The sequence below is a fragment of the Pseudophryne corroboree genome, chromosome 6 (genome assembly GCF_028390025.1).
Source record: "Pseudophryne corroboree isolate aPseCor3 chromosome 6, aPseCor3.hap2, whole genome shotgun sequence".
NCBI lineage: Eukaryota > Metazoa > Chordata > Amphibia > Anura > Myobatrachidae > Pseudophryne > Pseudophryne corroboree.
The window spans coordinates 335,367,440-336,218,967 of NC_086449.1; the positions used below are offsets into that span (position 1 = coordinate 335,367,440).

Genomic DNA, 851,528 nt, shown 5'->3' on the forward strand with positions numbered 1-851,528 from the left:
CACACACACACACACACGTGTGTATAATGTGGGAGGGGCATCATAGCACAGGCTTATCTCTAGGATCAATCCTCTCATGCCCTTCCCCATGAGGCATGCACCTTATATCCCTATTGGAAAAATGAGGGGAGGGGGGCGGCAATTTTCTCTCTGGCACAGGGCACCGAAAGGTCTAATTACAACTCTGCGCTTCCTCATTCATGTCACTTTTGTGATCACTCTAGTAAGTAGCTAGTACTTTTTTTTGGTTTTGCAAAGATCTAGGAGCCAACCTGGTCCATAGAGGGGGATGCAGTTAACCTACCGGATGTCGGGATCCCGGCATTCAGGATACTGATGCCGGAATGCCAACAGCCGGTGAAATGCCTGCGGTCGGAATCCTGACCGAAGACCGGAATTCCCACTCGGGTGGTGGTCCACTCCACCACCCAAGGGGGAATATAATCACCGGCCAGATGCGTGGTGAGTGCAGTGAGACCGCGAGGGGTCTCACTGCATTATCTGCCATCATTTTCACTGTGGAATTCCGACTGTCGGGAATCTGGTGTCGGTCACCTGACTGCTGAGATCCCGACCACCGGTAAATCATACCAAACTCCCATAGAGGACCTGATCGAAGGCTTTTGGGCCTGCTTCAGATATGTATGTAAATTCGATATGTATGTCAATTTCTGATGTTTACTGATCAGCGTATCCGCAGAAACCACTCTGCATGAGCAGATCTGATCCTACAATGTCAGTGGCAGTGCAACTAGAGATGTGAGCTGGACCATTTTTGCTGGTTTTGGTTCTAATTCGTTGTCTGGTTTTAGTAAACGTCGTGACTGGTTTTGGTGCTGTATTTTATTCAGAAAAATGAAAAAAAAATCACATAATTTGGGCCCTTTTTTGTTTCTACGGTACTACTAACCTCGATAACATTAATTTCCAGTCATTTCCATTCAGTTTTGACAACCTCACAGCTCACATTATTGTTTTCATCCAGTTTAGGCCAAAGGCTGCAGTGAGCTGGCTGGTTACTAATACCCATTTAACACCGCTATGTTGGGTCGCACCTAGGATTTTGTACATGGGTCCTTCCCAGGTGTGATCCGACTAAGAAAAGAGAAATTAAAGGGTCTGTTGGCGGCTGTGCAGAAAGATAGGTTAATAAGCCTGTTGGTTAGCAGCCACCTGGTGAAGAGGTAGCCAGCCTCTTCTAATCAACAAACCAGAGAAAAGAGTAAAACAGGCATGCGCTTGACCATAAACAGTGAATATGTTACAATTTTAATATACATATAACAATACATTGACACAAATTAACACATAATAGACACAATTAAATTAAGTGGGGCCAACCACAAGAGTGACCCCACTTAACCTCGCGGTCTACCACAGACCGCAAAGTTCCCACCATTGGATATAATGTAGAGCCACTACTCTACATTGTATCCACAGTACTCCGCCTGACTGACAGTGCAGGAGCACACAGCCATGAGCCATGACGTGGCGCTCCCTGATTGGCTGAAGGTACCCTCTTTGACAGGAGTCACGGGGGGTCCCGACATTCGGGGAAAGGGGATCCATGTGTAAACATGGATCCCCTTTCAGTTTGTGGGTCAGGTGAGCGATTTGTTTTTTTGCCAAGTACGTGGATTATAACTTTTAAGAAGAGGACCGATCTACACCGGATTCTTTGTAAGTATAATTTTATTTACAGGTACCCCTGGATTCTACTGGACAAGGGGACCGAGTGCTTCGGGTCAACATAGGTTAGTATGTATGTATGTATGTGTGCATGTATGTGCATTAAACTTTTATTTTCACGGTGTCTGTGTTTTGTTTTTATTTGGGTATTTTTTGTAGTAGAACTACAGGTACCAGTCCGACTAAGACCCCATTCAGACTGACGGCCTGTCTTGGCTTAGTTATTGCCAGGTTGTGACTTCACCGCCGACACATCCTGAGGCGGCGCTTGGAGATGAGATAATCTCAAAACGCCGCCTATTCCTATGCAGTGAACGGGTGCTGTTTCCGATCAACCTGGTTACCTGTTCACACTGCATGGTGAGCTGGGTTGAACCCGTGTTCAACCCTGCTCGCTACCCAGGTTGAAATGCCAGGTCTCTCGACCTGGCTTATTTCAACCTGGTGCTTTCCCACTGCACAATATCCCAGGTTGCTGCGTGTTCACATGCAATATCCCAGGGTTTTTATGGCAGTGTGAAAGGGGTATAAGCGACAGAGCAGCGACACAAGCACATGGTAGTTTATAGCAAATCTATGAAACGTTGCCACACAGCACTGGCAGAAATGAAAAGTGTTGCAAGATGGAATTGTCCTTGAGGAAGTAGCCTCCTATGCTGATCAGGTTCCCGGCTGTGCTGAAAACCCTTTCTGAGTACACACTAGAGGGTGGGCAGCTTAAATAATGCGAAGCCAGTTTGTACAAAGGCCTCCAAATTGCCTTTTTTTTTCCTTCCAGTAGACAAAGGGACTATGACATGCCTATTTGTACAGTGTCATAAAAATGATCACCACCAGTTTTTGGATGGTGATCGTATCAGATGGAGTTACAGTAGAGGTGTCACTAATTTTAGGCAATTCTTTCAGACCCAACCAGATGTCAAAATTATACAACAATATATATTTTTTATTTTTTTACGGGGCAAATTTGAAATGAACAAAGGGCACTGGGGTACAGAGCACTGGGGTGTAGTGCACTGAACAGTACAAACAAATTATACCATTTTAAATTTTTATTAACTTTTTTCTTTTTAAAGTTTTTTTGCAACTAACAAACAATATGGAGTCACACTGCTTATGTGAACGCAGTGGGTGGAGCCTGCAGAATCAGTGCAGCACCACTCTGTGATGGAATTAGACTAAAGGGACTGGACACAGCTTGTGGATGGACACTGCACAGCTACTAGTAGATGGATACAGCACAGCCACTTGTGGATGAACACCTCACAGCCACTTAGATGGACACCGCTCAGCCCTTAGATGGATTGCACACCGCAGAGTCCTTAGATGGATGGACACAGCAGAGCAGAGTGCAGCAAGCAGCAGTCTGACTGGAGTGAAAAGCCACAAATTCATCACCGCCAGGTTCTTATAGAGAATCCCAGACTCGCAAATTTCCAACTCTGGGAGGATGACATTTTGACTCAATTTGGAATCCGAGTCTGACAGAAAAAAAACCTTAGGCAGACAAGGCACCACCCTGATTTTTTATTGATATCTTCATTCAGAATTGCTGGGGTTTTCACACAGAGGGATCACGATTCTTTAGTCACCATGGCACACATGGGTTAGATCCAGGTGAACCCGGAGGATATCGACACATTGATGTCGCCACCTGTGAGATATGATCTTTTTCTGATGCAGACGCAGAAAATATCAGATTTAAGGAAGATCTGGCCACATCAGGAGGTGTTGAGAGTAACGAAATACTGTTCCAGAGGTTGTTGCGATTACATAAGAAACAAGTTGATTTTTTCATGCATGGCGTGACACTTTCAGATTACCACAGAAACCGCCAAATTCCCCGGGGGTTTAGGGTTCGGAACATAATTTCCGACCATTGGCAAATATAATGCTGAGTTTTGTCGCAAGTGGGTCGGCATTTTAAACAAGTGGAGCCTAGATCTCATTCTTCTAGTGATAGAAGAATCAGCTAGAGAAATGAAACTCATTAAGGAGATGATTGCTACCTTTGAAGAAAAACATCTGACTACACTTAAAGCGAACATAGAGCCCAAATGGATAGAGAAACTCACTGAACAAGTGGAGTCGTACAGACAGGAATTGGTACAATTTAAAAGACGTAAACTGCTAACTGTACAGAAGGACTATCAGGAAGGTGCAGTCTACAGTTGGGTCAATAATCCCGATGGGAGGAGACAGCCGAGACGACATTATCGACAAAGATCACGTAACATCCATGCAACGGATACCTCCAGTGGGGAGCAGTCTACTTTTAGTGAGAATGAGACCTCTGGAACATCTAAAGGGAAAAAGCCCCCTTTAGGGGTAAATACCCGTGCCATGATAGGAGCCAAACTAGACACGGGACCAGGTGCAGTAAGCAAAATCAAAGAATCAACAAAAAAATCAACAAAGTCCAAGAAAGCAACGTGATCTTTAACTTATCGGAGCGTCATTTATCTACAGATGAACTTTCAGTACTTAATCGTGGTCTATCCTTTATACCTACTGCTGAATTTGATGACTTTCAGTGGAAAGTAGATTGTTATAACGTAAACAGGAGACTACGCCTGAAAGAACATTTTGGGGGACTCCCACAATCAGAGACTGTATAAGACGTTCCCATTAAATTAAGGACTCATTCTAAGTTCGACCCAGTAACTTCTAATTCCTCTCTAAAATGTTTTTCGAGAGTCTTAGACTCAAAGGTGGGGGAGATTGTAAAAACACAAAAAACGAGTAAGGTAAATCTGTCCAAAGGTGAAAGGGATGCTTTGTATGCTCTCAGTAAAGATCAAAGTATTGTCATCCGCACCGCGGATAAGGGGGGGGGGGCGTATTGTCATACAAAGTTTGTGTCAATATAAAGCAGAGGCGTACAACCAGTTGTTGGATAGCTCAGTATATAGACAATTACTGTCAGACCCTACTGAGAAATACAATTGTGAACTCAGGCAGGTGTTAGAAACAGCGGTATTTGACAATCTAATATCCACAGATGTGCGTGACGCTTTGTTGCAGGAGTTCCCGGTGGCCCCGGTTTTCTACACCATACCAAAAATCCATAAGGATTTGAGTAAGCCACCGGGGCGTCCTATCATAGCTGCCCGCAACTCTGTGTTTTACAAAGTCTCGCAATACTTGGACCACTATTTCCAACCAGTGATCCAGGCGCAGTTCACCTATTTGAAAGACACGACTTCCTTAATCATTAAGTTACAACAACTTACTAATCTTCCACCTAATTGTATATTGTGTATATTAGACGTGGTCAGCCTCTACACCAACATCCCACACGATAGAGGTGTAGAGGCGGCCAGACGTCTATTATCAAGTAGTCCACTGTATGAGGGTCCTGATTTGCAATTATTTTTGGATTTGTTGAGACTTACGTTAAAAAGGAATTATTTCCTATTTGATAACAAGTGGTTTGAACAACTGCAGAACCGAGTAAAACCGAGTAAAACCGAATCCGCTCATCACTAATGCGCAATGGGTAGTTGCGTTTCGCCAGCGTTTGCAAACTGCTTTATGTATGAAATTGAGAAAGATCTCTTTTTTGCTGATCCTGTTTGTGCTGAGAAAATAATATTTTTTGTCAGGTACATAGACGACCTGTTCCTGATTTGGACAGGCACAGAGGCCTCTTTAAAACAGCTAATCACAGATATTAATTTACGTGATGTCAACATCAAATTTACTGCTACAATGAGTGGAGAAAGGGTTAATTATCTTGATGTTGTTATATCCCTTGAGGGAGGATAAATACATACAAATGTTTTTAAAAAACCAACAGATAAAAATAACATACTCCATGCGGCTAGTTTCCACCCGGCCCCTACCAAATATAGTGTACCCTACTCGCAATTCTTGAGGGCACATAGAATATCAGATGATCTGCTGAATACAGAGATTGAAATTAATAAAATGGCCCTTAAGTTTAATGCCAGAGGGTATGACTGGGGGGAGCTCATGAAGACGAGGGACAAAGTCCTGAGTCTGGATCGGGCGACACTCCTGGCTGACACAAGGTCAAAAACTAAGACCTTACAATCCAAAATCCCCTTTGTTCAAACATTTTCTCCTGTCAGCAATGAGATATCTAAACAGGCCAGGGATAACTGGTCTATTATAACTTCAGATAAGGATTTGGGGATGTTTAAAGGAGTAACTCTCTTACCCAGTTACACCAGGAATAAGAATCTAAAGGACCACCTAGTACATAATGATATATCATCTTTCAAGTCAGTAAGTAAACAGACATTTCTCAGCAAAAAGCCTGGGTGCTATAGGTGTGTGGGCTGCACCACTTGCAGTTATATGGAGACAGGAGCGGGGTTTTCACACCCACACACTGGCAAATATGTCAAGATAAATAAGATCTTGACGTGCACCAGCACCAATGTAGTATATTTCATCAGATGCCCTTGTGGGCTTTTTTATGTGGGTAAAACCACACGCCAATTCAAAGAAAGAATGGCGATGCATAGGTCCGCCATACGGGCTGCACTGGAAGGTGACAGCCAAGCACAGCCAGTGGCACGGCATTTCACACAACAGAGACATGGTCTGGCGACACTAAAGTATAAAATTATTGACCAAGAACCAAAAAAAATCAGAGGGGGTAATAGAAACCAACTTTTGTTACAGAGAGAGGCGAGGTGGATACACCGCCTCAATACTATGACCCCGGGTGGCCTGAATGAGCACTTTAGTTTAAATTGCTTCATTGATTAGTTATGGACTTATAGTAATCTAGTGTTCTTGGTCTACAGTTAATTGTGTGCAATGTTGAAATTGTTAGATATTGACAAATAGACATGCATCAGAGCTGTATATTGAACTAGATGTGTCTGTCCTCCTTGCTTCCTAGGATATTGTAATTGTAACATAGCGGGTGTGTTTATTTCAGTCCCTATGGTAACCGGAGCGACGACGGGAAGGAGCGTGCTGCATGAGGTACAGTTTGATGACGTTATCCGTCCCTCGCGGCGTGACCGAGCCACGGACAGCGTTCACAAGAATGGTGAGGGTATAAAGGTATGTCATGTTTACTGTATTTGGTGCTCTGACGAAAGTTATAAACTGAAACGTTAACATAAGGACTTGAGTTTAGTCTCTTCCTTTCTTCTTACGCTGAGTAAGTCCCGCTGAGTGCCGCTGCTGTGAGATGGATTGTTTATACCTTTGGGTACAGGAAGGCACCGGGGCAATAGAAGTCATGAGGTATTGAGTGCCGGTCAGCACGCTGTTATATATATATATATATATATATATATATATATATATATATTAGTGATGTGCACCGGACATTTTTCGGGTTTTGTGTTTTGGTTTTGGATTCGGTTCCGCGGCCGTGTTTTGGATTCGGACGCGTTTTGACAAAACCTCCCTGAAAATTTTTTGTCGGATTCGGGTGTGTTTTGGATTTGGGTGTTTTTTTTACAAAAAACCCTCAAAAACAGCTTACATCATAGAATTTGGGGGTCATTTTGATCCCATAGTATTATTAACCTCAATAACCATAATTTACACTCATTTTCAGTCTATTCTGAACACCTCACACCTCACAATATTATTTTTAGTCCTAAAATTTGCCCCGTGGTCGCTGGATGGCTAAGCTAAGCGACACAAGTGGCCGACATAAACACCTGGCCCATCTAGGAGTGGCACTGCAGTGTCAGGCAGGATGGCACTTCAAAAAAATAGTCCCCAAACAGCACATGATGCAAAGAAAAAAAGAGGCGCACCAAGGTCGCTGTGTGACTAAGCTAAGCGACACAAGTGGCCGACACAAACACCTGGCCCATCTAGGAGTGGCACTGCAGTGTCAGGCAGGATGGCACTTCAATAAAATTGTCCCCAAACACCACATGATGCAAAGAAAAAAAAAGGCGCACCAAGGTCGCTGTGTGACTAAGCCAAGCGACACAGTGTCGTAAATGGCATATTGGCAAGTTTACGCTTCTCAACAGACGCATTCAATTTTGATTTTTGGGTCATTTTACTAGTGATGTCACGTGCACCGGACATTTTTCGGGTTTTGTGTTTTGGTTTTGGATTCGGTTCCGCGGCCGTGTTTTGGATTCAGACGCGTTTTGGCAAAACCTCACCGAAAATTTTTTGTCGGATTCGGGTGTGTTTTGGATTCGGGTGTTTTTTTCAAAAAACCCTAAAAAACAGCTTAAATCATAAAATTTGGGGGTCATTTTGATCCCATAGTATTATTAACCTCAAATACCATAATTTCCACTCATTTCCAGTCTATTCTGAACACTTCACACCTCACAATATTATTTTTAGTCCTAAAATTTGCACCGAGGTCGCTGGATGACTAAGCTAAGCGACACAAGTGGCCGACACAAACACCTGGCCCATCTAGGAGTGGCACTGCAGTGTCAGACAGGATGGCACTTCAAAAAAATAGTCCCCAAACAGCACATGATGCAAAGAAAAAAAGAGGCGCACCAAGGTCGCTGTGTGACTAAGCTAAGCGACACAAGTGGCCGACACAAACACCTGGCCCATCTAGGAGTGGCACTGCAGTGTCAGACAGGATGGCACTTCAAAAAAATAGTCCCCAAACAGCACATGATGCAAAGAAAAAAAGAGGCGCACCAAGGTCGCTGTGTGACTAAGCTAAGCGACACAAGTGGCCGACACAAACACCTGGCCCATCTAGGAGTGGCACTGCAGTGTCAGACAGGATGGCACTTCAAAAAAATTGTCCCCAAACAGCACATGATGCAAAGAAAAATGAAAGAAAAAAGAGGTGCAAGATGGAATTGTCCTTGGGCCCTCCCAACCACCCTTATGTTGTATAAACAGGACATGCACACTTTAACGAACCCATCATTTCAGCGACAGGGTCTGCCACACGACTGTGACTGAAATGACTGGTTGGTTTGGGCCCCCACCAAAAAAGAAGCAATCAATCTCTCTTTGCACAAACTGGCTCTACAGAGGCAAGATGTCCACCTCATCATCATCCTCCGATTCCTCACCCCTTTCACTGTGTACATCCCCCTCCTCACAGATTTTTAATTCGTCCTCACGGGAATCCACCATCTCAGATCCCTGTGTACTTTCTGGAGGCAATTGCTGGTGAATGTCTCCACGGAGGAATTGATTATAATTCATTTTGATGAACATCATCTTCTCCACATTTTCTGGAAGTAACCTCGTACACCGATTGCTGACAAGGTGAGCGGCTGCACTAAACACTCTTTCGGAGTACACACTGGAGGGAGGGCAACTTAGGTAGAATAAAGCCAGTTTGTGCAAGGGCCTCCAAATTGCCTCTTTTTCCTGCCAGTATACGTACGGACTGTCTGACGTGCCTACTTGGATGCGGTCACTCATATAATCCTCCACCATTCTTTCAATGGTGATAGAATCATATGCAGTGACAGTAGACGACATGTCAGTAATCGTTGGCAGGTCCTTCAGTCCGGACCAGATGTCAGCACTCGCTCCAGATTGCCCTGCATCACCACCAGCGGGTGGGCTCGGAATTCTTAGCCTTTTCCTCGCACCCCCAGTTGCGGGAGAATGTGAAGGAGGAGATGTTGACGGGTCACGTTCCGCTTGACTTGACAATTTTATCACCAGCAGGTCTTTGAACCTCTGCAGACTTGTGTCTGCCGGAAAGAGAGATACAACGTAGGTTTTAAATCTAGGATCGAGCACGGTGGCCAAAATGTAGTGCTCTGATTTCAACAGATTGACCACCCGTGAATCCTGGTTAAGCGAATTAAGGGCTCCATCCACAAGTCCCACATGCCTAGCGGAATCGCTCTGTTTTAGCTCCTCCTTCAATGTCTCCAGCTTCTTCTGCAAAAGCCTGATGAGGGGAATGACCTGACTCAGGCTGGCAGTGTCTGAACTGACTTCACGTGTGGCAAGTTCAAAGGGTTGCAGAAACTTGCACAACGTTGAAATCATTCTCCACTGCGCTTGAGTCAGGTGCATTCCCCCTCCTTTGCCTATATCGTGGGCAGATGTATAGGCTTGAATGGCCTTTTGCTGCGCCTCCATCCTCTGAAGCATATAGAGGGTTGAATTCCACATCGTTACCACCTCTTGCTTCAGATGATGGCAGGGCAGGTTCAGGATTGTTTGGTCGTGCTCCAGTCTTCTATACGCGGTGGCTGAATGCCGAAAGTGGCGCGCAATTCTTCTGGCCACCGACAGCATCTCTTACACGCCCCTGTCGTTTTTTAAATAATTCTGCACCACCAAATTCAATGTATGTGCAAAACATGGGACGTGCTGGAATTTGCCCAGATGTAATGCACGCACAATATTGCTGGCATTGTCCAATGTCACAAATCCCCAGGAGAGTCCAATTGGGGTAAGCCATTCTGCGGTGATCTTCCTCAGTTTCCGTAAGAGGTTGTCAGCTGTGTGCCTCTTCTGGAAAGCGGTGATACAAAGCGTAGCCTGCCTAGGAACGAGTTGGCGTTTGCGAGATGCTGCTACTGGTGCCGCCGCTGCTGTTCTTGCTGCGGGAGGCAATACATCTACCCAGTGGGCTGTCACAGTCATATAGTCCTGACTCTGCCCTGCTCCACTTGTGCACATGTCCGTGGTTAAGTGGACATTGGGTACAACTGCATTTTTTAGGACACTTGTGAGTCTTTTTCTGAGGTCTGTGTACATTTTCGGTATCGCCTGCCTAGAGAAATGGAACCTAGATGGTATTTGGTACCGGGGACATAGTACCTCAATCAAGTCTCTAGTTGCCTCTGAATTAACGGTGGATACCGGAACCACGTTTCTCACCGCCCAGGCCGCCAAGGCCTGAGTTATCTGCTTTGCAGCAGGATGACTGCTGTGATATTTCATCTTCCTCGCAAAGGACTGTTGGACAGTCAATTGCTTACTGGAAGTACTACAAGTGGTCTTCCGACTTCCCCTCTGGGATGACGATCGACCTCCAGCAGCTACAACAGCAGCGCCAGCAGCAGTAGGCGTTACACTCAAGGATGCATCGGAGGAATCCCAGGCAGGAGAGGACTCGTCAGACTTGCCAGTGACTGTTAGGGTCTCCTGCTCTGTGCTGCCACGTCGTCATGGCAACCGGGAGACAAGTGCTAGCGGAGTAACCTGAGCGTAGCTGATACTCCGGTTCGGGTCTTTTGCTGTGCAGTGGTTACAGGCTCTGTGCACGGCAGGGGATCCGGTGCTGGTTTTTGTGCTCACAGTCTGTGAGGTCTGAGTGGGGCGTGGACAGCACCTGCTATATAAACCCTCTTCTCAGGTTAGGCAGATGCTGCTGAATCTTTGTTGGTTAGTCAATTCCTGAAAGCTAGCTAGTACTGTGTAAACTTTGTATTTGTTTGCTGCTTACTGCAAATAGGCCTTGGGATTTGGTATTACACTCTGCCAATCCAGACCTAGCAGTAAGACTGGAGTCAGTCGTTTAACCTGCTGGGGTTCTTTTGCTACTCTGTGAACCTAGCAAGTTTGCGGCTGTATTCTCAGACTTGCCTGCCAAAATCCTTTCTCACTGTGCAAGGTGTTCAGGTGTCAGTTTAGTGGCAGTAAGCTGAACCAGTGCACTGCAAGTGAGGACTAGGATTGTGGAGACTCTCCTTGTGTCTATTATTCCATCTCTGACCAAGGAGTTTACTGCCACACCCGTTGGTAACCCTTTAGGGTTTTTGCTGTTGCCCTTAGCAACAGCATTTCGGGTTCTCTACGTATTAAATCACTACATCTCGCTTCTTTCCATCTGAGCATTCCTAATACTAGGGAGACACCCAGTTTCTTAGCCTTTGGGCTTCTCTGTTCACTTTGTGTTTATTTTGTTACCCTATCACCTTCTGTGTATGTAATGTCATATTCCCCGGTCTGTCTGTGAGTTCATTTGTTTTGCATCCCTCACCGTTCAGACACCAGTACATTCCTGCTGGCACTGGTGTGCATCACAGTGACATGGCCTGCAGGACTACTGGCTTTCCTGGGTAAGGAGGAAATTCACACTGAGGGAGTTGGTGGTGTGGTTTGCAGGAGCTTGGTTACAAGAGGAAGGGATTTAGTGGTCAGTGGACTGCTTCCGCTGTCATCCAAAGTTTTTGAACTTGTCACTGACTTATGATGAATGCGCTGCAGGTGACGTATGAGGGAGGGTGTTCCGAGGTGGTTAACGTCCTTACCCCTACTTATTACAGCTTGACAAAGGCAACACACGGCTTGACACCTGTTGTCCGCATTTGTGTTTAAATAATTCCATACCGAAGAGCTGATTTTTTTTGTATTTTGACCAGGCATGTCAATGGCCATATTCGTCCCACGGACAACAGGTGTCTCCCCGGGTGCCTGACTTAAACAAACCACCTCACCATCAGAATCCTCCTTGTCAATTTCCTCCCCAGCGCCAGCAACACCCATATTCTCATCCTGGTGTACTTCAACAGTGACATCTTCAATTTGACTATCAGGAACTGGACTGCGGGTGCTCCTTCCAGCACTTGCAGGGGCCGTGCAAATGGTGGAAGGTGCAAGCTCTTCCCGTCCAGTGTTGGGAAGGTCAGGCATCGCAACCGACACAATTGGACTCTCCTTGGGGATTTGTGATTTAGAAGAACGCACAGTTCTTTGCTGTGCTTTTGCCAGCTTAAGTCTTTTCATTTTTCTAGCGAGAGGATGAGTGCTTCCATCCTCATGTGAATCTGAACCACTAGCCATGAACATAGGCCAGGGCCTCAGCCGTTCCTTGCCACTCCGTGTCGTAAATGGCATATTGGCAAGTTTACGCTTCTCATCAGACACTTTCAATTTTGATTTTTGGGTCATTTTACTGAACTTTTGTTTTTTGGATTTTACATGCTCTCTACTATGACATTGGGCATCTGCCTTGGCAGACGACGTTGATGGCATTTCATCGTCTCGGCCATGACTAGTGGCAGCAGCTTCAGCACGAGGTGGAAGTGAATCTTGATCTTTCCCTATTTTAACCTCCACATTTTTGTTCTCCATTTTTTAATGTGTGGAATTATATGCCAGTATCAATAGCAATGGCCTACTACTATATATACTGCACACAACTAAAATGCACCACAGGTATAGAATGTAGATGGATAATATACTTGACGACACAAAGGTAGGTACAGCAGTGGCCTTCCGTACCGTACTGCTATATATACTGGTGGTCACTGTGTCAGCAAACTGCAAAACTAAAATGAACCACAGGTATAGAATGTAGATGGATAGTATACTTAATGACGACACAGAGGTAGGTACAGCAGTGGCCTACCGTACCGTACTGCTATATATACTGGTGGTCACTGTGTCAGCAAACTGCAAAACTAAAATGCACCACAGGTATAGAATGTAGATGGATAGTATACTTAATGACGAGACAGAGGTAGGTACAGCAGTGGCCTTCCATACCGTACTGCTATATATACTGGTGGTCACTGTGTCAGCAAACTGCAAAACTAAAATGAACCACAGGTATAGAATGTAGATGGATAGTATACTTAATGACGACACAGAGGTAGGTACAGCAGTGGCCTTCTGTACCGTACTGCTATATATACTGGTGGTCACTGTGTCAGCAAACTGCAAAACTAAAATGCACCACAGGTATAGAATGTAGATGGATAGTATACTTAATGACGACACAGAGGTAGGTACAGCAGTGGCCTTCTGTACCGTACTGCTATATATACTGGTGGTCACTGTGTCAGCAAACTGCAAAACTAAAATGCACCACAGGTATAGAATGTAGATGGATAGTATACTTAATGACGACACAGAGGTAGGTACAGCAGTGGCTATATATACCGGTGGTCACTGTGTCAGCAAACTGCACAACTGAAATGCACCACAGGTATAGAATGTAGATGGATAGTATACTTAATGATGACACAGAGGTAGGTACAGCAGTGGCCTTCCGTACCGTACTGCTATATATACTGGTGGTCACTGTGTCAGCAAACTGCAAAACTAAAATGCACCACAGGTATAGAATTAGAATGTAGATGGATAGTATACTTAATGACGACACAGAGGTAGGTACAGCAGTGGCCTTCCGTACCGTACTGCTATATATACTGGTGGTCACTGGTCAGCAAAACTCTGCACTGTACTCCTGCTATATAATACAGCTGCTCCCCAGTCCCCACAATTAAGCAGTGTGAGCACAGATATATGCAGCACACTGAGCACAGATATGGAGTGTTTTTTTCAGGCAGAGAACGGATAAAACTGGTGGTCACTGATCAGCAAAACTCTGCACTGTACTCCTCCTATATTAATATAAAGCTGCTCCCCAGTCCCCACAATGATATAAGCAAGCACAAATATTTGCATCAACTCAACAATGAATAAACGGAGAGGACACCAGCTACGTCCTCTCCCTAACATTTCCAATGCACGAGTGAAAATGGCGGCGACGCGCGGCTGCTTATATAGAATCCGAATCTCGCGAGATTCCGACAGCGGGATGATGACGTTCGGGCGCGCTCGGGTTAACCGAGCCATACGGGAGAATCCGAGTATGGCTCGGACCCGTGTAAAAAGGGTGAAGTTCGGGGGGGTTCGGTTTCCAAGAAACCGAACCCGCTCATCACTACATTTTACTGAACTTTTGTTTTTTGGATTTTACATGCTCTCTACTATGACATTGGGCATCGGCCTTGGCAGACGACGTTGATGGCATTTCATCGTCTCGGCCATGACTAGTGACAGCAGCTTCAGCACGAGGTGGAAGTGGATCTTGATCTTTCCCTATTTTAACCTCCACATTTTTGTTCTCCATTTTTTAATGGCCTACTACTATATATACTGCGCACAACTGAAATGCACCACAGGTATGGATGGATAGTATACTTGACGACACAGAGGTAGGTACAGCAGTGGCCTACTATACCGTACTGCTATATATTATATACTGGTGGTCAGCAAACTGTGCAAAACTGAAATGCACCACAGGTATGGATGGATAGTATACTTGACGACACAGAGGTAGGTACAGCAGTGGCCTACTGTACCGTACTGCTATATATTATATACTGGTGGTCAGCAAACTGTGCAAAACTGAAATGCACCACAGGTATGGATGTATAGTATACTTGATGACACAGAGGTGGGTACAGCAGTGGCCTACTGTACCGTACTGCTATATATTATATACTGGTGGTCAGCAAAATTATGCACTGTACTCCTACTATAGACTGTCTACAATGCAGCACAGATATGGAGTGTTTTTCAGGCAGACAACGTATACTGGTGGTCACTGGTCAGCAAAACTCTGCACTGTACTCCTCCTATATAATATTATACTGGTGGTCCCCAGTCCCCACAATAAAGCAGCACACTGAGCACAGATATGGAGTGTTTTTCAGGCAGACAACGTATACTGGTGGTCACTGTCAGCAAAACTCTGCACTGTACTCCTGCTATATAATACAGCTGCTCCCCAGTCCCCACAATTAAGCAGTGTGAGCACAGATATATGCAGCACACTGAGCACAGATGAGGAGCGTTTTTTTCAGGCAGAGAATGGATAAAACTGGTGGTCACTGATCAGCAAAACTCTGCACTGTACTCCTCCTATATTAATATACAGCTGCTCCCCAGTCCCCACAATTAAGATATAACTAAGCAAGCACAAATATTTGCATCAACAATGAATAAACGGAGAGGACGCCAGCCATGTCCTCTCCCTAACATTTCCAATGCACGAGTGAAAATGGCGGCGACGCGCGGCTGCTTATATAGAATCCGAATCTCGCGAGAATCCGACAGCGGGATGATGACGTTCGGGCGCGCTCGGGTTAACCGAGCCATACGGGAGAATCCGAGTATGCCTCGGACCCGTGTAAAAAGGGTGAAGTTCGGGGGGGTTCGGTTTCCGAGAAACCGAACCCGCTCATCACTAATATATATATATATATATGTGTATATATAAAGCAAGCCAACGACTCCGGCACTCCAGAAGTCCCCAAGGGACTAGCTTGCTCAGGTGCCTTCCTCCAGGGGGTGACCCCAATGCATAAACTGGAACAAACGAGGTGGCACTCAAAGACTTTGAAATGCAAAAAAGGTGTATTGGTGCTATCTACGTTTCGGGGACCACCTCCTTTCAGCATGAGGAACAGTGGAGTACACTTAATGGGCTGATATTATCCTCTAACTTCAGCCATGATTATTATTATTATTTTTGTGACACTGTACCCATGAATGGATTTGTTAAAACAGGAATGCATATGTGATTTATACAGTTAGGATTTTCTGTGTACATTACAGTCCATTAATCCTGCAGATTGTATCTATTTATTGTCTTCTGCTTATCACGTCGATATCATCATTTCCTTCTTTAGCAGGGTACATCCATTAGGCTGATGTTATCCTTTACCCAACAGTAATGATTTTTTGACAATGTATTCATGAACGGGTTTTTGCACAAATAGGAATTAATACAATATTCACAAACTTACCTGACGCTTCTTATTTTGCGTATTGGTCTCCCCTCTGAGACACTACTTAATAGCTGACTTGTATTTAGCTCTCAATCCTTCTCTTATTTTCCTTCTCTCTCACTATCATTCCGTGGACTCTCATCCTCGATCCAGGGTTAACGGTGCCACTGCGTGGTAATTCTTTCTACCCTGCCTAACGTGGAAAACAGATCCACACACTGTATGATCTTATCTTTTCTATAATACTTTCCTCTTACTATTCCTATATCGGTGCACTCTCATTGGTAGATAGCCTCTCTACTATCATACCACGCTGCTAATGCCCGATCTCGTCCGATCTTGGAAGCGAAACAGCGTCGGGCCAGGTCAGTACCTTGAGAGGAGACTCCCTGGGAATACCCGGTTTTGTAGAGTACGGACTATTCCCCTTCTTGTGAAGGGTGGACACCAACAGCAGTATCGCCACTATGTACTATTTCCAACATTCCTTTTTTTTCTCCTATTAGTTTTCAGGTTATGTTGATCTAAACATTCCCAAATGCTTGAACAAAATCCAATAACGGGTTAATATCTAATTATTTGGTATTGACCCAATCCAAGCGGTCCTCCAATATATAGTACTGATCTCCTTGTTTGGTCTCATTAATACAGATTATCTGTACTGGTCAGGAGAAACGGGTGCTAGACTACTTTGTGTCTGCAGCCTTTCTAAAATCCTCTTTGTGTGATTCAACAGACCAGAACATTTGATTTTATTATTGTTATATATATCTACACTTATTATTTTTTCTCTCACATCTCTCTAATTCGTATACTTCCTTTTTGGATCACAGAGGGATTATCTCTCATTTTTAAATTGATTAATAAACATATGTTTTAATGTTTCTGTCATAATTTAATGTCAATTTAATAAATTTTTTCATAAGAGTGCGCCCACACAAGAGCTTTCTCTCTCTCTCCTTTTCAGTACTTGTACTTTCTGGCTCTGGGCGCACCACCAAAAGGGACCATAATTGAAAGGTTAATTGTCTAACTTTGGTTTTTCATAATTCTTTTGGAATTTATTGTATACCAGTGCCTGGTCGCTCTTTTGCTTGGTGGTACCACCTCCTCTTCGTCAGGATAACTGCACAAGTGAAAACAACAGGTTTAAATAACAATAGACTTACCCCCCTTGCATGATTCCCCCACACTCGTTCTCCTCTGGCCATGCCACCCGGGCATCCCGTTCGGCGTCACCGCTCACACCAGCGGAACCGGAAGTGACGTCGCAGCTCCCTTGTGTGGCCATGGAGACGCTATAAACAAAACAAACGTGTCATGTATTAACACCAGTGTCTATACGAACCTGCTAAATGTGATCCACTTTACAGGTATTAAGTGCACACTGCAATTGCATTAAGAGCGTATCAGCATAGCGATTACTACAAAAGTGCATAGTGCTTGTAAACAAGATTAATATACATTCAAAGTGCAATATTCATAGATCTATAAGTAATTTAAAAATGATGTGAACAATATATAAAAAAAACTCTATAGGCAGACAACAGCAAGCCAGGATATACGAATACAATATCTAAACAGAATATATATATATTAGAGATGAGCGGGTTCGGTTTTACTCGGTTTTACTCGGATTTACCCGGTTCTCAAAACGGCATCTTATTGGCTCACGGACGTCACGTGTTTTGGATAGCCAATAAGAAACATCCGGATAAAACCAAACTGGCGTTAATTACATCCGAACATGCTCATCTCTAATATATATATACAGGTTGAGTATCCCATATCCAAATATTCCGAAATACGGAATATTCCGAAATACGGACTTTTTTGAGCGAGAGTGAGATAGTGAAACCTTTGTTTTTTGATGGCTCAATGTACACAAACTTTGTTTAATACACAAAGTTATTAAACATATTGTATTAAATGACCTTCAGGCTGTGTGTATAAGGTGTATATGAAACATAAATGAATTGTGTGAATGTAGACACACTTTGTTTAATGCACAAAGTTATAAAAAATATTGGCTAAAATTACCTTCAGGCTGTGTGTATAAGGTGTATATGTAACATAAATGCATTCTGTGCTTAGATTTAGGTCGCATCACCATGATATCTCATTATGGTATGCAATTATTCCAAAATACGGAAAAATCCCATATCCAAAATACCTCTGGTCCCAAGCATTTTGGATAAGGGAGACTCAACCTGTGTATATATATATATATATATATATATATATATATTAGTGGTGAGAGGGGTTCATCTGGGATCAGCTCCCTCCAAGGGAGACCAAACACTGCACTGGTAATGGAGGTTTGAAATTCTGGGTTTTCCAAGTTGCACAGATCCAGCAGGAACTCCTCCTGGGAGGCAGGATGGTTTAAAAATCTCATACACCCAGTGTTCTGTGCACTGATGCTGAATAGCAACTATCACTGACCTGGTTTGAGGAGGTTGTGGACTCGGGGTTTCTTCCGATGACCGGGAAGTGGAACCGCAACTGGGCCGCAGCAGAGATGGACGGATGTAAGTCTTCCTCATGCAGGATCTGATCGGCGGACAGGAGGCACGTGCGGACGCTGAAGGTCTCCTGAAAGAGAGAACTTGACAGGTGCTGGTAAATCACGAAGGTGCTGGGAGGCACGGAGGTGCTTGGAGGCACGGAGGTGCTTGGAGGCACGGAGGTGCTGGAGGCACGGAGGTGCTTGGGGGCACGGAGGTGCTTGGAGGCACGGATGTGCTGGAGGCACGGAGGTGCTTGGAGGCACGGATGTGCTGGAGGCACGGAAGTGCTTGGAGGCACGGAGGTGCTTGGAGACACGGAGGTGCTTGGAGGCACGGAAGTGCTTGGAGGCACGGAGGTGCTTGGAGGCACGGAAGTGCTTGGAGGCACGGAGGTGCTTGGAGACACGGAGGTGCTGGAGGCACGGAAGTGCTTGGAGGCACGGAGGTGCTCGGAGGCACGGAGGTGCTCGGAGGTGCTTGGAGACACGGAGGTGCTGGAGGCACGGAAGTGCTTGGAGGCACGGAGGTGCTTGGAGGCACGGAGGTGCTTGGAGGCACGGAGGTGCTTGGAGGCACGGAAGTGCTTGAAGGCACGGATGTGCTGGAGGCACGGAGCACTGGAGATCACAGGTACAGTTTGAACAATGATACTCAGGCGCCTGAGCACTGCCCGGCGTCTGAATTTAAACTTCCCGCCAGGGCCTGATTGGAGGACGGGCCGATGACGTCACCCGCAGCTCCCGAGGACGTCGGACGTGGAGGCCTGCTAGACGGAGCGCCGGACGCCGGGGACCCGCCAGCGAGGACGGCCGCACGGAGACCCAGCGCGCCCGGAGAGGTAAGTATGAAGACTGCGGCGCCGTGACAGTACCCCCTCCTCTAGGAGTGGCCCCTGGACACTTTCCCGGCTTCGTAGGATGTCTAGCATGGAAGATCCGGACTAGTCGAGGAGCCGAGACCTCAGAAGCCTTTATCCAACTTCTCTCCTCAGGACCATATCCTTTCCATTCCACCAGATATTGCAGATTCTTGTGAAGGTAATGCGAGTCTAGAATATTTTTGATCTCAAAGTCTGTTCCTGTTTCAGTCTCCACTGAGGTGGGGCTAGAGGTCTTTGAATGGAAACGATTAAGGACGAGAGGACGAAGAAGAGAAACATGGAAGGCGTTCGGTATACGTAGGTGTGAAGGTAAACCCAGCTTGCAGACCACAGGATTCAGGACTTGTAGCACAGGGTAAGGACCGATGAATCTTGGAGCAAACTTCATGGTGGGCACCTTCAACCGGAGATTACGTGTGGACAGCCATACCCTGTCGCCAACCTTGTATTGTGGAGCGGCTCGCCGTTTCTTATCCGCAAAGAACTTGTACCGGACTGAAACCTTCTTAAGATTAGCATGAACCTTACTCCAAATTTGTCTGAAGTGTAGTAGAGTGGACGTTACGGCTGGAACCTCTTCCATCGGAAGGCTTAGTAATTCTGGAACACTTGGATGGAACCCATAGTTGATGAAAAATGGAGATTCACCAGTGGAAGAATGAAACGAATGATTATGGGCAAACTCTGCCCAAGGTAACAACTCCACCCAGTTGTCCTGTGAAGGGGAGAGATAAAGACGGAGGAAAGTCTCTAGATCTTGATTGACTCGTTCCGTTTGTCCATTCGTTTGGGGATGATAAGCGGAGGAAAACTTAAGTTTAATCTGTAGAGTCGAACAGAGGGCTTTCCAAAACCTTGCGGTGAACTGTACCCCACGATCAGAGACTATTTCCTGTGGCAACCCATGCAACCGAAAATGTTCTTGGATGAACAGTAGAGCTAGTTTCGGGGCTGTTGGTAGACCAGTCAAAGGAACGAAGTGTGCCATCTTCGAAAAACGGTCGACGATTACCCAAACGGTGTTGCAACCCTTGGAATGGGGCAAGTCAGTGATGAAGTCCATGGAAATTTGAGTCCAGGGTTTCATAGGAATGGACAGAGGACGAAGCAACCCAGCAGGAGGTAAACGGGGAGATTTATGCTGTGTACACTGGGGACAGGAATTAACGTAATCCTGTACATCCTTCCTCATGGAGTCCCACTAGTAAGATCTTTGCAGAAACTTGTACATCTTCTGGGCGCCGGGATGACTGGAGAATTTGGAGATATGGGCCCACTGAAGTATCCTCGACCGGAATTTGACCGGTACGGACATTCTTCCAGGAAGAGGACCTGGAGTAGTCGAGGCAGCAGAGACAGAAATTGGATTTAAAATTAAACTCCGTTCAAAGGAATCCTCATCATCTGTGGGAGTTTGTGAACGGGACAGTGCATCCGCTTTGGTATTGAAAGTTCCGGCTCGGTATTTGATAATGAAAGAAAATCGAGTGAAGAAGAGTGCCCATCTAGCTTGGCGAGGATTCAAACACTGTGCGGTTTTGATATACAACAAATTTTTGTGATCAGTGTAAATGGTAGTCACATGTTTGGCCCCCTCTAAGAGATATCTCCACTCTTCCAAGGCAGATTTAATCGCCAAGAGTTCCTGGTCTCCAATAGTGTAATTCCGTTCAGCTGGAGAGAATTTACGAGAGTGAAACCCGCACGGATGTAATTTCTTATCTGAGGCATACTGAGAGAGAACGGCCCCAACTCCGACCGAGGATGCGTCGACTTCTAGGAAGAAAGGTTCCTCGAAATTTGGTTGTTGGAGTACTGGAGCGGACATAAAAGCTGATTTCAAGTGGGAAAAGGCCTCTATGGCTTCGGGAGACCACAACCCCGGGTTGGAACCCTTTCTCGTTAGGGCGGTAATGGGTGCAACAATGGTGGAGAAACCTCTAATGAACTTTCTATAATAGTTCGCAAAACCCAGGAACCTTTGTATTGCTTTCAAGGAGAGTGGCTGTGCCCAGTCCCGAATGGCAGAGAGTTTCTCCGGATCCATGCGAAGCTCCTTCCCCGAGATAATATAACCGAGGAACGGTATTGATGTTACTTCAAAAGTACACTTGGACATCTGGCATAGAGATGATTCTCACGTAGACGGCGGAGTACCTCTTTGACTTGTAATCTGTGTTCAGCAAGGTCTTTTGAAAAAATCAGGATGTCATTCAAATACACCACGACACTTAGGTATAACATGTCTCGGAATATTTCGTTGACGAATCCCTGGAAGACAGCAGGAGCATTGCTAAGACCGAACGGCATCACCAGGTACTCATAATGCCCATCCCGGGTATTGAAGGCGGTCTTCCATTCATCTCCCTCTCTGATGCGTATAAGGTTATAGGCCCCCCTCAAATCGAGCTTGGAAAAAACATGGGCACCACGAACTCTATCAAATAACTCTGTGATTAGAGGCAAGGGGTATTTATTTTTGATGGTAATATCATTTAAGCCGCGGTAGTCGATACATTGTCTTAACCCTCCGTCCTTTTTTTTCACGAAGAAAAAGCCCGCTCCAGCCGGGGAAGTAGAGGGGCGGATGAATCCCTTGTGAAGATTGGTTTTGATATAGTCAGACATAGCCTGTGTCTCTGGGAGAGACAGAGGATAAATGCGACCCCGAGGCGGCATTTTTTCAGGGATAAGGTCAATGGGGCAGTCCCAAGCTCTATGGGGTGGTAACTGGTCGGCTGCTTGTTCCGAAAACACATCTCTAAATTCTTGGTATGCCTCTGGAATAGGTTCCTCCTCCGCCTTAGAAGAAACACGAAGCGGACAAACAGGGGTGAGACAGTTAACGTGACAAAAAGAACCCCAAGACCGAATCTGTGCGGTCTTCCAATCGATATGGGGATTGTAACTTTTGAGCCAAGGTATTCCGAGAACTAGATCGTGATGCATTTCCGGGATCACCAGGAACTCCAAGTATTCTTGATGTAGAGCCCCGACCTGTAGTTTAACTGGAACCGTGCGTTCTGTTATGATACCCTTGGATATCCTAGTACCATTGATGGCTGTCAAGGAAATAGGCCGTTCGATGGACCGTACTTCCAAATTCAGGCTTTGAACACAGAGGGAAGAAACGAAATTCCCCGCAGCTCCAGAGTCCAACAGGGCTTCAAAAGACTTGGAAGTGGCCTTGGTGATTAACGTTACAGGAAGCAAACAGTCCGAAGTGGGAGAAGATTTGGTCGTAACCCCCAACTTGACTTCTCCGGAACAAGCTAGGCCTTCTCGTTTCCCGGACGGGATTTGCAGGACTTGATGAAGTGACCCGCAGCTCCGCAGTACAGGCAGAGCTTACCCTCATGACGACGTTGCCGCTCCTCCGGGGACAATCGGGATCGGTTAATCTGCATGGGTTCGTCTGGACTTGGACCCACCGCTTGCCTTGCAGGAGGAAGCCGGAACCTAGAACGATCCGATCGACTACGTTCTCCTCCACGTTCCTGCATCCGGAGATCTACCTTGACACAGAGGGAGATCAATTCCTCTAAAGAACCCGGAAGCTCTCGAGTGACCAATTCGTCCTTCAGGCGATCAGAAAGACCGTTCCAGAAAGCAGCTCTCAGAGCCTCATTATTCCAACGAAGTTCAGAGGCAATGGTTTGGAAATGAACCACATACTGACCCACGGATCGGGAGCCTTGACGGATGCGGAGTAAGTCAGAAGAGGCCAAGGTCATCCTGCCGGGCTCGTCAAAAATTCGTCGAAAAGACGTGATGAATTCGGAGTAATTGGAAACCAGTGAATCAGAACGTTCCCATAATGGAGACACCCAGTCCAAGGCAGATCCTTCCAGCAGAGAAATAATATATGCTACCTTGGACCGGTCTGTAGGAAAGTTGTGAGCTAGTAGCTCGAAATGTACCTCGCATTGGTTTAAGAAACCACGACAAATCTTAGGATTCCCATTGTAACGGGATGGCGTAGGCAGCTGAAGGCGCGGAGTGGCACCGGCCGATGGTTGGACATTGCTGGAGGTGGCAAGTGGTGCAGCTACCGGAACTGGTGCCGGAATTACTGAGGCTAGAGACGCCTGAATCTGATCCAGACGTCCGGACAACTCCTGGAGGTACTGCATCACCTGACCTTGTGCCGCTTCCTGACTTTGTACACGGGAAGCCAGGTCCTGGATGGCACCTGAGTCCGTGTTCTGATTCCCCGGGTCCATGGGGCCTGAGTATACTATCACTGACCTGGTTTGAGGAGGTTGTGGACTCGGGGTTTCTTCCGATGACCGGGAAGTGGAACCGCAACTGGGCCGCAGCAGAGATGGACGGATGTAAGTCTTCCTCATGCAGGATCTGATCGGCGGACAGGAGGCACGTGCGGACGCTGAAGGTCTCCTGAAAGAGAGAACTTGACAGGTGCTGGTAAATCACGAAGGTGCTGGGAGGCACGGAGGTGCTTGGAGGCACGGAGGTGCTTGGAGGCACGGAGGTGCTTGGAGGCACGGAGGTGCTTGGAGGCACGGAAGTGCTTGGAGGCACGGAGGTGCTTGGAGGCACGGAGGTGCTGGAGGCACGGAGGTGCTTGGAGACACGGAGGTGCTGGAGGCACGGAAGTGCTTGGAGGCACGGAGGTGCTTGGAGGCACGGAGGTGCTCGGAGGCACGGAGGTGCTGGAGGCACGGAGGTGCTTGGAGACACGGAGGTGCTGGAGGCACGGAGGTGCTTGGAGGCACGGAGGTGCTTGGAGGCACGGAAGTGCTTGAAGGCACGGATGTGCTGGAGGCACGGAGCACTGGAGATCACAGGTACAGTTTGAACGATGATACTCAGGCGCCGGAGCACTGCCCGGCGTCTGAATTTAAACTTCCCGCCAGGGCCTGATTGGAGGACGGGCCGATGACGTCACCCGCAGCTCCCGAGGACGTCGGACGTGGAGGCCTGCTAGACGGAGCGCCGGACGCCGGGGACCCGCCAGCGAGGACGGCAGCACGGAGACCCAGCGCGCCCGGAGAGGTAAGTATGAAGTCCGCGGCGCCGTGACAGCAACCAGTTAGTTAACCATAGTATCAGAGCCGGCCTTAGGCATAGGCAAACTAGGCAAATGCCTAGGGCATTTGGTATGCTTAGGGGCACCAGCAGCTTCTTCTAATTAAAATGATATGCGGCATGCCTATATTCTGTGTGTGACTGCGGCTGTATCTGCATATGAAATGCTACGTTTCAGTGTATTCCTGGAAATCACTGTATGATATGCTGCATATCATTTTAATCAGCAGAAGCTGCTTGTGCATCCTATCCACATAGTAATGCAAATAAGATGCATTTTCATAAACAAAAGGCGCCCGACATTAGCAGAGCTGCGAGCTGACTCATGCCAGGCATTTCCTGCTGAGCTAGCAGCGGTGCTAGGGGGCACCAGCCAAAATCTTGCCTAGGGCATCAAATTGGTTAGGGCCGGCTCTGCATAGTATCCTTAGTGCCAGGGATTGATGATATTGGCTGTGCCAGAGGAGCATATCAGGTTGTGGCTGCAGGACATTTTATCAGACTGATTATTAAGCATCTTAGTTCTGGGTTATTTACTTTTACCTGTTTGTTAATATGATGTGTCTGTTTGCAGAGGCCTATATCTACGCATGTCAATGTGCAGTGTCTGCCACCATTAAAGAGACACTGCTTCACCGTGAACCTGCCTGCCATGAGTCTTTATTTCTGTAACCCTGTTAGAGAGAGAGAGAGAGAGAGTGTGTGTGTGTGTGTGTGTGTGTGTGTGTGTGTGTGTGTGTGTGTGTGTATTAAAAAAAATTTTAAAATGATTTACTGTGAAGCCTTACTACTATTTTTACTTTTTACCTAATGCACTGTTTTGTCATTGTTTAGTATAAGCTTAGCTTAGGTGGTTACAGTTAACACCCACCTGTTACAGCTGATTTGGATGTATGTTCACTAGGAAGGATTTTGTGGAAGCACTTGCATAAAGTTGCAGACGGGCGATCACCAAAACGTGCAGCTATATTTGCATCTACTTCTGAATCACATGCTATATCTGAATAATATAAAGGCTCCTTTACAGCTTGGTGTTTTCATCCGTTCTTATTACAAATCAAGCACATGGAAAATAAGGAAATAAGGAATACTTTGGTGCCCTTCCCTATCCTTGCAGTGAGGTATGGATGAGTTGCAGCATTCCTCTGTCCACTGAGGTTGTTTTTGTCCATTTAATATATTGTAGTTAGAAAAATGACATGAAAATGCAACTAATAGAGTGCGGTTTTAGTATATTCTTTTACAATGCCACCATTGGTAATCGTGTAAACTCGCTTTTTAATAGGGTGTCATTCAAGATCTTTCAAAGTAATTAAAAAGATATAATCATTTTGCTGAAAATTCCCGGAAAATGCAACAATGCTGAATTAATGTGTCATGTACACAGGTATATTATGTAAATTACCTTGTCTTTTGATGAGGTTTTGCAATTGTAAAATAATCTAAAGAAAGGAACAGGGAGGTCAATTTATAGAAAACAATGCATTCAGAGGGGTAAACAGCCACAGTTTGTGCATAGACAGAGATAATAATTTGAGCACTGGTGGTAAGTATGTTAATATCTACTCTCCATAAAGAAAGTAAGATGCTATTATTTCAACAAACAGAAAAGGAACTAAAGCAGCAGACAATGGGAATGTCATTTTATACAGCTTATAGCAAATTAATTCTGAATTCTTATGCCATTAAATACTTAGATTAATAATTGGATACACAGAAAAAAGTATTTTGATCAATCAGGTTTTTCCAAATAGGGTTTTTCCACACCACTTTTTATAAGATATTGTTCAATAGGATTTGTTATTTAATCACATATTATTATTAATATGTATTTAGATAACTACAAGAAAACTTGGATGAATGATATATAAACTGTGAAGCATAAAAGCTTAATGTACACCCATTAGTAAAGTATAAATTGCATGTTTTCACACTATTCATGCTCCAGCAAAAGTGCGTGTGTTACATATACTGTATTAGTATTTATGTCATCTACATGCATGTGTACTACAGTACGGGTTACGGTCATTAGGTCTACACAGCTTAGGTCGACAGTCATTAGGTTGACATGGTCAATAGGTCGACTTGTACTAGGTCGACACGGAAAAAGGTCGACATGAGTTTTTCACATTTTTTTTTTTTAACTTTTTCATACTTTACGATCCACGTGGACTACAATTGGGAACAGTAACCTTGCCCGAAGCATGGCGAGCGAAGCGAGCCATACGAGGGGACATGGGGCACTAATTGGTGTTCCCCGTCACTTTACGAAGAAAACAATACCAAAAACAGTCAAAAAACTCATGTCGACCTTTTTCCATGTCGACCTTCTGCATGTCAACCAATAGGGGTCGACCTAATGACCCATACCCCTACAGTACTTAGTAGTCTGTTTTATATATCATACCATACTATCCCTTTCAACCAGGACACTCATGGTTTACACAGGTTCTGTGACTGATTAAAACCAGGGGCCTAATTCAGACCTGATCGCAGCAGCAAAATCTTTGGGCAAAACCATGTGCACTGCAGGTGTGGCAGATGTAACGTGCAGAGAGAGTTAGATTTGGGTGGGTTATTTTGTTTCAGGGTAAATACTGGCTGCTTTATTTTTACACTGCAATTTAGATTTCAGTTTGAACACACCACACCCAAATCTAACTCTCTGCACATGTTATATCTGCCTCCCCTGCAGTGCACATGGTTTTGCCCATTAGAGAAAAATGTTGCTGCTGCAATCAGGTCTGAATTAGACCCCAGGTGAACTGCAGGTGTGAAGTCAGCCAGCCACAGAACCTGTGTAATCTATTAGTGTCCCGATTTAAAGGAATAGTATGGTAAGCCTATTTATAGATAATTTTCTATTATATGTGTGTATTCCTGTTTTACCAGCACAGTTTTTCACATAATACTCTGTTTTGTTGATGGAAGCAGTCACCCATTGTACAGATGTATTTCTATCCTTTTTGCAGTGGTGGTTTTATGCATGGGCGAGCAATGGCGGTTGCACAGGATACTGTAGTCTGAGGGAGCAGTTTCAGTCATCACGTCTGCACCGCTCGCCGCCATATTTATTTCATTCCGCACCTTTCCTGAATTCCGTAGCAGCCACGGCAATGTCACGCCATGCAACGTCATCTTGCAGGGCATGCTGAGAGTGGCCGTTGTCCGGGAGAGAAGAGGAGCAGTAGGGCCAGCCCATCCGCGAACACTCGTGAGCACTGAGCTCACTGGCAGCCTGAGCACCGTGGGGAACAAGACCTGACCGTCACACAGGCAGTCCTGGTTCCCGCCCCCTGCAGCAGCACAATACCCCATGCGGAAGCAGTGTGCAGACTGGGCAGCCTCTTTAGCCTGACTGCCTGCCTCTGAGAAGAAGGAGACCCATCACCCATCCCAGTTATCCTCTGATCCCAGCCCCAGAAGCTGAAAGTTATATGCAGTCTGTAAGCTTCAAGTGTGTCATCACTTACCACCAGCTCCGGGTCCCAGCCACTGCTGCAGCCGGTGGTACCCAGAGCTGGTGATGAGTGACCACACACACACACACACACACACACACACACACACACACACACACACACACACACACACACACATTCACACTCTCTCTTGGGCTATACCTGTTGTAATGTGTATAAAAGGGGATCCATCTAGTGTAACGTGTGTAAGGGGCTCTACCTGGCATAATGTGTATAAGGGAATCTACTTGGCATAACGTGTGTAAGGGGCTCTACTTGGTATAATATGTGTAAGGAGCTCTACCTGGTGTAATGTGTATAAGGGGCTCTATCTGGCATTTACAAAAAGGGCTCTACATGGCGTAATGTGTCTTAAAGGGCTCTACCTGACATAACATGCGTAAAGTGCTCTTCTCTGCTGTGGTATAATGTGTGGAAAAGGCTTTAACATGGCATAATTTGTATAAGGGGTACTATTGTGTGGTGTAATGTGACTGGCGGACAATACTGGGCGGTATAACATGAATTTGTACTATTCTGTGGCCGCCCCCTATATTTTTACTGCGCACTGTCGCATTTTTAATTGGGGGACGCCAAAGAAAACTGTTACCCTTGGCGCCACAAGATCTAGAACCAGCCCTGGCTACATGGCACAAGGAATTGGAATAAAATCACAGATTACACATCACAATGGAAGGAGTGAGCCTTTTTCCACAGATTTTGATGCAAAAGAATTGGTATAAAGTCGCAGATTAAGGGCCTAATTCAGATCTGATCGCAACAGCAACTTTGTTAGCTAATGGGCAAAACCATGTGCACTGCAGGAGTGTCAGATATAACGTGCAGAGAGAGTTAGATTAGGGTGGGGTGTGTCCAAACCGAAATCTAAATTGCAGTGTAAAAATAAAGCAGCCAGTATTTACCCTGCCCAGAAACAATATAACCCACCCAAATCTAACTCTCTCTGCAAATGTTTTATCTGCCCCCCCCCCCCCTGCAGTGCACATGGTTTTACCCATTAGCTAACAAATTTGTGGCTGCGATCAGATCTGAATTACCCCCATAGACACATATTTCAAGTAAAAGTTGCTTGGTGCGGCAAAGTGGTACAGCGAATGTGTGCCATACAGGGCTACTGTATTTGGCACGAATTGAGGATAGGTGAGTGGGATATTTCCAGGGGCGGATTGGCCCACCAGGACACCATGACAGATTCCGATGAGCCGGTTCCATATCCCCCTCAGCCAAGCTGATTCACACTCAGGCTGGGCTGGCTCACACTGCTTCCAGTACTTGCGGTTCATTGGAACGCAATTCGGAAGTTAGGCTAGCGGGCACTTACAGGTGCCGCTATCCGTGAAAAGTGGTGAAGCTGTTCTACCAACTGGGGGACCTGGAGAAAGTTAATTAGCCCAACAGCATCCGCTCTCTGGCCCCAGCCAAAGTTCTCTTCAACGAGCCCAGCCCGAGAGCAGCAGCATAGCGATGGTCAGAGCCAGGTTCATTACGCCCGCTGCCACCCTAACTCACGCACTCTTACTGGACTGGCCAGAGCGGCGACTGAGCACTGAAGGGGACCCGGCAGGTAGGTTATTTTTAATTACATTATTTGCATTATCATGATGGTGTAAGGGTTAGGGCGTTCCGGTCACAGTGTATGGTTTGGGGACTGGTCAGGAGCAGGATGTACCTTGTTCTCTGGATGCCAGCTGACCAGGCTGCACTCACAGCCAGCCCTGAGACAATCTCTAATGCAATGTCCTTCAGCCCTATAGCTGCCCAATATCTGTCCATGATGAAGGGTCTATTTATGTAATGCAGTGGCTATGTATGTAATGCAGTGGCTACCTATGTAATGCGGTGGCTACATATGTAATGTGCTATTTGTGTATTGACATGCTATACGTGTAATGTGGGTCTAGTTATATAATGTGGCGCTATACCTGTACTGTGGTGCTATTTGTGTTATGTGGTGCCATTTGTGTAAAGCAGTGCTATACGTGTAGTGCGGTGCTATATCTGTATTGCTGTGTTATATTGGTAATGTGGTGCTAGTCGTGGTATGTGGTGGTATTTGTGTAATGCAGTGCTATACGTGTAGTGCGGTGCTATATCTGTATTGCTGTGTTATATTGGTAATGTGGTGCTAGTCGTGGTATGTGGTGGTATTTGTGTAATGCAGTGCTATACGTGTAGTGCTGTGCTATATCTGTAATGTGGTGCTATTTGTGTAATGTGGTGATATTCATGTAATAATGTGGTGGCTATGTATGTAATCAGGGGCGGATTGGCCACTGGGACAGATTCCACTGGGCTGGTCCCCTGTGTCCGAGTTTCACTACTTGTGTGTGCTCCCTCCCTGTACTGTGCTGTGCTGTATGTAGTGTGTGCTCCCCCTCCCTGTACTGTGCTGTATGTAGTGTGTGCTCCCCCTCCCTGTACTGTGCTGTATGTAGTGTGTGCTCCCTCCCTGTACTGTGCTGTATGTAGTGTGTGCTCCCCCTCCCTGTACTGTGCTGTATGTAGTGTGTGCTCCTCCTCCCTGTACTGTGCTGTATGTAGTGTGTGCTCCCTCCCTGTACTGTGCTGTATGTAGTGTGTGCTCCCTCCCTGTACTGTGCTGTATGTAGTGTGTGCTCCTCTTCCCTGTACTGTGCTGTATGTAGTGTGTGCTCCCTCCCTGTACTGTGTTGTATGTAGTGTGTGCTCCCTCCCTGTACTGTGCTGTATGTAGTGTGTGCTCCCCCTCCCTGTACTGTGCTGTATGTAGTGTGTGCTCCCCCTCCCTGTACTGTGCTGTATGTAGTGTGTGCTCCCTCCCTGTACTGTGCTGTATGTAGTGTGTGCTCTCTCCCTGTACTGTGCTGTATGTAGTGTGTGCTCCTCCTCCCTGTATGGTGCTATATGTAGTGTGTGCTCCCTCCCTGTACTGTGCTGTATGTAGTGTGTGCTCTCTCCCTGTACTGTGCTATATGTAGTGTGTGCTCCCCCTCCCTGTACTGTGCTGTATGTAGTGTGTGCTCCCTCCCTGTACTGTGCTGTATGTAGTGTGTGCTCCCCCTCCCTGTACTGTGCTGTATGTAGTGTGTGCTCCCTCCCTGTACTGTGCTGTATGTAGTGTGTGCTCCTCCTCCCTGTACTGTGCTGTATGTAGTGTGTACTTCCTCCCTGTACTGTGCTGTATGTAGTGTGTGTGCTCCCCCTCCCTGTACTGTGCTGTATGTAGTGTGTGCTCCCTCCCTGTACTGTGCTGTATGTAGTGTGTGCTCCCCTCCCTGTACTGTGCTGTATGTAGTGTGTGCTCCTCCTCCCTGTATGGTGCTATATGTAGTGTGTGTGCTCCCCCTCCCTGTACTGTGCTGTATGTAGTGTGTGCTCCCTCCCTGTACTGTGCTGTATGTAGTGTGTGTGCTCCCTCTCCCTGTACTGTGCTGTATGTAGTGTGTGCTCTCCCTCCCTGTACTGTGCTGTATGTAGTGTGTGCTCAGGCCCGGCGCTACCCGCTCAGCGAAGGGATGCAGTGCAGGGAGGCGCTGGGACGGAGAGGCGCTCCCCCTGCTCTGCATTCCTTCCCTGCTGCGCCGTCCTGTCCCCCGTGCTGCTGCTGCTGTGCCTGTATGACAGGCACTGGCAGCGGCGCTTGTAGCATTAGAATCTTCCTCCCTCCGCTCCCCACCCCTCACCTGTGTGACAGGACAGCGCTGTGTATGGGACAAAAGGGGGCGGAGCTACACGGGAGGGGGTGGGGCTAAACGGGCCGAAGGGGGCGGAGCTACACGGACCAGGCTGCTATAGTGTACAGACTCAGAGGGAGACTGGCTTAGGTAAGTGAAGGGTGAGAGGGAAGTGTGTGTGTATTGTGTATGTTTGTGGTATGTCTGTGTGCGTTTATGTGTGCTTTAAGGACGCTACTACTACAGGGGGGGCATTACGTGTAATGTTGCTACTAATGGGGGGGCCATTACGTGTAACAACGCTACTAATGAGGGGGCCATTACGTGTAACAACGCTACTAATGAGGGGGCCATTACGTGTAACAACGCTACTAATGGGGGGGCCATTACGTGTAACAATGCTACTACTAGGGGGGTCATTACGTATAAGGACGATACTCCTACTTGGGGGGGGGGGGCATTATGTATAGGATGCTACTATTACTTGGGGGGCATTACATATAACAATAATACTACTACTTGGGGGGCCTTACGTATAAGGACGCTACTACTACTGGGGGTGCACTATGTATAAGGATGCTACTACTACTGGGGGGGCATTATGCATAGGGATGCTACTACTACTGGGGTGCATTACATATAAGGACGCTACTACTACTTGTGGGGCATTACGTATAAGAGGAATAAGATTGTGCTACATTGTGGCGTAATTTTGAATGGGGGTACTATTGTGTGGCTATGCCCCTTACTTGTGAGACCACACCCCTTTTCCCGGTGCGCGCCAAAGGAATATGGGAGGGCGCAAATTTATAGTTTGCAGGGGGGCGCCGAACACCCTAGCACCGGCCCTGTGTGTGCTCCCTCCCTGTACTGTGCTTTATGTAGTGTGTGTGTGTGTGTGTGTGTGTGTGTGTGTGTGTGTGTTCCTGTTCCCTGTACTGTACTGTATGTAGTGTGTGCATCCTCCCTGTACTGTGCTGTATGTAGTGTGTGCTCCCCCTCCATGTACTTTGAAACATATAAGATTAAAAAAAAGGGGTTTGTAGAATAAAAAATCAATAAAATCAGAAGTAGATTAAAGACATGATAGCAGTGTCAAGTAGACACTGAAAGTGGGCATATCAGTCCTTGTATATTCAGACGTCTGAATGTACATCATTGAAGGAGACTGTAGCAGCATATGTATAAAGTCGCATGTAAACATTAGCATAACATAAAGCAAAGGAGGCCCCAACTACTGTGTCTATCTCAGAATCAGGACCTCGGAGGAGTGACCCCGCCCTCTTGGCAGGCCCCTCCCCTCAACAGACTCCTCCCCCATTAGGGATGCTTCCATAAATTTCCCAGCTGGTGTTCGATCCCAATCCGCCCCTGGATATATCTATCTGTAATATAGTCACACAACTTATCCATTTGTGATTTTGTTCCTGTCAGTGTATAATCTTTTATTATCTTTTCTCACCATCTATTCTCAATAATCAGCTTTGCATAAGCGCACACATTTTATAACAACATCACAAGCATCCATTATACTATATAATAGAACCGTACTTAGAATTATAAGCAGTTATTTCAAATTAAATGACATCACCTCCACTACAATACAAGTATCCCATAATCAGCATTATATGCGCATAGTTATTTCAAATCAAGTCTCAATTACTGCATGTGAAAATTACATTTTGTCTCACATTCAGATCCAAGGAGCATGGGCAATTTCCAGGCTATACAAGGTTCAATATATTTAAAAGTCTTGGTTTTGATTAACTAGAGTTTGAACCGCTTATCTCTAGTTTAAAACTTTATTTCAAAGGCTGTAATTCCATAAAAGTTTGACACAATTAAATTGGACCTAGTGTGCAGCTGCCCTCTCTATTGCACAGGAACACATGGTACTACCTCAGGCCTGAACCCACTTCTCCTGCCACTGAAGGCCCAGCAGGATTGGGCGGACAGCCTCAGCGCACCAGCTGAGTTGTAGATTGTCTGCCAGCTTACTGGTTTATAGCAGATCTGTTACCTCTAATACACTAACTTCCCATGTGAATTCAGTGCAAAAGAGGAAACTAAACGCCATCAGCCTGCTCTATTATTGGAATGGTAGCATTGTATTTCCTGTCCTACACTTGGTTTTCAGCTATCAGAGTTCAACATAGAAGAGAAAATAGAATTCCTATTAGCAGGGCTATAACTGGGGTGGTGTGTCCTGTGCCTGCGATCTGTAAATGCTTTGACCTGTACTTGCCCCCACTGCCTAGCACCTGTCACGATCCTGACTGTAGTTCTCATATTTGGTGACTTACCTCTGCCATCTGTCCTGGATCCTGGGGCCCTCATTCCGAGTTGTTCGCTCGGTATTTTTCATCGCATCGCAGTGAGAATTCTCTTAGTGCGCATGCGTAATGTTCGCACTGCGCATGCGTCAAGTAACTTTACTAAGAAGAAAGTAATTTTACTCACGGCTTTTTCGTCGCTCCGGAGAACGCATTGTGATTGACAGGAAATGGGTGTTACTGGGCGGATGTACGGCGTTTTAGGGGCGTGTGGCAGGAAACGCTACCGTTTCCGGAAAAAACGCAGGCGTGTCTGGAGAAACGGTGGGAGTGCTTGGGCGAACGCTGGGTGTGTTTATGACGTCAGCCGGGACCGAAAAGCACTGAATTGATCGCACAGGCAGAGTAAGTCTGGAGTTACTCAGAAACTGCTAACTCGGTTTTGATCGCAATATTGCGAATACATCGGTCGCACATTTAAGATGTTTAGATTCACTCCCAGTAGGCGGCGGCTTAGCGTGTGTAACTCTGCTATAATCGCCTTGCGAGCGAACAACTCGGAATGAGGGCCTGTGTCTTTTCGCTCACTGGGATAAACAGCTTGTCAGTACCATGAGTTTCCTGAGTGCAGAGTTAACGAGCTCCACCTGTGGTGATTAATCTTCTGTGTGAAGCTGAATGCAGCAATCTGAAGTTTAGGCCTAAAGGCCAGCATCCTCTGTTCGTTTGCAGAAGTTCAGGCTTCAGTGTTCTTTCGGCCTGCTAGGCCTCACTCCACATCAGAGCCTAATCTAGAGTACTCACGTGACAGCGACTGTTCACCTGACCCAGAGCTGTCCAATCCTGTGCCAACCTGAGACTCTCTGAATCACCTGACACTGCTCACCAATCACAAAGGACCAGGAAGTATAAGTCAGGAGACTTGAGTTGGAGACTCTGCCAGTTCTTTGTGTCACACACAGCTCTATGTGAGCTTAGAAGCTGAGCTCCCTAAAGGTAACACTTGTACTTCGCTTCCTGTAAAACTCTGCTCTTTTGCTACCCAGTCTGGATTACAGTTGTGTTACCATTGATATCCAGTATTTCTACAGTTCCATCTTAAAGACACAGCTGCAGTATTCTACAGTCTCATCTTAAAGCCACAGCTGCAGTATTCTACAGTCTCATCTTAAAGCCACAGCTGCAGTATTCTACAGTCTCATGTTAAAGCCACATCTGCAGTATTCCACAGTCTCATCTTAAAGACACAGCTGCAGTATTCTACAGTCTCATCTTAAAGTCACAGTTGCAGTACTCCACAGTCTCGTCTTAAAGACACAGCTGCAGTATTCTACAGTCTCATCTTAAAGCCACAGCTGCAGTATTCTTCAGTCTCATCTTAAAGCCACAGCCACAGTGTTCTTCAGCCTTGCCTTAAAGTCACAGCCACAGTCATCGTTCTACTTTCAGTTGCATTTCCAGTTCTATCCGGTACCAGCCCAGATTACAGTTGCGTTCCAGTATACCGGTACACAGCCCAGTTCACAGTGCGGTTCCCAGTCTCACCGGTAACCAGCCCAGTTCCAGTCTCACCAGTAACCAGTCCGGTTCTCAATCTTGTCAGTAACCAGCCCAGTTCTGTGCAACTCCAGAGAACCTATTTCATAGTAACCTTGACTACGCAAGCACCTACTCCTGTGACAGTATATCCAATTCTATCTCAGCAATACATTCACCATCCTGCTATCAACACCAAGTCCCTGGTGATCCAGTGGTCAGGATTGGCTTCCTCTGCCGAGGCCCGGGTTCGATCCCCGGTCAGGGATTGTTCCTACTTCTCACTGATTCCTACAGACCAGCCTAATATACACATAGTCCTCCAGTTGCCCGCACAGACTTCACTAACACCGGGTTCACAAAAAGCACAGTCATGACAGCACCAGTTCCAATGTATATTAGTAGTGGTGCTCCCAGCTTTTTCTCTGCCGGGTGCACCGCTATAAATATACACTGCAGCCAGGGGAAAACAGTGACTGGTCTCCTGTGCTTCATCTCCTGCAATCTCACTCTGCAGGTAGAGATGAGAGAGCTCTAGAGTCCACCCACAATGCCATGCAGCAGAGAAGCCATTCTGGAGCCGTTGATGGTGGGTGCAGACTGTTCTTGAGAGACAGTCTGTGCCCACCCCTCAGCCACAGATTAATATTGACCATGGGGTGAGTGCTGCAGCAATCTGGACTGCATCTGTTATGAAATCTGGGGGGTGGGGAGGGGTGGCACTACTGCATAGCATAATGTGTAAGGGGCACTAATGCTGTGCTGGCATAATGTGTAAGGGGCACTAGAGTTGTGGGCATAATGTGTAAGGGGCACTGCTGCTGTGTGGCATAACATATACTACTGCTGTGTGGCATAATGTGTAATGGGCACAACTACTTGTCATAGTTCTGGAATTCTTTACATTCCAACTCGGACCCTGGGTATGAGCTGTGATGTACAGAAAATGGAGATGCTTGATGTTACTTTGACTCATAGGTTTTACAGGAGAATAGGCACATTAGTGTCACTGTCACATAGAGACTATGGACTGGTGATATGCAAGGATACTGAAATGGAACCAGTAGCCACCAGGTGACCTCACACCTAATAATCAATAAAGTCAGTCCAAAGACCCATTCCAGAAGGAAAGCAAACCCTGGAATCTAAAACAACATAGTACTGACAGAATGGAACCGGAATCCAAAACAGGAATTGGAGTCTTATTTAACCAGGGAAGGGCTTGAGGTGCTATGGGGGTAATTCCAAGTTGATCGCAGCAGGATTTTTTTTAGCAATTGGGCAAAACCATGTGCACTGCAGGGGAGGCAGATATAACATGTGCAGAAAGAGTTAGATTTGGGTGGGTTATTTTGTTTCTGTGCAGGGTAAATACTGGCTGCTTTATTTTTACACTGCAAATTAGATTGCAGATTGAACACACCACACCCAAATCTAACTCTCTCTGCACATGTTATATCTGCCTCCCCTGCAGTGCACATGGTTTTGCCCAATTGCTAACAAAAATCCTGCTGCGATCAACTTGGAATTACCCCCTATATTCCTGGCATTGTTATGACGCAAGCCCTGGTCCCAGAATCTGGATGAGGAACGCAGAACAGAGGAAATATCTAGCTAAACCAGTACTGGACACTTGAGTGCATAGTCTGTAACCCGATCATATACTCTAGCACTGGAACCTGCACTCTTAACTGCCAGACCAAGGCAACAGCACACAGTACTGAGAAACCAATAATAGCCAGCTAAAGAATGCCGTACCCTGAGTGAACCATAGAGTATAGTTACTATTTGCAAACACAGGGCCTAATTCAGATCTGATCGCTGCTGTGTGTTTTTATCACAGCGGGCGATCAGATCCGAATTGCGCATGCATCTGAGCCGCACTGCGCAGGTGCGACAGGAACGGCGCCCTATAACCGGATTGTGAGAAGAATCCATTCGCACGGGCGTTCACAAGGAGATTGACAGGCAGAGGCTATTTGAGGGTGGCAACTGACCGTTTTTAGGGAGTGTCCGGAAAAACGCAGATGGGACCAAGCGTTTGAAGGGAGAGTGTCGGACGTCAACTCCGGTCCATAACATCCTGATGTGATCGCATCTGAGTAAGTCCTGGGCTGCGCAGAGAGTGCACAATAATTAGTTTGTGCAGCTCTGCTACACATGCGTTCGCATACTTGCACAGCAAAAATACACTCCCCCTGTAGGCGGCGACTATCTGAACGCAGAACAGCAATAATTCCTACCTAGCTATCAGATCTAAATTAGGCCTACAGTCCATAAAGGTATCCAGGGATCTATGAGAGTGGTAAGCAGTGAGTATAGCAGCAGATGAGATGAACCACAGGTATACAGACTGGACTGGAGATAGTGTAGGAAGCAAGTCTATGTGCAGCATGGAAGCCACAGCCCTGATAGATGTTACACAGTGGTAAAGAGGTTCACTGAAGGCTGGCAGTGTAGAAGCCGCAGCACTGATAAATGTTACTACAGCAGCAGGTGGAATGCAGTTAACAGCATTAGTATGTGGAGGAGCAGAGTAATCACTGGGAGGATCACAGGATACACTGGAGCCTAGAATGATCATTTGGAAGGAACACAGTTGTTCAGGCAAGGAGCTGCTCCCTGAGGCTGGTTGATAAAGGGAGTAGTGTCAGCTCATTGATCTGGCTGACTAGGTGAGCAACCAGGTGAACAGGTAATCACAGAGTAAGTCTGGAAAGAGGTCTGGATGCAGAAATTAATGTTTAACTGTGTATTGGAGGCTAGGACCACGAATCATGACACTACTGTGGGCATAATGTGTAAGGTGCACTACTACTGTGTGGGGAAATGTATAAGGGGCACTACTACTCTGTAGTGTAACATGTAAGGGGCACTACTACTGTGTGGCATAACTTGTAAGGGGCACTACTACTGTGAGGTATAATGTGTAAAGGGCACTACTACTGTGTGGCGTAATATTTAAAGGCACTACTACTATGTGGTGTAATATGTAAGGGACACTACTATTGTGTGGCATAATGTGCAAGGGGCACTAATGCTGTGTGGCATAACGTGTAAGGGGCACTACTACTGTGTGGCTTTGAATTGAAAGTACTATTGTGTGACCATACCCCTTACCAATGAGATCACTCACCCTTTTTGGTGTGCTGTCCTATATTAAATATTGGGGGCACCAATGCTTTATCTGGCACGGAACACAAAACTTTGTAGTTGCAGCTCTGCTTCTTAGCCTATATAGTGGATGAAAGCTGAAAGACATGGCATTTAGTGCTCAGGCTGTCTGGAAATCTGCTATGTTTCCCACTTGGCCAACTTCTCCAACTGTACACTAATCCGCTAGGGAAAAACGCTACTATAGACTCAAAAGGGCACCATTGTACTGTACATTGATCAATTACAAAATATATGCCACTGTACACCAAAGAAATATCCTATATTGTAAACTGGGTACTGAGCTCTATTGTACCGTGTCACCAAGAAATCTGTTGCTTCTAGGTTGACCAGATATTGAACTCAATTGCACACTAGGCCAGAAACTATTGAATCTCTTGCATCCTGGACATGTGAGGAATCATGGTGTTGCCCTGGATAGTGGATTGACATTTAAAAGTCTCCGCCCCCAGATACCTGAGTATGACACAGCTTTGTAGTACAGTCCCTGTTGCTGCCCTCACTCTGTCCCCTAAACTCTGCAGTATGTCAATCATAAGGGTAGATGTGTGTAAACCATTAGGATTAAGCACTTCTATGAATCAGGTAAAACCATACTCTACTGCAGGTCAAGCAGAATTAAAATGTTAAAATAGATTAAATTCAGGCACAACCAATTTGGTGGCGGTGGTTACTTTAAATAATATATGCAGCTCCCAAGTAGTACTCTGGTGTACCAAATAGAAATACAAAGAAATAAACCTATCACTAGGTATTAGAGAGTACAGTTTATATATTTAAGAACATTTAGTAAAATACAAACATGTATAAAAATCAAACAATATATAATACATACATTCATGAAAAAAACTTTATATCCTGACACATGCCTCCCAACTGTCCCGATTTCAGCGGGACAGTCCCGGTAATTGGACACTGTCCCCCTGTCCCTCCCGCGGGTCGCAGTGTCCCGCGGGTGGAGGGGGGCAGTTGGGAGAGGGAGTGATCACCGCTGCTCTGCTTTGCAAAGCAGCCGATGATCACACTGAATAGATGCCGTATGCGCACGGCAGGGACGTGCAGTCAGGGAAGACAGGGGAGGCAATGATTAAAATAATACAAAGAAGATACTTATGACACATATTCTGTGTCATAAGTATCTTCTTTATATTATTCTAATCATTGTAATTAATTAAATTAGTTTGGGAGGCACTGATAGCAGTGCCTCCCATAGACATTGGGAACGAGGATACAGCGGGGGGCGGGGCTAAGCAGTGGGCTCTAAAAGCCCATTGAAAAAAACAAAAGAAAGCGGCACTAGTGTGAGTGCCTCATTGACAGGGACCGATGTGATTGGACAGCGGATCCAGTGCAGGATCCGCTGGTCCAATCACCTATTAGCAGCAGCGGGTCAAGTGACTCAGAGCTGCCAATGATTGCCATCCTCCCAGGGCCGTCTTTTCATATGGGCTCAATGGGCACTTTCCCAAGGGCCCCAGTAGTATAAGGGCCCTATGCTGATAGCTGAGGGTCCGCTCTTTCCAGGGGTACCAGATTTTTGAAAATCGTCCCTGGGGAACCAGAGATATCCAATTTCAAAGCAGTGGTCCCAACCCAAGCCTGTTAATTGCTCTTCCCCCCAGATATCTCGGGCTCTGTGTGACTAAGGGTGTGTACACACGGTGAGATATTTTCTTTCGATTTTGACTATATAGGCAAAATCGCAAGAAAAGTTAGTGCAGATCACAAGGTAAAAGTCACCATGCGATCCCGATGCGCGGTCCCGCCAGGTCGGCATCGCAAGAAAAGATAGACTGTGCAGGCAAGTCAATCCTTGCTAGATCGGTGTACTATCTAGTTCATCTCACATGTCAATGGAATCTCACATAAGCCAAAATCTCACATAAGCCAAAATCGTAAGCACACATAGGGGGTAATTCCAAGTTGATCGCAGCAGGAAATTTTTTAGCAGTTGGGCAAAACCATGTGCACTGCAGGGGGGGCAGATATAACATTTGCAGAGAGAGTTAGATTTGGGTGGGTTATTTTAGTTTCTGTGCAGGGTAAATACTGGCTGCTTTATTTTTACACTGCAATTTAGATTGCAGATTGAACACACACACCCAAATCTAACTCTCTCTGCACATGTTATATATGCCTCCCCTGCAGTGCACATAGTTTTGCCCAACTGCTAACAGAATTCCTGCTGCGCTCAACTTGGAATTACCCCCATAGTCCATATCTCAAGAAAAGTTAGTCAAAATCTGTGCTATCTGGGCTCCAGGGAGTTCAAGGGAAATCGCGAGTGAAAATCGGGCATAGCAAGGTTCTCGCCGTGTGTACACACCCTTAGAGTAGTACTGAGGGTAAACTCCAAAAGCTGGGACTCTCCCCTTTCACTGGACACTGGCAGCTTGTCTCTACTATGCCCAGAACCAGAGATATCAGCCTTCCAGCAGCTGGTCCCTGCTCCAGCTCCACATGCCTGGTATGCAGTTTTATAATTTCGTTGGTGGGTTGCTCAGGCTCCTGATCTCTGATCCCTAAGTCCTCAGTATCACTTGAAAGGTGGGATTCTGTAGTGTTTTTATCACATTCAATGCTAAGAAATCTATTTCCAGGAACTGGAGATATCTGCAAATCAAGCAAGCTGCCCTCTCACCAGAAAATTATGAATATTAAGCCCACTCCATTATCCAACCCTCCACTGTGTATTAAACACCCCCTACCATCCTGGAAGTCATGTACTGGGGCCCTTTCATTCAGTGCAATGCCCCCTTCTACAGTTTAGTGTTCTCCCTCTCACCGTATCTCCCACCATCTGTGCAATACAGGAGTAATTATCAGAAATTACTGCTCCAGGTCCTGCATGCTGAGCGGAAGATAGAACACCCCCTACCGCCTGCGGGACATCAAAGCTGCCGCTGATAGCACCCCCCAACCCTACTGCTGGAGGATGGGTAGGGGCCACAGTGCATTGCTGTGCCCAGGGGCCTACACTGCTGTTAAGACAAACCTGCATCCTCCCCTCTACTCATTCCCCTGAGTCCTCGCTGCCTCTGCTCGTGGTGGGAGCCTGACAGGAGGAGCCTCCATTACGTCTGTTCTCTTCTGTTACCCCGCAGCTAGCAGCAGCAGTAGCTAATCTGCGTGGCTGGCACACAGGTGGCTCGGGAAGCCCAGAGAATAGTGCAGCAGCAGCCAGCGCTCTCCTCCTCCTCTCCACAAGATTCTTCTGCTCCGCGGCAACCATGAACACTGTCCTGGTGCCCATACGCAGGTGAGTGATTTATTTATTTATATGCAGTTCCAAACGCCGGAGCTCAGCCGCGGTTGCAGCAGCTCCGTTTGAGTCACACTAAGAGGCTGGCTGCTGGCATGTAAGGAGAGCAGCTCCTCTCAGGCTGTCATCGCGTGGCCGGCTTGTGTGATAGTTGCGCTGTCCTCAACCTAAGGGGTGAGCCTGTGTGCACGTATGCAATCCCCATGCTCTAATAAATTATGCTCTCTGACCACCATGAGTGGGAAGCGGGAGCTAGGGGGTGGGGTGGGTTAGGGTGAGGCATGATTGCATTTGTGCTGCTGTCTATGGAGGGGCCATGGGTGCTCGGGTGGGAATGATGAAGAGGGAAGGAAGGGGGGGGGATTTCTGTGGTGGGAATGATCTCCACTTAGGTTTCTCTCTCTCTCATGTAGCTCTCTCATGTAGCTCTCTCTCGCTCATGTAGCTCTCTCATGTAGGTCTCTCTCTCTCTCGCTCATGTAGCTCTCTCATGTAGCTCTCTCTCTCGCTCATGTAGCTCTCTCTCTCTCTCTCTCTCTCTCTCTCATGTAGCTCTCACTCTCTTCTCGTGTAGCTCTCTCCCTATCTCTTCATGTAGCTCTCTCCATGTACTGTAGCTCATTCTCTCTCCATGTAGCACTCTCTCTCCATTTAGTGCTCTACCTCTATTTAGCACTCTATTTCTCTCTCCTTTCCATCTCTCTCTCTCTCTCGCCATGTCTATCTCGCCATCTGTCTCTTGCTCTCACCATGGTCCTCATTCCGAGATGATCGTAGCTGTGCTAAATTTAGCACAGCTACGATCATTCACACATGTGGGGGGACGTCCCCGCAGAAGTGCACAGGCATCGCACAGCGGAGATGCCTTTGCACTTCAAGAGTAGCTCCCGACCAGCGCAGCTTTAGCGTTTTAATTTTTAAGACTCTGTGATAGTGTAGGACCTGCATGAAGGTGGGGTACCTTGGCGAGCGGTTTGCAGGCTTCCGTGCATTGGCCAATTCACTAACTAAACCCCCATCATTTATTTATTGATGTTGTGAGGATAAGTAATCTTGCTATGGTGAGTGCTGAATTGTCTGTTTGTATATATTTAAGTAGGTGGCCATGGGCTACATGCACCCCACTTCTGGGGTGGCGAGTGCTGTGGTTTTAGATTTTGTGTGTGTGTGTGTGTGTGTGTGTGTGTGTATGTATATATATATATATATATATATATATATATCTCAAAAATCAATTTGCACAAGGCTCCGAGTGCCGCCTTTTTTTATTGGATGTATATGGGTTGCCATACAGGAGTGGAGGGCATCGGAGCAAGCTTGCCCGTGGTGGCTACCAGAGTGCCGCAGCAGTGGTGACTCTGAGGTGAGTGTGTGTGTGTGTGTGTGTGTGTGTGTGTGTGTGTGTGTATATGTATGTATATATATATATATATATATATATATATATATATATATATAACCCATTTAACTCACCCATTCTATGTCCAGGTTTTCCTCAACTCTCTCTGCCACCCCTTGTCTACTTAATCCTTTATTTTCCTTCCTTCCGCCTCTATCCTTTCCCCCTAGTCTCCTACTCTCTCCCCTCCTCTGTTTCCCCTCCTCCCTTCCTGTCATCCTACTTTCAGTCACTTCTGCCCACCATGTTCCTACTACCCCACCATTCAGCCCAGTTCCCTCCCATTATTCTCTGTCACTTCACCTCATCTCCATCTGGTTCACACTGCACTTCCTCCCTGGCCTTCTCCTGAAGTCCCCCCCCCCCCCCCCCCCTAGCTTAGAAGCCAGCACCGACACTACACCCGGTTTATCCCTTACATCTAAATTAATATCACCACAATGCTACAGAAGCCCTGATAATCTCATTTGCATCTCTCCCTCAAACTCACAGCCCCTATCCTGTGCCCTATGGAATGCCAGATCTGTTTATAACAAACTGGTCCCCACCCTTGACCTTTTCATCTCCAACTCCCTGCATCTCTTGCCAATTACAGAAACCTGGATTACTCCCTATGACACCACTTCTCCTGGTGCTTACTCTGCTGGGGTCTCACATTCTCAAACACACCTCGACCCGGGGGTCATCAAGGTGGTGGTGTTGGGATCCTCTTACCCTCTAGCCACTGCTACAACTCATACCCCCAGAACCATCCCTTACATTCTCTACATTTGAGGTCCATGCTATACACCTCTTTCAACCTGTACATCTTCGAGTAGCTGTCATTTACTGACCCCCTGGCATACCCTCCAAATTACATAGTAAAATAGTAATGTAGTTTTTGAGCTTGAAAAAAGACAATTTACCCATCGAGTTCAACCCATTTGTGGTCTCCTACACCGTATTATTTTTACGACTAATTTTATCTGTTGTGAATGTCGGTCATTATGTTTATTCCTCTTCTTCTTTTTTTTATCTATAGTGCGTGACCTGCCCATTATAACCCTGTTATTCCTTGACAACTTTGCTTCCTCGCTTCCTCCATTCTGACATTCCCTCCCTTATCTTAGGCGATTGATTCCAATTGATATCCCCACAAAATCCCCTGCCTCTAAACTCCTTAACCTTTCAACTTCACTTGGTCTCTCCCAGTGGAACTCCTCCCCCTCCCATGTGAATGGGAGCTCACTGGATCTCGTCTTCACCCACTGTGATGTTTCTGATTTCTCCAACTCTCCATTTTCTCTCTCAGACCACCACCTGCTTTCCTTTAACTTATATATCTCTGCTGCTTCATCCTTACCTCCAAAGGCTACCATCACTAAATGTAACATTGAGGCTCTCTAGACCACTTCCCTATCCTCCTTGCTCAACTCTCTTCTCTTTCCTATGCTGTCTCTCTCCTATGCTGTCTCTCTGAACAAGCCACATCCCTATACAATGCTTCCCTTACTTCTGCTCTTGACTCTGACGCTCCACCAACCACTATTCAACACCTAAACCCTGGCACACCAAATGCACCAGATATTTGCAAAAATGCTCATGTACTGTTGAGAAACAGTGGGGGAAGTCATGCTCTAAGGCAAACTTCCTCCATTTCAAACTTATGCTCTTATCATTCAGTGCTGCCCTTTCCTTCGCTAAACAGTCATATTTCAAAAGCCTCATCCCATCTGAGTCTTTGAACCCCCTGTGCCTCTTTGCCACTCTCAACTTCCTGCTCTGCACACCCCCACCTCGTCTGCCCTCCTCACTCTCTTCTCTTGACTTTGCCACTTACACATCCAAAATTGACTCCATACGTCAGGACATCACATCCCACCAAAACATCAGCAACCAGCCACGTCCTTTCTCTTACCACCCCTTCCCATCCCTCTTACCAACTCTGACATCTTTTTTCCATGTATCTGGTGAGGAAGTCATGGCCCTCATGTGTTTCTCAACCCCATCCACCTCCCTATTTGACCCTATCCCTTCCCACTTCCTCTGCTATTTCTCTCTCTTTCTCTCTGTCTGCTTCCATCTTGCCTACCTCCTCAATCTCTCCCTCTCATCAGGCACTGCCCCCTCTACCTTCAAGCATACACTCATCTCCCCTTTTCTTAAAAAACCTACCCTTGATCCACACACTCTCCAACTATCGACCCATCTCTCTCCTCTCTTTTGCCTCAAACTCCTTGAGCATAGTCTTTAACCACCTTTCTTTACTCCCCCTTATTGCTTGACCCATTCCTCTCTGGCTTACCCATTCCTTTCCACTCCACTAAAACTGCACTCACAAAAGTCTGCAATGACCTCCTTTCTGCTAAATCCAAGGGCCACTACTCTTTGCTTATTCTCCTTGACCTCTCTGCTGTTTTTGACATTGTTGACCACCCTCTTCATGATACTGCCCTCTCCTGTCTATCCTCCTACCTCTCTAACCATTCCTTCTGTGTCTCATCCCATGGCTCCACCCCCCCCCACCACCACCACCACTTCCACTAACTGTAGGTGTCCCCCAAGGTTCTGTTCTTGGTCCTCTCCTTTTCTCACTCTACAGTATATGTCCTATTTAGCTAAACTCATTAGCTATTTTGTCCTACAATATCATCTTTATGCTGATGATACTCAAATCTACCTTTTCTCCCCGGACCTCTCACCTGCTCTCCTCACTCATGTATCCAACTGTATCTCTGCTATCTTGGATGTCCAAGTGCTTTCTTATACGTAAGATGTCTAAGACTGAGCTGATCATCCCTCCGTACCGCACAACCTCCCCTCCCACAATTTCATTATCTATTGATGGCACTACTATCTCCTTTAGCCCAAAAGTGCACTATCTTGGTGTAATCCTTAACTCCTCCCTCACCTTCAAACCACACATTCAGCACCTCTCACAAACCTGTCATTCTCATCTCAAAAATATTTCCAGTATCAGACCCTTTCTCACCCAGAATGCCACCAAGACCCTTATCCACTCACTGGTCATCTCCCAACTGGACTACTGTAATCTTCTCCTATATGGCACCCCTGACAAATACCTTTCTCCACTCTAATCTATCCTCAGTGCAGCTGCTCAGCTCATCTTCGTCACCAAATGTACTACATCAATCTCCCCTCTCCTACAAACCCTTCACTGGCACCCTTTCCCTTCAGAATCCATTTCAAGCGTTTTACACTCACTTACAAAGCCCTCACCCACTCCTCTCTCAGTTACATCTCTGACCTTATCTCCCTTTACACTCCCACCCGTACTCTTCGCTCTGCTAATGCACGCCGACTCTTTTGCCTTCTGATTACCTCCTCCTACCTCCAAGATTTTGCACGTTCTGCTCCCTTTCTCTGGAATTCTCTAGCTCTCCCCCTCAGACTCTCCAACTCTCTACAAAACTTCAAACAGACCCACTTCTTCACCAAACCCAGAAATCTCTCATTCTAAGCCCTCTGTGGCCCATGCACCCTTTCTATCCTATCTATGTCACCCCTGCCTGTGTTCTCCTCCTCTTTAGAATGTAAGCTTTCACGACCAGGGCCCTCTTCCCTCATGTGCTCTTATGTCTCTTACATTACCTATCTTCTTTTCAATACTCCCTTTGACGGCACCAAATCCATCTGTTTTCTGCCACTGTGATACTTATTTCAGTGTTGTCTGCTTACACAGCCATGCTTATATACACTGTACTTGTCCTATCTTGTCTTGTACTGTAAGTCACTGTTTTCTTGTTTTTGCTTATTTGTTTATGCATATCTCCCAACATTGGGAGAAGTGGTAGAGGCACATTTCAGCGCGGCGTAGCCAAAAGGGGTGTGGTCTGTAGAAAAGAGGGCGTGGCTTCACAGGAGTACCACGATCGCGAGCCATGCCCCCGTTTTCCGTCACTATGGGGGCATGGGCATTTTTTTTTTTTTACTGTTTCAGTACAAACAGAAGCTTGCACGGTTCTCACTGATCTGTGCATGCTTCTGTCAGACTCGCACAATGTAATGAAACTCACATTACAATGTGCGAATTTACATTCTAGAAAACTCGCCCTGCATCACACAATGTAATAGTCTCAAACTTAAAAACTCGCAGGCTATTACATTGGGGGAGTTTTTGGAACAAACTTGCACCTTCTAATGTGCGAGAAAGTACTGGTTTGTCCTGCAAGAAAAAATTGCACTCCATTACATCCCGCCGAATATATGAATTTGCTACACTTGCATTGCAACATGGTTTGTCGAGGTATATAGAGTTACTTGCACTTTTTGCTTTATTCCCAACTCAGAATCAGGCCCCCTTGGTCTGTTTCTGGCGGTCTCACACAAATAGGGTTCATATAAGTATTTGAATCACGTCAGAATGGTTGCAAGATTAGGCAAATTTATGCAAACTACATGTCTACAAAATTGTGTGTCTCTGTCTAGGAGCACTAACACAACAGGCGATATACGCCTATTTTGGTTGTGTTAGATTATGAGAAATGATTCCCATTCCAAAGGTGATGGACGGTGAGTGCATTATTCAGTGAGGTATCTCTTGGTTAAGGTAGCTCTGATACACTCCAGTTTTTTACGGCATAAGAGTGCAAATCAATACAGTAGTATCAAAAAGTTTCATGTCTCGTAGATAAGGCCCTTGACTGCTGCAATCTAAAATGGAAAACATCATGACTCAATTAGCTTCTCATTCCGAGAGATTGGATGAGGCAGAGGACTGAATTACCATAGTGCATGATGATTCCAAATCTATTTCCAAAAGTCTACAATTTATAATGCAAATAAGCTGCTTTGGAAGAATATGTGGAGAACAAAATATCAAACCTAAAACTAAAATATTTGCTGACATTTTACAATATAGATTTATTTAATGTTATCACCTATTAAAGAGGAGCAAGCCAACTCTTTCATATCATTTTAGAAATGTAAGAGATTTTGATTTGCAGTACCCCTCTGTTTAGCATTAATTAGGTCATTTATGGTAGCAGATGTAATAGGATGTGGTATGTTACGTTGACATTCACAATGTTGACACACAAATGTTCGACATATAATTTTTTTCCTAAGTCTAACCCTAAACTAACCCTTATGACATGCACAATGTCGGCATAACATCCATGCCAACATTCTGACTAGACATTCAAAACATGTTGACATTCCGGTGTCAACATTATGACAATAACGTTGTAGCATCCCATATATAATTTTTTCAGGCTCTGCTTGTACTTCCTGTTTACTTACTCTTGACATTTCTGCACAGTCTTAATATGGATGATTCATTTGTTATGAAGGACTTTGCTAGATCTAATGGAAAATATGAAGGAGAAACAAATGTATTAAATAAAATGTTATATTTTGCTACTGACATGATTTGGATTGTGTGTGTTTTAAATGAAAAAGCATTCATTTAAAATGTTTACTTTCAGATGAAGTTTGTGGACATGTTTTTTACTTTGTACGTGGTATTTATAAACAGAGGTATATAAAGGTTATACGGGTGCAGTCTGTGGGGGTTAATTAATTAGCCGCGATAATCACAGCATTATTGTGGGTCCCCCGTTATCGCGGTCCTTGCGAGAAAACCACTAATTTCTCTTTCGGTTTATCGCAACTATCCTATTAGAAGTGAGGTTCCGGCTTCTCACAAAAACTGACCGACTGCATGGTTAGGGGTTGTGGTTTATCGCATTCCCACCGTTTTATCGCATACAGTATACAGTATAAAGGGCTATTCAGGAATTGGTCAGCCATTTTGATCAGTCTGCATTGTGAAGATATACAAATAAAATACTAATCATGGTATTATTAATAACAATACTATTAAAAATATTATTACTCAGCGCACAGAAAAGGTTGCTGTATATAAATGCCGTATAATAGGTCGCTAACCATGCAATGGAGCTGCTCCAATATGAGTACTCTGAGGTGCTCACTAATAAAATAAAATAGAAAAGGATAAATAAATATTATCACAAGGGAGCGCTATATGTTTTTCAATGGTTCAAATAACAATGTATTGTATAAAATATTTTTTTTTAAAGTGTCTAAAATAGATCAGTATAAGAAAAATGCAAATTACACCGATGAATAAAACCACAACAGCCTCAGGTCTGTGGATACTTGTAGGTAGTCAGGATCGTGTAGGTGCAGTGATGTATTCCCTTAACGCGTTTCTCCGTGCTTATTGGACATATGGTTTCATCAGAACCTTCTGATGAAACCGTATGTTGTTGTGGTTTTATTCATCGGCTCTCACCCGGAGCTGCGCTCCCCCTCCCTGTGGACACAGACGTGCCGCTGCATCTACCCAACACCACCTGATATATGCAATATAGCCGGCTGTGCTAAGGAAAACGAACGGCACTGGTGAGAGTTCGGTTTCAGCGGTGGGGAGGGCACACAAGAGTAGTATCTCTGTGGGGTGTTCTACATTGTGCGAGCCGCATCAAGTTACGTCGGTTTGTCTGCCTAAAAAGACGATACCTGGCTCACCTTTGTTTATCCATTCAACAGTCTCTCATTGGAGTTACAAATAGCACCTGCAGTGTGCTTAAACATTCTCTATTGGAGCACCTATATATACATTGTCTGTGGACTCTATACTAAAGAACTGCGGTGACAGAGATCCTTTTATGTGCAAGTGGTTATTATTGGTGTAATTTGCATTTTTATTATACATCTATTTTGGACACTTTTAAAAAAATATTTTATACAATAAATTGTTATTTGAACCATTGAAAAACATAGCGCTCCCTTGTGATAATATTTATTTATCCTTTTCTATTGCATTGTGAAGAGGTGATTGTTGCACTGTAGATCAATTTGGATTTCTGTTTGTGGCAATTACACAGCAGAGTGACAGCAGCAGCAGCATAAACCAGCATCAGAGGAGAAGAGAGGACCAATTTATTTTCCTTTAGATAAGTTCTATAGCCCCCTCTTTCCACCGATGTGACAACATGGTCACCCATGTACCACTATGGGCCCCTATAGCCCCCCTCCCCTGTACCATGCGACCACATGGCCATTCATCTAGTCCTATGGGACCCTAAAGTCACCCCTCATTCATATCATGAGACCACATCGCCACCCATGTACCCCAATGGGTCCCTATAGCCACCCCTCCCAACTACCATGTGACCACATGGCCACTCATTTACCCCATGAGCCCAAATAGCCACCCCTCCCTCCACCCATGTGGCTACATTACTAACCATGCAGCCATCCATTAATATGGGTCACAAATTTATTTGTGTGTGTGTGTGTGTGTGTGTGTGTGTGTGTGTATATATATATATATATATATATATATAACGGTAGCAATGAGCGCGGCACTGGGAGACGTGAACAGCAATGTGAAAAAAAAATCAAGTGCTTTTATTCAGTCAATCTACGTTTCGGGGACGCAGCCCCTTCGTCAGGATGAATTAGATAGCAATAAACAGTGTTTAAATACATGTGCAATTAGAGGTTACTCACCGCCTCCAGCCGTCGCGCCGCCCGGGTGCCGGATCTGACGTCACTCCCCTCACAGGAAGTGTCGCGTCACCGGTCCGTCAAGCCAGCGTTCTCGGGCTGTGGGATACATGCAACCATGTCAACGTAAACAACAAGTGTATCAACTCAAAACACACTAAATATGCAAAAAACTAAAGTGCAAATCAAACATTTCAAATGGTCATTATTGCATGTGTATAATCAATTAATAAAAATAATAAAAAATCTTAATGGTGGTGCTCATTAATCTGACAGTCCCTTACGCTATTAGGAACACAATACGTTGCTATAAGTGTTTTTATTTAAGAAAATATGCTGTACCAATTTTATATAGTTCATTAAATAATAAATAATGATAATAATACATATGTGTCACCATCAATGAAACATATTGAGGCAAAGAGACAGCTAGTGCTATCATAATACGCAAGAAAAGTATCTACATCCCAAAGGATGTCCACTGCTCAACTTCATAACCTATAGTGGCAACCAGGAATTGAACTCAGTACCTCCACACGTACCTACACGTGTGGAGCCACGTCTGTAGCTGCTTCTAAAATTGCTTATAAGAAACATTTTAAACTTAACATCTCATTTAGTCCCTTAGGATATACTGTATTAAGGGTTGAAATCCACTTGGCCTCAATCTGCAACAGTTTTTTTGATCGATCCCCTCCCCGTAACGACGGAGGGACCTGATCAATAATCTTATAACGCAGGGTGGCCATGCCATGTTTAGCTGTTACAAAATGGCGAGCCACTGGTTGGTCACTTGTCCCTGCTTTATAAGCCTCACGAATGGCATAGCGATGCTGCGCCATCTGTGTTTTGAAAGCACATTCGGTTTTACCGATATATGTTAACCCACAAGGGCATGTCAGCATATACACTACAAATTTTGAATCGCAAGATAATGGATGTTTAATGCTATATCTCTTACCCGTATGTGGGTGCAGAAAAAAATCTCCTGGAGACAAATAGCTGCACGTGGTGCATCCACTGCACTTAAAACAGCCATTTTTGCGTTTCAAAAATTTTTTGCTAGGTTGTTCTTTACCAAACTTGGATAAATCTGTTTTCACCACGTAATCCCTAATACTCCTACCCTTAGAGTAGCTATTAAGGAGCCTAGACTGGTATACTTCACCCAGCTCCTTATCAGTTGCCACTATAGGCCATATTGATTTGGTACTTTTGGCTATATGTTTGCTACTAGTACTAAATTGGGTGACCCAAGGTATCCTGCCTCTAAGATGTTTTTGTGGTTTGAGGGTCAGTAATTGTTGCCTCGTTTTCCCTAGGGCTTTATTTTTGGCCTGTTCTAGGAGTTCACTGGGATAGCCCCTTTCTCTAAATTTAGAGGTCATTAATTCCAACTGTAAATCACGGTCAGCCACTCCATTAGAAATGCGGCATACCCTTAGAAATTGGGAATAAGGTAGACCCCTTGTGGTTGCTTTTGGGTGAAAACTGTCAAATCTAAGCAAGTTGTTTCTATCAGTCACCTTAGTATACAACTTGGTACTAATCTTCCCTTCTGTGACCGTGATACATACATCCAGAAAGTTAATCTGTGTATCGTCTGTCTCTATTGTAAATTTAATGGGGCTTGCCGTGGAGTTATGTTGATCTATTAACTCGATCAAATTATTTTTAGGGCCTCCCCAAAAAATCAGGACGTCATCTATGTAACGTTGGTATAAACATAATTGTGACATGATGGTAGTGTCCTGTAAAAAGAGTTCTCTTTCTAGAACCCACATATATAAATTAGCAAATGCCGGGGCCACGGCCGACCCCATAGCACAGCCGGTGCATTGGATGTAAAATTTACTGTCATATATGAAATAGTTATGTACCAGTGTAAACTCCAAGAGTGACAGAAAGAATTCTATGTCTGGACCGGTGTAATGTGGATTATTAGTTATGAGATGTCTAACAGCCTGTACACCTGCCCCGTGCGGGATGCAGGTGTACAGGCTAGACACATCAATAGATGCAAATGTGGTGTCTTGAGGTAATGGCCCTATATTCTCAAGAAGACGCAACAGGGCTGAAGTGTCCTTGAGGTGCGTAGTTGTATTTTGGATACACGGTTGCAAATAACTGTCACAAAAGACAGAAATTACTTCACATAATGACCCTCTGGCCGAGATTATAGGCCTACCCGGTGGATTCACTGCGTCTTTATGGATTTTAGGGATCACATAAAAAACAGGAACCACCGGGCAGTCTACACAAAGTGCTTTACTCACACCTACTGAAATAATCCCATTATCCACAGCATGTTTTAACATACCCTCCAACTCCTTCTTGAAAACACTGGTTGGATCTCTAGATAACCTTGCATATGTGGATGTGTCAGATAATAAACGTTCACATTCATTTTTGTACATCACCGTGTCTAGTACCACTATACCCCCACCCTTATCCGCCTGCCGTATGATGATGTCCTCTCTTTTACTCAGACCCTTTAAGGCTTCAAATTCATCTTTACTAAGATTAGAAAATGTCTTAGTCTTAGGTCTTAAATCTACATCATCCAGCATTCTGCTGAAAGTTTTGATGGAGTTATTAGTGGTATTTGGTTCAAACCTAGACCTTGTCAAACGTCTCACCTGGGGTGGTAACGAATCCGTCACTGTGGATGTTCCAGATGCATCCTGTTTGAAAAAATGTTCTTTAAGTTTGAGAGTTCTCGTCAATTTATAGTTGTCAATTTTCTGTTGGAATGAATCTACTGTCCTGGTGGGGATAAAGGATAAACCTCTGCTCAACACTCTGGATTCCCTTTCAGAGATATGATTAGAGGATAGGTCAAAGATTAATTGCGTTTGCCCTTCGGTGGTTTTGTTCCGGTGTTGGCTCCTCGCTTGCCTTTTTGTCTGCCCACTGATACACTTGTTGTTTACGTTGTCATGGTTGCATGTATCCCACAGCCCGAGAACGCTGGCTTGACGGACCGGTGACGCGACACTTCCTGTGAGGGGAGTGACGTCAGATCCGGCACCCGGGCGGCGCGACGGCTGGAGGCGGTGAGTAACCTCTAATTGCACATGTATTTAAACACTGTTTATTGCTATCTAATTCATCCTGACGAAGGGGCTGCGTCCCCGAAACGTAGATTGACTGAATAAAAGCACTTGATTTTTTTTCACATTGCTGTTCACGTCTCCCAGTGCCGCGCTCATTGCTACCGTTATAGAAGGGATCCACAAAATCCAGGAGCTGAAGGCACGGGGGCAAGGATTCTTTAACGCTGGGGAGCGTATGGAGTGCCGGGTCATTCTGCATGCTATATGAAGCCAAGGACACTGATGCTACAGGACCCTGAGCTTGGACCAAGGCACCCAGGTATACCCATTAACCATACGCAGGAGGTTTTTAAAGCACCAGCACTTTAAATCCAGCACTGTTTTGCACTTCAACCAGCACTTTTGACTGCACCTTTATTATTGTGCTCATGATGACTAGCCCTAACGATGCAGCTGCGGAGGGAGCAACACGATTTTTATACTGTGACACTTATGAAACATTAAGTTTCTCTGAGGCAGAGGCGGAAAGTATATTAAGTAAAGAAACTGTGTTTGATACCGATATTGCCAAATCTGGTGAGGATACCTTCAAAGAACTGCTTAAGCTCCGGAAAAGGGAGATAGATTTTATGTATCATGCTATCACCCTGTCAGATTATTTCAGAGCGAAGCAAATACCACGTGGATTTAGGATCCACAACATGCCGACCATAGGCCGCTACGATTTAAACTTCTGCAAGAAATGGATAGCGGTACTCAACAAGTGTTCTATGGACTTGTTACTGCTTGTGATTGAAGAGTCCACCCGTGAGTTAACACTTACAAGAAATAAGATAGCTCAGTTTCAGAATGAGAACAAATTGGACACAGCACCTGTCCCTGATTGGCTGAGCAAACTCACTGATGAAGTGGAACGATACAAATTAAATTTGATCAAATTCAAAAAGCAGAAGAGGATTAAAGTCCAGCAAGACTATGATCAGCATAAAGTGTATGCGTGGCTAGCTAGCCAACCCCTTCCGCCCCGTGGTGGGCACCCAACAACATTCAGGAGGAGGACACAGCGCCCACATTTCTCCAGTACCTCAGCTAGTGAAGCTGATGAAGTAACCTACGATACCCCACAGAATAGAAGGGAGATCCCTTTAGGGGTACGTACCCGGGCGATAATTGCCGGAAGACAGGTGCCTTCACAAGGAGAGGGGGGCAGACAAAAAGGCAAGCGAGGAGCCAACACCGGAACAAAACCACCGAAGGGCAAACGCAATTAATCTTTGACCTATCCTCTAATCATATCTCTGAAAGGGAATCCAGAGTGTTGAGCAGAGGTTTATCCTTTATCCCCACCAGGACAGTAGATTCATTCCAACAGAAAATTGACAACTATAAATTGACGAGAACTCTCAAACTTAAAGAACATTTTTTCAAACAGGATGCATCTGGAACATCCACAGTGACGGATTCGTTACCACCCCAGGTGAGACGTTTGACAAGGTCTAGGTTTGAACCAAATACCACTAATAACTCCATCAAAACTTTCAGCAGAATGCTGGATGATGTAGATTTAAGACCTAAGACTAAGACATTTTCTAATCTTAGTAAAGATGAATTTGAAGCCTTAAAGGGTCTGAGTAAAAGAGAGGACATCATCATACGGCAGGCGGATAAGGGTGGGGGTATAGTGGTACTAGACACGGTGATGTACAAAAATGAATGTGAACGTTTATTATCTGACACATCCACATATGCAAGGTTATCTAGAGATCCAACCAGTGTTTTCAAGAAGGAGTTGGAGGGTATGTTAAAACATGCTGTGGATAATGGGATTATTTCAGTAGGTGTGAGTAAAGCACTTTGTGTAGACTGCCCGGTGGTTCCTGTTTTTTATGTGATCCCTAAAATCCATAAAGACGCAGTGAATCCACCGGGTAGGCCTATAATCTCGGCCAGAGGGTCATTATGTGAAGTAATTTCTGTCTTTTGTGACAGTTATTTGCAACCGTGTATCCAAAATACAACTACGCACCTCAAGGACACTTCAGCCCTGTTGCGTCTTCTTGAGAATATAGGGCCATTACCTCAAGACACCACATTTGCATCTATTGATGTGTCTAGCCTGTACACCTGCATCCCGCACGGGGCAGGTGTACAGGCTGTTAGACATCTCATAACTAATAATCCACATTACACCGGTCCAGACATAGAATTCTTTCTGTCACTCTTGGAGTTTACACTGGTACATAACTATTTCATATATGACAGTAAATTTTACATCCAATGCACCGGCTGTGCTATGGGGTCGGCCGTGGCCCCGGCATTTGCTAATGCATATATGTGGGTTCTAGAAAGAGAACTCTTTTTACAGGACACTACCATCATGTCACAATTATGTTTATACCAACGTTACATAGATGACGTCCTGATTTTTTGGGGAGGCCCTAAAAATAATTTGATCGAGTTAATAGATCAACATAACTCCACGGCAAGCCCCATTAAATTTACAATAGAGACAGACGATACACAGATTAACTTTCTGGATGTATGTATCACGGTCACAGAAGGGAAGATTAGTACCAAGTTGTATACTAAGGTGACTGATAGAAACAACTTGCTTAGATTTGACAGTTTTCACCCAAAAGCAACCACAAGGGGTCTACCTTATTCCCAATTTCTAAGGGTATGCCGCATTACTAATGGAGTGGCTGACCGTGATTTACAGTTGGAATTAATGACCTCTAAATTTAGAGAAAGGGGCTATCCCAGTGAACTCCTAGAACAGGCCAAAAATAAAGCCCTAGGGAAAACGAGGCAACAATTACTGACCCTCAAACCACAAAAACATCTTAGAGGCAGGATACCTTGGGTCACCCAATTTAGTACTAGTAGCAAACATATAGCCAAAAGTACCAAATCAATATGGCCTATAGTGGCAACTGATAAGGAGCTGGGTGAAGTATACCAGTCTAGGCTCCTTAATAGCTACTCTAAGGGTAGGAGTATTAGGGATTACGTGGTGAAAACAGATTTATCCAAGTTTGGTAAAGAACAACCTAGCAAAAAATTTTTGAAACGCAAAAATGGCTGTTTTAAGTGCAGTGGATGCACCACGTGCAGCTATTTGTCTCCAGGAGATTTTTTTCTGCACCCACATACAGGTAAGAGATATAGCATTAAACATCCATTATCTTGCGATTCAAAATTTGTAGTGTATATGCTGACATGCCCTTGTGGGTTAACATATATCGGTAAAACCGAATGTGCTTTCAAAACACGGATGGCGCAGCATCGCTATGCCATTCGTGAGGCTTATAAAGCAGGGACAAGTGACCAACCAGTGGCTCGCCATTTTGTAACAGCTAAACATGGCATGGCCACCCTGCGTTATAAGATTATTGATCAGGTCCCTCCGTCGTTACGGGGAGGGGATCGATCAAAAAAACTGTTGCAGATTGAGGCCAAGTGGATTTCAACCCTTAATACAGTATATCCTAAGGGACTAAATGAGATGTTAAGTTTAAAATGTTTCTTATAAGCAATTTTAGAAGCAGCTACAGACGTGGCTCCACACGTGTAGGTACGTGTGGAGGTACTGAGTTCAATTCCTGGTTGCCACTATAGGTTATGAAGTTGAGCAGTGGACATCCTTTGGGATGTAGATACTTTTCTTGCGTATTATGATAGCACTAGCTGTCTCTTTGCCTCAATATGTTTCATTGATGGTGACACATATGTATTATTATCATTATTTATTATTTAATGAACTATATAAAATTGGTACAGCATATTTTCTTAAATAAAAACACTTATAGCAACGTATTGTGTTCCTAATAGCGTAAGGGACTGTCAGATTAATGAGCACCACCATTAAGATGTTTTATTATTTTTATTAATTGATTATACACATGCAATAATGACCATTTGAAATGTTTGATTTGCACTTTAGTTTTTTGCATATTTAGTGTGTTTTGAGTTGATACACTTGTTGTTTACGTTGTCATGGTTGCATGTATCCCACAGCCCGAGAACGCTGGCTTGACGGACCGGTGACGCGACACTTCCTGTGAGGGGAGTGACGTCAGATCCGGCACCCGGGCGGCGCGACGGCTGGAGGCGGTGAGTAACCTCTAATTGCACATGTATTTAAACACTGTTTATTGCTATCTAATTCATCCTGACGAAGGGGCTGCGTCCCCGAAACGTAGATTGACTGAATAAAAGCACTTGATTTTTTTTCACATTGCTGTTCACGTCTCCCAGTGCCGCGCTCATTGCTACCGTTATAGAAGGGATCCACAAAATCCAGGAGCTGAAGGCACGGGGGCAAGGATTCTTTAACGCTGGGGAGCGTATGGAGTGCCGGGTCATTCTGCATGCTATATATATATATATATATATATATATATATATATATACACAGGTTGAATATCCCTTATCCAAAATGCTTGGGACCGGAGGTATTTTGGATATCGGATTTTTCCGTATTTTGGAATAATTGCATACCATAATCAGATATCATGGCGATGGGACCTAAATCTAAGCACAGAATGCATTTATGTTTCATATACACCTTATACACACAGCCTGAAGGTCATTTTAGCCAATATGTTTAATAACTTTGTGCATTAAACAAAGTGTGTGTACATTCACACAATTCATTTATGTTTCATATACACCTTATACACACAGCCTGAAGGTCATTTAATACAATATTTTTAATAACTTTGTGTATTAAACAAAGTTTGTGTACATTGAGCCATCAGAAAACAAAGGTTTCACTATCTCACTCTCACTCAAAAAATTCCGTATTTCGGAATATTCCGTATTTCGGAATATTTGGATATGGGATACTCAACCTGTATATATAGCCGTATTAAATAGCTGTCGGAAGCTGCCGTCTTGTTGGAAATACGGCAGCTTCCGACAGATTTCTGTCGGAAGGGGTTCTGACCTATTCAAAGAGGGCACTCTTTTTCTACCAAATCGGGTATTCCCGACTTGTGGGAAAACACGTGGATGGCGGAATAGGCGCCGATCCACGTGCTTTGGTCGGAAACGGGGCCAAATCCGACAGGTTTTGGCCCCCTTTCCAACAATCTCAATCCAACTTTAAAAAAAAGTCTGATTCAGCAGTTTTCCCCGGCCAGGCTCCTTACTCCCGGCAGCGCCTCCCTCCGCCGCCACTGACATGTCCCCCTGCTGCCAGCTGCCACAGTCAGCTCCCCCCGCCGCTGCAGTCAGCTCCTCCCCCCCCTCCTCGCTGCCCCCCGCTGCAGTCGGGCCCCCTCACCGCTGTCAGTTCTGCCCGCCGCCGCTGTCAACGCACGGGGGGATAGGTGTCATCTGGGGGGTCCCCCTGCTACCTGATGAAAGGCAGCTGCTCCGGGCCCGGGAAGGAAGAGCCATGCTGCTGCTGACCTGGGCGCACGGCGCCGGGTTCAGCAGCAGCACGGAAGATGTGGACGCCTGGCCGGTGGGGAGGGGAGCAGCAGCCACAGCTGCAGCAGCGGGGATAGGAGTGAGCAGCAGCAGCAGTGGCCAAATCCGACAGTCGGATTTGAGAGCATATTGAATAGGTCACTGTCGGATCTTTTCCGACAATGCTTGTCGGAAAGGATCCGACACTTACTGAATATACCCCATAATGTTAATGTTTCTACTAAATAATATATATATATATATATATTTCAGGAAAACAGGCCACATTCACCCCATTCCTCAGAAGATTCTCTGCACATGGTTGAGGAGTGGTGGTCACACTCACCTGGTCACCAGGATTAAGTCCGTGTAGGCCTTTAGCAAAGTAAACTGCATTCCAGAGATTAGACTTTGCAGGTGTAGTACAGACATGGCAGGAAATCCAGTGTGAGATGAGCTGTGGAGAGAATAAAGACAGGGAGAAAATGATTTTACAAGCATAACACAAAGGTAATAAGCATGGTATTTAAAAAGTGGATGCTCACCAGTTCACTCCCTCAGCCACAGTTTCCAGACCAAAAGGAAGCCCATTAGCCAGGATATACAGGTTCAAGAGAGGTAGCCCTTTAGCAGAAGTCATCAGCTATCCAGGGAGACAGGGCAGATAGGGCAGACAATCGCATCACAGGTCCATGTAATGCCTCAAAATGATGTAGGTAAACAATCCGCATGTGTCACTTTAGGGAGTTGTACAGACAGTAATAAAGAAACCTCTGAAAAAGTATAACTGTTATAAACAGAAAATTACAAAAAAGATACATTTATAAAATGACAATAATAAGAAAAGGATTATATTAATATAGTAGTATATTTTTGTTTCAATTAGCTTATAGAAAATAGGAAAACAAATCACCAAACACCAAACTGCAAACAACATCAACTGCGGCAAACAATGGGGGTCATTCCGAGTTGATCGCTCACTGCCAATTTTCACAACGCAGCGATCAGGTAAAAAAAAACAGCAAAACTGTACATGCAAAGAGGATCGATGCTGGGCGATGGATTAAGCGAAGATTCCATTCGCACAGCCGAACGCAAGGTGATTGACAGACAGAGGGCGTTTATGGGTGTCAACTGACCATTTTCTGGGAGTGTTTGGGAAAATGCAGGCATGTCCAGGCGTTTGCAGGGCGGGTGTCTGACGTCAATTCCGGCACCAAAAAAACTAAAATGATCGCAAGGGCTGAGTAAGCCCAGAGCTACGCTGAAACTGCACAAAATGTTTTTGCTGCGCTCGGCTGCAAAGGCATTCGCATACTTGCAAAACAAAAATACACTCCCCCGTGGGCGGCGACTATGCGTTTGTACGGCTGCTAAAAGTAGCTAGCGAGCGATCAACTCGGAATGAACCCCAATATGAACTACAAACAACATCAACATGACCTCAACTAAATGATTTATTTGTAGAAAACAAATGCAAAAACATATAAAAAATTTTATTAAAAGAAAGGAAAGACACAAATAATACATAACTCACCTGAAGAAAAGAACCATGCTCCCATTGCACACTTCCAAGGTGTATGCATATGAGCACACAATATACATATGTTTAATTTAAATGTATACAGTAGCACAATAAAATGGTGCACAGAGTGACAGAAGCTCAATCACAACATTTTTTACAAAGAACCATGCTCCCATTGGAACTTCCTTTCCTTTGTGACTGACATCTATAAACATAAATTATATTAAAGAGCGTGCAGCGAGAAACTGCTCCTCCATCCATGCCCTACAGTCCTGTAGAAAAAAGGTCTAAATCTCAGAAAAACCTAGGATCTATATCCTCCGGTAGGGGCGGATTGGGATGGCAAACCAGCCAAGGAAACTTATGGGAGCAGCCCTAATGGGTGGTGGTGGTCTGTTGAGGGGGTGTGGTCTATCCAGCTGCAGCCTTTGCATCTTTTGCTGCAGTTGCGTCTGCAACTTTATGCTAATGCGTCTACACTGGTCTTCCTGGTATACATCTATGTATCCGCATTTGCAAGGACTGAGATGCCCACTGTCAGTGGCTACAGACACTGCAGTCATGATTTCATTGGCATTTCTATAATGGGTGCAATGTGTGCGGTGCACATGGGCCCCTGGGTCCAGGGGGGGCCCACACTGCACACATTGGACCCATTTTACGATATACCTTTCCAGAGTCCAGCATCGGGCGCTGTGATCGTGGCAGAAATTGCTGCCAAATTGGTGTCCGGATCATGGCGGGTGCTATGTTTCCTGGAGACCTGCGCATGAGCAGTAGACTCCGGCACAATGCCGGAGTCTACAGCGCCATACAGAGGAGGGGGCCCACCCAGAGGTGAAATGGGCCCCCTCCTCTGTTGAAATGCCCCTGCATGCTTTGTACCTCTGTAGACACCATCGGTTGCACCACTGAAACTTTCACCAGTCCTATGCTAGGTGCAGATCATCTGTCTGAGTATAGCCTCCAATGTGAGTCTCTGCATCTCTATGTGCAACCACTAACAACAACACACCCATACTATGTTACATCTGCATCTGATTAGCCAACCCGCCTAGGAATGCCCAACAATTTCTAATAAAGTTCTTGGTGCATGCGTTTGACTCTGTACTGCTACTGTGTACAAACACCATTGAGTAGCATGCACAGTGCAACTTAGCCGCATTGCACAAAAATAAAATAAAAAACACTGGCCCCCACAGATAATAAACAAACACATTGGCCCCAACAGGAAAAATATAACACTTTAGCTTCCATGGGAAAAAAGACATTGGCCACTGGCAGAAAAAAAAACCACACACATTAGGCTGTGTGTATCATCAGTGGTGGGTCAGCTATGGCAGTGCTCTATAGCATTATATTATTGTATAATCAATAAAGGCTGTATTCTTTGCTGTATGCATTTTTATGCCACAACTTGTAAAGGAGGGGGAGGGAGGGGGTATGGAATCAGCCACTGCTTCAAAAGTGTATGCATGTGTTAGTGGGTATATTTTTATAGGCAGGTGTTATTTTGCATGTATGTGGTAGTACCAGGGCCGGTTCTTGCCCTTGCGGCGCCCCGGGCAAAAGTTAGGGGCGTGGCTTAACATGGGGGCGTGGTAAGTCACGCCCCCCATTTGTAGCGCCGCTGAAAAAAAAAGTATACTTACTGTACCCCGCTCCTGTTTTGCAGACCCTGCAGACCGGCGCCGCTCTTCTCCTCGGATCTATGGGAGAGACGTCAGTCATGACGTCTCTCCCATAGCACAGCATAAGCGCTAGAGGTCAATTATGACCCCTAGCGTCTATGCCACAATGCTGTGCGGTGCGCGATGACGTAATCGCGCACCGCACACCAAAGGTCCTCTCCATGAAGGGAAACTAGACGCTTAGCGTCCGATTCCCTTCAGAGCGGGGGAGGACCAGCGCCACGAACGCGCCACGAACGCATAGCGTCTGGTTCCCTTCTCACAGCGGGAGGGGGGGCACAGCGGGGGGACACTGCTGGGGCGCACACTGACAGTGGAGGATCTTGCCATGGTGCGGCGCCCTCCGGATGGCGCCGGCGCCCTCCGGAAGGCGGAGCCCTGGGCAAAAGTCCTGCTTGCCCGTGGCAAGATCCGCCACTGGGTAGTACATATATAGACATTTCGTCCCTGATGCTGGATAGGGGATGGGTAGCTAGTTTATGAACTGGGAGTGGTGGTGGAGAAGGGATTGCTATGGCAGGTAGTGTTATGATTCTAGTACTCAGGTCTGGGGTGATCTTATGTGAAGGGACCTGAATACCGGACGTAATGCTGGGAAAGGGGAAAGGAATGGGAATAGCCCCTGGCACCCTATCTCCGTTGTCTCGCCCGTGCTGTCAGTACACTCTTGCGAGACTATGGTTTCTTGAGCCCATGGCAGCCGCGTTTGAAGGGCGGATTACGTCTGCCCAACTCCGATGCCCCCTCAGGTCTTAATGAGAGACAAAGAGTGAACCGAGACAGGGAGATAACAAGGGGCCCTCTAACTAAACAACAAGGCCAGGGGCTACTAACAAACCTAAAACTAAAGTATGTGCGGATTACCGCCAGGGAAAAGGACAACCAAAATACTCCACTTGTCCACTCTCCTACACGGCACCGCCGAGTACCGGAGAGGACTGTGGAAGCGGATACCTCCGCAAATGCTCCAAAACCAGCAAACAATATTAAGCGGCCTAGGCCGCAGCACACGGCAGAGCCGTCACTCACGAATCCAAGCGAGATCCTCTATAGAGTGTCACAGGTAAATGAGGACCAGGAGAACTCCTTGGGATGAGATGACAAACACCAAGACTCAGAAGACTGGAACGACCGGACACAGCAGACCAGGAACAGATATAAACCAAACATGAGCAGCATGCTGGAAGCTATCACCGGCGTCTGTGTGAGGCACTGAGAAGGCATTTAACAGGGAATTCCCCAATCAGAGTCCAGAGCCTGATTACAATGAATGTCGTGCAGCTGCCCTGCTGCACGACCAGAAAACGTGTGCACAGTAATTAATCAACCCTGCAACAGGGAACGTGGTCCGCCCGTGGCGTCCCCGTTGCTAGGGTCCCAGCGGCTCGGCGCGCCCGGCGTCCTAGCGTTGCTAGGGAGCCGGCGGCTCAGCGTGCACGGCGTCCCAGCATTGCTAGGGACCCGGCGGCTAAGCGCGCTCGGCGTCCCTAGTTGCTAGGCGCCGGGCCGGGAGGAAGTCCCAGACCGCGGCGCCTAACAGTACCCCCCCCCCCTTGAGGAGGGGTCAACGAACCCCTAAAGCCAGGCTTCTGAGGAAATTCCTGAAAGAACAATCTCTTGAGTCTAGGGGCATGCAGATCCTTATCCAGGACCCAAGACCTTTCCTCCGGACCATAGCCTTTCCAGTGAACCAAAAAATAAAGCCGGCCTCGGGACACTTTAGAATCTAAAACCTTCTCTACCAAGAACTCCTGTTGTCCCTGTACATCCACTGGAGATCTACCCTGGAAGGTCCTCCGAGGAAATCTCCTGGAAGAAACACATTGTTTCAACAGGGAACAGTGGAAAGTATTTCCAATTCTGAGAGATCTTGGCAAGCGTAGCCGAAAAGCAACTGGGTTGACCTTCTTAATAATAAGAAATGGTCCAATAAATTTAGGTCCCAGTCTAGCCGAGGGTTGTCGGAGCTTGATGTTACGAGTTGACAACCATACCTTATCTCCCACCTTAAAAGTGCAAGGACGTCGGAGTCTATCAGAAAATGTCTTTTCTCGGAAGGCCGCTTTTCTGAGGGCAAGGTGCACTTTTCTCCAAATTGCTCTGAGATGGGAGGTTAAGGTCAACGGGGAAACTGGAGAATGATGGAAAAAAGAGTTGGCTCTAGGATGAAAACCAAAGACTGAAAAGAATGGGGACTCCTTGGTGGAGGAATGACAAGAGTTATTATAAGCAAATTCGGCCAAAGGAAGAAACTCGGACAAATCATTCTGGAGTTTGGCCGAATACAAGCGTAAGTACTGTTTTAATGACTGGTTGACTCGTTCGGTTTGCCCGTTAGACTGTGGATGGTAACCAGATGTTAAAGACAGTTTCATCTTCAATGAGGCACAAAAACGTTTCCAGAAACGTGCGATGAATTGCGGACCCCGATCAGAGACAACATCAGTGGGCAAACCATGGAGCCTGAACACATGACGGAGGAACAAAACTGCCAACCCTTGAGCAGAGGGTAATCGGGGAAGAGCAATGAAATGAGCCATTTTACTAAAACGGTCCACTACCACCCAAATGACTCGAAATCCGGCTGAAAGGGGAAGGTCCACCACGAAATCCATGGAAATCTGAGACCATGGCCTGAGAGGAACGGCTAAAGGCATGAGTTGCCCGATAGGCAACGAACGAGGAACCTTATGCTGTGCACAAACCTGACAGGAATGGACGAATTCCTTAACGTCTTTAGAAAGACTCGGCCACCACACTGAGCGAGAGACTAACTCCAAGGTCTTAGTGATACCTGGATGCCCCGAGACTTTGTTGTCATGAAACTCAGTTAAAACAGTGCCTCTCAAAAATTCAGGGACAAAAAGACGACCAGCAGGAGTAAGTCTAGGAGCTTGGTGTTGAAGCTGGTTTAACTGAGTAAATAAATCCTGTGTGAGGCCTGCCCGGATGACTGAAGATGGAACTATGGGGGTAGTAACAGGATTGCTATTGTGAACCGGAAGAAAGCAACATGACAGGGCATCAGCTTTCGTATTCTTGGACCCAGGCCTGAAGGTAATTATAAACCTGAAACAAGTAAAAAACAATGCCCAACGTGCCTGCCGAGCATTAAGTCGTTTAGCTGACTCAATATATTGCAGGTTCTTATGGTCAGTAAAAACAGTAATAGTATGCCTAGCTCCCTCCAACCAATGCCTCCATTCCTCGAAAGCCCATTTTACTGCCAGTAATTCCCGATTACCAACGTCATAGTTGGATTCAGCGGAGGAGAATTTCCTGGACATGAAAGCACAAGGATGTAACTCCTGAGACTCCAGATCTTCCTGAGAAAGGATAGCTCCCACTCCAACCTCTGAGGCATCAACCTCCACAATAAAGGGAAGCTCCGGATTAGGATGTCTGAGCACAGGAGCCGAGACAAAGGCCTGTTTCAAGGCCCGGAAGGCTAACTCAGCTTCATGCGACCAATTGGAGGGATCCACTCCTTTCTTAGTCAAAGCTACTATGGGAGCGACCAGGTCAGAAAAAGTATGAATGAACCGCCTATAATAATTAGCAAACCCTAAAAAGTGCTGAATTGCTTTTAAATTAGTGGGTTGTGCCCAATTAAGGATGGCCTGGAGTTTTTTCGGTTCCATGAAAAATCCCTGGGGAGAAATAATGTACCCCAAGAAAGACACCTCTGTGATGTGAAAATCACACTTCACAAGCTTAGCATATAAATGATTCTCTCGTAACTTTTGAAGAACCAGACGCACCTGGGTAACATGTTGTTCCATAGACTCAGAGTATATCAAAATGTCGTCTAGATAAACGACCATGAACTTCCCAAGGAAGTCACGGAGAACATCGTTAATGAGGTCTTGAAAATCCGCCGGAGCATTTGACAGGCCGAACGGCATCACCAGGTATTCATAGTGACCCGACTGAGTGCTGAAAGCCGTCTTCCACTCATCCCCAGATTTTATTCGGATGAGGTTGTAAGCTCCCCTAAGATCAATTTTCGAAAAGAACACGGCGGAGCGTAACTGATCAAAAAGCACTGAAATTAATGGCAAAGGATAGGTGTTTTTTACAGAGATCTTATTCAGGGCCCTAAAATCAATACATGGTCTAAGCGACCCATCTTTTTTCTCAACAAAGAAAAATCCTGCACTCAATGGAGATTTTGAAGGCCTAATAAAACCTTTCTTAAGACTTTCCTGAATGTAATTATTCATGGCCGTGGTTTCTGGCCCGGACAGGGCATATAATCTCCCCTTAGGCAAAGTTGCACCTGGAACTAACTCAATTGCACAGTCGTAGGACCAATGGGGAGGCAGAATGTCCGCATTGCCTTTGGAGAACACATTGGCAAAATCCTGATATTCCACAGGAATAAGCTCTGGGACGACTGCTGCAACCCGGACTGGATGAGAAATACATTCCTTAACACAAAAAGGACCCCATTGGGAAATCTCCCCGGACCGCCAATCAATGGTGGGATTATGAAAGGCAAGCCAAGCGGTGAGTAATTATCCCATTGGAAAGCGGACCTCCATCTAACCCGTGCATGGTGATACGTTTATTCAACGGTATCTGAGGAATGCCTAAGGCCTTAGCCCAAGTTAAATCCATAAAATTTCCTGCAGCTCCACTGTCGACAAAGGCCGACACCAATGAACTGAGGCTGCCAAAGGAAATCTTAACAGGAACTAAGAGAGAGTCATTTGAGGAGATAAGCTGCAGACCTAAGTGAACCCCCTCACAATTCACTTGGTCAGAGCGTTTCCCGACTTGTTCGGGCAGTTGCGAGCAATATGTCCCTTACCACCACAGTACAAACAGAGACCAGAACTTAATCTTCTGGTTCTTTCCTCTGGGGACATCCGGGAGAGACCCATTTGCATGGGCTCCTCGACGTCCTCTGGAAAGGTATAAACACAAGGACTAGGCCTAAAAGTTGTTCCTCTTTCAGTCCTCCGCTCTCGGAGACGACGATCTATTTTAATAGCAAGCTCCATGAGTTTATCGAGAGTCTCAGGAGCGGGGTACTGAAGGAGACTGTCTTTAATAAGTTCAGATAAACCGAGGCGAAACTGACTGCGCAGGGCCGGGTCATTCCAGCCACAGTCGTTCGACCAACGGCGAAATTCGGTACAATACACCTCTGCTGGATTTTTTTCCTTGTTTTAGAGCACGCAGGTGACTCTCAGCTGACGCCTCTCTATCTGGGTCATCATACAACAGACCTAATGATTTAAAAAAGGCGTCTACCGATAACAAAGCAGGATCTTCAGTTTTTAACCCAAACGCCCAGGTCTGTGGATCCCCCTGGAGCAACGACATAATAATCCCAACCAGCTGAGATTCAGTACCAGAGGAACGAGGTCTTAAACGAAAATATAGCTTACAAGCTTCTTTAAAATTAAAAAAATCTTTTCGGTTACCCGAAAAACGGTCGGGTAAATGCATCTTTGGTTCCGGGCCCACACTCGGGGAGGCTCGCAAAAGATCTTCCTGCGATCTCTCCCGAAGAGAAAGGTCCTGAACCATCTGAGTTAGTTCTTGAATTTGGTTAGCAAAAAGCTGACCGGGATTTGGTCCTAACCCTGCCGGATTCATGAAACCAGATTTTACTCTCACCAAAACAGAATGGGGAAAAATTCAAAACCCCCTTTTTTTTTTTTTTTTTTAAGTTTTTGGGCCGGTGATAATGTTATGATTCTAGTACTCAGGTCTGGGGTGATCTTATGTGAAGGGACCTGAATACCGGAACGTAATGCTGGGAAAGGGGAAAGGAATGGGAATAGCCCCTGGCACCCTATCTCCGTTGTCTCGCCCGTGCTGTCAGTACACTCTTGCGAGACTATGGTTTCTTGAGCCCATGGCAGCCGCGTTTGAAGGGCGGATTACGTCTGCCCAACTCCGATGCCCCCTCAGGTCTTAATGAGAGACAAAGAGTGAACCGAGACAGGGAGATAACAAGGGGCCCTCTAACTAAACAACAAGGCCAGGGGCTACTAACAAACCTAAAACTAAAGTATGTGCGGATTACCGCCAGGGAAAAGGACAACCAAAATACTCCACTTGTCCACTCTCCTACACGGCACCGCCGAGTACCGGAGAGGACTGTGGAAGCGGACACCTCCGCAAATGCTCCAAAACCAGCAAACAATATTAAGCGGCCTAGGCCGCAGCACACGGCAGAGCCGTCACTCACGAAACCAAGCGAGATCCTCTATAGAGTGTCACAGGTAAATGAGGACCAGGAGAACTCCTTGGGATGAGATGACAAACGCCAAGACTCAGGAACTCAGAAGACTGGAACGACCGGACACAGCAGACCAGGAACAGATATAAACCAAACATGAGCAGCATGCAGGAAGCTATCACCGGCGTCTGTGTGAGGCACTGAGAAGGCATTTAACAGGGAATTCCCCAATCAGAGTCCAGAGCCTGATTACAATGAATGTCGTGCAGCTGCCCTGCTGCATGACCAGAAAACATGTGTGCACAGTAATTAATCAACCCTGCAACGGGGAACGCGGTCCGCCCGTGGCGTCCCCGTTGCTAGGGTCCCAGCGGCTCGGCGCGCCCGGCGTCCTAGCGTTGCTAGGGAGCCGGCGGCTCAGCGCGTACGGCGTCCCAGCATTGCTAGGGACCCGGCGGCTAAGCGCGCTCGCCGTCCCTAGTTGCTAGGCGCCGGGCCGGCAGGAAGTCCCGGACCGTGGCGCCTAACAGGTAGTATATACCAGTGCTGGGGTTATGTCCCAGAGTCCGGGTGGGTACGGTGGCTTACTGCTGTGTTCCGATGGTTAACTACAGCCCCCCACCAGAAGCACTCTTTGGTGCTTATATATTGCAATGCCACTGGCTGCCCCCAGCTTCTTCAGGAGTTACCCGGAAGTAGATGACCGCTTACAGGTTTGCTTTCCAAACCCAGCAGTGGAACACAAATCCAGGTAGCATGGCGGTCAATGCCTGCATATCGTATCTGCTGGCCCTGCAGCCAGTTGCAGCCATCCTGCAGACATTTACATGGGGACCAGCCAAACGGGGATCTACCTGGTACCCCAGTGGCTGAAACCACCCCTGCCCTCCGGCAAATGGCTTGAGACACAAATATTATGCAATATGCAACATGCATTAATGTTGTTGCAAACTTTTCCCTAGCATATAAGAGCGTACCCACGCTCCTGTCTAAACAGTGATAGCAGGTTTTAAGTAGACAGAATGTTCTTTCAATAACACCCATCAATGGTATGTGTGATGCTTGGTACCTTCTCAGCTGGACTTTCAGGATCGGACAATGAGGTTAACAGTCAATACATGCTGTGGTAACCGGCATCACCTGTGTAAAATAAAAATAAAATAGCAAAAGGATTTTCTAAAAAAATAATATTTTTTTTTTAAAACATTTAAAAAAAAATTATAAAATGGTACTCATCCAACACCCAGCAGTCTTGCTTGGGATAAAGAAGTAGTGGGTGGACCCAGAAAAACCCACAAAAAGGTTAGTGATTTTCTTATTGGCATCACACACCATCTGCGCATTCAAGGAATGGAAGCATTTTCAATTTCAAAAACATTCTTCTGATTGCCTTGGTGGAGGGAGCGCCATATGGGTTCTTTTGAAAAAAGCCCAATTTGGTCTCGCTGCATTCGCTATCATTGTCTGGAAAATGGGTTAGCTTATGGAAATTCTTAAGGACCTCGGTTAAAATATGTGATAAAAAGGAAAACAAATTGCTCAAGAAAGGTGTGACAACATCCTGCCAGATGAAAGAAGTGCAACATGGGAGAGGGGAAACAAATTATTCTTGCCGGAAAAGCCAAGAAACCCATAAAAAAATGCATACAGATTCCAACAATGCACTGATATCCTACATTGTACAACATCGATTTCAAGTTTCACCATGTCAGAGTAGATGAAACAGAATTAGCGGTAAATCCAGCCCTAACTTCCAATAAATGATTGCTGGCTTCTATTAGGATACCATTAGCGAGATGAGTCAGTATTTTACTAAGGAGAACGGTATTTGTGGGAAAATGAAACTGGAGAAATGATATCGCACATTTTTTTCGTCCATAACCATGCAATAGGATACTGTGATAACAAATCGCATGAACAAGCACCACGTGACACCGTGTTATCGTGGAAAATCCTGTTTTTGCTGCTAATTGGATACCACCCATTTCTTTGACACAAACTTACGGGACAAAAATGAAAACCAAGGTGTATGCACATGAGCACACCATATGTATATGTTTAATTTAACAAAGTGTACAGCACAATAAAATGGTAATCTCTGATTGACAGAAGTTCAATAACAACATTTTTCACAGAGAACCATGCTCCCATTGCACACTTCCTTTGCTCATTTGTTTATCTCCTATGTGACTGACATCTATAAACATAAATTATATTAATTCCCTTTTAAAAAATATTTAGAGAGGATTTTGAAATCAATTGAAATCTTGAGATTTAAAGTCAAGTGGGAATTCCTTCTAAGTGAAGCAACATCCGCTAAACTGAATAATGGGTGGTCACATGTTTCTGTTCAGCTGCTTTAATTAAGAAGGCAGTAGTAGCTACTTTGATCAATAAATCCCTTCTGGCATTGGCGCTAGACTCTTAAAGTAGTATGGAGACTCCTGTAAATAAGAATTAAGATAATGGAGTATGAAGGAATTCTTTTGTTTATTTTTAAACTGCTAACTGTAAGAAATAATCCTTTTTATTAGTGGCAGAATTCAATTATATCTGCCTTGTCTATTCCAATCATTGGTGGAGGAGTAAGTAAGTAATACATAGTACTGTAGCTGATGATAGATTTTGTGGACTCCTTTACATGTGCAGTGTCTTTCATTTCTTTCTATGTTGAATGTGACATGAGAAAACCACCAATGAAACTGTGATGATGGAGATCTATTGGGGGATAGTTGAAGACAGACTGACTGACCCAGAGGTAGATGTTCAGTCACTCATCTACCAATGTTGGATCAATGTCATCAAAATAAACCATGGATAATTAATGAGATTTGCAGCATAAAGATAATAAAATACCGGACTCCACATGGGATCAAATCATGAAATATTTGCAGACAAATGATAGCTTTATGGACATGTTTAAAAGACAGTAGATTTTCAACAATAGGATAGGCGAAATTGGTAGCCATTTCTTTTCTTTTATGACTACTGTATCTCACATCCATAATTGTCGGTTACAGATTATAGTTATCATCTCAATGAACATTATTGTAGGATTATACCACCAGGACTAAATCTTCCTACAAAAGAGTATATAACTACAAAAATGGTACACTAGAGGACATATTTTATTGCATACTGAATTGTATAAAACCAGAAAACATATTCTAGCCACAAGTGTTTCCACTAGGAAAGGTGATATGCTACTCATATTCTGGGGAATAATAATAAATAAAAAATATACTAAATATGTGTGGCCATGACAACACTATGTGTCTGGATTCTTGGATGGATTAACAAGGCCATGACCGTAAAAGGAAATTGTAGGAATTTAGCCGTTCTACAACAAATACTTGTCAGTGACAAGTTCAAAAACATTGGATGACAGCGGAAGCAGTCCACTGACCACTAAATCCCTTCCTCTTGTAACCAAGCTCCTGCAAACCACACCACCAACTCTCTCAGTGTCAATTTCCTCTTTACACAGGAAAGCCAATAGTCCTGCAGGCCATGTCACTGGCAAGTCTGACGAGTCCTCTCCTGCCTGGGATTCCTCCGATGCATCCTTGAGTGTAACGCCTACTGCTGCTGGTGCTGCTGTTGATGCTGCTGGGAGTCGATCGTCATCCCAGAGGGGAAGTCGGAAGACCACTTGTACTACTTCCAGTAAGCAATTGACTGTCCAACAGTCCTTTGCGAGGAAGATGAAATATCACAGCAGTCATCCTGCTGCAAAGCGGATAATTCAGGCCTTGGCAGCCTGGATGGTGAGAAACGTGTTTCCGGTATCCACCGTTAATTCACAGGGAACTAGAGACTTGATTGAGGTACTGTGTCCCCGGTACCAAATACCATCTAGGTTCCATTTCTCTAGGCAGGCGATGCCGAAAATGTACACAGACGTCAGAAAAAGACTCACCAGTGTCCTAAAAAATGCAGTTGTACCCAATGTCCACTTAACCACGGACATGTGGACAAGTGGAGCAGGGCAGACTCAGGACTATATGACTGTGACAGCCCACTCGGTAGATGTATTGCCTCCAGCAGCAAGAACAGCAGCGGCGGCACCAGTAGCAGCATCTCGCAAACGCCAACTCGTTCCTAGGCAGGCTACGCTTTGTATCACCGCTTTCCATAAGAGGCACACAGCTGACAACCTCTTATGGAAACTGAGGAACATCATCGCAGAATGGCTTACCCCAATTGGACTCTCCTGGGGATTTGCAACATCGGTCAACGCCACCAATATTGTGCGTGCATTACATCTGGGCAAATTCCAGCACGTCCCATGTTTTGCACACACATTGAATTTGGTGGTGCAGAATTATTTAAAAAACGACAGGGGCGTGCAAGAGATGCTGTCGGTGGCCCGAAGAATTGCGGGCCACTTTCTGCATTCAGGCACCGCGTGCCGAAGACTGGAGCACCAGCAAACAGTCCTGAACCTGCCCTGCCATCATCTGAAGCAAGAGGTGGTAACGAGGTGGAATTCAACCCTCTATATGCTTCAGAGGATGGAGGAGCAGCAAAAGGCCATTCAAGCCTATACATCTGCCTACGATATAGGCAAAGGACGGGGAATGCACCTGACTCAAGCGCAGTGGAGAATGATTTCAACATTGTGCAAGGTTCTGCAACCCTTTGAACTTGCCACACGTGAAGTCAGTTCAGACACTGCCAGCCTGAGTCAGGTCATTCCCCTCATCAGGCTTTTGCAGAAGAAGCTGGAGACATTGAAGGAGGAGCTAAAACAGAGCGATTCCGCTAGGCATGTGGGACTTGTGGATGGAGCCCTTAATTCGCTTAACCAGGATTCATGGGTGGTCAATCTGTTGAAATCAGAGCACTACATTTTGGCCACCGTGCTCGATCCTAGATTTAAAACCTACGTTGTACCTCTCTTTCTGGCAGACACAAGTCTGCAGAGGTTCAAAGACCTGCTGGTGAGAAAATTGTCAAGTCAAGCGGAACGTGACCCGTCAACAGCTCCTCCTTCACATTCTCCCGCAACTGGGGGTGCGAGGAAAAGGCAAAGAATTCCGAGCCCACCCGCTGGCGGTGATGCAGGGCAGTCTGGAGCGAGTGCTGACATCTGGTCCGGCCTGAAGGACCTGCCAACGATTACTGACATGTCGTCTACTGTCACTGCATATGATTCTGTCACCATTGAAAGAATGGTGGAGGATTATATGAGTGACCGCATCCAAGTAGGCACGTCAGACAGTCCGTATGTATACTGGCAGGAAAAAGAGGCAATTTGGAGGCCCTTGCACAAACTGGCTTTATTTTACCTAAGTTGCCCCCCTCCAATGTGTACTCCAAAAGAGTGTTTAGTGCAGCCGCTCACCTTGTCAGCAATCGGCGTACGAGGCTACTTCCAGAAAATGTGGAGAAGATGATGTTCATCAAAATGAATTATAATCAATTCCTCTGTGGAGACATTCACCAGCAATTGCCTCCAGAAAGTACACCGGGACCTGAGATGGTGGATTCCAGTGGGGACGAATTAATAATCTGTGAGGAGGGGGGTGTACACAGTGAAAGGGGTGAGGAATCGGACGATGAGGAGGAGGTGGACATCTTGCCTCTGTAGAGCCAGTTTGTGCAAGGAGAGATTGATTGCTTCTTTTTTGGTGGGTGCCCAAACCAACCAGTCATTTCAGTCACAGTCGTGTGGCAGACCCTGTCGCTGAAATGATGGGTTTGTTAAAGTGTGCATGTCCTGTTTATACAACATAAGGACAATTCCATCTTGCACCTCTTTTTTCTTTCATTTTTCTTTGCATCATGTGCTGTTTGGGGACTATTTTTTTGAAGTGCCATCCTGCCTGACACTGCAGTGCCACTCCTAGATGGGCCAGGTGTTTGTGTCGGCCACTTGTGTCGCTTAGCTTAGCCATCCAGCGACCTTGGTGCACCTCTTTTTTTCTTTGCATCATGTGCTGTTTGGGGACTATTTTTTAAATCTGCCATCCTGTCTGACACTGCAGTGCCACTCCTAGATGGGCCAGGTGTTTGTGTCGGCCACTTGAGTCGCTTAGCTTAGCCATCCAGCGACCTTGGTGCACCTCTTTTTTTTCTTTGCATCATGTGCTGTTTGGGGACTATTTTTTAAATCTGCCATCCTGCTGACACTGCAGTGCCACTCCTAGATGGGCCAGGTGTTTGTGTCGGACACTTGGGTCGCTTAGCTAAGTCACACAGCGACCTTGGAGCACCTCTTTTTTTCTTTGCATCATGTGCTGTTTGGGGACTATTTTTTTAAATCTGCCATCCTGTGTGACACTGCAGTGCCACTCCTAGATGGGCCAGGTGTTTGTGTCGGCCACTTGGGTCGCTTAGCTTAGTCACACAGCTACCTCATTGCGCCTCTTTTTTTCTTTGCATCATGTGCTGTTTGGGGACTATTTTTTTGAAGTGCCATCCTGTCTGACACTGCAGTGCCACTCCTAGATGGGCCAGGTGTTTGTGACGGCCACTTGTGTCGCTTAGCTTAGCCATCCAGCGACCTCGGTGCAAATTTTAGGACTAAAAATAATATTGTGAGGTGTTCAGAATAGACTGAAAATGAGTGGACATTATGGTTATTGAGGTTAATAATACTATGGGATCAAAATGACCCCCAATTTCTATGATTTAAGCTGTTTTTGAGGTTTTTTTGTAAAAAAACACCCGAATCCAAAACACACCCGAATCCGACAAAAAATTTTCAGGGAGGTTTTGCCAAAACGCGTCCGAATCCAAAACACGGCCGCGGAACCGAATCCAAAACCAAAACACAAAACCCGAAAAATTTCCGGTGCACATCACTACTTTTCAGTTACCATAAATAGGGAATAACTTGCAAGTTATAGTGTTCAGCTATAATAATTACTGGATACATTTTTCCTCAGCTTTTAGGTAAAATCATTCAAATGTATACTTGAAAATAGTTAGCAGGGCCCCATCTGAAAATCGTCATAGGCAACATGTTGGTAATGGGGTGGATTCAGAGTTGGTTACAAAGCAAAGCAAGCACGTTTGCACCTGGACAAAACCGGGTTTTACTGCAAGTAGGGGAGATTGTTATACAAATGTTAATAAATCTGAGCTAATTCTTTTTGTATTTGTAGAATATGTGCTTACAGTAATTCCCCAAAAACTGCATCCCAGTTTAAAAATATCTTAAATAATGTAAAATATCTAGGTGCTTTTATTTAATCTAACCTGCAAAATCTTTATACTTTAGATTTCTCCACACAATTTAAGCCAATTTTTCAAAAACATAGCATAATGTTCCTGGTTTCCAGTCAGCTTCTGAAAGACCCTGTTACAGGAAGTTGTAGAGAGCACACACATATAGGGGCTAATTCAGACCTGATCGCTGATGTGCGTTTTTGCATAGCGGGCGATCAGGTCTGAACTGCGCATGCGCCGGTGCAGGAGTGACGGGGAGCGCCTGGCAGCGACGGGATGGTGCGAAGAAGATTGACAGGAAGAGGGCATTTGTGGGTGGCAACTGACCGTTTTCAGGGAGTGCCCGGAAAAACGCAGGAGGGACCCGGCGTTTGGAGGGAGGATTCGTGACGTCACTCTGGCCCCGATCATCGCAGCAGCTGAGTAAGTCCTGGGCTGTGCAGAGACTGCACAAACTTCTGTTTGTGCAGCTCTCCTGCACATGCGATCGCACACCTGCACAGCCAATTCCCCCTCCCCCTGTAGGCGGCGACTACTTGATCTCAGGGATGCAAAAAACGCACCCTAGCAATCAGGTCTCTGTAGCTGCCAGCTTTCAAGACTTCTGCTTTATCATTTTCTGACATTCTGGCATAAAATACTGACATTTCTATTGTTAAATTACACTGTTTGACAGTATGTCCAGATAATGCAACCATTACTGTACAGCAATAATAACATCACATTAACAATGGACACATACATTTACCTTGCACAAATGCAATCTAACAGAAGTACTTTAATAATTACTGTCATTCAATAGCTATCTCCCAGTAACTATTTTTATGCCGTAATAGGAGCATTTCATTGTTTAACAAAACAAAAACAGTTTTCATTTACTCATCTGCCATCCTATGATGTCTCATACTTAGTTATATAGCACACTTTTATTAGGAAAAACCTAGCTTATACCATACCCCAGTTATTGTTTATCAGCTAATAATGCAACCTAGGTAGGGTTATTTCATCTATTGTATAAATAATGCAACCTGTATTGTTTCTATAATGTATTGGTGCAGAGCCGGTGCTTCCATTAGGCAGCTGTGTATGCGCGTCGGCACATGAAGGGCAGCTCTGCATGCATCAAAAAAAGTGAATCACCCACAGGAGCTGTTCCCTCCTCCCCCTGCTGCGTCGCCTCCCCCCCCCCTCCCCCTTCACTCGACCCCATGCACGGGGGCGACATCTTTACTCAGGGCAGAAGGGGCTTCCCCCAACACTGGCTGACCTATCGCCAGCATGTCCTGACTGACGGCGGTGTCGATGTGGGCTGATTATCCTGTGGATCCGCACTCTGCTCTCTCCCTGCACGGTGCTTGTAGCAGAGGCGCTGCGGACATGTTGCCCGAACAAGAGCATCTCTACCTGCTCTACCAAGTACTGATGCCGGCACCAGGAAACAGACGGGAGAGCAGAGAGCAGAAGGGGAGGGAGGAGGAGGGAGAGATGAGGAGGCTGGCTGTTCCACTAGGAGGCTTCCCCTGTGTCCGGCTCCTACCTCTCGCTGTCCTGACAGAGGCCCACGTTTGAGAGATCCCCAGTCCGTTGTCACCGCTGGTACGCCTGACACCGGTTCCTAACCCTGTGTGTGTGTGTTAAAACTGTGGGGTGCGTATTGCACCCAGTAACTTTATGCTGCCCTGTGCAAGTTGTCCATAGACCTCCCCAGTCAGTGTGTGACTGTGTGTCCCATAATTATAGGTACTGCCAGCTTAACCCTCTCCTCCACTCCCACAGCCTTTCTCCAACCTCCCCTTATTGCCTAACCGTAACCTGCCCTCTCGCAGCCTAACCTCCCCTCCCTTGAGCCTAACCCTAACCTCCCCTTCCGCAGCCTAACCCTAACCTCCCCTCCCCGCAGCCTAACCCTTACCTCCCCTCCCATAGCCTAACCCTAACCTTCCCTCCCGGCAACCTAACCTCCTCCCAAGTGCCTAGCCCTAACCTCCCTTTCCACAGCCTAACCCTAATCTTCCCTCCCACAGCCTAACCCTAACCTCCCCTCCCCGTAGCCTAACCCTAACCTCCCCGCAGCCTAACCCTAATCTCCCCTAGTGCCTAACCTCCTCTCCCACAGCCTAACCCTAACCTCCCCCCAGTGCCCAACCCTAACCTCCCCTCCCACAGCCTAACCCTAACCTACCCTCCCACAGCCTAACCCTAACCTACCCTCCCCACTGCTTAACCCTAACCTCCCCCCAGGGCCCAACCCTAACCTCCCCTCTCCACAGCCTAACCCTAACCTACCCTCCCACAGCCTAATCCTAACCTCCCCTCCCCACTGCTTAACCCTAACCTACCCCCAGTGCCCAACCCTAACCTCCCCGCAGCCTAACCCTAACCTCCCCTCCCCGCAGCCTAACCCTAACCTACTCCCCCAGTGCCTAACCTCCCCTCCCAAAGCATATCCCTAACCTCCTCCCAGTGCCTATCCCTATCGAGCGGTGGCTGTGGAATTTATAATATGCCATGTCTGCACTTTTTCACCTAAGGGGCTCGATATTTTGGCGGGGAAGGGGGGTGGGGGCTGGGCTGACGATTTGCCTAAGGTGCTGAAAACCTTGCACCTGCCCTGTATTGGTGTCTTTTACAGACCTGTTATAGATAGGTTTAGAGAGCACCCATAGGCCCTGATTCAGCATCAGCCACTATTGTGCAGAAATTGCTATTTGGCGATTTCTGCGCACGTGCACATGTGTATACGGACCGTTTGTGGGGCGGGCCGCAGCCGTTGCAAGCCTAAACATGGCGGGTAGCCATCTGCCTTCACAGCTAGGCTGCATAGGCAGGGGGCTACCCTTATCATGTGAGCACTTCGCTGCTTAGCGAATCACTCGCATGTTAGCGTGGGGGGGGGGGGGGGGGCAGCCACCCGCATGTTAGTGTAATGAGTTGTAGTTGTGCGAATGGTTGCACAACTTCAACTCATGCTGAATCAGGCCATAGGCCGGTATCCATTTAGCCCTGAAAAACACAGTAGTTTATGGCTATTGTACTTATCATGCCTTTCGCATGAAAAATGCACCAAAAAACGGCTTATTGAGGGTTTGCGTGTTTTTTGCACCTTTCGTATTGCAAAATTGTTAAATCGGATTTACAGCGGTAATTCTAGCTGGCAAAACCATAAGTGTAAAAGAGAATGGGGAAATCTGCCTGTACCCCCCAAAAAAGCAAAACTAATATAAGAAAACCTTATAGAAGTCTATTAGTGGCCATAATAAAACTATTTTGTGTACTTAAATTGAGTCAAATGATTAAAAAAAAATGTTAAAGAATGAAAAAAATAAAAAAAATTTTTCCAGCAAAATAAGTGCTCTCATTAAATTAGGGGTACATAAAAATGGATATAAGTATATATGTTGCTCATTGATAAACACTTAAAAAAAAGAGTACTCTCACCTGCAAGCCTAAAAACACTTGTCCTACTCATAAAACACCCCAATACACCTGCCCTATACCTTGTACACCAATTCTGATCATTTAGCATTTTTTTTGTCCCCAAAAATGACGTCATTACTTGCTTAACAACTTCAAATAAGTCATTCAGGGGGTGTCCCAGGTGTTCTAAACCAAATCCCTACATTTTACTTTAAAATTAGGGATTTCCCTTAACTTTTCACCTGCTCATAGATGGTGAAAGCAAATTTGCGATAAAACCTATGTAGAATTATCGTGGGTCCGTATTTGTGGACAGTTGGATATCGGATTGTGATAAAATTCCAGTTTTTATCACAAAACCACATTTTCACGGCTAATTGGATACCCCCATAGAAAGATGTCAGTTTTCAAGACTTCTGATCTATGGCCAGTAGCAAGTATTTTCACTATCGATGACAAAGAACCAAATTATTTCCTGCCATCGATGGTAGCTGTCGGACCGATTGATTTTGAAAATTTATTTATGTTTATAGAGTGCTGCATGTCCAGATCTGTCAGTCAGTAGCCCAGCCCTGCCCCCAACTCTTACACACATGGTGGCACTGGGCTGCAGCTTGTGGAAGTGTGAGCACTGGCAGCCCACCAATCAGGGGCAAGCAGCTATGGTAGGCAGCCAATAACAGCAGGGCTGAAGTGTAGAAGAGAAGATACTGTAGCAATTCTTTCCTCCATCCACTCTAAGATGTGGCTACTGAGTCACAGTGTGCCCACCCCACATTGTTCAATGCCCACTATGCTGGGATTCCCGGCAGCCGTCTCGCTCTCTTGCTACTGAGATGACAGGCTCAGTCAACTGTCAGTCAGCTGCACAGCTCTTACACCGAAGCAGAAGCATCAGCGCATATCCTCGATGGTTTAAACCACTGGTCACAAACTCAGTCCTCAAGGAGCACTAAAGGTGCCCATACACTAGATGACCTGTAAATGATGATTTCTCGTTAACGATTTCCCTTGAGCTCTCCCGGCAGTCCCCTGGCAGTCCTGGGCAAACGCTATAGTACAATACACATAAGATATATATTTAGATATAGCTTAAGATCTGGGAGTGGCTACATCCAGGAACATGCTGTCGTTGACAATAGCTTCTGATCTTACCTGCAGCAGGGAAGATCAGAATCTCCTACCAATGAGACCGCACACTGAACGATTTGCACTATTATGAACAATTTGTAGTTCCGAACGGTCAGAAATGACCAAATCGCTCATAATATCGTCTAGTGTATGGACACCTTAACAGTTCATGTTTTCCAGGTCACCTGTGGTTTTTAAAATGTGACAGTTGGTGAAAGACAGTGCACCTGCCAAGTGAATTGTTAGTGCTCCTTGAGGGCCAAGTTTGGGAACCAGTGGTTTAAATCATCGATGCTAATACACCTTATAGTTTCCTACCGTCAGTGGTGCAAGTAGAAAAAATGTCTTATAGGTACTGACAAAAAATAGGTGTGGCCAAATGCCACATGGGACATGGCCAATGAAAATGGGAGCGTGATACACATGGGGGGGAGGGGCAGATACACATATGACCCCAATAGTGCCAGATACACGTTTCCCCACAGTGCCAGTTATACATTGTCCCACAGTGCCAGATATACATTGCCCCACAGTGCCAGATATACATTGCCTCACAGTGCCAGATATACATTGCCTCACAGTGCCAGATACACATTGCCCCACAGTGCCAGATACACATTGCCTTACAGTGCCAGATACACAAATTCCCCCACTGTGTCAGATATACATTGTCCCCCAGTGCCAGATACAGAAATGCCCCCACAGTGCCAGATATGCCCCCAGTGCCAGATACACATGTCCCCCCAGTGCCAGATATGCCCCCAGTGCCAGATACACATGTCTCCCCAGTGCCAGGTATACATGCCCCCTTCCCCTCCTGCTCATCGCTACTGCTGCTGCTGTCCTGTGAGTGTGTGTGAGGGGAGGAGAGCACAGCGTGCGCCTCACCTGCCCCTCAGTCTCCGGCGGCGGTGCGGGTGTCTTCCTTCAATTCAGCGCGGATCCGTGAGCCAATCAAAGCTCGCGGTCCGACAGCCTTGGCTGCCGGTCCGCGAGCTCTGGTTGGCTCACGGGCCGGCGCTGAATTGAAGGAAGACACTGAGGGGCAGGAGAGGCGAACGCTGCACTCTCCTCCCCTCGCAGCAGCGGCGGTGAGCAGCGGAGGGAGCAGCGAGGAGTGGTGGCCCATCGGCGGTGGGTACGGCGTACCCACAGCTAAATTCTTAAGGGTACGCCATACCCAACCGTACCCACCCACTTGCACCGCTGCCTACCGTTGATGACTAGCAACACCATCGCCACCGATGGCAACCAGCAATCGAGGCCTCACCGATGGCTGTCCCTAATTATGGGCCAGATATGTCTCTAGAACAGCGGTTCCCAACCAGTGGTAAGCACCAGAGTGCACAGGGGTACTCCTAGTCAAACTCAGTAATGGCGGCTGCATGACCCGGCTCATGTGCTGTCGCAGACACGCATGAAGGACACTAGACACTGGGTCACACTGCCATGGCTGGATGTAGGAGTCCCTGGCGCATGCTCTCTCGCGCTCTAAGGACGCCAGGAAAGCTCTGAGGATGCCGGAGACGCACTGAGGACGCTGAGGACATGTGATCCCTGGATACAGTACACAGCCAGTATCTGTCTTCATTTGAACCTGATTTAAAAAAAACTCAGCTCCATGAAACATGCTCGAGGATCGCATTGAAATTATTAGCCACATTTAAAGACATGTATATCAAGGTAAACTTGTAATATGGTTTTTGGTCTTAAGTTAGGATGCAAAAAAACGAAAAAATTTAAAAATATTGTAAAATGTAAATTCAAAACTAAAAGCCTATAAATGCCATTAAAGAGTCGTCTGATTATTTAGCTAACCTAAGAACATACTACCTAACAAAAACAAACTTCTTTGGCGAGGACAGGTGGGTGGGGGGATTTATGAGACGAGAGGGTACTCAAAAATTGAAAACCTTATCAAGGGGTACGGGAGAGAAAAAAGGTTGGGAACCGCTGCTCTAAAACATTCCTCTATTGCTGCTCTGCTACTCACTGCAGTGCCCTCTGATGAAACCTCCACAAATGAAATTACATTTTTAATACTCTTTAATTACCACATAACAAAAGCATAATACAGTATGGGGGTGGCCTTTTTCATTACCACTTTTTAATATGCTATTTGCAACCCACTACATTTGTATGTATCACCTCTTCCTTTTTGTTTTTTTAAAATATTGTTTTTATTAGAAATTTTGACAGAAATTACAGAAATGTAAAGAAAATTTCATTGAATAACAAAAAAAGATATTGACATAACAAGTAATCAGTAGCTGCTCTTGCCACGTGCAAGCATGATGTCACGATCCGGGTATCTGGACGCCATTACCTGCCTTTCAGATGTCTCCTGAGGCTCGCTCAGCGTTCCAAGGCCGGATCTCATCTGTGTCCACATACTGCACATCCCTCCTGTCACGCTGAGATGCTTTCACAGCGGCGCCATGTTTGAATCCTGCATGGCGTCTCCCGTTCTCCGCGGCCTCCGCCGCCGCTCCTGTGTTATAGGTGCAGGTTGTCAGTGTGGTGTTCCATGCCTGCCGCGGCCTCCGTTGTCATCCACGAGTATCAGCATACATTTCTCAGTCTGGCGTCTCCTGTCCTCTGCGGCCGGCGCCGCCATTGCAGTTATGTTTCCACATGGTTTCCTAAACCAGTTTTCCCTCCAAGTTCTAACATGGGCGCAGCCATGTTGGATTCAATCACATGCTTCAGTTCCTCCAATCCACTGCCTCTGGAAATCTGCATAATTGCCCAGCCAATACCTGCATTGCTGCAGGTATAAGTATCCTGTGCCTGGGCCAGGAAATGGTCAGTGCTTTGTTTGTCATACCTTGTTCCAGTCTCTCTCCTGTGGTTGTGTTTCCAGGTTCCAGCTCCTGTCTCCAGCATCCACCAAAGAGACCCGCACCTGCCTACCATCCTGCGGTGCAGCCTGACTCTGCAGTCCTCCGTGGCTGATCCAGTTTCCAGCTTCCAGCTATTTCATCTGCTTCCAGCAGTATCCACTACCACCGGTAATCATCCTTCAATTCCTCTGTTTCCACGCTCCCTAGCATCTTACTATATTCACTCCGTGTTTCATCACCTGGCTGGTTCCACCCAGCATTCATTCAGTGACTTTATCATCTGGCTGATTCCATTCCGCATCCACTCCGTGTGTTACCACCGGCTGGTTCCATCCAGCAATTACAACAGCTGATTCAAGTTACCAACTTCATCTGTTCCATCTACTGGCATGTTCCTTGGATATCTTCACTACTACAGCCAGGCCTGGTAAGGTTATTCCATCTAAGGACTGTAACAGCTGTTCTTACCTACCAGTGTCCTGTGTAACCATTTCATGGTCAGAGTGCTCCAGGAATCATATTATTTATCATTGCCATTATTTACCTTGAATGCTGTTTGTTTACACGGAGTCTGTTAATAAACTTTAATTTTGACTTTTACCTGGTTGTCATGGTCACACCTTCGGGTTTCCTTTTAACACTTACATGTCCAGGGGTCTGATTAAACCTCCCCGGTTTAAGTTCCTCTCAGCCCCTACAACTGAGGCTTTCTCCTGTCAGCCAAAACCCTCAGTTGTGACTGTAAGCACTGACCATATGAATCCAGCCGGAGACCAGGATCAAGCGGCTAGGCCGATGCAAGAACTGGCAGCCAGACTCGAACATCAGGAGGCTGCACAAGGCCACATCATCCGCTGTCTCCAGGATCCCTCTACGCGGCTGGATGGGATTCAAACGACCCTCCGTGGACCTGGCACGTCCGGTGCGTCCACTACAGTGACACCAGCTGTAACCCCACCCACCTTACCCATTTCCATTCCACGTCTTCATCTCCCAACGCCAGCAAAGTTTGACGGATCTCTAAGGTTCTGCAGGGGATTTCTTAACCAATGCGAAATCCACTTTGAGCTTCAGCCTGGCAATTTCCCCAGCGACCGTACTAAAATTGCCTATATAATTTCCCTTCTCAGCGGCTCAGCCCTTGACTGGGCATCACCTTTACGGGAGAAGTCTGATCCCCTGCTGTCCTCCTATACGGACTTTGTGGCAACATTCAGGCGCATCTTCGACGAGCCAGGCCGGGTAACCTCTGCTTCATCTGAGATTCTCCGTTTACGCCAGGGAACACGTACTGTGGGACAGTATCTCATACAGTTCAAAATCCTGGCATCCGAACTGGCATGGAACGATGAGGCCCTGTATGCTGCATTCTGGCATGGCTTATCAGAACGCATCAAGGATGAGTTAGCTACCAGAGACTTGCCCTCTAAGTTGGATGAGCTAATTTCTCTTTGCACGAAGGTTGATCTACGTTTCAGAGAGAGAGCAACCGAGCGAGGAAGATCGTCTGCTCCAAAATCTTCTGCTCCTCCTCTTCGTCAACCGTCTCCATCCAAGGATGAGCCCATGCAAATTGGCCGTTCCCGTCTATCTACCGCTGAGCACCGAAGATGTCTCTCTGAGTCTCTCTGTCTCTATTGTGCAGCTCTGTCTCACATTATCAATGCCTGTCCCAAACGTCCGGGAAACTCCAAATCCTAGCTCGCCAAGGAGAGGGCCGGCTAGGAGTAATGATCTCCTCTCCATCTCCTCATGATTGTAATCTCCCAGTCTCGCTCCAAATTGCTCAACGTTACAGGAACGTCATTGCCCTCCTTGATTCCGGAGCAGCTGGGAATTTCATAACCGAAGCTTATGTTAAACGGTGGTCCCTACCCACCGAGAGACTTCCTTCGTCCATCTCCTTAACTGCAGTAGATGGCAGCAAGATTTTTGACGCAGTTATTTCTCTAAGGACTCTACCAGTTCATCTGAGAGTGGGAGTTCTTCATGCAGAATTTATTTCCTTCCTAGTGATTCCAAGAGCCACACATCCAGTGGTTTTGGGCCTTCCATGGCTCCGTCTCCACAATCCGTCGATTGACTGGACGACTTCGCAAATACTAGCATGGGGTCCCTCCTGTGCTAAGACTTGTTTGTCCAAAGTGCTTCCTGTTTGTTCTTCTTTCCCCAGGTCGTCTGATGTTCCACCTCCTCCATATCAAGACTACACGGACGTGTTCAGTAAGGCTTCTGCTGATATCCTTCCTCCTCATAGAGAATGGGACTGCCCAATTGATCTCATTCCAGGGAAGGTTCCACCTCGAGGCCGAACTTACCCGTTGTCTCTGCCTGAGACGCACTCCATGGAGGAGTACATCAAAGAGAACCTGGCGAAAGGTTTTATCCGACCTTCTTCTTCTCCAGCTGGCGCAGGCTTCTTCTTCGTTAAGAAGAAGGACGGTGGTCTGCGACCGTGCATCGATTACAGAGGTCTGAACGACATTACCGTCAAGAACCGGTATCCTTTACCTTTGATTACAGAGCTCTTCGATAGAGTCAGCGGAGCAACCATCTTTACAAAGTTGGATTTGAGGGGTGCCTACAATCTCATCCGGATCCGTGAGGGTGACGAGTGGAAGACCGCTTTTAACACCCGTGATGGACATTATGAGTACCTCGTCATGCCCTTCGGATTGAGCAACGCTCCAGCTGTCTTCCAGCATTTCGTGAATGAGATCTTCAGAGACATCTTATACCGCCATGTCGTGGTTTATCTAGATGATATCCTCATCTTTGCCAATAATCTAGAGGAACATCGTTTCTGGGTAAAGGAGGTTCTGTCCCATCTCCGTGTCAATCATCTCTATTGCAAATTGGAGAAATGTGTCTTTGAAGTTAAATCCATTCCGTTCCTAGGTTACATTGTGTCCGGTTCCGGACTAGAGATGGATCCTGAGAAACTACAAGCAATCCAGAATTGGCCGATACCCTTAACCCTCAAAGAGGTCCAGAGGTTCTTAGGGTTCGCCAATTATTACAGAAAGTTCATACGAGACTTTTCCACCATTGTGGCGCCTATCACTGCATTAACCAAGAAGGGTGCTAACACGTCCAAGTGGTCTGAAGAAGCTACGCAAGCTTTTCATCTTCTAAAACAACGTTTCATCTCTGCACCAGTTCTGAAACAGCCCGACACCGACTCTCCTTTCATCTTAGAGGTGGATGCCTCCTCTGTTGGAGTAGGAGCGGTGTTATCCCAGAGGGCTAAAGATGGCCATCTACATCCCTGCAGTTTCTTCTCCCGGAAGTTCTCCCCAGCTGAGCGCAACTATGCCATTGGTGACCAGGAGTTGCTAGCCATCAAGCTCGCTCTTGAGGAGTGGAGATATCTGTTGGAGGGAGCTTCTCATTCAATCACGATACTTACCGACCACAAGAATCTTTTATACCTGAAAGGTGCACAATGTCTTAACCCCCGTCAGGCCAGATGGGCACTTTTCTTTTCCAGGTTCGACTTTAAACTCCAGTTCTGTCCGGGCTCCCAGAATCGCAAGGCAGATGTCCTTTCCCGCTCTTGGGAGCAAGAAAACGAGTCAGAGTCTTCAGACAAGCATCCTCCACGGTAGGGATGGACTCTACGCCCCCACCAGGGAAAAGTTTTGTGAAGCCGTGTTAAGGAAGAAGCTCATGCATTGGGCCCATGCTTCCCGTTTTGCCGGACATACATGCATTCAGAAAACCCTCGAGTTTATCTCTAGGTCCTACTGGTGGCCAACTCTGAAGAAGGACGTCAAGGAGTTTATTGCCTCTTGCCCAAAGTGTGCCCAACACAAAGTTCCCCGACAGTCTCCTGCGGGGCAACTGGTTCCATTATCTGTTCCCAGTCGACCGTGAACCCACTTGTCGATGGACTTTGTTACAGATCTGCCTATATGCAATAAGTTTAATACCATCTGGGTGGTAGTTGACCGGTTCACCAAGATGGCACATTTCATACCCCTCACCGGTCTCCCGTCAGCTTCCAAGTTGGCCCAAGTGTTTATCCAAGAGATCTTCCGACTTCACGGTCTTCCTGAAGAGATCATCTCCGATCGTGGAGTACAATTTGTAGCCAAATTTTGGCGAAGTTTGTGTCAAGCCCTCCAAGTCAAGTTAAAGTTTTCTACAGCTTACCATCCTCAGACCAATGGTCAAACCGAGAGGGTGAATCAGGACTTGGAGACCTTCCTCCGCATTTATGTGTCTTCCTCCCAAGATGACTGGGTTCAACTCCTTCCTTGGGCCGAGTTTAGCCACAACAATCAATACCATTCCTCATCCTCCTCAACACCATTCTTCATCAACTATGGATTTCACCCTAAGGTTCCAGAATTCCAACCGCTTCCAGCAACTTCTGTTCCAGCAGTGGATGTCACCTTGCGTCAGTTTTCAAACAACTGGAAGAATGTCCGCGCAGCCCTGCTTAAAGCCTCATTTAGGTACAAGAAGTTTGCCGATAGGAAGCGTAGAGCGGTTCCTGCTCTCAAGGTGGGTGATCGAGTATGGTTGTCCACGAAGAATTTGAGGTTGAGAATTCCCAGCATGAAATTTGCTCCTCGTTACATCGGTCCTTTTAAAATTGAACAAGTCATCAATCCTGTTGCTTACAGACTCCAGTTACCTCCCTTCTTGAAAATACCCAGGACTTTCCATGTTTCCCTGTTGAAACCGCTGATCCTGAATCGGTTTCATTCTGCACTTCCTCCAACTCCTAAAGTTCAGACTCAACGGGGAATCGAGTATGAGGTGGCCAAGATTCTGGACTCACGTTTCCGTTACGGTCAGTTGCAGTATCTTATTGACTGGAAGGGCTATGGTCCTGAAGAACGCTCTTGGACCAATGCGTCTGATGTCCATGCTCCTGCCTTGGTCCGGAATTTCCACTCGAAGTTTCCTCTAAAGCCTAAGAAGCGTCCTGGGGCCACTCCTAAAGGGGGGGTGCTGTCACGATCCGGGTATCTGGACGCCATTACCTGCCTTTCAGATGTCTCCTGAGGCTCGCTCAGCGTTCCAAGGCCGGATCTCATCTGTGTCCACATACTGCACATCCCTCCTGTCACGCTGAGCTGCTGTCACAGCGGCGCCATGTTTGAATCCTGCATGGCGTCTCCCGTTCTCCGCGGCCTCCGCCGCCGCTCCTGTGTTATAGGTGCAGGTTGTCAGTGTGGTGTTCCATGCCTGCCGCGGCCTCCATTGTCATCCACGAGTATCAGCATACATTTCTCAGTCTGGCGTCTCCTGTCCTCTGCGGCCGGCGCCGCCATTGCAGTTATGTTTCCACATGGTTTCCTAAACCAGTTTTCCCTCCAAGTTCTAACATGGGCGCAGCCATGTTGGATTCAATCACATGCTTCAGTTCCTCCAATCCACTGCCTCTGGAAATCTGCATAATTGCCCAGCCAATACCTGCATTGCTGCAGGTATAAGTATCCTGTGCCTGGGCCAGGAAATGGTCAGTGCTTTGTTTGTCATACCTTGTTCCAGTCTCTCTCCTGTGGTTGTGTTTCCAGGTTCCAGCTCCTGTCTCCAGCATCCACCAAAGAGACCCGCACCTGCCTACCATCCTGCGGTGCAGCCTGACTCTGCAGTCCTCCGTGGCTGATCCAGTTTCCAGCTTCCAGCTATTTCATCTGCTTCCAGCAGTATCCACTACCACCGGTAATCATCCTTCAATTCCTCTGTTTCCACGCTCCCTAGCATCTTACTATATTCACTCCGTGTTTCATCACCTGGCTGGTTCCACCCAGCATTCATTCAGTGACTTTATCATCTGGCTGATTCCATTCCGCATCCACTCCGTGTGTTACCACCGGCTGGTTCCATCCAGCAATTACAACAGCTGATTCAAGTTACCAACTTCATCTGTTCCATCTACTGGCATGTTCCTTGGATATCTTCACTACTACAGCCAGGCCTGGTAAGGTTATTCCATCTAAGGACTGTAACAGCTGTTCTTACCTACCAGTGTCCTGTGTAACCATTTCATGGTCAGAGTGCTCCAGGAATCATATTATTTATCATTACCATTATTTACCTTGAATGCTGTTTGTTTACACGGAGTCTGTTAATAAACTTTTATTTTGACTTTTACCTGGTTGTCATGGTCACACCTTCGGGTTTCCTTTTAACACTTACATGTCCAGGGGTCTGATTAAACCTCCCCGGTTTAAGTTCCTCTCAGCCTCTACAACTGAGGCTTTCTCCTGTCAGCCAAAACCCTCAGTTGTGACACAGGACTATTGCCAGGGGCAAGAGCCACTACTACGGCGGTGGTTAGGGAAAGGTCCCTTCGGGGAGAAGACCTTTCCCCGCTACTGGTGCCTGCCGTGCGGTGCGCCTGACGTCATCACACACTGCACGTCAGTTTAGAACAGCCATAGACGCTAGAGGTCATAATAATTGACCTCTAGAGTCTGTGCGCTCCTATGGGAGAGACGTCATGATGTCTCCCATAGATCCGAGGAGCGGCGTCGGCCAGAGACTGAGGGCAGCAGCGGTCGGGAAACAGGAATGGGGCTGGTGAGTATTCTTTATTTTTTTACTAGGGGCACAGCTACTGGTGGGCACAGTAATGGGGGCACAACTACTGAAGGCAAAACTAATGGAGGCACAACTACTGGGGGCAAAACTACTGTGGGTACAGCTGCAGGAGGCACAACAGCTACTGGGGGCACAACTCTACAGGGGGCAAAACTACAGAGAGCAAAACTGACCACACCCCTCCCCTTTGAAACCACGCCCCTCTTTTTGCAGCCCGACTGCTGCGCGCAGTAACCCTATCTCACCTGTCGGGGGGGGGGAGTTGCCAAAGGAAACTTTCGCCCTGGGCGCCACAAGGTCTAGAACCGGCCCTGCAAGTAATGTACCATAACCAAGAAACATTGTAACAGGCCAAACAGAAAAAGCTATACAGTCTGTATAGAACATGCCAGGACAATACTGCAAAAGCGCATGAAAAGAGAAAAAAAGGTGGGTCACCTACAAAACCCCTAAAAACACTAACAAACATGTTGAACATCAGAACTGAACAGGAGGGTCAGACAAAAATTATCTAGTCACATACCACAAAGTAGCATGGAAAGAACTATGGATTTGTTGTTTAGCCTGTGTGTGCAAGGTATCAATAAAAGATTCCCAAACAAAAAAAAACTTTTCAAGTCTCTGGTTATGTAAAGACATTTCCATCCAATCCATCTTGAACACATATATAATGATTTGTCTTTAAACATTTATAGGTAAGGGGGATAAGGGTACATCCATTGCTGGAGTATGCATTTTGTTGCCACGGCTAAGAGTATCAAAAGCAATTTACAACAATCTGGTGAAATTCTGTAATTAGTTGTCAGAATGCCGAAAATAACCCAATCAGGTGGAGAGGAGAAGGAAGTCCATCTCTGAGAGTAATTTTTCCATGGAATTCTTCCAAACGAGGATGTCATTCACAATTTTCTCATAAGGGTATCCCTCAAAGATGCTGCCTGCAACACTGGAATATTTCACTGCCAGTGCATATGCCGTAGGGCCATAGGCGTTTCTATAATGGGTGCAGTGTGTGCAGTGCACATGGGCTCCTGGGTCCAGGGGGGCCCACACCAGTGGCGTGCGGTGAGGTCAGTGGCTGGTGAGGCATTGCAGCGATAATGTCCACCGAATCCCGCCAATGACCCCTACCGCCACTGAGACAATGCCCGCTACTGCCCCTGAGCCAATGCCCGCTACCCCCGCCTACGCCAATGGCTTACAAACTCGCCCACCATCAACTGCCCCGGCCCTCCACCACTAATTCGCATCTCGGTCTGATGTCGCCTCCACCGCCAATTTCCGCAGTCTGCCTGCTCATCAACCTTGTGACGAGCAGGCGGCTAATATATTGTACATTTTTATAGAAAAAAAATAGTGTTTGGTACTGGGAAGGGAGTGGAAGGAGGACATGAATGCAAATTTGTTGTCCAGGGCTTCCATTAACTTAATAGCACTGTGGGTGTGGCACCATTAACTTAATGGAAGTTCTGGACAACAAAATAGCCAGTAGTGGGTGACAGGAAGAGGGTGACACCATAGACAGGGTGACAGCTGTGGGTGACAGGGAGAGTATGACAGGAAGAGCATGATACCAAGGAGAGGATGACAGGAAGAGCATGATGCCAGAGAGAGGGTGACAGCAGTGGATGATGCCGGGGAGGGAGAGGGTGATGGGGAGGGTGATACCATGGAGAGGGTGTCAGCAGTGGGTGACAGGGAGTGACGCCAGGGAGAGGGTACCAGGGAGAGGGTGACAGGAAGAGCATGACATCAGGGAGAGGGTGGCAGGAAGAGCATGGCAGGAAGAGTGTGACGACAGGGAGAGGGTGACAGCAGTGGGTTATGCCAGGGAAAGGGTGACAGGGAGAGGGTGACGCTAAGGAGAGGGCAACATTAGTGGGTGATTCCAGGGAAAGGTTAACAACAGTAGAAGTGGGTGAGCGTGTAAAAGAGTGAAGGAAAGGGTGATGGGAACAGTCAGTGAATGATAATTATATTGCTATTTACTTACATGGACCTGGGCCTAGAACTGCAGCCTGGCTCCTCCTTTGGTGTTAACTCTGGGGATCGCCAGTGACGAGCAGCTTGAAAAGGAATCCGTCAACGGAGAAAGAGTGAGAGAAGAGTGGACGAGCGGGTGATCGTGGCCCCTCTCTCCCCCACCCCGCCCCTCTGCCCAGAGTGCACTTAGTCACAGCAGCAGCTAGTGGTTGTAGTTACTAGTGGCGCGAGACTGGTGGGTGGAAGGAACGGGACTGGGGGCTCTCTGGCTGCACCGCGCGCTGGGAACTTTCTCTGTATACATTTTCCTGTCCGGCGCTGCTCCCTTCTACCTGCCACTGTGCCAGGCAGGTCCGGTGTAAAGTTTCTCAACATACTAGGCAAAACTTCTGCCTACTTCGCCTTCCCCCGTCACAATGCCCTCTTCCCACTCGGGAAAGGGGAGACGGGTGAGTCATGAGTCACAGTGTGTGAGGGTTGGATATACGGCATCAGAGGAAGCAGGAGAGAGAGTGACGGAGTGAGAGAGAGAGAGAGACAAAGAGGGTTTCACGGAGAGAGAGAAAGAGGGGAGAGAGAGAGAGGGGAGAATGAGTGAGAGACACACTCTATCAGGGAGAAAGAGAGAAGAGTGAGATAGTGAAAGAGGGTGTCAGGGAGGGAGAGAGAGAGAGGGGAGGGATGGAGAGTGAAAGAGAGAGAGGGGAGAGAAGGAAGATTGAGAGAGACGTAGAGACAGGGAGAGAGACAGGGAAAGGGAGATAGAGACGGAGAGGGGAAGAGAGACGAGGGAGAGAGAGAAATAGATGAGAGAGACAAAGGAGATAGACGAGGGAGAGACAGAAGGAGAGAGACAGGCGGAGAGAGACAGAGACAAGGGAGAAGGAGAGAGAGAGAAGAGGGAGAGGAAGACAGGGAGTGACAGATGGAGAGAGAGACAGACAGGGAGAGAGAAGCGAGGAAAGGGAGACAGGGACATGGAGAGAGATGTGGAAGAGAGAGAGAGACGAGTGAGAGACAGGTGGAGGGAGAGAGACGGAGAGAGATGCAGAGACAGGGACACAAACGGAAAGGGAGAGACAGAGAGAGAGACAAGGGAAAGAGAGAGACATGGAGAGAAACAGGGAGAGCGAGATGAGCGAGAGACAGACAGACAGAGAAAGACGGAGAGAGAGATGGGGAGAGAGAGAAGCGAAGGAGAGGGAGAGAGACAGGGACACAGACAGGGAAAGGGAGGGAGAGAGAGAGAGAGAGGGGGAGAGAGACAGGGAGACAGGGACACAGACAGGGAAAGGGAGAGAAAGAGAGAGAGAGAGAGAGAGGGGGAGAGACAGAGAGAAAGAAAGAAAGAAAGAGAGAGACAGATGGAGAGAGAGAGACATGGAGAGGGAGAGACAAATGAGAGAGAAGTGAGGGAGATACGGGAGAGAGACAGGGAGAGGGAGACAGGGAGAATGAAAGAGATGCAGAGAGAGGGAGACAAGGAGAGAGACAGGGAGAGAGAGAGACATGAGAGAGAAACAGGGAGAGACAGATGGAGAGAGAGACAAGTGAGGGAGATACGGGAGAGAGGCAGGGAGAGGGAGACGGAGTGTGAGAGAGACGCAGGGAGAGGGAGCCAGGGACACAGGGAGAGAGAGACAGGCAGAGAGACAGAGTGAGAGAGAGGGACAGAGGGAGAGAGATGGAGAGAGAGACGTTGGAAAGAAACAGGGAGAGACAGATGGGGTGAGGGAGACATGGGAGAGAGACAGGGAGAGGGACACAGGGAGAGTGTGAGAGACGCAGAGAGAGGGAGACAGAAACACGGGGAGAGGAGAGATGAGGGAGAGAGAGACATGGAGAAAGAGAGAGAAAGAGGAAACAGCACAGGGTGACGTACACTGAAACTTTTGCTGCTCTGGGACGCTGGGTGATGAAGATGGCACTGGGAGTGCCACACACTGGCGCTCCTCCTTGTGTGGCTGGGCTGCTGTGGTCTCACTCCTAGAGTTTCCCAGCAGAGAGGAGACTCCCGGTGCCCCCTGCACAATAGCCGCAAACTTTCTCCACACTTACCCTAATTGCCCGTGGTGCTCGCTGTGAGATGCGGTGCGGCACTTCTTCTTGCCTTGCTGTACCCCTCTCTCAGTCAGGGCGGCTGGCCGTGGGGGCGGCTCCTCCCTGTGTCCCCGGTCTCCGCTCTGCTCCTTCCGCTATTGTTCCCAGCGTATTCCGCAGTACTCTCCGCTCTCAGGCAGCCCCTGAATGGCAGTGAGAGTGAGTCCTTTTATGTGTCCCTGCTCGAGAGGGGGTCTTTTAGTGACCCCTTTTCCCTATTGAGTCTCTAGGTCACAGAGGGGGAGCGCCCCATTGATGCTGATTGGCGCTCCGCCTCTGCTCGTGGATCTTCTATTGAAGCAAGAAGGGCAGGGATGGGAGACTGTGGAGGAGCCAGGTGCCCCCTTCAGGGTTGGAGCCCGGCGGCAACAGACTCCGTTGCCTTCGGGAGTTCCGCCCCTGATGGGGAGAGATAGAGGAAGAGAGAGAGAGAGAGGGGTGAAATAGAGGGGAGCGAGAGAGAGAGGGGAGAGCGAGGGGAGAGATAGAGAGGGAGGAGGAATGGGGGAGAGATAGGAGAGGTGGAGAGAGAGAGATAGAGAGGGAGGAGGGAGGGGAGAGACACACTACCTGTCCCAGGCTTGCTAGGCTTCAGCTCAGGTCTCTCATTGGGGGCGGGCACTTCACGGCATTAGGCTCCGCCCCCTTCCCACCCGCGTATCGCGGCAATGCATTCCTCTGCTGCCAGGTGCCGGCCAGGTAGACTTGAGTGGTCCCACCGGCTCAGGGGCTCTTCACGCGCCTCCTGTTGGTGCCCCTGCTGCCCGGGATCCATCAGCGGGATCATCATGCAGGCGGTTCCCGGGGCGAGACAGTGGCTGTTCAGTCTGCCCTCAGAAGTGAACAGGAGCGAAGGAATGGCGGGTACTGGGGAGTGGGGACGGGGGGAGCAGGGACGGTCACAGCCACATATACTGTCATTAATGTTCACATAATAAACAAAAAACACCGCCCCGAATCCACCACTGCCCAATCACCTCCTCCACAGTGACAGGGGCGTGCTTTCATATGGGCTGAAAGCACGCCCCTGTCAAAGAGGCACTTATACTAGTGCCGCTTTCAGGGCTTTTTGTTAATGGGATTTCTCTAACGTCCTAAGTGGATGCTGGGGACTCCGTAAGGACCATGGGGAATAGCGGCTCCGCAGGAGACTGGGCACATCTAAAGAAAGCTTTAGGACTATCTGGTGTGCACTGGCTCCTCCCCCTATGACCCTCCTCCAAGCCTCAGTTAGATCTCTGTGCCCGAACGAGAAGGGTGCACACTAGGGGCTCTCCTGAGCTTCTTAGTGAAAGTTTTAGATTAGGTTTTTTATTTTCAGTGAGACCTGCTGGCAACAGGCTCACTGCATCGAGGGACTAAGGGGAGAAGAAGCGAACTCACCTGCGTGCAGAGTGGATTGGGCTTCTTAGGCTACTGGACATTAGCTCCAGAGGGACGATCACAGGCCCAGCTTGGATGGGTCCCAGAGCCGCGCCGCCGGCCCCCTTACAGAGCCAGAAGGCAGAAGAGGTCCGGAAAATCGGCGGCAGAAGACGTCCTGTCTTCAACAAGGTAGCGCACAGCACTGCAGCTGTGCGCCATTGCTCTCAGCACACTTCACACTTCGGTCACTGAGGGTGCAGGGCGCTGGGGGGGGGGCGCCCTGAGACGCAATAAAAACACCTTGGATGGCAAAAAAAATGCATCACATATAGCTCCTGGGCTATATGGATGCATTTAACCCCTGCCAGAATCCATAAAAAAGCAGGAGAAAAGTCCGCGAAAAGGGGCGGAGCCTATCTCCTCAGCACACTGGCACCATTTTCCCTCACAGCTCCGTTGGAGGGAAGCTCCCTGTCTCTCCCCTGCAGTCACTACACTACAGAAAGGGTTAAAAAAAAAGAGAGGGGGGCACTAATTAGGCGCAGTATTAACTATACAGCAGCTATAAGGGGAAAAACACTTATATAAGGTTATCCCTGTATATATATAGCGCTCTGGTGTGTGCTGGCAAACTCTCCCTCTGTCTCCCCAAAGGGCTAGTGGGGTCCTGTCCTCTATCAGAGCATTTCCTGTGTGTGTGCTGTATGTCGGTACTTTTGTGTCGACATGTATGAGGAGAAAAATGATGTGGAGACGGAGCAGATTGCCTGTAATAGTGATGTCACCCCCTAGGGGGTCGACACCTGAGTGGATGAACTGTTGGAAGGAATTACGTGACAGTGTCAGCTCTGTATAAAAGACAGTGGTTGACATGAGACAGCCGGCTACTCAGCTTGTGCCTGTCCAGACGTCTCATAGGCCGTCAGGGGCTCTAAAGCGCCCGTTACCTCAGATGGCAGATATAGACGCCGACACGGATACTGACTCCAGTGTCGACGGTGAAGAGACGAATGTGACTTCCAGTAGGGCCACACGTTACATGATTGAGGCAAGGAAAAATGTTTTACACATTTCTGATAATACGAGTACCACCAAAAAAGGGGTATTATGTTCGGTGAGGAAAAACTACCTGTAGTTTTCCTGAATCTGAGAAATTAAATGAGGTGTGTGATGATGCGTGGGTTTCCCCCGATAACAACGGATAATTTCTAAAATGTTATTGGCATTATATCCTTTCCCGCCAGAGGTTAGGGTGCGTTGGGAAACACCCCCTAGGGGGGATAAAGCGCTCACACGCTTGTAAGGGCTCTACCTTCGCCTGAGATGGCCGCCCTTAAGGATCCTGCTGATAGAAAGCAGGAGGGTATCCTAAAAGGTATTTACACACATACTGGTGTTATACTGCGACCAGCAATCGCCTCAGCCTGGATGTGCAGTGCTGGGTTGGCGTGGTCGGATTCCCTGACTGAAAATATTGATACCCTAGATAGGGACAGTATATTATTGCCTATAGAGCATTTAAAAGATGCATTTTTATATATGCGTGATGCACAGCGGAATATTTGCCGACTGGCATCAAGTCTAAGCGCGTTGTCCATTTCTACCAGTAGAGGGTTATGGACACGTCAGTGGTCAGGTGATGCGTATTCCAAACGGCATTTGGAAGTATTGCTTTATTAAGGGAGGAGTTATTTGGGGTCGGTCTTTCAGACCTGGTGGCCACGGCAACAGCTGGGAATTCCACGTTTGTACCCCAGGTCGCCTCTCAACATGAGAAGGCGCCGTATTATCAGGCGCAGTCTTTTCGTGGACAAGCGGGCAAAAGGTTCCTCATTTCTGCCCCGTGACAGAGGGAGAGGAAAAAGGCTGCAGAAATCAGCCAGTTCCCAGGAACAGAAACCCTCTCCCGCCTCTGCCAAGCCCTCAGTATACGCTGGGGCTTTACAAGCAGAATCAGGCACGGTGGGGGGCCCGTCTCAATGAATTTCAGCGCGCAGTGGGCTCACTCGCAAGTAGACCCCTGGATCCTTCAGGTGATATCTCAGGGGTACAAATTAGAATTCGAGACGTCTCCCCCTCGCCGTTTCCTAAAGTCGGCTTTACCGATGTCTCCTTCTGACAGGGAGACAGTTTTGGAAGCCATTCACAAGCTGTATTCCCAGCAGGTGATAATCAAGATACCCCTCCTGCAACAGGGAACGGGGTATTATTCCACACTGTTGTGGTACCGAAGCCGGACGGCTCGGTGAGACCGATTCTAAATCTAAAATCTTTGAACACTTACGTACAGAGGTTCAAATTCAAGATTGAGTCACTCAGAGCAGTGATTGCGAACCTGGAAGAAGGGGACTACATGATGTCTCGGGACATCAAGGATGCTTACCTTCATGTCAAAATTTACCCTTCTCACCAAGGGTACCTCAGGTTTATGGTACAGAACTGTCACTATCAGTTCAGACGCTGCCGTATGGATGGTACACGGCACCCCGGGTCTTTACCAAGGTAATGGCCGAAATGATGATATTCCTTCGAAGGAAGTGAATTTTAGTTATCCCTTCCTTGGACAATTCCCTGATAAGGGTAAGATCCAGGGAACAGTTGGAGGTCGGTGTAGCACTATCTCAGGTAGTGTTGCGGCAGCACGATTGGATTCTCAATATTCCAAAATCGCACCTGGTTCCGACGACGTGTCTTCTGTTCCTAGGGATGATCCTGGACACAGTCCAGAAAAAGGTGTTTCTCCCGGAGGAGAAAGCCAGGGAGTTATCCGAGCTAGTCAGGAACCTCCTAAAACCGAGCCAAGTCTCAGTGCATCAATGCACAAGGGTTCTGGGTAAAATGGTGGCTTCCTACGAAGCAATCCCATTCGGCAGATTCCACGCAAGAACTTTCCAGTGGGACCTGCTGGACAAATGGTCCGGATCGCATCTTCAGATGCATCAGCGGATTACCCTGTCACCAAGGACAAGGGTGTCCCTCCTGTGGTGGTTGCAGAGTGCTCATCTTCTAGAGGGCCGCAGATTAGGCATTCAGGACTGGGTCCTGGTGACCACGGATGCCAGCCTGCGAGGCTGGGGAGCAGTCACACAGGGAAGGAATATCCAGGGCTTATGGTCAAGCCTGGAGACATCACTTCACATAAATATCCTGAAGCTAAGGGACATTTACAATGCTCTAAGCTTAGCAAGACCTCTGCTTCAAGGTCAGCCGGTGTTGATCCAGTCGGACAACATCACGGCAGTCACCCACGTAAACAGACAGGGTGGCACAAGAAGCAGGAGGGCAATGGCAGAAGCTGCAAGGATTCTTCGCTGGGCGGAAAATCATGTGATAGCACTGTCAGCAGTATTCATTCCGGGAGTGGACAACTGGGAAGCAGACTTCCTCAGCACGACCTCCACCCGGGAGAGTGGGGACTTCACCCAGAAGTCTTCCACATGATTAAAAACTCGACAGGTATTGCGCCAGGTCCAGGGACCCTCAGGCAATAAGCTGTAGACGCTCTGGTAACACCGTGGGTGTACCAGTCAGGGTATGTGTTCCCTCCTCTGCCTCTCATACTCAAGGTACTGAGATTGATAAGATGGAGAGGAGTAAGCACTATATTCGTGGTTCCGGATTGGCCAAGAAGGACTTGGTAACCGGAACTTCAAGAGATGCTCACGGAGGATCCGTGGCCTCTACCTCTAAGAAGGGACCTGCTCCAGCAAGGACCCTGTCTGTTCCAAGACTTACCGCGGCTGCGTTTGACCGCATGGTGGTTGAACGCCGGATCCTGAAGGAAAAAAAGGCATTCCGGATGAAGTCATCCCTATCCTGATCAAAGCCAGGAAGGATGTAACCGCAAAAACATTATCACCGCAATTGGCGAAAATATGTTGCGTGGTGCGAGGCCAGTAAGGCCCGACGGAGGAAATTCAACTGGGTCGATTCCTACATTTCCTGCAAACAGGAGTGTCTATGGGCCTGAAATTGGGGTCCATTAAGGTTCAAATTTCGGCCCTGTCAATTTTCTTCCAAAAAGAACTAGCTTCAGTCCCTGAAGTTCAGACGTTTGTAAAAGGGGTACTGCATATACAGCCTCCTTTTGTGCCTCCAGTGGCACTTTGGGATCTCAATGTAGTTTTGGGTTCCAAAAGTCACATTGGTTTGAACCACTTAAATCTGTGGAGTTAAAATATCTCACATGGAAAGTGGTCATGCTGTTGGCCCTGGCCTGGGCCAGGCGCGTGTCAGAATTGGCGGCTTTATCCTGAAAAAGCCCTTATCTGATTTTCCATTCGGATAGGGCGGAATTGAGGACTCGTCCTCAGTTTCTCCCCAAGGTGGTTTCAGCGTCTCACCTGAACCAACCTATTGGTGGTGCCTGCGGCTACTAGGGACTTGGAGGCCTCCAAGTTGCTAGACGTTGTCAGTGCCCTGAAAATATATGTTTCCAGGACGGCTGGAGTCAGGAAATCTGACTCGCTGTTTATCCTGTGTGCACCCAACAAGCTGGGTGCTCCTGCTTCTAAGCAGACTATTGCTCGTTGGATTTGTAGTACAATTCAGCTTGCACATTCTGTGGCAGGCCTGCCACAGCCAAAAATCTGTAAATGCCCACTCCACAAGGAAGGTGGGCTCATCTTGGGCGGCTGCCCGAGGGGTCTCGGCTTTACAACTTTGCCGAGCAGCTACTTGGTCAGGAGCAAATACGTTTGTAAAATTCTACAAAATTGATATCCTGGCTGAGGAGGACCTGGAGTTCTCTCATTTGGTGCTGCAGAGTCATCCGCACTCTCCCGCCCGTTTGGGAGCTTTGGTATAATCCCCATGGTCCTTACGGAGTCCCCAGCATCCACTTAGGACGTTAGAGAAAATAAGAATTTACTTACCGATAATTCTATTTCTCATAGTCCGTAGTGGATGCTGGGCGCCCATCCCAAGTGCGGATTGTCTGCAATACTTGTACATAGTTATTGTTACAAAAATCGGGTTATTATTGTTGTGAGCCATCTTTCAGAGGCTCCTCTGTTATCATGCTGTTAACTGGGTTCAGATCACAGGTTATACGGTGTGATTGGTGTGGCTGGTATGAGTCTTACCCGGGATTCAAAATCCTTCCTTATTGTGTACGCTCGTCCGGGCACAGTATCCTAACTGAGGCTTGGAGGAGGGTCATAGGGGGAGGAGCCAGTGCACACCAGATAGTCCTAAAGCTTTCTTTAGATGTGCCCAGTCTCCTGCGGAGCCGCTATTCCCCATGGTCCTTACGGAGTCCCCAGCATCCACTACGGACTATGAGAAATAGAATTATCGGTAAGTAAATTCTTATTTTTACTCCCCGCTGCTTGGCCCCGCCCCCTGCTTCCGGCCCTTTTACATGGTCAGCGGGAGGCACCGAGAGCGGTGCCTCCGAAACACTTAACATGGATTTTTGCAAAGCTGAAAATTATTAAAATAATAAAAATATACTTATGACACAAAATCTGTGTCATAAGTTTCTTTTTTGTATTATTTTAATCATTAATGGCAGGGGAGGCACTGCCTCCCCTGACTGCACGTCCCTGGCCCACACCGCACACACTGCACCCATAGAATATACTTACCCCTCCGGAGTCCCGCAATGGAGGTCCTGCTGTGCGGGCACAGATCACTCGGAAAATGGCCACCGCGGCCATTTCTAAGTGATTTCCGCATGCACACCGGAGGTGTCCTGAGAAACAAGGCGCGGGCACCATGTTCCTGGAGACCTGCGCATGCGCAGTAGACTCTGGCATTATGCCAGAGTCTAATGCTGCTGGAGGGGGCCCGCGACGGAGGCTGCACGTGGGCAGAAGTGTAGCTAGGTGTCATGGTGCCCGGAGCAAGGGTACGTTTCAGTGCCCCCTTCCCTGTACTGAATTGGGGGCCTGCCCAACATGTGGTGGCATGTTATATTTGAAAATAAAAAATATAAAAAAATTCTAAATTGGTCACAGGTTCGGTTCTAGACCTCGTAGAGCTCAGGGTGAAAGTTTCCCCTGGACAAGTTTCCCCTAAGAATAAAACAGAGATGGTGCATCCCCAGACACGCAACAAATACATAGATAATGCAGCTGGGGCATAGGGCCTAATTCTGGGGGTAATTCCAAGTTGATCGCAGCAGCAAATTTGTTAGCAGTTGGGCAAAACCATGTGCACTACAGGGGGGACAGATATAACATGTGTAGAGAGAGTTAGATTTGTGTGGGGTGTATTCAAACTGAAATCTAAATTGCAGTGTAAAAATAAAGCAGCCAGTAGTTACCCTGCACTGAAACAAAATAACAGTAGCGGATCTTGCCACGGGCAAGCAGGACTTTTGCCCGGGGCGCCGCCTTCCGGAGGGCGCAGGGCGCCGCACCAGGGCAAGATCCGCTGCTGCTGTGTGCCCCCCTGCTGCCGCTGGCCGATGCCCCCCCGCTGCCGCTGGGAAGGGAAACTAGACGCGTACGCGTCTAGTTTCCCTTCGTGGAGAGGTCCTTTACTGTGCGGTGCGCGATGACGTCATCGCGCACCGCACATCATTTCAGTCTGTACAGGGGGCGTAAATGACCACGCCCCCTGTACGAAGCCATGCCCCCTAATGCCGCCCAGGGCGCCAGAAGCCCCGGAACCGGCCCTGCAAAATAACCCACCCAAATCTAACTCTCTCTACAAATGTTATATCTGCCAGTGCCTCCCCTGCAGTGCACATGGTTTTGCCCAATTGCTAACAAACTTGCTGCTGCGATCAACTCAGAATTACCCCCATAGGTGGTCATTCCGAGTTGTTCGCTTGTTGCCGATTTTTCGCTATGCTGCTATTTGTTGCAAATTGCGCATGCGCTTAGTTATTTAACACAAAACTTTGCAGTTTTGCTGTGGCTTCTGCGGCGCTTTTCAGTCGCACTGCTGTTTGGTAAATGATTGACAGGAAAGGGGCATTTCTGGGCGGCAACCCAGCGTTTTCCCGGCGTTTGCAAAAAAATGCAGGCATGTCAGGGAAAAACGCAGGAGTGTCTGGAGAAACAGGGGAGTGGCTGGCCGACGTTTGTGACGTCAAACCAGGAACTAAACGGACCGAGCTGATCGCAATCTGTGAGTAGGTCTGGAGCTACTCAGAAACTGCTAAGAATTATTTAGTAGCAGTTTTGCTAATTTTTCGTTCGCTATTCTGCTAAGCTAAGATACACTCCCAGAGGGCGGCGGCTTAGCGTGTGCAATGCTGCTAAAAGCAGCTAGCGAGCGAACAACTCGGAATGAGGGCCATAGTGAGGTGCTGCAGCATCAATGTAGAGAGAGATGCTGCAGCAGCCGGGCCAGAGAGGGGTGCTGCAACAGCTGGGGCAGGGAGAGGTGCTGCAGCAGCCGGGGCAGAAAGAGGTGCTGCAGCAGCCGGGGCAGAGAGAGGTGCTACAGCATCCGGGGCAGAGAGAGGTGCTGCAGCAGCCTGGGCAGAAAGAGGTGCTGCAGCAGTGAAGGCTGCAGGACAAAAGTAACCCGGCTGCACAGCTACAAGCAGACAGTGAGACATGGAAAAAGGGCGGGCAGAGCTCCGGCATGTGCTGGATGTCAGTGTCTCCTGCTGTCACCACTGGCCTGACCTGTTCCCCACCTAGTCTCTGAGTCCGAGTCAGTGTGTGCCCCATCTGCGTACTCTAACTTTTTTGGCGTCCGGAGCTCGTGCTTCACTGGAGCCACCCTCGCTACACCCCTGCACGTGGGTCCCCTCCTCTCTTAAAATGCCCCTGCATAGGGCATTTAGAGGGAAACATACCTGCCACAGGAGTCATGAACATGGTGAGCATGGATGATTCTTTGTCCATGTGATCTGCCAGAATCCACATTTGGCATCCAGAGTGGTAAATATCTTCAACATAGCAGCTATTACTTGCTCCGCAAGTCCTGAGGGGGTGATGCTGTCTCATCAGAGCTTTGTTCCAATGTACAGGGTCAATGTAGATGTGTACCAAACAATTTTTTAATTTTATTTATTTTTTACTGCAGCAACTATGAACGACACCTACAGAGTGGCTTCTACCACTGCAGCAATGATGCCCAATGTCATGCAATTTAACTTCGCTGTCACTTTGTGCTTCATGGCCAGAGGTACACATCTGGGAGCACATACTATGGAAGAAACAGTCTTGTCTATAATGCGTGTGATAGGTGATTGGGAATTTCCCAATGATATTACAATTGAACAGATCAGCAAAGTCTTTTAACTCTGGAACATTCTGTTGAATAACATGCACATCAGCACTTAAAGTTATTAACCCAAGATTTATTCTGCCTGGCAAACCTAGGAGCGGTTTTACAGTACTAGCCACTATATGAAAATGTATCGGAAATTTGTGGATTGCAGCATGGCCACGCTTATGGTCTCAATTACATGACCACTGTTAGGGACCTTATTCAGCTTCAGTTGCAGTTTTGCTATTTTAGCAAAACTGCAACTGCATACGATCGTGTGCTGGAGGCTGCTTAGCATGCTAAGTGCCGCCCAGCACTGCGGTCACCCTAGTTGCTGCGATCACGTTCTAATTGCGATGCGTTCGCAGCAGCTAGGGCCGACCCCTGCCTGTGCAGCCTGGGTGCAAAGGCAGGCACCAGCATAATGTTTTATTTCGCACCGGCCGTGTGTGACGTCATGCGCACCCCCCGAAAACAGCCTGGACCCGCCCGCATATTCATCACCACGCCCCAGCAACGCCGCATCGTCACCTCCAACTGTCCCACGAATGCCTTTGCCTGTCAATCAGGCGTTTACATCACTGTGATGCAATTGTATTTCCCGGGGCACGCATGCTTAGAACAGGCCCTGCACGTGACCACTGGCCCGAAAGTTAGAAAAATGTGATTGCATTAAATTAGCGATGCGTGCAGAATAAGGCCCTAGATTCACAGTGTGAGAACAGTTAATAGGTATTTTGGGGTTTGTACCCTGGAGGACATGACATTACTCTTGTAATTTTTTTTTTAAATCAAGTGTTTTTTTTATTAGTCTTTTGTAGTTTTTACAGGCAAAAAAACACACAAACAAACAATAAACATTAACAATGTGACAGCTTCAATATCAGACTACGGTACTTATTGAAATATCTTTAGCCAAATATACACAATCAAATACTGTGCGAAACAGCAAAGAAAGTAATATAAACAGAGCGGGACATGGATAAAGTATCATCTAGCAGGTGTTCTGTTAAGAGTGTCATACATTGGAGTAACATGGTAAAGGAGAGGAAGAAAAAGCTATAAGAAGAGAACACTGGATTACAAAAACTATAAAAAGTTACTGGTGGAGCAACAGTATTAGTGCAATCACTATATCTCATCAGACCCATACGAGTCTCTACTAGGAGGAGAGGTACAACACCTATCCCATTTATCATGGTATGTGGCCAGTGTGCCTCGACTTATAAAAAGTTGCCATTCATGGTTTGCAACATCATTTACTACAGATTGTAAGCTTGCGAGCAGGGCCTTCCTACCTCTGTCAGTCTGTCTGTCTTTGCCCAGCTTTGTTCTATAACTGTTGTTCTATTGTAAAGCGCAACGGAATATGCTGCGCTATATAAGAAACTGCTAATAAATAAATAAATAAAATAAAAAAATAATTACTAGAGCCCTCCACCAAATAGGATCAGGTTGTGCACAGCAACTCCTAGCTATCACAACTTTTGGCAGGGAAGTCAGACACAAGGTGTACCTGTAAATGACTATAGAATGTATCTAAATCCAGGCCAAATAAGCAAAGTTTAGGGCATAGCGTGAGAAGGGAAGGTTCCGTATGCATTATATCCTCCCAGGCAGAGGACCAAAAAGAAGAAACACATGGACACGACCATAACAAATGCCAGAAATCAGAAATTTCTGCCTTACATTTTGGACAGCACGTGTCAGATCTTAGGCCCGCCGTGTGCAAAGAAACTGAACATAAAAATAAACTTGCTGGTACCTTATATATGGTGTAGTAAATTTAATAGAGCCTAGTATTTGCATCCATTGCTCCTCAGAGATAGTTTCCTAATTTACCTCCCATTTAAATCTAAGAGAATCAGAAAGATGCAGGTTTAGATATGAGGTCAAAGTGGCGTATACCTTAAAGATATAACCTCTAGCGCCCAGATTATGGAGCAGTGTTTTGATCAGAGAGGCAGACATGGAGGGGGTGGATCTACCAATATGAGACTGTACTGCATGCCGTAATTGAAGATACCTAAAAAATACAGTGTTGGGAATGTCAACATCATGACTCATTTGCTGGAAAGACTTAAAGCATCCACCTCACACAACTTACCAAGGGAAGTAACCCCCTTCATTATCCGCAGGTTATCATGAGAAAGGCTAAGTAATTCTGGATATGAGCTATTAAACCATAGTGGGGAATCTGCATCCAAGTCTTCCCAGTTAAACAGTGAGTGGGCAAAATGCCATACTATCAGCACTTGATGTAGTAAAGGAGGCAAAAGAGATACTGAAGAACCAGACAAAAGAAACTGTATTGGAGAAAAAGAAAAATAGGGGACCCCCTGCTCAGCTACAAAGCCAAATAAAGTAAATGCAACACCAATAGGGCCTCAGCTGGAGAGATGAACCAATTTGGCCATGTAATAAATAAGGAGATTGGGAAGACTCAAATCCCCATCCGATTTAGGTTTGACTAAGGCTTTAAAGCAGTGCTCTTGAACCTTTATTGGGGTGTGAGCTACTTGAGAAAAATTAAACCTTCTGAAGAGCTACAAAAGTTTTTGAAAACAATGCTGTACTTGAATGGGCGCTGGGGCTCTCTCAGCGTTGAGACCGAACTCGTGGGCAATGGCGTAGCTATACATTTTGCTCCTGCTTGGCCAAAAAATTTTTTGCCACCCCAATCCATTGACATATAAAAAGTAAATAAGTAGCGCATGCTCCAAAATGGGGTGTGGCCTCACTGCAAGGGGCGTGGCACTGCAGGGAATTACTACCTTATACCCCAGTTTTGCAACCTGCACACCCAGACATTGGCCACCACAGGAAAAAAATCCTGATTCATGCCCCTTACATTACTTGTCATTTTTCCTCCTTATAGTAATGCCCTTACACATTATGCCCCATGCCGTAATGCCTGTGACACATTATACCCCACACTTTAATGCCTTTTACACATTATGCCACACACCGTAATGCCTCTTACACATTACGCCACACACCATAAGGCTAGTTACACATTATGCCACACACCGCAATGCCTCTGAGCATTATTCCACACACCATAATGCGCATGACACATTATGCCACACACTGCAATGCCACTGACACATTATTCCTCACACTGCAATGCCCCTGACACATTATTCCACACACCGTAATGCCTCTGACACATTTTTTCACACGCTATAATGCCTCTGATACATTATGCCACTCACCGTAATGCCCATTACACATTATGCCCCACGGTAAGGCTTCTAATTACTTTTAAATTACCTGCTCGTTGTTAGGGTTTCCATGCTCATTTCCAGGGTATTCATGCTCATTGATAGGGGTTCCATGCTCATTGTCAGGGGTTCCATGCTTGTTGCCAGGGGTTCCATGCTCATTGCCAGGGGTTCCATGCTTGTTGCTAGGGGTTCCATGCTCATTGCCAGGGGTTTCGTGCTCTGGGTGTCATGCTCATTTTCATGGGTATGATGCTCATTGCCAGGGGTGTCATGTTAGTTGTTAGGGGTGTTATGGATGAAGATGCAGCTTTGTAGAACCGGATACACAGTTCAAAAACATTGGCCATTTGTATGAATATCGCCATTACGCGTGACTCAGAATCAACCCTAAAGACTGTTGACAAGAAGACCCCATAGCTGGAGAATGAAAGAGTGAACAAGACAAAAGCCAGAATAAGAAGGAAGGAAGGAAGGAAGGAAGGAAGGAAGGAAGGAAGGAAGGAAGGAAGGAAGGAAGGATGGATGCTGAGAAGGAAAGAACTGCTGCAGAAAGAAAATAATAAAAACAGAAGAGAAAGTTGGGGAGCTAGGAAGGGGAGGTGGAAGAGGGGTAGCTAAAAGGGACCGTGCTTGTGCAGGCAACATATTATGTATAGGCAGGGATTGGGTATCAACTGCAGTAATAATACCAGAAGCACTTAAATTGGTTGCTGTAGGCTGAGGAGCGGGACTATTACGCAGCCCTGCAAGGTAATATATGGGGGATTGGGGGGGGGGGGGGGATATAAACTGGTGATTAAATTAAGGAGAACTAGTATGGGGGGAGTGGTGGCAAGTGCCATCTGGTGCATGTGCACACACAACCCTGTAGCCTGGGAAGAACTTGAACTGGGAAGAACTTGAACGGGTGCTGTGGAGGGGAAATCAAACATTTGGGATGGGCATTATAGAAGCAAAGAGAGAGCGGAACAGAAATTGATAGAAAAGGAAAGAAAAAGATGCGATAACAGTAATTAAAAAAACAAAGAAATCAATTGAGACACTATGATAAAAAATGTTACGTCTATATTTGCAATATGGAAATGTACATTTTATGTGACTTTAGCATCAAGCTCTTGTGGGAAGTTGGGCTCTGATAAGAGCCTGTTCTTGGATTGGCCTTCAGCTGTAAACAGCGGACCCTGGAGGTCTTGTCAAGAAGGTTTTGCTTTGAATTCTGGAACGTGGTAAATTTTGCAGTGGGAAACTTTTGTTTGATCCATGTTAAATCCGGGATATCCTTAATTTATATTTTTGTGGGATATCCTGCAAATAGTGGTTAATAAATATATCTCTATGAGAGAAGCAGAAAGAGATCACAGTATAAAAATTTAATAAATAAATAAAAAATAAAAAAATTTAAGAAATGCAGTCAAAGATTTTCAATAGCACATTGTACTTATCCACCAGGGATTCCAAAATGGGAAGAGACCAACTTCCTGTCAAAAGGAATATTCATGTGAAACTAAAAGCTGCCTCCTAATCAATTCGGATTGGCTCATACAAATCTAAAAAGAACAACAACAAAGCCTGTCAATGAAAAACATGAGTACTTTACAATTACCAGCCACAAACATTTATTACTAATAATGTATTGTAATAAAATAGTAATTACTTTAGCAGATATATAATGGCATGGGAATCCAGTGCAAATGATATAAACAGTCAATCCCATACCTTATGCAGTAAAAAAGGAACTGATAGCACATAAGCCAGCTAGCCAATATAGTTTTCCAATCTCATATTACAGCCCATTGATGGCTGTATAAAGATAATTGAGAATTTGGAGGTCCCTGCAATAAGTAAACGACACTGAGAATGGTCTGTGTACAAAAGACAATTCCCCGCAGGCCCTCTAAGCATAGGTTGTTTTTTTTAAACTACCTACTGTACTACATAATATACTGTTATGTGCAGGATCGGACTGGCCCACAGGGGAAACCACCGGTGGGCCCTGCTGCCTGTGGGCCCTCCTACTCCTCTAGGGATCAAGTTCCAGACTATCCTAGTGCACTGGATTTATGCATTATACATATGTGACATTATACTTCACAATAATTTGGTTTATTATATATTTACCAAGGGGCACAGAACATGTAATGGTTAGCCAAACCTCTGTGGTGCAGGCCACGCAGGGCCGGATTAACAATGGGGCGGATGGAGCTGCAGCTCCAGGCCCCCCCATCAAAATAGGCCCACAGGATCTCCTGCTGTTGGTAACAGGAAAAAATGTTTTTCCTATTACAGCACATCAGCAGCACTAGACAGCCTCAGAAGTCCTCCCTGCGCCGAAAGATTTCTCTGCTTCTCCCCTGCGCCATGATCTCACACAGGCGCCGCGCCTCCCTCCCCTCCACTGGGTACAACAGCAGCAGCCAGCGGTGTACTTGCCTGCCAGGTCGCAAGGTGACAGTGACTTAGCCGCTGGTCCAGTCCTGTGACCCCTCTGTCGTCCCGGCTAGTGGTGCTTGCTAAATGGTAGGGGTTCCCCCCCTCCATCCCCCAAGAGGGCGTGGTCACGGGTCCGTGATTAGGCCACGCCCCCAACCTTTCCTGGTTGGTCTGTCTGCTCCTGCTCTGTCGGCATTGCTCAGTGACTGGAGAAAACGGGGAAAGTGAGAGGGCTGTGGGGAACAGGCAGGGTATATGTGTTGGCCCTTCCAGGCAGGAGGTGTGTGTAGGGAATGGGGTGAACAGGGTGGCTGAGTATGTGTGTGTATGGTGACACTGGAGGGGAAATGCTGTGTGGAAGGGGGGGGGGGGGGGGGGGGGGAGAGAGCTTGGAGAAACAGTCTTTTTGTGTGTATGTATTGGTATGTGTAGGGTGGGTGTGTGTGTGTGTGTGTGTGTGTGTATGTGTGTGTGTGTGTGTAGGGACTGGGGAACAGGCTTTGTGTGTGTGTGTGTGTGTGTGTGTGTGTGTGTGTGTGTGTGTGTGTGTAGAGACTGGGGAACAGGCTTTGTGTGTGTGTGTGTGTGTGTGTGTGTGTGTGTGTGTGTGTGTGTGTGTGTGTGTAGGGACTGGGGAACAGGCTTTGTGTGTGTGTGTGTGTGTGTGTGTGTGTGTGTGTGTGTGTGTGTGTGTGTGTGTGTGTGTGTGTGTAGAGACTGGGGAACAGGCTGTGTGTGTGTGTGTGTAGGGACTGGGTAAACAGATTGTGTGTGTGTAGGGAGTGGGGGGGGGACAGACTGTGTGTGTGGTGATATGGACATGTTGGTGGGGTTGGTTGCATGCAGCGACTCTGGGTTGCTCACATTGACGTCCATAGACGTGATCTGCACGTCTATGGACGCTCAGTACATGTGCATTCGGCTGCACTATGTGCACTGGGAGGGGCAGCGTTGGAGTGTTGGGAGGGTCGCTGCTCGTCCAGCTCAGGGGATCCTGCCAGTGGCGGTTTTAGGTGCGGGCTAGCAGGACGGGCACCCGGGTCACTGTGGCCTGAGGCCCCCGCCAGTGCCATCAGCACCCGTCTGCTGCCTGCACCACAGTGCCCCCCACCGCTTCCTGCTCCGGCCGGCTGCCCCCCATCCTGGCCACTTCACGCTGCCTGCACCCCACCGCGGGAGTATGACAAGAACATAGAGCCGGGGGACCACAGGCGCCGAATGGTGAGTGACGGCTAGCTAGCGCAATTTGTATAATGGGCTACCTGTTGCTATGTGTATAAGGCGCTACCTGGTGCAGTTTGTATAACAGGCTCTACCTGGCGACACGTGTATAAAAGGGGCTCCACCTAGCATAACGTGAATAAAAGAAAGGGGTTGTACCTGGCATAACGTTAATAAAAGGGGCTCTACATGGCGTATTGTGTATAAGGGGCTCTACCCCTAGTCACAACCACACTGTTGCTGGTCAACCCTCTGCTACGGTACACAGTAGGCCCTTCAGAAATTTCAGCTCCAGGCCCATGTGGTCCTTAATCTGGCACTGAGGCCACGCCCCTACTGGAACCTGGCTACACCTTTAAGCATGGGCCCCTACAGCAGGATTCCCCCGGCGGGCCCTTCATGCCCCAGTCTAACACTGGTTATGTGAGCTGGCAATAGTGTGGCAATTGCAGGGCTAACAATTTACATGGTCTTTTTCTTATCCCTTATACTGTACACAATCTATTATTAGCGCAGTATATACTACTGTATGAAATACAACTATTGCCTCTTTTTTATCATAATTAAATCTATTGATATTATACTAACGGGATTGGTATGCGATCCTGGTGGACGGGATGCCGGCAGTCACAATACCTACGCCGACATCCCGATGGTAAAGATCCCGACAGGGGTGAGGTAAGTATTACTACCCCATAACCTTCCCTTACCGCAGCCTAACCCTAACCTCCCCACAGTGCCTAACCCTAACCTCCCCCATTAGTGCCTAAACCTAACCCCCTACCTTTCGGCACCCTAACCCTACCCTCCCCCCTTAGTGCCTGAACCTAAGACCCAACCCCCCCCCCCCACCACCTGGTGGTGCCTAACCAGAACTCCCCTTCCCATTCCCGCAGTCCAACCCTAACCCACCCGGCTCTACCTCACCTTCGGTATTCCGGACGTTGGGTCCCGACTTGTTCTGGAATCCGGCGTCGGTGTTCTGACGGGTGTCGGGATTCCGCTGTTGGTATTTCGGCTGCTGGGATACCAACAACTAGTATCTTGAATGGATCCCGTAGTAACTACTTATTCAGACTATAGTTGCAATTACATTCGCTAAAATAATTCCATACATTTTATGCTTGACCCACAGATAACTAATCATTCGGCCCATTACTCAATGTATTGGAAGGGAGGAAGGAAACACATATAAGAAAAAAGTGGTTTACCTAAAAGTAGCATGTAGCGATACAGCTACATCTATTTCACACACCATTTGATATGGAGAATGTGCTGCTGTCAGAAATGACAGTCTGCTCTTTAATCGTCAAGCAACCATTCCTACCCTATCCTCGTGTCCTCCAGGAAATCTCTTAATGTATACAGTACCACAGCTGTTTCCTATCCTAGGTGATCACCAAAAGCATACAGGCCCCAAACAATCTCCCAGTCTATTCATGTGCTCCTCTCTGACATTGCTGCTTCACTGACTCCCACTTACCGTCTACATTCCCTTGTATACGCCACAAGCAATGCCTTGTGCTGTGTGACCAGCAGCTCTGTCTGTCTATGGAGGTGAAAAGATTTGCGATTTAACATTTCATGACACAGTTTAGTGTACTAGCTACCATTGAAAGTGATGTGCTTTGTGGATTATTCGTACATACCGAGGGGTTCAATGTGTTACTAATATTGGCCTAATGTAAGACACCTGTCTATTGTTATATTTCAGAGCCCATATGACAGCGTTGCTGTGTGGTACTGTCAGAAACAGGCTTGCAGCACATGAAGGTCAGTGGTTTGCCTTCATAGATGTTAGTAAAATGTATATGTATATATGTATGGCAGGAGATGAAATGTCATGTTGATAAATCCTTTTATTTCTGAGAATATTTTTCCATGCGTGCTGTGTGTGAATGCATCACATGGAGTGGAGCTGTAGCCTGATTTGTGCAAGGTAACCCTTTCTGTTAAACAATGACATTTTATAACAATCATGTCATGTCATGTGGTGGAGAACTCACAGTTTACTTTTCTCTTTGGGTTAATGTGAATATTACTTAAAATGTATTTTTATTGTAAATTATTTTATTCTTGCAGTGGCTGAAAGTGTATTGAGTCACATGCCTCTACTCACTGGACCTATTTATTAGTAAGAGAATATACTTTATTATAGGAGAATTGGAGTAACCTTGGTAAATTAGCTGTGTAAAATGGTGTTGGTGTGTCCTAATGTGCGCTTTTTGTTAGCAGCCCGTCAATATTTGCTAATAGGGGAATTTCTCCAAAACCCCTAATACTAAAGTTGTGTGTAGGGTGAGCAATTTGTGTACAGGCGCTGACTCTAAAGAATGGAAGATGTAGACTTTCCTTAGTTCTTATATAGCGAGGCAATGTGCAGTCCTCCCAAGGCCCTCTCCTGGTCGGATGTTCTGCCGGATGGGTCTCCAATGTTCCGCAAATTTATATGGAAACGAATGAAAAGAAAACCATATAGTATAATACGTTTTGGTTAGATTTCATATGTATCTAGTTCAATAGACTCCACCCCCTTTTCCTTTTAGGGATCCTTAATATGCAATTTTATATACTTACCAAAAGGAAACAGATATTGAGTACGTAGTAGAGTGCCTCGTGCCTCCTCCCCGAAGTGACACCCAAACAATGGTGCAGAGGACAGAAAAAATGGCTCAATTGCCAGATTGTGGACTTGAGACAACGTGTGACTACTCTCCTTTTCAATTGTCCCAAGTGATCGCTCCACAAAGCCCACACCTAGTGGTTTTCAGTGCTTCATACCTCTTCCCAAAAGAATATTCATGTGAAAAAACACTCGTGCCAGGATTGGCTTAATTACCAGGCTCAAGTGTCGATCAGCATGTGTCTATATCCTTTATAGTAATAACGGGTTGAGGCTCTTCAGACAGATCGTCACAGATGTAGCATGGGTTTATGTAAATAAAATACAGGTTGAGTATCCGTTATCCAAAATTGTAAATCCCACATTTTTGGTTCCCCTACTGAGATAATGAAACATATATAGATATATTATATTATATATCTATATAATATATCTATATATACATATAATATATAATATATATTTCATTATCTCAGTAGGGGACCCAAAATTGTGGGATTTTTGAATTATGAATAAGGGATACTCAACCTGTATAAGAAAAACGCATAGCATAATACGTTTTTTATTTTTAAAAACCAAAGTTAAAAACCTATGGACTGATCCCTTGCTGGAATCCTAAATGTATAGTCTAAACAATTACCAAATAGCATGCATAAAAGACAACTTTAAAACTGAGTCCTTGTTCCCTCAGACAACACTCATTGGATAGCATCGGTGACAGTAGAATTAAATCAATTACCAGAGACCCAGAGTATATAGGCATCAATACTCTGGAGGGTGTGGAGAAAGATGTGTACCCAGTCTGCGTTCCGGATCGCTCCCTGGACCCCTCACCCGTCCTGGTAGTTGAGAAAGACCGTGTCACCGTAGCTGTCCCTCCACCAACGCGTTTACTTTCAACCCGCACCTGGGTCTTTTTCAAGGTGATGAGCATGTCTTCTCATAGTCCTGTATTTAAATCCCCTTTGTCCAATCAGGAGCCGTCCTTATTCCCGGTAAATATGCTCAGCTGTGCATAATGCTGGCCCTCCCTCCGTTGTCATGGATCCTGTCCTCAAACTTCCTGCCGTCTCGCTAATCCTGATAGCTTCCGGTTAGTGGTTACCGTGGTTACGGGTCCGTGTTATGTTATTCCATCCTCCGGACTTCCGCTGTCAACGTTGATCTCCTTCTTCTTACTTCCAGGTAGCGGTTCCCTAGGTAACGCGTCCGAATCTCTTCTTTCAGTCTCGCCTTCTCGCCATTACCTCCATCTCTGTCACTTCCGGTTTATAGGTTTCCATGGTAACCGCTACATGCATCGAAGTCTCTCCTCCTTGTTAGTCTTTGGGTTTCCATAGTGACCATATGCTCTCCTGTTGTTGTCCTCACGGTATTCTACTGTCGGCTTCCTTTATCTGGTCCTTTTCAGTATATTCTACATTCCTCATCTTTGGAGATGCCCCGAAAGACCCTTATGGAAAAAAGATAATTTTGCGGACATGTCCTGTTTTTTTCTTTCTTTACTTGGTTTTTAATTTCTTTCTTCTTTTAGGTGGGTATAATTTGTCCTCAAAAAAAGGGGAAAGGGCATATGTGTCAATAAGGCTGCAATGCCTTCCCTTTTGTGAATTGTGTTCCTAAGGTGAAGGCTTAAGTGTGGAAGTAATGATGGGTAAACTATGGGTGTATAGATTAGTCTCAGAAGTCACAGAAACCACTTAAGTTCAAAGTCTAAATTAAGACCATGTGGTTTGAGTGTGTTGAGTTCATAAATGAGTTTCATCTCTGCCTTTGCTAGTTGTGTGCCTATACCTTTTTGACGGGTATGTCCCGCAATGAGTTTGATCCCAGCAAACTGTTTAATATGACCAGTGGAACAGTTATGTGTGCTTTTAAAATGACTTGACAGGGAATGTGTCTCCAATCCTTTCCTAATATTGCAGAGGTGTTCCCCCAGGCGAATTTTCAATGGCCTGGTGGTCCTACCTACATAGAACAAATTGCATGAGCATTCTATTACGTAGACTATATTACAGCTATTGCACGTGATGAATTCGTCTACTTGATGTTGGATACCATTGATTTCAACTTCTTCTATTTTCCTCTGTTCACCTTTTATGTGTCTACATCCTAAACACATGCCGCATCGGTGAAATCCTTTGGTGCGAATACTTCTCTTGATTTGAGGACCAGGATGTAGACTTCTCACCAACTTGGTACCTAAATTGGCTGCTCTTTTATAGATGAAGACTGGTTTCTCCGGTATTACTCCTCCTATGACCGGGTCCTTTTTCAAGATACCCCAATGTTTCCGAAAGGCTTTCTCGACTACTTTATGTTGTGCTGTGTAGCCTGTAATAAACGCCCATTGGAATTTGGTCTGTTCTGGTTGTCCATTGCATGTTTGTTCTTCCAAAAGTGTGTTTCTATGGATTGTTTTCACTTGATCCAGTGCTTTTTCTATAACGGTGGGAGTGTATCCACTTTTGGTGAATTTCTGTGATAGTGCTTCAGCTTGTTGATGATAACATCTTCATCTGTGCAATTGCGTCTAATACGTTTCAATTGTCCTCCTGGTATGGAATTGAGCCAATTGCTATGGTGGCAGCTGGTAGAATGAATGTACGCTTGTGAATCTGTCGGTTTTGTGAATGTTTTAGTTTTTATGCCTCCATTTTCAACATAAATCGTGAGATCTAAGAAATTCACTGATGATAAACTACTGTCGAAAGTGAATTGTATGTTGAGCACATTGGTGTTTAGATAATCGAAGAATTCCTCTAAACGATCTTTGTCTCCCTTCCAAATGAAAAACACATCATCTATATAGCGAACCCAGGTCGCCAGGTTCGCCCCATACGGATTGTTATTCCATATATGGTCCAGTTCCCACTGGCCCATGAAGATATTGGCGTCAACAAGCTGAAGCACTATCACAGAAATTCACCAAAAGTGGATACACTCCCACCGTTATAGAAAAAGCATTGGATCAAGTGAAAACAATCCATAGAAACACACTTTTGGAAGAACAAACATGCAATGGACAACCAGAACAGACCAAATTCCAATGGGCGTTTATTACAGGCTACACAGCACAACATAAAGTAGTCGAGAAAGCCTTTCGGAAACATTGGGGTATCTTGAAAAAGGACCCGGTCATAGGAGGAGTAATACCGGAGAAACCAGTCTTCATCTATAAAAGAGCAGCCAATTTAGTTACCAAGTTGGTGAGAAGTCTACATCCTGGTCCTCAAATCAAGAGAAGTATTCGCACCAAAGGATTTCACCGATGCGGCATGTGTTTAGGATGTAGACACATAAAAGGTGAACAGAGGAAAATAGAAGAAGTTGAAATCAATGGTATCCGACATCAAGTAGACGAATTCATCACGTGCAATAGCTGTAATATAGTCTACGTAATAGAATGCTCATGCAATTTGTTCTACGTAGGTAGGACCACCAGGCCATTGAAAATTTGCCTGGGGGAACACCTCCGCAATATTAGGAAAGGATTGGAGACACATTCCCTGTCAAGTCATTTTAAAAGCACACATAACTGTTCCACTGGTCATATTAAACAGTTTGCTGGGATCAAACTCATTGCAGGACATACCCGTCAAAAAGGTATAGGCACACAACTAGCAAAGGCAGAGATGAAACTCATTTATGAACTCAACACACTCAAACCACATGGTCTTAATTTAGACTTTGAACTTAAGTGGTTTCTGTGACTTCTGAGACTAATCTATACACCCATAGTTTACCCATCATTACTTCCACACTTAAGCCTTCACCTTAGGAACACAATTCACAAAAGGGAAGGCATTGCGGCCTTATTGACACATATGCCCTTTCCCCTTTTTTTGAGGACAAATTATACCCACCTAAAAGAAGAAAGAAATTAAAAACCAAGTAAAGAAAGAAAAAAACAGGACATGTCCGCAAAATGATCTTTTTTCCATAAGGGTCTTTCGGGGCATCTCCAAAGATGAGGAATGTAGAATATACTGAAAAGGACCAGATAAAGGAAGCCGACAGTAGAATACCGTGAGGACAACAACAGGAGAGCATATGGTCACTATGGAAACCCAAAGACTAACAAGGAGGAGAGACTTCGATGCATGTAGCGGTTACCATGGAAACCTATAAACCGGAAGTGACAGAGACGGAGGTAACGGCGAGAAGGCGAGACTGAAAGAAGAGATTCGGACGCGTTACCTAGGGAACCGCTACCTGGAAGTAAGAAGAAGGAGATCAACGTTGACAGCGGAAGTCCGGAGGATGGACTAACATAACACGGACCCGTAACCACTAACCGAAAGCTATCAGGATTAGCGAGACGGCAGGAAGTTTGAGGACAGGATCCATGACAACGGAGGGAGGGCCAGCATTATGCACAGCTGAGCATATTTACCGGGAATAAGGACGGCTCCTGATTGGACAAAGGGGATTTAAATACAGGACTATGAGAAGACATGCTCATCACCTTGAAAAAGACCCAGGTGCGGGTTGAAACGCGTTGGTGGAGGGACAGCTACGGCGACACGGTCTTTCTCAACTACCAGGACAGGTGAGGGGTCCAGGGAGCGATCCGGAACGCACACTGGGTACACATCTTTCTCCACACCCTCCAGAGTATTGATGCCTATATACTCTGGGTCTCTGGTAATTGATTTAATTCTACTGTCACCGATGCTATCCAATGAGTGTTGTCAGGGCCGAAACTAGGATTTTTGTCACCCGGGGCAAGGTAGTCATTTGACACCAACCCCCCGCAAAAAAAATAAAATATTTTACAATAAATAAATAAAAATAATAAAAAAAAAATTTAAATAAATAAATGAATAAAAATATTATTTATATATATATATATATATATATATATATATATATCTTTCAGAACTTTTTTACCTGAAAAACTGCCTTTTCTAACATAAATTTCATATCCAGGAAAAAGTGTCCCCATTTTCTCTAACGTCCTAGTGGATGCTGGGGACTCCGAAAGGACCATGGGGAATAGCGGCTCCGCAGGAGACTGGGCACAAAGTAAAAGCTTTAGGACTAGCTGGTGTGCACTGGCTCCTCCCCCTATGACCCTCCTCCAAGCCTCAGTTAGTTCGTGCCCGAACGAGAAGGGTGCAATCTAGGTGGCTCTCCTGAGCTGCTTAGAGTAAAAGTTTAAATAGGTTTTTTATTTTCAGTGAGACCTGCTGGCAACAGGCTCACTGCATCGAGGGACTTAGGGGAGAGAAACGAACTCACCTGCGTGCAGAGTGGATTGGGTTTCTTAGGCTACTGGACATTAGCTCCAGAGGGACGATCACAGGCCCAGCCATGGATGGGTCCCGGAGCCGCGCCGCCGGCCCCCTTACAGATGCTGAAGCAAGAAGAGGTCCATAAATCGGCGGCAGAAGACTTTCCTGTCTTCATAAGGTAGCGCACAGCACTGCAGCTGTGCGCCATTGCTCTCAGCACACTTCACACTCCGGTCACTGAGGGTGCAGGACGCTGGGGGGGGGCGTCCTGGGAAGCAATGAATTTACCTTAGTTGGCGAAAAATACACCACATATAGCTCCTGGGCTATATGGATGTATTTAACCCCTGCCAGTTTTCCAGTAAAAAGCGGGAGAAGAGCCCGCCGTGAAGGGGGCGGGGCCTATCTCCTCAGCACACAGCGCCATTTTTCCCACACAGCTCCGCTGGTAGGAAGGCTCCCAGAATCTCCCCTGCATCCTGCAGAAACAGGGTAAAAAAGAGAGGGGGGCACTTATTTGGCAAAATAACAGATATAAGCAGCTATAAGGGATAGACACTTATTGTAAGGTTGTCCCTATACATATATAGCGCTCTGGTGTGTGCTGGCAAACTCTCCCTCTGTCTCCCCAAAGGGCTAAGTGGGTCCTGTCCTCTATCAGAGCATTCCCTGTGTGTGTGCTGGGTGTCGGTACGTGTGTGTCGACATGTATGAGGAGGAAAATGATGTGGAGGCGGAGCAGAGTGTCTGTAACAGTGATGTCACCCCCTAGGGGGTCGACACCTGAGTGGATGTACTGTTGAAAATTACGTGACAGTGTCAGCTCTATATAAAAAAACAGTGGTTGACATGAGACAGCCGGCTACTCAGCTTGTGCCTGTCCAGACGTCTCATAGGCCGTCAGGCAGATGGCAGATACAGACGCCGACACGGATACTGACTCCTGTGTCGACGGTGAAGAGACAACCGTGATTTCCAGTAGGGCCACACGTTACATGATTGAGACAATGGAAAATGTTTTATACATTTCTGATAATACGAGTACCACCAAAAAAGGGGTATTATGTTCGGTGAGGGAAAAACTACCTGTAGTTTTCCTGAATCTGAGAAATAAAATGTGTGATGATGCGTGGGTTTCCCCCCGATAACAATTAATAATTTCTTAAAAAGTATTGGCTGCATACCCTTTCCCGCCAGAGGTTAGGATGCATTGGGAAACACCCCCTAGGGGGGATAAGGCGCTCACACGCTTGTAAGAACAAGGGCTCTACCCTCTCATGAGATGGCCGCCCTTAAGGATCCTGCTGATAGAAAGCAGGAGGGTATCCAAAAAAAGGTATTTACACACATACTGGTGTTATACTGCGACCAGCTATCGCCTCAGCCTGGAGGTGCAGTGCTGGGTTGGCATGGTCGGATTCCCTGACTGGAAATATTGATATCCTAGATAAGGATAGTATATTATTGCCTATAGAGCATTTAAAAGATGCATTTCTATATATGCATGATGCACAGCGGAATAATTGCCGACTGGCATCAAGTATAAGTGCGTTGTCCAATTCTACCAGTAAAATGGTCAGGTGATGCGGATTCCAAACGTCATTTGGAAGTATTGCCTTTGAAAGGGGACATTTGGGGTCGGTCTTTTAGACCTGGTGGCCACGGCAACAGCTGGGAAATCCACGTTTGTACCCCAGGTCGCCTCTCAAAATAAGACGCCGTATTATCAGGCGCAGTCCTTTGTTGGCAAGCGGACAAAAGGTTCCTCTTTTCTGCTCGTGACAGAGGGAGAGGAAAAAGGCTGCAGAGATCAGCCAGTTCCCAGGAACAGAAACCCTTTCCAGCCTCTGCCAAGCCCTCAGTATGACGCTAGGGCTTTACAAGCTCAGGCACGGTGGGGGCCCGTTCTCAATGAATTTCAGTGCGCAGTGGGCTCACTCGCAAGTAGACCCCTGGATCCTTCAGGTAATATCTCAGGGGTACATATTGGAATTCGAAATGTCTCCCCCTCGCCGTTTCCAAAAGTCGACTTTACCGACGTCTTCCTCGGACAGGGAGGCAGTTTTGGAAGCCATTCACAAGCTGTATTCCCAGTAGGTGATAATCAAGGTACCCCTCCTGCAACAGGGAACGGGGTATTATTCCACACTATTGTGGTACCGAAGCCAGACGGCTCGGTGAGACCGATTCTAAAATCTAAAATCTTTGAACACTTACATACAGAGGTTCAAATTCAAGATTGAGTCACTCAGAGCAGTGATTGCGAACCTGGAAGAAGGGGACTACATGATGTCTCGGGACATCAAGGATGCTTACCTTCATGTCAAAATTTACCCTTCTCACCAAGGGTACCTCAGGTTTATGGTACAGAACTGTCACTATCAGTTCAGACGCTGCCGTAGGGATGGTCCACGGCACCCCGGGTCTTTACCAAGGTAATGGCCGAAATGATGAATTTCCTTCGAAGGAAGGGAATTTTAGTTATCCCTTACTTGGACGATTCCCTGATAAGGGTAAGATCCAGGGAACAGTTGGAGGTCGGTGTAGCACTATCTCAGATAGTGTTGCGGCAGCACGATTGGATTCTCAATATTCCAAAATCGCAGCTGGTTCCGTCGACGTGTCTTCTGTTCCTAGGGATGATCCTGGACACAGTCCAGAAAAAGGTGTTTCTCCCGGAGGAGAAAGCCAGGGAGTTATCCGAGCTAGTCAGGAACCTCCTCAAACCGAGCCAAGTCTCAGTGCATCAATGCACAAGGGTTCTGGGTAAAATGGGGGCTTCCTACGAAGCAATCCCATTTGGCAGATTCCACGCAAGAACTTTCCAGTGGGACCTGCTGGACAAATGGTCCGGGTCGCATCTTCAGATGCATCAGCGGATAACCCTGTCACCAAGGACAAGTGTGTCCCTCCTGTGGTGGTTGCAGAGTGCTCATCTTCTAGAGGGCCGCAGATTCGGCATTCAGGACTGGGTCCTGGTAACCACGGATGCCAGCCTGCGAGGCTGGGGAGCAGTCACACAGGGAAGGAATATCCAGGACTTATGGTCAAGCCTGGAGACATCACTTCACATAAATATCCTGAAGCTAAGGGACATTTACAATGCTCTAAGCTTAGCAAGACCTTTGCTTCAAGGACAGCCGGTGTTGATCCAGTCGGACAACATCACGGCAGTCACCCACGTAAACAGACAGGGTGGCACAAGAAGCAGAAGGGCAATGACAGAAGCTGCAAGGATTCTTCGCTGGGCGGAAAATCATGGGATAGCACTGTCAGCAGTATTCATTCCGGGAGTGGACAACTGGGAAGCAGACTTCCTCAGCACGACCTCCACCCGGGGAGAGTGGGGACTTCACCCAGAAGTCTTCCACAGGATTATAAACCGTTGGGAAAAACTCGACAGGTATTGCGCCAGGTCCAGGGACCCTCAGGCAATAGCTGTAGACGCTCTGGTAACACCGTGGGTGTACCAGTCAGGGTATGTGTTTCCTCCTCTGCCTCTCATACCCAAGGTACTGAGATTGATAAGATGGTGAGGAGTAAGCACTATATTCGTGGCTCCGGATTGGCCAAGAAGGACTTGGTAACCGGAACTTCAAGAGATGCTCACGGAGGATCCGTGGCCTCTACCTCTAAGAAGGGACCTGCTCCAGCAAGGACCCTGTCTGTTCCAAGACTTACCGCGGCTGCGTTTGACGGCATGGCGGTTGAACGCCGGATCCTGAAGGAAAAAGGGCATTCCGGATGAAGTCATCCCTATCCTGATCAAAGCCAGGAAGGATGTAACCGCAAAAACATTATCACCGCAATTGGCGAAAATATGTTGCGTGGTGCGAGGCCAGTAAGGCCCGACGGTGGAAATTCGACTGGGTCGATTCCTACATTTCCTGCAAACAGGAGTGTCTATGGGCCTGAAATTGGGGTCCATTAAGGTTCAAATTTCGGCCCTGTCAATTTTCTTCCAAAAAGAACTAGCTTCAGTCCCTGAAGTTCAGACGTTTGTAAAAGGGGTACTGCATATACAGCCTCCTTTTGTGCCTCCAGTGGCACTTGGGATCTCAATGTAGTTTTTTTTTTGGATTCCAAAAGTCACATTGGTTTGAACCACTTAAATCTGTGGAGTTAAAATATCTCACATGGAAAGTGGTCATGCTGTTGGCCCTGGCCTGGGCCAGGCGCGTGTCAGAATTGGCGGCTTTATCCTGTAAAAGCCCTTATCTGATTTTCCATTCGGACAGGGCGGAATTGAGGACTCGTCCTCAATTTCTCCCTAAGGTGTTTTCAGCATTTCACTTAAACCAACCTATTGTGGTGCCTGCGGCTACTAGGGACTTGGAGGATTCCAAGTTGCTGGACGTAGTCAGGGCCCTGAAAATATATGTTTCCAGGACGGCTGGAGTCAGAAAATCTGACTCGCTGTTTATCCTGTATGCACCCAACAAGCTGGGTGCTCCTGCTTCTAAGCAGACGATTGCTCGTTGGATTTGCAGTACAATTCAGCTTGCACATTCTGTGGCAGGCCTGCCACAGCCAAAATCTGTAAAAGCCCATTCCACACGGAAAGTGGGCTCATCTTGGGCGGCTGCCCGAGGGGTCTCGGCTTTACAACTTTGCCGAGCAGCTACTTGGTCAGGGGCAAACACGTTTGCTAAATTCTACAAATTTGATACCCTGGCTGAGGAGGACCTGGAGTTCTCTCATTCGGTGCTGCAGAGTCATCCGCACTCTCCCGCCCGTTTGGGAGCTTTGGTATAATCCCCATGGTCCTTTCGGAGTCCCCAGCATCCACTAGGACGTTAGAGAAAATAAGAATTTACTTACCGATAATTCTATTTCTCATAGTCCGTAGTGGATGCTGGGCGCCCATCCCAAGTGCGGATTGTCTGCATTACTTGTACATAGTTATTGTTACAAAAATCGGGTTATTGTTGTTGTGAGCCATCTTTTCAGAGGCTCCTTCTGTTATCATGCTGTTAACTGGGTTCAGATCACAAGTTGTACGGTGTGATTGGTGTGGCTGGTAATGAGTCTTACCCGGGATTCAAAATCCTTCCTTATTGTGTACGCTCGTCCGGGCACAGTATCCTAACTGAGGCTTGGAGGAGGGTCATAGGGGGAGGAGCCAGTGCACACCAGCTAGTCCTAAAGCTTTTACTTTGTGCCCAGTCTCCTGCGGAGCCGCTATTCCCCATGGTCCTTTCGGAGTCCCCAGCATCCACTACGGACTATGAGAAATAGAATTATCGGTAAGTAAATTCTTATTTTACACCGTACGACAGGCAAGTGTCCCCATTCCCCATTTTACACATTGCGGCAGACAGGTGACCCCATTTTACACATTGCGGCAGACAGGTGTCCCCATTTTACACATTGCGGCAGGAAAAAGTGTCCCCATTTAACACATTGCGGCAGACAGGTGACCCCATTTTACACATTGCGGCAGACAGGTGTCCCCATTTTACACATTGCGGCAGGAAAAAGTGTCCCCATTTTACACATTGCGGCAGGCACGTGTCCCCATTTTACACAGTACGCTGGCAGGTGTCCCCATTTTACACATTGCGGCAGGAAAAAGTGTCCCCATTTTACACATTGCGGCAGGCACGTGTCCCCATTTTACACAGTACGCTGGCAAGTGTCCCCATTTTACACATTGCGGCAGGAAAAAGTGTCCCCATTTTACACATTGCGGCAGGAAAAAGTGTCACCATTTTACACATTGCGGCTGGAAAAAGTGTGCCCATTTTACACATTGCTGCAGGCACAGGTCCCCATTTTACACAGTACGCTGGCAAGTGTCCCCATTTTACACATTGCGGCAGGCACAGGTCCCCATTTTACACAGTACGCTGGCAAGTGTCCCCATTTTACACATTGCGGCAGGCACAGGTCCCCATTTTACACAGTACGCTGGCAAGTGTCCCCATTTTACACATTGCGGCAGGCACAGGTCCCCATTTTACACAGTACGCTGGCAAGTGTCCCCATTTTACACATTGCGGCAGGCACAGGTCCCCATTTTACACAGTACGCTGGCAAGTGTCCCCATTTTACACATTGCGGCAGGCACAGGTCCCCATTTTACACAGTACGCTGGCAAGTGTCCCCATTTTACACATTGCGGCAGGCACAGGTCCCCATTTTACACAGTACGCTGGCAAGTGTCCCCATTTTACACATTGCGGCAGGCACAGGTCCCCATTTTACACATTGCGGCAGGTGGTGGAGGGAGAGAGAGAGAGAGAGGAAGGGAGAGGGGCTGACTTACATTTGAAGCGGTTCTCGCCGCTCTTCAGCCGCCTCTCCCTCCTCGTCTGCGCGGCTCCCCCTTCTCCCTCCTCCGGCGGGGTTTCGTGGAATGACGCGTTTTGCGCCGTGACGTCACAACGCAATCGCGTCATTCCGCGAAACCCCGCCCCCCGAGCTGGGCACTCGGGAGAAGGGGGTTTAAAAGTGCCGCGGCGGGTGTTAGGGGGTCTCGGCGCCCCCTCCAATCCGGCGCCCAGGTCGCCTGCCCCCCTAGCCCCCCCCTAGTTTCGGCCCTGGTGTTGTCTGAGGGAACAAGGACTCAGTTTTAAAGTTGTCTTTTATGCATGCTATTTGGTAATTGTTTAGACTATACATTTAGGATTCCAGCAAGGGATCAGTCCATAGGTTTTTAACTTTGGTTTTTAAAAAATAAAAAACGTATTATGCTATGCGTTTTTCTTATATTTTATTTACATAAACCCATGCTACATCTGTGACGATCTGTCTGAAGAGCCTCAACCCGTTATTACTATAAGGGATATAGACACATGCTGATCGACACTTGAGCCTGGTAATTAAGCCAATCCTGGCACGAGTGTTTTTTCACATGAATATTCTTTTGGGAAGAGGTATGAGGCACTGAAAACCACTAGGTGTGGGCTTTGTGGAGCGATCACTTGGGACAATTGAAAAGGAGAGTAGTCACACGTTGTCTCAAGTCCACAATCTGGCAATTGAGCCATTTTTTCTGTCCTCTGCACCATTGTTTGGGTGTCACTTCTGGGAGGAGGCACGAGGCACTCTACTACGTACTCAATATCTGTTTCCTTTTGGTAATTATATAAAATTGCATATTAAGGATCCCTAAAAGGAAAAGGGGGTGGAGTCTATTGAACTAGATACATATGAAATCTAACCAAAACGTATTATATTATATGGTTTTCTTTTCATTCGTTTCCATATAAATTTGCGGAACATTGGAGACCCATCCGGCAGAACATCCGACCAGGAGAGGGCCTTGGGAGGACTGCACATTGCCTCGCTATATAAGAACTAAGGAAAGTCTACATCTTCCATTCTTTAGAGTCAGCGCCTGTACACAAATTGGTAAATTAGCTCCCTGTGCAATTATAGCTGTTTGGAATGTTTTATCCATATATTTAGTAAGAAAAAAAAATTCTCAATTTGGATTTATTTAAATTTAGGGGAAAATACAACTACTGTACAGTAGAAGGTGGAGATTTGGTCAAATCCATTTTACGCTGCATGGGACAAAATGTTAAATGTGTGGAGAGATCTAGAGATGGGAAGGGGGCATGTCCTAGTTTAGCTCTTAGCCACTTAACTAATATTTTTTCCAAAAACTGATTAGAAATTGTCATTTTTTTCTTAAGATTAAATTATGCAAAGAACGTTTATGAAAGGTATGTCCAATCCAATTTTCTTAAAAAAAAAAAAACACTTTACAAAAAAAATTCAAAAAACATCAGTACAAACTTCGATGGTCAGAACATTGCAGCCATCGATGCTCAAACAACACACACCTTGCGACTTCAGTTTCCCAGCGGCCTCTGGTGCTCCTCAGCAAAGGTGAGGGGTGTGTTTTTTACATTTCCCCAGCGCCTGCTAGTGTCTGCAGCTGCTGGATGGGGGGTGCTGCCAGGCTGACTGATCAGCAGCATGGCATACACTAGGGGAGGTGAGGGAACAAAGAAGCAGAGGGACCGGAGGTTCCTCTGAGAGTGGCATTTGAGGGAAGCTTCTCTTCCTGCAGCTGCACAAGGAGCTTTCTGACAGGTGGCATCAGATGCGACCATGTCAGGGAAAGCCCAGCCTCGTGTGGTAACATCTGATGCGACCATGCCAGGCAAGTGGTTAAATTGTCTTGTAAAAAAAAAAAAACCTATACAATATTCATGTGTCACATGCACTGCGTGTGTCACTTGCATTATAAATTGCATTGTAGTTGTACACAGGGCTGACAGTACCCGCTCAGCAAAGGTATGCAAAGCAGGTAGGCGCCGGCCAGGAGAGTCGCTCTCCCTACTCTGCCACCATTGCTGCCAGCTGCCGCAGCCTGCGTCTGTCACACTGAATGATAGGCAGCTGCGCCAGCAGCAGGCTCAGGGCTCCACACAGGCAGCACAGCGACGGCAACACTATAGCCCTGGGAGCTGTCTGAGGACTGGAGAGCGCATCTGCATCCTGTATGCCCGGAAGCAACTCCCATGACACTGCCAATACGCATGTCAGGAAGTCGGGTCCTTACAAAAAAGAGTCATGGGAGCTAGCGGCTGCTGTTACTTGTCTGGAGGAGGCGCTGAGCTTCCCAGAGGAACAAGTGAGGGCAGCAGGTAACTACAGTGCAACCGGAAAGTTTTCACAGCACTTCACTTTTTCCATATTTTGTTATGTTACAGCCTTATTCCAAAATGGAATACATTAATTTTTTCCCTCAAAATTCTACACACATTAAAACAAAAAAACTAAGAATTTACATGTACATAAGTATTCGCAGCCTTTGCCATGAAGCTCAAAATTGAGCTCAGGTGCATCCTGTTTCCACTGATCATCCTTGAGATGATACTACAGCTTAATTGGAGTCCACCTGTGGTAAATTCAGTTGATTGGACAGATTTGCAAGGACACACACCTGTCTATATAAGGTCCCACACTTGACAGTGCATGTCTGAGCACAAACCAAGCATGAAGTCACAGGAATTGTCTGTAGACCTCCGAGACAGGATTGTCTCGAGGCACAAACCTGGGGAAGGGTACAGAAAAATATTTGCTGCTTTGAAGGTCCCAAAGAGCACAGTGGCCTCCATCATCCATAAATGGAAGAAGTTCAGAACCACCTGAACTCTTCCTAGTGCAGGCCGGCTGTCTAATATGAGCGATTGGGGGAGAAGGACCCTAGTCAGGGATGTGACCAAGAACCCGTTGGTCACTCTGTCAGAGCTACAGCATTCCTCTGTGGAGAGAGGAGAACCTTCCAGAAGGACAACCATCTCTGTAGCAATCCACCAATCAGGTCTCTATGGTAAAGTGGCCATACGGAAGCCACTCCTTAGTAAAAAGCACATGGCAGCCTGCCTGGAGTTTGCCAAAATGCACCTGAAGGACTCTCAGATCATGAGAAACAAAATTCACTGGTCTGATGAGACAAAGATTGAACTCTTTGGTCGTGAATGCCAGGCGTCATGTTTGTAGGAAACCAAGTACTACTCATCACCACGCCAATACCATCCCTACAGTGAAGCATGGTGGTGGCAGCACCATGCTGTTGGGTTTTTTTTCAGCGGCAGGAACTGGGAGACTAGTCAGGATAGAGGGAAAGATGAATGCAACAATGTACAGAGACATCCTGGATGAAAACCTGCTCCAAAGCGCTCTTGACCTCAGACTGGGTGCGACGGTTCATCTTTCAGCAGGACAATGACCCTATGCACACAGCCAAGATATCAAAGGAGTTGTTTCAGGACAACTCTGTGAATGTCCTTGAGTGATCTGAAAATGGCTGTGCACCGACGCTTCCCATCCAACCTGATGGAGCTTGAGAGGTGCAGCAAAGAGGAATGGGCGAAACTGCCCAAAGATAGGTGTGCCAAGCTTGTGGCATCATATTCAAAAAGACTTGAGGCTGTAATTGTTGCCAAAGGTGCATCAACAAAGTATTGAGCAAAGGCTGTGAATACTTATGTACATGTGATTTCTTAGTTTTTTTATTTTTAATAAATTTGCAAAAATCTCAAAACCTTTTTTTTCACTTTGTCATTATGGGGTATTGGCCCTCATTCCGAGTTGATCACTAGCTGCTTTCGTTCGCAGCGCAGCGATCAGGGTAAAAAATGGCAATTCTGCGCACGCGCATCGTACTTTCACAAAAGCCGATGCAATTTTACACAAGTTCTAGCGATGCTTTACAGTCGCACTGCTGGCCGCTGAGTGATTGACAGGAAGTGGGTGTTTCTGGGTGGCAACTGACCATTTTCGGGGAGTGTGTGAAAAAACGCAGGCGTGCCAAATAAGAACGCAGGAGTGGCTGGAAAAACGTAGGCGTGGCTGGGCGAACGCAGGGCGTGTTTGTGACGTTAAAACAGGAACTAAATAATCTGAAGTGATCGCAAGCTAGGAGTAGGTCTCGAGCTACTCTGAAACTGCACAATCTTATTTTGTAGCCGCTCTGCGATGTTTTCGTTCGCACTTCTGCTAAGCTAAGATACACTCCCAGAGGGCGGAGGCTTAGCGCTTGCACGGCTGCTAAAAGCAGATTGCGAGCGAACAACTCGGAATGAGGGCCATTGTGTGCAGAATTTTGGGGGGAAAAATTAATTTATTCCATTTTGGAATGAGGCTGTAACATAACAAAATGTGGAAAAAGTGAAGCACTGTGAATACTTTCTGGATGCACTGTAACTACTAGGGGAGGGGGAAAGCAGCACATTATAGTGAAGGGGGGAAAGGGAAAGTTTAGACACACTAACGCACATACAGACTAGGAGGGGGGGTACAATAATACATATACAGACTAGGAGGGGACACAATGATGCACATACAGACTAGCAAAGGAGAAGGGGCACAGTAATGCATGTACAGACTGGGAGAAGAGGAGGGCACACTAATACATATACAGACTATAAGGGGAGGGGTGGCACACTAACATACTGACTAGAAAAGGATGGTGGGGCACACTAATGCGAATACTGACGAGGAGGGGTCACTATGGTGCACATATAGACTGAGCACTGCAGAACTACGGGAGTCTTTGGAAATGGAGAGCGGGAGCTGCTGTAGCCGGGGCTAAGGCAAGAGAGAGCATGTGTTTGTGTGTAATGGGCCAGCGCAACAATCTCCTCCATCCAGCCTGTCACCTTCCCATCATTAGTACCGGTCACAGGCCAGCTCTGCCTGTTGTGCTGCCTCATTAACCTATCCCTCATTCACTGTCTCATCAGTGATGGGAGTGTAGGTGAAGTTCGTTATGTGTAAGGGTCACTACTGTGGATATTATGTGTAAGGGTCACTACTGTGGGCATTATGTGTAACCTGCACTACTCTGTTGGCATTATGTATAAGGGGCACTAATGTGGGCATTATGTGTATAAGGGTCACTACTGTGTGGTGTAATATGTATAAGGGGTACTACTGTCTGAAGTAATATGAATAAAGGGCCCTGTGTGTAGCAAAGTGAATAATGGACACAACTAATTAGTGTAATGTAAGACCACACCCCTTTTTTGTGGCATGTGCCTATGGCGTGCAGTGTTTTTTTGATAAGGTATGGGAGGGAGGGCACACATTTCTAGTTTGCAGGAGTGCACTGTACACCCTAGCACCGGCACTAGTTGTACAGGTGCAAATTTGTACCCTTTAGTTGGATTTGCTCCTAGTTGTAAATGAGGCTCCTTGTACAGATGGAGCCACGCTAATCATGGCTCCATCTGTGCCTAGTCATGCCCGGTGAAGCGGACCGCCAGGAGCTAACGGGGCGCGCGTGCGTCGTAGACACGCACACACCCCATTCAAAGTAAATGGGAGCGTCTGTGTACGCTCGGCAGCAGGCAGAGATGCAGGCATGCCTAGGCGTGCCACTTGCCACCGCCTGCGATGTAGCCACACTCAATGAGCGTGGCTACGTCTGTAGTTAACAATTATACTCTTTTTTTTTTTTAAAGTTTTGTACTACATTCTTATTATTACTTGAGGATATGTTTTGCTTTGTTGTGGTTTTTTACATTTTTTATGTACCTCATTTTTTTGAATACTCGAGAAGTTTTGAAATGCTGCATATTTTTATGAAATGTATGAATTTGAAATAGCAGTAACTCTGATTTGTAATGGACTGTTTGGCATTGGTTATTTGTGTTTTCCTGACTCAGGTGCTTTTTTTTTTTGTAAGTAATGTACAGTGTGTTACTTTCCTTTCTTTTGCTTTCTTTTAGCAATAAGCAGTGATAATAATTCAGCAATAAACCACCAGTTGACCAGAGTTTGTTTTAAATCATCAATGTGAGAGGTGTATAGTGAAAGACCTTTTAACCACTTACTTGGATAATAGTTTGTTGAAAACATGACTTAAATTAAGTATAAGATATGTTTTGAATTTTTAAAAAAAATATTTTAGTGGGAAAAAAATACCTAGGGACGGTCTAGCAGGTAGTGTCCATATGCCCTCATTATAACATTACACCCACCCCATCAGAGGCAATAGACAGTTAAGTGGCATTACCCAACCAACCCCCAGTGGTATTACATCAACCAGTGGTACACCCCACCTCTCCATTTCTCAAATCTAGCCATTATTTTTTTCTGTGGTCATGGGGTATCTTTCTGGTTAAATGAACAGTGTAGGCTCCACTGTCTCAAGACTCAAAGGTAAGTATTGCTGCCTGTATCACACTACCTCACTCACCACAGACCAATACAATGATCACCATAAAATACAGAGCATCACAATGTCCACCATATAATGCAGAAAACACAGCCTTGACCACAATGTAATGCAGAGAACCTCACAGCAGCCACCATATAATGCAGAGAACATTACACTGACCTGTATATAATGCAGATAACTTCACAGTGATCTTTACACAATGCAGAGAACAGCTCAGTGACTGCCAATTCATACAGGGAACATCATAGTGACTGCCACCTAATGCAGTGACCACCATATAATATAGAGAACATTCTATTTACTGCTATATAATTCAGAGAACATCACAGTGACCGTTATTTAATGCAGAGAATCATAGTGGCCACCATATAAGAGAACATCACAGTGGCCTCCATATAGTGCACAGAACATTCCAGTGACTGCCAGTAATGCAGAGAACCGCACAGTGATCTTAATATAATACAGAGAACATATTTGACCACCACATAATGCAAAGAACATCACAGTGACCACCATTTAATACAGATAATATCACAGTGACTGCAATATAGTGCAGAGGACATCACAGTAATTACCCTATAATTCAGAGAACATCATAGTGACCACCATAAAATGCACAGGACATCAAAGTGACCTTCACATAACACAGTGGTGGCTCCCATTGTTTCAGTTGAGGGTACTGCAAGTGCATGCATGTGCAACAAAATTTGTAACCAATAAACCTTTTCAATAAATCGGTAGTGTTTCACCTTAAGCACCTGTTTACACATTTCTATTATATACTAGCTTTAGAATTTTCTCCAGTAGGCTCTAAGTAGGTATACTTACATTTCAACAGGTGTGTGTGTGTGTGTGTGTGTGTGTGTGTGTGTGTGTGTGTGTGTGTGTGTGTGTGTGTGTGTGTAAGTATATAGAGGGCTATAAGTATATGAGTTAGTATATAAGAATGTAAGTATATAAGAGTAAGTATATAAGAATGTAAGTATATAAGACGACTCTGACGAAGTCATTACACGAAACGCGTAGGGGCATGACCTATCCAACGTGCTTGCCCGGAATATTGTCCTTCATGCAGGTGGTGAGCAGTGTCCAGACGGATCCTATTGTGAACAGTGGATATGGTGTATGGTCCTGACTCCTTTCCATAGTGAAGTGTTTCAATATTGCTGTGGCTTTCTGTTTTACATCTTTTGTTATCCAGCCCACAGCGATGAAATACTTGGTACGAGGCTGCAATTTGTACCGTGGTGTTTTACAAGAATTATTTTTAAGTGAATAAAATTGATTTGCACTATGGGTGCACTCTTTTCATCCAATTTACCAGTTTATATATACACACACACACACACACACACACACACACACACACACACACACACACACAGATCCGTAACTAGACATGTTGGTGCCCTGTGGCAGAGAGAGCACAAGGTTCCCCCCATATTCTGAATAGGGACAGTGCCCTGTATATATATCTATATGTGACTTTTTCAAAATTATTTTTATATCATCACACATGCAGAATGTAGTAACGTTTCTGGGCCGCTCAGGACTCTTTCTTCAGACTGCTGCTGATAGCACCACCGCCTTGTCATTGTACCTTTCTGGACGCCACCACTAGCACACCCATCCCCATCTCCTCCCATGTCTCGCCAGCCAAGGTCCCACACCTACCCTGGCTGTCTTCAGCGGTTCCACTTCCCATCAGCAGTGTAGCAGGACATTATGACGTCTTGCTGGCTGCACTGCTAAACATAAAAAAGTTTATTGCACCGACTGCTGGGTCTGGGCTCTCTCTTTGTGCCTGTGGCTGGGACCCTCTATGTCTTAGGGCCCTAATCAGGTGTCCCTCTAGTTAACCCCTGTCGCTGGGCCTGGCTGGCCATGCACCTTTTTGTACTTCTAAATCTACAATATTTATGTGACTTCACAAAGTGATACAGAAGATAGAAGCATACAGGGTATGTAGCAGATAATTAAACACAAGGATGTTAGTCCGGACAAAGGGGCACAGGTGGAGAGAACCCAATTCTGCTGGGAGAGGTGCTGCTGGTGGCGGAGCCTGAAGAGAATTAGAATTGTTTCCGACGCCTACATTTCTCTGTCTGTACCCACTTGTTTGCTCCACTCCTCCTCCAGCAGTGATGAGGAGACAGCGTTTCATTAAATTCTCTAGTTAGATAGTCAGGGACAGCTCCACTGCATCCCCATTGTAACAAACAAAAGTAAAAGTACAGCTGCCCCTTGATTGTAATAATCACTATTTTCAGGGGCAATCAAGTAGGGATGGCCATTGAATGGTTCACCATCGAACGTGCCATTGTTACTTTACATAGACGGCAGGAAACAATTGATGGAAAACCATCAAAGCTTTGAGCTACTGTATCAATGGATATCACTACTGTGGGTCACATGAATGCAGCAAGCCAGTGGGAAGTCACCGCCACTGCTAGGCCATCCCCTATGTAAAATCCATCACATAGTTATATTAGTGACGTGTGGGCAGGTGAGGCAGAGCCTTTCCTGTAATACTCCAGTATACACCAGAGTTTTGACTATATAAAGTATACTGTATAAAAAAAGGAGATTTATGGTAGATTTACCATTGTTAAATCTCTTTCTGCGAGGTACACTGGATTCCACAGGGAATAACATCGGGGTGTAGAGTTGGATCTTGATCAGAGGCACCAACAGGCTAAAGCTTTGACTGTTCCCAGGATGCACTGCACCGTCTCCTCTATAGCCCCGCCTCCAGGCACTGGAGCTCAGTTTTGTTAACCAGTCCAATGCAGTAGCAGGTAAGAGAGACAGTAGATGTTACGACAGGAGAAGAGACTAGCGACTAATGCCATACAAACCCAAAGAAGCTAAGTGCGTCAGGGTGGGTGCCCTGTGGAATCCAGTGTTACTTGCAGAAAGAGATTTAACAATGGTAAGTCTACCATAAATCTCCTTTTCTGTAGAGGGGTACACTGGTATTCCACAGGGAATAACATCGGGGATGTCCTAAAGCAGTTCCTCATGACAGGGGACGCACTGTAGTGGGCACAAGAACCCGGCGTCCAAAGGAAGCATCCTAGGAGGCGGAAGTATCAAAGACATAGAACTTAATGAACGTGTTCACTGAGGACCATGTAGCCACCTTGCACAATTGTTCTGTGGATGCGCCACGGCGGGCCGCCCAAGTAGGTCCAACAGAACGAGTAGAATGGGCCTTGATAGCAGCAGGAGCTGGGAGCCCAGCCTGCGCATAAGCTTGTGCAATCACCATTCTAATCCATCTGGCCAAGGTTTGCTTATTTGCAGACCAGCCACATTTGTGAAAACCAAAAAGTACAAAAAGGGAATCTGACCTCCTGATAGAGGCAGTCCTTTCCACATAAATATGGAGAACCTGTACCACATCCAAAGATCGCTCTTTGGAGGACAAACCAGAAGACATGAAGGCCAGAACCACAATCTCCTGGTTAAGGTGAAAAGATGATACCACCTTAGGCAAATAACCTGGGCGAGTTCGAAGAACTGCCCGGTCACGGTGAAAAAGCAGAAAGGGAGGATGACAGGACAAAGCGCCTAAGTCCGACACCCTCCTAGCAGAGGCAATAGCCAACAGAAAAACGACCTTAAGCATAAGGCATTTACCACAGACTCAAGAGGTTCAAATGGAGACTCTTGTAGGGCATTCAGAACAACAGACAGATCCCATAGAGCCACAGGAGGGACATAGGGAGGCTGAATCTGTAAAACACCCTGATTGGAAGTGTGAACGTCAGGAAGAGATGCAATTTTTCTCTGAAACCACCCCGACAGGGCAGATATATGGACCTTGAGGGAGGCCAGACGAAGGCCCAAGTCTAGGCCTTGTTGTAGAAAATCCAAAAGCCTGGAAGTTCTGAAAGTATATGCATCATAATTCTTAGCAGCACACCAGGTGAAGTAAGAATTCCAGACCCTGTAATAAATCCAAGCCGAAGCTGCTTTACGGGCTTTCAGCATAGTTTGAATGACTCCTTTTGCTCTCAGGAGTGATGCTTCAAGAGCCACGCTGTCAAAGCCTGTCTGGCCAGGTCCGGGTAGACACAAGGGACCTGAATGAGGAGGTCTGGGTGTTGAGGAAAAAGAAGAGGACGCTCTATCGAGAGACCCTGCAGGTCTGCGAACCAATGCCGTCTGGGCCATACTGGAGCGACTAGAAGTAGTATTCCTCTTTCTTGCTTGAACTTCTGTATTACCCTGGGCAGGAGTGACACTGGAGGGAATACGTATGGCAGCCGAAAGTTCCATGGAATTGCCAGTGCGTCCACGAATGCTGCTTGAGGATCCCTTGTCCTTGTTCCGAGGACCGCAACCTTGTGATTGTGACGAGACACCATCAGGTCTACATCTGGTAGGCCCCACTTGTCCACTAGGAGTTGAAAGACTTCTGGATGAAGACTCCACTATCTGGCATGTACGTCCTGATGACTGAGGAAGTCCGCTTCCCAGTTGAGAACTCCCGGAATGAACACTGCCGATATTGCCGGCAGAAGGCGTTTCGCCCATTGAAGGATTTTTGACACTTCCATCATTGCCATGCGGCTTCGAGTGCCACCTTGATGATTTATGTATGCCACAGTGGTGGTGTTGTCTGATTGTACTTGAACAGGCCTGTTCTGTATCAGAGGCAGGGCAAGTGTCAACGCATTGAACACTGCCCGCAATTCCAGAATGTTTATCTGGAGGAGAGATTCCTCCTTGGTTCATCGACCCTGGAGTGAGTGTTGCTCCAACACCACGCCCCAACCCCGCAGATTGTCGTCCGTTGTCAGTAGGACCCAGTTGGAGATACAGAAGGGACGGCCCCTGCTTAACTGTATGTCCTGTAGCCACCAGCTCAGTGACCGACGTACCTCCGATTTTAAGGAAATCATTTGATACCTGATCCGATGGGGCAATCCATCCCACCTGGCAAGGATTAACCTCTGCAGAGGGGGGAATGAAATTGAGCGTACTCTACCATGTCAAAAGCCGACACCAAGAGGCCTGGTACTTGCATCGCCGAGTGTATCAACACCCTCGCGTGAGATAGGAAGTATCTGATCTTGTCCAGAAGTTTCAGGACCTTCTCCGGAGACTTGAAACAGTTTTTGGCTGTGTGTGTCCAGCAATGCCCCCAGGTGCACCATGCTCCGAGCAGGGACCAGCGAGGACTTCTTCCAATTGATGAGCCACCCATGGGCTTGTAGGAATTGGACCGACATCTCCAGTTAACTGAGGAGGATATCTTGGGAGTTCGCCAGAATCAGCAAGTCATCCAGATACAGCAGGATCCTGATTCCCTGATGACGGATGAAACCATGACCTTGGTGAAAATCTGAGGTGCCGTGGCCAGTCCAAATGGCAGAGCGTAAAATTGAAAACGAAGGTTGCCAATAGCAAACTGCAGATATTGCTGATGTGAAATGGCAATAGGTATGTGCAGGTAAGCATCCTGTATGTCCAGGGATACTATATAGTCCTCAGGGTCCATGGCCAGCACAATAGAGCGCAGGGTTTCCATACGGAATTTGGACACTCTCACAAACTTGTTCAATGATTTGAGGTTGAGGAAAGGCCAGGAAGACTCATTTGGTTTTGGAACTAGAAACAGAGTCGAATAGTAGCCCCGTCTCTCTGGGACAGAGGCACCGGCACGACCACTGCTGCTTCCAGGAGGGATTGTATAACCAGGTGTAGCGCTTGCGTTTTCAATGGATCCGAGGGGATAACCGTTGAACAGAACTGTCAAGGGGGAAGTCTCTTGAAAGAGCTTGTGTACCCGTGAGAGACAACTTCCCGCACCCAGGCATCTGAAGTGGTCTTTAACCAGGCCTGGGTGAACTGCAGAAGTTGGCCTCCCACCCTGTGGTCCCCCAGGGGGAGGCCCGCCCCATCATACAGCAGGCTTGTCTTGTTTGGAAGCAGGCTGATGGGCGGCACAAGATTGTTTAGATTTGGGCTTAGTGGTTTTGGAAGTACGAGCCTGGCTTGGGTACGCCTGACCTTTTGCTTTACCTGGAGGTCGAAAGGAATGAAAAATTGTACTCTTAGCCTTCGGAGCAGAAGGATTAGTACTTGGGAGAAACGCAGTCTTGGCTGTCGCCAAATCAGTCACAATCTTGTTCAGATCCTCCCCAAATAGTATATCTCCCTTAAAAGGAAGCATCTCCAAGGTCTTTTTTGGAGTCCAGGTCCACCTTCCAGGACCTCAACCACAGAATCCAGTGAGCCAGGATAGACGTAGTAGACGCCTTGGCTGCCATGACCCCTGCATCAGAGGCCACCTCCTGAATATAGTGAGAGGCTGTGGTAATATACGACAGATATTGTCTGGCAGTGTCAGAAAAATCCTGAGGCAGCTCATCCTCAATTGCCTGTACCCATGCTTCAATTCCTTTTGCCGCCCAAGAGGCAGCCATAGTGGGTCTATGTACAGCACCGGTAAGAGTGTAAATAGACTTCAGGCATCCCTCCACATGCTTATCTGTCAGTTCTCTCAGTGAGGTGATGGTGGTGACAGGCAGAGTAGATGACACCACAAGATGGGCGACATGAGAGTCCACCGGTGGTGGAGTTTCCCACTAGTTACTCAACTCTAAAGGGATAGGATAACAAGCTAGCATCTTTTTAGACAGGAAAACTGGAGATGACCAGGATTCCTGACGTATGTCAATTAAAAGGTCAGAATGTGGTAAAACTACTTTAGCAACCTTCTGATGTTTGAACTTATCAGGTTTCTTAGACGTAGCAAGGGGCTCGATGTCATCATCAATTTGGAGAATCAGCTTGATAGCCTCCACTAGGTCAGGCACATCAACCTGGGTTGTAGATTCCTCAGCAGAAGCAACTCTATCAGTGTCTGACGGATCAGTATATTCCCCATCCTCGTCGGAAGAATTATCCAAAAAATTAGTGGATTGTGAGGAAGAAATGGCCCGCTTAGATGACCCCTTGGCTCCAGAAGGGCGTGGGGTAGACTTTTGTCTAACCAAAGATTGATTTAATTGTTGTAACTGGGTAGACAGAGTATCCGCCCATGGCAGATTAACTACAGGGACAATATGTGGCTGTAATGGCACAGAAGGTACCCCAGGGGGCATAAGATGTTTTAAAAGTGTAGTCAGCATATTTGAAAACGCTGCCCAAGGTAGGTCTTGATTGACCACAGGTGCTGCAGGCGGACTGGGAGATGTATGACACCCAGCGCCTGAAGCAGCAGCTCATACTTCCCCCACTGGTAAATCTGTGGCGACAGCACTGCATGATGCAGGAGTGTCCACGGATGTCCCGCCCTGTGTAGCAGACATTATATGGGATGTAGCCTTAGGGCATAACGGTACAATATAGCCAGACAAACACAATCCCAGCAAATAATCCCCTGTGTTATGTGACAGTAAACATAGAGCACAAACAGAGAATTTAAGTGGTGTGGGGTGACTGAAAAACACAATGAGAAATACAAAACAGTATACCCTGTGTAGCACTATATATTATATGAGACCCTGATGCACCTAGCCCCTCAGGGTACAGAATATAGTGATAGCAAAACATGTGATAAACAAGAATTGAATCCACACTGCAGCTACAGGCACACTCAGTCACAGGTACAATACAGAAATTATTACAGATAAACAATAAAACTGCACTGGACTAGTAAATTATTACATATAGATATGTATGTATACAGATTTAACAATGCACAGTAAACACTGGATGTATATCACAGAATACTTGTACTAAATATTCAGATAGCAGTACACTTGTTCTTAAATAACACTGTCTAAAATTACATGTAGAATACTTAAGTGTCTGTAAATGTAAATTTACAGAGGAGACAGTGCCCAGCAGTCCCGGAGATCAGCTCAGCTATGTAATGGCGCCAAAATCTCTGTCAGGGAGTGAGGGAGAGAGAACTGGTCAGCGCCTTATCCCCTCCGCTGGACTTCACCACTGGGTACTGTGGAGCCTTTTACAGATGGATTTTAGTAAATCCGACCTGTGCTCCTTGCCCTGGTGGATATAGTGGAGTCCCTGTGTGGCACAGTGTCAACGCCAGCAGCGCAGTCCATCTCATGGGACCGCGACTTGATCGCGATTTACCGGCGGGTCCCACTTGGGTGACCCTCTGACCTCCTCCCTTTAGTGCAGCCACGTGATCCTGGAGAGCGGCAGCGGTGTTGTGCCTGAAAACCGGTGCGTCTCCGCTCCAAGTACCCGGGAACCTGTCAGCGGAAGTATGCAGAGGTTATGGAGCCACAGCAAAGCATGTCATAAAGACACAGAAAGTGCTGCGGCCCTTGAAGTCTTCTAAAAAGCTCTTTTCATGGCTGTCTAGTGCAGCCCCACCTGTTAATCACCTACACTGCAGGCACCAACTTACAAACTGAGCTCCAGTGCCTGGAGGCGGGGCTATAGATGAGGCGGTGCAGTGCATCCTGGGAACAGTCAAAGCTTTAGCCTGTTGGTGCATCGGATCAAGATCCATCTCTACACCCCAATGTTATTCCCTCTGGAATACAAGTGTACCCCGCTGCAGAAATACAAAGAATACAGTATATTAGTAGAGATGTGCGGCGGGCACTTTTTGTGTTTTGGTTCTGGTTCCATGCTCGTGTTTTGGATCTGGATTGGTTTTGCCAAAACCACCCTTTTCGTGTTTTGGTTTGGGATCTGCATTATTTTTGAAATAACATAAAAACAGCTAAAATCACAGAATTTGGGGGTAATTTTGATCCTACAGTATTAATAACCTCAATAACATTCATTTCCACTCATTTCCAGTCTATTCTGAACACCTCACAATATTGTTTTTAGGCCAAAAGGTTGCACCAAGGTGGCTGTATAACAAAGCTAAGCAACACAAGTGTGCGGCACAAACACCTGGCCCATCTAGGAGTGGCACTGCACTGTCAGACAGGATGGCAGACTTAAAAAATAGGCCCCAAACAGCACATCATGCAAAGAAGAAAAAGAGGTGCAATGATGTAGCTGGATGGCTAAGCTAAGCAACACACGTGTGCGGCACAAACACCTGGCCCATCTAGGAGTGGCACTGCAGTGGCAGACAGGATGGCACTTAAAAAAAAATATTCCCCAAACAGCATATCATGCAAAGAAGAAAATGAGGTGCAATGAGGTAGCTATATGACTATGCTAAGCGACACAAGTGTGCGGAACAAACACCTGGCCCAACTAGGAGTGGCACTGCAGCGTCAGACAGGATGACTCTTTAAAAAAAATAGTCCCCAAACAGCACATCATGCAAAGAAGTAAAAGAGGTGCAATGAGGTAGCTGTATGATTAAGCTAAGTGACACAAGTGTGCAGCACAAACACCTGGCCCATCTAGGGTAAGCACTGCAGTCCCACTGCACTAATGGCGGATACCGGATGCACGTCCAACACAAATATAGCTGTCAAGGCCTCAGTTATCTTCTTTGCAACAGGATGACTTCTGTCATATTTCATTTTCCTCGCAAAGGACTGTTGGACAGTCATTTGCTTAGTTGAAGTAGTACAAGTGGTCTTCCAAACGTCCCCTCTGGGATGACGATCGACTCCCAGCAGCAGTGGCAGCAGCAGCAGTAGGAGGAAGTGGTTCTTGATCTTTCCCTATTTTATCCACCAAATTTTTGTTCTCCATTATTTTTCTGGAGTTATACAACAAAATGCAGCAAAGGAGAGCGTACCTCTACACCACACAGGGCAAACCCTGTAAAATTATTTGGATTAGATATTAATAAACCCTTTATTTGGAGTAAATAATATACAGCACAGGACAGCACCACTGAACTTATATGGCAGCACCACTGGACTGGATTTATACGGCAGTACCACTGGACATATACGGCAGTATCACTGGACTTATACGGAAGTACCACTGGACTGGATTTATACGCCAGTACCACTGGATTTATACGCCAGTACCACTGGATTTACACGGCAGCACCACTGGACTTATACGGCAGTACCACTGGACATATACGGCAGTATCACTGGAATTATATGGCAGTACCATTGGACATATATGGCAGTATCACTGGACTGGACTTATACGGCAGTACCACTGGACATATACGACAGTATCACTGGATTTATAAGGCAGTATCACTGGATTTATACAGCAATATCATTAGACTGGATTTATGCAACAGTACCACTGGACATATACGGCAGTATCACTGGACATATACGGCAGTATCACTGAACTGGATTTATACGCCAGTACCCCCGATTTATACGGAAGTACCACTGGACATATACGGCAGTATCACTGGACTGGATTTATATGAAAGTACCACTGGATTTATATGGCAGTATCACTGGACATATACGGCAGTATCACTGGACTGGATTTATACGCCAGTGCCACTGGATTTATATGGCAGTATCACTGGATTGGATTTATACGGCAGTACTACTGGACATATACGGCAGTACCACTGGACATATATGGCAGTATCACTGGATTTATACGGCAGTAACACTGGACTGGATTTATACGCCAGTACCACTGGATTTATATGGCAGTACTACTGGACATATACGGCAGTATCGCTGGATTTATACAGCAGTACCACTGGACATATACGGCAGTATCACTGGACTTACTGTATACGGCAGTATCACTGGACTGGATTTATACACCAGTACCACAGGATGTATTCGGCAGTATCACTGGACATATACGGCAGTATAAATGGACATACAGTATACGGCAGTATCACTGGACATATACGGCAGTACCACTGGACTTATACAGCAGCACAGGGACACCACCACTGGACTGTTGCAGGACAACACAGCACCACTGCAATGGACTGGACTTATACAGCAGCACTGGACATATGGCAGCAGAGGACACCACCACTGTGACTGGACTGATGCAACACAAGACACCACCACTGGACTGATGCAGCACAACACAACACCACTGGACTGGACTTATACAGCAGCACTGGACATATGGCAGCAGAGGACACCACCACTGTGACTGGACTGATGCAGCACAAGACACCACCACCACTAGACTGATGCAGCACAATACAGCACCACTGGACTGGATTTATACAGCTACACTGTACATATGGCAGCAGAGGACACCACCACTGTGTCTGAACTGATGCAGCACAATACACCACCACTGAACTGATGCAGCACAACACAGCACCCTATACAGCAGCACTGGACATATGGCAGCAGAGGATATCACTGTGACTGGACTGATGCAGCACAATACACCATCACTGAACTGATGCAGCACAACACAGCACCCTATACAGCAGCTCTGGACATATGGCAGGAAGAGGACACAACCACTGTGACTGGCCAGATGCAGCACAAGACACAGACACTGAGGACACTGAGAGAACGGAGACACGTCCTCTCCATATACTCTCCAATGCCGGAGTGAAAATGGCGGGGACGCGTGGCTCCTTATATGGAATCCAAATCCCGCGAGAATCCGACAGCGGGATTATGACGTTTTGCCTCTTTCTGGTTTCCGAGTCAGGCGGGAAAACCCGAGCCAGGTTCGGATCCGGGCTCGGGTAGTGAAGTCCAGTAGGGTTCGGTTCTCAGGGAACCGAACCCGCTCATCTCTATATATTATATCCTCTTTGTATTACTCTAATAATTTTTATTGTCAAAACTCTGGAGTAAAACGTCTGTAGACAGTGAGGCACTGCCTCCCCTACCTAACCTTTCCTCACATCTCAAACCTGACCACATTTCCAGCAGTATACAGTATACTGCTGCACCTGTGTATTACCACATTTACCCTTGGGCTCATATATTCTTTGTAAATGTGGCTCTGGTACTAGTCAGTGCCTCCTGAGCCATTTACCTCATCACACGACCCTGATTATTTTTTTATTATTATATATATACAGTACACACACACACACACACACACACACACACACACACACACACACACACACACACACACAGCAGATAGCGGCCAGGAAATAAAGCAGCCAGTATCACAAAGTACACCTACACTAACCCTTATTCTATTCCATCTATATATACTTTGGTTTCCCGCTTCCAAAATGACTTAGCATATCTCTGTTAAAATCCATTTGTAATTACATTGTTAAACACATTTGTTTCCAAGAAACAAATGTAAGAAGTAAATATACAAAGCAGGTCTATACCATGCATAGATTTACACACAGTACTATTATTGCTGTCTGTATTGGGGATGAAGTACTGTATGCTGTTTACAGCCTGTGTGCAGCTGGCCAATCACACTTCAGCTTTGGCTTTTCCATGCACTGCTGTAAGTGCCAAGACATCACTTTGATGTTAACTCAATCCAAATGCATTAGAGAAAAAGGGAATGTGGTGGAGGGCGAAGGTAACTTAAGTAGGGGGAGAGCGGGAGAGGATGAAAAGGTGAGAGCTACTGACATAGATACTGTAGTGTTATGGTGCTTTACAAGGTTGTCCGAGGGAGTAGCAAGCAGCAGGGTGGGGGCAATGTAGTTATTCTATTGTATTTCAATATATGTATTGTTGTTTGCCCGTCTCTAATACATTTGCTAATGGCTCCCCTCTCCGTGCTGGCTGAAAATAAATATGATTTTCTTTGTATTTCCGAATACTAAGCTCTCTGAGGGAGAGTTTGAGATATAAATTGTACCACATTCAGATATGTCTCCTGTCCTTCTGTAATGCAATGCATCTTAATGCACAAAGAGCATTGCATTCATGGCATTACTGATGGCAGTGCAAGGGGTGTTGCCACCCAGGGGCACAAGGCAAAGAAGGTATCACAATTGCTACCTTGGCATTATCTTTCTCTAGCTCATAATTACTAACTTTCCTGATCTCCTCTCAAGGAGATCAGTGAACGGAAAGCTCAAGGTAGGTGTGGCGGCGATGTGGATCAATTGCATTATTGCATGTCTGTACAGCACAAAGTTTTGCCATGATTCCTGACATCATGTATCAGGGAGCATATCCATGATAATGGAATTCATGACACCTGCCCACTTCACTGAGGAGTGTTGGGATGAGGGCAGGCTGCCTACTTTCCCAGGAGACAGGAAAATTCTCCTAACTTTTGTGAGTAGGGGTGTGTATGATATTGCAGTGATATTTTCTATACATATTGATCATGAAGGGTACTGCATCTGTAAATGTATCTGCAACCTTGTGATAGTTTAGGCCAGTGGTTCTCAAACTGTGTGCCTAGGCACCCTAGGGTGGCTCAGGGCACTTGCAGGGGTGCCTTGGATTGGTGGTCCAGCACCAATTCAAATAACTTATGGTCAATGTAATAGACAGATCTGTGCTGGTGTCTGCCAGATATAAAAGCAAATCCTGTACTTCACTACACAATTGAATATAAGGATGACATATAAACACAATTTATTTAATTTAATATTTCTTTCTAAATTTCTCAATAAGACGGTTTTGGCCTAGTGGTGCCGTGAAAACCATTCTGATACTCTACGGCACCGTGATTCAAAAAAGTTTGGGAACCAGTGGTTTAGGCCTTGTATTCACAGGTTTTAATTTTCCTTATCATTTGTTAGATCAAAAGTATTGCAAGGGAATAGACATGTATATATATTTTGACAAGAGTTTACTTTGCCTTGTTTTGTGGCAAAATCAAAGCTGCTAGTAGTGTTCATCTTGGGCAATAGGATAATGATAATATAGATCTACAGTATTTGGTCTATGGAAGCAATCATGAACTACATAATACTAGACATGAGCGGGTTCGGTTCCCTGAGAACCGAACCCTACCGGACTTCACGCACCGAGCCCGGATCCGAATTAGACTCGGGTTTTCCCGCCTGACTCGGAAACCAGAACGAGGCAAAACTTTATCATCCCGCTGTCGGATTCTCGCGGGGTTTGGATTCCATATAAGGAGCCGCTCGTCGCCATCATTTTCACTCCGGCATTGGAGAGTGTAGTGAGAAGACGTGTCTCCATCCTCAGTGTCCTGCATCAGTACAATGGTAGTGTCTTGTGCTGCATCAGTCCAGTCACAGTGGTGGTGTCCTCTGCTGCCATATGTCCAGTGCTGCTGTATAAGTACAGTCCATTGCAGTGGTGCTGTGTTGTCCTGCATCAGTCCAGTGCTGCTGTATAACTCCAGTCCAGTGGTGCTGTGTTGTGCTGCATCAGTTCAGTGCTGGTGTATTGTGCTGTATCAGTCCAGTCACAGTGGTGGTTTCCTCTGCTGCCATATGTCCAGTGCTGCTGTATAAGTCCAGTCCAGTGCAGTGGTGCTGTGTTGTCCTGCATCAGTCCAGTGGTGGTGTCCCTGTGCTGCTGTATATGTCCAGTAGTACTGCCGTATATGTCCAGTGATACTGCCGTATATGTCCAATGATACTGCCGTATATGTCCAGTGGTACTGCCGTATAAATCCAGAGATACTACCATATATGTCCAGTGGTATTGTCATATAATTCCAGTGATACTGCCATATATGTCCAGTGGTACTGCCATATAAATCCAGTGGTACTGCCGTAAAATTCAAGTCCAGTGACACTGCCGTATATGTCCAATGGTACTGCCGTATAAATACAGTGATACTACCGTATATGTTCAGTGGTACTGCCGTATAAATACAGTGGAACTGGCGTATAAATCCAGTCCCGTGATACTGCCTTATATGTCCAGTGGTACTGCCTTATATGTCCAGTGATACTGCCGTATAAGTCCAGTGATACTGCCGTATAATTCCAGTGGTTCTGGGGTATAATTCCAGTGATACTGCCATATAAATCCAGTCCAGTGGTACTGCCGTATAATTTCAGTGGTACTGCCGTATAATTCCAGTGATGCTGCCGTATAAATCCAGTCCAGTGGTACTGCCGTATAATTCCAGTGATACTGCCATAAAATTCCAGGGTTACTTGCGCATAAGTCCAGTGATACTGCCGTATAAATCCAGTCCAGTAGTACTGCAGTATAAGTCCAGTGGTACTGCCATGTACTTCCAGTGACACTGCCGTATAATTTCAGTGGTACTGAGGTATAATACCAGTGGTACTAGCATATAAATCCAGTCCAGTGATACTGACATATATGTCCAGTGGTACTGCCATATAAATCCAGTGATACTGCCGTATAAGTCCAGTGGTACTGGCGTATAAATCCAGTCCAGTTAAACTGCCATATAATTCCAGTGATACTTCCGTATATGTTCAGTGGTACTGCCGTATAAATCTAGCGGTACTGGCACATAAATCCAGTCCAGTGAAACTGCCATATATGTCCAGTGAAACTACAATATATGTCCAGTGGTACTGCCGTATAATTCCAGTGAGACTGCCGTATGTGTCCAGTGGTACTGCCGTATAAATCCAGTCCAGTGATACTGCCATATAAATCCAGTGATACTGCCGTATAATTCCAGTGGTACTGGGGTATAATTCCAGTGGTACTGCCGTATAAATACGGTCCAGTGGTACTGCCATTTAAATCCAGTGGTACTGCCGTATAATTCTAGTGATACTGACGTATAATTGCAGTCCAGTGGTACTGCCGTCTAGGTTCAGTGGTACTGCCTTATAATTCCAGTGACACTGCTGTATAATTCCAGTGATACTGCCGCATAATTCAAGTGATACTTCCACATAATTCAAGTGATACTGCCACATAAATCCAGTCCAGTGATACTGCCATACATGTCCAGTGGTACTGCCGTATAAATCAGTGATACTGCCATATAATTCCAGTGGTACTGCCGTATAGATCTAGTGGTACTGGCGTAGAAATCCAGTCCAGTGATACTGCCATTTATTTATGTCCAGTGATACTTCCGTATATGTCCAATGGTACTGTCATATAAATCCAGTGATACTGCCGCATATAATTCCAGTGGTACTGGAGTATAAATCCAGTGATATTGCCGTATAAATCCAGTGGTACTGGCGTATAAGTCCAGTGATACTGCCGTATAATTCCAGTTGTACTGGGTTATAATTCCAGTGATACTGCCATATAAATCCAGTCCAGTGGTACTGCCGTATAATTTCAGTGATACTGCCGCATAATTCCACTGGTACTGGCGTATAAATCAAGTGATACTGACGTATAATTCCAGTGGTACTGGGGTATAATTCCAGTGGTACTGCCGTGTAAATCCAGTCCAGTGATACTGACATATAATTCCAGTGATACTGCCATATAATTCCAGTGGTACTTGCGTATAAATCCAATGATACAGCCATAAAAATCCAGTCCAGTGGTACTTCCGTATAATTCCAGTGATTCTGCCATATAATTCTAGTGGTACTGGCATATAAATCCAATGATACTGATGTATAAATCCAGTCCAGTGGTACTGCCATATAAATCCAGTGATACTGCCATATAAATCCAGTGATACTGCCGTATAATTCCAGTAATACTGGCATATAAATCCAATGATAAAGCCGTATAAATCCAGTCCAGTGGTACTGACGTTAAAGTTCAGTGGTACTGCCGTATAATTCCAGTGATACTGCTGTATAATTCCTGTGGTACTGGTGTATAAATACAGTGATACTGCCATATAATTCCAGTGGTACTGGGGTATAATTCCAGTGATTCTGCCGTATAAATCGAGTCCGGTGATACTGGGGTATATGTCCATATAAATCCAGTGATCCTGCCTTATAATTCCAGTGGTACTGGCGTATAAATCCAATGATACAGCCATATTGATCCAGTCCAGTGGTACTGCCATATAAGTCCAGTGGTACTGCCATATAATTCCAGTGATTCTGCCATATAATTCTAGTGGTACTGGTGTATAAATCCAGTGACACTGCCGTATAAATACCAGGCCAGTGGTACTGCCATATAAGTCCAGTGGTACTGCCATATAAATCCAGTGATACTGCTGTATAATTCCAGTGGTACTGGCATATAAGTCCAATGATAAGCCGTATAAATCCAGTCCAGTGGTACTTCCATTAAAGTTCGGTGGTACTGCCGTATAATTCCCGTGATTCTGCTGTATAATTCCAGTGGTACTGGCGTATAAATACAGTGATACTGTCGTATGATTCCAGTGGTACTGGGGTATAATTCCAGTGATACTGCCATATAAATCCATTCCAGTGATACTGGGGTATATGTCCAGTGATACTGCCATATATGTCCAGTGCTACTGCCGTATAAGTTCAGCTATATAATATATAATAGAATAAGAAGCTTCTAATAGTGTATTACCTTATAATAGCATATATGTGAATTTCCACAGGCGTCCCCGGAAATGGATGGTGAGTTCCACATTAAGCAGTCCACTGGATCCCTGTTCCTCCTCACCAACGCGTTTCAAAACCAGTGTGGTTTCTTTTTCAAGGTACTTTGAAAAAGAAGCCACACTGGTTTTGAAATGCATTACCATCCATTTCCGGGGACGACTGTGGAAATTCACATATATGCTATTGTCTGCTTGCATGTAAACAATACCATTTGGTAAGAGTCCATTTGGATTCACTGTTTTTAATGTTTTATGGATATTTTAATTGATTAAATTTGGTAATACACTATTGGAAGCTTCTTATTCTATTGTGTATGTCTGGTGGAACATTGGTGGATAACGAGGCTGGCATCGACCACTCCATTATAAACGTGTTAAAGTCTACACTCACGGTAGACCATTCTTGAGGGTAAGAGGCTATACTTGTGTTTGGTGGATTACATAGAGGTGGAGATCACAAAGTTACACTATTACGACTGTTTTTCTCTCTCGTATGTCACACCTGAAACCTTGTGGAGGATTACATTTGAGTCAAAAACTGAAATCGGCAGTGTCCACTCCCACACACTTGAATATTCTACATCTGGTAGACTTATTTTGCGGTAAGAGTCCAAGAAGAGACATCCATTCTGATAAAAAGAGAATATGGATATGACTACACTATGATGTTTTTTATGTATTTGAATTATATAACATCTTTTTGGGCCTCTCAAAGTGTATAGCGCCAGAAGTATTCAGTATTTTTTTGTTGTATCATAGCATAATATCTGTTATAGCTTTTTCTTTTTCATCAGATATACGACATATTCTAAGAAATTGTGAAAATGACAGTCCTTTAATGCATGCTGGCGGGTGTTGACTATTTGCATGGCTGGTATGGTATGTATCCTTTGATAAGGAGGGACGGGCATGATTCAAGTTATTTAGCTGTCCACTATTATAGCCAGAGCCCAGCGCTTCTATGTAGTAACATGGGTCCTCATTCCGACCTGGTCACACGCAGGCCATTTTTTGCACTGCTGCGACCAGGTAATCGCCGCCTACAGGGGAGGGGGTTAGGACTGTGCAGGGGAGCGATCACTTGTGCAGAGAGAGCTGCACAAACAAAATGTTCTTCGTCAGTCCCAGAAAAGAGTGAGTTGACACCCCTGGCCGGCCTCTTCTTGTCAATCTTCTAGCGTTCGGTGCTGCAAACGCTTTCTTAGTTATTCTCATCGCTGCCCCGTGATGGTCGTCACCGGGCAACGACACAACTGCGCATTGCAGCCCGCACGCATCTCAGTTGACACCCGGTCGCACGGCTGCAAAAAACTGCAGCGTGCGATCTGGTCGGAATGATCCCCATAGTTGGCATATATCAATGCTTTATACTGCGAGATTATCTGATCGAGATGACGGGTTAGCAGTGTTCATTATATATGGTGGTGGATTGTATTTGTTCATGTCGGTATCCAGGTTACGGCTGATGGGGAAACAATGCAGACATAGCACTCGTTGCAAGAATTGTGACATCATCCCCCCTATCCCGGGACCTCGTGGTTACACTCTATAAATGTATGTGGTTTATGTTATATCTGTATCCTAACAATAGTTTTTCACAATAAAACTGAAACGTTGATGCTTATTTAGGCACTTGTTGCCTTTATTTACTTTGAAATGATCAGAGTATATCAATCACATTACCACAACTGAACTGTAATGGGGAATTCCCATTTTGGCAAAGTTCAGAAAGGGCATGTAAACGAATTGTGGTCTATGCAGAGTTTAACGGAGGCTTAAATATCATTTACAACATTATAGGCTGGTGCAAGCATGCGCGATGATGAATATCAAACCAAGTGTATGAATAGGAGGCAGGTGCACTGCAAAGATGCTTGCGGATAAATATATGAATAGAGAGGGATACTTATCAAATCTTGGAGAGTGATAAACTACTAACCAATCAGCTCCTAACTGTAATTTTTAAAATACAGCATGGTACATGGCAGTTAGGAGCTGATTGGTTGGGACGTTTTCTCTCTCCACTTTATCTCTCTCCCCCTTAAGCCAGGTACACACTAGGTGATGCTTAAATGCCAGCGATGAACGACTATATTGTTAAACGATATAACGTTGAACGATATAGCACGTACACACTGAATGTTATCGTTCAACGATAACGATCAGTGACGTAACTACCGGCATTCCCGGACATGCAGCTTAGCCCGACGGCTTGAGCTGTATGTCAGCCCAATATTGGTGATCGCTAAACGACGCGCGGGAGCGCACATTGTTCATCAATAATACGCACTGGACGATATAAGCCTAAAAATAAACAATGACAACATTTATTTCGTTATCAATTTTTTTTTCCGGCTGAAATCACCTAGTGTGTACCCGGCATTAGTTCTGTGCATGCAATGCTGGAGTAATTACAGCATCAGGTCCACAGACTTTAAAAAAAAATGATCTGTATAATGTTCTGAAAACAGCATGAAATTGGTGGTGGGGGTGAAGGGCACGGCCTTCTACAGCTACTTGGGTTCTGACTAGAGATGTGCGGCTGGCACTTTTCGTGTTTTGTGTTTTGGTTTTGGTTCTAATTCCATTTTCGTGTTTTAGTTTTGGCTTGGTTTTGCCAAAACCACCCTTTCGTGTTTTTGTTTTGGTTTTGGTTTTGGGTCTGGATGATTTTTGGGAAAAAACATAAAAACAGCTAAAATCACAGAATTTGGGGGTAATTTTGCTCCTACTGTATTATTAACCTCAATAACATTCATTTCCACTCATTTCCAGTCTATTCTGAACACCTCACACCTCACAATATTGTTTTTAGGCCTAAAAGTTGCACCGAGGTGTTTGTATGACTAAGCTAAGCGACACAAGTGTGCGGCACAAACACCTGGCCCATCTAGGAGTGGCACTGCAGTTGCAGACAAGATGGCACTATTCAAAAACTAGTCCCCAAACAGCACATGATGCAAAGAAGAAAAAGCGACGCAATGAGGTAGCTGTATGACTGTTCTAAGCGACACAAGTGTGCGGCACAAACACTTGGGCCATCTAGGAGTGGCACTGCAGTGGCAGACAGGATGGTAGATTTAAAAAATAGGCACCAAACAGCACATGATGCAAAGAAGAAAAAGAGGTGCAATGAGGTAGCTGGATGGCCAAGCTAAGCGACACAAGTGGCCGACACAAACACCTGGCCCATCTAGGAGTGGCACTGCAGTTACAGACAGAATGGCACTTAAAATAACTAGTCCCCAAACAGCACATGATGCAAAGAATAAAAAGAGGTGCAAGATAGACTTGTCCTTGGGCCCTCCCACCCGCCCTTATATTGTATAAACAGGACATACACACTTTAACAAACCCATAATTTCAGTTACATTGTCTGCCATACAACTGTGGCTGAAATGACTGGTTTGTTTGGGACCCCACCAAAAAAGAAGCAATCAATCTCTCCTTGCACAAACTGGCTCTACAGATGCAAGATGTCCACCTCATCATCATCCTCCGATTCCTCACCCCTTTCACAGTGTAAATCCTCCTCACTGAGTATTAATTTGTCCCCACTTGCAGGGGTTGTGCAAATGGTGGAAGGAGCCACCTCTTACCGTCCAGTGTTGGGAAGGTCAGGCATCACAACCTCTGACACACTTGGACGCTCCTTGGGGATTTGTGATACCATCTCAGAGCACACAGTTCTTTTCTGTGCTCTTTCCAGCTTAACTATTTTCATTTTTCTAGCGGGAGGATGAGGGCTTCCATAGTCATGTGAAGTTGAACCACTAGCCATGAACATAGGCCAGGGCCTCAGCCGTTCCTTGCCACTCCGTGTGGTAAATGGCATATTGGCAAGTTTACGCTTCTCCTCCGACGATTTTAATTTTGATTTTTGAGTAATTTTTTTACTGATCTTTTGTGTTTTGGATTTTACATGCTCTGTACTATGACATTGGGCATCGGCCTTGGCAGACGACGTTGATGGCATTTCATCGTCTCGGCCATGACTAGTGGCAGCAGATTCAGCACGAGGTGGAAGTGGATCTTGATCTTTCCCTATTTTTTGAACCTCAACATTTTTGTTCTCCATATTTTAATGCGCACAACTAAAAGGCACCTTAGGTATACAATGGAGATGGATGGATAGTATACTTATGGATGACGAGTGACTGACGACACAGAGGTAGCTACAGCCGTGGACTACCGTACTGCGTCTGCTAGTATAGAGATGATAATTAATGATATAAAAAAATATATATATAACTACTGTAGGTATATATAATATAATGACGGACCTGCTGGACACTGTCAGCAGACTCCTAAACTACTAGTATGAAGAAGATAGAAAAACAAACCCCACCACAGGTAGGTATACAATTATGGACGAGCACTGACGACACAGAGGTAGCTACAGCCGTGGACTACCGTACTGCGTCTGCTAGTATAGAGATGATATTGATATAAAAAAAATATATATATCACTACTGCAGGTATATATAATATAATGACGGACCTGCTGGACACTGTCAGCAGACTCCTAAACTACTAGTATGAAGAAGATAGAAAAAAAAAACCCACCACAGGTAGGTATACAATTATGGACGAGCACTGACGACACAGAGGTAGCCACAGACGTGGACTACTGTACTGCGTCTGCTAGTATAGAGATGATAATGATATAAAAAATATATATATATCACTACTGCAGGTATATATAATATAATGACGGACCTGCTGGACACTGTCAGCAGACTCCTAAACTACTAGTATGAACAAGATAGAAAAAAAAACCCACCACAGGTAGGTATACAATTATGGACGAGCACTGACGACACAGAGGAAGCCACAGCCGTGGACTACCGTACTGCGTCTGCTAATATAGAGATGATAGAGATGAACAAAAAAAATATAACACTACTGCAGGTAAATATTTATATAATATAATGAATGACGGACCTGCTGGACACTGTCAGCAGAATGCGTTTATAGAATAAAAATAAAAAAACACCACAGGAGTGTTTGTTTAACTTTTTCAGGCAGACAATATACTGGTGGTCACTGGTCAGTCACACTGGCAGCAAAAGTGTGCACTGTACTCCTGCTATTAACTGCACCCCAGTCTCCCCCACAATTCAGCTGTGTGAGCAGTGAGCACTCAGCACAGTCAGATATACATAGATGATATTATCATGCAGCACACTGAGGCTGAGCACAGATATGGTATGTGACTGTGTATCGTTTTTTTTCAGGCAGAGAACGGATTATAAATAAAACTGGTGGTCACTGGTCACTATCAGCAAAACTCTGCACTGTACTGAGTACTCCTAATGCTCCCCAAGTAGTAAATCAAGTGTCTAATCTATTCTACACAGAGAGGACGCCAGCCACGTCCTCTCCCTATCAATCTCAATGCACGTGTGAAAATGGCGGCGACGCGCGGCTCCTTATATAGAATCCGAGTCTCGCGATAGAATCCGAGCCTCGCGAGAATCCGACAGCGGGATGATGACGTTCGGGCGCGCTCGGGTTAACCGAGCAAGGCGGGAAGATCCGAGTCTGCCTCGGACCCGTGTAAAAAGGCTGAAGTTCGGGGGGGGTTCGGATTCCGAGGAACCGAACCCGCTCATCTCTAGTTCTGACACACTTAGGATCTCCCAATGGTTCCTGATTATGTGAATCTATAACAATGTTAGGTGTCAGGCTGCTGGGCGCTCTGTGTTTTTTTTGTTTTTTTTATCGAAAAATCCCTAATAATTTATTGAAAAAATACAGAACAGCCAGGAGCCTCACACCTAACATTGTTATAGATTCTCTGATAACAGCAGGCCTCATTTATGAATAACAAAAAGGGGGAGGGCACAGTGCAAACCCCTCTTTGGAAGTGTGGTGCACCTTGCTTTGTGCAAGGGCACGCAGATTTTTGTCACTTAGCTCTTAGAATTCCAGAGCAGTATTATGTCATTCACGCAGGAACAAAAGTTTGCACAGGCAGAGAGGCAGAGTGGGCTGAAGTGATGGCGTGCCGTGAAACATATGGAGGCACAGCATGGCACCTAGTTTTGCGGAGCACTACAAAAATTAGTTTTCAATTTCTAGAACAAGATCACTGAAATGTGGTGAAAAAGTGGAGAGGATGCACTTCCTGCCTATTACTAGCTGTGTGGGGGGCAAACCACTGAGGTGCACCTGTGCAAAACAAAAGGTTCTGTGCTGTGCCTTGAGTGCATGTTGTAAATGAAGTCCACCGTCTGCATATGCTCAGGTTGAAGTAGATGTATTTCTATTTCATAGCTCTATAATATTGTGTGCCTCAGAGCACTATACATTCTTATTACCTTGGATTTATGGATGCTTTTACGAGATAGATATATTTAGGCGCATAATTAGGAGCTAAATATTGAGAAGGAGGAGTGGACAGAGACAGTAGAAACAGTCTAGGAGGAGTAGTAAGGGACACGGGGAGAAGAAAGGGCGGAGGGTTGGGAGAAATGAATAATATGTTGTAATAACACTAATTGTTGAATAAACAGAGCGTAGACAGAAAATATATAACACATGGCGGGAGATAGCTGAGAGCGATGAGCATGGATTTATAGTAAAATGGATAATGAGAAAGAAATGAAAAGGAAACATCCATCACAAACAACAGATTAGGACAGAAATTTTAGTCAGCATAGAAGTTCATAAAGGGTTACTAGGGGGAACTGCGTGAGTTAACTGTTCTCTCTTTTTAAATAAAGGATTATCAGAATTGAGTGTCCTGTTCTATTTCTAAACGGAACTTCTGAGGATCATAGGGGATTTGGGGTGACAGAAAAGGACAGATGGTTTCTAGGTTAGTCAGTGTATCCAAATATATACTGTTGTTAATGATGTCCCTATTTTTGTTAAAAATGGACAGCATATCAGTTTAAAGGATGTGAAAATACAGATATTAAAAGATATCCAATTTGCTGACCTGTAAAATGGGACAAAGAATTGTTACAGAATAGTTCACTCTTGTACTGAGAAATAAATAAACATTTTGTTATGTTACAGGCTTATTCCAAAATGGAATAATTTCATTTTTTCCCCTCAAAACTCTTCACACAATACCCCATAATAACAAAGTGAAAAAAGTTTTTTTGAGATTTTTGCAAATTTATTAAAAATAAAAAACTAAGAAATCACATGTACATAAGTATTCACAGCCTTTGCCATTAAGCTCAAAACTGAGCTCAGGTGCATCCTGTTTCCACTGATCATCTTTGAGATGTTCCTTGGAGTCCACCTGTGGTAAATTCAATTGATTGGACATGATTTGGAAAGACACACACCTGTCTATATAAATTCCCACACTTGACAGTGCATGTCTGAGCACAAACCAAGCATGAAGTCAAAGGAATTGTCTGTAGACCTCCGAGACAGGCCTGTATGGTAGAGTGGCCAAACGGAAGCCACTCCTTAGTAAAAAAACACATGGCAGCCAGCCTCGAGTTTGCCAAACTGCACCTGAAGGACTCTCAGACCATGAGAAACAAAATTCTCAGATCTGATGAGACAAAGATTGAACTCTTTGGCGTGAATGCCAGGCGTCATGTTTGGAGGAAACCATGCACCATCCCTACAGTGAAGCATGGTGGTGGCAGCATCATGCTGTGGGGATGTTTTTCAGTGGCAGGAACTGGGAGACTAGTCAGAATAGAGGGAAAGATGAATGTTATGCAGCAATATACAGAGACATTCTGGATGAAAACCTGCTTTTGACCTCAGACTGGTGCGACAGTTCATATTTCAGCAGGACAACGACCCTAAACACACACCCAAGATATCAAAGGAGTGGCATCAGGACAACTCTGTGAATGTTCTTGACTGGCCCAGCCAGAGCCCAGACTTGAATCCGATTGAACATCTCTGGAGAGATCTGAAAATGGCTGTGCACTGACGCTTCCCATCCAACCTGATACATCTTGAGAGGTGCTGCAAAGAGTAATGGGCAAAACTGCCCAAAGATAGGTGTGCCAAGCTTGTGGCATCATATTCAAAAAGACTTGAGGCTATAATTGCTGCCAAAGGAGAATCAACAAAGTATTGAGCAAAAGCTGTGAATACTTATGTACATTTTATTTCTGAGGTTTTTTATTTTTAATAAATTTGCAAAAATCTCAAAAACTTTTTTCACATTGTCATGTGGTATTGTGTTTTGAAGGAAAAAATTAATTTATTCCATTTTAGAATAAGTCTGTAACAAAGCAAAATGTGGAAAAAGTGAAGCGCTGTGAATACTTTCCGGATGCACTGCATATATATATATATATATAGATGGAAGATGCTGGCGGCACTCATGGGACTTAGTAATAGTAGTAATAAGCAAGGCTTGCACGCCTATGTAGATCTACATAGGCGTGCAAGCCTTGCTTATTACTACTATTACTAAGTCCCATGAGTGCCGCCAGCATCTTCCATCTATACATTTCCACTTTGAGTGGTAAGGAAGGCACCTGGGCAATTATTGGACAAATATTACGGAGTGCCAGCCATCCTTGAATAATTATATATATATATATATATATATATATATATAGAGAGTGAAATGATGGCGGCACTCAAGCAGGCTTTATGAATGCAAAGAAAGTCCCTTTATTCGCCGGCATTCATAAAGCCTGCTTGAGTGCCGCCATCATTTCACTCTATGTTTGTCAGCTTCTGACCTGGAGGGCACCGCAGCAAAGAATACTGATTTACTTTTTGGAGTGCCTGTACATTTGTTGAAGTATATATATATATATATATATATATATATATATATATGAGAACTACCCCACGATTGGGCGATTTAATACTCAACAAGTGCAGTTTTGATCTACTTTTGTTGGTGGTTGAGGAATAAGCACGTGAATTGGCAGTGGCTTGTGAAAAGATTGTGACATTTGAGAATAAATACAAAAACCGTTTTGATGAGGATAGGACTATCAATTGGGAAGGAAAATTATCCTTACAAATTGCTACATATAAACGGGACTTGATTGCATTTAAGAAGCAAAAACTTGTTAGGGTTAATGATGATTATGAGCAAAATAGAGTGTACCAGTGGGCAAGTGGACAACGGAGAGATCGCCCACGAGTTTATAGACAGCAGAATTATAAACAACTATGGAATTCTGATTCTTCACAGGATGCCTTGACTAATAGTGACTCTGATGGCATGGCCGATGGACGTACTATGACATCAGGTTCCCCTTTAGGGGTGCGTGCCCGCAGAGGCCACAAGACGTGGGGGCCAGGACCAGAGGCAGAGGTCGTGGGAGAGTTGGTAGACCACCTCTCCCACGCAGGACATAATAATTAATTTATCTTCTCATCCCCTGACCAATTCTGAGATTAGTGTTTTGAACAAGGGGTTGTCGTTTTGATAGTTTGCAATGGGAGGTCGAAAAATATAAACTTAACCGACAACTTAAGTATCATGAATTTTTTAAAGGTGCAAGAGTACCTAATACCGTTTCTAATTAGTGATGAGCGGGTTCGGTTCCTCGGAATCCGAACCCCCCCGAACTTCACCCATTTTACAGGGGTCCGAGGCATACTCGGATACTCCAGTATTGCTCGGTTAACCGGAGCGCGCCTGAAACGTCATCATCCCGCTGTCGGATTCTCGCGAGATTCGGATTCTATATAAGGAGCCGCGCGTCGCCGCCATTTTTCACTCGTGCATTGGAAATGATAGTGAGAGGACGTGGCTGGCGTTCTCTCACTTTGTTTCAGAACTTTCAGGGGGCTGCAAATATCTTTATTCTGGGGACCAGCAGTATTATAGGAGGAGTACAGTGCAGAGTTTTGCTGACCAGTGACCACCAGTATTATACGTTCTCTGCCTGAAAAACGCTCCATATCTGTGCTTAGTGTGCTGCATATATCTGTGCTCACACTGCTTTATTGTGGGGACTGGGGACCAGCAGTATTATATAGGAGGAGTACAGTGCAGAGTTTTGCTGACCAGTGACCACCAGTATTATACGTTCTCTGCCTGAAAAACGCTCCATATCTGTGCTCAGTGTACTGCATATATCTGTGCTCACACTGCTTTATTGTGGGGACTGGGGACCAGCAGTATTATATAGGAGGAGTACAGTGCAGAGTTTTGCTGACCAGTGACCACCAGTATTATACGTTCTCTGCCTGAAAAACGCTCCATATCTGTGCTCAGTGTGCTGCATATATCTGTGCTCACACTGCTTTATTGTGGGGACTGGGGACCAGCAGTATTATATAGGAGTACAGTGCATAGTTTTGCTGACCAGTGACCACCAGTAGTATACGTTCTCTGCCTGAAAAACGCTCCATATCTGTGCTGCATTGTAGTATATAGTAGGAGTACAGTGCATAATTTTGCTGACCACCAGTATATAATATATAAGAGTACGGTACAGAAGGCCACTGCTCTATCTACCTCTGTGTCGTCAAGTATACTATCCATCCATACCTGTGGTGCATTTCAGTTTTGAACAGTTTGCTGACCACCATTATATAATATATAGCAGTACGGTACAGTAGGCCACTGCTCTACCTACCTCTGTGTCATCAAGTATACTATCCATCCATACCTGTGGTGCATTTCAGTTTTGCACAGTTTGCTGACCACCAGTATATAATATATAGCAGTATGGTACAGTAGGCCACTGCTCTACCTACCTCTGTGTCGTCAAGTATACTATCCATCCATACCTATGGTGCATTTCAGTTTTGCACAGTTTGCTGACCACCAGTATATAATATATAGCAGTACGGTACAGTAGGCCACTGCTCTACCTACCTCTGTGTCGTCAAGTATATTATCCATCCATACCTGTGGTGCATTTCAGTTTTGCACAGTTTGCTGACCACCAGTATATAATATATAGCAGTACGGTACAGTAGGCCACTGCTCTACCTACCTCTGTGTCGTCAAGTGTACTATCCATCCATACCTGTGGTGCATTTCAGTTTTGCACAGTTTGCTGACCACCAGTAAATAATATATAGCAGTACGGTACAGTAGGCCACTGCTCTACCTACCTCTGTGTCGTCAAGTATACTATCCATTCATACCTGTGGTGCATTTCAGTTGTGCGCAGTATATATAGTAGTAGGCCATTGCTATTGATACTGGCATATAATTCCACACATTAAAAAATGGAGAACAAAAATGTGGAGGGTAAAATAGGGAAAGATCAAGATCCACTTCCACCTCGTGCTGAAGCTGCTGCCACTAGTCATGGCCGAGACGATGAAATGCCATCAACGTCGTCTGCCAAGGCCGATGCCCAATGTCATAGTAGAGAGCATGTAAAATCCAAAACACAAAAGTTCAGTAAAATTACCCAAAAATCAAAATTAAAAGCGTCTGAGGAGAAGCGTAAACTTGCCAATATGCCATTTACGACACGGAGTGGCAAGGAACGGCTGAGGCCCTGGCCTATGTTCATGGCTAGTGGTTCAGCTTCACATGAGGACGGAAGCACTCATCCTCTCGCTAGAAAAATGAAAAGACAAGCTGGCAAAAGCACAGCAAAGAACTGTGCGTTCTTCTAAATCACAAATCCCCAAGGAGAGTCCAATTGTGTCGGCTGCGATGCCTGACCTTCCCAACACTGGATGGGAAGAGGTGGCGCCTTCCACCATTTGCACGCCCCCTGCAAGTGCTGGAAGGAGCACCTGCAGTCCAGTTCCTGATAGTCAAATTGAAGATGTCACTGTTGAAGTACACCAGGATGAGGATATGGGTGTTGCTGGCGCTGAGGAGGAAATTGACAAGGAGGATTCTGATGGTGAGGTGGTTTGTTTAAGTCAGGCACCCGGGGAGACACCTGTTGTCCGTGGGACGAATATGGCCATTGACATGCCTGGTCAAATTACAAAAAAAATCACCTCTTCGGTGTGGAATTATTTTAACACAAATGCGGACAACAGGTGTCAAGCCGTGTGTTGCCTTTGTCAAGCTGTAATAAGTAGGGGTAAGGACGTTAACCACCTAGGAACATCCTCCCTTATACGTCACCTGCAGTGCATTCATCATAAGTCAGTGACAAGTTCAAAAACTTTGGATGACAGCGGAAGCAGTCCACTGACCACTAAATCCCTTCCTCTTGTAACCAAGCTCCTGCAAACCACACCACCAACTCCCTCAGTGTCAATTTCCTCCTTACGCAGGAAAGCCAATAGTCCTGCAGGCCATGTCACTGTCAAGTCTGATGAGTCCTCTCCTGCCTGGGATTCCTCCGATGCATCCTTGAGTGTAACGCCTACTGCTGCTGGCGCTGCTGTTGTTGCTGCTGGGAGTCGATCGTCATCCCAGAGGGGAAGTCGGAAGACCACTTGTACTACTTCCAGTAAGCAATTGACTGTCCAACAGTCCTTTGCGAGGAAGATGAAATATCACAGCAGTCATCCTGCTGCAAAGTGGATAACAGGCCTTGGCAGCCTGGGCGGTGAGAAACGTGTTTCTGTTATTCACCGTTAATTCACAGACAACTACAGACTTGATTGAGGTACTGTGTCCCCGGTACCAAATACCATCTAGGTTCCATTTCTCTAGGCAGGCGATACTGAAAATGTACACAGACCTCAGAAAAAGAGTTACCAGTGTCCTAAAAAATGCAGTTGTACCCAATGTCCACTTAACCACGGACATGTGGACAAGTGGAGCAGGGCAGACTCAGGAGTATATGACTGTGACAGCCCACTGGGTAGATGTATTGCCTCCCGCAGCAAGAACAGCAGCGGCGGCACCAGTAGCAGCATCTCGCAAACGCCAACTCGTTCCTAGACAGGCTACGCTTTGTATCACCGCTTTCCAGAAGAGGCACACAGCTGACAACCTCTTACGGAAACTGAGGAACACCATCGCAGAATGGCTTACCCCAAATGGACTTTCCTGGGGATTTGTGACATCGGACAACGCCAGCAATATTGTGCGTGCATTACATCTGGGCAAATTCCAGCACGTCTTATGTTTTGCACATACATTGAATTTGGTGGTGCAGAATTATTTAAAAAACGACAGGGGCGTGCAAGAGATGCTGTCGGTGGCCCAAAGAATTGGGCCACTTTCGGCATTCAGCCACCGCGTGCCGAAGACTGGAGCACCAGCAAACAGTCCTGATCCTGCCCTGCCATCATCTGAAGCAAGAGGTGGTAACGAGGTGGAATTCAACCCTCTATATGCTTCAGAGGATGGAGGAGCAGCAAAAGGCCATTCAAGCCTATACATCTGCCTACGATATAGGCAAAGGAGGGAGAATGCACCTGACTCAAGCGCAGTGGAGAATGATTTCAACGTTGTGCAAGGTTCTGCAACCCTTTGAACTTGCCACACGTGAAGTCAGTTCAGACACTGCCAGCCTGAGTCAGCTCATTCCCCTCATCAGGCTTTTGCAGAAGAAGCTGGAGATATTGAAGGAGTAGCTAAAACAGAGCGATTCCGCTAGGCATCTGGGACTTGTGGATGGAGCCCTTAATTCACTTAACCAGGATTCACGGGTGGTCAATCTGTTGAAATCAGAGCACTACATTTTGGCCACCGTGCTCGATCCTAGATTTAAAACCTACCTTGTACTGTATCTCTCTTTCCGGCAGACACAAGTCTGCAGAAGTTCAAAAACCTGCTGGTGAGAAAATTGTCAAGTCAAGCGGAACGTGACCCATCAACAGCTCCTCCTTCACATTCTCCCGCAACTGGGGGTGCGAGGAAAAGGCTAAGAATTCCGAGCCCACCCGCTGGCAGTGATGCAGGGCAGTCTGGAGCGAGTGCTGACATCTGGTCCGGACTGAAGGACCTGCCAACGATTACTGACATGTCGTCTACTGTCACTACATATGATTCTCTCACCATTGAAAGAATGGTGGAGGATTATATGAGTGACCGCATCCAAGTAGGCACGTCAGACAGTCCGTACGTATACTGGCAAGAAAAAGAGGCAATTTGGAGGCCCTTGCACAAACTGGCTTTATTTTACCTAAGTTGCCCACCCTCCAGTGTGTACTCTGAAAGAGTGTTTAGTGCAGCCGCTCACCTTGTCAGCAATCGGCGTACGAGGTTACTTCCAGAAAATGTGGAGAAGATGATGTTCATCAAAATGAATTATAATCAATTCCTCCGTGGAGACATTCACCAGCAATTGCCTCCAGAAAGTACACAGGGACCTGAGATGGTGGATTCCAGTGGGGACGAATTAATAATCTGTGAGGAGGGGGATGTACACAGTGAAAGGGGTGAGGAATCGGACGATGAGGAGGAGGTGGACATCTTGCCTCTGTAGAGCCAGTTTGTGCAAGGAGAGATTGATTGATTCTTTTTTGGTGGGGGCCCAAACCAACCAGTCATTTCAGTCACAGTTGTGTGGCAGACCCTGTCGCTGAAATGATGGGTTTGTTAAAGTGTGCATGTCCTGTTTATACAACATAAGGGTGGGTGGGAGGGCCCAAGGACAATTCCATCTTGCACCTCTTTTTTCTTTCATTTTTCTTTGCATCATGTGCTGTTTGGGGACTATTTTTTTGAAGGGCCATCCTGCCTGACACTGCAGTGCCACTCCTAGATGGGCCAGGTGTTTGTGTCGGCCACTTGTGTCGCTTAGCTTAGCCATCCAGCGACCTTGGTGCACCTCTTTTTTTCTTTGCATCATGTGCTGTTTGGGGACTATTTTTTTAAAGTGCCATCCTGTCTGACACTGCAGTGCCACTCCTAGATGGGCCAGGTGTTTGTGTCGGCCACTTGGGTCGCTTAGCTTAATCACACAGCTACCTCATTGCGCCTCTTTTTTTCTTTGCATCATGTGCTGTTTGGGGACTATTTTTTTGAAGTGCCATCCTGTCTGAAACTGCAGTGCCACTCCTAGATTGGCCAGGTGTTTGTGTTGGCCACTTTGGTCGCTTAGCTTAGTCATCCAGCGACCTCGGTGCAAATTTTAGACTAAAAATAATATTGTGAGGTGTGAGGTGTTCAGAATAGACTGAAAATGAGTGGAAATTATGGTTATTGAGGTTAATAATACTATGGGATCAAAATGACCCCCAAATTCTATGATTTAAGCTGTTTTTGAGGGGGTTTTGTAAAAAAACAGACAAAAACCAAAACACACCCGAATCCGACAAAAAATTTTCAGGGAGGTTTTGCCAAAATGCGTCCGAATCCAAAACACGGCCGCGGAACCGAATCCAAAACCAAAACACAAAACCCGAATAATGTCCGGTGCACATCACTATTTCTAATGGATCTGAAGGTATTCCGACACAGTTGCGTAGATTACAACCTCGTTCTAAATTTGTTCCTACCTCCAACAGTGCAACTATCAAAACTTTTAATCGTATGCTTAATAATGATGTCATGTTGAATTTGAGATCTGATTCTGTTACTCCTGATGCCTTTAATAACTTGAGTAAAAAATGAATTTAATGCACTTGATTTGTCTACCTATACCGATATTGTCATTCGCCCTGCCGATAAGGGCGGGACAAACGTGATTAAGGATTTGTCGGCTTATATATTGGAGCTTGAGCGGCAACTCAGTGATACTCATGTTTATCGTCTATTGGACTGTGATACTCGGGTATTTTTGGAGAAAATTAGGCACAGATTACAAACAGCTGTTGAGATGGGTCTTATCTCTAGTGAGCTGATGCGTGCTTTAATTGTTGAACATCTTACGGTCCCTGAACTTTATTCATAACCGAAGGTACACAAGTCTATGCAATCCCCCCCTGGCTGGCCCATTATTGCCACATGTAATGGTCTACTTCAACATATTTCCACTTACCTTGTGTCACAACTGAGTGCTGAGGCTGACCTGGGGAGGCCTCAGTTATATGGACTGGAGTGTAAGTGAACCGGGATGGTTGGATAGGGTTCTTAGAAATGCAGAGGATTAGGCACTGAAGCCCAGAGGCGCGACGAAGACAACGTGGTAAAATAAAGTCTGTTTATTAAACACACAGTTCTGATACACCTAAGCAGTTCAGGTAATTCAACGGTAGATTGTGCATTGAAAACAACAATACAGTTCCTTTAGCACAGTGGTAGAAAGATACTGTGGCAATATAGAATGAGTTGGTAATAAAGTCACTGCAAGACCCGGATATGTAATGTCCGTTGGCCACAACTAACCACTGTAGAGGGAAACAAGCAGGTACTGACCAGCAGGTTATACTCTGAGAGCTGGAGTCGAGATAGATGCACAGAGGTTGAGAAGAACACAGGAGAACTGCCAGGGATGCCAGATGGAACCAGACCAGGCGAGAAGGTGTAGCAGAACTCACCGATGATGTTAGAGTCCGATGGTGAGTACCGATGGTGATGAGTATCGATGGCGGGACACCGATGGAGCGGGAGATTGATGGCGGAACACCAATGGAGCTAGGCAGAGCTGCAAACAACGGGAGTGGAGAGATACCAGAACACTGCTGGAAGCTGGAAGCGGAGCAGAGTCAAACGCTGGAAGCTGAAAGACGATGTAGGTATCACAGCAAATAACCAAGAAGCAGAGCTGGAACAATGCAGAAGTCAGGCTGCACCGCAAGCTGGTAACCGGTGCGGGTCTCTAAGTGGAGCTGAATCACAGGAGTTGAACACAGGAGCTGGAATACCTGGAGACTCGAACTGTAGATTCCACAGACAGGAGAGACATGTGTACAAGGTTTGACAACCAAAGCACTGACGATTAGGCAGCCTTGATGAAGGATATTTATACCAGCTGGGAAGCAGGTATTGGCAGGGTAATCAGGCAGAGTCCAGAGTGCAACTGCTGGGTAATTAGACAGAGTCCTGAGTGCAGCTGATAGGCTGTAAAGTAACATGTGGTGAATCCAAACATGACTGCGCCCATGTTTTGAATCTGGAGGGAAAGTCTGTTTGAACTTTAGCATGTGAGAAACTGAGGCCATGTTACACAGCATGCTGCACGCAGACAGCGCAGGTGGAATCCAGGCTTGGAGCGCTGGGCCAGTCTCAGGAGACACTTGGAAGGTAAGAAATGGTGATGAATTACCCGGATTGTGATACCTTGAATCGTTATTACAACCATGCATCATTGATCATCCTAGGTATTTGCTTGATACCACAGCTTTTCTAAAGAGACTGGATGCGATTGGTCCTATTCCTTCTGATTGCCTCCTATGCAGCATTGACATAACTAGCTTATATACAGTGATCCCTAACACTCTGGGTCTATATGCTGTAAGAAACCTTATTTCTAATCACCCTGCATATGTTGGTCCTGATGTAGACCTTGTTGTTGATCTTTTGGAATTGGTACTGACACTCAATTATTTTTTGTTTAACGGTTGTTTATATTTACAAACATCTGGGTGTGCGATGGGGTCCAATGTGGCCCATTGTACGCTAATACATATATGTTTTTGGCCGAACAGGAAATATTTTTGAAAATCCCGTTTTCTCTGGAAAAGTGGTATTATTTGTGAGATATATTGATGATCTCTTTATAATTTGGTCTGGTTCCAAACAGATGTTGGAAACTTTTTTTGAGACGCACAATAGTACTGGTCATCCCATTAAGTTAACATATGTTATCGACTCCACTACTGTTAAATATTTGGATGTCAAGGTATCATTACGGGATGGTGCCATTTCCATTGATCTATACTGTAAGCCCACGGACAGGGTGTCACTTTTGCATGCGCAGAGCTTCCATCTCAGTCTGTGAAATATAGTATACCATATTCAGTTTGTACAGGCAATTAGTGTCTGCTCTGATGTCAATCAGGCTGCTGCTAATATTGATATAATGGTTGATAAGTTCTTCAGCAGGGGTTATGACCATAAACTTTTGCTCAAGGCAAAACAGAAAGCCCTGAGCTGTTCAAGATCTAACCTTTTGGAAAAAAAAAAAAGATAAACAACGTCCTTATGAGGTATTACCTTGGGTTACTCATTTTAATGATAAAAGTAAGATTATTACACATACTGCTGGACGTCATTGGCCTATGGTCAGTAGTGACAAGGATTTGAACCTTTCTAATACTAGATTTATGCAGTGTTTTACTCAAGGACGTAATGTAAGAGATTGGGTCATGTGTACTGATGTTACGGGTTTACAAGCTTTACAAAGTGAATAGAATTTTTTATCCTTACGGAAAGGCTGTAACTGTTGTCTTACTTGCGTGACCTGTAGGTCTTTAACTACAGGCAAGATTTTTTGTCATCCTTACACTGAAAAAAATTATACTATTAAGCATCGAGTGACGTGTACCACTACATTTATCGTTTATTTGTTGTCATGCCCCTGTGGGTTGCATTATGTCGGGAAGACAGACAGGACCCTCAGGGAAAGGATTGCGAATCATAAACCAGCACTAAGGGCTGCTTATATTGCCAGACAGAGTGACCAACCTGTAGCCCGGCATTTCTTACATGCTGGACATACAGTAATATTGCAGCGATGCGTATATGATCATTGATCATGAACCTCCTCAATTAAGAAGCGGTGACAGATCGTTACATCTGTTACGCAAGGAGACCTGCTGGATCCATGAATTGGGAACCTGGTCACTCTCCGCGGGGTTTCAATGAGAGTCTTGGATTGCATTGTTCTTTTATAAATACATACATTTTTATTACTGCTGACTATACATGTTGGGTCCGGTAAAGGCCTCTGTGTTTTTGTTATATTTTGTTGTTTGTTTTTTCTCTTACGTCCTAGAAGATGCTGGGGACTCCGTAAGGACCATGGGGTATAGACGGGCTCCGCAGGAGATAGGGCACCTAAAAAGAACTTTGACCATGGGTGTGCACTGGCTCCTCCCTCTATGCCCCTCCTCCAGACCTCAGTTAGATTCTGTGCCCAGAGGAGAAAGGGTACACTGCAGAGAGCTCTCCAGAGTTTTCTGTTTTAAAAGAATTTTGTTAGGTTTTTTATTTTCAGGGAGTCCTGTTGGCAACAGGCTCCCTGCATCGTGGGACTGAGGAGAGAGAAACAGAGCTGGCTTTACAGTTGGGCTCTGTTTCTAGGCTACTGGACACCATTAGCTCCAGAGGGTGTCGGAACACAGGTCTCACCTGAGGTTCGTCCCGAAGCCGCGCCGCCGTCCTCCTCACAGATGCCGAAGATAGAAGCCGGGTGAGTATGAGAAGTCAGAAGACATCAGGCGGCAGAAGACATCAGATCTTCATGAGGTAAGCGCGCAGCGGTAAGCTGCACGCCATTGCTCCCACTATACACACACTGAGCAGCACTGAAGGGTGCAGGGCGCTGGGGGGGGGGGGCGCCCTGGGCAGCAATATTCCTCACTTCTGGGCATGTTAAGATGGATTTGGCTGCGGAGGCAGTAAATCCAAGAATCCCCCGCCATTTTAATAAAAAAAGCACTGGGACCGAAGCCCGCCGTCGGGAGGGCGGGGCTTGATCCTCAGCACTAACCAGCGCCATTTTCTCCACAGAAGCTGCATGCTGAACGCTGGCTCCCTGGTCTCTCCCCTGTTGAACTTCACAGGCTGGAAAAAAGAGGAGGGGGGCACATTGGTGACGCAGTGAGTGAGAATTGGAATATTATTATATAAAAAAGCGCTATCTGGTCATATTTTTCCACAGTGTTATTAAGCGCTGGGTGTGTGCTGGCATACTCTCTCTCTGTCTCTCCTAAGGGCCTGGTTGGGGGTTTGTCCCCTTGTAGGTTAATCCCTGTGTGTGTGTGGGGTGTCGGTACGTGGTGTCGATATGTCTGAAGCGGAAGGCTTCTCCAAGGAGGAGGTGGAGCAAATGAGTGGTGTGTCCCCGTCGGTTGTGCTGACTCCGGAATGGATGGACATGTGGCATATGTTGAATGCAAGTGTGGCATCTTTACATAAAAGGCTTGATAAGGCTGAATTAGGGGGGACATCAGGGAGTCAATCCTCGGATTGGACCGACTCACAGGGCCCGTCGGGGTCTCAAAAGCGTCCCTTTACACAAGACACTACTACCAACACGGATTCTGATTCCAGTGTCGACTATGATGAAGTAAAATTGCACCCTATGGTGACTAAAACCATTCAGTGTATGATTGTGGCAATAAGGGATGTGTTGCATATTAAGGATGAACCCTCGGTCCCCAACACAAGGGTACACATGTTTAAGGAAAAGAAACAGATTATTAATTTTCCCACATCTCATAAATTAAATGATTTCTTTGGAAAAGCTTGGGAGACTCCGGAAAAGAGACCGCAGATCCCCAAAAGAATTTATATGGCATACCCCTTCCCTAAGCAGGACAGGGAGATTTGGGAATCACCCCCCACTGTGGACAAGGCCCTGACGCGCTTGTCCAGGAAAGTGGTGCTACCGTCTCCTGACACAGCGGCCCTTAAGGACCCTGCAGATCGCAGGCAAGAAACTACCTTAAAGTGTATTTATTCTCATTGGGGTGCTGTGCTAAGACCGACAATTGCGTCGGCATGGGTGTGTAGCGCAATTGCAGCTTGGACAGATGAGCTGACAGATCAATTTGATAATATGGATAAGGATACTATAGTCTTAACTCTAGCCCATATTAAAGACGCAGTCTTATTTATGAGGGATGCTCAAAGGGACATTGGACTGCTAGCTTCTAGGGCCAATGCCATGTCTATCTCGGCGAGAAGATCCTTATGGACTCGCCAATGGACGGGTGATGCGGATTCCAAAAAACATATGGAAGTACTACCCTATAAGGGTGAGGTATTGTTTGGGGATGGGCTGACGGACCTGGTTTCCACAGCTACAGCAGGTAAATCAAATTTTTTACCATATATTCCCCAACAGCAAAAGAAAGTAACACCCTATCAGATGCAGTCCTTTCGGTCGCACAAGTCCAGAAGAGGTCGGGGATCATCTTTCCTCGCCAGAGGTAAGGGCAGAGGCAAAAGAGCACCTGCTTCGGCAGGTGCCCAGGACCAAAAGTCCTCCCCGGCTGCTCCAAAATCCACAGCATGACGCTGGGGCTCCCCTGAGGGAGTCCGCACCAGTGGGGGCACGTCTTCGACTTTTCAGTCAGGCCTGGGTCAGATCAGACCTGAATCCCTGGGTGTTGGAAATAGTTTCCATGGGGTACAAACTGGAATTCGAGGAGGTGCCCCCGCGCCGATTTTTCAAATCGGCCCTACCAGCTTACACATCGGAAAGGGATGTAGTGTTAGCTGCAATTCAAACGCTGTGTATACAGCAAGTGATAATCAAGGTTCCCCTGCACCAGCAGGGAAGAGGTTACTACTCAACCCTATTTGTGGTACCGAAACCGGACGGTTCGGTCAGACCTATTTTGAATCTGAAATCCCTAAACCTGTACATAACAAGATTCAAATTCAAAATGGAATCACTCAGAGCGATAATAGCCAACATGGAGGAGGGGGAGTTTATGGTGTCTCTGGACATAAAGGATGCGTACCTTCATGTCCCCATATATGCCCCCCATCAGGAATACCTGAGATTCGCTGTACAGGATTGTCATTACCAATTTCAGACGTTGCCATTTGGACTTTCCACGGCCCCGAGGATTTTCACCAAGATAATGGCGGAAATGATGGTGATCCTGCGCAAGCATGGAGTCACATTTATCCCATACATGGACGATCTCCTGATAAAAGCGAGATCAAGGGAGAAATTGCTGAGCAGTGTGGCGCTCTCTCTGAGAGTGCTCCAGCAACACGGTTGGATTCTAAATCTACCGAAGTCACAGTTGATTCCGACAACTCGACTACCGTTCCTAGGTATGATACTGGATACGGAACAAATGAAGGTCTTCCTCCCAATAGAGAAAGCCCAGGACATCCAGAACATGGTCAGAGACCTGCTAAAACCGAAAAGGGTGTCAGTTCACCAATGCACTCGAGTTCTAAGAAAAATGGTGGCGGCTTACGAGGCCATTCCCTTCGGAAGGTTCCATGCAAGGACTTTTCAATGGGACCTTCTGGACAAGTGGTCCGGGTCCCATCTGCACTTACATCGGAAAATAACTCTGTCCCCAGGGCCAGAGTGTCTCTCCTGTGGTGGTTGCAAAGTGCTCACCTGCTGGAGGGTCGCCGGTTCGGAATTCAGGACTGGATCCTGGTTACCACGGATGCGAGCCTCCGAGGATGGGGAGCGGTCACACAGGGAAAAAATTTTCAGGGACTTTGGTCAGACCAGGAGTCCTGTCTACACATCAATGTGTTGGAACTCAGGGCCATTTACAACGGCCTTCGACAAGCGGAGAGTCTTCTTCAAAACCTACCGGTTCTGATTCAATCAGACAATGTCACAGCAGGAGCGGCTCATGTGAACCGTCAAGGCGGGACAAGAAGCAGAGTCGCGATGGCGGAAGCCACCAGGATTCTTCGCTGGGCGGAAAATCATGTAAGCGCTCTGTCGGCTGTCTTCATTCCGGGAGTGGACAACTGGGAAGCAGACTTCCTCAGCAGACACGATCTCCATCCAGGAGAGTGGGGACTTCATCAAGAAGTCTTTGCAGACATAACACGTCTTTGGGGATCTCCTCAAATAGACATGATGGCGTCACGCCTCAACAAAAAGCTTCGGAGGTATTGTGCCAGGTCTCGGGACCCTCAGGCAGTGGCAGTAGACGCTCTGATAACACCGTGGGTGTTCAAATCGGTCTACGTGTTTCCTCCTCTTCCTCTCATCACAAAAGTGTTGACGATCATAAGGCAAAGAAGAGAACAGACGATACTCGTTGTCCCAGACTGGCCTCGAAGGGCCTGGTACTCAGATCTACAAGAGATGCTCACAGGAGATGCCTGGCCTCTTCCTCTGAGGGAAGACCTGTTGCAACAGGGGCCCTGTGTATTTCAGGACTTACCGCGGTTACGTTTGACGGCATGGCGGTTGAACGCCGAATCCTAGTGAAAAAGGGGATTCCGGAAGAGGTCATCCCTACTTTAATTAAAGGCTAGGAAGGAGGTGACGGTTAAGCATTATCACCGTATCTGGCGAAAGTATGTGTCGTGGTGTGAGACCAAGAATGCATCTACGGAAGATTTTCATCTGGGTCGTTTTCTCCACTTCCTACAGACAGGAGTGGATATGGGCCTGAAATTAGGCTCTGTTAAGGTTCAGATTTCGGGTCTCTTGATTTTCTTTCAGAAGGAATTGGTTTCTCTTCCAGAAGTCCAGACGTTTGTAAAGGGAGTGCTACACATCCAGCCTCCTTTTGTGCCTCCAGTGGCACCGTGGGACCTCAACGTGGTGTTACAGTTCCTAAAATCACACTGGTTTGAACTGCTTAACAAGGTTGAGTTTAAATTTCTTACTTGGAAGGTGGTCATGTTGTTGGCCTTGGCATCAGCAAGGCGAGTATCAGAATTGGCGGCTTTGTCACACAAAAGCCCCTACTTGATTTTTCATGTGGATCGAGCTGAATTGAGGACACGTCCGCAATTTTTGCCTAAGGTGGTTTCTTCATTCCATGTGAATCAACCCATTGTGGTGCCTGTGGCTACAAGTGACCTGGAGGATTCCAGATCCCTGGACGTAGTCAGGGCCTTAAAGATTTATGTAGCCAGGATGGCTAGAATTAGGAAAACAGAGGCTCTGTTTGTCCTGTATGCGGCCAATAAGATTGGCGCACCTGCTTCGAAGCAGACTATTGCTCGCTGGATCTGTAATACGATTCAGCAGGCTCACTCTACGGCTGGATTGCCGGTACCAAATTCGGTTAAGGCCCATTCCACTAGGAAGGTGGGCTCTTCTTGGGCGGCTGCCCGAGGCGTCTCGGCATTACAACTTTGCCGAGCGGCGACTTGGTCGGGGTCAAACACTTTTGCTAAATTCTACAAGTTTGATACCCTGGCTGATGAGGACCTAGCGTTTGCTCAGTCGGTGCTGCAGAGTCATACGCACTCTCCCGCCCGATTGGATGCTTTGGTATAAACCCCATGGTCCTTACGGAGTCCCCAGCATCCTCTAGGACGTAAGAGAAAATAAGATTTTAAACCTACCGGTAAATCTATTTCTCCTAGTCCGTAGAGAATGCTGGGCGCCCGTCCCAGTGCGGAAACTCTGCAAGACTTGTATATAGTTGTTGCTTACATAAGGGTTATGTTACAGTTGAAATTGGTTTTGGACCGTTACTGTTGTTGTTCATACGGTTAACTGGTTATGTATGATCCAGGTTACATGGTATGATTGGTGTGGGCTGGTATGAATCTTGCCCTTGGATTTCTAAATCCTGCCTTGTATTGTCCATCTCCTCTGGGCACAGTTCTCTAACTGAGGTCTGGAGGAGGGGCATAGAGGGAGGAGCCAGTGCACACCCATAGTCAAAGTTATTTTTAGGTGCCCTATCTCCTGCGGTGCCCGTCTATACCCCATGGTCCTTACGGAGTCCCCAGCATCCTCTACGGACTAGGAGAAATAGATTTACTGGTAGGTTTAAAATCTTATTTTTGCAATAGCTACTTTTTTCTGCTGATTATGTCATGACTGTGTTTTCCCTGTTTGTGTATGTGCATGTATCATTATACTGTAACATTTATGTATTTTGAGATGTGATAGGCTTGTCTAGGCTTTAGCTATTATAAATGTTTGGTGCATGTTACTATGGCAACCGACACGGTGTCATGACGCGGTTATCTTGCGCCGTTATACAGTGGATGCTAATACAAGGCAGTTTTTTTTGGCCTAGTATATATGCAGTGGTAAAGAAATATTGCCATAGGACTGGTGTAGGAATGTCCTGTCTCTCAGAGGACTGGCTCCAGACCACAGTTTAGAAATATTGTTATTGCAATGTCCAGTCTGTCAGAGGTCAGCCCCCAGGTCAGAGTTTAGGCCTCTTATGATACCCCTGCTGGTCATTTCAGTCCTATTCAAACGGATTGGGATGGATCGGGTTGGTCCGGATGAGAAGTCATCTCGAGGTCACTCATATATACTGGTGATATTAGACTATGGTACTAGGTATCCCGAAGCAATACCGCTGAGAAATATTAAATATAGTACAATTGCTCAGGAATGGTTAATAATTTACACCCACCTGGGCATACCTTAGGAGGTTTTAACTGACCAGGTAACCCACTTTATGTCTAAACTGATTTAAGACTTACTGTATGTCGGTTATTGGGGGTAAAAAGGATAATGATTTTGGTGTACCACCTGCAAACTGATGGTTTAATAGAGTGGTTCAACCGCACTCTTAACAAATTATTAGATGGATTGTAAGTCAAGACAGTTAGTATCTGTTGATGCCCTATCTGATGTTTGCAGTACAAAAGTGTCACAATCTTCTACAGGTTTTAGCCCAAACTCTTGTATGGGAGACTACCCCAGGGCGTTCTAGGCCCGTTAAAAGAGGGATGAGACGAACCAGGAACCTAACATTGTGCATTTTGTGTCCTAGTGTTATAACTGTTTAAGACAAATAAGTCCCTTAGTAAAACGGCATATGGACCAAGTCCAGCAGCAACAAAAAAAGCAACTATGACCCAACTGTGGTAGTGTGATCCTTTAAACTGGTAACTGGATGGTAGGTCGACAGTACTTAGGTTGGAAAGTCAACAGGTAAACATGGACAAGGTCAACATGGGAAAAAGGTTGACACAGTGAAATGGTCAACATGGGACAGGTCAACTCATGAAAAGGTCGACATATGTTTTTTCCAATTTTTTACAACTTTTTCATACATTACCATCCGCATGGACTATGATTGGGAATAGTAACCTGTGAGCGAAGCGAACCATGCAAGGGGATATGGTGCACTAATTAGGGTTCCTGGTCACGTTATAGAGAAAACGACACCAAAAACATTAAACTCATGTTGACCTTTTCATTTGCCTACCTGTCCCATGTCGACCTTTTTACTGTGTCAACCTTTTTCCCATGTTGACCTTGTCCATGTCAACCAACAGTGGTCGACACATTCACTGTCAACCTTATTGAGGTTGACCCATTGATCCATATCCCTTTAAACCTGGGAAGGTTATTAAAACAGTAGGACCAGTTAATTACAAAGTACGCTGAAGGTAAGAGAAATGTAGAACAGGTTTATCATAGCCATGGTTAAAACATGACAAGAGAGTCTCACCCGAACTTCAGGTTTCCCTATAAAAACTCAAGAATGTGTTGTGCCAATTTAAGAATAGTTACGTTCAAACCAAAAGTGGCAAGCCATAGATATGGTAAAATCTGAATCAAGATGTTTTCACCCTCATTCAGGACAGAGCCCACATTCTAAAACATGACATTGTCAATCCTCGGAGGGCTGTTGTGAATAAAAGATCCTATTGCATACCTGAAAGGAGCAGTAAAACAGGTGGTAGAAGACATGCTTTGACTGGGTGTTATAGAAGAGTAAAGCCCCAAATGAATAAAGTGGAGGCTGTATCCTCATGGCCTAAACCACATTGGAAAACACAACTTAGTACCTTTCTCAAGTTAGATAAAGATTTTGCGACCAAAGCAGCACCACTAACCCAATGTTTAAAGAAAAAAAAGGCTGCTTGGAAAAATGTAAAAGGAGCATTGGTTTCCACTCCTGTGTTGCAAGCTCCAGACTTTAAAAAGAAGTTTATTCTCTTGACGCCTCTGAAACAGGTTTAAGAGCAGTGTTGTCCCAATCCTCTGAAACAGTTTTAGGGGCAGTGTTGTCCCAAGAGGTAGAGGGAGAAGAAAAACCTATTCTACACCTCAGCCGTAAGTTGTTACCGTGTGAGAAAAGGTTAGTTACAATGGAACAGGCATGTCTGCCCATTAAGTGGGCTATAGAATCCTTACGATACTATTTTTTGGAAGGAGAGTTTCTGTTGGTAACGGACTATGTGCCTCTTCGATGGATGCATACCAACAAAAAGGTGAATGCCAGAGTAACGCGTTGGTTTCTGGCATAACAACCATTTCATTTTGTAGAAAACATAGGTTGGGGAGAATGCAAGGTAATGCAGACGCCTGTCCTGAAAGTGTACATCTCAGGTTCATACGGAGAGTTTCATGGTGAAGCTAGGCGAGAGGGAGGCAAAGGAAAGGTGAAGTGGATCACAGAGGCAGGGTAACATCCGGGTAGGTGAACGGGTAACTTCGCCTGGACCTCTGTCAGCTTCATCAAAGCAGTTAAAGCTCAGGGGAAAGTATGTGCCAGGAGGCTCATGGCTCCACAGCTGAGTAGGTTAGCCCAGAATGGGTTTCAGGTGCAACGTGAGTTGGCACATACAGCCAGGTTAATATAGTAGGGTACTGTAGGGTGTATGGAAGGTTTAGCCCAGATTTTGTAGCTTGCTGAGATAATCAGCCAAGCAATAATCAGCACATGAAAGCTTGGCTTAAAAATCCCCTGGGGACAAGGTTCAAGGCTCTTGATGCTGAAGAAGTTGGCCAAGCGAGAGGCTGGGTGGTAGTGGGTTTATCGTCGGGGTGCCAGGACCAGGAGGGTCCACTGTTCTTGTGTACACTGGCAGTGGCTGAAGGTGAAACCCCACTGCTGTGAAAAATATCTGTAACCTGCTGTTGTGGTGGACCTGATATTTGCTGTGCAGTGGCTGCTGAATTGCAGTGAATAAAAAATTACTGCTTTTACCACATCTATCTATCTATCTATCTATCTTTCTATCTATCTATCTACACATGCTGACATAATGGAGCACTTGCAATGAGGTCGACAGAGCAGGGAACCCCTCATTTCACTAATGAGTATTGTTGTAATGTTGTTGGTGAGTTTTAGACCATACTTACCTACTCTCACCAAACGGCCTGGAGGCTCCCAAAAGTCGGGTTGTGCGTTATATAGTGTGAAAGCCCCGGCACAACCAAGGAGTAGCAAATTCTGCGCTACATACTTTTTCCTTCATTTTGCATCAAAGTACTCATACTGTATATAGGCTCATTCGGGTGTGGTCACAGAGTAGCTATTGTATGTACATCGGTTGATATTTTCTTATCGTGCATGTGTCTGATATGTAGTGTGCACACGCAGTGAGTGAATCGCAATTGCGGTCCAACTGAGGAATTAGTCGAAAAGTGAGTGACAGGAAAACTGCGTTTGGGGTTGGTAACGGAGAGTGGTCGGATAAACACAGGCGTCATGGCTGTTCAGACTGCGTTTTCTGGGCGTGCATAAATTAGCAGTTGTGGTCTAACTTACTACTGAAGAGCCCTCTACGTCCTGGGAGAGCAGTTCAGCCTGCGCATCTACAGAAGCACTCAGACTCTGAGACATGACATGATTTGGGATGATGGTAACGATGTATCATCAATTATACACTGTTGGCTGGAAAATATGTGTTAGCGGTGGACATCCCTATGCTCAGGACAGCTTTTGCCCATATTAGCATATAATCGTAAATGTATATGGCAAAAGATAGCAATGGCAGCAGCAAAAACAATCACACCTGAATGAGCCTCATAGGGCCTAATTCATGTTCAGGAAGAATTGCACAGCCAAGAGGAAGCGGCTGTGCAATTCCATGTCATTAAAATACACATGCAACTGAAAGCATCTGTGAGACATGGAGGCCTGCTGTTTGCATTTGCGAGATCCAAGTGCTGCATCTGAGAACACAGCCTCGGCTCACCATCGCGACAATCAGTCATGTATTTGTGATGGATGCAGGCAGCTACCAGCCTGCATAAACTGAAGCTTACTAGGATCTGGACACCCAGGTTCCAGGAATTCTGCGTCTAACAACGCAGACTCTGAGACCATCACGCTTTCAAATTGGTGGTGACATGCCCCCATTTTGACTTTTTTTCAACTTTTTGTGGACTACAATTGAGAATAGTAAACTGTGCTGAGCGCAGCGGTAGCAAAGCAAGACACCTCGCCCATGGAGGGACGTGGTACACTAAGGGTGATTTTTGTTGGATAAAAAGTGAAGAAGATAAAAAGTTTCAGCATTTTTTGTGTCGAATTTTCAAACCTGCCGACCTTTTCCACTGTCTACCTTTTTCATGACGGCCTTTTGACCCTGTCGACCTTTTCACTTTGTCGACCACTTGGGGCTGACCTATTGACTGTAGACCTTTTTAACATAGATCTATTGAACCATACTAATTTAAAAAGGCCAATACATAAAGTAGGAATATATCTTTTATAAAACTGAGATAGAATTTATTCAAGACGCAGTTATTTATTAACAATAAAGGGTTTTGAAAATAAAATGCTTCAAGCATCATTTGTTCAGAAACTAATTATAGATATTTTATTTCAGACTTTTGGTGACTGAACTCATCAATTATTTATAAAGTCAAGACCCCTTAAAGCTTCTTGCTCTACATATTATACATATAGGAGATGGTCTATTATACAGTATCTGGTCTCATTTAGCTCTATATATCATCGGTGACATGCTGTAAGTTTTTAAAGGTGTTCACCACTGTACTTTAAAGCCATCATAGAGAAATATATTTAAAGAATTATTTGAAAATGATAAAACATTTGGGCGAGTCCTTTTATGTGGATAAATGCAAACGGGAGCTCTGGTAGTATGGTCTCTTCCATACAGAAGTACAATGTATGGTGCATTGAGAATGCTATCAGAACTAGAAAATAGAATAATGTAATTTCCAGGTACAAGGTCCTTTCAGATATCACTGCAGAAGATTTGCAGCAGATTTCTTGATCTCATGAGATGAGAGAGTAGAACGGTTGGGCAGGAATCCAACCTTGGAACGTCTCTGTGAGCTTGCAGAAGCTGCAGTAAACCACTAATTAGGTGATCTATGAGTGCTAGGAAAAACCTGTGTTGTGAATTTATCTTTTGGTGCGAGAACAGTGCCTTCCGCTTCTCCATCATCATAACAGGGATTGCATGGCCAAAAACTTCTAACAGCTACTTTGACTTCATTGTGGCCACACAGCTTGATAGCTTGCATTTTCAATGACTCATCATGCTGAGCCTTCACAAAGGGACAAGGGACTGTAGCAAAGACATGGACATAATCAGATTCAAACCATCTTAGGTTGTATAGTGGTAGCGCCTGTCCTGGTGTTCCCTGTTCTATTTGTCTTCAGACTACGTTGCTGCCAGACCCACACGTAACACGTGTCTGTTTGGCTTTTTATTCTTATTGTATTTTTTTTTGGAGGGGGTTAGCTTGCCTTAAACTGTACAAACATAAAGGTCTAATTTTCTAATATTTTGCACCTGAAGACTGACCAGAATTATCAGTTAACTGGAAATATTTGTTCTTGTTCTGATTTTTTTAATTGCTGAGATTACTCTTATTGAGTTTTTTCTTTTCTTTAGCCTTCTTCATCTTTAACACAGATATCCTAATATGCTTTTTAACTAGCGACCACTTGTTCAAAGTACAGTATAATAATACGTTTGTATGCTTTTATAAGTATTTTATATTTAACAATGTAGCTGCAGTTTTTTAGCTCTGAGCCTTTACTCAGCCCCAGTTCCCAGCCTATGTGGACGTAAGAACATGTGCAAGTTTATCCCTAATCCCAAAACCAACAGACAGGCATGTAATCCACTATTACCAAAAAGCACATTTCTGAAGAGGCTGAGGGAGGTTCCTCAGAGAAACACATTCAGTCACTTTATATGGAACACAGCACCTTTTGGATGTCCTAAATGGCACCTTCTTGAACCAGGATACCAGAACAAGAGTTACAGTATCTGACCTGCGTAGAGGCACCTGCAGCCACTGGAATTGTGAGGAATTCTCGATGGGGACTGTATGGACCTCTTATGAGAGAGGTAATATGTACTGTCTCTAATTAATGAACCCTGGATGAATATTAATCAATGCACTTACAGAATATTATTGCGGACCTGGGGGACAGGAACTTTCCAGTGCCTATCGATTTGGGGACTATCCTTATTTCCAGTAGTTGGTGTTACAAGTACATACTCCTCACTTTTATGCATCTGAAACCTATGTCATTATTATGTGTTTGACTGTTTTTTATGTCTTTTATGAATGAAATATAATTTTTTTTAATATCAAGCCGTACATCTCCAATCAATTTTTTTTATAATAATTTTATATTTTTTTTCTTGTTTCTACCTATAGGGGTGTATTCAATACCTGTCGGGTCCTTTCCAACCGAAACGACCCGACAGGTCAGTATTCAATGAGTGGCCAAATCCGACTGTCGGATTTGGCCACTCCTGAAAACTCTCACAAGTACCTGGGGAGGCTGGGGAGGCAGACGCCGCTCAAATCCCGTGCTGTCACGGCCGGCGGCCGGGTCCTCTATGCTGAGCGCCGGAGTCCGTCCGTGCTGCTGCTACTACTCACTCATCCCCGTCACATGCTCGCCGTGTACCCGCTCCCCCGTCTTATCTCCCTGGTTCCGACAATGTCAATCCTACTTTAAAAAAAGTCAGATTGACATTGTCGGAACTTGGGCCAAAACCTGTCGGATTTAGCCGCGGAACACGTGTGTCCACGGTGTCAAAGTCAAAAATATTACATAGAGAGACCATATAAACTGCACACATATAAGTCGCTATACTTGCAAATATACGCAGCGAGCACAGCAATATATGGAAACACACGCATTTGCTCGGACATGGCACTGAGATGGATTCGGCGCATGTTTCATACAGTACATGGTTATAATAATGTCAAGCACCAGACATCATGGAGATTTAGAATTGGCTGATGAATTGATGTCATGAATACGTATCATTTGAACAGAACCAGATGTGCCCATCATGTTTGGTATTGAAGCAAGCAGAATGATGTGTGGGTTAGTTTGATGCTGGTTGTGAAGTTGTGGGACATTGCAGCAGATAGATATGATTATATGTATAAAAGCTAAGATCATATTGTTAGAACAATGGATGCTCAAGACAACCTTTTACTAAGTTTTCAGGGCTGAACCTGATTAGCATATACAAAGAGAATAGTGACTCAATACAAAGGAGAAAGAAAGACCCCTCCCCCAGGTACTGGTCAAACAGGAAGGTAGTGGTGAGGTGTGGCCTCAGAGAACAGATGTAATGTAGCTACACTCACACACACACACACAGCTACCTGGCACCCAGCAGCATGGCGGCTAAATCCCCAGGACATCCTCCAAACTAAAGGCTAAGTATTGAACTTCACATGGCTAGATAAGGAAACAGACAGATTGCTTTCTGGTTTAAATAGGATATTGTAACTTGGTTGTGTGATTGTTGGGTGTTTGTGGATACTCTGTGAAGTCTGTGATGAATTGGAACAGTATACCATCTGTAGCATAGTATTTGTGGTATTTGTTTGCCTATGGAGATTTAAAATAGATTGTGCTGGTTAGTTATAATATATATATCCTGTTAATCATAAATACCACCATGCAGTTACGTTTGTGTTAATTACATTGTGATCTGGTCTTGTGATGAATATGCTCTGGTTATTGAGATACTGAAGTTGTTTGGGATGTGAAATTATGAGATGGTTCTAGGAAGTTGGATTACATTGTGAAAGGTGATTTAGATGGTTTGGAATTGTAAAATCAGAACATATGCATTGTTTTGAGGCTTGGACATTTTGGAATAACATGGAGTCTTGTGTCTCCTGCTATGTGATTGTGGTGTAGTAGAGAGTGCCATGTGTTTGGACCTGCAAATCTAAAATGGCTGCTGCTGGATGTCTTCCCCTCCCCCTTTCAGCCATGTGGTGTGGTCTTTGGAATCAAGTGGAGGTTTCCCAAAATGGAGTCTAGCTTCTGTCCCATGATATAGGGACAGCCAGTATGAGTAAGCCCAAGTATTTCATCAGCATTGACTAACTGCGCAGCGATTGTTCCTCACATGTGTAAGCTTCTCTGCAATCATGTTGTCTTACTGTGAGCCATTTCTCTCATCTCTCTCTCTCTCTCTCTCTCTCTCTCTCTCTCTCTCTCCCTTCTCTTTTCTCCCATATCTCCCCTTGACTAGTATTGTATTGTATTGTATTGTATTAGATTGGTATTGTATTGTATTTCTAGTGTAGCTATTTTGGTTAGGAAGTCTCTGTTATATTGTAGTGTATCATTTGTACTGTGATTCTCTTTTACAAGTATATTAGATATAATACAGATAATAGGCTTTGGACCCTAAACCAGTATCTGTGTATTTCCTATAGTGTTAAGTGTTCACTTGAGCGTCGGTGACGCACAAGCAGCTTTGTAGTTAGTCAGGTTACACAAGGTTGCACTTACACCCTGTATTCACATTAAGGTATTCTGTGTATTTCATTGTTAAAAGGTTTAGACATAAAGGTATAGCGTTGTGAGCGTCTGCGCCGCTGGTGATCTCCTCGTGGTCTCGAGCGTCCGCTACGCCATAGCGAATCATTACTCTAGTCATCACCAATAACGTGTTGTCCTGAGATCACTGGGCCGTGAGCGAACGTGACGCTTGAGCGTCTCGCCTTCGGCTGAGCGATCGTCACGCAACCAGCGTACCCTTACGGTACTTCTTAAGTAAACAGCGTACAGTGTTCTTAGACCTCATAAAGGGTTGTTTATACGACAAAGGAATTTAGCATTGTCAACGGCTAATCCAACAATCCACGTGGTTTCCTGACTTGTCGGAAAAAAAGGCCCGGCATTGAATAGGTCAGAACCCCTTCCAATCTAAATCTGTCGGAAACTGCCGTCTTTACGACAACACGGCAGTTTCCAACAGATATTGAATATACCCAATAGCACTGTTTTTCCCAATTTTCTATATACATTGTTTGAGCTACAGTATGTTAGCGCAGGAGGCTGACACCCTCCCAACACTATTTCGAAGGTTTAAATGGACAGCGCCAAGTGGGATCACACCTGTTGTATATTTGAAACAAAACTAGAAACCGGGGGCCCCAAGTCCTGCAGCTCACAACAAGGATCTGGGGCCTCCAAAAAATCTTTCGAATCCCAGTACTAGGGGCTGTGGCCAATTGTGTGAGGCCCTCATTACTTGCTGCCTTGCCACCCATGCCTGAGTATTTTGTACCAATTTCTCTGTTGAACCTTTGGAGAATCATAATTTCTTTTAGTACTTCCAACACTCCCACGGCAAAGGAAGCCGCAGAAGAAATATTATGCCTTTTAATTGACCCTTGTCAAAATAATATCCAGTGTTACCATGATAAGTACTTTTGAGCAACACTTTAAGTAAACTATTCTCGCATTGCAAAGTATGGTGTAATCTGAAACAAAATCCATCCAAATCCTAATTTATAAACTGGATGACTTTGAAATAACCTGCTCTTCATGAGGATGCTAGAATCAGTAACAGGCAATAACCTACAGAACTGCAATTCAACAAATAAGGCACTATGTATACAATTAATTCACAGAATCATAGGGTTGGGAACATAATCCCAGCAGTCAAACCTGAAGACTAACAGCAGAATCCTGACAGTGTCCGTGTAAGTATTTTACTCTACCCTAATCCTAACCCAATCCTCCAGCAGCCTAACCTCTTCCTAGGGCCTAACCCTTACCCCAACCCCAGTACTTATCTCCAGGATCCGTTGGGATTCTGAACATGGGGATCCAGCTGTCTCCTGACTGTTGGGATTTTGACCGCATGACTATTTTTAATATAATGTGAAGATATTTGTGCAGACACAACAAACTCTATGCCTTATTTAACTAGCTGTGCTCAACATAATGGGCATATGCTTAAGGGTACAGAACATTTTCAGAATCTCTCCCCCTTTTACTTTAGCTCTTAGGAAAGCTACAATCTTCTAAATATTGCTTTTCTCCTTAAAATGGTGTCAATGATATGGATCCAAACTTAATTTGTTGTTCATATACCCTTAAATTCTATATGAAGCACATAGCAGTTGTATATCGTTTATGTACAGTAAAGCCACTGGTGCCAATTTCCTATTTATCTGTTATAATATGTTTGCTATTGCTGACATGTTTAGTTGGGGAGATGTATCCAGCCTTGCAGAGGGACAAAATGGAGAGAGATAAGGTACCAACCAATCAGCTTCTAACTGTAATTTTACAGGCTTTGCTTAGAAAATGACAGAAACTGATTAGTTGGTACTTTATCTCCCTCCAAGGCTTTCCCCATATAGTAGATCTGTTATGGCAGAGATTGCACAGAGAATACATAGAACACGTGCTGGGAAGGGGTGCTCCTCAACTTTTGCCCATTCTTTTTTCATATGGATTATACAAAGATTGCAGTAAATTGACTACAAAATTCAATTCTGGAGGACATGGAGGACCTTAACATCCCAATTAAGAGAAAATATCCCTGACCTTAATCTGCAACCTGATGTTGTATTAATTCGAAAGACCAGTGAGGAGGATACCTCTCTATGAGATAACTGTGTAAATTAATATATTTCTGCTTTTGTTGGGTGAAATCTATATTTGATTCTTGGCACCAGGGCCATACATAGGGTTCCAGGTGCTTCTGCCAAAGTGAAGGATATGATGCAGCCCTACAATAATCCATATAAAAAATGTTGTAAGTAGTTTGGCCATCCATACTGTATAGGGCATGTTATTGAGGACCCTGCTTGTAAAAAATTCAAATGTAGATGGAGGGGTAAGATACAGTATGGGGTGGTGGGACAATGCACTTAGTGATCCTTAGGGGAAACTGGGGATGAGACTGTGCAGTAACAGTAGCAGGAGGGTAGGGGTGAAGGACAGGAAAGATGAGAAATAGGAGGGACATGAGAGGTGTAGTAGCATATGGGGAGATACTGGGGAAGGACTGAGGGGCAAGATGTGATGTCTTGCTGGGTATATACAAACATAGGCCAAAATATATAGACTGCAAGAAGGGCATGACCCAAGTTGGAGTGTAGAGAGATAGGCATGATCTTAAGTAGAATCGAAAAAGAGGGAGAATTACCTTGTGGCGTCTATTAGCCCCAAGCAACATGAAGGCAGTGCTGCACCAAACAGTCCTAAGCAGAGTACTCCTTTGGAGCAGGATGGAACCTTCTAAAACACTAGTCACATTCCTCCATGACCTGATCATGCTCCCTCGATCTAGGAAAACAGATGATATTATGCCACCCGAACAGTGTTCTGCAGGGTATAGTGACAATGAGCTGAGCTCTTTCTATACTAACACTACCAGTACAAAAAGGTCAGTAACGAAGCTCAGCCCCATTGTGGTGACAGGGCACAGCTCCTGGTGTCCACTGTACAGTTGTAGCAGTGACAAGGTCCCAGATAGCAAGGTGTGGGCTCCTCACTTATAAATCTTCAGTGCTGATGTCACTTCCATTATCATTGGCAGAGCCTGAACACAACAATGTTGTGTTGTCTAGGGTAGCTGATGGACCTGCCCACTAAGATACAGAAGCTGTAGCCCAGCACTAGACATGGCATGCTCATTCCCTCCTTCTTATTGTCAAGAATTTGGACACTGCTGACCAGAACAAATGAAGTTTAATGTAATGAACAATAATAAAGGTTTAGAATGGGTCATCTGGGTAAGAGACAGTGCCCAAGCGGTTGGCAGGATAAGCCAGGTGACACCCACCCTCATCTAGTGCACCTGATGAGTCCCCTCCTGGCCAACTCCAAGTTACAGTGCTTCCTGGCAATGCTTTGGACTCAGAGAAGGGTTTATTAGAAATGTTAATATGTATTACACAATATACCTTTCTGAACATTAAGGTTAAAAAGAGTATGCTTCAAATAAAAAAATAAAAAATATTAGCATCCTACTCATGGCCCATGGAGACATTCCATATGTATTAATAGGAGGGAAATGTAATAGTGTAGATAATCCTGTATTTCATAAAGCTTCACCCGCTCCAAAAATCTAATCCTCCTACTTTTTTTTAACACTTTGATCTATGGAGGCTTCTTTTTAGCACACTGGACAAGGGGCCACATAATCACAAAGTTGATTAACATATATAATGTCTAACGTTGTAACCATATATAGTGGGGAAAATTTACTAAGATGGGAGTTCTATTTTAGATGGGATGTTGCCATAGCAACCAATCAGATTCCAGGTATTATCTTCTAGAAGGTCCAAGATAAATGAGAAGTAGTATCTGATTGGTTGCTTTGGGCAACATCCCATCTTAAATAGAACTCCCATCTTAGTAAATTTACCCTAGTATGCAGATTTACTTATTTATAATTCTATTTGGACTAGGCAAGAAAGAATATTCCAATTGATGGATTTGGCAGTGTTTGTATTTCATTAAATTTTACATACAAAATTGAAATTGTGCATTTATTAATAACATTGGCCCTCATTTCGAGTTGATCGCTCGCTAGCTGCTTTTAGCAGCAGTGCAAATGCTAAGCCGCCGCCCTCTGGGAGTGTATCTTAGCTTAGCAGAAGTGCGAACAAAAGGTTAGCAGAACTGCTCGAAAAAAAATTCATGCCGTTTCTGAGTAGCTCCAAACCTACTCCTTCCTTTCGATCACTTCAGTTTGTTTAGTTCCTGCTTTGACATCACAAACACGCCCTGCGTTCGGCCAGCCACTCCCCCGTTTCCCCAGGCACGCCTGCGTTTTTACCTGACACGCCTGCGTTTTTTAGCACACTCCCGGAAAACGGTCAGTTACTACCCAGAAACACCCACTTCCTGTCAATCACTCACCGATCAGCAGAGCGACAGAAAAGCGTCGCTCGACCTTGTGTAAAACTGCATAGTTTTGTGTGAAAGTACTTGGTGCGTGCGTGCTGCGGCCCGTACAGATGCGCAGAAATGCCGATTTTTAGCCTGATCGCTGTGCTGCGAACAATGGCAGCCAGCGATCAACTCGGAATGACCCCCATTGTCAAGGCAGACAGAACACGTATGGGTACAAAGCACCAATATCTCCTACATCAGCTACTCACAGATCATCAGTTAGGCTTTGCTGAGCACCCCACTCTGTAATAGAGATTTGATCAGCTATTAGCTGTAATAACATTTATGCCACTTTCATATTCATTTCATTGTCCAGCATTCATCTATTTAAAAAAATCTTTGCTATTAGGGTACATAGGGGCTAATTCTGGTTGGATCGCAATTCGTGATCCAACCGTAATGTTTGCGTTCACCCCACGGGTACATGCGCAGGTCCCATTCTGCGCATGCGTCCACATTTACAGTGGGTGACCCGTAGTAATTAGGAAATGACTCTGCCTGACTGAGAGGCAGAGGCTTCGCGGGCGGGAGGGGGGGCAGCGATGGAGCGTTAAGGGGGCGGGGAAATGGAGGCATGTTGGCGTGACCGGGGGTGTGTCATCAGCTGCTCTGATCTTAAAAATGGTGGCGGGCCTCCTGCTGTCGCAGTCAGGTTGCACCAGCAGGAGGCCTCTATAATTTCTGCGCTCACGCTGCAATTTCAGCGTGATCACATTGGGTGGGCGACGGACAGCATGCTGGGTGTCCTTGCCCTGCAATGATCGGCCTCTAGCATGCGAGTAAAAGGATTGCAAATTCCGCTAAAAAGCAGATTTTGCCATTCTTACTGAATTAGGCCCATAGTCAATACTTTACTCACCGTAATATTTTTATTAGAAACCTCTTCATAGTCTTTGGAATAAATGTTTATAGAGTGGGTAAAGCTGGCATGACTAGAGGCACAAATCAGGTATGACCTATATAAACACTGCTATTTAACCTGTCTTTAGAACCTCTGCTCTGAGTCATTCTAAATTGGTCCACATTTAAAGGCATACAGACAGGCATATGACATGATAAATATTACAGTCTTTGTAGACAATCTGTTTCTGTATATTTCCAATGCAAAAATAAGAATTTACTTACCGATAATTCTATTTCTCGTAGTCCGTAGTGGATGCTGGGGACTCCGTCAGGACCAAGGGGGATAGCGGCTCCGCAGGAGACAGGGCACAAAAATAAAGCTTTAGGATTAGGTGGTGTGTACTGGCTCCTCCCCCTATGACCCTCCTCCAAGCCTCAGTTAGGATACTGTGCCCGGACGAGCGTACACAATAAGGAAGGATATTGAATCCCGGGTAAGACTCATACCAGCCACACCAATCACACCGTATAACTTGTGATCTGAAACCAGTTAACAGTATGACAAACGTAGGAGCCTCTGAACAGACGGCTCACAACAATAACAACCCGAATTTGTTTGTAACAATAACTATGTACGAGTATTGCAGACAATCCGCACTTGGGATGGGCGCCCAGCATCCACTACGGACTACGAGAAATAGAATTATCGGTAAGTAAATTCTTATTTTCTCTAACGTCCTAAGTGGATGCTGGGGACTCCGTCAGGACCATGGGGATTATACTAAAGCTCCCAAACGGGCGGGAGAGTGCGGATGACTCTGCAGCACCGAATGAGAGAACTCAAGGTCCTCCTCAGCCAGGGTATCAAATTTGTAGAATTTTGCAAATGTGTTTGCCCCTGACCAAGTAGCAGCTCGGCAGAGTTGTAATGCCGAGACCACCCGGGCAGCCGCCCAGGATGAGCCCACTTTCCTTGTGGAATGGGCCTTGACAGATTTAGGTTGTGGCAAGCCTGCCACAGAATGTGCAAGTTGAATTGTGCTACAAATCCAACGAGCAATCGTCTGCTTAGAAGCAGGAGCACCCATCTTGTTGGGTGCATACAATATAAACAGTGAGTCAGACTTTCTGACTCCCGCCGTTCTTGAAATATATATTTTCAATGCCCGGACCACGTCCAACAACTTGGAATCCTCCAAATCGTTAGTAGCCGCAGGCACCACAATAGGCTGGTTCAGGTGAAACGCTGACACCACCTTAGGCAGAAAATGAGGACGTGTCCGCAGTTCTGCCCTGTCCGTATGGAAAATCAGATATGGGCTCTTATATGATAAAGCCGCCAATTCTGATACTCTCCTGGCTGAAGCCAGGGCCAGTAGCATGGTTACTTTCCATGTAAGATACTTCAACTCCACCGATTTGAGCGGCTCAAACCAATGGGATTTGAGAAAATCCAAGACTACATTAAGATCCCACGGTGCCACTGGGGGCACAACCGGGGGCTGTATATGTAGTACTCCTTTTACAAAAGTCTGGACTTCAGGAACTGAAGCCAATTCTTTCTGGAAGAAAATCGACAGGGCCGAAATTTGAACCTTAATGGACCCCAATTTGAGGCCCATAGACAATCCTGTTTGCAGGAAATGTAGGAATCAACCCAGTTGAAATTCCTCCGTGGGGGCCTTCCTGGCCTCACACCACGCAACATATTTTCTCGAAATGCGGTGATAATGTTGTTCAGTCACCTCCTTCCTGGCTTTTACCAGTGTAGGAATGACCTCTTCCGGAATGCCTTTTTCCCTTAGAATTCGGCGTTCAACCGCCATGCCGTCAAACGCAGCCGCGGTAAGTCTTGGAATAGACACGGTCCCTGCTGAAGCAGGTCCGGTCTTAGAGGTAGAGGGCACGGATCCTCCGTGAGCATCTCTTGAAGTTCCGGGTACCAAGTTCTTCTTGGCCAATCCGGAGCCACTAGTATCGTTCTTACTCCCTTTTGCCGTATAATTCTCAGTACCTTTGGTATGAGAGGCAGAGGAGGGAACACATACACTGACTGGAACACCCACGGTGTTACCAGAGCGTCCACAGCTATTGCCTGAGGGTCTCTTGACCTGGCGCAATACCTGTCCAGTTTTTTGTTGAGGCGGGACGCCATCATATCCACCATTGGTTTTTCCCAACGGTTCACAATCATATGGAAGACTTCTGGATGAAGTCCCCACTCTCCCGGGTGTAGATCGTGTCTGCTGAGGAAGTCTGCTTCCCAGTTGTCCACTCCCGGAATGTATACTGCTGACAGTGCTATCACATGATCTTCCGCCCAGCGAAGAATCCTTGCAGCTTCTGCCATTGCTGTCCTGCTTCTTGTGCCGCCCTGTCTGTTTACGTGGGCGACTGCCGTGATGTTGTCCGACTGGATCAACACCGGCTGACCCTGAAGCAGGGGTTTTGCCAGACTTAGAGCATTGTAAATCGCTCTTAGCTCCAGTATATTTATGTGAAGAGACATCTCCAGGCTTGACCATACTCCCTGGAAGTTTCTTCCCTGTGTGACCGCTCCCCAGCCTCTCAGACTGGCATCCGTGGTCACCAGGACCCAGTCCTGTATGCCGAATCTGCGGCCCTCTAACAGATGAGCACTCTGCAACCACCACAGAAGAGACACCCTTGTCTGTGGCGATAAGGTTATCCGCTGATGCATCTGCAGATGCGATCCGGACCATTTGTCCAGCAGATCCCACTGAAAAGTTCGTGCGTGGAATCTGCCGAATGGAATCGCTTCGTAAGAAGCCACCATCTTTCCCAGGACTCTTGTGCATTGATGCACAGACACTTTCCCTGGTTTTAGGAGGTTCCTGACAAGTTCGGATAACTCCCTGGCTTTCTCCTCCGGAAGAAACACCTTTTTCTGAACCGTGTCCAGAATCATTCCCAGGAACAGCAGACGTGTCGTCGGGGTCAACTGAGATTTTGGAAAATTCAGAATCCACCCGTGTTGTTGCAGCACTAGTTGGGTTAGTGCTACTCCGTCCTCCAGCTGTTCTCTGGACCTTGCCCTTATCAGGAGATCGTCCAAGTAAGGGATAATTAATACGCCTCTTCTTCGCAGAAGAATCATCATTTCGGCCATTACCTTGGTAAAGACCCGAGGTGCCGTGGACAATCCAAACGGCAGCGTCTGAAACTGATAATGACAGTTTTGCACCACGAACCTGAGGTACCCTTGATGTGAAGGGCAAATTGGGACATGTAGGTAAGCATCCTTTATGTCCAGGGACACCATAAAGTCCCCTTCTTCCAGATTCGCTATCACTGCTCTGAGTGACTCCATCTTGAACTTGAATTTTTGTATGTACAGGTTCAAAGATTTCAGATTTAGAATAGGTCTTACCGAGCCGTCCGGCTTCGGTACCACAAATAGCGTGGAGTAATACCCCTTTCCCTGTTGTAGGAGGGGTACCTTGACTATCACCTGCTGAGAAAACAGCTTGTGAATGGCTTCCAATACCGTCGCCCTGTCTGAGGGAGACGTTGGCAAAGCAGACTTTAGGAACCGGCGAGGGGGAGACTTCTCGAATTCCAACCTGTAACCCTGAGATACTACCTGCAGAATCCAGGGGTCCACCTGTGAGCAAGCCCACTGTGCGCTGAATTTCTTGAGTCGACCCCCCACCGCTCCTGAGTCCGCTTGTAAGGCCCCAGCGTCATGCTGAGGGCTTTGCAGAACCCTGGGAGGGCTTCTGTTCCTGGGCAGGGGCTGCTTGCTGCCCTCTCTTACCCCTTCCTCTGCCCCGAGGCAGATATGACTGTCCTTTTGTCCGCTTGTTCTTATAGGACCGAAAGGACTGCGGCTGAAAAGACGGTGTCTTTTTCTGTTGGGAGGGGGTCTGAGGTAAAAAGGTGGATTTTCCGGCAGTTGCCGTGGCCACCAGATCCGATAGACCGACGCCAAACAATTCCTCCCCTTTATACGGCAATACTTCCATATGTCGTTTGGAATCCGCATCACCTGACCACTGTCGCGTCCATAAACTCCTTCTGGCAGATATGGACATCGCATTTACTCTCGATGCCAGAGTGCAAATATCTCTCTGAGCATCTCGCATATAAAGGAAAGCATCCTTTAATTGCTCTATAGTCAATAAAATACTGTCCCTATCCAGGGTATCAATATTTTCAGTCAGGGAATCCAACCAGACGACCCCAGCACTGCACATCCAGGCTGAGGCGATGGCTGGTCGCAGTATAACTCCAGTATGTGTGTATATACTCTTTAGGGTAGTTTCCATTCTCCTATCAGCTGGATCCCTGAGGGCGGCCGTATCAGGAGACGGTAACGCCACTTGTTTTGATAAGCGTGTGAGCGCCTTATCCATCCTAGGGGGTGTTTCCCAGCGCGCCCTAACCTCTGGCGGGAAAGGGTATAATGCTAATAACTTTTTTGAAATTAGCATTTTTCTATCTGGGTTAACCCACGCTTCATCACATACATCATTTAATTCCTCTGATTCAGGAAAAACTACAGGTAGTTTTTTCACCCCCCACATAATACCCCTTTTTGTGGTACTTGCAGTATCAGAGATATGCAAAGCCTCCTTCATTGCCGTGATCATATAACGTGTGGCCCTACTTGAAAATACGTTTGTTTCATCACCGTCGACACTAGATTCAGTGTCTGTGTCTGGGTCTGTGTCGACCGACTGAGGTAAAGGGCGCTTTACAGCCCCTGACGGTGTCTGAGACGCCTGGGCAGGTACTAACTGGTTTGCCGGCCGTCTCATGTCGTCAACTGATTTTTGTAATGTGCTGACATTATCACGTAATTCCATAAACAAAGCCATCCATTCCGGTGTCGACTCCCTGGGGGGTGACATCACCATTATCGGCAATTGCTCTGCCTCCACACCAACATCGTCCTCATACATGTCGACACACACGTACCGACACACAGCAGACACACAGGGAATGCTCTTATCGAAGACAGGACCCCACTAGCCCTTTGGGGAGACAGAGGGAGAGTTTGCCAGCACACACCCAAGCGCTATAATATATATGGGAACAACCTTATATAAGTGTTGTTCTTTATAGCAGCTTAAATATATCAAAATATCGCCAAAAAAATGCCCCCCCTCTCTGTTTTACCCTGTTTCTGTAGTGCAGTGCAGGGGAGAGTCCCGGGAGCCTTCCTCACAGCGGAGCTGAGCAGGAAAATGGCGCTGTGTGCTGAGGAGAATAAGCTCCGCCCCCTATTTCGGCGGGCTTTTCTCCCGTAGTTTTAGATAACTGGCATGGGTTAAATACATACATATAGCCTCAATGGCTATATGTGATGTATTCTTTTGCCATAAAGGTAATAAATATTGCTGCCCAGGGCGCCCCCAGCAGCGCCCTGCACCCTCCGTGACCGCTTGGTGTGAAGTGTGTGACAACAATGGCGCACAGCTGCAGTGCTGTGCGCTACCTTCATGAAGACTGAAGAGTCTTCTGCCGCCTGTTTCCGGACCTTCAATCTTCAGCATCTGTAAGGGGGGTCGGCGGCGCGGCTCCGGGACGAACCCCAGGGTGAGACCTGTGTTCCGACTCCCTCTGGAGCTAATGGTGTCCAGTAGCCTAAGAATCCAATCCATCCTGCACGCAAGTGAGTTGAAATTCTCTCCCCTAAGTCCCTCGATGCAGTGAGCCTGTTGCCAGCAGGACTCACTGAAAATAAAAAACCTAAAAACTTTTTCTAAGCAGCTCTTTAGGAGAGCCACCTAGATTGCACCCTGCTCGGACGGGCACAAAAACCTAACTGAGGCTTGGAGGAGGGTCATAGGGGGAGGAGCCAGTACACACCACCTAATCCTAAAGCTTTATTTTTGTGCCCTGTCTCCTGCGGAGCCGCTATCCCCCTTGGTCCTGACGGAGTCCCCAGCATCCACTTAGGACGTTAGAGAAATTATTGTTTCTCATTGATAGCCATGGTTGACGATTTTGAAAAAGTTCACGATTTTTCATTAATCTTGCCAAATCCAAGACTATTTGTTTACATATAACGTACTCTGGAGCCAAACACTCCACAGAAAAATACCAAAACAGTTTAATTGCTAGGACATTAAACCCCATCTAATTCTTAAGGGGGTACACACGGAGCGACGTTCACTTAATTTCTAAGCTGTTTGACACATCTCCCCATCTGTACGGCCCTTTACAATCTCCATATAACCTGGGAAATCTATAACACAAATTGGCCTTATCTCCAGATCTGCTATTTTGGCATAACTAAACCATTGTTTTCAAAGCTAAAATTTATTTATTTGCTATTGAATTTTGTCCAAATTCTGACATTGCTAATACAAGTAAAAATATCAATGTTATTGACTTTTCACAGCTATATCTATAGTCAGGGTCGGACTGGCCCACAGGGGAACAGGGGAAACCATCGGTGGGCCCCACTGCCTGTGGGCCCTCCTCATCCTCTAGGGCCTGGTTTTAAATGTATCCATGCTTGGTCACAGGTGACTAAATTAGCACCTTAGTCAAATTGATTTAACCATCTTTGCTGAGCCATGGATATACCTAAAACCTGGACTGTTGGGGTGCCTTGAGGACCGCGTTTGGGAACCTCTGCTCTAGGGTATCAGGTTCCTAGTGCACTTCAATTATGCATTGTACTTATGTTACATTATACTTTACAAGAATATGGTTTATTATATATTTACCAAGGGGCACAGAACATGTACTCTGTATTGGTTTGCCAAACCTCTGTTGTGGCTGGCATTCCCCCGGTAGGCCCTTCATGCCCCAGTCCGACACTGTCTATAGTGATAAGAGAGTAAAGGTGGATACACACCAGAAATAAATTGGTAGCGAATCAGCAGGTGTGGACACTTGATATGTCTGTGAACAACGTACCAAGCAGCTGATTGGTAAGTGATTGATAAGTGTGTATATCTTACCTAATATAGGGTTTATCTGGGTCTGTCATGGAATTGCTGCACTTTTACAGTTATGCTGTCATTGGTTGACAAGCCTACCTCTTGGGTCTCCTTGAACTGGGAGTAGTTCTGGCAAGTAAATAATTGTTTAATGATATTGTCTGACCTGCTTCCAGCGTCGGACTTGGGTATGAAGGGCTCACCAGAGGACTGCAATAACAGCGACCCATTAAGGGGCGTGATCAGTTGCTTGAAGGTGTTTGGCTATCCGACCAGAGAGGAGTTGCCAGCCATTAAAGGTGTGTCGTAGTATAGTATATAAATAATTGTATCTTTCAAATAAAGCTAGTTTCACATTCCTAACTGATCTCTATCAAAGTAGAAGGACATAGCATTGTCTTTATCACTGTACCCATAAACGCGGTCCCTATAAAGGTTAGAACGCCGTCCAGTGTGGCCCCTAAAGTGTATCAGGTTGACTATCACTGCCCTAGTGGATGGTCCTGCAGTAAACCAGGCAAATACTATATACTGTACTAGTGTTTTCTCCTGGATTCAACTTGGCACATACTGTATACTTATAGGAAGCAGAGCCAGATTAAGCCATGGGGGTGCCCGGGGCACTTTAGACAGGGGGACCCCGGTAGAAGAGAGGGGCTGTATATAAGATTGTGCATACATCCCAACATGACCCATTCCAGGAGGCAGTGGCGTAAGTCCATCCCCGTCGCCCGGAGGCAAGTAAGAGTTTGGTGCCCCCGCCCCTCGAAAAAAAAAGTACCAGGACAGAGGTAATATGGGCAGTACTGAGATGAAAGGGAAAGTCCAGTGTGGCCAGGACAGACTAAGACAAAAGGGACAGTCACAGGACAGAGGTGACAGGGCCAGAACACAGGAGCAGGAGAGATGGGTGACAGGACCAGGACAGAATAGAGGGGACAGGAGAGAAGGGTGTCAGGGACAGGACAGAGGGGGCAGGGCCAATACAGAGATGACAGGGACAGTGGGGAAGAATAGAAATAGGTGACAGCGCTAGGACAGAGGGGACAGGGACAGGACAGAGGTGACATGGGCAGAACCAAGACAAAGATACCAGGACAGAACTGAAGGTATAGAAGAGATGGTTAACAGGGCTAGGACAGAGTTTACAGGACCATGACAGGGACAGGACAGGGGTGACAGGGACTGCACAGAACGTAAGGGTCAGCAGAGAGAGATGACAGGGCCAGCAGCACAGAGGTGACTGGGACAGAACAGAGGTGACAGTGACAGGAGAGAGGGGAGACAGAGCAAGCACATAGGTGACAGGGTTGGGACAGGACAGGGGTGATAGGGACAGGAAAGAGGAGAGACAGGGCCAGCACAGATGTGACAGGTCAGGACAGGGGTGACAGAGACAGGAAAGGGATGGCAGGGACAGAACAGAAGGGTCAGCTGAGAGAGATGACAGGGACAGGAGTGACAGTGAGAGGAGAGAGAGAAGGCAGGGCCAGCACAGAGGTGACAGGGAAAGAAGAGAGGGGAGGCAGGCTCAGCACAGAGGTGACAGGGACAGGACAGGGGTGACAGAAGAGAGGGAAGACGGGGCCAGCACAGAGGTGACAGGGACAGGACAGGAGTGACAGAAGAGAGGGGAGACAGGGCCAGCACAGAGGTGACAGGGACAGGACAGGGGTGACAGAAGAGAGGGGAGACAGGGCCAGCACAGAGGTGACAGGGACAGGACAGGGGTGACAGGGACAGGACAGAGGGGACAGGGACAGAACAGAAGAGTCAGCAGAGAGATGACAAGGCCAGCACAGAGGTGACACGGACAGGGTAGGGGTGACAGGGTCAGGAGAGAGGAGACACAGAGCCAGGCTTAGTAAAAAGATCCTGTGACCGGTGGCAGCAGTGGGTGTTCTGGGCAGTTACTTGACACTCAGTTACAGTACCTACTGTACAGGACACTCATCCTCTTCCCAGCCATGCACCTCATGCCATATCTCCACTCACCGCGTTTCTATTCTTTTGTTTCCGGGATCACTGGGTCACAGAAGCAGTAGAGGCCGGGAGCCGGGAGGGGGCGGAGCATGCAAGTGGGCAGCTACAGCGCTGCCAGGATCGCTGTATGCTGCGGTGCGAGAAGGAGGCGGAGCCGATGTTCCCCACCGCTGGCAGTGCTGCAGCTAGCGGTGTGGGGGCATGAAAGCCATGCTGGGTCATGAAAGTCCGCACTGCCTCCGCTGATGCTGGGTCATGAAAGTCCGCACTGCCTCCGCTGACGCTGCCCTCCACTGTGTCTGTTACAGCTGGAAGGGCACGTAACTGCCGGGGAACAATGGAGTAAGTGCCCCCTTCAGGGTTGGAGCCCGGCGGCAAAAGACTCCAGTGTCTCCGGCAGTTCTGCCCCTGCCAGGAGGGACAAAATGCTCTTTACGTGGACTTCCCTCTTAATGTATGATTGTAGTCACCTATTTAACTGATAAGAAAGGTGTTTCAACAAAGGTGATTGTAATCATAAATTAGGAGGGAAGTCCGGGTAGAGAGCATTTTGTCCCTCTTGGAATGGGTTATGTTGGGAGGTATGGATTGCGTATATTAAATTTAGCCCAATGGTGTATATTAGATTTAAACTAATAGTTTAATAATGCCTGGGTAGTGTTTATGGCTCCACCTAATTGAGAGACAACTATTTTATAAAATGATCTTGTAGTGGAACAAAGACAAATTAAACAACCTTAAAATACACATAGAAAAATAAAGGGCCAAATGTAATAGAGTGAGAGTTTCAGAAAGTAAGAGTTTTGGTAAGGTTTTGCAGGTTTTTTTTTTAAAAGTGGCAATCATTTACACTGCAAAACCAGGTTAATCTTGCTGTGTAAATGATTGCCAAACTGCAAAACCTTACTAAATCTCTCGCTCCATCTATAGTTCATGAAATATGATACTCCTGTGTCTCTTCCTGCACTGCATACTGTCTTGCTTGCATTCTGGCTGTCTGGTTCTGCTGCTGCATAAGAGGGAAAGCTACTGATGCATACCTCCCAACTTTTAGCATGCTGATAGCGGGACTCTTGCGCGGCAGAGCTGCGCGCCGATCTGAAAAGGGGGCGTGGCCTCGACTGTGATGGGCGTGGTCACGCTCGAGTGGGCGTGGCCTCGCCAAATGGTCCAGTTTTTTCCTTTTGGGGGCGTGCCCAACGGTCTGCCAGCAGCTGGGCAGCCTCCGCTCCCCTCCTAGCTCTGAATACATGCCGTGCGCGTGCGCACAGCATGTATTCAGTGATCACCGGCTGCTTTGCAGAGCAGAGCAACGGGTGATCAAAGCCTCCCCTAACTGCCCCCCCACCCGCGGGACACTGCTGCCCGCGGGTGGGACAGCGGGACAGGGTCCAAATAGCGGGACTGACCCGCTGAAAGCGGGACAGTTGGGAGGTATGCTGATGTCAGTGTGCTCTAGCCAGGGGTCTCCTTGACAGAGGGGGGCCCAGGGTACAGTATGCCCTGCATCACCACCTCCCCCCCCCCCCCCCCCCCCCCCTTAATCTGGCTGTGATAGGAAGGGATGTAGCTACAGAGGTACATACAGTATAATTGAAAATATAGTAATGTGGATGTTCTTAAACCAACCATTAGAGATACAGTACATAGTATATAAATTAACAGTGTGACTTGTGTTGGTGGTGTTCCTCTGAGTCCAATGTTTACAGATTTGTGTTTGATTGATTTCTCTTACCTGGACAGTAGAGCAACCAAAAAAGAGTAAGACTCTTTTTGGGGGCACGCTTATTTGTAAATGTATGTATTAAAATTTAATGTTTACTAATTATCAAACTAATTAAAATATGAAACAATTCTAAATGCCCACTGACTCGTTATTACTAGCATACTAGAATAAAAAAGTGAGCCTTGTCGTGTGTACTAATAGACAAATGGATGGTTACAAAAACATGTTTCACAGTCATATATCAGCTGTGTGTCTAATAATGAAGATATCTTCTCTCTCTCAGAGATTATTATATTACTCTTCTTAAGGCCCATACACATTAGACGATGTCACTATGTGAGCGATGTCGTTTAGTGTTTCCCCCTCCCGGGCCGGCTGGTCAGCGGCCGCCTGTACACACTGTGCAATATGACTGTTCATATTGCTCAGTGACGTCACGCCTCCGCCGGCCGTGCATGCAGCTCGTGGATGACCGTCCAGATAGAGCATGCATGCACTGCTGACAGCGACGATCCTTGCCGACCCACGGGGCTGCGCATCAGTCGTCGCTGGCGACATACACACTTGCCGATAAAATGAGCAACGTTGCTTAGAGAGGGGGAAAATTAGCGACGTCGCTCATTTTATCGGCAAGTGTGTATGTCCTTAAGGTATAAGGTGTATTTCTCTGACGTCCTAGTGGATGCTGGGACTCCGTAAGGACCATGGGGAATAGCGGCTCCGCAGGAGACAGGGCACAAGAATAAAAGCTTTAGGATCAGGTGGTGTGCACTGGCTCCTCCCCCTATGACCCTCCTCCAAGCCTCAGTTAGATTTTTGTGCCCGAACGAGAAGGGTGCAGGCTAGGTGGCTCTCCTGAGCTGCTTAGAATAAAAGTGTATTTTAGGTTTTTTATTTTCAGTGAGTCCTGCTGGCAACAGGCTCACTGCATCGTGGGACTAAGGGGAGAAGAAACGGACTCACCTGCGTGCAGAGTGGATCGGGTTTCTTAGGCTACTGGACATTAGCTCCAGAGGGACGATCACAGGTTCAGCCTGGATGGGTCCCGGAGCCGCGCCGCCGGCCCCCTTACAGAGCCAGAAGAGCGAAGAGGTCCGGTGAAATCGGCGGCAGAAGACGATCCTGTCTTCAGACTAAGGTAGCGCACAGCACCGCAGCTGTGCGCCATTGCTCTCAGCACACTTCACACTCCGGTCACTGAGGGTGCAGGGCGCTGGGGGGGAGCGCCCTGAGACGCAATATAACAGATAATACCTTAGGTTGGCAAAAGAATACATCACATATAGCTCTTGGGCTATATGGATGTATTTTAACCCCTGCCATTTTTACAGAAAGAGCGGGAGATAAGGACGTCGTGAAGGGGCGGAGCCTATCTCCTCAGCACACAAGCGCCAATTTCCCTCACAGCTCCGCTGGAAGGACGGCTCCCTGACTCTCCCCTGCAGACTTGCTACTGAATCAGGGTAAAAAAGAGAAGGGGGGGCACTATTGGCAGCTAAAAATTATATAAACAGCAGCTATAAGGGAATAACACTTATATAAGGTTATCCCTGTATATATATATAGCGCTTGGTGTGTGCTGGCAGACTCTCCCTCTGTCTCTCCAAAGGGCTTGTGGGGTCCTGTCCTCTATCAGAGCATTCCCGGTGTGTGTGCTGTGTGTCGGTACGTGTGTGTCGACATGTACGAGGAGGAAAATGATCTGGAGGCGGAGCAATTGCCTGGGTTAGTGATGTCACCTCCTAGGGAGTCGACACCTGACTGGATGATCGTATTTAAAGAATTAAGTGATAATGTCAGCACTTTGCAAAGAACGGTTGATGACATGAGACAGCCGGCAAATCAATTAGTGCCTGTCCAGGCGTCTCAGACACCGTCAGGGGCCCTAAAACGCCCGTTACCTCAGTGGGTCGACACAGACCCAGACACAGATACTGAGTCTAGTGTCGACGGTGAGGAGACAAACGTAATGTCCAGTAGGGCCACACGTTACATGATCACGGCAATGAAGTAGGCATTGAACATTTCTGACACTACAAGTACCACAAAGAAGGGTATTATGTGGGGTGTGAAAAAACTACCAATAGTTTTCCCTGAGTCAGATGAGTTAAACGAGGTGTGTGATAAAGCGTGGGTTTCCCCCGACAAAAAACTGCTAATTTCTAAAAAATTATTGGCACTATATCCTTTCCCGTCAGAGGTTAGGACGCGTTGGGAAACACCCCCTAGGGTAGATAAGGCGCTCACACGTTTATCTAAACAAGTAGCGTTACCGTCTCCTGATACGGCCACCCTCAAAGAACCAGCAGATAGAAGGCTGGAAAATATTCTTAAAAGTATATACACACATACTGGTGTTATACTGCGACCAGCAATCGCTTCAGCCTGGATGTGCAGTGCTGGAGTCGCGTGGTCGGATTCCCTGACTGAAAATATTGATACCCTGGATAGGGACAATATACTGTTAACTATAGAGCATTTGAAGGATGCATTACTATATATGCGTGATGCACAGAGGGATATTTGCACCCTGGCATCAAGAGTAAGTGCTATGTCCATTTCTGCCAGAAGAGCGTTATGGACGCGACAGTGGTCAGGCGATGCGGATTCCAAACGACATATGGAAGTATTGCCGTATAAAGGGGAGGAGTTATTTGGGGCTGGTCTATCGGACCTGGTGGCCACGGCAACGGCTGGAAAATCCACCTTTTTACCCCAGGTCACTTCACATCAGCAGAAAAAGACACCGTCTTTTCAAACTCAGTCCTTTCGTTCCCATAAGTACAAGCGAGCTAAAGGCCATTCCTTCCTGCCCCGGGGCAGAGGAAGGGGAAAAAGACTGCACCATGCAGCCGCTTCCCAGGAGCAGAAGCCCTCCCCTGCTTCTGCCAAGTCTTCAGCATGACGCTGGGGCTTTACAAGCAGACTCAGACATGGTGGGGGCCCGTCTCAAGAATTTCAACGCGCAGTGGGCTCACTCGCAAGTGGACCCCTGGATTCTACAGGTAGTATCGCAGGGGTACAAACTGGAATTCGAGGCGTTTCCCCCTCGCCGGTTCCTGAAGTCTGCTCTACCAAAGTCTCCCTCCGACAGGGAGGCAGTTTTGGAAGCCATTCACAAGCTGTATTCCCAGCAGGTGATAATCAAGGTACCCCTCCTACAACAGGGAAAGGGGTATTATTCCACGCTGTTTGTGGTACCGAAGCCGGACGGCTCGGTGAGACCAATTTTAAATCTGAAATCCTTGAACACTTACATAAAGAGGTTCAAATACAAGATGGAATCACTCAGAGCGGTGATAGCAAACCTGGAAGAAGGGGACTATATGGTGTCTCTGGACATCAAGGATGCTTATCTCCACGTCCCAATCTACCCGTCTCACCAAGGGTACCTCAGGTTTGTAGTACAAAACTGTCATTATCAGTTTCAGACGCTGCCGTTTGGGTTGTCCACGGCACCTCGGGTCTTTACCAAGGTAATGGCCGAAATGATGATTCTTCTTCGAAGAAAAGGCATCTTAATTATCCCTTACTTGGACGATCTCCTGATAAGGGCAAGGTCCAGGGAACAGTTAGAAGTCGGAGTAGCACTATCTCAGGTAGTGTTACGTCAGCACGGGTGGATCCTAAATATTCCAAAATCGCAGCTGATTCCAACGACACGTCTACTGTTCCTAGGAATGATTCTGGACACAGTCCAGAAAAAGGTGTTTCTCCCGGAGGAGAAGGCCAGGGAGTTATCCGAGCTAGTCAGGAACCTCCTAAAACCAGGCCAGGTGTCAGTGCATCAGTGCACGAGGGTCCTGGGAAAAATGGTGGCTTCTTACGAAGCAATTCCATTCGGAAGATTCCATGCAAGAACGTTTCAGTGGGATCTACTGGACAAATGGTCCAGATCGCATCTTCAGATGCATCAGCGGATAACCCTGTCGCCAAGGACAAGGGTGTCTCTTCTGTGGTGGCTGCAGAGTGCTCATCTACTAGAGGGCCGCAGATTTGGCATTCAGGATTGGGTCCTGGTGACCACGGACGCCAGCCTGAGAGGCTGGGGAGCAGTCACACAGGGAAGAAATTTCCAGGGCTTGTGGTCAAGCATGGAAACATCTCTTCATATAAACATTCTGGAACTAAGGGCCATTTACAATGCCCTAAGTCAAGCGAAACCCCTGCTTCAGGGTCAGGCGGTATTGATCCAATCGGACAACATCACGTCAGTCGCCCACGTAAACAGACAGGGCGGCACGAGAAGCAGGAGGGCAATGGCAAAGCTGCAAGGATTCTTCGCTGGGCGGAAAATCATGTGATAGCACTGTCAGCAGTGTTCATTCCGGGAGTGGACAACTGGGAAGCAGACTTCCTCAGCAGACACGACCTTCACCCGGGAGAGTGGGGACTTCACCCAGAAGTCTTCCACCTGATTGTAAACCGTTGGGAAAAACCAAAGGTGGACATGATGGCGTCCCGTCTAAACAAAAAACTAGACAGATATTGCGCCAGGTCAAGGGACCCTCAGGCAATAGCGGTGGACGCTCTGGTAACACCGTGGGTGTACCAGTCAGTGTATGTGTTCCCTCCTCTGCCTCTCATACCAAAAGTACTGAGAATCATAAGAAGGAGAGGAGTAAGAACGATACTCGTGGTTCCGGATTGGCCAAGAAGGACTTGGTACCCGGAACTTCAAGAGATGCTCACGGAAGACCCGTGGCCTCTACCTCTAAGAAAGGACCTGCTCCAGCAGGGGCCTTGTCTGTTCCAAGACTTACCGCGGCTGCGTTTGACGGCATGGCGGTTGAACGCCGGATCCTGAAGGAAAAAGGCATTCCAGATGAAGTCATCCCTACCCTGGTCAAAGCCAGGAAGGATGTAACCGCAAAACATTATCACCGCATTTCGAGAAAATATGTTGCGTGGTGTGAGGCCAAGAAGGCCCCTACAGAGGAATTTCAACTGGGTCGTTTCCTCCATTTCCTGCAAACAGGACTGTCTATGGGCCTAAAATTAGGGCCCATTAAGGTTCAAATTTCGGCCCTGTCGATTTTCTTCCAGAAAGAACTGGCTTCAGTACCTGAAGTTCAGACATTTGTAAAAGGGGTACTGCATATACAACCTCCTTTTGTGCCTCCAGTGGCACCTTGGGATCTCAATGTTGTTTTGAGGTTCCTAAAGTCACATTGGTTTGAACCACTCACCACTGTGGACTTAAAATATCTCACATGGAAGGTGACGATGCTGTTAGCCCTGGCTTCAGCCAGGCGTGTGTCAGAATTGGCGGCTTTATCATATAAAAGCCCTTACTTAATTTTTCATTCTGACAGGGCAGAATTGAGGACTCGTCCTCAATTTCTCCCTAAGGTGGTTTCTGCTTTTCACATGAACCAACCTATTGTGGTACCTGCGGCTACTAGGGACTTGGAGGACTCCAAGTTACTTGACGTTGTCAGGGCCCTGAAAATATATGTTTCCAGGACGGCTGGAGTCAGAAAATCTGACTCGCTGTTTATCCTGTATGCACCCAACAAGCTGGGTGCTCCTGCTTCTAAGCAGACGATTGCTCGTTGGATTTGTAGTACAATTCAGCTTGCACATTCTGTGGCAGGCCTGCCACAGCCAAAATCTGTAAAAGCCCATTCCACAAGGAAAGTGGGTTCATCTTGGGCGGCTGCCCGAGGGGTCTCGGCTTTGCAACTTTGCCGAGCAGCTACTTGGTCAGGGGCAAACACGTTTGCTAAATTCTACAAATTTGATACCCTGGCTGAGGAGGACCTGGAGTTCTATCATTCGGTGCTGCAGAGTCATCCGCACTCTCCCGCCCGTTTGGGAGCTTTGGTATAATCCCCATGGTCCTTACGGAGTCCCAGCATCCACTAGGACGTCAGAGAAAATAAGATTTTACTTACCGATAAATCTATTTCTCGTAGTCCGTAGTGGATGCTAGGCGCCCATCCCAAGTGCGGATTGTCTGCAATACTTGTACATAGTTATTGTTAACTAAATCGGGTTATTGTTGTTGTTGTGAGCCATCTTTTCAGAGGCTCCTTCGTTGTTATCATAATGTTAACTGGGTTCAGATCACAAGTTGTACGGTGTGATTGGTGTGGCTGGTATGAGTCTTACCCGGGATTCAATATCCTTCCTTATTATGTACGCTCGTCCGGGCACAGTATCCTAACTGAGGCTTGGAGGAGGGTCATAGGGGGAGGAGCCAGTGCACACCACCTGATCCTAAAGCTTTTATTCTTGTGCCTGTCTCCTGCGGAGCCGCTATTCCCCATGGTCCTTACGGAGTCCCAGCATCCACTACGGACTACGAGAAATAGATTTATCGGTAAGTAAAATCTTATTTTCTTGGGAAACAATTTGATACACTTGTGCAAAAAGGAGAAATAATTGTTTCCACTGTGTATCATTTGTGCAACTACATCTGGACATATCCTGTGAATATAATTGGAGTATGGTTACAAAAGAGTGTCATCATTTTCTCCTTAGAGGAGCAATATAATAATCTCTGAGAGATCATTTTCTCCTTAGAAGAGCAATATAATAATCTCTGAGAGAGGGGGGATATTAAGGTGCACTTTTTTTTTATTCTAGTAATAGTAGTACGAGTCAGCGGACATTTAGACTTATTTTAATTTGTTTGTCAATTAATAAAAGTTACGTTAATACATACATTTGCAAATAAGCATGCCCCCCCCCCCCCCCCCCCAAAAGAGTCATACTCTTTTTTGGTTCCTCTACTGTCCAGGTAAGAGAAATCAATCACACACATACTGTATGCTACTGTTCTGTATACATACAACTGGTGTATATGCCGTTACAGAGACATACAATACGCACATACAGTACTGTACTGTAATGCTGATGTTCATGTAGTCGATTTTTTGCAACTGCGCATGCACAAAAAAATCTAAAAACTTGTATGGTGCATGCGTTGCACATAGTGCATGCACAACGGTGCTGGTGAGGTTGAGATGAACGGTATCAGAAATGTTGTGGATATGTGATGGACATTCCTGGGTTGTGACTGGGTGGTGGCTGAAAATGCATGCAAAACTGGTCCATTCAGTGGGCGTATTATGGGAGTGTTGCAAGAGTGTCAATGCAGGCGAGCGCAGATAGAGAAACTGTACCTGCCACAGAGCTGGTTCAAGTTTCGATGGTGCGACTGATGGTGGTTTCTGAGGACACATTAATTAGTATTACTGTATGCAGGGATACTGAAAGTGGGCGTCTCAGTCCTTGAACATTCAGCTGCATTTGTATAAAGTCACAGAGGAGGTCATGCAGACCTGATCACTCGCTAGCGTTTTTTGCAGCGCTGCGATCAGGTCAGAACTGAGCATGCGTATACACCGCAATGCGCAGGCGCGTCACACGGATACAAAGCGGATCGTTGTTGTTCAATGGGTTTTATGAAGAATCCATTCACACAGCCGATCGCAAGGAGATTGGCACGGTGAAGGCATTTGTGGGTGGCAACTGACCATTTTCAGGGAGTGATTTGAAAACCACAGGCGTGTCCAAGCGTTTGCAGGGCGGGTGTCTGACGTCAGTTCTGGCCCCGGACAGGCTGAAGTGATCGCAGCGGCTTCCCTTCCCTGACCCTGGCCCATGGCAACCAATTTGCTGCTACAGTACATATAATTTTATAGAATGTACTTGATAAATGTTACCAAAATGCTGATTGGCTGTCATTGGCAACGTCTCTACTGGTTCACTTCTCCACTTGTTTCACTGCTTCATATATCTCACCTGTAATTTTATACATCAGTGATTTTCAACTCAAGGTACACCAAACAAGATTTAAAAATTATCAAGGCACATCATCAGTTTCCCATGGGAAAAAAACACACACATTGTCCCCTACTGGAAAAAAATACATACATTGGACCCCACAGGACAAAAACACAAATATTGTCCACCACAGGAAAAAAAACAATGTCACCACCGATAAAAAAAAAAGCACCCACAGAATAAAAAAACAAGCACAATGGCCCCCACAGAGGGGGAAAAAACACTTTCCCCCTACACTAAAAAATTATAAATTATTGCCCCAGTCAGGGGCGCTTTAAGAGAGGAGGAGGCCCGGGTGCAGCCTCCTCCGTTCGAGCCCCCTACTCTCTGCCGGCAGTGCTGAGAGTCTGAGCAGTAGAGCGCTCAGACTTTAATGCGCATGCGCAGATCTCCGGGAAAATGGTGCTGCAGCCATTTTCTCAGTGATTTTTGTACTGCGCATGCACAGGACTCTGTGAATTAAAACGAAAGGGAACTACTTATACAGCGCCTCACGTAATATGGATTAATTGATAAATGAGTGAAAAAAATCAAAAATTAAACTCCTGAGACACTGCGCTTGCCATGACCACTATGTGAAGAAATGGATGAACAAACTAGAAACAACAACAGTGGCTGCGCTGTGTGTCAGCAGTCATATATAAATCGAGAGCACAACGTGTAAAATGTAAATATATGTTATTTAATATTACAATATAAAACAGTAACAATTAAAATAAACAGGAGGAGATGTGGATGATCCCGGTACTTGGCGCCCGCCGCAGCGGAGAAAATAGACAGCAGCCTCCTATGGCAGTAGAGGCAGACCAACGGCTGTCACCTGCCGCAATGGTAAGTGGAAGATGGCTTCTTGTAGCGGTGATAAAGTCACGTGATCGTGACGAAACGCGTCAGGACCCCGCCTTCAGGCACACCTGGTCCAGGTGATTTACCCCTGTGCTATCCATACCGATCTCACCATTACCATCATTGATCGGCTCACCGCTACAAGAAGCCGTCTTCCACTTACCATTGCGGCAGGTGACAGCCGTCGGTCTGCCTCTACTGCCATAGGAGGCTGCCGTCTATTTTCTCCGCTGCGGCGGGCGCCAATTACCGGGATCATCCGCATCTCCTCTCTGCTGCACAGCACATTGGGCAACGCAGGACTCTTTAGCCGGGGACGCTCGGCTAATCGTTACCAGCCCACTTGGAGAGGTATCTTATGCTTAAAACTATCTACCCAGGGACTGTTAGAGATAATTATCTGGAATTGCACTTACTGAATATTCTCATTCCCTCTTACATTGAGGAATATGAGTTATCCTTTATAGCCATTATTGATCATACGGCTGGACTTTGCTAATCACCTGAGACAGATATAGGTGTGCTGTTTATTTTAATTGTTACTGTTTTATATTGTAATATTAAATAACATATATTTACATTTTACACGTTGTGCTCTCTATATATGACTGCTGACACACAGCGCAGCCACTGTTGTTGTTTCTAACAGGACTCTGTGAAAATGGCCGCTGCACCATTTTCATGGACTTTTAACACTGCCGCGGATGTCGGCATGGGACTCCGGAGGGGTGAGTATTTAGAAATGTGTGCGGTGGGGGCCCCCTCTGGACTCAGGTGCCCATGTGCACAGCACACACTGTACCCATTATAGATACGCCAGTGGTCCCAGCTCCCCTTCCCCCCACCTCAACAAAAAAAAGGACTACACTGACTTGTCAACAGCAAAGAAGAAAGAGGAGCTTAGTCCATCTTTGGACTGAGATAGGGAATTGGGGACTGGGAGGGGGCATGGGAGGGACAGCAGACTGGGAACAGGGGTACTGGGACTCGAAGTGGGAGGAACACTAGGATAGGAGTAGGAGGACTGGGAGCAGGGGTGCTGGGACTAGGAAGGAAAAGAAAAGTATACTGGTAGATGGGGTACTGGGAATGGAAAGGGGAGGAACAGCAGACAGGAAGCAGGTGTGCTGGAATTGTGAGTGGTAGTGACAGCTAAATGGAAACAGGAGTCCTGGGACTGTGGGCGGGGTGATAGGAATGGTAGGGGAAGTGACAGCAGACTGGGAGCAGAGATGCTGGAACTGGGACCAGAGGTGCTGGGACTAGGAAGAAAGAGCACTGCTTGTGAGCATCACTGACTGCGAGATGGAGTGCTGAGACTGGAAAGGGGAGAAACAGCAGACCGGGAGCAGGAGTGCTGAGACTGGTAGGGAAAGTAACAGCAGGCTGGGAACAGGGCTGCTGGGACTAGAAGCAGGAGTTCTGGGACTGGGAGTGGAAATGACAGCAGACTGAGAGCAGGGGTGCTAGGACTGAAAGGAGAAGGGACCACAGACTGGGAGAATGTGTGCTGGGATTGAAAGAGAAAAGAAGAGCAGAGTGGGACTGCGGCGGAAGAAACAACAGACTGGGAGAATGTGTGCTGGGACTGGGAGAATGTGTGCTGGGACTGTGAGCAGGCCAGCGTGGTGGTACTTGAAGAGATAGGAACAGCAACTTGGAAAGGGGTGCTAGGCAAGATTGACACAGCAAACTGGGAGCAACACTGTACTGACAAGAAGCCTGTCAGCCAGGAGAGCAGGCACAGCTTCACAATGATTTACCCGAATGAGGCTGTGCTGCTGCTTCTCCACGGGTCAGAGGTGCATGTGATGGACTTCTCCAATCAGCACATACTCCTCTTATCCCCTTGCAGACTTTCATGTAGTAGTACATTTAACCAATCCTCAAATGTGCGCAGCTGCTGGATCTCATTGACCAACTCACCAACTGTACACAACACAAGTAAAATCAATACAGCACTAATGACTGACCCGAAAAGAAGCTGCACTGCAGCTTGTGCCATGTTTTGTGGAATGTCACCATCACTATAGATCCCACCCTCCTGCTCTAGAGGGCATAGCTACAATTTAGATGGCCCCCTAGGGATTGCCCTCACTCCTTGATGGCCCATTCAGAGCCTGCCTGCTCTGCACCGTATTATACACATTATCTTATTTATCAAGATTTATCAAGGGTCAATCATTTAGTACTGTGACTCTGTTACCTATGTGCAACACTGATTTTTATCTTTTGCATAAAGGACTCCCAACTGTTGTTTATTCCTGCATGTACCCAGGCCAAAAAACAGTGCTATGCTTTCACCAACCCATGTCTGTTGACATAAATCTTCACACATTCTCAACAGAATATTCTGGCTTTACTTAGAGCCTGGTGGAAGGTTCCCAGCTCCTGCAAGTATGCACAGATTTTCTCAGAATACTAAGAAAGCAGCTTTATCAGTTCCCAAGTCTTTTTCCTGAGGTGATTTGCAATTGGCAGATTTTCTAACCCAATTTATTATTTTCAAGACAATATTGTACATTACTCAACAGAGGGGTGAATAGTGTTTTGATGCTGTCCCAGCTGAAGGGTGGTGCTCTGGAATGTGCTACTAGACATACTGTTGATGACTGCTTAGTATTTAAAAATGGAGGAACTTTTGCAGGGGTTAATTCAGATATTAAGACTTTTTGCTGTTCGTTAGTCTATTCCCGTTCTAATGGAGTATACTGGAAAATGAAGAAAGTCCCTTCTCTCTTACCTATGACAGACTGCAATTAATATATTCTGTCCTAAGGTTCCAGTCAGTGAGTCTAGTCCAGAGGTTTCAGTCACTGCCTCCTGTCCAGGGAGCTTTGATTAAAGTACCCTATAAAAGGTCTATAAAAGGTCTTTGAGATAACTGATCTATCCAAGGTCTCAGCGGTGCCTACCTTGCCAGATGTTGTGGACAAACCTGTTTCCCTAGCCCTAAGGAAAAAACATCCCTCTTTGCTTTTGTGCTTGAGAACAAACTGCTCTACTTGCTCCTAGGCCTGTGGCAAACCTGCTACTCTGTCCCCCAACATGAGGACAAACCTGCTGTTCTGGTATCCAGTCTTAGGGAAGTTATACCTCCACCTCTTAAGCCTTCTCTTTTTTTGACCTTCCCCTTCCTACTTCCTCACTCATTTGGCTTTCTAACCATTCTACATTGGTCTCCCCCTATGTAACGTACTTCTTTGGCTTCCAGTTCCCTTCCAAATCCAGTTTAAACTTCAAACCCTCATTTACAAAGCACTTATGCTCTCTGCACTCTCGTACATTTCTGACTTAATTATTGCCACACTCCCTCTCATCCACTTCGCTCTTCTTCTGAATGCCACCTCAACTCTTCCCTGGTTACTTCTTCTCATGCCAATATCCAACACTTCTACCACTCAGCCTCATCTTCTGGGACTCAATCCTGTGAAGTCAGATGCTGCAGTGTCGCTAGGCACCCCCCCACCCCCAAGTGCGGTAATAGGGTGCTTCCCAAAAGTCAATGCCCCACAGTGACATCAGTGAGGGATTCTGCAAGGCCATGCCCCTTTCTGAAAGGCCATACCCCCTTTTCCTTTGCGCACAAATTCGGTGCGCGGCGGAGGTACTCTAGGCCATACCAGGTGTCACCAACCCTGGTGCAGCAACTGGTCGATGCTAGACTTGATTGGGTTGGAGCTATTGACTTAGTTAAATACCCATGGGGATCATCAAATTGTAGCATGGGCTACTTGCAGTTTCACAGAGGAGAATAAACGTTACTCCCAGCCAGAAAGGGAAAGTCTTGAAGTAGTGTGTCGTTGTACACAATTTCACCTCTCTTTTTATGGCATTGCCTTTACCATTCAGACTGATCATCAAGCACTGCTGATATCCAAAATCCAAACAGCCAGCTAGGATACAGCAATTTGGCTGATTGCCCACTGGTGGCCTCGCAGATCCCAGCAACTGCAAACAAATACGCAATGCTGGTTGCAGTTCCTTCCATAATAAATCATCTGAGTAACCCTATGGTCAGGCAGAATGGCTGCTGTAACTAAGAAGCTAGCGTCATGTTTTCTGCTTACGGGATAACAGATGTAGTCAGATACACACCCGAAAATGGTCACAACATTCCATTTCATGGTACCTTCTAAGAAATGGTCCAAGTCTGTCAATCACTTGCAAATGAATCCTCACTGCAAGCGTAGTCGCACATGATTTAAAGTCAATCAATGTCCACCGATAATCACTCAGCTGAGTAAATATCGAAGTATCGACCTTACGGTCCCTCTGAGAGCAGCAGCGGAGAGAAGTTTCTCTTCCCTGCCGCTGCTAACACTGTTTATCTGACTGGTCGTATCCTTTGCGACCACGTCAGATAAGATTCTTGCTGGTATGGTCGCATCTGATGCCACCATGCCAGGCAAGTGGTTAATTAGGCTCCATACACAGCGTTTCAGGTAAATAAATGAAATTGTGATTTACTGTCAGCATAAATGAAAAATAAAAGGCAGCCTAGCCCTATGTAGGGCACTGTCTCACTGCTTAGCCCCTCATTATACTTGGGTATATGCCTGCAAACAAAGTCTCTCTCACAAAGTCTTGCCTGATTCCTTCAGGTATATCACAGGCTCTGGTATGGCTTGGCTGGCTGCCACAGCTTTACAAATACAGTATCAGAGTTTTCTGGTTCTCCATGCCTCCTGCAGGTAAGAATGCAGTTTCCTAGACCTCTGGCAGCACACAGGGCTGTGACAGCAGTCCCCACCTGGATTGTCTGACTGCTAGAACCCCAACTGGGCTCTGCCTCCACAGGCAGCATCAAGGTGTGGTCACACACCCTTTTTGTTCCTTGTCTGGGTGGATACCTCCAGACCCACACTGAATCACCTGCTCAACAGCACAATATTTATTGTTAAATACTATATTATTTCCAATGATTGGTGGTTAGTACAGTTTATATTTTCAACACATGAGGAAAATGACTTTAGAACAATTCATAAACATTGTCAAGAACTAATGATGCATGATGATTCAATAATTCTCATAGTAGACAAAATTGTCATACCAGCTGCTTTGAGAAAGCGAATATTTGACATTGCCCATGCCAGTCATGTAGGAATTGCCAAGACCAAACACATTTTACGTGATAAGGTTTCTCACAGTGAAGCAACATGTTGAATTGGATATTCAAAACTTTATGACATGCACCCTTCTTTCTACATAAAATAACAGAAACCGGCTTACTTGACTTTGGGGTCTATTTACTAAGCCTTGGATGGAGATAAAGTCGCTGGAGGTAAAGTACCAGCCAATTGGCTACTAACTGTCATTTTTCAAACACAGCCTATGACAGTACGGATGGTGTAATGGTTAGCATTACTGCCTCACAGCACTGAGGTCATGGGTTCAATTCCCACCATGGCCCTAACTGTGGAGTTTGTATATTCTCCCCATACTTTCGTGGGTTTCCTCCGGGTACTCCGGTTTCCTCCCACAATCCAAAAATATACTGGTAGGTTAATTGGATCCCAACAAAATTAACCCTAGCGTGAATGTGTGTACATGTGGAAGGGAATAGATTGTAAGCTCCACTGGGGCAGGGACTCATGTGAATGGCTAAGTATTCTCTGTAAAGCGCTGCAGAATATGTGTGCGCTATATAAATAACTGGTAATAAATAAATAAATAAATGACAGGGCAGTTAGGAGCCAATTGGCTGATGCTTTATTTCCAGCGACTTTATCTCCATCCAAGGCTAACTAAATAGACCCCATAGTCTGGGAACATGTCGATGTTGACTTTAATTGCCCATTATACAATGGTAAATAAATACTAAAGGTTGTGGATGAGTAATCACGATATCCTGTTCTTCAAATAATACATTCTGCCATATCTGTCCTACCAGCGTTGGATATAATAGTCCCTGCTTATGGAATTCTAGGAACGATAAAGACAGATAATGGTCCGCCATTTCAAGATGGTGACTTCAGTAAATTTGTGAAACATTTTGGAATACGACATAAAAAAATTACTGTACTGTGGTCACAGGCTATAGTAATAGTCTTGTTGAATGTTTCATGAGTAATCTTGCAAAGCAGATACAGATGTGCAAAGTATCACAAACTCCACTTCAACAATCCTTAAATCAATTTCTCAGACAGTATCGATCAGTACCTCAATCTACAATTTATGTACCTCCTCATACTATACATTGATATAAAACAAAAAAGTAATCAGATCCACTTTTCCAGAATTTTATTTTACTCTTTTAGCTAAAGATCATCAGGTTTGAAAGACGGATTCTGAAAATATACAAAAGACTAAAAATATGCAGACCATAAAAGAAGTGCTATTGTTTCTGACTTACAAAAAGGAGATCATGTTCTATTTTAACAAAATGTAGTATGCAAGGACATTACTGCTTTCAATACAAGTCCAATGACTGCAGTAAAAAGGAAAGGAGCAATGATTGTTGCAGAAAATGAAAAACAAGGAATGTGTTATGTGTCACATTTCAAGAAGATATATCCATTTTATCTTCTGATGCAACAAAGCAAGTGGATGTCGTCACAGCGCCTTTACAATCCTCAGCACCCAGTAATCCTAATTTGGGAGGCAATTTAGTTGTTTTCCCCGCAGCCCCATTAACCATAAGGAGATATTTACTATCGCTGCCTCCAGAGGTGTGATATGAAATGTGTGAAAAGTCAGTGGTTTAGGCACCCAAATGGACGTTTGGGCGCAATAACTGGGACTTTAGATGGGATTAGTTGCTATTATCGCTTAAAAAGTAATGGGAGCTCTATGTGAATAAAAAGTGAACTGTTCTGATGCGCGGACATTACTTTAGCGCACAATAACACATTTTAATTGTCCCATGAAGTCTGTTTCCTTGAGTGAAGGATCACATATTCAGATTAAAAGAGGCAGATTTATGAAACCTTCTGCAAGCCTTATTGAGCAGATATAACTCCTAATTTATGACTCATAACTTGATGTTCTAGATAACAACTTGATGTTTTGTAGTGTTATGCGTATTGGGTTAATGTTTATTTGATGTTAGAAATGAACATGCTCAGACACAGTGCACGTCAGTGACGTGCGGTGAGGTCATTGGCTGGGGAGGTACTGGCAGCTAACATTCCCCCCCCCCCTTCATAGAGAGGAAAACAAAACCAAAACCAAGTGTAGTCCCCCTCACATCACTAAAACCAGCACCAGGGAGAACCAGCCATGGGGAGTAATGCCATAGCAGTGGAGACACTCAGTGTGGGGTCTCCCTGCCATAACATTAATCACCCCCCAAGCCAGTCAGCGCAGGGCTGGAATTCCTCGGAAAGTGGGGACCCCAAAAAATAAAAATGGGGTCCCCCCACCCGAGAAACAACCAGCACTTGTTCTTTACAGGTGGCCTACAGGTCCAGGCAAGCCTGCCCCAGCATGCTGGCACTTAGAGAACCACAAGTGCCAGCATGCCCAGACATAAAGGGCCCGCTGGCACCTGTAGTCCACCTGTAAAGAAAATATTAAAATAAAACACCACACTGTAAAAAAAAAAAAAGTTTTATTATTAGACTGGGTCTTCACCTGGGGGCTGCGGCATTTAAGCTCTTTTGCATGGCTGCCCCCCCAGGTGAAGACGCTGGAAGCCCTGGGGAGGTGCCACCGCCTTCCCCAGGGCTTCCGGAGTCTTCACCTGGTGGGCTGCGGCTGCTAAGCTCTTTTGCATAGCCGCCACCATCCAGGACTTCCGCCGTCTTCTTTCTTCAGGAGCTCTTCACTGCTCCTCCTTCGCCGTCGTACTGACGCACCGCTGCCTCGCGCTGACTTATATAAGTCAGCTGGAGGGAGCGGGGCGATGACGCAGCGAGCCGTGATTGGCTCACGGCGGCCATCTTGAATTTAAAAAATGACGCTGAGGCGCCATTTTTGAAACTGGTACCGCTCCGCTGCCAAACTCTGCAGAATACAGGTAAACTTCCGCCGCCTGCACCACTGCCGCAACCCGACGCCCGCACCACAGCCGCATACCGCCGCCCGCACCTCCTCCACCACTGTCGCCCACACAGTGACGGATCCGCTGGTCAATCACTGTGGCCTCACTGACAGGGGAGTGCTTTCACGGGTTGAAAGCACGTCCCTGTATGTAAGCAGCACCTCTAATGGTGCCACTTTCCCATATATTTTCAATGGGCTTTTACTGCCCATGGCTAGGCCCGCCCGTACCCGCCCCCTGCTCCCACACCTTTCCCCATTGACAAGGGGAGGCACCACGATCGGTGCCTACCAACCACATATAGAAGGAGTAATGAATAGAATAATATTAAGAGGATACATATGACACAGAATATGTGTCCTAAGTATCTTCTTTGTATTATTTTAATCATTAATGACAAGGGACGCACTGCCTCCCCTGACTGCACGTCCCTGGTGCACATATGGTCAGATGAATGATTTGATTAAAGAGGATGGGGGAGATGTACTAAGCAATGAAAAAAGTGGAGAAGTGAGCCAGTGGAGAAGTTGCCCGTGGCAACCAATCAGAAGGGGGGATACCATTAGGATTTTAAAGCCTGTTTTTTTGTGGGCTATAGACCTTGGTGATTGCTGACATACTATACTCCCACCACAGGGGCTGCTGTACCTGGCGCTTGGTGATTGTTGCTATACCATTCCTACCACAGGGCCTGCTGTACCTGGTGTTCCTGCTGTCCAGTAATGCAGCAGTTAATCAACTGTTCTGCATTATCCAGCCATTAACAATCTGCACCTGTGCTTGGATTGCTTCCCATCAATCATTTATATTGATCATTGCTTGTGTATTTGCAATCTGTGTTTCTGACCTGGCAATACTGTGCATATCTGCATCAGTGACTTGTTTATGATTGGGCAATCCATTGAATATAAAGCCTTGTTTCTGATCTGGCAAAAGTGAATCTACTGTACAATTCTTGTCTCTGAGCTGGCAATTTTGTGACTCTTCAGATCTTGTTTATGACCTGGAAATTTTGTGTATCTGCAAACAGTGGACCTTATTCTGTAAGGATTACAAATTCTGCTAAGTAGCAGAATTTGCAATCCTTTGGATCGCATGCTGGGAGCTGCCCATCACAGGCAAGGCTGCCCAGCATGCTAACAGCTGCCCCCCCCCCCCCCCTTCCCCCCTTGACCACACTGAAATTGCTGTTGCACTGCAATTTCAGCGTGATCGCTAAAAATGGGGTAGCCTCCTGCCAGCACAGCTTGGCAGCCCTGCCAGGAGGCCCACCAACATTTAAGTGTTCGCAGCAGCTGCACGAGACGTCACGCAGCCAACTCGATCATGCCCCCGTCACACCACCATTTGCCTGGCGCCGCCCCGTGTAAATATCGCAACCTAGGTTATCCGACCCGGATTATGCTGATCTGCTGTGTAAGCAGAGGTCCGTCAAAGACCACCTACATTCAGGGAAGGATAATGTGGCAAAAGAGATATAGCTTAACTATCTAGTGAGATGCCCTAAGAACCATATTTATACAAGGTACCCTTCCTCCTCCAAGACATTAGGAAGTCTTGAGAGATTGTGGAAAACTGACTTTAGCTCATGCCACTGTGCTGCCTGGAGAGGGAAACAGATGTGACATGTTTGAAACAGCCTTTTTTAGAGCAATTAACACTTGACAAAAGTGACATAAAAAATGTTTGCCTGTGTAATGCCTGACACTTGTGAGCACATAGATTAAAATGAGCCTTTGGCCATCAAGCACAAAATGTATGCACTCCAAAAATTGCATTGGAGTGTGTATGGAAAGAGTCCAAATCACCCCTCCCTGCTCTTAAAGATGAGCCAAGACATTTGTATGACCTCCTGGTTTGTCATGTATTCCAGGGCCAATCTTCTTCTGAATTACTGACTCCATGTGTTGCTGTTGCTCCTCCTTCCTGCTGACCCCTTCTTCCTCCTCCATATGTTCCATCTCACCAACCATTATCATCTTAAAACTCCTGTAGTAGTACTAGAAATGCTTATTGATCTTTATATAAACAAAGTGGGGGGGAACGAGGTGGAACTGAGTTCCACCAGCTGTAATGGTAGGGGGAACTAGTTCCTCCTCCTCCATTATCCTGCACAGTAATTCCAACAGAAAAGCCTGCTCCATCACTTACATCAATAGATGATGCAGGTGGCGCTAGTGTTACTGATAAGCTGCAGCCACCTCACCCTTCCTCTGGTCCTGGTGGCTCCATGGTCCTCCTCCATCCACAGCCCATCCCTCCTGGTACTCACACATGATGTGTCTGTTGGACAGCATTCATTCACTCCTCAGGTCCCAGTGGCTAAATGAGTTCCACCACCTCTCCAGGACAGGGCCGGATTAACAATGGGGCGGATGGAGCTGCAGGCTCCCTCTAGTGCAGCCAGTGTTGACAGGAGAAAAAAAAATCCTGTCATCACCAGCAGCGCACTCACCTCCACCCCTGATCGGCTGGCTAAAGTCCGACTTCTGACTACCCCAAGGCCTGTCCAGAACGGGCTGCTTCCCTTGCCATATATGCCTGAGGCTCCGCCCCCAGTCACGTCCGAGGCTCCGCCCCCAGACCGCCCGAAGCTCCGCCCCTGCACTCTATGTGGCTTGTGGCACTGGCAGCATACAGTAAGCCCCTTCAGTTTACCCTGTATGGTGTGGGGCTGCACATAATAAATACAACAGTTACAGCACAGCAGAAGAGCAAGGTAGGTGGTGGGGTGGTGTCATAACATCAGTACATATATTAGAGAACAGGGGGCATAAGTTAAATAATGATATTGCAAAAGGGGGACAGGAAGCTCAAGTTATACAAATATATAAAAGGAGGGTTAGTGGGCATAAGTTAAATATAAGGAGGAAATGGGCCACAATTTTAATATAAACAGGGTCACTCAGGAGGCGCAACTTAAATATAAAAGGGGGGATGTGGGTACAAACTAAATATATATCACGGGACAAGTGACAATATAATTAAATATGTATGGGGGCATGTGGCATAAATTAATAAAATCATACATTAATATATTATTTAAGATGAGATAGCTGCACAAGTTAAATATATAAGGGAAGGATGGGCACAAGTTAAATATAAATGTGGGGTGCAGGTGGCAGAACAATATCTAACGCTGGGACAGTGGCATAAGTTAACTATATAAGGGAGAACTGGAAGCACAAGATAAATATATAAGGGTGGGCAGGGGACAGAAATTGATTATTTAAGAGGAGATCGGGGGTACAACTTAAATATATATATGTGAGGGGAGAGCACGTGACTTAAATAAAGTACACATTAAAATTAAGCATAAAAGGGAACAGGTTGCACACATTAATGAGACGTTATGGTCCCGATTCAGTATCGTTAGCAGAAGTGCGAGCACTTCTGAGCATGCACACCGCTGCGGGCATGCGTGAAGTCTAAGATTGTGATTGCACGCAGTCTAAGTCCCGGTGTGGGCGGCGTTTTGGATTCGCTGATGCAGGGGTGCAGTCCGGGCAACGGAGGTGTTTCCGGACCGTTTGTGGGGCAGGCTGCGTAACATTCATTGCAGCCACTGCGATCCAAAGCATGTCGGCCCGGCAACTGACAAGGGGCTTCCCTTAAAATGCAATTAACGAAGGACCTGGCATGCGGGGCGGCTTTGCCCTCTGCTGGGCGGCCCCCCGCATGCTAGAGAAAGGAGTTTTAGTTTTACGATTTTTCGCAAGACTACAACACAAGCTGAATCCGTGCCTATATAAGGAGTGAAGGCAGGAGGCATATAAGAATTAAATACTGTATAAATATTTTTTTATAGGGAAATTGCACAAAAATGAAATTGGTTCATGTTATTTAACCCCAGGTATTGTCAGAATTTGGTATGGGTCTAAATGTAGGATGTGCTTGGTATTGTCATAGAATGGAACTTGTGTCGATAATCTGAAAGTGTATAATAGAGGGGCGGAGTTCTCTCATATTAAAGGTCATTTATGTATAATAAAGTTACAGATGACTCCATTTATTCACAGCACTGAGGTTGTGGGTTTAATTTCCACAATAGCTCTGTGTGGAGTTTGTATATTCTCCCCATACTTGTGTGGTTTTCCTCAAGGTGCTCTGGTTTCCTCCCACAGGTTAATTGGTTCTTGGCATAAATTAACTCTAGTGTGTAAGTGTGTGCGTGTACATGTGGTAGGGAACATAGGGCTTTGCAAATGCAATACTTAGCAATGCAAATGCAGGTGGAGGTGCATACCACCTCCTTCCTGCATTTGCGATCTCTAAACTGTGATGCAATCGCAGTTCTGGATGAACATAGGGGGTCATTCCGAGTTGTTCGCTCGGTAAATTTCTTCGCATCGCAGCGATTTTCCGCTTAGTGCGCATGCGCAATGTCCGCACTGCGACTGCGCCAAGTAAATTTGCTATGCAGTTAGGAATTTTACTCACGTTTTTTTCTTTGTTCTGGTGATCGTAATGTGATTGACAGGAAGTGGGTGTTTCTGGGCGGAAACTGGCCGTTTTATGGGTGTGTGCGAAAAAACGCTACCGTTTCTGGGAAAAACGCGGGAGTGGCTGGAGAAATGGAGGAGTGTCTGGGCGAACGCTGGGTGTGTTTGTGACGTCAAACCAGGAACGAAACTGACTGAACTGATCACAGATGCCGAATAAGTCTCGAGTTACTCAGAAACTGCACAGAGATGTCTTATCGCAATATTGCGAATCTTTCGTTCGCAATTTTGATAAGCTAAGATTCACTCCCAGTAGGCGGCGGCTTAGCGTGTGCAAAGCTGCTAAAGGCAGCTTGCGAGCGAACAACTCGGAATGACCCCCATAGCAACCATCGGTCACGATGTTCATCTGTGACTGCAGGCTAGTAAGCCTGAGTTTACTCAGACTAGCAGTCACTGTGCGGCTTGCGTGGCCAAGGAAACTGCTTCTGGGACACAGCCCTTAGCCTCGCCACTCCCGTTTCCATAAACATCGGCCTCCCCTGCCCCTCCCTCTGAATGCATCTGCCTGTCAATCAGGCAGAGACGTTAGCATCCCTACGATGCGATCGAAGGACCTGTTCTGCACATGCGCAGTTTACCGTCCATTGGAAACTGCGCATTGGATCGCCCATGCTTCCATGGATGTCAGAGCAGAGCTGGCATGCAAAACCCGGCGAGTTGCAGAACACACCAGGCTTGGGGGTCTCCTCTCCCATATTTAAGTGCTTTCTTTGTCAGTAAGTTTATCTGTATTTTTTGTGTCAGTAAGTGGTATCTGAGTCAGTATGTGTGTGTCAGTAAGCGGTATCGATCATTAAGTGGTCTCTGTCTCAGTAAATGATATATATGTGTCAGTAAGTGGTATCTGTCGTGTGTGTCAGTAAGGGGTATGTGTGTCAGTAAGTGGTATCTGCATTAATAAGTGTGTGCATCAGTGTGTCAGTAAGTTTGACTATCAGTATGTTTGTCAGTAGGTGGAATCTGTGTCAGTAAAGGGTGTCTGTGTTAGTAAGTGGTATCCGTAAAGGGTGTTTGTGACAGTAAATTTGGTTGTCAGTAAGTGTGTTTGTCAGTAAATGTCCATACACACGGAGCGATATAGCTAAGCGATTTTGACTATATAGTCAAATTCGCTCAGAAAGTGCATAACGCTCAGTCACAATCTCTCATAGTCAAAATCTCTCCGTGTGTATGCACCTTTAGTGTGTATGTGCCAGTAAGTGTGTCTGTATCAGTGTACCACGTCAGTAAGTGGAATCTGTTTTATTAAGGGGTGTCTGTGTAAGTAAGTGCCATCTGTTAGTAAGGTGTGTTTGTGTCAGTAAGTTGTATCTGTGTCAGTAAGGGGTGTCTGTCATTAAGTATGTGCCAATAAGTGATGTCTGTGTCCGTAATGGGTTTCTGTCAGTAAGTGGTGCCTGAATCAATAAATGTGTGTATCAGTAGGTGTTTGTCAGTAACGTGTGCCAGTATGTGTCAGTGGTGTGTGTCAATAAGTGGTGTGTGTGTGTGTGTGTGTGTGTGTGTGTGTGTGTGTGTCTATATAAGTGTGTTTGTGTCAGTAGGGGGTTTATGTCAGTAAGTGTTGTCTGTGTCGGTGTGTCCCAGGAGCCCTCAGTTCCCTGTCTGCTCTGTATTGCCCCTATCTTTTGTAATCTTTCCACATCTGCTCTGTTTTGCCCCATCATTGCCCTTCATCCTTCTTTGCATGTTGATACAGCTCTCTGTATTATATGGAGGTCACTGCGATGCTCCATGCTTGATATTGTGGTCACGGATGTTCTGTATTATATGGTGGTCACAAACTTTTTATTGTTATAGTTAACTATTAAGTGGTTAAAGGTAAACACTAGCTATGATCATCATGGAGATGGCCACACCCCCTATTTAGACCACACCACACTGGTCACATCACTAGTCACACCACCGCAGCGACTGTCATACCTCCATCAGAGGCACACAATAGGCCCTTCATATATTTCAGCTCCAGGCCCATGTGAACCTTAATCTGGCACTGCTCCAGGACCACTTTAAGCCCTGCTCTAATGGAATGCGGTTCGAGTCTATCATAACAATTTCTACACACACATATAACCTCCACAAATCATACGGTTAAATCTCCCCCTAAATTTCTAACTATCCAACATTTTCATGCACTCATTTTACTTAATTTCCTTTGTCAGACTCATGTTTTCAAAATGTCAAGTTTTTTTTGCTTTCTAGTCCTAAAAAATGCCTACAGTATCTATTTATCTATATCTATTTATGTTATAAAAATAAAAAACATAAATAACTCACGCAGAGCATAATGGTATTTAGCAATACACACGCTTGCTTATGCTATACTGTATGTCTGTTTGGTTATTTTGGTATTGTATTTAAAAAGTTAGACAATCCTATATGTAAGAGATCTCTATAAGCTTGGTATTCCTGGATCAACTTCTGATTTTAGTTCCGTTTAATAATATTTACCTATTAATCATTTTACTTTTTTTATTACTGTAACTGATGCTTCAATAAAAATGAAGTTACAAACAAAGATGTAAATAACACACATTTGAATGGGAATATATACCCAATAAAAGCCAATCTAGCTGTTATACTACAGTATGTGACTGTGATATGGAGTGACCAAGAGTCAACCAATAAGAAGAGTTTTACCACAATGACTGCATGAAATTGGTCAGCTGCTAAGCAGGGCCGGTTCTAGACCTTGTGGCGCCCAGGTCGAAAGTTTCCTGTGCCCCACCCCTCCCCCTCCAGGTAAAATACAGTTGGTGCACGCTGAGGGGTGTGGCTTCTTCATAGGGAAGTGCCCCCAGTAGCTGCTCCCCTTGTAGCTGTGCCCCCAGTTGATTTGCCCCCAGTAGCTGTTCCCTCTGTAGCAGTGCCCCCAGTATGTGCCCCCTGTAGATCTGCTCCCAGTAGCTGTGCCCCCTGTATGTGCCCCCTGTAGTAGTGCCCCCAGTAGTAGTGCTCCCAGTATGTGCCCCATGTAGTAGCGCCGCTTTGAAACCCCCCCCCCCCAAAAAAAAAACCCGCAATACTTACCAGCCTCGCTCCTGCTTCCGGACCGCTGCTGCTGTCTCCGGGCGCTGGCTCCTCTCTATAGGAGAGACGTCATGACATCTCTCCCACAGCAGCGCCTCACTGACCCCTAGCATCAGTCAGCGACGCCGGCCGCAGCGGGCGCACGCGGTGCTTGCTGCAGCCGGGGCCTGGGGAGCGGGGAGGGAGGGTGGATTAGTAGCTGCTCTTGCCACGGCGGCGGCGGCGCCCTCAGGGTAGCGGCGCCCCGGTCAAAAGGCCTGCTTGCCCGTGGCAAGAGCCGCTACTGCTGCTAAGAGAAGTTGACTCAGGTTTCAGCAAATGAGCAGCAGACTCTCATATGGGCATATTTATCAAAACTATTTTTACTAAAATAATGTGAAAAAGGGTGTTTCCACTCTTTTCACGTTATTTTAGTATCACCTGAATATACAAATGGTCAACTGGAGGAGAATTTGCAACATTTTCCTACAAGTCCTTTAATCCCCATATTTAAGTAACCAGATTGCATTTACCATACTTGTAATCAGTGAATTTGGGTGAATTTATCACATCCCATGCGCATTTTGTCCTCTGGCATGACATCTTCCATCGTACTGACATTGCTCTCCTCGCACTGGCTAATAAAAGTCAGAGAGAGTAGCTGGTGTTAAATTTAAAATGTGGCTCCTACCGGGATCTGATGCCTGGTCCCAGTGCTAGCCACAGCTGTGTCCCCAGTGGGAGACATCTCTACAATACATCTGTACGGAGCCCAGACATTCTGGTCGCCTATGCTCAGGGCCGTCCCTTTCATGCATAATCTATCTGTCAGATCAATTTTTCAAACACCCAGTCAAAAGTAGAGATGTGCACCGGAAATTTTTCGGGTTTTGCGTTTTGGTTTTGGACATGCACACTTTAACAAACCCATCATTTCAGCCACAGGGTCTGCCACACGACTGTGGCTGAAATGACTGGTTGGTTTGGGCCCCCACCAAAAAAGAAGCAATCTCTCCTTGCACAAACTGGCTCTACAGAGGCAAGATGTCCACCTCCTCCTCATCGTCCGATTCCTCACTCCTTTTACTGTGTACATCCTCCTCACAGAGTATGAATTCGTCCCCACTGGAAACCACCATCTCAGGTCCCTGTGTAGGAAATTGCTGGTGAATGTCTCCACAGAGGAATTGATTATAATTCATTTTGATGAACATCATCTTCTCCACATTTTCTGGAAGTAACCTCGTACGCCGATTGCTGACAAGGTGACCGGCTGCACTAAACACTCTTTTGGAGTACACACTGGAGGGGGGACAACTTAGGTAAAATAAAGCCAGTTTGTGCAAGGGCCTCCAAATTGCCTCTTTTTCCTGCCAGTATACGTACGGACTGTCTGATGTGCCTATAGTACAAAGGGTTTTGTTCTCTTGTACAGCGCCTACTGGATTAGCAGCTGGTCTTTCCCTCGTGGTGTACACCTGCACCAATTATCAACATATACCAACAAATGAGGTTAAGCTCTCAGCGCTGATCCCAGCAGTGAAAATGTATAAAAATCACAAACACCATTTTCAGGGGTTGTTTTCAGGGGTTTCCCATAAGTGTCTTTCTCCTCTCTTATAGACTGACACTTACTTTTTAACCCCTTGAAGCGTTCATCAAAAGGTTTCTTTTTAGATGTCCCTGATTCCTTCAATCCCGTTCCCACTGTCCAGACCCGACTCAGCGCATCAGCAGTGATACAGACACCATAGGGATATAAGATGGGAAAGTTCCCAGCAGGGATGTTTAATGTATAAACAATATAAAATGTATCAAAGTATTACGTCCTATTAAAACAATGTAACAGACGGAGAGGATCGTACCCGCTGACGGTTGAGGCTGTGCGCTACCGCTGAGAGGATCCGGAGTATCTCAGCGTGCTGTTCTGGCAACAGCCTCAGGCATGCAAACGAGCTGTATTCTCCTCACGTCCTTACGTCACAATCCAAGTCCTGCAGAATCAACGCGTTTCGGGGTACCGCCCCTTCCTCAAGATCTGTTGCAGGTGACTCGGTCCTCCATAGAAATACCCAGTCCTACATCCTGATTGGTTGGGTAATACATTACAGGTGTTTTCATCAATCACACCATCCTTTCATGCACACTTAAAGCTCCTTTTAATTTGTTTCAGATTTTTCGCATATCTGTTTATAATATATAATAAATCTATAAAAAGTATTCAAAAATAAACACAATTGTGACCCAAAATGTATTAAATTCTTTGCTGGTATTAAGAAGGTTGACCCCAATTGGAGAACTAACGATAGAACTGAAAGATTAGCCAAACTTGAAATGAAAACTATTTTTGAAGCCAAGACACTAGTACCCGATGGGTTAAACAAAGACTTTGAGACAAAATGGTTTTTATAAGGAGCTTTTATGTCATTACTGATATTTTCTTTTTCTCCTCTTCTCTCCATCCCCACATTATGATGAGTGTATGATGGTTAAATGCATACATTTGCAAAAATTGTATAATAACGAATGATTGTGAATATCATGTAGGTTAGGACTGTATCACAATGTAATGTAAAATATATGTGAATATTATTTTAAATTATTTTAAATCAACCCGTTACATGTGCAAATTATGGAATACTTTTTATAGATTTATTATATATTATAAACAGATATGCGAAAAATCTGAAACAAATTAAAAGGAGCTTTAAGTGTGCATGAAAGGATGGTGTGATTGATGAAAACACCTGTTATGTATTACCCAACCAATCAGGATGTAGGACTGGGTATTTCTATGGAGGACCGAGTCACCTGCAACAGATCTTGAGGAAGGGGCGGTACCCCGAAACGCGTTGATTCTGCAGGACTTGGATTGTGACGTAAGGACGTGAGGAGAATACAGCTCGTTTGCATGCCTGAGGCTGTTGCCAGAACAGCACGCTGAGATACTCCGGATCCTCTCAGCGGTAGCGCACAGCCTCAACCGTCAGCGGGTACGATCCTCTCCGTCTGTTACATTGTTTTAATAGGACGTGATACATTTTATATTGTTTATACATTAAACATCCCTGCTGGGAACTTTCCCATCTTATATCCCTATGGTGTCTGTATCACTGCTGATGCGCTGAGTCGGGTCTGGACAGTGGGAACGGGATTGAAGGAATCAGGGACATCTAAAAAGAAACCTTTTGATGAACGCTTCAAGGGGTTAAAAAGTAAGTGTCAGTCTATAAGAGAGGAGAAAGACACTTATGGGAAACCCCTGAAAACAACCCCTGAAAACGGTGTTTGTGATTTTTATACATTTTCACTGCTGGGATCAGCGCTGAGAGCTTAACCTCATTTGTTGGTATATGTCTGATGTGCCTACTTGGATGCTGTCACTCATATAATCCTCCACCATTCTTTCAATGGTGACAGAATCATATGCAGTGACAGTAGACGACATGTCAGTAATCGTTGGCAGGTCCTTCAGTCCGGATCAGATGTCAGCACTCGCTCCAGACTGCCCTGCATCACCAACAGCGGGTGGGCTTGGAATTCTTAGCCTTTTCCTCGCAGCCCCAGTTGCAGGAGAATGTGAAGGAGGAGCTGTTGACGGGTCATGTTCCGCTTGACTTGACAAGTGTCTCACCAGCAGGTGTTTGCACCTCTGCACACTTGTGTCTGCCGGAAAGAGAGATACAACGTAGGCTTTAAACCTAGGATCGAGCACGGTGGCCAAAATGTAGTGCTCTGATTTCAACAGATTGACCACCCGTGAATCCTGGTTAAGCGAATGAAGGGCTCCATCCACAAGTCCCACATGCCTAGCGGAATCGCTCCGTTTTAGCTCCTCCTTCAATCTCTCCAGCTGCTTCTGCAAAAGCCTGATGAGGGGAATGACCTGACTCAGGCTGGCAGTGTCTGAACTGACTTCACCTGTGGCAAGTTCAAAGGGTTGCAGAACCTTGCACAATGTTGAAATCATTCTCCACTGCGCTTGAGTCAGGTGCATTCCCCCTCTTTTGCCTATATCGTAGGCAGATGTATAGGCTTGAATGGTCTTTTGCTGCTCCTCCATCCTCTGAAGCATATAGAGGGTTGAATTCCACCTCATTACCACCTCTTGCTTCAGATGATGGCGGGGCAGGTTCAGGAGTGTTTGCTGGTGCTCCAGTCTTCGGCACACGGTGGCTGAATGCCGAAAGTGGCCCACAATTCTTCGGGCCACCGACAGCATCTCTTGCACGCCCCTGTCGTTTTTTTTAAAATTCTGCACCACCAAATTCAATGTATGTGCAAAACATGGGACGTGCTGGAATTTGCCCACATGTAATGCACGCACAATATTGGTGGCGTTGTCCGATGTCACAAATCCCCAGGAGAGTCCAATTGGGGTAAGCCATTCTGCGATGATGTTCCTCAGTTTCCGTAAGAGGTTGTCAGCTGTGTGCCTCTTATGGAAAGCGGTGATACAAAGCGTAGCCTGCCTAGGAACGAGTTGGCGTTTGCGAGATGCTGCTACTGGTGCCGCCGCTGCTGTTCTTGCTGCGGGAGGCAATACATCTACCCAGTGGGAGGTCACAGTCATATAGTCCTGAGTCTGCCCTGCTTTACTTGTCCACATGTCCGTGGTTAAGTGGACATTGGGTACAACTGCATTTTTTAGGACACTGGTGACTCTTTTTCTGACGTCTGTTTACATTCTTGGTATCACCTGCCTAGAGAAATGGAACCTAGATGGTATTTGGTACCGTGGACACAGTACCTTAATCAATTCTCTAATTCCCTGTGAATTAACGGTGGATACCGGACACACGTTTAACACCACCGCAGCTGCCAAAACCTCAGTTATCCGCTTTGCAGCAGGATGACTGCTGTGATATTTCATCTTCCTCGCAAAGGACTGTTGGACAGTCAATTGCTTACTGAAAGTAGTACAAGTGGTCTTCCGACTTCCCCTCTGGGATGACGAACGACTCCCAGCAGCAACAACAGCAGCGCCAGCAGCAGTAGGCGTTACATTCAATGATGCATCGGAGGAATCCCAGGCAGGAGAGGACTCGTCAGACTTGACAGTGACATGGCCTGCAGGACTATTGGCTTTCCTGTCTAAGGAGGAAATTGACACTGAGGAAGTTGGTGGTGTGGTTTGCAGGAGCTTGGTTACAAGAGGAAGGGATTTAGTTGTCAGTGGACTACTTCCGCTGTCACCCAAAGTTTTTGAACTTGTCAATGACTTCTGATGAATGCGCTCCAGGTGACGTATAAGGGAGGATGTTCCTAGGTGGTTAACGTCCTTACCCCTACTTATTACAGCTTGACAAAGGCAACACACGGCTTGACACCTGTTGTCCGCATTTCTGTTAAAATAATTCCACACCGAAGAGGTGATTCTTTTTTTGTAATTTGACCAGGCATGTCAATGGCCATATTCGTCCCATGGACAACAGGTGTCTCCACCTCACCATCAGAATCCTCCTCATCAATTTCCTCCTCAGCGCCAGCAACACCCATATCCTCATCCTGGTGTACTTCAACAGTGACATCTTCAATTTGACTATCAGGAACTGGACTGCGGGTGCTCCTTCCAGCACTTGCAGGGGGCGTGCAAATGGTGGAAGGCGCCACCTCTTCCCGTCCAGTGTTGGGAAGGTCAGGCATCGCAACCGACACAATTGGACTCTCCTTGGGGATTTGTGATTTAGAAGAACGTACAGTTCTTTGCTGTGCTTTTGCCAGCTTAAGTCTTTTCATTTTTCTAGTGGGAGGATGAGTGCTTCTATCCTCATGTGAAGCTGAACCACTAGCCATGAACATAGGCCAGGGCCTCAGGCGTTCCTTGCCACTCTGTGTCGTAAATGGCATATTGGCAAGTTTACGCTTCTCATCAGACGCTTTTAATTTTGATTTTTGGGTCATTTTACTGAACTTTTTATTTGGATTTTACATGCTCTCTACTATGACATTGGGCATCGGCCTTGGCAGACAACGTTGATGGCATTTCATTGTCTTGGCCATGACTAGTGGCAGCAGCTTATGCACGAGGTGGAAGTGGATCTTGATCTTTCCCTATTTTACCCTCCACATTTTTGTTCTCCATTTTTTAATGTGTGGAATTATATGCCAGTAATATATCAATAGCAATGACCTACTGTACCGTACTGCTATATATATAAATATATATATATATATATATATATATATATATATATATATATACTGGTGGTCAGCAAAATTCTGCACTGTCCTCCTACTATATACTGCGCACAACTACAATGCAGCACAGATATGGATAGTATACTTGACGACACAGAGGTAGAGCAATGGACTACTGTACCGTACTGATATATATATATATATATATATATATATATAAACTGGTGGTCAGCAAAATTCTGCACTGTCCTCCTACTATATACTGCGCACAACTACAATGCAGCACAGATATGGATAGTATACTTGATGACACAGAGGTAGAGCAATGGACTACTGTACCGTACTGCTATAAATATACTGGTGGTCAGCAAAATTCTGCACTGTCCTCCTACTATATACTGCGCACAACTACAATGCAGCACAGATATGGATAGTTGTTATGCACACCAGTGCCAGCAGGAAAGTACTGGTGTCAGAACTGTTATGCACTCCAGTGTCTGCAGGAATGTACTGGTGTTTGAACTGTTATGCAAAACAGATGGACTCACAGACAAACTGGGGGATATGACATAACGTACACAGAAGGTGATAGGGTAACAAAATACACACAAAGTGAACAGAGAAGCCCAGAGGCTAAGGAACTGGGTATCTCCCTTGTATTAGAACTGCTAAGATGGAAAAAGCAAGATGTTGTGTTTTAATACGTAGAGTACCCGAAATGCTGTTGCTAAGGGCAACAGCAAAACCCTAAAGGGTTACCAACGGGTGTGGCAGTAAACTCCTTGGTCAGAGATGGAATGATAGACACAAGGAGAATCTCCACAATCCAAATTCTCACTTGCAGTGCACAGGTTTTAGCTTACTGCCACTAAACTGTCCCCTGACACCTAGCACAGTGAGACAGGATTAGACAGGCAAGTCTTAGAATACAGCCGCAAACTTGCTAAGTTCACAGGGTAGTAACAGAACCCCAGCAAGCTAAACGACTGACTCCAGTCTTACTGCTAGGTCTGGATTGGCAGAGTGTAATACCAAATTCCCAGGCCTATTTGCAGTAAGCAACAAACAAATACAAAGCTACACAGTACTGGCTAACGTTCATGAACTGACTAACCAACAAAGATTCAGCAGCATCTGCTTACCCTGAAAAGAGGCCTTATAAAGCAGGTGCTGTCCACGCCCCACTCAGACCTCACAGACTGTGAGCACAAAAACCAGCACCGGATCCCCTGCCGTGCACAGAGCCTATAACCACTGCACAGCAAAAGACCCGAACCGGAGTATCAGCTGCGCTCAGGTTACTCCACTAGCACTTGTCTCCCGGTTGCCATGACGACGTGGCAGCACAGGGCAGGAGACCCTAACAGTACCCCCCCCTCTGACGAGGGGTCAAAGAACCCCTACCACCGGGTTTATCGGGGAACTGCGAGAAGAAAGAGCGTATCAGTCTGGGGGCATGAAGATCACAACTGCGCACCCACGACCGCTCCTCCGGGCCATACCCCTTCCAGTGCACCAAAAATGACAGCCGACCCCGAACCACCTTGGAGTCAAGAATCCTTTCAACAACAAACTCCCTCTGGCCACGTATCAGAAGAGGGGAAGGTCTTCCACTGGTAGAAGGATTACTAATCGCCCGTTTTAAAAGGGAACAATGAAATGTTTTATTGATACCCAAAGAACGGGGCAGATCTAACTGAAATGCCACCGGATTGATAACCCTGGTGATCTTATAAGGGCCGATGAACCGGGGCCCTAACTTATGAGATGGCTGTCTCAACTTCAAATTCTTGGTAGACAACCAGACGAAGTCTCCTAATTTGAAGCTGCAGGGTCTTTTCCGCTTATCAAAAACCCTTTTGGTCACTAATGACACAGACACAAGGGCTTTCTTCACTTTCCGCCAAATACCTCTAAGGACCGAAACCACAGAGGAACCACCAGGCGTGGAGTCCACGGGGTCAAAAGAATTGGCCTTAGGATGATGCCCATACACACAAAGGAAGGGAGAGATCCCTGTAGCAGAGTGAGCCGCGTTGTTATAGGCAAACTCCGCCATGGACAGATGAGCAACCCAGTCAGTCTGACACTTGGAGACATAACACCTGAGGAACTGCTCCAAGAACTGGTTCACCCTTTCAGTCTGCCCATTAGACTGCGGATGGTAGCCTGACGACAAGCTGACAGAAATCTGGAGATCGGAACAAAATGCCCTCCAGAATTTGGCCACAAACTGGGATCCGCGGTCAGAGACCACATCAAGTGGCAACCCATGGAGACGCACAACATGCAGCATAAATAATTCAGACAGGCGTCTGGCTGATGGCAGCCCAACCAGTGGAACGAAGTGCGCCATCTTCGAAAACCTGTCAACGACAACCCAGATGGCTGTCATCCCCGAGGATTTGGGCAAGTCCACCACAAAATCCATTGAAATGTGGGTCCATGGCTTAGATGGGATAGAGAGTGGATGTAATGGGCCAACAGGAACCCCTCTAGGAGTCTTATTTCGGGCACAGATGTCACATGCCCGAACCCACTGATCCACATCCTTAGCCACCGAGGGCCACCCTCCGAAACTCCGTACAGTAAACCTCAACTGGCCTGCGCCCTTGCTTAAGGATCGAAATCTGAGCCTCGGCTGAGGCCGTCTTGTCAGGGTCATCATACAACATGCCCAGTGCCGTAAAAAAAGCATCAACACTTTTAAGCGACGGACAGTCAGGCTGCAACCCATATGCCCAGACCTGTGGGTCTCCTTGTAGCAAGGAAATCACTATGCCCACCCGCTGAATCTCCGACCCAGAAGACTGAGGCCTAAGCCGGAAGTATAGCTTGCAGCTCTCCTTGAAACAAAAGAACTGCGAGCGATCTCCAGAAAAACGATCCGGGAGATTTACTTTCGGCTCCTTAACCCCTGCAGGTGCTGCTGCTGCGGGAGCTCCGCCAGCAGCCTGGGAGGTGTGCATTTTAATGGACAAATCATTAAATTGTCGAGTCAGGACCTGCACCTGATCGACCACCTGTTGCAACGTATTTTGAGGGGTATGCTCCATATTCCCACAAAATTTCAACAGGAGTATTAGGCTGCTGAATATGTTATGCACACCAGTGCCAGCAGGAAAGTACTGGTGTCAGAACTGTTATGCACTCCAGTGTCTGCAGGAATGTACTGGTGTTTGAACTGTTATGCAAAACAGATGGACTCACAGACAAACTGGGGGATATGACATAACGTACACAGAAGGTGATAGGGTAACAAAATACACACAAAGTGAACAGAGAAGCCCAGAGGTTAAGGAACTGGGTATCTCCCTTGTATTAGAACTGCTAAGATGGAAAAAGCAAGATGTTGTGTTTTAATTAGAGATGAGCGGGTTCGGTTTCTCTGAATCCGAACCCGCCAGAACTTCATGTTTTTTTTCACGGGTCCGAGCGACTCGGATCTTCCCGCCTTGCTCGGTTAACCCGAGCGCGCCCGAACGTCATCATGACGCTGTCGGATTCTCGCGAGGCTCGGATTCTATCGCGAGACTCGGATTCTATATAAGGAGCCGCGCGTCGCCGCCATTTTCACACGTGCATTGAGATTGATAGGGAGAGGACGTGGCTGGCGTCCTCTCCATTTAGATTATAAGAGACTGAGAGAGATTTACTGGAGCTGACTAGGAGGAGTACTGTTACTGTAGAAGTGTAGAGACTGAGTGGAGAGAGTTTACTAGTGAGGACAGTGCAGTTTACTTTATAATCCGTTCTCTGCCTGAAAAAAGCGATACACAGCACACAGTGACTCAGTCACATACCATATCTGTGTGCACTGCTCAGGCTCAGGCCAGTGTGCTGCATCATCTATTATCTATATATAATATTATATATATCTGTCTGACTGCTCAGCTCACACAGCTTATAATTGTGGGGGAGACTGGGGAGCACTACTGCAGTGCCAGTTATAGGTTATAGCAGGAGCCAGGAGTACATAATATATTATATAGTGAGTGACCACCAGACACACAGTGCAGTTTATTTAATATATCCGTTCTCTGCCTGAAAAAAGCGATACACACAGTGACTCAGTCAGTCACATACCATATCTGTGTGCACTGCTCAGGCTCAGGCCAGTGTGCTGCATCATCTATATATATTATATATCTGTCTGACTGCTCAGCTCACACAGCTTATAATTGTGGGGGAGACTGGGGAGCACTACTGCAGTGCCAGTTATAGGTTATAGCAGGAGCCAGGAGTACATAATATTATATTAAAATTAAACAGTGCACACTTTTGCTGCAGGAGTGCCACTGCCAGTGTGACTAGTGACCAGTGACCTGACCACCAGTATATATAATATTAGTAGTATACTATCTCTTTATCAACCAGTCTATATTAGCAGCAGACACAGTACAGTGCGGTAGTTCACGGCTGTGGCTACCTCTGTGTCGGCACTCGGCAGCCCGTCCATAATTGTATATACCACCTAACCGTGGTTTTTTTTTCTTTCTTTATACATACATACTAGTTACGAGTATACTATCTCTTTATCAACCAGTCTATATTAGCAGCAGACACAGTACAGTGCGGTAGTTCACGGCTGTGGCTACCTCTGTGTCGGCACTCGGCAGCCCGTCCATAATTGTATATACCACCTAACCGTGGTTTTTTTTTCTTTCTTTATACATACATACTAGTTACGAGTATACTATCTCTTTATCAACCAGTCTATATATTAGCAGCAGACACAGTACAGTGCGGTAGTTCACGGCTGTGGCTACCTCTGTGTCGGCACTCGGCAGCCCGTCCATAATTGTATATACCACCTAACCGTGGTTTTTTTTTCTTTCTTTATACATGCATACTAGTTACGAGTATACTATCTCTTTATCAACCAGTCTATATATTAGCAGCAGACACAGTACAGTGCGGTAGTTCACGGCTGTGGCTACCTCTGTGTCGGCACTCGGCAGCCCGTCCATAATTGTATATACCACCTAACCGTGGTTTTTTTTCTCTTTCTTTATACATACATACTAGTTACGAGTATACTATCTCTTTATCAACCAGTCTATATATTAGCAGCAGACACAGTACAGTGCGGTAGTTCACGGCTGTGGCTACCTCTGTGTCGGCACTCGGCAGCCCGTCCATAATTGTATATACCACCTAACCGTGGTTTTTTTTTCTTTCTTTATACATACATACTAGTTACGAGTATACTATCTCTTTATCAACCAGTCTATATTAGCAGCAGACACAGTACAGTGCGGTAGTTCACGGCTGTGGCTACCTCTGTGTCGGCACTCGGCAGCCCGTCCATAATTGTATATACCACCTAACCGTGGTTTTTTTTTCTTTCTTTATACATACATACTAGTTACGAGTATACTATCTCTTTATCAACCAGTCTATATATTAGCAGCAGACACAGTACAGTGCGGTAGTTCACGGCTGTGGCTACCTCTGTGTCGGCACTCGGCAGCCCGTCCATAATTGTATATACCACCTAACCGTGGTTTTTTTTTCTTTCTTTATACATACATACTAGTTACGAGTATACTATCTCTTTATCAACCAGTCTATATATTAGCAGCAGACACAGTACAGTGCGGTAGTTCACGGCTGTGGCTACCTCTGTGTCGGCACTCGGCAGCCCGTCCATAATTGTATATACCACCTAACCGTGGTTTTTTTTTCTTTCTTTATACATACATACTAGTTACGAGTATACTATCTCTTTATCAACCAGTCTATATATTAGCAGCAGACACAGTACAGTGCGGTAGTTCACGGCTGTGGCTACCTCTGTGTCGGCACTCGGCAGCCCGTCCATAATTGTATATACCACCTAACCGTGGTTTTTTTTTCTTTCTTTATACATACATACTAGTTACGAGTATACTATCTCTTTATCAACCAGTCTATATATTAGCAGCAGACACAGTACAGTGCGGTAGTTCACGGCTGTGGCTACCTCTGTGTCGGCACTCGGCAGCCCGTCCATAATTGTATACTAGTATCCAATCCATCCATCTCCATTGTTTACCTGAGGTGCCTTTTAGTTGTGCCTATTAAAATATGGAGAACAAAAATGTTGAGGTTCCAAAATTAGGGAAAGATCAAGATCCACTTCCACCTCGTGCTGAAGCTGCTGCCACTAGTCATGGCCGAGACGATGAAATGCCAGCAACGTCGTCTGCCAAGGCCGATGCCCAATGTCATAGTACAGAGCATGTCAAATCCAAAACACCAAATATCAGTAAAAAAAGGACTCCAAAACCTAAAATAAAATTGTCGGAGGAGAAGCGTAAACTTGCCAATATGCCATTTACCACACGGAGTGGCAAGGAACGGCTGAGGCCCTGGCCTATGTTCATGGCTAGTGGTTCAGCTTCACATGAGGATGGAAGCACTCAGCCTCTCGCTAGAAAAATGAAAAGACTCAAGCTGGCAAAAGCAGCACAGCAAAGAACTGTGCATTCTTCGAAATCCCAAATCCACAAGGAGAGTCCAATTGTGTCGGTTGCGATGCCTGACCTTCCCAACACTGGACGTGAAGAGCATGCGCCTTCCACCATTTGCACGCCCCCTGCAAGTGCTGGAAGGAGCACCCGCAGTCCAGTTCCTGATAGTCAGATTGAAGATGTCAGTGTTGAAGTACACCAGGATGAGGAGGATATGGGTGTTGCTGGCGCTGGGGAGGAAATTGACCAGGAGGATTCTGATGGTGAGGTGGTTTGTTTAAGTCAGGCACCCGGGGAGACACCTGTTGTCCGTGGGAGGAATATGGCCGTTGACATGCCAGGTGAAAATACCAAAAAAATCAGCTCTTCGGTGTGGAGGTATTTCACCAGAAATGCGGACAACAGGTGTCAAGCCGTGTGTTCCCTTTGTCAAGCTGTAATAAGTAGGGGTAAGGACGTTAACCACCTCGGAACATCCTCCCTTATACGTCACCTGCAGCGCATTCATAATAAGTCAGTGACAAGTTCAAAAACTTTGGGTGACAGCGGAAGCAGTCCACTGACCAGTAAATCCCTTCCTCTTGTAACCAAGCTCACGCAAACCACCCCACCAACTCCCTCAGTGTCAATTTCCTCCTTCCCCAGGAATGCCAATAGTCCTGCAGGCCATGTCACTGGCAATTCTGACAAGTCCTCTCCTGCCTGGGATTCCTCCGATGCATCCTTGCGTGTAACGCCTACTGCTGCTGGCGCTGCTGTTGTTGCCGCTGGGAGTCGATGGTCATCCCAGAGGGGAAGTCGTAAGCCCACTTGTACTACTTCCAGTAAGCAATTGACTGTTCAACAGTCCTTTGCGAGGAAGATGAAATATCACAGCAGTCATCCTACTGCAAAGCGGATAACTGAGTCCTTGACAACTATGTTGGTGTTAGACGTGCGTCCGGTATCCGCCGTTAGTTCACAGGGAACTAGACAATTTATTGAGGCAGTGTGCCCCCGTTACCAAATACCATCTAGGTTCCACTTCTCTAGGCAGGCGATACCGAGAATGTACACGGACGTCAGAAAAAGACTCACCAGTGTCTTAAAAATGCAGTTGTACCCAATGTCCACTTAACCACGGACATGTGGACAAGTGGAGCAGGGCAGGGTCAGGACTATATGACTGTGACAGCCCACTGGGTAGATGTATGGACTCCCGCCGCAAGAACAGCAGCGGCGGCACCAGTAGCAGCATCTCGCAAACGCCAACTCTTTCCGAGGCAGGCTACGCTTTGTATCACCGCTTTCCAGAATACGCACACAGCTGAAAACCTCTTACGGCAACTGAGGAAGATCATCGCGGAATGGCTTACCCCAATTGGACTCTCCTGTGGATTTGTGGCATCGGACAACGCCAGCAATATTGTGTGTGCATTAAATATGGGCAAATTCCAGCACGTCCCATGTTTTGCACATACCTTGAATTTGGTGGTGCAGAATTTTTTAAAAAACGACAGGGGCGTGCAAGAGATGCTGTCGGTGGCCAGAAAAATTGCGGGACACTTTCGGCGTACAGGCACCACGTACAGAAGACTGGAGCACCACCAAAAACTACTGAACCTGCCCTGCCATCATCTGAAGCAAGAAGTGGTAACGAGGTGGAATTCAACCCTCTATATGCTTCAGAGGTTGGAGGAGCAGCAAAAGGCCATTCAAGCCTATACAATTGAGCACGATATAGGAGGTGGAATGCACCTGTCTCAAGTGCAGTGGAGAATGATTTCAACGTTGTGCAAGGTTCTGATGCCCTTTGAACTTGCCACACGTGAAGTCAGTTCAGACACTGCCAGCCTGAGTCAGGTCATTCCCCTCATCAGGCTTTTGCAGAAGAAGCTGGAGGCATTGAAGAAGGAGCTAAAAGGGAGCGATTCCGCTAGGCATGTGGGACTTGTGGATGCAGCCCTTAATTCGCTTAACAAGGATTCACGGGTGGTCAATCTGTTGAAATCAGAGCACTACATTTTGGCCACCGTGCTCGATCCTAGATTTAAAGCCTACCTTGGATCTCTCTTTCCGGCAGACACAGGTCTGCTGGGGTTGAAAGACCTGCTGGTGACAAAATTGTCAAGTCAAGCGGAACGCGACCTGTCAACATCTCCTCCTTCACATTCTCCTGCAACTGGGGGTGCGAGGAAAAGGCTCAGAATTCCAAGCCCACCCGCTGGCGGTGATGCAGGGCAGTCTGGAGCGACTGCTGATGCTGACATCTGGTCCGGACTGAAGGACCTGACAACGATTACGGACATGTCGTCTACTGTCACTGCATATGATTCTCTCAACATTGATAGAATGGTGGAGGATTATATGAGTGACCGCATCCAAGTAGGCACGTCACACAGTCCGTACTTATACTGGCAGGAAAAAGAGGCAATTTGGAGGCCCTTGCACAAACTGGCTTTATTCTACCTAAGTTGCCCTCCCACAAGTGTGTACTCCGAAAGAGTGTTTAGTGCCGCCGCTCACCTTGTCAGCAATCGGCGTACGAGGTTACATCCAGAAAATGTGGAGAAGATGATGTTCATTAAAATGAATTATAATCAATTCCTCCGCGGAGACATTGACCAGCAGCAATTGCCTCCACAAAGTACACAGGGAGCTGAGATGGTGGATTCCAGTGGGGACGAATTGATAATCTGTGAGGAGGGGGATGTACACGGTGATATATCGGAGGGTGAAGATGAGGTGGACATCTTGCCTCTGTAGAGCCAGTTTGTGCAAGGAGAGATTAATTGCTTCTTTTTTGGGGGGGGTCCAAACCAACCCGTCATATCAGTCACAGTCGTGTGGCAGACCCTGTCACTGAAATGATGGGTTGGTTAAAGTGTGCATGTCCTGTTTTGTTTATACAACATAAGGGTGGGTGGGAGGGCCCAAGGACAATTCCATCTTGCACCTCTTTTTTCTTTTGTTTTTCTTTGCATCATGTGCTGATTGGGGAGGGTTTTTTGGAAGGGACATCCTGCGTGACACTGCAGTGCCACTCCTAGATGGGCCCGGTGTTTGTGTCGGCCACTAGGGTCGCTAATCTTACTCACACAGCTACCTCATTGCGCCTCTTTTTTTCTTTGCGTCATGTGCTGTTTGGGGAGGGTTTTTTGGAAGGGACATCCTGCGTGACACTGCAGTGCCACTCCTAGATGGGCCCGGTGTTTGTGTCGGCCACTAGGGTCGCTAATCTTACTCACACAGCTACCTCATTGCGCCTCTTTTTTTCTTTGCGTCATGTGCTGTTTGGGGAGGGATTTTTGGAAGGGCCATCCTGCGTGACACTGCAGTGCCACTCCTAGATGGGCCCGGTGTTTGTGTCGGCCACTAGGGTCGCTAATCTTACTCACACAGCTACCTCATTGCGCCTCTTTTTTTCTTTGCGTCATGTGCTGTTTGGGGAGGGTTTTTTGGAAGGGACATCCTGCGTGACACTGCAGTGCCACTCCTAGATGGGCCCGGTGTTTGTGTCGGCCACTAGGGTCGCTTATCTTACTCACACAGCGACCTCGGTGCAAATTTTAGGACTAAAAATAATATTGTGAGGTGTGAGGTATTCAGAATAGACTGAAAATGAGTGTAAATTATGGTTTTTGAGGTTAATAATACTTTGGGATCAAAATGACCCCCAAATTCTATGATTTAAGCTGTTTTTTAGTGTTTTTTTGAAAAAAACACCCGAATCCAAAACACACCCGAATCCGACAAAAAAAATTCGGTGAGGTTTTGCCAAAACGCGTTCGAACCCAAAACACGGCCGCGGAACCGAACCCAAAACCAAAACACAAAACCCGAAAAATTTCAGGCGCTCATCTCTAGTTTTAATACGTAGAGTACCCGAAATGCTGTTGCTAAGGGCAACAGCAAAACCCTAAAGGGTTACCAACGGGTGTGGCAGTAAACTCCTTGGTCAGAGATGGAATGATAGACACAAGGAGAATCTCCACAATCCAAATTCTCACTTGCAGTGCACAGGTTTTAGCTTACTGCCACTAAACTGACCCCTGACACCTAGCACAGTGAGACAGGATTAGACAGGCAAGTCTTAGAATACAGCCGCAAACTTGCTAAGTTCACAGGGTAGTAACAGAACCCCAGCAAGCTAAACGACTGACTCCAGTCTTACTGCTAGGTCTGGATTGGCAGAGTGTAATACCAAATTCCCAGGCCTATTTGCAGTAAGCAACAAACAAATACAAAGCTACACAGTACTGGCTAACGTTCATGAACTGACTAACCAACAAAGATTCAGCAGCATCTGCTTACCCTGAAAAGAGGCCTTATAAAGCAGGTGCTGTCCACGCCCCACTCAGACCTCACAGACTGTGAGCACAAAAACCAGCACCGGATCCCCTGCCGTGCACAGAGCCTATAACCACTGCACAGCAAAAGACCCGAACCGGAGTATCAGCTGCGCTCAGGTTACTCCACTAGCACTTGTCTCCCGGTTGCCATGACGACGTGGCAGCACAGGGCAGGAGACCCTAACAATAGTATACTTGACGACACAGAGGTAGAGCAATGGACTACTGTACCGTACTGCTATATATATACTGGTGGTCAGCAAAATTCTGCACTGTCCTCCTACTATATACTGCGCACAACTACAATGCAGCACAGATGTGGATAGTATACTTGATGACACAGAGGTAGAGCAATGGACTACTGTACCGTACTGCTATATATATACTGGTGGTCAGCAAAATTCTGCACTGTCCTCCTACTATATACTGCACACAACTACAATGCAGCACAGATATGGATAGTATACTTGACGACACAGAGGTAGAGCAATGGACTACTGTACCGTACTGCTATATATATACTGGTGGTCAGCAAAATTCTGCACTGTCCTACTATATACTGCGCACAACTACAATGCAGCACAGATATGGATAGTATACTTGATGACACAGAGGTAGAGCAATGGACTACTGTACCGTACTGCTATATATATACTGGTGGTCAGCAAAATTCTGCACTGTCCTCCTACTATATACTGCGCACAACTACAATGCAGCACAGATATGGATAGTATACTTGACGACACAGAGGTAGAGCAATGGACTACTGTACCATACTGCTATATATATACTGGTGGTCAGCAAAATTCTGCACTGTCCTCCTACTATATACTGTGCACAACTACAATGCAGCACAGATATGGATAGTATACTTGACGACACAGAGGTAGAGCAATGGACTACTGTACCGTACTGCTATATATATACTGGTGGTCAGCAAAATTCTGCACTGTCCTCCTACTATATACTGCGCACAACTACAATGCAGCACAGATATGGATAGTATACTTGACGACACAGAGGTAGAGCAATGGACTACTGTACCGTACTGCTATATATATACTGGTGGTCAGCAAAATTCTGCACTGTCCTCCTACTATATACTGCGCACAACTACAATGTAGCACAGATATGGATAGTATACTTGATGACACAGAGGTAGAGCAATGGACTACTGTACCATACTGCTATATATATCCTGGTGGTCAGCAAAATTCTGCACTGTCCTCCTACTACTGTATATACTGCGCACAACTACAATGCAGCACAGATATGGATAGTATACTTGACGACACAGAGGTAGAGCAATGGACTACTGTACCTTACTACTATATATATACTGGTGGTCAGCAAAATTCTGCACTGTCCTCCTACTATATACTGCGCACAACTACAATGGAGCACAGATATGGATAGTATACTTGATGACACAGAGGTAGAGCAATGGACTACTGTACCGTACTGCTATATATATACTGGTGGTCAGCAAAATTCTGCACTGTCCTCCTACTATATACTGTGCACAACTACAATGCAGCACAGATATGGATAGTATACTTGACGACACAGAGGTAGAGCAATGGACTACTGTACCGTACTGCTATATATATACTGGTGGTCAGCAAAATTCTGCACTGTCCTCCTACTATATACTGCGCACAACTACAATGCAGCACAGATATGGATAGTATACTTGACGACACAGAGGTAGAGCAATGGACTATTGTACCGTACTGCTATATATATATACTGGTGGTCAGCAAAATTCTGCACTGTCCTCCTACTATATACTGCGCACAACTACAATGCAGCACAGATATGGAGCGTTTTCAGGCAGAGAACGTAGATATTTGCAGCACACTGAGCACAGATATTTGCAGCACACTGAACACAGAAACTGAGAGAACGCAGCCACGTCCTCCTGCTATCATCTCCAATGCACGAGTGAAAATGGCGGCGACGCGCAGCTCTTTATATGCAATACGAATCTCGCGAGAATACGACAGCGGGATGATGACGTTCGGGCGCGTTCGTGTTAACCGAGCAAGGCGGGAAGATCCGAGGCTGCCTCGGAACCGTGTAAAATAGGTGAAGTTCGGGGGGGTTCAGATCTCGAGGAACCGAACCCGCTCATCTCTAGTCAAAAGTAGTGCAAGATGTATTCATGGTTCACCCAGAGTTTGGTAAAAGCTCAAAGAGGACCATACTGCCTAATAGTTAATAGATTAGAAAAGATTGTAGACTATCAAAATATGGATCTGGATACTGTGTTAGTCACAGTGACCTACAGATTAAGTGCCCTGTCTGCCTTATATTTATGCTTCTAATAAGCGGATTGGTCAAACTTCATCTGGAAATCTTGAGATGTTACAAGTCTATTTTTCACAAGTGATTGCTTTAATGCACGCCCACGCAAAGTGTTTTCTCTTGTTGAATGCCAAATGCAAAGAGAGCAAACCAGTGGGGAAATGCTGTGGCATTCATAAAGTTTCCCCTGACCTTTACAGCATGCCCCATATGAAGACAAAGGAGACAACACTCAGTTTACAACAAGAGAAAGCTGTCTGCACAAAAGTGGATGTAGTCATTGGCAAATATTCAACTTGTCAATAAAGTTACTATACAGAGTAGCAGTGTGTCAAGAAAGCGGGAAATTTGAAAATCCAGGATCATTGTTACTTTATGAAAGGTAGTTTCACTTCAGCTCATTGACTTGTTATAAATGGTGTAAAATATTTACAACACGTGTAGCTATCTAGTTACAGCTAAATATATATAATTGACTTCAATGAAAATAGCACTTTAAATGAACAAGTAGGTATGTTCACACATAGTCAGTTAAACACTACACAACAGGGCCGTACTACGTGTGTGCCAGGTGTGCCTGGCACACAGCGCAGTTGCCCTGAGGGAGCAACGGCCATCAGCTTGTAATGAGTTAAATCGACTCATTACAAGCCGCCTCTTCTGTGTGTGCGGCGCTGGTGAGGAGAGCAGCAGCACCGGAAGCAGCGGAGAAGGAGGAGGAGGGAGGGGGACTGGAGCCGCAGCAGCGCTATGTAATTGGTAGAGGTGCCACTGCAGCAGTCCCCTCTCCTTCAGTGTGTGCATGCTGGGATGCGGTTCCTTAATCCCAGCATTCACAGCGGCGGCAGGCAGCCAGTATCTCTCTCTCTCTCTCTCTCTCTCTCTCTATTTCTCTATCTATTCTGTCTGCTGCAATGTGTAAAAAGGGGCACTGGCTGCCGTAATGTGTAAAAAGGGGGACGCTGTCTGCCGTAATGTGTAAAAAGGGGACGCTGTTTTCCATAATGTGTAAAAAGGGGATGCTGTCTGCTGTAATGTGTAAAAAGGGGGACGATGTCTGCCGTAATGTGTAAAAAGGGGACGTTGTCTACCGTAATGTGTAAAAAGGGGACGCTGTCTTCCATAATGTGTAAAAAGGGGACGCTGTCTGCCGTAATGTGTAAAAAGGGGAACGCTGTCTGCCGTAATGTGTAAAAAAGGGGACCCTGTCTGCCGCAATGTGTAAAAAAGGGGGACTATCTGCCATAATGTGTAAAAAGGGGGACGATGTCTGCCGTAATGTGTAAAAAGGGGACGCTGTCTGCCATAATGTGTAAAAAGTAGTGATGAGCGGGTTCGGTTTCCGAGAAACCGAACCCCCCCGAACTTTACCCTTTTTACACGGATCCGAGCCATACTCGGATTCTCCCGTATGGCTCAGCTAACCCGAGCGCGCCCGAACGTCATCATCCCGCTGTCGGATTCTCGCGAGATTCGGATTCTATATAAGCAGCCGCTCGTCGCCGCCATTTTCACACGTGCATTGAGATTGATAGGGAGAGGACGTGGCTGGCGTCCTCTCCGTTTATATAGTTATAGTTAGTTGATCTGATTGCTACTGCTTAGCTTATTGTGGGGAGGATTGGGGAGCAGCTGTTAGGAGGAGTACAGTGCAGAGTTTTGCTAGTTTTTTTTAATCCGTTCTCTGCCTGAAAAAAAACGCTCCATACCATATCTGTGCTCAGCCTCAGTATGTTACATGATATATCTGACTGTGCTGAGTGCTCACACTGCTTAATTGTGGGGGAGACTGGGGAGCAGCTATAGCAGGAGTACAGTGCACAGTTTTGCTGACAGTGACCACCAGTATACGTTTGTCTGCCTGAAAAACACTCCTGTGGTGTCTTTTTTTCTTTATACTATAAGTATAAACGCAGTCTGCTGACAGTGTCCACCAGGTCCATTATACTGTATATAGCAGTACGGTAGGCCACTGCTGTAACTACCTCTGTGTCTTCAGTCACTCGTCGTCATACATAAAGTATACTATCCATCCATCTACATTGTATACCTGTGGTGTCTTTTTTTCTTTATACTATAAACGCAGTCTGCTGACAGTGTCCACCAGGTCCATTATACTGTATATAGCAGTACGGTAGGCCACTGCTGTAACTACCTCTGTGTCTTCAGTCACTCGTCGTCATACATAAAGTATACTATCCATCCATCTACATTGTATACCTGTGGTGTCTTTTTTTCTTTATACTATAAACGCAGTCTGCTGACAGTGTCCACCAGGTCCATTATACTGTATATAGCAGTATGGTAGGCCACTGCTGTACCTACCTCTGTGTCTTCAGTCACTCGTCGTCATACATAAAGTATACTATCCATCCATCTACATTGTATACCTGTGGTGTCTTTTTTTCTTTATACTATAAACGCAGTCTGCTGACAGTGTCCACCAGGTCCATTATACTGTATATAGCAGTACGGTAGGCCACTGCTGTACCTACCTCTGTGTCTTCAGTCACTCGTCGTCATACATAAAGTATACTATCCATCCATCTACACTGTATACCTGTGGTGTCTTTTTTTCTTTATACTATAAACGCAGTCTGCTGACAGTGTCCACCAGGTCCATTATACTGTATATAGCAGTACGGTAGGCCACTGCTGTACCTACCTCTGTGTCTTCAGTCACTCGTCGTCATACATAAAGTATACTATCCATCCATCTACATTGTATACCTGTGGTGTCTTTTTTTCTTTATACTATAAACGCAGTCTGCTGACAGTGTCCACCAGGTCCATTATACTGTATATAGCAGTACGGTAGGCCACTGCTGTACCTACCTCTGTGTCTTCAGTCACTCGTCGTCATACATAAAGTATACTATCCATCCATCTACATTGTATACCTGTGGTGTCTTTTTTTCTTTATACTATAAACGCAGTCTGCTGACAGTGTCCAGTGTCCACCAGGTCCATTATACTGTATATAGCAGTACGGTAGGCCACTGCTGTACCTACCTCTGTGTCTTCAGTCACTCGTCGTCATACATAAAGTATACTATCCATCCATCTACATTGTATACCTGTGGTGTCTTTTTTTCTTTATACTATAAACGCAGTCTGCTGACAGTGTCCAGTGTCCACCAGGTCCATTATACTGTATATAGCAGTACGGTAGGCCACTGCTGTACCTACCTCTGTGTCTTCAGTCACTCGTCGTCATACATAAAGTATACTATCCATCCATCTACATTGTATACCTGTGGTGCCTTTTAGTTGTGCGCATTAAAATATGGAGAACAAAAATGTGGAGGTTAAAAAAATAGGGAAAGATCAAGATCCACTTCCACCTCGTGCTGAAGCTGCTGCCACTAGTCATGGCCGAGACGATGACATGCCATCAACGTCGTCTGCCAAGGCCGATGCCCAATGTCATAGTACAGAGCATGTAAAATCCAAAACACAAAAGATCAGTAAAAAAATGACCCCAAAAAAATCAAAATTAAAAGCGTCTGAGGAGAAGCGTAAACTTGCCAATATGCCATTTACGACACGGTGTGGCAAGGAACGGCTGAGGCCCTGGCCTATGTTCATGGCTAGTGGTTCAGCTTCACATGAGGATGGAAGCACTCATCCTCTCGCTAGAAAAAAGAAAAGACTTAAGCTGGCAAAAGCACAGCAAAGAACTGTGCGTTCTTCGAAATCACAAATCCCCAAGGAGAGTCCAATTGTGTCGGTTGCGATGCCTGACCTTCCCAACACTGGACGGGAAGACCTTGCACCTTCAACCATTTGCACGCCCCCTGCAAGTGCTGGAAGGAGCACCCGCAGTCCAGTTCCTGATAGTCAAATTGAAGATGTCACTGTTGAAGTACACCAGGATGAGGATATGGGTGTTGCTGGCGCTGGGGAGGAAATTGGCAAGGAGGATTCTGATGGTGAGGTGGTTTGTTTAAGTCAGGCATCCGGGGAGACACCTGTTGTCCGTGGGACGAATATGGCCATTGACATGCCTGGTCAAAATACAAAAAAAATCAGCTCTTCGGTGTGGAATTATTTCAACAGAAATGCGGACAACAGGTGTCAAGCCGTGTGTTGCCTTTGTCAAGCTGTAATAAGTAGGGGTAAGGACGTTAACCACCTCTGAACATCCTCCCTTATACGTCACCTGCAGCGCATTCATCATAAGTCAGTGACAAGTTCAAAAACTTTGGGTGACAGCGGAAGCAGTCCACTGACCACTAAATCCCTTCCTCTTGTAACCAAGCTCCTGCAAACCACACCACCAACTCCCTCAGTGTCAATTTCCTCCTTACCCAGGAAAGCCAATAGTCCTGCAGGCCATGTCACTGGCAAGTCTGACGAGTCCTCTCCTGCCTGGGATTCCTCCGATGCATCCTTGAGTGTAACGCCTACTGCTGCTGGCGCTGCTGTTGTTGCTGCTGAGAGTCGATCGTCATCCCAGAGGGGAAGTCGGAAGACCACTTGTACTACTTCCAGTAAAGCAATTGACTGTCCAACAGTCCTTTGCGAGGAAGATGAAATATCACAGCAGTCATCCTGCTGCTGCAAAGCGGATAACTGAGGCCTTGGCAGCCTGGGCGGTGAGAAACGTGGTTCCGGTATCCATCGTTAATTCAGAGCCAACTAGAGACTTGATTGAGGTACTGTGTCCCCGATACCAAATACCATCTAGGTTCCATTTCTCTAGGCAGGCGATACCGAAAATGTACACAGACCTCAGAAAAAGAGTCACCAGTGTCCTAAAAAATGCAGTTGTACCCAATGTCCACTTAACCACGGACATGTGGACAAGTGGAGCAGGGCAGACTCAGGACTACATGACTGTGACAGCCCACTGGGTAGATGTATTGCCTCCCGCTGCAAGAACAGCAGCGCAGCACCAGTAGCAGCATCTCACAAACGCCAACTCGTTCCTAGGCAGGCTACGCTTTGTATCACCGCTTTCCAGAATACGCACACAGCTGAAAACCTCTTACGGCAACTGAGGAAGATTATCGCAGAATGGCTTACCCCAATTGGACTCTCCTGGGGATTTGTGGCATCGGACAACGCCAGCAATATTGTGCGTGCATTACATCTGGGCAAATTCCAGCACGTCCCATGTTTTGCACATACCTTGAATTTGGTGGTGCAGAATTATTTAAAAAACGACAGGGGCGTGCAAGAGATACTGTCGGTGGCCAAAAGAATTGCGGGCCACTTTCGGCGTACAGGCACTGCGTACAGAAGACTGGAGCACCACCAAAAACACCTGAACCTGCCCTGCCATCATCTGAAGCAAGAGGTGGTAACGAGGTGGAATTCAACCCTCTATATGCTTCAGAGGATGGAGGAGCAGCAAAAGGCCATTCAAGCCTATACATCTGGCCACGATATAGGCAAAGGAGGGGGAATGCACCTGACTCAAGCGCAGTGGAGAATGATTTTAACGTTGTGCAAGGTTCTGCAACCTTTTGAACTTGCCACACGTGAAGTCAGTTCAGACACTGCCAGCCTGAGTCAGGTCATTCCCCTCATCAGGCTTTTGCAGAAGAAGCTGGAGACATTGAAGGAGGAGCTAAAACAGAGCGATTCCGCTAGGCATGTGGGACTTGTGGATGGAGCCCTTCATTCGCTTAACCAGGATTCACGGGTGGTCAATCTGTTGAAATCAGAGCACTACATTTTGGCCACCGTGCTCGATCCTAGATTTAAAACCTACATTGTATCTCTCTTTCCGGCAGACACAAGTCTGCAGAGGTTCAAAGACCTGCTGGTGAGAAAATTGTCAAGTCAAGCGGAACGTGACCCGTCAACATCTCCTCCTTCACATTCTCCCACAACTGGGGGTGCGAGGAAAAGGCTACGAATTCCGAGCCCACCCGCTGGCGGTGATGCAGGGCAGTCTGAAGCGAGTGCTGACATCTGGTCCGGACTGAAGGACCTGCCAACGATTACTGACAAGTCGTCTACTGTCACTGCATATGATTCTCTCACCATTGAAAGAATGGTGGAGGATTATATGAGTGACCGCATCCAAGTAGGCACGTCAGACAGTCCGTACGTATACTGGCAGGAAAAAGAGGCAATTTGGAGGCCCTTGCACAAACTGGTTTTATTCTACCTAAGTTGCCCTCCCTCCAGTGTGTACTCCGAAAGAGTGTTTAGTGCCGACGCTCACCTTGTCAGCAATCGGCGTACGAGGTTACTTCCAGAAAATGTGGAGAAGATGATGTTCATTAAAATGAATTATAATCAATTCCTCCGTGGAGACATTCACCAGCAGCAATTGCCTCCAGAAAGTACACGGGGACCTGAGATGGTGGATTCCAGTGGGGACGAATTAATAATCTGTGAGGAGGGGGATGTACACAGTAAAAGGGGTGATGAATCGGACGATGATGATGAGGTAGACATCTTGCCTCTGTAGAGCCAGTTTGTGCAAGGAGAGATTGATTGCTTCTTTTTTGGTGGGGGCCCAAACCAACCAGTCATTTCAGTCACAGTCGTGTGGCAGACCCTGTCGCTGAAATGATGGGTTCGTTAAAGTGTGCATGTCCTGTTTATACAACATAAGGGTGGGTGGGAGGGCCCAAGGACAATTCCATCTTGCACCTCTTTTTTCTTTCATTTTTCTTTGCGTCATGTGCTGTTTGGGGAGTATTTTTTTGAAGGGCCATCCTGCGTGACACTGCAGTGCCACTCCTAGATGGGCCAGGTGTTTGTGTCGGCCACTTGGGTCGCTTATCTTAGTCACACAGCTACCTCATTGCGCCTCTTTTTTTCTTTGCGTCATGTGCTGTTTGGGGAGTATTTTTTTCAAGTGCCATCCTGTCTGACACTGCAGTGCCACTCCTAGATGGGCCAGGTGTTTGTGTCGGCCACTTGGGTCGCTTATCTTAGTCACACAGCTACCTCATTGCGCCTCTTTTTTTCTTTGCGTCATGTGCTGTTTGGGGAGTATTTTTTTGAAGGGCCATTCTGCGTGAAACTGCAGTGCCACTCTTAGATGGGCCAGGTGTTTGTGTCGGCCACTTGGGTCGCTTATCTTAGTCACACAGCTACCTCATTGCGCCTCTTTTTTTCTTTGCGTCATGTGCTGTTTGGGGAGTATTTTTTTGAAGGGCCATCCTGCGTGACACTACAGTGCCACTCCTAGATGGGCCAGGTGTTTGTGTCGGCCACTTGGGTCGCTTATCTTAGTCACACATATACCTCATTGCGCCTCTTTTTTTCTTTGCGTTATGTGCTGTTTGGGGAGTATTTTTTTCAAGTGCCATCCTGTCTGACACTGCAGTGCCACTCCTAGATGGGCCAGGTGTTTGTGTCGGCCACTTGGGTCGCTTATCTTAGTCACACAGCTACCTCATTGCGCCTCTTTTTTTCTTTGCGTCATGTGCTGTTTGGGGAGTTTTTTTGAAGTGCCATCCTGCGTGACACTGCAGTGCCACTCCTAGATGGGCCAGGTGTTTGTGTCGGCCACTTGGTTCGTTTATCTTAGTCACACAGCTACCTCATTGTGCCTCTTTTTTTCTTTGCGTCATGTGCTGTTTGGGGAGTATTTTTTTGAAGGGCCATCCTGCGTGACACTGCAGTGCCACTCCTAGATGGGCCAGGTGTTTGTGTCGGCCACTTGGTTCGTTTATCTTAGTCACACAGCTACCTCATTGCGCCTCTTTTTTTCTTTGCGTCATGTGCTGTTTGGGGAGTATTTTTTTGAAGGGCCATCCTGCGTGACACTGCAGTGACACTCCTAGATGGGCCAGGTGTTTGTGTCGGCCACTTGGGTCGCTTAGCTTAGTCACACAGCTACCTCGGTGCAAATTTTAGGACTAAAAATAATATTGTGAGGTGTGAGGGGTTCAGAATAGACTGAAAATGAATGGAAATTATGGTTATTGAGGTTAATAATACTATGGGATCAAAATGACCCCCAAATTCTATGATTTAAGCTGTTTTTTAGGGTTTTTAAAAAAAAAAACACCCGAATCCAAAACACACCCGAATCTGACAAAAAAATTTCGGTGAGGTTTTGCCAAAACGCGTTCGAACCCAAAACACGGCCGCGGAACCGAACCCAAAACCAAAACACAAAACCCGAAAAATTTCCGGTGCACATCACTAGTAAAAAGGGGATGCTGTCTGCTGTAATGTGTAAAAAGGGGGATGCTGTCTGCCGTAATGTGTAAAAAAGGGGACGTTTCTGCCGCAATGTGTAAAAAAGGGGGACTGTCTGCCATAATGTGTAAAAAGGTGGATGATGTCTGCCGTAATGTGTAAAAAGGGGACTTTGTCTGCCGTAATGTGTAAAAAGGGGGACACTGTCTGCCGTAATGTGTAAAAAGGGGGACGCTGTCTGCCGTAATGTGTAAAAAGGGGACGCTGTTGGCCATAATGTGCAAAAAGGGGACGCTGTCTGCTGTAATGTGTAAAAAGGGGACTCTGTCTGCCGTAATGGGTAAAAAAGGGGACGCTGTCTGCCGTAATGTGTAAAAAGGCGACGCTGTATGCCATAATGTGTAAAAAGGGGATGCTGTCTGCAGTAATGTGTAAAAAGGGGATGCTGTCTGCCGTAATGTGTAAAAAAGTGGACGCTGTCTGCCGTAATGTGTAAAAAAGGGGGACTATCGGCCGTAATGTGTAAAAAGGGGGCTGATGTCTGCCGTAATGTGTAAAAAGGGGACTCTGCCGTAATGTGTAAAAAGGGGGATGCTGTCTGCCATAATGTGTAAAAAGGGGGACGCTGTCTGCCGTAATGTGTAAAAAAGGGGACTCTGTCTGCCATAATGTGTAAAAAAGGGGACGCTGTCTGCCATAATGTGTAAAAAGGGAGACGCTGTCTGCCATAATGTGTAAAAAGGCGGACTGTCTGCTGTAATGTGTAAAAGGGGCTCTACATGGTGTAGTGGCGCTACTGTGCAGCGTAATTTGAATAATGGAGACTACTGTGCACCGTAGTATAAATTGGTATTATTTTGTGGCCACGCCCCTTCCCATTGAAGCCACGCCCCTGTACATCTTTCACGCGCCTGCAGCACGCACTGCCCCTATCTTGCATGTGGGGGGGGGCGCCAATGCCGTTTCTTGCACACAGCGCTAAAATGCCTAGTTACGGCACTGCTACACAATATACTGTAGTGTTAAGGGCAGCTTGGGTGTCCAGTATGGGGACAATGCAGAAAAACTCAGGGATTCACTAAATGAATCATGCTAAAATGGAAGTATCAGAACTATGCACAAGCTGAATTCGTTATTTCATCTCCTAGCATAAGGAGCTAGATTTTCTAATGGGTGGTTTGTCAAAGCTGACAGTCACTGCCGGCTTTTAACCAATGGTTATAGAAGAGCAACAGCTATCAATGCTAAACAAGATTGATTTGGCATTGATTGCGGTTGCCCCCAGCATGTGTGATGCTCAGCCACACCCCTATGATGTGAAGCCATGCCTCATGCCATGAGGTCTTGCACGGTGGCGCAGAGAGGGTGGGGGTGGGTACTAATTACCCGGGCTTGTCGGAGTGACCCAGCAGAGGCCCGGGTCTGTTCTCCCACCTCAACCCCCCTCTTACCAGCCTCTCTCTCTATCCCAACACACGCTGCTGTGTGCTGGGCTGTGATGGGTGCTGGTAGGCTGCTGCAATTGAGGGCACCAGTCTCCTCTGCCTGTAGAGGAGGTTAGCGATCATGACTCCTCCCTTCCCCTGATCTGCCCTTGGCTGAGGGGCTCATGGCGCCACCCCCTGTTCAGGTTGGCGCTGCTCAACAGTGTACAATAACTAGTAATTTGTAATAAGTTTTTTAAAAGACTGGGGCATGGCTAAATGTTCATGATTAGGCCACACCCATCTCCTCTACTGGGGCCCCGGCTATCTATCTACGGACTTGGTTATGCCCCTTTTCTCGTGCATATCTTTGGTGCTTGTGCACTGTCCTGATCACCACTACCTCAATGTTGGAAGTCATGGCGTGTAATGATGCAAGGGTGTCTGATCAGAAGTTTGACAGTAACCATGTAGACATTCATAATGCTGACATCACAATGTTGACACTAGATATGGTTCATCATGTCAGCATACACCATGTCGACAGAATGTCGATATGTTCACAATGTAGATGTCGCCAAACTGAAGTGTTGAAATTCTCAGATAGGCTATTAGGGCTTGGGTTAGGCTGCAGGGGGAGGTATCAACTTGTAACCTTAGGTGAGCTACTCAACTAAGGTTGCAAGTTGATTCAAGACTTCTAGAAACCTCCTCACTCTATCAGTGTGCACATATGTCCTGCAACTAACTCACTGATTTCTGTTTATGGAGCTAGTAGCAAGAATTAAAAATTAGACCTAAAGGCAGATGCTGTTACTACCTACCACTGAATACCACCACAAAAAAAGGAACTGGTTATGGTTAGAGTTTTATAATTAAAATAATAGTTAGGCAGTGATTTGAGGGTTTAGTATAATTCTAAATATTGCAGATGGAAATCAGTGAATCAGTTATAGTAGCAATAAATTACGGTGTGATACTTTAGACTTATGCAGAGTCAGGATAGATATAAACAGTGGCGGATTTTACCTAGGGGCTACAGGGTAACAGTCACCCAGTATAAATCCGCCACTGCCAGTGACCCCAAGTGAATGCAGTGGCTTCCCATTGGAAGCACAATCTGCTAATCCCATGCAGAACTGTGATCAGCAGATAGGACTTCTAATAGGAAGCCTTTCTGCCATGTGCTTCTAAGACTACAGCATACGCACTTCATAGAAGCTGCTGAGAACGGGGTGTGAGCACTCATGCGCTAGTTCTCCATGGCAGACGTTTGTGCTTCTATGGGCTACAGCTGATGCAGCCCATAGAAGTCAGTGCGCATGCGAGCACTGTGGTTTTCTAAATCCCCAACAGTGACTGTGGCTTTTTTTTTTTTCAATTCCACCTTCCCTCACGGAGCAGCGGCAGGTACGTGCTGTGGGCAGAGCAGCGGGAAGTGCAGCACTAGCAGCCCCCCTGAAGATGGCAGTTAGGAGCCGCTGCTGGATATAATTATTGATTGCAGGCTAGTAATCTATATATATAAATGCAAAATCCCTCACTCACTCATCACTAATTCTCTTACTTCCCGATATGTTAGGAAGGTGACATTTAACATAGGTATTCTTCAGGTGGGAAATAGGAAAACTACATAATTAGAATTTCAATAAACTTCCCCTAAGGGGATGAACAGGGGAACCCGCAGAAAATGCGAACGCCTCTGCCTGTCAATCAGGGGGGGGCGGCAACGCTCCATTTCCTAGGCGCAGACAGCGTTGCAGGCACGGAGGCGGGGAAACGGGGGCAGCGTCATCAAAATGGGGTGTGTGGAGTGGGTGTGATCTCGGCAGCTGCGCAACCACTGCAATTAGAAATATGGCAGCAGGTCTCCTGTGGGCACAGCCAAGCTGCGCCAGCAGGAGGTAACCCTAATTATTGCTATCAAGTGGAAATTGCGGTGCGATCACAATTTCTGCTTGATCAAGGAGAGGTGGGGGTCGGCGGCCAGCATGCTGGCAGGGCCGTCTTTCCGTATGGGCTCAATGGGCTCTTGCCCAAGGGCCCCAGGAGTATAAGGGTCTTAGGCTGATAGCTGAGGGTCCCCTCTTTCCAGGGGTACCAGATTTTTTAAAATCGGGCCAGGGGAACCAGAGATATCCGACTTCAAAGCAGTGGTCTCTATCCAAGCCTGTTAATTGCTCTACCCAGCCAGATATCTCAGATTCTGTTTGACTTACAGTCAAAAGCTGGGACTCTCCCCTTTTGGTGAACACTGGCAGCTTGTCTCTACTATGCCCAGAACCAGAGATATCAGCCTTCAAGCAGCTGGTCCCTGCTCCAGCTCCACACGCCTGGTATACAGTTTTATATTTTCGTTGGTGGATTGCTCTGGCTCCTGAACTCTGATCCCCAGGTCCCCAGTACCTCCTGCAAGGTGAGACTCTCTAGTGTTTTTATCCCATTGAAAGCTAAGAAATCTATTTCCAGGTACTGGAGATATCTGCAGTCAAGCAAGCTGTCCTCCCACCGGAAAATGATGAATATTAAGCCAACTCCACTATCTACCCCTCCCCTGCACATTAAAAACACCCTACCATCCTGGAAGTTATGTACCAGGGTCCCTTCATTCAGCCCAATGTCCCCTTCTACAGTTTAGTGTTCTCACTTCTGACCCATTTGTGCAGTAAAGGATTAATTAACAGAAATCACTGCTCCAGGTCCTACAGTACATGCTGAGCGACAGATAGAACACCCCCTGCCGCCCACGGGATATCAAAGCTGCCGCTGATAGCACCCCCAACCCCTACCGCTGGAGGATAGGTAGGGGCCCCAGTGCATTGTTGTGCCCAGGGGCCCACACTGCTGTTAAGACGGCCCTGCATGCTGGGCAGCCTTGCCCCGCGATGGGTGGCCCCCAGCATGTGATCACAAGGATTGTAGGGGGTCATTCCGAGTTGTTCGCTCGCAAGCTGCTTTTAGCAGCTTTGCACACGCTAAGCCGCCACCTACTGGGAGTGAATCTTAGCTTATCAAAATTGCGAACGAAAGATTCGCAATATTGCGAAAAGACTTCTCTGTGCAGTTTCTGAGTAGCTCGAGACTTACTCTGCCAGTGCGATCAGTTCAGTGCTTGTCATTCCTAGTTTGACGTCACAAACACACCCAGCGTTCGCCCAGACACTCCCGCGTTTTTCCCAGAAACGGTAGCGTTTTTTCACACACACCCATAAAACGGCCAGTTTCCGCCCAGAAACACCCACTTCCTGTCAATCACATTACGATCACCAGAACGAAGAAAAAACCTCGTAATGCCGTGAGTAAAAAACCTAACTGCATAGCAAATTTACTTGGCGCAGTCGCACTGCGGACATTGCACATGCGCATTAGCGACTAATCGCTCCGTTACGGGGAAAAAAATAACGAGCGAACAACTCGGAATGACCCCCGTAAATTCTACTTCTTAGCAGAATTTGCAATCCTTACTGAATTGGGCCCAAAGTGCCTACTACAGTCATTAAGGTAGAGTGACCAGATTATCCCTTTTACCTAGGACGCTCATGGATTACACAGGTTCTGTGGCTGGCTGACTTTAAACTGGTTTTAATCAGCCACAAAACCTGTGTAATCCATGAGCGTCCCAGGTAAAAGGGATAACCTGGTCACTCTAATTAAGGAGTTAAGGACCCATGCATTACAGTCAGTTTGTAATTGCATACACACTCCAATGCAATCCTGATGAAAATATGATTAGCTGTGATTGGATTTTGAATGGGCACAATTATTGTTTCTATCACCCCACAGAGCAATGCCTGGACAATTTGTAAAATAAATGGTTTGCTCTGTTTTGCTCTGTGTCCTGCATCCAAATTGTGTTCCCTTTTTACGTTTTGTTTAATTTTAATTTTTTTCCCTTTTCACAGTCTTCCGCTCCTTCAAAAACTGTAAATTGTCAGGAGCGTGAGTGTTGAACAGCAAGCAATATGTATATTTTACCAATAATTTTGGTAACCTGTTGTTAAAGAACATTTGCATAACAATGTTAAAAATTCTAAATGTAATTACCAAATTTTATTTTAAATGTAATGTAGTACTAAAGCCAGATTCATGAATACATTTATATCAACAGTACAACAATAAAAAATTAGCGGTTGATGCAGAGTTGGCAGCAAGCAAGCCTCAAATCATAATTGTAAAACACATTCACTAAAACATTTGGAATTTCCTGCATATGCCAATTTTCAAGTATTGCAAGATGGATGCATGTCTTCACTAGCTACATATACACCAGCTTTACATTAGGATTCCGCTCTGCTGATCGGTGAACTGATCGGCCAATGAGTGTACTCTGATTATCGCAATTTCTCAGGGATTGACAATATACTACATTTAAAAATTCCCCAATTCATCAATCCCAATAATTTTTGGGTCAAAATCGGTGAATTGAGATTGTCCAGCATGCTAGATTTTACTGATTACCCCCCCCAAACAAGGCAATGGCAGAAAGGAGAAATACCCCAATCAATTGCTGACTTATGGGCCCCATTATAAAATATATTCTTGAATATGGAAAAAAACAGGATTTTAATACCTACCGGTAAATCCTTTTCTCCTAGTCCGTAGAGGATGCTGGGGTCCATTTCATGACCATGGGGGGTATAGATGGTTCCACAGGAGCCATGGGCACTTTAAGACTTTTCAAGGGTGTGAACTGGCTCCTCCCTCTATGCCCCTCCTCCAGACCTCAGTTATAGGAACTGTGCCCAGGGAGACGGACATTTCGAGGAAAGGATTTACTTTTATACTAATGGTGAGATTCATACCAGCTCAACCATGCCGCACAACATGGCATTCAACATAACACACGCCAACAGTCATGAACCATTTACAGCAACATGCTGAAAACAAATGTAACACACTTGTGTAACTAACTGAACAAAACTACAGGTAAAGTACGCACTGGGTCGGGCGCCCAGCATCCTCTACGGACTAGGAGAAAAGGATTTACCGGTAGGTATTAAAATCCTGTTTTCTCATACATCCTAGAGGATGCTGGGGTCCATTTCATGACCATGGGGTTTATACCAAAGCTCCAGAACGGGCGGGAGAGTGCGAATGACCCTGTAGCACCGATTGACCAAACTTGAGGTCCTCATCGGCCAAAGTGTCAATCTTATAAAATTTAGCAAAAGTGTTTGACCCTGACCAAGTAGCTGCGTGGCAGAGTTGCAATGCCGAGACCCCCCATGCAGCCGCCCACGACGAGCCCACCTTCCTAGTAGAATGGGCCTTCACCGACGTAGGTAACGGCAATACAGCCGTAGAATGAGCGTGCTGAATCGTAACTCTGATCCAGCGCGCAATAGTCTGCTTAGAAGCAGGACATCCAATCTTGCTGGGAGCATACAGGACAAACAGAGCCTCTGTTTTCCGTAACCAAGCTGTTCTTGCGACATAAATCTTCAAAGCTCTAACCACATCTAGAGACTGTGACTCAGTGAAAGTGTCAGTAGCTACTGGCACCATAATAGGTTGGTTTATGTGGAAGTACGAGACCACCTTCGGAAGAAATTGTTGACGAGTTCTTAACTCTGCCCTACCTTCATGGAAAATCAGGTAAGGGCTCTTGTGAGACAAGGCCCCCAACTCAGACACCCGCCTTGCGGATGCCAAGGCCAAAAGCATCACCACTTTCGAAGTGAGAAAACTTCAATTCTATCTCCTGCAGAGGTTCAAACCAATCTGATTGAAGGATCTGCAACACCGCATTAAGGTCCCATGGTGCCACTGGAGGCACAAATGGAGGCTGGATGTGCAGAACCCCTTTTACAAACATCTGAACTTCTGGAAAGGAGGCCAATTGTTTTTGAAAGAAAACTGTTAAGGCTGAAATCTGGACCTTGATTGACCCCAATCTAAGGCCCGCATCCATACCAGCCTGCAGAAAATGGAGAAAATGTGCCAACTCAAACTCTTTCGTAGGAGCCTTCTTGGATTCACACCAAGACACATATTTTCTCCAAATACGGTGGTAATGTTTAGATGTTACTCCTTTCCTGGCCTGAATAAGAGTGGGGATGACTTCCTTGGGAATACCCTTTCGGGCTAGGATCCGGCGCTCAACAGCCATGCCGTCAAATGTAGCTGCGGCAAGTCTTGATATACACACGGCCCCTGCTGTAGTAGGTCCTCTCGAGGAGGAAGAGGCCGAGGATCTTCTATGAGCAACTCCTGAAGATCTGGATACCAAGCCCTCCTTGGCCAGTCTGGGGCAATGAAGATTGCTCTAACTCTTGTTCTTTTTATTATTTTGAGAACTTTTGGAATCAGTGGAAGTGGAGGGAAAACATATACCAACCGAAACACCCACTGGGTCACCAGTGCATCCACTGCAATTGCTTGAGGAACTCTCCACCTGGAACAATATCTCTGAAGCTTCTTGTTTAATCGAGATGCCATCATGTCTACTTGAGGAACTAACCAAAGACTTCTTACCTCTGCGAAGACTTCATGGTGGAGGCCCCACTCTCCTGTATGGAGATCGTGTCTGCTGAGGAAGTCTGCTTCCCAGTTGTCCACTCCCGGAATGAAAATTGCTGACAGAGCTCTTACATGTCTTTCTGCCCAGAGGAGAATCCTTGTCACCTCTGCCATTGCCGCTCTGCTTTTCGTTCCGCCTTGCCTATTTATGTACGCGACTGCTGTTACATTGTCCGACTGAATCTGCACGGGATGATCTTGAAGAAGATGTACCACTTGTAGAAGGCCGTTGTAAATGGCTCTCAATTCCAGAACATTTATGTGAAGGCAGGCTTCCTGACTTGACCATTTTCCTTGGAAGCTTTCCCCCTGTGTGACAGCTCCCCAGCCTCGGAGACTTGCATCCGTGGTTATTAGGACCCAGTCGTGAATCCCAAACCTACATCCCTCTAGTAGGTGAGAACTGTGTAGCCACCACAGGAGCGAAATCCTGGCTTTGGGGGACAGGATTATTCCGGTGCATGTTTAGGTGGGATCCGGACCACTTGTCCAACAGGTCTCACTGGAATACTCTGGCATGAAATCGGCCAAACTGTATGGCCTCGTAGGCCGCTACCATTTTCCCCAACAACCGAATGCATTGATGGATCGACACGCTTGTTGGTTTTAATGTTGTTTGACCATTTTCTGGATTTCCAGAGCCTTTTCCACTGGAAGAAATACTCTCCGTACTTCTGTGTCCAGAATCATCCCTAAAAAGGACAATCTTGTCGTCGGTTCCAACTGCGACTTTGGAAAATTCATGATCCAACTGTGTTGTTGGAGTATTGACAGGAAGAGTGCGATGTTCTGCACCAACTGTTCCCTGGATCTTGCTTTTATCAGGAGATCATCCAGATAAGGATTATATTGACTCCTCTTTGACAAAGGAGGACCATCATCTCCTCCATCACCTTGGTGAATACCCTCGGTGCCGTGGAGAGTCCGAACGGCAACGTCTGGAACTGGTAACGGCAATCCTGTACTGTGAATCTCAGATAAGCTTGGTGAGGAGGATAAATGGGAACATGCAAGTAAGCATCCTTTATGTCTACTGACACCATGAAGTCCCCCTCCTCCAGACTGGAAATCACTATCCCTCAGGGATTCCATCTTGAACTTGAACCTTTTCAGGTAGAGATTCAGATTTTTTAGGTTTAAAATCGGTCTGACCGAGCCGTCCGGCTTCGGAACTACGAAGAGGCTTGAATAAAAACCTTCTCCTTGCTGTGATAAGGGTACCAGGACAATGACCTGATCCTGACATAATTTTTGAATTGCCGTTGTTACTGCCTCTCTTTCTGGAAGAGAAGCTGGCAAGGTCGATTTGAAAAATCGGCATGGGGGACGTCTTGAAACTCTAGTTTGTACCCATGGGACCCTATTTGTAAGACCCATGGGTCCAGGCCAGATTGAATCCAGAATTGACTGAAAAGTTTCAGACGTGCTCCCACCTGAGCGGACTCCCGCATGGGAGCTCCAGCGTCATGCTGCAGATTTGGCAGAAGCAGGGGTGGACTTCTGCTCCTGCGATCCGGGAGACGCTGCAGACTTCTTTCCTTTCCCCATTCCCCTACCTGCAAAAAAGGGGAACCTTTGGCCTTTTTATATTTGTTGGCCGAAAGGACTGCATGTGAGAGTGATGTGTCTTTTTCGTTGGTGTAGAAGCATAAGGCAAGAATGTCGACTTACCTGCGGTAGCCGCCAAGACTAATGCATCCAGCCCATCACCAAACAAGGCCTCACCTTATACGGGAGAGCCTCCATATTTTTTTGGGAATCTGCATCAGCATTCCACTGGCGAATCCACAACGCCCTCCGAGCCGATACTGCCATGGTAGCGGTTCTTGATCCCAAGAGACCAATATATTTTATGGTTTCTAGTATGTGCGCAGCAGCATCTTTGATATGACCTAACGTTAGGAGTATCTCGTCTCCATCTATTGTGTCAATGTCTAATGACAAGTTTTCTGACCACTTCTCAATAGCACTAGTCACCAACGCACAGACATTGGTAGGCCTGAGTTGTGTCCCATTGGCCACATCAATAGAACACCTCACTCACTTGCGCCTGTCGGCTCCTTAAGTGAAGCCATTCCAGGCGCAGGGAGAAACACCTTTTCTCTTTTATGACAGGGCCCTGTCTAAAATGCGGGGTGACTCCCACCTTTTGGAAAAAGGTAAGCTGCCTGAATTCCTTTTGGGAATCTGAAATTTCTTTTCAGGTTAAATCATACTGCCTCCAAGAGACTGTTCCTGAGGTGGAGGGAAAATTACATTACTTCTTTACTAAAGTAAACACTCTCCTTGTGGTAAAAGAGGGGCTTCGTAACTTCTAACACCATTTTTATAGCTAAAACATGTTTTGAATGCTTTTTTGCTAATTTAGGACCTATTCCCCTGGAATCACTAGTGTCGACACAGGAAACAGAGTCCGTGTCGGTATCAGTTTGTACTACTTGCAAATTTGTATGTGACCCAGAGGGGTCCCTGTGGATGAAAGGCAGAACTATTAAAAATCACATCTTCAACAGATTATATTCAGTTTTCTGTATGAGATTCAGTAGTGATTCACACTATCATGTAACCTTTCACCCAGTCAGGCTCTTGGTGTCATATTACACTTCTGTGTCTCTAACATGTCTTCCACAGAGGAAGAGATTCCCTGCCACAGACATGTCACACACGTGCTCAACCACACCACAGACACTCCGGGACTTATAGGGGACAGACCCACAGTAAAATCTGTCAGAGGGATACAGATAGGATTTGCCAGTTCACAACCCAGCGCCAGTAACACGTCTGTGAACACAAAATGCCCACTGACATGCAGCGCTTTTATAATGCTAATCACACAATTATATAGCACCAAATTCACTGTGGCCCCCCCCTGTTTTGCACCCTGATACTTGTTCAGTAGTGGAGGAGGACCAGCGTTGTCTCTGCAGCCTGAGGAGAGAGAGAAAATGGCGCTGAGCAGTGTGCTGGCTGACTGAGGAGGAAGCTCCACTCTTCAATGGTGTGTTTCTCCTCAGCTTTTATGAGGTAATTTTTTATACTGGCGGGGGTAGGACTGTGCCTCAGCAACTTATGCCCCTTATTTATGCCAGTTTCCATAGGTTTCATGCTGCCCAGGGCATAATACCAATAAAGTTGAGCAAGACAAGAGACAAAGTATCATATGAACATAGTCAAATTAATCTAAACCTTGATAGGATACCAGAGGGGGCAAAGAAGGGAGGCTGATGATGCCACTTATTATATGTAACCAGCAGTGACTTCCTACTGGCAATGGCTTCCTACTGACAGCCTGGCAGTCTCAGAAGGAGAAAAAAACTCCCCCTGGGGCTGCCTGTAGTATCTGTGAGTGACAGGTAGAACTTCCAATGGAAAGCCACTACCAGTCACAGTGTAATCAGTGCAGTCACAGACTACAACTGGCTCACTGAGGTGGCGGATTTTACTGGATGCAGTCAATAGGTAAAATCCGCCACTGTATGTAACCACTTATTAATACATGTAACTTTGGGGTAGATGTATGAAAACTTCTAAAGACAGGTAGACAAGTTACCTATAGCACCCCTTCCCTCTGTCATTTTCTAAAATGTACATGATAAAAGATAGCGATCATGAACAAGTGAGCTATCTTGGAGAAATGCGCTATCTTGGAGAAATCCTTGACTATTCCCTCTCCTCCACACATTCAGCACCTCTCACAAACCTACCGTTTCATATCAAAATATTTCCAGGATCAGACCCTTTCTCATCCAGGATGCTATGAAGACCCTTATCCACTCACTAGTCATCTCCAGACTAGACTACTGTAATCTCCTCCTGACTGGCCTCCCTGACTACCGCCTCTCTCCACTCCAACCTATCCTCAATGCTGCAGCATGGCTCATCTTCCTCACCAAACACACTATGGGCCTAATTCAGACCTGATCGCTCGCTAGCTATTTTTTGCAGCGCTGCGATCAGATAGTCGCCGCCTATAGGGGAGTGTATTTTAGCTTTGCAAGTGTGCGATCGCATGTGCAGACGAGCACTACAAAAAATGTTTTGTGCAGTTTCTGAGTTGCCCAGAACTTACTCAGCCGCTGCAATCACTTCAGCCTGTCAGGTCCCGGAACTGACGTCAGACAGACGCCCTGCAAACGCTTGGAAACGCCTGCGTTTTTCCAAACACTCCCAGAAAACGGTCAGTTGACACCCACGAACGTCCTCTTCCTGTCAATCTCCTTGCGATCGGCTGTGCAAATGTATTCTTCGTAAAACCCATCACACAGCAATGATTCGCTTTGCACCCCTACGACATGCCTGCGCATTGTGGTGCATACGCAAGCGCAGTTCTGACCTGATCGCAGCGCAACAAAAAAATCGAGACTCTGAATGACCCCATATGTCCACCTTCCCTCTCCTACAAGCCCTTCACTGGCTTCCCTTCCCTTTCAGAATCCAATTCAAGCTTCTCACACTCACTTACAAAGCCACATGCTGCTCCCTATCTCTGGAATTCTCTCCCTCTCCCAATCAGACTCTCCACCTTTCTAAAAATCTTAAAAGGGGCTCTCAAGACCCACTTCTTCACCTACCACAGCCAACTCTCATCCTAACCCTCTGTTCCAAGCTCACTGTCTACCCCATCTGTATCACCCCTTTAGAATGTAAGTTCTCACGAACAGGGCCCCTTTCCTCATGTGCCTTTCCTTCTCTTATTTAAACCATATTTTACTCCATATTCCCTTTGATGGCACCAGATCCCTCGGTTTTCTGCCACCATAATACTTATTTCAGTCTCGCCTGCCGATGCAGCTATGTTTATATACCCTGTACTTGTCCGATATTGTCTTGAACTGTAAGTCATTTTTTGTCTTGTTTTGCTTATTTGTTTAAGTACTCTGTAACGTAGCGTATCCCTTGAAGTGCAATATAAATAAAGAATAATAATATATAATATAATAATAAAAGCTAAATGGTTGCTATAGGCAACTTCTCCACTTGTCTTCTTTGGAGATTTGATAGATTTCCCCCAAAGTTGCATGTATTACGAAACAGCAGCATCCTAGCATATGCCAAACTGAGACTGCAATCCCATATCTTAAGATACTTTGGCAGAGTTTCTGCAAGTATAAAGGTGTACTCAACTTTCTTTAGAATGCCCCTTCCCTTTCTTGACCCTCCACTCCAGGCGCAAGCTTGTGAAAGTGCCAAACTAAGGTACAGTGCATCCGAAAAGTATTCACAGTGCTTCACTTTTTCCTAATTTTGTTATGTTACAACCTTATTTCAAAATGAATAAATTCATTTTCTCCCTCAAAATTCTAGCCACAATACCCCATAATGACAAAGTAAAAAAAAGTTTTTTTTAGATTTTTGCTAATTTATTAAAAATAAAAAAACTATGAAAATAAAAGGCACATAAGTATTCACAGCCTTTGCTCAGTATTTTGTTGATGCACCTTTGGCAGCAATTACAGCCTCAAGTCTTTTTGAATATGATGCCACAAGCTTGGCACACCTATCTTTGGGCAGTTTCGCCCATTCCTCTTTGCAGCACCTCTCAAACTCCATCAGGTTGGATGGGAAGCGTCGGTGCACAGCCATTTCCAGATCTCTCCAGAGATGTTCAATCAGATTCAAGTCTGGGCTCTGGCTGGGCCACTCAAGGACATTCACAGAGTTGTCCTGAAGCCACTTCTTTGATATCTTGGCTGTGTGCTTAAGGTCGTTTTCCTGCTGAAAGACGAACCGTCGCATCAGTCTGAGGTCAACAGCGCTCTGGAGCAGGTTTTCATCCAGGATGTCTCTGTACATTGCTGCATTCATCTTTCCCTCTATCCTGACTAGTCTGGCAGTTCCTGCCACTGAAAACATCCCCACAGCATAATGCTGCCACCACCATGCTTCACTGTAGGGATGGTATTGGTCTGGTGATGAGCGGCAGTGGCAAACACAGCAGTGACGTGCAGTGGGGTGAGGCAGAGCCTTTCCTGTCATACTAATGTTTGCACCAGAGTTTTTACTGTATAAAGTATATGTAAAATACAAACAATATGTTTGAAATATCTTTTTTCTATTATTCTAATAATTTTTATAGCCAAAACTCTGCAGCAAAAAGTCTGTGGCAGGTGAGGCAGTGCCTCACCTTGCAATCTTTTCCACACCTCTCAGATCAAAACTCACAAAATTTCCGGGGGTTTATACTGCTGCACCTGTGTATAATGCCCAGATGTACCCTTTGGCTCATATATTGCGTTTAAATCTGTCTCTGGTGCGAGCTAGTGCCTCCTAAGCCATTTAGCTCACCGCATGTCCCTGAAACGCAGGATTTCTAGACGGGGGTTTCCAACTGCTTGATGTTAGAGAGTGCATGTGGCCAGTCCATGAAGAGGGCATAATAAGCATGAAGCAGCTATAACATGCAAAATTCAGTGTACTGTATGTCATAATTCTGACATATACAGGGCCAGCAATCACAGTAAGCCATTACATGTGGTAGTAGGGACATCCTGCCTGAGCTGAATGCTTTATATCAGATGTGAGCACCAATTCAGAGCATTGGAGCAAGTCTGGGGGAACGGCAGAAGAACCTAGAAACTGCCTTGGCCATATATGTACACATTACATTATTAATAATTAACACTATTGATGTTTTATATCAGAGCACCCCTAACAGTGCATGTTTTACAGATCTCCTAGTTGGTGCACACATGTGTATTAATTACTGGCTGACACATTTTAAAGGACCGGTGTTGCTAATTATTTGATTTGTAATACTGAGGAGATATTTAAAACGGGTTCACTACGATATGCCAGCGGTCGGGCTCCCGGCGACCAGCATACCGGCGCCGGGAGCCCGACCGCCGGCTTACCGACAGTGTGGTGAGCGCAAATGAGCCCCTTGCGGGCTCGCTGCGCTCGCCACGCTACGGGCACGGTGGCGCGCTACGCACGCCACACTATTTTATTCTCCCTCCAGGGGGGTCGTGGACCCCCACGAGGGAGAATAAGTGTCGGTATGCCGGCTGTCGGGATCCCGGCGCCGGTATACTGTGCGCCGGGATCCCGTCAGTCGGCATACTGAAGACCACCCATTTAAACAGGTAGTAAAATTGTTTTATATACAATTGCTATAGTGGTCATGGGGTGGTCTAGCGAGGGGGGTTTCCAGGCAACTGGACACCCCCCCCCCCCCTGCATTTGCCTATGAGCGGTGCCTGGTTTCCTCCAAACATGACGCCTGGCATTCACACCAAAGAGTTCAAGCTTTGTCTCATCAGACCAGTGCATTTTGTTTCTCATGGTCTGAGAGTCCTTCAGGTGCATTTTGGCAAACTCCAGGGGGCTGCCATGTGTTTTTTTACTAAGGAGTGGCTTCCATCTGGCCACTCTACCATACAGGCCTGATTGGTGGATTGCTGCAGAGATGGTTGTCCTTCTGGAAGGTTCTCCTCTCTCCACAGAGGATTGCTGTAGCTCTGACAGATGACCATCAGGTTCTTGGTCACCTCCCTGACTAGGGCCTCTAACGATCGCTCAGTTTGGATGGCCGGCCAGCTCTAGGAAGAGTCCTGGTGGTTCAAAACTTCATCTATTTCTGGATGATGGAGGCCACTGTGCTCATTGGGACCTTCAAAGCAGCAGATATTTTTCTGTACCCTCCCACAGATTTGTGTTCGAGGCAATCCTGTCTCGGAGGTCTACAGACAATTCCTTTGACTTCATGCTTGGTTTGTGCTCAGACATGCACTGTCAAGTGTGGGACCTTATATAGACAGGTGTGTGCCTTTCCAAATCATGTCCAATCAACTTAATTTACCACAGGTGGACTCCAATTAAGCTGTAGGAACATCTCAAGGATGATCAGTGGAAACAGGATGCACCTGAGCTCAATTTTGAGCTTCATGGCAAAGGTTGTGAATACTTTTGTACATGTGATTTCTTAGTTTTTTATTTTTAATAAATTTGCAAAAATCTCAAACTTTTTTTATTTATCCTGTTTTGGAATAGGGCTGTAACATAACAAAATGTGGAAAAAGTGAAGCGCTGTGAATTACTTTCCGGATGCACTGTATATTTGCACATGTATGTGGACAGAATTCTGGGCATGCACAGATTTATGCAATATAAGCTACACAAGCTGACATAGGACCTGATTCAGGTTTGCTAGCAAAGCAAACAAGCACACCACTGGGCAAAACCATTTTGCACTGCAGCTGGGGCAGATGTAACATGTGCAGAGAAATTTAGATTTGGGTGGGTTATATTGTTTCTTTGCATGGTAAAAACTGTCTGCTTTTGCATAGCCCATAAATGTTAGACAGCTTTATATTTACACTGCAATTTAGATTTCAGTTTAAACACACCCCACCCAAATCTAAATCTCTCTGCACATGTTACATCTGCCACACCTGCAGTGCACCATGGTTTTGCCCAGTTATGTGCTTTTTTTCAACCATTGATGGTTGTTCTGACATCCTCTGCTAGTGTCAGGTGAGGTGGAGGCGTTGGGTCACACTCCCATAGGAGGTAGTGTCTGTTGCGCTACTGTCAGATTGCACCAAATAGCTGTTGGACCTGTTGGAAGATCCCTGTAACAGTCCCAACTTTGTCAGACACGGCAGGAGTCTGTATGCAGAGGGTCAACAGAGGGACAACAGTCTTAAGCGATGAGATATTTTATTCTTTGACCTGGAGTTCTAAAGAGCATTGTTTTCAATGTGTGGCCTTAGGTTGAACTTTGTAACAGGATTGATGGTGCAGGTGTCAAGGCAGAAGGAGCTGAGCAGGATATTATCTCTCTGAGTATTTCTCAAATTCAGATGCGCCACAAACACATCAAAACTATCTCTAACATTGGGGCAGATGTATTAACCTGGAGAAGGCATAAGGAAGTGATAAACCAGTGATATGTGCAAGGTGATAAAGGCACCAGCCAATCAGCTCCAATATGTAAATTAACAGTTAGGATCTGATTGGCTGCTGCCTTTATCACCTTGCACATATCACTGGTTTATCACTTCCTTATGCCTTCTCCAGGTTAATATATCTGCCCCATTGTGCTTTGCAGAACATACAGCTCTTTCTGCTAGTCTGTTGGACTTGGATAGCAAGGACTGCTGGTGACATGTGAAGTGTCCCATTCACTAGTGAAAGTCTGGAACTCATCACTCATAAACTGCATAGCATTGTCAGTAAGTGTCTTGTGTGCAGGGGTGGGTCCCCTTCTCTCCACAGCGCTGTAGGCTCCAGCAGTGTACCTAAGTCTACTGCGCATGTACATGTCTCCGGAAACATGGCAGTTTCTTAGTGTGATGGGCCCATAAAGCATTGTAAGCCTGGTCCTGGGTAATATAACAACCCCCCCCCCCTTTCCCCCCCGCTTCCTCCCTCTTGATGCCACACCCATGGTAAATGAGTCTGTTGTTGTTTCAACACATCTCTGATTGAGGAGCAAGAATCCCAATGATTCAATGATTCCAGAAGATTTGCCATTTAATTTCAGTTGAGTCTAATTCCCGGTAAGAGTTGGTTTAGCATGGCATAAATAATGCACAGGGGCAGACATTTAATGTGGCTGGAGTTGACCTAAGTGGAGAATGTTTTTCTTATGGACTCTGGGGGTAATTCTGAGTTGATCACAGCAGCAAGTTTGTTAGCAATTGGGCAAAACCATGGTGGTCATTCCGAGTTGTTCACTCGCTAGCAGTTTTTAGCAGCCGAGCAAACGCTATGCCGCTATGCTTAGCAGAAGTGCGAACGAAAGGATTGCAGAGCTTTTTTGTGCAGTTTCAGAGTAGCTCAAAACCTACTCAGCGCTTGCGATCACTTCAGACTGTTCAGTTCCTGTCTTGATGTCATGAATATGCCCTGCGTTCGCCCAGCCACACCTGCGTTTTTCCGAACACTCCATGAAAATGGTCGGTTGACACCCAGAAACTCCCACTTCCTGTCAATCACTCTGTGGTCAGCAGTGCGACTGAAAAGCTTCGCTAGACCCTGTGTGAAACTACATAGTTCGTTGTAATAGTACGTCGCGCGTGCGCATTGCACCGCAAACGCATGCGCAGAAGTGCCGTTTTTGTGCCTCATCGCTGCACAGCGAACGAATGCAGCTAGCGATCAACTCGGAATGACCACCCATGTGCACTGCAGGGGGGGCAGATATAACATTTGCAGAGAGAGTTAGATTTGGGTGGGTTATTTTGTTTCTGTGCAGGGTAAATACTGTCTGCTTTATTTTTACGCTGCAATTTAGATTTCAGTTTGAACACACCACACCCAAATCTAACTCTCTCTGCACATGTTATATCTGCCCCCCCCTCCCCTTGCAGTGCACATGGTTTTGCCCAACTGCTAACAAATTTGCTGCTGCGATCAACTCAGAATTAGGCCCTTTATGTGGCGCTTTTGCGTGTCACGTCAAAACAAAATCTTTTCTGTTGACGTCAGGAGGAAAAAAACTATTAATGTGGCCTACAAGCAAATCTGGTAAGACCTCGGTTAAATAAGCCTATCGACGTAAATTCAAAATTGCTCACGTGTGAAGCCAGGGCGGGTCACTAGTGTTAATTAATTCAACCGATACTGCTGGGACTGGGATAGATTACAGCTACCGCTAGTTGTGGTGACCCACTGACTACCCTTGCCACCCTCTGCCTCCCAAGTCACCCACTCCCTCATCCTGTCACCCAATACCCCCCCGCCTCTCCCCATGGGATGGAGGAGGGGGTCGTAAAAGAATATTTTTGCACCTGGTTACACCACTAACAAGTTCCACTGCTGCCTGTTAAGGGGGGTACACACGGAGAGATCCGTGCTTCATTTCTAAGCAATCTGACTAGATTGCTTAGAAGTTAAGCACAGATCTCTCCGTGTGTAAGCCCCACAGCGATAGCGATGCACGGCCCCACGTGTCGCTATTGCCGCTACTAGATAGGCCTGCATGCACAATCTAGCACATCGCTCATTTCACCGCTGTGCTGAGCGAGGGGAGAGATGTGTGCTGAGCGGTGTGTGACAGATCACTCAGCACACATCTCTCCCCGTGTGTACTGCCCTTACACAATCATACTTAATTGGAGCTAATTACTGGCTGTTTAGTGTTGCTTGCCTGTTCCTGACATTAGGTTTGCTGGTTTGTACTCCTGCACAATGGCACAGTCAGTAACCAGACTAAGCTTCAGAGTATAAAACTATTATTTCAGGCATGCTATGTATTTGTATTGTAGTATGTTACTCTCAATTAAAAGTCATCATAGTAGTTGTAGAATAAGAAATAAGTGCACCGTTGTGAGTCTATGTTGAGTTGCTTCTGTGAAAGGTTTCTGTCAGCCATACATCAGATTTATTACATCTATCTAGGTCATAATCACAAGATAAATATAAGAAAATATGATGGTCATGTCTTCTAGATTTCATCACTGTTTGTCCATACTGCAGAATTGTTGTTATAGTTAAGCTTTTGATAAACATGAATGAGAAGGCTCCGGAAGCAAGTAATCAAGAACACCAAGGACTGTGGCTAAAGGGCCTAATTCATGTTTGCACGCAAATGCAATTGCAACTTTCTAGGCTACGGAACTGCTAATGTTAAAAATGAAGCTGCTGCCTTGAAATAAGAAGAGACGCTCACCGGAGCCATCGCAAACTCAGTCGCAATTGCATACACATTGGGGGTCATTCCCAGTTCGCTCGTTGCCGATTTTCGCAACGGAGCGATTAAGGCGAAAATGCTCATGCGCATGGTACGCAGTGCGCATGCGCTAAGTATTTTAGCACAAAACTTAGTAGATTTACTCACGTCCGAATGAAGAATTTCCATCGTTGAAGTGATCGGAGTGTGATTGACAGGAAGTGGGTGTTTCTCGGCGGAAACTGAGCGTTTTCTGGGAGTGTGCGGAAAAACGCAGGCGTGCCAGGATAAAACGCGGGAGTGTCTGGAGAAACGGGGGAGTGGCTGGCCGAACGCAGGGTGTGTTTGTGACGTCAAACCAGGAACGAAACGGGCTGAGCTGATCGCAGTGTAGGAGTAAGTCTCGAGGTACTCACAAACTGCTAAGAATTTTCTATTCGCAATTCTGCTAATCTTTCGTTCGCAATTCTGCTAAGCTAAGATACACTCCCAGAGGGCGGCGGCCTAGCGTGTGCAATGCTGCTAAAATCTGCTAGCGAGCGAACAACTCGGAATGACCCCCCTTAGCAGACTACACGCACAAATGAGTAACACTGGAGCTAAAGGTTGGTCAATGGCTATGCAGACTGGACACAGCAGTAGCAGCAAATTAACCATGTTTTTGTACATACAAGCTTGCAGCTTATGGCAGACACACTCCCCAAAAATTGGCTTTTTCCCAACCACTCCCCGTAAACTCCCTGTTAACCAGGTGTCACTGACCCTGGTGAACTCCCTACTAGTCCCCTACTAGCAGCAAAACACATACTGCCTTGTGGCCATTCCTGGTGAAGCCCTGAGAGTCCATTTAACTCCATGACACTGCTAGCAATAACTAATTACTAATTAACATGAGATATGTATTGCTGCGATACAGCAAGAATGGTTGTTATAACTCTCACATGATGTTTTTAACATTTTTCTTCTCATCCCTGATGCCACCAAGATATATTCCCCCACTCATTAAATCTCTCCTCAACCACTATCTTATTTTCCTCTCTCTACACATGGCTTCACCCAACCATGAGTTCGGGCGCTGGGCCCCCTGGGTTGGTGTGGCCAGGTTGCTTTGGGGTATCATAATGTAACACTTAATCGAGCACTGTTTTAGCACTTAATTGTTTTTTTTTACCAATGTAACATTTTTCAACACTCTAATTCACAGGTTCTCAAACTCGGTCCTCAGGACCCCACACGGTGCATGTTTTGCAGGTCTCCTCACACAATCACAAGTGAAATAAATAGCTCCACCTGTGGACCTTTTAAAATGTGTCAGTGAGTAATTAATACACCTGTGCACCTGCTGGGTTACCAGCAAAACATGCACTGTGTGGGGTCCTAAGGACCGAGTTTGAGAACCACTGCTCTAATTATTACCTCTCACCTATGTAACACTCTTATCACTATAGCTGCTGAATCTTACTAATGTAACACTTTTTAACACTTATATCTCTCACTAGTGTGATGCCTTGGTGTGACTGGCTGGTGTTGGCCTAGGGGGTCCTTTATCCTGAACTTATACCTTAGTGTTTAGGAACCACCAGATGAGGTCACCTGGCCGTGGTTGGTGTGCCCATATTTTGGGCCAAAATTATGCTAAGCACCTGAAATTTACTCTATGTTATATTGCACCTGGATTTTTTTTATCTGTATAGGGTGTGCAGGGAGGTAACGAGCTGTCTAGAGGACAGGTGGAGATGTTGTCCATAGCAACCAATAGGATACTATATAGCTGTCACTGTATAAAATGTACTTCATAAGTGATAGCTAGAAGCAAGTTGTTTGCTATGGACAACATCTCCACTTATCCTCTTTAGAAGGATTCATACACCTGACACCAAGTCTGTTCAGTGATATTGATATTGTATGTTCTCCCTTACCTTGTGAACAGGCTCACTGAGTGGCGAACTTCTTACCCTTCCTGTGACTTACTACCATTTGGCCTTTAAGATAGCGAATTGCCCCACAATTACCTGATGTCCTCATCCCACCTAGTCATGTTATTGCTGTATGTTGCCTCTAGATATGTCAATTTACATTGCATTGTACTTCTATGTCAAGTTACACTGTTACTACGTATTTTTCTTGTTTAGTGTGTAGTGCAAACTTTGTGGCATCTTAAAAATAAAAGACAATAATAAATATAATAATAATAATAATAATAATAATAGTGAATGACCCCATTTGCTATAAGGTTTCATGTACATATTTCCTCTATAATACAGTAGGTATAATCTTCCTTCTTATGTCTGTCTGAACCATAGTAACAAACTTTATATGTGACAAAATCATCTAACATGCAGTAGGTGCAAGCAATGGAAGTAGCTTCAGTGCTGGCAACTGTCATCGTTAATGTGCACCCACAAGCGATAGAACTACAGACAGAAGCATCTCCATCACTGTGCGGATCTGCTTAGTCACTATTATGTAGAAAGTGCTACCCCCCACCGTCCCTTCTCTCCAGTCCAATGTCTCTCCTACTTTAGCTTGTACATATAGTTCCTGATTGCAGGAATAAAAAGCAAACCTTCCTACTTTACTTATCTATTATGAGGACAGATGTTAGGCATGTAATAAACAAATAAACTGGTGATCAGATGGGTCAAATAATTCAGAAAAATGCACACTATATGTCGGCACTACTGTAAATTCACATGCATGTTGCGTATTTGCAGTTTCTGGGCATGGCATGAGACCAAATCTATGAAATTATACTTGACAACATTCTGGATGGGAGATATGGGTATATCTATAATGGGTGAAGGGTGTACAGTGCAGGATCCAGGAGTGCCCACACCGGACACCCTGCACCCATTGAAAATACTTACCACTCTGTCTGTGCCGCAGGTATCACTGGCAACAGGATGTAGGTGCATGTTTACAGAGGTTGGCACATGCGCAGTACACGCAAGAATCTTCGGCAGAAAAAGCCAGTGAGCGGGGGATGGGGGAGGGGCACAATGGGAGGTCCCACCATCCTCTGCTCCACAAACTGAGTTACCAAGCACTCAGATCGCATTCTTACTCAGAGATCCAGAATGCTGGTCTACTCCTGGGAGTTCAGGCAAGACTAGGAAAATATAATTTGACTTCACACTGCCACCACTTTCAGCTTTACTCTTAGCTGTTTACATAGGAAGCTTGAAAATAAGACATAGGCCTATTGAATTTCATTCTTAGGGGCATAGTCAATTATCTACAGAAATTTATGCAGGCTTTTAGCAGCCAGGGTAAGTGTCCGGACCTGTTCAATAATATCCCGCAGTAAGTCCCGAGGTAAATTGAATATGTAAATTTCTGCTGCGGGGTACACTGGGCTCCACAGGGAATGACATTGGGGTGTACAGTAGAATCTTGATCCGAGGCACCAACAGGCTAAAAGCTTGACCTTCTTCCCAGAATGCATAGCGCCACCTCCTCTATAACCCCACCTCCGTGCACAGGAGCTCAGTTTTGTAGTTGGTGCCATGCAATAAGCAGGCATACAACAGGGGGGCTGCTCCAGCAGCCCTGAGAAGAAGGGGACCCGCTGTAAATCGCAATCCTGTGCGGCCGGTGGGAGGCGGGCTGCGCGCGCTGGCGTGATCACTGTGGTAGTACAGGGACCCCACTAGACCACCAGGGCAAGAGCACAGGTCGGTTTTCTATCATACACCGTTTATATAAGCCCACAGTACCCGGTGGTGAAGTCCAGCAGGGGGATAAGGCTTTGACCTATAGCCCCTCTCCTAGCTCCAGGGCGCCATTTAGTGTAAATGTTCACGCCCTGGAGCTGCATATCTCTCTCTCCCTCACCCCCTGTCAGTGTTTGGGCTCCATTAGGATGAGGACCACTTCCGAAGCCTGTGTACGGGAAGTCGTCACTCGAGGTTACGCCGAATCCTTCAAGAATCGTCCCCCTCATCGATTTTGCCTGACAGACGTCCCTTCAGATCAGGTGAAGGCAAAAACTCTTAATTTGGTGGTACAGTCCCTCCTGGACACAGGAGTGGTAGTACAGGTGCCTCTGGCTCAGAGAGGCAAGGGGTACTATTCACTGCTGTTCCTAGTCCCAAAACCGAATGGGTCCTCCCGGCCCATTCTCAACCTCAAGTCCTTGAGCAAATTTGTGAGGGTCTCCAAGTTTCGTATGGAAACTCTTCGCTCTATTGTTCTGGCCTTGGAACCTGGGGATTATATGGTCTCCCTGGACATACAGGATGCTTACCTGCATATTCCCATTGCAGTGTCGCATCAGCAGTACCTGAGGTTTGCAGTTGGCAACCTCCATTACCAATTTCGGGCGTTACCTTTTGGTTTGATCACGGCTCCGCAAGTCTTCACCAAGGTCATGGCAGTAATGACGGCTGTACTCCGCCGTCAAGGGGTCAGGATCCTACCATCCCTGGACGACTTGTTGATCCTGGCAAATTCCCCAGAAATTCTCCTACGCCATCTGGATCTGACTATCCAGTTTCTGCAAGCCCACGGGTGGCTCATCAACTGGAAGAAATCTTCCCTGGTCCCTGCTCAGAGCATGGTGCACCTGAGGGCGTTGTTGGACACTCACAACCAGCGGTTGTTCTTGTCTCAGGAGAAAGTCCTGAAGCTTCAGGACAGGATTCGATGCTTCCTATCTCATCTGCAAGTGTCGATACATTCGGCAATGCAAGTGCTAAGTCTCATGGTGTCAGCTTTCGACATGGTAGAGTACGCTCAATTCCATTCCTGCCCTCTGCAGAAGCTGATTCTTGCCAAGTGGGACAGCCTGCCTCACCGGATCAGGTCTCAAATGATCTCCTTGTCTCCGAAGGTCCATCTGTCACTGAGCTGGTGGCTTCAGGACCAACGATTGAGCAGGTGTCGTCCCTTCTGGATCTCAAGCTGGGTCCTTATGACAACGGATGCCAGTCTGAGAGGTTGGGGCGCAGTGTTGGAGCAACACTCCCTTCAGGGTCGGTGGACCAAGGAGGAGTCTCTCCTCCCGATAAACATTCTGGAAATGCGGGCGGTATTCAATGCTCTAAACTTGGCCCAGCATTTAATACAGAACCTACCTGTTCAAGTACAGTTGGACAACGCCACCACAGTGGCATACATCAATAATCAAGGCGGCACTCGAAGCCGCATGGCAATGAGGGAAGTATCAAGGATTCTTCAGTGGGCGGAACGCCATCTGCCAGCCATATCAGCAGTATTCATTCCGGGGGTCCTCAACTGAAAAGCGGACTTTCACAGTCATCAGGACGTACACGCCGGAGAGTGGAGCCTCCATCCAGAAGTGTTTCAACTCCTCGTGGACAGGTGGAGCCTACCAGATGTAGACCTGATGGCGTCTCGACACAATCACAAGGTTCCGGTCTTCGGATCAAGGACAAGGGATCCTCTAGCAGTGTTTGTGGATGCACTGGCAATTCCATGGAACTTTCAGCAGCCATATGTGTTCCCTCCATTGTCACTCCTGCCAGAGTAATAAGGAAGTTCAAGAAAGAAGGAGGAATCCTACTTCTGATCGCTCCCACGTGGCCCAGACGACATTGGTTCTCAGATCTTCAGGGTCTCTCGATAGAGCGACCCCTTCTACTTCGGCAGCACCCAGATCTCCTCGTTCAGGGCCCCTGTGTATATCAGGATTCAGCCTGGTTGGCCTTGACGGCGTGGCTCTTGAAGCTTCCGTCTTGAGGGCAAAAGGTTTTTCAGAAGGCGGTCATTCAAACTATGTTGAAGGTCCGGAAACCGGCTTCTGCTCGGATTTACCATAGGGTCTGGAATTCTTACTTTGCTTCGTGCGCATCTAACAATCATGACGCTTACAAGTTTAGTACGGCCAAACTTTTGGCCTTTCTACAACAAGGCCTGGATTTGGGCATTCGTCTGGCCTCCATGAAGGTTCATACAGTATTTCTGCCTTGTTGGTTTGGTCCGAGAGAAAAATTGCAGCTTTACCTGATGTTCATACGTTCACTCAGGGTGTGTTGCAGATTCAACCTCCTTTTGTCCTGCCTGTGGCTCCTTGGGATATGTCGGTGGTTCTAGAGGCGTTGCAAGAGTCTCCGTTTGAACCCCTTGAATCGGCAGCCCTTAAGTGGCTTTCTCTTAAGGTTTTGTTTCTGCTGGCTATTGCGTCTGCTAGACGGGTGTCGGATTTGGGTGACTTATCTTGTAGGTCACCATATCTGATTTTTCACCGTGATCGGGCGGTTCTTAGAACACGTCCCGGGTATTTACCTAAGGTGGTGTCTTCTTTCCACCTTAATCAGGAGATTGTGGTTTCGGCCTTTGCCTTTCCTGAATTGTCTTCCAAAGAGCGGTCTTTGGATGTGGTACGGGCTCTCCGTATCTACGTGAAGAGAACTGCCTCCATTAGGAAGTCGGATTCTCTCTTTGTTCTGTTTGGTTTTCACAAACGTGGTTGGCCTGCTCACAAGCAGACCCTAGCCAGATGGATTAGAATGGTGATTGCACCTGCTTATCTACAGGCTGGCCTTCCAGCTCCTGCTACCATAAAGGCCCATTCTACTCGGTCGGTTGGACCTTCCTGGGCGGCCCACCGTGGTGCGACCCTTGAACAATTGTGCAAGGCAGCTACGTGGTCCTCCGTGGACACGTTCATAAGGTTCTATGCCTTTGATACTTCCGCCTTCCAGGATGCTTCCTTTGGACGCCGTGTTCTTGTGCCCGCTACAGTGCGTCCCCTAAAGGAACTGCTTTAGGACATCCCCAAAGTCATTCCCTGTGGAGCCCAGTGTACCCTGCAGCAGAAAACAAGATTTATGGTAAGAACTTACCATTGTTAAATCTCTTTCAGCGAGGTACACTGGGCTCCACAGCGCGCCCACCCTGACGCACTTAGCTTCTTTGGGTTGGTATAGCATTAACCGCTGACACTTTCTCCTGTAGTGAGAATGTGGTGTATGTGGCTACTAACAGTTGTCGTCTCTTTTGCCTGCTACTGCATTGGACTGGTAACCAAAAACTGAGCTCCTGCGCACGGAGGCGGGGTTATAGAGGAGGCGGTGCTATGCATTCTGGGAAGAAGGTCAACGCTTTTACCCTGTTGGTGCCTCGGATCAAGATCCTACTCTACACCCCAATGTCATTCCCTGTGGAGCCCAGTGTACCTCGCAGAAAGAGATTTAACAACGGTAAGTTCTTACCATAAATCTCATTTTTGCCTCACAGTGATGGAAATCAATTGCTTCTATACCCCAAAAATTGCAAATGGATTTTGCTGGATCATCATTCACATAATATTCCCAAGGAAACAATAGCATTTCCTATGAGAACAGTAGGGCAGTGTGGGGTAACATCGGCCAATTTTTTTCTTATGTTGTCCACAAGGCAAGGGGAAAAAATAAAATAGAATTAAAATAAAACATCTACCTTTATTTCAAGATGTCTACTGGCAATCAAAATAATAAGAATGAATCTATGACAGAGGAGTGTGAAACTTTGACTTCTCAAAAAAGTGGTCTTGTGACTCAACTTGCCCCACATTAAGGGTAAATCGATTTGAATCAATGGGAAAATTGGGACATCTGGGGGTAAAATTAGCAATTGACATTTTCAATTTTAATTATGAGAATAATTGTAAAAAATATATTTACTAATGCCCTCTCCTTTTCCAGATAAAGTGCTCCCCTGTATTCTTCTGAGAAATCTTGCACTGAGTTTGTCGCCCTCAATTTCAAACTGGCTCAATTTACCCCACAACCACCATTTTAGAAAAAAACTGCTTAGTATTTCAGGATAATCTTTAGCTAACTCATTGACGTGGATTTCTACATTGGTAATCATCAACAAGTATGATAGCCTATATAATTTTAGATCTGGATAATTTTGCATTGACATAACAGTCACTTATACCTGACAAGTATGAAAAACCTGACATTGTACCTGACAAGCAAAAAAACAGTTTCTTGTGAAAAAAATACATACTTACTAGCTAATTTGCCATGTGCTTCTTTCCATCACAGCCAAATAGAAATCACCATACTTCCTGAATTTATGGTCATATGACAACAAAAGTGTGCTATTGTCTCAGGGCCGGATTGGGCGCCTGCCGCAAACATTTGCCTCTCTGCACAATCCCAGGCCAGCTACCAGTAGCGCTGCAGATTAGGACGGGGGCCTGATGCTGTGAAGTGCCCACTCCCATTAAAGACTAGGGATGGCCATTGGTGCGTCTTCAATCGATGCTTGCCATTAATGGAAAACATAAAATGAACCATCAATGGTATGAAACCATGAGATGTTATGCCATCAATGGTTCCTGCCATCAGTGTTTCACGCATGCGCGCTTTATATACCTCAATCCCATGCATTTTTCTACTGGGAGATCGAGACCATGTCCTTGGAGGTGGGGCAAGATGTGAGTAGCTGTCTTGCAGGTCTATGAACAAAAGAGCGGGCGGGCTGCAGTGCTATCTGACAGTTGAGGCTGCCAAGTCAGCGCACACAGCAAGTAGTGGGATGCGGTGGACTCAGCACCACAGCTCAGGGATACTACTAGCGGACAGCCTAGTAACTCTGTGCTGCAGTGTTAGTGAAGAATCAAACCATTGGCTGGCGGACCAATGGATACCACTGATGATGTGAAACTAGTTAGATCACTGCCATTGATAGAAAAACCATTGACATCGGGCAATAACCATCAATGACTTCTTATCATTGATGTTAGAAGGCTATCCCTATTACAGACCATGGGGGTAATTCCAAGTTGATCGCAGCAGGATTTTTTTTAGCAGTTGGGCAAAACCATGTGCACTGCAGGGGAGGCAGATTTAACATGTGCAGAGAGAGTTAGATTTGGGTGTGGTGTGTTCAATCTTCAATCTAATTTGCAGGGTAAAAATAAAGCAGCCAGTATTTACCCTGCACAGAAATAAAATAACCCATCCAAATCTAACTCTATCTGCACATGTTATATCTGCCTCCCCTGCAGTGCACATGGTTTTGCCCAACTGCTAAAAAAAATCCTGCTGCGATCAACTTGGAATTACCCCCCATATGCTTACATGTGCTTTGCCATTATACCTGCATATCTACTTGCATTCTTCAATGGTGTTTGCTGTATGGCATTTTTACATACCTGTATATGTTTATTTCACATATGAGTTGTCACCATATCGGTGTTTTCATGATAACATTAAGATATATATTTATTTATTTTTACAGGTGGTCAATGCTATGTTATTTGATTTATTTGTGACCAGCACGTGTGTCTGCTCTACATATGCACATTGGTGCCAAGTTTACATGTGCCATTTACTGTACATGTGCATTATACAGCTGTTATTCATGTGGGTTTAATGTGACAGTCTACTTAGGATCATGTTACCTGCTAGTTTGTGTGTGGAAAACCTTTCATTCCATGCATGACTACATTATGATCTTGGCATACTTAATTGCGTTTTGCTGTCCAGTATAATTTATATTACATGGTATGCAGCGCTTACTGTTACTTGGTTTATTGTCTGTATATTTATCTTCTGCACTGCCGGGATCATGTATTTAATTGCGAGGGTTTTTTGTACGTATTAATGTTTTGTGCACTACATTTCCATATTAAAAATGCCTTCCGTGCTTATGACGCAGCATTCAAAATCCTGCGTTTGTGTAATGGGGGTCATTCCGAGTTGATAGCTCGCTGCCGATTTTCGCAGCGCAGTGATCAGGTGAAAAAATGGCATTTCTGCGCATGCATATGCCCTGCAATGCACACGCAAGACGTACGGGTACAAAGCTCTTTGTGGTTGTGCTCAGGTTCTAGCGAAGTTTTCCTTCGCACTGGAGGCCGCAAGAAGATTGACAGGAAGGGGGCGTTACTGGGTGTCAACTGACCGTTTTCAGGGAGTGTTTGCAAAAACACAGACGTGTATGAAAAAACGCAGGCGTGGCTGGGCGTTCACTGGGCGGGTATATGACGTCAAATCCAGACAGGAATAGACTGAAGTGATCGCGTAGGTTCAGATCTACTCTGAAACTGCACAAACTGTTTTTGCAGAGCTCGGCTGCACAAGCGTTCGCACTTTTGCTAAGCTAAAATGCACTCCCCAGTGTTTGCATAGCGTTTGCACGCTGCTAAAACTAGCTAGCGAGCGATCAACTCGGAATGACCCCCCAATACTTCATGCTGCCGGGAGTCAGTACTCTGCATTGTTGCTGGCAAGATGTAATATGTTGTGATGTTGATTGTCAGTGGTAGGTCCGGAGCTATTGTAAGGGGCATAGTAGTGGCCGCTTCACGATACTCTAAATTAGGGGGCGTGGCTTCATGGATAGGGGCATGGCCTCACAGGAAGTGCCACGACTGTGGGCCACTACCTGTTTATGCTGCTGTGGGGGGCATGCTGAGAGCTTTCTTAGCTGCTGGCATGCCTCGTGGGACAGTTGGGAGGTATGCTGCGGCGGCTGAACCCAAGACAGAGAGCTGGTGGATGGTGAGTGAAGAGACACACACACACACACACACACACACACACTCTCTCTCTCTCTCTATAGAGGAATTCGACCTGGCGCAACGTGTATAAGAGACTCTACCTAGCGCAATGTGTATAAGGGGCTCTATCTGGCATAACGTGTATAAGGGCCTTTACCTGGTATAACATGTATAACGAGCTCTACCTGGCGCAAAGTGTATATGAGGCTCTACCTGGCACAAAGTGTTTACAGGGCTCTACCTGGTGTAACGTGTGTAAGGGGCTCTACCTGGCGTAACGTATGTAAGGGACCCTACCTGGCGTAATGTGTATAAGGGGCTCTGCTCTACTGTGGTGTAATGTGTGTAAGGGGCTCTAACATGGCATAATATGTCTAAGGGGTTCTACTGTGTGGTGTAATGTGACTAATGGACACTACTGTGCAGTGTAATGTGACTGATGGACACTACTGTGCGGTGTAATCTGACTGATGGACACTACTGTGCGGTGTACGCCTTTGACGCGCACTGTCCCTGTTTTCAATGGTGGGAAGGGGACACCAAAGGAAACGTTCGCCCTGGACACCACAAGGTCTAGAGCCGGCCCTGCCTGTACTTGTCCTATATTGTGTTGACCTATAAGTCACTATTTCTTGTTTTGCTTATTTATATACTCTGTAACTGGACCCTGCGGATACCTTGTGGTGCCACATAAATAAAGGATGATGATAATAATAATAATAATAATAATAATAATAATAATAAGATTTATGGTAAGAACTTACCTCTGTTAAATCTCTTTCTGCGAGGTACACTGGGTTCCACAGGGATAACATCGGGGGTGTAGAGTTGGATCTTGATCTGAGGTACCAACAGGCTAAAAGCTTTGACTGTTCCCAAGATGCAGAGCGCCGCTTCCTCTATAACCCCGCCTCCGTGCACAGGAGCTCAGTTTTGTTAACCAGTCCAATGCAGTAGCAGGTAAAAGAGACGACAACCATTAGTAGCCACATATACCACATTCTCGCGACAGGAGAAGTTACCAGCGGCTAATGCCATACAAACCCAAAGAAGCTAAGTGCGTCAGGGTGGGCGCCCTGTGAAACCCAGTGTACCTCGCAGAAAGAGATTTAACAAAGGTAAGTTCTTACCATAAATCTCCTTTTCTGCAGCGGGGTACACTGGGGTTCCACAGGGATAACATCGGTGATATCGTAAAGCAGTTCCTCATGGGAGGGGACGCACTGAAGTGGGCACAAAAACCCGGCGTCCAAAGGAGGCAACCTGGGAGGCGGAAGTATCGAAGGCATAGAACTTTTTGAATGTGTTCACTGAGGACCACGTATCCGCTTTGGACAATTGTTCAAGGGTCGCACCACGGTCGGCCGCCCAAGAAGGTCCAGCAGACCGAGTAGAATGGGCTTTGATGGTAGTAGGAGCTGGAAGGCTAGCAAGTACATAAGCATGTGCAATCACCATTCTAATCCATCTGGCCAAGGTCTGCTTATTAGCAGGCCAGCCACGTTTGTGAAAACCAAAAAGGACAAAGAGGGAATCAGATCTCCTAAGAGAAGCTGTTCTCTTCACATAAATACGGAGAGCCCGTACCACATCCAAAGACCGCTCTTTGGAGGATAAACCTGGAGAGGTAAATGCCGGAACCACAATTTCCTGGTTAAGGTGGAAAGACGACACCACCTTGGGAAAATAACCCGGTCGAGTTCTAAGAACCGCCCGGTCATGGTGAAAAATCAGAAAGGGTGACCGACAGGACAATGCACCCAAGTCTGAAACCCGTCTAGCAGAGGCAATAGCCAACAAGAACAAGACCTTAAGAGTAAGCCACTTAAGGTCCACAGACTCAAGAGGTTCAAACGGAGACTCTTGTAAGGCATCCAGAACAACTGACAAATCCCAAGGAGCCACAGGCAGAACATAGGGAGGTTGAATCTGTAAAACACCCTGAGTGAATGTATGAACATCAGGTAGAGTCGCAATTTTTCTCTGAAACCATATCAACAATGCAGAAATATGAACCTTGAGGGAGGCCAGATGAAGGCCGTGTTGCAAGAAAGCCAAAAGATTGGCAAAACTGAACTTGAATGCATCATAATTCTTAGCAGCACACCATGTGAAGTAATAATTTCAGACCCTATAATAAATCCGAGCAGAAGCCGATTTACGGGCCTTCAACATAGTTTGAATGACCGCCTCAGAAAATCCTTTGGCCCTCAGTACGGAAGCTTCAAGAGCCATGCCGTCAAAGCCAGACAGGCCAAATCCTGATAGACACGAGGGCCCTGAACGAGGAGGTCTGGGCGTTGCGGAAGTAGAAGAGGAGGCTCTATCGAGAGACCCTTCAGGTCTGAGAACCAATGCCATCTGGGCCACGTTGGAGCGATTAGAAGTATTATTCCTCCTTCTTGCTTGAACTTCCTTATCACCGTGGGCAGAAGTGACACCGGAGGGAACACGTATGGCAGCCAAAAGTTCCATGGTATTGACAGTGCATCTACAAACGCTGCTTGAGGACCCCTTGTCCTTGCTCCAAAGACCGGAACCTTGTGATTGTGTCGAGATGCCATCTGGTCTACATCTGGTAGGCCCCACTTGTCCACTAGGAGTTGAAAGACTTCCGGATGAAGACTCCACTCTCCGGCGTGTATGTCCTGATGACTGAGGAAGTCCGCTTCCCAGTTGAGGACTCCCGGAATGAACACTGCAATATGGCTGGCAGATGGCATTCCGCCCAACAAAGGATTTTTGATACTTCATTGCCATGCGGCTTCGAGTGCCACCTTGATGATTTATGTACGCCACTGTGGTGGCATTGTCCAACTGTACTTGAACAGGCCTGTTCTGTACTAAAGGCAGGGCTAGTGTCAATGCATTGAACACTGCCCGCAATTCCAGAATGTTTATCGGGAAGAGAGATTCCTCCCTGGTCAACCGACCCTGAAGAGAGTGTTGCTCCAACACCACGCCCCAGCCCCACGGACTGGCATCCGTCGTCACAAGGACCCAGTTGGAGATCCAGAAGGGACGACACCTGCTCAGTTGCTGGTCCTGTAGCCACCAGCTCAATGACAAACGGACCTCCGGAGTCAAGGAGATCATGTGAGTCCTGATCCGGTGAGGCAGGCCATCCCACTTGGAGAGTATCAACCTCTGCAGGGGGCGGGAATGAAATTGAGCGTATTCTACCATGTCGAAACCCAACACCATGAGGTCTAGCAATTGCATCGCCAAGTGTATCGACACACGTGGGTGAGAGAGGAAGTATCTAATCTTGTCCTGAAATTTCAGGATCTTCTCCGGAGATAAAAACAGCCGCTGGTTGTGGGTGTCCAATAGTGCTCCCAGGTGCACCATGCTCTGAGCAGGGACCAGGGAATATTTCTTCCAGTTGATGAGCCACCTGTGGGCTTGCATGAATTGGACTGTCAGTTCCAGATGACAGAGAAGAACCTCTGGAGAGTTCGCCAGGATCAACAAGTCGTCAAGATACTGCAGGATCCTGATACCCTGACGGCGGAGTAGAGCCGTCATGACCGCCATGACCTTGGTGAAAATTCTTGGAGCCGTGGTCAGACTGAAAAGTAAGGCCTGGAATTGAAAATGTAGGTTGCCAATAGCAAACCGCAGATATTGCTGATGCGACACTGCAATAGGTATATGTATGTCCAGAGATACCATTTAGTCCTTGGGCTCCAAAGCCAGAACAACAGAGCAAAGCGTTTCCATATGGAATTTGGAAACTTTCAAATATTTGTTCAAAGACTTGAGGATGAGAATAGGCCAAGAGGACCCATTTGGTTTCGGGACTAGGAACAGTGTTGAATAGTACCCCCTGCCTCTCTGAGCCAGAGGCACCGGCACTATCATTCCTGTATCCAGGAGAGATTGTACCAACAAATGGAGAGTTTTCGCTTTTACCTGAACCAAAGGGCTGTTTGTTGAGCAAAACTGGTGAGGGGGACGTTTCTTGAAAGAGATGGCGTATCCGTGAGTGACGACTTCCCTTAGCCAGGCGTCCGAAGTGGTCTGTAACCATACCTGGTACAAACCGTAGAAGTCGGCCTCCCACCCTGGGATTCCCCAGGGGGAGGCCCGCCCCGTCATGCAGCAGGCTTATCTGTTTTGGAAGCAGACTGATGGGCAGCCCGGGCACGTTTAGGTTTGGGCTTAGTGGATTTGGAAGTGTGAGCCTGTTTCGGGTACGCCTGACCCTTTATTTTACCTGGAGGTCGAAAGGAACTAAAGGAAGTACTCTAAGCCTTCGGAGCTGAAGGAGTAGTACCAGGCAGACATGCAGTCTTAGCTGATGCCAAATCAGCAATAATCTTGTTGAGATCTTCCCCAAAAAGTATGTTTCCCTTATAAGGGATCACCTCCAAGGTCTTTTTAGAGTCCAGATCTACAGACCAGGACCGCAACCGGATAATCCGGAGAGCCAGAATGGACGTAGTAAACGCTTTGGCCACAGGACACCTGCATCAGATGCCGCCTCCTGAATATAATGAGAGGCTGTAATAATATATGAAAGACATTGTCTATCATTATCAGGAAAATCAGACGGTAGTTCCGCTTCAACTTCCTGAACCCAGACTTCAATAGCTTTTGCCGCCCAAGAAGCCGCAATAGTGGGCCTATGCACAGCTCCTGCAAGAGTGTAAATGTACTTCAAGCAACCCTCCACATGCTTATCCATTGGTTTCTTCAGCGAGGTGACGGTAGTGACAAGCAGAGCAGAGGACACCACCAGACGAGCGACTTGTGAATCCACCAGCGGAGGTGTTTCCCAATTTTTACTTAACTCTGTAGCGAGGGGATAACAAGCTAGCATCTTTTTAGACAGTGCAAATTTCTTTCCTGGATTTTCCCAGTATTCCAGACAAATGTCAACCAAGTGGTCAGAATGAGGTAAAACTAATTTAGTTACCTTCTGACGTTTAAACTTATCTGGTTTCTTAGAGGTAGCTGGAGGCTCTTCGTCATCATCGATTTGAAGAATCAGCCTGATAGAAACATAGAAACATAGGCCCTCATTCCGAGTGGTTCGCTCGCAAGCTGCTTTTAGCAGCTTTGCACACGCTAAGCCGCCGCCTACTGGGAGTGAATCTTAGCTTATCAAAATTGCGAACGAAAGATTAGCAAAATTGCGAATAGACACTTCTTAGCAGTTTCTGAGTAGCTCCACACTTACTTGGCAACTGCGATCAGTTCAGTCAGTTTCGTTCCTGGTTTGACGTCACAAACACACCCAGCGTTCGGCCAGACACTCCTCCGTTTCTCTAGCCACTCCCGCGTTTTTCCCAGAAACGATAGCGTTTTTTCGCACACACCCATAAAACGGCCAGTTTCCGCCCAGAAACACCCACTTCCTGTCAATCACATTACGATCACCAGAACAAAGAAAAAACCTTGTAATGCCGTGAGTAAAATACCTAACTGCATAGCAAATTTACTTGGCGCAGTCGCACTGCGGACATTGCGCATGCGCATTAGCGACTAATCGCTCCGTTGCGAGAAAAATATAACGAACGAACAACTCGGAATGACCCCCCATAGAATTTGACGGCAGATAAGAACCACTGCCCCTTTGTATCTTTTAGGTAATCTCAACCCTTTTTGAACCTTAATTCTTTGTAAGGATATTCATATGCCTATCCCAAGCATGTTTAAATTGCTCTACAGTCTTAGCCTTTACCACCTCTGATGGGAGGCTATTCCACTTGTCCACTACCCTTTCTGTGAAGTAAGTTTTCCTTAAATTTTCCCTGAACCTGCCTCCCTCCAGTTTCAGTGTATGTCCTCGAGTTCTAATACTCCTCTTCCTTTGAAGAATGTTTCCCTCCTGAACTTTGTTAAAACCCTTGGTATATTTGAAAGTTTCTATCATGTCCCCCCTTTCCCTTCTCTCCTCCAAACTATACATGTTAAGATCTTTTAGCCTTTCCGGGTAAGTTTTGTGATGTAGGCCATGCACCATTTTAGTTGCCCTTCTTTGTACACTCTCTAATGTATTTATATCCTTCTGGAGATATGGTCTCCAGAACTGGACACAGTATTCAAGATGCGGCCGTACCAATGACCTATACAGTGGCATTATCACTTCTTTTTTCCTGCTACTGATTCCTCTCTCTATGCAACCAAGCATCTGACTTGCCTTTCTCATTGCTTTGTTGCATTGCTTTCCTGCCTTTAAGTCACTTGAAATAGTGACTCCTAAATCCCTTTCCTCCTCAGCAGTTTCCATTATAGTACCCTTGATACTTTATTTAGCCTTTGGGTTTTTGAGACCCAAGTGCATGATTTTGCATTTTTTAGCATTAAACTGTAGTTGCCACGGTCTTGACCATTTCTCAAGCCTAGCTAGGTCATTAATCATTTGTTTTACCCCTCCCGGTGTGTCTACCCTGTTGCAAATCTTTATATCATCTGCAAAAAGGCATACTTTCCCTTTAATACCATTTGCAATGTCACCAACAAAGATATTAAAGGGAACTGGTACGAGTACAGATCCCTGGGGTACTCCACTGGTCACATTTCCATATAGCCTCCAAGAGGTCAGGAACATCCACTTGTGTCAGAGATTCCCCATCAAAAGCATCTGCATCAGTGTCTGAAGGGTCAGTGTAAGCGCCATCTTCATCAGATGACGTATCCGAACCATGTGTGGATTGTGAGGAGGTAATGGCCCGTTTAGATGACCCCTTGATCTTAGACGGGTGAGAGTCAGGATTTTGCTTAGCCAGAAACTGATTTAATTGCTGTAACTGAGAGGACAGAGTATCTGCCAATGGCGGATTAACTGCAGGGACAATATGTGGCTGTAATGGCACAGGAGGTCCCATAGGGGGGCGCAAGTCTAGTTACTAGCGTAGTCAGTAAATTAGAGAAAGCAGCCCAAGGTTGGTCTTGATTTTCCCCCGTTGCTGCAGACTGACCATGGGGTATAGAACCCCAAGTACCTGAACCCTCAGCTGCTATGTTTTCCTCCGGGTAATCCGTGGCATCAGCACTGCATGGGCAGGATCAGCCATAGATCGACCCAGGGTCGTGACTATGTGTGTGCCAGGGGTGCCTTGCACACAGCGCAGTCGCCCTGAAGGCGTAACTGCCTACATCCCCATTGTGACTACAATGGGGATGCGCTCAATCCCGCCGGCACCCGGAAGCCAGCAGTGTGATGGGAAGGTTGTGTCTGGTAACTAGACGCTACCGTAATGGGAAACACAGCGGCGCTCCCAGCCTGTGCTTTCCAACTAACTTCCTGGCTGTGCATTCCAAGCCTCTCACTGCGCACCCGTACCCAGGCGGTCACATGATCTTGCTTCCTGTTAGATTCCAGGCTGTCTGTCGCCGGCAACACCATGCACACCCACAGCAAAGCGGCTACAGCAGGTGTCCTGATATACCGAGCACTGCAAGGTACACTCAGCTGTATCCTGTCCTGCTACTCCAACCCTGTTCTGTACCTCTGAACGCTAAGAATCAAGACACTTGTGCTAACCAAATGGGTCGGGTGCAACTGGGACGCATGCGCTGTGCGACTGGAACATGCGTGCCCTGTGCGACTGGGACATGCGTGCCCTCTGCGACTCGGACATGCGGGACTCTGACCACCGTAATGTGTAAAAGGGGCTCTATCTGGTGTGGTGGCACTACTGTACAGCGTAATTTGAATAATGGAGACTACTGTGCAGTGTAATATGAACTGATATTATTTTGTGGCCACACCCCTTCCTAATGAAGCCATGCACCTATATTTTTGGCGCGCGCCTGTGGCGCGCACTGGCCCTATATTAAATAGGGTGGTGGGCGCCGATGCTGTTTCTTGCACACAGTGCTAAAATGTCTAGTTACGGCACTGGATCGACCACCATGTTTAGCAGACATTGTATGTGAGCGTAACCTTAGGGTGTAATAGTACAATATAAGCAGACAAATTACCTGACAAAAAACCCCTGTATAGTGTGACTGCAAAGCAGAGCACAAACAGAGGATTTAAGAGGTATGTGGTGACTGTAAAACACAGAGAAAAATACCAAAGTAGTATATCCTGTGAAACGTTATATTATATGAGGACCCTGACGCACTTCGCCCCCCTCAGGGTACAGAATATAGGGATAGCAATATGTGTGGGATACACGATATAGAGATTACACAGCAGCCATTGGCACACACCCAGTCACATATACAATGCAAAAATGATTACAAACAATAAAACTGCACTGGACTAGCAATACTAAGTACAAACTGTACCACTAAGTAAAGCTATATAGGTATATATATATAACAATGCACAGTAAAGACTGGATGTATAGCACAGGATACTTATACTAAATATACCTGTAGTAATGCACTTGTTCTTAACTAACACTTTCTAAATGACATGTAGAATACTTAAGTGTCCTGTAAATGCACAGCGCTGATGATGCAGGTGGCTTTACAGAGGAGACAGTGCCCAGCAGTCCCAGAATCAGCTCAGCATGTGTGTAATGGCGCCCAAACACTGACAGGGAGTGAGGGAGAGAGAGAGATGCAGCTCCAGGGCGGGAACATCTGCGGTAAATGGCGCCTGGGGCTAGGGAAGGGGCTACAGGTCAGAGCCTTATCCCCTTGCTGGACTTCACCACCAGGTACTGCGGGGCCTATTAAACTGGAATATGAGGTAATCCGACCTGTTCCACTTGCCCTGGTGATCTAGTGGGGTCCCTGTACGGCCACAGTGTCCACGCCAGCGCGCGCGGCCCGTCTCCTAGAGACCGCAGTGGATCGCGGTTTTCAGCGGGTCCCGCCTGGGGGACCCTCTTACCTCCTCTCTGTAACAGGGCCACGTGATCCTGGAGAGCAGCAGCAAGTGTGTGTGTGTGCTTGAAGAGAAACCGGAGCCCTCCGCTGTAAGTACCCGGCAACCAGGGCGCGGGAGTATACAGCGCCTTTGGGGGAAGTGAGGGAGCCACAGCACGATATGTCAAACTGACATATAGTACTTTTAAGTGCCTATGCTGCGGCCCTTGAAGTCTTCTTTCTTCTAAAAACGCTCTTTTGAGGGCTGCCTTGCGCAAACCTCCCTGTTAGCTGCCTGCAGTGCAGGCACCAACTTACAAACTGAACTCCTGTGTACGGAGGCGGGGTTATAGAGGAGGCGGCGCTGTGCATCTTGGGAATGGTCAAAGCTTTTAGCCTGTTGGTGCCTCGGATCAGTATCCAACTCTACACCCCCGATGTTATCCCTGTGGAACCCCAGTGTACCCCGCTGCAGAAAATAATAATAATAATAATAATAATAATAATTGCTTAGACAACTTTATAGAAAATTATTATGCTCATATAATTTGTTCTGGCATATATGACACCACTTCAGTGAATACATGAAATTAATTAATAATTCAGAGCATGACTAAATGTTGACAACATGCAAATCATATATTATTATTTTATGCCATACATTAATAAAAGCTGCTTCCCCACTGCTTTTCACTCCAGTCTCCAGTTGCACACATTGCATGACTAGCTTGGTAACTGATAGTGCGAAAGACGTAGGAACCGGAGAGTACTGGTACTGGGGTAGGGGGGTGAGTGCTACGCTTGACCATACGGTAAGCAATTTTGAATGTAGTGACATTTACTACAGAAAAGCCCATTAGGGGCACATCTAGAGTAAGACAAACACTGGCTGATTTTTTTTTTACTTAAAATATGCATTTCTATAAGCATACTTGTCTTTGTAGCAATTTAATAGATAGGAGAAGGCATGCATATGATAAGTAAAACATGTTCATCAGGGGTGACGAGAGAGGTGGAAAGTGACTGCAAAGTCTCTGGGCTCGGGGCTCTCTTGGGCCTAGACCTGCCATTTACTGTAAATTAAATGTTTAGCGAATTCGCTTTTTGTTATAAAAACAAATATGAAAAAACACTTTCATGGATCTGCTCAGTCACTCACAATGCTGATTATTTCTCTGACTATTATTTTGAAAGTGTCATATCCAGGATTAAAACCCACAACCTATTACACTGGTAGCATGCACCTTACTGATGGAGATATCTTACAGGTTTTGGATACCTGCGCTCACCCTCTATTTGGTGTTTGTATGTGAGAAATGATGTATCTCTATGATCTATAAATACCTTTATAAGTCACAATGCTTAGTATAACACATGGTACAATAATTCATATATAATTGATGATATTGTGATTACACATAAATGCCCTTATAGTAACATGCATATTGTGTGAACATCCGATGTATAGGGAAATTAAACACAAGATGAAATAAAATATGGTATTGCCGCTTGATGAATATCCTAAAAAAAAAAATGCATGGATCCATGCAGACACCTCAAGCTTGCCAGCACATCACCACAAACTACATCCACAAGACTCCTCGCCGGCCGGCGAGTGGAGCGGCCGTTGAGACCGCACAGGACATAGGAAGAAGCTGAGCGTTGCGGCAACGCAACTTCCGGTTGTTCAGTGCGGCTTCCGGCGGGACCCTGCAGCCTAGCAGCAGAGCCAGGAAGGCGTCCAGTCCTGTCTGCTGAGGAACACCACCGGGGGCGGAAACAGCGCAAGTGGCCACATCATCACTTACCACAGAGTGAACAAAGAGAACTAAACATCACATCGTGAGGGTAAGTTGCACCTGGCAGGCCGGGACGCCGGCCTCCCAGAACACGACCTCCACCTACGATCAATTATTGACAAAAGAACCGCCTCTGGGCACACTGTTTAGACTCACACTGAGGGGAAAGGAAATCCCTTCAGATAAAGACTGACTCCTATATATCTGGAACAAAGACACTCCTTTTCTCACAAGACTTTTTTTTTTTTTTTTAGGATATTCATCAAGCGGCAATACCATATTTTATTTCATCTTGTGTTTAATTTCCCTATACATCGGATGTTCACACAATATGCATGTTACTATAAGGGCATTTGTGTGTAATCACAATATCATCAATTATATATGAATTATTGTACCATCTGTTATACTAAGCATTGTGACTTATAAAGGTATTTACCGATCATAGAGATACATCATTTCTCACATACAAACACCAAATAGAGGGTGAGCGCAGGTATCCAAAACCTGTACGATAACACTAGCCCTAGAGTCTGGACAACTCTCCTGATACCAGCAGCCCCCTTGAACAAGATACACATACTGTGCGCTCCACGCAAACCCCTTGATTCCATGATGGAGATATCTGCTGTTGCACGGGAAGTATGAGAATTCTAACTATATGAAGTTACGTGTATTGTCAGAGAAATAACTTCATATAGTTAGAATTCTCATGTTTCCTTTATAGGAGCAAATAGCTTCATCAGTAAGGTGTCTGCTTCCAGTGTATCTATAATAAAGAGGGTGTGATTTGTAAGGTTCAGTGACTAGTGGGGAAGTCGGCTACGGAAGAGATACCGGCCGCTGTCAATTAACTTAATTGATTAATGTTGCTGAACACACGGAACAGGAGGAGAGGTGCCCCCCTTCAAAGCAGAAGCCCGGCGGCAGCTGACTCCGTTGCCTCCCAGAGTTCTGCCTCTGCTAGGGCATCATATTGGTTAGGGCCCGGCTCTGTGTATATGCATACAGGTCCACACATGAACTCCGGTGTTGGATTAGCAATATATCACTGCTGAAAAAGAAATTAGGAAAATTGAGAAGGATCTGGTATAATGTTGTACATCATTTTCATTATTAAAAATTTGAAAAAAAACCACATAAAACCTTTGATTGCTACCCATAATGCATCAAACTATTGAATTGTTCTGCAATAATTTAAAATATATTGACATCCAAGAACCAGGAAAAGATCAATACAAAATGGCCCAGATTGTTTACTTAAGAGAGATGCATCAGGACAGGAACATAAATCTAGAGTTGCAGCTAAGTTATGCCTAGGGTTAATGCATGTATATTTACTATTGATGAAGGACCTTTATTCCCATTGATCACATTACAAAACTGACAGTACAAACACAAATGAGTTCAGCATATAGCCTAGCTGATACTATGGTTAGCAATTGTGCAGGATGGAGAACCATGGATCTCTCATATTAATGCAATTGCAGAAACTGGGGGGGGAACAAAACTTAAACCGGTAATAATATTTGGCATAATGCACCCCTTACAATAAATTATAAATCACTAAGGGGTTCTGTTCATTTAATGCAAATTGTACACAATCAAGGGGACTTATAATATCCGTATCATTGTAGAAGAGGGTCCATTATTCCAAAATGGAAATGCATTTGTCACTAAACACTAATAATAAACTAATAAACACCAAAGTGATTACATACATATACTAGCATGGCAGCATAGGCAAGCACATTGGTGTCTAAAAGGTCAGGTTACATATCAAACTCTTAAGATGAAATACTTGTACTGCATTTTACAGAGTAGAGCCAGTTCTAGGCTTTCCTGACAAGGAATTACATGTATTTGCTGCATGGGTATATATATACAAATAAATAAATATCAATCATTTCATTAAATCGATTGTTGGATTCCCTTGGCACAATCCTGTGCTGGGCCATCATTTGTGTATTACATAAAGAAGTGCAAGAGCACAGTCCCAGAATGCAATGCACGTGGTGCTGAGGTCAAGGATACACTGCTGACCACAATGCAGTGCACTGCAAATCAGAAAGCTCAGGGTCTCTAGCTAAGGTCTGAGAGGAGTATTATAGATGTGAGCCACCAGGACTACAGAGCCCAGAATGCACATGGTGATGAAACACAACATCTCTGCAGTCAGCAGTTGCTGGGAGGGGCAGCTGGACCAGTCTGCTGCTACTAGATAGAGAATAAGATAAGGAGGCAGCAGCAGCAGGCACAGAGCAGGGAGGGAGAGGAGACACTGAATCAGCACAGCCTGGCTGCTGCTCCCACAAGGGCACTGACAGGGGCTCCCCAAAAGAGAGAATTAGGGTTATAGGAGGAGGGCAGCAGCAGGAGATATAAGGACTGTGTGGGGCTACTGCTGCTGCGGGATGCTGGGAAGATCCATGTGATTATAGATCCTGCTTACATTGCACTCACTCCTCCCCCGCCATCGCCTGCTTACACCTGAGAGCAGGAGGAAATAAGGAGGACTGTGGATGATCTGGGGAATGAGCGCGGAGAGGCGAGCTGCGTGTTCCCCTGTGGGGAGGTCAGAGATCTAGCGTGTACCGCCAGCTGGACCCCCATCCATCCTCCAACCTGCAGAGCATCACCGGGGACTACCGTTGCTGGTTCTTTGGCGGGCGAGATCTTTTCTTACATCTCGCACTTGTTTCTCCGAGGAGGCGGCTCGGAGTGGCTGCCATGGAGCGGGGGTGCCGCAGGCTCTACTACTACTGTGCTGCTGCTGCTGCGGAGGATGCTCGTGCTGAATAGCGTCTCGCTGGTACCCGGGCAGCTGCGCGCATCCCAGTGACACCCATCGTCCTCCACCACTGCACTCTGCACTCACTCTCCCAGCTGTGCCAGGATAAGGGCATTGTAGCGCTATCCCACCACCGTACAGTCCGTGCCAATGCCAGGTACACCCTGTCCATCTAAATGTTCCTAGGAGAGAGGCAGTGAGGAGTGTCATCGGATGCAGGCATGTTATAAGGTGAGCACGGCCTTGGTACATGTGTGTCATACCTGTGTGTGTGTGTGTACAGTACGTATGTGCTGGAGCATGGCAGCATAACTCTCCAGCCTGACATTCACAGTTCACACATCTGTCGTATTGTGATTCTTTTCTGCTCTTTGCACTTCTATAGTGGCCTGGGTGATATATACAGTATCATGTTCTTCCTCTTTATGTTGAATTTGTGTGAAATAGTCATGAGCAGAAATGAGAAATGATACAGTATGTGGATTTCATCAGTGTCCTTCAGTAAGAGCATGTCTAGGCTGACATACAGACCTTCGTACCAGGCTGTAAGCACTTGTACATATGTGTTCTGCCAGGACTGTCTCATATATCATTGTGCTGCTGTGCGCAAGAGCTTACTGCTAGACACAATTAATCTGGCATCTAAAATCCACAAAATACCTATTTCTTTTACACTTATACAGCTATGTCTATATTATCTAAGCTTCATAATGAAAATTTGCATTTGTGTTTATTTACTATTGCTTATACATTGCTCTTATCTAGTTTTCTACAAATCTAGAAACTTACTGCTGATAAATGCTGTATGATTGAATGGTTGTGTAATGTAGAGTAGCTTTTCTAACACATAACTTTCATGTTCTGTATTCAGGAGTAATTGTCACCCACCTTCTCCTCCTTTTAGATATAGGGTGCATCCAATATTATAATTAAATAAGTACAACAATAATGTTTTCAAAACTGCAGTGACAAGGTTTTACTGTTTCACCACAAAGATTATGGTGGAAGCCATCTTTGAGTGGCTGGTGAAAAATAATGCTTTAAATCTGTTTCCCACCAACCTTGCCTGGCGTTCATTCTCCCTCTCTGTCCTGTCCTCTCTACAGTATTCTGTTCCATGTAGCTTTCCCTTTCCTGTCACTGGTTTATCCATGCTAGCTTTACAATGTGCTATGTCATCATTTCTGATTTTCTCTCCTACCACTCACTGTTCTCTATTTATTTTTGTTCTTCTAAAACTTCATTTTTGACCTATTTCGTTTTCTTCTTGACTCAAACACATCTCTACAACTCGGTCCCTAAGCCCTTAATGACATTACAATTATGTGACAGTGTAAGCTGAAGATGCACTATTTTTACTACTAAATCACTGGTACAGGCCCTTCTATGTTGCAGATTGTCTATTCCAATAGCAGCAGTACCTATCCTGTCTATCAATCTTCTGTCTTCCTATAACTGGCCTTGCTTAGGATTTCTCCCCATGAATAATGTACTCAGTCTTCTGGTCTCAGCTCAGCTGACCTCACATTTGTAGTGTGCCTCTTCTGTCTTAAGGTTCACACATATGGAATGACCCAAGAACTGAGCTCAACTGTCATGGCTCATTTTGGCCACACATGTAAATAGCCAAATTGGAAAAGATCCAGTTGTTTTGTTCCCAAGCTGAGTAGCCAGGCCACTTATGATTTGATTGCAGCCTGTGATAACCACACACACAGCTCAGTGCTCTTCCACATTTCCTCCATGCCCAGTAATGATTCTTGTTGATAAGATAATTATCGAGCAAGCTGTTTGTTTTCGGGTGTTTGGAGTTCCCAGCATTGTCTGTATACCTGTTACTGTCATACAGTCTTAGTTTGTTTACTATTGTACTTCATATACTGTATGTTAATCTCCTTTTATTTTTATTTTTCTGCAAGTCAGTACACACAATGTGATCTGCATTGGCACCTATAGCTGATGGGCCCCATGTCGCCGTACTTTATTTTTCATCTCTCTGTCCTCCTGCTCATCTCTCTCCCCCACTTTCCTTCGTCTACCTCTCCTTCCGTATCCTTATTACATCTCCCTCTCTGTCCTCCTTCCACCCGATTCTCTGCCCCACCACCTTGTGTCTTGCCACTTTCCCTGTCTGTCTCTCCCTCTCTCTCCCCTCTCCCTGCCATCTCTCTCCCCTGTCTTTCGATCCCTCTTCCCATACTCCCCTTGCTCTTTCCCCTGTCTGTCTCTCCCCCTCTCTCTCTCCCCGCTCCCTGCCATCTCTCTCTCCTGTCTTTCTATCCCTCTTCCCATACTCCCCTTTCTCTTTCCCCTGTCTGTCTCTCCCCCTCTCTCTCTCCCCGCTCCCTGCCATCTCTCTCCCCTGTCTTTCTATCCCTCTTCCCATACTCCCCTTTCTCTTTCCCCTGTCTGTCTCTCTCCCTCTCTCTCTCCCCGCTCCCTGCCATCTCTCTCCCCTGTCTTTCTATCCCTCTTCCCATACTCCCCTTTCTCTTTCCCCTGTCTGTCTCTCCCCCCCTCTCTCTCCCCGCTCCCTGCCATCTCTCTCCCCTGTCTGTCTTTCTATCCATCTTCCCATACTCCCCTTTCTCTTTCCCCTGTCTGTCTCTCCCTCTCTCTCCCCTCTCCCTGACATCTCTCTCCCCTGTCTTTTGAAACCTCTTCCCATACTCCCCTTTCTCTTTCCCCTGTCTTTCTCTTCTCTCTCCCCCTCTCCCTGCCATCTCTCTCCCCTGTCTTTCGAACCCTCTTCCCATACTCCCCTTTCTCTTTCCCCTGTCTTTCTCTTCTCTCTCCCCCTCTCCCTGCCATCTCTCTCCCCTGTCTTTTGAACACTCTTCCCATACTCCCCTTTCTCTTTCCCCTGTCTTTCTCTTCTCTCTCCCCCTCTCCTTGCCATCTCTCTCCCCTGTCTTTTGAACCCTCTTCCCATACTCCCCTTTCTCTTTCCCCTGTCTTTCTCTTCTCTCTCCCCCTCTCCCTGCCATCTCTCTCCCCTGTCTTTCGAACCCTCTTCCCATACTCCCCTTTCTCTTTCCCCTGTCTTTCTCTTCTCTCTCCCCCTCTTCCTGCCATCTCTCTCCACTGTCTCTTCTTTATCTTCTTTGTCTTCCTGCCATCTCTCTCCCCCTCTTCTTTGTCAAACTGTTTCTCTTCCCCTTTTCTCTCATTTTTTTCCTCTCCCCCTCTTTCCTTTATGCTGTACCTGCCTTTCAATGCACATTCACTGCATTTTACTGCCCAGCAGCCCATTTGAAAAGGTCCAGGTTGCATGGGGAAATTAGGCTGGCCATGGGGTCCCCTATGCTCATTCTGCGCTAGGGACCTCCAGGGATTATAAATGGCAGTTTGTTGGTATTGCGATTAAGCCATGGTGGCCAACAGAAGAGTCCCGCATTGTCTGTGTGGGCATTATCGCATTCTTTTCACATTAGTGGCAGTGGATGCAATCTACTGGAGGCACTTGCCTCGGAGCATGATTGTGTCACTATCCGACTCTCATAGACCCACAGTTTAGTAGGATTATGTGGTAGGATAATATGGAGGCCCCCATGTTATCATTTGATATATTTTAAATATAAATATAAATAAGAACAAACAAATGGTTAAAATGGGTTACACAATGAATATGTATTATAAGTAATAATTATCAAGGTAATTATTAAACATACTTAATATTTTTATATTTGTTGCAATAATGATCTGTACTGCACGTTTTTGTAAACTGAATTTGTAGACAACAGTAAAATATTTAAAAGAAGTGCATTATTAATTAAAGACGGAACTAAAGGTCATATTATTGATTCATAGATATAATGGAGTTCTCATCCGAAACAAGTTAATAACTCTGGCTTTATTTTAGGTAGATGATTCACTGTTTGTAGCGGAAAAAGTTTTTGCTGCTGTTTTACAGAGTAATTGGATACCTTATTAACAGGCCCAGATTAAGGGCCACATGGGAAGCAGAGGAGGTGTGACCAGTGCAGTGTGGGTGTGGCCAGTGTCACATAGGTGTATACTCACCATACTATCAGCCCCAATGTCTCCCTAAATATGTCAAACAATAAAACTTGCTTCAGTTTGGGGTAATTAGAGATACACTTTTACTATCACGGATCATGGCTGATCGTGTGTACAGCTGATGGCTGCTTATTATCATGCTGTCATGCCAGATTTGCATAAGTGGAGCCTCTGAGGGGGCGAATACTAATTACAGGGCCCTGGCTTGTTGGAGGAGCCCAGGTCTGCTGCCCCCCCTTCCCCCCTTAAGTATATACTTACCATGTGATGCCATGCGGGTCCCTTCTCATTTGCGATGACAACCTCCTAATTACATCTTCAGGAAGATGGCGCCACACAGTGGAAGCAAAGACTTTGTGTTCTCTAATGCACATGCGCCATCTTCCAGAATATCACTAGGAAGATGGCGTCGCTGAGGAGGATGCTTCCGCTTACCGTCACAAGGCAAGGGTTAGGCACTGATTGCCCCCCCCCCCCCACCCCCACCCCAAGTATCTGCCCCTGGCTCAGGGGCAAACGGTATCACAATTAGTCTTTTATTAATAGATTTTCTCTTTAGTAGGAAGCATATTCTCACTGATCAGATCACCCCCCTCCCACAGTACCTGGGCCCGGTGCCGCTCTCTATGGCCCTGCCTGTAAACATATCATTTTGTAGACTTGCCAGTCATGTCACTGAACAGAATCTAATACCATTACCCATATGTTACATCCCTACCTCTGATGAATCTACGCATGTAGTCGATTTTCTCATTCTCTCGCATTATCCTTTGCTGGGGAAAAAAACTGTTTTACATAGATGCTAATCAAGGAATGTGCTGCCTCTCTAGTGCCCCTAGGCCAATGATAGGGAACATGAGAAGCTGTAACCTACTACAGTGCCACATGAGCTGCCCTCTAAATCCACACTACCCTTCATCAAAGTAACAGGATAAAAAATACATTTTGAAGAAATATAACATATGAGCAGGTATTTTAAAATGTTTAAACAAGTGTTGCAAGCTATAACAAACAAATGTGACAATAAAGCAGGAAGGAGCTAGGGGCCACAGGTGAAGGTTTGGTTGGACATCACTTGCACTTCATTGCCTAAAGCATGGGCCTACTGTGTTTTATGAAACCCAGCTCCTGGTTTTCAGTAAGTTGCAATCAAATAGTCATGGCTGGATGCTGTCCGTAAACTATGTGTGAAGGAATAGTAAAGGAAACCTAAGCTTATCGTTAGTTTCTAATTCATTTCTCCCATTTAATATGTTACCCAGATATCCAAATAGATGTTGAAGGCTTTTGATTTAGAACTCGACCCACCTACAACTAAAGTAACATTCTAAACCAGAGCATTAGCTACACACTGTTATGAGCATAAAATCCGTGCCTGTATTATTTATATTTCCGTTAGCAGAGTAAGCAATAGATAGAAGTAAAAGTGTTTTGTACTCATCCCCAGGAACAGTGGTTTGTTCTTTTCAGCCCCATTTCAGTTGACACAATATACTTTCTCTTAATGGTTCTCATGGTAATTCTAAAGGACACTTAGCGGTTCTGGAGTTAAGGAATATTCCACTTTGTTAAAGAGGGAAATAAAAGTCAATGAAGACTGTGGGTTGAATAACACTAGTTTACTCAAAATACTTATAGCCATATAATAGTCAATATTTCCTCCCCTTAGATTGTAAGCTCTCACGAGTAGGGACCTCTTCCCTCATGTGCTTATCCTTTTCTTACTTTAATAATCCTCAACTGCCCAAATCAAGCAGTTTTTTGGCCACCTGGAGCTTCTCTGTCATTTACTAGTGTAGTTATGCTTAGTTACCCTGTACTTGTCCTAAATTGTCATCAACTGTAAGTCACTGTTTTCCTGTTTTGATTATGTGCATATGTACTCTGTAATTGGGCGCTGCGGAACCCTTGTGGCGCCATATAAATAAAGGATGATAATAATAATAATAATAATAATAATAATATTTATGTTAATACTTTGACAGTTCTAGGGGTATATATTTACTACAGTGCAGGTTTTTAGAAGTAGAGATGTTGCCAATAGCAACCAATCAGTTTCTACTTATTTATGTAGCACCTCTAGAAGATGGTAGCTGGAATCTGATTGGTAGCTAAGGGCAACATCCCCACTTTTAAAAACCTGCAGTTTAGTTAATATACCCCTAGTTTGTTCTTAATGCCATAAGGAAAGGGTAAACAAAACGCATACTGCTAGTTCCTACAGAAATTAGGCATGGTGAGCCACCGGCTCATAATACATTTTGTGAATATTATTATTATTATTACTATTATTATTATCCTTTATTTATATGGCGCCACAAGAGTTCTGCAGCGCCCAATTACAGAGTACATATGCAAATAATCAAAAAAGGAAAACAGCAACTTACAGTTGACGACAATATAGGACAAGTACAGGGTAAATAAACAGCTACATCAGCAGATGACACTGAGATAAGTATCAGGTGGCAGAAGACGGCTGGATTTGGTGCAGTTGAAGATTATTAAAGTAAGAAAAAGGGCCCTACTCGTGAGAGCTTACATTCTAAAGGGGTGGGGTAGACAGCAGTGGCAAACGCAGGATTTCTAGAGGGGGGTTTCCAAATGCAATCTCCATATATTCCACTCTGCGGAACATTATAGATGATCTGTAGCAGTGGTTCTCAACCTCTGTCCTCAAGTACCCCCTACAGTTCATGTTTTCCAGGTCTCCTCACAGGACTGGAAGTGAAATAATTAGCTCCACCTGTGGGTCTTTTAAAATGTGTCAGTGAGTAATGAATACACCTGTTCAACTGCTAGGTGACCTGGAAAACATGACCTGTTGGGGGTACTTGAGGACTGAGGTTGAGAACCACTGATCTATAGTATAGGCTGTAAGAAACATATTTAAATTATATAAATAAAATAAGTGGTCTGGAAAAGGTTAAACATACTATAATAAAGGCACAAACATTATGGAACTAGTACCTCACTTTCTAAGCACACATTCTCCCACCTCATGGTAAGGCTCCTGTCTCTTCTTTCTGGTAGCTACTCTTTGGTCCAGTGCACTGAATGAGGGCTCAGAACCACACACACAGCAAACTTTGTAGAAAAAGCTGCTACTGGGTATGTGCAGCAGCTCTGCATGATGCGGCGGCAGCTCTAGTACTCGTATTCTATACCATTGCTATTGATGTCATAGTTTGCCACTTGCCAAAACTATGCGTGTGCCTATGGACAGACATGGGTGACACAGACGGGGTACATAGAGAGCGTTGAACAGAGAGCTAAGGGGGGTACTCAAGGAGCGTTCGCTGCTTAAAATCTAAGCAATCTGACTAGATTGCTTAGATTTTAAGCAGCGATCACTCCGTGTGTACCCCTCACAGCAATAGCGATGCGCAGCCCCACGCATCGCTATTGCTGGTGCTAGATTGAGCCTGCAGGCCAATCTAGCAGGTCGCTCACTTCACCCGCTGGGTGAAATGAGCGGCCCCCCGTCTCCCCCCGCACGCTCAGCACACATCGCACTTTGCTGAGCAGGGCCGCCATCAAGGGGGGACTGCCGGTACTGCAGTCCCGGGCCCGGACATTCAGACAGATAGGGGGGGGGGGGGGGGGGGGCCGGCCCGCTCATGCCTCGTTCCCCCGCTCCTACCACAAATTATAGGGGGCCCCTGTCGTACCGACCGCTGAAGCTTGTAAATGCCTTCTCTGCCTCTCTGCTTTGAAGCCAGAGCCGGCCATAGACATAGGCAAACTAGGCAGTTGCCTAGGGCATTTGATATGCCTAGGGGCATCAGCAGCTTTTGCTGATTAAAATGATATGTGGCATGCCTATATTCTGTGTGTAGCATTTCGTATGCAGATACAGCCGCAGTCACACACAGAAGATAGGCATGCTGCATATCAATTTAATCAACAGAAGCTGCTTGTGCATCCTAGCTACATTGCAATGCAAATAAGATGCATTTTCATTAAAAAAAAGGTGCCCGACATTAGCATTGAGGCAAGATTTATGAGGACACATCTGTATCCAAGCAGAGGCAGAGGTCACAGTGTTAGTGGCAGTGTGAGTGCTGTGTGCATGTGAGTGGGTTGGTTGTGCAGTAGTGTTCGGAATATGTGTAAGGAGCATTATGTGTGTCATATAAAAATGCATTAATAATGTGCAACATATGTGTTAAGGGGCACTATGTGTGTCATTATGTGTATAAGGGGATTAATAATGTGCGGCATATGTGTAAGGGACATTATGTGTAAAAGGGCATTAATAAAGGTTGTCATAATGTGTAAGGCGCATTATGTTTATAAGGACATTAATAATGTGTCTCATGTGTAAGGGGCATTACTGTGTGGAATTGTGTATAAATGCATTACTAATTTGTGGCATTATGTGTATAAGGTGCTCTACCATGTGGCGTTGCATATAGAAAGGGCACTACTATGTCGTCTAATGTGAATAAAGAGCAATAGGGTGTGGTGTAATGTGAATAAGGGGCTCTACTGTGAGGAGTAACGTTTATAAGGTAAAGTGATACTACTGTGGGATGTAATATGAATTATGGACACTATCGCATGATCAAATGTGAATAAAGTTGCAGTACTGTGTGGCGTAATTGGAATTGGGGTTACTATTGTGTGGCCATGCCCCTTGCCAGCAAAAACACCCCCCTTTTTGGGCTGTGCGCCAAATGTGCAAACTGTTCCTATTTAAAATATAGGGGGTACAAACACCAAAATAAGGACTGCTATGGGTGAGGGGTGATGGTTCTGGGAAAGAGGTGCAAGGTCAGAGGCGGTACCAGCGGTGGTGCTAGGGGGCACCAGCCAAAATCTTGCCTAGGGCATCATATTGGTTAGGGCCGGCTCTGTTTGTAGCCCCGCCCACTACCATCAGGCTGGGGACCCACGCACCATGCAGTGTCTGGCTGCTCTCCAGTCTGTCTGTCCTAACGCTGAGGAGTTTCCTGATCAGAGCAGGAACTCCTCAGCAGTGTGTCCTGTGCTCCGATTGGCTGAGTGACACATCACACACAATCACTCAGCCTATAGGAGCACAGACACTCCCCTCCCTACACAGACAGTACACTGCCGAGAAAGTTGTACTGGAATAAGTTGGAGGAGGAGTCAGGGAGGCTGCTGCTTCCGTAGACTGCAGGCAACAAAGATGAAGAGCCTGGTCAGTGTTCCTGTGTGTATGTGTAATGTGTGTGAGCATAGTCAGTGTCACTGTGTGTGTACCTGGTCAGTGTCTCTGTGTGTGTACCTCGACAGTGTCACTGTGTGTGAGAGTTTGGTCAGTGTCACTGTATGTGGGAGTTTGGTCAGTGTCACTGTGTGTGAGAGTTTGGTCAGTGTCAGTGTCACTATGTGTGAGAGTTTGGTCAGTGTCACTGTGTGTGAGAGTTTGGTCAGTGTCACTGTGTGAGAGTTTGGTCAATGTCACTGTGCTTGTGTGTACCTGGTCAGTGTCACTATGTGTGAGAGTTTGGTCAGTGTCACTGTGCGTGAATGTGCCTGGTCAGTGTCACTGTGTGTGAGAGTTTGGTCAGTGTCACTGTGCGTGAATGTGCCTGGTCAGTGTCACTGTGTGTGAGAGTTTGGTCAGTGTCACTGTGCGTGAATGTGCCTGGTCAGTGTCACTGTGTGTGAGAGTTTGGTCAGTGTCCCTGTGCACGTGTGTCAGGTGTGTGAGCTTGATCAGTGTCCGAGTCACTGTGTGCGTATGTCAGGCGTGTGAGCTTGGTGTATGTGTAGCTTCCAAACCTTCACTACATTAGCAATGGGTTGGCTATGGGATCTCGGCGGTCAGAATACTGATGCCGGGATCCCGATTGGCAGAATGCCGACGGGAGGGGGGGGGGGGGGGCAAGTGTAATGAAGCCCCTAGTGGGCTCGGTGGCTTGCTGCCGGCATTCTGGCAGTCGGGATTCTGGCGTCTGTATTCTGACCGCTGGGAACTCGACTACATCCCTTAGTACTGTGAGAATATTAAATATCTGGTGGTGCCTTAAGGATAGTGTCCACAAGCCCTCTGACTATAACATCTGCGTTATCTCAACATTGAAGCTCTCTCTCTCCCCTTCTCTTATCCTACCATATCCCTGCCCTTGGTCTCTCTCTCCCCCTCTCCAATCTCCCTCCCACCAGTCTGTTTTGCCTCATTTCCCCTGTCTCTTTCTCTCTCCCTCTTGGTCTCCCCCTCCCCCTAAAATACTTTTTCTCTCTCACCTCTTTTATTTCTCTCTCTTCCTTCTTTTGTCCTGGCTATGTTTTTTTTCCTCAATGTCCACACCTTTTCTTGCTTTTTGTCTATTTGAATGTGTCCTATGACAGCGGCCATCACAGACTTGGACACGTGTATCTCAAGTGCACTGCTGAAATGGGCAAACAGCCCATTGTTGGGAGAAAGTGCCCATAAATTAGTGCGATGGGCATGTGGGTGAGCATGTTTATCTAACTGTTGACAGTGGGAGCTGTGAGTGTAATGCACAAATGTGCCAATATCCGCACGCACTGCTTCGGCAAATGCTGTGATAAGTAGGGACGGAAGTTAGTGCTCTGGTAAAGCTGTGCCATGGTGGGTCCCTCCTCTAATGCTTCTCTAGTGATTGTCCATACTCCATCTGGCGGGTGGGGGGCCCTGCCTATTTTGTCAGTCACGGGCCCCACAATTTCTGATATGCAGCCCTGGTGCTGAGCGGGGGAGAGATGTGTGCTGAGCGGTTCGCTCAGCACACATCTCTCCCCACATCTGCAGATGAGTACTGGCCTTAAGGATGAGATTTGGCTGGGTTTGGTGAAGAAGTGGGTCTTGAGAGCCCGTTTGAAGTTTTGTAGAGAGGTGGAGAGTCTGCGGGGGAGAGATAAGGAATTCCAGAGAAATGGAGAAGCACATGAAAAATCTTGGAGATAGGAGTGGTAGGAAGTAACCAGTAGGCAGGAGAGGCGGTGTGCATTAGCAGAGCGAAGAGGATGGGTGGGAGCGTAAAGGAAGATAAAGTCAGAGATGTAGATGGGACAGGAGTGGGTGAGGGCTTTGTAAGTGAATGTGAGAAGTTTGAAATGGATTCTGAAAGGGAAGGGGAGCCAGTGAAGGTCTAGTAAGAGAGGAGAGGTGGACGTAGTGCGTTTGGTGAGGAAAATGAGCCTGGCAGCAGCATTGAGGATAGATTGGAGTGGAGAGAGGTATTTGTCAGGAATGCCAGTCAGGAGGAGATTACAGTAGTCCAGTCTGGAAATAACCAGTGAGTGGATAAGGGTCTTAGTAGCATCCTGGGTCAGAAAGGGTCTGATCCTGGAAATATTTTTTAGATGAAAACGGCAGGATTGTGAGAGGTGCTGAATGTGAGGTTTGAAGGAGAGGGAGGAGTCAAGGATTACTCCAAGACAGCGTACTTGGGGGCTAGAGGAGATAGTAGTGCCATCAATAAATAATGAGATTGTAGGAGGTGAGGTTATGCGGGAGGGAGGGAAGATGATCAGCTCGGTCTTAGACGTGTTAAGTTTAAGAAAGCACTGGGACATCCAAACAGAAATAGCAGAGAGACAGTTGGAGATACAAGTGAGGAGAGCCGGGGAGAGGTCTGGAGAGGAAAGATAGATTTGAGTGTCATCAGCATAGAGATGATATTGGAAACCAAAAGAACTAATGAGTTTATCTAGTGAGGATGTATAGAGAGAGAAAAGAAGAGGACCAAGGACAGAACCTTGGGGTACACCTACAGTTGGTGGAAGTGAGGGGGAGGTGGAGTCATGAGAGGACACAGAGAATGAACGGTCAGAGAGGTAGGAGGACAGCCAAGAGAGGGCAGTATCACGCAGACCAATGGAGTGAAGGATTTGCAGTAGGAGAGGGTGGTCCACAGTGTCAAAAGCAGCAGAGAGATCAAGAAGAATAAGTAGAGAGTAGTGTCCCTTAAGGCCCGTATTCACGGGCCGATGTGGGAGAGATGTGTGCTGAGCGAACCGCTCAGCACACATCTCTCCCCCCGCTCAGCACAGCGCGATGTGTGCTGAGCGTGCGGGGGGAGACGGGGGGGAATGCTCATTTCACCCAGCAGGCCAATCTAGCACCAGCGATAGCGATGCGCGGGGCTGTGCATCGCTATCGCTGTGGGGGGTACACATGGAGCGATCATGCTTAAAATCTAAGCAATCTAGTAAGATTGCTTGGATTATCGCTCTGTGAGTACCCCCATTTAGATTTAGCAGCATGGAGGTCATTGCATACTTTTGTAAGGGCAGTTTCAGTGGAGTGGAGAGGACGGAAGCCAGACTGGAATGGGTCAAGCAGTGAGTGTGAGGAAAGAAAGGAAGTAAGGCGGTTGTAGACAATATGCTCAAGGAGTTTGGAGGCAAAAGGGAGGAGAGAGATGGGTCGGTAGTTGGAGAGAGTGTTTGGATCAAGGGTAGGTTTTTAAAGAATAGGTGAGATGAATGCATGCTTGAAGGCAGAGGGGACAAGTGCCTGATGAGAGGGAGAGATTGAAAAGGTGGGAAAGATGAGAACAGGCAGAAGGAGAGAGGTAGTGTAGGAGGCGGGAGGGTATAGGGTCAAGTAGGGAGGTGGTGAGGGGACAAGAACGAATGAGGGCCATGACTTCCTCACCAGATGCATGGGAGAAAGATGTCACAGTTGGTGAGAGGGATGGGGAGGGGTGGTAAGGGATGGGAGGAGGCTGGTTGCTGATGGGCTGATGTGATGAGATGTCCTGACGTATGGAGTCACTTTTGGATGTGAAGTAAGTGGCAAAGTCAAGAGCAGAGAGTGAGGAAGGGAGACGAGGTGGAGGTGGGCAGAGGAGTGAGTTGAGAGTGGCAAAGAGGAGCCGGGGGTTGGAAGACTGGGAGGAGAAGAGGTTCTTGAATTATGACTGGTTAGCAAGAGAAAGGGCAGCAATGAAGGATGAGAGCATAAGTTTGAAATGGAGGAAGTCTGCCTTAGAGCGTGATTTCCTCCAGTGTCGCTCAGCAGTACGTGAGCATTTTTGAAGATATCTGGTGCATTTGGTGTGTCAAGGCTGAGGTGTTAATTTGCAAGGGTACATTTAGATGTACTAAGCCTTGGAGAGAGATAAAGTGATGAGAGATAAAGTACCAGCCATTAAGCTCCTAACTCACATATTACAGACTGTGGCCCAAATGTATTAAGCCTTAAAAAGTGATAAAGTGAAGCAATTAAAGAGTGATAAAGTACCGGCCAATCAGCTTCCTAACTGCCATGTTACATGATGGCAAATGTAAAATCTAAGGAAGCGCTTAGCTGGAATGTGTGTGTCAGGTGTTCCACCTTTTTAAAAATATTTACCCTTCAATATAGACTGCTGTTTTCAATTTATGAGGTGCTGACCCCCAGTAGAGATTAAACAGAAAAAGAAGTTGAAAGCGCTGTCCCAATATTATCAGGGTTTTGTTTATTCAAACATATTTAATATCAATACAAATAGCACAATATAAAATCACATATACTTCATAATACCAACTCCCTATAAAAACTCTCCTTTAGGAATTATATATGCAGCACATGGACGTAGTAACACAATAAATAGCTAAACTGGACAAATCTTCTTTTAGGCACAACTGCATGTAACAAGCACAGTCCCAGTTTGTAACATGAGGATACAATGTTGTTCATGTATACCATTTGTATATACTTGACACAATTCCAGATTGAACATGCAGACTGATAGTATAGATACTTCCACAGTTCTCCTTACTTATGTAGCAGTCTCTGCCTTATTACAGTTATTCACACAGCCTCCAGGGATGTATATAAAACTTCTCACCCACTTAATTACGATGACAACCCCAGACTTATCCAAAGGATTCTTTTGTCAGACCACCATTTTTCCTTGTTAATTACTTTGGCATTTAGGTCTAGTAAGACTAGCCGAATCCTCCTGCTGGAATTAGTGGTGATTATTGCATAAAGTCACAATTTTGATTCCCAGATGAGGTGCATCAATTATACTCAAGTAGTTTGAGCTTACGGAATGAGTTCCTCCTATTCTGGGATTCCCTTTTGTCTTGCTGTGTGCGGCAGCTCTGGCGGGCGTCCCCGTCACAGATTATTTGCTAGCGTGCGCCGTTCTCCCCAGGTCGGGCTGTGCTTTGGCGGCTATGCCCGGCGGTAGTATTGGATGTTCCCGTCCCGCGGTCCCTGGCTGGCGGGGCCTTGCGCTTAGGGAGCTGACTTGCCACCTCCCAGTGCTTCCGTCTACGTCACTCGGCTGGATAGGGGTATATTCTTGTTGCGTTTCTCAGCTAATCACCCATGGCTGTTTCCTCAGAAGGAACGGGAATGTCCAATACTGCCACCGGGCATAGCCGCCAAAGAACAGCCCGACCTGGGAGAATGGCGCATGCTAGCAAATAATCTGTGACGGGGACGCCCGCCAGAGCTGCCGCACACAGCCAGACAAAAGGGAATCCCAGAATAGGAGGAACTCATTCCGTAATCTTAAACTACTTGAGTATAATTGATGCACCTCATCTGGGAATCAAAATTGTGACTTTATGCAATACTCACCACTAATTCCAGCGGGAGGATTCGGCTAGTCTTACTAGACCTAAATGCCAAAGTAATTAACAAGGAATAATGGTGGTCTGACAAAAGGATCCTTTGGATAAGTCTGGGGTTATCATCGTAGTCAAGTCGGTGAGAAGTTTTATATACATCCCTGGTGCTGTGTGAATGATTGTAATAAGGCAGAGACTGCTACATAAGTAAGGAGAACTGTGGAAGTATCTATACTATCAGTCTGCATGTTCAATCTGGAATTGTGTCAAGTAGATACAAATGGTATGCATGAACAACATTGTATCCTCATGTTACAAACTGGGACTGTGCTTGTTACATGCAGTTGTGCCTAAAAGAAGATTTGTCCAGTTTAGCTATTTATTGTGTTACTACGTCCATGTGCTGCATATATAATTCCTAAAGGAGAGTTTTTATAGGGAGTTGGTATTATCGAGTATATGTGATTTTATATTGTGCTATTTGTATTGATATTAAATATGTTTGAATAAACAAAACCCTGATAATATTGGGACAGCGCTTTCAACTTCTTTTTCTGTTTCATGTTACAGGATGATTTGAAAAATGACAGTGAGGAGCTGATTTGTTGGTACTTTGGGGTCTATTCATAAAGAAGAGAAAAGCTTTTCTTTGCTACCTGCTATTCATGGAGCAGGTTACCGTGGAGAAGCCTTGACTTCTCCAGCGGCCCCCTGCTCCACGCCAGAATCGCATCACCATACTTTAGTATGATGAGTGCGATTCATGAAGGAGCAGAAAGCCCAGCTTTCCGCTTCTCCACGGAATTCAGGTGCGCCATCTCAGGATGGCGTAACCTGAACTGCAGTGCGGTAACTGCAGGAAAGCTCAATCGTTCCCTGCTCTCTGTCCGCACCCGATGCTAGCTCCGCCCCTGTGACCTCCCAACAGCCACTGCAGCCTTCCGGGAGGTCAGCTGGTGGCGCATGCGCAGAAGGACCTGCCGGCTGACTTCAAGACCGCAGAGGAGCCACGCTGGAGAAGAGAGCATCGCTGGAGCCCTGGACACCGCAGTGCATCGCCGAAGAGTTGAGTATACATGAATTGCTACTTATCACAGCCATACATCACTTCAGAATGATGCAATGTATAGTGATAAGTAACAGTTCGGTTTTCATTTACTTTATAAATAGACCCCTTTATCACTATTTGGGGGATATTCAGTTGTTTGAAAAGTCGGTTGGGTGTCTGTTTTTTCCTGACTATTACAAAAAACAGACACCCAACTGACTTTTCAAACAATTAAATACCCCCCTTTAAGTGCTCCACTTTATCACTTTTTAAAGCTTAATACATTTGGACCTCAGTGTTTGAAAAATGACAGTTAGGAGCTAACTGGTAGTTGATCTCTCCCCACTTTATCACTCTCCAGGGCTTAGTACATCTACCCTGTAGGGGAGAGGTATGAAGGTGTGTTACATATATGACGAGTAACTGCATGTTATGTGCTGCATTTAACGCCTCCCTATATGTACAGTAATAATGCAGGAAAGAGATCAGAATGACAGGGTTTTTGCACCGCTATACCTAGATAAGACACTAACCGTACCAATAACTACAGCTATCGATTTCAACAGCTGCAGCTGTCTTTGACGCACTGACACAGCACTGTCCCTGACAGCCAGGGTTGTGCATACAAAAAGATAATAAAGTGTCTTTTCCCAAACAACTACGGGTGCCACTGGAAATTTTTGACTGGCACATGTGCAGAAACCATGTAAAGGGCAATCAGTGCAGCCTCAAGAGTGAGATTGTAGTTTGCCAGACATGTAAGTTAGCACTCTTCCTCTTCGGTAACTTAACTTCTGATACCTTCACACTCCCGCCTCCCCTCTTTGTTTCACAAATGCATGCTGCCTCTCCTGTCCACTGATCACTTCCACTCCTGCCTCCAAGATTTTGCCCATGCTGCTCCCCACCTCTGGAATTCTTTCCCTCTCCCTATCAGACTCTCCACCTCTCCATAAAACTTCAAACAGGCTCTCAAGACCCACTTACCAAAGCTATCACGCTCTCATGCTAACCCGCTAGCCCATACTCGCTGTTGACCCTATCTATGTTACCCTTGTCTGTCTGCCCCTCCCCTTTAGAATGTAAGGTCTCACAAGCAGGACCCCTTCCCTCATTGCTTTTCCTTCCCTTACTTATATATCATCTACTCCATACTCCCAACAATGGCACTTAACCCTTGGTCTCTGCCACTCTACTGATGATTATATTATTATTATTATTATTATTATTATTATTATTATTATCATCATCATTATCCTTTATTTATATGGCGCCACAAGAGTTCTGCAGTGCCCAATTACAGAGTACATATGCAAACAATCAAAACAGGAAAACATTGATTTACAGTTGAAGACAATATAGGACAAGTACAGGGTAACTAAACATAACTTCATCAGCAGATGACACTGAGATAAGTATCAGGGTGGCCGAAAACTGCAGGATTTGGGGCAGTTGAGGATGACTAAAGTAAGAAAAGGATAAGCACATGAGGGAAGAGTGCCCTACTCATGTGAGCTTACATTCTAAATGGGAGGGGAAGACAGACAGGGGTGACACAGATGGGGTAGACCGAGCATGGAACAGAGGGTTAGGATGAGATTTGGCTGGGTTTGGTAAAGAAGTGGGTCTTAAGAGCCCGTTTGAAGTTCTGTAGAGAGGTGGAGAGTTTGAGGGGGAGAGGTAGAGAATTCCAGAGAATAGGAGCAGTATGTAAAAAATCTTGGAGATAGGAGTGGGAGGAAGTAATCAGAGGACAGGAGAGTCGGCGTGCATTAGCAGAGCGAAGAGGATGGGTGAGAGTGTAAAAGGAAATAAGGTCAGAGATGTAAATGGGAGAGGAGAGAGTGAGTGCTTTGTAAGTGAGTGTGAGAAGTTTTATTTGTATTCTGAAAGGGAAGGGAAGCCAGTGAAGGGCTTGTAGGAGAGGGAAGGTGGATGTAGTGCATTTAGTGAGGAAGATGAGCCGGGCTGCAGCATTGAGGATAGATTGGAGTGGAGAGAGGTAATTCTCAGGGATGCCAGTTAGGAGGAGATTGCAGTAGTCCAGTCTGGAAATGATCAGTGAGTGGATAATGGTCTTGGTGGCATTCTGGGTGAGAAAGGGTCTAAACCTGGAAATATTTTTGAGATGGAAATGACAAGTTTTTACAGGTGCTGAATGTGTGGTTTGAAGGAGAGGGAGGAGTCAAGGATTACGCTAAAACAGCGTACTTTGCGACTTGAGATATTCGTGCCATCAATAGACAATGAGATTGTGGGAGGTGAGGTTGTGCGGGAGGGTGGGAATATGATCAGATCAGCCTTGCACATGTTGAGTTTAAGCAAGTGCTGGGACATCCAGGAGGAGATAGCAGAGAGACAGTTGAAGGAGAGCAGGTGGAAGATAGGTAGATTTGAGTGTCATCAGCATTGATGTGATATTGGAAGTTAATAGAACCAATGAGTTCACCTAAAGACTAAAGAGGACTTATAGAGAGAGAAAAGGTGAGGACCAAGAACAGAACCTTGGGGGACACCTACAGTTAGTGGAAGTGTGGGGGGGGTAGTGTCATCAGAGGAGACAGAGAAGGAACAATTAGAGAGGTAGGAGGACAGCCAGGAGAGGGCAGTATACAGACTAAGAGAGTGAAGGATTTGCAGAAGGAGAGGTGGCTTATTTGAGTGTTTAGACCACTGATGCAGCAATGTTTATACACCATTGTACATGTCCTGCATTGCCGTGTACTGAAATCCATTGTTTTCTTGTTTTGCTCATTTCTTAGGCATTGCGGAACCCTTGTGGCACTATATAAATAAAGGATAATAATATTACATCCAGGTGCTATCTGGACCTGCTTGCAACAATAATGGGTGACATAGGTCCAGAGAACTAACGTTTTTTAGCAACATATTAATATATCTCTCTCACAGTCCATAAAATGACAGGTAAAAGCTGATACTGGTACTTTATCATGCTCCAATGTATCTCTTTCCAAGGTTTGATACATCTCCCCGTGGTATGATCCTGCCAAACTTCTTTCTGGCATTCTGTACCCTGGTGTGGTCCAAGAGCATATGCTGTCTAAGATGACCAATAAAAAGTGTACCCCCTCAGCACTTACACAAGGAACAATAGAAGGTTTCAATCAGCGAGATTGAAATTGTAAGGATCAAAAAAAGATTATACATGCCACACAGCCTAATTGTTATCTGTTAACAAATCATCCATATCTGACATTTAGAATTTCCCAAGCATCACTGCAGGGGAATTGATAAAGGTTTTCAATCTGTCAGGCAAGATTTGTATAGGACAGGTGAGTTCACCAAGCTAGCTTTAGTCAGGGAGGAGTGGGAACTAATACATCTGAATCTGCCTGACACAAATGCTGGAGGAAAACAAAGAGTACATTTTATTTAATTGGAAAGGGTAAGATCGAAAAGCGGCAATGATTGTCCTACGATAGTCCTATTGTCTTAGTAAGATGTGCTTTGAAATCCTCCAAATACTTTTCCCTTCTTCGTCTGATCACATGTACTAGGAAAAAAAGAAAGGAACAATAGTGTGTTACCTTACAGAACTATTTCACCCAATCATCAGAGAAATGGAAGGCTGAAAAATCCTTTAGGCAGTGGTTCACAAACTTCTTGTATCAACATTTTTTCACCTCTAGACCATAAGTTTCTTAATGGAAAATTCAACAAAAATGATTAGATTAAGCAAATTGTGCTTACGTGCATCCTAAGATGCAGTTTTGTGGTTGTGGACAGGGCTGTACTTCTATTTGCCCACATAGGTTATCATTTGCAGCCACCAGCACTGGTTTTGACTATCAGATTGACCATAAATGATTTGATTTTTTCCTGGACTACCAAACCCTGGCACCCCTGCAGGTGCTCCGAGGCAACCCAGGATGCCACAGCACCCAGTTTGGAAACAAATTCCTTAGGGTTATCCTCTTGAGCCAACAATCACAAGCCATATTATCAACATCAAACATAAAAAATAACCTCCGATCATACAAAAGTAATTTATTTCCAACATATAAGCTAAAAAGTTTTTATCTATATATATATAGGGGTCTATTCAATGCATGTCGGACCCTTTCCGACGAAAGGATCCGACAATGCAGTATTCAATTTGTGGCCAAATCCGACAGGTTTTGGGCGTTCTTAACAATGTCAATCCGACTTTTTTAAAGTCGGATTGACATTGTCAGAAATGGGACTAAAACCAGTCGTATTTGAGCGCGAATTCGACAAAACATGTGTATCCGCGGCTAATCCGCCAGTCCACGTGTTTTCCGATAAGTCGGAATTGCCAAACTGTCGGAAAAACGGCAGCCCCATTGAATAGGTCGATCACGATTTGACCTAAAAAAGTCGGAAACTGCCGTCTTTCTGACAAGACGGCAGTCCCAACTATAATTGAATTCACCCCTTAAATGCGAAAGCCCTCACTCACTGAGTGACTGACTCATCACTAATTCTGTTTCTTCCCGATATGTTAGTAAGCTGAAATTTAACATAGATATTATTCAGGTGGTAAACAGGAAAACAACTTATTTAAAATTTTATAAAACCTCCCCTATGGTGATGAAAAGGGGGTTGACATAATGATGTCATTACTCATCACTAATTCTCTTCCCAATATGTTAGGAAGCTGAAATTTAACATAGGGATACTGCAGGTGGGAAATAAGAAAACAATGTAATTAGAATTTTAATAAACCTCCCCTAAGGGGATAAAAAGGGGGTTGACATAGTGACATCATTACCGATGCATGGCTTGCATTGCATGAATGATAACGCCCAAACGGACAATCGGATGAAAATTTGGATTGCACCTCCAGTGTGTATAATTTAATAATCTACATATATGGTCCTGTCACTGTTACACAGACTACTCGGTATCTGGGTTATCAGATGGGACCAGGTGATGCTCGCGCAATTACCCCTTGCACAGCAGTCTTTTATCCTCCTATGATGCTAGCCTTCTTCTATAGCAGCTGCCTTTCCAGGGTGAATTAGGTCCACACCGTACTCAGATGCCCCCAGGTTTTATGTATGGACAAGGTGACTATTGAAGGCTGGGCAAGAGTAAATGCAGTACTGTGAGATGTCACAGGACAACCTTGATAACCCTGCCCAATACTCAGACAGGAATAATAAAAAATCGTACACAGGTGCAGCAATGCACAGAGTGATATTATAACAAACACTCAAAAATATGAAGTGCAACAATACACAGGGTGGTACAATAAATGAATGCTTATGATATGTAAATGCAACAACACACAGGATGATATAAGCAACTTAGCTAAATACAGTATAAATACAACAATGCACAAGATGGTATTAGCAACTAAACATAGACTGTATATGAATGCAACAATGCATAGGGTGGTATAAGCAACTAAGTACAAGCAATAAATAAATCTGCAGTTAGTTCCTTAAGGAACTTGGAAGAGCAAGGCAAGGTACAGATAAAAAGATTACTTAGCTGCAGGAGTCCCCTGGATACCAGGCAAGGCAGGACAAAGCAAGGTAAGGCTGGAGCTGTCTGAATGTACTTCCAGGCTACAGTTGGTCTCACATTCACAGTCAGGAACACAGGTGACAGGTAATGAACTCAAGATTCTGGCAGGACAGGGTACCCCGGATTCTAACTGGACTTGGTATCACAAGTACTGTAATCGCACCAACTACACAGGTTCAAGATTCCACAATAGGACAGGGACCAGACACAGGTACAAACAGGAAACAAGCTATAACCGGCCTCAGGTGAAGGGCAAGCTGGGTAATAAAGGGAGAAGCGCCAATTAGGATGGCTGAAAAGGACAAGCCTCCTAAACACAAATTAACTGCAGCTGGAAGACCAGACACAAAGGTCAGACAGGTGAAACTGCACAGACCACACATACAGGCTGCAGTTGCACAGAACATAATCAGGAATGAGCCACAGCGGTGGCTCCTGACAGTCACTTTTTACCGTATCTGCTACGGGTGCTCCTCTTGTAACGATAAGAACCATGGATTAATATTTACTCATGACGTCTCAAATTTACATCTCTATAGGCTTTCCAAATTATTAACAACCGTGAAAATCAGAAACTCCCTTGCGAAGAACGGTAGAACAGCTAGTTACATAGAAAAGGGTATATAACAGAGGCACATATACTATTAACGGGATTCTCCGTACCAGAACTTAGACGTAAACAATCAAATCTCAATATCGTTTCCACATTGCAGATGGTTTTTAGCGGGGCACCTGTCCTTGCACCAAGATGATTTCCTGTTGCAGAGAGCCTGTACTGAAAGCACAGCATTTCAACTCCATAGAGCAGTGCTTCCTAAATTAGGTGCCATGTCATTCTAGGGTTCCACGGGGCACTTGCAAGAGTGCCACAGGTTAGTTGTCCAGGACCAAATGAAATTATTTATAATCAATGTGGCTTGGGTATGGGATCCCATCATTTGCCATGCTGGTGGTCAGAAGACCGACAGCTGCATAAATATGGTTAGGTTTCTGACACCTGGTGGGTAAGTATATTAACCCTCTCCCCCTATATCCCTAACCCTCCCTACTTGCAGCCTAACCATAACCCCCCGTAGGCCAACCCTAACCGCCCCCCTTAGTGACTAACCCTAACCGTACTCTCTTAGTGCATAACCCTAACACTCCCTTTTTAGTGCCAAACCCTAACCCTTCCACCGATTCAGTATGCAGTGTGTGGGGGCCCCTTATGTGTGGGGGCCCCTGGATGGCCACCCCTGTCGCCCCTCCCTTAATCCGGTACTGGTGACGTGATTCAAATAAGTTTGGGAACCACCGCATAGAGGGCCTACTGTAATTCAGCATTGATCGCTGTTGCTACTAAAAGAGTGATATTTTCTTTGCAAACTTAATTGCAAAGAATTATACAGATAGTTGCCACCCAGAATTGGAAAAGACGCCCACTGCAGTTTTGTGATGCATCGCAATCCATATGCAAAATCTGGAACTTCAAAGGGGTAAATAAATGCAATCTGCGCCAAGCCAGAGCATCCACAAATCTACACATGCTGTTGCATGCAATTGACCGCAGATGACGTCAGAGACCTGCCCGCCAAATGGCCATGGCACGCTCACGTTTTTGCCACCACTCCCACAAAATCCCAGGGGTATATTTACGAAAATTTGATTTTGGAGTTTCAAAAGTTTTGACATTCGATTTCCGTTCAGTTTTCATTCAATTTGGATTGAAGAGATTTGCTAAAGACCAGATTGAATGTCGAATAGATTGTAAAGGCAAATTCAACTCACATCCCAATAGAAATTCTGAAAAAAATCAATGTTTTCCCATAGCCCAACATAGAATCTCGTCATTTACTAAAATTCGATTTGCAAATTGATTTGAAAGCAAACTCAAAATAGAACCCCTAATCCCAAAATGTTTAGAATGATGTTAGACATTCAATTTGGCTTTTAAACAACATTCTAATGGTAGGAAATTCATAGTTATGATTTTTACTCAAAAGCATGTAGCGCAGTGTGGAAGTAGTAATAATGGATGTCCAAGGTTATGGTATGTTGTGCACCTACCTGCACAATGCAAATCACCACCTGACTGAGATAACCCTGGACACTCAATTAGAGCACCATCAGCAGCTTCATGAGTTGAATAGTGCATACATTTATACTTACAGACATCATACTTATGTCATGAATGTGCAATATATAGCACCAGAGCACAATATTTGGCAATTTGGCTGGATGATATAATGAATTTTAAAATTATTATTATTATTATTTTAAAATTATGAGTGTTGTAACTGGCTATTCTGGTTTGTCCCATGATTCCTACATCCTCAGCAATTCATCCCTGTCTGCAAAAATTCTTGTGCATGAAGCTGCTGATGGTGCTCTGATAGCGATACGTGGCTCAGCGCGTTGCTATCGCTGACTCTAGATTGGCCTGCATGCATGCCAAATATAGTCAGATCGCTCACTTCACCGCTGAGCTGTTTTTTTGTTTTCCCCACGCTCAGCACACATTGCGCTGTGTGCTAAGCATCCTGAGATGTGTGCTGAGCGATCTGTACTAGATCGCTCAGTACACATCTCTGGGAGAAATCTGAACGTGTGTACCCCCCTTTAGCGTGCTGCACTCATGGTCCATCTTTATCAGTAGTATAGCATGTTTGAAGAAGGCTGGCAGAAAGTCTTGGTTGTTTCCAAACAATGTCAAACGTGGGTACACACTATACAATCAGGCTGATCAGGGGATAATTGTATGATCGGCCTGATAATTGTGTAGTGTATGCGTCAGCGTTATCTGATAAATGGCTTCAAGCACTCCAGCAATGGTCATATTTGGAGGTTGGGATCTGATGTGCTGCACGTGCTATCTTGTTCCCGACCTCCTGATTCCATTGAAGACAGTAGAAGAAAGTACACACTGAGCTAAAATTTGCTCAGTGTGAACTGATGCACACAGATCCGATAATTGTGCTGTTGGATCAGAGCATTTATCAGTTCTGCAGAATTCATCTGCTAGTATGCACCCAGCATTAGCCTCTATGATTAGCGCTGGTGGAATGGTTACCTAGCAACTAAAAATGTGGCCTGGTGTTGTTATGGAACTAATTTAGTTCAGACATATGTTCATTACAAGTAGGTCCAGGTAAGACACAGCAACTCCAAAAATGATGTCTTCTAATCTGCAGCAAGTTATTTAATATACCCAGCTACTGTACAGTATGATTATACCCATGAGATGTTATTCCCACTGGTGAAGTTCAAATGGTTGGAACATGTAATCAGTAGTGTTAGAACACTATTTCATACTGTAGGAATGTCTGTGTTAACTCATTATGTGACCAGTTATTATTTAAAATAACATAAATTTAAATTTATCTTAACAAAAATGACCTCATACAGTATCTCACATCCTGCCTTATTGTTATAATAGACACATAGGTGCTTAGCTTATCTGTATGTTCTACAGCATTAATAGGATCAGTAGTAATTTTTGCCCCAGGGGGCACTTGTGTTCATACAGACAGTGGTAGAATAAAGCTCTGCCCTCATCTGTTTGTTTTCCTTTGCTCTGTCTACCTGTCTCTCAGAAACACCTATGTTTTACCGTCCGTCGCCTTTATTATATATCTACTCACATTCTCACTTTTTTTCCCCTTTACTTCTTAACATCCAGTATAAGCCTATATATTTTTTTTCTCCTTTTTCTGTGATGCTTCTAAATCCATTCTGTCCCATTTATTACTGTTTTCTGTGTTTTGTCCACCTATTTGATTTCTTATGCTCTCATTTTGTTCTTGTCTTGTATTTTATTTCTTGATGCCTGCTGCCCTTGTTTAGAGCATCAAATTATTTCCCCTCTTCTTGCCTCTGCACCCTCCAAATTCCTCTTTCAGTATACCTCATAGTTTGCACCCGGCTCCCTCTTTTCTCTCTCTCTCCCTCTACACTGTCTCTCTACCTTTCCACTCTTTTCTCTATTTCTGCTCTCTCTCCATACTCTCTCTCCATGCTTTCTGTCTGCTCTCTCTCTCTGAACTCCTTCTCCCTCTCAATTTTCTATGTGCTTGCTCTCCATCTTCCTCTCCATTCTATCTTTACCTTCCTTCTCTCTACTTTTTCCACTCCTTCCCTCCCTCTCTGTCTGTCTCTCTCCACTCCATTCTCTCATTTGAATTTGTTCAACTCTTTACCTCATCCTTGTTATTCTTTCTCCCTCTTCCTCCTCCACTCTGTCCCCCTCGTCCTATACATTTTCTGTTTCTTCACACTCTAATTAATATCTCTTTCTTTACTGTCCCACTAGCTCTCTTTTTCGCATTAATGCTGTCAGTTGCCCTCTACTGCAATCTCTCACTGACTTGATTTCTCTGTTGCACTGTCTTTCTCTCTTTCCCTAACCCTCTTGCACTTTCTGTCTTGCACTCTTTCTCACCTTGTTTTGCGCTCTCTCCCTTGTCTTGTGATCTCTCCCCCGCCCTTTCCCTCGCTCTGTCTTGCGCTCTCTCCCTCACCTTGTTTTGCTCCCTTTCCCATGCCTTGTCTTGCTCTTTCCCTCATGCTGTCTTGTGCTCTCTCCTTCGCCATGTATTGGCACTGTCTCCCTTGCCCTGTCTTGTGCTCACTCCCATGACTTGCCTTGCTCTCTCTTTCTTGCTGTCTTGTGCTCTCTCCCTCACTTTGTCGTTCTCTCCCTTGCCTTGTTTTGCACTCTCTTCCTCACCTTGTCTTGTGCTCTCTCCTTCACTCTGTCTTGTGCTCTCTCCCTCGCTATGTTTTGCACTCTCTCCCTCATCCTGTCTTGTACTCATTCCCTCGCCTTCTCTTGCACTCTCTCCCATGCTGTCTTGCTCTCTCTTTATTGCTCTGTCTTGCACTTTCTCCCTGACTTTGTCATTCTCTCCCTTGACTTGTCTTGCACTCTCTCCATCACCTTGTCTTGCACTCTCTCTTTCGCCCTGTCTTGCGCTTTCTCCATCGCTATGTCTTGCGCTCTCTCCTTCACCCTGTCTTGTGCTCGCTTCCTCGCTATGTTCTGCGCTTTCTCCCTCACTAAGTCTTGTGTTTTCTCCCTCATCCTGTCTTGCGCTCTTTCCCTCACCTTGTCTTGCGCTCTCTCCCTCACCTTGTCTTGCGCTCTCTCCATCATCCTACCTTGCGTAATCTCCATTGCCCTGCATTGCTGTTGACTTCATACATACATTCCAGATTCTATGTGAATTTTCTTCCTTATCCTGACTATCTAGCATTCACATATTTTACACTTTGTTACATTGTGTTTGCCTCACTATTACAGTCCTGTTTAATTTAACCTTATAATTCCAAAAATATTTCTTTCATATTCCATTTTTTCCTGTATCCATCCTGTAATGTAAGTCACCTGAAATGGAAATAATAAGGTGTTAACCCTTCAGCTTTCATTATATTACCAGTCCCTCTAAAAGTAAAATGTTAAATGTCTCATAGCTCTCACTCCATCCCTTCTTTGCCTCACTTCTTTGTATGTCCAACCAAGAGAATTAGTGGTTACATGTCTATTTGCTACAGAAAATGGGAAGACATGAGGAAGAGAAACAGAATTAGTAGTGTGAAGGATTTACTGGTTGGAAATGGGGAATAGCAAAGGAGGAGATATAGAGGGAATATGTGAAGCTAGGTGAGCGAGAGCAGGTATGAGTGAAGAAATAAAAATAGAATTATTCCCATAGGAAATCTTTCTTCATGCATTAAGACTTAGATTTAACAGTTTATCTGCTGGGGTACAGTTCTTAAGCTTAATAGTGACTGATGATGTATAACTCTTTCATTACTATTTTATATCATCCTCAACCTCTTTACGCTTGATCCATCTATTCCTGTCTCCCTTATTGTGTTTCTCTTATGCATTGTTTTTGGTTTAAACACTGCCTCTGCCTCTCTTTTAACCCTTTCAGCCATTCAGTATGTGCAAGCTCACTCTATTGTCCTTGTCTCATGGTGATATCCCATATGATTGCATTCTGTTAGTTTGTGCATCTGCATCCCTACCCTCACTTTCCCTTCCCGTGTGTTCTCCCTTCATTCCCTTTTTCCTTTCCAGTTTCCAACTTCCTTCTTGTCCTTTTCTTTTTCTTATAGGCATGACTCATCTGCTCATTATTCCTTTTCCAGCCTCTCTCCTTCTCTCTAACATGCCCTACTTTCCACCATCCCCATTCATTTTCTTCTGACACCCCAGTTTTGTTCTGAATGTTTTTTCTTCTGGTCCCATATTCTCGTTTATCTCTTTTCTGCATTCTCAACCAACATCTATCAATTGTATTTATGTTAATTTTCAGGGTATGTCTAATTGTTTTTAATGCTCCATTTCTCCCATCCACTCACCACATTCCCTATTTTGTAGCAAAGTGTGTGTGTGTGTGTGTGTGTGTGTGTGTGTGTGTGTGTGTGTGTGTGTGTGTGTGTGTTTGAGTGTGTTTGTTTTTATTCCTACTGTAGATTGTAAACTGTTCAGAGCTGGAATCTTTTTTTTTCTCTTCTATTGTATTGTATGTGTAAACTTGCTATTGCAGCCAATACATTCGTGACCTGTGCTATAAAAAACATTATATGGCGCTACAATATATATAGTATGTATAATTAAGTCCTACCTTATTTTTACTAGACACATCTTTTTTGTGTGTTGGATTTCCCCAAATGTAATAGTCCTTTCTGTGCATACCAGGAGTGTTGGCATGACTTGTCTTCCACCCTCATGGATTTATATTTGGTAATAACGCTCACAAGTAAAACCGTTATCTTTTCCCAAGGGTAGCTAAAGGTCATGCATGAATTCTTAAGCTTTCCCATCCATAGGATAGCATATATGTGCTTGATGGTACAGGATTAAGGGTCAAGACTATCTGTTCAATCTCTCTGCTCCTGAACTACCTTCACATACAGTCATAATCTAGTCTCATTGTTCCTGTTTCCAGGGTTTTTATACATTTCTCTCACATTAGTAGATGTTATATGACCTGTGTCTTTGTCTTAAATTGAATGGGTCCCTCAGTCCTGGAGAGGTAATTGAGTGGATATTCTTGTTACCAAGAGGGTTTTTCTCTTTGGCTTTTTATTTTTTATCCGTTTCTCTGTCTTGAAAGAGACATATGTGATCATGTTTTTATTTGTGTTCTTTTCCTGTTATTATTTATAAAACACCATCATTGTCTATAATAATATTTATAACTGCACTGGAGAATGTAGGATAAGAGAACTGAAGTACTTTAGTATTCATATATCCTTAACCCCATAAAATGGTTACACAAATCTTTCATTAATGTGTTAGTAAAGCCATTTTTGTATTCCTTTCCCCTCCTTTCCCCTGTTGGAATTATTGTTTACCTGAGAATCTCAAATCAATAAACATTTGTACAAATATTTTTCTTACCTAATTTATGTTTGAGTCTGTTCTTTTTGTAATTATATATTCTGTACCAATAAGCACTTCCTGAGAGATATTTTGTCTTTATTATTTTGCATTAAATGATCACATTTTTTAACCTAGACTCCTTCCATTGTTTTGTTGATTGACAAATTAGTATTTTCGTATCATAAAATATAAATATAATCTCATCCTTACACACTCTAGAGCCCATTTAACAGCCAATCAGACACTTCCTTTCACTAGACTGATAAAAGATAATTGCTGTTTGGATGCTGTGGTTCAGTACAAATGCTGCAGTTAAATTCAGTGTTTGTAAACGAGCCCTTCTGAGACATAAGGATAGATCTGTCACACGAAAGACATAAAATAAGTAATTGACGAAAGTTCAATTCTGTTTTCTGACGTCACAGGCCATTTTCACAATTTTTACCCATTTTTTTTAGGTACATATTGTTATTGGAATCAGAATCTCAATGCTTTGGTCACATGAACCAGCTTAACATTTTAGTATTCAGAATAATGTTACACACATACATAGGTACTTGTTCAAGGACAATGGGGGTCATTCCGAGTTGATCGCTAGCTGCCGTTGTTCGCAGCGCAGCGTTCAGGCTAAAAAATGGCATTTCTGCACATGGCCCGCAATGCGCACGCGCGACGTATGGGTACAAAGCCCATTGTGGTTGCGCACAGGTTCTAGCGAAGTTTTCAGTCGCACTGATGGCCGCAAGAAGATTGATAGAAAGGGGGTGTTTCTGGGTGTCAACTGACTGTTTTCAGGGAGGGTTTGCAAAAACGCTGGCGTGTCTGGGCGTTCGCTGGGCAGGTGTATGACGTCAAATCCGGACACGAATAGGCTGAAGTGATCGCAAGCGCTGAGTAGGTTCAGAGCTACTCAGGAACTGCACAAACTGTTTTTGCAGAGCTCGGCTGCACATGCGTTCGCACTTCTGCTAAGCTAAAATGCACTCCCCAGTGGGCAGCGGCATAGCGTTTGCGCTGCTGCTAAAACTAGCTAGCGAGCGATCAACTCGGAATGACCCCCTATGTCTCAGAAATCGTGGACAGGTTATATGGCTGTGGGATGGTACATAGCGAACGTAAAAATGGACAAAATCATGAAACATGATATAATCAGGGCCATCTTAACATATAGCTGCCCAGGGCCACACAATTTTTGGGGCCTTCGAGCAGGGGCGGGTGGTGCTCACACAATCAGAGCGGTGAGGTAGCATTCTCTATCTGTCGCCCAGCTTGCAGCTGGACAGTGAATGACTTGCTGATTGGTAGATGGCTGGAGCTATCCACCAATCGGAGTGCTGACAGCCATTCACCTTATGGAAGCATGTGGTAACATGGCACAGGACCGCAAGAGGGGCATGTTACTTTACATTTAATTGTTTCTCGTGAATGGGTGTGTAGGGGCACCAAATGCACTGCTTTCCCCAGGACCTACAATGCTGTTAAGACATCACTGTTCATAATATGGTATAAACAATGCATGTATTGATACTTCTTATTGGCATACTACAGGAACCCATCAATTCTCAATTATGAGTATATAGACTTTTATGGCCTTTTGAGTATACTTTTGAACATGGGCCATTATTATTCAAGCTTTATATTGTTAATTTAAGTATAAGACTCTATAAAAAGCCTATGTCACTAATCTTAATTGGATTAATATGAACACACATGAAAAACATCTGCCTTATTAACGAAATGTCTTTTGATTGAAACAAGGATGTTTACAAATCGTTCATAAATGATTTCATCTGCAGGAAGCTTCATATAAGTCATGCAGTAGATAGGGGGAAACACATAGCCTATTTCATATGTCAATATTTTAGCTTCTTAAAGGAACAGCATTTAACACATCATTATTCAGCTTCAGGTACTTTAGGGCTGATTCACAGTTGGGAACAGAGCACAAAACAAACATACATACAAACAAAACTAACAGGATACATCTTGTACCTGGAACACACCATGTTGCAGTGCAAGGGATGTGAATACATTTGTGAAGACTTGGTAAACCCATCCTCTCTGCTATTCTCATAATGGTACAGGTGTAGTTCATTGGGTCTATAGTACATAGATAGTCAGTAGGTCCAGTGGCGTAAGTTCGTCCCAGTTGCCCGGAGGCAAGATAAATATTGGTGCCCCCCCTATTCACTATATTAAGATAAATATATGTATGTAGATGTGCGTATATATATATATATATATATATATATATATAATACATATATACACACGTATTTGTGTGTGTGTGTGTGTGTGTGTGTGTGTGTGTGTGTGTGTGTGTGTGTGTAGTGTTCTGAAAAATGTATATACTGTATTTATACATTTAATTTTATTTTATTTTAAATCACACATTTCTTAGCAGTCATACCCAGGATTAAAAACCATGACTTGTTACACTGCAAGCAAACACTTTACTGATGGAGTTATTTGCTCCTGTAGAGGAAGCATGAGAATTCTAACTATATGAAGTTACGTGTAATTGTCAGAGAAGTAACTTCATATAGTTAAAATTCTCATATTTCCTATACAGGAGCAAACAGCTTCATCAGTAAGGTGTTTGCTTCCAGTGTAATAGGTTGTGGTTACATTGTGTATATTCAGTATAATAAAGAGGGTGTGATTTGTAAGGTGCAGGCAGAGCCGGCCATAAGCATAGGCAAACTAGGCAATTGCCTAGGGCATTTGATATGCCTAGGGGCATCATCAGCTTCTGCTGATTAAAATGATATGCGGCATGCCTATATTCTGTATGTAGCATTTCTTATGCAGATACAGCCACAGTCTCACACAGTATATTGGCATGCTGCATATCATTTTAATCAGCAGAAGCTGTTTGTGCATCCTAGCCACATAGCAATGCAAATAAAATGCATTTTCATTAAAAAAATGTACCCGACGTTAGCATTGAGGCAAGATTTATGAGGACACATCTGTATCCAAGCAGAGGCAGAGGTCACAGTGTTAGTGGCAGTGTGAGTGCTGTGTGCATGTGAGTGGGTTGGTTGTGCAGTTGTGTTCAGAATATGTGTAAGAAGCATTATGTGTGTCGTAAAAATGCATTAATAATGTGCAACATATGTGTAAGGGGCACTATGTGTGTCATTATGTGTATAAGGGCATTAATAATGTGCGGCATATGTGTAACAGGGTACTACTATATGTGTGTCATTATGTGTATAGGGGCACTAATAATGTGCAGCAATTGTGTAGGGGGCACTATGTGTGTCATTATGTGTATAAGGGCATTGATAATGTGCAGCATATGTGCAAGGGACATTATGTGTAAAAGGGCATTAATAAAGGTTGTCATAATGTGTAAGGCACATTATGTTAATAAGGACATTAATAATGTGTCTCATATGTGTAAGGGGCATTACTGTGTGGCATTATGTGTATAAGGTGCTCTACTATGTGGCATTGCGTATAGAAAGGGCACTACTATGTCGTCTAATGTGAATAAAGAGCAATAGGGTGTGGTGTAATGTGAATAAGGAGCAATTCAGTGTGATGTAATGTGAATAAGGGGCTCTACTGTGAGGAGTAACGTTTATAAGGTAAAGTGATACTACTGTGGGATGTAATATGAATTATGGACACTATTGCATGATCAAATGTGAATAAAGTTGCAGTACTGTGTGGCGTAATTGGAATTGGGGTTACTATTGTGTGGCCATGCCCCTTGCCAGCAAAAACACACCCCTTTTTGGGCTGTGTGCCAAATGTGCGAACTGTTCCTATTTAAAATATAAGGGGTACAAACACCAAAATAAGGACTGTTATGGATGAAGGGTGGTGGTGCTGGGAAAGAGGTGCAAGGTCAGAGGCGGAACCAGCGGTGGTGCTAGGGGGCACCAGCCAAAATCTTGCCTAGGGCATTATATAGGTTAGGGCCGGCTCTGGGTGCAGGGACCAGTGAGGAAGTCGGCCATTGAAAAGACAGTGGCAGCTATTAATTAACTTAATTCAATGGTGTCACAGAATGGGAGCAGAGGTGCCCCCCTTCAGAGCAGGAGCCCGGCGGCAGATGACTCCGTTGCCTCCCAGAGTTCTGCCTCTGAGTAGGTCGGCCCCATATGGTCGATATGCAAAAGGTTGACTGGGTGAAAAGTTTGACAGTAAAAAGGTTGACTGTGTATTAGGGCGACAGATACAAAAGGTCGACATTTAAATGATTGACACAGAAGCAATGGCGCACCCAGGGGGGTTTCCGAGCACCTAGAAACCCCCCTCCACCAAAAAAAAAATAATATATATATTATTTTTATTTTTTATTTTTTTTGCTGCATGAGTATTATTAATGGCTGTCTAGCATCCTCTGCAGCCTGCTGTCTTCCTGGTGGCACTTGTAAGTGCTTAATAAAAGTTTACTTTATTTTAATTATAGTACATATATATCCATGTGCAATTTGTGCATACATATATACACATGTATATACATACATACATATAAACACACACACATATGATATATATACATGCATATATATATGTGTACTGTATGTGTACATATATATATATATATATATATGCATGTTTAATATGCTATGTGTATATGTGTATATGTAGATAAATATATACATAGGTGTATATACGGTATATATATGTGTAGATATGTAGATATGTAGATATATATATATATACACACAGACACACTAGTTTTAGGGACCCAGCATATACTGGGTCACCTCAGTCCCCACCCCCGTGCTTGGCTCCACCAAGTTCTTTTAACCCCCCCATGCAAATCCTGCGTTTGCCACTGAGAAGAGGTCAACAATTTTTATTTTAAGTTTTTTGGGGTGTCATTTTGTATGTTTCATCATATGTGACCCCAGTTAGTGTACCATGCACCATGCTTCGCCACAGGTTACTATTCCCAATCATAGTCCATGTGGATGGTAAATGAAGCAAAAGTTGGAAAAAAAACCCATTGAAAAAGTGTGTCGACCATCTGTGTTGACCTTTTAAACCTGCCGACCTTTTGTACCTGTTGTCACAGTCGAACTTTTGACCATGTAGATTATTTTACCATGTCGACCTATTGCACGTCAACCATATAGGGCCAACTTTATTGACTGTCTAACTAGACACTGGGGTATATGCAATTCACGGCGAATCGCGGCAATTTTTCGCCGTTTTTTAATTCGACTTAATTCGACAGGTGAATTCCGGAAGGTGGCTGCCGGAATTCACCATATTCAATAAAAAACGGATTCGCCAGAACCGCGGGCGAAAATCGGCCGATTTGGCGGATTTTGCCGCGATTTTAAAAAACGGGAAAAACCCGGAAAAAAAATGGCGTGGGGTCCCCCCTCCAAAGCATAACCAGCCTCGGGCTCTTCGAGCTGCTCCTGGTTCTAAAAATGTGGGGAAAAATTGGGCAGGGATCCCCCGTATTTTTAAAACCAGCACCGGGCTCTGCGCCTGGTGCTGGTGCCAAAAATACGGGGGACAAAAAGAGTAGGGGTCCCCCGTATTTTTAACACCAGCATCGGGCTCCACTAGCTGGACAGATAATGCCACAGCCGGGGGTCACTTTTATGCCGTGCCCTGCGGCCGTGGCATTAACTACCCAACTAGTCACCCCTGGCCGGGGTACCCTGGGGGAGTGGGGACCCCTTCAATCAAGGGGTCCCCCCCCCCAGCCACCCAAGGGCCAGGGGTGAAGCCCGAGGCTGTCCCCCCCCATCCAATGGGCTGCGGATGGGGGGGCTGATAGCCTTTTTTTATGATAATGAAAAGAATATTGTTTTTTCCAGCAGTACTACAAGTCCCAGCAAGCCTCCCCCGCAAGCTGGTACTTGGAGAACCACAAGTACCAGCATGCAGGAGAAAAACGGGCCCGCTGGTACCTGTAGTTCTACTGGGGAAAAAATACCCAAATAAAAACAGGACACAGACACCGTGACAAGTAAAAGTTTATTACACACTGCCGACACACACATACTTACCTATGTTGACACGCCGACTGCCACGGTCTCCGACGATCCGGGGTACCTGTGAAAAAATTATACTCACCTTCCAGCGTCCAGAGATACATCCACGTCCAGAGATAATCCTCGTACTTGTTAAAAAAACAAACCGCAAATACCCGTTCCATACCGGACTGAAAGGGGTCCCATGCTGACACATCAGACCCCTTTCTCCCGAATGCCGGGACATCACGTGACTCCTGTCACTGAAGTCCCTTCAGCCAATCAGGAAGCGCTACTTCCGTGGCGCTCACCTGATTGGCTGTGCGCTGTCTGTGCTGTGACAGCGCATCGCAAAGCCGCTCCATTAGTTTCAATGGTGGGAACTTAGCGGCTAGCCGGGGGGTTACCCGCGGTCAGCCGCTGACCGGCGGGTGACCTCACCGCTAGCCGCTAAGTTCCCACCATTGAATATAATGGACGGGGCTGTGCGATGCGCTGTCACAGCACAGACAGCGCACAGCCAATCAGGTGAGCGCAACGAAGTTGCGCTTCCTGATTGGCTTTAGAGACCTTTGTGTGACAGCTGTCACTGACAGGTCTCATTCGTGGAAAGGGGTCTCATGTGTCAGCATGGGACCCCTTTCAGTCCGTGTGGTCGGTTGTCCGGTTTGTTTTTTTCTCCAAGTACGTGGATTTATCTCTGGACCCTGGTTGAGGTGAGTATATTGATCTTTTATTTTCAGGTACCCCTGGATTCTACATGGAGAAGAGGACCGATGTCGGCGTGTGAACATAGGTAAGTATGTGTGTGTCGACGTATGAAATAAAGTTTTACTATCAAGGTGTGTGTGTCCTGTTTTTATTTGGGTATTTTTTTCCCAGTAGTACTACAGGTACCAGCGGGCCCGTTTTTCTCCCGCATGCTGGTACTTGTGGTTCTCCAAGTACCAGCTTGCGGGGGAGGCTTGCTGGGACTTGTAGTACTGCTGAAAAAAACAATATTCTTTTCATTATCACAAAAGGCTATCAGCCCCCCCATCCGCAGCCCATTGGATGGGGGGGGGACAGCCTCGGGCTTCACCCCTGGCCCTTGGGTGGCTGGGGGGTGGGTCCCCCTTGATTGAAGGGGTCCCCACTCCCCCAGGGTACCCCGGCCAGGGGTGACTAGTTGGGTAGTTAATGCCACGGCCGCAGGGCACGGCATAAAAGTGACCCCCGGCTGTGGCATTATCTGTCCAGCTAGTGGAGCCCGATGCTGGTGTTAAAAATACGGGGGACCCCTACTCTTTTTGTCCCCCGTATTTTTGGCACCAGCACCAGGCGCAGAGCCCGGTGCTGGTTTTAAAAATACGGGGGATCCCCTGTCAATTTTTTCCCCGCATTTTTAGAACCAGGACCAGCTCGAAGAGCCCGAGGCTGGTTATGCTTTGGAGGGGGGACCCCACGCCATTTTTTTTTAGGATTTTACCGTTCCAGCAATAAAAAAATAAACAAAAATAAAAAAATATTTTAAAAAATATATAAATAATATTTGTGCCTCCAAAAAAAAAAAAAAAAAAGTACCTAATCCCTTCTAATATAAATAGATATGCTATTCCTAAAAAAAAAAAACACCAAAAAAAACATGTTTAAAATTTTTTTTATTGTTTTCACCCTCCAAAGTGTGGCGGATTGAAAATGACGAATTTGCTGTCTAAAAGCACTGCTGTCGAATTTCCAAACTTGAATTGAATATGCTTTGGTCGAATTGCAGCACTTGTATCATTGCAGAAAAGTCGAATTTGCAAAAATTCGAATTTCAAAAAGTCGAATTTTGAAAGTCCGTTTTTTGGTCGGAAAGCACTGAATTGCATAGGCGAATTTTTTTTTTGGGCGAAAATGACCCGAAATTCGACAATTTTGGGAATTCGACCGCAATTGCATATACCCCACTGTCTCTCCAGTGTCTGGAACCCAATGGTACACATCTCTCATTTCCTTGTTGCTTTGGTGTAGGAAAGAACATTTCTAGGTGCTCTTAAGCTAGTGTAATAAAGTCATGAGAGAAACAAGGCTAAAGCAGCTTGTTAGAAATAACTGTATAAATGTGCTGATGGGGCTGTCCTACGTGTACTGTACATCGGTTAGACTTTGATGTAACAATGTTCTATTTCAGCCACCTTGCATGTTCTTAGACCCTCTTTCCATTAGGGACTTTTTCATTCACAGCACTGTTCCCTGCCACAGCATGGCTGGTATAGAGATGGGGCTGTGAGTCGATTTCAGGCAGGGGAAGGAATATATTACATGTGGTAGTTCAGAATTCAGGTGCATCAGTGATATTTTTATTCTGGCCTCCCAGCGTAATGGGTGTGGTTATGAATTCCTTTTTTTCATGCCCAAGAATGGCCATCTTTTTGTTTATTCTGAAGTCTGTAGTTACTGCTTCCTTGAACATATGACTCTATGCCTTCCCCGAAGATGGCTCTATGTCGTGTACTTCTAGCATATGATGATTATTAGGCCAGTCTGTGACAGTCATAACCAGTTGCCACAGCACCACTCCATTGCAAACAAAGAGGATCAGCGGCTTGCATTTTCACAGAAGCTGCCATTTTCTGCACCTCCATGTCAGTGGCAGGTCCTCAGTATGGAGGCATCACTGTCAGTGTTCTAGGCACCCCCTATATCCTGTTACCCTAGGTGCGCCTAGAGGTAGCGCCGGTCTTGGTTTCAGTAAATGTGCTGGTGTAGATTTACATTTCTGCTGCCTAATTTCATAGCTGGGATCAGAAGTCTGCATTTTCCTACCCATGAAACTTGCGTTATATACATTTGCGATATTCTTTTACATGCATATGGAAGGCAATAGGTAAAGCTGAAGACAACACACAAGTGCTTTTGTAGTGTAGAAATGCTGTATAACTATATCCCTGTATACATTCCTGTGGTGCACAAACTATTTCTGTATCTCTTCATATTAGCTGTGAAAGTGATTAGGCGGTCTATTCATGAAGCAGTGAAACGTGTGGAGAAGTTGCCCATGGCAACCAATCAGCATTGAAGTAACATTTATCATTTGTATACTATACAATTGTACAGAGCAGCTGATTGGTTGCCATGGGCAACTTCTCCACAGGCTCACTTCTCCACACGTTTCACTGCTTCAGCTTGCATCAAACAGTAGTATAGAACCGCTACTTTTTGATTTTTGTAAAAACATTATCACAATGTAGTATAGTAATAAGTAAGCAGAACTACTTAGTATGGCAATGTGCGATCATTGGGATTTATTTTCTTTAAGCTTTCACATCTGTCTACTTTAATACATTCAACATCAATTTTATCCTGTCCAAAGATAATCAGAAATACATGCATGTACTGAGAGGAAGATGAAATGATATGATGAGGAGCATGTGACGCAGGAAGAGGGAACTCATTACCTGTATGATAGAAATAAAAGCGATGGGGAGACAGGCGCAGCCAGGCACATGATTTACAGGTGTGTATCCTTATCTTTCAGTCCCACAAGCTTGACAGGCCCGTCTTCCATTACTGAGAAGTAGACATTTTAGTCTGAGATTTGCAAAATGTCATTATTTGTTATCAGGCATGTTTTCTGGAGTTGTTTTTAGTGCATGGCACTATATTATCCATCCTGTTCTAGATGTGTCAGGTTCCCTATTCTTATTTAAGATGTATAATAACATCATCATAACATAATAATAATGTGCTGCGTCTACCAGTTTTAGTATTTCTGTTGCCAACCCTGCCATTGCCTGTTACTGTGTGCCTGTCCTTTACCTCAGCACCTTCAGTGCAGACTCTGTTCCTTCCTATATTGTCTTTGAGGTTCCCAGCTGCACTGTTGAGTAAACACTAGGGTCTGTATTGTTGTATTGTTGTAAACATCGCTAATTAAAGCTAATGACAGAGCATTAACACTGTGCACTCCAGTCTGCCCAAAGCACCCATGGGAAGCGCTTTTCCATTCTGCAGGCACAGGATAACCCCAAGGGTCTTTACACTGTGCACACTAGTCAGCATTTACACAGTGAGGTATTCCACACAGCTAGCACTCTAACATTACTGTTCTATCTGTCCACTGGATCTTGTACTAGCTCATTATAAAGTGTGTACCTCCTATAGTAAATAGTGCTAGTATAATTTATACATAACATGCAGATATGAAATGTAGTAGGAAGGTTTAGCTTCCTGTTGATGCTACTTTAATGATGGGGTTAAGAGTTTCTATCATCTGAGCTGTTGAACACATCTGTTTTACTAGGATTGCTTTGGGGAAAGGAGGAAACTGGTCATCTACAGTAAATGGGACTGAAAGGTGTTTATGATGAGGCAAAGAGAATGAGACCTGCAAAGGGAGAGGAAATGCAGAGATTAGTGAAGTGTACCTGGAGATTGCAGTCACTTATTGGGCAATCTGAATTATTTTGTTGAAGAAGGTCCAAGTTTTTCTCTCTCGTTTCCTTGTTATTTTACCACGTTGAAGGGTCAAAGTTCATATACTAACACTGATTTTGGTTTAATATGGCATATGACTGCAATATGAGGTTCAGTCTTAGGGGTTCATTCCGACCCATGCGCACGCAGCGGTTCTTCGCTGCAGTGCGAACGGGTCGGAACTGCGCATGCGCGGCGCCCGCAATGCGCACGCGCGTCATTGTCCAGAAGAGAGAACAAAGTGATTGCTAGCGCGATCGCAAGAAGATTGACAGCGGGGAGGCGTTTCGGGGCGGATACTCACCATTTTCCAGGTGTGGAGATCCAAACGCAGGCATGTCCAGGCGTTTGGAGGGCGATTGTCTGACGTCAGTCCCGGGACCTTTGTCGCTGGATCCGTCGCACAGGGTAAGTAAGTCTAACCCTGGTCTTGTTTTGCAGGAAACTTTTTTAGCATAGCAGGGCTGCACAAGCGATCACAGCCCTGCTATGCTAAAATACATTCCCCCATAGGCGGCGTCAAGTTGATCGCACGAGCAGCAAAAAGTTGCTACGTGCGATCAACTCGGCATGAGGGCCTTAGTCAGGTGTCCTCATGTAGGGGAATGCGGACCTTGGGCCTAATTCAGCCATGATCGTAGCAGCAAATTTGTTAGCAGATGGGCAAAACCATGTGCACTGTAGGAGGGGCAGATTTTATAACGTACAGAGATTTAGATTCGGTGGATTGTATTGTTTTTGCGCAGGGTAAATACTGGCTGCTTTATTTTTACACTGCAATTTAGATTTCAGTTTTAACACACCCCACCCAAATCTAACTCTCTGCACATGTTATATCTGCCCCACCTGCAGTGCAGATGGTTTTGCCCATCTGCTAACAAATTTGCTGCTATGATCAGGTCTGAATTAGTCCCCTTGTTGGAAGACTATTAATGTGCTATTTTATGATACAAGTAAGGAACCATTTCTAAAGCCTTCAGCAATATAGGGGTGTATAGCTATGAATTCAACTTATGCAACTTTATAATCTTCACTTTTATTTTGCTTGAAGCTATATTATTGCCAGTGAACATACACATTTACCAAGACTGTACTCTCGCCTGAACTCCTGCAATTCTACTGTTCATTGTCTATTATACAGTCTCCACTCCTTTTCCCCATTTTCCACAACCCATTTACCTCATACTGTACATACTATGTCCAGATTCTCATCAAACTCCCTCCCCTCACAATCACTCTGTCTACCAAATCCTTTTTTTTTGCCCCCTCCTCCAACCTCTATCTGTCCCCACATCTCTCCTACATCTCCTCCTCTCTACCCTCCTCTTCCCCGTCCACCCTTCTGTTCCCTTCCTCTCGCCTTCTGTTACGCCACTTTCAGTCTCCACTGCTCCACCATGGGCCTACTACGCCACCACTCGGCCCTGCTCCTTCTCCCTTTCCCTGTCACTTCACCTCACCTCCATCCGCGTCACACTGTACTCCCTCCCTGCCATACTCCTGCAGTTTACTCTCCTAGTTTAGGAGTCCGCACATTCACTACACCCGCTCTATCCCTGCAATCCAAATTGATCTCACCTAAACTCTACAGCAACCCTGATAATCTCATTCACATCTCTCCCACAAACATTCTCCCTCTTTCCTGTGCCCTCTGGACCAGGCATTCCCACTAAATTACTCAACAACTTTGCTTCCTGGCTTCCCCACTTCATCTCTTCAAACATTCCCTCCATAACCTTAGGTGATTTCAACATCCCAATAAATATCCCCAAAAAACCCTCTGTTCCTAAACTCCTTAACCTCACATCATCGATTTGTCACTCCCACTGGACTTCCTCACCCATGTGAGTGGGCACTAACTTGATCTTGTCTTCACTCACCTTTGTGATATTTCTGTCAACTCCAACTCCCTATTCACCCTCTCTCACCATTACGTGCTTTCTTTTAACTTATTCCTCTCTGATTCTCCACCACTGCCATCACTAAGTGTAACATGAGGCTATCAACACCATTTCCTTATCCTCCTTGTTCGATTAACTTGTCTCTTCTATTCTCTCTATCCTGTCCTGAACAAGCCACTTCCTTATACAGTTGCTCCCTTACGTCTGCTCTTGACTTTGTTGCTCCAGCGACCACTTTTCATCTTCACAGATCAACACCTCAACCCTGGCATTCCAAACCCACCAAATACCTGCAAATATGTTCACGTACTGCCTTCTGCCTGTTCCCGTCTTGCACTGTCCCCTCTGCTTTCAAGCATGCCCTTGTCTCCTCTATTCTTAAAAACCTACCCTCGATCCTAACACTTTCCAACTACCAACCCATCTCTCTCCTCCGTTTTGTCTCCAAACTCCTCTAGCCTATTGTCTACAACTGCCTTACTGCCTTTCTCACCTCCCACTCCCTCCTTGACCCACTTCAGTCTGGCTTCCATCCTCTCCATTCCACTGACACTGCCCTCACAAGTCTGCAATGACCTCATTGCTGCCAAATCCAAGGGCCACTACTCTCTACTTATTCCCCTTGACCTCTCTGCTGCTTTTGACACTGTGGACCACCCTCTCCTCCTACAAATCCTTGACTCCCTTGGTCTGCATGATACTGCCCTGTTCATGACTGTCCTTCTGCCTCTCTAACCATTCCTTTCTCTGTCTTCTCCAATGACTTCACCCCCCCCAACCACTACCAGTAGGTGTCCACAAGATTCTGTTATTAGACCTCTACTGTTCTCTCTCTACATCCTCTTTAAGTAAGCTCATTAGCTCTTTTGACTTTGATTATCATCTCTATGCTGATGATACTCAAATCAACCTTTCCTTTCCTGACCTCTCCTCCTCTATCCTCACTTGTATCTCCAACTGTCTCTCTCATACCTCTTCTTGGATGTCACAGTGCTTTTTAAACTTAACATGTCAAAAACTGAGTTGATAATCTTCCCAACCCCCTGTATAACCTCACTTCCCAAAATGTTATTATCTATTAATGGCACAACTATCTTCTCTAGCTCCCATGTACGCCGTCTTGGAATTATCCTTGACTCCTCACTCTCCTTTAAACCACGCATTCAGTACCTCTCGCTGTCCTGTCGTTTCCATCTCAAAAATATTTCCAGGATCAGACCCTTTCTCACCATGGATGCTACGAAGAACCTTATACACTCAATGGTCATCTCCAGATTTGACGGTAATGTCCTCCTATATGCCCTTCCTTACAAATGCCTCTATCCACTCTAATCTTTCCTTATTGCAGCTGCCTGGCTCATCTTCCTCTGCAAACTTACTACTTTCGCCTCGCCACTCTTACAAGCCCTACTTCTCCTTCAGAATCAAGTTCAAGCTTCTCACACTCACTTATTAGGTCCTCTCCCATTTACAACTCTGCCCTTATCTCCCTTTACATTCCTGCCTGTCCTCTTCGCATGCCACATCTCCTCCCAACTGATTACTTCCTCCCATTTCAGCCTCCAAAGTTTTGCATGCGCTGCTCTCTATCTCTGGAATTCTCTACCTTGCCCCATCAGACTTTTCATCTCTCTACAAAACTTCAAATGGGCTCTCAAGACCTTCTTCTTTATCAAACCGAGCCGTCTCTCATCCTAAGCCTCTGTTCCATGATCACTATCTAGTATCTCTCACATCTGTGTCACCCCTGTCTGTCTGCCGCTACCCTTTAGAATGTAAGCTCTCACGAGCAGGGCCTTCTTCCATGATGTGCTTTTCTTCTCTTACTTAGACTATCTCCAATACCATATTCCTTAGAATGGCACCTAGCCCTCACTTTCGGCCACCCTGATGCTTATTTCAGTGACATGTCCGTCACAGCAATTTTTATATACCATGTACTTGTTCTACATTGTCTTATACTGTAATAAGTCCCTGTTTTTTTTGTTTTGTTCATTTGTTTATGAACTTTGTTAGGCGCTGTGGAACCCTTGTGGCGCCATATAAATTAAGGATAATAATATTAATAAATGGGCTCCAATTGCTGTTATCATGCATGAGTAACAGTTACTTGTATAATAACATGGCCACTGCTGACACAATCCTGTGCCACTTGCATGTTTGTGGTACACAGGACATTAGCAGAAAAGAGTATAACTGTAAACCTGCCTCAGACACCATTTGGTCTTAACCTGATTATATATCTCATGGTTATCATTAGATATCGTCACTTCACAAAAGTATCTTAAATGTTAACTAGTTAAATTATAATTCTATCATTGCTATAATGCAAGATTAGTCTCTAGGCAGGCAAACTTATTGGCTTCTATCATCTGGGGATGGCCATTGACTATAAATGGTTAGCAACTATACATGGTTTGCCACGATGGTTGATGGTTTTGCCATTGATTGTGGAAATCCAATAGCTTTTCCTTTATTTTCTCTTCCAGCCCAAATGGGGAATGGAACTTAGGGTCTAATTCAGATCTGATTGCAGCAGCAAATTTGCTAGCACATGGGCAAAACCATGGGCCTTATCCAGACCTGATCGCTAGTAAGCGATTTTTGCACTGCTGCGATCAGATAGTCGCCGCCTACAGGGGGAGTGTATTTTAGCTGTGCAAGTGTGCGAACGCATGTGTAGCAGAGCTGTACTAATAGATTTTGTGCAGTCTCTGCGCAGCCCAGTACTTACTCAGCCGCTGCGATCACATCAGCCTGTCAGGGACCGGAATTGACGTCAGGAACCCTCCCTGCAAATGTTTGGACACGCCTGCATTTTTCCAGACACTCCATGAAAATAGTCAGTTGACACCCACGAACGCCTTTTTCCTGTCAATCTCCTTGCGATTGCCATGCGAACGGATCCGTCGCACAAACCCATTGCTGAGCGGCGATCCGCTTTGTACTCATGCAACGCGCCTGCGCATTGCGGTGCATACGCATGCGCAGTTTGGACCTAATCGCACACCAGTGATCAGGTCTGAATTACCCCCCATGTGCACTGCAGGGGAGGGGAGGCAGATATAACATGTGCAGAGAGAGTTAGATTTGGGTGGGGTGTGTTCAAACTGAAATCTAAATTGCAGTGTAGAAATAAAGCAGCCAGTATTTACACTGCACAGAAACAATATAACCCCTGACCCCCCCCCCCCCTCCCCCCTGCAGTGCACTTGGGGCCTAATTCAGACCTGATTATAGATGTACTACATTTAGCACATCTATGCTCAGCCACACAGACATGCAGAAGGACGCCCAGCACAGGGCTAGTCCGCCCCGCATGTCAGGCCCGACCCCCCCCCCCCCGCACAAGTACAAAAGCATCGCACAGCGGCAATGCTTTTGTAATTAAGGAGTAGCTCTCTGCCAATGCAGCTCCTGCGTGCTGGCAGGAGCTACTCGTCGATGTGAGGGTTGCAGCGGCTGCGTGTGATGTCATGCAGCCGCCATGGCCCGCCCCCCAATGGTCTGGGCACGCCTGTGTTGCCCAGACCACGCCCCCTGAATGCCGGCCAAACGCTGCCGGCCCGCCCCCTCTCGCCCAGCGACCGCCTCTGCCAGTCAATCATGTAGAGGCGATCACAGGGCTGAGACAGCCATTGGCTATCTGGCATGCACAGTTAAGACCTGATTGGCTGCTGTGCGAAAATGCACAGCACCGATCAGGTCTGAATTAGGCCCATGGTTTTGCCCATTTGCTGTGAGCAGATCTGAATTAGGCCCTTAGTCTCTCCCCACGCTCTTGTTCAGTGCCTCTCTCTTGTCTCATAAACTCTCTGCTCCATTTACCCACCATCCACAGTGTCCCACTAGCAGGGATAACCATTGATGGTTCTCCATCGATTTTTCAGGTCATCGAGGTTAATTCTTTGATGGTCATCACTACTCTTAGCAAGTAATATTTGGTTTTGACTACAGTGGCCTGTAGAATGGGCAAAGGGAAGGGACATGCAAGTGCAAGCTGCGTGCAGTCTGTCTAGTAATTGCGATATAATCAGAGATTGACACAGGCACATATATCAATATGGGGGTAAAGAGAAAAGAAGTAATCTTTGTTGGGAGCACTCAATCTCGGAAACAAATTTAATTATAACATTTTTTGTATGGACAGTAATGTAATAATGTGTGAATTAAAACGTTAATATAAACACACAGACAAGATCAAAAAATAATAAATAAATAGCTAAGTTAGTCGTGAGCCACAGAAAAATTTGTGTCTGTGAATTTATTGATGAAGTCGTTATCCATTAATTGCATGTATGCTAAGCATATATCCAGGTTCATGCAGGGTCAGCCTTTTGCTTGTGTGGTGCAAGAAATAACCTACAACACCTGGTACTCCCTGGTGGTCTCCCAATCGAGTACTAACCAGGCCCAGCACTGTATTGCTTCCAAGATCAGATGAGATTGGGCATATACAGTGTACACCACACTAGTAGTAGTAGGTTGCATATAACTAGAAGTTCAAGGTGTCGCTGTTATAAAGGATATAAAAAATTGTTATAATCTGTGGTCCTCTCTCCACTGATCATTCAATGCCCTTATAAGGTTGCTAATATGACCGTCATTTCACCAGTTTGTAGCCCAATCTTAGGGGTATACAAGGGGAGATGTGCGGGTGGCACTTTTCGTGTTTTGGTTTTGGTTCTAATTCCACTTTCGTGTTTTGGTTTTGGCTTGGTTTTGCCAAAACCATCCTTTCGTGTTTTGGTTTTGGATCTGGATGATTTTTGAAAAAAACATAAAAATAGCTAAAATCACAGAATTTGGGGGTAATTTTGCTCCTACGGTATTATTAACCTCAATAACAATCATTTAGGCCAAAAGGTTGCACCAAGGTGGCTGGATGACTAAGCTAAGCGACACAAGTGGACAACAGAAACACCTAGCCCATCTAGGAGTGTCACTGCAGTGTCAGACAGGAGGGCAGATATAAAAAAAAAGGCTCCAAACAGCACATCATGCAAACAAGAAAAAGAATTGCAATGAGGTAGTTGTATGACTAAGCCAAGCGACACAAACAATTGGCCAATCTAGCCATGGCACTGCACTGGCAGACAGGAGGGCAGATATAAAAAAAGGCCCCATGCAAAGAAAAAAAGAATTGCAATGAGGTAGTTGTATGACTTAGCCAAGCAGCACAAACAATTGGCCCATCTAGGCGTGGCATTGCAGTGGCAGATAGGAGGGCAGATATAAAAAAAGGCCCCTAACAGCACATGATGCAAAGAAGAAAAAAAGGTGCACCGAGGTTGCTGTATGACTAAGCTAAGCGACACAACTACCTGACCCATCTAGTAGTGTCACGCAGTGGCTGAATGTCAAGAGTGGGCCGCAATTGTTCGGTCCACTGACAGCATCTCCAGCATGCTCCAGTCACTTTGGAAAAAAATCTGCAATTGGTGGACTTATACGGCAGTACCCCAGGACTAATACAGCAGTACCCCTGGACTCATACGGCAATGTCACACAGGATGGCACTTTTCAAAAACTAGGCCCCCAAACAGCACCTCATGCAAAGATGTCGAAGAGGTGCAATGAGGTAGCTGTATGACTAAGCCAAGTGACATAAACAATTCCAACTGGAATTATATGTCCAAATCACTGAAATTAATTGGCAAAATCACTGGAATTATACGTCCAAATCACTGGAATTAATTGGCAAGATCACTGTAATTATACGTCCAAATCACTGAAATTAATTGGCAAGATCACTGTAATTAATAATTATACGTTCAAATCACTGTAATTAATTGGCAAGATCACTGTAATTAATAATTATACGTTCAAATCACTGTAATTAATTGGCAAGATCACTGTAATTAATAATTATACGTCCAAATCACTGTAATTAATTGGCAAAATCACTGTAATTATACGTCCAAATCACTGTAATTAATTGGCAAGATCACTGTAATTAATAATAATACGTCCAAATCACTGGAATTAATTGGCAAAATCACTGTAATTATACATCCAAATCACTGGAATTAATTGGCAAGATCACTGTAATTAATAATTATACATCCAAATCACTGGAATTAATTGGCAAGATCACTGTAATTATACGTCCATATCACTGGAATTAATTGGCAAGATCACTGTAATTAATAATTATAAGTCCAAATCACTGGAATTAAATGGCAAAATCTCACTATCGCCTGCCTAGTCAAGTGGAATCTAGATGGGATTTGGTACTGGGGACACAATACCTCCATCAATTGTCTAAATCCCACTGCAGTAATGGCGGATACTGGACGCACGTCTAACACCAACATACGTGTCAAGGCCTCAGTTATGAGGGCTTCTATTGTCATGTGAAGCTGAACCACTAGTCATGAACATAGGCCAGCGCCGCAGCCGTTCCTTGCCACTCTGTGTCGTAAATGGCATATTGACAAGTTTACGTTTCTCCTCAGACCATTTAAATTTCTTTTTTTGGGTCTTTTTACTGAACTTTGGCTTTTTGGATTTTACATGCTCTCTACTATCACAATGGGAATCGGCCTTGGCAGACGACGTTGATGGCATTTCATTGTCTATGTCATGGCTAGTAGCAGCAGCTTCAGCACTAGGAGGAAGTGGTTCTTGATCTTTAACAAGAAAAAATAACCAAAATGTGCGCAAAAGGAAGAGCCAATCAAAAAATATTTGGATTAATTAATTTTTATTTTTTTATTTTTGTTTTTATTAAATATTATTTAATTGTAGTTATTACCAAATAAATTAATTATAAATATATTCCTTAGAGTGACCACAATAAGATATTGAAAATAATATTAAAATGAATAAAATAACACAATCATGAAATATATAACCATCTAGTTAATTTCTCATATATGGTTAGTATTCCAAAAGACCAATAATGGATACAAATGTATAAAATCCTGAAGAACACTGGCTGGCCAGCCTTAATTAATACTTAATAAATTGTGCACAAACAAAATGTATCAAAGATCAATAGAGTATACAAATGGAAGATGTATTGCCTGTAGGATATCATAAAATTGCATAAACAATAAGAACTCAAAATTCTTCCAATAACGATCTAAACTAGTAGTGGTTAATGATATGAATAAATAAAAATATTGAACGGCTTTGGAGTGATCCACGGATATATACCATCTCTCTGCTATTTGGAGACGAACGGATATCGCCGACAGCCCTAACCCGCCCTAAACCGCCACAGATATTTCCATCTCTTACATCCCAGCCTAAGGATTTCCCAGCTGCGCTGTCGGAGGAGCACCCAGGCAGCGCAGCACAGAACGGCTTGTGGATTGGAAACGGCGGAGGTCCGGTGAACATCCGGCCGGTCGGACGGCTACTGCATTCACTGGCACGGGTGAGATTGCTACGAGTGAGACGGGGTTTTATTTATTTATACATTATCCCGTCATTTTAGCCACCCACACCTATGGCCTCACTAGGCTAGGGGCTATTTGAGCCATTCGGGACTATGTTTTAGTATTTTTATTTATTCATATCAATCATCTTAGTACGGGACTGTAATTCTACGGCATTGGCTGCCCACACTAACGGCTGCTTAAGGCTAGGTGCCTTTATCGAGACTTTTCAATAGCATTGGTCAAAAGGACGGGACTGGCTTCTATTCATTTGCTCCAACATTTAGCATTCACATCAGCAGCCGTACAAGGTTAGGAGCTAATGAGCCGTACGAGACTTTTGGATACATGTATAACGGTTAACCACTACTAGTTTAGATCGTTATTGGAAGAATTTTGAGTTCTTATTGTTTATGCAATTTTATGATATCCTACAGGCAATACATCTTCCATTTGTATACTCTATTGATCTTTGATACATTTTGTTTGTGCACAATTTATTAAGTATTAATTAAGGCTGGCCAGCCAGTGTTCTTCAGGATTTTATACATTTGTATCCATTATTGGTCTTTTGGAATACTAACCATATATGAGAAATTAACTAGATGGTTATATATTTCATGATTGTGTTATTTTATTCATTTTAATATTATTTTCAATATCTTATTGTGGTCACTCTAAAGGTGGCCATCCACTACTCAGACTTGTCTGAACTGCAGATAGCATCAGATTTCTCTTGAACTCTCCCGGGAGCGTCCTGGGAATCGGATCAGACCCTGGCTTTAATTTTCATTACATTCACTTCAGATATATCTGATGCAATATATCATGTGCCAGATCGCATCAGATATATCTGATGCACACATGCTACATGTGATTGATCTGATGCTGCTGCTGCCGCTGTTCCCCCTCTTGGGTGGGAGTGGTCAGGGAGATGCCAGTCAAGTGACGCTTCAGATGAATCTGATGAGATACATCTGAAGTAAAAAAAACAATCCGATGTGCACCTGTTTTCTTCAGATTCAGATAAATAGTTGGGGCAGCCTCAGAGATCTGTAGTTCAGACATATCTGACACGGGAGTGAGCATTGGATCTGAAGAGCCATCCAATGTGACACTTTTCTTCAGATATGACGGTCAGATGCATCGAAATCTGAAGAAAACTGCCCAAATCTGACTAGTGGATGGGGGCCTTAAGGAATATATTTATAATTAATTTATTTGGTAATAACTACAATTAAATAATATTTAATAAAAACAAAAATAAAAAAAATAAAAAATTAATTAATCCAAATATTTTTTGATTGGCTCTTCCTTTTGCGCACATTTTGGTTCTTTTTTCTTGTTATTGCTATTTTTTGGGGGTTGACAGCTTCCCCATTTTTCCATATTGTGCGGCATCAGGAAGTTCACCTAGGTTGTAAGTCACGGGCGCCTCTCTTTCTGTTCTTGATCTTTCCCTATTTTATCCTCCAAATGTTTGTTCTCCGTTATGTTTCTGGAGTTATATAGCACAATATGCGGCACAGGAATGACTAATGGCTGATGCCCTGGACACTACCACTGGTCTGATGCAGCACAACACAGCAACACTGTGAGGGACTTGTTGTTGTTGTTGTTATTATTATTATTATTAGACGGCAACAGTGGACATATAGCAGCAGCGTATACCACTGTGACTGCCTGGTCACTGGAATGACTGATGGCCAGGACACTACCCCTGGTCTGATGCAGGACAACACAGCACCACTGAAAGGGACTTATACAGCTACATTGGATATATGGCCGCATAGGACACCACCACTGTGGCTGGTCACTGGACTGATGCTGCACAAGACACTACCCCTGGTCTGATGCAAGACAACACAGCAAAAATGCAAGGGACTTATACAGCAGCACTGGGGACATATAGCAGCAGAGGACACCAACACTGTGACTGGCTGGACTGATGCAGCACAATACACTGACTACACTGGACTGGACTGAGCAGCACAACACAGCACAAGACTCGCCACCCCCCTTTCCCACCCCCACACAGACACTGAGGACGGAGACACATCCTCTCACTACACTCCCCGAGACTGGAGTGAAAATGGCCGCGACGCGCGGCTCCTTATATGGAATCCAAATCCCACGAGAATCCGACAGCGGGATGATGACATTTTGCCTCGTTCGGGTTTTCGAGTCAGGCGGGAAAACCTGAGCCGAGCTCGGAACCGGGTTCAGAGCGTGAAGTTCGGTACGGTTCGGTTCTCTTAGACCCGAACCCGCTCATCTCTAGTTTAAATCATCTGGTCAGTGCTAGTTTGACTTAAAAGCACGTATATTTATGGGCTTGAAAACACCAGTTTGAGATGTAAGATAGTAGTGTCTCTGTTGTTAGTCAAATCTCCCTGTTAGGGGTGTAAACTAGAGATGAGCGCCTGAAATTTTTCGGGTTTTGTGTTTTGGTTTTGGGTTCGGTTCCGCGGCCGTGTTTTGGGTTCGAACGCGTTTTGGCAAAACCTCACCGAATTTTTTTTGTCGGATTCGGGTGTGTTTTGGATTCGGGTGTTTTTTTCAAAAAACACTAAAAAACAGCTTAAATCATAGAATTTGGGGGTCATTTTGATCCCAAAGTATTATTAACCTCAAAAACCATAATTTACACTCATTTTCAGTCTATTCTGAATACCTCACAATATTATTTTTAGTCCTAAAATTTGCACCGAGGTCGCTGTGTGAGTAAGATAAGCGACCCTAGTGGCCGACACAAACACCGGGCCCATCTAGGAGTGGCACTGCAGTGTCACGCAGGATGTCCCTTCCAAAAAACCCTCCCCAAACAGCACATGACGCAAAGAAAAAAAGAGGCGCAATGAGGTAGCTGTGTGAGTAAGATTAGCGACCCTAGTGGCCGACACAAACACCGGGCCCATCTAGGAGTGGCACCTCAGGTAAACAATGGAGATGGATGGATTGGATACTAGTATACAATTATGGACGGGCTGCCGAGTGCCGACACAGAGGTAGCCACAGCCGTGAACTACCGCACTGTACTGTGTCTGCTGCTAATATATAGACTGGTTGATAAAGAGATAGTATACTCGTAACTAGTATGTATGTATAAAGAAAGAAAAAAAAACCACGGTTAGGTGGTATATACAATTATGGACGGGCTGCCGAGTGCCGACACAGAGGTAGCCACAGCCGTGAACTACCGCACTGTACTGTGTCTGCTGCTAATATATAGACTGGTTGATAAAGAGATAGTATACTCGTAACTAGTATGTATGTATAAAGAAAGAAAAAAAAACCACGGTTAGGTGGTATATACAATTATGGACGGGCTGCCGAGTGCCGACACAGAGGTAGCCACAGCCGTGAACTACCGCACTGTACTGTGTCTGCTGCTAATATATAGACTGGTTGATAAAGAGATAGTATACTCGTAACTAGTATGTATGTATAAAGAAAGAAAAAAAAACCACGGTTAGGTGGTATATACAATTATGGACGGGCTGCCGAGTGCCGACACAGAGGTAGCCACAGCCGTGAACTACCGCACTGTACTGTGTCTGCTGCTAATATATAGACTGGTTGATAAAGAGATAGTATACTCGTAACTAGTATGTATGTATAAAGAAAGAAAAAAAAACCACGGTTAGGTGGTATATACAATTATGGACGGGCTGCCGAGTGCCGACACAGAGGTAGCCACAGCCGTGAACTACCGCACTGTACTGTGTCTGCTGCTAATATATAGACTGGTTGATAAAGAGATAGTATACTCGTAACTAGTATGTATGTATAAAGAAAGAAAAAAAAACCACGGTTAGGTGGTATATACAATTATGGACGGGCTGCCGAGTGCCGACACAGAGGTAGCCACAGCCGTGAACTACCGCACTGTACTGTGTCTGCTGCTAATATATAGACTGGTTGATAAAGAGATAGTATACTCGTAACTAGTATGTATGTATAAAGAAAGAAAAAAAAACCACGGTTAGGTGGTATATACAATTATGGACGGGCTGCCGAGTGCCGACACAGAGGTAGCCACAGCCGTGAACTACCGCACTGTACTGTGTCTGCTGCTAATATATAGACTGGTTGATAAAGAGATAGTATACTCGTAACTAGTATGTATGTATAAAGAAAGAAAAAAAAACCACGGTTAGGTCACTGGTATATACAATTATGGACGGGCTGCCGAGTGCCGACACAGAGGTAGCCACAGCCGTGAACTACCGCACTGTACTGTGTCTGCTGCTAATATAGACTGGTTGATAAAGAGATAGTATACTACTAATATTATATACTGGTGGTCAGGTCACTGGTCACTAGTCACACTGGCAGTGGCACTCCTGCAGCAAAAGTGTGCACTGTTTAATTTTAATATAATATTATGTACTCCTGGCTCCTGCTATAACCTATAACTGGCACTGCAGTAGTGCTCCCCAGTCTCCCCCACAATTATAAGCTGTGTGAGCTGAGCAGTCAGACAGATATATAATATATATAGATGATGCAGCACACTGGCCTGAGCCTGAGCAGTGCACACAGATATGATATGTGACTGAGTCACTGTGTGCTGTGTATCGCTTTTTTCAGGCAGAGAACGGATTATAAATAAAAGTGGTGGTCACTGGTCACTATCAGCAAAACTCTGCACTGTACACTACTGAGTACTCCTAATGCTCCCCAAAATTAGTAAATCAAGTGTCTAAACGGAGAGGACGCCAGCCACGTCCTCTCCCTATCAATCTCAATGCACGTGTGAAAATGGCGGCGACGCGCGGCTCCTTATATAGAATCCGAGTCTCGCGATAGAATCCGAGCCTCGCGAGAATCCGACAGCGTCATGATGACGTTCGGGCGCGCTCGGGTTAACCGAGCAAGGCGGGAAGATCCGAGTCGCTCGGACCCGTGAAAAAAAACATGAAGTTCTGGCGGGTTCGGATTCAGAGAAACCGAACCCGCTCATCTCTAGTGTAAACACACCATTTGAAAAACTCAGACTATCACAATTGCTAGCCAAAGAAATCCCAATGGGAATGTAACCATACAGTTTGAAGTAAGAAGCTGAAACTGTAACAACCTAACCCTTCTGCTTTTCTCCCGTCATGCCGACATAGTTGGTATAGGACGGGGAATGAGAGAGGGCAATTGTGCAGCCTCAAGAAAGAAAAGCAGACTTGTCAGCACTTATGGTAGCAGTGAGACACCCCTGATGTGAACAATAACACAGCGCAAGTGGTCCGTCTCAGTGCTTATCCCAAAAATGCGATTCAGTCATATATAAAGAATAGGGAAACAAAGATGGACAAATACATATACAGTATATTTGAAAAATCCTTAAGCAGCCACTATCAGGCTGGAATGGATTACACTATACACATATATGCCTGTGGGGAAGAGTCACCATCAGAAGGAGAATTATGACTGCTGTCTCTAGTACACAGCTGCATCATGATACATATATTGATGAAGATGCATTTAGCATGCCTACAATGTGTGCAACTCTGAATAAGGTCCATTATTGCAACATTTTTGTAACATGGTTTTTCAAGGAATATTATGGATGGAAATACGTAAAATTCTGCATCAGGCTCTCAATGTCTACAGTATAAAGACACACATTTATTTGACTCTTAGGGGGGTATTCAATTAGCGTTGTTTTCTCTTAAGTCCTAGAGGATGCTGGGGACTCCGTAAGGACCATTGGGGGTATAGACGGGCTCCGCAGGAGACATGGGCACTCCAAAGACTTTAGATGGGTGTGCACTGGCTCCTCCCTCTATGCCCGTCCTCCAGACCTCAGTTAGATCCTCAGTTAGATCCAGAGGAGACTGGGTGCACTGCAGGGGAGCTCTACTGAGTTTCTCTGAAAAAAGACTTTTTGTTTGCATCGTGGGACTGAGGGGAGAGAAGCAGACCTACTTAAATGATAGGCTCTGCTTCTTAGGCTACTGGACACCATTAGCTCCAGAGGGTCGTAATGCAGGTCTCACCCTCGCCGTTCGTCGGAGCCGCGCCGCCGTCCTCCTCACAGAGTCGGAAGATAGAAGCCGGGTGAGGATAGAAGACTTCAAAGGCGGCAGAAGACTTCTGATCTTCTATGAGGTAACGCGCAGCTCCATTACTCCCAACACACACACACACTGGAGGCACTGTATGGGTGCAGGGCGCAGGGGGGGGCACCCTGGGCAGCAATTATTAACCCTCTAGGGACACTGGCATGGATATATACTGCGGAGGCAGTATATTGCAAAAAACCCCACCAGTATAAAGATTTGAGCGGGATCGAAGCCCACCGGTAAGGGGGGTTGCTTGATCCCTCAGCACTAACCAGCGCCATTTTCTCCACAGCATGCTGCAGAGAAGCTGGCGCCCCGGACTCTCCCCTGCTGAACACAAGTACAGAGGGCAAAAAAGAGGGGGGGGGGGGGGCACATTTAATTGGCGCAGTGAGTATATTTATAAAAGCACTGTACTGACTGGGATTTTATTCCAGTTTCCGGTGGCGCTGGGTGTGGGCTGGCATACTCTCTCTCTGTCTCTCCAAAGGGCCTTATTGTGGGACTGTCTCCATATATATATATATATATATATATATCCCTGAGTGTGTGGGGGTGTCGGTACGTGTGTGTCGGCATGTCTGAAGCGGAAGGCTCATCTAAGGAGGAGGTGGAGCAGATGATTGTGGTGTCTCCATCGGCGACGCCGACACCTGATTGGCTGGATATGTGGAATGTTTCAAATGCAAATGTGTCTTTATTACATAAGAGAATGGACAAAGCAGAGTCCAGAGAAAAGACAGGGAGTCAATCCATGGCTTTGGCTGTATCACAGGACCCTCCAGGGTCTCAGAAACGTCCCCTGTCCCAAGTAGCAGACACTGATACCGACACGGATTCTGACTCCAGTGTCGACTACGATGATGCGAGGTTACACCCAAGGGTGGCCAAAAGTATTCAGTATATGATTATTGCAATAAAAGATGTTTTGCATATCACAGATGACCCCTCTGTTCCTGACACGAGGGCATGTATGTTTAAGGAAAAGAAACCTGAGGTAACCTTTCCCCCATCTCATGAGCTGAACGCGTTATTTGAAAAGCCTTGGGAAACTCCAGACAAGAAACTGCAGATTCCCAAGAGAATTCTTATGGCGTATCCTTTCCCTGCACAGGACAAAGTTACGGTGGGAATCCTCGCCCAGGGTGGACAAGGCTTTAACGCGCTTGTCCAAAAAGGTGGCGCTACCGTCTCCAGACACGGCAGCCCTCAAGGATCCTGCTGATCGCAGACAGGAAACTACCTTAAAATCAATTTATGCACATACGGGTGCCTTACTCAGACCGGCAATAGCGTCGGCTTGGGTTTGTAGCGCTGTAGCAGCTTGGGCAGATACCTTGTCATCTGACATTGATACCCTAGATAGGGATAGCATTTTATTGACCTTAGGTCACATTTAAGACGCAGTCTTATATATGAGAGACGCTTCGAGAGACAGTGGGCTGTTAGGTTTGAGAGCCAATGCCATGGCGATTTCTGCTAGGCGAACCCTGTGGACCCGCCAATGGACGGGTGATGCCGACTCAAAGAGACATATGGAAGTTTTGCCTTACAAGGGTGAGGTTTTGTTTGGGGAAGGTCTCGCGGACCTGGTTTCCACAGCTACCGCGGGTAAATCTACTTTTTTACCTTATGTTCCCCCACAGCAAAAGAAAACACCACAATATCAGATGCAGTCCTTTCGGTCGCATAAGTCCAGAAGAGGTCGGGGCTCTTCCTTCCTCACCAGAGGTAAGGGTAGAGGGAAAAGAATGCCTGCTACGACTAGTTCCCAGGAGCAGAAGTCCCCCCCGGCTTCTACTAAATCCACCGCATGGCGCTGGGGCTCCACTGAGGGAGTCCGTGCCGCTGGGGGCACGTCTTCGACTCTTCAGCCACGTCTGGGTTCAGTCAGACGTGGACCCTTGGGTGATGGACATTGTATCCCAAGGCTGCAAGCTGGAATTCGAAGACGTGCCTCCTCGACGATTTTTCAAATCGGCTTTACCAGCTTCTCCCCCAGAAAGGGAGATAATTTTAGCTGCAATTCAAAAACTGTGTCAACAACAAGTGATTGTCAAGGTTCCCCTAGTTCAACAGGGGAAGGGGTACTATTCAACCCTGTATGTGGTCCCGAAACCGGATGGCTCGGTCAGACCCATTCTAAATCTAAAATCCCTAAACCTGTACTTGAAAAAGTTCAAATTCAAGATGGAATCGCTCCGGGCAGTTATCTCCAGCCTTGAAGGGGGGGATTTTATGGTGTCACTAGACATAAAGGATGCACACCTTCATGTCCCCATATATCCCCCTCATCAGGCATACCTTAGATTCGCTGTACAGGACTATCATCACCAGTTTCAGACGTTGCCGTTTGGGCTTTCCACGGCCCCGAGGATTTTCACCAAGGTAATGGCGGAAATGATGGTGCTCCTGCGCAGGCAGGGAGTCACAATTATCCCGTACTTGGACGATCTCCTGATAAAAGCGAGATCGAGAGATCAATTGCAGAAAAGCGTGTCGCTCTCCCTGAGAGTGCAGCAGCAGCATGGCTGGATTCTAAATCTACCAAAGTCACAGTTGATTCCAACGACTCGGCTATCTGTCTTAGGCATGATTCTGGACACGGAGCAAAAGAGGGTTTTTCTCCCGATGGAAAAAGCCCAGGAACTCCAGCACATGGTCAGAGACCTGTTAAAACCGAAAAAAGTGTCAGTCCATCAATGCACTCGAGTACTGGGAAAAATGGTGGCGACCTACGAGGCCATCCCCTTCGGCAGGTTCCATGCGAGGACGTTTCAGTGGGACCTTCTGGACAAGTGGTCGGGGTCCCATCTACAAATACATCAGAAAATAAGCCTGTCCCCCAGGGCCAGGGTGTCTCTCCTGTGGTGGCTGCAGAGTGCTCACCTTCTAGAGGGTCGCATGTTCGGCATTCAATACTGGGTTCTGGTAACCATGGACGCGAGCCTCCGAGGATGGGGAGCGGTCACACAAGGAAGAAATTTTCAGGGACTGTGGTCAAGCCAGGAGGCTTGTCTACACATCAACGTACTGGAATTGAGGGCCATATACAATGTCCTACGCGACCTACCGGTTCTGATTCAATCAGACAACGTCACAGCTGTGGCTCATGTAAACCGCCAAGGCGGGACAAGGAGCAGAGTGGCAATGGTGGAAGCCACCAGGATTCTTCACTTGGCGGAAAATCACGCAAGCGCTCTGTCAGCAGTCTTCATTCCGGGAGTGGACAACTGGGAAGCAGACTTCCTCAGCAGACACGATCTCCATCCAGGAGAGTGGGGACTTCATCAAGAAGTTTTTGCAGAGATAACAAGTCGTTGGGGACTTCCACAAATAGACATGATGGCGTCACGCCTCAACAAGAAGCTTCGGAGGTATTGTGCCAGGTCAAGGGACCCTCAGCCAGTAGCGGTGGACGCCCTGGTGACACCATGGGTGTTTCAGTCGGTCTATGTGTTCCCTCCTCTTCCGCTCATCTCAAAAATACTGAGAATCATAAGACGAAAAAGAGTGCAGACAATACTCATTGTTCCGGATTGGTCTCGAAGGGCCTGGTATTCAGATTTTCAGGAAATGCTCACAGAAGATCCGTGGCCTCTTCCTCTCATGGAAGACCTATTGCAGCAGGGGCCCTGCGTGTTCCAAGACTTACCGCGGTTACGTTTGACGGCATGGCGGTTGAACACCAAATCCTAGCAGGGAAAGGTATTCCGGAGGAAGTCATCCCTACTCTGATTAAGGCTAGGAAGGAGGTGACGGTGAAACATTATCACTGCATCTGGAGGAAGTATGTATCTTGGTGTGAAGCCAAGAAGGCTCCTACTGAAGATTTCCATCTGGGCCGTTTTCTCCATTTTCTACAGACAGAAGTGGATATGGGCCTAAAGTTAGGCTCCAGTAAGGTACAGATTTTGGTCCTATCAATTTTCTTTCAGAAGGAATTGGCTTCTCTCCCAGAAGTCCAGACTTTTGTAAAGGGAGTGCTGCGCATCCAGCCTCCTTTTGTGGCCCCAGTGGCACCATGGGACCTTAACGTGGTGTTACAGTTCCTAAAATCTCACTGGTTTGAGCCTCTTCAAACGGTGGATTTTAAATTTCTCACTTGGAAGGTGGTCATGTTGTTGGCCTTGGCATCTGCACGGCGGGTGTCCGAATTGGCGACTTTGTCTCACAAGAGCCCCTAACTGATTTTCCATGTGGATAGAGCAGAATTAAGGACTCGTCCTCAATTTTTGCCTAAGGTGGTTTCATCTTTTCATATGAACCAACCTATCGTGGTGCCTGTGGCTATGGGTGACTTGGAGGATTCCAAGTCCCTTGATGTAGTCAGGGCCTTAAAAATTTATGTAGCCAGGACGGCTCGGGTTAGGAAAACAGAGGCACTGTTTGTCCTGTATGTAGCCAACAAGCTTGGCGCTCCTGCTTCTAAACAGACTATTGCTCACTGGATCTGTAACACGATTCAGCAGGCTCATTCTACGGCTGGATTGCCGTTACCAAATTCGGTAAAGGCCCATTCCACTAGGAAGGTGGGCTCTTCTTGGGCGGCTGCCGGAGGCGTCTCGTCATTACAGCTTTGCCGAGCGGCGACTTGGTCGGTTCAATCACTTTTGCTAAATTCTACAAGTTTGATACCTTGGCTGAGGAGGACCTCATGTTTGCTCAATCGGTGCTGCAGAGTCATCCGCACTCTCCCGCCCGGTCTGGAGCTTTGGTATAATCCCCATGATCCTTACGGAGTCCCCAGCATCCTCTAGGACGTAAGAGAAAATAAGATTTTAAACCTACCGGTAAATCTTTTTCTCCTAGTCCGCAGAGGATGCTGGGCGCCCGTCCCAGTGCGGACTACATTCTGCAAGACTTGTATATAGTTATTGCTTACATAAAGGTTATATTACAGTTTTGATCAGTCTCGGGCTGATGCTGTTTTGTTTCATACTGTTAACTGGTTCGTATGTTCCAAGTTGTACGGTGTGGATGGTGTGGGCTGGTATGTATCTTGCCCTTAGATTACCAAAAATCCTTTCCTCGTACTGTCCGTCTCCTCTGGGCACAGTTCTCTAACTGAGGTCTGGAGGAGGGGCATAGAGGGAGGAGCCAGTGCACACCCATCTAAAGTCTTTGGAGTGCCCATGTCTCCTGCGGAGCCCGTCTATACCCCCATGGTCCTTACGGAATCCCCAGCATCCTCTACGGACTAGGAGAAATAGATTTACCGGTAGGTTTAAAATCTTATTTTTTCGACCAGTCGAAAAAATAGCACTTTTCGATCGTTTTTAGGTCGCATTTACATTCGACCTATTCAATGACCATGCCGTTTTTTTCGACTGGTCGAAAAATCCAGCACTGTCAAAAAACCAGTGTATTGGCGAATTCGCTGCCGACATACTGTACGTGTTTTGGCGAATTCGCAGGCATTTTCTTTTAATACCTACCGGTAAATCCTTTTCTCCTAGTCCGTAGAGGATGCTGGGGTCCACTTCAGTACCATGGGGTATAGACGGTTCCGCAGGAGCCATGGGCACTTTAAGACTTTTCAAGGGTGTGAACTGGCTCCTCCCTCTACGCCCCTCCTCCAGACCTCAGTTATAGGAACTGTGCCCAGGGAGACAGATATTTCGAGGAAAGGATTTACATTTATGCTAATGGTGAGATTCATACCAGCTCACACCTCAACCATGCCGCACAACATGGCATTCAACATGACACACGCCAACAGGCATGAACAGTTTACAGCAACATGCTGAAAACAAATGAAACACAACTTGTGTAACTATAAAGAACAAACTGCAGGTAAAGTACGCACTGGGTCGGGTGCCCAGCATCCTCTATGGACTAGGAGAAAAGGATTTACCGGTAGGTATTAAAATCCTATTTTCTCATACGTCCTAGAGGATGCTGGGGTCCACTAGGAGCCACTGGCACTTTAAGAGTTTGAGAGTGTGGGCTGGCTCCTCCCTCTATGCCCCTCCTACCAGGCTCAGTTTAGAAAATGTGCCGGAGGAGCCGGTCACAGCTAGGGCAGCTCTCCAGAGTTTCTCTAGTAAAAGGTTTTTTTTAGAGTTTATTATTTTACAGGGAGGCTGCTGGCAATAGCCTCCCTGCTTCGAGGGACTAAGGGGGGGAGGAGTGTCCGCCCTGCAGGGTCTGAGCCACTATTTCCACTGACAGGACACTGAGCTCCTGAAGGGATCGAACGTTTCCCGCCACAGGGGATCGCTCAGCCCAGCAGCATGCTGCCACCCCCTTACAGAGACAGAAGATCAGTGGCGAGTGAGTCACCGGGCCCCCTGACAAGCAGGGAGCCGGTGTGAAGATGGCGGCAACAGGGTATGGAGTGCTTAACTAACTGCGCTCCGGGGCACAGCAGCACATAGTGCGGCGCTGTGAGGGGCGCCCTGAGCCAGCGCCTACACCCTACACTGACCTCCAAGTTTGTCAGGGTCCCGGGATCGCTGCCAGCACTTTTCCACAGGCCAATATAATCTTCAGCAGAGCGGGAAGCAGCTCCATGAAAGGAGGTGGAGCTTCTCCACAGAGCGGACCCAGCAGCGTTCAGTGCTATTTTCCTGCCTGCAGAAGCGCTGTCAGAGAGAGCTGTCCCTCCAAGTCAACTCCAGTTATCTTGTACGGTACCAGGGGGTTATAGAAGGGAGGGGGAGGCTGTGTAAAGTCTGTGTAGTCTATTAAGGTACACAGACAGCGCTGGTAGTTTCATTAGTTCTACCTTAAAAAGCGCTGTGTGTGGGTTGGTTCCAATCTCTGTGTCTATCTGTGCAGAGCCGGCCCTAACCAATATGATGCCCTAGGCAAGATTTTGGCTGGTGCCCCCTAGCACCACCGCTGGTTCCGCCTCTGACCTTGCACTTCTTTCCCAGCACCATCACCCCTCACCCATAGCAGTCCTTATTTTAGTGTTTGTACCCCCTATATTTTAAATAGGAACAGTTTGCACATTTGGCGCACATCCCAAAAAGGGGTGTGTTTTTGCTGGCAAGGGGCATGGCCACACAATAGTAACTCCAACTCCAATTACGCCACACAGTACTGCAACTTCATTCACATTTGATCATGCGATAGTGTTCATAATTCATATTACATCCCACAGTAGTATCACTTTACCTTATAAACGTTACTACTCACAGTAGAGCCCCTTATTCACATTACATCACACCCTATTGCTCTTTATTCAAATTAGACGACACAGTAGTGCCCTTTTTATACGCAACGCCACATATTAGAGCACCTAATACACATAATGCCACACATTAGTAATGCATTTATACACATAATTCCACACAGTAATGCCCCTTACACATATGAGACACATTATTAATGTCCTTATAAACATAATGTGCCCTACACATTATGACAACCTTTATTAATGCCCTTTTACACATAATGTCCCTTACACATAAGCCGCACATTATTAATGCCCTTATACACATAATGACACACATAGTGCCCCCTACACATTTGCTGCACATTATTAGTACCTCTATACACATAATGACACACATACAGTAGTACCCTTTTACACATATGCCGCACATTATTAATGCCCTTATACACATAATGACACACATAGTGCCCCTTACACATATGTTGCACATTATTAATGCATTTTTACCTGACACACATAATGCTCCTTACACATGTTCCGAACACTACTGCACAGCCAACCCACTCACATGCCCACAGCAATCACACTGCCACTAACACTGTGACCTCTGCCTCTGCTTGGATACAGATGTGTCCTCATAAATATTGCCTCAATGCTAACATCTGGCACCTTTTTTAATGAAAATGCATCTTATTTGCATTGCTATGTGGCTAGGATACACAAGCAGCTTCTGCTGATTAAAATGATATGCAGCATGCCTATATACTGTGTGAGACTGTGTCTGTATCTGCATATTAAATGCTACACACAGAATATAGGCATGCCGCATATCATTTTAATCAGCAGAAGCTGCTGATGCCCCTAGGCATATCAAATGCCCTAGGCAATTGCCTAGTTTGCCTATGCCTAAGGCCGGCTCTGTATCTGTGGCATACTTGGGGGGAAACTGTGCCTGACATTTCCGTGTGTGTGTGCGTGTGCGCGTGCGCGTGTGCGTGTGCGTGTGGGTGTTTACTATCTCGCATAGCCAGGTCTAGGGACTCTTTGTCATATGCTGCAGAAGATGTTTCCTGTCAGGAGGGATCCATTACATGTACACAGGATTGTAATGCTTTGTCTCAGATCTTTATTTTTGAAGCGAATACTGAGACTGAAACTCAGGTGTTGAAGTCGTCTATGGCAGTTTGGTCAGGCTCTGTCCCTATTCCTGCAAAATTCCCTAGCATGTTCCCACAGAAACGTGCACTTGCCCAAACTATGCAAGATGACACGGATACCGATTCTGATACTTCAGACGGTGATTGGGACGTGCTGAGGGGGGTGCCATCCCTTGCAAAGGGGGTGCAGATCATGATTGAGGCTATTAGAGATGTGTTATACATTAATGACACTACACCTGAGCAGGTTGAGGAGGCTTACTTCACTGATAATAAGAAAACCCCCGCTAACCTTTTCCACGTCTAAAGAATTAAACGCTATATTTGAAAAATCCTGGTAAAACCCGGAGAAAAAATTCCAGATCCCAAAAAGAGTTCTGGTTGCTTTTCCCTTCCCTGAGGAAGATATAAAAAAAATGGGAAAACCCACCAATTGTTGACGCTTCTGTCTCCAGACTATCTAAAAACGTGGTTTTACCTGTCCCTGATTCTACCGCGTTGAAAGAACCGGCTGATCGTAAGATTGACACTACGTTCAAATCCATATACACTGCTCAGGAGTGGCCTTAAGGCCCACTATTGCCTGTGCATGGATTTCTAAAGCCATAGTAAAGTGGTCAGGTACATTACTAGAGGATCTGGATACAATGGATAGAAGTGACATTGAATTGTTTTTACGTAACACACAGGTTTCTGCGGGGGTCATGATGGAATCCATGAAAGACCTGGGTACGCTGACTGCACGGATATCCTCCATGTCGGTATCAGCTCACAGGGGACTCTGGCTACGCCAATGGTCTGCAGACATGGAATCCAGTAGAAGTGTGGAGAACCTACCCTACACAGGATCTGATCAAAATGTTAGCCCAATCCTACTCTGCCACTAGTTACCTGCTATTTTTTTATTTTTTTTCCCCTCCATTGCTCGCTTCCACCCCACCATGTGTTTTTCCTGTAATGTTTACCTCCACTGATTGCACACCTTTCCATTGTGCCCTACATGCAGGGTACATCATACTACTACATAAGCATCAGTTTTACCATATATGACCTTGGCCCTTGTATGGCTCACCTCCCACAGTGTAACCTCCAAAGTGCGCCCAACATGGCTGCCCCATATGGTACACTTGTGGATGGGATGAAAAATACATAGGCCTGATGGTTTTGATGGAACCCTACTCTGAGCTGTAGGACTCTGAAATCACCCCCATTTTGTGTCATCACTTCTAGGGGTGGACTATCCCACCCTGGGTAATCCTACGCCGAGCGCCTAAGATGGCTGCTGCACCTGGTACCTTGTGAGGGTGGAATACACAACCCTTGGAAGTTATTACCCAAAATGCCTGCACCAATCCTGCGTTATGCTTTCTGTGGGCTTAAGGTTTTCTTTTATGTCTGTTGCTTATCAATTGTTGTATTACTCAAATCCTCTGTATCATGTGCATTGTTTTTGATGTCTGTAAAGCGCCTTGAGTCCTGTTGGAGAAAGAGCGCTATATAAATAAAATTATTATTATTATTATTATTATTATTATTATTATTATTTGGGGAAGCGTTGGATGCGTGGATTTACACGGCAACCGCGGGTAAGTCACCATTCCTTCCCTCTGCTACTCCTTATACAAAGAAAACGTTTCTTCAGCTGTGCAGCAGTCCTTTCGGACCGCTAAGACAAAAAAGTCCAAGCCTTCTACCACTTTCTTTTGAGGTGGTCGGGCAAAATCCAAAAAGCCTGCACCCTCAGGCTCCCAGGACCAGAGGCCTGCTTCTGGTTCCTTAAAATCCTCAGCATGACTGTGGACCTCAAAGCCTGGAGGACGGGCTGGTGGGTGCGAAACTCAGACGTTTCAGTCACGTCTGTGTGTCATCCGGCCTGGATACCTGGGTACAGGATATTGTGTCCCAGGGGTACAGACTGGAGTTTCAAGAACTCCCACCTCACAGATTCTTCAAATCAGACAGGGCTATCCTACAGGAAGCCATCCTAAAATTGGGAAAATCACAGGTCATTGTCCCAGTTCCACCACATATGCTAAACAAGGGTTATTATTTAAACCTTTTGTGGTACCGAAACCGGATGGTTCGGTCAGACCAATTTTGAAATTCAAAATGGAGTCTCTCAGAGCAGTGATTTCATGTTTGGAGCAGGGAGAGTTTCTGGTATCCCTGGATATCAAGGATGCTTATCTCCACGTTCCGACTACCATTTGGCCTCTCCACAGCACCGAGGGTGTTCACCAAGGTGATGGCAGAGATGATGGTTCTCCTCCGCATACAGCGGGTGAACATAATTGCATATCTGGACGATCTGCTGATAAAGGCAGCGTCCAGGGAGAGGTTGTTGCAGTCCATTGTTCTCACGACTCATATGCGATTGGATCCTGATTTTTCCAAAATCACATTTGAAGCCGACCAGGAGGTTGTGCTTTCTGGGAATGATCCTGGACACAGAAGTCTATAGGGTATGTCTTCCGGGGGAAAAGGCGTTGGTGATACAAACAATGGTCCGGGATGTCCTGAAGCCAGCCCGGGTTTTTGGTTCATCGGTGCATTCGCCTTCTGGGGAGGATAATAATAATAATAATAATTTTATTTATATAGCGCTCTTTCTCCAATAGGACTCAAGGCGCTTAACAGATACATAGCATAATAAAGTACAGAAAATAATGAAATAATTAAGTACATTTTCATAAAATACAGAAGTATGAAGATACTAAAAGGGACATTATGGAAATGTTTGAGTAAACAGGAAAGTCTTGAGTCTACTTTTGAAGGATTTTATAGTTGGGGCCTCTCGCATTGAGCGGGGAAGTGAGTTCCATAGAGTCGGAGCCGCATGACTAAAAGCTCGACCCCCAGATGAATTACAGGAGATTCTAGGTACTGCTAAAAGTCCTTCATCTACAGGTCGCAGTAATCGAGTGGGGCAGTATGGGGTCAGAAGCTGCTTCAGGTACCTTGGGTCATGGTCATGTAATGCTTTGAAACTCAGTAAGCCAATCTTGAAGATGATTCGCCATCTTACAGGCAGCCTCTGGATGGTGGCCTCTTACGAGGCTCTACAGTAGGGAAGGTTTCATGCTTGGCCCTTCCAACTGGATCTCCTGGACAAGTAGTCGGGATCTCATCTACGCATGCGCCAGAGAATACGTCTGTCGCCAAAAGCCAGGATTTCACCCCTCTGGTGGCTACAACTACCTCACCTTCTGGAGGACCGCAGGTTCGGGATTCAGGACTGGATCCTTCTAACCACGGATGCAAGTCTCCGGGGCTGGGGTGCAGTCACTCAGGGGGAAACCTTCCAAGGAAGGTGGTCAAGCCTGGAATCCAGCCTACCAATAAACATTCTGGAACTAAGCCGTCTACAACGGTCTTATCCAAGCGGCCCATCTTCTGCGAGGTCGAGCCATTCGAGTGCAGTCGGACAATGTATTGACAGTGGCTTACATAAACCGACAGGGCGGAACGAAGAGCAGAGCTGCAATGTCAGAGGTAACGAGAATCATCCTCTGGGCAGAAAAACACATGTTGGCGCTGTCAGCAATCTTCATTCCGGGAGTAGACAACTGGGAAGCGGACCTCCTCAGCAGACACGATCTCCATCCGGGAGAGTGGGGACTCCATCCGGAGGTTTTCAAGGAGGTAACAGATCTTTGGGGTGTACCTTAAATAGACATGATGGCCTCTCGTCTAAACAAGAAGTTTCGGCGGTATTGTTCCAGGTCGAGGGACCCGCAAGCCGTGGCGGTGGACGCCCTAGTGACTCTGTGGGTGTTCCGGTCGGTGAACGTGTTTCCTCCACTTCCACTCATTCCAAGACTACTAAAACTCATAAGGAGAACAAGAGTTCAGGCGATCCTCATTGCTCTGGACTGGCCAAGGAGGGCTTGGTACGCGGATCTTCTGGATCTACTGCTAGAAGAGCCGAGGCCTCTTACTCTTCGGGAGGACCTGCTGCAGCAGGGGCCATTTGCTTATCAAGACTTACCGCGGCTACGTTTGATGGCATGGAGGTTGAACGCCAGATATTAGCTCGGAAGGGCATTCCGAACAAGTTTATTCCTACCCTTATACAGGCTAGGAAAGGAGTAACGTCTAAACATTACCATCGTATTTGGAAAAAATATGTATCTTGGTGTGAGTCCAAGAAGTTTCCTATGGTGGAGTTTCAACTGGGATTGTTTCTCCTCTTCCTGTATGCAGGTGTGTTTATGGGCCTGAGGTTGGGATCAGTAAAGGTCCAGATTTCGTCCCTATCCATTTTCTTCCAGAAACAGTTGGCTTCCCTTCCCGAGGTTCAGACTTTTCTGAAAGGGGTTCTGCACATACAGCCTCCCTTTGTGCCGCCTACGGCGCCCTGGGATCTTAACATGGTGTTGCAGTTCCTCCAATCGGATTGGTTCGAGCCTCTACAGGAGGTTGCGGTCAAGTTTCTCACATGGAAGGCTGTCACTTTGTTGGCCTTAGCTTCTGCTAGACGTGTGTCGGAGCTGGGGGCTTTGTCTTGTAAGAGCCCATATTTGATCTTCCATGAAGATAGAGCTGAGCCCCGGACACGGCAGCAGTGCCTACCTAAGGTTGTGTTGGCATTTCATATCAACCAACCTATTGTGGTGCCAGTTGCTACTGACTCCTCAATTTCATCAAAGTCCTTGGATGTTGTAAGGGCTCTTAAAACCTATGTGAAGAGGACTACTCGTCACAGAAAATCGGACTCTCTGTTTGTCCTGGATGATCCCAAGACACTTGGGTGTCCTGCTTCTAAGCAGACGATCTTCCGCTGGATCAGGTTCACTATCCAGCATGCGTATTCTACGGCAGGACTGCCGTGTCCAAAATCTGTTAAGGCCCACTCTACTCGTAAGATGGGTTCTTCCTGTGCGGCTGCCCGGGATGTCTCGGCTTTACAGCTTTGCCAAGCGGCTACTTGGTCTGGGTCGAACACGTTACAAAGTTCTACAAGTTCGATACTTTGGCCGCTGAGGACCTGAAGTTGGGTCAATCAGTTCTGCAGGAGCCTCCCCGCCCTCCCTCCCGTTCTGGGAGTTTTGGTACATCCCCATGGTACTAATGTGGACCCCCGCATCCTCTAGGACGTAAATCCTTTTCTCGTAGTCCGTAGAGGATGCTGGGCGCCCACCCAGCGCTTCGTGATCCTGCAGTGGTTACTTTGTTCAGTACTGCTTAGTTCTTGGTTAAGTACTGTTTTGTTACTTAATATTGTTCAGCCGTTGCTGATGTTTCAAGCTGGTTAGCTTGCTTTGCCTTGTATGTGTGAGCTGGTGTAAATCTCACCACTATCTGTGTAAAATCCTTTTCTCGAAGTTGTCCGTCTCCTCGGGCACAGTTTCTAGACTGAGTCTGGTAGGAGGGGCATAGAGGGAGGAGCCAGCCCACACTCTGAAACTCTTAAAGTGCCAGTGGCTACTAGTGGACCCGTCTATACCCATGGTACTAATGTGGAACCCAGCATCCTCTACGGACTACAAGAAAAGGATTTACTGGTAGGTAATTAAAATCCTATTTTCGCATTTTTTGGCACAATTTTTGCCCATGCCAATTCGACAAAATAAAAAGTGAAACGGCATGGGCGAAAATGGATTAAAGAACGTGCGAAAACGCCTGCAATTGAATACCCTGTGTCGATTTAGTGCAGTTTTTTTGACCAGTCGAAAAAACGTCACTTAATTGAATACTCCCCCTAGTCACTTTGGTCCACAATTCCCTGAATATCAGACAAAGCTGTATGAGTCTAGGGAAAACTGTTTCAGTTTTGAAGAGATTTTGGACCCGCACATCCCATTGGCAGCCCAAATCCATACTGATGACCAAACACTTATCCTAGCAATGTAAATGGTGAGAGACTGTAGTAGTGATGGCTCCGCTTGATCCAGTGCTTTCATGTAATTGGTTAGTCCCTTGCAAAGAGCAGCTGCGACATGAGAACTGGAGCGATCAACTCGGAATGACCCCCATAGCCAGTATCGCAAGCACAGTCATCTAGGCTTGCGATACCGACCTAAGGGGTAATTCAGAATTGATCGCAGCAGCAAATTTGTTAGCAGTTGGGCAAAACCAAGTGCACTGCAGGTGGGGCAGATATAACATATGCAGAGAGAGTTAGATTTGGGTGGGTTATTTTGTTTCTGTGCAGGGTAAATACTGGTTGCTTTATTTTTACACTGCAATTTAGACTTCAGTTTGAACACACCCCACCCAAATCTAACTCTCTCTGCACATGTTATATCTGCCCCCCCTGCGGTACACATGGTTTTGCCCAACTGCTAACAAATTTGCTGCTGCGATCAACTTTGAATTAGACCCATAGTCCTGTTGCACAGTGAGAATCGGGGTTAGCCTGAATCGCACCGTGTGTATACACCTTTAGATTTGGGTGTGTTGTGTTCAAACTGAAATCTAAATTGCATCAGTGTAAAAATAAAGCAGCCAGTATTTACCCTGCACAGAAACGATATAGCCCACCCAAATCTAACTCTCTCTGCACATTTTATATCTGCCCCACCTGCACTACACATGGTTTTGCCCATTAGAGAACAAATTTGCTACTGCAATCAAGTCTGAATTATGCCCATAGGCGGCCGCTGCAGGAGTCTGGGCACTCTTTTGAGATCTCGTAATTATTGCTAGATCTCGTGCATGCTCAGTGCACTAAGCTGATGTTCTGTGGGGTCTTGCAGCGATTGCTGGAAGGGGGAGTTTTCACTCCCCCACTGGCAACTGAGATGTTAACACATCTCATTGGTACTGTTTCCTGCTTTGTCTCGGTAAAGAGGTTAAGCAGGTAGAGCTATGTGGTATCATCAGTGCTGCTATAGTACATTTATTCCTCACTCCAAGGTGGTCACAATTTGGAAAAGGGCTTGTACCCATCTCAATTAGGTTTTGATCCTGATCTCCCCCTATGGCGCAATGCTAGATTCCTTGAATTAAACAAATTTGATGGGCATACTTTCTGGAAGTGTTTATGTGTTTGCTGATTAGGCCAGATGTATTTGGGAGGTGGGATAAAACCTTTGACCTACTTCAAACGAAATATGTAATCCCTATCTGAGACATGCCCTGTGGCCTCAGTTTGTGGACTCTTCTCTGGTGTTGAGCGCTTCTACTGTTAAAATGTTACTCGCTAAAATTGGGTTTACTTGGGTGTACTCACCACCTGTTTCTGATGAGTGATTGGTCGCCTCACCATCACATTCCTCTTACTTTTTTACATGAACTGAGGACAGAAGAAAGGGAAACAAATCTAATGACAGAGGAGTACAGCTTATTCCCACCAAACAGGAGGGATAAAAACAGTGATGTATTGGCCTAACCATTGTGTTGTATTTGTTGTAAACAGTAGTGTGCATTTGGTCAGTCTTAAAGATGAGTAACATCTAAACCTAGAACTGAATATGGAAATTAGTGACAATTGGCTCTTTACTTAACACCTCTTTAAAATATTGTACTAGTTTGTATACTAATTATATAATCTATATAAAACATCTTAAGATGTTGCGTTGTTTAGCACTTATGGTATTTTATGGTGCTTTTATTTGTAATTGTGTTTGTATTGAACTGCATTAAGCTAAATTATACATGTAGTAATTAAGAAAAATTCCAGACAATGGTCAAAATCTAATGCAGGGCTACTAAAACAATTCTGTTTATGTTATAAAGGTTTATTTTTAAAATGACAATACATGCCTGCCTTTTATGGGTATTATTTGCCACTTTATACCTCACCGCAGTTGTTCTACAGCAGGGCTGGCCAAACCGGTCCTCGAGATCTACCAACAGTTCATGTTTTCCAGACCTCCTGGATATCTGTAGAATTGGCAGTTAGGAATGAATGCAGCACATCTGAATTAGTAATTACTACACCTGTGCACCAACTAGGAGGTCTGGAAAATGTGAACTGTTGGTAGATCTCGAGGACTGGTTTGGCCAGCTCTGTTCTACAGCAGTGGTTCCCAACCGCGGTCCTCAGGTACCCCCAACAGTTCATGTTTTCCAGGTCTCCTCACAGGATTGCAAGTTAAATTATTTGCTCCACCTGTGGGTCTTTTATAATGTGTCAGTGAGTAAGGAGTACACCTGTTCAACTGCTAGGTGACATGGAAAACATGCACTGTTCGGGGTACTTGAGGATCGAGGTTGGGAACCACTGTTCTACACCATTAGCATACCTCCCAACATGACCCATTCCAGGAGGGACACAATGCTCTGTTCTTGGACTTCCCTCATAATTTAGGATTGCTGTAACCTGTGTTGAACAGGTTAATTGATAACGAAGCTGTTTCCCCACAGGTGAGGGCAATCATAAATTAAGAGAGAAGTCCAGGAACATAGCAGTTTGTCCCTCCTGGAAAGGGTCATGTTGGGAGGTATGCATTAGCAAGTGGCCATTGCCCGAAGAGGGATCTGGAAGTTTCCCTGTCCTTGTAAATTCTGCGATCTGTAGCCTATATGCTACAATGGCTAACCCCAGCTACAGTTTTAAGCAGTATTCTGGAGCTTGGTAAATTTCCCAGTATAGCAGGTCCCATAGAAATCTATGAGGGCTGCTATTGTGATCACAGATGGGGGAACAGCATACTTGCCTACTCTCCCGGAATGGCCGGGTGCTCCCGAAAATCGGGTGGCGCTCCCGGTCCCCTGGAAGAGTGGACAAGTCTCCCGGCCGAGCGCCCACCACCCGCAACCCCCCGCACCCCCCCTGCATCCCCTAGCAAACCCCCGGTGGCGCAGCTCAAAGTGGACTGGGGGTCGGATGACGCAATTTGCATCATCCCGGCACCGCCCCCTGCCTTGCAATGCCAATATTATCGGCATTGCTAGACAGGGGGGCGGGGCCACAATGACATTATCCTGTGGCCATGCCCCCAATCCCGCCCCTAACCGTCATCCTCCATCATCACCACACCCCTGCTGCTCCGACCTGGCTGCCTCCTCCCAGAGGGGCAGCCAGATTGTCGGTAAGTATGGGGAACATTAGCAAATGTCTTTGTTTTCTGCTGTGATACCCCCTATATACATCCAGGGAATGCTTAAATATTGCAGGTTTCCCCTAAAATTTTTCTGTTTCGGGGAATACCCGCAAAATGTAAGCATCTCCTGGGTGTATGGGGGTAGAGGTACTGCAGCAGATATCAAAGATATCTACTACAGTTTCCCACTTACAATTGCAATAACAGGGCAGCACCCATAGCACCCATAGATTTCCTGTGAATTTGTTTAATAAATATGCTCCTTTATCTTATGGACAGTGATTAAACCTACCACTGAATGGGAGTTTTGTTTCCCAAATCAGTCAAGTCTTTGTTAAGGGTGTGCATTGCATTGCAACCAAAGATTTGGGGGTAGATTTACTAATGTTTCTAAAAATATAGGGCCTAATTGATCGTAAAAGCAAAATCTTTCTCTAATGGGCAAAACCATGGGGGTAATTCCAAGTTGATCGCAGCAGGAAATTTTTTAGCAGTTGGGCAAAACCATGTGCACTGCAGGGGAGGCAGATATAACATGTGCAGAGAGAGATAGATTTGGGTGCCTGTTCCTGGCCTTCCACTGGATGGATTTAGATGAATCTTTAATGAACTGTAATAACTGACAGAAATAACCATAATTCGATAGTTAGATTTGGGTGTGGTGAGTTCAATCTGCAATCTAAATTACAGTGTAAAAATAAAGCAGCCAGTATTTACCCTGCACAGAAACAAAATAACCCACCCAAATCTAACTCTCCCTGCAAATGTTATATCTGCCCCCCCTGCAGTGCACATGGTTTTGCTCAACTGCTAAAAATTTTCCTGCTGCGATCAACTTGGAATTACCCCCCCATGTGCACTGCAGGTGTGGCAGCTATAACATTTGCAGAGAGAGTTAGATTTGGGTGGGTTATTTTGTTTCTGTGCAGGGTAAATACTGCACAGAAACAAGGGTAAATAGTTGCTTTATTTTTACACTGCAATTTAGATTTCAGTTTGAACACACCCCACCCAAATCTAACTCTCTCTGCACGTTATATCTGCTCCCCTTGCAGTGCACATGGGCCCTCATTCCGAGTTGTTCGCTCGCTGCTATTTTTAGCAGAATTGCTAATAGGCTAAAAATCCGGCAGTTCTGCGCATGCGTATGCACTGCAGGGCGCACGCGCTAAGCAATTTTACACAAAACTATGCTATTTTACTCACTGGCTAAAGAAGCTTTTCAATCGCTCTGCTGATCGTAGTGTGATTGACAGGAAGTGGGTGTTTCTGGGCGGAAACTGGCCGTTTTCAGGGAGTGTGCTAAAAAAACGCAGGCATGCCAGGTAAAAACGCAGGAGTGGCTGGCCGGACGCTGGGCGTGTTTGTGACGTCAAACTAGGAACTAAACGGACTGAGGTGATCGCAATCTAGGAGTAGGTCTGGAGCTACTCAGAAACTGCAAGGAAATACTTAATAGCAGAATTGCTAATCTTTCGTTAGCAATTCTGCTATGCTAAAATACACTCCCAGAGGGCGGCGGCTTTGTGTTTGCATTTCTGCTAAAAGTAACTAGGGAGCGAACAACTCGGAATGAGGGCCATGGTTTTGCCCATTTGCTAATAAATTTGCTGCTGCCATCAGATCTGAATTAGGCCCTATATTGTATAGTGGTCATTAGAATATTCCATGTATCGCAGGGTTGGCCATACCCGTCCTCTAGATCGCAGGTTCTCAAACTCGGTCCTCAGGACCCCACACGGTGCATGTCTTGCAGGTCTCCTCACAGAATCACAAGTGAAATAATTAGCTCCACATGTGGACCTTTTAAAATGTGTCAGTGAGTAATTAATACACCTGTGCACTTGCTGGGTTCCCTGCAAAACATGCACTGTGTGGGGTCCTGAGGACTGAGTTTGAGAACCACTGCTCTAGATCTAACAACAGTTCATGTTTTCCAAACCACCTAGCTGGTGCACAGGTGTAGTAATTAATAACTGCCACATGTGGTGCATTCATTCCTAACTGACACATTCTACAGGTCCACAGGTGGTCTGGAAAATATGAACTGTTGGTAGATCTTGAGGACTGTTTTGGCCACCCCTAATGTACAGTATTGAATAGTGCACAGGTTCTCAAACTCGGTCCTCAGGACCCCACACAGTGCATGTTTTCCAGGTTTCCTCACAGAATCACAAGTGAAATAATTAGCACCACCTGTGGACCTTTTAAAATGTGTCTGTGAGTAATTAATACACCTGTGCACTTGCTGGGTTACCTGCAAAACATGCACTGTGTGGGGTCCTGAGGACCGAGTTTGAGAACCCCTGGATTAGTGGTTATTAGAAGGCTCCCTGTACCATAAAGAGTTCGCTACAGTGCTATGTTTATTCTGTAGAGGTCACTAAAATGCTCCCTGTAGTTTATACAGGTCACTAGAACATACTGACTAGGTCAGACTACATTGCATTTTATTAGAGCTCTTTGAAATATTGACTTTGTTTTTTTATTTACATTACTTATTATACAAACCATGCTAGCATGATTTATTTATTCCTCACATTTAGTTAAAGTTTCACCTGAAGGCCTAATTCAGACCTGATGGGTGCTGTGCGTTTTCAGTTTGCACACAGCAGCCGATCAGGTCTGAACTGCACATGCGCCGGCGCCACAGTGCACCGGCGCATGCCAGACTGTCGATGGCTGTCTCAGCCCTGCGATCGCCTCTGCCTGATTGACAGGCAGAGGCGGTCGCTGGGCGGGCGGGGACAGGCGGGCGGCGTTTGGCCGGCGTTTAGGATGTGCAGTCCGGGCAAGGAAGGCATCCCCGGACCATAGGGGGGGCGGGCTGCGGCGGCTGCTTGACGTCACACGCAGCCTTTGCGACGCTCACAGCGACGAGTAGCTCCTGCCAGCGCGCAGGAGCTGCGCTGGCAGGGAGCTACTCCTAAAATACAAAAGCATCGTCGCTGTGCGATGCTTTTGTACTTGTGCGGGGGGGTCGGACCTGACATGCGGGGCGGACTAGCCTTGTGCTGGGCGTCCCCCCGCATGTCTGTATGACTGATCGTAGATGTGCTAGATTTAGCACATCTACGATCAGGTCTGAATTAGGCCCATAGTCTTGTCTCTTATAGGGTGAGTTAGACTACAGAGCTGTGCTATAGAGAGTATCTGGATGATTGAAATTAATAAGTAAATAGGTTGATACTTGTGCCATACTTAACGATTTTGCTGCCCCCTCCTCCAACACATAGAGGCATGGCCGGCACACAGATGGGCTGTCCGGGGGCACTGTATAGCGGGGGTGGGGCTACGATGATGCAATTCAGCACAAGTCCTGTCATTGGGTCCCCTCAGCCTGCCCTCTTTTGCTTTATTGTGAGTGGCCAAAGGGGGTGCGGGGGTCTGGAGAAAGATGCGGGAGACTTGCATTGCCCTTCCGAGGGTAGTGGCGTCCTAGTCACTATCGGTAGCCAGCAGTTGTGACAAAGACACAACAAGACAGTGACATGGGCACCACTACTGGATACTGATATTATAATAATAATTAATTTTATTTATATAGCACTCTTTCTCCAGCAGGACTCAAGGCGCTTTACAGACATCAAAAGCAATGCACATAATACAGAAGATTTAAGTAATACAGCAATAGATAAGCCACACCGAAACCATGGGGTATATTTACTAAGGTCCCGATTTTGTCCGAGTTTTTTTTTTTTTTTATCTAAGTGTCATCTCGGGAATTTACTAAACACAAATCTCAGCAGTGTTAGGGCTATTCGTATTTTATTTCCCGGCTGAATACGAATGAATAGACCATTGGTCAAACATGGCTGTTATTTGATACAACTCGGTAATTCGTATTCACAATCACTGACGACAATAGCCAAACACTGCCGGGAAAGCATAGCAGTCGTTAAAAAAAAGCAGTTTTAAAATAGACCTGCTTTTTGGTGGTGTGTTCAGATAGTCATGCACGGATCAGTGAGATCCGTGCATGCTTATCTGTTGCAAGGGGTCTGAAAGAGTTAAAAAAAAAATTGTGTGGGGTCCCTCCTCCTAAGCATAACCAGCCTCGGGCTCTTTGAGCCGGTCCTGGTTGTTTAAATACCGGGGGGGGGGGGGGGGGGAATTACTGGGGTCCCCCCGTATTTAGACAACCAGCACCGGGCTCTTGGGCTGGCCCTGGTTCCAAAAATACAGGGGACAAAAGATGTAGGGGTCCCCCGTATTTTTAAAACCAGCACCGGGCTCCACTAGCCAGAGAGATAGTGCCACAGCTGGGGGACACTTTTATATAGGTCCCTGCAGCTGTGGCATTACCCCCCCAACTAGTCACCCCTGGCCGGGGTTCCCTGGAGGAGTGGGGACCCCTTAAATCAAGGGGTCCCCCCTCCAGGCACCCAAGAACAAGGGGTGAAGCCCGAGGCTGCCCCCCCCCCCCCCATCCCTGGGCGGTGAATGGGGGCCTGATAGCCTTTGTGTAAAAAAAGAATATTGTCTTTTATTGAGAACCACAAGTACCAACATGTAGGGAAATAACGGGCCCGCTGGTACCTGTAGTTCTACAACAAAATAAATACCCAAATAAAAACAATACACGCACTGTGACAGTATAACTTTAATTAACATACATGCACACTTACACACTCACACATACTTACCTAGTGTCCCACGGAGCCCCTCGGTCCCCTTGTCAAGTAGAATCAAATTGGAAACCTGGAAAAAAAAGCCCAAAATACTCACCTATTTTCCAGTGCTGATCAGTCCTCTTCGTTCCATGTAGAATCCACAGGGTTAAATAAAACAAACCGAAAAAAACCCGGTCCAACGGGTTTACACATGAAACCCTTATCCCGAATGCCGGGACCCCCCATGACTGCTGTCACTGGAGATCCTGCCAGTCAATCAGGGAGCGCCACGTCATGGCGCTCTCCTGATTGGCTGTGCGCTCCTGGCCTGTCAATCCGGCAGAGAGCAGCGGCTAGAATGGAGCTTAGCGCAGCTCCATTCTAGCCTATGATGGGAATTTTGCGGTCTGCGGTTAACTGCAAAGTTAATTGGGGTCACCCACAAGACTTTTCCTTTTGCCTTTAACTGTGTTGTTGCAGGTGTGACAAAATTGACAGTGGTAGGCAAATCAACAGGAAGCTGGATAACGGATGTGCTGCAAATATGGGTGCCCCCATGCAGCTGTTGTCAGCGGGTATGGATCACTGGGTTGACCCTAATTAGGTCGACAGTCATTAGGGCGACCACTAATGGCTCTGCTCCTTGCATGGCTCACTTTGTTCACCATGCTGTGGGCAGGGTTACTATTAGGGTTGTCAGATCATCCCTTTAATCCTGGAGACCTGTGATTTACACAGGTTTTGTGGCTGATTAAAAGTTAAAACCAGGTGAAATGCAGGCTTGAATTTAATCGGCCACAGAACCTGTATTATTCATAGGTTTCCAGGATTAAAGGGATGAGGTGGCAACCCTAGTTACTATGCCCAATCTTAGTCCACGTACATGGTAAAGTATGGAAATGGTTGAAAAAATTACACCCCCCCCCCCCCAAAAAAAAAAAAAAAACCAACAACTTTGTTGAGCATATATGTGTCGACCATTTGAATCTGTCTACCTTTTGTACCCATCGACCTTTTACATGTCGACCTAATGGACATGTTGACCTTTTGACCATGTCGACTTTTCCCATGTTGACCTAATTAAGGTCGCCCTAGAGCCCGGATACCGTTGTCAGCATGCAAGGGATGTAACTTAAGTGTTGTTTTACAAAGTTAGACCCTTCTCTGACTAAACACTTCCCTTTCTATTACACTTGCAAAGCTGCACAAACTGCAGTTCCCTATATGGGGCTCCTCATTCAAGTGTAGAGTAGCATAAAGCAGGGCCTGGTTGTCCCTGTACTATGAGACAGTCTACTATTGTTGCTACAATAGACACTCACTGACTAAATGTGTCACCTGTGCACCCAGTGTAGCTACCACCACCAGGCTCTGCCTTGATATGTGGAACTGTTTACTGCTATTTTGTATAGAGCTGCTGGAGCACCTATTAGTTATGATACTTTGGATAAGGACTGCAGGGTAGCAGGTTGAGCTCTAGGCTCACCACAGGACAGCTGGGGAATGAAAGGTGCTAACTGACCAGCAATGATAGCGACTAGAAACTTCCCCTTTGCATCATGTATGCTTTCATCACAGTGATTATTATATTGTAATGTGTAAGTACCATCAGGAGTTAGTTATAGCAACAGGAAGCACTACATCATGCCGTGTACATGTTCTGGCCTTATACCCTACCTTACATAGAGTCCTGCTGTCACATCCTGTCTGTCTTTTCCTTCACATAGCCCTGTATGTATCACTGCAACCTCATAGGTTTGTCTCACAATGGGACGGATTTCCAAGGTGCATGCAATTTCATGCGCAGCTGCGATTTCATTCGTAGGGGGCTTGTGAATATATTCTATTCTAATGACTCATCCACTGTCTTGTGCACAGAGACACCCACTGCTGACATCTCGCATTAGGGATGGCAATCGGTGGGTTATCCATTGTTGGTTAACCTCGATGGTACCACTGATGGATAACCTCGATGGTACCACTGATGGATAACCTCATGGTGGGAAACCATCTGTAAGGGAACCATCGATGGTTTTGCCCATCGATGGTCCCTCTTACGTTAATATTGAGTGAGTCGCGGGCCAATCAGGGCCTGGGGGCATGGCTTTGCGGGTGTCAGGGGTGGGTGTTGAGGGGCGGAGCTATGCTCTGTGTCCCTGACACCATGGTGAAAAATATATATGTATATTTGATAGCTCTTTATCATTGATGGCGGGAAACCACTTGGTTCACCCCCATTGATGGTAAAAGTAGTTATCATCGGTCATAGACCATCGATGATATCAAATCATTGATGGTCGATGGCCATCCCTATCTCACATCCGCTGCTCACGTGTATATATATAAGCATTAACATTGTGAATGCATTGCAGTCATTCTACTTGACCCACGTCAGTGACTCTACTGGACCACTGAGTAACCCTATGCTGTCTCAGACTGAGTCACTCTCCTAAGAGGCCGGGATCTCTCCAGCTGCGAATTAATTTGCAGTAATTGACTAGGGAATGCACATAAAACAGCCCTGACGTGCCTGTGCTTTTCTAGCCAACCCCTGTTACCGCACCCAAACTTTGCAAGTAATGCTCCGTGCCTCCACAATCGCTAATCATTCGCTGCACGTGCGCAGTGTGGCACAAAATCTCTCCATTACGTCCAACATCAACATTGCTTGCACCTCTGAATTAGGCCCAATGTTACTCTGCTGAAAGGACAATCACAAAGCTGCTTTGCTGTAATTTGTCAGTGTCTGTTGTGATAGAAACATTCTGCCTGACCTAGCCATATTCACTGTGACATACTGGTTATACAATGAGTCATAGCCATGCAGAACAGCAGAACTGGACCTTTACAAAAACACGCAATCTGTTCATGATTCTTTTTGTATCTTGTTATACCACTTTATTACAAGATAAATACATAATAAATGGTATGTACATTTTTATTTCATTGCAGATATCACATGCAGCTAATCTGACAGTTTTACAAGTTTATGATTAACCTTGAAAACGTTTTTACTATTTGTCTCCTTAAATCTGAAATAATACATTAAGTTATGGCTGATAAAGCTGAGCAAAATCTGGATTAGTCCATTTCTACTGTCCATGCTCCAAAATCTAGACAGCAAAGCTGTCATCTGTCAGATGAATAGATTGACCGGAAGGGGGCGCCACAAAAAGTTACTCTGTAGCCATACATGGACATTTAGCATCCAGGATCTGCCCAATTTAGAACTATGAATATACACAGATCTGGGAAGAGCACAATTGGAAGAGAACAAGTGTTATGACAAACATACCTCCTTATTTATGCAAGTTTATTAAAGCGCTCTGTGAGTATGATATAACTGTCAGATACTTTGACATGTTGAATTGTTATAGGTGAAGATTATGCTAAAATGCTGGATGTTCTTCATGTTCTTGGATGTTGTAAGGTGTTTTTTTGTATTGAGTTCTTGAATTAAAGAGGCTGTCTCAAATCTGAGACACAGCTAACATTGGGTTACCTTCTGCCAAAGAGTGTACATGTTGGATAATCACAACACATGAAGAAAAGGAAATCTACTGACAAAATAAAACACAATCTCTACATCTTGTAATGTGTGGAGTCTGTAAGCTACTTTTCAGAAAATTGCTTTATGCTTAAGGGGCTTATTTATTATTGCTCAATTTTTTTTTACATCTTTTCTTACATCTGTCATGACTTTACCTGATTGACAGCAACGATCGCTTATTACAGCGGCTAAGGCGTTGTTTGTACTCAATGGCAATTCATGCGCACTGCACAGCAGCCGTAGAGGGATCAGAATATGCATCTCCGGTGATACTGTAGCCAATACCATCTGAATAAGCGCTTTGGAGCTTGCTTAATTGGCTCAGACTGTAGTCCTCATTGAGAATAATGGGTACTGCAGTCTGCAGTTAATTTGCCTAACACAAGAGATATTAGATTTGTGTTAGGATTTTTCATGAGAAAAGTTTTCATATACTTTTAAGCTTGATAAGTAGGCCACTAAAATATAAGATAATGGTGAAGCAGAGACCATTATAAACAGAAATGATGCAAAACGTACTCTGTGAGGGTACAATCCTAAAGTGGTGGTGATATAAACCTTTGCCAATGTATAATTTCATGACAAAATGGAAAAAACAAAATTGTAGTACGATACCCTCCAACTGTACCTTTTTAGCAGGTACAGTACCTTTTTTATATGGTCTGTACCGATTTTTGGCTCTCCAAACTTTCATTGAAAGTATAGGAAAATGGGCGTGGCCATGCCCTCTTTACCCGTGGCCACGCCCCTTTTCCTTATTTGTACAGATTTTTATGTGTAAAATATTGGAGTGTATGTACTATTATGGCATAATACATTCAATACAGTGGTGGCTTTGCTCTAATCAAATAATTGAGGCCTCATTTATCTATATGTTGTATACATGAAATTATACGGGAAAGTATAAGTGAGGATGTTCCTAGGTGGTTAACATTAGAGATGAGCGGGTTCGGTTCCTCGGAATCCGAACCCGCCCGAACTTCATGTTTTTTTACACGGGTCCGAGCGACTCGGATCTTCCCGCCTTGCTCGGTTAACCCGAGCGCGCCCGAACGTCATCATCACGCTGTCGGATTCTCGCGAGGCTCGGATTCTATCGCGAGACTCGGATTCTATATAAGGAGCCGCGTGTCGCCGCCATTTTCACACGTGCATTGAGATTGATAGGGAGAGGACGTGGCTGGCGTCCTCTCCGTTTATAGAGAGTGAGACTAGAGTAGAGAGAGACACAGTAGTAATTTTGGGGAGCATTAGGAGGAGTACTTTAGGAGGAGTACTACTACTTGCTGAAGTGATAGATAGATAGTGTGACTGTATAATGTATATCTGACTTGTGGGGGAGACACTGACAGTGGGGAGCAGTTAGAGTCTGAGAGCAGGACTCAGGAGTACATATAACGTACAGTGCACACTTTTGCTGCCAGAGTGCCACACTGCCATTGTGACCACACTGACCACCAGTATAATATATATTGTGATTGTCTGCTTAGGAGTACTACTTGCAAGTTGCTGATAGTGTGACCAGTGACCTGACCACCAGTTTATAATAATCACCACCAGTTTAATATATATAATATATATATATAATTGTATATAATATATATATAATATTGTATACCACCTACCCGTGGTTTTTTTTTTTTTTCTTTCTTCTTGATACATACTACTATAGTAGCTTACTGTAGCAGTCTGCGGTGCTGCTGAGCTGACAGTGTCCAGCAGGTCCGTCATCAGTCATTACATAATAAATATATATTATATACCTGTCCGGCTGCAGTACTAGTGATATTATATATATATATATATATATTGATTTCATCTCATTATCATCCAGTCTATATTAGCAGCAGACACAGTACAGTAGTCCACGGCTGTAGCTACCTCTGTGTCGGCAGTCGCTGGTCCATCCATAATTGTATACCACCTACCCGTGTTTTTTTTTTTTTCTTTCTTCTTGATACATACTACTATAGTAGCTTACTGTAGCAGTCTGCGGTGCTGCTGAGCTGACAGTGTCCAGCAGGTCCGTCATCAGTCATTACATAATAAATATATATTACATACCTGTCCGGCTGCAGTACTAGTGATATTATATATATATATATATATATATATATTGATTTCATCTTATTATCATCCAGTCTATATTAGCAGCAGACACAGTACAGTAGTCCACGGCTGTAGCTACCTCTGTGTCGGCAGTCGCTGGTCCATCCATAATTGTATACCACCTACCCGTGGTTTTTTTTTTCTTTCTTCTTGATACATACTACTATAGTAGCTTACTGTAGCAGTCTGCGGTGCTGCTGAGCTGACAGTGTCCAGCAGGTCCGTCATCAGTCATTAGTACATAATAAATATATATTATATACCTGTCCGGCTGCAGTACTAGTGTGATATTATATATATATATATTGATTTCATCTCATTATCATCCAGTCTATATTAGCAGCAGACACAGTACGGTAGTCCACGGCTGTAGCTACCTCTGTGTCGGCAGTCGCTGGTCCATCCATAATTGTATACCACCTACCCGTGTTTTTTTTTTTTTCTTTCTTCTTGATACATACTACTATAGTAGCTTACTGTAGCAGTCTGCGGTGCTGCTGAGCTGACAGTGTCCAGCAGGTCCGTCATCAGTCATTAGTACATAATAAATATATATTATATACCTGTCCGGCTGCAGTACTAGTGTGATATTTTATATATATATATATATATATATTGATTTCATCTCATTATCATCCAGTCTATATTAGCAGCAGACACAGTACGGTAGTCCACGGCTGTAGCTACCTCTGTGTCGGCAGTCGCTGGTCCATCCATAATTGTATACCACCTACCCGTGGTTTTTTTTTTTTCTTTCTTCTTGATACATACTACTATAGTAGCTTACTGTAGCAGTCTGCGGTGCTGCTGAGCTGACAGTGTCCAGCAGGTCCGTCATCAGTCATTAGTACATAATAAATATATATTATATACCTGTCCGGCTGCAGTACTAGTGTGATATTATATATATATATATATTGATTTCATCTCATTATCATCCAGTCTATATTAGCAGCAGACACAGTACGGTAGTCCACGGCTGTAGCTACCTCTGTGTCGGCAGTCGCTGGTCCATCCATAATTGTGTACCACCTACCCGTGTTTTTTTTTTTCTTTCTTCTTGATACATACTACTATAGTAGCTTACTGTAGCAGTCTGCGGTGCTGCTGAGCTGACAGTGTCCAGCAGGTCCGTCATCAGTCATTAGTACATAATAAATATATATTATATACCTGTCCGGCTGCAGTACTAGTGTGATATTATATATATATATATATATATATATATTGATTTCATCTCATTATCATCCAGTCTATATTAGCAGCAGACACAGTACGGTAGTCCACGGCTGTAGCTACCTCTGTGTCTTTTAGTTGTGCCTATTAAAATATGGAGAACAAAAATGTTGAGGTTCCAAAATTAGGGAAAGATCAAGATCCACTTCCACCTCGTGCTGAAGCTGCTGCCACTAGTCATGGCCGAGACGATGAAATGCCAGCAACGTCGTCTGCCAAGGCCGATGCCCAATGTCATAGTACAGAGCATGTAAAATCCAAAACACCAAATATCAGTAAAAAAAGGACTCCAAAATCTAAAATAAAATTGTCGGAGGAGAAGCGTAAACTTGCCAATATGCCATTTACCACACGGAGTGGCAAGGAACGGCTGAGGCCCTGGCCTATGTTCATGGCTAGTGGTTCAGCTTCACATGAGGATGGAAGCACTCAGCCTCTCGCTAGAAAACTGAAAAGACTCAAGCTGGCAAAAGCACCGCAAAGAACTGTGCGTTCTTCCAAATCCCAAATCCACAAGGAGAGTCCAATTGTGTCGGTTGCGATGCCTGACCTTCCCAACACTGGACGTGAAGAGCATGCGCCTTCCACCATTTGCACGCCCCCTGCAAGTGCTGGAAGGAGCACCCGCAGTCCAGTTCCTGATAGTCAGATTGAAGATGTCAGTGTTGAAGTACACCAGGATGAGGAGGATATGGGTGTTGCAGGCGCTGGGGAGGAAATTGACAAGGAGGATTCTGATGGTGAGGTGGTTTGTTTAAGTCAGGCACCCGGGGAGACACCTGTTGTCCGTGGGAGGAATAGGGCCGTTGACATGCCTGGTGAAAATACCAAAAAAATCAGCTCTTCGGTGTGGAAGTATTTCACCAGAAATGCGGACAACATTTGTCAAGCCGTGTGTTGCCTTTGTCAAGCTGCAATAAGTAGGGGTAAGGACGTTAACCACCTCGGAACATCCTCCCTTATACGTCACCTGCAGCGCATTCATAATAAGTTAGTGACAAGTTCAAAAACTTTGGGCGACAGCGGAAGCAGTCCACTGACCAGTAAATCCCTTCCTCTTGTAACCAAGCTCACGCAAACCACCCCACCAACTCCCTCAGTGTCAATTTCCTCCTTCCCCAGGAATGCCAATAGTCCTGCAGGCCATGTCACTGGCAATTCTGACGAGTCCTCTCCTGCCTGGGATTCCTCCGATGCATCCTTGCGTGTAACGCCTACTGCTGCTGGCGCTGCTGTTGTTGCTGCTGGGAGTTGATGGTCATCCCAGAGGGGAAGTCGTACTCGTAAGACCACTTTTACTACTTCCAACAAGCAATTGACTGTCCAACAGTCCTTTGCGAGGAAGATGAAATATCACAGCAGTCATCCTGCTGCAAAGCGGATAACTGAGGCCTTGGCATCCTGGGTGGTGAGAAACGTGGTTCCGGTATCCATCATTACTGCAGAGCCAACTAGAGACTTGTTGGAGGTACTGTGTCCCCGGTACCAAATACCATCTAGGTTCCATTTCTCTAGGCAGGCGATACCGAAAATGTACACAGACCTCAGAAAAAGAGTCACCAGTGTCCTAAAAAATGCAGCTGTACCCAATGTCCACTTAACCACGGACATGTGGACAAGTGGAGCAGGGCAGGGTCAGGACTATATGACTGTGACAGCCCACTGGGTAGATGTATGGACTCCCGCCGCAAGAACAGCAGCGGCGGCACCAGTAGCAGCATCTCGCAAATGCCAACTCTTTCCTAGGCAGGCTACGCTTTGTATCACCGGTTTCCAGAATACGCACACAGCTGAAAACCTCTTACGGCAACTGAGGAAGATCATCGCGGAATGGCTTACCCCAATTGGACTCTCCTGTGGATTTGTGGCATCGGACAACGCCAGCAATATTGTGTGTGCATTAAATATGGGCAAATTCCAGCACGTCCCATGTTTTGCACATACCTTGAATTTGGTGGTGCAGAATTTTTAAAAAAACGAGAGGGGCGTGCAAGAGATGCTGTCGGTGGCCAGAAGAATTGCGGGACACTTTCGGCGTACAGGCACCACGTACAGAAAACTGGAGCACCACCAAAAACGCCTGAACCTGCCCTGCCATCATCTGAAGCAAGAAGTGGTAACGAGGTGGAATTAAACCCTCTATATGCTTCAGAGGTTGGAGGAGCAGCAAAAGGCCATTCAAGCCTATACAATTGAGCACGATATAGGAGGTGGAATGTACCTGTCTCAAGCGCAGTGGAGAATGATTTCAACGTTGTGCAAGGTTCTGCAACCTTTTGAACTTGCCACACGTGAAGTCAGTTCAGACACTGCCAGCCTGAGTCAGGTCATTCCCCTCATCAGGCTTTTGCAGAAGAAGCTGGAGGCATTGAAGGAGGAGCTAAAAGGGAGCGATTCCGCTAGGCATGTGGGACTTGTGGATGCAGCCCTTAATTCGCTTAACAAGGATTCACGGGTGGTCAATCTGTTGAAATCAGAGCACTACATTTTGGCCACCGTGCTCGATCCTAGATTTAAAACCTACCTTGGATCTCTCTTTCCGGCAGACACAAGTCTGCTGGGGTTCAAAGACCTGCTGGTGAGAAAATTGTCAAGTCAAGCGGAACGCGACCTGTCAACATCTCCTCCTTCACATTCTCCCGCAACTGGGGGTGCGAGGAAAAGGCTCAGAATTCCGAGCCCACCCGCTGGCGGTGATGCAGGGCAGTCTGGAGCGACTGCTGATGCTGACATCTGGTCCGGACTGAAGGACCTGACAACGATTACGGACATGTCGTCTACTGTCACTGCATATGATTCTGTCACCATTGAAAGAATGGTGGAGGATTATATGAGTGACCGCATCCAAGTAGGCACGTCAGACAGTCCGTACTTATACTGGCAGGAAAAAGAGGCAATTTGGAGGCCCTTGCACAAACTGGCTTTATTCTACCTAAGTTGCCCTCCCACAAGTGTGTACTCCGAAAGAGTGTTTAGTGCCGCCGCTCACCTTGTCGGCGTACGAGGTTACTTCCAGAAAATGTGGAGAAGATGATGTTCATTAAAATGAATTATAATCAATTCCTCCGTGGAGACATTGACCAGCAGCAATTGCCTCCACAAAGTACACAGGGAGCTGAGATGGTGGATTCCAGTGGGGACGAATTGATAATCTGTGAGGAGCGGGATGTACACGGTGATATATCGGAGGATGATGATGAGGTGGACATCTTGCCTCTGTAGAGCCAGTTTGTGCAAGGAGAGATTAATTGCTTCTTTTTCGGTGGGGGTCCAAACCAACCCGTCATTTCAGTCACAGTCGTGTGGCAGACCCTGTCACTGAAATGATGGGTTGGTTAAAGTGTGCATGTCCTGTTTATACAACATAAGGGTGGGTGGGAGGGCCCAAGGACAATTCCATCTTGCACCTCTTTTTTCTTTCATTTTTATTTGCGTCATGTGCTGTTTGGGGAGTGTTTTTTGGAAGGGCCATCCTGCGTGACACTGCAGTGCCACTCCTAGATGGGCCCGGTGTTTGTGTCGGCCACTAGGGTCGCTTATCTTACTCACACAGCTACCTCATTGCGCCTCTTTTTTTCTTCTTTGCGTCATGTGCTGTTTGGGGAGTGTTTTTTGGAAGGGCCATCCTGCGTGACACTGCAGTGCCACTCCTAGATGGGCCAGGTGTTTGTGTCGGCCACTAGGGTCGCTTAGCTTACTCACACAGCTAACTCATTGCGCCTCTTTTTTTCTTTGCGTCATGTGCTGTTTGGGGAGTGTTTTTTGGAAGGGCCATCCTGCGTGACACTGCAGTGCCACTCCTAGATGGGCCAGGTGTTTGTGTCGGCCACTAGGGTCGCTTAGCTTACTCACACAGCTACCTCATTGCGCCTCTTTTTTTCTTCTTTGCGTCATGTGCTGTTTGGGGAGTGTTTTTTGGAAGGGCCATCCTGCGTGACACTGCAGTGCCACTCCTAGATGGGCCAGGTGTTTGTGTCGGCCACTAGGGTCGCTTAGCTTACTCACACAGCTACCTCATTGCGCCTCTTTTTTTCTTCTTTGCGTCATGTGCTGTTTGGGGAGTGTTTTTTGGAAGGGCCATCCTGCGTGACACTGCAGTGCCACTCCTAGATGGGCCAGGTGTTTGTGTCGGCCACTAGGGTCGCTTAGCTTACTCACACAGCTACCTCATTGCGCCTCTTTTTTTCTTCTTTGCGTCATGTGCTGTTTGGGGAGTGTTTTTTGGAAGGGCCATCCTGCGTGACACTGCAGTGCCACTCCTAGATGGGCCAGGTGTTTGTGTCGGCCACTAGGGTCGCTTAGCTTACTCACACAGCTACCTCATTGCGCCTCTTTTTTTCTTTGCGTCATGTGCTGTTTGGGGAGTGTTTTTTGGAAGGGCCATCCTGCGTGACACTGCAGTGCCACTCCTAGATGGGCCCGGTGTTTGTGTCGGCCACTAGGGTCGCTTATCTTACTCACACAGCTACCTCATTGCGCCTCCTTTTTTTCTTTGCGTCATGTGCTGTTTGGGGAGTGTTTTTTGGAAGGGCCATCCTGCGTGACACTGCAGTGCCACTCCTAGATGGGCCAGGTGTTTGTGTCGGCCACTAGGGTCGCTTATCTTACTCACACAGCTACCTCATTGCGCCTCTTTTTTTCTTTGCGTCATGTGCTGTTTGGGGAGTGTTTTTTGGAAGGGCCATCCTGCGTGACACTGCAGTGCCACTCCTAGATGGGCCCGGTGTTTGTGTCGGCCACTAGGGTCGCTTAGCTTAGTCATCCAGCGACCTCGGTGCAAATTTTAGGACTAAAAATAATATTGTGAGGTGTGAGGTATTCAGAATAGACTGAAAATGAGTGGAAATTATGGATTTTGAGGTTAATAATACTTTGGGATCAAAATGACCCCCAAATTCTATGATTTAAGCTGTTTTTTAGTGTTTTTTGAAAAAAAACACCCAAATCCAAAACACACCCGAATCCGACAAAAAAAATTCGGTGAGGTTTTGCCAAAACGCGGTCGAACCCAAAACACGGCCGCGGAACCGAACCCAAAACCAAAACACAAAACCCGAAAAATTTCCAGTGCACATCATTAGTTAACATCCTTACCCCTACTTATTACGGATTGACAAAGGCAACACACGGCTTGACACCTGATGTCCGGATTTGTGGAGAAATAATTCCACACCGAAGTGGTGGCTTTTTTGGGTATTTTGCCCAGGCATGACAATGGGCTTATTCATCCCATGGACAACAATGGTCTCCCCCGGTGCCTGATTTAAATAAACCACATCACCATCAGCATCCTCATCGTCAACTTCCTCCTCACCGCCAGCAACACCCATATCCTCATCCTGGTGTACTTCAACAGTGACATCTTCAATTTGAATATCAGAAACTGGACTGTGGGTGCTCCTTCCAGCACTTGCAGAGGGCGTGCAAATGGTGGAAGGAGCCACCGCTTCCCGTCCAGTGTTGGGAAGGTCAGGCATCACAACCGCCATCACAGTTGGACTCTCCTTGGGGATATATGATACCATCTTAGAACGCACATAACACAATATGCGACACAGGAGAGCGTAGCCCTAGACTACACAGGGCAAACCCTATAAAAATTATTTGGATTGAATATTAATAATCCCTTTATTTAGAGTAAATAATATACAGCACAGGACAGTACCACTGGACTTATACGGCAGTACCACTGGACATATACGACAGTATCACTGGAATTATACGGCAGTACCACTGGACTTATACGGCAGTTTCACTGGAATTATATGGCAATACCACTGGACTTATATGGCAGTACCACCGGACTGGATTTATATGGCAGCATCACTGGACTTATACAGCAGTACCACTGGACTTATACGGCAGTATCACTAGAATTATATGGCAATGGCAATACCACTGGACTTATACGGCAGTATCACTGGAATTATACGGCAGTATCACTGGAATTATACGGCGGTACCACTGTACTTATACGGCAGTACCACTGGACTTATACGGCAGTATCACTGGACTTATATACGGCAGTATCACTGGACTTATATACGGCAGTATCACTGGACTTATACTGCAGTATCACTGGACTCATACGGCAGTACCACTGGAATTATACGACAGTATCAGTGGACTTATAGCAGCAGTATCACTGGAGTTATACAGCAGTGCCACTGGGCTTATACAGCAGTACCACTGGAATTATACGACAGTATCACTGGACTTATACGGCAGTATCACTGGAATTATACGGCAGTACCACAGGATTTATATGGCAATATCACTGGAATTATACGGCAGTACCACTAGACTGGATTTATACGACAGTATCACTGGACTTATACGGCAGTACCACTGGAATTATACGGCAGTATCACTGAAATTATACGCCAGTATCACTGGATTTATACGGCAGTGCCACTGGATTTATACAGCAGTATCACTGGAATTATACGGCAGTACCACTGGAATTATACGGCAGTACCACCGGGCTGGATTTATATGGCAGTATCACTGGACTTATATGGCAGTACCACTGGAATTATACAGCAGTATCACTGGACTGGATTTATACGCCAGTACCACTGGATTTATACTGCAGTACCACTGGACATATATGGCAGTATCACTGGAATTATATGTCAGTACCACTGGACATATACGGCAGTATTACTGGACTGGATTTATACAACAGTACCACTGGACACATACGGCAGTATCACTGTACTTTATATGGTAGTATCACTGGACTGGATTTATACGCCAGTACCAGTGGATTTATACGGCAGTACCACTGGACATATATGGCAGTATCACTGGAATTATATGGCAGTACCACTGGACATATATGGTAGTATCACTGGACTGGATTTATACAACAGTAACACTGGACATATACGGCAGTATCACTGGATTTATATGGAAGTATCACTGGACTGGATTTATACGCCAGTACCACTGGATTTATACGGCAGTACCACTGGACATATACGGCAGTATCACTGGAATTATATGGCAGTACCACTGGACATATACGGCAGTATCACTGTACTGGATTTATATGGCCGTACCACTGGACATATACGGCAGTATCACTGGACTTATATGGCAGTATCACTGGACTGGATTTCTACACCAATACCACTGGATTCATACGACAGTATCACTGGACTTATACGGCAGTATCACTGGACATATATGGCAGTATCACTGGACATATACGGCAATACCACAGGGACACCACCATTGGACTGATGCAGGACAACAGAGCACCACTGCAATGGACTGTACTTATACAGCAGCACTGGACATATGGCAGCAGAGGACACCACCACTGTGACTGGACTGATGCAGCACAACACACCACCACTGAACTGATGCAGCACAACACAGCACCACTGGACTGGACTTATATGGCAGCAGAGGACACCACCACTGTGACTGGACTGATGCAGCACAAGACACCACCACTGCATTGATACAGCACAACACAGCACCATTGGACTGGACTTATACAGCAGCACTGGACATATGGCAGCAGAGGACACCACCACTGTGACTGGACTGATGCAGCACAAGACACTACCACTGTACTGATGCAGGACAACACAGCACTACTGCACTGGACTTATACAGCTACACTGGACATATGGCAGCAGAGGACACCACCACTGTGACTAGACTGATGCAGCATAAGACACTACACCGGACTGAGCAGCACAAGACAGCACTAGAATCGCCACCCCACTTTCCCTCTCACACAGACACTGAGGACGGAGACACGTCCTCTCACTACACTCTCCAATTCCGAAGTGAAAATGGCGGCGACGCACGGCTCCTTATATGGAATCCAAAACCCGTGAGAATCCGACAGATGGATGATGACGTTTTGCCTCGTTCTGGTTTCCGAGTCAGGCGGGAAAACCCGAGCCATGCTCGGGTATTGAAGTCCGCTCGGGTTCGGTTCTTAAGGAACCGAACCCGCTCATCTCTAATTTTTCTACACTTTGTGGAACCATATTGTGGACTTTACCATTATTCTACGTAAAATTCACCAGGACCTACTGCCTTACACTTTAGCAACATCCATAATTCCTAGTGAACTAATGTAATATGAATCTTCATGACTGTCGGATGAACCCACAAAATGGTGTCCTCCAGTAAGTATTTGATGAGAACCCTTAAGGTGAGATAATCCTTTGAGTAGTACAGGAATTTTCTTTTGCTTTTTTTTGTATTAATTTTTGCTGGCGGTTTTATATCTCCTTGGAACATATACACGGTTGAGTCACATTATTATGACCACCTCCTACATTTGACGTTAGCAGCGCCTAGCCCATGAAGTACGTCACGTGTCGTGTGCTGGCTTGGTGGGTATATAAGGTGTGTGATTGGCCGTCTGCACACATATCTCTCGTTGCTTTTATGTGTAAAAGGAGCGATTTATCCGAGTTGCAAAAAGGAATGATTATCAAATTTCGGGCCAAGGGTATTTCTGAAGCAGCGCAGTTTGTGAACTGCTCGTGTGCTGCTGTGGTGAAGGTGTATCGTGACTGCACAAAGGGCACCATTGCGAATAACCGAGGTGGAAACTGCGGAGCACCACATGCCATTGATGTGAGAGGCGAACGTCAGCTACGAAAGTGCGTGAGGGCCGACTGACGCTACAGTGGAGCAGCTCACGGTAAAAATGTAACTGTGCCAACTTACTAGCACCTTATTGAGCCACTCCCAGCCTGTCTAGCTGCTGTACGTGTTGCACACGGTGGTTACTGTTAGCTGGTGGTCATAATAAGGTGACTTGTCTGTGTATTATTTAGCCATTGCTAATAAAAGTCATAACTATTATGTCCAGTCCTTTTATTTACCTCTCCTAGGGGGCTGATTTTGAGCTGCACACTGTTGCGACCAAGTCTTTTACCATAGTCTAATCTGCGTCTTTATGGTGCATAGTTGCCGACTTTTGGGCTGCTCTCTCCGGGAGAGAGCAGCCAGTCGGCTCAGCAGGGGGGCGGGCAGTGAGCTGATGTGAGGAGGGGGGCGGGCCGGAGGCGGCACGGGGGCGCGCCAGAGGAGGGATGGGGCGTGGCTGCTGGATCGCGTCATGCAAGCCACGCCCCCCACTCTGTAATGCCGCAATTACCGGCATTATACAGTGGGGGGCGTGGCTTGCATGACGCGATTCAACAAGAATCGCGTCATCGCCTGCCCGGACCTCCCACTTCACCTGTAATCGGGAGACTTGCCTGCTCTTCCGGGGGGGCCGGGAGGGTCACCCGATTTTCGGGAGCCTCCCGGCCATTACGGGAGGGTAGGCAAGTATGTTATGGTGTTAGCATAAGCTCTCCCCCTTGTGTACAAGCATGCATCTGAGTGCACAAGAGCTGGGATGCTCACTTTGTGTGTCTGCAGTTGCAACCATCAGAAGCACAATTGGGACTTGCACCAGCCCCCTGCTAGGTACAGAATCTCCATCAGAGTATGGGAGTATGGGCTCCAGTGTATGCCATTAAGGATCTGAGTACACAGGGGATTTAGAAACATGCCTATTTAATGCGAACATCAGCATTTAAATATCTCCCGTGATTATGGCTTACACCTAACAGGCTCCATATTATGATGCCTGCTCCTCCTTATATTGGAGGAATGCGGTGCGGGAGGGTTTTTTCTAGAGATGAGCGGGTTCGGTTTCTCTGAATCCGAACCCGCCAGAACTTCATGTTTTTTTTCACGGGTCCGAGCGACTCGGATCTTCCCGCCTTGCTCGGTTAACCCGAGCGCGCCCGAACGTCATCATGACGCTGTCGGATTCTCGCGAGGCTCGGATTCTATCGCGAGACTCGGATTCTATATAAGGAGCCGCGCGTCGCCGCCATTTTCACACGTGCATTGAGATTGATAGGGAGAGGACGTGGCTGGCGTCCTCTCCATTTAGATTATAAGAGACTGAGAGAGATTTACTGGAGCTGACTAGGAGGAGTACTGTTACTGTAGAAGTGTAGAGACTGAGTGGAGAGAGTTTACTAGTGAGGACAGTGCAGTTTACTTTATAATCCGTTCTCTGCCTGAAAAAAGCGATACACAGTGACTCAGTCACATACCATATCTGTGTGCACTGCTCAGGCTCAGGCCAGTGTGCTGCATCATCTATTATCTATATATAATATTATATATATCTGTCTGACTGCTCAGCTCACACAGCTTATAATTGTGGGGGAGACTGGGGAGCACTACTGCAGTGCCAGTTATAGGTTATAGCAGGAGCCAGGAGTACATAATATATTATATAGTGAGTGACCACCAGACACACAGTGCAGTTTATTTAATATATCCGTTCTCTGCCTGAAAAAAGCGATACACACAGTGACTCAGTCAGTCACATACCATATCTGTGTGCACTGCTCAGGCTCAGGCCAGTGTGCTGCATCATCTATATATATTATATATCTGTCTGACTGCTCAGCTCACACAGCTTATAATTGTGGGGGAGACTGGGGAGCACTACTGCAGTGCCAGTTATAGGTTATAGCAGGAGCCAGGAGTACATAATATTATATTAAAATTAAACAGTGCACACTTTTGCTGCAGGAGTGCCACTGCCAGTGTGACTAGTGACCAGTGACCTGACCACCAGTATATATAATATTAGTAGTATACTATCTCTTTATCAACCAGTCTATATTAGCAGCAGACACAGTACAGTGCGGTAGTTCACGGCTGTGGCTACCTCTGTGTCGGCACTCGGCAGCCCGTCCATAATTGTATATACCACCTAACCGTGGTTTTTTTTTCTTTCTTTATACATACATACTAGTTACGAGTATACTATCTCTTTATCAACCAGTCTATATATTAGCAGCAGACACAGTATAGTGCGGTAGTTCACGGCTGTGGCTACCTCTGTGTCGGCACTCGGCAGCCCGTCCATAATTGTATATACCACCTAACCGTGGTTTTTTTTTCTTTCTTTATACATACATACTAGTTACGAGTATACTATCTCTTTATCAACCAGTCTATATATTAGCAGCAGACACAGTACAGTGCGGTAGTTCACGGCTGTGGCTACCTCTGTGTCGGCACTCGGCAGCCCGTCCATAATTGTATATACCACCTAACCGTGGTTTTTTTTTCTTTCTTTATACATACATACTAGTTACGAGTATACTATCTCTTTATCAACCAGTCTATATATTAGCAGCAGACACAGTACAGTGCGGTAGTTCACGGCTGTGGCTACCTCTGTGTCGGCACTCGGCAGCCCGTCCATAATTGTATATACCACCTAACCGTGGTTTTTTTTTCTTTCTTTATACATACATACTAGTTACGAGTATACTATCTCTTTATCATCAACCAGTCTATATATTAGCAGCAGACACAGTACAGTGCAGTAGTTCACGGCTGTGGCTACCTCTGTGTCGGCACTCGGCAGCCCGTCCATAATTGTATATACCACCTAACCGTGGTTTTTTTTTCTTTCTTTATACATACATACTAGTTACGAGTATACTATCTCTTTATCAACCAGTCTATATATTAGCAGCAGACACAGTACAGTGCGGTAGTTCACGGCTGTGGCTACCTCTGTGTCGGCACTCGGCAGCCCGTCCATAATTGTATACTAGTATCCAATCCATCCATCTCCATTGTTTACCTGAGGTGCCTTTTAGTTGTGCCTATTAAAATATGGAGAACAAAAATGTTGAGGTTCCAAAATTAGGGAAAGATCAAGATCCACTTCCACCTCGTGCTGAAGCTGCTGCCACTAGTCATGGCCGAGACGATGAAATGCCAGCAACGTCGTCTGCCAAGGCCGATGCCCAATGTCATAGTACAGAGCATGTCAAATCCAAAACACCAAATATCAGTAAAAAGCCTCTTTTTTTCTTTGCGTCATGTGCTGTTTGGGGAGGGTTTTTTGGAAGGGACATCCTGCGTGACACTGCAGTGCCACTCCTAGATGGGCCCGGTGTTTGTGTCGGCCACTAGGGTCGCTAATCTTACTCACACAGCTACCTCATTGCGCCTCTTTTTTTCTTTGCGTCATGTGCTGTTTGGGGAGGGTTTTTTGGAAGGGCCATCCTGCGTGACACTGCAGTGCCACTCCTAGATGGGCCCGGTGTTTGTGTCGGCCACTAGGGTCGCTAATCTTACTCACACAGCTACCTCATTGCGCCTCTTTTTTTCTTTGCGTCATGTGCTGTTTGGGGAGGGTTTTTTGGAAGGGACATCCTGCGTGACACTGCAGTGCCACTCCTAGATGGGCCCGGTGTTTGTGTCGGCCACTAGGGTCGCTAATCTTACTCACACAGCTACCTCATTGCGCCTCTTTTTTTCTTTGCGTCATGTGCTGTTTGGGGAGGGTTTTTTGGAAGGGCCATCCTGCGTGACACTGCAGTGCCACTCCTAGATGGGCCCGGTGTTTGTGTCGGCCACTAGGGTCGCTAATCTTACTCACACAGCTACCTCATTGCGCCTCTTTTTTTCTTTGCGTCATGTGCTGTTTGGGGAGGGTTTTTTGGAAGGGACATCCTGCGTGACACTGCAGTGCCACTCCTAGATGGGCCCGGTGTTTGTGTCGGCCACTAGGGTCGCTTATCTTACTCACACAGCGACCTTGGTGCAAATTTTAGGACTAAAAATAATATTGTGAGGTGTGAGGTATTCAGAATAGACTGAAAATGAGTGTAAATTATGGTTTTTGAGGTTAATAATACTTTGGGATCAAAATGACCCCCAAATTCTATGATTTAAGCTGTTTTTTAGTGTTTTTTGAAAAAAACACCCGAATCCAAAACACACCCGAATCCGACAAAAAAAATTCGGTGAGGTTTTGCCAAAACGCGTTCGAACCCAAAACACGGCCGCGGAACCGAACCCAAAACCAAAACACAAAACCCGAAAAATTTCAGGCGCTCATCTCTAGTTTTTTCCCCACTTTCTTCTCAGGTTCGTGAGACATTTTATACTCTTATACTCTTAGACATTTTGTACATATAAATTCTCAGCTATGTGCCCGTGCAATGGTAGTGAAGGCACTCCATAGAAAAGTGCTGGAATGAATGGAGATTGCTTACTGTAATAAGTGACAGTGTGTGCAGCTGTACACTGTGGCTGCACAACTGAATTGTTCCCTTACTGAATTATCACATAGGGGCAGATGTACTAAGCCTTGTAGAGTGATAAAGTGGAGAGAAAAAGTACCAACCAATCAGCTCATAACCAATCAGCTTGTAACTAACATATTTCAAACACAATCTGTAACATGGCAGTTAGGAGCTGATTGCCTGGTGCTTTATCACTCTCCACTTTCTCACTGTCCAAGGCTTTAGTACATCTCCCTCTTAAAAGGTATATCAAGATTCTTTTCCGTAGTTTCCACTGTACTAATTGGCCAGTCAGTAGTACAGTACACGCAATTTTACATTCACCCCTTTCTATCACAATACAGCAGAGTATTTTAGTGCAAGGAGATAATGCACCAGCCAGTCAGCATCTAACTGTCATTTCTCAAATCCTTAATGATTGGCTGGTGCGTTATCACCTTGCCCTTATCACTGCCTTTTACTGGCACCAGCCAGTCAGCATCTAACTGTCATTTCTCAAATCCTTAATGATTGGCTGGTGCGTTATCACCTTGTCCTTATCACTGCCTTATCACTTCTTTATCCCTTCTGCAGGCTTAATACATCTGCCTCAAAGATCGTTGTCACTTGGTAAGTAGCTAAGCTCAGCCTATTTACTTATTATCTCTGAGGAATTTACTCATAATATAAAGTAATCGTATGACAAATATTATTCAATTTACACTGTACAGCTGGTTTCAGAATAATACAGTATGTGTTGTAAGTTGTTTTTTTTTGTTTCAGGTCTCTGGCTGATTTTTTTTTTTAATCAGGTCAATATTGCCTCACATTGCCCGGTGGGCCCACAGCCTCTCTTTCTCTAATATTAGTGTGAACATTTAGCAATACATTCTTGTGATTTAGGGCCTAATTCAGACCTGTGCAAACTGAAATCTAAACTGCAGTGTAAAAATAAAGCAGCCAGTATTTACCCTGCACAGAAAAAATATAACCCACCCAAACTAACTCTCTCTGCACATGTTATATCTGCCCCCCCCCCCCCCCCCTGCAGTACACATGGGCGGCCATTCTGACCCGATCGCACGCTGCAGTTTATTGCAGCGCAGTGATTGGGTCAGAGTGGCGCATTCCAGACGGCCTAAGGCCGTCGCTGAGCTACGATCGCCTCTGCCTGATTGACAGGCAGAGGCGGTCGCTGGGCGGAATGGCGGCGTTTGGCTGCCGTTTCTTGGGCTCGGCCCGGCCAACGCAGGCGTGGCTGCCATACAGCCCGCACGTCGGCCACAATCGCCAGCTAGCCAGCCTGCATGCATGCATGCCTGCCTGTCTACCGCTAACAGCTCTGCACTGTGAGCCGATAAGGTACCTGACCTTTTGCTATAGGTCACGGCTCAGGCGCTCCCGAAGAGCCCAGCGCTGCCCTCGTGTCCGCTGTCCGGGTCCACAGTTAGTGAAGGCGGCTCTGACTCTGCGGCACACTTGTCAACCAGCTGCGGCACATGGGTTGAAAAACGCTGCTCTAGATAGATACAGTAATCAATATGTGATAAATATGTGTACTCTTGCTAAGGTCTGCATTGCACGCTCTTGGATGGCATCTGCAGTTCCAGTGTTCAATTCCTGGGTTTCTTTGGTTAATGTAACTGTCACCCATGAAAGAGATCTTTGTCTTTCCCGAAAAGTCGAGTCTAATGGGCCCTAAACATTGGCCGATCCGCCCCCGAGCTGCCCGACGGCGGATACGGGCGACGGGCGACCCGGCAGCTGGGTGGGGGGGGGGGCAGTGACGGGGGGAGTGAAGTTACTTCACTCCCCCCGTCACATGGCTCCATAGAACTGCAGGCAAATATGGACGAGATCATCCATATTGGCCTGCATGCACAGCCGACGGAGCACCAGCGATGAACGAGCGCGGGACCGCGCATTGTTCATCGCTGGTGCCTCCACACTGCACGATATGAATGGTATCTCGTTCATTAATGAGCGAGATCGTTCATATCGTGCAGTGATGTCGCCCAGTGTGTAGGGCCTATAAGTATTACCGTCAGTGGTTGCAATCCAAATATTCCAAATACCCTTCTCAAGCCCCATGATTGTCTATTCTCCCTTTTCAGCATACTGGGCCGGATGTAATATAGTGTGAGACGGCAGGAGCTCCGAGATTCTGCCCGGAACTTGTACGTTTTTGAGCAATCATTTACATGGCAAAACGTACAAGTTCGGCCGGAATCTCTGAGCTCTGGCTGCCTCTCACTGCATTACTTCCTGTCCACTGTCTTCTCTGGGCAGAGGCGTCACTGTGTGGCATGCACGCTTAGAAGTTGTGGTGCTGCCCTGCTCCTATAGTTCTATTATTTGCTTCTTATTAAATCTCAGATTCTCAGATTTACTGGAATGTTTATATTGATGCAGTAATGTTCACCAAATTGCTTTTTTCATTTTGTTGTTTTGCTTGTTTATGTTTATTTTTGTTTTGAAATGTCAAAACAATTAAAGATTAAGACCCCCCCCTCCCTCATACAGCTACGATAAATTGGGGCAATTCTGCGTTCTGGAGATGATTGTCCTAATACTGTAAATAGGTGACGTATGGGTTCCCCATGTTGGCAATCCTGAACAAAAAGTGATCGGGATCGCAAAATCAGATTTTTAAACATGTTTAAAAATGTAGATTTATCGAGGCTTTGTTTTGGTGCTGCATGGCGAGGATTGGCCGATAGGCAGCAGTAGTGAGGTGAGGGGTGCGAGCGGGCGTCTGTACCTTATAGCAGCAGTGGTGCCATTGTTAGTGGGGGTGCGGGTGCCATAGCGTTCTTCTCCTAAATCTCGGAAGAGGAATGCTCATGATTGGTGCAGCTGCCCTTTTCAAAAATTGCTTTAAAGATGGTTGCGGTGAGTCAATCGTAGTGAGCAATGTCATCACCATAATATTAGCCAGCGCGAGACATGGAACAGGCAGTCCAACTGCGAAGGTAGAGCTGAGCAGAGTTCCTGAATAGTGAAGGCGCGAGAGGAAGCCCAGGGAGGCGGCGGCCATGTAAAAGAACCGGGGTGACCCCGTGAAGTGTGTCCACTGGCTGTATATTACCTTTGCTAGTGGAGCCCAGTGCTGGTTCTAAAAAATATGGGGGACCTCTACTCATTTTTTACCCCTGTATTTTTAGAACCAGGGTCGGCTCCAAGAGCCTGGTACTGGTTCACTAAATATGGGGGACCCCTACATATTTTATCCCCCATATTTTTTGTACCAGGGCCGTCTCCAATAGCTGGGGCTCGTTATGCTTTTTTTTTTTGGGGGGGGGGGGGGCATTATTTTTTTTTTAACTACTAACAGAAGGCTTCATTGTGGTGGTAGTTCAGGAGTAGAATGGGGACGGTGGGTAATAGTAGTAGTACCGTCCAATATTTAAGTTTTCTACATGTGACTAGGAAAAAGACAGTCGAGTAAGGTGGAGTATAGGCCCTTTCATGATTTGCAGATCCAGACTTGAATAGAAAAAATCTGAGAGAAAATAATATCACAGGGCCTGTGAAATAATATATTGTGATTGTTGATGTATGGGGACTTTTACTGAATGAAAAAAAAACTGATGTTGGTGCCAGCTCACTTTCTGTCTTAGGGGGTAATGCAGACCGGATCGTAGCAGCAAATTTGTTAGCAGTTCGGCAAAACCGTGTGCACTGCAGGTGTGGCAGATATAACATGTGCAGAGAGAGTTAGTGTTGGGTGGGTTATATTGTTTCTGTGCAGGGTAAATACTGGCTGCTTTATTTTTACACTGCAATTTAGATTTCAGTTTGAACACACCACACCCAAATTAGCAGCAGGACATTTTATAAAATGGAGGTCCCAGTTATCAGGAATGGACCTAGGAGAAAATGTGTTATAGTGCCATTTATCATTCTGCTATAACACTTCCTGCTTACCTCATTACCGAGGCGAAGCAGGAAGCCACTCCGACAAGATGTATTAACATCTTGTCTGCCGAAACAGGGGAGTGTAAACTCCCCCCTCCGGCGATCCCCACCTTGCTGATGCAATGTGTCTCCCAGTCCAGCTCCACTGCGCATGTGCGAGATCCCGCAAATCACATGAGATCTCCTGCGCAGCCTGGAGTCTGGTTACCTCCACAGCCAAGGACACCTCTGTCCCTGCTGTGAAGATAGAGCAACGCCACCTGCAGCTGTCAATATCGATAGCTGCGGGTGACGGAACGGTCAGCGCTGCTGAATGTTCATACATTGACCTGGATATCGGCATGCTATGTAGCGCCAATATGTCACTGAGCCCAGTGGCGCACGCAGGGGGGGTTTCCGAGTACCTAGAAACCCCCCTGATGAGCCAAATCTTCTATTTAGGAGACAGAGACACAGCTGTCTCTGTCTCAGCTAAAAGCCGTGACCGCGATCGCAAGCGCGACCGCAAAGCATCAGAGCCGGATTAAGGGGGGGGGGGGGGGGGATCAGGGGGTAAGTATCCCTGAGCCACTGGCGGATCCACAGTGGGGGGGGGGGGGGGCGAATAGGGTGATTGCCCCCCGTAACACAGCCCCAGCCCCGCCCACTTACTCTTCCTGCAGGCAGCAAAGGTCAAGGGAGCTGCTGGCACCGGCCGGGATCATAGTGTTCTCCTGTCAGCGCAGCACATTCTGGTCGGGCGGCCGCGGATGCAGCTCACACTGCGGCCCGCTCCCCATAGTTCAGTGCTCCTGTGCCTTTTCGGCAGCAACATGGTGCTCCTAGATCCCAGCAGTGCTGAGCACCTGATCCCGGTGAAGGCCGGCAGCCACAGCGACGATGTAGCAGCCCAGTGGAGGAGAGCCAATCCACGCTGCTGCCCGGCTGGAGATGCCTCTGCACCGCCTGGATGCACTAGCACCTGGCCAGACCTTTTTCTGGTCACCCTGCTGACCTAGCTAGTCTGCTCTGAGGTCCAGGTCTTCTTCTTCTGCCTGCCTTCCCGGGTGGCCTCCTTCTGGTTCAGTCCCAACGAGATGTACACAGCTTGCGCTGCTGGGGAACCAGGTAACTTGGGCCCGGAGGGGGAGAGATACAGGGATACAAGTGTTTTGTCTTAAGACAGGCACTTCATCATGTAATGTACCTCTACATATGATTATTATAATACAATTTTAATGCATTTTATAAAGCACCATTCAGAACCTACTGTATACAGTACATTTAACATTTTGAAGACCTGAGGATGGAAGCAACCACCTATGAAAATGCACTGGAATTTTAGTTTCTATCAAAATTCAAACAGCAATGGGTTGGGAATAAGTGTAAAAAATTTGAAACCACTGGTCAGCCATAGTGTTATTAGCATTATTATTTGTTACAGTATATTATAATATTCAGGATTTATTATAACTGTAAGCACCAATATTGTGCCACCATTTACGACCACTGTTCTGGGTTGAGCCACTCTAGCTCCTTATGGTGCCCATTTATCATGGTATATTTGCAGCTATATCCTCGAAAAAAAAAAAAATTTTTGGAGGTTAGCCGCAAATATTAAGTAACACCTGCATGTAAGATACCTACTGCAATTCCTCCATTGCCGCCTGCAGCTGCATCCCCCATAGATTTCTATGGGGAATGCAATGCTGCTAGATTTATCAATATCCAGAATGCAATGCATTCCCGATATTGATCCCCGCAGCTACCGCCATCTGAAGATGGCGGGGCTACAGATTGCACTTATGGCTGGCAGAGGGTTCCTCCGACACCCTCCATGGAAGTGGCCTCTGTGCAGCATGGTCAGAGCTGACCGGCATACACAGCACCCCTCCACCAGTACAAAAATCAGTAATTTCACACCAGAGCCAAAGAGTTGGGATTGCCCTTCCCTGGGCCCCCCTGACTCATGGGGCCCCCTGGCTAGAGATGTTTTGCCTCAGCTATTATGGTGTTGTCTCCCCTCTCAAGCCACCACTGGTAGCAGCAGAGGCTGGAGATTACAGTATAACTCAGCGCACTGCCCGAGAGGCGGTGGAGGGGAGGGAGATGCTGCACGCCTGATAACACTGCCGCAGCTCCTGCATGTGAGTCACTGCTCTTCCGCCACCCCTGGCAGCCTGAAACCCTCCCTGCCCGACAGCATGCCCCAAAGTCTTTGACCCACACCCACCCCGGAGCCTGAAACCCTCCCTCCCCGACAGCCTGCCCAGAAATCTCCCCCAACCACACACCCTGCAGCATCAAACCCTCCCTTCCCGACAGCATGCCCCAAAGTTCCCCTCCCCATCCTCCCTGTGCTGGCTGCCCGACATCATTCCATTCCACCCTAGCGTGGAGACTCACCAGCGGCTAGCCCCAGCAAATAAGTGATGAGCAAGAAATAGTGCAGCGCCAGGGTGAACATGTCTTTAAAGTACATTCAGTAATCAGCCTCATTGTGTTGAGGGGGGGGGGGGGGGGGGGCAGCAGGCATATCAAGGGTATAATTGCCAACAATAAGAGGAGGACCCCCTGCCTTACGTGCCCTGGGCCCCCTGAATGCTTAATCCGGCCCTGGCAACAGTAGCTCTCTTCTTATAGGCCCTACACACTGGGCGATAATTCTCAAAGATATGAACGATCTCGTTCATTAATGAACAAGATACCGTTCATATCTTTCAGTGTGGAGGCACCAGCGATGAAGGATGCGCGGCCCCGCACTCGTTCATCGCTGGTGCCCCGTTGGCTGTGCATGCAGGCCAATATGGATGATCTCGTCCATATTTGCCTGCACTTCAATGGAGCCGTGTGACGGGGGGACTGAAGAAACTTCACTGCCACCCCGCCGCCGGGTCGGCCGTATCCGCCGTCGGGCAGCTCGGCGGCGGATCGTTAAATGTGTAGGGCCCATTACAGATTGTTTTGGGGGGAACTGTTGGCTGCGCATGTTCAGCCATAGCAGCTCCCTCCGTCCTTGCACTGATGCCCCTCTGCTCCCAGCCCCTATGCATACAACTGTATTTGTCATTAAGTATGTATGTATGTATGTATGTATGTGTGTATTTGTGCACATATGTATAAATGTATATACATATACATGTATACACGTGTGTGTGTGTGTGTGTGTGTGTGTATATATATATATACACATATATATGTGTGTGTGTGTATGTATGTAACATATATATATATATATATATATATATATATATATATGCATACATACACACACACACACACACGCCCACGGAAACCCCCCTCACTAAATCCTGCGTTTGCCCCTGGAGCCCGCACCACCAGTGTCATACATGGGGGAGAAGCGGTATCAGTGCACATAACGTGCGCTTATGCCACTTCTCCCCCATAACAAAGGATAATACATTTACCCCCTAGTACAGAGGTTCCTAAAAGTGGTCCTCAAGGCACCCCAACAGTCCAGGTTTTAGGTATATCTATTGTTCAGCACAGATGGTTACATCAAATTGACTAAGGTGCTAATTAAGTTACCTGTGGCCAAGCATGGATACATTTAAAACCAGGACCGTTGGGGTGCCTTGAGGACCGTGTTTGGGAACCTCTGCCCTAGTACCATGGTTAGTCCTCTATAGGACATGGCTGGCTTTGATAAGACCAGTCATATCAGAGCACATGGTCTCCCTTTCCCAATGCCAGTATACTGTATCTGATACTACGTGGCACCATAAGTCATAAGACTTTCGCAAGGCTTCCTTGAATCATAGGTCCCTGTGCAGTGCATTCTATCAGACTTAGTTTTGAGGTACCCAGCAGTAAATATATTTATTTACCTCCCAACCTTGTAGACATGAGGGTTCTATCCTACTGTCTTAATCGTCACAGCTTTATCCTGATGGAGCCAGAAAGGTGGGCAGTAGCAATCTTTCTTTGCTGAATGAGTGCAGTGCACACCTGCCTAGCCCTTTTCAGCCCCCTCATTTGTGCCATGGCCAAGTGCCTCGTCCTGATTCATAGATTTGCAATGACCCAAAGTAAGTTTCAAATTAACGTATTTGTAGAGCACATGCTTTTTACCCCAAATTCACCACCGTCTACAAATATAATTAATTCATATAATTAATTCAGGAGTTTGTGACAAGCTGAAGAGTGACGTTTTCAAGTTATTTTGTATTAAACATGCTGAAGCCCACTAAAGGATCCTCTGGTACTTTTGGGACCAGTTTGAGTCTTGCTGATACCCATTATATAGTTACAGTGTTAGGTTACAAAAAAACATTGTATTGATCAATAGTTAGGCTGGATACACAAACAATTTCCCTTCACCCCTGACCATCGGAGATTACCGATACACACTAGGCGATTTAACGAATGACAGAATGATCACTCCTTCCGTTCTTCTTATACTGCACCGGGTCGCACACGATATCTTCTGGTTGGGCATGCTGTAAGATGTCATATGCAACCCACGGGAGCGCACAATCAGGGCATACACACTAGACGATATACACATTTTGTTAGGGCTAAAACACACTACCCGGCTTTTGCCGGCCGGGAAAAAGCCGGACGGCTTTTTCCCGAGCCGGCGTTGTAGTTAACAGTGTGAGGGCTAGGGTCCCTTCACACTGCACGGCCCCGGCCCGGCTGCCGGGTTACAGCCGGGTCTCACCACTGGAAGGTCCGGCGGCCGGGCGGCCGCCGGGCCGTCTTTGGAGCCAGTAAACCATGTGTGTGAAGGGGAGCTTTCACACACAACGTTTTTTTCTGAAGCCGTGTCTGATGCTGCGCATGCGCACAGCATCACACACTGCTCAAAGCCGTCCCGTGTGAGCGACTCTGCCGGTTTCTCCCGGATGGCAAAAAGCCGGACAAAGTTTGTCTGGCTTTTTGCCATCTGGGAAAAACCAGAGTGTGTGTTACAGCCCTATGTCCAACATGACAAATCATGTCAACATCGTTCTATTGTGTACCCGACCATAGGTAAAAAAAAAACCAGACACTTGCTGATGAACGGGCATATGTACTAAGCCTTGGATAAAGTTGAGAGAGATAAAGTATCGTCAATCAGCTAATTTCATTTTTTCAAACAAGGGAGGGACAAAATGCTCTGTTCATGGACATCCCTCTTAATGTAGGATTGCCCTCACCTGTGTTGAACTAGTTACTTGATAAGAAAGTAGTTCAGCACAGGTGATGACAATCATAAATTAACAGAAAGAATCCAGAAGCAGAGCATTCGCTCCCTCCTGGAGAGGGTCATGTTGGGAGGTATGGTCTATTAGTAAAGTCCTTTACTAATTACAGTTGTAGCAGATACACATTCTTGTAAGAAAGGTGTTCAGTAAATGTTTCAGTTATGTTGTTGAAATTGGCATTACCACCTCATGTGCTAAGGAACACCACAGGTTACCCACCTGTTTATTAAAGAATCCTTCCCACAGTATGCTCATGGTGAAACAGTCTTTCTTGCATTCCCAATGAATAACTCCTTGTCCTCTCTATGTAACTCTACTATCCTTCTATGTCAGTGTTTCACAACTCCAGTCCTCAGGGAACCCTAACAGTGGATGTTTTCCATACTCCATGCTTCAGCACTGGTGTATTCATTTCAGACCGAGACATTTTAATAGATCCACTGGTGATACTAATTATTTCACTTGTGATTTTGGGAGGAAACTGGAAAAACATTCACTATTAAGGTTCCCTGTGGACTGGGGTTGGGAAACATTGCTCTAAGTCACAGGTTCTCAAACTCGGTCCTCAGGACCCCACACAGTGCATGTTTTGCAGGTCTCACAGAATCGCAAGTGAAATAATTAGCTCCACCTGCGGACCTTTTAAAATGTGTCAGTGAGTAATTAATACACCTGTGCACCTGCTGGGTTACCTGCAAAACATGCACTGTGTGGGGTCCTGAGGACAGAGTTTGAGAACCTATGCTCTAAGTAGTTAGATTGCCTGTCACTGAACCCTCTCTACTTCTACTATGTCCTTCTTCTTACAGTGTGATGCATACAAATGTACCCATAATTCAAATGTGTTCTAGCTCTGTGTTTTTCCAGGGATCTTTGACAATGCATGTTTTCTAGATCCCTTGGCTGGTGCGCAGATGTATTCATTACTGGCTGACACATTTTAAAATATCCACAGGTTGTGCTAATTATTATTATGTTTGCATGATGAACATACAACAGCAATGCTGGCTGCCGACATCCTGCAAGCCAAAAGCAGAGGCCATGGTGCCGCCTGCGGGGCCTGTGCCGCTCACACACCTCTGGTTACAACCCTGTGCCTTCCAGTTTCCCATTTTGAGTAAAAAATCATTCCCAAAATGAATAATTTAATTGCACAATATTACAAGTTTTTTTCACTTGCTTTTTATGTACTCTGACAAGGTTTTGATACTAGACTTTGCACCAGTCTTTGCTAACCTGATTGAATTTGGAGATCTTATCTTGCTATGTACATTCCTTACAAATATTTTTTTTTACTCTTGTTCCTCAAATACTTTCTTACTAACCTGCACTGTTTCTTTTCTGTTGCTACAAATTATGTTTCCTTATGTTATGTTTTATGTTAAAAGTATTTCTTTCAAATATTTTTTGTTTTAAAAAATAATCTCATTTCTGTCTGTGCTTTTATTTAAGAGAACACTTTCCCAGTCTACAAGCTTCAGTGCATCTTTAAGATGATCAAACTTTGCCCTTCTAAAATTCATTGTTTTTATAGCTCTGTTACAAAACGTTTTATTGAAACTCAAGTCGAGTGTTACCATGTTTTGATTTCAATTCCCAAATGTCCACTCACCTGTATGGTAGATATGTTTGCTCTATTACACATTACCAACTCTAGCAGCCACCCCCTGTAGTTGGTTCTTCTACCAACTGCAAAAGTAGTTGTCTTTTTTTAATGTCTGTCTGTCTGTCTGTCTGCCTGCCAGCCATAAATCCCATGTCTAAAACTGATAGATTAGTCACTGTTAGATAAAAAATACAGTGTCTGCCAGTTGGATGCTAACACTCATTCTGTGCAACTGTGCATTCCATCCCTGTTCTAACGCCACCAACCACTCATTCCGATTTCTATTAACTTGCCCGACACGGCGGATCCATGCCGATCCAGGTAAGCATACAAACTTACCGCTCAACATGTCAGTCAGGACACCCAGCTGAGCGGGCATTTGAATTTGCCTGCCCAGCTGGCTGAACGCCCGTACGCACCAGCCAGATATGCAGAAATATTTAAAGATATTTCAGCCATCGCCGACGTGATATGTCTGTGAACAATGTCATTCCCCTGGTTGCTTTGAATGCAAAAACAGTAAACTCTCTAGACGTTTACAGTGAATTAGAAAATATAATGGACAAAGGTTGAGGCAAGTTGGGTGAAGTTTATAATGCTCAAATTACCATAATTCCACATGATTTATAGACCTGAACATAGTGCATGTTAATGACTAATTACTTGTATAATAGAACAGAATTCACTTTCAATCAACAGATTTGACAGAATAGAACAGTGGATCTTAAACTCTGTCCTCGGGACCCCAAACAGTCAATGTTTTCCAGGTAACCCAGTAGGTGCACAGGTGTACTCATTGCTCACTGACACATTTTAAAAGATCCACAGGTGGAGCTACTTATTTCACTTGTGATTCTGTGAGAAGACCTGTAAAATATGAACTATGTGGGGGTCCTGAGGACCAAGTTTGAGAACCTATGGAATAGAACATATTATCCATTAATTATTAGTTTCCTTTTTGGTCACTTTATGCATTATGGGGGTAATTCCAAGTTGATCGTAGCAGGATTTTTGATAGCAATTGGGCAAAACCATGTGCACTGCAGGGGAGGCAGATATAACATGTGCAGAAAGAGTTAGATTTGGGTGGGTTATTTTATTTCTGTGCAGGGTAAATACTGGCTGCTTTATTTTTACACTGCAAATTAGATTGCAGATTGAACACACCCCACCCAAATCTAACTCTCTCTGCACATGTTATATCTGCCTCCCCTGCAGTGCACATGGTTTTGCCTAATTGCTAACAAAAATCCTGCTGCGATCAACTTGGAATTACCCCCTATATCCACATCATTTATCTTTTACAATTAAAGCAATTGGAAGAGAGCAAGCTATAGATACCTTTTAACTAGTGATGAGCGGGTTCGGTTCCTCGGGATCCGAACCCCCCGAACTTCACCCATTTTACACGGTTCCGAGGCAGCCTCGGATCCTCCCGCCTTGCTCGCTTAACCTGAGCGCGCCCGAACGTCATCATCCCGCTGTTGGATTCTCGCGAGATTCGTATTCTATATAAGGAGCCGCACGTCGCAGCCATTTTCACTCGTGCATTGGAGATGATAGCGAGAGGACGTGCAGCGTTCTCTCAGTTTGTGTTCAGTGTGCTGCAAATGCATCCATACCTGTGCTGCATTTTAGTTGTGCGCAGTATATAGTAGGAGGGGACAGTGCAGAATGTTGCTGTGACCCCCAGTGTATATATATATATATATATATATATATATATATATATAGCAGTACGGTACAGTAGTTAACTGCTCTACCTACCTCTGTGTCATCAAGTATACTATGCATCCATACCTGTGCTGCATTTTAGTTGTGCACAGTATATAGTAGGAGGGGACAGTGCAGAATGTTGCTGTGTCCACCAGTATATATATAGCAGTACGGTACAGTAGTCCACTGCTCTACCTACCTCTGTGTCGTCATGTATACTATGCATCCATACCTGTGCTGCATTTTAGTTGTGCGCAGTATATAGTAGGAGGGGACAGTGCAGAATGTTGCTGTGGCCACCAGTATATATAGCAGTACGGTACAGTAGTCCACTGCTCTACCTACCTCTGTGTCGTCAAGTATACTATGCATCCATACCTGTGCTGCATTATAGTTGCGTGCAGTATATAGTAGGAGGGGACAGTGCAGAATGTTGCTGTGACCACCAGTATATATATAGCAGTACGGTACAGTAGTCCACTGCTCTACCTACCTCTGTGTCGTCAAGTATACTACAAAAGTTCAGTAAAATTACCCAAAAATCAAAATTAAAAGTGTCTGATGAGAAGTGTAAACTTGCCAATATGCCATTTACGACACGGAGTGGCAAGGAATGGCTGAGGCCCTGGCCTATGTTCATGGCTAGTGGTTCAGATTCACATGAGGATGGAAGCACTCATTCTCTCGCTAGAAAACTGCAGTGCCACTCCTAGATGGGCCAGGTGTTTGTGTCGGCCACTTGGGTCGCTTAGCTTACCACACAGCTACCTCATTGCACCTCTTTTTTTCTTTGCATCATGTGCTGTTTGGAGACTATTTTTTAAATCTGCCATCCTGTCTGACACTGCAGTGCCACTCCTAGATGGGCCAGGTGCAAATTTTAGGAGTAAAAATAATATTGTGAGGTGTTCAGAATAGACTGGAAATGAGTGGAAATTATGGTTATTGACCCCCAAATTCTATGATTTAAGCTGTTTTTGAGGGGTTTTTGTAAAAAAAACACCCGAATCCAAAACACACCCGAATCCGACAAAAAATTTTCAGGGAGGTTTTGCCAAAACGCGTCCGAATTCAAAACATGGCCGCGGAATCGAATCCAAAACCAAAACACAAAACCCGAAAAATTTCCGGCGCACATCATTACTTTTAACTAAGGTTCTCAAACTTTTTACAGTCACAGCGACCTAGGGTATCAGAATTTTTTTCACGGCACCCCAGGCCAAAAGTTTCTTACTGAGAAATGGAAAAAAATAAAATAATAATTCAATTAAATTAAGTGAATTGTGTTTATATGCCATGTTTATGTTCTGTTTATCCACATAGTTAATTATTGGAAGCCATTAGCACTAGTTTTGCCTTTTACATTGACTGTAAATAATTTTAATTAATTCCAGACTACCAACCCGAGGCACCCCTGCAAGTGTCCTGAGGAACCCAGTTTGGGAACCACTGTCTTTTAAAATCATTGTAGCTTAAATCGTTTGTAAGGAATTTATGATGGCTAGCACGTAAAAGTTGGAGCAGTAAATACGTTCATGTTTCTTCCAGAAAGTGCTGCAAGAACAACTATTTGAGCTAAAATGAATAGCAGCTGTATTAGCGCCAATATATATATATATATATATATATATATATATATATATATTTTCTATTTAGTATAAATAAAGAATTGAATATGTTAACCATGTTTTGCAATAAACCTTTATACTTACAGCACACCTGGCTGTAGAATACTTACTATTATTACTTGTCTTCACCAGAATTCTAAAACTGCTTACACTGCAAGTATACTGTAGGAGTCCAGGTTGAAAAAATATTAAATTGTTGTAGTTAATACGGTAGTTATTAGTTTTTTCAATTTCACGTTTGTTGTTGTTTACTGTATTTAATCTATTGTATGCCAGTAGGAAACCTTGCCTACATGTAGCTTCTATGTAGATATGTAACCTCTGTTGCAAGTCCTAAGTATCCTGTGTTTTTTCTTTTGTAGGTATAGAGAACTCTTTGGAATACTTTGAGTGACAGAAATATCCGACGTCTCCCTGACAGGTATGACTTTATCAGAGTTCACATTACATGCAGAACTCCATACGTGTCCTTATGAAGCAAGTAATTGATATTACTGCACGTGTATTGGTAACTATAGGAAGCACTTGGCAAGAGCCCAAAACATACTAAGAGCTTTTAGTCTTAATATGTATAGAAAGTGTATGGAGTAGTTAAGGCTGTGTGCTGTAAGCGATAATGTTTGGTTCGTCACTAGTGCTGCAAATACCCCTTTCAGACATCTGACCCGTGAAATTGCCGAGTCTAGCACGTTGGCAAATTCCCAGGTCCGAGCTTCATGACCCTGGTCAGGAGAAGGGTCGCGTACCCGGGACTTAGTTCCGGGTCCTTTGCATTCAGATACTGTATACCAGAATCCCAGGTTGATACGCGTTCGTGTGCATAAATCCAGGATTGTGATGCATGTCTGAAAGGGGTATAAGAGAATCAGCATTGTGAAAGCACCAGAAATTCAGCCTCATGCACAATTGGAAGTGTGTTGAAAGGTGCGGTTTTATCCATTTTTGTACGGCATATGTTTCAACAAACCCTAAAGCATGTAATTGAAATGATGTGTTATAAGGTTGTAAGAACAATATATAGGGCAACAGGCTGATAGTTATTATTAATTGCATATTGTACTATACTTACTCAGTACCTTTTTATTGATTCAGGTATGAGATATTGCCTTGCAGGAAGGACGATTGCAATTAAAGCAGAACTAGCTCTGGCCCTCATTCAGGGGTTCACTACGGTATGCCGGTGGTCGGGCTCCCGGCGACCAGCATAACTGCGCCGGGAGCCCGACCGCTGGCTTACCGACAGTGTGGCGAGCGCAAATGAGCCCCTTGCGGGCTCTCTGCGCCCGCCGCGCTATTTTATTCTCCCTCCAGGGGGGTCGTGGACCCCCACGAGGGAGAATAAGTGTCTGTATGCCAGCTGTCGGTATCCCGGCGCCGGTATACTGTGCGCCGGGATCCTGTCAGTCGGCATACTGAAGACCACCCCTCGTTCAGACGTGGTTAAAGTAGCTATTGCTGCTGCGTACAAAGAAACAGCAGCAATAGCACTAATATGGCAATGCAGCAGGAGGCGTCACGCATCCTGCTGCATAACTGATCCTGTCTTTCCAAGGAGGTGTCATGCCTCCTGCTTCATAACTGATCCTGTCTTTCCAAGGAGGTGTCATGCCTCCTGCTGCATAACTGATCCTGTCTTTCCAAGGAGGTATCACGCCTCCTGCTGCATAACTGATCCTGTCTTTCCAAGGAGGTGTCACGCCTCCTGCTGCATAACTGATCCTGTCTTTCCAAGGAGGTGTCATGCCTCCTGCTGCATAACTGATCCTGTCTTTCCAAGGAGGCATCACGCCTCTTGCTGCATAACTGATCCTGTCTTTCCAAGGAGGCATCACGCCTCTTGCTGCATAACTGATCCTGTCTTTCCAAGGAGGTGTCATGCCTCCTGCTGCATAACTGATCCTGTCTTTCCAAGGAGGCATCACGCCTCTTGCTGCATAACTGATCCTGTCTTTCCAAGGAGGCATCACGCCTCTTGCTGCATAACTGATCCTGTCTTTCCAAGGAGGTGTCATGCCTCCTGCTGCATAACTGATCCTGTCTTTCCAAGGAGGTGTCATGCCTCCTGCTGCATAACTGATCCTGTCTTTCCAAGGAGGTGTCATGCCTCCTGCTGCATAACTGATCCTGTCTTTCCAAGGAGGTGTCATGCCTCCTGCTGCATAACTGATCCTGTCTTTCCAAGGAGGTGTCATGCCTCCTGCTGCATTACTGATCCTGTCTTTCCAAGGAGGTGTCATGCCTCCTGCTGCATAACTGATCCTGTCTTTCCAAGGAGGTGTCATGCCTCCTGCTGCATAACTGATCCTGTCTTTCCAAGGAGGTGTCATGCCTCCTGCTGCATAACTGATCCTGTCTTTCCAAAGAGGTGTCACGTCTCCTGCTGCATAACTGATCCTGTCTTTCCAAAGAGGTGTCACGTCTCCTGCTGCATAACTGATCCTGTCTTTCCAAGGAGGTGTCACGTCTCCTGCTGCATAACTGATCCTGTCTTTCCAAGGAGGTGTCACGTCTCCTGCTGCATAACTGATCCTGTCTTTCCAAGGAGGTGTCATGCCTCCTGCTGCATTACTGATCCTGTCTTTCCAAGGAGGTGTCATGCCTCCTGCTGCATAACTGATCCTGTCTTTCCAAAGAGGTGTCACGTCTCCTGCTGCATAACTGATCCTGTCTTTCCAAAGAGGTGTCACGTCTCCTGCTGCATAACTGATCCTGTCTTTCCAAGGAGGTGTCACGTCTCCTGCTGCATAACTGATCCTGTCTTTCCAAGGAGGTGTCACGTCTCCTGCTGCATAACTGATCCTGTCTTTCCAAGGAGGTGTCATGCCTCCTGCTGCATAACTGATCCTGTCTTTCCAAGGAGGTGTCACGTCTCCTGCTGCATAACTGATGCTGTCTTTCCAAGGAGGTGTCATGCCTCTTGCTGCATTACTGATCCTGTCTTTCCAAGGAGGTGTCATGCCTCCTGCTGCATAACTGATGCTGTCTTTCCAAGGAGGTGTCATGCCTCCTGCTGCATTACTGATCCTGTCTTTCCAAGGAGGTGTCATGCCTCCTGCTGCATTACTGATCCTGTCTTTCCAAGGAGGTGTCATGCCTCCTGCTGCATTACTGATCCTGTCTTTCCAAGGAGGTGTCATGCCTCCTGCTGCATTACTGATCCTGTCTTTCCAAGGAGGCATCACGCCTCTTGCTGCATAACTGATCCTGTCTTTCCAAGGAGGTGTCATGCCTCCTGCTGCATTACTGATCCTGTCTTTCCAAGGAGGTGTCATGCCTCCTGCTGCATAACTGATCCTGTCTTTCCAAGGAGGTGTCATGCCTCCTGCTGCATTACTGATCCTGTCTTTCCAAGGAGGTGTCATGCCTCCTGCTGCATAACTGATCCTGTCTTTCCAAGGAGGTGTCATGCCTCCTGCTGCATAACTGATCCTGTCTTTCCAAGGAGGTGTCACGCCTCCTGCTGCATAACTGATCCTGTCTTTCCAAGGAGGTGTCATGCCTCCTGCTGCATAACTGATCCTGTCTTTCCAAGGAGGCATCACGCCTCTTGCTGCATAACTGATCCTGTCTTTCCAAGGAGGCATCACGCCTCTTGCTGCATAACTGATCCTGTCTTTCCAAGGAGGTGTCATGCCTCCTGCTGCATAACTGATCCTGTCTTTCCAAGGAGGCATCACGCCTCTTGCTGCATAACTGATCCTGTCTTTCCAAGGAGGCATCACGCCTCTTGCTGCATAACTGATCCTGTCTTTCCAAGGAGGTGTCATGCCTCCTGCTGCATAACTGATCCTGTCTTTCCAAGGAGGTGTCATGCCTCCTGCTGCATAACTGATCCTGTCTTTCCAAGGAGGTGTCACGTCTCCTGCTGCATAACTGATCCTGTCTTTCCAAGGAGGTGTCATGCCTCCTGCTGCATAACTGATCCTGTCTTTCCAAGGAGGTGTCATGCCTCCTGCTGCATTACTGATCCTGTCTTTCCAAGGAGGTGTCATGCCTCCTGCTGCATTACTGATCCTGTCTTTCCAAGGAGGCATCACGCCTCCTGCTGCATAACTGATCCTGTCTTTCCAAAGAGGTGTCACGTCTCCTGCTGCATAACTGATCCTGTCTTTCCAAGGAGGTGTCATGCCTCCTGCTGCATAACTGATCCTGTCTTTCCAAGGAGGCATCACGCCTCCTGCTGCATAACTGATCCTGTCTTTCCAAAGAGGTGTCACGTCTCCTGCTGCATAACTGATCCTGTCTTTCCAAGGAGGTGTCATGCCTCCTGCTGCATAACTGATCCTGTCTTTCCAAGGAGGTGTCATGCCTCCTGCTGCATAACTGATCCTGTCTTTCCAAGGAGGTGTCATGCCTCCTGCTGCATAACTGATCCTGTCTTTCCAAGGAGGTGTCACGTCTCCTGCTGCATAACTGATCCTGTCTTTCCAAGGAGGCATCACGCCTCCTGCTGCATTACTGATCCTGTCTTTCCAAGGAGGTGTCATGCCTCCTGCTGCATAACTGATCCTGTCTTTCCAAGGAGGCGTCACGCCTCCTGCTGCATTACTGATCCTGTCTTTCCAAGGAGGTGTCATGCCTCCTGCTGCATAACTGATCCTGTCTTTCCAAAGAGGTGTCACGTCTCCTGCTGCATAACTGATCCTGTCTTTCCAAGGAGGTGTCACGTCTCCTGCTGCATAACTGATCCTGTCTTTCCAAGGAGGTGTCATGCCTCCTGCTGCATAACTGATCCTGTCTTTCCAAGGAGGTGTCATGCCTCCTGCTGCATAACTGATCCTGTCTTTCCAAGGAGGTGTCATGCCTCCTGCTGCATTACTGATCCTGTCTTTCCAAGGAGGCATCACGCCTCCTGCTGCATAACTGATCCTGTCTTTCCAAAGAGGTGTCACGTCTCCTGCTGCATAACTGATCCTGTCTTTCCAAGGAGGTGTCATGCCTCCTGCTGCATAACTGATCCTGTCTTTCCAAGGAGGTGTCATGCCTCCTGCTGCATAACTGATCCTGTCTTTCCAAGGAGGTGTCATGCCTCCTGCTGCATAACTGATCCTGTCTTTCCAAGGAGGTGTCACGTCTCCTGCTGCATAACTGATCCTGTCTTTCCAAGGAGGCATCACGCCTCCTGCTGCATTACTGATCCTGTCTTTCCAAGGAGGTGTCATGCCTCCTGCTGCATAACTGATCCTGTCTTTCCAAGGAGGCGTCACGCCTCCTGCTGCATTACTGATCCTGTCTTTCCAAGGAGGTGTCATGCCTCCTGCTGCATAACTGATCCTGTCTTTCCAAAGAGGTGTCACGTCTCCTGCTGCATAACTGATCCTGTCTTTCCAAGGAGGTGTCACGTCTCCTGCTGCATAACTGATCCTGTCTTTCCAAGGAGGTGTCATGCCTCCTGCTGCATAACTGATCCTGTCTTTCCAAGGAGGTGTCATGCCTCCTGCTGCATAACTGATCCTGTCTTTCCAAGGAGGTGTCATGCCTCTTGCTGCATTACTGATCCTGTCTTTCCAAGGAGGTGTCATGCCTCCTGCTGCATAACTGATCCTGTCTTTCCAAGGAGGTGTCACGTCTCCTGCTGCATTACTGATCCTGTCTTTCCAAGGAGGTGTCATGCCTCCTGCTGCATAACTGATGCTGTCTTTCCAAGGAGGTGTCATGCCTCCTGCTGCATTACTGATCCTGTCTTTCCAAGGAGGTGTCATGCCTCCTGCTGCATTACTGATCCTGTCTTTCCAAGGAGGTGTCATGTCTCCTGCTGCATAACTGATCCTGTCTTTCCAAGGAGGCATCACGCCTCCTGCTGCATTACTGATCCTGTCTTTCCAAGGAGGTGTCATGCCTCCTGCTGCATAACTGATCCTGTCTTTCCAAAGAGGTGTCACGTCTCCTGCTGCATAACTGATCCTGTCTTTCCAAGGAGGTGTCATGCCTCCTGCTGCATAACTGATCCTGTCTTTCCAAGGAGGTGTCATGCCTCCTGCTGCATTACTGATCCTGTCTTTCCAAGGAGGTGTCATGCCTCCTGCTGCATTACTGATCCTGTCTTTCCAAGGAGGTGTCATGCCTCCTGCTGCATAACTGATCCTGTCTTTCCAAGGAGGTGTCATGCCTCCTGCTGCATAACTGATCCTGTCTTTCCAAGGAGGTGTCATGCCTCCTGCTGCATAACTGATCCTGTCTTTCCAAGGAGGTGTCATGCCTCTTGCTGCATTACTGATCCTGTCTTTCCAAGGAGGTGTCATGCCTCCTGCTGCATAACTGATCCTGTCTTTCCAAGGAGGTGTCATGCCTCCTGCTGCATAACTGATCCTGTCTTTCCAAGGAGGTGTCACGTCTCCTGCTGCATAACTGATCCTGTCTTTCCAAGGAGGTGTCATGCCTCCTGCTGCATAACTGATGCTGTCTTTCCAAGGAGGTGTCATGCCTCCTGCTGCATAACTGATCCTGTCTTTCCAAGGAGGTGTCATGCCTCCTGCTGCATAACTGATCCTGTCTTTCCAAGGAGGTGTCATGCCTCCTGCTGCATTACTGATCCGAACTGCGTCCAAAAATGCAGTATCAGATCTTTTCCAGCACCATCGGTCGGCTGCATGACCCCGCCGTAAGTCCTACCTAGAGGCCAGGATATCTCCGTCCTCTGACGGAGATCCTGGCCGCGTCCCTTCCCTGTATTGGCAGCTACTTGCCTCTGGAGGAACGGAGGCCATTGCCGCTCACTCACCAAAAGTGCATCGGACTGTCAATCACTGACAGTCTGATGCCAATCAGCATCCGTCTTTACTGCAGTCCGTATTGTTAATGGTTTGTTTGCTGCAGTCCACATTGTTAATGGTATATTGTGGTGGATTTTATAGTGCCTAGTAAAGTACTGTGATCAGAGAAAAGTATGGTCACATTTTCACAGATATTGAATGTACAGGCTGTTTCGCAGTGGTTCGGGTAATATAACAGGAACAATGATTCTTGCATGTTATTTTATTCTGTGTTGTGGTTAGTTTGGAGTATGATAAAGGAAAAGTCCAGGAAGAACAGAAAATAATAATGGGAATTTTGTTAAATCCAAAACAACTAGGGGAGAACGAGTCTGTCAAAGGAATGATTAGGAATAATTAGCCGTTCAAATCTCTCAAATTTTCAATGATTTCTAATCTTAAAATGTCAGTTTTTCAGCTATGTATAAATAAATACCGTTCTGGAATGAAATAAAATGACAATTTACTGTGTAAATCACAAACATCCTGAAGCTGAATATGAACACACTGTAAACACAGAATGTAAGAGCTAGATACATTGGTATCTGAAGCCAGTTAATTTATCCATGCATAAGTCCGAAAGGAAGTGCACCATGAAAATAAATAGGGACAATGGCATTTGTCTCCAGAAGATGTCAATAAAGAACACGTGGGTGTTACGAGCGTGCAGTATGTGCCATGGAAGTAGAGATTTCGATTTGTTGTCTCATTGCTTGTTTAGAAGATAGAACTGTAAAGTGTAAATGTGTTGTTATAGTTATGTGTGTGTGGGTACGTGTGTGTCAAATGGCTTAGTATAGATTTTTGCGGCTTTGTTATACTTTGTGGCAGAGCCGGCCATAGGTATAGGCAAACTAGGCAATTGCCTAGGGCATTTGATATGCCTAGGGGGCATCAGCAGCTTCTGCTGATTAAAATGATATGCGACATGCCTATATTCTGTGTGTAGCATTTCATATGCAGATACAGCCACAGTCTCACACAGTATATAGGCATGCTGCATATCATTTTAATCAGCAGTCGTTGCTTGTGCATCCTAGCCACATAGCAATGCAAATAAGATGCATTTTCATAAAAAAAAGGTGCCCGACGTTAGCATTGAGGCAAGATTTATGACGACACATCTGTATCCAAGCAGATGCAGAGGTCACAGTGTTAGTGGCAGTGAGTGCTGTGTGCATGTGAGTGGGTTGGTTGTGCAGTAGTGTTCGGAATATGTGTAAGGAGCATTATGTGTGTTATGTAAAAATGCATTAATAATGTGCAACATACTGTATGTGTAAGGGGCACTATGTGTGTCATTATGTGTATATGGGCATTAATAATGTGCGGCATATGTGTAACAGGGTAGTACTGCATGTGTGTCATTATGTGTATAGGGGTACTAATAATGTGCAGCAAATGTGTAGGGGGCACTATGTGTGTCATTATGTGTATAAGGGCATTAATAATGTGCGGCATATGTGTAAGGGACATTATGTGTAAAAGGGCATTAATAAAGGTTGTCATAATGTGAAAGGCGCATTATGTTTATAAGGACATTAATAATGTGTCTCATATGTGTAAGGGGCATTACTGTGTGGAATTATGTGTATAAATGCATTACTAATGTGTGCCATTATGTGTATAAGGTGCTCTACTATGTGGCGTTGCGTATAGAAAGGGCACTACTGTGTTGTCTAATGTGAATAAAGAGCAATAGGGTGTGATGTAATGTGAATAAGGAGCAATTCAGTGTGATGCAATGTGAATGTGTGATGTAATGTGAATTCAGTGTGATGTAATGTGAATAATGTGATGTAATGTGAATTCAGTGTGATGTAGTGTGATGTAATGTGAATTACGTGAGTAACGTTTAAGGTAAAGTGGTACTACTGTGGGATGTAATATGAATTATTGACACTATCGCATGATCAAATGTGAATAAAGTTGCAGTACTGTGTGGCGTAATTGGAATTGGGGTTACTATTGTGTGGCCATGCCCCTTGCCAGCAAAAACACACCCCTTTTTGGGCTGTGCGCCAAATGTGAGTACTGTTCCTATTTAAAATATAGGGGGTCGGAACACCAAAATAAGGACTGCTATGGGTGAGGGGTGATGGTGCTGGGAAAGAGGTTCAAGGTCAGAGGCGGAACCAGCTGTTGTGCTAGGGGGCACCAGCCAAAATCTTGCCTAGGGCATCATATTGGGTAGGGCCGGCTCTGCTTTGTGGTCATAAACACCTGTGCAATCTCTGTGTGTAGGGCTACCATCATTTTATGTGTGTTTTAATAATGTGTTAAAATAGATGTTATTAGTTGTCTTTGTTGCTATCTATTGTTCTGTAGGTGAGTGAGTGCTATATATGCACTGTTTCCAGACAATACAAGTTCCTTGAGTCAGGCTGGATAGATTAGCAGTGGGAGTTTTGTGGCTTCAGAGATGGTTTAAAAGAATGGTACACTGTGTATTTCTTAATTGATATGTACATTGTAGCGATGGGTTAATACAGTAGCTGTTCGCTATTAAATAAAGTCTTAGTCCTGGATTATGATATTGTAATGAGTCTGAGCTGGGTTATTAAAAAGTATTTTTGATGTACCAGTGCTGTGGTAGCAGAGTGTGTTATTTGATGTTATATTAGCCTTTTGTGAGAGGCTTTAGCGTGTGTTCTAGTGGTGGAGCAGCCAAGACTTTTAGAGTAAACAGACCATCGGTTAGCTATGGTACATTTATATTTAATTGTATAGTTTGTGCTATACTAGATTAAGTCAATCAAACTGGGACAAGTTACTGCAAAATTAGAAGCCATCAATTTAGTAGTGTCAAATTTGATATGCATTATACAAAAATGTCTGTGGAATGCTTTATTCTGTGTAGACAATAAAAGGTCGGTAGTGGTATAGCGCAGAAGTGGTATGGCGTAGTAGTGGTATAGCGCAGTCAATCTAAAATATCAGCCAGCAGAAAAAAACAAAGGAAGCTTCACTTTACTTTCAGATAAACAAATCAAAATAATTCAAATATCCTACCACATCATTTATGATCTTACATTGTGGAAGGATACCAGAATTGTTTTAATGTACTTTTATACAAGAAAAAATGCAGTAAGGTGTATTCTAAAGGGGAACAGCTTTCTTTATTCTGCTAGCTGAATACGCGTGCTTCACTACGGAATTGAAAGAATAATGGCAATCTTTGTCAGGCTGCACCTCTGGGCTTCCCCGGATTGATGCTGTCAAAACGCTGGTGCTGAGGAGAATACTCTGATGCTGCCCTGCTCAGTGCTGTAGGCCAAGCTCCGCCCGCTGTATGTTAAATATATAAGGTTTGCAGGCTGACTCTACAGTATTTCAAAGGGCACTAGGTCTCCTTGCTTAGCTTCAGGCTCTCCTTAGGGCTCCTCCTTTGGGGTATATTCAATACCTGGTCAGTATTCAGTGCAGGTTTGGCCCTTTCCCGACGGGTATGGGTAGTTGGGTCGACCCAACTTAGGTCAACAGTCATTAGGTTGACCACTGAACGTCGACATTGCCATTAGGTCGACATGGGCGTTAGGTCGATATAAGTTTTTTTACTGTTTTTGGTGTCGTTTTCTCCGTAAAGTGACGGGGAACCCAAATTGGTGCACAGTGTCCCCATGCATGGCAGGCGAATTTCGGGCAAGGTGCCTCGCGGTTACCATTCCAATCATAGTCCACGTGGATCGTTAAGTATGAAAGTATGAAAAAAAATCCCATTTTTAAAAAACAACAACCTCATGTCGACCTTTTGACCTGTCGACCTAGTATATGTCGACCTAACGGCCATGTCGACCTAATGCATATTGACCTAATGGCAATGTCGACCTTCGGTGGTCGACCTAATGAGTGTCGACCTAAGTAGGGTCGACCTAATGACCGTATCCCGTACCCGACACTGCCAATCCGACTTTATTTAACGTCGGATTGACATTGTCAGAAACGGGGCTAAAACAGTTTGGGTTTGGCCGCGCTTCCGACAATACACACGGCTCGGTGGCTGAAGCCGCCAATCCGCGTGCATTCTGACAGGCTTCTGGCAAGTTGGATTTCTCGACTTGCCGGGCCCAAATGAATAGGTCGAAAACCCTTCCAACCTAAATCTGTCGGAACTCCGACACTCATTGAATACACCCTGAGGTAAAAAGGTAAAGATTTTTGCACAACACTTAAGGTCACTGGGAGAGCTTTTGGTACCCTTTACACAGCAGATATACAGTTGCTGACTATCAAGCTTTCCAGGAACAGAGCATTGTGTCCTTCCCTCTCCTTGACTGTCCTCTGTGAGGGGGGAATTTCATCTCACCCCTTTTAACCCCTTTGTGGGTGGAATTTTTAAAAATCCCTTCTTAATGGATTCCTGTGTCACGAAGGCAAGCTACTGTCCAAATGTTCTTATGGTTCAGGAGAGCCTATTGTCATTGCGCCCATCTTCAAGTTTAAGTTCACTACCCCTTCTCACCCCCCATGCTGATGGGGGCTGAACTTTGACTGAAACGGGAGTGTCACTATTCATCTCCGCGATCCCGAAAACTATGGATTTTTACATGTCACCCCCTTCCCACCCCCACCCCTAGGGGTGCTAGGGATGTCTGACCTCCACAGTATTTTTTCCAGATTGTAAGTCATATGTGTACCAAGTTTGGTGTAAATTGCTCCAGTAATTCCAGAGTTATGATGGAACATACATACATACACACACACAATGAGCGGATTCGGTTTTACTCGGTTTTACTCGGTTCTCAAAACGACATCTTATTGGCTCACGGATGTCACGTGTTTTGGATAGCCAATAAGATTCGGTTTTGAGAACCGAGTAAAACCGAGTAAAACCGAATCCGCTCATCTCACACATACATACATACATACATCCATTTTAATATATAGATTAAAGGCTGAAGGGTCCTATCACATAATTTCTTCAGTTTGAATTCACACAAGGGTGTATTCAATCTAAATGGACTGCACTAGGATTTTCTCTGTTTCATTTTATGGTTTCTGAAATGGAAGTAAGTTTACATGTAGTCCAAAAAAGCGTATGTATTGAAGAATGCCCCCTTCTATGGCATGTCAAAATGCATATTATATGAGGCATAGTTCCCATCCCTGTGAACCTACAGTACATACACCGAGTGGCCAAATTATTATGACCACCAGGTTAGTTCTTTGTTTGGCCACCTTTTGCTCTTTATACTTGGACTTTGGACTACTACTATCTGTCAGTACTGTATGTTTTGTGGGGAATATTAGCAATGAATTGTATTTCCATAACATTGCCTCGCACAAAATCGGTAGTCCCCTTGCCGGCTCGCTGCACTCGCCGTGTTTCCAGCCCGGTTGACGCAGGCTATATTCCTACTCAGTTGGTGGCGTGTACCAACCAACCGAATAGGAATACCCAACTGAGGTCAGGATTCCATCAGGCAGTATATCACTGGCTGTTGGGATTCTGGTGTCGGCCTCCTGAATTTTAACTGCATCTCCCTCGCACGCCTGTACAGTCATGACAATGTAAGAAGGATCCATGCTTTTATGCTGTTGTCTCTATATCCTCACCTTCCCATCTGCATAGTGTAAATAAAAACATGATTCGTCAGACCACATGACTCATTTCAATTTATGGCCCAGATTTATCAAGCCTGCGAGAGTGATAAATAGTTTGGTGATAAAGTACCAAACAATCAGCTACTAACTGTCATTTTTTAAATTAAGCACAGCCTGTGACATGGCAGTTAGGAGCTGATTGGCTGTTCAATTCCTAAGCAATTTACAGGCAATTTACCTGTAGTATACAGGCAATCAGGGGTATATCTAGGGGTCTGGGCGCCCCTGGCAAAGTAAGGGACTGGTGCCCCCATATTTGAAATAGGGGAGGTGCATGTGCAAAAAAGGGACATGATCTTGTGGGAAAGGGGCATGACCATACAATAGATCCCCCAATTCAAATTATGCTACACAGTAGTAACCCTTATACACATTAAGGGGTATATTCAATTGAAGTCGAATGCTGCCGTCTGACCTATTCAATCTAACCCCAAATTATTCGACAAGTCGAGGAATTTGACTTGTCGAAAAGCACGTGGATCGGCGGAATAGCTGCCGATCCGCGTGCTTGTGTCGAAAACGGGGTCAAAATTGATAGGTTTTGGCCCCCTTTTCAACCATCTCAATTCGACTTTAAAAAAAGTCGAAGTGAGATGCAGAAGCAGAGACGGGGAGAGCCGCAGGCAGACGGGGAGAGCCGGAGGATGTATCACAGCCGCCGTTCACATCAGCATCCACCCGGCTCCAGCAAGCGAGACCTCGGGGACGGGGAGAGGCAGAGGCAGGGGGGGGGGGGGGGGGGGGGATGGGGAAGAGCCACAGCCAGAAGGGGGAGAGCAGCGCTACAGCAGCGGTGTAGCGCTGCTCTCCCCCGTCTGATTCAGATTATTTGTAATTTAATGCACTGTTGCCCATCTGTGGGACTGCCCATTCTCCGTCCCGCTCTAACATCCAGTAGCCATTTACGACCACTGGCATTGTGCTCAGACCCAGTGTTTTGTCTGCTGGTTCTCTTTGTATAGTCTTTAACAAATGCCGCACTCAATTCACCAGCGCAGATATTTTGCTAATGTTCGCACCGCTGCGAATGACAACAATCATTCCATGTTCAAAGACCACCAGATCGCGTTGTTTACCCATTATTCCATGAGGGATACACTTCATTAGTCTCTGCATACTTTTCACTTTACATTCTTATACAGATTCAGACATCCTATGTCAACATTATCTGCAGAATAACTGCTTTGCATAAAATCGCCTGGTGTCCATAATAATTTGGCCACTCTGTATAATCAGGGCCGTAACTAGGTGTGTGTGAGAGGGGCCTCGCATACAGCGCAGAGCCATGGGGAGCGCACAGCCACGGCCCTGTTTTACACTGTACGGAGCATCAGAGCTCCGTAGAGCTCTATTGCCCTGCCGCAGCCCACCCCAGCACAGCAAGCCGCCTCAGCTCCACTGTACGGACTCCGTACAGTGGAGCTGAGGCGGCTTGCAGATGGGGCATGTTGGCGGGTCCTCCCTGCTCCCATACTCCATACTACAGAGCATGGGAGCAGGGAGGACCCGCCAACATGCCCCAGCCGCAAGCTGCCTCAGCTCCACTGTACGGAGCTTCTGAGCGGGGAGGACCCGCCAACATGCCCCAGCCGCAGGCGCCGCTCAGCTCCATTGCCCAGCCGCAGCTTGCCCCAGCACAGCACAGCAGCACAAGCCAGTGTCACAGAGGACAGCGGGGAGAGATGGTAAGTGTCTGTCTGTCTCTGTCTCTCTCTCTCTCTCTCTCTCTCTCTCTCTATCGACGCTGTCTGCCGTAATGTGTAAAAAGGGGGGCTGGCTGCTGTAATGTGTAAAAAGGGGACGCTGTCTGCCGTAATGTGTTAAAAGGGGGACGCTGTCTGCCGTAATGTGTAAGAAGGGGACACTGTCTGCCGTAATGTGTAAGAAGGGGACGCTGTCTGCCGAATGTGTAAAAAGGGGGACGCTGTCTGCCGTAATGTGTAAAAAGCGGGACGCTGTCTGCCGTAATGTGTAAAATGGGGGACGCTGTCTGCCGTAATGTGTAAAAAGGGGATGCTGTCTTCCGTAATGTGTAAAAGGGGACGCTGTCTGTCGTTATGTGTAAAAAGGGGGATGCTGTCTGCCGTAATGTGTAAAAAAGGGGGACTGTCTGCCGTAATGTGTAAAAAGGGAGACTGTCTGCCGTAATGTGTAAAAGGGGCTCTACAGTACCTGGTGTAGTGGCACTACTGTGCAGTGTAATTTGAATAATGGAGACTACTGTGCACCATAGTATGAATTGGTATTACTTTGTGGCCACACCCTTTCCCCATGTAGCCATGCCCCTCATTTTTTGCGCGAGCCTACGGGGGGGGGGGGTATGGCGGGCGCCAATGCCGTTTCTTGCACAAAATGCCTAGTTACGGCACTATGTATAATGTACCAGTCGTGTGCTCACTCTATAGCACAGGTTCTTATACTCGGTCCTCAGCACCCTACACAATGGGGCAGATGTATGAAAAACGTTCTAACGAACGTTATATGCCTGCCGTGGTATCACCACATTATCGTGGAGATACGCCCTGTCCTTCCGCCACAATGTACTATACAGGGCCCCACCGGTGTGGGAGGGCGCTATGTCACCTTCCCGTGATATAGGTCTTCCCACATCGGCCAGACTGATATCGCCGCTAGCTGTACTAGCGCGCATGCGCCGTCACCTCAGCTCCCAATGAACCCCGTGGAGTTAGCCGGCGCATGCGCAAATAGGCTGTGAGGACGCCGTGTGGCGCCTGGCATTGAGGAGATGTGGGAAGAGGTGTGGGCGTGATATCAGACGCTGCTGTGGAGATGTCTGTGGTGGCGAGCAATAAAGTTAGTTTGAGGGACAAAAATACAAAACCTTGTAGCGAACTAGCAACAGAATGGCACCGCCAGCCCCGGCCAGCCGAAATTACAGAGTGGACTTACCGAACGGTAAGCCACTGCCCCAGCCGTAATACATCTGGAAGCCTTCACCTTCAGATAGGCACAGTGCACTTGACAAAGCAGCCCCATGCACATAGCGATTCCCTTAAACTCCCGCTGTGTCATACATAGCGGTGATTTGATAACAGCGGGAGATAGCGTACGCTAAGCATACCTCCCAACATGACCTTCTCCAGGAGGGACACGATGCTCTGCTTCTGGACTTTTCTCTTAATTTAAGAGTGCCGTCACCTGTGTTGAACTAGTTAATGGATAAGAAAGGTGTTTCAGCACAGGTGTTGGCAATCATAAATTAAGAGAAGTCCAGGAGCAGAGCATTCTGTCCCTCCTGGAGAGGGTCATGTTGGGAGGTATGGGCTATGTGCAAAAAGCACATAGTGCACGTTCTTACATCTGCCCCAGTGTATCTTGTGTAGGTAACCCAGCAGGTGCCTTGAGGACCGTGGTTGGGAATGCCTGCTCTATAGCAGTGGTTCTCAAACTCGGTCCTCAGGACCCCACACAGTGCATGTTTTGCAGGTAACCCAGCAAGTGCACAGGTGTATTAATTACTCACTGACACATTTTAAAAGGTCCACAGGTGGAGCTAATTATTTCACTTGCGATTCTGTGAGGAGACCTGCAAAACATGCACTGTGTGGGGTCCTGAGGACCGAGTTTGAGAACCTGTGCTCTATAGTATTCCTGTGGTTTCACTCCTATGCAGACCTGTAGGCTCAGAGAATATATGACAGCAACAATATTGCCCTACTCAACACTGAAATAGCCAAGGACCATTTTGAACCGTTTTCTGGCAGTTATATCACCTATGCAGAGCGTTCTGGAAAACTGCTGTTTAAAGTGATAGAAGCTGCTACTAAATAACAAGCCGCACTTCTCATGTGACCGGTGTCTTCTGCAACTCTGGCTGCATACTGCAGTGGTGGTAAAGCAGTTGTAAATGAGACCCGCTGATGCACTGGAGATCCAGTTGTCCTGGGCAACCTGCTTATGGAGTATCAGTATAGATGGATTGCAGAGTGCATAAAGGAAACATGTTTCACGGCACAGTTCTTAGGGGCCCATTTATCAAGCCTTGGAGAGTGATAAATTGCACGGTGATAAAGTACCAGCCAACCAGCTCCTAACTGCCATGTAACAGGCTGTGTTTGAAAAATGACAGTTACAAGCTAGTTGGTTGGCACTTTATCACCGTGCTATTTATCACTCTCCAAGGCTTGATATATCTGGGCATAAGTCCCTTTGACAGGCATTTGTACAGCCCTGGATGATGTTGTACAGCCCGCATGTGTTTTCCACGAGATTGGCACTTTAGTGAATAGTGAGGCTCATTCCAATTTCTACACATCTGCATTAAAGCCACATGAAAATATATGGTATCTGAGCATTCAGCTCCTTGTCAGTGGCATATGTGGCAGGCTTACATAAAGTGTACTTACACTAACAGGTCTTTTCATGAAGCAGTGAAAAGAGCGGAGAAGTGTGCCACTGGAGAAGTTGCACATGGCAACCAATCAGCTGCTTTGTATAATTTTATAAAATGCATTTGATGAATGTTGCTTCAAGGCTGATTGGTTGCTATGGGCAACTTCTCTACTTGCACACTTCACTCTTTTCACTGCTTCATGAATAGACCCCTAAGATACACTTACACGCAACCAGGTCATTAGTACAACTATACTTTTTTTTTATCTAGGGCTCGATTCAGATTAGTACAGAAACAATGGTTTATATACTGATCCACTGGTGGGTGATCTGCACACATACAGTACCAGTTCTGTGCGTGTGCAAATGAGTCCCAAGATCATGCTCACACTGACCAACAGCTGCCACCTGATTGACAGGCTGCAGACATTTGGGAGCGGGGAGGGGGTGGTGCCGGCCAGCATTCCTGAAAATAGGGGTTTGTTGTCCCTGTTTTCAGGGAGTGCCGAGGCCAGGATCTGTGCAGATTTCCTGACTTCGTTTACAGGGCTGCGGTGGACCTGAAAGCTACTCAGCTGGCCTATGATCTCACAGAGTGATCCAGTACTGGGTCCTGTAAATAGACACCTCCTGCATGCATTACACATGCATGCAGGAGGTGTCTATTTACAGCAGACGCCTCATGTTGTATTAGCATATGTTAGCATCGCTGCTGCGTGCAAGGTCGTAGCAATGCTAACAGCGTCCACATCGGAATCAGGCCCCTAATGTGCAAGTAAACACTGACGACGATGACTTGTAGTAAATCAGCATATGCTGTCAATACAGAGATGTTTGTAGCCCCAGATGTGTACAACTATTTCTCTTGCAGCAAGGCTGGGCGACATCGGACCATGGTATTGCAGGTTGGGCTGTAGTTTGGCACTTAAACTACTGTAGCTTTAAATTTTGAGCTCCTCCCCCTTGCAACCCCATAATGCCAGTCTTCTTTAGAAGCAGGGAGCAGAGCACATTTTGGCAGGGCTGCCATGCAGTTCTTACTGTAGAAAAATCATTTTATGCGTTTTCCAAACTATCCTTGGAGGCTCCTCCATTTTGTGGGGGTGTTTTTTTTTTACCAGAACTGAATGCTATTATTGCAAAGGCTATATTTCTCTCCTTTTGTACGGCGTCATCGCTAGAGATGAGCGCCGGAAATTTTTCGGGTTTTGTGTTTTGGTTTTGGGTTCGGTTCCGCGGCCGTGTTTTGGGTTCGACCGCGTTTTGGCAAAACCTCACCGAATTTTTTTTGTCGGATTCGGGTGTGTTTTGGATTCGGGTGTTTTTTTCAAAAAACCCTAAAAAACAGCTTAAATCATAGAATTTGGGGGTCATTTTGATCCCAGAGTATTATTAACCTCAAAAACCATAATTTCCACTCATTTTCAGTCTATTCTGAATACCTCACACCTCACAATATTATTTTTAGTCCTAAAATTTGCACCGAGGTCGCTGTGTGAGTAAGATAAGCGACCCTAGTGGCCGACACAAACACCGGGCCCATCTAGGAGTGGCACTGCAGTGTCACGCAGGATGTCCCTTCCAAAAAACCCTCCCCAAACAGCACATGACGCAAAGAAAAAAAGAGGCGCAATGAGGTAGCTGACTGTGTGAGTAAGATAAGCGACCCTAGTGGCCGACACAAACACCGGGCCCATCTAGGAGTGGCACTGCAGTGTCACGCAGGATGTCCCTTCCAAAAAACCCTCCCCAAACAGCACATGACGCAAAGAAAAAAAGAGGCGCAATGAGGTAGCTGACTGTGTGAGTAAGATAAGCGACCCTAGTGGCCGACACAAACACCGGGCCCATCTAGGAGTGGCACTGCAGTGTCACGCAGGATGGCCCTTCCAAAAAACCCTCCCCAAACAGCACATGACGCAAAGAAAAAGAAAAGAAAAAAGAGGTGCAAGATGGAATTGTCCTTGGGCCCTCCCACCTCCCACCCACCCTTATGTTGTATAAACAAAACAGGACATGCACACTTTAACCAACCCATCATTTCAGTGACAGGGTCTGCCACACGACTGTGACTGATATGACGGGTTGGTTTGGACCCCCCCCAAAAAAGAAGCAATTAATCTCTCCTTGCACAAACTGGCTCTACAGAGGCAAGATGTCCACCTCATCATCATCCTCCGATATATCACCGTGTACATCCCCCTCCTCACAGATTATCAATTCGTCCCCACTGGAATCCACCATCTCAGCTCCCTGTGTACTTTGTGGAGGCAATTGCTGCTGGTCAATGTCTCCGCGGAGGAATTGATTATAATTCATTTTAATGAACATCATCTTCTCCACATTTTCTGGATGTAACCTCGTACGCCGATTGCTGACAAGGTGAGCGGCGGCACTAAACACTCTTTCGGAGTACACACTTGTGGGAGGGCAACTTAGGTAGAATAAAGCCAGTTTGTGCAAGGGCCTCCAAATTGCCTCTTTTTCCTGCCAGTATAAGTACGGACTGTGTGACGTGCCTACTTGGATGCGGTCACTCATATAATCCTCCACCATTCTTTCAATGTTGAGAGAATCATATGCAGTGACAGTAGACGACATGTCCGTAATCGTTGTCAGGTCCTTCAGTCCGGACCAGATGTCAGCATCAGCAGTCGCTCCAGACTGCCCTGCATCACCGCCAGCGGGTGGGCTCGGAATTCTGAGCCTTTTCCTCGCACCCCCAGTTGCGGGAGAATGTGAAGGAGGAGATGTTGACAGGTCGCGTTCCGCTTGACTTGACAATTTTCTCACCAGCAGGTCTTTCAACCCCAGCAGACTTGTGTCTGCCGGAAAGAGAGATCCAAGGTAGGCTTTAAATCTAGGATCGAGCATGGTGGCCAAAATGTAGTGCTCTGATTTCAACAGATTGACCACCCGTGAATCCTTGTTAAGCGAATTAAGGGCTCCATCCACAAGTCCCACATGCCTAGCGGAATCGCTCCGTGTTAGCTCCTCCTTCAATGTCTCCAGCTTCTTCTGCAAAAGCCTGATGAGGGGAATGACCTGACTCAGGCTGGCAGTGTCTGAACTGACTTCACGTGTGGCAAGTTCAAAGGGCATCAGAACCTTGCACAACGTTGAAATCATTCTCCACTGCGCTTGAGACAGGTGCATTCCACCTCCTATATCGTGCTCAATTGTATAGGCTTGAATGGCCTTTTGCTGCTCCTCCAACCTCTGAAGCATATAGAGGGTTGAATTCCACCTCGTTACCACTTCTTGCTTCAGATGATGGCAGGGCAGGTTCAGTAGTTTTTGGTGGTGCTCCAGTCTTCTGTACGTGGTGCCTGTACGCCGAAAGTGTCCCGCAATTCTTCTGGCCACCGACAGCATCTCTTGCACGCCCCTGTCGTTTTTTAAAAAATTCTGCACCACCAAATTCAAGGTATGTGCAAAACATGGGACGTGCTGGAATTTGCCCATATTTAATGCACACACAATATTGCTGGCGTTGTCCGATGCCACAAATCCACAGGAGAGTCCAATTGGGGTAAGCCATTCCGCGATGATCTTCCTCAGTTGCCGTAAGAGGTTTTCAGCTGTGTGCGTATTCTGGAAACCGGTGATACAAAGCGTAGCCTGCCTAGGAAAGAGTTGGCGTTTGCGAGATGCTGCTACTGGTGCCGCCGCTGCTGTTCTTGCGGCGGGAGTCCATACATCTACCCAGTGGGCTGTCACAGTCATATAGTCCTGACCCTGCCCTGCTCCACTTGTCCACATGTCCGTGGTTAAGTGGACATTGGGTACAACTGCATTTTTTAGGACACTGGTGAGTCTTTTTCTGACGTCCGTGTACATTCTCGGTATCGCCTGCCTAGAGAAGTGGAACCTAGATGGTATTTGGTAACGGGGGGAACTAACGGCGGATACCGGACGCACGTCTAACACCAACATAGTTGTCAAGGCCTCAGTTATCCGCTTTGCAGCAGGATGACTGCTGTGATATTTCATCTTCCTCGCAAAGGACTGTTGAACAGTCAATTGCTTACTGGAAGTAGTACAAGTGGGCTTACGACTTCCCCTCTGGGATGACCATCGACTCCCAGCAGCAACAACAGCAGCGCCAGCAGCAGTAGGCGTTACACGCAAGGATGCATCGGAGGAATCCCAGGCAGGAGAGGAATCATCAGAATTGCCAGTGACATGGCCTGCAGGACTATTGGCATTCCTGGGGAAGGAGGAAATTGACACTGAGGGAGTTGGTGGGGTGGTTTGCGTGAGCTTGGTTACAAGAGGAAGGGATTTACTGGTCAGTGGACTGCTTCCGCTGTCGGACAAAGTTTTTGAACTTGTCACTGACTTATTATGAATGCGCTGCAGGTGACGTATAAGGGAGGATGTTCCGAGGTGGTTAACGTCCTTACCCCTACTTATTACAGCTTGACAAAGGGAACACACGGCTTGACAAATGTTGTCCGCATTTCTGGTGAAATACTTCCACACCGAAGAGCTGATTTTTTTGGTATTTTCACCAGGCATGTCAACGGCCATATTCCTCCCACGGACAACAGGTGTCTCCCCGGGTGCCTGACTTAAACAAACCACCTCACCATCAGAATCCTCCTGGTCAATTTCCTCCCCATCGCCAGCAACACCCATATCCTCCTCATCCTGGTGTACTTCAACACTGACATCTTCAATCTGACTATCAGGAACTGGACTGCGGGTGCTCCTTCCAGCACTTGCAGGGGGCGTGCAAATGGTGGAAGGCGCATGCTCTTCACGTCCAGTGTTGGGAAGGTCAGGCATCGCAACCGACACAATTGGACTCTCCTTGTGGATTTGGGATTTCGAAGAACGCACAGTTCTTTGCTGTGCTTTTTCCAGCTTGAGTCTTTTCATTTTTCTAGCGAGAGGCTGAGTGCTTCCATCCTCATGTTAAGCTGAACCACTAGCCATGAACATAGGCCAGGGCCTCAGCCGTTCCTTGCCACTCCGTGTGGTAAATGGCATATTGGCAAGTTTACGCTTCTCCTCCGACAATTTTATTTTAGGTTTTGGAGTCCTTTTTTTACTGATATTTGGTGTTTTGGATTTGACATGCTCTGTACTATGACATTGGGCATCGGCCTTGGCAGACGACGTTGCTGGCATTTCATCGTCTCGGCCATGACTAGTGGCAGCAGCTTCAGCACGAGGTGGAAGTGGATCTTGATCTTTCCCTAATTTTGGAACCTCAACATTTTTGTTCTCCATATTTTAATAGGCACAACTAAAAGGCACCTCAGGTAAACAATGGAGATGGATGGATACTAGTATACAATTATGGATGGACTGCCGAGTGCCGACACAGAGGTAGCTACAGCCGTGGACTACCGTACTGTACTGTGTCTGCTGCTAATATAGACTGGTTGATAAAGAGATGTAGTATGTATGTATAAAGAAGAAAGAAAAAAAAACCACGGGTAGGTGGTATACAATTATGGACGGACTGCCGAGTGCCGACACAGAGGTAGCTACAGCCGTGGACTACCGTACTGTGTCTGCTGCTAATATAGACTGGTTGATAAAGAGATGTAGTATGTATGTATAAAGAAGAAAGAAAAAAAAACCACGGGTAGGTGGTATACAATTATGGACGGACTGCCGAGTGCCGACACAGAGGTAGCTACAGCCGTGGACTACCGTACTGTGTCTGCTGCTAATATAGACTGGTTGATAAAGAGATGTAGTATGTATGTATAAAGAAGAAAGAAAAAAAAACCACGGGTAGGTGGTATACAATTATGGATGGACTGCCGAGTGCCGACACAGAGGTAGCTACAGCCGTGGACTACCGTACTGTACTGTGTCTGCTGCTAATATAGACTGGATGATAATGAGATGTAGTATGTATAAAGAAGAAAGAAAAAAAAAACCACGGGTAGGTGGTATACAATTATGGATGGACTGCCGAGTGCCGACACAGAGGTAGCTACAGCCGTGAACTACCGTACTGTGTCTGCTGCGACTGGATGATAAATAATGATATAAAAAATATATATATATCACTACTGCAGCCGGACAGGTATATATTATATAATGACGGACCTGCTGGACACTGTCTGTCAGCAGAATGAGTTTTTTATAGAATAAAAAAACACCACACAAGTCACACGACGAGTGTTTAACTTTTTCATGCAATCACAATATAGTATACTATACTGGTGGTCAGTGTGGTCAGGTCACTGGTCAGTCACACTGGCAGTGGCACTCCTGCAGCAAAAGTGTGCACTGTTTAATTTTAATAATATGTACTCCTGGCTCCTGCTATAACCTATAACTGCTCCCCTGTCTCCCCCACAATTAAGCTGTGTGAGCACAGTCAGATATTATACATAGATGATGCAGCACACTGGGCTGAGCACAGATATGGTATGTGACTGAGTCACTGTGTATCGTTTTTTTCAGGCAGAGAACGGATTATATTAAATAAAACTGCACTGGTGGTCACTGGTCAGTGGTCAGTCACTAGTAAACTCTGCACTCTCTAGTACTCCTAAGCTCCAGTAAATCAAGTGTCTCTGTCTCAATCTCACTCTCTCTCTTCTAATCTAAATGGAGAGGACGCCAGCCACGTCCTCTCCCTATCAATCTCAATGCACGTGTGAAAATGGCGGCGACGCGCGGCTCCTTATATAGAATCCGAGTCTCGCGATAGAATCCGAGCCTCGCGAGAATCCGACAGCGTCATGATGACGTTCGGGCGCGCTCGGGTTAACCGAGCAAGGCGGGAAGATCCGAGTCGCTCGGATCCGTGTAAAAAAAGCTGAAGTTCGGGCGGGTTCGGATTCCGAGGAACCGAACCCGCTCATCTCTAGTCATCGCTCCAGTAACTCCCCTGGAATGAAAACTGGAGTTTTACTCCAACCTGCTCCTTGTTCAGAAGCCGAATGGCTCATTCAGGTCTATCCTAAATTTGCACCTTGAACACACATTGTTGGTAGATCTTTTTACAAATGGAATCTATTTGATCAGTTATCCACAGCATGGAGGCCAACATATATTTGGCCTTGCTGGATGTCAGAGACGCGTATCTAAATGTTCCGACTTGGGCAGGTCATCATTCTCTCCTCCGTTTTGCATCGGTTCCGATTACTATCACATTCAGAATAGCAATGGCTTTGCGTGTTTTCACCAAGATCACGTAGGTGATGGCGAGCTCACTGCACAAAGAAGGTATCACGGCCACACCTTATTTGGCGATCTGCTTGTAACAGCTGATTCAGCTTCGCGGTTACAACAGCATTTAGATTGCTCCGTTGAGGTACTTCAGGATCATGAATGGATCCTAAATTTAAAAAAGTCCCACCTAAACACCTTTCGTTTCCACGGGTGCTCTTTGACACCTCTCTCCAGTGAGTTTTCTTGCCATTGCTTGGACTTTGCAGAACCAATGCCACAACGATAATGAGGGTACCTCATCCGATGATTTTGTTGTGTATGAAGCTGTTGGGGATGATGGTCTCGACCTTTAAAAACATGCAGTACACCAGGTTCCACTAGCGGGCATTCCATGCCATCTCAGTTTCTTGTTCTGTCCAAAAGCACTCGTCAATTTGTGGCTGGTTGCCAATCCTCTCCACCAAAGATAATCCTTCATCACTCCGAATTGGGTCATTGTCACCACGGATGCAAGTCTCATAAGATGGAGTGCCGTGACATTACCCCATCAACTCTAAGGTCCTTGGTCACTGCCAGAGGTGGCTCTGCCAATCATTGTACTCGAGCTCTGAGCCATCTTTCTGGCTCTCTTGGAAACTCAGTTCATCCTGGCCGACTGGCCAGTTCGTATTCAGTCAATGGCTTATGTAAATCATCAAGGAGGCACACAGATCGCCGCAGCGATGGCGGAGACAACTAATATGCTTTCCTGGGCAGAGACCTTTGTTCCAGTGTTCTCAGCAGTGTACATACCAGGAGTAATAAATTGTTAAGCAGACTTCCTAAGCAGAACAATGTTTCTCTTAGGGGAGTAGTCTCTAAATTCAGAGTTTTTCCAACTGTTAGTTCAGAAATGGTACCTTCCGCAAGTGGATCTCATGTCCTCTCGACACACCTACATGGTTCCACAGTTTTGTTTGAGATCCAGTGGGTGCCAGGACGGTTCTGTGAAACTTTCATCTCACGTATATGTTTCCCCTGAACTTACTGCTGATTTGGGTACTCAAGCATATCAAAGATGAAAGGGTGACGGTGATCCTTGTGGCTCCGGACTGGCCACGCGGGTCGTGGTAAGCCGACATTCTCACAATGTCGGAAGGTCCTGGGTAGCATCTTTTGCCTTGTCCAGACCTGCTACAACAAAGTCCATTTCTGTGTGTGAACCTTATTTTGTTGGCTTTAACAGCCTCGCTTTTGAGGCCAAGCTTTTGTGAGCTAATGGTTTCTCTTGATTGGTTGTCCGCGCAATGCTGCCTTCCTTCAGGGGGGTTTGGGCGCCGGTTTAAAGCTTTGTTCTTTGAAAATACAGATTACAGACCTGTCAATTTACTTACAACGGCATTTGGCCCTTCTTTTAAAGGTCTAAACATTTTTCATATGGGCTCTCAAACAGGCTCCGTTTGAGTTTTTACATTCAACTGAACTTCAATTTGTTACTTTAATATTGGTTTTCCTTATGGCTATTGCCTCAGCTTGGTGTGTTTCCGAGTTAGGGGCTTTGTCTTGCAAGCTGCTTTTTCTCATTTTATATGAAGATAGAGCGGTATTCCATGTGGCTCCTATATTGCAGCCGTTTCAGTTTTTCTTTTTCACCAGGCTATTTTTCCAGTTTTTCCTTTAGACACTTCCCGGGACCGGCATAGTTTGGCTCTACTAGATGTAATTCAAGCTCTGCCGATTTACTTTGACAAGACTTCTTCTGTCCACTGCACAGATTATTTGCTTGTTCTTTATGACACACATACTGTAAATGCGTCTGTCCAGCTACAAAGTAGACCATTGTGTGTTACAACCTTTCGATCATCACTCAAGCTTATTCTAGTGCAGGACAACCAGCAGAGGAACGGGTATCGGCACATTCCACTAGTGAAGTGGCGGACTAGGTCTGCCGTGTATGCTACCTGGTGCTCTGTCTACACGTTTTTCATGATTTTGCATCTGGGGATGCCACTTTGGGCATACAGTTCTCCATTCAGACAGCCTAGCATTCTCTCCCCTAGGGGCGGCTCTTCACTGTCCCATGGTCCAGTGTCGCCTGGCCTTGCTGCTAGAGAAATAGGATTTTTGATGACTTACCTTTGAATCCTTTTCTCTTAAGCAGGCTGGGCGACACTGCGTTCCCTTCCTCACGCTCAGTCGGCGAGGTTTGGTTTCTTAACCATATTTTCCCTATTGGTTTGTTTGATTGTACTAACAGTTTCACTAGGTTACTGCTACTATTTACTGGGCTCTTATAAAGAAGTACTGGTATTATGGGATGGCAGTTGGAAGGAGCTCAGAATTTAAAGCTACAGTAGTTTAAGTGCCAAACCCCAGCCCAACCTGTAGTCTCATGGTCCAGTGTCACTCAGTCTGCTTAAGACAAAAGGATTCAATGGTAAGTGACCAAAAATCTATTTTCTACCTATTTTTTGCAGACCTTTCTTTTCAGTATACTCATTTTACTTCTGACTTTTTATCAGCCTCTTAGTGTTTTTAGGGTTGTATTATGGTACAGTATTAGGCAAATTCAGTAAGCACCTAATTGTTTAAAAGCTATTGACTTCACTGTGCTTAACAGTGGCAAACAGAGATTGCTGTCTTTTTACTGCAGTTTGTACAGTGTCTAAGTAGTAGGCCTATTTGTACCAACTTTAGCATTTGATTCAGTATATATTAATTTCTCAAAATGAACAAATTATTTGTTATCATGGGTATCAAGGATATGACTTGACCACCATATTATAGTATTTTCTTGAGGTAAAGGCTTGCTGTTCCAACAGTGATTGTATACTGTACCTGACATTTCTGCATCAGAGCAGTACAATGAGCAGCATTTACAAAGAGCAGGATGCAGCACACGCAGTGCTCAAAGCGAGCTGGTATACCATTGTATCCAGACACATCCATTCTCTGAATTTATCTCACCACTTAGTGGTCAAATGTGATAATCCAATTAGTCTTCAAAGCAGAAGCCACAGTGGGTCAGCTATTAACATCGGCCTCAGTACATTTTGGTCTCCAGAAAAATGGCTGCGATTTGCATAACACAGCAAATAATAGAGACACTATAAGGAGATACATAAGGCAAAACTTTATTTTGAATCTTCTTTTTAGCAGAATGAACAAACCAGGAGTTCTAGTCACCATTTGTCCATGTCGACCATTAGTGGTCGACCTTAACACTGTCGACCATCTGAACGGCTACCTTGTCGGTTCCGGTATGAATGGTCGACAATGTTAAGGTCGACACTCATGGTCGACATGGACAAATGGTTGAAACATGAAAATGGTTGACACATGAAAATGGTCGACACATGAAAGGGTCGACATGGATTTTTGGACTGTTTTTGGTGTCATTTTTTCCGTAACATGACCAGGAACCCCAATTAGTGTACTGCATCGCCTTGCATGGCTCTCTTCGCTTGCCATGCTGCGGGCAGGTTACCATTCCCAATCGTAGTCCACGTGGATGGTAAAGTATGAAAAAGTTAAAAATCTTTTTTTTTTAAACCATTTCGACCTTTTCATGTGTAGACCTTTCATGTGTCGACCATTCCAATGTGTCGACCATTTGTCCATGTTGACCATGTCAACCATTAGTGGTCGACCTAATGAGTGTCGACCTTTACACTGTCGACCATCTGAATGGATACCTAGTCAGTTCATCATTATTTCACACCATTCTGAACATCTGTCTTAGAACACAGACAGGTACTGTACTTTAGCTATAGGGTTTTACACACTGTTATTCTCAGTCTCTGTTCTAGGGGGGTAATTCAGACCTGGTCGCACGCAGGCTGTTTTTTGCATTGCTGCGACCAGGTAATTGCCGCTTACAGGGGAGGGGTCAATCGCTGTGCAAGGGTGTGAACGGCTGTGCAGAGAGCTGCACAAACCAAAGTTTGTGCAGTTTCTGCACAGCCCAGAACTTACTCAGCCGCTGCGACGATCCGGGATGTTGCTGACGTCAGGAACCCTCCCTGGAAACGGCCAGGCACGCCTGTGGTTTCCTGGACACTCCCTGAAAATGGTGAGTTGACACCCCCGGACAGCCTCTTCCTGTCAATCTTCTTGCATTCGCTGGTGCAAACGCTTTCTTCATACATTCCATCGCTGCCCGTCGCCGGCGGCCGACGCGCCTGCGTATTGCGGCCCACACGCATGCGCTGTTCAGACCTGATCGCACGGCTGCGAAAAAATGCAGCGTGCGATCAGGTCTGAATGACCCCCTATGTATGTCTGCCCGTTTGTGTGTTTGTCTGTCCTGTGTGTGTTTCAACAAACAGAACAAAGGAAAAGAAGATTCTTGTGTGGGCGCACTATTAAATAATTAGTAAATACCATTCCATATTAGAAAAATGAATAAAATATAATTTTTATTATTAATTCAATAAAAAAGTTAGTATCCCGTCAACTAAAAAACGTTCGACCAACAACATTCATAACAAAGGTTAAAAACAATGGGGGTAATTCCAAGTTGATCGCAGCAGGATTTTTGATAGCAGTTGGGCAAAACCATGTGCACTGCAGGGGAGGCAGATATAACATGTGCAGAGAGAGTTAGATTTGGGTGGGTTATATGTTCCTGTGCAGGGTAAATACTGGCTGCTTTATTTTTACATTGCAAATTAGATTGCAGATTGAACACACCCCACCCAAATCTAACTCTCTCTGCACATGTTATATCTGCCTGAATATTTTTCTATGCATAGCAATGTGATATGTCAGGAGCACAAGTACACTTTTATGGGATCATAAAGGCACCCTTAGGATATTATGCACTCCTAATCATACCTTAATGAAGTCATTTTAGTATGGGATGCCATGTACTACTGTAATGGTGGGCTTTTTCTGGGCATGTGGTGCATGTAGTGCCCCAGCTAAACTCTGTCTGATAACAGATTATATATTCAGTGCCAGCCAAGCTTTTTTTTTGTCTCTACAGTTGTTTAATAGACTTTTGTTTGTGGGGAATCTACTGAACATTCTTTTATTACGCTATTGGCAAATAGCATAATGCATTTTTTTACTCCTGCATTAGTAGAGCACACAATGCTTTTATTTTATTACTGTTTTAGTAGAGATTGCATTACCTTATTCTATACTATTTATTTTAGTCTAAGTGCTGTACAGAATTTCAACACTGGACTAGGAGAGTTGATTGAGTACTGAGTGCTTTGTGTATTGAGATGTTCCATATAGAGTTGTTGCTTGTCTTTGATAGACTATTATTACATACCCATGTATTCCGCGTTAACTGAATATGGGGTAGCATTTAATTGTCCCAACCACTTTGTACTGAAATGTAATTCATATGAATATTTGTAGTGCCACAGATGATCACACGCGGTTTGGTCTCTTAAGCCCAGATTTATCAAGCCTTGGAGAGTGATAAATGGCACGGTGATAAAGTGCCAACCAACCAGCTGATTGGCTGGTACTTTATTACCGTGCAATGTATCTCTCTCCAGCGCTTGATAAATCTGGGCCTTAGAGCTGTATATACACTATAATGCCACAGGTTGTGAGCAAGCAGCTAATGCTCTGGGCCTCCAGTTGGCTTGTCCTGGAAGTAATTACACCACGTGCAGTAGCAGGAAGTATGGAACAGTATGGAGCTTAATGCAGTTCCGCTCTTCCTCCGTCTCCATTCTTCTCCACTCTAAACTAAAAACACTGTATCGCCATTTATAAACTAGTATTCCACAGTTATAGGGCTTCTCACTCTAATAAATACAGTAAACCCTCGTAATATTTTCCAGAACATAGCTTTTGCTTCATGTCCGGTGATCCAAGGCTAAAATAAAACAAATATTAATTTGGATAATAAGGGGGGTATTCAATTAGCTGCGGCAATTTGATTTGCCCTGGGCTATTCAATTATCTCCAATTCCTGGCACTTATCTTAGAATATGCCTCAGGTTCCTCAGGCATCTAAAGCATAATCCGCAATAAGCAGTCCTTACAGCCACAATAACCCATGGTATTAGGAGTTTATCCCAGATCCCATGTATTATCATCTAAAAATGGGACATGTTTCTCCCCCCAAAAAAGGGGCTATAATTGGACAGCCCAATAATGACCTTCGGGCTATCCAATCCTGTTTTTTTCGGGAGAAAAACATGCGCACCTTATTGAATATCATCCTAAGTATACAGACAAACAAAATACAATTAAGGCTTGCTCAATTTTTTTCTAACAATGGTCTATTTAAGAAAGAGCAAAAAGCTCCTTAAGGAGTTACCTGCTATCACTGGAGATAACACCCACCAGCGATAGCAGGTAACTATGCAAATCCTAAAACGAACGCATCCCACAATTATCAGCAAACGGCACATGCACTGAAGAAAGCAATTGCACTTGCATCACACCAAGCATAGAGTTGGCCTTCTGTGCCGTATTCAGATGTGCAGACAAAGATAGGTCACCTGTTTCAGACGGATCTTTTGCATCCTGTTTATTCAAATGCTGATGACAGCTGCGACCTGAAAAACAGTGGGCGGAGCAATGCATACTCGCAAAGCTGCAAGGATACCTGCATAGGCATACAGATACTCAAATTACCATAATGTAGCAAATCTGACAGCAGTGGACTTTCACAAATGTCGGCACTTTGTGTTCGACTCAGTATCAACCCCATTATATATAAGTTAACTGACTACAGGCAGAGGATCTGTGCAGGGGACGAGATAACCCTAGAGCAGGGATGGGGAACCTTTGGCCCTCCTCCAGCTGATGTTGAACTACACATACCAGCATGCCTTGCTACAGTTTTGCTATTTGTCCATGTGGAAACTGTTGCAGGGCATGCTGGAATGAGTAGTTCAACAACAACTGGAGGGCCGAAGGTTCCCCATCCCTGCCCTAGAGTGTACTATGTGCACTTAACATGTAGAATGTATCAACTAAATTGGTAGAGAGAATCACGTCATCATAGACAAACTCATTATTTATTGCTGTGATTTGTGCCTAGGGTGGAAGGTGTAACTATAATTAGGGAATTCGTATTGGATTCTGCCATCACTCCCATGTACCGCACACTTCATAGGTGTAGTGGACAGGATCTAGGATGGTTGACTACTCTGGAGAATGCCCGCCCAAAACTTCAAGTCCTTAATATCAGCCCAGTCAGCCACTCTTTTTTTTCTTTGCTGCTTAGAACTTTGACACCTGCTTCAAATTAAAAATCTACACCATCAACAACAAAAAACAACTCCTTTCCAGATCCAGCACTTCACACCCATCATCTCCTTCACTTCTCTATCCACTCTCAGTTCTTTCTCTCCTGCTGCTAAGGACAGGGGTTTTACAGTCCTTTCTTCCTCTTCCACCTCATTGTGCCAAGTTGGATTCCTCTCTGGACCTGTGCATTTGGGCTTCTGGTCTGTAGACTTCACCAGTTCCCACATTAACAAGACCATGGTTAAGATGAATGGTAGTTTTACCTTCCCAAGCCTCTCTCCTTTTCTTATTTGTGTATCCATCTGCCTCTCCTCTGTCTCCACTTGGAAGTCCCAGTGCTACCTAAAGCTAACATTTCCAAAACAGGGCACATCTTTCCTCATTCCTGTGTCATTATAAAACCAGGTGCTCTCATCTCTGTCTCATGCCTCCACCTTCTTAATCAATTTTATATGTTCTTGTTATCTTTTTATGTACTATTTATAGTACAGACTGACTGGCACAGACTGACTGACTGTGGCATGCGGGAGTTGGATATACAGTAATTGTATATTTTGCTGTATTGTTAGCAATAGGTGAGTGAGACTGTTATCTGATTGCAGTGTGTGTAGAAAGGTGCATGCCCAAAACCATTTTCCGTTCCCTGGATTTGATGAGTTTGTACACAGAAGAAGGAAAATTAGCTATCTGCACAGGAGACGTGACGCTAAATATTAATAGAAATTTGTCTCTCTTACTGAGTCTTAGATGGTGCTCCCAAGAATGACTATAATATACCCAGAAAGTATGAGTGTATAGTGGTTTTTGCCCATCCTCACCTGGGATATGCAAACATTCAGCATAAAAGTGGGCAGCAATCTAATTATTATATGGCCTCAAGGTAATTGCTAAGCGTGCACATGGGAGATCCCTGCTCGGAGCGTGTTGACTTTTGTAATCTCGTCAAAATTGCATAAAATTAGGAAAAATCTAATAAGAAAAAGAATAATGTGACTTTATATCACTTTCCATGCAGTTTCAAATTCTGTATATTTTTTTGTTATAGTGTTAATAATAATTTCTGCTGAATAGAAATTGATATACAAGCAGTTAATTTAGCAGTTGCATTTAAATCTAATTATTACAAAATGTTGGGAGACCTCAATAAGCTGACTCACATTTGATGGTTGACAAGCCTAAAATCCAATAAAAGCAATACATTTTGCTGTTCTGTTAAAATATATCAAATCAAGCTTAATAAGTGGACTTTTTATAGACTATAGTTCCTACTGATTTGATTTTTATTAATATAACATGTAGTTAAGCCCACAAAATGCCAAGGCACTCTAGATCTCATATAAAATGGTTTTGTTGTGAACCAATGTACCTGGATGGCCTAGCCCTGTGCCCATCATTGTACTGTCTCTACCCTCTGCTCCTGGGGATGCCTTTGTCAAGTAGCAGTGAGAAGTCTGCAGAGAAGCATCAAATTAAATGAATACCCTACTAATAGTTTGTAGAGCTAACCCTTTCTTTAAATAAACTTGTTTTTCTTCTAACAGGCTACTGGTCAAAATAATATGTCCCAGCTGTCCCTATTTAGGTGGGTCTATGGTTCTAGGGGAATGCCCTGCTTTTCCAGCATCAAAGACTTTAGTCCCAGACTGCTGGGAATGTTGGGTGCTATGTGTATGGGTATCATACACCTACCACTGGTATGTGTGGCATTGTACAGGTGTTTTCAGAGAAGGTGAAAGGAGCAGTGGGTGTCCTAACACTTAAGAAGTGGTAGGCACGCTCCCAGGAACCATGGGACACCTCTGTCTTATATATACATGCCAACAGTACAGTGAGGCTGTACACCCTTTGCACTGCGTGAATCGGTTCTTAAACATCGCATGTTGTGAGGTAAAAGTAATGAGAGTGAGAGGACATCAGGACGGTCTTTTCTTTGTGGCACTTTTCAGTTTGAAACTTGAATTTACATTGGTGAAAGTGCATATAAGGATCTGCTTTTACATGAAGTGAACTAGAAAACAGGCTCTTTTTTGGTGTTGTTCTTTTGTGGTGTGGAAATGTCTTTGTGCTTCACTGCAAAGTAAGGACTGTTCTTAAAAATGAGAACCTCCATCCCGTTATTTCATATCAGCAATCTCATTTCAGAAATCTTGTTTCTACACTGCTGAAAAGAACTAGGTGCTCCAACGTGTCTACTCCATACCTGGCATATAAAGCTCTAATATTGCTTGATACCTCCTTTAGACGACAGCACCTCAATAAATGCCATCATCTTGTTCCTTAATCTTCTCCAGGCACACCTCCACAGAGGATTTTTTCTGCACGTCGGATGATTGCGCTTTGTAAATGAGGTCCTCTTTGTGCAGGTGCATTTATTGTGGACACTGATGGCACAATGGGCCTAAGTCAGACCTGATCGCTCGCTAGGGTTTTTTTGCAGTCCAGTGTTCGCATATGTAGCCGCCCACCGGGGAGTGTATTTTAGCTGTGCAAGTGTGCGATCACATGAGTGGTACAAAAAGAGTTTGTGCAGCTTCTGAGTAGCCCAGGACTTACTCAGCCGCTGCGACCACTTCAGCCTGTCTTGGCCCGTAATTTACGTCAGACACCTGCCCTGCAAAATGAACTAGGTCGACAGGTCAAAAGGTCGACATGAGTTTTTTACTGTTTTTTTCATTTTTGGGACTTTTTCATACTTTATGATCCATGTGGACTACAATTGGGAACGGTAACCTGTGCTGAGCGCAGCAGTAGCGGAGCGAGGCAGCTTGCCCGAACCATGGCGAGCGAAGCGAGCCATGCGGTGTACTAATTGGGGTTCCCCGTGACTTTACGGAGAAAATGACAACAAAAGAAGTCCAAGAACTCATGTCGACCTCTTCACCTGTTGACCTAGTGCATGTCAACCTAGTGCATGTCGAGCTAATGCCCATGTCGACCTTCAGTGGTTGACCTAATGACTGTCGACCTAAGTTGTGTTGACCCAACGACCCATACCCAAATGCAATGCATGCAGATGCCTATGATGAGGACCGTGCGGCTTTTTCTCTGCCTGCCCCACAATGCATGTGTGCATGAAGAGTGTGGGGCTAATTCAGACCTCATCATAGCTGCACGGCTAAGATCAGCCACCCTGACATGGGGGGGGGGGGATGCCCAGCACAGGGTGGCGATGCTTTTGCACCTGAAGAGTAGTTCCCTACCAGCGCAGCTCCTGTGCGCGGCAGGGAGCTACCCATCGCTCTCCGGGTCGCAGCGGCTGCGTGTGATGTCACGCAGCCACCGTGGCCCGCCATCTGCCTGGACTGCGCCCCCAAAACGGCGGTCCATCACTGCCGGGCCGCCCAGCAAATGCCTCTGCCTGTCGATCAGGCAGAGGCGATCGCTGGGCAGAGATGCCGATCGCATCTCTGGCATGTGCTGGCACATTGCGGCACCTGCGCATGCGCAGTTCAGACCTGATCGCCCGCTGTGCGAAAATGCACAGCAGCAATCAAGTCTGGATTAGCCCCAGTGTGTATTTCTGTATACTTTGAGGGAGAAACGTGACAGTATCTCACCAGACACTACTGAAAAGCGTGTGTGTGTGTGTGTGGATGGATGGCTTTTTTTTAGTAGTGGAAGAGGGCAGGTGCTTTGGGCCTAATTCAGTAAGGATTATAAATTCTGCTAAGTAGCAGAATTTGCAATCCTTTTGTTAGCATGCTGGGGGCCGCCTCCACCCCCTTCAACAAGCAGAAATTGCGAACGCATCGCAGTTTCTACTTGTTAGCTGAAATTAAGGATGCATCCTGTCGGCGCAGCTTGGCTGCGCCCACAGGAGGCCTGCCGCCATGCTTCCAATTGCGGCGGCTGCTTGTGACATCATACAGCCGCCACGATCACGTCCCCACCATCCCCTGTTCGCGCCGCACCGCCCTCGTTTTCCGGCCTCCGCCCCCGCAACACTCCATCCCCGCGACCATCTCTGCCTGAAGAGCAATCGCATTTTCTGCGCCCCTCCCAGGAGAAAATGTGGGCACATGTGCAGGATGGGCGCTGCGCATGCGCCGGCATCATTTTCTAATTTTTTTGTGGTTGGATCGCACACGGCGATTCAACCTGAATTAGCCCCTTTATTCAGAGCTCCTCCACACCAGCCATGTGTGCCATGTCTTAGACAGGACAGCAACACTCACTGCTATGTAAATAACAATGGGTCTGCTGCTTCCCTCCTACTGCACTTTTAGGTCACATTGCCCGATTCAGAGGTAGATGCAAAGTGTTTGCAATGTCGATGTTTGTGTAGTTGAGCGATTTTTGTTGTATTGCACATGCGTCTCGATGGTCTTGCAGTAGCAGTTACAAAGCAAATTTAAACACAGAATGATTGACAGGAAGTCACCGTTTGCGAGAGATAACAGGAAGGAGGCAACTCAAACACAGGTGTGTTACGCCCCTTTTGGAGCTACTGTATGTCTCAGCCTGCGACTGTGTCGCTGTATGCATTTGTAAAGGCCCCGGTGGCATAGTTGCGATGGACATTCTGAGCAATCATAGAGTTGGTCAGAGATCCGATGTTACAACCAATGGTGCGTTTCAAAAACGCCGTCAGCGGGCATCTCTGTACAAACCCCTACTGCCTCATCATTAGCATATTTCCACAGATCCTCTGCATCTGAATACGCAGTTGTGAATACAACTGCACCCAAATCTGAATCAGGCCCACAGTGTGACCACCAACTGACAGCGACCAAGAGATGAAGGACCTCTTCATACCTCTTCAGTCAGCCTATGCCTGCATGAAGCAAAGGTGTTAAGGTGAGAAGGTGAACTTAGCACTGAGTGGTTTGATGGTAGTGATGATATGAGAATGTGGTTAGTGAATGTGGATGTGCACTGTACCTGTGTAATATAAATACAGATCATTGGCTGTGACATACCTCAGCACTGTGTAATAAATGTGTGGCCTTTTATTTCCTAATTGTAGATAACGTTGTTGTTATTATTATTGTTAGAGATATTGAGATCTTGATGTTGCTGTCACAATATTTTGGTAAAAAATATACCCCCTAATTATCTATTCTACTATGAAAAATAATAACCTGTAACATCAATGCTTCATCAGCGTGCAACAGGACCAATTATGTTTTGCTGTACCCTTCTGAGGCATTGTTTGGATCTGTGTCACATGGACATTTTTTTTAAAACTGTCAATATAATTATTATCTAAAATAGCAGATGAAACAAGTGCCTTTATTATACAGTACAGTATGTAAAGTTCCTATTCCCAAACAGAACAAGACCCCCAATGTCATGGCACTCTATATAGTAATGGTTTTCATTAGTGGAGAGAGGGAAAGCAATTGGCAATGGTGAACACTGGGGCAGTCACTGGGAAACGACTAAGGCGCAATTCTAATAAATGACTAAATAAAATATTCAACACTCTACTGTACTTCCAGTATGATTAGCTTACTCTAATTGCTATCTCCAAATGAAAAAATGTGCCCCCCGCAATGCTTGATTTCTGTTACTACCATCTCAGGATATCAAAAAATACTGTATCAGGTAGTCTATTATTTATGCCAAAGGGTCCAATGTTCTGTTACTGACAACAATGCAGCACAGATATGGATAGTATACTTGACGACACAGAGGTAGGGCAATAGACTACGGTACCGTACTGCTATATATATACTGGTGGTCAGCAAAATTCTGCACTGTCCTCCTACTATATACTGCGCACAACAACAATGCAGCACAGATATGGATAGTATACTTGACGACACAGAGGTAGAGCAATGGACTACTGTACCGTACTGCTATATATATATATATATATATATATATATATATACTGGTGGTCAGCAAAATTCTGCACTGTCCTCCTACTATATACTGCGCACAACTACAATGCAGCACAGATATGGATAGTATACTTGACGACACAGAGGTAGAGCAATGGACTACTGTACCGTACTGCAATATATATATATATATATATATATATAGATTCTCAGCAGTGTGCGGCACTCAGGTTTGCAGGAATGAATCAGCAGCCACGGTCTGTCAACGTTTCAATTTTAATGCAAAATTGTCATCAGGATCCTGATGACAATTTTGCATTAAAATTGAAACGTTGACAGACCGTGGCTGCTGATTCATTCCTGCAAACCTGAGTGCCGCACACTGCTGAGAATCTATTTATCCTTTGGAAAAGTGAGGGCACCAGGGCACAGTGCATTAGTTATTGGAGTGCCGGACCGTCTCTTACCTATATATATATATATATATATATATATATATATATACTGGTGGTCAGCAAAATTCTGCACTGTCCTCCTACTATATACTGCGCACAACTACAATGCAGCACAGATATGGAGCGTTTTCAGGCAGAGAACGTAGATATTTGCAGCACACTGAGCACAGATATTTGCAGCACACTGAGCACAGATATTTGCAGCACACTGAACACAGAAACTGAGAGAACGCAGCCACGTCCTTTCGCTATCATCTCCAATGCATGAGTGAAAATGGCGGCGACGCGCGGCTCTTTATATGCAATACAAATCTCGCGAGAATACGACAGCGAGATGATGACGTTCGGGCACGTTCGTGTTAACCGAGCAAGGCGGGAAGATCCGAGGCTGGCTTGGACCCGTGTAAACCACGTGAAGTTCGGGGGGGTTCGGATCTCGAGGTACCGAACCCGCTCATCTCTAATACTAACGTTCGGCCTTTCAAACTCCTGCCTCATCCGTTCCCAGTCTATACTCAACTCTGCTACCCGCCTCATTTTCCTCTCTTGGTGCTCACCTCTACTGCCCGCCCTGCCAGTCACTCCACTGCTGATTCAGTCATACTGGCTCTGCTTCAGTCTCTGTTGCTCTTTGGATTTAACAAGCTACGGACTGGGTTCATCAGATATCTTGGAGGACACTGTTCCCATCCAGTTATCTTAAGAATACTATATTTTGAGTGGTTAATATTTTGGAGACTTTGCATATTCATTATTGGGACTCTTTCATCATATATCGCTTATCCAGTTTTGTCCGTTTAAATACCAGAAGTTTTATTGCAATTGTGAGGTGTTCTTTACATCTATTTTTATCATAGATTTATTTTTTGTAAGGTGTGCTAAAAGAAATACATTATAAAACTAGATAGCTGACTCAGTCAGACCTCATATTCCTATAGTGGTATATTACACGAGGGCTATATCTCCTCTTCCTTCCCTTAGACTTACTGCCTATTGATGTATTATATGTATATAGCTCAGGCACCTGTGCCAGATTACTGCAAAATCATTTACTATGCAGCAGTGGTAAGTAGTGTTTAAATATAGTATAGGCCTGTATTTGGGCTTGACGTTAAGAGCTTGAAGGGCCAAAAGCTCGAATAACTATTTTTCCTAGCTTAGTCATTTTTTAATAATGACTTCTATCGTGGAAAATTCCTTACATTACTGCGGACCACAGAGAGTAGGGAGAGAATAACATCCCCCAATCACAACTGACCATAAGAATCCTATTTGTCATTACCCAGAATCCTTCCTATGTACTCTTTTTTGGCTGAGACAAAATGGAATAAGTACCCACAACAAGCCACATTAATCCTCCTAATTCAAATTTGATTTTAAGCCAGGCTGAAGCAATAAAACATGACCTTGATGCAAACATTGACCTCATTTGTGTAGCTTAGATATTAGTCTGTTCACTGACTATTCATTTGCACGGGAGAGGTTAATAAAGAGATAAGGATGATTTTTTTTATTGCTGCCTGTGTTAGTAGGTACAGTATTGACTAAATGTAAAAGGCATTTGCAGATGTCGCTGCTCATGAAATGGAGATGCAGCTATTTATTCTCAGAATATTCTCTGTCACATTTTATTAATTCCGTAGTTTATTTGTCCTAAGATTGCTTTCTCTTTTCCTTGAGACATGTTAAGTCTGCATATTATTATCATCAGACTGTGCTGGCGTTTTGTTGTGATGGTGTCAGAGTGTGCGTGGAGCTGTCATCTTGGAGGATGGCATTCTGTATATAGAAGTTGTGTAATAGAGCAAATACTGTGCTGTTAGTAGAGGGTGCTCTGCCGTGTAATAGTTGTCCAACTCTCCTGGGACTCACTAAATAAATATTCTTTCTCTGGATTCGCTCTGAAGATTTTACAACCATCATGTTAACCCCTGCAGCAGATCATTGGATTCTATCCATCTAATATCTTGCTTTTTTTGTTGTTGTTGTTTGTTTTATCTTTTATAACCAATTTTCTGATCCTATATCAATGATGATAAATGTGTTCTGACCAGGGGCGCTTCATGAAAAGAGGAGGCCCGTGTGAAGACTCTGTCTGTGCTCCTTGCTCTCTAGCTGGCTGTGCTGTAGAGTCTGGGCACTAGGGTGACAAGGGGACCCTAGCGCTGTCCCAGAGCTTAGTGTGCATGCGCAGGTCTCCAGCAAAATGGCACAGATTACTGCACATGCGCAAAATTCTGGGAAAATGGCTCCGCACCACTTACTGGTGATTTCTGCAGTACCGCTGCTGCCAACGAATAAATATTGGAAAAATGGATGCAGGGTATGGGGTCCCATGTGCACGCAACATGCTGCACCCATTCTAAATACACCAGTGGTTCTTACCACAAGTAGTAAATAGTGTGTAGAATTGTCTGTGTGTATACATGTGCCAGATCCCACTGCCTTAGTGCCGTGGGCATGACATGATGATGCAATCTGCTTCATTATAGCTCTCCGGTGCTGTATTTCATTGGTGTAAGTACTGTGCCATCCTGGTAATAACAAGTTTTGCAGGGGTGGAATTACCATCCTGGCAACAACAGAGCTAGTATTGCAGGGGTGGAATTACTATCCTGGCAACAACGGAACTAGTATTAATGTGGTACAAGTACCATCCTGGCAACAACAGAACTAGTATTACAGTGGTGCAAGTGCCATCCTGGTGATAACAGAGCTAGTATTACAGTGGTGGTGGCACCATCCTGGCAATAACAGAACTAGTATTACAGTGGTACAAGTACCATCCTGGCAATAACAGAACTAGTATTACAGTGGTGCAAGTGCCATCCTGGTGATAACAGAGCTAGTATTACAGTGGTGGTGGCACCATCCTGGCAATAACAGAACTAGTATTACAGTGGTACAAGTACCATCCTGGCAATAACAGAACTAGTATTACAGTGGTGCAAGTGCCATCCTAGTGATAACAGAGCTAGTATTACAGTGGTGGTGGCACCATACTGGCAATAACAGAACTAGTATTACAGTGGTACAAGTACCATCCTGGCAATAACAGAACTAGTATTACAGTGGTACAAGTACCATCCTGGCAATAACAGAACTAGTATTACAGTGGTGCAAGTGCCATCCTGGTGATAACAGAGCTAGTATTACAGTGGTGGTGGCACCATCCTGGCAATAACAGAACTAGTATTACAGTGGTACAAGTACCATCCTGGCAATAACAGAACTAGTATTACAGTGGTGCAAGTGCCATCCTGGTGATAACAGAGCTAGTATTACAGTGGTGGTGGCACCATCCTGGCAATAACAGAACTAGTATTACAGTGGTACAAGTACCATCCTGGCAATAACAGAACTAGTATTACAGTGGTGCAAGTGCCATCCTGGTGATAACAGAGCTAGTATTACAGTGGTGGAGGCACCATCCTGGCGATAAGAGAGACAAGCATTGCAGTGGTGGAGGTATTACCATGATTCTTGTTAAATGTAATGGCAGATCTTATTGTATGCATGGTTACTGCCAGCAATAGCAGTGCTATTATAACAGAATCCCCTTAACATATAGGGGGGAAGCGCTGCTCCCGGTAAAAAAGCTTGCAGCGGTGCAAATTTGTCTTTATATGCACCATTGAAACTTGCACCAGCCCTATGGCAGGTGCAGTTTCTGCGTCTGACAGTGGCATACTATGTGAGCAGATGTGCTTCTTTAGGCGCAGCCACTGTCAATGACATGCCCGCGTCTGCCTAGCCACCCAGTTACCTCACAGAACCACTAAAATCCACATTTCCTACATCTAAATTCCTTCTGCATGCATCGTCCTATAGCGTGCATATTGATTTTGCTTGCAGATAGCGTGCAACTCATGCTCACATAGCTCACATGCACACTGCATTGGCTTGGGCTTCCAGTAGCAGATTCACAAAAAAATAAATATAAAAAATGACTTAGAAAAATAATTCTAAATACACCAGTGGTTCTTACCACAAGTAGTAAATAGTGTGTAGAATTGTCTGTGTGTATACATGTGCCAGATCCCACTGCCTTAGTGCCGTGGGCATGACATGATGATGCAATCTGCTTCATTATAGCTCTCCGGTGCTGTATTTCATTGGTGTAAGTACTGTGCCATCCTGGTAATAACAAGTTTTGCAGGGGTGGAATTACCATCCTGGCAACAACAGAGCTAGTATTGCAGGGGTGGAATTACTATCCTGGCAACAACGGAACTAGTATTAATGTGGTACAAGTACCATCCTGGCAATAACAGAACTAGTATTACAGTGGTGCAAGTGCCATCCTGGTGATAACAGAGCTAGTATTACAGTGGTGGTGGCACCATCCTGGCAATAACAGAACTAGTATTACAGTGGTACAAGTACCATCCTGGCAATAACAGAACTAGTGTTACAGTGGTGCAAGTGCCATCCTGGTGATAACAGAGCTAGTATTACAGTGGTGGTGGCACCATCCTGGCAATAACAGAACTAGTATTACAGTGGTGCAAGTGCCATCCTAGTGATAACAGAGCTAGTATTACAGTGGTGGTGGCACCATACTGGCAATAACAGAACTAGTATTACAGTGGTACAAGTACCATCCTGGCAATAACAGAACTAGTATTACAGTGGTACAAGTACCATCCTGGCAATAACAGAACTAGTATTACAGTGGTGCAAGTGCCATCCTGGTGATAACAGAGCTAGTATTACAGTGGTGGTGGCACCATCCTGGCAATAACAGAACTAGTATTACAGTGGTACAAGTACCATCCTGGCAATAACAGAACTAGTATTACAGTGGTGCAAGTGCCATCCTGGTGATAACAGAGCTAGTATTACAGTGGTGGTGGCACCATCCTGGCAATAACAGAACTAGTATTACAGTGGTACAAGTACCATCCTGGCAATAACAGAACTAGTATTACAGTGGTGCAAGTGCCATCCTGGTGATAACAGAGCTTGTATTACAGTGGTGGAGGCACCATCCTGGCGATAAGAGAGACAAGCATTGCAGTGGTGGAGGTATTACCATGATTCTTGTTAAATGTAATGGCAGATCTTATTGTATGCATGGTTACTGCCAGCAATAGCAGTGCTATTATAACAGAATCCCCTTAACATATAGGGGGGAAGCGCTGCTCCCGGTAAAAAAGCTTGCAGCGGTGCAAATTTGTCTTTATATGCACCATTGAAACTTGCACCAGCCCTATGGCAGGTGCAGTTTCTGCGTCTGACAGTGGCATACTATGTGAGCAGATGTGCTTCTTTAGGCGCAGCCACTGTCAATGACATGCCCGCGTCTGCCTAGCCACCCAGTTACCTCACAGAACCACTAAAATCCACATTTCCTACATCTAAATTCCTTCTGCATGCATCGTCCTATAGCGTGCATATTAATTTTGCTTGCAGATAGCGTGCAACTCATGCTCACATAGCTCACATGCACACTGCATTGGCTTGGGCTTCCAGTAGCAGATTCACAAAAAAAAAAATATAAAAAATGACTTAGAAAAATAAAATAATTATTAATTTAATATTCTGTATTTAATGTTCATCCAGTAGTAAAGCATTTTTATTTTAGCTCCCATGCTATTGCCATCTTGAGATGATAGCTTTTGCCTGAGACCCCCAATGATGGCTACCGCGGTGATACTCAGCGATAGCTACAGCTGACGACAGACTTTGATAAAGAGGAAAAACTTACCTTCTGTGAAACAGAGATTTTCTGGAGCTTCATAATTAATCCCCGAATTCCTTTAGTCCCTTTTCCCACTGTTGCAATGAGTATTTTATTGTTAGAAGATGCAGAATGATCTAGGCTAGATGGTAGTTGTAGGAGAGCGGAGAGGACTCGTTATAGTGAAGATGAAAAGTGAATCTGGCGAGTGCATTTAGTTGTCACTGTGTGCAATGGGGTGTAGGAGAATGAGTTAAGATATTTCTTTTGAATGCAAATTATAAAGAAACACAGAAGCATAAAGTGTGCCCAGCTTTCCCAGCAGGAACTGATGTAACATTTATGCCTTCGTCCACCCACATTTCAGTAACTCATATATTCCTTAACTACATCCTTTCTGGGTAATTCACATATGAATTTACATAAGGAAAACAGCCAGACATTTATTTATTTTTTGTCATTATCAGCAGCGGCTCCGACCTCAATGGAGGAGGGGGCTGCCGTTGGCCGTGTTGATGGGTCCCTGCATCTATGTTCCTGCAGTCTGCTACCGCCGTCGGTCGGGTCACGGCAGGCACCCTTACAATGCAGCCAAAGGGTGCCGGGACTGACGTATGCGCAGTAGCAGATATGGTACTGCACATCCGTAAAACCCTGACTTCTATGGACTGCATCAGCTGCAGCCCATAGAAGCCATCTAGGGCTGACGAGGCAGGGTGTAGCTTCCTACAGGAAGCCAGCTCTCTGCTAATCGCAGCCTGGTCTGGCAGTCCTGGAGGGAGGAAACACCTCCCAATGAGACTGCCTGTCCCGTAGGTGACTGGCAGGTAGGACTTCCAATAGGAAGTCACTGCCAGTCACAGTATAACTCACAGACTGCATCTAGCTCACTGAGCTGAGGTGGCAAAATTTACCTGGGGGGTGGGTGCTGTAGTCCGCAGCCCATAGGTAAAATCCGCCACTGGTCATTATACATTTAGGGACTATTTATAAAAGGCTGTGCCAGATATTATCACTGCAGAAATCGGTGATAGTATTTCTAAAGATCTGTCCTCATACGTGTAACCTCAGTACACCACACAGATTCAGTGCAACTCTGCTAGTGACAAGAGTCTGAATTGCATTAATTCCGGAGCATGGTGGGTAACGCCATCTTTGGTGGCATTACCCAATTGAAGCATATGGGATTCTTTAGGTGACTCCTCCTGAGAGTGATCCAATTGGATCCCTCCCAGCACACCGCAACCCCCTTCCCACCCCCAACCCCCATAGTGTGCATGTCCCCGTGCACGTGCGCAGATGGACACCCGGGTCCTAAATAAAGAAGAAAGTGATCACTAGCGCAATCGCAAGAAGATTGACAGCGGGGAGGCGTTCCGGTGCGTCTACTCACCGTTTTCCGGGCGTGGAGATCCAAACGCAGGCATGTCCAGGCGTTTGGAGGGCAGATGTCCGACGTCAATCCCGGGACCTTCGTCGCTGGATCCGTCGCACAGGGTAATTCTGACCCCGGTCTTGTTTTGTAGGAAACTTTTTTAGCATAGCAGGGCTGCACAAGCGATCGCAGCCCTACTATGCTAAAATACACTCCCCATAGGCGGCGTCAAGTTGATCGCACGAGCAGCAAAAAGTTGCTACGTGCAATCAACTCGGAATGAGGGCCTTAGTCGCACACAGATATACGAATAACATGCAAAAAAGACATCGGACACTAGCAGAGTCTCACGTGATCTGGCACGCCGAGCAGGGCTGCTTAGCGGGACGGCAGCAATAATATGTAAGGACACATCTGTATGTTATCACTGTACAATGATAAAGGCAGATTCTCGGTGATGCATTGGGACAGCTACACAAATTCATACAACATACTTCTCCAAAATACCAAGATTTTAGTAGGTCTTAAGTTATAGGGTAAGGCATCGCTACTAAGCAATTAAGTTTTCATATAACAGCAATTTCTTAACAGACCAGTTTAAAAGGAAAAAAAAATTAAATGCCTGTGATGCACCGTACTTTATGTTCACTTTCTGGTGAATCACCCTAAATGGCAATGTCTTGTTACAATGTATAGTAACATAATAAAATAGTGTAGCTGTGTAGCTGTCTTTGAACGTAAAGCCTATTCTTATTTAATGATTTTTGTTATATTTTAGAAGAACATTAACGGAAAAAACCCAACAATTTACACCTGTTTTAAATCCAAATCATTTTGTACAAGAAATGCTTAATCTACATGAATGTGTTCCCTTAAGCCTCTAACTATAAAGCTCAGACACATATGTCCCCATTCCTAAATATGACAAAAAATGAGAGGATTATTGTTGATTAATATAATCATGCCATAGTAACTGCTAAATTGCATGTTAGTTGTAGTGTACATATATCACTGAGATTAAAGGGTTTACATATTATGTTCCTGAAACCAGATAAAACTGTTTTGTTATGTTTTTTTTTTATACAGAGAAATGGGATATATGTACAGTAGTTCCTGGCACTGCTGGGCATGACGGTATGGAGCTTAGCTTCTACGGATGAAATGTTTTTTCTGTGACATTTTAAGGCCATCTAACTATCAGTTAATAAAGCAATGAGTCAAAAAGCTAGCATTTCCAAAACACTTAACCAGTGTCCTAAAGAAATAGTTTTAAACTCTGACTGAGGGGGTCATTCCGAGTTGTTCGCTCGCTAGCTGCTTTTAGCAACATTGCACACGCTAGGCTGCCGCCCTCTGGGAGTGTATCTTAGCTTAGCAGAATAGCGAACGAAAGATTAGCAGAACTGCTAATAAATAATTCTTTGCAGTTTCTGAGTAGCTCCAGACCTACTCACAGATTGCGATCAGCTCAGTCCATTTAGTTCCTGGTTTGACGTCACAAACACGCCCTGCGTTCGGCCAGCCCCTCCTCCGTTTCTCCAGACACTCCCGCGTTTTTCCCTGACACGCCTGCGTTTTTTCGCACACTCCCGGAAAACGCTTAGTTACCACCCAGAAACGCCCCTTTCCTGTCAATCACTCACCGATTAGCAGAGCGACTGAAAAGCGCTGCAGAATCCACAGCAAATCTACTAAGTTTTTAGTTAAATAAATAAGCGCATGCGCCCTGCGTGCCTTGCGCATTTTGCCACAAATCGCAGCATAGCGAAAATCGGCAACGAGCGAACAACTCGGAATGACCCCCTGAATACATAGCAGGAGCTCCTAAATGTCGCCTCAGCCACAAAACAGAAGATGCAGTAGCTGGTGCCTAGGATAAAGCTTCACAGGCACTGTTGAAAGTGCTCTTGTGAACTTATGCCCTTGTTTATCAATGAGTGATACATTTCACCAGCCAATCCGCTCCTAACTGTCATTTTTTAAACACAGCCTGTGACATAGCAGTTAGGAGCTGATTGGCTGGTGCAATTAATCACTCACAGTGAAATTTATCACTCATTGATAAATAAGGGCATTATTACTGAGGCAGACTTCTAACAGATTTAGGCCCAGATTTATCAAGCTTTGGAGAGTGATAAATTGCACGGTGATAAAATACCAGCCAATCAACTCCTAGCTGTCATTTTTCAATCAGAGCCTGTAACATGACAGTTAGGAGCTGATTGGTTGGCACTTTATCACCGTGCAATTTATCACTCTCCAAGGCTTGATAAATCTGGGAAAAATATTTCTGTTATTGTTATTATTTGGCAATTTTAAAATAGTGCAAATATATTCTACAGTAAGGTTGCTATAAAACACTTTAATTGGGGACACATCATTTATAATTAGGTTCTGTGATTGACTGACTTAATGGGGAAATTTATAGGGTCCTAGTTTGCGGAGGTCTGGGATTTTGTCCGCGTTCGCCCATTTTTAAATCGGCAATCATTTACAAGGCAAAACCAAATTGGTTTTACCTTGAAAACAATTGCCACATTAAAAATACAGGCAATCTCATGTGAAATCCCGGACCTTCACAAACTCGGACCCTATTACATTTCCCTGCAAATCTGCATTTCACCTGATTTTTATTGAGATGTAATCATTAGGTCGACAATAACAATGTTGATATTCAAAATGTTGATACTACAATGTTGACAGCTATGATTCAACATTGTTGAAATGTCGATGTTCACATGTCAACATTAGGGGTTGGGGTTAGGGATAGGGGGACAGTACTTACCGGAAGCTGGTGTATCAGATTAAGAGCCACCGCCCTGGCCCACCAGCGATGATATGTTGGCATTTTATTATGTCAACATTACATGAGTATATACATAATGAATTTTGACGTACTGTAGACCATGTCAACTTTCTCATGTTGACATGAGTGTCAACATATACTTAATCCTTTTAATTAGCAACAGGATTTGTGTAGTTAATATGGGAGGCAGTCTATTTACCGCTTGTAAGGATCCCGGCGGTCAGGATACCGACGCCGGAATCCCGACACCAGCTGAATTACCGGCAGTCGGAGTCCCGACCACCAGCTGGTTACCCCTCTTGGGTGGTGGTCCACGCCACCACCCGGAGGGGGAATAGAGCCCTGTGGCAACCGTAAGTCACCACCGGGCCCGAAGCGTGGCGAGCCCATGAGGGGACACTCTGTGCTCGCCGCTGGGATCCCGGCTGTCGGGCTGCCAGGCTCCCAGCATCGGTCTTCTGACCGCCGGGATCCCGACCACCGGGATCTCGTACTGATCCCGTTAATATGTGTCCCCGATTGAAGGGATATTACAGCAACCCTCTTCTACCGTGATATTTCCTCTAAAACTTACTCTCCCTGCACGGAATGTAGTTTCCCTAAATGTTTTTGTTATGCATATGTATTCAGCATTCCACAGTGCATGAACATAGCCACTGAATTCTATAAAGCTGACAATTTCCAAACGTCATTTTATGATCTGTGCTGCGATTGTATGCATGTGGTTTTATGTCAGCTTCTACTCCATTGTCAATAGAATTGCCTAGCAAGATGGCATATAATGTAGGTATTTGAAGGTCCACGCTGGATAATGGGAGTATTGAGGTGTTCTGTATGTATAATAATCTTGTGCAATGGTGCGCTAGGCTAAGCATGAACATTGTGTAAAGGACATTTTGCTATGCACTCAAGTTAATTTTTATGGGTGTGGGTAAAATCCCAGTCCATACTATATTCACACAAAAAGCTGGTTCCACGTTAAATTTAACCAGATGGATCCACACTAAATTCACACAGCATCTGTATCTTGCTGGATCTATTCCTAACTCACCCAAATACAATCAGATCCTTCTAGGTGAATGCCTACCTAACACAAATACAGTATACTTACTCAGATCCTGCTGGATCCATACATAATTCCTATAGACACACCAGGATCTATTCCTTCTGTTTGTTGCTGTGCTAATCAGTGCCTAATATGTGAAAAACACAGATTCTGCTAGCCATAAATAAAATAGTTCACAAACAAAAATATATATAGCATGACCATTGTTATTTTGTGTGAACTTAATTTGGATTCAGATATATCCTTGTGAATTCTGCGTGGATCCAGCAAGATCACTAGGGGGTAAATTTACTAATATGGGAGTTCTGTTTAAGATGGGATGTTGACATAGCAAGCAATCAGATTCCAGGTATTATCTTCTAGAAGGTGCTAGATAAATGAGAAGTAGAAACTGATTGGTTACTATGGGCAACATCCCATCTTAAATAGAACTCCCATCTTAGTAAATTTACCCCTAGGTGTGTGTAAATTTGATATGGATCCAGATTTTGTGCATATTTAGTATAGGTCTTGCTTTAATCCTCTTCCTATTTTTATGAACTACAGAGGTGAAGATTGGGCAACTTTGCACAATCTACTTTGATTTTAATAGCAGGTACAGATAGAGGGCCTGATTCAGAAATGTACGCTAACTCGATGTTAAAGCACATCTCCACTGTACATGTCCATGTCTCATACTGCAACATCAGCGCAGCGCCATGGACACTGCAGCTTGATTGACAGGCTGAGGACGTTTGGGGGAGGGGCGTTTAACAAAACAGGGGTGTGTCAGCCATTTCTGTCTGCTTGCTGTGGCCATTGTATGTGTCTTGTTCTGACGCAGATTTATAAGCCTCTGCAGCGAGAGTTCTGGCAGACATTCTGAGTAACCGTAGGGGTACTCAGATGGGCGATGTTCACACAGAGGCAGCAGTGGATCAGACTAGCCTATAGTGGGTGTCTGTTTACTTAAGATGCCTCCTACGGCTTTAGCATAATTTAGGACAGCCGCTGTGACTTTGGGGTCTATTTACTAAGCCTTGAACAGAGATAAAGTGGATGGAGATAAAGTACAAGCCAACCAGCTCATATCTGTCATTTTACACAGTCTATGACATGACAGGAGTTGATTGGTTGGTACTTTATCTCCATCCAAGGTTTAGTAAATAGACCCCTTTGTACTGTGCTAGTGTCCTCCTCTGAATCAGCACCAGAGTTAAGCACTGTTTTTAGTGGTGGCCAATTTCACACCTTATAAGATAATCATCCTGGAGCACAGTTCATAGCAAACATCAGTTTTATGACACTTGAAAAAATAGCAGCCCCCACACTTTTTCACTTTAAATTATGCTTCTTTAGAAATGAGCAGTTAATTTGTAGAATTTAGGAACAGCTCATTTGAAGGGGAGTATAGTGATCTGACCTTACAGCTATATTTCTCACTTCCAGTGCACAGGGAAAGAGCAGCACACATGCCCCAGTTACAGCACAAAACATCTGCTTCGTCAGATGGACAGATCTTTTTTTGTACAATCGTTGGTTGTGAACCTATGTGTATTAAAGACAGCAAAAGTCAACGGTGTACAGTAAATTTGGGTTGTACTCAGTCAAGGTTGACCCCCAGAGGGCATCTGGTATATGAAGGAAAAATTATTTTGGGTACGGAAACAAACCTTAAAAGCTTCTGGCTAAGGTGCTAATTGAACAGGACATACGTTTTTTTATTTTGCTCACCAACAAAATAAGAAATACTTTGGGAGATATCCAATTAGCTGTGGTAAATTACCACAGTTAATTGTCTAGCCGGGGGCTATCCAATTAGCCTCAATAAGTTTATTGGGGATTTTATTTCACCCGCAGGCGAAATCAAGTCCCCGAAAGCAGCAAAAATGGGGCTGCTCCCGCCAAAAACACACAGGTTTCACTGAACCTGTCTTCTCGGGATAAAATTTATTATTTTTTACGGCCGATCTAATTGGATAGCCTGTAAAAAAAGTATCAGTGAAACATTGGGGAAAAAGTGAGAAAAACAGAAGTTTTTCGCAACCATTGTTTTAACGAGGCTAATTGGCTACCGCCCATTTTTTGTGCTCTTAAAAAGACATTTTACACAAAGTGTTTTCTTTTGCGTAGCAAAGCATATAAAGAAGATTATATCACCTAATTCTGATCTGAGGATGGGAAAGAAGACAAAATAATAAACTTAAAATGACATAGGTAAGACTCCATTGGTAGAGGTACAGTACAGTACATCACCATAACTCAGAAAGTTTCACTGTGACTAGTGGTTAAACAAACCTACAGCATGGACTTAGATTTAATATTATTATATAACATTTCAGGGGATTTTTTCTTTTTTTATCTTGGATCAAGTCGTTAGCTGCCTCTCCATCTGCTAGACGTCACATGGTCAGAAAGAAGGGAAACGTTCCCGTGCTGTGTAAGAGCCAATGGACAATTTTACCTAAACTTACGAAAGTGACCAGCTCATTACGGAAAAGGGACAAGCAGAGCTCCTTTGTACATACTGATCAAGTATTTCTTTAGTCCTTTGTTATTAAGCTCTGCCTCAGTCTTTTGGGTAACTGTGCTTACATCACGTTGGCTGTGTTTGTCAAATATCTTTTTCTCACTGTCAGTTGTCTTTGATCTCTCTTCCTAACGTAAGTTTCTTTTCATCTTTAACAAAATTGTGTCAAGTCTGTTGCTACTGTATAACTTATTTTCCCTCTATTAGGTGGAATGGCAGCATATAGAATCTGTGCCCCAACACTGAGGCAGGCATACAATAAAGTCATACTATCTGACTTGGATAGTTCATTGCCTTTTCCTTTTTTCTGAGAAATTGGATCCTAAAATGTAATATTTTTCTTTTCCTTCCTTATTAATTTCAACCATAATTTTACCCTAGACTGTCAAATTTCTCCTCCTCTAAATATTTATATTTGACTTTGTAGAACTTGTCTGGGTGTTTCTGAGGATTTCTGTTTCATCCATTGTGAAATTAAGGGATATCGCATTGTATCTAAGATGTGTCCTCACACATCTAGGGGGGTATCCCTGCGACTAAATAGCCTTTTTCCCGCACCGAAAAATCAGGATTCATGTGCGTAAACTCACTGGTTCCGCGTAAACTGCAGAATCAGTGTTTTTTCCCCACACGGAACCCGATTTTGAGGGGTTTTGTGCAGACTTTATCTCACAGCTCCAGGAGCTGCAAGGCTCAGTCCATCTGGTAATTAGCGCTAATTGAATACAATCCCCCCCTCCCCCAGCCTCAATACGCCACGCACCGTGAGTTGCCTGATGTGAGTGACCCGGCAGTTCTTGTGCAACTCTGCTATCGCCGGGCATATTTTTTTTATGAAAATGCATCTTACGCTAATCACTATACAAATAGGATGCACAAGCAGACTCTGTTGATTAAAATTATATGAGGCATGACTATATTCTGTGTGCGAATGCGGGTGTGTCTGCAAATGAAATGCTGTGTTGCAGTGTTTTCCAGGAAATCACTGTAGCGTAGCATTTCGTATGCAGATACAGCCGCAGTCACCCTCAGAATTTAGGCTTGCCGCATAAAATTGTAATGAGCAGAGACTGCTGTGTGTCAACCCCTCATGAAGGGGTTATATCCTCCAAAATGTTGAAATAATAAACACCTTTTTTCTTATACTGCACTAACAGTCTTGGAGTTCCACCTTTTCCCTAGTGCTGCATTTGGGGTGAGCTAACCCTAGGGAGGGTACCCAAGTCAGGTATTGTAGGGCATTAGCAGCCCATAGAGTGCTGGATTTTTTGTTTAAAATTATTGCCTGGGTCGGGCCATCTGCAAAATCCACCATATAAGGAATCCTTGACTTCCCAATTACAACTCAAGAATGATCAAAATAGGCAAGTCAGGGATTTTAAACATACTGGGCCTTATTCAGCTTCAGTTGCACAATTGCAAATTTGCAAATTGTCCAATTATCAGATGACTCCGCATGCGCTGCGACCGCATCATGCGCGCGCAAAGCCCAAAATGCATTCACAATACAATCACAGGCCCAGCAAAGTGCGATCGAATAGCAATTGCCAGGAAGTGATTGTTTGTGGGAGGTTACATGGGGTTTGTGGGGAGTGGTTGGAAAAACGCAGGCGTGTCATGGCCATTTTCGGACCATGTATCTGATGTCAGCTGCAATTTCTGCGATTAAAAACATGGGTCCACTGCGACTGCAGCTGTGTATATCCTACGTCCTGTGTATATCGTCCTGTGTATATCCTGTTGATGGTACTCGATTTTTGTGATGCATCGAGGGGTGCCTTTTACCTTTCTGGGCGGCTCTTCACATGCATTTTGTAGCAGAAGCAGTTCTGAGGAAATCGCAATTTCTGACCCAATAGCGATCCAAGCTGAATAAGGCCCACAGTGTTTTGCCACTTCCCTCACAGACTGCCGATCATTGATGTCTGCAGATCAGTGTTTTTGATTAGCGGATCGGATCAGTGTCGGGGAATCGGCCAGCTGATCTATGGCATGCATTAGTTAAATAAATATGTGGTTCTAAAATTATTTTAGAGCGAAAAGTTTTAAAACAAGAATAAAGAGAAGTGTGTGAAAATAGAAATCAATGTGGTTATATAAATCTGGGCACAGTCCTTTATAATATCTTTTTGTTAGTATGTGTGATTAGTGCGGTGTATAGTTACAGTGTTTCAGATGATTGATACTATTTCTTGTATCTCAGTAATTGTATTTGTAACAATTTGTATATAACATACTGTAGACCGAAGGCACATGTTGGGATCACAATGATATTATACACAATGATATTACATAAGTACTATCTGCTGGCTGCTCTGCCCAGCCCCGCTGTGTTCTCGCTGTGTCCCATTCCTCCTCACAGTCTGAACTGCCCCGGATCCCCATTCCTCAAACCTGGATGGTGCAGTCCCAAGTCACAGCCTCAGACAATGGTGAGAGCACTATTCTGATAAATATACCTTAAGTCCTGATTAGGTACAGAGGTGCAGTAGTTAATGGAGTTAAGAAGTCTCAGAGGGGAGTTGATAATAGCGCTGACAATTGATAGCAGCAACAGTTGACGTCTGGGTCCAGCAGCTGGACTAAAATGTTAGATGTGCAGTAGATGTTTTAAACAACCCTGTCCCAGGTGCAGTGACTCTCCTTGGCCCCTCCTTTATTCTGACTTCACAAATGTTTAATATTTTATATTTGTGGGAACAGGAATATATGGGAGGTTAAGCACAGAGCTAATTATATGTATGTTAGGCCCGGGTATACACTTGCCCATTTCAGTGACATCGGCAAGATCCCCTCGCAAACTGTATCGTTCATACACACTGAATGATATAATTTGCGTCTCGTCCGTGACGGCATGTACCCACATCCAGGTGCATGCCGTCTCGTACAATATCTTTACATTTCAAGTTGAAAACGAAAGATATTGTACCTCGTTTACGACCCGCGGGAGCGCGCATCGTTAAAGAGATAGGATATACACACTTGCCGTTGTATACAATATATATCGTCCAATCCGCCGGTTCGGACAATATGTATCGGGTGCACATTGGCAAGTGTGTACCCAGCCTTAGACTTATACCAAAGTTTAACACTGATCACTATTTTGTACAGGCCTAGTTCAGCCCTGAGCTAGATTTTATCCCCATATACGCCCCTCTCTGAGGTTCTTACAGTGTATGTGCTGGCTTGTCTAGATGTCTACATTTACAGCACTCTACAGCAGGTTTCATTAATTACAGCGATTGCCTTCCACCTGCTGTCAGCAGCGCTATGTGTAATGAACTGTATCATCCATAGTTGTAAAAGGAATCAAAGAAAAGGGATTTAGATTAAAGTGATGCTGAATATTGTGAAAAACAGTTTGAGTATAAATACACATTTAGAAGCACTTTTGAATGGACTTTATCTTATTGTGTGTATGGAACATGGATACAATGTCAAAGACTGGGCACAGATAAAAGTTGAATGATCTGCATCCTCAATAATTGTCAGACTGTAAGGTACCAGCATGAGGCAACAGATGAAAGTATTTCCCACAGTAACATAGCAAATAGTGTGGCATCACAGTTATCATTGAATATACATTGACTGTATTTGAACATTTATTTGCTTCCTGTACAGTTCAAGAGAATTATGCATGGAGGATGAACTATATGTCTCTGTTATGGCACTCAATGGAATATGTAAGGCCATTTACTCCGAAACTCAGATTAAGAATATCTTATAGAGATTGCATAGTCATGATTGCCTAGACATTCCAAAGGCTACAGTGTGAATTTATACACAGATAAATGCATCTATTAATAGCGTGGCTGCAAACTCTTCAAACTCATTACTGGCCAGTTCATCCTTTATCAGTACCAGGAAAGAACTTTGTCAAATGTAGAAGACTGTTCCATATGATATTCCATAGCTTGGCAGGTCGTGCGGCCTCATGTACAATTATGTACACGTGCACAGACCTTCGATTTTATCTTGTTAAATTGAAAATCATATAGAATTCAAAATACACATCACAATACCGGTAGAATACAGTTGAAAGAAATCACTAAAAATCTAAAATCAGAAAGGTGAACTAAGCTTGTGCCCACGGCAGCCCTGTTAAAGAGGCAGCATGGGAATGTTTTTCTAGAATAGTTATTTGCTTCTGGAGTGTATCAATATTTTACACAAAATTGTCTCACGGCACTAATATTAAATTTTATATTAATTTAAAAAACCTTAATAAAAAAATATAAATATAAACAAATATTATTCAGCTGCTGAGTGTTTTTATGCTTGTATAGGCATAAACTAGATGGGTCCCCTTTAAAAGTGGGGGAACCAACTAAATTGTCTGGGGTGTATCACCACTAATTTGGAGTGCTACAGTACTGTACCTCGGAATTCCTAGTGCTCTCTCTTTATACCAAACCCATATCTAACAACATGCTCACTTAGAGCCTAATACCCCTTTTCCACTAGCGTAGCACGGGTCGCACCCGTGTCGTCTGACACGGCTGCGACCCGTGCTACAGCCCTCTGCAGACAGCGCTCACCAACCCGGCAATTGCCGGGTTGGTGACGCGCTAGTGACGCGGCAGGGGCGGCGCTGGGAGATCACATGATCTCCCAGCGCCGCCCTCCCTATGCACTGTGAATGGGAGCCGTGTCGCCTCGACACGGCTCCAGTTCACACTAGACAGCTAGCCGGGTTGAACACGTGTTCAACCGGGCTAGCTACTAGGGTAGGATTCCCGGATCACTTGATCCGGGAATTTGCCGGGGGACCCGTTTCCACTAGGGAAAAACACGGGTAAATGCGCGCCCCCGCGCATTTACCCGTGTTTAAAAGAGCTAGTGGAAAAGGGGTATAATTCAGACCTGATCGCTGTGCTGCAAATTTTCAGTGGGCTGCGATCAGATAGCCGCCGCCCATAGAGAGTGAAAACCCGCCCCTTGTAAGTGTGCGAATGCATGCGTACGCCATGCGAAAACTTCGCCAGACAGCTGCAGATCCGTTTGCAACTAACTCACCATCAATGATTTTTTTCAATCTGTGCATAGCCCAGGACTTACTGCTACCAAGTGTATTCATACTTACGTGTCAACTCTCCCAGGAAAATCCTCAGGATTCCTGAATCTTGGGACGGTGTGTCCCTTCTTCCCTGGCCACCCTCCTGGATCCCACTTCTTTTACATGTAAAGTAGGCAGAGACTTGATGTCAGGCATAATCATGCTCCCTTTGCAATTCCAGTTACATATTATACTACTTCTGTCATTTTAAAATTGTTCTGGTTCTAAATGTCTTAAAACAAAACAGATTAGTTTCTATTAGATTGGAATAGCACCAGCACCGTCAGTGCTCTTTCTAAGTATGCTGAGGCAGGAAAAATAGTGCAGTCATGGCCTGATGCTGAGTTGGACAGGAATCGGTGTATGTGTTCCTGCATTACTTGCATATAATATAAAATGCACATATGCACCCCCTAACCACATGCTTCCTTTGCTTTTGGTCATTAACATCAGTGCACACATATGTTAGTCTACACTAGGGCAAAAGATGGGCACATTTACACCATATTTGCCTTCCTATGGGCTCTGGGAGCAGTGAACCAGCTTGGCACTGTGGAGGCATGTTGCTGGCAGGTGGGCAGCATGGTGGTGGTGTAGGACTTGGTGGCACAAGAACATCATCATGCCATGATTATCAACATTGTTAATCTTGTCACCGGCAGCCTGGATCACCTACTTTTTTTGAGTATAGGTCGGCCATAAACGGATGGTGGGTGGACTCTGGGAGACTTGCCTACTCTTCCCGGTGTCCGGGAACACCACTCGATTTTTGGGGGGCTCCTGGACAATCCAGTAGAGTACGCAGGCACTGTATGATTTACACTTCTGTCCAACTCTACATTAACATGCCCTCACTGGCCTTTGTCTAGGTGAGAAAGCCATGTTACAGCCCAGTTTTGCCTCGTCATCCATAATGTGTATGACTCGGCATCTCCCGTACTTGCGTGGGCTCAGTTCCCAAACATGATCTTTTCAAAAATATTTAAAGTATTCTCTGCAAAAAAGGCATACATTCATCTCAGCATCATGCCACGTGTATAGAGAGACAGGGAACATTGTGTCTCTGATTTGCATTAGAAAAAGCACATATTTTTGAAAGAAAAACACATATTACTTGTGAAAACTTGATTCTCTTTGAAGTAAATTCATTATTTAAGATATACAGTATATGAATATGTCTTAATTGTCACAGGAGCCTCTTTAGCTTGTAGCCCATGGATCCCAAACTTTCTTGAATCACAAAGCTCTAGAGCAGGCTTTTTCAACAAGTGTGCCGTGGCACACTAGTGTGACGCGACGAGTTGCAAGGTGTGCCGCGGAGCCAGAGCAGCTTCCTGCACCTTCAGAGTGAACTGTTGGCCCGGGCTCTTCTTAGAGGATCAGTCGTGCTCCGGCCATGACGTTTGCCTTGAAGCTTTCCTTGCCCACCCACATCCACATCCACACCTGCCTGACCGCCCACTGCTCAGTATTCGCAGCACTCCACTATGAACAATCCCCGCCACTGAGGGACAGGGAGGAGGACAGCTGACCGGTAGGGGCTAATATTTGCTATTTTTTTTCTCCTGTGGGGAACAATAGGATTTATGTGGGGAGAATAAAGATTTATGGATTTATGGGGGAACAATGTGAATAACTCATGTGGGGAGCAATAGGATTTATGTAGGGAGCAATATGATTTATGTGGGGTGCAATGTGATTGTTTTTTCTGTGTAGGCCAATGTATGTGTGGATTTATTTATTTTTACTATGAGGGCCAATGTGTGTGCTTTTTTTTTTTCTGTGGGGAACTGATGGGGTGCCTTGGCAATTTATAAAATATTGTTTGGTGTGCTGCGAGTAAAAAAAGGTTGAAAATCACTGCTCTAGAGTATCAGAATGTTTTTCCCGTCACTCCTAGGTCAGAAGTTCCTTATTGAGAAAGGCAGAAAAACCTATAACATTAAGTAAATTGTGCTTACCTGTCTTCTGTAGGCTCAGTTATGTGATGGTGGGCAGGGCTGTGCTTACCTGTCACCCTTAGGCTCAGTTATGTGGTGGTGGGCAGGGCTGTGCTTACCTGTTACCCTTAGGCTCAGTTATGTGGTGGTGGGTAGGGCTGTGCTTATCTGTCACTCAGGCTCAGTTATGTGGTGGTGGGCAGGGCTGTGCTTACCTGTTACCTTTAGGCTCAGTTATGTGGTGGTGGGCAGGGCTGTGCTTAGCTGTCACCTTTAGGCTCAGTTATGTGGTGGTGGGCAGGGCTGTGCTTATCTGTCACCCTTAGGCTCAGTTATGTGGTGGTGGGCAGGGCTGTGCTTAGCTGTCACCCTTAGGCTCAGTTATGTGGTGGTGGACAGGGCTGTGCTTACCTGTTACCCTTAGGCTCAGTTATGTGGTGGTGGGCAGGGCTGTGCTTACCTGTTACCCTTAGGCTCAGTTATGTGGTGGTGGACAGGGCTGTGCTTACCTGTTACCCTTAGGCTCAGTTATGTGGTGGTGGGCAGGGCTGTGCTTACCTGTCACCCTTAGGCTTAGTTATGTGGTGGTGGGCAGGGCTGTACTTACCTGTTACCCTTAGGCTCAGTTATGTGGTGGTGGTGGTGGGCACTGCTGTGCTTATCTGTCACCCTTAGGCTCAGTTATGTGGTGGTGGGCAGGGCTGTGCTTATCTGTCACCCTTAGGCTCAGTTATGTGGTGGTGGACAGGGCTGTGCTTACCTGTTACCCTTAGGCTCAGTTATGTATGTGGTGGTGGGCAGGGCTGTGCTTACCTGTCACCCTTAGGCTTAGTTATGTGGTGGTGGGCAGGGCTGTGCTTATCTGTCACCCTTAGGCTCAGTTATGTGGTAGTGGGCAGGGCTGTGCTTATCTGTCACCCTTAGGCTCAGTTATGTGGTAGTGGGCAGGGCTGTGCTTACCTGTTACCCTTAGGCTCAGTTATGTGGTGGTGGGCAGGGCTGTGCTTATCTGTCACCCTTAGGCTCAGTTATGTGGTGGTGGACAGGGCTGTGCTTATCTGTCACCCTTAGGCTCAGTTATGTGGTGGTGGGCAGGGCTGTGCTTATCTGTCACCCTTAGGCTCAGTTATGTGGTGGTGGACAGGGCTGTGCTTATCTGTCACCCTTAGGCTCAGTTATGTGGTGGTGGGCAGGGCTGTGCTTATCTGTCACCCTTAGGCTCAGTTATGTGGTGGTGGGCAGGGCTGTGCTTATCTGTCACCCTTAGGCTCAGTTATGTGGTGGTGGGCAGGGCTGTGCTTACCTGTCACCCTTAGGCTTAGTTATGTGGTGGTGGGCAGGGCTGTGCTTATCTGTCACCCTTAGGCTCAGTTATGTGGTGGTGGAAAGGGCTGTGCTTACCTGTTACCCTTAGGCTCAGTTATGTGGTGGTGGGCAGGGCTGTGCTTATCTGTCACCCTTAGGCTCAGTTATGTGGTGGTGGGCAGGGCTGTGCTTATCTGTCACCCTTAGGCTCAGTTATGTGGTGGTGGACAGGGCTGTGCTTACCTGTTACCCTTAGGCTCAGTTATGTGGTGGTGGGCAGGGCTGTGCTTATCTGTCACCCTTAGGCTCAGTTATGTGGTGGTGGGCAGGGCTGTGCTTATCTGTCACCCTTAGGCTCAGTTATGTGGTGGTGGGCAGGGCTGTGCTTACCTGTCACCCTTAGGCTTAGTTATGTGGTGGTGGGCAGGGCTGTGCTTATCTGTCACCCTTAGGCTCAGTTATGTGGTGGTGGACAGGGCTGTGCCTACCTGTTACCCTTAGGCTCAGTTATGTGGTGGTGGGCAGGGCTGTGCTTATCTGTCACCCTTAGGCTCAGTTATGTGGTGGTGGGCAGGGCTGTGCTTATCTGTCACCCTTAGGCTCAGTTATGTGGTGGTGGACAGGGCTGTGCTTACCTGTTACCCTTAGGCTCAGTTATGTGGTGGTGGACAGGGCTACACTTTTGGTTGTCCACATATATTATGACTGGCAGTCATCAGCTCTGATTTTGTCTATTACAAGGGCCCCATGGCAAGCTAGGGTGCCATGGCGCCTGGTTTGGGAACCACTGCTGTAGTCTATCTCCACACCTAATGGTGTCTGATTTTAGGCCATTTGAAAGCTGTCAGTAATATTTATATGCCTTGGGGTTGCATGCCATTACATCATTTAAGTTGTACAACAATAATAATAATAATAATATTATTATTATTATTATTATTATTAAGTATACATACCACATGTAAAGTCCGTATGGGCATAAAGCTAACATCCAAACTACACAATATTTTTCCTGTACAGCTTTATCTAGTAAACGTTTTCAGTTAGGCAGAATGTGCTTTGTGTGAGCAGAATGATCCATCATATACATCACCATCAATTACATTTTGGCACAGAGAATAATTAGCGGAATGTTCACAAGTGGTATTACATACAAGAAAAGAGAAACAAGAATGCTTAAATCTATATACTTGTGTGACAAACAGCACACCTGACATTATATTCCTTAGAATGTTTATTTTATTGATTTTCAAAAAATGATGAGGGCATTCTGTAGGTGCAGGAGAGGAAAAGGGGAGGGGGTGAGGGAACAGCTTTCATCTAAGACATGCTGTAAGGGGAATTATCAAGCAGTGGCTTAAACTGTGAGTGTGCAGCATCTCCAATTCACCAGATTTAATATCCAGCAGTTTGGAGGGGTCAGATGCAATTCAATGGCAATATGCGGCCATGATAATTCCCTGGTTTGAGTGCAGTTTAAGGGTAGTCCCTCGCACCTAGGGATATCAGGGCCAATGCCCACTGGGAAATCAATGTTTTGGACCCCACCTGACATATAGAGATGCAAAACAGCATTGGAGGCATCACCAGATAAAAATCTACATTTATATTATACCCCTTTCACGTCACAAAAGCTGTATCGCCCCCGGGATTTTGTTCACGGGTACATCCTAGGCGCGACCCGGCAGAGACCCTATTAGACTTGCTGCAGGACCTGGCTCATTGCCGGGTCAGTGACGTCAGCGCACACAGATGCATACTTACCTGACCCCTTTGGGATTTGGAGCATCAGGATTCTGGTGTCGGTCTTAGGACCACCGACATCCAAAATTGTGTCACATGTAAACATTGTAAAATTGTAAACATGGCAGTTTCTATCACATTAGAATTACACTTAAGAAATGCTTACTGGTTGAAAGCTCACCTGCACTCTGGCTTTAAGAGGTGAGACAGTCACCAAGTATATCTGCTGTAAAACACCTACAGCAGGAAAGCACCTGCTTCAAGTTAGATTAGAAGAGCTAACACTGGGGTGCATAGATAGATAGTTATCAGCGACGTGTGGTGAGGTAAATGGCTGGGAAGGCATTTGCTAGTGTCACAGCCAGATTTATGGTCCATGTGGGCATTATACATAGTGCAGCAGTATATACTGCTGGAAATTTGGTGAGATTTGATCAGAGATGTGCAGACAAGGTAGGCAGGGGAGGCTGAGCCTCAGTTGTCAAAGACCAGTATACTCCAGAGTTTTGACTATAAAAATTATTACAATAATTCAAAGAATATATTTATAATATTTTTTTTTTGTATTTTTCATATTCTTATAGTGAAAACTCTGGAGTATAGTGTTCATGCTAGGCTGTTTTAGCGGTGCCCTGCCCGATTTAAAAATGGCAAAATGCACCCTGCCCTTTTAGTTGCGCTCTGCTAAAAGAGCCTGTCCTTTGCCTTCCTCTTAGGCCCACGAGTGGGAAAAGTTGAGGTTGCCGATCACTGCTGGGTAATTAGATGACATGTGCTTGCGACATGGCATCTGTTCACAGTGAGAGGAAACCTTGGGAGCAGCCAAGCATATCTGTAAGTGCAGGGCCCACCACCAAGAGTGATGACAACAGGGCCGTGCCTGTCCCAAGCCGGCCACACACCGTTTTTGGCGCACTCAGAGAACCAATGCCCTGTCCTGCTCGCTTCCTAGCGGGAACACTAAGAGTATACTGGATGATGTCATCTACAAGCACATGCAGAGGGAAGCCCCGGAAATATCCCGGTTCCAGCTTGCGGTGTAAATTGGTTTCAATCTGCTGTGACAGAGCTTGAAACAATGTGTTCAGTGACCCGGACTGGACTCGGGACCTGTCTCACCCACTTTTAATATGCTGCTTTCAAAAACTATTACTTTAAATCTGATTCTGATAACAGCGGTTTTGTGCCTAAAAGAGCAGTTGGAGGCAGGCTTGGACTGGCCCACAGGGGTACAGGGGAAAACACCGGTGGGCCCCACTGCCTGGAGGCCCACCTCCTGCTCTAAGGATCAGGTTCTAGACTGTGCACTTGAATTATACATTATTACAGGTCGGCACTACCCGCTCAGCGAAGGGATGCAGTGCAGGGTGGCGCTGAGACGGATAGGCGCTTCCCCTGTTCTGCATCCCTTCCCTGCTGCGCCGTCCTGTCCCACCTCCTGCTGCTGCTGCCAGCTGCTGTGTCTGTCACTGTATGACAGGCACTGGCAGCTGCGCCTGCAGCATGAAAAGCCTCCTCCCTCCCCTCACCTGTGTGTGTGACAGCGCTGTGTATGGGACAGAAGGGGGCAGAGCTACATGGGACGGAAGGGGGCGGGGCTAAATGGGACAGAAGGAGGCGGAGCTACACGGACCAGGCTGCTGTACAGAGGGAGACTGGCTTAGGTAAGTGGAGTATGAGAGAGAAATGTGTGTGTGTGTGTGTGTGTGTGTGTGTGTGTGTGTGTGTGTGTATATGGTGGGTCTCTATGTGTGTGTATATATGTGTGAATTGTGTGTGTGTGTGTGTGTGTGTGTGTGTGAGGTATGTCTGTGTGCGCGCGCTTTATGGACGCTACTACAGGGGGGGCATTACGTATAACGACGCTACTACTGGGGGGGGCATTACGTATAAGGACGCTACTACTACAGGGGGGGCATTACGTATAACGACGCAACTACTGGGGGGGCATTACGTATAAGGACGCTACTACTACAGGTGGGGAATTACGTGTAACGACGCTACTACTGGGGTGGCCATTACGTGTAAGGACGCTACTACTACTGGGGGGGGGGGCATTACGTATAACAATGCTACTACTACTGGGGGGAGGGCATTACGTATAAGGATGCTACTACTGGGGGGGGCATTATGTTTAAGGACGATACTACTGGGGGCGCATTACGCATAAGAACGCTACTACTACTAGGGGGGAATTACGTATGAGGACGCTTCTACTACTGGGGGTGCACTACGTATAAGGACACTACTACTGGGGGGGCATTACGTATAAGGACGCTACTACTACTAGGTGGAAATTACGCATAAGGACGCTTCTACTACTGGGGGTGCACTACGTATAAGGACGCTTCTACTACTGGGGGTGCACTACGTATAAGGACGCTACTACTACTGTGGGTGCATTATGTATAAAGATGCTACTTCTACTGGGGGGGCATTATGTATAAGGATGCTATTACTACTGGGGTGCATTACATATAAGGACGCTGCTACTACGGGTATGGCATTACGTATAAGATGAATAAGATTGTGCTACATTGGGGCATAATTTTAAATGGGGGTACTATTGTGTGGCCATGCCCCTTACTTGTGAGACCACACCCCTTTTCCCGGCGCGCGCCAAAGGAATATGGGAGGGCGCAAATTTATAGTATGCAGGGGGGCGCCGAACACCCTAGCACCGGCCCTGCATTATACATCTGTTACCTTATACTGTATTTGCTACAGTGCATTGCTGTTATTAATCTGGTACATTATCATGCATGCAGCAGCTGAATTTACTGTGTATATTTATGAAGGGGCCCAGGCGTTGCACTCTCTAATGCAGGCTTTTTCAACCAGTGTGCCGTGGCACACTAGTGTGCGGCGACCAGTTGCAAGGTGTGCCGCGGAGCCAGAGCAGCTTCCTGTACCTTCAGAGTGAACTGTTGGCTTGGCCTCTTCTTAGAGGATCAGTCGTGCGTCTTACCACCCAGCCAGCCCACCCGCTTGCACACACATCTTCCAGTTCCTGCCTGCATACACAGCTTTCCTTGCCCACCTACATCCACACCTGCCCGACCGCCCGCTGCTCAGTATTCGCAGCACTCCACTATGAACAATCCCCGCTAGTGAGAGACAGGGAGGAGGACAGCTGACCGGTAGGGGCTAATATTTGTTGTTGTTTTTTTCTTGTGTGGGGAACAATAGGATTTATGTGGGGAGAATAAGGATTTATGGGGGGAACAATGTGAATAATTCATGTGGGGAGCAATAGGATTTATGTAGGGAGCAATGTGACTTATGTGGGGAGCAATATGATTGTTTTTTCTATGTCGGCCACAGTATGTGTGGATTTTTTTTTATTTATTTTTTTACTATGAGGGCCTATGTGTGTTTTTTTGTTTATGTTTTTTCCTGTGGGGAACTGATGGTGTGCCTTGGCAATTTTAAAATATTGTTCGGTGTGCCGCTAGTAAAAAATGGTTGAAAATCACTGCTCTAATGGTTAGTCAAATCAATGAGGTGGCAGGCCACACCCCCTCTGCAGACTGGCCACACCCCTAAACATGGGCCCCTACCACTGCATTACCCCGGTGGGCCCTACATGCCCCAGTCCGACACTGGTTGGAGGGGTAACATTTGGAGCGGGAGAGGGAGGAGAGCTGGCTGCACATTGACCAGTGTGAAGCAGATGCAGAGATACGCAGGTGAGAGGGGGAGACTGCAGCAAGCAGACTGGCTGAGTCTTGTGGTTCTGGTTCCACACAGTCCCGTTGGAGTAAGAGCTTTATTTATGTTTTGGATGGGAAGCAGCATCCTAAGTCAGTATACTACATTGGTAAAACAAACACCATTTATAAGTCCACAAGCATCCGTTGTGGAACAGACGTGTGATGAGCGCTGCAACGTTATCTAATTGCTAGTTGTGAATGCACTTTAAAGGCCCCAACGTTCACACGAAGGTTTAGACGTGATCTGGATTACCAGTATAGTCTTCATCAAATGTCATAATATTCCGGACATTGGCCCTCATTCCGAGTTGTTCGCTCGCTAGCTGCTTTTAGCAGCATTGCACACGCTAAGTCGCCGCCCTCTGGGAGTGTATCTTAGCTTAGCAGAAGTGCGAACGAAAGATTAGCAGAATTGCGAATAGAAATTTCTTAGCAGTTTCTGTGTAGCTCCAGACTTACTCCAACATTGCGATCAGTTCAGTCAGTTTCGTTCCTGGTTTGACGTCACAAATACACCCAGCGTTCGCCCAGACACTCCCCCGTTTCTTCAGACACTCCCACATTTTTCCCAGAAACGCCAGCGTTTTTTCGCACACTCCCAGAAAACGGCCAGTTTCCGCCCAGAAACACCCACTTCCTGTCAATCACACTACGATCAGCACAGCGATGAAAAATCCTCGTTATGCCATGAGTAAAATACCTAACTTTTGTGTAAAATAACTAAGCGCATGCACTCTGCGAACCTTGCGCATGCGCAGTAAGCGACTAATCGCAGTATAGCGAAAATCGGCAACGAGCGAACGACTCGGAATGACCCACATTGTGCCTAATTCAGATCTGATCGCAGCAGCAAATTTGTTAGCTAATGGGCAAAACCATGTGCACTGCGGGGAGGCAGCAGATCTAACATTTGCAGAGAGAGTTAGATTTGGGTGGATTGCAGTGTAAAAATAAAGCAGCCAGTATTTACCCTGCACAGAAACAAAATAACCCACCCAAATCTAGCTCTCTCTGCACATGTTATATCTGCCCCCCCCCCTCCCCTGCAGTGCACATGGTTTTGCCCATTAGCTAATAAATTTGCTGCTGTGATCAGATCTGAATTACCCCCATTGGTATTTGGGTTATTTGGGTTAAAGGACCCTCCATTACTTAGAGACATTTGAATAGTGCTACTAATAGGATGCATATTATATTATGTTGTGTTTATATGTATATCAAGTTTTTGTGTCTATAGAAATTGTGTTAAACTTTCTGTAGTTTAATAATAATAGTTAATTGGTAATAAAGTTATTACCATTTATTGTGACCTTAATATTCATGTAAAATAATAATGTAATTTATTACAACCATCATGCTGCCCCATTACAGTTCTCACATTGGGTCATTCAGATTAAATATTCCATTCTTGTGCAAGGTAGCCTGGTTGTGCATTTACTGTGTCTGGGGGAAGAACCCTTGCCTCTATACTGGGACGTGCCCTGAGTTGGCAGTTGCTGTCAAACATAAAAAAGGCCCTATTAGAGAGGTAAGTGCAACTTGCACCCACTCAACACAATCCGTATCATCACCTAGAGTGGGGTATCACATATATACACACACAGACATCACTCTTACAGGTGTGTCCCTTTACACTCTGGCGCATTGCAGCTCACAGGTCCCGGCATAGCTACTACTGTATGCATCGACTTCAATGGGAGCTGGATTGCGAAAGCACCTGCTTCTCATTGACTTCTGTGGGAGACGTCAGTGATGCATACGCATGCGACAGGCCACGCTACAGCACACTGCTATAAGCAGCATAGCTGTCGCTGGACACATCTGTATCTGTTGTTTGTCCTATTTTTTGCTTAACCTGCATACCCTTCTCACTACCTTATCCATCTCCAAAGTTGAGTGCACACTTGTCCGATCCTCAGGTGATTCGACATTGGACATGTACCCAACCCCTTCCCACGATGCTTAAAAACCTGGAGACCCGACTAGCCGACTGATATACAAGTGTGTAGGCTGCTGATACCGGGGCAGATGACCAATCTCCGGTACCGACAGCCCTGCACACCTTCAGCACGGCGGTGGTGCAGGATTTGGAGTGACCCTTGCACCATTTGCCGATGCTGAGGGATGCGATGGTGGCAGAAGAACGATGCAGGCATGGAGAAGGCACTGGATCCTGAGATCCAATCCTCGCCAGTCATTAGTACAGAGTGCGACACTGGGCGTGCTAAGGCAGCATTTCCCTTTTTAAAAATGGCACCACTTTCCGAGGCATTCCATCCCTGGGATGACCAGCTTTGGAGCTGGTTAATGTGATGACATGGGGACCCCACACTGAGTTCAGCTGGTGCTGGTTTTCAGAAAATAGGGTGATCCCCATATTGGTTTTGTCCCTTAATATACATTACCAAATTAGACTGAGGGGCACAGGGCTCGTTATTGAGTTTTAGGGGAGACTCCACTATTTTGTTTTGTTTATTAATATTGGAAACATCTTTCACATCAGTTAATATTGTCAACCTACCCCCTTCACTGGTATTTATAAATTCTTCCCATTTCCCCACCATGGTATCATTAATAAACCTTCCTTCCCCCACAGCTGCATTTATTTTTTCAGCAGATTGTTTCAGCAGACTCAGATTTGAGGTCTGCTGAAAAATGTGGACAAGTGTATAGCCATACACTGGATGTAGAATCTGGGAGCAGGTCTGCAGTAGGATTGTATAAACAGTCTGATCTGCTGACGATTGGACATGTGTGTACCCAGTTTAGCACTCATAAGCTGGCCATACACTAGGTCAATATTGTGTACGAATACAGGATATTGATGCATCATTCGACCCATCGCATGCATGTTTTGGGTGAGATTACGATGCGATGCATGTCTCCGCAGGTTGCACGTCATATCAACTGATCATATGTGCTGCACATATGATCAATCGATCCGGGTAGGGGTCAGTTGCGGATTTTACGATGGATTGTACGTATCGTTTGCCGGGAAGCTGGCGTGGGGGGAGGTCGTGAGACGACTTGCATCTAATGCGAGTCATCCTAATGTATGTCCAGCGATACAGTATCTCTGGACTCAGCATTGTATCCTGCCTTCCTTAATTGTTTGTGTTATATGTGCTCTTATATTGCTGCTCTGCCCTCTCCTCGTCTCTTGACAGTTATAGGGGGACATGTACTAAGCAGTGATAAAAGTGGAGAAGTGAGCCAGTGGACAAGCTGCCCATGGCAACCAATCAGCACTGACATAACATTTAGAATTTGCATACTATAAATGTATACAGAGCAGCTGATTGGTTGCCATGGGCAGCTTGTCCACTGGCTCACTTCTCCACTTTTATCACTGCTTAGTACATGTCCGCCTATATAGTCTCCACAAGCAGGGACGGATTAAGGGAGGGGTGATAGGGGCCCCCCACTTAGTGCTTTTTCACTCGAGTCTCCCCCTGGCGGCTCAGCTGTTCATTAACAGTAGCAGCCGAGAAGCTCCTCTGTGCATAGGCAGTCTCGCAGGATCGTGTAGGGAGATTCCGCCAGATAGTGTCTGTGTGTTCTGGTGCACTGCAGGTGCTCCACTCCAGACAAGTAGAGGGATATGTGTGCGTGTATGTCTGTGTGTGTGGTGCGGGGAGGGGGGCGCTTTGCCAGCAATAGTGGGGGCTCCCACAACCTCTGTTGCCCTGGGCCTTTACCTGCCTTAATCCAGCCCTGCCCACAAGGGACCTGTAACTTTAAGCAGCCAGAACCTGTGGCATCTCAGGTAACAAGCATATGCCCTCTGACCTCCTTTGCAGCCAGTCAGAAGCAGCCAGAGCCAGCTCATTGTTACTTTTGCAGATGGTGCAGATCTGCCTTGCATGAGGGAAAATGCTACACCACCCCATATATGATTCCTCTTCTTCTCTGTAAGTGGTTGTGGACTTACTTATGTCACAGTCCAACCACAGATTTCCTTGGTATCAGGTTTGGGCATCCCACACTGCCGGAAGAAATGTGCCCCTCTTAATAAAAAAAATAAAGTGATTTATGTGCTCCTTTCCTAAAGAAAATAATGGCTGTACCACTTAATTTACGTAATATTTGACAAAACCGTTATCAAAAGTAATCATTCAAACAAAATACTGTAAATTGATAAATATTTAGCAACAGCTATCTGTTTGAGAGAGATTTACTTGTGTACAATAGGCACTGCAGGGACTGTCTGTACATCGCAGAGGAATAGGCAACTATGCTCTTATGCTGGGTACAAATTAGACGATGTGTAAACGTCGCTATGCTTATCCCGATTTCCCTTCATCCCTTAAGCAAACTATAAACGATATACAGTATCTTGCAATGTTTGATCGTTAACGATATATCATTTGCTTTTAAAACAACCATATGACCATATGTCCGGTTGGCCGTGCACACTACACGATGTGCACAAAATCGTTAAAGATGTCTTCTCATCTGCCGTGCAGGACAGCGATGAGAAATTGCAAGGCACGACACGCTGAAGTGCACGTTAGACGATGTGGGCAATTTTGTTGTTCCAATTCCACTGAAAACAACGAATCGTCCATATACCGTCTACCAGGGATGTGCGGTGAGCTGAATAGCTCAGGAGGCACTGACTAGCACCAGAGCCAGATTTACATGCAATATATGAGCCAAAGCATACATCTGGGCATTATACACAGGTGCAGCAGTATAAACTCCTAAAATTTGGTGAGTTTTGATCAGAGATGTGCAGAAAAGATACACAGGTGAGGCACTGCCTCCCCTGCCATAGACTTTTTACTCCAGAGTTTTGGCTATAAAAATTATTAGAATAATGCAAAGAAGATATTTCAAACATATTTCTCTGACGTCCTAGTGGATGCTGGGAACTCCGTAAGGACCATGGGGAATAGCGGCTCCGCAGGAGACTGGGCACAAATAGAAAGCTTTAGTACTACCTGGTGTGCACTGGCTCCTCCCCCCATGACCCTCCTCCAAGCCTCAGTTAGATTTTTGTGCCCGAACGAGAAGGGTGCACACTAGGGGCTCTCCTGAGCTTCTTAGTGAAAGTTTTAGTTTAGGTTTTTTATTTTCAGTGAGACCTGCTGGCAACAGGCTCACTGCATCGAGGGACTAAGGGGAGAAGAAGCGAACTCACCTGCGTGCAGAGTGGATTGGGCTTCTTAGGCTACTGGACACCATTAGCTCCAGAGGGACCGATCACAGGCCCAGCCTTGGAGCTCGGTCCCAGAGCCGCGCCGCCGGCCCCCTTACAGAGCCAGAAGCAAGAAGAGGTCCGGCAAATCGGCGGCAGAAGACATCCTGTCTTCCACAAGGTAGCGCACAGCACTGCAGCTGTGCGCCATTGCTTCTCAGCACACTTCACACTCCGGTCACTGAGGGTGCAGGGCGCTAGGGGGGGGGGCGCCCTGAGCAGCAATAGAAACACCTTGGCTGGCTAAAAATACATCACATATAGCCCCTGGGCTATATGGATGAATTTTAACCCCTGCCAGATTTTCACAAAAAGCGGGAGAAAGGCCGCCGAGAAGGGGGCGGAGCCTATCTCCTCAGCACACAGGCGCCATTTTCCCTCACAGCTCCGCTGGAAGGACGTCTCCCTGACTCTCCCCTGCAGTCCTGCACTACAGAAACAGGGTAAAAAAGAGAGGGGGGCACTAATTGGCGGGTTATTAACAATACAGCAGCTATAAGGGAGAAACACTTATATAAGGTTGTCCCTATATCTATATATAGCGCTCTGGTGTGTGCTGGCATACTCTCCCTCTGTCTCCCCAAAGGGCTAGTGGGGTCCTGTCCTCTATCAGAGCATTCCCTGTGCGTGTGCTGTGTGTCGGTACGTTTGTGTCGACATGTATGAGGAGGAAAATGATGTGGAGGCGGAGCAATTGCCTATAATAGAGATGTCACCCCCTAGGGAGTCGACACCTGAGTGGATGGCTTTATGGAAGGATTTACGTGACAGCCGACTAATCAGCTAGTCCCTGTCCAGGCGTCTCAGAAACCATCAGGGGCTCTAAAAAGGCCGTTACCTCAGGTGGTGGATACTGACGTCGACACGGATACTGACTCCAGTGTCGACGGTGAGGAGACAAACGTGACTTCCAGTAGGGCCACACGTTACATGATCACGGCAATGAGAGAGGTGTTAAACATTTCTGATACTGCAAGTACCACTAAAAAGGGTATTATGTGGGGTGTGAAAAAACTACCTGTAGTTTTTCCTGAATCAGACGAATTAAATGAGGTGTGTGATGAAGCGTGGGTTTCCCCCGATAAAAAACTGATAATTTCTAAAAAGTTATTGGCATTATACCCTTTCCCGCCAGAGGTTAGGGCGCGTTGGGAAACACCCCCTAGAGTGGATAAAGCGCTCACACGCTTATCAAAACAAGTGGCGTTACCGTCTCCTGATACGGCCGCCCTCAAGGAACCAGGTGACAGAAAACTGGAAAATATCCTAAAAAGTATATACACACATACTGGTGTTATAATGCGACCAGCAATCGCCTCAGCCTGGATGTGCAGCGCTGGGGTAGCTTGGTCGGATTCCCTGACTGAAAATATTGATACCCTGGATAGGGACAGTATATTGTTGACTATAGAGCATTTAAAAGATGCATTTCTATATATGCGAGATGCACAGAGGGATATTTCCACTCTGGCATCAAGAGTGAGTGCGCTGTCCATTTCTGCCAGAAGAGGATTATGGACGCGACAGTGGTCAGGTGATGCGGACTCTAAACGGCATATGGAAATATTGCCTTATAAAGGGGACGAGTTATTTGGGGTCGGTCTATCGGACCTGGTGGCCACGGCAACTGCTGGGAAATCCACATTTTTACCCCAGGTCGCCTCTCAACATAAAAAGACGCCGTCTTATCCGGCTCAGTCCTTTCGTCCCCATAAGGGCAAGCGGGCAAAAGGTTCCTCTTTTTTGCCCCGGGGCAGAGGAAGGGGAAAAAGACTGCAACAGACAGCCAATTCCCAGGAACAAAAGCCCTCCCCCGCTTCTGCCAAGTCCTCAGCATGACGCTGGGGCCTTACAAGCGGACTCAGGCACGGTGGGGGCCCGTCTCAAGAATTTCAGCGCGCAGTGGGCTCACTCGCAAGTGGACCCCTGGATCCTTCAAGTAGTATCTCAGGGGTACAAATTGGAGTTCGAGACGTCTCCCCCTCGCCGGTTCCTGAAGTCTGCTTTACCAACGTCTCCCTCCGACAGGGAGGCAGTATTGGAGGCAGTTCACAAGCTGTATTCCCAGCAGGTGATAATCAAGGTACCCCTCCTGCAACAAGGGAAGGGGTATTATTCAACGCTGTTTGTGTTACCGAAGCCGGACGGCTCGGTAAGACCTATTTTAAATCTGAAATCCTTGAACACTTACATACAAAGGTTCAAGTTCAAGATGGAGTCACTCAGAGCAGTGATCGCGAACCTGGAAGAGGGGGACTTTATGGTGTCTCTGGACACCAAAGATGCCTACCTCCATGTCCCCATTTACCCTTCTCATCAAGGGTACCTCAGGTTTGTGGTACAAAACTGTCACTATCAGTTTCAGACGCTGCCGTTTGGATTATCCACGGCACCCCGGGTCTTTACCAAGGTAATGGCCGAAATGATGATTCTTCTTCGAAGAAAAGGCGTTTTAATTATCCCTTACTTGGACGATCTCCTGATAAGGGCAAGATCCAGAGAACAGTTAGTAGTCGGAGAAGCACTATCTCAGGTAGTGCTACGGCAGCACGGCTGGATTCTAAATATCCCAAAATCGCAGCTGATTCCGACGACACGTCTTCTGTTTCTAGGGATGATTCTGGACACAGTCCAGAAAAAGGTGTTCCTTCTGGAGGAAAAAGCCAGGGAGTTATCCGACCTAGTCAGAAACCTCCTGAAACCAGGGCAAGTCTCAGTGCATCAATGCACAAGAGTCCTGGGAAAGATGGTAGCTTCCTACGAAGCGATTCCATTCGGCAGATTCCACGCAAGAACGTTCCAGTGGGATCTGCTGGACAAATGGTCCGGATCGCATCTTCAGATGCATCAGCGGATAACCCTGTCCCCAAGGACAAGGGTGTCTCTTCTGTGGTGGTTGCAGAGTGCTCATCTTCTAGAGGGCCGCAGATTCGGCATTCAGGACTGGGTCCTGGTGACCACGGATGCCAGCCTGACAGGCTGGGGAGCAGTCACACAAGGAAGAAATTTCCAGGGCTTGTGGTCAAGCCTGGAGACATCACTTCACATAAATATCCTGGAGCTAAGGGCCATCTACAATGCTCTAAGCCTAGCACGACCTCTGCTTCAAGGTCAGCCGGTGCTGATTCAGTCAGACAACATCACGGCAGTCGCCCACGTAAACAGACAGGGCGGCACAAGAAGCAGGAGGGCAATGGCAGAAGTTGCAAGGATTCTTCGCTGGGCGGAAAATCATGTGATAGCACTGTCAGCAGTGTTCATTCCGGGAGTGGACAACTGGGAAGCAGACTTCCTCAGCAGGCACGACCTCCACCCGGGAGAGTGGGGACTTCACCCAGAAGTCTTCCACATGATTGTGAACCGTTGGGAAAAACCAAAGGTGGACATGATGGCGTCCCGCCTCAACAAAAAACTAGACAGGTATTGCGCCAGGTCACGGGACCCTCAGGCAATAGCTGTGGACGCTCTGGTAACACCATGGGTGTACCAGTCAGTGTATGTGTTCCCTCCTCTGCCTCTCATACCCAAGGTACTGAGAATCATAAGAAGGAGAGGAGTAAGGACTATACTCGTGGCTCCGGATTGGCCAAGAAGGACTTGGTACCCGGAACTTCAAGAGATGCTCACGGAGGACCCGTGGCCTCTACCTCTACGAAGGGACCTGCTCCAGCAGGGACCCTGTCTGTTTCAAGACTTACCGCGGCTGCGTTTGACGGCATGGCGGTTGAACGCCGGATCCTGAAGGAAAAAGGCATTCCGGATGAAGTCATCCCTACCCTGATCAAAGCCAGGAAGGATGTAACCGTGCAGCATTATCACCGTATTTGGCGTAAATATGTTGCGTGGTGCGAGGCCAGGAAGGCCCCTACAGAGGAATTTCAACTGGGTCGGTTCCTGCATTTCCTGCAAACAGGACTGTCTATGGGCCTAAAATTAGGGTCCATTAAGGTTCAAATTTCGGCCCTGTCGATCTTCTTCCAAAAAGAACTGGCTTCAGTTCCTGAAGTTCAGACGTTTGTCAAAGGGGTGCTGCATATACAGCCTCCTTTTGTGCCTCCAGTGGCACCTTGGGATCTTAATGTGGTTTTGGGGTTCCTAAAATCACATTGGTTTGAACCACTCACCACTGTGGACTTAAAATATCTCACATGGAAAGTGGTAATGCTGTTGGCCCTGGCGTCAGCCAGGCGCGTGTCAGAATTGGCGGCTTTATCCTATAAAAGCCCTTACCTAATTTTTCATACGGATAGGGCAGAATTGAGGACTCGTCCTCAATTTCTCCCTAAGGTGGTTTCAGCGTTTCACCTGAACCAGCCTATTGTGGTACCTGCGGCTACTAGGGACTTGGAGGACTCCAAGTTGCTGGACGTAGTCAGGGCCCTGAAAATATATGTTTCCAGGACGGCTGGAGTCAGAAAATCTGACTCGCTGTTTATCCTGTATGCACCCAACAAGCTGGGTGCTCCTGCTTCTAAGCAGACTATTGCTCGTTGGATTTGTAGTACAATTCAGCTTGCTCATTCTGTGGCAGGCCTGCCACAGCCTAAATCTGTAAAAGCCCATTCCACAAGGAAAGTGGGCTCATCTTGGGCGGCTGCCCGAGGGGTCTCGGCTTTACAACTTTGCCGAGCAGCTACTTGGTCAGGGGCAAACACGTTTGCTAAATTCTACAAATTTGATACCCTGGCTGAGGAGGACCTGGAGTTCTTTCATTCGGTGCTGCAGAGTCATCCGCACTCTCCCGCCCGTTTGGGAGCTTTGGTATAATCCCCATGGTCCTTACGGAGTTCCCAGCATCCACTAGGACGTCAGAGAAAATAACAATTTACTTACCGATAATTCTATTTCTCGTAGTCCGTAGTGGATGCTGGGCGCCCATCCCAAGTGCGGATTGTCTGCAATACTTGTACATAGTTATTGTTAACTAAATCGGGTTATTGTTGTAGTGAGCCATCTTTTCTAGAGGCTCCTCTGTTATCATACTGTTAACTGGGTTCAGATCACAGGTTGTACGGTGTGATTGGTGTGGCTGGTATGAGTCTTACCCGGGATTCAAAATCCTTCCTTATTGTGTACGCTCGTCCGGGCACAGTATCCTAACTGAGGCTTGGAGGAGGGTCATGGGGGGAGGAGCCAGTGCACACCAGGTAGTACTAAAGCTTTCTATTTGTGCCCAGTCTCCTGCGGAGCCGCTATTCCCCATGGTCCTTACGGAGTTCCCAGCATCCACTACGGACTACGAGAAATAGAATTATCGGTAAGTAAATTCTTATTTTTTTGTATTTTTCATATACTTTATGCAGTCAAGAATCTGGCACAAACGTTAGTATGAAAGGAAAGGCTCTGCCTCACCTGCCTCATCCCACCGCACGTTACTGACGTCTACTGTGTGTGTACCCGGTTTAAGAACATATTCCTAAAGATGTTTTTAGCATAATAGTTAATATTAATATAGAGCTATTGGATCAGCCATTGGATTTTCATACCGTCCTTCCTGAAGATAACGAAGTTTAGAACCTTGCACGCATGTGTAGATGTGTAGAAATCGCTTCTCAACGATTTTTGCACATCAGCGTCAGGGTCTGAATCGGCCCCATTGCGCGGTGTTCAGACTTAAGAGATTTGTGCTGAAACTGTGCAGACTTCTGCCTATCCTAAGTCTAAACTAACATATTAACATTTATGTTTACATTCAGCCACAACTCAATAACTCAGATTAAAATGCATCTGTAGCACAGTGGAATAATATTGTAAATTATATGTTTACACCAGGCTGCAGGTCAATTGCTTCTTTGCCAGTGTTCTATAAAATGAAGTCAGATCAATCCTATCTTTGTATTATCTCCAGACGTATTCACCATTACAGCAGTTAAGACTTCCTGTCTGGTCTGGCCTGGCCAGTTGTTACATATTGCCAAATCCAATTTCTGTCAGTCAACACTCTCTATAATTTCAGAGTGTTGGGAATGTAGGGAGCCTTGTTACTACAATGTATACTTCTAATCTAGTATAATGTATTATTATTTGTAATAGAATTTAGGATTTTTGCCTAGATTGCCAAGATCCTGTTTCAAACGTTGTCATCATTCTAATCATCTAGACAGGTGTCCTTGATAAAAAAAACTTACCTGTACAATTGAATCATTTATAGGAGGCTGTAATTAATTAGACCTTTTAAATTCTGTATGCTCTGTAAGTAAAGTGCTGCAAGGTAAACTTCTGTGGCAGGTGGCAGGATTGTAAACAATGGCTGGAAACCAAGTCTCTTTCTGCTGTTTACACTGGTTGCCGTGACATTGCCTAATTTCTCTGATAATCAGGTTCTTAGCATTACTATCAGTGCTGAGAGGGCGCATTGATTCACTGCCGGGATTGGTCAGTGCTGGTTTATAAGTCTCCCTGCACCATTAAGTCATTGCCTGTTATAGCGCCAGCCAGGTCACTTACGCATTGTGCTCTGCACCAGTTTGAAATATGATCATTTCCTGACCTCTGCTTGTTCTACTTGTCTGCCGTCTGTACAGGCCTGTTTGTTTGGCTATCGTTGTCTGCCGCCTACCGTGAACATTGTTTATGAACTCGACGACCCTTTTAGTTGCCTGCCCCTATTTTGGATTGTATGTGACTGCTTGCCATTTCTGTTACAAGTCCTCTGATTGTATGCCTGGTATTTTCCTTCTATCTGTACAGGTATCTCATCTCTTCTATTCTGTGTATGAAACTATCTTTATTGTAAACCTATACTACAGCATTTAAGATCTGGGGGAACTAAGTAAAGGTGTTCACATGTCGCTCTATGGTCCAGTAGGGACTGTTGAAAGTGAAGACCGGATGTGGTTGTATAGGTAATTCTGGGAAGCTAGTGGCATGCATTACAGCGGGTCAGATACAGGAGGACCTGGAATACTGAGCTATAAATAGTACTCCAATAATATTTCTGTTTTGTGCCTTGTGTTACCCTTTATCAGCAGCAGGTCTCATTGCTGATGTGGTGGTGGGGTCTGTGACAGTGAGGTCAGTCTGGCAGTGAATCCAAATTAATCAGCTCTAATTTGGGGTCAGAGAATAGCATTGCTATAAATGAGGAGACAATTTGTGTTACAGAGGTGAGAAGGCTAAATATACAGTGGAGGGGCAGATTATGCCCCCTGTATGATGTAAAACACTCTACTTCCTGTTATGACCATGACCACTCTGTTTGCCCACATAGTACTCTTCACAATATTGAAGGATATGACAGTATGACATTACTGCAAAGAAGTTCCTCTTTTTATGTAGTAAATTCTTCATATTTTGAAATGTTGTATTTTATGTAAGGTAACATTTTTCAAATAAATACAATCACTCAATGTGGGCCTAAAAGAAAAAGAAAAAAAAGATTGTGCTCTTCTATTGCATGCAGAAATTGATACTATTACCTCAACCATGTGGAGCTTACTGTACATACAGAAGAACATGTGCGAATAGGTTTGTGACAACCTGATAACACCTTTATTTATCTTGCGTCAAATGCCATTCTGATTTAGCCACTTTCCAAGCAGCCCTATTTTCTCAGGGAACCTGCATCACAGACATTCAGTCATACACATTTTGCTAAGCTTGTTGTTTGAAGCAAATATACCTTGTTGTCAAGTAATGGCATGTCTTGTGTGTCTACTGTAATTGCATTATTTCTCCAGCTATGTGCCTCTGTGCTGCATTTCTCCCAAAAGCAGGGTTCTCAATTTTTTTTTATTCTTTTTGTGATTGAAGCATAAAAATGTTCAGTTTATGGAGACTGAATACAGTAAACAACACAAGTTATTATACGCAGCAGTGTAATATAAGCAACAGCCGTGCATAGTTTCAGTAATCAAAGGAAGACAAGTTACCTTATATACAAGTATAATGACAATAGTTAGAAGAATCTGGGAGGGGGAGTAATGAACTGCGATTTGTCAAAATGAACAATTTCCTGTGATTTTTTTTTTTGCCTTTTTAAATATCGTTTTAAAATCTGCGTTAAAAATCACTAAAGCGCTGCAAATTTAACAAATCGCTGTTCATTATACTGTATTCCCTTCCTAGGTAACTTGGACAATTACATGGGTACTGAAAACATATGTTAGAACATCTGTTATTCAATCAGCAAAAATCTAATCTCACATCTCAGACCATTCAGGAATAGCAGCATGCTGAGCAATGGGGAGACCAATACAGGTAAAAAATATCCCACCTAAAAGGGTTTAAAATCTGGTAATGAATCTTGTAAGCCTACGCAAGCTTTATATTATATTATTCATTGTGGCACCATAGACTCCAGACTAGTTCCATTGTAGGAAAGTGGAAGGATGGGAACTTTCACTCATCTTACTCATGTAAACAAAAAAAAAATGGCCATTTTGAAAATGTAACAAAGCTTAATCCTAAACAAAGAAAAGTGGGGAGGATTACGGACCCACATCTGGAGGACGATTTTTCTTCCCGCCAGCAAAGCAGAATGTAACAATTTTTAGCTGCTTTTCAAACCTCTAATACCAGTTGGAAAGATGACCAGTATCGCCCATTATTGGGATAAGGAAAGATAGTTAACGAAGTGCTCATTGGCATAACACCCAACCTGAATTTAGAAACATTTGACTTTAGGACAGCTCCAGAAGAAATGGAAAAAGTCAGCCATGGGAACTTGCATTTTGGGCAAGTATAGTTGTCACAAAATGCTAAGGGGGGTATTCAATTAGCTCTGGCATTTTCAGAGCTATCAAATTTACCCCCCTGCGTATTCAATTGTGGGCCATTTTCACCCGTTTTTAATGCATTTTTTCCTATGCCTTTTCACTTCTTTTTTTCTAGTAAAAAGGCATTGGGGAAAAATGCCTCAAGATCGCCAAAAATGGCCAGCGTTTTCGCCGGCGCAAAAACAAGTGGTTTCCCCAATCCAAGTGTTTTTTCGCTCCTGCCGAATGTTTCAACTAGGCGAAAAACCTGCTATTGGATAGGGCAAATCCCCATTCACCCTAAAAAATAGTGAAAAGTGCAGTTTTTTCACCTAGGCGAAAAAATGCCATTAGTTGAATACCCCCCTAAATATTTAATGAAACAATGAAAAGACTGTGGTATATAGTAAGTAACATTTCTGCATTAGTGGGAGCAGAGAGAAATGTAAATTACTGTAATAGGCAGTAGCGATATCTCTGGGGCCAAACAGTGATCATTTCAGATCTAGTTATGGCATAGTTAAACCCGACACAAAAAAATATATAGTGTAGAGAGAGAGATTAGTTTGTATTTAGGAGAGGTGGGGTTTGCAGAGGAAGGCATCTAGGCAGTTATTCCAGTCACAGGCTAGATTGCCCTTGCCACCATGCTAGCATAACTTGGGTTTTAATGTAGGCCAGTTGGATAAATTGATCTGATAGCTTATTTTAGTAATTTTATACGGCTTGTGCATAAATTTATATTTTTTGGTTGCTCTAATAAACTAATGATAGTAACAGATTCCATATTATGTAGTAAAGGTATAGATTTCTAACCATTAAGTCATTATGCCATAACATATGCCACATTTTCCATGTGGCCGTTAGTAGAGGGTTGTTTCTTTGTTCTGATGGGGAGAAAAGTGTCTATTTTAGTGAGATGTGGAGTTGGTAGACAACATTTGTCATTCTCTGCCCATTTGGCTGGAATGTTTTTGACCCATGGGGTGTGTTCATCCCTTTTTCAGGAAACTTACAATAGACTTGTAAAATTTTATGGACAAACCAGAGATTTTACTGAATTCACAATACTCCCCATAAAAAGAAGTTTCGGCAAAGGCCAACATAAACGTTGGACTTTGCCAAAACTTCTTTTAATGGGGAGTATTGAGAAGACAGTAAACATTAACGAAATTAACATTAACTACTCCAGGAACAGTGTGGAGAGGTAATTCTGTTGGCAGAAGGGTGAATCTTTGAGAGCTGCAAAGACAGCTTGTACAAGTGTAACAATTAATGCAAAAACCTTGTTTTGCTTAATGGAGCGAAAGATAATGGATAATAAAGTTGCATTCATGCTGCATGTGATGCAGTACCAGTGAAGCTGGGATTGGTTGACATGCCGTCAAATAAGATTGGAGGTTACTTTAAAATAATGTCACCACCACTAGAGAAGGAGCCAATTTGGCAGCCCCGTGCCTCAAATCCCCAGTCCCCACTGATGCAAAGTTACGATTTTATTCCTCTCCAGAAATAAAAGCTGCTGTTACAATTTAAAATGTGAATTTGCCTAGTTGGGAATTTTAAAAATGATTCTCTCAGTCTTCTACCCAAATATGACCAAACCATTTTTGTTAAACCTGCAAAATGCATTCCCACTATTAGCTTTATGAAACACTGTCCATAAAAGATCTTGTGCAAGCTCAGGGGACAGAATGGACGAAAAGGTAATTAATGTAAAAAACTAACATTACTGGAACAAGTGGCTGCCATGATATGATACAGAGCATCTGTTGCCTAAGAGATTAGCAAAATTGCAGTGATATTTTTCTTGAACTGAAATTTGCGGAAGAACTGCTGTCTTGCAGAAGTAAGACATTTCTGGGATACCAGTTTACCTATTCTACTATTTCTTTGCCATCCTGCTGATTGCTATTCCGCACGGTAGACCTGATTTCCTGATTTCTATTTGCATGTTAATGTAGTTGCTCAACTTATACCACTTTCAGACAGAAAGTGGAAAAAAACCCGCATTTTACAGGGAATTTCAGTGCAAATAATTTTTTTTTTTTTTTACAGACGCAGCCGGATCCTCCTTACACACAGAAAACCAAAATGACTGGGTCAAACTTTTTGACCCTGTAATTTGCCAATCAACATGGGTATTCATTCTGTGTGAAAGAGTCATCCCGGGTTGCAATTCCCGGGATTTTCGACCCAGGTTGACCCTTTTGATTCGTGGTATTAGTGAACATTGGTGCATACTGAATATACACTATTTCTTTTACCGTTCCATGTAGATGTGTCCTCACTTAACTATCCCTCTTTCCGTACCTGCACATGGCTTTTTTGTGATATCACGAGATGTGTAGCACATCCATAGCCAGAAGGATATTTAAGTGAGGATTGGACACATCTGTGTCTTGCACTTGTGGCCTCTTGAGCTTACTGTAGAGAGGCAGATCAGGTGTGCAGCATAGGTTAAACACTCCCCTTTGAGTTGAGACTTATTATAAGTTGCATGGATCTTAAATTATGTTAGCTACAAGATGTTGATTGTGCACCTTTAAATTGGTGATGAGGGTTGTGTCTTTGCTCTGGATGCATCAATACACTAGAGCAGTGGTTCGCAAACTTTTTTAAATTTACAGCGCTGTAGAGTATCAACATTTTTTTTTACGGCACTCCTAGGCCAAAAGTTTCTTATTGAGAAATTCAGAAACCCCCCCAGAAATTAAGTAAATTGTGTTTATGGGGAGAATTCATTTGCCGGTGAAGGGTGCAAATTGCCATTGCTGCAGCTTTTAAATGTCAACAACGGCAGCCCGTCTCGCAACCTGGCCTGGATGATTTGCATCCTGATTAGCACAAATGTGCTCACTACCCTATTAGGTAGCAAACACTTTTGTGTAAGATTCCGCTGCTGTAAAGTGTGATGGGTGGTGGGAAAATTTGTCTGGGCGAGATCATTGCCAGTCCAGTAATTGAATCCCCTCCCCTCAGCCTTCTGTTTGTCCACATATTTTATGATTGGAGGCCACAAGCACTGTGTTTGTCTGTTACATTCACAATAAATAATTTGAATTGGTCCTGGACCACCAACCCAAGGCACCCTGCAAGTACCCTGAGGCACCCAGTTTGGGAACCACTGCACTAGATTTAAGATTGATTTCCTAAAATGCTTGTAACTCAAAATAATTACAGAGTAACGTAAGTGCTCATTTGCAAATGGAGCAACATTATGTTTAAACAGAATTAAGTGGTGAGTGTGGTGGGGCATGGCACCATTATTTTCATTACATACCCCTCCCAATTCCCCCTTGTGTAGTTTTCTCCTATGTGCAGATATACCATGTACTGAAAATGTTGTTAATCTATTCGAATGTAAATGAAAACCTGTATTTGTAAACTCTCATTTAATAATATTCTATTATCATCTTTTATTTATAAGGCGCCATCATATTATGTTGTTTGAATATTTATGGGATCATGTTATAAAAAAATATTTCCATATTTGTAAAATTATATTCATCTCATATCATGTTTTAGTAAATAAAGTTAAAAAATTTCATTTTAATTGAGAAAACAAAATATTTTTTTTCAGGCAATTAGAGCAGCCCTAGAAATGCACCTGTAAATGATAGGAAATGTGATTTATTTTAATGTAGAGTTGCAATTTCCCATAACTCCTGAAAGTAAGATGCCTTCGGCACTGTCTTCATTGGAAATGACACATAGTTGTAATTTCCAATTATTAACTATGCTGGTTTAAATGTTCACATTTGCATTATGTGCCCGTAGAAGGGTCTAGAGATTATAGAAAAAAATCGGACATGGTGTAAGTGATGACATTTGTCGTTTGTCCTGCTTACAGCTTTGTGCTGACCTACAAAAGCAGGATGCGCATGTTCTCCACTTCTTCATTATTTAAATGCCCTATTCTCTTAAAAAAGATACATGTATTAAGTGATTATGCGGATATTGTGACACATATTCTGCTTCTCATTTGTAGGGACACCTACCCAGGGCCCACACTTTTTCCCAAAGGACACCACTTAACTGTTCAAATTAATGCTCTTTCCTTAGCATTAAAAAATCTTATTATGCTTACAGTGAAAGAAAACTAGCCTTAGGGTCAATTCACAGAGCTCCCCTTCTCCTTATTCACAGGGATCATAGACTGTGAATATTTTTGGTCCAGTCCCTTCCTCCTCCTACATCAGGGATTTTTCAGGCAGCTCTCAAACATACTGACTTTACGTTTATGCAGCCAAGTCCATATAAAATTGCTGACGTCCTTTGGCGTCACTGTCAGACAAGAGAACATCACAAGTGTGCGGATAATAGCTATACTTTATGCTTCTGTGTTTTGTCCTATTTTTTCTGAGCATTGTGTTGCACTTTAGGGAATATTTAGCAATTTTCTTAATTTTGCCTAGTTAAATAACATCTCATTGCTGATATTTGTCATCACTTGATGTTACTTTAAGACAATTTATCAAGACTTTGCTGAGATAGAGGATCTGATAAGATGCTGTCAAGGTGAAGAGTTTCAGCATTGTGACTGTGGTTATTGGGGCAATGTGCTACAAAGGAACCAGGGGTGTTTATCTGTTAAGCCCAGGGAAATCATGCATTTGAAAGGATAAGAAATGTGTCTTACCTGCTTGCTTGATTTTCAGTGCATTCCTCCCCTGCAGTTTGGTGCAGCTGAAGGCATGTGAATAATCAAAGAGAGCAGCTGTTAGGAACTCCCTTAAGAAAGTAAGGTGGGAGTGTCATTTGCCTGTCTGGAAGGGTAGGAGGAGTCTAAGGTATAAAAACCATCCTGCAAGCATCCCGCCACTCATCGCAAGCATAACGGCGTTTACTACCGCTGTATGCTTTAATAAAATCACAAAGGGCAGCTCTTCCTATAAGAGCTGTCCTTTGTGATGATAGGACTTCCAGGTTTATAACCCGGGAATCCTATCTGCGCTGCAGGGAACACTGGGAGGGATACTATTGCATCCGTCTCAGGAAACTGCTATAAGAAGCCCATAGGCTTTACTAGGTATTGTCATCTACACAGATGATGCAACTTACCTGGTCTAGACTCCGGAATGTATAGCAAAATACAGCCAAACTTCAGAAAACTGCATTTTTTTTGGAGGGTTGGCCGCAAAATGACACCTGATTCATCCCACTCAGAATGATCTAACACCATCTGCTAAGAATTGTGGAGCTTATGAAATTGCCCTATATCGCTGTTCCCAGAGGACTGTGAGGACATTGGTTCTTTACTGAAAGCTTTGGTACTTTAGCAAACACATCTCTGGCATTTTTGGGAATAAGAAATATCAGAGAAACTTAAATTTGTCATAATTCTGTGAAAAAAAGATGATTTTAGCAGGATTTATGACATACTAAGTACGTATTTTTGTGCTAGTTTCTGATCATTTTGTCATTAGCAATTCCCTGATAAACTCTAAAAACACTAATAAACACTATACCTCTGGTTTGAATAAATGCATGCAAGCACTCACTTCATACAATAAAACACCTGATAAACACTTTAACTTGTGCAGAGCTAGATTAGTTTTAATACGCGTTGTAATACTCTTGTGCAAGTTTTAGTGTTTATCTAGTGCTTTCTGATATGAAGTGTGTGCTCGCATGTATTTGTTCAATCCAGAGGTATACTTAAATCTGCTTTTTTTTCCTCTTTGACGTTGACAATCAGGGCCGGATTAACAATGGGGCGGATGGAGCTGCAGCTCCAGGCCTCCCCATGAAAATAGGCCCACAGGAGACTGGCGGCATTAACAGGAAACATTTTTTCTTATCACAAGCTGCCAGCCGCCATCCTCACAGGCCCCTTTGCAAACCCTCATGAGCCGTCACCTACCCTACCTGTCCGGGAGAATGCCTCCATTCTCCTGAAGCCGGCGGGTCCCCAGCATTAAAAACAACGGTGTAGTGAGGAGCTCCACAGCCCTTCCTGCACCGCATGACATTACATACATTTCATTCCCCAGGGGGCGGAGCTATGGGGGGAGCCATGGTGAGTGTATGATCTATTGCATCTGCTGGCCGGGTACGTAGGGCGGCTGCAAAGCCAGTGCTACGCGCTCTCAGAGTGGTCAGCAATGCAGGGAGGCGCTGGTCTTGATAGGTGCTCTCCCTGCTCCGCCGCTTGCTGTGTTGTCAAACTAATATGACAGGCAGCGGCAAGCTAGGATCACTCCAGCGCCAATCCCCGCAGATATGACTGTGTGGATTGTGTGTCCCAGCACGCCCTGTTATAGTAAGGCGCACTGGCGCAGCCGTTGTGTGTCAGTGATGGACACAGAGGGGTGACAAGCAGCGCCCAGTAGCTTGAGGTCTGTCCCTCGTGTCCACCTCCCTCTATGCCCCGCTAAGAGGAGCGCAGATGCGGAAACCCCGCTTTGTTCTAACGCCCATTCGGTAGTGTGCTAGAAGCAGGTGTGAGAGCTGAGAGGAGCGGGTAACAGGAGACACTGACCCCCAGCGGACACCCAGAGCTTCCCCCAGAGCCTCAAACAGTCAAAGGACTTATTCAAAAGAAGCTTCTGCAAGAAACATTCCGCCACATCTGTGAGTCTCCATAAGGAGGGAGAAGGGTAACTGTGGTATGTACCAAGATGGGGGGGGGGGGGGGGTTTGTGTGTTACTGTGTACCTTGGAGGGAGGGGGGGGGCGGGGGTTACTTTACCATGTAGAGGTTAGTAAGTATGTAACATAGGGAGAGTGGTAATTGTATAACATGGGGGCTGCTGTGTAACATGAGGAGGGGGAAAACTGTGATATGGGGTGGGTGGGTCACAGACGCTTTCTGTATTATATGGCGTCACAGAAGCTCTATGTATTATATGGCGTCACTGAGGCTTTCTGCATTATATGGCGTCACTGAGTCTCTCTGTATTATATGACGTCACTGAAGCTCTCTATATTATATGGCATCAATGAAGCTTTCTGTATTATATAGTGTCACAGACGTTCTCTGTATTATATGGTAGTCACTGAGGCTCTCTGTATTATATGGCGTCACAGAGACTCTCTGTATTACATGGCGTCACTGAAGCTCTCTGTATTATATGGCGTCACTGAAGCTTTCTGTATTTTATAGTGTCTCAGACGTTCTCTATATTATATGGTAGTCACTGAGGCTCTCTGTATTATATGGCGTCACTGAGGCTCTCTGTATTATATGGCGTCAATGAAGCTTTCTGTATTATATAGTGTCACAGACGTTCTCTGTATTATATGGCGTCACTGAGACTCTCTGTATTACATGGCGTCACTGAAGCTCTCTGTATTATATGGCGTCACTGAAGCTTTCTGTATTATATAGTGTCACAGACGTTCTCTGTATTATATGGTAGTCACTGAGGCTCTCTGTATTATATGGCGTCACTGAGGCTCTCTGTATTATATGACGTCACTGAAGCTTTCTGTATTATATAGTGTCACAGACGTTCTCTGTATTATATGGTAGTCACTGAGGCTCTCTGTATTATATGGCGTCACTGAGGCTCTCTGTATTACATGGCGTCACAGACGCTCTCTGTATTATATGGCATCACTGAGGCTCTCTGTATTATGTAGTGGTTACCACAGAATAAGTGCGTCAGATGCTGGCACCTTAATTTAATGGGTCTTGCCCTCACTTAGAAACATTATAATGTAATTGTCTTTATTCAAGAAAGCCCCAGGTGACCACTATCTATGGGGAAATGGAGGCGTAGCCCAGACTCCACCAGTGGCCTAAGCACTGTGGACTGAGCTTTCCTCCTTCATGCAACCACCTCACCTCAAGCTACTGCTGCCGCCAGACACTTCCGTTATTTATTTGTAACAAGTAAGTGCGCACATAGTGCGGCAACTACATGGGACTGCTGAAATGCCCAGCCCTCATGCTCTCCAGTCCAGCTACACATGGCCGCCGCAACGCCAATACAGTAGTTCAGGAACAATGGCAATTAGAGAGTTTCTCCTACCTGCGAAGAATGGGACTTCATAGAGTAGATAGAACACTTGACTGCTTTGTTCACGCTGCTTTCTATTTTGTTACCCTGTATGAGCAGCACTTACAGCTGCCGATGAGTTAAAGCTGCTGTCCTGACTACTGCAGTTTACTTCAGGAAACTGCTGCAATCTATTTCGGGTGAATGGCTCAACCCTAGAATAGTCCATTTGAACACCTTGGGATACAAATTCTAAGTGCAGATTACTGTAGGTGCTTTTGTATGCCATTAAACATACCAGGACCCTCTATATTCATTGCTTAAGATGGCTGAAATTGTTTTAGGTTCAAAGATAAATTCATTCCCACTTTTATGACCAAATTTTATTTTATTTGTTCAATGCACTATGATGTCATATATTTGTTATTACTGTTAACATAATTGTAACATTTTATAAACATACATATCTTGAGTTCTACTCATATTATGTATCAGACATTTTTCTTTTTTTGTCACGTTAACATGCAGTATTTCCTTTTGTTCATTTGTAGACTTATGCTGCCCATACACTTGTGCAATGCCCCGCGACGCGACATTGTGGGGCGTGCAATGAAATCTTACCTGAACTGCCAAAGTGATTACCATGCGATCATGCGATAGATCGCATGGTAATCACGTGATGGGCACGTCACCGCCGAGTGCGAGCGGCCTCTGGCCGCTCCCTGCGGGTGCCCATCGCAGTGCGATATATCTCATGTGGGTTTAAAACAACATGCGATCGCACTGCAATGCGAGAAATATTAAGTGCAGCACATAATATCTTGAGACGCGATATTCGAGCGGCGTGCCCGTGCATCGCGTCTCAAGGTACCTAAAATGTGCATACAATCCTTTGATTTCTCTCACAGATGTGGTCGAAATCGAAGGATAGCACTGATTATCTCATAAGTGTATGGGCACCATTACACTGTTAATTTAAGCATAGTGGGGAAGGCAATTGAGGTGATTGTAGAAAGGTACTAGCCACAGTCCATAACTCAGACCACATCACTAGTCACACCCCCTGCGGCGACACACAATAGGCCCTTCAGAAATTTCAGCTCCAGGCCCATGTGGACCTTAATCTGGCACTGATGCTTGTAAGCTCTTTATACAGCTACATTATACCCAGGGGCTCTTCTTCCTACAGGGAAATTTTGGTGAGGATGCCACCCAGGACTTCTAAGATACAAAATGGTTTCTGGCTGATGTAATGGAAGCAGGACTATCATTAACAGCCCATTTCCAGCACAGGCAGTGCGTGTGGATTGGTGCTGCATAGCAACCGAGGTGTATATATAACCAGGACAAATATATACTGCTGCAGCTGCACGTCTGGTAATGTTACCTACAGTGTCATAAAATGAGCGACATTCAATTTTTAAAGCTGCATTAAAGTGAAGCTTAAGCTTAACATATTTTTGACGCGTTGTTTTTCAAGCGATATTCATGTTTTTTTCTTTCCTTTGCTGTCAGAACAGATCAGAAAGATCTCTTTGCTCATGAAATTACACCTTGATTTACGAAGTGTAAATAAAATGAAATATCTGCTATGGAACAATGACAGCAGTGTTTCAATTACGATTGAAAAAGTTACAATATTGCTTTAATAAACAATTAGATTCACTTACGAATTAATATGCTCGTCTGCACAAACGAACAATCAGCTGTGGCCAGAATAGTGTGAAGGATCACGAGTGTACACAGAGGGCCTGATTCAGAGACGTATGCTAAGCTGATGGGGATTATTCAGGTCGCATCGCTAAGCGATGCAACTGCAATAACCCCGTCAGCAGCATCAGTGCACACGTGTATGGAGCTCGTGTACGGCCGCCCTAGGCGTTTGGCTCGCAGTGGGTGTGAACGCCTCTGCCTGAGTGACAGGAAGAATCGTTCGCTAGGTGGCGGCGACGGAGCATTGCGGGGGCGGCGCATGGAAAATGGGCGGGTGGCTGCATGATGTCACACACAGCCGCTCCGATGAGAAAAATGGTGGCTGACGTCGTCCACAGTTGCTGTGACCGCAATTGAATTGCAGTCGCAACCATTGGGCAGACCATTTTGCATGTTGGGCGGCCTTGCCCTGCAACGAACGGCCCCCAGCACACGAAAGAACGGATCGCAGATTCTACTTTTAGCAGAATCTGCAATCCGTACTGAATAACCCTCCATCTTCCATGTAATGTAGAGATGTGCTATGAGGTAAATGGCTCAGGAGGCATTGGCTAGTACCAGATTTACACACAATATATGAGCCCAAGGGTTCATGTGGGCATTACACACAGGTGCAGCAGTATATACTACTGGAAATTTGGTGAGTTTTAATCAGACATGTGCAGGAAAGATAGACTGCCATAGACTTTTTGCTTCAGAGTTTTACCTATAAAAATTATTAGAATCGCAAAGAAGATAAATCTCTGGCTTATGCGTTCGTATGACAGGAAAGGCTCTGCCTCACCTCATCGCATGTTACTGAAATGGAGCGTTTATTTGAAGACTGCTTATGTGCTGTGTTTGCATTGCGCATGCATCAAGGTGCTGCTATGAACCCGCACGAATGAGGATTCCTTTGCACAGTGATTGACAGGTAGTGACCGTTTGGTTAACATGGTGCTAGTGGTGCTAGCCGTTTGGTTAACATGATGCTAATGTAGACGTGTCATGGTCGTTTTCGGTGTGTGCATCTGATGTCGGCTGTGTGCCTTAACGTACAAAAACATGGCATGTGTGACTACTTCCGGGTCCAGTCTGCGCAGTTTTAAGTCTACCCTTCAGCCCAATGTTCCTTTTTCTTGCGTATAGGATGCAAATGTGTACACAACTGTAAATGAGTTGTGGTAGCTCCAGTGGGAGTATAATTTCTGGGCGGGAGCTTCACTTGCTGATATCTGCAGTTGCGTTGCGGAGGAAATCACACTTGCAGCTGCATTAGCGTACTTCTCTGAATCAGGCACAGATTGAGCTGATATGGGTGGCGTTTTCAGGTGGGCTCTAGGCACAACTAGTTTTTAACTTTGTGCAAATGATCAAGTACAATATGGTGGATGTGTCCTTCTCACACTTAGTGAAAAAGGTTATTGATTGTAGATTGCATTGGCGTTTCTATAATGGGTGCAATGTGTGCGGTGCACACGGGCCCCTGGGTCCAGGGGGGGCCCACACCGCACCCATTTAAATACTTACCTAACTGGAGACCAGCGGCGGGCGCAATGTCCGCTGCAGAAATTGCCACCAAAATGGCCGCCGCGCATCCGCGGTAGCCAAATTGGTCTCTGGATCATGCGGGCGCCATGTTTCCGGAGACCTGCGCATGCGCAGTAGACTCCGGCACATTGCCAGACTCTACAGGGCCGTTCAGAGGAGGGGGCCCACCCGGAGGTGCACACGGGCCCCCTCTTCTGTAGAAACGCCCCTGGTAGATTGTTTGGATGTGTCAGTAATACCGCTTTCAGGTTGCGAATGCCGAGTCACACTGATCCTTCCTGGGTGCAACTCAGCGAGACCCCTTTCAGAGAGACGGCTGACCCGCCTAATGCCTGGTTGGTTGTGTCACCGCCGGCACATTCGGTGGTGGCGCTTGGAGATGAGATGATCTTCAAGTGCCGCCTCTTCCTATGGTGGTCCCGGGTTGCATTGATGCGGTTTACATGTTCACACAGCACTGTGAGCCGGGTTGATCTCATGTTCAATACTCCTCGCTACCTGAGTTTAATTATTTCAACTGGCCCCTTTCAGACTGTGCCGCAACCCGGGTAATTGCTGGCAGTCTGAAAGGGGTCTAAGTCAGGTTTCTACATATGTGAACAGTAACCCTTTATACTTGCCTTGTTGTAGATCACTGTCATGCACGAGGAGAAGTATAGGTCCGGGAGAACACAGTTCATGTATTATGAGTAATCACATTTTGTTAAAGCAGTAACAGATATAGATCACGTTTTAGTTTTACTATGTGTCAAATATAAATAATATTGCAGGTCAAATACCGTATTGAAATTGGTATTATCTAATTAGGAACCATGGAATTTGGGACTTTGGTATGATTTAACGATGGCCAAAATGTTGACAATCATACTGACAAAATGTCAACAGGTACTGTATGTTTACAGAGTACATGGTCATTATGTCGACACCTATTGTCAACACTCACCCTAATGCTAATCCTAAAATTTGTATTGTTGACATTATGACTATGGGGGTAATTCTGAGTTGATCGCAGCAGGAAATTTTTTAGCAGTTGGGCAAAACCATGTGCACTGCAGGGGAGGCAGATATAACATGTGCAGAGAGAGTTAGATTTGAGTGTGGTGTGTTCAATCTGAAATCTAAATTGCAGTGTAAAAATAAAGGAGCCAGTATTTACCCTGCACAGAAACAAAATAACCCACCCAAATCTAACTCTCTCTGCACGTTATATCTGCCCCCCCTGCAGTGCACATGGTTTTGCCCAACTGCTAACAAAGTTCCTGCTGCGATCAACTCAGAATTACCCCCTATATACTGTAGACATGTCGTACGTAAGACATTTTAAGCATGTTGGTAAAATCTGATGTAGTAAAGTCGACATAATGACGGTCTATGTAGTTATTGTTAACTTACTGACTACATAGTTGAATTTGGTGTACCCCATACACCCACAATGCTGTGTACAAGGCCCCAGGGGCCTGATTGCACAACTTGCCTGAACCAAAGTGAGTGAATATATTTATAAATATTTTCACTTGTGCTCCACTCCCCTTCACCTGCATTACAATTCCTTTTGGGTGTGGATTAAAAGATTGACAGTGTCTAGATAGACAGTCAATAGATTGACACCAGATGGTCAACAGGCTAGTGCCCTCTAGTGCCTAACCTTAATCCTCCTCCTGGTGATTAAGCCTAACCCTGCCTCTAGTGTTTAACCCTATCCATCCCCTTGGAAGAGGGAGGAAACACATGGCAGGACATACTGCTTATTACTATGTGCTCAGTACTTACCACCACACAAACAAATAGTGCTGTGAATTTGTTGTTGATTTATTTTCATAAACTTTAATATATTATATGACTGCTCATTAGGGTAATTCTCTATGTGACGCACCGGAATTATCTAACTTTCTGAGTACCACGCATCACGCATTATTATTTCCAGATGGAACGGTTTACTGGTGTATATTTTCTACCAACAGAGTTTAAGGGGTATATGCAATTCACGGCGAATCGCGGCAAATTATCGCCGTTTTTTAATTCGACACAATTCGACAGGTGAATTCCGGCAGGTGGCTGCCGGAATTCACCATATTCAATGAAAAACGGATTCGACAGTCCCGCGGGCGAAAAACGGCCGATTTGCCGGATTTTGCCGCGAATTAAAAAAACGTGAAAAAACGGGGAAAAAACGGAAAAAAATGGCGTGGGGTCCCCCCTCCAAAGCATAACCAGCCTCGGGCTCTTCGAGCTGGTCCTGGTTCTAAAAATGCGGGGTAAAAATTGACAGGGGATCCCCCGTATTTTTAAAACCAGCACCGGGCTCTGCACCTGATGCTGGTGCAAAAAATACGGGGGACAAAAAGAGTAGGGGTCCCCCGTATTTTATACACCAGCACCGGGCTCCACTAGCTGGACAGATAATGCCACAGCCGGGGGTCACTTTTATACAGCGCCCTGCGGCCGTGGCATTAAATATCCAACTAGTCACCCCTGGCCGGGGTACCCTGGGGGAGTGGGGACCCCTTCAATCAAGGGGTCCCCCCCCAGCCACCCAAGGGCCAGGGGTGAAGCCCGAGGCTGTCCCCCCCATCCAAGGGCTGCGGATGGGAGGCTGATAGCCTTGAGTAAAATGACAGAATATTGTTTTTTCCAGTAGTACTACAAGTCCCAGCAAGCCTCCCCCACAAGCTGGTACTTGGAGAACCACAAGTACCAGCATGCGGGAGAAAAACGGGCCCGCTGGTACCTGTAGTACTACTGGAAAAAAAATACCCAAATAAAAACAGGAGACACACACCTTGAGAAGTACAACGTTATTACACACTGCCGACACACACATACTTACCTATGTTGACACGCCGACTGTCACAGTCTCCGACGATCCGAGGTACCTGTGAAAAAAATTAGACTCACCTCAATCCAGTGTCCGGGAGATAATCCACGTACTTGTTAAAAAAAAAACACGAACACCCGTACCATGCCGGACTGAAAGGGGTCCCATGTTTACACATCAGACCCCTTTCCCCGAATGCCGGGACACCACGTGACTCCTGTCACTGAGGTCCCTTCAGCCAATCAGGAAGCGCTACTTCCGTGGCGCTCACCTGATTGGCTGTGCGCGTGTGACCTCAGACAGCGCATCGCAAAGCCTCTCCCATTACTTTCAATGGTGGGAACTTTGCCGTCAGTGGTGGGGTTACCCGCGGTCAGCCGCTGACCGGCGGGTGACCCCATCGCTAGCCGCAAAGTTCCCACCATTGAATATAATGGAGAGGCTTTGCGATGCGCTGTCAGCTCAGACGCGCACAGAGCCAATCAGCAGAGTGCAAGGACGTTGCGCTCACTGATTGGCTTACGAGACCTTTCAGTGACAGCTGTCCGGGGGGGGTCTCTCTGCATTCGTGGAAAGGGGTACCATGTGTCAACATGGGACCCCTTTCAGTCCGTGTGGTACGGGTGTCCGGTTTGTTTTTTTGACAAGTTCGTGGATTTACCTCTGGACCATGGATGAGGTGAGTGTATTTATCTTTTCTTTTCAGGTACCCCTGGATTCTACTTGGAGAAGAGGACCGATGTCGGCGTGTGAACATAGGTAAGTATGTGTGTGTCGACGTATGAAATAAAGTTTTACTTTCACGGTGTCGGTCTCCTGTTTTTATTTGGGTATTTTTTCCCCCAGTAGAACTACAGGTACCAGCGGGCCCGTTTTTCTCCCGCATGCTGGTACTTGTGGTTCTCCAAGTACCAGCTTGCGGGGGAGGCTTGCTGGGACTTGTAGTACTACTGGAAAAAAACAATATTCTGAAATTTTTCTCATGGCTATCAGCCTCCCATCCGCAGCCCTTGGATGGGGGGACAACCTCGGGCTTCACCCCTGGCCCTTGGGTGGCTGGGGGGGGACCCCTTGATTGAAGGGGTCCCCACTCCCCCAGGGTACCCCGGCCAGGGGTGACTAGTTGGATATTTAATGCCACGGCCGCAGGGCGCTGTATAAAAGTGACCCCCGGCTGTGGCATTATCTGTCCAGCTAGTGGAGCCCGATGCTGGTGTATAAAATACGGGGGACCCCTACTCTTTTTGTCCCCCATATTTTTTGCACCAGCATCAGGCGCAGAGCCCGGTGCTGGTTTTAAAAATACGGGGGAACCCCTGTCAATTTTTCCCCCGCATTTTTAGAACCAGGACCAGCTCGAAGAGCCCGAGGCTGGTTATGCTTTGGAGGGGGGACCCCACGCCATTTTTTTTCAGGGATTTTACCATTCCATCCAAAAAAAAATATATATATTATTTTTAAAAATATATAAATACTTGTGCCTCCAAAAAAAGACAAACCAAGTACCTAATCCCTTTTAATATAAATAGATATATTACCAAGAAAAAAAAACACAAAAAAAACATGTTTTAAATTTTTTTTATTAGTTTCACCCTCCAAAGTGTGGCGGATTGAAAATGACGAATTTACTGTCTAAAAGCACTGTTGTCGAATTTCCAAACTTCCATTGAATAGACTTTGGTCGAATTGCAGCATTTGTATCATTGCAAAAAAGTCGAATTTGTCAAAAGTCGAATTTCAAAAAGTCGAATTTTGAAAGTCCGTTTTTTTGTCGGAAAGTACTGAATTGCATTGTCGAATTTTTTTTTTTGGCGAAAAATTCCTGAAATTCGACAATTTCGGGAATTCGACCGCAATTGCATATACCCCTAATTCAATTCTGCACGGATTGAATAGTGCATGGAGTCATCTCCCGGAGCTATTCAATGTGATGCTAAGTAGGAGAATGCCCGTACTCCCAGACTAAACAGGGTGTTTAGTCGTGAGAACGGGCAGTCTCCGACTAAGCTGCCTCACCACGATGCTGTTATTGTGTGGCCCTAGGTCACAAAACAGCATCGCGGACATAGTTTTGATGGATTTCTGCTCGCACTCCCAGAGGGGTGCGAGAAGAAATCCTCTAGTCAGGGACAGCATTGCGCTGAACTGAATTGACCCAAAAGTAATTAAGACTTGGACACCAGAATACAAAAAATATTTGTGGTATAGAAATAGTTCACGAAGTATTCCTGGCAAAACTAGGGCCAGGCGCTGACATGCGGGGAGGGCTTCCATGCACACGCAATAGGTGCTCATGCTTCCGAAAAGGGGGGCTTGATATGCTGGGAAGGGGGGCATGGTCCAGTCGGCGGCACTCTTGGGGTCATGCCCAGCACTTACAGTACATAGGTATCTGGGCTTCTATTAAGCTCTCCCCTCAATGTAAATAGATGCCACAGGCAGCGACTAGAGACATCAACTTTTCCCACCCACAGGACAATGCGGCACCGTGGGTGTTGGGAGGCACCAGGCAGGCTATTGTAGCAGGGCGCCCCAATTATGACATGGCGCTTTTTCACTTTAAAATTGGGCAGGGCTCTGCAAAACAGCCTAGGACGAACACTATTCACGTACCTGAGTATATGTAACTGTTCCGAGCGTCACAAAGAGAGTTACCTACATGGAAAATACAGTTCTAAGTCAGAGAACAGTGGGGAAAGTTGTCGTCCTTGACATTATGACGTGTATAAATTAGACATGGCTACACTGTATTTTACAATGTTAAGTACTCAATTCTCAGCGTTCGTGTGAGGATAGTTACTTACTGGTGTGTTTTTGGTCCAAAAAGTAAGCACAAACTACGGGCCTCATCCAGAGATGTATGCTGTGTCGGTGTTGTACGCTACATTGGAATATTTTTACCACTGCACATGCATATAAGTCGCACTGCGCACGTGCCCTGATCATCTTATGATGATCACAGTGATTGACAGTAAGGGACTGTTGTGGGAGGTTACAGGGGAGTGGCGACTCAAGCGCATGGGTGTCACAGCCGTTTCTGGGGCGTGTCACAGTTTGTGACTGCTGTCCCATACATGGGTACAATTGCTCCAGAATCTTACTTCCAGCGGCCATGCTGCGCAACCATAGGGTTACTCAGATGGTTGATGTTCGCTCAACGTGCATCGAATAGTTTCATCCGTTGTATGCATCTGTGACATTAGCCTATTTTCGCACAGTCGCTGTGTACAAGTTTGTAACTGCGAATGCATTTGAGCATATCTCTGAATCAGGGCCTTCATGGGAAATCTTATATTAACACTATATATTTACGCTTGTTGTATTCCAGCAGTTGGTAAGTGCTGTATGCAAGTAGCACAGAGCTTCTTAGTTTACTTCAGTGTCTAGAAACCCCATTTAAGGAATGGTTTGTTGATGAATGGGAGAAGGTTAGCTGGTACATCAATAATTAAAAACAAATCAGACAATATACCACCCAAATAAAAATGTCCAACTATCCCAAACGTTAGACAGCCTAGGCTGGTCCTCACTGAAAAAGGGGTACAAAGAGCATGGCGTTTCCATGGTGGAATAAAACTAGCTGATGCTAGACTGGTTCCCACTATTAGCAGAGAAATTCGAGGTTGCCCTATTGTTGCAAAACAAAACAATACTGGTCAGATTTGGCGCTTCAATGGATGTAGATCGAAATAAGTGTTTACCCGCTGCTTTGTTCCTAAAGACTACCAGACCCGCACTTTATAGCTTGGCTGTGCTCAACACTCCATGTCTGGGTACCATGATAAAAATAAATATTTGGGACCTTCCCACCTTAGTGGTTCTTCTCTAATGTTACAGTAAGTTGTCAATAAGACCTCCGCCTTGTTCTGCAGGCCATAATACAAAGAAAATGTACACATTTTTTTATTCTAAATGGAAAGCTTATTATTTTTTAGTCCAAAGGGAAAAGCATGTGACCACAAATATGAATGCAAATTCTTATGGACACATGATTTTACTTGTACATTTGTATTGTTTGTCAAAATAAGCAGACGAGAAGATTGCTAAAATAAAAAAAATAAAAAATAAATTAAGCATTCCTAGCACCTAATCCATAGTATGCAGAAGTGAATAAAACATAAAAACTACATTTAAATTTAAAAAAAAAAACCTAAATAAAACTCCACATTACCCTCACCACATTAATATAAATATACATTCTTTATATATTTTACTGCTATAATACAATGAAAATGAGTGAATTTATTTTTTCACTCCCATGGGAAATCTTGTAGCTTTTTAATCTAAAGGAAACTTGTATTTTTTTAATCCAAAGAGACCCAACCACGTATGAACACAAATGGGTACGACATGTAGAATTGGTTTCATTTTTGCTTGCCTTGCACTTATATTTAAGACACAAGTCAAACGGAGCATTTGAACACCAGTGGGTAATGGCCCTTCCAGTAGGATATTACAGTATCAGCAAATACTAAACACACTTAAAATGCTGTAAATTAATTGAAAAAATATATAGCCTAATTTGAGTGATAGCGGGAATTTATAGCAAATGACCTAAATACTGTACAAACATTTGTTTTTTTGATTGACCCAACTGTGTTCCTTTATAGACAATCTATGAACAGTATATATTTCTTTAAAATATCTAATTCACATGAACAACTTTTACACAATCATACAGATAAAAACAATAGCAAATACAGTACCTATTCAGAGGAGTTATTGTGTGAGTACAGATTGAAGAAGCCATTGTAGGATGAAATGCCAGTATAGGATGAATTGCATATCTTGGTTTCTTGAACACTGTGGGCTCAATTAATGCTTATTTCCACTAGGAATGCAATAAATGCCCTCAAGCTAAAGCCCTGGAAGCTGGAGTTACATACATTGTTTATACCATTTTCCGAGTATCTTAGTGCTGATTCTTTAACTTGATATACTACCAGTAATATGGCAGGATGGATATCTATTGCAAAACAAAGAACATGCCTCTTGATAGAGGGTATGAACAGTAGAGCAATTAGCTTAGTAATCAGTATCACTAGTATTCAAATCAATGGCCTGGGCAAGACTCTTTCTCTTTATAGTTTACCTCCTATTTCTTCAGTATGATAGACCAACACGGAGTGCCAAGTGATATGTGCTAGGGTGTTGGGCCTGCTGAGAGATGCCCTGCTAAGTGGTTGGCATACTGGGACTGCTACTTAACAGACCCTTCCAGATAAAATGAAGCAGGGAACATTATTTTGACTTGAGGTTCCCACCAGTATGTATCTAATTAAAACCAAAGCTGTATTTAATACATGATGCAGTATTCCATTTGAGCTGTCACTTGGATGGCTGTTCTGCTCATAAGCTAAGAAAGAGTGTACTTACACAATTATTTTATTAGAAATTTTTTTTTTTTTGCAAGTAATTTTATTGAATTTAAGCATATAGAACTGAAAACCATTTGCAATCATAATATATAAAAGTATGTAAAACACAAATGTAATGCAACAAAAGGTACAAAGAAAGTTAAGCCGAATACAGGTGAGAGCGTGTCAAACAAGATGATGCTATCAAATAATATGGGAACAAGTGTTGACATTGAAGATTGTGTAAATAAAACCACATGCCATATTAAACAAAGGAAGAAAAGTAGGAGAAACTCGTAACAAAAAAGAAGTAGAGAAAAAGCTAAGAAAAAAGAGAGTAGGAGGAGAAGGAGGAACAGAAGGGAAGATAAGGGGAACAATTCATCATGGACCAAGTCGAGAGAGACAAGACAGCTAAGAAGAAAGTAAAAAGGAGGGAAGAAGGAGGAAAGAGCCTATAGAGTGCTACTAAGGGACTTGAATTTGGCAGTTTCCATAAACTTCATCCAACTAAACCAAATAGCAGAGTAATCCCAATACTTGTCTGTTGAGGAAAGGATGATATCATCCTTCGATCTATACACATAGCTCTAGTCTGTGGGGGTTGGATAGGAGGGCGATCGTCAAAGCATCGGGATTATGACCTTTGCATCGTTATTGAAACTGAGTAGATTTTTATTTTACCCTAATTATTATTTAGAAATACCTCCTACAGTTTATATTATACAGGTTGTATGTATTGTTTTTATTTTCTGTCTCCAAAAGACTTGACCAGCTAGTTCAGTCATTGGGCAGCTCACTAAAATACATCTGTGCATATAACATGTCCCATGGACATTTGCACTCAGGCACCAACATTTAGAATTTAAGTCACATGTAGTGCGATGATAAATCCCATGTAACTATACAGTAAGTGCATGTTATGATTACACCACCTTGAGCCCTCCAGCTGTAAGAGCATCCATCATTACTATCAATGTCACTTACACCTGCCCCATGCACACAATGATGCACCTGTGCATGTATTGTACATGACCTAGTAATGGTCGTAACTCTGGACTGAGGTGCCTTTTGCTCAACATCAAAATATTGAAAAAATAATAATTAACAGAATATTTCTAGAGATAAGTATATTCGCTAATGAAGGGTTTTACAGCAAGAGATACAATATCGCAGATATCTTACCTGTTAAAGCAAAATTGAAAAATAATGAATTTTCAATAAAATGAATGGCAATTATCACAATTTATCATGTTAAAAATCGTAATCATGGGGTGTGGCCTGCTGCCTGACTGTTAGGCTGTGTTCCAAGGGAGCTCGTACCAGAACACTCTCAATAACTCCCTTATTGTCCGCCCACCCAATATATTGTACCAGCCTGAGACCTCCACAACTGCCCTGTGCCCCAGCCCTTAGGGAGGGAAAGCTGCGGAGCCGGGGAGTGGGTTTAACCTGCTCCTGCAGGTTGCGGCCTACCTCTGGGACTGGAGCCGGGACCTGGATTTGACAGATCCCCGGCCGAACATCGGGACCTTCCGGGAGCCGGGCGAATGAGAACAGCCCCCCGCTATCGCTCTACACCCCTCCACGCCACTGCTGAGAAGCCGCGCTGCGGCAGTCAGACCTCGGAGAGAGACGAGGTGAGCCGCTGAAGCCTGTGAAGACAGCCGCGAGTGCCCGGAGCCGGCGGCCATCTTGGTTGGGGCAGAGCAGGGCGCACGGACGTAGCGCCCGTTAGAACGGCCACTCTGACCCCAGACCTGAATGAAGGCACCAACTGTAGGGGGGCTTGGGGGCACAGTGATTAGGCACAGCGGTGGGGGACCCCTATACTGCCACCACATTAGGCAGGGACCCAGAAGCGGCGGCCATATTGGAGGTGGAAGAGGAGTACTGGCTGCATAGAGCTGCTGCTGCGGCTGCTGTTGATGCTGCTGCTGCTGCAGCTGAATACCAGTGTTCTAAATCAGCTACCCTCCACCTGAATCACTACACAGAGTCTCCCTGGATAATTACGAGCCCCTGCACGGACGACCCTGACCGCTGGCTGGCCCAGGTTGGGAGCCCGGAATTACGGGACCAGGGAGGAAGCATACGACCCGTGGCCCTGCTTTGTTCCCCCGTGTATACCATTAGATTTTCCAGGATCACGCAGTCCTACACCCGTCGCTAACCACTACAATATATGGGGTGCGACTCCCCCTGTGAAGATATGCCCTTCTAACATCATGACTATCTCACCGTCGCCTCCTGCCTGAATAACCACTCACTACGGTCATCCTCTTTTTACCTGTATGATCTACTAACCCCTCTCGGGACATCTCGACATGCCTCCAAAGAAATCGAAGGGGTCTAAATCTGCTTCACAAGTGAATTTCTTTGGGTCCTCCTCCTCCGGTAATAAGACCCATGCACCACTTTCCTCGCCGACTCTGGCTCAATCATCTCAATCAACTTCATCAAAAATAAGCAACACGGCTCACGCCGCACAAGTTGATATGGACTCTCTAGATGGCCCGGTCACGCTACGCTCTATCCACTCCTTGTTAGCCTCTTTCAAGTCAGACATTACATCTGAGCTTAGATCCAATATACAAGCTCTCCGCTCTGATATCTCTGAAATAGGTGACAGGACGGACCACATTGAGCATAAGATGGCGGAGCTAGTAACATCACACAATGATTTGATTTCCGCACACGACGCTCTCCTGGAGGAGGTCACTAGCATCCGGGACAAAACTACAGATTTGGAGGACCGCTCACGTAGGAATAATATAAAAATAAGAGGCATTCCCGATGATGTTTCAAATGCTGACTTGTATGGATACGCCACCGATCTTTTCCATAAATTGATACCTGATGTTCCGCAACCTGACCTCCTGATTGACAGGATCCATAGACTCCCGAAGTCTAGACAAGCACCTGCTCAGGCCTCCCGGGACACACTTCTCAGGGTTCATTTTTTTCACATTAAGGAAAAGATCTTGCGTGCAGCACTGCCCTCTTCACCTACGGCGACTTGTCTGGATTCTCTTCAACTTTTCCAAGACCTGTCTCCAGCGACCATGGCCAAAAGGCGATCATTCTCTAACATCACATCAGCCCTACGGAAAGCTGCAGTCCAATATAAGTGGGGATTCCCTACTAAGCTGATTGTGCTACGCAATGGTATAACTACCGTCATCACCTCACCTGAGGATGGACCTAAAATTCTGAAAAAGTGGGACATCCTTCTCGATATGCAACCTGTTCCCCCCGCTACATCACCGAAACGGATAGCCCAAGACTGGACATTGGCTCCGGGCTGAGAATCACTTGTGAATAACCATATGATAATTACTATTCAGCTTTTGTTTTTTCCCCTACAGGTTCATCTGTAGCTATGTGTTCATTATACTGTAGACAATGCTTTGCGTCGGATGTTCCAATGTTTTCGTTTAAACTTAAGATAGAAGTAGAACTGTTCATGTTTCAATTAGATAGCAAACGTCCACTTCTCCTTATTTTAGGATGACCTCCTTTTTTTTATTTATCTTATCTATTATTGCGATTGATAATCATGTGTTAAGCATGTTCTGGTTTGGAGGCGACGGTGGGAAATGTTGGCTGGTATGCCACCCACCCACACCTGTCCGTCACGATACCCATGTGACGGGATCTCTGGCTCCTTTATGGATGCTATTTCTGTTTTTTTCCCATGTTTTATTTCTTGTTCTGTTTTCTATTCTCATACTCTTCTCTTTACTGATGTTGACTATACTTCTGTCTTAGAGGACTGTGCTGCTATGTATTATAATTGGATGCAAGTGTTACTGATGCTTTTCGCTGTGCTATGTATCACCTCCTCATACCCTCCCACATGGCCACCTTTTTAAGTCTTAATGTTAAAGGGCTCAACTCACCCAATAAGAGGCGCCTGGCTCTAAAATATTTTGCAGATCAAAAGGCGGACGTAGTAGCTATACAGGAATCCCACTTCCCACTACACTCCCCTCCTCAGTTCTCCAATACCAATTACCCGGTTCACTATGTCTCCTGTGGGCCGTTTAAGAGGAACGGTGTCGCTATCCTTTTCCATAAATCGTGCTCTTTCCAATTGGAGGGTAAGTGGGTAGATGGCAATGGCAGATATCTGATCCTAGTGGGGAAACTGCGAACTAAATATGTCACTTTGGTCTCCCTCTATGCCCCTAATTCTAATCAACCCCGGTTTCTGAAATCCTTTTTTCAAAAGCTGTATAGTGTCAAGAAAGGCGCGGTTTTCCTGATGGGTGACTTTAATTTAGCCCCTGATCCTAATCTAGACAAATCCTCGAAACTTGATAAACAGTCCGCTAACGCAGCCAAAGCCCTGGCCTCCTCTTTTTCACACCTACTAACCGAATTTGACTTATATGATGCTTGGAGAGTCAGGAATATAGGTGCTAGAGACTATACATTTTATTCGGCAGTGCATAGATCCTATTCTAGGATCGATTTGCTCCTGACGGATAAATGGACATTACAATCAATTCCTAACGTCAAAATATTGCCGATATCGTGGTCAGACCATGCGCCATTACTTTGGTCTTGGTCATACAAAACGCCTATCCCCACAACACGCTCTTGGAGGTTGCGGGATTACATTTTGAAAGATGAGGACGGAGTCTCTATATTACGAGAGGCCTTGTCTTCTTATTTGGACACCAATAGCCCCACTGATACCTCTATCTCCAATCATTGGTGTGCCCTTAAAGCAGTCCTGAGAGGTGCAGCTATCCATGCTTCAGCTCACATAGCGCGCCGAGACCGGGAAGTTCAGTTGGCTTATGAGTTGGAGGTTACGACGCTAGAAACCAAACATAAACAATCCCCTGCCGATGATCTCACCCTTGCGTCCCTGACTGAAGCAAAGAGGAAATTGAACAGTCTCTACCTTTTGCACGTACAAAGAGCAGTCTCTAACCTAAATCAAAAATATTACACATTAGGTAATAGGGCGGGTAAATTACTGGCGCGGAAACTTAGAGGGAAAAATCTTATCAATAGAATTAAATACTTAACAAACCCAGACGGATCGCTGTCCCTGAACCCTAAAGATATTGCAAACCAATTTGCCTCTTATTATAGGAAGCTATACAATCTCAAACATGATCCCCTCACCCCGCAACCTTCCTTGCAGCTTATACGGTCTTTTCTAGATTCCATTAATCTGCCTTCCATTTCCCCTGATGATGCTTCCACACTTTGCACACCCTGGACTGAGAGAGAAATTCAGACTTCCCTGAAAGCCCTCAAAAAAGACAAGGCCCCTGGGCCGGACGGGTTTATTAATCTCTTTTACACTACCTTTCAAGACTCACTCTCCCCACTTCTTCTTAATCTGTACAACGACGCTTCCTCTAACCCTTTTCCTAGAGAAATGTTGGAGGCACAGGTGATAACGATTCTCAAACCGGGCAAGAACCCATCTCTCTGCGCAAATTATAGACCCATAGCACTTTTGAACACAGATATTAAGTTGTATGCCAAACTGCTTGCAAATAGACTGAACCCGTTGATCCCCACATTGGTTCATCAAGATCAAGTGGGCTTCACTATCGGTCGCCAAGCCCCTGACAATACCAGGAGAGTCTTCTCCCTTCTGGAGGCTCGTTCCGCGTCGCGGGAGCCCTTATTACTGCTCTCCCTTGACGCGGAGAAAGCTTTCGACAGGATTCATTGGCTATACATGTCAGAAGTTCTTGCCAGGTTTGGGTTCACGGGACAATTTTTACAGAATGTCCTACGCCTATATACGCATCCCTCAGCGCACGTTTTTAGTAATGGGTTTTTATCTGATTCTTTCCCCATCACCAACGGCACTCGTCAGGGATGTCCACTGTCACCATTAATTTTCATTTTAGCAATAGAACCTCTGGCAGAGAAAATTAGAGCGTCTACCCTAGTTAGCGGAGTTTCCATAGGTCCCACGCAACATAAGATTTGCCTGTTTGCAGATGACGTCCTGCTGTTTGTAACTAAGCCTGAATCTTCTCTCCCAGCCATCCACGATATCCTGCAGGACTACTCTAAAATCTCCTACTATAAACTGAATACGGCTAAAACTGAGGCATTGGCATTTGACATTGAACCGATCCCACTCCAATCCCTACAATCTACATATCCCTACGCCTGGCAGGACTCTTCCCTCCAATACCTTGGGATTAAGATCCCTTCCAGCTCTCATTCCACGGTGGAGTGTAACTACCTTCCTCTCTTGGGCCACTTCCAAACCCTTACCAAACAGTGGACGAACTATGAAATCTCTTGGTTGGGGCGCCTTTCATCAATTAAAATGATGCTCCTCCCTAAAATTCTTTACCTGTTTAGAGCCATACCTTACTTAGTCCCGCTTGCTCTCCTTAACAAATTCTATTCTGTCATGTCTACTTTTATTTGGAAGGGTAAAAAACCCAGGATAGCTAGAAACCGTTTGTTTAGATCCAAAGGTAACGGGGGTCTTGCATTTCCTAACCTTGAACTCTATCAACATGCATGTCTCCTTGATCAGTTGAAGGACTGGCTCCGGACTGAGTCCGTAAAACCCTGGGTAGATATTGAAAGTCATATGTGCACAGGATTCCCTCTTCCAGATTTAATCTGGGTCAAACCCTTACATAGACCCCCCTCTACCAAACTTATGAGGAGTATAACTAACTCTCTTAAGGTCTGGGACAGATTGGTCAGTAATCTGGGCGACTGCCCACTGCCCTCTACACACCTATCCATTTTGGCGATTTCCAAACTACTCCCAGACCTCCCATTGCGGAACTGGCGGGAGCTCGGGGTTCGACTGGTCAAGGACTTGTATGATAAATCAGAGCTTAAAACCTTCCAACAACTACAAACCCAATATTTGATACCGTCAAAGGACTTTTATAAATATCTACGTATCAGACACTGGATTAGGGCGAATATGCCTGATTCTCTCTCCTCCCCTACTCCACCTCCATATATCTTAAGTAACTTTTCCTCCATTCATCATAAAGGTGGTATATCTCAGTGGTATATTACGCTCCTCTCTCCACTCAATGATATGAAACTACATATTCAAACACGGTGGGAATCAGAATTTAATATCCTTCTGACTGAGCAGGAATGGGAAAATATTTTTATGAATATTTTTAAAATGTCTCGGTGTATCAACCACACTGAAATGATGTTCAAATTGATTCATGGCCTTTACCACACACCTGATAAACTACATAGGATCTGGCCAGATTCCTCTAAATTTTGCTGGAGGCAATGTGGATTAGAAGGTACTTTAATTCACATATTTTGGACATGCCCAGTTATTAGGCCATTGTGGATAGAGGTTTTTGGACTAATTGAAAAGATCACAAAGGTGACCCTCCCCTACCGTCCTGAGATTGTTTTTTTACATTATTTTCCCCCTTATATACCCTCTGAATACTCTTATGTGATAGGCCATATCCTCATAGCTACCAGGGCCGCAATCGCTCAATATTGGAAAAGAACAGATCCCCCACGCTTATCCAAAATTATAACGTCAATACAGCGCAATTTCGAAATGGAAACTATGAGCATTAAGTATTCCTTAGCTCCCCAATCCCCTCTATTGAAATGGCTACCGTGGTTTGATTACTATCCCTCCGGCACTACCACCCGGAATACCTTGGCTTGTAATAGGTGATGTTTAACTCCTTTTTATATATGTCTATACACTGTTTAGTCAAAATGTACAGAAGTATGCGCAGGTTCTCTACAGTTTCCCTGAAAGACTGATGGTCAGCATCCCCCCTATTCTGCGCTCCACCCTTTCTCTATCTCTTCTCTTCCTTATCTCCCCCATTTTTTCTTTATTTCCAACTTTCAAGTCTTTTAGTATTAGTATTATTACTTTACGACTATGTATTATGGTTTTCAGACATGCTGCTACTGTGTTATTGGCTTTTTTTTGTTTACATAACGTTATGTATGTTCTGTATTGAAAAATCTTCTCTAATAAAATTTCTTCAGTTAAAAAAAAAAAAAAATCGTAATCATTTTCAAAGATTCTTTGTGTTAACTAACGCCATCAAGTTTTAGCTGTCTTTTTGTAAATAAATAAATACCAATATTATTATTATTATTATTGTTTCTTATATAGCACAGCATATGCCATTGCGTTTTACAATTGGAAACAACAGTGATAACAAAAAACTGGGTAATAACAGACAGACAGAGATAGGAAGGCCCTGCTCGCAAGCTTAAAGTACATTCTATAATGAAATAAACATTGATACACAAGTTGTGTGGGATGCGGTCAATATGCCGCCGGCCGGAATCCCGGCGGTCGAAATACCGACGCCGGAATCCCGACCGCCACAATCCCGACATATTCTCCCTCCGTGGGTGTCCACGACACCCATAGAGGGAGAATATAATAGTGTGCCGAGCGTAGCGAGGCACCGTGCCCGTAGCGTGGCGAGCGAAGCAAGCCCGCAAGGGGCTGCGTTCCGCTCGCCACCCCTGTCGGGATTGTGTGGTCGGGATTCCGGCGTCGGTATTTCGACCACCAGGATTCCGTCCGGCGGCATTTAGTACTGATCCCAGTTGTGTTACCTATTGCATAATGGTCCAGCCAGATTGCAAATTTTCTGGATGGCCTGTATGATGTAGTCACACAGCATTGTTGGCTAGGGGTCAGGAAGCTGTGTAATTGAGGAAAAAGAAAATATATGAGGATATGTGTGGACTGTACAGAGGGAATGTAATTAAACAGGAGTGTTTATGAAGGCTGTGTGGGCAGTTCTGGATTTTTATAAGCTTGCCTGAAGAAGTGAGTTTTCAGGGAATGCTTGAAGGTTAGGAAACTAGAGGAGAGTCTTTTCATTTGAATCAAATACCGAAATTACAGACTTTTATAATTGTCTCTGAGACGCTGAAATTACAAACTATCTCTGAAACAAGAGAGAATGACTTGTATAATTATTAGACAATCTAAGTCCTTAACATATAATAAGACATATATGTAGAAAAGTATATATCCTATTTGTAACGGGGAGGGCGGGGAGAGCACAGTGCGCTATGTATCCAAAAAGCACCCCAGCGGTTCTTTAAAAAATTATAGTCACTGCTCCCAGGGATATATATGCTGTGTCGGACACTGGTTCCCCAGAGTGTCCCGAGCTCCCCGTATTCAGTGAGGTCACGGCCGCCCTTTGGATACCTTTCAGTTGTTATATATAGGAATCCTGAAAACACTCTCTGATATTTTCACCTCTACTTTATCTTGAACCTTGTATGTTAAAAAGTCAATCACGTTTTTTTTTATCACAAATCATGTTGTTTATCATTATGATCAATATTTTATTTTAGGAACTAAATAAAGGTTAAGTTTTATACTAATATTCACATTTGACAAATACATTTTCTTTATTTACGAAAGAGTGTTTCCAAAAAAAGGGTATTTTGTTTTTTTCTCTTTTTTCCCTAACTGTAATCCAATCTACAAAGCCACTGGGAGCACCACCAATCAATTGCTGTTTTATATTTGATATCAACAGTTTTCATATTGGTTTTCATATTTATTGTTATACTAAATTTTCTCTTGGCAAGTGCAGACCCACAATTTTTCTTCAGAGAGTCTTATTGTGCATGGGAAGGCATTCCACAGAGTGGGAGCAGACCAAAGAGAGTCCTGCAATCATGAGTGGGAGCAAGTTATGCGTGTGGATGACAGGCGTAGATCTTGTGCAGAGTGGAGAAGAGTTTGGAGATATTTTCAGGCACTGTAAGCGAAGAGATGTATGTTGGTGTAGTTTGGTTAATAGCCTTATATGCAAATAAAAGTATTTTATATTGAATATGGTAGGATATAGGTAACCGATGGAGGGACTGACAGAGCGGATCAGCAGACAATGAATGTCTTGCATGGATGATTAGCCTCGCAGCAGCATTCAGAATGGATTGTAGTGGTGACAATCTGTTTTCGGTAGTGATGTGCACCGGAAATTTTTCGGGTTTTGTGTTTTGGTTTTGGGTTCGGTTCCGCGGCCGTGTTTTGGGTTCTAACGCATTTTGGCAAAACCTCACCGAATTTTTTTTGTCGGATTCGGGTGTGTTTTGGATTCGGGTGTTTTTTTAAAAAAAAACTAAAAAACAGCTTAAATCATAGAATTTGGGGGTCATTTTGATCCCATAGTATTATTAACCTCAATAACCATAATTTACACTCATTTCCAGTCTATTCTCAACACCTCACACCTCACAATATTATTTTTAGTCCTAAAATTTGCACCAAGGTCGCTGGATGACTAAGATAAGCGACCCAAGTGGCCGACACAAACACCTGGCCTATCTAGGAGTGGCACTGCAGTGTCACGCAGGATGGCCCTTCCAAAAATACTCCCCAAACAGCACATGACGCAAAGAAAAAAAGAGGCGCAATGAGGTAGCTGTGTGACTAAGATAAGCGACCCAAGTGGCCGACACAAACACCTGGCCTATCTAGGAGTGGCACTGCAGTGTCACGCAGGATGGCCCTTCCAAAAAATACTCCCCAAACAGCACATGACGCAAAGAAAAACAGAGGCGCAATGAGGTAGCTGTGTGACTAAGATAAGCGACCCAAGTGGCCGACACAAACACCTGGCCCATCTAGGAGTGTCACTGCAGTGTCACGCAGGATGGCCCTTCCAAAAAATACTCCCCAAACAGCACATGACGCAAAGAAAAAAAGAGGCGCAATGAGGTAGCTGTGTGACTAAGATAAGCGATCCAAGTGGCCGACACAAACACCTGGCCCATCTAGGAGTGTCACTGCAGTGTCACGCAGGATGGCCCTTCCAAAAAATACTCCCCAAACAGCACATGACGCAAAGAAAAAAAGAGGCGCAATGAGGTAGCTGTGTGACTAAGATAAGCGATCCAAGTGGCCGACACAAACACCTGGCCCATCTAGGAGTGGCACTGCAGTGTCACGCAGGATGGCCCTTCCAAAAAATACTCCCCAAACAGCACATGACGCAAAGAAAAATGAAAGAAAAAAGAGGTGCAAGATGGAATTGTCCTTGGGCCCTCCCACCCACCCTTATGTTGTATAAACAGGACATGCACACTTTAACGAACCCATCATTTCAGCGACAGGGTCTGCCACACGACTGTGACTGAAATGACTGGTTGGTTTGGGCCCCCACCAAAAAAGAAGCAATCAATCTCTCCTTGCACAAACTGGCTCTACAGAGGCAAGATGTCCACCTCATCATCATCGTCCGATTCATCACCCCTTTCACTGTGTAAAGCCCCCTCCTCACAGATTATTAATTCGTCCCCACTGGAATCCACCATCTCAGGTCCCTGTGCACTTTCTGGAGGCAATTGCTGCAGGTGAATGTCTCCATGGAGGAATTGAATCTTATATATTATATATATTGAATTAAGTCTTTTCATTTTTCTAGCGAGAGGATGAGTGCTTCCATCCTCATGTGAAGCTGAACCACTAGCCATGAACATAGGCCAGGGCCTCAGCCGTTCCTTGCCACTCTGTGTCGTAAATGGCATATTGGCTAGTTTACGCTTCTCCTCAGACGCTTTTAATTTTGATTTTTGGGTAATTTTACTGATCTTTTGTGTTTTGGATTTTACATGCTCTGTACTATGACATTGGGCATCGGCCTTGGCAGACGACATTGATGGCATTTCATCGTCTCGGCCATGACTAGTGGCAGCAGCTTCAGCACGAGGTGGAAGTGGATCTTGATCTTTCCCTATTTTTTTAACCTCCACATTTTTGTTCTCCATATTTTAATGCGCACAACTAAAAGCCACCACAGGTATACAATGTAGATGGATGGATAGTATAGTATTATATTACTTATGGAGGACGAGTGACGACACAGAGGTAGGTACAGCCGTGGCCTACCGTACTGCTATATATATATATATATATATATATACTGTATAATAATAACGGACCTGGTGGACACTGTCAGCAGACTGCTAAACTAGTATGAAGAGAAAAAAAAGCCACCACAGGTATACAATGTAGATGGATGGATAGTATAGTATTATTATATTACTTATGGACGACGAGTGCACTGACGACACAGAGGTAGGTACAGCCGTGACCTACCGTACTGCTATATATATATATATATATATATATATATATATATACTGTATAATAATAACGGACCTGGTGGACACTGTCAGCAGACTGCTAAACTAGTATGAATAAAAAAAAAGCCACCACAGGTATACAATGTAGATGGATGGATAGTATAGTATTATTATATTACTTATGGACGATGAGTGCACTGACGACACAGAGGTAGGTACAGCCGTGGCCTACCGTACTGCTATATATATATATATATATATATACTGTATAATAATAACGGACCTGGTGGACACTGTCAGCAGACTGCTAAACTAGTATGAAGAAAAAAAAAGCCACCACAGGTATAAAATGTAGATGGATAGATAGTATAGTATTATTATATTACTTATGGACGACGAGTGCACTGACGACACAGAGGTAGGTACAGCCGTGGCCTACCGTACTGCTATATATATATATATATATATATAAAATATACTGTATAATAATAACGGACCTGGTGGACACTGTCAGCAGACTGCTAAACTAGTATGAAGAAGAAAAAAGTGTTAGGGTCTCCTGCCCTGTGCTGCCACGTCGTCATGGCAACCGGGAGACAAGTGCTAGCGGAGTGACCTGAGCGCAGCTGATACTCCGGTTCGGGTCTTTTGCTGTGCAGTGGTTATAGGCTCTGTGCATGGCAGGGGATCCGGTGCTGGTTTTTGTGCTCACAGTCTGTGAGGTCTGAGTGGGGCGTGGACAGCACCTGCTTTATAAGGCCTCTTCTCAGGGTAAGCAGATGCTGCTGAATCTTTGTTGGTTAGTCAGTTTCTGAAAGTTAGCCAGTACTGTGTAGCTTTGTATTTGTTTGTTGCTTACTGCAAATAGGCCTGGGGATTTGGTATTACACTCTGCCAATCCAGACCTAGCAGTAAGACTGGAGTCAGTCGTTTAGCTTGCTGGGGTTCTGTTACTACTCTGTGAACTTAGCAAGTTTGCGGCTGTATTCTAAGACTTGCCTGTCTAATCCTGTCTCACTGTGCTAGGTGTCAGGGGTCAGTTTAGTGGCAGTAAGCTGAACCTGTGCACTGCAAGTGAGAATTAGGATTGTGGAGACTCTCCTTGTGTCTATCATTCCATCTCTGACCAAGGAGTTTACTGCCACACCCGTTGGTAACCCTTTAGGGTTTTGCTGTTGCCCTTAGCAACAGCATTTCGGGTTCTCTACGTATTAAAACACAACATCTTGCTTTTCCCATCTGAGCAGTTCTAATACAAGGGAGATACCCAGTTCCTTAGCCTCTGGGCTTCTCTGTTCACTTTGTGTGTATTTTGTTAACCTATCACCTTCTGTGTACGTTATGTCATATTCCCCAGTCTGTCTGTAAGTCCATTTGTTTTGCATAACAGTTCAAACACCAGTACATTCCTGCAGGCACTGGAGTGCATAACAGTCCTGACACCAGTACTTTCCTGCAGGCACTGGTGTGCATAACATATTCAGCAGCCTAATACTCCTGTTGAAATTTTGTGGGAATATGGAGCATACCCCTCAAAATACGTTGCAACAGGTGGTCGATCAGGTGCAGGTCCTGACTCGACAATTTAATGATTTGTCCATTAAAATGCACACCTCCCAGGCTGCTGGCGGAGCTCCCGCAGCAGCAGCACCTGCAGGGGTTAAGGAGCCGAAAGTAAATCTCCCGGATCGTTTTTCTGGAGATCGCTCGCAGTTCTTTTGTTTCAAGGAGAGCTGCAAGCTATACTTCCGGCTTAGGCCTCAGTCTTCTGGGTCGGAGATTCAGCGGGTGGGCATAGTGATTTCCTTGCTACAAGGAGACCCACAGGTCTGGGCATATGGGTTGCAGCCTGACTGTCCGTCGCTTAAAAGTGTTGATACTTTTTTTACGGCACTGGGCATGTTGTATGATGACCCTGACAAGACGGCCTCAGCCGAGGCTCAGATTTCGATCCTTAAGCAAGGGCGAAGGCCAGTTGAGGTTTACTGTACGGAGTTTCGGAGGTTGGCCCATGATACCCAGTGGAATGACCCAGCCCTGAGACACCAGTACCGAAGAGGTCTTTCTAACCAGATAAAGGACCAACTGGTACAATATCCCTTGCCTGATAGCTTGGATCAGCTCATGCAGTTATCCATCCGGGTGGATAGACGGCTGAGAGAGCGTAGGCTTGAAAGGGAGACTGAGATTTCCTTCCTTCCCAAGGGAACCTCAGACTCTGAGGAATTTTCAGAGGAGCCTATGCAGATTGGGGCTACCCGCCTCTCCTCGCGTGAGAAGACGCGGAGGAGACAGCAGGGGTTGTGTTTGTACTGTGGGAATAAAGGTCATGTGGTAGTATCATGCCCAGAAAAGCCGGAAAACTTTAGGGGCCTGAGGGTGATGGGAAATATCCTGTCAGGCCAGAAGTCAGAATTTCCCAAGAAGACTTTTATCATTCCGGTGACCTTGAAGATCCTCGGTCAAACTGTCAAGACTGAGGCCTTTGTGGACAGTGGGGCCGACGGGGTTTTTATGGACCGCCAATTCGCCCTGAAACACTCTGTTCCCTTAGTACCCTTGGCATCGGAAATTGAGATTTGTGGGTTAAACGGGGAACCATTATCCCAAGGTAAAATTACCTCTTGCACTAGCCAGATTTCTTTGTTTATTGGAGCCACACACTCTGAAAAATTGTCCTTTTATGTGACTGTCTGTACTTTTGCCCCATTGGTGTTGGGGTTACCCTGGTTAAGGGCCCACAATCCTCAATTTGACTGGGTCTCTGGGGAGATTCTTAGTTGGGGTACTGATTGTTTCAGGAGTTGCTTGAGCCTTCCAGTCAGGCTCTCGCAGCTAAGTTTGCCAGGATTGCCAGGGTGTTATGCAGATTTTGCGGACGTGTTCTCCAAAAAAGTTGCAGAGGTACTACCTCCCCATCGCCCCTATGACTGTGCCATTGATTTGTTGCCAAATGCTAAGCTTCCCAAGAGCAGGTTGTACTCCCTGTCACGTCCTGAGACTCAGGCTATGGCAGAGTACATTCAGGAGAACTTGGCTAAGGGATTTATCAGACCTTCACAGTCTCCAGTTGGGTCGGGGTTCTTCTTCGTGGGTAAAAAGGACGGTTCGTTGCGACCCTGCATCGACTTCAGGGAATTGAACCGTATCACGATTAAAAACTCATACCCACTGCCTCTCATTTCGGTCTTGTTTGACCAGCTTCGTACTGCCACCATTTTTTCTAAGATTGACCTACGCGGTGCGTACAATCTAATCCGAATAAGAGAGGGGGATGAATGGAAGACTGCCTTTAATACCCACTCAGGGCATTATGAATATTTGGTGATGCCTTTTGGGCTCTGTAATGCCCCGGCAGTCTTCCAGGATTTCATGAATGATGTGCTCAGGGAATATTTGGATAGATTCTTAGTTGTATACTTAGATGACATCCTAATCTTCTCCCATTCCCTGGAGGAACATCGGAAGCATGTACGCTTAGTCCTCCAGAAACTCAGAGACCACCGGCTTGGGGCGAAGCTGGAGAAGTGCGAATTTGAAGTTCAGCAAATCGCATTTCTAGGATATATTATCTCCCCAGAAGGTTTCCAAATGGAGGGTTCCAAGGTACAGGCAGTCCTGGATTGGGTGCAGCCCACTAGTTTGAAGGCGCTTCAGCGTTTCCTGGGCTTTGCGAATTTTTATAGACGATTTATCGCTGGATTTTCGTCTATAGTGGCGCCCTTGGTGGCACTCACTAAGAAAGGGGCGGATGTTGCTCACTGGTCTTGTGAGGCTAAAGCGGCTTTTGCCCGTCTCAAAAGGGCATTTGTTTCGGCCAAGGTGCTGCGACACCCAGATCCAGAGCGTCCTTTTGTGGTGGAGGTGGATGCCTCTGAGATGGGTATTGGGGCAGTGCTTTCTCAGATGGGAGTGTCTGATAATCGCCTTCATCCCTGTGCTTACTTTTCCCGTAAATTTTCGCCTGCCGAGATGAATTATGACGTGGGTAACCGGGAATTGTTGGCTATTAAGGATGCACTCGAGGAGTGGGGACACTGGCTTGAGGGGGCTAAGTTTGTGGTCTCAATTCTCACTGACCATAAGAATCTGGCATATTTAGAGTCAGCGAAGCGTCTCAATGCCAGGCAGGCACGATGGGCTTTGTTTTTTGCTCGCTTTAATTTTTTGATAACATATCGCCCTGGGTCAAAAAACATCAAGGCTGATGCGCTCTCGCTGAGTTTTGCTCCAATCCAGGAGACCACCGAGGAGCCGTTGCCCATTGTTTCCCCATCATGTATTAAAGTGGGCATTACCCAGGACCTCTTATCATTAGTCCTTAGAGCACAGGAGCAGGCTCCTCCAGACCTTCCGGTAGGTCTTTTGTTTGTGCCTCCTAGGTTAAGACAGCGAGTGTTCCTGGAATTCCATGCCAAGAAGTCTGCAGGTCACCCGGGTATTGCCAGAACTCGGGAGTTGCTATCTAGGGCGGTGTGGTGGCCCTCGGTAGCTAAGGATGTGGATCAGTGGGTTCGGGCATGTGACATCTGTGCCCGAAATAAGACTCCTAGAGGGGTTCCGGTTGGCCCATTACATCCACTCTCTATCCCATCTAAGCCATGGACCCACATTTCAATGGATTTTGTGGTGGACTTGCCCAAATCCTCGGGGATGACAGCCATCTGGGTTGTCGTTGACAGGTTTTCGAAGATGGCGCACTTCGTTCCACTGGTTGGGCTGCCATCGGCCAGACGCCTGTCTGAATTATTTATGCTGCATGTTGTGCGTCTCCACGGGTTGCCACTTGATGTGGTCTCTGACCGCGGATCCCAGTTTGTGGCCAAATTCTGGAGGGCATTTTGTTCCGATCTCCAGATTTCTGTCAGCTTGTCGTCGGGCTACCATCCGCAGTCTAATGGGCAGACTGAAAGGGTGAACCAGTCCTTGGAGCAGTTCCTCAGGTGTTATGTCTCCAAGTGTCAGACTGACTGGGTTGCTCATCTGTCCATGGCGGAGTTTGCCTATAACAACGCGGCTCACTCTGCTACAGGGATCTCTCCATTCCTTTGTGTGTATGGGCATCATCCTAAGGCCAATTCTTTTGACCCCCTGGACTCCACGCCTGGTGGTTCCTCTGTGGTTTCGGTCCTTAGAGGTATTTGGCGGAAAGTGAAGAAAGCCCTTGTGTCTGTGTCATTAGTGACCAAAAGGGTTTTTGATAAGCGGAAAAGACCCTGCAGCTTCAAATTAGGAGACTTCGTCTGGTTGTCTACCAAGAATTTGAAGTTGAGACAGCCATCTCATAAGTTAGGCCCCCGGTTCATCGGCCCTTATAAGATCACCAGGGTTATCAATCCGGTGGCATTTCAGTTAGATCTGCCCCGTTCTTTGGGTATCAATAAAACCTTTCATTGTTCCCTTTTAAAACGGGCGATTAGTAATCCTTCTTCCAGTGGAAGACCTTCCCCTCTTCTGATACGTGGCCAGAGGGAGTTTGTTGTTGAAAGGATTCTTGACTCCAAGGTGGTTCGGGGTCGGCTGTCATTTTTGGTGCACTGGAAGGGGTATGCCCCGGAGGAGCGGTCGTGGGTGCGCAGTTGTGATCTTCATGCCCCCAGACTGATACGCTCTTTCTTCTCGCAGTTCCCCGATAAACCCGGTGGTAGGGGTTCTTTGACCCCTCGTCAGAGGGGGGGTACTGTTAGGGTCTCCTGCCCTGTGCTGCCACGTCGTCATGGCAACCGGGAGACAAGTGCTAGCGGAGTGACCTGAGCGCAGCTGATACTCCGGTTCGGGTCTTTTGCTGTGCAGTGGTTATAGGCTCTGTGCATGGCAGGGGATCCGGTGCTGGTTTTTGTGCTCACAGTCTGTGAGGTCTGAGTGGGGCGTGGACAGCACCTGCTTTATAAGGCCTCTTCTTAGGGTAAGCAGATGCTGCTGAATCTTTGTTGGTTAGTCAGTTTCTGAAAGTTAGCCAGTACTGTGTAGCTTTGTATTTGTTTGTTGCTTACTGCAAATAGGCCTGGGGATTTGGTATTACACTCTGCCAATCCAGACCTAGCAGTAAGACTGGAGTCAGTCGTTTAGCTTGCTGGGGTTCTGTTACTACTCTGTGAACTTAACAAGTTTGCGGCTGTATTCTAAGACTTGCCTGTCTAATCCTGTCTCACTGTGCTAGGTGTCAGGGGTCAGTTTAGTGGCAGTAAGCTGAACCTGTGCACTGCAAGTGAGAATTAGGATTGTGGAGACTCTCCTTGTGTCTATCATTCCATCTCTGACCAAGGAGTTTACTGCCACACCCGTTGGTAACCCTTTAGGGTTTTGCTGTTGCCCTTAGCAACAGCATTTCGGGTTCTCTACGTATTAAAACACAACATCTTGCTTTTCCCATCTGAGCAGTTCTAATACAAGGGAAATACCCAGTTCCTTAGCCTCTGGGCTTCTCTGTTCACTTTGTGTGTATTTTGTTAACCTATCACCTTCTGTGTACGTTATGTCATATTCCCCAGTCTGTCTGTAAGTCCATTTGTTTTGCATAACAGTTCAAACACCAGTACATTCCTGCAGGCACTGGAGTGCATAACAGTCCTGACACCAGTACTTTCCTGCAGGCACTGGTGTGCATAACAAAAAGCCACCACAGGTATACAATGTAGATGGATGGATAGTATAGTATTATTATATTACTTATGGACGACGAGTGCACTGACGACACAGAGGTAGGTACAGCCGTGGCCTACCGTACTGCTATATATATAAATACTGTATAATAATAACGGACCTGGTGGACACTGTCAGCAGACTGCTAAACTAGTATGAAGAAAATAAAAGCAACCACAGGTATACAATGTAGATGGATGGATAGTATATTATTATTATATTACTTATGGACGACGAGTGCACTGTCGACACAGAGGTAGGTACAGCCGTGGCCTACCGCACTTCTATATATATATATACAGGTTGAGTATCCCTTATCCAAAATGCTTGGGACCAGAGGTATTTTGGATATGGGATTTTTCCGTATTTTGGAATAATTGCATACCATAATGAGATATCATGGTGATGGGACCTAAATCTAAGCACAGAATGCATTTATGTTACATATACACCTTATACACACAGCCTGAAGGTCATTTTACCCAATATTTTTTATAACTTTGTACATTAAACAAAGTGTGTCTACATTCACACAATTCATTTATGTTTCATATACACCTTATACACACAGCCTGAAGGTCATTTAATACAATATTTTTAATAACTTTGTGTATTAAACAAAGTTTGTGTACATTGAGTCATCAAAAAACAAAGGTTTCACAATCTCAGTCTCACTCAAAAATTTCCGTATTTCGGAATATTCCGTATTTCGGAATATTTGGATATGGGATACTCAACCTGTATATATATATACTGTATAATAATAACGGACCTGGTGGACACTGTCAGCAGACTGCTAAACTAGTATGAAGAAAAAAAAAGCCACCACAGGAGTGTTTTTCAGGCAGACAAACGTATACTGGACTGGTGGTCACTGTCAGCAAAACTGTGCACTGTACTCCTGCTATAACTGCTCCCCAGTCCCCACAATTAGGCAGTGTGAGCAGTGCACTCAGCACAGATATATCATGCAGCAGTGCAGCACACTGAGCACAGATATGGTGGAGCGTTTTTTTCAGGCAGAGAACCAACGGATTAAACTGGTGGTCACTACTATTATAATCAAAACCCTGCACTGTACTCCCTAACAGCTGCTCCCCGTCCCCAATCCTCCCCACAATTATAACACTAAGTCACTCTGTGTCTTTTCTACTAGAACGGAGAGGACGCCAGCCACGTCCTCTCCCTATCAATCTCAATGCACGTGTGAAAATGGCGGCGACGCGCGGCTGCTTATATAGAATCCGAGTCTCGCGAGAATCCGACAGCGGGATGATGACGTTCGGGCGCGCTCGGTTTACCTGAGCCACACGGGAGAATCCGAGCATGGCTCGGACCCGTGTAAAAAGGCTGAAGTTCGGGGGGGTTCGGTTTCCGAGAAACCGAACCCGCTCATCACTAGTTTTCGGTAAGTCCAGTAAGAAGACTATTACAATAATCAATGCGGGAGATAATGAGAGTATGGATTACAGTTTTTGCAGTGTCTTGTGTAAGGTATGATCATATTTTGGATACTTTTTAGATGCATTTAACATGATTTAGAGATAGATTGGGAAACAAAGAACAGGTCAGAGTCAAGGATGACACCTAGACAGCAAGCTTGTGAGGTACAGATGGGTCCATGTTTATCTTGACCTTTAATAGGATTAACTGAGACTGGGCAATTGGACTTAATCCCCTGCTGTAATGACTTAATCCCCTGCTGTATTGTTCTCTGTATTGTATTGCAGCTGAGAACAATAGATGAAGGGTTTTTGTTAATAAACCATGTTGTGCCTAGGCGCAGCAAACTAGCCAAGATAACCGTGGACCCATCTGTGGGGTAGATTGTCGACCTAGGCACGGTCACAGTGATGAAGCTGGGTGACCATGCCTAGGGAAACGGTACATTTGTCTTGTATATTAAATAAATGTATTATTACAGTTTTATCTATCCACGTTTATCATTGGAGAAACACAACCAGCGCCAGTTTTTTTCTCTTTTTCTTAAAGCACATGACCACTTCCTGGCAATGGTTGCCAAGCTGAACGCCGCATATACAGTCACTGTCTTCAGTATCTTACTTCCGTTCCAGCACATAACCAGACGTCACATCTGGCTTTGCTGGTAACTGTGCTGTCGTCACTATTGTAAAGCGGGAACATTTGGTTTCTTTATGTATGTTTCATTATCGTGTCAACTCCTTATCATCGGCAGAAAAGGAGAGTGAATGCTGCAGCATTGATGGCACAATCTCATTATTAAACGTATACTGAGAGTAACATGATCCCGACAAATTGTTGAACAGTGGGGGTTATTCATAGTTGTCAGCAAACCAAAAAAGTTAGTAATTGGGCAAAACCATGCTGCGCTGCAGGTGGGGCAGATGTAACGTGTAGAGAGAGTTAGATTTGAGTGGGGTGTGTTCAAACTAAAATATAAATTGAAGTGTAAAAATAAAGCAACCAGTATTTACCATGCACAGAAACAATATAACCCACCCAAATCTAAATCTCTCTGCATGTTACATCTGCTACACCTACACTACAAAATGGTTTTGCCCTATTGCTAACTTTTTTGGTTTGCTAAGAACTCTGAATGACCCCCAGTGTCCAATTCCTGCATTATTCATTATGGGGGTGATTCCTAGTTGTTCGCTCGCTAGCTGCTTTTAGCAGCATTGCACACGCTAAGCCGCCGCCCTCTGGGAGTGTATCTTAGCTGAGCAGAAGTGCGAACGAAAGATTAGCAGAATTGCGAATAGAAATTTCTTAGCAGTTTCTGAGTAGCTCCAGACTTACTCCTACATTGCGATCAGCTCAGTCCTTTTCGTTCCTGGTTTGACGTCACAAACACACCCAGCGTTTGCCCAACCACTCCCCCGTTTCTCCAGCCACTCCTGCGTTTTGCAACTCGAACGTCTGCGTTTTTCCGCACACTCCCATAAAACGCCCAGTTTCCGCCCAGAAACACCCACTTCCTGTCAATCACACTACGATCAGCACAGCGATGAAAAAGCTTTGTTATGCCGTGAGTAAAATACCTAACTTTTGTGTAAAATAACTAAACGCATGCGCTCTGCGAACCTTGCGCATGCGCAGTAAGCGACTAATCCCAGTATAGCGAAAATCGGCAACGAGCGAACAACTCGGAATGACCCCCATATCTGTAACTGGTATACCGCAACTTTAATAAAACATAAAAAAGGATTAAAACATTTGTCAAAATATATATTCATAAAAACCACTTTAATTCCAAATCTAGATTTAACCCTCCTGGTTTCAATGTACCAAAATTATATATGTATTTAATTTCAGTTTTAGCTAATTGGCTAAGTAAATCCCTCTGTCTCCAATTTCTTGCAACCTTTGCATAACCCACAGTGGAAAAAGCCTTTGGATGTTATGTGGCTAGCTGGTTTATTCATGGGGAGAGCACTTCTGATCAAACTGGCCTTTATATTCGGTGCTTTTTTATAAATACATATATAGATTTGTCAGGGATAATATTACCAATCTCGTGGTCTTTTTTAAATATTGGCGAAGTTTACGTCATTTTTTCTCTGTAAATTTATGCTGTACACTGAACCCTGTTAGGTTTTCGCATGTGATAATTTTCGAAAGGGTCCAATGATCAATACAAGCGATAATTATTATTAATTACATGCTATATGACTTATTAATTATTGCAAAACTTATCACATTTGACCAATAGGCCCCTGAGATGTGTACCAGTTAGAATCGCTCATAAGTGCTGAAAGATGTGTATATGCAGGATGCCACGCATGTGCAGCTGGCTACAAATTGCTAGATGTGGCGACATTCAGACTTGCATGCAGCTCAGAATCAGGCTCTTAGGGGAAGATTTACTAACCAATGGATTTAAAACGGTAATAGAAATAATTGATAAAACAGGCTTGTTTAGCATTTATAGCCATTGATCAAAGCAGCCGATAATCACGGCTTGGAAAACACACTGGGTAATAAATCTACCCCTTAGTGTGTACCATTTTATATTACATTGAATGTAACAAATATTAACATAAATGCTTTGCAGTTTGTATATAAAATGGTATATAGAATGATGCAAACTATAGAAAATGCAAAAACAAATAATATATGGCACAAATGTCTCTGCCTGTTAGTGGGAAATAGCCTGTATTTGGAAGATACATAGATCTGCCAATGTAAACAGGAAACTGCTTGGTAACTGAACTCTATGAGATAGTATACAATGGAGCAAGCTATTGTAATGTGGAACAATTTAGATAATTGGGAAGATGGGACATTCAGGCCCTTTTCAGTGGATTCTTGGATGCAATCCAGTGTACAGAGGGAGTAATATATTTTGTTATAATTTTTTTTCTTTCTGCACAAGGCTCAGCTAACTTGAGTTCTGAGTCTGAGTTCTGGGCACAAGCAAAATACAGCAGATCATTTGAATCCTTGTCTACGCCTTCTGGCTACTACTCGGGTGACTGGCGTGCAGGTTACCATGACAACAGTCAGAGGGGGAAGAGTATATATAGAGAGAGAGAGAGAGAGAGAGAGAGAGAGAGAGTTACCCGAAGCAACCAAACAGTTAAATCAAGTCCAGGTAAATCAGCAAAATGATATGCCTTGTATTTGTTGTACGTTTGCAGTTTATTGGTAAATAGACTCCACTACAGTATGGCAGGTACAGTACAGTTTCTCTGTCCAAGTATGGCCTCCTATGTGAGCAGCAGGGCTGTATTTTCCAGTGGGCTTAATGGGCAGTTGCCCAAGAGCCTCAAGAGTAAGGGTCTTAAGCTGATAGCTGAGGGTCTTCTTTTTTTCAGGGGTACCAGATGTTTTAAAATCGCCCCTGGGGAACTGGAGATATCTAACTTCAAATCTGTGGTCCCTGTCTAAACCTGTTAATTACTCTTCCTGGCCAGATATCTCCAGGTCTGTCTAACTTAAGGTGCATACACACGGAGAGCTTTTAACTACGAGAGATTTTGACTGAGCGTTTTCCCTTGAACTGGCAGTAGGAGATTTTGACTAACTTTACCAGCGATTTTGGCTATGGGCGATTTTGGCTAACTCATTTAAGCAAGGGGATGCTTTTTCTTTTCCAGCGACCTAGCCAAAATGAACTTGCCTGCACAGTCTATTTTTAGCAGCGATAGCGACCTGGCGGGGACGAGCATCGCTATTGCTGGCTGTGTACACACAGAGCAATATGCACTAACTTTCTGAGCAATTTTGACTATATAGTCAAAATCGCTCAGCTATATCGCTCCGTGTGTATGGACCTTAAGAATTGTTCTGAGTGTATATTCTAAAGGCTGGGACTTTACCCTTTCAGTTTACACTGACAGCTTGTCTCTACCATGGCGAGAATCAGAGATATCAGCCTTCCAGCAGCTGGTCCCTGCTCCAGCTCCACACACTTGGGATGTGGTTTTATATTTTTGTCAGTGGATTGCTCTGGCTCCTAAATCCCAATCGCCAAGACACTGGTACCTTGTTAAAGGTGTGACTTTCTAGTTTTTTATATAATTAAAAGCTAAGGAATCCACCCCCAGGATCCAGAGATATCTGCAGTCAAGCTAGTTGCCCTCCCACCAGCAAATGATGGATATTAAGTCCAACCTAGTATCCCCCCTTCCCCTGAGTATTAAACACCCCCTGCCTTCCTGGATGTAAGGTACAAGGACCCCTTCATTGAGCCCAATGCCCTCCTTCTACAGTTTAGTGTTGTCCCTCCTGTCCCATCTCACACCTGAATCCAGTTTTGCCCCTTTTGGGGTTGTTTAGGACAATATCCTGAATTACGTTTTACATATTTGTGTGCCAACACCAAGGACATTTCATTTTCTCTAACGTCCTAGTGGATGCTGGGGACTCCGTAAGGACCATGGGGAATAGACGGGCTCCGCAGGAGACAGGGCACTTTAAGAAAGAATTAGGAATACTGGTGTGCACTGGCTCCTCCCTCTATGTCCCTCCTCCAGACCTCAGTTAGAATCTGTGCCCGGACAGAGCTGGGTGCACTTTAGTGAGCTCTCCTGAGCTTGCTAATAAGAAAGTATTTTGTTAGGTTTTTTATTTTCAGAGAGATCTGCTGGCAACAGACTCTCTGCTATGTGGGACTGAGGGGAGAGAAGCAAACCTACTAACTGCGGATAGGTCGTGCTTCTTAGGCTACTGGACACCATTAGCTCCAGAGGGATCGAACACAAGAGCTCACCCTTGGTCGTCCGATCCCGGAGCCGCGCCGCCGTCCCCCTCGCAGAGCCAGAAGGCAGAAGCCGTCAAGAGAAGCAAGAAGACTTCAAAATCGGTGGCAGAAGACTCCTGTCTTCATATGAGGTAGCGCACAGCACTGCAGCTGTGCGCCATTGCTCCCACATTACACCCACACACTCTGGTCACTGTAGGGTGCAAGGCGCAGGGGGGGGGGGGCGCCCTGGGCAGCAATTAGAGACCTCTTGGCAAAGTGGGCATATATACAGTTGGGCACTGTATATATGCATGAGCCCCCGCCATTATTTTACACAAAATCGCGGGACAGAAGCCCGCCGCTGAGGGGGCGGGGCTTCTTCCTCAGCACTCACCAGTGCCATTTTCTCTCCACAGCTCCGCTGAGAGGAAGCTCCCCAGGCTCTCCCCTGCAGAAGCATGATAGAAGAGGGTGAAAAAGAGAGAGGGGGGGCACATAAATTTGGCGTAAAAACAATATACAGCAGCTCCTGGGTTAACACGACGTTACTGTGTGATTCCTGGGTCATATAGCGCTGGGGTGTGTGCTGGCATACTCTCTCTCTGTTTCTCCAAAGGAACCTTGTGGGGGAACTGTCTTCAAATAGAGCATCCCCTGTGTGTGTGGTATGTCGGTACATGTGTGTCGACATGTCTGAGGTAAAAGGCTCCCCTAAGGAGGAGATGGAGCTAATATGTGTGTGAGAGGGTGTCTCCGTGCACAACGCCGACACCTGTTTAGATATGTGTAAGTGCTAAGGTGAATTTATTGCACAAAAGATTAGAGAACAGACAGGAAATCTACCCAGGTCTGTCCCTATGGCGCAGAGACCTTCAGAGTCTCACAATGCTCACTATCCAAAATAATAGACACTGATATCGACACGGAGTTTGACTCCAGTGTCGACTACGATAATGCAAAGTTACAGCCAAAATGGCAGAAAAGTATTCAATATATGATTATTGTAATAAAGATGATTTGCATATCACTGATGACTCATCTGTCCCTTACACAAGGGTACACATTTTAAGGGGAAGAAAGCTGAGGTAAATTTCCCTCCTCTCATGAGGAAAAAGAGCGGGAATCTCCAGACAAGAGACTGCAGCTTCCCACAAAGAATTCTCAGGCAGTATCCTTTCCCCACTAGGGCCAGGATGTGATGGGAATCTTCCCCCAGGGTGTCACGTTTGCCCAAAAGGTAGCCCTGATTTAACAGCAATCCTCAGGGATCCTGCAGATAGCGTGCACATTTTGGTACACTACTCAGACCGGCGATTGTGTCGGCATGGGTTTATAGCGCTGTGGCAGCGTGGACATGTACCTTATCAGCAGAAATTGAGACCCTAGTATGTATATATATATATATATGTAGAGATATATTTATAGATATATTAAAGATGCTGTCTTAAGAGATATATATCATAAAACATGCCCAAAGAGACATGAGTATACTGGGTCCTAGAGGCAAAGCTATGTCGATTTCTGCTTGACGTATCCTGTAGAATATGCAATGGACAGATGATGCCAACTTAAGTGGCATATGGAAGGCTGAGGATTGTGTGGAGAAGGGTTCTCGGACCTGGTCTCCACAGCTATAGCTGGTAATTCTGATATTTTGCCTTATATTCCTGCACAGCCTAGGAAAGCACGTCATTATCAACTGCAGCCTTTCGAACAAAGAAATAAGAAAGTCCGAGGTGCGTCCTTTCTTGCCAGAGGCGGGGGCAGAGGAAACCAGCTGCACAACACAGCTAGTTCCCAGGAACAGAAGTCCTCCCCGGCCTCTACGAAAATCCAGGCAGAGCTAGGCCCGGTGGGGGCATGCCTTCGTAAGTTCAGCCACAAGTGGGTTCACTCCCTGTTAGATCCCTGGGCAATAGATATTGTGTCTCAGGGATACAAGCTGGACTTTGAGAAGATGCCTCCTCACTGAAGGCCCTGCCGGCTTCCCCCCCCCCGAGAGGGAAACAGGGTTAACTGCAATTCACAAATTGTATCTTCCACAGGTGGTGGTCAAGGTTCCACTCCTTTAACAAGGAGGGGGTTATTATTCGACCATGTTGTAGTCCCGAAACCAGATGGTTCGGTCAGCCCATATTGAATTTAAAATCCCTGAACATATACTTGAAAAGTTCAAGTTCAAGATGGACTCGCTCAGAGCGGTCATCGCAAGGGAGGGGGATTTTATGGTGTCTCTGGACATAAAGGATGCTTACCTTCATGTCCCCGTTTATCCACCTCATCAGGAGTACCTCAGATTTGTGGTACAGGATTGTCATTACCAATTCCAGACGTTGCCGTTTGGTCTGTCCACGGCACCGAGAATATTTACCAAGGTAATGGCAGTAATGATGGTGCTCCTGCGAAAGCAAGGAGTCACAATTATCCCATACTTGGACGATCTCCTCATAAAGGCGAGGTCCAGAGAGCAGTTGCTGATTAGTGTAGCACGCTCTCGGGAAGTGTTACAACAGCACGGCTGGATTCTGAATATTCCAAAGTCGCAGCTGATTCCTACGACGCGTCTGCCCTTCCTGGGCATGATTCTGGACACAGACCAGAAGAAGGTTTTTCTCCCGACGGAGAAGGCTCAGGAACTCATGACACTGGTCAGAGACCTCTTAAAACCAAAACAGGTGTCGGTGCATCACTGCACAAGAGTCCTGGAAAAGATGGTGGCGTCATACGAGGCCATTCCCTTCGGCAGGTTCCATGCGAGGACCTTTTCAATGGGATCTGTTGGACAAGTGGTCCGGATCGCATCTACAGATGCATCGGCTGATCACCCTATCCCCCAGGGCCAGGGTGTCTCTTCTGTGGTGGCTGCAGAGTACTCAACTTCTCGAGGGCCGCAGGTTCGGCATTCAGGACTGGGTCCTGGTGACCACGGATGCAAGCCTCCGAGGGTGGGGGGCAGTCACTCAGGGAAGAAGTTTCCAAGGGCTGTGGTCAAGTCAGGAGACTTGCCTTCACATCAATATCCTGGAACTAAGGGCCATATACAACGCCCTAAGTCAAGCGGAGACCCTGCTTCGCAACCAATCGGTGCTGATTCAATCAGACAATATCACCGCAGTGGCTCATGTAAACCGCCAAGGCGGCACAAGGAGCAGGGTGGCGATGGCGGAAGCCACCAGAAATCTTCGATGGGCGGAGAATCACGTATGAGCACTGTCAGCAGTGTTCATTCCGGGAGTGGACAACTGGGATGCAGACTTCCTCAGCAGGCACGACCTCCACCCGGGAGAGTGGGGACTTCATCAAGAAGTCTTCGCGCAGATTGTAGGTCGGTGGGAACTGCCACAGGTGGACATGATGGCATCCCGCCTCAACAAAAAGCTACAGAGGTATTGCGCCTGGTCAAGAGACCCTCAGGCGATAACTGTAGACGCACTGGTGACACCGTGGATGTTCCAGTCGGTTTATGTGTTTCCTCCTCTTCCTCTCATACCCAAGGTGCTGAGAATCGTAAGGAAAAGAGGAGTGAGAACAATACTCATTGTTCCGGATTAGCCTAGAGGGACTTGGTATCCAGAGCTGCAAGAAATGCTCGCTGAGGACCCAAGGCCTCTGCCTCTAAGGCAGGATCTGTTGCAGCAGGGACCTTGTCTGTTCCAAGACTTACCGCGGCTGCGTTTGACGGCAGAGCGGTTGAACGCCGGATCCTAGTAGAAAAAGGGATTCCGGATGAGGTTATTCCTACGCTAATAAAGGCTAGGAAGGACGTGACGGCCAAACATTATCACCGTATACGGCGAAAATATGTTGCTTGGTGTGAGGCCAGGAATGCCCCTACAGAGGAATTCCAGCTGAGCCGTTTCCTTCACTTCCTACAGTCGGGAGTGACTTTGGGCCTGAAATTGGGGTCCATTAGGGTCCGGATTTCGGCCCTATCCATTTTCTTTCAAAAAGAACTAGCTTCTCTACCTGAAGTTCAGACGTCTGTAAAGGGAGTGCTGCATATTCAGCCCCCGTTTGTGCCCCCAGTGGCACCTTGGGATCTTTACGTGGTGTTGAATTTCCTGAAATCACACTGGTTTGAGCCACTTAAAACCGTGGAGTTAAAATATCTCACGTGGAAGGTGGTCATGCTATTAGCCTTGGCTTCGGCTAGGCGTGTGTCAGAATTGGCGGCTTTGTCACATAAAAGCCCCTATTTGGTTTTCCATATGGACAGGGCCAAATTGCAGACTCGTCCGCAATTTCTGCCAAATGTGGTGTCATCTTTTCATATGAACCAACCTATTGTGGTGCCTGTGGCTACTCGTGACTTGGAGGATTCCGAGTTACTGGATGTAGTCAGGGCTTTGAAGGTTTATGTAGCCAGAACGGCTAGAGTCAGGAAAACTGAGTCGCTGTTTATCCTGTATGCATCCAACAAGCTGGGTGCTCCTGCTTCAAAGTAGTGATGAGCGGGTTCGGTTTCTCGGAAACCGAACCCCCCCGAACTTCAGCCTTTTTACACGGGTCCGAGCCATGCTCGGATTCTCCCGTATGGCTCGGTTAACCCGAGCGCGCCCGAACGTCATCATCCCGCTGTCGGATTCTCGCGAGATTCGGATTCTATATAAGCAGCCGCGCGTTGCCGCCATTTGCACTCGTGCATTGGAAATGTTAGGGAGAGGACGTGGCTGGCGTCCTCTCCGTTATTGTTGAACTTGATTGTGCACTATTGCTTAATTGTGGGGAGGGCTGGGGAGCAGCTGTATAATATAGGAGGAGTACATTGCAGAGTTTTGCTGATCAGTGACCACCAGTTATCCGTTCTCTGCCTGAAAAAAACGCTCCATATCTGTGCTCAGTGTGCTGCATATATCTGTGCTCACACTGCTTAATTGTGGGGACTGGGGAGCAGCTGTATTATATAGCAGGAGTACAGTGCAGAGTTTTGCTGACAGTGACCACCAGTATACGTTGTCTGCCTGAAAAACACTGCATATCTGTGCTCAGTGTGCTGCTTTATTGTGGGGACTGGGGACCACCAGTATAATATTATATAGGAGGAGTACAGTGCAGAGTTTTGCTGACCAGTGACCACCAGTATATAATATATAGCATTACGGTACAGTAGGCCACTGCTGTACCTACCTCTGTGTCGTCATTAAGTATACTATCCATCTAGATTCTATACCTGTGGTGCATTTTAGTTTTGCAGTTTGCTGACACAGTGACCACCAGTATATATAGCAGTACGGTACGGAAGGCCACTGCTGTACCTACCTCTGTGTCGTCATTAAGTATACTATCCATCTACATTCTATACCTGTGGTGCATTTTAGTTTTGCAGTTTGCTGACACAGTGACCACCAGTATACTATATATAGCAGTACGGTATGGAAGGCCACTGCTGTACCTACCTCTGTGTCGTCAAGTATACTATCCATCCATACCTGTGGTGCATTTCATTTGTGCGCAGTATATATAGTAGTAGGCCATTGCTATTGATAGTTACTGGCATATAATTCCACACATTAAAAAATGGAGAACAAAAATGTGGAGGTTAAAATAGGGAAAGATCAAGATCCACTTCCACCTCGTGCTGAAGCTGCTGCCACTAGTCATGGCCGAGACGATGAAATGCCATCAATGTCGTCTGCCAAGGCCGATGCCCAATGTCATAGTAGAGAGCATGTAAAATCCAAAAAACAAAAGTTCAGTAAAATGACCCAAAAATCAAAATTAAAAGCGTCTGAGGAGAAGCGTAAACTTGCCAATATGCCATTTACGACACGGAGTGGCAAGGAACGGCTGAGGCCCTGGCCTATGTTCATGGCTAGTGGTTCAGATTCACATGAGGATGGAAGCACTCATCCTCTCGCTAGAAAAATGAAAAGACTTAAGCTGGCAAAAGCACAGCAAAGAACTGTGCGTTCTTCTAAATCACAAATACCCAAGGAGAGTCCAATTGTGTCGGTTGCGATGCCTGACCTTCCCAACACTGGACGGGAAGAGCTTGCGCCTTCCACCATTTGCACGCCCCCTGCAAGTGCTGGAAGGAGCACCCGCAGTCCAGTTCCTGATAGTCAAATTGAAGATGTCACTGTTGAAGTACACCAGGATGAGGATATGGGTGTTGCTGGCGCTGGGGAGGAATTTGACAAGGAGGATTCTGATGGTGAGGTGGTTTGTTTAAGTCAGGCACCCGGGGAGACACCTGTTGTCCGTGGGTCGAATATGGCCATTAACATGACTGGTCAAAATACAAAAAAAAAATCAGCTCTTCGGTGTGGAATTATTTCAACACAAATGCGGACAACAGGTGTCAGGCCATGTGTTGCCTTTGTCAAGCTGTAATAAGTAGGGCTAAGGACGTTAACCACCTCAGAACATCCTCCCTTATATGTCACCTGCAGCGCATTCATCATAAGTCAGTGACAAGTTCAAAAACTTTGGGTGACAGCGGAAGCAGTCCACTGACCACTAAATCCCTTCCTCTTGTAACCAAGCTCCTACAAACCACACCACCAACTCCCTCAGTGTCAATTTCCTCCTTACCCAGGAAAGCCAATAGTCCTGCAGGCCATGTCACTGGCAAGTCTGACGAGTCCTCTCCTGCCTGGGATTCCTCCGATGCATCCTTGAGTGTAACGCCTACTGCTGCTGGCGCTGCTGTTGTAGCTGCTGGGAGTCAATCGTCATCCCAGAGGGGAAGTCGGAAGACCACTTGTACTACTTCCAGTAAGCAATTGACTGTCCAACAGTCCTTTGCGAGGAAGATGAAATATCACAGCAGTCATCCTGCTGCAAAGCAGATAACTCAGGCCTTGGCAGCCTGGGCGGTGAGAAACGTGGTTCCGGTATCCACCGTTAATTCAGAGGCAACTAGAGACTTGATTGAGGTACTGTGTCCCCGGTACCAAATACCATCTAGGTTCCATTTCTCTAGGCAGGCGATACCGAAAATGTACACAGACGTCAGAAAAAGAGTCACCAGTGTCCTAAAAAATGCAGTTGTACCCAATGTCCACTTAACCACGGACATGTGGACAAGTGGAGCAGGGCAGACTCAGGACTATATGACTGTGACAGCCCACTGGGTAGATGTATTGCCTCCCGCAGCAAGAACAGCAGCGGCGGCACCAGTAGCAGCATCTCGCAAACGCCAACTCGTTCCTAGGCAGGCTACGCTTTGTATCACCGCTTTCCAAAAGAGGCACACAGCTGACAACCTCTTACGGAAACTAATGAAGATCATCGCAGAATGGCTTACCCCAATTGGACTCTCCTGGGGATTTGTGACATCGGACAACGCCAGCACGTCCCATGTTTTGCACATACATTGAATTTGGTGGTGCAGAATTATTTAAAAAACGACAGGGGCGTGCAAGAGATGCTGTCGGTGGCCCGAAGAATTGCGGGCCACTTTCGGCATTCAGCCACCGCGTACAGAAGACTGGAGCACCACCAACCATTCCTGAACCTGCCCTGCCATCATCTGAAGCAAGAGGTGGTAACGAGGTGGAATTCAACTCTCTATATGCTTCAGAGGATGGAGGAGCAGCAAAAGGCCATTCAAGCCTATACATCTGCCCACGATATAGGCAAAGGAGGGGGAATGCACCTGACTCAAGCGCAGTGGAAAATGATTTCAACGTTGTGCAAGGTTCTGCAACCCTTTGAACTTGCCACACGTGAAGTCAGTTCAGACACTGCCAGCCTGAGTCAGGTCATTCCCCTCATCAGGCTTTTGCAGAAGAAGCTGGAGACATTGAAGGAGGAGCTAAAACAGAGCGATTCCGCTAGGCATGTGGGACTTGTGGATGGAGCCCTTAATTCGCTTAACCAGGATTCACGGGTGGTCAATCTGTTAAAATCAGAGCAGTACATTTTGGCCACCGTGCTCGATCCTAGATTTAAAACCTACGTTGGATCTCTCTTTCTGGCAGACACAAGTCTGCAGAGGTTCAAAGACCTGCTGGTGAGAAAATTGTCAAGTCAAGCGGAACGTGACCCGTCAACATCTCCTCCTTCACATTCTCCCGCAACTGGGGGTGCGAGGAAAAGGCTAAGAATTCCGAGCCCACCCGCTGGCGGTGATGCAGGGCAGTCTGGAGCGAGTGCTGACATCTGGTCCGGACTGAAGGACCTGCCAACGATTACTGACATGTCGTCTACTGTCACTTCATATGATTCTCTCACCACTGAAAGAATGGTGGAGGATTATATGAGTGACCGCATCCAAGTAGGCACGTCAGACAGTCCGTACGTATACTGGCAGGAAAAAGAGGCAATTTGGAGGCCCTTGCACAAACTGGCTTTATTCTACCTAAGTTGCCCTCCCTCCAGTGTGTACTCCGAAAGAGTGTTTAGTGCAGCCGCTCACCTTTTCAGCAATCGGCGTACGAGGTTACTTCCAGAAAATGTGGAGAAGATGATGTTCATCAAAATGAATTATAATCAATTCCTCCGTGGAGACATTCACCAGCAGCAATTGCCTCCACAAAGTACACAGGGACCTGAGATGGTGGATTCCAGTGGGGACGAATTAATAATCTGTGAGGAGGGGGATGTACACAGTGAAAGGGGTGAGGAATCGGAGGATGATGATGAGGTGGACATCTTGCCTCTGTAGAGCCAGTTTGTGCAAGGAGAGATTGATTGCTTCTTTTTTTGGTGGGGGCCCAAACCAACCAGTAATTTCAGTCACAGTCGTGTGGCAGACCCTGTCGCTGAAATGATGGGTTCGTTAAAGTGTGCATATCCTGTTTATACAACATAAGGGTGGGTGGGAGGGCCCAATGACAATTCCATCTTGCACCTCTTTTTTCTTTAATTTTTCTTTGCGTCATGTGCTGTTTGGTGACAATTTTTTTGAAGTGCCATCCTGCCTGACACTGCAGTGCCACTCCTAGATGGGCCAGGTGTTTGTGTCGGCCACTCGTGTCGCTTAGCTTAGTCACACAGCGACCTTGGTGCGCCTCTTTTTTTTCTTTGCATCATGTGCTGTTTGGGGACAATTTTTTTGAAGTGCCATCCTGCCTGACACTGCAGTGCCACTCCTAGATGGGCCAGGTGTTTGTGTCGGCCACTTGTGTCGCTTAGCTTAGCCTTCCAGCGACCTCGGTGAAAATTTTAGGACTAAAAATAATATTGTGAGGTGTGAGGTGCTCAGAATAGACTGGAAATGAGTGGAAATTATGGTTATTGAGGTTAATAAAACTATGGGATCAAAATGACCCCCAAATTCTATGATGTAAGCTGTTTTTTAGGGTTTTTTGTAAAAAACACCCGAATCCAAAACACACCCGAATCCGACAATAAATTTTCGGTGAGGTTTTGCCAAAACGCGTCCGAATCCAAAACACGGCCGCGGAACCGAATCCAAAACCAAAACACAAAACCCGAAAAATGTCCGATGCACATCAAGCAAACTATTGCTCGCTGGATCTGTAACACGATCCAGGAGGCTCATTCTGCGGCTGGATTGCCGTTTCCAAAATCAGTAAAAGCCCACTCCACAAGGAGGGTGGGCTCTTCTTGGGCGGCTGCCCGAGGGGTCTCGGCATTACAGCTTTGCCGAGCGGCTACTTGGTCAGGCTCAAACACCTTTGCTAAGGGCTACAAGTTTGATACCCTGGCTGAGGAGGACCTTGTGTTTGCTCATTCGGTGCTGCAGAGTCATCCGCACTCTCCCGCCCGTTTGGGAGCTTTGGTATAATCCCCATGGTCCTTACGGAGTCCCAGCATCCACTAGGACGTTAGAGAAAATAAGATTTTACTTACCGGTAAATCTATTTCTCGTAGTCCGTAGTGGATGCTGGGCGCCCGTCCCAAGTGCGGACTTCTTCTGCAATACTTGTATATAGTTATTGCTTACATAAGGGTTATGTTATGGTTGTATCAGGTATGTCTGATGCTCTGTTGTTGTTCATACTGTTAACTGGGTAAGTTTATCACGAGTTATACGGTGTGATTGGTGTGGCTGGTATGAGTCTTACCCTGGATTCCAAAATCCTTTCCTTGTACTGTCAGCTCTTCCGGGCACAGTTTCCTTAACTGAGGTCTGGAGGAGGGACATAGAGGGAGGAGCCAGTGCACACCAGTATTCCTAATTCTTTCTTAAAGTGCCCTGTCTCCTGCGGAGCCCGTCTATTCCCCATGGTCCTTGCGGAGTCCCTAGCATCCACTACGGACTACGAGAAATAGATTTACCGGTAAGTAAAATCTTATTTTGTATATTAAGATTTCTGATATCCAAAAGAAAAGAGTTAACATAGGCTAATAAAGTAATTCCTTATTGGGACACTCTTGTATTTGTAATTGTAGAAATGGTTATTGAGTTTAAAAATATTTATTTCATTTCTTTTAAAATATTGGGTTATACAGACTATTTAAGTGGTTACACCTAAATAGTCTGTATATATACCCCAATATTTTTCAAAAAGCTAAATATGACACCATTTGTATATGTTTGTAAAGCGATGCACCTTTTGAGGTACAATGCAGTACTGTGCAGGGTCATACCCTAGGGCCCTCATTCCGAGTCGTTCGCTCGGTATTTTTCATCGCATCGCAGTGAAATTCCGCTTAGTACGCATGCGCAATATTCGCACTGCGACTGCGCCAAGTAATTTTACAATGAAGATAGTATTTTTACTCACGGCTTTTTCTTCGCTCTGGCGAACGTAATGTGATTGACAGGAAATGGGTGTTACTGGGCGGAAACACGGCGTTTTCGGGGCGTGTGGATAAAAACGCTACCGCTTCCGGAAAAAACGCAGGAGTGGCCGGAGAAACGGGGGAGTGTCTGGGCGAACGCTGGGTGTGTTTATGACGTCAAACCAGGAACGACAAGCATTGAACTGAACGCAGATGCCGAGTAAGTCTGAAGCTACTCTGAAACTGCTAAGTAGTTTGTAATCGCAATATTGCGAATACATCGGTCGCAATTTTAAGAAGCTAAGATACACTCCCAGTAGGCGTAGGCTTAGCGTGAGCAACTCTGCTAAATTCGCCTTGCGAGCGATCAACTCGGAATGAGGGCCTATGTCTGAACATTTCTAATACCATCTGTCCCCATCGCAACACCAATTTTGTGCAAATAGTTGCTTAACTACATGAACATCGGCAATGCATACGGCTGTGAATCAGGCCATATGTGTGCTTTATAAATAGACGTTAGTAGCTAAGGTCTTGCCATTTAAAACCAGTTCATCCATGACCACCTGATTGAGCCACCGTGCAGCCGATGTTTTGGTTTGTGTTTTCTCCTAACAAGTCTATTAATCCCACAAAGAGGGAATGTAAGGGTTCACTACTTGAGTTTGTTGTAATGGAAACGAAAAGTTCCACATTTCCCACTAGTTCTGCGCTGTATCCTGTCCGCGTGGTCTGAGGCTCTTCTCTCAGACCATGGCGATCAAGTACGAGAGGTGCATGATGTCATAGGGGCTTCCTTTTGGAGGGTAAAATGAAGCCCCTCCACAGTATATCCTGGCAGTCGCATCATTTCACCAACTGCAGACAGAGCTGTAATTGCTCTGCTCTCCAAAGTGCGATCCAGCCTGTGGGCATGGATTTGGAGAGCAGAACAATTACAGCTCTAACCATAGCTACACTCAGCTCATTTCACATTAAGGCATGTATCCATGAATGTTTATCCATCATATTATCCTTGTGATTAGCCCTCTGTAATCCATCATTAACACCTCCCTCTCAATCAGTCATTAACCCTTCATCATTAACCCCTCACCATCATAATTCTTTAATCTCCCTTTCATCATTACATCAATAGAGATAAAAATTGGTCACGACATATACTTTTTGTTACTTACTGTATCCATAAATTTTTGAATTGAAAAACATATGAATAAGTTATTAAAATATAAGCCTGATTTTTAATAAAAAAAACACGTGTTTCCCCACATTAACGTGATCACGGTTAAGTAAAATGGTCAATTCTATGATCCTCTGTCTGTTGAGCTTTGTTCTCATAACTTTTTGCTCTGTACGGGGGAAGTGCATTAAACCTTCTAAAGAGGACAAGTGGTGAAGTTGCCCTATACGCTTGATCCCGCCCCAACTCGCACATTGTTGTTTGCAGCTCCTGACTCGCGCTAAATAGGATTGACCCCTTAAATTGTTAAATTGGGAATGTGTGAGAGAGAGAAGCTGAGCTGTGCAGCCTGGGCAGCTGGTCGCAATGGTCACCATCTTGTTACGTACATTGGGGCTGATTCTGAGTATCACAAAGCTCTGTCTATTGGCGTTCGCTCATCTGCGACGATGCAGCTACAAACTCCTTCCCTTGTGTACATCTGTTTAGCCGTATGTGCAAGGACTGAGACACCCACTTTTAGTTTCTGTAAACTATGTAATACTGATTGGTGCATCCTAAGATGCCACCATTGGTCGCACCATCAAAACTTGCACGAGTCCTATGCCAGGTGCAGTCTTTCCATCTGACTGCAGTCTCTCTGTCTGACTATGGCTCTGATGCCTGCAGCTGTGTATGGGACGCAACCACTTGCATTAACATGCTCACGACATTCCCATAACATGTCCAAAGCATGCACTAGTAGTCACGACCTCGCAGAAACACCCATCACTTTTCCGCTACATGTCTGGTACTGTCTTACCCGATTGCAACAGCACATTTATCTGTACATCTGTGTAGCGCATGCTTCTAAGGCTGGGTACACATCTGACTGTACCCAGCCTTTGGCGGATCCGCTGTCGCGCAGACTCAGCGGCCGATCCAGGCAAGTATACACACTTACCAATCGGCTGCTCTATGTGTCGGTCAGGAAACCCAGCTGGGTGGGCATTTTAATTTGCCCGTCCAGCTGTGATGTCAGCCCCCCGCAGCAAGTGTATGGGCGGTCGGTGGGCCGCCCGTACACACAGCCAGATGCGTCAATATATATGCAGCAATATCATCCATCGGCTGTGACGTAGGGCTGAAACGATATTTCTGTGACCGAAGTTGTTCACAGACATATCGGGGGTACACACTTGCCGATTCGATCCCAATATATCAGCCAGTGTGTATGTGTAGCCAGCTTTAGCGGTTTTCAGAAATTCTCATGCATGCACAGTTGCAAAAAATTCACTCAACTATGTGAATGTCCGCATTGCATATGGATTGCGTGAGACTCAAATCAGACCATTTGTTTCCATGTGTTTTTAAATGTCACTTATTCAAAGCGTGATGTGATAAGGACGCACCAAGAGACTGTGCTGATTTATTTGATATGTGACACTTGTATATCTGTGTGCGACGGAGGCTGTATTTAAAGCAAAACAGAACGTAACATGCATAAATGCCGCAACCACTGCATCATAGCAATTCATATGCAGATTCAGAGACACAGAGGCAGATGTATTAACCTGGGGAAGGCAAAAGGAAGTGGTAAACCAGTGATAAGTGCCAGGTGATAAACGCACCAGCCAATCAGCTCCTAACTGTTAATTTACATATTGGAGCTGATTGGCTGGTTCGTTTATCACCTTGCACATATCACTGGTTTATCACTTCCTTATGCCTTCTCCAGGTTAATACATCTACCCCACAGTCACTAACAGTGTCATATATCAAATTAATCAGCTCTGTCTCCTGGTGCATCCTAGTCACATAGCATTGCAAATACGATGCATTTTCATTAAAACAAATGCCTTATGCTAGCTGAGTCTCATGGGACCTGTCCCAAGAAGGGTTGTTTGGTGCGAGTGCAGCAAAGATGTATTATTAGAACACATCTGTATATTAAATGGATGATGTAACTGAAGGTGCATATATCCTCCTGTACCTAGGGGAGCATGTCTGCCCCTCCTCCCACACAACAGCAGGACATTGGACATTGACAGGGGAGACCAGCAGCATGACGATCACTCAGACAACAAACTGTTGCTTACCCAGACATCTGCCTGGGCCCCTCTCTGAGACTGAATACATTATATTAGTTCCGTCTGTACCTCCTTGATGGCGGCCCTGCTTGTGTTTTTAAAGCCATGTGATTTCCTAAAGCCAACTGCAAATTGAAACTCATCAATGAATCACACCTGATCTGAAACTGCAATCCCATTTTTTCTTTTCTTCAAATCAGATAAACCTGATCAGGAAATGTTTTAAATAGTATTAACTTTTGCAAACTGCTTTCTTTCTGAGCTATAATTTCTGTCAGAATGGAGAAAAAGGACAACTAGCCCTGTAAAAAGGGACACTAATAAATGACACGGATTTTGTGGCAGGCTGACTTCAAGTCTGCATTTCAACTGGTTGTAATCAGCCACAGAACCTGTGTAATCCGTGAGTGTCCTGGTTTAAAAGGATGGTACGTTAAACCTATCCAAGAGGAATCCCCTTCCTTCAGACCTGGTTGTCTAGTACAGGGGTTCTCAGCACCAGTCCCCAGGTACCACTAACAGATCATTCAGGTTCTCGGTTTGTGGAAACATATGGGATAATTACTAATCCAGCAAAATAGATTAATTCACTTAAGCATAAAATACTGAAAATATGATCTGTTTAATTCTCTTGAGGACTGGCCAGGTGGTGTAATTGGGGTGGGGGGTATGAGTGGGCCCCCCCATACCTATAGAGTATTGCCACAATGTTAACTCTGGTTCCATCCTGGTACCCTATGTCTGTTGGTGACAGAGGAACACTCTCTAAATATAGTGCACCCTCTTGTGACACCACAAGTGATAGCATTCACAAACAGTGCAAACTTGTAGTAGAGACTTGCACTTGTACATATATATATCGCTTTTACACTATAAGTTACTTAAAATCTGAAAATTTAACACATTTACTTTGGGCTACATGTTGCTTTGTATGTATGACAGATGTAACCTTCTCAATTTATATAGGTCTATTTATGGAGCAGTGAAAAGAATGAAGAAGTGAACCAGTGGAGAAGTTGCCCATGGCAACCAATCAGTGTTGAGGTAACATCTATAAAGTGCATTCTATAAAATTATGCGTAGCAGCTGATTGGTTACCATGAGTAACTTTTCCACTAGCTCACTTCTCCACTCTTTTCACTGCTTGATGAATAATCCCCATAGTGAGCTACCATTCTGCTATTGTATTTTCAGTAACTACAAATAAGTAAAGTTGAGTATATTGGTGAAAACACCTGAAATACATGCTGGTTAGTTTTACTCTCTTAAACATCCTAGTGATATTTGGTGGACCCCCTTCCTTCAAAGTAAAGCATTCATTACCTTCAACCCAGAAATAAAGACACGGAGACTTGGATTTTGGCAGAAAAATTGCTAGCTATTTATTTGACCCTAACCAATAGCAAACCTGTAATAGAAAATTTTATTAAGATGCCGATCCAGCCGGCATATGGTGGCAGCAAAAAGAACGGCTCTATTAACCTAAATTAACCGTAAAATACTAAAAATTCGAAACCATCCTAATTTTACTACAACTATCAAAAACCGGTAATAGGTGACAACTCAACCCCCACAGTGACTACCCACCCTGATGGGTGCCCTGCCGCTGCCTTCCCGGACGGGTGGTCAAGCGGCCACTAAGTCGATGGAGGTGAGTGCACCTAAACCACACCAAACTGTAAAACACTACAGCTTACCATACAAATACAAACTGCCGTTCTTTTCCGCCAATAAATAGCCAACGATAAAACCAGCCAACAATTTAACGCCAAGGCACCACGTGCCAGAATTTCTGACCACAGGGGCGGGAGGGTAGGAAGGCAAATCACCACCAGAGAGAGCTAAAATGGCCTCACCTTCCCTATATATATTAAACCCTCCCCTCCAAAAAGGGCTGTACTTTCCTCACAGCTAGGTCCACCCCTCACCAGATGTTTAACTCTTTCCTTTCCTATGCAGTCAATTCTCTCTCCTAAACATCCTAGTGATATTTGGTGGACCCCCTTCCTTCAAAGTAAAGCATTCATTACCTTCAACCCAGAAATAAAGACACGGAGACTTGGATATTGGCAGAAAAATTGCTAGCTATTTATTTGACCCTAACCAATAGCAAACCTGTAATAGAAAATTTTATTAAGATGCCGATCCAGCCGGCATATGGTGGCAGCAAAAAGAACGGCTCTATTAACCTAAATTAACCGTAAAATACTAAAAATTTGAAACCATCCTAATTTTACTACAACTATCAAAAACCGGTAATAGGTGACAACTCAACCCCCACAGTGACTACCCACCCTGATGGGTGCCTGCCGCTGCCTTCCCGGACGGGTGGTCAAGCGGCCACTAAGTCGATGGAGGTGAGTGCACCTAAACCACACCAAACTGTAAAACACTACAGCTTACCATACAAATACAAACTGCCGTTCTTTTCCGCCAACAGCGAAAGACTCATCCCCAAAGTCTTCGCACCGCCACCATAACCTACCCTAACTCCTGCAAAACGAAACCCAGATCCTCCAGGAAAAACATCATCCCCTCATTGGATAGATGTACCCCATCAGGCCGAAAAAGGTGACTGTCTCTAAACCGAATCCTAGGGTGGCGAACTACCTTGCCTCCGTGGGACAGTACCCACTTCGCCACCGCCCCATTCACCTTTTTCCGGGCCTCATCAATCTGGCGACCATCCGCCACACCCCTCCAACTCAACCTTGGCACCATCAAGGAGAAAACCAATACGCAATTGGTCCATGCTGCGGCCACACTTGCCAGATTCTGTATCATGGCCCACCGCAGATCCAAGGATGTCCTCTTCCCCAGGTCGTTGCCACCTAGATGGACAACCAAGACCCTAGGGACTCCATGCTTGCTGGCCTGACTAATTAGCCTACTCTTCAGCTCGCTCCACCTCATCCCTCGCCAGCCAAGCCATCTAACACCCTGCGCTCCAGGCACCGTCTGAGCCCCCTCCGAGGCCACAAACTTGGCTGCCCAGTATACATAAGAGTGGCCGACCACCCAAATAGCCAAATTGTCTTCAAACCAACCTGAAGAGGGGAAAAAAAAGGGGGGTAAAATTGATTACTAAAAGCTTCATTAATTGCTTTCACCTGAAGGATCTGCCAAAAAGAAAAACTTTAGTTCTCGCTATTGCAGCAGTCACGGCCTAGCCAATCTGCACCATGCTTCTTGCCAATTTGAAGCGAACATAGACACACAATGGGGAAGTTCAAAATAAAGTCAAACGAAATTAAAACGGGGGGGGGGGGGGGTATAAAATGGGAAACACATGTAATAACTCAGCTGGAGGTGAAAGCGTAAAGACCTGCTGAGGGACTCTGATTAGAACAGATTAGCCGAATTGTAGATTAGAATTCAGTCCGTCAAGTCAGGCAAAAAATCGCAAAATAACTCCAGACCCCCGCTGCCGGCTCATGCCAGCAACGGCGAGTAGCTAATCCCTGAGTAGGATAAAAAAGGGGGAAATCAACAAACGCACAATACCATAACGCACAGAACTGTAACAACATGATATAAAATGCAAATAACAAAACACCACGCGCAATCCGACCTCTCATGCAACGGGGCGAATATATCGTCTGTAACTTGACGACTTCCATCGCCCCACCGCCTGGATTTCAGTTCTGGACAAACCCGCCGCCGCAGCCGACGTCGCAGCGCCTATTCGAAAGGAATGGGTACCGAACGCAGCGGGTGGGAGGCCCAAGCTCGCCAAACAACGACTCAGCATCCAACTAAATTGGTATTTCGTCACCGGCAGCCCGTCATAATGCAATAGCCATGACCCCCTCCCAACGGGTCGCACCGCCACATATTGCACTGCCAGACCTACTGGGCAAACGCTCTCCTCATGCGCCGGAACCAAAGTGACCCAATGACCTCTCCCCACTTGGTCCGTCTTAGAGCGCCGCAATCTGCATAGCAAGGACCTCTCACCCACCACCACGTCTCCGACCAGCATGCGCGAATCTGTTCTCTTGGAAGGCGCTACCAACTCCGAAACCCTAAAGGCCCCGTGGTAAGCCATTGAGAACGCCAAACTGAACAAAAGCGTCTCAAACCTGGACGACGCGACTCGCCCAACCGCCGCAATGACGGCCGGCAACAAAGCCGCATCGATGGGCCGCCTCCTATCAGGTGGCGTCGGCGCGACTTGCGCCCATCCTTTCATCACCTTCCGCAGAACATCGCTTTTTGTCACATCGGGGACGCCCCGCAGTTTGCTGAAAAACGAGACCCCAGCCAAGTACCGGGATACCACCGCTCGGGACCTACCCGAAACATACAGCTGCCAAATAAAAGAAAGCATCAGCCGATGCCTGCTCTTACCTTGTTGCTGACGTCCTTGGACAAACTCCTCCCACTCGCTCCAAGCTTGTCCGTAAGCCTTGAGCGTGGCTGGCGCGACTGACCGCAACGCTAGACCCTCCAGTCCGGCCCGATCACCTGCCAAACATAACCGGGACAATGAAAACCTTGCTCGTCGGCCTCGGGTGCCAACAACCAAAACCTTTCCCACTATCCGCGCGACAAAGCGTCGGCAATTCCATTCTCCAAACCGGGCACATGCTGCGCGCGGAACCACAGGTTCCTACGCAAGCATGTCAAAAGCAATTGTCCCAGCACCCGCAGAACCACCAACGACTTTGCCCTCTGGTTATTAATCGCATGCACCACGCCCAGATTATCGCATCTAAACAAAATGCTGCGATTAGCCAGCCGATCGCCCCAGACCTCCAACGCCACCATAATGGGAAAAAGCTCCAGAAGCACCAGGTCCTTTGTTAGACCTTCGCCATGCCATTTCGCCGGCCAGGATGCCGCGCACCAAGATCCCTCCAGAAAGCAACCGAATCCAGAGGCACCCGCTGCGTCGGTGAACAGCTGCAGCCGCTCGCTGTCCACCGCTGGCGCCTGCCATATACACACCCCGTTGAAACCCTCCAGGAACGAGGCCCATATGGCCAAATCCCTTTTTATTTCGGAGGACAAACGCACAAAATGGTGTGGTCTGGCACACCCCGCCGTCGCCCTTTCTAGCTTCCGGCAGAAAACCCTGCCCATCGGTATTACCCGACAAGCAAAGTTCAACATGCCCAGCAAGGACTGCGCCTGCCGCAGCGTAACTTTACGCGACCCTTCGAACCGGCAAATGGCGTCGCGGAGCTTCGAAACCTTGTCCCGGGGCAGTCGATACTCTCCCGCCACCGTGTCAATTTCAATCCCCAAAAATGACAAGCAGGAGGCCGGACCCTCTGTTTTGTCCACGGCCACGGGAACACTGAAGTGGTAAAACAGAGCTCGGATGCTAAAAAGCAAGTCGCCGCAGCGTGGAGAATTAGCTGGACCCGCACACAGAAAGTCATCGAGGTAATGGGCAACCCCGTGACCCCCTGACGAAGACTCCACGCACCAATGAAGAAACGTGCTAAAACGCTCAAAAAATGAGCATGAAACGGAACATCCCATCGGCAAACATTTGTCGATGAAATACTCCGCCCCAATCCTGAAACCCATAAAACGGAATGAGTCCGGATGCAACGGTAATAACCTAAACGCTGACTCAACATCAATCTTAGCCATGAGGGCCCCAGTCCCGTAGCTGCGGACCATCTCTAACGCCTCGTCGAATGACTGATACACCACCGAGCAATGAGCCGGCGGTATTGCGTCATTGACCGACGCCCCCGACGGGTAAGAAAGATGCTGAATGAGCCGGAAAGTGCCTGGAGTCTTCTTAGGGACCACCCCGACCGGAGAGATGACCAAGTTATCCACTTTCTCCCGTAGCACTACCGGCAAGGCTCGGGCAGATTGGAGGTTCCTCTGTGCCCGCACGGACACCTCGCTCGCAACAGGCAAGCGAAAACCAAACTTAAAACCGGAAAACAAAAAATTTGCATCCTCCCTATTCGGATACAAGTCCAACCACCGGCCCATAGTCTCCAATTTAATTGGTGTTGGAGCTCTGCAGAGCGGTCCCGCTCGCGGCCTGTCTGGGGTAAGCTTGCTTGCCCCGCGCCCCCTGCCGACCGCCTTTGAAGCAGGAGGAGGCTGGGTGGGATCCGCCACACTGCAGGCAGGAGTGTCGAAAACGACACTGCTTGCCGAAGGAACATGTCCCGCTGTTAAACGCGAAACACTTTCCTCTTGTGGCGGCTCGCCCTCCTGCACGGACGGCCGATCCACCTGCCTTGGCCAATCCGCCGTCCGCGCCGGACCCCTGGGCTGACGACCCTGCGCGGCGCCCGTCCGCCCCCGGTTTCCGGGGTTCCTCCGCCTGCTGCGAGGCCCGGGTTACTTTGAGCCAGACCTCCACATCCTTGAGCCCGAAGTCCATGACCCTCAAACCGTCCTGCTTTTCCCGAAATTCCTGATCATACCGACGCCACTCAGAGCCCGAGGATGTGCGCTGCATGTCGTGTACGAGATGCAGATACCGGATTACATTCATGTGCTCCTCCGGCCTGTCCTCCAAGTAGCATGCCGCAAATACCCAGAAACCGGCCAGCCAATTATCGAAGGACCGGAATGCCTCAGCCCCGATGCCCTTCTTCGCGGCCGCCGCCTTATAATCCTTCTTCATGGCCTTTGTCAATACAAACACATCCACGAAGTCACCCCTACGAATCTTCTTGCGGCAGCTATCCCGCAGCCCTCGCATTACGGCGGTGTAGTCGCAGCGAACGACCCCGGGCAAATCGCGGCGCTTCTTGGCCCTACGAGCTTCCTCGCAAAGCCGCTTGCGCCGCTTCCGCCTCTTCTGCTGACTTGCTGCCCGCTTGGCAAATTTCGCCGCCCTCTTCTTCGCCCTAGTAGTACTACTTACTTCGGACGCCTGCGACGACAGAGAAGATGAAGAGGAGGAAGAAGAAGAGCTGCGAGAACTCGAGCTCATGGGGGAACCCGATACCGACTGCACCACCTCACCTGATGCCGTCGACCGCTCCGACATGGAATCCTCTGGCGCGTCCACCTCGACGTCCTCCTCCCTGGAGCCTGCCATCTCAACTTCCTCGTGGTCTCCTATAAAAGATAAAGAAGAGGGGGACCTGGCCCGCACACGCGGCGCATGCCGCACCCTACGTGGGGGGGGGGCGCTGCGGCCGCGCGTCCTAGCCCATCCTGTACCGGACCTAACTCCAATTCCGCGGCGGCCGCTCCAAGCTCCCGGCAGGCGTGAGCCACCCGTTGCGCCACTGAGGCCCTCCGCCTGCCGGATCCGCCTGCCTCCGCAGACGCGCCGGAACTTGCCGCCGCCCTCGGGGAGGCCACCGCAGCTAGCGGCCCCAACGCCTCCACCACCGTGGCCAGGGCCGACGCCATTGCCCCGGAAGTGTCCCGACCGCCGTGTAACCCGGCAATGGACCCCGAAGGACCTCTGGCCTGGGCGCGATCCCGCGCCCGTCGCCCGCCGGTCGCGACCCGGGCACCCGCCGCCCCAGCGGGAAAGCGGGGGCACCCCAGTCGGAGCCCCCACTCTCCCCTTCTGCATCCTCTTCCTCCCCTTGCGATTAAGAACTATTCCCCGATCCCGGGGAGGACTCGCCGCCATGCCGCGCAGCACGTGCCGCGGCCCTGCGGCCACTAACCCATTCCCTGTCCCCCCTCCCCCCCCGAAAGTCGCTGCGTCCCGGCTCCGGAGGAGTGTTTCGGGGAGACAGGGAAGACCGCGGTGCAGCTGCGCCCGGTCGCGTGCGCACTGCACCGCCCGCATCCCGTGCGCCCCATCACTACTCCCCGCCGTGTCCTCCATCTCCTGCCGTGCACTGCCCTGCCTCTGGCCTCCTCGAGCCCTACTAGGCTGCTCCCCCCTGCTCCTCACCCCCCCCTGGCTCCTGCCGTACTCCGGCAGCCGGGGAGTTATATCATGGGACAGAGACCCTGGCGGCGCCGCTGCGCGCACTCGTGCGCGGCTGGCGCCGCCTGTGGCGAGCGTGGGCGCGCGCGCACCTCGTGCGCGCGACCCACCGCTTCCCGCCACGGAGCTCCCGGCCGCCGCATCCGACACCGCCGCCGCGCGAGGCTCAGAGACAGGCCCCGCGCGGCGACTATCCGAACCCCTTCCAGCCCTCCTCCCCCGCCCGGCACTTCCACTCATCCGAGGCAATGAGGAGGAGGTAAAGGCCGGGCCCGACTGCACCGCCCGGTGCCCTCCGCGGCGCGCATGCGCGCGCCCGCGGGCGCTCAACGCTGCCTCTACATCTGCTGCTCCAGGAGGCGAGGGCCGCTGCCCGACGACCTCTGGGCGGCCTACACGTACCTCCGGCCCCCGCCCGCGCCCGGCCGGCAACGCCGGCCCGGCCCACAGCGGCGAGGCCGACCTGGTCCGCCGCGCATTGCTCCTGCCCGCGCTCGTGGAGGCCCCGGGGGACGGAGCCCCGTCCCCCAGGCCACCCAGCCCTTCCCCTGGCCCAGCTCCACCGCCAGAAACGCAGTACCGAGCTGGAGGCCCGGCGGAACGCTGAGGGCGGGCAGACATAATCCTATGCAAAGAGATGTAACAGGCAAAGGGGGGACACAGTGGCTGTGTAATAACTTGCACAATTTATGTGGGCAAAACAATTTCTGCACTGCAGCACTCACCCACAAGGCAAATCACCACCAGAGAGAGCTAAAATGGCCTCACCTTCCCTATATATATTAAACCCTCCCCTCCAAAAAGGGCTGTACTTTCCTCACAGCTAGGTCCACCCCTCACCAGATGTTTAACTCTTTCCTTTCCTATGCAGTCAATTCTCTCTCCTTAGACAAGCAGACAGTTGTTCATTTTATTATTAACAAATCTGACCAAATTTACTATTGTGCAGTTAGTCTTTGAATAAAGAGATATCACAGCCTGTAATGTGCATCCACTCATCACTGAAACATCAGTACATCAAGCTGTCACGTTAATTAAAGGTCTTGCAAGATTCAGTTAGCAGAACACCTTTCAAAGTCTCTAAGGTCTAATTTTTAAGTCACGCTAGCCATAATTATAGCCAAAATGTTCTGCCCAGACTTTTTGTGCATGACCATAAGTAATGTTTGGATGTTATTATTTGCACAAACCACGCCTATATAGTCACTTTACCTTTTCACTCAGAGCTTCTCAATTTATCTAAGTGCCATTTAATAGCATGTAAAGTTTGCATATCTTCCTAAAGCTGGCTCTGTGTTGTGTATTCAGATAGTGGTGTGTATGTGATTGTACTCTTCCTCTCCTTGTGAGACACTCAAGTGGTTGGGTTTCCCTGCTCTCATTCTCTGAGTACCTCTCACACCAGACACTGCTTGGCTCAAGAGGCATATAATCCCCAAGAGGCCTCTGGGAAATTGCTGCCTAATTGCTACTCACCACCCCTACTGAACAGGTACTTAACCCTTTCCATGCTAGAGGGTAACCTGTTGTATGCTGGTATGTACATAATTTACAAACATTTGCATATGATGTATTGTTTTGTCTTTGTTTTGTATTTTTTGTTGAAATTAAACTGATTTATGAAAGCAAAAAAAAAAAATGTTCTGCGCAAAAGCTTAAAAGTGTGCATGTCATGGTGGCTTCTGTATTATCTGCACTTGGTACGGAGAAAAATCAAGATGGCTGCTTTACAAATATACACAGAAAATTAAAAGTTTTGAAATGACAGTTCAGACACGAGTGATATACAGAGTAGTGATGAGCGGGTTCGGTTCCTCGGGATCCGAACCCCCCCGAACTTCACCTATTTTACACGGTTCCGAGGCAGCCTCGGATCCTCCCTCCTTGCTCGGTTAACCCGAGCGCGCCCGAACGTCATCATCCCGCTGTCGGATTCTCGCGAGATTCGTATTCTATATAAGGAGCCGCGCGTCGCCGCCATTTTCATTCGTGCATTGAAGATGATAGCGAGAGGACGTGCAGCGTTCTCTCAGTTTCTGTGCTCAGTGTGCTGCAAATATCTGTGCTCAGTGTGCTGCAAATATCTGTGCTCAGTGTGCTGCAAATATCTGTGCTCAGTGTGCTGCAAATATCTGTGCTCAGTGTGCTTGCAAATATCTGTGCTCAGTGTGCTGAAAATATCTACGTTCTCTGCCTGAAAAACGCTCCATATCTGTGCTGCATTGTAGTATATAGTAGGAGGACAGTGCAGAATGTTGCTGTGACCACCAGTGTATATATAGCAGTACGGTACAGTAGTCCACTGCTCTACCTCTGTGTCGTCAAGTATACTATGCATCCATACCTGTGCTGCATTTTAGTTGTGCGCAGTATATAGTAGGAGGGGACAGTGCAGAATGTTGCTGTGACCACCAGTATATATATAGCAGTACGGTACAGTAGTCCACTGCTCTACCTCTGTGTCGTCAAGTATACTATGCATCCATACCTGTGCTGCATTTTAGTTGTGCGCAGTGTATAGTAGGAGGGGACAGTGCAGAATGTTGCTGTGACCACCAGTATATATATAGCAGTACGGTACAGTAGTCCACTGCTCTACCTCTGTGTCGTCAAGTATACTATGCATCCATACCTGTGCTGCATTTTAGTTGTGCGCAGTGTATAGTAGGAGGGGACAGTGCAGAATGTTGCTGTGACCACCAGTATATATATAGCAGTACGGTACAGTAGTCCACTGCTCTACCTCTGTGTCGTCAAGTATACTATGCATCCATACCTGTGCTGCATTTTAGTTGTGCGCAGTGTATAGTAGGAGGGGACAGTGCAGAATGTTGCTGTGACCACCAGTATATATATAGCAGTACGGTACAGTAGTCCACTGCTCTACCTCTGTGTTGTCAAGTATACTATGCATCCATTATTGTGCTGCATTTTAGTTGTGCGCAGTATATAGTAGGAGGGGACAGTGCAGAATGTTGCTGTGACCACCAGTATATATATATAGCAGTACGGTACAGTAGTCCACTGCTCTACATCTGTGTCGTCAAGTATACTACAAAAGTTCAGTAAAATTACCCAAAAATCAAAATTAAAAACGTCTGATGAGAAGCATAAACTTGCCAATATGCCATTTACGACACGGAGTGGCAAGAAACGTCTGAGGCCCTGGCCTATGTTCATGGCTAGTGGTTCAGATTCACATGAGGATGGAAGCACTCATCCTCTCACTAGAAAACTGCAGTGCCACTCCTAGATGGGCCAGGTGTTTGTGTCGGCCACTTGGGTCGCTTAGCTTAGCCATCCAGCGACCTCGGTGCAAATTTTAGAACTAAAAATAATATTGTGAGGTGTGAGGTGTTCAGAATAGACTGGAAATGAGTGGAAATTATGGTTATTGAGGTTAATAATACTATGGGATCAAAATGACCCCCAAATTCTATGATTTAAGCTGTTTTTGAGTTTGTTTGTTTTTAAAACACCCGAATCCAAAACACACCCGAATCTGACAAAAAATGTTCAGGGAGGTTTTGCCAAAACGCGTCCGAATCCAAAACACGGCCGCGGAACCGAATCCAAAACCAAAACACAAAACCCGAAAAATGTCCGGTGCACATCACTAACAGAGTCTTTACTAGTTGGTTGTTTAGTCTTAGTATGAGTGTCAAAAGAAAAACCATTTGGAAAGATTCTTTAGTAAGACAAACTTGCCTACATTATCTCCTTCCGAAGGGTTGGGCCAAAGTTTGTGGGGTGATGATGATGCAAATGTAGTTATTATTGTCCTCCTGCAGCAGGTCTGTGGAAATGCATTATTGTGCAGTAGTGGGCTGGTTATTATTACATGATCTGCTGTCTATTTTATAATCAAGGCCTGGATGCTTCCAGGAGAATGTCGCTCCATCCAAAGAGGACTCCCCAAAATTTGCGTGTCTCCTGGACATATCAGAAGAGTAGGCAAGTACTGTATGATTAAACATGTCTGCCACAGGAAAAGGCAGGCGTTTGTTTAGTGATGATTTCCATGTTCAGATGTACTCAGACCTCATAGGCCTAGTTTGCTTAGGACAAGCAAAAGGACTCCACTTGAATATAATATATATTATATACCTTAAGTATATAATACTGTATATATCTTAAATCAATGCATGTTTACAGCAAGATGTATTAAATAAAACCTACCATCCCTTCCTTGTGCAGTGTTTTACACCTTGGGGTTAATTACGAAGCGTTGTGTTGTAAAACCCAGCGCCTCTTATTGCGTTTATGCCTGAAATATAAAAGGGCAATGATTTTACTAGCTATTTTTTGCTATTAAAATGATTACCCTTCTAAATTTCAGCCATATGGACAATCAGAAGTACAGTTCTTTACAACCCAACCCTTTGTAAATAAATTCCCTAGAGGGTATACGTTTAAGTTGGCTAAGGAGGCACTGGCTAGTACCAGAGCCAGATATACACACAATATATGAGCCCAAGCGTTCATGTGGGCATTATACACCGGTGCAGCAGTATATACTGCTGGAAATTTGGTGAGTTTTGATCAGAGATGTGCAGAAAAGATAGTCAGGGGAGGCACTGCCTCACCTGTCTTAAGGTGTGTACACACAGTGAGATTTTGACTTTTTCGATTCTCACTGCAATATGGACTGTGGTCGGTATCATGCCTAGATAGACTGTGCTTGCGATGCTGACTATGTGTGATTTTGACTAAGTGACAATTTTGACTATACTTTTATTCTAGATAGTCAAAATGAACTTGACTGCACAGTCTATCTAGGCTTGCGATACCAACCTCGCGGAACCGCACATCGGGATCGAATCGGGATCGCAAGGTGGCTTTCACCTTGCAATATGCACTAACTTTCCTTGCGATTTTGACTATAGTCAAAATTGCAAGTACATATTTCACCGTGTGTACACATATAGACTTTTTACTCCAGAGTTTTGACTATAAAAATTATTAGAATAATACAAAGAAGATATTGCTAACATATTATTTGTATTTTTCATATACTTTATACTGTCAAAACTCTGGCACAATCGTTAGTATGACAGGAAAGGCTCTGCCTCACCCCACCGCACGTCACTGTTGGTGCTATATAATACAGGACAGTGCAGCAGCATAAGGGATCTATATAGAATAGGGACACAGAACAAGATATAGGAGCCCTATACAGTATGGGGATAAACACAGAGCCTCATGGAAAGTGGGGGTGCAGCCTGCCATACCGCAGAAGTGAGATCTCTCAGGCATTCCCTTTACTTACTCACCACCAGTTGGCTCCACGGGTTGCTGTCTACCTCTGCACCACTGTCCCATTGCTGCAACTGCCAAGAATACTTGTAGAATTGATATTAGATACCTGTCCATTATACTAAACCAAAGTACACTGAAGACAGTAGCAGTTCTAGGGGGATAATTTGCCTTTATGTAATCTATATTTTAAGCTTTCGTTGGTTTATACATTAATTAAGACATTGAGCTCCTAACAGCCATATACTTCACCGTTTGCATTAATAGTACTGCTCATCACATTATTTATTTATTATTTTATTTATTACCCATTGTTTATATAGCGCACACATGCTCCACAGCACTTTACAGAGAATATTTGGCCTTTCACATCAGTCCCTGCCCCAGTGGAGCTCATAATCTTTATTCCCTACCACATGTACATACACATACATTCATGCTTACCAGTATATTTTTGGCTTGTGGGAGGAAACCGGAGCACCCAGAGGAGACCTACACAAGTCTGGGGAGAATATACAAACTCCACACAGTTAGGCCATAGTGGGAATCGAACCCATGTTCCCAGTGATATGAAGATGTAATGCTAACCATTAGACCATCCGTACTGCCCACAGGGTTAATTTTAAAAATAAAGCGTGGTATGCGCCTCTATGATTTCATTCTGATCCAAAAAACTTTATGATTTTCTCAGTGATGACACGGTCTTGAGTACATCTGATTTCTGGTGTACACACTAGTGATTTTTCATTCCACCCTGAACAATTATCTGTCCAATGACGGTTTTAAATGAACTATGGGGGTAATTCCAAGTTGATCGCAGCAGGAATTCTGTTAGCAATTGGGCAAAACCATGGGGTAATTCCAAGTTGATCGCAGCAGGATTTTTTTTAGCAGTTGGGCAAAACCATGTGCACTGCAGGGGAGGCAGATATAACATGTGCGGAGAGAGTTAGATGTTAGATGTTATATCTGCCTCCCCTGCAGTGCACATGGTTTTGCCCAACTGCTAAAAAAAATCCTGCTGCGATCAACTTGGAATTACCCCCCATGTGCACTGCAGGAAGGGCAGATATAACATGTGCAGAGAGAGTTAGATTTGGGTGTGGTGTGTTCAATCTGCAATCTAATTTGCAGTGTAAAAATAAAGCAGACAGTATTTACCCTGCACAGAAATAAAATAACCCACCCAAATCTAACTCTCTCTGCAAATGTTATATCTGCCACACCTGCAGTGCACATGGTTTTGCCCAACTGCTAAAAAATTTCCTGCTGCGATCAACTTGGAATTACCCCCTATGGGCATAAATGTGAGACAGGTGATTGGAAATGGATACACACTTCAACATTTGTAGAACATCAGCTCATTGTTTTGGAGAAATGTTGGGCAGTAGGTCAAATACAACCATCCTATCTGACTGCTTTTGGCAGCACCAAGGCCAATGATAACGCCTTGAGTGCTGTGTGTACCTTCTGAGATTTTCGGGAAGGACCTCGGTTACAGGGCAGTGTGAACTGGTCTGACACGGGTCCTATTCACAGCACAGGGAGAGCTGTATTCCCAGCGCTTGGGGATGTCATCTTCAGCTACCGGCAGAGAGAAGTCCCAGCAATCTCCCAGGTCCAGCCTGCAGTGTGAGCGGGTTTCGGCCTGAAAGGGGTATAAGAGGACACTATAACAACATAGGAACATCACCACCTTCCCCTGCAGTTTCTATGTATCCTCTCTTAAAAGCTGTAATGCAGTTACAGTTGCCGCTCTGGATTACAGGGAGTGATGATACATCCACTCATAATTCCAGCTCGGGGTTTAAAATGCTTTATCATCTAGTTAGAGATAACACAGCAGCCTACTGTTTTCCAGCTCAGTGCAAAGTGACAACCCATTGAAACTGAAAGAGAAGAGCTACAGAGATAAGAATTGCAGCTCAGCGTAGAGACATTTACTCAGAGAATAGAACTTTTGAAATTTGGACATATATTTTTATTCATACAAAACAGCAAATTATATAAAATTATGAAAGGAGCTTCCCTCGCTTTACACATACCAGCAGCTAGTCTTGCTGAACAATAACATCCTAGTATTTAGGGGTATCAGCAGCAGCTTCGACCAATAGTGTCAAAAGAGCAACAGTAATCAGTGCTACCAAAGCCTGGCTTATCACTACTTCCTGTTTATGTTTTAAAATTATTGATCATAGCCACCAATGATTGGCGGCTTTGACAAACCGCCCTTTAGTAAATATACCCCTTAAACTTCATTTGTAAATGAAGCCTTGTCAATCTGCGTCTGACGTCAAAGACCCGTACTGCACATGTGGAGTATGGGGCCGGCGCATGTGCAAGGTACTGAACACTGGCACTTTGCGGCATGCGCCACACTAGCGCTGAGACCTGAAGGAGGCCCACTATGCAGCAACACCAGACACTTGTCATTTAAACAGGCTATATGTCACTAACCCTCCCGCAGCGTGTGTTCTTCCTTATTCATTAACAAATAATTTCTTATCTATAGGGCCTGAAATCTTCCTATTACAAATATAAATCTGCATAAAAACTATCCTCAAGGGGTTTGCAATCCATCCCATAATCCCCAGGCACAGACATGAAAACTGTTCTAATTTTTTCTCCTCTCTGTAGATTGCTATTCACTATAGATATCTGCCATTCACTAAGGAAATGGCCGCCCACGCACGGTATCAGGCCCTCTTACCTCTTACACTCTGCTGGGGAATCCAGCTATTGTAGATCTATGTAAAATCTGATACACAGAGGAATAAAGTTTGTTGTGTTGCAGAGTTGTTTCAGTCTAGTTTTTGTGCAGTCAAAATAAAACCAAATGTGAAGTCTGTAGTCCCCAGGGGAGAAGGACTGGAGGGATCAGCCTCTACTTCATGCGGAGCCAGGTTACTTACTTTTCATTAACAAAGTGATGAGCAGAGGTGAGTTCTGTGGTTCCTGCTTTACCTGCAGCTTTCTGCCCACATTGTTGTTATGTTTTAGGGGTATATTCTATAAAAGTCGGGTCCATTCCGACATGCAGTTGTCGGAATGGACCCGACAACCCCTATTCAAAAGAGCGGCCAAATCCGACTGTCGGATTTGGCCGCTCCCGTGTCCTGCTGCTGCTGTCAGCGCTGCGGGTGCGTTGACAGCAGCGGCAGAGGGAGCTGTCAGCGGCGCCGGGGGTAGAGGGGAGCGGTCAGCGGCTCCGGGGGTGAGGGGGGAGAGGGCTCCGGCGCCGGAGCTGAGGGGGAAGTGGGATGCGGCGCCAGAGCTGACTTGTCGGAAAAAATAGGGCTGTAATGAATAGGTCGGAACCCCTTCCGACCTAAAACTGTCGGAAGCTGAAGTCTTTCCGACAAGACGGCAGCTTCCGGCAGTTATTGAATATACCCCTTAGTGTATGTCTGTGGGAAAGTTCCTTTTCTCTGTTGATACTGTATGAGTCTGTCCTCTGTATGTGCATCTGTGTCTGTTTTATTTGTGCCTGTTTTGTGTCTATCCTGTCATTGTTAAGGGGACTATTTATGAATATGATGTGAGAAAAAGGATGTTCAAGTTGATTTCTCAAAACAAAAACAAAAAATTGCAGAGCAGCTGAGTGGCTTTGCAGGCCACGCACCTGTTTTTGCTGCTGTGATGGGCATGCCGAGCGCTCTGTAAGCTGCTGGCATGCCCCCTGTCCTTCTCCAGGTGAATAGATGCTGTGCGGGACACTGCAACCCGCCATTGGGACAGTCACAGAAAAACGGACTATCCTGACAACATCGAGACAGTTGGAAGGTATGTTTGATGGCAGCTGTAAAAAGAAACGTACTGCTTGCCAGGCCAGTCCAGGTTCCGCCCTGGCCTGGTAAAGTCATTTGCAGTGTATATTGCACATGGGCTTTCATTTGTGTATTTGCAAAAAAAAAATACTGTTTTTGTGTATTTGCAAAAAAAAACAAAAAACGAAACAAAGACATTTGTTACAAAAAGAAAAAAGCCTTTGTTAGTAATGAAGCAGTTTTCCATTTACTATTCTAAATATTGCCAATTATAACTATTCCAATCACTATTGGCATCCTGAGATGGGAATAGTGATTAGAGGCTAGCAGTGGTACTGGCAATAGCTGTCCGTATTTTGATAAAAGGCAAAAGGTATCCGGATGATAGACAGTGTTTAGTTAGACCAGAGGTTCTCAAACTCGGTCCTCGGGGGCACACACAGTGCATGTTTTGCAGGTCTCCTCACAGAATCGCAAGTGAAATAATTAGCTCCACCTGTGGACCTTTTAAAATGTGTCAGTGAGTAATTAATACACCTGTGCACCTGCTGGGTTACCTGCAAAACATGCACTGTGTGTGCCCCCGAGGACCGAGTTTGAGAACCTCTGAGTTAGACAGTCAATAGATAGACAGCATATGTTAGCAGGGGCGTCAGAACGTTTTTCGGTTGGGGGGGCAAGATAAAATCGGAGTTTGGCGCCCCTAATTACTGGCCATTTTAGACGGGTCACTTGTACCTGTACGGAACTCTATGGAGCAACTGGGACTGAGTGGCCCCCTTATATACATGTCTGGTAGAACCCCCTTACACACAATATGCCTGACAGAGCCCATTATAAACATTGTACAGCGCCTCCTCCTCCTCATTCATCTCTCCTCTCCTCATCCCTGTGCTCCACTTCCCCACCCCTACCGCACGGTCAGTATATACACAGGTTGACAGAGGGACATATACACAGGGTGACAGCAGCACGTATAAACAGGGAGACAGAGGGACATACACAGGGTGACAAACACAGGGTGACAGTGGCATGTATACATAGGGTGACGGCAGCATGTATATACAGGGAGACAGAGGGATATAGACAGAGGGACATATACATAGGGTGACAAACTGATTGTCTGCTGGAAAGCACAAGGAAAGGCAGCCAATCACACTCCTCACAGCTGCAGCTGTCACTCAGCACCACATATACATCCCAAGAGAGGTATGCATACTTACGGTATGCTCAATTTCTAATTGAGTGGCAGCTCTGACAGGGCTTCCGGGGACCATCCATTAATCTGCCTGCCTGCTTCCCCAGTGCGGCTACGTGCGGCTCTGGAATGGCGCCGCTTCCAGTGTGTAACAGCGACGGCCGGCACTGCAGCAGCGCACGTCAGCAGCAAGGCAGTAGCACAGGGAGAGTGCCTCTAAAGGCCGGCGCCCAGAGCCAACCCTAACCAATTTGATGCCCTAGGCAAGATTTTGACTGGTGCCCTCTAGTCCTGCCTCAGGTTCCGCCTCTGACCCTGCACCCCTCTCCCAGCATAGGACCCATCACCCAGCAGCACAGATCACAGCAGCCCTGTTGCCCTGTGGCAACAAAATCATTGGGACCTCCACCCCTCATATTCTAAATAGGGACAGTACACGCTGAAGACGTGCATCCCTAAAAACGGTGTGTTCTTTCTGGGAAGGGGAGTGGTCACACAATAGTACCCCTAATTGAAATTTCGTCACACAGTAGTGCAACCTTATTCATATTACATAACACGATAGTGCCCCTGTTCACGTTACGCAATTCAGTAGTGTCCGTTATTCACATTACACTGCACTGTATCGCTCCTTATACTCATTACACCGTACAGTATCACTCCACGGCGTATCACTCCTTATACACATTACACCGTACAGTATCACTCCATATACACATTACAATGCACCGTATCGTTCCTTATACACATTACACTGTACAGTATCACTCCACGGCGCATCGCTCCTTATACACATTACACCATACAGTATCACTCCAAGGCGTATCGCTCCTTATACACATTAAACCGTACGGTATAACTCCATATACACATTACACCGCACCGTATCGCTCCTTATACACATTACACCGCACAGTATCACTTCATATACACATTACATCATACAGTATCACTCCTTATACACATTACACCGCACCTCTCCTTATACACATTAGACCTCACAGTATCTCTCTTTATACACATTACCCCGCACCGTATCGCTCCTTATACACATTACACCGCACCATATCACTACTTATATAAATTACACCGCCCCTCATACAGGAACTTTCTGTCCTCTCCTACCACAGCACACCTCAAACAGCAGAATAGATCACAGTAACACCCAGGAGCAATCACACCAATCGCCCCTCACCCGGCCAGCACACAGCACCCGTATATCCACCACAGCAGGCAGTCCAGCACCCTTAACTTCAAGCTGAGCTGACTTTAAGTTTAAACAATTTTTTTTTTTACAAAAGTAAAGCTTACTGGCTTTCTGTGCGTCCGCTCCTCAGGCTCTGCTCCCTGAGGGGAGGAGGGGGGGGGGGGAATAAGAGCGGCTCCGTGGTTGTAGGGACTGGGAGTCAGTGTTTGGTAGGAGGAGCTGCTGCTGCTGGGCAAGCGCAGCAGCCCTCCTCCAGTGGCCATTTTTATTGCTAACCGCTGCGATCACTGCTCTGCTTCCCGCTCCAGCAGCTGCTGTACAAGCACAACACATCCCGGTCACAGAGCAGGCGCCTCACTAAGCAATAATGCGGCCACTGCTGTATAACACATCCCTGTTGTATGAGCTGCCCAATTGGAGCCGAGCTCCGATCGCGGTAGCATTAAGCAGCCAATACAGAGGGGGGACGGAGGTTACCGAGTGTGCAACCTCCTGGATGCACCGTGTGCCGCATTGTCATGCTACTGATCCGTGAACGGTGCCACACACCAGTGGCCGCGTTATTGCTTAGTGAGGCACCAGGTGTGTAGCTGGAACATGTTGTGCTTATACAGCAGCTACTGTAAACAAACACGTCTAGAGTAGAAAGCAGCACAGCCACCATCAGTTATTTTTCTTGTCCGCAAACCTATGCCTAGGGCTGGCGCCTTCCTGCTTTGCATGCCTTTGCTCAGTGAGATGCGCCGGCACTGACCACTGCTATCACTTTACACAGCGGGTAGCGATGGCGCTAGTGGGGGCGGCTGCAGGCAGGCAATCGCAGGTCCAGGCAAATGGCGCCTTTCTCATGTTTGGGGGGAGCGAGCTGCCACCTTGCGGCCCCCCCAATTCCCCCATTCCAACACTCCTGTATGTTAGACAGACATTAGGTCGACAGGGTCAAAAGGTCGCTAAAGTCAAAAGATCAACATGAAAAGGATAGGCAGTACAAAATGATGACAGGGACAAAAGGTAGACAGGGACAAAATGTCGACATGAAGATGGTCGTCATAAAAAAGGTAGACACAGGTGGTTTTTCTTTTTAATTTTACATGTTTTTGGACTTTTTTATACCTCCTCTATCCATGTCGGTATAGAGTTGGTTACAAACTGTGTGGCGAGCGGCTGCCTTTCCACAATAGGGGGTCCCAGATGACAAAACTATCCACACAAACCCCCCAAAAAAATAAAAAATGGTGTCTACCTTTTTTATGTCGACTATTTTCATGTCTACCATTTGACCCTGTCTACCTTTTGACCCTGTCGACCTTTTGACTATCTAACATGTGGTGTCTATCTATTGACTGTCTAACTAAACCACACCCAGGCAAAAAGACCTACAGTAATTATGGTGAAAGCCATTTTCACTGGGGTTAGGACTTTTTGCGGCATTATAAATACACCCCCTAATGGGCCCTACACACTGTCCGATTATACTGAAAGATATGAACGATCTCGTTCATTAATGAACGAGATATTGTTCATATCTTTCATTGTGTAGATACCAATGATGAACGATGCGCGGCCCCACGCTCGTTCAACGTTGGTGCTGGCTCGTTTAAACATGCAAGCCAATATGGACAATCTCGTCCATATTAGCATGCAGTGCTATGGAGCCGAGTGACGGGGGAGTGAAGAAACTTCACTTCCCCTGTCAAACCCCCCCTTTTTCCCGCCGCCTGGTCGCCCGTCATCCGCTTCGGCTGTCTGGCACCTTGCTTGGCAATCGCGCAGTGTGTAGGGGCCATTAGTCTATTCTTTATGTAACACACTCATTTCTCTAGAAACGCAACCTCCCACTTGCTCTCATACCTTGTTTACAAACATTCTTCTTACATGCTTAGAAGCTTTCCTCTATATAACTACTACCACATTCCATATCTGGAGATAAAGGACCTGATTCAGAGCAAACAAAGAGTCATTTGCTCCCGGTTCAAACCATGTTGCAATGCAAGGGGTGCAAATTATTTTATTTCATTGCATGCAGGGAAAATACTGGCTGCTTTTGCATTTAGCAAACAACTACTGGGCAACTTATTTTTTTATACTGAAATTTTAAGAAAGTATCCAATTAGCAGCTGTAATTTACGGCGGATAATTGACTTACCCGAGGTTATCCAATTATCCCATAGATGCCGGCACTTATCAGGGATTTTGTTTCACCTGCCTCAGGCCGGAGAAACCAATTCCGTGATAATTATGCATTTTTTCAGTGAATACTGCTGCAAAAGTACATAGGTACATGGCCTTTTGCAGATCTTACTGTATGTGTTTTTATGCGAAAACTGGTACATTTTTTGCTTGTAAAAAAGGGGCTATAATAAAAGCTATTTTTTTCCATGTGAAAAATCACCGTGGCTAATAGGATACCCCTCTAAGAATTAAGCTGGGACACTCCCCTTCCCAACTTTGCATTTCTCTGCACAATTGAAATCTGCCTCTCCTGCAGTGCAACATGGCTTTACCAAGGTACAAACTGTTCTGTGTTGTTATTTGCTCCTAATTGAATCAGGGCTTTTATCACTTCCTTTACTCCCTCGTGATGCTCTGGGTGTTCCATAGTAGTTATGAAACTGATTTTCCAAGAGTGTATTTGGGACAAAATGTAAGCCAATAGCAGCCTGGTCTCACAGTAGCACATTGAAGATTCCAAAATCCCTAAGAACTCCTATGGGTTGGGTATGGAATCCCGGCTGTCGGGATCCCGGAGGTCAGAATACAGACCCCAGGATCCTGGCCGCCCGAATGCCGGCAGCGGGGTGAGCGCTAGAAAACTGCGCTCGCCACAGGTACTATTCCCACTCTATGGGTGTCATAGACACCAACAAGTGGGACTAGCCTTGGCGCAGCTGTCGGCATTCTCGGGGGTCAAGATCCCAGTGTCGGTATTTTGACCACTAGGATCCCGACCGCCGGGATAGTAACTACATCCCACTCCTATGGTGAATGCAATAAAAAGTGTGTATACTGGTGCTGTTGTGACTGAGACACACAGTATCAGAATTGTCTTGGAAAAGAGACACACGGAGAGGATCTGTCTTTTCTTCATGTCGCTGAAAAATTATGCTGAGGTGTTTGTGTGCACAGGGGCTCAATCATTCACAGCAGAGACCGTACTCAGCTGGAAAATCTGTACCGCTAGTTGTAAGTTTCTACGGTGCAACCGAGAGTGGTGTCTAAAGACACACCAGTCGGGATTACAGTGTCTGCGGATGCTCATAGTCTGCTTCTGAGTTATTGCACATTCATATGCTTAGATGTATGGTATTTGCATAAAGTTGCAGCCCGGCAACCACCACAGTACTCTGCTGCGTCCAGTGGCGGCTTCAGAGGAGGGGCTGCAGCACAATCCAAAATTCAAATAGGGGAGCCACACCAACTGCCAGTGAGTCAGTTTGGAATAGCAGTTGGTGGCAGTTGGTGTGGATCCTCTATTTGAATTTTGGACTGCATTGCAGCCCCACCTCTGAAGCCGCCACTGGATGCATCCATGTCCTTCTCTGAATCAGGCCCCATCTCTCTTAAACCACTAAAGATTATACTTTAATGCTTTGAGTATGATGAAATCGATTGCAATAGCGTGAACTCATAATAATGTCAGGGTTTTCTAATTATTCAGTACAGTCCAGGGTGTGCCAGTACCTGCATGGCATTACAACTTTAATGCAGTTGCTTATGTAATGCATCCATTTTGTAGGTTGTGCGGTTATACAGACTATTAATTTTCTGGGAATCAGTGACATCTCTAAAGTGCTGTCCAATTAATATTCATGAGACTCAACTTTTATTCATGAGTTACTGATTCCCAGTGAATTGATAGGCTGCATTCTCATTAATATTAGGTCAGTTCACAATTTATCAGCCTTCCATGTGTGTAGCTGACAGTGAGCCATAAGAGACACACCATGGATTCACAAGTCTGGCTGCTTAGTGTTGAGTTATGTGTTTTTTTTTGTGTTTTTTTTTTACTTGTGAGGCTCTTGCATTTCAATTCATTTTAAATACATTTTTGTACTTAACCATCCTCATATCATTTCTGTATTTTAGGAGGGGTTTATAAAGTAGGAATGGCTGCCACTGTAGAGCTAAGTGTAAGCTCCAGGACCCAGAGCTGGCATGGTGCACAGTATATAGCTCCTTCTCCACTTCCTGCTAGTGTAACATTAAATGAATATTTATAACCATTTAACATTGATTTGACAATCATTAAACAGTATTTAACTTGGACACGGGTTAATTCAGTTATCCCTGATATGTGGTGGCTGCACACATCAGAGATGATATGAGACCTAAGAGTGGGAATAGTCCCTGTTGGTTGGCATGCCGACCGTCGGGATTGTGAGAGAGCGGGCTGTAGGGGGAGGTTATGTGACCGTTGGTCTCCTGACCGCCGGTCACATGAATACAGTACATCCCGTTTCCACTCATTTCAAATACTGCAGCCCCTAAACCTATGAACTGGAGCCAGGATTCCCGGACCTCCAAGGCTACTTAACTCTGTTTTCATACAAACAAACAAACAAACAAACAAACAAATGATTTAATTAACATTAGTAAAATCATCTAAATGGGTATGGAACCCATGTTCACAGGTTCACTGGCATACATTGTATTTCTTATATTTACTATTCCTTATTTGCTTTTATGTCTCCCTCTTGTATTGTGCAACACACACCTTGTGGAGTTTAACTCATACAAATAATTTGCGGTTGAGTGCTTGCTGTGTTTTGTGGGACCATCTTTGTGTAACCAGCTAAAAGGAGGGGGCTAAATACACAATACAAATTGTGCAAATGCTATGTCTTGTGCACTGTTGATATGTAAAAAACAACGTTTGGATTTCTTCAGAAATTGGACTCTCGAATTAATTAATTTTCATTAACTTTTGCAGAAATATGCTCTCCGATTTCTTGCTAATTTGGGAACAACACCAAATTGAAAGTGAGCTAAATGATATGCTTACCTTGGTTCAAGACTGCACTCTGCTTAAAAATGGTTGGTGTATAATTGTATTAGAAAATGATCAAGCAATTCTATTACAATAATCCTATTATTATGCACTACAGAAACCTGTTCAGCAGAATAACACCAGACCACAGGGCATTGTGCGGGTGTGGATCATTAGATCTGCAAGCAAAAAATCTACAGTCACTAGGTTGACCACTAATGGTCGACATGAATTAGGTCGACAGGGCAATTAGGTTGACATGAAAAAGGTAAATCATAGGATAAGTCAACAGGGTCAGAATGTCGATACATGGAAAGGTCAACATGACAAAATGTTGATACAAAAAGGTTAACACCGCATTTTAATGGGTTTTTTGTGTGTAGTTTCCACCATGAAAGCACTTGGAACCCCAATTAGTGTACCGCGTTCCCTCGCATGGCTCACACTTCGGTCAAGGTGCCTCGCTCCGCTGCCACTGTGCTCGGCATAAGTTACTATTCCCAATCGTAGTCCACGTGGATGGTAAAGCATGAAAAAGTTGATAAAAATGCTAAAAGAACACAAAAAGCTGTGTTGACCACATTGTGTCCACTATTTGAACCTGTTGACCCGTCAACCATAATACTGTTGAACTTTTACATGTTGACCTATTGACCATGTTGACCTAATGCATGTTGACCATTAGTTGTCGACCTAATGACTGTTGACCTTTTCATGGTCGACCTATAGTCCGGATACTGTATTGTGCAATGCGATAAAAAAGGATATATGTGAAGTCCTGCTGGTATGATGACTAAATATAAAAAAAAAAAAGTCTACGGGATTTATTTATGACACTGACTGTGAGTGCCATTTTAAATTCCCACCTGCTGAAGCGTGTAAATAAATCCCAACATCTTCTAACCTAGGAGTCTATTTACTAAGCCTTGAATGGAGACAAAGTCGACGGAGATAAAGTACCAGCCAATCAGCTCCTAACTACCTTGTCACAGGCTAGGTTTGAAAAATGGCAGCTAGGATCTGGTTGGCCGGTACTTTATCTCCGTGCACTTTATCTCCATCTAAGGCTTAGTAAATAGACCCCTCAGTCATTTCCCCCTTACTCCTATCAATGGTATTTATAAAATGCTCTTAATACTTTTTGATGACCAAGTGGTAGAGGTGAATGGAGGAGGGTGTAATAGTTAGCATTACTGCCTCACAGCACTGAGGTCATGGGTTCAATTCCCACCATGGCCCTAACTGTGTGGAGTTTGTATATTCTCCCCGTACTTGCGTGGGTTTCCTCCGGGTACTCCGGTTTCCTCCCACAATCCAAAAATATACTGGTAGGTTAATTGGCTCCTGACAAAAAAAATTAACCCTAGCGTGAATGTGTGTGCATTTGGTAGGGAATATAGATTGTAAGCTCCACTGGGGCAGGAACTGAAGTGAATGGCCAAAATATTCTCTGTAAAGCGCTGCGGAATATATGTGCGCTAGATAAATAACTGGTAGTAAATAATAATAAATAAATAAATAAATAACCCCTGTCCCAGCCAGCATTTTAGAAAGAAAGGAGTGAAAGCTATTTTAGTCAATTTACAATTAAACTTTGCCTGAATAATGAGTACAAGGGTTGATTTAGTTTGCCTAACTTTCCAAGGGGACAGTTCAATTGTTTTTTCCTCCGCAGCTGACACTAGCGGACGCCAGACGGAGCAATTCAGTTGTTACTTATTTAGGGCGTGAGTGATGATACAATGATAATATGCTATATTAATGTCACTAGAATGTGGGGGATTCGTGCTGTCAGTTCTGGTTCAACACAGCTTTCTCAGAGTCTCCGAGTCTATGGGGCACTGGTCTTCAGGGCGAGCACCAGACATGCCTATGGAGGATGGAAGAGAGACACTAAGGAGGTATGAGGCTCAAAGGAGCGGCTGTGTGCAGGACTATTTAGGAAGCTATAGGTTACACTTGATGAGAGCTAGGAAATGGACTGCTATGTAAGATGAACAGTGAACCTCTGAAGTCTAAAACACGTAGAGAAACGCATGAAGAAGGTGTAGAAATGTAGACACACTGTAGTATAGAGAACTGTACACGGGAGTATATACGGACTCTGGTTTACTTGATTGGTGTACTAGAGACAACAAAGGAGCACAGTTGGAACACAGGAGACAGGCTTCTTAGAACACTAAAGTATAGCACATGGTAGTGATGTTTGGAACACTGGAGCAGAGCACACAGAAGAATGTTAAGGACACTGGAGCACAGCACACAGTGGTGATGTTTGGAACACTGGAACACAGCATAAGGGAGTATGATAAGGACACTTTAGCACTGGTGAGCATGGCACACGGAAGTACACAAACATCCAAAGCAGTCAGTTTAAAGAGCTCATTTGCTAGAGAGAGAGAAAATGTAATTGACTGGATAAGTCATCTGAATGGAGATTACAAAGGGGAGACCAATGCCCCACTTGCGGCTGTAGGAAAGATGGCAACCTGCAGTGCTCCTATCAAAATGCTCGGCCCTAATGGTATTACCTAGTAGGAAACAGGTACCCCGAACCTGGTAGGTATATCCCGTGGCATACTTGCCTACTTTTGAAAAAGCATTTCAGGGAGATTGTGAAAGTAACAACTAAAAGCGCAGACGCGTACTGCTACATCTGAGAGGCGTGTCATGAAAATTACTTACATCCAAATGTAAATGAGCCCCAAAGTTAGTAAGATCTACTTGTTGAAGAAAAGACTCTGATATTTTGCAGGATTTGTTTGTGTATTGTGTTTTACAAGTGGTTCCATATACTATAAATGGCCACAATAAACCTTATTTAAAATGCATGTAGCCATAGGGATCATTGTGCCTTATAACCAATGCAGGGAATTGGCACTGATGATTCCATTTGAATGTATTTATCTCTGATTTATTTTTCCCCCCAAGAATGTAATGGCTACATTATGAGGGTAAGGTGTAATCAGGGAGATTGCTGGTGTATTCAGTGAGTGAGGGAGATCACTGCTATTTCAGGGAGTCTCCTGCACAATGAGGGAGGGTAGGCAATAGAGATGAGCGCCTGAAATTTTTCGGGTTTTGTGTTTTGGTTTTGGGTTCGGTTCCGCGGCCGTGTTTTGGGTTCGAACGCGTTTTGGCAAAACCTCACCGAATTTTTTTTGTCGGATTCGGGTGTGTTTTGGATTCGGGTGTTTTTTTCAAAAAACACTAAAAAACAGCTTAAATCATAGAATTTGGGGGTCATTTTGATCCCAAAGTATTATTAACCTCAAAAACCATAATTTACACTCATTTTCAGTCTATTCTGAATACCTCACACCTCACAATATTATTTTTAGTCCTAAAATTTGCACCGAGGTCGCTGTGTGAGTAAGATAAGCGACCCTAGTGGCCGACACAAACACCGGGCCCATCTAGGAGTGGCACTGCAGTGTCACGCAGGATGTCCCTTCCAAAAAACCCTCCCCAAACAGCACATGACGCAAAGAAAAAAAGAGGCGCAATGAGGTAGCTGTGTGAGTAAGATTAGCGACCCTAGTGGCCGACACAAACACCGGGCCCATCTAGGAGTGGCACTGCAGTGTCACGCAGGATGGCCCTTCCAAAAAACCCTCCCCAAACAGCACATGACGCAAAGAAAAAAAGAGGCGCAATGAGGTAGCTGTGTGAGTAAGATTAGCGACCCTAGTGGCCGACACAAACACCGGGCCCATCTAGGAGTGGCACTGCAGTGTCACGCAGGATGTCCCTTCCAAAAAACCCTCCCCAAACAGCACATGACGCAAAGAAAAAAAGAGGCGCAATGAGGTAGCTGTGTGAGTAAGATTAGCGACCCTAGTGGCCGACACAAACACCGGGCCCATCTAGGAGTGGCACTGCAGTGTCACGCAGGATGTCCCTTCCAAAAAACCCTCCCCAATCAGCACATGATGCAAAGAAAAAGAAAAGAAAAAAGAGGTGCAAGATGGAATTGTCCTTGGGCCCTCCCACCCACCCTTATGTTGTATAAACAAAACAGGACATGCACACTTTAACCAACCCATCATTTCAGTGACAGGGTCTGCCACACGACTGTGACTGATATGACGGGTTGGTTTGGACCCCCCCCAAAAAAGAAGCAATTAATCTCTCCTTGCACAAACTGGCTCTACAGAGGCAAGATGTCCACCTCATCTTCACCCTCCGATATATCACCGTGTACATCCCCCTCCTCACAGATTATCAATTCGTCCCCACTGGAATCCACCATCTCAGCTCCCTGTGTACTTTGTGGAGGCAATTGCTGCTGGTCAATGTCTCCGCGGAGGAATTGATTATAATTCATTTTAATGAACATCATCTTCTCCACATTTTCTGGATGTAACCTCGTACGCCGATTGCTGACAAGGTGAGCGGCGGCACTAAACACTCTTTCGGAGTACACACTTGTGGGAGGGCAACTTAGGTAGAATAAAGCCAGTTTGTGCAAGGGCCTCCAAATTGCCTCTTTTTCCTGCCAGTATAAGTACGGACTGTGTGACGTGCCTACTTGGATGCGGTCACTCATATAATCCTCCACCATTCTATCAATGTTGAGAGAATCATATGCAGTGACAGTAGACGACATGTCCGTAATCGTTGTCAGGTCCTTCAGTCCGGACCAGATGTCAGCATCAGCAGTCGCTCCAGACTGCCCTGCATCACCGCCAGCGGGTGGGCTCGGAATTCTGAGCCTTTTCCTCGCACCCCCAGTTGCGGGAGAATGTGAAGGAGGAGATGTTGACAGGTCGCGTTCCGCTTGACTTGACAATTTTGTCACCAGCAGGTCTTTCAACCCCAGCAGACCTGTGTCTGCCGGAAAGAGAGATCCAAGGTAGGCTTTAAATCTAGGATCGAGCACGGTGGCCAAAATGTAGTGCTCTGATTTCAACAGATTGACCACCCGTGAATCCTTGTTAAGCGAATTAAGGGCTGCATCCACAAGTCCCACATGCCTAGCGGAATCGCTCCCTTTTAGCTCCTTCTTCAATGCCTCCAGCTTCTTCTGCAAAAGCCTGATGAGGGGAATGACCTGACTCAGGCTGGCAGTGTCTGAACTGACTTCACGTGTGGCAAGTTCAAAGGGCATCAGAACCTTGCACAACGTTGAAATCATTCTCCACTGCACTTGAGACAGGTGCATTCCACCTCCTATATCGTGCTCAATTGTATAGGCTTGAATGGCCTTTTGCTGCTCCTCCAACCTCTGAAGCATATAGAGGGTTGAATTCCACCTCGTTACCACTTCTTGCTTCAGATGATGGCAGGGCAGGTTCAGTAGTTTTTGGTGGTGCTCCAGTCTTCTGTACGTGGTGCCTGTACGCCGAAAGTGTCCCGCAATTTTTCTGGCCACCGACAGCATCTCTTGCACGCCCCTGTCGTTTTTTAAAAAATTCTGCACCACCAAATTCAAGGTATGTGCAAAACATGGGACGTGCTGGAATTTGCCCATATTTAATGCACACACAATATTGCTGGCGTTGTCCGATGCCACAAATCCACAGGAGAGTCCAATTGGGGTAAGCCATTCCGCGATGATCTTCCTCAGTTGCCGTAAGAGGTTTTCAGCTGTGTGCGTATTCTGGAAAGCGGTGATACAAAGCGTAGCCTGCCTAGGAAAGAGTTGGCGTTTGCGAGATGCTGCTACTGGTGCCGCCGCTGCTGTTCTTGCGGCGGGAGTCCATACATCTACCCAGTGGGCTGTCACAGTCATATAGTCCTGACCCTGCCCTGCTCCACTTGTCCACATGTCCGTGGTTAAGTGGACATTGGGTACAACTGCATTTTTTAGGACACTGGTGAGTCTTTTTCTGACGTCCGTGTACATTCTCGGTATCGCCTGCCTAGAGAAGTGGAACCTAGATGGTATTTGGTAACGGGGGCACACTGCCTCAATAAATTGTCTAGTTCCCTGTGAACTAACGGCGGATACCGGACGCACGTCTAACACCAACATAGTTGTCAAGGACTCAGTTATCCGCTTTGCAGTAGGATGACTGCTGTGATATTTCATCTTCCTCGCAAAGGACTGTTGAACAGTCAATTGCTTACTGGAAGTAGTACAAGTGGGCTTACGACTTCCCCTCTGGGATGACCATCGACTCCCAGCGGCAACAACAGCAGCGCCAGCAGCAGTAGGCGTTACACGCAAGGATGCATCGGAGGAATCCCAGGCAGGAGAGGACTCGTCAGAATTGCCAGTGACATGGCCTGCAGGACTATTGGCATTCCTGGGGAAGGAGGAAATTGACACTGAGGGAGTTGGTGGGGTGGTTTGCGTGAGCTTGGTTACAAGAGGAAGGGATTTACTGGTCAGTGGACTGCTTCCGCTGTCACCCAAAGTTTTTGAACTTGTCACTGACTTATTATGAATGCGCTGCAGGTGACGTATAAGGGAGGATGTTCCGAGGTGGTTAACGTCCTTACCCCTACTTATTACAGCTTGACAAAGGGAACACACGGCTTGACACCTGTTGTCCGCATTTCTGGTGAAATACCTCCACACCGAAGAGCTGATTTTTTTGGTATTTTCACCTGGCATGTCAACGGCCATATTCCTCCCACGGACAACAGGTGTCTCCCCGGGTGCCTGACTTAAACAAACCACCTCACCATCAGAATCCTCCTGGTCAATTTCCTCCCCAGCGCCAGCAACACCCATATCCTCCTCATCCTGGTGTACTTCAACACTGACATCTTCAATCTGACTATCAGGAACTGGACTGCGGGTGCTCCTTCCAGCACTTGCAGGGGGCGTGCAAATGGTGGAAGGCGCATGCTCTTCACGTCCAGTGTTGGGAAGGTCAGGCATCGCAACCGACACAATTGGACTCTCCTTGTGGATTTGGGATTTCGAAGAATGCACAGTTCTTTGCTGTGCTGCTTTTGCCAGCTTGAGTCTTTTCATTTTTCTAGCGAGAGGCTGAGTGCTTCCATCCTCATGTGAAGCTGAACCACTAGCCATGAACATAGGCCAGGGCCTCAGCCGTTCCTTGCCACTCCGTGTGGTAAATGGCATATTGGCAAGTTTACGCTTCTCCTCCGACAATTTTATTTTAGGTTTTGGAGTCCTTTTTTTACTGATATTTGGTGTTTTGGATTTGACATGCTCTGTACTATGACATTGGGCATCGGCCTTGGCAGACGACGTTGCTGGCATTTCATCGTCTCGGCCATGACTAGTGGCAGCAGCTTCAGCACGAGGTGGAAGTGGATCTTGATCTTTCCCTAATTTTGGAACCTCAACATTTTTGTTCTCCATATTTTAATAGGCACAACTAAAAGGCACCTCAGGTAAACAATGGAGATGGATGGATTGGATACTAGTATACAATTATGGACGGGCTGCCGAGTGCCGACACAGAGGTAGCCACAGCCGTGAACTACCGCACTGTACTGTGTCTGCTGCTAATATATAGACTGGTTGATAAAGAGATAGTATACTCGTAACTAGTATGTATGTATAAAGAAAGAAAAAAAAAACACGGTTAGGTGGTATATACAATTATGGACGGGCTGCCGAGTGCCGACACAGAGGTAGCCACAGCCGTGAACTACCGCACTGTACTGTGTCTGCTGCTAATATATAGACTGGTTGATAAAGAGATAGTATACTCGTAACTAGTATGTATGTATAAAGAAAGAAAAAAAAACCACGGTTAGGTGGTATATACAATTATGGACGGGCTGCCGAGTGCCGACACAGAGGTAGCCACAGCCGTGAACTACCGCACTGTACTGTGTCTGCTGCTAATATATAGACTGGTTGATAAAGAGATAGTATACTCGTAACTAGTATGTATGTATAAAGAAAGAAAAAAAAACCACGGTTAGGTGGTATATACAATTATGGACGGGCTGCCGAGTGCCGACACAGAGGTAGCCACAGCCGTGAACTACCGCACTGTACTGTGTCTGCTGCTAATATATAGACTGGTTGATAAAGAGATAGTATACTCGTAACTAGTATGTATGTATAAAGAAAGAAAAAAAAACCACGGTTAGGTGGTATATACAATTATGGACGGGCTGCCGAGAGCCGACACAGAGGTAGCCACAGCCGTGAACTACCGCACTGTACTGTGTCTGCTGCTAATATATAGACTGGTTGATAAAGAGATAGTATACTCGTAACTAGTATGTATGTATAAAGAAAGAAAAAAAAACCACGGTTAGGTGGTATATACAATTATGGACGGGCTGCCGAGTGCCGACACAGAGGTAGCCACAGCCGTGAACTACCGCACTGTACTGTGTCTGCTGCTAATATAGACTGGTTGATAAAGAGATAGTATACTCGTAACTAGTATGTATGTATAAAGAAAGAAAAAAAAAACACGGTTAGGTGGTATATACAATTATGGACGGGCTGCCGAGTGCCGACACAGAGGTAGCCACAGCCGTGAACTACCGCACTGTACTGTGTCTGCTGCTAATATATAGACTGGTTGATAAAGAGATAGTATACTCGTAACTAGTATGTATGTATAAAGAAAGAAAAAAAAACCACGGTTAGGTGGTATATACAATTATGGACGGGCTGCCGAGTGCCGACACAGAGGTAGCCACAGCCGTGAACTACCGCACTGTACTGTGTCTGCTGCTAATATAGACTGGTTGATAAAGAGATAGTATACTCGTAACTAGTATGTATGTATAAAGAAAGAAAAAAAAACCACGGTTAGGTGGTATATACAATTATGGACGGGCTGCCGAGTGCCGACACAGAGGTAGCCACAGCCGTGAACTACCGCACTGTACTGTGTCTGCTGCTAATATAGACTGGTTGATAAAGAGATAGTATACTACTAATATTATATATACTGGTGGTCAGGTCACTGGTCACTAGTCACACTGGCAGTGGCACTCCTGCAGCAAAAGTGTGCACTGTTTAATTTTAATATAATATTATGTACTCCTGGCTCCTGCTATAACCTATAACTGGCACTGCAGTAGTGCTCCCCAGTCTCCCCCACAATTATAAGCTGTGTGAGCTGAGCAGTCAGACAGATATATAATATATATAGATGATGCAGCACACTGGCCTGAGCCTGAGCAGTGCACACAGATATGGTATGTGACTGACTGAGTCACTGTGTGTATCGCTTTTTTCAGGCAGAGAACGGATATATTAAATAAACTGCACTGTGTGTCTGGTGGTCACTCACTATATAATATATTATGTACTCCTGGCTCCTGCTATAACCTATAACTGGCACTGCAGTAGTGCTCCCCAGTCTCCCCCACAATTATAAGCTGTGTGAGCTGAGCAGTCAGACAGATATATATAATATTATATATAGATAATAGATGATGCAGCACACTGGCCTGAGCCTGAGCAGTGCACACAGATATGGTATGTGACTGAGTCACTGTGTGCTGTGTATCGCTTTTTTCAGGCAGAGAACGGATTATAAAGTAAACTGCACTGTCCTCACTAGTAAACTCTCTCCACTCAGTCTCTACACTTCTACAGTAACAGTACTCCTCCTAGTCAGCTCCAGTAAATCTCTCTCAGTCTCTTATAATCTAAATGGAGAGGACGCCAGCCACGTCCTCTCCCTATCAATCTCAATGCACGTGTGAAAATGGCGGCGACGCGCGGCTCCTTATATAGAATCCGAGTCTCGCGATAGAATCCGAGCCTCGCGAGAATCCGACAGCGTCATGATGACGTTCGGGCGCGCTCGGGTTAACCGAGCAAGGCGGGAAGATCCGAGTCGCTCGGACCCGTGAAAAAAAAACATGAAGTTCTGGCGGGTTCGGATTCAGAGAAACCGAACCCGCTCATCTCTAGTAGGCAACTATGTCCCGTGGACTGATGTGTGACACAATCTCTATGCAAAGGAAAGTAAGAGGTTAGATGAAGGAAAGGAGGGAGGGGATAACAAAGAGTTAGAAAAGGGGTCAAAATAGTGTGAGGAAGATCAGAAAGGAAGTATATACTAAAGGGATTGTTGGCACTCGATATACTGGCTGTCGGGATCCCGGCGCTCAGCATACCGACACAACGGGATCCCGACCGCCAGTATACTGACAAATATTCTCCCTCTTGGGGTCTCCACGACACCCCTGGAGGGAGAATAAATAGCATGGCGCGTGTAGTGCGCCACCGTGCCCGCAGCGTGGCAAGTACAGCAAGTCCGTAAAGGGCTCTTTTGCGCTTACCCTGCTGCCGGCATTCCAGCCATTGGGATCCCGGCGCCGGTATGCTGGGCGCCGGAATTCCAACAGTCGGCCATTCATAGTACACCCTAAAGCAGAGGTTCTCAAACTCGGTCCTCGGGGGCACACACAGTGCATGTTTTGCAGGTAACCCAGCAGGTGCACAGGTGTATTAATTACTCACTGACACATTTTAAAAGGTCCACAGGTGGAGCTAATTATTTCACTTGCGATTCTGTGAGGAGACCTGCAAAGCATGCACTGTGTGTGCCCCCGAGGACCTAGTTTGAGAACCTCTGCCCTAAAGGGAGGTACAGTACTGTATCAATACCATTTACTAAATAGAATCCTTATTTCGTTAAACTCGTTAGTGTAGTATCAAAGTAATCAGATATGACCACCTGAGGTTTAGCTATTTGAGTTTCACTAGCTAGAGTGTAGAACAATCAAAGTATGCCAGGAAAAAACAAAGCAGTCATTATGATCAATGCTTCAGCTCATATGGAATTAACTTCATAATCTCTGGTCAAGTAGAGGAAAGTGTACTAAGGTGTGTGACTGGTATGTGAACAAGAGTTGGGACTTCTACTTCAATAACGTCAATACACCTTTCCCAGTCAAAAAAGGTGGGAGACCTTCTGCTATATGGTGATTCTTGTTCTTTAGGTAAAGAAGCATGGAGTCCAAGACAAAATAATAGCTCTTATTTGAAGCTTTTAACTGTCAGCATTTTTTCCTTTTGCGTGTGCCTTAGGTGTGAGGGTTTGATGAGCTTGGTTCATTACAAAATACAATGGGTGAGTCCAAAAGTATTTATTTAAAGAGTGCCTCCATATACTGTAAACTGGGAATATTGCTGCACTAGTCACTTCTCTGACGTGTTTAATTAATGTTATTGCAACATGCCCTTTCACCTTATTTATCCCCCAGTCCTTGTCCGAGCAATGTCATTCTGTTGATGGTTGTTACAATAGGGGCACACCGGATGTGAACGTCACTGTTAGGCCACACAGATGTCCTTAAACAGGATGCTGGTTTTATAATAAAGCAGCAGGTAACAGAGTATGCAGCAATACAGTGGTAATGCAGGGGTTACCAGCAGCTGTATCAAACACAGGGTAATAGCAGATATCAGTGTTTCTCACCTCAGTAGCTAAGTTTGTGACACTCAAGAAAAAATGGCTGCAGTCTGCACATGGACAGTAATATATTAGGTGAGAGGTTACACCTCCCTGCAGACTATGGGTTCTACAGAAGTAGCGCAGAGTGCCAGTCCTTCAACAGATTGAAACTGGCAGACTTTGTCCACTTTTTCTTATAGAGCATCAATGCAACTACCTATGGACAATGGTAGTGATTTGAAATCTTCAAAGACAAGTAGTGCTTCTGCCACAAAACTGACTGGTTTTCTCTGTCGCTGGGTTACTTACTACTCACCCTGCTCCAGATTCCGGTTCCATAATAGACTCATTGCATCTGATGTCTGTGCCATCCCCTGGGCACCCAAGTCGCTTTTCTTGTGTTGCTAGGCCGCAATCCACGCCAGCGACTGGGAGCAGCCATGACAATCCAGATCATCTGAATGAGAATCGGACATTCAGAGACCAATGTGAGCCAGCAGACACCAGCAACCAATCCCATCATGGCCAGGGGTGTAAAGCCATCACACAGACACTGCCAAATTGCCAGTGCAATGTGTAAACCAGTCCTCATTGGGCCAAGCAATCCTGAACTCCTGATCTGTTTATTTATACGGCATTATTTCCAGCAAGGTGCAGTTTTGCTAATAACTGCACAGCTAGTTCCAGTTCGATTTTGCCTTGCCGGGTTCCAATCTGGTTCAGCCATAGTATAAGAGAAACTCCGGGTCCTGACCTACAGTACCAATCCGGTTCAAGCCCAGTCACAGTCTACTGGTCTCGTTATGCATATAGTATTCAGTTCTCCCATTAACTACAAAAGCCTCTATGGTTCCTGAACATTTGCAGTACTAACCCGGTTCAAGCCCAGTCACAGTCTACTGTCAAGCTCCCTGTCAGTATCCATGTTGTATCTCCAGTGTGTCCTGTCTACCAGCAACCAGTCTGCCCCCAACACTCAGTCATTCTGCATACCCTGTTATTCTTGTTCCTGCTCATGCGCAGGTCATACATTACCCCATCCAGGTTTCACATATCTCATACAGACTCCAGTCCAGTCCCAATCCTCAATCTGGATTCACAGACAAATCAGATTGTGGCAGCTTCATTTAAAAAGAGGGTTTAATGTTCTGAAGCAGGTACGTAACCAGTAGCTCTACCTGGTGTGGTAAGTCTTATTCTGCACCAGCTTCAAGACACAGTGAGCTATTTGGACATTGGCTGAGCTGTAGAGTCTCCATGACTTGATATAGAATTTTTGTACCAGCTCTGTTTGTGCTAGGAGTGTTGGTTTCATAGGTAAAACAGCAAGTAACAATGTGGGCTTGGGAGGGTAAGGGAGCTGCAATAGGCAGTAAACTGAAGAGCGACTGAGATAAGTAATCTATTGATGTGGAGCAGAGGCAGAACAAGTGCCTTTGGCAGGGTGCAGTACATCTGAGAGGGAATAGCTATTCAGATAGTGTGAGTGGTTTAGAACACAGGGCAGTGCAGTCTAAGATCGGGTGGTCTTCAGGTTGCCGACTGTCGGGATCCCGGCGCACAGTATACCGGCGCCGGAATCCCGACAGCCGATATACCGACAGATTTTCCCTGGAGGGAGAATAAATAGCGTGAAGCTCATAGTGCGCCACCGTGCTCGCAGTGTGGCGAGCGCAGCGAGTCTGCAAGGGGCTCATTAGCGCTCTCCGTGGTGTCGGAATGCCGGCGGTCGGGCTCACGGCGCCGGTATGCTGGTCGTCGGGAGCCCGGCCGCCGGCATACCATACTACACCCCTAAGATCAGCAGTTGGAGTAGCAAAAGCTTATAGCATAAATGTGTAATTGCTTACAGTACTGCAACACAGACACCTTGCAAATCAGGATGAATGATATACATACAGCACTACCATAATAGTACATACAAAGCAGAGTACTGTGCATAATACCATAAACAGATTACACAGAGCAATGACAAATAGAGCCATACTGAAGCCACTGAATACACAGTTCAACGCAAGTTGGTCACAATAGCTTGTGCATTGTGTGCACAGAAATAATGCATGTGTTCTCCCTTATGCACAGTTGTAGGCATCTGTGTGGGCTCCCATCATCATCATCAGTTTGCACTTGTACCAACCTATGCTTGGTGAAAATGATACACATGGTTATGCTTACGTAAGGAGATATGCCAGCGCTTAGTGTTCCCTATATTCTCATAGTGCCAACTGCACGGCACTAATCTTATATAATCAGGGCCGGATTAACAATGGGGCGGATGGAGCTGCAGCTCCAAGCCCCCCATCAAAATAGGCCCACTGCATCTGCTGTGTTGCTGCTGTAGACAGGAAAATATTTTCTTCCAGCTACAGCAGACTGCCTCCGTCAGCACCGGTGGCATAAACTGTCGCCTCACATCGGCGCAATGAGAGGCTCGCTTCACCTGCGCTGGCTCTTTGCGCCGCATACACAGTGACATCAGGATGTGTGACGTCGCAGAGCGTCACACCGACATCACCGAGCGCTATATGAAGTAAGCAGCAGCTGCAGCCTCGCTCTTCTTAGTAGGCTGTTCCGTAAAGATCCTCGTGAAGTGAGGTGTCGTCTGACTCCTGCTGGCTGCTACACTGCTAATAAAATAAAGATAATTTAGGCACTGACTTTAATAAATATATTTGCTATATATAAGCTGAGAGTTTTCTATTTTTCAAACACACATGCATACATATATACAGTACATACACACGCGCACACATATAAAATATATATACATCACTGATCACACCTCCCATTATCAGTAGCCACGCACCCGTCGTGCTGGTCACACCCCCTGCAGCGGCACACAATAGGCCCTTCAGAGATTCAGCTCCAGGCCCATGCATATAATACAAAATAATTGTTTTTGGCACTTATCCCATTTGCAAACCTGTGTGTATATAGCAGAGTGAAAGCATGAGGAAATGGTTCATAACATTGAAACTTACAGGCAAGGGCACAGCTTTCTCATTTCTGCAAGTCCTACACTATCATATATATTTTAGATACCATTGATTTGCAGTTGAATACACTGAGCTCTCCGATTCAGAGGTCTCACATCCAGAGTTTGAGCTGGCTTGTAAGCGATATACATATAGGCCTTTTATATGCATCAATACAGTATTAATGCTTGCATCCAGCTTTGCATAGTCTGCAATTCCATAACATGCTATGTGAGAATGTCTTGTTCTAGCCCAATTACTCCTCTTTGCAAATGGAGATTGGCAGGAAATGGAGACAACTTACACGCTTGGTTAATAAGTATGTGAGTGCAAAAACATACACAATGCACTCCATAAACATGCTTACGTTCAGCTATACGTTCAGGCTCTCTATATCTAATTTATATACCAATGGTACCGCCATTAAGTCTCTGTTTAGTAAAGTAGCTGCAGTTCCTAGCTAGCCACCACAGACTGTAGGCGATTGAGAGTGTCATCTGCCATCTTTGAATGCAGGAGAGGATGCTGTCGTCATGTACTATGTTTGCTCTTAGTGGTGGCGCTTGGGGAAGCTTTGCTAAAGTTCTTTAGTGTTCCTAGAGTTGGGATCTCCCTGTTGATTTCTGATGATGATGTCTTAACGCTGGGGATAGTTCTCTGGTCAGTACCAAATGAGAGTAAATGCTGGAGAATGTATTGGCGTCGTTGTAGGTGGAATATCTGTGATGTGGCTCAGGTCCCAGTGCTTTATAGCCAGGGGAACCTTTTTCCCTGATAGTGTGCCTGTTACGTACTGTATGTTATTAACACATATCTGAGAAAATGAGCTATAAAACTGTTTCTGTCCCTCTCTGTCTAGTACTTCCTGCTAAGATTCTTATGCATGATTCAAACAAATGTTGGTGTGGGCTGAGAATCAAGTGTCACTAATGTATGATCTTTCGGAGTCCATTAACCTGAAAGCAGGAATACTAACTACAGTTTAATAATGTCACACTCTCATTAATACTTATGAATATTTATACCCGCTGAGATGATGACTAGCTTCATACTGTCATGTGAAAAGTTATAAAATATGCTTCTTTAGCACAGATTAAATGTAATATGTTTAAGTATATTTTGTCCTTCCAGATATGTGCTTATTGTGCGCTTGTGTGTAGGTGACAGGTACTCTCAGTCTGCTTTGATATATGGAGATAGTCGCATGTAGATGATTGACTACATTCTGTAAGATAATTGACTTGCTCATTGCTGTCAGCTTCATACTGTATCTGAAGCCATCCATGTCACCTGTGCCATCTTGTCTAGTCAAGTATTTCCGTCAAATACCTGGTTCCCTGCTGTAATTCTGTATCCTATGGTTATTTATGATCGTCTGACAATGATGTTTGGATCTCAGCTAGTGAAACTCAACTATTCCATTGGAAGATTTAACATAGAATTCCTTCAGGACCTGCCACCATTAGGCCAATATTAGATCCTGTAGTGTGAAACCTTTGTTGGCGGATAGATGCAGTTCTGTGAATACCTAGAAGTCAGAGTCCTTTAATGTATGCAGCAGTACCTAATTAGAATCACATTTTTCAGTGTTTGTAATCACGGGAATTGGGTGTTAATGCAACTGCAGTGGATGTGCACTGGTGACGAAAGTACAGTACGGACGTGTTCTATGCGTATAGTCTCAAGTTAAGACAAACATGGCCACCGAAAAGTCTCAAAAGCAGCCTTATGAAAGGGGGTCTCACTTACATAGTAACATAGTAACATAGTATTTGAGGTTGAATAGAGGCAAATTGCCCATCGTGTTCAACCTGTTTTAAGTTGTGATGATTCTACATACTTGCTGAATAATGTTTTATGACTAGTTAGCTACTATAACTCATGTTACCCCCGGATTAACCACGTTGATATTTTAAGTATTATAACCTTGGATAGCTTTTTCATTCAGAAATGTATCCATTCCTTTTTTAAATCCAATTACAGAGTCCGCCATTACCACCTTCCCTGGCAGGGAATTCCACATCCTGATTGCCCTAACAGTGAAGAACCCTTTCCTCTGTTGCGTCCGGAACTTTCTCTCCTCCAGTCGCAGCGAGTGCCACTGCCCACGTGTCCTAAACTGTGTTCTTTTAATAAATAATTCCTCTGATAACTCTTTGTGATGTCCCTTTACATATTTGAAGATATTAATAATATCTCCTCTTAGGCGCCTCTTTTCTAGAGTATACATATTCAACCTAGTAAGTATTTCCTTATAGTCCAGTCCTTCTAGGCCTTTAATCAATTTAGTAGCTCGCCTTTGAACACTTTCGAGTTCACTGATGTCTTTTTTATACAATGGTGCCCAAAACTGAACACAATATTCCAGGTGCCTTATACAGCGGCATGATTACATCCGAGTCCCTTGTCTCAATTCCCCTTTTAATGCACGCTAGCACCTTACTTGCCTTCTTTACTGCGTTTTGACATTGTGTATGAATACCCCCAAATCTTTTTCCAACTCTGTTTCCCCTAGGCGTTCCCCATTTAATATGTAGGATGCAAGTTTGTTTTTAGTCCCAAAATGCATAACCTTGCATTTGTCTTTATTAAACCTCATTTTCCATTTAGACGCCCAGAGTTCAAGTTTAGATCATTCTGCAAGGACTCCACATCCAATTCTGAATTAATTACCTTACACAGTTTAGTATCATCTGCAAAGATTGACACTGTGCTTTCCAGGCCTATTTCTAGGTCATTGATAAATTTGTTGAACAGTAGTGGTCCGAGTACGGACCCTTGTGGTATTCCGCTGACTACTGGGGACCAGGTTGAGGACTTCCCGTTGACCACTACTTGCTGTACCCTGCTATCCAACCAGTTGCTTATCCATGTGCAAATAGTTTTTCCTAGGCCAAGCTCCTTTAATTTGATCATCAGTCTCCTGTGAGGAACTGTATCGAAGGCTTTTGCAAAATCTAGGAAGACCACATCCACTGCTTTTCCTTGATCAATATTATTGCTCACTTCCTCGTAGAAGCTAATTAAGTTAGTCTGACATGACCTGTCCCTCACAAACCCATGCTGGTTCTTGCTAATAATATGTTCCCCACTATAGATGTTAAACTAACTGGTATGTAGTTTCCCGGAAGATTTTTGGATCCCTTTTTAAATAATGGCACTACCTCAGCTATACGCCAATCCTTCAGTACCATGCCTGATCTAATTGAACTATTGAAAATCAAGTATAGGGGTCGTGCTAGTTGTGAACTAAGATCCATAAAAACCCTCGGGTGAAGTCCATCAGGACCAGGTGATTAATAAATCTTAATTATTCGTAGTCTCTCCCGGACTACTTCTTCGCTTAAACAAGTATCTAACCATGAATCATTACTGTCACAATTGTTATGCTCTACTCCCACCATCAGTTCTTCACTGGTGAATACTGATGAAAAGAATTTGTTCAGTATTTCCGCTTTTATTTCGTCATCATTTATCAATTCTCCTAATTCATCTTTTAATGGACCTTTATTCTCCTTTTTTAACCTTTTACCGTTTATGTATTTAAAAAACTTTTTAGGATTGGTTTTACTCTCTTGTATCAGCTACGATTCTGCTGGGAGTGTAAACTTAATAGTGATGACTGCAGTGCTGCTAATGGTGACTGCATCTGATTGGTTGCAAATATGAAAAACACACCCATTTCTTCAAATACAGCAACTTGCAACACTACCGCTATGTATTTTCATGGCCTTTCCGGAGACATATCACAGGGAATTGAATCAACCCATTATTGTCAGTTTGGTTACTATCTTTACCATTAATATATTATTAAGTTAATGTCTAGCCTAACATAATATGCATTTTGTGAAGGAATGTACAGTTTGATATATAAGTATACATTAAGATTGGCTTAATAGTTATCTGTAGGTCGATTACTCTATACAGGCATTTATTTAAATACAGACGTGTCCTCCTACACCAGCTTCAATATGCCGTGTGGCTTAAGACCCCCATCGCGAGGGAACTGCACCAACTGTGTATCATTGTGACTTGGAAAAAAAAAATCTATCTTATTCGTGCCACAGATGCAGTGAAACACTACTCTGTACCAGATGATGCAGGGCTGGGACTTTAACAACACAGGAATTAGTTTTAGGGCTATTCTCTGTGATGTACGGGACAGCTACACAAATTCAAACAACATACTTCTCCAAAATACCAAGATTTTAGTAGGTCTTAAGTTATAGGGTAAGGCATTGCTACTAAGCAATCAAGTTTTCATATAAGAACAATTTCTTAACAGACCAGTTGAAAAGGAAAAAAAAAAAATTGAAAGCGCGTGATGAACGGAACTTTATGTTCATTTTCTGGAGAATCACCCTTAAAATATGTACAAAGTCACAGATGAAGCGTAACAGAACTTGGCATGAAAAAAAGCCACTGCCGATATAGACACTTGGTGCAAACTGAGTTGCACAGGACCTAGCACGCCTAGAAGGGCTGTTTGGTGTGAGTGTGGCAATAGTGTATAAGAACACATATGTATGCTATGTTTGTAGAGGTAAGCAGAGGCTACCAGCAGGTACAGACAGGGATCTCCATAATGGCCACCTTTCCCTCTCACACTCAGCTGTCTCAAAACAACATAGAAATCCATCTAACCTCATAAATATCACGTGTCTCCCATCCCCCTCCAAGTCACTAAAATGTGCCTTATTGAATGCACGCTCTGTTTGCAACAAATTAACATCCATCTATGACCTCTGCATATCTCACAACTTTAATCTGCTGGCTATAACATTAACATGGCTCACACAATCAGACACGGCCTCCCCTGCAGCACTGTCACACGGTGGTTTCCACTTCTCACACACATCTAGACCTAATAATAGTAAAGGTGGTGGGGTTGGAATCTTACTGTCATAGTTTTTCACATACACTGTTTTACCTCAGGTTCCATCACTCGCATTCACATCATTTGAAGTTCACTCTATCAGGATTTTCACCCCCTTCTCTCTGCGTGTTGCAGCTATCTATCGCCCTCCTGGGCAACCTAAACAACAATTTCTAGAAGATTTTTCTGCCTGGCTCCCACACTTCTTATCCTCTGACATCTCCACCATCATTATGGGCGATTTCAATATAGCTCTTGACAGTCCACAATCTGTTCATGCATCCAAACTCCTCTCTCTAACCTCCTCTCTTGGCCTAACCCAATGGTCTGACTCCACTACTCACCAGGAGGGCCACTGCCTTGATCTTGTGTTCACCAGGCTCTGCTCAGTTTCCCAACTCATTAACACTCCTTTCCCTCTCTATGATCACACCCTGATCACCTTCACAATCTCTTCTATTACTTTAAATTTTAGGACACTAAAACCAAGCAAGCCTCCTCTAACACGCAGAAATACTAACAATATAAATTTTCAACAACTTTCCACTTCTCTGCAACAACGTCTCTCACCAATCTCTACATTCACCACTCCTAACACTGCTGTATCCTACCTGCACCAGACCCTAGAGAGTGCCCTTGATGAAGTTGCTCCAGCTACCCATCACACTCCACGTAGGCTTAGATGCCAACCATGGCACTCTAAATCAACAAGACACCTACAAAAACTGTCACGTAAGGTAGAACATCAGTGACGGAAATCTCAGAATCCAAGTGACTTTCTCACATATAAGACTACCTACCACTCCTATCGTCAGGCCCTGGACACTGCCAAACAAACATATTTCCAATCTCTCATCTCTTATCATGCCACCAACCCCAAATTACTTTTTAATACATTTAAATCACTTCTTTACCCTCCCTCACCTCCCCCACTAGCTACTATCAGTGCACAAGAACTTGCTTCCTACTTCAAGGATAAGATTGATAAAATCCGAGATGAAATGGTATGCTCTAACTCAGCCAGTGACCTGCTCAAATCCCTATCTGAACCCTCTGGCACTTTCTCTTCATTTGATCCCACAAGTGAAGATGAAGTATCAACACTCTTTTCATCCTCCTACTCCACTACCTCTCCTCTTGATCCTATACCCTCACAGGTCAGCAAAAGTTTGCCTCCTGTGCTTATCCCAACCTTAACTAAAATCTGTTATCTCTCTCTCTCTACTTTCATCTTTCCATCTCTGTTTAAACATGCAGTGATTACTCTGAACAAACACAACTCTGACCCAAACACACTCTCTAACTACCGTCCCATTTCTCAGCTACCCAGTCCCTCCAAGCTACTTGAGAGACTTGCCTACACTCGCCTTACACACTTTCTTAACTCCCACAACTTACTGGACCCACTTCAGTCAGGCTTTCGTGCCCAACACTCCACGGAGACGGCACTGACCAAAGTAGTGAATGATCTGGTCACTGCTAGATCAAAAGGCCATTACACACTACTTATTCTTCTAGATATCTCTGCTGCTTTTGACACTGTTGACCAGTCTCTTCTCATACAAACACTAGAGTCCCTAGGTCTTCAGGACACAGCCCTTACTTGGTTCTCATCCTACCTATCTAATCGATCTTTCAGTGTTCACTTCTCTGATTCTACCTCCTCTTCTCTACCTCTATCAGTTGGAGTACCGCAAGGCTCAGTCTTAGGTCCTCTGCTTTTCTCAATCTATACCTCCTCTCTTGGTAAACTAATCAGCTCCTTCGGATTTCAGTATCATTTGTACGCTGATGATACTCAAATCTACCTATCCTCCCCAGATTTATCACCATCTGTATTGGCTCGTGTCACTGGATGCCTGTCTGCCATTTCATCTCGGATGTCATCTCGCCATCTCAAACTCAACATTTCCAAAACAGAATTCATTATTTACCCACCAGCTAAGGGTAGTTACCAACCTGATATTGCCATAACTGTTGACAATGCAACTATCCACCCTACCCCACAAGCTCGCTGCCTAGGTGTCATCCTTGACTCTGAACAGTCGTTTGTTCCACACATCCAATCTGTCTCTAAATCATGTTACATGCACCTTAAAAACATATCCAAAATACGCCCTTATCTTACACAAGACATTGCGAAAACTCTGATCCATGCACTCATCTCCCGCATTGATTATTGTAATAGTCTCCTTACTGGTCTTCCCAAACATAGGCTCTCACCACTTCAATCCATTTTAAATGCAGCTGCGAGGCTAATCTTCCTCACCAGACGTTCTTCGTCTGCTGATCCGCTCTGTCAGTCCCTCCATTGGTTACCGGTATTCTACCGTGTCAAATATAAAATACTTTTACTTACATACAAGGCTATTAACCAAACTGCACCATCATACATCTCCTCACTCATCTCAAAATATCTTCCTACCAGACCCCTCCGCTATGCACAACATCTGCGTCTCTCATCCAGATGTATTACCTGTTCCCACTCAAAATTACAGGACTTTACCCGGGCTTCACCCACTCTGTGGAATGCCCTCCCATGCACAATAAGACTCTCCACTAATCTCCAAACCTTTAAACGTCCCTGAAAACTCATCTCTTCAGACAAGCCTACCAAATTCCTGACCCACACACATAACCTTCAATGCTTCCCTATCCAGTTACATTCCCTCTGCACAGTCCCATAACCTCACATTTTGTCTTCCAACATTGCTGGGTGATTATATCATACAACCCACTAAGAACTGGGGAACCATTATGTAACAGGTTGCATCTATCCTTGTGTATCAATGCCTATTTCCCTATAGATTGTAAGCTTGCGAGCAGGGCCTTCCTACCTCTATGTCTGTCTTTGCCCTGTTTTGTTCTATAACTGTTGTTCTAATTGTAAAGCGCAACGGAATATGCTGTGCTATATAAGAAACTGCTAATAGATAAATAATGGCCAGCGGTACACATGACAACTATAGAATTTGAACGCTTGTAAAAAAAAAAATGGTATTAATATTCAATAGTGCATTTTACCAGGAAACTTGTGCATAAGCTGCCAATTACTTGACAGAGGTCACTGATTCCTTTCTATGTTTGCGGCCAGCAAACAGCTTCCCAGTCTACAGTATCGGAATATACATCAGGTGGATGAAACACCCACATCCTTATAAACTATACAATGTATGGATACATATGACAACATGCCTACAGTTGTGGATACTTTAATATGCAGTATTGCATATTTTTACATTTGTAGCTTTTATAGTGATGCTTTGGTATATTATATACTTCATATTTAACTAGTAATACGAATGCGTTTGCATTTTGGTACTTAGTCAGTGGGCAGTGAATCATTCTTAATAGCATATGCATTCTGGTCCACAAAAAGGAGACGTAATATATGTTATAGAGAAACTGTCAGATTTCAGCTGAAGGATGTTTTACATAGTGCCTTGGGAGCATTAAATATTACCATACGCTATATGCATATGCAGAATATACGCAGCTGAGTGGTTTCCTCAAAAGACAAGGGATCTATAATATAAATGGAACCCACCAGGGATCAAGCAAGAGTCATCCCTGCAGCCTATATTTGCCATTTACATACAGTGCTCAGATACTATATATATATATATATATATATATATATATATATAGATATAGATATAGATAGATATATATATATAAAATATCTTGTGACAGAACCAGATAGATGGAGTAAAGTCCAACTCACTTTATTTTCCACCACAGGCAGGTTATACAGTTCCATGCAGGATTCGCAGGTCCGGTTTAACAGGCAGTTTCAAACAGCAACAGAAGTCACAGCACAACAGGGTACAGTCTTCTCAATGACGTTGATACAAAGATCCAATGGTTCCTGACGCGCTGCGTAGGCAGGAGTCAACCTTTATTTGAGGGTTTTATTTATGCAGTTGAATTGCGATTGCGGCACGACCCACTTGCTGGACAGCCTTGCCATGTGCTGTGCGGCCCCCAGCATGCGAGTTTAGGGGTCACAGATTTTCCTAAAATGGCAAAATTTGCGACCAACTCTGAATAACCACCTATGTGTAATACATAACCAAGGTACAGGAGATCATAGCACTGTTCAAGGTTTGATGATCACATCCCTTAGGTGGTCACCAGTTCAAAGAGAACATTCTCATGCTCTCTCTGTCAGCCTCATCATGATGCGGTGCATCACATCAGCGGGATGGGGGCTTTTTCCCTTCCAGATGCTTTGTTTGAGTTCCAGAGTGGTGCAGGATTTCCTTTAGGTAACCCCACAGGAAGTAGTCTGTTGGGGTGAGATCCAGTGATCTGGACGGCAGACGGATATCACTGAATATGGAAATTACTGTAGGCACCCAGGGGATAGTTGCCGAAGTGTTGCCATTGCCGGTCGTGTCGTATGACCGGTGGCACCATCGTGTTGTATCCACATTTGTGCAGCTCAGGAATGAAGATAGTGATTAGAATGTGGTTGTAGTGCTCAGTAGTAACTGTGACGGCTGCACCATGTTCGTCCTCAAAACAGTAAGGACCAATCACACACACATGAGTCACTGCACACCACACAGTGACCTTGACACTGTGCAAGGGCATTTCATGGGTTTACTTTATCCCAAAACCTACAGTTTTGTTTATTGACATAACGTGATAAGTGATAATGAGCTTCATCTGCTGTGATCAGGTGCTGTACAAACTCATTTTCCTCCCTGCACTTGTTGACTGAACATCAGTCTGCCAGGAGCAATTGCTACACCAACTTTACTATATAAGGATACATTTTCAGGTAATTTTTCAAAATCCTGGGGCTGCTGGGAGGTCAGGGGGGCGGAGCCAGCACCGGTGCCAGGCTGAGAGCAGGAAAGAATAGAGCTTTCCTGCTAGCTCTGCACTGAAGTTCAGGTTACACCATCCTGAAATGACGTCCCTGAACTCCATGGAGAAGCAGAAAGAGGTGCTTTCTGTTCCTTCATGAACTGCACCACTCCCCATACAAAAGTATGGTGATGCGATTCAGCCTCGGAGCGGGGGTGCCACTGGAGAAGTCAGGAACTTCTCCGCAGTAACCTGCTCCCGTGAATAGCACAAAGCAGAGAAAAGTCCTGTTTTCCGCAAAACAGGGCTTTTCTCTGCTTTATGAATAGACCTCACAGTGCTAGTCAATCAGCTCCTAACTGCCATGTTACAGGCAAAAAATGACAGTTAAGACCTTGTTGTTTGGTACTTTTATCTCTCTCCACTTTAGCTCTCTCCAAGGTTTAGTAGAGTACATAGGGGTAGATGTAAGATTAGTCGTTATGGGGGAGAAACAGTATCAGCACCGTTACATGCCTTGTGCTGGGGTACCCCAGCATGTGATTGTAAGTAGTAGCAGGTTTGGGTTTTCTTATCAAACCTGCTACTGAATGAGGGCCATAGTACTGTAGCACAATAAATATAAAGTAGCTGTAAAAGTAGCAAAGTTGAGAAATGAGTCCGATACTAATGACCCCTTTCAAGCATAATTTTGCTTAATCTGTGACTTTTTACCAATTCTTTTGCAACAAAACACCTAGTATACTTTTTGTGACCTAAGACACACGGTTAAGGAATGAGTACACAAGGCATCATTATGCTTATACTGAGACTTATATTCTTTGCAACAAAACAACTAATTCTAAATGCCACAAGTACACTATTTGCGAAATATGATTCAAGACTAAAGAAAAAGCACAGTAGCACAATGAAGGAAAAAGTAGCAAAATCGAGTACGCAGTATGTGAATTGCTCCAGTTGTCTCATGCCGTACGGTGATAAAGAAATATGTGTATGAGAACACATCTGTATGTAGAAGCCCTGGCTTTCATGATGCATGTTATTTACCCAGGTGTTTGCATATACAGGTTGAGTATCCCATATCCATATATTCCGAAATACGGAATATTCCGAAATACGGACTTTTCTGAGTGAGAGTGAGATAGTGAAACATTTGTTTTTTGATGGCTCAATGTACACAAACTTTGTTTAATACACAAAGTTATAAAAAATATTGTATTAAATGACCCCCAGGCTGTGTGTATAAGGTGTATATGAAACATAAATGAATTGTGTGAATGCACAAACACTTTGTTTAATGCACAAAGTTATAAAAAATATTGTCTAAAATGACCTTCAGGCTGTGTGTATAAGGTGTATATGTAACATAAATGCATTCTGTGCTTATATTTAGGTCCCATCACCATGATATCTCCTTATGGTATGCAATTATTCCAAAATACGGAAAAATCCGATATCCAAAATACCTCTGGTCCCAAGCATTTTGGATAAGGGATACTCAACCTGTATTGTAAAATACCTCCCAACATTCCAGGAAAAAATTATAAAGAAAAACTGTGCACAGCTCTGATCCACTCAGCCCTGTTCCCAAACATCAAGCTCTTGCTCTGTTTGGCCTCTCGCAATGGTTAGTAATACAAATTTGTCACTCAATGTCTGAGGCATACATTTTCCATCCAGGTATGAAATGCTCCTCTGGCGACTTGCTGTTGAGTGGGTAGAAAATCAATACATCATGAAACACTTGGGTGCTGTGGCTCTAAGTGAACAGTTTGTATTAAAATTAAATTTGAGGTTTCACTGAATTTGTTTACTGCAGTGGACGCTAGTGGTCCAGCTATGTGGTACGTTTATAATATAGTAGACGTCCATGCAATTGGAGGCATATTTTCTGTATTTTAATTTGTATACGTTATTGTTAAAATACCACTATTAGTGGGATGTAATGGGTCTGAGTTTGCCGGAGGTGCAGACGCTGCCACTTTAAGAATGCGTCCAAGTTCAGCTGGCCTCCCAGCACCTCCGGCAAACTCGGACACCACTACATCCTGTCGCAAAACCCTCAGTTCTAAATTTATTGAAATAAATGCTGCATGCTTGTGTCAAAACAATTACTGTAATACGTGCAACAGACATCCGAGTGATGTCCAGTGCTGTTTGTACACTATTTTATGGGTGTCATATGATATGTCGACATGAGAATATTGATATGGCCATAATGTCGACATTGACCATGTTGATATTCATCATTTAAACAGTGATGACATGTTAGAATGTCAACACATATCGCCTTTGCTGGCCCAGTGGGGACATACCTGCTCTGGACGGCTGCAGCAGCGGCTCAAGCGCAGCTTCCAGGTCACACCTTGTCCTGTAACTTTAGTCTCAGTCCTCCGATCCTCTGGCATTCTGGCAGGCATCATTTCACTAATCATCCCTCTAGTGCCTAACCTTAACACCTACCCAACCCCCAGCCTAACCCTAACTTATCCCCACAGCCTATCCCTAACACTCCCACTGAAGCCTGAGAATGTTGACATGTTTTAATGATGTTGACATCATAAGTGTCAACATTGGTGTGTCTGCTTAATGCCATTTTGACTACATCCCCTATTTTATAAGTACAGTATATAGTTTACAAGTGGCTGAACTGGCATCTCTACAAGAAGTATTCCTACAGATGTCCATGTTCTGTTTATATAAATATGCATGGTTAAAAGCAGGAACCGTACAGAAAACATCTACAAGCTAATAACAGCTATACTTGTCCTAAGGTTGAGCCCCAGGGTTTCAGCAGCTGGCCAGCACACAGCGACAGCTGAAGCAGCTCAGTGGGTATACTTTAACAGGAGGGATAAGCAAAATACTGGCACAGTTATGAAGAGTAAGACATTAGAAAGCCAAAGGTCAAAAAGCCAGCAGCAGAAATTCAGAAGCACTTAAGATAAACCCATATACTTATATAATTAATTCTTGCATTTCTGATAAGCAAGAGAGGTTGGAATGATAGAATTCTACAACAATGGGGTTAAGTTTTGTAAAACAAAACCTTCCAAAAGGAGCAAACAACGTAAAACAGAGCTACTAATACCTTATTGCTAACACCTAGTAAATTAATCAGCTTGTTTCTTATTTTAATGAATAGTTCAACTCAAATAAATGTACAGTAGCACCACTTTGGCTAAGTGACACTTTTTTGTGTTTTTTTTTGTTTGTTTCTTTAACCTTTCTCTATATATTTACCCGAATACACGATAGCCGATGTGTTCGATTATTTCTTCCATCCTATTTGATAATATCAGAGTTCAGCGCCTTGATGAATGCAGAGTGGTGATAGCCACAGAAGTTAGAATGAAAGCTGGAAGTATATACTTTTCAGTTGAAATATTCAAACTAATAATAAGCTAGCCCTTAGCCTGAGGATGAGCAGTTGCCTAGCTTACAGGAACACCTGCTGTAGCTGAACAGGAGCTAAAACAAAGTCAGACAGACCTACGTCAGTTAGAAGAAAGCAAATATTCAGAAGCTGATAAACCAGCTAATACTGCTTTTCCACCACAATCCCAGGTCTAATCCAGATTTTTTACCCTGCATTTGCAGGTCTCACTCTCCAATGCCCCCTTTTCCAGTGCACAGTATTTCCGGGTTTTTCCTAGGTTGACACCGTTTCCACTGAATAAGAGAAAACCTGAAAAAGAACAATAAAACCTGTGTTGTCATAAAAAATGGCCTTTGTGGCATAATCTGTAGCCTGTTTGTGCCCAGCTCTGGGCCCAGCTCTTCCAACAGTGACCAGCATGTGAAACCAACCTCCAGTGCCCTCCTTGTGCTCTGTCACCTGTGCCCAGAACCAAATTGTAGCCTCTGTGCCCAGCTATCCCAACAGCGACCAGCATGAAAATAACCTCTCCCAGCGTCTCCTCTGGTCCCTTGGCGATGACAACAGCTGCCAGCGCCCAGGAGGGACCAATCAGTGGCTTTTTGGAAATTCCTAGGTCGAAAATCCTGGGTAAGAGCTGTTTCCACTGCAGCTCACCCGGGAAAGACCCGCCAAAAACTTTGCGTGGGACCATGGTAAAGATCCCAGGTCACTTTACCTGGGATTTTTGACTTGTAGCTGTATCCATTGACAAAAAACCCGGGTATAAGTTTAGCATTCAGAAACAATCCCACATGGCATTACTAAAGTAAGCTTAATACTAATACAGTAGCTGGGTCGTACTTGCTGGTTCTCATTCAACACCCTACGGGAGAGTTCAGTGGGCAATGGGTGTTGTGCTCCATTTTCGGCATTGTGGCCCTGCCCCCCCCACTGTTTAAAGCTGTATTTTATATAGGGGGCTGAGCTACACATCATCACGGACCTGCTTTTGACCTAATTCTTGTCATCTGGCCCCAACTGCCATTGCACAATGGTGCGTATTGCATCTTTACGGTCCCATCCACTTCACAAGAAAGTGATGTGATATCTGGAAGGGCGTCCTACTTTCCCAGGAGTCTGGCAGGATTTCCCAAATTTAGTGAGTCTGCTAGACCAGGCATTCCCAACCACGGTCCTCAAGGCACACTAACAGTGCAGGTTTTAGTGATATCCAGCCTTCAGCACAGGTGACTTAATTAGTAGCTCAGTTATTTTGATTTAACCATCTGTGCTGCAGCCTGGATATCACTAAAACCTGCACTGTTGGTGTGCCTTGAGGACCGTGGTTGGGAATGCTTGTGCTAGACAATACAGGAGAGCAGGCAAGTAGAGTGCATGTGAGTATAAGAATGCAATAGTTTGATGAAGATTTCCTGCTGATAATTATGGAATGATGAAATTTAGCATTGGATTAGCATAGTGTATGTAAGCAGTGAATTTTTATGTCAGTATTTCTGGCATGCTGTCTTATTCCTGTTTGCTCTCTGTGATAATACGCTAAACATTGTGAGCACCTCATATATTGCCACTCTGGATATACAGATGTGTCATCATGCAACTAGCCTCAATATGCTATGTGATGCAAGATGCCTGGTGTGAATGAGTCGCCAAGTCCTTTGCAACTCTGCTAGCGTCAGGCATATATTTCATGTCTTTTTACCTGAAATGCATCTTAGTTGTAATGCAATGTGACTAGGATGCACCAGGAGACACGCTGATTCATTTTATATGTGACACGTGCATATCTGTGTAACACTTTGTATACAGATTCAGACTCGGTTGCACACAGACATGTTGCATCCCATTGTGCCTAATTCAGGTAAAAAAGACGTGAAAAAGATCTCGGGATCCAGGATCCCGACTGCCTGAATGCGGGCAGCAGGGCGAGCGCAAAAGAGCCCCTGGCTGGCTCATTGCACTCACCATGCTGTGGGCACGGTCGTGCGTACGCTATTTATTCTCCCTCCAGGGGTGTCGTGGACACCCCAAGAGTGAAAAGAGTTGTCGGTATTCCGGCAGTAGGGATCCCGGCACCTGTATGCTGATCGCCGGGATCCCGACAGCCGGGATATAGAGTACCACTCGAGATGGACACTACGAGCTATTGAGAAAATCCAGGGTAATTTATGTGGACAATGTCATTATTTGTCTGGACAGAAATTAAAGACATATCAGCCTAATTTTTTTTTAAATAGATAAATTTCAGAATTGTGTTTTTAAAGTTTTTTTTCCCTGTTGATAGATTTATTTGGCTCCTTCTAAGTCCAGTAAATCATAGACTTAGAGATTTTTAGGTTTCACCAATTATAGACTGTTTATCAAGGGGATTCCAACTATTGTTGCGCCTATTTCTCTTTAACTAAAAAAGGTTCTGATCCAGCCCTCTAGTATCCAGAGGCCCTCACTCCTTTTGTCTGATTGAAGTCAGCCTTTGTCACAGCACTGATATACCCAGATGTTAACCTTCATTTTATTGTTGAGGTTGATGCGTCTGCGGTTAGAAATAGAGCAGTTTTGTCTCCGTACTGTGATAGCCATAAAAAGTTACATTCCCGTGACATCTTTTGCAGAAAGTTTTCAGAGGCCAATTCTGACTTTGCTAATAGAAGGTTATTAGCTATCAATTGCACCTCTGAGAAACTGAGACATTGGTTAGAGCATTGGTTCTCAGATGTTTTTCCTGCTGTCACACTGAAGACTGAAAGCCACATTCCTGATACAAAATGTTAAAGGTGTGAAAATAAATGGTAATTAATCGTTTTGTGTTACAGGTTGAGTATCCCTTATCCAAAATGCTTGGGACCAGAGGTATTTTGGATATCGGATTTTTCCGTATTTTGGAATAATTGCATACCATAAGGAGATATCATGGTGATGGGACCTAAATCTAAGCACAGAATGCTTTTATGTTTCATATACACCTTATACACACAGCCTGAAGGTCATTTTAGCCAATATTTTTTATAACTTTGTGCATTAAACAAAATGTGTCTACATTCACACAATTCATTTATGTTTCATATACACCTTATACACACAGCCTGAAGGTCATTTAATACAATATATTTAATAACTTTGTGTATTAAACAAAGTTTGTGTACATTGAGCCATCAAAAAACAAAGGTTTCACTATCTCACTCTCACTCAAAAAAGTCCGTATTTCGGAATATTCCGTATTTCGGAATATTTGGATATGGGATACTCAACCTGTATTAAAATCTGCTAGACATACATGAGAAAAGAACACACTCCCAGCAGTTCTTTACGTAACACGCCATACCCACCATTTTATACCATAACACCATGCTCCTGCCGCCCCATTTCACCATACCCACCCAAAGCACACACTCCCAGCAGTTCTTTACATACGGTAAGCCACCAATAACACCCCTACACCCCCATCACCACCTCTCCTTAACCATCCAAAGCACACACTCTCATTGGTATTTTACATATCAAATCCAATGCCCCCCAGTATCGTTAACCATTGTACTTTACACACTTAAGGCTTCACTTACTCTTAGTCCTGCTGACTCAGTGACAGGCATCATGATGTTGACACATCTGGACTGCTGTGGCTGCCAGCTCCTCTCTGACATTGCTGGAAGGCAGGGGGGTGGATAGTACTTTTTTTTTTAAGTCTAGAGTCAGGATGTGGCACTTGACAGCTGCGCAGTTTATAGATGCTGATGTAATGTCCAGTGGAGTAGGGGTAGACCAGGAAAGCACACTATCCTTTGACTAGCTGGAGCGCGTCCTTGTGCAGGACCTGGCTTGTTACCCTGCTGTCATTGTGTGTGTCACACCAGGTATGTCATTGTGCTAAACACACCAGGCACCAACTCGCGACAAACTAAGGTGTCATGTCTGACACAATTTGAGAAACGTTGGGTTAGAGGGAGCATTTCACATGATCACAGTCTACATCAAGGATATTCAACTTGTGACCCTAGAGCTAGAGTGGACCTATACATCCCAGCATGCCCTGCAAAAGTTTTGTTATTAGTGCATGTTAAAATTGTGGCACGGCATGCTGGGATGTGTAGTTCCACAGCATATGGAGGGCTGTATGTTGAATACCCCTGGTCTACAGTGATCAAACAAATTTGAAACTGTTAAGACGTTGATTCCTCAACACGCAAGTTGGTTTTTATTTTAATTCAATTACCTCTAATAGGCTAGAGTCTAAAATTCTGAAAGCTGTCTTCACAAACATCCTGATATCTGTGAGGTTCTTCCTATTTTTTACCCAACTCCCAGATCATTGTTGTCTTCCAAACTTTTCTGTTTAGATTTTGCAGTGTCAAGATCAGTTTCCAAAAGAAATTCTACCCTTTTTGTTTTTCATTCCAAAAATATTTGACTAGCTGTTTATCACAAATACACAACTATAAACTGTCAGGTTCTCGGGATGTAATCAGGATCCCGGCGTTCACCATCCCGACAGTCACAATACTGGCTCTGAAATATCAAAGGTCAGGATACCGACAGGTCCCGATGGTATTAGGGTTAGGTTTAGGATAAGGGTTAGGTTCTAGGGGGAGGGTTTGGGATAGGCTGCGAGGGACGGTTAGGCTGCGAGGGACGGTTAGGGTTAGATGTGGGAGAGGACCATTAGAGTTAGGCTGTGGGAGGGATGGGTTAGATTAGAATACTTACCAAAATTTGTCGGGATTTTGAATGTTGGGATTCCGATGCCAGTATTGTGACCATTGGGATGGTCACCGTCGGGATTTCTTATTCAACCTCAAGGAATATGTTGCTACCAGGGATTCGCTCATCCTTGTGCTCAGACAATTTCCAGTGCAAAGCTGGGTACACAGAAGGTGATATTTTAAACGTTATAGCTCATTTTCATCCTTTTGATCTATAGCGTTTGTAATATTGCCCAGTGTGTACACACAATATCGTTAACGATGTGTGCTCCCATGGGTTGTTAACGAGGGCTTCTGTAGTCTGTACATGCAGGTCAATTTTGATATGTCGTTGACAATGCGTGTACAGGATGGAGGCAGGATGACGTCACTGAACGATATCGTTAATTTTAGCATCAGTCTGTATGCACTACCTCATTTGCCCGGGATGTCAAAGGGAAACGCTGACGATATCGCTCATGGAGAGTATCACCTAGTGTGTACCCAACTTAGCGATTCTGCCATTCCAACCTCAGTGTCACTGATTTTTGTATGTGATACCCACACAAATTATATCTAGTTGCTTAATTAATTAATTTATTCAGAAGACTTTTACGTCCAGAAAAGGACACTAATCTTTTTACTCATTCTAACACGTCAAAAAAGTGTTATATATTGAAATTTCAAATAAGGGAACCAAAAGCAAACTTACCTTTTTTGTTGGGGAGTTATGGACTCCCATCTGAGGAATTTTTTTTATGTTTAGGTACTGTTTCATTTGTTTTCTAGTGATAACTAGACCATTAATTACTAAGAGGACAAATCATTTGAAAGAGGAGACGTCCCTCTTTTAGGACACGGTGACCCGTGTGTGTATGGGGGAGATAGGGCACAATGTACCTTTCTTCCATATATGGAAAACCATTTTTTCTATAGCACTGGGGGATATTGTCTGGTGATCATCAGACCAATAGATGCCAGTGGGGCCGTATAGCTTGAAAGAGGGAACTCCTCCTCTTTCATATGTGAATGACCTCACATTTACAGGTGTAAATATAGGCATTATACACAAAATATCTAGTCTGTAGCACAGGAGAATTTGACTGCTGATAACAGGTGATCACCAGACAATATCTAGTAGGGTGCCAAATTATTTTAAAATGTAGGTGCCACTGCCGCTGATATATTTTTTTATGCCAGGTTTTATGCAAGTCCTCATTGACAATTTTAGTGTACGTGCAGAATATGAGTTGGCTCGTCCTCCACATAGAGTTGGCTCGTCCTCCACAAAGTTAAACATTAAATAATGCACAAATTGTAGCTTTATCTCCTAAATCATTGGGTATTTTTACACAGCATGGAATATCATCAATACTGAGTCAGACGTAGGACTGCAAGTTGTTTTTCAAGTTCTGGAAAGCTATTTATCTAATGTAAGGGATTGAATTATCATTTGCTTCATTCCATCTGAAGAGTAATAGTCAAACTGAATGCACTAAACAGCCATTAGAGGAGTACCTACAGTGGTACAGTATGTATCCAATCTCCTATCTAACTTTTCAAGTTATTTTCCTTGGACAGAGATTGTGTCTACATTCATAAATTAGGACTTAACCACTTTTCTGTAGCAACTGTAGCCACCTATCCCCTTTTAATATTCAAATAGCTGCAGGGTTTAATTACTATGTGGCGCAGGGAAAGGCTATTCAATTGAATAGCCTTTTCCCATGTCTAAAATCGTGGATTACTGCACGGAAACTCGTTGACTCTGTGCAAACTGTGGAGTCAATGGGTTTTCATGGGGTGTGAACCCCCCAATTATGCCTTTTTCTCGTGGACGTTTACACGCAACTCCTGAAACTGCAAGGAAAAGTACACCCTAAGGTATTCACGTGTGGCTGAATCCCCAGTAATTGGATCAGCCTGGCACAGTAATTGAATACGCCTGTAAGTGTTACTAATGCAGACTTTATTGTTGTACATCTGGAACAAATTTGGGAAAGCATTCCTTTATCTTTACTACATGTCACACATATTTCACTGACCAACATTGCTACAGGAATCTAGACTTTAGAGACAAACTGTTGTCATGAACTAGGAATATTACATTCCGTCAACTTGCAGCCAAATTAGGCCTTTTAAGTATATTGGACCCTAAGAGATTAATAAAGCCATAAATCCAGTATCTTGTATGCCTATCATCATCTCTTAAAATGATTAATATGTTCCAGGCTCCATTTCTAAAATTGGTTGTTCCCTCCAGACCATCTTCTTTCCTTTCTCACACTCTTTCAGTAACTCCTGATTTCAAATTAGGAGCCAAAATCTGGTCATCATCTACAAACATTAAACTCTGCCAACCTTAGGCGAAATTAGGCTTTTAGGTACTTTGGCTGTTATGATATAAACTCATAAATTCAGTATCCTGTATACGTGTCATAATCTCTTAAAATCGCTAATGTGTTCCATGCTTCGTTACTAAAACCAGTTATTCTCTTTAGACTATATTTTTTTTCTTCATAGGGTTTAGTTATGGTGACATTTTAGATTGGGCTCCCAGTCAGTTGTACAGTTCGTTATTAGTAATGCCTCCTTTCTGCATCCAATGGCCATTATAGTTTACATTTTTTTATATATACTGGGTGTTCTGCTATTGATTTTCTGTGTGGCGACTTCTATCTGTCTTACTGTACCTTCCATGACCAAGTTTCGGTTTCTGACCATTATTGTCTGCAGCCTGCCCTGATCTTCTGCCTCTTTCTTAACAACTTTTTCTGCTGTCAGCCCTGACCTGGTGCTATTTAATTAATTTTGCATGATGCACCTTGGTCATTACATGAAAATGGTCTTTTTATGTAACGTTTGTTACCAGTTTTCATGACAAGCTTTGCATCAAAATGAAAGCATATCATGTACCACACAAACTACATTTACTTTGCACAAAATATGCAAAACACATGCTCAAAAAAATATATTTCACATGAAATATATTTCAAAATGTAACGTTTGTTACCATGGAATGGCCCACCTGTCTATAGTTCCTTGCAGTATTACTTGGACAGACGTTCTGTACCTGTCTGGTAATCTCCCAATTTGTCTTTACCTTCTTGCTTCTAATCCAATTAGAGTCAGTGTTGTAAACACTGAAAAGTGAAAACTCTGTTGTTATGTTCTACAAGAACAGAGTACTGGTGAACATAAATGATCAATGGGAAAGGAGCTGTTATAGATAAAGTGCACCGATAGTTTGGTTTTGTTGGCAGGTTTTGCAGTAATAACAGCAAATGGTAACGGGGGAAAAATTGTGAGAATCTGCAGCAGTTACATAGTAATTGTACTGATGTATGTGTGTAAAAGATACATAATATAAAATAAGATATACCTTAACATTACAAGAGTAAGCTGAATAATGAAAACTATTCCATATACAGAGGATGACGCCTGAGATTGTTAAAGTAATAACACTTTGCTTAAAAGGTTTCCGTTTCAAATTGGGTATTGTGTTCGTAATTGAAGGTGGTAATGGTAACTGCATGGGAAATATTCAGAAATGTGAAGTACATGGATGCCAGTAAAATGCATTTTATACAAACATTCTAAGAAAGCTATTTGGGAACAAGATTTCATATATTTTCGATCTACAAAAAAAACAAAATCTGGAAATGCGTACAAATGTGATGCAGAGTGTATGTTGTATTCATTCATAGTACACATTGTACAGATACATGATAAATATCATTATAAAATCCATCTATTAAAACTTAATCTAAAATTCTACTTCCTTTATATAAAATAACTACAAGAACATCAGTATGCATTTAAAAGTTTCAGGGGCTTATGAGACCTTAATAGAAAAAACTGAACATAGGGAAGGCAATTCTTCCTCTTAGTCTACTAGAGAACATTGTACCGAGTCTTTTTGTGACTGTTAAGCAAGCACAATAATATGAACTTGGATACACAGATTCATTGTGAAATATCTCAGACGGCTGAGTCACTAAGAGCAGGAATGCATGGGCTGTATGAAACTAGAATTGTAGAAGCATTCCTGGAAAATCAATCAATAAAGGTCATTTATGAACCACAGAAGTACATAACCACTGTGCAAATGCTCTTTTATAGCAATATGCGCCTTCTTTTCAGCAAAAGTGCCTAATTTGGAGAAGCGCATGCATTTATGAGTCTAGATGGCAGAACCTGTGGGGTACAAACATTTGCACTTGCTGATGCTATGGGTTGAGCATATTAAGTGCAAAGTGAAGATTTCAATTTGTCTAACTGAATTGTTTAAATAAAAAAGGGGGTGGAAAGGCTTCATTTTACTCTGCCAAAAGGCACATTTGTTTCCTCCATGCAAAAGGTTATAAATAATTTTCTCCACTACTAATATCCTAGAAATATGTTCTCACATCTATTCTTATAATGGGACACACTTTCATACCTCCTAGCTGTCCCAATTTTTGTGGTACAGTACCGAATCCAAAGAGAAGTAGCTTGTGTGAAATATTTATTTATTATCAGTGTCTTATAGAACAGCATATTCCGTTGCACTATACAATTGGAACAGTAATAGAACAGACTGGGTAATAGACAGACATAGAGGTAGGAAGGCCCTGCTCGCAAGTAACCATTCTTGTGAAAGCTTTACGCGCACATGTAATGAGACAGTCCTTATGTCCCCTCACTCTTGTGATTGATTTGACATTTAAATGAACATAAACTAGGAAAAGGGGAAATGTTTAACTGATTAAAGTGAGTGGTATTAATAAGGAAGTACAGTAGGTTGGACTTTGATTCCATGGTCACAGTTTCCATCTTCATAAACTACATCTAGACTGCTAGAAAAAGGAGTTTTCACAGAAGTAGGTGTTCATCTTGAAATGTGCAAGGCGGATAAATAGGTGGATAAAGGAGCATTGCAGGACCACACATTTTCCAGTTTGTAGCCTTTCCTTTTTGTATAATGCATGCCTTTGTGTTTATTCATGAGCATATAGTTGTTCTTGATGCTAGGCAGACCTGGAGAGATGCAGGTATTCCTCACAGAATACTGACGCTGTTGTCATTGATTATTCCCTTTGGGCAATGTTCTGCTAGGAAACCCTGGGCCCAGTCATTCTGGTTTTTGTTAATTTGGCATATCACCTATCTAAACTTAGTTGCGGGCCATGACCATCTTTTCATGGAAATGTTTATTTTCTGAAGAAAGTGGTCTCTTTCAGCAGAATAATACTCATTCACACCACATGGATTATTAGAGAATGGTTTGAGGAACATGATAAAGAGATAATAATCCCCAGGCAGGTGGAATAAATATATACACTTCTTCATAAACATAGTCAACATTACATTGTGTTAAAAATTGAGATGCTTGCTCACTGGCTAACCCAACAAAAATTGCAGATGAAATCCTATATCTCTCCAACGTACAAATCTATATTATAGGGAGTATTTCATATTATTGACCTCATTAAGACCTTTTGGAGACACCATGTTGAGTATTGCAATTTATCTTGCCTCCCTTTGTAGGAGGAAACATTCTTTGATCACCTCCTATAGAAGGTAAAGGTATATGATCAATGCCCTTATGTTTCAGTTGCTGAGATTGAAGTTGAAGTTGTAGAAAATGTAGCACCATGATCTTTTACGTTTTGTCCTGTAGCCAAGGCTGATCTTATTGACGACCTATAGTTTGCCATCCATTCACGGAAACTCCTTGATGTCTTTCCGATGTATAAGGAAAGTAGCAGGTCTCATCAATTATTCCTTCAAATTAGCGGCTAAATGTTATAGCCTCCAACTTCCGAAGGTGCTGGAATTTTCTGCGCGGCTGCCCGTTTTTTTAAAGGAGCAATCATTTACAAAGGAAAACCAAGCTAAAAAAATGGGTAGACCTGCAAAAAATTCCTGCACCTCTGAATCTCTGAGGCTGTTACCTTTTGCAGTAGGACCTTTTCGGTAGGAAAATAGTGTTTGTCCATATATTCATTTTAAGTCCAGATCTCTTTACACTATAGGACAATAACACCGAATAGTACTTATGAAAACTGGAATTTTTGTATCATAATTAGTGGTGATCATCATCCTGTCCCACATTTTTAGTGTATAGGTGTTTTGCCTTATGTAGGCAATCTGTCTATAAAGTGACCAGGTATCTCCTCAAGTTGCACCTCAACATTCTAGTGTATTGATTGATGCTAGTGTATAGCATGAAACAAAACAGTGGTTTGTACTACACCTTTTTTTAATAGACATACAGTAGCTGCATTATGGTAAACTGCTAATGGGAAACACAGCTGTGAAACTGCAGAAAGACTGTGAATTAGATTTACTAAATTATGAGCAGGCCTTCATTGCAGTATTATACTCCGATATAAACAGACAGGCAGGCTGTGCGTGTGCTGAAGTAATGGAAGAAATAGGATGCTTGTATTTATTAGTCAGCCGTTTAATCATGTACTATTTTCGTGCTTCAGGGTGGTAAATCAGAGGGGAATCATATTTCCAGAGTGTCCTGTTAACAAAATTGTGCAATCAGATGTTATTAAACATATTTAATAATTTATTAAAGTTAAATATTCATCAGATTAAAATAAAAAATAAATTTTCTTTATTTCAGATAAAACAAAAAACTCGGTTGTTTTTTTCTTGTCATATTTAAATAAGAGGAAGAAATAATAAACAAAATTCAAGGGTGGGTTTTGGTCAGGGGAGGCGGGAGCGGCCGTACTTCCCAGGCCCTTCAGAATGATAAAGCTGCACATTGACAGTGGAGAATAGCAGATACATGTTTGGACCATTATTTATATTATTTATATATATATATATATATATATATATATATATATATATAAAACAAATTCGGAGGGCGCACATTGAACAATTAAAATCGGTAATCTGCTGAAATAGAAACCAACCAGCAACCGAATGCATAAAATTTTATTAAAATGTATTAATTCATAATATCATAGCAAATTGGACAAGTATATAGACCCTACAAGATAAATTTTTCTGGGGATTATTGTCCTTTAGAAAGAGAATTGGTCTTTGTTCAGAATTGTGAATTGTGGCTCATTCCATGGGAATTTTGGCTCATTCAGTGTGGCATAATGTATAAGGGGCACCAGTACTAGATAGTATAAGCGGTCCTACTATTGTGGTACATAATGTGTGTAAGGGGTATATGATGTGGTACACTACACTGAAGGACACGCCTCCTTTTGAGTGACCATGCCCCCTTTTTCTGTAGCACGCATAATTACAACCTTCACTTTTCCATACCCCCACTTAAAAATTTCCACTACGAGCACTGTATACAGTTGTGCTCATAAGTTTACATACCCTAGCAGAATTTGTGATTTTCTGGCCATTTGTCAGAGAATATGAATGATAACTCACAAACTTTTCTTTCACTCATGGTTAGTGCTTGGGTGAAGCCATTTATTGTCAAACAACTGTGTTTACTCTTTTTAAATCATAATGACAACAGAAACTACCCAAATGACCCTGATCAAAAGTTTACATACCCCAGTTTTTAATACCGTGTATTGCCCCCTTTAACATCAATGACAGCTTGAAGTCTTTTGTGGTAGTTGTGGATGAGGCTCTTTATTTTCTCAGATGGTAAAGCTGCTTATTCTTCTTGGCTTCCAGTTCCTGTAAATTCTTGGGCTGTCTTATAATAATAATAATAATAATAATAATAATAATAATAATAATTTTATTTATATAGCGCTCTTTCTCCAATAGGACTCAAGGCGCTTAACAGATACATAGCATAATATAGTACAGAAAATAATGAAGTACATTTTCATAAAATACAGAAGCATGAAGATACTAAAAGGGACATTATGGAAATGCTTGAGTAAACAGAAAAGTCTTCAGTCTACTTTTGAAGGATTCTATGGTTGGGGCCTCTCGCACTGTGCGGGGAAGTGAGTTCCATAGAGTCGGAGCCGCATGACTAAAAGCTCGACCCCCAGATGAATTACGGTAGATTCTAGGTACTGCTAAAAGTCCTTCATCTACAGATCGCAGTAATCGAGTGGGGCAGTATGGGGTCAGAAGCTGTTTCAGGGACCTTGGGCGTTGGTCATGTAATGCTTTGAAACTCACTAAGCCAATCTTGAAGATGATTCGCCATCGTACAGGCAGCCAGTGAAGGGAGTAGAGGATGGGTGTTATGTGGCTAGAACGGGGCTAGTTGGTTAATAGCCTGGTAGCTGTGTTTTGCACCAGCTGTAAGCGCTGCAATTCTTTTGCTGGTAGACCAAGGTAGAGGGCATTACAGTAGTCTAAACAAGATGATACAAATGCATGTATGACTTTTGGCATATCATCTGAGGGAATTAAGTGCTTGATTCTGGCTATGTTCCTCAGGTGAAAGAATGAGGATTTGATTGTGGCTGATATCTGATGTTTAAGTGTCAAGCCACCATCCAGGACAATGCCAAGATTCCGCACATGATCACTGGTCTGTAATTCTGAATCCCCGAGTGTAAGTCCAGTTGGTTGGCTATGCTGCAGTCTTGTCCTTTGATGTTGCGGTCGTATCATAAGGACCTCTGTTTTATCCAGGTTCAGTCGCAGCCAACTGGCGCTCATCCACTCCTGTAGTTCAGCTAGACAGCCATTTAGGGTTGCTATTGGGTTATCAGTGCCCAGAGCAAAGGACAAGTACAGTTGTGTATCATCTGCATAGCAGTGGTAGACCAGGCCATAGTAGACCAGGGATAGTATAGAACCTTGTGGGACACCACATGGCAATGGCACTGGTGGTGATGAGTATAATCCAGATGATACTCTCTGTGACCTGCCTGTGAGAAATGATTTGAACCAGCTTAGGACTGTGCCATCCAGACCACAGAAATGTATCAGTCGCTCAATCAGAAGCCCATGGTCCACGGTATCGAATGCTGCCGAGAGATCCAGAAGGATTAATATTGAACAGTCACCTCTGTCTTTTGCCATCAGAAGATCATTTAACACACACACCAGGGCTGTTTCAGTGCTATGTCTTCTCCTGAATCCTGATTGAAATGGATCATAAATATCATGGGTTGTCAGGCGGGTTTCCAGTTGATTTGCAACGACTTTCTAAATAGCCTTTCCTAGGAAAGGAAGGTTTGATACCAGTCTGGGGTCTGGGACTGAGGGTTGACAGCACAAAGGTCGACACACCTTATGTCGACGCCAATTGGTCGACACACCTTAGGTCGACATGGACAAAATGTCGACAGGAACAAGGTCGACATGGAAAAAGGTCGACATGAGTTTTTTATGTTTTTTTGGTGTCGTTTTCTTCGTAGAGTGACCGGGAACCCCAATTAGTGCACCGCGTCCCCTCGCATGGCTCGCTTCGCTCGCCATGCTTCGGGCATGATGCCTTCGCTCCGCTACCGCTTCGCTCAGCACACTTTACCGTTCCAATCGTAGTCGACGTGGATCGTTAAGTATGAAAAGGTTCAAAAAAAGAAAAAAATCGTGAAAAACGCATGTCGACCTTTTTCCATGTCGACTTTTTGTCCATGTCGACCTTTTGTCCACGTCGACCTAAGGTGTGTCGACCTAAGGTGTGTCGACCTTTGTGCTGTCGACCTGGAGTCCGGATACCACCGGTCTGTAGTTGGTCATGCAGTCGGGATCTAAATTAGGTTTTTTAAGAAGCGGTCTAAGAATTGCTTCCTTTAGGGGTCCAGGAAAAATGCCTGTCTGCAAAGAGCATTGAACAATTTTTGTAAAGACAGGACCAATTATATCCATACAACCTATTAGAAGCTTGATTGAGGCTGGGTCCAGATCACAGGTGGTGGGACGCAAAATCCGAGCAATTTCAGCAGTGTCCTTTACATCCACTGGATCAAAGCTGGTGCATGAACTGCACGTTTGAGATCTCCCCAGAGTGGCTCAATGATATTGAGGTCAGGAGACTGAGATGGCCACTCCAGAACCTTCACTTAATTCTGCTGTAGCCAATGACAGGTCGACTTGGCCTTGTGTTTTGGATCATTGTCATGTTGGAACGTACAAGTACATCCCATGCGCAGCTTCCGGGCTGATGAGTGCAAATTTTCCTCCAGTATTTTCTGATAACATGCTGCATTCATCTTGCCATCAATTTTGACCAAGTTTCCAGTGCCTTTGTAGCTCACACATCCCCAAAACATCAGCGATCCACCTCCGTGTTGCACAGTAGGAATGCTGTACCTTTCATCATAGGCCTTATTGACTCCTCTCCAAATGTAACGTTTATGGTTGCAGCCAAAAACTTCAATTTTGGTCTCATCACTCCAAATGACTTTGTTCCAGAAGTTTTGAGGCTTGTCTCTGTGCTGTTTGGAGTATTATAAGCAGGATGCTTTGTGGCATTTGCATAGTAATGGCTTTCTTCTGGCGACTCGACCATGCAGCCCATTTTTCTTCAAATGCCTCCTTATTGTGCATCTTGAAACAACCACACCACTTTATTTCAGAGAGTCCTGTATTTCAGCTGAAGTTATTTGTGGATTTTTCTTTGCATCCCGAACAATTTTCCTGGCAGTTGTAGCTGAAAGTTTTGTTGGTCTACCTGACCGTGATTTGGTTTCCACAGAATCCCTCATTTTCCACTTCTTAATTAGAGTTTGAACACTGCTGATTGGCATTCTCAATTGCTTGGATATCTTTTTATATCCCTTTCCTGTTTTATACAGTTCAATTACCTTTTCCCGCAGATCCTTTGACAATTCTTTTGCTTTCCCCGTGACTCAGAATCCAGACACGTCAGTGCAGCACTGGATGAAAGATGCAAGGGTCTTTTAGGAGTCCAGAAACTCACTGACCTTTTATACACACACACTAATTACAACCAAACAGGTGGGGATGGTTACCTTTAGTAGCCATTCAAACCCGTTTGTGTCAACTTGTGTGCATGTTATCAGGACAAAATCTCCAGGGTATGTAAACTTTTGATCAGGGTCATTTGGGTAGTTTCTGTTGTCATTATGATTTAAAAAGAGTAAACACAGTTGTTTGACTATAAATGGCATCACCCAACCACTAACCATGAGTGAAAGAAAAGTTTGTGAGTTATCATTCATATTCTCTGACAAATGGCCAGAAAATCACAAATTTTGCTAGGGTATGTAAACTTATGAGCACAACTGTATATGTATACGGTGGTGCTTGGAATTTTTCCTTCAGCATTTTCTATATTTCTATATAATTTGCCCTAAAACAACCTCAGATTTTCACACAAGTCTTAAAAGTAAATAAAGAGAACCAAATCAAACAGAGCAGACAAAAAAATAGACGTGCTCATTTTTTTAATTGAGGAAAATGATACAATATCACATCTCTGTGAGTGTCAAACGTATGTGAACCTTTAGGCTTAGCAGATATTTTGAAGGTGAAATTAGAGTCAGGTATTTTTACTCTATGGGATGACAATCAGGTGTGAGTTGACAACCTGTCTTTTTAAAAGAACAAGGATCTATCAACGTCTGATGTTCATAACATATGTTTGTGGAAGTGTATCATGCCACGAACAAAGGGTATTTCTGAGGACCTCAGTAGAGCTGATGATGCTCATAGGATGGAAAAGGTTACAAAACCATCTATAAAGAGTTTGGACTCCATTAATCAAAAGTCAGACAGATTGTGTACAAATGGAGGAAATTCCAGACTCCCTTCCCAGGAGTGGTCGACCAACAAAGATCAAGCCAAGAGCAAGACGTCTAATAGTTTGCAAGATGGGGGGGCGTGGCTTGGTGGCAGACCCAGGCAGTCGTACAGTGCTGGAGCTCCTGCCTGAGGCACTTATATTTAGTTTATTTCCTGGCATTACCAGATCCTCACACTTGTTTTTGCACCCCCGTCCCACACCTATCTTGGGTACAGTGGTCTGCGAAGCCGGCGGGTGCCTCCTGCACCCGTGCAGGTTGCGGCCTACTTACCCACCTGAAGCCAGCGGCTCAATTTCTCCTCAGCCCGGACCGGAAGTGGATCGTCAGCACCCCGCGGACGCAGTATTACCTCCCTCCCTCTCTCTGCCGCCTTTACAACCTCACCTGACCGGCCCGGCCGGAGAGCTCCCTCTTAATTGCGCTGTCCGGAGCGGGGACCCGCTAACTGGCGCCGGGGTAACGGCGGAGCACCAGGGATCGTGATACCGCGCGCAGGTGAGCGCCGGACCCTGCCAGCCTCTTCAGCCTTCGGACTGCCACAGTGGCTGGAAGGCCCCTCTCCACTACCACCAACGCTTCAGCCCGCTCCATGAGAGCAGCAGATACCCCGGTCTCAGGGGCCTTGTGTGAAGGCCGGCGACGCCATTTTGTTTAAGGGCTGCATGCCCACTTTGCTCATTACTACACAGGGGGAGGTGAGACTTCAGACTTCACTTTTCATACGCTGCTGGCCATGGGGGCTACTGAGCGCCATCCTCCTCACTGTGCTCTCAACCTGGCTGCTTATGATACACTCTGCTGGGTACTGTTCAACTACAGGCAACTGGGGATTAGCTGTGTGCAGTGTCCCAGCTGTCCCCCCCCCCCCTCCTGGCCTCCATATTTCTGTAAATTTTCATTGCCCTACATTCCCTTCTACTGTGGGAGACACAGCCAGTCTCACTTACACGTACATTGTTTCCTTGATGGGAATGGAGCTCCCTCCTGTGGCGACTCCCTGAATTACACCCTTCTTTCAGACTTTCTTATACTATAACGGGGAGATAGCGGAGACCCCCCCCCCCTCCGCCCCGCTGCTGTGTCTGCTCTTCTGAAGAGGGGATTCATTGAGCTCCACGACATGTTGGCGGATATCCGGCCTTCTGCAACTACGATACTCTACCCTTCACATCATGGTGCCTGACCTTTAAATTACAATGACCTGACCGAACCACGCTGGGGGGAACACGTGATATGTCGCCTGTAAGTTGATACCCAGTTCGACGATAATTCCTTCTGACTACGCTTAGCACCGTGACTCATGCCGAGAAGACGTTCCACCAAGAAAGTGTCAACTACTCCAGCCGACTCATCCCAAGCCAAGGCTTTTCAGACGCTATTCCGGCCACCAGTGACTGATTCTACCTCATCCACCCCTTCCTCATCCTCCTGGCTCTCCAGAGCCATGGCAGGTAATACGGCTGAGTGTCTTCCTGCTCTCCTTCCACCATCTTCTCCTGTGGTGGAGTCCTCAGATTTATCTACCATTCTCTCCAAATTGCGGTCCCTTCCCACCCGCCAGGACCTGCAGCAAGACCTTCAGTCCATGGAACAACGGATACAGGATTCCATTCAGTCCCGTCTCTTTTCCATTCAGTCCGATGTCACTCAGGTCGCAGACAGAGTGGTAACGTTGGAAGATTGTTCTGAGAAGACGGATTCTAAAATATCTGATCTCCATGATCTCCTCTCTCGCCAGTCGCGTTCTCTGATAGCCATGGGCCGCAGACTCGATGACATGGACAACAGAGGGCACCGGAATAACCTGCGAATATGGGGATTGCCTGAAGACGTCGCACCCCAAAACGTTGAATCTGCTCTAACCAAAATATTCAATAAACTTTTGGGAGCGGACTCTGACTACCAGATGGTGTTTGACAGGGCACATCGGGCCTTGCGTCCTAGAGGGACACCGACGGAAAGACCCCGTGACGTTATCTGCAGACTTCACTACTTTCAGGAGAAAGAGGAGATTCTTAGAGCAGCCAGACGGGCACCGGACATTACTTTTGATGGCCATAGGATACAAATTTTCCCGGACCTCTCGTGGTCTACCTTACAACAGAGGCGTATACTCCGCCCTCTCACAGATGAACTTAAAAACCGTAACATCAAATTTCGGTGGGGATTCCCATTATCTATCCAAGTGACCTACAAAGGAACCCTTTTCGTCCTACAGGAATATGATGGCGTTAAGGACTTCTGCTCAGCCCTAGATATCCCTGCCCCGAGTCTCCCTAATTGGCTGGACCCGTTTGAACTTTCACTGTCTCCTCCGCCCCAAGTGAAACGGTGGCAGAGAATCCGTAATTCTAGGAGGCGACGACGGGTTGACACGTTCGAGGAATCTGCAACTGTTCCTGCTGCTACAGTTGCCACAGATGACACGGGATGACAAAGGCGGGCAAGACCTCCAGTTACAATTTCCAGGGACACGTGACTATTTGACATATTTATTGTGTTTTTGATATGTTGTTTTCTTTTTTGCGATGTCCTTCCACTGATGGTTGAATAGTTCTATGTCGGCAATTTTTTCAGTACTTGTTTGCCTCCCGCGGCTGCTTAGGTAATGCCACTTCCTTCCAAGTTATGTACTTTGTTTTTGTTTATTGGTTTCTAGGTTGTGTCGCTTTTATATTAGGTTAATGTTACCTGTTATGCCATTTTGCCTTCGGCACCCAGTGCTTTGCTTGATCTCGTAGTCTTCTGATTCAGTTTATTCTTTATTCGAACTGCTCTGTCTGCTGAATAATTTTGTTTGTATCTCAATGCTATTTGACGGCGATGTGTCCCAGTTCCCCTCAGACCCCCCCTTGCTCTGCTATACATTTGTAGATCATGGGCCGTTTCTGGTTTCCCATGACTAATGATGCAGAGTATTGCTGTTGTAATGACAGTTGTTCTCTTTGTCTTTTATTGTCTACGTTACCTCCCCCTGTCCTTCCTCTTGTGCTTTCCTTCCTCCCTCCCCCCACTTGGATGAGGTATTATGGGCGGTTACTCTTTCAACAGGGTTTTATGGGTGACACAGTGCTATGGCAGTGTTGGTATTCCCTAGTAACATATCATTATGGCTAATTTAAAGTTAGTATCATTTAACGTAAAAGGCCTCAACATCCCAGAGAAGAGATCCCGGCTTCTACACTCTCTACATACCAATAAAGCAGGCGTGGTGTTCCTTCAGGAGACGCACTTTAAAAGAGGTGCCTCTCCGAAGCTACACTCCCGTCATTTCCCGCAGGGATATTATAATGATTTCTCTGGGGCTAAGGCCAAGGGGGTTGCAATTTTATTTTCTAAACATATTAGATTGCATGACGTATCAGAAATTCCTATCGGAGATGGGAGGGGCCTGCTGGTGAAGGCTACTATTGCTGACCAAACTTTTACATTTGTTAACCTTTATCTCCCTAATCAGGGTCAGATCCGTTTTATGAGGGAGGCGTTGGAGCTGATAGAGCAATCTCTGGAAGGGGTATTAGTGGTAGAAGGCGACCTTAACTGGGCATTGGAGCCTCTTCTAGATACTTCAACTGGAGCACCCAGATCCTCTTTAAATGATGTTAGACGCTTTAAGTCAATTTTACATGATTTCCAGCTAATGGACACCTGGCGCCTGCTCCACCCCAAAGATAGGGACTACACGTTTTACTCTTACCCACACAATTGTTATACCCGTATCGACTATCTCTTTGTAGATCACAACTCCCTTGATTTTCTTGTAGATGCCACAATAGGACAAATAGTTGGCTCTGACCATGCCCCCACTACTCTTATCCTATCTTTATGCCACCCTCCCCCGCGCCAATGGCGTTGGCGCTTCAATGAGCGATTTCTCAGAGACCCAGACTGTCGGGCCCAATTAGAAAGTACTATTGAGGATTATATTGCTCTTAATGTGACTGACGAGGTCTCCCCAGTGACGGTATGGGAAGCCCATAAATGCGTGATTAGAGGCAAATGCATCCAACTGGGCTCCCTCCTCAAGAAACAAAAAAATGAATGTCGGGAAGCCCTACTTGCTAAAATTAAAAGACTGGAACTCACACATAAATCTACACTAACTTCCGATGTGTTAGCAGAGCTGCAAGAAGCTCGGTCTTCCCTTAATAATTTACTGAATGAAGGCACCCGCAGGGCGTTCCGCTGCTGCCGACATAAGTTCCATAGGTGGGGTAACAAACCTGGGAAGCTTCTTGCCCGTGCTCTTTGTGCCCAAAGATCCCTAACTTACCTTAAGGAGATTAGGGACTCCTCTGGTGTGCCTCATGCTTCTGACGGTAACATGGCTGAGATCTTTCATGCGTACTATACGAATCTCTATAATCTGACATCACTGCGCTCCCAATGTGAGCAGTCAATGCATGGGAAGGCAGTAGAGGATTTCCTAGAGGAGATTAAATTCCCGTCCCTCTCCCCAGCTATAAAGCCCTTGAGGACCCTTTCACAGACGACGAACTTGTGTCCGCCCTGAAGTCCTCCCCGTCTGGTAAAATTCCGGGCCCCGACGGCTTCCCCATATCTTATTACAAAACGTTTCAAGATAAACTTCTCCCTCTCTTGCTCCGCGCTTGCAATTCTGTCTCTCCGCAGGCCCCCTTTTCAAAACAGTCCTTAGGGGCACACGTCACGGTCATCCCTAAAGACGGGAAAGACCCATCATTGCCATCCAGTTACAGGCCAATCTCCCTCCTTAACGTTGATATTAAATTGTATGCTAAACTCTTAGCGAACCGCCTGTGTTTGTTGCTGCCGGCAGTGATAAACTCGGATCAGGTTGGCTTCGTTCGAGGTAGAGAAGCAAGGGACAACACCATAAGAGTGATTGACCTGATAGCCCACGCAGGCTCCGCTAAGGCTCCTATGATGCTTCTCTCCATAGACGCTGAGAAAGCCTTTGACCGCATAGACTGGGTCTTTATGGAAACGACACTGCAACGATTGGGCCTGGGGGAGGTGTTCTTGCAAAAAATCTTGGCGCTATATCGAGCTCCCTCGGCGCAGGTGCGTGTGAACGGAATACTTTCTGACCCGATAGCCATCTCTAATGGGACTAGACAGGGAGGCCCGTTGTCACCATTGATATTTGTTATCTGCATGGAGGCTCTGGCTAGGGCCATTCGGCAGAACCCTGATATCACTGGCTTGAAAGTGGGTGGAAATGAACATAGACTTGTATTGTTCGCAGATGACCTCCTGGCGGTCGTTACAAACCCTGCTGTGACCCTACCTAGTCTTATGAAAGAATTTACACGTTTTGGAGCATTATCCAATTTTAAGATTAATTATGTTAAATCGACGGCTCTTAATATCTCCCTCCCCGCTGACTTAGTCTCGTCCCTGAAGACTATGTTTCCCTTCACCTGGCACCCCACACACATTAAATATTTAGGCATTCTGATCCCCTCCTCCCTTTCGACTACAGTCACTCTAAATCACCTCCCTTTACTGCGTAAGCTGCGTAAGGAAATGTTGCAGTGGCTTCAACAGAAGTTCTCCTGGTTAGGCCGTATGAGCATTGTGAAAATGAATATCCTGCCAAGGCTGCTGTATCTTTTCCAGACTATCCCCTTGAAGCTCCCCCATCAGTTTTTGGTAGACACACACAAGGCAATTAGCCAATTTGTTTGGGGTGGCAGGAAGCCCAGGTTCAAGCATTGCTACTTATTTTATAGGAAGGCTCAGGGGGGCCAACAGCTGCCCATGGTTTCGACATATTATCAGGCCACGATTTTGAATAGGATCCTGGATTGGTCGCGACCTGGTGCCGGCTCTAAGCAGTGGGTTGACTTTGAGAGACGGTCCTCGGGTCTACAATTACAGGCAGTACCCTGGCTTAGGACCATTGGCCGCTCCCCACACCTGACGGTTGGACCCACTTTAGCTCTATGGAGAACACTGCGTTATATACTGGGTGTTTCTTCGTCAACTTCCCTGCTTCTCCCACTTCTTGACAACCCACTGTTTGGGCCGGGTATGGGTGGAGGTGCGGCCGCCAGATGGAAACAGGCAGGCTTGACTAGGGTAACAAATTTGCTCTCCGGGGGGAAGGTCAAATCTTTTGATGAACTCATCACATTTAACTGAGAGGCGTCCCCGCTCCCGCTGTCCGCGACCGCCGGAGGTCGCGAGCAGGCCGGGCAGCGCTTCCGCCCTCAGCATCTCCAACGCCAGGCGCGCACATGGAGCATGCGCAGGACTAGGGCGGTCACAATGCCGCCCGTCCTCGCGGCGCCCGTGTGCGCGCGCTGTAAAGAATGTGGTGTTCATTTGTCCCCGAACCATGGCACCATTTTATAGGAGCACAAGCACTTATCTTAAAATATTAATTTACTTAGTACAAAACCAAATGTGTTTTTCAATAGCCAGCACCGCGATGCGCCGCTGTGGGGACTTTTTAATATATATATATATATATATATATATGAAAACAGGATTCAATTCCTGCGCTGCAAGTCCATGTATCCAGAGTCTTTATTAAACGTTAATTCTGTGCTGCTCAATCCTACTCCCAGCCAGGGAGCAAAGGGTATTGGTGCTAGAAACAAGACAAGGAGAGCGCACCGGTAAACGTAAAATCATTTACTTTGTATAAAAAAGAGTAATATCCACATACATAGCGGTAAGAGTATCCAAACTCAGCGAGGTCCACACGATCTCTGGAACAGCGCTCACCGAGCTGAAACTGTCTCGTCGGCTCCGGACCCGGCGGGTGACGTCACAACGTCCTCAGCAGTTAGCCACGCCCAACGCGTTTCGACCTATCACAGTCTTCGTCAGGGGATCCCCTGACGAAGACGAAGACGAAGACTGTGATAGGTCGAAACGTCCGGAGCCGACGAGACAGTTTCAGCTCGGTGAGCGCTGTTCCAGAGATCGTGTGGACCTCGCTGAGTTTGGATACTCTTACCGCTATGTATGTGGATATTACTCTTTTTTATACAAAGTAAATGATTTTACGTTTACCGGTGCGCTCTCCTTGTCTTGTTTCTAGCACCAATATATATATATATATATATATATATAAAATGAAATATAAGTATTATGTTGACTGATATGTTTTCACTCGAGACCGGAAGTGATGTCACTTCCGGTAATCTCGTGAACAATTGAAGCAATCTTCCCCATTAAGAGGGGTATAAATAGAGGTCCTAGTGGACCATTTCTGTATACACTCCTGAGGAAGTCCTGCAGTAGGCGACGGACGAAACGCGTTGAGTGACAGATCGATGGACTGAGATACTTGATATCAGATAAGCTATTTTAATCTTTTTTATGGTACGGGCAACTATTTACTTTTATTGTGTAATATTAAATAAATGTTTTTTTACATTTTATTACACTATGGTCGTTTTGCTTCTCATCTTTTGCATTTGAGTGACTATGAGAACTAAGACTTTGGACAACTAAATGACCTTTACATCCGAGAAATAAATATCCCCAATTCTGATGATTCGGATCTCTAGACACTACATAAAGGTGGTTTAAGACCACTTATTACGGTACACCTCCAACTTTTAGGGTGTTTCTCATTGGTGGAGGTTCATTACACTATTAGTATTGCACTAGGAGGCGCCTTTTTCACTCTTGTTTTGCAGATAGATAGATATATATACACTTCAATGCTAAAATATATTTGGACAACAAAATAGCAAGTATTGTCAGACATTTACAGCCCAGGGTTTATAGATATCCGTGATCAATCATGCCACATCCATGGAGAATGAAAAACATTCCTAAAAACTGGCTTTTGTGTCAGCATATAATATATATCACAGCTATTGCTGCAGCCTCGATTTCCCTGAGCACTGTACACTCTTTTTTTTTCTGTACATCTTGCTTCTCTGAGGAACTCTTTACTATGAATGCTTAAATGATACATTTGTAAGTTTCACAATACAGGATAATGTATATCTCCCATGCTCATCATCTCTGATGTGGTCATCAATTCAGTATTTCCCGAGGTCCTGTCTCACTGGTGTATGTCAGACATGAGATATTCTCTCATCCATGTGCACTGTTTTGCAACACACCAGGTCACTCATCTATTTTATCCGTTTCGCCACCAGTTATGTTGTGTGTGCTAGTCAGAACTAGGGATACATTTACTAAGAATCGTGTTGCAATCTATAATCACACCTATTGGGAGAATGTTTGTGTCCCGCAAATCGCACTTTTACTAAAAACTGAGTTTGTGTGTGTATTGTCATACGATGGTGTAACTAGTCATGTTATGGCGTGTGCGAGACCAGTCATATCAGGTGTTTTTTGCAACTGAATTTGCAAATCTTGGTTATGATGAAAATCGCAAACATATTCCGATTGGTCTGAATCTGCACATGCTGCCATTTTGTTACCATGTTGTAAAAAAACTTTCCAAAACCGCCAATACACGTGGATTGGTGGTATTTGTTCAGTCTGCAGGACTGAGCAGCCTGCCTCAGCCATGCTTGTCAGCAGAAAGAGAGTGATGCAGCTGACTTGGTGCTTTTTATAAGCATCCTAATTAGGATTGTGCTCATGTAAATGGTTTTACATGTCAACACGATTTTTGAAACAAGTACACTGATTTTGTACATTGTGTTTTGCGATTTTGGTGCAAGTTTGGTCCATTTAGCAAACACGGACTAATTCAGGTTGGATCACAAATAGCGATCCAACTGGAATTTTTGCAATCACTCCGCGGGCGCATGCGCAGGGCCGTACTGCACATGTGCCCGCATTTTCTGCAGACGGCCAGCAGTAAATGTGAATGGACTGCCTGTCAATCAGGCAGAGGCGCTCACGGGGTGGGAGGGGGGCGGAAACGCTCCGTTTACTAGGCAGAGACTGAGCGTTGCGGGGGCGGTGTCATAGAAATGGGGACGGCTGCAGTAGAATGGAGGCGTGGTGTGGGCGTAATCAGGGCAGCTGTGTGACATCACGCGCAGACGCTACGATCACAACCAGGCTGCACCGGCAGGAGGCTACCCTATTTCTAGCAATCACGCTGAAATTGCAGTGCGACCGCAATTTCAGAGTGTTCTCAGGGTGGGATAGCATGGTGGGCGGCCTTGCCCTGCAATGGCCTGCCCCCAGCATGCCATCAAAAGGATTGCAAATTGTGCTTTTTAGCAGTCCTTGCTGAATCGGGTCCACAATTCCTTGTAAATTTGTGATTTGCCTTGGTACCACTGTTATTTTAATGATGTTTGGTTCAATGCTGAGTTTCCATGCTTTGGTCTGCAAAGTCTTGTTTGATATGCAATATCCATACAAACTGGCCATTAGTAAATTCCCGATTTGCAAAATCCCGGCTTTATCACTGAAAAATGCCAAATCAACCAAACACGATTCTTAGAAAATCTCCCCCCTATTCTCTCCATAGTTGGATTACAGTCAGGGGCGTCAGAACATTTATAGGTTGGGGGGGGCAAGTTAGAGCCTCATTTTTGCGCCCCCTGGGGCACCGGGAGGAGGCGGAACTACGGGGACAAAATGGAGACGGCACCCCAGTCGAGAGAGAGTGTCAAGGATAGAGAAAGAGAGACGTGTCAGGGAGAGAGAAAGGGAGACAGTGTCAGGAAGAGAGAGGGAAACAATGTCAGGAAGAGAACGAGAGGGAGAGTGTCAGGTAGAGAGAGAGAGAGTGTCAGGGAGAGAGAGGAGCAAGAGGACAGAGAGTGGGTCAGGGAGAGAGGGAGTGGAGTGAGCGGGACGCTCCAGTGGGAGGGATGTGTGTGAATGGATGTGCTGACTGCTTACCTCTGCTCACAACCGGCAAAGCTCTTGTCTGTGCACTGGTGCTGGATCCCATCTCTATGTGCCCGGCGGTCCCCCGCCAGATTGGCCCTGTGTCCCACTCTGTTTGACCACTGAACTCAAATGGCCGCTGAGCTTTCCCTTTGTTGGGGGACGTGGTGAAATACATACTGGAGCCAGGGGGGCATGGTGACACACACAGGGGCCTGAAAGGGATATAATGACACATACTGGGGCCTGGGGGGAATGGTGACGTACACACTGGAGCCTATGGGGGGAATGGGGACACACACTGGGGCCTGGGGGACATGGTGACATATACACTGGGACCTGTGGGGCGAATAGTGACACACACTGTGGCCTGTGGGGCATGGTGATGTACACAGTGGGGCCTGTAGGAGGCATGGTGACACACACACACACATACACACACTGGGGCCTAGGATGGTGCAATATCACACACACATACAAATACTATAGCTTGGAGCGGGGGGGGGGGGGCTGGGCCATAGTTACATATACACTGGGACCTGTAGGGTGCAAAATGATACACTGTAGTCGGGGAGGGCGGGGGGATAGGTAGACATGCTGACACAAATAAAGGAGCCTGGGGGGAGGTAAGATACAGCTACAGTGATGATAAGCTGGGGCAGAGCAGCGTTGCTCAGATTGAGCTCAGTAGGGGACCTCAGGACAGGGGTTGCACCATCTTACTCACATTTGCGGCTGGGTATTGATTATCGACGCAGCGTGTGAGGAGAGAGAGAAAAGGACTACAGCCAAATCAATGTAGTCCATTAGTGCCAGAAGCAGATGGGAGCACAGAACAGTCCCCGCTGGCCTCCATATCTCACAGGCAGCAGCGTCATAGACAGGAACAACCAAGGCTGGGTTAATAGTGTTGTGTGTGGCCGGTACGGGAACGGAGAATGTGGAGCGCAGGGGGGAGGAAGTCAGCGCAGAAGCCGATCTCCATGGTGATCAGTATGAAGGGATGTGGGGGCGTGGTTAGGGTGGAGCATAAGCTCATGAGGCTGACTTTGGCACCCTGGCTGTCTGTTAGGGGGATCTGCCACTGATCTCGGACCATCAATACAGAGGCTGTTGTGGGTCACCCACAACAGCCTCTGTATTGATGGTCCGAAGTCTGTGACAGATCCCCCTAACAGACAGCCACAATGCCAAAGTTAGCCTCATTGGCTCACACTCCGCCCAAACCACGCCCCCATCCCTTCATACTGATCACCATGGAGATCGGCTGCTGCTGCGCTGTCTTTCTCACCCCTGTTCCCCCGTGCTCCACATTCTCTTAACCTGTACCGGCCAAACACTACACTTTTCCTGCTGGCAGTGAGGGGTGTGGGTGTGTGTGTGTGGAAGGGGGACAGGTCTTAGGCAGGGCTATCCCCTAGCCATTAATGATTTGCCTAGAGTGCCTCTAGGTAAGGTCGCCTCTGGCCGGCACCTCTCATGTTTGGGGGGGGGGGGGGCGAGCTTACCCCGCCAATGCCCCCTTTTCGCGCCCCCCCCCCCCCCGTTCCGACACCTCAGATTACTGTACTGGGTTTTTGTGACACTATGGTTCTACCTTTCTAATTCATATAATAGCAATACTCAACAAATGTGAAATAATTCTCAGCATCTAGCATGTGAATATATGTTTTGCCTAATTAGGGATGCTGAATTCAGTGGAAAAATCAGATTTTCTCTATGAAGTCACATTTGTTGGCCACACACAAACCAAAGCGATAATAGCTACTGTATATCTAAAAGAGAGTAATGTAAGTGAAAATTTCAGTTAATCTCTATAGAACAGAAATATTCTCATTGTACCCATTTTTTTTAAAAACTAATTAAACTACTGAAATACTTAAGAACTGCAGAACCTAAACTGCAGAAACTCTGAACAATCCAAATTAGCCGTAATGTGGTTGTTAATAAAAGATAAAACATAAAGTCACTTTGCTTTAGGGAAATAGGATGATGATGATTTCCATTTGTACAGTGTCTCATTGGCCTCTCTCTATATAGGAACCAGTAGTAGTACCCCATCATTAAAGGGTCCCAAAGCCTTGGTAGCGGTGCTCCAGTGTCAGAATGTCTTGGTGAAACTGTTCCCATCTGTTCATCACTTACACTACCTAGGTTATCAGGAGGAAAAAATCTAGATGGGGATGTAAAAAGTACATTTTAATTGACATTCTACAACCTATATTCTTGTAGTTGTCCAATAGTTCAATCCCAATGGACATTTAGTTGACCTCTTTTCTGTTCCCTAAGAATCCACGCACAACAGCCCTGAGGGAGGACCAAGCAGCAGCCTAGAGTCTGTCAATGTAGCATTAAATATTTAATCCGTACGCAGTTTCTTTTTGGGGGGGGGGGGGAGGGGGGGGGCTTACAAATATGCCTCCTTTTAGCTTTGCTTTGTCTAACTTTGGAAACTTCTCCGTCTGGTAAATGAAAGCCTGGCCTTCTTTATCCAGAGCTGTCCTTGATATTTTTCTCTACAGCAACATAGGTCTCTCTCTCTCTGGCCACTTCTTTGTGAAATACAGAGATAAGAGCCAGCAAGCAACATGGCATTCAGCTCTAAGAGGAGGGTTCTGCCCCAGGATCAGCAAATGGAGGACAATGAGGAAGATGAGGTGGGGGAGTCTGATGACAGAGGATTTGGAATGTGGGCAGAATATGTGCCTTATTGCACAGGCAGGAAATTACATTTTTTCAAAATATCTCAAAGTCTTGTATACATTGTAGTGTTAAGTCCCACTCAGGTGCTCCGAAGGATTAATAAGTATATCTTTGTAAAAGTAGATGATATTCAGAATATCACACCGTCATATAGATATTAGGAGAATTCCTTCATCCTCCACTTTCTCCTTCACCTAGAAAAGTGCCACTCTACTAACCTCACTCATGAAAGGTGGGGGCAGAGCAAAGGTACAACAAAAAACAGACCAGCAGTGCAGAGATCCTTGGATAAAATGCAATGATATTCTGGATATAATTTACTTTTGAGATGTACATGTTAATCCTTGGGAGCACCTGAGTGGTTACATAAGACTACATTGTATACAAGACTTTCCTGTGGAAGAAAGGTGAAACTTCTTTTTGTGTTTCTACTGTCTGATCTCTGGAACTTATTGCACACCAATACACTACCTACCTTGTTTTTATATACTGTAAAATATCTCAAAAACCTTAGGTGATATCAGATTTTTTATGGTATTTTTGGATTCTATGCACAGAATTACATGGGAATTGATATATATCATGTAGTGTAGTTACTGAATGTTTCTTCTCATTCTTGTTGGTTTAATAACCTCTGTCTTTTGTATTGATTTGTATTTACTATGGGTCTAATGAAAAGTGGGGCTTAGCCAATATTTGTACTGTACATGCCCACAAAGAAGATATAAGCATATTTGTAAATACAGATACATTTGTATTGAGATTACTATGAAGAGTGGGGTCTCAACAGCATGACATATTTACATGGATATGCTGATTCTCATTGATCTTTACATCCACATGACTTCAAATATATTTGTTTATACACTTTCTTTTTTATTATTATTATGTCCAATTTGCGGACAACTCAATATTCACGGCCTATGTTGTTACAAGAGTCTTGCGCAGCAGCTATGTCACTCTATGACCTGTACTTCATTATGTTAATAGCGTAAATGATTAGAATAGTTCATTTTTACTTTTTTATACCAATATATTGTAAAGATGCAGAAGGTTATTTTCTTCTTGGCAAGTGGTTGTTAAAAGACTTCATGGAAGAAGTACTTACACAATTATTATTATTATTATTATTATTATTATTAACAGTTACTTATATAGGGCCAGCATGTTTCGTTACGCTTTACAGTTGGGAACAGTGCTTATATAAACTAGAAATATTACAAACATAGGCAGCTAACCAACAATGGGGTTATACAATTAGCCCCAATCAGTTTTCAGCCAATAAAAATGGCCTGATATCACGATTAATGTCCGATGGTTGTTATTGTGGTATCCTATTACAGGGCATTTTCATCGGTCAAAAGCGGACCATCGATCGCACAATAACACATGGAATCCGGGATAATTCCCCGATCCCATATGTTATCGAGGCTTCGGCAGCCTGCTTATCGCAGATTACGCTTCGGGTGACTGAGGCACCAGAAGCATAATTCCCAGTAAATGCTGGCATTGGGGGGAAGAGCGTGCCGCATCGGGGCTAATAAGTCATTGACCACAGGTAGTTGGATACTCCCAATGTATGCAAATAATGTATATTTAGTCAACCAAAATAAAGATAATCAGTGTGCCTGAGGGTGATATCTAATGTAGGAGATTTATACTGTATGTATCTATGCATTTTTTTTCTCCTTCCTTCTGTTTGAATTTAGAATTCACCCAGGTAAGAGGGCGTGTCTATTGAGTTGTAATTGGTTGGTATTAGTATTATAGTAAACGACAGACTTGCAATCAGGAAGTGAATACAAGAATTGCGGTACAGTATGTACTGTACCAAGTACGTGCGGTGAGGTAAATGGCTGAAGTTGAGCATACACTATACAATTATCTGTCACTTAATCTGCCAGATCTTGCTGGTTGGAATGAAAATTTGTTCTGGTTGAGAGCAAATGACAATTGACCATTTGCTATGAAATACTGGAAAATGTATTTAACAAATTTGTATGAACATCAATTTTGTCTGTTTTCCAGTGTTTGGGAGCAAATAGTCAATTGCGATTTGCTCTCATCCATTATCGTATTTTCATCGCAACCAGCCAGATTTGGCAGATTATCTGCCAGATAATTGTATGGTGTTTGCCCAGTTTGAGGAGGCATTGGCTAGTACCAAAGCCAGATTTACACACAATATATGAGCCAAAGGGTTCATGTGGGCATTATACACAGGTGCAGCAGTATATACTGCTGGAAATTTGGTGAGATTTTATCAGAGATGTGCGGAGAAGATAGGCACTGCCTCACCTGTTATACACTTTTTACCCTAGAGTCTTGACTATAAAAATGATTAGAATAATACAAAGAAGATATTTATAATGTATTCTATTTTTCTCATATACTTTATATAGTCAATAGTCTGGCGTATACTGTATGTTAGTAGGACAGAAAAGCCTCTGCCTCACCCCACCGCACATCACTGGATGTAGTTATGATCTCGGCGATCGGGATCTCGGCGGTCAGCATACCGATGCCGGGATCCTGGCCGCCAGAATGCCGGCAGGGGGCCCAGGACTATTCCCACTCGTGAGTGTCCACGACACCCACAGAGTGGGAATAGAACCTGTGGTGAGTGCAGCGAGCTACCGAGGCCATAAGGCCCCCCTGCTGGCATTCTGGCGGCCGGGATCTCGGCATCGGTATGCTGACTGCCAGGATCCCGAGTGCCGGTCACCCGATCCCAACCCATATGCACCAGTATTTTTTCAAGAAACCTGAGTGGATGTTCCGTACAGACAAAGCAATAAAACCAGGCAAACAAAGAAAAGTAGAAGACAAAACAGAACATAAATGGATGTAAACAAAATATATTGACCAATATTTATGAATCCATAATAAAAATACACATACCTAAACTGAATACAGACACCAATGCAGTCTCTTGTATAAAACAGAACACATTCCAGGTGGTATATTTACTAAGGTCCCGATTTTGTCCGAGTATGTTTTTTTTTTTCTAAGTGTCATCTTGGGAATTTACTAAACACAAATCTCGGCAGTATTGGGGCTATTCGTAATGGTTTTCACGGCAGAGGGCAGAAATATGAATGAATAGACCATCGGTCAAACGCGGCTCTTTGCTCATACAACACGGGAATTTACTATTCATTCATATTTTGGTGAAGTCACGGGGGGTCTCGGCATTCGGGGAAAGGGGTTCCATGTGTAAACATGGAACCCCTTTAAGTGCGTGAATCGGGTTTCCGGTTTGTTACTTTATTCAAGTCCCTGGATTACGACGTATAAGAAGAGGACAGATCTACACTGGATTGGTTGTAAGTATAATTTTTATTTGACAGGTACCCCATGGATTCTACTTGACAAGGGGACCGAGGGGCTCCGTGGGACAATAGGTAAGTATGTGAGTGTGTAAGTGTGCATGTATGTAAAATAAAGCTTACTTTCATGGTGTGTGTGTGTGTGTGTGTGTGTGTGTGTGTGTGTGTGTGTGTGTGTTGTGTTTTTTTGGGGGTATTTTTGTTGTTGTAGAACTACAGGTACCAGTGTGCCCATTATTTCCGCGCATGCTGGTACTTGTGGTTCTCCAAGTACCAGCTTGCGGGGAATGCTTGCTGTTACTTGTTCTACAACAAAAAACAATATTCTTATATTTACACAAAGGCTATCAGCCTCCCATCCACTAATTTAAGGGGTCCCCACTCCTCCAGGGAACCCCAGCCAGGGGCGACTAGTTGGGGGGTGGTAATGCCACGGCCGCAGGGACCTATATAAAAGTGTCCCCCGGCTGTGGCATTATCTCTATGGCTAGTGGAGCCCGGTGCTGGTTTAAAAAATACGGGGGTGCCCTACATCTTTTGTTCCCCGTATTTTTTGAACCAGGACCGGACGCAGAGCCCGGTGCTAATTGTATAAATATGGGGGGACCCTACGCATTTTTTACCCTGTATATTTACAACCAGGGCCGGCTCAAAGAGCCCGAGGCTGGTTATACATAGGAGGGGGGACCCCACGCAATTTTTGTTTTTCTACTTTTAAGTTTTAACGCTTTAAACACTATTCATAATGTACACAATGAAGCCCTGCGTGGATCTCAATGATCCGGCCGGGCTTCACTGTGTTATGTCCGGCAGTGTTTTGCTCATCACTCCCGTAAAACACTTCCCGACAATACGAATCACATCGACATCGGAAAATACGAAACAAGAAAACTCGGCAGCTTAGTAAATTACTGAAAATGGATTCAAAAAGTTGCAGTAAAATACGTCCGATAAAAATCGATAAGAATATTGCTGATACATTTACAGTAGCAATAACCTCTCACAGCTTATGCTGGGTCCACACTTGTAGATACTACATATCTGCAGATAAATTGACCAGAAGATATATCTACAGACGGGCCGGGAAGTGTACTGTGCATACACACTGCCCGATCCGTTGGGACTGACGACACGAACTGGGCCGGCATTTACATGCGCCCACCCAGTTGTGCTGTCAATCATCGCCACCGTCTGCAGCAAGTGTACAGGCGGTCGGCTGACCACCTGTACACACAGCACGATGCACCAATATATCGTTAGATATATTGGCCGTCGGCTGTGCTGCAGGGCCGACATGATATGTCTGTGAACGATGGTGTTCACAGACATATCGCTCGTATACACTGGCCGACAGACCATTATGATTATAAAAATTGATCAGAATTATAAAAAGAAGATATTTCTAACATATTCTTTGTATTTTTCATATACTTTATACAGTCAAAACTCTGGCTTATACGTTAGTATGACAGGAATGGCTCTGCCTCACCCCACCACACATCACTAGTACTTACTCTCCCCAAAACACCAGTGACGTGTGGTGAGGTCACTGGCTGGGGTGGCACTGGCAGCTAACACCCACCCCCATAGAGGGAAAAAGAAAAGTGTAGTCCCCCCACACCACTAAAACCAGCACCAGGCAGAACCAGCCATGGGAATAATGCCATAGCAGGGGAGACACTCAGTGTGGGGTCCCCCTGCCATAACATTAATCACCCCCCAAGCCAGTCAGCCCAAGGCTGGAATTCCTCGGAAAGTGGGGACCCCAAAAAATAAAAATGGGGTCCCATCTCCTGAGCAACAACCAGCACTGGGTCCGCACCCCTGGTGGCGGTGGGTGCGAGGTTCATTGCAGTGCCGTAACTAGATATTTTAGCGCTGTGTGCAAGAAATAGCATTGGCGCCCCCCCTCCCACATCATATTTAAAATAGAGCCAGTGCGCGCCGTAGGCGTGTGCCAAAAATATAGGGGTGTGGCTTCATGGGGAAGAAGCGGGGCCACAAAATAATACCAATTCATAATATGCCACACAGTAGTGCCACTTACACATATTACGGCAGGCAGAGTCCCCCTTTTACACATTCCGGCAGGTAGAGTACCCCTTTTACACATTACGGCAGGCAGAGTCCCCCTTCTAACATTACGGCAGGCTAGGTCCCCTTTTACACATTGTGGCAGGCATATTCCCCCTTTTACACATTACAGCAGGCAGATTCCCACTTTTACACATTACGGCAGGATAGGTCCCCCTTTCACACATTATGGCAGGCAGAGTCCCCCTTATATGCAGTACAGCAGGCAGAGTTCCCATTTTACACATTACGGCAGGCAGATTCCCCCTTACATCCCCCCCTGCTCTTAGAGTGTAGTATAGTGTAGTGTAGTGTACTGTAGTGAAGTGTACTGTAGTGAAGTGTAGTGTAATATAGTGTAGAGTGTAGTGTCTGTGTAGGCACTTACGTGAAGTTTACATTCTTCCTGCGCTGTTGCCGCCTCCTGTACAGAACTGACTCCTCTGCAGAGTCTGTACACTTCACAGACAGGAGCGAAGCAGCACGGGGGATATCCTGTCCAGCGCTGCTGTTGACTTTACACAGCGATCAGCGGCTCCAGCTGGTTGGAGCTTGGGGCTGCTGCGGGTGCCAGGCGCAGGGGAGCGGGAGGATGGCCGTCAGCGGGAGAGATATGTAGCCACTCAGGGTGTATGTAGAAGGTGCGCCTACAGGGCAAGTGCGCTGTGGGCAATGCACCTTCTGCACACACCTAGTTACGGCCCTGTCATTAATATTCAGTTACAATATACTGCCATACCTGGGATTCAGACCTATAACCTGTTGAACTGTAACCAAACACTTACTCATTGAGCTATTTGATCCTGCATCAGTACTATGAACACTATATGAAGCTACTGGTACTTTGTAAAAAAAAAAAAAAAAATCAGCATCGCAATTGAGCGAGATCTATGTAGTGTGTAGCCTCATATCCAATCTCTTACAGTCACACAATAAATAGATCTGCTCAGCTGCAATGCTGATCATTTTTTAACAAATTACAAGGTAAGCTTCAAATAGTTAGAATTCTCTATCTTAGAATTCTGTAAGGGCAGATAGCTCAATGAATAGAGTGTCTGTCTGCAATGCCTCAGGCAATGGGCTCAAATCCTGCGTATATCAGCATCTTCAAATTTAATAAAGGACAATGTGACTGAATAACAAAGAAATCTCAAGTTGAGTTCATGAATGTTGTATAGGTATTAGTGACAGAAGGGGTCAGGGCAGGAGACAGTGGTGGTCAGGAGATGCTGGGCTTCAAAAAGGGGGGAAGCTCAAAGTGAAAGTAATTAAACAAATAATTGACAAGTGCCACCCCCCTACCCTGCAGCGCTATGTGCAGTGCCCCCTCCGCACACACCTAGTTACGGCCCTGGTTCATTGTATGTTAATATTGTTCTTTATAGGTGGCCTACAGGTCCCAGCCAGCCTGCCCCAGCATGCTGGCACTTGGAGAACCACACGTGCCAGTATGCCCAGTCATAAAGGGCCCGCTGGAACCTGTAGTCCACCTGTAAAGAAAATATTAAAATAAAACACCACACTGTCTCAAAAAAAAAACGTTTTATTAGACAGGGTCTTCACCTGGGGGCGGCGGCCTTTAAGCTCTTTTGCATGGCTGCCGCCTTCCCAGGGCTTCCGGCGTCTTCACCTGGGGGGCGCCACCTCCCCAGGGCTTCCAGCATCTTCACCTGGGGGGGCTCCGCCTCCCCAGGGCTTCCGATGTCTTCCTCCGGCGTCTTCACCTTGGGGGCGGTTGCCTATAAGCTCTTTTGCATGGCCGCCGCCTTCCCCAGGGCTTCCGGCATCTTCACCTGGTGGGCGGTGGCTGTTAAGCTCTTTTGCATAGCCACCGTCCATCCAGGACTTTCGGCGTCTTCTGTCTTCAGGAGCTCTCCACTGCTCCTCCTCCGCGGTCGGACTGACGCCGCTGCCTCGTGCTGACTTATATAAGTCAGCTGGAGGGGGCGGGGCGATGATGCGGCGAGCCGTGATTGGCTCACAGCGGCCATCTTGAATTTCAGAAATGGCTCTGAGGCGCCATTTTTTAAACTGTTACCACTCCGCTGCCATACTCTGCAGGATACAGGTATAATCCCGCCGCCCGCACCACCGCTGCATCACGCCGCCCGCACCACCGCCGCATCCCGCCGCCTGCACATCCACCGCCACCGATGCCCATACAGTGATGACAGCGGACCCAGTGACGGATCCACTGGCCAATCACTGTAGCCTCACTGACAGGGGCGAGTTGAAAGCACGGCCTGTATGAAAGCGACACCTCTAATGGTGCCACTTTCCAATATATTTTCAATGGGCTTTTACTGCCCATGGCTAGGCCCCGCCCGTGCCCACCCCCCGCTCCCATACCTTTCCCCATTCACAACGGGAGGCACCATGATTGGTGCCTCCCAACCCCATTTTCAGAGGATTAAGGATTAGAATAATATAAAGAGGATACATAGGACACAGAATGTGTCATAAGTATCTTCTTTGTATTATTTTAATGATTAATAACAAGGGAGGCACTGTCTCCCCTGACTGCACATCCCTGCAAAACACAGCCCCCTCACTTCACTCACCTCATAAACAGTCGCCCTCTCTTCTCTCACACTCCCCAATACACGCCTGTGACTGCTATCCCCTCTTCTTGCAGCTGCAGACAGTGACAGGAATCCCTTGGTAATATACTATTAGGTGTCTTTTTTTTAAGGAAAGTGCACTGTGCACATTAACACCAACCTGCATGCATACTAAGATGTATTGACGTATTTTGCATCCCCCAAGGAAATAATGTAGTAGATAGCTACCTAGTCTCCCTGGGATTCAGAGAAAAGACTTGCTGGGGCAGTTGTTGCCAGATACTGTAGAAACAATTGGCCCATCCTTACCTGAATAGCTGAATGCACAAGTGCCTGAGCAGATTATAAAGACCACCACTCTTGGTTTATGTACCAGAATGTCAGCAGAAATCCTGATGACTACACTGCAGCATACTTCTGGAGAAGTGATATACATTCTACTCTTGCTGCTTGCCCATTCTGATATAAAACCTGATAACAAATGTAGGGGGCAGCTGTATTTACTGTGTGGTACAAGTACATTTAGTTTAGTTACTACAGTATGCCATACTGGCCCTTTTAAAGGAGAACTACAACCATACTTGCCTACTTTTGAAAAAGCATTTCAGGGAGATTGTGAAAGTAACGCCTATCAGCGCGGATGTGTACTGCTACATCAGAGAGGCGTGTCATAAAAATGACTAACATCTAAATGAGCCCCAGCGTTAGTAAGATCTACTTGTTGAAGAAAAGACACTGATATTTTGCAGGATTTGTTCATGTATTGTGTTTTACAAGAGGTTCAATATACTGTAAGTGGCCATGAGAACAATATTTATAATGCAAGTAGCCATGGGGATCATTGTGCCTTATAACCAATACAGGGGAATGGCACTGATGGTCCCATTTGAATGTATACAGTATATCTCTGATTTCTCCCCCCCCCCCCCCCCCCCCCCCCCTCAAGAATGTAAGAGCTACATAATGGGGATAAGGTGCAATGAGGGAGATTGTTGGACTATTCAGGGAGTCAGGGAGATTTCTACTCTTTCAGGGAGTCTCCTGCACAATGAGGGAGGGTTGGCAACTATGCCTACAACCCAATATTGAAATTCTCAGTGTTTAGTTGACATTTCATTCTAGCTATGTTAAAGAGCAAAATATTACTTCCCTATTCCAATACATGTGATCAAAGCTACTCATAGTGATCTCATGCATAGGGTAACTTTTGCAAATCCAGGCACTGTGCTATGGGCCTAATTCAGCATGGATCGAAAAAGAAAAATCTTTCTCTAATAGGCAAAACCATGTGCACAGCGGGGGGGGGGGGGGGGGGGGGGCAGATGTAACATGTGCAGAGAGAGATTTTAAGCAGTGAGCTCTCCGTGAGAACCCCCACAGCGATAGCAATGCGCAGCCCAGCGCATCGCTATAGCTGGTGCTAGATCTAGTAGGTCGCTCATTTCAACTGCTGGGTGAAATGAGCAGCCCCCCCCCCCCTGTCTCCCCCCGCATGCTCAGCACACATCACACTGTGCTGAGTGGGGGGAGAGATGTGTGCTCAGCGGTTCGCTCAGCACACATCTCTCCCCATATCGGGCCGTGAATACGGCCCTTACGATTTGGGTGGGGTGAAATCTAAATTGCAGTTCATAAATTAAGCAGCCAGTATTTACCCTGCACAGAAACAATATAACCCACCCAAATAACTCTCTCTGCACACGTTATATCTGCCCCACCTACACTGCACATGGTTTTGCCCATTAGAAAAAGATTTTGCTTTTGCGATCCATAATGAATTAGGCCCTATAGCCATTCACTCCACCAGTAACCCTTCCATCATTTATTATTACACCCTAATCTCCTATGGTTCTGATTCAGAGGTACACGCAATTCCAATATTAGCGTAGTTGAGTGATTATTTGCTGTCGCGCATATGAAATAAATTCAGGAAGCCCCGATGGCGCATGCGTTACTCAGTGTGATCGTACATAGGTGCTGTTGTGTGCAGATCACATGGGATCAGAAACAGAGTGGCAAAGCGATTAGTGTTCCTGGAAGGCGGCCTGAAGAGAAAGCTAAAAAGTCTATCTTGTGGGTGTGTTATGGGTGTGTCGTGGGTGTGCAGTAACAGTGGTTGCGTTCTCAGATGCATAGCTTTTATCACAAAGGCCATGTTCAGATGGAAAAACTGCACCTGCCATAGGGCAGGTGCAAGTGTTTTGGTGCACCAATTGTGGCATGTCCAGCTTCGCAGGCGGTGTTACAATGTGGTGTTTCAGTGCTTGCACATTCAGACGCACACTAATACATACCTGGGCGTCTCAGTGCTTGCGCATTCAGACACACGCTAATACATAATTGGGTGTCTCAGTGCTTGCACATTCAGACGCACACTAATACATACCTGGGCGTCTCAGTGCTTGCGCATTCAGACACACGCTAATACATAATTGGGTGTCTCAATGCTTGCACATTCAGACGCACGCTAATACATAATTGGGTGTTTCAGTGCTTGCACATTCAGACACACACTAATACATAATTGGGTGTTTCAGTGCTTGCACATTCAGACACACACTAATACATAATTGTGCATCTCAATGCTTGCACATTCAGACACACGCTAATACATGATTGGGTGTCTCAGTGCTTGCACATTCAGACGCACGCTAATACATGATTGGGTGTCTCAGTGCTTGCACATTCAGACGCACACTAATACATAATTGTGCATCTCAATGCTTGCACATTCAGACACACGCTAATACATGATTGGGTGTCTCAGTGCTTGCACATTCAGACACACGCTAATACATAATTGGGTGTTTCAGTGCTTGCACATTCAGACACACACTAATACATAATTGTGCATCTCAATGCTTGCACATTCAGACACACGCTAATACATAATTGGGCGTTTCAGTGCTTGCACATTCAGACGCACGGTAATACATAATTGGGCATTTCAGTGCTTGTGCATTCAGATGTACGCTAATACATAATTGGGCATCTTAGTGCTTGCGCATTCAGACGCACACTAATACATAATTGGGTGTCTCAGTGCTTGCATATTCAGATGCACGCTAATACATAATTGGGCGTCTCAGTTCTTGTGCATTCAGATGCACGCTAATACATAATTGGGCGTCTCAGTGCTTGTGCATTCAGATGTACGCTAATACAGATGTACGCTAATACATAATTGGGTGCCTCAGTGCTTGCACATTCACATGCACGCTAATACATAATTGGGCGTCTCAGTGCTTGCACATTCAGGCGCACGCTAATACATAATTGGGCGTCTCAGTGCTTGCGCATTGAGACGCACGTTAATACATAATTGGGCATCTCAGTGCTTGCGCATTCAGACGCACGCTAATACATAATTGGGTGTCTCAGTGCTTGCACATTCAGACGCACGCTAATACATAATTGGGTGTCTCAGTGCTTGCACATTCAGACGCACACTAATACATACCTGGGCGTCTCAGTGCTTGCGCATTCAGACACACGCTAATACATAATTGGGTGTCTCAGTGCTTGCACATTCAGACACACACTAATACATAATTGTGCATCTCAATGCTTGCACATTCAGACACACGCTAATACATGATTGGGTGTCTCAGTGCTTGCACATTCAGACGCACGCTAATACATAATTGGGTGTTTCAGTGCTTGCACATTCAGACGCACACTAATACATAATTGTGCATCTCAATGCTTGCACATTCAGACACACGCTAATACATAATTGGGCGTTTCAGTGCTTGCACATTCAGACGCACGCTAATACATAATTGGGCGTCTCAGTGCTTGTGCATTCAGATGTACGCTAATACAGATGTACGCTAATACATAATTGGGTGCCTCAGTGCTTGCACATTCACATGCACGCTAATACATAATTGGGCGTCTCAGTGCTTGCACATTCAGGCGCACGCTAATACATAATTGGGCGTCTCAGTGCTTGCGCATTGAGACGCACGTTAATACATAATTGGGCATCTCAGTGCTTGCGCATTCAGACGCACGCTAATACATAATTGGGTGTCTCAGTGCTTGCTCATTCAGACGCACGCTAATACATAATTGGGTGTCTTAGTGCTTGCACATTCCGACGCATGCTAATACATAATTAGGCATTTCAGTGCTTGCGCATTCAGATGCACACTAATACATAATTGGGTGCCTCAGTGCTTGCACATTCACATGCACGCTAATACATAATTGGGCGTCTCAGTGCTTGTGCATTCAGATGTACACTAATACAGATGTACGCTAATACATAATTGGGCGTCTCAGTGCTTGCGCATTCAGACACACACTAATGCATAATTGGGTGTCTCAGTGCTTGCACATTCAGATGCACGCTAAAACATAATTGGGCGTTTCAGTGCTTGCGAATTCAGACGCACGCTAATACATAATTGGGTGTCTCAGTGCTTGCGCATACAGACGCACACTAATACATAATTGGGTGTCTCAGTGCTTGCGCATTCAGATGCACGCTAATACATAATTGGGTGTTTCAGTGCTTGCACATTCAGATGCACACTAATACATAATTGGGTGTCTCAGTGCTTGCACATTCAGACGCACACTAATACCTAATTTTGGGTCTCAGTGCTTGCGCATTCAGGCGCACACTAATACATAATTGGGCGTTTCAGTGCTTGCACATTCAGGCGCACGCTAGTACATAATTGGGTTCTCAGTGCTTGCGCATTGAGACGCACGTTAATACATAATTGGGCATCTCAGTGCTTGCGCATTCAGACGCACGCTAATACATAATTAGGTGTCTCAGTGCTTGCTCATTCAGACGCACGCTAATACATAATTGGGTGTCTTAGTGCTTGCTCATTCCGACGCATGCTAATACATAATTAGGCATTTCAGTGCTTGCGCATTCAGATGCACACTAATACATAATTCGGTGCCTCAGTGCTTGCGCATTCAGACACACGCTAAAACATAATTGGGTGTCTCAGTGCTTGTGCATTCAGACGCACGCTAATACATATTTGAGCGTTTCAGTGCTTGCATATTAAGACGCACGCTAATACATAATTGGGTGTTTCAGTGCTTGCATATTAAGACACACACCAACACATAAGGTGAGGCTGAAACAAACATTTGCATTTTATTGCACCTGTGACTCTGGCAACAGATGCAAAAACTGACATGTCAGCATCCACCTTTTTATCAGGCCCATTATCATTCTCCATTAAACCTCTAATCCTTATAATACTATTCACTCTTCCAAGCTTCTACTTGGTCTGACATACTGCTTCTTTATCATGCATGTCAGCTTATATGAGAGAGTACTGAGTGGGCTGCCATATTGGATATGCTGTGGTTATCATGGTCCCAGCATTGCAGATCGATGTTAAGAATTGAATATGAACTAGGTGATTCATCGCGCCCTACGGGCGCTCTTCACACTGTCGAGGGGGGCTATGCCTCCTTAACCCTTGCACGCTCTTGTGGCGTGCAATAGTTGTATTATATGGAGTATTACTTCCATTCATAATTGTGTGAGTGGTTAAATATTGCACGGACAAAGAGTGTGCGATGGTTAAGGGGTCGTAGCCCCTTGCAACGGCGTGAACAGCGTATGCAGGGCCTGATGAATCACCTAGTAGGAGGTGTGGATGGATGAGTGGCGGGTGCGGGGGAGATGCGGATGGGGAGGGTGGTGGGGGGTGGCGCGGGTGGGGTGGTTGCGGGGGTGGTGCGGGAGGGGCTGGTGCTGTGGTGGGGGAGGGGCTGGTGCCACGGGTGGGGGTCCAGAGCCACCGCGGGTGCAGGGGTGCCGCGGGTGGGGTGGCGGGTGTAGGGGTGCTGCGGGTGGGGGAGGGGGTCCGGGACCACGGTGGGTGGGGGAGGGAAGGTGTGCGGGTGCAGTGGATGGGGCCCGGAGTTACTGCGAGTGGGGGAGGGACGGGTAATGCTTCTCCTGCTTCTCCTCCTGGAAGCAGCTAGGCTGCTGTCCTCCCTTTGGCAGTGGCTCTCCCGGAGACTCGCACAGCAGCCAATCACTATTGTTAGCGCCGGTGTCCCAACACACCGCATTACAGGGAAAAACATGCACTCATACTACAGCTCCCAGCAGCCCTTAGCGCCTGAATGCTTTGGCGCTAAGGGTTGCTGGGAGCTGTAGTTTATTTAGTGCATATACTTCCCTGTAATGCGGCGCGTTAGGACACCGGCGCTAACAATTGTGACTGGCTGGCAAAACTGAGTGACTCGCTGAATCAATGTAAAAGGTGAGAGTGCTGTGGAGTGTCAGTGACACTGCACACCTACTGCACTGCACAGCACTGTCCCCTTTTACATTGATTCAGTGTCCAGACATTACCCTCCACGATATCACCCACTCTATCCGTTACATTAGCCATCTCGGGGCTTCCAGGCCGGCCGGCCAGGTGCTGTGTTGCGGAATCAGGGCCTCTGGGGATCTGTGCGCGGCTGTGTCGGGGAGGCACTTCTGTGACCTCACGCGCAGAGGAGGCTCCGGGGCTCAGAGTATGCCGCACTGGGAGGGCTACGAAAGCCTTCCGCTGCGCCGCTTTCATACACATCTATGCCGGTGGCCACAGCAGCTTTTGTTCCACATGCACCGCGGCTAGGGAATGGGGATTGTGGATGCCGGAGGGGGCAGGCGGACTGGCAGCAGGACATAGGGGGGTAATTCCGACCTGATCGTAGCTATGCTAAATTTAGCACAGCTACGATCACTCACACTGACATGCAGGGGGACACCCAGGAAAGGGCTAGTCCGCCCCGCATGTCAGGCCGCCCCCTCACCCCGCACAAGTACAAAAGCATCGCACAGCGGCAATGCTTTTGTACTTGAAGAGTAACTCCCAGCAAGCGCAGCTCCTGAGGCTGGCTGGGAGTTACTCATCGCTGCCCGGGTCGCAGCAGCTGCGTGTGACGACACACAGGCGCTGCGGCCCGGCCACCTCACGGTACGGCCACGCCTGCGTTGGCCGGACCGCGGCCACAAATCGGCGGGCAAACGCTGACGTGCTGCCCCCTCCCGCCCACTGACTGCCTCTGCCGGTCAATCAGGCAGAGGTGATCGCTAGGCAGCGACAGCCATCAGCTGTCCGCCATGTGCCGGCGCACTGCGGCGCCGGGGCATGCGCAGTTCTGACCTGATTACTGCACTGCGCTGAACTGCAGCGAGCGATCAGGTCATAATGACCCCCATAGGATGCTGCAGTAAAAGGTTATTACCCCCCTATCTATAGCGCAGAGACTTGCTGCAGATGCAGTGGCATACCCTCCAGCTGGACCTTTTTGGCAGGTACAGTACCTTTTTTTTATGGTCTGTACCGATTTTTGGCTTCTAAACTTCCATTGAAAGTATAGGAAAGGGGGCGTGACCATGCCACTGTACCTGCGGCCACGTCCCCTTTTTAGATTTGTAGCGATTTTTATGTGTACATTGTTGGAGGGTATGTTTCTGCAGATGCAGTGGGCCACTGTTAATCCTGCTCTGGGAACACACAGCAGCCAAAGCACAGAGTCTCTCATTGGATATAACCTGTGTGGGAGGGCGTTTCTCACCCAATCAGCTGTTGACTGGGTGTGATAGACCTGCTGCTAACCCAGTGAGAGCTCCTAGCCACGCCCAGCATTAGCCACACAGTCACAGAGTGACAGATCTGGGCAATTATATAGGAGATTGCGTCATTAAACACCCAGGCTACCCACTTCACTTGGGTAGTGGGGGGGGGGGGGGGGGGGGGGGCCTCTTTTTCGGGAGTCCAGAAAAGTTCAGGGCTCTCCCAGACATTCTGAACTGATCATATATTTATTCCCCCCTTGAGTACTCCAGTGCCAGGGATACTTTAACAATGTTTCTGAAAAACATATTTAATAGTAAGTGTCATACCACAGTGCCCAGGATTCTAATGGTAAGGTGTCAGCAATATATATATTTAAATCATACTGACACACTTCTTCTAACTTTTCCCTTCCTGGAGATACCGTAGGGTAGGTAAGAGGGTAGGTAAGAAGGCAAACGTGTGGAGGGGTTGTTGATACTATTTGCATCATAAAAGCCCGACCTAGCTGGAAAATGCAATCATTTGCATCATCATGCTCTCACCCACTTAAGTAGAGTATTTGCTATTAAATAAAGAAAAATAGCTTCCATTTCTAAAGCTTTATTTTAGAAAAAGGAACACATTCATGAAGTTGAGTTTTATTAATTTTGGAGGTGAGGTCAAAGAGGTAAGGGCAAAGGGCATAGTGATGCAATTATCACCATTATAGCCCAATACCCAGATGTACAATGACGCTGTTTGAGTTGTTGCAAACAGTAGGGGCAGGGATGACGTGAGACAAGTCACTCCTGTTGTGTAATTGTTCAGATGGCATCCTTACACAGCAGAGGCAGGGCCTATTGGTGGTAACTGCATCATTATGGCCTCACAGTGACGTACTACCCAACATTCTGAAAATCCAAAGTGGGACACTGGAGTGTGACTGCATCATATTGGGCATGGGCATGGTGCCAGAGTGCCTGCTATACTTCTGTAATGCCATTTGCAGCGGAGGCACTTGCCTCTGCTTCATACCATACCAGCTCACTACAGACGTTCCTTCTCACTTACTGCGATTTATGATGAACATGCTAACTGAAGTATGCTGGGATAGTCCCCCCTATACTGGGGTGATTGGTATGTATGCAGTGATGAGTTCTCTGTGCACCATCATTAATTTGGTGACCCTGTGCAGTGTTATCGGTGGCAACTCCCAAACGCTGAACTTGGTAAAAGATAAACCGTAAAACTGAGAATGCCGTCATCTCAGCACCTGGACATCACTGTATGAATTCACCCACTACAGCAGCCCTATAAAGATGTCATTCAATCATCCTCCTCCTAACATAGCAACCAGCTTCCTTGTGATTTTATTGTGCATTAGTAATCATTCCAGGAGCTACAGTAAAATTACAGATTTGATTTTATCATTTAAGCCCCATCTGCTTCATTATAATTTATAAATATAAATAACAGCAAACTGTTTTGTAAAAGGATTGGGGATTTGAGAGAATACTAAAATATGGATTTGGCACATTTAGTTTAAGTGCACCTAATTACGCACTTGCTATATATAAAGCATTTCCAGTTCTCCACTGAGCAAAAGATGCCTAATTGAAAGTAGTAGATAAGCAATGGATACTGCCATCCTCCAAGTTTGTGTTAATATCTGAACCTTAGCTATACTGTACCTCCCAAATATCCTGATTTCTGCAGGACTTTCACGATTTGCAGACTCTGTGTCGCTGTCACTATAGGGATTACATTGTTCCAATCTGCCCAGCAGTTGGGAGGTAAGTACAGTACCATTGACTTCTGCTCAGCATAATGGCAATCAAAGGGTTATTTGAGGGAACCTGAGGGGGGAAAGGGCTAATGCACAGTGCTAGACATGCCCCCGGATGTGACCACTCCTCTTCCATGCTGTTTTACTTCACATTAATAATTGCAACAGCCAGTGATGTGCAGTGGGGTGAGGCAGAGCCTTTCCTGTCATACTAACATATACACCAGAGTTTTAACTCTATAAAAGTATATGAAAAAAACAAAGAATATATTAACAATTTCTCTAACGTCCTAGTGGATGCTGGGAACTCCGTAAGGACCATGGGGAATAGCGGGCTCCGAAGGAGGCTGGGCACTCTAGAAAGATCTTAGACTACCTGGTGTGCACTGGCTCCTCCCACTATGACCCTCCTCCAAGCCTCAGTTAGATTTCGTGCCCGGCCGAGGTTGGATGCACACTAGGGGCTCTCCTGAGCTCTTAGAAAGTTATAGTCTTAGAATTTGTTTTTTTCAGTGAGACCTGCTGGCAACAGGCTCACTGCAGCGAGGGACTAAGGGGAGAAGAAGCGAACTCGCCTGCTTGCAGCCGGATTGGGCTTCTTAGGCTACTGGACACCATTAGCTCCAGAGGGATCGACCGCAGGCCCAGCCTTGATGTTCGGTCCCGGAGCCGCGCCGCCGTCCCCCTTACAGAGCCAGAAGCAGGAAGATGGTCCGGAAAATCGGCGGCATGAAGACATCCTGTCTTCACCAAGGTAGCGCACAGCACTGCAGCTGTGCGCCATTGCTCCTCATACACACTTCACACTCCGGTCACTGAGGGTGCAGGGCGCTGGGGGGGGGCGCCCTGAGGCAGCAATAAAAACACCTTGGCTGGCTAAAATACCTCAATATATAGCCCCTGGGGCTATATATGAGGTAAATACCCCTGCCAGAATCCCAAAAAAAGCGGGAGAATAGGCCGCGAAAAAGGGGCGGAGCCTATCTCCTCAGCACACTGGCGCCATTTTTCCCTCACAGCTCGGCTGGAAGGAAGCTCCCTGGCTCTTCCCTGCATTTCTACAGTACAGTAAGAGGGAAAAGAGAGGGGGGGCACTAAATTGGCACTGTATACAGTATAAGCAGCTATTAGGGACATAACTCAGTTAGTCCCTGTATATATATAGCGCTCTGGTGTGTGCTGGCATACTCTTACTCTGTCCCCCCAAAGGGCTTTTGTGGGTCCTGTCCTCTATTTGAGCATTCCCTGTGTGTGTGGAGTGTGTCGGTACGGCTGTGTCGACATGTTTGAGGAGGATAATGATGTGGAGGGGGAGCAGATGCCTTTAGCAGAGATGTCACCCCCTGCGGGGCAGACACCTGAGTGGATGGTATTATGGCAAGAAATGAGTGCACGTATAGACTCCTTACATAAAAAATTTGACGACATGCCGACTGTGGGACAGCCGAGTCTTCAGCTCGTGCCTGTCCAAGGGTCTCAAAAGTCATCAGGGGCTCTAAAACGCCCGTTATCTCAGGTGGCACAAGTAGATGTCGACACGGATACTGACGCCAGTGTCGACGACGATGAGTCAAATTTAATGCCCGTTAAGGCCATTCGCTGCATGATTGAGGCAATGAAAGAGGTGTTAAATATTTCTGATTTACATCCAGGTACCACAAAAAAGGGTATTATGTTTGGGGAGAAAAAACTACCTGTAGTTTTTCCCCCGTCAGATGAATTAAATGAAGTGTGTGAAGAAGCGTGGGCTTCCCCTGATAAGAAATTGGTGATTCCTAAGTAATTACTAATGGCGTTCCCTTTCCCGCCAGAGGATAGGTTACGTTGGGAAACACCCCCGAGGGTGGATAAAGCGCTCACACGTTTGTCAAAAAAGGTGGCACTACCGTCCCAGGATACGGCCGCCCTTATGGAACCTGCTGATAGAAGGCAGGAGGCGATCCTGAAGTCTGTATATACACACTCAGGCATTATACTCAGACCAGCGATTGCGTCAGCTTGGATGTGCAGTGCTGCCGCTGCATGGTCAGATAACCTGTCAGAAAATATTGACACACTAGACAGAGACACGATCCTGTTAACAATTGACCATATCAAAGACTCAGTCTTATACATGAGAGATGCACAGAGGGAAATCTGCCGGCTGGCATCTAAAGTAAGTGCACTATCTATCTCTGCTAGGAGATGCTTATGGACTCGCCAGTGGACTGGAGATGCAGATTCCAAAAGGCACATGGAAGTTTTGCCTTATAAAGGGGAGGAATTATTTGGGGATGGTCTCTCCGACCTAGTTTCCACAGCAACGTCTGGGAAGTCAGCATTTTTACCCCATGTCCCCTCACAGCCTAAGAAGGCGCCATTTTATCAGGTTCAGTCCTTTCGATCCCAGAAAAACAAGCGGGGAAAAGGAGGGTCTTTTCTGTCAAGAGGCAGAGGCAGGGGAAAAAGGCTGCAGCAAACAGCAGGTTCCCAGGAACAAAAGTCCTCCCCCGCTTCCTCTTCCAAGTCCGCCGCATGACGGTGGGGCTTCACAGGCGGAGCCAGGTACGGTGGGGGCCCGCCTCAGGAATTTCAACGATCAGTGGGTTCGCTCACAGGTGGATCCCTGGATCCTTCAAATAGTATCTCAGGGATACAGGCTGGAATTCGAGGCGATTCCACCCCGCCGTTTCCTAAAATCCGCCTTGCCGATTGCTCCCTCAGACAGGGAGGCAGTGCTAGCGGCAATTCACAAGCTGTATTCCCAGCAGGTGATAATCAAGGTACCCCTACTTCAACAAGGCCGGGGTTACTATTCCACACTATTTGTGGTACCGAAACCGGACGGTTCGGTGAGACCCATTTTAAATTTGAAGTCCTTGAACACATACATAAAAAAATTCAAGTTCAAGATGGAATCGCTCAGGGCGGTTATTGCAAGCCTGGACGAGGGGGATTACATGGTATCCCTGGACATCAAGGATGCTTACCTGCATGTCCCCATTTACAATTCTCACCAGGAGTACCTCAGATTTGTGGTACAGGATTGCCATTACCAATTCCAGACGCTGCCGTTTGGACTCTCCACGGCACCGAGGGTATTTACCAAGGTTATGGCGGAAATGATGATACTCCTTCGAAAAAAGGGAGTTTTAATTATCCCGTACTTGGACGATCTCCTAATAAAGGCACGATCCAAGGAACAGTTGTTAGTGGGAGTAGCACTATCTCAGGAAGTGCTGAGCCAGCACGGTTGGATTCTGAATATCCCAAAGTCACAGCTGGTCCCCACGACACGTCTAATGTTCCTGGGAATGATTCTGGACACGGCCCAGAAAAAGTGTTTCTCCCGGAGGAGAAAGCCAGGGAGTTGTCTTCTCTAGTCAGAGACCTCCTAAAACCAAAACAGGTATCGGTGCATCACTGCACGCGGGTCCTGGGAAAGATGGTAGCTTCTTACGAAGCAATTCCATTCGGCAGGTTCCATGCCAGAATCTTTCAGTGGGACCTGTTGGACAAGTGGTCCGGATCGCATCTTCAGATGCATCGTTTAATAACCCTGTCTCCACGAACCAGGGTGTCTCTTCTGTGGTGGCTGCACAGTGCTCATCTTCTGGAGGGCCGCAGATTCGGCATACAGGACTGGGTCCTGGTGACCACGGATGCCAGCCTACGAGGCTGGGGGGCAGTCACAAAGGGAAGAAATTTCCAAGGACTATGGTCAAGTCAGGAGACTGCCCTTCACATAAATATTCTGGAACTAAGGGCCATTTACAATGCCCTAAGTCAAGCAAAATCCCTGCTCCTACACCAGCCGGTGCTGATCCAGTCAGACAACATCACGGCAGTCGCCCATGTGAATCGACAGGGCGGCACAAGAAGCAGGACGGCGATGGCAGAAGCCACAAAAATTCTCCGATGGGCGGAGAATCATGTACTAGCACTGTCAGCAGTGTTCATCCCGGGAGTGGACAACTGGGAAGCAGACTTTCTCAGCAGGCACGACCTCCACCCGGGAGAGTGGGGACTTCATCCAGAAGTCTTCCAAATGATTGTAAATCAATGGGGTCGTCCACAGGTGGACATGATGGCGTCCCGCATAAACAAAAAACTAGAGAAGTATTGCGCCAGGTCAAGAGACCCTCAGGCGATAGCGGTGGACGCCCTAGTGACACCGTGGGTGTACCGGTCAGTGTATGTGTTCCCTCCTCTACCTCTCATACCAAAGGTACTGAGAATAATAAGAAAGCGAGGAGTAAACACAATTCTCGTGGTTCCGGATTGGCCAAGAAGAGCGTGGTACCCGGAACTTCAAGAGATGATCTCAGAGGACCCTTGGTCCCTGCCGCTCAGACAGGACCTGCTACAGCAGGGCCCCTGTCTGTTCCAAGACTTACCGCGGCTGCGTTTGACGGCATGGCGGTTGAACGCCGGATCCTGAAGGAAAAGGGCATTCCGGAGGAAGTCATTCCTACGCTTATTAAAGCCAGGAAAGATGTTACGGCAAAACATTATCACCGCATATGGCGGAAATATGTTGCATGGTGCGAGGCCAAAAAGGCCCCAACAGAGGAATTTCAACTGGGTCGATTTCTGCATTTCCTGCAAGCAGGAGTGAATATGGGCCTAAAACTAGGCTCCATTAAAGTACAGATCTCGGCTCTGTCGATTTTCTTTCAAAAGGAACTAGCTTCAGTACCTGAAGTTCAGACATTTGTGAAAGGAGTGCTGCATATTCAGCCCCCATTTGTGCCTCCTGTGGCACCTTGGGATCTCAACGTGATGTTGAATTTCTTGAAATCACATTGGTTTGAGCCACTAAAAACCGTGGATCTGAAATATCTCACGTGGAAAGTGGTCATGTTATTGGCCCTGGCATCAGCCAGGCGAGTGTCAGAATTGGCGGCTTTATCATGTAAAAGCCCTTATCTGATTTTTCATATGGATAGGGCAGAATTGAGGACTCGTCCCCAGTTTCTCCCTAAGGTGGTGTCAGCGTTTCACCTGAACCAACCTATTGTGGTGCCTGCGGCTACTAACGATTTGGAGAACTCCAAGTTGCTAGACGTTGTCAGGGCCCTGAAAATATGTTTCCAGGACGGCTGGAGTCAGAAAATCTGACTCGCTGTTTATCCTATATGCACCCAACAAGCTAGGTGCTCCTGCTTCTAAGCAGACTATTGCTCGTTGGATTTGTAGTACAATTCAGCTTGCACATACTGTGGCAGGCCTGCCACAGCCAAAATCTGTCAATGCCCATTCCACAAGGAAGGTGGGCTCATCTTGGGCGGCTGCCCGAGGGGTCTCGGCTTTACAACTTTGCCGAGCAGCTACTTGGTCAGGGGCAAACACGTTTGCAAAATTCTATAAATTTGATACCCTGGCTGAGGAGGACCTGGAGTTCTCTCATTCGGTGCTGCAGAGTCATCCGCACTCTCCCGCCCGTTTGGGAGCTTTGGTATAATCCCCATGGTCCTTACGGAGTTCCCAGCATCCACTAGGACGTTAGAGAAAATAAGAATTTACTCACCGGTAATTCTGTTTCTCGTAGTCCGTAGTGGATGCTGGGCGCCCATCCCAAGTGCGGTCTATCTGCAATACTTGTACATAGTTATTGTTAACTAAATCGGGTTATTGTTGAGCCATCTGTTGAGAGGCTCTATCGTTTCATACTGTTAACTGTGTTTCATATCACGAGTTGTTCGGTGTGATTGGTGTGGCTGGTATGAGTCTTACCCGGGATTCAAAATCCTTCCTTATTGTGTACGCTCGTCCGGGCACAGTACCTAACTGAGGCTTGGAGGAGGGTCATAGTGGGAGGAGCCAGTGCACACCAGGTAGTCTAAGATCTTTCTAGAGTGCCCAGCCTCCTTCGGAGCCCGCTATTCCCCATGGTCCTTACGGAGTTCCCAGCATCCACTACGGACTACGAGAAACAGAATTACCGGTGAGTAAATTCTTATTATCTTCTTTGTATTATTCTAATCCTTTTTAAAACTCTGGAGTAAAAGGTCTATGACAGCACTCCAGATTTGTAACCCAGTAAGATGTCATATCTTCAGTCTATGTAGTGATACTGTTGCCGTGTCTCTTGATACCAAATACTGTTACCCGGCTACCACAAAGCTGGGACTTAAGCTCCAGACCCACTGAACATTAGATTGTACTCCAGAGGCCAGTTGTTGGCCAGTGGTCAAGCACTCACTAAGATCTATTGGAAGCATACATTTCTGATCAAGTGGGCAGTTGAGGCATGTACACACATTGGGGGTCATTCCGAGTTGTTCGCTCGTTGCCGATTTTCGCTATACTGCGATTAGTCGCTTACTGCGCATGCGCAAGGTTCGCAGAGCGCATGCTTAGTTATTTTACACAAAAGTTAGGTATTTTACTCATGGCATAACGAAACTTTTTCATCGCTGTGCTGATCGGAGTGTGATTGACAGGAAGTGGGTGTTTCTGAGCGGAAACTGGCCGTTTTATGGGAGTGTGCGGAAAAACGCAGGCGTTCGAGTTGCAAAACGCAGGAGTGGCTGGAGAAACGGGGGAGTGGTTGGGCAAACGCTGGGAGTGTTTGTGACGTTAAACCAGGAACGAAAAGGACTGAGCTGGTCGCAATAGCTGAGTAAGTCTGGAGCTACTCAGAAACTGCTAAGAAATTTCTATTCGCAATTCTGCTAATCTTTCGTTCACACTTCTGCTAAGCTAAGATTCACTCCCAGAGGGCGGCGGCTTAGCGTGTGCAATGCTGCTAAAAGCAGCTAGCGAGCGAACAACTCGGAATCACCCCCATTAAACATGCCTTTATCTCGTTGTTATTACTCATTAATTGGAAGCCAATTGAACACTTTCAAGTTTTTAATTGTATATTGGATAAAATGGAAAGTTTTAGAAACGAATCCTGTGGAACTAATTCATACATCCTTGATAAAAGGAGTATGCTCCATCTAAGGTTCTCACCTGTGCCCAAGAGAACTGTTCTATTCCATTTCCTGTTCTCAGGGGAATCAGAACCCTTGAATCACGTAGTGGCTGCAACTGTTACCATACAAGCCTAGTCTCTATTATTGAAGTGGCATGGCTAGCACACTCCAACAAAAACCTGTATGGTGCCAGCTCTTCAGTCTGTGCCTACTGACACGGTTACTTGTCTCCTGTTATTTGGCTCCAGTTTTCTTGCTATTTCTGCCTGATGATTCCTGCAACTTGTTTCAAATTTCCTTGTGCCTAGGGTTTTAGTTTCAGACCTTTTCTTCTGGTGTGCATTTACTCTCCTGGAGCTATCGCTTGTCTCCCACACGTTCACTTGTTAACCTTGGTCTTCTACATCTCCTGTTGCATTTTATCCTTGCGTCATTACCATGACCATATTCACATCACCCTGCTGCAGTCAGTTTATATTTACCATCCACATCTGGTGCACATATTGCGGCAGCAACTTGTGCTGTGTTAACAGCAAAGCTCATACCTCTTTTAGAGGTTCCTAGTGAACACATCTATCACATGACTCAGCACATCCATTGTGGCTAGCACCAAACGAGTCTGACTTTATATGATGCTTTCACTGTTGTGTGTATAACTCCAAAACATCATTATTTCAGCAAGTTAATCTTAACTTTAGGGGGCCATTCCGCGATCAGGACCTTTGCCCCGATTTTCTCAGGGGTAGATGTCGGGTTTTGAGAGAAGGGGATGGCATTTATTATTTTACTTTTTAACACTGCTCTGGCGTGTGGTTACAACCACCATGTTGGCACAACCACTATGATGCGATCATTCCCCCAGCAGGCCACAGCCTGACCCCTCCTCCTGATTCTGGACTCCCCAATGTTGGAAGGTATTCTTTGTGTTCCTGGCATAACACAGCTGAGGCACTGCCCAACTTCACAAGACCCAGCTTATAGTTGTGACTATTGTATTGTTACCCTAACCTGTAAAACAAAATGTCATTTTTGTACGTGGGTACATAACCTGGGCCGTCATGTGCATTCATAAAGGAATGCCCTGATCTACCTGTTATAACTCACGTGACCACATTCAAAAACTTTTCACCCCTGCAGAAACTGGAATTGTGAAAAATATATGAACCTAGTACATGATTCAGCTTCTGCAACTGGCTAGAATCATGCTGGGGTCCGCCCAGCACAGGGCAAGGCCGCCCAGCATGCTAATGGTGGCCAGCTATATTATTGCAAGTCAATTGTGATCGCATCGCTGAATAAGGTAAGCCGCCCCTGCAATGCCGTGTCACCGCTGTGGACTGCCCCGTGAATGCCTCTGCCTGTCAGTCAGGCAGAGGCGTTCGCATTGGTGAGATGTGATCGCATCTCACTGCATGCGCACGCGCAGTACAGCTCCTGCGTGTGTGCACTGGTCATATATTTGTCAGTATGCTGATCCATACTGAATAAGACCCTTAATTCATGTTTGTATACAATTCCGATGTTCACGCAACTGAGCAATTATTGGCAGAATGCTCAAGTGCTGTGATCGCACTGCGCACAGACCAAGGTACCTTTGCAATGCCGCTTGCAGTGAGATTTTTAACACAGAGTGATTGACAGGAAGGAACCGGTTGGAGGAGGTTATAGGGAGTGGTGGGAAAAATGCACATGTGTCACAGCCATTTTCGGGGTGAGTATCTGCCTCCAGCTGCCATCATGTACTGGTCTTAGAGAAACATGATTTTTTTTTTTTTTGTTAACAGCTTCATTGTATAATGTGCTTATTCAATCTATATAGTTTGTTTTTACGAACAAGCAAGTTATATCCAGTGAACAATAAATCATGAGTAATCCACTATAAAACTGGAAAAGAACTGGTCAAAAATCACCAGTGTGTTCCAGATGCCTCATGTAATAACATGTCTGCACATCAGGCACAGTGTCACAGCAGGGCAGCCCTTGGTGGAGCTTATACGACCAAAACACAGCACAGCGGTAATAGCTCCGGCCATTGTGTGTTTTCATAAGTGTTGCTAGCACATCTAGTTGTGAAATGATAGTAGCTTTAAATTCCAAGCATATACTGCAGAAGTTCTGGGTGCAGAAGTAAGCAAACATTTTGTTCATGCATATTTGCAGTTCCCATTGTTAATGAGAGGATTAAATGTTAGAGTAACATAAAAGCCAAAAGAAAAAATAATTAAAAAGGCCGAGTCACAGAGCAGATTTATTGTGTAATTGTGTCTTATTGTCCATTGCGTGCGTATACAGGTTCACGGCCATTTTGTTCTGTAAAGGACATCCGTACTACTGTACATGTCACATGTCACTTTGCAGAATTCCCACTATCACTTCCAGAACACCCCCTTACATAACTACATCTTTTTCTTTGTTCTCATAAAATACTGCTGCTTAAATAAGTTATAAGTGTAAGGGGATTTTGTGGCTGTCATTATTTCATATGTAACATTTCTACATTTGAAGGTTTTATTACATTTGTTTATGTGCTAATATAAATGCTTTGTCTTCGAAATAGTTCCAGAAAAGAATATAAGGCCAAGGCCTGGTTACTACCATATCAGAGGTCAACTAAAAATGTAATAGATTAGTAAATTGGAAAGGATTACTCTCCATCCTCTATAACTCAGTACTGTACTCTGAGCAACAATCTCTAGTGCCTCGTGCAGTTAGCAAGGAAGAGACCTAAACATCACTCTAGATGAAATAGACACAGAGTAGCCAATTCTTCAGTTAGTGTAGGTATAAAGTAAAACGCTTACATCATGCATTCTCAACCTCTGTCCTCAAGGTACACTAACTGTCCAGGTTTTAGTGATACCTGTGCTTGAGCACAGATGACTAAATTAGTACCTTAGTTATTTTGATTTAACCATCTGGGTTAAAGCCTGGATACAGTGGCGGAAGAAGTGAGCGGTGGGCCGAGGTGCAACTATCTTCTTAGCCCCCAACTCGTCACCGTGCCGCCCCATCACAGTGGATAGCAGTCACCCTTTACCTATGTGACCAACATGTAATAAAGACAGTATCAATGACCGCAATGAACTACAGACAGCAATAGTGACCACCATATACTACAGACAACATTAATGACCCCTGTATACTACAGACAGCAGTAGTGACCTACATTAACTACAGACAGCATTAGTGACCATTGTATAATACAGATAGCATTAGTGCTCCCCATATACTACAGACAGCATTAGTGACCTCCATATACTACAGACAGCATTAGTGACCACTGTATAATACAGATAGCATTAGTGCTCCCCATATACTACAGACAGCATTAGTGACCTCCATATACTACAGACAGCATTAGTTACCACTGTATAATACAGACAGCATTAGTGACCTCCATATACTACGGACAGCATTAGTGACTTCCATATACTACAGATAGCATTTGTTACTCTTTATAGTAGAGACAGCATTAGTGACTGCTGTATAGTAAAGATAGCATTAGTGACCCCCATTTACTACAGACAGCATTAGTGACTACTGTATAATACAGATAACATTAGTGATCCCCATATACTACATACAAAATTAGTGACCGCTGTATAGTACAGATAGCATTAGTAACCCCCATATACTACAGACAGCATTCGTGATCACACTATACTACAGACTGTAAATGTTACGGACAATGTTAAGTTCCCAACTACATCCCCCAGTCTCATAAAAAAAATCTCAAAACAGTAACGTACAGTGTCTATATATATATATATATATATATATATATATATATATATATAGATATATATATATAGATAGATACAGGTTGAGTATCCCATATCCAAATATTCCGAAATACGGAATATTCCGAAATACGGACTTTATTGAGTGAGAGTGAGACAATGAAGCCTTTGTTTTTTGATGGCTCAATGTACACAAACTTTGTTTAACACACAAAGTTATTAAAAATATTGTATTAAATGACCTTCAGGCTGTGTGTATAAGGTGTATATGTAACATAAATAAATTGTGTGAATGTAGACACAGTTTGTTTAATGCACAAAGTTATAAAAAATATTGGCTAAAATGACCTTCAGGCTGTGTGTACAAGGTGTATATGTAACATAAATGCATTCTGTGCTTAGATTTAGGTCCCATCACCATGATATCTCATTATGGTGTGCAATTATTCCAAAATACGGAAAAATCCAATATCCAAAATATCTCTGGTCCCAAGCATTTTGGATAAGGGATACTCAACCTGTATATATATACACACACATAACACACACACACATACACACACACACGATAGATAGATAGATAGATAGATAGATAGATAGATAGATAGATAGATAGATACAGCATATATATATATATATATATATATATATATACATGTATACAGCGACGTCCAGGCACATTGTGGCTTTGCCACAACAATATGTGCACGTCAGGTGTATCTAGTCACACCTGCGCCCGGCTGCGCCTAGCTGCAGCAATTGGTGCTCACTACGTTCTTAATTGGTACTGGCAAGACTAAGATAGGTTGCGGCAAATGAGCTGCATTCGAGCCTAGGTCTAGCCACGCTCATTTGTGTGTGTGTGTGTGTGTGTGTGTGTGTGTGTATATATATATATATATGTGTATATATATATATATATATATATATAGATATATCCTATATAGTAAAAGGCTAAGGATGCTCCTTGCCTCTAATTATGTGCGCTGGCAGCCACTAGAGGCCGCCCATAGGACCAAATGATAAAAATACTGTTCTGACTGTTTCACAATTGCTGCATATGGAGAGAGGGTGCTAATGGTGTATAGAGTGCACCTTCATTATAGCCTGCCCATTATAGATATACAGCATCTACAGTATATATATAAAAGGCTAACACACACACACACACACACACACACACACACACCTGCTCAGCATGACAGAGCCCCGGCTCCCAGCAGCAGGACTACCAGAAATCCGGCAGTTCCTGTGTGAGTAGCGACCGCCCCCTCCCCTCTATAATCCGACCCTGACGTCCGTCATTTTGTCGGGGTTTTAACTAGTATATATATAAAATAGCAAAACACACACATATAGTTATGTATGTACAGTATGTTTGTGTGCCCGGATTTACATTTTTTTTTTTATATTAGAGCATACAGTGCTTTGTTAAGGCTGGCTCCAGCGCATGGAAGGCTCCTCATTGCAGCACTGGAAATGTTTACACAGAGCCGGCGCTACCCGCTCAGCAGAGGGATGCAAAACAGGTAGGCGCCGGACTAGAGAGGCGCTCTCCCTGCTTTGCATCCCTTTACAGTCTGTTGGTGCGGCAGCCGGCAGCTATGTGAATATGGTGAAGCCGCAGCGTATGCTTTTTTTTTGCAGTCAAACTAAGTACTGCAGTGGTCTCAAGGAAGTTAAAGTAGAGTGGCCAACCCAACCAGCGTGATTGCATCAAGCTCCACCCCCTTACCCCCCCCCCCCCCAGCGCCTCCTAATATTGTTGGTGCTACGGCCAGCCACCGCCATGCTCCTCTGTGGCTACCATGAAGCCCCCAGAGTCCTTACAGCTGCAGTTAACAGCGCTCCTTGCCCCCAGTAAGTAAACCAGCATTGTGGGCAGAGACAGGCAGCGCTGAGTCAGAAATCCGGCATCCCTAGCCAGCAGTCGCGGCTCTGAGTGCTGCGCAGCAGTGCAGGTCTCGGAGCAGGTGGAGGGAACGGGGCTGCTAACGGCACTGAGACTTCGGGATCTCGTGGTTTTACAGAGTCGTACACCCGAAAGTCTTACTGTACCCCCCTCGCACTCCCCCCCCCCCCCCCCCAGTGTTCTGTCACTGTCTTCCTCCCCGGTGTTCTTTCACTGTCTTCCCCCCCAGTTTCTGTCACTGTCATCCCCCCAGTGTTCTGTCAAGCGTGTCACTACCCCTCAGTGTTCTTTCAAGTGTGTTACCCCCCCAGTGTTCTGTCAAGTGTGTCACCCCCCCCAGTGTTCTGTCATTATGTCACCCCAAAGTGTTCTGTCATTGTGCCACCCCCCAGTGTTCTGTCATTGTTCCACCCCCTAGTGTTCTGTCACTATGCCACCCCCCCAGTGTTCTGTCATTCTGCCCCCCCCCAGTGTTCTACACTAACACACTGCAGGGTGGACCCGAGTCTTGTCCCTCTTCCATCCTCCCAGTGTATGCCGTGACCAGCACTATGTGGAGACTGAGGAAGCTGCAGGGCAGTCACTGGTGCCGACTTGTAGTGTGAACTGCTGGCGTCCGGCACCCCATCCCCCGTAGATGCTCAAATGTGTGAGTCCTCTCCTCATTTTTACTGCTCACGGGCTGGCGCAGCAGCGGGTGGCTTATAATGAGTCTATCTGACTCATTATAAAGTCAGCGGCTGTGGGCTGCTACATAGCAGCTGGCCCTGGTGCATTATACCAGCTGCACCACTGCTAGTTCTGTCATTGTTCCACCCCCTAGTGTTCTGTCACTATGCCACCCCCCCAGTGTTCTGTCATTCTGCCCCCCCCCCCCCCCAGTGTTCTACACTAATACACTGCAGGGTGGACCCGAGTCTTGTCCCTCTTCCATCCTCCCAGTGTATGCCGTGACCAGCACTATGTGGAGACTGAGGAAGCTGCAGGGCAGTCACTGGTGCCGACTTGTAGTGTGAACTGCTGGCGTCCGGCACCCCCATCCCCCGTAGATGCTCAAATGTGTGAGTCCTCTCCTCATTTTTACTGCTCACGGGCTGGCGCAGCAGCGGGTGGCTTATAATGAGTCTATCTGACTCATTATAAAGTCAGCGGCTGTGGGCTGCTACATAGCGGCTGGCCCTGGTGCATTATACCAGCTGCACCACTGCTAGTTCCATCACTGCTTGGATATCACTGAATCCTGCACTATTAGTGTGCCTTGAGGACCGAGGTTGGGAACGCCTGGATTACATAATGTGGTGCCTTGTACCATCTAAGTTACAAACATGTAGCTTCTGCTCTCTGCTGGAGAAATTGTGGAAATACGGGGTCATTTGTATCGGTCGTGTCTGGTGCAATTGTTGGGGTGTGCTATCTGATGTTAACATTCAGAATGTCGACAGCATAATTTCTAACTCGTTCTGAATCTCTACATTGATTATGCCAGCATGATTAGAATGTTGACATTCACAATGTCAACACTTGTTTAATGTCAACCTTGCATTTCATAGCCAGAATGTTGACAATCGGTATTACAGTATGTTAACATTCAGAATATCAACAGGATAATGTTGACATGTTCTGAATATGAAATTCAAAATGTCAACATGCCTTAGAATGTCGACATTCACAATGACGAACAACATTGACATAATGTTGACATTGCCTTTCAATGCCAGAATGTCGACAATAGTTTTTTTCAATGTAAAGCTAACCCAGCGCATAACAAAGCATAATGGCCCTCATTCCGAGTTGATCGCTAGCTGCTTTCGTTCGCAGCGCAGCGATCAGGCTAAAAATCTGCACTTCTGCGCATGCGTTTGTGGCTCAATGCGCACGCGCGATGTACTTTCACAATAGCCGATGCAGTTTTACACAAGCTCTAGCGACGCTTTTCAGTCGCACTGCTGGCCGCAGAGTGAGTGACAGGAAGTTGGTGTTTCTGGGTGGTAACTGACCGTTTTCGGGGAGTGTGCCAGATAAAAATGCAGGAGTGGCTGGAAAAACGTAGGCGTGGCTGGGCGAACGCAGGGCGTGTTTGTGACGTCAAAACCGGAACTAAATAGTCTGAAGTGATCGCAAGGTAGGAGTAGGTCTCGAGCTACTCAGAAACTGCACAATCTTTTTTTGTAGCAGCGCTGTGATCCTTTCGTTCGCACTTCTGCTAAGATACACTCCCAGAGGGTGGCGGCTTAGTGTTTGCACGGCTGCTAAAAGTAGCTAACGAGCGAACAACTCTGAATGAGGGCCAATGTCAACAGTATTCAGAATGTCGATATGATGACAACATACAGCTCATTTTTGTTGATTGTTAATCAATAAATAGAATTCCAACAATCTCACTACTTCATGAGAAGCTGATTAAATCACCTGACAGAAATCTGGATTCACTTATCACTTATTTAAGTTTTGCTGCTATTTGTGAGAGATGGATGAAGCTGGCCCTCCAATCATATATGTTGTTTCCTCAATGGAATATCTATATAGTCTACTTAACCATACAGTTTCTGCCCGTCACCAAATTGGGCAGGCTTTGGTAACAATATATCAATTCCCTTTTTACTGCAGCTTCATTAAAATTTCAACAACCCTGGCCTCCTCTCTGCCCACCCCTATCTTCACCAATACCTGCACCCCTGTCCCCCTCTCCCACTTACCCATGCAGTATATTACACCCAGTGTACTCCCCTTACAAACCCAAAACCACAACAGCTGTACACTTACTTGTTTATGGAGAGAATGGACGTTATCACTACCCTTCAGCTATATTGAGCATACAGTAAACATTCATGGGGATATCCAATTGCGTTTTCGGCAGCTGGTCATTATAGCGGTATCCTATTACAGGCTGTTTTCATCAGCCAAAAACGTACCCACGATCATGTGAAAACACCTGGGATCGGAGATAAGTCCCCGATCCCATGAATTATCGCGGCTCCGGCAGCCGATTAACGTGGTTTATGCTTCGGGTGTCTGAGGAAAGCATAATCCGTGATAACAGCCAGCATCAGGGATAGGAGCCTGCTGCATCGGGGCTAATAGGATAGCCCTTGGTGATACAATTACCTGCAGTCATCGACCACGGGTAATTGGATACACCCCCATAGTCGTCAACCAGTTTGTAAGTTTTACATGTTTTAAATGTAAGATGTCAATTTGATTAAAAAAAAAAAAAAAACATTGTGTGTGTGTATAATTAACCATATGTTGGTATCTAGAAATAGAGAGATTAAAAAAAAACAATACTAATAATAGTTTTTTCTACCAAAGAGGCTGTCTAGAAACTGGTTGCCTAGCTGTGACATCTCCACCATTACAATTACAAAGTCTTGATTTTGTGTACGGCCGGAGATTCAGTGGCAGTAATGTGTCTTGTCAGCATTCAGCAAGACACAGTGAAAGTCCGGAGTATGCCACCAGAAGAAACAAAGCTTTGCTCTCCTGCGGTTCCCGTCATCTTGACATACTGTCCCATGCGCATACTCACAAAAGAGGAGAAATAGGCATATAACCGTACAAAAATAACATTTGTTCTGCACTTTTGCATTTATAAATATTCAGAAATGACCTTTAGCACTGCCATGGTAAACAATATCATATGCTGGTCTTTAGAACTGTCATTTTGTACAGTTTTTAGAAAGCATTGTGTTTCTACCATGTTTCATTTGATTCAGACGGATTTTAAATGGGTCTAACTCACAATAAACAGGTGTCTGAAGGAACAGTATATAACAATATTATGCTGTTTGTTATAAAACTGAATAGCAGTTGATTCCATATTAACCTTATTAAATAACACTTTGAAGGTGGTTTGAATAGGAGATAACATCTGTCATAATTATTTTTATTATTATTATTATTATTATTATTATTACTAAGATAAAATGTAACATGTTCCTTGGCTAGCTGTTAGCTAAGGGCTACAGGCTTTTTCCCAGGGCTACACTGCTTCTGTAATACCAACCAATTCCATTTGTCACTTTAAGTGATGGGGAGAGATCTGAGCAACAGGAGCAGTCAGATGCTGCAGTCTTTTTGATCACACCCTCCTAGCCAGCCCCTCCTATATTCCGCCATGGCAGTTTGTAGAGTGGAACATCCATTTTTCTGGATAGTAGGAGGAGCATGATAATGTCGCCGTAAGCGGTAGTACCGCCATATTAAATGGTGCTTTCCATACGTTTAAGGTGCAAATCTCTAGTTTTTACATTGGAGATACAGAAAATACATATGTGTTGTTACAGAGATGATAATATGATAACAGTTTCTGACTATGGAGATACAGGGCCTGGACCAGAGGTGCACGTAAAGCAGTCACAACTGTGGCTGCCTTATGTCCTCGGAATTAAATATCAGCCTGCATTCAGTTGGCCGCATCTATGCTACTGACCACCCCTTTCCCATTGAGCTGCTTGTGAAAGTTGTCGTCATCATTAAAAGCGCACATTTGCACCAGCCTTATTCTTGGTACAAGACATACAACTGTAATTGGATGGATCTTTGATTATCCTGTATGAAACTCTGATTAGCCCTTACTTCCCATGACACGCCCATGGCACACTTATCCTACGTGTGAACACCCATTTGCCACCCAGTTAAAACCACACAAGTGGAAGTATGACTGAGGGCCTGATGTAGAGATGGACGCATCTCCGATATTTATGGGACTACGCATGCGCAGAACCCATTCTGCATAAGTTCAGAATGAGTCCTGCGAGATTGCACATGTCAGTCATGCTTCTTTTGTTTCGGACAGGCAGCGGGCAGAGCTGGGCAGTACCTCCAGATAATTGGGGAGTGTCAGCCCCGATTTCTGGGAGTGGTGAGGCCAGTGTCTGCATCTTCTGACTGTTGCTGGCGATGGTGATCCAAAGCCGCGTCTTCGGACATTAGTTGCATCCAAAGACGCAGATTCTGTGTAACACCATCCATCTCTCAGCCAGGCCCACAGTTACACTTATGTGCAACTGATTTTAGTTTGTTGTTTCATCCTTTAGGGTATATTTATGATAACTGTGCACAAACTAACAACCACTCAGACAGTTTGACAGAACTTTAGGTAACGTCATCCCAAAATGGGGTTACCTAGTAAGTGGTTATCACTGCTTGATAAATAGACTCCTAAATGTTAAGTTGTCTGCACAGCACTGTGATATTTCAGAACCAAGCGGTCTTGGAATCAAGAAAGATACTGCACTTTGTAATTGATCATATTAGCTGATTGAGTTGTATAACTCTAAAGCATCTCATAGACAAGCTGCCCAATTATCTGAGAGATGTGGCAATTCCAATTGTTGGTAACTGTAGTGTTCTTCATTCTTTCTATAATCAACTTGTAGTTCTGAACAACATGAAGAGAAAATAAGAACAAAAGAAAATCAATATAGACATATAATCAACAGACATGCGTTGAATAGTGGAGTACAAGGAAAAGTGGTGGAAGTAGTCCAAAGCAAGAAGACAGAGAGGCAGATTCAGTTAGCTGTGGGGTCACGCAATGTACTGCTAGGCACATCTCCAGTTATTGTGGTAGAAAAACCTGGCTTGTGTGGGACACAAGGAAAAACAAATAAGGTTTTCCTGCCCTAATTTTCTGTGGCGTATTAGCATGCTTGGAACCTCACACTTAATTGAATATGCCCCATATATTCATAGGCACTATGACTAATATACATATATATATATATATATATATATATATATATATATAAAATATCACGGAAAAAATGGCGTCACTCCAGGTCTTGATGGGGGAAATACTTCAATTAGTGTAGTTTGGAAAACATCACATAAACCCGGGGTTTATGTGATGTTTTCCAAACTACACTAATTGAAGATTTTACCACCTCAAGACCTGGAGTGACGCCATTTTTTCCGTGATAGCTTACACATACTGCTGTGGAGGGCACCCAGGCATTTATGCATTTTAGGACCACGAGTGCTGGGCACTACTTCTGTTATATATATATATATATATATATATATATATATATATATATATATATATATTAGTATCAGCAAACATTCTCAGTGTTTGCTGATACTATGAACTGCTCCCAGGTACAAAAATGGACCTACAGTGCTTTCTTTAGTGGTCCCTCCAGACACCCAAACACGGAGTACGATTTTAGGGAGCACATTTGCAGGTACAGAGAGATGTCCTATAAGTGACATATTTTGCTCTCATTTTATGTAAGTCATTACATTTTTATGTCCATTTTGCTGTTATCCACTTTTAAATCGTTTATTTCCGTTTTGACACTATCTCCCACTGTGTAAATTCCTGCTGATTTATAATTGCTCCTGCGATTTGGAGAGGATGAGCTTTCTCCAAATAAAGTGCTGGGGAAAAAAAAGAATAGAAATTTACAGGCTCCTTAAAAGGGAATAGTCTCTGAAATGAGGGTTTATATATGTATTTAACTTCTGGGAAAATCAGGCATAATGTGGGAAGGATAGGAGGCATAACATACACTATAGATAAGGATAGCAAAATATGCTAATCTGGGAGACGAAATATGGCAGGGGGAGAGTAAAGTGTCAGCCCTAAGTGGTGCCCATGGATATATAAAATGGTAGGCATTTATTCTGTAAACACTGATTTTATATTGTTTGGAAATACTTATCTAGAAAGTTATATCATTGTTATTAATGGTGGTGGTGTGCGTGTGTGTGTGTGTGTGTGTGTGTGTGTGTTTGTTTGTGTGTGTGTGTGTGTGTGTGCGTGCGTGCGTGCGTGCGTGCGTGCGTGGGGGGGACGTCTTCAAACGTATACAGTCTCTCAAAAAAAGCCTTCAGCCCTTACAAATTCCTTAATTTTACTGACAAACACGTCTTACTCTGAAATGTTATCTGTGATGTTTTATATCAAAGCACTGTAACTCACAATTAGTTTTTTATGTGACATTTTCATGTTGCAAAAAGATCTTAAGAAAAAAAACAACTGAAATATGCCGTTTGTGTATTTATTGGCAGGGTTGTGGATGCTTGAAGTTGACGCTGGTGAAGAACAATTGCTATACATTTGGCCTCCACTAACATTAAAATAATGGCCACTTCTGGATATACACCATACAGTAAAGGAATCAATTGTGAATCTGAAGGATAGGTGTAATAATGATGACTAACAACCATCTAAAGAAACTAGTGAGATAAAGTACTGTATCACAAATCCAAACATTAGAAGTTTAGAAAAACAGTATCTGAGTGTCTGGATGTCCCAGTAGGCGCTTGGGTCGCTAAGAGTGCTTTTCATCAGCAGGTACTGGGCATCTTATTAAATTAGGAGGAAGAATGTAGGGTACAAGACTGGTACTGGGCATCTTATTAAATTAGGAGGGAGAATGTAAGGTACAAGACAGGTAATTATTGTAAGACAACCTGTTTCTATCTGGTAAAAGAAACCTGAAGCTTGGGCAGTAATATGTTTTTCCACAGAACATGGATCCCAAGATCCCAAGCACAGGGTTGTCAAGATGATGGGTCTGGGTACTGCAGCAAATGGTGTGTGTGTGTGTGTGTGTGTGTGTGTGTGTGTGTGTGTGTGTGTGTGTGCGCGCATGTGTGTGTGTGGCGGAGGGGGGGGGGGGTTGGATCATGGCACTGCCTCAGCATTGATCTGGGTCTGCATGTGGCCTTAAAGCAAGAGCCAGACTGCCCATCTGGTTTGATGGGCTGGTCTGGCTACACTAATTAACTAATTACACTGATTAACTGACAGAGTAGCAAACCTTCCAGCTGCAAAGCACATGAAGACAGGCTGGCAGAGCAGCACAGCCTCCCAGCGCTCTGCTCATCTGCCCAGTAGAGTGCCACAAGACGATGCCCTGTAAGTTGTGACCAGTCCTTCCCTGACATGAAGCGTTTTTGCGCACCTAAAAGGGGGATAATATCATATTTGGGAAATGATCAAGGACCCTGCCAGGCCCCTCCAATAAGCTGGGCCTTGGTGAAGAGTACCCCTCCTCTTGTTGCCCCTGCAAGGCCAAGTTAACATTGGTATGACATCAAGAGCAAAAGGTGAATGTCCTCCAATAGCCCAGTTATAGCCCTGATCTAATCCAGTTGAAAATCTATACTGCTTGTTGTAAATGTGTGTGTACACAATTGACACAGCAGATCTACAGTACCTGTAAAATCACCCCATTGCAATGTGCAGAGGCGGTACATACTTACCCAAACGTAGTAAAGCTTTTAGTGTCACAAAAGGTGGATTTGTAGAATTTGGAATTCTGGGAATTAACTAATCATGTAAACAGTTTATTTTAGTGCTCTTTTTATTAAATAATATTGTCACATAACACAGTTCCGCATCAGAAGGCTAATTTCGAGTTCAACTCTTTGAAATAAAAATGTTACAGAACAAAATTTCTCTGTAGGATTTGCTTTTCAATAAAATAAGAGAAAATTAGTAGGGGGTCTGAATCCTTTTGCAAGACGCTGTATAACCAAACTCAAAAGTGAGAACTTTAATGTGGAGGATCCATTATTAGCAAAATGCAAGTTTAAAAGGCCATTCATAAGAAAAACTAAAAATGTTGTACGAAACTGGGAAATTACCATGTCTTAAAGTTAAATGGAGTCCAGTTGGAGATTCTCATTTGCATTGTCTGCTAAATCTACATAGGCACACAAATTACTGGGATAAGTGAGTGGTGGCATCTGATGTCTTTTGGTTTATAAGGGAGAGGCCATGAAACGTGAGGATAGATGTGTTAGCTTCCAGGCATGTTGCTCAGGAAGCAGTTATTACGGCTTAAAGGACCAATGAACCGTGTTTTTGTGCATCTCATCTGATAGCCTTTGGATATGATTGCAGACTGTAGAAGATTAGCAAGATGGAGCAAGGTATTTGCTGCAGACAAAACAGAACTAAATTCCAAAATGAAACAATGACCTTCTTTTTGAGCATTACATAAATATAACACCAACAGAAACTAAAAAAAAAATAACAGTGCAGAATCATAATATCATTATCTATGTTTATTTGCTAAGAGTGATGATATGAGGTAACGGGGCGTGTTTGTTAAGGACGTACAGTAAAACTGCAGGATAAGGCAATCAGAAAATGTAATTCAGTTTTTTTTTCTAGTGTTGTCATTTTCCCCTGAAAATTCACGGTGGTCTAACCCTGTTTTCTCCATGGGGGACCAAGTTTAATCAAACTGTTCTCAACCTTACAAGATCTATAACGTGCAAATACAGGACTGTAATGAAAATTGGTATTTTAACTCCTGCCAAGCCTTCAAGCAAATATCTGGTTAGTTACTATGGGATATAAAATCACTTTTGTAGTCTTACTGTAAAACACTTTTCATATTGACAATTCCCCAACATTCCAATTTTTGGACGTTCCATTTGGGAAGGGTGTGATTCTGTTAGTGGCCATCAGAATTAGAGGTGTGGATTTGGTATGGTCGGTGTTGCCACAATGTCTCCCAGTGTGTACTGAAGATACTGTATGTAAATCATAGTGACAACTAATAATAGACAGGACACTGGGGTATGTGGTTCCATTGAGCATCTATGTCACATCATAGAGGCTTCTATTAGGGCCTCCAACTCTTGCAACCCTCCAAAGACACTAAAACAGGGATAGGGAACCTTCGACCCTCCAGCTGTTGTTGCACTACACATCCCAGCATGCCCTGCAACAGTTTTAGCATGGCCAAATAGCAAAGCTGTAGCAAGGCATGCTGGTATGTGTAGTTCAACAACAGCAGGAGGGCCGAAGGTTCCCCATCCCTGCACTAAAAAGAGCTGAACAGAAACAACTCCCAACTCAAGGTGGCGCTGTTTTATAATTCTCTCTATAGAAGATATTGTTGCTTACTTCTCATGAGTCATTACAAACGAAAAATGCTTTATTTATACCTGCATAAATGTTAATATTGTCTCAGAATAAACAATTGTCGTATCAATATATTTTTAAATAACCATAAATCTTGTCATGTATACTTTTCTCTTCGTATCGCAAACAATATACTTAAAATGAATAATGTAAAGCATATGAACTAATAGGCAATTGTTTTCTTGCAATTTGACAATGCAATTCTTCAAACAATTCTGAATGCGCCTGCTCGCCTAGTAATCTACTGTAATTGCGACATGTTAAAAATGATCAATGCCCATAAAATCATGTCAGTTATAATCTTTTATGACTTCCATTAGATCAACCAGTTATTTAAAATGTATCTAAGTATATAATTTATTTCTGCATCATTTGGTTTACAGTGCTGTAGAGTTGTAAAGCAGACATAAAGTTTTCCTTCTGCCTGAGTCTCACGTGTTGCTTTTCAACATAGTAAATGTGCATATTTAGATTTTCTTAGAATTTGCTTTCAGCTGGACTAAAGGGCCCTACACACTGCGCGATGCGCTGCCGAGCTGCCCGACGGCGGATACGGCCAACGGGCAACCCGGCGGCTGGGGGGCAGTGACGGGGGGAGTGCTCCATAGCAGTGCAGGCAAATATGGACAAGATCGTCCATATTGGCCTGTATTAACAAGAAACGGGGCACCAGCGATGAACGAGCGCTGGGCCGCGCATTGTTCATCGCTGGTGCCTCCACACTGAAAGATATGAACTGTATCTCGTTCATTAATGAACGAGATCGTTCATATCTTTCACTCATGTCGCCCAGTGTGTAGGGCCTATAAGGCTGTGTACACACTTTGCGATGTGTGTATCCAGCAACATTGCGCACGATGGGACCCGGCAGCAGGCATCAGCAATTGCATACACACTTTCCGATGCCGCCAGCGACGAACAACAAGGGAGGGGAGGGGAGTGGGGACCATGCTGCATTTGTCAGCATGGTATCGTCAACGACATCCCCAGATTGACCTGCATGTATGGACCACAGGTGATGTCGTTGACAACCCATGAGAGCGCGCATCGTTCATTGCATACTGCATACACACTGGACGATATTACAAACGATATCGCTCAGAAGGGTGAGAATGAGTGATAACATGTAAAATATCGCCTAGTGTATACCCAGCAAAACAATTGGATTGGTTGGAATAGTCATACTAAGGGACTGATTTTTATCTATTTTTCAAACACATGACAAGAGCTGATTGGCTGGAGCACCATTTATCATACACAATGTGTTTTAAAACTTGTTGCATATTAAAAAACTTGTTGATAAATCAGCCCCTATGGGAGCATAGTTGCCTGCATAGTTTACAACTGGGATTTCCCTAACGCAGGTCTAAAGGCACCCTAGCAGTCCAGGTTTTAAGAATATCCATGTTTGTGCACAGATGGTATAATCAAACTGACTGAGGGCCTGATTCAGAGATGTAGTGTATTAGCAGCTGTGATCCTGTAAGCAGCAGCTGTGTGAAAATATGCTAATGCTGCAGCCGTCTGGGTTTGCATTGAGACGCCCACCGACGGCTTGGCAAACCCCAGTGGATGTATACAAAGACGCCACATCAGTCGCAGTTCATTATCAAAGTTCTGTGTAGCCTCTGGTCGTGCATCATGGGTGCAGTTAGTAAAATGCCGGAGCCATTGTAACAGCATATGGGATCACAGTCGCAAACTGTGACACATGGAATGTCTGATTTTGAGTCCCCACTCCGCCATTTCCTCCCACAAATGGTCTCTTACACTCAATCACGTTGCAAATAAATAATCTCTGTGGCCACCATTGCAAGACCATGACAGCACATCGCGCAGTGTGACTCAGACTAGTTTGCAGCAGGGACACTGTGCTGCTGAGCCTTGGACCCTGGTGCACTGTAGTACTAAATTATGTCATGATTCGGCAATTGAATTCTAGTACACTTTTATTGCACTAAAAATAACTGATATAAATCATATTTTTAAAGACCATAAAAAAACATAATAAATGATAAAAGAATTGCAGACACTATGCAGCTGGTCAGTATGGAAAACAGGGATGTGACGCTGCATTCAGCAAATTTTAATGGATAGGTATATGATTAAACTCCAGTATATACTTATGCTAACACACACACTGTATTGATCCAACCTTTTTCAGTTATTCCATATCCAAAAGTCTTAAGAGTTATGTGTTTAGTAGATTTTCAAACTCTTTCAGAACACCTGGGAGTTCACAAGGACATCTTGCAAAGCAGGTTACCCTTCTGCATCCTGCAGGATGGGGCAGTGATGACTAAATTCTCACAAATCATGTCATCATAACTCCATGCCCTCGGATTAATGCTGTGATACGTGGTATTGCGAGGGCAGGGCCAATGTGATATGATCCAAGAAAGAAGACATAAAAGGCAAAATTAAAAGCGACAAACAGGATACCTGCTGCATAAATAATTCCACATATTGTTCATCCTGCCCATGAATGTACCAGGTGAAACAGACACTTGGGCTACACTGCATAGGTTACAGTGGGCAGAATGCTCAATTTATACTGGTAAAGTATAACATTCAGTGGAGAATTACTGAAAAAAAATGTATGCACAAAACTGTAAACTCTGGAATTTAGGGATCAATGGTACTTACGGGTGAAGCTCACACTCAGAATCCTTATCTGTCACTTAAGACTTAAGACAGAGAGTCGGCATTTGGTGGAGGGAGACAAGGCAATAGCAGATCACCTAAATAATTATTTTTGCTCAGTATTTACTACAGAAGAAGGGATGGGGCCACAGTTAAGTTGCAAGGACGTTCATAAAAATAAGGTAGATGAAAATACATTTACAGAGGAGAAGGTCCTAACAGAACTTTCAAAACTAAAAGAGGATAAATCAATGGGACCAGATAGGATACACCCAAGGATACTCAAAGAGCTAAAAGATGTGCTGGTTACACCTTTAACAGAATTATTTAACCAGTCACTAAATACAGGTGCTATTCCAGAGGACTGGAAAAGAGCAAATGTAGTTCCACTGCACAAAAGTGGAAGCAAGGAAGAAGCAAGTAACTACAGACCAGTAAGCCTTACATCAGTAGTAGGGAAAGTAATGGAAAAACTATTAAAAGAAAGAGTAGTGGAATATCTTAAATCAAACAACTTACAGGATCCAAAACAGCATGGATTTACTGGTGGGAGATCATGCCAAACAAATCTTATTGACTTTTTTGACTCTGTGATGAAAATAATAGATCAAGGGGGAGCTGTAGATGTAGCATATCTAGACTTTAGTAAGGCATTTGACACTGTCCCACATCGCAGACTGCTAAATAAACTTGAAAGCCTGGGGGTGGATTATAAATCAGTTAAATGGATAAGAACCTGGTTGCAGGATAGGAAACAGACAGTCATAGTTAATGGAGTGCAATCTATGGAGGGAAATGTTACCAGTGGAGTACCCCAGGGATCTGTACTTGGTCCAGTTCTCTTTAATATCTTTGTTGGTGACATTGCAGATGGTATTGAAGGGAAGATATGCCTTTTTGCAGATGATACAAAGATATGCAACAGGGTAGACACATCGGGAGGGGTCAAACAAATGATTAATGACCTAGGTAGGCTTGAGAAATGGTCAAGAACGTGGCAACTACAGTTTAATGCTAAAAAATGCAAAATCATGCACTTGGGTCTCAAAATCCCAAAGGCTAAATATAGTATCAAGGGTACTATAATGGAAACTACTGAGGAGGAAAGAGATTTAGGAGTCACTATTTCAAGTGACTTGAAGGCAGGAAAGCAATGCAACAAAGCAATGAGAAAGGCAAGTCAGATGCTTGGTTGCATGGGGAGAGGAATCAGTAGCAGGAAAAAAGAAGTGATAATGCCACTGTATCGGTCATTGGTACGGCCCCATCTGGAATACTGTGTCCAGTTCTGGAGACCCTATCTCCAGAAGGATATAAACACATTAGAGAGTGTACAAAGAAGGGCAACTAAAATGGTGCATGGCCTACATCACAAAACTTACCCGGAAAGGCTAAAAGATCTTAACATGTATAGTTTGGAGGAGAGAAGGGAAAGTGGGAACATGATAGAAACTTTCAAATATATCAAGGGTCTTAACAAAGTTCAGGAGGGAAACATTCTTCAAAGGAAAAGAAGTATAAGAACTCGAGGGCATACATTGAGACTGGAGGGGGGGAGGTTCAGGGGAAATTTAAGGAAAAATTCCTTCACAGAAAGGGTAGTGGATAAGTGGAATAGCCTCCCATCAGAGGTGGTAGAGGCTAAGACTGTAGGGCAATTTAAACATGCTTGGGACAGGCATATGAATATCCTTACAAAAAATTAAGGTTAAAAAAGGGTTGAGATTGCCTAAAGGATAAAATAAAAAAAGGGGCAGACTAGATGGGCCAAGTGGTTCTTATCTGCCATCAAATTCTATGTTTCTATGTTTCTAATTACATACTGTATAAGTAAACCACATACAAAACCATTAACGGTTTTGGATGTGGTTTATTTATATGTAAAGATCAGCCAAACTTTCAAAACTTCATTGGAATACATGTATTTGTCTTATTTCAGATTTGGCCATGGCATTTTAATAAATCTCACCAGAGGAATTTAATCTTAAGCGTACATAAATGTAAAATTCTATGAAATGTAAATTTAGATGCACAGTGAAAAATGTTCATTTTGTGGAAAAGCATATTAAAAGAGGGACAAAAGATTGTATCATTGGAACTTTGCAGCTCTGGGAACTGCTCCATTGTAACATTTTATTCAAGTAACACTTTGCTCAACTCTGCATTCAGTATACTGTATGTATTGTTTCATTACAGTTGGAGACAGCAGAAACAAAACATATAAAGAGGAATGGATACATGCAATGCTTTGTATTCAATTAAATAGGAATCCTTTCTCCCCAATTCTCAGGTAATTGCTAGCAGATGTGGGTGTGGCATACATTTCAGGCAAACAAACAAAAAACACTTCTTTAGACTTTTTTTCAAATTGTAATAAAAAAACTATTAGAACAACATAAGTATTCCACAGTGAAGGGAAAAGAGAGCAACAATATTTTTACACCATTTTCTCTTTAAGATGTCTTAGCTATTGTTTATAAGACATCTGTTTCATTAACATTTCAATAATTCTTTCTCCAACAAGAACTAATGTAAATATTTGATTGTTTTGCTTTTGCTTTTTTTATCTTAGGTTTTTATTAATGGAATTTTATACTACTCATTTTACACCACCTTGTCTGCTTTTTCCATTCTCCATTAATGTAGAATACTCGTATTCAGAGACAAAACTAAGTGATCATATTTGTGTGCAATACTACAAGAATGCAAATATTGTTATACAGTATCAGCCTTATATGAGCATGGTACAAGCTTTCACGCTAGCAATACTGTGCATAGTTGTACATCTGCTTACTGTTCCCTGATGCCATAACCTGGAGTGGGATATCCTCTACCATACTGTATGATGCCATAACCTGGAGTGGGATGTCCTCTACCATACTGTATGATGCCATAACCTGGAGTGGGATGTCCTCTACCATACTGTATGATGCCATAACCTGTAGTGGGATGTTCTCTACCATACTGTATGATGCCACAACCTGGAGTGGGATATCCTCTACCACTTCTGTATGATGCCATAACCTGGAATGGGATGTCCTCTACCATACTGTATGATGCCATAACCTGGAGTGGGATGTTCTCTACCATACTGTATGATGCCATAACCTGGAGTGGGATGTTCTCTACCATACTGTATGATGCCATAACCTGGAGTGGTATTTCCTCTACCATACTGTATGATGCCATAACCTGGAGTGGGATGTCTTCTACCACTTCTGTATGATGCCATAACCTGGAGTGGGATATCCTCTACCACTTCTGTATGATGCCATAACCTGGAGTGGGATATCCTCTACCACTTCTGTATGATGCCATAACCTGGAGTGGGATGTCCTCTACCATACTGTATGATGCCATAACCTAGAGTGGGATGTCCTCTACCATACTGTATTATGCCATAACCTGGACTGGGATGTCTGCTACCACTCTGTATGATGCCATAACCTGTAGTGGGATGTTCTCTACCATACTGTATGATGCCACAACCTGGAGTGGGATATCCTCTACCACTTCTGTATGATGCCATAACCTGGAATGGGATGTCCTCTACCATACTGTATGATGCCATAACCTGGAGTGGGATGTTCTCTACCATACTGTATGATGCCATAACCTGGAGTGGGATGTTCTCTACCATACTGTATGATGCCATAACCTGGAGTGGGATTTCCTCTACCATACTGTATGATGCCATAACCTGGAGTGGGATGTCTTCTACCACTTCTGTATGATGCCATAACCTGGAGTGGGATATCCTCTACCACTTCTGTATGATGCCATAACCTGGAGTGGGATATCCTCTACCACTTCTGTATGATGCCATAACCTGGAGTGGGATGTCCTCTACCATACTGTATGATGCCATAACCTAGAGTGGGATGTCCTCTACCATACTGTATTATGCCATAACCTGGACTGGGATGTCTGCTACCACTCTGTATGATGCCATAACCTGTAGTGGGATGTTCTCTACCATACTGTATGATGCCACAACCTGGAGTGGGATATCCTCTACCACTTCTGTATGATGCCATAACCTGGAGTGGGATATCCTCTACCACTTCTGTATGATGCCATAACCTGGAGAGGGATGTCCTCTACCATACTGTATGATGCCATAACCTGGAGAGGGATGTCCTCTACCATACTGTATGATGCCATAACCTGGAGTGGGATGTCCTCTACCATACTGTATGATGCCATACCCTGGAGTGGGATGTCCTCAACTACTTCTGTATGATGCCATAACCTGGAGTGGGATGTCCTCTACCATACTGTATGATGCCATAACCTGGAGTGGGATGTCCTCTACCACACTGTATGATGCCATAACCTGGACTCGGATGTTTGCTACCACTTCTGTATGATGCCATAACCTGGAGTGGGATGTCCTCTACCATACTGTATGATGCCATAACCTGGAGTGGGATGTCTTCTACCACTTCTCTATGATGCCATAACCTGGAGTGGGATATCCTCTACCACTTCTGTATGATGCCATAACCTGGAGTGGGATGTCCTCTACCATACTGTACGATGCCATAACCTGGAGTGGGAAGTCCTCTACCAACTGTATGATGCCATAACCTGGAGTGGGATGTCCTCTACCATACTGTATTATGCCATAACCTGGACTGGGATGTCTGCTACCACTCTTTATGATGCCATAACCTGTAGTGGGATGTTCTCTACCATACTGTATGATGCCACAACCTGGAGTGGGATATCCTCTACCACTTCTGTATGATGCCATAACCTGGAGTGGGATGTCCTCTACCATACTGTATGATGCCATAACCTGGAGTGGGATATCCTCTACCATACTGTATGATGCCATAACCTGGAGTGGGATGTCCTCTACCATACTGTATGATGCCATAACCTAGAGTGGGATGTCCTCTACCATACTGTATGATGCCATAACCTGGAGTGGGATGTCTGCTACCACTTCTGTATGATGCCATAACCTGGAGTGGGATGTCCTCTACCATACTGTATGATGCCATAACCTGGAGTGGGATGTCTTCTATCACTTCTCTATGATGCCATAACCTAGAGTGGGATATCCTCTACCACTTCTGTATGATGCCATAACCTGGAGTGGGATGTCCTCTACCATACTGTATGATACCATAACCTGGAGTGGGATGTCCTCTACCATACTGTATGATGCCATAACCTAGAGTGGGATGTCCTCTACCATACTGTATTATGCCATAACCTGGACTGGGATGTCTGCTACCACTCTGTATGATGCCATAACCTGTAGTGGGATGTTCTCTACCATACTGTATGATGCCACAACCTGGAGTGGGATATCCTCTACCACTTCTGTATGATGCCATAACCTGGAGTGGGATGTCCTCTACCATACTGTATGATGCCATAACCTGGAGTGGGATATCCTCTACCATACTGTATGATGCCATAACCTGGAGTGAGATGTCCTCTACCATACTGTATGATGCCATAACCTAGAGTGGGATGTCCTCTACCATACTGTATGATGCCATAACCTGGAGTGGGATGTCTTTTACCACTTCTGTATGATGCCACAACCTGGAGTGGGATATCCTCTACCACTTCTGTATGAAGCCATAACCTGGAGTGGGATGCCCTCTGCCATACTTCTGATGCCATAACCTGGAGTGGGATGTCTTTTACCACTTCTGTATGATGCCACAACCTGGAGTGGGATATCCTCTACCACTTCTGTATGATGCCATAACCTGGAGTGGGATGTCCTCTTCCATACTGTATGATGCCATAACCTGGAGTGGGATTTCCTCTACCATACTGTATGATGCCATAACCTGGAGTGGGATGTCCTCTACCATACTGTATGATACCATAACCTGGAGTGGGATGTCCTCTACCATACTGTATGATGCCATAACCTGGAGTGGGATGTCCTCTACCATACTGTATGATGCCATAACCTGGAGTGGGATGTCCTCTACCATACTGTATGATGCCATAACCTGGAGTGGGATGTCCTCTACCACTTCTGTATGATGCCATAACCTGGAGTGGGATGTCCTCTACCATACTGTATGATGCCATAACCTAGAGTGGGATGTCCTCTACCATACTGTATTATGCCATAACCTGGACTGGGATGTCTGCTACCACTCTGTATGATGCCATAACCTGTAGTGGGATGTTCTTTACCATACTGTATGATGCCACAACCTGGAGTGGGATATCCTCTACCACTTCTGTATGATGCCATAACCTGGAGAGGGATGTCCTCTACCATACTGTATGATGCCATAACCTAGAGTGGGATGTCCTCTACCATACTGTGTTATGACATAACCTGGACTGGGATGTCTGCTACCACTCTGTATGATGCCATAACCTGTAGTGGGATGTTCTCTACCATACTGTATGATGCCACAACCTGGAGTGGGATATCCTCTACCACTTCTGTATGATGCCATAACCTGGAGTGGGATGTCCTCTACCATACTGTATGTTGCCATAACCTAGAGTGGGATGTCCTCTACCATACTGTATTATGCCATAACCTGGACTGGGATGTCTGCTACCACTCTGTATGATGCCATAACCTGGAGTGGGATATCCTCTTCCATACTGTATGATGCCATAACCTGGAGTGGGATGTCCTCTACCATACTGTATGATGCCATAACCTGGAGTGGGATGTCCTCTACCATACTGTATGATGCCATAACCTGTAGTGGGATGTTCTCTACCATACTGTATGATGCCACAACCTGGAGTGGGATATCCTCTACCACTTCTGTATGATGCCATAACCTGGAGAGGGATGTCCTCTACCATACTGTATGATGCCATAACCTAGAGTGGGATGTCCTCTACCATACTGTGTTATGCCATAACCTGGACTGGGATGTCTGCTACCACTCTGTATGATGCCATAACCTGTAGTGGGATGTTCTCTACCATACTGTATGATGCCATAACTTGGAGTGGGATGTCCTCTACCATACTGTATGATGCCATAACCTGGAGTGGGATGTCCTCTACCATACTGTATGATGCCATAACCTGGAGTGGGATGTCCTCTACCATACTGTATGATGCCATAACCTGGAGTGGGATGTCCTCTACCATACTGTATAATGCCATAACCTAGAGTGGGATGTCCTCTACCATACTGTATTATGCCATAACCTGGACTGGGATGTATGCTACCACTCTGTATGATGCCATAACCTGTAGTGGGATGTTCTCTACCATACTGTATGATGCCACAACCTGGAGTGGGATAGCCTCTACCACTTCTGTATGATGCAATAACCTGGAGTGGGATGTCCTCTACCATACTGTATGATGCCATAACCTGGAGTGGGATGTCCTCTACCATACTGTATGATGCCATAACCTGGACTCGGATGTCTGCTACCACTTCTGTATGATGCCATAACCTGGAGTGGGATGTCCTCTACCATACTGTATGATGCCATAACCTAGAGTGGGATATCCTTTACCATACTGTGTTATGCCATAACCTGGACTGAGATGTCTGCTACCACTCTGTATGATGCCATAACCTGTAGTGCGATGTTCTCTACCATACTGTATGATGCCACAACCTGGAGTGGGATATCCTCTACCACTTCTGTATGATGCCATAACCTGGAGACGGATGTCCTCTAGCATACTGTATGATGCCATAACCTGGAGTGGGATGTCCTCTACCATACTGTATGATGCCATAACCTGGAGTGGGATGTCCTCTACCATACTGTATGATGCCATAACCTGGAGTGAGATGTCCTCTACCATACTGTATGATGCCATAACCTGGAGTGGGATGTCTTCTACCACTTCTGTATGATGCCATAACCTGGAGTGGGATATCCTCTACCACTTCTGTATGATGCCATAACCTGGAGTGGGATGCCCTCTACCATACTGTATGATGCCATAACCTGGAGTGGGATGTCCTCTACCATATTGTATGATGCCATAACCTGCAGTGGGATGTGCTCTACCATACTGGATGATGCCATAACCTGGAGTGGGATGTCTTCTACCACTTTTGTATGATGCCATAACCTGGAGTGGGATGTCATCTACCATACTGCATGATGCCATAACCTGGAGTGAAATGTCCTCTTCCATACTGTATGATGCCATAACCTGGAGTGGGATTTCCTCTACCACTTCTGTATGATGCCATAACCTGGAGTGGGATGTCCTCTACCATACTGTATGATGCCATAACCTGGAGTGGGATGTCGTCTACCATACTGTATGATGACATAACCTGGAGTGGGATGTCCTCTACCATACTGCATGATGCCATAACCTGGAGTGGGATGTCTTCTACCACTTCTGTATGATGCCATAACCTGGAGTGGGATATCCTCTACCACTTCTGTATGATGCCATAACCTGGAGTGGGATGCCCTCTACCATACTGTATGATGCCATAACCTGGAGTGGGATGTCCTCTTCCATACTGTATTATGCCATAACCTGGACTGGGATGTCTGCTACCACTCTTTATGATGCCATAACCTGTAGTGGGATGTTCTCTACCATACTGTATGATGCCATAACCTGGAGTGGGATGTCTTCTACCACTTCTCTATGATGCCATAACCTGGAGTGAGATATCCTCTACCACTTCTGTATGATGCCATAACCTGGAGTGGGATGCCCTCTACCATACTGTATGATGCCATAACCTGGAGTGGGATGTCTTCTACCACTTTTGTATGATGCCATAACCTGGAGTGGGATGTCCTCTTCCATACTGTATGATGCCATAACCTGGAGTGGGATGTCTTCTACCACTTTGTATGATGCCATAACCTGGAGTGGGATGTCATCTACCATACTGCATGATGCCATAACCTGGAGTGGAATGTCCTCTTCCATATTGTATGATGCCATAACCTGGAGTGGGATGCCCTCTACCATACTGTATGATGCCATAACCTGGAGTGGGATGTCCTCTACCATACTGTATGATGCCATAACCTGGAGTGGGATTTCCTCTACCACTTCTGTATGATGCCATAACCTGGTGTGGGATGTCCTCTACCATACTGTATGATGCCATAACCTGGAGTGGGATGTCCTCTACCATTCTGTATGATGCCATAACCTGGAGTGGGATGTCCTCTACCATACTGTATGATGCCATAACCTGGAGTGGGATATCGTCTACTATACTGTATGATGCCATAACCTGGAGTGGGATGTCCTCTACCATACTGTATGATGCCATAACCTGGAGTGGGATTTCCTCTACCACTTCTGTGTGATGCCATAACCTGGTGTGGGATGTCCTCTACCATACTGTATGATGCCATAACCTGGAGTGGGATGTCCTCTACCATACTGTATGATGCCATAACCTGGAGTGGGATGTCCTCTACCATACTGTATGATGCCATAACCTGGAGTGGGATATCGTCTACTATACTGTATGATGCCATAACCTGGAGTGGGATGTCCTCTACCATACTGCATGATGCCATAACCTGGAGTGGGATGTCTTCTACTACTTCTGTATGATGCCACTACCTGGAGTGGGATTTCCTCTACCACTTCTGTATGATGCCACAACCTGGAATGGGATATCCTCTACCACTTCTGTATGATGCCATACTGTATAATAGATAGAGCCAAGCATGAGATTGTGTGAAATCTGCTATTGAACCCCTATGTAAATATTGCTCAGTGCTCAATGGTGTCTGTATTCTGCTCACTAATGTCTGCTTCCTACACCTTGTTTTCCCTGCTCTCTTCCCACTCTGTGACTCTAGCTAATTAAAGGTGAGAAGTTGTCATTTCTCAGCTTTATATGTCTTTCTCACATTAGTATCACCTTTGAATAACACTTTCTATGCCAGGCTGTGCGTCTTCCATGATGGCTTGTTTTCATTCTATTATTTTCCCTTACACACTTTAAATGATTGTGGTATTTCCACTTACCTCTTGCTTAATTCATTACAGTTTATCTCCTTTAGCTTTTACTGTAATCATGTTCTTGTCAGTAAACATTCATTCCTGAATGCACCACCTACCCTTTGTCTATCCTGTTCATTCTCTGCCTCATCTCCGAGCACACTAACTGCCTTGTCTACCTTCCCAAATTTCTGTTTTACCCTGTCTTTATCTCTGCATTCCACGTCTTGTCCTTTTCATTCTCAGGCACGGAGCTCTGTCCTTGTCATTGCTCTGTAAGTGCCATATGGCAGCTCAGATTAGGGGCACAGTGCCACTGCCCTAGGCTGTGTCACCAAACCAGACAAATGCTGGTGACGTGTCCTGAATCTCCTGTGGGTCACCCTGCAGGCAAACACCCTTCCTTTATTCTTGCTGATCATTCCTTCTCCTTAGTTGTTTCATCCTCATTTACCTGAGCAAAACATTGCTTCCCATTCGTTCCATTCCTGTGTCCCAAAGTCCATTCATACGGGTCAAAGCTTTTCTTCCCTTTATCTATATCATTCATGATTTGATGTTGGACCTATATTTTGTTGTTTTGTTCTTTACCCTCTTGCCTCACTGCACTTAGAAATCTTATGTGTGACATTGTTGTGGGACCCCCAAAATATGATCCAAGAACCTAAGTGAGATCTCACGCCATTAATATATTGTAGTATCACAGTGTAGTCAGTTGTGTCTTTTTATCTCTTACATTTCCTACAAACCTGATACTGCTACCTCTGCTCCTTAGTTTTCTCCTTCTTCATAACCACAACCCCCCCCCCCCCCCCCCTCTCTCTCTCTCTGGCTTCTCCGTTTACTCCCTCCTCCTCTCATCATGCTGTAATTACATAGATCAGTCAGTAATCTGTGATACGCTGTGATTACACATTAGACTGTGTGACTATCAAGACATTCCTTAGCATTGCCAGTCCAAGAGGTTTCTGCACTCCTCCGCCGTCTGCAACTTGAGCTCATTTTCTGCCTTCATTGCAAATAGGAAGATTAGATTTGTTAACTATCTGAATTATGTATCAAGCTGAATCACTAGAGGTAAAACAATGTCATGTTGTGTGTAAAGTGGAGACTCAACCATAGAAGAAGTTACTCCTGTATCTATCCTACATCTGAATGGCTTACGTATGAATGGCTTATTTTTTATCATTCATTCAAATATTCAAATTCTCAATACTTGGTTACAGAAATATTGGGCAGTCCTGTTGTTTTACAGCATGAATTGCTAATTACAAAATAGAAATGATCACATGTATGTGACAAGATCCCTAATATTACTGAGAGAGTGAGAGAGAGAACTGTGGCTCAATCAAACATAAACCATCTAAAAAAAATACATCACCAATGTGTAATTGACCAAAGATGACTTTGATTTCTGTTATAAGTTCCCCGATACCAAATTAGAAATGTAAGGTACTGTACTTATCTGCAAACCAATACTTGTCCAGGGATGTCCTATTTCTTCAGACGGACACAGTCATGGACGGCCTTGCATCTTTTGCTGCAGTCATGTCTGCAACTTTATGCCATTCCTTGGTGTAAGCGCAAACGTCTGAATGTGCAAGGACTGAGACATCCACTTGCAGCATGCATAGTCGCACCATCAAAATTTGCACACACACTATGTCGGGTGCAGTTTCTCTGTCTGCGTATGGCCTCCTGTGTGAGCGGCTGAGTGTATCTGTATGCAACCACTTTCAGCAACACACCTGTGACAGCTCTATAAGACACTACATCTGCATGCATCTGTTTAGCTGTTACCCCGCAGTGGCCACCCAGAAACACCTCGCACATTGCTTATACAGTTATTTTTGCATGAATCTGAATCTGTAGTGCATGCTTAAAAATAAATCAGCTGTTGTGTAAATATTTCGGCATGGCGGGCGACTCAGAATCAGGCCCGATGTGATCAATATATTGTGCCTCCAACATCGGTGACTCGAAAGAAGAAAATTAACAAAACATGATATACTACAGTATATAGAAAATATGGAATACTTTAATAACAAAGGTAACACACGTTACAGTAATAACATGAAAAAAGAAGTATCTTTCAGAAGCATTCTGTTCTCCGTTGTCAAGACAGGATATATATCACCGAATGCATTTACAGATGTGTCCTCATACATCTAGTCTTAATATGCCATGTAACACTCCCGCCAGGCTACCTGCAATTCTGCTCACACCGTGCATCTTTTTTTTTTTTGCCAAAAATGTGTCTTAGTTGCAGTGAAATGCAAGTAAGAGGCACCAGGAGACTGTGCTGAATAATTTGATATGCAACACTTGTATATCTGTGTGCGACCTGAGTCTGTATACATAGCACAATAGAGCTTGGCATGAAAAAAAAGCAGCGTCTGGACCAAAATGTTCAGTGAGGCTCTGGTTGAGGTGGATGAGGCACCTGCCCCCCTTGCCCAGTCTGTCCCAGCTGATATATAATTAAACTGTCTGCCTTTTTAGATACATGTGCATACTGATTGCAACTTATTTCCTGTGTTAAGTAATTATTATAATAATTATTTTATTTATATAGCGCTTTTCTCCAGCAAGACTCAATGTTGCTTTACAAGCATCAAAAACAGCACACAGGTTTAGTATTATGGCACGAAGAAATCAAACAGAAAAATAGTGATCATAGTGAACATACAGTGCATCCAGAAAGTATTCACAGTGCTTCACTTTTTCCAAATTTTGTTATTCCAAAATGGAATAAATTCCTTTTTCCCTGAAAATTCTACACACAATACCCCATAATGACAACGTGAAAAAAGTGTTTTTGAGATTTTTGCAAATTCATTAAAAATAAAAAACTAAGAAATCACATGTACATAGTATTCACAGCCTTTGCTCAATACTTTGTTGATGCATCTTTGGCAGCAATTACAGCCTCAAGTCTTTTTGAATATGATGCCACAAGCTTGGCACACCTATCTCTGGGCAGTTTCGCCCATTCCTGTTTCCAGCACCTCTTAAGCTCTATCACGTTGGATGGGAACCTTCGGTGCACAGCCATTTTCAGATCTCTCCAGAGATGTTCAATCGGATTCAAGTCTGGGCTCTGGTTGGGCCACTCAAGGACATTCACAGAGTTATCCTGAAGTCACTCCTTTGATATTTGGCTGTGTGCTTAGGGTTGTTGTCCTGCTGAAAGATGAACTGTCACTCCAGTCTGAGGTCAAGAGCGCTCTGAAACAGGTTTTCATCCAGGATATCTCTGTACATTGCTGCATTTATCTTTCCCTCTATCCTGACTAGTCTCCCAGTTCCTGCCGCTGAAAAACAACCCAACAGCATGATGCTGACACCACTATGCATTACTGTAGGGATGGTATTGGCGTGGTGATGAGCGGTGCCTGGTTTCCTCCAAACTTGACACCTAGCATTCACGCCAAAGAGTTCAATCTTTGTCTCATCAGACTAGAGAATTTTGTTTCTCATGGTCTGAGAGTCCTTCATGTGCATTTTGGCAAACTCCAGGCGGGCTGCCATGTGCTTTTTACTAAGGAGCGGCTTCCGTCTGGCCACTCTACCATACAGGCCTGATTAGTGGATTGCTGCAGAGATGGTTATCCGTCTGGAAGGTTCTCCTCTCTTCACAGAGGAATGCTGCAGCTCTGACAGAGTGACCATCGGGTTCTTGGCAACCTCCCTGACTAGGGCCCTTCTCCCACGATCGCTCAGGTTAGACGGCCAGCCAGCTCTAGGAAGAGTCCTGGTGGTTCCAAACTTCTTCCATTTACGGATTATGGAGGCCACTGTGCTCATTGGGACCTTCAAAGCAGCAGATATTTTTCTGTACCCATCCCCAGATATGTGCCTCGAGACAATCCTGTCTCAAAGGTCTACAGACAATTCCTTTGACTTAATGCTTGGTTTGTGCTCAGACATGCACTTTCAAGTGTTGGACCTTATATAGACAGGTGTGTGCCTTTCCAAATCTTGTCCAGTCAACTGAATTTACCACAGGTGGACTCCAATTAAGCTGTAGGAACATCTGAAGGATGATCAGTGGAAACAGGATGCACCTGAGCTCAATGGCAAAGGCTGTGGATACTTATGTACATGTGATTTCTTAGTTTTTTATTTTTTATAAATTTGTTGTCATTATGGGGTATTGTATGTAGAATTTTAAGGGGGAAAAATACAGTTATTCCATTTTGAAATAAGGCTGTAACATAACAAAATGTGGAAAAAGTGAAGCGCTGTAATACTTTCCAAATGCAGTGTAATAGGCTCAGTGAGCTTAATGCAGGTTTCACAGGTTACATAACCCACCCACAAAAGTTATCAGGCGCATCAGCCATTTTGGGCGCTCTATATAGGTTACCCTGGGTGATATAGGCAATGCCTAGAAGATATTACACAAAGGGGGAAAGTTGCAGTGTACTAAAGACAGAGACAGAACCCTTATATAACAGCCAGTTCCAAGTATTTTACATCCCACTTACTGGCATAACAGGTGAAGCAGCCATCTTTGGCGCACCACAAAGACTACATTGTGTGAGATTAGCCATACAAAGAAATAAGATATACAGATATTGCCAGGTTCATTCAACCTGCGATGCAGCCGCATGTGCGCACGCACCGTGGCTCCACCTCACCACACCAGAGCACGCCAAGGTGTGACTATTCGCAACCAGTGGCCGAGCCATGTATTCTATATGAGTGACACGTACACGCCCGTTCACAGGTACATTTTTTGCGATCAGCTTGGTGTGATTCAGCCGCATCGCAAGCTGAATGTACCTAGCTACATCTGTATACGGGTGAATGAAACGTGATATGATATGCACTGAATGAATAGATCCATGTGTTGTTCTCCCCGCTCAAGAAAAATTATTTTATTTTATTTGTAGTGCTTTGTTTCTGCTTTACTTCCACTTTAAATACATTGATTTAGTTCTGCAGAACACTGTTCAAATTACATCCCAATGAAACTAGTGGTTAAGCCACCTCTGTGATGGTGTTAAGATAACACCCTGATAAAAAAGCTGCTAAGCAAGATGAGAATGTTATAATTTCACTTAACTTTGCTCCCTTTATGTAATCTAAATTTGCAATAAAGTCTCATATTTGAAATGTTGGCTTGTTGGATGATACAGAATTGCAGCTATATATAAATAATATATTTGTACCTGTCGTTTGCTGGGTTGTTAGCTATTGTGCAGGTTTGTTTCCTCTCTCTTCTCCTACTTTCCCTTCTCACTCGCCCATTCCTCCAATCCCTCGTCTTTATACCCCTATTCCTTCCATCTAGTTTGATTCTTCCCACTATTCCACCCATTTACCACCATTCATTCTCCAATTCCTTCCATCTGCTCCTACTATTCCCCCTATTCCTTCCTATTCTTGACCCTGTTTCTCCTGTCTCCCTCTATTCTTCACATCTTTTACCATTGCTCTTGTCTATCCAGTTCCACCTGTCTCCTCCTATTTCTCCCATCTACCCCTATAATTCCTCTCTCAACCCACTCCTTCAATCTTCCCCTATTTTTACCCCTATTCCTCTCATCCTCCTTTATTTCCCCCCATATTTCTCCTATCTTGTCCTATAGCTCTTGCCTCCCCCATTCCTTCCGTCTTCCCCTATTTCTACTCCTACTCCTTTTGTCCTCCTCTATTTCTCAAAATATTCCTTCCATCTTACCCTTTTATCCCCCTATTCCTCCCATCTTACTTTGTTTCTTGCCCCATTACCTCTGACTTCCACTATTTCTACTCCTACTCCTTTTGTCCTCCTCTATTTCTCAAAATATTCCTTCCATCTTACCCTTTTATCCCCCTAATCCTCCCATCTTACTTTGTTTCTTGCCCCATTACCCCTGTCTTCCTCTATTTCTCCTGTAATTCCTCCCATCTTCCACTATTTCTCCACTCTTTCCCTATCTCTCCCCATATTCCTCCTGTCTTCCCCTATTTCTCTCTGTTCCCCCATTTCTATCTGTGGGGAGGTGGGATGGGGCCCATATGTCTCTCTAGCTACCACTAAGAGCTCTGAGCGGTGGGGGGGGGGGGGGGGCAGGTTTGGGTGCAAAGACAGAATTTAAGCCTGTTATATAATAGATGTAATACCTTGAAAAAGCCTTGATGTCTGTCTGATATTACCAAGTCTGGTTTTATTACTTTATGTCCCCAGCTGTAAAGCACAATGGAATATGCTGGTGCTATATAGGTAACAATTAATAATTTGACCCCTGCCATTTAACAGCATAAACCATAGTTCCACGGATTGTCTTTTTCTTTTTAAATAATCAAAATTTTGATTCTAATGCCTTCTCTAATTTGCATCTGCAATGTACTAGCAACAAAAGAAATGGAGACCACTAAAAAGACAAATAATTTAAATAGTTCTGGAATAGCGGCTAGAGTAGTGTATTTGTATTGGGTTATATTGTTCAGTTAAAAACTGATTATTCATAGTAGATGAACTCTGGATGACCAGAAAGTGTGGGGAAAGTAAATAAAAAAATCTAGGATTACTGTGTATTTTCACTATTATCTGGTTGTTGCTTTAAAAAAAAAAGCAAAAAAACAGTTATTGTTTATATAAAAGGCATTTTTAAGAATTAATTGGATTGGAACTTGAAGTCACACAAAGCGGCTGCCTTTTTATTCTTATTTTATCTGATAATAAAAAACAGGAAGATGGCAAAAGCTGCATGTTTAATTAAAGCCCACATTGCTTAATTGCATTGGGCTACTTCCTTATCCACAGTCTAACAACTTTCCAAAAATGCTGCTGCAAACAGAATGTGAACACGGATGTTGCTGGGTACCTTAGTGCAGACTGCTTAAGTGTTATAAAAATAGAAACCGTAAAATGAGAGATATGTGGTTATGCTGCATGCACAGATGGCTGTGTATCAGCTTCTTTACAAGTTAACCGTGCAAAATAAGGTGTTTCTACTCTACGGGAAAGGTTTGTGACATGGCAATCTTCATACTGACAATCCCAACCTGCACTGCTTTGTCGTAGAGTTCAAGAAGGTGCAAAACAGGATCCATACTTTGTCTCACTTGATTAAACACAAGGTGCCCCACCCTACTTGCTTAATAGTAGATGGCAGGGACCGCTTACCATTTTATCACCATATTCACAAACATTATCCGTATATAAGGTTGTGTACATCTGTATGCAGTGGGTTATACTGGCTCAGCATAACTCCTTTCAGACTATTACACAATGCAGTAGATGCTGAATGGTTATGATTTCCATATATAGCTATTTTAAAGGTGATGCGTGTAAAATATGGAATTATTCTTTTTCATTCTTTAAAAACCTGTGGTTTTAGCTCTGGATTCTGCCTTATATAGTGCATACTCCCCTATCTTTGTTGCTTTTCAGACATAACAGGAATTTGCCACCAGTCTTTTCAGCTGTCATAAACTTGAGCGTGAACTGCCCAGTCCTAGAGGTACTGTCCAATTCCTCTCACTTTTGTAACAGTTAATTATGGCTCCATTGTATATATTGAGATAAGTATAAAGGTCAGTAATGAAAAAGTGATTGTAAGGGGAAAGGAGGAGGGAAGGAATGAGGGAATGGGATGAGGACTGGTAATAGAGAGAGAGAGAAATGAGGGAAGTGGTGTGTGAGGAGGTACAGTAGATATGTGTGTTTGGAGTAGAGGGATAAAAAAGAATAGTGATGTGTAGGGCAGAGGTTCCCAAACGCAGTCCTCAAGGCACCCCAGCGGTCCAGGTTTTAAATGTATCCATGCTTGGCCACAGGTGACTTAATTAGCACCTTAGTCAATTTGATTTAACCATCTGCGCTGAGCCATGGATATACCTAAATCCTGGACTGTTGAGGTGCCTTGAGGACCGCGTTTTGGGAACCTCTGGTATAGGGTAAAGCTGAGGATAGGAGTCAGTAAGTATATACACTATAGACAAATACCTTGAGACATTGAAAACAAATTCCAAACTACAGACGAGCAAAGGAACTTTCATAGATGTGATTTACTGTGATTTCTATTCCTGTGTCTGGAGACTTCTCACAGTTTGGGTGTACCTTAAAAAGTACATGTAATTAAACAGGAGGGGGAAATACATTGAGGGTCTTGTTAGCAGGCTGTGAGTGGGTTGAGAATAGGTTGGAAGGATTTGGCAAATGTTTAGACTGTTATTTATTCATTGTGTTTTTTAATGGGCAAAATTATGAATTAGGTCAAGATAGATATATCCAGAAATGTTAATTGCAACATAGAAATTTTACCTTATTCTTTGTACAATCAATTTCTATTGCAAACCTGTGTTATGTTGCTCTACAGTAGAAAATATGGAAGTGTGAACCCCATGCAGTTCATATGCAGTTGATACTGTATGCACTCGATGCATTCACTATGTCCACGACACAAACTGTATTGTGTTTTTTTTCTTTTCTGTTACATGAACTATATGTAATAATGCCATTGAAATTAATTTACTATTGAAATTAAAGGGGGACCCTCCATACATGAAATACAAAAATAAAAATGGCAAAAAACTTTATAAATAAAATAAAATAAATAAAAATGTCCAGCAAAGCTAAACCTCCCTCCCAAAATTCCTCTACATGTTCCACCTGTGAACTGTATTTTAAACAGGGGGACAACAAGCATATGATCCCCCTGCTATAGAGAAAACTAATCTCATATTAGACAGCCTGGGTCTGGTTTGACTAAAACAGGGGTCCCAACAGCATGGAATCCTTCCATCATAGTGGAAACCAGACTGAGGCTGATTACAGTGTGGCTCAGTCTCTTAAAACAATCAGCAATGTCCTGCCCTCACCCATAATCTACCAACCACATGCTTTAAAGTGCTGTGGTCCCTCACTGGGCTGTGGGGACCAAAATAATGAGAGATATCGGGACCCTTGCGGTGACAAATTTACTACCTCCAAGGACCTAATATATAGTAAAGGATCACTAAGATCCCATTACATTCAGAGATGTGCGAGTTCAGATTTACCCGGATTTACTCGGTTTTACCCGGATCTCTAAATGGCATCTTATTGGCTCTCTGATGTCACATGTTTTGGATATCCAATAAGAAAAATCTGGATAAATCCAAACTTGCATTAATTCTGGCATTAAGAACCGAGTAAATCCGAACCCGCACATCTCTAATTACATTATACTACATTAATTAAAAAATGCACAGAGCACAGAAATGTGTAAATTAAAGTTTAATTAGATAAGAAATCCACATTCACCAAAGAGAGCTTACCGGAGCCCTGCTTTTAGGATGACCATGAACTGAACCAGCCAATCACAAGTGGCTTCCCTCTCTAGCCTTTGACGGTCGATAATGGGACTTCTGAGGACTCCATGCTCTCATCACACATCAATAGAAATTAATGAAATATTTATTGATGCGGATAAAGAAAAAACATCTGACAATGCTGTGAAAGCCGTTCACGTCAGCATGCCATTCATTTCATTGACATTTCTACATGTCACATACATCACAAATGAATTGATGGGGCCTGTGAAATGAATGAGAAATTTAAATGAATGGAAAATATGTCACAAAGTGAATTAAACCATTCTCATTAACTCTTGGTGGGTAATATATACTGTACAGCGCGTGCCTTAGCAATGATTGGATGTAACATGCTTTGCAAGCCCTGACATGTACATGTATGAAGTGCACATGTATGAAGTGTTTGCATGCTTGAAAAGAAATCAAATGAAAGCTGGACCAGGGGCCGGACTGAGGTTAGTTTTACTTTTTCGCATATTACCTTTTTGTCACCAATGGGCGTGATCAACTTACTGCAAGTTGGACAATAGAAGCAGCTGGTTGCTATGAGTCAGTAGACATTTGCTGTTTTGTACTTTATAAATAACATATTTTTGTTAGAAAATCTGTAAGCTATAGCTATATTTACCTATACAGACAACTGTAATTCGTTTTTTAACCTAGCTGTCCTTGTCATAGAAACGAGACCCATTTTATAGTAATCTGCTTCTTTGTAACAATATTTCCATTATCAATATTCCTATGTTTCGCTATGTTGGGTAGTACTGTACTTATAGCCTTGAGATGTCATTGTTGCCTCTGCAGACTAATGAAAGATTTTGCTTAATCAAAATTTTATTCTCTGCTTGGCAAAGAATATGGCACCCCCTACAGGCTGTTAGAGAATATACATTTGTAGACCCCAACTGTTAAGTGTGTTAAAATAAGTCCTACCTCTCCTTTACATAGTCCTACCTCTCCTTTACATATAAGTATACAATTCATAGATACTGTGCAATAAGCATATAAGAGATTGCTAATATACCAAGTATATAGATTCTATATTAAACTACAAACTATATTTGTATTCCTTTTCTCATCTTGTAGTCTTTCCAGATTCTCTTTAGTTTGAGTTTCAACCTAGTAGTATCAGATTTCTTCAGTCTTTGGCCACACACAGTTCTTTATAGTCCAATTAAATGTGTCACTTAGTAGATTACTTTTCCTAGAACATGGGACTAGCCCTTTAACCCATTAAACATATCACTGTCATCTAGTCACTGCTTTACTGCCCCTCTGGTGGAGAGAGAAGTTTTACTTTCCGCCTCAGGTGACAGAATGAAATATATAGGGCAGAATAAAAGGTTTCTGGGAGTTTGGACGGATGCAGAAAGTCAGATGATTTTGAAGGAGAGAAAACTTGTTTCACTAAATACTACAATTTTCTACATGTTATTGTAAAATTCTGTATCACTATCTATCTATACATCTGTCTCATAATCCGATCACTAAAACACACTCCCACACATAGATTCATTAGCCATGCTCAGATATTATTCTGTCTATATGAAATGGATACCTGTTCTTATGTATGAAATACAATGATGCTTTTTAATGTGATGCTTTTTAGGTTGGTACTTACCAAGCAGAATGTATTAAACAGATTTCCATAGGAAAGCTTTATTCCTGCCTTGTAAATTCAGGCCTATGTCTATTTTCATCTTTGCAGCACTCTCCCATTGCTGGCCTTTATTCCCTCCTCCCCACCGCTTTATCTGTCATCACATTTTTATCCCTCACTTTCTCATTAATTAATTTTTTAATTAGAAGTATCACATATGGCAGTGGGGGTTTGTTAGGATTCTATCCAAATCCTTGACTATCATTGCATCATACATTAGTCCCACTGTGCTGTGCCCTCTACAAATGCGCTCACTCCTTAGTGCCCCCCCCCCCCCGACATTCTAAGTGGAAAATGAACCTTGATACAGTTGTGGGTGCAGGTGGAGACTACAGAAGCAGAAGGAGAAATCAGAGGCACAGACATGAAGGAAATATGAATAGAGGAGAGAAGAAAGAGCAAAGAGGGAGGGAGGCGAGAGAAGGAGAGACGGATCGATTAAAACAGCAGCTTGAATCCCTGGCAGTTCCTGCTTCATACATGGCTTCTTGACCTGCATTATAGACATATACAGCACTATGCAGTATACAGTGCACATTGTGTGCATGTGTGTCCCACACTAACACAATTGTACAGTTACATTATTGTATGAAATGCTGTGGTCTGAGTCTCAGCTTTAGCAGTCTACATAGGATATTGGTGCAGTAAAACTATATGAAACGTGTCTCTGTTGCCTGTCACAGTTCAGTACCACAGACAGCAGCATCTTTCATGGTTTTTGTAGCTCTCTTGCCTCTACCATTGTCAGACTATCAAATTCTCTTTTACTTTATTGTCCTTCCTTCCTTTATCTAATCTCTTTCTACTCTATATCCCAGGCTTTCTCCCCTTATCAGTACTTTTGTAATGCTCATTCTCTCACTGTTCACTTTCTCATCCATGTTATGCTCAGCCAAAGACACTACATCAGTCTTTCCAGACCCCTACCTTATACAGTACTTCACCTCTTTCCTCTCTTTTCTTCTCTATCTCTGTCTGCTCTCCCTTTCACCAGCTCTCCCTCCTACTGTATCCCCTGTGCTCTGTATTTAACAGGACAGCCCAAGCGGACGGCTGGATGCTCTCTGCGCTTCGTTGAGTCCTATTATCTGTGCAAAAACAAAACCCACAAACCCTCCTCCCCTCGAAAATCCTCTTCCGTCCTTCCACTCCTTCTCCTGTCTTTCTCTGTCTCTTCTTCTGTCCCGCGCTCCATTTCTTCAGCAAGATTCTATTTCCATAGCAAGATGCTATTTCCATAGCTTTTTGCATCCTTCATAGAGCTTTAATAATATGTTCAGTGCCAGGTGAAATGGCAGTATGACATTGTAAGATCATAACCAAGGTGCTGAATTTATGCTCATTTGTACTTCATAGTCTCTACAATGATTCTATGCACGGTTGTGCCTTATAATCCATCAACATATCTTTATTGCTTGTTTTAGAAAGTGATTGTTACTGTATCTAAACAAATGGAAACTGTACATTATAAGAAAGTACATCTCTATTAATAAAAATGTTTGCTGCATTTGCACAGACTAACATGATTAGGTGGGAAATGTGGAGGTGAGTGGTTTAGTTGATGACATTTTGAGGAGTTATGGCTGAAATAAATATAGTGTTAATTTCCTGTGTTATGACTGCCGCAGGTTTGTATATACAGTAACTGCTTAATCATCAGTGTCTCTGCCACCTAAAAGGTCAAGGACAATTTCTCCATAATTCTGTTGAGATACAGGCCTTTGAAGAATACAGTGCTCACGCGATGTCCCACATTGTGCAATCATATTGACATCTTGGTGCATGCAAAGAAAATGCAACCAATTTTCACAAGTACTGTAGCTATAATGCCCACAAAGCTGTATGCTGTGCAGTGTATTAGTGTAGCATTATTACAGGTAAACATTGAACTGTTACGGTATTTAGTACTGTACAGTATGTCTCCACTGAACAAGGCTGTCTTAAAGGGGTGGTTCACTGTGGAAATCCTCTCATACTGCATCCTACTTACTAATTTAATGCCTGATTCAGACCCGGATGCAAGTTGACATTGGGAGCAAGTGCTGAAAGTTTTAAGCTGGGCACACACTAGAGCGATTTCGGCCCGATATGCCACTTCCTGCCAAACGGAATGACATATTGGCCGTATTGTTCAGAGGGGGGTCATTCCGACCTGATCGCTCGCTAGCTATTTTTTGCAGCGCTGCAAACAGATAGTCGCCGCCTATAGGGGAGTGTATATTTGCTTTGCAAGTGTGCGATCGCATGTGCAGCCGAACGGTACAAAAAAGTTTTGTGCAGTTTCTGAGTAGGTCAGAACTTACCCAGCCGCTGCGATCACTTCATCCTGTTATTGTCCGGAATTGATGTCAGACACCCACCCTGCAAACGTTTGGACACGCCTGCGTTTTTCCAACTACTCCCAGAAAACGGCCAGTTGCCACCCACAAACACCCTCTTCCTGTCAATCTCCTTGCGATCGAATGTGCGAATGGATTCTTCGTTAAATCCATCGCTCAGCAACGATCCGCTTCGTACCCGTACGACGCACCTGCGCATTGCAGTGCATATGCATGCGCAGTTGTGATCTGAGCGCAGCGCAGCGAAATATCCTAGCGTGCGATCAGGACGGATTGACCCCCAGTGTGTACGCCCAATCTGCTCACTCCCATGGTTGTTAGTGATATCTTCCAGTCGGCCGTGCTGTTCAGCCAACTGGAAGATATTGCATGTGGCGTAATGAAGGACGGAATGAGGGATAGTTCTCATTCATTACATCGTTCTGATGTGTGTACTGCTGTTACAATATGTCGGCACAGGTACACAATGATCTAGTGTGTACCTGGCTTTACTTATGTGCATGGGTACAAGATGCATGGGTACATCTTGATGGTCTCTGCCAGCGGACGCAGATGGGATGTGCAGGGAGATCTCCTATTGGTGAGGAGGATGGGTTTTCCTACCTTACACTCCTTGTGCCTGTCCACTCCATTTTTGACCCAGCAGTGAAGACTACTCATTATTGGTGGGGCCCATGGTGAATTCTCCCACTGAATGGTTACACAGAGAGGTGCATGGAGGCACTGCTACAGAGAGAGTGTTGTTCCAGATATCCTTTATAAACCATGCTGATTTTACTATTTTAAATCTTGGCATCAATTTTATCTCCGAAAGATCTGGCAGCGCAGATAAATCTAAATGTATATAGCCAAAACAGTAATTATAGTGATGGAAAGGGCTAATTGTCACTTTCTTTTTCAGGGTACATGATTGGGCTTTGGAAGATAAAAACACTACAAATCTGTTTGCAGCAGCCAATCAGTGTCCTTCCGTACAACTCATCAAGGTAATTAATGTAATGTCCACTTCTGTTTACCAAATGTATTGTATGCTTTTATCGTGTAACTAAAGGGGTGGATGGAGGCGCTATAGTTACTGTATAACAACATGGAAAATGTGAAGTTGCCACCTGCCTCTCTACCACCCTGTTATGTAGAGCTGCTAAGGTTGTAGAATGTGGACGTGACAGTTTTCTATAGGTCTCTATTGTCTCACAGATCAACAGGTGCTTGCTCTGACAAATGACCAGACAATACTCTCACAAACCTCATTAGCTATCTGGAGAGATGTTGAATAAAGGGCTACTTGTGTATTATTTTTGTTTAAACATAGGGGTACATTTACTAAATTTAGTAGAAACCAATCAGATGCTGTCTATCATTTTCTAAAAGGCAACAGAAAAATGATAGACATCATCTGATTGGTTGCTATGGTCAACATCACCAATTCTCTGTTTTAGTAGCTTTAGTAAATTTACCCCATAGATTTAAGAAGGTATAGTTGAAATCTCTTTTATAAATGTAACACTATATATATAAAAATCAAATCAAAATATTTTTTCCTCTTTTATTTGTTATTTACATTTCACTGCATGGTGGATTTGCATCAGTGTCCTTTGTAGATTACTCCACTCAGCCGCTGAGTTCAGTTTGCATTGTGCAGCAAATAATAGGTAGCTTTATTATCACAAATTAGCTGATAATGATGTCAATAGATCAGGCATCCTGAGCTGTCAGCGCACAGTACGTCTGGTAGCAGATGCTGTGCGCTCCACTTCACTTCTGGGCTAGTTGATGATTTCGCATATGAAAATGGTCATTGGCCAATGCAGTTTTGTAACCTACAGATTCATTCTGATAAGTCAGGTCTGAAATTGTATGTGACCTACATGCAATGTCTCTATAGCTATCTGTAGAGCTTTATTTGCTGACCAGAACAACTTACCCTGCACAAAGACCGAGACATACCAGGGCCAATGCCATATCTGCAATGGGTACAAAAGGGTGCGGTGCACAGCGGCCCACACCACACACCCTGCACCCATTTCTTGAATACTGACCTCTCCTGACTTCCAAGTCGGAATATTTATGAAATAACGCATTTTTGCCACAATAGATATAATCTTGTTTTACCGCCATTTGCAGCAAATAAAGTTGTAATGTTGAGAAAAGATTTTAAGAGACTCTTGCCAGGGCAATCACAGATGTGGGCGCGCTGATCCTACATGCTATTCGTTGCAACTGCAACTGGTTTGCCATGAATATCATGCCCGCAAGTGTGCATGTGCAATGCGCACGTATCCAGGATCCAGAGGATCACATGGTGCGTACGTTGCTGCGAATGGGCCGCAGCTAATCACAATCGCGATGCGGCCTCTTGCGAGACCCATTCGTGGATAAGATCAGCTGTAGTAAGACGCTGTCCTTGCAAAGAATTTTCAGTCTAGTGATATATTGCTGAAGAGGAAGTGTAGCCCGTAGGCTGCAGCAGCACAATGCCATCTTCAGATTGGGAGCCAAGCTTGATAAATCTGACAGAATCGCATCCACCATAGAAACTTCTGGGGGCTGCGGCTGCGGACGGAAATGGATGGACTGCAGCTGTCCATCCTTCATACGTTGGAGTGATAGTTAATATTTGTGGGTATTCATCGAAAACGAGTGTTTTTGGGGAACTATGCAGAAAATATTTTATGAAAAATAGGCACCTATGAGTGAAACTTACGCAAAGGTTACAACGTAAGTGGCCACAAACAGTGAGGATTGTGGAAAGTGCATAGAACAAGTGCCGCTATCCAGCTTGCAAATATAATTTTTTTTAAAGTGACATATTCTGGGACAGAAATATCGAGGGCATGATTAATAACCGTGATGGGCCCTGGGAATCAAGGACACTTTATAATTATGCATCATTCTGCTCATTTCACTTACCGTATGGCAATTTTTTTTAAAGTTTCTCTTACATATTAACATTCGCTACGAGTCCCGCGTTCTTACTTTCTCATTCACTACCTTATCGCTGCTGCACCCTCTCCAGTTCTCTCCGTCTCTTTGCCCTCCGGCTGAGTGTTACACACTGTGACAGCTCTGGCTGGATGCAGTCATATAATTTACATCACTAAGCTTCTTTCCTGCTCCCCCCCCCTCCTTCATTCTTTATAGGCCAGATGGGATGGTCAGTCTGTCTGCTTCCCTCACATCTATCCCTGTCTTCCTTCCTGCTCATCATACTCCATAGCCATAGATCATACACTGTGTAAATATATGCCTAGTCCCTTTATTTTGTTTTTTTCTCTTTAATTGTAATGTAAAATCTATCAGGGTTTGCCAATCCAGATGACCATTGCTGCACACCAGCAAACATTTTCACCGTCAAGTTACACACTTAAAAACAGTGTAAATAAACTGGTTTTCACAGTCCATTTTTATTCAAAACACATGCACACGCCAAATACACAGTAACATACAGAAGAACACGATTTCAAATATGCGCCTACTAAACAACACATTACATAGATGCACAGATGCAGTCTCACTGTTTAAATGCTGCTTTGTGATGCACCTTCAGTTAAGGGGTATGGGACTCAAGGTTGAGACCAATTAGGTCGATACTCATTGGTCGACAGTGGGTGGGTCGACACTAGAAATAGATTGGCATGGCCATTAGGTCGACATGAGTTTTTGTGTTTTTTTGTGTTGTTTTTTTCCTCAAGTGACCGGGAACCCCAATTAGTGCACCGCGTCACCTTGCATGGCGAGCAAGGAGATTTAAGGGGTATGGGACTCAAGGTCGACACCAATTAGGTCGACACCCATTTGTCGAAAGTGGGTAGGTGAAAACTAGAAATAGGTCGGCATGGCCATTAGGTTGACATGAAAAAGGTCGACATGAGGTTTTTTTGTGGGTTAATTTGTCATTTTTTTCCTCAAGTGACCGGGAAGCCGAATTAGTGCAATGCGTCACCTTGCATCTGCGGGCAAGGTGCCTCGCTCCGCTACCGCTGCACTCGGCACTGGTTACCGTTCCCAATCATACTCCACGTGGATTGTAAAGTATGAAAAAGTAAAAAAAAAAGTTAAAAACTCACGTCAACCTTTTTTCATGTCGACCTTGTTCATTTTGACATATTTCTAGTGTTGACCTATCCACTATCGACCAATGGCTGTCGACCTAGAGTCCGGATTCCGATTTAAGGGGCAGTACATGAATTTGTGAGAAGTGATGGGGATGCGTGCTGGACTGCAAGAGTTTGCACAATCTCATGGGAAGAGTTGGGATGAGTGTTTGAGAATTAGTGACATGATTCAGAGATGTGCAATAATATGTTAATGCCGCAGGAGTAACCTTCAGATTACTAATGTATGCCAGCGTTTTCAAGCTGCTGGGGCCAGTGAAGCTACATTCAAGGATACAGCCACTGGCCTCAACAAGCCCAGAAAATAGGGCCGACTTGCTCCCATTTTCTGAAGCGCTAGCCATCACCGCCCCTTCTACACCTGCAAATGGTCTATGCTGCTGCTTAGGGCTTCTGTGCTAATCATTGCAAACAGATCTGTATATGCACAGTACAGCTCCTGTGCATACCTAACATTAGGGATGTACATAAACCATTGTGAGTTATATGGACTTTGTTTTGTAGGACAAGATTATTTAAACTATAAATTAGGTGAAAAGGGGGCTGGGGTGTTCCTTGCTGTTTCGGTGGCACTATCTCTTTCTGTATGTCCTACTCGCATCGTAGACCCTGCAAAAAGCTGTTCACAGTGTACCAGATACGCTAAACTACAACTACAAGGATTGGTTTTACGCACATAAAAAGTCGCAGATGAAGCACAGTGGAAATTGGTGTGAAGAAAATCCATGGCTGCTTGCAACTGAGCCATTTGTATACAGATAGATTCAATTACACAGGATAAAAAAAACTGAACACGTGCGCTAGGATATGTGCAGCAGCTCTTGTCAAGGCTATAAAGTAAGCATACTGTATTAAAAAAAAAACAGACCAGCGCCTTAATGTATGCAATAAGCAAATGAAACCTATATGAGTTGAAGTGTTGCACTAGATTGCAACAGAAATAACCTTACATAGAAACAATGTTTAAGATCTTTAATTAAATGAATTTGCCGGAGAAAACAACAAACGGGTATATATGAGAGGAGGCATGCTTGGTGAGCCTAGCTAGCCCTAACCTTACCCTAATATTTCCCTCCAGTCCTCTGTGGCTTCTACTTGCGCTGGTGGGTCTTTTTCCCTGCTAGCAGCTCCGACTGTTCTACTCTAGGAACCGGAAGTAGCCAGATGATGGCAGTTGGAGGATTTATAGCGCTAGTCTGAGATTTCAGTGCATGTCTTACATATGTGTACTTTGGGAAGGATGCTGGTATGGGCACTGTCCAGTCCTTTTATTCTAAAGCTTCATTTGAAAATATTTTCTTTTTATTGTTTTGTGTTGAAACAGTTTATAGCTCGAAATTTAAATAAGAATTGTATTGTTTTCAAAGTCCCATATATACCCGGTTGCTATTAATCCAGATTCATTCATTTCATAAAAGATCTTAAACATTGTTTCTATGCAAGGTTATTTCCGCTGCAATCAAGTGTAAAATTGTAACTTGTACAGGTTTCATATGGTTTTCTTATTGCACTCAGTGATGCACAGAATGGTAGTCACTCAACTTAGTGGTGAATGTAAAGGGGGTTAATCTATACTAGAGAAAAGCTAACAAATTCCACCAGCTCACCATGATGGACCAGCAGAGGAGACAAATATCCTGCATGATAATAGTATTGCAGAGCACCAGCACAGTAAGGCGTCTCTGCAGTACATGTTAATAGCACCTACTTTGGGGTATAGATTCATGGGGTGATCTTCAGTTTGCCGACTGTTGGTGGACCGGCGTACAGTATACTGGTGCTGGAATCCTTACAACCGGCATACCGACACCTGTTCTCCCTCTTGGGGGTCCACGACCCCCCTGGAGAGAGAATAGATAGTGTGGGCGCCACCGTGCCCACAGCGTGGCGAGTGCAGCAAGCGCGCAAGGGGCTCATTTGCGCTCGCCCAGCTGTCGGTATGCCGGCGGTCGGGATTCCGGCGCCAGTATGCTGGCCGCTGGGAGCCTGGCCACCGGCATACCATACTACACCCAGATTTATGTACTGTATTTTCTCTGACGTCGTAGTGGATGCTGGGAACTCCGTAAGGACCATGGGGGATAGCGGCTCCGCAGGAGACTGGGCACAAAAGTAAAGCTTTAGGACTACCTGGTGTGCACTGGCTCCTCCCCCTATGACCCTCCTCCAAGCCTCAGTTAGATTTTTGTGCCCGGCCGAGAAGGGTGCACACTAGGGGCTCTCCTGAGCTTCTTAGTGAAAGTTTAGTTTTAGGTTTTTTATTTTCAGTGAGACCTGCTGGCAACAGGCTCACTGCATCGAGGGACTAAGGGGAGAAGAAGCGAACCTGCCTGCTTGCAGCCAGCTTGGGCTTCTTGGCTACTGGACACCATTAGCTCCAGAGGGACCGAACACAGGCCCAGCCTCGGAGTCCGGTCCCAGAGCCGCGCCGCCGGCCCCCTTACAGAGCCAGAAGCAAGAAGAGGTCCGGAAAATCGGCGGCAGAAGACATCAGTCTTCACTGCAGCTGTGCGCCATTGCTCCTCATACACACCTCACACTGCAGTCACTGAGGGTGCAGGGCGCTGGGGGGGGGGGCGCCCTGAGCAGCAATAAAAACACCTTGGCTGGCAAACATACATCACATATAACCCCCAGGGCTATATGGATGTATTTTAACCCCTGCCAGAATCCATAAAAATGCGGGAGAAAAGTCAGCGAAAAAGGGGCGGAGCCTATCTCCTCAGCACACTGGCGCCATTTTCTCTCACAGCTCCGTTGGAGGGAAGCTCCCTGGCTCTCCCCTGCAGTTACTACACTACAGAAAGGGGTTAAAAAAGAGAGGGGGGCACTAATTAGGCGCAGTATTAATAAAACAGCAGCTATAAGGGGAAAAACACTTCTATAAGGTTATCCCTGTATATATATAGCGCTCTGGTGTGTGCTGGCATACTCTCCCTCTGTCTCCCCAAAGGGCTAGTGGGGTCCTGTCCTCTATCAGAGCATTCCCTGTGTGTGTGCTGTGTGTCGGTACGATTGTGTCGACATGTATGAGGAGGAAAAGGGTGTGGAGGCGGAGCAATTGCCTGTAATGGAGATGTCACCCCCTAGGGAGTCGACACCTGAGTGGCTGAGCTTATGGAAGGAATTACGTGACAGTGTCAGCTCTTTACAAAAGATTGATGACATGAGACAGCCGGCTACTCAGCCTGTGCCTGTCCAGGTGTCTCAAAAGCCATCAGGGGCTCTAAAACGCCCGTTACCTCAGATGGCAGATACAGACGCCGACATGGATACTGACTCCAGTGTCGACGATTAAGAGACGAATGTGACTTCCAGTAGGGCCACACGTTACATGATTGAGGCTATGGAAAATGTTTTACATATTTCTGATAATACCAGTACCACTAAAAAGGGTATTATGTTGGGTGAGAAAAAACTGCCTGTAGTTTTTCCTGCATCTGAGGAATTAAATGAAGTGTGTGATGATGCGTGGGTTTCCCCCGATAAAAACTGTTAATTCCTAAAAAGTTATTAGCATCATACCCCTTCCCGCCAGAGGATAGGGCACGTTGGGAAACACCCCCTAGGGTGGATAAAGCGCTCACACGCTTGTCTAAACAGGTGGCACTACCGTCCCCGGATACGGCCGCCCTTAAGGAACCTGCTGACAGAAAGCAGGAAAATATCCTAAAAATGTATATACACTCACACGGGTGTGATACTGCGACCAGCAATCGCCTCAGCCTGGATGTGCAGTGCTGGGGTGGCTTGGTCGGATTCCCTGACTGACAATATTGATACCCTAGATAGGGACAGTATACTACTGACTATAGAGCATTTAAAAGATGCATTTCTATATATGCGTGATGCACAGAGGGATATTTGCCGACTGGCATCAAGAGTAAGTGCGCTGTCCATTTCTGCCACAAGAGGGTTATGGACAAGACAGTGGTCAGGTGATGCTGATTCCAAAAGGCATATGGAAGTATCGCCTTATAAAAGGGAGGAGTTATTTGGGGTAGGTCTAACAGACCTGGTGGCCACGGCAACGGCTGGGAAATCCACATTTTTACCCCAGGTAGCCTCTCAACATAAGAAGACGCCGTATTATCAGGCGCAGTCCTTTAGGCCCCATAAGGGCAAGCGGGCAAAAGACTCCTCATTTCTGCCCCGTGGCAGAGGGAGAGGAAAAAGGCTGCAGCAGAAGCCATTCACAAGCTGTATTCCCAGCAGGTGATAATCAAGGTACCCCTCCTACAACAGGGAAAGGGGTATTATTCCACGCTGTTTGTGGTACCGAAGCCGGACGGCTCGGTGAGACTTATTTTAAATCTGAAATCCTTGAACACTTACATACAAAGGTTCAAATTCAAGATGGAGTCACTCAGAGCGGTGATTGCGAACCTGGAAGAAGGGGATTATATGGTGTCTCTGGACATCAAGGATGCTTATCTCCATGTCCCAATTTACCCTTCTCACCAAGGGTACCTCAGGTTTGTGGTACAGAACTGTCACTATCAGTTTCAGACGCTGCCGTTTGGTTTGTCCACGGCACCCCGGGTCTTTACCAAAGTAATGGCCGAAATGATGATACTCCTTCGAAGGAAGGGAGTTTTAGTTATCCCTTACTTGGACGATCTCCTGATAAGGGCAAGATCCAGGGAACAGTTGGTAGTCGGGGTAGCACTATCTCAAGTAGTGTTGCGGCAGCACGGTTGGATTCTCAATATTCCAAAATCGCAGCTGATCCCGACGACACGTCTTCTATTCCTAGGGATGATCCTGGACACAGTCCAGAAAAAGGTGTTTCTCCCGGAGGAGAAAGCCAGGGAGTTATCCGAACTAGTCAGAAACCTCCTAAAACCAGGCCAAGTGTCAGTGCATCAGTGCACAAGGGTCCTGGGAAAAATGGTGGCTTCCTACGAAGCAATTCCATTCGGCAGATTCCACGCAAGAACTTTCCAGTGGGACCTGCTGGACAAATGGTCCGGATCGCATCTTCAGATGCATCAGCGGATAACCCTGTCACCAAAGACAAGGGTGTCTCTCCTGTGGTGGTTGCAGAGTGCTCATCTTCTAGAGGGCCGCAGATTCGGCATTCAGGACTGGGTCCTGGTGACCACGGATGCCAGCCTGCGAGGCTGGGGAGCAGTCACACAGGGATGAAATTTCCAGGGCTTGTGGTCAAGCCTGGAGACATCACTTCACATAAATATTTTGGAGCTAAGGGCCATTTACAATGCCCTAAGCCAAGCAAGACCTCTGCTTCAAGGTCAGCCGGTGCTGATCCAGTCGGACAACATCACGGCAGTCGCCCACGTAAACAGACAGGGCGGCACAAGAAGCAGGAGGGCAATGGCAGAAGCTGCAAGGATTTTTCGCTGGGCGGAAAATCATGTGATAGCATTGTCAGCAGTGTTCATTCCGGGAGTGGACAACTGGGAAGCAGACTTCCTCAGCAGGCACGACCTCCACCCGGGAGAGTGGGGACTTCACCCAGAAGTCTTCCACATGATTGTAAACCGTTGGGAAAAACCAAAAGGTGGACATGATGGCGTCCCGCCTAAACAAAAAATTGGACAGGTATTGCGCCAGGTCAAGGGACCCTCAGGCAATAGCTGTGGACGCTCTGGTAACACCGTGGGTGTACCAGTCAGTGTATGTGTTCCCTCCTCTTCCTCTCATACCAAAAGTACTGAGAATTATAAGACGGAGGGGAGTAAGAACTATACTCGTGGCTCCGGATTGGCCAAGAAGGACTTGGTACCCGGAACTTCAAGAGATGCTCACGGAGGACCCGTGGCCTCTACCTCTAAGAAGGGACCTGCTCCAGCAAGGACCCTGTCTATTCCAAGACTTACCGCGGCTGCGTTTGACGGCAGGGCGGTTGAACGCCGGATCCTGAAGGAAAAAGGCATTCCGGATGAAGTCATCCCTACCCTGATCAAGCCAGGAAGGATGTAACCGCAAAGCATTATCACCGCATTTGGCGAAAATATGTTGCGTGGTGCGAGGCCAGTAAGGCCCCGATGGAGGAATTTCAACTAGGTCGATTCCTGCATTTCCTGTAAACAGGAGTGTCTATGGGCCTAAAATTGGGGTCCATTAAGGTTCAAATTTCGGCCCTGTCAATTTTCTTCCAGAAAGAACTAGCTTCAGTTCCTGAAGTTCAGACGTTTGTAAAAGGGGTACTGCATATACAGCCTCCTTTTGTGCCTCCAGTGGCACCTTGGGATCTCAATGTAGTTTTGGGGTTCCTAAAGTCACATTGGTTTGAACCACTTGAATCTGTGGAGTTAAAATATCTCACATGGAAAGTGGTCATGTTGTTGGCCCTGGCCTCGGCCAGGCGCGTGTCAGAATTGGCGGGCTTTATCCTGTAAAAGCCCTTATCTGATCTTCCATTCAGACAGGGCGGAATTGAGGACTCGTCCTCATTTTCTCCCTAAGGTGGTTTCAGTGTTTCATCTGAACCAAACTATTGTGGTACCTGCGGCTACTAGTGACTTGGAGGACTCCAAGTTCTTGGACGTAGTCAGGGCCTTGAAAATATATGTTTGTTTCCAGGACGGCTGGAGTCAGAAAATCTGACTCGCTGTTTATCCTGTATGCACCCAACAAGCTGGGTGCTCCTGCTTCTAAGCAGACTATTGCTCGTTGGATTTGTAATACAATTCAGCTTGCACATTCTGTGGCAGGCCTGCCACAGCCAAAATCTGTAAAAGCCCATTCCACAAGGAAGGTGGGCTCATCTTGGGCGGCTGCCCGAGGGGTCTCTGCTTTACAACTTTGCCGAGCAGCTACTTGGTCAGGGGAAAACACGTTTGCTAAATTCTACAAATTTGATACCCTGGCTGAGGAGGACCTGGAGTTCTCTCATTCGGTGCTGCAGAGTCATCCGCACTCTCCCGCCCGTTTGGGAGCTTTGGTATAATCCCCATGGTCCTTACGGAGTTCCCAGCATCCACTAGGACGTCAGAGAAAATAAGAATTTACTTACCGATAATTCTATTTCTCGTAGTCCGTAGTGGATGCTGGGCGCCCATCCCAAGTGCGGATTGTCTGCAATACTTGTACATAGTTATTGTTAACTAAATCGGGTTATTGTTGTGAGCCATCTATCCACAGGCTCCTCTGTTATCATGCTGTTAACTGGGTTCAGATCACAAGTTGTACGGTGTGATTGGTGTGGCTGGTATGATTCTTACCCGGGATTCATAAATCCTTCCGGGCACAGTATCCTAACTGAGGCTTGGAGGAGGGTCATAGGGGGAGGAGCCAGTGCACACCAGGTAGTCCTAAAGCTTTACTTTTGTGCCCAGTCACCTGCGGAGCCGCTATCCCCCATGGTCCTTACGGAGTTCCCAGCATCCACTACGGACTACGAGAAATAGAATTATCGGTAAGTAAATTCTTATTTTTAAATTGAGAGACAACTAATTAGAGGCACGCCATGATCCTCCAATATGGCTACAAGAATCAGAAATGGATTTAACCAAGGTTAAGATCATGCGCAAAATAGGGATGTTGTTCTAATTGAGCTGCTGCTATAAAAACAGGGTTAGTCACACCTGTATTATTAGAACAACAAACAAGAAAACAAAGTAGCAGCGCTTGACATATATGACCAGTGAGTAGAAAAAATAGAGATGGATGGATTGAAAAGTAAAAATAAAAAACATTTAATTTTTAAAAAAAACACATAAATGTATTCAAATTGCATATAAAATTCAGAATCACCAATGGAAGCTGTTTTATCACTAGTGTCCATTCCTTAATTAGCATGGACTGCAGATAGGTGTACAAATGAGAGGGATGTAGGGCTGATGGCACAGTCCAAATGTAACATTACCACGAGGGAGTCCGCTGGAGGTGAAGGTACCCTGATTAAAGCCCCTGGAAGGGGTGATGGTTGCGTGGTCCTGAGTCCTCACTAGAATGCAGTGTCCTTGGTGCAGAGCAGATGTGAATAAGCACCAGTGATAGAAGCATCCACCAATTGTTTCTGCAAAATCGAATTGAGAGTCCAATAAAGGTCCGGGCACATCTGGATCAGCTTCCAATAGAGAATAGGTGATCTGGAAAAAACACTGACGCGTTTCGCTGCAGGTCCTGCAGCTTTTTCAAAGGTGATCTGGTAAGTGTACAAGTTGGGTATTTATACCCTAAAATGGCTGCCAATTAGCCAACCTGTTCAATCCAACCATCTCAACTAGCCAGTTTTCTCACAAAACATATGTAGTCATAAATAAAACAGACCTTATTAGGATACAGCACAGACTCACTTTACAAAATTCTATCTTTTAAGTTTTATTTTTAGTAATTAGACCTGTTTTAACATTAAAACAAACACAAATTGCTTCCAGGTTATTAATGACACCATGGTCATGTGACTTTTTTTAAGAGAGTTGTATATCTAGTTCCAGGTCACACTATGTCAAATGGTATCATTGCTTAGCAACATAATTTGTAGTCTTATACCCACATATAAACCTTAATTAAGGGGAAAAAAGGAGGAAGAAATAAGCTGGATCCATTTTATCAGATGCGGTCATATGATTTAGATAATATGATCCGCATCACAAATACTTATACGCGCGTACTAGCGCTGGAATACTCTAGGATGAGAATTACCAAATGGGGGAGAAAATAAATAAATAAAACCCACTCTAACCGATGCGGTCTCATGGTTTATATCATGTGAACCGCATCAGGAACTTTTTACTATATGTTTGTATGCGTGTACTAACGCTGAAGTTAGCCAGAATGAAGGTTGCTAAGCAACCTGTTGTGGTCACATGACGTCTCGTATGTGGCGCTTCCGCACTGCAGGTTGGAGAAGCTGCGTGACTGGGCAACAACATATTCGTCGAGCACAAGCCGTGGTCACGTGACCTTGACCCACATACTAGTCTCATTTCCTGGTATTTGGAGCGCATAGTAGCGCTAATACAGCTCAAATTAAAAAATAAATAGATATAGTCACATGAACATTTGTCTCGTATCTCTTCTTCTATAAATGTAATACTTGTAACCCTTCTAATACACTAAGGCTCAAGATAAGATAGTGCCTTCAGTAATTAAGATAGTGCCTTCAGTAATTAAGAAGTCATTAAAGAGGAGATAAAAAAGGGATGAAACCCTACATATATTTTATTGCACTTAAACTCCAGAAGCAAACACGTAGTATAGACAGGAATATTGATAAACTTGCAATAGTTATATAGTCACCAAAAAGGAAGTAGGAAAACCCTACAAATATAATTAAATGTAGTGATCTAATAATAAACTCCATAGTATGACAATAAGAGTATAGTTCCAAATTATTTACCAGCAATACAATCTATAGTGTCTTATAATTTTTGGCATAAAAAGAAGAACAATAATCAAAAACAGCACTGGACAGCGATGAAGGGATGGGTCTTAGTATTAAAATTTCCACTCAAAAGACCCAGTTCATGGGATTGAATCAGGGAAGTAAATTATCTAAATTACTGTATTTAATTCTACTGATTCATTGAGTCCTTCAGGAAATATACTGTTCATTCTGAACATCCATAACACCTCCTGCTTACACAGTTTTTTAAACCTATCTCCTCCCCGCAGAGTCTTGGGGATGTGTTCCACACCTATTAATTTTAAACAGACTGGATTCCCATGATGATAGTCATTATAGTGTTTAGAAACACTATGAGTTGGAACTTTATTCAAAATATTCCTACAGTGTGCTAGAAACCGTGTTTTCAAGGTGCGGGTAGTGCGTCCTATATATTTCTTATCACATCCACAAACTAACAGTTAAATCACATATGGGGTTTCACAGTTTATGAAATTTTTAATCTCATGGATTCTACCAAAATCATCTAGCGGAATTCTTTGAGACTTGTTTTGAATGAGACCACAAGTTATGCATCTGTTTTTCCCACACTTGTAGCAATTGGGTTTCCTCAACCAGCCACAGTTTTCCGCACCGGCATTATCAGAATCTGTGGCCGGTTTAAGGAAACTGGGCGCCAAAAGATTTTTCAGGGATTTGTTCTTTTTAAAGATGAATTGTGGATCCTGTGGTAAAAAGGAGGAAAGGTGGGTGTCTTGTCTCAGAATTGAGTAATTCTTGGAGACAATATTTTGGATCTCAAAATGGCAGTTGTAAAAGGTCGAAATGAAAGCTACTCTTTTATTATTATTGGGACCCAGGCTACAAGAATCAGCATACTCTCCAACTACTGGTTCCATCCATGCCTCTCAGGACAGTGATACACAGATTAATCGTTGCCCAAATCAGTGTATTGGCCCACAACAGATTCGGACTCAGTCCCACACAGATGTACAGAGGTCACAAGCCCCAGTGGTTTGTGTATGCTAGCAATTAAGTTTTGTCACTTCCAGCTGTTTTATTAGTGTGAATAAGATACACATTTTGAGCTAACAAAATGCTCGACATGGCTAAGACACCCAAGACCTGTTGTGTCGAGAGGGGCTTTTCGGAGTGACTGTAGCCACAGTCAGGGGACACAACTGTACATCTGTTCAATGGGCTGCATTAGATACAAATATACATGGTAAAAGGATATTATTTAAATTTGTGCTAGAACATACTCCAGAATTTGAGTTCTCATTCAACAAGCGGAAGCCCTGACGACGGCTCCATGTGGTTTGTGATTGTTCCACCCATATACATTTCCCCTCCAATGCTATTTTAAAATGGTGAATTAAATTGATTTACCAATTCAGAACTGGATGAACCTCCAGGAAACCGGCTACATAGAGCAGCCCTTGGAAGAAGGTCAGAAGCATACTAGTTGGTGGTAGTGTAGTCTTAATACAAGGTAATAAGACTGTATTCTATACATAGCCATGGGGCTGATATGGAGATGTATTATTTATCTAATCAAGACTGCATTAGATAACATCACAAGAGCTGTATTGAATACCTGGGCATGTATTCTGTACTGGGCATCATGAAGTTTATAATATACCTGGACATGGTATTTTATTCTAAAAAAAAGTTCTACGAGGTAGCAGCACTTACCGTAGTGCTACTACCATGCTGTTCTTTGGTGCACTATATGCTGATTAATGTATTGTACGCTGTAAATTCTGAGCTCAGACAACAGGGTTATAGCGACAAATATAGATCTTTAAACCATTTAAAAAAATATAGATTTTTAATATTATGCTACACTTCGATCTAAACCTATAGTTGTATGTTCTTTATTTTAGGGGCTTGTGAACATTACAATATAAGGGAGAAAGCTCTATAGGGATAGCCAATTATATTTGCTAGTGGTGGAGCAGTGACATGCAGTGAGGTGAGACAGGGCCTTTTTATACTCTAGAGTTGTAAAAATTATATGAAAAATACAAAGAATATATTCTAAATATCATTTTTGTGTTTTTCGATCATTTTTATAGTCAAAACTCTGGAATAAAAAGTCTATGACAGGTGAGGCAGTGCCTTCCCTGCTTATCTTTTCCACATCTCAAAACTCACCAAATCTCCAGCAGTATATCCTGCTGCACCTGTGTATAATGCCCACATATATATACTGCTGCACCTTTGTATAATGCCCACATGTATATACTGCTGCACCTGGGTAAAATGCCCACATGTACCCTTGGGCTCATATATTGTGTGTAAATCTGGCTCTGGCACTAGTCAGAGCCTCCTCAGCCATTACCTCACCGCACGTCCCTGATTTGGAGTGTTACTTATGTTTCTTAGGACACCACTACTGGATACTCTTTTCCTCCTGCCTCCTACATAAGAATTACTGCACAAACAGTGACTCTTGATGTTTCCTGTCCATAATTTTCAATATATTTTCCTCATGATCTATATATACAACTTTAAAATATTTGCTTCGTCTATATACTATGGCCTGATGATGGAATCAAATTGGTGCACATCTACCTCACGTTTGTGTACTCTCATGCCTTCTGTTGTCTCTATTCATGTATTTCCTGTCTCTTTTCCCCCAAAGCCTCCTTCTCTCTTATAGTCTCTCCTCTCATTTTACTCTGCTTTCCTGTATCTCCAGTGTCACTACCAGTAGACATTAGATCCTCTCAGACTGATCCATCCTCTATTAATCCCCTGATCAATAGTAGCATCAATCACCTTCTATACCCCAGTGCTTCCTTGGTTCATGGGATAATTAACTTGTTCCTTACTGGGCCTTCAAACTTGTAGCAGAGTTTTTATGTTGCTGCTGTTAACAGACCTTTGCTGCATGTTGTTTATTTCTTTTTTTTTTTTTTTTTTAATAAAAGTTTTTTATTGACAGGTAAACCTCAAAGTCATTCAAATGAGAAACAACATGTATTACATGAACACATTAAAAGAAAAATTACATAAAGTCGTAATAGTGATAGTATCTATAATGGCAATAGTGCTCCACTTAGGCCCCGAACGATATCAATACTACACACTAGAGGAAATACCTAGGTATCGTATAACAAGGGATAGCAATAACAATAGGCTAGTTGAGTATTTAATAATAGTGCGATCAGAAGGGGGCTGTGGAATTAAGAGTCTCCAGAATATACCATTTAGTATCCTTAAAACATTTTCGTAGAGCCTCTTTTATGATCGGGGGAAGAGTCAGGACATAGGGTAGCCAAATATGGAAGAATTGTGCAGTAATTTTTTCTTTCTGTAAAGTGGTGTTAGTCCAGTCAAGGTGGAAAAGATGAGAGATCCTAGGTTGTAATAGTGAGATGGGTATGGGATCGGCAGAGATCCACTGGGAAAGGATTGTCTTCTTAGTGCCAGCTGCTAGTTTAATTAATAAAATGTGCTGTCCTTTACACAGTCTGACAGGGGAGGGTTTCGGATATATGCCCCAAAATCCCCATGTTTTAGTGATATCAAACTGTATCTGTAGGACTGTTGTGATATATGACTGGAGTGCTTGCTAGAGAGCCTGCACCTTAGGGCAGGACCATAGACAATGGACCAGATCTGCATCTGGGGCAGCACATTTGAAGCAATGGGATGAAGAGGCAGCCCCGATAAGGTGTCGCAATTTTGGGGTGACATACGCTCTATGCAAGATTTTCTGATGCATTTCTGAATATGAAATTGAACCCAGTGTTTTATCCAAGTAGGTGTTAGCCTCTAAAATCAGTTTCAGAGAAAGATCCGGAAACTCCAGTCTCCATTTCATGAGTCCCACTGAGCCAGATTCTATATTTAGTAAGGTGCGAGCGTGTGAGTGTATGAGGGCTGTAGAAAAGCAACTATTCGCGTTCAGGCGTAGGGTTGCATCTAGATTGTGGGATTTATCCTGTAATGGAATCAAGGACAGAACCCTTTGCACATAGCTACAGGCTTGGAGGAAGGGGAATAATGGGATCTGTAAGTGTGGAAAACGTGCCATAACCTGTGAATGTGTAAGCAAGGATAAATTACCAGTGTCTAAAAAATGATGGATGTATTTCAGACCTCCGTCATACCAAGTATGAAATATGGGAGAAGTTGTGTGGGGTTTAAAGTCTGGGTTACCCCAGAGAGGTAAGAATAGCGACGTGTGTCGTGATAGTTTAAGCTGTGAGCGGACCGATCGCCAGGCCGCACAGGTAGAGGACAAAAGTAAATTGTTCTTTACATTATGCGGCATGGAATTGGGACTTGTGTGTAATAGGGATACCAGATTCCAAGAAGGTTCAAAGGATTGTTCTAAATATGTATTAGCATATGTGTTTTGTCCGCCGATCCAGTCCAAGGCAATCCTGTAGTTGGCCGCTAAAGCATAAGTATATAGACACGGCAAATTCAAGCCCCCAAGGGACCGAGGTTGACGTAGTTTAAACAATGAGAATCTAGGGCGTTTGCCCTCCCAAATAAATTTGGATAGTGCCTTGTCCAATTGAATGAATATGTCCTTGGGCGGGATCAGTGGAAGCATCTGAAGCACGTATAAGAAACGCGGGAAACTGATCATTTTGTACAAATAACTCCTGCCTGTGTATGTGAGGGGGAGGTGGGCCCACCTAGCGAAGTCAGCATATCTCCTAGCGAACAATGGGGAAAAGTTAAGGGAATATAGTTCGGAAGGATGATTAGGGAACACAATACCTAGATAGGTAATACAATTATTCGTGGCCTAGTGGAATGGGAAAGTGTCGCCCCAATCCAATTTGACCGAGGGAAAAAAGGCCAGGGCCTCCGTTTTAGAATAGTTGATTTTGAACCCAGATACTTGTTCAAAGGAGTCTAAAATGTCGAGTAGGTGTGGTATGGCCAACTGGGGGTTGCTGAAGTATAGTAAAATGTCATCCGCGAATGCCGAAAATTTAAGTTCTCGATCCGCCAATTTTATACCCTGCCATCTCGTTTCCTTTATAAAGTGGCGGAGAAGAGGATCTAGGGCTAAGTTAAAGAGTAGGGGGGATAGGGGGCAGCCCTGTCTGGTGCCACGTTGTAGGGAAAAGAGTCTGGAGTTGTGACCATTAATCGTTAAGAAGGCTTGTGGAGTTTGATAGAGGGTACGAAACACCTGGAGAAAATCAAGGCTGAAATTCTGAAACCTAAGTATTCTACCAATATGGTCCCAAGAGACCCGGTCAAAGGCTTTGTCTGCATCGCAGCTCAGGACTATGTTTCCCGTCTCCAGTGAGTCATGAGTTTTAATCATGGCCGCTAGTAAAGAACGGACATTATGTACAGAGTGTCTATTGCGTAAAAATCCTGTCTGAGCAGGATGGAGCAGTTTGGGTAGAACCAGCTGGAGGCGGGAAGCAAGCATCTTCGTGAATAATTTAAAATCTTGATTTAATGTAGTTAGCCGTTCCCCTCCGTCTGCTCCTGCCCCCCCCCCCCCCCCCAGTAGACCCATGGGCACCTCCCACCATCTCCCTCTCCGACATCTCTCTTTATTCCAGCTCCTCTCTTTCTCTATCTTCTCATTCACCTTTGCCTTCTCTGTCTTCGTCTCCTTTCTGATTCCCCTCCTTCCCTTTATTCTGATCTTGTTGCTCTCACGATATATATTATATATGGATACTAATGTGGTTCTCCCCCACCTTTGTTCCTCTCCTCCTCCCTCCCCCCCCCTTTGAACCCCATGTTTGAACTCGATTGTTCTTCCCTCACCGATTAACCCTGTTATTTATCTGAAAGTTTGTGGTCTATCTTGGACACTGGCTATGTTGGCCGCCTGTCCCATGTATTTCTATAATCCCTTCTCTATGTACCTGACCACGTACAAATAAAGAATTTCAAAAAAAATATATCTTGATTTAATAATGAGATTGGCCTGTAAGACGACACTAAAGTGTGATCTTTGTTAGGTTTGGGGAGGATTATAACCCGTGCTATGTTAAAACCAGGTGGGGCTGGATGTCCTGCTAAGATTGAGTTGTATAATGTTAGCAGGTGGTCACTTATATGTGGGAGAAGTAGTTTATAATAGGCCGCCGATAGTCCGTCAGGGCCCGGGGACTTCCCATTGGTTAAAGATTTAACGGCCGCTTCCAATTCCGCTGTAGTGATGGGAGCAGTAAAAAAATCTTTGTCCTCTTCCGACAAAGTGGGAAGGCCAGCTTGTGTCAGAAAGTCTGTGCCAATTGCTGGTTGGTCAGGGGGGGCGGTATATAACGTTTCAAAAAAGGTCAGGAAGGTGTCACTAATTGTTTCCTGTGTCACTGCGGGTGGGGTGTGAGTGTCTCGAATAGAGGAAATATATTTAGGGGACGTGTGAGCCTTCACCATATTTGCCAATAATTTCCCGGGGCGGTTACCCCACCGAAAATATTTGTTGGACTGGAAGGAGAGAAACAGTTTGGCTTGTTCAGTGCAAAGGGTATCATGGACTAATTTAGCATCTTTATATAGTACTCTATTAAATTCAGCTAGTAATTGGGAATAAGCAGAAGCAACCTGGAGGGAAGCCTTGGCCATCCTCTCCCGAAGCTGTTTCTTCCTAGCAGCAACATATGAGATTATTTGTCCTCTAATAACCGGCTTAGAAGCCTGCCAAAAGAGGTTCATATCATCAATATGTGTTGCATTATCACATGTATAATTAAGATATGATTGGGTCAAATAGAGTTTGAAGTCTTCCGAATGGTCTAGATGTTCTGGGAACCGCCAAATATGAGAATACGAGCGGGGTGTGGTCAAAGCAATCGACAGGGTGATGAGGGCATGGTCTGATAGAAGAATATTGGCTATGGCGGCGTCATCTACTCTATGGATCAAAGAGGCGGATATTAGCCAGTAGTCTAATCTAGAGAATATTTTATATGGGTGTGAGAAGAAAGAGTATTCCCTAGAGTCAGGATAAAGGAATCGCCAGGGGTCCATGAGCTGCAGAGAGTCTAGCATTAGGGACAATGGTGGAGGAGTCGGCCTACTCAAGCCCAATTGTCTGGGTCCGCCTGACACGTCTAACATCGGGTCTAAAACAACATTAAGATCTCCCCCAAAAATCAAGGAGCCTTCCACCCAGTCCTGTAAATTAACATAGATGTCTGAGAAAAAGGAAGTGTTTGGTCCTGTGGGGGCGTAGATACACGCCAGAGTGAACCGTTCCCCCTCGATATCCACCTTTAAAAACAAAAAACGACCCTCTGGGTCTATCCATTCCTCCCTAATTACATAGTGTAGTGATTTACGAAACAGGAGTAATACTCCCCTTGTTTTGGTAGTGTAGGAGGCGCTTCTAAAATCTCCAACCCAAGTGTCCCTAAGTCTATTAGGATCAGTAAGGCGCCAGTGTGTTTCTTGTAGAAACACCACATCAGGATGGAATTTCCTGAGGTGGTACAGTACTTTTTTCCTCTTAATTGGTGTGTTCAGGCCCTCTACAATCCACGAGATAAACTTGAGAGACCTCTTTGAGCTATCAAAGGGGGACTCAGCATCCTTAGGGTCCGGCATTAGCCAATGCCTAGTCCAATGGAACGCAGAAGGAGAATCCACAATCTAAAGCCGAAACCCCCGTCCCAGCGAGCAGGGGAGGGACAAAAGGAGTATGTCAGGAAGTCACGTGGAGTCACAATAAACATATAACGAAACATTAAGATACATGTCGAAAATACTAACCAATATAACATTGGCCCCCTGTCAAAAACATTTTTTATTTTTTTAACCCAATATGACAGTAGTAAAAACCATCCATATGTAACAGAAACCTTAGTATGAATAGAAAAAGAAGAAAAAGGGGCTGACAGAGAAAATGGAAGAAGAACCTCCCGCCATCCCCGCAACCTCAATGGGTGAGAATAACACTCACACAGCAGTGGCTGTAGGAGCCAAATGTAAATAGTCAACAGAGTACTAGCCATCGGAGAAGAAAGAAGAGAAAATAGAATAAGATAAAGAAAAAGAAATGCTTGGTTTTAGAGAAGTCAATCAGCATCGTCCATCCGAGAATCAGACTTTGATGCGGGTAGAGACTTGAGAAAGTTTCGAGCAGAGTCCGGGGTATCGAAGTAATGTGGTTTGCCGGCATGAAAGATTCTTAATTTTGCAGGGTAAAGAAGAGCGAATCTGATGTTTTTGGAAAATAGATCTTTGCAGACAGGGGAGAATTCTCTTCATTGCGTTGAAACTTGGAAAGAAAAGTCCTGAAAGAGCAGAAGTTTGGATTCTTCATAACGGAGGTCAGAGCATCTGCGATAGGCCTCCATAATCTTCACCTTATCAAGGTAGTTTAGTAGCTTGAAAATTACAGGCCTAGGACGTGATTGGGAGGATTGTGAAGATTGTCTATCGGGGCCGATGCGGTGTGCTCGTTCAACCAGATAGGAAGTGGGCGAGGGGGGCAGATCAAGAGTTGTGGGGAGCCAGCGGGTAACCAAGTCCAGTAGGTCTTTCTGTCTAACCGATTCTGGGAGGCCAATCAGGTGCAAGTTGTCCGGCGGTTGCGATTTTCCAAATCCCCGAGTTTATCGCTCATGGCCACCAGTGTGCTGTCGTGTGATTGCTGTTGTGATTGGATCGCATGATGATCATCCTCTAAGGTGGAGATCCGGTCCTCGGCCTCTGCCAAACGTTGTGTGTGTTGGGTTAATTGAGCTGCCGCTGATGTAATGGCCTCCATCAATGGCACCAACTTTGTGTCTAAAAGAGGTGAGATGATATCGGAGATTTCTCTGGCCTTTTGTATGGAGGACGGGCTAGCACGGACATCGGCAAGCAACAGGTCATCTGCTTCTCTCCTACCGGGGGAGGACGGGTACCCCTGCTGGAGAGGGCTATGCTCTTTATCTTTAGCTGCTGGTTTATTTTTATTTTGAGAATTCCTATTCGTGCGGGGCGTTTTAGCCACGTATTTTTCCATAGTGGAGAATGTGATTCAAGAGTAGCCCGGTAAGTGTAAAGGAAAGTCCGTCACGCGGAGAACAAGAAAGGTGGGGGTGTGTAGCAAGAGGTTTTCAGTTCCCCAGGAAGGTGGTGGTCAGGCAGCACTGGAGCGGGAGAGGAGGCCAGTGGCAGGGGCACAATAATAACTGTATTCAGGAAGGCCAAAGTAAATTAAGCTTCATCCATGCTCAAATGTAGTAGGGAGGGGAGGTAGGGAGGCGAGAGAGCCCACTTGTAATAGCAGCAAGGGCAGAGCTCAGGCAGCGACCAGTGCGGTACCTGAGAAGCATTGGCCGCGTAGTGTGTTTTCCTCTCCGATAGGCACAAGCAGGGAGCAGCAGGATGTATATGTTGCTACCAGTGCCGGTCAGCCGATGGTTTAGGCTGGTGGTGCGGTGCAGGGACTGCGGGGGTCTGCCCCTCCTCAATGAGGGCAGGGGACACGGGGCACACCAGGCTCCCAGACAGGGGACCAGGGGGGGACCCGGCGGCTGCAGCGGCAGGGCGGGGTACTTCCGCACGTACCTGGAGGAATAGGGTTGTTAGTCTGCGGGGTCCGGTGAGCCGTCAGGGGACACAGCGGGAAGTTATGTGCGGTCCGGGATCCCTCATGCAGCCCGGTCTCGATCCTCCACGAGGGCCAGGGGAAGACACGGCGGCTGCAGCGGCAGGGTGAGACACTTCCACACACGCCTGGAGGAGTGGGGTTGCCAGTCAGCGGTCTGGGTCCGTCGGGCTGCCGGGAGACACAGCGGGATGCTATGAGCGGTTCGGGATCCCTCAAGCGGCCTGGTCTCGATCCTCCACGAGGTCCAAGATGGCCGCCGTCATACACTGCACACTGCGTGTGCGGACTCCGGCGGGTGAAGCAGGAGGGGGGAGCGAGCCGGGACACACGCCACTTTGCTCCCTATTATCTCCGGGACCCGCAGGTGAAATTGCGGGGTCCCCGGTCCAGGTTAGGCCGCTGGGATAGGTTAGGTAGCGCGCCTGGAGGGAGAGCTCTGTAGAGGGGCAGCCGGGTCATTCGGCCCGCCCACCGGAAGTCCACGTTGTTTATTTCTAGCTGTAGTAGGCTAGTATACCCACTTGTATTGGCTTTTGTATTGCCTTTCGGTGGTGTATGTAGTCGTTTTGTGGAGTGTTGTGAAGTGCAAATTTAGCCGCGATAAAGCAGTGTGTTTGTTGCAAAGCAGTCATATATCAGTGAGATCTGTGCAGGCTTTTGTGTTTTTAGTAAAATAAAGAGTTCATTTAAAAAAAATGGTGTCAATGCGCTACTGGTAAAGGGGTTTGTCATAGAGATGAGCGCCTGAAATTTTTCGGGTTTTGTGTTTTGGTTTTGGGTTCGGTTCCGCGGCCGTGTTTTGGGTTCGAACGCGTTTTGGCAAAACCTCACCGAATTATTTTTGTCGGATTCGGGTGTGTTTTGGATTCGGGTGTTTTTTTCCAAAAACACTAAAAAACAGCTTAAATCATAGAATTTGGGGGTCATTTTGATCCCAAAGTATTATTAACCTCAAAAACCATAATTTACACTCATTTTCAGTCTATTCTGAATACCTCACACCTCACAATATTATTTTTAGTCCTAAAATTTGCACCGAGGTCGCTGTGTGAGTAAGATAAGCGACCCTAGTGGCCGACACAAACACCGGGCCCATCTAGGAGTGGCACTGCAGTGTCACGCAGGATGTCCCTTCCAAAAAACCCTCCCCAAACAGCACATGACGCAAAGAAAAAAAGAGGCGCAATGAGGTAGCTGTGTGAGTAAGATTAGCGACCCTAGTGGCCGACACAAACACCGGGCCCATCTAGGAGTGGCACTGCAGTGTCACGCAGGATGGCCCTTCCAAAAAACCCTCCCCAAACAGCACATGACGCAAAGAAAAAAAGAGGCGCAATGAGGTAGCTGACTGTGTGAGTAAGATTAGCGACCCTAGTGGCCGACACAAACACCGGGCACATCTAGGAGTGGCACTGCAGTGTCACGCAGGATGTCCCTTCCAAAAAACCCTCCCCAAACAGCACATGACGCAAAGAAAAAAAGAGGCGCAATGAGGTAGCTGTGTGAGTAAGATTAGCGACCCTAGTGGCCGACACAAACACCGGGCACATCTAGGAGTGGCACTGCAGTGTCACGCAGGATGTCCCTTCCAAAAAACCCTCCCCAAACAGCACATGACGCAAAGAAAAAAAGAGGCGCAATGAGGTAGCTGTGTGAGTAAGATTAGCGACCCTAGTGGCCGACACAAACACCGGGCCCATCTAGGAGTGGCACTGCAGTGTCACGCAGGATGTCCCTTCCAAAAAACCCTCCCCAATCAGCACATGATGCAAAGAAAAAGAAAAGAAAAAAGAGGTGCAAGATGGAATTATCCTTGGGCCCTCCCACCCACCCTTATGTTGTATAAACAAAACAGGACATGCACACTTTAACCAACCCATCATTTCAGTGACAGGGTCTGCCACACGACTGTGACTGATATGACGGGTTGGTTTGGACCCCCCCCAAAAAAGAAGCAATTAATCTCTCCTTGCACAAACTGGCTCTACAGAGGCAAGATGTCCACCTCATCTTCACCCTCCGATATATCACCGTGTACATCCCCCTCCTCACAGATTATCAATTCGTCCCCACTGGAATCCACCATCTCAGCTCCCTGTGTACTTTGTGGAGGCAATTGCTGCTGGTCAATGTCTCCGCGGAGGAATTGATTATAATTCATTTTAATGAACATCATCTTCTCCACATTTTCTGGATGTAACCTCGTACGCCGATTGCTGACAAGGTGAGCGGCGGCACTAAACACTCTTTCGGAGTACACACTTGTGGGAGGGCAACTTAGGTAGAATAAAGCCAGTTTGTGCAAGGGCCTCCAAATTGCCTCTTTTTCCTGCCAGTATAAGTACGGACTGTGTGACGTGCCTACTTGGATGCGGTCACTCATATAATCCTCCACCATTCTATCAATGTTGAGAGAATCATATGCAGTGACAGTAGACGACATGTCCGTAATCGTTGTCAGGTCCTTCAGTCCGGACCAGATGTCAGCATCAGCAGTCGCTCCAGACTGCCCTGCATCACCGCCAGCGGGTGGGCTCGGAATTCTGAGCCTTTTCCTCGCACCCCCAGTTGCGGGAGAATGTGAAGGAGGAGATGTTGACAGGTCGCGTTCCGCTTGACTTGACAATTTTGTCACCAGCAGGTCTTTCAACCCCAGCAGACCTGTGTCTGCCGGAAAGAGAGATCCAAGGTAGGCTTTAAATCTAGGATCGAGCACGGTGGCCAAAATGTAGTGCTCTGATTTCAACAGATTGACCACCCGTGAATCCTTGTTAAGCGAATTAAGGGCTGCATCCACAAGTCCCACATGCCTAGCGGAATCGCTCCGTGTTAGCTCCTTCTTCAATGCCTCCAGCTTCTTCTGCAAAAGCCTGATGAGGGGAATGACCTGACTCAGGCTGGCAGTGTCTGAACTGACTTCACGTGTGGCAAGTTCAAAGGGCATCAGAACCTTGCACAACGTTGAAATCATTCTCCACTGCACTTGAGACAGGTGCATTCCATCTCCTATATCGTGCTCAATTGTATAGGCTTGAATGGCCTTTTGCTGCTCCTCCAACCTCTGAAGCATATAGAGGGTTGAATTCCACCTCGTTACCACTTCTTGCTTCAGATGATGGCAGGGCAGGTTCAGTAGTTTTTGGTGGTGCTCCAGTCTTCTGTACGTGGTGCCTGTACGCCGAAAGTGTCCCGCAATTTTTCTGGCCACCGACAGCATCTCTTGCACGCCCCTGTCGTTTTTTAAAAAATTCTGCACCACCAAATTCAAGGTATGTGCAAAACATGGGACGTGCTGGAATTTGCCCATATTTAATGCACACACAATATTGCTGGCGTTGTCCGATGCCACAAATCCACAGGAGAGTCCAATTGGGGTAAGCCATTCCGCGATGATCTTCCTCAGTTGCCGTAAGAGGTTTTCAGCTGTGTGCGTATTCTGGAAAGCGGTGATACAAAGCGTAGCCTGCCTAGGAAAGAGTTGGCGTTTGCGAGATGCTGCTACTGGTGCCGCCGCTGCTGTTCTTGCGGCGGGAGTCCATACATCTACCCAGTGGGCTGTCACAGTCATATAGTCCTGACCCTGCCCTGCTCCACTTGTCCACATGTCCGTGGTTAAGTGGACATTGGGTACAACTGCATTTTTTAGGAGACTGGTGAGTCTTTTTCTGACGTCCGTGTACATTCTCGGTATCGCCTGCCTAGAGAAGTGGAACCTAGATGGTATTTGGTAACGGGGGCACACTGCCTCAATAAATTGTCTAGTTCCCTGTGAACTAACGGCGGATACCGGACGCACGTCTAACACCAACATAGTTGTCAAGGACTCAGTTATCCGCTTTGCAGTAGGATGACTGCTGTGATATTTCATCTTCCTCGCAAAGGACTGTTGAACAGTCAATTGCTTACTGGAAGTAGTACAAGTGGGCTTACGACTTCCCCTCTGGGATGACCATCGACTCCCAGCGGCAACAACAGCAGCGCCAGCAGCAGTAGGCGTTACACGCAAGGATGCATCGGAGGAATCCCAGGCAGGAGAGGACTCGTCAGACTTGCCAGTGACATGGCCTGCAGGACTATTGGCATTCCTGGGGAAGGAGGAAATTGACACTGAGGGAGTTGGTGGGGTGGTTTGCGTGAGCTTGGTTACAAGAGGAAGGGATTTACTGGTCAGTGGACTGCTTCCGCTGTCACCCAAAGTTTTTGAACTTGTCACTGACTTATTATGAATGCGCTGCAGGTGACGTATAAGGGAGGATGTTCCGAGGTGGTTAACGTCCTTACCCCTACTTATTACAGCTTGACAAAGGGAACACACGGCTTGACACCTGTTGTCCGCATTTCTGGTGAAATACCTCCACACCGAAGAGCTGATTTTTTTGGTATTTTCACCTGGCATGTCAACGGCCATATTCCTCCCACGGACAACAGGTGTCTCCCCGGGTGCCTGACTTAAACAAACCACCTCACCATCAGAATCCTCCTGGTCAATTTCCTCCCCAGCGCCAGCAACACCCATATCCTCCTCATCCTGGTGTACTTCAACACTGACATCTTCAATCTGACTATCAGGAACTGGACTGCGGGTGCTCCTTCCAGCACTTGCAGGGGGCATGCAAATAGTGGAAGGCGCATGCTCTTCACGTCCAGTGTTGGGAAGGTCAGGCATTGCAAACGACACAATTGGACTCTCCTTGTGGATTTGGGATTTCAAAGAACGCACAGTTCTTTGCGGTGCTTTTGCCAGCTTGAGTCTTTTCAGTTTTCTAGCGAGAGGCTGAGTGCTTCCATCCTCATGTGAAGCTGAACCACTAGCCATGAACATAGGCCAGGGCCTCAGCCGTTCCTTGCCACTCCGTGTGGTAAATGGCATATTGGCAAGTTTACGCTTCTCCTCCGACAATTTTATTTTAGGTTTTGGAGTCCTTTTTTTTCTGATATTTGGTGTTTTGGATTTGACATGCTCTGTACTATGACATTGGGCATCGGCCTTGGCAGACGACGTTGCTGGCATTTCATCGTCTCGGCCATGACTAGTGGCAGCAGCTTCAGCACGAGGTGGAAGTGGATCTTGATCTTTCCCTAATTTTGGAACCTCAACTTTTTTGTTCTCCATATTTTATAGGCAGAACTAAAAGGCACCTCAGGTAAACAATGGAGATGGATGGATTGGATACTAGTATACAATTATGGACGGACTGCCACGGTTAGGTGGTATAAAAAAACCACGGTTAGGTGGTATATAATACAATTATGGATGGACGGACTGCCTGCCGAGTGCCGACACAGAGGTAGCCACAGCCGTGAACTACCGCACTGTACACTGGTTGATAAAGAGATAGTAGTATACTCGTAACAACTAGTATGACGACGGTATAAAGAATGAAAAAAAAACCACGGTTAGGTGGTATATATTATAATACAATTATGGTTGGACGGACTGCCTGCCGAGTGCCGACACAGAGGTAGCCACAGCCGTGAACTACCGCACTGTACACTGGTTGATAAAGAGATAGTAGTATACTCGTAACAACTAGTATGACGACGGTATAAAGAATGAAAAAAAAAACACGGTTAGGTGGTATATAATACAATTATGGTTGGACGGACTGCCTGCCGAGTGCCGACACAGAGGTAGCCACAGCCGTGAACTACCGCACTGTACACTGGTTGATAAAGAGATAGTAGTATACTCGTAACAACTAGTATGACGACGGTATAAAGAATGAAAAAAAAACCACGGTTAGGTGGTATATAATACAATTATGGTTGGACGGACTGCCTGCCGAGTGCCGACACAGAGGTAGCCACAGCCGTGAACTACCGCACTGTACACTGGTTGATAAAGAGATAGTAGTATACTCGTAACAACTAGTATGACGACGGTATAAAGAATGAAAAAAAAACCACGGTTAGGTGGTATATATTATAATACAATTATGGATGGACGGACTGCCTGCCGAGTGCCGACACAGAGGTAGCCACAGCCGTGAACTACCGCACTGTACACTGGTTGATAAAGAGATAGTAGTATACTCGTAACAACTAGTATGACGACGGTATAAAGAATGAAAAAAAAACCACGGTTAGGTGGTATATATTATAATACAATTATGGTTGGACGGACTGCCTGCCGAGTGCCGACACAGAGGTAGCCACAGCCGTGAACTACCGCACTGTACACTGGTTGATAAAGAGATAGTAGTATACTCGTAACAACTAGTATGACGACGGTATAAAGAATGAAAAAAAAACCACGGTTAGGTGGTATATAATACAATTATGGTTGGACGGACTGCCTGCCGAGTGCCGACACAGAGGTAGCCACAGCCGTGAACTACCGCACTGTACACTGGTTGATAAAGAGATAGTAGTATACTCGTAACAACTAGTATGACGACGGTATAAAGAATGAAAAAAAAACCACGGTTAGGTGGTATATATTATAATACAATTATGGTTGGACGGACTGCCTGCCGAGTGCCGACACAGAGGTAGCCACAGCTGTGAACTACCGCACTGTACACTGGTTGATAAAGAGATAGTAGTATACTCGTAACAACTAGTATGACGACGGTATAAAGAATGAAAAAAAAACCACGGTTAGGTGGTATATATTATAATACAATTATGGATGGACGGACTGCCTGCCGAGTGCCGACACAGAGGTAGCCACAGCCGTGAACTACCGCACTGTACACTGGTTGATAAAGAGATAGTAGTATACTCGTAACAACTAGTATGACGACGGTATAAAGAATGAAAAAAAAACCACGGTTAGGTGGTATATAATACAATTATGGTTGGACGGACTGCCTGCCGAGTGCCGACACAGAGGTAGCCACAGCCGTGAACTACCGCACTGTACACTGGTTGATAAAGAGATAGTAGTATACTCGTAACAACAACTAGTATGACGACGGTATAAAGAATGAAAAAAAAACCACGGTTAGGTGGTATATATTATAATACAATTATGGATGGACGGACTGCCTGCCGAGTGCCGACACAGAGGTAGCCACAGCCGTGAACTACCGCACTGTACTGTGTCTGCTGCTAATATAGACTGGTTGATAAAGAGATAGTATACAATACTACTAATATACTGGTGGTCAGGCACTGGTCACCACTAGTCACACTGGCAGTGGCACTCCTGCAGCAAAAGTGTGCACTGTTTAATTTTAATATAATATTATTTATCATGTACTCCTGGCTCCTGCTATAACAACCTGCAGTGCTCCCCTGTCTCCCCCACAATTATAAGCTTTATATACAATACATTGATGTGCAGCACACTGGGCTGAGCAGTGCACACAGACTGAGTCACTGTGTGACTGTGTATCGTTTTTTTCAGGCAGAGAACGGATATATTAAATAAAACAAACAACTGCACTGTCTCTGGTGGTCACTGGTCACTGTGGTCGTCAGTCACTAAACTCTGTCTGCACTCTCTTCTAATCTACAGTATCACAGCAATCTCTCTCTCTCTCTCTCTCTCTTCTAAATCTAATCTAAATGGAGAGGACGCCAGCCACGTCCTCTCCCTATCAATCTCAATGCACGTGTGAAAATGGCGGCGACGCGCGGCTCCTTATATAGAATCCGAGTCTCGCGAGAATCCGACAGCGTCATGATGACGTTCGGGCGCGCTCGGGTTAACCGAGCAAGGCGGGAAGATCCGAGTCGCTCGGACCCGTGAAAAAAAAAGTGAAGTTCGTGCGGGTTCGGATTCAAAGAAACCGAACCCGCTCATCTCTAGTTTGTCTTGTCAGTCCCCAAAGAAAGGATGTATAGCAAATAAATATAGCTGGGCTCGTATTGATTGGCACTAAGGGCACTCACAGCCAATCTGGCCTCTTCCCACAGTAGTGGCCACTGATTGGCTGACGGCTTTGCAAATGACGGAAACCACTAGGATTTGGTCATTTGAGGAGAGGTGCTACATGTCCTCTAGGTACGGCCCGGTTTAGGTATTTTGTTTTTTTATTTTGAATGATCTGGGATGCCTATATGGACAAGAGGACCTAGCAAGGATAGGAGAGTATGTATCCCAATTTCTGAGGAATCTCAAGGTTAGGGTGACTAGTTGGAGTTGAATGCTTTGGCCTGGGAACCCCGTCAAGTGTGCCCCCTGGCCAGGGGCGGATTGGGATCGAACACCAGCCCGGGAAATTTATGGAAGCAGCCCTAATGGGGGTGGAGTCTGTTGAGGGGGAGGGGCATGTCAAGAGGGCGGGGTCACTCCTCAGAGGTCCTGAGTTGGGGCCTCCTTTGCTTTACGTTATGCTAATGTTTACCTGCGACTTTATGCATATGCTGCTACAGTTCTCTTCCCTGATGTACATCCAAACGTGTGAATATACAAGGACTGATATGCCCACTTTCAGTGTCTACCGACACTGCAGTCATGCCTTTACTCTACTTTTGATTTTATTGATTTTTCATTCTGCAAACCCCCTTTTTTTAACCTTATATGTTTCAAAGTACAGGGAGGGAGCACACACAAGCAGTGAAACACAGAAACAGGGGACCAGCGTAGCGGAATCTGTTCCAGTGGCTAATCCGCCCCTGATTACATACATAGCCACCACATTATTACACAAATAGCACCGAATTACATGAATAGCAACACATTACACGTATGGCACCGCATGACATGTATACATACCTCCCAACTTTACAGTTCCAAAAGGAGGGACACACGCGCGGCGAAGGGGCGTGGCCTAAGAAAAGGGTCGTGCCAAACCCCACCACCACCCCACCCCCGTTTTCGTCACTGAGGGGGCATGCCCCCTCTCCCTCTGAATCCAGTGAATAGACGCTGTCCACATGCGCACAGCGTCTATTCACCGCTGCTCTGCTAAGCAGGGCAGCGAGACACACAGACTCCCCACTGCCCCCCCCCACACCGCGGGACACTGCGGCCCGCGGGTGAGACAGCGGGACAGTCCCAAAAAAACGAGACTGTCCCGCGAAAATCGGGACAGTTGGGAGGTATGTGTATAGCACCGCACTACACGTATAGCACCACATTACACAAATAGCACCACATAATAGGTATAGCACTGCCTTACACGTATAGCACGGCACTATACGTATAGCAGCGCATTACACAAATAGCACCACATAACATGAATAGCACCACATTACAGGTATAGCACCGCCTTACATGTATAGCACCGCACTACACAAATAGCACCACATAACACAAATAGCACCACATTACACAAATAGCACAACATTACAGGTATAGCACCACATTAAATGGATAGCACCGCATTACACATATAGCATCGCACTACACGTATAGCACAGCTTTACACAAATAGCACCACATAAGAAGAATAGCACCACATTACAGGTATGGCACTGCACTACACATATAGCACCGCATTTAGTGCCGTTTCTAGCGGCACTTTGTGTGTCTTTGTGTGTCTGTAATCTCCTCTCTCCCTCTTCCCGAGCGCTCCTGCTCGGGGCGCGGAGTTTCGCGGAATGACGCGTTTGCGTCGTGACGTCACGACGCAAACGCGTCATTCCGCGAAGCCCCGCCCCCCGAGCAGGAGCGCTCGGGGAGAGGGAGGAGAGGAGATTAGCCTGGAAGGAGGAGGCGGCCGGCGCGAGGGACGTGAGGCGGCGAGACCCGAAGAGCGGGAAGATGTAAGTATTATCTCTATCTTTCTCTCTCTCCCCCTTCCTCCCCCCCCCCACTTGACACCTGCCTGCCGCACTGTGTAAAATGGGGATACCTGCCTGCCGCACTGTGTAAAATGGGGATACCTGCCTGCCGCACTTTGTAAAATGGGGGCACCTGCCTGCGTACTGTGTAAAATGGGGATATCTGCCTGCCGTACTGTGTAAAATGGGGATACCTGCCTGCCGCACTGTGTAAAATGGGGGCACCTGCCTGCGTACTGTGTAAAATGGGGATATCTGCCTGCCGCACTGTGTAAAATGGGGATACCTGCCTGCCGCACTGTGTAAAATGGGGATATCTGCCTGCTGCACTTTGTAAAATGGGGACACCTGCCTGCCGTGCTGTGTAAAATGGGGGCACGTGCCTGCCGCACTGTGTAAAATGGGGATATCTGCCTGCCGTACTGTGTAAAATGGGGATACCTGCCTGCCGCACTTTGTAAAATGGGGGCACCTGCCTGCGTACTGTGTAAAATGGGGATATCTGCCTACCGCACTTTGTAAAATGGGGACACCTGCCTGCCGCGCTGTGTAAAATGGGGACACTTGCCTGCTGTAATGTGTAAAATGGGGACTTTTTTTATTTTCCCCCCTGTGGTGGGCGTGATGATATCAGATGAGGCCACGCCCACTTTAATGAGACCACACCCATTTTAATCAGGCCACACACCCTTGTCGGGAGCGCATGCTTTTTCTTTTCATAGCTATATTGGGGGGGGGGGGGGGGGGGGGCGCATTTTGAAATCTCGCACTGGGAGCCAAATTGTCTAGAAACGGCCCTGACCGCATTGCACGAATAGCACCACATTACACGTATAGCACCTCATTACACAAATAGCACCACAATACATACATAGCCACCACATTACATATGTAGCCACCGCATTACATACGTAACCACTGCATTACATGCATAGCCACCGCATTACATAAATAGGCCCATCATCATGGACAGACATTGGGCAGCTATAGGGCTGAAGGACTTTGCATTAGAGATTGTCCCAGGGCTGATTGAGTGCTGCCTGATCAGCCTGCATCCTGAGTACAAGGTACGTCCTTCTCCTGTCCAGTCCCCAAACCATACACTGTGACCGGGGACGCCCTAACCCTTACACCATTATGATAATGGAAATAATGTAATTAAAAATAACCTCTCTGCTGAGTCCCCTTCAGTGCTCATTTGCCGCTCTGGTCAATACAGTGAGAGTGCGGGAGCTAGGGTGGTGGCCGGTGTAGTGAACCCAGCTCCGACGATCCCTATGCTGCTGCTCCCAGGCCGGGGTCGTTAAAGAGACCTTTGGCCGGGGCCAGAGAGAGGATGCTGCTGGGCTGATTTATTTTCTCCAGGTCCCTCCTATGGTAGAACAGCATCACCACTTTTCACGGCTAGCGGCACCTGGTAGTGCCCGCTAGCTTAACTTCCGGATTGTGTTCTAATGAACCGCAAGTACTGGAAGCAGAGTGAGCCAGCCCAGCCTGAGTGTGAATCAGCCTGGCTGAGGGGAATATGGGACCGGCCCATCGGAATCTGTCATGCTGTGGCATTGCATTACATCCCTCACTAGTAAGTGCCTGGTGCTACTTTTGCTTGTGGGGGGAGGGAGGTGGGACCCTACGCCGTTTAAAAAAAAAGTAACTCTTTATTTCACTAGAATGATAGTGAGATCGTATAGGCTATGCAACAAACACACCTGCTAAAAGCAGGCGCATTGATTTCGAGCAGTGAGATACGATTTTGGGGTGACTATGAGCGATTTTGCATTATCGCAAAAAATTGCAAAATCGGACTAAAGTGATTGTTAGTTACATCTAGGGTTAGTTACTAACTGTTGTTAGACCTACCAGGTACTATTCCAGGCATCCATACCTTGCATGACATTTTTCCAGATCATGCGTCTGTGTTATGTGCTTGGCTTGCAGTGGTATAACCATAGTTATAAATGTGCTAGAATACATATAGCCGCACATCTGGAACATCTTTTGACCTAGCCCCATACTTTTATACTGTATAATGGATATGTAGTTTATTATGTTCTTGACTGGTATTAAACTATTTTACATGCCTATTTTGTGTGCATATTCAAATCACAACATATGAGAATGTACATGTCCTGGCACAATGCTCCATGGCTTTGCCTGGCGATACAGGCTAGCAGTGGTAAGAGACAACAGATATTTGTTGAATGCACCGTTGGCGCTCCCACCCTTTGAACAAAAGTCACGTGATAGTCTTGATAAATAGTCCCCAAGTAGATCCTATGTTTCACTTGTAAGATTCTTCTTTCTGGATGTTAATTCTTCTCCAAAAATAATTCAAGATTTTCCTTATGTGGAGATATTCGTCATAGGGAGAAGAAATGGCACATATAGTGTAGTAATTTGAATAAAATTGAATTTATTATGGTACATAAAATATAAAAAATATCCCTGAGGAAGAGTTACATACAACTCGAAACGCGTTGGCTGCACTGAATGATCCATCTACCTGCATTCAGAATAATAGGAGAACCCTACCAGGTCCTGCGGCCGGTGTTTTGCGTGAAGGGAGGAGGGAGGAATTCCGGAACCTTCCAATTTTACTCTTTTCATTGCTCCATGCTGGGAGCCAGACACGGTACGGTTCCAATTTTATCATAGAGTGAATTTGTCACGTTCATTGGATATTAATATTTTATGTACCATAATAAATTCAATTTTATTCAAATTACTACACTATATGTGCCATTTCTTCTCCCTATGACAAATATCTCCACATAAGGAAAATCTTGAATTATTTTTGGAGAAGAATTAACATCCAAAAAGAAGAATCTTACAAGTGAAACATAGGATCTACTTGGGGACTATTTATCAAGACTATCACGTGACTTTTGTTCAAAGGGTGGGAGCGCCAACGGTGCATTCAACAAATATCTGTTGTCCATTAGTCATTTGGGTGATTGGGGGTCACCAGAATACACCCAGGCTGCTTTTGTTTCCACCAAGCGCTATTCTCGTTCCATTCACATTTGTTTTCTGGCAGTGGTAAGAGATTTCTTCCCCAGCGAGCCTTTGGTGCATCGCCACTTGCCTGATCCAGCTCTGCTGGGATACACGTGCACAATGGGAGTGAAAGACTTGGGCTTCCAGTTCCACCTTAAAAATGTAAAAAAAAATACTAATGAAAGTATCAAATAAATCTTATTTTCCCTTTATTCTGCTTTCAAATAATGCTTTTTAATAATAAATAAAGCATTTTTAAATTCATTATATCAATAATGATAAGAGGATTGTGGTAGTACAAGTATAGCAATTCTTATTAAATAGTCTTCCTCATGCCTTTGTAGTATTTGTCATACTACAAACACTAGCAAACCCAAACACATTATGACAGCCAGGTCATGCTGGGTCATGCAGGTCAACATTGAAAGAAAGGCTATTTTTAAAAAAAGGTTATTTGTTTATAGTAACTCATACACCCATGTCCCCAGGGAAGTAGAAAGAGCCCTACCTAGTACTTACAGTGCAGGGCTTATTTTTCCCCAGGGGAGTCTGCATTTGTTTTGCGTGCCTGATATCGCTAGAGCAGGGGTTACCAACCAAGGGTGTAGTATGGTATGCTGATGGCCGGGTTCCCGGCGGCCAGCATAGTGGCGCCGGAATCCCGACTGCCGGCATACCGACAGCTTGGCGAGTGCAAATGAGCCCCTTGCGGGCACGGTGGCACGCTGCGCGCACCACGCTATTTGTGCTCCCTCCAGGGGGGTCGTGGACCCTCAAGAGGGAGAAAAGATGTCGGTATGCCGGGTATCGAGATTCCAGCGCTGGTATACTGTGCGCCGGGATCCCAACAGATGGCAACCTAAATCCACCCCCAACCAAGGCACACTAATAGTTCAGGTTATAAAGATAGCCATACTTGAGCACTGTTAATAAATGCCTTAGTTATTTTGAGTTAACCATCTGTATTTAAGCATGGATAGCACTAAAACATGAGGACTGTGGTTGGTGAGCACTGCCCTAGGGAATACAGTCTACCAGCCTAGGATTGGCTAACACAATGGCAGGTGTAGCCTGGAGCTTGTTTTGGCAAACACAGGTGGCGGACTCCACATTGCATGTGTGTGCACTCCCCACCACCAGCACTAATTAGTACCAGCATATGTCGGCAGCACTCGAGTTGCTTTGTCTTTCTAAGTGTGGAAGGGGCATTTTTATTTTAAGCTGATGCAAAGTCTGTGCTGATAATCAGCATGGATGTTAGACTGGAGGGGAGCAACCACTACAGATATACACAGGGCTGGTTCTAGGGCTTTTAGCGCCTAGTTCCCTTCGTGGAGAGGACCTTTGCTGTGCGGTACGCGATGACGTCATCGCACACCGCATATTAAAGGTCTTCTCCACGAAGGGAAACTAGACGCATAGCGTCTAGTTCCCTTCACAGCGGGGGACAGCAGCAGCGGGACAGAGCGGGCAGCAGGGGGCACAGCAGCAGCGGATCTTGCCATGGTGCGGCGCCCTCCGGATGGCGCCGGCGCCCTCCTGAAGGCGGCACCCCGGGCAAAAGTCCTGCTTGCCCGTGGCAAGATCCGCTACTGGATACACATCAAAAGAGCTAGCTATCCACCCCCCACCACTATGCCATTTACTGCGCATGCAAGGAAATAAAAAGCGCATTTTGCGTTTAAAAGTTGGACTTGCAACGTACTTTACATGAACCCCAGTGCAGAATCAGAGCCAGTGTACTGTAAATAAACACGTTATATTACACCCAATTCTTTTTTTGCTAGCATTGCATTAAATACTGACACTGTAGAAATAATAGGTAAAATGTACCATTGTACCTGTCTACCTATTCGCTGGTTATGACTCACTGTGAGAAAGATGACCAGCACTAGCAAAGGTGGCTCAGATACAGTATGTTCTCCAACAAAATGGTTACTTGTGCAGGGACAGAAAGTACAGTTTGCATAAGGGCTAATGTCAGTACATTTTCCAGAATGCTGCAAAAAATGTCATGATTTGGCTGGAATGTAAGGGTTAATGTCTAGGCAGCAGTAGGTGAAGGGTTAATCTTGGTAAATTGTTTTACTGAAGCTGCTCGGTGAAGCAAAATATTACAGAGGAAATCAATATCTCTGTGTGTGAGTGGTATATAGATATGTCTGTGTGGTCTATAGATATAGCTATGGATGTGGTATATAGAAATATATCTGTGTGACAAGTTACAATGTATTTTTAGAATTTATTCAAAATATAACAAAACCTGCAATGTCACCTACAGTGATATATAGCAACAAATAACACAATAATATACAGTATAACAACAAAGGAACACAGAGATATATAACAACAAAAGTACACAGAGATATATAACAACAAGAACACAATAATATATAGCAACAAAGGAACACAGTCAGCAGTGGTAGCGACCGGGACTGTTCTACAAAATGGGGACCTATTGTCCCTACAGTACTTTGTGGGTGTGCTGACTTCCTGGACCCAGTAGAGGGGTTTCGACAGCCAGTCTGAGTAAGCTTCAGTTTACACAGATGGTTGAGGGCTGCGACGATTGCGACTGATGGTTGTAATGGTGATCACAGGTGCTCACAGGAGGCATCATTTTCCCACAAAGTCTCCTGCTGCATTCAACTATTAGTTGTACGGTATTGCACAGCCAATTCCCTGCGGCTGTGCAGTGGCAAACGCAGGATTTGCATGGGGGGGTTTCCAGAACTGGGTGGAGCCAAGCACGGGGGTGGGGACTGAGGTGACCCAGTATATGCTGGGTCCGTAAAACTAGTGTGTCTGTATATATATATATATATATATATATATATATATACACACACACCTATGTATATATTTATTTACATATACACATATACACATAGCATATTAAACATGCATATATATATATATATACACACACACACAGTACACGTATATATACGCATGTATATATATCATATGTGTGTGTGTTTATATGTATGTATGTATATACATTTGTATATATATGTATGCACAAATTGCACATGGATATATATGTACTATAATTCAAATAAAGTAAACTATTATTAAGCACTTACAAGTGCCACCAGGAAGAAAGCAGGCTACAGAGGACGCTAGACAGCCATTAATAATACTCATTAATGGCTAGACAGCCGATAATAATAATACCCCTGGGTGCGCCACTGCTGTGCAATACTGTACATATGAGAATCAGGCCCACAGTGATATATATAGCATTAAAGAAACACAATGCTATTTAGCAACAAATAAACACCGGTAATATATAGCAACGAAGTAACACAGTGATATATTGTAACAAAGAATTGCAGCGTTTGCAGGTTTATCATACAGATGAGGAAGTGGACATGGATAGTGGCACAGTGGAAGGACAATGGGGGTCATTCCGAGTTGTTCGCTCGCAAGCTGCTTTTAGCAGCTTTGCACACGCTAAGCCGCCGCCTACTGGGAGTGAATCTTAGCTTATCAAAATTGCGAACGAAAGATTTGCAATATTGCGAAAATACTTCTCTGTGCAGTTTCTGAGTAGCTCGAGACTTACTCTGCCAGTGCGATCAGTTCAGTGCTTGTCGTTCCTGGTTTGACGTCACAAACACACTCAGCGTTCGCCCAGACACTCCTCCGTTTCTCCAGCCACTCCCGCGTTTTTCCCAGAAACGGTAGCGTTTTTTCACACACTCCCATAAAACGGCCAGTTTCCGCCCTGAAACACCCACTTCCTGTCAATCACACTCCGATCACCAGAACGAAGAAAAAACCTCGTAATGCCGTGAGTAAAATACCAAACTACATAGCAAATTTACTTGGCGCAGTCGCACTGCGGACATTGCGCATGCGCATTAGCGACTAATCGCTCCGTTGCGAGAGAAAAATACAGAGCGAACAACTCGGAATGACCCCCAATGACTCTGGATAGTGCAAGTTCTGCACTGTGCTCCGGAACTGAGTGTGCGCAAGTGTGGGTGATGCAGAGTCTCATGCATTTAGACTTTCAACAGAAGAAGCTTAAATGGGTTGTAATGGGGTGTTCTCATGTTGGCAGTATTCTGTTGACACAACTGTGGGATTAGCAGAGCTGGAATAGGCAGGAGAAGTAACTTTTGTACCTAATATAGGTGGTCATTCTGAGTTGATCGCAGCCAGCAACTTTTTGTCCACGCCTATGGGGAAGTGTATCTTAGCTTAGCAGGGCTGCGATCGTTTGTGCAGCCCTGCTAAGCTAAAAAAAATTCAAGTAAAACAAGACCAGCCCTGGACGATCTCAGCGATGCTGGAGCCGGCTTTGACGTCAGACATCTGCCCTCCGTTCTCCTGGACACGCCTGCGTTTTCTTCTCCACTCCCCGAAAACGGCTGGCAACGGTCCGGTGACGCCCAGGTACGCCTTTTTTCTGTCAATCTTCTTGCGGTCGGCTCTGCGACCGCTTTCTTCGTTGTCCTGGACGTAACCCGCAATGTCACACATGCGCAGTGCGGCCGTCGCGCATGTGCATTCTGAACCCGTTCGCACTGCAGCGACAAACCGCCACATTCGAATGGATCGGAATGACCCCCATAGGGCCTAATTCAGACCTGATCGCTTGGCAGCGATTTTTGCACTGCTGCGATCAGATAGTCACCGCCTACAGGGGGAGTGTATTTTAGCTGTGCAAGTGTGCGAACGCATGTGTAGCAGACCTGTACAAATAGATTTTGTGCAGTCTCTGCGCAGCCCAGGACTTGCTCAGCCGCTGCGATCACATCAGCCTGTCCAGGACCGGAATTGACGTCAGACACCCTCCCTGCTAACGCATGGACACACCTGTATTTTTCCAGACACTCACTGAAAATGGTTAGTTGACACCCACAAACGCCTTCTTCCTGTCAATCTCCTTGCGATTTCCCGGTGCGAACGGATCCGTCGCACAAACCCATCGCGGCGATCCGCTTTGTACCCGTGTGACGCACCTGCGCATTGTGGTGCATATGTATGCGCAGTTTGTGCCTGATCGGCCACTGTGCAAAAACGCACAGCAGCGATCAGGTTTGAATGAACCCCATAGGGTAGGAGCAAGTGTGCACTGATGATGATAATGACTAGTAGCAGCAAATCAGGTGCACATGTAGTGGCCGACATACTGCAAGATGCACAAGGACAAATCTACACATTTGTTTCATGCTCGTGTCTTTGGAGCAAGGTACTCCCGATTTACTTGTATTTCTGCATCAGGACCTAAGTGTACATATAGTGGTTGCTGTATACTAAGGTGTATACAGTAGCTGTATACAGTAAAACTAATATATTTCTCAGGTATACGGTCTTAGGGGGTCATTCTGACCCGATCGCACGCTGCAGTTTATCGCAGCGGTGCGATCAGGTCAGAACTGTGTATGCGCCGGCGCATGCTTCGGCCATCGGGCCACTACGATCGCCTCTGCCTGATTGACATGCAGAGGCAGTCGCTGGGCGGGGGGGTTGGAACGGCGTCGTTTGGGTGGCGTTTCGTGGGCGCGGTCTGGCCAACGCAGGCGTGGCCGGACCGAACGGGGGGGGGCGAGCCACAGCGGCTGCGTGACGTCACACGCAGTCGCTGCGGGCCGGGGAGCGATGAGTAGCTCCCGGCCAGCACGTTAAAGCTGCGCTGGTCGGGAGCTACTCTTGAAGTGCAAAGGCATCGCCGCTGTGCAATGCCTTTGTACTTCTATGGTGGGGGGGGAGGGGGGGGCGGAACTGACATGCGGGGCGGGATAGCCCTGTGGTGGGCGTCCCCCCGCATTTCAGCGTGAATGATCGTAGTGCTAAATTTAGCACAGCTACGATCATCTCGGAATGACCCCCTTAGACCCAATAATTGTATTTCTTATCACCGCTATTCACGGCAATAAGCACTAAAACCCAGAATCGCAAGTCAGTAGGGACAAGGTGGTGCTAATATAATGCAAATATAATTTTAGCACCGCTCCTTCCTCAGAACTGGCCAGCTGTATCTCCTCTCCGGCTTCTTCCAGGGAAGCAACAAAAAGTATGCAGGTGTTGTATGCGTTCACACCATGTTGACATTCTGTATTTGTACCACACCCGAACAATGCACATTTAATTCATGTCCCATTATGTGTTTAACAATATTACCGAAACAAGCCGGTAGGTAATGGTTTCGTATGAACGCTAGAGTCCATTTACTTCACAGCATTACACAGAAGGATCACAGTCCCATGTCAGACAGTTAGAAAAACATGGACCTTGCAAGACTAGTAGCAAAAGCAAATGTGACTTTTGTAATTGAGCAATACTCCACAGCAGATGACACTTCCCACAAATGTGTGTTGCTGTGTGCAATTAGTGTATGAATTAAGCAAAGTTTCAGGTGATATCTGCTACTAATCAAAAGTACAAGTGTGTTAGGGTCATAGATATCATAAATAATACATGACAAATTCAACCAAAAGCCATATATCCTTTTCAGATATTATTTACATTGTGTGATTGTTTATTAGATCTGGACAAGCAGCAGTACCTGTACAGCAATGGTATGAAATGATTACAGAGCCATTTCCTGGCTGAAATTAATTATGTAGGAACTCCACCCAGAGCAGAAAATCCATTATCAGATAAGGGAGCATAGGTTGGTGTGTGCTAATGGGGAATGTCTGTATCGTTACCTCTATAGAACTGCTCTTGCAATGACTGCCTTCAGATTGTGGCCTTTTACAGTATGATTTTTGGCAGGTGAAAGTGCTGCTTTGTTGATTCTTACATCTGGACCATGTTGTAGACTGTAATACATAGAGGAGAAGTTTGCATTTAGTGTGCCAGCAGGCCTTAATGCTCTATATAAATTGGGATTAGGGTTTACTGTAGGTAACCACACTAACACAAGCAATCCAAGTCCTCACATGTACTATTAACACCTTGTTTAATCTTGGGAACTACAGGAATTTGGCTACTGACTTTATTTTTATCAGTTATATCCAAGGAACATTTACCACCAGTCAGCATCTGAGAGTGTTGAACTGGGACATGAAGGGCCCACCATGGAAAGGGTGGTCTTCTGTATGCCGAATGTCGGGATCCCAGCGAACAGTATACCGGTGCCGGAATCCCGACACCCGGCATACCAACAACTATTCTCCCTCGTGGGGGTCCACGACCCCCCTGGAGGGAGAATAAAATAGTGTGGCGCGCCACCGTGCCCGCAGCGAGCCCGCAAGGGGCTCCTTTGCGCTCGCCACACTGTCGGTATGCCGGCGGTCGGGCTCCCGGCGCCGTAATGCTGGTCGCCGGGAGCCCGAGCGCCGGCATACCGTACTACACCCCATGGAAATACAGTGTTAGGAGCCTATGCTGAAGAGCCACCAGAGGGAGTATTTCCAGCCACTATAGAGTCTTCATCAACCATTAGAGAGGACAAAGTCAGTCTGCAGAGAACATGACTACTACATGACTACTACAGAGGCGTGTCTTTACTACCCGATGTTAGCAGCAGGCGGTCAAATCTTGGCGTCATTTCCATAGAAATGATCCAAGCATGTTCCTCAGTGGTCCTGCTCCACCAGATAACTAACTCTCTAATAGAATAATAATATATAATTTCAGTGCACAGCCTGGAACCTGATCCCTAGAGGAGGGGGTGGGGCAATCAGGTTGTGGGGCCAACCAGCAATGTCACTTCACTAGGGAAAATAAACTAATGTGTTTAACCACTTAAGTGACAACTTTTCCCCTCAAAATTTCTCAGAAATTTAATTATTTTTTATTATGCAATAAAGTTTAGAAAGTATTTTTAATATAATATTATTATGTTTTAATAAAAAAATATATATCTATATAGGGGTCATATCCCCCCCCCCCCCCCCCTCCCGCCAGTCCTTCCGTTTTTAGGACCACATTGCAAATTAAATTCCCACCACCCGTTAGCAATAGCCTCCCCACTGGTCTCAAATCCTAATAATAGTACCCCCACACCCCCTTGCTATACAAAAAAAAACATATTTTATAAATTCCCCCCCCCCCCCCACTGTTAAAACCCTTTTTTCTGCCCCACCTCACCCCAATATCCTGTGACCAGGGTATTTTTGTTATTAATTTACACACACCCCTTCCCCAAGCATAATTTAATTTTTCATCTATATATCCCCCACCCACACTGACTGATGTTTCCTAACCCCCTCCCCCCCTCATGCAAAGCGCAGCGGGACATGTGCTGGGGAGATTGATGATCATTCCCCCTGGCTGCAGCTGATATCTGCACACGTAAATAAGAGCTACATTGGGGGTCATTCCGAGTTGATCGCACGCTAGCTATTATTTTGCAGCGCTGCGATCAGGTTAAAACTTGGCAAAACTGCACATGCACAGGAGGGCGTTTGTGGGTGTCAACTGACCGTTTTCTGGGAGTGTTTGGAAAAATGCAGGCGTGAACAAGCGTTTGCAGGGCGGGTGTCTGACGTCAATTCCAGGTCCAAAAAGACTGAAGTGATCGCAAGGGCTGAGTTAGTCCAGAGCTACTCAGAAACAGCAAAAAACGTTTTCGTCCCGCTCGGCTGCACAAGCGTTTGCACACTTGCAAAGCGAAAATACACTCCCCTAGAGGCGACAACTATCTGATCTGCAAAAAATAGCTAGCGAGCGATCAACTCGGAATGAGGGCCATTGTGCAGGGAGAGGAACGAAGTTCCCCTTCCTGCACTGTGCCCCTCTGGAGCATGCGCTCCAGAATGCCGTCCGCACGGGGTGCGATTCCGGCAGGGATGTCGACAGTCAGAGATCATTGCGTCACTGCCAGGTCCGGCACACTAAATGGGCTGCCGACCGCCGGGGGCTGCACATAGCCAGGGGCAGCATGCGGCGGAGGACAGCTGGTCTCATGTGATGTCACCAAGCCAGGTAACGGATTCCTGGCTTTGGTCGCATCACATGCGACCAAGCCAGCCATGTGGTTAAACAGCATCCTGGTGATACTGTAACTTGCATGATGAGGATCTGGGAGACGGCAAATTAACTTTATTGTACATTACACTGACACTCATAAGGCGGTATTTGTCACGTCTAGCAAAGAGGATCCGGCAGCTGAGATTTGCCCGAGGAGGTAGTAGGCTGTGAATGAACCAGATGAGGGGGCTGGATATAGTTCCTTCGCATGGGACACGAAGCAATGAAGAATGTAGGCGGGGTTTGAGAGTCAATGGAAAGTATTTATTATGTACAGGGCTGAGGTAGAGGACCGAGGCTGGATGGTTAAAGACGTGGCAGGGGGCGAAGAACTGTGGACTGTGATTTGAAAGACGAGACTGTAGATCAGTGATTTTCAACCTTTTTCAACTCGCGGCACACTCATAAGATTTTTAAATTGCCAAGGCACACCATCAGTGCGCCACGGGAAAAATAAACACATTGGTCCTCACAGTAATTAAACAGACGGGATGCCGCTGTCGGTATACTGACAGCCAACATCCCGTTTGTCAGTAAAACATATATATTCCTTAATAATGCCACACACTGTCCCCCCAGTAATTCCACTCACTGCCCCCAATAATAATTGCTGCTGTTCACATCTCCCCCCCCCTCCCCGATTCCAAACATTGCTTACATAAATAAATAAATTTTTTATTTTAAATGTAAAACCTGCAGCTGAGCTGTGATGGCAGCATGGATGGAGGAGCTGCAGTGGGCGGATGGGCACTCCAGGCAGGAATGCGACGTGGAGTGGCCAGTTAGCGGGCGAGCAGTCACTGCAGGCAGGAATAAGACGTGGCCAACCAGAGAGCCGCCGCCCGCCGCAATCAATAGCCGGCTCGGGCAACGCTGTGCAGTGTGCACTTCCGTGTGCATGACTCATAGGTCACGCACGCGGAAGTGCAAACAGCACAGCGCTGCCCGAGCCGGCGATTGATTGCGGCGGGCAGCGGCTCTCTGGTTGGCAGGCGCCAATGGATCTGTCTGGCGGGCAGCAGCGGGGAGCATCTCTGGCGGCGGCACACCTAGATATCGCTCACGGCACACTAGTGTGCCGCGGCACAGCGGTTGAAAACCGCTGCTGTAGATGATGAACTGTGGATGGTGGTTGAAGACGTGGCTGGAGACAAGGACTGTGGACTGTGATTTGTTAAAGGAGGCTGAAGATAATAATCTGCAGGCTGTGGTCGGTGGTACAAAAGCGTGGTTGGTGAAAGAGATCTGTGGAGTGTGGCTTGAAAGACGAGGCAGAAGACCCGGGGCCGACTGTGCCCAAAGAGTCTTACTGGACCAGGTTTTCCAGGAGCGCTTCCACAGGCAGTAACAGGCTAGAAACGGCAGGGCTGCAGCAGCAACAGAGAACCGACCAAGCAGGATCAGGAGGAACCAGGGCCCTCATTCCGAGTTGATCGGTCGCAAGGCGAATTTAGCAGAGTTACACACGCTAAGCCTACGCCTACTGGGAGTGTATCTTAGCTTCTTAAAATTGCGACCGATGTATTCGCAATATTGCGATTACAAACTACTTTGCAGTTTCTGAGTAACTTCAACCTTACTCTGCCTGTGCGATCAGTTCAGTGCTTGTCGTTCCTGGTTTGACGTCACAAACACACCCAGCGTTCGCTCAGACACTCCCCCGTTTCTCCAGCCACTCCTGCGTTTTTTCCGGAAACGGTAGCGTTTTCATCCACACGCCCATAAAACGCTGTGTTTCCGCCCAGTAACACCCATTTCCTGTCAATCACATTACGATCGCCGGAGCGATGAAAAAGCCGTGAGTAAAAATACTATCTTCATTGTTAAATTACTTGGCGCAGTCGCAGTGCGAATATTGCGCATGCGTACTAAGCGGATTTTCATTGCGATGCAATGAAAAATACCGAGCGAACGACTCGGAATGAGGGCCCAGAATACAGCAGAAATCCTGGGAGCACAGGCTAAACCACCTACAACAGGGTTGTAACTTGAAGCACTGGCATCCCTGTCCTAAACCAGCCCCCTTTTATAGGGAGAGCTTCCCCTGGATTGGCTGGAAGAAACAGGAAACAGGAACTATGCTTAAAACTTGGTCTCCAACATGGCGGCACCCAGTAATGCAGACCTTTTTGCAAAGCTACAATGCTCACTGCCCCTGGTCTCCTAGCAACGACTCAGCAAGAGTGACCCGCTGTAACGGCGTCCCGCCGCCACGAGCGGACGCCCTCACCGCCGCTACTGCTGCCCACGGATCCAGCGCAGCAGCCCACTTCGCCGCTGCCCGCACATCGCCAAGGAAGCCAGCCCCGCGACCCCAGCGTACCGGTAAGACTCCGGACGCTGACAGTATTCAAATTATATATCACGCCCATTCTACTTTCTAAAGTGATCACCGTTATATTGCGCCCATAGTAATCAGGTTTAGCTGCGTAAAGTGTTGGGTGCCCTCGCTACCCCGGGGATAGAGAGCTGAAATTATTATACCACCCCCGTCAGCAGAAACAGAACGAGTGTGGAAGGGTTTAAAAATAATTGAATACCACCCATAGTGCACCATCCCCAACTGCTGGGAAATTAACTAACATGAACTTATACTGTAGATGAGTGATGAAATTTGTGGCAGAAATGATTTACGGGGAGTGATTGGTTGTTGTTTTTTTTAGCTCAAAGTTGTCCAGCAGGTATATTGGAGATACTATTACTATCACCTGACCTGTGAACTGTGATCAGCATGGAGTCTGGCTAGAAGAATGGGTAAAATTTATGGCAATCAGTCATTAAAAAGGCTAGAGTAATGACTGAAACTGACTGGACAGTACACCAGGGGCAAATGTAATAGAGTGATGGGCCCTACAGACACGGCGATACGCCGCCGAGCTGCCCGACCGCCGATACGGCAGAAGGGCGACCCGGCGGCGGGGGGGGGGGCAGTGACGGGGGAGTGAAGTTTCTTCACTCCCCCGTCACTCAGCTCCACAGAAGTGCAGGCAAATATAGATGAGATCGTCCATATTGGCCTGCATGCACAGCCGACGGGGTACCAGCGATGAACGAGCGCGGGACCGCGCATCGTTCATCGCTGTTGCCTCCACACTGCACGATATGAACGTTATCTCGTTCATTAATGAACGAGATCGTTCATATCTTGCAGTGAAATCGCCCAGTGTGTAGGGCCTATGAGAGTTTCAGAAAGTGAGAGATTGGTAAGGTTTTGATTTTTTTTTTAAAGTGCAATCATTTACACAGCAAGATCAATCTGGTTTTGCTGTGTAAATGATTGCCACTTTAAAAAAAAACTGAAAAACCTTACCAAATCTCTCACTTTCTGAAACTCTCACTCTATTACATTTGGCCCCAAATATTTAATTTTTAACTATTTTTACCAAATTTGAGGATGAATATTCTGGCCCACTTGCACACATTGGCCCTCATTCCGAGTTGTTTGCTTGCTAGCTGCTTTTAGCAGCATTGCACACGCTAGGCCGCCGCCCTCTGGGAGTGTATCTTAGCTTAGCAGAATTGCGAACAAAAGATTACCAGAACTGCTACTAAATAATTCTTTGCAGTTTCTGAGTAGCTCCAGACCTACTCACAGATTGCGATCAACTCAGTCCGTTTAGTTCCTGGTTTGACGTCACAAACACGCCCTGCGTTCGGCCAGCCACTCCCCCGTTTCTCCAGACACTCCTGCGTTTTTCCCTGACACGCCTGCGTTTTTTTGCAAACACCGGGAAAACGCTGAGTTACCACCCAGAAACGCCCCTGTCCTGTCAATCATTTACCGAACAGCAGTGCGACTGAAAAGCGCCGCAGAATCCACAGCAAATCTGCTAAGTTTTTAGTTAAATAACTAAGCGCATGCGCCCTGCGTGCCTTGCGCATGAGCAGTTTGCAAAAAATCGCAACATAACGAAAATCGGCAACGAGCGAACAACTCGGAATGACCCCCATTGATCAGTACTGACGTTTTTTTAACTGACGTTCAAATGTGTCTGATTTGCAAATATTTGAAGAGTCCACTGAAAGCACTGGCCACCTGAGACACCACCTTTTAAATAAGAACTATTGCTTCTTTGTTTGTCTCCCATTCTATTTTCATATTCTCTCATTACCCATTATATAACACAGGACAGTCAAAGGGCACTGGGTGTGGTATAGAAGATCTACATTCATTAGGTCGACAGACACAAGGTCAACATGAACAAAAGGTCACCATATGAAAGGTCGGCACTGGAAAAGGTTGTCAGATACAATAGGTCGACAGGGTCAAAAGGTCGACATGACAATGGTCAAGACAAAAAAATGGTCAGCACACTTTTTTTTTAATTTTTGTGGTTAATGTGGATAGTTCATCTGGGACCACCATTTGTAGCAACACATCCCCTTGCGGGCTTGTTTTGCTCAACATGCTTCAGGCACGGTGTCTCGCTCTGCTCTGCTTTGCTCGCCACAAAGTTACTAAAGGTTATTATTTGTAACATGGATAGTCAAGGAAGGACCAAGTCCGAAAAATAAAGAAATCACCCCAAAAAACATGTGCCGACATATGTGGATCGACCATTGTCATGTCAACCATATGAACCTGTCGACATTTTCAAGTGTCGACATTTCATAAGTCGATGTATTGTCCATGTTGAGCTCGAAGCAAAATCTCCACGAATGAAGATAAAAAAAAGCGCTGGTATTTAAATATTATTACATTTAATAATTATAATGCATAATACATATGTATAAAAACAAAAAGTATAAAAACAAAAATATTACAATACAATAACTTAAATTACCGTCCGGTAAAAGAAATTGTCCCAATTTAAAGGAGCATGTTGGAGCATTCACTATAAATCATATGAAGGAATGCAGCTTATTGTATTTAGGGGATCCAAAGAAGGGAGTTTGTGTCACCTGAATTGGATGATTGATGCCTGTGCACAGAATTATAAATGTAGAAAGTCCTCCCGGCCGGTGGTGACTAATCCTTTCGGTGCAGTCATATCCAGAAGAACAAACATATAAAGTGCCTGGCTGTGATTCGTAACAAAATTGCGGTGACTCACCGGCGACTCCCATTACCGTGCGTCGGGCATATGGACAGTGATGTCACTTGTCTGCCCAGTCCCAGACGATGCGCTGCTGCCACTTTAAACACCGTAGCAGGTGTATATGCAGTGGTCCCGTTCTGCTCTTTAATGAGGGGAATTAAAAAAAAAACTATTTGTACTACACCAGTCAGCTTTTATTGAATTCCCTTCACCCCACACCCACAAGATGGTGTTCTTACATTTGTACACTCAGTTTCCGCCATGTTGGCACCAAGTATCGCCAGTTTTACTGATGGAGAGAAATGGCCGAGATGCGTCCATCTCCGAATTACTCGGAGATATGCAAAGATGCTTTTAGTTCGTTATGGCGCATGCGCGGTATGCAGAAAAAACGCTAAATGCAGGTTCATTCATCTTGTGTTCAACTCAAATTTAGAGCCTTTGTCCTCAAAACTAATTCACCATTGAGCTTTGACCATTAAGGTATTATGGGAATATAGGGGTATTAAATCTTTGGAAATACCTTAATACCCGCAAGGAACTCTAAAAATATGACCATAATTTCAAACAAAAAGTAGCTTCTCCATAAGGATATTCAATTGCGGGCATTTTCGCCCATTTTTTTATCCATTTTCTCCCATGCCGTTTCACTGTTTTTTTGTCTAATAGGCATGGGCGAAAATTGCGCAAAAAAAGCTTGAAAACACCTGCAAATACGCCAAGACATGTGTATCAGCGCTGTTACACGTGGTTTTCGCCAGTGCCAAATTTTTTGAGCAGTCGAAAAAACGGCACGGGCATTGAATAGGCCGAATGTAAATTCAACCTAAAAACGGTCGAAAAGTGCAGTTTTTTCAGCTGGTCGAACAAACGGCACTAATTAAATACCCCCTATGTGTTTCAAAATCCCAGGAATATTGTATTAGTTCTGCTGAGAGCTTTTGGTAAGAACCAGATTAGAGTCCTGGGGTTGGATGTGAGAAGAGAGGGCGAGTTCTCCATCCATTTACGCCCAGTTCGGGTCTTTGGGCTTTTTGCCTCACAGAAGGCTTATTAGTGTTTATAGCAGTATGGGTGTGTTAAAAGGGCTGTCAATCTGATCATTGCTCTCTCACACTGCCTGGGGAAAGAGGAGAGACTATGAAGTCTCTGTAAGAGAGCAACCTGCTATTGAAAACCAGTGAGCGGTGTCTGGTTAACTTCTCCTTGTATTTTATTTTTCAGTGAGTTAGGATTATTCTGTGTTTAGTTAGTGCTAGTCAGCGATGTTTTCTGTTTTGATGTTCATTTCTGTTTTGCTGCACAATAAACCGGTTGAGGCCAACTGCACCAAACCAATCAACTTGTGTGATCTCTCAGCTGCTGCATCCTGCCCTCTACTCCAGGAGATGGTACCGTGACTGGTTGTACAGTATACTGCAGACAATAAGGATAACTGAGCTTTGCAGTAATTGGTAATGATGCAGAATAATGTATTCCTGTTGAGGCTCTAAATTATCTGCCTTTTAAAAAGAACGTAAAACCAAGTGAACATTGTACCAGACAACACAGTGTTGTAGGTGTTTAATCAATATTTAATGGTCCACCATATCAGATGAATCAGTGAGATCAAGAAGATAAGGATAGAACACTGACTCACCGATATTCTCTAGCCATCAGCAAGTCATGTATAACTTATAATAATGCAGTTTCAGTCCCATGTTCACTCCTGAACCTTAATTCAATTGTGTTATGGATCCTTTTCTTTGAAAGGTGTGAACATGTACTGGATTTTGGACAGTCAAAAATTGCTACAAGTGAAACAGTATTTGAAAAATGATTTAGTTGCCTAAACTCTCTGGGGTATATTTACTAAGGTGCTGGTTTTTAGAAGTGGAGATGTTGCCCATAGCAACCATGCAAATTCTAGCTATTATCTTCGAGAAGGTGCTAGATAAATGACATCTCAGCTTTGCTTAAATACTGCCATCAGGCTACCTCTCGCTTGCTTGCACCTCATGTCATCTGTCTGTCGACTCTTCCCACTAGATTGTTAGCTCTTCAGAGCAGGGCCCTCTTTCTTCTTGTTATCTAAGCCCTCTTCTCGACACATTTCACTTGCCGCTCTCCCCTACTCAGCGACCATCTTTACCCGCTTTTTCTCCTGCTGGTAAAGGCTCATCTCCATCTATGGCCGCCAGCCCCTAGTAGTACGATGATCACTCCCTCACTACTTACATCTTAGCTGTATTATGTCTTGAGAATTGTGGTGCTCTTTGTTACCTGTACTCTATGGGGTATATTCAATAAAAGTCGGATCCATTCCGACATGCAGTTGTCGGAATGGATCCGGCAACCCCTATTCAATGGATGGCCGCTGCTGTCAGCGGCTGCGGATGCGCTGACAGCAGCGGCCAGGAGTGCAGTTGGCGGTGGGCATGAGCGGGGCGGCGGCGGGGGTAAACTGGACAGCGGGGGGAGCAGAGATCAGAGGCCGGAGCTGGCTGCCGGGGGACATGTGTGTGGAGGCGCTGCAGGGAAAGAGGTGCCTGCGGGCCGCAAGAGAAGCAGAGATCGGCGGCCGGTGGGGGGAGCTGGCTGCGGGGGGATATGTCGGCGGCGGGGGAAGGCGCTGCCTCCCCCGCCGCAGACATGTCCCCACGCACAGCCAGCTCCCCCCGCCGGCTACCGATCTCTGCTCCCCCCGCGACGCGCAGCACCGATAGTCTCCTCACCTCAATCCGACTTGTTTTCAAGTCGGATTGAGTTTGTCGGAAAGGGGGCCAAAACCTGTCGGTTTTGGGTCGACAAAACCGGTCGGTTTTGGCCCCATTTCCGACAGAAGCACGTGTCCGTCGATCCACGTGTTTTCCGACAAGTCGGGAATTCCCGACTTGTCGGAAAAAATCAGCCCCTATTGAATAGGTCGGAACCCCTTCCAACCTATTTCTGTCGGAAACTGCCATCTTTCCGACAAGACGGCAGCTTCCAACAGTTACTGAATACAGCCCTATTTCTGTTATTTATTTACTGTAATGTCCTTTGTACGGCGCTGCCTTATAAATAAAATGTAATAATAATAAGTAGAATCTGATTGGTTGCTATGGGCAACATCACTTAAAAAATCCCATCCCCTTAGTAAATATACCCCTCTGATTCCAGGGCTCTTTCAGCAGCTCAGTACACATATTTGTCATTGTTTTATGCACCTGTTAGACCTTGGTTTAGACATATTTTTGAGTGGAGAATTTTTGTGATTTTTACTGTTTATTCTCATGTACAATACCGAAATGCATCCGTCATGCTGAGGATTTGATGTTAGAGCTTCTTAGGTTTCCTTTTGATGCAGCAGTAGAAATACCAGTACGGATCGTGGACACTTTGCTACAGCTGAGAACAAACTGCAGTTCTGATGGGAGCACTATTTTCATCTTCACTTTGTGTTTTCTGCATCAACTTTCTAGTGTGCAGCTCTAATTTTTTTGAACTCTGTGATTCACCTCCCAGAACGAGATGGTGGTAGGGAGTACTTAGTCCAGAATGGTGCTATGGTAGCAAAAGCAGCAGTTTTTGTATGGATAGAGGGGTCAAGATAATTGTATGTGCCCAGTAAAAGTAATAGTGAAGTCCAAGTTGCTAATTATACTATTAGTCAGTAGCCAATGTGTGGCACTGGGAGTTGCTGAGGTTACAGCTATGTGTTAGTTGCTTATTTTATTAACTTTTTATTATGGACATGAGCCTTGTCTATGGATCTCTGACGTGCGTGACAACCCTTGGTTGAGGAGGCGTCTTGCAAGCATCCCTAGGACATTACCGCAAGTCCCAACTCCATCATTGATTTCACAAAATAATTGATAGAGCAGATTTTAGGGGAGTTCCCTGCTGTGCACTGCAGCACACGACTGTTTCCTCTCCACAAAGCACTTGTCTTTTGTACCAATTCAGAGCTTTGTGATATATATTTTCTTATCCTATACTCTTTTTTTTTTTTTATGACTTTTATTGCAAAGCTCCATACAGAACCATACACAATTTAAGAAATGGTACATGAATATCCCACAACAATATCGAACATGTAACATGAACATCTTGCAGTTTTAAGGAATATTGGAAGGATTAGGGAAATAAAAAAACATGAGAGAATTTGAGGCGGAAGAGGAATGAGAACAAGACTGCGAGAAAAGGAGGAAAAGACAAAAAGAAAAGAAATGGAGAAGTAAAGAAAGAAAAGGTGAAAAAGAAGGGAGGGACCACTGTGCACAAGAAGTAAACTGGGTAGAAAAAGAAACAAAATTTAAAATTGTTAATATTACAGGAATGCACTTTAATCTCCAGACCCATGAGAGGGAGCACTGTAAAATGCAAATCACAGGGAGGGGGGGGGGGGGGGGCAGATTTTCTCAAATGTATCCAGAGTACAGATGTGTCCCCTTACATCTTTGCTCTGTGTGCTACAAGTCAGTGATGCTCTTTTTGTTGCATATTTTGCCCCAAAAATGCGTCTTAGACGCAATGTAGTGCAATAGGACGCACGAGCAGCTTCTATTGATTAGAATGATATGCTGCATGCCTATATTCTGTGTGTGACTGCGACTGTATTTGCATACAAAATGCTATGCTACAGTATTTTCCTAGAAAACAGGAAAAAAGCAGATTGAGCCACATGGGAAGGTGGTTAACAGTGCCGTTTCTTGCGGCGGGCGAGCCGTGCAACCGCACGGGGCGCCCGCCGCGGCACTTTGCGTGTCCTTGTCTGCTCCTCCTTCCTCTTCCCGAGCACTCCTGCTCAGGGGGCGGAGTTTCGAGGAATGACGCGATTGCGTCATGACGTCAAGACGCAATCGCGTAATTCCGCGAAACCACGCCCCCCGAGCAGGAGTACTCGGATGATGGAGGAGCAGACTACCTGGAAGGAGGAGGCGGCCGGCGCGAGGGAGGTGAGGCGGCCCGACTTCGAAGAGCGGGAAGGTTCTGTATATGTAAGTAGTCTCTCTCTCCCCCACCCCCCCACTTGACACCTGCCTGCCGCACTGTATTTAATGGGGACACCTGCCTGCCGCACTGTATTTAAAGGGGACACCTGCCTGCCGCACTGTATTTAATGGGGACACCTGCCTGCCGCACTGTATTTAATGGGGACATCTGCCTGCCGCACTGTATTTAATGGGGACACCTGCCTTCCGCACTGTATTTAATGGGGACACCTGCCTGCTGCACTGTATTTAATGGGGACACCTGCCTGCCGCACTGTATTTAATGGGGACACCTGCCTGCCGCACTGTATTTAATGGGGACACCTGCCTGCCGCACTGTATTTAATGGGGACACCTGCCTGCCGCACTGTATTTAATGGGGACACATGCCTGCCGCACTGTATTTAATGGGGACACCTGCCTGCCGCACTGTATTTAATGGGGACACCTGCCTGCCGCACTGTATTTAATGGGGACACCTGCCTGCCGCACTGTATTTAATGGGGACACCTGCCTGCCGCACTGTATTTAATGGGGACACCTGCCTGCCGCACTGTATTTAATGGGGACACCTGCCTGCCGCACTGTATTTAATGGGGACATCTGCCTGCCGCACTGTATTTAATGGGGACACCTGCCTGCCGCACTGTATTTAATGGGGACACCTGCCTTCCGCACTGTATTTAATGGGGACACCTGCCTGTCGCACTGTATTTAATGGGGACACCTGCCTGCCGCACTGTATTTAATGGGGACACCTGCCTGTGTACTGTGTAAAATGGGGACACCTGCCTGTCGTAGTGTATAAAATGGGGACACCTGCCTGCGTAGTGTATAAAATGGGGACACCTGCCTGCCATACTGTGTAAAAAGGGGACACCTGCCTGCCGTACTGTGTAAAATGGGGACATGTGCCTGCCGCACTGTGAAAAATGGGGACACCTGCCTGCGTAATGTGTAAAATGGGGACACCTGCCTGCCGTAATTTATAAAATGGGGACACCTGCCTGCGTACTGTGTAAAATGGGGACACTTGCCTGCCGTGATGTGTAAAATGGGGACACCTGCCTGCCGTACTGTGTAAAATGGGGACTTTAGATTTTTTTATTTTTCCCTGTGGTGGCCGTGATGATATCAGATGAGGCCACGCCCACTTTAATGAGCCCACGCCCATTTTAATGAGGGGGGGGGCGCATTTTGAAATCTCGCACTTGGAGCCAAATTGGCTAGAAACAGCCCTGGTGGTGGTTAATAATTAATAATAATAATAATAATAATGGGGGATTCTAGGTACTGCTAAAAGTCCTTCATCTACAGATCGCAGTAATCGAGCGGGGCAGTATGGGATCGGAAGCTGCTTCAGGTACCTTGGGCCCTGGTCATGTAATGCTTTGAAACTCAGGAAGCCAATCTTGAAGGTGATTCGCCATCTTACAGGCAGCCAGTGAAGGGAGTAGAGTATAGGTGTTATATGGCTAGAACGGGGCTGGTCGGTTAACAGCCTGGCAGCTGTGTTTTGCACCAGCTGTAAGCGGTGCAATTCTTTTGCTGGGAGACCAAGGTAGAGGGCATTACAGAAGTCTAATCAATATGATACAAATGCATGGATGACTTTTGGAAGATCATCTGAGGGAATTAAGTGCTTGATTCTGGCTATGTTCCTCAGATGAAAGAATGAAGATTTGATTGTGGCTGATATCTGATGTTTAAGTGTCAAGCCACCATCCAGGACAACGCCAAGATTCCGCACACGATCAGTGGTTTGTAATTCTGAATCCCCGAGTGTAATTCCAGTTGGTTAGCTATGCTGCAGTCTTGTCCTTTGATGTTGCGGTCCTATCATAAGGACCTCTGTTTAATCCGGGTTCAGTCGCAGACAACTGCCACTCATCCACCCCTGGAGTTCAGCTAGACAGCAATTTAGGGTTGCTTTTGGGTTATCAGTGCCCGGAGCAAAGGACAAGTACAGTTGTGTACCATCTGCATAGCAGTGGTAGACCAGCCCGTGGCGCCTGATTATTTCACCCAGTGGGAGCATGTACACTGCAAAAAGCATGGGGGATAGTATAGAACCTTGTGGGACACCACATGGCAAAGGCACTGATGGTGATGAGTATACTCCAGACGATACTCTGTGACTTGCCTGTGAATAATGATTTGAACCAGCTTAAGACTGTGCCATCCAGTCCACAAAATTGTATCAGTCGCTCATCAGAGGTTATACATTTGGTTAGGCCAAATTGGCGAACATTATAAAGCCATATAGTAAGTGTAAAGCAAGTGACAGGGTTAGAAATTTGAGGGTCACTAGATGAACCAGGTAGTAATAAAATGGATATTAATGTGGAAAGGTTTGTTTCGGACAATTCTATTTGAACCCAAAGTAAATTAATGGGGAAAGCAAACCAAATGAGGGCCTGGCTTAAGTAGGTAGCGATGTAATACTTCTGTAAATCAGGTAAACCTCTACAGTGTACACCCTCTGAGATAAAATTGATGTTTTTAATCTGGGATGTTTATCTAGCCAGATGAATTTGCAGATTTCCTTCTGCATACCCTGTAGATCCTCTGTTGAGATACGAAATGGAATGGTTTGCATGAGATAAGGAATTTTGTGTATTCATCTTGACTGCAGTTTTTCTGCCAAACCATGAGATGATTTGCTTACGCCATCCCCTCAGATCTGAAATAAGCGAGGTAAAAAAATTGGGAAAATTCTCCTATCTTATCCTATACTTTCAATAACAGACATCTTGAACCTTCCAGTTGCACTTCGGTAAGGAATCACACTTTGCCTAATGTACAATAATGTTTCAAACATAAAAATATGCCACATCTTATGCTGCCTCTTGTGTACGGACGGTCGGCTAAATGTGCGTACACACATACCGATGTGCCAATATATCTAACAATATATTGGCTGTTGGCTGTGCAGCAGGGACGACGCAATAGGTGTGTGAATGACAGAGTTCACGGTCCTGTCTCTCGTGCACACTGGCAAACGGACCCGCGTTTTATTGGCCGTTCAAGAGAAAGCCCGATATATCGGCCAGTGTGTACGCACCTTAACTAAGACAGCCCTGGTCTCATTTAACCCTCATGGAGGTTAGGAAATAAGTGGAATAGTCCCCCATCAGAGGTGGTAGAGGCTAAGACAGTACAGCAATTTAAAAATGCTTGGGATAGGCATTGGAATATTCTTACAGAGACCTAAGGAACAAATAGGGTTGAAGTTACCAAAAGGCTATAAAAAACAAATAAAAAAAATCCAGGCTAGTTGGGCCAAGAGGTTCTTATCTGCCATCAAATACTATGTTTCTGTGTTTTTATTACCAATTTAAGTTTGCTAAAGTGTGCAGTATATTAGAAGGGTTTTTTTTTACAAAAAGAGGGGATATTGGACCTTTTACAGTATGTGATATTTCTAGTATTGCGGTGGGACATCTGTAGATTAGGGACGTGATGTGGAGGAGAGCGTGTGTGCGCACATTGATGCCAAGGCATTTTGTACTGTGTATTGCTTCGTAAATGACCTCCATTGAGGGCAAAATAATGTATAGTATATTCTTAGGTAATACCAAATAACAGACAGACAGAAATGAAGATTTGTCCTAGGTGTTTTTGACTTAGCAAATGTCTACTACAGACATGAGCTATGGATTTAGACTCTTTGCCCTAAATATTGGGGATTGTAGGGGTTGTCACAGACGCGCATTCTTATTATTGCTGTTTATTTTATTTATTTTTATTTTATTTTTTATTTTGATATTTGCAAAGATTTGTTTATATGACTATATTATTCGCTTATCGTGTGCCCTGCTCTCCTCTGTGGTATCCTACTGATTTCCTTCTTTCTCCCTGTGCCTATATTTTCTCTCATTCTCTCCTTCTTCCTCTTCCCCCTCCTCCGCTGTTCCTTGTTTCTTCCTTCTTCCTTTGTTTCTCCCTCCTCCCTCTGCTCTCCGTTTCTCCCCCTCCTTCCTCTCTCCCTCATTCTTCATGCACTCCTTTCACATTATCGATCGATAGCTTTATCAAGTCTCCCTGACTTTGTCCTCAGGGTGCAAAAGAGAGGGGATTTTACATGTGACAGAGATCTGCAGTTTCATTTCAGTGTGTCACCGCACATACTACATATAGACACTGCTTATGTCACTTAAGGTAACGCTTTTTCGTTTCGTTTTTACAATTAAAATTCTGGGATTCCTTTTACAAATGTTCTCCACTCAATGCAACGAAAAATGGAAAAAGAACACTGGATGATGGCTCCAATTCTTTTTCTTTATACTGGATGGCCTGGAGATCCACACTTTAGATCGACAATGTCTAGATCGACAGTCAATATGCTGACACCATATGGTCAACAGGCATTAGGTTTACATGGAGAAAAGGTTGACCTATGAAAGGTTAACACTTCCAAAGGTCAACATGGAAAAATATCGACAGGTTTAAATGGCCAACATTGTAAGGATCGACACACATATGGTCAACACGTTTTTTTGTGTGTTTTTTTATTTATTTTTGGACTTTTTCTATCCTTGACTATACATATCACAAATCATAACCTTTAGTAACCTTGTGTCGAGCAAAGCGAGACATCGCGCCCGAAGTGTGGCGAGCAAATGCGTTTCTACAAATGGTTCTAGATGGCAAAACTATCCACACTAACCATTTTTGTGTCAACTATTGACATGTCAACCTTTTAAACCTGTTGACCTTTTGTCTATGTCGACATTTTCCAGTGTTGTCCTGTCATAGGTCGACCTTTTTCTGGGTTTTACCGCATTTTCATATTTACTAACTCCCGGCCGCCGAGTTTTTTGCCACCAAGGGTATCGCCCTTTTGATGGCGATACCCTATAGAAGCCTATGGGCTTCTTACTGCTGGCCACCGCATCCTGACGCCTCCGATGCCCCGCGCCGCTCACGCCTCCCCCCCCCCCTCCCCCGGCATACCTGTGTGCAGGCAGCCCTGGTCCCGGAACCCAAGCTCCTCCTCACCCTAGCAACACAGCCGGAGGTCCTTCCGGCTGCAGGGAGAAAGGTGGGGTGCCTGGGACAGCCTGCTGCCTGCTTCCCGACCTAGGAGTAGATGAAGAGCCCTGGGAGGTGACTGAGACCCCCCCGCACACCTTTTCACAGGTATCGCAAGGGACCTCCATCACCGGGATCAGTACTAATTGCCGCCGGTCGGAATCCCGGCGGTCGAAATACCGACGCCGGAATCCCGACCACACAATCCCGACAGGGGTGGTGAGCGGAATGAAGCCCCTTGCGGGCTCGCTTCGCTCGCCACGCTGCGGGCACGGTGCCTCGCTACGCTCGGCACACTATTATATTCTCCCTCTATGGGTGTCGTGGACACCCACGGAGGGAGAATATGTCGGGATTGTGGCGGTCGGGATTCCGGCGTCGGTATTTCGACCGCCGGGATTCCGTCCGGCGGCATCCTGACCGCATCCCCCATCACCGCATTGCGATGTTAATCGCCTATGTTAGTACATATGCGATTAGCATCGCTGCGGTAGGCAGCGAGGCACAGCAATGTATTTTAATACATCGCACCCACTGTACTTTATATAAAATAGGGATCTATTCATGATGCTAACAATAGAATCAGTTATAGTTTAGTACCCAACTCGCTGTGACTAACCATGGTGGATTCAAAATCACCAGAGCAATTCAGCATTGCTCTGGTGTGGGGTCAGCTGATCCAAAGAGCAACTTTACCCGCGATCTCTATCATTGCTACTATTGTACTATTCTAGCAGTAAATATGTACAGTGCCAAGTCTGACTCACAGTGCTGGTGCACTTGCATGAACTGTGGTACACGCATGCGCACAAGAACCGAGGAAGCTGGATAGGGGCAAAGGGATTCCATTGGATCCTTTTTCATAACCTGGGTCTCATAGGAGGCGCTAATGTCACTTTCCAATTGTTACCAGCAATACCATTGACCACATGTAATCATTAATAGCAACTTATTAAAAGCACATTTGAGCAAACAGAGATAAGCCTTTCACATACACAGTGTAATTTGTGTCATAGATGAAATGAAGGTTAGTATTAGTCTCTCTTCAACCCTACAGTAGGAGATGAATTTCCTGGGTTTCTGCAATGGATAACTCCTCACCAAAAAGTCACCCAAACAAATGGCCAAAGGCCAATTAGAATAAAATATTTACTAAAAGCTTAAGTAACAACATATTCATAAAAGAAGCTTTTTACATAAGCTTTCACAATAGTGCTGTACATAAAATTTTATGATAATACAATCAATGAATAGTGTCCAGTAGGTGAAGTAGGTATGTAGACTGAGACTCCCTCACCTTGATAAGGTGCGAGCTCAACAAGGGGAGTATTTTCACAGACTAGATCACTGACTTATGGCTGATATTGTCTGCCAGCTTCAATCACTTAATTATGTTTCTTAATTCGAAGTGCAACTTTTACCATACACTGCTTGCAAAGAAAGGAAAACTCCTCAAAGCTTGCAAGCCAGCCTTTATTTTTGTACTTTACACTGCACCTGGTAATAGCCCGCCCTGATCCATCCAAAACTGTACATACTGTATTTATTCAGTGTTTTATGTACGTGTGATGCTGTTTCTGCAATGCCACAAGAGCAGAATGGTGTAATTGTACTGTTTGCCCCGCAAATTATTACAACGTAGAATTTGATAGCAGATAATAACCACTTGGCCCATCTGGTCTGTTTATACCTTTCCATATTTTTGCTTGTACTTATTAATTTGCCTCTGTTATTTCCCACTACTGCTGCTGACTCCTTGGACTAAATGTAATAGCCTCTGACTTGCTGGAGGTGCAGAACTTTGTGCAAGTCTGGTCATTTTATTTAAAGCAGCAAAGGCAAAACCATGGGGTAAATTTACTAAGATGGGAGTTCTATTTAAGATTGACTGTTGCCCTTTCCAGGTATTATCTTCTAGAAGGTGCTAGACAAATGAGAAGCAGAATCTGATTGGTTGCTATGGGCAACATCCCGTCTTAAATAGAACTCCCATCTTAGTAAATATACCCCCATGTTGGTTTTGCCTTGTACTGTATATGATTACTGCTTTAAAAAACCGGGCAGACTCGCACAAAAGGGGTAATTCAGACCTGATCGTTGCTGTGCATTTTCGCACAGCGGGCGATCAGGCACAAACTTTGCATTCGTATGCACCGCAATACGCAGGCACGTCACACAGGTACAAAGCGGTTCGCCGCTCAGCGATGGGTTTGTGCGACAGATCCGTTCGCACGGGCGATCGCAAGGAGATTGACATGAAGAAGGCGTTTAAGGGTGTCAACTGACGTTTTCAGAGCGTGTCTGGAAAAACGCAGGCGTGTCCATGTGTTAGCAGGGAGGGTTCCTGACGTCAATTCCGGTCCTGGACAGGCTGAAGTGATCGCAGCGGTTGAGTAAGTACTGGGCTGCACAGAGACTGCACAAAATCTGTTCATACAGCTCTGCTATACATGCGTTCACACACTTACACAGCTAAAATACACTCCCCCTGTAGGCGGCGACTATCTGTTCGCAGCAGTGCAAAAATCGCTGCCGAGCGATCAGGTCTGAATTAGCCCCAGTTTCACACCTCCAGCAAGTCAGAGGCTATTACATTTAGCCCCTTGTCTGTACTCATCACAGTATTCTTCCCACCAGGGCTGAGGTTGTGCTCTTTGGTCCACTACAGGTATATAGGGTGATGTGTAAGTGGCTGTTGATCCTGCTCTGCTGCCCTTTGTTCTCCACATTCCATTTTCTCTGTATTCCCTGTGTTGCCAACTGATTACTATTCCCAGCACTCATCCTTCCACTCCTTTCGTATTACTCCCTTTTACCACCTAAAGGGGATTTATTCAGCACCAGTAGTGTGGACAGAGGTAATAATCACAGAGAGGATGTAGGAGAATAAAGTTGTTAAGCATCTCAACATCTTCATCTTAATTATCCTTCTGTTCTGTTCCCATATTTCTCTAATCTTTTCTTATAAACTACAGTATCCATCTCTCCATAGCTTCTGCTTCTATTAATGCATCCTGTGTCTTCCTACCTTTCCAATCTCTCCCATCTCCTCCCCTCCTTTACTGACAGCCGTTAGAATGTAGGAAATCTATTTAATCCTATAATAGTATTAAAGGCCTGAGGAGGCAGAGAGGGCCATGTACTAGATGTTAACCCCAGCACCACTAGGAAATAATGGAATAGAACATACAACCTGAAGGATATTGAAATTGACTTGTCTTTACATAACAGCCTAAGTGCAAGCTACTGACTATGTATGAAACAAGGTAGCAATGAAAGCTGTGTTCTGTGCATTGCCCAGCACGCAAACACTGCACTCAGCCATTTTGTTATAAAGTATGCTACTCTCTTCATTCTGTATATATCATTCCTCTTCTGTATTAAAAAAAACTTATTTGCTGTAGTGATAGACATACTTAAAATAAGATACTGTGTTTTTCTACATATGCAGTTTCTGGGTTAATTGATCACAATGAATCCTCTATCTTCCATATGTATTATAAGTATTATAATAAAATGGAATCCCTGCACAAGGAAACATTTTCTCCTTTACATGCTCCTAGATCCTGCTTCAGACAGCATCCTACAAATGTATCAGATCTGCTGGAAAGCTGTGTACGGGCTCACATGCAAAGTACGCTAATATGTTATCCGTGTAATCCAATCACACCTCAGCACACACCGTTTCCGGTACCAATATCCAGCTGTAGCCTAAGTGATGTGGTACAGGGTTCCTATGTGTGACGTTATACTCTGCAGTGAGCTGTGTCCCTCTCTGATGTTTACTTGTTGGCTGCATTAATTATTAATAAGCCACTGCTGTAATTACCTGCCCCAGCAGCAACACTACTTTTTCTGAGCAACAGCTGCTCTCCAGGAGCTCAGAGACAGCACAGCTGTAACGCAGTGCATGGTGCTTGGTTGCACAGTTATCTCTCTATAGTGTACCTTTGGGCAGCCCTGTTATCTCTAATTATTTTGCACTGGGCCGCAAAGTTGTTTCTCATCGTGAACCACTGGACAGCATGGCTCTCTCTCACTATACACTGCTGGGCAGCATCCTTGTCTTTCATAAAGGGCTAGTCATGGAGTTATCTCCTACTGTATTGGATTAAGCATTATTCCTCCTCGTGAACAATGCTGGGGTTCCTTGTTATCTGTCACTGTTCTCTATTAATGTGCAGCACTGAGTACTGAGTATGGTTATTTCTGACCTCACTGGCAATGTATCTGTGTTGCACACTGAATAGTATTCTTCAGCTCTTTGTAGTGTTGAGCAGAAGACGTCACACGAATCGTGAACTGTACAGTGCTATCTATCAATGTATGCATCGTATCTTAGGGTCTAATTCATGTTTGCACGCAATCACCGATGTTTAAGCAAGTGACGATTATCTGCAGATCTTTATCGTAGACTGATTGACAGGAAGGGACCACTTAGGGGAGGTAATGGGGAGTGGCAGCAAATACGCAGGTCTGTCATGGCCGTTTTTGGGGCATGTATCTGTCATCAGTTGCGATCATGTACATAGAGAAACATGGCGCCAGTGTCGCTATTGCTGAGGCCGATGTGCGTGCCCATAAGACAACCCTAGCAGTCAATGTTTCTCATTCTTGCATGTAGTCTACATATGTGTACGCACAGTTGCACTGGCGTATTTATAATGGGTGCAGTGTGTGCATTTTCCCTGTGATTCACGCATACGCAGTAAGAAAATCACTGGGAAATGGCCGCCGAACCATTTTCCCGGTGATTTGCACATACGCTCTAGTCTCTGTGACAGCGCTATGGTCCCCTGTGCAGCGCTGCCGGCTATAGAAGAGGGGGCCAGACGGATCCTGCACACGGGCCTCCTACTCTCTAGAACGCCCCTGCACAGTTGCAAATTAGTTTGTGATGGCTCCAGTGGGCATCTATCATGTTAACTGGGTGGCAGCTTCACTTGCTAAGATTAGTATTTCCAAAGCCTAAAGAATCGCAATTGTGAATGCATTTGCATACAAACATGGATTAGGCCCTTTTTAAGTATAATTAGATTTATCACTGGACACTGCTATGTACGGGGCAGTGCAGTTATTTGACACTGCACAGCTCAGCTGAATAGGTGTTATTTCTTACTGTACAGTTCTGGACTGTGCAACTATCTATTACTGTACAGTACTAGACTGTGTAACTATCTCTTACTGTGCAGTACTGGACTGTGTAACTATTTCTTACTGTACAGTACTGGACTGTGCAACTATCTCTTACTGTGCAGTACTGGACTGTGTAACTATCTCTTACTGTACAGTACTGGACTGTGTAACTATCTCTTACTGTACGGTACTAGACTGTGCAACTACCTCTTACTGTACAGTACTAGACTGTGTAACTATTTCTTACTGTGCAGTACTGGACTGTGCAACTATCTATTACTGTACAGAACTAGACTGTGTAACTATCTCTTACTGTGCAGTACTGGACTGTGTAACTATTTCTTACTGTACAGTACTGGACTGTGCAACTATCTCTTACTGTGCAGTACTGGACTGTGTAACTATCTCTTACTGTACAGTACTAGACTGTGTAACTATTTCTTACTGTGCAGTACTGGACTGTGCAACTATCTCTTACTGTACAGTACTAGACTGTGTAACTTTCTTACTGTACAGTACTAGACTGTGTAACTATTACTGTACAGTACTAGACTGTGTAACTATCTCTTACTGTACAGTACTGGACTGTGTAACTATCTCTTACTGTACGGTACTAGACTGTGCAACTACCTCTTACTGTACAGTACTAGACTGTGTAACTATCTCTTACTGTGCAGTACTGGACTGTGAAACTATCTCTTACTGTGCAGTACTGGACTGTGTAACTATTTCTTACTGTGCAGTACTGGACTGTGCAACTATATCTTACTGTACAGTACTAGACTGTGTAACTATTTCTTACTGTACAGTACTAGACTGTGTAACTATTACTGTACAGTACTAGACTGTGTAACTATCTCTTACTGTACAGTATTGGACTGTGTAACTATCTCTTACTGTACGGTACTAGACTGTGTAACTATCTCTTACTGTACAGTACTAGACTGTGTAACTATCTCTTACTGTGCAGTACTGGACTGTGAAACTATCTCTTACTGTGCAGTACTGGACTGTGAAACTATCTCTTACTGTGCAGTACTGGACTGTGTAACTATATCTTACTGTACAGTACTAGACTGTGAAACTATCTCTTACTGTGCAGTACTAGACTGTGAAACTATCTCTTACTGTGCAGTACTGGACTGTGCAACTATCTCTTACTGTACAGTACTAGATTGTGTAACTATCTCTTACTGTACAGTACTAGACTGTGTAACTATCTCTTACTGTACAGTACTGGACTGTGTAACTGTCTCTTACTGTATAGAACTGTAAACAGCAACTATCTCTTACTGTACAGTACTAGACTGTACATATGTCTCTTACAGTACAGTACTAGACTGTGCAACTATCTCTGTACAGTACTAGACTGTGTAACTATATCTTACTGTGCAGTACTAGACTGTGTAACTATATCTTACTGTGCAGTACTAGACTGTGTAACTATATCTTACTGTACAGTACTAGACTGTGCATCTGTCTCTTACCGTACAGTACTAGACTGTGCAACTATCTCTGTACAGTACTAGACTGTGTAACTATATCTTACTGTACAGTACTAGACTGTGCATCTGTCTCTTACCGTACAGTACTAGACTGTGCAACTATCTCTGTACAGTACTAGACTGTGTAACTATCTCTTATTGTGCAGTACTAGACTGTGCAACTATCTCTTACTGTACAGTACTGGGAACAGCAACTATCTCTTACTGTACAGTACTGGAATGTGCAACTATCTCTTCCTGTGCAGTACTGGACTGTGCAACTATCTCTTACTGTACAGTACTGGACTGTGCAACTATCTCTTACTGCACAGTACTGGACAGAGCAACTCTCTCTTACTGTACAGTACTGGACAGAGCGGCTTAGCTTCCTCTTACTGTACTGTGCTGGCCTGTGCAGCTATCTCTTATTGTACAGTGCTGGACAGTGCAGCTGTCATATTGTACAGTGCTGGACAGTATAGATATCTCTTACTGTACAGTCCTGGACAGTGCAGCTATCTCATACTATACAGTGCTGGACAGCACAGCTATGTCTCACTGTACAATGCAGGACAGTGCAGCAATCTCTTACTGTATAGTGCTGGACAGCTCGGCTATCTCTCACTGTACAGTGCAGGACAGTGCAGCCTTCTCTTACTGTACAATGCTGGACAGCGCAGCTTTCTTTTTTTCTGTACAGTGCTGGATAGCGCAATTGTGTCTCACTGTTCAGTATCACAACAGACATCTATCAGTTTGTATTATTTGCCAACACTTTTTATTGTTATCATTCATTGCACCTCATGGGTAACAATATCATATCTGAATGGGCAGTATTGAGAGCAAAATGGTACAGTGATGGTTAGTACAATAATCTATCATTACTTCTTTACAGTGCTGTGCAGCATCATCCTGTTACACTATAGAACATTGCCTTTCTTTGTACTTTGCAGGGCAATACTAGGAGCAGATTTGTCTTATTAAATGGTACAAGTCAGCGTAATTTTTCCTTTCACTATAGCGCTTTTCACCATAAGGGCTAACTGTGCAGGACTGTTCAGTATATTTGTCATTGTGTGATAGCTCTGCAGCCCAGTGGTGTACCGGCCGGGTACATACAAAGGTATAGTGCTTGGCAGCATTATGTCTCACTGTGCAGGATGAACAGTATATTTGTCAGAGAGTAATAACTGCAGCCCAGTGGTGTACAGAGGTATATACAAAGTTATAGTGCTTGGCAGCATTATGTCTTAGGGTGGGTATCGGGTGACCGGCGGTCAGTATACTTCCATCGTGATCCCGGGTGGTGGGGGTGGGGGGTAGGGGCGAGTGCAACAAGCCTCTTAGGATTCGCTGTGCTCTCCACAGGTTCTATTCCCACTCTATGGGTATTGTGGCAGTGGGAACAGTCCATGTTGGTTGGCATGCCGACCGTTGGGATTGTGAGGGTGCGGGTTGTAGGAGGAGGTAATGTGCCGCCGATCACATTACTACATCCCATACAGATGGAGCCACACTCATCTGAGGCGGCTCCATCGTAGGCGTGCACTCACGACGTGATTAGGCGATCTATCCGCCGGGAATACAGAGTGACGCTCCTATTCTGGGCATCGACGGAGACACTCTCCCATTCTAGTGAATGGGGTGTGTCTCCGTCATGGGCGGGTGCGCCCAGGCACAAACGGTGCCAAGACTAGCGTGGCTCCATCCGTATCTCACTGTGCAGGACAGACAGTATATTTGTCAGAGAGTAACAACTGCAACCCAGTGGTGTACAAAGGTATATACAGTGCCAGATTAGGGTCCACATGGGCCTGGAGCTAAGATTTGGGAAGAGCCTATTATGACACACCACCGTACTGCGCTATCTTCCCACACCACATTACTGCGCTACCTTCCCACACCACCATCGTGCACTACCTTACCACACCACATTACTGCACTACCTTCCCGCACCATCATAGTGCACTACCTTTCCACACCACAATACTGCGCTATCTTCCCACACCACCATCGTGCACTACCTTACCACACCACATTACTGCACTACCTTCCCGCACCATCATAGTGCACTACCTTTCCACACCACAATACTGCGCTACCTTCCCACACCACCGTACTGCACTACGTGGGTCATTCCGAGTTGATCGCTAGCTGCCGTTGTTCGCATCGATCAGGCTAAAAAATGGCATTTCTGCGCATGTGTATGCCCCGCAATGCGCATGCGCGACGTACGGGTACAAAGCCCGTTGTGGTTGTGCACAGGTTCTAGTGAAGTTTTCAGTCGCACTGACGGCCGCAAAAAGATTGACAGGAAGGGGGCTTTTCTGGGTGTCAACTGGACGTTTTCAGGGAGGGTTTGCAAAAACGCTGGTGTGTCTGAAAAAACGCAGGCGTGGCTGGGCGTTCGCTGGGTGGGTGTATGACGTCAAATCCGGACATGAATAGGCTGAAGTGATCGCAAGCGCTGAGTAGGTTCAGAGCTACTCAGAAACTGCACAAACTATTTTTGCAGAGCTCGGCTGCACAAGCGTTCGTACTTCTGCAAAGTGAAAATACACTCCCCAGTGGGTGGCGGTATAGTGTTTGCACAGCTGCTAAAACTAGCCAGCGGGCGATCAACTCGGAATGACCACCAATATTCCCACACCACATTACTGCTCTACCTTACGACAACACATTACTGAGTTACCATCCCTCATCACCGTACTACACTACTTTCCACACTACAGTACTGCGCTATCTTCCAGCACCACCGTTCTGCGCTAACTTCCCCCACCACATTACTGCGCTTCTTTCCCGCACCACCACTGTGCACTACCATACCACACCACATTACTGAGCTACGTTCCTGCACCACCGTACTGCACTACATTCCCACACCACATTACTGCGCAACCTTCTCACACCACCGTACTACGCTACATTTCCACACCACATTGCTGCACTACCTTCCCGCACCACCGTACTGCACTCCTTTCACACACCGCATTACTGCACTACCTTCCCACACCACATTACTGAGTTACCTTCCCACGCCATCGTACTGCGCTACCTTCCCACACCACATTACTGCACTACCTTCCCGCAACACCGTACTGCGCTAACTTACTGCACCAAGGTAATGCATTACCATCCCACACCACCGTACTGCGCTACCTTCCCATACCACATTACTGTGCTACCTTCCCATACCACATTACTGCGCTACCTTCCCACACCACCATACTGTGTTACCTTCCCACACCACATTACTGCACTACCTTCCTGCACCACATTACTGCGCTACCTTCCTGCACCACATTACTGCGCAACCTTCCCGCACCACATTACTACACAACCTTCCCACACTACATTACTGCATGCCCTTCCCGCACCACATTACTGCGTTACCATCCCACACCACCGTACTGCACTACCTTCCAATACCACATTACTGCGCTACCTTCCCGTACCACATTACTGCGCTACCTTCCCACATCACAGTACTGCGTTACCATCCCACACCACTGTACTGTGCTACCATACCACACCACTTTACTGCGCTACCATCAGGCACCACCGTACTGCGCTACCTTCCCACACCATATTACTGCCCTACCTTCCCGCACCACATTACTGCACGACCTTCCCGCACCACATTACTGCGTTACCATCCCACACCACTGTACTGCACTACCTTCCAACACCACATTACTGCTCTACCTTGCCGCACTACCGTACTGCGCAAACTTACCGCACCACCACACTGTGCTACCTTCCCGCACCATGGTAGCACTACCATACCGTGCTACCATCTCCTTGTACCACATCACTGCGTTATCTTCCCACACCACAATACTGTGCTACCTTCCCGCACCACGGTACTGCGCTACCTTCCCGCACCACATTACTGCGCTGCCTTCCCACACTACAGTACTGCGCTACCTTCCCGCACCACCATACTGCTCAACCTTCCCACACCACATTAATGCGTTACCATCCCACACTACTGTACTGCACTACCTTCCAATACTACATTACTGCAATACCTTCCAGGACCACCGTACTGCGCTAACTTCCTGCACAACCGTACTGCGTTACCATCCCACACCACCATACTGTGCTACCTTCCTGCACCACATTACTGCAAAACCTTCCCACACCACCATACTGTGCTATCTTCCCGCACCACAGTACTGCGCTACCTTCCCGCACCTCTGTACTGTGCTACCATCTCCTTGTACCACATTACTGTGCTACTTTCCCACACCACAATACTGTGCTACCTTCCGGCACCACAATACTGTGCTACCTTCCCGCGCCACAATACTGCGCTACCTTCCCGCACCACCGTACCGCTCTACCTTCCCACACCACATTACTGCGCTACCTTCCCAACCACATTACTGAGTTACTATCCCTCATCACCATACTACACTACCTTCCCACACTACAGTACTGCGCTATCTTCCAGCACCACCGTTCTGCGCTAACTTCCCCCACCACATTACTGCGCTTCTTTCCCGCACCATCATTGTGCACTACCTTACCACACCACATTACTGAGCTACGTTCCTGCACCACCATACTGCACTACATTCCCACACCACATTACTGCGCTACCTTCTCACACCACCCTACTACGCTACATTTTCACACCACGTTACTGCGCTACCTTCCCGCACCACCGTACTGCACTACTTTCCCACACCGCATTACTGCGCTACCTTCCCACACCACATTACTGAGTTACCATCCCACACCACCGTACTACACTACCTTCCCACACCACAGTACTGCGCTAACTTCCTGCACCACATTACTGCGCTACCTTCCCGCACCACAGTACTGCGCTACCTTCCCACACCACCGTACTGCGCTAACTTACTGCACCACTGTACTGCATTACCATCCCACACCACCGTACTGCGCTACCTTCCCATACCACATTACAGAGCTACCTTTACACACCACCATACTGCACTATTTCCCACATCACATTACTGCGCTACCTTCCCACACTACAGTACTGCGCTACCTTCCCACACCATATTACTGCACTATCGTCCCGCACCACATTACTGCGCTACCTTCCCACACCACCATACTGCGCTACCTTCTCACACCACATTACTGCGCTACCTTCCCACACCACATTACTGTGCTACCTTCCCACACCACATTACTGTGCTACCTTCCCACACCACAGTACTGTGCTACCTTCCCACACCACTGTACTGTGCTACCTTCCCACACCACGATACTGTGCTACCTTTCCACACCACCTTACTGCGCTACCTTCCCACACATTATTGCGCTATCTTCCCACATCAAATTACTGTGCTACCTTACCACGCCACATTACTGCGCAACCTTCCCTTACCACCGTACTGCCCTACCATCCCATACCACATTACTGTGCTACCTTCCCGCACCACTGTACTGTGTTACCTTCCTGCACCACTGTACTGTGCTACCTTCCCGCACCACTGTACTGTGCTACCTTCCAACACCACGGTACTGTGCTACCTTTCCACACCACGGTACTGTGCTACCTTTCCACACCACCTTACTGCGCTACCTTCCCACACATTATTGCGCTATCTTCCCACATCACATTACTGTGCTACCTTACCATGCCACATTACTGCGCAACCTTCCCTTACTGCCCTACCATCCCATACCACATTACAGTACTACCTTCCCGCTACTTGCTGCGGGGCAGTGTGGGTGGTGAGGTCCGGACAGTGGGGAGCTGGCGTCAGGCTCCACAGCGTGACCTCTGACATCACGTCACGCTGCGCAGTACACACAGCCGGGGCAGGGTAGTTGAGCAGGGAGAGCCAGGCAGCGTCTGAGCCTCCTGAGGAAGCTCAACGCTGTCTGGCATTGAAAACCAAAGGGGGCAGGCTAATCTCGAAATCCCCAGGATTGGAAGCTCCAATCCCGGGATTAAATTCCAGACGATTTTTGGCCAAAATCCTGGGGTCCGACCGTTCTCAATGCCAGGGTTGGCCACCACATTACTGAACTACCTCTTCACACACTAGCACTACGCTACATCACTACACTTCCTACCTACCCATTCTACAGTACATCACTACACTACCTCCTCACACTAAATAACTACACTACCTACCCATACTACATCACTCAGTGCCAGGGGCGTTTCTACAGAGGTGCACCTCCGGGTGGTCCCCCTCCTCTGAATGGCGCTGTAGACTCCGGCATTGTGCCGGAGTCTACTGCGCATGTGCAGGTCTCTGGAAACATGGAGCCTGCTGAGTTATAGGAGCAGGGTTGGGTAGCAGGAAGTGGACGGGCCTGGTCCTGGATTTGGGAGGGGCAATCTGGATGTTTCTGCCTACTCACAATGCAGCAACAGGGCAGCCCATGACTGGGGGAGAGACCAGCCACATCATCCGAGCATGTACACCAGCAGAGGTGAGCAGCAGGTGGGGGGGTGTAACTCGGTGCGGAGGGGGAATCGAGGGGAAGTGGTGATTCCAGAGGGGGCGGGGCCTAGTAAGATACAGGCTGCAGTAGAAGGAAACATTTGTTTCCTATCTACAGCACCACAGAGATCTGCAGAAGCTATGGGCCTATTCTGGAAAGTGGGACTGGAGCTGCAGCTCCATCAACCCCATTGTTAATCTGGCGGTAGGTATATACAAAGGTACAGTGTTGGCAGCATTATGTCTCACTGTGCAGGACAGACAGTATATTTGTCAGAGAGTGATAACTGCAGCCCAGTGGTGTACAGAGTAACAGAGGTATATACAAAGGTACAGTGTTGGCAGCATTATGTCTCACTGTGCAGGACGGACAGTATATTTGTCAGTGAGTGATAACTCTGCAGCTCAGCACTGAACAGAGGTATATACTGAGGTAGGTACAGTGGATGGCAGAATTGTCTCACTGTGTACACTGTACAGTGCTTGGCAGCATTAGGTTTACCTAGACTGGCCAATTTAATATTTCAGTAAGTGATAACTGCAGCGTAGCACTGTACAAAGGTATAAAGAAGTTCAGTGCTTGACAGAATTAGGTCTCACGCTGTAGGATTGGCCACTATATTTGTCAGTGAGTGATAGCTCTGCAGCCCAGTACTACACAGAGGTATATATGTAAAGTGCAGTGCTTGGCTGCAGAATTATCACTAACTGTGCAGTTCTGGCCCACACAGTAATCTCTCACTGTACAGCATGGAGGAGAATATTCTCTGTTAGTGCTGGTAAGCAATGTTATGTCTCATTGTATAGTTCTGGCCAGCATAGTTATTTATCATGCTTCAGTGCTGGTAGCATAGTTTCATATTACTCTATATCACTGGGAGCCACAAATATCTCTCATTATTAAATCCTTTTTTTCTGCACTACACTTATCTCTTATGGATCACAGTTATTCATGATTAGAGTGCTGTGCAGTACAAGTCTCATTGTACGTTTTGGACCCCACTCTCATCAGTCAGTATACATTAATGTACAGAGTACAGCAACATTAACGTCTGGTGACCAAGCTACAGTATCTGTTTTGATCATTATAATTGCACCAAATTATATATTAACAAGTTATAAACATCATAATAATTTCATTTCACATTATTTTGAAACATTCAGGAATTTATATTTCTTTCCTATCATATATAAATGGACCACTGTGTGAAATTAATAATTACTCAAATGAACTTAAAATGACAGGATAAAGTGATAGCACTCTATAGTGTATAATGACTGGTCAGACCTCCAGGATAGAGATTACAATCTCCCAGCAATACTGTACATCGCTATATACAGTAAGCACTATAGTATAGCCACCTGATACTATATAGTAATGGTCAGTACATTTCTTCTTATATTATGATAGCCTTCTATGTAACAATGGATGACAAAGCAGTATACTGTAGCTAGTTTCCAGCATAAATGAATATACAGGTCTAGCACAGCTATCCTTCAGTGCATGAATCTGAGAAAGCTGGTTATCTATTACCAGCCAGAAGTGCAGCATGTCAGCATACAGAGATGGGCAGAGTAATTATCTCTTTATATGTAGTACTGGGCAGCACGGTTATCTCACAGAGGACAGCAGTAATAAGAACAGCTATCTATCTATCCATGGGCATTAGCCTTCTCCCAGGATGCTAGGCTTTCCAGCAGTCACTCTGTATACTGCACACTGCTGCATGGTACTTATATATAGGACTGAGGAGCCGAGTCATTGCTCACAGCTGCTACTTCTCTCCAGCTCATTGTCATAGTTCCTCCTCTCCTCTTCTCTCCCTCTCCCCACTTCTCTCTCTCCATTCTCCTCCCTATTTCCCTCTGATTCTGTATTTGTTTGTCCCTCCTCTTTGCTAGCTTCTTCTCCCTTACCCTGTGTATATTCCCTGCTCTCTCACCCTTCTCACTCTGATTTGGTTTTCCCTTGTGCCTCTCCCTCATTTTGGCTTTCTCTAGCTCATTTAACATGTGTATATTCTGTAATATGACTGTCCTGTATCAGTGCGCTGCAGCTGCAGATCAACCCCTGGATTTTTATTTTTTGCTGAGTGGCAGTGGATGAGTGTCCTTGTGCGTCTCCGTGTTTGCGTCCTTGTATGTGTGTGAGCCTCTGTGGCTTTTTTTCTTGTATGTGCATGGTCTTTCAACCAGATATCTATGTCATTGTGTCTGTATGATTAGTGCTGGACCTATGTGTCTCTGTGCTACTGCAGACCAGCATATGTGAATGATTTCTGCATGTTATCCTTTGGATGCCAGAACTACTGTATTAAGGACTTGCACTATTATTCTTTGATTGGAGATGGAAAAAAGAAAAGGCGTCTTGCAGCTGAGAAAAATGAAGGCCAGGTACAGATATCATATATTTCTGCATTTGGTATTGATGTTTCTATCCTTATAGCCGGTTATGCTAGACTAACAAGTGCTATCTGCAAGGATGGCTGTATTGCTAGGGATGGATGTGAGCTGAGCATCTATATGTACATCTTTATAGTCCTCTTATATACAGGTCATTTCATCTCTCTGTTTACATACTGTACTTAGATAATATGTCGTGTAGAATAGACGTATGTGATAATATACACAATATTGTACATATAACTCAATAGATGGCTGTTCTCCCATGTTAGCTATGTTTGGTCCAGTTTATTTATTTTCATACTTCTGTGTGCCACTGCCATATCTTATATTCATCATCCAATTTTATCAGAGGCATTTAATTATCTCTCACCCCACCATCCCTTATACTGCACACCCCATTTTTCTGCCTTTTGTTTTCTAAGTCCTCCATCTGCACAATTCCTCCCCTGTCCTTTCGATGTTAACATTCAGCTGGTATCCTGTGCTGTGAGTGTACCTGGCCCTGCTCTCTATATTCATCTCATGTAGATGTACTTCAGCAGCATTACTGACCCCCATTCCACCAGCTGACCCAGGAGACCTGTGGGCTGAGAGGAGGGGGAATGATTTTGAGAACAACATAGAGCAAGAAATAGCTGCACATAGGACAAAAGAGATAAAGGAAGCGTGCCACATATGGAGACTTAGTAGTGGGAGATAACCTAGAAATGTTAAGAAGGAAGATTAAGAATGTAAAAATAGATTATTTGTATGGATGGATAGTGAGATAGTGGCTCATATTACATTACAGAGAGAGCAGAATATGGAGATTGCTGCACATCTCGCCATGAAAACGAGTAAGAGGGAGGAATGTGTACACAATATAAAGGAAGAGCGATAGAGGGAGACTGCTTTGTACATTAGAGAGATGGCGGCACTGTTTATAGATAAAGAAAAATAGAAGGTTATAGGTATACAGATATAAAAGGATGTTGTACATAACAGTCCCTGGAAGCCCACCAGAGCACAAGTAATGCCTGAGCTGCGCACAGACTTCACAAGATCAGCTTCTCACACATCTCAGCTTATGGAGCTGTGTGGCTTAGTGAGACCTAATACACAGCTACAGTCCTACCCGAGTGCGAAACACTGTGATCGTACATTGCCCAATGCACCTAAAATGTCCCATGTGGGTCTAAGTGGTGGCCATCATTATAACCACAAAAGCAGCCCTTCAGCCCTTTTCTTCTTTCCTAGATAAACCACTCTCCTTATACTAGTCAGTTAGACTGTATTAAGCAAAGTGCATTAAAATGCACCACAGTAATTCATTTATATGTCCACAATTGCCAACTGTCCCCATTTTCCAAGGATAGACATATGTTCTAAAGGATTGTCACACAAATGTTCCTGGAAGTAAAGGAAGAGGGACATGGTGGTTGGTCTCTGTGTCAATGCTGTTGGCTTCTACCATAAGCCAACATTCAAGGTGCCCAATAGCAGGAGAAAATTTAAATATGCTTTGTTGAATACGAGCGATTTAGACAAAGTAAACCTCAAGCAAATATTATGGATACCTGTATTTACTATTTTATCTAATATATATATATATATATATATATATATATATATATATAGTCCATGGATGAGTCCGGCACTCAGCTTCCCCGTAGGGGTATATGCTCCGGTGCCCTCCCAGGGGGGTGAACCCCAATATAAAACCAACAATATAGGCGGCACTCGGAGACTTGCACAAAATGGGTGAAAAAACAGCCAGGTGAGTTTTATTAAGGTCAACGTTTCGGGGGTCCACAATTTTATAACGCACTGATGACAAAGAATGTCGCATCTGTGCGAAGTGGCGTGCCACAGGTTGGTCACTTTTCCCTGATTGCAGAGCTGCCCTAATGGATGACCTGTGTTGGGCCATCCTTTCTTTGAAGTGGCACTGCGTTTTGCCAACATAATACAAGCTACATGGGCAGATTAAAACATAAATTACAAACATGGAACTGCAAGTGAGGGGCTATCTGATGGACATCTTTTTACCTGTATGCGGGTGAGTGATAAAATCACCCGTGAGCATGTAGCTGCGGCGGCGCGATGACGTCACTTCCTTTGCTGGGTGAGAGCCGCGACCGGAAGTGCGGGTCGCGTGCGCCGGGATGGCGCTGACACCGTGGGGCGGCTGGGGTCCTGGTAAGTGGTTATTTAAGTTTGTATCACAGTGTTGCACATTAGTGTGTTGTGTCCTGAGGAAGGGGGTACGTCCCCCGAAACGTTGACCTTAATAAAACTCACCTGGCTGTTTTTTCACCCATTTTGTGTAAGTCTCCGAGTGCCGCCTATATTGTTGGTTTTATATATATATATATATATATATATATATATAATTTTTTATTTTATTTTATTTTTTTAATAGTTCACTATTCATATGTACAGGAGGATATGCCGTAGTGTTATACATACATTCGCTGGAGCAGCATTTGTAGTTTTTTTAACACTATTAAGTGTGCATGTCAAACACTAGTGTTTGGTGCTCCCTATGGGCTTTCCCAATGCACTTGCCTCTGGAACAAAAATATGCAGACCCATATATGGTGACACTAATTACACTATTTTCTAGTGTCAGACCCATGTATGTTGACACTAATAACACTATTTTCTAGTGTCAGACCCATGTATGGTGACACTAATAACACTATTTTCTAGTGTCAGACCCATGTATGGTGACACTAATAACACCATTTTCTAGTGTCAGACCCATGTATGGTGACACTAATAACACTATTTTCTAGTTTCAGACCCATGTATGGTGACACTAATAACACTATTTTCTAGTGTCAGACCCATGTATGGTGACACTAATAACACTATTTTCTAGTGTCAGACCCATGTATGGTGACACTAATTACACTATTTTCTAGTGTCAGACCCATGTATGGCGAAAATAATTACACTAGTCTCTAGTGTCAGACCCATATATGGTGACACTAATTACACTATTTTCTAGTGTCAGACCCATGTATGGTGACACTAATAACACTATTTTCTAGTGTCAGACCCATGTATGGTGACACTAATAACACTATTTTCTAGTGTCAGACCCATATATGGTGACACTAATTACACTATTTTCTAGTGTCAGACCCATGTATGGTGACACTAATAACACTATTTTCTAGTGTCAGACCCATATATGGTGACACTAATTACATTATTTTCTAGTGTCAGACCCATGTATGGTGACACTAGTTTCTAGTGTCAGACCCATGTATGGTGACACTAATAACACTATTTTCTAGTGTCAGACCCATGTATGGTGACACTAGTTTCTAGTGTCAGACCCATGTATGGTGACACTAATAACACTATTTTCTAGTGTCAGACCCATGTATGGTGACACTAATAACACTAGTTTCTAGTGTCAGTCCTATGTATGGTGACACTAATTACACTAGTTTCTAGTATCAGACCCATGTATAGTGACACTAATTACACTATTTTCTGGTGTCACACCCATGTATGTGACACTAATTGCACTATTTTCTAGTGTCAGACCCATGTATGGTGACACTAATAACACTAGTTTCTAGTGTCAGACCCATGTATGGCGAAAATAATTACACCAGTTTCTAGTGTCAGACCCATGTATGGTGACACTAATTACACTAGTTTCTAGTGTCAGACCCATATATGGTGACGCAAATAACACTATTTTCTAGTGTCAGACCCATGTATGGCGAAAATAATTACACTAGTTTCTAGTGTCAGACCCATGTATGGTGACACTAATTACACTAGTTTCTAGTGTCAGACCCATGTATAGTGACACTAATTACACTATTTTCTAGTGTCAGACCTATGTATGGTGACAGTAATTACATTATTTTCTAGTGTCAGACCCATGTATAGTGACACTAATTACTCTAGTTTCTAGTGTCAGTCCTATGTATGGTGACACTAATTACACTATTTTCTAGTGTCAGTCCTATGTATGGTGACACTAATTACACTAGTTTCTGGTGTCAGACCCATGTATGGTGACACTAATTACTCTAGTTTCTAGTGTCAGACCCATGTATGATGTCACTAATTACACTAGTTTCAAGTGTCAGACCCATGTATGATGTCACTAATTACACTAGTTTCAAGTGTCAGACCCATGTCTAGTGACAATAATTACATTATTTTCTAGTGTCAGACCCATGTATGGTGACACTAGTTTCTAGTGTCAGACCCATGTATGGTGACACTAATTACACTAATTTCTAGTGTCAGACCCATGTCTAGTGACAATAATTACATTATTTTCTAGTGTCAGACCCATGTATGGTGACACTAGTTTCTAGTGTCAGACCCATGTATGGTGACACTAATTACACTAATTTCTAGTGTCAGACCCATGTATGGTGACACTAATTACACTAGTTTCAAGTGTCAGACCCATGTCTAGTGACACTAAACTAGTTTCTAGTGTCAGACCCATGTATGGTGACACTAATTACACTAGTTTCTAGTGTCAGACCCATGTATGGTGACACTAATTACACTAGTTTCTAGTGTCAGACCCATGTATGGTGACACTAATTACACTAGTTTCTAGTGTCAGACCCATGTATGGTGACACTAATTACTCTAGTTTCTAGTGTCAGACCCATGTATGATGTCACTAATTACACTAGTTTCAAGTGTCAGACCCATGTATGGTGACACTAATTACACTAGTGTCAGACCCATTTACATGCATTTTACTAGCATTGGAAACATTAGTAACACAATATAAATATTTATCTATCTTTTAGACCATCCCTGTATAGTGCATGTGTGTGGGAGGTGTTATGCCATGGTTCTCGTCATCAGGTCCCGCCCACCACTGCATGGCAACACCAGCGGGGCAGGCCTGATAAGGCAGATGTCGCCACAAAGTGGCAGAATCTGGGAGGGTGGTCTAGTCTCCCAGAAAAACTGTCCGAAATGTGGAAGTCTCATGGGCATTGCATGACAGTAGGTAAGTATTATGTAACAAATGTAATAAACATCAGTGGGTATGAGGATCATAGTACATTGCTGTCTGTTCATACCACACCACCCATAGTTGCTCTTAGAACATGTATTTTGGGAGTGTTACTAGAGAGGAAGCAGGTTGTACTGTGACGTGAAATTTGTACTGTTTTCATCAAGTGCGTTCTCTGGAATATCAACAAACATTGAATGTTGGCATACCGTACATTGATATCGGTGGGGGTGTTTCTGAGAAGACAAGGAGGTAGACATACCCCTGGGAATGCACCACAGTGCACCAGCGCAAGCAGTGGAGCGCAGTTTGCGCAGTCCACATTAGAATCTTACAGCAGTAGAAGAATACATTGGGCAAAAATATAATTACATGGAATAGAGAAAGATAAAGTAAAGGAGAATGTCATAAAAGCATTCTAATACTGGTTACAAGTTAGTATTACTAGAAAAACTGAATATTGGTGGGAAATTGTTCCAGGCTAGCTAGTATTCCCTTTCTTACTGTAGTTACAGTTGTAGACATAACAGGAATAATACTACTTTCTATATAATGTTCTAAATCGTTAACTTTATAATTAAAAATTCTATTTTTGTTGCCAGTATTGGAGGGCAAGTATGTGTTCATTCTAGAGGAAACAGATAATATAAAAACTGCATATACAGTATCATAGAGAGATATAAGTAGGAGTGGATGGAGACAGCTGTATAATGAAGAGAGACTAAACATGCATTTAGTAATTAGAGGTTAGTAGCTTAGCATTATAGAGAAGAAAGATACAGGGCAAGAGAACATAGATACAATAATACACATACAGCTGATACAGAAATATACACAAAAGAGACAAAGAAAATGTATAATATAGCTGTATACATCAGATAGGTATGGGATGGGGCTCTAAGTGAGCCAGGGAACTATAAGGAAATAGCAGTCTGTCACAAAGAGAAAGAAGGTGATTAGAAATAGCTGCATATATCATATTAAAGACATTGGGGTAAATTTACTAAGGTCCCGATTTTGACCGAGATGCCGTTTTTTCATCAAAGTGTCATCTCGGTAATTTACTAAACTCAAATCACGGCAGTGATGAGGGCATTCGTAATATTTGGAAGTCCTAGGAAAAAATCACGAATGAATACACCATCGGTCAAAACGCGGCTGTTTAAGTATGAATCTCGGTCATTTACTAAGAAGTGCAAAGCCAAAAAAAACAAAACACTGCCGTGAAAAATTACAACTCGTAAAAAAGTGCTTTAAAAAAACAGACCTGCTTTTTTTATCCGTGATTGGATAGGCATGCACGGATCCGTGCATGTATATCAGTGGGAAGGGGTGGGAAAGTGATTATTTTCTCAAAAAAAATTGCGTGGGGTCCCCCCTCCTAAGCATAACCAGCCTCGGGCTCTTTGAGCCGATCCTGGTTGCAGAAATATGGGTAAAAAATTGACAGGGGTTCCCCCATATTTAAGCAACCAGCATCGGGCTCTGCGCCTGGTCCTGGTTCCAAAAATACGGGGGACAAAAAGAGTAGGGGTCCCCCGTATTTTTAAAACCAGCACCGGGCTCCACTAGCTGGACAGATAATGCCACAGCCGGGGGTCACTTTTATATAGTGCCCTGCGGCCGTGGCATCAAAAATCCAACTAGTCACCCCTGGCCGGGGTACCCTGGGGGAGTGGGGACCCCATCAATCAAGGGGTGTCCCCCCCCAGCCACCCAAGGGCCAGGGGTGAAGCCCGAGGCTGTCCCCCCCCATCCAATTGGCTGCGGATGGGGGGCTGATAGCCTTTTTTGAAAATGAAAAGATATTGTTTTTAGTAGCAGTACTACAAGGCCCAGCAAGCCTCCCCCGCATGCTGGTACTTGGAGAACCACAAGTACCAGCATGCGGCGGAAAAACGGGCCCGCTGGTACCTGTAGTACTATTACTAAAAAAATACCCAAAAAAAGACAAGACACACACACCGTGAAAGTAAAGATTTATTACATACATGCACACAAACATACATACATACATACTTACCTTATGTTCACACGCAGGTCGGTCCTCTTCTCCAGTAGAATCCAAGGGGTACCTGTTGAATAAATTCTACTCACCAGATCCAGGGTCCCAGGGTCCTCGGGGCAACCATTTGTAATCCAGGTACTTGAATAAAATAACAAAACGGATACCCGAGCCACGAACTGAAAGGGGCCCCATGTTTTCACATGGGACTCCTTTCCCCGAATGCCAGAAACCCACTCTGACTTCTGTCTAAGTGGGTTTCTTCAGCCAATCAGGGAGCGCCACGTTGTAGCACCCTCCTGATCGGCTGTGTGCTCCTGTACTGAGTGACAGGTGGCACACGGCAGTGTTACAATGTAGCGCCTATGCGCTCCATTGTAACCAATGGTGGGAACTTTCTGCTCAGCGGTGACGTCACTTTAGGTCAACCGCAGGGCAGAAAGATCCCACCATTGGTTACAATGGAGCGCATAGGCGCTACATTGTAACACTGCCGTGTGCCGCCTGTCACTCAGTACAGGAGCACACAGCCGATCAGGAGAGTGCTACAACGTGGCGCTCCCTGATTGGCTGAAGAAACCCACTTAGACAGAAGTCAGAGTGGGTTTCTGGCATTCGGGGAAAGGAGTCCCATGTGAAAACATGGGGCCCCTTTCAGTTCGTGGCTCGGGTATCCGTTTTGTTATTTTATTCAAGTACCTGGATTACAAATGGTTGCCCCGAGGACCCTGGATCTGGTGAGTAGAATTTATTCAACAGGTACCCCTTGGATTCTACTGGAGAAGAGGACCGACCTGCGTGTGAACATAAGGTAAGTATGTATGTATGTTTGTGTGCATGTATGTAATAAATCTTTACTTTCACGGTGTGTGTGTCTTGTCTTTTTTTGGGTATTTTTTTAGTAATAGTACTACAGGTACCAGCGGGCCCGTTTTTCCGCCGCATGCTGGTACATGTGGTTCTCCAAGTACCAGCATGCGGGGGAGGCTTGCTGGGCCTTGTAGTACTGCTACTAAAAACAATATCTTTTCATTTTCAAAAAAGGCTATCAGCCCCCCATCCGCAGCCAATTGGATGGGGGGGGCAGCCTCGGGCTTCACCCCTGGCCCTTGGGTGGCTGGGGGGGGGGACCCCTTGATTGAAGGGGTCCCCACTCCCCCAGGGTACCCCGGCCAGGGGTGACTAGTTGGATTTTTGATGCCACGGCCGCAGGGCACTATATAAAAGTGACCCCCGGCTGTGGCATTATCTGTCCAGCTAGTGGAGCCCGGTGCTGGTTTTAAAAATACGGGGGACCCCTACTCTTTTTGTCCCCCGTATTTTTGGAACCAGGACCAGACGCAGAGCCCGATGCTGGTTGCTTAAATATGGGGGAACCCCTGTCAATTTTTTTCCCATATTTCTGCAACCAGGATCGGCTCAAAGAGCCTGAGGCTGGTTATGCTTAGGAGGGGGGACCCCACGCAATTTTTATTTTTATTTTACACTGTTTAATTTTAAAAATAAAATAAAAATGAACCCCAGCACGGATCACACAGATCCGGCCGAGATTCATTTTTAAAAAGTCGGCAGTGTTTTGCTAATCACTGCCGTAAAAAAAAAAAAAAAAAAACACGAATGACATCGACATCGGAACAAAAGAAAAACCCGAATACGACAGCTTAGTAAATTAGTCGTAATAAATTCAAAAAGTTGCAGTTTTACACTTTCGATGTCATTCGTGATTGAACTTTGACCTGAAACGGGAAAATACGAATCTTAGTAAATTTACCCCATTGGGAGCTAATTCCCGGTGCTATTCAAGTCAGCGCGCTGTCATGTTGGGGAAGGCCGTTTTTCGTGGATTAAACAGGGTGTTTTGCATCAAGAACTGATATTCCGTCTAAAGTGCTGTTTCCGCCATGCTAAGGGCAGAAATCAACATCGCGCCAGCACTTTTGTTGGATTTCTGCTCGGAGGGGTGCAAGAGGAAATCCTCTCGTCAGGTGTCACAATGCGCTGAATTGAACAGCATCGGGAGCTAATTCCCGACGCTATTCAATCTGCGCTGACTTGAAACGAGCCCATTGTAAGAATTGGCTGTTTATATTGAGAGCAAAGCATATTGATGAGCAGATAGGAACAATGTAGTATCCAGTGGAACTGTTCTCATACAACTGAGATAATGCTCTACTATATAAACCGGCTTTGTAGTCAACACAAACTGTAGCAAGACTAAAAGATAACTGTATTCTGCAGTGATGGATGTGTGTCACAAACAGACAAGCACAGGGAGAAATAGCTGAAAGCAGACAGGAAGAACACTATGTACTATACTGTAATTTTACTATATAAACAGGAAATCAATGACAGATGATTATGATATAAACATAAAGAGATGTCTAATGCCTTACTTGCTGCTGCAGATGCATGGTTTATAGATGGATTTAGGAAAATCCTTTAAAACAATATACAGAAAAGTCTTAATAATGGTTTATTCTATGGATAGGATTTGTAGGAGACAACATCTAGACATATGCATATAATTGCTAAAGTGCATGTTTATTAAAGTGGAGATGTTGCCCATAGCAACCAATCAGATTCTAGTTAGCATTTATCTAGAACCAATCTGATTGGTTGCTATGGGCAACATCTCCACTTTTGTAAACCCACACTGTAAATATACTGCGGGCTGAGGGTTAGGCTACAGGGAGGGGGGGTTAGGTTAGGCTGCAGGGAGGGGGAGTTAGGTTTAGGCACCCCTGGGGAGGGTTAGGCTGCGTAAAGGGGGGGGGGGGGTTAGGTTTAGGCACCACCAGGAAGGGTTAGGGTTAAGCTGCAGGGGGGTAAGGTTAGGTTTGGGCGGCGGGATTCTAACCATTGGGATGCCGCGTTCAGTGTTCTTATTGCCGGCATATCAGACCCAACCCGTACTAAGTGGCAGACGTTAAAGATGTAGATTACCAGTTACCTACACACACTGATGTGGGCTGAGCCTGTGTTCATGAGAATGCAGCTTATCATATGACCAGGGAAACACCTGTACAGCGTTTAATGACCTCTCACAGTGTACATTGGTTTCTTCCAGGTGCTTCAGTTTTCTCCAGTAGTCCAGTTTTATAATATTCACACAGTTCAGACAATGCATGGAGCAGTTTATTTTCAGTATTGAGGTACCATGAAACATGATCATCTATGAAACTTTAACAGGTGCATGTCTTCTATTTTCCTTGACATGAGTCTATAGCAATGAACACACCAACATTTACTAGAATACGCTGTAAAGAGCAGGAAGCATTTATTAGTTTGGATAATTGAGGAATGACTGGTTGCTGTCCATTTTGGCCAACATTGCCACCTTCTAGATGATCTAGAAGAGAATGAGCAGGTCAGCAGATCACATAGGGGAGAAGAGAATTCCAGAGTTCTGCCACAGGGAGGTGTGCTTGATCTACTCCTCACAAAACTTACTTTGGTTCTTACAGTAATGCAGTTCCGAGATGTATGAATAAAGGTAGAGTATTATAGAGTAAGCTATCTGTATGATTTTATAAGCATACAGTGAAGTTGCAGTGATGTAGGAAGGCTGTGCGTGGCTCACTCTCCATGTCCCCTTGCATTCCAGGCTTCATTCATGCATTCAGTCCACATCCATAACAATCCCCAGTTGCACTTGCATGCTGTAGCTTCCTTGTCACACCCTCTGGGTTATTTCCTATACACTTGAGCTCGCCATTTCCTTATTAATTCAGCACCCCATCAGTACATATAACCCACCAATACACTTAGTGTATGTCGCCATTTATTTCTGCTTACCAACCGCCACTATGTACTGTATGTACCTTTCCTTTCTTCAGTCATGTCCTCCAATCCCCATATATCCTTCATTGTATACTCTCTGTTGTACACTGATTTATATGTATCAGTTTTCCATTAGCTCTATAACACTGACCACAGTATCTTCACCTTATTTAAATAATTGCCTCAATCAAGGAACATATCCAATTATATTAGCAATAGATATACCCTGGTGGTAACCCACAGCCATGGGTGTCCTACTTATCTAGGCCCCAGGCCATCCTCTGTACTCATTTTCATCACTTGTAGTTTTACTCCAGATTTGCTTCAATGTCTTTTATTAAATTCAACATCAATTGACAGTTTAAAAAGTAGGACTACACACAATTATAAAATATGTATTTCCCCATATACTGGGAGGCTTAGGGACTACTGTGTTAGACAAAGGAAGATTAGAGCAGTAGATTGTAGTAGATGATTTATTCCCAATGGCAAGTTTTCTACTGTCACAGTCATTATATCAGATTTACATTAAACCTTCATGAGGAAACGGCTACGCTGTTATATTCATGTACTTATCAGTTTACAAAGCTTTGCCATACCTCCCTAATGTGAGAGCCCAACTATGATGGGGTATCTCTGTGCACTATTGGCTGATTCTGAGTCACATGGATCTCACTTATCGGACGCAAATGGCGAGTTTTTTCATATAGCACATGCGCAGATGCAAATTTACATATGTCTGTCCTATTGTCAATCAGAAGCAACTTGTCTGGATCTGACTTTCCATGAAATAGGAAGTTTAGGGGTGTGAATTGGCCGGTGGCAATGCAATCACATGTAGCATCCCTGATTTATGGGAGTGATTTATCCCTGATTTATGGGAGTGTCGTGGGTGTATCAAAAGCGGTGTGTGATAGTGCGTATGGGGAAGGGATAGCTGTGTACGGCAGATCTCCTGCACCTAGCATGGGGTCAGTGCAGGTATTAATGATGGCGGAGTTAGACGCTATTGTAAAATGATGGATACTTGCATTAGCATAAATCCTGGTTAGTATGAACATGGCTTTGGAACATGTCTTAGCTATCAGATATTGCTTTGTATTGTGATCCTTTTACAGAGTAAGATGGAAATAAAATTCAGTTCAGCATCTGATTCCATAAAGAAATGGGAGAGGCAGCTGTATATCCAGGACTGCAGCTAGGGGAGTGCCAGCGGTGCCACTGCACAGAGCGCAGGGCTCTGTGAGCATCATCCTCGCTGCCCCACAGCTCTTGCTTCTGGCTAGCAGGGTGCCTGGAACGGTGTCCTTTGGACTCTCCAGACAGGCAACCTGAAGTCTGTGCAGCGGCAGCCACATCCTGAGGGTGCTCCTGGAAGTGCTGCATTTCCCTGTGCTGGAGGTCGTGACATCATGCGCATAAGGGGCAGGGCCGGCAGAGGGTGATTCAGTGCTTTGGGACGGCACTGTGTATATCTCCTAGTAGTTAGCAATAGCTGTGCACTGTATGTTATAGAGAGGAACTGTGAGATTACTATGGGGAGCATTTACTAAGCAGTGATAAGAGTGGAGAAGTGAGCCAGTGGAGAAGTTGCCCATGGCAACCAATCAGCACTGAAGTAACATCTATAATTTGCATACTATACAATTATACAGAGTTGCTGATTGGTTGATGGGGCAACTTGTTTACTGGCTCACTTCTCCGCTCTTATCACTGCTTAGTAAATGTCCCCCTATGCCTTATGTCTCTGAGAATATGTCATGTCACTACCTACATGCAGAATATATAGGCAGTAGCTGGGTGTTAGCTTGCTGTACTGAGCAAAAACACTGTGTTTCTTGTCTATGTGTTAATTCATCCTCCTTTTTCCTAGACTAAAGTTCCTAGTCTGTAATTATGGTTAATCGTCTAATTGCCCTGTCTGCGATAGAATAGAAAGGAGGTGGGGGCTGTGTCTTTATTTACATCTGTAATGTGCGAAAGGTGAAGCAAAGCATTTGTAACGGAATCCTGCTGACCATATTATAATTCTTAGTGTCACTACAGTTGTGGCACCTACAAGTCTTGTATTATAGGGGGAACATTGCTATAGAGAGGGATGTGTACATCTTATCCATACACATATGCCATGATTCATGCCATAAATGTATAAGCTGTATACGAGCTATAGAAAACTCTATTTTATGACTCATGAAATAAAGCTTATATAATTGACACTGTTGCCGAATACGACGATGACCAATTCTCTTAAATTACTGGATAACACATGGGGGGGTAATTCAGATCTGATCGCCGCTGTGTGTTTTCGTACAGCGTGCGACCGGATCTGAACTGCACACGCGTCTGAGCTGCATTGCGCCGGCGCGATGGATGGCTGCTACGGGGATTGGCGCCCTGCGACGGGATGGTGCGAAGGATCCAGTCGCACGGGCGTTTCCCAAGGAGATTGACAGGAAGAGACCTTATGTGGGTGGAAACCGACCGTTTTCCTGGAGTGTCTGGAAAAACGCAGGCGGGCTCAGGCGTTTTGAGGGAGGGAGTCTGACGTCAGCTCCCGCCCCAATCAGGAGGATTCAATCGCAGCAGGCAGAGTAAGTCCCGGGTTGCGCAGAGATTGCACAAACTGATTTTTGTGCAGCTCTGCTAACGAAGTGATCGCACACTTGCACAGGCTTTTCCCCTCCCCATGTAGGTGGCGACTATCTGATCGCAGGGCAGCAAAAAATGAAGTCAAATGATCAGATCTGAATTACCCCCATGCTACACTCAAACTATGTTCTACCTTTTTAAGGCATTTGTCAATTGGGGTCATTTTCAGTCGTGCCTAGAAGGTTGACGGCTGGACACAAGTTTACAAAAGACTCGATTCAAATCCAGATTTTATAAGTAGTTTATGAAGAGAATTGGCCTCTTTCATATCAGAAAATCACCTTAGTTTCACTAAATAAAGGATATAAATAATGCAGGTTATCTGATTAGCTGGAGTTCACAAAGAAAAAAAATCTTTGGAGTGCTGTATATTGCTTCTATGCTATCAGCTAAATAGCCCCTATCCCACGTCTTGCCATTTTGAGAATAAGAATTGAAAAAATTGCCTTTCCACATAAAAAATCTAATGCAACCTCAATAATAGACATCATTAATGTTGCTGAGCTGAAGGGACATGGAATATGGGTTTGTAGTGCACTAGGTCTGCCCACACATGGCGCACCTGCCAAGCTGCAGTGTCCCTGGCAGCAAATGAATGCATACACAATTTAGTTTAGACCCCTCCTTACATTTTACATTATGTTTCAGATACAGCTCCATCCTTCCTATGTACTAAAATACTTATGTATATATTGATGTATTCATTATTGTCAGATAAACTCTCAATAATCCTCTTTTTATACACAGTTACTAATACACATGGATTATTTTATATTATCCTGCAATATAGTTGGAAACTATTCTAATATAATTGATGGATTGTAATAACTTTTGTGTTTTGCTTCGTGTGTTGACTGGGAGGTAAGTAAAATGGGTGTGGTTCAAAAGGTCAACAATAAAAAGGTCAACAGTGTGTAGGTTGATCCCCAAATTTTCGACATGCACAAGTTTGTACAAGTATTTTATGTTTTTTTTGGGTGTGAAATTGTAGGTTTCAGCACATAAAACTCCAATTAGTGTACCTCGTACACTAATACTTACCTTGCTTGCCATGCGGGGGAGGGGGGTGGGCAAGGTGTCTCGCTGTGCTTTGCAGTTTACCATTCACATGGACTATGACTGAGAACAGCAAAGTATGAAATAGCTGGAAAAAAGCAGAAAAATTCCAAAACATTTGTGTCAACCATATGTTATGTTAACCATTGTCATGTCGACCAATTGAACTTATTGCCCTGTTGACCATATGGTGTCGACCTATTGATGGTCGACCTGCCCATTGACCTATCATCTGGATACCAAGTAAAATAACTCCACTGCTTAGTTTATCTAGATGGCAGCCCTACAACCCTGCTTAATATGTATACCCAAAGTGTTTAGACAAAATCTCATTGTGTATTGGTTAATCTACCCTTACATTCTCAAAGCTGTGGTGATTTACCTTATCAGGATTGTGAGCACGACCTAGGGCTGGGAAAGTAGGTGGCAATTTTTATTAATTTGATCTTCATTTTATAGAACACATTTTGAGCATGTTCCATTGTTTTTAGCACTCTCACTTCTATCATGTAAATTAATGTATTTGGTTGTGTCTTTTATGTAGAAATACTGACATGTTTTATTCTCTCTAGGTGAGTCCACAGTCCAGTATGATTCTCCCGCTGCCATCCTGCTTGTGTCCCATCCTCCTGCTTGTAGTGGGCTCAATCCTGTCTGGCTCAGCCTCAGGTTGTCCCCAACGCTGTGATTGCTCTGCTCAGGATCGTTCAGTCCTTTGCCATCGAAAGCGTCATCTCAACGTGCCTGAAGGCATCCCCACTGATACTCGTCTTCTGGACCTCAGCAAGAATCGCATTAAGGCACTTAACCAGGACGAATTCTCTGCCTTTCCTTACCTGGAGGAGCTAGAACTCAATGAGAACATTGTGTCCATGATTGAACCAGGAGCCTTCAATAGTCTCTTCAACCTACGCTCATTGGGCCTGCGAAGTAACCGTCTCAAGCTCATTCCTTTAGGTGTGTTCACAGGACTCAGCAACCTCACACAACTTGACATCAGTGAAAACAAAATTGTTATTCTCCTGGATGACATGTTCCAGGACCTGTATAACCTCAAATCTCTGGAAGTAGGAGATAATGACTTGGTCTACATTTCTCATCGTGCCTTCCGTGGACTCAACAGTCTGGAAGAGCTGACGTTGGAAAAATGCAACCTCACTTTGGTGCCCACAGAGGCTTTGTCCCACCTACATGGTCTTATCTCTCTACGTCTACGGTATCTTAATATTAATGTAATTCGTGACTATTCCTTCAAAAGGCTATTTCGTCTGAAAAACTTAGAGGTGGCACATTGGCCATATTTGGACACAATGACATCCAATAGCCTCTATGGACTGAATTTAACTTTGCTTTCTATTACACACAGCAATCTGAGCAGTATACCATATGTGGCAATCAGACACCTTGTGTATCTTCGATTTCTTAACCTTTCCTACAATCCCATCACATCTGTGGAGGGATCTATGATGCATGAGTTGCTCAGACTTCAGGAGTTTCACCTGGTTGGGGGTCAGCTGGCTTTGGTGGAACCTTATGCTTTTCGTGGTCTCAACCATTTGCGAGTACTAAATGTCTCCTCCAATCTCCTTAGTACACTGGAAGAATCTTCCTTCCATTCTGTAGGCAATCTGGAGACGCTGATTTTGGACCACAACCCATTGGCTTGTGACTGCCGCCTACTATGGATCTTCCGACGTCGATGGCGCCTTAACTTTAATCGACAGCAGCCATCCTGCTCCAGCCCAGAATATGTGCAGGGAAAGGAGTTTAAAGATTTTCCTGATGTCCTGCAGCCCAATTATTTCACATGCCGACGTGCACGCATCCAGGATCGAAGTCCGCAGGTGGTACATGTAGATGAAGGTCATACTGTACACTTTTTCTGCCGGGCCGATGGCGATCCACCACCAACCATACTTTGGCAGTCACCACGTAAGACTTTCATCACCAGCAAAAGTAATGGGCGCCTAACTGTATTTCCAGATGGAACTTTGGAGGTACGTTACGCCCAGATACAAGACAACGGGACTTACCACTGTGTGGCAAGTAATGCTGGTGGCAATGACTCTTCATTGGCTCATCTCCATGTGCGTAGTTATTCGCCAGACTGGCCCCATCAACCCAACAAGACCTTTGCCTTCATCTCAAACCAGCCGAATGAAAGCGATGTCAACAGCACTCGCGCAAATGCCCCATTCCCATTTGATATTAAGACTTTAATCATTGCCACCACCATGGGCTTCATCTCCTTCTTGGGGGTGGTCTTGTTCTGCTTGGTCCTACTCTTTCTGTGGAGCAGGGGAAAAGGAAATACTAAACACAACATTGAGATAGAGTATGTGCCACGAAAGTCTGATGCTGGACTCTCTTCTGCAGATGCACCTCGCAAGTTCAATATGAAGATGATCTGATGCTGGTTGAGCACTGGGGATGATAAGGATAGTAAGGGCAGGTAGTGAAATGCACGGAGCTCTTTGTTGTCCCATCTTCCCTGTGTAGTCATTAATAGACAAGCGATATGACTTTCTGGAGGGGAGCAATGGTCACAGGAATTGCTTGTCCTGTCCTTTTAGACCCATGGATTTGTACATTTGGGGAATGACCTTTGCACTTTTAACCTTGTGAGTTTGACCCTCTAAACTTCCCCAGATCTCAAAATGCCCACCTGGATCATACCAATAGTACAATTGTTGATATTAGGGCCATAACGCTAGGTTGGATTCAATCAATATGACAATTGTTAATAAAAAGAATATGTGCATCCGCAATGTGGAGCAGGAAGTGTTGAGAAAGTGGGAGGCCAAGAGACTCTAAAACGGAACTTTGACCTCTGTATCTTCTCCTAATTTCATTACTTGTGATTTTTATGGAAAAAAAATAAATACAAATATTATTGAAAAAATAAAGAAAGAAAAACTGTAAAAGTCCAAAAAAGGTGATCTCATTGCAAAAACATAATTACTGTGTTTCATATTTATTGCTTGGCATGGAAGATTCACCGCTGCAGTGTTGCTGACTTGAGACATTTAGGATAGCAAGACGTAAGGCTGTTGTCACACCTGCATTGTGGAAGCAATGTTTTATGCGTCAATTATGTGTCAGATATCTGCTGTTAATTCAAATGACTAAAGTCTATATGATCTGCACTATGCTGGCACACTAGCTTTTCCCACAGCTACTGGCAGAGAAAATTCCGGTCCACTGAAATGAAAATAAAACTCTAGGCTGTCACAGACAGGCTATAAAAAGATTTAATTATCGAAGGAGCTTTTCCATAACACATAAAGGGCTCATAAAAACACCCCTAAAATATTTTGAATGTTTATAAGCAGAAGAAATATACCTCTTCTAGAATACAGGTGTGACAACAACCTAAGCAACAAATATAAAAGGTTTAGAGTCATTTTTTGGGAAACACAAAACATGAGACTGGTTATTTGCTGACAGCTGACTTCAAAACAATTGGCATGGCTGAGGATGGCTTAATACAACATTGATTGGGTGATTCATTTTCAGGTGTGCCTCAAATTTGATCAGCATATAGCTCCTTTTGGCATCTGCCAACTGCACTATCAGGCCTGCAGTGTGTTCTGGACACTTGAACTGGCCACCAAACTACTAAATTTGGACACATATGTCAAAGTGGCCCTCCAATAAACATATTTGTCCAGGACGTCCTCAATTCAAAATGGGCGTTGATAGAATTTCTTGTAACCACTGGAATGATTGCAGCAGCAGGAAATGGTTGATTGTGAGGTCGTAATTTGTGATTGAGGGGTCTACGTACTAAGCCTTGGTCAGACAGAGATAAAGTACCTACCAATCAGATCCTAACTGCCATGTTTACAGGCTCTTTGTTTGAAAAATGACATGAGCTGGTTGGTACTTTACCTCCTTCCACTTTATGTCTCTCCAAGGCTTAGTACATAGACCCCTGTTACTGAGGGCAGAACTGCAAAAAACAGGGGCAGTGCTATAATGTCAGGATTGGAGTGACCAACACACCTCTACATACCTCCCAACATGATCCTCTCCAGGAGGGACAGAATGCTCTGCTTTCGGACTTTTCTTCTAATTTATGATTGCCGGCACCTGTTTTGAGCAGGTTAATGCAGTGGTTCTCAAACTCGGTCCTCAGGACCCCACACAGTGCATGTTTTGCCGGTAACCCAGCAAGTGCACAGGTGTATTAATTACTCACTGACACATTTTAAAAGGTCCACAGGTGGAGCTAATTATTTCACTTGTGATCTGTGAGGAGACCTGCAAAACATGCACTGTGTGGGGTCCTGAGGACCGAGTTTGAGAACCTGTGGGTTAATGGATAAGAAAGGTGTTTCAGCACAGGTGATGGCAATCATAAATTAAGAGGTAAGTCCAGGATCATAGCATTCTGTCCCTCCTGGAGAGGGTCATGTTAGGAGGTATGCCTCTATATATAACATGGGGCAGATGTATTAAGCCTGGAGATGTGATAAAGCGGTGGTAAAGAAGTGATAGGTGGAAGGTGATAATGCACCTTCCAATCATTACGGGTTTAAAAAATGACAGAAGCCGGTTTGCTGGTGCGTTATCAACTTCCACTTTTCATTTCTTTATCACTTCTCCAGGCTTAGTACATCTGCCCCATGGTTTGCTTCACAAAAAAAAAAAAAAATTATATTGTAAATGAAGGAGTTGTGTCAAATCCACAAAAATGGTGTTACACTTGCCTTTATCCCCATTGTACCAAGATGAGTTGTGAAAGTATTTGCAACTCATACACATAATGTACATATACTGTACTTTATATGTGTTTGAGAGCATATTTATAATACACGTACATATAGTATCATGATATTTACAATACACTATACAATTATTTGGCAGATAATCCTCCAGATCAGGTTGGTTGGAATGAAAATCTGGTAATTTGATGAGAGCAAATGACAATCGACCATTTGCTACCAAACACTGGAAAATGGACAAAACCTGTCTGTGATTTAACCAGTTTGTATGAACAACGTTTTTTTTGTCTGTTTTCCAGTGTTTGGGAGCAAATGGTCGATTGTCATCCATTACCAGATTTTCATTCCAACCAGCCAGATCTGGCAGATTATCTGCCAGATAATTGTGTAGTCTATGTTCAACTTAATTAACATACCAAAAACGTTAAATGTTTAGGGATAAAAAAATAAATGTACTTCATCAAAGAGTTGCTGCAATTACTGTACAGGGATAATTCTATTTTAGCAGACCCTCCAACATGACCCCATCTCTTAGGTACAAAATGCTATGCTCCTGGGCTTCTCTCTTAACCACATGCCTGGCATGGTCGCATCTAATGCTACCACACAAGCAGGTGCTTTATCTGACCTGGTCAGCACGGCAGGACCCCCACCCAGCAGCTGCAGAAAATAGCAGCCACTGGTAAAGTGTAAATTAACCCCCCCCCCCCCCCCCCCCCATCCTCTAAGCCCACCTGTGTCCTGGCTTTTAAAATGATAGCCGTGATGGTCGCGATATTCCAATGATCACAGTGTTTCGATGGTGATGACCAATGTTCCAATGTTTGAAGAAAAAACTCTTTTTTTTTAGAAATATAAAGAAAATCTTTTTTTTTTGTAAATAAAATCACTTTGGTTAAGTTTAAATATATGTTCACATAATTTACTCATAAAAAATGGACAATTTCTGAGCAGTTTTTGGGGAAAAATGTGTCAGTTGAGTGGTTAATTTATGATTGTCATCACGTGTTCATACATTTTTCTTATCAACTAACTAGTTCAACATGGGTGACAGCAATCATAAATTAAGATGGAAGTGCAGGCCTACCTGATGGAAGGGTCAAGTTGGAGGGTCTGCTATTGTAACTGACAACGCACATATTCAGAATACAGTATGGACCCATGAAATGATGCTGACAGGAGTCCTTATTCAGATAGCGCTTGGTTCTTACTGAGCTTGCCATACTACTGTTCTAATGACATCACAATGTTAGTAGTTTCATCTCCAGTCACTGCTCTATTTACAAGTATTTTTATTTCCTTACATCTATTGTTGTATGTAGCTTCTCCAAGAGTAATTTTGTGGGTTTTCTCCATAATTCTCTAAAAAATTTATTTTAGGTAATTGTAAACATTTTGCATAGGAATAACTGACAAGTAGTAGGCATCACATATTAATATTTTCGACTGATTATAAAAAACATCTTATCAGGTCCCGGACTGTGCATGTGAATTATACATATGTTATCTTATCCTGCACAGGACTATGGTGTATTGTCTACAGTGCACCGCTGTTACTAATCTGGTATATAATCATGCAAGCACCCCCTCTGGAAACTAGCCACACACCCCTAAGCATGGGCCCCTACCACTGCATTCCCCTGGTGGGCCCTTTATGCCCCCGTCTGACACTGATGATATGTATGTACAGTATGTGTGCCCCATCTGGGAGTGTTTCCTAATGTGTAGCTATAGAAATGGATTTCTATCACTGCTTACTGCAATGATAAAATAAAAAACTCCTCTCACCATTGTTTATCGATAAAATCCAGCCAGATCAACAGGGTAATATACTATACTGGCGGGCCCCTAACGCTTACTGTCATGGATGCCTCTGCACATGCCCTACCTGGCTCTGGAGCTTCACACATGCACAGTGATTTTCCAGGGAAACACTTTGTATGTATAGGGGGAAGCCCCAACTCCCATACATAAATAGGCCCCATAGTGAGAGGAAAGAGGGAGTGCATTAAATCAATACTTTTATATAGATAATACAGTTTGCTAAAATGGTCATAGCCAGATAGCTAACTTGTGATAGACCTCTCGGGTAGCTGAGAGAGCTTTTAAAGAGTCTTTATATAGCGCGTGAAATGTGAGTCAATGTCAAATAGCTGGGCAATAAATGCAAGTGCTCTTCAGTAGCTTGATGAGATGTGTGGAAACCTATGCTTACTAGATAGGATGCAAGTGATTGCTGGATACCATGCAAGCTAATGCTACTGTAGCTGGGCAATGGTATCATCATGGCTGAGTAAGGTGAGAGGAAATACCATCGTAACAGGGTAAATAAGGATTGCTAAGGATGGGTAGTATTATTATTATTATTATTATCATCCTTTGTTCATAGAGCACCTCCAGGGATCCACAGCGCTGTGCAGAGTGCATACAGTACTAACATAACAGGACATAAAGTGGCTGATTCTGAGTCGGATGCAGCAGAGTTTGTGCCTTTTGCCGCTGTAGGGTGTGCGACATTATGCTACTGGCGTTGCAAAGCCTTCCCGAGTGTGCATCCATACAGATGTGTCCCGCTACAGCCTTGCTGCATATAGCAGCGTGCTATAGCGGAACCATGTTGCCAATGCAGTGCGGCATACCGCGTCCGTTCGCATCGCTGTCGCCTCCCATAGGAATCAATAGGCAGGCGCATGCGCACTCGGCTACCCTTGAACTGAATGGCATAGCGGGATGTTCACATAATGTACAGCCCGCTATGCTATGAACAGTGTGTACGCATTGCAGCAACACTGAGAGAGGACACATCTGTACATGTGAATATGCAAGGACGAAGATGTCCAATTTGCGATGCCACAAGCCCTATGCTGAGTGCAGATTCTCTAATGGGAAAAACCATGTGCACTGCAGGTGGGGCAGATGTAACACGTGCAGAGAGAGTTAGATTTGGGTGGGTAATATTGCTTTTGTTCAGGGTTTAATTTTTTATTTTCACGCTGCAATTTAGATTTCAGTTTGAACACACCCCACCCAAATCTAACTCTCTCTGCACATGTTATATCTGCCCCCCCACCCCACCCACACACACACCTGCAGTGCACATGGTTTTTCCCATCAGAGAAAACCGTTGCTGCTGCGATCAAGTCTGCATTAGGCCCTGAGTCAGCACTGTGACTCTGTGGCTAACAATCAGGATGCATGTGCGGTGGGAGAACAACATTGCTCCATTGCATTCGACATTGGTAGTGAGTGCGACTCAGATCAGATCCAAGTGCATTACAAAAGCACAGTACAAAACAATGGGGTTGGAGTTGCTGTTCATGCAGCAAAGGACCGATTATCTGTATTTTGAGACTTGTACTGCATGCGTGCAAAAGGATCCTATGATGACATACACACTATGGCATCAGACTGTGAATGATTGACAGTCTGATGATGTTTGGGGGCGGCGTCAACCTCTGTTTTTCCAAATGGAGGTGTGTCGCTGCCATTTAGGTGGAGAGAAGAGGCCAAACATATCCATGGTTGCATGGAGATTATCTGACCTCTGCGACGGGTTTCTTGCAAGTCATCATGGATGGCGCAGGTCGCCCAATGGGGTGAATGATCCGATGCTGTGTACTAGGATGCAGGTCCGATCACTACTGCTTGTGATAGACGCCTCCTGCTGCATCACAGAGCTACAGTATCACTGCTGCTTCCAAGGAAGCATCAGTGATAGAAACCCCAACCACACCCGAATGACCAACAATATACACATGGTGGTAGTCAGTAACTACACTATATGGTCACTATACTGTAGCTAGGCAATAAATGCTGGCTGCACCTGTATCTGCTGATGAGTGCAGGTTATAGCATACCCTCCAACATGACCCGCCCCACTAGGTACAAAATGCTCTGTTTCTGGACTTCCCTCGAAATTTATTATTGCCATCACCTGTGAAGAAACAGCTTTCTTATCATTTAACTTGTTCAACACAGGTGATGGAAATCATAAATTAAGAGGGAAGTCCAGGAACAGAGCATTTTGTACCTAGTGGGGCGGGTCCTGTTGGAGGGTCTGTTATAGGCACTGAGCCACTGATGAGAAAATGGAATGCCATGAGAAGGGATTGATGAATTGGCAATGTAAGATAGAGCACATGCGCTAGGAGAGCACTCCCTACATGTGAGAGCAAGCAGTCTATAGTGTAGTGGTGAGAGACAGTCAGGCATGGGTAACACAGATGGCTCAGTGTTCATGCACAATGTAGTTGAAACGGGAAGTCTGGTAAGCTTTGAGAAAGAATTGAGTTTTGAGAGGCTATAAGCTTTGTATGGAGGTGGAGAGTCTGAGAGAGGAAGTGTGTACATTAGCAGTGTGTAACGTCACACAGCACCACAAAAATGGTCCGGACACGTCCCCCCCAAACAGAGCAGTCAATCATGATGTGATCGCATATTCCGGGATGCGATTGCATCATGGCAGCCTGCGCAGCCAATGTGTGTGCGCAGACCCTCTGGATACGGCCACTGCGTATTAACATGCTGCTGCGTCCGAGTGTGATTAAGGCCCTATATTCCCTATCGCATGCACATACAGACTCACAAGGGTTAACTATTTATTGGGAGCCACTTAATCTACCCATATATTTCTGGCAGGAAACCGGAGTACCCGGAGGAAACCCACGCAAGCACGAGAAGAATATACAAACGCCGCACAGTTAGTGATGCAAGAGAACCTGTCATTGCTGGGAAACATGAAATAAATACTTTTGTACTGTAGCCACTTAAAACACTATCGTAGATGGATGTGATCAACATGATAGTAGCTGGGTGTGATGGGAAAGATCATGATAACAGCTAGGGGTGTGATGGAAAAGAACATAATACTAGTTGGGTAAGATGGTTAAGAACCCTATCAAAGCTGGGTAAAATGGGAAAAGACACTGCCATAGCTGGGTGTGATGGGAAAGAAGACTCATAGTTGGGTAAGGTGGGTAAGAACACTATCATAGCTGGGTGTGATGTGAAAGAATATTATAATAGCTGGGTAAGATGGGTAAGTACACTATCATAGCTGGGTGTGATAGGAAAGAACACTGCCATAGCTGGGTATGATGGGAAAGAACATGATGAAAGCTGGGTCGGATGGGTAAGAACACTGTCATAGCTGGGTGTGATGGGAAAGAACCTGATAGCTGGGTAAGATGGGTAAGAACACTATCAGCTGGGTATGATGGGAATGCTGTGAAAGAAAAAAAACTGCATAAAAACAAAGTAAAACGAGAAATAATATGACCTGAAGCTGGGTTTCATATGAAAGAGCATTGACAGCTTGAAATACCCTAAAAGGTAAAGTGTTAAGACAATAAACAAAATAACTAAAAGTGAGAAATCTTCATCTACCATAGATAAATGCTGGGTGACATAAGCATTTATGCTAGCTACTATCAGAACACAGGTAACAAAAGACGTATGTACCAATTAGGAGATATAAGCATGGTATATATAGTATATATGAATTAATTGAAAGGAGGTTAATTATATTTATATGTGGAATTATTAGCTTCATTTACATTGAATAGTCTGAACAGTAATAAACCACAGGAAAGGATTGCTCCCTGTAACTAGGAGTTACTGAATTAATTACTATATGTTGTATGGGCATTCAGGAGAATTCCCTAGTGAGATGATAAACTGTTTGCTTTCTGACAGATAAGCGTCTCACTTCATTACTTTCAGGCAGTAAACAGGTCAGTTTGCTAATTGTGGGTGTGACTAACGAAGATTTGCTATTGAATAACTCCTCAGCACAGTGTGCGGAGGGGTGGGGGACTGGCCACTTGAACTAATCAATATAAAATAAGTACTGCTAATTAACCAAGCAGAATGCTAATGAGCTGTAATTAAGAAATAATTAATATTTTATGAGAAATCCTTACATTTGGAATGGTTTTAAGCAGAGAGGTTATGTAAACTATATTTTGGTAGAACTTTCCAAAAGTATTTTGTCCATAGATACCATTCTAGTGATAAGAATAATTATAATATATCAGTCTTTGTTCCTGACCCCTAATACTACAAATCTCTCTTTTCTGGCACAGGTTTGTACATAACATCAGCAGTAGTGTTAACTATAAAGGTTCAAGTAACTTCTGTCTTAAAGCTGTTTAGCATAAGCAGCTAACCTCTGGTAATGTAATTGAGTTCTTATCTAATCTGCTAGCAGACAGCTCTGATCCTTGTTAGTGACAGATCACACTGACTGGCTCCCATCTTCTAGAACAGCTTAGCGACAGCTACACTTCAGTAGTAGAGATGTCTGAAGTGTACATTTCATAACGTCTTATGTGATAACATAGAAGTGAGCCCTGAATAAGGTACTAATGGTCAGTATCAAAGTGTTTCATTTGTTTTTAGCCCATTTTCACAATCCCATGCAAATATGGATTCATTGCAACAACACTATACTTTAAAAACAAATATTCCAATTGTGCCATACTTGCCTACCTGACCCTCACTGTTCCTGGACTTTCCTGGTAATGTATGATTGCCATCACCTGTGGTGAAACACCTTTCTTATCAATTACCTAGCTCACCACAGGTGATGGCAATCATACATTACCAGGAAAGTCCAGGAACAGAGCATTTTCTCCCTCATGGAGAGGGTCAGGTAGGCAAGTATGAATTGTGCCCAATACAGACCCAGATGGTAAAAATAAGATTTTACTTACCGATAAATCTATTTCTCGTAGTCCGTAGTGGATGCTGGGACTCCGTCAGGACCATTGGGAATAGCGGCTCCGCAGGAGACAGGGCACAAAATTTAAAAGTTTGACCACTAGGTGGTGTGTACTGGCTCCTCCCCCTATGACCCTCCTCCAAGCCTCAGTTAGGATACTGTGCCCGGACGAGCGTACACAATAAGGAAGGATTTTGAATCCCGGGTAAGACTCATACCAGCCACACCAATCACACCGTACAACTTGTGATCTGAACCCAGTTAACAGTATGACAAACGTAGGAGCCTCTGAACAGACAGCTCACAACAATAACAACCCGATTTTTTTGTAACAATAACAATGTACAAGTATTGCAGACAATCCGCACTTGGGATGGGCGCCCAGCATCCACTACGGACTACGAGAAATAGATTTATCGGTAAGTAAAATCTTATTTTCTCTGACGTCCTAGTGGATGCTGGGACTCCGTCAGGACCATGGGGATTATACCAAAGCTCCCAAACGGGCGGGAGAGTGCGGATGACTCTGCAGCACCGAATGAGAGAACTCCAGGTCCTCCTTAGCCAGGGTATCAAATTTGTAGAATTTTACAAACGTGTTCTCCCCTGACCACGTAGCTGCTCGGCAGAGTTGTAATGCCGAGACCCCTCGGGCAGCCGCCCAAGATGAGCCCACCTTCCTTGTGGAATGGGCCTTGACAGATTTAGGCTGTGGCAGGCCTGCCACAGAATGTGCAAGTTGAATTGTGCTACAAATCCAACGAGCAATCGTCTGCTTAGAAGCAGGAGCACCCAGCTTGTTGGGTGCATACAGTATAAACAGCGAGTCAGATTTTCTGACTCCAGCCGTCCTTGAAATATATATTTTCAATGCTCTGACAACGTCCAGCAACTTGGAATCCTCCAAATCGCTAGTAGCCGCAGGCACCACAATAGGCTGGTTCAGGTGAAACGCTGAAACCACCTTAGGCAGAAAGTGAGGACGCGTCCGCAGTTCTGCCCTGTCCGAATGGAAAATCAGATATGGGCTTTTATACGATAAAGCCGCCAATTCTGACACTCTCCTGGCTGAAGCCAGGGCCAGTAGCATGGTTACTTTCCATGTAAGATATTTCAAATCCACCGATTTGAGTGGCTCAAACCAATGGGATTTGAGAAAATCCAAAACTACATTAAGATCCCACGGTGCCACTGGGGGCACAACCGGGGGCTGTATATGTAGTACTCCTTTTACAAAAGTCTGGACTGCAGGAACTGAAGCCAATTCTTTCTGGAAGAAAATCGACAGGGCCGAAATTTGAACCTTAATGGACCCTAATTTGAGGCCCATAGACAATCCTGTTTGCAGGAAATGTAGGAATAGACCCAGTTGAAATTCCTCCGTCGGGGCCCTACTGGCCTCACACCACGCAACATATTTTCTCCAAATGCGGTGATAATGTTGTGCAGTCACCTCCTTCCTGGCTTTTACCAGGGTAGGGATGACCTCTTCCGGAATGCCTTTTTCCCTTAGGATTCGGCATTCAACCGCCATGCCGTCAAACGCAGCCGCGGTAAGTCTTGGAATAGACACGGTCCCTGCTGAAGCAGGTCCCGTCTTAGAGGTAGAGGCCACGGATCTTCCGTGAGCATCTCCTGAAGTTCCGGGTACCAAGTTCTTCTTGGCCAATCCGGAGCCACGAGTATCGTTCTTACTCCCCTTTGCTGTATAATTCTCAGTACTTTTGGTATGAGAGGCAGAGGAGGAAACACATACACTGACTGGTACACCCATGGTGTTACCAGAGCGTCTACAGCTATTGCCTGAGGGTCTCTTGACCTGGCGCAATACCTGTCCAGTTTTTTGTTGAGGCGGGACGCCGTTTACGTGGGCGACTGCCGTGATGTTGTCCGACTGAATCAACACCGGCTGACCCTGAAGCAGAGGTTTTGCCAGGCTTAGAGCATTGTAGATTGCTCTTAGCTCCAGTATATTTATGTGAAGAGACGTCTCCAGGCTTGACCACACGCCCTGGAAGTTTCTTCCCTGTGTGACCGCTCCCCAGCCTCTCAGGCTGGCATCCGTGGTCACTAGGACCCAGTTCTGTATGCCGAATCTGCGGCCCTCTAACAGATGAGCACTCTGCAACCACCATAGCAGAGACACTCTTGTCCTTGTGGACAATTTTATCCGCTGATGCATCTGCAGATGCGATCCGGACCATTTGTCCAGCAGATCCCACTGAAAAGTTTGTGCATGGAATCTGCCGAATGGAATCGCTTCGTAAGAAGCTACCATTTTTCCCAGGACTCTTGTGCATTGATGCACAGATACTTTTCCTGGTTTTAGGAGGTTCCTGACTAGATCGGATAACTCCCTGGCTTTCTCCTCCGGAAGAATTACCTTTTTCTGAACAGTGTCCAGAATCATCCCTAGGAACAACAGACGTGTCGTCGGGATCAGTTGGGATTTTGGAAAATTCAGAATCCACCCGTGTTGTTGGAGCACTACTTGGGTTAGTGCTACTCCGACCTCCAGCTGTTCTCTGGATCTTGCCCTTATCAGGAGATCGTCCAAGTAAGGGATAATTAAGATGCCTTCTCTTCGAAGAAGGATCATCATTTCGGCCATTACCTTGGTAAAGACCCGGGGTGCCGTGGACAATCCAAACGGCAGCGTCTGAAACTGATAATGACAGTTTTGGACCACGAACCTGAGGTACCCTTGGTGTGAAGGACAAATTGGAACATGAAGGTAAGCATCCTTGATGTCCAAGGACACCATAAAATCCCCTTCTTCCAGATTCGCTATCACTGCTCTGAGTGACTCCATCTTGAACTTGAATTTTTGTATGTACAGGTTCAGAGATTTTAGATTTAGAATCGGTCTTACCGAGCCGTCCGGCTTCGGTACCACAAATAGCGTGGAGTAATACCCCTGTCCCTGTTGTAGGAGGGGTACCTTGACTATCACCTGCTGAGAATACAGCTTGTGAATGGCCTCCAATACCGTCGCCCTGTCGGAGGGAGACGTTGGCAAAGCAGACTTTAGGAAACGGCGAGGAGGGGACTTCTCGAATTCCAACCTGTAACCCTGAGATACTACCTGCAGGATCCATGGGTCCACCTGCGAGTGAGCCCACTGTGCGCTGAAATGTTTGAGGCGACCCCCCACCGCCCCTGAGTCTGCTTGTAAGGTCCCAGCGTCATGCTGACGCCTTTGTAGAAGCCGGGGAGGGCTTCTGCTCCTGGGAAGGAGCTGCTTGTTGCAGTCTCTTACCCTTTCCTTTGCCTCGGGGCAAATAGGAATGTCCTTTTGCTCGTTTGTTCTTATAGGAACGAAAGGACTGCGGCTGAAAAGCCTGCGGCTTTTTCTGCTGGGAGGTGACCTGGGGTAAAAAAGGTGGATTTTCCGGCCGTTGCCGTGGCCACCAGATCCGATAGACCGACCCCAAATAATTCCTCCCCCTTATACGGCAATACTTCCATATGTCGTTTGGAATCCGCATCACCTGACCACTGGCGCGTCCATAAACTTCTTCTGGCAGATATGGACATCGCACTTACTCTTGATGCCAGAGTGCAAATATCTCTCTGTGCATCTCGCATATAAAGAAATGCATCCTTTAACTGCTCTATAGTCAGTAAAATACTGTCCCTATCCAGGGTATCAATATTTTCAGACAGTGACTCCGACCAAGCGACGCCAGCACTGCACATCCAGGCTGAGGCGATTGCTGGTCTCAGTATAACACCCGTATGTGTGTATATACTTTTTATTGTATTCTCCAGCCTCCTATCAGCTGGATCCTTGAGGGCGGCCGTATCAGGAGACGGTAACGCCACTTGCTTTGATAAGCGTGTGAGCGCCTTATCCACCCTAGGAGGTGTTTCCCAGCGCGCCCTAACCTCTGGCGGGAAAGGGTATAATGCCAATAACTTCTTTGAAATTAGCAGTTTTCTATCTGGGGTAACCCACGCTTCATCACACACTTCATTCAGTTCCTCTGATTCAGGAAAAACTATCGGTAGTTTTTTCACACCCCACATAATACCCCTTTTTGTGGTACTTGCAGTATCAGAGATATGCAAAGCCTCCTTCATTGCCGTGATCATATAACGTGTGGCCCTACTGGAAAATACGTTTGTTTCTTCACCGTCGACACTGGATTCAGTGTCAGTGTCTGGGTCTGTGTCGACCGACTGAGGTAAAGGGCGTTTTACAGCCCATGACGGTGTCTGAGACGCCTGGACAGGTACTAACTGGTTTGCCGGCTGTCTCATGTCGTCAACCGACTTTTGTAGCGTGCTGACACTATCCCGTAATTCCATAAACAAAGCCATCCATTCTGGTGTCGACTCCCTAGGGGGTGACATCACCATTACAGGCAATTGCTCCGCCTCCACGCCAACATCGTCCTCATACATGTCGACACACACGTACCGACACACAGCAGACACACAGGGAATGCTCTGATAGAAGACAGGACCCCACTAGCCCTTTGGGGAGACAGAGGGAGAGTTTGCCAGCACACACCCAAGTGCTATAAATATATATAGGGACAACCTTAATAAGTGTGTTCCCTTTATAGCAGCTCAAATATTATAAATATCGCCAATAAGTGCCCCCCCTCTCTGTTTTTACCCTGTTTCTGTAGTGCAGTGCAGGGGAGAGTCCTGGGAGCCTTCCTCGCAGCGGAGCTGAGCAGGAAAATGGCGCTGTGTGCTGAGGAGAATAGGCCCCGCCCCCTTTTCGGCGGGCTTCTTCTCCCGGTTTTTTTGGAACCTGGCAGGGGTTAAATACATCCATATAGCCCCAGGGGCTATATGTGATATATTTTAGCCAGAATAGGTATATTACATTGCTGCCCAGGGCGCCCCCCCCAGCGCCCTGCACCCTCAGTGACCGCTGGTGTGAAGTGTGCGGAGAGCAATGGCGCACAGCTGCAGTGCTGTGCGCTACCTCATGAAGACTGAGACGTCTTCTGCCGCCGGTTTCTGGACCTCTTCTCTATTCGGCATCTGCAAGGGGGTCGGCGGCGCGGCTCCGGTGACCCATCCAGGCTGTACCTGTGATCGTCCCTCTGGAGCTAGTGTCCAGTAGCCTAAGAAGCAAATCCATCCTGCACGCAGGTGAGTTCACTTCTTCTCCCCTAAGTCCCTCGTTGCAGTGAGCCTGTTGCCAGCAGGACTCACTGAAAATAAAAAACCTAACAAACTTTTTCTAAGCAGCTCTTTAGGAGAGCCACCTAGATTGCACCCTGCTCGGACGGGCACAAAAACCTAACTGAGGCTTGGAGGAGGGTCATAGGGGGAGGAGCCAGTACACACCACCTAGTGGTCAAACTTTTAAATTTTGTGCCTTGTCTCCTGCAGAGCCGCTATTCCCCATGGTCCTGACGGAGTCCCAGCATCCACTAGGACGTCAGAGAAAGAATGGTGGAAAGTTGTTAAAAATTGTATATTTATATGCACTATTTTCTCGCCCTCCATATATACAATTTATATAATTTAATACAGTATATAGGGGAAGGGTATTTATCAAGGCTTGGAGAGAGATACAATTACAAAGATATAAAGCACCAGCCAATCAGCTTCTGCCTTACATTTTATAGTCTGTGCTTGAAAAATGACACTTAAGAGCTGATTGGTTAGTACTCTCTCACAATTTTCTCTCTCTCCAAGCTTATTCCCCATAATGTTTAAGGTATGCAGTGGAAAATAACTTAAAAACATCTCTTTTTACAGTAATACCTGATGGAAAACTCTTTCTAGAAGGAGGATCTTTAGCTTTCTTTGAATAAAGGACTTTAAAGTGTAATTGTTGGTTTTAAAGGTTTGATGGCTCACATTACTGTGTCTCGCACCCCCTAGCTATTAATAGTACCCAGATCTGGTGAATTACATTATGCCAGTACATCTACCTTCTACGGCCATGATCGCACCACCTATCCATTACGGACACTAGCTCCTGTACATCTCCACCACGCCAACCTCCGATGAGCAGCGCTCCACGGCTACAGATTAATAAATATGACCTTAGCAGATTTCAGGAGGTGACAGATCAAGAGAACAACCACAACAAGAAATACTCCATTAAAACAGGTGCTGAGTGAAAATCAAATGTCATTAGGAGGCTGCAAGCTCATACCAATAGTAAACCAAGGGGGAAAAAATTGAAAATAAGACAATTTACTAAAATTAAATTAAACAATCACAAATATGAAAAAATCAATTTATTATAAATTAAAACACCTCGTAAACAATTTTAGAGCTCTTAGGATGGTAGCTTTCAATAATCATTAAATTCAATCAAGATTACCACTTTATAAAATTGATATTGGAAGCCTTGATATGCTTCTAAACCAAAGAGAACAGTAATGTAATTAATTAGTAAAATATTTTAATTTCAACGTGTTAACAGTTGTGATCCAAAGGAAGTATGTACTACACGTCTCAATAAAAAAGTCACAAAGTCTCCCATTGCAAATCTGCAACCAATGTAAATGTCCACAGCTGTAAGTATACAGAAAGACTCAGGTTAGTAACAGGTACTTGCACAAGAACGCCTGTGTCTCCAAATCACTTCATCTGATGCCAGACCAATGACCATTATCAATGTATGATGCTTGTAAAGAAGATAATCCTCATTCGCAGTGCAGATAATGTTCCGTCATCACAATAATACAATTTCACCAGCTCTCATTAATCAACAGCTCCTAATCTTTTATCTTTCAGAGCGCCATAGCATTAGTGATATAATTTTGCTATTTTTTTATATTTTGATATTTAATAACATCATTAATAATATTTTTTTCCCCAAAATAGTTTTATTGTGGTCTTTGGCAGTACACACATAACAGCAAGATGATATTACATTCAATAAACAAATTTTTAGCTGAGACTTTTCAATGTACGTTACATGGCGGAAAATAAGGAAATTACATTATGGGGGGTATTCAATTCAAACGGCACTTTTCACCAGTTTGCAGGTCGAATTGACATTTGATCTGTTCAAAGCCCGGCCTGATTTTTCAACTTGTCGAAAAAATCCAGCTGGGTGAAAACCACGTGGATTGGCGAATTCGCCGCCGATCCAGGTGTCTTGTCGAATTCGCAGGCGTTTGACAGTTTTTTTGGTCCATTTTCACCCAAGCTGATTCGGAAAAAAAAAAACATGAAAAGGCATGGCGAAAATGGAGCAAAAACCTAAAAACCTGGCGAAAATGCCCACGATTGAATAGTCTACTGTCAAATCAGTGCCGGTTTTCTGACTGTTGGAAACCTGGGCACAGATTGAATATCCCCTATGGCTTTAATGAAGGTCTTGCTTAGGTTGGTGCTCTTACCAAGCAATCACAGGAACATTTTTTTTTTCATTTAAAACAACATACTGTATTATGAAAAGAACATGTTGGGTCTAGGTTTAGTGTAGTCATTACATAATAAAATAAATAAACAGCTTCATAATTAGCTCATGTATGTGTCAGTGATTATGGTTTATACAGTATGTAGAAGGAAAATCTAGGCAGGTTGGTAAACAGGAATAACAGATAGTATACTGAAAGGGATGCAATCAGTTTGCCACCTGTCGGGATCTAGGCGCTGGAATCCAGACAGTCAACAATGCCAACAGCCGGAATCCTGGCGCACATGGACTATTCCCACTCGTCGACACCCATAGAGTGAGAATAGAAAATGTGACTAGTGCAGCGATGCCGCATAGGGGACTCTGCTGGCATTCTTGAGGGTGGGATGCCGCTCTTGAGATCTTCACAGCCGGCATCCCGCCCGCCGGTAAATAGTATGTATTCCTACTGAAAGCTTTCCTGGATGGCATGATTGGTTGGTAATAGAAGACTCTAGATAAATTTCACTGAACAGAAAAAAGAACAATGGTTTAGTGCACTGTACTTAACTGTGCTCTATAAAAATGTGTATCAGCAGCCACCAAGGGAAGAGGTATGTCAGCCTCTAAAAAGACAAAGTATATAGAAAATCCCAAGTGGTGCTTAATATGACAAGTGCAAACTCATCTATGTATATAAAAAAATAAGATTTTACTTACCGATAAATTTATTTCTCGTAGTCCGTAGTGGATGCTGGGACTCCGTCAGGACCATGGGGAATAGCGGCTCCGCAGGAGACAGGGCACAAAATTTAAAAGTTTGACCACTAGGTGGTGTGTACTGGCTCCTCCCCCTATGACCCTCCTCCAAGCCTCAGTTAGGATACTGTGCCCGGACGAGCGTACACAATAAGGAAGGATTTTGAATCCCGGGTAAGACTCATACCAGCCACACCAATCACACCGTACAACTTGTGATCTGAACCCAGTTAACAGTATGACAAACGTAGGAGCCTCTGAACAGACGGCTCACAACAATAACAACCCGATTTTTTTGTAACAATAACTATGTACAAGTATTGCAGACAATCCACACTTGGGATGGGCGCCCAGCATCCACTACGGACTACGAGAAATAGATTTATCGGTAAGTAAAATCTTATTTTCTCTGACGTCCTAGTGGATGCTGGGACTCCGTCAGGACCATGGGGATTATACCAAAGCTCCCAAACGGGCGGGAGAGTGCGGATGACTCTGCAGCACCGAATGAGAGAACTCCAGGTCCTCCTTAGCCAGGGTATCAAATTTGTAGAATTTTACAAACGTGTTCTCCCCTGACCACGTAGCTGCTCGGCAGAGTTGTAATGCCGAGACCCCTCGGGCAGCTGCCCAAGATGAGCCCACCTTCCTTGTGGAATGGGCCTTGACAGATTTAGGCTGTGGCAGGCCTGCCACAGAATGTGCAAGTTGAATTGTGCTACAAATCCAACGAGCAATCGTCTGCTTAGAAGCAGGAGCACCCAGCTTGTTGGGTGCATACAGTATAAACAGCGAGTCAGATTTTCTGACTCCAGCCGTCCTTGAAATATATGTTTTCAATGCTCTGACAACGTCCAGCAACTTGGAATCCTCCAAATCGCTAGTAGCCGCAGGCACCACAATAGGCTGGTTCAGGTGAAACGCTGAAACCACCTTAGGCAGAAAGTGAGGACGCGTCCGCAGTTCTGCCCTGTCCGAATGGAAAATCAGATATGGGCTTTTATACGATAAAGCCGCCAATTCTGACACTCTCCTGGCTGAAGCCAGGGCCAGTAGCATGGTTACTTTCCATGTAAGATATTTCAAATCCACCGATATGAGTGGCTCAAACCAATGGGATTTGAGAAAATCCAAAACTACATTAAGATCCCACGGTGCCACTGGGGGCACAACCGGGGGCTGTATATGTAGTACTCCTTTTATAAAAGTCTGGACTTCAGGAACTGAAGCCAATTCTTTCTGGAAGAAAATCGACAGGGCCGAAATTTGAACCTTAATGGACCCTAATTTGAGGCCCATAGACAATCCTGTTTGCAGGAAATGTAGGAATCGACCCAGTTGAAATTCCTCCGTCGGGGCCTTCCTGGCCTCACACCACGCAACATATTTTCTCCAAATGCGGTGATAATGTTGTGCAGTCACCTCCTTCCTGGCTTTTACCAGGGTAGGGATGACCTCTTCCGGAATGCCTTTTTCCCTTAGGATTCGGCGTTCAACCGCCATGCCATCAAACGCAGCCGCGGTAAGTCTTGGAATAGACACGGTCCCTGCTGAAGCAGGTCCCGTCTTAGAGGTAGAGGCCACGGATCTTCCGTGAGCATCTCCTGAAGTTCCGGGTACCAAGTTCTTCTTGGCCAATCCGGAGCCACGAGTATCATTCTTACTCCCCTTTGCCGTATAATTCTCAGTACTTTTGGTATGAGAGGCAGAGGAGGAAACACATACACTGACTGGTACACCCATGGTGTTACCAGAGCGTCTACAGCTATTGCCTGAGGGTCTCTTGACCTGGCGCAATACCTGTCCAGTTTTTTGTTGAGGCGGGACGCCATCATGTCCACCATTGGTCTTTCCCAATGGACCACAATCATGTGGAAGACTTCTGGATGAAGTCCCCACTCTCCCGGGTGCAGATCGTGTCTGCTGAGGAAGTCTGCTTCCCAGTTGTCCACTCCCGGGATGAACACAGCTGACAGTGCTAACACATGATTTTCTGCCCAGCGGAGAATCCTTGCAGCTTCTGCCATTGCCCTCCTGCTTCTTGTGCCGCCCTGTCTGTTTACGTGGGCGACTGCCGTGATGTTGTCCGACTGAATCAACACCGGCTGACCCTGAAGCAGAGGTTTTGCCAGGCTTAGAGCATTGTAGATTGCTCTTAGCTCCAGTATATTTATGTGAAGAGACGTCTCCAGGCTTGACCACACGCCCTGGAAGTTTCTTCCCTGTGTGACCGCTCCCCAGCCTCTCAGGCTGGCATCCGTGGTCACTAGGACCCAGTTCTGTATGCCGAATCTGCGGCCCTCTAACAGATGAGCACTCTGCAACCACCATAGCAGAGACACTCTTGTCCTTGTGGACAATTTTATCCGCTGATGCATCTGCAGATGCGATCCGGACCATTTGTCCAGCAGATCCCACTGAAAAGTTCGTGCATGGAATCTGCCGAATGGAATCGCTTCGTAAGAAGCTACCATTTTTCCCAGGACTCTTGTGCATTGATGCACAGATACTTTTCCTGGTTTTAGGAGGTTCCTGACTAGATCGGATAACTCCCTGGCTTTCTCCTCCGGAAGAAATACCTTTTTCTGAACAGTGTCCAGAATCATCCCTAGGAACAACAGACGTGTCGTCGGGATCAGTTGGGATTTTGGAAAATTCAGAATCCACCCGTGTTGTTGGAGCACTACTTGGGTTAGTGCTACTCCGACCTCCAGCTGTTCTCTGGATCTTGCCCTTATCAGGAGATCGTCCAAGTAAGGGATAATTAAGATGCCTTCTCTTCGAAGAAGGATCATCATTTCGGCCATTACCTTGGTAAAGACCCGGGGTGCCGTGGACAATCCAAACGGCAGCGTCTGAAACTGATAATGACAGTTTTGGACCACGAACCTGAGGTACCCTTGGTGTGAAGGACAAATTGGAACATGAAGGTAAGCATCCTTGATGTCCAAGGACACCATAAAATCCCCTTCTTCCAGATTCGCTATCACTGCTCTGAGTGACTCCATCTTGAACTTGAATTTTTGTATGTACAGGTTCAGAGATTTTAGATTTAGAATCGGTCTTACCGAGCCGTCCGGCTTCGGTACCACAAATAGCGTGGAGTAATACCCCTGTCCCTGTAGTAGGAGGGGTACCTTGACTATCACCTGCTGAGAATACAGCTTGTGAATGGCCTCCAATACCGTCGCCCTGTCGGAGGGAGACGTTGGCAAAGCAGACTTTAGGAAACGGCGAGGAGGGGACTTCTCGAATTCCAACCTGTAACCCTGAGATACTACCTGCAGGATCCAGGGGTCCACCTGCGAGTGAGCCCACTGTGCGCTGAAATGTTTGAGGCGACCCCCCACCGCCCCTGAGTCTGGCAGATATGGACATCGCACTTACTCTTGATGCCAGAGTGCAAATATCTCTCTGTGCATCTCGCATATAAAGAAATGCATCCTTTAACTGCTCTATAGTCAGTAAAATACTGTCCCTATCCAGGGTATCAATATTTTTAGACAGTGACTCCGACCAAGCCACGCCACCCGTATGTGTGTATATACTTTTTAATGTATTCTCCAGCCTCCTATCAGCTGGATCCTTGAGGGCGGCCGTATCAGGAGACGGTACCGCCACTTGCTTTGATAAGCGTGTGAGCGCCTTATCCACCCTAGGAGGTGTTTTCCAGCGCGCCCTAACCTCTGGCGGGAAAGGGTATAATGCCAATAACTTCTTTGAAATTAGCAGTTTTCTATCTGGGGTAACCCACGCTTCATCACACACTTCATTCAGTTCCTCTGATTCAGGAAAAACTATCGGTAGTTTTTTCACACCCCACATAATACCCCTTTTTGTGGTACTTGCAGTATCAGAGATATGCAAAGCCTCCTTCATTGCCGTGATCATATAACGTGTGGCCCTACTGGAAAATACGTTTGTTTCTTCACCGTCGACACTGGATTCAGTGTCGGTGTCTGTGTCGACCGACTGAGGTAAAGGGCGTTTTACAGCCCCTGACGGTGTCTGAGACGCCTGGACAGGTACTAACTGGTTTGCCGGCTGTCTCATGTCGTCAACCGACTTTTGTAGCGTGCTGACACTATCCCGTAATTCCATAAACAAAGCCATCCATTCTGGTGTCGACTCCCTAGGGGGTGACATCACCATTACAGGCAATTGCTCCGCCTCCACGCCAACATCGTCCTCATACATGTCGACACACACGTACCGACACACAGCAGACACACAGGGAATGCTCTGATAGAAGACAGGACCCCACTAGCCCTTTGGGGAGACAGAGGGAGAGTTTGCCAGCACACACCCAAGCGCTATAAATATATATAGGGACAACCTTAATAAGTGTGTTCCCTTTATAGCAGCTCAAATATTATAAATATCGCCAATAAGTGCCCCCCCTCTCTGTTTTTACCCTGTTTCTGTAGTGCAGTGCAGGGGAGAGTCCTGGGAGCCTTCCTCGCAGCGGAGCTGGGCAGGAAAATGGCGCTGTGTGCTGAGGAGAATAGGCCCCGCCCCCTTTTCGACGGGCTTCTTCTCCCGGTTTTTTTGGAACCTGGCAGGGGTTAAATACATCCATATAGCCCCAGGGGCTATATGTGATATATTTTAGCCAGAATAGGTATATTACATTGCTGCCCAGGGCGCCCCCCCCAGCGCCCTGCACCCTCAGTGACCGCTGGTGTGAAGTGTGCGGAGAGCAATGGCGCACAGCTGCAGTGCTGTGCGCTACCTCATGAAGACTGAGACATCTTCTGCCGCCGGTTTCTGGACCTCTTCTCTACTCGGCATCTGCAAGGGGGTCGGCGGCGCGGCTCCGGTGACCCATCCAGGCTGTACCTGTGATCGTCCCTCTGGAGCTAGTGTCCAGTAGCCTAAGAAGCAAATCCATCCTGCACGCAGGTGAGTTCACTTCTTCTCCCCTAAGTCCCTCGTTGCAGTGAGCCTGTTGCCAGCAGGACTCACTGAAAATAAAAAACCTAACAAACTTTTTCTAAGCAGCTCTTTAGGAGAGCCACCTAGATTGCACCCTGCTCGGACGGGCACAAAAACCTAACTGAGGCTTGGAGGAGGGTCATAGGGGGAGGAGCCAGTACACACCACCTAGTGGTCAAACTTTTAAATTTTGTGCCCTGTCTCCTGCGGAGCCGCTATTCCCCATGGTCCTGACGGAGTCCCAGCATCCACTAGGACGTCAGAGAAATATATTTATTAAAATAACAATTATAGAAATATACCTCCCGGGAGTAGAAATACATATATTATTATTATAATTTATTTATAAGGTGCCACAAGTGTTTTGCAGCGCCGTACATACAACACACATTAGAACAATACAGGGTATACAGAACTTAACATCACAGAAAACTAACACAGTTCTCAGTACATAATAAAGTTGGGATGTAAGAAAGCAAAGGAGTAATCGGCATACTACTGGGGGCGGGCAGTCGTTGGAAGAGATGAACAGTCACAAGCGAGAGGAAATGCAGGTACAGACAGTCACTGAGTAGGAGAGAGCTGTAATTGAAGTGCAAGAGAAGAGGGCTGTGAGAACAGGAGACAAGAGGGCACTGCTCTAAGGAGCTTACACTCTATGTGCAACAGAATTATTACATGTATCGAACAGTACCAATAGGGTGTATAAATCTGTACAATAAGGTACACTTTAATAATCCACTTACATAGTGTTCTACAGTCAGGTATATATCAATATAAGATATAACTGCATTAAATTCCGTGTCCTATTGAACACTTATTTATCTCTATGAGAAACTGAGTTTCACACAGTTATATCTTATACCTCATCTTGACCATATGGGGGGAATTCAATTGTTTGAAAAGTCAGTTGGGTGTCTGTTTTTACCTGTCTATTAGATAAGAAAAAACAGACACCCAACTGACTTTTCAAACAATTGAATATCTCCCTATATGTACATTAGGTCACTGAATGTTCAATCTTTGAACATTAATAGATTGAACTCTCCAAGCAAGGCTGTATTAGTCCTACTCAGATAAAGTTTTCCCACAAGAATTTATTCCACCTCGACCAAGAATTAGAAAGAGACCACCATACTAGTCAATATTAAGATAGAGCACAGGTTCTCAAACTCGACCCTCACCACATGCAGTTCATATTTTCCAGGTCAACTGTAGATTTTTAAAATGTGACAGTTGATGGTACACAATGCACCTGCTGGGTGATCTGGAAAACATGAACTGTGGGTATGTGATCAGCATACTGATGACCGGGATCCCGGCTTTCACAATACCGACGCCGGAATCCCGTCAGGGGCACCATACTACCGCTGGAATACCGGCAAGGTAGGCGATTCCCCCACTATGGGTGTCCACGACACCCATAGAGGGAGAATGGAACCTGTGCCAAGCAAAACTCGCCACGGAGCCCGCAGCGTGGTGAGCGCAGTGAGCCTGCAAGGGGCATGTTGCGCCCGCTCCTCCTGCCGGCATTCTAATGACCGGGATCCCGACGTCGGTATAATGACCGCCAGGATCACATAATGATCCCGAACTGTGTGGGGTCCTGAGGGCCGAGCCACTGAGAAAGAGCATTTCATTTCCAACCCACAAGGCCGATTGGCACAGACAGGCCAATGCAGTTAATATGAACACTCTACAGAGACAATTGCATGTGATCCAGGTGGTTCTGAGTGGTGTACCAACAAAAGATCTTAAGAACCTGCAGTGCTAAATGAAAAGGTTCATCTGGGTGGGCAGATTTTCCGCAAGTAAAAATGGAGGCCACCAGTTGCGGATTTTACATATGGGCTGCAGAACTGCAGCCCTTCAGTAAAATCCGCCACCTCAGCTCAGTAGGGATGGCGAGCGACCATCGATGATTCAAAATCATTGATGGTCTATGACCGATGTTGAATACTCTTGCCATCGATTGGGGGAGAACAAGATGGTTTCCCGCCATCGATGGTAAGGAATAACCTCTGGGACTGCCAGACCGGGCTGCAATTAGCAGAGAGCTGGCTTCCTGTAGGAAGGCACTCCCTGCCTTTCAGCCCTAGCTGGCTTTTATGGGCTGCAGCCAATGCAATCCATAGAAGCCGGGGTTTTGAGCATGCGCAGTAGCGCCGTCAATACCGTAGCGCCGGTCCCAGCACCTGTCAGTTACATTGTACATTTGCCAGGACCTGGCCGGCGGTGGGAGCTGGCAGTGGGAACAAGGCACCAGGGACTAGGCAGCATAGCCAGCGGCAGCCTCCCTCTTTCATCCAGGTAGGAGTCGCCGCTGGAGGCCACTATGTAACAGAGTATGCATTTGCAGATACTTTCAGGTAAGATTCTGATGATTTTGCTCTCAAATTTGTTGTAATAACCAGCGATTATGAGGATTAGAATGGAACTCGATGGCAAATGTCAGTGACTTATAACCTGCAAAAAGAGATCCAATCCAATATACCTTACTGGTCCAAGCTAGTTTTGTGTCACCATCCCTATGGCCTGTGCTTTTATTTGTTGCAAGAGTTAGTAGAAGAGAGGTCTCAGGAGTGAATTATGCTTGTTGGAGTACTTACTAATTACTGAATCGATTACTGATATATTCATGTACTTTATTGTCTTGGGTTTTTTTTGTGTGCCTGTTAATTCCTTATAGTTGCTGTTTCTTTTTGTTGTCTAGTTGTCTTATTTGTGAATGGTATCTTTTTGTATTTTCATATAGTTTTGGGTGTTATGTCTTCTGTTTGTGTTAAGTATCAGCATTGAGAGTGGTAGTAGAGGGAATATATTTACCTATAGGAGGAGAGTGGAGAGGGGGATAAGAAGGCAGGGAGTTAGTAAGCAAGAGATAAGACAAAATGTGAATGCAATATTAGAATCAGATTTGATGATAATTGCGTCCTGGTGTCATCCGTAGCACCAGTCTATGACCGGATCTTGGGCTCCCTCTCTGGAAAGACTTCCCTGACCAGAAAAAAAGAACTGTGGCAAGGGGTCTAAAATATAGTGAATGTAGTAGGTGTTGACCACCATGGACAACTGCAAGAAGTAGTTTTAGGATATCAGAATCAGAACCAGAATCCCTTTTATTGCCAAGTATATGCCACGTCAAGGAAACGGCTGATGAGAGGAAAGCCGCTGCAAGGAAAGGAGGTGGTCCACCCAAAGACAGTGAATTTCCTACGATGTAAAGTAGTTAAGAAAGTAATTTACCCCTGAAGTGTTAGAAGGGCTGAATATCACAGATACTGATAGACACTAATGGGTATATTTACTAAGGGTCAACTCAGATTTTTATGTGAATTTTAAATAATTTTGCAAATCGGGTATTTACTAAAGACTGTAAATCGACCTAAAATCGGACTATAGAACATTGACCTAGCATCAATGTTTCAACAGTGTTAGATCCTGAAAACAGAGATTTACTAATAGTCGGTTTTGAAATCGGTGAAATAGCCAATGTGTAACACACAACAGACCTGTGGCAGTCGTGTTTGAGAGAGGATCCTTTAGTGAAAAAATAGTAAGAAATAAAAAAAACGGAAACAAAAATGTTGGGGGGGGTTTCCAAAGTGTAATCAGCTACCGGTAGCATGAGCCGGTCCTGGAAATAGAGGGGAAAAAGGGCTACGGCGAAGTCTGTGGCTATCCCCTGCACCCCTGTCTCGGTGAAAGCAGGGTTGTTTGTGTAAAAACAGAAATAATATTGTCCCTTACAGTGGGACTACTTGGAGAACCATAAGTACCAGCATGCCTGGACAGTAAGGACCCGCTGGCACCTATAGTTCCCCTGTAAAGGAAATATTTAAAAAAATCGAAGTACACAGACACAGACCTAATGTTGCTGAAAAGTTCAAAACCGACAGCATTTAGAAGTACAAGATCCAGCTGACCGTAGCTGGATTCGGTTTTAGATCCATTTTAAATTCCAGTCAGTTTTAGATCTATTTTAAAACCGACCTTTAGTAAATTTACCCCTGGGTCTGAGCCTTGTGAGTAGTACACACAACATTACTTCATATAAATGTAAAAAAATATTTCTTCCGGTTTAATATTGAAATGTCCATGATTCTGCAAAAAAAATCTTCATACAAATAACAGAAATGACCATAATTCTGTAAAAATAATAATCATTTGACGTGACCATAATTGTGCCAAAATAACCGCCAAAGCAAATGCTGTGCTTATTCCAGTTTGCCTGCTGTAAACCATCATACAAGTTTCTGTGCACTTTTTATAGAACGTTAATGTTGAACAGTTACATAATGTTGTTGGTTTTGTTTTCTTCACTTTAACACAGATTCAGCACAAAGCCGTCAGATGCCCTCAACTACCTTCTTAGGATGTTCGGGAAGATAGCTGATGAGTGTCACTAAAAATAAAAATGAGAATAAGGAAATGCACAAATACTGTGATACTAAAATCACGCCCTACCACTGCCACTACAATGAGAAGTATAAGGCAACACATGCAAGCAATCAGCGTGATTAAACAGACTTTACAACTTCTATACAAATGACCTCTGTTATATCACAGTACTAGTCAGATTATGAATAGCATTGTATTTATCTAGTCTGTGCATTATTTGAGCGGGATGCAGTTAATTTACCAGCTGTCGGGATCCCGACTACTAGGAGACCGACGCCAGAATCCCAACAGCCGGCGAAATGCCGCCGGTCGGAATCCCGACCAAAGCCCCGAGTTGCCACTCGGGGGCTGGTCCACCCCACCATCCGATGAGGAATATCTCGCCACCGGACCTATTTGAGCAACCAACATCAACAATGGGCTTGACTGTGTACAACTCACAATCTGGGTGGTGGCTTTTTTTTTTCTTCAGCATGCTTTTTTAATGTAGTAAGTAATGATGTGTTTTAGCAATGTATTTGTACACTTCAATTAGTCATGCTGAAATATTTATCCGTTACCATGTTTACAATTAAACTGTTCAAGTAACTAAAGAATTTAGGCTAATATGAAACTTAACATATGGTTTTATATTCACAGATTCATCACATACCTATTAGCCATCAGCATCCCCGAAACAGGAACAGCAGGATGAGAAGCAGGGGTGCAGAGAGGTGAACGGTGGGGGAGGCATGTACTAATTTGCCTCTTGGTGGAGCCTGTGCATTCTGTGAGAATGTCCACCCTTTGCATTGTGCTGCGATATTTCCCAACTGCGCATAAAGTGTGTAACATCCTTTTTGTTTTCAGAGTGTGCATGAATATGCCTCCCAGATTTGGCCACAGCCCATTTATTACCCAGGCCCCTCGGCTGCTCAGCACACTTGGTGAAGAGCACATCTTCTTTACCCTCATTCCTGAAGATGTTGCTGCAGAGGAAGCAGTGCTTGCGAGTCCACATCACTCACCTCCTCAAGCTTATGTTCCATCACACGCTGCTGCACCACCACAAGATCTAGACATCGCCACTAACTACACCGTTAGATGACTTTTACAAACCCCAGTTTGAATTTATATGTGATCAAAATAAATGGGTGTTAATGTTAGAGAATTGTTTAAGTAAAAACAACTGCACATTGGGCCTAATTCATGCTTTCTCTAGGTTACGGAGCTGCTAATGCTAGCAAGTGACGCTGCCACCCAGCAATGAAAAGAAACGCATAACAGAACCATCACAAATGTACTTGCAATTGTGTACACATTCGCAGCACAAACGGAAAAAAGAGGAAGATCGGAGTAAAGGGTTGGTCTATGGCTACGCACACTGAATCCCACAGTAGCGGCTCAGGTGCCATGTTTTAGCATGTACGAGCTTGCAACTAATGGCAGATACACTCCCCGAAAACGGTCATGAGACGCTGCATTTTGTCAACCACTCCTCGTAAATTCTCAGTTGACACGAGAAAGGAACTGGTGTGCTTAGTTAAACTTTTTGTAGATCTGCATATACTGAAATAGGAAGTCATGTAAATGATAGGGAGGCAAATTCAGGTACGGTCGCAAAGTGGCTATTGAACGCACATTGGCCGATGTTTTCTTACTGTGCATCAGTCTGAGCATCAGTGCGCACTGGCAGCGAGTGAATTGCGATTGCAGTTGCACAGAGGAATGAGTCGCAAACTGAGTGACAGGAAGACAGCTTTTGAGGGTGGGAACGGGGAGTGGTCAGATAAATGCAGGCGTTTCATAGTCATTCAGATGACGGTTTCTGTGCGCACATAAATTAGCAGTTGCGATCTTACTTGCTACTGTTGAGCCCACTACATTCTGGAAGCGCAGCTCAGCCTGTGCGTCCTCAGAGGCACTCAAGCCTCTCCAACATGTTCCAATTTGTGACGATGCTGCGATGTATCAACAATTATACGCTGTTGGACGGGAGTGATGAGATAGCAGTGGGTGTCCCTATGCTCAGGTTAGCTTCTGCCCTATATTAGCATATAATCACAATTACATTCAGCAAAAGATCGCAAGGCAGCAGCAAGAACAATCACACCTGAAGACAGTATCTATTGTAATACACTGCTCAAAAAAATAAAGGGAACACTAAAATAACACATCCTAGATCTGAATGAATGAAATATTCTTATTAAATACTTTGGGGGTAATTCCAAGTTGATCGCAGCAGGAAATTTCTTAGCAGTTGGGCAAAACCATGTGCACTGCAGGGTAGGCAGATATAACATTTGCAGAAAGAGGTAGATTTGGGTGGGTTACTTTATTTCTGTGCAGGGTAAATACTGGCTGCTTTATTTTTACACTGCAAATTAGATTGCAGATTAAACACACCACACCCAAATCTAACTCTCTCTGCACATGTTATATCTGCCTCCCCTGCAGTACACATGGTTTTGCCCAACTGCTAAAAAAATTCCTGCTGCGATCAACTTGGAATTACCCTTTGTTCTTTACATAGTTGAATGTACTGACAACAAAATCACACAAAAATTATCAATGGAAATCAAATTTATTAACCCATAGAGGTCTGGATTTGGAGTCACACTCAAAATTAAAGTGGAAAAACACACTACAGGCTGATCCAACTTTGATGTAATGTCCTTAAAACAAGTAAAAATGAGGCTCAGTAGTGTGTGTGGCCTCCACGTGCCTGTATGACCTCCCTGGGCATGCTCCTGATGAGGTGGCGGATGGTCTCCTGAGGGATCTCCTCCCAGACCTGGACTAAAGCATCCGCCAACTCCTGGACAGTCTGTGGTGCAACGTGGCGTTGGCGGATGGAGCGAGACATGATGTCCCAGATGTGCTCAATTGGATTCAAGTCTGGGGAACGGGCGGGCCAGTCCATAGCATCAATGCCTTCGTCTTGCAGGAACTGCTGACACACTCCAGCCACATGAGGTCTAGCATTGTCTTGCATTAGGAGGAACCCAGGGCCAACTGCACCAGCATATGGTGTCACAAGGGGTCTGAAGATCTCATCTCGGTACCTAATGGCAGTCAGGCTACCTCTGGCGAGCACATGGAGGGCTGTGCGGCCCCCCAACGAAATGCCACCCCACACCATTACTGAACCACTGCCAAACCGGTCATGCTGGAGGATGTTGCAGGCAGCAGAACATTCTCCTTGGTGTCTCCAGACTGTCACGTCTGTCACACGTGCTCAGTGAGAACCTGCTTTCATCTGTGAAGAGCACAGGGCGCCAGTGGCGAATTTGCCAATCTTGGTGTTCTCTGGCAAATGCCAAATGTCCTGCACGGTGTTGGGCTGTGAGCACAACTCCCACCTGTGGACGTCGGGCCCTCATACCACCCTCATGTAGTCTGTTTCTGATCGTTTGAGTAGACACATGCACATTTGTGGCTTGCTGGAGGTCATTTTGCAGGGCTCTGGCAGTGCTCCTCCTGTTCCTCCTTGCACAAAGGCGGAGGTAGCGGTCCTGCTGCTGGGTTGTTGCCCTCCTACGGCCTCCTCCACGTCTCCTGATGTACTGGCCTGTCTCCTGGTAGCGCCACCATGCTCTGGACACTACGCTGACAGACACAGCAAACCTTCTTGCCACAGCTCGCATTGATGTGCCATCCTGGATGAGCTGCACTACCTGAGCCATTTGTGTGGGTTGTAGACTCCGTCTCATGCTACCACTAGAGTGAAGGCACCGCCAGCTTTCAAAAGTGACCAAAACATCAGCCAGAAAGCATAGGAGCTGAGAAGTGGTCTGTGGTCACCACCTGCAGAACAACTCCTGTATTGGGGGTGTCTTGCTAATTGCCTATAATTTCCACCTGTCGTCTATTCCATTTGCACAACAGTATGTGAAATTGATGATCAACCAGTGTTGCTTCCTAAGTGGACAGTTTGATTTCACAGAAGTGTTATTGAATTGGAGTTACATTGTGTTGTTTAAGTGTTCCCTTTATTTTTTTGAGCAGTGTACATTTAATAAAACAATACCACATATAAAATATAGCACTAGCATTTGCAGTATAAATGGGTAATTAAGCAGCACAGCAATAATAAATGTCAATTACTTCTGTACTAAGGGACCTCAGCCCCTTCAAGGATTATAATCAGGAGTTAAAGTGAGAGGGGAGCGAAGTGGAACGGAGTTCCACCACCTGTAATGGTAGGGGGAATTAGCAAGCTGTGGGCTCCTCACTTCTAAATCTTGCGTGCCAATGTCACCTCCATCACCATTAACAGTTTGACCTCCCTGTGATGTGCTAAGTACAGCTGCCGAACCTGCCCACCAAGATTCAGAGGCTGCAGCAAAGCACTAGACATGGGATTCTTCCTTCCGTCCCTCTGACTGTCAAGAATATAGACACCGCTGAACAGAGCAAATAAAGCTCAATGTAATCAATAATAATAATAAAAGGTTAAGGATGGGTCATATGAAAGTGGGAAAAAGGTTTGGACATGAAGATCTTGCCATATTCCAGCATTACAAAGCACGGACGAGCTTGCGGAAACTCTACACTATTCCTCGAAAAAACTCAGGATTGTGTTCCAGAAAATTATATTTACACCTAATTGTACACATATAACATCCATTATGTTTCAGAATGTTAAACTAAATTCTTGATACATACAAAGTTGTAAATGTGCTTTACATGTATGCATTAAAACCATTTCTCTACTTAAAAATAAAAAAGAGAATTGGTCATATGGGTAGCAGACAGGCCCCCTATGCATAAGTGGTAATCTTACCATCCAACAGAGGGGGACAAATACTGAAGATTTTAGTGCTATGTTTTATGTGTGTAGTATTAATTTAATAAATGTATGTATGAAAAGACATATTTACTTCTGTTTGTTTTTGTTGAATCGGCGTTCCCTATTTTTCCCTATTTAACTAATGGTTTAAGTCTACTCACTCCATCAAAGAACACAAGAAGAAGATATTTCTACACATTAGAACCAAAACATGTTTTGAGTGCAATTTAAACGGATATGGTTAAGAACTGGCTTACAGTGGATGACCATGTACAAAGATGTTGCATTTCTCTAAATACATCACTTTTTTTTAGCAGACATTGCAGAAGCAACACTCCTCCTCAATGGTCCCTATTTGACTCCTTATGTTAGATTTAGGCCTACGCCAGGGGCTTATCATTCACTCTATATAGACTACTCCTGTCTGTTAAAGCACTGCCTAAGTATACACATGAGCTGGGGTGTCAGCATCAATCCCTTCAATCTTCCACAGTGATTTTCAACCTTTTTCAACTTGCGGCACACTGAACAAGATTTCAAAATTGCCAAGGCACGCCATAATTTTTTTAAATAACTCAAATAAAGTGGTGATGCATGGTGCAGCTGCGTACCCTAGGATGTCACGCCACAGCTTCTTTATAGGTCGCGGTTTGAACCGCATCTGAAAAAGCCAGCTGGGCACTGCCTGGGCCCAAAATTAAATCTGGCGGTGCAACCGCTAGACCCACCAGTATTAGTCGTTCCAGGGCACAGTGGCAGATGCGCACTTGCGGGCCTGGCTCTGCTTCTACGATGGCATACCTGAGGACTACTGTGCCACGGCACAGTGGTTGAAAAACACTGATCTACCACATCACTTCTCTTTAACCTCCACTGGCTACCTCCCGATCTAACTGCAAGCTAAGTATCCTTTGGCCTCCCAACTAATGGCAGCAACCTCTGTAGCCAGTGCAATACTCTCTACTTAAACTATGAGCAAATTCCCCACACCTCTACTTGCAAACCCTCTATTGTTCACTTCTCAGATTCCACATCCTCTTCACTACCTGTATCAGTTGGAGTAACACAAGGCTGTCTTAGATCCTCTGCTTTTCTTAATCTATACCTCATCTCTTGGCAAACGAATCTTCTACAGAGTTCAGATTCATTTGTACGCTGATGACACTCAAATCTATCTACAGTCTCCTCCCCAGCATTGTCACCATCTGTTTTGGTCTGTGTTTCTAAATGCCAATTTCATCTTGGATGTCATCTCAACACCTCAAACTCAACATTTCCAAAATAAAAATGATATTGCCGCCAGCCAAGAGTAGTCACCAACCTCATATCTCCATAACTGTTGACAACTTGACAATCTACCCTACACCACAAGCTCACTGCCTAGGTGTCATCCTTTGTTCCACACATTCAGAGCTTGAGCTAAGTAGAGTTTCATACAGCTCACCAGCCACTCACCAGCGCATGCTGCAAACGGGTAGTGGCACAGGGATACTGGAACAGCTTTATTGCAGATATTAAAACAGGTCTCTCAGGAGCAAAGCAGAAATCATCTTATTCCTACCACGTCACTCTACACAGAAAAGGCAAGATAGCCCATGCACATGCTTGCTAGAGATATTGGTGGACATTTTGTGATAGGGCATGAAAGAGGAAGAACAGGAAGACTGGAGTCTGGACAGTAGCTTATTCTTCAGTCAAACACCCCCACACCTGCTACAATCTTCTCTATGTTACACAAATATTTAATTTCAGCTTTTCTGTACCAACCTGTAAAATAAATTGGATTAAACACATGAAAAGGCATCAACATATCACATGACTTCAGCTTGGTATTCTTAAAAGATACATTAGGGCCTTAACAACAGTCTATTGACTCACAGACTTGGGTCTGCTGTCACTATCATGAGTCTTGATGCTTTTCACACTTGGGGCTAAATGTAATAGGGTGCGAGAAGCCAGAGGTGTGGGAGTTTGTGCGTGAATGCCCGTATTTTTAAAGCGGCAATCATTTATTGCCTAGAAAATGTTTGCCACTTTAAAAAATACGGACATTCTCACAAAACTCCAGCACCTCCAGCTTCTCGCACCCCATTACATTTAGCTCTGGATGTTTTAAATCTTGCAGTCTCTTTGCCTATCTTGGATTACCATTCACACAAATCAGACTGTAGTTTTGGGTTCTAGATATGAAGAGGTTTAATGACTGCAATGTTCGTAATTTCTTCATCAGACCTCTTAGGTAGTTTGCCAGTAATGGTTCTTGCAGAAGATCTCCTCTGTGGTTGAAGTTCCATGCTGATAGTCTCTGACTCTGATATATTTTCATCTACTGGTATGCCCAATGACACATACTTGTTCTGTATATCAACTTTCAGCTTTTTTACAAGTTGCAATGTTTCTTTGAAGATAAGATCTCTAGACTTGACTAGCTTTTTGGTATTTCGATTCCATAATCTGAAGCTCTTGCTTTCAAGACGGTAGCCAAGCATGATGCATTTTACTGATTTTGAATCCAGCTTGCATCTTCTCTGTTTTGGTATATGCACATAGGCTGTACTTCCAGAAGCACTGAAAAGCTTTGCACTAGGGGGGTCATTCCGACCCGTTCGCACGCAGTGGTTTGTCGCTGCGGTGCAAACAGGTCTGGAATGCGCATGTGTGGCAGCCGCACTGAGCACGCGCATCATTGCACGGCGACAGGGGTCGCCGGGTTACGTCACGCTCAACGAAGAAATCGGTCGAAGAGCCGCCGACCGCAAAAAGATTGACAGAAAGAAGGCGTTCCTGGGCGGCTCCGGACCGTTGGCTGCCGTTTTCGGGGAGTGGAGAAGAAAATGCAGGCGTGTCCAGGCGAACGGAGGGCGGATGTCTGACGTCAAAGCCGGCTCCAGCATCGCAGAGATCATCGCACAGGGTATGTCCAGGGATAGTCTTGTTCTGCTTGAAATTTTTTTAGTTTAGCAGGGCTCCACAAGCGTTCGCAGCCCTGCTAAGCTAAATACACTCCACCGTAGGCGTGGACTAGTTGATCGCAGCAGCAGCAGAAGCAAAAAGTTGCTGGCTGCGATCAACTCGGAATGCTTCATTAGGTCTTATGTCCTTTAAGACAATTGTACAAAAACAGTTCTTAAGAAAAATGCTATTGACATATTTTCTGCCCAAACTCTTTTGTCTAGGCCTGCACCCTTTAGCACACATCTTGCTCACTCCACTGATGTAAGTTTTCCTGTTCACTCACACCGTTTAGTTCAGGAGTATAGGCAATGGCCAATTGATGCTCTATTCCATATTTCCTTAGGAATTGTTCCACCTCTCTGTTGAGGTCTTGAGTCTGTGACCTGTTTGATTTTCTACAAGTCTCTTGTAATATGAAATCTTTTTTGCCACTTCAGATTTATGTCTGATGAAGTACACATCATCCTTGTGAATCCACTTACTACTTCTATTGGATCGCGCACATTTGAACGTACCATTTGATTGGTGTTGTAGCTCTACTCACTGAGTTGGGAAATGCCTGACGACTTTGTTTCCCTAACATACAGCTTTCACATTCGGGTTTCTCTGTGTTAGTCACTGACATTCGTGTGTCCAACCCACTCTGTATATTTTGAACCTGACGTACCCAGAGGCATTTTAATAGAGGGGACCTGTTTTCAGACACTGGGTGGGCCCCCTCCTCTCCATGGTGCAGTAGACTCCGGCAATATCAAAGACATACAATTTCTGAGATCTTGTGCCTGTGGCTATGACGATACCTTTTGCACCCATTTAAAGTGTTTCTTGCATAGTAAATAAAAATACACTTTTATCTGTCTCGTAGGATGCTTTCTCTGCAGTGGGGAACCTCTGAAGAAATTAAACCTCCCTGGGGAAAGTGTCTTCACTTGGTATTCACTATTCATATAGCTCACATGGCTTGGAAGATGCATGTGTAGGAATATAACCATTGTCATCACCATACAACAGAGATTCAAACAGACTCGTGCCCCTTGTATAACATCTAGCCAGTATCACTTCAACCTTCTGTCTGTAGGGTCTCCTGTCACTCCAACCTTTTGTCTTTCCAACTACCTGCTCCATCACTCCAGCCTCATGACCCGTCACTCCTATGGTGCTGTTGGGGTGACTGCAGCTGTACCCCCAGGCAATAGCTCTGCCAGACCACCCCTGTTAATAACGTTGATTATCTTATTATAATGGCACCTGTCAAAGGGTGGGATATATTAGCAAGTGACCACTCAGTTGAAGTTCATGTCAACAGGAAAAGTGGGAGCAAGGATCTGAACAATTTGGCCATTTGTGATGGCTTGACTGGATCAGAGCATCTTAAAATGGTAGATCTTGTGGAGTGTTTCTGATATATAGTGGTTAGGACCTACTAAAAGTGGGCCTAGGGAGGACAACCAGTGAACCGGCAACAGGCTCATGGGCACCCAAGGTGCACTGATGTATGTGCAGAGCAAATGCTAGCACATCTGACCTGATACCACGGAGCACAAATTGCTCACTAAGGTGTCAGAACACACAGTGCATCACTGCTTCCTGTGTATGGGTAGCCTTAGACTGGTTTGAGTGCCCATGCTGACCCCTGGACACTATTGAAAGCACCTACACTGGGCATGTGTGCCTTATAACTGGACCATGGGGTAATGGAGGAAGATGACCTGTTCTGATAAATCATGTTTTCTTTTACATCATGTGGACAACCGGGTGCATGTGCATCATTTAGCTGGGGAAGAGAAGGCACTAGCATGCACTATGGGAAGGGAAGCAGGCAGAGGTAGTGTGATGTTCAGGGCAATTTTCTGCTGGGAAACCTTGGGTCATTCATGAGGATATTACTTTGACATGTGCCACCTACCTAAACATTGTTGCAGCCCAAGTACACCTCTTCGTAGCATGGTATGTCCCTGATGGCAGTGGCCTCTTCCAGCTGGATAATGTAACACTTAACATCACAAAAATTGGTCTGGAATGGTGTGAGGTACATGTCAAAGAGTTCAAGGTGTTGACTTGGATGGCAAATTCTCCAGATCCCAATCTGATCGAGCATCTGTGGGATATGATGTAAAAAACAAGTCTGAGCCACGGAAGCCTCATCTTGCAACCTATATGCCTTTTCCACTAATATAAAAATCATTGGTTTTTGACATGAAACCACATCAACCCATGCAGGCAATGGAAAAGGATCCAAGATGGGTCCCCGACCCTGCTCTTTACCGTGTTCGGCATGAGGACCTGGGAATTTGCTAAGTTATAGACCCAGCAATTTCCCAGGTCCGCAGTGGAAAAGGAGTTTAAAGGATCTGCTGCTAACATCTTGGTGCTGGTTACCACTGAACACCTTTAGTAGCCTAGTGGATTCCGTGTCTCGATTGGTCAGAGCCATTTTGACAGCACAAGGAGGACCTACACAATATTAGACCGGTGGGTTTAATACAATTGCCAATGAATATATATATATATATATATATATATATATATATATATACACACACACACACATATACACAGTCGAGTCACATTATTATGAATAGACAGAGTAACTGCTGTGTGCAACACAGATAGAAGCTAGACGGAATGAACTGTCATTTTAGACCCACATCTGGTCGCCCCCAGGTTCATTCTGAAGGGGAGTTGCTCCACTGTAGCGTGGCAGTCGGCCCCTTACGCACCTTCGTAGCGACATTCACCTCTCATATCAATGGCACGTGGTGTTATGCCGTTTTCATGTGGGTTATTGCAATGGTGCCATTTGTCTAGTCACGATACACCTTCACCACAGCAGCACGCAAAGTTCACAAACTGCGCTGTTTCAGAAATACTGCCACCCTTGGCCTAAAAGCCGATAATCATCCCTTTTTGCAACTTAGATAAATCGTTCCTTTTACCCATGACAGCAACAAGTGATATGTGTGCAGACGGCCTATCACACACCTTATATACCCACCAAGCTAAGCTTCATGGGCTATATGCTGCCGATGTCAAATGTAGGTGGTCATAATAATGTGACTCGACCATGTATATTTATATATATATGGATCTTCGTAAATGGATGCATTAGACTCTTGCTGCATCTCATCACATTATTTTTACCCTCTCTTGGTGGTCCTCTTCTCCACATGTTCTGTTCCATCACTGTAGCTGTGGCATGCTGTGCACATTCATTTTTACTATATATACTGTAAGTATGTGTGTATTAATGCCTCAGTCTGGATTAGAAACAGGTGAGACGGGTGTAGTACGGCTGACCGCCGGTCAGCTTACCGACGCCGGGATCCCGGCGGGGAGGGGCGAGTGCAGCAGCAAGTGTCGTGGACACCCACGAGTGGAAATAGTCCCTGTTGGTCGGCATGCCGACCATCGGGACAGTGACCCGTCGGGCTGGTGGAGGAGGTCATGTGACTGTCGGTCAGCTGACCGGCGGTCACATGAATACCACCCCGTGAGACAGTGCCCCTCACACATAAATGCTTCACTAGCATGGCAGGGCGTGAACTGGGGTATTTGTGTGGCATAAATGTGAATTGGGGCACTACAGTGGGTTTAACACATTGATGGTGCTGTAAATATTTACACATTATACTCAAATAACATCTCCTGCATATTATATTTAGAAATTTACTTTTAGGGATCACACAAGCCTTAGTCCGGCCCTGTAATGACACAGAAAAAAGAATTATGCATCATTGGACACATCAGAAAATTCAAATAAAACATCACTGGTAAGCAAGGCTTTCTATCTCATTTGTTCACTCCAATCTTATTTTTTTCTCCAAAAATGCTGCTTGTTTGATCCACAGTTGTTTCATACGGGATGCGTTTAGCATCCGGGCGGTCATGTGACCGACACAGGAAAGCCAACAGTTGACATCCTGAAGATAAGTATCGGGGTTCAGGCTCGGGGGGTGGCAGGGTTAGGCACTGGGGAGAGGGGGGTCATGTGACCGCCAGCATTCTGACTACCAGTATTTCATAAGAACCAGTTACATTATGACAGTATAGAGCATTAATATCAAGCAATATATTTCTTTTGTTTTAACAATTGACGCAGGATACCGGCATTTGGGAAGCCAGCAGTCATAAGACCGACAGCAGCATCCCAACAGGGGTTGGGTGAGTATGCTTACCCTCCCACTGCCTAACCCTAATCTTGCCCGGTGGTGCCTAATCCAAACCCCCCTCCCACAGCCTAACCCTAACCCTCCCTCCACCGCGGCCAAGTCCTAGCAGTCCAAGGCATACTTATGTTCAGGATGTTGGCAGTTAGGAGTCTGGCATTCCAAATGATGTTCCGGCGGCGGAAACACGACACGCAGACAGAATTTTAAACGCCTGCATTTGGACTGCATTCCGCTTCATGAAGTACAAGTGTAGTAATGGGTGACAAAGAATGGTAATCTGTAGGTGTTCAATGGTATTCGGTCTATAGATCTACAATCAAAAGGTCTACAGTCAATAGGTCAACAACTAATGGTCAACATACATTATGTCGACAGGGTCAAAAGGTCGGCAGTCAAAAGATCAACACATGTTTTGTTCTATTTTTACAACTTTTGCTATCTATGTCACAAACTATTATCTCAATTGACCTTCTGGCGAGCAAAGCCCGAAGCGTGGCGAGCAAAGCGAGCCCATGAGGGAACACATTTCATCAAACTAACTATCCATGTCACAAACTATCAGCATTAGCAACCTTGTGGCGAGCGGAGCAAGCCACCGCGCTCGAAGCTTTGCGAGCGGACACATTTCAACAAACCTGGGTAAAAATTGTTTAAAAACACCCAAAATGTAATTTTTGTGTCGAACTTTTGACCCTTTCGACATTTTGACTGTCGACCAAACGATTTTTTTGATTTTTTTAATGTATATCTTCTGTATCAGAACCGTGTTTGATAGGGTTGGGTTATTACTAGAACTGACCTCAAGCGTAATTTCCAATTCACTTGTTCAAGGGACCCAGATTATTTTAATCTACTGGTATTCCCAAAGACTTTACAATTACCTTTCAACTATCCCTCACTTGGGAAACATGGTTCTTGGACCAAATTGTCCCCGATTTGGGTCTAATGTACTGTATGCATATATTTCATAGTACACCATTCACTGTATCTAGTACTCTATTTGCAAAGTATGAAATTGTCCAATGCTCTGACAAACCAGCGCACCTCAAGAGGATGAGAGCGTACTGGCACTTATGGTTCTTTAGGTCCCAGCATGCCTAGCTACTTAAATTGGGAATGACAGGACGAGCTGGGCCCTGTAGTGCTCTAGTAAAGAAAACTGTTTATTAGACAATTTTAAAACCCCTCCACATGAAGGGTATGGCGAATAGCTGTAGTGCTATAAGCATGGGGCTGCTTATTCCCAGGGTCAAGAATCACATTTTGTTTGCTGGTCTAATTGCCCTAGAGCCTCCAGCCCTGTGAGGACTGGCCCCATAGCATCAGAACCCCACTCTGTATATTACACCTGCTACTGTACCACCATAGAGTGCTGGTAAATCATAGTGCACAATCTGATGAGAACCCATGCTCTTTGCCCACCTAATTTTCCCATCATCAGCCTAAACTATGCCAACTATGATGTGTTGCTACCGCTCTGCTTATTTCCTCCGTAAAATGTAATAGCCTGGGAGCAGCAGGTTGTGCAGGACTTCGTGCCACTCTGCCTGGATTTTTAAAGTGGTGCTCATTTATACAGCAAAACCAGGTTGGTTTTGCCTTGTAAATTATTACCACTTTAAAAATCCGGACAGACTCGTACGAAATCTCGCAAAACCTGCTGCTCCCAGGCTATTACATTTTACCACTGGTGTGTCTTATGGACTGCAGTGTTTCAACATGGAAAATCTATGGTAAATCCTTAGGTAAATGTAGTACATTTCCCATGTGCCACTTTCCAGATCACAGAGATGAACAATTCACACAATTTGTTTCTGTCTGAGCAATATTATTACTAGATAGAGTTAATGCTTATAATCTTGCTTGGTGGAATAATTTCCTGTTATTTGTTTATGCATTCTGCATGACATGAGTGGATAGTGCCCGTGGTGCTTGGCAATAATTAGCATCTTCATGCATATTAAATCAGATGGTCGCCATTACCACTTACATACAAAACTAACAATGGCACTATAATGCAGAAATGTAGGACTACAATTATTAAAGATATTTCCCCCCCTCCCCCGATTTGGCACCATTTAAAAAATAAATAAATAAATAAATAAATGGGTTTACATTTTCTCAAAGCAAAATGTCAGACAAAAAAGCACATGCAACGGCACAGGTCACGCCGACAGCAGTGAGGAAAAGTTCCCAAGTTCCCAATAAAACATAGAGCGTAGAATTATGAGCTTATAATTATCTCAAGGTCTCCTCTTCAAATGATTGTTTGGAGGTGATTCTACAAGTTTGGGAATCACACTACTATTCATTGTACGATAAAAATTTTAAAGAGGAAACTGAGATAATTATAAGGTCATAATTGTGCTCGCTCTACTTTATTGGTAAATTATATTCCTTCATTGGACAAGGTCACAAGTCCTATTTCCTTAAAATCTGAGTGCAATGCCACAATTTGGTGTTTCATGTGTTTTTGCTATAATGTCACGTATTATTTTTTTAACATGTACTTATGAGGATGCAAAGCAGGTACAATAGTGTGTTAACAAGAGTAAGTGCCACGTATTTGTCTATTGTTCTGTATCTCATTATGGTAACACATCATTTTGTCGTCTGGAAGCATTCTTTCCAGTGTCATTTTTGCCATTCTTTTGTTACTTACCTTGCTAGTATAATGTGCTGTTTGAAATGGAGCAAGATGTTATAGAGAACAGAGCTTATTCCATTCAGGAGAGGGTTATACCCTTTCGGACAGAGTTTTGGACCTGGTAATTTGCCAGGTCAACCTGGATCAAAAATCCTGTTATTTCAACCCAGCTTTTGACCAGGTTCAAAGTCCCAGGAATTGCAACCCAGGACGATCCGGCAAATTACCGGGTCGAAATGCTTGACCTTGCAATTTTTTCTTCTGTCTGAAAGGAGGTACAGGGCTGGACACGGAAAAAAAAACTGTGCTGCAAATGCCGGGTAAAAGCCTGGGTCTTCATCTGCTTTCTATGTGAAAGCAGTATAATTAAAGGTATATACTGTAGTTTCAAGGGGTGTCAAAGGTCTATGCATGATCCTTCAGTTAGGGTAAAATGCATACTCTATTTTGCTGTAACACAGGTGGAGGTCCTTTTGAGTCCCCTCGAAGTTCATATGGAGAAGTCTGAAGAGACTTAAAAAGTTCAATATAAAGTACAGTGAGCAAATGCCTCTCAGGAATTCAAGAAAGACAAATCTAATATAAATGGATGTGGTAATAAAGCAGATGCAATCTTTCTAGATGTAAAAGACAGAGTGACACATTTCAGTAGTGATGGGAATAGCATGCACAAAGGATATACAGACTCATCAGCCTAAAACTGGCTCAGTTTTTTACATTTACTTTATAAATCTGTTACTTACAGAGCAAGCTACCTTATCCTTAACTAATATACACCCTATATCCCCAAATGTAACAACAGACTGAACTAATTTTGAGGGGAGACCACTATTTTACTCCAAAAACTATTTTGTTTCTTTCACCATTCTTATCTATATTACAGGTTGAGTATCCCTTATCCAAAATGCTTGGGACCAGAGGTATTTTGGATATCGGATTTTTCCGTATTTTGGAATAATTGCATACCATAATGAGATATCATGGCAATGGGACCTAAGTCTAAGCACAGAATGCATTTATGTTTCATATACACCTTATACACACAGCCTGAAGGTCATTTTAGCCAATATTTTTTATAACTTTGTGCATTAAACAAAGTGTGTCTACATTCACACAATTCATTTATGTTTCATATACACCTTATACACACAGCCTGAAGGTCATTTAATACAATATTTTTAATAAGTGTGTGTATTAAACAAAGTTTGTGTACATTGAGCCATCGAAAAAACTAAAGTTTCATAATCTCACTCTCACTCAAAAAGTCCGTATTTCGGAATATTCCGTATTTGGGATATTTGGATATGGGATACTCAACCTGTAATACCATACCGCTGTCTGTCTGTTTTTACCCAGTTTTGTTCTATTACTGTTGTTCTAATTGTAAAGTGCAACGGAATATGCCGCTATATAAGAAACTGTTAATAAATAAATACTGGAACAATAGTTTTCGATCAGGTAGTGTACTGCCACACTGTGGATAGAACATATCAATGGTCTATAAAATATCATGGCCTGTATGTGCTATGTAATAATTACTAAACAATGGCAAACAGCAGAGTGTGAGTAAGATAAAATTTTTTTTTTACAAATTATCTAGAAACAGAAAGATAACAAGTACAAATAATACAGAGTAGATAAAGCTATACATGTATATTTAATTTGTATGTTATGTACACTTACATGTTATTTATAAACCACTTCACACTTTTTTTTTTTTTTTTAAAGGTATTGTTGTTATGAATCATTGAATTAATTTATACACTGTAGTTTAAAATCACAGTGGGGCTGAGGATTACACACTCTCCTAAACGTACAATATAAAACAACCTTAAAGAAGTCCTGAATTTACTGTCTAACCTATTGTGAATCAGTGAATTCACAACAGTCACTATGGTTCCTTTACTGAATGTTGCTATCACATGCGGTCACTACGATTTCTTAAAATGTCTTTTTGATCATTTCTGTAGACAATTATGCAATGCATCAATTTATACATATCAAATTAAAGTTACAACAAGCACTTGCCATGTTTAATTATTTGTGCCATGTCACCTGCAGTCCGCAGCTACAAATAGTGAAGAGCGCGAAGATGCAGCAATTTTTATCTTAAATTCCAGGGAGTTTATACTAGCTGCAAGTTGAATGGCCCAGGCAGATCTGTAAGATATTTAAGAAATGTTGATATCGGGGCCTACTCTGAGAAAGGAGTAAGAAAAAAATATTAAAGTAACTGCATCTTTTTTCATGCATTGTAAATACTGGCTGCATTTGCATGTAGCTCACAGATGCTGGACAGATGTATGCTTACACTGCAATTTTGATTTCAGTTTAGACACCACACTCCTCTCTTTATCTCTCTGCATGGTTTACCTTTCTCCCATCTGCAGTGCAATATGGCTTTCCTCAAGGGACAAAGTCACTTTTTCCCCCCAAATCAGAATCAGCTCGATCTGGTCTGAAACCTTTGGCCAAGGTTCTAAATAAAGGTGGCAACAGAATCACACCCCTCATTGGACAACAGTACTACATAATTTACACAATATCTAACAGGCCAATTGTTAGGCTAAAATGACCGCATCAGCCCAGCATTCTATAAAATAGCCCAGTGTTCCTTCCAAAGAGCAAAATACAATTTTGTAGACCAATAATAGGTTACTATTTTTTTTTTATTGAAATATGCATAGAATCGGACTTCCAGAAATTGGACAACCACAGACATGTCAGTCTTCCCTTTTTAGGCAATCATTACATAGTCTTAAAGCATTACATTTAAATATACTTGTACTTGTTAATTCTAGTCAAAGGTGAACCTATATTGTTCTTTGATCATCTATGTTCACCTACACCTATCAGCCATAACATGAAAACCACGTGCCTAATATCATATAGGTCTCCCTCATGCCAAAACTGCTCTTAATCTATATTCTATGGTATCTGGCACCAAGAGGTTATCAACAGACCTTTAGGACCTGTAAGTCAAGAGATGGAGCCTTTATGGCTCAGACTTGTTTATCAGAACACTTTACAGATGCTCTATTAGATTAAGATTTTGAGAGGCCACTGTTATCAGGGCATGAAATGGTGTACTTTGTCTTCAACAATGTATTAGGTATGTGGTACATGTAAAATCTACATGAATGTCAAGATCCAAGGTTTTCAAGCAAAAACAGTGTCCAAAGCATCGCACACTGCCTCCGCCGGATTGCTTTCTTCCCATAGTTCATCCTGGTGCTCTCTCTTCCCCAGGTCAAGGAAGCACATACACCCGACCTTCCACATGTAGAAGAAATTGGGATTCATCAGACCAGGACACCTCCTTCCATTGCTCCATGGACCAGTTCTGATGCTCACGTACCCATTGTCGGTACTTTTGACAGTGGTCAGAATGAGCACTCTGACCAGTCTGCAGCTATGGAACCTGGAGATACACTGTGTATTTTGACACCTTTCTAATATAGCCAACATTAAAATTTTCAACATTTTTTTCTACAGTAGCTCTTCTGTGGGATAGGCCCAAACGTGCTAGCCTTCACTCCCCCCATGCACATCAATGAGAATTGGGCTCCATGACCCTGATGCCGATTCACTGGTTGCCCTTACTTAGACCACTTTATATCAGGAACACTCCACAAGACATGCCTGGTAGTAGATGCTCTGACCCAGTCATCTAGCCATTACACTCTATCCCTTGCCAAAGTCACTTATCTCCTTACACAGGCCTATTTCTCCTCCTTCCAACACATCTAATTCAAGAACTGAGGTGTTCACTTCATGTCTAATATATCGCACCCCTTGCCAGGTGCCATTGTAATGAGATAATCAATGTTCTTCACTTCTCCGGTCAGTGGTTTTAATGTTATGAATAATGGGCGTATGTCTGTAACTAAAACATTATTATAGTTCCCTTTTCCCCAAAGAGATCTATTTAAAAGTGGTTGAGTTATATTAATGTAAATAACCTACCATAAACATAAGGCTGTTCACACTTCTGAATACTTACAAATTTCTGAAAAATAAATACAGCTTTAATACATAAATATAATATATACAGTTGCAGGCTGTCTAGTCATACATCTGTATTAGGTGCACTTCTGTGTAGGCGAGAGGTAAGACCTGTTTTCCACTGCTGCAAAGCGCCACTGCAGTTTTTCAAGGAAGCAACAAACAGCCGGCAATAATTTCCTTGTGTCCGTGCAATTTCCAGGTTTCCAAATCTAAAATACAGTGCATGACCAGCAGTTATGTCATTCAATGGCAATTTCCAGTTCAAGTGCAGAAGCAGCCATTTTCTGTGTGACTCTTAGTAAAGACAGGTCCTACAATGTTCTGAAATTAATGTTAGTTCTCTGCACATGAGAAACGTCTGTCAGACAGTACATGATACAGCCGTACCACGAGGGCCCTACTCATTTTAATTTTAAATCCAATTGTCATTATTTGTGTCTTTGCAAAATTGTTAAAAAGGTAAAGCATTTCACAAATGATGTCCCAGATATAAAACTACAGAGAGCACCCTGCCAGCTATGCAGTTAATTTAAGGAATTGCTTCTGGATAAGCACTAATTATGCATATACTGCATATATAAATTTCATACATAAACATACTGAATTGTTAACTGAGCTTAGTTTTATTGACTGGAACATATAAATCTTTCATACATAATTGCAAAAACACATTGTACACAGAATGGTATTCACATTTAGTCAGTGCCAACTGCTTTAATGACCACCATAACTCTCCACCCGTCTCCTCACACCCGTCCTGTCAGATTGCCATCTAGCTATCCCTGCAGTACAGAAGTGTGCAATTCCTTGGTGACTTGGGGGCAGGTAATAAATACGGATTACCCCAGTAATCTCTCCCAGCTTAGTCTAGAGATCTTCATACATAATGTATTAGAGAATTACACATACTGCACAGATCAGCTCACACAGAAATCTGGTCCAAAGGTTTGTATGTTTTAGAAAACTAAATTTAATGCAAACATTGTGATAAAAATAACAGCACAATGGGAATGGTTAACAAAAGAAAAAAAGGAGAGTCACTTCTAATGTGATGATTTATCTGCAGTACAACGAATGGTGAATTCACAGAGAAACTACTTAATAGATATTGGCATTGAAAGGAAATCATTGACTACAAAGTGGCGATTGGAATTGCACCCTGAAGCAATTTATGCATCAATGCGAATATTGATTAAGATTTGTCGGTTATTCACTGCAGAAAAGAATACTTTTGTAAAACAATAACCTACTTCTGAAATGCATCTACAAGGGATTTGGCAAATACAATGATACAGCATAGACAGAATTGCACACATCTATACAAACACATAATAATAATAACTTAAGCATACTATGGCACTGCAGCTTTTGAAGCGAGGCCAAGACTATGGCTGGCCGTGGTAGGATATATTTGGCACTCATAGGAGCCGGCTTTCTTCCCACACAAACGTTGTTAATTAACAAACTGATTAACTGCTTAGTAATTAATTGCCTGGGTGACGTTGGCTTCTGTGTCTCTTTAAGATGGCTTCAAATGAGTTCATTATATGGTGGGTCTATCCTTGTTAGCCAGGGATGAAGAGTGCTATTGATCTGGCAGGAATTAGTTTAACTAACTCTCAGGTCTGTAATTAAGGAAATAATTGCTACGGAGATGCCCGACAGGTAGGTTTTCTCCAGCCAGACAACTGCCCATAAGCAAAAACACTTCTTACGAAGTTCTATCATAGTCCTGTTTTAACGTTAGTTCACTATGAAGAAAAAAAGTTCATAAATTGATTGTGTACAGTACAAAGACATAATTACTATAAAGAAGGGATCTTTAAAAACGTAAATGAAATGTTTTGAGACATGAAATTCTACATTTTTGTGCTTTCTTATAAAAAAAAAACCTCTAAGAAGTAAAAAAAAAAATCAAACCATATGCAGCCCTATGCTGTAGATTATTAACTTGATTCACTGTGTAACATTCATTTGACTTTGGTGTAGTACACCTCCTCCCCTCGTCACACGCTCTGCTGTTATTCCCCAATATTTAACGGTTATCAACGGTTAGCGAATACTGTGTAGAAGTTTTAGGCAGGTGTGGAAAAAATGCTTTAAAAAAAATAGAAGTATTGAAATTTCTTATTTTTTTTTTTTAAGCAATTAACAAAATGCTAAGTGAATGAACACAAGAGAAAATTTATTTGCAGTAGGACAACGACCCAAACATACAGCCAATGCCAATAAGAAATATCTTCAGGGTAAAGAACAAGGATACTGGAAGTGATGATATGGAACCTAAAGAGAACTGATCTCAGCATCATCGAGTCTGTCTGAAAATACAAGGAGACAGAATGATTTGAGCAAGCCTACATCCACAGAAGATCTGTGGTTAGTTCTCCAAGATGTTTGGAACAACCTCCCTGCCGAGTTCCTTCAAAAACTGTGCAAGTGTACCTAGAAGAATTGAGGCTGTTTTGAAGGCAAAGGGTGGTGACACCAAAATATTGATTCGATTTAGATTTCTTTTTGCATTTTGTTAATTGATAAAAATAAATTAACACCACCTCTATTTTTGAAAGCATTCCTACTTTGCAGCATTTCTCCCACACCTGCCTAACTTTTGCACAGAGTGTGTGTGTGTGTGTGTGTGTGTGTGTGTGTGTACCTATCTATATCACACAATAGAAAACAACATCCTTACCTTGTGCCAGAACAGGAGCAGCACTACAGGAGAAATCTCTGTTGTTAAGGCTCAAATACACATAGGATAAAACACAATTCCCAAGTGCGCTATATTCATTGAATGTTTATTCATAAATTCTTCCAAGATGGACCCAATAGGTATAGACTACAAATTAGAGAATTCTTAAAGAAAATGTTTCCCGGGCTCCTGAAACCGATATCCCCTCACCAGAGAATCACCCAAAGAAGAGGCCCAAGGCCAATTAGTACCAATTATTGGTTTATTTACACAGGTTTTAAACATACACATTAAAAAAGTTGTACAAAGATAAAATTTGTATATCAGTGAAAAATGTCTGGAATATGATGATGACAAGGTAGATCCTCCTTCACTTTAGCAAGGTGTGAGCTCAATGTGAGGGAGGATCTAACTTGCCATCATCATATTCTGGACACTGATCTTGGAAGAATTTATGAATTCAACGAATATAGAGCACTTTGGAATTGTGATATATATATATATATATATATATATATATATATATATATATATATATATGTATATGTATATATATATATATATATATATATATATATATATATATATATATATATATATATATATATATATACACACACATATATATATACATATATATATCTATATAGATATAGATATATATATATATACACACACACACACACACACACACACACACACACACACACACACACACACAGGAAGAGGTACAGTTCACACAATGAAGTTTTTATTGATATACTGCATGCAGTGCTTTGGCACATACACAGCAGAGTAAACAGAGAAGAACGGAATGTTGATTAAATCCACCATATTCCTTTTATATCACTGTGACTATTGTACAAATGTGCAGGAGTCTCTATCGTCACCTAGGAAAAGAGTGAAGATCATCATGTTTTTCAAGGATTGGGAGTTCCATCCTCAACCCTCGAGCTGACTTAACACTTCTCGCACACCAGAGATAAGAGCTTCACTTTCCTTGGGATGTGTCAGTACAGCACTCTGCAGGCGGCTCATGTAAGAGTCAATGGTTTCCAAGGTAGGTGTTTCGGCAGTCCCTGAGTATGACGGAAAGAGACGCAGAAAATTGATGTGTGGATGAAAATGTGATTTAGAATGATATTCACTTTGCATATAGATTAAATGTATGATGAATAGCCTTTACTTATGGATATTAAAAAATAAAAAAAATAAAAAATAAAAAAGTGTACCTGGAATAGGGACAGCACGTAGGCAGTGTGTAAGAGTCTGGCGGACATTCTGTAGATGCTGTAGTAGCAGGGTGTTTCTCCCTTGTTCTTGACTGAGCTCAGCCTCCAGCCGCTGCACTGCAGATCGCATGCTTTCCACATGTTTTTGCAGAGCTGCATTGCGCTCCTCAAACTCCATGTTTGATTTCCTGAGCTGTCGTAGCTCTGCTTCCTGAGCTGCAGATTGAATGATGGATGGCAATAAAGTAAGAGCAGGTCTAACAAAAGGTAGCCTGCTGCTACTACAAGAAAATTGCTAACGGTCAGCAGAATGTTTTTCAATCTTCCACCCTCATAAATCTTAAAGTATTGACCCAGTACCCTCACCTTTGCTGTGATTCAAAAATTCCTCTGTGAAGATTGGTATATCAAACACCGGTCTCTCCTTTAGAACACATTCTTTCTGAAAGTATAGAAAAATAAAAGGATGGAGAGAACAGTATGTGCAGGGAAAGAAAATCTGAGGTAAGAAACAAAGCACCAGTGTTCTAGAAGAGGGAGGAGACAACAGAGTTAATACGAGGAAAGGTGCAGTGATAAGTGGAGAGGAAAAGATTGTACACGGTAATGAACTACATTATGGTGGGCAGAAATGGGAATCACTGGAAAATAAATAGTATGGGGTAAGTTAAGTACCGAGAGAGAGAGAGAGAGAGAGAGAGAGAGAGAGAGAGAGAGAGAGAGAGAGAGAGAGAGAGAGAGAGAGAGAGAGAGAGAGAGAGAGAGAGAGAAAGGTAAGAAGGTTGAATAAAAAATAAAAATAAAAAAAAAATAGAGAATCATTTATAAATTATTCCCTTGACCGTACACAATTTAACAAACACTTAACTAGTTTCTCACATCAGTGAAGCTAAGGAATAATGTTAATTATAGAAATAAAAAGCATTACTGATGCCCACTGTTCTGGCATCATAACGTCTGCAGATTCTTTATCACGTGGTGAATGAGTACCAGGACAAAGTAACACTCAGGAAATATAAAAGTATTATTTCTGGTCTTTTCCATTTTTATCCTTCTAGAACTGTCTCTTAACCAACCACTTTTTTTAATCTGCCATTGCTCCTGCTCCTCACCATATTTCCCTGTCCACGATATCTACTACTTAAGTTTTTATACATCTTCACCTTCATCTACAATCATCCATTTTTTCCCAACCTACTCGTTTATAGATTATCTTTGGCTATTCCTAGTCCAGCTCCTCATCCATCCTCACTAACTCATCATCTATGTACTTACTGATTGCTCACTAACAATATCCCGCCACACGCATTCTCCTTATCTAGACTTCCTACCTTTAACCATGACTGAATCACCCCATTCTCATTTTATACTGCCTGACCATGCCCATCTTTCTGTCCTTGGTATTTCTTACCCTCAAACAGTATTTCTTGTATCTGTCCATCACATACATTTCCAATGTACATTTTTCATTTGTTCAGTGCATCCCTACTGCATTCATTCTCCCCAAAATCTCATTCATAACTCACACTAGATCGCTAGTATTTGTCATCAATTTCCAGATTAAACTAGCTCTATTTGTTTATATGGAGTAAAAACTTAGCCAATCTCTACTTTTGGAGTCTATAAACTCCTGATTTCCTTCTTTACTTAATTTTATTGAAATATCCAAAACCCAGCAAAAAGGAATTTCTACAGGGCTGAGTGTGACAAAGTCAGTCAGAAATCACAGTTGGATAAGACAATTAGAAGGGGCTTATTATGAAGACGAATCCTCACCTCAGGGTCTCTGGAGATTGTACGAGATCCTTCTAAAAATAGAGAGACGAATCATGAAGGAAATCCTCTCCTCTCAACCCATTAACATGTACTGAACCCCAATGCCCACAGCATATTACTAAATTACCTTCCCCATCCCTCAAATTCATATTTATGCCAGACCAGACACACATTACCTCTGCCTCTATATTACAATACTTTTTTCCTCATCTAGCTCATGTTCTCTCTCTTTATAACCCTGCCTTCCAGTCATACAACCCTTCTCACCACCACTTCACCACACCTCACCCTGCCTCTGCTGCCTCCCCTTCTGACGACTCTGTGCCTTGTGGCTGTAAGATCGGAAGGCCTCTGGTTTCTCATACTGCTGCAGTTCCTTTGTATACCGTTCCTTGTCTCTTTCCGCTTCGTCCAGGTAATGCTAGAACAACACACACAGCTCAGTGCTGGGAGAGGCGGAGAGAGGTTGGGGGGAGGGCAAGGAAGATAGAATATTAAGGAGGTATAAATAGAGAACAAGGAAATACGATGGAGAACAGTATGCATATGGAAGAGCCAGAGACAGAAAAGGAGAAGCAGTGGGTATACTGTATGAATACACACAGATGACTTTTGGGATTGTAGTGGTCTCAAATAATTTTAATGTATCTAGTGTTCACGCTAGCACCCTGTACCCAGTCAGCAAGGAGGGCTTATTTTAATTTTTAAGTAGCAGTAGCGATACATCAGGTCTAAGCTTTTGCCCTTCAACATTAAAATTTGCCCACTTCACTGATTAGGTGCTGGGTGCTAGAGTGAACACTAATAACCTATTATTATTTTACTACAGAACATAGAAGCTACAAAGGAACTGTTTGAATGTAAACAAAACTTGGAAGCATATCAGAATGGAAAACATTTCCCTTTTTTGCACTTACCAGATTCTTGTCCCTAACAGTTTACTTCTTCCCATGACCCTGATAAGGTACAACTTACTCCCTGATTACAATGTATGTGAGTGGAAGGAAGGTAAACGATTTACGAAGATTATTTTCAACAGAGATTTGTATTTAGTTAAGAAAAATAATGTCTGTCATTCATTGCTGCCACCTACCATTTGTTCTGTAACAGAGTCCAAATTCTGCAAAACCTGATTAAGGTGCTAAAATGAGGTTGGATCGCAAATCTCAATCGAACAGCAATTATTGCGATCTCCCCATGGGCGCATGCGCAGCGCCCATCCTGCACATATGCCCGCACTCTCTGCGGGCGCCCCCACAGAAAATGCAATCACCTCTGCCTGTCAGGAAGAGGCAGTTGGTGAACGGCAACGGTCCGTTTCCAGGGCGGAGACGGATCATTGCGGAGGTGGAGCCGGGCAAACTGGGGGCGTCAAGAGCTGGGCGTGGTGGGAGCGTGATCGCCGCAGTGATCGGGAACATGGCGGCGGTCCATCCCTATTTCCTACGACGAAGCAGAAATTGCAATGCGACTGCAGTTTCCGATTCATCAAGGGGGGGAGGCGGCGGTCAGCATTCTGGGCAGCCTTGCCCTGCAATGGGCGACCCCCAGCATGCGATCAAAAGGATTGCAAATTCTGCTACTTAGCAGAATTTGCAATCCTTACTGAAGGTAAATGTGGTGACTGGAGGACAGACAGTTTCAGAGTATTTGACAGCATTTTCATTAATTTAAGGCTAAGAATATCATACTTCCTTTATTATAGCCTGCAAGAGCCATATGCATGACTATTACTGAAAAGGAGAGATGGGAAAATAGTGCTGCATCATTTCTCTGTTCTTAAGGAAGTAAGTATAACAGGATAAATAGGTCAGCCAAGTGCAAGAATACAGATGCCATAACAAATAAAAGTGACTTTCCAAAACCACTTTTTGAGCACGCTTAATGCTATGGCTAAAACATATACAAGGCACCAAATGACCAGACTACAAGATTGGGGCACATAACGAAATTACTATCCACTCAGACAAATCTATTACAGGGAGGCTTACAGCACAAACAAAAATAAAATGGCAACTTTTGTTTTTTATTTATATATTTATTTAAAATTTGAAAAGTCAGTTGGGTGTCTGTTTTTTCCTATCTAATAGACAGGAAAAAACAGACACCCAACCGACTTTTCAAACAATTGAATTCTCCCCATGTAACTCCATCGCTTTCAAACACCAACCTAGGATGTCAATGTCCCTCACCTAATAACTTCCCATCTTGGTATTTACAAAGGCCCACCACTGTAACAAAGAATAGCAGTGCTGGATCTTATTATGAGAGGGGGCTGTATCACAGGCTTGCCCTACCACAGGTAATTCTTTTACAATTCTGAACGCCACCAAAACTAGGATTTTAATACCTACCGGTAAATCCTTTTCTCTTAGTCCGTAGAGGATGCTGGGGACACCATAAGAACCATGGGGTATAGACGGGATCGCAGGAGACATGGGCACTTTAAGACTTTGAAAGGGGTGTGAACTGGCTCCTCCCTCTATGCCCTTCCTCCAGACTCCAGTTATAGTAACTATGCCCAGGGAGATGGACATTTCGAGGAAAAGGATTTATTGTTAAACTAAGGTGAGATACATACCAGCTCACACCTCAAACACGCCGTACAACATGGCATTTAACAGAACTCCAGTCAACGGCATGAACAATGTCAGCAACAGGCTGACTATAACATAACACAACCCGTGTGTAAACATAACTAATAACTGCAGATAGAGTCCGCACTGGGATGGGCGCCCAGCATCCTCTACGGACTAAAAGAAAAGGATTTACCGGTAGGTATTAAAATCCTATTTTCTCACACGTCCTAGAGGATGCTGGGGATGCTCCAAGAACCATGGGGTTTATACCAAAGTTCCAGAACGGGCGGGAGTGTGTGGATGACTCTGCAACACCGATTGACCAAACATGAGGTCCTCATCAGCCAGGGTATCAAACTTGTAAAATTTAGCAAAAGTGTTTGAACCCGACCAAGTAGCGGCCCAGGATGAGCCCACCTTTCTGGTAGAGTGGGCCTTTACTGATTTCGGTAACAGCAATCCAGCCGTAGAATGAGCATGCTGAATCGTATTACAGATCCAGTGCGCAATAGTCTGCTTGGAAGCAGGCGTCCCAATCTTGTTGGCAGCATACAGGACAAACAGAGCTTCCGTTTTCCTAAGTTGAGCCGTACTGGTGACATAAATCTTTAAGGCCCTGACAACATCGAGAGATTTTGACTCCGCGAAGGCGTCAGTAGCCACCGGTACCACAATAGGCTGGTTCATGTGGAACGATGAAACCACCTTCGGCAGAAATTGTTGACGAGTCCTCAACTCTGCTCTATCTTCATGGAAGATTAAATAAGGACTCTTGTGAGACAAAGCCGCTAACTCAGACACCAGCCTTGCGGATGCGAAGGCCAATAGCATGACCACTTTCCAAGTGAGAAATTTCAACTCTACCTTCTGTAAAAGGTTCAAACCAATATGATTGAAGGAAATGCAACACCACGTTAAGATCCCATGGTGCCACTGGGGGCACAAATGGAGGTTGGATGTGCAAAACGCCTTTCACGAAAGTCTGAACTTCTGGAAGGGAGGCCAATTGTTTTTGAAAGAAAACCGATAAGGCCGGAATTTGTTCTTTAAATCGAGCCTAACTTTAGGCCTGCATCCACACCTGCTTGCAGGAAATGGAGAAAACGCCCTACCTGAAATTCCTCCGTAGGAGCCTTCTTGGATTCACACCAAGACACATATTTTCTCCAAATACGGTGATAATGTTTAGACGTTACTCCTTTTCTAGCTTGAAGAAGTGTGGGAATGACTTAACTGGGAATACCCTTTCGGGCTAGTATCCGGCGTTCAACAGCCAAGTCGTCAAACGTAGCCGCGGTAAGTCGTGATATACGCACGGCCCCTGCTGTAACAGATCCTCTCGTAGAGGAAGAGGCCAGGGATCTCTTATGAGTAATTCCTTCCTGAAGATCTGGATACCAAGCCATCCTTGGCCAGTCCCGAACAATGAGGATCGCCTGAACCTTTGTTCTTCTTATGATCTTTAACACCTTTGGAATGAGTGGAAGCGGAGGGAACACGTACACCGACTGAAACACCCATGGTGTCACCAGCGCGTCCACCGCTATTGCTTGAGGGTCCCTCGACCTGGAACAATCTCTCTGAAGTTTCTTGTTGAGGCGAGACACCATTATGTCTATTTGAGGAATTCCTTAAAGACTTGTCACTTCTGTGAAGACCTCTTGATGAAGACCCCACTCTCCTGAATGGAGATCGTGTCTGCTGAGGAAGTCTGCTTCCCAGTTGTCCACTCCTGGAATGAAGATTGCTGACAGAGCGCTTGTATGTCTTTCCGCCCAGCTGAGAACTTTTGTGGTCTCTGCCGCTCTGCTCTTAATTCCGCCCTGGCGGTTTATGTGCGCTACTGCTGTTATATTGTCCCACTGTATTAGGACGGGCAAGTTGCGAAGAAGACGTTCCGCTTGAAGAAGGCCGTTGTAAATGGCCCTTAACTCTAGAACGTTCGTGTGTAGACAAACTTCCTGGCTTGACCATTTTCCCTGGAAGGTTTCCCCCTGTGTGACTGCTCCCCAGCCTCGGAGACTCGCATCCGTGGTTACTAGGATCCAGTCCTGGATCCCGAACCTGCGTCCCTCTAGGAGGTGAGAGCTGTGCAGCCACCACAGGAGTGAGATTCTGGTCTTGGAGGACAGGATTATTTTCCGGTGCATGTGCAGATGGGATCCGGACCACTTGTCCAATAGGTCCCACTGAAACACTCTGGCATGGAATCTGCCAAATTGAATGGCCTCGTAGGCCGCCACCATCTTCCCCAGCAATCGAGTGCATTGATGAATTGATACTCTCGCTGGTTTCAGAATTTGTTTGACCAAACTCTAAATTTCCAGCGCCTTCTCCTTCTGGGAGAAAAACTCTCTGTAATTCCGTGTCCAGAATAATTCCCAAAAACGACAGCCGTTTCGTCGCATTCAACTGGGACTTCGGCAAGTTTAGGAGCCAACCATGTTGTTGCAGAACTGTCAGGGAGAGCGCAATGTCCTGCTCCAGCATGTCTTTGGATCTCGCCTTTATCAGGAGATCGTCCAAGTAAGGGATAATTGTGACTCCTTGCTTGCGAAGGAGAACCATAATTTCCGCCATTACCTTGGTGAAAATCCTCGGAGCCGTGGACAGACCAAATGGCAACGTCTGAAATTGGTAATGACAATCCTGAATAGCAAACCTCATGTAAGCCTGAAGCGGAGGATATATGGGGACGTGTAAGTAGGCATCCTTTATGTCGACCAACACCATGAAATCCCCTTCCTCCAGACTGGAGACCACTGCTCGGAGAGATTCCATCTTGAATTTTCTTAGGTAAAGATTGAGGGACTTTATGTTCAGAATTGGTCTGACCGAGCCGTCCGGTTTCGGCACCACAAACAGGCACGAATAAAAGCCTTCTCCCTGTTGTGACGGGGGAACCCTGACTATGACTAGATTCAGACACAACGTTTGTATTGAATCGCATACTACCTCCCTGTTTGGAAGAGAAGCTGGTAAGGCCGATTTGAAAAATAGTCGAGGGGGAACGTCTTGAAACTCCAGCTTGTACCCCTGGGACACTATTTCTAAAATCCACGGGTCCAGGGCCGAACAAGCCCAGAATTGACTGGAGAGCTTGGGAGGTGCTCCCACCGGTGCGGACTCCCGCAGAGAAGCCCCAGCGTCATGCGGTGGATTTGGCAGAAGCCGGGGAGGACTTCTGCTCCTGGGAACCTGCCACGGCCGGAGATCTTTTACCTTTTCCTCTTCCTCTATTAGCAAGGAAGGAATAACCTCGGCCTTTTTTGTATTTATTTGGCCGAAAGGACTGCATCTGCAAGTGGTGAGCTTTCTTTTGTTGTGGAGGGACATAAGGAAAAAATGACGACTTACCCGCGGTAGCCGTAGATAGCAAATCAGCGAGACCTTCACCAAACAAGAACCCCACCTTTATATGGGAGAGATTCCATATTTTTCTTTGAGTTGGCATCAGCATTCCATTGATGAATCCACAATGCCCTCCTAGCTGAAACCGCCATGGCATTGGCTTTTGATCACAAAAGGCCAATATCTCTCGCCGCTTCCTTTAGGTAGGCTGCAGCGTTCCCGATATAACCCAGCGTTAAAAGGATGCTATCCCTATCTAGAGTATCTATATCAGAGGACAAGTTATCTGCCCACTTTTCGATAGCACTACTCAGCCACGCAGATGCAATAGTTGGTCTGAGTAGTGTACCTGTGGTGACGTAAATGGATTTTTAACGTATTTTCCTGTCTACGATCCGCAGGATCCTTAAAGGCTGCCGTGTCAGCAGACGGTAAAGCCACCTTTTTAGACAACCGTGATAGAGCCTTATCCACAATGGGAGGTGACTCCCACTTTTCTCTATCCCCAGAGGGGAACGGATACGCCATCTGAATCCTTTTGGGAATCAGAAACTTTTGTCAGCATTTTCCCATATTTTTTCAAAAAGGGTATTCAGTTCATGAGAGGGAGTAAATGTTACCTCAGGTTTCTTTCCCTTATACATACAGACCCTATTATCAGGAACAGCAGGGTCCTCAGTGATATGCAACACGTCTTTTATTGCCACAATCATGTACTGAATGCTCTTTGCCAATTTTGGGTCTAATCTGGTATCTCTATAGTCGACACTGGAGTCAGTGTCCGTGTCGGTATCCTTGTCTGCCGACTGAGCAAACGAACGTTTGTGAGACTCCGAGGGGGTCTGGACCTGTGATAACACATCCTCCACAGATTTCTTCCATGCCTGGTTCGGACACTTAGATTTATCTAATCTCTTATTAATAAGAGCCACATTAGCATTCAAAGCATTCAACACCTTTACCCAATCAGGAGTCGGCGGTGCCGACAGGGTCACTCCCACAGCCGTTTCTGCCCCTAACACAGTCTCCTCCTGGGAAGAGCACTCAGCCTTAGACATGCCGACACACGTGTACCGACACCCACAGACACACTGGGCAAATAGGGGACAGACCCACAGTAAAGCCTGTCGGAGAAACACAGAGGGAGTTTGGCAGCTCACAACCCTGCGCTTATCCCGGTTCTGAAACTGTAATATAATGCCTCAGACCCTGCAGCGCTTTTATAATAATTTATTTTAGCACCAAATTAACTGTGCCCCCCCCCCCCCGTTTTGCACCGTTACTTGTACAGCAGTGGTGAGGAAGGACCAACGTCTCTGCAGCTCTGTGAAGAGAAAATGGCGCTGATGAGAGCTGTGAGGGCTAAGCCCCGCCCCCTTCATGGCACGCTTCAGCCCTGCTATTTTTCTAAATAATTATACTAGCGGGGGTAAGGATTTAGTGCCTAGGCACATCAATCACACTTTGCCAGTCCCAATTGAGGAGTTTTATGCTGCCCAGGGAACCCCCCCTCGCACCCTGTAGTGCCGCTGTGTGTGGGAGCATGGCGTGCAGCGCGATGACTGTGCGGTACCTTAGAAGCAGTCACTGAAGTCTTCTATCTTCTTCTACTCACCTGTCTTCTGACTTCTGGCTCTGCAAGGGGGGTGAAGGCAGGCTCTGGGAATGAACCCCTAGGCGTACCTAGTGTTCCAAACCCTCAGGAGCTAATGGTGTCCTGTAGCCAAAGAAGCAGAGCCTTTAAACTCACAGGAAGTAGGTCTGACTTCTCTCCCCTAAGTCCCACGATGCAGGGAGACTGTTGCCAGCAGTGCTCCCTGAAAATAAAAAACCTAACAAAGTATTTTCCGAGAAACTCAGTAGAGCTCCTCAGTGTGCATCCAGTCTGCCTGGGCACAGATTCTAAACTGGAGTCTGGAGGAGGGGCATAAAGGGAGGAGCCAGTTCACACCCCTTTCAAAGTCTTAAAGTGCCTATGTCTCCTGCGGATCCAGTCTATACCCCATGGTTCTTATGGTGTCCCCAGCATCCTCTAGGATGTATGAGAAAAATAAGATTTTACTTACCGGTAAATCTATTTCTCGTAGTCCGTAGTGGATGCTGGGGACTCCGTAAGGACCATGGGGAATAGACTGGCTCCGCAGGAGACAGGGCACTTTAAGAAAGAATTTGGATACTGGTGTGCTCTGGCTCCTCCCTCTATGTCCCTCCTCCAGACCTCAGTTAAAGAAACTGTGCCCGGAAGAGCTGACAGTACAAGGAAAGGATTTTGGAATCCAGGGCAAGACTCATACGAGCCACACCAATCACACCGTATAACTTGTGATAAACTTACCCAGTTAACAGTATGAACAACAACGGAGCATCAGATCAACCCTGATGCAACTATAACAATCCTTATGTAAGCAATAACTATATACAAGCATTGCAGAAGAAGTCCGCACTTGGGACGGGCGCCCAGCATCCACTACGGACTACGAGAAATAGATTTACCGGTAAGTAAAATCTTATTTTCTCTAACGTCCTAGTGGATGCTGGGGACTCCGTAAGGACCATGGGGATTATACCAAAGCTCCCAAACGGGCGGGAGAGTGCGGATGACTCTGCAGCACCGAATGAGCAAACACAAGGTCCTCCTCAGCAAGGGTATCAAACTTGTAGAACTTTGCAAAAGTGTTTGAACCCGACCAAGTAGCTGCTCGGCAAAGCTGTAATGCCGAGACCCCTTGGGCGGCTGCACAAGAAGAGCCCACCTTCCTTGTGGAATGGGCTTTTACTGATTTTGGCAGCGGCAATCCAGCCGCAGAATGAGCCTGCTGAATCGTGTTACAGATCCAGCGAGCAATAGTTTGCTTTGAAGCAGGAGCACCCAGCTTGTTGGGTGCATACAGGATAAACAGCGACTCAGTTTTCCTGACTCTAGCCGTTCTGGCTACATAAACCTTCAAAGCCCTGACCACATCTAGTAACTCGGAATCCTCCAAGTCACGAGTAGCCACAGGCACCACAATAGGTTGGTTCATATGAAAAGATGACACCACTTTTGGCAGAAATTGCGGCCGGGTCCACAATTCTGCCCTGTCCATGTGGAAAACCAGATAGGGGCTTTTATGTGACAAAGCCGCTAATTCTGACACACGCCTAGCTGAAGCCAAGGCTAATAGCATGAGCACCTTCCACGTGAGAAATTTTAACTCCACGGTTTTAAGTGGCTCAAACCAGTGTGACTTCAGGAAACTCAACACCACGTTAAGATCCCAAGGTGCCACTGGAGGCACAAAAGGGGGCTGAATATGCAGCACTCCCTTTACAAACGTCTGAACTTCAGGTAGAGAAGCCAGTTCTTTTTGAAAGAAAATGGATAGGGCCGAAATCTGGACCTTAATGGAACCCAATTTTAGGCCCAAAGTCACTCCCGACTGTAGGAAGTGAAGGAAACGGCCCAGCTGGAATTCCTCCGTAGGGGCATTCCTGGCCTCACACCAAGCAACATATTTTCGCCATATACGGTGATAATGTTTAGCAGTCACGTCCTTCCTAGCCTTTATCAGCGTAGGAATAACCTCATCCGGAATGCCTTTTTCTGCTAGTATCCGGCGTTCAACCGCCATGCCGTCAAACGCAGCAAGTCTTGGAACAGACAGGGCCCCTGTTGCAACAAGTCCTGTCTTAGAGGCAGAGGCCATGGGTCCTCTGTGAGCATTTCTTGCAGCTCTGGATACCAAGTCCTTCTTGGCCAATCCGGAACAATGAGTATTGTTCTCACTCCTCTTCTTCTTATGATTCTCAGCACCTTGGGTATGAGAGGAAGAGGAGGAAATACATAGACCGACTGGAACACCCACGGTGTCACTAGTGCGTCTACAGCTATCGCCTGAGGGTCTCTTGACCTGGCGCAATACCTCTGTAGCTTTTTGTTGAGGCAGGATGCCATCATGTCTACTTGTGGCAGTTCCCACCGACTTGCAATCTGCGTGAAGACTTCTTGATGAAGTCCCCACTCTCCCGGGTGGAGGTCGTGCCTGCTGAGGAAGTCTGCTTCCCAGTTGTCCACTCCTGGAATGAACACTGCTGACAGTGCGCTTACGTGATTCTCCACCCAGCGAAGAATTCTGGTGGCTTCCGCCATTGCCACCCTGCTCCTTGTGCCGCCTTGGCGGTTTACATGAGCCACTGCGGTGATGTTGTCTGACTGAATCAGCACCGATCGGTTGCGAAGCAGGGTCTCCGCTTGACGTAGGACGTTGTATCTGGCCCTTAGTTCCAGGATGTTGATGTGAAGGCAAGTCTCCTGACTTGACCACAGACCTTGGAAATTTCTACCCTGTGTGACTGCTCCCCACTCTCGAAGGCTTGCGTCCGTGGTCACCAGGACCCAGTCCTGAATGCCGAATCTGCGGCCCTCAAGAAGGTGAGCACTCTGCAGCCACCACAGGAGAGACACCCTGGCCCTGGGGGATAGGGTGATCAGCCGATGCATTTGTAGATGTGATCCGGACCACTTGTCCAACAGATCCCATTGAAAGGTCCTCGCATGGAACCTGCCGAAGGGAATGGCCTCGTATGATGCCACCATCTTTCCCAGGACTCGCGTGCAGTGATGCACCGACACCTGTTTTGGTTTCAATAGGTCTCTGACCAGTGTCATGAGCTCCTGAGCCTTCTCCATCGGGAGATAAACCCTCTTCTGGCCTGTGTCCAGAATCATGTCCAGGAAGGGCAGACGAGTCGTAGGAATCAACTGCGACTTTGGAATATTTAGAATCCAGCCGTGCTGTTGTAACACTTCCCGAGAGCGTGCCACGCTGATCAGCAACTGCTCTCTGGACCTCACCTTTATGAGGAGATCGTCCAAGTATGGGATAATTGTGACTCCTTGCCGTCGCAGGAGCACCATAATTTCCGCCATTACCTTGGTAAATATCCTCGGTGCCGTGGAGAGACCAAACGGCAACGTCTGGAATTGGTAATGACAATCCTGTACCACAAATCTGAGGTACTCCTGATGAGGTGGATAAATGGGGACATGAAGGTAAGCATCCTTTATGTCCAGAGACACCATAAAATCCCCCCCTTCCAGGCTTGCGATGACCGCTCTGAGCGATTCCATCTTGAACTTGAACCTTTCCAGGTATATGTTCAGGGATTTTAAATTCAATATGGGTCTGACCGAACCGTCCGGTTTCGGTACCACAAACATGGTCGAATAGTAACCCCTTCCTTGTTGAAGGAGGGGAACCTTGACCACCACCTGCTGAAGATACAATTTGTGAATTGCAGCTAACACTATTTCCCTCTCTAAGGGGGAAGCTGGCAGGGCCGATTTGAGGTAACGGTGAGGGGGCATCTCTTCGAATTCCAGCTTGTATCCCTGAGACACAATCTCTATAGCCCTGGAATCCACCTGGGAGTGAATCCACTTGTGGCTGAAATTTCTGAGACGCGCCCCCACCGGGCCTAGCTCCGCCTGTGGAGCCCCAGCGTCATGCGGTGGATTTAGTGGAAGCCGGGGAGGACTTCTGTTCCTGGGAACTAGCTGTATTGTGCAGCTTCTTTCCTCTACCCCTGCCTCTGGCAAGAAAGGACGCACCTCGAACTTTCTTGCCTTTTTGTGATCGAAAGGACTGCATTTGGTAATACGGTGCTTTCTTAGGTTGTGAGGGAACATATGGCAAAAAATTTGACTTTCCAGCCGTAGCTGTGGAGACCAGGTCCGAGAGACCCTCCCCAAACAACTCCTCACCCTTGTAAGGTAAAACCTCCATGTGCCTTTTTGAGTCGGCATCTCCTGTCCATTGCCGAGTCCACAGGACCCTTCTGGCAGAAATAGACATTGCATTTATTCTAGAGCCCAGTAGGCTAATGTCTCTTTGAGCATCTCTCATATATAGGACAGCGTCTTTTATATGCCCCAGGGTCATAAATATAGTATCCTTGTCCAAGGTATCAAGTTCCTCAGATAAGGTATCTGTCCATGCTGCTACAGCACTACACATCCAGGCCGACGCAATCACCGGCCTTAGTAAGGTACCTGAATGTGTATAAATGGACTTCAGGGTACCCTCCTGCTTTCTATCCGCAGCATCTTTTAGGGTGGCCGTATCCTGTGACGGCAGGGCTACCCTCTTGGATAAGCGTGTTAAAGCTTTGTCTACCCTAGGGGAGGATTCCCAGCGTAACCTGTCCGTTGGCGGGAAAGGATACGCCATAAAAATCCGTTTGGAAATCTGCAGTTTTCTATCTGGAAAATCCCAAGCCTTTTCACATAACTCATTTAACTCATGTGAAGGGGGAAAGGTCACCTCTTGCCTTTTTTCCCCATACATATAAACCCTCTTGTCAGGGACTGGGGTTTCCTCTGTGATGTGCAACACATCCTTCATTGCTATAATCATGTAACGGATGGATTTAGCCATTTTAGGCTGTAACTTTACATCATCGCCATCGACACTGGAGTCAGAATCCGTGTCGATATCTGTGTCAACAATTTGGGATAGTGGGCGCTTCGGAGACCCTGACAGCCTCTGCGACATAGGATCAGGCATGGTCTGAGACCCCGGCTGTCCCAAGGCTTCAGCTTTATCCAACCTTTTATGTAAGGAAGTAACATCATCATTTAAAACCTTCCACATATCCATCCAATCGGGTGTCGGCGGCGACCCCACATTCATTTGTTCCCGCTCTGTTTCCACATAGCCTTCCTCGTCAAACATGCCGACACAAGCGTACCGACACACCACACACACAGGGGATGCTCTATTTGAAGACAGTTCCCCCACAGGGCCTTATGGAGAGAGAGAGAGAGTATGCCAGCACACACCCCAGCGCTATATGTCCCAGGAATCACACAGTAACTTAGTGTTAGCCCAGTAGCTGCTGTATATACTGTTTTTGCGCCAAATTTATGTGCCCCCCCCCCCTCTCTTTTTACCCTCTTCTACTGTGATTCTGCAGGTGAGAGTCTGGGGAGCTTCCGCTCAGCAGAGCTATGGAGAGAAAATGGCGCTGGTGAGTGCTGAGAAAGAAGCCCCGCCCCCTCAGCGGCGGGCTTCTGTCCCGCGTTTCTGTGTAAAAATATGGCGGGGGCCCATGCATATATACAGTGCCCAACTGTATATATGCCCACTTTTGCCAAGAGGTCTCTAAATGCTGCCCAGGGCGCCCCCCCCTGCGCCCTGCACCCTACAGTGACCGGAGTATGTGGGTTTAGTGTGGGAACAATGGCGCACAGCTGCAGTGCTGTGCGCTACCTCATATGAAGACTGGAGTCTTCTGCCGCCGATTTCGAAGTCTTCTTGCTTCTGTCACCGGCTTCTGTCTTCCGGCTCTGCGAGGGGGACGGCGGCGCGGCTCCGGGATCGGACGACAAAGGGTGCGATCCTGTGTACGATCCCTCTGGAGCTAATGGTGTCCAGTAGCCTAAGAAGCAGGACCTATCTTCAGTGAGTAGGGCTGCTTCTCTCACCTCAGTCCCACGTAGCAGAGAGTCTGTTGCCAGCAGATCTCTCTGAAAATAAAAAAAACCTAACAAAATACTTTCTTTTTAGCAAGCTCAGGAGAGCTCACTAAGTAGCACCCAGCTCGTCCGGGCACAGATTCAAACTGAGGTCTGGAGGAGGGACATAGAGGGAGGAGCCAGAGCACACCAGTATCCAAATTCTTTCTTAAAGTGCCCTGTCTCCTGCGGAGCCCGTCTATTCCCCATGGTCCTTACGGAGTCCCCAGCATCCACTAGGACGTTAGAGAAACTAAGTTTACATATTTTGGTGGAATCTCCTGTAAGTGATAAATATTGTACACACATCAACTTGTTGTAAGAAATAAATAAAAGTTTTCATCCCTAAAAAGCCCCCTATCAAAGTTGTGTGTTTACCCCTCATCTTCCTACCTTTTCAGACACCTTGCACTATAGACTGCTTGCAGCTATCTGTACACAAAGTGCTCATATGCTAACATTGTTACCACATTGCAATGGGGGTCCCAATTTAGGCTGAACGGCAGAGCCTTCTAGTGCACTTCAGACTGATAAGGTTGGAAAGCCTTAACGTTGGATATCACAATCACTACTCTGCAGGACTGACAGTCGGATAGTGTATGACTGCTGCAGGTTGAAACTCTATGTTTGGATTGTGGCTGGCATGGAACAAAGCAGGTATTAAATAAAGGAATACTGCAAAATACATGATCCATGGTGCCCCCTTCTGGTCAAATAATCTGTAAAGGGATGGCGTCCCGACCAGGCTCTTAATAGATCTGTGAGGTGCAATGTTACTATAGTTTGTCTCAACTGGTGGGGGGGACTGAGGGATGTGGACATTTATTTATATTGTGTACACATCCTCACCACTTAAAATAAAACAACTATATATATTCAATTATGCTACCAAATATAAAAATAAATTATTCATGGTCTAATTAGAGCATTATAAACATGATATTGGTCAGTAAAGGGTTTGTTTTGCGACTGGCTAATCAAGATATTTGAATGCAGAGCAACATTTTCTAAAACTTAAAAAAAAAAAAATTAACAGATATTTTTTATTATACAGTATATGTATTAGGAGTACTTCTGAAGGTACAGTATCTGACTGTACAGTACAGTATTTGGTTTAGGCCTTTTGCCACTTATTTATACTGTTGTATCCCCTACAACTTATTTCACAACTTGCTTGTTGGAGAACTAGGTTGCACATGAATGAGTGGGAAAGAAAAAGGGGACAACACTCATACACCTATGGAAAATGACCCAACATTGAAGCCTTGCCTTCAAACATTTGCGCCAACACTAATAGCAAGAAATGACCAGAAAATCAGTAAGAATAGCTCATTCACAATATATATGTCCACTGAAGACTGTCAAATCAATGGCACGCCTGACTATACTGTGGGATGTTTTACAGTCTGTCATTTTATGTATAAATAAATGCATTGTTAATTGACTTGTAAATGCTGATTAACCAGGAAAATGGTGTTCTCCTGAATGTATATGTGCATTGTTTCTGAGGTTTGTAAAGGGCTTTGAGTCCTGTTGGAGAAAGAGCACTATATAAATAAAATTATTATTATCATTATTATAAATAAATTGATTGATTGCATTGATTAGCCGGCCAAGTAGTAGCAGAAGGACGGATTCATGATTAGAATGACATAAAAGAACTCTAGACTTGGAATGTAGTCATTAGGTTGACAAGAACAAAGTCAACATTCAGAATGCTGATACCACAATGGTGACAGTTATGATATCGATAGGCAACGTGTCAACATTGTAACTGGTCAAGAGAAAAAACAGCTTCTTATAGAGGCACTCTGTCTATACAAAGGTTATAAATTTAAGTGAATGTAGTACCAAGTCATGCACCAAACAGGTCACTTAAATTACATACTAGACAAAAAATATAAATAAAAGAATATTCTGGGAAAATGGGGTTTGTGAGGCGAAATATAAAAAAACATTGAAGACATAAGGCGAAAAAAAGACAACACCTCTATAGCAGTAGGGTGAAATATCCACTGTATTTGGGTGGTATAGCATAACTTCTTTAAAAATAATAGCTATCACTGGAAAAGCCAAACATTACAATAACCAGCTACAGGAACAATACAGAAAGGGGATAGTAGACCGGTAATAAGCCTATTAGAATTCAAAGTAATGACAGTATATGACAGGGGTCGCCGCTGATTTCACTTACTTGCAATAGCATTGGACATGTGATGAGGGAGCGGTCCACTGGTACTATAGGTAGATAGATAATGGCGAGTGGGGATACATTGCATGGTACCACTCGCAGCGAAGGCAATAAGAATGCATCTGGAGCGAGGAAAGTACCTGTATACAAACTAGTGGAGATTCCTGTGTGACCATGGGGAGCTGGAGGTCCTCCGACACACGTTTTGCTGTGGATCTTGGTCACAAGCCCTGTAAGTCTTATGCAGGGCCGTATTAACCCATGGCCGGGCCCCTAGGTGTTCAGGTATTTCGGGCCCATCTGGCACTTTAATCTTTCACCCCACTACAGCTGACATTTGGGAAACAGAGCTTATGCCATCATTTACACTTTCAGAATTCACAAGTACACAGATACCCAGTTGAAACAACTTCTGCTGACTTCTCACAGCGCAATCGTTCATATTTTTCTTTTCTCTTTTGAACCCTGCCTTGTGCTTGTACATATTGGCTGCCATATGCTCATGGAGGTGTAATAATAAGAATTTACTTACCGATAATTCTATTTCTCGTAGTCCGTAGTGGATGCTGGGGACTCCGTAAGGACCATGGGGAATAGCGGCTCCGGAGGAGACTGGGCACATCTAAAGAAAGCTTTAGGACTATCTGGTGTGCACTGGCTCCTCCCCCTATGACCCTCCTCCAAGCCTCAGTTAGGATACTGTGCCCGGACGAGCGTACACAATAAGGAAGGATTTTGAATCCCGGGTAAGACTCATACCAGCCACACCAATCACACTGTACAACTTGTGATCTGAACCCAGTTAACAGCATGATAACAGAGGAGCCTCTAGAAAAGATGGCTCACTACAGCAATAACCCGATTTTTTGGTAACAATAACTATGTACCAGTATTGCAGACAATCCGCACTTGGGATGGGCGCCCAGCATCCACTACGGACTACGAGAAATAGAATTATCGGTAAGTAAATTCTTATTTTCTCTAACGTCCTAAGTGGATGCTGGGGACTCCGTAAGGACCATGGGGATTATACCAAAGCTCCCAAACGGGCGGGAGAGTGCGGATGACTCTGCAGCACCAAATGAGAGAACTCCAGGTCCTCCTCAGCCAGGGTATCAATTTTGTAGAATTTTACAAACGTATTTGCTCCTGACCAAGTAGCTGCTCGGCAAAGTTGTAAAGCCGAGACCCCTCGGGCAGCCGCCCAAGATGAGCCCACCTTCCTTGTGGAGTGGGCATTTACAGATTTTTGGCTGTGGCAGGCCTGCCACAGAATGTGCAAGCAGAATTGTACTACAAATCCAACGAGCAATAGTCTGCTTAGAAGCAGGAGCACCCAGCTTGTTGGGTGCATACAGGATAAACAGCGAGTCAGATTTCCTGACTCCAGCCGTCCTGGAAACATATATTTTCAGGGCCCTGACAACGTCTAGCAACTTGGAGTCCTCCAAGTCCCTAGTAGCCGCAGGCACCACAATAGGTTGGTTCAGGTGACACGCTAAAACCACCTTAGGGAGAAACGGAGGACGAGTCCTCAATTCCGCCCTGTCCGAATGGAAAATCAGATAAGGGCTTTAACAGGATAAAGCCGCCAATTCTGACACGCACCTGGCCCAGGCCAGGGCCAACAGCATGACCACTTTCCATATGAGATATTTTAACTCCACAGATTTAAGTGGTTCAAACCAATGTGACTTTTGGAACCCAAAAACTACATTGAGATCCCAAAGTGCCACTGGAGGCACAAAAGGAGGCTGTATATGCAGTACCCCTTTTACAAACGTCTGAACTTCAGGGACTGAAGCTAGTTCTTTTTGGAAGAAAATTGACAGGGCCGAAATTTGAACCTTAATGGACCCCAATTTCAGGCCCATAGACACTCCTGTTTTCAGGAAATGTAGGAATCGACCCAGTTGAATTTCCTCCGTCGGGCCTTACTGGCCTCGCACCACGCAACATATTTTCGCCAAATGCGGTGATAATGTTTTGCGGTTACATCCTTCCTGGCTTTGATCAGGATAGGGATGACTTCATCCGGAATGCCTTTTTTCCTTCAGGATCCGGCGTTCAACCGCCATGCCGTCAAACGCAGCCGCGGTAAGTCTTGGAACAGACTGGGTCCTTGCTGGAGCAGGTCCCTTCTTAGAGGTAGAGGCCACGGATCCTCCGTGAGCATCTCTTGAAGTTCCGGTTACCAAGTCCTTCTTGGCCAATCCGGAGCCACGAATATAGTGCTTACTCCTCTCCATCTTATCAATCTCAGTACCTTGGGTATGAGAGGCAGAGGAGGGAACACATACACTGACTGGTACACCCACGGTGTTACCAGAGCGTCTACAGCTATTGCCTGAGGGTCCCTTGACCTGGCGCAATACCTGTCGAGTTTTTCCCAACGGTTTATAATCATGTGGAAGACTTCTGGGTGAAGTCCCCACTCTCCCGGGTGGAGGTCGTGCTGAGGAAGTCTGCTTCCCAGTTGTCCACTCCCGGAATGAATACTGCTGACAGTGCTATCACATGATTTTCCGCCCAGCGAAGAATCCTTGCAGCTTCTGCCATTGCCCTCCTGCTTCTTGTGCCACCCTGTCTGTTTACGTGGGTGACTGCCGTGATGTTGTCCGACTGGATCAACACCGGCTGACCTTGAAGCAGAGGTCTTGCTAAGCTTAGAGCATTGTAAATGGCCCTTAGCTTCAGGATATTTATGTGAAGTGATGTCTCCAGGCTTGACCATAAGCCCTGGATATTCCTTCCCTGTGTGACTGCTCCCCAGCCTCGCAGGCTGGCATCCGTGGTCACCAGGACCCAGTCCTGAATGCCGAATCTGCGGCCCTCTAGAAGATGAGCACTCTGCAACCACCACAGGAGGGACACCCTTGTCCTTGGTGACAGGGTTATCCGCTGATGCATCTGAAGATGCGACCCGGACCATTTGTCCAGCAGGTCCCACTGGAAAGTTCTTGCGTGGAATCTACCGAATGGGATTGCTTCGTAGGAAGCCACCATTTTACCCAGAACCCTTGTGCATTGATGCACTGAGACTTGGCTCGGTTTTAGGAGGTTCCTCACTAGCTCGGATAACTCCCTGGCTTTCTCCTCCGGGAGAAACACCTTTTTCTGGACTGTGTCCAGGATCATCCCTAGGAACAGAAGACAAGTCGTCGGAACCAGCTGCGATTTTGGAATATTGAGAATCCAATCGTGCTGCCGCAACACTACCTGAGATAGTGCTACACCGACCTCCAACTGTTCCCTGGATCTTACCCTTATCAGGGAATCGTCCAAGTAAGGGATAACTAAAATTCCCTTCCTTCGAAGGATCATCATCATTTCGGCCATTACCTTGGTAAAGACCCGGGGTGCCGTGGACCATCCATACAGCGTCTGAACTGATAGTGACAGTTCTGTACCATAAACCTGAGGTACCCTTGGTGAGAAGGGTAAATTTTGACATGAAGGTAAGCATCCTTGATGTCCCGAGACATCATGTAGTCCCCTTCTTCCAGGTTCGCAATCACTGCTCTGAGTGACTCAATCTTGAATTTGAACCTCTGTATGTAAGTGTTCAAAGATTTTAGATTTGGAATCGGTCTCACCGAGCCGTCTGGCTTCGGTACCACAACAGTGTGGAATAATACCCCGTTCCCTGTTGCAGGAGGGGTACCTTGATTATCACCTGCTGGGAATACAGCTTGTGAATGGCTTCCAAAACTGTCTCCGTGTCAGAAGGAGACATCGGTAAAGCCGACTTTAGGAAACGGCGAGGGGGAGACGTCTCGAATTCTAATTTGTACCCCTGAGATATCACCTGAAGGATCCAGGGGTCTACTTGCGAGTGAGTCCACTGCGCGCTGAAATTCATTGAGACGGGCCCCCCACCGTGCCTGATTCTGCTTGTAAAGCCCCAGCGTCATACTGAGGGCTTGGCAGAGGCGGGAAAGGGTTTCTGTTCCTGGGAACTGGCTGATTTCTGCAGCCTTTTTCCTCTCCCTCTGTCACGGGGCAGAAATGAGGAACCTTTTGCCCGCTTGTCCATGAAAAGACTGCGCCTGATAATACGGCGTCTTCTCATGTTGAGAGGCGACCTGGGGTACAAACGTGGATTTCCCAGCTGTTGCCGTGGCCACCTGGTCTGAAAGACCGACCCCAAATAACTCCTCCCCTTAATAAGGCAATACTTCCAAATGCCGTTTGGAATACGCATCACCTGACCACTGACGTGTCCATAACCCTCTACTGGTAGAAATGGACAACGCACTTAGACTTGATGCCAGTCGGCAAATATTCCGCTGTGCATCACGCATATATAGAAATGCATCTTTTAAATGCTCTATAGGCAAAAATATACTGTCCCTATCTAGGGTATCAATATTTTCAGTCAGGGAATCCGACCACGCCAACCCAGCACTGCACATCCAGGCTGAGGCGATTGCTGGTCGCAGTATAACACCAGTATGTGTGTAAATACATTTTAGGATACCCTCCTGCTTTCTATCAGCAGGATCCTTAAGGGCGGCCATCTCCGGAGAGGGTAGAGCCCTTACAAGCCTGTGAGCGCTTTATCCCCCCTAGGGGGTGTTTCCCAACGCACCCTAACCTCTGGCGGGAAAGGATATAATGCCAATAACATTTTAGAAATTATCAGTTGTTATCGGGGGAAAACCACGCATCATCACACACCTCATTTAATTTCTCAGATTCAGGAAAACTACAGGTAGTTTTTCCTCACCGAACATAATACCCCTTTTTGGTGGTACTCGTATTATCAGAAATGTGTAAATAATTTTTCATTGCCTCAATCATGTAACGTGTGGCCCTACTGGAAGTCACATTTGTCTCTTCACCGTCGACACTGGAGTCAGTATCCGTGTCGGCGTCTATATCTGCCATCTGAGGTAACGGGCGCTTTAGAGCCCCTGACGGCCTATGAGACGTCTGGACAGGCACAAGCTGAGTAGCCGGCTGTCTCATGTCAACCACTGTCTTTTATACAGAGCTGACACGGTCACGTAATTCCTTCCAACAGTTCATCCACTCAGGTGTCGACCCCCTAGGGGGTGACATCACTATTACAGGCAATCTGCTCCGTCTCCACATCATTTTTCTCCTCATACATGTCGACACAAACGTACCGACATACAGCACACACACAGGGAATGCTCTGATAGAGGACAGGACCCCACTAGCCCTTTGGGGAGACAGAGGGAGAGTTTGCCAGCACACACCAGAGCGCTATATATATATATATATATATATATATATATATATATATACAGGGATAACCTTATATAAGTGTTTTTCCCCTTATAGCTGCTGTATCTTTAATACTGCGCGTAATTAGTGCCCCCCCTCTCTTTTTTAACCCTTTCTGTAGTGTAGTGACTGCAGGGGAGACAGGGAGCTTCCCTCCAACGGAGCTGTGAGGGAAAATGGCGCCAGTGTGCTGAGGAGATAAGGCCGCCGATAAGGGGGCGGAGCCTATCTCCCGTTTTTCTATGTATTCTGGCAGGGGTTAAATGCATCCATATAGCCCAGGAGCTATATGTGATGCATTTTTTGCCATCCAAGGTGTTTTTTATTGCGTCTCAGGGCGCCCCCCCCCCAGCGCCCTGCACCCTCAGTGACCGGAGTGTGAAGTGTGCTGAGAGCAATGGCGCACAGCTGCAGTGCTGTGCGCTACCTTGTTGAAGACAGGACGTCTTCTGCCGCCGATTTTCCGGACCTCTTCTGCCTTCTGGCTCTGTAAGGGGGGCGGCGGCGCGGCTCTGGGACCCATCCAGGCTGGGCCTGTGATCGTCCCTCTGGAGCTAATGTCCAGTAGCCTAAGAAGCCCAATCCACTCTGCACGCAGGTGAGTTCGCTTCTTCTCCCCTTAGTCCCTCGATGCAGTGAGCCTGTTGCCAGCAGGTCTCACTGAAAATAAAAAACCTAAACTAAAACTTTCACTAAGAAGCTCAGGAGAGCCCCTAGTGTGCACCCTTCTCGTTCGGGCACAGAGATCTAACTGAGGCTTGGAGGAGGGTCATAGGGGGAGGAGCCAGTGCACACCAGATAGTCCTAAAGCTTTCTTTAGATGTGCCCAGTCTCCTGCGAGCCGCTATTCCCCATGGTCCTTACGGAGTCCCCAGCATCCACTTAGGACGTTAGAGAAAAGGGAAGAGGAGGCATTACGCTAGTGCGCTATTGGTCCGGTCCCCTCCCCACAGACTCAAACCAATTCTTAGCTGACTACAAGTATGCCTTGCTACAGCACACAGTGCAAAGTGCCTTTACCTAAAGGAACCCTAGTGCGCAGGTAACAGTGCATCAGCAAAAACATGACTGGACCCCTAGTCCCTGTAGGGCCCCTAGGCTTCAGCCTAGTTGCAATAGTTATCCCAATGAGGTGCTCCATGACTTTGATTGACAGTAGACCTAGTCTAACAGTACTGGAATGGCAATACCTATGCACAGAAAGGCTAGGGCTCATCGGGACATGATATACTATGATTAATAGGTATATGCGCCTATCAGTATGTGAGTGGTGCCAGCAATCAGGAATGTGTACAGGCTGATTGATTCCTGTACACAGGAGTGGAAGATTTGTTCCTGATACAGTGGATATGTAGTAATAACAAAAACACATTTTTATTAGATTTACTATTACATGTTATCTATGATAATACATATAATGTTGCAACCCGAATGGTGATGAGCACTCCAAAACTAGTAAAGATGTAGCATTATAAATATATATGTAAAATAAATAGATGGGGAAATAAGAAATTACATTGTCAGTTGAAAGCAGGACACGATAGAAGTTATTGTAATAAAATAGCATAAGAAAAAAAGATTTGGTGATGTCATACCACCAATAGGAACACAAATAACATGATAATATGCAAAATATACCAAATTTATTTTTTGCTAAAACATAAGCAGAAAATTAACAGTGATGACGATATACCAGCAGACATAAAAAAACACAGAAATAAAATCTAATGAGTACAAAATTACACAGCACGAAAGACGGGTAAGTCCAAGTTCTTGGTAAGACCCCCTCAGAGAGGATTGATAAATCACGTTAGACACCTGAGGGTCAGTGTACTCTATATATTCCAACATTGCCGAATGGATACAAAATATCAATCAATAATGCCCCATGTGGATTTGTAGCAAGATTAATTACAAACATATATGGTTTTATCAATATTCTCAGAGTGGTCTCACCAAGGACTTAATCTAATCCAGTGGTTCTCAAACTCGGTCCTCAGAATCCCATTATACATGTCACTTTTTCTGGGTCACTTAGCAGGTGCACAGGTGTAGTCATTACTCACTGACACATTTTAAAAGATCCACAGGTAGAGCTAATTATTTCACTTGTGATTCTGTGAGGAGATCTGGAAAACATGAACTGCTTGGGTCCTGAGGACTGAGTTTGAGAACTTATTATCTAATGCAGAGATACCCAAATGCGGTCCTCAAGGCACCCCAACAGTCAAGGTTTTAAATGTATCCATGCTTGGCAACAGGTGACTTAATTAGCACCTAAGTCAATTTGATTTAACCATCTGTGCTGAGCCATGGATATACCTAAATCCTGGACTGTTGGGGTGCCTTGACGACCGCGTTTGGGAATCTCTGATCTAATGCATTCAGAAGTTTTTGGCTTGTTTATCCATCTTTAGTGCAGTGTAAATTTTTGAAACTGTATTCATCACATTTTGATTTCTATTGGTTTTTGGGTGCGCTAATATGCCATTACCGCTATTCATTTTATACTTGATTAAGCAAATAATAAATTTGGTATTTTTTGCATATTATATGCAATATGCATTATTGGTGGTGTATTAAACCACAATTCTTTTTTCTTGTGTTGTTTTTTTAGTAACCGCGTTAAACAGGTTACTTGATATAGGAGCTATATATGTGACATATTTGAATTTATATTTTTTTATTAATATTTTGTGATTAGCAAAAGTGGATGATGATTTCATAGGAGACAGTGACCTTTGTAACTGAGGGGGAGGGTTCATCAAGGGAACAATGGTTTCAAGCGGGTAGCCACAGATAAAGTAGTGGATTCAATAACGAAGTGCCTACTGTATGTGCAGGAACCCAAAGCAACTAATCAGCAAATAAGCATTGGTCAGCCCAGTACATATTAGACAAACACAGTAGTGGCTTATTGCTTGCTATGAGTTACTGCAGATTTGCATATTGTTACTAAATCCAACTGTTATGATAATGGTGCTGTGATGATCAGAAGTATAATGCTTTGAGGAAATTTGGGGAAGTCTACCAAGCAGCTATCTAGAGAGCTGAAACAATTAAACTAAAAGTTATACATTTTATTAATGTAGTGTTTAGCATTTAGGGTTTCTACATATGGACAAGGGACATACCATTGAGCCAACATACAGAACCAGGTATCAGAGACCGCGGAAGTCAATTGTGACTTCTGAAACTTTCCTTAGTAACAGCAAATTTGATGAGGTTTTAATATTAAAAAATACACCAAGTTTGCAATCAAGTTTATTTTTTATATTTTTGTGGCAAGATCACAGACAACAGTTATTAGACTAAGTTATCGCTTCTCATCATTCAAAGATACCTTGGACTCTCCTATTCTTAGGAAACCTTGCCTTGACCCTGCCTCTTAACTACATGCATTATCTCCCTCCTTACCTTACGCCTCCA

The 851,528-nt window shown here is 45.3% G+C and overlaps 2 protein-coding genes, 4 long non-coding RNA genes and 1 pseudogene across 25 annotated transcripts in view; 2 read left to right on the forward strand and 5 right to left on the reverse strand.

The window, feature by feature from the left end:
* Positions 1–16,419: 16,419 nt before the first annotated feature.
* Positions 16,420–16,538, forward strand: LOC134938831 (5S ribosomal RNA; annotated as a pseudogene).
* Positions 16,539–107,724: 91,186 nt separating this feature from the next.
* LOC134932211 (uncharacterized) lies at positions 107,725–111,900 on the reverse strand. Its single transcript, XR_010179266.1, has 3 exons — positions 111,814–111,900; positions 111,258–111,348; positions 107,725–108,226 (listed from the first exon to the last, which is right to left on the reverse strand). It is a non-coding gene; the product is annotated as an uncharacterized LOC134932211 (long non-coding RNA).
* LINGO1 (leucine rich repeat and Ig domain containing 1) lies at positions 109,947–777,047 on the forward strand. Of its 17 annotated transcripts, XM_063926416.1 has the most exons (9): positions 109,947–110,330; positions 112,045–112,103; positions 329,609–329,752; positions 388,514–388,549; positions 399,332–399,399; positions 402,339–402,397; positions 663,544–663,637; positions 685,454–685,538; positions 774,686–777,047. In XM_063926416.1, exons 7-9 carry the CDS (start codon positions 663,591–663,593, stop codon positions 776,522–776,524), a joined length of 1,971 nt encoding a protein of 656 aa, XP_063782486.1. In that variant the 5' UTR covers positions 109,947–110,330; positions 112,045–112,103; positions 329,609–329,752; positions 388,514–388,549; positions 399,332–399,399; positions 402,339–402,397; positions 663,544–663,590; the 3' UTR covers positions 776,525–777,047. The 17 variants fall into 17 exon arrangements, with proteins under 17 accessions (XP_063782486.1, XP_063782484.1, XP_063782488.1 ...); XM_063926414.1 differs by lacking the exon at positions 399,332–399,399; XM_063926418.1 differs by lacking the exons at positions 388,514–388,549; positions 399,332–399,399.
* Positions 310,810–397,415, reverse strand: LOC134932212 (uncharacterized). The gene is made up of 2 exons (XR_010179267.1): positions 397,246–397,415; positions 310,810–310,945 (listed from the first exon to the last, which is right to left on the reverse strand). It is a non-coding gene; the product is annotated as an uncharacterized LOC134932212 (long non-coding RNA).
* Positions 654,052–726,975, reverse strand: LOC134932214 (uncharacterized). Its single transcript, XR_010179268.1, has 2 exons — positions 726,868–726,975; positions 654,052–654,195 (listed from the first exon to the last, which is right to left on the reverse strand). It is a non-coding gene; the product is annotated as an uncharacterized LOC134932214 (long non-coding RNA).
* A 25,589-nt stretch (positions 777,048–802,636) lies between the features above and the next one.
* LOC134932215 (uncharacterized) lies at positions 802,637–814,466 on the reverse strand. The gene is made up of 3 exons (XR_010179269.1): positions 814,380–814,466; positions 812,616–812,807; positions 802,637–802,987 (listed from the first exon to the last, which is right to left on the reverse strand). It is a non-coding gene; the product is annotated as an uncharacterized LOC134932215 (long non-coding RNA).
* Positions 814,467–824,951: 10,485 nt separating this feature from the next.
* The window catches only part of HMG20A (high mobility group 20A), a 155,233-nt gene continuing 128,656 nt past the window's right edge, over positions 824,952–851,528 (reverse strand). For 3 of the 4 annotated variants that reach the window (XM_063926437.1, XM_063926435.1, XM_063926436.1), the window contains exons 6-10: positions 827,519–827,651; positions 827,231–827,262; positions 825,821–825,896; positions 825,455–825,670; positions 824,952–825,301 (exon numbers count right to left, since the gene is read on the reverse strand). In XM_063926437.1, coding sequence (XP_063782507.1) covers positions 825,165–825,301; positions 825,455–825,670; positions 825,821–825,896; positions 827,231–827,262; positions 827,519–827,651 — 594 coding nt within the window. In that variant the 3' untranslated portion in view covers positions 824,952–825,164. The remainder of the gene's footprint in view (positions 825,302–825,454; positions 825,671–825,820; positions 825,897–827,230; positions 827,263–827,518; positions 827,652–851,528) is intronic. The other variant, XM_063926438.1, reaches the window with a different exon arrangement.

Coding starts and splice junctions, on each gene's coding strand:
- LINGO1 (XM_063926416.1), top strand. CDS start 663,591: ATGCTTTGTATTCAATTAAATAGGAATCCTTTCTCCCCAATTCTCAG. Junction 663,638..685,453: donor CCTTTCTCCCCAATTCTCAG/GTAATTGCTAGC, acceptor TTTCTTTTTCAG/GGTACATGATTGGGCTTTGG. Junction 685,539..774,685: donor CTTCCGTACAACTCATCAAG/GTAATTAATGTA, acceptor TATTCTCTCTAG/GTGAGTCCACAGTCCAGTAT.